The sequence below is a fragment of the Ambystoma mexicanum genome, chromosome 9, assembly GCF_040938575.1.
Source record: "Ambystoma mexicanum isolate Mex_15411 chromosome 9, UKY_AmexF1_1, whole genome shotgun sequence".
Taxonomy (NCBI): domain Eukaryota; kingdom Metazoa; phylum Chordata; class Amphibia; order Caudata; family Ambystomatidae; genus Ambystoma; species Ambystoma mexicanum.
The window spans coordinates 481,301,484-482,331,036 of record NC_090931.1 but is presented as its reverse complement, the minus strand read 5'-3'; the positions used below and the strand labels follow the sequence as shown (position 1 = coordinate 482,331,036).

The 1,029,553-nt window shown below is 46.9% G+C and overlaps 1 protein-coding gene across 1 annotated transcript; it reads right to left on the bottom strand.

Moving 5' to 3' along the window:
- Positions 1–137,041: 137,041 nt before the first annotated feature.
- On the bottom strand, positions 137,042–1,017,631 carry TEKT1 (tektin 1). Its single transcript, XM_069615027.1, has 8 exons — positions 1,017,545–1,017,631; positions 831,129–831,330; positions 599,762–599,927; positions 510,878–511,006; positions 417,309–417,452; positions 327,514–327,736; positions 273,884–274,080; positions 137,042–137,345 (listed from the first exon to the last, which is right to left on the bottom strand). Exons 2-8 carry the CDS (start codon positions 831,316–831,318, stop codon positions 137,186–137,188), a joined length of 1,209 nt encoding a protein of 402 aa, XP_069471128.1. The 5' UTR covers positions 831,319–831,330; positions 1,017,545–1,017,631; the 3' UTR covers positions 137,042–137,185.
- Between the last annotated feature and the right edge of the window lie 11,922 nt (positions 1,017,632–1,029,553).

Here is a 1,029,553-nt window from a genome sequence, read left to right as displayed (position 1 = left end):
CCTGGGGCAGTCCTTATTTGGTCATGCACTTTCCTGCAAAACACAACGCTTTCATGGGCTTCTGCATGCCTTGTGTGCCCCTCCAGGATGTGGGCTGGGATGTCTGTTCCCAATACACATCCTGGGTGCCAGAGAGTCTAGAGTGTCTTGAATGCCTGGGACCACCGTGGTCCGTGATAGGTCCACGTATGGTGTGAGTGTTTTGTGAGCAAATCTCCCATTGGGTCCTCTCCATTTTGGCATGAAGGGAACTCTGGATAAGAGGAGGCTGGAAACACCACTACCATGTCGATCTCCTGAGTTCTCATGAACAAAGGATAAGGAGCCAAGTATCCTGCAACTAAGAAGCTGAGTCGAGGAATCGCTGATGACCCGCTGAAGGTTTGACACCCTGCACTGCTGTCGTCCTGTGAGACCCCTCTGCCTCTGATCGAACGAGAAGGCCTGTACTGACGCTTCGACCCTTTAGAATAGTGGGAACAACTATTCTCGGCATCTTCACCAAATCCTGTACGTAAGCCTTCGGAAGCGTCCCTGGGCCATCCAGTGGACTGACCAGCCTACACAGGAACCTTGCTCTGTCACCGCCGTCTGGCTTACTGCTAATCCCGTGTCCTCGGCACTCTCACATGATTCGTACACTTGGCATTCCCAGGTCTGAAGTGAGACGTGTGCTTTGGGACCGGAATACATGCGGTTGCTGAGATGCCCTGCTGTGGTAACAAACCTGTGCGTGTTCGCTGCACTTGGGACACCCTGGACCCTGACTCCTGCTGTTGCGGAATCTACACAGCGTGGAGACATCCTGCTGATCGCATCTGAACCTGCCAGTACCGAAGTGGAACCGGAGAAGCCTGGGTCTGCCTGCATAGGGGACCGGTGAGTAGTCAATACCCTAACCGGTCGCCCTCCCGAAGGAGCCTGTGGCTCTCCACCGCTGTCGTAAACAGCAACCCTTATCCGCACTCCCGCCCTGCTTCTGCCCCCAAGTGGAGGCCGCGCTTGAGTAGCGGGGAACTGTTCATCATCATTTTGTTCACCTCTCTGAACTGCCTGATCTCCCTGAAGAGACTCTCCTTTGCCCGTTGGCACCCGCGTGTGCAGGTACTTTCGAGCACAAGGCTCCACTCTTCGTAGGGCTCGGACTTCCTTCTAGTTAGGTGGGCTCTGATGTCGAACTAGGTCTAACGATTACTTGCACTGCCTGTTTTCCTCCCCATCTAGGTGGTCTGCATATTTCGTGCATCTAATTCCTTAGACACCTTGGTCTTGTGTATATATTGTATTGCTTGTGATGTGTTGGTTTATTGGAGTTATACCATGATTCTTTACTATGGTCGATGTTACAAAGGCCTTGTAATAAATGTGTCTATATTTTTAATATAACACCTGTCTGGAGTAATTTGTAAGCGTCCTTGCTTTGTGTGCTCATTGCAGGCTTTCAGTCACCCTCACCCCTCTTGAGACCTAGTCTTGACCGTCGCCATTGCTACCCTGATTGGTCTGGCTTGTCCAGAGGTTACCCTGTTCCAAGAAACTAGGCTGGCCTTCCGAACCTCTGCCCCTCCAGGACAGAGTTCAGAAATCCATCTTAACACAGAACAACCAGTCTGGAACAACTATAATATAATTTTATAAGTAGCAAATTCGAATGCAAAATCGAATGAAAAAGGCCAGCCTTCTTCAGGCCTTTTGGTAGCTGTGTCGAGTAACAAAGGTTTTGAAGTATATCCTTGGATGGTGCCTAATTTCTATTTGCAAATGGTAAAAATTAAATATCAGGGAAGGGTGATTGCCTTAATAAATATCTATCGCAATCCAACAGCCATTTGTGATGAGACATTTTTTGCCGACCTAGAACAACTTCTGAACATCGCCTCGCACGCATCAGAGATCACAAACCTTGTATTAATTGGCAATTTAAATTTACAGTGGTTCCTGTGAAGCGGAATAAACTCCACAAGCTATAGGTGGTTGTCTCTCATGTGGAGCCAACACCTTTTTATGCTTAATGGCTCGATTGCAGGTGACATTACGCCCAAGAGCATGTGGTGACGTGCCAAAAGTGAGTCCATCATTGATTATATCTTTACAGATGGACTCACCTTTGGCCAGGCCATCTCATTTGAGATTGTTGAGCAGGATTAAAGTGACCAGGATTTACTTTCTTTAAAGTGGTCCTATGATTCATCCTTGAGAAAATCTAGGTGCAATTATTATCTTCCAACTCTTAGCATCAATAACTCTAGGACACTGTTCCGTTGGAATGAACAATCTTTAATGCATTTGAATGATACCATCCAAATGGTAGCTTCACGTGTTATGTGGGTGGGTGAGCCATATACCTCTTTCATACAGCTTTTCAGGCTTCATTCCACCTCTACAACGCATAGGTACTTTCAGCCAAAACATGTCTTTGATCCTGACGTTCAGGCAAGGAAGTCTGAATTACGCAAACAGACAAAATTGGCCCTGCTCCTTCCTGTGACGTCACGAGCAAAGGCGATTCAATCTTTAAAATGCAGATATAATAAGTGGCTACGTTTGCATAAAGCATATTTGCCTCAATGTTAGCCACCCAGTCAAGACAATTGGTGGTTCAGATCAATGGAGTCCTCGAGCACAAATGGGTAGTTTACTACTCAAAAATGTATGAAGTGCCTGAGGGTTGCTTAGAATTAAAAGCTAAGGCTAATACTAGCTATACAGAATTACAAATTCTTGAAGACGACATTTATTATTACATCACTAGGTCCAGTAGTTCCAGAGCTGCAGGCCCTGATGGCCTGAACAATATGATGCTTAAGCAACATCCCCATTTCTCGTTGTCACCCACTCTGTAATTTTTCCAACAAAAAGTTACTCCGATACTATTGTATGGTTCGGAGATGAAAAATGTTATACCTGAAGTGGTGTGGAACAGGTTTGAAAGCAAGTTTTGGAAGCAATTGCTAAGGTTACCTAACTGTGTACCTGTCGTGTGGATTAGGCACTAGTTGGGACTAATATCATTGCACGTTAGATACCTATTGCAAATAATTGCATTATTCAGGAAATGTATCTTGGCTATTGAATCAAACCAAGTCATTGGTCCGCATTAGGGCTGTTGCGGTAAGGCAACAACGGTGCCGGTAGTGCTACCGGCGCCTTTGTTGCCATGCCGCAACATTACAAGTTTGCTCGCGGGTGCCGCTCTGGACGCCTGGTCAGACCAGGCGTGCAGAGCGGCACCCGCGAGCAGACCATGATGGTAGCAACGGTACCGTTATGAACGGTACTGCTGCTACCATCCTCCCCATTCCCATTGAGCCCTATAGGGGGGGCTCAAATGGGAATGTGTACATACCGGCTCCGGGTCCTGCGAAAGGGAAATTACCGGGCCTTCCAAGGTCGGAATGGCCCGGTAATTCCCCTTTCGCCGGACCCAGAGCCGGACCTGAGTTTGGGGTAGCCATGCCCTTATTAAGGGCATGGCTACCTCCAACCTCATAATGAGGTCCATAGGCATTTTGGCCAAGCATGTTTTTTACTCTGAAGATATTTTTGTGCGAAAATGGAGATCTGTGGTAGTGTATGAGTTGGCTGATGCTGATGTTTCCTTTGATGTTCTTATCCAGAATCCGACTAGGGTGAAAACTAAATTATTTCAACTAGATTGGATTAAGACAAAATAGAAATGTTTGGGCTATTGTGACTTTAGGAATAATCCCTTTTCACACAAGAGATTTTGCATGTTAGATCCTTACTTACAAATATCTCCTTCTTTATCACATTGCTTAGATTTGATGCGATTAAGTGTTAATTTGTGGCTAACTAAAGACATTCAAGCCAAACAAAAATGTATCAACAACATAAAAATGTATATCGATTGTGCCAAAGCATAGACCAGCCAGAAACACTGAAACATTTATTAATTGTAAAAATTTGATTGCGAATCGCATACAATTGGGGTCATTACGAGCCAGGCGGTAAGTACACCAACTTTACCACCATGGTGTAAACTACGTTTACACCATGGTGGTTGGCGGATTTACCACCCCATTCCAAGGTGAGTGGGGCGGTAAATCCCCATTTCCCATTTACCCTTCCCCATTCCCATTTTTGCCCCATAGGGCATAATGGGAGTGGGGAAGGCGCTAATTACGGCACCGTAAATTACGGTGCCGTAATTAGCACCAAGGCGGTTTAGCGCCATGGATTTTAACGCCTGCTGAAAGCAGCCGTTAAAATTGGAATCAGGCGTTAAGGGTTAACGACGGCGTTAACCCTTAACGCCTGAGTTGTAATGAGGCCCAATATCTGAAAACTCCTGTTCAAAGGTATAGGAATTTATCCCCAGAATTGTTGTGGCAGTTAATATTCTGTGGGAGCAAAACTTCCCTTAGACTTGGGACAATTATTCTTGAATGCCTTGAAACTTGAGGATTAAGTTTGAACAGCTGAACTATGGGAATGTATGCAAAGGTGTATTCCTATTCATTATGACAGTCATTTGGGTTATGCACGTAATATGTTAGAAATCTGTTTTTCCTTTTTCTGCTATTATGCAGTTTGACAAAGAGATCCAATGAATTATTCGTGGTCTTGTAGATAAAAAGTGGAATGATGCTTATTCTTCTGTGGAGTGTGAAAATGTCGATAAATCTTATTTTTGTGTAGTATGGAACATGAAAATGAATTATGTTATTTTATGTATGTAATTAACAGCTTTTAGGAAAATTCTTATTTTAAGAAGTATGGTTACATTGCCTTTTATTATCTTTTATATGTTATTTAAGGTGTTTAATTATTGTAAAGTTGATGTATGACAGCTAAATCAATAAATATTAAATATATATATATATATATATATGTTCTAATTTACTATAGGCAATGTTATACATTTTATTTTCTCCAACATCAACAAGTGTTGGTATTGGAGAGAATATTTCAATGTATTAATTTCACTTTTATTCCTCCAACACCATTGACAAACATTGGCATCAGAGAAAATCTACTTAATGCACACTCAATTCAAAGAAATCTCACCATTCACAAGGTGGTTTACACATTTACATTCCTGTTGATTTCTACGGTTAACATGCATGTGAAATACACAGAGTGATGTGTTGTGCTAGTAATGTGTAGGCTTGGGTTTGCAAAGCAGTGCTTTCACTTTTAGAGAGCACACATTATCTGTCCCATTAAGAGACATGTGAACCTGACAGTACCATTTTCTGAAGGGATAGGAACTAACACTGCAATCCCACCTGTCATTTCTAGTCCACTTTATACAGGGTAATGTCATCAGAACTATTTCAATGCCAACTTAAATGCCCAGGATGTGCATTTAAATTGGCATTCTATGGGAAGGAAATTGACAAATTAAACCTCCCCGCATCCCACTAGTATGGTATGGCTTTTCTCAAAGTTTCTCTTTTTAAATAAAAATGGCGTTCACATGTCAGACGTTTAATAATCCTCTTTAAACTGTGAAATGTTCCCACCAGTTCACAGTTACAATCTTAAAATACAACCTAGAAAACATGGGGTTTAATTTACTTGGCTACTGTCTGAAGACCAGGTGTATTTTGTGCTGAAACTGCTACAATATTCTATTTGAACTCACTCTACAATTGCATTAATTAGAGCCCCTTATTCTGTGGCTTAGCTGGTAAATGATTCCCATAATGGGTTTTCAATTGTTATCAGGGGTTTATATACTCAGTTCTGGGGTTGTCTTTTAAAGCACAGGACCAGTATGACATCTCAGAGCTAAAGGCAGCTCCACCAAGTAAGCTATGCTCCCTGGCTGTTGTCCTTTTCAGGGATTCTGGTCATTTCCATTCAAAGTTCTGTCTTCAGAGTTCCTCTGAACAAGGGCATCAAAGGGGGTCCTCCCACCAGCTCAATGTGTTATCCCAATTCAGAACTTATTCTCTCAGGCAGGGTTTCACCATCTTCAGACTTTCCGGAATCCTGGAGCTCTCTCTACTTCCTGTGTGTTTAGGCTTATATAGTGGCTATATTTCCCCAACAGTGTTATGTTATGCTAGGTAAACCTATAAAGCGCTTGTTAACCCAAGGGTATCATGGCGCTGAAAAGGAGAGAGAATAGATATCACCTGCAGTCAAAATACTAAAACAAATACATTTTCAATGCCTTTCTAAAGGTAAGATGATTTACAGAATTTTTCAGAATCAGTGGAAGGCTATTCTATAGCAGAGACGTGGCAACAGAAAAAGCATGCCCACCAATACGAGAACGTCGAAACAGGGGAACCACAAGTAGGCCAGCAGTAACAGAGCGCAGTGTCGTCCAACATACTTTCTCATTGGTTCCCTTCTGAAGTTGACACTCCCAGTGAAATACCCCCTTATTGGGATAGGTACAAAATATTTAGCCATTTGTCCAGATTTTGACCCAAATCCATGTATCCCCCATAAGTATGGTTCTGGATCTATACCACTATTGAGGCACATATTATCAGTATCACACTACAAATTCAAATATGTAGACATATTACGTTTCAGTAGGATTCAAATTGGCAAAGTACCTACATTATTGTAAATTATTAATAATTGATATATATATATATATATATATATATATATATATATATTACATGGCCATGGTAGTGGCCATGTAGTTATGGTTAAGTTGCTGTTTCCATTGGAAGAGCACTTTTTGGGCGGCTTATAACTTCGCTCTGCCTGGACGAATCCTCACCAAACTTTGCAAAAAAAAGTATCTGGGTCACTCTGAATATTTTTGCAAAGTTTGGTGAGGATTCGTCCAGGGGGGGCAAAGTTATTGGGGGGGTCCCAAAACTTTTTTTTTCCCGTAGACATAATGGGAAAAAACTTTGCTCATGCCTACAGCCCAAACCGCTGGACGGATTTACACCAAATTTGCGGCAGGAGCGGCGGCGGCGACTTGGTCCCGAAAGCGTGCTTTGCTTTATTTGGTGTAAATCCGTCCAGTAGTTTTTAAAAAAATGACAAAAATGTAAGTGAAAAAAATTAGTGATATCTGTGTTCGCTTCGCGGACACACTTCCCTGTTCGCTCCGCGGACAGGACGGTGACTGGGCAAGCAGCTTGCGTGATGTCCGCGGACATCTGACGTGCTCTCTCATTGGATGCGGTGAAAGCGTGCAGTGCGTCTGGCTTCAGAGACGCCCGCCATCTTTGTTCCTCGCATGAGAGGCTTTGTATCCCGCCTGCACAGTAAGTCCCCCACCCCGCTCATGCCCGTGTCTGTCTCCTGTTCCTCCCCCCGCTCATGCCCCGTGTGTCCTTCTTGTCACCCCCACTCATGCTCCGTGTCTTCCCTTTTCCTCAAGCCCCCCGCTCACGCCATCGGCACACGGTGGCCAGCGGAGGGCCGAGGAGCGGGATCTGCCGCCTGCACATGAAGTCTTTCTCCCTCCCGCCCACCCCCCGCTCATGTCCGTGTGTCTTTCTCCCTCCCGCCCACCCCCCGCTCATGTCAGTGTGTCTTTCTCCCTCCCGCCCACCCCCCGCTCATGTCCCGTGTGTCTCTCCCTCCCTCCCCCCCACCCCCGCTCATGCCCCGTGTGTCTCTCCCTCCCCTCTACCCCCGCTCATGCCCCGTGTCTCTCTCCCCTTCCCCCCACCCCCCACTCATGCCTCGTGTGTCTCTCTCCCTACCCCCCACCCCCGCTCTTGCCCCGTGTGTCTGTAAACCCTCCCCCCCGCCCCCGCTCTTGCCCTGTGTGTCTGTCTCCCTCCCCCCACCCCCGCTCTTGCCCCGTGTCTCTTTCCCCCTCCCGCCCACCCCCGCTCTTGCCCCGTGTCTCTTTCTCCCTCACGCCCACCTCCGCTCTTGCCCCATGTCTCTTTCCCCCTCCCGCCCACCCCTGCTCTTGCCCCGTGGTTCTTTCCCCCTCCCGCCCACCCCCGCTCTTGCCCCATGTCTCTTTCCTCCTCCCGCCCACCCCCACTCTTGCCCCGTGTCTCTTTCCCCCTCCCGCCCATCCTCGCTCTTGCCCTGTGTCTTTCCCCTTCCCGCCCACCCCCGCTCTTGCCCCGTGTCTCTTTCCTCCTCCCGCCCACCCCCACTCTTGCCCCGTGTCTCTTTCCCCCTCCCGCCCATCCTCGCTCTTGCCCTGTGTCTTTCCCCTTCCCGCCCACCCCTGCTCTTGCCCAGTGTCTTTCCCCCTCCCGCCCACCCCTGCTCTTGCCCCATGTCTTTCCCCCTCTCGCCCACCCCCGCTCTTGCCCCGCGTGTCTCTCCCACTCCCGCCCACCACCCGCTCATGTCCCGTGTGTCTCTCTCCCTTCCCCCCACCCCCTGCTCATGCCCCGTGTGTCTCTCTCCTCTTCCCCCCACCCCCCAATCATGCCCCGTGTGTCTCTCTCCCACCCACCCACCCCCGCTCATGCCCCGTGTGTCTCTCTCCCTCCCACCCACCCCCCACTCATGCCTCGTGTGTCTCTCTCCCTTCCCCCCACCCCCCGCTCATGCCCTGTGTGCTCTCTCCCTCCCCCCACCCCCTGCTCATGCCCCGTGTGTCTCTCTTCTCTTCCCCCCACCCCCCACTCATGCCCCGTGTGTCTCTCTCCCACCCCCGCTCATGCCCCGTGTGTCTGTCTCCCTCCCCCCCACCCCCGCTCATGCCCCGTGTGTCTCTCTCCCTCCCGCCCACCCCCCGCTCATGCCCCGTGTGTCTTTCTCCCTCCCGCCCACCCCCCGCTCATGCCCCGTGTGTCTCTCTCCCTCCCCCCACCCCCGCTCATGCCCTGTGTGTCTCTCTCCCCTTCCCCCACCCCCGCTCATGCCCCGTGTCTGTCTACTCTTCTCCCCACCCCCCGCTCATGCCCCGTATCTGTCTCCTGTTCCCCTCATGTGCCGTGTCTGTCTCCTGTTGCCCCCACGTCCCCCGCTCATGCCCCGTGTCTGTCTCCTGTTCTCCCCACCCCCTGCTCATGCCCCGTGTCTTTGTCCTGTTCCCTCACCCCCCGCTCATGCCCCGTGTCTGTCTCCTGTTCCCCCCACCCGCTCATGCCCCATGTCTGTCTCCTGTTCCCCTACCCGCTCATGCCCCATGTCTCTCTCTTGTTGCCCCCCACTCCCCCGCTCATGCCCCGTGTCTGTCTCCTGTTCGCCCCACCGCCCGCTCATGCCCCGTGTCTGTCTCCTGTTCCTCCCACCCCCCGCTCATGCCCCGTGTCTGTCTCCTGTTGCCCCCACCTCCCCGCTCATGCCCCGTGTCTGTTCTCCACACCCCCCGCTCATGCCCTGTGTCTGTTGTTCCCACCCACCCCCCGCTCATGCCCCGTGTCTGTCTCCTGTTCCCCCCACCCCTGGCTCATGCCCCGTGTCTCTCCTGTTGCCCCCCACCCCCCGCTCATGCCCCGTGTCTCTCCTGTTGCCCCCACCCCCCGCTCATGCCCCGTGTCTGTCTCCTGTTGCCCCCCGCTCATGCCCCGTGTCTGTCTCCTGTTCTCCCCACCCCCGCTCATGCTCCGTGTCTGTCTCCTGTTCCCCCCACCCCCCGCTCATGCCCCGTGTCTGTCTCCTGTTGCCCCCCGCTCATGTCCCGTGTCTGTCTCCTGTTGCCCCCCACCCCCGCTCATGCCCCGTGTCTGTCTCCTGTTGCCCCCGAACCCCCCGCTCATGCCCCGTGTCTCTCTCCTGTTGCCCCCCACCCCCCGCTCATGCCCCGTGTCTGTCTCCTGTACCCCCCCACCCCCCGCTCATGCCCCGTGTCTGTCTCCTGTTGCCCCCTGCTCATGCCTCGTGTCTGTCTCCTGTTGCCCCCCACCCGCTCATGTCCCATGTCTCACTCCTGTTGCCCCCCACCCCCTGCTCATGCCCCGTGTCTGTCTCCTGTACCCCCCACACCCCGCTCATGCCCCGTGTCTCTCTCCTGTTGCCCCCCACCCCCTGCTCATGCCCCGTGTCTGTCTCCTGTACCCCCCCACCCCCCGCTCATGCCCCATGTCTCTCTCCTGTTGCCCCCCACTCCCCTGCTCATGCCCCGTGTCTGTCTTCTGTTCCCTCCACCCCCGCTCATGCCCCGTGTCTGTCTCCTGTTCCCCCACCCCCCGCTCATGCCCCGTGTCTGTCTCCTGTTGCCCCCACCCATGCCCCGTGTCTGTCTCCTGTACCCCCCACCCCTCGCTCATGCCCCGTGTCTGTCTCCTGTTCCCCCACCCCCCGCTCATGCCCCGTGTCTCTCCTGTTGCCCCCCACCCCCCGCTCATGCCCCGTGTCTCTCCTGTTGTCCCCACCCCCCGCTCATGCCCCGTGTCTGTCTCCTGTTGCCCCCCACCCCCCGCTCATGCCCCGTGTCTGTCTCCTGTTCTCCCCACCCCCCGCTCATGCTCCGTGTCTGTCTCCTGTTCCCCCCACCCCCCGCTCATGCCCCGTGTCTGTCTCCTGTTGCCCCCCACCCCCGCTCATGCCCCGTGTCTGTCTCCTGTTGCCCCCCACCCCCCACTCATGCCCCGTGTCTCTCTCCTGTTGCCCCCCACCCCCGCTCATGCCCCGTGTCTGTCTCCTGTACCCCCCCACCCCCCGCTCATGCCCCGTGTCTGTCTCCTGTTGCCCCCTGCTCATGCCTCGTGTCTGTCTCCTGTTGCCCCCCACCCGCTCATGTCCCATGTCTCCCTCCTGTTGCCCCCCACCCCCTGCTCATGCCCCGTGTCTGTCTCCTGTACCCCCCCACACCCCGCTCATGCCCCGTGTCTCTCTCCTGTTGCCCCCCACCCCCTGCTCATGCCCCGTGTCTGTCTCCTGTACCCCCCCACCCCCCGCTCATGCCCCATGTCTCTCTCCTGTTGCCCCCCACTCCCCTGCTCATGCCCCGTGTCTGTCTTCTGTTCCCTCCACCCCCGCTCATGCCCCGTGTCTGTCTCCTGTTCCCCCCACCCCCCGCTCATGCCCCGTGTCTGTCTCCTGTTGCCCCCACCCATGCCCCGTGTCTGTCTCCTGTACCCCCCACTCCGCGCTCATGCCCCGTATCTCTCTCCTGTTGCCCCCCACCCCCCGCTCATGCCCCGTGTCTGTCTCCTGTTGCCCCCCACCCTCCCGCTCATTCCCCGTGTCTGTCTCCTGTTCTCCCCACCCCCGCTCATGCCCCGTATCTGTCTCCTGTTCCCCCATCCCCTGCTCATGCCCCGTGTCTGTCTCCTGTTCTCCCCACCCCCCCGCTCATACCGTGTCTGTCTCCTGTTCTCCCCACCACCCGCTCATGCCCCGTGTCTCTCTCCTGTTGGCCCCACCCCCCGCTCATGGCCTGTGTCTGTCTCCTGTTGCCCCCCCAGCCCCCGCTCATGCCCTGTGTCTCCCTTGTTTTCCCCCCACCCCCCGCTCATGCCCTGTGTTTCCCTTGTGTTACCCCCCACACCACCTTCTCATGCCCCGTGTCTCCCTTGTGTTCCCCCCACCCCCCGCTCATGCCCCTTGTCTCTCTCCTTTCCCCCCCACACCCGCTCATGTACCGTGTGTGCCCTGTATCCCCCCGCTCATGCCCCGTGTCTCCCTCGTGTTCCTCCCCACCCCCCGCTCATACCCCGTGTCTCCCTCATGTTCCTCCCCACCCGCTGCTCATGCCCCGTGTCGCTCTCGTGTTCCCCCCACCACCGCTCATGCCCCGTGTTTCCTTCCTTTCCCCCCCACCCCCTGCTCATGCCCCGTTTGTACCCTGTTCCCTCTCACCCCCGCTCATGCCCATGTGTCTCCCCTGTTCCCCCCACCCTCCGCTCATGCCCTGTTGTGTTCTTTATACACCCCGCCTTCCCTTTCCATGGTGGCCATCTTGGTAAAAGATTTTCCTTTCTACACCGGGACGCCGCAGGGGTCCCGGTGTAGGAAGGAAAATCTTTTTGTTTTTTTTACCACCCGGCGTTCCCACTTTGAGGACATAAGATGTTAGTGGTCTTCATCTATTGAAAAGGATGTTATGGTGACGTTGCACTAATAAAAACCTTTAAAATTTAGTAAAAAAAAATGTTACAGGGACGTTATGGTTAAGTTGCGCTACTAAAAAGCTATGAAATTCAATCAAAAAACTTTGTTAAAGGGACGTTATGGTTAAGTTGCGCTACTAAAAACCTATGAAATTCAGTGAAAAAACTTTGTCAAAGGGACGTTATGGTTCCAAGTAAAACCGAAAAACCCTTGAAATTCGCCAGTTATGGTAAGCTAAACAACCATAACTCGCGCCACCACCGTGCACTGCTAAGACTAACACCCAGGACATCAAAGATGACATCACAAATGTCATTGATTGCAGTGAAGCCTATTCTCCTGAATAGAAGCAGCTGATTTTGATTTACAAAGAACAACTAAGAAGCAAACTACTCATTTTTGAAAAAAAAGTAAGTAGATTGTTACCATAATATTTGATTTATAACTCACACGCACTGTACGGTGCATTCATGGTATTTCTGTGCCTAAAAATAGAGATTCTGCACCATTCTGACCAAAAATCCCCCCCGTCTTAAACAGTGATCTCCTGTCAGAATGGCCCTCAAATTCCTATTTTTCGGCACACAAATTACCCAACTCAGCCGCAAGAATGTAGATGTTGTAGAACAAACAACTGTTTTAATTGTATAGCTTTACCTATATTATTTATTCTTCTCCACACCACCGGCTTACTTTTTTCTGTCATCTGAACCCCAGTTTAGTAACACATTAATTGAAGAATACCCATCCCTGGTAGTTCAACTTCCCAATTCACAATCACACACCATTACATACATCTTTATCATCTTACTCAAACAATCATGCACACAACATACATGCATTGCAGAAAACCCCAACCCATACCTTCTGTATTTTTTTCAACAGACGCTACAGAATGCCCACCAAAAAGCAACTCTGTAGAAAGGGACGCAGAAGTAGAGCAAATGAAAAGAAAAATCTCCAACATAAACACCCATCTATAGCAGAATTTGTAAAAAACGTTGAAACACAACAGCTAATACAGTCATGTTGTGAAACAGAAGAAGTTTCTAATGCAAAAACTGTGCCTCCTCTATCACAAAGTAAAACGACCCAAAAAACTATTAACAGAAAATCAACTATCACTACAAATAAAACGTCTTCTATAAATCTTGATATAGTACAAAGTAAGCATACCAAGAAAAGTATATTAGCCAAAATGTTCTGTCACAAAGTCCTTCAAAATCTGATAAAAACAGGAGAGAAACCAGGTTCAACACTTCAAACCTATCGTAGGAAAGTAATCTTAGAAGCGTTGATAGACAGTGCAATTCTTCTCAAAAGAAACGTATTTATTGTTGTGTTAAACAGAATGAAACCACTAACAAAACTAATAACTAAACTTCAAAAAAGACTTCTCAATAAACAAAATGTGAACAGAAATAACTTGGTCAATGGAGTCACACTACAAGCACAGAACCATACTTTAATGAAGAAGCGTACAAACAAAAGCAAACAAATACAATTGCCATACATAGCAGTGGTCGAGGTTATGAAAAAGTTAACAATACCATAATGGAACAAGAAGTACTCCTTACAAAAATATGCCTTGAAAACTTAGATTTACCCCTCCATTCGACTGAATCAGAACATCTAATTTACACATGGCCATGCACGTCAATGTGTAACATTCCCAAAAAAATGTTCAAATCTTTACGCCTATTCCTCAATCAATATGTGAAAAGCAAAGACAAAATCAAAATTAAAATACTGCAAAGTATGGATGCATGTCCAGTACGCAAGCACACAGGACTGCAAGGACATTCGTTGGCCTGCATATCAGGAGCTACTTGCAAAACAACCTTCCATGATATCAAAAGGATATCAACACATCATGCAAGTATAAGAAATCTAGTTTATAAACTGTGTTATGCAAAAAGTCCTGCTTTAGCACTAGCCAATTTAAATAACATTCTTCTACATGGTACACCAAAAGACCTACTAGAAGAAATCGAGTAAATACAGAAAAAATATTTTGGAAATGAAACCCACTTACAAAATAGCTGTCAACCAACTTCGTAACAAATCTGCACATGGCAACCTTTCACTACACACATACAAAAAAGAAATACTAAAATTTCAAAGCACTTCAGCTGAAGTACCAAACCACGTGTGTGTATGTTGCCGCAGAACGTGTTATAAAAGTAACACAAAAACTATAGACCTTTCATACAAAATAGAAGACAATGAAGATTCTAAATGGTTTGAATTAGCTCTCTACCTTATAGCAGAAAACAAATACGAAATAACTGACCCCATAATACTTTGCAGTTACTGCACTACCAAACTTGACAACAACCAAACTCCTTCACGTGTTATCTCAAATAACTTGGAATTACATCCACTACCAAAACTCCTTCAACAACTTAATTTATATGAGAGCATCATAATTCAAACAGTTCATCCATTTCAAGCAATAATACGCCTTCAACCAAAAACTGCAAAATTACCTCCCTCTGAATTAGTGAACGGTATTCGTGGAAAAGTAGTGTATTTACCATTAGATCTAAAAGAAAATGTGCACACTCTAGGAGTGCAACGTCCAATGCAACAATCTTTAATTATCTTGGTAAATGGAGTACCTACAAAAGACAAAAAATTTGGCAACAACTGGTAGATTTACATAAAGTTAGAGAAGCCCTGCAATATCTCAAAGAGAATAATGATTATTACAAAGAAATTAATATTGAAGAAAACTTGAAAGATACAACTGAAATAATTCAAGAGACACAAGAAACTGGTCAATTTGAGCTCCTAGATCCTGCTACAATAGCAAACACTTTAGACCATTATACAATTCACCCATTGCACTCTAATGACACCATAGAAGATGCACTGGAAACGTACCAAATGCGTCAAACAAAAGGATCACCAATCAGCATATGGGAAAAAAGTATAGAAGCACGTACTTTTCCTCTACTCTTTCCTACTGGCAAAGGAGGAAGATACGATGATAGACCTGTTCAAATATCAGCATCAGAATATCGCTCATTACGAATGTATTCTGAAGATCCCAGATTTCGACAAAATGTGGAATACATATTCCACCTACTCTTTGAAAGTGAACTAGCAACTTTTATGTTACGGAGTTGCACACATATTAAAATCAGGATCACACTTTCAAAATATGACAGCCACACAATTATTACAAAAAGTTAAACAAAAAGATGAGGTTTTACAGACAAATCTTACAAATCTATTAGCAAATATGCGAGGTACTAAAGAGTACTGGTTTCGACGCCATGGAGATGTACGTTGTATGATCAGAAACCTTGGCCCACCCACTTGGTTTGTTACATTAAGTTGCGCAGAATATGCATGGGAAGATTTACATGCTTTCCTACGCATATCAAACGAAAACAAAACAAACATAGATATACTAACACCTGGAGAACTTTGTTCTCAGGATCCTGTTAATGTTTCTAGATATTTTCACCATCGCTTCATTGCTATGCTACATTTTATTTGTAATAAAACTGTTCCTCCCCTTGGAGAAGTGCAACACTTCTTTTGGAGAAAAGAATACCAAGCCAGAGGAGCGCCACATGTCCACATGCTTTTATGGATTAAAGATGCTCTTAAATTTGGTCAAGACAGTGATGCCACTGTTTTACAGTTTATTGAAAAATATGTCACTTGTGAAATTCCGTCAGAATCCACAAATAGTGATCTTCATGCAAAAATCTTACAATTCCAAAGACACAAATGTGGCAAATATTGTCGTCGCAAATACAAAAACAAAGGGAAATACTACACCAAATGCCGATTTGGTTTCCCTAGACCAGTTACAAATACAGGTCAAGTGAACAACCTCATGTCTTCAGTTAGACATAGTGTTAAAGGTAAGTCACCTAAAAATACATATTGCATAAAAAGAAAAGAAGAAGAAAAATATATCAATGATTACAATGCAATCATTGCCCACTTGTGGAATGCAAACATAGATGTGCAGTACATTGCAGACAATTCTACTGCAGTTGCACAATATGTCACAGCAAACTTAACCAAATCAGAAAAGACAGAGCTCCAAGACCTCTGGAATGACCTGTCATCAGATAAAACAGTGTCTCAGAAATTATACAGCTTGGGCATAAAAATGTTGTCCCATAGAGAATGTGGATCCTATGAAGCAGCTGATCGATTAACTGGTACTGCATTGTATGGTAAATCTGCAAATATAGTATGGCTAAGTCTTGGTCCAGCTAAATCTAGAAAAAGAGTTCTAAAATCATACGAAGATATAGAAACAATAGCCAAACATGATCCCAAAAGCCAAGATATTTTAAAAAACGATTTATTGGACACATACTACCCAAACAGGAGTACCACTGTGGAAACCAAGTGTCTATACCACATAGCCCAAAACTACACATACAAAAATAATATAAAACCTGATGAGCAAAACCGTAAATACAAAGTGACAAACTGTGATGGCAGCTTAGTAAAACTCACCAAACCAAATTTAATTAATCATATCAAATTGTCATTAAAGACTCCTCAACATAAAGAAATATATTACATGTCCCTGCTACAATTCTTCAAACCATGGAGAAAAGAAGAACAAATACTAGATACCTATGACTCCTATGAAGACGCTTTCAAAGCCAATGAAAGCAGTATAACTGATGTAAACTTTGCACAGTACAAAACAATGTTGCACAATGAACAGCAACACGAAGAGGAACTCCAGGCCCAACTAGATAAGGACACTCCTGACAGTAGTCAACCTTCTGTCACAGGAAGCCAAGAACCACTGGGAGAACCACTAATAACACATGAGGCAGAATTAGCTATGATAGAAGTAGAAAACACCATGTGTCACTATGAAGATAAAGAAGACTTAACTACACTACAATCAAAACTAAACAAAGAGCAAAGTAGCATTTTTCAAGAAATAACAAAAGAAATTGCACATGGTGTGCAACATGAAAACAAAGAATGCACCTGCCAAAATTACAAACCTATACTATTGTATGTCAGTGGTGTCTGCAACAATGTGACACAAGAACAAATCCCCAATGAGCGCTTTGTATATATATCTATACCTAATTGTGAATCCGTTCCATTTCAGCAACTTGTACAAAATGCAAACCACGGTAGATTATGTTCTACCTGCAATTCGGATAATCGCTCCACGTTACTAATACAAACACATAGTAAATACGTAATACTAATGCTTCTACGTTACAATGCAGATGGAACGAAAAACAACTGCAAGCTGACTGGATTCACACATGGTCAAATTTCACTTGGTAGGAAAACCTTCACAACAATAGGTATAATCTACCACGCAGGAGCCACAACCAACTCAGGGCACTACACTGCATATATAAAAAAAATGTGGATGGTTTGAATGTAATGATAGTACTGTTACTCTAAAGCAGAGATTACCAGCTAATCTTACAAACGCGTATTTAATGTTCTTAAAACCAAAATTTGATAACTGAACTGTACTTAAACCTTAAGTAGACTTGTAGTAAAAAAATATAAACTGTCACAGAGATTCTACAACAACTAATCAGATAAATTAATACCACTCAAATAGAGCAAAAAATAGACAGTTAGAATACGCCAATTGGTATCTAACTGTCCCAAAATTTACAAATATGCAAACAGATAAATCAATACCATGAAATTATATCAAAACATAAACCGTTAGAATACGCCTACTGGTATCTAACTGGGCCAAAATTTTACAATATCCAGACAAATACCTAATATCTTACTGCTCACAAAAACTGGAACAATCCAATGCATAAAGCATTAGGCAGAAAGAACAAGTAAACGCGGAAAACAAACAAATAAATAAACTGTAGCATAACAGAAAAAGGGTTTTTTTTTTATCCAACATGGATTTTTTTTCTCCCACAGACCCAATGATTTTAGCAACAAACACAGAAACTTTGCACATTGCACAGTACTCTGGTTTGTAATCTACTAAATATGACGGTCATATGAGGGTCAATAAAAAGAAGAAAATGTTGATTGTACAATGTAATAAGTCATTATAAAATACTAATACTAACATGCTATTTTCTTTTATTACAGAAATGAACAAGAAAAACATGGACTCCCGTTGGTAAACCAAATAGTACGTATAACAAGATAAATACAACCATCGCAGCATATCACACCCATACAAGCTTATAACATTGTTCCCTATAAATTAGTTTTTGACCCAAAGTTAAAAGCCACTATGGGTGTGATATGCTGCGGTGGTTGTGGCCAGGGCATACACTCTTGGGTGCATGGCCAAATGACCATGCACCCAACATTCTATACCCTGGCCACAACCACCGCAGCATATCACACCCATAGATGCAAACATTGCAAACATTGTTATGTCCGCGGACAGGGGGAAGGTTCTAGGACACATTCAACTTGCCAGAGGACAATACAAACAGCGTCCTCAGGACACCCCCATTTTCTATATGTAAGAAAATTTCTGGACACCGCGATTGTTCTTAAAACATTTTCACCTTGCCAACGAACAATACACACAACATCTCCAGGACACCCCCTGCAAACATTCCAAGACCCCACGAGTGTTCTTAGAACACTTTCAAGTTGACACCGAATCCATTCTGTTTATTTACAAACATTCCAGAACAGCCGTGTTGTCTGCAGACAAATCGAACACAACAAAAGCGTCTAGCACATAAATAAAATACAACTTTGAACCTATCTCATACTCCCCCATCCTCCCCAAAGACTTCTACATACCAACACACTCTACTAAATACACATTTTGAACAAACTTTCAATGCGCTGTCCGCGGACATCCGCAAATGCAAGATGGCGGGAGCGACAGAAAATCTGACGCGCATCACGCACCAAGCCGTCCAATCAGCGAACACGTTGTTAAGACGGATTTCTGAACTCTGTCCTGGCGGCGCAGAAGTTCAGAAGGCCAACCTAATTACTTGGAACAGGGTAACCTCTGGACAAGCCAGACCAATCAGGGTAGCGATCGCGGCGGTCAAGACTAGGTCTCAAGAGGGATGAGGGTGACTGAAAGCCCGCAATGAGCACACAAAGCAAGGACACTTACAAATTACTCCAAACAGGTGTTATATTAAAAATATATACACATTTATTTCAAGGCCTTTAAAACAATGACCGTAGCGAGAAATCACAATACAACTCTAGTAAACCAACACATACCATACCAATACAATATATATACAAATACAAACAAGTCTCAAGCGTTAGATGCACAAAATGTGTAGTCCACCTAAAAGGGAAGGAAAACAGGCGGTGCGAAATAATGCTTAGACCCAGTCCGCCTTCAGAGGCACCTAACTAAAAGGAAGTCCGAGCCCTACGAAAAGTGGAGCCTTGTGCTCAAAAGTACATGCACACGCTGGTGCCAACGGGCAAAAGGGGAGTCTCTTCGAGGGAAATCAGGCAGTTCAGTTTAGTGCACAAATGAAGAAGAACAGTGTTCCGCGACTCAAGCGCAGCCTTCACTGTGGGCAGAAGCAGAGCGCGAGTATGGAAAGGCGTGCTGTTTTGACACAGCGGGGAAAAGCTATGGGCTCCTGCAGGAGGGCGACAAGTTCCTAGCTATGCTACTCACCGGTCTCCAATGCAAGCAGACCCAGGCTTCCCCGCGTCAGTTTCAGTCGCTGGCAGGTTCAGAAGAGCAGGGGACGTCTCGTCGTCAGGTTGAGTCTGCAGCAGCAGAGTTGAGTAAAAGACGTCCCAAACGAAGGAACCCGCACAGTTTGTTACCACAGCAGGGCAACGGAGCGGCCGGGTGTATCTGAGCCAAATGTACACTACTCACTTCAGACCTGGGAACGCCAAGTGTACGAAGCGTGTGAGAGTGACAAGGACTCGAAATACTACACAACCTGGCGGCGGTTACAGAGCAAGACTCCTGTGTAGGCTGGTCAGTCTGCTGGATGGCCCAGAGACGCTTCCGAAGGCTAACTAGCAGGAGATGGTGAAGATGCCGAGAATAGCTGTCCCCGCTATTCCAAGGGTCGAAGTACCAGTACAGGCCTTCTGGTTCGATCAAAGGTGAAAAGGGTTTCACAAGGCGACAGCAGTGCAGAGGAGCAGTCCTTCAGCGAGTCACCAGCGATTCCCCGGTTCAGCCTCTTGGTTGCAGGATACTTGGCTCCTGTATTCCTTCCACGGTTCCCTTCGCGCCAAAACGGAGGGGACCCAATGGGAGATCCGCTCATCAACACTCACACCATACGTGGACCTATCACGGACCACGGTGGTCCCAGGCATTCACACCACCCTAGACTCTCTGGCACCCAGGATGTGTATTGGGACCAGACATCCCAGCCCACATCCTGGAGGCACACACCAGGCATGTAGAAGCCCGCGAAAGCATCCGTGTTTCGCGGGAAAGTACATGCCCAAATAAGGAAGGCCCCGGGTCGGCTCGACCTGGGGAAGGTGAAGGGAGCAAGACGGTCAGCGGACAGGACAAAGGAGCCTCGTGGTCTGGCCATTTTGGGAGCCAGGCCACCATTTTGGGCTAAGCACGAGAAACGCGCTTAAAACGCCTAAAGGAGCTCAAAACACAAGAAACGATCGCTGCCACCATTCCCGTCCGTGAATCACTTGCACCGATCGGTTACAATCCAAAAAGAGTATCTAGGGCCTGTAGAAGGCTAGAGACCCACGAGAGCAGTAACCTAGCTTACAGTGCCCTCTTGTGTCATGTTGCACGAAAGCCGCAACATGATAAAAGAAACTACGGAAAACAGCGTTTCCCGGTACTGACTGTCTTAAGGGCATGTCAGTTGCCCCGTAAGAAAGGAGCGAAATCCCAGAGGAGTGCGGCAGAAGGCTGCACTTCTCTGGCAAAGTCGAGAACAAGGTGAAAAACAACAGCAAAAAGTTTAGGGGTTGCCACATGGAAGGAAAATTACCTACAATTACGAAATCTTTCCTAACTTACGTCGCATGTCCGCGGACATGACGCAAGCCGCTGGGCCAATCGGGGTGCTGTCCGTGGAGCGAACAGGGAAGTCCGTCCCTGAAGCGAACACAGATATCACTAATTTTTTTGCCTTACATTTTGGTCATTTTTAAAAAAAACTACTGGACGGATTTACACCAAATTTGCAAAAGCACGCTTTCAGGACCAGGCCGCCACTCCTGCCGCAAATTTGGTGTAAATCCGTCCAGCGGTTCGGGCTGTAGCCGTGCGCAAAGTTTTTTCCCATTCAGTCTATGGGAAAAAAAAAGTTTTGGGACCCCCCATATAACCTTCCCCCCCTGGACGAATCCTCACCAAACTTTGCAAAAGAATTCAGAGTGGGCCATATACTTAGTTGTCTTAGTTCTATATGTAGTTATGGTTAAGTTGCTGTTTCCATAGGAAGAGCACTTTTTGGGTGGCTTATAACTTCGCTCTCCCTGGACGGATCCTCACCAAACTTTGCAAAAAAAGTATTTGGGTCACTCTGAATATTGCAAAGTTTGGTGAGGATTCGTCCAGGGGGGGCAAAGTTATAGGGGGGGTCCCAAAACCTTTTTTTTTCCCATACACTGAATGGGAAAAAAATTTTGCTTGCGTCTGCAGCCCAAACCGCTGGACGGATTTCCACCTAATTTGGACCAGGAGCAGCGGCTTGGTCCCGAAAGCGTGCTTTTGCAAATTTGGTGAAAATCCATCCAGTAGTTTTTTTTAAAATGACCAAAAAGTAGGTAAAAAAAAATTAGTGATATCTGTGTTCGGTTCGCGGACACACTTCCCTGTTCGCTCCGCGGACAGTGTCCTGATTGGCCAATCGTCTTGCGTGATGTTCGCGGACATGCAACATGTTTGCTGATTGGATGGCGTGGAGCGTGAAGCGCGTCAGATTTTTCGGTAGCCCCCGCCATCTTGGATTCGCGGACGTCCGCGGACTGCGCGGTGAAACTTTGTTCAAAATGTGTATTTTGTAGAGTGTGTTGGTGTGTAGGAGTGTTTGGGGAGGGTGGGAGTGTATGAGATAGGATGAAAGTTGTGTTTTTTATGTGTTAGACGTTCTTTTTGTGTTCGATTTGTTTGCGGACATCACGGGTGTTCTGAAATGTTCTAAATAAACTGACTAGGGGGTGTTCTAAGGACTCAATATGTGTCCGTTTTGTTCGCAAGCAAAGTGAAACTGTTCTAAGAACACTCGCGGTGTCCGGGGCGGTTCGTAGGGGGTGTCCTGAGGACGCTGTCTGTATTGTTCTCTGTCAAGTTCAATGTGTTCTAAGAACACCCGCGGTGTCCTGAAATGTTCGCAAATAAACAAAATGGGGGTGTTCTGAAGACGTTTTTGAGAACACTCCCGGTGTCCTGAAATGTTCGTAGGTGGTGTCCTGAGGACGCTGTCCGTATTGTTCTCTGTCAAGTTGAATGTGTTCTAAGAACACCCGCGGTGTCCTGAAATGTTCGCAAATAAACAAAATGGGGGTGTTCTGAAGACGCTTCTAAGAACACTTGCGGTGTCTGGGGAGTGTTCGTAGGGGGTGTCCTGAGGACGCTGTCCGTATTGTTCTCTGTCAAGTTGAATGTGTCCTAAGAACACTCGCGGTGTCCTGAAATGTTCGCAAATAAACAAAATGGGGGTGTTCTGAAGACGCTTCTAAGAACACTCGCGGTGTCCGGGGAGTGTTCGTAGGGGGTGTCCTGCGGACGCTGTCCGTATTGTTCTCTGTCAAGTTGAATGTGTTCTAAGAACACCCGCGGTGTCCTGAAATGTTCACAAATAAACAAAATGGGGGTGTTCTGAAGACGCTTCTAAGAACACTTGCGGTGTCCGGGGAGTGTTCGTAGGGGGTGTCCTGAGGACGCTGTCCGTATTGTTCTCTGTCAAGTTGAATGTGTCCTAAGAACACTCGCGGTGTCCTGAAATGTTCGCAAATAAACAAAATGGGGGTGTTCTGAAGACGCTTCTAAGAACACTCGCGGTGTCCGGGGAGTTTTCGTAGGGGGTGTCCTGAGAACGCTGTCCGTATTGTTCTCTGTCAAGTTGAATGTGTCCTAAGAACACTCGCGGTGTCCTGAAATGTTTGCAAATATACAAAATGGGGGTGTTCTGAAGACGCTTCTAAGAACACTCGCGGTGTCCGGGGAGTGTTCGTAGGGAGTGTCCTGAGGACGCTGTCCGTATTGTTCTCTGTCAAGTTGAATGTGTCCTAAGAACACTCGCGGTGTCCTGAAATGTTCGCAAATAAACAAGATGGTGGTGTTCTGAAGACGCTTCTAAGAACACTCGCGGTGTCCGGGGAGTGTTCATAGGGGGTGTCCTGAGGACGCTGTCCGTATTGTTCTCTGTCAAGTTGAATGTGTCCTAAGAACACTCGCGGTGTCCTGAAATGTTCGCAAATAAACAAGATGGTGGTGTTCTGAAGACGCTTCTAAGAACACTTGCGGTGTCCGGGGAGTGTTCGTAGGGGGTGTCCTGAGGACAACTGTCAAGTTGAATGTGTTCTAAGAACACCCGCGGTGTCCTGAAATGTTCGCAAATAAACAAAATGGGGGTATTCTGAAGACGTTTTTGAGAACACTCCCGGTGTCCTGGAATGTTCGTAGGGGGTGTCCTTAGGACGCTGTCCGTATTGTTCGTTGTTAAGTTGAAAGTGTTCTAAGAACTATCGCGTTGTTCTGAAATGTTCGTAGGGGGTGTCCTGAAAAAGGTGTCCGTATTGTTCGCTGGCAAGTTCAAAGTGTTCTAAGAACACTCACATTGTTCGCGGACATTAAAAGTTTCCCATAGATCATAGTTGAAATGTTTGACTCTATGGATGTGATATGCTGCGGTGGTTGTTGCCAGGGCATAGAGTCTTGGGTGCATGGCCATTTGGCCATGCACCCAAGACTCTATGCCCTGGCAACAACCACTGCAGCATATCACATTCATATTTGCTTATAACTTTGGGTGAAAAACAAATGTATAAGGAACAAAGGTATTAGATACTATGGATGTGATATGCTGCTATGGTTGTCCTTATTGTTGTATACTTACTGTTTGGTCTAGTAATGGGAGTCCATGTTTTTCTTCTTCATTTCTGTGATAAAAGAAAATAGCATGTTAGTATTAGTATTTTGTAATGACTTATTACATTTTATAAGCAATATACTTTTATTTTTTTTCGACCCTCATATTTAGTAGAGTACAAATCAGAGTACTGTGCAATTTGCTCAGTTTCTGTATTTGTTGCTAAAATCATTGGGTCTGTGGGAGAAAAAAAAATCCATGTTGGATTAAAAAAAAACCTTTTTCTGTTATGCTACAGTTTATTTGTTTGTTTGTTTTCAGTGTTCATTGTTGTTTCTGGCTAATGCTTTATACTTTGCTTTGTTGTATTTTTTTTGGAGCAGTAACAGATTCTTCATTTGTTTTGATATTATAAAATTTTTAAGCAGTTAGATACCAATTGGCGTATTCTAACTGTCTATTTTTTTTAATATATTTTAGTGGTTTTGATTTATCTATTTGGATATTGTTAAATTTTGGGACAGTTAGATACCTATTGGCGTATTCTAACTGTGTATTTTTTGGCCTAATTTAGTGGTATTCATTTATCTGATTAGTTGTCGTAGAATCTTTGAGCTGTTAGATAGCTTTTGGAATATTCTAACAGTTTATATTATTTTAACACAAATTTATAATTTTGGGACAGTTAGATACCAATTGGCGTATTCTAACTGTGTATTTTGTGGTCTAATTTAGTGGTATTCATTTATCTGATTAGTTGTTGTAGAATCTTTGAGCAGTTAGATAGCTTTTGGAGTATTCTAACAGTTTATATTTTTTAACACAAATTTACTTAAAGGTTTAAATACAGTTTATTTATCAAATTTAAAAAACGGAAACTATTTACAATACAATATAAAAATTAAACTTTAACATATATTAATAATTTATGACAGAGAAGGTGAGGCAGAAACAGAAACAAAAACAGGAGAATTTGGGGTTTCAACATGATTGGTATTAGGTGAAGAAGGGATGGAAGTCTCATCAAAACGTTTTGGATTATGGAGAGGGTTTGGGGATAATTGACTGGGATATGGTGAGGAGGGACAAGTACATGTGGGGCAATGGTACAAGGTTTTTGGTTGAAATGATTTTCTACAAAAGTTTTTAAATTATTAAAATTAGCCAACAATACATCCATTTTTTCTTCTATATTGTGAAGACTGTTATCCATAACAGGGTTTTCTGAAGTTTTTTCTATTTTGGTATGCTCTGTACAAAAAAATAATATATATGTTAAATGTATATAAAAAAATAATAAATAAATGGTTTATATTATAAAGTGTTTACCATTAGTTTCACTATCTTGTGACATTTCTTCATGTGGGAAATTGTCCTCTAGCCATTCCAGAGTACTAGACATTTCTGTGAGAAAAAAAAAGATAATATATTTTTTAATCTAATACAGAAAGTTTGTAAATATATGAGTAAAATGAAGTACACTTACTATTTCTGGTAAGATAAGTCCTATGTATTCAGTGGGTCTGGTCTTGTTCTCAGTTCTGTTGTGTCTGTGAGGTAATTATGTTGGAAGCCAATTTATCTTCTTGTGGTATATTCCATTTCAGAACATATTGTATTTAAATGAATGATGTCATCTTTGATGTCCTGGGTGTTAGTCTTAGCAGTGCATGGTGGTGGCGCGAGCTATGGTTGCTTAGCTTACCATAACTGGCGAATTTCAAGGGATTTTCGGTTTTACTTGGAACCATAACGTCCCTTTAACAAAGTTTTTTCACTGAATTTCAAAGGTTTCTAGTAGCGCAACTTAACCATAACGTCCCTTTAACAAAGTTTGTTTCACTGATTATATATATATATATATATATATATATATTACATGGTCTGAGGTAGCGGCCATGTACTTATGGCTAAATTGCTAAACCCATACGAAGAGCACCTTTTGGGTGTCTTATAACTTCGCTCCCCCTGGACGAATCCTCATCAAACTTTGCAAAAATGTATATGGCCCACTCTGCATTTTTTTTTTGCAAAGGTTGGTGAGGTTTGGTCAAGGGGGGGCAAAGTTATAAGGTGGTCCCAAACTTTCTTTTTATCGCATAGACATAATGGGAAAACATTTCTGTCGCACCTACAGCCCAAACCGCTGGACGGATGTTCACCAAATTTGTGGCAGGAGCAGTGGCTTGGTCCCTAAAGCGTGCCTTTGTTAATTTGGTGTAAATCCGTCCACAGACCCACTTCCCTGTTCGGTCCGCGGACAGGACACCGATTGGATAATCAGCTTGCGTCGTGTCTGCAGACATGCACCGTGTTCTCTGATTGGCTGGGAGGAGGCGTGATGTGCGTCAAATTGTTTCGGTATGCCCGCCATATTGGATGCACGGACATGCGCTGGAAGTGAGCATAAATCCAATTTTGGGGAGTCTGTTAGTGTGGATGAGTGCTTGGAGAGGGTGGGGGAGTAACAGATGGGTAAAATGCTGTATTTGTTTAGGTGGGAGAAGGCTGTGATGTGTGTGTGGTGTCCGCAGACATAATGAACACTGGGCGCACTACTGGCTATTTTAGTTTACTATGGTGTTGGTTTTGGGTCGTTAGAAGAGCATTGGTTGAAGACGGTATGTATTGAAGAGTTTCTACATTGGTTGTAATTATTTTTTAGAATGTTAGTGGAAGTGGGTAGGTTTTGAGGTGGATGTATTATGTTTTTGGGTTCTGGTCATTTGGTAGGTGTTTCTTTCTAGGAAACCCACGCATCGTACACACTGTGAGGTTCAATTGTTTTTTTACCTTGAATCAAAGCTAACATTTGAAAAGGAATGTATGAAGGCAGGGATCTAACACTGTCAAGTATAATACGGTTCACCATTCCAAAAATTGACAAAGGAACATGTATTTGCATTTTATGAAAATTCGTTGCCCTGAACAGAGTGTCAGCTTTATGTCGACTGAATGGAAATGCCACATATTATGTAAGTTGCACTTTCGACGATTTTATAGACCAACTAGTCCAAGTTATCATTTGATGATCATTATTGCTGCCTTACATTGTACTCGGTTGTTGTTTGTGTCATGTTGCAACGACACACAAATACAGCGTGTGTTTGTGTGTAGTGGCCTTTTCCCCTACATTCCACAAATGCATAATTAAACGCAAATATTTAATTAAACTTCTTTCTATGTGTTCTTCTTTCCGTTACCTTGCTCCCTGATTGTAGCATCAGCGTCCGCATCCCATTTCGAATTCAACATACTCCATAGCACTAACCTCTGAATAAAATTCTACACTACTTTCCACGTTGTTTTCTCTGTGTTCCCATTGTTTTGACGTCTGTGTTCATCATTGGTTTTTACACGGGCCGAATTAATGGGTAAAATGATAAACTGTAATGAAGATCGGCTACTGAGACACATCTCTGTTATCGTTTTGTAAACAGCTACATCCTGCCTTTCTGCGATTGTCATCGATTCCAGTTACCAACTGACGGGTTTTTCAACCGCCAACTGCAGATTACCCTGAATGGCTGCATAACAATGACTCTTTTTTGGTACGATCGCCACACGCTGATATGCCCTTACGCGGTACCAGTGATAAGGAGCAACGTGCCATAGTTTACGGTGGACTAGCGCCAAGTTGATGCCAAAGCCTTGCGCTTCACAGTGCATCCAATGCCTTTTTATACCGTGTGACTCACAATAAACATTTGTGGATCGCAAACGAAGAAAGAAATTACGCACTTGCTTTAATATGGCAATCTTCGGATGTTATCGGAGCGTTTATTTTGAAATAAAAGTACTTTAAAAATTGTACAGTTTTGCTATTTCCTTTAAACATATGATTGTATAATCAAAATTGGGACGCGCTGTCCTGTGAGATGATGTGTGTTTTGATATTACGGGTTCTGCATCAACTAAGGTTATGACATAGGTGATGACTGGGTGCATTTGCCTACACTCCGCAGTAACCTCCTGGAGATAGATGGAGAATATTACTAGATTTGGTGATGTCAGCCTCAGGAGCGGGGCATATGAATTAGTGCCGCCAGGGCAGTCTACCTTGGGTGATGCGGCAACGGATAAGATTATCACAAGATGGCCATGCCCTGCTGCCTGTTTCTCATGTGTATAAAAGAGGAAAACTACGGTAAGGTGCATACGAAATGTTTGTACGCTCGACCAACATATGTTTAGAAACACATGCCCGACCCCTCGGGACAATATTATTTCTGAGCACACTATTCGTTTAATAGATTCATTTTATACTCCATTCTCTGCAGATGATTTCCTAAGGTCTCTGTTTCTGTATTATTTTGAATGTCTGTATGGTGTGTTTAAAAACAATGTTTGGTAAGTACACATAAAGTAATGGGAAATAATTGCTTTATATAGAGAAGTGTAGTGTCTACCATCAGTATCACTGTTTTCAGTCATGTCTCATTATGGTTAAGTGTGCTACTAAAAACCTATGAAATTATGTGAAAAAACGTTGTTAAAGGGACGTTATGGTTCCAAGTGAAACCGAAAACCCCCTGAAATTCACCAGTTATGGTAAGCTAAGCAACCATAACTCGCGCCACCCCCGTGCACTGCTAAGACTAACACCCAGGACATCAAAGATGACATCACAAATGCCATTGATGACATCACATGTCTGGTTCCTTCTTTTTTCCTTTACTGACATATCTAGGCCAGTAACAGTCAGGAACAAAACATTCAAAAAGTACTATATTTATAGACTTATACTTCAAATATGTTCTTACAGTAATTCACTTGGGGTTCACTCACAGCATATGAAACATATACATAGGGGAAAACACAGACCTGGAAGACAGCAATGCTTTCTATGTGTGAAGATGATCAGTAAGGTTATCAACACTTTCTTAGAGTTCTGCTTTTTTAAATTACTTTACTTTCCCTGGATATGCTCATATTTGTATACATTGTACTCACACTACTTTCCTTAGTGTCCAGTCAGATTATATGATAGTTATTCATAGGGAAGTAGTAGCTTTGAAACACAGCAATCATTTCTGTGCATGAAGATAATCAGTTAGATTATGAAGATTGTCTGGTAATACTGCTGTTTTTTTTGTTTACTTCATTCTCCCTGTATATGCTCATATTTGTATGTGTTGTCCTCTGTGTTTTGTCTGCAATAATGCAATTATGTAGTAAGTTGGTTTTATTAGACACTTATTAAATGTTTCACAGTAGGCAAAACTCCAATAAGAAAGCATCTATCATGTTACTATTCAACATAGCAAGATTATTAATATTGCACCTCCATCATGTATGCTGCACACAATGCCTACGTTTCTACATGAGTAGCTTAGTATACTGGAAAGAACTTCATAATAGAATGTTATTTGTATGAATGCATTGCTTAATGCACTACGTACCTCATGAAATGTATTCCAATGATCCTTGACACTTTATCAACATTACAATAAGAATCCCTTGTACAGACTTTTCATGAAAAGTAAATGCACATGTGATGTCATCAGTGACGTCATCAATGACATTTGTGATGTCACCTTTGATGTCCTGGGTGTCAGACTTAGCAGTACACGGTGGTGGCGGGAGTTATGGTTGCTTAGGTTACCATAAACGGTGAATTTTAGGGGTTTTTCGGTTTTACTTGGAACCATAACGTCCCTTTAACAAAGTTGTTTTCACTGAATAGATTTGTGAATCTTTATAGCCTGTGTTTGGTGTATTTCCGTTTGTGGTACTCAACCTCGATATTTCCTTGCTTTTACAGATGGCGCCTGAATAGGGACCCTCAAGATTGATGCCATCTTGTTGAAGTGTTGACGCGGCTATCGGACCGGGATCGGACAGTGAGAAAGGGGGCCCCTTCTTCGATGAGACGCGACACCTCAACAGTACTGCACGACCCGATCCGTGGACGGTGAGCCCGCGGCCCGATGCAGCATCTTGACGAGGGTCCATATATCGAGGCGGGCAGTTTTTAGTTGTCCTTTGTAATCCGATCGGACCTCCCTTAGTTCTTTGATCAGGTGAGTCGTGACCCGATTCTTAAGTATCCTGATAAATTGATTTGGCGTATTGTCCTCGCGAGAACAATTATTGACCAGGTAACACCAGGAATCTGATATGCCTGAGAAATTGTCTGCCTGCTTCAGGGCATTATTCTGCAGAGACAGACAATCTTTGGAATTTGGCCATCCGGCGCCACAAGAGGGGTCGCCGGCGTGTACTATGTACTGTAAGCACGGCATAGGTAGTATAGTGTTTAATGATATTTGGCACAGACAAACTAGACATTCTTCTGAACATCAGTGGCCAATCAATGGTAGCTTTGAGTTTCCTCATATAGAATATTTAGAATCTATATTGTTAAAGAAAAAAGCTAGACCTGCAGCATTTGATGTATTGCAAAATTGGAACAAAGAAGCTATGCAGCAACTTAAAAGTAGAGAGAAAAATGCGCGCCGACATATGTCCAACGCTGAGAAAGCGTTATTGTATGATCAAAGCAAACAGTCACAGTCAGTTAGAAATATGGAAAGGACTTTTCAACTTGGCATTCAGAAAATATACCCATCTAAAGATTTCCATGCATCTGATGAATTAATTGACAAGCTTCTAAATGAACGAAGGTCTGGTGCCACTGCGCCACCTCCGTATGTACCTATTAATGTTGCTTTACCTCTTCCTGCTGTCGTTCCTCCTCCCGTAGCAATTCCTGCTCCTCCTATCGTTCCTCCTATTGCTCCTCTGCTCCGGCTATTGTTCCTCCTCCTATCGTTGATCCTCCACTTGTACCTCCGCCTTTGCCTGATGTTCTGGGTTTGGTAGATTTGTCTTCTGCACCAGTGATAGCACCTTTGTTACTGATTGTACAAGATTTGTCTACCCTTTCTCTTCCAAGTGGTTCTGTTGCACTTGTAGTTGATAAGAGAGCGGAATCAAAGATTGGAACTCGCAATACAGTGTCTAAAGAGAGAAAGCGCAATTTCAATGCATGGGCTAGACAGTGCATGGAGAAGGGTGAACAATCTGATGTTTTTGCTACACTCTCTAATCTAGAAATCTTTCCTGAGAAAAATGTTTTTATCGAAGGACTGGGGATTCATTTATCCGTAATGTGGAACAGACTGAGTGATGTAGATCTCCCACAAGGGTTGAGGGATCTGAATGTTTTAGCATATTCAAGAGATACTATGGAGAAAGTATATGAGCACGCCGAGAGGGTTTTTGAGTATAAGAAGGGAGTTAGAAAGGTTATGGAATGAAGAAATAGATGGTGATAATTTGAGCGCTATTTTTGTACAGAAACGGTTCCTTCCTCTTTGTAAGTCGATGAGTGAGGAAACACGAATTTGCACAAGAGATGCAATTAGATGGATTTCAGACATGTCGATATCTCCCGTAGAAGTATATGAGACGTATAGTCAGTATACACCAGAAATGCAGAGGAAAGTGATACAGGTTATGGTAGAATACCTGCAGGATGAATGTATTAAAAGAAAGATTTGTTGTCCCGCAGAATTATTGAATATCTATAAGAGAGCTTTTTCGTCTGACACTCCTTCAGCTGCTTTAGCGCTCGATTTAGCTCTGTTGCTCCTACTTCTCAGTTGCCTATGAGAGAGGTTCCTCCGACATTTGTCCCTAAAGTTGAGGTTCCAGCTAACGCTGCAACGGTTGTAGCCGCCTATGACATTGATGCACATTATGTATCACACTTTGTTCACGTCCTGTTCTCAAGACAGGAAGTGAACACCATTAGACAGTCCATCCCGGATATTAGAAAGAATCCGACAGGGTTCTGTAAAGAAATGGAATCTGTCTTGCAGTCGTCAGTATTTACACGGGGTGACATAGATTTGCTATTTCCTGTGCTCCTACCTGCCGATTTGTGGAAACAGATTAGGACAGTAGATGATATAGCAGGGTTAAGGACACATGGGATAATTTGGTTAGGCAAGATAGAGAAAGGAAAGCTGGTGAGAGACCGTTACAGGTAATACTGACTTTGCCTGATAGAATAGTGACAAAACTGAAAGCCTTGATTCCTGAGAGAAGGATTGTCTGGGACAAACTTACTGCGTGTGTCCAGGGGAAGTCTGAGGGTGCTACTGAATTCTTTAATTGGTTTGATCAAGTGTTTCCAGATTTCAGTGGACAAGATTTAAGCACAGAGTCTGGAAAACGATTATTTGTAGATAAATTTGTGCGTGGACTGTTACGTGACATCCAGTCGCAAATTATTACTTCTGAGAGCGCTTGGCAAGCTAAGTCTCAGTCTGAAGTGTTGCATATGGCTCACGATTACGAAAACCGAGTCAATAATGAGAAAGAGAGGACTGAAAAGAAAAAGGAAGCCTTGAAAATTAAGTTTTGTTGTAACAAATTGTTAGAGGTCCTAGAGGCGGTAGTACACAGTTTAGGGGACAGTATACTCCACAAGGTAATGTGCCGTTGGGCCCTGTACACGCGAAGCAATGTGCTTATTGCAGACAAGAGGGTCATTGGCACGCACAATGCCCTATCCTCCAGCAGAGGTCAAATAACACATTTGGTATCACTGGTAGATGATACAGAGGCCGCCCTGGGGTAGGGGGTGCTGGTAGAAGCCAGTTTTCTCAGAACTCACAGTCTTTTTCACAAGACAATCAGTCACCGAGTGTGGATAATAGAACGATTTTTGATCATCCTTCTACTGCATATCTCTCTGAAGACCTTCCCTTTGATGATATATTGTTTCGCTAGGATTGCCCGAAGCAGGATTTGGAACCAATGCCTATTCCCGTTAATCAGAAAGGTCCCTACGTTGAAATGATAGTGGTAAATAGGAAACATCTATTCTTGATAGATACCGGAGCACAGAAGTGCTCCATTGACCATTCACGGGTTCCAAACATTCCACTGTCAAGGCAAACCAATGTTTCTGTAGGGTTTTCTGGTACACCAGTGGTTAGTCCGGTTTCTTCACCTGTACTGATTACACTGGGTCCATTCACGGATCACTGTCCGTTTCTTTTGACATTTAACTGTGGTGAAAATTTGCTGGGGTTGAACCTGTTGAAGGAATTAAATGCGGTAATTCATTTTTCTTCGGATGGAGTGCGTTTGGCGATTTCACCACAGCAATTTTCTGCCTCACAGTTCCTGACTAGACCTTTGCCGCCTGAATTTAGTGATGTCCCGGAGTGTTTATGGGCGATTGATGACAATGGTGTTGTGTGTTTTACAGATTGAGCTTGTTAAAATCATTTTGAAACCAGGAGTAAAGTTGCCACGTATTCCTCAGTATAAGATCTCAGTTGATGGTGAGCAAGCTTTGAAGTGTATAGTTTCCGATTTTGTAGGTAGTTTGTGCAATAGTGTGATTTTACCTCTGCACAAGAAAGAAGATAATGCTATTCCTTTTTGTTTCATCATTGATTTACGTGCTATCAACAAGATTGTTGCTCCACAATTTCCTATTGTGCCTGATGTAATGACGATATTAACTAAGATCCCAGCTTCTGCTACTCATTTTAGTGTCATAGATCTTAAGAATGCTTTCTTTAGCATTCCTATACACAAGGATAACTGTCATGACCTTTGCCCCTGGCCCTCACTGGCATGTCAGCCTTCGAGTTAGGGCCAGGTCAAAGGCCTTAAAACCTCATCCAAGACTCTCTTGGAGTCCGTCCTGGCGCCTTTGGCGCGAGGCTCATAACCATCATGAAGACCAACATTAGAATGGGACTATTTACTTGGGACTATTTAACTTGGGGGTGGTTCAGCCAACATGGTGGCACACACATAGCTCAGTTACAAGGAACTGAGCTATGCAGTCTAGTCTTTTGGGTGTGGCAGGCCTGGGACTACTTTACCTGGACTACTTTACCTGAGACTATTTAAACCGCACCCAAACAGCAGAACATGCTTTGCGTTATTCTGCTGTGGGCAGCGTAACGCTCACCGTGTTCAGTTCTTTGATGCCAGTTTACTGAATCCAAGGACCTGCAGAGAGAGAAAGAACACTACGAAACTTACCTGGAACAGTATCCTGTCTTCAATCCATCGCCGACTTCAGTTCCACTCACCTGAAGGTACGAACTCCATCATCCGGCACTGCATGCATCCTGGAATACCATAACCTGGAAAGAGGAGAAAGAAAGACAGCATTAGTAAGCGTTTACTCACGTTCCCTCCCAAATGAAGAAAGACACACAATTCTTACCTGGGTAGTCATCTCCTGGTCAGTATCATTGCTGGAACATTACGGCGCTCGGCGAGGAACATCGCACCCTCCAAGGAGAGAAAAGACACAGCTTAGCAATATAAAAGGCGAAACAGTGCAGCGCATCGTGCATTACTCACCGGACAGCATCACGCACACCGCGCTTTCGCTTACCGGCCCATGCTCATCTTCAAACTGCATGACAACACCAAAATACCTTTCCGTACCTAAAAGGAAAGAAGCAAGACATTATTATTTGAACTAAGAGGAACATAAGAACTGCCTATAAAGACTGTAAAGCAGCAAACCTACAGATTCGCAGAAGGCCTGGATTCCCACAGGGGGGCTTGCACCAGTGAAGTAACTTGGTCGCTGCTCGCCCCCCACATCTACGCGCCCTTGCCATGAGGAGCAAGACGAAGAATCCACCTTCTACAATTTTAAGGTGAGGAGAAGGCCCAAGGGGGAGGAAGGGGTTGAGGCCAAGGGAGGTGGGAAAACATAAAGACAATCTGGTATTGAATCCAGCTCTCCTATATTGCGGACCCATCTTTAACCAGAGGCCTTACCAAGGGACCGGGATAGGGTTCGAGAGTGCAAATCATCCAACCAGAGCTGGGTGGCATTCCCGTGGATACCAGGTGAGCATAACAATAGCAGATACCTGTTCGCGTTCACCCTAGGGGGACGCTCGTTTACATTCACCCGTGCTCCACCAGGGTACACAGAAAGTCCGAGCATCTACAGTAGGGCTTTGAAAGAACAGCTTGATACACTTGAGTTGCCCACTACTTGTACATTGCTTCAGTATGTTGATGATCTTCTTTTAGTTGCAGATTCAGAAAGTTCCTGTAAGGAGAGCACCGTGTTGTTGATCATTCACCTAGCAAAACATGGACATAAAGCTTCACTGAAAAAGTTTCAATAGTGTCGACAGGAGGTCGCCTATTTAGGCTATCTCCTGTCAAAGGGGGGAAGAAGGTTGACGCCTGAATGGATTCAAATCATTTCTAGCATGACTGTCCCAAATACAGAGAAGGAAGTCAGAGCCTTGATAGGAATGGCTTCTTACTGTAGGCAGTGGATCCCAAACTTTTCGTTTTGTAGGCCTCCCACACTGTCACTGGGCTATTTATCATGCCCTCATTGGTTTCAAAGTATTCATTGGACTCCTCGCTTGGGCGGTCAATCAGTTCGGGAAACCCCAGGTAATAATTATTCAATCTCCATGTTCTGGGGGGGAGGGCACCTTGCATACGTAACTCCATTGTGAGCAGCGAGAGATCCGAGATGCCCCGAGGGAGTAATTCTGCGGATATTACCCTATGTAGATCGGTGTTCGGGAGGAGGAAGTATTGTAGCCTGGACATGGAGCTGCGGGCTCCCGAGTGAAATGAGTATTGTCTGGTTCCGGGGTGTAGTGCCCACCACACATCCCGAGGGCCTAACGCCGATGTGAAGTTAGCCAATTTTGTGGGGGCATCCGGATTCCTGTTCCTAGGATGGGTGCGGTCCGAGTTGTTGCACATTGCGTCATTGAAGTCCCCCCCCCAAGATGTACGTGTCAGGATGGTGTTTCCCAATAAGAGTAGTGAGGTTATGTAGGAGTTCCTGTCCCAGCCCGGGTGGGGAGTAGACTGAGGCCATGGCCAACTTTTCACCCCAGAGCGTTCCCAGGATGAGCACGTACCGACCCCTGGGGTCCTGTTCCACTGTTTGCAGAATGAACGGGATGCGTTTGTGTATCAAGATGAGGGTGCCCCTAGATCCCATTGTGTACCCTGCGTGGAATTCAGTACGATAATTAGTTCTCTGGAAGAAGGCACATTTTGAACCCGTTAGGTGTGTCTCGGTTATTAGAGCCATGTCGGGGGAATGTCTATTCAGGAATTGCATAATGAGGCGCCTTTTGATCCCAGATACCATGCCATTTACGTTCCATGTGAGCAGTTTAAGAGATCTGGAATGTGGTGTGGGAGGTGCTTGGACTTGTATGGGTGTCATTTACAGCACGTGTTAGGAATTTCCAGGGTGTCGTGGCCCCGAAGACGGGGTGGTTTTCTTTCATTGTATGCCGTGGGAGTGAGGTTTCTGTGCAGAATGGTGCTAAGTGGACCCTTTGAAGGGTGGTGGATAAGCGGTTTGGTGAATTTGTGATAGTCCTGAAACAACAAAGAACTCTGTAAAATTTCCCTTCCCTCCCCCTCCCTATACTCCACCCCAACTTGAAGTACCTGTCGCCCCAACATTGCTGATACCCAAAACTTAGGGTGTCAGCTCAAAATTCACATCTTTGATTGAAGCCCAGGAGTGGGGGCCTCTACTGGGGGGCCAGAGGGGAGCCCTTCCCGGGGCCCCTTCTCCTGCGCCAGCCATTCCTGGTGGACTACTTCACATGGCAGGGTCGGATGTCCAAGACCAGTGCATCACCCTGTTACGGTAGGAAGTTTTTCTTTCCCGGCGAAGGTTAGTGGTCTGTTCAATGTTCATTTTGCTCCGCTGTTTGTTCCGGGGCGTCTTGTGCTGCGGGTTCCTGATCTCTCCTCGGGGAGGGCCGTCTTGATCCGGTCCGGGGTCTTCTCAACTGTCTCCTTAGTCTCACGGTCCAATCTCCCTCGATATGGGTCTCAGCCCATTTCCACACCTCCTGTGGATCAGAGAAGTGCACTGTGGTTCCTTTATAGTAAATCTTGAGTTATGCCGGGAAGAGCAGGCCGTACTTTACATTCATATGTGTCAGTTGTTTCTTAAGCGGTTCAAATGACTGTCGTGCCCACTGCACTTCCCGGGTATAATCGGGGAATAATGCAATTCTTGAGCCGTTATGGGTGATTGTCTCTCGTGAGCGCGACATCTGCAAGAGAGCGTCTCTGTCACGGTAATTAAGCAATCGGGAGATTATCGTTCAGGGCGGTGCGCCTGGAGTCCTTTTGCCCGAGGGCATCCTGTGGGCTCTTTCCACCAAGAACATTTTTGAGAAGGAGTGGGGTTCATAAGAATCCATCAGCCATTGTTCCAGGAATAATTCCATACATTGTCCCTCTTCTCCCTCTGGTAGTCCGAGGATACGCACATTGTTGCGGCGAGACCTCCCTTCTCCCTCGTCCACCCTTGATTCTAGTGTTTTGAGGCGGTCTAAGGCCTGTGATAGTTGCTTGTTGATCCCAGAGATGTTGTCCTCTGCCTCAGAGATACGATGTTACGCTTCCCCGGTTCTAGAGGTCAACTTCTGTAGGTCATGGAGCAAAAAGGAGACATCTGCCACTGTACTATCCATTTTGATCTCCATTGAGGAGCGGGAGCTAGCAATGGCCGCCATCACATCTCGCAATGAAAGAGGGTCTTCTCCCACAGGAGAGTTTGGTCGTGTTCGTTGTTCAGTTGGGGTTGGAGTGGTGGTAACCCAACAAACTGGTCCATACTACTCTGAGTGGAGGTCTTCTTTTGTCTGTCCTTGCCCATCTTTATGAATGTTGTGAGGCGTATGTTTTATGCTTGGGCCGGTATGGGGTATCCGTAGGCCAAGTCGGGCGTGCCTGTAATATAAATTCTGCCGGGCCTAGGCCGGTCGCCGGTCAGGATCAGTGGTGCTTCCCCTCCCTGGGGGGGCGCGCCTTTGCTGCTGTGGAGCGGTGTCTTGGTATTGGTGCTCCACAGATTTCTCCAAGGAGGCGCGGTGTGATGGCCTCCTGCTTATATCAGGCCGATGGGGGGGTTGAGTGACCCTTAAGGTATTCCCAGCTGGAAGGGGAGGGCCCATGTCCCTGATGTCAACGGTGGTAATGTTCAAAAGGGCATTTAAACAAGAGCCTCCGCCACCTGTTATCCTTCTTCTTCAGTCAAAGTGTGTGGGGTCCTGCCGCACTCCCCCTCGAGAGAAAGAGGGGGGTTGTTAAGACCCTGCCTTGAATTTCGGTGTCTCTGCTACCACGTCTCCCCCGGAGCCCTGACCCCAGGCACCCCGGACAACGCCACAAAGTCCAGCCCGAAGGATTATTCGGGGGGAGACTTACTTGGTGTGTGCCGCACTTCCCTTGATTCGCCGGTACCGGATTTTCTCCTCACCTAAGCCCTGCGAGTCGAGTTGCTGCCGGGGAGGCGGTGCTTGGTTGTGGCCACTGCCTGAGCGATGGTACCTTGTTGCGGCCGCCACGACTTCCCGATCCGTCTATTTATTGCAGTCGAGGGTGGCGCGTGTTTTTTCCCTGCCACAGAGTCGAGGCTGGAGAGGCGGCGTGTCGTTGCAGTCCCCGCTGGAAGGGTGGCTCACCACTGCAGTCGCTATGGGGTCCCCACCTGCTCGGTGTGATCAGAGGAGGTTCGCAGGCTTCGCTCGCATACGTAGCTGCAGCCACCACCAGGGGGATGGCGTACAGTTCTGGTCATCATGGGGTCTCACCCCGTTTGTTGCATGTGATCCGTTGGGGCACACGTATCTGTGGTGTCTAAATATGCTCCCGGTGGGGGATCGGATCCTTTTCCTTCTGCCTCCGAGTCCCACGCAACCCACTGTGTTACGGGCAGGGGTCCGTTTCAGGGATGTTTTCGGAGTCCCGGCGGGTCCAGGATGGGTAGATGGTTATTGGTTCGGCATCGGCCGCCTCTCGTCTTTGCTGTCGTGCTTCAGGAGAGGCCGTTTGGGGCCGCCTCCAGTGCTTCCTCTGGTCTCCGCTACCCAGACCGCCGCGGCGATTCAGGAGAGCTGGAAAAACACTGCCTTCAGGTTGTGGTGTCCATTTTGGGTATCCAGTCACTGGGGCTCCAGCCCTCGGCGTTTTGTCTAATTTCTCGGTCGTCCGGCCAGATGGAAGGCTTATATTTGGTCGGGCAGGACCCTCTGTCTTGATACTTCACCCAAGTTGTTTAAGTGGGTCGTAGTCCACTGGAATCAGGATATTAATTCAGGATTTCCCTGGCGCCTGCAGGAGCTCGGCGGGCTCACGTCCACATCATTCATGCACAGGCCACGTCCCCCCGATGGAACAAATTTGAGCGAGTTTGAAAGACGAGATCTAACGCCCATGGATGCTCACTTTTCGCAAATAGAAGCAAGCTAAATGTTGCTTCCATTAGGCCTTCTGATAGACTGTCTCGACTTTTTCAATCTTTGATCTCTTTCAAGATGGCTCCTATAGGCAATAGGGATGCCACGCCACCTTCCTACACTGTTAACCAAAGCCCCAACTCAGTTTCTTTCTGCATACAAAAGAATGGTACTCAGTCAATGGGTGATTTCAAGGGTTGCACCAATGTTGCAAACTTGACCATTGACGACAGACCTATGTATGTAGGTGAACCTGTCTACTTCGTTTGTGGTAATTAAGCCTTCCCATGGCTACCTAGGGATTGGCAGGGAACCTGTTATTTGGTTATTCTGTTGCCATGGGTATTTATAGCTAGTACCACAGAAATCTCTAGGGCTCGTCCAAGGTGGGACGAGAATGGCGATACTCCTCCACAAATTCTGGGTGATGTAGCAAAATCCTTTTTTACCATTTTGGGGTCAGATTATGAATTCCGAGGATATCAGAAGACTAGCGAGAGTACTGGAGAAAACCATCAATCGGACCACTGACAGTCTATAATATGAAATCAGGTTAGTGGCGGTACAAAACCGCTACAAAACAGGATGGTATTAGATGTCATCCTGGCTGAGCGTGGTGGAGTATGCAAATTAGTGGGGTCCGCTTGTTGCGTTTTCGTACCGGATTCCTCCTCAACCATCTTTAAGGCTATACAAAAACCTGCACGTCCTTAGTTCAGAAGTGCATGTTCCTGAGGGAAATTGGGATCTTAGTGCTTGGTTCTGGGACGTCTTACGATCTTGGGGATGGAAGCTTCTTTCAGTATTATTGATTATTCTGGGTATTCTGTTGTTCTGTTGTTGCTGTATACAATGGCTTCCTGCCATATGTTCAATGTTAGGGGGATGTTGTGTACAGACGATGGGAACGTTGGGGCCAAAGGTACGCGCACCGGAAAGAATGACCAACAAATTTGTGTTGAAGGAAATTTCTGTTACAGACCTTATGGCGATTGATATCTCTGATGAATGGGATTCAAGTTGTATGGCCATTGAGACGTGGAGTTACTCGTAAAGCAACTAGTTATAGTTTAGCACTTGGCTTAGGCCAAAAGGAGGGTTTGTTAAACGGGAAATCATATTGTGCCTCCTTTTGATTTATATTGGCCTAAGCCTAGTCACTCTGCAAAGAAAACCGTGTTGCAAAGTTCTGATTTTAGATCGACTCCGCCGCCATTTTAGAATCGTCCGCCATTTTGATATCTGATCGTATGATTCTCGGTTCTAAAATGGTGGACTGTGTTTCAAACTTGCAACCAAGCCTTCCCGACCTTTGAATCCTGTTAATGGTTAGACTGTCCGAGGGCCGACTGTTTAGACTAGGTAATGAGACCTTGTACTGAGTATAACTTGTCCCAGGATTGTCTGCGCTAACAAGCCTCATCCACGAATACACATCGACGACAATGTTATGTAAATAACAAGCGTGGACACTGGCAGACTACATCGTGAAGGGATATGCACTAAGGCTTACTGCTGAATCCAAGAACATGCTTTGCCATTGTAACTTGTTGGAAATACAAACTCATGTAATCTGTGTGCATATTATTGTATAAGCTGTATGTGAACTTGGCACTAACTCTAGAGCGCAGATTATTACCATGCAGAGGGGCTGGACAATATTGTTAGAAATGTATAAAAAACCTGAATGTTTAGATGTCCAGCACTCTCCCTCCTCACTCTGACGGGCTGGTACTCCTTGCAGGGTGTTGAGAGCCAGATAGCTATCTGTATCAGATCTGTGTTTCTTTGGACCTGCGCAGTATTAAAGATCTGTGAATCTTTATAGCCCATGTTTGGTGTATTTCCTTTTGTGGTACTCAGCCTCGATATTTCCTTGCTTTTACAGCACCTCGATGCCCCCGGGCTGTGTGAGCGCTTTAAAAAATGCTAATAAACATATAAATATAAGTTGATGATATAGCTTTTTCTCTCCTGTAGCAACCTGTAATTTTAGTTAATTGAACACACAGATTATTTGATACTCTTGAAAGACACTTTTGTCCATTCTTGCTCTTTTGAAGGCGTGGAGATTTTACTTGATTGGTGCATTGAAACAATTTCCATTAAATAGTATTTATATAGAAAAATAACAGTGCACGTGGTTATAGAAAGAAAATTGGGTTGCAATGTGCAGCACATTGCATACATGAAAAGCAATGCACATATACAATTAGGGCATTTGTATGTAAAGGTTTAGATTTCTGGTACACCCATGTAGTTTCCATTCTTTTGGTGAAACAGGGCTGTGCTTTTAAACTTGTGTTCTCCATGTTCTATTTGGGCGATTTTTGGATGATTCAATGAACAGGTTATGTAGTTTGGAAAAGCATGATTTTGTGACAATTTAACCTTAGAAGGATGACCAATCATGCACCACTGGTTTTGCTTCATAAATGGGTTTCATACACCCGGTTTATGTCCTCGCAGGCAGGATGTCGTGGGCAGGTGTCATCACTGCCATCTTCTTTTTCTTCTCTTTATGTCCTTCTTACTGTCCCACGTCAAACTCTTTCCTTTCCTTGGGGTGAAGCTCTTGGTACACTTCTATTCCTGTACTTCTCCCTAGGTTGGAAATAACGTCTTGTTATTTAACTAAGAGAGAGTTAGAAAGGCTGGTTTAGTTTCTTCTATGAGCACAGCAGATGTTTTTTTATTACCTTTATAATGTACCCTTACATTTTATTCGGAGGTTGTCTCATTCGTGGGATCAGACGGTCCGTCAATTCAGCTAAGAATGTTCAAGGGTGACAGATTTTCAGCTTGTTCACGTGGACTCAGCTTTCCTCTGTAGAGTTTTCCACGTTTCATTAAGTATAGGGAAATGCTTATTGGAGGTGTTGAGGCATTTATCAAAGTTTGTTCCTGTGTTTGGTATAACAGATGTTGATGGAAAATTATTTTTCGGCAAGTCATGACTTCAAAATATGACATCTTAGTAAGTGAAGTACGGGCAGTCCTCACAGCCATCAGTACTAGTTGTAATTGTAATTCCTAGAATACACCACCAACCTCTTCAGGATTCACATAATTGGCTCTACTTCTCTTCTCTCCAACTGGATGCTAGGTGTTAGGCGATATGTAACTTTCTCTTATCTCTGAGACTTTCCAACAACTTAGTCATTACCTCACTGGGAAAATGACTAAACGGGTTGGGTCATTTTAGGAAGGCCAGAATGAGAAAAGATGTGGTTTATTAATCATTCAATCCATTTGGCAAACGGGCCTGTAACGGTCAACACATATTTGTTGCCAGTGCTCCAGATAGGATTTTGGAGTGAGAGTATTTTACTGCCAATTTTTAGAATTAGAGAGTAAATCCAATTTCAAGTTCGTATAAATGAGTTTCCGCCTTCGCAAGAGGGTAAAAAGTGTCTGACAACTATACAATCTGTGCATAAAATTAAAACTTCGAAAAACACTAGTGACAAAACAGTTGTATTTCAAAGTGGCACATGTGGACAATATTTTAACTTCATCTTCATGGTACTTGGGCACAAACTCTGTTAAGCGCTACTACCGATGCCAGTTAGTTACATTGGGTGATTCATAAATCAAGTCCCTCACTCTACCAGCATCACTTCTCTGCCTCTCGGGACTATTATTGCTCCCTGGCACTACCTGCTTGACAGCCACTCCATGGTTTTGCTCCATCTCTCCTTCACTTTGCTATTCTGTTTCCCCTGTCTCTCACTTTCTGATGCTCTGCCTCTCACCCTTAAGTGTTGGGTTGCCACATTCTGCCGTCTGTTTCTCGCTCACTCTGCCTATCTCATCTCTGAATTCTATTGTTGCTGTTTCCCTCCGATATCTCACTGTATCAGTTGATATAACTCCTCTTCCTCCCTCATGTCATTACTCTGGTTATATATGTTTTTTCATTTATGTTTCGGTTGTGGTTGCTACTCCTTTTTATTCTCTTTCTTGCACTGCCTCTTATGTTACTGGCCTGCCCTTCTGTGATATGATATGATATGATAGATTATTTATAACGCGCTTAATACCCAGAGGTTTCTAAGAGCCGACCCGGGGATCGAACCTGTGTTGCTCCGTGTTGTTTTGCTTCCAAGGCGAACACGTAGCCGCTGAGCTATCCTCCCGAGGGAATCCTCTAGTCTTGCTTTTCTATTTCCATCTCTCCCCACCTACTGTTGATCTGTGTTTTTTCTTTCACTGTCTCTAAATGTCTCTTTTGCTCTGCTTCTATCATTCACTCCTATTGTGAGTTTGTTCTATTATTAACTCTGTTTCTCTTCTCACTTTCTTTGTTGCCCTATCGTGTAGCTCATTGCCCTCTCTTCCTGTTGCTTGAATTCTTGTTTTGGATTGTCTAGTATGTTGTGTCCTTTTGCCCCCCCTCCGTCCCCGCCCGCCATACCTTTGTTCTCCTGTATTGCTTAGGTTCAGAGTTACTCTTCCTCTCCTGTTTTGCTTTTATCATAGCACTAATAAATATCTAAAAATCTATAAATGCCTTTTTCTATTTAAAAATCTAGTGCAGCTTTACCATTGGGTGCAAACCTTCTGTTGGCCATTAGGGTGGGAATTATGGAGTTAGAGGTTTGTCTGACCAGATGCAGCATTTGCCTGAATGCAGATGCTTTACCTACACTGTATGCTATTACAAGTATAAGAGCCAATATGCGCTGTGTTTTCCGAGCCATTACAAGTATAGCAGCCCAGATGAGATGTATCTGTTCTGAGCCATTACAAGTATAGCAGTCCTCATGGGACGTGCTTCTTCTGAGCCATTACAAGTATAGCAGCCCAAATGAGATGTGTCTGTTCTGAGCCGTAACACATATAGTGGTCCTCACGGGATGTGCATATTCTACTTCTGAGCCATTACAGGTATAGCAGCCCTGAAGAGTTTTGTGTTCTGAGCCATCACAGGAATAGCAGCCCTGATGAGGTGTGTGGTCTGAGCCATTAAAAGTAGAGCATCCCAGATGAAATGTGTGTGTTCTGAATCACTGAACATTTAGTAGTCCTTTTGATGAGTCAAATGTTGTCAACTCTGTTACAATAGAATGTTACCTGCATCTTAACTGCATATCTCTAATACAGACTCATTAACTCACCTATCAACAGGATTTGAACTGACAGATTACACAATAAACTCTGCAGCAGGGTTTATTGACCCACTGAGCAGCCTTTCCCAACAGGCTATTGACACTGAAAAGCACATAGGGTTAGGGCACTGGCAGTTGCATGTGAGGGTTACCTCACATAAATGGCTTGTCAAAAACTCTAAGCCTGTTTGGACTATCCTACATTAGGAGATTCATAATGTGGCTTTGAAATGTGCTAGATTCTTGGCAGAAGGACTCAGTTATCAGACATGGGAGAAGCAGATGTTTGTGCTTTCTTAGCAGCAGCTCTGTTAAGAAATTCAGGTACTGTCCCAAAACATAGCAGTCCTGCTAAGAAATGTGGGCATGATGCAATCAGCCCTGCTGTGAATATTTGGCATTGTGCAATGACATGACATGGGTATAGCAACTCCGTTGATAAGTTAGGCTACATTGCCTGAATATATAGCAGTCCTGTTTGGAGGTACCAGTACAATCTGTGCCACTGAAAATATATTCAGCACTGCTTCTACCTGCATCCATTCTACCTGCTTGCAGTGGGTAGTCAGAAATGGAGTTTAAGCTCAGACCACATGCCTAGCTATTTGTTGTTCTCTAAGAAAACACTGTGGGCCCGATTCATAGAATTGGGTGCAGAAAAGTTGCAAGCACCAGCTGTGGCGCACAGAAATCTTTGCGTGGCACACGTATTCAGGAAATCCCAGAGGCATCAGTAGCCGTGGCGTAAGTAAAAGCAAGCTGCGCGAGTAACACCCTCACGGACAGTAAAAAGCAAGTGAAATGCCTAACACAGCGCAAGCCTCCGTGCTATCCCTGGTCCAGCATACAGCCCCGGCCAGCGAAATAGCACTGAAACACCCCGCGATCCCTGTACGCACCCCAGCGTAATCTCGTGAAAAAACACCCCGCGATCCCTGTCCACATCCCAGCGTAATTGCACGAAAACAGCCCACGATCTCCATACACACCCCCGCGTAATTGCACAAAAACAGCTTGCAACCCCTGTCTGAACCCCAGCGTAATCACACCGAAACAACTCGCAACCCCCATCCGCACCCCAGTGTAATTGCACGAAAATACCCCGCAATCCCTGAACGCACCCCAGTGTAATCGCACGAAAACAGCTCGCAACCCCCGTCTGCACCCCAGAGTAATCGCACAAAAATACCCTGTGATCCCTGTACGCACCCCATAGGAAACGCACGAAAACAGCTCGCAACCCCTGTCTGAACGCCAGCGTAATCACACCGAAACAACTCGCAACCCCCGTCCGCACCCCAGCGTAATTGCATGAAAATACCCCGCAATCCCTGAACGCACCCCAGCGTAATCGCACGAAAACAGCTCGCAACCCCCGTCTGCACCCCAGAGTAATCGCACAAAAATACCCTGTGATCCCTGTACGCACCCCATAGGAAACGCACGAAAACAGCTCGCAACCCCCGCCCGCACCCCCAGCGTAATCACGTGAAAACACCCTGTGATCCCTGTATGCACCCCAGTGTTATTGCGTGAAAACAGCTCGCAACCCCCGTCTGCACCCCAGCGTAATCGCGCGAAAACACCCCGCGATCCCTGTATGCACCCCGTAGGAAACGCGTAGCCCACCACCAGCGCCCATCACCCGTAACACCACTCTGCAGGCAGCCCCCTCCACATGGGATAACCCAACATCCATCACCCATGACTCCACACTGCAGGCAGCCCCCTCCACATGGCAGAACGCAGCCCCCATCACCCATGACACCACCCTGGAGGAAGCCCCCTCCACATGGCAGAACCCAGCCCCCATCACCGGTGATCCCATCCTGCAGGCAGCCCCATACACATGGCAGAACCCAGCCCCCATCACCCGTGACACCATCCTGCAGACAGCCCCTCCACATGGCAGAACCCAGCCCCCATCACCCGTGACCGCACCCTGCAGCCAGCCCCCTCCACATGAGACATCACCTGTATGATGAAGCCACACCCATGAGTGTGTCAGCTGGGAATACAGATTAGCTGTCCGCAACCATCTCCCAACATACACATGAAACCCGTGAATGTAAAAGTGAGGGCCTGCTGGCCATGTGACAAAGTCATGGCATCAATACCCAGGGACAAATAGTTCACAAATGACAGAATCCCAAACACCCTCCGTGTGTACCACATGAACAAACACTGGCCTTGTTCCCCACAGCCTGAGCTTCATTGAACTGCTATTCCTAGAAGAGAATTCCTAATAAACACTTCACTGATATGCCCATGTGTGAAGGACATGCCAATCAGACAGTGCAGCATGCTCCAAGTCAGCTCCAATGGCCAGCCAATGTGTAAACACCATGAAATGGCAAAAGTGTATCCCAGTGCAAGAGGTCGACCAACACCAGAGATCATGATAACTGTAAAAACACATGCTGGTGAATTGGAAAAGCACCACCTTTGTGTTATGTAGCGTCAAGCAAATCATGTGCAAAGGTCCTGAACATGCAACACTCCCACAGTCCTCCCACCCACCTCACTCACAAACACATTGAGGGCAAATACACAGTGATGCTGTACATGTGAAAGGAAATCCCATTTGCCTGTGCACACACAAAATCCCACTCCACACACCACACCCGGTCCGTCCCATGTGTATACCCTCCCGCAAACAAACCCCAAACATAACAAATGCAACTAAGCAACCACACACATAACTAACACTGGGCAGGATACGGGCTACTAAATGGACTACTAAACAGGCACACTGCAAAAATAACTGTAAACGACAATGAGAGGGAGAGTAAAAAAAATATATTAAACAGTTGTATTTAAAGTACACATACTGTAATAAAAGATGTCCATGTAAAAATAAAAAATGTCCATGTGTATTACAACTATTTACAAACAAAACAAAAAAAATGACTAATAAAACTCCTCAAACACACCAAAAGTTATGTACAATAAAACAAGAGGATAGTCCACAGTCCACTTCAAAATCAAAGATAAATTAAAGGAAACTTACAACTACAAAATAATATACAAAATAAATTGAGTAATGTCCGTGATGCTAGCTCCAAATCATAATGAAAAACGAAATGAAACGTATCTACAAAACTATGTACACAGGCAACGGGCTTGTCCACCTTGTCACCAAACTCTATCAATGTCTCGGCCAGGGCATCATTGAACACTGCGTCCACTTCCCCCAGGCGGGCCTCCGCTCTCGCCACGAGGGCTTGCAGGGACAACAGCATGGCCCTCTGCATCCTCTCCCACTCCCTGCAAGTATCCACGAGGATGTCAGCCAGCCTCTCTGCCCAACACAGTGCAATTTCTGCCCTGGCTATGGAGACTATCGCCTCCAGAGCCCATTGCCTCTCTGCCCGGATTCGCTGCCTGTATCGCACGGACACGGAAGACATCCTTGTTTGAAGGTCTGTTACGCTCACCTGATATCCCCGGGGGCGTCTGGAAGGCCCCTGAGATCTGGAACCCTGGATGCATAGTTGCCCAGTGCTGAATAATGAATCTGAAATTACAGAAGGGAGGATTTGTGATAACTGTCTCTAATGGGTGAATCTCCCACCTCCCTCTGACCGATCCCCTTTCCACTGGGTCTTTCTCACCTTAGTTTTTTGTAGGGTGAGCTATCCGTCCTGCGTTTCTTGTGCAGGGGCGCTTGACGTTTGTTGGTGAGCTGCCCGAGTTGCTTCACTGGTGCAGTGCGCCTTCCTTGGGCCCAGGCCTGCTGTGACCCGAATCTGCTGATAGGCAGGTAGGTTTGTTAATTGTAAGTCTTTGCTCTGTTTATGGTGGGAATTTGTTAATGTCTTTATCTCCTTCTTTTCAGGTGTGAAGGTCTTGATGCTGAAGTGCCGGATGGAGAGGCACGTTTTTAGGTAAGAGAAAGCGCGAAGCGCAGCACCTTTATTGTCTTTTTAAGCTAACCTGTGTTTTCTTCTTCTTCTCCTCACAGGCCACTGTGGTGCTGCAAGGGGATGAGAGTGCGATGAAAAAACTGCCCCCGGAATCCGTTAAGGTAAGTAAGCGCTGTGCGGTTGTTAAATATTGAAAGCGAACCTAATATGTCCCCTTTTCCTTTGCAGGATGTTGCTGTGATGCTCCGGGTGGAAGCGTGGCGTAGCGCGATGGAATTCAGGTGAGACTGATGAATTCGATGTTTTGGAAGCACGCGCGTTCTAATATTGTTTTTTCCTTTTCTCGTTATCGCAGGTCGCGATGTTCGAGCAGCAGCTGTGGTAGCGGGTTGCGGGAAGCCCTTAAGCTAGTACTCACAGGTGAGTGATGTTTCTTCTTCTCTCGGTTTCCACAGTTTGCAGCCCGGTTGAGATGCTGAGTGCTGGATGGTGAATTCTCAGGTAAAACAGAATAATCTTGTTTGCAGGATTACAGGAAGAAGCTGAAGACCAGGAGCTGGACACGGTGAGCGTCACGCTGCTAGTTGCAGAATAACACGAAGCGTGTTCTGCAGTCAGGTTGTGGTTTATATAGCCCAGGTAAAGTAGTACCAGGGAAAGTAGTTCCAGACCTGCCACACCCAAAACACTAGACCGCATGGCTTGGTTCTTAAGAACTAGGCTATGTGGTTGCTTCCATGTTGGATTTAAAGACCCATGTAGTGAATTGAAAGTAAGCCTGGTAAGTATCTCCTAACAGTACATGAGCCTGGTCCCAGATGTGCCAGGACTGGCTCTAGGAGCCTTTTATCAGAAGTCTTGAGGCCCTTAGGGGAATTATGGGAGCTTGCTCGTGGCACAGCTTGTGGCCCCTGACAGAGGCCATGTCAGGTCCACATTTGCGTCCTTCCTGATGCCGGATACCTGCCTCCTTCAGATGGTATGGCCTGAGTACAATAGCCTCTTACTTTGAACCTGCTGCTGCCAAATTGGCCGGGGCCTGCTTCATAAGGACACCCACCGGGCTGACGACATCACCCAGGGGCGTCGGGCCCATGCCCTGCTCCTGGATGCCTGCTCTCCCTCCATTTCTATTTCTCCTGTCATTCCCTGGTTCGGCATGGTGACCACCTCGGCTGATCCACTGTCGACTCCCAACTCTGGCAGGGATGTTATCTCCACCAGATGGGCCGACTTGGGTGGGACTGGTGCACAGGGGACCCTGGTGGTATCTGGGCCGGAAGGCGCCCGGGAGGACGTCTGGCGCACAGAGGAGTATGACGAGGAGGGGGTCCACACAGCACATACGAGAACAGGAATGCTACTAGCCAGTTCAGAAGATACCAGACATCATTGTAATGATGTGCCACCTCACAAGTGCAAGCAGGCACAACATCACAAATGACGCTGGTACGCTTCCAGATGCAGACTAATGGGGGAACCACTCTGTCCCGAATGGCAAAATCTAAAGGCAATGGGGCGTTGGTCTGGGTGGAAACAACCAACACCAGCGGATGGGTCCAGCCTGGGGCATGCCGGCAGGTGAATACTGCTGCATGCGCTGACACAGGGACAGGATTTTGCACAGGTACCTCCACAGTGGCCTGCACAGCCTCATGCCTCTGGGTAAGGACAGCAGCAGTCACACCCACCTCACCACCCCCGCCGGGCCCCATGGACTGGGCAAATATGGCCCCTTCTTCATCTTCCTCTCCCGCCAACCTGGATGCCTCCCCAGCGTCTTCCCCAATGGATGAGCCCTGTGTGTGCTCACCTGTCCCCCCCGCTGCCGAAGGGGTCCACATCCACCTTCATCCTCTTGGACCTCCCCTCAGCAGCTGTGGCTGATGGCTCAGACGCGGAACCAGCCTCCTCGCTCCCCGATGATGTTGTCTCCAGGGGATGTGACTGGGCCTTGTGTCTCTGCCGGTGGAGGCATCCCTGCTGCCTTGCTCCACAGCACTTTCTCTGCCCTCTTCTTCCAACACACTGTGGATAAGGAGACATAGAACACAAACATCAGGGTACTGTACCAATGTGTGTTTTGCACAAAACATATGCACATGAAGTACACTGCTAAAGGTAATAACCATCATCACCCTCCACAACACACAGGTGCATTCAATGTACATACATACACATACATGTCTGTCCTTCACAACACACAGTCACATCCGTGGACATGGCACTGTCACCACCTAGAAATAGTGCATGCTACACACACATGCGTCATGGCCCATACACGTCATGCACACACATCACCTGACAGTCCTCAAGCAGTGCACTGAGCTATCACATCAGAGTCCCCTCAACAGCAATCAGGTAACAAGAATAGGGCATGCATTGAAATGCATCAGTTACATCCACCAGGAGTGATGGCCAGTCAAACAGTCACATCTGAGACACATACATATGAACACCATGCCTGTTCATGATGTTGACAACATTACCCATCTGTCGCACCTCTCACACGGGCACATCTCAGACACATGTAAGAAACCACATGCATGTTGTTATATGCTGCAGTACAACGCACATTGCAAAAGTAAGACTGTCGAAATTACGCATGGTTCAAATAACACACGTGGAGCACTGTCTGGGACATGCGCACAGACATCCCTTACTTGCTGTAAGGCCAAGGTGCATACTCACACCATACTTCACCATGCACATGCACTGTAGAGGCCAGCAACACATGGACACTCACCTGACAACTCCAGACGGTGCTGCAAATCGCTGACCTGGGTCTGCAGCGTCGGGTAAAACAGGACCCGCATGTCAGTGGTGTTCAACCTTGTTGTGGGTCCTGGATTGAGTTCCTCCCAACGCTTGTGCACATGGTAGTAGTCACAGGGTGCCACCCCCTCTGCGTTGGTGGCACCCACGATCTGGTCCCAGATCAGCTTGCGTCCTTCCTTGCTGACATGCATTGGGGAGTTGAAGAGGGCATCATAATGCCCCAGGACATGCTCCACCAGGATGCAACTTCCCTGGCAGTGAAGTTGACAGCCCTCTGCCTTGCTGCCGTGGGGTTGCCACTTGCATCCGAAGATGTTGGTTCAGACATGGCAACCCCCGAGGCAGGTGTGGGTGGGCAAGGTTGTCCTGGGGCTAGGCTGTGGAGCGGTGGTGATCTTCTGGCCCGTTGGGAGTCTTCTGAATCAGCTAAAGTGGTCACAGGACCAAGGACAGGAGAACTGACAATGGCTGGACAGCAGGCACTCAAATTGAAGGCCAGGTGGGCAGCAGGCTCACACAGTGGGCAGACAGCAGCAGATGATGGCTCGTGGGAGGCAGCTCAGGGCAGAAGAAGGCAGGTAAAAAGGCTCATAGGCAGGAGCACGTGGGTCTTCTGTGTTACTCGCGTGGGCAGCCAGAAACAGAGTGACGGTTTGTTTGCGCATGTGAAATTAGCGCGTACACGTGAAATCAGAGGAAAGGGCCTAATCACGTAAGTTACATGACACGTGCTGGGCGTTAAGCATTGCCGTTCAGATTCGGAATAAAGGAGTGCGTAGGAGAACATTAAACCGCACGTGCGAATTGGAGCGGATGGACGTGTGGACTTCAGAGAATTTTGGGGTGCCATGCAATTTGTTCACTACTATGACTGTGCGAACTTCTTATTATGTTGGGGGATTTGCCTCAGTGCACATATTTTAGTTTTTTCTGAGGCGAACGTTGAGTCACATACGCATTATTCATACACTGGGTTCCCCTGTGTATCGCGTACCCCCATTCTTAACATCACAGTAGCTTTCCTGGCCCTCATGTACGCATTTTTTTATGTTATTTGGGTGCCACAGCTTACCGCGTAATGCTTTTACTTTTCACAGGAGCTACAGAAGGGTTGCGTACACGCATTTTTGATATTTGGGGTGTCTGTGCGTTACGCGTCCCGTTCATTTTTTTCACCAGGGGTAAAATTGAGCCTTGCTGGACCATACTAGTACGTTTGACATCACGTACCCTGCCCCCTCACTCCAATTGCCCAGGACAATTGCTTGCTGTGCGCCTCCCATTGTACAAATACATCTATACCATGAGTGGGAAGGCCATAAGAGGGAAAGGTGGCAGAGGTGGCCGAGGTGGCCAGGGTCGGGGACGTGGAGGGAGAGCTGTGCCACCCCCCCCAACAGGGTAATGGAGCTGCAGGTTCTGCTGCTGTCCCCAGCACCCAGGGTCATGGAGCTGCAGGTGATGCTGCTGTCCGCAGCACCTAGGGTCATGGAGCTGCAGGTGATGCTGCTGTCCCGACCAGTGAGGGTCAGGGAACTGCAGCCATGGCTGTAGTTGTCCCAGGCCAGGTACACAGAAATGCAGGGGCAGTTGCTGTCCGTGAGTCCAAGGGGAAGGGACATCCACACGACATCAATGTCCCCAACACCCAGGCTCAGGGATCTGCAGCCATGGGTGTAGTGGTCACAGCCCAGGTGCACAGAGATGCAGGGGCAGATGCTGTCTGTGCCTGCAAGGGCAAGGGACATTCAAGCAGAACCCATGTACCCAACACCCAGGTTCTGGGACCTTCAGGGTCACCTGCTCTCCCCACCAGCCAGGGTCATGAAGCTGCATGGGCAACTACTGTCCCAGCATCAGTGGGTGATGCCATGGCCCAGGCCACTAGTGGTCCAGACTCTACTGCCCTGAGTGGTCCCAGCAACACATGGTCTGCACAACCTTCCAAGAAGGCAAAGCGTGCTGTAGTGGAACAGGCTCAATCCCAATGCACGGCACAGGAGACCGCCACGTCGAGGAAGAGGAGCTTCAATGATGATGAAAGACAGATTCTTGTGGACTATGTGCACGTACACCACCGTGACATGCTCACGCAGGCAGGGAGCACACATACGCTTGCTCAGCGTATGGTCCAATGGCAGCGATTCACGGATAGCATCAACGTTTTGGGCAATGAGTGGCACACCGCTTGTGAGGTCGTGAAGCGGTAAAATGTCCTCGACCATCGAACCAAACACAAGCTGGGTGCCAACTTTGCCTCTACTTTGGTGACTGGAGGTGGGTCAGCACAAGAGGAGGAGGATCTCACACCACATGAAGAGGCCATTAGTGATTTGATTCATGTGGAGCAGGTGCAAGGCGTGGGAGGCCTGCCACATTACGAGGAAACGTCCGGTGAGTGATGAAGCGTGTGCATCCAGAATATGTGTATGTTGATGGGTGAACCATGTCATGCCACTTCAAGAAGTGATCAAAAATTACAAAAAATCTGTCATTGAACACAATGCCAATGATCTGAACTCCTGCATCAATAATGCAGCCTCCAACTCAAAAGAACTCTTCATCATTTTACTTGAATCGGAAAACCCCACTCCTATCACTAATACTATGCCGGCCAGCAAAGAATGGTGTCAGACCATTCAGAATGCACTCGCTGCCAAAATAACTAAGCTTCAGGACAAAATCCTATCCAAACAAAAACTCCTAGCTACCAACAGCCCCACAAAATTACCCCAGGAATCTAAGCCAGTTAAACCAGAACTTCAATTCAACTTTGCTCAGATCAACCAAGCACAAGTCCAGGAGACTATAGCTGGGCTCAAACCATCAAACTGTAAAGGAGACTGCTTTCCAGCTAAACTAATCAAACTGTGCGCATCCTCACTCTCCCCCAATCATTACCAACTTCGTTAATGCTTCCTTCAGAACAAATACTGTCCCCACCAGCATCAAAGCAGCGTGGGTCACACCACTCTTAATAAATCCTTTGCTAGACCCTTCAGTGCCCACCAACTACCGACCCATTACCACAGTTCCCTTCCTCTTGAAAATAATAGACAAAATTGCTTACTTCCAAATCCACGCACACCACGAATCAAATGATCTATTAGGAACCAGACAATCTGGCTTTTGGCCTAATCATAGTTATGAAACGGCTTTACTGGATCTAAAAATCCAAATGGTCTCCATCAGAGACACGGGCAACCTCTGTATTCTACTCCTCTTAGATTTATCGGTTGCTTTTGATTGGGGCGACCACAACAAGCTATGCAACACACTGTCAGAAAACTTCCACCTCTCCCAAGATGCTACCTCATGGGTAAAATCCTTCTTAGCAGACCGAACATCCAGAGTCACATTAGGCAAGGTATCATCAGATCCTATTCCAGTACCCATCCGAGTAACACATGGGTCTTGCCTTTCACCCACCCTGTACAACGCCTACACTAAGCTCCTTTTCGCCGCCCTGGATGCCATGGGTGTCATCGACACTAACTTTGCTGATGACACCCAGATCCTGATACCCATCTCAGGGAACCATGAGCAAGACACAATCTTAGTAAACAAAATGTATGCCATCATCCAGAACTGGATGGCGGTTAACAGTCTTTGCCTCAATGATGAAAAGACGGAGATCATCATTGTAGGGGCTCCTTCTAAAATTAACTGGCTTCACGCTGACTACACCACTATCACCATTGATGGCACACCCATCCCTATTCTCAATCAAGTCAAAACCCTGGGGGTTTACCTCAATTCAAACCTAACAATGACAAAGCACATCAATTCACTCTCTTCAACTACCGCATACGCTGCCAAGTTAATTGCGCTTAGTCTGCAAATTCTAACCCCACAAAATTGTATTACACTCGCCCGTGTATTCATATTTTCTAAATCAGACTACTGCAACGTGCTACTTCTAGGCTTGTCCAATTCTTTTTTTTCCACTTAGTTTTTATTGATCATTTTACTGAAGCAAGATAAAGAACAGTTAACAAATAATAATGAAACAATCCCTTCCCCCACCCTTTTAAACCCTCCCCCTGCTCATAATAAACCAGACCCAAATGGGCCATAGAGGATCCAAAGAAGATCATCACAGGGCCTTACACAATGAATAGGCTGACCAGATGGGTTCTTTGGCGACAACCCCCCATTAGCAATATAGGGCAATACACATGGAGACCATCCGCTGGGCCAGGTCCGGGCCTCAAAATCTCATTGAACCACAGTCCTCATGCAAGAGCACCACCGTCCAGTCCAGCAAGAAGGTGCTCATCGCATCATGAACCAGAGCTGTTAGTTTCTCGTAAGTGAAGATAGCGCAAAGCTTTGCCAGCCATTCAGCTCTGGAGGGGACTGATTTACTTCTCCACTTCTGAGCAAGAGCCAACCTGCCTGCCCTCAACATGGCGTGGACCACCCTGGCGAAGGCATCTGAGGCAAGCAAGGGGAAACCAATCAGGAAGTCCATAGGGCTTAGGGAAAGCAGGAACCCCACAATATCTTTGATCCAGCTCAGGAGTCCACCAGAAAATCGGGACTGCAGTGCATTCCCACCACAAGTGATACCAGGTCCCTCACTGACCACAACCCCTAGAGCAGAGGGGGGAGGTGCTGTGAAATATTTTAGCCAACCTCTCAGGTGGGAGATGCCACATGTAAGACCTTAAAATTCTGCCCCCTAGCAGCCATGTAGAGGGAACCTGAAAAGAGCACCCCAAAGAGTTTGGACCATGCCTTTTTCATCCAACGACTCTCCCCGTTTCTCCTCTCAGAACTGCTTAAACCCCTGCCTTCCTTCGAGTTGGGCTGTTATCAGGATTCTATATATTTTGGAAAGAGCACCTTTTCTCGCAGGAGCCTCCACTATCATTCTTTCTAGGGGTTTGAGCGGACGGTAAAGTGACATTCCCCATCTAGGGCTAGTCAGGAGTCCCTTTATCCTGAGGTAATCAAAGATCGATAACGGGTGGTCCCCCATGGCCTCCGCAATAGAGCTGTATGCAATAAAAACGCCATTATGAAAGAACTGGGCGGCTCTTTCCAATCCCATGTCAGAACACATTTGGGTATGCTTGAATCCCCTCTTCCCCAGATCAAGGGGAGGCCCCCATTAGGAGGACAGGGGAGAGGGCCAGGAGGAAAGGAAAGCATTAGATTTATCTTGCTTCCATAGGGACCACAAAACTGACAAGGTTGGGTGATACCTTACTTCATTAGGAAGATCCTTGGCCGGGGGCCCACAGGAGATCTCTCACTTTCTTGGGGTGCGTGTGGGTGTCTTCTATATATATTCAATAGGTTCGCAGTTCGTCTTTCATGTGCTCTAACATGACCCTTAACTGGGCCGCCTTATAGTATTGGCGGAAGTCTGGGAGCCCAAAGCCCCCATATGATTTCGGGAGAGTCGGGGTATCAAATTTGACCCTCGGCCTCTTTCCATTCCAGATGAACCACAAGGCCATGGCCCGCAAGGATTTAAAGAAGGTCACTGGTACTATAGTAGGGAGGGCAGAGAAGAGGTACAGGAGCCGAGGGAGGATATTCATTTTTAGGGATACCATGCGCCCAAACTAAGAGAGGGTCAGAGGGGCCCATCGTTGGACATCTAAACGGATCCTGGAGAGAGTGGAGGGGAAGTTGAGCCCAAAGAGATTTCATAGATCCCTAAGTAGACGGACCCCCAGATAGAGTACAGACGTACGCTCAACCTGGATACCCTCAACCGAGTCTTTCCCTCCCAGGATCCCGTCCAATCTTCCCATTGGCATGAGACATGACTTTGCTGGGTTGATTTTCAGACCAGAAAAGACCCCAAATGATCGAATCAGGTCTAAGAGGTTCGGAAGAGAGTCCTCTAGGTTGGTCATGTAGACCAGGATGTCGTCTGCAAAAAGGGATAGCCTAAAATCCAAATCCCTGCATCTAACCCCAGAAATCCCCTGATGCTGCCTAATAGCTATAGCAAGCGGTTCCATCGCGAGGGTATATAAAAGCGGAAAAAGAGGGCAGCCCTGTCGAGTACCCCGGGAAAGAAAGAACGAATCAGAAACTACCCCATTGACCGACACCCTGGCAGACGGACCATTATAGAGAGCGGCTATCCAGCCCCAAAATCTCTCCCCTAAACCCATCCCAAGGAGGACTTTAGTCATATAAGTCATATAAGACCACTCCACCCGGTCGAAGGCCTTTTCGGAGTCCAATGATAAAAGGTAGGCTTCTACGTTGTTACTATCGGCCTCATGCATCAAATCTAGAGTTTTCCTGATATTATCAGACCCCTGCCTCCCGGGGATAAACCCAACCTGATCACCATGCACTAAAGAGGGGAGGTGCTGGGCCAATCTATTTGGAAGCAACTTTGCTAGGACCTTCCATCCGTATTTAACAATGAATAGGGCGGTAGGATTGGCAGCTCAAAGGGTCCTTTCCCTCTTTCGGGATAACTACAATACGGACCGATAACATGGAATGGGGAAGCGTCCCAGAGTTCAAGCTTGCATTGAATAGTTTAGCCATGAATGGGGCCAGGGCCGAACAAAAGGATTTATAAAACAGGACTGTGAAGCCATCTTCGCCAGGAGTGGTACCTCCCTTCATGGAGGCAATAGTATCTACTACCTCTTGGGGTGTGATGAGCCTCTCTAGAGGGTCTGCCTTCTCTGGGCGGAGGCAGGAGATCGGGAGAGACTCCAGGAAGGCATCTGCTTCTGGCATGTCTCCCAAGCATTCTGATGTGTATAAGCACTCATAGAATATTCGGAATTGATCTGCAATCCCCTGATCGCTGATACATTTTTCACCCCCCGGGAGACGCACTGCATCCACCCTTCTACTACTTCTAAGATCACGTAGCTTCCAAGCTAAAATTGTATCTGCTTTCTCCCACCTCTCCATATACATTTGTTTAAGAAAGGACAGTCTTCTCTCAGTTTGCCCAACCAAAAGGGTAGCCAGTTTCGCCTTAAGTTGTTGAAGTTCCGCCCATTTACCTGGAAACATTTGGGAACAGAGTTTACACCCAGGCTGAATCGCATTGATTTTGTCCCTTAGAGTCTTTTACTCTCTACCCCTGATGCACTTCCCTGTTGCACCCATGCCAATTAAGATTCCCCGGATTGTCACTTTAAAGGCCTCCCAGACACCCGCCTCACCTCCATTGTCATTTAGCTCAAAGAATTCCTTTATACTCATGAGGAGAAACTGGGCAGTTTCCTTATCCTTCAAGAGTAGATTGTTACACGTCCATCTCATGGGCATGGGGGGGTTTGGGTAGATACCAACTTGGAGCCGAACTAGGTTGTGATCGGACCACGGGATCAACTCCACCCCGAACCCCGAAATACTTTGCCGAAAAGTTCTGTCAAGCAAAACATAATTGATCCAAGAGAAAGACGAGTGCAGACAAGAGAAAAATGCGAAGAGCGGATTTCACTCCTGGGATATCTTGTGGGAGTCTAGAAGACCAAGTGCCTCGTTCATGGCCTGGAAAGCTGTGGCCAACCTTCTCTGGGTTTGTAGGTCCGTGAGAGGGTGATCTGATTTCCTGTCTCTATCTGGATGGAGAACCATGTTAAAGTCACCCCCCACCAATGTAAGTCCCTCTGAAAAACCCATGATCTTTGCTTTTAGCCCCTCACAAAAATGGTCCTGGGCCTCGTTAGGGGCATAGATAGACACCAACGTCACTTTCTTTCCCTTAATCTCCCCTTTCACCATTACAAACTGACCATTGGGATCAGCACGCTGAGTTTTTGCTATGAAATGAGCTTTGAGTGACACCACAATCGCCACCCCTCTCTTTTTAGTAGGGGCGGAAGCATGGAAAACCTCCTGGATGGATCTGGACCTAAGTGCCATCTCCCTACCCTTCGCCCAGTGGGTCTCCTGCAAAAACAACAAATGAAGTTTCAGCCTGTTGAACTCCTTCGTCACTAACAATCTTTTATTCTGAGAATTCAGTCCCCTAACATTTAGCAAACCCAGTGTCAGCGAAAGAGAAACATCAGCCATCGGCTTGAGAGAAGGCTATATAAGGTCCTACGAGGGAGCCAGATTCGCCAACGTCCTCACTAAGGGCCTGCTAGTCTGAGAAATTTCTGAAGTGATCAACCTTCAATGGATACAGGACCTGTTCCCGTTCTTTCAAACAATAATAACCCCCTTGCCAGCTCAAACAACTCCCCAACTTACCCCGCTCCCCCCTCTAAATGCCTGGACAGCCTGCGACATGAGAGATGTCATCCAACCAGGCCACCAACGTCTGCCTCCACCAGAGCAGCTAATGGCAACAAAGCACAAACATTCTGAGCCCCCACAACCCCCCTTTGACCAATCAGAAGAAGAACAGCACTATTCCCCCCCCCTGCACTCTAATCAAGGGACAGTTTCCATAACGAAGCAAGACGCCTCCAAAGACATTTGAAACGTGTTCGCTTCGGAAAGGACCCTGAAGGTTTTGAACGAGACATCAGTTCCCCTTTTCGGAAAGCCTCTCCAGCTTAAAAAGCGTGACTAGTCCTTGGAAGACCCGGGGGGAGGGCGGGACCACCTGTCTACATTTTCTATGACCCCGCACTCAACGCCGTTCTGATGGTTCTCCCATTCTCCCCCTAGGCCCTCGTTGGGTCTCCTTGGGTCTTTCGGAATGATCTTGATTGTCCTCACAAGAAGGCTCACCCAGGAGCTCTCGGGTTACCCTTTGGATGTCATCTTCGTTGACCAGAGAGTATTTATAGCCTTCTTATTCGAAGGAAAGGGAGAAGGGGTGGCCCCACCTATATCGGACCCCCTTGGGCTGAAGCCACCTTGTAAGAGGGCCGCAAAGGTGTCTCCTTGCCAAGGTAAGGGCAGACAGATCTTGGTATATCGAGACTTTCACATCTTCCCAGGATATCGGGCCCTTCTTCCGAGCCAGCTCCAAGATCTTAGACTTTTCGGCGTTGTAGTGGAACCACACAAGAATTGACCTGGGTCTCCCGGAGGGGGCTCCAGCTCTGTGGGCTCTATCAATGGTAGGTTCCGTGGTATTGGTTTCATCAAAGAGCTTCCTGATCACCTCGTTGACCGCTTTAACAATGTCTGACTGCGTTTCGCCATCCCTTTCCGGGATCCCCAGGAAGCGTAGGTTACTACGACGTTCCCTGTTTTCCAGGTCATCAGGTTTCAGCGCACATTTCTCCTCCTGCCTCTCCAGCTCCGCCAGGTGCATATCCATTTGGGCTTCAAGGAAATCAACTGAAGTCTGGTTCCCCTCCAGGGCCTGAACACGATCTTCCATTGAGTCCATCTTCTTGTCTAGGGAATCCAGTCTTTTTCCAATGTCGGCTCAGAAGCCACGGATCTCCTCCAGGAGAGCCGTCATGCTCCGACTAACTAACTGGACCTCCATCACTTCTGGTTGCGGAGGGGCGGGTGTGCTGCGAGTTTCCATGGGGGTCGAGAGGAGTAACGGAACCGATGCAATGATTGAGCCCAGTCCATTGCAGGGAGACTCGAAGGCAGGAGTGATCAGGGGTACGGACGGTGTCAGTCAGCAGGGGGGCCTAAAGCGATGCATTTGAGGAGTCCGGATGATCTATGGGGGGGTCCTCCCGAGTGGCTGGTGATGGCAGTCCGACCTTCAACTCAGGTTCCTCCACTTGAAGACCTTCCCAGATGTTAAGGGAGGTCCACCATTAGCCCCCCCACACTCCTAGGAAGAAAGTAACACTGAGCTTCTGGAACTCCGATGCCTGCTAAATCAACCCCACCCGCTAGAAAGGGTGTGTGAGTAAGCCTCCTCAGGTGCTGTCTTTGTGGGATTGTTTCCAAGTGGCGTTTGTGCAGGTGCTCGACAGCTCCCTCGCCGGAGCGCCCGCAAGCACAACGTTGCACAGGAAATTCTGCCCCCTATGTAATATGTTTCCTTCTTCGTCTCCTGTCACCCTATCTGGGCAGGAGCACGCGCGAGGAGCACAGCACCTTAACACACAGTTCGCCTAGTGGGGGTAAGACTGGGCTATGACTAGGCTCCCGGGCTAGGACAAGAGAACAGGCCAGGGGGACCAAAGTAATGGAGCGATAGACCCTGTGGGCTGTATTCGCCAGAAGCTTGAACGGCTTGGTGGAACACTCCAGTTATATGGGTGTCAGCGTCTGGAACCACAAAAGTGGGAGAAGGGCCACAGCTGGGAGATACAGAGTCAGGTCAACCAGGGCCAGGAGGCAGGCGGGCTCAGCGTTGTTTAGGGACTCTGTGCCAAGGCACGACTCCACAAGATGCTACGCCCCGTAGAGCCCTCTGCATAGGGGAACGCGGACCTCCACCACAGAAAGTCGCATGAAGATGTGTCTAGGGACCCAGGCCACGCCAAGAGGACCGAGGACTAGCAGGGGAGGAACTAGAGTTGATAAGCAGGCGCTCCCACCACCCACGGTCCACAGGAACGATGAGGAGCAGAGTCAGTTTCCCTGTGAGGGGGGGCCCAAGACACCAACCTTAGCAGTGATGAGACGACACTCCTAGGGCACAGCCAGGAGCTTCTTTTATTTTTTACCGCCACTCCAGTCCAGCCAGAGACAGAAGGGGGCCGTTAACATCTTCTGTATAGCCCACCTCCTGCAAGAACACAGTCACCGGATGCCCTCCGGGGCTAACCGTCTCCACTGGGATTCCGTGTCAGCAGAGGCCGGCCACTGCAGGGATCTCCGTTCCGCCGAGGCTTCCCCACAGGAGCCGCTTCTCTGGAATTCCCTACACCACCACCAGCCATCGCTGGTGCGGGCTCCCGCAGATGAGCAGTCTCCTGCCGCCGGATCAGCCTCTGAGGTGCCGGGCACTCGCTCCGGATGAGAGTATGTCACGAGAAGGTGAAAGGGCCAGGAAGGGGGCTGATCCTCTCGTTCCTCTTCGGGGGGGCAGCCATCACACCACCAAATCACACCTGCAGTGGAGAGGGCCCGATCCCCTCCCCCACCTCATAGATAGCTGAGCCACTGCAACTCCACCGGCGGGAAGCGGCCCACACACCACTTCCGCAGCACACCAAATCAGGTCCAATTGTACGCTTCACGGCAGCTTCAGCTGTTGGAATTGTGCTCGCCAGCTTCCTGGGGGGTTCACACGGCCACTGGGGGGGTCGGGGTTCCTCTCGTATGAGGTTAGGGGGTCTCAGACCCCTATTTTAGGTGCCCTGGGGAGGAGACCGACATATATGCTTTAGCACATCTCGGCGCCCACTGGTGGTCCCCCGGCTTGTCCAATTCTAACCTCGATAAATTACAGCTCCTACAAAATAAAGCCCTGAGAGCAGCACTTGGCATCAAAAAACATGACCATATCTCAAAGATTAGAAAGGAAGTACACTGGCTACCCATGAAGGCAAGAATCCTTTTCAAAACGCTTTGCATCACACACAAATGCTTGTTAAAGACTGCCCCCAACTACCTCACCAACACAGTGATGACTAAAACCTCGACAAGAACACTAAGATCTAACTACTGTTCCCAACTTCGTGTCCCGCGTTGTAAACTTGCGAGAGTGGGAGGAAAGAGCTTTCAGGTCCTAGCACCCAAAACATAGAACTCCCTCCCGGTGAACCTGAGAAGCGAACCCGCGCACCCAAGATTCAAAAAATCCCCAAAGACCTAGTACTTTAACAAAGATTATGGTAGAGCTGCTCCTGCTACTCAAGATTACTGCATAGAGTACCTGTTGCAAATAACCCTCTATCGTGACTCCAAAATGATTGTTTTTTTCTCAGTTATGTTACTGTTTGCTATTGCTATTACTTGTGTATCTTTGCATCCGCTGTAACCAGAAATGTAAAGCCTTCTGTAACCTACGCCGTGATACCCAAGGGTTTGGGTATAATAAATAAATAAATAGATAGATAGATAGATAAATAAATACATGGCGTACTGACCCGTGCTTAGTGTCCTGCAGACTGCATACAACCGATGTGCTGCACACCGAGATTCTCCTCATCGGCACACCTGCTCACTCCTTTCCTGTCACTCTTGGTCTGGCCTCTGTTGGCCCTCTTCCTGCTCCCACCTGTGATGCTGAATACCTTGGGGTAATCTTCGACTCCACACTGTCCTTCTCTCCTCACATGTCTGACATCTCTAAGAGGTCACACTACAAGCTGAACCTCCTCAGTGGTATTCTTCCTTTCCTCTCCTTCGCCCTGCAGCTCACTGTCTCTAGAGCACTGGTTCTCTCTAGGCTGGACTACTGCAACAGCCTCTTTCTAAATTTGACTGCTTCTACTCTCTGCTCTCTGCAACTCACCCATAACAGGACTGTGAGACTTGTCCTTGTCCTCAAGCCCAGGGATCGTATTTCTCCAGGACTGTAATCTCTGCACTGGCTCCCAGTGGCTACGATGATTACGTTCAAAACCCTCTGCATTGTCTTCAAGGCCTTCTGTGGACTGGGGTCGCAATACCTTAAACTCTTGCTTCCTAAATATCTTCCTTCTCGAGCTCTTCGATCATCCACCTCCTACTCCCTCAGGGTCAGTCACTTCTCCTAGCAACAAGTTGGTGGTTGATCTATTTCTTCGGCTGGGGCCTTCCTCTGGAACAGCCTCCCTGCCTCCCTGAAACTTGAGGTGAACCTTCTCGGGTTCCCAAAGCACATCAAATACTTCCTCTTGTGTTGTGCTTTCTCTCCTCCTCTCCCCTTCTGAACTCCTGGCTGAATCTGAAACTGCACTGGTTACCAGGCCACCCTATGATCTCGGGCCAAGGTCCTCTGCCCTGCCAGTTGCACCCACGCACTGCCTCCCTGGCATCCCCCGTACTTGGGGACTGTTTTCTGTTTCCCTAAAGCCCCCTACCAGCACTTGACACCTGATGTCTGCACTTACACTTGCACTGCTACCAGCTGGCCACACTTTACTTAGTGCTTATGTGGTTATATTTATTTTACTGCCATTCCCATGTACTGCACTGCCCCTGCCCACTTCCCCCCACAACTCTCCCCTTCCCCCTCCTCCTGCACTTAAGCAATCTCAATGTCACCTGGCCTAGTAAGATCGGTGTGTCTGGCTTACCTCTATTCTCCATTCCTTGCCTCGTTGCGCCTTTTAACACTTGTGTATATGCACTTTAGAGAAATACCATATCATATCATGTCACATATTGAAGTGAACATTTAAGTGTATTTTCTGGTACAACATGACCTCTGCATCAAGATACTTGCAAGAAGTAAAGAGACTTGAACACAGAAGGTCCTGAACAAAGAACTGTATCATTGTGCTGCAGAAGCCAGGGTGTGTGCTTTGCTCGAATGACCCACTTTGCCCCATGCTGAAAACGTGGGGAAGGGAGGCCAACGGCCTGAGATCCATGACATATTATTTTGTGAACACTTATTTCTTTTTCATGAACATTACCCCATATTATTTTGTAACTTAGTGGTAAGGATTGGCAAAAGTTCTTTTTTTAGTATAGAACCTTTTAATTTGACAAGACTCCACTAGCAATGCATTATTATTGTTTGATGGTCGTAGCTTGCTCCCATCTGTAGATTTAGGTTTAGATACGAATTTATCACACACATGCAAATGTTGAATAAACACCCTTGAACCCTGGTCACTTGTTTCTGTCTTACTATTGCCACCATGCATTCCATACCAGATATACATATAAGAATAGAGCACCAATCAAATCATTTGACAATAGAAGCACCTAAGCTGCAGAGATCCATCAACAGCCCTGCTTTTTGTTGACCTAAGCCTGCACCCTATTTGCTTAGCATCATTCTTATCATTTGTAGCTTTCTGCTGTCGATCCTATAGGCATGTATCCAATCCTTACCTGTTAAAGACAAATAAAGAGCAATCAGGAAAAAATGTATACGTGTGCCTTCTGTGTAATTGCTCAGCCTACCCTAATCCCTCAGTTGTGACGTTTCCCTCTCACCTTACCTGCCACTGCTATAATAGTTCAGGCCTTAGGGTTGTTGCTTTTATGATATACACTCAATCCCAGGTTTGAGACAAGGCCTACTTATTTTTCTTTATGTCATGAGGGTCTCGATAATGTGTATTATTAATGTTTATTGTAAAAGCACAATAAACACTTTTCAAGAAATTCTAGAGTAGGAGAATGGCCGAGATGCTCACTTTACAGTTTTCAACTCTGTATTCTAGCCCCAGGTTTGACACTTGACCAAACATGGTGTGATTTGAGGCAATGCAAAATAAATAGGTGATGGCTGGAAGGTTTAGAATTATTCTTCAACCTCTGGCAATTGCTTTAGGCAACCATCTAGACTATTATTCTTCACCTGCCAAGCATTTACAAACAGTGGAAAACCCATATTCAAACCTTGTTATCCCCCTGCTCCTCGGACTGCAAACATGGCAATAATAACAAATGTACAGTTCACTTTTCCATTTACATAATGTCGGTTGGGGCATAATGGGCTGCCACTATTCCCAGCACAGCGCTCTAAGAAAGGTACCAATGCTGGAGAAATACAGCTACAGGTAAGCAACTAATACTTCTACTGTCTGCAATGAGATAGAAACACTGCTGCAGACCCTCTTGTGGGGTGCTATCCAAAGTGGAAGGCTCCAAGGCATCTGTGCCTCCAGCCAGCAGATAGTGCGAGAAACCTCTCCAATGCTGGAGAAATACAGCTACAGGTAAGCAACTAATACTTCTACTGTCTGCAATGAGATAGAAACACTGCTGCAGACCCTCTTGTGGGGTGCTATCCAAAGTGGAAGGCTCCAAGGCATCTGTGCCTCCAGCCAGCAGATAGTGCAAGAAACCTCAGCCCATATTTATTTATTGGTTATTTGTTAGGTGCTTATACAATTAGAAAAACAGGCTCAAAGCTCCCGCAGGGCAACAGGGTGGGGACAGGGGAGGTAGACAGTGAATACATAACGATAAATAGTTGAATTAATAGTACAAACCTCGTCCCGGGAGAATAGCTCAGCAGCAACGTGCTCACCTTGGAAGCAAGACAACATGAAGCAACACAGGTTTGATCCCCGGGCCCGCGCTTAGAAACCTCTGTGTATTAAGCACGTTATAAATAACCTATCATATCATATCAATAGTGAGACTAACAGGGAGGGGAGACAAACCTACTATGTCTTGTGAGTGTTCAGAACATGCAAGAGCAGGGGGCAGGGGGGATAATGGAAAGGTGCTGTGGTGCTTATGGAGAAGTGCTTGGGGTGAAGTGCTAGGAAGAGAAGAACGTAAGTGAAACCTCCAAAGAAGGGAGCCCACTGAGGAGAGTGATCGACCGCAAGCTCTCTGTTTTGCGCAAAGCGCTTCACACACAGGGAGTTGGTACCAGGGGAACACATGAGTCTAGAAGGGGAGTATTTAGTCAGGAGGCGTTGAAGATAGAGTGGTCCCCCGCCCCAGATAGCTTTGGGGATGATACAGAGGGATTTGAATTTAATCCGTGCTGAGACCAGGAGCCACTGAAGGCTTTGTAGGGCAGAAGAGATGCAGTCCCTGGGCTTGAGGCCAAAGATAGGTCTTGCTGCCCTATTCTGGGTTAGCTGGAGTGGTGGCAGGATGGACGCAGGAAGATTAAGGAGGAGGCTATTGCCATAGTCTAGCCTAGAGAGAACCAGAGCACAGGTAACATTGATTCTCTGGGGGAAGGTGAGGAAGGGTAGAGTTCCTTTGAGAAGGAAGAGCTGAAAGTGGGACATTTTGACAATGTCCTGAATGTGAGGGTTGAAGGAGAGGGAGGGATCGAAGATGACTCAGAGATTCCCAGCTAAAGAAGAGGGGGCATGGAGGGAGCACATGGAGGATGGCCAGAGTGAGTGCCAATATTGAGAATCTCTTTTTTGCTGGCATTGAGGCAGAGGTCATTAGAAGTGTACCAGGCTTGGATGGCAGAGAGGCAGACAGGGATGAAGGAAGGTGCAAGGGCGTCAGTGGGAAGTTTGAAGAAGAGTTGTGAGTCGTCAGCGTAGCACTGGAAGTTAGGGGAGAAGGAGGAAATGAGCCGTGCCAGCAGAGAAAGGTACATGTTAAAGAGCCAGGGTGAGAGAATGGAGACCTGGGAGACGCCACAGGCAGAGGAGGAAGGAGGGGAGAAGAAATGGCCCATAATGGTGTTGGAGGAACGGTCAGTAAGGAAGGATGTGAGCCAGTCCTGTGCCTTATCCGAGATACAAAGGGTATCTTGGAGCCTTTTTATGAGGATGGAATGGTTCACTGTGTCAAATGCCGAAGAGATATCAAGGAGGATGAGGACAGCAGGGGAGTTGGAGTCAGGGGATCCAAGCAGTTCTTCACAGGCGTTCAGAAGTGCAGTTGCCGTGCCTCTGGATGCTCGGAATCCAGACTGCTGGTCGTGTAGACCGCCAACAAGTTTGGTATGAGAGTTGAGTTGAGGGAGGACCAACTTCCCGAGCAAATTTCCCAGGAAGGGGGTGATGGAAATGGGTTGTAGTTGGTTTGGGTAGGAAGCGTCTCTAGGGTTTCTTTTAAGGAGGGGTGCACAAGGGAGTGCTTGAGGGAGGATGGAAAAGAACCAGTAGCAAATGAGTGGATGCAGAGATCAGCAAGAGCAGGGGCAAGAGAGGAGATGTTGTCCTTGATGGTTCTGGAAGAGCAAGGGGCAACCTGTTTGGAAGAGACCTTCATGGAGTTGACAACTCTGGTGACTTCTTCAGGGTAGACAGGAGCGAAGGAGGAGAAGGAGGAGTGTGGGTGGTAGGGGAGAGAGATGTGAAGGTTGATTCGGAAGAGTGTGCGACAAGGCTGTTTATGTCTTGGGTTTTGGAAATGAAGTGAGAGGCAAGTGAATTGCATAGGGCCTGGGAAGGAGTAGGGGCAGAAGATACTGCAGACAGGTTGGCAAGTTCCCTGCAGATTTTGAAGAGTTCAGCGTGCTGTTGGAGGCATTGGACATTCGTACCTGAATGTGAGCTCCTTTTTTGGCACGGATGGAGAGCCTGTAGTGTGTCTGTGCTCCTGAGGTTTGCCACTTCCTTTCTGCGGCCCTGCACCTACGTTTTTGGTCTACAAGTTCAGAGTCAAACTATGTGTTACACTTAGAGGCATGTTTCAGGTGGATCCTCATGAATGGGGCAAGAATGTCAAGTGTGTTGGTAATGGATAGATACAGTTTGCTGAGGGTAGAATCAGTGGTAGAGTCTGTGTTGGGTGGGAGTGGGGGAATGAAGGTGGAAGAGAAGGCAGCAGCTGACACTTGTTTCATCGGACAGATGTTTGTGAACGAGGTTGGCAGAGCTTTATGAGGCATTTTCACAGGACCATATGGACCCAGATGAGTTGAGAGGAGAGAATGGTCAGACCAGGAGAGAGGGGTGACCAGAGGTGAAGAGGGACCGAGATTAGTGTGGATGATGGCATCTAGAATGTGTCCAGCAGAATGGGTAGGACCAGAAGGAGGAAAGGAGAGGGATAGGGAGGAACAGAGGTCAGTGAAGAGGGTGGTTGCTGTGCAAGGGGAGTCTAGGTGGAAGCTTAAGTCACCTACTATTAGCAGGTTGGAGTTGGTAGAGAGTAGGGAGGAACAGAAGTCCGCCCACTCAGAAAGGAAGAGAGAAGAAGTGCCTGGGGGCTGGTAGATGGTATCAATGATCAAGGTGGTGGAAGGAGAGATGACTATTGTGCATACTAGGCTCTCAAAGGATGAATAAGGCTGAGTGGGTAGCATGGAAGAAGGAATCCACTCTGGAAAGATTAGGCTAAGTCCTCCGCCAGCACAGTGGGGTCGAGGCTTTGAGGTGATCTTAAAGCCATCAGGTAGGAGTGAATCAAAGGAGGTAACTGAGCTGGCATTGAACTAGGTTTCAGTAAGAGCAAGTATGTCCGGATCAGTGTCTTCAAGGAGAAGGCAGATGTTAGCAGAGTGTTTGATTGCAGAGCGTGAGTTGAGGGTTGCCAGGTGGAGACGATCGCTGCCTTTGAAGGTTTTTTGAGGAGTGTAGGGGCGTGAGGCTTCCGTCTGTGGTGAGGCAGAAGGAGTATAAGGGGGGGACGGGGAAGGAAGGAAATTGATGAGAGAAGGCCGGGTCCGGTCAAAGAGAAGGAGGTTGGCCTGAGGGCCTTGAACCAGGACTGTGCCTGTGAGGTAGACATTGATGCGGCAGCAGGTTGAGAAGAAGCCCACAATGAAGACTTCCCACTTCATGCCGCCAATAATGGATGAGGAAGAGTAGGGTGGGAGAGTGGCAGTGAGGTGAGAGGTCCATAGGTCAGGAGATGGGACAGAGAAGAGGATGTCAGTGAAGATTTCTTTTGAGGATGCACTGACATAGGTGTCTGCAATTGGGAGGCCACGGTTTGCAACAAGGATGCCTTTTTTTTATAGATTTTGTGAGAGCGGGAGGATAGGTGATGGAGTAGCAGTTGGAGAAAATTGGGCAGATGGAGAATGCCATCTCGAATGGAGAGGAGGAAGTAAGAGGCAGAAGAACCAGAGGGGGAGAGGGGTGCTGGAGAAGGCTTACCTAAATTCGAATTTTACACTAAACAGACAAACACAATGCTGGATGACACAGGAAATTGCAGCACAGCAATACTGTGTTGGGGTCAGTGGAAATGAATCTCAGTGAGTGAGAGCAGAGTGACGTTACACCATAGCACTAGGGACATCAGAAAGGCAGAGGGAGTAAGTCAAGTAGAGACGAAGCAGCCACCAAGCAGCAGACAGTACTCACATGATGGCAAGAGGGGGGATGTCACAGTCCATGTTTGCATGGATGGAGTATCCAATATGATACAGCATATTAGGCTGTGGATGTAAGAAAGTGGGGCCCAAAGGCATGGCCAGGTGGCCAGGCACTGACAGGATTAGACAGGGCCTTAGATGTGGGCCTTTGTGAATGGCCCGGCTCTCACCTCCCGGTGCCACTGATTGGCTAATGTAGGAGAGAGTAGCCAATGTTGGGGATCAGGCACAAGGCTACCAGTAAGGCACTAATGAGGGTGCAGCCATCTTGGAGGAGGAAGTGAGCAGCAGGGCCAGTATACAAAGAATAAAGTTAAATCCCTTTTCAAAGCATCCAATTTACATTGGGTGCCATTGTAATCAAATAGCGCCGTGAAGAGTCCATAAAACACAAGTGTTTTCATTCATTTAAATCCTTGCAGTTGGAGATGCGTGTCATCATGCGGCGTGAAATGCGAAAATGCATTTAAATTCAAAGTACAATTATTTTGATGTATCTGGGGCCTGTGCATAACGCTGCGAAAGCCACGATGGCTTACCTTCATTCCGAGGAAATCTGGAGCCGGAAGAAGTCAAGTGTACATGTGCGCCGGAGCGCGATGATCAGCTGTTTCTGGTTGCAGTAGAAAAAGAAAAGGACGCCATAAGAACCCAATCAGAGCACCCAATTTGAATTATCTGCTCATGCCACTCCATTGGCTGTGCTGGAGGCGGGACCTTGGGTAGGATGTGTAAGCAACAATTTACTTACCATCATCATCATCATAATAACTTTATTCTGCCTGTATGCCATCAAAGTACAGCCTATCACAAAAGAATTCTACAAGTATGAACCCAACATAATACTGCACATCAAGTGACACATTGTGTGGAAAAGAGAAGGAATACAAAAAAAAGCACTATTGAAAAGCCCAGCCCCATTCAGGGTATCATCAGCTCCATGGGCCCAATCACTTCAGGCCCCATCAGCCCGCGTCCCAAAGGGGTAAGGTTAGCACCAGTTAGGGGGTAAACCTTGTGTTCAATCTAGTTGGGCCATCACGTCAGGGTAACAATGTGGACTGATTTGGATCCCACTTCTGGGCGTCTAACCAATCCCCCAGTTGTTCCCAAGTCCCATTTGGCCACTCTCAAGTCCCAAAATGCGAGTTTGAATGTGCCATTGGAGTTCTTGTCCTTGCTGGGAAGTCTGTGGCATCCCGCCATGGCTTCCCTGGAAATAAAGGTGCAACCCTTTATGGTCCACAACCAATGGAGGCTTTTATTTAAAAGGGCATCCCTTGATTCTTGCTTGGCCCTCGCGAATTTGGGTACCCCATTGAGATATATAAGGGCACTTCTGGGCCTGCCTTGGGCCTGCCGCCGAAGCTTTCTCCCTCTATGCCATGTGCCGTAGGATCTCATTTCCCTTGGGCTAGGGCGTCTAGAGCCCTTATGACTTGGAGCGAGGGCCGCCGGTAGAGTAGACTTGGGTTTGGGCACCCCCTTGGTCTCCCTGGACTTAGTGATACTCTTGCAGGGAGCAATGGCAGTGGTGGGGCATACATTCCTGGGTATCAGATTATGGTGTGCACTATTTACTTCACTAATCACAGATCTCCATAGGGGCTGTATGGTAGTATATTCCAGGATTGCGTTGTTTGACTCTTTGTAAGCAGGAAAAGCTTTGCAGCGCCCGCCCCTTCCCTCGCAGCTTCACTCCTCCTCTCCCCTGGGGCTAAGAGCAGCGTTCTAATTACTGCCAGCTCAGCAAGCACTCGCTCGCATTTGCACCCCCTGCCTGAGTGGTCACCCCAACTGAGGGTTCAGAGGCACCAGGATTGGTTTCGAGATGAGGGGACATGGGGGCCCCGAGTGGGGTTAGATGAAGAAAAGAGCTGGCCCCTGAGGTCGCAAGGAGCAGGAGGGGAGTTTGTGGAAAGAGGGATCATCGCTCCCCCTACCCACCTCAGCCATGGATATCGGTGCAGTGGAGAGTGGAGAAACAGCAGTAGCGCAGCCCATGGCAGGTACCACAGCGGGGTCGAGGTTAGCGGATTCAGGGGTTGAGCGTGGAGGTAGACAACCACTTACAGGTGCTACTAGGAGGACAATCTCCCCAACTGGGGATACCAGTTTCTCTGGTGCAAATCGCGATGAATCAAGTTGGAGGTGAACAAAAGAGGCGTCGGATGTCGAGATGGGGACAGGAGACACACATTGCTGGGTGGGCTCAGCTGCGATTAGGCAGGTGCTACCCAACCTATCACCTGATCAATGAGCCTATCAGTGTCCATGCCCATGTCAGTAGGAGTGGTATACCCTCTGGAGGATGGCAGGCTTCCATAGGTGGCTGAGGTGGCTGAAGTTTCTTTGGTCAATTCTATACACCTCACTCCATGGCCAATATCGAACAGACCACCCAGGTCAAGATACATGGCTATTTAGCTGTTAGAGATTGGTGCATTCAAAGCCGCTACATGGACGCCTTCAAGGACAGCTTGGCTGTCACCCAGAAATTGGTGTATCTCCTCTATCAGCAAGATGGCCTCCCACGCTGGATCACTAGAGTTGCTAGGGGGTAGGTTGGGTTGCCATGATACACCCCCAGAAGCTGGATCAAGGGTCGATGGGGTGTTGATGGGAAGTTTTGGGTGGCACTGCATGTTGCCGCTGCCTTCTAATGACCAGTATCTTGCGTTGGGACTTGGCCACTTGCTCTGGGGGGCAAGCTGAGTGCAGAAAAGCCGAAAAAGGAAGTGAAAAATCATTGGGGGTTCCGGTGATTCCATGGAGGCCATGGATAGAGTTTGACATTATTGTCTTATCAGGCGGCAAATCGGGTGGCCCAAGAAAAAGTCCAAAGCTGTGGGCTGCCACCCCCTCCCCGCCACTGGGTTCAGGCTCAGTCACTTAGTTGAACCCACGGAGTCCACAGTGTCCTCACTCCGTTCGGGCCCTGCGGGTGCGCAACACCCTTGTGCCCTTTTGCCCTTGCGGGCCTTGAGACAGCAGTTATGGGGGAGGGGGCGTGGCTTAGTGCTCCTGTGCTGGAGTGAATGGTGTCCCTCCTGGGACCTGCGGGCACACCCAACACCCTTGCATCCTTTCGCCCTCATGGGCTTAAGCCCTGGCGGGCCTCGAGACAGCAGTTATGGGGCAGGGGGCGTGGCTTAGCGCTCCTGCGCTGGACTGGATGGTGTCCCTCCTGGGACATATGGGCCTGCAACACCCTCTCTGCTCATGCCACTTCATTGGCTGTGCTGTAGGCAGGACCTTGGGAGGGATGTGTAAAGAACAATTTACTTACATGTAACTATTGTTCTCCAGCATGGGTCTTGCATGGATTCACATGCTCATGAATATCCCCCGTCGTCAGGCTGGGAATCCCAGTAAAGAGAAAGCAGTTTCACTTTAGACTGAAAACTGCTCATCTACTGTATAGCCGAACATGGTCCTTTGGGTCATGCTGTCCCCAGCCAGTGACACTTGTCCTCCTAATCTCCACCCCTGGTGGCCATCTTCAGATTTGTAAAGTGGCAGTATGAACTATGAAGAGCCTATCGGGGAAGGAGTGAGTTAAAGGTAAATAACTTGTTCCTTCTGCATCATGGGGTCTTGCATGGATTCACATGGTCATGAATACGATTACACAGCATTACATATACAAAACCACAGGCGGTGGCAAGGCTCAACAGAAGCAATACACTTAACCCTGGAACAGATTCACCTCAAACAAACAGGATGCGTATTACCACTAGGCCGACCCCGGGACCCCTCCCTGGAATCCCTGCCGACACGGCAGAATCTTGTGAAGGTGTGGGTACACTTCCACGTAGCAGCTCTGCAGATGTCAAGCAGGGGAACACCAGAGAGAAATGCTGTTGTTGCTGTGATGGCTCTCGTGGAGTGGGCTATTGGCCGGTCCAGAAGTTGCTTGTTGGCTAGACGATGACCGTGCCTGATATAGCCAGAGATTCACCTGGATAGACAGGGCCTTCCCATGTCCCACAGGTTCAAAATTGACAGACAGCTGAGATGTCTTCCGAAAATCAACTTCAAGGCACGAGCAACGTCCCACAAATGCAATGCCCTTTCAGCAGGCGTAGAAGGGTTTGGAAAGAAAACTGGCAGGTCCAAAAGCTCGTTCAGATGAAAATTTGAAGGAACGTTTGGCATAAAGCTCGGAAAGCTCCTTCGAGCGTGGAAGGTCAAGTACGGCCGCTTGCTAAGGAGAGCCTGGATCTCCCGACCCACCAGGCATTGGTGATTGCCACCAGGAAAGCCGTCTTCCACAAAAGAAACTTCAGCGGGGCATGATGCATCGGTTCAAATGGATGCTGCATGATCTTGGTCAAGACCACATTCAGTTCCCAAACTAGGGCAGAAGTCTTCACCGGTGGAAAAGTCCTAAAGAGGCCCTTGAGGAACGTCTTGACGAGCCTGTGTGACCCCAGGGGGAGCTTGCCGGGTGCCCGTGTGTACTGGTATATGGCAGCCAAATGAACCTTGAGTGAGGCGTGAGATAGCCTATCCTTAGCCAGCGAGAGCAGGTACGGGAGGAGTTGAGAAGGCGTTATCCGCAGAGGCGTAATCTTTTGAGTCCTGCACCACACTGTGAAGCACTTCCATTTGTGCCTGCAACAAGATAAGATACAGGAGCTCTGGCCTTGGCCAGGATCTTCTCGCACTCCAGTGGCAGGCCATAGTGCCCAAACTCTAGGGCTGTAGGAGCCAGGCTGTGAGGCTCAACAATGCTGGGTCGTGGTGCAGTATTGTTCGGTTTTCTCTGGAGAGAAGGTTGGGAAGTGGAGGTAGCAGGATGGACTGAGCCACTGACAGATGGAGCAGGTCCAGGTACCAGATCTGCCACGGCCATGCTGGCGCTTGAGGATCTTTCTGCAATGGCAAAATCTGAGCATGTTGGTCACACGGAACAGGAGCAGAATCAGAGGCAAGGCGTACAGGGAAAGCATATGCCACGGGAATGAGAAGGTATCCCCCAGGTTCCTCAGGTGAGGATACCTGCTAGCAAACATCTGGCACTTGGAGTTGGTAGCGGTCACGAAGAGGTCGATCTGGGGTGGGCCCACATGCTGAAGAGCTGAGACACCTGCGCTTGTCAAAGTTCCCACTAGTGGCAGGACTGCAACTTCCTGCTGAGGCAGTCTAGGATGGTGTTCTTGGTGCCTGCCAGGTGAAAGGGGACGAGGAACACATCCTAAATAATGGACCAACACCACAGGGACTGGGCCTCCAGCGAGTGAGCGGGAGACAGCACCCCGCCCTGTTTCCAGATGTTAAACATGGTGGTGGTGTTGTACGTGAAGATCAGCACCACCTTTGCGGTAGCTGAGGCTGGAACGATTGAGGGCCCAAAAGACCACTCGGAGCTCCAGGACATTTATGTGCAAATCCTTGTCCTCCGAGAGCCAGAAGCCTCTGCCATGAGACTGTCTTGTGTGGGCTCCCAAACCCTCTAGGGAGATGTCCGTAGTGACCGTAGCAACATGGGGGGATCTTAAAGGGAGCTCCTTGAGTGAGATGCGGACGCCCTGACCACCATTGCAGAGCTTGCAGGAATGCCTGAATGAGGGCGATCGTTTCTGTCCAAGTGCCTGTGACCTGCTGCCACCTGGTGTCCTGAAATTCCTGGAGAGGCCGCATCTGGATACCTAGGATGACTTTCACCCTCTCCACTGATGTAGTTAGACATGAGACCGCGTTCAGACGGGCACCCAGGAACAGAGCATTCTGCGATGGCACCACAAAGGACTTCGGATAATTGATGGAGAATTTGAGCAAAGTCAGAAGGCGTATGGTCTCCACTATGTGCTCGGTCGCCAGCAGGCGATAGCGGGATCGAATGAGCCAGTTGTCCAGGTAAGGGTAGATATGTATGCACTTGTGGCACAGGTGTGCCGCTACCAGGGCTAAGCATTTTGTGAACACCCTCAGAGCCGATTTCAGGCCGAAGGGCAGGGCCTTGAATTGGTAGTGCCATTCCTGCACAACAAAATGCAGGAACTTCTGGTGCTTGGATGAATGGGATGTGGAAGTATGCGTCCTCCAGGTTGAGAGTTTACAGAAAATCCCCTTCCTCCAGCTGGTTGAGCATTTATTGCAACGTGACCATACTGACATTTTGGGACTTCAGGTACTTGTTTAGGTGTTGTAAGTCTAGGATTGGCCGCCACCCTCCTGACTTATTCTTTACCAGAAAGGATATGGAGTACACTTCGGAGCCCCGGAGGCACTGAGGGACCGGTTCTATTGCCCCTTTTCGCAACAGGGCCTGAACCTCCTGCAATAGTTGGGCCATGGGCAGTTCTTGAGACGCTACAGGTGGAATGCGGGGGCACCTGTATTGAAATTCCAAGGCATGCCCCTGCTGAAGAACGACCAACACCCATTCATCAATGGTGCTCTTTCTCCACTGACGAGGAAGAAGGACGCATGACGAGCTGGACAAAGACAAAGAACCTTCGTGCAGAAGTTGTGGCTTCATTTTGGACATTCCTCTAAGCAAAAAAAGGGGATAAGGATATACAAACGGACACTCTGTGCATCCTAGTTGCAGGGTGAAGAAGAAAATTGCATGTAAGCCACAACATAGTCTGTTGACTTTGAACTTTGGACTGAGGCACCCTGAAGCCTTGATTAGAAAGGATATGTCAAATTTTGATCGAGGACACATAAATTGGAAGAAAATACAGTACCCAGATTTCTTCCACACAGAGACCCTATTTGGAATCACTTATGGTGTCCCACAGTAGAGATATCACAAAGGACGTGGTCACCTATTTTCACCTAGTGCTAAGATTATACCCGTCATTGGTGGGGAGGCTCACAAGTGTCACAGACTTTCTCCAAGATCCTGAAAACAAAAAAAGAATAAGACAATTGCTGAACAATTTATTATACTCCCTGAGTACAACGAGAAAGAATCAAAGTTCAATAACTCGCTCGTCACTAGGGTGCGAAAGTGGGGGTGCCGGTCCACGGCTGGTTCAGGCCTGCTTTGGTGTCGACATCCTGGAAGGTGGACTACATTGGCCTTCACTGCTGTAGGCCTGGGAGTGGCCCCTGTAGGCGTCCTGGGTGGTGGAGTGGGAGGGATGACAATAGTGGGTAGTGTACTCCTTGGAGGACCTGGAAACTCTCCTCCTTGGGGATTGACACCACTGAGTCCGGAGAAGGCCGAGACTGGAGACATATGGGTGCTGAATCCGGGACCCAGTAATTCTTTTCCAGCCTGTCACACTTTAGAGGCATGGTACTCTGAGTCTTCACGATAGCCAATCCGTCCTCCCAAACGTCATTCAACAACAGGACCAGACACAATGGTCTTCATTGAGGACTCTCTGTGTTGAAAAAGGAAGCCCTCTGCCACCAGACTGAAAAGCTTGGACGCCAATCTCGTTGGGTGGTAAAGCCCATGCAGACACGTCAACATCTGGTAGTTCCCCGTCAGCAGGAACATAATGTTCAAACTCATCAGTGTGAGCCATTGTGGTATCCATGTCGGTGTCAGTGTGAACTGGTTCCTCTTACATCGGGGGCAAGCACCCAAGCTCTGACCCCGGGGTGACGGGTGCACTACGGTTCCTACTTCCTGTTACTGCACAGGCCCAAGAAAAGGAGCAGAGGACGTAAGTGATTCCTCCATGCCATGTGTGCTCTCGTTGTGACAATACTGCCATTATTGGGCATAGGCACACGCGTGTCTGCTTACAGTGATATAATAGCATTTTTGGGCAAATGTAGGCATTTTTTTAGCAAAAGCCAACAGAAGTGTGTTCTTATAGTGGCAGTACTGGCCTTATTGGCCAAAGCCATGGTAAGTGTTTACTTACAGTAAAAATACTGGTATTATTGGGCAAAGCAAATATGAATGTGTTCTCACAGTGCATACAGAATATTTGTATCCATGTGAAAAAATCAATGATTATTAACTTCACAAATGTATTCATCAAATAACAAATCTTATTCAAATTAATTGTCATAGATAGCCAGTACGTGCATCATTAAAGAGCCTTTTGAGGCATCAAACAAACCAACAAAACATGTGGACAATATTAAGTGACGCACTGTGAAAAAGACTTCAAACAAATACAAAACACATCAAATAAGTCCATGGGACTTTATTGGCGAATTTTGGCACTTTTACTGTGCCACAAATTGTGTCGCGGTAAATGCTTCTAAAATGGGCAGGATGTCGGCACATTCAAGACCAGTTCTAAAGCTTTGAGAACAAATCACCATTGCCTTAGAAATATGGATGACTTGGTAACCAGATCACTGTACCAACAACCTGTTTCGACGTATAAAGCCAATTTTGTGCATGTCTTCATCATGGTGAACATCTTTCCTGTCACTCTCTGGCTGGCCTCTCTTGGCCCTCTTCCTGCTCCCACCTGTGAGGCTTGGGGTCATCTTCGACTCCACACTCTCTTTCTCAACTCACATCTCTGACGTCTCTAAGAAGTCACACTACCAGCTGCACCTCCTCAGAGGTATTCTTCCTTTCCTCTACTCCCCCCAGAAGCTCACTGTCTGCAGAGCTTTGGTTCTCACTATACTGGACTATTGCAGCAGCCTCTTTCTAAATCTGTCTGCTACTACTCTCCGCCCTCTGCAACTCATCCAGAACAGTACTGCAGGACTTGTCCGTGGCCTCAAGCCCAGGGATCGTATCTCTCCAGGACTGAAATCTCTGCACTTGCTCCGACAGGCTGCAAGGATTAAGTTCAAAACCCTTTGCATTGTCCACAAGGCCTTTTGTGGCCTGGCACCTCAATACCTTCAACTCGCTCTCTTCCTAAATATCTTCCTACTCAAGCTCTTCGCTAAGGCGCCTCCAACTCCCTCAGGGTCAATCGCTTCTCCAAGCAACGAGTTGGTGGTAGATCTCTTTCTTCAGCTGGGGCCTCCCTCTGGAACAGGCTCCCTGCCTCCCTGAAACTTGAGGAGAAGCTTCTCCAGTTCCAGAAGCACCTCAAAACCTTTCTCTTTGCTTCTGCTTTTTCTCCTCCTCTCCCTTGCTGGGCTCCTGGCTGTAACTGAAACTGCCCTGGTTACCTGGCCACCCTCTGATCTCGGGCCCAGGTCCCTCCCCCGCCAGTCACACTCACCTGCAGTGCCCTCCTGGCTACCCTCGCACTTGGGGACTGTGTCTGTATCCCCAGAGTCCTTCTACCAGCACTTGACACCGGATGTCTGCACTTACCCACCCTTGCACTTGCCACCTGCTGGCCATACTTCACTTATTGGTTATTTATTCTATCATCCCATGCACTGCACTGTCCCCTCTCCCCTACCCCCTGCACTTTCTCCCTTCCCATGCACTTGCGCGATCTGAATGACACCTGGCCTAGTAGGATCGTTGTCCGTCTTCCCCCTGTTCCCCCTCCCTTGCTTCGTAGTGCCCTGAAACACTTGTGTATGGGCGTGTTATAAATGCTATATCATATCATAACTATAAAATTTATTTGGAAAAAATATTTTTAGTAATTTTACTCAACTGTCTAGACATTTAACCATGATTTATTAACTTGGGAAATTAGTACTTACTTATATCCAGGGCGATATTTACATTCAACCTGTAAATTGATTGAAATGGGAAACCTGCTTTTCTGTGTAATGTGTGTTCTGGAATCAGGCAAAATGACGGATAAAAAATGTCTGAATGCGTGTTTTTTGGCTGAATTTCGGTAGTTCGAAAATTCCAAACAGCCGAAAAGTTTTACGAGATCACACATTCGGTGCTGGGGGCTGCGGGGTTGTCCCCTGTACCCTTGCTCACTATATTGTGAGCAGGGGTTGCAGGGGTGTCCCGCAGCTGTCCCGAAATAGTAAAATAAAAGGAACGGACCCTGCGGTGCCTGTTCCCGATCACGGAAGTGAAAGGGAACAGGCGTCGCAGGGACACAAGGTAAGTAAGGGTGTGGGTGTGGTGGGGGTGTGGGTGGGGGAGGGGGCCAAGTTGTAAATGTCCAGGGGAGAAAAGACCGAAGATTATTTCAGAAAAATCATTTTCAGTCTTTTCTCCCTCGACCATTTGGATCGCGGGCTTTCAACCCTGATCCATGTGTTCTCGCTGGTCCTACTGGACACGCCATCATACATGTGCATGCACTGACGGTAGCAATATTGGCATTATTGGGCAAAGCCAACTTGAGTTGTTTTTCCAAAGGAGTCAGCAACCCAGAAAAAATGTGATGGAATCAACAACTGTTTTATTTAAAAACAGACAAAATCTGAAAGATCATTGAATCAACCTCCCATAGCATTAGCCTCTCCCCTGCACTCCAGCACACACCCTCTCCTCTCTCTCCCCCAGAACTCATAAAACAATTGCCTTCATCAAACCAACTTCCTGCTCTGACGATATCATCCCAGCCTACATCATTGAACAATTGATGGGCCTGGTACTCAACGCAGTCCTCAGCATCATTAATGCCTCCCACACAGAAAGGTCATTCACGGACACCCACAGGACTGGTCTCATATGACCTCTTTTGACAAAACCGACCTAACCAACTACCAGCTCATTACGAACCTCACGTTTATTGGCAAAATCTTGGAAAAAATAGTAGCTACATAACTTCTTGCAAGTGCGACCCCAAATGCAGCATCGAGAAAGCCACCATCCACATGGTGGATGATGCCCTCCAAATCATGGATGAGGGGGACTCATGCCTCCTCATCTTCCTTAACCTCTTCCTTAACCTCTCGGTTGCATTCAACACCATCAACACCATCGACCATCGCATCATCTTCTCCCTCCTTGCCGACAAGATGGGATTCTCTGGCACTGCCCTGAATTGGTTGGCCTCCGACTTCTCGTGCAGACACCAGGCAGTCTAGATTAACATGCTCCATTCTAATTGGCTCCCAGTCTCCTGTCAAGGTTACATCCTATTGCAATCACTTTTTAACCTTTACATGAAGCCCCAGCGCACACTCCTCAAAAATCCCGACATAGCCATCCACCAATTCGCAGACGATTCTCAGTTGTACATGAGAGTAAAAAGCCCACAGGACATCAGTCGTCTCTGCAATAACTTAGCCATCTTCCAGTCCCGGATGTCGACTGCCTACCTCAAACTTAAACAAAGGTTGTCACACCGCTTGCGTGGTCTAAACAATTGCTGCACACTGCCCGAATATATGCCGGTAAGGGAAGTAATTACGTATTGTTAATTACAGGTTTTGTGCAATACGACAATTTATTTGATAGCTCGAATTGTTAATCAATTTGTCACATTTAAAGCAAGCAGTGTGATCACCTCTGTTTATTTTATTGAATCCTTGGCTCTGTAGGATCGTTTGAGTTGGAGCACCCCCAGTTTGAATTACAGCATTGAATTTTTGGTATTGAGTAAGTAGAAAGGAAAGCAGGGACATCACTCTCTTACTTACCTCAAACTTAACTCATCCAAAACTGACTTCGTCCTCACTGGCCCCCGCCAAACTACAACTTGTCTAACAATGGCTCAATAATATGCGCCTAGAAGGATTCGATCTGCAACTCTCAGATTCAGCAAAATCCTTAGGCTCCACCACTGACTGTCCTTCCAGAAAACCATAACAATTAAGACCCAAATTGCCTGGCTCCGAATCTCATACTTCATAAAATCAAACCCTTTATCCATCGCAGTACTTTCAGGCCTTAGTGCAGACCGTTGTGGTCTCACATACTGATGAGGGAAATGCCCTCTTGACGGGGTTCTCAACCGCTTACTTGGCTCCCCTAAACGCCATCCATCAAGCTGGAGGCTGTTTTATTACATCGGAAATTTGACCGAATCACCTCCACCCTATATAAACTGCATTGGCTTCCTCTCCTGCCAGGATACTGTCCATGACTGCATATATCATCTACAAAGCAGTCACAATTAGCACACCACCTTACCTGGCAGCTAAACTCTGCATATCTGTTGGCACATGCTCCTCATGCAGCAAAAATTCCAACTGGCATAACTCGCCCTCCAAGAAAGGACACGCAAACAGTCCTTTTCTTGTAACCTACCTACCCTCTGGAACTCAATTCCGGTATCGTCTCAGAATACCACTACAAATCCCGAATTTCGCAAATCTTTAAAAAAGTGGCTTTTTCAACAACAGCTGACCAAGGAATAAACCCAGTTGACTCACAGATGGATACACAGACCGCAACGCTGATTACCCATTCCCTGTACATCATACAGCTACTCTTGAGCTAGGTCTGCGCTTTTAACAAAAAAATAAATGTGTATGTTCTTACAGTGGCAGACCTGGCCTCACTGGCCAAATCCCTCATGGGTGTGCACATATAGTAGCGAAGCTGGCATTAGTGGCCAAAGCCAACACAAGTGTGTTCTTACTGTGACAATGCTTGCCTTATTGAACAAAGCCAATGTGAGTATGTTTTTACAGTTGTAATACTGGCATTATTGGTAAAAGCAAACACAGCATGAACATGTATTCTTATAGTAGCAATGCCTGCAAGTTTGGGCATGGCCAACATGAGTGTGTCCTTACAGTCAAGATGGTAGCATACATGTGACTACATACATCTTGAAAATGTATTTGAAAATGCTCCTGTCTACTGTTGGTGAACCTAGCATCTGCTGGATGGCTTTCCTTGGTAGCCGACACAACCAATTGTACATTTTACGGCTCTTTATCCAGTTTTACTCAGAAATGGCATTGTAAAATGAACAATTGTAACACATCACTTGAGAAAAATTACTGGGGGGAAAAAACCATCCCAAATTCCACTTAGTTTATGTGTGGTCCCGCGACACATTCAGATGCTTGCGCCTTATGCTCATTACGGGAAAATATTTACAGCACTCCGCTGCAAATGCACACATTCGCTGGCTGTCACCTGATTTCAGTAATCAGCTCTCATTTGAACACCACACTCTTTTGTATGGACTTAAGGTTTGAGGCACCTTTACCACAATACAATAATCTTGGTTCATTGTGGAGTATAATAAAACAAAGAAAATTGTTATTATAATATAAAGCATGCTTTAATGGGGTTTAAGAATATTCATAGTGACATGTAGAATACACCCGGCAGTTGAACAGAATGTATTCAATCTTTTCCTCATTAGGGTAAACAAAATGAATGCACTCAAACATTTCACACTCACCTTTTGGCGTTTTGAACAGTTACCCATGTCACCTTAAGGCAAATTTGCAGCGCTAGGTCTACCAAGTGCCGCATCAGAGGCAAAGAGTAGCTATCATGGACAACATGGTGCCACATAACATTTTCAGGTAGGAACTTCACAAGTTTATAGGTGATGAAAGAACAAAAATTGTTTGTCAGCAATCTTGTCCGGTGATTCAGTGGTTTGTCATGTTGTGTTATGATTTATACTGTGCATGGCTTCCATTTGCATGGTCTACAGGTGCTCATGTGGCCCTGTAAGAAAAGTGGGTGGGGTTGGTTGATGGAGAAGAGAGAAGAGGGGTAGGATAGAAGTTGTGCTTTGCTGTTGATGCTTGAGGATGGTATGGGTATGCTTTGTTGTGTTCACTGGGCTTGTTGTGTCCGTAGGGGTAGCATCCAGTGTCTGGGTTGTTAGTTGTTCGATCTTGAGGTTTGGTTAGCGGTGGGTGTATGGTTTGTGTGTTTTGTGTGTAGTACATGGGCGGTATATGGGATGGAAAAGAGAAAGGGGGTGGTTTCTGTTGGGCTCTGACTGGGTGGTTGTTTTATTCTTGGTTCTTTGATCTGTATTGTCCCATGTTTGCTATGGGTCCAGACTATGGTTTGTGGGTGTGCACGTTTTTATGCTTGTCTCTGTGAGTTGAATGGCCAGGTTTTCAGTCTTTTTCTGAAGGTTAGGTGATCTTCTGTCTTTCTTATTTCCTTCGTTAGTGAGTTCCATACTTTGGATATCAATTAGGAGAATGTGCCTCCGCCTAATTTCCCTTTTTCGTAGTGTTTAATTTCTATTTGGATAGAGTTGCTCGATCTTAGGTTTCTTCCTGGTTGGTAGCAGTAGACTTTAATTTGGAAGAATTTGGCTCCTTGTCTGTGCAATGATTTGTAGGTGATGCAGAGTGCTTTAAAGTTAATGGGCCTCATTGCGACCCTGGCAGCCGTGGTATGAATGGTGCCGGTAAGGTACCGGCACCTTTCATACCAGGCCACCACATTACGAGTTTGCTCACGGGAGGCAGTATGCACGTCTGGTCTGGCCAGACGTGCATACCGGCACCCGCGTGCAGACCAGGATGCTAACAACGGACCTGTCAACAGGTCAGTTGTTAGCATCCTCCCCATTCCCATTTGAGCCCTGTATGGGCTCAAATGGGAATGGGGACGTACCGGGTCCAGGTCCCGAAAATGGGAATTACCGGGCCCGCAAAAGTCAGAATGGCCCGGTAATTCCCCTTTTTCGGGACCCGGACACAAGTTTGGAGGTAGCCATGCCGGTAATGACGGCATAGCTACCTCCAAACTTGTAATGAGGCCCAATGTGTTTTTTTACTGGAAGCCAGTGTAGACTTCTCAGGGCTGGTGTGATGTGGTCTCCTCTATTTAGTCTCAGGAAAGTCCTGCCAGAGTATTTTGGATGCATTGTAGGCATTCTGGCATTCCGAGGTAGAGGCTGTTTGTGTAGTCTAGTCTTAATAGTACTAGGGAAATGATTGCAAGGGTTCTGTGTGGGAAGTTGAGGTAGGGGAATAGCCCTTCTATTAGTTGCAGGAAACAGAAGCATTTTTTGTGTGATTGCGTTGACTAGCGGCTCTAGTGAAAGTCTGTTGTCCATGAGGATTTCCAGGTTATGTATCATTGACAATGCCACTGACCATGCATGGTGGCCAGCTCATGTGGGTCTGTGCTGGGTCGTCTACTGGGGGGAGATCATCATTTCTGTTTTGGTCAGATTTAGTTTAAGTTTGTTGTTTCTCATCCAGGTGTATATGTACGTGAGGCATTTGTTGAGGGTGTTGTTTGGGTCTTGGGCAGAGGTTATCTTGAAGATGAGTTTGGTGTTGTCTGCTTAGTTAATAATAAATAATAATAAGTTGTAGGCAGTCAGTCCGTGGAGTTTCATTAGGGGGGAAATGTAGATGTTGAATAGGAGCGGGGCGAGGCTTAATCCTTGTGGTATGCCGCAGGTGAAGTTTGTGGTGTTAGATGTAAATGGCGCTGTTCTTTCTGTTCGGTCGGTGAGGAAAGATTTCAGCCATTGTAGTGCAGAGTTTTTTATGCCGCAGTCCTCCAGCCTTTGTATTAGAGTTGTGTGTCTGATTGTGTCAAAGGTGAATGATATGTCTATTAGCATGAGGGCCAATTGGGCGCTGTTGTCTGTTTTTATTTTTAGGTTGTTCCATATCGAGAGAAGTGCTGATTTGTTTCCTCTCATGGGTCTGAAGCTGACTTGGGGGCGGTCGAGTATTCCGTTGCTTTCCACATGGTTGAGCAGAACTTTGTAGATGTAGTTCTCAACGATTTATTATGGGTAAGGTAGATTCGATATAGGTATGTAGTCGGTAGGGTCTTTTGCATTTACTGTTTCATTCTTTAGGCGGGGCATGATGTCTGCTGATTTGAAAGATTTAGGTACTATTCCCATGTTTATAGATAGGTACATTGGTAGTATGATGCTGCCATTCTGTGGTTGAGGAGTTTTTTGAAGATGCCCGATAAGTATGGGTCACTTGGGCATCCAGCGAGGTTGGTGTCTTTTATTAGTTTGTTGAAAGTTTCTTCGCTGATAGATTCAAAATGATTGGAATTACAGACCCATCTCCTTTCTGGGCGCCCCAGGGAAAAAGTATGCAAAAATGTTAAACACACGTTTACAAGTCTGGGCCGCCGAGAATAATATTCTAAACTGTCAGGCATACACTGAATACTTCCAATTCTGCTTTTCAGTCATGAGGAAATAAGGTCTCCCGTTCCCAGAATACAAGCATGCAGCCAAGATGTTTGTACATTCGTAGTAGCCTCAGACACTTTGCATCACGTTCTCAATGTCACTTTGCACGATTCCCAACTACATCATCAAGGAAATATTATGTCTCCTTTAAGGAGCGTTGGCAGTTGCCTTGGAGATTAGGGCACTTCCGTTAACATAGCAACGTAAACACGTACTGCCTGTCATGTGATTGGCTTCTTAAGTCCCGCCTTACTGAAACTCTGTGCTTCTGATTCTGTGAAGTTTACGCTACGTCTTTCTCCCCTGATATCTGGTTTCTGATTTCTTGCTACGTTTCCTGGATTGCCTTCTTTTTTGTGTCCTTATTTGGCTTGTTACCTACGACTCTATGGTGTTTTTTTAACTGCTTTGACCTCGGATTACTTTATTGGAATTGCCGCGCCGCCTTCTTGGATACCTTTGTGCCTGAACTGTTGCCGACCCGGATTTCCACAAGACTAGCCTTTGCCTGCTCCTTTTGGAATGCGCTTCTGCCCGCATTGATTTCAAGACTCTGAACTCTGACAATGGACTGTGACTTGCCTTCCCTTCCGGATTTCTGCACTACAATATTGATTCAGCTGCCGTGATAATCACAATTAGCCTCAAGGTTCTCCTCTACCTCCCCATCTGGTACGGACTAGAGGCTGCCTTGGTACTTGGTCGGGTAGTGTGGAGCGTCCTCGTTTCATCGGGTTTGACAAGTGTGACTTCCTGGCCATATACGTTCGCATTTCATCTGGAATAGTCCTTTTTCCCTAAACACCTTTTGGCTGATTGTGTCATCAAACTTGTTCTATTTATTCCTGAAAAAGGGCTGAACTGAAACCATGGTAAGATCATCTCGATTCTAACATTTCTGTCTTATTTAGTATACCTGTTTTTGTTTCCTATACTGATCCGAGACTATTCTGTTCTACTGCTCTGTAGGTTCATCTATTACATTCTGGAAGGGGGCATACATTCTTTGAACTCATATTGTCCGTGTTCTTCCTAAGACTCCCAGGTTAGTGTTAAGGATTGTTCTTGTTTGTATTGCAGTCTGGCCATTGTTTTGTCCCTTAATCTTGGACTTTCCTTTTTGGTTTAGAAAACTCTGCAGTCCAGTCTGGCTCCATTCATCTTGCAGTCCAGTCTGGTTCCATACTTTCGTCCGTCCAGTCCGGGTCCATTCTCCTAAAGCATAAACTACTTGGTATTTGGTTTTTATCCATACACAGGGGTATATTGTTAGGCAGAATTTGTCGCCTACACTACGAGGGTAAACTATCAAGACGGATTCTGACATAATCAGAAGCCTCCAACATGGACCCGAACTACACTCTTGCTCAGATTATGCAGTTGGTTTCCGACTTGAGTGCGGATATGACCGCAGCCCATGTCGCTACTCAACAGCATATTGATGGTTTACAAGTCGGAATGCAACTTCCTGCCTTACAAGAGCCAATTTAGACAGGAATCTGGTCCATTGTATAAGACCGCCCAGTTTCCCCTTGCCCCTCCTGAAAGGTTTAACAGGGACCCAAAGACTTTCCGTACCTTTCTTAATCAGTGTTGTCTACATTTTCTTTGTAGACCGATTTCCTTTCCTGATTCTACCACAAAAGCTGCGTTTCTGTTGTCAGAACTAGGTGGCACAGCCACCTCCTGGGCTAATCCTTTGTTGGAACAAGGCAGTCCATTGCTGTTTGACTGCAATGCCCTAATAGAAGCTATGAGCAATGTCTTTGATACCAGGTATAAAACCCACGCTACTGATCTGGAGCTCTTGGGGTTGCAACAGGGCGACTCATCCTTATTGACTTACCTGGCTAAGTTTAATCAGCTTGTGGCAGAGACAGGATGGCCTGAGGACAAAAAGGCGTCTTCATTCTATAACGGGCTTTCTGATTCTCTCAAGGATATCTTAGCAACGGTGCCTATTGTACCAACCACATTCCCTGAATTTCTTGAGGTTCTTCAAATCTATGCCTGTAAAGCCGAAAGGAAGGGGGAAAAAAGGGCTTTGGTTCCTTTGGCCATGACCTCGCTCGCTCCGGTTGCAGGGGGTCCAGAACCTAAGCAGATTGGCGCTATTAGATGTTCTCTCTCTCCTAAGGAGAGAGAGTCATGTAAAAGGAACAATTTATGCTTTTATTGTGTTTCACCAGAACATCTGTTAAAAGATTGTACTAAGAAACCCAAGCGACAGGGAAAAGCCAGAGCGCGGCAGTAGAGGGAGTCGACCTGCCGAGCTCTACTGTTTTTGACTCCATGATCTCAAGACCATTCACCATTCCTATAACATGCTCTTCTTCGGTTGAGCAGGAGTGGTTTATCGATGTAGTATTGGATTCTGGAGCTACTGGCAACTATATTGATAACACCTTTGTCAGAAAGATAGGTATTCCAGTCATATCCAAATCACATCCAGAACAGGTCAATGCTGTAGATGGGTCTACTTTGCTTTCAGGTCTTGTTACAGAACAAACAGTCGAAGTAACCATGATCACGTCTAACGGACACCAAGAACATATTAGTTTTGATGTAATTGCTGCTCCTCAATACCGATTGATCCTAGGTCTACAGTGGCTAAGGTGCCACAACCCTGTGGTGGATTGGCATTCTGGTGAGGTGGATTTTGTCTCCAGTTATTGTGAGACATTATGTTATTCTCCCGAATCAGAACCATTAACCCCTTGTCGTCCTTTGGGTAATGCTTCAGCTGCAGTCAGGGTGGTTCTCTCTACTCCTATGCCTAAGGAATACGAAAAATATAAGGACGTGTTTGATGCAAAAGGGGCTGATGTGCTTCCGCCCCACAGACCTTATGATTGTCCCATCGACTTAGTGCCTGGAGCTAAGGTTCCTTCCGGATGTATATATTCTTTGTCTCAAAAGGAGGACAAGATCCTTAGAGAGTACATTGACAAATCATTACGGTCCCGTTTCATCCGTCATTCACGTTCTCCAGCAGCCTCACCGCTTTTCTTTGTACCAAAGAAGGAAGAGGATCTCCGGCCATGAATTGATTATAAGGCCTTAAATTCGATAACTGTAACGCTCACCTGATATCCACAGGGACGCCACTCAGCCGGTCCGGACTTCCGACCACTTTGAACCCTTCCCTGGACTTGCTCAACCAAGCACTGGGCCTGAAACACAGTATTAACAGAGGTCAATTCCCTATTGGTCTTTCTTGTCTGGCCCCCCTTTTCTTCCCTGGGTCCCAACCTTCCCCCAGACCTCTCCTCACCTTGTTTTTTGATGTGGGACGCTCTCTGTCCTGCCTTCGATACAGGGGTGCATTGGGTGATGTGTGGGCTGGAGGGTGCCTAGTTGCTTCACTGGCACGGGCCCAGCGGACGGGGCTTGCTGCGGCTTCAGCCCGACCGGTAATTGGAATAAGTCTTACAAAAGTTCTGATGGCTCTAGTCCCTTTAATACTGTGTCTTTCTTTCCTTAGGTGATGAAGGTCTTGAGGATGGTGATGCGCTGCTGAAGTAAGTAGGAATGCGGAGCGTGATGCTTATTGGCTTCCTTGGCACTAATCAATGTTTGTCTTTTCTGTGTCCTTTTTGGTACTGCAGTAACCCAGCATGGAAGCGATCTGAGGAGATGAGCTGCGGTGAGAAAGCACGATGTGCGGCGCCTCTTAAATGTTTTGCGCTAACCTGATGTGTCTTTTCCCCTTTTTCAGATCGGCGGGATGCTCCGGAGCAGAAGTTGTCCGATCGACGGGAGTTCAGGTAAGGATTAAACTCTATTTGCAAATTCGAGAGAGCTAAGTATTGCAGAATGCTTACTAACGTCTTTTCTTCTATTCATCTCCCCTTTGGTAGGGCACAGCGTGCCAAGATGGAGAGGACTCTGCCGTAGGAATCCGCAAGACTGGGAAGAGCTGGACAGAAGTTGGATGCTCTTCGAGGTGAGTATTGGCAACAAAGTTCTTATTCCTGCAGGTGCGCTGGCACTGAAGAAAGAAGTGGGCCTCTTCAGGAGATCCGAATACGGTGAGTATCACGCTGCAGGTGCAGAGAAACGCAAAGCATGTTTCTCAGGCCGGTGTGGTTTAAATAGTCTGTAGGTATCCCAGCTATCCCTGGGCTGAGCCACACCCGAAAGACTAGACCGCTCATCCAGTTCAAGGAACTGAATTACATGGGGGCATCCATTGCCCCAGAATACATTGTAAGTCCAATACTAAGTGGATCTCAGGACTGTGTGTGAGCTTGGTGCCAAAGGCGCCAAGTCTGAGTCCAAGTAGGTGTCTAGGGAGATGGAGAGGCCCTTAGGGGCCGACTAGGTGGCAGTGACCTGGCTCCAGCCTGATATGCCGGGGGGCTGGGGACAGGAATCGTGACAATAACTATTAGAAACCAATATCTCCTTCCTTTGATTTCGGTACTTCTAGACCGATTAGGATCCTCAAAGATCTTCACTAAATTGGATCTTCGTGGGGCTTACAATCTGGTCAGAATAAGACAGGGTGATGAATGGAAAACTGCTTTCAAGACTAGATACGGTTTATTTGAATATTGTGTAATGCCTTTTGGTCTGTGCAACGCACCAGCGACATTTCAACATTTCATTAATTATATATTCAGAGACATCATGGATCAGTTCGTCATTGTCTATCTTGACGATATACTTGTGTATTCTGAGTCTTATGAACTTCACGTGCAACACATCACTCAGGTCCTACAGCGTTTAAAGAGATCACTCATTATATGCCAAGTTGGAGAAATGTATTTTTCATGTTCAGGCAGTGGAATTCTTGGGTTACGAAATTACAGACTGTGGCATACGTATGAGTCCATCTAAAGTCAGTGTGGTTCTTGACTGGCCAATACCAAAATCTTTGAAAGAAATACAGTCCTTCTTAGGTTTCTCAAACTTTTATCGTCGCTTTGTAAGATCATTTTCGGAGATAGTAGCTCCCCTCACAGCACTTACAAGCAGCAAGAGGAATTTTGAATCAAGTTCTGCAGCTACTAGAGCGTTTGAGGCACTCAAAGAGGCTTTTACCTCAGCACCAGTGTTGCAGCATCGGTCCAATGCTTCCTTTTGTGGTAGAAGCCGATGCTTCGGAGGTTGCGCTGGGGGCTATCTTATCACAACATTATCAGGAATCTAAGGCTCTTCACCCAGTAGCTTACCATTCCCGGAAACTCAATTCCCATGAACAGAATTACACCATTACATAGAAGGAATTACTGGCAGTTAGAGATGCTTTCATTGTATGGAGACACCATTTACTGAGGGCTCCAGTACCTGTTCAGGTTTTAACAGACCACCACAATCTTCTTGCCCTGCAATCAGTAAGCTGAACAACAGCCAGACATGCCAGATGGCATGAGTTTTTCTTTCCATGTTCAACTTTACGATCACGTATAGGCCAGGTTCCTGGCATTCAAAAGCAGATGCTTTGTCACGTATTCCAGGTGTTTCGGCCCCAAGGGCCACTCAAGGAACACTACTATTACCACATCAGGTGGTATGTGGCTGTAACATGAAACCTTCCATGAGGTCAATGTTAAAGGCATGGGTCGAGGCTAATGAGCAAACCATCTCTGAAATGGGTATTGATGTAGTACACTCTTTACCGTATATGCACGGCAGGATTTATCTACCTGATGATAATACCTGTGCTTTGGCCCTTCAGTGGTGTCAAGACTCCAGATTCGCTGCCCATCCTGGCAAAAGAAAGACCCTAGAACTGTTGCGTAGATGGTGTTGGTGGAAGGACATGTTGTCTTCTGTTACATGTTACATTTCCACTTGTGCAGTGTGTGCTCAGGGCAAGACTGCTCACACAAAACCCATGAGGCTATTACATGCCTTGCCTATAGCAAAAATCCCCTGTACCATGATCTCCATGGATTTTAGAGTGGAGCTACCTTCTACTCATGGCTTTGACTCCATTTAGGTTGTTGTGGATTTTCTCACCAAATACGCTCTGTTCGTTTCGTGTCAGGGTCTGCCTACAGCTCCGGTTTTGGCTGTTCTGTTTGTTAAGGAAGTGTTCAGGTATTTTGGATTGACAAGTATCATAGTCTCAGATCAAGGTGCTCAATTTAGCTCCCGATTTTGGAGAGCTTTGACCCGATCTCTGGGCATTGAAGACAGATACTCAAGTGCCTATTTATCCAAACTGATGGTCAAACAGAGCGGCTCAATGCTACCCTTGAACAGTATTTGAGGTGTTTACTGATTCAACACCAGGTCTCTTGGATTTCTGTTTTGTCTATGGTGGAGCTTGCTTACAATAATTCGGTGCATTCTGCAACAAACACTACTCTGTTTTTTGCTCTTTTTGGTCATCATCCTCGTACACTTCCCCTGTCTCCTACATCGGTGGATGGCAATCCTGCTGCCCGCTCATGTGTTGTCAATCTACTTGCCCTACAGGCGGATGTTAGGAGACACTTGTTGGAGGCTCAGCATCGTACCAAGGTTTTTGCAGATGCTCACCGGCTGCGCTCTCCGATATACAAGAAGGGTATGAAGGTTTGTCTTTCCACGAAAAATCTACGTTTGCCAGGGCGTAAGTCCTTGTTGCAACGTTTTGCGGGACCTTTTCTGGTGTCGGAGGTCATAAACCCAGTGGCTGTTCGGTTGGCACTTCCTGACTCTTGGAGAATCCATTCTGTGTTCCATGTGTCCCTTCTCAAACCTCTCTGTGATGCGACTAGACTTATTGTTCAGGACGAGCCCCTGCCGGTGTTGTGTTCTGATGAGTATGAGGTACATCGGATCTTGGATACTAAGGTTTCCAGGGGGGTTCGCCTTTTTTTTATTGACTGGAAGGGGTATGGTCCGGAAGACCGGACCTGGGAGCCTATGGCCAATGTGCATGCTCTGGATCTTGTGGCCGATTTCTGGGCCTCCCGGCGGGGGAAGCGTTCTTTGAGGAAGGGTACTGTCAGGAATACACTGAAGACTTCCAATTCTGCTGTTCAGTCATCAGGAAATAAGGTCTCCCGTTACCAGAATACTAGCATGCAGCCAAGATGTTTGTACATTCGTAATAGACTCAGACACTTTGCATCACGTTCTAAATGTCACTTTGCACGATTCCCAACTACATCATCAAGGAAATATTATGTCTCCTTTAAGAAGCGTTGGCAGTTGCCTTGGAGATTAGGGCACTCCCGTTAACGTAGCAACGTAGACACGTACTGCCTGTCATCTGATTGGCTTCTTAAGCCCCGCCTTACTGAAACTCTGTGCTTCTGATTCTGTGTCATGGCCACCGGTCAAGGGCCATTAACTTTATACCCTACAGGTTCCAAATGCACCCAGCCCTGGCGCCTTTGGCGCCAGGCTCATTTGAAAGTGTGCTCTGCACTCAGTGTGCCTAAAGCACGTGCATCCAGGCCGGGCATGGCCATACAAAAGCATTGGAAGCACGTGCAGAAGTCTGAGGGAGTGGTAAGGTGGGGCCACTGTCACGACCCTCGCCCAAAACCCCCTCTGGAAAACCCATTGGCCAGGTGGAGTCAGGGCTCGGGCCTCTAGAGCCTGGCATTCTTTTCAAAAGCCCTCGTGGGGCCAGTCATGGTGCCTATGGCGCCAGGTTCATACACCATGTAAAACAATGTGCTTGGGGACTACTTTATTGTATTGTCAGCCAACATGGAGGCATCCACATAGCTTGGTTCCTAAGAACCAAGCTATGCGGTATAGTGTTTTGGGTGTGGTAGCCTAGGGACTACTTTACCTGGACTATTTAGTTGGGGCTATTTAAACCACACCCGAGAAAGACAGCACGCTTCACGTTACTTTGCAGCTTGCAACGTGACGCTCACCGTGTCCAGCTATTCCCTCGAACCTCGGAGAAGCAGAACCTGCAAGGAGACAAAAGGAACATCATTAGCAGCAGCATCTTACCTGCAGTCTTCATCTTTAAACACTGGCAGCTACTGAGAACAGCTTCCTAGAATCTACACGCCTCCCGGACAGAATGACCTGAAAGAGGAAGATGGAGGCAACATTAAAGAAAGCAGTAGAGACATTTACAAATTACGAACTGCTCAAAAGGCTTACCTGGGTGGTCGCCTCTCGGCTGGCACCACTCGGGACATTCCACTCGCGCTGAAGAACACCGCGACCTACAAGGGAGGAAAACATAGGTTAGCAAAGGCAAGACTTCGCAGCGCTACGCATAACGCTTACTTACCGCATCATAGCGCTCTAAATGCGCCATCATTTCCCAGCGGGGCTCAACCAAGCCGGTTCGCCGCGCTGAAGCTCCGCATACCTAAGGGAGAAACAAGAGACATTTTAAACAAAGAAAGGCATGCAGGATAGCAACAAAACTAAAGAACAGCAATAAGACCTACCTGAACAATATCAAACGGGCCAGCGTCAGTGAAGTAACTTGACCGCACTCGCGCATGAAAGACAACGCGCCCCTGGAATGAAGGCAGGACGGAGAGCACACCTAATTCTACCACAAGGCAGAACCTTCCCCGCAGACCACATCAGGGCAGAGCTGAGAAGCATACCAGCGAGTAACCCGGCTGGGTGGCGTCCCTGTGGATACCAGGTGAGCGTAACAGAACGCAAAGCCTACCATAACAAATCCACCTGGGCGCCATGGAGACATCAGAAATTGACCAATTGGCCCAATTACTAAGAGAGCTTCGTGCTGAGGTTCATTCTGCCTGACAACAGACTAATGCCCTCCGGAGAGACCTAATAGTGACCAAAGAACGCACTGAAGAGATTAGCAGGCAATACTTGCAATCACAGGCAGGACAGACACCTCTACCTGGAAGCAATCCAACGATGCAAAACCCTGCCATACCACCCACTCTGGTACAGATCACGTTACCTGGAACAGTGCCCCTGGTACCACCAGAAAGGTTCTCAGGCAAACCACGGAAGTATGCGGCATTCATCAATCAGTGCCGCCTTCATTTTCTTTGTAGGCCTGGAGCATTTCCAAACGACGAAGCTCGGGTAGCTTTTGTCTTATCATACCTGAGTGGTAGTGCAGCAGAGTGGTCAGTGCCATTGGTAACCCATGATGATCCTCTATTACATGACTTCGGGGGGTTCCAGAGAGAAAAGGAAAAACTTTTTGCTCGCCATATCCAGGAACAAGCAGTAGACAATGAACTCTTGTCCCTCCGACAGGGGAATCAGGACTTGTTAACGTACATTGCTACCTTCAACAGACTGGTTGCCGAAGCTAGGTGGCCAGAAAACAAAAGAACCACGTTATTCCATCGAGGCTTACGAGGCGAATTAAAGGACGTTTTAGCCCAGGTGGTTGATCCACCCTGAGACTGTGCAGAATTCATAAATCTGGTCATGCAGCTAGACCACAAGTTGCAGGACCCATGCAGATTGGAGGGATACGGCCTCCATTAACAAAATAAGAGCGGGACAAAAGAAGACAACAACAGCTTTGTTTGTATTGTGGGAAACCAGGACATTTCCTGAAGGACTGTCAAGTAAAACCCCCAAGAAGAACAGTCGGTGCCATAGAGAAGGATGAAGCTAAGGAATCGGAAAACTACCAAGCACGACAAACGTAGAGGTCAGTTTGTCGAGTGAGAAGAAAGAGTTGCTGATCTCGCACTTTGCAATACCAGTGATCTTAATTAACCACCAACAGCCGTCAAGAATGCATGCCGTTGAAGCATACGTCGATAGCGGAGCAGTTGGAAATTATATTGCTCAAGAACTGGCAGCAGAGATGGGGCTTCCTTTGTGTTCTAAGCCAACTATGGACAAGGTAACCACCGTGGATGGGACAGAAATCGCTTCTGGACCAGTAACCCAATGCACAGCCAGGGTAACCTTGCTGTGCCAGGACGGACATCGGGAGTCTATTTCATTTGATCTCATCAAGGCACCTCAATTCAGGCTAATACTAGGGATGCCATGGTTGGTTGCTTGCAACCCTTTGACAGAATGGCGGGCACGAAAATTAACCTTCCCCGGTGACTGCTCCCCTGCCTGCTATTACCAAGAGGAGAAACCCAACGTCTGTATACCCATGACTCCCGGAGCGACAGTATCAACCCTGGGAGCAACTAATACCTTGCCAAGTGAATACCATGATTTCCAGGATGTTTTCCGAAAGGACCAAGCCAATACATTGCAGCTGCACAGGCCCTATGACTGTCAGATCAACCTTGTTCCTGGTGCACAAATCCCTTGCCGCAGGATCTACGCTCTCACAGAACCAGAAAACCTTCATTTGAAATCCTATTTAGACCAGTACTTTGCAAACAGATCTATCCATCCTCCAAAGTCCCCCGCAGCCAGTCCTTTGTTCTTTGTACCGAAAAAGGAAGGAGACCTGAGAACCTGTATTGACTACCGCGCATTGAACCATATCACCGTGAAGAACCGCTACCCCTTGCCACTTATCCCTGAGATGCTAGACCAAGTTAAAGATGCCCAGATTTATACCAAATTGGACCTTCGAGGAGCGTACCACCTGGTCCGAGTCAGAAAAGGAGATGAATGGAAAACCGCCTTCCGTACTAAGTACGGCTTGTTTGAATATTAAGTCATGCCCTTCGGGTTATGCAACGCTTCTGTGGCATTCCAGTATTTCATGAATGACGTCTTAAGGGAGTTAATTGATGTGTGCGCCTTAGTATACATAGACAACATCTTAGTATACTCAGCCTCGGAACAAGATCATGTCAGGCACGTTTGTTCAGTCCTCACCAAGCTCCGTCAACCTCGCTTGTTTGCAAAGCTTGAAAAATGCTTTTTTCATGTCACAGAAGTAGAATTTCTTGGTTTTATCCTTACTGCAGGAGGCATGAGAATGGACAACGTAGATGCCATTTTGAAATGGCCTTCACTGACGTCTCTGAAAGGGGTACAAAGCATGCTGGGCTTTGCGAACTTCTGTTACGCTCACCTGGTATCCACGGGGACGCCACCCAGCCGTAGGGACTCTGATATCTTTCTCTGCGGTTCCCAGGTGTGACCAGCGGGGAAGTTCTGCCTGGAATGCAGGTGGCCAATGTTCAAGACTGGGCAACTGGGGTAAGCAACCCCCCACCACCCCGTATGCCCACAGCCCCTCTGGACCTCTCCTCACCTTGTTGTTAGTTCAGGTGTGCTCTCCCTCCTGCCTTCTTGGCAGGGGCGCGTTGTCCTTTGTGGGCGAATGCGATTGTCAGAACCCTGGCAAGTGTTGGGGTGGTGGCAGGGAAAAGAGCCCCTATGTTGGGTTATGGAGGGAGGAGGGGGCCTTTGCAGCGCCCAACGGGCTTCTCAAGACGTGTTCTCCACCCCTTTAGCAGGTCGTGTGGCCAGGGGTGGAGAACAGCCAAGAGACTACATTTCCCAGCGGCCCTGGCGGCAAGGCACATGAGAACCGCGCCTACGCGAGGGCGCATGCGCGAGCCGTGCCCCACGAGCGCTGCTCGCAATCCTGACCGGCAACCTGAGTTGACGTGCATCCGACGAGCTCCGGTCGGCAAGCATCTGCGGGGCACCAGCCCGCCTGAAAGCATACCCCAGGCCCCGCGTCACACTTAAGATAAGTAGCGCAAGGTTCCACGCGCAGCGGCTAATTGCATGGAAGAGATTTCTTAAATAACTAACAAGAAAACCACGAAAACCAAGTCGCGTGCAAAACGAAACTAACTCTTGGGGCACAAACTATTAACCCTGCATGGGTAGTGCTTGCATAACTACCGCATGCACCGTGGGGGGCATTGCATGGTCCAGACTACTAAGACCCGTATGGGGAAAACGAAAAGACACGGGCCGCTCGATCTCAGAACAATTAACCCATTAAGGGTAGAACAAGGGCGCACATCCGTTCTGACTTTCCTTGTTTGCTTTTAGAGAAAGACGACTCCGCGGAACGGTGCTGAGACAGGAAAGACGGCAGTCGCCGCAGATCATCAGAAAACGAAGCTAAGTCCGAGTTTAAGTTTCTTGTAGCTTTTAATGACGGAGTGGGCTTAGCACAGAATTGCCCCTCACATGAAGCAATGTGGGGAATGCTTATTTCTACATGAAGTAATGTGGGAAATGCTTATTTCTACATGATGTAATGTGGGGATTGTGCATGCAGTAACCTGGGATATGTTTAGTAGGTGTTTGTGAATAACATAGGCAATCACACAGGCTCTGCAGAAGCAGTTGGCCAAACTGGTTGGAGCTCCAGCACAAAGGCTCCCGAGTTTACCAGATGAGGTAAAGAGCATGGAGTGACAAGTCACAACTCCACTGAAAGGAAGCAGGAGCCAAGGAGCATGTTACCCTAATTCCCCCTTCCCTATCCACAACTCCTTCCTCTACCTCTTTCCGGTGATCCTAAAACCCTCAGCCTATCCAATCCACGGACCCTAACCCTCTTTCCCCGAAAGGTCGCGGAAGCCTGCGATGGTGTAATCTCCAGGCCCCAAGACCTAACGGGAAGGGAGGCGTTTGTGCTGCCTCTGCGCCAGAAGAAGAAGACCGAAGGCTCTGACAGCGATCTAGTTACTTCATTGATGCCGGCCCGTTTTGAGTCTTTCAGGTAGGTCTTATTGCTGCTGTATATTGTTGTTATTCTTGCATGCCTTTCTTGGTTTAAATAGTGTCTTTTTCTCTTCCTTAGTTGCGCGGAAGTTCAATGTGATGCATTGGCTGAATTGGGTCTCGCCGGTAAATGATGGCGTATAAAGAGCGCTTTGATGCGATAAGTAGGCGCTATGCGCAGCGCTATGATGCCTTGCATTTGCTAACCTGTTGTCTTTTCTTTCCCATAGATCGTGGTGCTCACCCGGTGTATGAAATCCGGAGGCGATGCTGGGCAAGGGGCGACTTGCGAGGTAATGCCTTGTTTCTTCCTTTTTTGCAGATCCGCCGGTCCGGGAGACGTGCTGATCCTAGGATGCTGTTCACAGGAGCTGTGGGCAGCTAACGATGAAATTACAGGTAAGCTGATGCTGTTAACGATGTCCTTTGTCTCTTTACAGATGCTGTTCTTCCGAGGTTCGCGGGTACAGCTGAACACGATGAGCATCACGTTGCAGGATTCCAAAGTAACGCGAAGCGTTATCCAAGTCGGGTGTGGTTTAAATAGCTTCAATAAAGTAGTCCAGGTAAAGTAGTTCCTAGTCTACCACACCCAAAACACTATACTGCATAGCTTGGTTACAAGTACAAGGAGCCAAGCTATGTGGATGCCTCCATGTTGGCTGGCACTTGAAATAAAGTAGTTCCCTAAACACAAGTCTTTATTAAGTATGAGCCTGGCGCCGACTGACCCCAAGAGGGCCTAGGCAAAGGATGCCTAGGTTTGTTGGAGACCCGAGCCAAGACCCCTCCTGGCCCATGGGCTTGCCAGGGGGGTTTCTGGATGTGGGTCATGACAGCTTCTACCACCGGTTCATCCTAGACTTCTCTCAGGTTGTGCACCCAATCACAGTACTATTACGAAAAAACAATAAAAAGTTTGCTTGGACCGAAGAAGCAGAAGAAGCCTTTCAGGAACTTAAATGAAGGTTTACCTCCGCTCCAATCCTGCGACATCCTCGTCCAGACCTCCCTTATGTCGTTGAAACTGATGCGTCCAGTCTCGCAATGGGGGCTGTCCTTTCACAGAGAGACCCGGAAACCGGCCAGCTACATCCTGTGGCCTTCTAGTCGAAAAAGTTCTCACCTCCAGAGATTATGCCATCATGGACAAGGAACTCCTGGCTATCAAATCCGCCTTTAAGGCATGGAGGCACTACATTCTGGGGGCCAGACACACCATTAGTCATCACAGACCACCGAAACCTGCAATATCTCAAAACAGCCAAGGCCCAGTCCTCGCGCCAATTACGGTGGGCCCTTTTCTTTGCCGAATATGATTATGTAATCACATTTCGACCAGGAGCCTGAAACGGAAAGGCGGGTGCCTTATCTCGCATGGGCATAGATGAAATAGTATATACAACTCCAGACCCAGTACCTATTATACCTGAAGACAAACTCTTGGGTATCACGACAGCCTTAACACAAGCAGAACTACGAAAATAAATCCAACGGACAATGAATCCTGATGCCTGCCTCGCATGGCAAACGCAAGGAGAACAATATACCATCAAGGACCATCTACCTTTTTTTAGGGATCGCCTATATGTACCCAAGAAGGAATTACAATAGCATATTATTTCAAACTATCACAATTCACTGATCGAAGGGCATCCTGGGATCGCCAAAACCCAAGCTAAGGTGAAAGAGAACTTTTGGTGGCCTACGTGGCGTAAGGACATCTTTCAGTGTATTCAGTCCTGCGGTGTCTGCGCACAAAATAAATCACAGAAACAAAAACCATCTGGTCTCCTACAACCATTGGACATTCCTCCAGTTCCATGGCACACTCTTTCCCTTGACTTCATCACATATCTACCTCCAAGCCAAGGGTTCAACACCACCCTTGTAGTTGTGGACTTATTCTTGAAGATGGCCCATTTTATTCCTCTCAAAGGCCTCCCAGATGCAGCCACTTTAGCAAAAGTGTTCCTAGAGGGTGTGGTTAAGCTACGTGGCTTCCCTTCGGTTCTGGTCTCTGATCGAGGCAGCCAGTTTGTTTCAAACTTCTGGAAAAACTTTTGTGCAATGGCGCAGATCGACATTCGGCTATCTACCAGTCACCATCCCCAAACGGACGGCCAAACCGAGAGAACCAATCAGACACTCGAGCAATATTCACGATGCATGCTGCACCACGAACAAAGGAATTGGAAAGACCTACTATGGATAGTCGAATATGCATATAATAATTCTTTGCATTCAAGCACGGGACAAACGCCCTTCTATACCCTTTATGGAAGACATCCACCCACCTCTGAACTAGACCTTCCAGCCAGCCTGGAAATGCCAGCGGTAAAGACTCTACACACAACCATTACTCAGACTTTCAAAAGGCAAAGGAACACCTTATTCATACCAAAGAAAAACAAAAGAGATTCGCCAACCAACACCGGAAAAAGGCCCCTGATTATCAAGTAGGAGACAAAGTCTGGTTAGCCGCTAAATTCGTACCCATCAAGGGAACCCGGACCTTTCATTCCAGATTCTTAGGACCCTATACCATTAAGGCAATTAACAACCCAGCAGCCGTGAAATTGGATTTACCACCTAATCTACACATCCACCCGGTATTCCATGTGTCCCTCCTGAAACCAATGCAACCCGGCACATGGATTGGGACACCACCTAAGCCCATACATGTTGACGGACAACCAGAATTCGAAGTCAAAGATATCTTGGACTCTAAATACTCTAGGACCAAGCTATATTATCTCGTCGATTGGAAAGGATATGGACCACAAGATAGATCCTGGGAGCCCAGTGAGAATAGCCACGCACCAAGTCTAATCAGGAAATTCCATCGGAACTTCCCAACCAAACCTGGGCCAGACAGAAGGAACACCATGGGAGGGGCCTTAGGGGGGAGTGCTGTCACGACCCTCGCCCAAAACCCCCTCTGGCAAACCCATTGGCCGGGTGGAGTCAGGACTCGGGCCTCTAGAGCCTGGCATCCTCTTCAAAAGCCCTCATGGGGACAGTCCTGTCGCCTATGGCGCCAGGCTCATACACCATGAAAAACAATGTGCTTGGGAACTACTTTATTGTATTGTCAGCCAACATGGAGGCATCCACATAGCTTGGTTCTTAAGAACCAAGCTATGCGGTATAGTGTTTTGGGTGTGGTAGCCTAGGGACTATCCAGAATCCCAACTTACCTTCTAGTGGCACAGTTTGAACTTGCTTTTATCACTGCAACTCCGCATGGCCATCTTTACATCTATAGGGGAGAGAAAGGACATTACAACATTACGGACAATAATCATTGGGGAAAAGTCAATACAAAAGGAAACGGACAATAATCACTGCTACAAAAACGTACTTTCAAGGTGGATTGGTCACAGCCGGTCTGGGCCACCACGCACACGGAGCAGTGACGCATCTTGGTCCATCAATGGCCCCACTGTTGAGAGAAAGCAGGATGGAGAGCTCATCCTTACAAAACAACAGGTGAGATCATATGGGAAAACGCCTGCTCATCTCACTCTGGAACGAAGGGTTCGAGGGGGATCGTAATTCAACTGCAGCATTTTCATTGCCTCTTACCTTCTCCCAAGGGTATTGCCAGCAACCAGAGCAGTCCACACTATCCCACCTGGGGGTGAAGCCTGAACCAGAGGAGTCCAGTCCAGGGAGGGCTCCAACCGTGCCCCAACGCCCCCGCAGAGACAAGGTGAGCGTAATATTCTGTGAAGTTTATGCTACGCATTGATTTCAATACTCGGAACTCTGACAACGGACCGTGACTTGCCTTCCCTTCCGGATTTCTGCACTACAATATTGATTCAGCTGCCGTGATAATCACAATTAGCCTCAAGGTTCTCCTCTACCTCCCCACCTGGTACGGACTAGAGACTGCCTTGGTACTTGGTCGGATAGCGAGGAGCGTCCTTGTTTCGTTGGGTTTGACAAGTGTGACTTCCTGGCCATAGACGTTTGCTTTTCGTCGGGAATAGTCCTTTTTCCCTAAACACCTTTTGGCTGATTGTGTCATCAAACCTGTTCTATTTATTCCTGAAAAAGGGCTGAACAGAATCCACGGTAAGATCATCTCCATTCTAACATTTCTGTCTTATTTAGTATACCTGTTTTTGTTTCCTATACTGATCAGAGACTATTTTGTTCTACTGCTCTGTCGGTTAATCTCTTAAATTCTGAAAGGGGGCACACATTCTTAGAACTCAAATGGTCTGTGTTCTTCCTAAGACTCCCAGGTTAGTGTTAAGGATTGTTGATGTTTGTATTGCAGTCTGGCCAATGTTTTGTCCCTTAATCTTGGACTTTCGTTTTTGGTTTAGAAAACTCTGCAGTCCAGTCCAGTTCCATTCATACTGCAGTCCAGTCCGGTTCCATTCTCCCAAAGAATAAACTCCTTGGTATTTGGTTTTTATCCATACACAGGGGTATATTGTTAGGCAGAATTTGTCGCCTACACTACAAGGGCAAACTATCAAGACGGATTCTGAAATAAACCATCTTCAGGCTGGATTTTGCCCTTGTATTAGCCCTGTGGACCAATGCCGTAGACTGAATGCAATCCTGGCCAAATATATTACAATCACTTTAGGATCTATGTGGTCTTTGTGGACCTCCGCACGGCCTTTGACAGTGTTTCACGCGACAAACTATGGGCAATACTGAGAGACAAGGGTATACCAGAGTCCCTCTTTTTTAAGATCCAATCTCTGTATTGCAACAACAGAGCTTCTGTAAGGTGGGGGTTGGATGGCGAGATCACGGTGTACTTTGCAGTGGAAAGGGGGTTCGGCAGGGGTGTGTTAGCCAGTCTCCTGTTCTGTTTGTACATAAATGCTATAATAGAGGAGTTGCTGGCCGCCAGTCTTGATGTACCTAAGCTTGGGCTGGATAGGTTTCCAGCACTCCTCTATACTGATGATGCCGTATTGATATCTACTACCCAGATCGGTCTCAGACACAGTTTGAAATATTAATAGAGAAATGCCAGGAAATCTCAATCTCTTTAAACCTTGAAAAAACGAAGGTAATGGTTTTTGGCAAAAAAAAGATCAAGCTGAAGGGGCTATTTAAAAATTATGAGCTAGAACATGTTCCCTACTATGACTGCCAGGGCATAAGATTTGCAGAGAATTTATCATGGTCAGCCCACCTTGTTAAATCCACAGCAACATTGGAGAAATACAGTGGTGGTATACAATGTTTGCCATAAAATTGTAGCAGGAACAATGCATGGTATTAGCAAGCTAAGGGGCAGAACTGTGGGGTCACTGCCTCCTAAATGAGCTGTGTGTAGCGGATAACAACATTTTGCAGAGTCTACTAATGCAGCCTAAGGGAGCACCAATGGCAAGTTTGGGATGGGAATGGGGCCTCAAAACAATAAATTAAGTAATTGCCACTGAACCCCTTAATTATTGGATCAGACTCTGGAGTGCTCCCGAGTTGTCAATGTACAGGGAGACTCTGAGTAGTCTGTTACAAGTGTCTGTTGCTGGCTCGCTAGTTTGGCCTCAATTTTTTAAAAAGGGCCTAGTAGAACTAGGCCTGATGCATTACTGGGTAAACCCAGAGAGTATAACACAGTGCGTTAAAGTTAAAGTTATGTGTCAAGTGGTAATTTTAAGTCAAATGGAAAGGGCATGTGCTGCGTTGAAAACGGGTGCACCTTATTTAATGTTAAAAAAAGTTTGCAGGATTTGAAGCATATCTGGACTGCGTAACCCCTGCATATGCCTGAATGCTTGTTTGTCCAGTTGCGCACCAACACCTTGAGGGTAGCTGAGTTTACATCCAGCTGGACAGCCGTGCAGGGAACGCACTGCAGGGACTGTGGCCATCCAATGGAAACAATAATGCACTTTATTTTGTTTTGTCCAGGTTACGCTAGGTTGAGGAAGTATTATTTACTGCCAGTATTCCGATTAAAGGATATTAGGACGACCGAGATGGCAGTAACATTTTGTAAAAGCGACTCGGATGTAAACTTGATTTATTTTATTTCAAAATATATACATAGCGCATGCCTATCCAGGGCCAAATGTATTTGACACAAATGTATGGGAACTTTATGAATCTTAAATGTATTTGATATGAATGTACGGGAACCCTAAGAATTTTATTATGAATTTTACTGTGCAATACTGTAATGAAATTTAATGGTCTATTGTGGTTATCTATCTTATGTTATGTAAAGATGCTTACATGGTTTCTATACCGAATAAAGCTATGTATAACAACAAATCAATTGAGTGTTGTGGTGGTTGATGGCACGCCGGTTTCTGGCAGTTCAGGGTGCATGTTTTTGGTATGGCGGCTTGCATTTTAGGGGGGCTGTGAATTTGTCACATAGGGATTGTGATTGCACAACGCATTTGTTGCACAAGGTTGGGTTTTTAATTTCCTTGATTTTTTTTAAATAATGTTTGCAGGTTTGTTGCTGATTGGAGTCTTGTGGTGAAGTATGTCTTTTTTTTTGCTTTCAGGACTGCCGATTTGTAAATTCAGATTTGTCGTCGGTATTGTTTTTGTCGGATTGGTTGTACTGATTTCTCCATTGTTTTTCCAGTTTGCAATTTTTTCTTTTTGAGTTCCCTTAGTTCTTCTGTGAACTATCTTGCTGCAATTTTCTTTGGAGTGGGCGTGATGAGTTTTTCAGGTCTTAATCGATCTAGGGTGTCTGTGACCCAGGTATCAAATTTTCCTCCACTGAGTACGGGGTGATACTATGTAGCTGGGAGGTGTTTGGTTTGGTTGATTCCAGTAGTTCCATTATAATTTCTAGGTCAAGACTTTTTTTTTTGTTTGTCACAGGGAGTTTTACATTTGTAGGCATCATGCGGTTTGGGATTTTGATGGTGAATGGGATCATATGGGGATCGCTCCATAAGATTGGTACTTGTGGGGCGGAGGTTGAGAGTCAGTCTGTGCAGAACATTGCATCTAAGGTGTCTCCAGCACTGTGAGTGGGGCTGTTTACTGTTTGATCCAAGTGTAGGGTTTCCAGTAGGGTGCTGAGGGAGTGTGCTGTGTTTTGTTTTCTCTTTTGAACCAGATGTTGAAGTCTCCCAGAACAATGATGCCGTCTTAAAGTGGAGATTTTGGCAATGGCGTCAGTGAGATTCATTGCAAAGTTGGGGTTGTAGGATGGTGGTCTGTAGTTCAGGAGGAACAGTAGGTCGGATTGGTTATTGAGCTTAATATTTATTAGGAGTGATTCACAATCTACTGTCAGTTGAAGGGAGTAGTGTGGAGCAGATGTGGTCTTTGAGCGCTATTGAGATTCCACTTCCTCTTCGGTTTTCTCTGCTGGCATGTATCAGTTTGAAGTTGTCTGCATGGCTTCATTGGCAATTGTTTTGTAGTTGTCAGATAGCCATGTTTCTGTGAGGAAGAGCGCATCTGTGCTATGTTTAGGAGTTCATAGATTTCTGTTTTGTGCTTAGCCATGGATCTTACATTGAGTAGACTACAGTGTAGAGTGTGTGTTTTCCCTTGTTCAGTGTTGCATACCATTTCTCGTGTCTCGGTTGGGGTGGTGTCTGTCTGATTATTGGTCCTCTCTTGGGTGAGGCTAATGTTTGCTGGTTGTGTAGTTGGGGCCTATATTGCTTTGTTGAGGAGCCCAATTAAGTTGAGTGATGGGTTTCTTTGTTCTGGTTTATAGCAGTCTGGTGTTTGGTTGTCTGTGTGGTCTTTTTGTAAGGGGTGTCAGTGGTTAGAGATTCTAGCTTAGCTCTGATTCTTGTTGGAATTTTTTCGAAAATGTCTTTGAAGTTGCTTGATTCGGTGTGTTTTGGTATGTGGATAGGTGGTCTGGTTGGGTCGACTCTAAGATTCTGTGTTTTAGGTTTTTTGTTCTCCTTTGTGGTGGGGTTGTAGGTGGAGAGGTAGCAGGAGATGTATGCTGCTTTTGTTCTGGTCTTGGTCCGTATCTTTAGTCCACTTAGTAGTGGTTGGTGGGGGTTTTGAGGTGTTGTGAATTCTGGTAGGTGGTTCCAGTTCAACATTCCTCTTTCTTATTCCGTTTTCCATTCCTGTATCTTTGTCCTTCTTGTATGGATGCATGTCTGTAGTCTTCATGTTTTTGGGTGTATTGGCTTGGTGTTGTACAGCGGGTTTGTTTTGATATGTTTCTGGGGCGAGTGCCCTCCTGGGTTGTTTATTTTCCTCAAGTCATTGGTAGGTTGATGGGCTGCAATGCGCCACAGCGTCTGCCTCGCTGTGGTTGTAGAGTTGTGGCATCTTGCTTTTTCACCTCATTCTTGGATTCAGGTTTGTGGTATATTCCAGGGGGGTGCCCTCCTGGGTTGGTTTGATTCCTGGGATCGGTGGTTGGTCGATGTGCTGTAAAACACAGTGGGGTCTGCCTCGCTGTGGTGCTAGGAATGTGTCTTGCTTTTTCACCTCAGTCTTGAATTTGGGTTTGTGACATATTAGTGGGGTGGTGCCGTCCTGGGCTGTTACTTTCCTGGTCTCAGGGGCAAGTCAGTGTGCTGTGACACACAGTGACGTCTGCCATGCTGTGGTTGTAGGCTTGTGGTGGCTTGTTTCTCTCTCTGGTCTTCTCTTATGTTTGTATTTTGGGTGGGTTGATTAGGTTCCAAGCTGTGCTGTGTTTCAAGGTTCACCAGGGCAGGTGCCTCCCTGTGGAACTTGTCTCATAGTTGTGACATTGGTGTGGTAATAAGGTAGAAAAATCTACTTTTGGGACACTTTGTGGGTAAATGCAAGTAGTGCCATAATACAAGTCGTGGCATGATAACGAGTTAGCAAGATATAGTTTTTGGGTACTCTGGGATAAACACACGTGGTTGCAATACACAAACAGTGGTGGGATTGCAAGACAGCAAAGCCTACTTTTTAGGAACTCTAGGGCTGAATGCAAGCAGTACCAAAGTACGAACAGTGGCAGGATATTGAGGCAGCAAAAGCAACTTTGCGATGCTGTAGGGGCTTAATGCAATTAGTGCCTAAATACCAACAGTATGACCAGCTAAATTCAAAAGCAGCGTAAAACTAACTTAGTATAATTCTGGTGTAGCTAAACTCAAAAGCAGCGTTAGCTAAATCAGTACAATTTTGGTGTGGCTAAATTAAAAAGCAGTGTTTAACCAAATCAGTACGATTCTAGTATGTCTAAATTCAAAAGCAGCGTTAGCTAACTCTGTGCAATTCCAGTGTGGCTAACATCAAAAGCAGTATTAACTAACTCAGTACAATTCTGGTGTGTCTAAATGCAAAAGCAATGTTAACTAAATGAGTATGATTCTAGTGTGTCTAAATTCAAAAGGAGCCTTACCTAAATCAATAGTTCTAGTGTGGCTGAGATCAAAAGCAGCATTAACTAACTGAGTACAATTCTAGTGTATCTAAATTTAAATGCAGCTTTGGTAAAATCAGTATGATTCTAGTGAGTCTAAATCCAAAAACAGCGTTAACTAAGTCAATAAAATTCTAGTGTAGCTGTGATCAAAAGCAGCATTACATAACTTGGTACAGTTCTAGTGTGTCTAAGTGCAATGCTGGTGTGTCTAAATTCAAAAGCAGCGTTAACTAAATGAATACAATTCTAATGTGGCTGAGATCAAAAGCAGTGTTAACTAACTCAGTACAATTCTAGTGTGCCTAAATTCAAAAGCAGCGTTGGCCAAATTAGTGTAATTGTGGTGTTTCTAAATTCAAAAACAGCATTGACCAAATAAGTGCAAAAGCAGCGTTAACTAAATCAGTACGATTCTAGTGTGGCTGTGGTCAAAAGCAGCGTTAACTAACTCACAGACATGCCAACATTCCAACTCACCTGGGTGGGAGATTTCATCAGAGAAATCGGGAGTTGCACATTTTCCCATAGGGACGCATTGGTGCTAGAAGTATTTTAGGCGGGAGAACGTGAGAAATAGCAATATTCTTTCACAAAAAGTCGGGAGTCTCCCGCCTAAATCGGGAGGGTTGGCATGTATGAACTCAGTACAATTTCAAAAGCAGTGTTAGATAAATCAGTGCAATTCTGGTGTGTCTAAATTCAAAAGCAGCGTGAACAAAGTCAATACAATTCTAGTGTGGCTGTGATCAAAAGCAGCATTGACTAACTCAGTACAGATCTAGAGTGTCTAAATTTAAAAGCAGCATTAGCTAAATCAGTGCAATACTGTTGTGTCTAAATTCAAAAGCAGCGTTAAGTAAAGCCATACAATTCTAGTGTGGTAAATTGGAATTGTAATTGGTTATTTATAATGCGCTTAATACCCAGAGGTTTCTAAGCGCAGACCCGGGGATCGAACCTGTGTTGCTCTGCATTGTCTTGCTTCCAAGGTGAGCGCGTTGCCCCGAGCTATGGTTGAGAACAAAAGCAGCGTTAACTAACTCAGTAGAATTCTAATATGTCTAAATTCAAAAGCAGCGTTAGCAAAATCAGAACAATTCTAGTCTGCCTAAATTTAAAAGCTGTGTTAACTAAAATCATTAAGGTATTGGCAAACACAGTAGTTTGCTTTAAAATGCAAATAACTTTGAGATTACAGAGCTACCGCCCTACCCTGTGCAGAGATGCAGAGTAGGGACCCAAGTCAGCAGCTAGAATCATATGTGGAAATCAACTGCCATGCAAAGATCAAACTTTGCAACTTGAAACACCTTTTTGCTGTATAGGCACATTATAAATACCCAATAAATAAAATAAATCCCTTACCTGAGGTTGCAGCAGACACGGATTAGGACCTAGCAGGGCTGCCCAAGGTGAACAGGCAAACAGGTAATGGAGGTACCTGAGGGAGGTGCCCTTTGCCTAGGCCCTTAGCCAACTGCCCGCACACGGCGGCCCTGAGGCTTCTGGATTTGGCTTTAATTTCCGGGTCTGTAACCCACGTTTGACCAATCCTGGGTGTGGTGGGCGGGAAGGAGGCGTGATGGAGTGCGCTGGGTGCTTGGCTAAAAGATGGGATCCTCTTAGGGGGTCCAGACAGGGAGATGGCCACCAAATCAGCAAAAGGTTCAGGGTCTGCGGACCTTAGCTCGGTTGCTGAGGCAGCTTCGGAAAGAGGGGCAACTCTGTACTCGGAAGGGTTTTCCTTTCTTCCGGGTTCCGTGACCCATGTGTGACCAATCCTGGGTATTGGGGTGAGGCAGGGGGCAGTGCGGGAGGCTGGATGCAGATCGCTGGGTGCTTGGCTGAAAGCTGGGAAAGTTGAGTGCATTTCAGTATGGATACCCCAAGCAATGCTCAATCCAACATCCTAAATCATGCTATACCACTCACGACAGCTCTCTTCAACTCAAATAGCGAATAAACCACATTGTTACACCTCTGAATCCAGAAATATGACAAGATAATAATCTGAATGCATGGCAACCGAAGGATTTATCCTCAAACCAAGGTGCATTTTCAGATAGAGGAAAAATAAATCCTTTGGAACAGTGATGCCACACCAGTGTGTGGGAGTGAAGGGCCGCGTGGGCCCCCCTGTACATTCTGCACTGAGTGGACCACTTGCTCACGCACTAGCGGGGGACCCCCCCATTGCCCGTATGCTAACATTAGCATAGGTGGGGCTATTGCGGGATACCCTTGGCTTCCATTTTGTGTGCCCTCGACTCCATCTTTGGACTAGGCCTCACTCCGATACTACGAAAAGGCTTCTCTCCCCTCTGCAGTGACGAGCACAGCGGGCTCACAGCCCCCAACTTTTCTCCCACTGTCTGACAGCTTCACAACTCCCTTTCTCACGGATGCGCCAGGGATAATTGAAACAAATATTAGAATGTATCATCTCACTCTTCCTCTGTGATCACTGTCCTGTTTGTAAACCGGCTCAAACCATGACTTGTAGCTAATCCATCTCCACAAACCTGCTCCTTCCCTCTCACCCCTGCTGTTGGAAAATTACTGCCAATGTAACCATGTGACCTCCTAAGGTATTCTCTTGATGTACCAGAAGTGTGACCCTGCTGTGAAGCCCACCCTAGAGTGCCCCGCTAAAACCCAGACCTCTGTCGCAGTATATTGTGCTCTAAAACTAACATGTGTCATTATACTCCCTACTTGCTTTGATGTACTAACACCCACCAACTTGCCCAGGTTATCACTAAGAACAGGACCCTTAAGCCATGTATCTCATAAAAGTCCCAATGAAATACAGATGTAATCATGCAAATGCAATTTATAGGTTGCGAAGATTTACTCAGCGGTGTATCAATTATTGTCATTTATTATATGTCTAATGGTAGTTTCTCATGCCAGCTTAGTTAGTGTTAACTCTATCTCGTCATGACCTAACCCTCATCCCTCCTGGACACAGGCAGCTGGACCTCGTGATGCTCACCCTCCCGCCAACTGGGCAGTCTATCCGGAAGAAGCAGCGCCTACAACGATATATGTAACATCGCTCCCTAACCAATCTTGCGCTGTTGAAGTACCCTATGTTAGTGACGTCACCCATGACGCTGTTTTACTTTATAATTCCATGTACGTGCATTGTTTGCCAGAGCGCTCTCGAGGCAGCAGAGTTCTCTGGATGCCAATTTTACATAAAGACTTATTAATCTTGCAACCTGTTCTCTTAGTCTCATTCCTTACTGGGATGTGTCATATTTTATGAAGTTGTGTTGGTAGTTTGGGGAATGAACCTTTACATTTGGTGACCCCGTCGACGTGATCGAGAAAGGTGCGGTTAGAGAGGCCCCTGTGCCATGCGGCGAGATCCGGGACGCCCCCAGCAAAACCATTGCCTCCGCGGTCGGCCAGTGTGCGCACAAAAAAGAAAGGTTCCAAGGGTCCCCGTCATCTTTGCAAATACCCGACTGCTCGCTGAGGCGGGTCACAGCTTGGTTGGGGTGCGGCCCCGATTGTGGATAGGCCATTAACGGAGGCTCTCGGACCACCCCGAGCACGTTAGTACAGGTTGCAAGATTCTCAAGTGAGGGGCAAAATTGTGAAATTGTGGTGTGGGAAATAAGGGCAATAGAATAGTGGGAACTAGAAGTTTGGTTTCAGGGACTGTGTGAGTGAAACTGTTAGGCTTTTCTTATCTATCCTTTATATGGCCATTAGGTTATTGTGGACGAAGAGGTAAAAAGGAATATGGGATCCTAGCACCGAAGGGGGGTAGAAGGCGGCGCTGCGTAGCATTGTCTCGACCAGTGCAGGTTATAAGTGGAGATAAAGAAAAAACGTAGGAGTTTCATATATTTAGTAGGCTCGGAGTAGTAATTTAGAATATTCTTTTTCCGTGTGAGCAGAATTCTTCAAGGAGGTAGCCTAAGGGGGCTCTGAGGTGGGGGGTGAATGAGAAAATAATAATAATAAGAAATAAGCGTCAAGAAACAAACAAAGGGGCAATTCACACCAGAGGGTAATACATGTTACATGTTTAATGTTGTTGAAGTAAATTGTGTTGGTCTGTCGACAAAGCATATGTGTGTTTATGTTGTCTATGCAATAAGTATTGATAAAAAGTGCTTTTGTGGCTTTGTGGTTCCTGAAAAAAGGTGTAAGTAAAAAAGGGTATTGACATTTAACATGATACGATTCAGAAGGTATTAATAAAAGAAAAGGAAAGAGTCGTTTTAGTTGCATTGTATAGTATACACAGTAGAGTGGTAAAAAAGGCAGAACATTGGTGTCATGCACCAGGCTTGGAAGTATTGGAATAGGTGACGATCCTCCTAACATGGTTGTGTATGTTCCGCATTGACGGTCTATGCATTTCCAATATGGCCGCCGGACATTATTTAGGTCCTTTCCTCTAATGATGTGGCGCGTTGTATCGTCTTTGATCCACTACGCTGCCAGTTCCTGAGTTTTACTCCAGTGACTCGCTTTCATTGCTTTCACCCCTTTGGCTTCCAGCTGTTTAGGTTTTTTCCTGCCTCTTGCCACGTTCGGAGTCCTAGTTGTTCAGGTACGTTTAGGACTCTGTCTCCTTTTTCCTGTCACCGTCTCGGGTTTTTCATTTCTTCGTTCTTGTCCTTCCTGCCCTTATTCTTTCAGTCCTCATCTTGAGGCTGTCGGCTACCTTCGCCTGGGGAATTCTGTCTCATTTCACACTTTACCCTTTCGGCTATTTTATACCTGCTACTCTCGCGTACTTACCTGTTAGCGCTTTCGCTACCGCTGCTGTATCTTTCTTGTTTTCGTTCCTCTCACTCGCTATCTTGAGTCGGAACGTGCCATGCTTCTCTATCGTTGCAGTCATTCCTTTTGTTTACTATGTACCTGTACTTCTGTTTAGTGTCTTGTTCTCTCATCCCACATACTTGCCCCTTGTCTCAGTTACCTTCGGCATGAAGGGTTCTGCATTTCCTGAACTCTGAAACCTACACAAGTGGTCTTCTGTGTCCATACCGATCATTATAATCGCACCAATATTTCCTTATGGTTCTCGTCAAGAAGATGCCAACTACATTGTAACAATTCAAGATTCTTCTAAGAAGATCCAACTTCCAAGACCTTTCCAATTCAGGGTTTTTCAGCCTAAGGCTTTTTCCCTGATAAAGGGCTTGCTCCTTGGCTGCCCCCTGGCCTGGATCCTTGACAGGTCAAGGTGGCGGCTGATGGAGCTCGTACTTATTTGCATCATAAAAAAGAAAGAAAGGACAAGTCAGCGAAATCTAGCAGGCGAAGAAAGAAGTCGAAACAACGAGAGAGTTCCTTTGATGATACAGGTGAGGAGGAGTGGGGAGAGAGTTCATCCAGTTTTGACAATTGGGAGAAGAAGTGATGGGAGGGAGTACGCCACTAGCACATCTTTGTCAACACCTTCCCTTGGACAGTGAAAAAATACAAAAATACCATGAACTGTAGCTTACAGAGATAAAAGGAGAGGGATATTCCTAAATATGGCCAGGAGGGTCCTTCGAGAAAAAAGTGTTAGATCCTGTAACAACTAATTTGGTAGCCAAATACTGAGGTAAACAACTACAAAACAGACGTGAAATATTAGACTTATGGAGGATGTTTGAAGAAACATCTCCGAGCAGTGACGCAAGTAAAGAAGTTTCCTCGGAAGGGCCAACAGCCCCGACGAGAGAGGAGGGAGTAACTGCAGAAGAATGTATGGTGAAAACAGGAGAAAATGACCTCACCAGGTTTTACCCATTATTAACCAGGCCTCCTTCAGGATACAGCGATCCCATATATGTGCGTGCACCGAGTTCCCCGACAACCCTCGCTGCCATAGCCCTGCCACCTTATGACCTAAGGGGCCGATACAGGCCCACTAGAGCCCCTCCGGTAGACATAGCACGGCTTACTGGGGATTTAAAAAGACAACTTGCCAGTACACAAATGGAGATAACACGATTAAGAACACTGTGTGATAAGGGACAGATGTTGTCCGGGGAGGAGAGGTACCACCCAGTGTAGCTAGTGATTTGTCACCTCCACCCAGTGTAGCGGGGAGTCTACACCTTCCCCACTGCTACCGGGAAACATGCCTAAAGGACAAGAACATGGTTGGCAATCAGGAGAGTTCTTTTTCCATTTAAATGGCAACCCAAGAAGAATAATACGAGCAGAAACCACAGATGACCAGGCAGGAGAAGGACAGGGAGAGGGTGATTCGGATAGGGAGGTAGAAGAAGTGTGGAGTGACCTAGATGAATACAAAGAGGGGGTAGCAGCGGCAGAGGATTTTCGCTTCCACTACGGGAGGATCCAGAGGATGGGGAGGGCTGCCAAGATGGCAAGGGAGGTTGAGGCAAAGAGTAGAAAACATGTTGTTGAGTAAAGCAAAGAAGGGAACGGTAAGTAGAAAAGGAGGTAAGGCCAAACTACAGATGCCTCTGATACATAAGGGAGCAGGGAGGCCCCACTACATACCATGGGCACAGATGGACAAATATAACTTGTTGAATTTGCTCCCTCCACTGTCGGGGGGGCTGGGAAGTGGATACACGCATTCGAAAAGAACACAGCAGGGGTACCCTTGGCTATAGGGAATGAAAAAAGTGTATTAGTGTCCACAGTTGGTGATCAAGCAGATGGGGTGTGGGTGAAGTCTGGTTTCCCGGGAGTAAGAATGAATGAATTGTGACTGCCATGATGGGTCGTCATTTAACAATGTCAGGGCGCAAGTGTGGGACACATTGCAGAAAACCTTCCCGGACAACCCAGACTTACATTTAGTAATGCAATGCACTATGGGAGAGGAGGAAGAGGCTGTGCAATTCATCCTTCGAGTGCAAGACCTGTGGAGATCTGAAACAGGCACGGCGTGGGACCAATCCACCACCCTGTTTTATTTTATAATTAAGCGAGGGCTCCCAAAGGAGGTACAGAAGGCCTTGGATAAAATAGCTGGGATAGAAGCCAAATGCTGGCCAGAGATTCAGAGCATAATAGTGCATCATTGTAAGAGGATCAAAGAGAGAGAAAAGGAGACAGCACAGAGAAGGTTGGCAGACGAAGCAAAGTTGGTTCAGAATAAATTAGTGAAGGTCGCAGCAATCAACTCAGCCCTACCCACAGAGAGACGGGGAAGGAGAGGAGGGTCAGGAAACATACCAGCAAGGATGGCAGAAACTTGGTCAGCAAACGGACAAGAGCAATGGGCAGGAGAGGGGCAATATGAGGGACCCCAATGGCAGAGCACACCCACAAGAGGATGAAGTGGGTATCGGGGACTGAGAGGAGGATTTGGGGGATGGGAAATAGATGATTTGTAGGTCAAGGAATGAGGGGCGGTCGCTGGAATTGTGGGAGGTGGGGACTTTTCTCAAGAGAATGTCAGATGAGACCGATGGGATATTACCAAGGGCCGCCCCCTATGGGGAATGAGCAACAATTTGGTCACCCACATCCGGGGAGTCCTTATGGGTTACCAATGAGTGGGAGTGGGCAACACGAACAGTACTATAATGAATACCTGCAGAGAACACAGCAAATGCCACCCAGGCAGCAACCCCAGCAGCAAGGTATGCAACAACAGATAGCACGACAGAACACAATGGGAAACGCACACACAAACATTTTTGCAACAAGGGTAGGAGACCATGTTTTCTCAGTACCCGGAACAAAGACATACCCAGATTAGGAAAGCCCACAGAAAGCACTTGCGTGTCCAGTCCTATTAACTACCCTATGTGCAGAAGAGGAACCACTGGTGGGGGCGGAGATAGGCAATAATCAGTTCATCTTTACGGTGGACTTGGGAGCTGAAAAATCGTGCCTCATGGAAGGCCGGTTCCTGCTTTCTGGAAAAAATTTGGAAACGCAGGGGTTCTCTGGGGCTATTTTGAAAGTTCTTTACACAAAAGAGTTAGACATAACGGTGGGGGGAAAAAACAGTGCGAGCGCCACTATTGTATCATGAAGACTCGCCAATAAATGTGCTCGGTAGGGACCTCCTGAGCAAGTTGAATATGACAATCTCTTTCACAAAACGAGGGATAGTGTGCTCCACTCCAGGGGTGTGCCCAGTAAGAGCCATGCTAATGATCAGCACTATCACAAACGAAATAGCAGTGAGAGGGGTGCCAATAGACATCGACATGTTCATCTATGGGATACAAGTGCTTGCTAGAGTGGTGCCCGAGATAACACGAAAAGAAGGGAATAGTTTCTTACCTGTAACTCCATTTCTCCAGCATTGGTATCTTTCATGGATTCACATGCTTAGAATATTCCCCGTCGTCAGGCTGGGAATCCCCGGTACATTATATAGACACTTTCCCGTAGGAAAACTTTTTCGACGCTTATGCGTCCTATCCACCTCGTTTTGTATCATGCGTGCCCGCACCGTCAGGACGTCATGATATAAATACAGGACCCGCCCCCGCGCTCCCTCAGATTTCGGCCCCCAAAGTGGTGGGGGAACCGGTTTGCATGTTCAGGGGAGGCAGGTGGGCGCATGTGAATCCATGAAAGATACCAATGCTGGAGAAATGGAGTTACAGGTAAGAAACTATTCCCTTCTCCAGCATTGGATCTTTCATGGATTCACATGCTTAGAATAGATTACACAGCAGTACACCCCCAAGAGAGGAGGCGTGCATGCAAACCCATATACTTTCTTCGCAAAGCCCGTTCCCTATGATCATGTATACATTAGTAATCGTTAACATAGGAAAACGAACCACATACAGTCATAAATTCCACAGGATGCAACCCCTCAGTCGGGGCTTACCTTATTGGAATAGGTGTCGGAGCACCGCCTGTCCCATCCGGGTATCTTCGGCATGTTGCTGCGACAGGCAGTAATGGCGGGTAAAGGTGTGTGTAGCCGACCAGGTAGCCGCCATGCAGATGTCCCCCTGAGGGACTCCGGCCCACAGTGCCGTCGACGATGCCGCTGCTCTAGTTGAATGAGCTCTTGGCCGTCGTAGAAGAGGCTTCCCTGCCCTGGAATGGCAGTACGAAATGGTAGATGACACCCATCTTGACAGTCCTTGCTTTGAAATGGCTTTTCCTCTAGCACCCAAACCATAGGCCACAAACAGTTGTCTCGTTTCTCTGAATGGTTGCGTACGATGAAGATAAAACTTGAGAGCCCTTTTTACATCCAATGTGTGTAACGTGCGCTCCGCTCCCGAGCATGGTTCCGGAAAAAACGTAGGCAACACAATAGAGGAGTGTTTATGGAACACCGAAGGAGCTTTCGGTATGAACTGTGGGTTAGTGGCAAGGGCTACCTTGTTCTTGAAAAATCGTAAGTATGGTGGGTCTACCATTAGAGCCTGAACTTCTGAAATACGTCGGGCTGAAGTGATGGCCACCAGGAAGGCCAATTTCCACGACAAAAACTTTAGAGACGATGATGACATTGGCTCAAAAGGAGGCTTCATAAGAGACGTTAAGACCAGATTGAGGCTCCACTCCGGCGGAAATTTCTTCTCTGGAGGGAAACTCCGAAAGAGGCCTTTAAGGAAGTGCTTAATCAGGCGGTCGCTGAACAATGGTGCCGAATGCCGTCGACGAGTAAACCTGGAAATGGCGGCCAGGTGTACTTTTATTGACGATACCGATAGGCCCTTTTGAGCTAATAACAGCAAGTATGGAAGGAGCTGTTCCGGCTCAATCGATTGCGGGGCCAAACCTGGTTGATCCTCACACCATTGACAGAAACTTCTCCATTTGTACGTGTATGAGGCGTTTGTGGAAGACGCTCTTGCCGCTTGCAGGATACGCCGACAGTCCTCCGGCATCGTTAGCCGACCGAATTCGGCGAAGTCAGGAGCCAGGCCGTCAACTTGAGGCTGTCCGGGTCGTGATGCCAAACAACACCTTCCTGTCGAGACAGAAGGTCGGGGGTCTTCTGGAATCTCATCGGTTCCGCCACCGCTAAGTGTAGCAGGTCTGAAAACCACACCTGTCTGGCCCAGTACGGGGCCACCAGAATTACCCGACATGGGTACCTGAGGATCCATTGCAACGTCCTCCGGACCAGGGGAAATGGAGGGAATGCGTACAGGAATTTGTTCGACCATGGGAAGGAGAACGCATCCCCCAGTGAGCCCTGCTGAGGCCATCTGCTTGCGTATTGATGACATTTCCTGTTGTTCTTCGTCGCGAACAAATCTATGGAAGGATGTCCCCATTTCTTGAATACTTGCTGTAGTTGTTGGTCGTTCAGCACCCATTCGTGAACTTCGTTCATTTCTCTGCTGAGGGCATCGGCTTCCACATTTCTCACGCCTGGCAGGTGGAACGCCAAGATTTGTATGTTGTGTTGTAGGGCCCAATGCCAGATTTTCTGTGCCTCCGTTGATAGGGACCTGGAACGTGTCCCTCCTTGTTTCCTCAAGTAGAACATCGTAGTGGTGTTGTCCGTCATGACACGCACCACCGAGTCCCTCAGTTGAGGAAGAAAAGATTTCAGAGCCCATCGCACTGCTCTCAGTTTTAGCAGGTTGATATGCAGGGAGGACTCCTGCAACGACCACTGGCCTTGTACCTGTAACGTATCCAGATGAGCTCCCCATCCGCTCAGCGATGCATCCGTCACCACCGTCTTTTGGAACTCCGGTTCCAGTAGAGGCATTCCTTTCATTAGATGAGTAGACACTTTCCACCAGCAGAGTGCTTGTACTAGTTGTTCGTCGACGACCAGTCTGTCGGACCAGCGACCTCTGCTCTGCGCCCAACGGTCCGCTAGAAATTCCTGGCAAGGCCTCATAAACAGACAGCAGTTGCTTATCAACGGAATGCAGGACGACATGGTCCCTAGCAGGGACATGTATGTGCGCACCGACACCTTGGTACCGCATCTCCATTCCGACGCATTGCTTTTCAGTTTCTGAATTCTTTCGCTGGATGGTCTCACCAGGCTTGTGTGTGTATGAAACTCCGCTCCTAGGAAAACCAAGGTCCTCAAAGGCTCTACGGAGGACTTGTTGAAGTTTATTGCGAAGCCCAGTTCCTGTAAGAGGGACATTGTGGCCCTTAGACTGTTTCGTGTTTGTTCCCTGGACGAACCTCTGACCAGCCAGTCGTCCAGATATGGATAGACATGGTGACCATCCTTCCTTAAATGGGCCGCTATAGTGGCCAAGCACTTGGTGAATGTCCTGGGGGAGGACATGAGCCCGAACGGGAGGACCTTGAACTGAAAATGCTTTCTCCCGACGACGAACCTTAAATATCTCCTGTGTCGTGGGCGTATTGGGATGTGAAAATAGGCGTCTTGAAGGTCTAGAGACGCCAGATAATCCATGGGTTGCACCGACCTGATAACCTCCTGGAGCTTTAGCATTTTCAATTTTTGGCTCTTTAGCCATTTGTTGTGTACCCTCAGGTCGAGAATGGGCCTCCATTTTCCGTTTGGCTTCTTGACAACAAAGAACCGGGAATAAACTCTGTGTCCTTCCTGTGCCACAGGAACTCTCTGTACCGCTCCTTTTCGCAACATAAGCGCCGCCTCTTGTCGTAGGATTCGGAGGTGGGGCTGGGTCGAAAATACAGGCGGAAGACGTGGAGGCTTGTCTTTGAATTGTAGCGCATGACCAATGCGAATCGTGTCTAGAACCCATCGATTTGTGGTGATGCATTTCCATTGGTCGAAGTGATGAGAGACTCGTCCCCCCAGGACGTTCCGAAGGCCGTCATTGGTTGCCGGTTTGTTTGTTCTTCGTCGACGATGGACCCGAGCCTCGCCGCCTGGAAGCTTGATAGTCTCTGCTTCTACGTGCCGACTGGGACGCTCGTCTGAACCCTTGTGACGAGTACGAGGGCCTGTTAAACCCACGGTCCCTCGAGGCTCCAAAGCAGGAGTTTCCAGAAGCACCCCTAAAGGGGCGAAAAGAGCGAAAGTTTCTACCCGTTTGGAGGGCGCCGAGGGACCTAGCAGTGTCCGTGTCTTCTTTCATCCCCTTCAACGCTTCATCAACCTTTTCGCCAAACAGGTGTTCCCCTTCACACGGCATGTCAAGGACTTTGTACTGGACTTCAGGACGGAAAGTAGTACATTGGAGCCACGCTTGTCGACGAAGTACTACTCCATGGTTGATTTGTTTGAAGCCAGACTCTGCTAGGTCAACTGCAATATTAATTGTGTGGTTCGAGGCCTCTTCGCCATCCCGCACCAGTAACATAGCTGCTTTCCGGTGTTCGTCTGGCAGATGTTCTAGGATAGGGGCTAGTTTGTGCCACATTTCTCTATCATATCGTGACACGATCGCTAAGGAATTGGCTGCTCTTACCGTCGTCGCACCGACCGAGAGCACCTTTTTTCCAAAGGCGTCTTGCCTCCTAGCCTCGCTTTCTGGTGGCGTTGAACATTTTTGCTGTACCCTGGCCTTCCTAGCCGCTGCCGCCGACACCACCGAGTCAGACAGAGGCTGTGATGTTATACATTTTGGAGTGGACTCCGGAGCTTTAAACTTTTTCTCAATCCGTCCTTTTATAGCTGGCTCCGAGAACGGATGGCGCATCGTCTTGAGACCTTCTTGCCACACGTGGTCCAGAATTGGGATGGCAAATACCGATTTCCTCCTTTGACCCATATGGTCAAAAAGGAAACAGTCTTTCTTCTGCTCTTCAGGAATCAAGCCGAACTCGGAACAAGCTTTTCCCATCATTGCATGGAAGGCTCCCACGTCATCCGGAGGAGATGGCTGTGTCCGGCTCCTCGTAGACTCTACCTCTACATCTGAATTCCATGTTGGGTCCCTTGACGGTGAAAGGGAGATGTCTGACCCTGAGTCACCCAGTATAGAATCGGACTCCGATAACTCACCCTCCTCCTGCGCTCGAGGACGATCTTTTACTGCCTGGGGAGCCGATGGGTTTTTAGTCGTCGAGCGAGCTGCACAAGTTTGCTCGTCGACGGAAGGTACAGAAAAAAGTGACGATGAAGTCCCAGGTTGAGGGATCTGCGTATCCAGCCGCTGCAGGAGCTTCTGAAGAGTATTAAGCACATCCAGAGACAAAACTGTCTGGGGGGTCAGTAATGTTGATGATATAGGCACCATACCCCCACTCGCACTCATCGTCGTCGTCGACGTGGAAGGCCGTAAGCCTAAATCCGATGGCTGCAGAACCGTGCCACCTTCTCCTTCCGCCGAGCAGGCCGTGTCTGGCTGCAGTAAGACTTCAGGGGGAATCGGGTCATAGACCTCTGGCAGCCAAGCCATAGACTGAGTCTCCGTCGACGAAGGAATCCCAACCGCTGCTGCCTGAACAGTAATAGGCATCGTCAATGACACCGAGGTCGACGAGCAAGTAGTCGTCGTCGAGCCCTTAGACTTCGTTGCCGATTTCGATGCCGACTTCCCGGCTGAAGCATCTCGACTCATGGAAGACCTGGGACGGTCCCCTGAGGAGGATTTTGACAGCGCTTGCCTCTCCGTCTTAGATGATGAGGAGGAGGAGGGCTTTTTATGTGATGAGGAAGACCCAGCATGCTTCCCCTTATGCTTGTCCTCAGCGCGGTTTTCTGCTGGCCGTACCTTTTTTGATGGAGGTTCCGACTTGCTCCTGGAGGCCGTGGAGCCAACTTCCGAAGCCGGGTAGGCACCCGCTCCGTCATTAAGCCAGTCGACCAGCCTTCTTTTACGGTCCTTAAGGGTTTTTTGGGAGAAACCCTGGCATATCTCACATGTATCCGCCGTGTGGTGCGGGTGTAGACAGTAGATACAATCCATGTGGGCATCTCCTTCATAAACTTTTTTGAGGCCACATGTCGCACAAGGGCGAAATAACGCTTTTCCAGACATAATTCTCCAGAATTTGAACGTCGCCGAAGCGAAACAGAAGAAACAACCTAGTTTCCACTAGCAGTAATCACGAGGATCCCACTACTTTGAAAGACGGTTGAAATCTGAGGGAGCGCGGGGGCGGGTCCTGTATTTATATCATGACGTCCTGACGGTGCGGGCACGCATGATACAAAACGAGGTGGATAGGAAGCATAAGCGTCTAAAAAGTTTTCCTACGGGAAAGTGTCTATATAATGTACCGGGGATTCCCAGCCTGACGACGGGGAATATTCTAAGCATGTGAATCCATGAAAGATCCAATGCTGGAGAATGGAGAATACCTTCTGATTTTGTGTTCTGTCCTATTGTAAACACAGATGTAGTGGCAGGTAGAATTTTGTCAATTTGATTTGGAAGGAGTACAATTGTCAAGCAAATGTATTGCGGTAATAGGACTGGACACACATGGATGCGAGTGGAAAAAAGTGTTCTGCATAGACCCTAACATAGTCTTGCGTGATTTGACCGATGAAGAATTGTTCACTGATAATGAAACTGATGGTGAAATAGTAATGGAAATAAGTGTATCATGTGATTTGATGATGACATGGAAAAGGTACTGCCGGAATTATGGACAACAGGCCCACACGATGTAGGGTTTTGGCAGGAGGTCACACCAGTAAAGATAAAACTGATACCAGGTGCACTTCCACCTAGAGTAAAACAGTACCCATTATCAAGGGAAGCAGAGGAAGGAATAAAGGAAACTATAAATGCATTATTACAACAAGGTATAATGGTGCCATCCAATTCACCCTGTAAGATGGCGATTTACCCGATTAAGAAAGCAAGGGGCGGGGCTTGGAGGATGGTACAGGACCTCCGCCCACTGAATTACGTCATACAAAAAGAATTCCCTCTAGTGCCTAATCCGGCATCCATTTTGTAGTATACCAAAAGAAGCCACATGTTTCACGGTTGTAGATTTGAAAAACGCTTTCTTCTCAGTGCCACTCGACCCCAGCTGTCAGTATCTTACAGCATTCACACTGGGTGGAAACAGATGTGAACATTGTAGACTGCCACAAGGGTACCTTGACAGCCCCAGCATATTCAACAGAATTTTGCATGAAGATATTGGTAACTTGGACGTGGAGAGCACGATAATCCAATACGTGGATGTTCTCCTCATCTGCAGTAAGCGTGAAGAGCAGTGTAGAGCAGATTACATCACACTGCTAAACTTATTAGCTACAAGGGGCTACAAGGTGGATAAAGGGAAACTTCAATATTGCCTAGCAGAAGTGTTGTACCTAGGACAGTTGATTTCAAAAGATGGTAAAAGAATAATCCCAGACAGAGCAGCAGCAATACGCCACACAATAATAGCCAAGACAGTGAAGGACATGCAGACGTTTCTTGGCATATGCAATTATTGCCGTGCATGGATACTGGACTATGCAGCGTACACCCCCATTATTATATTACAAGGATTAAAAGAAGCACAAAAGGACAGCACCCCAACAAAATGGTCCCAAGAAATGATGACGCAATACTTTAAACTAAAAGACCTCATTACACACGCACAAGTTTTAGCGAACCCCAATTATGACAGGGAGTTCTACCTGTTTTCACATTGCAATGGAATATTGATGACAGCAGTGCTAACAATTGTTAGGGCACAAGCCACTGCCCCATCACAGCAGGACATTAGACTCAGTGATGCAGGGCCACTTCGCGTGCGAACAAGCTCTCGCAGCAGCGGCCTTTGCGATAGAGAAAAGCGCCACCATTGTGATGGGTTGTTCCGTGACACTGTATGCGGAGCACTCACTGTTTGCCATTCTAGAAAGGTCCAAATCCACACTGTCAACACAAAGGGCAACAGCATACAAGATCATAATATCCAGCCCTAATGTCCATGTTGTGAACACTGCCACATTCATTACTGAGCCCTGCACAGTAGAAGACATGCAGGCACATGATTGCGCCACATACAAAGGAGAAGAAGATGACATTCCAAAAGCCAGCGAAAAGGCCCTCGAAGGGGGGGAAATATATTTCATAGACAGGTCAGCTTCCATTGACAGTGAGACATGAGAAAAACACGTAGGGGCAGCAGTAGTGAGAATTGAAGGAGAAGAGTATGAAGTTATAGTGCAGAAACGCCTCCCCTCACACTATTCAGCACAAGTAGCGGAGTTGATGGCACTAATTGAGGCACTACACACAGCTAAAGGATGTGCAGTTACAATATACTCTGACTCAGCATACGTGACCACAACGGTGCATTCCGGGTTGTCACGATAGCGAAGAAGAGGATTCAGGAGGGCAGATGGCTCACCTGTACAACATGCAGCACTATTGAATGATTTAATTGAGGCACTACCAGAACCATCATTGGCAGCGTTGCTGAAGTGCCAGGCGCACACCAACAAAACAGATGCAATCCCACTCGGGAACGCAGCAGCGAACACTACTGCGAAAGAAGCAGCATACTTTAAAGTTTCCCAACTATTGAAATACATAGTAAAAACACCAAATGGAGAAGCACAAGAAGAGGGGTACAACTGCACACCCATACTGCAAATTATAGAGTTACAAAGACGTGCACCCCCAGAAGAACAAGAATTATGGGGAGAGGATGCAAACAGTCCCCCACAGACTTACTATGGCGACAGGAAATGACAGGAAAGGTGGTAATGCCTGTGGAATTGTTACACATAGCATTTCAACAACTACATTTTCCAATGCATGTAACAAAACAACATATAGCAGCAGACATTCAGGTAGAGTGGTTTGTCCCCAATTTACAGGAGCATTTGTCAAAACTAACAATAGAATGCACAACATGCCAAACATACAATTCAGGTATGACTCTCAGAACATTGCGAGGGACACTGCCATGCCCTGGAGGACCCTTCAGAGAGTTCTACATTGACTTTGCAGATATGGGAGGAAGATGTAAGGAGGCAAGATAACTCATTGTAATAGTTTGTACCATTTCACGGTGGGTGGAAGCTGGACCATGTGCCCACCCAGACACAAAGTGTGGCGCAAAGTTTTGGGTATGGGAAGTTTTCTCAAGGTGGGGTATATGCGATGTGATCAGGTCAGATAACAGTACCCATTTTGTAAACATCCTCTTCAAGGACGTCACAACGTTATTAGGAATGAAACATAAGTTATGCTCGATTTATCACCTGCAAGCTAACCGACTGGTTGAAAAAATCAACGGCCTGCTCAAGAGTAAATTGTCCAAATTATGCAACACACTTAAAAAGAACTGGGTATATTGCTTGCCCTAGCTCTGTTACAACTCCGAAAACAACCGATTAAGGACCATCATTTGAGCTTGCACGAATAGAGACGGGACAGCGCATACATACACCCCGATCCCCAGTGAGAAGAGCATCAGACGCTCACAGAGCTGCCACAGTGCTAGGGGATGAATTTAAAGAATACCTTTCCCAACTGACACGTGCAGTATGAAGTATAGCAAGGCAAATAGAACCCCCAGTTATGCAGGATAGTGAAGCAGATACAACAACGCCAGTACAAGACAGCCCCACAGGACAGTTGATGCCAGGAGAAAATGTATATGTGCGAAGTTTCGTGCGTAGAGGGAACTCTCCGCGATTTCATGGCCAATACAAGGTCATTTATTTCACGCCCACCACAGTGAAAGTTAAGGGGCTGAAGTACTGGGTGCACCTTTCCGATGTAAGAAGAGCGCACAACAGTACAACACCCCAAAGTGAACAGCAACAGGGCCAAGAAGTAGCAATTCCCTAAAACAGAGAAAAAAGAATATAGGGCACAACAAGAAAGAAGAAAAAAGCACAAAGGAGAAGTTGAAAAATTAAATGTAACAAATAAAAATGAGCAATGTAAATGAAATAATTGTAAAAGACTATGTAGTATTTCCATCCCTCTCTCTTGTGCAGCATCTTGTTTATCATATGTTTTTACTTTGAGGTTATCATACTGTAGCATAATGTGAGTTAAAAGAACAAAGGTAGAAAAATGAATTTCAGTAACAATGAATTAACGTCTATTAAAGTATTTATTTTGATAAGTACCAAACGGTAAATGGCAGAAAACATGAATAATAATGCATATGATTTAATGGAAAAAAGAAAATGTACACATGTAAGTTTTCTTGTGTGTACTTAATACTTTTATATCGCCCATCTAGGTGGAAATATGACGGAGACGAGGGCCCTCACTAACAACGGGCCTCATTACGACCCAGGCGGTAAGGGGTTTACGGCGGCGTAAACAGCGCCGACCCTTACCGCCTGATTCCGAGGTCCCTTAGCGCCATGGAGGATTTAACACCTGCTTTTAGCAGGTGTTAAAATCCATGGCGCTAAGGGACCTTGTTGTTAATTACGCCACCGTAATTTACGGTGGCGTAATTAACGCCTTCCCCACTCCCATTATGCCCTATGGGGCAAGAATGGGGAAGGGTAAATGGGGATTGGGGACTTACCGCCCCGCCAACCTCGGAATGGGGCGGTAAGTCCGCCAACCACCATGGCGTAAACGTAGTTTACGCCATGGTGGTAAAGGTACGACCCAGGCGGTAACTTACCGCCTGGGTCGTAATGAGGCCCAACGACTCCAATTTAGACAGTGATAGGGTGGATAATAGATTGAATGGATATTATAATTACAAATTCGGTTTATACTTTGTAACAATAGTGTTTTCTGTGATGTTATTTTGCCTTGGTCTCTACTGGAGTTTGACTTTCTTAATAGGAGATATGAAAGAGGGGGAGTGGGGTACACCTGATACAAGAAGGACCAAGCCTAATATGGGCTGGTGTTAAGACAATCTGGTCACATAATGCCTCCCTAAATGATCATTTTACAACGTTGCATAAAAACGGAACTATCAAAGCTCCTGTCGTTTCATATGCTGTTAGAGGCGACGATGTTGATGATGAAACCAATTAATACGATGGTGATTACTCCCTGTTCGGTATGCCTGATCTAACATATACAAGCAAACATGCAACTGCAGAACCTACCTCATATGGCACTGATATGCATTTTAGCCCCAATGCCCCAACCACCCAAGATCCTTCAGTAGCACAGTCCTGGCAAAATGTTAATGAGTGGAGTGATGTGACATGGGCAAACATTTTCCCTATCAAGTATCAGAGGGTAAAAATGCTATATGATGATCAAGGGGGGAGGAAGAGGGAAAAAAGAGGGTTGGGAGCGAAAAGTTATGACGCATGCGATGGCCTGGGATTAGACGAGATTAAAGACCCCCGCCACCCCGATCAATCTAACAAATGGCACTCAGACATGAGCGCAACTGCCAAAAAAGCCACGAATGAGAGCAGTTATGTTTGCTCTCTCATTTCTCACACCTCTGGCACACCTAAAGTGCTTATACCTCAAGAAGTGCCCTTGTCGGATGCCCAATGATTGGTTCATCTAGTATTATGTAGGATTAGAAGCACCTTTCAGTCACACACAGTTAGAATAGAAATGCTGCAGAATGAGAAAACCTGTACGAGCAAGCCGCAAGGAGGGATTTGCATCAAGGAGCCATTTTTTGTTACCAATGGGACACAGTTCACAGAAAACAAGTGGCACTACGAGACAACCATCTGTAAAGCAGAGGCACTGCTAGGTCTAACGGAAGAGATTTTTCAATGGGTCAAAGAGACAAGCACTGCAATCTGGTCCCAGCACATCGCAAAACTCACGTGGGTCACAGCTCTCGAGAAACCCATCAAAACACAGAAGGAAATTGCACATGAACTTTGTTTCCATGGAAAAGGGAAGGTACAGATGAGCTCTAACAGACAATGAAACAAAACAATCATCATCCCAGAGATGGAAAAGGATACAGCAGCACTCATGGACATGTATTGGGAATGTGGTAAACACGCATACCTGCATCTACCGCCATCATGGAGAGGTACCTGTGGCATGGCCACTCTGCATTCGGCCCTAATGGTGATTCCAGAAAGCCATATCCAAGGGCTGAGAAATTCGGCTGACATATCGGCAGCACCCCAGTCAACAACGACAGAGCCCTCCACATACGACATTCTGTCTGAAAACGAACTACAAGACAGGGTGTCCCACAAAAGACGGTCATCCAACTATATCTCCAGCAAGTCATCAGACATCCTCGGTGAGATTCCAGATAAATATAAGCTCTTCAACTCTGCAGAAACATTCTTTGCTTCCCTCCTGGTGCCAGAACTTCAGGCGCAAACAAACGCCAAATGGCTGCAGATCATCCGCTGAGAACTGATCCAATTGGCCAACGACACTGAAGAAGGATTTAACGTAATCAAGGTTGAACTCCGCGTCTTGCAGTTAATGACAATGCAGAATCGGTATGTTCTAAATCTCCTCACAGCAATGGGCGGCAGTGTTTGCCGAAAAATCGGGAGTGCCTGCTGTACATTCGTACCTTCTGAAGATGCAGACAATGGGACCCTTTCCCACGTCATCTCGGCGGTGCACAGTTTGGGGGAAAGAATGCGGAAGGAAGGAGGAGTAGAGGCAAGCAACTGGTTCGACGACATCTACAATTGGATACCATCCTGGTTCAGCATGATGATGAACAATTTTGTCACACTCATCGTTTTTTTTGTTGCTATTTTTCTGTGTGTGCCAGGTGGGTATTAGATGTTGCGCAAAATCAATGCCTAGCTCTGCAATGATGATGATAACGATGGGCAAATCGACAATGGTACAAAATATGAAAGATGCACAAATCCAAACTGGGGAGTCGGATCCCTCCAAGTAACGCATGACGACGGTATACCGCCATGCTGGTGATACTGTGGACAATTTATACCACATCACAATCAAAGAACCACGAGAATTACAATGGTACAGAGAGGTGTGGGTGGACCTGGATGGGGATGGGGGAATATATATGGCATGCCCACCTGATGAGTATGCCAGAAGGGGTCAGAGTTTACGAAGCGTTTGTAGGTCTTGGATGCCAATAAAAGGGACGCCCGCCTGAGACAAAGCAGTGCAAGAAGCCGAGTACGCCTGAGACAAAGCAGTGCAAGAAGCCGAGTACTATCGGAATGAAAATAATCGTACAGATTAGTTTGTTACTTTAGATGTAACAAAAGGGGGGAATGTGTGGGAGTGAAGGGCCGTTTGGGCCCCACCTGTACATTCTGCACTCAAAGGACCATTTGCTCATGCACTAGCGGGGGACGGACCCATTGCCCGTATGCTAACATTAGCATAGGTGGGGCTATTGCAGGATACACTTGGCTTCCAGTTTGTGTGCCCTCGACTCCATCTTTGGACTAGGCCTCACTCCGATACTACGAAAAGGCTTCTCTCCCCTCTGCAGCGCCGCACACAGCCCCACCTTTTCTCCCACTGTCTGACAGCTTCACAACTCCCTTTCTCACAGATGCGCCGGGGATAATTGAAACAAATATTAGAATGTATCATCTCACTCTTCCTCTGTGATCACTGTCCTGTGTGTGAACCGGCTCAAACCATGACTTGTAGCTAATCCATCTCCACAAACCAGCTCTTGCCCTCTCACCCCCGCTGTTGGAAAATTACTCCCAATGTAACCCTGTGCCCTCCTAAGGTATTCTCTTGATGTACCAGAAGTGTTACCCTGCTGTGAAGCCCACCCTAGAGTTCCCCACTAAAACCCAGACCTCTGTCGCAGTATATTGTGCTCTAAAACTAACATGTGTCATTATACTCCCCACTTGCTTTGATGCACTAACACCCACCAACTCGCCCAGGTTATCACTAAGGGCAGGACCCTTAAGCCATGTATCTCATAAAAGTCCCAATGAAATAAAGATGTAATCATGCGAATGCAATTTATTTGTTTGCGAAGATTTACTCAAAGGTGTATCAATGATTGTCATTTATTATATGTCTAATGGTAGTTTCTCATGCCAGCTTAGTTAGTGTCAACTCTATCTCGTTGTGACCTAACCCTCACCCCTCCTGGACACAGGCAGCTGGACCTCGTGACGCTCACCCACCCGCCAACTGGGCAGCCTATCCGGAAGAAGCAGCGCCTACAACGATATATGTAACATCGCTCCCCAACCAATCCTGCACTGTTGTAGTACCCTATGTTAGTGAGGTCATCCATGACGCTGTTTTACTTTATAATTCCATGTACGTGTATTGTTTGCCAGAGCGCTCTTGGGGCAGCAGAGTTCTCTGGATGCCAATTTTACATAAAGATTTATTAATCTTGCAACCTGTTCCCTTAGTCTCATTCCCTACTGGGATGTGTCATATTTTATGAAGTTCTATTGGTAGTTTGGGGAGTGAGCCTTTATACCAGCTGGAACTGTTAGTCACTGATCTTGATTATATCCAGTTTTCCCAGCTACAGGATGGACAACACCAGAGAAGACTGGACTTCTGAACACTGGTGGAGAAACAATTCCTCCATGTTTGGCTAACTGAACGGGTCAAATATGAATTACCATCTAATGCACACACACAAAGAATCAAATCACTGAGGTGTGAAATCTAATGGAAGGGGTATGTGGCAAAGCCGCAGAAAATATTTTGAAATGTCCATCAGAGACAGACTCTGGAGAAACAAAAGGACCTGGAAAGTGGCACATCAGATAAGAAGGCCCAGGTCAGATGTAGAGAGGGGACTTGATAGGAACTGGTGGAACTGGAGTTCGTGGGGAACTGCAGTAGAGAGACAAGAGGCCGAAGAAAGCCAAAGGGGACAGAGCACTGGAAGCATACTTCCAGATGGGAGAGACATTGACCAATCAATCTGGCTGAGATACAAGAGGTGCACCCTTGCAGCAGATCTGAGTCAGAAGAAATCTGGGGAGAACAGGTGTACATCAAAGGCCCAGTGTACAGAGGAGCGTGGAGTGGTAAGAGGACCTCCAGTGTCAGAAGATATTACAGTTGCCTTTGAGACTGCTAAACCCGAAGTAGAAGGGGAGCCTGCAAATGCCAGAGAAGGAGAGACCACTGAGCCTGAGGGAAGAAGTGCTGGGCCAAGTAGGGCAAATGCAGGGCTAGAATGTGTCAAAGGGAGTTCAGTGAGGTTAGCAAGAAGAAAGATGCCTCATGTACACCACAGAGAAACCCTTGAACCCCAGGAAGGGGCTGAAGTCATATGAGTATGAAACAGAGGGAGCATTGATACCCAACAGCTATGTTCTCAAATTGGAGAGAGAGGAGTGCAGCGTAAGGGAACAGTTTTATTCTGGGAAGTGGAGTTTCCTCACACCAAGCCAGAAACAGTGCCATTGAGAGAGGGACTTATATAATGGAGCAGAACATTTTCAAGGCAACATATTCTGTGAAGCCGAGTAACCATCAATAGTGGAAAAGAGAGCAGCTTATTATTAGACTTAAAAGGAGAACAAACCCTGAATGTCCGTGGAAGTGAGTACATTGAATCAATATTTTCTGAAAGAGGGAGAATTTTTTGAGAAGCGAGACATAGCCAACAGCCCACATTCTGTGTGAACTGAGTAATCCTAGAAACTGAATTTAACTTGAAAGAACTGCTATCAGTGGCAGCCCTTACCTCTTTAGACTTTGACACCTTGGACGTGAGTAAGGCCTGTCCTTCCAGGTAGCCACTGGGCAACCCACGGTTTAGAAATCAGTTGGGCACTGGGCTACCCAGAGAGCCAGGTCCTAGCGGAAAACCGCCTTGTGGGGGGGGGGGGGAAACCTCAAGGTGAAGGAGAAGTTATCAGGGGAGATGATGATCCAAAGATGAATCCACGTGATCTCTTCTGAAGGAGTGAAGTCCCAGGAAGTGAACACAGAGAACACTGCTGCTGGAGAGCGGAAGATTCCAAAGGAGCTCCGTGTGTAGAGAATGCTGACAGAATGGAAGGTCAATGGTGGAATCCAGCAGCAACACAGGCAATCTGTGAGAACAGGGAGAACCACAGAGAGGGGATGAGGAGCTTACTTGGAGGGCAGCGATGGAGCAGGTAAAGCTAACGCGGGTGAAACCTGATGAAAGCAGGAGAGGAGCAGGTTATCGGGAAAGAAGAACAGCTGACCGCTAGCGGGAGAAGGAGGGAGAAGGATGCGGTCAGCCAGCTGGAGCAGAGAGGGGAAACCAGGGAAGGAGGGCGAACCAAGGACCAAAAAAGGGAATCAGGAAGGTCAGAGGCGCAAAGCGCAGGTGCAAGGAATATCAAAAAGCACAACTAGCGCAGTGCAATACAAAACGAAATTGGAACGTGTCGATTCCGAGGAACTGAAGACTTTATTTTTGGATGGTTGACTGGGAAGAAGGACGCAAACATGATGACCTCATCACGCAAAGGTAATGTGCGTCCATCATCTTCGGTTGGGTAGCACCCACCCGGGAGTGCTTCCAAAGGAAAGCCTGATCAGAGAGTCACCAGGGATGGGAGTACATGACATAATTCCTCCTTCTATACCGAGACCCTCCCGGTTTCCAGGGATTGAGTAGATGGTATTTGTGTACAAGACGATTGGCATGGACAAAGCTGGAAGGTTCCCAGGACCGCTCTGAGCTTGGGTACCCCTTCCAATCAATCAGGTATTGTAAAACACAATGATAGAACCTGGAATCGCAGATCCTGTTGATTTCATATTCTTCAGGGTCGTCTTCTCGAGGAGGAACAATGCCGATTCGGGTCCCAACCGAAAAAGCCTTCAGAAGAGAAATATGAAACACTGGCTGTATCTGGCTCCAGGTGGGGGGTAGTTTCAGTTTCTAAGCCACAGGGTTAAACGCCTTTAACACTGTAAATGGGCCAAAATACCTCAGTGAACACTTCCCGGGCTTGAGTCTTCAAGGGAGATACTTGGAGGAGAGCCAAACCAAATCCCATTTTTGGAAACCTACTGTTCCTCGTCTCTTGCGGTCAGCATATCTCTTGCTGGTGATTTGGGAGTCCTTCAAGGCTTGAAGGGTCTGTTGTTGTACGTCACAAAGATCTTCTAGATGTTGTTCCACCGAACTTGGGTGACCGAGGTATTGATCCTCGGGAACCAGATGGGATGGAACCCAACAAAATATGTGTTCATAGGTCACTGCATCTACCATACCTATAAGAAGTACGGGTTACAAACACATGGTTTTACAGACATTGTGATAAAGGTATGGTCCTCTCATTTTTACATTTACCCGCACTTTCACGATTTGTTTTGCTTTCACATGTCTGAACATTCACGGCTGGTTATGGTATGCATCTAAACTCTGCATAGAACTTTCTTTAAAAACAAAGGTTACATTTAAATATGCACAGCCCTGAGGATGGTGTTGTACACCGAAATGCATAGGCTAAATGCACTTCACTGACCATTGCGTCTTTTTTCTGCCTAAACTACATTGTAATTGAATTGTGGGAATGTGAATTAAACATAACCTATAGATTTTTACAAGAGAAATTTGTTATTTATATTCAGCACTATATTTCTACTCGAAGGCAAAGAAGAAAAAAGGAATGCTATAAGAAAAAGACTTAAATTAGATAATTTCTTTACGCTCATCTTTGAGCTAACCTAGAGTGTCAAATTTAATGAGATGGCTCCACCTTGTTATTTACTGTTGCATAGATTTTTGATCCTTGTGTCATGGGATTATTTATTTTTGACAGCTCCAGGCTAAAGTGAACATTAAATAATTCCAATTGAAGATATTATAAATTATAGAAATATAAGAATTATAAAGCATTATTTGAACCCACAAGTGGTGCCCACTTCTACTCCATTCTCATATGAAAATACTAAGATGTCATCACAATACACCATGACTGAATGCATTTAACAAATCTGCAAAAAACGTGATCCATGTATCTCTGGGAAAGTGCTGGAGCATTGGCCAGCCCAAAGGGTATCACCTGATATTGGTAGTGACCAAAGGGTGTCCGAAAGGCCTTCTTCCACTCATCACCCTTTTTTATTCAGATCAAATGGTAAGCACCCCGAAGGTCCAATTTGGTGAAAACCTTTGTGTTCTGGACAGCTTCTAAGATATCAGGTATTCGTGGTAGCGGGTACTTATCCTTTTTGGTTATTTTGTTCAATCCTCCGTATTCCAGACATGGGGCCTCATTACAAGATTGGAGGTAGTCATGGCGCTATTAGCGCCATAACTACCTCCAATACCGGTACCGTGTCCGGTCCCGTTCAATGGGGATTTTCCGGTCTATTCCGACCTTTGCGGGACCGGTAAGTCCCCATTGAAAAAGTAATTCCCCATTCCCATTTCAGCCCCCATAGGGCTCAATGGGAAGGGGGAAGGTGCTAATAACGGTACTGCAAATTGCGGTACAGTTATTAGCTCTGAAGTCCCTTAACGGGTCCCTTCCATAACGCCTGGTAAAACCAGGCGTTAAGGAAGGGACCAGCTAAGGGACCTCGTAGTAGGGCGGTAAGGGATTACCGGCACCGGTGCCCTTACCGGTGCCAGTAATCCCTTACAGCCCACCTCGTAATGAGGCCCATGGTCTCAGTTCTGTTGAGCCCTTCTTGGGGACTAAAAATAAGGATGCTCCTCCCGCAGATTTTGATTCCATGATAAGTCTATTATGTAGTAAGTGTTCATTGAGGTATTGGCGTACAGCCTTCTTTTCCACGGGAGAGAGCAGAAACATCCTAATAAACGGGACCGATGAGCTGGTTAAAGGATTTATGGCACAGTCATCTGCTCTGTGTTGTGGCAGCGTCTTTTGTTCATCCGAGTCAAAGATGTCCTGGAATGCACAGTACTCGGCAGGAAGAACAGTGGCCACGGAAGATACTGATGTGGGTACTGGAGCTGGAATGTCATTGCTGATGACAGGAGAACCAGCCATACATGAGTGCATACATTGTTGTGACCCCAAAAATAGAGTCCTAGCCGACCAGTTTATGTAGGGGTTGTGCCTGGCCAACCACGGTATACCCAGGATCACTGGGTAGTGAGCTGCCTGTATCAGGTCAAAACAAAGGTCTACCCTATGCTGTTGTACCATCATGGTGATCTGAATAGTATGGTTCTGTATGGGCCCACTGGTCAACAGCGACCCATCGACACCTTCCACTTGAACCACATGGTCTTTCTTTTCAATGGGTATCTTCACCTGAGCGGCCCATTCCTGGTCCATAAACAGACCGTCTGCTCCGGAATCAACCTTGGTAAGTGTAGCCATCTCCCCTTCACTGGGAACAATTAAACAGATCCGGAGTATTAGGAGATCTGTCTCTGAAGATAACCCAGAATCCATTGGCTTGGGATGAGTCGTGGACTCCCGAACGTAGGTCCCTACTATGAGAGGGAGCTGTCCTTTCCCGACTTGCGGTGAGGAGCTAACGGGCAATCCCTGACCAGATGTTCAGCTGAAGCACAGTACATACAAAGGTGATTGTTCCTGCGCCTTGTTCTTTCTTCGCTGGTCAAGGGAACCCGGCGGATCCCATCGGCATGGGTTCCTCCTTGTTCTTCGGTGCCGGAACTGAGGTAGGTTGAAACCCCCCCGAGGAGTTAATCCCTTTGCCCGTCTCCGTTCTTGTCTCATTTCCTGGAGACGGTAGTCGATCTGTAGAGCCAGTTTCACCAGTTCCTCAAAGGAAGTAGGCCTGGGTATGTGGGCAAGCTTGTCTTCCAATTCGTCCGATAAGCCTCTCTGGAACAAGGTCACACAAACCTCTTCTGGCCAGGCAGTCGATGGGCTAAGTTTTTTAACTTGGTCATGTAGGTAAGGACATTCAATAAAGAATCCTGCTTGGTATAGGTGAGCTCAGGACGATCAAAGATGCCAGCAAACGCTTCTGTGAAAGTTTTGTAGTCGTCCAGTATGGGATTACCAGCTACTACCAATAGAGTAGCCCAAGACAAAGCACTGCTTGTCAGGTGGGAGATCACAAAGCCGACTCGAGACCGCTAGGTGGGAAAGGGGACATGCATAAAAGTAAATGCCACTGTACAAACATCGAGGAACTCCTTGTATCGCTTAGGTTCTCCTCTGTACTTTTTGATGGGTGGACCCCTGTATTTGGCAAACTCTGTAGGGGGTTCCCGCGGAACTAAAGCCTGACGTAACACTGCTTTTTCTGTCTTTAAATTCTGCACCTCCAGGGATAAGCACTGCACTGCGGCCACATGTTCCTGTACCAGTTCCATTGCTTTCACCTTCTTTTTCTTTGGGCGCTGCAAACTATCAGTGGCAGCCCTTACCTCTTTAGACTTTGACTCCTTTGATGTGAAGAGGTAAGGCCTGTCCTTCCAGGTACCCTCTGTGCAACCCACGGTTCAGAAATGTGGGCACTGGGTCACCCAGAGAGCCAGGTCCTAGGGAAAAACCACCTTGTGAGGGGAAAACAACCCAAGGGGAAGGACAAGTTAGCAGGGGAGATGATGATCCAAAGATGAATCCACGTGATCTCTTATGAAGGAGTGAAGTCCCAGGATGTGAACACAGAGAAGACTGCTGCTGGAGAGCGGAAGATTCCAAAGGAGCTCCGTGTGTACAGAATGCTGACAGAATGGAAGGTCAACGGTGGAATCCAGCAGCAACACGGGCAATCAGTGAGAACACACAGGGAGAGCCACGAAGAGGGGAGGAGGAGCTGACTTGGAGGCCAGCGATGCAGCAGGTAAAGCTAACGTGGGTGAACCCGACGAAAGCAGGAGAGGAGCGGGTAATCGGGAAGGAAGAAAAGCTGACCACCAGCAGGAGAAGGAGGCGGTCAGCCAGCTGGAGCAGAGAGGGGAAACCAGGGAAGGAGGGAGAACCAAGGACCAAAAACAGGGAACCAGGAAGGTCAGAGTCAAAGAGCACCGGGGCAATGAATATCAAAAACACAACTAGTGCAGCTCAATTTAAAACAAAATTGCAACGTGCCAATTCCGAGGAACTGAAGACTTTTATTTCCGGATGGTTGACTGGAAAGAAGGACGTAAAGGTGAAGACCTCATCACGCGATGGTAACGTATGGTCGCTATCTTGGGTTGGGAAGCAACCCGGAAGTGCTTCCAAAGGAAAGCCTGATCAGAGAGTCTCCAGGGACGGGAGCACATGACAACTGCATTGTGTGAGTCTGGGTTCAATCTTAGAAACTGAACTGAACTTGGGAGCACTTAAGCACACAGACAAGAGAGAGATTTGTGAAAGTGTCCCAAGACCAGAAAAAGACTTACAAACACTGAAACAGTCCTGACAATGTCATTTTGATTTAATAAGTGGCTTAACTTAAATCCCATTTCAGAGTATTCTTTATGATACCCCGTCACACCTTCCTGAGTGTTTCATCCTTCCATTAATTCAGGTAACATCTGCACAATCTATTTAAAGTGTTACTAAACAGAAACAATCTTAGTGACAAGCTCAACACAAAAACAGTTTAATACTGCTTATCCCTTTCAAGGCAGTCAACGTACATATTCATATACATAATAGCAATGCTTATCTGATGGTGCGAGTACAAAAGCAAGTAGTGGTAGTTCCAAGGCATGTGATGCCAATGGTTGGTAAAGGTTGAACCTGCTCCTTAGAACATATGTATTTGATTTCATAGCACAATTTATCTTTAAAGTGAGTGTTTTTCCTTGAACAATATATTTTTGTATGCAGATTTCAATTACAGCTTGGTGTGATTCAACCTTTTTTAGATATGTCATGTACAATCTCTTGGAACAACCCAAAGCACAATCTTAGTATCTTTAGTAACAATTCAAGGTAAACAGATCACCTATTTCAGTATTTAGAGCAGAGGGTTTTAATGTTTTCATCAGAACATGTAAATGCAGTATGACCAAAGTGCAGGCTTGCCTACACCACCAAGCTTAGATAAGGTGCAGGTGGGCCCATATGTGTCCTCCACACAGTAAATGTCCAAATCATGTTAAATTACATCCATGCTACAAAGACAAAATAAAGCCAAGAAAGAAAACACATGATGATGCATGATGATGACAAATATATTTTAATGAATATACACAGTCTGCGATTTGCTACCTTCTAATGACATTAATCTTTGAAAAGCTTTTCTTGTAAAGGTTTCAAATAAGGACATCAATGAATGCCAGTTAGGAGTGTTATTTCAGAAGCATTTCAGAAATTGTTGATAGAAATAGCTTCTCTAATTTGCATACACATTACTTCGTCTATGTACAGTGAATTTTCTTTGACCTTGATCTCCTCTTCCAGGGACAACTGGTTACGGACGAGGCCTCTTAACTCCGCCTCAGCATGTGCTAAAGTCTCCTGCAATCTACAAAAAAAAAGTAACATGAAAATCATGTCTGGGTAAAATACTCCATATCCAACAATGCCATTGCTTTTGTAAGTCTCCAGTGGACACTAAGGGCCTCTTTACAGAAATAGTGTTAATGTTAAACAAAAGTGGTAGAAAAAGTTACTCACCTGTAAATATAGTTCCCCAGCATTAGTATTTTAACAAAGCCAAGTGGACTTCACAGAGGAGGCAACTCATTAGTACAGTTCAACAAAAGGTTTATTGGGCTTTTTAACACAAAGGTGTGATAAGGCAAGGGTGCAGTAAGAAGATGAGCGAATAAACCGAAACAAAGCCCTCTTCATCCAAGGCCTCTTTCCGGCACCCAACAGTCTCTCTGGGTCTTTTTCTGATGGTCTCCAGGCACAAGTTGGTTGAAGCATATGTTGTATTCAATTCTGATGGGTCTGCCCCATGGTTACAAGATGGGTAGCATTCTTGAGACAGACCACGTACACTGTACAACTAATCTCAGACGGACTAGCATCCCCAGCATCTCCAGAAATGAGATGTGCCAGGAGTGACTATGTGCAGGGATCACTGATTTTTGAGGACTGGGCTCTAAGCCTGACCACTAACCCTCTGACTATATGCCTGCAAAACTCCTTGCCATTCCACTAGCTTGTTTCCCCTCCCACTCTTTCCAACTAATGACTAGATGGCTGTTGTCTCACTGTCAGTCTGTGGCTGGCCACCTGTCTCCAAGACCTCCCCACTCTCAATTCCTCCTTCTGTCGGCTTCTCCTTTCTTCATCCAGCAGCTTCCCCTTCGCATGGTGGTCCCTGCCACTGTCCCACTCTGTTTTCACTTCTCCTCTTTATTCCTCTTCCACTCCAACCTCTGTTTTCCCTTTCCTCTTGGATGCTCTCCAACCACTGACCTCTTCTCTTGCTTGATGTTCTCCTTCAGCCTCTGTCGTCTATCCTCTTGCATGACGTGTTCCTCCTTCAACCTCTTTTCTTTCCAGTTTCTCTGACTCCTTCACATACTGTGTATTTAAATCTCTTCCCACCTCCTATACCTCCTGCCTGCACCTTTAACCCTTCTTACACCTCACCTTGCACCATTACCTCTTTCCCCCTCCATCCCTTCTGCCACTTTAATTCAGTATCCACACCTTCTCTTGCACCTTTACCACCCATTAGTACCCGGCACCCTCTGTCCACGGGAAATACTACACATGGATTAGCTCTTTTCTGAGCCATACCAAATGGTATTCCCGTGAACGTACGAGCGTGCCGGCGTTTTTTCCTGGCGGGGGGCGTGGCAGACCCTTAGCCAATGAAGAGGCTCAAAACGGGGCAATCCCCGCTCCGAGCCTCCCCAAGGCTGGATGCTGCCTTCGTCCCCCGCCGGGGACTCAGGTAAGTTTATTTTTCCCTCCACCCCCCCTCCCCTGCAAACTATCCGCTCCCCGCCCTCCCAACCTCACTTACCTTCTTTTTTCTTTTTCTCGGGAGCAAACGCGCAGGGAACACTTCTGTTCCCAGCGCGTCCGCTCCCAATGGCCGCCATGGAAAGGGAAAATGGACAACATTTTTCCTTTCCCGGTGGCAGTGTTTCCGAACAGAAAAAAATGCCATTATTACCCTGGTCTAACGGGCCGGGGTTCTATTGGCTATAAGACCCTCGGCGGCAGGCCAATACCACCCACGCTACGCTCGGGCCTGTAACTACGGCCCAGGGGCATTACATGGGGAGGTATTGGCCCGCCGCCTCGGGTCTTATTGCCACAATCCTGCATCCTCAGCTGACTTTCCACCTCTACCTTTATTACTTGGTCAGGGCCACTCTCATTGCTTTATCTCAGGCCAGTCCCAAGGTCCCAGTCCTTCCCCATCCCACAAGCCTGTCAGGGCAGACCACAATCAAAACTCTAGGAATAACATTCAGAGTAGCATTAAGGCACCCCACCCAAAATGAGAAATCCTGTAGCTCACTTTAAACAAACCTCCACCTCCAGTATAGAGGAAGCTGCCTTTCCCTTTAAGGGAAAAGGTTTCCATTCACTACACAATGCTAACGGGTGTGGTAACTTTGTTAAAACTTCACCAAACTGGGGTGGTGGGGGTGTATCACAGGATAACCAGAGTCATAGAAGCATCGTCCCTCAGCAAAATGTTTCTCTGCCGAGAATACAATAGCTCAGAGACCATTCACTTAACCAAAGAGTGAAAAAAGCTTATCATCTCCATCACCAATGTCAAATTCACATGCTGGGAAAGTATAAACTCTCAGCACAGCACATGCAACACAAGGAAGGAACACAGGAGTACTGGTCTTCCAGATGGTGGCCAGGCCAGTGGCAGCCTTGGTCCCTAACTCTATGCTCAAAGCAGACAAAGGTGCTCTCAGGGAAGCTAGCCAAGTCCATGTCTCATTCAATTATCACTCACAGGTGCAGACGTAGTGAAATGTTCCCGAGTGGGAGGAGAGAACACAGTGTAAATGCTGCCAGTCACAGTTGCTGAGTTCAAGTTGTAGGAGTAGGAGGCTTGCATTTGGAGAAAAGTGCCGAGCACTGGACCAGCAGAGATGGAAGAGCATGGAGAGGTAACAGCAGTTGAGGAGTAGTTGGTTGCACTAATATGAAGGGGGATGTGTGTACAGCTAAAGTGAAGTAGGAAGTGGGTACAGCAAAGGTGAAAAAAAGGGAGTTGGTTTGAGATAAGGTGAAAACGGAGGTGGTTATAGCTTAGGGCAAGGAGGAGGTGTATAATGAAAGGGAAGGAGGCAGTGGCTACTGCTGAGGGAGAGAGATGAGGTTGTACACCTAAGGTGAAGTAGTCTGAGGTGATAATATCTGGAGGTAATGTTAGTAAGGCACTGGATGTGATAAGAGGAGGTACTGGTACTGGTTAGGAGGTGATGGTGAAAACAAATGGTTTCTGGTCCTTGGAAGAAGGCAGAGGTGGCAATAGTAGGAGGTGGCAACAATGCTAAGGAGGAGGAGATTATAGCACATGGGGTCCTGTGCCAGCCTGGTACCAGATGGATCTTTCCCTTTGGCCATCGGTTGGGTAACATTTAACAATTCAAAAAACTGCTGTAGTTACAGGTTTTATCGCAGAAGGGTCCACATCATCATTCTCAGATAGAAATATAGCATAGAACAAATCCAGTCTTGTAGTCTGCACAATTCTACCGCACTACAAGTGATGTTCAGGGGTGGGCTAAATGATCTTACCATATGAGAGACACAAGGTAGGGAGATTCAGCCATGCCCAGAAGGGGCTTTTATCCCAGGAGTGGCACAAGGAGGTGGGTTTCATCTCTGCCCAAAGGGCACGCTTGCCAAATTAGAGACATTAAGTGGAGAAATCTAGCCCTGCCAGAAGGTGCTCTTTTCACATGAGAGGGGGGAAACCTGAACAAAGATCTCTTTTGCAACATGGACTGAAGTCTATCAATTAACCGACCTGCACGACTTATGTGTAACCTTTCACCTCAACATTACCAAAACTCTTGATTTTATCACATCTTTGAAAAGGTAAATTATGATCCATTACACAAAAATTGCTGGATTGGAAATGTGGTGTAATACTGACAAGGGACGTGCACAGTCTAACAGAAGCTATGGGCAATGTAGCCATGAGAAAGGTTTGCTTTCTTAGGAATATGTTTAGAAAATGAACTCCAGGACCCAATTTCTTGCAGAGCTGAATGTTCCTTGAGTATATACCATTCCTGCATGCTTTACCTTTTATCTTTTGATCAAGGACGTCTGGACAGACAGTGCTTTGCTATTCTTTGATCTCTTGTAAAATTGAGTGAGGCGTTGGGAGTGAGCAGTCTGTGATTCACTGCACAGAACTTTGTATTTCGGAGTCGGTTGCTGGGAGGAGCATTGTAGGCAACATGCAGCTCTCCATAAAACAGACTGTTCATGGTCGGCCGTAAGTAAGGAACACAGGGCTGCATTTAGCGGTTCACGGTAAATGGTGAGCAAACTTTTCTGTCTTGCCTTACAATTATGTATGCCCTCCACAGTAAGGCGGTGTTTGACTTGGGTCATCTCCCAGATGCCCATGTAGGAGCAGCAATAGCCTAAAGCTCTGCCTGCGTCCCTTGCTCCATGCTCCAGATTTACCAGTCAGTATTAACCGCTGCTGCCTTGACTCCAGTTGAAGCTGGTAGTATCCAGACTCATGTGTCCCCTGTCCAGGCAGAACAATTGTAGAGAGAGGTGCGGGCGTTTGGCAATTAGTGAGTGACACCTCTATTTTGGTTTTAATGATGGATACAATGGGCTCTGTGTCGAATACCCCCAGGAGTCTCGAGCTGATGACAGAGGCTGATTGTAAATCCAATAATGGTGTGACTGACTTGGATAGGGATGAAGGGGAGCAGTTGCATTTTAACGAAATTCCCGCTTCCAGATTATCTCGCTCTCCTTTGCTGTATGCTTCCGACACATCCAAACTCTTTGAGCCTCCTGCTTTTTCTTATCACCCTTCATTCAGAGATACTGGACTTTTTTCCCAGCCTCCGGCATCTGCCGCTATTGATACTCTGTTGATCTTCTGTGCTCAGAATTTTCCTCTGACCTATTTGGTCAAATAATTTGAGTCTATCCATGACGATTTTAAGTTTCAAAACAAGTGCTGTCTAACGCAATGTTCAAGTACCATTTTATTGAAACTTTTATATTTGCAAATACGCATAAACGGTCAGAGATGCTTAATGCATTTCTAGTGAAACTCATGAGAGTTGTGGGCCTATGCCTACTTTGAAGGTTTTTACACCAGTTTAGGCTATTGTCAGTTTAGATCATAACTGGTCAAATAATCCTGGGGGGAATATGTGTAATGGGGGAACCTGGAGCGTCTTGAGCCATTTCCGGGATGTAGCTTGAATTTAAGGAATGACTCTGGAAGATTGCCATATAAAAATAAATATAAGAATGTAATGAACAAAATACTGGAATAAGGGTGCTAGGAACATTTTTGCAAATTGAAATCTAGTCTTGCTTGTCTTATTGACTTGGATCTAAGCATTTTGACTATCCATCTGGATGACGAGGTAATTCGCATGATATGATAGATATTTCTAGGCCAGCTATTCTTCAGTCTGTTCCTTGTGTGGAATCCCAGTGTCCTCTGGCTGTCTATGCTGATAATCCCTGTGATGGTGCATCCACATCTCCTGTCTTTTTAACGCTAGAAGAAAAGCAGAAAAGCTGACAGGCAATAGGCTTTCTCGTAATACAGATCCTGTAAATTCTGTGTCGTCTAGACGGGGGCCTGTGATAGTGCTATGAACCGGCTTACATTCTGTACCTAGAACGCTGTAACTAGAACGCTCATTTAAAGACAACCCCTTCATCCCTTTTAATCGCCAACATGTTTTGGCTTTACTTAATGATGTTCCAAGACTAAGATTCATTAAGTTTGTGGATCGTTCTCAGGTTGAATTTGTGCAGGATGATCATGTTGATCTTGTTAATTTGCATTTGAATTCCAACATGGTTACTTGAATACTTACGGGTTCACTTGATGGTGAGTTTTTTTCTGTTTTTTGGACCCATCCATGTCCCACGCATAGCACGGCTTAGTGCACTGGCTATGGGATTTTCACCCAGAGCAATGCATTACTCCCGGTTAGGGGGATGCTTTTAACTTTAATGGCTACATTATTCACCTTGGCCAATCTAAGTCTCTGCATGTACCAGCATTGGGCTGTTTCAAATGGACGCTTGGGCTACAGTGGCCTTTTTCACTGGTTATGAAGTACAATGATTGTACCAGTTTAATAATTCAGTTTGTTTTTTCAAATGTATGATGTTTAATTGAAATTAAGAGTTGTAATTTTACAATTTAGAATTTTATTTCTCGATGTTCCGTTTGCTAATCTACCTACATACCAATTTTCTCTCTGGTATGTATAATGTATTAATTTACTGTCCATGTACATGTATATATTTATATATTCCTGATTGCTACCTAATTCGTGTGATTTGATTTGCTTAATTTCTCATTGATCGATTGATGTATATATAATAAATTTGGTTTGTGGAACATTTTGGTTTATGGAAACATTTTGCACTAACTGACAGCCTTGATAAAGACGATGTGTCAAAACACGTGTAGGCTGCTCAAGACTAACATGTCTAACAGACTGTTCTAGAAAAATCAGATTACAACAACAAAATTAAAATCACCTTATTTGCATAGCGAATGTTACTAGTATTTCATTGTGTTGGTTACTTGAAGATGGCCACACCTTCCTATCACTAGGTTACGATGTGTTTCCAAATGTCAGTATTTAACATTGAGTGCCTGGATAAACTATGCTATTAGACACCCCCCGCCAGTAACAACAGCTCTGTTAACTCTAGAAAGAGAGATGCAACTGTATACGTGATTAAATGGATCTGTGGGATTTACAGCTTTTTAAATGATGCCTGGCTCTCTGTCCACCTTAGATTACATTTTTGTATCAAGGGAACTTTTCCTGAATTTTGTGAAGATGACAATTTGTGGGGTAGCCCAAAGCAATCATTGTATACTGAGCTTGGAATTAACTGCCTCAGTTTTCAGAGTTTAAAAATGTCCTCCCTGTTACTCCTTTTGAGTTACGGTTGAGGGATTGTTCGCTGAAATGGAGGCCCACCTTCAGTTTTCCGTTCAACGAGCAAGTTGCAAATGCACTCATGATAACCCAGAATTAACTTATAAATCCCCTGATGTACATGAATATTGTGCAGAAACTTATGTGGTTTTACAGTGGGTCGCGATATAGGGGTATCCCCTTAAAGCGCAAAGTATGCTCATGATTTTGACCCTGCCCTACAAATAAAAAAGAAGGAACTTCATCGTAGCATGAGTTTGTTGAGAACATGTAACACAGAGTCATATGGTCATGAGGTGCGCAAATTTAAACAATCCTATAAAAACACGATAACATATCATAAGATCTTGATGCATCACAGGGATTCTGATGTGTTTTGGTCTCTTATTAAAGTCCAGGAAACTTGAGTCTATCTGCAAGCTCAACTGTTTGCGGAATATGTATGGGTTGACCACTTTTCAAAACTCTATGATGGCAATCAGGTATCGAATCTTGTGTTGCTGCTTGATATTTGTGATACTTGGTATTTACACTTTCAGTATGAAGAGATTGTATACATTATTAAAAATAATGTAGATCTTCCAACGCCCCGGTCCTGAAGGTCTTTCAAATACAACCTACAAAACCCATCCAATGCTATGGGCAGCAGTATTGCCAGGTTTGTTTATAAATATTATTTTGGCGCAATCTATCTCTATCTTGTGGCATGGTACAATACCAATACTGGTGTTCAACAAAGGTGACAGACAAGATCCATCTATTTACCGCACAATTTCATTATTGGATGCTGTTAGTAAGATCTTTTCAGTAATAATATTAAAGGAATTGCAGATTTGGGCACGTAGGGCGGGGATGTTAGACATTCATCAGGCCAATTTTAAAAAGGGCGTGTGTACCTGACAAAACTGTTTTATTCTGCAGCTGCTTGCCTCCCTAGTGGAGCTTTCTGGTAGACCACTATTGGTAGCCTTACTTGATTTATCGCAAGTGTTTGATTATGTAAGTCACCAAATGTTATGGTACAACTTGCATTAGAAGGGCTGTCCACCCACCCTCTTAAATATTTGAATTACCTTGCACACCAACACCAGGATCAAGATTAGGCTAGACAAGCAAGGCTATTTTTCTAGGTGACAGGATGTACCGTGGGCTTCACGAAGGATGTGTCCTGGTACATTTTTTGCTGAATTTCTATATTCATGATATTGGCTCTTGCTTCAATGACATCAACACGAATCTGTCACGACTAGGCCCAATGTGCTTACAACACATGGCTTATGTTGATGATCTGATCATTTGCGACCTAACCCCATTTGGTCTTCAGCACTGTTTAGATACTGTCGATGGGTATCTGCAAGCTTCGGATTTAAAAGTGAATGTTTAGAAGACCAAAATCATGAGTCTGAAATCGAAGAACCAATTGAGAAGAAAGGGCCACACTGTGTGAGACAGGCACAGTATCAAGAGACGACACAGACAAGTAAAACACAGTTTGAAAACCTTTATTCTCAATGGTCAGGGTGGCGTAACACCTAACTTGCCCTAACTCGAAGGTGGGAATGTTCCCTAACGGAAAGAAAACTAAAGGAATTCTAAGTCTGTCAGTCCAAAACAAAATACTGTTTGTGTCAAAACCTATGCTTGTCCTCACTTCTACAGAATAAATGGGTGAATGGGATTTGGCCAACTCAGTAGTGTTCAAAGTAAGTTTAATGTGACAATGTCTTCCTTCTCGAGCTCTTCGCTCATCTGCCTCCAACTCCCTCAGGGTCAGTCGCTAGCTTCTCCAAGCAACGAGTTGGTGGCAGATCACTCTCTTCGGCAGGGGCCTCTCTCTGGAACAGCCTTCCTGCCTCCTTGAAACTCGAGGAGAACCATCTCCGGTTACGGAAACACCTCAAAACCTTCCTCTTTGCTTCTGCATTCTCTCCTCCCCTCCCTTGCTGAATTCCTGACTGAAATTGCACTGGTTACCTGGCCACCCATTCTGATCTCTGGCCCAGGCCCTGTCAATTTCCCACCTGCACTGCCTCCCTGGCAACCCCTGCACTTGGGGACCATTTTTTCTGTATCCCTTCAGTCCCCCTACCAGTACTTATGTCTGCACTTCCTTGCACTTGCCACTAGCTGGCTGTTTTATGTGTCTTATTTATTCCACTTTCCCATATGCTGCACTTTCCCCTCTCCCCTTTTCCTTTCCCCCTTCCCATGCACTTGCGCGATCTGAATGACACCTGGCCTAGTAGGATCGTTGTCGGTCTTCCCTTTGTTCCCCCCCTTGCCTCGTCGCGCCTTGAAACACTTGTGTATAGGCGCGTTATAAATGCCATATCATATTATATCATATCATATCAATTGAGCCTTTCTGCAGCTCCCTTCCCCAGGTTTAAGGCACTCAGGATTATAATGTTCCGCAGGTCTCTCTGGATTTACTTGGCAAAGAAATGTTCATTTGGCACACAGTTTACGTGGCAAAAAGTTCACTGTACCTTTTCCTGGTAAGTTCTTTATGCTTCTCTGGGTCTCCTTTCCCTGAACTCAGAAGCCCTCTAGTTTACAATATCATGCAGCTCCTTGCTTTCAATTGGGCTCACCTGTTAATGGTGCAGTCGCCAGACAGCACAGTCCACCCATTATAGGTCGCGCAACCATAATAGAGTTTTCTTTTCCTTATATTGGGGTCTCTGCGGTCAACCTGGATCAATCTCCTGCCTCGTGGCAACCCCAAAGCTTTTCCAACACTCTTTGCTTATTCTGCTGTCTCTGCAGCCAGCCTGGATCAATATCCTGCCTGGTGACCACCCCAATGCTTTTCCAACACACTTTGTTTGTTGTGAACACTTTTTTAGTTGGGGGGATTTTGTTCCCACTTCATTTCTCGCACAGCTCCCCCGTTTTAGGATCTCTTGTTCGCTTTTCACATTCACGCACAGCTCCTCTCTTTGCAGACACTTGCTTTCTTTACACAGTCATTCGAGAACGTGTAATCATACACACAACCACTGTGTATCTCCAGTCTTACACGTTCAGGCTGCAACGTTGTATCTCGCTCACTTACTTCAATACACACCAGGCTCTCATTGCGCTTCACTCACCGGTGGTGTTTTCTTTGCTCTTGGGTTAACGCCTTTGTTATCTGAGGTCTTGGTCTCCCCACCATCCTCTCAGGCACTCTTGGGTCTCTGTCCTAGCCCAGGGGAACGAGCATTTCATTTTACCAATGTAACAAGGGATCAGTACGCCTTTCGGATCCCTTCTTTAGACTTGTCTTCTTTGCTGGAAACATGGGTCATTAGCCATGCTTCTCCCGGATGCTTCCTCACACAGACCCTGGGCGTCTTGGCGTCCCTGTTTCTTCCAGCTGGTCCTGGGCAGCCACGACTCCTCTGCTCTCCTCGCAACTCCCTCTCTTTGCTGATTGCTAGTGTTCCTTTTATACTTTCCTGAAGACTTGATAGGCTACAGGTGGTCATGGTTGATTTCAATTGCCTGACTTTGCCTAGCCTTGTTAGTGGGACATGGTCTATGAAGATGTTGATGTGCCTCTATCTGCATATTCCTCGTCCCAGTACCATACTGGTGTTTCTCATAGGAAATCTGCACTCCTCTTGATATCCTCTTTGTCACATTACTATTATTATTATTACTATTATTAGTACTTGAGTGATAGTTGGGTTAAAAAGAAGACTTAGTGTCTTAATACATTCTGTGAAGGCTGAGGGGGGTTGGATAGGTCACTGTCAAGGAAGGGGGATACCATATCTCTGGTCGAGGGGTGTTCTTAAAATAGGAAATTGGTATTGGTTCTTTCACTGTGGTACCCTCTGTAAATGAGGTTAACAGGGAAGGAAAATATTGGTTCTCACAGTAGTTTATGATATTAGACGGAGGGGATGATAAGTCTGGGTTATAGTTAGAAAAAGGGGTTTTACATTCTCTTGCTTTCCTCTGAGTGTGAGTGTTTGACTGAAGATCTTGGGGTAGGGTAGGACATGCGTGATGATATTCGATGACCGTAGAGGGGAGGGGGGTAGATCGGGATTAGGAAAAGGGAGATGCCCGATCTCATCTTCGGGCATCCCATTTTCATTCTTCAAAGACCCTACATCCCAGTAGTACTCCTTGACAGCCTCCCTCCCGGAGTCAGAATCTGTCAGTCTTACCATTCTCATAGTTACATGCGGGGGGATCGTAAGTGGGTTAAATGTAAGAACGCCCTCAAATTTCTCCCATCTGTTAATTACCATCTTGATCAATACAGCATAGCGGTAGTGAGAGAGTACAAGTATGTAGGTGTGGTTTTTTGAGATAAACTGAATCAGCAAGCAGTGACAAGTAGGCTTTTCTCACATGTCAAGGTGGCAGTTTCTCAAATGCGTTTGATAGCCGCTGTGGTCGCTTCCCAATTGCTCCTCTTCTGTACTTTTATCAGTTAAAAATATTTCCTAGATTAACTTTTGGCACCGAAACGTCTCCCTGTGTGATTGATTGGGACAAAATCCGGCCACTCGTCTGGAGAAAGACGCTGGCATTGCTGCAGGGGGTACACATTGGTGTAATTCGACAAAAGCTGGTTTTGGTGTATATTAAAGCTCTTGTGTCGATTGGAAACTATTGCAGCTATGTGGCAAACTTCCCCCTATCGTTTCCTTATTCTTGACATTACAGGAACAATTGGGGGCAGCATTTGTAAAATACTGGATGCCTGTGTCTCTATCTGCAATGCCAAACTAGCTAATGTGGATTCTACTACAGAGGAGCACTGACAAAGTTAAGTGAAGGTTTATGAACACAAATGGAGATGTAACAGGGCTGAGATCATGAACTATCAATTATTCTATCATTTTAAAATTGATATAAAACTTTTAATATGGTTCGATGTTATTTATTAAAATACCCTTCTCGTGGCTTCAGGTTACATTTTTTAAAGGTTTAAGCTAAATCTGTTTTTAACAATGGAAGTTGTAGGTGCTAGATGGTGAATAATAAGGTCTGATTTTTGTCATCTAGTGACAGAGACACTGTCACACCTATTAATTGAATGTGCTATTGTTACGCCACTGCGGCTTCAATTGTTCATCAGATTTGTTCATTGTGATGCTATGTTAATGATTGACCAATTTTGGCACCGTTTTTTAAACGCACAGGAAACTTCTTCAAGCATTGCCGTTTTAGCTTTTGTAAACCAGGTTTTAAAACCTGTATGTGATAAGTATTCTTTTTTAAAGCTGTTATTTATGTTCTTATAGTGCATGTATCTTGGCAGTGTGACCTTTTAAAAATTGCCATTTCAGTTATCTCATTGCATATATTCAGGTTGATGTGAAATATGCAAAAGATTGAATTGGAAACCACAATGCATTTAATAAATACAATTATAAGATCTGTGACTCTGACAGGACTAGGCATGCAAAGCTGGGGCAGTGTTTTCGGAACAGATGCTCCCTTTTCATGACGCTCCCTTGCTTATGATGCAGTCCATACTATATGTGATCTTGGTCTTGACATTGTATAAGTGGGTCAGCCACTACACAGATACACCACATGAACAAGGCAGAATGAGGTGGGTGAACAATCTTAATGGATCAATCTTGGTGTGATTGTGGTCCAAGGCAACTAACATTGCTGGAAGAAAAGTAGACCTAGACCTGAACCTCAGGCCTGTCCAGAAGAGGATTACGTTTCTGTTGCACTTGTCTACAGCCAAGATGTTAAAATATGGCTTGTTAGAGGACAATATTTGTTGGCCTTGTAAAAAGGGTAGCAGGGCCCCACATCATGTGCTTTGCATTTGCGACAGGATCATCTCTAAAATTTAGGGGAAGGTTTGGTCGTGCACCGAGGTCCTCGACGGCAGTGCGAGCCCTAGGGCTCTGTTCCTAACCCTGCGTGTAGTGCTTCATGATTACTGTTTTTTCATATGGTGTGTGACTCCATTGAGCTTTCGTTGTTGCAAACAATGTAATTCTAAATATATGGAAGTCGAATACAAGGTTCTGTTAAGTATGGATTGAATGTCTTGTCTTGCTGGCCTGTCTGTGATGGAAAAAGTGTCCTACAATAGGCAGTGCGAGGAAAAGTATGAATTCATATGGAGAGCATTTAATGATCTATGTACTTCACCCTGTCCACGTCTTACTTCCTACGTCCGGCCCCTATATTGCATCTTGTTAGAGATGTCCCCTGTAGATAGTCATCATTTGTCTTGTATGTCTTGTCTGTAGTGTCATAAACTAGCCTAAAACTGCTATGTTGTTCCTATTTCCATATCCTAATTGGTTTGGCACTTTTTGGTGGCATAGGCCACCAAATATCACCAAAACAATTGCTACAAGAAGAAAGGGGTTGCAAGAAAGCAGTCTTTGTGGATGGCATGGCAACTGGAAATGTTGTGGCATAAAATTACAACACACAAAGTATTAATCCCTGTTGTACTATGAGGATGCACTCCAATAGTGACATGCACATGTCTGTGTGACTTTCAACATGGAGTGATGTCTTTTCGAGAGTGAGGCATGCCTCCCTTCTCTCGATTGTGCAGGAGCAGCCATCTTGCAAGAGCAACAGGCAGCAGCAATCGCTGAACCTGAGGAAAATCAGAGGATGCAGGAATTGCTGCTGTCTGGTAATGTGGCCCTTCGAATATTTGTACTTTTTAACATGTCACCACAATGTCTTATTTTTGTTTGGCTGTGTTTTTTTTCATCCGGGGCGCCTTTAAATTGAGCGATGAAAATATTTGTTGTGTTTTTTTTCCTGCCCTTTTAACACCAAGAATGAAGCAGACGCCTGTGGCTCAGCTGATGCAGGCAGAATGCACTCTGCCTGCCTCCCAAAACCTTTGCATGTGTGTGTCGACTTGCCAAGGAACCCATGCTAACCTGACTGGAGTGGAGGGCTGCTAGTTTCTGCCACTGCTGTTAGTAGGGCTGGCCTCCATGCTCTCCCTGCCACATTTCCGGCCCACCGTGTCCGCGCCGAAATGTTCTGAGTTTGGCCCTTGAAAGGTAATGAACGACACTTGAGCCACAGTGTGGTTGCCGGGTGCCTGCTCTGTGAAGAAGGGGCCTGCATGGTTGAAAGACTTGATGGGAACAGGTTGTGCTGCTCGGCTGTTGCTCTCCGGTTGCTGGTGGGAAGGAACTGGCTCGAGGAGGTGTTGTGTTTATTTTTCTTCATCTGATGTGTTTTGCATAACGACAACACGTGGTCATGAAGTCCCCTCAGAGTACCCCCTCCAACCACCCCCAATGGAGCGTTGTTTTTTTTTGGTGCCCTCCCCTGTCGTTGTGGGTGTTCAGTGATAGAACATGATTCTCACGTTTTGCCTGGATTCTTGATGTTGGTCTGAGGGCACATTGGAGCGTATTCGCAAAAGCAAAGCAACATTTGCACCGAAGTTAGATGTGCAATTTATAGACATATGACATGCTTTCTATTCACATGTGCAAATTGCTCAAAGATTTGGGAATCTGACTTTATGTGCCACTAATAGCTTGAGTAATTTCTGCTGCTATTTTGTTTCTTAGATCTGGTGCATATTTCAGTCATGAGGGTGCCGAGGGGCACAGGTTTAATTGCTTGTTAGTTATACAAGCATTGTGCTATGTTGGGGAGTTGTGGTGCAAATATTCTTAGTTCCAATGTTTCTAGAAAAGTCTGTCTATTTCAATCACGTCACCTATGGCCATGTGTGTCTTTGGGGGTGTGTGTGTACACGCTCCTGTGTGTTTGTTATTGCAAAGACTTCCTTCCTTGCTCTATTCCCCTTCTCATTCTATTTCACAACTGTACCCCCTTATCGAATCCTCCTTTTAAACTCCACATTCTCCTCTTTGCACCCTGGTGCCTATACATGCAAAATGCAAAGAAAAGCAATAAATGCCAAAACTATTGGCATTCTCAATGCTTGTTTTTTCATGCAGCAGTGTTTATGACCTTAATTAATTTCTCTCTTCTGTATGGGCCTTGTATGTTTCCATCTTCCATAGGTGTGCTTTGGGTTACTATTTGCAAATGCTATTTTTTCACTTTGGTTTCTGGGGCCTCCTGCCCATCAGTTTGCAGTGGGAGAAAATATTTGGGAGAAAATATGATCTTGTTTGTATGGTTAGGGTTGTGTTACTAATGCTTTAGGAAAAAAGAAAAACCGGTTGGTGGTGAGACATGGGGGCCTGCGGGATTGTCCCCTCAAATGAGAGAACAGGCAGGAGGAGAGCAGGCACATATATGTGTTTTCCTGCAGTGCCGAAGCCAGTGCTGGTAAATTGGGGTTCGGCAAACGTTGCTGTGAGGTAAGATTTTCATAGAAATGGCAAATCTTCCTGACCTGGGCAAACCCCAGAACTTTTTGCTTTACTAGTGGGATATTTTTCCTTAATACGTCAGTGAGTGGGAACCTTTTTCCACACTCACAGAATCTTTTACTCTTTTTATGGGTGTCATTTATTTGATTCTCCATAGTGTATTTTTCAAGTTATCCTCTTTAACAACTTTTTGCCAATAAGTGCCAGTTGTTGCTGGGTTGCCTTAGGGGCTCCCCTTTTAACTTTCTTTTGCTAAACCTTGCGAGAACTACAGTTCCCAAGGATAGAAAGGATCTTTGAATCCCTTTTACATTGTATTCTGTGAAGCCAGAACCCCCCACCTTATGTGGAGTACTGGGGAGATACTAAAACTGTAACAATTTTGTTACAAGGGCAAGCTTACCTTCAATGGCTGGTGGCAGTGATACCTTGTATTAATTTGGTGCACCTTTACCGCGGGCTGTTTTCACAGCTGAAGTAAAGGCACCTAAGGCTGCCCATTTTACCAAAATGGCCCCCGTCTTCTTTTTTCACCATTTTAGTGTTTCTTGTCCTTTCTTGTTCCTTCCCCTGACATCCAGGGTAGGATATTCCTTTGTGTGATTTTTATCTTCGGCAGGAGTCACATGGACTCCCCACCCAGGCTCCAGTCTGTCTGTGAAGGCAGGAAGCGAGGGAGGAGTCCAAAATTCCACAGCCCTTTGTCTTCCCCCTTGCCTGAATGGGGGCAAATCTCAGTGGGGGACTGGCTGTTCTGATTGCACAACCAGACCGCCCCTTGATTTAAAATGCAGGGAGTGAATGCAGAAGTTGTGCTGTAGTTCCTGTTAAATACAGCGAACCTGGAAGCTGAAGAAAAGTCGACCACTGGAAATGAAACCGAAGAGGATGAAGGAAAAGCGGCTGAAACGATTTCCAGCAACCAGACAGCCTGCTGTATAACCGGAGCCTGCTGTAGCCCTTCCTTCCAATCAACCTAGAGACTCCCAAAACAACGGCCTGACCCAGAGCCTGGTGAGACCCATTAGACTCGAGAAGACCTGAATTTTGAGCCATCCCACGTGTTGCTGCGACCTTGCAGGGCTGCAATACCCCAATACCCTGGGACCTCAAGCCATTGTGTGGTGCACAGTCTTCCGAATTCTGAATCCCACTGAAACTTTGTGGGCATCCTGGTGTATCTCCAGGGACACGAATCAAGACTGGAAAGTCCCCTCAGCATAGTGCTGAACCTTTGTAACGACAAGAATTCAACCGCAATTTTGTGTCTTCTTCTGTGCTCCTGTAAAAGGTGCCAAATCCACAGAACCGCATCCAGCCATGAGGAAAACCTTGCATAGAGCATTCTCTGTTGATCCCTGCTGTTTTCAGTCACTACAACAAGGAATCCACTGACCGGGTTTTTGGCTGCAGATCCTGAGGTCCTCCTGCTGCATAATCTTTTTCAATTCTGAGGTACTGTGCTGGCTTGGGTAAGTACTTACCTTATGTTTCTTAGGATTTCTGTGTAGCTGTGGGGTGTTTTCTGTGATGGGGAGGCCTCTCATTCAGTGCACCCAGTCCCACTGCTAGAATCCAGCTAGGGTGTCTTCTGTGAAGCCCCTAGACCCTCTTCTAACCTTAAAACTGAAATACTCACCTATTTGCCCAGTCTTCCTGAGGAACTCTGATTTTTTCTACTTAAGAACCTATTCTGACACTGTCTGTTGGTCACTAGATCCTAGTGACCCCCCCTTCTGCCACTGAGAACACTCATGCTCCAAGAATAAGGGAAAGACTTTTAAGGAATTGGGCCTTTTGCCTAGAAAAGAAAATAAGTGTTTGAAAGTCACTTACTTAAAAAAGAGTTAGTTAGTAACTGTAACTCAAAGGGTGAACAGTTACAAAAGTTGTTACTTACCTTGGATGTGGGGTGCACTATTCTTAAAAGTATGGTTAACATCTTTCTTTCCTTAAAAACCGTTTTGCCATTCTAATAAAAAGTAGATGTGAAGGTATATTACTCACTCGTGATTAGGTTGGGCCTCTTTCCAAAAGTAATGTGTTGGTTTCACCAAATTATTCCTGTTAGGATAATTGTATAAGTGTTCCCCAACTGAGTCTTGCTTCCCCTGACTTGCTGTTAGCCTGTCCAGAATACGTCTGCATTAGTTTGTTGCATACCTAGAATAACTCTGAGTCATTCAGTAAAGTGTAACATTGGGGTTTGCTTTCCCTATGTTGTTGCAGACAGACACAAAGAGTATTTGGGTTCTAGCTGTCCCTTATAAGTTATACATAAGTTACGTGTATAGCTGGGAAAGATCTAACCTGGACTTCATTGTGAGATTAAAAGAAGTATATGGGTTTTACTTACCTTGAGTTGGCTGTGTGCCATCCAAAACGAAGTTACCAGAGTTTCTGCTTATCTCTCTCTGTGTTTCACTGATACCAAAAGCACCTGTAATTGAATATTACATCCTTAAGTTTTACTCGGTTTTTACTGTACCTGAAATAGGTGTTCCACTATTCACAAAAAGTTGATATAATGTCCGCTGAATCCATTAAAAAAAATAATAATAATAAAGTATAATGTCCAGTTGACTGATTATGTGATTTGTACTGAGTGTCAATGTACAACTGGTAGGGTCTACTGCCCTTGCATTACTTAATGTAATTGTGAAAGTAACCGTTGGTTTTTACTCCCCAAGAATATGTGTGACCTATACTGAATGTGTATGAAAAAGTTTGACTTCCCTAGAACTACTGTTAGGTGTTCCTAATAAGGTTTAAGCTTTGGTCTGTGTACCTTCAAGCATAGTGTTGTGTTTTGATAATTGTGATTACATAGAATGTGTGATAGTACTTACTTACCCCTAGATTTATCTGGGCCTACTTGTATTTAAATAAATCATTTATTTTTACATAGTGTTTCAGTGTTTCTTTGGGCCATTTGTATTACAATTTCATTTGCACGGATTCTACAGCCCTCTCTCCCTCCTAAGATAAGCGTGGCTGCTCAGTCTACGCTACCATGAACTCAGGTAGTACAGCCTTATACCAAGAGTGAAGTCTTGTACTGTCTGAGTTGAATGGTTTTTACTAAGCCCTTAGTTGGACTTCAGAAAAACTGTCTTAACAGTTGCCTGCTGGGAAAACACATGGATCTGAATCGGGCATGAAGCGATATAAAACAAATTCCTTTTTTATATCACGCTTCATGCCACAGTCGAGCCTCTAACGCATAATCGAGTATCGAACCCGTTGTGCTCTGCATTGTCTTGTTTCCAGGACCAGTGAATTGCCTCTGAGCTATCCTCCCTACTTGGCCTATGGAGATTGACTAAGTCAGATTAACAGAAAAAACACAATGTGATGTTTACACATTAACTCATAGGGGTTCACAAACGTATTTGAAAGAATGTGCAAGTTTGTCACGTTTCACTTCTTACTGGAAGGCTCCAGATTGCATGTCAGAACTTGCAGTGACCAATTATCTTGTCTAGCTTAAAGTGATGCGTAAAACAGACTGGGAAGGACTATGGGTCATGCCTGCCAGAGAGATGCAAGAAGGAGATACAGGGTTTGAAATTGCGATTCGGTGATCAGGAGCTAAAACCAGGTCCTGGGTGTCGGGCATCAACCTGTAGGCAGGAGCTACCGCAGAGGAACCAGGAGCTACCAGAGATGCTCCTGTAAGTTTTAGTCCATTTTGTATGAACCTTTGTGTTTAAATGTGTATCAGATGTGTTCTAATTCTTCTTTATTAACATTCCCAAATAATCAAAGTTAATGTCACATTAACATGTTTTGAAGGCACCAGTTGACCCTAGGAGCCAAATGTTGCTCCTGGTGGCTGTTGTTTTCAAGCTAACCAGGCTATACTATGCTAGAAACAGGAGCTAAATAGCTCCCAGCTCCCCTCAATTCCGAACCCTGCAGATACTAAAGACAATTTGCACATGGAGATTGTTACTGACCTCCCCTCAGACAATCAGAATGTTTGGAGTGCAGTCAATAACTACTGGTATTTACTGTATTCTGAACATTCTTACTTCAAAGGTACACAGTAAAACAACAATGCAATTTTGGGGCAAGATCATTTTCAAAAATGCACTCCTTCTCCGACAGGATATTTATTTCACTGCCACATTCAAGTTGACACACCAAAGAGAAAGCTAAAACATGGGGAAATCTGTTCACTTTCTTTAAGAGAAATACATACCTTAACTCCGTCCGAGTTAAGGTATGTATAAACGGCCCACTTCTATGGACATCTACCGTAGGGACGACTCTCCATCCACACGCTTTAGAATGCATCTACAGCTATGACAAATTTAGTCTAGCTGGTCGCATAACATTTCGCACTGAAACCCCAGACTTGGCTCAACCCCTCTGCCATTAGTATACAGAGACAACCTACGAAAAATGTGGTCTAGCTGGGTACACATCGAGTCTCCTGCACTAGCGCTCTGTCATGACCACCAACAGCACCCGCCCACGTTACTGAAGCCTAGCCAGCCCTCCTAAATCCTAATGTCGGCCAAATGCACACACGCATCTTAAAGTCTACCCTTAGAATGTTTTCCCATACCTGGATTTAGGCCCGAGGGCGTTCCAACCACAAAGTGCATTGAGGCCATACGAATGGGAAAATGGCGCTATATAAAATGACAACTATAATAGAAGAAATCATTTAATTTTATATTACACCTAATGCATGCTCGTGGTAAACCTTTTCCTGATTAATCAGGTTTGGAATTAAAATGCTTAATTTATGAAGACACGCTTGTTATTTAAAAACACAAAATGAACCCACATTCGATTTTCTAACACAGTTTGCTTTTTACTTCAGTTGTGAGTTTAACGTTTTGTACTTCACCACTGAAACTCCAAAACATATATTGCTATTACAACTATGTGCTAATAATCCTGTGGACCTCCGGAGGTGTCATTTTCGCATGGGATCATGATCATTTCCCAGTTTATGGCCCGCTATAACGACCCCTTCCTCGGTCTATAAGGCTATAGTAGACGTAAACAATCCAGCGTACCCGGCTGCCTGACAGATGCAATTGATTTATTATGTAAAGATGTTCACGTGAATCCAGATGTACTGAAGCAAATGAACAGATTGCGGATGAAGTGGATAAAACATAACAAGTGAGTGAGATTGCTATCCATTCAGTTTCAGTAGCTCATTTTACATGTGCACAGAACTGTTTTTATGGCAGAGAAGCTTTCAGACTGGAGTAGCGTGGATTTTGCAATCCATGGCTACGTCTGCTTATTAATTTCAATGCAATAGTGAACAGTTTGCTTTCAGGAAGTGGCTTCGTAAGAAAGAATGGTGAATTTATTCGAGTTTAAAAATGCAACATATTGCTGCAGTAGAGTTCCGATAAAAGCAGCACGTTAGGCTAGGAAGGGCATGTTCTGAAATGTATGGTGCCATTAGTTTGTAGAGGAAGTGTGCGAAGAAGAAAAGTATACACATTTGGGTGTTTTCAGTCAACCAGTCATGTGTATTCAGAATGTCATACATTAAACACATTACACATTAAATACACAAATGCAATCAAGAATCATAAACACATAGCATTTCAGATTATTCGTATTTCATATAAAAATGACTAGCGTGTCCCCTTACAAAAACAAATCCTCGTCATGACATGAATCAATACTCATAGTTTACTAGGGATAGTAAAATCCTCAATTAATACATTTTCGGTATCATAATAGAAAACTCGTTTATACTTTTTAGTCATGTTTTCCAAATTACACTCAAACTTCACATACAAAAAAAAGCGAACATCCATACTTGAGACTGGTTTTGTTGCCAAAATTGCCTCTTCACTCATAAATCCTAGCTTTCTAAGCAGCGATAAAAGGCAACGCTTCCAAGATGTACAATACAGTTGGCAAAATAGAAAATGGATCAGGTTTTCTCTAATCCCCTTATAAACAAGACAATTGTCAATCAAGACGGGATTTATAATCCATCTGACAGTAAATTAAACTATATGGAAGTACCCCTAAACAATATCTGAAGTATAACAATCCATCAAAGAACGAAGCACGTGCTTGCAAATATCCAACTCATAGGTAATCGTAACCTCCAGGTAGTTCTGTAGTAAGCGACCTAGTTAAGGTTTGCATACCCATTTTCTTAAGCACCAAACATCAGACTTACTGTGTTTCTGCTATTCATGTTTCTCGGCTGCTAGGACTGTTCCAAAGACCTGGTATATCCAAGGGGCAAAACATTTGCTTCACATTTTTAAACCAAGGGAGAGATAGGGCCCATGACAGGGGCAACAAATCACTCAATACTTCTCTATATTTAGCAAGGGAGGGCAACTACATAAACAGCCCCAATGCACAAGAGGTTTCAGTCTAGGTATATTTAAAATTCCCATATATTGCAGCTCAAGGAGCAGGAGGACTTTGGAAGCATTCTGTGTATTCCCAACATTTTCCTGAGAAACCAATTTTCAGACTTTTAGACTGAAGAAAGATAAGTAAAGTCCCAAATGTATGCTTCACAGAGCATGCTGAAATAGCGTGAGTGTTGTAAATGTACATTCTATAGCCTTGCCCCCACATTAGTTTGCAAATGCACCTACAGCTTATGTTTCCCTAGTTAGTTAGTGTTGTCTCCGTCTTCTGGACTTTTGTCCTCCATTTTGCATTACTGTTTAACCTAATTTCCAGGTAGTCAAAGTATCTTATTTACATCAAGAGGGGCTCCAATGAACATAATACATAGTCTAGGAAGTTTGTGCACAACATATTTCATTGCTTTTGTCTTCGGCATTTATCGTTTAACCCTTCTCTTGACACCGCCTACCAAAGTGATTTTACTGTTGCTGGAGTCCTCTAGGAGACTTTAAAAAATGTGTTTTTTTACTGATTGATTCATTAAGAAAATTGAATTAATTCAAATGGCATACGACTCATCACACGGCTAGAATGGGCTTTGTTTTGCGGGTGACATAGTGAAAGTCTATTAGTTAGATCATAGAATGGGCTGGTAGATTTCTATGAAGGAAGGGAGGATTTTGAACGAGAACCCATTTTGAGAAGAGGCAGCTTGAAATTTGAATTGCTTAGCAACACTTTGGCTCCTGTCAGTGTCAATGGCCCTCATTACGACCCTGGCGGAAAGGGGAAAACGATGGCGGAAATGCAATACCGCCATCGAAAAGCGCTCGGTGCGACTATGACCCGTCACCGCAAAGTACGAAGCCATTAGCGACACCGTAGTGAACGCCAACGCTAACTGCACTAAGCACGCGCGCGCGCACCATGCCAAACCGCAAACACCACCATGGTGCAACGGTACGGCAATTCCGACCCTAGCGGACATGTACCTAACGCCATCAGGCATGGCGGAATGGACCATTCCGCCATGGCTAGAAATACGGCATCGTGAACCAACCGTAAATGGCCCACTGAGTGCCTGTACTCCACTCCCTGGCCACATTGCACAACTCCTGGCAGGCGCAATGTACTCACACCATGCAACCAGTGAAATCTACAATTCACCCATGCATGCCAACGTAGAAATGCATGCAGGTGTTCGAAGCGCCCCGTGAGTGGGCATCCATGTACGGCATTTCACCATAGCCGTACTGATGCAGCACAGGCATGTGAAGGTACAAGACATCAAAATGGAAATCAAGAACACATGACACAAAACAACAGTAGTCCCCCATCGCTTGCCACCAGCGCAAGGCAACATCCAAAACAGCATCCTGAGGGGGATTGCACCAGACCTGTACTCTTGCCAGTAAACAAACCAACCATCAGCAGAAGCATGTACCACACAAGTTGGCAGAGTGACTGAGCAGCCAGGCACATCCCAAGAGGGGCCGATGGGAGCTGCAGGGCACAGATGGCATGAATACAGAAGCTATTCCAATGGACATGACCCCAGTCCCCCTCCAACAAACGCACGCAAACACAGGCACCTGTGACCAGCCACATTCTGAACATCCCATCATACCATCAATCGACCTGGCTGACAGGCACCAGTCGGCCAAAAGCCAATCCCCCGCCCCTGAACAGCACATCATGTAAACAGTCACAATGGCAGCCCCTATCCGTGACCACACTGTGCTACGTAGGCAAAAGCGGCCAGTACTGTACCACACAACTCAACTCAGAAGGTGGAACACAATGCAGATCATCTCGCAATACATACCGCCACAAATCGAAAATCGCCACATCACCTGCAAAGAATAACGCAACACGCCAAATATCGGAATACAATTTAAATGCACATCCAAATGACAAAGGCCTCACAGCAATTTGTAAAATAACACCAAAACATCCATCATCACCGAGGGCTGCATCTGCAATAATTGACCAGCTTCCACTTGTGTGACGCCCTGTACCATCATGGCACACAGGGCCAACATCAACGTTCCAAAAGGCAACATGGAAGCGGCAAGAACCGCAGGTCCGTCCCATGAGGCAGGCACTAGTCCAGCTGAAAGGCCGAAATGTTGCACCTAGCCACCAGAACAGCGTAAGGGCATGTGGCCCATTGGCGATCGTCCCATAAGATCGTAATGCTGCTCCACTGATTCACCCGAAGCTGCAGGTGTCGAGAGTAAAAACCATCTGGAGGAGTGGCGTACAGATGGCATCTGCAATAGGGCAGGAGATACCTGTCACCAAAATGAAACACAAATTAACCGATTGCACTACATGACACATGATGCATCACTATCTTCATTCAACACACCAAATCCACACCCATATGCATGCTAGGCCACTCCAAAGGAATATACACACCCCTAAATCAGTATCGATACATAACGAAACCAATCGAGGTTAATACACCATTGGCAACGTCGGTTACTGTGCATGCGTCCGTCAAGATAGAACCCATGACATGGGATTAGTAACGTGCCTAGACACAAGTGTATGAAGGCGCGTCGAGACAGGGAGGATCCGACAAGGGCAGATAGACGTAAGTCCCACTATGGCAGCCTTGCATCACATAGCGCAGGGGAAGGGGATTGAATCAAAAAACACATGTACATGGCAGACCCTAAATGGAATCATCTGTCCATGCATCCATTCATCATTCCCTCATCCCGCAATGAAAACGCATGAACATTCACTCACATAATATGTGAAACTTCCATCGCGTCTGTGCGTAATGCAGTCTGCAAAAACCACTGTGCTCCTGGCCGGATCTGTAGTGTCGTGAAGCTAGATGGACTTGGGAACGTCCTGCCTTATCGTCCACTACGCTATTGCGCATCCCATTCAATTCATGTCATTCATTGCTTGCTCGTTATGGGCCCTGTCCCAAGGACATTCAACAATAGAACGTTACATTTCCAGGCAGACCTGTGGGCGTCTCCTCACCGCTACTTCGCAACCAAAAATCCTGGCCTTCGAATTCCTCACTTGCAACATTACGTCGAAAAGGCTTCTGTGAACGCTTGCATTCACAATTACATCAATGTAGTGCGGCTGTGTGTCATAATGCTAACTGGCTGCAATCACAAATGGGACGCCACGCCCGTCGGTGAAGTACGATACTGTGCTGCATGAGGGTCGGCCATCGATCGAGCCCTACATACCACTGACTCTTCACAGGTATGTAAGCGGCTGCAATCATAGCATGTGTAACAATGGGAGCATAGCATGAAAATCAGTCAAAGTACATCACACTGCCATCGGGATTTGATACATGATTCCAACCCCAAGATGCCATGCGGCCAAATGCAGCCTTACGTGCGGGACGTGCTCGGCCAGAAGGGATTGCATCTGCCACAGATTCATTCAATCAGCACAGGTGGAGGCCATACAGGCCGACAGCACATATATAGCAGACCCAAACCCCTCCCACAACCACTCCCACTCCAAAATGCTACCGGCAGGACTAGCGATGTTGGGCCTGGGGCACCAGATAGCACTGCAAGTGCTACAACTACAAGAAGACGACGAACAACAACAGGTACAACAACCGGGCGCACAGGGGAGACGGAGGAGAAGGAGGAGGAGGAGGGCAAGGCAGGGTCAGCAAGGCCCACAAGCACTGCCACTACCACCACGCAGGCGGCCCGCAATCCCACGCCTCCGAGCTGATCCGTTCAACCTCACTGCTGAGCAGATCCACACCCTCTACCGTTTGGACCGGGACACCATAATCGCCATTGTGGACATGACACATGCTGACCTCGTGAGCATGATAGATAGCCCAACCGCCATCCCACCCCTACTGAAGGTGGTGTCTGTACTCCACTTCCTGGCCACAGGCACCTACCAGCACACAGTGGGACAGTTGCATGGCATTTCACAGCCACTGTTCTCACGGACACTCTCCCAAGTGCACGATGCCCTCCTGAAGCACGCCGACGACCACATCACACTACCACGCACGTACCAGGAGATTACCAACGCAAAGGTGGGATTCCATGCACTTGGCGGCATCCCGGGTTGCATTGGTGCCATCGACTGCACCCATGTTGAATTGGTTGTCCCACATGCCATGGAGGTCCAGTACCGCAACCGGAAACAATTTCATTCAATCAATGTGCAAATGGTGTGTGACTCCAACAAGATCTTTACGCATTGTTGTGCCAGATTTCCAGGATCTACCCATGATTCTATGGTCCTGAGGAACACAAGAATACCACGCTACATGGAGCGACACGCAGGGCACAGATCCTGGCTACTCGGTGAGTCTCATTCCATGCATGACATCGTGGCCCATTTGATGCGTCAATGACCTTGCAGGAGGGGGGGGGGCTACTTAGCACTATCATTCCACTGACACCCTTTATTCGTCCCATACAGGTGATGCCGGGTATCCACTGAAGAGATGGCTCCTTACACCAATCCGGAACCCACAGAACCAGCATGAGGAGGACTACAACCATGCCCACTCACGTAGCCGTGTGGTCATTGAACAGGCATTCGGCCTACTGAAGGCTCGTTTCCGCAGCCTCAGCAGGTCTGGCGGGGCACTCATGTACAGCCATGAGAGGGTTTCTAAGATGGTCATGGCATGTGTCATGCTGCACAACATGTGCATACGTAGGAATGTGCCCATGCCCCCTGACGCTGTACTGCATGCACCTGAAGATGATGATGATGAGGGTGGGGATGTGGAGGGACGCCAGGGAGTCCATGAGGCACAGGATGCACGTGCAATCCGACAGAGCATCATAGATGCATGCTTCTAGCAACCACGCATGGTGCCTATTACACGGAAAGGGGACCTGTGGCACTGTGTGTGTGTAGTACACGCACATAGTGGACTGTACGCCTATGAAGGCCTCGTACGCAAATATCAATGTCCACACATGTCATTGGATGATAATGAAGTGCTGTATTGTTAATGTGATTTGATTCATACACCCTATGGACCCGCCACCCAGTGAAGCCCAACACACCCCCTCCACCCTACTTCCTCCCCCCCCAACACCAGTGTCCAGATATGCATGCTGCCCGTGGGTAGACGCTATTGCAAGCCCCCTCTACGGGTATCAGGGGCACCCCTGCCCGTGGAGCGCAGGTTCCTGCCAGATCTGCGTTGGGGGCTGCCCTGGACGGAACTTGCCACGGATGACGTCTCTGCCTGCTCGCGTCCATGCATGTCTCTGAGGGTTTGTGAGAGCTCCGAGAGCACACGGCGCACAGCAGCAAGTTCAGCACAAACGTCTTTGGACGTCGCATGCAGTTCCCCCCTCAGGCTCTCGGTGCTTCTCTCCATTTGTGCTCTCAGGCTCTCGGTGCTTCTCTCCATTTCTCCCCTGAGGCTCTCACTACTTTTCTCTATTTGTGCCCTGAGTGTCTCGGTGGATGTTTCCATGGCTGCCCTGGAACCCCCGCATTCATTTGCATGGTCCTTGAGTAGCGTGGACGCTTCCTGCTGTTGCTCGATCAGCAGGTCGAGGGACTGTTGCCTCTGCTGGGCCATGGACATTTGCGGTGGTGTGACAGGGGGGCTGCTCAACACATGTTGCCTTGGCACAGGACTTGTGGGGGTTGGCCAGTCGTCGTCTTCAGGGTGCCCCTGCGTGGTTTCGTCATGGTGTAGGGGATGGAACATGCAGGGGGATTGGGAAAGGTCATGGATGGTACCTACGTCGCCAGCACTGTTTTCCGTGTCGGAGCATGCTGGCATGACAGCTGTGTCACCTATGGTGCTGCTACCACCAGAGGCAGTGCCATCAGATACGTTCTTTGGGGGGACCTGTGGTGCTGGGGTTGTGGACTTGCTGGCTGCTGGGGTGCCTGTTGCAGTCCCCTCCAGTGTGCTGGCACTTGATTCCTGCTGCTGCCGTGTCTTGATCCTTGCACCTGAGGTGGAGGCTCTTGGGACGTTGGTCCTGGCCCTCTTTGCAGGCGTGCTGGTAGGGGTGTCCTGCAGCTCGTCGTTGGTATCGGACCCTGTGGTGGAGTAAAGAGGGGCGAGCGTTAGTTATGGGTCTGTCGGATTTGGAATGGCAACGTGTCAAATGCATTGGGGTGGTACATGAGGCTGATATGGGACTGGGCCTTGGAGGTGGTCTCATTTTCGTGTGGATTGAGGATGCATTCATTTGGCTGCCTGCAGTTAGGGGGTGCATGCTGCACATGTAGGGGTTGTTTATGGCATCTTGATTAATTTGTTTATTCATTCTGACTTTTAGAGGGCGCTGTCAGGGCAAAGTATGTATTGCACTATGGGGTCACATGGTACTGCACATGTTCGTGGTTTGTGGATTTCGCATTGTTTCTCTTGGCAAACCTACCTGATTCTCCGGATGTCGGCACTCCTTTCTCCATCCCTCCGACTCCCTCTATGCTCTCCATTCCTATGGTGGAGGCGCAGATCTCCTCCCAGGGGGTCAACTTGATGGGCGACTCTGATCCCCCCCCGGTAGCTGTGGCGATGTTCCTGTTCGCAGAAAGTATGCTGCGTACGCGGATCCGCAGGTCGTCCCACCGCTTGCGACATTGCTGTGGCGTGCGGGGTGTTGTCCCCACCGCACTTACGCGCTGTGCCACAAGGGCCCATATGGCCTTCTTGTTGGCAAGGGCCGTCCTGGTCATTTGACTGGAGAAGACGACGGCGCCATTTTCCTGCAGGGTCTCGGTCAGCACGGTCAGTTCCTCTCGGGAGAAGTGGACCTGCCGCTTGCGATCACACGCTTTCTTGGCTACCTTTCCCATATTTATTTTTTGAACTGGGGTTGCTAACGGGTTGGGATGTGTGTCAGGGTCGGATTTTTAATGGTTGTGTTGGGATTCGGATTTTATAGTTGTGCGGCGTGCTGTTTCCCGTTCCGGCCACATGCTTTTACTTCCGTTTCCGTATATTTACGGTGCCCGTAATTTGCGGTGCCCGCTCATTACGGTGCCCGCTCATTACGGTGACCGCTAAGATGGGTGGCGGTATTGCACCTGGTGCAGCGTACGGCGGCGGTAAGGGCCGTTTTGGGGTCATTTCCGCCATCGCAGCCTTTCGGATTCCGCCATGGCGTAATGCTCGTGCCCGATGGGTCGTAATTAGCCGCACTTTGCTCCTTCGTGCAATGGCGGAAACGCTATTTACGCTGTTGCGGTCCGGTCAGTCAATTTCCGCAAGGGTCGTAATGAGGGCCAATGACTTTTGACCTGAACTAACTGATGTCTGAAGCACTTTGAGCTTTAAAGCTCTCTGAGTTGTGGCTTTAGTAAGTGAGTCATTGCTGGCTAACTGCCATTTAAACAGTAAGACTATGTCGTCAACCTGATGCTGTGGGGCATTTGGCTGCTGAGATAATGAATACTTTTCAGTAAAGCTAAACAACTTGGGTGATTTTTGGGTGTCAAAGGTAAACACCGTCCATGTCTTAACAGCTGTCTGCTACACCCCTTTGTGCAAATCAGCGGGGGTGTATTTGCATTTTAAAGCACATCCCACATTTACAAAGTCCTTCAAAAAATAAAGAGATGTGGATGAGCATTGCATTACAGGGCCCTTCCTTAACTTATCAAGGTTTTGTTTTAATTGGAATAACAGCTGTGTGAACCATTGCTGGCCCACCTGCATTTCTTTCACTGAAACATGAATAGTAATGGTTTTAGTGGGTGTTTTGAGTCTGTAATACATTCGTTTTAGGAGTGATGCATGCAAGGCGGCTGGTCAGCATATCGTTTGCGCTGTTGTCCCGACCCCTTGAAATGCACAGGTCACATTTGAGAATAAGATGAGGTGTGCATTACTAAAGTAAGCACAAATGAAAAAAGCACATTACCTGTGCTTTTTCGTTCGGGCTTTATAGGTGTGCAAGCGACTCCTAATAGCCAAACTATTGCATTCGAAAACCGATTCAGATACACATAGAGAGGAATGGCACATGACAAGGGACCCAGAGAAATTACATTTTTAGGAGGGACACACAGTATATAGTTGTTGTTTGGTTATGAGCCCACCCATTGGCAGCTCATAGCCATGCTACTCCCTATGGCTATTCCCATCCATTCCTGCCTCTGCCCGTCCAAAACTCCTCCTTGTGGGAACTATTTGAGCTTGCCAGATTTAACATAGCTCTTCGAGGTGAAGTGACATGCAGTGTGCTGACGTAAGGTGCAGGCTGCATGGAAGTTCACCATCCCGTTTTCAGGGAACTTGGGTGTTGTGGGTTTCCCCACGCCCTCATGGGAGTCCGTAAGTCCCCGTCACAGACTGCACACAGACACGTCCGCTCAGTTCGGGCTCCCCGGTCGCTCTGTGCGGCCAGGAACGCCCCCTTTATTTGTACTGCACGCGGCGGAGTGCAACGTCACTCCGCCGCATCCGTGCAACCCTTAAAGTGGCAGCATCACACTCATCCTTCGTTCATTTGTTCTGTTTGTTATGAAAAAGGAGAACTATCTACCACACATATAACTTCACTGCAAGCATAACCCCGGAGACCCCTTTAATAACAACCACCCTGGTTCCCCGGATGTTATTAACCCACAATTACAGTCTCTATTCAAGCACGTAGTCGGTGAGATGGGCAGGTTTCCCTCTCCCAGTCCTCTGGGGGTACCTCCTGCCAGCGCCCCGGGGCGGAGTCCCTTCACCCACCAGCTCACGGGCTGGGGATCCTGGTAGGCTCACGGAGCCACCGCACTCGTCCGGTACCTCCAATATTTGTCCACTGGGTGCCGTTTCAGTCCTTGATTCGCCCAGCTGCTTGAAGAAACTGGCATTCCAGGTCACGGACACAGTTCCATCCGAGGTAGTCCCATGGACCCCTTCACCGCTACCACGTCCAGGGGCTCCAGCTCGTAGGTCAGGGACAGTTTTCCTTGAGGGTGCCAGTTCCTCACTAGCACCTCATCCCCAGGAGCCAGCCTCTGAGGTCTCAATCCTCTCCTGATGTTCTCTTGCGCCGTCCTCTCACTTCGCTCCCGGTCGACTTGATCGTTGACAATTACTGCGGGCTCCCGCTCCCCTATTTCTGTCAGATCTCGTGGACACCTCTGAAACATGGCTTCTGCCGGGGCCACCCCTGTCGATTTGTGCAGGGTGGTTCACTAACCATGCAGGAACTCATACAGGGCCCTCTGTAGGCACTTGCCCTGCCCCTGGTCAGTGTGAAACACCTTGTTTAGAGTGCGCATCATCCTCTCCGCCTAACCATTCGCTCTTGGCCACAATGGAGTCACTTTGCGGTGGTGCACGCCATACTCCTCCATCAATCCGGCGAAGCTTCCGCCCTGAAAGGGTGGGCCGTTATCAGAGCACAGCACCCTAGGCAGTCCATAAGTGGCGAAAATGTTCTCAATCGCCACCAGCACATTGTCGAACGCCACTGACTCAATGAATTCCACCTCTGGGTAGCTGGACCACTCGTCTACCACCACCAGGAAGTGCGTGCCCCTTGATGTGGAGCCAAAGTCGCCGTGTACCACTTCCCACGGCTTTGTTCCTCGTGGCATGGTCCCGATTTCAGGCTCTTTTAGCACGGGGGCGCTGCCTGGCACCAAACGCATGACGCCACGAATTCCTCCACTCGCTGCTCGAGGTCCGTGAACCAGACTTTCTGGAGTAGGCATGCATTGGTCTTGGCCACGCCTTGGTGTCCCTGATGGGCCAGCTCAATCATCTGTTGCGTTCTGCTCTGCGGGATCACAATGCGGTCTCCTCTCAGCAGTAGGCCAGTCTCTGCGAAGGTCAGCTCACCCCGCACTCTCCACAGTTGTTCCAGTGCCGACTTGGCCTCCTGTGTTCTTGCCACGAGAGAGTCTATCACCATCCTCCAAGAGTCTTGCTGGGTGGCTGCCTTGAGGATCCAGAAGCAGTCGTCCACCGCTGAAGCCTGCTCCAGTTCCTTCACCGATACAGAATTGGGCGTGGCCACCTCCACCACGAGCCGGACGTGTTCATCAGCCTCCTCCGCACACCTGGACTGTGCCTCACCAGTGTCCTCCCGAGAGTGTCTAGTGAGATAGTCCGCGGCATTGTTACTGCCTGGCCTGTACACCAGTGACACCCTGTACTCCAACAGGGCCATCATCCAGCGTTCTATCCTTGCTGGTGGTTTGGAGGATGAACCCGCCAGTATGGGCAACAGCAGTTTATGATATGTTACCACTGTCACAGGCCGTTCCAGCACATATAGTCTGAAGTGGCGGCAGCCCCACAGCACAGCCAGTGCCTCCCGCTCGATTTGGGAGTAACGCTGTTCCGTCTCCGACAGCGCCTTACTGGCATATGCGATGGGGCGGACCTCCTGATTCACATCTATCTTGGTCAGCACCGCTCCAAGACCAAACGGGCTGGCGTCCACCACTATTTCCGACTGGAGGGCCGGATCGAAAAACGCCATGATGTCCTCTGCCGTGAGAGCTCCCTTGATATCCTCAAACGCTCCCTGCTCCAGCGGTCCCCACTGCCAGGTCATGTCCTTCTTGGTGAGGGCCCTGAGGGGCTCAGATTGTGATGCCAAGTCCTTAATGAAACAGCCACAGTACGTGACCATCCCCAGGAAACACCTCACCTCTGAGACCTTCTCGGGGGGGTAGGGCCTCGACAATATCTTTCACCTTGCGCAGGTCTGGCGATACGCCTCCCCCCCTGAAGACAAAACCAAAGAATTCAATAATCGTCCTCAGGAACTCACACTTGTTGCAGTGTAAAGTAAGACCCAGTGACTGAAGGCGTTCAAATGTCTTTGCCAATTTGACCATGTGTTCCGCTTCAGACTTGGCAAATACTAGGATATCATCGCTTATGTTTAGTATGCTGTCCAGGTCAGGCAGCTCCCCTCGGATAATGTTCTGAAACACCTCTTCCGCCGAAGACACCCCAAAACTTAGTCTCTTGTATCGGTATAAGCCACGATGAGTGTGAAGGTGGTGATATACCTCGATTCAGGATGCAGCACCACCTGATGATATCCGGCACGGAGGTCAAGTTTAGAGAAAAACCGGCACCGTGGAGCTCTGTGATGATGTCGTCTATGGTGGGTGTCAGGTGTCGCTCCCTCTTGATGGCCTTATTGGGTAGGCGCATGTCAACACATATCCGGTTGTTTCGGCTTTCTGGCAACGACAATTGGTGACACTGATGGTGTCGGGCCCTCCACCTTGTCGATTATGTCCAGTTTAACTAGATTGTCCACCTCCTGGTCCACCAGGTCCCTCAGGTGAAATGGGACCCGTCTGTGTTTGAGGGCAATGGGCTGAACCGAATCATCAATGTGCAACTTCACCGGCTCACAAGACATTCGCCCAATCCCCTCAAAAAGAGCGGCATACTTCTCCAATAGTACCTGAATGTCTTCGACATAGACTTAATAGGCGAAGGTTACAATGCCCAATGCCTCTGCCGCTGCAGAGCTCAGCAAGGTCTTGCTGCTGACCGGCGTAACGTAGAACCGGGCTCTTATCGCTGACCCGCCATGTTTCACATCCACAATGAATGCACTCTCCAGAGGGATTGGGTCTGCGCCCCCAAAGGTGAATATGCGCATCTTGGGTGTTGTCAGGCTGGGCGGGCATACCATGGTGTTGTAGTGCTCTCGGGCCATGACGTTCACCGATGAACCAGTGTCCACCAGGACCGGGACAGTGGATTTGTTTACTTGCACTTGACATCGAGGTTGTCATCTTGTTTTTGCTCTCAGGACACCCACACTGGAGACAAAGAAGACATTCTCTTCTTCCTCTTCCTCTTCGTCATCTGAAGCTCGGTTGTCTTCGACTTGATCGATCTGGGTGACATTCGATGAGCGCTGCTGCCTGAAGAAGCCCGCCCTCATTGGACCTCGTGGGACCACCACTGGGATAGGGGCCCTACACATTTGTGCGTAATGGTCTGCACCCCCACACCTACCGCAGGTCTTTACCGCGCTGGGCACTCCGCAGGGTGAGGCAGGTCATACCCACACTTCGAGCATGAGTTGACTGACCCTCTCTCACGTGGACCAATCCCAGAGCGTCTGGTCCCTCTGCCACGGCCCACTGCACAGATGTCCTCCTTTTTACTGGGGCATACCCCGGCGTACATGCGGGATGCATGTAGTTCAGATACCTCCTGGCATCGCCCCAGCTCCAAGATGCGGGTTAGGGTGATGCCCGGCTCCCTCAGGACTTGCCTGCGCAGTTTTCCAGATGCGCACTCCTGGATCAGTTGGTTCCTGATCATAGTCTCTGGATTGTCCCACACACAGGACACCGCCAACCTATGCAGTCTCCCATAGAAAGTGTGTAGGGTTTCATTGTCTTTCTGGCGAGCTGCACCCATGAGGAACCTCTTATAGTCCGCGTTTGCCAGAGGAAGGAAGTAGTCATGGAGGGCATCCTTTGCCGCATCGTAGGAGACGTCACAAGGTTGAAGAGACAGGAATACCTCATGCACCGCCGGCCCCGCACAGTACAACAGGGTGGCCACCTTGCTGTCATCATTTGTCTCCATCGTGGCCCTGAGGTACATTTCAAGTCTGTCCATCCACATCTTCCAGCGGAGCCCCAGACTGGATGGCGCACCTGAGATATCAAACTCAAGCATTGGTGGGAGTGCACCTTGAGGTATCATCCAAGGTGGTTGTTGTGCAGCCATTGCAGGGGGCTGTGCTAGAGGTTGAGCAGGTAATGCAGGGGGCTGTGCTGGAAGTTGACCAGGTAACGCAGGGGGCTGCGCTGAAGGTTGAACAGGTAATGCAGGGGGCTGCACCTGAAGCTGACCTGGTGCAGGAGGTTGTTGTTGGTCGACTTGTAGTTGAGGAGCCGCTTGTCCGTCACCATCCATGGCACTGAGCGCATGAACACCCTTGTTAGAACACACAAAGGCTGCAACTCACACCACCTTCCCTGCAGGGTTGATGTGTCTCTCCTTCTCAGGAAGCAGCTGACTCAGTGAAATTTCTAGTCCAAGGAGCACCAACCAGGAGATACAACCCACTATGCACAGTTTATACACCCATGTGGGTGGAAGTCCCAAAAATTGAGCTAGGTGGGCCCAGGGTTCACCCCAGTATCATAGCAGGCTTCCCCTGGATCCTCACCTTGCACTGAGTGAAACACAATGAAAATGGATGAAATTCTCATCAAAAACCACTTCATGTGGTGTCAGCAGCCCTCTGCTGCTAGAGGTTCCGAAAATTGGCACTGGATGGCCCACCGACACTTTGGATTGAAGCCGTGACCTTCCTAGGCCCGGTTCACAAAATGGCCGCCGACTGCGTGGTTTGCATCCTCCCCTTCGGCTTCATCAGACAGTGAAACTATCATCAGAAGAAAAAAAATCACTGCTGACTTCACCGACCGGCCCGGGATGCAATCCCGCTTCGTCTCCACTGTTGTGGGTTTCCCTGCGCCCTCCCGGGTGTCTGTGAGGCCCCCCCCCTGTCACAGACTGCACACAGACACGTCCACTCAGTTCGGGCTCCCCGGTCACTCTGCGTAGCCGGGAACGCCCCCTTTATTTGTACTGCAACGTCACTCCGCCGCGTGCGTGCAACCCTTAAAGGGGCAGCATTACAGTGGGGTTTGAGTCCGGCCCCTGGGAGTGAAGGGCCTGGCGTTGTACTCGCGGGCATAGCTCGGAGTGTGAGCCAAAGCCACTCAAGCAGCGTCTTCGCATGGGGAAAAGGTGTGATCTGGGGAGCAATCTATACGGACGTTGAAAAACTGATGCGTCAGCTCAAGATCAAGTTCCCTGGCTCACAAGGATTGCTTCACTGGTAAGTACTGATGCAAGGTATTAACAGCCTCCACCCCTGGAGTCCTTCTGCCTTCATACCAAGACAACCTATTGCAACACAGACCAGCTGCACAACCCACCTCCATGATGCCGCTTTTGAGTAGGTGGTCGGGTCACAGTGGGCTATTAGTCTGTAAAGAGTTTGTAAATTGCTGCGACGTAAGCAGCAGTTTAGGTATGTGGCGGCACACCAGTACCAAGGCTAACACAGATCGGTACACTAGTTAGAATACCACAGGGCACTGTCTCGGTATTGCTCTCCGCCCCCATTCCCCAGTATTCTGAAGTGCATGTGATAACAAAACCGCTGATTGCGAGGGCCTGCGCACAGATATGGGCTGCCTGTGTGAGTTTTTGAAGTATTGTTGCTGGCCCGATGCTGCTTTCTCTGCATTCGAGAGCACCCCTGCATCGTTGTCTATAGCATCGCTGCAGCAGGAGAATAAATTCCAGGACCCATGCAAGGATTTACAGAGAACGCCTACTACCATCTTCTACCCTCACAGAGCCCACACCATTGACCCTCCCGTGCCACCCAGGCAAGAAACTATTCAACCATCAGCGGTACAGCCCTCACACTCAAATGAGAGAAAATAGAAATGTGACGCCTGTGAGGCAGACTAGCCCCCTTGGACACTTTTTACAAATATCTCGATGCACATCTCAAGATGTGTTTTGAGGAAACAGATTTTGTAAACCAATGTTCATATCTGCATTGCTCTCCCCCCATCGCCACCCTCGCTCAGTCCCACTAACTTACACCCCCTTGCCTTACAGATCTGCCATCTACATTTGTAAAAGCGCCATTGAGTAATACCAAACGAGTGAGACATCAAGCCAGTGCACAGCTGAATAAGGAAATCAAGTGATCGAACAAATGTGGCAGCCAAGGCAACCATTTATTCAGTGAGAGTGAGTGGCTCAGTGAGGTAGTGAACCGATACGTGAACAGCGAGTTACTCTCAGCCTAGGTGTTTCTCTACATTTCAGACCTCTGGCCAAGTCTGCCTTTTAGCACATTAAAACAAGGCAATTTCATATCCGTCTGAATGCACCTAGAACATGCGGTGTTAAACCCTCGTGTCTCTTCTGGAAGAGGTTCAATGATTTGGCGAGCCATTCCAACCATAATTTCAATGTGACGTTTTGGTAATTTACGAGTTCTCCAGAGATTAATAATTCATTCTCTGCAATAAATGGGAAGTGATTATGCAAATCCTGAAAAAAGAAAGTTGCTCTCTGGTAAAAGTTCAGGGCTGCACTAGAGTCACATTATTCTTGTAAATTTCATCTAATGCTCCAAGTGCGGTAAAACGGGAATAAAGAGGAAATCGTGCAAACTGTATTTATAAAAAGAATGTATCGATGATGCATCCATCTCTCCCTCAGCCTCTCACTTTCACCCTCTTGATACCTTCTTTCACTCATCCCTTCCTTGCATTCTCCCACGTTCTCACAATCTCTCTACCACTTGTCTTACTCTTACATCTCTCTACCCCTCTCTTGTTCTGCCTCTCTTCCCGTTTCGCCCCCTCTCTTTTACTTACGTAACTGCGCACTTGAAATATGTTTTAGGCGTATCAGTTACCAGAAATGCAGGATCTAGTGTTGTGAGGGTATGGTTGCTCGATTTATCTCTTGTTGCAGACTAGGTGGGTAATGACTTTAACTTGTTTTGCTCGACACGTGGCACTGGGCACATTTATTGTTGCTAAGCAAGTGGCAGAGGGTACCTTTATTGATTAATGGACATGGGTGATATGGCTATATTTAATTTGGGCTATTGGGTGTTGCTTGCGACACCTATAAACCCAAAACTATTGCATTGGAGTAAAGATAGGGAGGAATGGGGCATATGAGAAGGAACACAGAGGAATGGCATATAATGAGGGACACGCACCCTGTAGGTGTTGTTTGGTTTTGTGCCCACCCATTGCCTGCCCATGGCCGTGCTTTCGCCATGCACTGCTATTAGATGCCCAGGTACTCGCACCATTTTGCATCTGCTACCAAAGATGGGTAGTTGATACCACTACAGCGGCGCCGAGCAAGAGCCTTTCCCGCGCCTACAGAAAAGCCCAAACTGTTCCCATTGCCAATGCTTGTTTTATTTGCATCTAATTTTGAGCATCTACCCCATCATCTGTGACAGGCACAGAGCCCTTACACCATTCTGCTCCTGCTATTCGTACAACCTATACTCAGGTTAATAGTTTAATTTATTGTACCAGCCATCTTTGTTACAGTGCTACCATGCAATCAGCCAGTCTTGCTTTCAATAAAACGTTCAGTGTCATTAATTGAGAGCTTCAGTAAAAAGGTAAGTAAAAGATAATGCCATTTGTGCTCAAAGCACAACTTTACACAAAATCCTGGAAACTTACTTGAAACACTAGAGACGCCAAAGATCCCATGAGACAATGTAAACATTAGGAGTATTGCTCTTTCCTGGAGATTGTTTATCGTTTTATCAAGAAAATGCATTTTTAACAGTCAACCAAAAAACAGCAGCCAAGTTTTTGTCACACATCTATTGACCACAGGAAGACACACCAAACAGCTGTCAGCCAGTGAAGTACTCGCAACGCTTCACCAAAAGTTTACAAGACAATGGAAGTATGTTTTAGCAACCACTTTATTTGTGTACCACGCAAGCACTCCTCATTCAGTACAGGACATTTCTCCGCACAATGGCATATAACTGAAGGCTATTTCTACGAGATGGGGACACCAAATAAGCCTATCAGCCACTTTCATACAAAATCAGTAAGTTCAAACCTGGACAGAGCCAGAGCAACACATAAAAGATACAAATAGTGGAAACAATAACAATGCCGCCGATGTGAGCCATTGCATTTATCATGACTATTGCCCATTTTCTAGTGTTTAGAGAAATAGTATAAGCATTTATTTATGCCTGTTTAAGATGCCCTGGTCTTCAAACCAGTCACCTTTTTGTTGAACTGGTGGTTGCTAGGAATATCCACATTGTATTTTATACTTGATGATTTGGGGCGGTGTCGCTTTATGCAAGGCTGGCCACCTCATATCTTCTAGTACACCTACAGTACCAGGTGGATTTATGAGCTCATTTAGTGTGTGGCGTAAATGCAAGTTTCGCATCGTATCTGCCGGGAAACCATCGGAATTGTGGTAGAAGCGAAAATGCTATGTTATGCCGATCACGAATATGGGGTAACTGGCGTACTGTACACCAGTGTAACCAACAGCAATCCACTATTTGCGCTAACACAACGCTGTCTGAACATTTGCGGACCACAATCGGAAATGCACTCTGCCGGCATACACTATGCTGAATCCATGGAATTCGTCCATTCTACCCCAGGGGGAGCCTGTCCCTTTGGGACTTGGAAGGTGAGGCCGCTATGCAAAAACTTTCCTAGGGAACAGGACAAGTGAGATCTCACTGAGGGTGTTCCCCTGCCCCAGGGGACAAGGAATCCCTGAGGATATGTTTGTAACATATCCCTTAACTCAAGAGTCCCAACTGTTTGTTGGATACATGGGGGGTCAACATAATAATGTACAGGGGCCTTTAAATGTGCTTCATTTGGCTGCTGGCCCCTCAATGCTGCCAGAAAAACAGAACCAATGGTGTTGCATCTCTCGTTGCCAAGACCCGTACCTGCAGGAAGAGAAACAGTCGCTGGGAGGGAACCAGTCACTGCAGGAGCCTCAGTCTGAACAAAGGCCTTGCTAAACTGAAGCCTACACTATAGCGTAGAGGCAGAACCACATCGCATATGTGGTGGGGGGAGGAATCCCATAGCTGGCAGAATGCTGCAGAGCCCAGGCAGGTGGAGCGCCCAAGGCACCCTGTTCTCAGGGAAAGAGAGACTGTAGCACCGCAGACACCGCGCACAAAGCCCGAAAAAAGCACCACTGTGGGAGAACTGACCAACCAAGAAGCGCGGCTCCGCAGTTACCAGAGCAGCCCACTCATCCGACATAGAGCGCATCAGAAAAGCAGGTACACAATTAGCACAGAGGAGGGGGAGGGGAGTGGCAGAGCCCTGAAGCACTCCACGATTGGGTGTGTTGGGTGTCCTGACCCACGTTTAAGCTATCCTGCTACAACATTTGGTGCTGTGGGCTTAGAAAATTCAAGATGGCGGAAAACCCACATGTGCGCTGAAATCCAGGAAAGCTGCGCAGTTTGTGCGCCCACCAAAATGGTTGCCTCACTTGCCACCCACCAGTGCGAGAATGAAAGGCCGGGTTGCCATGAGGGAAATGGGTTGCCAAAGGAAAAACAGTAGCGCCGGTTAGCTTCAAAGCGCTTTAAAACCACCATTGGACTACCCGCATAGTAGTCTGAAACCATTGGGAATGGCAATGCTGATTGCCAAATGCAACCTAGAAGTGTGGGGAATTCATTTCTTAAATCCCAAAAATGAGTGCAGTACCAGTACTCACCACTATCCAAAAGCCGGCGTTTTAAAACCACTCTGTGTGTTTTTCTGAAGGCAAGCAAAATGCCTATTTCAAACCTTGCAACATGTGCAAAATATTCACTGAACACCAGCAGACATTTGGCAGAATGGAGTTTTGTGTGCCTACAAAATCTGGGAAATGAAGAGCCCAAAAACAATGCTTATAACAAAAATGCTATGGAGTCAGCAGCTTAAGCCTAACTACAACTGGATTTAAAACCACCAAAATCGAAAATGTTAAATTAAATGAGTGACCTATGTTTGGTGTCACATGCCTTTGTAACTGTTGAAATGTCATAGTTTTGCGCTTAGAATCAGCATTCTAGCTGCATGTGTAAAATTACAAGTTATTTTAAAAGCAACAAAAAGTTAGCTGAAGGTCTGGCTTAAGGAACTTGATTTTGCCTAGCAACTACCCATCAGCAGTGAAACTTGAGTCACCACTGTGTTCCCAGGCCAACCTTCCTTTTGCTGCCCAGGCTAAGGATATGCCATCTATCTGATAATTGAATTTCCTGTGCTCTGCCAGAGAGTGAACAAAGCCCTCTCCACTCAGGCAAAGGTTTTTTATTACAGACGTCGTAAAAAGTGGCTTCCTCCTGGAGAAGCTGGGAGGAGCACTGCCTGTGAGAAGCAAGCTGGCTTGGCAGAAACTGGAAAGACTGGTTTCTGTACCATGTGACCTGAAAAGACACACCCCTGCAGCAAGGATATGGTTTTATAAAAAGATGAATAATTCATAGTGTGGACATGTGAAAATTTTATAAATGATACCATAATTCTTGTGATTTTTCTGCCCACAATTTAAGACGTGGTAGGAACCGGTGGTATGTTCAGGGGGGTTTTAGCGGAAAAGTGGATATTACTCTAAATGTGTGCATGTTAAAAATCTGAAACTTCATCAGTTAATGTCCCTACCCCCTGCACACATGTATGTAAAGTTGGGTCCATGTCGGAAATTGAAAAAGCAGTTAAAAAGTCAATTATGTACACTCTTTGAATGCAAGCTCCGAGAATGAGCAGATTTGGACATAGACATGGCTAAATTCAGCCACACCATGTATATGTAATTTTAAACAAATGTGTACCTGTGCAAATATGTTTTTAGGTCAGATATAGATTGTGTGTAAAGTTGACAGGGGTGGGTTCTCTGTATCATAAACAGACCTCATCATGATGACACTTCATTTCATTCCCCCAATCAAGTAAGAAATGGAAGTTTGACCAATTAGAAGCTGAGAGAGAGGTAGGGTCAGTGATGCTAGAACACACCCACATTCTAAACACATAAAAGCACAGAGTCAGGACAGATAGGGACCTTCCAAATCCATCTGCCGCTGGAAGCCCTGCCGGAAAAATCCATACTTACCTCCATCAAACTCCAGAAAGCCAAACTAGAGACTTCAATCTATCCAGAACTAGAGACCAGACCAGAGGGAGAAAGCAGTGCTGTACCTAGAGAGGCCAGACCAGACCAGACCAGAGTCCAGTTCAAAACCCTGACCAGATCCATGGCGAGGCCCATTTCACTCAAGAATATAGTGTGAGTACCTAGAAAACTGTGCAGAACCAATCTCTTAGTTAAAATAATATAATTCAATCCTATTTTAATCTAAGTAGAACTGTCTCCTAACTGTCACCTGTCACTTGTAAAGCTGTCACTTGTCATTTGCTAGTTGCAAGCTGCACTTGTCTTTTTGAACTTTAAAATTTCAAATCTGAAAAACGACCTTCACAAAATCGTTCATATCTCCGCAACCGTTTGGGCTAGAGACTTGCAATAACTTTTATTTGATAGCTTAGAATCGTGGCTTTCCTACGAACCAAGAACCGCATTCCTACCCCTTATAGTTTTACCGCAATCGCGGAACACGCATCCGCGAATTTTACCGCGATTTGCAATTTCTTCACATGTAAAAACTGCTGCTGTTTGCTTTCCATTGGCCAGAAATTCGTTTAACCTGTTAACTATCCCTGCATCATTGCTAGTGTGAGCCTGGACTAATATTAACTAGATACCACTCATCCTGAACCTCTAAAAGGGAATTAAGAGCGTTTCCAGCATATTTCTCATTCATTGCTAGCACCTATCAAAGCATTTGCCTGTGTTTTCAAACTTCTGTTTAAGCTTGCTGGATTGAACTGAATTACAGTTGATTGCATTTCTGAGAACTGTGTGTTTTCCTTCCATTTCCTTGCCTTGCATCAAGGGGGGGAGGGGATTGCCAGAGAAAAGTGATTACCTTGTTTGTTGAAATCATATTGAGTATTTCTATACTGCATTTCATTCATTCAACCTTGCATCCATTTGAACTCTATAAAGCATTTTGTACCACCTTCTTCTTTTGTTCCTATTTACCAGTGTGCTATCTTATCCGTTTCATCTCAACTCTTTAGTAATTATAAAGAAGTGTGCTAGTGCCAGATTCTCTGTTGTCAATCTTTATCATATCAGATTAAGTGTGCTATTCAATTATTAATTTATTATAAAGCGTGATATAATATATATTGTAAATTATCAAATAAACCTTTAAACTTGCAAAACAGAACTACTTCTTGGCTCAGTGGGGTCAGGGGGATTCCAAGAGAGGGGTGTTATATAGGGGTAGTCATCCAGAACGCATGAACTGGACCTAAAGATATATCAATAAGGGTTTTCATTCAGTATTATAGACTAGGCGTTGACTTAGCTGTAGTGTTGAATTGAATCCTCTTACAAAGTGGGGGCTCGTCCGGGATGTTGGGTTAGATTTACCATTTGTGCAGCTTAATACAGTGTGCTAACTGACGGGATACATACATCCAGTCGGATCACCACGCTGCATTACGCTGTGAAGCATTCCTCAAAAGGGACACTCCAAGAAAAGTTCTGTTCTGCAAAACTAAAATACTAACTTCCGTAAGTCAGGACAGAGACCAATCTCTAGAATGACGACCTTGGTAGATATGAAAATAGCCAGAGAGCACTCCTTACACAAACTATTTGTGAGAGGTGAATGGACTCACCAGGACCAAACAGTCTGGTTGCAGGCCATCACGCAACAGGTCACTGAAACAGGGTCAGATATATATAGAGATCAGGGTCCATTACACGTGGCCCTGAGTGAACTATATATGGCTCCTAAGGCCAAAGATGAGCACGACAAGATTGTTAGGATAGCGGCATATTTATATTTATACATGGGAGCCATACAGAATAAATGTGCTGAAGGCCATGATCTGGCAAAAAGGCAACAGATGGCGTTAGAGAAGGCCCAATCTGATCTGGACTCTTCTGAGCAAAGGCTGCACAGAAGCCAGGAGTCAGAAAATGAGACCAGACAGTACATCACTAAAATAAAGGAGGATATGGATGTGCTGCAAAAGGAAAAGTCAGAACAGGATACCAGATTTCTGGCCTTGCAGAAGGAACACCAAGAAGGTTTGGACTCCCTACTGCAAAGCCAGAAAAAGCTGGAGCAACAGCTAGACTTCAATAGGGCATGTGCTGAGCAGGTAGTCACCCTGCAAGGCCACCTAGATAGAGTGAAGGAGGAGAGCAATAAACTGATCCTGAAAGACCTGGATACCCAGGCAGAGTTTGATCAGGAGCGCCAGAAAGCTGGTGCCTTCCAAAGGCAAAGGGACGACCTGGCGGCACAAATGCAGGCTCTTAGTCAGGAAAGAGACGCCTTAGGCCAGGAAGTCTGCCATTTAAAAAGGAAAACGGAAGAAAATCACCTGGCCCACCAGGGACTGGGTGACCTCCAAAAAGAAAACCAGAACTTGCTAGAGCACACCAGGAGGGTGGAGGATGCTCTAGCAAGAAAGGAGCAGGCCAATAGGGACACAGCTCAGGAGGTAACCCTCCTGCAGCAAAGACTGGCCCAGTTCTCCAGGACCAACCAGGAAGCACAGAGGGAAAATGAGGCCCTCTGTCAACACAATGATAGGCTCCAACAGCAGGTAGCGATGCAGGAGAGACTGATAGAGTCGAGTAAGGCCTTAACTGAGGAACTGAAGGCACAAATGCAGGCTCTTGCATTGCAACAGGGAGCAGGGGCGGATAGAGATGAGGTTCGCTGGGAAATGGAAACTCCGGAGCATAACCTCAGGAGCCCTAGTACCAGAGGCCCTCATACCTCTCAGTCCCTGGACTCTGCCACCCCCATGTCCCCTGGCGCACATGAGCACAGGGCCACAGGGATGGCAGATTACTATCCAGCCAGAAGCATGGGGCTCATAGGCCAGTACCATCCAGGAATGGAGGGGTGGGCATCCGGGTATGGGCACCCAAGTACAATACAGTTCAGTGGGGAACCCCAGGAGAGTAGGCCCATTAAGGGCATCCTGAAAACCTCTGCCCAGTTAGGTCAGTGGAGGGGGTACCCATCAAATCCTGACAGCAAGGAGGAATCTGAAGACTCCTCTGAACTGCGCAGGACACAGGAGACCAGGTCCCCACATTCTGCCAGCCATTCCCAGGCTCGCAGAATCCGGGAAAACCTGGAAGAACAGACGGGAACCTCTGGGAGCAGTGCCTCTGAGTCCGACGAAGAATGGACAAGGGTTACCCGAACCAAAAAGGCCAATAAGGCAAAAAGGGCCTTGCTTAAGGACCCCTTAAAGCAGATTAAGGCGATCAGGAGCGTCATCACGCCTTACCATAAGAACGCTAAGTATTCTGTTTGGGAGCACTTAGAGTTATTTGAACAAATGATGGAGACTTTCCATTTGAAGGACAGCCAAAGCTGTATTCAATATGTAAAGTGGACATTCTCCCCGGAATACTCCAGTTTCTTTGCGGGGCTGGAGGACCAAAATCATTTAAGATGGTCCTCATATAAGGCGGCCATCCTGAAACATTTTTCTGTTCACAGAAATCCTCAAGAGGCTCGCAAGGCGGCCTACAATTTGCAATGTGGGGAGGATCAGGCCCCACAAGAATTTGTGCAGGAGTTAAAGCGGGCGTTTGCGCAAACCACCAGAAGGGTGCGCACAGATAGTAGAGAGTTTGTCAATACATTTTTCCATGCCTTGCCCAAATATATAATGACCCAGCTCGTGAGAGATTTTCATGAGAAAAGATCTTTAGACTGGGTCATTGAACAGGCTACCCGGATCTATGAGGTGCAGAAGCCCATAGAAAATAAAAGCAATGCCCAGAAAAACCCCAAAGCCAACAGCACCCCTGCTGCTGTCAAGGTGGCAGAGGTAAAGGTCACCCCCGTTTTGGATCTGGAGATGGGGGGGCCTAAAAACCTACCTGCACCTAATAATGCTAGGCCCAGAAGGTCCTCGGGCCAGTCACAGACAGGGAGCCAGGGAGGCAGCCCCACAAATGGGGTCCCTCGCTCTCCTGACTATGTAAGTCCTCGCTACAAAGGTAACAGACCCATCCTGGGTTATGTGTGGACTCCTCCAGCCCAAGGGGGGGGATCCAGACAAGCACCTAACCCAGGGAACTTCCCTCCAAACTTCCCACAGGAGGGCAGAAATTCACCAAACCCTGGGCAGAACTTTTTCCCCAGATATCCACCCGACTTTCAGCCCCAAAACCATCCATCCTTCTTTCCCCAATTCCCTGAGCCCAGACCACTGAATCCGGGAGAGGGGAGGCCAAGGGTGGAGGGTTACCCAAATCTTCCCAACCAGGGGTACTACCAGAGGAGGGACAGCTACCCTTCCCGGGATCAGCCCAGGGGAGAAAACAGGGCCCCGTATCAGCCTGAGCGGGTTTCCCAGTTAGAGCGCCAGGTTCAAAACATGGCGCGGGATATGGGTCATATACTGAGGGCACAGCAGAACCCTCAGATCAGCATGCCGGCGCAGAACGCACCCAACTCTGGACCTGGTGCTCCAGAACAATGACGGGGGCAGCACCCCGATAAATCACCGGTTCCCAGGGAGGAGGCACAAAGGGAAGGGGGGTGTAAAGCCTTGGAGGAAGCTTCCTTCCTCACTTGTAAACAGCCCCTGGAAACCCAGGAACCGGAAACAAAATCTCTTGCCCCTGAAAGTCTGCCTCCTAAGGAGCAGAGGGGGGGTAGGAGAAACAAAAGACCCAAACAGACTCAGTTTGAGGAGGAGGTACAGATCTTCCAATTTGAGGGAGAGGGATCCTCAGAGGATCCTGGGAAAAGGATCTTCTCCTTCAGAGAGGGGGGAACTCCTCCCAAAGAAAAATGGGTTCCTAGGGATGCAAATCCAGACTGGGGAGATGTGGAGACTGAGCTACCGCCGCCCACCATCTCATCCCAGAACCAACAGCAAGAAAATCCCCTGGTTCAAACCCATCCTGGCGACTGCCTCCAAAAAGGGGGGGGCGGCCCAGAAACGGAGCCAGGGGAACCAACAATGGCTCTGATCTCCAGTTGCAAATTTTTTCTTTCAGATTCCCAAGACTCTCCACAGAATTCTGCCCAAATCTCCTCGCTAGCGATGTCCAAAACCAGAAAATTAGCCCACCAGTTGTCCAAAAATGTACATTATCTGTGCCCCCTTGAGGAGAAGGAGGGAAGATATTATGCCCCGGTACAAGTACAGGGGCAGGGTACAATCTCAGCACTGGTGGACACTGGATCTCAAGCTACCCTTCTGTCCAGAAGGGCCTTTGACGAACTGAATGCAGGAAGGGGAGAGAATTACCAAATTCCTCTCACCTCTCTTCCTGGACAACTGCAGAACTTTGACGGGAAGGAAATTCCCGTCGAGGGGACGGCAGACTTGGACATTAAGATCGGGCGACATAAGTTGAAACACCCGGTCATAGTTGTGACCCCAGAGGGCACCCCTTGTTTACTAGGGAATGACCTCCTGAGAAGGTTGTCACCCCTAATAGATTGCTTAAACAAGGTCCTCTGGACTCAGACTAGCCGACCCATAAAATTAAAACAGAGTGTCAACCATGTTAGTTTAAACGGCACATGCCACATGGTTGAACAAAAATCTGACCAAGTAGAATTTCACTTCCAGAACAACCAAATTCCAGACGTGACAGTAATAGCAGTAGGACAAGAGACTGGTGATGGGGGGTCCTCTCTATTTCTGAAAATCAACCTTCCTTCCAGTCTAAAGTGGTATTCCACGCTGGAAGGAAACACTTTGAAATTCTATACCAATCCACAATCTGAAACCCCCACTCCTATAGTCCAGAAAGATGTGAAATCAGCTCAAAGCCTGGCTGATATTCAGCAAATTGAAGAGCAGTTGTTCATCCCTGTTCAGTTAAATGATGGGAAGGACTCTGTTCTCGCTCGAGTGTGTGTGAACAACGGTAAGAGCTTCATCAGCGAAGCCATGTTCCGCCAACTCCCAAAAGATCCAGCCATTCCCACCTTCAAACTGATAGACAAGTGGGAAATGGACCTGGAAGCACCTAATTCCAAACATCTCCTGCCAAGCAGGTGTATGCTCAAAATCTCCATTGGCAACAAGAGCATAGTCCACAATTGTTGGGTCGTGCGAGACGTCCCTGCCGCCTTTTACTTAGGCAGTGACATTCTCAATCGCTTTGCCATTAGTTTGGACCTAATAAACTTCAAAGCTTGGTCCCGATTAGCGGATAATCCCATGGGCTTTGATGATCCAGAAAAAGCATTTAGGTCAGCTCAATTGCTACCTTATGCAGTTGAAATTCAGGTTAAAGAGGAAGTCACCATCCCAGAAAGGACCCGACAATTCTCCCTGGAAGTGAAAGTTAAAAGGGGACAAGAGTTGAAAAACCCTGATGCTTACATACATCTAAATGCTTCTTTCCAACAGCAAGGGTTGGGGGTAAACCCAACTCCATTAGTCAACATAGAACATGACACCATTCCAATAGAGGTGGATAACAGCGACTTAAAGAGTATTACTCTAGCCGCAGGCACCATTATTGGAATGGCGGTTGATGACCGACATTTCTCCATTGATCTTGTAAATGAACTGTTAGGACCCATCCCCAAGGACTGTTTTGACAGTGACAGTGATGACAACGCAACACCAGACAGGATTTTTACCCGGCATGGGGGGAACTTCCTGGTGTACACTTCCTGTCCCTATGGTAAGGAAGATGTGACCTGTGACTTCAGGAGGGATGAGGTGATTTTCCAGGTCCATGAGGGCTGCCTTTCCCACCTGAAGCCTCCGGTCCAAATCAGCACTCTGACCAGGGACTTCTCCACCCAGCTGGAGGAGGCCGCGGAGATAGCCAAACCAGAAGTCTTTCCAGGCTTCAGGCAGATGGTGGAAGAGAGAGTCAACCTAGCTGATGCCTGTGTGACTCTGGAACAAAAGCAAAAGTTGAAACAAGTTTTCTTGGATTTCCAAGATCTCTTTGCGGTAGACTCATATGACTGTGGTCGCACTGACATCCACACAACAACAATCCCCACGGACCCTGGCATGACTCCAGTGTTTGTGAAGCAATATCGTTTGCCTCTCGCATCCATGGAGTCCCTTACTGAAATAATTAAGAACCTTGAGTCCCGGGGAATAATCCGTCCAGTCCACAGCACCTTCAATAATCCGGTGCTGGGAATATTGAAGCCAAACGGCCAGTGGAGACTCTGCGCTGACCTCAGGGAGCTCAACAAACGGGTCCACACTTCCCGATGGCCTCTTCCCTACATTGACCAAGGGCTGGCCCAGATTCAGGGGTCACAGGTATTCACTGCAATAGACCTGACCAATGGATACTGGACCGTGCCTGTCAGTAGGGAGGACCAATACAAGCTGGCTTTTACCTTTGGGGGCCAGCAGTACACATGGACCCGGACTCCCTTCGGATACCTTAACTCCGGTAATGAGTTCAATATTTTCCTACATAAGGCCATGCCCGACCTGGGTACGAGGGGTAACCTGGCTTATGTAGATGATGTCCTCATCAAAAGCTCAACTGTTGAGGAACACATAGCGGAGATCCGTTATGTTCTGACACAGTTGAGGGCCGCCGGAGCAAAACTTTCCTTTCAGAAAGCACAGTGGTGTAAAACCCGTGTTAACTTCTTGGGGCATGAGATTACTCCTCAGGGTCTTTGTCCCCAGGAAAAGAAAGTGGAAGCACTTCAGAAACTGAAAGACCCCACAACTCTGCGAGAACTAAGGAGCCTCCTTGGACTGACTAATTACAGCAGAAAGTTCATTGAGGGATACGCAGAGATCACCAGACCCCTGATTCATCTCCTGAAGGGGGGGGTCAAGTGGGAATGGGGTCCAGAACAAGCCGAGGCAGTAAAACAACTCAAAAGAAGCCTCTCACAAGCGCCTTGCCTAGCTTACCCTGTCAGAAACAAGGAGTTCTTCCTGGAGACGGGGTTCTCTAATACGTGCTTGACGGCAGTATTATATCAAAAGCATGACAAGGTCAATAAAGTAATCTCCTATGCGAGCAAAACTTTATCCTCTGTGGAGGAAAAATTCAACGACTGTGAGAAGGCACTCCTGGCAACGGTGTGGGCATTGAAGAATTACCGCCCGTTTATCCAGGGGGAACACATCATAGTGGAGACTCCACACCAGCCTCTGCAATATCTCCAAAGTGACAGAATCCGGGCCGGAAATGTGAGTAATTCCCGAATTACTTCCTGGATTCTGTCAATGCAAGGCTTTCCTGTGGAGGTCAGATATGGCCAAAACAAGAAGAGTCCCCTCGCGCAAGGTCTGGCTGACTTGCATGATTGTGCCAGAGAAAACTGTCTCGAGGACGAAAGTCTAAAAATAAAGGACAACATGGAGGCATACCTTAATTCCCCACACAAAGTCTTTGAAGAAGACAAGTGTGAGGGAATGCCCACTGTCTATGTGGATGGATGCTCTTACCATGTTGACAACAACGGGGAGAAAGAATTGGTGGCCGGCGTAGGGAATGCATGGGTGAATGAGTCCCCAGAACCCTCCGCTGGATACAAAATTGGTCCCCGAAGTAGTCAGGTGGCAGAATTGATGGCTGTGCATCAGGCCATCCTCACTGCTGTCCAGCATCAACTCCACGAACTGGTCATGATCACAGATTCGGATTATGTACGGAACGGGTTCGTGGAGCACCTGGTTAATTGGAAAACCAGAGGCATGTTATGTGCTAACAACAAACCCTTGAAACATGGGAAGTTGATCCAAAACATTGATGATCTGGTCACCTCGAATGAGATGACCATCTATTGGAAAAAGATCAAGGGTCATTCCAAAGTAGAGGGACCAGACAAAACTGGAAATGACTTAGCTGATCAGCTGGCCAAAACCGGGGCCATCCAAGGGGATCTAATTGAGATTGAGTCCCTGTTGGGGGAAATCCAGGTCACTGCTATCACTAGGTCCCAGACAAATGCTCACAACGACCTCTCAATTGCACAATGGAGTAAGGAGACCCCTGATGCTGATTTGATTACCGCTCAGAAGGGGGATCCAATAATTGGTAAATTTTACCAGCACCTTGAGGACCCTGAGAACTTTCCCCTGACGGATACCGATTACATTGGGAAAGAGGACCTAAGAGTGTTGATGAAATGTCCAAAAATGTTCCGAATCCAAGACGGTTTGCTGGTAAGGAAATCCAAAGCTGGCCACGATCAGTGGGTGGTTCCTACCTCATTCCGAAGCCTGATGTTAAGTCACGCCCATGATGCGGCCACCGCCGGTCATAGGGGGTTTCACACAACATTGGAAATCTTAAGAGAGGTTGCATACTGGCCACACATGGGGCAGGACCTCGACCAGTACCTGAAGGGTTGCCTTGTGTGTGCACAATTTCAGCCATCATCCCTCACACACCGGGCGCCTTTACAAAAGAGGGGAATGACACTGCCATGGTCAGATTTACAAATCGACTTTGTAGGCCCTGTGATTCGCTCGGCTAGGGGGAATAAGTACATGTTGACCGTGACATGCTTGTTTACCAAGTGGGTGGAATGTCTCCCAGCCCCAAATTGCAAGGCAGAAACTGCAGCGGCCTTGATGATTAACCACATCTTTTCCCGTTTTGGTCTACCTCAAAGGATTGAGTCAGGCAGAGGTAGCCACTTCACCAGTGAAGTAATGACAAAGATGTGGGAGATACTGGGGGTCAAGAGAAAGCTGCATATTGCTTATAGACCAGCTTCTTCTGGGGCAGTAGAGAGATATAACCGGACAATTGTGAGCATATTAAAGAAGTTTGTGGCAGATTCTGGGCCAAGTTGGGATATCCGATTACCTCTGGTCCTAATGGCTATCAGATCTACCCCTTCATCTGCAACCAAAATGTCACCATTTGAGTTGATGACTGGGCGCAAGATGGTGCTTCCTCAGCATTTGCTCTATAGGACCCAAGAGCAGACACTGATAAATGCCTCCACTACTCATGAGTATGTAGAGAATTTAAGGAAACACCTTCAACATGCTTTTGCTTATGCTCAGCGGAATCTAGAAAGATCGGCTGATAGCATGAAGACCCATTATGACCTGAAAACTTCCAGGAAGGAATATCAGGTGGGAGACCGGGTCTATCTATACCACTTCCAAAGGAACCAGGCCAAGCAGCGCAAATTTTTGCCTACATGGAAGGGACCCTTTGAGATCGTCGATAAGATCTCCCCTGTGGCCTACAAAATCCACATCCCCAAAGGTCCTTTGGCAGAGGGGGAAGACAAGTGGGTCCACATAAACCAGTTGAAATGTTGCCATCCCAGGCACACTCTGCAACAACTGGAGGAATGCTCTGGAATCCTAGCGGGTACTGTATCAGACTAATTCAGTTCCAATCATAAAACATACCACATCTAGTCTCTAACATACTGGGATTTACATGAAACTGTCTCTAGTGATACTGTTTTTTTTTCAAAATAAGAATGTAATGTTTCGTTATGATGAAATGCATATGCCGCCCCACTATCTCAACAGTGGTGGAAAAAATCGCCTATGAGTAGATATTGCCGCTCTTCCTTTATCATCCTAGGAGAGATGAAACCATGAAGGATGACCAAGAAGGACGATCCGGAGACCGGGAGCAAAGACACAACGGGCCCGGGGTACCGCCCAATCTTCCCATCAGGACCGGCGAGGAGAACTGATCGATCAGTACCGGATGGAGAAGAAGATGCTGAACTGTGCCATCTACAGAAGAGGAAGAAGATTATGCGGACAGACCGGTGCATGGGTCAAAACCCTAGTGCACGCGACTCCCCATCGACTCAAATTCAAAGTGCAGTCGCGTGGGGGGGACTTGTTGGGTGTCCTGACCCACGTTTAAGCTATCCTGCTACAACATTTGGTGCTGTGGGCTTAGAAAATTCAAGATGGCGGAAAACCCACATGTGCGCTGAAATCCAGGAAAGCTGCGCAGTTTGTGCGCCCACCAAAATGGTTGCCTCACTTGCCACCCACCAGTGCGAGAATGAAAGGCCGGGTTGCCATGAGGGAAATGGGTTGCCAAAGGAAAAACAGTAGCGCCGGTTAGCTTCAAAGCGCTTTAAAACCACCATTGGACTACCCGCATAGTAGTCTGAAACCATTGGGAATGGAAATGCTGATTGCCAAATGCAACCTAGAAGTGTGGGGAATTCATTTCTTAAATCCCAAAAATGAGTGCAGTACCAGTACTCACCACTATCCAAAAGCCGGCGTTTTAAAACCACTCTGTGTGTTTTTCTGAAGGCAAGCAAAATGCCTATTTCAAACCTTGCAACATGTGCAAAATATTCATTGAACACCAGCAGACATTTGGCAGAATGGAGTTTTGTGTGCCTACAAAATCTGGGAAATGAAGAGCCCAAAAACAATGCTTATAACAAAAATGCTATGGAGTCAGCAGCTTAAGCCTAACTACAACTGGATTTAAAACCACCAAAATCGAAAATGTTAAATTAAATGAGTGACCTATGTTTGGTGTCACATGCCTTTGTAACTGTTGAAATGTCATAGTTTTGCGCTTAGAATCAGCATTCTAGCTGCATGTGTAAAATTACAAGTTATTTTAAAAGCAACAAAAAGTTAGCTGAAGGTCTGGCTTAAGGAACTTGATTTTGCCTAGCAACTACCCATCAGCAGTGAAACTTGAGTCACCACTGTGTTCCCAGGCCAACCTTCCTTTTGCTGCCCAGGCTAAGGATATGCCATCTATCTGATAATTGAATTTCCTGTGCTCTGCCAGAGAGTGAACAAAGCCCTCTCCACTCAGGCAAAGGTTTTTTATTACAGACGTCGTAAAAAGTGGCTTCCTCCTGGAGAAGCTGGGAGGAGCACTGCCTGTGAGAAGCAAGCTGGCTTGGCAGAAACTGGAAAGACTGGTTTCTGTACCATGTGACCTGAAAAGACACACCCCTGCAGCAAGGATATGGTTTTATAAAAAGATGAATAATTCATAGTGTGGACATGTGAAAATTTTATAAATGATACCATAATTCTTGTGATTTTTCTGCCCACAATTTAAGACGTGGTAGGAACCGGTGGTATGTTCAGGGGGGTTTTAGCGGAAAAGTGGATATTACTCTAAATGTGTGCATGTTAAAAATCTGAAACTTCATCAGTTAATGTCCCTACCCCCTGCACACATGTATGTAAAGTTGGGTCCATGTCGGAAATTGAAAAAGCAGTTAAAAAGTCAATTATGTACACTCTTTGAATGCAAGCTCCGAGAATGAGCAGATTTGGACATAGACATGGCTAAATTCAGCCACACCATGTATATGTAATTTTAAACAAATGTGTACCTGTGCAAATATGTTTTTAGGTCAGATATAGATTGTGTGTAAAGTTGACAGGGGTGGGTTCTCTGTATCATAAACAGACCTCATCATGATGACACTTCATTTCATTCCCCCAATCAAGTAAGAAATGGAAGTTTGACCAATTAGAAGCTGAGAGAGAGGTAGGGTCAGTGATGCTAGAACACACCCACATTCTAAACACATAAAAGCACAGAGTCAGGACAGATAGGGACCTTCCAAATCCATCTGCCGCTGGAAGCCCTGCCGGAAAAATCCATACTTACCTCCATCAAACTCCAGAAAGCCAAACTAGAGACTTCAATCTATCCAGAACTAGAGACCAGACCAGAGGGAGAAAGCAGTGCTGTACCTAGAGAGGCCAGACCAGACCAGACCAGAGTCCAGTTCAAAACCCTGACCAGATCCATGGCGAGGCCCATTTCACTCAAGAATATAGTGTGAGTACCTAGAAAACTGTGCAGAACCAATCTCTTAGTTAAAATAATATAATTCAATCCTATTTTAATCTAAGTAGAACTGTCTCCTAACTGTCACCTGTCACTTGTAAAGCTGTCACTTGTCATTTGCTAGTTGCAAGCTGCACTTGTCTTTTTGAACTTTAAAATTTCAAATCTGAAAAACGACCTTCACAAAATCGTTCATATCTCCGCAACCGTTTGGGCTAGAGACTTGCAATAACTTTTATTTGATAGCTTAGAATCGTGGCTTTCCTACGAACCAAGAACCGCATTCCTACCCCTTATAGTTTTACCGCAATCGCGGAACACGCATCCGCGAATTTTACCGCGATTTGCAATTTCTTCACATGTAAAAACTGCTGCTGTTTGCTTTCCATTGGCCAGAAATTCGTTTAACCTGTTAACTATCCCTGCATCATTGCTAGTGTGAGCCTGGACTAATATTAACTAGATACCACTCATCCTGAACCTCTAAAAGGGAATTAAGAGCGTTTCCAGCATATTTCTCATTCATTGCTAGCACCTATCAAAGCATTTGCCTGTGTTTTCAAACTTCTGTTTAAGCTTGCTGGATTGAACTGAATTACAGTTGATTGCATTTCTGAGAACTGTGTGTTTTCCTTCCATTTCCTTGCCTTGCATCAAGGGGGGGAGGGGATTGCCAGAGAAAAGTGATTACCTTGTTTGTTGAAATCATATTGAGTATTTCTATACTGCATTTCATTCATTCAACCTTGCATCCATTTGAACTCTATAAAGCATTTTGTACCACCTTCTTCTTTTGTTCCTATTTACCAGTGTGCTATCTTATCCGTTTCATCTCAACTCTTTAGTAATTATAAAGAAGTGTGCTAGTGCCAGATTCTCTGTTGTCAATCTTTATCATATCAGATTAAGTGTGCTATTCAATTATTAATTTATTATAAAGCGTGATATAATATATATTGTAAATTATCAAATAAACCTTTAAACTTGCAAAACAGAACTACTTCTTGGCTCAGTGGGGTCAGGGGGATTCCAAGAGAGGGGTGTTATATAGGGGTAGTCATCCAGAACGCATGAACTGGACCTAAAGATATATCAATAAGGGTTTTCATTCAGTATTATAGACTAGGCGTTGACTTAGCTGTAGTGTTGAATTGAATCCTCTTACAGGTGAGGACAATACAAGACAGGCCAAAGAGTGAGAGGGCCCATACGACGCTAGGAGGGGGTACCAGAGAGCTGAGAGAAATGTGAGCACCCAGGAGGGGTGAACCTTAAACAAAGTCCCTGCATGGTGGTACACAGGACTGGAGAGAAGTAGAAACACCCAGAAGGGGTGAACATGAAACAAAGACCCAGCGAGGGGTTCCCAAACAACCTAAGAGACATAGAAACACCCAAGATGGTTGAACCTAAAAACAAAGACCCTGCAAGGGGGTTCCAGAGACCGGAGAGAAATAGAAACCCCCAGAAGGAGAGAGCCTGAAACAAAGATGCCACAAGGGCATTCTAGAGACTTGAGAGAAATAGACAGGTGAGCCTGAAATAAAGGGTCGGCAAGTTGGTATGAGAAACCTAAGGGGAATAGAAACCTCAGGGAAGGGTAAGTTGGAAAAGAAGACTCTGCAAGGGGGCCAGAGCCACCAGAGAACCAGTAGGTCTGAGGAACCCAAGTCATTCACGAAGGGTAGGAAATCAAGACCAATCAAAGTTACCAACAGAATTAGACGATCCATGCTGGATCAGGAAAATTAATTGCTTCAAAGGTGTTGTAACACCCTGGAGGGATGAGCAAGAGACACTGGTTACAAAAGTGAAGGATCTACAAGTTCAAGTGCTCCATTTAAGGAATTACAAAGGAGTGGGGGAGCACCTCTACCGAGAACGAGCATGGGCCAAATACCTTGTTCTATGGAATTTCTTCCAGTCAGGAGGGTCTACAACCACGTTGTAGCTCACTGCACCCTTCACAGAGAAGAAAGCCATTTGGATATCAGAGGACAAGGTTTATTTGTTTAAGATGTTCTGACAAGTACCCATTTTATTTTGTATATTAGGGAACTTTCATCATCATAAAAGCAGGGATAGGCATTTCCCTTACTTTAACAAACCTGAGACTCTTGAAAACCTGTCTTCTTGTCCATCTTTTATGTCTAACTTACCACAACTGGTGTCAGTGTTGGGATAGGTATGACCTGACAGCGTCAGACCCCAGCAGGCATCAATATTTCTAAGCCCTTAGACAAGTTAGCTCCCATAGGCCAGTTGGGTATTAAGCCCTCCCTAGGTGCAACCCAGAAACAATGGCTGTTAGGGGAGAGTGAACTGACACCAACCCCTATAGCCACTTCACTCATAGGTGAACTCCCAAGGGGTTCCTAGGACAATGGAGAATTTGAGTCCCCAAGCTCTGAATAATTTTGTAAAGATATTGATATTGGAAACATTGCTGTAGGCCTTTCAAGGTTAACCATGGCATTTCTCCAATCCCTGAAAACTCTCTTAGAGAGAATCATTGAGAACCAGGCGAGGGCAAACCCGCGCCATCAGGAGGGTCTCAATCAGTTAGAGGATAGCCCAGGTAGCCGGATACTCCCTCACAAAGTGTTACAGCCCTACCATGTGGGGGAGGACTTAAGCGCCTTCTTTGTGAATTCGGAGAGGCTGGCAACCCAATTTCACTGGTATGACTCCCTTAAAACATGCTACTTAGCCCCATTCAATCAAGGGAGAGCTACAGTTGTCATACCATATAATTAACTTTAGCGGGACCACTCCTTTGGAAGAAATGAAGACCACACTCCTGGCGAAGGTCCGACAGACAGAGTCCCTTTTTCAGAGAAAACTCTGAAATATCCAACTGCTCCAGAGTGAGACCCGGATGGAATTAGCCAGGAGAATTCAAAATTTTATAAGCCAATGGCTCGGGAGAAAGAACTTAACTGAGGTCCTAGAAACTCTTACTTTCGAGCAATGTATTAATGCTCTACGCCCACATCTTCAGAGGACTGTGTTATAACAACACCACCCTTCCCTAGGGACCGCTATACAGTTCACCCAGACCCACTCAGAGGCTTTCAAATTCCTAAGAGAACACCAATGAAAGCTTCTCGAGCCTAGGAAAGACCTTAAACTGACTGTCTGGGCTGCTCCTCCTTGCCCATCCATGGGTTGAGAACTTCCACCCTCCTGCATCCCAAAACAGAAAAAGGAAGCCTGAAGGATATCAATAACATCCCCAAACCTCAGGCAGGAATGGACAAAACTATTGGCCGAACAAAACCTCTTCCTCCTAGGCCCTACACCTGTTTCTCATGTGGTGGGAAAGGCCATTCCGTCCATGCATGTCCCATCAACATACCCGAGGAACCCCGGGAAATAGGTTGGGTAGAGGCGGAGGAATGACAAGATAAGGAAGAAACTAGAGAGGAGAACACTGGGAGAGCAGATGTTTTTTATTGAACCAGTCAACCCATCCAAGCATGCAAACCCATCCAAGTCAATAAGACCTTGCCTAAAGCACTCAGTGACTTCAGCAACTGATATACGGCTATTTGCTGGGAACTGGTTTGTCCAGAAAGTCCAGATATAAATCTGTAAAAGAATTATGTTTTGAAAAGTTTTTCAAAAGTTTGTAAAAAACTAAATGAAAATAAAAAATCTGTAAAAATAACCTGCATTAATGGTGATGCTGAACTATACCCGAAGATTCCACACACTTTAGAGGTCAGGGGAAATCTGACATACTTAAAAGTCACAGACGTGCCAGGGCTGCCAGAAGAAGGGGACTGACTTTCCATCCTTTCCTGACCTCTTGCAGCAAGACCCCAGAGTTAAAGCCTCAGAAAAGTACTCACCTCTATCATCCTGCGAGGAATTCTCAGAGGAAGCAGGTGAAACATCATGGAATTGGGAGAAAGGGGTATTTACTTTGGTAACAACCCCGGTGGAGGGGAACTACAGTCTAACGGAAGGAGTATGTGATGAACCTAGGTAATTCATCCCTTCTCCCCAAGTGTGAGCCACCCCCTTCGGGACTAGTGAGGTTAGACGCTATACAAAACCTTCTCTAGGGGGACAGAACAATCAGGATTTCACTGGGGGTGACTACCCCCGTATTGGACAAGCAACTCCCTGCATAAGGAGTTTGTAATATCTCACTTAACACCAGAGTCCCCAATTGTTTGTTGGATAAGTGGGAGCTGAACACAATAACAATGTATAGGGGTCTTTAAATGTGCTTGGTTTGGCTGCTGGCCCCACATTGCTGCCAGAAATACAAAACCAATGATGTTACATCTCTCGTAACCGACCCAAGACTCTTACATGCAGGGAGAGAAATGGCCACTGGTAGGTAACCAGCTTCTGTAGGAGGCTAAGTCTGAGCAAGGCCTCGCTAAGTGGAAGCCTGTGCTGTAGCACCAAGCCAATCCAGCCTGGAGGAAAGACATTGTCATATATCTGGTGGGTGGAGGAAATGCTGGAGCCTGTGGAACACTGCCAAAACCAGGCAGGTGGAGAGCTCAAGGTACCCCATTCTCTGGAAGAGAGAAATTGGACCACCCAAGAGGCGGCACACTGGCATGCATTATAATTATAATTGGTTATTTATTACGCACTTAATACCAAAGAGTTTTCTAAGCACAGACCTGGATTTGAACCTGTGTTGCTCTGCGTTGTCTTGCTTCCAAGATGAGAGCGTTGCCACTGAGCTATATTACCGTGCCTAAATCAAGCCTCCTCCCGAATGAGGAAAAGCAGGTATGCGATTAGCACCCAGGATAGGGAAGAGGGTAGCAAAGCTCTGAGGCACTCCATGAGTGGGTAAGGACAATATGAAACAGACCAAAGAGTCGACAGTCCACCTGGTGCTACTAGACAAAAGAGAGAAATAGAAACACCCAGGAGGGATGAAACTGAAACAAAAGACACTGCAAGGAGATTCCAGAGACTTGGGAGAATTAGAACCAACCAGGAGGAGTGAGCCAGAAATAAACACCGCACGATGGGGTACGAGAAACCTAAGAGGAACAGAAACACATGAGAAGGGTGGGTTGGAAATCAGTAACCCATGATGGGGCCAGAGCCACTAGAGAACCAATAGGTCTGAAGGACCTGAGAGGCCAGTCCAGGCAGAGAACTCCAGCCATTCACAAAGGGTGTGAAACCAAGACCAATCCAAGTTACCCCTAGAGGGGTGAGCAAGAGACCCTAGTTACAAAAGTGAAAGATCTACAAGTTCAAGTGCTACATTTAAGGAACAAACTTGCTAAGTTAAGCAAGACTTTGTTGGGGGAGTCAGGAGGTCCATTTTGGTATTGAAACTCAAGGAACTTGTTTGAACTGTACAAGCAGGCAGAGGTTGGACAGACCAAGAGGAGAACTTGAGAGGCATTTGGGAGAGGGCTTAGACAGAGGACAAGGTTTACTTGTGTAAGATGTCCTGAGGAGCACCCTTTTGTTATTTTCTAGGATAGGGAGCCTTCATCATTATAGAAGCAGGGCTAGAGGAGGGCTACTTTAATAAACTTGTGTTCCTTGAAAACATGCCTTCTTGTCCGTCTCCAAAGTATGCCTTACCACAACAAACATCCCCTAATAAGGAGCGGCCATTACGCCACAAAACCATTGTAAATACAGTCGGAAATAAACACCACAACAGATGTGGCGTCAATGGCATAAAACCAAAGGAGCAAGTGCCTTCCCATTCACCAGAGTAAGATGGTGATTGCAGGGGCACACCTACCTATCATTAGTGGCCATCCACCTGCACACACACAGACTATAGCAAGCAAGATATGCAGCGAGATTGCCAGCACTGGAGAGAGAGGGGCCTTCTAAAGACTGAGCAGCACCAGGTGATAATGCAGCACAAAAATGTGTGGTGAGTCTAGAAAGAGAAATGCATATATATTCAGTGAAAAGACGTGGTTAATGGGACGTTATGGATAAGTTGTGCTCCTAAAACCTATCAAATTCAGTGCAAAAACTTTTTTAAAGGGACATTATAGTTACTTTGCACTAACCATAACCTATCCATATTATGGTTATTACAAGTAAAATCGAAAAACACCAGAAATTCACTAGTTATGGTAAGCTAAGGAACCATAACTCGTGCCACCACCGTGCACTGCTAAGACTAACACTCATGACATCAAATATGACATCACAAATGTCATTGATGACATTACTGATAACATCACATGTCTGGCTCCCTCTTTTTTACTTTACTGACATATCTAGGCCAGGAGGTTTTTTTCACTAACAGTTAGCAACTAAACATTCAAAAGGTACTATATTTGTAGACCTTACCCTTCTGACATGTTCTTACACTACTTTCCTTAGGGTCCAGTCATATCATATGATACACATACATAGGGGAAGAAGTAGCCTTGAAACATAGTAATAATTTCTGTGCATGAAGATAATCAGTTGCGTTATGAACACTTTCTAGTAGTACTGCTCCTTTTTTGCTTACTTTACTTTTCCTGTATATGCTCATATTTGTATGCATTGTTCTTACAGTACTTTCCTTAGGGTCCGGTCTCATCATGTGATACATATACATAGGGGAAGAAGCAGGCTTGAAACACAGCAATCATTTATGTGCATGAAGATAATGAGTTAGGATATAAACACTTTCTGGCAGTACTGCTGATTTTTTGCTTACTTTACTTTCCCTGTATAATATGCTCATATTTGTATAGGTTGTTGTCTCCTTATGTTTTGTCTGTAGTAATACAATTATGTAGTAAGTGGGGATTGTAAAGACTGGAGGGGTGGGCGAGCACAAAAATGATTTATGCCAAAACTAGAGCCCAAAGAACCTACCACTGTGGTATTTGTATTTTTTGAAAACAGGACAGTAAGGGATCTCTGACATATTCCCCATGTTACCTTGCAGGACTCGAGAGACGTACCACCGCAGCCAAAAAACCTGGCCAACAGCTTGCACACGCCAGAGCTTTTGGAAGGTAACCACCAACAATTAATGTCAAAAAAGTGTCAACAAAAGAATCCAAAATAGCCAGAATGATCAGACTGTTCAGAAAATCCTAATGTCTATTAATTTGATCTAAATAACTTAAGCACTCCTTTATTCAGATGATGAAAAAGAAATTATAATGACCTCAAGACCCAAAACCCACTCTGGTTTTTGTTTCCCCTAGGTGAATGGGCCAACGGACCACGTGCCCCTCACCTGCCCTTGATCTCCTCGAGACATAAGAAAATTATGGTCCTGAAGAAGATGATAAATAGCCATCATCGAAACCGGTCGACCACCTTTTAACCAAGGATATCTCAGAAATTAACCAGGGATACCCCGTGAACTAGACCATAAAAACACTGTACTATGGATGAAGTTCCTTGTTTTTAACCACTTTTTACGAACAATTTGTTTGTTTCCAGAACCATCAACGAGTAATTTGTAACTTGGGGACCACACACTTCCTATGAAGGTCATTAAAAGAAGATAAAACAGTTCCTCTCTGAAATGTGGCCCCAAGTTCCTCTGAAACAAAACAGTCACCCCAGAAATGGGCAGAAGCCCCATACACCCCATGCCTAAGGACAGAAGCCCCATATAATATGAGGAACCTTCTGTGAATATTGCTCTTTGAGGTCATCCACTAATCGGCACTAGAGAATCAGCTTCCACACTGAAATAAGGTGGACCACCCCAAAAGTGTTCATGTGTGTTAAAACATTGTTTCAATTAACACTTCGGAAAAACGTTGAATCATTAGTCATCATTTCCCTGAATGTGATCCAGTTGCAGCAGGTGGACCACTACTCTTATTCCAACACACAGATGACTTATCCCCACTAGATTTTTGGGTCTTAGGAGAGGAAGGTTTTGGATTACCCGACTGTGATTGCTTTTGGGACTCCTCAGCGTTCTGAGAGGTACCCTTTTCTTTGTCCTTCCCACTGGAGTCCTTAGGGGACACCCGGTGGGAGACCCACTTGTCAGCCAGCCTGGCCACCTTAAAGGGATTTGTTCTGCTCAGCAACATACTGACGCAGCTCTGGTGAACAGGCTTCAGAAAAATGCTCAAAAAACAAAGGTTGGGACAATTCAATAAACGTTTTCACCTTGTATCCATCAGTCCTCCCCATCATGTTTATATGTGCAGCACTCACCCAGTCAACCCAAGACACATTCTCTCTTTTCTTAAAATCCCTGAACCTTTTAAGGTATTGGGTAGGTGTCTTGCCAAGCTTCATGCACTCATACTGACCACTTCCTTCCACACTCAGTTTCAGAATACAGTCACATCCAGTCTGAGGTACTCTGCTTAACAAAAACTTAGCCCAATCTCTCTTATCAACATCATGAATTGCACAAGCCATTTCAAACGCTTCAATCCATTGTTGGATATCAGAACCCTCCACATACACACCCACCAAATCTTTCATAAACTTGGTGGCTGGGGACCTGGCACTCTCAACTGGTTTTGCTGAAGTCTCCACTCTAGCTTTCTCTAGCTGGATTTTCTGAAACTCAGTGTCCTTGTTCTTGAGTAGTTCAAGGTCCTTATCTTTGAGTTCAAGATCCCTATTCTTGAGCTCCACTTGTTGTGCCAACCTCTCTTTCTTAAGCTCAGCTTCTATTTACAACTTGTGGTATTCAAAGGCCAATTTCATCCTTAATAACTCAAGTTCCAAGGCATTCCCTGAAGAAACATTGCTAGAAGTCGGAACAGAGGCAGCAGGAATGGTGGCATTCCCATAAACAGATTCAACACTTACCCCAGGGGCAGGGACCTCATTGGTTACATCCTCCCCTTCAAGAGCTTCACAATCAGTCTGGTAGTCCACCAGGGCAGCTATCAGCTCAGCCCTAGACTTATCTTCAAAGTCTAATTCCCTGGCTTCACAAACACTCTGGAGAGCCTCTAAGCTCACCCTAGTCAATTTACCATTTGCAATAGACTCCACTGCTTGTAATGCTGTTATCTAGCACACAACTAAACCTCAATTTAACAAAGTGCAGATAGTTGTAAGTGGCACGGTTATGCACTGATTCTTAAAACCATAAGCATCCCACCACTGCCACCAGTGTCAAGACTGAAGGGGGGGGGTGGCCCTGCTGCTCTCTATATGGAAGAGGAGAGGCACAGAAGGCCCCAGCCAAGATTCTCTATTGTTGGTAGCAATGGACGAGCAATCAAGGCCTAGCGTCTCAGGAGGTGATGCAGGCTGGTTCTTAAGTACAGTGTAGTCCCCAAGCATCCACAAAGGAATGTCCACACACTGTATTAGTGAAAACACAATCTTTATATAATTAAGGTTCCAGGTTATATACACATTCACAATAACTCATTTTGTGCTCAGTTAATCTACAAAGGCAAATATTTACAGTTCTAAGTGGTACCACAATTATTATCAGATTTCATTAAAGTGCATCAACTGTACTCTGGTTAAATGTCACACAAACCAATTAATAAAGGTAACCAACAATAGACATAGGAGGAAAACAGTTGGTTAGAACAATTGGCAGAATAATGGCCCCATTATCTAGACACAGTTCTGTGTAGAGAACCCCCCACCTGGGCAACTGGCAAAATAAAGATATACTACAAGCCCAGTCCATATATTGTTCAATTAGTCTTATTTCCTTCTACAATGTTTCTACCACCCCAATGTACCTAAAATAGCAGAGTTCAACGACAGGTCGTCGACGGATCCTGCTCCATTTAACACAGTAGCCACGGATCATCGAGATACCTTGAAGAAAGGGGTGAACAATGATGGTGAGGCAGCAGCTTTAGTCCTGGCGGTGCTCGTCGTCGACAGGTCGAAGACGTCCTGCAAGGATGAGGCGTGGAAGGCACCTCGATGTCGATAGTTCCGGACTGCAAAGAGTTTGTGAAGAAATGTGGCCCAGCAATGGCATCGAGTTGTTTGGCGTCTCTACGATCTTTGGGTGGCGGGAAACCCACCGGCGGATGCTCCTTGGCGCAACAACGGCCTGGCCTTCTCTGGCGGGATAAGGCGGTCTGCGGTGCGGACGAGCGCGTCCGGGAATCAAAAATGTCTTAATCAGGGGAGCGTGCAGCTCCGGTCGTCGATGGCACGGCGTCAAGCGGTCCCCGCTTCTGGGCAACACAGCTTCGATGGGCCTCCAGCACTTATAGGAACACTGTGAACCCTGGTCGACGACGGTGGACGGAATGTCTGGTGCTTATCTTCGTTCTCCTCAGCGGTACCGTCTCCTGTCGGCAGCCTGTGGAGGGTCTGTCTTCCAGTGAGCTTCGGCGAAGGTTAGCGGTGCTCGATGGTCCCTCAGAGCACGGGAAGAGGGCGCCTAACCAGGTCCTCTCTGAGTCAGTCCTTGGAGACATAGTGGCTTTCAGATCGATGAAGTAGGGCAACAGCACTACTTCTCTTCCAGCAGGGCTTCAAGGTTAGGCTTCAGTTCAATGTCAGTTTCAACTCCAGCTTCTGAACGATTTCTAGCAGTGAGAGGCCCCCAGATATACTAGTTGATCTCCCATTCATTCTGTTGGGTCACACTCAGGCAACCAATCACTCAGAAGGGCATTCAGCAGTCAGTCAGTCAATCAGGCATACAGTGCAATCAGGCCATTCTTCTCCATCCAGACACTCACAACACAGAATGTGGATTCGGACAAGTACCACGCCATTCAACACAACACACTGCATTCATACCAGCTTCGGGCAGGGCTGTCTCAGTCATTGTGTCAAACACCAGATACCAGACATCCACAACAGGAAGTGTATATTTGTCACACACTCCATTCACCCAGGTCCCACCCACAGTCGTACCCACAACATACGTTCATTGGGAAGGATCCAGCCAGTCTGGTCGGCACTTCCCCACACTACCATATATGGAACTTCCACCCAACAGCCAGTCAGGGGGAAGGGACAGAGTCAGGGCTTCCCGGGACTTCGGAAAAACCGAGGTAACAAGCGATGGAAGGCAAGAGGCCACATGGGCCATCTTGTCTCCATCAGGAATCTACCGATTCCAATGACAGGGCCTGGGCATCCCAAAATGGAGGACGCTCAGGGCACCTGTCAATTCAGCACGGAGCTGCCACCAGCCCATACCCTGTTCTGTGGGTCACACACAGGTGCCCAAAAACATACACTAGGGGCACAGGGTTGTACCCCCACCCATGGGTGCCATAAGGGTATCCCATGGTCTGTACACCAAACCAAAAGAGAGAGCTGCGCCGCCAGGAGTCCCACATGAACTCCTGCATGGAAAAAACGACAGAACACACAATACAAAACAGTAAAGGACAAAGATACAGAGACCCTGTCCCTCCGGTGCATTTCCAGCATCACAGGGCTTTATTAGCTACTTATTACATGTTTCACAGTACGCAAAACTGTAATACAAAAGCATTTATCATTTTACTATCCAACATGCCAAAATTATTAATATTGCACCTCTATGGTTTATGATGCACACAATGCCTATGTTTCTACATGAGTAGCTTCCTATACTAGAAAGAACTCTGTAATACAATCGTATTTATAGCAATACATTGCTTAATGAACTACGTAGCTGTTGATATTTAGTCCAATGACCCCTGACATCATTTGCCAACATCATAATAAAAATCCTTTGTAGAGACTTTTCATGAAAACTAAATGCACATATGTTGTCATCAATGATGTCATCAATGACATTTGTGATGTCATCTTTGATGTCATGGGTGTTAGTCTTAGCAGTGCACGGTGGTGGGGCGTGTTATGGTTCCTTTGCTTACCATACTAGCAAATTTCTTAGGTTTTTCGATTTTACTTGTAATAACCATAATATGGATAGGTTGTTATTAGTGCAAAGTAACTATAATGTCCCTTTAAAAAAGTTTTTGCATTAAATTTGATAGATTTTTAGTAGCACAACTTAACCATAACGTTCCTTTAACAAGTTTTTTCATTGAATTTCATAGTTTTTACCAGGATACTCTTAGTTTGTATAGACGTACCATACAACATAGTGAACCCCACGTCCCAGTCTGATAGCCTCGGGGTCCGCAGACTATGCGACCTCGGTCCGCGGACTTCGGGTAGCATCCATACTGCCCAAAAGCTCAGGGGTTCTCTTACATTGCTGTAGCGTGCAACAAAGACACTCAACATGTTGAAAGAGCAGCACATAAATTAATTACAAAGAAAAATTAAGTAGGTATACAGACTCTATACTTAAGAAAGCAACAGTGCAATTACATACGCTATGCAACATAATGGAATGCACCAATAACAAAAATAAACTGTGCTTCCAGCAGTATTACCTCAGTGCTGCTTTACACAGAAACTGAAAAGCAACTGTCAGCAGGACAACGGCAAAGTACTGACAGCACAACTGAACTACAAACTGGTAAATGCACTAAATTGTTTCCTATAACTGCGCAATTTGTTCAGTGTGCAATACTAAAACATAATTTCTCTTTTTTTTTACACAGAAATGACAAGCACCCTGCAGTGGCTCTAAGACAATTTTTTCTCGGCATGAAATGAGTGAAGACAGTGACACGATTGGTACATAGTACAGTTTAAAAAGTAAGACAATTAAGGCACAGTTTAAAAAGTAAGGCACATTGCTTCACATGTACCTCACAAATATTATTTTCTTTAACAGTACATACATAAAATAAAGGGAACGCCCCAGAAGCAGTAGATCATCCACAAATCCATGACCACATAGAACAGCCTTGTAACAGTGTACAAAATCACCTACTGAGCTTGGAAGAAAAAAATGATAAATTAATGAACACTTTTGACGATTTAAAAGATTTTGTACAAAGACATATCATGGGCAATATTAAAAATCACTGCCCCACCTGCACCTGTACCCCTCCTCCCTGCCCCAGCCAACCATCCCCACAAATTCCCTGTAAACAAAGACGTTACGATGAGACCTCAATCCCTTCCTCCTCTGATGCCCAACCTTTAGAAAAACCCAATTCCCCTGTATATGTCTCCATTTCTGCTACCCCTTCCCTTTCCTAATTGTGTGTATTTATGTGTGTAAATAAAGTTCTATATGTATACTGTTGCTGTGTGTGTGTTTCTTCCTTTTTTAAAAGCCCCGTTAGGAGTCCGCGGAGCGCGGGACTGTCCGGGATGTCTGTAATTTACCAAAATGGAGGTGTCCTACAGACACCACGCCTGTCCATCCTGTCTGCACTCAAAATGGAGATGTCCGTAGGACACTGCGCCTGTCCGCATATCTGCAAAATTGTGACGCACCTTTAATTAGTCCGGGGAGCCCACGCCTGTTCAGCGGACACCTGGGCGCATGCGTTTCTCATCCCCTGGGTCCTATGAACACTGCACTGGTTCGGAAATGTCCGCTGCACGTGTGTCACACTTTTAATTAGTTCGGGGAGCCCAACCCTGTCCATAGGACACCTATGCATATGCGGACAACAGATCCAGTGCAATAGGTATCCTACGGACAGCCGTCCCATTCACGAACATCTGCAACGTTACAATGTGACCGCACCCACGCTGAGCGCAGGCCCTTATCCTCGATCAGGGTCCAGGCCCCCAGACACCAAAAAAGTGCTTTTTTGGGCAATCCAGGGTCTTTTACAGTGAAACCTTACCCTTGCAGAGGTCCCAGACTATGCCCCTTGCAATCTGGATACTTTTTTGAGCCAATTTTTGGGCTTTGAAATGTCCGCGGTGCACGCGACTGTCTGCAAAGCGCTCCTCAGCACCCATATAAAAGGCCACACTCCAATGTTGCTTCTCATTCTGTTTTTGGATACCAGGACAGAGCATTGCTCCAGATTGCTGGTTTCCTGAGATTGGTTTTGCTGCTGTGCTTTGCTGTGCTACTATTGGAGGACTATTCCAGACGGCAACCATGGCTGCTCCTGCTGCTGCTGCCTCTGCCTCAGCCCCACCCCGACCCCCTCCACCATCACCACCTTCCCAAGGGCCTGGGGAGGGGAATAGGCGTGGTGATGTAGAGAGGGATCAAGAAGAGGAGGATGATGAGGTAGTGGAAGTCCCCACTACCGACGGCCAGCGTGAGTCTTGAGTGTGGAGGCTGTTTATCACCATTGGGGTGGGTGTAACCAAGGCTTGTGCAGACAAGGTGAAATGCACTGTGGGAAACCTGGGCTGTACAGCTACAGCACCACCTCCATGCGGCCACACCTGAGGTCCAACCACCAGGCGGCAGTTTGGAGGGTCGTCCCCTTTGAACAAGTTAGTAGGTTGCGTTCCTCTACAGCATCCTCTGTATCTGCTCCTGTCACCCAAGGTACACTCCTGTGGAGCAGCGGATCCCTGAACCAGCCTCACAAGCCATACGCACCGCAGCAGACCCTTACCTTTCGAGGGTCACTGTATTGTGCATGTACTGCAACGCAGTACTCTGCAGAGGGGAGTAATTTCGAAGTGCTTTTGAGGCTTCGGTCCAGGAGCATGAGAAAGAGTGCCCCCTACCTAAGTGAGGCCCACCCAATATCTTCCTTTCTCCAAATGCCCTTTCATATCCCTGTGGTTGGTGCCCCTTCCTTATCCTCCCTTCCTTTCCTTGTGTGTCGTGTATAAAAACACCAAAGAAAATACAAAACAACAAAAAACACCTTTCACAGTTTAAAAATAGAAGTGCCAATGAAATGGTGCAGGCCCCTGTGAAGTCCGCGGACAGTACGCTGACTTTTAAAAAATGTTGGGTGCTGCACCATCAAAAACATTGCACTCTTCTCCGGGAGAAAGTGGTGGCTCTGAAAAGAGCCTTTTTGTGGTGCTTGTTTGTTTTTGGAAGGGTTGAAGTGGCCAACACCTACTGGAAAAATGCTTGCTATACTTGCAAAAAGGGCTTCAATGCATTTTAGATATTTCGCATAAACAGCTGATATCCAGCATCAGTAAGATGGACTCCATCTCTGCGAAAAATGTTGGTGCTATGAAATGTAATATTTTCATTGTGGAAGGACGACATGCCAACATCTCTCAAAAAGGCACAAACAGCCTTTTTGACATTAAGCCTCGATTTCTCCATTTGTGGACCAAATGAAGAAGAGCCCAGCTACGGCTGTCTCTGCGCAATGTGATAAAAAATTACAGTTTTCAAACTGTCCATGACTTTCCCAAATGCCTCCTTCATCGCAAACTGCAGTGAGATTCCGGTAACATGTCCTAAACTGTTCCCTCCACAATGAATAATAATAATATCTGGATGATGATGTGTCACCAAAGTGGCACAAAGAGGAACCAAATCCAGCCACTTCATTCCACGTACTCCCTTACCAGTGCACATCCACATGATGGAATCCAAAATGTGCAGCCACTCCACAATGCTTTGCATACACCTGCAACCAATGTATCCAAGTGTCTCCCAAAATCCAGACACTCTGCCTCCTGAAAGACACAGCCATAGCCATCTACATTCCTCTCAGCAAACATACCTTCTGCCGCAGTCTCTCCTTGCACGTACACCCAGGAAAACTTACTGACCAATCCCCTTTCCTCCACACTTCCATTTCCATGCATGCCAGCCTCAAAAGCCCCGGATGTGGCACGTGCACTCCGTGGACTACCGCAGTGACTGCAGACATATCGTGCAATTTGTGAGGGTGGGGACAGAAATAGCAACCAGGGTAGCACATTTCCTCTTTGGTGGCAGCTCTGAAAAGAGCCTTTTTTTAAGGTTCTTGTAAACAAACACATTTTGTTTTGTATTTTTTTTGTGGGGGTTCTCTTCTTCTCATCCTTACAATCTTACATGAACCTCTTCAAAGCATCCCTTAGATAGTAGAACAAAATGGCATTTCCAATGGTGGACAATCTGCAGTGAAAAAGTTAAAATTAAGAGAATTAATGTTCTCATTGTCACAGGAAAACATCCCAGCACTGCACAAAAATGCAGACATGCCACTGTTTACAAGACACCTTCCGGCATCTTGCTGGGGACAGAGTACATTGGGGTTGTCCCATACTGCTCTAGGTGGTATATATGAGAAAACCACCTTTACACTGGGAATAATCAGCATCAGTGCCTTCACCAACTCCTTAAGTGCACTCAGCAAACTGGGAGCACTGATATATCCCAAATGCCGTGTACCACAATGTAGCACTACTATATCAGGAGTGTTGAAAGTGACCATATCTTTACAAACGGCAAGCACTGCTTGCAAATTGCGATGAGGCACACTGCACCAGAAAACCTCCACTCCTTCAAACCAAAATTGGCAGCAACAACTTTTGACTTGGCATACCTCTCCAAAACATTCACAAATAAATCACCAACCACCAACAACCTAAATCTCTGCACCTCTGCCATCTTCACTACACAAAGCAATGTAAAAAAAAGTATTACACTCCCTCCCTATGAATCACAACCTCAACACCTGATTGGCTAATCCCCAGAGTCCTATTTACATTCCAGGCATGCGGATGTGGCACGCCCTGTCCACGGACTACCGCGATGTCTGCAGACTCTGTAATACAGGGGCAGCCCTTCTTCCCTTTCCACTTCACTCTCTGCACCACTCCCTCATTGGCTACTGTTAAGCAGTCACACAACCATACACCAATCACATCCAAGAACTCTACATCTAACTCTATGATCACAGTTCAGCACTTTAGATCTACTGTTCAACACTCTGAGTACAAGTCTCCTGTGATTGCAAAGCACCTCCAGCAAAAGGTACTGTAAAACTGTCCACGATTTCTGCTTTAGGATTCATCCACATCTGCATCCATCAACACAAACTACAGTTATGCACATATTTTGTAGAGTACATTTCCAACTCTTTTACAAATGCATGTGAACAGGGTACCTGCCACTTACCCTGCATAACCTACTCAATAAGCATACTGTCATTTGTCCCTTCTCCTACCATCAAGTGGCACATACAATGCTGTGTGCTTTGAAAGTGCAAACTCTTATTCTCTTCTTTCCTTGTATCATTTTTACAACCACTTCCCCCACTGACACACCTGCTACAAAATGCCTAGAATGCACACAGAAAAGGAAAACTGCATGTGTTTTACCAAAGCATAGCAAGTACATAGAGTGCATGCATATGAAGAGAGTGCCTGCCACTTACCTTGCATAACCTACTAAATAATCATACTGTCATTTTTCCCATCTCCTAACATCAGGTGGCAAAACATGTCGAATCGGGAGACAGTTCGACATGTTCTTACTGCAAGTCCCATGCTGGAATCATTGTACTCGACTATGTATGGGTGATATGTTCATCAACCTTTCTTTATTGCCCTGGTACACTTCTGGCATTTTTGTTTAAACTCGCCATCAGAATCATTGCATATCTCTATGTTTAATGTATGGTCTGCTGCTGAAACCATATGGAACTGTAACATATAAACTACCCAGGTAACTATTTGACACTTTTACTGTAAGCATCTTTCGAGCTTTATTCATTAGTGCTGATATGTTTATGAAGTTTAAAACTGTGAGAACATCTAAGGTATGTGACTGACTTAGTTTGAAATGTAATAACACATATGGTTAGTAAAAGTGCTTGAGAGTCAATAATGTAGACAACTTTAGCTGGCACCTGAGGACAAGGAGATGCATGGTGGAACTGATTATTGCCCTGAGCATATACAGAATGTGTGATCAATTTGATTAGCAATGTCTATGCCAGTAGTAGATATGTTTTTGAAGAATTGAATTAAGTTTTAGGTAAAAGTTGACGACAATTTCAGTTATTATTTGATGAAGAGACTATTTATTGGAATTGAAATTGGAATATGGTAGTACCAAGCCAACTTGTGTGGACATTTTTTTTAATGTAAATATATGATGAATGATGATAATCTATATTTTTGATACAAAGTGTTATGTAAAGAATTGTAAAGTTGTAAAAGTTTGTTATGAACAATAAACAACTATATCAATAAATAAATTAACAAGTGGCACTTACAATGTTGTGTGCTTACAAATGTTTCTTTGAATGCCTGTTTCAAACTTCATATTTCCATTTTATCACCACTATCTCTGATGTATTTGTGAAAAAAAGAAAATCACATTGGAAACATTTTTAAAGCAAGTTGAAGTGGCAAGTCCTATGTGAAATGCCCAGAATGCACACAGAAAAGGGAAACTGCATGTATGTTGGCAAAGCATGGCAAGTACATACTTTGCACAATTGACAGAACACACCATTGCAAGCAAAGAAATGCAAGTGTACATTGGGAACAGTGCTATTTGTAAATGTGGATAAATAAATCAAACAACAGAAAGTATTTCTGCACTAATGTAGCAAGCATCTATGTGCGGGAAAGTTAATGGAATTCCACACACAGAAACATTCTCCTTTCCAATCTGTACATCTTTCTGTACCTTTTTCTCACCATACTACAACTTGCACTAATCAATTTCCAAACCAAATAGTGCAACAGTAACTCACACACATGCATAAGTGCACCTCATAGGACACACTTATAACTACACCACTGGCCCCCATTGCAACAATGCTGATGCTCCCAAGTCCCCATTCATATACAATGCTGTACAATTTCACACACACACTAACTATTCCTGCTAACAAATCCTCCTACATTTTTAAATAATGTGTTATCCAAGTGCAATTACTGTGCCATTAACCCACATATGTACTAACTTCCTTCTTTCACAATTGCAGTGAAAATAACTCTCCTGAAAACCAGTGGCGTCTTAAGTGGAAAATAGAACCCACAAGAAACCTACTCTTCACATCCAATAAAGTAAGTGCAATACTGTTCTACCGGTTACTCAAACAGTGTAGTGTTGTATTGTAGGTTACACTATTCTATCAACTCAACAGCATTTGCTTCACTCTTACTCATTGCACTTCAACAGGTGCACACTTTATATTGTCATCTGAACACCAGTTTAGTAACACACAGATACCAGTACAGCCTTCCCAACCTGAAGTAACAGCCCATTCCACAATCACACACCTCCTACCCTCATATTCAGACACTCATGCACGGTGCACACATATACATTGCAGAACCTCCAAAGCCACACTTTCCTTTTTACTCCAACAGACACTAAAGAATGCCGACCAAAAAGCAACTCCGTAGAAAGCAAAGAGCAGATCAAACTAAAAGCGTACAAAATAGCCATCCGCCTCTAGCAGAATTTGTACAAAACGTTCAAACAAACCAGCTAATACAGTCACTAAGCAAAACTGAAGCAGCAAACAGGAAAGAAATTGTGACTCCTCTTTCAAATTTTGAAACTTAAAAGAAACGTATTAACAAGATTGCAACTACCACTAGTGCTAACACTGCACCTACCAATGTTAGTATAGCCACAAGTAAGCATTCCCAAAAATTAATTTTATAAAAAACTTTCCACCACAGAGTCCTTCAGAACCTTAGAAAAACAGAAGACAAATGACGCTCAACCTTTAAAACCTACCACAGAAAACTGATCCAGGACAGTGCAATGCTCCTCAAAAGGAAATTGTTTATATTAATTTTGAACAGAATGAAACCACTAACAAAATTAATTAGTACACTACAACAAGTACTTCGCAACAAACGCAATATCAGCATAGATACCTTTGTAAACGTCTGTGCAGGTGAGTGGAGTCCCACCACCAGCACAGAGCCATATTTCAATGAAGAGGCATACAAACAAGAGCAAAGAAAACATATTGCCATACATAGCAGTGGGCGAGGGTATGAAAAGGTAGACAATACCATTATGGAAGAAGAAACACTGCTTTCAAGAATATCCCTAGCAAACTTAGCATCAACTCTCCATTCCACCGAACCAATACGTCCCGTCTACAAATGGCCGTGCACATCAATGTGTAAAGTGCACAAACAATCTTTCAAATCTGTGCAGAAATTCCTCAATCAGTATGTGAAAGCCAAAGACAAAGTAAAAATTAAAATATTACTAACTATGGACTCCTGTCCAGTGCGCAAATACACAGGACTACAGGGACATTCATTAGCTTGCATTTCTGAACCTGCTTGCAAAAGCACCTTGCATCATATCAAAATGTTAGCAACACACCATTCTACTGTAAGAAATCTCGTTCACAAACAGTACTATGCAAAAAGTCCTGCTTTAGCCCTGGAGCATTTAAATGACATTCTCCTACATGGTACAGCCAAAGAACTGCTCGAAGAAATAGACCACATCCAAAGCAAATATTTTGGAACTGAAGAGCACTTACAAAATCCAGTAACTTTAGAAAAGAGTAGCAACAAACTTGCAGATGTCAACCTTCTATTACACACAAACAAAAAAGAAATAGCAAAGTTTAAACGGACATCTGCTGAATTACCAAACCAAGTATGTGTATGTTGCTGCAGAACATTTTATACAAAGAGGACCAAAACTGTACATATAATGCACAAAATAGAAGGCAATGAGGAATCACAATGGTTCCAATTAGCTTTATACATTATAGCAGAAAGCACATACGAAATGTCTAACCCCTCAATACTTTGCACATACTGCACTGAAAAAACTTGACAATAACCAAATCCCTTCACGAGCTATCAGTAATAACTTGGAAATATTCCCACTGCCAAAACCCCTCCAACAACTTAATTTGTATGAGAGCATTATAATCCAAACAGTACACCCATTTCAAGTGATAATACGCCTTCAACCAAAAAAAGCAAAGTTCCCTCCCTCTGAATGACTAAAAGGCATTTGTGGCAAAGTAGTTTATTTGCCATTGATATATGATATGGCATTTGTAACGCGCCTATACACAAGTGTTTCAAGGCGCGATGAGGCGGGGGAACAAGGGGAGACAGACAACGATCCTACTAGGCCAGGTGTCATTCAGATCGCGCAAGTGCAAGGGTAGAGGGGAGGGGAAAATTGCAAAGGGGAGGTGGAAAGGGGAGAGTGCAGTACAGGGTTAAGAGCATAAGGATAAATAACAAGGGCCAGCTAGTGGCAAGTGCGAGATAAGTGCAGAAAAGTGCTGGGAAGGGGGGCTGTAGGGATGCAGACACAGTCCTGCAGTGCGAGATAAGTGCAGAAAAGTGCTGGGAAGGGGGGCTGTAGGGATACAGACACAGTCCCGCGGTGCAGGGGGTTGCCAGGGAGGCAGTGCAGGGGAGAGTTTTAGCAGGGGAGAGGGGGAGAGAATGCGGAGGCAAAGAGGAAGGTTTTGAGGTGCTTCCGGAACCGGAGATGGTTCTCCTCGAGTTTCAGGGAGGCATGAAGGCTGTTCCAGAGGGAGGCCCCTGCAGCGGCGAGAGATCTGCCCCAACTCGTTGTTTGGAGAAGCGGTTGACCCTGAGGGAGTTGGAGGCGGATGAGCGAAGAGCTCGAGAAGGAAGATATTTAGGAAGAGAGAGTTGAAGGTATTTGGCCCAAGGCCCCAGAAGGCCTAGTGGACAATGCAGAGGGTTTTGAACTTGATCCTCGCAGTCACTGGGAGCCAGTGTAGTGATTTCAGTCATGGAAAGATACGGTCCCTGGGCTTGAGGCCAAGGACAAGTCTCGCAGTCCTGTTCTGGATGAGTTGCAAAGGGCGGAGAGTAGAGGCGGGCAGATTTAGATAGAGGCTGTTACAGTAGTCCAGCTTAGAGAGAACAAGGGCTCTAGAGACAGTGGGCTTCTGGGGGAAGGAGAGGAAAGGAAGGATACCTCGGAGGAGGTGGAGCTGGTAGTGTGACTTCTTTGAGACGTCGGATATGTGAGGAGAGAAGGAGAGTGTGGAGTTCGAAGATGACCCTGAGGTTTTTTGCCTTTCAGGTAGGAGCAGGAAGAGGGCCAAGAGAGGCCGGCCAGAGAGCTGCAGGGAAGGAGGGAGTGGGTGCGCCGATGAGTAGAATCTCAGTCTTACTGGCATTAAGGCAGAGGTCTTTGGCGGCACACCATTCCTGGATAGCAGAAAGACAGTCAGAGATGAGGGAAGGAGAAGAGGAGGCCAAGGGTAGCCTGAAAATTAGATCTCAAACAAAATGTAGACACTCTAGGAGTGCAACGGCCAATAGATCAATCTTGGATTAACCTAGTGAATGGTGTACCTACAAAAGACAAAACATTTTGCAACTAGTGGATTTAAACAAAGTTAGAAAAGCCCTGCAATATCTTAAAGACAACAATGAATAAGAAAGAACAAAGAACAACGAAATAAGCATTGAAGAAAACCTGAGGGAAACCTCTGAAATAATTCAGGATTCCTCAACAATTGGACAATTTAAATTTCTAGATCCTACTACAGCCTCCAATATTTTAGACCACTATACAATTCACCCACTGCACTCCAAAGACACCATAGACAATGTACTAGAAACATATCAAATGCAGCAAGCCAAAGGATCTCCAATCAGCATATGGGAAAAAAGTGTAGAAGCACAAGCCTTTTCTCTACTTTTTCCGACTGGAAAAGGTGGAAGGTATGATGAAAGATGCCCACAAATAACAGCATCAGAATACCGCTCACTATGAATGTATTCTGAAGACCCCAGATTCAGACAGAATGCTGAATACATATTCCACCTCCTCTTTGAAAGTGAACTAGCAACTCTTGGTTACAGAGTTGCGCACACATTGAAAACGGGTTCCCATTTTCAAAACATGTCTGCTACGCAGCTACTTCAAAGGTGAAAGAGAAAGATGAAGTTTTACAGTCAAGTATTACAAATCTCTTAGCAAACATGCATGGTACGAAAGAATAATGGTTCCGACGTCACTTTAAGTTGTGCTGAGTATGCATGGGAAGACTTGCATGATTTACTATGCATAGCAAACGAAAACAAAGCAGGTATAGACATGAAAACACCAGGATAACTCTTCTCTCTTGATCCTGTAAATGTGTCGAGGTACTTCCATCATCGCTTTATTGCCGTGCTGCACTTCATTTGTAATAAAACAGTTCCTCCCCCCGGAGAAGTGGAACACTTGTTTTGGAAAAAAGAACATCAAGCCAGAAGAGCACCACACATCCACATGCTTTTGTGGATTAAACATGCTCCTAAATTTGGTCAGGACAGTGATGAAACTGTTTTGCAGTTCATTCACAATATGTCGCTTGCGAAATCCCTTTCTGAAACTACACATAGCAACCTACATGCACAAATCTTGCAGTTTCAAAGACACAAGTGTGGCAAGTATTGTCGGCGCAAATATAAAAACAAATGCAAATACTGCACCAAATGCTGCATGGGTTTCCCTAGACTTGTTTCAGCAACAGGACAAGTAAACAGCTTCATGTCTTCGGTTACACACAGTGTGAATGGCAAATCATCTAAGAACACATACTGCATAAAAAGAACAGAAGAATCAAGTACATCAATGATTACAATACAATCATTGCCCTCCTATGGAATGCAAATACAGATGTGCAGTATATTGCAGACAATTCCACTGCAGTTGCATGATATGTCACAGCCTACTTAACCAAAGCAGAGAAAACAGAGCTGAAAGACCCCTGGGATGACATATCATCTGACATAACACTGTCACAGAAATGGTACAGCTTTGGCATAAAAATGCTCTCCCATAGAGAATGTGGCTGCTACGAAGCTGCAGACCATTTAACCGGCACTGCCTTGTATGGGAAATCTGAAGAATAGTCTGGCTAAGCCTTGGTCCTGCTGCATCCAGAAAAAGAGTTCTCAAATCATACCAAGACATAGAAACAACAGCCAAAAACGATCCCAACAGCCAGGACATTTTTGAAAAACAACATATTGGACACATACTGCCCAAACAGGAGCAGTGCTTTGGAAACCATGCACCTATACCTCATAGCCCAAAACTTCTCATACAAAAATGATATTAAACTAGATGAGAAAAAAGATAAATACATAGCCAAAGGTTGAGAGGGCAGCCTTGTTAAACTTACAAAACGCAGCCTTATTAATCATATGAAGCTATCATTAAGAACTCCTCAACATAAAGAACTGTACTACATGGCCCTAATGCAACTTTTTAAACCATGGAGAAAATATTTATTAGAGACTCATGCCTCCTATGAAGATGTTTTCAATGCAAATGAAAGCACTATAACAGATATAAACTTTACACAGTACAAAAACATGTTGGACAATGAACAAGAAGAAGAACTTCAAGCACAGCTAAATATAGACACTCCTGAGAGCAGTCAACCATCTCTAACAGGAAGCCAAGAACCACTTTGACATCCACTCATAGCAAATGAGGCAGAATTAGCTATGACTGAAGTAGAAAACACCATGTGTCAGTATGAGCAATCTGCAGAGGTCTTTGCTCTACTGAAATCACAACTGAACCAAGAGCAGCGTAGCATTTTCCTAGAAGTAACTTAAGAAATTGAACATGGCGTGCAGCACGAAACTAAAACTTGTACCTGTCAACACTATAGACCTGTACTCCTGTATGTCAAGCTGGTTGAGGCAGAACATTCTTAGTAATAATCATCAACAAGTTCCTCCAACAATTGACAAACAACAAGTTTCAGCTGTCGTAACTGCCCCCACAGGTTTAGCTGCCTACAACTTAGGTGGTGTCACTTTACACCAATTGCTACTCCTTCCAGTAGAACACCAAAACAAATCAGACTACTACAAACTATCAGCAGAAGCTGCCATGGAGCTATGCAGAGTTTTGAAACAAATGAAAATGCTGCTAATAGATAAGGTAAGCATGGTCTCCAACTTAATGTTGGCTTTGATTCACCTTAGATTGCAAGACTTCCTTAAAACAGACTACAGAGAACTGGTTGGAGGAAAACACGTTAAGGCTTTCATAGATCGCCTTCAATTAATACCAGTGAAAGGTGAACCTATTTTTAAAACCATAGGACACAAACTGTGCCGTAAAACAACACAGAAAATGTAAATCTCTGGCAACATTTCCAATACAAAGAACTAACTGAAAACATGTGTCAGTCTGCAGATCTCACCTATGCCAACATTTTGAAAAGCATTCGGATTGGTGTACTATCTGAGGAAGTACAGTCTATCTTAAATACCAGACACATCCATGAGCTATATGGGCATAACACATGTGCTACTGATGTCATGATACATTTAGCACACAAATATGTAAACTGTATGTCATTAATGCCAAATCTAGTAAGCTGTGCACAATTCAACGAAGCAACACTGAAAAAGGAAATGTAACCACTAGTGCAAATTTACTACACAGACAAACTGGACGTGCGCTGTATGACAGTGCCTATGTGTGAACAAGCCACAGCATGACTAAATACCTTAGAAAACTCTATCTCTAACACAGCTGGTTTGGAGAAAATTTGAACATAGTGTTTCAACTGTAGAGTAATGCTAAAGCGTAACCTTGACATGGAGAAAGGTTTAGTTAATGGAGCACTTTGTACAGTTGTTGGCTTCAGACTGTTAGGCAGAAACCTGTGCAGTTCCCTTAGGGACCACTGCAAAAGGCTTAAGACTACAGGTGTTGGCAGTAAACCCAATTGGTAGCAGTCTGTACCAATCAGATTTACCTGGTAGCTGTGGCTGAGCAGCCAGACTTCTCTCAAGAAGACTTAGACAGTATATAGCGTATACAAGATAGGTACCAAAATACAGTAGCACAAGCAAACACTGACCAGAGCTTTGGTAACAAAGTATATAATTATTTATTTAAAGACACACTTAGAAACACTCCAGCACTATTATTGTAAGCAAGTTCAAAACACAGTCACTTATAATATATATACATCCCTTATTCCTTATTAGACAAGTCTTGGTTAACACCACTTATTTTCAGACAGAGGTGAGCACTTAACTAAAGATGGCACTCCAATAAGTTATCAAAAATGGAGGGAAAAGGCAGAAATTAGAAAAGTACACAACACTAATTATTTTCTGAACTCCCTGCAAGACTTTTCAAGCCTCTTAAACTGTGTGATCTTGGGCGCATTGGTGCTCTGTTCTCTCTAAGAGGCAGCCTGGCCTCTGAACTCTTTGCTCACAAGTAGACTTTGACTTTCCTGCCTTGCTGGGTGCTTCTAAAGTATTAGAAAGAAGGAGGTTTTTCTCCTGGCTATCTTGCTTCAGTAGTTGCAATCATTTTTCTAACACTTTAGTTAGTGTGATACAGGATTCACTTTTATTAGTGATAGTGTTGAATTGTTTTATCATATTACAGCCAAACAAGGTGCACTACTGCCCTTAAGTGTACTTAACGCTTATCTGATGTAATATGATGAAACAATTCAACACTATCACTAATAAAAGCAAATCCTGTATCGCACTAACTAAAGTGTTAGAAAAAATATTGCAACTACTGAAGCAAGATAGCTAGGAGAAAAACCTCCTTCTTTCTACTCAACAAATTGGGGTACTGGCTTAACCCCAAAACCTCCTGTGATCTTGCAAACACCAAAATAACCTACCAGTCTCGGACAAGAGAGGAGCTCAGCACAGGCTGTTTCCATAACTAGAGCCAACCGCGATTTAATCTTCTAAAGTATTAGTGTTGTGTGCTTTTCTAATTTCTGCCTTTTCCCTTCCTTTAGATAAGCGCCCACCTCTGTCTGAAAATAAGTGGTGTTAACTAAGACTTGTCTAATAAGGAATAAGGGATGTATATATATTAATAGTGACTGTGTTTTGAACTTGCTTACAATAATAGTGCTGGAGTGTTTCTAAGTGTGTCTTTAAATAAACAAGTATATACTTTGTTACCAAAGCTCTGGTCAGTGTTTGCTTGTGCTACTGTATTTTGGTACCTATCTTGTATACTCTATATACTGCCTAACTCTTCTTGAGAGAACTCTGGCTGCTCAGCCACAGCTACCAGGTAAATCTGGGTGGTACAGACTGCTACCAATTGGGTTTACTGCCAACACCTGTAGTCTTAAGCCTTTTGCAGTGTCCCTAAGGGAACTGCACAGGTTTCTGCCTAACACAGACATACGCACGTGACCACAGCATTCAGTTTGTCAATATTTACTTTGTCAAGCTTTCAGACGTTAAAAGGATAGGACGCTCAACAGCCCGATTCCATCTTTTCAAAGACATGTATGTATGCTGAAAACTGTTTTCTTCGTCTCTAGCATACACAGTCAGTATTAATAAATCGCAAGGTCTAACCCTAGATCAAGCATTGATTGATATTTGCAGTACAGTCTTTAAAGCAGGCATGAGTTACGTAGCACTGTCACGCCTATGTACACTTTAAAGGACTATTGCTAGTCAATTTTGATGCAAGTAAAGTCAATGCAGACATTCCTTGCATCGTAGAGTACAATAGACTATGTGCACTCTACACACACCATCTCAAAATGTACCCTGTTCCTCATAAAGACAAACTTTGTAAAAGAAAACCAGTGCAAACACAATTTATACATGATCTCCCAACAGTACCACCAAAGAAATTGAAAGCAGCTGGTACTCCATCAATTACCACAACCACAGAAGGATGTACTGAAAAGGCAAATGCATAACCTACTGCACAAACAAAGAGAACTACCTCTTCAAAGAAACCACATGGACTTCCATTAAATGACTCAGACACAGAACTGTCTGATCCATTCAAATTTTCCATAACAACTGGTGTAAATTGCTATGCAAATGTAGCAATCAATGTTCTATTCCAATTGTCACCAATTGTTGAAAACATTTACTTAAATGGCATGGACCAGTTGTGTTTGCAAATGTTACTCCTTCACATAAATGCAATAAACAATCCTGACAACACTTAGTGTTTCTGGAATAAGGCAGGAATTGGACTACTGTGCAGGAATAGTGAGATTCACTATAAACACACAAGAAGATCCACAAGAATTTCTAATGTACTTACTGCAAGTACTGGAAAGCAAAAACATACCTATACATAAAGTCTTCCAGATTTCATACATGTGGAAACATACATGCACTCTCTGCAGCCATGTGATTAAGGAACAATTCCCTAACAAGCACTTTGTGTATATATCTATACTTAACTGTGAATCCATTCCATTTCAGCAACTCGTACAAAATGCACACCGTAGCATATTATGTACTACTTGCAATTCCGATAATCGTTCAACCATGCAGATGCAATCACATAGCCAATACGTAATAGTAATGCTTTCACGATACAATTCAGATGGTACCAAAAACAACTGCAAGCTTACTAGCTTCACACATGGGCAAGTATCACTTGGCAAGAAAACCTTCACAACAGTAGGCATAATCTACCACACAGGCGCCACAACCAGTGCAGGTCACTATACTGCATACATTAAAAAGAAATGTGGATGGTTCGAATGCAATTATACTTCCATTACTCTGAAGCAGAGATTGGCAGCAAATCCTGCAAATGCCTACTTAATATTCTTGAAACCAAAATGTACACAAGTATCTACAAAAGTAGAATAACCTACTGCCCAGTACCCACCATCACACATGTAATTGCAAAAGGAAAATAACCTTCTACCCTGTGAAACTAGAACAACTTAGCATACTGCAACTATCCAACAAAGACATCAGTTGCACTGCTGTACAGTTTTTTTCCCCAATGACCCAATGATTATAGTCACATAAACACAACAAATGAAGAAAAGACACACTAATATTGTTTCCCACATAGTACTTAAAAAGAAAAGTACTGAGTATGAGGGTCTACAAACTGTCCTCAATAACCTCTGAAACCACCAACAGGTAGAATAAGACTACAGCTGTCTAACAATGCCCATACGAATGCAAGAAATACGCAAATATATGTAACTACACCCATAGTGCTGCAAAGGCACTTCACAGTAGTGAAACATCTAAATCTACCAACAAGAATTGACGTGCTTCAAAAAACACACCCTGCAAAACTGAGAAATTGTTAACAGTTAGAATACACCAACTGGTATCTAACTGCAACCATAATACTTCAATATTACTTTCCATTTCTACACAATTTGAAATCCACCACCCAAAATGAAAGTTTTTCTGAGGAAACCGTTCAACACTTATTAAGTATAAACAACCAACATACACCAACTGGTATCTTACTGCACCCACACTACTACAATATTACTTCCAGCTGTCAAACTGCCAAAATGAACCTTCAGAAACCACAGTGCTACAAACATACCCTCAACAACTTCCAAACTATCAACAGTTGGAATACGCCAATTCAACAATATTACTGTGCAATACCACAGTACTTAGAAAACAGCAACCAAACGCATAAAGAAATACTGCTAAAAAGAGGAAACAGATAAACAGTTAGAATACGCCAACTGGTATCTAACTGCAACCATAGTGCCAACACTCCCAAAAGGAAAATTATACACCATTTCAATTCCTCCTACTGCAACAGTGCACCTTAAACATTGCTGTAAGTAGTGCACACATCACTAAAGCAGACTGTGCAACATAACAACAAATAAACGTAGAACGTTTTTTTTTTTTAATCCTGCATGGATTTTTTTCCCACAGACCCAATGATTATGCGAACAAACACAGGAACTGAGCACATTGCACAGTACACTTGTTTAAAGCATAGTAGTTATGAAGAACTAATTATGAGGGTCCACAAAGTATACAAATGTCTGCAAATGGTCAGCCATACACCCAAGAGTCTAGAAGCTGGTCACAATCACCACAGCATAATACAGCCATGCACCCATAAGCCAACCTCCTGAGGCCTCATCCACTTCTGTACACATAGTATTCCAGTGAGTATACAATTATTGGTGTCCTACTTCTTTTTAATCTGCAAATTACATTCTATACACATATTTGTGCAATCCATATATCAGTATCACAATGTTGCATGCATGGCTGTATTATGCTGTGGTAGTTGTGGTCAGGCCGTAGACTCTTGGGGGTATGGGTGTATGGCCTATGGCCTACTCTCTTCAGAGATGAAGCATTCTGGAACATTGGGGTGCCATATTACAAGCCAAATGGGACCTCCTCATCCTCAGGCCTTTCCTGCTCTTCAAATATCAAGGATAGGGACTTAAAGAATTTTTTCCTGGCCAGAGGAGTGACATTCTTCTCTGTATGAACTGTTTTTGAAGATGGTGTAGGCTTTTCAGCTTTTTCTCTTGCTGCAGCCTGTTCAGATGACTGAACTGGAGCCTTATAAATGTTTGACGGAAACAGTCTCAAAGGCGTTGAGGCGCCCTTCGAGGCTTTGTCCTTCAAGCTATGCTGGACCTTGGTCGGCATCGATGACCTCGAGCGATCAACTCGACTCGAGCTGTCTTTTTAGCTCGAGGCCCTCGAGGGTTCCTGATCAGCTCTTCTTGGATCACCCGGGCTCGAGGGCGTGCAAGTGTCGGTACGGGAACGTTCCCAGACCACTTCCGAGGAAGGCACGCTTCGAGGCTTAGCACACTCAAATATCTCCATCATTTTCACCCTGAAAGCTTCCCACTCTTCGGAAGAACAGTGTTTTGTGGGGGCATTTCATTCTTTTGGGAGAGTCTTCTGACGACGAAGTGGATGTTGACCAGTGCGTCTCTTCTTCGACCTTTTCGTCAAACACGATGAATGATGAGTGGTGGCAGCCACTTCGGGATCTCGACCTATGTGTCCTATTGCGGATTTTCGGTCGGATTTTGTTTGTCAACCCACCAGCAGTTTTCCCTTCCTCTCTCGCAAGGCCTTACTGGTGATCGTCTTATACTTCGTGCAGGCCTCCGTGTCGTGATCTTACCTTAGGCACCACAAACACGATCTATGTGGGTCAGTTATCAACATTTTGAACTGCAATCTTTGCACTTCTTGAACCCCGAACGCGGCGTAGTCGCGGTCGATGAAGAGGACATCTTCGAAAAATTATTCTGCGTCACAGAAATTACCGAGATGCACTGAGTCTCCGATAGCAACACTTACTGCAGAAAAATGGAACTAAGGCCAAAGGGCGCCGCACGTGCTACTTGTATACCCGATGACGTCATGGCCAACGGAAGCCTTCGAGAGACGTCGACTCGACGCCATCGACACACGGCGCCCTCTGCCGAGAACATTTTTCCGAAGCTGCTGAAGCTGGACGGGAATATCTAAGATGAGGAATACGTTGGATGACACAATCCATTCGAAATAAGTTTATAAACCTCACCACCTTGCATCGAAATACGACAAGAAAGATCCCAGGTGCTATTGTGTTACCGGAGAATACAACTAATATGTTACCAGACACCCCAAATGCCACGTCTATGCCCTCTTTAGTATTTACCCCAATAATCTACCCCAGTGTTAAATATGTTGTCTACCCCAACCCCGAACATGGTTATAGGCTTTTCCCGCTTTTCACTGCTGAGTGAAAGAATGAATGAAAGTGCCTATGTAAAGAGAATTGAACGAACCACTGGAGTAACAAACACCACAATGTATAATACTGCTAATGTCACATGCAACAACTCCCGGTCTGGACTTTGCAATAGTTTGATGTTCCAGCTACTGAAACCACGGGTACAATGTAACACTAGTATTCCTCATACAATAGGGCTGAGGGGGAGAAGGTTCCCCTTGCTCAGTAATTGAAGGCGACAACAAACAAGCCTGCATAAGTATGATGCATATCATGGCTGAGGATTAGGCGCAGTAGAAGACCTTCGCCATCCCGAGCATTTCAACCTATGGTAGTCTTATATGAGTGCAATGGGAAGGCGAACGACTAATGGAAGTTGCTATGTTTGTTTTCTAATACCCCATGCATCTGGGGCCCTCAAAGTATTAATGTCACAAGGGGTACCATTGAATGAAACCCAATGTCTGATTCATCTTGCACTATATAGGGTAAAAGGCACTTTCCAGGCACGCAGTGTTCACCTAATGCTCTTCGACCCAGACACTGGAAAATGCAAAACCAATTCTACCAACCCCAACTGTTTCAAATAAGCATTCCTCGTTATTCATAGGACAAAGTATATGGACAATAAGTGGCAAGAAGCGATGTTTATGTTCAAAGCAGAAGGTCTTATTGGTTATTCAGAAAAGACGCTAGCCCTTGTTGAGAAAACGTCTGCACAGATATGGATAGAACATGTTGTGAGACTAACCTGGGTCACAGAAATGTAAAAACTGGTGAAAGTACACCAAGAGGAAAACTATGAGCTTTCTACAACGAAGAAAAAGTTTCGGTAGGATTCAACAAACAGTGTAATCGAACGGTGCTCATTTCAGATATCTGAAAAGGCACAAGGGCGCTGATGGACTACTAGTGGGTATGTGGCCAACAAGCATACTTGTACCTCCATCATCCTGGAGGGGCTACTGTTCACTTGCCACGCTGCATTCGGCCCTGTTTGTAGTGCCCGAAGGACACCTAAAGGGGGGACCCTTTCGAGAAGAAGAGGTAGCACTGCCCGAAACCACTGTAAAGGCGCTAGCCGCTTCACCTCCTGACTCCAATGTCCTCCCACACAGAGAACGCCCTGACCAACTGCAAAGAAAGAAGCAATCATCTAACTACCTGTCCCAAGAATCATCCGATCTACTGTCACAAATACCTGATGAATATAGACTGTACAATTCTGGCGAGACATTTTTCGTATCCCTTGTGCCCAGCGTCTAGACTAGAGCGAACGCTAAATGGCTCCAGATCGTCAGGTGGGAGCTAATCCAGTTGGTAAACGATACTGAAGAGGGGTTCAATGTCATCAAGGTGGAGCTGCGAGCCCTCCGGCTAATGACAATGCAGCATTGTTACATCCTCGACCTTCGAACAGCCAGGGAGGGTGAGGTTTGCAAAAAGATCGGGAGTTCATGTTGCACGTTCACACCTTCTACAGACGCCGAAAATGGGACACTATCACATGTCATTTCAGCGGTACATGAACTCAGGGTAAAAATGAAAAAGGAAGCCGGGATCCAAGAGGATGACTGGGTAAACCTGACATCTGGCTGGGTACCATCCTGGCTTGGAGCAACAATAAAGATGCTGGTCCCTATTCTCATGTTTATTTTGGTGATTTTCTGTATGTGCCAGTTGGGGCTCTGTTACTGTGCCAAAGTAGTACCTAATAGTGCAACAATGATGGTGACAATTGGGAAACCTCCTTATAAAGTACCTTGTGACACACAAGAAGTATCAATGCAAACAGAAGACAATAATTAGCCCAGATATCATATGGTTGCCGTCTATCAGCAGTATGGGGATGAAGTGGACACTCTATACCACACAACCATTGCACCTCCACCAGACCCTGAAAATTACAAGGAGGTTTGGGTGGTCTTAGCAAGGGATGGGGGATGTATAGAGATGACCTGCACACGTGAACAATATGCACATACTGGAGAAAGCCTAAGACATGTGTGTAGAGCATGGATGCCCATAAAAGGGACATCTGCCTGGGAAGAAGCAGAAAGGGCAAATGAACGGAAACATGGGAGGGGAGGGTTTGTTACTGTAGAAGTAATGAAAGGGGGGAATGTTGGGATGGAAATGAGCCTTATCCCACCCCCTAGGTGCTTCCAAATAAGACATAACCCATATGAAGCAATATGATCGACAAAGGGGGAATAATCTGCTGTGGTATGCTTCACACAAAGGGCCAAGTAGTACATAGAGATAGGTGTTTAACATTAGAAAGGCCCATAACCCACAACGCCATTTTTTGTACTAGGCCTGAGACACACAGCAGAATCACGCTGCTCATGTTCCCAGTTCACAGAGCCCCGATCCCTACCCAGTGAGCTGGCTCCACTTGAGCCTTGTTCCCACGGACGTCCTTTTCCCTCGCATCCCTTCAATGCTGCGAATATTTAGTATCGCCTTCAGGAATGCACCCGCCACTGAGTGTGAGACAGTACCAGGCCAAGGATATGTCTATTCATCTCCACTAAATGGCCATCGAGCCCCCGACACCCACCCAGCAAGACCAGGCTGGCCACACATTCCTGACCTGACCCCTCCCCCTCGGTTCTCTGATAAGCACACGACCCCCCCAGGTCCCATCCTCCATAAACTGCCCACTACAGAGCTAAAGCCCACAGAACTGTATTTCTCCCTTCCAGCAACAAACGTCTCCAGTAACGTGAGATACCAGGAAGGGCAAATCACAGATCAATCCCCAAAGGAAAGACACTGGGTGCGAGGACTGTAGCATCAATGGAGCCCTGAATGTCTGGGTTAGAATAACTGTATTTTATCCTCCCCTCTCCCTGGTGCCCCTTTTCTGTGCCGCCCAGGTGCCTGCCATAATGATCGAATAGTCCGTCTTGATTGTTTACTTTAGAAAGGCAACAATGTGATTCACTCCTGCCCTGATTGCACCGCGAGGATGAGCCCAGCTGACCCACATGGAGCTGGATCAACAGAGAAGACGCTGCCAATTACTACTTGGCATCCCCTATGGAGCAAGCCCATGTGTAGGGTGCTCCCAATCAGGAGCACCGAAATGTCCTATATAGTGATGATGCTGATTATACATATAACGCCTTTTATTGATGATGTGAGATGAGTGCGCTCTCGAGCAGCAGAGGTCTTTACTGATATCTGTATTTTGTACAAGTAAACATAGTTATCCTAGCAGAGCTATCTCTTGGCCTATTTCCCTAGTGGGTTGTATTTACTGTGGTGTGTGCGCATCGAGGTCTCTACCTTCAACCAGACGGAGAGTTGTTCCCCGGTGGATGATCCTGAGGCCTTTTTTGAAAAGGAAGGCAGTAACCTTGGGCTACAGTTTCCAGTGCCCAAGCATCTGAAGTAATGCTCCACCATTCTTTCAGATGCTGAGCAAGTCTGCCTCCCACCGGGGTCTTGTGAGTCAAGAGTGGTTTTGAGCCGGCTGAAGCGGTGGCTGAGGGTAAAGCTGCTGCTGCTTGGGCTGGCTTAGCACCTCTCGCTCTTCCACCACAAGGGAATCTTCCCTGACCTCTTTGACTGGCTTGTCCTCTTCCTATTCCAATAGAGGAGTAGAATCAAAAGGACTTACCCATCCAAGATGGTGAACTGGAGTAGGGGTGTTGAGGCTGTCTAACGGCAACGCTAAGGGACTTAGCCGCCGCTTTTGAGGTCTGCAGCTTTTCCAAAATCTCATCAGCCTTGCTGCCAAACAGCCTCGAGCTGTCAAAGGGCATATTGAGGAGTCTAGACTAAACATCTGGTGCAATGCCGGACTTTCTCAACCACGCAAATCTGCAAACACTGTGCTGGTTGCCATGGATCTGCTGATGCTGTCTGCAGTATCCAGACCTAACTGGAGGCATTCACCCATTACCTGCTTACCATCCTTGATAGCCAGGAAGCGGTCTCTTTCTTTACCTTCCAGATGTGGTCAGCCGCCATACCTACACAGTCTCACAGGGTAAACGTCAATCTTGACAAGGTACGAGTTGCGTTAGTTGACTTTAACGCCATGCTACCAGCAGTAAATATTTTTCTCGCCCAGGCATCCACTCTTTTATCATCCCTATCAGGAGGGAAAGGTGGCTATGCTGATTGCTTAGAAGATGTAGCAGCTTCAACCACCAAACATTCTGGTGTTGGATGTTTTGTTAAGTACTCTAGGTCACTGCTGGATGGCCTATATTTCTTAGGAACATTTTTATTCACTGCAGCCGCAGTCTCTGGTGTCTCCCAATTTGCCAAGATCCTTTTTTGTAGTGCAATGTGAAAAGGCAAAATTGGATCTTTTTGGGGACCTTGATCCAAAATATCTGTCAGTTCATCATGCTAGAAAGAAGGAGTAGGCCTGCTCCAACTTAAAAACTATTACCTTGCTCATCAGCTTCCTATATGAGGAGTCGGCGTGATCAGTAGGATCTGGTTTACCAAATTTCAGCTCAGGAGAGGTATCTAAACCACTGGGTTATTGAAGGTTATCATACAAGTCTTTTAACCTATACTCTTCTGAGATTAATTCCTCTGGCACATTAAGGGTGCCATATTGTAACCCAAATGGTGGTGTGTTATCATCTGAAGGTTCATTGTCTTTCTTTGGCAATGGTTTGAAAACCTATTCCTGGGTTACCATTGGCTACGACAACTTTGAAGTAATCGTTGACAACTACTTCGAAGTCGGAGTCGATTTTTTCAGATTCGATTTCGACACTGGCGTCTACAGCTCTGACAGTGTAAGCGAAGGCATCAGCGTTGTTAACTTTTTATGCTTTTTCGAAGGAACCCTCAATGGTCTGGATTCCTGACTTGTCGAAGCCTTCGACGATTTCTCGTCGGATCGCAATTTTTCTCAATGCTGTACCGGCTTATGGCTTGGTTTAGACCTCCCTTTGTCTTGATGCAGATCGACAGGGGCATGAGCTTTCTGCTTGTCCTTCGTGGGGGTCGGGCTGCATTCTCGAAGATTTTAAGCATTTCTATATGAAACGGCTCCCATTTTCCTGAGGAGTCCGACTTTGTTGGACATTTGATCACCTCGGCCGAGGAATCACTAGACGATGAAGGCGACCTGTGATACTGTTTCTTGGCCTTCTTCGAAGAAGACGAAGAATGGCGCAATCAACTTCTCGATCAAGATCTTTTAGATCTTTTCTGTCGAGGAGAATCTCTCGACTCATCTGTCTTTCTTTTTGAGCTCTTCGGAGGAGACTTCGAAGGCAACCTTCCCACCACCAAATTTACCTTTACGCTGCCTCAGAGCCTTTTCAGTCATCGCCTGACAGGAGTTACATTCAAAGGTGACCGGTGCCAAGACACCACAGACATATGCGGTGGGCTTCGGTGATCGGCATCTTTGATCCAAGGTCTTGGCACTTCTTGAAGCCCATCTTAGGCGTTGATGGAGCTGACGGAGCCGACGGGGAAGACATTTTCGTTGAATGAAAATAGCTGACCAAGTTCACTGAAGAACTGAAGCACGTGTTAATTCTTTGAAGCGTTACCTTGGAAAAACAGAACTGAAGCCAATGGGCGCTGCATGCAATATTTATACTGATGATGACGTTGACAGTCAAATGGGGGCTCTCGAAGGACATCGATTCGATGAGATGGCACGGAGCGCCCCCTGTCGGAAAAGAATTCCAAAGCAGCTAAAGCAGGAAGGATAATTATCATAGGATGAGGAATACGTGGGAGGACAAGATGCATTTGAATACATTTTAAGTTCTATTCTGGGCGCATTGAGATCAACAGCTGCATATTGAGTGCATTGTGAATTAGGAATGGGGTTTATTAAGGATTTAATAGCCAATGAACCAGCATTATTTTGGATAACTGTACGGCTGAACGAAAATGCTGATTAAACAAATAGTGATCTAAGATCCCTTGGTTGAAATATGTGAAAAAGAATTACACTTTATCAGGACAAAGAGATAGTTTACAAATCCTGAAGAGAGTGTTTTGGGAGCATTAGAACGGATCTTGGAAAAGAATGAAACCTCCCTGAGGTTATATCTCACTTACACACCAGCTGTTGGCTGGACAGGGTATTTGGGAAGGGTTACGAAAATAAACGCATATATATGCATTGATGCATTTTAGATTACGTTTGCTGCAGATTCGGGCATCATATATAACAATCCAGTAATTTTTGCAAGATATCTAAAGACATTCGTAAAAAATCCATGATAATTTAATGGCGATCTCAAAATTTTAGGAATGTTGGCAGTTTGTTGAATCTTAGCAACCCATCTGTTTGTTGGACTGCAGCCTGGTCCCGGTTGCAGGAGTAAGGGTGAGAACATGACACCTTAGTTTAATGCCTTGTATTTTATTTACGCTTATTTGGCTCTATGCAATTTTTATACAAACTGTAGATTTGTGTAATCTTAGTGATTTTAGAATGAAAATTACATATAAATTGACTGCATTTTTTACCACATGCACCCAGTATTGTATACATTTCTATGTGTTGATTTGAACATATGCTTTTACCTTGATGTTCATGGAATTTTAATTTAGAATGTGTACTTTTATGGGGCACTATGCACACCAAAATAAAGATTAATTGATTGGTTGACCCAGAAGGAAAACTCTAACAATTTGAACCAATAACAAAGGTTGCTACAATTAAGGAGAACAAGCAGGCCCTACAAAACAGCTCAGAAGCAGCAGCATACAGGGAGTGAAAGGAAATGTTCCTTATTGGTTCCTGTCGAAACAGGGAAACCGTTACTTGCTAGAACGTGGCTGCTTTGCTGGAGGAACAGTAGTCCAGTAGTCTACCATTACATCACAGACTATTTTGCCGAAGTAGATTGAATTACATTTTTGGCTGGATTTTTTCCCCTTTATGTAGACAGAGCTTGGGTTAGGGTACTAATTAAGGTGGAAGGATATGATAAGGGACTGCAGGGGGTCTCCCTCTGCATTCATTTGTGGTGAGAAATACCCTAAAAATGTGATTAACTTAACTTTGTTGAAATAAATTTGATATAATCACGTACATCCTGAAGGAACTACTGGAATCCTAAACCCTGATGCAACAGTGTGAAATTGCTAAAGGTCTAGGGAGGACCTGATTGCTGAATGCACAGAAACCAGCTCAGAGTAAGGGCTGACCAAGTGAGTGGAAATGCTGATAAACCAGGACCTGGAGATGACTAATTAAGAGAATGCTGAGAAACCAGATCATGGGCAGGGTTGGATTGGCCCCTCTGCCTTTCGGGCCGGGCCGGAACGAAATCGTCCCTGGGGAGTGGGGGGCGGTTTCTGGCCATGCCTGGGCCGGTTTGGAGAAAAAAATGAAAAAAAATAAAATGTCCCCACTTTTTTTTCTTTTTTTTTCCAAAAAGCCTTTAATCCTTCTTAGGTCGATAAATGAGTACCAACACAGGTTGGGTGATATTGTATGCATATTTGTTCTATAAAAAAGCTTAAGTGTAAGTGCTATACAATAACAATCATTTGGCCTTGGACTTCTGCTTGGATTCACAGTAATTTAGTGTGCTTAGGAACAATGCTATTTGATGCCGCTTCCTGTTTTGGCAAGGGGTGAAAGGTCGTGTTTCATCGCTTCCCGGGATGTAACTTTGGGGTGGGGGTCAAATGACATCACTTCCGGTGATGTCATCAGAGGTCAAGGGTCGTGAGGCGAGGGGTGGGCCACTATTTTTTGGGTGACCAGGCCTATTTCTTGTCCGACCCTGATCATGGGTAAACCTAACCAAGAGGGGTCATGGCCGGAAGTCGTTCGATGTGGACGTGCTGAGTTTTGGATCCAAGGCCACCCATTGGAAATCCTGCATTAAACATCCTGAAATTCCACCGAACGGAGAAGCAAGAAAGACTGGGGACGAAGACAGAGGAGACACTGCTGGTGGTGGTACAAGGAGACCCCAGTGACGGGCAGGATAACAAAAAAAAAGGCACTACGGTGCATGATGGAGCGGGAAGTAAGCAAGGCATGCAGCTGAAGGATGAGCAAAATAAATACTGATGGGAGTTATGCTGATATACGTCTACTGGAACAATTGCGTGTAGAAGTCAAGGCAAGACCCAAATAATAACAAAGAGCTGATTAACGGCGACTGGTTAGTACACACAAATTAACATTTGGGTGAGTGTAGTGTTTGTTCGGCACGGGTTGTCAGGATGACAGGAGACTGGCTAGTGCTCCTTGCTATAATACATACAGAACAGTAAAGGGAGATATACCTGATAAGGGACTCATAGATTACAAGGGTCAACAAAAAATAGAGCAGTTTGTGGGACCAAAGCATAAGCCTGGAAAACACATGGCAATGGATGTAAATGCAAATGAAGCAAGTGCGGGCTCCGAAGACGCTGGTGCCGTTACTATGGAAAGGTTGTTGGCAGCAATTCAGGATGCAAGAGTGTCACTGGAATGGAATATCCAGGAGGTGGGGGTGGATGCCTCACTAGTGCGTACTGATCTGCAGAAAATGTGTGAAAGAGTAATGGAGGTGGAACAGCAGGTGAGCAGTGTGGAGAACAAATAATAGGAGCAACAAAGGTCTTGGAATTGAAAGCGGAGGATGCGGAATGGCATGCCTGAAGATGCAACATACAGTTGATAGGGGTGCCGGAAGGAGAGAAACGTCCCAGCGCAGAACTATATGCGGAAAATCTGATTCTGGACACACTGCAACTGAAAGGTCTGTTGACATTTTTTGCGGTAGAGAGAGCACATAGATTGTCAGGTAGGGCCCCACTACCAGGAGGGCCAGCCAGAGCGATAGTGGCCAAACTGTCACATTTCCATAACATAGATGAGATTCTACAGGAATCAAGCAGACATGGCTGCTCGGAGGTTGGGGATGCGAAGAACCTCATATTACCGGACTTCACGCAGGAAGTACAGAAGCAGAGGAGATGCTTTGATGTGCTACATCAGCGTTCACGAGGTGGATAGAACTGGGAGTATTGGTCCCTCCAAACAGCAAGTGTCTGCTTCCTTGCATAGGGTAGCAACGGAATTAGATCTGGTTAAATTATGGAGGGAAAGTCAGAGGTTAACACAAGGCTAGTCTTACCACTGAAAGGTTCACAATTCATATTCCTGTGTAGATTATATTTTTGTGGGGAGGGAATATTTTCATTGGTTTGTGGACATAGATTACCTGGGGAGAATTCTGTTGGATCATTCCCTGCTGGTGACAACCCTTCGGAGGCCACAGATCAGACTGGCTATCTCATTTTGTAGATTAAGGATAGAGCCTCTGGCGGACATAACTCTCCATACCTCATTACACAAGATATCTTCCTTTTTTTTTACTCGAATGAGGGATCAGTGGAGGATGGGAGGTGCAGTGGGAAGCATTTAAGCCATTCATGAGAGGCATCTGCATATTGAAGTTAACAGGGGTGACAAACAAACTGGTTGACTCCTTGAAGAGGATTGAAAGGGAGGTCAAAAAGCTGGAAGGGGACCTGGCGAGGGGGTTGCAAGTAGGTGCCGATCTAGCGCAGGCATTGAAATCAGCTCAGGAAGATCGAGAGCCTCTGTCGAAGTTCAACTATAGCCAATATTTAGCCAATATAATGTAAGAATTCACAGAAAGGGGGACATGGCGGGTCGCCCATTAGCAGGGCTAGTGAGACAGGAAATGCCCACATCAACGTTAACCCAGGTCTACAACTCAGTGGGGGATCTGGTGGTAAAACAACAAGGTACAAATGAGGTGTTTCGGGAGTATTAACCAAAGCTGTACACTAGTGAAGGCACATACTCAGTGGAGGAGGCCACTGACATGTTAGAACTGGTGAGACTGCCTAAATTGACAGATGACATTCGAGAGGGGTTAGAGGCACCAATAGAAGAGGCAGAGATCTTATATGCCATCAAATCAATGCAAAGAAATAGGAAGCAAGGGTGTGATGGGTTTCTTGCTGAATTATATTTAACGTTTTCAGAACCTCTGATACTGCAATTAAAGAATGTGTATGACCACGCTTTTGAGGTAGGGATTCTCACGAAGATGATGCGGGAAGCGTTCATCATAGTTCTCCTAAAACAGAACAAAGACCTGCATCATCGTGAGTCATATCGGCCCATCTCACTACTAAACGTGGACACCAAAATCTTAGGGAAGGTCTTACAAATGAGATTGTTCAAGGTAGTGCCATTCCTGGTACATCATGACCAAAGTGGGTTTGTCGGAAGTCGTAAAGCAACAATGTATCTACAGTCCTTGCACCGTGTGATCGATCAGGTGAAGCAATCCAAGGTAGACCTGGCACTTGCCTCATTAGATGCGGTTAAAGCATTTGACTCTCTATAATGGGCATGGCTTTATATGGCACTGGGGCTTTTTAAGGTACTGGAAGCATTTGGCATGGGAAGCGGGTTGGTGAGATGGCTGATGCTGCTTTATAATAGTCTGATGGCCCGGGTGAAGACAGGGTCCTGGGTATCTTCACAGTGGTCTTTAGGAAGAGGTAAACAGCAGGTTGCCCAGTCTCCCCTATATTGTTTGCTTTGGCACTGGAACATTGGGCCTGCTCTTTTAGGAAGTATATACAGGTGACAGGAATACTGGCAGGTGGCAGGGTACACAGTGGGCCTCATTACAAGGTTGGTGCTCTGGTAATAACAATACCTGTAAGGCAATACCAGCCTCCATTACCGAACCAGTGTATTACGACCCTTGATGCCGATGCTACCGGCAGCGACAGGGCTTTTTTTTTTTTAAATCAAATTTTATTAAGATTTCTGCATTATAACGATGTACAAAAAAATGAAACATGAATCCCCAATACACCTTTATAACGCCTCCCCGACCCACCCCCAGTTCGAGCTTTCGTACCCGTTTCGCATAACGGGTTCATAGAGAGCTTAACAATGTTTGTCCATTAGTTTCATTGCACAGGGGAGCCTTGGGCCCAGCCTTGGGCCGCATTCAATTAATCCAATCAAAGGCGGGAATTCACATCCGGGGAAGGCCCTGGGCATGGGCATATCCCCCTAAGCCATGCGGCCATATTTTTCAAAGAAGGGGAGCCATATTTCCTCGATGTTTGTTTTGGACTCATCAATCAGATGGGTGAGGAACTCCATGTCGTAGATTGCCTGCACTTTAGTGACCCACACCTCCTCCCCCGGCATATGGGAAGCTTTCCATTTCTGTCCCAGACAGCACCTGACCGCAACCAACATAACCTGGAACATATGACCCTGGGAATCCTCTTGTTCGTCCCCTATCTCAATCCCAAAGAGGAGGAGCCAGGGGCAGAGGGACCTCTCAACTCCATCAACTCCCTTGATCCAGGATAACACCTCTTCCCAATACATCTGCACCTCCACCACATGTGGAAGTAGTCTCCCTTTACCTTCTTACATTTCCAACAGTGTGGGTCATACCCCGGTCTCATTCTGGCTATCCTTTGCGGTGGGTAGTGCCACCTGTGTATAACCTTAAGAGCCTGGTGCCGGAACTGCAACGAGGATGTGGAGCGGTTGGCCCGCCTGCACATTTTTAACCATCTTTGATCGTCTATCTCCTCACCTAGGTCCCTACCCCATTGCAGGCAAGCTGATGGTGGATCTCTCGGGGCGGAGAACAAAAAAAGTTTGTAAAGGCGAGATATCACCCCTTTGGAACCCTGAGTGGAGATGAGTCTCTCGAAAACAGTTAGGTCTCTCCTGAGGGTGTCACCCCATGTAGGTTCAGTAAGGACCCCCTTAAGTTGAAGGTATGGTGAGAGGGTGCCAATTCCCAGTGCCTCCTCCAGATCTCTCAAGGGTAGAAAGGAGCCCCCCACCCAAAGATGTCCAGTCCTGCATAGGCCGGCTTCAAACCATTTCTGTTACGCAGCTGGCTCCGCTATTTTGTCTATGAAGGCGGGAGCCCATATACAGATCAATGGGGAGGGCCAGGTAGTAAGCCAGCAATAGTACCCTCCATCCCTCCACAGGGACCACAGGACCTTCAGGACCGGGTGGTTAAGGACCCTCCTGGGGATATTCTTTCTGGGGACCCAGAGCCATTCCTCAACTGTGATGGGTGCGAGGACTTTGTTATCCATGGCCACCCATTGTTTCTCAGTCCCTGAGGTGAAGTGGTCAACAAGTACTTTCAACTGGGAAGCCCTGTAGTATGTCTCCAAGTCCGGGTAACCCACCCCGCCATTTTCCTTTAGCCTGGTTAGTACCTCATAAGAAATCCTGCGTTTTTTGCCTGCCCCTCAGGAAGTTCAAGAGAACTCGCTTTGTTTCTGCAAAAAACGTCTTAGGGACCTGTACGGAAAGCATTTGGAAGAGAAATAGAAACTTGGGGAGAATCACCATTTTCACAAGGTTAAGGCGCCATCCAGGAGAGGCCCGATCTTGGCCATCTCTCAATATTTTTTTTTAATTTCAGACCAGAGCGGGGGAAAGTTACCCAGGAAGAGCCCCACAGGGTCACGTGTCACTTGAACACCTAGATATCGGAAGCCCTCCTCCCGCAGTCTGAAGGGAAGCCCTTTCACATAGTCTAACTCTTGATCTGGGAGACCCCCCCATGAATGCCACCGATTTCCCGAGTTTGACCTTGTATCCCAATACGTCCCCATAGCGCTTCAAACCCTGGGGAATCATAGGCACTGTCTGGGACGGCCTTGTGATGTAAAGTAGCATGTCGTCAGCGAACAGGCAGATCTTGCATTCTGTGGCCAATCCGTACCCCTCTAATGGCCTCCTCTTTACGAACAGAGATTGCCCAAGGTTCCATCACTAGCGCGTATATCAGAGGGGACAATGGGCATCCCTGCCTCGTGCCTCGCTCTAGAGGGAACATCCTTGATTCCGTCGCGTTAGCGACTACCCTAGCTGAGGGAGAGGAGTATAGAGCAGACATCCATCCCAACCATCTCGGCCCCATCCCCAGGGTCGAGGAAAACCTCCCCCATGAAGGCCCAGCTGACCCGATCGAAGGCCTTCTCCGCATCGAGGGCCAACAAGAGTGCGCCCTCCTCCAGCACCACACTTGTATTGAGAACATAAAGGGTTTTCTGCATATTATCGGAGCCCTGTCTATTTAAGATGAATCCCGCCTGGTCGGGGTGTATTAAGCGGGGGAGGCAAACCTCCAACCTGGTCGCCAGTATTCTGGCAAAGATCTTAGGGTCCAGATTTAAGAGCGATATGGGTCTATACGACCCGCAATCTGCCCGGTCCTTCCCCGGCTTGGGTATTACGGTGATTGGGGCCTGTAGGAATGAAGGAGGAATCGAGTCTCGACCTCTAATTTGATTAAATAGTTTGGTCAGCGGCTTCACCAGGGTCGATTGGCATTGTTTATAAAAGTCTGCCGTATAACCATCTCCTCCTGGGGCCTTCCCAGCCTTCAGTCTTTTAATAGCTCCCTCCATCTCATCCTATGAAATATCGCCCTCCAGGGCCTCACGTTCAGGGTCGGTCAATCGGGGCAGGGGGGGACTCGGCCAGGTAAATTCTAATGTCCTCCATTGATTCGCCTTCTGACCTAGAGTATAGTTTGCTATAGAAGTCAGCAAATCCCTCTGATATCTCCTCACAACCTTTACGGATCCCTCCCTCCCCATCCCTGGGGAGGCCCACCCCTCTCTCCACTCTACACCCCTGAGCCCTGTGTGCCAGGAGGGTCCCCACCCTATCTCCTTTTTCATAATACCTTTGTTTGGTATATCGCATTTTCTTGATCACTTCCCCCATGAGGACCGTGTGCAGTGCCTGCCTCATGACCTGCATCTCCACCAAAAGTGCCTTGCAGTCCTCCCCGGGCACGCCCAACCTAGCTCTCAAGGCCCTTAATTCTGCGTGGATTTTGTTTTCAATTAGGCCCCTTTCGCGCTTACGTCAGCTATCACGAGGCCTCTAAAGGTAGCTTTTGCTGCCTCCCACACCAAGCCATATCAGTCTCCCCATTATCGTTTGTCTCAAAGAAGGCCATCATTTCCTTCCTCATGAATTCCCGAAATATCGGGTCCCTGAGGAGTGTGTCGTTACACCGCCATCTAGATGTTCTCGGGGAGACTGGCAGTGACCAGTTCACTATCAGGAGTTCGTGGTCTGACCATGTTATTGCCTCCACCCTTGGATGTTCAATCTCCCCTCTCCCCTCCTCAGATATTAACATAAGGTCGATTCTAGTGTAAGTATAGTGTGGGGGTGAGAAGAAGGTATATCCGCCCTGGCCCGGATGTGCCCTGTGCCAAGTGTCAATCCAATAGTGTTCCCTCAAAAGGGTCTGCATGGATAAATTGTCTTTGGAGGGTCCCTTGGGCATTCCCCCCTTTGCCGACCACCAGTCCAGACAGGGGTCCATTATAAGATTAAAGTCCCCACCCAGTATCGTGGCCCCCTCTGCCCATTCGTCCATAACCCTGAAAATTTGAGTAAGGAATCTTATCTGGCCCGAGTGGGTGCATATAGGGTGGCCATGGTGATACGTTCCCCTCGTGAGTGCCCTTAACTCCCAGGAACCGTCCACCAAATCTCCTCTTGGTTTCTACTTCCGTGAGGCAGAATGTCTTGCCCAGTAGGATGACCACCCCCTCCTTCTTGGTACTTCTATGGGAGGCCCAGTAGTTACTCCCAATATATTTCCCCCTTATAGTGGATTCTTTTCCCTGTTTGTATTGTGTTTCCTGCAGGAAGAGGACCAATAGTCTTTGTTTACGAAACATATTGCTCGTGAGAGATCTCTTGTTCTGGGGGTTTAGGCCCTTAACATTCAGTGTGCCAGTTCTCCCCTCAATCATTATTAACCCTCATTTTATGCTCTTCAAGCTCCTCTATATAGTACCCATGGATACTATATAGTATACTATATACCCATGGATACTATACTGCGAAACATAGGACCCGTAATTCGAACTGTTTCCCCCCCTTTTCCCTTAACCTCCTCAAAGTCTTCACCACCACCCCCTGCCTCGCTCCCTCCCTCCCTTCCTCCCACCTTTACCCGTTTTGCCAAGGCGTTCGCCATCGCCCACTCAACCTGGGTTGGAGTTAACGACGAACCACCAGGGTTGCTACCCTGGCCCCGGGAAAAATTACCTACGAGACGTTCCTGCACGCCCCAAACTCCGGGATGACCCCCCTTTTCTGTCAGCGCCTGTGCCCCAGTTGGGCCCTCCCAAACACCCCGTGTCCACACCATGCGCTCAGCCCAGATCGATGCGGGATCCTCTGCCAAATGTCACCCTACGTGAATCTGCCGGCCCACGTCTATTACCGCAGTCGGAGCCCTGAGAAGCGGTGAACTCAACGCTGGACCGACCTCTCTCCAGACAACTATGAAACTGTTAACTCACAACATTTGAACAAGTGACACCCAAACTGTAGTTAGGGCCTTTAAACTAACCAACTCACTCCCCTGGTCCTTAGGACCCCCCAGGGGTTGTGTTTCAGACTACAGCCCAATGGTGAAACCTTCTTGAAACAACCCCCCCGCCCCCCTTAGTGTAATTAGGACCTTTAAACTAGCCAACTCACTCCCCTGATCCTTAGGACCCCCCAGGGGTTGTATTTCAAGCTGCACTCCAATGGTGGAGGCTTCTTAACATTTTCTGTGTACTCATGTAGGACCCCCACGGTCTGCTGGGGGATGTCTGGTTTTTTGGAACTTTCTGGAGCCTTTCAGTTTGATCTTTCCTTGAGAAACCTCAGGGCCCTGGGGGGCATGGCTGGGATCCCTATCGGTTCCATTCTGATCTCTGGATGTTCCTGCCATGTCCCCAGTCAGGTCGTCCGTGGCCCTCTGGATGTCCCCTTCCGTAACTAGCTGGTATCTCTGGCCTTGCCATTCGAAGGCAAGATAGAATGGGTATCCCCAGCGGTAACGAACCCCTTTCTCCTGCAGCCACCTGGTGATGGATCTGCATCTTTTCCTCATCTGAAGTGTGAGGGCCGAGAGATCCTGGTAAATTGTCACCCTTGAGTTCCCATATTGAATGTCTCTCAGAGTCCTTGCCCTCTCCAGGAGTCTGGCTTTGTCTCTGTAATAATGAAATCTTGTCAATACCAAACGCGGGCCCCTTCCACCGCTACCCGCCCGATGGACCGTGTCGAGCAGGAACGTCTCTCCGGAGTCCGACCCCAGGACGATCCTGATAATGTCTTGCACCTTCCCCTCCAGTCCCACCTGGGTCTCCCCTTCTGCTTCCGCCAGACCGAAAATCCTCAGGTTATTTCTCCTTTCTCGGTTTTCCATGTCGTCGACCTTCAGACAGAGATCTTCCTCGCGGCGCTGCAGCTCCCTGAACCTTACTTCCATTTGCGTCTCAAGCAGGTCAGCCGAGGCCTGATTATTCTCCACCCCAGGTGTAAACTGATATCTCGCAAAGGTTTCTTTCCAGTTCATGGGCACCCAGAGACCCTAGTTTGCTATGGTTTATGCTGCGCCCGGCAGTGCCATTCCAGTGCCCTGGGTTTGTCTACTCTGCTGTGGGGAGCCGGTCTCCAGGGTGTTCGCTCTGTATCCGCAGTATATGCTGCTCCCAGTATCCCGTACCACAGGTTGCCACTCTGATACCTCGGGTCAGTCCGCCACTGGTGTGTTGGACACGAGTCAGCGATCGGGGAGAAGTGCAGATGCCTGGTGGATCCCAGCAGATGACCGTAAATTCAATGGTGAAGAGTCCACTTTTCCACATGGTCCCCTCTCTGTTTCCTCCCTGTGACCCTCCACGTATTGGGGAGGTGTAGAGCTTCCAGGAGGCCTCTTATGGCACCCCCGGGCCGGGCACCACTTGTGGCGGGATGCAAATTTCTCCACAGGTTCCGGCGAGGGCTCGCTGGGCTGGTGGTGCTCCACGTAATTTTCTAGGAACGGCCGCAAGGGGTGGGGGGGCAGCCGGAGCAACCCCCTGCTGTTGGGGGAGGTGTTGCCCCCTAGGGAATGCCAGGTAGCTCTTGATGCTTGTGGAGGGATGACCCTCGGAGGATGAGCGCGGCACTGTGCGATACCCCGAACCACTAGAGGTGTACAGAGAGATGCTTGGGCCCCTGTGAGTGTTCAGCCGCATGGGCACCGCTGGCTGGATGTTTGGCAGGGTGATACAGCTGTAGATTCTTGTTGTTGCTTTAGATGCGTGGCATATGGAGACTGACCTGATGTCTGCTCCTTGCGTGGGCTGTTATCTCTGGCTGGCCTTCATTAGAGCGTCCTGATGGGAGGAGAAGGAACAGGGCCTGGGCGCGCTCCCGCGACGGCCCTGGCCCGCTGGAAGGAGATGTTGCAGGGGGGGATGATGTTAGACCCCGGTAGACTCACCCCCCCTGTCGCTGCGCTGCCGGTGGCATGTGTTGGATAGAGGAGGCCCAGGCGTGCTACTGCGACGGCACAGGCCGGGTGGTGCAGACACCAATGGAGGCGGGGGAGCCAAGGGAGCGCAAGCCCCCGCGTCCACACAGTGATAAGCTGGAGGTGCTCCGGCGCCCGCGCCAGGCCCTCCCCTGGCTGCCTCCCCTCGCAGGGCAGCAAGGCCGCACATCGCTCCGGGGGTGGGGGAGGGGCGGGGAAAGGGTCGACACGTTGGGGCATCCCTGCGCTGGCAAGCCCCCAAGAGGGGGGGTCGCTATCTCTAGGGCATGGCAGGGGGCCCTCCACGGAATTCGCAGGCGTTCGTTGTGCAGACCGCGCCAGCCCCTCCTCGTACGATGAAGCGGGTGGCACTGCAGGGGATGGGCCGCTTCTCTCTCAGCGTCGGATGTAGGAGGGGGAGGGCTGTGGGCCGATCGCAAATAACTCTGTGACGGGGGCACCCCAGAAGGCCGTTCCAGCGCCCAGGGGCTCCTCGCCGGGTCCCCTCTCAGGTCTCAGCAATATTTCAGGGGTCAAGCCGTTCCAAGGTGTTTATTTTCGTAGTTTTCCCAGGGCCATGTGGGGAGCGCGATGCTTAGGCAGCCATCCTGCATGCGCCCCCTGGTGGCCGACAGGGCTTTTTAAGGTACTGGAAGCATTTGGCATGGGAAGCAGGATGGTGAGATGGCTGATGCTGCTTTATAATAGTCTGATGGCCCGGGTGAAGACAGGGTCCTGGGTATCTTCACAGTGGTCTTTAGGAAGAGGTAAACAGTAGGGTTGCCAGTCTCCCCTATATTGTTTGCTATGGCACTGGAACATTTGGCCTGCTCTTTTAGGAAGTATATACAGGTGACAGGAATACTGGAAGGTGGCAGGGTACACAGTGGGCCTCATTACAAGGTTGGCGCTCCGGTAATAACGATACCGGTAAGGCAATATCGGCATCCATTACCGAACCAGTGTATTGCGACCCTTGATGCCGATGCTACCGGCATCGACAGGGACCCGCTGTGGCCGTGCACCACCGTACCAGCATACGCACGCGGGTGCCGTGCCAGTAACACTGCCATGGCGCAAGGAAGAGGACATTACGAGTCGCACGGACATGCACATACCAGCATCCAGATGCCAGTAAGAAGGGCCACCATGATGCTGGCAACACCGGCATCGCAGATCACCCGTTAATAGCACAATGCTGTGTTCCCAACTGCCACAGGTGCACACAATCAGCACAGGAGGAGGCAATGGAGTCAGGCACAGCACAAATGGAGCACACACCACACCCCTTCCAAGTCCAAAATTATACCACTAGCTGTTGCCAAACAGGGGCTGGAGGACATGCCTGCACTGCCACTACTCCAGCATGCACTAAACCAGGGGATGCAGGGGAGGCCCAGGAGGAGAAGTAGGGTGAGACTGGGCCAGCACATACCACCAGTGCAGGCATTTGTACCCCGCAGGCAGCCATCAATCCCTCGTATAAGGGCCAGTCCATTTGACTAAACCCCTGCACAGATCCACACCCTGTACCGCCTGGACAGGGACACAATATGCACAATTGTTGATCTCATTCACAATGACCTGGTCAGCCTGATCAACATCCATGCCGCCATCCCCCCTCTGCTGAAGGTAGTGTCTGTGCTCCACTTCCTTGCAAAGGTGCTGCGCAACTCCACGCTTCCCCCCTACATAGACCGTCACGCTGCATGAGGTGCCTGCCTTCTGGGTAAGTCCAACCACAGGGCCATGGGGGTTCTTATGGGGGGGCACAAGCATACATAACCTGTCTGCTGGCTGGACCATGGGGGTTGTTGTTGGGGGAGGGACACCGTCCTCGGTGCTAACCACTGTGACCCCAATTAATATGACGGGATGCGTGAAACTGACAATGGATGCCATGACCGCACAGCCATGTGTAAATGGTAGCTACGAACACAGCACCCACCCCTGCACATGCACAAGGTACATCATCAGACCTCAACCACAGGTATCACAATGCACCAACGTGCTGTCATAATGCATTATTCACATGAGCGCAGCAAAGTACAGCGCATGTCATGCAGACATGACTGAGCCTAATCCAACTGCCTCTCAGGGAATCCCCTGTCACTGCCCCTGCCCGACAAGTACACCGCACACCACCATGCCATACACAAAATCCAATGGAACATGGTTGTACAGAATAGATTCCAGCAAGTGGTGAACACCACTTACACATGTGCGACTGCTGCAGGACCAATACACAGCACCTCACTTCCACCATGCCAGTTGACACCCAGTGCCATCACAGAACTGTCTCCCTACACTGGCGGAACATACCACCAATTCCATTGTGCCATGGTCACATGGGTGAAGGCAGTGACAGACGTGTACATGGCTTCATCATGTATATGGAAGCATGATTGGTAAAACAATGTGTATCATGTTGCACATCAGGGAAAACCATCATCCAGTGCCCTACATGCATACTGGATTCACCACTGCAACACAGCCATCACATGTGAGCACATCATGGGCCTACTGACATCATCTGTGTGAGTACTGTATCGGGTGACAAGGTCCCTACGACCTGTACGTGACCCATGCTCCCCTACCATGGACTAACACCGAGTGCACCGACCTGAGTGTTGCTCTAATGAAATGGCAATAGCTGGCAGTGAAGATCCCTTGCATCTGACCACGAACAATGTACAGCCAGTGTACACAAGGAATGGCAAAAACCGTCACAATTAAAATAACATTTGCTCCCATCAGGTGATGCTGGGTATCCCCTGAAGCCTCCGTCAGGCATCCAGTCACCAGGCACGTAGAGGACTACAATTGTGCGCATGCACGCACTTGTGTGATGATTGAGCAGACATTTGGGCTGTTCAAGACACAGCTTTGCTGCGTCAGCAGATCTGGTGGGGCACTCATACACGGCCCTGATAATGTGGGGAAGATAGTATTGGAATGTGCCATACAGCACAACATGTGCATCCGGCGCAATGTACCCCTGCCACCTGACATGGAAGTAAATCCACCAGAAGATGAGGAGGATGATGGGGAAGATGCTGCATATTGGCCACAGCAGAATGTGGCAGAAGGATGTGCTATACGCCAATCTTTGATTGAACAATATTACTAATGTACTCGGTAACACATGGCACTTTGAATGTTGGACACTGGGCACTGTTGACAAATAAATTGACACACACTCAATGATCAATGTCCAGTCATGAGTTCCTCATGTGCACCCCAGTTGTATTAAGGAAAAGTGAACTATGTACAAAAAAACTGGTATAAATGTGCACCAAACACCTTTGTTGTTCTACAAAGTGCCCCCACCCTCCACCCCCCATCCCTCAACTCCCCCACAAAACCACGCCCCCACCCTCCACCTCACATTCCTCAACTCCCCCACACTCCTCCATGCGGGTCATGCGGCCCTCTATGTCCCATATGTTGCATCCAGCTGGTGGTGCGCGGGAGGTGGAGTGGGACTCCCTTGAGGGTTGAAAATGTCTCCAGGCATCTCCTCCCCGGAGCTGCGACCACCAGACCCATGTCCCAGGGAGTGCTGTGGTGTGGGCGGCAGGGATGGTGTTTGCTCAATGTTCTCTGACATGCATCGGCCTGCTGTGTCAGCCTCGTCCTGTTGGCCGTCCTCCTCCGCGCTATGTAGGGCGGATTGGGCCGCCTCCCCTAGTTCAATTGTGGCCGCTGACTGCGGCCCCTCAGCATCGCTGCCTGCTGGTGAACCCTCCTCATCCACATGAGGTGGCTGCAGTGGGGCAGGGGTTGTCTTGTCCGTGACCTTTCCCCGGTGTGCCTTGTGGCATGTGTGCCATCATGGCATCAGTTTTCCCTGGCTGGGGCACATTGCCAGGTGTCGGACCTGGCTGCTCCTCAGATACTCCGGCCTGTGGGACCTGTTTGCCGGGCTGCTGTGGCTTGGGGGTGGTGGTCGCCTTGGGCTAGCCCTTGACGTGGACGGACTGGTGCCGTCATCATCCCCTCTGCTCCTGCGTGCTGGTGTTGCCTTGGTTTTTGTGGTGGGCCCCGCATCGCTGTCTGATCCTGTGCCTGTGGGGGATGGAGAGGCAGGGCATGAGTCATGGGTGAAGGTAAATCCTACATAATTGATGCCTGTACATTTTGGGTCCTGTGCATTGCTGTGTGCATGTTGGAGGGGCGGACATGGTGCTTACAGGAGTTGGGGGTGGGATGCAGTGTCTGTGCATCCTTCTAGCGCAGCCATGTTGTACATGTTGTCTGTTGGGTGTGTAGAGGAGGTCCCAGATATGACCCTCATGCCTGCCCCCCATTGCGAGTTGCCAGTAAGGTACTCTCCGTGGTACGTGACGTATGAGGAGAAAATAAACCAACAGAGTGCCGCACTGGGACTCTGCCCCTTGTACGTAAGGAGTTCAATACCGGTTGAAGCAGCCATAATGCGACAACCCTGGGCAGCACGATACCCTATCAGACAGCCATACCAGCCACTGATACGGAATGAGGAATACCTGCACACGGTCCATGAGGCGACCCCTAAGGCCTTAATGGAAGGCCAATGAAAATAAACCAAGGCCCGACAGCCCCGAGAACAAACAGACTTGGCTACTGAAAGCACGAATGCCAGTACTAGTAACCGCATGGATAATGATAATGGATGCAGGGGAGAGACACTGTTAAAACATAAGAAAATGGTGCCATAAGGCAAGATGGAAGCAACCGCCCTGTTGAATGCATGTAAATAAGCTTGAAATGCAAGAGGCTAATAAATCAATACTGTTTGCAATGCCTAATAGGAGAGTAGAGCGGCAAGCGCCAACCATATATCTACCTCAATACTGCACAATGTACACATACGACTCCATTTTGTGAAAGCAGAAATGTACCCAGGCGGCCAAAGGTCTGACAGGCCGAGTTTAGAAACCCAGCAAAGACCAGAGAAGGAGCTGAATCAAAACTCAACAAAGAGAGGCTTATGCCGGGGACATCGAGGTCAACCAGAGAAGGGGAGGTGAGCATGAGCTCACGAGACTCCAACTACAGAGAATACCAGCCCGCCCGTGAAGGTCAAGATAAGAGAGGTCCATGCAGGTGGCCAAGCGCAGACAGTATTAAATGCAGAAAAGGTTGGAAATTGAAGCACGTTCACGGTGAACCAACGCGTGACCAGACAGGCGCGAAGATTTACCCCCGCCTGATGTTATCCAGAACCAGAGGGTGCCATAACTTTTCCTGATAAGAGATTACAGATCCGAGACCATACCCAGCCAACTAATTGACACACAGCCCTAAAACACTGATTGATGGAAGGGAGGAAGGGTGAATCATGTGACACTAGGCACCTGGGTGCCTACTCTAAAGCTGCTAATTAAAATGGAGATTTTATGTTTAGGGGTGTAACTTGCCCAATCACAAGGGTCCATGTAATCTAGGGTCCTTTAGACACTGTAACCAATGAGACGTCATACTTATAGTGACGTCAATCACGTCTGGTGTAGAGGGAAGGGCGTAGACGCCCACACGTTAAGAGTTATCCAATCCACTTGCGTTATTTCCATATACAGATATAGCACCTATACTTAAGTTACCTTACCCAACCAACTGTATTGCATGATGATTTTTTGTAGAATTGGACGTCAATGATGACGGATTTTACCCATAAAAGAGGCTATTGGAATAATGTTCTGGGAAGTCGGATGAGGCAGGTGATCGCGATGCTGCTGATTTCCATTCGCTGATGTATGTGTCATTAAACAGACTTCCCTTTGCCAATTTATTGAGTCCTGATTATTGGATCTTGCCGGAGTATGTGAATCCTGCACGCTGTCCTCACCTGGTGCAGCTGTCTTCTATAACTAGTTTTCGAGGGTGAGTGCTGACCAATGGGCCTGTCAGTAATTTCCTCTCCTCGTCAACACTTGGTAGCGTGAGGATGGTTTCGACCATCGATTATAGATTATCGATTGATTTAGTATAAGACACCTTTAGACCGACGGCACAAAGTAACTCTGGGCCTTCGGTTACATCACGAGTCCTTTCGCTATTCCGGCTGAGTAGGCTGAGAAGCTCCCTGTGGACAATGATAGTGTAATAATTCCCAAAAAATCTGCAGTGGGTCTGAAGGAACCCACCTTTCCAAGCATAACCCTTCTCATTCCCACGGGCAGCGGATCGGACGAAAACCATAAAAGCAGGAAGAGGAAGGGGCGGTGATCCTGAAGTTCCAGATAGGAAAAGAGGCGATCAGTGAGTGAAAACAACGAAACTCGTTACCTTCGCAAATGTCTTATAGTCCTTAGAGTAAGAAGGGGAAAGGTAACGGAGGGTAGTGGAGAAGATTAATACAGTTAAAAGTAGGAAAGACTGTAGAGATATAAAGGGTAAAAACCCGGGCACATGAAGTAATTGGGAGGAATACCGGGGGGGCACCCGAGAAAAAAACTGTAAGGAATACCAGGGGGCACCCGAGAAAAAAACTGTAAGGAATACCGGGGGGGGGGGGAGCACCTGAGAAAAAAACTGTAAGGAATACCAGGGGACACCCGAGAAAAAACTGTAAGGAATACCGGGGGGCACCCGAGAAAAAAACTGTAAGGAATACCGGGGGGGGGGGGCACCCGAGAGAAAACTGTAAAATTCGCCTTGTTCCTGCGCTTTAAAGAGTGGTCAGAAGGAACTTGAACCCAGAGCCCACAGATGGGGGACTTTAGGCTACAATGACGTTTAAAGACATCATAAAGAGGTTAGTTCAAATCCGATGAGGGGGTAACAATTAGAAGTCAGGTATACGTATGACCAGCTGGTGTCCGTCTAGTCTGTCAAGCGTCTGTCCTATATGTTCTGTGTATGCTGAATGTGGAATTATTGTGTTATTAACTAATGGCAATGTATTTTGCTTTACACGATTCTGTAAATGAGAGGGAATCCCGCTGAATTGACGTGTTTTGAGTAAAACTGTTGGTATAAAATTTTGTGGAAAAATTGGATTGGAGCTTGCGTATGTGGTGCTTGCTCATAATAGCGTAAAGTTGAAAAACTGAACATTGTTGATGACAACATCAAGGATGGAAGAAGTTACGCCACTTGCACACTTATGCAAGCAGTTGCCAAAGCACGCAACATAATTGAAGAAATATAGCCAGGAGTGGGTTAAGGGCACCGCGAATAATATGTTTATGCCGTGGCCCCAAAATGGGTCATTGTCAAAGGCTGTTTTACAGCACATCGCCACCTTCCTACATGCCACATACAGCGGGAAGAAGCTTGAAAAACGCCTTGCTGTTCTCGAGCTTTGGAAAATGTTTGAACAAACAAAAGAAGAAGAACCCCCACAGATTGGATATTAAATGTATGTACGGAGGGGGGTGAGACGCCTACCGCGCCACCTGCCCCACCGGAACCAGTTGTTGAGGGAAGTAAGTCGGAGGGTCTTTACCCACTAAGAGAGTTTAAGGCAGCCACAGGTTATAGCAACCCTGCATATGAGTCACCTGCGTGTAGCAGTGACGAGACGAAAGAACGAACAGGAAATTGACTCGGCCTCCACAGTCCCATGGGGAAAAGAGAGGCGATGTGAGGAAAGGAAGGACCAGGCACAAACGGGTGCACCTCTAGATAGGGAGAGAAAGGGAACGAAGCGGAAAGGAACCGATGAGTTAACATGTACAAAGGACAAATGAATCGGAGGGCAGATACTGTTGAAGTTAGATGGAAAAGGAAGTGATGGTGCAAGGCCGAGTGTACGGTCTGATGAGGCGCAAAAAAAGTAAAGGGAAAAAGAAGTGAGCATAAGAAACGAAAGGGCAAGAAAGAAAGATAAGTTGCGGCAAGAACAACTATATCGCGAAGAGCAAGGTATACCGCTCAGTCTCCCGCAATATGCAGCCTATGAAAAGTACAGGCAGAACATGCTAAGGTTAGAGGAAGAGAAGAGAGTGCACGAAAGAAAGGTAATAAAGCGAGAAGACGAGGAAAGTAGAAGGGCAAAAGAACGTAGAAATGAACGGATGAGGGAAGTAGATAAGTCTAGAGAGGAAGCGAAGAAGCGAAGAGAAATGGATGAGGAAGCAGAGCGTAAACGCAGGCAAAGGGCACAAGATTTAGAATATTTGCAACGGGAAGTTAAAAAACTCAATCCTGTTGTAGACTGGGAAGACATAGAAGAATTCTTTCCTGCAAACAATGCAGTACCAAGTACAAGCGGGACAATTATTGATGATGACTTTGACACCCTAAGCATTGGGGAAGTGATTGATCAAATATATGATGAGATGGGACTGGAACGAATCTCCCAAGAAGGAAGGGATGATGAGCGCTTAGAGAGCACTCAGTTATATGACACTGAGGATGTCACCCGAAGTAGTGAGAGTAGGGGACGTTCCCTAGATAGACTAGAAGATGGGCAGAATGAAGATGATGCAAGAAGTTGTGCAAACTGGGAGTATTCAGAGTCAGACTCCGATGGAGAAGCGGAGGTGATGTATGACGAAGGGAGGCGGTGCGAAACACGGCTCCCAGAAAGTCGAGTGGTACGGTGGTCAGACACGGGCGAGTCAATAAGTAGGACACCGAAGTCCGCTGGACAGTCAAGCCGAGATGAAGACACGCGCCCCGGTCAGAGGGGGGCGTCGGCACCTGCCTATACTGATAGATTGAGGGCATTGCCAGGTAGACAGCAAGGTGGGAACGCCACCCCGGCAAGAGACCGAGGGGTGTATGTAGAGAAGGGAAAGGAAGATTAATTCCAATTCCCACTGTTAGAAAAGGGGGGAGCAAGACCGCAATATATTGCATGACTACACATGGACCTAGAGAATCTCAAAAATAAGCTTCCAATGTTGACATCGGGAGCCGGGAAGTGGATACATGAGCTAGAAAAAATGACGGGGGGCGTCACCCTAGCCATAGGGGACATCAAGGGTCTCCTAATTGCTATACTCAGAGAAATAGCAGACGATGTGTGGAAAAGGGCAGGCTACCCTAGGGTAACCATAACTAACACCTCTCATGACCGAGCGCCATTTAATAACTGTAGAGCAGCAGTATGGAAAGCGCTGCGTACGCTATATCCAGACACATCTGATATGGGAGCTATAATGACTCGAAAAATGAAGGAGTCAGAGGATCCGTTGCTTTATATCCAGAATTTTCAAGACGTGTGGGTGCTCGAAAAGCATGAGTCTTGGACAAAATCCATCCCTGTATTCTACCATATATTGTGCCAAGGGTTGCCTGAACCAGTGCAGAAACAGCTCAAAAAATTGGTAGGAATAGAAGCTAAACCATGGGCTGAGATCCAGTTGACAATTGCACATTACTGTAGGGTGTTGCAAGAAAAGAATCGAAAGAAAGAGGCAACGCGTAAGGGAGAAGAGGCAAAGCTAGTGCAAAAGAAGCTCTCAAAATATGCTCTCGAGGGAGCCATGCTAACAAGTCCAGCCGAATCGAGTGCACAGCGTGCGGCTAACCCGCCCCAGAGTAATCAGGGTAATGCGGGATATTACCCGAGAGGAAGGGGATTTGGAGGAAGAGGATGGCAGAGCAATCAGGGAGGCTTTAGAAGTAACCAAGGAGGTTTTCAAAATGTTCAAGGTAGTATACAGAGCGCACCAATGGGCAGTCCAGCTATGCCAGATGGACAGATGGCCCGACCACCGCCAGTGTGTTGGCTATGTGGAGTGACATGTGCAAAAGCCAAGGCATGTGGCAGAACAACCAAGGGATGGGGACATGCATGGTGAATCAACCTGCTACCCCACAACAGGGCAATGCACAATACTATACCATGCAGCAGCAGGCAGCTGGCTTGCAGCAAGGTGCACAGCAAATGGTCCAAGCACTGAACATGAGGAATGTACTGCAGGGACAACCCCAGCAGACACTGCCACAAGTGGTTCAGGACACTAATTCAGGTGGAGGAAACCCACAGGTATACAATGGACCAAACCTATATATGAAATAGGACGGTTCACAGGGAACGCTGATGTGTTCTATCCTATCAGTGACACCAGACCCTAACAGGGAACCAAGGGTAAATGTCACCATAGGGGGGAAAGAATATTCCTTCTTAGTTGACACGGGTGCAACGCGCTCGTGCATACGAGAAGGCAAGTTCTCCTTGTCCGGCGAGGCAATAGATACCCAGAGTTTTACTGGAGCTCATAGCAGAGTTCCCTTTATTGATGAACTCCCAGTTTCCGTGGGAGAGTGCGACATGAATGTACCTTTATTGAATTCTTGTCAGTCCCCAGTAAATATCATGGGTCGGGACTTGATGACAAAGTTGAATATGACCATCTCATTCACTGAGGATGGCATAGTGTACTCCACCCCAGGAATGCATTATTCAAACTAGGGGTGTACCGAATAGTACATTTACTATTTGGCCGAATACCAAATAGTTGCAGAAATATTCGGCCGGAACCGAATAGTGAACCGAATAGTAGATGGAGGGAGCTCTGGATATTTTAAATTGGAGAAAGACAAGCGGAAGTCAAGAACTTTTAACGTTTCCCACACAAAGGTTAAGTTGGCATGTTTGTCCTTAGAGAAACATATGCAGCATGACAGCCTGATAGCATGTTTGTCAGGGTGGTATACAAAGATCTGGGTACTGATGTTACACTCCTTTCCACGGAAAATGCACACACGTCGCAGTGTGGGGAAATTGATTATATAGGGACTTATTTGCAATGGAAAGTAGTTTCTAGCAAATGCAGCTGGGTTTTCGCTTTGGAGAACGGTGTAGTATTGGTCTTTAAAAACACTTGTATACCTCAGGGAGGGGCTTTATTTTATTGCATGTTGCCAAGGAAGAGAACACAATATACAGTGAGTCTTTCTGGCACTGTGTCCCGTCAATGGCTACTCCCTGCTGTCCTGGCTGCCTGGAATCTATTTTTACAATCTATTGTTCGTGTCTGAACAGCTAATTCCTCTGGGGTGTTTCTGTGGAATTTGCGACCTGCTATAGGAACTACCAGGCTCCAGATGTGACTGTGAGGCCATGCAGCCCCCACCCTCCACAGCCTCAATCTCCTCTTGAGACTGCCCAATGACAGGGCGGAGGGTCAACAATGCCACCACCCAGGATCGCCTGCCTTGGCGAACAATGGGCAGTAGTGGCCTTGGCCATTTGCATGCAAATGCCTAGCCCTGCCGAGAAGGCAGCTTTAAAATGCTCAATTTGTTTGAGACTGCTGTCGTGTTTCAGTGGGCAGGCTGTGGTCTTCCATGGGGGTTTTCTCAAGCCAGGGTGTTTCCAGACTGCACTGAGCCTCTAATATGCTGATGCCTGTGGCCATTTACATGCAAATCTGGAGCTGTGTGGAGGAGACGGCTTTGAAATGCTCATGCTAATCAATAAAGCTGGTGCCTTGTCTTTGTCTAACTTTAAGAGGGTGCGTGGACTTCCCTTGAGAAAGGGGGTGGGGGTAAGAAAATGTACTACGAGATTAGAAGACCAGACGGACTGTATGTACTACGGCAGTTCCACAGTTGCAGAGTCATACCACAAAGGCCCGTGAGGTAATCACGGAACAACCGTGCTCAGGGAATTTCTCTTTTAAGACAAAGTCAGACAAGAACTAATCCCAGGAATGTCAAGGACAGCCGAGTAACAGGAGGTGATCCGGCCAATGTTCTCGTGCGTGCTGGTGCGTGCAAATACCGCACTTGCTCAATGGTTCATAGCCACTGCCCCCAGTTTTTTCGTGAACACTGAATAGTCATTTATACCCGGCCATTGTTGATTTCAAATATGCCCGTGGTTTTCTTGTGTGAATGCTAGTACATTCTAAACATACGTTTAATAATAATATTGGCGCACCTCTCTGTTAGCTGAGTCTCAGAGCGAGGTCAGAGGAAGTTTTGGCTCATACCACTGTAGTCGCAGGGATGAACGTTTTTTTTAAGATGAATGAAATTGATAGCGCAATCCAGTGGAAGTCTATCCGATGAATTTGGCTTGTTTAAATGACGGACTATCCAAGGAGGGCGACACTTTCCACACGAGATATCTCAAAGCCACCATTGATCCTTTAAAGCTCACGTAGAAATGTCTTGATTGTCAAACATTTCGCACTGATCACTATCTCCCAGCGGCGGGTCTTGCAGAGGTTTCCCTTGAAACATTGCTGCAGTCATTAATGGTCATTACTGCTTTTACTCGATTCTCAGAAAAATACAGTTCTTGTCCTTTTCTCTGTGTCTTTGGTGGCAATTTGTTTTGCAACTGTAACACTCTAGAAAGTGTAAAAAAAATGTGCGTAAAGTTTATTTTAACTCTATCACGCGCTCATTTAAAAAAGTAAGTAATACGTGAGCACATGAGGAGCGAGAGAGAGCTTCTGCTTTTGCTGAAAGTTGTGCTATCTGAGCGGTGGTGCAGCAGTGGGTGGGTTCCATCATTCATGTATTGTAGAAAGTGAAACAAATAAGAAGTCTCGGGCATGCATTGGGTTTACTTGTACATGTAAACGAAGAACTGCAGGGCAGGACGGAGTCAGCCAGAAACACTCCCTTGTGTGGCAGTGTCTACACGACATATGCATATGGCAATGCTGCCCTCCGGTGGCTCGAGTGCAATACTGCACCCTACTAGCACCAAATAAAAATGGCAAGCAGATGTGTATTGAACTTCGGCTTCGAGTAAATATTACATTAGCTATTCGGCCGAAAGCCGAATAGCTAATTTCAGCCGGAATTCGGCCGAATGTTTACTCAAAGCCGAAGTTCGGTACACCCCTAATTCAAACGTGTGCGAAATGATCAGAGCATACTCTGGACGTGCAGCTATGAGAGCTGTACCGCTGGAGCCAGAAGTATTTGCATATGGCGTACGAGTGCTTATGGCGGGGTTGCCAGGCCTCGCAGACAAAACTATGAGAACTCTGGATGAGTTTCTATTCAGACCAAGAATACCGATGCATGAAGAGGAGGGACAAGTATTTCCCTTAATGATATACTCTCCTGCAGTGCGAGGAAAAGTGGTATTGGTTGAGGGATGTGACGATGAGGACAGACCATGGTGTCCGATTGTCGCCATCGAAGAAGGGTATCGAGTGACTGATGTCACCGATGATGATCTGTTCGAAGAACACCCCGACCTAGAAGAAACGCGGGTGGAAGTGAGTCCAATATTTTGGGTCAAAATGATCAGGCGGGAGGTACCGCAGAGGATGATGTTAGCTTTAGCACATCCAGAATACTTTGATAACGACATGGCCCTGGTGCCGGCCAAAGTATGGATTACAGAGCCCTATCATGTAAGTCTCCTGAAGGGGGCCGGCGAAGTAAAAATTAAATTGAAACCAGGAGCAATTCTGCCACGGGCACGACAGTATCCCATGTCCAGAGAAGCGGATGAAGGGATTGCAAAGACAATCTCTGCCATGATGGAGCAGGGCATCCTTGTGACGTCAGAATCGCCGTGCAACACAGTGATTTATCCTGTCAAGAAATCAAAGGGATGGTCTTGGCGTTTAATCCAGGATTTACAAGCATTGAACGACATAGTCAAAGCTGAATTCCCTCTAGTCCCTAATCCATCCACAATTTTGTGCAACATACCCACTGAGTCAAAATACTTCACGGTGATCGATTTGAAAAATGCATTTTTCTCGATTCCATTGCACCGTGACTCACAAGACCTGACGTCATTTACTTCCAGACAAATGCGCCTGAAAAGTACGAGGCTGCAACAGGGGTATTGCGAGTCTCCATCCATTTTCAACAGAGTCCTGCAAATGGACCTAAGCAATATTGCGGTGGACAGTGTTGTCTTGCAGTATGTAGATGACATTCTAATCTGAAGCATCACTGAAGAGCAATGCCGACAGGACTCTGTCCAGCTATTGACTATATTGGCTGAGAAAGGATACAAAGTAGACAAGGACAAGCTGAAGTACTGCCAACAGGAGGTGTTGTACATAGGGCAACTAATCTCACATGAGGGGAAAAAGGTAACCCCAGAAAGGGCTGAGGCTATCATGCACACGGCCACGCCGCGCACAATAAAGCAAATGCAAAGCTTCTTAGGCTTGTGCAAATATGTCAGAGCATGGGTCTTTGACTAGAGCTCATATACCAAGTCGTTGTTACAGGCCCTTAAAAAGGCCCAGGCAACAAGAGAAGAAATTGAATGGAATGAAGAAATGAAGAAGGGGTTTACAGAACTCAAGGGGGCAATTTGTAAGGCCCCAGTTCTCGGGATTCCTAATTATGCGGAGGAATTCTATCTGTTCTCTCATACCGATGGCAGTTTTATGACAGCAGTGCTCGCGCAGCGAACCCCATTGGGATATAAACCCCTAGCATATTACAGCGGGAGACTGGACCCGGTCATGACGGGCCACTTCCCGTGCGAACAAAATTTAGCTGCCGCCGTGTTTGCCATTGAGAAGGCATCATCCATTGTGATGGGGTGCTCCATGACATTATATGTTGAGCACTCACTATTCTCCATATTAGAGAAGCCAAAGGGCACGCTGACTTCACAAAGAGCATCAGCCTACGAGGTGATTATCTCTAATCCATCGATCAAAATAGTGCGATGCAAAACGGTGAACCCTGCTATGTTTATAGCCGAGCCAGTCACAGAGGGAGAACCTGTGCATGACTGTGCAAACTATGAAGAATACTATGATGAGATCCCCAGGGTCAAGGAAAATGCCCTGCCAAGTGGAGAGATCGTCTTTATTGACGGGTCATCAAGAATTGACCAAGATGATGGGCAAAGGTATACAGGTGTGGCGTAATCAAACACATGGCGAATGAAGAGTTCCGAGTACTTGTCAGTGCGCGAATACCATCTCACCATTCGGCACAGGCTGCAGAACTAGTGGCATTGATACTCGCCATCGAGAACCATGCAGACCAGGAAGTAACAGTGTACAGCGACTCCGCCTATGTGACGTCAAAAGTGCACGCAGGATTAGCGCGCTGGAAGAGGAGGGGCTACCTCCGAGCAGATGGCATGCCAGTGCAACACGCAGTCTTGTTGGACAGGCTGATAAAAGCACTACAGCTCGCAGTGGGCATAGCGGTTGTAAAATGCGCCGCTCATACAAAAGGGACAGATTTTGTGTCACGTGGAAATCATGAAGCGGACACGGAAGCCAAACGTATGGCATCCAAAACTGAAACAATCATGGACGTGGAGGTGGCACGTACCCATGAGCGAATGATGGTAGCACAAGCCACTCCAGAAGCCTATAGCAATATGGGGCAATCTCAATTAATGGAGCTCCAGGGGGAGGCACCTCAGGAGGAGAAAAATGTATGGAAGCGTCGAGGGTGTTCTTTAAACTCCTCTAACGGATTGTGGAGGCAAGACAGCACTGGTAAACCAGTAATGCCTGTCGCCCTTCTAAAAGTAGAGCTAGAACAGTTTCACTACCCCATTCATATGTCAAAAGAAAATCTTGCTGCAACGCTCGCGGAAGACTGGTTTATACCGAATTTAGCCGAGCATGTTGAATTCTTTATGGTAAACTGCATTATCTGCCTGCAATTCACTTCTAAGCACACATTAAAAGTAGTGAGAGGAGTCATCCCCAGACCAAATGGACCTTTCCAGAACCTACATATTGATTATGTTGATATGATTCAGGTGTGTAATGGGTACAGGTATCTACTTGTGGTGGTGTGTCCCTTCTCGAGATGGGTAGAAGCAGGCCCCTGTACACACCCTGACGCTGCCTGAGATCTGATAATGGGGCACATTTTGTAAATGCAGTATTTGAGCAGATTAGCTTGTTGTTTGGTATAAAGCACAAATTCTCATCGGCGTATCACCCAGAGGGAAACGGGATATGTGAACGGATCAACGGCTTGCTTAAGGAAAGGATAGCCAAGTTGAAGCTCACATTAAGAAAGGGATGGATGCACTGCCTACCACTGGCATTGTATGCTCTTCGGAACCAGCCAGGATCCGACCATCATCTAACGCTGCACGAAATAGTCATGGGGAGAAGGATGAGGACCCCTCTTACCCCCCGTGACAGAGCTAGATGTGATGCCCAGTCAACTAGGGAGGTACTGGGAGAGGAGATGAAGGCTTATCTGGATTGTCCCACATCCAGTACCACTGTCATTTCATGCCAGCTGCAGCGATGGCAGAAAAGACTCGACACAGCACAAACCACAACAGACAGTGCTGATGCCAGCGCAGCTCAGAGCCCATGCGCACCTTTTGTCTTCCCTGGAGATCGCCTCCTCGTGAAGAATTTCACAAGAAAAAGATGGGACGAGCCGAGGTTTAATGGCCCGTTCATCGTAGAGGACTGCACCCCGTCAGCTTTCAAGCTCAAAGGCAGAAGAGCCTGGATCTTCACGAATGATATAAAAATATTTATAGGAGAGAGCACTCCTACTACATCTACTGCCGAGGAATCCACAGACAACGGTGAAGGACCACAGCACGTGCAGTCAAGATATATGGCTAGGAAGAAGGAGGCATGTCATAACAGAAACTTTCATTACACTACCCGAACACAGCGGAAAAGACACAGATGCTTCCATCACAAGTAATCATTGACGAGATCACATATACTTTGTTCTTCCGCATCATCGAAGAATGTCCAGGACTTATCAGGAGAACTACAGATACATTGACATTCATTAGAGATCCAACAAACAATTACATTCTCAACCAAGTGTGGTACAAGCTGAACCACGTGGTTGCAACTCACGCAGCAGGAAAGTGCAAAACTTGTTCGCATCAAAAGAAGGGACTGTGATTAGGACCCAGCAAAAGAGGCAAATGTCCCTATCACCTGAGGATACACGGCTGGCACACAACGTTTTATTTCGATTAGTCACAGACTATCCAGAAATGGTGGGGAGACCTGCAGATGTTGCCGTCATCACCTTTCTTAGGAATCCGGCCAACGCCCCACACATGGGCTCACTCCTCCAAGGCATCATGCTCCAGGTCGGATTTCAAGCGAGAATTCCTGAGGAGATTTCAGTGAGACTAGCCAACGAGGGACAGATCGAAAAAAAAAACAATTGATCACACTGCAAGAAAAGGCCTGTGACTTTAGAGCCAAAGTGCCAGAACCTAAATGTCATTAACACCAGAAATAGTGGACAGACCCCGCAACATTGATGTGCCTGCCTTTCTTAATGATCCAGCAAAGAATGCCCAACTGAACAGGCTCCTAAGAGCTAGTGCATCACAACTCAGAAGCAACTATGGACATCCACATCTAAGAAGAGCCTTAGAAGGGGGTGTTCCAAAATAACCTTTTTTCATCATCCCCAGCCGGGGACAAGGCAAGAAAACAAAAGACAGAGTTCTTCATGCTTCCAACACAGGACAGATTGAAAAGAGCAGAAACAAGGATAACTACATCCGTTCTTATTTTTCTTGTTTGTGTTTTCTATTTGTTCATCATTATCACGCAGGAGAATGAATGGGTGAGAGAGAGACTGTTCATCAACTCGACCTCGAACGACCAAGTGAAAGGAACAGAGACACGAACTTCACTGCCGTGTTTACCTTTTTTAACCTTTTTCTTATTTTTTCCTACCTTTTCATATGTTCACTTTTATTTATTTTTTTTTTTTTTTTATATTTTATGTTGCGTGATTTGTAGCAAATCCATCTTTTCATGGTGTCACTGAAAACAGTGTCCTGCATATCCTCAGGGCCATGACGAGTTGAAAGAGTGCCCTGGGAATGCGGTTCCCACAACAAATGCAGGATGAATGTGATGTGCTGAAAACGGTAGTAAAACCCTTTTCCATAGTCTAGCAAAGGAACTGTACTCCATACTCAGAGACTATCATCATCATTCGCAAGAGGGGGGACATTGAACAGCACATGTCACTTTAGTATTTGCTGAACTTTGATTTGCTGAACTTTGAACAACGAGATCAGAACGAAGAAATAAATAAATAGTGGACTATGGACTTGATTGAAATGGGGGCCCAAAACAGTAACTTAGTCGTGCCACCAGCGGAAGGAGGCCCCCGGTTTCCCGGAAGGAGATGCTGTAAACTGTCCTTCAAGGCCATTATATGTATATGCATAATGATTATTGTAGTATTTTTGTCTCTAACTATCAGAACTGCATTTTTTATTGGTGCACGAAGCGTCCCAATGTCTGTGCATCCACTAGGTAATGAACATCTGGGGCCCACAAAAGCACCCAGACCTTATATTGTCATCCCTGTTCCAAGGAAAACTGATGATAAAGCAAACGATTTACAGTTGAATGTAATTAGCAGTGACACGCATACACTTGAAGGAATGAATGGTGAGAAAGACTGGAAACAGGGTCAGCACGGAATGAATGATAGCATAGCACTGTCCACGGCACGCACCCATACACTGAATGCACACGAACAAGGGCAAGTGTCAATGGCTACGAAACCGAAGGCCAAACCAACTGAAAGAGAAAAATCACCTGTGGAACAAGCAGCTCCAGAAAGCAGGGAGCAACATGAGAAACCGAATCGAAGTGAAATAGCGAAATCACTCAATAGAACAGAGGAAGCAACGAAAGAACTCACTGAGAAAACACATGCGGTAGTTGAGTATGTGTTTCCACTCATACTTAGAGCAAAGAATCTACAGGAGGAGCTGAGCAAGACAACCACCACAACTGTGATAGCGAGCACGCCAGCTCCAACTCCAGAAGTAACTACCAAGCCTACGACACAGCCACGTGTTTAAGGATAATAAATCACATGCAGTGGGAGGAGGTCTACAAAAGAATGCAGGAGGGAAGGAAAATAAGCGCAAAACCTCCCCCTATTACTGCAGGGCAGGAAATTAAACCTGCCCCTCCAAGGATAACGCCTGAGAGTCTGCCTGAACGAAAGAGCAGTACAGACGCATTCAGAGACATAATGATAGCCAACCACAGAAAAACGCTAAGGATCAAAAGAAGTCCATATGAAACCGATGACGAGTTAAACGACTACTTGGACAGCACGGCCCATCTTGGAAACAACATATGGTACCAGCACATGAAGGAAGTTGGACGAAGGCAATCAGAAGGAGAATGTTTTGTCTTTGCACTCCTGCCTTACAGCATGGGCAAGTCCAAAATCTTTGTGGCTGTAGAGATAGATGTCCCCATAGCACACTGCCTGTCACATGTGGCAATGTGTAACACCAGAGGACAATTCATGGGGAGAGACGCCTCGTTGATATGGGCCAACGAAAAGGACTACCCTGATGAAGACGGATATGTCCAGGACATCAAAACAAGAAACAGGGCGCACACCAATAATCATGTGATTAGATATGAAAACCCTGACGTCAAGGGATCAGGAATAAGGTGGGAAATAAACTCAAGACTGAACGTCCAAGGGAAATGGTAGAAGAAGCTCAAATATGGAAGAACCGAGGACAAATGCAGATCTGGGGATTGTTAGGAAAGATTTCGTAATTGTAGGTAATTTTCCTTCCATGTGGCAACCCCTAAACTTTTGCTGTTGTTTTCACCTTGTTCTTGACTTTGCCAGAGAAGTGCAGCCTTCTGCCGCACTCCTCTGGGCTTTCGCTCCTTTCTTACGGGGAAACTGACATGCCCTTAAGACAGTCAGTACCGGGGAACGCTGTTTCCCGTAGTTTCTTCTATCATGTTGCGGCTTTAGTGCAACATGACACAAGAGGGCACTGTAAGCTAAGTTACAGCTCTCTTGGGTCTCTAGCCTTCTACAGACCCTAGATACTCTTTTAGGATGGTATTTGATCGGTGCAAGTCATTCAGGGACTCGAATGGTGGCAGCGATCGTTTTGTTTATTTTGAGCTCCTTTTGGCGTTCTGAGCACGTTTTTCGCACTGAACCCAAAATGGTGGCCTGGCTCCCAAAATGGCCAGTCCACGAGGCTCCTTTGTCCTGTCCACTGACCGTCTTGCTCCCTTCACCTTCCCCAGGTCGGGCGACCCGGGGCCTTCCTTATTTGGGCATGTAGTTTCCCGCGAAACGTGGTTGCTTTCGCGGGCTTCTACATGTCGTTTGTGTGCCTCCAGGGTGTGGGCTGGGATGTCTGGTCCCAATACACATCCTGGGTGCCAGAGAGTCTGGGGTGGTGTGAATGCCTGGGACCACCGTGGTCCGTGATTGGTCCACGTATGGTATGTGTGTTGATGAGCGGATCTCCCATTGGCTCCCCTCCGTTTTGGCACGAAGGGAACCGTGGATAAGAGGGAGCTGGAAACACCACTACCATGTCGATCTCCTGAGTTCTCACGAACGAAGGAATACAGGAGCCAAGTATCCTGCAACCCAGAGGCTGGACCGAGGAATCGCTGGTGACCCGCTGAAGGAATCCTCCTTTGCACTGCTGTCGTCCTGTGAAACCCTTTCCTCCTTGGATCGAACCAGAAGGCCTGTACTGGTGCTTCGACCTTTGGAATAGCAGGAACAGCTATTCCCGGCGACTTCATCATCTCCTGCCAAGTAAGCCTTCGGAAGCGTCTCTGGGCCATCCAGTTGACTGACCAGCTTACAAGGGAGTCCTGCTCTGTAACCGCCGCCAGGTTGTGTTGTATTTCGAGTCCTGGTCACTCTCCCACGCTTCGTACGCTTGGCGTCCCCAGGTCTGAAGGGAGGAGTGTACATTTGGCTCAAATACACACGGCCGCTCCGTTGTCCTGCTGCGGCAACAAAACTGTGCTGGTTTCGTCGATTGGGACGTCTTTTTGCTCTACACGACTACGAGGCGTTCCCTGCTCTTCTGAACCTGCCAGCTGCTGAAACTAACGTGGAGAAGCCTGGGTCTGCTTGCTTCGGGGACCGGTGAGTAGTTTAGCTAGGATCTGGTCGCCCTCCTGCAGTATCCCATTGCTTTTCCCTGCTGTGTAAAAACAGCACCCTTTTGGCCGTACTCGCGCTCTGCTTCTGCCCGCTGTGGAGGCTGCGCTTGAGTTGCGGAACCTGTTCTCCTTCTGCTGGGCACTAACCCGAACTGCCTGATTTCCTCCGAAGAGCTTCCCCTTTTGCCCGTTGGCACCGGCGTGGCAGGTACTTTGAGCACAAGGCTCCACTCTTCGCAGGGCTCGGACTTCCATCTAGTTAGGTGCCTCTGAAGGCGAACTGAGTCTAAAGCGTTATCGCACTGCCTGTTTTCATTTCCTTTCAGGTGGACTACATATTTCGTGCTTTAAACGCTTGTGACTGTGTATTTGTATATATTGTGTTGATATGGTATGTGTTGGTTTAATATTGTGATATTGTGATTTTCTCGCTACGGTCATTGTTTTAAAGGCCTTAAAATAAATGTGTATCTATTTTTGATATAACAACTGTTTGGAGTAGTTTGTCAGCGCTCTTGCTTTGTGTGCTCACTGCGGGCTTTCAGTCACCCTCACCCCTCTTGAGACCTAGTCTTGACCGCCGCGATCGCTACCTTGATTGGTCTGGCTTGTCCAGAGGTTGCCCTGTTCCAAGTAATTAGGTTGGCCTTCTGAACTTCTGCGCCACCAGGACAGAGTTCAGAAATCCGTCTTAACAAATTGGTGTACAGCGGTGGGATACGACTGAAGGTATCCGGTGTTGCGCTCGAACTAAGGCATTTCAGGTTATTCCAAACAGTACACGTAGTGAATTGTTGTAATATAACTTTAAAAAGGCCATAGTCCTATCAAACAGTATGGAAACAAATACCTTGTTAACTTTAAATGCTTCCAAATCAGAAACATTGAAGAAGATGTGTGCGGAGAGAGGTGTTTCCTCTCAAGGCACGAAATTGGAAATGATCCAAAGAATCGTGGCGTGGCAAGAAGTGCAGCTTGAAGCTATAACTTCTGAGGACAGTGCAGAAGGTGGTGGGGCTGCTCTCACTGGTAGAACCGACGGTTCTGCCGCTGCACTGATCCATCGCGACCACGAGGACAGGGAGGACGAGATGTCTAATGTTTCCTCTGCCAGTGTTGATGGGGATGCTATGCTTGAATTCAAGAAGCAAGAGCTGCGGTTTAGGCAGCAGGAGCTTGAATTCAGCATAGCCAAACTAAAAATCGAACAGGCAGAAAAACAGAAAGACAGGGATCACCAGTTGGAACTGGCCAAGCTTCAGGTTGCAAATGGATCCAAGGGTCCTAGACATGGGTCTGGGGCTTCCTCTCATCCACGGTTTCCGAAAGATCTGCTCAGTGTGTATGAAGAAAGGAATGACATTATGGACTGGCTGAATGCGTTTGAGTATGCATGCGAGGTTCAAGAAGTTGACAATGCTGATAAGATTGCGTGGTTGCTCAGTAGACTGCCCCATTCTGGCTGCAGTGCCATTATGGAAATGTCGAAGGCTGAGCGGGCTGATTTCGCAATGTTAAAGCAAACTCTCATTTTAAAGTTTGGGAAGACTCCGGCCCAATATTTAAAGCGTTTTCGAGAGTATAAGAAAAAGGAAGGTGGTACTTGGGTATCTTATGTCGCTGAATCTTTGAAAAACTTAACTGGCTGGGTCGAAGGTTATAAGGTTTCTACCTTCGAAGGCATGATCAATCTGGTCATGCTGGAACACATTTTTGCTTCTTCTTCCCCGGAGCTTAAGCAGCATATGGCCGATTCGAAGGAGATAGATCCTAAGAAGCTGGCCATTGCAGCAGACTTATGGGTGTCACATCGAGTGTCCCATAAGGACAAAACTCATCCTGGTAAGCAGGAGGAAGGGAAAAAGTCCAAAGATATGGAGGGTGGGGAATCTGCTAAATCTTCTTCCCATAAGGGCCACAAAAAGAAAAACAAGGGTAAGACACAAGAGAACTCACAGGGTAGTGGAGGTCAGCCTCCGAAACAGAACTCTGGTTACAATAAGCCTCCTTACGTAAACAGACCCACTGGGGCTTGTTTTTCTTGTGGAGCAACTGACCATGTGAAGGGGGATCCCCGTTGTAAGGTTAGACCTTTGGGGGTCCACTCCGCTAATCTGGCCTTCTCCTCCTACGAGGAAGAAGAGATTACAGGAGCATCCTTCTCCTCAGACTCATTTCCCAGCGGAATAGAGGCTGAGGTAGTTTTAGTGTCCCTGGGTTCCTGGGAGCCTAAAGTCGCAGAGGCTTATGCTAGGATTCCGGATAATACCAAGCACTACTTTAAAGACAGTGTGCTGATCAATGGAGTGGATACTCCAGCTCTTAGGGATAGTGGGTGCAGTCGAACTGTAGTGGATTCTACCTTGGTAGACTCAGAGGAAGTTGCCCGAGCTACTCTGATGCCCACTAAGTTGGCTGACGGCCCCCTCCGTATGTTTCCCGTGATCCCTGTAAATCTTACTTTAAATGGTACAGCAGTCAGGATTCCAGTGAGCATTCAGAGAAACGTCCCGGGAAAGGTCTTGTTGGGTAATGATCTCAGAGCTTTAGGGCTCGTAGGAGACACTGCCGAAAGACCCTACACACGGTCTCAAGCACGGGCAGCATTGGCCAAGTCCAATACGCCGCCCCAGCCGAAGGGGAAACCCAAGGCGAAAGGAGTCTACAAGTCAAAACGAGGGAAAGAGAATATTCCCCCGAGCTCGCCTACCACTGCGGTGGAGGAAGTTGGTCAATCGCCCGGGCCTGACGAGGAGGTGGCAATGCCTGAAGTATTCGACCCCAACGATCATCCTGAACTAAAAGACTTGTTAGTTGAAGGAGGTCCTGATAGGGACGAATTCAGTAAAGGCCAACGTGAGTGCCCATCTCTGGAAGGCCTAAGGAGACAGGCCTGCTCCCAGCCTGAGGGTGAACCTCCTGGGATGCATAGGATTTACCAGGAAGGTGGACTCCTGTATAGTGAGCCCACAGAGTCTACAGAAGGAGACCATAGGAGGTTGGTGGTTCCCCTTGCTGTTAGGCCCTTCCTCCTGCAGTTGGCGCATGAAGTTCCCCTTGCTGGTCACCTCGGTATGAGGAAGACCAAGCAAAGGTTATCCATGCACTTCTACTGGCCCAAGATGGGGGAGCAAGTAGAAAGTCACTGCAGGAGTTGTGCCGCCTGCCAGTTGTCTGGTAAGGTTGGCGCGACACTCCAAGCTCCGTTGGTACCGCTCCCAGTTGTGGGGGTACCATTTGAAAGGGTAGGGATCGACATGGTTGGTCCCCTTGACCCGCAAACATCCTCAGGCAATAGGTTTATCCTGGTGCTGGTCGACCATGCAACCCGGTATCCTGAGGCCGTCCCATTTACAACTGTAACTGCCAAGCCAGTTGCAGAAGCTTTACTCGGCATGTTTACTAGGGTTGGCTTCCCTAAAGAAGTTGTGCCGGATGATGGCAGCAACTTTATGTCGAAGTATAGGCAGGCTATGTGGATAGAATGTAGGGTCACCTACAGGTTCTCTTCTGCATACCACCCCCAGACCAATGGTGGGGGGCGTTTTAACAGGACGTTAAAGAGCATGATTGGGGCTCTGGAGGAGCCTCAGAGAAGAAAATGGGATCTTCTTGTTTCATGCTTACTGTTTGCCTACCGAGAGGTACCACAGGAGGGTGTTGGCTTCAGCCCCTTCGAACTTCTGTTCGGTCATCCCGTGCGGGGACCCTTAGCCATCGTCAAAGAGGGATGGGAGATGCCCACTCCCCCTGTTACTACCAATGTAGTTGATTATGTGCTAGGGCTCAGAAAACGGATGGTACTTCTGATGGGCTTGGCTAGTGATAAATTGAAGGCAGGGCAAGCGCTGGTGAAACATTGGTACGACCAGAAAGCTTCCCTCATCAACTTTACACTTGGTCAGCAAGTCCTGATCATGAATCTCATAAGGCCTCGAGCTTTACAGGACAAATGGTCAGGCCCTTACCCAGTGGTGGAGCCCCTGGGTGAGGTTAACTATTCAGTGGACCTTGGAAGGCCTGGACAGGCTCCAAAAGTGTTTCACGCGAATAGGCTGAAGGCTTTCGGCCCAAGCGTCGAAATCACAGCACTGCTACTGGCTTCAGACGTTGCGGGAGAGGAGTCTGAACCTCTCCCCAACCTGTTCCCAAGCAGTCCTTCAGATAGCTCTTTTGAGGGTGTCCGAGTGGCCCCTCACCCAAATGGACAAGGCTCAGTGGTTTACCTTGGACATGAAGTAGGTGGAGGGAGGATACAGCCTCTACCCAGTAAAGTACAAGCAGTACAAGACTGGCCTACCCCCACTACGCAAACCCAAGTGAGAGCCTTCTTAGGACTCACGGGGTATTATCGCAATTTTGTGGCAGACTATGGCACCATAGCTGCTCCTCTGACTGCCCTCACAACTCCGAAGAAACCCAAGAAGGTAACTTGGACCGACGAGTGTGAGAAGGCCTTCAATGGCTTAAAAGACTCCTTGTGCCAGGCCCCTGTGCTCAGGGCCCCTGATTATCAAAGACCTTTTATCGTGCAGACGGATGCCTCTGACACTGGGATAGGAGCTGTACTATCACAAGTAGATGAGAAGGGTAAGGAACACCCTATCGGTTTTATTAGTCGCCAGCTTAAGGACAGAGAGCTCAGATGGTCCACGGTAGAGAAAGATTGTTTCTCTGTTGTGTGGGCCCTAAGGAAGCTGAGGCCCTACCTCTATGGGACCCACTTCACTGTGCAGACTGACCATAAGCCGTTAAAGTGGCTAATGAACATGAAGGGGGAGAATCCAAAGTTGCTTAGGTGGTCCATAAGTCTACAAGGCTTCGACTTCACTATTGAGCATAGGCCAGGTGTCCAACATAGCAATGCTGATGGGTTGTCCAGAATGTTTAACCGACCTGAACAAGAGACTCATCCAGGGGTGGATTAGTTCCCCCTGTCCATAGTCTGGGAGGGGCGAGTGTTAGGAAAGATTTCGTAATTGTAGGTAATTTTCCTTCCATGTGGCAACCCCTAAACTTTTGCTGTTGTTTTCACCTTGTTCTTGACTTTGCCAGAGAAGTGCAGCCTTCTGCCGCACTCCTCTGGGCTTTCGCTCCTTTCTTACGGGGAAACTGACATGCCCTTAAGACAGTCAGTACCGGGGAACGCTGTTTCCCGTAGTTTCTTCTATCATGTTGCGGCTTTAGTGCAACATGACACAAGAGGGCACTGTAAGCTAAGTTACAGCTCTCTTGGGTCTCTAGCCTTCTACAGACCCTAGATACTCTTTTAGGATGGTATTTGATCGGTGCAAGTCATTCAGGGACTCGAATGGTGGCAGCGATCGTTTTGTTTATTTTGAGCTCCTTTTGGCGTTCTGAGCACGTTTTTCGCACTGAACCCAAAATGGTGGCCTGGCTCCCAAAATGGCCAGTCCACGAGGCTCCTTTGTCCTGTCCACTGACCGTCTTGCTCCCTTCACCTTCCCCAGGTCGGGCGACCCGGGGCCTTCCTTATTTGGGCATGTAGTTTCCCGCGAAACGTGGTTGCTTTCGCGGGCTTCTACATGTCGTTTGTGTGCCTCCAGGGTGTGGGCTGGGATGTCTGGTCCCAATACACATCCTGGGTGCCAGAGAGTCTGGGGTGGTGTGAATGCCTGGGACCACCGTGGTCCGTGATTGGTCCACGTATGGTATGTGTGTTGATGAGCGGATCTCCCATTGGCTCCCCTCCGTTTTGGCGCGAAGGGAACCGTGGATAAGAGGGAGCTGGAAACACCACTACCATGTCGATCTCCTGAGTTCTCACGAACGAAGGAATACAGGAGCCAAGTATCCTGCAACCCAGAGGCTGGACCGAGGAATCGCTGGTGACCCGCTGAAGGAATCCTCCTTTGCACTGCTGTCGTCCTGTGAAACCCTTTCCTCCTTGGATCGAACCAGAAGGCCTGTACTGGTGCTTCGACCTTTGGAATAGCAGGAACAGCTATTCCCGGCGACTTCATCATCTCCTGCCAAGTAAGCCTTCGGAAGCGTCTCTGGGCCATCCAGTTGACTGACCAGCTTACAAGGGAGTCCTGCTCTGTAACCGCCGCCAGGTTGTGTTGTATTTCGAGTCCTGGTCACTCTCCCACGCTTCGTACGCTTGGCGTCCCCAGGTCTGAAGGGAGGAGTGTACATTTGGCTCAAATACACACGGCCGCTCCGTTGTCCTGCTGCGGCAACAAAACTGTGCTGGTTTCGTCGATTGGGACGTCTTTTTGCTCTACACGACTACGAGGCGTTCCCTGCTCTTCTGAACCTGCCAGCTGCTGAAACTAACGTGGAGAAGCCTGGGTCTGCTTGCTTCGGGGACCGGTGAGTAGTTTAGCTAGGATCTGGTCGCCCTCCTGCAGTATCCCATTGCTTTTCCCTGCTGTGTAAAAACAGCACCCTTTTGGCCGTACTCGCGCTCTGCTTCTGCCCGCTGTGGAGGCTGCGCTTGAGTTGCGGAACCTGTTCTCCTTCTGCTGGGCACTAACCCGAACTGCCTGATTTCCTCCGAAGAGCTTCCCCTTTTGCCCGTTGGCACCGGCGTGGCAGGTACTTTGAGCACAAGGCTCCACTCTTCGCAGGGCTCGGACTTCCATCTAGTTAGGTGCCTCTGAAGGCGAACTGAGTCTAAAGCGTTATCGCACTGCCTGTTTTCCTTTCCTTTCAGGTGGACTACATATTTCGTGCTTTAAACGCTTGTGACTGTGTATTTGTATATATATTGTGTTGATATGGTATGTGTTGGTTTAATATTGTGATATTGTGATTTTCTCGCTACGGTCATTGTTTTAAAGGCCTTAAAATAAATGTGTATCTATTTTTGATATAACAACTGTTTGGAGTAGTTTGTCAGCGCTCTTGCTTTGTGTGCTCACTGCGGGCTTTCAGTCACCCTCACCCCTCTTGAGACCTAGTCTTGACCGCCGCGATCGCTACCTTGATTGGTCTGGCTTGTCCAGAGGTTACCCTGTTCCAAGTAATTAGGTTGGCCTTCTGAACTTCTGCGCCACCAGGACAGAGTTCAGAAATCCGTCTTAACAGGGATCAGTAGTCTCTCCAGACGGATGGGAAGAAGGAGTAGTAATCTGCCGAGATTGGATGGTCCTTGGAGCCTGCAAAGAAACAATAGAGAACTCACAGAGACTATGCAGACCATTGTGGCCACAATTGGTAAAGCTGTTGACATGGGTCAAAGACAGAGGAAGACCCTTGCAGATAGTACCGCTGGAAAACCCAAAACTGTGCTTTAGAAGTAATGGCAAGAGGAAAATGGGGGAGAATCAAAACTGCGGGCGAATATACGAAGCCCCAGGGATGTCGCAGGGGACTGCAGTCCTGATGGACCACTATTGGGCATGTGAATCCAAGGGCTACCGAGGAATTTGCGAGGCATATGCACACTGGTTGAATGTACACGTTCCAGCACTAGTGATTCCAAAAAATGAACTGAATTTGGACAGTTTCCCGAAAGCAGATGCTTACCTGAGGAAAAGGAGGTCTGTTGAACTAATGTCAAGGATGAAGAGAGAGAATTACTTCTGCGCCAAATCAGAGGACGCATTTTATGCCATTCCATACGAACACAGGCTGTTCAGCCTAACTTCATCAGTATTTACAACAATACTCTTGCCGCATATCCAAGTTGGTGCAAATACCAAGTGGTTGCAGATAACGAGATGGGAGTTACTGCAGACCATCAACACAATAAAAGGATCAAAGAAGAGCTGAGAGCGTTCAGACTGATGACCCTCCAGAACAGATATGTGCTTTACATGATCCCCGCAATGGATGGAGGTGTTTGCGCAAAAATTGGAGAATCATGTTGCACATATATACCATCACACGATGAAGAAAATGGAACCCTCACAGAGGCCATAGACATGTTAACACCCCTGAAAAACCAGATGACCGATGAGACAGATGAAGTGGACGATGACAGCTGGTTTGGGAACCTATTCTCATGGGTCCCGCAATGGATGGCAGATATATTCAAGTTCCTGGGAGCTTTGCTAGCAATAGTGCTGCTAGGAGTCTGTGTTAAGATAACCATCACGCAGTACCGGAAAACAGCAAAGAAGGCCATTGGGATGAAAATTATGGTCGATGTGGAGCCAGGCTGGAAGCCCAGAGACCTGACAGATGAGGAGATAAAAGACTTTGTGAAGGCCAGTAAATTTGCACCAGAAGGAACAAAATTAACTTATCCCAAGAAACAAAGAAGATACAAAGGCAAATGGATTTACTGCAGTCCAAATGGACAATGCCAGTTGATGACCTGGAACAAAGATGAGCATGTGATAACAGCAGGAAGCTTGAAAGGGGTGATAAAGATATGGACACCAAAATTGCATACTTTCACGCCTTCTTGTGTAAACCCAGGAGACGATGAGCAAGAAGCTGAGGAATCAAAGAAACTGAATATAAAGGAGAAAGTAGGAGTGGTCGATGAACCGACCAGAGGGTAGAGTGTAGAGGAGGTCCCAGATATGACCCGCACCCCTGCCCCCATTGCGAGTTGCCAGTAAGGTACTCGCCGTGGTACGTGACATATGAGGAGCAAATAAACCAACAGAGAGCCGCACTGGGACTCTGCCCCTTGTACGTAAGGAGATCAATACCGGTTGAAGCAGCCATAACGCGACAACTCTGGGCAGCACGATACCCTATCATACAGCCATACCAGCCACTGATACGGAATGAGGAATACCTGCACACGGTCCACAAGGAGACCCCTAAGGCCTTAATGGAAGGCCAATGAAAATAAACCAAGGGCCCGAGCAGCCCCAAGAACAAACAGACTTGGCTACTGAAAGCATGAATGCCAATACTAGTAACCGTAAGGATAATGATAATGGATGCAGGGGAGAGACACTGTTAAAACATAAGAGAATGGTGCCATAAGGCAAGATGGAAGCAACTGCCCTGTTGAATGTGTATAAATAAGCTTGAAATGCAAGAGGCTAAGAAATCGATACTGCTTGCAATGCCTAATAGGAGAGTAGAGCGGCAAGCGCCAACCATATATCTACCTCAATACTGCACAATGTACACGTGCAACTCCATTTTGTGAAAGCAGAAATGTACCCAGGCGGCCAAAGGCCTGACAGGCCGAGTTTAGAAACCCAGCAAAGACCAGAGAAGGAGCTGAATTGAAACTCAACAAAGAGAGGCTTGTGCCGGGGAGATCGAGGTCAACCAGAGAAGGGGAGGTGAGCATGAGCTCACGAGACTCCAACTACAGAGAATACCAGCCAGCCCGTGAAGGTCAAGATAAGAGAGGCCCATGCAGGTGGCCAAGCACACACAGAATTAAAAGCACAAAAGGTTGGAAATTGAAGCAGATTCACGGTGAACCAGCATGTGACCAGACAGGCGCGAAGATGTACCACCGCCTGATGTCATCCAGAACCAGAAGGTGCCATAACTTTTCCTGATAAGAGATTACAGATCTGAGGCCATACCCAGCCAACTAATTGACACACAGTCCTAAAACACTGATTGATGGAAGGGAGGAAGGGTGAATCTTGGGAAACTAGGCACCTGGGTGTCTACTCTAAAGCTGCTAATTAAAATGGAGATTTATGTTTAGGGGTGTAACTTGCCCAATCACAAGGGACCATGTAATCTAGGGTCCTATAGACACTGTAACCAAGGAGACGTCATACTTGTAGTGACGTCAATCACGTGTAGTGTAGAGGGAAGGGCGTAGACACCCACCCGATAAGAGTTATCCAATCCACTTGCGTTATTTCCATATACAGATATAGCACCTATACTTAAGTTACCTTTCCTAACCAATTGTATTGCATGATGATTTTTTGTATAATTGGACATCAATGATGAGGGATTTTGCCCATAAAAGAGGCTGTTGGAATAATGTTCGGGGAAGTCGGGGTGAGGCAGGTGATCGCGATGCTGCTGGTTTCTATTCGCTGATGTATGTATCATTAAACAGACTTCCCTTTGCCAATTTATTGAGTCCTGATTATTGGATCTTGCGGGGTATGTGAATCCTGCACTCTGTCCTCACCTGGTGCAGCTATCTTGTATAACTAGTTTTCGAGGGTGAGTGCTGACCAATGGGCCCGTCAGTAATTTCCTCTCCTCGTCAACACATGGCCTATGGGTGTGTCGTGGATTGCGTGCGGTAGGCATGCCTCAGGGTCTGTGTGCCATGTGCTGTGTGGTTGGGGCTCAGGTGTGCACTCGGTGGTGGAGATGTCAGGACCATGCAATGAGATGTCACAATGGTGAGGCCTGCATCTCTACGGAGATGCATTTGTGTGTCCGCATGCAGATGTTGCTTGTGTTTGAAATGGGGGACTCAGGTGGTTTGTGTCAGTGGGGTTGGTTGTGTGTTACTGTGACAGGTATGTGGCATTTCTTTTGGGGCAGACTTTAGGTGGGAGGTGTTGGGCGATCTGCGTGCTGTCATCTACTTGCCATTTGGACTCCAGCATTGTGTTTGGGGTGTTGTGTGTGTGTGTTCACTATTGTATTGTGCTAACGCCCACTCACGTTCATAAACCGATAATGGGACTCCCGGCTCGGCATGCCCGACCCCTTCGATGGCCTCCATGTGAATGAGTTGCATTTTTCTTCCCACCGTGCTAGCTTGATGGGCGAGGATGGTCCGCCATCTGTTGCCTGGGCCTGTGTACGGTGGGCTTACAGTATGTTGCGGACACGCAGCCGCAGATCGTCCCACCTTTTTCGACAGTCCTTTACACTGCGTGGGGTTGTCCCCACTGCGGATACCTTCTGAGCCACCTCCTCCCAGATGTGTTTCTTATGCAAGAAGTTAGATGTATACATTGAGGAATTGTTAAGGAATTCTTATGGAACACAGGGTGGAGTAGAGCAGCTATAAAGACACTGAGGTGTACACACCCAGAAGGGGGGTTAAATCTACTGGATTTTGAGCTCTATTTTATAGCAGCGCAACCACAGGCTGTAGGAACCGGGAGAGACTTGTTGGGAGGAGAGATTTCTAGATTGGTAGGTAGCATACCGTGGTATAGCCAGGGAATTAAAATGCTGTGGAATGCCATGGGTAGTAAGGGTTCCCCTAATGTCTTCTAGGTCATAAGAGAAATATGGAAAAAGTTGTTAACTGAATGAGGTGGCCAAAGGGTTATACAGTGGGGAGTTACCAATAGGGTTTGATAATAAGGTTGGCAATGAAGCAAGTAGGACTGGCTACTCTACAGGTGAGGGGGTGCACTACACTGGGGGTCTTCTTTGTGGAAGAGACACTGATGACCTTTGAACAATATGGACGGCTTACAAAATCTTAGGAGGGCATTTCTTGTCCTATGCGAGAGTGGCCAGAAGATAAGCAAAGCTATAAGAGGGCATAAGAGAGGAACCGGAGGGAAGTGAGCTGATGCAACAAATGCTGTCATTGGGGGAAGGAAAGGGAAGGATATCACAGTTATACAGAGCTCTACAGGGAGAATGGCCAAAGGTAGATCTTGTGTTCAAGAGTACATGGGAAAGGGATTCATGATTCCTGATTTCAGAGAAGGAGTGGTCTCGGATCTGGGAGCAAGTGAAAAAGGTATCTCACAATGTAAGGTTTCAGCGAACTCAATTTTATTATCTGCAGAGGGTATATATGACCCCAGCGAAGTTACATGCCATTAACTTCTTCCCTGTCTCATGAGTGTCCACGTGGTGGTGGTGACCAAGCAGGATTTTGGCATATGGTGAGGGACTGTCAGACTATAGTTATATACTGGGATGGAATAATGGCTTGAATCAACGGGTTACTGAGGATTAACCACGCTTGGACCTTGTAAATATGTTTGTGGGGGTTGATCACGGGAGGGAAGAGAAATAAAACTCAGAGAAGGATAACTCAATTAATGCTGATACTGGCTAAGAGGATACTAGCTATATCCTGGAAATGCCTGAACGGTCCGCAGCTACAACAGTGGATAAGGGATGTTCAGCAATGGGGGTTGGTGGAAGTGGTGATTCTGCAGAAATATAGGAACCCAAAAGAGGGGGCGGACCTAGATTGGGGTCAGATGTTTAATGAACTAGCCTCGTCCCCAAATTTACAATCCCTGTGATGCAGTCAGGAAGTGGTTATCTAGGGGTGGAAAATTGGGGAATCACAGAACAAAGAGGAGCATAGAAGGGATCAGTTTCAGAGGTAGGAAGGTGGATCTTCAGGAAGAGTTGGATTGAGGGGATGGCTGTAAATGGTTAAGGGGGAAATGGCACCTCTACGCAGGTGTGGCCGATGGACTGTGACAAGGTGATTATGGAAATGCAGCCGATGAGCATGTGAACCCAAATAGTTTTGAATTATGGGATATTATTATGTTGAAAACGAATACAAATAAATTTAAAGAAGACTAAGTGAATATTGAAAACCAGGTCATGGAGAGACATGAACCTGTGAATGCCAAAACCTAAATCTGAGAAAGACTTATCCTGAAAGCTAAGCTCTAGGAAAGATCTATCTGATATAAAGAATTACCGGCAGTAGGCAATAAACCGAACCCTGCAGCGAGGAGCTCTGACACATACCAGTAGGAAGACAAAGAGGCTGATATGAAGCCAAAGAGAAGTCTGAGAAGAAAGGGACCTGGGAGAGATCTAAAGGGAGAGATTGAAACCATAAAGACCAAATGGGGGTCCACACGTTATTGAACCCTGGAAGAGCCTTCCCAGAAGAAACAAATAATTTTATGTTATGGAGTTGGACATTGTAGAATACGTTTTGGTGATTTCTTCTGTTCCCCGAGAGTTCTACTATTTGTGTTTTAGTGTAGGGATTACAACAAGGAAAAGGAAAAGGAACCCCTGTAATGTTTCAAAAGATTCCAAAAACTGAAATAAAGGCTATGCAATGCAATGAAATCACATACCCAGAACATAAATGTATTGAAAATTATTTTGGACAAATGTGCAATTTGGCAAAATGATATACACATGAATACATATGTCAGAAAACATACATATAAACACTACTACCCAACATCAGGTGAGGTGCTGAATCACCTTGCCAGGAAAAGTTAAATCTGACCACCATTCATGAGTCGAAACACTCATACCAACAGTTCTACAACACACATACTCATACCAGTAAAACATACTCAATAGAAGAAAGTGAAATTGCTGAGTTTATTGCGCTGGTATACAAATCCAGTGGGCGCTACCTTAGCAAACACTCCATTTCTCGGTAGGACGTGGCAAGAAAGTGAATTAACACTTACGTATCTACCTAGGTTAATAGTATAGGGATTAGCGTGGAGGCTAAGGACTTTTTAAAACATAGATAATGAAACTTTCTGTTGGCCACATATTTTAACAATGCTTTGTAGATTTGGTTATTCCTGGAGGAGCTAGGGCTTGTAAGATTAGGTTTGAGCTTTATGCTTTGACGGAACACTGCTAAAAATAAAGACGTTTCTAATAACAACAATGTCCCTAGTTCATATAGGCATTTGGTCCAACCCATTCTCTGACTCAATACTAAGCACATCACCTGTTACACCACACCTATCATGCACCACCTGTGTCATTGCTCAACCTCTCTACAGTCTACACACCAGCCATATTAATTCATAAAGAGGCCTTCTGTATGTTTACCTTCCAGTTCAACATTACACTGCATTCGCGGACAGCGTTTGCTTAACTTTGCTTACCTTTCAATATTTGTTGTGATCTCCTGCACTTCACTAATAAGTCTGTACTGCACTGGATCACGGCAGAGTTCCACGTGAGGACGGCAAATCCTGGTTGCCAAGCGTGTTTGAGAAACCTTAACTGGTCCTTCTTTATCAACAATGGCTTTCTTTAATGCCTCAATGTTCTTCTCTTGGCAAGTAACCTCATCCATCACCTGATGATTACAAAAGCATGGTGATGAACCCCACAGGAATTTCGATACTTAAGTAACAAAATCTGCGAGGCGAGAATGAGAGGCAATGATGATATTTTATGATCATTCTGTTCTGCTATGTTAGTACAAAAGACAAGTAACAAGACACCTCCCACCCACAAGCCAGACCATGAAAAAAACAAATCTTAAACTGAAAATAAAGGTACATTTTCAGCTAAGTACTTACTTTGTAAATTGTCTCAACAACTTACTGGAAATGTTGGAAGTGAGACTTTGAAGCCATTGAATATGTTCCCTGGGTCCATAGAACGATATTTTGACTTGTTTGCATTATCACTGTTCACAAATTACTGCGTGGAATGATGAATTTAAAATCAAATGGTCAAGCATACAGATGAGCATGAATCAATGCCCTATAGTTTTCATCTACTAAGTCCCAATTGTTCATTAATGTAACTCAGGGAATCATCTGTGCATTTCTACCTATGCGTGAGGGATTTAGGAATGGCACATGTATGTTGCTACGGCCGAGGGATCAACAGACAACACTGAGCCTAGATGTATGGATCACCAGTTGTTTTTTTTTTTAAAACATAAAATAGGGAATTAGATTTAGCTGAGGTCACAGGATAGGACATTGCAGGAATTGGTACAACGGTATTAACTTGTCTTCGGATCATGCTCATCAATTATCCCTAATATAATGTTTTCCCCTTGGTGGCAAACAGTCACTTACAGTCGCTTACGTTTTTAGTGTCCCTGTACTTCCTTCTTGGCTTGCTGTTCACTTGTCAGGATGTTGCATTGCTTTTTTTTACATTGGCTTGAAACCGACCACCTCCATCCTTAGTGCCTTGGGTTATCATGTCTGGGGTGGAGTGCCATATTCTTATTCAATGGTTGGAGCATGGAATTATAGGGGCTTATTACCCCTCTGTCATGGTGTGGGTCTGACACATCCAGGACTCCATGCCCTCAGCAGAGCCCCAGCTTGTGCCACCACTGATGACTTGATGAATTATTAGAACCTTTGGGGCTGTCTCTGTCTCCTCTTAACCTGTTCTTATTTCTGCTCTACATAGTTTATTCATTCCCTTCTCCTTTTCTCTCCCTCACTAGTTCCCCTCCTCCTCCTCTATGACAGCCTTGTCATCCAACCAAGCAGATTGTTCCTGCGCCTTACTTCTCCACTTTACTACACCCTTCTCTCCCCTCTGCCTGGAATCATCTCCTCGAACACAACCAAGGAGGGGATGTTCCCGGCAGGTATTATTTATATCCTGTTTGGCCTATTTTACTAATATAGGCGAATGCCACAGATTTAACAGTGCTGCCTGCAAGATGTAATTAATAAATCTAACATGGAGGGGCGTGGCCAGCAGCCGAGCGATGAGGACATGAGCTCGCTTCGCTCCCGGGCCGCCAGCCAAATCCTGGAACAATCCTGTTTTCCTGCAAGACTATAAGTATCCAAAAGTGCCTACTCGATGTGGGAACCTCTACTGTAGTCCCTACCTGTTCCTGGTGAAAATCGGTGCCGCAGAACCCGCTTGGCGAGACTTTCAAGTATGCAAGCGTGCGCGCCATAGAGCACACAAAATGGCCGCTGCGGACCGCGGATGAACGGAGGCCAACGTGTGTCACCATCGAACCCTGCCCGAATACCGACGGCTGGAGAGTGCGGTGCTGTGCTGGACCACACGACGGGCAAAGGCCCCTACATTAGAACTAAGTGAACCCCGGTACCCCTCCCGGACTGCGGGGAGCGGGACCCCGCTGGGTGCCTCCCCGCCTCCCGCCGGTCAAACCCGTGGAACCGTGGAAATCACCCTCCAACGGCAAATCATGAGGCGGAGGGGATACACCCTTGGAAGCGGCGTCAACGGCTATCGTTCACAGGCAGCCAAGTCCGAACCAACATAGCGACGTACGTGCCCGTACACTGCTTCTGCCTGCTGGCACCATCAGAGCGTCCAGAACCGTTGGGGCTCCTCGGGCGTTCCACATAGCACTGAGCGCCCACCAGACTCCTGAAGTGACTCCCGCTCGCTGTCGGACAGTTACTACCTCTATCCTGTGGTAAGGAGAAGGGAGGACGGGAAAGCAGGAGCTTCCGTGCTTCCCCCTCGCCGCCGGTGGGCCCGCTACGGGTACTCTCCCAGCTGCCCCTCCATAACGAAACAGATCCGCCATTTTGAGACACACTGATTCCCTGGGATCAACGGACGACCTACATCCTCACCCCCCCCGGGAGGGCACTCAGCGGGGTGGCCAGAACACGGTGGCACACGGTGAAACCGCCTCACGACGCACCTGCCTACGTGGGAACACCAATACAGCTACGCCAAAGAAGTGCTGGAGGGTGCGGTGTTGAATGCTGTGCAATCCCAAAGCAAAAACTAACTGCGCACTAAACCCTAACACAGTATCCGGCAGATTGCACCCGGATTAGGGGGGGAAAGAAGCTCTACGACGGAACAACTGCCTCGGACGTTACCGATTAACGTTACAGACCATGCCAGCTGCTATGGGGAAAGACAAAGCAAAAAAATTGACAAGTCAAAGCAAAATGGACCAATTCACCACAGCCGCAGCAAGCGCACAAGCGGACCATGAACAATCAAACACCATATTAGAAACAGAACAAGACATATCCCTGAAGGATATCATGGCTGCGATAACAAACTCCAGGACCTCCATGGAACAAAAAATGGATAGCATCAGCACAGACGTCTCGCTCCTCCGTCACGATCTCCAGAAACTGTCCTCCCGCACAGGAGAAGCGGAACAGCGGATCTCTGGGACTGAAGACGGGCTGCGCACCATGGAACAAAGGATGGCCGGGGTAGTGGCACGTCTGAAAACAATGGAGGAGAAAGCAGAGGACAGTGATGGCCGATCAAGGCGAAATAACGTCCGCATCCTGGGCGTACCGGAGAAAGCGGAAGGCCCTTCCATGGAACTGTTCCTCGAACAATGGATAACTGACATGTTTGAACCCCAGACATTCTCGAAGTTCTTTTCAATCGAACGAGCGCACCGTGTGCCCACTGGAAGACCGATACCCGGCGCACCTCCACGCACCATTGTTGCAAAACTACTGAACTATAGAGATAGAGATGCGTTACTCCAGACGGCGCGAGCCAAAGGCACACTGACCTTCAATGGATCCAAGGTAACATTCTTCCCTGACTACACAAGGGAGGTCCAGAGAGCCAGGCAATCCTTTGATCAGCTCAAAAGACAACTCCAGTCCCTACATGTAAAATACGGCCTGCTCTTTCCGGCCCAGCTCAAGATCTACCACGGCGGAACAACAGTACACTTCACAGACCCAAAAGAAGGGTGGAACTGGGCAGAGAAACATATTGAAGGCGACAGGAAACATGCAAATAACAGAACCAGAAACCGGCGAGAGCCACTAGACAGAAGGCGTCCAGCTCCACAACCTCCGATGCAGGAACCACCACAACAAGAGGAAATGGGCTGAAACAGTGGCATCATCAAGAAATACTACTCCATCGCGGCCCATTTAACGAACTACCATACCACACTGATGTAATTAAGGCACGCGGCCCGCGAGGCACGGGAGCACTCACTGCATCGGCCAAAGCCACGCCCTCAGCTCAAGACTTGAGACTCGGAACACCAGACTTGCCCAAGAACAGTAAGTCGAGAGAAAGGTGTAAACAGTTCACATTAAGTTAATCTGGCGAAATAGTTGTTTGACGCCAGTAGAATTAGGGCGACAGATACTTCATGTTGGGGAGGAGTATAGGGAGGGGGGGCGGGGATTTGTTTCATGTTAGTTATGTTCCAAGACACCACACCATTTATAATGTCAAAAAGCACACCATCCCTAGCACACCAATTGTCACTCCGATCTTGCCAGCAGACCGCACAACACAGACGGAACTGCATGTCCTGACAAAAGACCAGCCTGCCCTTAAACTTGGCAGATATCACCATAACATGAAACACCACAATGCTATCAAGGGCCCGACGCACATTGCTGTCACCCACACACGCGTCAAATGGCAGAAATCACTAACGTGAACAAAAACAGGACAGTCCGAGTGATGACTTGGAATGTAAATGGGCTCGGCAATTGTATCAAAAGATGTCTAGTACTGCAAACACTGAATAGACATTCCCTGGATGTGGTATTCCTGACGGAGACACATCTAGCCAGTACCAACTGCTCATTCTTTAGACGCACCAACTACAGATTAGCATTCCACGCCGGTTTTACCATGGGGTCACAAGGGGTACTGATCCTAATACATAAAAGACTCCCCTTTGTGCCCGCATCCATTACGCAAGACATGGGAGGGAGGTTTGTACTCACGACAGGTACAATTGGAGAACGCTCGGTGACCATGATGGCGGTGTATGCACCTCCTAACCTACTGACCCCCCTGACTAACAACATTACGCCTCTAATTATGAATAATCTTGCAGACCTTACATTGATTGGGGGAGACTTTAATGAGGTAATGGACGTGGACCTTGATAGAACACATAGAAGATCCAGAAATCCGAACACACGTACAAAACTTGCCACATTCACTAGTGCACTGGGACTGCAAGATGTATGGAGAACGCTGCACCCTGCCACAAGAGAATATTCATACCATTCTGGCGCACAAGCCTCGCTGTCTAGACTGGACTATCTCTTACTGCCACTGAATAACATGCACGAAGAACGTGAGGCACAATTTCTCCCCAGAGGTATATCAGATCATTTCCCACTTGTAATAACACTTAATACCAACAGGTCGATCCCACCACCCAGCTGGCGATTGAACAGCTACTACCTAGGCTTCCCAGAGCTAGTTGAACATTTCCAAAAGACCACTGAAGAATATTTCGAGAGGAATACCAACTCAGTGGATAACCCGGTAACACTATGGGAGGCATTCAAGACAGTACTCAGAGGGGAAATAATAGCCTGGACCACAGCCCATAAAAAAAAACAAGCAGAAGCAATATGCCACGCCGAAGCGAAAGTGCAAAAAGCAGAAACCGATCACCTAACCCATGACAACTCGGAAACGCACCGCGCACTACAACTGGCGCAGGCGCAACTCCAACACATAGCTCTAGACAATGCAAAACAGGCGCACACAGCAATGCGCGCAAAGATATACGAAACAGGGGATAAAGCCGGGAAAATGCTGGCATGGCTGGAGCGTAGAGACCTGGGCTTCAGCCAGGTCAGGCAACTAACAACAGGCGAATCAGAACCATTAGTGACAGACGTAGACATAGCGGAGGGCTTTGCAAAATACTACACAGAGCTATACAGAGCACCAACCTCATCACCTGTAATGAACATCCTAGAGGAAATTACCCTCCCCACCCTAAACACAGAGCAGTCTACTCTACTAGAACAGGTAATCACTGAAGAGGAATTAACCCAAGCCATGTCAGAACTCCAATCGGGCAAGACCCCGGGCCCGCACGGCTTCCCCATTGAAAAGTGGAAAAAAATAGGGGCAAATGTAATTTCCCCACACTTACTTCGCTTACTACAACACTCACACTCACAGGGCTGTCTCCCCCCTGACTTAAGGAAAGCCACAATTATAGTCCTGCCCAAAGCAGATAAACCACCCGACAAATGCAGCTCCTACAGGCCCATTTCTCTCATAAACTGTGAGGCTAAAATGTTGGCAAAGGTACTAGCCAACTGCCTCCAACAAGTCATACACACACTTATACATCCCGACCAGTGTCGATTCATGCCACAGAGATCCACTAGACAAAACATATATAGGCTCCACACAGCACTGGAGAAGCTATCTGAGATACAGGACCCTCTGGCTTTACTCGCCATAGACTTCGAGAAGGCATTCGACTCAGTCTACTGGGAGGCAATATGGACCATTATGCAACGTATGGGCATAGGACCGCACTTCATGAGCTGGGTCAAACTGCTTTACAACCGCCCCGAAGCAGCCACAAAGGTAAACGGGCACGTCTCCAATCCCTTCCGCCTAGGCAAGGGCACGAGACAGGGTTGCCCCCTGTCCTCCCTAATCTTTGCAATAGCAATCGAGCCCCTAGCAATTCTATTAAGATCCACACAAACATGGAGCGGCTTCAGATGGGCAGACAACTGGGAAGACATGGTATCCTTATACGCAGACGACTTGTTAATATATCTGAAAGACCCACGCAAATCCTGTCCCATAGTGACGCGATTATTAATAAAATACGGTGCATTCAGCGGCCTTTGCGTCAACTGGACTAAATCCATACTATTCCCACTGAAACAGATAGACAACGCGGTGCCAGATGAGTGCCCATACTATGTGGAAAAGGAGAAATTCAGATACCTAGGCATCCAAATCACGAACAACCTGACAGATTATGTGCCCAATAACCTGTACCCAATAATGAGGAGATTTAAAGAAGACGTCCGGCACTGGATGTCCCTACCACTAACACTTCTAGGCAGAGCCGCACTTTTCAAGATGCTGGCGCTCCCCCGTTTCCTTTATATACTTCAAAACGCGCCACTATCTATAGCGCCCAACGAATTCCGTAAAATAGACCAGACGCTCAGAAAACTGCTATGGAATGGAGGTCACCCCCGCTTAGCATTAACCACACTACAAAGATCTGTATGGGAAGGCGGAATCGGACTGCCCCGATTGCAAACCTATTACTGGACTAGTCAGATGGCAATAGTGAACGACAGACTCCACGCGGACATGACATTACCACACAACAGAGAACCAGATCCTAACCGAAACGAACGACCCATACTTAGGTACCTCTACCGGAAAAAAAACAGAGCTACTACCCCATCCATGCTGTCACACATTTCCCTAACATGGACAAACATCCACAAATACTTAGGCTGGGACAATAAGCGGACCCCAACTCAACCGTTGTGGAATAACAAACTACTCCCGGAAGTGAATAAACTTCCAAAATGGCACTGTTGGACCCAAGCAGGCATCACTAAAATTGGTGACATAATAAAAAGTAACGAAATAATACCATTTGCGGATCTAATCACCACCTCCGATCTGACGATGAATGAGCAATACCGCTACACACAACTCAAACACGCACTACAGACCCAACTCCCTGAGATGATCGACATGCCTGAGTACACCCCTTTAGAACGTAACCTATTCCCGGACATGATTAAAAACAAAGTCACATCTACCATGTATAGTGCCATAACATCCTTTGCCACCGGAGAACTAGCGAGCCTGAAAGCCAAATGGGAGGGGGACGTAGGTGACATACTCCCAGAGGAATGGGTAACTGCCCTGATGTTCCCCAGAGAAACAGCGATCTCCTCCAGGCTAAGATTGATCCAACTTAAAGTACTGCATAGAATATATTACCCGAGGGTGGCACTATTCAAATGGGGTAAGATCTCCTCTTCAACCTGTTTGAGATGCAAACGAGACGAGGTCACATACTATCGCATACTATGGGACTGTACCATAATCCGACATTACTGGCAGCAGTGCTGCGATGATCTCTCAAGAGTACTGGGTAGAACGATCCATAGGAATGCAAAGCTGTTACTACTGGGAATCGATGATGAGGTCGAACTGTCACGCTACGAGAAAGTGCTACTATTCACGACCACTGCGTTAATCAAGAGGAACATAGCGCAACTCTGGGGCTCTGAAACGGCTCTGAAATGGACAATGGATCACGGACGTGAACATTTGTGTCGCAATGGAAAAGAGAGTCTACACGGCCAGGGGATGTCCTGAGAAAGGCCCAAAAATTTGGCAAAAGTGGGAAGACGCACACTGAAAGGTGGCCCCCGTCCGGAAGCGGAATGGCACCCAAGGACATGAACAGAAATTGTAAGACCATATACTACTGGCATAACAAAGACAATTGACAGTGCTAAGAAGCTCTATTGTAATGGGTACGTGGAAAGCATTTGTTGGTGGGTGGGGTAGGGACATAACTTTTATCTCGCTGCGCGAGACGTATGTGTTCTTTATGTGAAAAAACAATAAAAAAATGTTGTATTAAAAAAAAAAAATCTAACATATAGCAAAAGTCAATGGAAGAAATCCATTAATATCGGATGTATTTATACATATATTCAAAAATATAATTTAAACATGTATTGGTTGCCAACTAAATTGATGAAACACATGTACACAAACATAATAAGAAAACACAGAATTATCATGCGACCTCCAATATATACAACAGTCCAAATGGACACAAAACTCAGAACAATTCCCACACACACAATTCATAAAGCCTGTGAGAGATGTGAGAGATGTAAGAGAGCCACAGCGCAATTCAATTGTTCCCCTATTGCTGACACCCAATCAGCCGTTTCGATTCGAAGAGAGGAGGGCAGTGACCCCCTATGCTCCAACTATTCTAGGGGAGGGGACCGTACCAAGAGATCACCTCCTCTGCACCTTCGTTTCCTCTTTTTACCTTTCCTGTCCCTTACGTTATTTTCACTCCCTCCTCCACTTCCTCTTTCAGCTCTTTCCTTCTCACTCCGTACACTTCTCCACCTCTACCTCTATTCGTCTCACTTCTCCATGCTTTCTTACACCTGTTTTTTACACTCCCTGCTCAACTCCTGTTTTCAGCAGTTCTATTTACTCCCTCCTTTACACCTACATCCAGTCTCTTTTGTTCCCTTTTTCACTCCTCCTTTCATTTCTTCCTCCCTCCTCTCCTCCTTCGTTGTTCTTCCTGCCTTTGTTTTACTTGCTCCCCACTCCGCTCTTCCTTTCACCTCCTTTACTCTCATATTTGCCCTCACTCGCCCTACTCCCCCATAGTTACCCTTTCCTCATCCCCTATTGCACTCTTCCCACCCCCACCGCCCCACCGATCCCCTTTCTTTCTCGCTCACTCTCTCTCCTGCAACTCAACCCTTTTTCCAGACCTTGTTTTTCAGGATCTGGTAGTATGTGGTCCTATAGGTTTACTACCAATGTTGACCACTTCTTGTTATCCTTTGTTGGTGCTGGAGCTCTCTTTGTTGGTCCCTTCTTCGACCTGTATTAATAAATAATCATGTCGATAACTGAAGGGTGGGAGCTTCCAAGGGCCTGTGAACATCATCTATGTGGTAATTGTGCAGCATGTCCTTTCACCAGGTAATCGACAGAAATAAACATAGGCACATATGCAGAGTGCCAACAAAGACAATTCAGCAACTGTGTCACGTCAAAGATAGTATATATTGTCATATGTCCTTATCGAAAATGCTACATTGTGAGGACTACTCGCCAAATTAAAACCTGCACTGAACACAGAAGTTGCATTAGAACACGCAACACGCAGGCTCCTGTTTTATAACATTCTGTAGAAATTAATCATAATGAAAACAGCTTTAGGTGGACTTTTTTTTAAAGCAATATAAGGCACTAATGTTAATCAAAGGTTACATAGTTGAAACCAACGTCTACCTTTCAAAACTAACAGCCACATAGTTGGTTTATACATAGAGAGTGACTGCATTAATCCATTTGGAACTAATGTTCCATACAAATAAAATAATACTTAACGAGGAATGTATATTGCATAAGGAGCATGGAAAACGGGTACATCAGATGAAGTTAATTGTTCTTTTATGTATGATATTGAAAAAGATGATTTATATTCATCTGTAATTCCAGAATGTGTAAATCAACAAAAAGAAATGTGATTTTTAATTTATGGTAAACATTTCATTTGTAAGAATTGTAGAACTTTGCTAAAAATTGATTCCAATAAGATAAGCACATATGTTTGTAATTTGAAACTGTACACCATAATTGTGTAATATACTGGAACATTATCATGAATCATAAATGTTTTTTAAATTAATTTCAAATGCTGGGCAAGAATTGTAGTCAATATGATGCACATAGATATGCTTGAAAATGGGGACAACAGACAAAACATAAAATGGGAAATTGGGGTTCAGCTGATAGATGTAAATGTCATGAATAAGGGAATAGTTTCTTACCTGTAACTCCATTTCTCCAGCATTGGTATCTTTCATGGATTCACATGCTTTGAATATTCCCCGTCGTCAGGCTGGGAATCCCCGGTACATTATATAGACCCTTTCCCGTAGGAAAACTTTTTCGACGCTTATGCGTCCTATCCACCTCGTTTTGTATCATGCGTGCCCGTGCCGTCAGGACGTCATGATATAAATACAGGCCCCGCCCCCGCGCTCCCTCAGATTTCGGCCCCCAAAGTAGTGGGGGAACCGGTTTGCATGATCAGGGGAGGCAGGTGGGCGCATGTGAATCCATGAAAGATACCAATGCTGGAGAAATGGAGTTACAGGTAAGAAACTATTCCCTTCTCCAGCATTGGATCTTTCATGGATTCACATGCTTTGAATAGATTACATAGCAGTACTACCCCCAAGAGGAGGTGTGCATGCAAACCCCTATACATTCTTCGCAAAAGGCCGTTCCCTAAGATTATGTATACATCAGTAATAGTTTACATAGGGAAAAAACGGACCACATACAGTCATAAATTCCACAGGATGCCACCCCGCAGCCGGGGCTTACCTTACTGGAATAGGTGTCGAAGCACCGCCTGTCCCATCCGGGTGTCTTCGGCATGTTGCTGCGACAGGCAGTAATGGCGGGTAAAGGTGTGTGTAGTCGCCCAGGTAGCCGCCATGCAGATGTCCCCTAGAGGGACTCCGGCCCACAGTGCCGTCGACGATGCCGCTGCTCTAGTTGAATGAGCTCTTGGCCGTCGTAGAAGAGGCTTCCCTGCCTTGGAATGGCAGTACGAGATGGTAGATGACACCCATCTTGAAAGTCCTTGCTTTGAAATGGCTTTTCCTCTAGCACCCAACCCATAGGCCACAAACAGCTGTCTCGTTTCTCTGAACGGTTGCGTACGATGAAGATAAAACTTGAGAGCCCTTTTTACATCCAATGTGTGTAGCATGCGCTCCGCTCCCGAGCATGGCTCCGGAAAAAACGTAGGCAACACGATAGAAGAGTGTTTATGAAACACCGAAGGAGCTTTTGGTATGAACTGTGGGTTAGTGGCTAGGACTACCTTGGTCTTGAAAAATCGTAAGTATGGTGGGTCCACCATTAGAGCCTGAACTTCTGAGATACGTCGGGCTGAAGTGATGGCCACCAGGAAGGCCAATTTCCACGACAGAAACTTCAGAGACGATGATGACATTGGCTCAAACGGAGGTTTCATAAGAGACGTTAAGATCAGATTGAGGCTCCACTCCGGTGGAAATTTCTTCTCTGGAGGGAAACTCCGAAAGAGGCCTTTAAGGAAGTGCTTAATCAGGCGGTCGCTGAACAATGGTGCCGAGTGCCGTCGACGAGTAAACCTGGAAATGGCTGCTAGGTGTACTTTTATTGACGACACCGACAGGCCCATTTGAGCTAATAACAGCAAGTATGGAAGGAGCTGTTCCGGCCTAATCGATTGCGGGGCCAAACCTGGTTGATCCTCACACCATTGACAGAACCTTTTCCATTTGTACGCGTATGAGGCGTTTGTGGAAGGTGCTCTTGCCGCTTGCAGGATACGTCGACAGTCCTCCGGAATCGTTAGCCGACCAAATTCGGCGAAGTCAGGAGCCAGGCCGTCAACTTGAGGCTGTCCGGGTCGTGATGCCAAACGACACCCTCCTGTCGAGACAGAAGGTCGGGGGTCTTCTGGAATCTCATCGGTTCCGCCGCCGCTAAGTGTAGTAGGTCTGAAAACCACACTTGTCTGGCCCAGTATGGGGCCACCAGAATTACCCGACATGGGTACCTGAGGATCCATTGCAACGTCCTCCTGACAAGGGGAAAAGGAGGAAATGCGTACAGGAATTTGTTCGTCCATGGGAATGAGAACGCATCCCCCAGTGAGCCCTGCTGAGGCCATCTGCTTGCGTACTGATGGCATTTCTTGTTGTTCTTCGTTGCAAACAGGTCTATGGAAGGGTGTCCCCATTCCTTGAATACTTGTTGAAGTTGTTGGTCGTTCAGCACCCATTCGTGAACTTCGTTCATTTCTCTGCTGAGGGCATCGGCTTCCACGTTTTTCACTCCTGGTAGGTGAAATGCTAAGATTTGTATGTTGTGTTGAAGGGCCCAATGCCAGATTTTCTGTGCCTCTGTCGATAGGGACCTGGAACGTGTCCCTCCTTGTTTCCTCAAGTAGAACATCGTAGTGGTGTTGTCCGTCATGACACGCACCACCGAGTCCCTCAGTTGCGGAAGAAAAGACTTCAGAGCCCATCGCACTGCTCTCAGTTCTAGCAGGTTGATATGCAGGGAGGACTCCTGCAAAGACCACTGGCCTTGTACCTGTAACATATCCAGATGAGCTCCCCATCCGCTCAGCGATGCATCCGTCACCACCGTCTTTTGGAACTCTGGTTCCAGTAGAGGCATCCCTCTCGTTAGGTGAGTAGACACTTTCCACCAGCCGAGTGCTTGAACTAGTTGTTCGTCGACGACCAGTCTGTCGGACCAGCGACCTCTGCTCTGTGCCCAACGGTCCGCTAGAAATTCCTGGCAAGGCCTCATAAACAGACGGCAGTTGTTTATTAACGGAATGCAGGACGACATGGTCCCTAGCAGGGACATGTACTTGCGCACAGAGACTCTGGTACCGCCGCTCCATTCCGACGCCTTGTTTTGAAGTTTCTGAATTCTTTCGCTGGATGGTTTCACCAGGCTTGTGTGCGTATGAAACTCCGCTCCTAGAAAGACCAAGGTCCTCGAAGGCTCTACTGAGGACTTGTTGAAGTTTATTGCGAAGCCCAGTTCCTGTAAGATGGACATTGTGGCTCGTAGACTGTCTCGTGTTTGTTCCTTGGATGACCCTCTGATTAGCCAGTCGTCTAGATATGGATAGACATGATGACCATCCTTCCTTAAATGGGCCGCTATAGGGGCCAAGCACTTGGTGAACGTCCTGGGGGAGGACTTGAGCCCGAACGGGAGGACCTTGAACTGAAAATGCTTTCTCCCGACGACGAATCTTAAATATCTCCTGTGTCGTGGGCGTATTGGGATGTGAAAATAAGCATCCTGAAGGTCTAGTGAAGAGAGATAGTCCATGGGTTGCACCGATCTGATAACCTCTTGGAGTTTTAGCATTTTGAATTTTTGGCTCTTTAGCCACTTGTTGAGTACCCTCAGGTCGAGAATGGGCCTCCATTTGCCGTTTGGCTTTTTGACAACAAAGAACCTGGAATAAACTCCTTGGCCTTCCTGTGCCACAGGAACTCTCTCTACCGCCCCTTTTCGCAACATAAGCTCCGCCTCTTGTCGTAGGATTTGGAGGTGGGGCTGTGTCGAGAATAAAGGAGGAAGACGCGGAGGCTTGTCTTTGAATTGCAGCGCATGACCCATGCGAATCGTGTCTAGGACCCATCGATCTTTGGTGATGCATTTCCATCGGTCGAAGTGATGAGAGACTCGACCCCCCAGGACGTTCCGAAGGCCGTCATTGGTTGCTGGTTTGCTTGTTCTTCGTTGACGACGGACCTGAGCCTCGCCGCCTGGAGGCTTGATAGTCCCTGCTTCCACGTGCCGACTGGGACGCTCGTCTGAACCCTTGTGAAGAGTACGAGGGCCTGTTAAATCCACGGTCCCTCGAGGCTCCAAAGCGGGAGTTTCCAGAAGCACCTCTGAAAGGGCGAAAAGAGCGAAAATTTCTACCCGTTTGAAGGGCGCCGAGGGACCTAGCAGTATCCGTGTCTTCTTTCATCCCTTTCAGCGCTTCATCAACCTTTTCGCCAAACAGGTGCTCCCCTTCGCATGGCATGTCCAGGACTTTGTACTGTACTTCAGGACGGAAAGTAGTACATTTGAGCCACGCTTGTCGACGAAGCACTACTCCATGGTTGATTTGTTTGAAACCAGACTCTGCTAGGTCCACTGCGATATTAATAGCGTGGTTCGAGGCCTCCTCGCCGTCCCGCACCAGTAACATAGCTGCTTTTCGGTGTTCGTCTGGCAGGTGTTCTAGGATAGGGGCTAATTTGTGCCACATTTCCCTATCATATCGTGACACGATCGCTAAGGAATTGGCTGCTCTTACTGTCGTCGCTCCGACCGAGAGCACCTTCTTTCCAAATGCGTCCTGCCTCCTAGCCTCGCTTTCCGGTGGCGTTGAACATTTTTGCTGGACCCTGGCCTTCCTAGCTGCTGCCGCCGACACCACCGAGTCAGACAAAGGCTGTGATGTTAGACATTTTGGAGTGGACTCCGGAGCTTTAAACTTTTTCTCGATCCGTCCCTTTATGGCTGGTTCCGAGAACGGATGGCGCATCGTTTTGAGACCTTCTTGCCACACGTGGTCAAGGATTGGGATGGCAAATACCGATTTTCTCCTTTGACCCATATGGTCAAAAAGGAAACAGTCTTTCCTCTGCTCCTCAGGAATCAAGCCGAATTCGGAACACGCTTTCCCCATCATTGCATGGAAGGCTCCCACATCATCAGGGGGAGATGGCTGTGTCTGGCTCCTCGTAGACTCCAATTCTACATCCGAATTCCATGTCGGGTCCCTCGACGGTGACAGGGAGATGTCTGACCCAGAGTCATCATGTATAGAGTCGGACTCCGACAACTCACCCTCCTCCTGAGCTCGAGGACGATCTTTTACCGCCTGGGGAGCCGATGGGTGATTCGTCGACGAGCGAGCCGTACAAGTTTGCTCGTCGACGGAAGGTACAGACAGAAGTGACGATGACGTCCCAGGTTGAGGGAACTGGGTATCCAGCCGCTGTAGTAGCTTCTGAAGAGTATTAAGCACATCCAGAGACAAAACTGTCTGGGGGTTCAGCAACGTGGATGATATAGGTACCATACCCCCGCTCGCACTCGTCGCCGTCGTCGTCGACGTGGAAGGCCGTAAGCCTAAATCCAATGGCTGCAGAACCATGTCACCTTCCCCTTCCGCCGAGCAGGCCGTGTCTGGCTGCAGTAAGACCTCAGGGGGGATCGGGTCATAGACCTCAGGCAGCCAAGCCATAGACTGAGTTTCCGTCGACGAAGGAATCCCAACCGCTGCTGCTTGAACGGTAATAGGCATCGTCAATGACACCGAGGTCGACGAGGAAGTCGTCGTCGTCGAGCCTTTAGACTTCGTTGTCGATTTTGATGCCGACTTCCCGGCTGAAGCTTCTCGACTCACGGAAGACCTGGGACGGTCCCCTGAGGAGGATTTAGACAGCGCCAGCCTCTCCGTCTTAGATGATGAGGAGGAGGAGGGCTTTTTATGAGATGAGGAGGATCCAGCATGTTTCCCCTTATGCTTGTCCTCAGGGCGAATTTCTGCTGGCCGCACCTTCTTCGATGGAGGCTCCGACTTGCTCCTGGAGGCCGTGGAGCCAACTTCCGAAGCCGGGTAGGCACCCGCTCCGTCATTAAGCCAGTCGACCAGCCTTCTTTTACGGTCCTTAAGGGTTTTTTGGGAGAAACCCTGGCATATCTCACATGTATCCGCCGTGTGGTGCGGGTGGAGACAGTAGATACAGTCCATGTGGCCGTCTCCTTCATAAACCTTTTTGAGGCCACAGGTTGCACATGGGCGAAATAACGCCTTTCCAGACATAATTCTCCAGATTTGAACTTCGCTTACGCGAAACAGACAAAAGAACAATCTAGTTATCACTAGTAGTAACACGAAGATCCCACTGCTTTGAAAGACGGTTGAAATCTGAGGGAGCGCGGGGGCGGGGCCTGTATTTATATCATGACGTCCTGACGGCACGGGCACGCATGATACAAAACGAGGTGGATAGGACGCATAAGCGTCGAAAAAGTTTTCCTACGGGAAAGGGTCTATATAATGTACCGGGGATTCCCAGCCTGACGACGGGGAATATTCAAAGCATGTGAATCCATGAAAGATCCAATGCTGGAGAACTGTAATTCTGTAATTGTATAGATGGCATATAATGAAAACACCAAATGGTAAGGTAAGTCAAATGAATGTTGACAACTGTCCATTAATATACAGAGGTTGATATGATATATAATGATGAATATATATATATATATATATATATATATATATATATATATATATATATATATATATATTTTTTTTTTTTTTTTTAATTCTGGGGAAGCCCGCAAAGTTGAAATGCGTCAGTTCGCTGGTCCCATCACTAAAAGGCAGACACTTTGGGAAACAAATGAACTGGTGTGCTGTGTATTCTTCAATGGAACAAAACTGCCCATTTAGTGTGTACACTTTGGGAAGGTGTATTTCCTTCCGGTATATATATATATATATATATATATATATACACACACACACACGAAAATATTCATTTGTAAAGAAAAAAAGAACACAATTTCTGAAGAGTGAGTTAGGTACAAATACATAGATAATAATTTCCGGTTCTATGTCATATTTCTGCTTTTTGTAGGCCGCCTAAACATTTTTTTTTTTGGGCCGATTTTAGGCCGCCCGCAAAAAGTGAAAACATCCCATTTCCTTTCCCCGTTCCCAAACCTATCTTCACCCGCCGCTGCCTCCTTCCCCAGAAATCCCTGATCTCTCTCTCTCTCACACACACACGACGATGCATTCACATGCGCACTTACTGGCACCCCGAATACAAACAAAAATGCACGTATAAATCCATAGAATCCTCCTATACACAAATAAAAAACCTGTCTTTTTCTTACCCGTTTCCCTCTGGACCAGCTCAGGCCCTACCCTGTGCCTCGGCATCTCAAAGGCTATTTAGTTAAACAAAGCAATGCTCATCATAGGACGCATGGCCAACTAAAAGTTAAGCCCAGTAGTTAAGTCTTTAGGTTCCACACAGGGGTTCTATTGATATGGTGTCTGGGCAGGCTTTTGTACCCTGCACTTTTGCTGATGTTGCAGTCACATTAACAACTATTTTCTCATCTCGGCGAGCAGTGCATTTACTTAATTTTGAAGTTTAAAAGTAAGTTTAATAGTAACTAAACATACCACTCTTCAAGGTGGGATATGTGACAGCTTCTTGCCATCTGAGCCCAGTCTGGGTGTCGCAGCAGAGGACTCAAAGTGGGAGGGCTTGAGCCCTCCCATGCCCAAGCCTGGCGCCGCCCATGGTTGCCAGCAATCCAACAGTTGTATATCAATTGCACTATTTCCGATGGCCCGGGGTCCTGCTTCACTTTAGGAGTGGTTTTAAAGCCTCAGCAGGTGTGGTAACAAGGGTGAGCCCCCCCCCCCTTTGAGCAGCTGAACAATTGAGCAGAATGGAATGGAATAAACAGCAGGAACAGCCCACCTCTCTGCCCACTGGACTCTTATCACCTTTCCCCTGTTCCTGCGCCCCATCCCATACATCTGGCTCTCACCTTGATCTCATTTTTACTTCACCTCTACCCATCTCTTCATCAAATAGGCTCTCACTATTTATTCTTCTGATCACCACCTTCTTTCCTTTTCCGTTACCCCCTAATCCCCCTTCTTCTATTTCTACTGGCACATACTATTGTCGGGACGTTCAGTCATTTAATAAATCCATGGCCATCTCTTCTTGCACTCCTCTACTTCCTTCCCATCCTGACTTTGTGTCTCTCTCTCTGCAGATGATGCTGCCTCCACTCTTTCTCACACTCTATTTGCTACCATCAACTCACTTTATCCTACTTTCCCTTTTCTCCAACTCGCAAACCCCCTCAACCTTGGCTTTCCCCGCAACTATGCTTGCTCTGTTGCATCACAATCTGAGGCCAACGCCTCACTGTTGTCCTATCTTCACACTACTTATGATGCCCCTTCCTCTCGGCCAAACAATCTTATTACTCCGATCTTCTCAACTCCTATCCCTCTCACCCTTGCTGCCTTTTCAAATTCGTACTTGTATTCTCTCTCCCCTTCCTCCTGACCCTGCCTTCACTTCTACACTATTTGCTTTGGATCTGGTCTCATACTTCACCACTAAGGTTTCTCTCTTGTGTTCTGCCATTTCTCCTTCTTCCTCTTCTTCTGTCCCTTCCCCCCTATCACTCTGTCTTCATGTCTACATTTCATCCCCTTTCTAACTCAGACTCTACCCTTCTTCTGTCTAAAGCTTATCCCACCTCAGCTCCCTCTGATCTCATAGCTCCTTCCCTTATTCCTAAAGTCTACCCACCCTTAGTGCCTTATAGCTCAGTGTTATCTTCAATATTTCCCTCTCCTCCCCATGCTCCCCTTCTTCATTTAAACATGCCATTATCTTCCGATCCTTAAAAAACCTTCACTGGATTCTTCAATGCCCACCAATTTCCATCCCCTATTACGTCTCCCCTATCTTTCAAATCTCTTAGAGCGTGCTGTTTATTCCCAAGTCTCCTCTTTTATTTGCTCTAATTCTATGTTTCCTCTCTTTCAATCCAGTTTCCACTGCTGTCATTCTAAAGAAACTGCTTTGCTCTCACTCGGTGACTCACTCTTTTTAGCACGCTATGCCCATCAATCCTCCATCCTGATTCTTCTTGATCTGTCAGCCACATGCGACACTGTGGACCATTCTCTTCTTCTCTTCTCCCTCTCCTCCGCTGGGTTCTTTGCAGCAGTACTAAATTGTTTCCAGTCTTACTTTTCTGACCACACTTACTCGGTTTCCTGGGCTGTCAAATCTTCCTCCACTCTCCCTTTGCACTACAGTGTTCCTCAAGGTTCTCTCCTGGGTCCTATACCTTTCTCTCTCAATACTTCCCCCTTGCCGCCATTATTTCTTCTTTTGGTCTGTCCCACTACTTCTACGCCAATGACAATCAGCTTTTTCTGTCCTCCTTAGCATTCACCTACTCTATTCTTAGCCACTCTGACCTCCTGCATCCTGGCTTTCCAATCTTGAATGGCTGATCACTATCTCTTTCTCAATTCTTCCAAGACTGAAGTTCTCCTTTTCCCTGTTTCAACCATTCCTCGCTCTTTGCCTCCTGCTTCAGTGTCTTTTCCTTCATTTTCTCTTTCAATCTCTCTGTGTGCCTGTATCCTTGATGTTCACTTAGACTACTCTCTTTCCTTCGCTCTCCATATCTCAACTCTCTCTCATTTCCTGCAGGTTTCATCTTTTTAGCATTCGGAAAGCACACCCTTATTTTACATGTCATGCAATCAAGCACCTAATCTCCTCTTATATTTGATCCTGGATCTTCCACTGCTCCTCCCTTCTCTTTGGTCTCCCTATCACTAATTGATGTCCCTTAAAATCTATCTATAATTCAGATATTCATCTTCTGTGTTCACTCTTCCCCTGTGATTTCCAATGCTCTTCCGTCCCTCTTTTGGTTGTCTTTTCACTCCCACTTTAAATTCAATTGTCTCTGTATAGTCTTTAGTTCCCTTCACAATCTAGCCCCCCATATCTTTCTTCCCTGATTTCATTCTATTCCCCACCTCGCTCTCTTCATTCTCAGTCTCTATTCCTCTAAACTGTCCGTTGCCCACCTTGTGCGCAGTCCCGCTTCCACTCATTCTCTCTCCTGGCCCTTTACATTGGAACGCACTCCCACTCTCTCGCTCTTTGTCTTCCTATCCCTTGTTCCACTCTGGTCTTTAAGACCATCTGCTTGGTTCTCATTTTACATCTCATTTTGTATCATGTTGTAATCATTTTAATCAGCGCCTTGGCTTGGAGAAAATGCTGCTGGTGGGAGTAGCAAAGGGATCACCCTCACCAGGTCCTTGCGCCCAACATCACATGGCTTGTTGTGGCACATGACCTCCTTGGTGAGCTCACCACCCATCTTTAAGTTTAGCTACCAAATCCCATGCAGTTGACCGAGGTCTGCCACCGGGAAGATATTAAGCAGAAAATTACTGACTGGAGAGTGCATGACTGGTTGATAGTAAATAACCGAAGATCTTTAAGAATGTGGGTCCTGATAAAGGACCCTGTAGTGACACAACTACTCTGGACTGGCTGACCTCCTTTCTAACTGGCCACTCCATCATGGGCACCTTCTCCAACTCCCCAGCTGTCCTCATTCTTCTTGATCTTTCCTCTGCCTTTGACACAGTCAACCACTCCATCATACAAAGGCTCCACAACACCCCTGGTATCGCGGAGCGGGCACTGGACTGGCTGACCTCCTTTCTAACCGACCGCTCCTTCTAAGTCCTCCTGGGCATCTTCTCCTCTCCTACTTCCTTCTCCACCTGTGCTATCCCGCAGGTCTCTATCCTCTCGCCTTGGCTCTTTAACATCTACCTTACTAAGCTGGCACTCCTCATCTCCTCCTTTTCCCCCAACTTCCAGTGATATGCTGATGACACATAACTCTTCTTCAAACTTCCTGCTGACCCTCTTGCACCTTCCATAATCCCTGACCGCCTATCTGCCATCCAGGCATGGTGCACTTCCAATGATCTCTGCCTCAATGCCAGCAAAACGGCGATCCTTCCCATTGGGGCCCCTGCTCCCGACCTCTTCCCTTCACTCTGACCTTCCTCCATGGGCTCTCCTCCTGCTCCTTCTTCTGAAGACAGAAACTTTTGAGTCATCTTCGGCTCTTCTCTCCCCTTCCTCCCTCACACTCAGGACATTGCCAAGAAGTCCCACTTTCAGCTGTTCCCTCTCAAAGGAATTCTACCTCTTTTCACCTTCCCCCAGAAGCTCAATGTTACCCGAGCCCTGGTTCTCTCTAGGCTTGACTATTGCAATAGCCTCCTCCTGAATCTACCTTCTTCCACTCTACGACCCCTCCAGCTAATCCAGAATATGGCAGCAAGACTTATCCTTGACCTCAAGCCCAGTGACTACATCTCTCCTGCCCTAAAAAGTCTTTACTGGCTCCTGGTCGCTTCACTGATTAAATTCAAATCCCTCTGTATCATCCACAAGACTGTCTGGGGCTAGGGACCACACTATCTGAAACGATCTCTTACTAAATACTCCCCCTCTAGACCTCTGCACTCCTTTGGTTCCAACTCATTGTGTTAAGCGTTTCGCTAAACAGAGGGCAGGAGGTCGATCGCTTTCCTCAGCTGGCTCCCTTCTTTGGAACAGCCTCCCCCTCCCTCTTCGTCTCGAGCAGGACTTTCTTAAATTCCAGAAGCTCCTCGAGGGGGGCGCTGTTGCGCACGTTACAAATGGCCGCTTGATTGCTGAGCTCCCGCTCCACTGACAAATCCTGTTGGCAGAAATCCGTCTTGGACCTAACCAGCGCACCCTGGACGCAGGTATCACTGGCCCGTGTACCCGTGGATATCCCCTGCAACTCCTGTGATCCGAGGCCCCGAGGGGACGGAGCTGTCCCGGCCCGAACATTGGCCGGCCCCTGCGGCTGTCGAGACCCGGAATCGGGTTCCGGGGCGGCTCACTCGAGCGCCGCGGCTTTGGCATGCGGAGAGGCCGCGAGTGGGAGGAGCCTGGGGCCTATCCGGCGCCGCTCTCCGTGCTGGGATCGCGCTGCCGGGCTCACTGCCGGAGGATCGGTTCCTGTGACCGGGTGGCCCCGCGCTCGGAGCTCGTGAGTCCATCGCCGGGCTGATCGCTTGGCGGGTGTCCGGCCCGTGACGCGTCTTGTACGCGGCGCCGAGAGGCGATCTTCAACTTCACCGTGAGAGGGGAGCCCCGGCAGAGGGAGAGTGGAAAAGCGGACGTTGGTGGTGACGAGGGGTCCCCAGGAACGGAGACTTATATCCGAATAAGGTGAGGTGGACCCACCCGGCGCTCTTGCACTTTTGGGGTTCGCCACGGCCATCCCCCGGTGAAATAACTAGCGGGGGCCGGTGGTACGCGGGAAGACACAGTTCATTCGGACATATTGGGTGGCTCCCCCCAGGTGTCGGGGGTGTCGGGGGTGGATCACCACATCCCGTTCCTCTTCATATACACTTCACAAGGGCTCCACCGGTGCAGCCAATATAGCGGATACTATTATGGGGGAGCCAGCCAAGGTGGGAAGGGGCTCCAAAACCCCGGCAGGCAAAAAGAAGGGCCCGATGGATGCATACACGGGAAGTCAAAACCCTACCACGATTGTGGAACCTCATTCTCCCACTGATGTGACCTCGAACCCTGAACCTGGCGGTCAAGTCGACAAACTAACAGAGATAGTTCAGAGTGGCTTCCTCTCGATTAATACGAAACTAGATGACATCGTTTCCACCATGAGCTCCCTTAAGGCCAGGGTGGAAAAGGAGAGCTCACGTGTCACAGAGGCTGAAAGCAGAATAAGTACCAACGAAGACACCATCACACACCACACACGAGACATTTCCCAGATTAAAGGAGACCTGGCCAAATTGCAAAACAAGTGTGAGGATCTCGAATCGAGATCAAGAAGGAACAACATCCGAGTGGTGGGGGTTTCTGAATCCTTTGGGAAAAGCCAGATGGAGCGGCAACTGGAGGAGCTACTTAAAACCCTGTTTGAACGTGAGGCATTCTCAGATCACTTTCTGGTCGAAAGGGCACATCGCACTATGGCCCCGGCTCCTAAACCGGGTGCCCCACCACGCACTATCATTGCAAAACTCCTGAACTACAGAGACAGGGACGCAATCCTGCGCAGGGCAAGAGAGATCGGGACACTTCAATTTGAGGGAAATCGCATTCATATATATCCTGACTTCTCTGCTGGGGTACAGGCAAACAGGAGATCCTACGAGCCGGTCAAGAGGCTTCTGCGAGAGCGTCAAATCCCATATGCTCTCATTTTTCCCGCCAAAATGCGAATCCAGCACGCAGGCAGGGCGCATTTTTTTGAATCTCCGGCTGAGGCCACACACTACATCGAGGCCTCTATACCTCTTCCTCCCAAGGGAGGCAGACCGGCGCAAAACAACAGGCCCAGACCGGCAGACTGAAATGGGGATCTCGATCTCATGAGACGAACGAAGATATAACATAAGGTGCTTGAGGGACTTACAAAAAAAAAAAAAAAAAAAAAAAAAAAAAAAAAAAAGATGCAGTAATACTTATTGGTCCAGACACTTGAGTAAGTGGAGGCTGGGACCCAGTCGGCGGCCATGTGAAGCAACACGGCTACCCTCGGAAGGTACCACGAGTTTGGTTTGATCCATTGTCAAGTTGGGGGTGACAATGAGGGTGGGGGGGCGGAAAGGGGAGTTGGGAATAGACGTTACAGTTCTGGAATAGCCCTAAAGTGGCACAAAGTTGGTAATTATGATCTGAAATGTAAAAATGTGGTCACATTTGGACCGGTACCTAGCAAAGCATATGAATACTGTAGAACCATCGTTCTGGATGCTGTCAGATACTTCCCCATGATGTACAGGCGAGGGGCTGAAGGTTAAACTGTTGACATGGAATGTTCGGGGGCTAAACAATCATATGAAAACCAAAAAAATTGGTAACTACATCGCCAGGCATAGCCCCCAGATACTGATGTTACAAGAAACTCATATGGTGGGGACCGATAATCTGCACATATTGCCTAGATGGGGATCCCTTAGGTACTACACAGATTATTCCTCTCAGGCCAGGGGGGTCATCACACTCATACATCCAGGGCTGGGGTTTAGACTAGAAGGCCACAAGGTTGACCCACTGGGGAGGTATGTTTTGGTATGGGGGGAGATCGCCTCCCAACGCCTTCTCCTAGTTAACACGTATGGGCCCAATGTCGACGACCCTTCCTTTTATTTAGAACTGTATCAGACAATAGTTTCGCTTGAAATTTCAAGGATCATTTGGGGGGGGATCTCAATCTGGTCCTCGACCCGAACCTGGACAGGGCCTCTAAGGCTGTTAGAGCTCCCAGTAAAGCTTCCCAAACTCTGGTGCACATCCAATCACAACTTCTGTTAGTGGATTCCTGGAGAGAGCTACATCCTGATGGTAGACGATACACATTTTACTCTTCGGTCCACGACTCTGAATCAAGAATTGATTACTGGTTGGTCTCTTCATCAATGACGGCGGCACTTAGGGGCTGTGAAATTCTTCCACGCACTATGACAGACCATTCCCCAGTGTTGTTAGATCTATTACTCCAAAGTGTTCCCGCACCCGCCAGAAGGTGGAGAATGCCCGGTGGAATGCTTGCAGACCCCGGGGAAGTTGAGACATTGCATGTTGAAATTGTGGCATATTTGGTGAACAATGTGGGATCGGTTGACAAGATCTCAACGGTGTGGGAGTCCTTTAAAGTTTGGTTAAGGGGAATGTTGATATCCAGATCTGCTGGTATGCTCAAAAGGGTGCGAACCGAGTTAACGGAGGTTGAGACCAAACTAGATAAGCTAGAAACAGAATACACACGTACTCAAAACAAAGACATATTGGTAGATATACAAGCGCGCCTGCAAGAGTTTAACAAGTTGGCTGGTAGAGAGGTGCAATACATTGCGGCACCCATACGAGCCCGCAGATATGGAGAAGGGAATAAGGCGGGTAGAACCCTTTCCAGTTTACTCAAGCAGGGCAGGAAACCCACCCTGATCACTAGTATTCACACAGCACAAGGCGATGTACGCCTCACTGACGCAGATATAAATGGGGAATTCGTGAACTTCTATAAACACCTCTACTCAAACCAAGATACGAAGTCACTCCCGGATATTAGGTCATATTTAGAAGCCCTTGCACTCCCTAAGCTCCCTGAGGAGGAACGCCTCGCCATGGACCTACCGATAACCCTAGACGAGGTCACGGAAGCAATCAAGGGGCTTGCGTCAGGCAGGGCCCCTGGATCGGACGGAATTGGGGCCGAATTTTACAAAGAGTTCCGCGAGGAACTTGTCCCGGTGTTAATACAGGTGTGGGAGGAGGCTCTTGAAAATAAAATACTGCCCCCAACCATGAGGGAAGCTGTGATAACGGTCCTCCCCAAGCCGCGACGACCACCACAGGACGTATCGTCATACAGACCCCTGTCACTTATAAACACAGATGCAAAAATATTTGCTAAAGTCCTGGCGAACCGATTTCTCCCGGTTGTCCCCACCCTTGTCCACCCTGATCAGAATGGGTTTATTCCCACAAGGTCCACCGCCCTGAATCTTCGTAGGCTTTTTGGCATCATGGCACAGATAGATCCGGGAAGAAGCGCAGTGGCCATAGCCCTCGATGCAGAGAAGGCATTTGACTCTGTCTCGTGGGTTTACCTTCTTGCGGTCCTTGAGGCGTTCGGGGTGGGCCCCAATTTTGTGAACTATGTCAGGTTGCTGTATACTAAACCCGGTGCACGAGTGTTAACCAATAAAACCATCTCTGATATGTTCCTTTTGGGCAGGGGTACCAGACAGGGATGCCCGTTCTCGCCCCTACTGTTTGCCTTAACCATCGAACCAATGGCGGCCGCGGTCAGATTGAGACATATACACAGAGGGATCGGGATGAAGGGGTCCACCCAGCTGATTTCACTCTATGCAGACGACACATTATTATATATCAAAGAACCCGAGGTAAATATAACACCTATAATGGAAGAGATACATGAATTCGCAGCATACTCCGGGTACACCATAAACAAAACCAAGTCTGAGATCTTTCCACTCACCCCAGCCACCGGGCGGCCCCCCACCACAGGAGGGCTTAAGTGGTCGGAACACCACATTAGATACTTAGGGGTTCTAGTATCTAGAGACAAACACACGCTGTACTCCGACAATCATGAGATTGCACTACGTGACATAGGCACGAAACTCCAGATTTGGGGGCGCCTCTCGCTATCGCTGGCAGGGAGGGTCGCGGTCCTAAAAATGGTGATCCTTCCCAAGCTGCTGTACCTCTTTGTCAACATCCCCATATGGCCGGGTAGAGTCTTTTTCACCAAACTCCGATCTATAGCGGTCACATTTCTCTGGGGTGGTAAAACGGCCAGAATAAGCTGGGGAAAAATGACAGAGCCGTATTCCATGGGTGGCATAGCGGCCCCCGACTTCGAGCTTTATTACTATGTCTCCCAGGCACAGTGTGCAAAACACTGGTACGAGCCCTCAGAAAACACGCCACACGCATGGATTGAGGAGCGTACTACACACCCCACAAATATACAATCTGTCATTTTTGACACAAAGTATAGAGACACTTGTGATTACAACCCTGTGAGCTGCACTGTAAGAGCATGGGAGGCAATATTTAAAAGGTTAAAGATTGAGACACCCTACAACCCGGAGGTCCCTCTTTGGAACTTTCCGGGCTTGCCTCCCACTCATGACACTGGTATACAGGAATCGTGGGACCCAAGTGGGGAAATGAAGGTGGGCGATATGTTTGTGGAAGGGAAGTTTGCGGATCTGAGGTTGTTCTTGAATGCACTGGGAAGTGGACCGCTTAGAACCCTCCAATATTACCGTATGAGGTCTGCATTTATTAAGCGATGGCCGACGTTCCCGGATGAACCGGTGGCTCATCCGTGTATACAGTTAATAACAGCTGCTAAAGGATTGGGGATCTCCAGGTTATACACCATGGTTCAGGCCCACACCCCTACACTGAACCACATCAGGGAGAAGTGGGAGGCGGACCTGCAGACACCAATAGAAGAGGACAAATGGGCAAGGTATTGCATGCTTACTAAAAACATCTCACTTAACTCTGGTTTGCGATTGATTCAATTCAAGATTCTAAATAGGTTACATTATACACCCGCCAAGGTGGCTAGGTTTGTTCCGGGTGCTCCCGACTCCTGCCCTAAATGCGATACACCCCAGGCTGACGCCTTTCATATGTACTGGAAATGTCCGGTGGTGGCGGGGTTCTGGAGAGAAGTGGCGGAATTGCTGGAGGAAATAACACAAGTTCCCCCGGTTATGACTCCTCAGAAATACTTATTTGGCGACATTGGCAAATGTTCCGAAAAAATTCGAAGATTATTCAATATTATTTGTGCCATGGCCAAGAAATGCATACTCCAGAAATGGAAGAGCCCCGCCCCGCCCAGTATGAATCATTTTTTGAAAGAATTAACACATGTGAATGAGACAGAGGAACAATTTGTCATGACCCAACCTACAGCGTGCAGGCCCAAAGACATATGGGGCCCCTTCAGGGTTTATTTATGTAATATGATTGAGAATGATGACATGCCATTGTAACAGTATATGTGGAACTATGGTTAATTGCACTCCTTGTCATTTACGCAAGCTTGTACGAGGTGTGGTGCCGGTGTACCTTTGTGACCATCAATAAAGAAAGTTTAAAAAAAAAAAATTCCAGAAGCTCCTCAAGACTTTCCTCTATACCTCCTCCTTTCCCCCTCTCTCCTTTGCTAATTTCACAGTTGCTTGATTGGTGTCCAGGGCGCCCTTATGCATCCTCTGGGCCTTGACCTCCCACACTGAATCGCCCCCAGCATCTGTCTATCCTCAGCACTTCCCTCGGCACACCATCCACCCTGGAGGCTTAAATTTACCATACATTGCACTTCACCTGTTGTCACCCATGAGCACCCCAACACCTATCCCATTCCCACTCCCTTCTGCACTTGCATGTTCTGAACACTCACAAGGCCTAGTAGGTTCGCCCCCCCGCCCCACACTGTATTCTATATAGTTATTTGTTATGTATTTTAATGTTTCACATCCCCTTGTCCCTTCCCTGTTGCCCTCTGAGCACTTTGAAACAGAATTTACTTAATGTATAAACGCCTAACAAGGGAACAATAAATACGTGATCAGCATGCTTCAAGAGGTAAATCACCAGCATGCATCTGAATGTTATACAAGTAACATTTATATAGAACAAACCTAGATTGGAAATAGCATAGCGATGTATATCGGGACTAAGTTAACATTAACAGGCAAAAGTGTTGAGGGCCAGAGAGTAACGCAATACTGTTTGTGTGTGTGTATAAATGTGAACCAAGCAAATAATGTTATTGATGAGAAAACAGAGTTACTATTGTGGGCTCACTCTATCGCCTAAAATCTCTTGACCCCTCGTATTCTTCATTCATCATTGATGACACTGCCATTCCTGTTCTCAAACATGCCAAAGCCCTTCGGGTACACCTTGATGCAGATCTATCAATGACTAAGCACATTAATGCTCTCGCCTCTTCCACTGCCCACACTGCTAAGCACATCTCTCTAAGTAGACAGTTCCTGAGCCCTAACAACTGTCTCACCCTCTCAAGAGCCATTATCTTGAGCAAACTGGACTATTGTAATGTTGTGTTCAAGGGCACGTCTGCATCCAACCTGGCAAAGCTACATCTTCTGCAAAACAAAGCTTTGGTGCAGCCCTAGGTCTCTGCAGGTCTGACCACATCTCTGCAACACGTTGCAAGGTCCACTGGCTAATGATAAAAGCCTGGATTGAATTTAAAACAATGTATCGCGCCCCGATGTATCCACAAAGAAGCCATCCAATACATGAACATCTGCATCGCAAGGAAACACCACGGTCGCTCCCTCCGCACTTTTAACCATCTCACCCTGGCTGTCCTGTGCTTTAAACTTGCCAGAGCGGGGTGAGCTTCAGCACCACAGCCCCATCCCTCTGGAACTCACTGCCTCTCCACATCAGAAACAAACCCTCTTACCCAGCCTTCAAGAGACTTTTGAAAACCTGACTGTTCAACAAGTATGACTAACTTTCTGCTGAATCTGCTTTACTACATGACTGCCTTAGTACTGCCTTATTACCTTGACTGACTGTTGCATTTTTACCTTGTTCCATCTGTACAAACGCTGTGATAACTGTGGGTCTGGGCTTTACACAGACTTGGAGTTTGACAGAGAGCAGAGGCTTTAAATGTGATTCTGGCTCCCCATGATACTTTGACAAATTATTATTTTGACAAATTATGATGTAGCACATTTTATGCATGTTCATGAGAGGATTATTATAATGCCAAGTATGTGTCTTACATAGGGAGTGTACTTTTGGTTTAATGTTTTGTTTTGTTTTGTTTGGTTAACGGACTTATGTCCAAGTGTTCAATTTTTTAATGGTATGAAAATAATGACTATTCAAAGGTATTTTATGACAAATGCCAAATGCATTTTGGGGGTGAGGTTTAGGCAGGAGCATTTATCACAGATCACAAGCCATCATAGATTTAGCCAGGATCATTTTAAACTCTTTTTGGAGGAGCCAATGGTTCATAGGCATTTGACGTATTTTATTACCAGGATGGGGGGACTTGGAGGAACTCAAGAATATGTCAGAACTAGAACTGCTAGTTGTAAAATCTTTTTTTGTTTTTTTTGTTTTTTTTGTCTTCGTGATGTCAAAGCAGCCCTCTTTCCCACCAGCATATCAAACCAGTTGGTAATCAAAGTTCATTTTTTTCTAGCTTTTCAAACGCTGCCTCCAAGAATGTTACCAGTGCAAACGTGATGTTTGGCTTTGCTTCCATACAGTCTACCACCATGTATCTGCATCCAGCCCAACTCTTTCAAATATTTTATTGTATAAATGAATCATCCTTAGATCTTTCAGATTAGGGCAGAATAGAGTTAGATATTTTAGGGATTCACTCCGTGCCCCACACAGGCGACATTTTTTATCTGTTTGTTTATTTCCGTATCTCTTTTAGTTGGTTTTCTTATGGAGTAGACTTAGCCTGAATATCAGGAAAAGGTCTCGCTGTTTGTCATTGGGGAACTTTTTCAAATAACCAGGGACCACGTTTAGTTGTCCATAGTTATAATTGTGTGGCAGAGCTTGCTCTTTTTTCCTCCGTCACCCGCCAATCGTCCGCCCACAAGATCTTATTGGCACACATTGGATTTCTACATAATTTGTCCATTGATACACCCAAGTCCTGTAACATTGCTGAGCACAGGTTTCTCCACTGGCTCAGTACCCAATCCGTCTTATGAGGTTATTTGACCTTAATTATGTCAAATTGAGGGGGGCTGTTTGTCATGATCGATTTTCTAAAGAGCTGCATAGCTTTCCATATTACTCTCACTTAGAGAGACGGCAAACCGAGCTCATGTCTGATTACTGCCATGGGTGTGGCCTTTGGAAGGTGGAGTATCCGCATCCAGAAAAAAAGCCTCTAGGTAATCCCACGTCTCCCAATTGATACCGAAGCAAGTCTCTGCCCCCTAGGTGAGAACTGGAGCGACTTTTTGGTTATAAAATGTCACAACCGGTTGAAGTGAGAATCTTCCAAATCTTTTATTAATGCCCATTCCCTGTGAAGTCAAGTATCTGACTTTCTTTTTTAGACTCACTCCATGGCTTTTCTCCCTTTCCTGAACTAAGAATTAGACCAAGATACTTTAGCTCCTTTGAGGGAGTCAGACGTTTTCTATTTAGGAGCCAACTTTCATTCCTCCTTTTTTTAATATGCAGGGCCCCAAATATCATTATTTCAGACTTTGATGCATTAATCTTTAAGCCATTTTTTTACGTACTACTGCAGGATGGCCACTTTTCTCTGGAGGCCAATCTGGGTCTGGTCCACCAGCACCAAATCATCTCCATTTTTCCATTTATCTTGGCTGGGAAAGATGTTGTGTTTGCCAAATCATTCTTCAGATGTTCGACAAAGAAATTAAATAATATTGGTGCTAGTGGACATCCGTGTTTCAGGCCTTTCAGGGGGTTAATATTTTTGGCCAAAGTTCCTTTGGAGTCCAGCTTAATTTGCATACTTGTGCCTCTATAGAAGTCTTTGATAGCTATTAATAAATAGGTCACTTGGGCATCCTTTAGTTGTTAGCTTCTCCCACAGTAGATCTCGATTGATGCTATCAAATGCTTGTTCAAGGTCTATACAAGCCGGGCATGTCTTTCCTTTAGTCTTTTTACTTGGAGCTTTAGTAGATTAATCAGGAGTAGGTTTAGACTACATCCTTGACAAAACCTGCATGTCTTTTATCAAAATTCCCAGTCGCCAGGACCCATTCATTCAAGCGTCTCAGAAGTATTGTTGAAAAGATTTTTCCAACATCTAACAAAGCGATTGGTCTATCGCTTTTTTCCAAGATTTTGTGATTTGACCTATTTCTGTAATTCTGTGAAACAGAATTTGGCAAAAAAATCCACCCATTGTTCTGAGGGCACTTTTAGTATGGCGCTGGAGAGGCCGTCCGGTCCTGGTGCTCGTGACCGGCTTCCTTTTTTATGAGGGGCAACATTTTGTCCTCATTAATTTCGATATTCCATTTCTTCGAAGTTGGTACCTCCTTTGTTCTTCTTAGTTTTTTTTACTTCAAATAATGTCCCAAAATGTTCCAACCATACCTCTTCTGATATCGGATTTAGTTGATGTGGGCAGATTGTTGTTCCCTTTACATTTAAAAGCTGCCATAGAAACCTACTGTTAGAGTTGTTAAGGGCCACCATCATTGCTTCTGCGTCCATTTGAATGATCCAAGCCTTATGATATTTGATCCAATTTCGATATTTTTGATTCCTTTTACGGAATTGGTCTTTTCTGTTCATATCAGTCCCAGACTGGATCTTTTGTAGATCTTTCCTAAAAGTTTTTTCCTGAGCTACTACCTCTTTGTCATAAATGTGGTGTGGTTTAAATGACAACTTCATGTCTCTATGGCTTATTTCTCTGAAAGATATCAATGCCCTCTCATATCCCACATCTTTTAAATCGTAATTCTGCCAGGCCACAAGATCTTTAGTAAGGACAGGAATATCTTTATGGAGCAGTCAAAGTCAGTTTCTTCCTCCTTCGAACTCAACTCGTTCCTTCCAATTTTAAGATTTGCCTGCGCCATTCCACTGCATATCATTATTATTGGATCGTGATCGCTGTACTTTGTCGAATGTACAGTTAGCAAATTTACATTTTGGAGCACGTTTTTGGAGATGAAAAATAATGCAAAATTGCTGTTTTGAATACATTTTTTCAAGTCACTGCTGCCGGCATATCCCTGTTGGCATTTCCATTGAGCATGTGGAGGCCTCTTAACTCAATTTCTTCCATCCATCACGCCCTCTATGTCTCTCTGGACCATCAAGTCTTTTTCCTTGGGGTTGTCTTTTCTGGAAACAGTCTGCATTCAAGTCGCCACATATCACCAGCCAAATGTTCTTCTACTCGGCATGCAATACATCAATCCAATCTGTAACTGTCTCCACAAATGCTTCACCCTCTTTCACATCAGGGTTCCAGTACAGGTTGAAAAGTAACAACAAATCAGGGTCCTTATTTTTCTGCTCTTCCAGACTAATAAGTACGATCTGTATATAGGTGTTCGGGTTGATCGTCCGCATTACATTCATTTTGAGGTCATTCTTTATCATTACCAGAAGACCTGCTGAAGGCATGCCGGTGAGGCCCCTTTTGGCCTGGTATGGGAGCACTTGATAACCGTCACAAGCTGGAGCTTCCATCAACCAGGCTCCCTGAATACAAATTATATCTAGCTTGCCTAAAACTGGGTCCATATCATTAAAGAGGTGTTTGTATCCTCACGTGTTCCAGGATCCAAATTCCAGGGGTCTTGCCCCAACCTTTTTCTGGTTCAAATCATGATGTTTTATGAATAGGGCCCCAGCCAACCAACTCCATGATTCAGGATCCTTGACCAAAGTGTAAGTGATTATGCCTTTTGTCACTGATCTTTTCCGATTTGCTGTAGCAGCATTCCCCGGCACAATCATTTTTAATTTAGATGCACATGGTATTTAATTTTTTGACAACAGGGAGATGGAGGGTCCCTTCTGCAGTTTAGGACAATTTTTTGTTGGGGCTCATCAGATGACTTACTTTTCATATCTCTTGGCTTGGTGTGGGATTTCTCCTCTGTTCCCGTGGACTTTGCCTTGAAGTCTGGCTACTCTTTACGTCGAATCCCAGTATTCGAAGGTCATCCTTCGCTTTGATGAGTAACAAAGCAACGGAAACAGAGCCCATTAGCACTTTCACTCTATCGTGAATTCTTTCACTTGGAAAACTCACTATTTTGATGTTAGCCGAATTTACCACTCTCAATTTAGGGATATGGTGTATGAGTGTCATTATGTTGGTCTGGTTTAGTATTAGGCCATCTGAAGCTCTCAGAATTCTCTCAAGTGTTATGGTGGATCTAGGGTCCCACTCTTGCTCGTTTGTCTTTCACTTTCTCTTCTCTGTTCCATTTTGCCTTTAGTTCCGTCCTGCCGGATCATCTTTTTTAATACTGGAAGACGATCCAGATTTGAATTTGAGACTAGTTGTTCGATTAGAAATTCCAGGTTCTGAGGGTTGCGTTCTTTGACATGAAGAGCGCCCAACCTCTGTCTCTTTTCCTCTATGGTCAGAAAAGGGGGCAGGGCACTTTCATCCAAGGGCCATGGGGAGTTCCCTTCAGGGATCAGAATGGCCACCTCAGCTTGGGAGCCCTCCCCCCTTCCCATAGCATCGTTATCTTCATAAACCGACAGGTCCATTAAATCGACCTCCTCTTCACCTGGCTCCAGGTTAGGCATCGCTGAGGTTATAGATTCGCAGTGTAATTGTAGTGAGGAATTAGACATTTTTTGTACTAATGCAGAAATGTTATCTCTCCCAGACATCAGACTTAAAGGAGCATTTACTGGCGTTTCTTTCCTCAGAAAACTCAGTGAGCCACAGGATTTATGAAGAGAGGACTTCTTCATATTTATTGTTTTTTTTCATTTGGTCTACTGCTTTATCCCTGGTCTTGGCAGTTCCTCTAGGTTTCATTTGCTCAAAGATAGTAAAAGGGTTTTACTTTAAGTGTGGCATTTCATGCTCCTATGCTATCTCCGATGGATTTATTTCAGCCAGGTTGACAACACTATCTTGTTTATTAGGGGAGGGTCCTAGAGTTATTTCGCCCTCCAGTAACAACACTAATTCAGGTTGGTTATTTGTCGGTATACAGGGAATAACTATCAGACTAGGGGCCATCACGTTTTGAAACCTTTGAGGTTGAATTTTCAATAAATTACCCTATGAGTTGATGTCAAAGGTCTCATCTTCTATTTCATCGTCAGGGGTACCTTGGGCCGTCCGATTTTTCACCTGATTTTTATAGGTGGAAGCAATTTCTCTCACCCCTTCCAAAAAGATCTGTTTGTCTGTTTTGGCATCCTGTAGGAGGTCAATCAAGGATTTTAGAGTTACCCCACCTGTCTCCTTTTCTCTTCCTCTTTTCTCCTTTTAAAGCTTCTATAAAGGACTCAACACGTATTAGCTTTGTGTTCATCAGGGCTATCAACGTTGTTTGGTCGCTATAGTTCTCCTGGAGATCCTCATATAGTTTTAAATACGGTGCCAAGAAGAAAGTTACTGCAGAGAGAATTGTGGCCTGCATATTAATTGCCCAAGGTGGTTGGCGATTAGATTCTCCATTAATTGGTCCTCTTCTTTTGCCGTTAAATGTTGTTTCTTCTTATTTTGTGAAGGGCCTTCAGGCTCCAGTTCTAAATCTGATTCGTCGTTGCCTTCCGAGTGTGTTAATAGGGCAACGGTTTACGGGAGAAGGCAGACTCACTAACCAAGCAGGGTCTCAAACAACCAGACTTTATCAGATCATGATTGGAAATGTGGTATTCAGCCACTCCAAGGATCCGCTCACTATCTCCCAATCTTGATTTCTTTGCTAGTGTTAGAGCTTTCAGGGTCATTAGTGCTCATTTGGTGATTACGTTGCACCTTTTTGGTGCTTAAATCTTTGCATAAATGTAGGACAAGCTCTACCAGATATTTTGTGAGACAGGCTGCCTATGGACTACTGTGTACCGCCTCTGTGAGCAGAGTTTGTCTCTTCCTTAATTCATCCACTTGATCCAGGTGCCCATCCCAATCCGTACGGTCAATCAATGAAGCTTGGCGGTCGGCATCAATACTCAAAGCCGAGTTTCCCAGAGGATCTTTCTCAGGTCTTTTGTTGGAATAAAAGCACACCCTTTCCTTATGTGGGGGTGTGGACAGTAAGATTGAGAGATCAAAATTCTCAGGCTGAATCCTAATATCGGTCATAGTTTTCCAATCCTTCAGTGTAGATTTTTCAGCACCCACCGGATTTGCACCTTTTAGTAAGGCCCCATCACTGATGGCATCATCTGATTGATCAACGTAATTGGACACAACCCCATCCATCTCTAAAGGTTTTGAATCCGCCCCTTGTGTAGATGGCAAGTCAATAATATCCATAGTTTCCGGGCTATGGGTCCAATTCAGGGAAGGGGGGTCCAAAGTACCCAGACCTGTCAGATTTCCACTGCTGATAAGAATTTCATTAGAGTGTTCTTGCCAATGAAGCCCCTGTGTGTGGGTTATATCCTGAGTCAGACGTTTAGGAATTATCTCTTCATCTGGTCATACGAGCTGAGGGATCAGTTGTTCCATAGAAGGTAGTAGGCCTGGCCTCTCAAAGCGCCACTTAAGTTTCCCCACATCAGAAACTGAGTGGGACCTTTTTTTAAAAAGTGGTGCCACTTTGAGATCTACAAGTTCTTTGTTTAACTTTGGGCATCCATTTGAGGTGTTCTTGACTAGGAGCGCCACTTCCTTCATTTCTTGTTTTTTTTTACATTCACTTTCCCTCCCTTTAGATGGAGTCTCAGCGGCTTTAGTTGGGTTGTCCACATTTTCTTGGAGACAGGGCAACTCTAAATCCCTGTCTCGCAGCGGGGCCTGCAGAGATTTTCCAGCACCCGCTGATTCCAATAGAGATCGGGCTTTTAAGGGGCTGGTTTCCACCTCGGCCTCGGGTAGCCCGAGCTTCATTTGTTTCAATGCCGTCAGGCTTGCTACAGCTGCAGGCAACGTCCTATGGGCAATTTCTCCCCCCCCCCCAACGGCTTTGATCCGAATGCAGGAATCTTACCAACACTCGACTCACCCTCTTGGTCCTCTTGCTCATCAGCCCTTTGAGTTAAGTCTATGTACTGTGAACGTTCCGGACAAATGTGCAAGAAATTAGCTTTATGTATGTGGGCTTTATTAGAAATAGATGTCGGGCGCTTTAATAACACAGGACAACGTTCAGAGACCGGGTTCTTAGACGTACCTGTCTTCTAGTCCATTGAAAACATCTTGAATCCGGCTCCAAATCCATCGGGTAGCGGCTTGTGTAGGTGTTTGCGTACTCACTCCTTTGCGAACACTCTGAAAACACTCTGCGATGCTCTGCATCGCAGGGAGTGTTTTTGAAGGCACAGCAGTGATGAAAACAATAGAAGGACTTCCCCAACAGTATTCTCCTTCTGCAAAACGAAAGTCACCAGCAGCAGCTTTCCTTGCTGCTATCATGCCACACTCTGCAAACACTCTGCGACGCTCCGCGTTGGAGGGAGTGTTTTTGAAGGCACAGTAGTAATGAAAACAATAGAAGGACTTCCCCAACGTTATTCTCCTTCTTCAAAATGAAAGTCACCAGCAGCAGTTTTTCTTGCTGATAACGTGCCACACTCTGCAAACACTCCACTTTAGTAGTTGTAAAATGGGAGGCATATCCATCAGACCACCTCTATCTACAGACTGATTAGTTGAGGACTGAACCACAGAAGGCTGAATGGGGTAATGTATGTGCAGCAGAGACAAAGACCTTCAATACCCTGCCAGGATACAAATGACAAGGACCCACAAGATCCTGCTTTTTCTCCTTCTGATCAGGAAAGCAATGGACAGATGTTGATAAATAACTCGTAGTCACAAAGTGGATTTGAGAAGTTTCTGACACTGAAGAGGAAACACATTCAGAACCCCACTCACGTGACACCATTAATGCTGAAAATGAAGAATTGCAGGACTTGAACACTGTATAGTTACCTGAAAAATATTAGTTGTGTGGAGAAAGAGAGAGTGGTATTTTGCCAAGCAGAAGTGCCAATTATTGCCAGAAAAAAGGGGGGACTGGAAATGAAGGACTATCATCCACACAATCAGTAAAGATAAACACTCCAGAATGATATTTGTGCCAAGGAGAACCAGAATTCCACAATATCAAAATTAATACTGAGTTCAATGCAGGTACACTAGAGACCACCTAAAGGAATACACTTTATCACATATAGATCACAGACAAAAGATCCATGGTTCTCCATATGCTTCCTTCATTAAGAAGAGCATTCCAGTATGGCATTACTAAAGGAGTAACCTTGTAACCATATTTGTTGTTTTACTTCCGAAGTTTGAACTTGAGTGGCAATTAAATAATTCTATATCCTACAAGAGACTTGCTATCAAGGCACTGGTGTTCTGGAAGAAAGATAATCCACTTCAAGCAGACAATCAGCTAGACTGGGTCAAGATCTATGGGTGCACTAATCTTGTCTGGTTGGAAAAATCAGAGGGTAAGGCTCACATGTGTGACGACCAGTTAACTGTGGCCACTGATTATCCCAGAGAAAGCCCTCAAACTGTAAAGGGGTATTTCCATCAGTTACAAAATTATGGCCTTCTCATCTACATCTACATTGACCGGGTTAAGTATTAAACCCACTGCAAAGTACAGAATGCTTCCTCCTCCTTTGGCCTGCGTATGCTGGAGTTGCCTCTTGATGGGGCGAGGCACAATTAAGGTGGTATCTCTCTTTTTCCATTTTAACAAATTTTAAAAATGCAGGGTGCACAAAGCACCACACATCCGAAAATATGAAAATATCTTTAAAAAAAAAGTTCTTGAGATTTTCAAAAAAAAGAAAGCATGCACCTCAAAATTCTTTAAAGAAAATGAAAGGATGCTCAAGAACAGTTGCATTAGCGCAATGCTGAAAAGAAGACTTCTCAGTTGGGCCTTTGTTTACATGCATGTGGCATGGGGGGGATGTTCCTAATGTGGTGTTCCTACTTTCATTTAAAGATATAGTTGTAAATACTATAGTAATTAACAGTTTTACTTCTTCAATTGTTGTAAGTAACAAGGGTTGCAACAAACTGTAAGGTGTGAGAGCAAAGATGAAAGGCTAATATAAGTATACTATGCAGGGCTGTAGCAAAGTCAAGAGCGTGGGGAGTGCATCACCCAAACAGTGTACAAAAAGTACATAGGATGATACCATATCAAACCCACTTAATGTGGAAGTAAGAGACTGGCGACTGGCTCTATTTTAAGTCTACATGGTCATGGAAAGGTAATATGGGTTACAATGAATGTGGAAAACAAAACACATAGGCCCTCATTAGGACCTTGGCGGAGGACCATGGCGCTATTAGCACCATGGTCCATGGCGCTAAGCTGCCAACTCCGCCATGGGGGTTGGTGGACTTACCGCCCCATTCCGAGGTTGGCGGGGCGGTAAGTCCCCAATCCCCATTTACCCTTCCCCATTCCCATTTCTGGCCCCATAGGGCATAATGGGAGTGGGGAAGGCGTTAATTACGCCACCGTAAATTACGGTGGCGTAATTAACGACAAGGTCCCTTAGCGCCATGGATTTTAACGCCTGCTAAAAGCAGGCGTTAAAATCACCATGGCGCTAAGGGAACTCGTACTCAGGCGGTAAGGGGCGCCATGGTTTACGCCGGCGTAAACCCCTTACCGCCTGGGTCCTAATGAGGCCCATAGAGTGTATTTATCAAATACATTTAAAGTATGAGCTAATGCTATTTTGACAACATTCTACTTTGTGCACTGAATACTAAAATGTCTTAATTTTTTCTACTGCAGAGGTGCGGGGCTTACTACCAGCTCCATTCAACGTAGGTGCCTCATGGCTCACTTAGACTTCTTTTTTGTCACCAAGCCTGCATTTGCCCGACATGTGGGAGCAACTCTGAATTAATTTTGAAAATATTGAAAATTATTTTGTGAGAGCGTAAAACAGCCGTTTTGCATCCAGAATTTATTTGATGCATTTTCATCAACTCAGCCTTGACTTCTGGCTCTGTGTGTGGCAACAGTGCTTCTGTGGCTTTTAAGTGCTGTTTGGTCCTTCACTGCTAACTCCTCCAAATGGATGTTCCATACTAACTGTCTGCTGGCTGCTCCCTGTGCCTGCAGCCTGGCCCTTCCCCATTGGGCAATGAGTTTTCATTTTACCCAATCAGGGTCTCTGGGAGGCGAGAGCCGGCACCAACAACTAAGGCCCACATCGAAGGCCCCTGTCCTGCTCCCTGTCCGCTACCAGAACGCTACATGAGACTATTGCCACAACCCAACCCTCCCTGTGGTTGCTTCCTCACACAGCTTTGAAACTGGACTACCAAGTCTCTCTTACCTCACTCACCATGGGTTAGTTCCCTCCTTCTGATTGCCCTTTTCCCCTTCTTGGGTCCTTTCACTCCCTTCTCTTCTTGTTCTCACAGTTCTCCCTGTTATGCTCTCAAATGCTCTCGTTTCTTCACTCATCTCTAACTTCTGATTCATACCTCCATTCTCTTCCTGCTTTGCCCTAGCATTTAACTTTGAAAGTCAAACTCGGGTGTGTTTTGCATTTAACTTTGAAAGCTAAACTCCGGTGTGTTTTGTATTTAACTTGACGTCAAAGCTGGGTGTGTTTTGCATTTAACTTTGAAAGTCAAACTTGGGTGTGTTTTACATTTAACTTGAAAGTCAAACTTGGGTGTGTTTTGCATTTAACTTTGAAAGTCAAACTTGGGTGTGTTTTACATTTAACTTGAAAGTCAAACTTGGGTCTGTTTTACATTTAACGTGAAAGTCAAAGTTGGGTGTGTTTTGCATTTAACTTTGAAAGTCAAACTTGGGTGTGTTTTACATTTAACTTGAAAGTCAAACCTTGGTGTGTTTTGCATTTAACTTTGGCCATTGATTGTAACTTGCTAGCCCAGTGACTGTTCCATACCACTGTACTTGCATACTCCTCCCACTGCCTCCCCTCTCTTCTCACCCATGGCGCTTTCTGTTTCTCCCATCTGTTCCAAATGCTTCCCGATCAACTATCCTAACTTTGTTCCGTTCCGTTCTCACTAAGTCTGGAAAGAAGAGGTTTAAAAAGGATTTCTTGGCCTCCAACCCAGGTCTCCCTATCGCTGATACCTATTCCAGTGCCTCTTCCGGACAGACCCTCACCAACATCCTCTTTGTCGTTCCTTCACCAGATCTATGGACCCTGCATATGATCGCTGTGCTCTGTCCTGTCTCCTCTTCTCCCATCATGGTGGCACTCGCTGGGAAGTCCTCATGGATTCCTTCGACTCCTCCAGAGTCATCCTTAATGTCTCCCTAAAGGAACAAGTTACTTACCTGTAACTGTTGTTCTCCAGCATGGGTCTGGCATGGATTCACATGCTCATGAATATTCCCCGTTGACAGGCCGGGAATCCTCGGTATAGAAAAAAGTCAGTATCAGTTTCGTTTCTGATCTGTCTTTCTTAGTAGTAACCAATCACTTGTCTCTGGGTCATACTGCCCCCAGCCAATGACTGCCCTCTCCCTAAGCCCTGCCTCTGGCAGCCATCCTCAGATTTGGTAGAACGTAAAGTGGCAGTATGACCAAGTGAAGAGCCGCAGAGGGGTAGGCGGGAGGGTTTGCATGTGAATCCATGCCAGACCCATGCTGGAGAACAACAGTTACAGGTAAGTAACTTGTTCCTTCTCCAGCATGGGGTCTGGCATGGATTCACATGCTCATGAATATAAGAATACATAGCAGTATACACATGCACAACCACGGGAGGTGGCAAAAGGCTCAACATTAAGCATTACAAAAAACTCAACATTAAGCATCTCTTACCTCCTCACCAGGCTCACCTTAAGCGAACAGGTTGCGCAGCACTGCTTGGCCGACTCTGGACTCCTCCCTGGAATCCCGGTCGACGCAGTAGAATCTCGTGAAGGTGTGCATCGACCTCCACGTAGCAGCCCTGCAGATGTCGAGCAGGGGCACACCAGATAGGAACGCCGTGGTAGCAGCGATCGCTCTGGTCGAGTGGGCTCTCGGACGGCCAGGCAGCATTCGGTTTGCCAACCGGTGACAGTGCATGATGCAGCCGGAGAGCCATCTGGAAATGGAAGCCTTCGAGAGAGCCTTCCCTTGATTCACAGGTCCAAAGTTTACAAACAGCTGTGATGTCTTCCGAAAACTCTTCGTGCGGTCCACGTAGAACTTCAGCGCTCTAGCTACGTACAACGAGTGCAGAGTCCTCTCAGCCGGCGACAAAGGCGACGGGAAGAAAACTGGCAACACCAAGGGTTCGTTGAGGTGGAAGTCCGACGGCACCTTGGGCATGAAGGAGGGGTGCGTCCTCAGCACCACCCTCATGTTGTGAAACGTCAAGTATGGTGGCTTGCAAGATAGGGTCTGGATCTCTCCCACTCGTCGTGCGGAGGTGATGGCCATGAGAAATGCTATCTTCCACGACAGAAACTTCAACGGTGCCGAATGCATAGGCTCAAATGGGGCCCCCATGAACCTGGTCAGCACCACGTTGAGCTCCCACGCCGGGGCAGGGGCCTTCACCGGCGGGAATGATCGGAACAATCCTTTCATAAATTCCTCACCAGCCGATGAGACCACAAGGACGCCCGTCCCGTAGTTCTGGTGTATCGTGAGATGGCGGCCAGATGTATCTTGATGGAAGCGTGAGCTAGTCCAGCCTTGGCCAATGACAGAAGGTACGGCAATACTTGAGGGGTCGTAATCCGCAGAGGGATAATCTTCTGTGCACGGCACCAGACAGAGAACCTCTTCCATTTATGTCCATAGCACTTGAGAGTTGAGAACGCCCTGGCCTTTGCAAGAACCTCTCTGCAGTCGGCTGGGATGTCGTACCCTCCAAACTCTAGTGCTGCAGGAGCCAGGCCTGCAAGTTCAGCGACTCTGGGTTGTGGTGAAGAATGGCACCTCCTTCTCTGGAGAGAAGATCCGCGTCCGTCAGCAGCTTGACTGGTGTGGACGCTGACAAGTCCAGAAGGTCCGGGAACCAGATCTGTCTCAGCCACGCCGGTGCGACGAGGATCATCCTGCACCGGGACCTCTTGAGCTGGTTGATGAGCCGGAGCAGCAACGGCAGCGGAGGGAACGCATAAAGAAATAGGCCATCCCAGGGGAACGAGAAAGCATCGCCCATGCTCCTCGGCTGGGTGAACTTGCTGGCGAACCTCCGGCACTTAGAGTTTATCGCCGTCGCGAAGAAATCGATCTGGGGTTCGCCCCATCGTCGGAAGAGTCGATCCACTTGATCCTGGCGTAGTTCCCACTCGTGGCACGAGCGCAGCTCTCTGCTGAGTGAGTCGGCAATGGTGTTTTTTATTCCTGCCAGATGAAAAGGCACCAGAAACATCCCTTGGGCGACGGCCCAATGCCACAGATCCTGGGCTTCCTTGGATAGGGCAGGGGATCTGGTTCCGCCCTGCTTCCGGATGTAGAACATCGTGGTGGTGTTGTCGGTGAAGATCCTCACCACCTTGCCCTTGAGGGACGGAAGAAAAGACCTGAAGGCCCAGAACACTGCGCGGAGCGCCAAGATGTTGATGTGGAGTGACTTCTCCTCCAGGAGCCAAAGGCCTCTCGCGTGAAGATCTCCGGAGTGTGCTCCCCAACCTTCCAGGGAGGCATCCGTCGTCACCGTCACCTGGTGAGCTGGGTTTTGAAAGTCCGTGCCCGCCGACAGATGAGAGCGGGTACCCCACCACCGGATCGCCTGATGGAACGTCTTGTTGAGTGGGATCCTGTCCTCGAAGCTGCCCGTCGACTGGACCGAGCGGGCGTCAAGGAACTCTTGTAAGGGGCGCATCCGAAGCCTGCAAAGGCGCACCAGATAAATGCAAGAGGACATCATCCCGAGGAGGGACTTGATAGATCTTACCCTGGCCATGTCCGTGGCCAGCAGACGCTGCACCTTGCCCAGGATGGTCCTGGTCCTTTCCTCCGACGGCGAGGCCAGCCGCGCCACTGTGTCGAGCTTGGCTCCCAGAAACAGGGCGGCTTGCGACGGGAACAGGTGGGATTTTGGAAAGTTGATGGAGAACCCCAGGTCCGTGAGCAGCTGGACTGTCTTGGCAGTGTGCTCCACGGCAAGCTCCCTTGTCCTTGCCCGGATGAGCCAGTCATCCAGGTAGGGTTAGACGTGGATCCGCTGCAGGCGCAGCCGCGCCGCCACCGGTGACTTCAATCCGAACGGGAGGGCCTTGAACTGGTAGTGCCGCCCTTGGACCACGAACCTGAGGAATTTATGGTGTCTTTTTAGAATGTGGATGTGGAAGTACGAATCCTCCAAGTCCAACGACGACAGGAAATCGCCCTCCTCCAGCTTTCCCAGCACGTGCTGGAGGGTGACCATCCGGAACTTCTGTACCTTGATGTACTTGTTCAGTCGTCGCAGGTCCAGGATGGGACGCCATCCTCCTGTCTTCTTCTTCACGAGGAAATACCTTGAGTAAACTCCAGAGCCCCGAAGCCTCATTGGGAGCTCGATGGCACCTTTCTTGAGCCTCGCCCTTACTTCCAACCAATGTTCCCTCTAAGCTGTGCGCACATGCGCTTGCCCGGCTTCCTTCTGGGTGCCGCTCAGAGGATTTTTAGCAGCGCACACAGACAATTCTCCCCTATTCAAAAAGATTTAATAAGGAACAAGCCACAGCAATTACCTGATCTTTTCGTTCTCTTAGAATAACTAACAAGTGTTGATATTCCAGCTCAAATATAGGATTCTGGCTGTAAGTAATCAGACTAAGTGGATGTGTAACCTTATCCCACACTTTGCCTTCTTTGTACATATGACAAGCAAGTGCTTTGAAGCGGTCCTCTTGCAAGTCAACGCATTATAAAACTCAAATATTAATTTTCCCTCAAAGGATTTTGAGACGCCTAGTTTAGCATTGCTACCATTACCCTGTAAGTGGAGAGCAACATTGCAATATCATTTATTGGCCTACAAGTGAATGAATGGGAACTTGCAGAAAAAGTCAGGTTTTTGGCACTAAGAGCAGAGTTGACCCTTGGAGGACAACATCCGAAACAGAAGACGAGTGAAGACGCCAGCAGCACCCTCCTGATCCGTGAAGTGCCTGATGAAGCCCTGCAGCTGTGCTTACCTCTTTTTGGAATTGACAGGGAAGACCCGTAAAGGATGACTTCCTCCCTTAGGCTGGTGAGACCAACTAGCCTTGAGACAAACTCTATTTTGTTGCAACCCCTGTCTTGCTGCGACTTTCCTACACTTCAGAAGCTCAATACCTGGGGTACCCAGACCACTTGTGAGTGCATTGTCTTCGGAAGTTCGAATCCAGCCAAATCTTCGTGGGCATCCAAAGGACACTACAGAAGCAAAAAATCTGCATCCAGAGTCCCCGCATCAGAGTCCAGGACCGAGGGATCAAGGAAACCCTAAACAGAGCTTTTTGTTCTTCATTGGCACTGAGAAAAAGGAGCTAAAACAACAAAGAGCCACTGAATCTACAGAAATCTATTGCTGCCGATTCCCTCTGTCGAGTGCTGCCACTGGAGCCCTCCAGACGTCCTCCCTTTCTTCACCGCGACCAAGGACCAGGATCAAGGGTCTACTGCACTGCACCATGAAAGCAACCAGCTGGAACACTTTCTTCATTCTCAAGGCACTGTGGGGCTTGGGGTATTTTATCCTTATGCCATTTGGGGTGCTTGCTATCTTTGGGAGTGTGATTTAACCCTACACTAAGTTGACTTCAACTTACCTGCATTGGCCTTACAGCTTGTGCTTTCTAAAGGTGACTCTTTATTTATTTTGACATTTTGAGTTGCTGTGAATTTTTCTTTTGAACACTGACTATTGAACATTTTTCTAAGAAGAAGAGCATCAAAACTTTGACTTTGTCCATTGACTTTAGCTGTCCTGGCTCCCTAAAAGTCTCCTTCTGAACCAATTGGCTTTGGCGGTGCTTGTTTCCTTACAGGTTTTAAATGTTGAACACTTTAATGCTGGGATAATTGACTGCCTGCATCCCTTTGGGAGAATCTAACTGTTCCTAAAACCTATCAGTCTGTTCTGATCTAACCTTCATAGTTGCCTTCCTTAAAAACTCAATATTGCAAACGTGATACTATATAAATGCTATACTAACCTCAAATGACTTCACCTCTGGGTGCTGGAACATGTATAACATATGAATGACTTAGTCACCTGCTTTATTGTTCACTGTTTGAATTAAATCCAAACTTGGGATTACTGTTACAGCTAATTACTACTTTTTAAAGAATGCTTTAAATATCTTTGTGTATAAAAAAATACATATTATATATCTTTAAGTGTGTGTTTAATTGGATAGGTGTGTTTACTGCTTTCACTGCACAGCTCTACAGCTCACATTACCCCTCTTAAGCTAAGCCTGGCTGCTCAGTCACACTACCAACTTTTGTAGTACAGGCCTATTAAAAGGTGGGTTACTGAATACCAAGGAGATAAGTCTTGTGTAGTAGCACACCAGTTGGACTGCACTAATTCGTACTTAACAGCCACATTTTCCTTTTTTCAGGGTGAGTAAAATGGATAGTGTGTATATGTCTCTTAGCTGGTGTTATCAGAACTCACAGCACAACGTAATGTGGATTGTAAGCAGAGGCACAGGAATTTTGATAATCATATTCAGAGGTTTAGTTATCCTGATGCAATGATCATTCTTACACAAATTATTAGCAGCATGTTCTCCTGGCCCTTGTATTACTTCATTAAATTGGCACTGGAACTCCTATTGGCATGCACTGAATCGTACACTGAACTGTGTACGAGCGCGATAGAAATAAAATATCAATCAATCAATCAATTGTCATTAATCCATCGGCAAATGTTGTATTCCGTCTGAATTAATTGACAGCCAGATTGTTGTGTATTACAAAAACAAATATCTCTTGTCATGTTTTTCCAGTGGCATAAAACACACATTTTTCTCTGCACAGAAGTACGTTTGTAAGTTACTCTGGCAGATGTTGAAGTCTTGGATTGGTTGATGAGTTCTCTTTATAACAACATTTTATTTTTAACCTATGCATTTGGAAAATGCACCTTTTACACAGGTTTGTAAAGAATTGCAGTGGTTGGGAAGAGGAAATTCCTTTCCAAACTCTCTTCTGAGATGGTAGTTCACTAAATACACATGCTTACAAAGTGGCTTACCTCATTAGTAAGTTGCGCACATGGAAAATAATGTGTGCACGACAGCCAACCGGTTCTGCACATAGAGAAAAATAATTAGAGGGAACATTGCTTCCAACAGTAGTTGAGGGACGTTATTTTCCTTCCTGGCCACGGGTGGAACGTGAGGGCACTTCTTCTGGAACTCGAGGGCGTGCCCTTGGGCCAGGGCGTCCAGCACCCAACGGTCGGTGGAGATGGACTCCCACATGCTGACGAACCTCGCCAGCCGGCCTCCCACCGGGGTGCTTCGGTGGGGGCCCGACCCCACGGTTGGTTCAATCTTGTTTGGAGGCCGCCTTGCCTCCTTGACCTCCCTGTCAATGACGACGGGCACCACCTGACTTGCCGCATCCCCTGTAGGCTTCCTGAGACGAAGATCTTGCCGCCTGGCGGTAGGTCGAGGAGCCACTGCCGCATCCCTTGGAGGCACCTTGTCTGCCTCCGGAGCTCCGAAAGGACGGCCGTCGTTGTTGGAGCACTCCCAGTGCCTGGGCAGTCTCTGTGTCTGTCTTTATGGCCTGAAGGGACTCATCAACCGCCTTCCCAAACAGGTTGTTCCCGTCGAAGGGCATGTCCAAAACCTTGGTTTGTACGTCCTGGCGGAAATCCGTCGCCTTGAGCCATCCTCGTCGTCTCAGGCAAATGCTGTTGCCCAACTGACGGAAACCGGTGTCGGCGATGTCCGTTGCCACCGTGATGGCGTGGTCCGTAGCAATCTCACCTTGCTATAAGATTTCAAGGGCCTCAGCCCTTTTGGCGTCCGGAAGGAAGTCCAACAGAGGGGTGATTTTGAACCACAACTCCCTGTCGTAGCGGGCAACGATAGCCAGGGCGTTGGCCGCCTTGATAGTTGTCGCTGCGGATGAGATGACCCGTCGTCCCATCGTGTCCAGTTTCCTGCCCTCGCCGTCAGGCGGGGAAGTTGATGTCGAGGCCGATGCCCCCCCCAGCTTTCTTCTTTGCTGCCGCCGAGACGACCGAATCTGGGGTAGGTTTCGCCCGAAGGCACAAGGGGGCAGCGTCGGGGACCCGGTACTTCTTCTTGTACCGGTCCCTCTTTTCAGGCGCCGTGGCAGGGTTCTTGAGGAGGGCGAGCCCCTCATCCCAGATGTCATCAAGAAGTGGTACGGCGAGGACCGTCTTCCTTTTAGCCTCACGCCGTTGGTAAAGGAACCCTTCCTTTTTCTTCTCTTCTGAGCAGAGCTGGAAGAGCTTGGATGCCCTGGAAATCATGGCATAGAAGGATCCAATCTCGTCGGGCGGGGACGCCCGAGCAGGGGGCGATGGGGGACACATCGCGTTGTCGCCTCTGTCGTCGTCTGTACCTGTCGTAGCCGTGTCCGTGCCTGTATCATCCCCATGGGTAGACCGGGGGGAAGGCAGAGCAGGCCGCAGAGGTGGGAGAGGTGGCGGAGGATGCGTCGTCCTCTTCTTATGCGGTGGACTTTCCAAAGGTCCCGGCTCCGGTTCCCCCGTCGGGTCTGGCTCAGGTACCTCCGTCGGGGGGAGGGGCAACCTTGTCCTTATCTCTGAGCATAAGGACTGAATCGCTGACAAAATGGGCGCCGAAGTGTCCTGCGGCAGCGGAAACGACGGGCGCGAGGGCTCTTGAGGAACCTCATCGGCGACACCGTCGCTCTCGTCGTCGCCCTCGTCAGGATCCCTCCCGAAGGGCTGGGCCTCCTCCACGACTTCGATGAGCTCTTCTTCAGACGTTGTGTCCGTATCCACGATGGCCACCAGCCCCTCCCCCTCCTTTTCCAACGAGGACTTCGTGGGGGTCTTCTCAATGGGCCTGAAAGACTCTGGATCCTGAGGTCGCCTCCACTGGCGTAGCCTCCACAGGCTGAGCCAGAGCCGCTGCGACATCCTCAATCGAGGTCTTAGCCGGGTGAATTAAGGCCATCGTCACCTTCTGTACGCCTGGGGCCTTCACCTTGGGGGGAGGGTCCGAGCCTCGCTCCCCCTCTGCCGGAATCTTCGAGATCGACCGGGGCCTCTCCAGAAGCTTCGCCCGGTTCTCGGACTTCCTCTTACCCGAGCCAGAGTGTTGGCTCGTGGTTGATGTCGCCGGGGAGGATGCGTCCTGCCTGGCAGCCAAGGAGCCCGAACGTTCGGCGCTCCCGGTGCCCGCGGACTCACGGTGCTTGGCCTTTTGTTGGGCCCCCGTCGCCGGGGCGCCCTCACAGGACTTAGAAGACCGCTCTGACTTCTTTTTCTTCTTCTTGCCTGACGGGCTCTTCCCTTCCAGCCAGTTGGCGAGACAGAGGTGGCGATCCTTCATGGTCCGCTCCGACATGTTGCCACAAAACGCAGTCCTCTCCGTGTGTGTCTTGTCCTCATGGAGACAGTAGAGGCATAGCGAATGCTCGTCCTCCTTGAACACATTCTGAAGCTGGCATCCAGGGCAGGTCCTGAACAGCTTCCCGGGCGTCAAGCTTCCTTTCTCCTGGGCCATGTCAGGGGTAGGCCTCGGAACTTCTGGAATCCTCCAAAAGCGTAACTCGACGAAATCTTCACCCTTGAAGGGCGTAGAAAACTCTGAAACAGGTCCCCGTTGATCGGATGTAGAAACGGTGGAGCTTGAGGCTCTATTTAACTGGAAAATGAGAAAAATCTCCTGAAAAAGCGCGAAAACGCAGCAAAAGCTCGAGAGCTACAGCACGAGGACTCCCAACTTTACTTACTTGCGGTAAAAATCTGAGGATGACTGCCAGAGGCGGGGCTTAGGGAGAGGGCAGTCATTGGCTGGGGGGAGTATGACCCAGAGACCAGTGATTGGTTGCTACTAAGAAAGACAGATCAGAAACGAAACGGATACTGATTTTTTTCTATACCGAGGATTCCCGGCCTGATGACGGAATATTCATGAGCATGTGAATCCATGCCAGAACCCATGCTGGAGAATGGCACTGTCATGGTCCAAGGCTCTCAGGCCAATCTCCTCCTCTTCGATAGGCGGTTCCCTCGCCTCATTAAATTCCTTTCATCCCCGGCTATCCCCTCCTCTCATCCCTTGGCTATCTTGCCCTCTCTTCCCGCCTTCTCTGCCCCACTTCGGGCTCCCTCCACACCTCTGCAGGGCTTATCTCTGATTTGTACCCCTCACCGGAATGTCTTTAAGGCTGGCAACGTTCTTCATCTGCCACTCTCAACTCTCGCCTGCTGTCAAACACTCCTCTGACATCTGCCACCTCCTTGAAGAACTGAAACTTGATGTCCTCGGTCTTACTGAGACATGGCTCACGGCCAGCTCTGTCACGAGCTTTGACACTCTCCTCCCTGATGGCTACAAGATCCTTTCTGCACCCAGATCCACCTGGGTCGGAGGGGGTGTAGCCCTGATCTTTCCTGAGTGGATTCCTGCCACTATCATTCCCACTCAGATTTAGTCCTCTTTCGAATGCCTTGTCTGCAGGCTCTCTCTCTCTCTACAGCCACTCTCTTACTGTTGCTACTCTCTACCGGCCCCCTGGTCAAATCACCTCTTTTTCTCTCCGAGTGGGCTGACCTCTCCTCCTCCCTTCTGGCCTCAACCCCTCAACTCCTACTCCTTGGTGAGCTCAACATTCACCTCGATTCTCCCCGTTCCTCATCTGTGCTCTTTTGTGACATCTGCAATTCCCTCTCCCTAGCAGGACTCACTCTGCAGGACACACACTTGATGTCTTGATCTCCTTTGGCCTCCCCCTCTCTATCCCTCTGACCACTCCTCTATCCTGGAGTGACCACTGCCTCCTCTCATCTCTCCCTCTCTTCCCCCCAAACCAAGCCTACCCCAATATTGCCACCTACCTTCTCGGACATCCGGCCCATGAAGCGTGTGACAGTTGAGGCTTTCACTGCCACCTTCTCCCCCCCTCCTCCTCCTCTGGCTGACTCACACCCAGACACAGTCCTGTCCTTTCTCTACTCTTCTATTTCTGATTCTCTTGATGCTCTTGCCCCTCTCACAAGGATCCACTTGAAGTCCAAAGCCAAGTGCAATTCCTGGTATGACTCCAAACTAGCTACACTTAAACGTAAAGAGGAAATGGAGGGCTTCTTGATTATACTCTGACAAACTGGCCTGTCGCCTGCTCCAAAGGCAATACCGACTCTCTGTCCGCAACAAGAAGAGAGTCCACAGTCAAGCCTATGTCTCTGCGGCATCTAACAACTTGGCCAAACTCTTTAAAATCTACAAAGAGCTGGCCAGCCCTGCTGCAGTGTCTGCCCCTCCTCTTGCCTCCGAGGCTCTCTGCAATGCCCTTGCCTCTCATTTTATCTCAAAAACCCAGGACATCCTGCCCACCCTCTCCTCCCCTACCCCTCCTATCCCCTCTCAGTCTGTGCTTGCTGACCCTCCTTTAACCATCCCCCCACCCTCTTTCTCATCCTTTCCTCTTTTTTCCCCTGATGAGGTCACTAGACAAGTCTGATCTATGAAAGCCTCATCAAAACAGGTTCATCCCTATTCCTCTAAAACCATCAAGGAACACATTAATACCCTTTCTCCGGCCCTTGCCAATTTTTGCAACCTCTTCTTTGCCTCAGGATCCTTCCCCTCCCCTCTGAAGCACTCCCATGTGCATCCTCGTCTCAAGAAACCCACAGCCGACCCTTCTTACCCAGCTATCACCCAATTTCTATTACTCCTTTTCTTGCTAAACTCCTGGAAAAATGGGCCATCTCTTTCATTCCGATTCTGTTGGCTCTCTCCATGACCACCAGTCTGGCTTCAGAGCTGCCAGAAGCATGGAAACTGCTCTCCTGAACATCTGTGAAGATCTGTTCTCCAAACATGACTCTAATATTCCCTCCGTTCTCATCCTACTCGATTTCTCTTCTGCCTTTGACACGGTCAACCATATCACCCTGCTCAATGGTCTACGTGATGACCTGGGTATCACCAATCAGACTCTTGCCTGGCTGAGCTCTTTCCTCGCTGACTGACCCTCCCAGGTCCAACTTGGGTCCTTCCTATCATCTATCTTTCTCTCTACCTGTGGCGTTCCCCAGGGGTTTAACCTCTTGCCCTGGATTTTCAACCAATGCCTGGCAACTCTCGCCCACTGCATTGCCATTTTTTGCTCAAATTTCCAGTGCTATGCTGACGACACTCAACTCATTTTCAGGCTACCCTTGACCACGCCCTCTCCTTCTCTCATCTCTGATTCCCTAACTGCCATTCAAGATTGGTATGCCGCCAATGATCTTTGTCTGAATGCCAACAAGACTGAGATCGTCCTCATCGGTACACCTTCACCATCCTTTCCCATCACTCTCTGGCCAGCCTCCCTTGGTCCTCCTCCTATCTCTACCTGCGAGGCTAAGAACCTCGGGGTCATCTTGGACTCCACACTTTCCTTCTCCGCCCATATCTCAGATGTCTCTAAAAAGTCAAACATCCTACTGCACCTCATCTGAGGTACTCTGCCTTTCCTCTCCTTCCTCCAGAAGCTCATTGTCTCCCAAGCTCTGGTTCTCTCCAGGTTGGACTATTGTAACAGCCTCTTTCTAAATCTTCTTGCCTCTACTCTCTGCCCTTTACAACTAATCCAGAACAGGACTGTGAGACTTGTCCTTGGGCTCAAGCCCTGGGATTGTATCTCTCCAGCTGTGAAATCCCTTCATTGGCCCCACAGAGGACGCAGGGATTAAATTCAAAACCCTCTGCATTGTCCACAAGGCTTTCGGGGGCCTGGGTCCAAAATACCTTCAACTATTCCTCTGCAAATACCTCCCCTCTCGAGCTCTTCGCTCCTCTACTTCTAACTCCGTCAGGGTCAATCCTTTTTCAAAAAAGTGAGCTGGGAGTAGATCTCTGTCTTCGGCTGGGGCCTCCCTTTGGGACAGCCTCCCTGCCACTCTGAAACTTGAGGAAAACCATCTCCAGTTCCGGAAGCACCTCAAGACCTTCCTCTTTGCTTCTGCCTTCGCCCCCCACACCCCATCCCCTGCTGATCTGTTTCCCTCTTGGCCCTGCGCACCTGGCCACCCTCTGTCCTCCGGGCCCAGGTACCTGTTCACCCTATCACCCTCCTGCGCTGCCTCCGGGCCACCCCTTTCACTGGAGTCTGTATCTGTACCCATACAGTCCCCTACTTCCTTTCTTTTCTTTCTGCACTTAGACATACCCTGTCTTCTGCCTTAAACACTGCACTTGCTGGCTGCACTACCACCCTTTACTGCCTTTATTATTTATTTATATGTTTTATTATTTATCTTTTCTCCTGTGCTCCGCACTTTCCACTTCTGCCCCTTCCATGCACTTTTCTCCTTTCCCTTTCCCATGCACTTGCGCGTTCTCAATGACACTGGGCCTAGTAAGATCGTTGTTTTGTTCTCCCCTGTTCCCCTCGCTTGCTTTGTCGACCTCTGAAACACTTGTGTATGAGCGCGATATAAATAAATGATCATATCATACTAGGAGTTGAAATGAAGACAGGATGGGGAGAGGAGTGTTACCTGGCATTTTCAGTGTTTAAACCCCTTGCGTTTCCATTGACACATACCAAGGTTCTTGTATGGAAAACTAGACGTGCTGCCCTCTGAACCGATCGTCAGCATACTTCAAAAACAAGCATTTGCAAAGTCAACGGGTATGGCTTTTGTGTAGGCATGACCTGGTATTTTCCATGCACTGACATAAGGGCAACAGCTGGAAAATCTTTCTAGTGCATGGACATACTATTGCAGTGCCTGGCAAATGCCTATCTAATAGCCATACAAGGGCCAACATTTTTGGATTTTCCAATTCTGATTTTAATCAGGAAATCAGTGCAAGAAACAGATGCAAGGCCACACATATTGTGTATATATCAAGTGGCTAAAGGCACACTCGTCTAAGATTGTATTACACCAGCAGCTTTTGTAACTGCCCTTGAGCCATTAGACAGGTTAGAGATAACGTGTACAACCCCTTCATGGCAAAGAGCTAGCTTAAAGAGATTCCAAGTAGGCATGCTTTGGGCAGGGGTGGGCAGGTAGCAGGTGGGAATGGTCCTGTGGCAGTCATGGCTATGGGCAGATAATGGGTGGGTTAAAAGTCGAACACTCAGAAGCTGTTTCTCTCCTCACATCCCATTTTTCTCCTACCTTGGATCTGTACGATTACTGCGAATTCGAAATACCGAATTCGAAAATGTTGATTATTTGTTTCTTTTCGTGAAATTATATGCAGGGGTGAACCTCTTGCAGGCCCCGTCGTACTCCTCTCACATAATGTAATACCCTAACTCACCCCCCACGTACAATTGCTGCAAAATTCTCTGCAAAATTCTCTGAAAAATCATTAGCCCTACCCTCACTTCCCAAGTCAACAGTTTATGCTTTCAGGCAAAGCTTGTAGCACCACCTAGTATTCAAAACTAAAAACGTACTTTTAGTGCCAGACCCCCTTTCAGTTTGATATCAATGTTTAGAACTATTTGGCTATTAGAGCGCAAAACACAATTAAATAAGGCAGATATTTACTTATTCGAAGATTTTAACTAATAAGTGCAAAACACCTTTATGCTGAAATCTTTTACTTTTGTAAAGTTATATACATTTATTGTGGCAACTGCTAGCTAAATGAAACTTAACTAATATCATTAGCCCACGCAAATAATTTCCTTGCATCTCTATTTACCTTTGCCAGATGAGCTTCAAGTTTTCCCTTTGCATCTTTGGTCTCCATCACCCTGTTCATGAGAGCAATGTTTACTGTCTCACACTGTTTGCGCATGTCATTGGCCGTCGCTGACAAAATGCTGTCTGTCAGTGTCCTCAGAGAGATGGCATTATTCCTCTGCTTTTCGGCTCTCACAATATTTTCATTGGAAAAATCTTCCCATTCAACAGGACTTACAGAGCTAGAATGACACAAGACATAAAAAGGTATTGACAAAGCCAATAGTGTAGGATTATGTAAAAGCATTGTATAGTTATTGGCCTCATCTTTCAGGTAAACATTCACTAGCGATCATCCAGCATTCATCAATATTTGTAATATCATCGGGCATACAATCTTTGCCGCGATATGATACCCTGCATCCTTTCGAGCAACCCCGACACATTTATTTTCTCTTTCCCCATCAATGACAGATTCTATGTTCATTCATCTCGTTTAAATTCTGCTTCTTTTTATTTGGGGGGTACCTCCAAACCCCCTCCCCTATTATGTATTCCCCATACCCCCCCCAATATTTTATGATTTTTTTCGGCAAAAAAGGTTCAGCAATATGTGCCACTAGAAAAAAACCGCCGATGGATGAAGGTCGTATCCAATGACAGACCTAGCTGCACTTCTCCATTCTCCATACAGTGTGCCAGTGTAGGAATTCAATGCCACCCCCAAGATGGATTCCAGCGCATAGTGACTCTGATGTACATCAATAACAAAAAATGGACCAAATAGATAAATGATGACAGGATTCTATACGTATATAATCACAAGATTTTAACCAATACCTAATATTTATTTCATTTTTTTAGTCACAAACAAATCATTTTGTGGATCACAGAGAATACTCACATAAAACGTTTCCCACCACTCAAACTTCAATCATAACTCATACTTCCCACATTCATATTTTACGGATATTTCCCTCACTGTGGGTACAGAATATCTTGCCCCAGTCGTTTAGCCAACCTTCCTCAGGACAGAGGACAACTAACAAACGACTGGGGCAAGATATTCTGTACCCACAGTGAACTACAACCGAAACACGTGTCGACGGATATATATTTCCCCTATATTTACATAGAGGGGAAACATCCGTAAAACAAATGAGTTTTGACTTTGAAAATGTATTTTATATTCTGTTATGCTGACAGTAGACACCTATGTTAGGTATAGTTGTTGGTGTGACTATGGTATGTACGAGCTATGAATGAAGTTTGAGTGGTGGAAAAAGTTTTAAGTGAGTGTTCTCTGTGATCCACAACATGATTTGTTTGTGACTAAAAAAATGAAATAAATATTACGTATTGGTTAAAATCTTGTGATTATATACATATAGAATCCTGTCATCATTTATCTATTTAGTAAGTTGTTTGTTATTGATGTGTATACTCACCTGGAGGACCATAGAATTACCCTTTTGGTATTATATATGTGACTCTGATGAAGCAACACTGGTGATGCTGGGAAGTAGGCTGTGAGGGTTCCTGGAGGCTAAGGAAGGCTATGTGCTGCATGAGGTCAACAACAGTGAATGTATACAGGGGATCCCCAGGGCATCTGCTTCATTCCCAAATCAAATCAGGACCATACCAGAGACCAAGCAGAGGCCTAGGCCTAGGCCCAGGCCTCCTGGACGCATTTTCTCCAGAAACACTGCCAAACTCATTTATTGTAAATGTATGGGTATCAGTAAAGCATGTGGTAACTGTCAGGCGTTCATTATGAGTATGGTGGGAATACCGGCATATTACAACTTGGCGGGAGTGTGCGCACACACTACCGCAGTAATGGTAATTCCATCCTGCGGAATTACTGCTGAAACTGAGTCCCTGATGATAATTCTGCTCGTATTCGGCAGAATTGCCGTTATTACCGTACAAACAGCACTAATTCCTCCGGCGGAATTACCGTCGGCTGAAATAGCGTCATCACCAGAACGGAAAGTACGGCGGTAGCCATTTTGAAAAACTCAATTCACCCTGTATCCTGCACTTCATGTAGCCATTGTGGTAGGTCAGAAGAAGGAGACAGACCAGTTATTACATTCTTTTTTTTTTTTATAATACATTTTATTGATTTAAACAACAATCACAATCAACAACAAAACAAAAAGGCCAAAACATACGCATTCATCGAATAAACCAATTATTTAAGCATAGTTAGAGTCAGTTAGTTTCCATATGCAGCCGCATCTATATGTTATTTGATCGTGCACCTTAGGGTAGCAAAAGTTACTGAGACTCACATTCTTCCCATTTTTCCCACACTTTGGAAGCCTTAGTGGGACAACCTCTTGCCTTATAGACTCTTGTGTTCCAGCATTGCGCATATGTCCATATCATCTGCCCATTGATCCAGTGTCGGAGAGTCCGGGGCACCCCATTTATGTGCGATATTCTGCTTCATCAGCCCTGCAGCTGTGGACAGGAGCAATCCCTCCAATTTATTGGCAATGTTCTCGTCGGGTTTGCCCAATAACAACACTTTCGGATCTAGTGGTATATCGCGGCCTAGTACTCTGGCTAGTTCAGTGCAGCATTCACCCCAGACATTCTGGATCTGTGCACACTCCCACAGGATGTGTATGAATGTGCCAGCCTCTACACCACATCGGAGGCAGTTCGGGTGTGGGGCTCGTTTCCAGTTGTGTATCATAGTTCTGGGATAGTATATTCTGTGCAGGATTTTTAATTGTACCAGACAGAGCCTGGAGGAGATAGCGATCTCCCTGGGGTGCATTCGGATCTGGATCCAGTCCTCTGGGTCTATGGTACCCACATCTCTTTCCCATTTGGACTTAAGATGAGGAAGTTCCGGGGTGGCAAAGGAGGACATGGAATTATATAATATAGAAGTGCATTTAGCAGGGATGTATGCCGGGAATATGTTGCGTTCTATGGGTGTGCTCTCAGGTATGGCAGAGTCTGTTTGGATGTGTGTCCGCAAGGCATGGGCCAGTTGAGTGTAATGGTATTGTTTGGTTATTGGGAGCTGAAATTTCAGCCGTAGGGCCTCAAAAGAGGCGATCTCCCCATTCACCGGGACATCCCCGATCTTTGTGATTCCGGCCTTCTTCCATTTAAACCACGGTCTGAGTTTCCCCATTTCATCCAGGTTACAATTGTGCCACAGGGGTTGTGCAGTGGTGATCTTATCCTTCCACCCCACAAAAGAGTGTGCCCGCCTCCAGACCATAGATACATGTGCTGCCATTGTTTGTTGTGGGGGTCTATGAAGGGGCTGATAGAGCAAATGTAATGGGTCTATGTCATGAATGGTAGCAATTTCGGCCCTTATACGCGGCAATTCCCGGTGCCCATGCAAAAGGTCATTGACCACCGCCAGTTGAGAAGCCCAGTAGGTCTGGAGGCGGGGGGAGGCGGGGTACGCCAATACCTCCCTCCCAGATCGATCTTTGGAGCGTGGCTAGTGCAATGCGGGGCTGTGCCCCTCCCCATATGAGTTCTCCAAGGAGACGGTCAAGTTGGTCAAATTCGTAATCCCGAATCTCGAGCGGGGCATTTTCTAACACATATAGAAATCTAGGTAGAGTGATCATCTTAAATAGGGCGGCTCTACCCATAAGCCTCAGGGGAAGAAGTCTCCAGTGACGGACATCGTCTGGGAAACGATCCATGATTGGTTGGAGGTTGTGGGTTGTATAGCGTGTTAAGTCCCGAGATATCCAAATCCCCAGATATCAAAAGCCGTTTCCCTCCACCTTATATGGGCATTCCTGGGGGATGGCCTGTGTGCCGCCCTTTACCGGAAAAAGAATAGATTTGCTCCAGTTGATTCTGAGCCCACTGAATTCACCAAAGCGGACGAGCATCTGCGTCACTATAGGGCAGGTTTGTATCAGGTCGGCCAGATATACCAAGAGATCGTCAGTGTACAAGGACACCCTACCTTCATGTCCCTCGGGCTATCTGAATCCTGTCCAGTCCTTGCTCTGACGCAGCCACATAGCAAGTGTCTCTATCGCCAGAGCAAAGAGGTGGGGTGATAGGTAGCATCCCTGCCGTGTACCCTTGCCAAGGGGGAAGGGCTCAGAAGGCCACCCGTTCACCTTCACCTCTGCCTGTGGATCTGTGTAGAGGAGTTGTATCCATCCCAGAAAATTGTCTCCAAAACTCATTTGTCGCATAGTTTCCCAGAGGCTGTCCCGGCAAACCGAGTCTATGGCCAGTAGTGAAAGCGTTTTTTCTATAATAGGGGCCCTTTCCAATAGCAGGTGGAGGCGTTGTATGTTCATACATGTTGATTTGTGTGGCATAAAGCCACATTGGTCCGGGTGGACCAAAGAGTTAATGACCGATTTCAGCCAGTTGGCTAGGAGTTTGGCAAGGACTTTGGTTTCGCTGTTAATTAGTGAGATAGGCCTATAAGAGGCGCATTGCTCAGGTGGTTTTGCTGGTTTGGGAATAACGACAATTGTGGCTTTGCGCAAATCTTTGGGGCAAATTCGTTGGGGCCCGGCGTTTTCCCGGATTGCAACTGGGCTATAGCCTCAGCGATTTCCACTTCGGTAAGAGCAGAGTCCAGTCGTGTTTTCTGCTGTTCCAATAGGCATGGCAGAGTGATGTCCTGTAGGAGGGAGGGGTTCAATGGGGATACCGGAGAACAATACAGAGTAGCATAAAAGTCTGCGAAGGCCTTGCAATATCGCGATCCGAGTGGCAATTCCCCTCCTGCAGGGTTATGATCTCCCTAACATGGCTTTGACCCTCGTCTCTCCTCTCAAGCCAAGCCAGCATTTTACCAGCTTTATCCCCATATTCATATACTTTTGCTCTGGATTCTCGGTGGGCGTGTCTAGCGTTATCTAGCTCAGTATTCCGGAGCCGCTCTCTAGCACCCTTAAGGAATCTGAGGATCTCAGGATTTGGAACAAGAACGTACTTGGCTTCCCAGTCGCCCATTTCTGGGAAGAAATTCTGATAATTTCCGGAGCCATTCCCTCTTTTTATTCGCCGTCCAGGAGATTATCTCCCCCCTCAACACTGTTTTATAGGCTTCCCATATCGTGACAGGACTATCAACTGTGGTGCTATTAATTTCAAAATATTCATTAGTTGCTTCCGTGAGGCGATCGATAAGATCAGGGAAGCCCAGGTAATAACTATTCAATTTCCATGACTTAGGGGGAGTTGTACCTTGTATACACAATACCATCATCAAAGGTGAGTGGTCTGCGATGCCACGGGAGAGTAGATCCGCAGTCGTCGCCCTATGTATATCGGTGCTTGGGAGGAAGAGATAGTCCAATCTGGACAAGGAGCCATGTGCCCCGGAGTGGAACAAGTAAGCCTCAACGTCAGGGTGGAGATGCCGCCACACATCTCGGAGGCCTAGGGCTTCCGCAAATTTAGCTAATTTGGCGGGGGTGTTTGGATTGCGGTTCCTGATGTGAGTGCGATCCTTAGTATTGCACATGATGTCGTTAAAATCACCCCCCAAGATCCACAGGTCAGGTTGGTGCTTTGCCATAAGGATAACCAGGTCATCCAGCAGTTCCTCTCCCAGCCCCGGTGGAGAGTACACTGACGCAATGGCCAGTGTTTCTTCCCCCAGTTTTCCAATGACCACCACGTAGCAACCCCCGGGATCTTTGGTCTATTGTCAGCGGTACAAATGGGACGCGTTTGTGTATCAGGATGAGGGTTCCTCTGGATCCCATTGTGTATCCTGCATGTAGCGCCAATCAGTAGTTGGTTCTGCGAAAGAGGGTGCAGTTGGTTCCCGCCAAGTGTGTCTCAGTTATCAGGGCAATGTCAGGGAAGTGCCTATTTAAGAATTGCATGACAAGATGCCGCTTGATTCCAGATCCCAGCCCGTTCACGTTCCACGTGATCAGCTTGAGAGACTTAAGACACTCAAGGGTTATTGCGTGAGTCAGTGTGGGTGCCATTTATAGTATACAGTGTCAGATTTGAGGGCTCTATGGAGTCGTATTATGGAGCCATTGTGCAGGGGTTGGATACACTAGGGGTGTGCTGCTAGTAGGAAATGATATGGGACCGCATACGCTGATTGATATGACTCATTAGCCTTGTGAATGCGTAATAACTGTGGATCAAAACAAAAACAACGAAAACTTGACCCCCCCCCCCTGTACTCCACCCCAACACAAAGTACCTGTCGTCCGAACATTGCTGACACTCGGAACTAGAGTGTCAGCTTAAACTTGAGGTTCCAACAAACAAGGAAACAAGAGAAGTTCCCATGGGTCCATGGCTCCTGTAACCTTCTGATCATTCCGTGGCTCCTGAGATTCGCAGGGGGCGTCATTGTCCCACTAGCTTGGTTCTCCGCTGCATCTTTCCGCTGTGTGGCTGTCTTTTATTCAGTCGGCGGGATTTGCCACCTGTTCCAGGATCGCTGGTTCCGGGGCTTCTGGGTGCCTCTCAGCGGGGACATGATTTGGTCTGGGCCGGGATCTCCCTCTTCGGTTTGTTGGTCTGGCCGTCCAGTCCTAGTCAATGTGCGTTTCTGCCCATGTCCAGGCCTCAATCGGATCCGTGAAATGAACTGTAGTTCCTTTATGGTAACTTTTGATTTGGGCCAGAAACAGCAGTCCATATTTCACATTCATGGGAAAGAGTTGCCTTTTCAGCGGTTGAAAGGACTGTCTCGCCCGCTGCACCTCCCGGGTGTAATCGGGGAAGAAGGCGACCCGGGAGTGTGTGATTGTTCCTTTGGAGCAGGCCATCTGGAGGAGTGCGTCCCTGCCTCGGTAATTAAGTAGTTTGGCTATTACCGCTCTGGGTGATGCGCCTAGTATAGGTCTGCCCGATGGCATCCTGTGAGCTCTCTCCACCGAGAGGGATTTAGAGAACGGGTGGGGTGCAAAGATGTCTACTAACCATTGGTCCAAGAAGAGCTCCATGCTGGGCCCTTCCTCTCCCTCCGGCAGGCCGAGGATGCGCACGTTGTTGCACCGCCATCTGCCCTCTCCCTCATCCACGCGGGCTTCCAGTGTTTGTGAAAGTTGCTGGTTGATGCCTCTGATGTTGTCTTCGGTTCCGGAAATGTGTTGCTCCGCCTCATCCGTGCGGGCAGTGAGTTTCTGCAGGTCGTGGCAGAGAAAGGAGACGTCCGCCGCCAAGCTGTCCCTTTTCATCTCCATAGGGAGTTAGCAATAGCAGCCTTCACGTCTCTTAGAGAGAGGGCATCTTCATCTCCGGGGGAGGCTGGTTGTGGTGCGTGGGTCTGCGGCTCCTGGGCCTGTCCTACCGCAAATTGGTCCATCCTGCTTTGTGTTGATGCTTTTTTCAGCTTGTCATTGCCCATTTTCGGAGCGGGAGGTGGGTTCGCTGGTGTTGTGGTGGTATCTGGTTCCGGTTGTGGTAAGTTCTGCGGACTCAGGGGATGCGCACCCCGGATTTCGGTGTCTCGCTTCTGTCTTACCCCTATCAGGTTGTTGCAGTATCAGTTGTGACTATGGCGTGCCAGGTCTTGCCTTCCCAGACTCCGAGAGTTATATGCGTCAGTCTCGGCCCTCCGCCACTAGGATGGTGGCGCTCTCCAGAGCACTGGCCGATTCAAGCACTGTGGGGGGGAGAGCTTGTATGTGCCCTCCAGGGCGTCGGTGGCAGCTTTGCGTAGGCTGGCAGTTGGTGTCTCCCGGGGGGGGGTGGGAGCAGGTTTGGCGGCAGTCCCTTTCCCGTGTGCCCCACGCAGCCGGGGCATTGCAGATTTAGTGAGATGTCCCCTTGGTGAGTGTCCGATCCGCCTGTTGTGGGTGCAAGTGCCCAAGAGTAGGCAGGGCCCCGTATTATGCGGGAGTGTGTCTAGTTGTGCAGCCACGGACTCCAAGTATCTCCTCACATGCCGAACTCGGAGTTCCTATATTGGCCTTAATATTCTCCCCCCGTGGGAGGCCAGGGCAGGTGTCTGTTTCCACCGCTTCGGCCAGGAGGAAAGGTAGCCAGCCAGTAAGGAAGGGGGGCCCAGATATTGGTGGTGTGCCCACTGTTGTTGCAGTTGGTTATTTCAGATCAATGGCATCTGTCCATGCCGCAGCAGATCAACGGATCTTGGGCTGCTGTTTCGTTTCCACCCAGTACGCTCTTTCTTGTATTGACCCCTCTGTAAAACTGTTGGAAGTGCGGTGCAGTTTAGCTGTGTGTGTATCGCATGCCAGGGCAGTGGATCTGGGTTGGGGGCCCTACCCCTGATGGCGTTGGTGTTTACTACAGTCCCTTAATTCCTTGTGTGGGGGTACCACCGTAGTTGCTTTGAGGATGCGTGGGTATGTCCTTGAACTGCTACTGTAGTGTCCTCTTGCTTGTGCGTGGATATGAGATCCCAGTCCCAGGGTGGAGGGTAGTTTGTTCCCCTTGGTGAGCAGCAGTGCAGGTGGGCAGAAAATATCTAATTAGTGCACCACCACTGATGTCCGTGTTCCACTGTTTGGTTGCCACCGCTGTCTCAATGATGGTGCTCTCCTGCCGTGTGGCCCCTCCGAACGGAGAGAGAAGCCATCTTGGTACATCCCGGGAGGATAGCTCAGCGGCAGCGTGCGCGTCTTGGAAGCAAGACGACACGAAGCAACACCGGGTTCGATCCCCGGGTCCGCGCTTAGAAACCTCTGGGTGTTTAAGCGCGTTATAAATACGTAACTAAGACAAAAAAAAAAAACAACACAATTACACAACTAAGAAAAACAAACAATTTCTGTAACAGCGCCTCGATGCCTGTGGGCTGTGTGAGCGCTTTATAAATGTTAAATAAATTAAATTAAATAAATTAACAAGCTGGTGTTGGATGATCCGCTCTCTGATGCAGTCTTCTTTATACAGAGGGGGGAGGCTGGCGAGTCCTCTGCGGTATCCGCCGAGCGGTCCTGTTTAATCGAGTAAAAGGGGTTGGGAGCGGGGCTGTTGTGGCACAGTATATGCCACCCATGCACTTAGAGGTGGGCAGGCAATGTCGGATTGGTGGTATTTGCCCTGACGAGCTGCGTGTGGTGGGGGGTCCATGCAACCTCCTATAGGTATTCATTTTGTCCTTGCCCCCGGCAGCCGTGACTTCCCGCCCCTCATGCTATGTCCCCCATCGGAGAGGGGGCGTCAGTGGGTCATGTTGGTTTCGCCCCCCGATGGCAGCTCCGGAGCCCTGACATTCGCTCACCTCTGATTCCAACCATAGTAGGTGCAGGTGCTGGGCTCGTCTCGTTGCCTTCACCGCGTGGAGCCGGTGCCGTCGGTGCTCAGCCAGGGACCTTGCCTCTCATCCGCCGCTGGTCTCACACGGTCGCAGTCGCCATTTGCTCGAGCTGGTCACAGCCTTGCGGGGAGGCAGATTCTAGCTGTCGCCGAATCCCTGAGTGCCCCGTTCAGGCACACAGTCTCACCTCAGCAACCCACTCGATGCAGGTCTCGTCTCTCTGCACACCGCTTGTCGCAGGTCTGCTTGCTGCCTCTGTTACTCTCTGCGCTTCCCGGGCGCCACCTCCCCCCAGCCGCAGCCCGGATTGGCTGCCGTTTTACAGGGTGACTACTCTGTTGGACTGGGACTTTCAGTGACCAGATCCAGGCCTGTACTGGCTTGGCGGGAAACCGGGACAATTCCTGGTGGGCCTCTGACAGGGGGCCTCTTTTTGTGTGTGGAGTGATATTGTGTGGGCTGCTCCTTACAGCACACCGTAATGGTTCATCTGTGTCGTGCCAGTGCCTAATGTTTTATAGTTGCTGTGAACTGGAAACAAGCAATGCACTATAAAAACTTGAGGGACTTTGTACCCTGGAGGACCAAGGTGGCCGTGACAGCGTTCTCGGAGAGAGATTTCTGTCTTCTGCAACCTGCCATTGACCCCCTCATTATTACTAGTTGTCTTCCCCCTCCCTTTCCTTTCCTACAGTTCCTTGGACTTTCCTACCCTCCGCCATCCCTTCCTAAAATATTTCCTATCTCTCCCTTTAAACATTGGTAGGTGGTTAGGTCACTAGACTGCCAAGACATCCTGGGACCTTCGCCATCATAACCTGTCACAGTAATGAAAGCTTTGTGTAAAGCAGAGGAACTTGTTCTGGAAGGGGCATGATAACAGAGCAACAGTGTGTGTATGCAATTCTTGCAGAGGTGTTGCTGTACCCTGCAAATCCCAGGTTCACTTTTTGTTGATATAGCTCAGTGCATTCATGTGCATGCAGCACTTTATGAAACTTGCAGTTCACGGGTTACAATCACTTGAAGGTAGGTCAAAGGGGAAAACGCCTTAAGCAGTTATGTTTGTGAATCCTTCAAGTCACATATTTGAATACTGGGAGGCTGCACCGACAGCTCATTGAGCTGAACCCCTGCTGCAGTCCCCACTATCGACAGAGGTCCAAAGCTTACGTGACTTTGCCCTTCTTCCTTTTAAGATTAATACGGAAAGTGTAATATGTTTCCATAGTTTTGAGCAGCAAGATACAATTCCGTCTATTGTTGTTATGACCATACTGGACCTGTTCACTTAATTTCACCCATCAAGGAGAACGTGTTTGTTAATTCCCAATTCTATAGTAAGGGCTCGGAGGGCTGCAAGCTGGCGAGAGTCTAAAAAGCACTTTCACACCCAGCAACCTGCTCCTTAGGATGAAGTGCAAACTTTCAATATGAACAAGAATCGGGTGAGGAGTTGGGGAAGGAGGAGGCAGGCACAGCATGGTGGTGGGGAAAAGCAGTTGCAGCTTGGGGCTAACCCACTTTATTACAATGTTGCCCTTAAGAGTGCACTTTCCCAGCAGGTGCACTCTCGCCTGCCCTGCGGTATGGGGGCAGGGTATGGTGAGGCAATGGCAGGTGCTTTGCTTTGTGCTGTGGGTCCGGCCATGTTTGTGAGAAAAAAACATTCAGCCGTCCACTCGTCAACAAATGCTGAGAAATCGTGTGATCAGATGTGCCTATGTTCTGCTAGCAATTGAGACCAAGTAGATCACTGACCTGGGTTCTGAAGGTTGGTCATTTTAGGATGTGTTGTGCTATCCAACAATGACATGCTGGTGTGTAAATAGGGTCTGACTCAGGAGCACGTCATAGGACCAGTGTGAGAAACTGCTTCAAAGTGAGATGTAAGAGAAGGGATGTTATGTTATGTTATGTGGATTTATAAAGTGCATGGTCGCCGGAAGGCATTATGGCGCTAGAGAGGGGAAACCCCAGAACAAAGAGCAGAGCGGCATCATGAACTCAGAACAGTGTTTTAAGAGCCTTCCGGAAAGACAGATGGTTGGGGGATAACCTCAAAGAGAGTGGGAGGCTGTTCCACAGCTGCTCAGCAGCCATGGAAAAAGCCTGCCCCCCCCCACCCGGGTGAGCCGAAAAGGTGGCACAAAAAGCAGCCGAGAGGCGGCGGACCATAGAGGGCGATTAGGGACATAATGTGCAAACTTAGTACGGAGATATTCAGCTCCCTGCTCATGAAGAGCACGATGCACACTACACAGGGATTTAAACTGGATGCGCTGTGCTACCGGGATGTGGGCCAGCAGGGTGATCCGAGACGCGCGCACAGAATGGACTGCTGGAGCACAGCCGCGTTTGACTGTTATACACAAGCAGTGGTCAGAAAATGACAAACCTGAATCCAGAAGAACCTTATGTTTTTGTACTACAAGAAATGCATTGAGGAGCATCATAATAGTTGTTATTGCTGGAATTCTGTAGTCAGAGAGCTACAGGTCTTCACTGACGAACTAGTGACCCATGCCGAGGAGTTATGTGGCTCTCAGCATTGTAAGTCTTTAGGGTAGAGGAAGACAGCAATCTGGTCAGGCATCCGTGACAAGGTTACGCCTGTGGCACAGTCCCATGGGACAGTGAGGACTGCAGGAAGCGGTGGAACTTGAAGGTCAGGGGTCACAGCCTCCTGTCCAAACACCAGGGGGAGACATCGGTCATAGGAGATGGCACTGTGGACCCTCTTCTAACCCATTGGGAGGAGAAGGCCAGCTCCATCCTCCATGTGGAGGGGATCGAGGGACTTGGGAGTGCTGGGCTCAAAGCCAGCAGCCAAGGCGAATCTGGCAAATCTGATGAGTTTGAATATCCCCTCCTCCCCTGACAATGCGCTGGCCAACTGAACATCTAAAGCATGTGCCCATCTGCATAAATGGGCCCAATGGACTGTGGAATGTACCACCACATGCCAATGCACCCAAAGGCCATGCCACCCATTGAGTACTCAAGGGTAGGTGGGCCACTTTGCACATACCCATGCACAGTACAATGAATGTGCATGTGAGCACATGCAACTAAGAGCAGCATCCATGTGTGCTGAGAAGCGCCAAGTGCCACAGTGGACCCCCAGCACAACCACATGTACAGGCTACATTGCCAGCCCAACAGACAAAGGGCACATGCAGACACTACCCCCACCTTTCATTGGCCATATGCATTGAGCTTCAATCGACCATACCCATCCGACCACATGTGTATGATGTCCTCCGCCAGGTAGCATGAGTGACTAGGAAGCCCATGGACAAGTATGCATGATGACTAGCAGCAGGTCATTGTCCACCCAATAAGTTCACAGGCGGCTCAGGAGGAAGAGGATGCAGACCCGTCTACCTCCCATGGCTGGGCCTCCAGTGCTAAGCCAACAGCCTCCACACCTGCCCCGCCCAGCCAAAGGAAGGGAAGGAGTGAGACCCAGTGCCCAGCAACCTTGCACATGCCAGCACTGGCATTGCACCCAATGGAAACAATGCCAACACAGCTGCAGATGCAACCACCACCCAACAGCCGACCACTGTGGTTGTGACAGGGGAGCCAGATGCTGGCATGCACGCACAAGTAGCTGTACCAGCACCCATCGAACTGGCCCATTACACCCCCTCATCACACGAGCAGAACGACCAGCCACATGGTCAGCGTGGCCTGGACTCAGAGGGTGGCACAGATGTAAGTGTCGGAGGCAGGGCCTACAGATCACCCTGCTTCACCCCTGTGATGCTGTTAATGCATTGGAGGGACATATCCTTGTCCTGTACTCCTTCTTCATGTGTGTTCTTTGCTGTTTTCAGCACAGGAGTCCCAGGTGGACACCTGACAGTTAGGCTCTTCCTCTTTTTGGTTTGGTAAACAGTCCCTTGGGATGCCCTTGTGGCACTGTAGGATTGTTTAGCGTGTTTTGGGAGCACAGAGTACAGCACCACTGCGGAGGATCAATGTATAGCATGTTTTTTTCTTGAAGTGCAGCGCCACTGCATGGGTTTGGTGCATTGATATAATGCGGTACAGCAAGACATGTGTTATTGAGCATTTTTATGCAGCACCACTGCATGGGTTTAATGCAATTGCTTCAAGCTATGTGTTGCCAGTGCAACCTATGGACATGTAGATGAAAACAGGCTATGCAGTAAAAAACGATTTCCACATATAAAATGCAAATAATTTTTTCACAGTTAAAAGCATATTTTTACCTGAAATTCCTCTGTTGCAGGAGACACATTTGAGGATTAATGAACTAACCTCATTAACAAAAATCTAACACGCTAACTCATTAATAACATAATGTGTTCTCCAGTGCAAAATGAATGGAAAATGACAGGCACTGAAAGTCATTTCAAAGGCACATTCAGATATTTTTTTTTTTTTTTGCTTCTATCTGCGCTCTGTCCACAGTAACTGCAGGAAGTAAAGACCTCGAATAAGCAGGAAATCAGTTTGGTTACAGTTGCAACTGTATAAGCCAAGCCATTGTGTGCAGAGGGTGGTTAGGGCATGATAGAATTTTATTGGTTAGGATCCTTTGGTAGGAGGTAACCAGAGTTTTCTTGGATAATCTCGAGGAAGAAGCTGGGGAGAGACATCTTGACACAGCTCGAAGAAGGACTGGGTTGATAGCTGGGGATGCCTGATTCCTAAAGCAGATTCAACTTGGTTGCAGAGACTGGGATTTCCAGTCAACAAGTCCCAGTTTGAGTGACAGCAAATGCTTGTCCTTGCTGGGTGAACCCCTGCAGAAGGCGACCAGCCAAAGAGGTCACATGCTGAATAAGCCTGGTAATTATCTCGCTGAAGTTTGGGGGCTGAGTGTGTGCGAAATATTCAGTCAGTGTAGGAAAGGAGATTCCTGTGCTTTACCCACGTGTTTAATGTTGCAAATTGAATTCTTGTTCCCCGCCTCTCTCTTCTCAGTGTATCACAAATAATGCTGTTACTGTGCTATTTCATTTATTTCTGTAAAAGAGTGAGATCGTGTTTAAATGCAACTTTTATAATACACAAAAATATCTGAAAGCAGACGGGTGGTGTGTTTTATTTTCTCTTTCATTTGTGCATTTACCAATACAGTGCTGATGATGTGGGGAGATGTTTAGACAATGCAATTGTCATTTTTAAGGTAGCTAAAAATAAGATTTGGCTGCAGCTGTGCGCACAATGTCATTCAGTATGAGCAATTATAACTAACTGTGTGTGTTGTAGTCTGCCGGAGGTCTATGAGTCGGCAGAAAGGAAGGCCCGGGACATAGTTCACTACCGTATATAAGTTAGTGAAAAATACCACATGATAGCTCGCTGCCGTAGATAAGACAGCGAGAAATTGCCCATGGTGGCACACTAAAAATGAAAATGTGGTGTTCCTGAAATGCAAGCCTGAGGTCTCTCTAGTGATTACACGAAAAATCTAAACAAAAATAAGGGGTTCTGGATATTGGGGCCACAAATAAAACAAAGGAATTATGCTCACCAAAAATACCACCAACCACGCATACCGACCATGCATACCAACCACGCATGTCTGTGTACTGAAATAATGCATATCCACTGTATTATTATTATACATAACCCAATCTGAATACAAGGAGTGATTGTTGCTAAATTATTTTTGGCGGTGAGAAAATACCGCCAGGCCCCAAATCAACACAAAATACCCAACAGCACCCATGGGTGGGGGTGCAACCCTATACCCCTAGTGTATGTTTTTGGGCACCTGTGTGTGGCCCACAGAACAGGGTGTGGGCTGGTGGCAGGTCCGTGCTGAATATGAAAGGTGGTCTGAGTATCCTCCATTTTGGGATACCCATGCCCTGCCATAGGAATCAAATCAGTGGATTTCTGATGGGAGACAAGATGGCCCCTGTGGCCTTTTGCTTTCAATCGCCTGTTACCTTGTTTTCCCGAAGTCCCGGGAAGCCCTGACTCTGTCCCTTCCCCTGACTTGCTTTTGGGTGGAAGTTCCATATATGGTATTGTGGGGAAGTCCAGGCCAGACTGGCTGGAGCCTTCCCAATGACTGCATGTTGTGGGTACACCCGTGGGGTGGGATCTGGGTGAATGGAGTGTGTGACGAATACGCATTTTATGTTATGGGTGTCTCGTATCTGTGTGTGTGACACAAAGAATGAGACAGCCCTGCTGGAAACTGGGATGCACTCGCACGTTCTCAATGTCACTGGGCTTAGTAAGATCTCTGTTTTTGTTCTCCCCTGTTCCCCTCCCTTGCCTTGTCGTGCTCTGAAACACTTGTGTACGAGCGCGATATAAATAAAATATCATATCATGAATGCAGTGTAGAGTGCTGAATGGCTGGGTGCTTGTCCTTGTGAGTGTCTGGATGGAGAAGAATGGCCTGAATGGACTGTGAGCCTGATTGGCTGCCTGCCCTTCTGAATGATTGGTTGCCTGAGTGTGACCCAACAGAATGAATGAGAGACCAAACAGTATATCTGGGGACCTCTCACCGATGGAAACCGTTCAAAAGCTGAAGTCGAAACTTAATGTTTAACCTTGAAGCCCAGCTGGAAGAGAAGAATTGCTGCTGCTTTCCTTCGCCAATCTAAAAGCTGTTGTGTCTCCAAGAATTGATCCGAGAGAGGACCTGGCTAGGGGACCTCTTCCCGAGCTACGAGGGACCATCGTACACCAGCTAATCTTCACCAAGGCTTCCTAGAAGTCCGTCCTCGAAAGGTTGCTGACTGGAGATGGGGACCACCGAGGAATCTGAAGTGAAGCACCAGGACGTTGAGGCCATCAACGCCCGTCACTGTTGACAGAGGTTCGGAGGACTGCTGTCATCCCGTCAACTGGAGCCACAATGCTCCATTGCCTAAGACACTTAGAAATCAAGGACTCCCTTGCTCATCACCGTCGACCGCTTTGTCCCGCCAGAGAAAGTTAAGGTCGTCAATGACTGAGGAAAATCCGCCAGTGAGTTTCCCGCCACCCTAAGACCTCAAAGACGCGAACGAAGATCCGGAAGCCACTGTGGTCGTGTCCCGATCGCCGACGCCAGATGCTGATGACCCGGCGCCCTTGCTGGGCCTACATTTCTTCATTGTCTTCCCTTTGCAGCAACGAACACTTGTCATCAAGGTGCACCGCACGCCTCATCTTTGCAGGACGTTTACGACCAATCATAAACGAGCACGCAAGGACCAAAGCTGCTGCCTCATTGACAGTGTTCACCTTTTTCTTCAAGGAATCCCGACGATCCGTGGCTCCTGCCTTAAAGGGAGTTCACTCAAGAAGGATCTGTCGAAGACTCATCGAAGAGCTCTGCTAAACCTGGTACATTGGGGTAGTAGAACATTTCTAGAAGGGAACAAGACTCTGCTAAACAATATATGGACTGAGCTGGTCAATATATCTTATTTACAGGTTGCCTAGGTGGGGGGATCCTCACACAGAACTGTGTCTTGGTAGCAGGACAAAGTATTCTGACAATTGTTTAACCACTTGTGTCTCTCCTACGTCCGGTTTGGTTCACATTGCTATTAGACTTGTATGTCAATGCAACTGTCAACAGTGAATTGTGGTACCACATAATTATTGTATATATTTATCATTATAGAATTGCCTGAGCACAAAGTGCGTTATTGTGTGTATATATTCTGATCTTTATTTATATAAAGAACTGTGTTATCACTAACATAGTGTGTGGACATTCCTTTGTGGGTGCTTGGGGACTGCACTGTACTTAGGAACCAGCCCGCATCACCTCCTGAGAGGTTAAGCCTTGATTGCTCGTCCATTCTACCATATAGAGAATCTTGGCTGCGGTGCTCTGTGCTACTACTCTGCCATATAGAGGGCAGGAGTACAGAAACCCCCCTCCAGTCTTTACAACCCCCAGCCCTTCCCATAGCCTACAAACTATAGTGCAACATACACAAGAAGCAATATGGAGGAAGCTGGACACTATTGAACAGCGACAGGTGTGCATGGAAAGACTGCTGAACACACAAGTGCAACACCTGCAGACTATCTGAGACTCTGTCCAGGGTGCCTCACGCAGGGTGACTCACAAGGACCTTGAACAGGGACTGATGACATTCTGTAGTTACATTTGTAGTTATTTCTATTTATTTGTGACTTGTATAGTGCTTTATGCCAAATTGCTGAACAGAGAACACACTTTACAGTACGATAAAATGCAGGGTTAAAAACTACAAAAAAGGTTATCATAGTTGTCATTCTAAGTGAATAAGATAGGTCTTAACAGTACTACAAAATAGAGAGTAAGATGTAATAGAATAAAGCGATAGAGGAAGAACATTCCAATGAAATAGAGCTAGCAAGGTAAAATAGCAAAACTGTGATAGGCAGAGGGGGGGGCACGCGAGGAGTCGATAATAGAAATTGAGACTGACAGTAAAGAACACGTGAAGGATTATAGAAATTGACAAGAGAGGAAAGATAAGAGGACACAAGGCCATAGAGAGATTTGAAAACAAAACAGAGGAAGTTAAATTTGAGGCAAGAGTGAAAAGAAAGCCAGCCAAGAGAAGGCAATGGCAGAGAAATTGAATCACGAGGGAAAAGAATGTATAGGAGACTAATGAAACCATTGAAGACAGACTTTAGAGGAGTCAAGCAAGAGGTGGGACATCTGCCGCCCTGTCTGTCGTGGGACAGAGGGTGAGGAGGTGACATAGGGAATTTGGGCTTTGGCTGAGGCAATGCAGGCCAGCATGCTCCTTACACTCCAGCACATCCGAGGGCCTGAGTCAGACCAGTCCACTGACATCACCCCCACAGAGGGATCTGTGCCCAGCACCCCAAGGCGTTGCTCCATGTGCCATTTGGCTCCAACAGTGCTGGAGCACGATTGCAAAGGCAAGAAGCCAACCAAGTAACTTGACATTGCACTCTGTAGATAGGTACAAGGGAGTTGGGAGGGCATGGGTTTGTTGGGGGTGGTGTGCTGGGGAGTGGCGAGGTGGTTCAGGCATGGGTGTGTTGGGGATGATGTGTTGGGGAGGTGGGGGCATGGATATGTTGGGGATAGTGTGTTGGGGAAGGGGAGGGCATGGGTGTTTTGGGGAGGAGGGTGGGGCTGGTGTTGTGGATGGTTCATTCACACTTACATAAATACATTCATTTCATTTGAAGCAATGCCATGATATTTCTTTTGGTGTGATTGCGGTTTCTTCTATGCACGGCTATGTACAAAGGTGAGCAGCATGTGATTATCGATGTGATCAGAAATAATTGTCTATTAGTTCCTGCTGCACATCAGAGGGCAGGGGGACATTTTGCCTGAGGCAGATGTTGTACAGTATGACACAGCCAAGAAATATTTGTCCAACCTTTTCTGGCCTGTACATCAAGGCCCATCCGGTGCAGTGGAGACACTGAAAATAACCCTTCAGCGGGAGAGTTTCAGGCACCTGTGCAGGCACATGTAGAAATGTGGGAAGTGACATGCCATGCAGCATTCCCACAGTGTGCTAGAAGTTGCCAGTAGCAAGTAAGTGTAGGACCGACACAAGCTTCAGCAGTGGGGGTAAGGCAGTTCTGATGCTGATCCTGCTCTATATGTCTTCATGGATCAGGGCGAGTAGCTCAGTAATGGCCTCCCTGTTCTGCCGATACAGAGTAATCAGTAATCAGCTGAGTGTCAGTTGATGTCAAGGGTGAGGGCCTGACACTGAGAATGCACCCTCACCTTGAATGGCGTCTTGTCCTCCTCCTCCCTGCGCCCTGTCTTGCTGTTCCTGCATCTGCAGCTCAATGGGGAGCAGGAGGAAATGCATGTCTCAGTTTGCAACAGCTGCTAGCAGCATGGTGTTGGAAAGTGTGTTAGGGTCAGGTGCAGGCCTTTTGTGGTCTTCCAGGGTGGATTGGGTGCACCTGTTGCTTGTTTTACATCACCTGTATGCATTTACCTCCACCTTTAAGGTTGTGGTAACGGCACTGTGTTTTTGGTGGAATTGCTGCCCATTTTCGGTGGTATTTCGGCAGTATTTCAACTTGTAATGCGGGAGAAATACAATTTTGGATCTCAGTAGTAATGCCGTTGGCGGAAGTGTCCCTGGTGCTAATTCTGCCAGATTCTGGCAGTAATTTCGCCAGAGCTAATTCCACCAATTGACTCCTTACTCGGCAGTACGGTACTTTTGCTGTATCCCGTCAAACTCATAATGAGCCCCTAAGGGTCTATATAATTCAGAGTAATGCAGACCTTTCAATTATTCCATATTTTGGATTTGGGCTCTACACTGGGGACATGCAGTTTTACTGCATACGTTAATACTGCATCAGTGATACCACATGTGCTAATGCTTTTCTGTGGAGGTAATTTCCTCCCAACAAAAAAACACTGAAAAGATGAGTTTTACTTCTGAAATTTGACAGAGTGGGAAAAATGTGGTATTCTAAAATACTGGATGTTTTACTTCTACCAACAAACTCACAGTGGGGCCCAAGAACATTGAACAAACAGAAACGGACAGCCATAGGAGCAGAATTGAAACCTCTGTGCCAGTGCTCTACTTTTTTTTCATCGTTTCTTGAATGCAAAGTGATCACTTACCAAATGTGACTGACAGCGAAAATGCAAAGTCATCATTGAGCATGCACTTGACCAATGTGTTGGTGAGTCAGCAACCTTCCCCCTTCAATTAAAAATTAATAAAAGCCTTCTGATGTAAAGAGAGAGGAGGGGATCTCAAGGTAACAAGGGTGTTTTACTTAAGGTGTTGCTAAGCAGTGATTATGTGAGTGCTCGTCCAGCAGCAGCATCGTATGTGGATTCACCTTGGAGGCATGGATGATCAATTTCCGGGGTAGCCATTGTTGCCTATTTCAGTTGCAATGCAAAGTGCCTTTCATGGCCCCTCTTGGGTAGATGGGGCACTAGAGAGAGGGTGTCAAGGAGAAAGACAGAAAAAAATTCAAGAGATTGACAGAGGTACACTATTGGAACCTGCATAAATGACATGCTACACACAAATAGCTATCAAATTTGTAATGGGCGGTATGGCAGGGTCTCAGTATGGTCTTATCGCCTCGTCTCACATGCACTCTGAAAACAGAGATGGACAACAAAGATAAGGTTCAAGTGTTTATTTGCATTTATACATATAGTGTAAGGATGTGGTTCAAATGTAAATAAGAGTGGCAGGATAATAATTGCGGACAAAAGTTGAATGTGGGATAATGTTCTCAAAGTGTCCACTGATAACACAAGGCCAGGGTTTGCCTAGTGAAGAACTCAAAAGAATAAATGTGAGAGTCACAAAAAACAGCGCAAATGAAAGGAGCACATAGAATGCGCTCGTTTCATTTGCTCTATTTTTAGAAATTGCGCATGTCACCTTATTCTCAAAGGTGACTGGCGCATTGCAGGAGGGACTGGATAGTGGCACAAAGATGCTCTGTCCATCCCCGTTGCATACATTAGTATAGGTAGTGTGCTCCAGACACTTACGTACGACAGGCTCCCAGCAACCACATGGTTGCTGGGAGTGCATTTCACTGAGATGGGCCATTAAGGAGAAAATCATGGCAGGGTCAGAATTGGCTCTGCCATGATTTGCGCCTTCCCGGCACCTGTTCTGAACTGGCACAAGGGGAAGCTGTATATGTAGGTTGACTAAACTGGTGGATGGTTTGATGCTACAGGTTTCCATTCCCTTGGGGGTGCCTGAGGGCATGGGGGTGGTTAGGGGGAGGCGAGGGTGAAGCAGGAGGGGGAGACGGGAAGTGAATTGTCCAATCCTACCGCCTAAGATCCCTGTACTGCCAATAACAAATGCTGCTATTTTCACCCCAATTAAGGTTCTTCCCCAGGGCCAGGGTGGTAGAGGGGGGAGTGGGTCTGGTGGAATTTCAGGACGCTCTCGCCAGGTTCCTGGTCTTACAAATCGTTTTATCTCACAAATGTTCCAAAAAGCCAGCATCCCAGGCAGGAACAAGGTGATAGCTTGTTGAACAAAGTTAGTCACTGGCTGAGGCATAGAAGGGGGTGCTTGTCAGTAATTCATAACGACCTACATTCGTGTGAGAGACTAACGGGCCCGCAGGGGACAGATGTCATCAAAGTCAGAGTGAAGGATCCTCGTCTTATTAAGGGTCTCCTCGAAATGAAGCAGCGGGTCCTTCCACCGACTCACTTAGATTTCGATCAAAATATCTCCTCCCGAGTGCCTTCTGTGTTCCCCATTGGGAGGGTTTAGGCACCAGTTGGGCCGTCAGAGTGGACCCTACCGTATGACAGGACCACAGCATTATCTACTCCAGTCCCCCACCACTCAGCCATACAATGGGAGTCTTCCAAGGGGAACTGAAAGATGTAGAAGGGCGCCTTGTACAAATAGCGTAGGGATAAAAGAACGTCTTGTTTGCCTCAGTGAAAATCAGAGGTGGGGTCATAGTACTTGAAATTTTGGCCACCCGAGCAAGGTTGGAGTAGTCCTTCTGCTCTCACCCGGGAATTAGATGACAGGGTGCTGCAAGCAAATCCAACCCAATGTGTGGCAGAGATCTTTCCATCTTTATTGCCTGGAGTGTGGGTCCTGTCCTGGAATATAGCTGGGGTTGATAAGCACCTTATTGATGAAGACTGGTGTTTGTTTATTAGGGGGCACAGTGAGATTTCGCTTCAGGAAACTTGGGGCCTGGAACCAACACATTTGCACGGGTACGCAACCTTTTTTATACCAGCATGTAAGGGATTAAGGGGGCGCCCGTGTGGGGGGATGGTGACCTGGGTCAATAAATCATTATTTAAAGTAGTTACGGTGTTGGATATGCATTCTCCTGATGTTTTGGCGCTGGACTTAAAAACTGTGGGATAACACCTCTGTTCTTGTTAATTTTTATAATAGGGGAAGGAGTGCCACTTGTAGAGAAGATCACAAATTAAGTTATGACCTGGAGGGGGCGCTCCACGGGACTCCCAAACATTTTGATTATGGGGGACCTTAATGCTCAGAGCCGGTGTCTACACTTGAAGACGCCATGACAGAGGAGAATAACTTCTGGGCTTTGGTCCCCCTCCCCCGATTACCACTCCCTGCAGGAAGCAGTATAAGGCAGCGGAAGAGATGGTTATTTTGTTAGCCTTTGTTAATCTCAGGGCGTGTAATGGCTGATTTCCTGTAGATTGCCCTGCGGCCCCTACTTTCGACAATGATCGGTCATGTAGTAAAATTGACTATATGTTGGTTAACCTGGAGGCCCAGGGATTTATTAGGGCATTTGAAGTTATTAAGAGGGTGTAGAGCGATCACCACCCCTTATGTATGGTGGTGAGTAAGGACTTCTGGGGGGGACCAAGGAGAGAGTAAGGTTGCTCATGATGGCAAAGCACCTGTCCCTGATTCACATGGACAGGTGAGAAAGAATGTTAGGTGGGGTTGTTTGGATTTGGAAGAAGTCCTCCCGCAGGTGTATGCTGCTATTTGTCCCATCCTCGAGGCCTTTGCGAGGTCGGATGCGAGGGACGACACCACCTTGATCACATTTCATGAGGAAATCAGAGCGAAAGTGGGAGCCTATTGTCCTAAACCTGTGAAAGCAGCACATAATCTAATGGAGAAAGTGATTCCCTGGTATGATAAGGAGTGCCGGGAAGCCAAGGGGCGGCTCATAGCGGCTCTAAGTGCAAAGGGCCCCAGAGGTGTGTTGTGGTTAGGCGGGCAAGAGCTGATTATCGTATGATGCTGAACAAGAAGAAAAGAGGGTGGCATGAGGACTTATGGAGGGCTCTCCTGGAAGCAATTGGTCGTGGGGATTCTAAGGGTTTTTGGTCTAAGATGGGGGTTGCCCATCGGGTGGAGTCAAATCCAGTTGTATGGTTCGATTCCGGAAGCAGCATGGGCAGATTACTATGGTGACCTCTACTGAGAAGACTGTGGGACTTCGATGGAGTTGTGTACCAATAGGAACTCTTATGCTCCAGCTATGGTCCCACATTTGTCCCCTTTGATGTTCACTGAGGCCCAAGTGGAGCTTGCGCTGGTGTGTCAAAAGTTGGGTAAGGCTCAAGGCCCGGATAGAGTACCGATAGACTTTTTTTTAGAAATGAGTCCTTAATCTGGTACCCAATCTGACCAAATTATTTAATGTAGTGCTGGCTAGCACGAAGTTCCCAGGGTATAGGACCGCGGCCGAAATTGTCCCATTACACAAAAAGGGGCGCGTGATGACCCTGTTAATTTTAGACCCATTTCTTTACTGGATGCTGGGGGGAAGACATTTGCCAGGGGTCTCCTGTTTCATCTGGATGACTGGGTTCTGAGCACTGGAGTAATAGACCATCGGCAAGCAGGGTTTTGTGAGGGCCTGAATACGATCGATCAAAGCCTCTGACTCCGACTGGTTTGTGAGAAATACTCTGTGCTTAGAAAGGTAAACATTTATGCTGTGTTTGTCGATCTACACACGGCCTTTAATATGGTCCTACGGGCACGCTTATGGAAGGTACTTGATGAGCTTGGCATTTCCGTTGCTTTGCTCTAAGTTTTTCATAGCCGCTATATAGGGAATTCGGCGGTCGTCCACTGGAGCCCTGATGGAAGCACTTCTCGCAGTATTGACATCCAAAAGGGAGTGTGGCAGGGATGTGTGCTGGAGCCTAGGCTGTTCTGCATCTTTATTAATAAAGTTTTGAAAAGGCTCTTGGCTGTTCAGATTGACGCCCCTTTGCTAGAAGGTGAAAAGTTGCCTGCATTGTTGTTTGCAGATGATGTAGTGCTCCTTTCTCTTACACCTGCCGGTGTGTATAAACAACTGGAGATTTTTGTGGCTTTAACAAAAAGGAGTGGGTTTTCCTTGAATATTAGTAAAACTAAGGCCATGATTTTCAGTGCCAATCCCAGGAAGAAGCAGAAGCGTATATCTCTTTCCCTAGAGGACGCTGTGATTGAGCAGGTCCAGTCATACGATTATTTAGGCTTGAGAGTTATGGCTGTGGTCAATGCCCCTTTAAGGGCACACACATGCAGTGGAGTGACGTAACTCTTCCGCGTGTGCCTATAATAAACAGGGCATTCCACGGCTGCATCAGAGCAGCCATGGAGCCCGGACTGCGAGCACGTCTATGTCTGTGATCTGTGACAGGTGGGGTTCAAAGGGGCCAGAGGGGCAACCTGGCCACACACAATTGTGGCAACGAGTTGGGGGAGTGATCCGACGCAGATCTGGGCGCAGGCAGTGATAAACGTGGAGGCATTTTTCTCTGGTTTGAATGCTGCGCGCCGGCAGAGTCCATGCAGTCAGCCGACATTTTCTCCATGCGGTGGTGAGGGCTGAAGCTCCTCCTAGGAGTGCTTGTGCACCCCCACTTGGAACCCCATTTTCGGAACCCCTCTACATGGGACAGCACTGTGCTGCACATCCTTCATTTTGGAGTAATGCGTCAAAAGTGAGGTGAGGAGTTGGGGGAGGCCTACAGTTTATTGTTCTTGCACCCTGGGCCCACCTCACTCAATTTTTGGGAAAGCTAATCTTTGGACCAGGAGAACTGTCCCATTCTTCCTGGCTGTTTGGACATTGGTGGAGGGGGCTACTGTGTTTGGAGGCCCTAGGGTGGAATAGTGGCAAGTGGCTATATGCCTAATTTTTGGACATTTTGACTAGGTTCCACGCAGGGCATTTGGTGACTGTGTGGTGGTGGAGGGCAATCATCAGAAGTGGCTGCAAGTAGAGTGTCTGGCCTTCATCATCATGCTCAATATCTTGATGCAGTTTGCCTGGAGGAGGCCATCAGTGAGTTGCGGCCCCAGTGCTCTGGTGGGGTGCTTGTGCGCTCACTAATAATACAAATAATACTGGTCATGGATGACATGGGTGCCGGGGCAGGAGCCCAAGCACTAGCGCCAGGACCAGCTGGCCCAGTGGCTGTTCGCGCACCGAGACAGCAGGGGGCGCTCACACCAATGCCCGAGTTTGATATCTCGGGGGCCCCGTCAAGCCTTGTACCAAGATGGAGACTCTGGATTGATCAGCTCAACATGTACTTCCCGGCCACTGGGGAGACTGATGAGGACAGTAAAGCTGCCACACTTCTTTGCTCAGCAGCACCAGCGGTGCATGAAGTCTGTCAGTCTCTGACACTTGCTGATGTGTCCTACATGGCGGCCAAGAACACACTGCGCAAACATTTCATGCTGCTGGCCAACGCGGATTATGAACGCTTTGTGATGTGCAGTACCAGACAGAAGGACGATGAGTCGCTGGACACTTTCTATGGACGGTTGCACCGGATGTCCCTGTCATGTGCCTGGGAGAATCGGCAAACAATGATTAGATACCAACTCATACAGGACTGTTATTCTGGAAAACTGTGCAGACAGGTGCTGCGAGAACCGGGACTCACGCTGCACTGCATTTTGGAGCTCGGCCGCTGCCAGGAGGTGTTGCAGGTGCATGCTTCAAGAATGGATGCAGCAGTGTGTCCAGGGAAGATAGATGAGGTATGTGCTTTGGGCTGCGGTCAAGGCGGAAGAGGAGCCCGACGTCCAAGCAGTGGCCAGCGGGACAGAGGTGCTAGAGCCCTCAAATCCTGCACAAAGTGTGGGTATGACCTCCTGCACCCTGCAGAATGCCCGGCACAGGGGAAGGCCTGTGGACATTGTGGGGCATTTGACCATTATGCCTGCATGTGCAGGGCTCCGTTGCCAGTGGTGGTACCAAGGGGGCCAGTGTGGGTGGGATTCTTTAGACCACAGCGCCCCCAGAATGTCTCCCAAATAGACCAAGGGGAGGATGGTGCACCTCATGAGGAGGTAGAGGAGGAGAACATCTTTTTCATCTTGAGCCTCAGTGCACTACCAGCCACCACCAGAAGACAGCCACAGTGCCTCGTGAAAGTCAACAAATCAATGGTAACGGTGCTAGTGGACACAGGGGCATCAGTTAATGTGATGGCCAAGGTGCACTACGATGTCATGGTGGCGCCTCCCTAGTTACAGAAGCTGAGGGCGCGTATATTCACTTTTGGTGGCGAGCAACCGATCCTGTTGGGGCATATGTGGCCAACGTTGAGCATGAAGGGTCATCCCTCAAGACCCGATTTTATGTAACAAGCGTCAGCAGCAATACCCTCCTGCGTTGTGCGGCAGCAGAAGCACTGGGCATCGTGAGTTTTGTATACTCGGTGTATGTGGAAGACATGCAGGGGCTGCTGGCGAAAGTACAACCAGCGCTTTGAGGGAATTGCTGCATGACTGGCGACCCAGTGAGGCTGCATATTGAAGAGTCGATACAACCGATCAGTCGATACAACCGATTGCGCTCAAGCACCGCTGAGTCCCATTCCATCGCCGGGATCTAATTGACAAAGAGCTGTACAACTTGGTGGCACTAGATCTCATTGAGAAAGTGGATGGAATGATCTTGTGTGTGTCTCAATTGTCATTGCAAGGAAGCCCAAGCAACCTGACTCGGTGCGAATTTGTATGGACATGAGGCTCACAAACAAGGCGCGAAAGACTCATCAACCCCACAAACAATGACATCATTGCAGAATTGCAAGGGGCACACTTCTTTTCAAAGCTTGAACTTCGGGCGGGATACCATCAAGTGGTGTTGCATCTGGATTCAAGGTAAATAACCACCATTACCACACACTGAGGCCTCTATCGATACAATCGCCTGAGTTTTAGCGAGTCATCTGCGGCAGAGGTATTCCAGAATATTATTCGTGGGGCCCTGGCTGACTTGGATGGAGTCCTCAACATCAGCGACAACATGAAGGTGTTTGTGAAGACGGAGGGGCAGCACCTGGAGAGACTAGTGAAGACCCTGGAATGGCTGCAGGAGCTCAGACTAACTTTGCATAAGGACTAATGCGAGTTCCTCAAGAAAACTATTGAATTCTTCAGATTCGTATTGAAGGAGGGAGGTGCGTCCCCTGATCCCCGAAAGGTCAAAGACATTGTGGGGGCAAGGTCCCCGGAGAATGTGTCTGAGGTCCGATGTTTCTTGGGGATGGTCACTTATTGTGGCCGGTTCATCTGGAACCTAGCATCCAGGTCAGAGCCCCTGAGGACCCTCACCAAGAAAGAGGCAACATGGCAGTAGTGTCCCCTCGAGAGGGCTGAGTTCGAAGAAGTGAAGGGAGCGCTGATGACAGAGGATACCATGGTGCTTTTCGATCCATCCCTGTCATCAGAGATCGTGGTGGATGCCAGCCCATTTGGTCTGGGTGCAGTCCTTACCCAGAAGGACGCAAAGGGGGCGTCCGGCCAATTGCCTAAGCAAGCAAGGCACTCTCGGAGACAGAGCAGCAATACTCCCAAATCGAGTGAGGGGCTGTGTCAACACTTTCGTCTATATGTGCTGGGATGGCCAGTGATGATGGTAACTGACCATAAGCCCCTACTACCGATCATGGCTGACTCGTCTTCCAAGCCTCCAGCCCGCACTGAGAGGTGTATGCTGACACTACTCGAATATGGGGTCTCGTTGGTTTATCAGCCGGGCAGTAACAGCGCTGCAGACTATCTTTCTGGGCACCCCAGAGACGAGGCAGAAGAAGAGGGCAACATCGGTGGAGAGGAGGCAGACAAAGCAGATGAACATGTGGGGCTGGTGGCAGAGGCGGCAACCCCAAACTTGGTGCCCATCTAAGAGCTGGAAAAGGCGGTGGCCGAGGACGAGTGCTTCACCGTTCTAAAGGCGGGCCTTCAGCAAGGGTCATGAAGGTTGGTGGTGGATACGCTGGCCCAGAGGACCTAGGAGGCAAGGTCAGCATTGGAACAACTGTGGAGAGTCAAAGATGAACTGGCATTGGTGGAGTGGGGACTTTGTGGGTGGAGGAGTTTATGTCAGCCTGTGTGTGGTGCCAAGCGGCGGCCCCAGCGCAGAAGGAGCCCTTGATTGAGACCATGCTGACTTTGGGTCCACAGGCCGTGACACTCACTTCCTGGTAGTGGTCGACGAATGGTCACGGTATCCTGTGGTTGAGTTCATCGACTCCGTCTCTTTTGACAAGGTGGCTGTGGCCCTAGAGAAGATCTCTGCCACACATGGCCTGCCTCAGACCCTGTGTTCTGATAATGGGCCGCCATTCCAAGGGGACATTTTCGTCCAGCTGATAGGGGAATATGGGATACAAAATCGGAAGATGACACCAGTTTGGCCCTGTGCAAATGGCGAAGCGGAAAGGTTTACGAGAACGTTAAACAAAGTGTTTCACATCGCCCATGGCCAAGGATACTGCCTGCAACAGGCTCTGTATCAGTTCCTGAGGGAATACAGGGCCACCCTGCATGCGTCCACTGGAGTGGCACCAGCAGAGGCGATGTTTTGGCGATTTGTCCGAGGGGTCTGATCCCTGAGGTGCGGGAACCTGCTGTCATTGACGATGTTCAGGTGGAGCGTGAGAGGACACTCAGGACAGAGGGAAAGACCATGAGAAGAGGGCTCCGGCCCCAGCAGCTGTCTCCGGGGGATGAAGTGCTTGTGAAGAACCGGCATTCTCAAGGCAAGCTGTCAGTAACTGGACATGGTGGCGGTGTGTGGCTCGGTGGTGACTGCATCGAACGGGACTGCCACTGTCACCCGCAATGCCAGCTTCTTCAAGAAGGTGGGAGAAACCAGGCTGGAGGCGATTCTAAGAAGAGACTGAGGTGATGTACCGGACGAGGGTGGTGGCCTAGCCCATCCGCTGAGTCCCCCAGGTCGGGGGGACGCAGGTGAGGAGGGCCCGATCCAGGAGGCGGGCAGAGGTATCCCAAAAGGGTCAGCAGAGGGAAGCCTGCCCACCTCAATTACTACATTTTGGACCCCTGAACTGGTGGGCCCAGCCCATGGGCGGAAAGGTGACTTGTGGGACTGGGAGGAATGTGATTGAAGGGGTGTTCATGTTGGGTGCCGTGTAATGTTTTGAAGTGTGTGTAGTTTACCTCTTTTGTTGTTTGATATGAAAAAGGAGGGGTGTGGGGACTGCCCCTTTAAGGGCACACACGTAGCGGAGTGACGTAACCTTGCAGCGTATGCCTATAATAAACGGGGCGTTCCACGGCCGCGTCAAAGCAACCAAGGACCCGGACTGCAAGCTTGTCTGTGTGTGTGCTCTGTGACAGGGGGGGCTCACGGGGGCCAGAGGGGCAACCTGACCACACGCAACAATGGTGTCATGTAGTTGGAAAATGCAGGTTGAGAAGGCCAATCTCACTTTGGTCAGGTATTGTGGGGCCCTTACCAGATTTACCAATAAGCATGGGAATGGGCCGGTGCAGGTCTTGTTGGAGGCCTAAGAGCGCAAGTATGCCAAGCTGCATTGTACGGGCTGAACTGCGGGGATAAATGGAGATCCAGCCTCTCGTAGTAGTAGAGACCAAATTCTTGAAAAACGTCCTGGGGTTGCCCACTGCTGCCCCGAATATCCCAGTGCTTTTGAAAACTGGGTTAAAGGGGTTTGAAGAGATTTGTAAATTCTGCCCGCTCCTCTACTGGGCATGTTTGTGGTCCAATCATCACCTATGCAAATATAAAGAGGCAATTATGGATGTTTTGTCCCAGCAAGGGAGTAGCTCTTTAAAGTGGGCTGTTCACATGAAAGCTATTTGGGTTTGCGGGGTTTGCGGGAGTATTGGTCAGATAAATGAGTACCAACACCGGTTGGGTGATATTGTATGCATATTTGTTCTATAAAAAAGAGCTTAAGCGTAAGTGCTATACAATAAGATTATCATTTGGCTTTGGACGTCTGCTTGCATTCACAGTAATTTCACAATATGGATCTATACACACAGATCTTAATGATCCATATGGTGATCCATTCTTGTATGAAATGTATATCACTTTAGTAAAATCATAACCATATTTTTCATAGTGTACTAAGGAACAATGCTATTTGATGCCACTTCCTGTTTTGTCAGAGGGTGAAAAGTTGTGTTTCATCTCTTCCCGGGATGTCACTTTCGGGTGGGGTCAAATGACATCACTTCTGGCGATGTCATCAGAGGTCAAGGGTCATGAGGCGAGGGGTGGGCCACTTTTGGGCCACTTTTTTGAGGCGAGGGGTGGGACACTTTTTCTTGGGTGTCCGGGCCTATGTAAGCTACATACATGGGTTAGAGAATGGGTAATGAGAACTGTAAATAGCAGACACCCAAACGACAGACTAGGTATACCTATTTACATCATCAGGGGAATATTCGATTGATTATATACGTCTATTTCAATTTCTAAATGGGATTTGATTGAAAATATTGATCTGCTGCATGATCTGTATTGTGCACTGTTGCTTGAAATTGACTGTCCTCTCCCTTCCATCTCCCCAGTGATCTTTCCTCACACAAGGAATGCATGATTAGATACCTCTGAAAAATTGATTAGATGGAAGAACTAGAACAGAGCAGCAGTTCAAGAGGAACTAGATACATTTGATTATCCCTCATCATGGTTCTATTGGAACCCCAATATCCCCGACGCAAGTTATTCAGGCCTATAGGGTACTTATGGGTAAGGTTTCAAATATCTTTTTTAGATGGGGAAAAAAGGATAAATACAGAATCTAATATTTCTTGTTTTGACTCCTCATGCTGTTGAGCGAAGTCAAAACTGACTGCCTTATAAAACTACTAACTTGAAAAGCAGAAATTGTGACTAATTATGGTACATAAAAACGGCAGCAAGAAAGACAGACTTAGATGAAGAAGCATGGGAAGGATTGACACAGGCGGCAGTGTCCCCTAATTCGAGATTATTTTGGGAGTTTAACAACCATAGTCCAATTTATAAAGGGAACTATAATCAAGTTAATTATAATATACTAATTGACTGTTTGGAAAGCTGCTTTTAAGTGTAACGCAGTGCCCGTGTTTATTGAGGTATCGCTTGCTGAGAATTCTAACGGGTCCTGCAGCGCGGCGTTAGGAGACCACGCCCACCCCGGAAGTGCGGGTATAAAAACGCTGTGCCAACACCCTTCGGTGCTAATTAACTATTTGGAAAGCTGCTTTTAAGTGTACACAGCGCCCGTGTTTGTTGACATATCGCTTGCTGAGAATTCTAACGGGTCCTGCAGTGCAGCGTTAAGTGCGGGTACACAAGCGCTGTGCCAACACCCTTGTGGCGTTAAGCCTGCTTGGGGTAAAGGGGGCAACAATGCTGTTAGGCTGTTGGGCGCGGTTGGCGTGACCTAAACTGACACAGAGCCTGTTGTGTTCAGCAACTCCTGTTGGATTTATCACTGCAAGTTAAGGATTGGAAGTAAGATCTTTACTCACCTTCATATAATGGATCGCCTGGTTGGGGGGGGGGAGTCGGACTAAGGCAGCTCCTCAAGCTGTTGGGCGTACCCAACTCAGGCGGTCACTCTTTAGTTAATTTTGGGTCACGTTAAGCGCAGCTTATCTTCACTAACCTGGCAAATTCAGACCATTCAATATGTTTGCAAGTCTAACTATATGATCAATTTAATTTTTATTTTTATTTTTTGTTTATGATGGCCTTTTACTATAATCCCTCTTGTAGACAGTGCTTTTTATCCCTTTTTATAAAGTGACATTGTTTTAAATTTTGCATATTTTTATTCTAAAATAGTTTGGGGCTGCGAAGATTTCCTCTCCTCAATAATTTTAGGTATGGACTTTTAACTTTGTTTTAGGCCCCTCTGTTAATCTTTACTGCTATTTATTGCAGTTTACAGCACTTAGCACTTTAATTTTGAGTTTCCCACTGGTTTGTAGGGAGCTCCCTTAGGCTCACTAGTTGTGTAATCACTCTGATCCCTAATCATTGAAGGCTGAGAGGTGGTACCCCTCGTCCAGTGATTTCTAGGGATTTTTCTCGCCCCTACACATAATTCTGAGTAGTTGGATTGTCTTGAGATTAGTAATATGGGCCCTAGCTCGTGCTCACATAATCTTAGATCTAAGAAGGGTAAGAAAAATACACCTATCCCAAATTCAAAACATGGGACTTTAGTGTTGGGTAAAGAAAAAAGCAAGAAGAAAAGAGGTAATAAAGATGCTAGTCATATAAATTCAGATAAATGTGTATTAGAGCAACCTAAGATATTGAGCTTCTTAACAATAAAAGAAAAGGTGAATGTACCTGAGATACTATAGACCCAACCCCCCCATTAATAGCTCGATGATCGACAATAACTCATTGCTGAAATTAGTACAGAACCTCAGATGGCAATCTATGGGAACACATATGGATCTGGATATTTCTGCGGTGGATGAAACCAACACAAATAACGTTATTGGAATTCATTTTTCAGTTACACCCAATATGGAAAAATGTGCACAGATTGATACTGAATTTAATGAGGGGGATGGGTCCTGGAATGAAACAGGGAATCCTAGAGAAAATTCACCAAATCGGGCAATGAGCAGTAGAAGTGAAAATTCCCTTAAAGTCGGGGCGAAATTTGATGACCTTACTACCATGATGGATGTCCTTTTGACCATTTGCATCAAGCTGCTAAAGGAACAGAATGAAATCAAATCATTGGTACAACAGACTATTGATAATACCAAAGCTCTTGATATTATGATAGAGGAAAATAGGGGTAATTACCTAAATAGCAATAATAATGACTACAATGATGCAAATGTAGTTTTAGGTGATCTGAGCGAATTGTGCTTAGCTGCTGAGAAAGAGAACAAGAAAGGTGAGATTCAGATAAACAAACACCCTAGTGAGATAGCCTCCTAATTAACGCATGTGATACTGTTATTGAAATAACTGTGTCGAAGGGTTCAAATAGATGAACCAGACGTAAAAGGAAAAATAAAAGAACTACCTGAAATAGGGTGGTCATGGCTAAGGTTAAAACACAGAAGTGTGCCAAAACGAATACCTTGGTTCTAGCATACCACCGCTCCACTAGAATCTGAATGTCTAGAAGTTGGTAACCGCTTTGAATTTATTCAATACCAGAGGAAACTGGATGAGGGTAAAATGGCGGTGATCAAAGGGAGGGGTCTAGATAACTGGTTGAGGGGCAAAGAACAGACACTATATGTAATGGAACCTGATGGAGAAGAGCCATTAAGAAATGAAATTAAATATGTAAATATCCCTATTAACAAAATGGCTATGTCTCTTACTAGTAAGGAAAGGGAGATATATATTAAGGAGATGGAACGATTGGCAATGAATGGTAATTCACAAATAAGAATTAATAACTATATTGGCAAGAAAGAGGAATTCAAATTCACTGTGGGGGAAAAGTATAAAGATCATAGCAAAAAGTTACCACTGATGAAAGCCCTTTCTTAAATAGGGCTTGGATATTGAATAAATTGTCACATATCCCACAGTAACACAATATTAATTCAGGGGACATTGACACAATTATTATGCCAAAAATTGGAAGCTGGGAAAACTGGGTAATCGAATTTAGATTCGCAGTTCTAGTAGATCTGATTCAGGAACATTCTAATGGAGTGTGGGGTAACAATTATGAAATTGTTATCTGTCACACCTCAACAAATCAAGATCAAGATCAGAATGATAAAAATACTGAACCGGGGGAGTACCCAAATACAAGTATGGGTACAGGGTGTAATCAAAAGGAAGCGCGATTCTTGGAGTGTAACTCACCTATTGAAAATTAAGATGAGGCTTGTAAAAAAGAAATTACCCTATTATCTTGTAATAATAGGGGTTTTAATTCTCTACTCCATATGGATGGAATACAACTGCTGTTGGACAGCGATATATTTGCCGTTCAAGAAACCTGGTTGTGTGGGGAAATGTTACTGGATATAATATATGGAACAAAGCTGCTATTAAAGGGGAAAAAGGCTGACCGATTGGAGGTTTATGCATTGGGGTGAAAAATCACATCTCATACAGGTCATATGATGAGTATGGGACCTCCCCATTTGTTATGTGTGCAGTTATCGATAATGGAAGCCTATTTGGCAAATTGCTTCTCATTAACATTTATTCCCACCCGGGGGGAAAACATATGTCGGAGATAGGAGAAATTATAAATAATACCATTGAGGGATGATTATTAGACTCCCCTGATTCAGAAATCTGTATAGTAGAGGATTTTAATGCCTACTGTGATACCGCTAAAAAAGAGATGGATAAGTGTCATGAATTGTGGGATGAATCACTCATCATTGTGCCAGTGGAAATACAGAACTATGGTTTGGATGGGGGGAAAAATCAGCAAAATATATATGGAGCACGATGGTTGAAATTGTTGTCTAACTGGGGGTTGAATTATCTGGAACCTAATAAGGGGATATGTACTGGCGAAACCTGGTCAAATGGGAAGGTTGGGTATCAATTTGATTACATGTTTGTTAATGAAAGACTAAGTAAATCCAGTATCTCGTTTGAACATGTATTTACTCCTTTGAGTGACCACAAAGCTCTGAAGGGAAAATTTACTAAATGTCAAACACAGAGCTGGGAGGTAGGAAAGGTGGTGAATATACAATTTACGGCGATAGGGAATAGGATTACATGGTCTGATAAAAACTTAGATACATTTAACAGACTGTTTGACAGGATCATTACCGACGGCCAGGAAATTGCCCTTAATGGTTTCAATACAATTATAAATTTGTTGGGTTTAATAAAGAAAATAAATGGCAAGATGGTTTTGAAAAACAAACAAGGTAAAAATCATGCACACAAACTTGACCAACTGATTCAGGAGAGGAAAAGAGAAATGAAGCGGGATATCAAGAAGCTCAAGGAGTCATGTGATTTAGACGAAGAAGAGAGGAGAATTAGATCTAGTAATATTATGACGCATTACAAAAACTGGCTCAAAGATTATAAATATAATATTAATAACGCTAACTTGAGGTGCATATATAAATTATGCAAAACCCACGATTAAAAAACAATTGGTATTTATATCGCCAATTTCTGATGGAGGACGAAAATAGAGAAAATATTGACGTGAGACAGGATGTATGGATGCACTATATTGCAAATCTTTTCCTCAAGCCAAATCATATTACTGAACCTCCCATTAGTAGTGGACCTTATGAAACACAAACTTTCCCTTATGATATTTCAGATATCCTTCAAGTTATCACTAAAATGAAATCATCAAGAGCCCCGGGCCCAGACAGGCTGGCCAATATTGTAATCAAACAAAACCCAAAAAATGGGCAGTGCTTTTTCTCCAACTATTTACTGGAATATGGGAAAAGGGAATTATGCCTGATAGTTGGAGGAAAGCTATATTCATCCCTATCTTCAAAAAAGGGGATAGGGAAATACCCGATAATTACTGATTGCCAGCTATGGCTGATAGTAGCTGCAAGATTTTCTGCTCTCTGTTAGTGGGCACTTTCAATAATTGGATTAAGGAGAAGGGATTGTTATCTGCCCAACAAACAGGTTTTAGAAAAGACCATAGCACCTTGGACAGTTTGACTATGCTGAACCATAATATTGCTGACACAAAAGATTAAAAAGGGGAAACATTATATGTGTGCTTTATTGATTATTCGAAAGCATTTGATTGTGTCAATAGGGATTTATTGTGGGAAAATATAAGTGGGAAAAAAATATGTCCAAGAATTCTTCACTTCCTGAAAGAAATGTATAGGGATACAACGGTTTCTATCTGCCTGGGTAAAGGGGGGATGATATCGCCAGCGATTAGAACAAACACTGGCCTTAAGCAGGGATGTGTGACATCACCGATTCTATATAATCTTTATGTATCAGACGTGTGGGACTGATTTCTTACTATAAATAGCTTTCTTCCCAAAGTGGGGGGTAACGCTATATGTGGGATTACAAAGGTTGCTGGATGAACTGTACCTCTACTCAGAGGGAAATAACTTAAATATCAACATTAACAAGACTAAGATCATGATATTTGGAGCAACCAAGAAAGAGAAAAGAAAACTGGCCTCTAGATGGCATATAAACTCTGTATCTTTGGAGGTTGTTGAGGCTTACCCATACTTGGGGAAACCAATTTAAGGTAATCCTAGTATAAACTTTTTCCAGGAAATGGTAGATTCTAAAATATTTAAAAAGTGGAACGTTATACGTAAATACATGTCTAGTAAAGGAGGACACTCTATAGAAGGTTTCCTAGAGGTATACAAGTGTTGTATTATACATGGTATATTGTATGCCTTGGAAACTGTGGAGGGAAAATATTTGACTAAACTAGGCAAATTGGAAGGGAAACTTTGGAGACCTTTGCTAGGACTACCTAGTGCTGTGCCAATAGAGGCAATAAGATGTGAGCTGGGGCTTATTTCCCTGTCAACCTTGTGGAAAATAGGATGTTGCAAATTGTACTTTAGAATGATGATGGGTCAGGGGGAGGAAGGAAACCTATTGAATCTTATTGGAAAACATAGAAGTGAGGGTAGGATTAAGAATACTTATATACTAAGCCTGCAAAACACGGTATTGTCCTTCCTTGAAGATTTAGGCTTGAAGGTACCAAAGGAGAAAGAAGTTGTTATTAGAATTTCTAAAAACCTAAAGAAAAAAGCAATTACTTGGGGCCTATGTGAAACCCAGTCCTATCTTTATACTAAAACACGCTACGCTGACTATGCTCTTCAGGGACCTAAACCGGCCACTCCAAGAGAATATTTATTAAAAACAGGTAATAGGGCACTGAGAAGATTCATTATGCAATTACGTATGAACACCCTCCCGTGCAATGAATTTATTGGTGTTTGGACAAATGTCCCCTGAGCAGAAAGATTATGTAGGCACTGCAAAATAGAGGTGGAGACCACAATGCACATTCTTACCATGTGTACTGAATTAAAGGAATGGTACCATAAAGGATATGGAAATCTGGTTGGGGACTTGAGAATGATTGAATCAACCAATTTTGGGCAACTATCTATGAAGGGGAGATCAAGGTTTACAATGCGGCAGTTTATTATATTTGGAAAATAGCTATCTGTTAGGGAATCATTATGAATTTCTTTTAAAGGTTTTTATGATATAATCTACACTGTTCATTTGTTTTTAATAATTAGAACTTAACTGAAATTGACCTGTTTTGAGGTGATAAAATGTTAATCAAAGTAATTTTTTCAATCTCGCTGTATTCTTGGTTTATTTATGACTGTGTTATTAAGGATTTGTATGTTTCTGTGTTTTGCTTTTAGTGTATAAGGTTTGTATTAACCAAATTGCACTTTAAACTAATAATAAAAAATAAAATCAAGTTATACATAATAAACCAGATTCCAATTGGATACAACATTTTTCGCCACTGTAGAAGACCAAAACACTGGGTATAATGCAGGGGACTGACAGTGATTGGGCAGAGTGACATTTTAGGATACTAATTAGTGAAGTTGTCGTAGCTTTACGACAACAAGAGATGGAAAAGAGTAATGGGGCTGGTAGAATTCCATCTGAGTTATTTAGAAACTTAGAAGAATTGTGGGGTTCGTTATTAGCATTATGTTTTAATACTTTCATTGAACACAACACCTTTCCTATATCTTGGAAAGGTGCCATTATTTATCCTGTTTAAAAGAAAGGTGCTGGTTGGCCACCAGGGGGCGCGCGGATGCAGACCTTGTCCGCGTGAGCTCCCGTCGCACGGTCCCCCAAATCGGATTGAGCCCCCGTTTTTAGGGACCCCCCCGGACTGGAATTGAGCGCAGGGGTGTCGGAAGGACAACCCCGCAAAACAGCGAAATCCCGACTGAAATCGGCCAAGAACTCCCGGAGAAGAAAGCCCTGGGCGTCTCGCGCCGGAAACTAAACTAACAGTGCCCAGAACGAGCACCACGCCGCAGTGCCCAGAGTCCCCGGCAAACTTTGCAAGCTTCGACCCACGGTGTGGGGGTAGCGCCCAGACACCCGCGCACCCCACCCTCGCGGGAACGACCCGCTGGAGGAATCCGTGATCGCCAGCATAAAGTGGGAGAAGAACCTCCTCGCGATGCGGCTCCAGCGAACCCCGCCGAGACACAAAGTAAGTGCGCACACTGGCACTCCCCGCCTGCTCTCGCACGACCCCACGCTTACAATCCGCCCTCCCCGCCGAGGAGCGAACTAGTCCAGGGCGGTGGGTCGAGGCCCCCACACATGGCAGCATAGACTCCGGAAACCCTGCTGCGCCCGACTACACCGGAGCCTCAACCACACAGGCCTACACAAGCAGGGCCCCGCTTTTTCAGGCCCACGGCACCCGCGGCCTCCCTGCGCCACACGTGGCGGACAGTAGGTGGTCCCCGGTCCACCCGGACGACATCGTAGCACAAGGCCTCACAGAGTGGACCCGACTTAGCGCTCCTGTTCGGACCCCACCAGCGGAAGGCCCTCACCACACAGCTAAAGAATATAGTCACAAGGAAGGGGACCCACGGCCCGTTGGGACATTCCTAACACGGCAAGACCCGCAAGAAGAGGGTGATCCCAAAACACGAATGCTCTACAGATCTACTGAACGCCACGACTCCAGGGCACCCCATGGGGGGCACTCTCTGGACCTAACTCTCCTTGAACACACTGGAGAACTGCCTTGTCACACACCGCTGGGGGAAAGGCCCCCTGCCTCATCATTGTCCTCTTGGGCATACCAGTGACTCCAAGAAAGATACAGGGGCGTGTGCCTCCTCAGCGGCATCCACAGTCTTACCGAGCGAACTCACCTAAAAGTCCAGAACGGGTTCTCACAAGCGCATGAACCCCCGACAGAAACTCGCCATCTACGCCTACAACGCAAACCCCGAACCTACCGGCAACCTCGAGATGGCGTCCCCGAAAAACCCGGTCCCGGACGGGAACACGGCGGCAACGAAAGGAGATATTGCAGGCCTGCTCGCAGAGATCAAAAACATGGGTGCCAGCATTGGTGGGAAAATTGATAAACTCACACAGCGGATAGACAACATTGAGGACAGGGTCGAAGGGATTGAAAATAACCAGGTATCAATTGATACCCTTAAGACTCAGTTGTCACTAAGGATAAGCGATCTAGAGAGGAAGGAACAAGAGTGTAAACTGAAGATGGACGATTTGGAGAACCGGGAAAGAAGAAATAACCTCCGATTTTTCGGCATCCCAGAAAAAGAGGGGGAAACTGAAGAGGACCTGAAAACGACCATACACGATATCATAAAGCTCCTCATTACCGACGACAATATAGATGAACCCAAAACGGAACGCATCCACAGGGCGGGGGGGCCACCCGGGGGACCCCGGTCCGTCCTGGCCCGATTCCATCATTACCGAGACAGATCGAGGGTGTTAGAAAAGGCAAAGAATGGAGGCAGCATCACCCTGAGTGGGGCACACAACGATTTACCACGATCTCTCCTCCCTAACCCTCGCAATGAGGAAAATGTGCAAACCGCTTACCACATGGCTTAAATCTCGAGACATAAGATATAGATGGGGATACCCCTTCTCCCTCTCCTTCGAACACGAGGGATCGAGAATCAAATTGTCCTCGGAGAAAGAAATTAAGGCCTGCATCCTCGACCTATTAGGCGATCCATCTCAAGAAGAAGAGACCGATCACGCACCCCGCGAAGATAGGGAATGGCGAATACAAGGCCTAAAGAGGAGGAAAGTTAAAGGCTCGAGAAAATACCGCAGAGAAAATGGCTCACCAGAGGGATTGGGTTGACTATATTCTATCACATTTCCACTCAGCTAATTTGCACGCCAAACCGAGAGCGAAAGGACATTGCTAATATAGGGTGTTTCGACCCTACCCGTGCTCAGCTAACAAGTACACTTGGAGGGGGGGTTCCAGGGGGCTCTAAAGTTGATATTGTCGTAAATACTGCAAGGGGACCGTGAAGTAACGGCCTCCACTGGTGGTTCGGTTATGGGCCAGTGCTGCCAACTCGGCTCAATCGAACGCCACCGAACACATGGGGGGAGGGGGAGGGAAGGATGGGGAAGGGGAATGGAAGCTGATTTCGTGTCAACATGTTGGGTATATGGCGCACACAGGGAGACGGGCTTGTGGCCCCCCGGTTACCACGGGGAATCAGCGGAAGGGTCAGCGCGTCCAGGTGACCTGAGATACCACCGTCGTGATGATGGCTGAGGCATGCCATAGGGGCAACATGAGGGTGGGTACATTGAATGTGAAAGGCCTGAACTCCCCCACAAAAAGGTCCCTCGTCTACAGAGAGTTCCGGAGGTCGGGATTTGATATCCTTCTCCTACAGGAGACGAAATACGTGAGAGGTGAAGAAAGATCAATCTTGGGAAGCGAACGGGGCTGGAGTTCTGGGGATCAGGCCCATTGCGCAAAGGTGGGGTGGGGATCTTGGTAAGAAAAGGAATAGATCTGGTGGTCACGAAGGTCTGGGCGGATGTAGAGGGCCGAGCGCTACTTATCACGGGTACCATAGGTAAACTAGCTATTACAGTGGCCACAATTTACGCCCCAAATGTAGGTCAGATCCGATACCTCTCCAAAACAATACCCAAGATCATGCTGGAAGCGACCGGCCATGTAATATTAGGCGGGGACTTCAACATGTGGGCGGACCCCGACATGGATTGGCATCCTGGCAATCCCCAAACTAAGGCCAAACCCACTGGGGACTACACCCAATTTAATAAGATGATGGAATTGTATGGCTTGATGGACGTGTGGCGTTGTAAGCACCCCACTGACAAGCGGTACACCTTCTTTTCAGCCCCACATAACACACACACCCGCATAGATTACCTTTTCTTTTCAAGAGACATATGTGATACAGCCTCTAGCTCAGATATCGTTACAATTTCATGGTCAGACCACGATATGGTACGAGCCGAATTGGCATGGGGCTCCCTTCCAATGGGGAGGGGTAGATGGCGTTGTAATGAATCGCTTTGGAGGGATGCAGTTTTTAAACCAGCAATGCAAACCGCAATTGAGGATTACTTTCAACTGAACGACAATGGTGAGGTCTCCAAGCAGGTAGTCTGGGAAGCGGCCAAAGCCACATGGAGAGGGGTATTAATAAGGGAAGGGGCCAGTAAAAAAAGGGAGAGGGCTTTGATCGAAAACAAGCTCCGCAAGGAAATTACCCAGCTAGAGATGGGGACCTTCAATAACGGGGTTGCGGACTCTGAACGGGTCTTAGAAGCTAGGAAGAAAAGGGAGGAACTCCGTCTCCTAGAACATGAACTAATAGCCCGCAAACTTGTCCTCTTGAAGCAGAAGTTTTATGAGAAAGGGGACAGAGCTGACGCGCTATTGGCAGCTAGATTACGGGCCCAGCAAGCCGACAGGAGGGTACATGAACTATCTGATGCTGACAACACCCCGGAAGGGCCCCAAACCACCATCCCTGAAAAATTTGCCAACTTTTTTGAAGCTTTGTATACCCCCGACGGAGAACCCGACACACTAAACATCCAAACATACTTAAACGACATCGACATGCCCAAGATTACAGCCACAGAGGCCGAATCCCTTGACAGCCCCATAACGAGTGCGGAGATCCATGAAGCAATAAAGAGACTCACATCAGGCAAATCCCCGGGGGAAGATGGCTTCTCGGCAGGATTTTATAAAACGTTTGCAACACAACTCACTCCCTTCCTCACCGATCTCTTCAATCAGATCCTGAAGACAGGGAAACCCCCCGATTCTTTCACGAGGGCGATTATTGTGGTTATCCCAAAGGAGGGGAGAGATCCCGCGAGATGTGGCTCCTATCGCCCAATCTCCCTATTAAACTTAGACGCGAAAATTTACGCCAGGGTCCTAGCCGCTAGACTCGAATCGTTCCTCCCCCGTCTCATCCACGCAGACCAAGTAGGATTCATATTAGGCCGTCAAGGCGCTGACACCATGCGCAAAACCCTTCACTTGATACATACCTCCCATACCCTCCATACCAACCCTGCGCTGCTCTCTATTGATGCGGAAAAAGCGTTCGATAGGGTAGAGTGGGACTTCTTAATGAAGGTCCTTCAGAAGATAGGACTTGGCCCCAACTTGAGAAAGGGAATACAAGCAATTTATTCAGCTCCCTCGGCATCGGTCCATGTGAATGGAGAATATTCTAGGTGGTTCCGATTAACGCGTGGTACCAGGCAGGGATGCCCCCTCTCAGCGATTTTGTTCGCCCTATCGCTAGAACCAGTGGCATGCAAAATCAGAAAAGACCTTGGTATAGAGGGCATACGTCTGGGAGGCGTAGAGTATAAATTAGCGCTATATGCGGACGACATACTACTACACGTAGTCAACCCAGAGACCTCCATTCCTCGAGCCATCCTCCTACTTGAGGAATACTGCCGCCTGTCGGGGTTCAAGATCAACCGCGCTAAGTTAGTCCTTTTCCCCTTACAAGGTGACCCACCCACGAACGCGGAAAGATATTCCTCCCTGGGGCTAACGATCGAACACCATACATTACAATACCTAGGGATTCGAATCACCAAAAATATTGCCTCTCTCTATGAAGCAAACTTTCCCCAGCTCTTAATTAAACTCCGGTCGGACCTCGCCAGGTGGGGTAAACTCACGATATCGTGGTTGGGCAGGCTCAATGCGATAAAAATGACTTGCCTCCCGCGGTTCCTTTACCCATTCCAGATGCTCCCAATCGGGATCCCTCAACGGTACTTCATAGACATCAGGAGGGAAATTCTAAAATTTCTCTGGCAAGGAAAGAAGCCCCGTATAGCATATGCCACCCTCACACTGCCCAAAGATAAAGGAGGGGTAGGACTACCTGACCTGAGAAAATAACATGCAGCAGCCCAACTCCCTCTACTTGTCCCCCACCTGCGCAACTACAGGGAACCACAATGGGTGGCAATGGACAACCACTACCTTGCACCTGCAACACTTGGAGAGTGGATGTGGGCACCGCAGAAATGGGTGTTGAGAAGAACGAGAAACCACCCACTATTTGTAGCCCTGTGGGACATCTGGAGGGAGGGAACGGATATGACATGCATTACAACTTGGCCGTCCCCACTAAGCCATTTATGGTCACCAGGTATTAACAATCATATTCCCAACGTTTAAAGATTCCAGACCTGGTATGAGGCGGGACTTGAGCGGGTGGGTCAACTTGTTCGTATCGACTCCTTCATCACCTTGCCAGCCCTAACAGAGACCTTAAACATAGGAACTCTATCCGCTTTTCACTACCTCCAAATTAAAGGAGTCCTGACGAGGGAGGTGTGGAAGGATAAACTGAGCAGAGAACTCACCCCATTTGAAAAAATGTTAGACTCCAAGACTGACAGGAAGGGACTGATCTCGATAATGTATAAGCTGTTATTGGAGGGTGGTACTGGCTCGACACACACTCTCCGAACACAATGGGAGAATGACATGGGGATTGAAATTGTAGACGAAACATGGGACAAAATGTGCTCCATGGCCACAAGCACCTCTATTTCAAGCCAATACAAATTACACTCCATCAAGCTCCTCCACCGCTGGCAATACGACCCACACAGATTATCAAAGATGTATCAAACATCATCCCCCCATTGTTGGCGCGAATGTGGTCAAATAGCTGATTACTGGCATATGTGGTGGGACTGCCCTAGGGTCCAGATTTTTTGGGATGAGGTGCTGGGCTGGATAAGACACACGGACGGGATCCAGAGAGCCCTGACCCCGCAACTGGTGCTATTTAGTCTGGAGGCGGAGGATGGCGAATGGACGAAGGTCCAAGGAGTAGTCCCCCACTTACTACTTGCGGCGAGGGCATTGATAGCGACCAAATGGAAATCATTGTTGACCCCGAGTAAGAAAGAATGGATTAATGTCGCTTTAAACCTTTGCACGATGGAAAAGATAACGGCATCACTCCATGGTAGAGCGTCACAATGCGAACTGTTATGGTCCGAATTTCTGAGCGCACACACGTCCACTCCAGAACCAACCCACAGCGAAGATGGCTCTCTGCCCTGAGGAGGCCGGACCAGACCGTCCTCCTCCTCTAGGGACGACCCCACCGCCACTTTGCCACAGATCCTCCCCCATGCCACTAGACACAACCATTCCAGGCCTGTAACCACACCCCCCTCATGGACGCCCCCACAGCAGAACTCAAATGACCTAGCCCTGACCCACAACATACACCTTGACCAACGATGCAAAAATCACCAAATGACCAGTCTTCCATTCCGGGGGGGAGGGGGTATCGACACTACATTTGTTGGGGGAAAAGAGATGACGTATTTGTGTATACTCTTGGTTCCCCTGTGTTCTTCTGTTACTGTATGCTCTATAATTGCACTTTCCTATCACCAGGAAGAACCTGATCTGAACAGGTATTCGTTGTTATTTCAAATGATATTTTCAGTTTCTACTTCTCTGTTCATGTACAATGTCTATTTTGAAAACTCAATAAAAACAAATTTAAAAAAAAAAAAAAGAAAGGTGCTAGAAATTGCCAGGCTCATATCGTCCAGTGTCTCTTCTGGATTCGCAATTTAAGAATTTTGGAAGGATTATTCTTGCAGGTTGGAGGCGTGGATAACTAGAGGAAAAAATAATTCTGACTTCCAATTGGGATTCAGAGTAGGATTGGTATGATTGAGCATGCTTTGAATTTACATTTTATTATTGCTAATTCAGTATGGATCAAGAGGGAAAGGATTTACCTTGCCTCTATGGATGTTAGGACTGCTTTTGATATGGTCAATAAATGTAAGATGTAAGTTGTAGCAGCAGTGGATTAAAAAACAGAATTGCTGAATGGATTTACTGAAAATACAAACACTTATGCATCAAGATTCCAGGGTCTGTGTATGCTCGGGTAGCAAGAACAACTGAACATCCTGGTTTCCTGTTGAAACAGGTGTACAACAGGGATGTGTTCCTGCCTCTCTGTTGTTTGCCCTGTATGTCAATGATCTTGTGATAGTTCTACATAGCTTAAAGGCTGATGCCCTGCACTTTAGTGAAGTCCAAATTTCCGATCTTGGCATATGCATATCATACAGTCTTGCTAGGCAGAACCTTGTGTGTGCTCATCGATACATATACAGAATTCTAGGTGTTGGATCCCTATTATTTTATATTCTATTATTTTTAGCTTTGTGCTGATGCTATAATAAATAAAGCAATTTAGTAATTAAATGTATTTGTTTTAGTTCATAAAAGACATTTTACAAATGTTTAACATAATCATATAAACATTAAAACACATTAAAACACATAAAAAGCAAAGGATATTATTCATTAAATACATTTAATCTGATATATTTCATCAAATACAATTATAAAGATTTAAGTAAAAGATACACTAAATCTCTTATACGTTAAAACAAATTAAACTTAACACCATTCTCTGTTCAGTATCGAAATTCATAATAGACAACATCGCTGATTACAAATCTGACACTACTGTCTATACAGGGCTATCTGGACGAATTTGGAGTCTGCATTTAGACATTTCCAGAATTCGTCTGTTTTAATAGAGTCATACTGACTCACGAAGTAGCCCCATATGCACATGTATCTTACACTGGGTCAGTACATGTCTTGGTGTTTCCAACATCTCTAGATTTTTACAGATACGGCAGGTTCTAAGTTCCATTGGCATTTTTACGTATGCACCTTGGAAAACTAACAGAGGTAGTTGGTTTACTCGAAGGCACAAAAAAAAGCCATGAACCAGTGAGCTGGGGCACTTGGTTAAGTAAGATTGAGGCTGAAGGTATCAGTGAATAACACCATTTATGTATTTATAGTTGCATAGTGTTTCTAGATGGGTATAGTTGTTTAACCAGTCCATTGTTTCATCTTTTTTATTAAAAATATTCTTTTGGAGACCACTAGGGGACGCGGGGCAAGATGGCTGCGGGAGTTTGCATTCTAAGAGAACAGATTGTGCATCTATGCCCGTGGATACCTCAAGTGGAGACGGCCGCTGACAGCGGGAACACCTGGTGTAAAGATAAAAGCTGAAACCTGTGGAGAGAGGAGTTACGCGAAGGGGCCTGCTCACAGCGGCATCCGGAACACCAGAGCTGCGTGCAGCGGTGGGTGCACTCCAGCGTAGCACGGAAGCCGCGCGGGGTGGCGGCCCGGAAAGTGCCACGGGCACCCTGAGACATAGATAGTCAGCAGCAGAGATGACACCGTCCCCATGGAAGCACCCAACAATGGCGCTAATGGAGGACCCAGGCCGGTGTAGCAGTCGGCCGAGCCTTAGCTGTGAGGCGCGGACGGGCACCCGAAACAACCAGAGCAGAGCCTATCAGCACTGGGCCGGTATGGAGAGCCGGCGGAGGGGCACCCGTGGGCAGGCGAGGTCCCGCTGCGAATTTGAAGGAGTGTTTGGAAAATCTGTACGCGTGGCTGGCTGAGACGGGCCGCTCTCGACCCAGGGGGGATGCAGCGAGGATCGCCTGCGGCGGTGAAGGAGGAAACAGGTGGGAGAGCTGGTGGGACAGTGGAGAGAGAGAGAGCAGCGGGAGCTCTCCCCATGCACACTAGTGCCCGCGAATAGTAGCACAACAAGAGGAGAAAGTATATTGACGTGGGCAGTGCTATTAGCCCCAGAGATTACAGAGTCATATTACGGGCCTCACAAAGCATTAATGGAGCGGACAGTACGTACGTGGTGGAACGTGTTAGGTGCACCATGTAATCCACTGGCAGAGAAGCATCAGGCAAAGGCTTGGGGGAGGCGTAGTGACGCTGGCAGGAGGCAGCCATTTCAGAGGTGAGGCCGCATGCGGAGGAGAAAGGGGGGGTGCTCATGGGAATGGAGAGGTGAGAGCCCAGACCCCAACCCCACCTGTATAAGCAAGAAGGGAAGCAACTGCTGCCAGAGAGGGGAGAGGGTGAAGCACTGAGAGGACTTGAGGCCAGCGCTGCTACTGTACGAGCTGGGAAAAGGGAATAGGGGAAGAGAACTGGTGCCACACATTGCAAGGCTAGAAATACTGAAGGACCAGCACGACTCCCTAATAGCAGTCGGCAAAAGGAGGGGCATGAGCGCAGAGGCCTAGGATTGAGCGGAGAACACACACAAAGGCATGAAAGTCCACAAGAACAAGGGGAGAGAGCACTGACCTAGGCACTGAACAGGGAGATAAAGGTGCAGCACGAAGGTCAAGACTTGAAAGACAGAGGCAAGCACACAGTGACTACCCCTATAACATAATGGCTATAGAAATTGATCTCTCCCAGTTTTCCACCAAAGAGGATACGGGGCATATTTTGGTGAGATAAAGGCCCTGAGAGGAGATATACAACCCTCCCTGGCAGACTTAACGGGCGGAATGACTACAGTTGAAGGCAAGGTAGAGGCATTGGAACACAATCAGCTTAATGCAGATATGGGAGATGCACCTGGACGCGAGAATGACAGAGCTAGACCTTAGGGAAGAAGAAATAAGGTTGAAAATTGATGACCTCGAGAATAGGGAGAGAAAAAATAATGTGCAAATACTGGGCCTGAAGGAGTCGGACAGAGAAACGCCACGACAAGTTGAAGAAAGGATGCATGCACTAATACACCAGCTCTTTGCAATGGAAGGGGGCAAGACGGTACAATTTGAAAGGGCACACAGGGGAGGAAAACTTTATGGAAACGGCCCCCGCTCTATAGTGACCAGATTCCTAAACTGCAGAGACAGACAAGAGGTCCTACAGGTGGGGCTACCCGTTTGCGCTAGAGTTTGAGGCGCAAGGAGTCGAGTGCAGGCATACATCCATGGAAGAGGCGGAGCAAGCCCTGCAACATCTTACGCCAGACACGGAAAATCAGTTGAGAGGCCTACAAGGCCTACAGGACCCGACTTCAGGGGAGACACATCATCGGCTAGCACCAGGGCCACAGAGAAGGAGGAGAGCCCAGATGGGGCGGAAATTTATAAGGCTCAACGGCCCATCGCCAAGAAAAGGGCCCGCGACTCAAGAGCAGAAAGGAGACTGAAAGGAAAGCGTAGAGAAGGTGAGACCAATAGCAGAATCTGGGCGAATGCTCAGGAGAACTTGAAATATGCTGGAGGGAGGCTGTTTCGTCCTCTACAAAGTACCCTCCTGTGAGAAAGGGGGTGTCTCCCACTTTAATGTTAGTACCTCCAAGTTGGGGGGGTTACTCTCTGAAAAGTTGTAAGTTTTAGTATAAAGTTCAAGGGGGCTACTTGTTCCAGAAGGGCTAACTTAAGAATTACCGGGCATGTCCGTCCGGGGGATGAGGACAACCACCTTGAGGAGACACCAAACTCTAGGTATGGGATGATACACGCAGAAGACAGTATTTGCAACGGGGGATAGTGGGGCTAAGAAGGGCCTGAAGGTGGGCACTCTGAATGTAAAAGGCTTGAACTCCCGACCAAGAGATCATTGGTAGTAAGGGAATTTCGCAAGACCTCCTTAGATATTTTATTCCTCGCAGAGACCAGACTTGGACCGGGGAGGAGCGGGACCCGCGAGGCGGAGGAATAGGGGGAGTGTACTGGGCATCTGGACCCACAAAAAAGGGAGGGGTGGGGATAATCCTCCACAAACAGTGCCGGATTCAAGGTTGCAGTGCCACAAACTTGCCAGAGGGCAGGCAGCTAATACTGGAGGGAAATCTGGAGGGTGCAAAAGTACTACTGGTGGCAGTGAAAGGTTCATAAGAGAGGCGCTGGACATGGTACATGAGCTGGAGGCGGACCTATACATCATTGGTGGGGATTTCAATGCCTGGGCGAATGAGACATGGGACAGAAAGACAAGAGGGAAGAGCACGGACAAAGGAGTGGATGACTGAGGGCACCTGGGACAGGCAATGGAGTGACATGCATTGGTTGACATGTGGTGGGAGAGGCACCCAAGGGAGAAAGGCTACATGTTTTTTCCCCCACCGCATAAGACATACGAGGATCGATTACATCCTCCTCAATAAAGAGCGGAGCTCGAGACTGGTAGACGTGTTATAAGGCCTGTGGGGTGGTCTGAGCACGACATGGTGACTGGCACTCTTGAAATCTCGGGTCTATTCAGGCCAAAGGGTGCAGGGCGGTGTAATGACTTGCTTTGGAGCGACCCTCCCTTCTCTGATTAACTGGCCAAAGGAATAGAGGAATATTTTGAGTTGAATGATACAGGCGATGTGAGTACGTAGATAGTATGGGATGCGGGGAAGGCCACATGGAGGGGACTGCTAATCAGGGAAGGAGCAAGGAAGAAGAGAGAGGCCTGATAGGGGAGATCCTTCGACGGGAAAAAGTAGATAGGGAGGAGGAACTGCATGCCGGGAGAGGGGAAACAGAGGAACTGAGAGGGGTGATCCTAGCTAAAAGGGCAGAGTTGAGGGCTCTGGGTATGGGAGAAACGCTGTGGAAATTGAGATACTTGAAACAAAAATATTATGAGAAGGACGACAAGGGGGACACGCTCCTAGCAGCAAGGCTCCGAGCCCAGAGGCGAGAGCGATGGGTTACTAAGTTGGGAAACCTGGGTGTCGGGGATGGGGATAGATACACACCGAAGGATATCGCGGAAGGATTCGCGCAGTATTACAAAACACTATATGCTACTGAAGCAGGGGGTGGCTGGAGAAGTCGCGACATACCTAAGGGATGTGCACATGAACAAACTCACATCTCAGGAAACTGAACATCTAGAGAGCCCAATTACGGCGAAGGAGGTCCAAGGTGCAATATCACATCTCCCGAATGGGAAAGTCCCGGGAAAGCATGGTTATACGATAGGATTTTATAAAAAAGACTCCAGAATTCTGACACAGCATTTAGTCAAATTGTATAATCATATCTTGGAGACTGGGAAAGCCCGGGCATCGTTTAGCAAGGCCCTGATCGCTATCATCCACAAAGAAGGACGTGATCCGTCCCTCTGCTCGTCGTACCGCTCAATCTCCTTGTTAAATGTGGATGAAAAGATTTTCACTCACATCCTAGCAACGAGATTCGAAGAAAAGTTGCTGTGCTTAGTACATCCCGATCAAATGGGGTTCACAGCGGGAAGGCAGGGGCCGGACGCAATTAGGAGGACACTTGATGTGATGGAGCATGTGGGGGAACACAGTGGGGAGCAGGACTCTTAAGTGTAGACGCCGAGGAGGCATTTGTTAGAGTAGAATGGGCCTTCCTTTTTGCAGTGCTGCACAAAATAGGGGTGGGGGAGAGGATGTGTAGGGCGATTAGAGCAGTTTACACAGGACCAACAGCCAGAGTAACGGTTAATGGGGTAGTGTCTCGCGAAAGCCATCTAATGAGGGCGACTAGGCAGGGCTGCCCTCTCTCGCCCCTGCTGTTCACCCTGGCAATGGAGCCTCTGGGGAGTGGATGAGGGGATAGAGGGAATTGAGGTGGGGCAGCAAAAGCATAAAATAAGTATGTACGCAGATGACATCCTTATGTATCTCTCAAACACATGGGGACTCTCTACACAAAGCGCTTAGAGTCATACAGGAGTATGGAAAGGTGTCGGGCTTCAAGATAAATATCAACAAATCAGTTATCCTTCCCCTAGGTGAGGGCACATGAGAGCAGCAGCTGAGGTGGTCGGGCCTGGGGATACAAGTCGAGAGGGATTGCATAAAGTATCTAGGGGTGCAAATACCGCAGAGACTAGACAGAATATATTAATGTGACTTTTGCATAGGTTAGCAGGTGAGATGGAGAAATGGGGAAAATTAACAATCTCTTGGCTAGGATGGCTAAATGCACTCAAGATGGTGATACTCCCCAGAATCTTATACTTATATCAGGAACTCCCGCTAGAGATACCTGAGATATATTTTCGGGGAATTGAAGAAGAAAATACTCCGATTCCTATGGAAAGAAGGGAAGCAGAGGGTAGCTTATAGTCTACTGATCCAGCCAAAGGAAAGGGGAGGGGTGGGGCTCCCTGAGATGAGAACATACTACAGAGCGGCACAGTTCAGGGCCCTGATACCTCACTTGCGCTTGGACAAAGACAAACAATGGGTGGGGATAGAAAATTATCGCTTCCGCCCGGTTACCTTGGGAGAACGGCTGTGGGCACCTATGAAAGCAATGCCGAGAAGAATACACTCCCACGGGATTCTGGGCCCACTACTGAAGTTATGGAGAGCTAGGAAAGAGATGGAAGGAGTTACGACTTGGCCCTCTCCACTGAGCCATATATGGGCACCCCCCCTATAAGGCCCTGGCAGCTAGGGCGTGCCTGGCAGGTGGGTGGAAAAGGGAGAGTCCCCCGAGTGAAAAGGAGTGGCCAGCCAAGGCTCTAGATTTATATAGGATGGAGGAGCTAACGAGATTAATACACAATCGATCACCGTCAAGGGCCATGGAATGGGCTACAAAACCATTATATTAAAAAAAGACAGTCACAAGGTCCGGTACATACCATCCATGGTCCGGTATGTACCGGACCATGGACGGTTTCAAAACTGGTTTGAAGCAGGGCTAAAGAGGGTGGGACAGGTTCTCAAGAAAGAGGACCTGGAAGCAGCCTTGGGGATGCACAACGTATCAGTCTTTAAATATCTACAATTGAAGGGAGTGCTCATGTCGGAGAGAGGGAAGCAGGAACTTCAGAGGGACTTGACACACACGAAGCTTGTTCTAGAGACGGCTAGGGCCACTAGGGGTCTCATCTCAAAATTATAACAGGCTCTACTGGAGGCGAGAGGGGAAGGAGTATCGATGCTCAAGGGAAGGTGGGAAAAAGACTTGGGGAGGGAGATCGATCAGGATCAATGGAAGACACAATGTCTGAATGCCCATCGGATGTCAATCGTCTGCCAGTATAAGTTTCACAGGCTCAAACTGCTATACGGATGGCAGTGGGACCCAGTAAAACTAGGGAAAATGTACCCGGGAGCTGATCCGCACTGCTGGAGGAAGTGTGGACATAGAGCAGATTATAGGCATATGTGGTGGGACTGCAGAAAGGTGCAACAGTACTGGAAAGAGGTGCTGGGGTGGATTAAGAGCCTTGATGGGTTAGAAAGGAGGAAGGACCCACTACTGGTGTCATTTGGACTTGAAACGACAGCTGAGAACTGGATGAAGTTGCTGCATATGCCACATTATCTCCGGCTGGCAGCTAGGGCGTGCCTGGCAGGTGGGTGGAAAAGGGAGAGTCCCCCGAGTGAAAAGGAGTGGCCAGCCAAGGCTCTAGATTTATATAGGATGGAGGAGCTAACGAGATTAATACACAATCGATCACCGTCAAGGGCCATGGAATGGGCTCCATTTATGGCAAAATATGACCCGGAACACTTGCAAGAGGAAGAAGCGGGGGGTAGGTTCTGTGAAGGGTCGATCTGAAAGGGATCAAGAGTAGTGGGATTGCCCCATCAGGAGCAAGGAAATACAGGATGCATCAGACAGAACAGACCTGTATGGGGAGGGGGGCAATGCAGCCTGATATCAGGGTGCTCCAACCCAGGCCCTAGAACCTCAACGTGCAATCAAATGGACAGAAATGGAAAATCTGGTGGGACTTCTGAAGAGACTGCTCTGGAACGGCCGATAGGCAGGTGGGGTTAGCGTGGGAAGTGGGGGGAGTTCAAAGTTGTTCTGGTGGGGTGAACAATTTAAATCTGGTTGGCAATTTATAACATGAAGATGTTGCAGTGATCCTGCAGTGAGTTGTAAAAGTGATGATGCCAAATAAAATTGAATTTAAAAAAAATATATATTCTTAAGAATTCCAAAACAGGTGCCACGTGTAAAGTCGGGTGACCACATAACAGGCTGAAAGCATTCTTCCATGAGTCTCCTGCAGTCATTTCTTCATATTTTTCCCAAGGGAATAACTGCATAGCTTTTTCTCAAAATGTCTAACAACACATATTTGGGCTCCGCCCTTCATTTAATGTTCATTGTAGGCCTCTACGGATCAATGCCTGTGCTCTCAAGTAAACCAGCCCCAACTCCAGCCGTAAGTAGGCCATGGGGGTAGCGGGTGTGAGATTTGTGAGATTTCAAAGTTGCCTACAGAATATACCTTCTAAAGGGACAAACCATGACAGATTCCTCATTCCAAGGGCCTCAAGCCCATAAAGAATTGCCGGTACAAAACTCTGCTTGTAGAGTTTAATAATACCTTCAATAGAGTATCCGGCAGTCTGTTTCAAGAAACTGCTAATGACATATGTAAATTGGTGTGCTTTTCGCTTCTTTCCTTCGATAATAGGAAGGTAGTCACACTTGATGATAACGCAAGGCCAGGATACATATAGCTCCCCAAGCAATCCACAGTGCCCAAACTGGACCCCAAGCTTACTCAATGTATTTTGCCTTCAGATATTACCATCATTCTTGTGTTGTCCATGTTGATGGATAAAACATTTTTATGGACAAGTGCTTTGATGGCATCTTTTGCTCCTGTGATGGTATGATCCATTAGGAGCAGGTCGTCAGCATATAATACAGGCACCTGTACATCTCTATTAGTATGTAGGCGGACAAGGATTGTCAGAACCCAATCCAGGCATCCCAATGTACGCAGTTTCCGCCAGTGTGTACTGCGATTGATATAGTCAAATGCTGCACTTAAATCAACAAAGATTAAGTACAATATTGGGTATCCCCTTCTGACAGTTTCCTGTATCAACATGTCAACTAGGCTGATGTTGTGTGTGGTACAGTGGAAACCTGCTTGCGTTGGGTGTAGTAGCTGTCTCTCATTCACCCAGCACTGCATGGCCCTCAGGATGAAAACAGCAAACAGTATCCCTGTCACATCAAGGAGAGAGGGCAGTCTATAGCTTTCAAGATGCGCTCGGTCTCCTTTTTTGTAAACAGGGAGCAAAATAGCCTGCTGCCACGTCTTTGGTATTTCACCATCCCTGCACACTTTTTCAAAATGTATTTTTATATTGCAGTCCATATACTTTGGTTTGCTTTTAATACAGCGTTGGAAAGGCCATTTGACCCAGGTGCTCTGCATTCCTTCAAGTGGGTAATAATGTCCTCAATATCACAATTCAAAGGCCAGTTTCTACCACCATTAAAACCACTCTCCTCGATGTCTGGAAATTTCGATTTTATATAATCGATACATTTTTCGGCTTGGACTGGTTTAACAGTAAGTCACTGTATATCACCTTTAGCTTTGGATACTAGTTGCCAGATGGTATGTGAATCTCTACCACAAAGGGCGGCGAACATTTGTTGCCATTGGATGTTTGTGTGAAAATCTCCTTCTCTTCAAACAGTGCGTGTATTCGCCCTTAGACCTCTTAATTTGTGCCTCCATCTCCCGTCCAGGGCCCCCAACATTTTTGATTTTACGTGTTTCCCTTTGCATTTGCCGCTTGCTATCTCGGATATCAATGTGGAAGGCACTCTTGTGTTTCAAGTTATGTATAACAAGTTTTTGACTGAAAGACCCAGTGTCACAAGCCAGCATCCTCAGATGCTCACCCATTTCGTGTACACTAGTTCTCGCAAAGACAGACAACTCGTTTCTGAACAATTGGACAGCCGCCATAGTAGCCTTTTTAACATTCCTTGAGGTCCAGCTTATTCAATTAACCCCATGACTTACTTACACCCCACCACCCCTCACCTCCACCAATTTGCCTTTGTTGCAACCCACTCAGGTTCAGGGTCAATGCCAACAAGGAATGTTCACTGTAAACAATATCACAAACCACAAAGATTTCGACTTTCTCTGCGCAGAGGGTTACTTATCCATATGGATAGATAGTTCAATGTGGATTTTTTTTTACCCATTCGTCAGGTACATCGACCGGGGGAATCGCCTGATGTTCTGCCATTTAGCATCGTCAACCCCCACTCTTTCAAACAAGACACCCACTCGTCCACTTCCTATATCCCCTATTTTTGGTCATCACACTGATTGGGTTAACAAATCTATAGGAACCCCCTTTTCAGGGTCTCTGCATCGTACATTTAGGTCTTCACCTAGGATAACAAAATCATGGCCAGTTGCAGTCAGTCAGTCTGCACAGATGGTATTAACACAATTCAGTATGGCTTCCACATTTGATATTACTAGGGAAGCATATACGTTTAACAACAACATGACAATTTGTCCCCCCAACCCCTGAATCCATCACCACTTCAATGGCCAGAACATTTTTTATTTCTACAAATCAATCCGGACTGATAGATTTTCATTTTGCTTTAATCCAATAATAATGCCACCATTTGCCTCAGTAAAACGATCTTGAACCACTCCCAGCCTAAAGCATCATCCAGGGATTTGGCAGGTGGCTGTCCCCACCCCGGAAAACCAGATGTGGTGTCCGCTCCACAACATTTTACAGGCCACAGGGCCAAAGGTACACTGATTTGTTTCGGGGGAGGGGGCACATGAGCTTGGCAGTCCACAATGTATCCCACATTTATAATAGATGCCTGGTGTGCTCTGATGAGGGCTGGCACTTCAGCGATGGCACAGTGCACCCAAAGAAAATTACCCCATTTAGGTCAACAGGTTCCACAAAACTGAAACCAGCAGATGATAATACCCTCAGAGCAGGAACCTTTTTACAGACATTTAATAGATCAGATCTGTTGGTTCGTTTGTCTGTAAAGTTTAAAGGGCCACAGGAAATCGTGAAGGTTTTAGCATCCAGAACCGTGGCACACATGCAGGGCTGACATCCGTTGTAAATTGATTATAAGAGAGCAACGTGCTAGGTCCGGGAGGGTTTAATGCAACCAATGGGCCTACTGTGTCACCTGCCTTGGTACGATCGCTCGTTCATCCGATTCCACATTCAGTTGAACTGCTTTGTTTTCCATGACGAGTTGTTCATCCTTTACGCCATCTCCAATCAGCCAGCTGGTTAAGGTACCAGCCGATTTAAACTGTCTTTTTTGACCTACGTGCCGCTTTCCTCTTCACATTCGTGTTTTTCGTTTGCACAGGAGGTATGGTCGTGGAATTTAGAGGTTCAACCATGGGCGGTATTGATGTCATCAGTGGGGCTCTGTTGAAGGTTGCTGCTTTTTGCATTTTGGCTTTCTTTTCTAATAGTCTCTCCCTTCCGGTCATGTATATAGAGGGGTCCTTCTGTTTTTCATCAGTGGGGTCTGTATCCATGGGAGGAGTAGACCTATTGTTACTAGAATTAACTGTATTTTCTGGGTCAATCCCTGCCATTACAATATTCGTAGTGGAGGGTATGGCTTGCCCCATGTCCAGTAGACGCTGGTCAAGCTGTGCAAGGGTTCAACCCTGTTTCTGAAATTCCTCCTGGATAACCCCACAGAGCTTTAACAAGATTGTTATTGCAAAATGTACAACACCCATGGATATGTTGCTGAAATCCATGGTGTTTGTACCCTGCGCTACTGCAAGTTATGTTCTGACGACCGCCTTCACCTGTGGTATTTGGGAATAAGTTTGGCAAAGCGGATAGTCGCAGGCTCTATTCTTGGTGTTGTGGGGATGTGAGATTGGACAGGTATCAAAATTGGTTTGTTAATTTGAGCCTGACACATAGCGCCAGCTGGTGAAGCGGCGTTACGGGGGCTAGAAATCACTGCGCCTTGGAGCGAGTAACAAATTGCAAGAAGAGAGTTATTGTCGATGTCGCCAAAATCAGAGTTTGTGCCATTAAAAACGTATGCTAGTTCTTTCTGTCCATTTTCGGCTGTTTTAGTTGTAGCCCCTGGGTCAGTAGGTCATGATGGAAATAGTCTGTAATTCTCACAAGGGGCGGGGTGGATTTGGTCACTGGCTCTCCGTGGACTGGCCTAGGTGAAGGGCTGCCTTGTTTGGTACCATTCTTTAAATGGTTGTCGGAGCGGGTGACCGCCTTACAGTAGGGTTTGTCCTTTCTTAGGTTCTAATTTTTAGTTTTTCTCGTAACCTTTCCTGACATTGTTCACTTATGTTTCCGTTCCGACATGGATATGATAGAAATATAAAGAGCCCAGGTACCACACTGCACAGCTCAAGTTATCATGTTGGTGTTTGGTAGGTTAATAAAGTCTGCCCTCTTGTTTCTGCTCACGGGTAAGGGAAAGAAGGGGAGGGAAGAAGAGGGGGAAGGAAAGGGAAAGCAATCAATCAAAGTGAAGTTTATTTGGATGAAATCCATAAACCAATGCAAAGCAACACAAATATACATAGTTCAGTGATAAAATACAGTACACATGCTCGCAATAAAAGCACTCATTGGTTACAAATAATGAAATCCAAAAAGAGCATGTTAAAAATGAACATCCCCCAAGCGTTTTCTCCTGTTCCAAGCCCTTGTCAAGAATTCTAAGCAAGACCTGGCAACACCTATAGATTCAGCTGGAAGCAGAAGTATGAGTGCTGGTCGACATTGATTAAAATGGGCTTCTCTTAGCAGAAGGGGTAATTGTCCTTTTCCTAATGTCCTCATAAAAGGGGCAGAACAAGACAAAGTGAAGCAGGTCCTACGGCATTGCAGTCGGGACAGACCACGATTGCTCATGGCCCAGCTAGTTTTTTGTGTTTATTCTCAGCCATAGGAGATTAAAACAGACCCTAGTCAGTGCCCAGCAATCTGCAAGTGTGTTACTATATAGCAGATAAGGCTGAATTACTTCTGGTTGCGTGAGTAGCACAGGTTTCCTGTTCCAATCAAGGGATCTGATCTAATGTTAAGATTAGGAAACGAAAGGCACTCTTGTACATGTGGCACTCAGTTGAGGTTAACAGTTCATCTGGACTCCGTAAACCAAGAGCATTCAGTTGTTTCAGGCAGGCCGAGATAACATCCAGCCATGGTACTGTGCACCAGGAGGAACCTGATAATAAGCTTTTGATGATATCATGTGCCAAAATGGCTCTTGGATTTGACCATATACCAAGCCAGTGCAAAAGTGCCGCCTCGTACCAGTCATGCCCTTTGTGGGATGTACCTTGTTCAATTACAAATAATTAATAATAATGTGTACAGCATAGTTAGGGGTGGAACTAGGGAGCCCCAATAATTATTTCAAAAAAGTTATTCTCGATTATCTCAATGCAGGCAACTTTTTCATTACCCCACAGTGCTGCCCCATAATTAGTTGCTGCTTTGGCTTGTACTTTGTACACTTCTAATATTAAATTGAATGGTTGGCCATGACACATGCTCCTAAAATGAGAGATTCCCGCCAATGTCTGTTTCATTCACATGGTTTGTTTCTGCACATGGGCCGACCCCCGCCAATTTTCAGAAAAGCATATGCCTAAGTAATCAAATTTTGACACCCGCTAAATAATAGCACCATTGCTTACCATGTTACACATTTTGAGCTTTTTACCCCTCCCATGACTACATGCCATCATTGCTGATTTGCTAGTGTTAATTGTTAACTTCGGGTTAGACATAAAATCAGTATAGACATCCATTAGCTGCTGAAGGGCTTTCGGGGTGCGTCAATTAAAACCATGTCTTCGGCGTATGCCAATACCGGGAGGACTTTCGCACCTATCCGGGGATAGTCTGCCTTAGAGTCCACCAAGGCCCTGTACAGGTCACTAATATACAGACTAAACAATACTGGGGCCAGGACACAGCCCTGGCGCGCTCCTGATCTAACCTTGAAGTAAACTGTGCATTACCCCTGTTCCCCAAAACGTACACATGCCCTGGCTTCCTCGCTGATAAGTTGTACTACTTTTAGGAGCTCAGCCGGGCACCCCATGGACCCGCGCACCTACCATAACAGCACCCTATCCACCTTATCAAATGCAGTGATCAAGTCCATGAAAGCCAAATAGATGGGTTCGCCCTTTACAAAAATAGAGGATACCCCGACCAGGTAAAGATTAAGGGTATCAGGTAATATTATCCCCATATACATGGTCGCCGTAAATAATATCACCGGGAAAAGGTTGCGGCGATATTATATGGGTGACCATATATATGGGGACAGGGTCAAACATTTTTTTTTTTTTATTTAAAAAGTTTGGGGGTTGCGGGGGTGTCACCCGCATGTTCCATGCAATAATGTTGCCACAAAAAACAGCCATTTTTCGGCGATATTTTTGCATGGCAAGATTTTTGTGGCGACATTATTACATGGAACCAGATTAAGTGCTTGATCACGTGTACCTAGTCCTGGCCTGAAGCCATACTGGATGTCAGTAAGGAACTGGCTATTCAGAATCCAGTCCTCTAGATGTTGCAACACAACACGTCCAAAGACCTTGAAAGAAGTGTCCAGCAGTGAAATTGGCCTACAGGCCAGCAGGCTTCCAATGTCTCCCTTTTTAAATATGGGATGAATAATTGCGCTTTTCCAAGATTGTGGATATTCTCCTTTTTCCAGATACAGTGTTAAAACAGAGTGTCAGGAGTAGAGCCCTTATACAAATATGTAGGAACTGCATCTGGACCTGGGGTGCGGTTGTGTGATTGCCGCAGAACTGCGATCTCCACCTCCGTTAAGGTCAGCAGTATTGAGAATGCATATCTCTGCCCTCGTACCTAGATGCCTGTCCCTGAAATAGGAACATATAGTGATAAGATCAAGATGTTCCCTGCGGGTTTTTACTCTCTTGTAGGGCAGGCCTCCTGCAACAAATTCCCAGAACTTCTTAGAGTCTTTATTGGAGACGGCTAGGAGAAGTTCTTCCCAAGCTTCGTCTCTAAGAAGTCCTTTCTAAGTTCCAGTGACCTTTTATAATTGGCCCTGGCCCTGATGACTTCTCCCCTGTTACTGTCCTTGTTTCTTAGGATCCCCTTTAGATTGTTCTGCGCATTCCTGCACGAGTATCAAACCAGCTGGTCGGTGTCCTTTTACTATGTTTAAAGTCATACTGGAACTGTTCTGTCAGAGACCTCCACAGTTCTTCTGACCAAGGAATGATCTGATTTGAGTGAACATCCTTGGAAAGTATGCACAGAATGTGATTCAAGTTAGTAAGTACGACTTTATTTTGGGTGACTATCATGTCACACTTTGCCCATTTTATCCTGTGTTTGCAGTGTGGATTAATTTTGCATAAATCTAACTGAGCTAAAACAACAGCGGGAACATTAGGGCGGTCTTGTCTTAGCACAAGCCTCATCGGGAACTGGTCAGTGACGATTTCCTGTACAACCATGAAATCCACGATTAGGTGCCAGTGTTGTGCATGCATACAAAGATAATCAATAGTTGATGACCCGTGGGCACTCACAAATGTTATTTTACCAGGGACATTGGAGAGCGTGCGTCCATTTGAAGAACGCAGTCCCCATTCCATGAGCCACATGTTCACTTGTAAACCACTGGCACACACCCGATCATCGGACATCTGTGGGTAGGCGATCCTATATGCAAAATCTTCACCCATATCAACAAGGTAAATTGGAATACCATTACCCAGTTTCACTTTGAAATCCCCACCCAGGACCAGAACCATATGCTTGTTCAATAGATCCAATATGGTGGATTCGTACAACTCTTTTAATGCGCTGAGCCGATTGACTTCAGAGGCATGTGGACTATTATAAAAGGTAACCAGCAATCCCCCGGTCGGGAGTCACTATGACATACTGAATGCTGGAGAGATTCACTTCCCTCTCCTCAATATGGTAATTTAAGGATGATTTAATTAAGATTTCCGCCTCCCCCATAACAGCCGCCTCTTTTGTTGTTACATGCTGTGGTTGAGAATGAGACAAATCCGTCCAGGCGTACACGTTCTACAGCCCAGGATTCCTGTAAGAAAATAATGTCCTGTGACCTGATACATGACACTACATCAGTCTTCTCAAGTTTGGACGCTGCCCCTGCTATATTCCAGTTGAGGATGATGTCCACATTCTCCAGAGAGAGTGCAGACATTTCCGTAGTCGGCTGCGGGGTCTCATCTGGCCCGATGGAATCTGAGTTCCTGCCTCTAGTGCCCCTAGTCAGTCCAATTCTTCAATGCCCGACAAAGTCTTGAAACAGTTTGATGTGATAACTGCCTTACTCTCGATCCCGGCGCCACTTACACCTATACTAGGTTGGCGGCTTACCCCTTTCCTTCCTCTCACCACCTCCCAATCAACCCGCTGTGATCTTGGAAAGCTGGTGTGCCGGGGATAGAGGCAGCGAGGGGGAGGAATTTACTCAAATTATTGGTGCTCTTTGTGTTATAACGAGGGGGGCTGAGCAAGGAGACCAAATAGTCCAGCATGGCTGGAGCTACTACTCTAACTATCACACAGTCACCCTCTCTTTGTTTTGCAGTGTTGCATATCCACGAGGCCCTTCTTGCTATCAGGATGCCCCAGGGATTGATCTTCATGCCAGGTTGCTGGGTGTTAATCCAGTGTGCGGTTTTATTCATGAATGGAATTGTTGTCTCCTCCACCTCTTGCGCCAAAGTTGGGACGTCCGTAATAACTCCCATCAATGGTGCAGCTTCAGGCATCAGATCAATTACAACTTGATCTATCCGTGGTGGATTTGTTCTTAAGTTTCCGACTGGTTTGGGAATAGTGTGTTGATTTTGTTATTTGGACCCTGTTACCTTGTTCCTTCGTGTCCCAAGCCTATTCTGGTGAGTGTGCATAGGGTCTGCTGTGCCTATGGACTTTGTATTCGCTTGGGGCTTAATGATGTTCAAGCTGTGCCTCTTTAGTCCCCCTGCCCCCCAGTGCTACATCCAGACCAGTGGCCAGGCTACAGTTTGAAACCGCCTGTTTGAGATCCAGGACATCGTTCTTCATCCCTCTAATAAGATCATCTAGAATGCTCAGAGAAATGTTGAGGGAGTTTTTAGTGAAGAAATGCCATTCAATACAGGTGCCAGTTTCTTATCTAGGACTTCTTGCAGGATTTTAAAATCACTTGATACCGAGTCCATGCTGTTGTCTCCCTGTAATGACAATGACAATGAGTGCGCCGGCCCTCTTTTCTCATTGTCCCTCTATATGGCGCTGTCTCTGGGACAGGATTTAGCACGGGATGATCTAAGAGATGGTCTACTCGAGTCCCCAAGGACTTGCTACTCAAGTTTATGCGAGGGGACCCCCCATGGGGGCTGAGGTTAGGTCAGGATGACACTGTTAATTTGCCTCCAGGTCACTTGTGTGGGTTGATACTACTTCGATTGCCCTTTCAGTATTCAAGATTCGCTGCTCAATGTTCCCTACCATTTGTTTAAAATATGAATTCAGAATAGTTTGGTGGGAAGTAAGGGCCTCTTGCGTCTTTTGGCCAAGTTGGCTCTGTTTGCTCTTTTTAGTTTTACTCTCAGCCGGGGGAAGATCCCTTGCCTTGCGTTTAGTCATGAAAGGTCTTGTACTCAGTGTGCACCCACCGAGTTATTGCAAGCCAACCCATCAGCAGAATAGTCCCGCTGAAAGGGAGTTTATCTTTGAATCTGTAGGAACCAGTCTGGCCTACCAAAGGTAGGGCAGAGAAATTCTATAAAGTAAGCACGTTGCACAAAAGTGCAGACAGTGCAAAAGTGCCAATTATGCAATTGTGCAAATTATGCAAGTGTGCAGATTGTGCAACATGTGCAAGTATGTACTAAGCAGCATGTGTCAGGCACCATACAGTGCAGGAACAACCAGATAGCATGCACCCACTTGAAGGTGGCGTGAGTTAGCCTATTTTCTAAGAAAACTTGCGCGTGCAAACTAGGCAACTATACCAGATCAGGTTTACAAACTGTGCAAATACGCATTTACTGACGTACAAAAACATACAATATCACCAAAGAATTGTTAAAATTTGTGAAAATGTATAAAAACCCCTAACAAACAAATATAGCGGAAACAAAATCATAAGGAAAAATAGAAATCCAAAATAATCTGCGATAATCCACGATGAAAATTCAGGGGAGTTTGCTTTGCACACTAAAAAAAGGAAAATTAGTCAGTTTGGCATTCCATGCAGTCAAATCGATAAAAGCCAAGTAATAACATTTTGTTTAATCAAAACAGTGGGGTATAACCTAGAATTGATCAAAAAGCCACATCTGCAGTTATTGCAGAAGAACAAGTTACTTCTTACCTGGTAACGTTCTTTCAATGGGATGTTCCTCCGACGTATTCCTTATCTTTGATAGATCATCTCCAGCTTGCTGGCCTCGGAATTTTTTTTTCAGTAGAGGGCGCTGCGCTTCGACGTCCCTCGAGCCGATGTCCCTCGACAGCCTCTGTATCGGCGCTGACGTCATCACGCATATAAATAGACTCGCCAGCGTCCGTTGTTCAGTTCCGTTTTGACGTTAACAGTTGTTTTACATTAATTGGTTATTGACCTTGAAGGAGCGTAAGCTGCAACCACAAGGGAAGTATTACTGCGGGGATGGATGGGAGGGGCGATAAGGAATATGTCGGAGGACCATCCCATCGATAAAAACGTTACCAGGTAAGAAGTAACTTGTTCTTCGAAGGGATTGTGTCCTCCGACGTATTCCTTATCTTTGATAGACTCCCATAGCAGTGGTGTGTAATTGGAGGTGGGAGTAAAAACGCCATGTTTCCCTTTAGGAATGAACCGAATGTAATACGGCTTTGCCAAACCTAGTCTCTTGACTAGAGGAGGAATCCAGGTTGTAAAATCTTGTGAATGTATGTGCGGACGACCATGTGGCAGCCGCACATATGTCTCGAACCGGAACTCCTCTTTGGAGGGCCGAAGAGGCTGTGATACCCCTGGTTGAATGAGCCCTAAGATTTTGAGGAGGCTCTTTCCCCGCTAGTTTGTAACATTCCAGAATGGCCAAAATAATCCATCTGGAAATGGTCTGTTTTGTTATCGGTGGTCCCAATTTGTGCCCTGAGTAACCTACAAACAGTTGGTCTGCTTGCCTAATCCTAGCAAGTCTGCTGATGTAAAAGCTTAAAGCCTGCCTTGGGTCCAGCCTATGTAGAATTTCTTCCTCTTTCCCTGGATGGGGAGGAGGATAGAATGAAGGTAAGGTAATTTTCTGAGTGATGTGGAATTCAGAAACCACCTTTGGGAGGAAATTAGGCTTCACCTGTAGGACAACTTTGTCTTTATGAAAAATTGTATGAGGGGGTTTACAAGATAGAACTTGTAATTCGCTCACCCTTCTAGCAGATGTTAATGTCACTAACAAGACAGTTGTAAGGGTAAGAAATCTTAGCGAACAAGAGTGGAATGGTTCGAAAGGAGTACCCATCAGGAAATTTAAGACTAAATTTAAGTCCCATAAAGGAACCTGGAAGGGTCTTGGAGGGTAGACATTAGTTAATCCCTTTAGAAATTGTATTACTAAGGGTAATTTGAAATACGATGGCTCCTCTGCAGTGCGCTTGAAGATCGATAGCGCTGCGAGATAGCCCTTGATAGTGCCAACTTGAAGGCCTGAATTTGCCAAGTAGAGTAGAAAGGTTAACACCGTTGGTGTACCACATGAAAAGGGGTTGATATTCTCTTCTCTACACCAGCCGCAAAATGTGTTCCAACGGCAGCGGTATAAAGACTTTGTTGCTGGCCTTCTTTGCCGAAAGCAACACCACCATGACGTCATCTGGGAGGTCCCAATCCTTGTATCTCAACCTTTCAGAAGCCAGGCGTGAAGGTTGAGGGTTCTGATGTCTGGATGGAGAACCTGACCTCCCTTCTGTGAAAGAAGATTCTCCTTGAGTGGAAGACCAATTGGAGGGCAGATGGACATGTCCAGAAGGTCCGGGTACCACGTTCTCCTGGCCCAGTCTGGGGCAATTAGGATCATGGTCCTCCGGAATCTCCTCAACCTCCTGATCATTTGAGGAATGACAGGGACTGGTGGAAACGCGTACAGGAGTGGAAACTCCCAGTCCACAACAAACGCGTCCCCTAGAGCTCCTCTCGGGGGAAATTCCCTTGAACAAAACAGATCGCACTTCCTGTTGGTACTGGTGGCGAACAGATCCACTTGAGGGGTTCCCCAAAGGGCGAAGATCTCCTGAAGGACTTCCTGAGCTAGTTCCCACTCGTGGGAGACTGTGCCCTGCCTGCTCAGAGCGTCCGCCGTCAAGTTCTTCTCTCCGGCTAGGTGAACTGCCGATAGAGAGATTCCTTCTTGAATTGCCCAAAACCAGAGCTGCATTGCCTCTCTGCACAGTGGCAGTGATCATACGCCTCCTCTTTTGTTGAGGTAGTGCATGGCCACTGTGTTGTCCATCATTATAAGGACATGTTTTCCCCTGTACAGATAGCAGAAAAGCCTTCAGCGCTAGTCTGATTGCTCTCAGCTCTAACAGGTTGATATGTAGTCTGGACTCCGAGGGAGACCAACGACCGCTGATGGTCAAGTCGTTGGTATGGGCTCCCCACCCCATGAGTGAGGCATCTGTGACTACTGTTATCTCCGGCCATGGTTGCCAAAACAGTTCTCCCTTCAAGATGTTTTTCTGGCAGGCCCACCACTGAAGGTCTCGAGCCACCTTGTCCGGAACCTGAAGGAGGTCTGTCATTCTCCCTGAGAATTGCGACCACTGAGTTCTCAGTGCCCACTGAAGAGATCTCATTCTCAGGTGAGCCTCTGGCACAAGGAAGATGCAGGATGCCATGAGGCCTAGCAACCTCAAAAAGTCGAAGGCTGGGAGACGTTGGGCATTTTGAAACTTGGTGACCATCTGCAGAATATCTTGAGCCCTGACCTCTGGTGGCGAGGCTTTTCCCAGGGAAGTGTCCAGGACCGCTCCAATGAACTGGAGTCTCTGTGATGGTATCATCTGTGACTTCTTTAAATTGAGGGAGAAGCCCAGTTTGTGAAGGAAGTGGCAGACATAATCTAGCTGAATCTGAGCTTGTTCCGGAGATACAGCTCTGATCAGCCAATCGTCCAGGTAGGGGTAGACATGAATCCCTTCCCTCCTTAGACTTGCAGCCACTACTGACATTAGCTTGGTGAAGACCCTCGGGCGGAGGTCAGCCCAAATGACAGAACTCGAAATTGAGAGCCGCCAATTTCAAACCTCAGGTATTTCCTGTGTTTGAGATGGATTGGTACATGGAGATAAGCATCCTGGAGGTCCAGAGATACCAGCCAGCCCTGGAGATGGAGGGCCTGAAGGATCTGAGAGAGAGTTACCATCTTGAACTTGTCCTTCCTGAGGAACTTGTTCAATTCTCGTAAGTCCAAGATAGGTCTCAGTCCTCTGTCTTTCTTCGGTATGAGAAAGTAGGGGGGAGTACCAGCCCTTGTTCCTCTCCGCTACAGGTACCGGTTCTATGGCACCTTTCTCTAGCAGGTCTACAATTTCCTGCAAGAGGAGTGGATCTGGACCTTTCAGAGAGCTGTTCCCCGGTGGATGACTCTGAGGGATGCGTAGAAAAGGCAGGCAGTAACCTTGGGCAACTGTCTCCAATGCCCAAGCATCTGACGTAATAGCCTGCCATTCCGTCAGATTTTGAGTTAACCTTCCCCCTACTGGTTTCTTGTTAGGAGAGCCCTCAGAGCGGTTTGGAGGCGGCTGATGCAGATGCCGAGGGTAAAGAGCCACCTGCTGCTGCTGCGGCTTTTGTATTTTTAACCCGTCCACCTCGGTTGAATCTTTTCTGACCCCTCTGAACCGGCTGTCCTCTGCCTCTTCCGACTGTGGAATAGAAGCAAAAGGACTTACCTCTCCAAGAGGTTCCTGAGGGGCGATATGGTGTCTGACGGATTGCAGCTCCCAGGGATTTTGCTGCTGCCTTTGATGTTTGTTGCTTTTCTAAACTGCCATCCGCCTTCTTACCAAACAAAGAAGAGCCGTCAAAGGGCATATTCAAGAGTCTGCTTTGCACATCTGGAGCAAAACCAGACTTTCGCAACCAAGCGAATCTCCGGGTTGTTGCACTTGCCGCCAAGGCCCTGCGGCTGCTGTCAGCAGAATCGATGCCAGTTTGAAGGGATTCGCACATTGCGTCTTCACCATCCTTAATGATGTTTAGAAACGCTTCCCTTACTTCTCCCTCCGGGAGGCACTCAGCCGCTGATGAAGCACACTCCCAAAGTGTGTGGCTGAACCTTGCGAGCGTACAAGTAGCATTGATGGATTTCAACGCCATGCTACATGCAGAAAATACTTTTTTGGCCATAGCGTCATATCTCTTGTCATCCCTGTCCTGTGGAACAGTAGGGTAAGCCGATTTACTACATGACAAAGTTGCTGACTGAACAACCAGACTCTCCGGAGTTGGGTGTTTGGATAAATATTCAGGGTCAGCAGTAGACACCCTATATTTAGCTGATAATGTCTTGTTAACCGCCGGGATAACCTCAGGTGTTTCCCAGTTTGCCAATATTTTCCTTTGTAATGCTGCATGAAATGGCACCACAGGATCCTCCTTTAACCAAAATGTCTGTGAGGTTGTCTTGCTGAAAAGCACGTGAGGGTGTGGACCACCCCATAAACTCTATTATCCTTGCCATCAGGGTTCTATAAGGGGTTTCAGCCTGTTCCCCTGGGTCTGGTTTGGCAAATTCCACTTCTGGGGAAGTGTCCAACCCACTTGCTTCATGTAAAGATTCTTGGAGGTCTTTTAACCTACCTTCGTCAGAGGTAAATTCCTCTGGTACAGGAGTTGCAGATCCCTGCAACTCAAAAGGTCTTTCCTGATCCGAATTCTCCTCTTCTTCATAAATAGATGATAAGGCTCTGGAATTATCAGGTCTTGGAAATGGTATAAATCCCATTTCCAGAGCAGACGGGGCCAAATTCGTCATAATTGGCTGAGAAACCGTCAACGTCGTCGACGCGGACGTTAAAGGTTTCGAAGCCATCGAAAAAGGCATTGAGAAAGTTGGTAGAGGCCTCGAGGAACTCGAGAAAATCGGAATTCTACTCGAGGTTGTCGACGACATTCTCGTGATCGAGGCTCTGGGTATGGCCACTGGTTGTGAGGTGGCCGTGGGTTTGTCCTTTCTCGGCGTCGACGTCGGCGTCGAAGACGGCATCGAATCGACTGACCTATGCGTCGAAGAACCCTTCCATAATGGCGTCGAAGACGCAGATCTATGCGTCGAAGGGACTTTCGACGATGGCGTCGAAGACGCGACTTTGCCTTTGCTCGAGGGTTCGGGATGCTCTCGAGTAGCTTCTTTCACCGGGTGCTGCGACTCACAGCATTTTGTTTTTTCGGGTCTTTCAGCCAGGGTATCACCCTCCGCAGTCTTCGAGGGAGTCTAGGCCACTTTCTCGAAGACGCTAAGCATCTTTTTCCTGAATTCCTCCCACTCAGCCTGAGAGCTATGTTTTGTGGGGCAAATGGAAGAAGAAGAAGACGAGGAAGGGGATCTTCGACGTCTCTTTTTTGAATGCTTAGATCTTGAAGAGTGATGGGAACTACTTCGAAACCTAGAACGAGAATGTCTTTTGTGATGGCGAGGAGACGAATGTCTCGACACTGCAGAGGAAACTTTCGAAGAAGTTTTAACTGCCTTACCTCTCTCGAGCTTCCCCTCACGCTCCTTCAAGGCTTTCGCCGTCATGGACATGCAGTCCTCGCACTCCGAACAATGGTGCTTGACTCCCAGGCAACACAAACAGATCCTATGAGGATCCGTCACTGACGTTTTCTTTCCACAGTCTCGACTTTTTTTGAAGCCGGACCGTGGAATCGTCGGTTCGGATGAGGAAGCCATCGAGTACGAGCCGGTATTTTCGAGGAATAATGAAGTATAATTGACTGAAGAACTGAGCAACGATATTCCGAGGCCCCACGAAGCGCGGAAAAACGGAACTGACCAACGGACGCTGCGCGAGTCTATTTATATGTGTGATGACGTCGGCGCCGATACGGAGGCTGTCGAGGGACATCGGCTCGAGGGACGTCGACGCGCAGCACCCTCTACTGAAAAAAAAATTCCAAGGCCAGCAAGCTGGAGATGATCTATCAAAGATAAGGAATACGTCAGAGGACACAATCCCTTCGAAGTTAGGTTGCAGGGATGTTCGCAAGAGTTCATAGGATTTTCAATAATAATGTAAGTTCCAAGACCATGCTGTTCCGTCTCTTGGCAAATAACAACATGGCAATATGCAGATGGACTTGGTGAGAACAAAGAACGTTATGTGTGAGGTGCCCAAGGGCATGCCCGAGTGAGTTCAGGGGCTGCCTTAGTGCACCCCCCCCGGCCACCTGACAGTCAGAGGAGAAACAGATACTGAGGTGCTGAGGCCAAATGCCTAATGAACACAAACAATTCCCTCCGATCGTTCTCTCTCAATCTCACCACCAGATACCTAAAATTAGCAGTTTTCCCCACGTCCATAGGTGTTACTCACAGTGTGGGGCCCACAGCTGAAATAGGCTTCCCAGTTGTGCTATGTGATTTTTAGTGCCGCCGTACTCAGCGTCCCAGCGTTCCAGCGTCCAGTGTTTTGTTAATTGGCCCAATAAGAGCACCGCTGCCTCATTGCATGTCACAAAAAAGCACGGGTAAATGGCACATCAATGATACGTGCTGTATAAAAATGATTAGCAGTGTTTAAGGGGGCGGACTCGGAGGAACACGTTCAGATCTCTTGCGGGACATTCATTCTGGCATTGGGGCAAAATCCAGTGTCAGCAGTCAAGCTTTCAAGCAATTTGCTTACCCAGTCATGTAAAAGTCTCAGGGAGCGGCCAAGGTCTTCTCACCTCCTCAGACTCCGGCACACCACGGCAGAGCTCTCCTGCCCCACTCTTGCGCTGAGCTTCGCGCGTGTGGTGTATTTTTGTTGCTTGTGCTGGCACTGGTTTGGGAAACCCTGTCTCCACAAATGGAAATGGAAAAAATGCTGCCCTAGCAGCATTAGGGACCACGGCATGCCACTCCTGCCCCACTCTCCCGCAATGGGGAACTAGTATTAGATTAATTTGCCAGTTACCTTCATTGTAGGGCTGAACAGCGATGTCCCTTTGTCTCCAGCCTCCGGATCCAAATCGTGAAGGCCGATGCCGGGGCACCAAATGACCAAACAACAAAACACTCTGGAAACACAGTCAACACGCTACCTCCTGGGATTTAACTGTTTGGGTTTGTTAAAGGGGCAGTAACATTGTTCGCCAACAGAAATATCCCCAACTTGCAGCCATGATCCTTGACTATTAAATGCACCAAAACACTCTGGCAACACACTCCGCGCAACGGAGCAGTATGACTGACTTATATAAAGGATTTAAGAACAAATTAGATCTTGAAATTGATGTGGTGAAGTCCCCATTGAGCAGTATTAGGAAAAGGCAGGGTAGATTTCTATCCTTTGTTGTGAGGGGTTAGCCTACGAAATTAACTGACTCAAACGATTATCTAGGTATGACTTTTTCCTCCCCTCTTACAGGTGGTAAACATTGTGCCAAGCAAATGAATAATATGTTACAGTCGATTGATGCGATTTTTCGGTTAACTAAAATGTACAGATCTTATCGCACAAAGATGATGTTAAGAGTTTACATCACTAAGGCCAAAGCTATTGCAAAATATGGTGCAGGAATTTGGGGGCCTGCAAACGTACTGATGTCAAGTGCAGGAGAACAGTTGTCTAAAAAAGAGCTTAGGTCTATGATAAGATGCATTTCTAGAATCTGCCTTGATGGACAGATTTTAGGAGGCCACCCCCATTACAGTGAACAGGGGACGTCTGAGAGGTTATCCAAAACCCAATCAAGGTCGCAATGTAGTGCAGTCAAGGCTATTTTCAGGAGAGTGTGAGTGGGTTTGGGGTCCACATTGAGTCCACACAGTGAATCACACAATAATTCAGTTCATACAGGAATTTATAAAAATACAGCATTTAATTCTAGGCGTCTAACACACACTAAAAAATGAATGAAGCAGGTGAAACAATTGTGTATAGGCGCGTTATAAATGCCATATCATAACGGACAACACTCAAACATATATACAGTCATCATTGGTTCTTAAAATGTATTCCATGATTTAAATCAACAAAAGAGTTAAGAAATGTGATGCAGTAAGTTGTGTGAGAAACCTGAAGGTGTCTCCCTGACTAGTCCCCAGGGATTTGTCATCCAGGTGGCCAGGACACGGACATTGCTATTGGATCCAGTTCCTGTGGGTGAACCAGTGACGGAGGATCACCTGGATGGGGGTCCTCGGGGAGTGTAAGCGGGACACCGAAGTGTGAGATGCAGTATCCCCCTTCTTCTAGCACCTTTCCCCCAGCCTATCACGTAGGATTCTCAACCCCCCCTTTCCAACACGAACACTTTCGCACACCACGAAAGATGACAGACTAACACCATAGCCGTTTACCTGACATGTCCCAACACAAGGGTCAGGCAAAGTCAGACAATTGACCAGAACCACACATACCTGACGTCCCTTTCCCTTCCCCACAGGGATAAAAGGTGGAGCACACGAGGAACAAGGCAGACAGCATGACGTGACAGCTATCCAAACATGGCAGTTAAAAAGGAGAAAGGCGGCAAGAATCGAAAGGGTAACAAGAAGAGAAGCGACCTTGCCCTTTCCGACCCAGACCTGCGAAGCCTCTGTGGAAGGAATCGTAATCGGTGCAGTACACGGAGCATGCCTACACTGATAAGCAGGACAGAGAAAGACGCCTGCTACCGTGGTACCGTCCTTGACTCCAGATACAAGGAAAGCCAAGTGGTTCATCACAGCCGGTGAGTAGAGGGGAGAACCAGATAAAAAAAAAACGAACTGTGTTGTATGAAAGGCGCAAAGTGGCAAATTAAGAAAAGTTTAAAGAACTGTGAACATTGAGGGGAAACCAGCTGCAGAGGGGTCCGATACCACGTGGGTGCTCACTCGAGAGACTCGGGTTGATTCCGTGTTTGTTGAAACTGCTGAAACCAGAAGGCCCTAGGAGAGCCGCAAGAAAAAGTTCAAAGTGGTCATACAGGGGTCTAGCAAAACCCCCTGTACAGTCGAAAGTCTTTGACCTGCAAGTATTTGGAAAGATAAGGGAGATGAATCCCGCATAGTGAATTCAAGAGAAAGAACTGTATGTTTGGCAAAGAAATGGCAAGAGTGAACCCGATGGAGAGATGCCGATAGAACGGGGCGAGGACTGAAGTCCCAATGAACAGTGTGTTGACAAGAGTGAACTCGGCAGTGGGGTGTCCACAGTGAACTGTTTAAAAAGACATTAAGAATGGTGAATGCCACAGGTTAGATTGTTTTGAAAAGCCGTAGTAAACCCGACAGAGGGATGCTTATATTTGAGAGGGGTCTGAGCCCAGAAAAGGGGGACCCAGGGTCAAAAGTCGTCATCTGCCATACAAGTGGAAAGGAACTTTTTGCGTATTATTTTGAACGTGCAAGGTCCTCAGAGGCAAGAGACTTTTTGTAAAAAATAACTTAACCACCGAAGGTCCAGATAGCTGGGAGCACGGTTGTCATTTAGGGGTCACCAGGGGTCACAACTGCGACTCCTGAAGTCTCCCTTGCTACCCCTGTGGTCTCCCTTGCTACCCCTTAAAACAAAATATATATATATATATATATTTTTAATTGAGACTCCTGGGCTGTACCCAGCAGCAAGGGGCTCTTTGTTTCTGGAGTGGCTGCTTTTCTTCTAGCTATATAGCCGGTTAGATAGCTCAGTGGGTAGAGCACTCACTGCTGCAATCTGTGTGTGATCTGCAGGTTGCAGGTTCGACTCCCGGCAAGGTCAACTCAGCCTTTCTTCCTGCTGATGCTGAGGTGGATAAATGAGTACCAACACAGGTTGAGTGATGTATATGAAATGCTTATCTGTAAGTGATATGTAATAACACATCAGTATCGTTTGGCCTTGGACGTCTGCTTGGCATTCACAGTAATTTGGTAATATGCGCCTATACGCACTGATATTAACGATACATATGATGATCCATTCTTGTATGCAATGTACGTCACTTTACTGTGATACTTTAACCATATTTTTCATAGTGTCATTAGAAACAATGCTATTTGATGCCACTTCCTGTTTTATTAAGGGGTGAAAGGTTGTGTTCCATCGCTTCCCGAGATGTCACTTTGGGTGGGGTCCGATGACATCACTTCCTGTGATGTCATCAGAGGTCAATGGCCGTGTGATGTCACTTCCACTACCCCTGGCATTTTGGTGAAATGACCTCCCTGGCTGGGAGCAGAACTGTTGTCTGGTGCTGGGAAAGTTCAAGTGTGTGCTGTGCTCAGGAGTCCCGCCTTATCATGTGCTCAAAACGTGGGGAAGGGAGACCCCCGGCTACCACATCCTGACTTATCATTTATGAACACTTCTTGCTTTCTTGTGAGCCTTATCCCACACTATTTTTGTATTTAGTTGTAAGGATTGGCAATATTTTCTTTTTAGTAAAGGCCCTTTTATTTGGCAAGATGCCACTAGACCTGCCTTATTATTATTTGATGGTCGTAGCTTGCTCCCATCTTAGATTTAGGTTTAAATTCAGTGTTTTTCCACCCCACCTACACAGTGTAATAAACATCCTTGAACTGTGATCACTTGCGTCTGTCTTTACTGTTGCCACCATGAGTATCTTTCAGCTGGCACCATTGATATTGACTAACTTCAGCAGTCCAATCCCTAAGAAGAGTGGACCTTGTGCCCAAGAGTCACAATGCTTCTCCCCAAAATGTATCTGATGTAGTTATTTGTGTTGGCGATTGTTTAAAAGAAGAGATGCCCAAAGTTACTGGGTAAATCAAATGTGTTCTTATCTTTCAGATAGTACTGCTCAGGTGCGACACCAAAAAGCAGTGGAATTAAAGGATACAGAGAGACTTGCTCTTAAAGTTATCGTATGTAGAACGGGCGGAGAGAAATGAAAGTGAAGGTGAAGTCAAAAACAGATTAAAAAACAAAACAAAATGGATTGCAGGTCCATAGAAACCATGGCTGGAAAGTTGCCAAAAGAGAAATGATTCCTAACATTCCACCCACTTCGGCTGCAAATTATGCTGTCCACCAAGAACTGGGTATTGAAAGACGTGCCTGCAGCGGAACCAATATTATTGTGGTTGAGAGTGTGGTACAATGAGAAGACTAGTTTGACACAGCATTCTCATTCACATGCTGTCAGCCAAAGATAATTTCTTAGCAATTCCTTGGTTTCCCACATTAAATGTACATAGAGTATGATAAATGCTAGCAAAATCTTCTCTCAGCCCAGATCTCTTGATGTGAGATAAGCTAGAATATTCAGAAAAAGGATGTTTGAGGTCATTGTTATGAAGAGGGAATCCAGGGAAATGATGAAATTGACCAATCGCAATTTTAACAACAAATTCCCTGCAAAATTATTTAAAGTGGACAAACTACGTGTATGAACATTCTTTGATTATCACAGCTTGTTTTAATTTAATTCTGATTCCATTTAGGGCTGTAACAGCAAGATAGATCGCCTCCTCATCTATTGATTATAACTGTGTATTATGCGATGTAAGACGTGATGATTTATTGCATTTCATGATTCTTTACCCGGCTTATGCAAAAATCAGTAAGAAGACATTAATTCCATTACAGCAAATATTCTACTTTACATAGTGTAGGCCTGTTTTCTACTACATTTCCATGTCCAGTACACCTGTGGTTGCACGGTCTCCTTCTTCATATTTTTATATTTACAGGTTGCTTTCAAAGTTAGAGAAAATAGGTTAAAGCATTTGTAAATGTACTTATTGATTTATTGTGTATTGTATCTAGTTTTAACAATGCTTTATGAATGAAAGTTTTTATGGAAATTAATTCTGAAATAAACTATTGCTGACTGACTGGCTCAGGGTGTAAGTTCCTAACAGGGGGTAGGGTCTGTGCCCGTCTCTGCCACACATGTAGGTTACCTAAGAGAGGGATTATGGGAGATAAAGATTGCCCTTTGTGATTAGTGCATGCTAGGATATAGGACCAGAGTGCTGCGGCAAAGGGAATCTCTGTGTACCTCCTCTGGGGTCACCATCCTGAAGAGTGGGCGAGTCCCTGGACCCTCGTACTACATGCTCCAGATGCCAAGCAGGGAACTTTGCCACAAAGCCTACAATATAATGTGTATTCATTTTCTTATTAATGATTTGTAAGGCACAAGTCACATGCAAAGAATGCTTTGTGATGTCCCAAGAGGAAAGTGGGGGTTAAAGACAAGGGTGCAGTTACAAAGAAATACATATAATTTACAATTCTGAGAGCATTCAGACCACATAAGAGCAAGGCCAAAGGTAATAAGAGAAGTGTGAAATAAAAGAGGGTATGATACGTGCAGGTGCACCAGTCAATTAGTACACATATGTAGAGGGGCAGGAGGCTTACAAACAAAGAGAAAAAGGTGCAGCCATGGGGCAATGGGGGAGTTTATAAACCAGTCAGCCAACACAGCCTCCACCTGCAGACACTCATCTTCATGCACCCGGGTAGGCCAGAGGTATGTTTTTAGCTGTCATGATTCATAAGTGACCTCGAATGGACCCTGTGCCTTCAAGACGCAGGCGGATCCCCTGGCAGTTGAGTGAATGGGGAAATTACAATTACCATAAAGCCTATGCATGGCTTGTGTGTGCTGCACATCATGCTGGCCAGCTTTATGCAGAAGCGCTTTGATGATAGAACAAAATCGGAGGCAGGCATTGAAAGTAGCATGTATGAAGGATGCAGCACTCTACAACGCAGTTAGGAGAGCGTTACAGAATCTTCTTTAATTTCTTGTGTGTTCCTCAGTTCATTGTTTGTGCTCGTTTGTTGCCCCCCATTGTTGTGATGTGCGAGTCTGCTCTTTGGCCCCCTGTCAGGTTCTAGTCTAGCCTTGCTGCTGACACCCCTGAAGTGTGAGCCCCCTTGTGTACCAGACCCTGCCTTCCATTCTGACTTGCTTTGGATTATACGCTGGTTGATGTCTACTGACCCTTCTCTGGGGGCCTGTGTTTCCTCGATACAGGATTGGTGACTTGTTTAGTTTCACCATGGATGGACCTTGGACAGTGTTAGCATCTGTCCTCTTGGATATAGATTGAGAAATGACTTACCTGTAATGTTCTTTCTATGAATTTCTTCAGCTGCAGATTCCTCATCTGATAGATATCCTTCCAGCATCAGCAGCTCTGAAACTTACCGACAGGAGCTGTGAGGGGTCAGCAATGCGAGACGGACAAAAAGCTGTAGTTTTCTCAATGTTTGCAATTTATAAAAAATAAAGGGGGTGAGATAAATGCCTATCTTTCCCTATCCTAACAAGAATGTTCCTAACTAGCAAACTAAAACTAAAGAGAGAAGACCTAGTGTCCAAAGGTATATGACCCTCACACTTATACATATAACCAAAGTGTACAAGGTAAATATATCTGTCTTCAGTTCAACGAAACAGTGCAAAAGTTTAAAATTATAGTTCTTACAAAGTTCTCCTTGTGACCAGGGTTTGACTCTCTTCCCCTGGATCAATTCAGGAAAACCCTTGAAAAAGATCTGATTCAACAAAGTTCTGTTCAGTTCAACAAAAAATGCCTTTTCCATCCAATGTGTACTTCCACTTGGTAAAGTAAATGTCTCTTCCACAAAACACTTGTTCAAAAAACAAAACAATTGTTTTCCAATACACAGTATTCTTCCTGGCAAAGTAAACAGCCCTCAATATAAGTATGGCGGTTTCCGAAATAAGGGTGCCAGTAGCAACGTATCGGCAACCTTTCTGGACCGCCACACTACAACAATGCCAGTCGAGACCACGAATCCTCCAGCAGGCCCCTACCGGCATGGTTGTCACTGAAGCACTGGCGCAGAACCGTGAGACTTATCCTTGGCCTCAAGCTCAGGGACTGCATCCCTCTGGCACTGAAATCCCTTCACTGGCTACCCGTGGCTGCAAGGATTAAGTTCAAGGCCCTTTGCATTGTCCACAAGGCTTTCTGGGGCCTGGGCCCACTCTATCTGCAACACACTCTTCCTAAATACTCACCTTCCTGAGCCCTGCGCTTGTCCTCCTCCAACACTTTGCAGGTGAGCCGCTTGTCCATGCAGAGACTTGGGGGGAGATCTTTATCCACTGCAGGTGCCTCCCTCTGGAACAGCCTCACTGCCTCTCTCAATCTTGAGATGGCCCCCTTAAGTTCCGGAAACTCCTCAAGACTTTCCTCTTTGCCTCCTCCTTCTCTCTCCGATTCCCCTGCTAACCTCTTTCTGCTCTCTCGCTCTCTCTCCTCTACTTCTCCTCAGTTTCGCTGACTGGCTGCCTGGTGTACCTTCAGAGTCTCACAGGTCCCAAGCTTTCCTTGCCTGTCTCCTGCACTTGCCCCCAGGCCTTGCACTTGCCACAGCACTACTGTACTTTGGTTACGACCCATGAGAGTGGTATCTCTCTGCACTTAACCCATGTTCTGATGGGACTCGGCCCACACGGTCCCTATTGCTCCTTCTCCCCGTACTTCCTGTTCGTTACCTGCATAATTTGAATGTACCATGCCTAGTAAGATCGTTTTTCTCGTCTTCACTATGTCTTCCCCTCCCATGCATGGTTGCGCTTTGAAATACTTTTGTATAAGCGCATAGTAAAATAACAATCAATCAATCAACAGTGCCAGTGCTTCACTGACCCCATTTCCATGGAGTCCGGAAATGGGGATATACCATTACAGCCACTGCTTGTGATATCCCAGTGGCATCAGGATATCAGGCACTAAGGGTGTTACAGGGTTGCATGTAACCTGGTGCCTACCGGCGGGTTTTACCGACAGCCCCAATTTCTCTTTCACAAAACACTAGTTCATAAACCAAAGCAATTGATCCCTCTATACAGTATCCTTTCTCAGGATGTAAAGCAGATATTAGAATATCACAATTATTCTTCCAATGGAATACTTTTGTCAGGATAGCACAGTCACAGTCTTTTGTGATGCAACTGTTTGCCAGGATGATAAAGTGAACACTTTCTTTTCTGCAACACTTTTTTACCACAACCACATTCCTTCAAAGCAAATGTTTATTTCTGGTTATACTCGCCTGCCAGGATTAACTACAACTGGCCCCTTTCCTGGTTCACTCGCCGGCCAGGAAGAAACTCTCCTCCTATTACAATTGATCTCTTCTTTTAGTGGCAATATTTGTTCCAAGGTTCTCCATACCAGTATCCCATGTGCAGAGGGTTGTACAATGATTACCTATCTTTAGAGTGTCTTGACTGTTGGCAATATGTTACAAAATTCACCAAACTGGTGTCTCAGGAAAGGAGAATTGCACCCTTTTTGCCCTCTTACTTCTTCTTTATGGCCTCTTGGCTGTTGGCAATGTGGGTAACAGATTACCCCAAACTGGTGTCTCAGGAAATGGGAATTACATCCTTTTTGCCTTTTTATCCTACTTGCTCAGTATTCAAACTTGATTGGTACTAAAAGATATTCTGCTCGGAATGCCGCACGGTTAACTTCTCCTGCAGGCCAACTCACTGGCTTCTTTCATAGGCTCCACGTCACTCCTTGCAGCTGCGAAGACCCTCTGCGGACCATCAATCCTATTGACAGCTCTCCTGTACCTGCCACTGCCTGCACAACCTTTCTCTGGAGCTCCATCGGCTCTGTCTGGTCTTGGCGTCCTCAGCACCTCTGAGTGACTTGCGTCGGGTCAGGTGCATGTCTCCCGCACAGCTGTGCTTCTCTCCCCACTGCTGGCCACGACTCTGCTTCATGTACTCTGCAAAACGGGTCAGCAGCTCTTCCCATGTCGGCTTCTGCTGGTGCTCGGACTCAGGCTTCCACTCCAACTGCTTCAGTCTCTCTCCTGAGTACTTCTGCCTCTGCTACACCTTTACACAGCTGTGCTTCATTCTCAGGTTTAAATGTCCAGCTCAGGTGCCTTGACTTCAAACAACTAGAATGCACAGTTCTTTCTGTAGCACCTTTGATCCTCATTAACTCTCTGTCCCTCTACATCGTCCCAGTACCACAAGCATTATGGATCTTGAAGTCCATAGTGGTTGTGGCTCTTTCATGTCTCTTTAATTCTGATTGATTTGTGAACTGACTGTAATCAGAGCTTGGAGATGTTATGTGAATGACACATGAGTTAGTATTGGGGCTAGGACTTCTACCTATGACATAATCATAATTATTAAAGGATGTCACATTCATTTATTTTATTTATTTATTTGGATTTATAAAGCGCTCAGCTGCCCGGAGGCCTCGTGGCGCTGTTACAGAATATTCACTTAGTGCAGGTTATCACATTGGTTACAGAAGCAGATATAGACATTAAATGACATTGTCGAGGGGTGTTTCGGGTTACAAAGGAACAGTGTTGGAGTCAGTGCAGAAAGGAAATGCTTTAGTTGAACAGCTTTGTTTTTAGAACTTTTCTGAATGTTGTAAGGGATTCTTCCTTTCTTAGACTGAGCGCAAGTGAGTTCCAGGCTTTGGGGGCTAGTACTTCAAAGCTAGATCCTCCAGCCTTAGCTCTGTTGAATGCTGGGACTGAGAGTTGGTGTGAGTATTGGTCACATTTGTGAAACATTTGTGTCACATGGTATAAAACATTTGATTCATGAATTTCTGAAGTATAAAACGCATTCTGCCTAGGTGACTTTTCATAGAATGTTCTTTGGGTTTTCTCATGTGAGGGACTTGTGCAGTGACAGCATGCCATTAGATATTTGGGAATTATAGGATTCTCATCCTCACAAGAAGATGAATAATGCATCTCTTCCAAGGGAGTCACCACTTGCCCCTGACAGCCATCTACTCCCATGTGATCCTCCCTCGTAATGCCGCTCCCAAGGTCTGGATCAGGTAGCAGCTGCCTTCCCCTGGCCACATGGGAGGAGATTTTAGGCTGAGGTTCAGTGATCACTCTGCAGGATTCATCAAAGGGTGCAGTGCAACTCGCCATCGACTCCTCTTGACTCGACCGAGCCACTCCAATTGACGTCAGCCATATATATATTACATCAATGCGCCCCTCAGCCCTTCCTCGGTTCCCCACCTTTTCCTCCCGAGCTCAGCAGCAGCGGAGGAAGAAGCCATATGATTCGGCTTAAAGGCAGCCAGAAAATGCCCAATAATAATTTTTTGGGGTGAAGGTCAGTCACCGTACTGAGAGCAACAGGCTGACAATACCCAATCAATAAGGCACCGAACCGTGCCTAAAACCTAATCGTCATAACCATAAGTTCTCATCCCACTAGCAGAGAACAACCAGAAAATGACAACAGATCACATTCGAAGCAGAATCTGACGGAGAATAATCCATAGAAAGAGCATTACCAGTAAGTAATTTCTCCTTCAATGGATTGTGTTCTCCCGCAGATTAATAATTTGATAGACTCCCAAAGAGGTACAGAGCATGGAGGTGGGATGAAAGCCCCCATGCAAAGAAGCTCTGTCACACAGCTCTGCCGAAACGAGCGTCAGAGCTACGTGTCACATCGAAGCAATAATGCTTAATGAACCTGTGGAGCGATGACCACGTTGCTGCTCAACATATCTCTTTCACTGGCACACCTCTTTGCAATGCAGATGATGCCGCCATGGCCCTGGTGCAATGTGCTGTGGTGCCTGGTGGAAAATCTGTTCCCACTCTCTGGTAACACTCTACAATGTAGAGAATTATCCATCGAGAAATCGGCTGCTTGGACACACCTAGACCTTTCCTGGACAGAGAGAACGCCACAAAGAGTTGGCCATCGCGCCTAAATTCTGCCATCCTAGCCACGTAGAAGCTGAGTGCCCTCTTCAGGTCCAGCCTGTGCAACATTTCCTCATCCTTAGAGGGATGTGGGGGAGGACAGAACACTGGCAAGTCAATTCTCTGGGACACAGGGAAATCTGAAACAAACCTTTGGGCGAAATTTAGCTTGTACTCTAAGAGAAACCTACTCCTTGAAAAACTGCATGAAGGTCAGCCTGCAAGATAAAGCCTGAAGCTCACTCACATGCCTCGCCGATGTGACTGACACCAGGAAAGCTGTTTTCAGGGTGAGTAACCTAACAGAGCACGAATGCATGGGCTTGAACAGAGTCACCATCAAAAAGATCAACACCAAATTGAGGTCCCAGTCCAGAACCCGAAATGGAGAAGACAGGAAACTATTTACAAGGCCTTAAAGAAATTGGATCCTTACCAAAAATGTAAAGCAAGATCCTTGATCCGGAGACCTCTTGAACATAGACAAAGCTGCCAAGTAGGGATAGGACTATGCCTATCTGAAGGCCGGATGAGGCCAGTGATAGAAGGAACTCTATCACTGCGATGGTGGCGCATGCAATAGGATTTATCCTGCGCTCCTTACACCATGCCTCAAACTTTCTCCACCTGCATGCGAACAATGATCTCGTAGAAGGTCTGCGTGCAGCCAGCAATACCCCAGGTACCTCTTCTGAGAGGTGCCAGTCATCATACCTCATCCTCTCAAGAGCCATGCATGTAGGTTGAGGGACTCTGGGTTCGGGTGGAGCACCCAACCTTCCGACTGGGATAGGAGGCCTGGCCGCCAAAGATGACGGAGAGTCAGGCAGATGGTCAATTCCAGGAGCTCCACGTACCATATTCTCCTTGACCGATCCAGTGCCATGAAGATCATGCAGGCTTGAAACCTCCTCAAACTCCTGAGAACCCACAGGATGATGGGTATCGGTGGAAATGCATAGTGGAGGTTGAAGACCCACTCCACCAGAAACACATCCCCTAGTGCATCCTACACTGGGAATTCCCTCGAGCAGAACCTTCTGCATTTTGTGTTGGTCCTTCTGGCAAACAGATCCACTGCCAGGGTTCCCCACGGGGTGAAGATCTCTTAGGGAACTTCCTGACACACTTCCATGCTCTGCCTGCTCACAACACCCGTTAGCCTGCTATCAGTTCCTGCCAGATGGGCCGCAGAAGTGGATATCTGGTTCTCCAGCAACCAGAACCACAGCTATAATCCCTCACTGCATAGGGACAGGGACCCCCCCCCACAACGGTTGTTGAGATAGAGCATGGCCACTGTGTTGTCCATCAGGATGAGGATGTGTTTCCACCTGAGGGAAGGTGCAAAGGCCATCAGGGATAACCTGATCGCCCGCAACTCCAGTCTGTTGATGTGCCCCAGATTCCACTAGGGACCAAAGGCTACTCACCTGCATACCCCTACATTGAGTGCCCAAATCTTCAGGGGCCGTGCTGGCCAAAAGAGTTCCCCCACCATCATACTCTCCCTGCTGGGCCACCCAGAGAGGTCATTGGCCACTGACCTACCCACCCTGAGCATGTCCTTCATAGCGTCAAAGTACTGGGACCACTGATCCCTCAACAGCCACTGCAGGGATCGCATCCGAAGTCTAGCTTCTGGCACCAGAAAAATGCAATAAGCCATGAGACCCAGGAGGCGGAGGAATGAAGCCAATGGTAGACTGTTGTGGTTCTGGAAAAGCTTGGCCATTTGCCCAACATTGGTGACTCTTTCTTCGGGGGGGTGCAGCGGGGAGGGGCTTTCCTACCCATTTGTCCACAACTGCACTAATGAATTGGAGCTTTTGCATTGGTATAACGTGGGACTTCTGGAAGTTCAGGGAGAAGCCCAAACCATGAAGCAGAGAGCAGGTCTCTTCGAACTCTATCGATGCCTGCTCCGGAGAACTTGTCTTTCCTCAGGAACTTTTTCAAAGCCCTCGGGTCCAGGATGGATTGGAATTCTCCTCCTCTCCTGGGTACCAAAAAGTATCAAGAGTACATCTCAATCCTCTCTGCTCGGATGGCACCTCTTCCACAGCCCGCTTCAATAACAGGGCCCTTAGTTCCTCCTGGACCTCCTGTCTTGGTGGTTGTGGAGGGGGTGGGGCTCTTTTTAGAAATGGTAGACAGCATTACCTATCTGACGAGCTGCAAGGCCCAGATGTCTGAGTTTATCTCCTTCCAACTGTTCCAGTGCTCGGAAATTCTCCCTTCAACTGGAAAAACATGTTGGGAGAACTCAAAGCGGCTTAACAGCCTGCTGGCCTTGGAGCCCCACTGCTCCGACCAGGACGTGAGAAACGCCTGTGCCCTTGCCTGGCATGCAAGAGTTGTGCCTTTCTTCCAAACGGTACATACCTTCTGAAGCCTAGACAGCTAGAGGAGCAAAAAGACTGCTTGGCAGGCTGTGGCACGACTAGTCCCACCGACTTAGCAGCTATCATGGAGTCTTGTAATATTTCCAAAGACTTGTTGGCTTTAGCGCCGAACAAGTACTCACCATCAAATGTCATGTCAGAAGCTTGGCCTTGACGTTAGGTGAGAACCCCCAAACTGTTGAGGCAAGCCGACTACCGCAGCACTATCAGTGTCCCCATGCCACAGCCAACAGAATCTGCAGATGCCGCCTGCAGCGCTTGACAGGTCACTTCCTTCCCATCGTTAATCAAGTCCAGAGAGCCACCCATCACCTTTCCAGCTGGGAGCTGATTCAGCGATTCCACCATGATCCTCCACAGCTCATCAGAGTAACAGCGAAGGTGCAGGATGCATTAATTGCCTTTAGGGCCATGCTCCCTGATGCAAAGATATTCTTGGCCAGGGCATCTGTCTCCTTGGACTCCCTGTCTGTGGGAAAGTTAGAGGTAGATGTGACCGGTGACAAGATCACTCTGACGGCTTGAACCTGAAAACCCTCTGACATAGGGTGAGATGACAGGAAGGGTAGGTCTCCCCTGGCCGGTTTGCATTCTTTGTGAGTTCTAGGTCCACAGCTTGTGAGGAACACAGCTTTTGCCACAAAGTACTGATGGGGTCCAATATGGTCACATTAAAGGCTATGCCCTCTTAGTTTGCAGACCTTTGTCCAAGATGTTTGTATGGTGATTTTCAGTAAGGGGCTTGACCGGGGCAGCCAGGCCCAAGGTCAGGATCACTTTCTCCACTGTCCTTCTGTACTGGGAATTGGGGTGTCCTGCTGCAAGTCAAGATCATGGGAGGAGTCCAGCCGGCTTGCATCATGCAGGCCTTCAGCCAGGGCCAGCAAGTCGGCCTAGTCCATAAGGAAATAAGAACCCCCGTTGTGAGCGATACCCTTCCTCATCGTAAATCAAACTCATGGAAACTCAGATCGTGACTCAAGGGCAAAGGGACGCTCGACTGCCGGTGCCAACGTTGACGGGGTCATTCTCACAAAGCCTACCAGCGCTGATGCCTCGAGGGCCACAGGCGCCAAAGTCTGCTTCACGGATGTCAAGGCCGAGCTTAAGGGCTTAGGACCTGACAAGGCCACCTTGATGTCAGAGCCACCGGGGCAACTGGTGCCTGACCTGCCTGCAGCAATGAGACTGGAGTCAATACACTGCAGCCTTTCCGAAAAGCTGGAACATCTGCTTGTTAAATGCCTTCCACTCTTCCCTCAGGGCACCTGTAATCGGGCAGTATGTACCCCGCTCCTCCGACGAATGGATGACGTGTCTGCACCAATGGCATCCCTTCTTTTCATGGTAGGAAGAGGAGGACGAATGGCGCAATGTGCTTCGGGAGTGTGAGTCCTTCGTTGCCTTCTTGCGGTGCCTGTCCTCCTTCTCGGGTGTGGGGCCTTCAGTGTCATGGCCCGACCACCTGATGGTCGAACATGCCAGGGACTTCAAAGCAGGCCACCTGAGGGCTAACTTTGTCAATCATTCCCTAATAGACTTCGGGTCCGTTTAATGACAGGAACCGAACTGCTCGACATCATGTTCTTTCCCAAGATACCACACGCAGATACCATGCAGGTCCATGATGGAAATCTTCGAGCTGCAGTCTTGACATCGCTTAAATCCCAAAGCTTTAGGGCACAACATATCAATGAAGATCAAACAAACATTTTTCACGGAAGAGAACTGTTCTGATAAACAGCATGCTGAATGGGCAGAAAAAAGGAACTGAGGTACTGGGCGCAGTACGAAATATATATACGGCCGACATCAGGTCCGGAGTCGAAGAGTGGCTCGGTTGAGTCAACAGGAGTCGATGGTTGATGTCGAGTAGTACTGCGCTCCCTGTCGAAAAAAGTCTCCAAGCAGCTGGCACTGGAAGGATATCTATCAGATGAGGAAATTGGCTTGTTAGATTTGCTTGCCATGTCGCATTTAGTGGTGTCGCCCTCTCGCTGTCGGTTCAGGCCCCTGCAGACTTGTTTTTGTACATCTTGTGATGTCGTGCTGGATTCCTTATTTTACTTTTATTTCATTGTTTATAGCGCAAACTAAGCTCAAGAGCAGCAAATCTCTTTACAACAGGACAGTGGCAGAATTGGGCTTGGCATTTTCTAGATCTATGGACTCAGGCAAAGGGTTGGGGTTTAATCTCTGTGTAGGTTTCCCATCTCTAATGCCTGCACCCTAGCATGAGTGCTCCCTTCTCAAGGTCTATCCCTCCCACATCTCTGCTCATACTTGAGCCAGTACGTATTTCCCTGCTGGCCATTCTATATGGGGGGTGGGAGGGCGTTGCTGGGGCAACCTTCTAGACACCAAGCGGCATTCTGACATCACCATTCTTCTAATTTTCTGTTTATACTCAGAAAGAAACAACATCCACTGTAATGGAACACTTATTTTACATATTGTCGAATAACACACATGTGTTGGGCCATCAAGGGTCTTGCACCCGAGTATTGCCCTGTTCATCATGGACATACATTTGGATATCAGGTGAATCAATTTGTATTTTTGACAAGTTTCTGAGATCTATGGATTCTGTTGATTTTGCCCTCCTACCTTTTAAAACACGTCTTTCAATAGTTCCAATACATGTCAACTGCTTTGCAAAGGAAATATTTTCAAATTGTATTCAATTTATCTGGAAAGTATTGCCAAAAATACTGCGTTTTACTCTGGGAACATAGTTAAAAAAAAAAGGAGATGTCTCAGTGTATTCTTCCGTACGCTGTGAACGAGTCTTGACATTTTTGGACTCCATTCATAGTATGGAATGTATCTTCATCCTCTGTTTCAATTTGCGAGAGGATCACTGTGCGACCAGCCACCAAGTTGCTGGTTCATCACTTGTGTTACAGGTCGACAAAAAGCCTACCGGTTTCAGTGATGTATTCAGATTGAACCACTTTCATCAGGGCTATAGAGCGAACAACACTTTGTGGTGTGCCGTAATAAGCGTTACTTTCAACATATTTATTTTCTGGTTTCAGGAGACCCCACCCTCATATTCTAACCCCAAAAATGTCGGTCTGTGGTCCGTGTGGACGGGAAAGCTTCTAACTTGCTTCCGGGTGGGCGCTCTTGTTAATGCGTGCCGAGGAACCTCACGGTTCCGTGCGGTAACTCCTGGTTCAGTGGGGGACTGAAATTCTGGGTTTGAATGATGGTGGGAATATGTTTAGTTTCTTATGTTAATTGGTTTATCCAAAGAGGTGAAATCGATAAAAGACCCAATACTGGAGGTTTGTAGTTCCAAGGCTGTTTTTTAAACTGTCTAACTTTAATGTTACTTTACTATTTGAAGGAGAAATACATGTTAGGAAATGTTATGAAAGGGGTGTTATAGTTCCATACTAAGCACAAACAACTGTAATATACCTTAAAGACAAACTTAAAATCCAAGTAAAAGCTTTAGCTGAAGCGATAGTGAGGTTCCATGTCAAACCTAATAATACCCTAAAATAGGTCAGTTTAGTCAAATCAAAAACACAAGCTTTATTTGGTTGTTAAACCATCAAAGCACAATTTTCACCTATTTCATTATACATGATTAAAAATTAACCTTAAATAGCTAATACAGTCATCACAAAAATTTTAAATGTAATAAAAAAACAATTAAATATCACCAGTAATAACTTTATCAAGTTCATTAAAAACTCTTGTTCTCCTTAGCTAGGCCCTATGGAGGTACTTGGCCACATTCTGTACCACAGAGGGCTCGCCAGTTATTGAACAGAAATGTAGTGCATCAATAACCCTACAAATGTAATTTGATCTGAACATAGGCAGCAAATACCTGGATCTTAATACTTCATACCCAGGGCAAAACAGCATAAAATGGACGGCTGTCTCCTTAGGGGCCCAACACATCAGACAAATAGAGGTATTATTTGGAGACCAGTTCTCCATATAGGCAGCTATTTTAAAGTTGCAGCTTTCAGGTTTAAGAAAATGTATTGTAGATACAGGGGTTGTATCAAATGAAGATAAGTTTCAAAACCAAAATCCTCTTTGCATCCCAAATAATGAGGGCCACAAGAAAGATTGAGACAAGATGATACCATAGACTTCCTACATTCCGTTATGCTCTCTTCCTTAACCATGTCTGTACATTCCTTGGTCATAGCAGATGGGCAGATTGCCGTTCCCAAAGAATAGCCAAATCAAATTTACGTAACCAAAATTGGACGTATTTAAGCCATGGAATTGAACTGCAGTGCTTCAGCGATATAAAATCCATCAACATTAGCCTATAATCCAGTAGAGCTGTAGATGTCCAGCCACGGGGCCTGTCTCTGCCTGCTAAGACCACACTTCGCCCAGCAGCTGGGAGGAGAGGGCAGGAGCCTTCTCTCCCCCCACCAGGACCTCTGCTATACAAGCAGCTGACCTGCAAAATACCCCAGTGAGATACGAGGATTGATGATAAGCAGCAGTGCCTTGGCTAATTTCTAAGCCACATCGCTGCTTGCACATAAATGTCCTATTTATGTTTGTTGAAGCGTCTACAGCTTCAATTCTGCTGCCCAGCCGAGATTTAACTATCGTTGCCACAAATCGCCATTGGCCCCAAAGTGCTTAATAGCCGCTCAAGTCTGCGACACCTATTTACGAGGCATCTTCTCCCGACAGCACCGCAGCATCTGATTGGCTGCCTGGTGCTACTTCACTTCAATCCTGGGTCCTCCCACTCCTTAAAAAACCCAATTTAGATCCTTCCATCCCCACAAATTACTGTCCCACCACCACAGTACCGTTCCTTCTCAAAATCCTAGATACAATAGCGTACCAACAAATCCAACACTACTTGGAATACTATCACCTTCTAGGAGTCCGACATGCAGGCTTCAGACCCCAGCATGGAACTAAGACTGCACTCATAGATCTTAAGGCACAGATAGATGAGCTGAGAGACAAGGGTAAGACAGCATTACTGTTACTTCTTGATCTCTCAGCTGCATTCGACTTGGTCGACCATGAGATCCTTTGCAATCACTTACAATCGGCAGCAAAAATGTTCCCAAGAGGCAACCGACTGGATCCAATCCTTTCTCAACAACCGTACTATGCAAGTCGTTTCCCCACTAGCAGCTGCTGACCCAACGCCCATCACCTGCGGCGTGCCTCAGGGCTCTTGTGTCTCTCCTACCTTATACAACATTTTTACAAAGCCCCTTTTCAATGATCTAGATGGTCTGCCTATCACCTACACAAATTATGCTGATGATACACAGATCCTCATCCCGCTGACGGGGGATTATGACAAGGATTTGGCCTTTGTAAATAGAGTGTACCTCATCATCCACGCATGGATGGCCTCACATGGTCTATGACTGAATGATGACAAAACAGAACTCCTCATCTTAGGCACCACATCCAACCTTATTAACTGGGCCAAAATTACTCTTCCTTTGTAATTGATAACATCATTACCGTAGCCAAGGAGGTCAAAACCCTCGGCTTCTACTTAGACTCCACACTTACCTTCAAAAAACAAGTTAATGCTATGGCATCTGCCACATCTTATACATGCAAACTTATTGAAGCAGCCAAACTATTCCTTTCACCCACCAATTGCATCACCCTAGCCAGAGCTTTGATCCTGTCTAAGTTGGACTATTGTAATGCGCTATATGTAGGCAGCAACAAATATATCACAAACAAAATTAAAACTTTACAAAATAATGCTTTAAGAGCTGCACTAAGCCTCCTGAAGAAAGCCCACATCTCAGAGACTAGAAGATCTGTTAATTGGCTTTCAATGAAAGACAAAATATTCCATAAATCTGTCTCTCTGACTCACAAATGCCCCCACCAAGCTGCCCCTCAATACTTGATAACGAGGTTCACCAGACCAGCATCCTGCCGCCCTTCCAGAAAGGTCAACTCTAACCTTCTTCTGGTGCCAAGATTCAAACGCACTATGTCTGGAGGGAACAGCTTTCCTGTCAAAGCAGTACAATTCTGGAACTCCCTACCACCATCCATCAGGAAGACCTTCCTTACCCTCAATTCAGATCTAATACCATCCTCTGGCTCAAGGAACATGACACCTAACGCTTTTCCTGCCGCGCTATACTTAATTACTGTAAATTGTGTATAACTTTGCACATCTACTGATCGTCTACGTTTAGACATATCATTTAACTTGTAAATATTGTATATCTCCTGTAATTGTAATTGGCCGTTTGGTTTTCACTGTTCTTGATGTTGTCCAGCAATGTAACCTCAGCTGGACTCCATCTATTGCGTTCCTGTAACCTAAGCTTTACAATCCTCTTGTTTCTCCTGCACCCTGCTACCCTTGGGTTAGGCGCGCACTACAAATAATAAACAAACAAACAAACAAACAAACGCGTCCAGAAGAGCAGCGGCCTTAGGGATATGATATTGTCTATAGGCTGGATGTCACATTCCAAAAGGAAAATGCATTAGGAGCTCCCTTATACGGAATGAGCAAGGATTTAAAAAAGTTATTTTCCGTAACTCCCGAAGCAATTGGATTTGCATATCCCCAAACTTCGGCTCCATACAGAGCGGCTTGCACAGCTTTCAACCTGTATGGTTGAAGTGTTGGGAAGTGCTGGGAACAAAGCAACCCCGCCATGTGAGAAAAATAAATTTCTTACACCACCCACCAATCTTTTCCAACTTCAAGTTCGCTTTCAGCACATGCTCAAAACAAAGACCATTCTCAGCAAACCAGAGGTCCAAATAGGTCAGTTTAGTTGAACTAGGAAACCTGAATGAAACCGTCCATGTGCTGCCTATTACCACAAATGACAAATTAATGATAGGCGCAGAGTATATAGTTGGCCAAAACGATTTTACTTACTTGCCCTCAATTCGCGCAACGTTTGATACATAGCCAATATTTGGTGAGTTGTTTGTCAGAGTGCTGCAATGGTCATCTATTGTTATAGCATGGAATTTGTCCTTCAGATCTTTTTCAAGAGAGTATTTTGCCGAACGACATTCCCTGAAAAGAAAAGCAACAAAGAAACCATGAGAATTGAACATTCCCTTTATATGCATACATAATAGTGAAAATCATACTCCTGTTCCAGATAATTATATCAGTTTTTGACACTTTGAAATTTCAAGGAAATTCAATTCATATGACCTAGACTGCATTTCCTCCTACATATCAGACTGGCCCTTCTCAAGCAAATAGAAAACTGGTATCTCCACTACCACCCAGTTAACAATTTCTGGCCCACTCCTCTTCACACTCTACACCTCTCGCAGTAAACTCTTCCTATTTGTCTTCTCCTACCACCTATGGCATACGACACCCAAATCATCATCTCCTTGACTCATGAGCTATCCCTCCTGTATATGTAGCTTTCCCCTGCCATCCGCTACTGGTTGGCACATTGGTGCCTTATGCTCAGCTCTTTTAAGACCAAAGTCATCAATCTCCCAAATGTTCCCCTTTCTCTTCTCTCTGGTCAACCATTGCCCTCTTTCCAATGTATCTCAGCTGTGTCTTGTGCCACTCTTTCCTTTCTTCTTCGTGTCTCCACACGTTTCTATGTATCACTTTCTTATGAACTGTGTGGGAATCCATCAGACACAGTTGGAGGGAGTGGACACCAACTGACAATTCAATACAGTTGACTCTCCTTAACAATGGCATTTGGTGCTAGACAGTAGGCCATCTATGCACACAAATGGTAATATAATTCAACAAAACAGAGGAAATCATCCTTAGTGCTGAATGCACCTTTTCAGTTAGCACTACCGCAAGTTCATTGTAAGAATGTATGACTCTTGATTGATTTTGTTTTGGGTCTTGCTTTGTGCTTTAATATGGTTGTATCATCTTCAACAGTTAGCGGACAGACAATGTTAGCCAATGCATTTGGGACCATCAAATTCCTTCATCAGGGCAGTGTCTGGCAGAAGAGGCTACAGTTAAGCCACACAAGATGGTAGCCGATCCTACCAGATTGAGGGATCTGTCAGGAAAGAGGACTAGATATCTAAAAAGAAAAATAACTAATCGTGCCAAAAACCTAAAATCCGAGTAGCTTAAATGCTATTGTGGACTCTAGTAGAAAAGTCTGTTTTGGTCTGGGGTGGCATTACAAAATGCAAAAGGAGAGGAGAATTGTACCTTGTTATGATAAACTTGCAGTAGTGCTAACTGCAGGGTAAAGGCAGTACTAAGGATGTTTTCATTAGTCTTGTTGAATATATGAGACATAAACACACGACAAACTGGGATTCAAACAAATATAGGTTTACAGGGTTTAAACTTGGGCCAACTAAAGAAAACCATAACAAAACAGCAGGTATCCAGATCTCTCAATATGGGTTCCCTCCAAGACGGAATTGTCAGATCCACAGTCACTCACAGTGCTGGGTTTAAAGTATTACTGCACTTCTTTCTTGGGTCCATTTGTAAGGGCAGCATGGTATCAACAGTAAAACACACACAAGTGACCACAGTTCAAGGGTGTTTATTGAACCTTAATTGGGTTTGAAAAACGCCTATTTAATTATAAATCTATAGATGGGAGCAAGCTACAAAGATCAAATAATAATAACACAGTCCTAATGGCTTCTTGTCAAAATCAAAGGGCCTATACTAATAAACCTATTGCCAATCCTTACCTCTAAATACAAATAGTGAGGGAAACAATGTTATGCAAATGAAAAGTTTTCAAGAAATTATATGTCAAGATATTCAAGTTGTTGGTTTCCCTTCCTCACGTTTTTAGCATGGGATACAGTGGCACATTCTTAGCACATTCTCTGGCTTCTCAAACATGAGGGTGCAGTTCAAAACTCCAACATCATGGCCTTCTGTACCAAAGTCTCTTTGCCAGTCAAAAGTCTCTTCTTTGAGAGGGCCTGATGCAACAAAGAAATAACCAAGTTCCTTTACTTCCCGGATTCTCCTACGCACACTTTTCTCAGGTGAATTACTGTTCACCCTCCGCCGGGCTCAGATCCACTTTAACACAAAGTTTGTTTTTCACATATACACAATTTTCTTAGGATTTCCATGTATCCAATTTCTTGGGTGACTCACGGTTTACCCCGGATACTCCTCTGCCGGACTCAGATCCATTCTAACACAAAGGGCCTCATTACACGGTAGGCGGTAAGGGTTTACCGGTACCGGTAAGGGCACCGGTACCGGTAAACCCTTACCGCCTTACTACGAGGTCCCTTTGCGGGTCCTCCGTTAACTCCTGGTTTTTCCAGGCGTTAAGGACGGGACCCGCAAAGGGACCTCGGAGCTAATTACGGTACCGCAATTTGTGGTACCGTAATTAGCACCTTCCCCATTCCCATTATGCCCTATGGGGCAAAAATGGGAATGGGGAAGGGCCTTGGTGAATGGGGAATTACCGCCCCCGCTCACCTTGGAGTAGGGCAGTAATTCCGCCATCCACCAAGGCGGACTCGGTACGGTACCGGCGGCAACCATGGCGCTGATAGCGCCATGGTTACCGCCTACCGTGTAATGAGGCCCAAAATCTTCAATCAATCTACCTCTGCCGGGCTCGGGCCAATTTATCTACTTTGCCATCAACTTTCTTTACTGTATCAATATCGAAGACCTTTGATTGTGCACAGGATTTTGCTTGAACCTTTGCAGGACCACTTCGATTCACAATCCTTTGCCTCTCTTTCACTTTTGTCAACTCTCAGCTGGACAATTTAGATTGAGCATGCCTGCGGTGCCGGATCACTCTGCCAAAGGTATCATATATTTTGGCTTCAAAGTTCAATCATTCGTCTGTAGTTCAACTTTACTCCATGTGTTTCACTCAAGGTTCTCAGATCCAGCACTCGTCATACAATGTTGCTGCTTGCAACTTTGGCTTCAACACAGACCAGTCTCGTATCGGTCTCCCCAACTCACCGGCTTTTTTGATTTCACTGACGCTGCTTTCTTGTTGGAACCAAGGACAGTACCATGGCAACTGGCGATTCTCCCCACCTTGATTATGTACACAGAAGGGCGCCAGGTACCTCCGACACACAATGCAGGATTCCTCAGCCTGGTTTCCTGTCTTACGCTTTCTATTCTTGAGGTTTGGTGAAATTAATGGTTCCTTGTTGAAAAGGTCAAGGGACCTTCCCTCCTTGTGATCCCCTTCGGTTTCGCCGTCTTCCTCCTCGTGTTAAACTGCCATCTTGGAACCGCTGTTTCCTCGTCTGCTTTGCCTCGCTCAGAGTGTACTCTCGTGCTCTGCCTTTTATCCGTGTGGGGAAGTATAATGGAAGTCTGGTGCGCATGATGGTCAGTAATTGCCTGACCCTGCCTGACCAGTGTATTGGGACATGTCAGGTATGCAGCTTGGGTATTAGTCCATTTTCTCTCATAGCAGGCTCTCTGTGGGAAAGTGTTTGTGTTGTGGAAGGATGGGGGTTGAGTTCTTAAGTATCCTACCTGATAGAATAGGGTAAAGGTATTACATGGAAGAGGATTCCGCGTCTCACCCTCCAGTGTCCTACTCCCACTCCCCAAAGACCCCCCACCCAGGTGATACTCCCACACTGGTCCACCCCAGGAACTCGATCCAAAAGAGATGGCTGTGTCCTGGCCACCTGATGACAGATCCCGGGGGACTAGCGGGTGAGACAGCTTCTGGTTTCCCACACATTCTAGAAGAACCCTGCAGTGGCAGAAGGGAGGCTGGGAGCCACCAAGCCCAAGCTCCATAACTTCCAGCAAGTGTTAGGCCACTTGGGCGGGTCAGTATTATTATTAGTAGGGTGGGTGGAGTACTGATACACTACGTCTGACCTGTGGGACCTGGCACTGGTTCCTAACGCCCCATCCTCCTTTACAATTCAGGAAAATCTCATACTTAAGGTATTCTCTTCATTTTTGCAGTTATTTGTCACTCTGCTCTCCTACATGCCTCCTCTCCTCCTCCTCCTTAGTTGTCACCTTTCTCTGTATCAACACATCCTCTTGCCATTCCCTCACCTTCTCTCTCCAGTCTCCTTTCCATTCACCATAGCACCAAGGCCTCTTCCCTGGCCTCCCCCTACATTCAACGTGATCTGGCACTTTCCACTGCTCTCTGTAAACACCCACATGCTTCTGATAGGACTTGGGCCTTAAAGACAAAGATAACCTTCCCTCCAGAGATTGCTGCTGCTCAAACATTCAGCGAGCTCACCATTTAACAGGAGCGGCTACTCTTTCCTGCTCCATGATTATAATACTTATAGATTCTGCCTGATGTGGGGACTAGTGCCAAGAATGAGTGTGGCACATTCTACACAGGCTTTGAGGTTCCCTTAAAAGGACAGGATGAGTGGTATTCTCATGGCGACAAGCCACTGCCATTTGACTGGGGTGTGTTGGGGAAAGCAGGGGATTCAACCTACACCACCTCGAGGCCCAGCATCACTTAGTGGGCAGCCGCACCCTGTCACCATGGGTAACCCACCCTTCACCTCAAGGGCTGGGTAAGGGGCTTAGTCACACACTCTATAACCTCTTTTTGCTGGTGTTCTCTTCTCCTGCCTGTACCTCTGCCATCTCTTGGTCCAATATCCATACCATCTGAGGGATAGCAATGTTCTGAGTGCAACAAAAAAAGTGCTAAATGTATAATTTTTAAATAGGTCACAAAATGTTTGTATTGCCACTGGAAAGACAAATAATATAGTATTTAACCAATTTGCCACTTTTATAATTATTCTGATCAACATATCCATGACAACATCTGATGTCTTCCAACAGCAGCAGTAGCCCAAATCCCCACAAATCATTTATATGAAGGAACAGAATTCTCTAAATTTAGTAGCAACCTAGAACTATTTTAGTTTAGTAATGAAGACGTTACTTACCTTGAAACACTGTTCTCCAGCATTGGTATCTTTCATAGATTCACATGCTTGTATGAGTATTCCCAGTCACCAGAGTGGGAAGTAAGATTAAACCAGCCTAATTTGAAATGAAGAAAACACTGCTGTTGCTTTAGTGTTCCCTCAGTGTTGTTTTCGGTCATTTACCCCTCACCCAATAGGCAGTGCCTCCTATAGCTCCACCCCTGTAGCCATCTTCGGATTCTCATAACACACGCGATAGTGTCAAAACAAGTCAAGATGAGCCATATGTGGGGTAGGAGGGAGAGTAACATGTGAATCTATGAAAGATACCAATGCTAAAGAACATGATTTAAAGGTAAGTAACGTATTCCTTCTCCAGCATTGGATCTTTTATGGATTCACATGCTTATTTGAATATATTATATAGCAGTTCACCCAGATCTCCATGCATGGAATGCCACGCTGGGAGGAGGATACAGTTCACCTTCAGGACAAAGCACACCTCAGGTGAACAGATGTCACAGGACAGCATGCTAAACTCAAGACTACTCCATTATGTCGACACAGCAGAACCTGGTGAAGGTGTGAAAGGACCTCCATCTTTCTGCCCTGCAGATTTCCATGAGCGAGACACCGGAAATGAGGGCCATTGGTAAATCAGGCTGCTTTAGTAGAAAGTGCCTTAGGCTGACCTGGGAGGGCCAGTTGACCAGGTGAATAAAAATGAAATGCAGTCAGAAAATCATTGGGAGATGGAGGACCTGCACAGCATGTTGCAGATGGGTGTTGGTCCAAATGCCATGAGCATCAGCAACAAAATTTGTAATGGCTTGGAACGGCAATACTGTGCTTATCAAAGGTTAATCGAGGGGAAATGATAGGGGTACAGTAGTTCCAAATGTAGAGTTTGACATCAAAAGAAACTCAGACTTGTGGAAAACAAGACAAGGCGGCTATACAGATAGCACCTGGATGTCAACCACTCTCCTGGCCGAGGAGATGGCGCCCAAAAAAAACATTTTCATGACATGATTTTAATGTCTGTCCAATGTAGAGACTGAAAAAGGATGTCACATGCCTTGTTTTCCTAAGAAGGAACCAGCGCTAGCAATTGCTGAATTCCAAAGCAGGCCCTTAAGAAGTGAGTAATGAGGGAATCAGTAGCCAAGAGAACTTATGAGAGACAGCTGCATGCCACGGAGAGCCAATGAGGCAGAATTTGTTGTGGTTGGAGGTGGAAGGTGTCTGCTCCATATGTAGCACACCAAACTCTGAAACGGTTCCACTTACAATCGTAGCAAGAAACAGCAGTGTGAGCTCGAGCTTTCACCAGGGTTTTTCCGCCATCCCAGGGCATGTATACCTGCCCAAACTGTAAGAAGTGGTACCCAGGACATAAGGTGGAGTGAGGCTCGGTTGTGAAGGTGATCCGCTCCCTTGTCCCGGAAATGAGGTTGAAAACTTGCAGGAGCTGGACTGGCGGTGCTGATGAAAGAGCCAGGAGCAAATGAAAACTGACTTGGCCATGCATGGGCCACCAGAGTCAGTCTGCACCGCCACTGCATGAAGGCTTACAAGACTATAGATACGAGAGGATTTTGTTTGTCTGTGTGATCATGAAGGTGTCACCCAGGCTGCATGGTTGCAGGAATCCAATTACAAAGTCATGACAATTTAAATTGACCCAGGTAACAAGCAGGTCTATATCCACCATGTTCGAAATATGCCTATAACTTGATACTGGAGGAGTGCCCATCCGTGGCAGGAGCAGAGTTCCGGCTGAGGGAATTGGCTACAGAGTTGTGGATGCCTGGTAGGTGGAAAGAAGACAGCAACATCCCCTGAGAAAGATGCCAATTCCAAGAGGGGTTGCGCTATGGTTGAGAGGATCGCTGATCTGATACCACTCAATTTCTGGATATAGAACATAATGGTTGCGTCGTCTGTAAACACATGAAATGCTTTCTGAGGTGAATGGCTTCAGTGGCCAGAACACCCACCACAACTTCAGGACGTCAATGTGCAAGGATTTTTGTTCTGTCCGATGACCCCTGCCATGGTGTGAAGATTGCTGGTGTGGGCTCCTGAGTCTTCCCTGGATGCATCAGACGTAACTATGACCTGGTGTTTGTGTTTGATGAAAGGAGCTCCCTGTATAAGGCTAGAGCCTTCCGTAGAGCAATGTAAACAATGTAAAATGGACATGTGAGGAACAACTTGTCCCAATGGACGGTAATCCACTGCAAGTCGACATCTGAGAAATTCAAATTCTGTTGAAAGATTGAGTTTTTCACAGTTTGCCATATAAAGCAATAATGTACTGACTCACTTGTTACACTTAAGTTCCATGATGCAGGACCAGTAGATGAATGGAAGTATGCAACAAGCACAGATTTAGCTTCATCCACGATTTGTTAACTCTTGCAGACAATTTGACTACTTATCCCATTAGCCCATGTCATTACGGCCATACATCATCACGCATTTACGAGATGACGTGGCATATATAAACCCCTCGAGGGTCTCGGCATATCCGTGTCCATGACAACACTCGATGTTGCCGACGTGGAGACCCAGTTAAACCATTGCACGTTTGTTTAAAACAAATATGCAGCATCTGTGTATGGAACAAGTAAGTGATCGCCAGTTTATATTATTATTATCAGCAGAGAGTTTAAACATCCATACTCACGAGGTTTTCCTCTTGCCAGGACGCAACACAGTAATTTTGCTCGCTGACAAACCACTCTATCTTCCTTTCACTTTGAGAAGAGGCATGCTGTTCCACACGATTAGGTAAGAAACTTTATTATGGATTTGGCTATGTTAACGCACATGCAGTTGCAACTACATCCTAGCCTGCACCTATTTTTCAAACGATTAGAACAGAGTTTCTTTTATTTTACTCACATTGCAGGGACCAAGAAACTAATCTGTTGGTCATATGAGCGATGCACTTGGCTTCTACAGCTTCAGAGTAATTTCATGTAAATGTGGATAAAAATCAAGGTAAACAGATTTACCATTCCATGTTACATAATACGTAATAATAAAGTTACTCACCGTATTGACTACCTTACTCCTAGTCCATAGTCCCCTTTCCTCCATACTTATGGGACATTCCTCCGTCCTGTGGGACGGGACTGGAGCACTTTGGAAAAAGCATCACATTTTTCAAAAATGTGTCCTTCTCTTTTTACGTGGGGTACCCCGCCCTCTTTAGCTCCACCCAGCGCATCGCCCATCAGTCCTTTTCTATCGCCAGGTCTATGACCTTTAAGCAATAACAGAGGAACCTTTTTAGAGGGGACGGCGGGGTGCGTATGGAGGAAAGGGGACTATGGACTAGGAGTAAGGTAATCACTCCAGTGAGTAAATTTGTTATACTCCTACGTCCCATCCCCTTTCCTCCATACTTATGGGAGATTCCCAAGCACTCCTCACAGGAATTACGGGTGGATGGAAACTTCTTACTGAAACAGGTTCTTACGCACAGCTTGACCGAACTGAGCATCAGCCCTGGAGCTCAGGTACAGACAGTAATGCTTACAAAAAGCTGATGTGGAGGCCCACGTAGCCGCTTTTGCGATGGTCTCCCAGGAAACATATTTTTGGAAGGCAATGGCAGCCGCCTTGCCCCGCACAAGATGAGCATGAATTCCTTTTGGGGCCCGAAGACCCTGAATGGTATACGCCTCAGAAATACAGGCAGCGATCCACAGGGAAATGGTCGCTTTTGAGGCAGGCTTTCCTTGCGGATTTCCGGAGGTCACAAAAAGCTGCAAGGAGTTCCTGAGCTCAGATGTTCTGTCCAGATAGAATTTAAGGGCTCTTCTAACGTCCAGGCAGTGTAGAACCCTTTGGCCTCTGAGGCCGGGTCTGGGAAGAATACAGGCAATTAAATTAACTGATTCAGATGAAAATCAGAGACCACCTTAGGAAGAAAGGCAGGATTCGTTCGCAGGACAACCTTATCTTTATGAAAAGTAAGGAATGGATGCTCAACCAACAAGGCCTGAAGTTCACTTACACGCCTTGTCGAAGTCCCATCAATCAAAAAGGACACTTTCCAGGAAAGGTACTTAAAATCGACAGTAGCCATGGACTCAAAAGGCTTATGACACAAGGCTGTAAGGACCACATTCAAATCCCACCTTGGATGCAGATTAAAAATGCATCAGGCCCTCAAAGTCTCTTTTAATGACTGGATTACACAGTGAAAAGGAACACTGGTCAGTGGACAAATAAGCGGCAACAGCCGATAAATATGTCCTGCAGGACAAGACATGGATGCCAGACTCTGCCAAATGTGAGAAAAAAGACAGGACTGTGTCGATAGTAGCCTGTCTCGCCAAACACCAGTGACAGAAGCGTTGCCATTTACTTTTATACTGAGATCTTGTTGAGGGCTTCCTGGCCGCTTGAATAATGCGCATTTTATCCACTGACAAGTTGAAATGCTCTAAAAATCTGAACTCAGGCACCAAGCCACCAAGCCGAATGATTGTGGGGATGGGTGCCACAGTTGTTGATCGCTCTGGTGAAGCAGGTCAGGAACCAGTGGAAGCTTGAGCGGCAGGCACACTGATAGATGCTAAAGCTCCGAAAAGCAGAACCTGGCTGGCCACCAAGGGGCTATGAACAGCAGGCAGAAATTCACTGTGTTCCTCAGCTTGCAAAGCCACCGATGGATCAGAGGAAGAGGCGGAAAGGCGTAGGCCTTCATATTGTGCCATGGGATTTCGAGAGCATCCCCAAGTGAGGAGGCTCTGAGCCCATTCCTGGAGGCATACAGGGGAAGCTTCTTGTTTATAGATGTCACAAAGAGGTCCACTTCTGGAGTGCCCCAACAGCGAAAAATGTCAGAGAGGATCTTTGTGTTCAGTTCCCACTCGTAGCTGACAATTACTCGTCGGCTGAGGGCATCCGCAGTGACATTCAGCTGGCCCGGGATGTGAACCGCTACCAGCCAGATACCATGCTGAATGGCCCATTCCCAGATCTGAATGGCAAGATCCACAAGAGGAGGAGACCTGGTACCCCTGCTTGTTGATATAGAACATGGACAATGCATTGTCCGTGCGGACACGGACCATCTTGTTGACAATACTTGGTTTGAACGCTTTCAGTGCCAGGAATACAGCCAGAAGCTCCAGAAAATGTATATGAAGCTGTCTGTCCTGTGGCGAACAGAGATCTGAAACTTGAAGATGATCCAGCGTCGCCCCCTACCCAGAAAGGAGGAGTCCGTTGTGACAGTCAAATGTGGGCAAGGGTCCTGGAAGGGAGCGCCCACCGACAGATTGCGGACAGACGACCACCACAAGAGGTCCGTCTTCATGAACGATGGAACCAGTTTCATTTTGGAATCTGGATCCACTGCCTGAAGCCATGAGCCCCGAAGAGCCATCTGCGTCCGCCTCATCTTGAGACGAGCAAGAGGAAGAGCAAGCACGCACGAAGCCATGAGGCCCAGAAGCCTCTGAAACCACCAGGCCAACATGCTCTCCGACTGCATAAACACCTGAGACGTGGCGAACAGATCCGCCATTCTGTCCCGAGTCAGGTATACCTTGCAATTGATCATGTTCCAACGAAAACCCAGGAAAATCAAGTCCTGAGAGACCGTCATGGAGGATTTCCGCCAGTTCACCGACAGCCCAAGGTGGAACAGGAGCTGGAGGAGAGACTGAAGGCTGCTCGAGGCTTTCAGTGAACAGGGACTGCGCAGAAGCCAGTCGTCCAAATACGGATACACATGGATACCCTGAGGCCAAAGATAAGCTGCGATGACCGACTTCATCTTTGTACAGACACGCAGTGCCGAGCCGAGACCAAAATGGAGAACACGGAACTGAAATGCTCTTCCCCCATGGAAAACCGTAGGTATTTCCGATGCGGGCTCCAAATGAGGATATGCATACAAGCATCCTGAAGGTCCACCACGCTGAGCCAGTCGCCCTTCTGAAGAGAGGACTTTATCTGGTTGGGGGTGATCATCTTGAATTTCTCTTGGGGAAGAGAAAGGTTGAACTTGGAAAGGTCTAGGATGGTGCGCAGGCCAGCCTGGTTGGGTTTGGGCACCATGAACAGACGGGAGTAGAAGAACTCCCCTCACTTCCCTAGGGGAACGGGTTCCACCGCCTTGAGATCCAGAAGCTTCTGGACATCGGCTCTGAGGGAGGGCGTCCCCGACTGCTGGAAAGGAGGATTGAAGGGTGGGGGAAGGGGCAAGCGGAGGCACGCCCGACCTACTGACAAGACCCACCGGTCCTCGGTGATGGTCAGCCATGCCTCCCAGTGAGACGCAATGCGCCTCCCACCGGGGTCTCGTGCGAGCGCCAAAATCCCTCATTTAGCAGGCTTCTCAGAGGCGGGACCCCCAGATCCTGAGGAGGAGGCCGAGGACCGAGAGAAAAACCGGCCTCGCTGTTGACGCCGGTGGGAATTTCCAGCTGGAGGATCGACTCTCTGTGTTTTCCGATCTAGAAACCTCCAAAAACCAGAGGAAGACCAAGGCTGCGAAGGCGTTCTCCGAGTCCTAAAAGGTGGTTTTACCAGAACGGACAAAGACTTGGCTGTCTGAGTGCTGTCGTTTGTTTTAGTCAGCTCTACGTCCGTTGACGAATGTAACAGTTCCTTGCCATCAAAAGGCAGGTCCAGAACTTTATCCTGCACCTCCTTGGAAAACTTTGTGGTGTGAAGCCAAGCCTGACGAGACGTGTCCACGCCCATCATGAGGCCCCGATCCGAGGTGTTGACATGATGCGCTGCAGACTCAAGCATATCCTTCGCCAGGACACTGGCATCTGACAAGCCTGACTTAAAACCATCCAGCTTGTCCGCAGGAATGAACACCTCAAATTCCGACAGACTTTTCCACATTTTCATATTCACCCGCTAATATGAGCTCTGCGTTCGCCTGGCGCAACTGCAGAGCCGAATTAGCAAATATCTTCCTCCCCAAAGAGTCAAGCAACTTGTCCTCTTTGGCCAGAGCCTGAGTCGCTGCTGTAGATGACGCTAAAGCTGGCCTGGATTGAAGAGTGTCAGCCGCCACCACTGTGGAGGAAGGAAGCGGGCAAGATGCTAAGGCTACCTCATCCGAAGTATGAAGCCTAACATGCAGTCCAGAGTGTGGCTTATCCCAGACTTTGTGGACCTCGGCCAAAACGTCCTTATGAAAGAACAAGCCGGTGCGCTCCTGAAGAGGCAAGGTGAATGGCCCCGAAAGCGCCGCTTCTTGCATAGGTGTTGCCTCAGGTACTGGAACATCCAGAAGAGTCATCATGTCCAGTACCCGATAATGGAACGCGCTAACAGAGCGGGGCTGGTCATCGCCATCCTGATCCCCTTGTGCGTCATCCAACGCGCCTGGCTCTACCGAAGACTTGTCTAATGGAGACAAGGGAGGCGGAGGAAGAAGGGCTGGAGGTGGGCCAACTGGTATCGGTGGGACTGCTGTCGGAAGAACCGGTGCTGTGACGTGCACCGTCGGAACGGAACCGGGCCCTGGAGGCCAGATTTCCTTAAAAAGACCTCTGAAATATTCCTTCATGGGGTCGGAATGCATTAGCTTCTTAAATTTTCCAAAGAAGGCATCCTCTGCTGAAGGCTTAGACATTGTGGCAGGAGAAAGCCTCTCATGAGCGGAATAGCTCCAGGGTCACAAAGGAGAAGGTTGCCAAGAGGGGCCCTCACCAGCCGGTTTGACGTAGATCAATGGTGCAGATGCCGCAGGGAGCGAGACCGAGTGTTGTGATGGCATCCGAGCGTTCCAGTCATAAACTGGACGAAAGGGTGCCCCAGAAAAACGCTGTTCACCCGAAAAGATGCACCCAGCACCCAACGCTGATAGCGTAGGTGTAAGGGAAGAGTCCAAAATGGCAGTCGCAGTTGGCGCGGGAACAAGCGCCATTTTGTCAACGCCTGAGGAGAACTGCGTCACGTGTGTGAGTGAGGCAGGGAGCTCCACAGACCGGTCAGGGGCCTTGACTTTAGCCTTCACACGAGGAACCTCGGCAGAGCCGGTACTGTGTGGCCTAGGATGTTTCTGAGACATACTAGTAGCCAAATTAGCCTCTGAAAGAGGAACCTCGGCAACGCCGGTAACAGAGGAATTACGTTCAGCGACCTCACTCTGTGCCCCCTCAACAGAACCAGTATCCCCACTAGAGCGGGACTGATGAGGAACCCACCTCACCAACAAGACCTTTACAGGCCTCTCAGTTCTGTCAGTCACCTTAGCCTCCAATAGAGGAACTTCGGACCCGAGTCCGGTAACAGCTCCCTCACGAGGGGCCTCGAACCTTGGTTCGGTACAGAAAACCTCAATAGAGGCCTCGGGATGCACCCCGGTGTCGGTATGGGAAGCTCCAGACAAGGAGACCTCAAAGCAAGCTCCGGTACCCACCGCCTCAGTAGAACTGGGCCGTTGAATAACCCTCACAGGAGGGGCCTCGGATTGCAATCCGGTGTGAGTAGGCCCCTTACAGAGGACCTCGGAGAAAACTCTGGTACATTTCTTAGGCCTAGAATGCACCTCAGGGGAAACCCTGGTGACAGAGCTTTTAAAGCCCCTCCCGGACCAGGAAGACCCCGGGAAGGAGTCCCCCAGTCAGGGTGCCCTAAAAATGAAAGAAGTTACCGGGCATCTCTTCTTCTCATCGATGAAACTCTGAAAATGCGGAGGAGGAACACGCTGGAACACCTCCTCCCACTGTTCCAGACGACGTTGAAGAGCCCGGACCGAAAGGGAATCGCAGTAGAAGAACGAGTCCCACCGGTGATCCGGACACAAACACTCTAAACAAAGATGCTGGGGATCCGCCCTAGCGAAACGTTGCTCACAGGAAGAACAATTAGGAAAATCTAACCGAAACAGCATAGCCGGACTACTACGTGACCGCTAAACCGGAGCAGGAGAGGAGGACACTGGAAGGAAAAAATATACTGAAGATGTAAGTGCGTCCAGTCCCGAACGTGCAGAGAAAAGGACTGATGGGCGATGCGCTGGGCAGAGCTAAGGAGGACGGGGTTACGGCCGTAAAAAGAGAAAGACATATTTTTGAAAATTTTGATGATTTTTACAAAGTGTGCCGGTCCCGTCCCACAGGACGGAGGAATGTCCCATAAGTATGGAGGAAAGGGGACGGGACGTAGGAGTAAGGTTGCTAATATTACTGAGATGTGGAGTAAATACAAAGGACAATATTACCGAATTGCGTTATTTTCTGTTTCCAGCAGTAATAACGCATTGATCGATCTCAGATAGAGCGGTGTGCGAATTACTGCAATGTAAGTGAATTCTAGAGTACTTAAGCGCAGTGCATTATTTGACAGGTATGCTTTAAGCCTTACTATGTTGTTTTCTACTTTGTGAATTCCATTGTGAAAGTAGAAGTGAAAGTAGAAGTGATTTCTACAACCTTAGGTCTGCTATTTTTTTTTAGAGCACGCCCTGAAGACGGACCTAGTGTCAGAAATGCATCGGCCTGCTAATAAATATATAATTTGAATACTAGCAACTTTGGACTAATTGAAGATTATTGCAGTTGCATCTCTTTAATGAAAAAGACAATTATCTACTAGAGACTATATATTTGAAGTAGTGTTCACTACAAAACAGGCGTCTCCATGCTCAGTGAGAGTTTCACTGAGCAAACCTTGCCTGATTTCGCATGTGAAGCAGACTTCATCCCCGAGTGGAATTTACGTGTCCGGACAATCTTGTTGCTGCAATTATGTTTTGACGGGAATATCGGTGTAAGAGACCTTGCCCAATTGCATTTCCAGGAAGACAGAATTTGCTGGAAGGGCATAACAAAAGACATGCAATAGGGATCTTGAATTGAAAGTGGCAGCCTGTCACCACTGTGAAGTCTCAGCGCCACTGTCACGCATGCGTGGGCCTCGTTCTCGGCCACGCATGCGCAGTTCCAATAAACCGCGCCTGTGCGGCAGTTCGCGCAGAGACCAACAGCGTGTCCCGTGTCTCCTTGTGTGAGTACGCGAGTGGGGCCGCATGATTGCCTGACAGTTCCCCGAGACCCTGGGGACCACATAACAACTGGCGACGAGGATGGGATCCATAGCCACGGCAACGTCGTGCATGTACGCACTGCAGCTGCGAGAGAGAGTGATCGGCAGTGCTCTTGTGTCGCAGCGTGTCACAGACCCGACGCGGATGATCCCATGATACACGTGCAGCGGTAGCGGCCTGAACAGGTGCTCGTGCGCCGCTGTACAGCTATTTAGCTCAAATTTTTGGAACGTTGGTTGTCCCCCAGCACAGGGGGACGATTTTTTTTTCTTCTCTTTCCCCTCTGGAACGCTGACGCCTCCTGGAAAGAAAGAAGTGAAGAGACACAGTGGGCAACCGTCTGGCAGCAGGTTCAAGAACCCCAAGTAAGGTTGCGGCCTCTATACCACCAGGAGGTGCCTGTGCGACCTGTAATCATGGCGGAAAGCGATGGGGAGGAAGGTACTGCGGCAGGTACAGTCAGGCCACAACAAGGGTCTCTGCTACCAATGCAAGAGTTTGATGTGTCAGGCCCCCCATCCAAGCTGGGGCCCAGGTGGTTGCTATGGATTAAGAAACTTGAGATGTACTTTACTGCAACTGGCATTACCGATGATAATGCGAAGAGGGCTACGCTGCGATACTCTGCGGGGTTGGATGTCCTACGTATTTTCGAATCATGCAACCTGCAGGTGGTGACGTACAATACTGTCAAAAACTGCGCTGGAGAACCACTTCATTCCTCTCTCAAATGTTGACTACGAGAGGTTCCTGTTTTGTGGTGAGAAGCAGAGAGAAGGAGAATCCCTTGATCAGTTCTGCGCCAGGTTGAGGTCGATGGCCACCACGTGTCGGTGGGACAATGACGAGTTAATGATACGGAACCAACTCATCCAAGGCTGCAACTCCGGAAAATTAAGAAGGCAAGTGCTAAGGGAACCGGGGTGGACTCTGCTGCAGATCCTAGATAGTGGCAGAATATATGAGTTGGCGGATGTGAGAGGGGCCAAGATGGATGCTGCAAGGCACCCAAGCACGTCCGAAGATGCATTTGGCATAAGTAGACGGCCTGGAACAAAGGACAGGTGGGGACAAAAAAGGCAAGAAACTCGTCATCCTCCTGAGTCGGGGTCGATGTGTCCGGCTTGCGGGTACGACCTGCCCCATGCAGAGGAATGCCCAGCCGTGTCGAGGTCGTGCGGCCGGTGCAGCAAGCCAGGGCACTACGCCCGGATGTGTCGCGCTCCGGGTCCCATTCGGTGCCGAGAGGCCCTGCACGAAGCAGGAGCAGTGGGACCAGAAGACTAAGGAGCATTGCGGCACTGGAACAAGAACTACAGCGACTGCAGCTGGCCGAAGAGGAGGAGGAGGATGAGGACGAAGAAGAGGTGTTCTTCATCTCAAACCTGGCCTCTGTGGCTAAGAAGAAAAGACAACCTAAATGCATGATGGACATTCAAGGGGTGCCGACACAGGTCCTGATTGACACAGGCGCATCAGTATGTGTGTTGGCTGAGGACCACTATCAGAAGCTGCCAGGTCCTCCCCCACTGGACAGTTCGGCAGCAAAGATATTCACTTTTGGTGGGGATGCCCCACTGCCTATCAAAGGGGTGTTTATCACGCCAGTCGCGAAGGGGGACAGGGTCATCAGAGCGCGATTCTTTGTCACAGACGTGAGTCCCCATTCGTTGCTTAGCTGTGCCGCGTCTGAAGCACTTGATTTGGTGCATTTTGCATGGGAGGTGTATCAAGTAGACATTGTGGGCTTACTCGACAAGTTTGCGGACATATTTGAAGGGGTCGGGAAGTTGAAAGCGCCCCCGATAAGGCTACACATCGACGACACTATTAGACCAGTGGCCCTCAAGCATAGGAGAATCCCGTTTCATCTCAGGGAGAAGGTTGAGGAAGAACTGAGGTCCGTCATCAGCATGGATATAATTGAAAGGGTGGAGGGGCCCACACCCTGGGTATCGCCTATAGTGGTCGCTCCCAAACCTAAGCAGCAAGGAGCGGTAAGGATCTGTGTTGATATGCGCCTCCCCAATGCTGCGATTAAGAGGGAGAGACACTTAACACCGACACTCGATGACATTGTGGGGGAACTCCAAGGGGCACGTGTGTTCTCAAAGCTGGATCTACGAGCCGGCTATCACCAATTGGAACTTCACCCGGACTCCAGATTTATCACGACCTTCACCACACACGAAGGCCTCTAACAGTTTAAGCGACTAAGCTTTGGCATCTCATCGGCGGCTGAGGTCTTTCAGAACACCATAAGGGGGGCGCTGGCCGGCCTTCCAGGCGTTATAAACATGAGTGATGACATTTTAGTGTTCGCAGATTCTGAGGCGGAGCACCTGAGAAGGTTGGAAGGTACGTTAAGGAGGTTGAAAGAACTGGGTCTCACTTTACATCGCCAGAAATGCGAATTTTTCAAAGACCGGATAGGATTCTTCGGTTTCATTTTTCAGGCTGCAGGCGTGTCACCAGACCCGGCAAAAGTCAGAGACATAAAGGAGGCTGCTGCACCACAATCCCCCACGGAAGTAAGGAGCTTCCTAGGAATGGTGACTTATTGTGGGCGGTTCATCAGGGGGTTAGCGTCGATGGCGGAGCCTCTCAGGGCTCTGACACGAAACGACGCGGTATGGAAATGGGAATCCTGAGAACAAGAGGCGTTTCAGGCCCTCAAGAATGCTTTGTCAGACACAGACACCATGGCGTACTTCAACCCGGCCGTGGAGTCGTGGTAGACGCCAGCCCCGTGGGTGTAGGTGCGGTGTTGCTGCAACCCGATGAGCGGGGCGAGATGAGACCCATTGCCTACGCCAGCAAAGCGCTGTCCAATACTGAGATGAGATATTCTCAGATCGAAAGGGAAGCACTGGCCATCCTATGGGGCTGTCGGCACTTCCGCCTGTACATTTTGGGCAAGCCAGTCGTGGTGGTCACGGACCACAAGCCTTTGCTGCCGATACTGGCGGGAGCATCATCAAAGCCGCCGCCCCGGATCGAGAGGTGGATGCTGGCTCTAATGGAATATGGGGTAAAGCTTGTGTATAGGCCCGGAACCAACAACCCCGCAGACTATTTGTCGCGTCACCCGAACAAAGAGAATGCCGAAGTGGAAAATGGTGAAGTGGACTGTAAGGGTCTGCTGTGTCAAGTGGTAGAAAATGCACTTCCCATGGCGCTCTCGAGGCTCACCGTAGCGATGGAGTCCTCCAATGATGAAGTCTTCCGCATCATCAAGGCAGCAGTGAGGAGTGGGGACTGGAGAGAAGTGCTACGGAACAACTCAAGGTGCCAGGAGGAAGCACAGAAGGACTTACAGGCGCTCTGGAGAGTGAGAGATGAGTTGTCGATTTCCGAGGATGGACTGCTTCTCAGAGGGCAGCAAATCGTCATTCCGAGGGAACTAAGGATGCGTGTGCTGGAGCTGGCGCACCTTGGACACCAGGGCGTCGTCAAGACGAAGGCCAGGTTAAGGCCAAAAGTCTGGTTTCCCGATCTGGAAGGGAGAGTGGAAAGCTTTGTGAAGAGGTGTCTGGCCTGCCAGGCGGCAACACCGGGTGACAAAGCGCCACCCATCAGCTCGATGGAGCGCAGTGAAAAGCCATGGGGTACGGTCCATGTGGATTTTGGGTCGACGGGCCGGGGACGATACTTTTTGGTGGCTGTCGACCAATGGTCACGGTACCCGGAAGTAGAGGTGGTTGAATCGACGGCGACTGAGTTCACCACGGAGGCATTGGACAAGATGTTCGCGGCACATGGATTCCCGGAGATCATCTGCTCGGACAACGGGCCACCGTTCACCGGCAGCCAGTTTGCGCAGTATCTACGAGAAAGGGGAATAAAACACAGGAGAGTCTCCCCGCTATGGCCGCGAGCCAATGGCGAAGCCGAAAGGATGATGAGAACGCTCAACAAGGTAACGCGGATCTCGGCCAGCAGGGGTGAGGATCTGGTCCAAAGAGTGGTGGAATTCCTTCGAGTATATCGCTCAACCCCCCATCAATCCACAGGGGTTGCCCCAGCTGAGGCGCTCTTCGGGCGGTGCCCGAGAGGGATGCTTCCAGAAATAGAAGACAGGAGGCCGGGGATCATAGACAACGATAAAGTTCGTGAGGACAGAGAGGTACGCAACCAGAAGGAGAGTGAACGGAGAGGACTGCAAGAAAAAGAAGTAAGAGTTGGAGATTCCGTACTAGTAAAGAACAGACATCCAGAAGGAAAATTGTCCCTACCGTTTGAACCACGCCCATGGACAGTGACTCACGTGAAGGGCACGATGGTGACCGCAGCCAGTGAACGGGGTACCGTTACCCGAAATGGATCTTTTTTCAAGAAAGTGGATGTCCCGGCGGAACCGCAGGTAGCGAATGACCCCTCGAGTCAGGAAGGAACATCAGAGGACCAGGACGGCGTCCCCTCATTGGATCCCGGCCCCACTACGGAGGCTGACTGGGTTTTGCCAACGGTCACATCGAGATATCCGGTGCGTGGGGGTCGGAGGCTTCCAGCTCATCTGAAAGACTATGTCATGGACTCAGGGGACTGAGCGAGGGGTGAGTTTACGTTTGGGTTCACCGGCTCACCATAGTTGGTTACTGTTATGTTCTACTATAACGTGTTATGCACCAAAGTTTTGTTTTGTTCTGTTGTTGGGGAAAAAGAAGGGATGTGACGTCTCAGCGCCACTGTCGCACATGCGTGGGCCTCGTTCTCGGCCACGCATGCGCAGTTCCAATAAACCGCGCCCGTGCGGCAGTTCGCGCCGGGACGCGCAGAGACCAGCAGCGTGTCCCGTGTCTCCTTGTGTGTGTACGCGAGTGGGGCCGCATGATTGCCTGACAGTTCCCCGAGACCCTGGGGACCACATAACAACCACCAACGCAGGAACTTGCGATAAAAGTGGTGAAACGAAAGTTGTAATAAATGCCCTACTTGTCCAGGAATGATGGAAAACAATTCCTTGGCTAGGTGGGCGAAAATCTCCCTTTTCTTTTCTGAAATCCTTTCGAATGATATTGAGTTGAGGAATATGTCAAAGTAGCTTAGGTATGAGGATGGGTATCCACCTATCCAACTTTACTAGGACTAGGAAATAGCGTAAGTAGGCACCCTGATGTTCCTGAGTATGAGGGACTCGCTCCACAGCTCTTTTGGGCAGGAGCACTAGCACCACTAGTTGAAGTACCCCAAGACATGTTTGCTGGCTTGTCGGCAGGGAGAATTGTTGGCAGTCTTAGTTCTAATTGAGAGGTGCGGTTGTGGTCTAATATGAAAAACACCTAGTTGACTAATGTTATTCATCTCCATTGGATGTTGGAACAAAGATAGGCTGTGGTGCCAAAAGGGAAGGGTGGCAATGTGCAACAGTGAAGCTTGTTGGATTTTCCTGTAGGTTGAGAAGAGCCGTGATATATCGGCACATCAGTAGGGCTGAAATCCTACTTTATACTTTTCACCTTAGACGTAAAGTGTACCCTGTATGACCAGAAGCGGTATGTTGAGCGGTAGCCCCTGCTGATATTTGAGAAGTGGTACACCCAGGTTGAAATAAATAAAAAGGCTGCATCATTGCCAAGTGCCAATGGACCTTAACTAGTCCTTCTACATGTGAATTTGTCATGGACAATGCCTTTTCAATGAATTTCTTATTTGGCTGAAGATGCAGGGAACTAGGTTTTCTGTATAAAAGGATTTTGGCAATGAGGCGTCTTAACGAAGAGGCCTTTTGTAGAGAAGGGCTGTCTCCTCCCAAATAACCAAGAAAACGTTGTATAGAGCCTTAGATTCAAAAATAGGTATCTTGTGCAAGAAGCAGTCCTGGACGAAGCCCTTCACCGACAAGGTTGCCAAAGACAGGTTTCTGTGATAGAACCAGTCTGTTATAGGCTCTGGTTTTGTAGAGGGATGGATATTGACAAAACTGTCGTATACGAGGCTTCAATCGCAGACAAGGTCCCTCAGAGGAAGGCGTCACAGAGAAGCTTGAGGAGCCATATTCTACAAAGATGTATTTGTTAAAAAAACGAAGTGAAGCAAGTTTAGAAAGACTCCCTAAGATCAGTCATGGTGAGGAGAGGAAGGCCCACTCCAATGGACTCTTCCCTTAAGGAACAGAGTAAACCTGTGCCCCACACCAGAAGAGTTCCAAGAGCGTAGAAGCCCAATAAACCCCACAATAGTAAAGTACTTATCTTCTTTCAAAAGATGAAAATTTGAAGTTGTGGGTTGCATTTTCTTGAAGAAAGCATTGAGTAAAGTGAGAATTTGGAGTGAACACCCAGCACTGAATGCGTGGTAAGGAATCTGAAGATGGCCTCCAGGGGTGAAGCTATAGGAGGCTTGATACTTGATACTCCTAAATAGCGCTGTCACCTTGATTAGTTATTTAGTACTTGAAAGAAAAAAGAGAAAAGTATATTGTTGCCTTAAACAATTTATTTAATCTTGTTTCTTAGTTTGATGTATCATCACAATAGGTATGAGTAAACTTGAATTGATTTAATTCAAGAAAAAAAGGAAAAAAGTGAAGGGGGAATATGCCCTCAGACACCTTGCTTCATTCAGCTTTGCTTGAAACTTTTTCATATAAGACTTTGTTACATCATTCAATGTTGTTGTATGCTCCCCAATGTTGTTGTATGCTCCCCAACACGTGTTTCCCCGCTAATCTTGTCTAGCGGTTCCTTTGGAGGTGCAATTCTTAGAAACAGATTATCAAAGTTATTTGCCACTTTTCTTTGTTCTCATATTATTGATTCAGAGTGCTGTGTTATCCTATCGGAAAATAAGACAAAACAAGAAAGTAAACCATGTGTTGTTCTAAACTGTATTTCTCAAAGGCCCAATTGTACAGAAAGATATATTTACTTACAGTTAGGTGGCTTTATATAGAGATTGAATACGTTTGTGGCTCCAGTTTCAAAGTTGTTTGAAATGTGCTTTGAAATCACTGGTTTTCCTAAATTGGGGACATATAGTAAAAGCCTTTAGTGAATTATAATCATGAGATACTAAAGGTCTTGCTCTTTCTAAAGGCTTTGAAGATATTAAGTAACTTGCTTTTCAATCTAACCTTTTGGGTCAAATTGGGTCAAATTGCTTTATCTTGAGACGCTCGATTCGAAGGGTACAATTGCCACATTGCTTTGTAATGGCGAATGGCCGCTATTTATGCTACGCGATGACGTCTACATGCGTGGTGACGTCATGAGCTGCATCATGCAGATGCCATTTTGGTTAGGGATGGCGCACCTTATGGTATAACCTGTTATGCTTTTGTGGATTCGATCTCTAAATAGAGTTATAATTAACTTAGTTATCTTACTTAGTTTTGCTTGGTTTTCTTAAGTAAAAATATAGTTTTTTGTTTAAAGTTATATGGATCGCATAGAGATATAATGAGAAGCTGAATAATATTGGATGGGTAAAATAATACAGTGTTCTTGGTATGAAATTAAGGAGACAGATGGATAAAAGACAGGCCAGAGTGACACGTTTCCATGGTACAAATCCAATTGGCCTCACGTTGTCTCAATAGTTTTTCCAAGTTGCCACCTCTTGGTGGCAAGTATACTTTATATATGCCAAAGAAGAACAAGTTACTTCTTACCTTGTAACGTTCTTTCGATGGGATGTTCCTCCGACGTATTCCTTATCTTTGCTAATACGTTTCCAGCTTGCTGGCCTCGGAAATTCTTTCTGTAGAGGGCGCTGCGCGTCGACGTCCGCCGAGTCGATGTCCCTCGACGGCCACCGTATCGGCGCTGACGTCACCATGCCCATAAATAGCCCCGTGCGGCGTCCGTTGCTCAGTACCGTTTTGTAGCATAAGAAAAGTCATGCCTGAATTGGTTATTGACCTTGAAGGAGCGTAAGCTGCAACCAGAAGGGAAGTATTACTGCGGGGATGGAAGGGAGGGGCGATAAGGAATACGGCGGAGGAACATCCCATCGAAAGAACGTAACAAGGTAAGAAGCAACTTGTTCTTCGAAGGGATTGTGTCCTCCGACGTATTCCGTATCTTTGATAGACTCCCATAGCAGTGGCATGTAATTGGAGGTGGGATGGACCGAATGTAATACGGCTTTGCCAAATCTGGTCTCTTGACTAGTGGAGGAATCTAGGTTGTAACATTTTGTGAATATATGTGCGGACGACCATGTGGCAGCCGCATATATGTCTCTGACCAGTACTCCTCTTTGGAGGGCCGAAGAGGCTGCGATACCCCTGGTTGAATGAGCCCTAAGATTTTGGGGTGGCTCTTTCCCTGCCAGTTTGTAACATTCCAGAATGGCCAAAATAATCCACCGGGAAATGGTTTGTTTTGTTGTGGTTAATCCCAACTTGTGACCTGAGTATCCTACAAACAGTTGGTCTGCTTGTCTGATCCTAGCCATTCTGCTGATGTAAAAGCTTAGCGCTCGCCTTGGGTCCAGCCTATGTAGCCTTTCTTCCTCTTTCAGCGGGTGGGGAGGAGGGTAGAAGGAAGGTAAGGTAATTTTCTGAGTAATATGAAATTCAGAAACCACCTTTGGGAGGAAATTAGGCTTCACCTGTAGGACAACTTTGTCCTTGTGGAAAATTGTATGTGGGGGTTTACAGGAGAGAGCTTGTAGCTCGCTCACCCTCCTAGCAGATGTTAGTGCTACCAATGGGATAGTTTTAAGCGTGAGAAATCTCAGCGAACAAGAGTGAAGTGGTTCGAATGGAGTGCCCATTAGGAAGTTTAAGACTAAATTTAAGTCCCATAAGGGAACTTGGAATGGTTTTGGAGGATAAACATTAGTTAATCCCTTGAGAAATTGTATCACCAGAGGTAGTTTGAAATATGATGGTTCCTCCGCAGTGCGCTTGAAGATTGAAAGCTCTGCGAGATAGCCTTTTACAGTGCCAACTTGAAGGCCTGAGTTTGCCAAGTAGAGTAGAAACGATAACACCGTTGGTGTACCACATGAAAAAGGGTTGATATTCCCTTCTCTACACCAGCTGCAAAATTTGTTCCAACGGCAGCGGTATAAAGACTTTGTTGCTGGCCTTCTGGCCGAAAGCAACACCTCCATGACATCATCAGGGAGATCCCAATCCTTGTACCTCACCCTTTCAGAAGCCAAGCGTGAAGGTTGAGGGTTTTGATGTCTGGATGGAGAACCTGACCTCCCTTCTGCGAGAGAAGATTCTCTTTGAGTGGAAGACGGATTGGCGGGCAGATGGACATATCTAGAAGGTCTGGGTACCACGTTCTCCTGGCCCAGTCCGGGGCAATTAGGATCATGGTTTTCCGGAATCTTCTCAACCTCCTGATCATTTGAGGAATAACAGGGACTGGTGGGAACGCGTAAAGGAGTGGAAACTCCCAGTCCACTATGAACGCATCTCCTAGAGCTCCTCTCGGGGGAAATTCCCTTGAACAGAACAGATCGCACTTCCTGTTGGTGCTTGTGGCGAACAGATCCACCTGAGGGGTTCCCCAAAGGGCGAAGATCTCTTGAAGGACTTCCTGAGCAAGCTCCCACTCGTGGGAGACTGTGCTCTGCCTGCTCAGAGCGTCCGCTGTCAAGTTCTTCTCTCCGGCTAGGTGGACTGCCGATAGAGAGATTCCTTCCTGAATTGCCCAGAACCAGAGCTGCGTTGTCTCTCTGCACAGTGGCATTGACCCTACGCCTCCTCTTTTGTTGAGGTAGTGCATGGCCACCGTGTTGTCCATCACTATCAGGAGATTTCTCCCCTGTACTGATGGCAGGAAAGCTTTCAGCGCTAGTCTGATCGCTCTCAGCTCCAATAGGTTGATGTGTAGTCTGGACTCCGATGGAGACCAACGACCGCTGATGGTCAAGTCGTTGGCATGGGCTCCCCACCCCGTGAGTGAGGCGTCTGTGACTACTGTTATCTCCGGCCATGGTTGCCAAAACAGTTCTCCTTTCAAGATGTTCTCTGGATAGGCCCACCATTGAAGGTTGCGGGCTACCCTGTCCGGAATCCGGAGGAGATCTGTCATTCTCCCTGAGAATTGCGACCACTGAGTTCTCAGTGCCCACTGAAGAGATCTCATTATCAGGCGAGCCTCTGGCACAAGGAAGATGCAGGATGCCATGAGGCCTAGCAACCTCAAAAAGTCGAAGGCTGGGAGACGTTGGGCATTTTGAAATTTGTTGACCATCTGCAGAATATCTTGAGCCCTCACCTCTGGTGGCGAGGCTTTTCCCAGGGAAGTGTCCAGGACCGCTCCAATGAACTGGAGTCTCTGTGATGGTATCATCTGTGACTTCTTTAAATTGAGGGAGAAGCCCAGTTTGTGAAGGAAGTGGCAGACATAATCTAGCTTGGTCTGAGCTTGTTCCGAAGATACAGCCCTGATCAGCCAATCGTCCAGGTAGGGGTAGACGTGGATCCCTTCCCTCGCAGCCACTACCGACATTAGCTTGGTGAAGACCCCTGGGACGGAGGTCAACCCAAATGGCAGAACTCGAAATTGATAATGAGAGTCGCTAATTGCGAACCTCAGGTATTTCCTGTGTTTGAGATGGATTGGTACATGGAAATAAGCATCCTGAAGGTCCAGAGATACCAGCCAGTCCTGGAGCTGGAGGGCCTGAAGGATCTGAGAGAGAGTTACCATCTTGAACTTGTCCTTCCTAAGGAACTTGTTCAATTCTCGTAAGTGCAGGATGGGTCTCAGTCCTCCGTCCTTCTTTGGTATGAGAAAGTAGGGGGAGTACCAGCCCTTGTTCCTGTCTGCTACAGGTACCGGTTCTATGGCACCTTTCTCTAGAAGGTCTATAATTTCCTGCAAGAGGAGCGGATCTGGAACTTTTAGAGAGCTGTTCCCCGGTGGATGACTCTGAGGGATGTGTAGGAAGGGTAGGCAGTAACCCTGGGCAACTGTCTCCAATGCCCAAGCATCTGACGTAATAGCCTGCCATTCCGTCAGATGGTGAGTTAACCTGCCCCCTACAGGTGTTTTGTGTGGAAAAACCTCAGAGTGGTTTGGGGGCGGCTGATGCAGATGCCGAAGGTAAAGAGGCACCTGCTGCTGCTGCGGTCCTAGTACTTTTGACTGTCCACCTCGGATGTATCTCCTTTGACCTCTTTGAGCCGGCTGTCCTCTGCCTTTCCCGAATGCAGAATAATAGCGAAAGGACTTTCCTCTCCCAGAGGTTCCTGAGGGGCGAAAAGGAGTTTGGCGGATAGCAGCTCCTAAAGATTTTGCTGCTGCTTTAGATGTCTGATACTTTTCCAGACTGTCATCAGCCTTTTTTTCCGAATAATGAAGAGCCGTCAAAGGGCATATTCAAAAGTCTGGCTTGTACATCTGGAGCAAAGCCAGACTTTCGCAACCACGCATGCCTGCGGATTGTTGTACTAGCTGCCATGGCCCTGCTGATACTGTCAGCGGAATCAATGCCAGTTTGAAGTGACTCGCACATGGCATCTTTGCCATCTTTAATAATGTTAAGGAAGGCTTCCTTTTCCTCTCCTTCGGGTATGCAGTCAGCCGCTGATGAAGCACACTCCCATAGTGTGTGACCGAACCTGGCGAGCGTACAGGTGGCGTTGATGGACTTCAACACCATACTACAAGCAGAGAAGACTTTCTTTGCCATAGAATCGTACTTCTTGTCATCTCTACCCTGTGGGACAGTAGGGTAAGCGGTCCTGCTGCTTGATGAAGTTGCCGCTTGGACCACCAAGCTCTCTGGAGTCGGGTGTTTCGATAAGTATTCAGGGTCAGCTGTAGCTACCGTATACTTGGCTGATAATCTTTATTGACAGCAGGGATAACTTCAGGAGTTTCCAAATTAGTTGCAATCTTTCTCTGTAAGGCTGGCTGGAAGGGGACCACAGGATACTCCTGTGGACCTTTGTCTAATATGTCTGTCAGGTCATCCTGTTGAAAAACAGGCGAACGTGCAGACCAACCCATGAATTCAATAATCCTTGCCATCAGGGTTCTATAGGGTGTTTTGGCATGTTCCCCTGGGTCTGGCTTAACAAAATCCACTTCTGGGGAAGTGTCCAGCCCACTTGCCTCATGTAATGACTCCTGTAGGTCTTTCAACCTTCTTTCCTCAGAGGTGAAATCCTCTGAAACAGGTAGTGTGGTCCTCTGCAACCCGAAGTTTTTCTGGTCAGAATCTTCCCCTTCTTCATAAATTGAAGATAATCCAGGGTACTCTGACCTCTGAAATGGTATAAAACCCATTTCTAAGGCAGAAGGAGCCAAACTTGTCATTATTGGGCGAGAAAACGTCGATGTCGTCGACGCCGATGTGACAGGCTTCGAAGGCGCCGAGAACGGCGTTGAGAAAACCGGAAGAGGCCTCGAAGAACTCGAGAGGATCGGGATCCTACTCGAGGATGCCGACGACGGTCTCTGCGTCGTGCCGGAGGCTCTTGGAATCACCATTGGCTGCGGAGTAGCCGTGGTCTTCTCTTTCATCGGCATCGATGTTGGCGTCGACGATGGCATCGAGTCGATCGACCGATGCGTCAAAGAACCCTTTGACAACGGCGTTGATGGCGCCGATCCATGCGTCGAAGGAATCTTCGGTGACGGCGTCAAACACGGTGCCTTCTTACCCGATGGCCCGTGGTGCTCTCGGGTGGAATGTTTCGCCGGGTGCTGCGACGCGCGGCGTTTTGATTTTTTGGGTTTTTCACCCGGGGTATCACCCTCAGCTGTCTTCGAGGGGGTCGAGGCCGCTTTCTCGAAGACGCTTAACATTTTCTTCCTGAATTCCTCCCACTCAGCCTGAGAGCTGTGTTTTGTGGGGCAGGAGACCCTTTCTGGGGAAACAGAAGACGATGAGGAAGGGGATCTTCGACGTCTCTTCTTTGAGTGTCTTGATCTCGACGAATGGTGGGAGCTACTTCGAGATCTAGAATGGGAATGTTTTCGACGGCGAGGAGACGAATGCTTCGAATCGGCCGAAGAAACTTTCGAGGAGGTTTTGACTGACTTACCTCTCTCGAGCTTCCCCTTGCGCTCCTTCAAGGCTTTCGCCGTCATGGACATGCAGTCCTCACACTCCGAACAATGGTGCTCGGCTCCCAAGCACCACAAGCAGATCCTGTGTGGATCCGTTATCGAATTATTTTTACTGCAGTCTCGACATTTTTTTAAGCCAGATCGCAGCATTGTCGGTTCCGAACAAGATGCCATCGAGAACGAGTTGGTATATTTCGAGTAGAGTAGATCAGATCAGATTATCTGACTGAACTGAGCAACGATGTTCCGAGGCCCCACGAAGCGTGGAAAAAAGGAACTGAGCAACGGACGCCACGCGTGGCTATTTATGGGCATGGTGACGTCGGCGCCGATACGGTGGCCGTCGAGGGACATCGACTTGGCAGACGTCGACGTGCAGTGCCATCTACAGAAAGAATTTCCGAGGCCAGCAAGCTGGAAACGTATTATCAAAGATAAGGAATACGTCGGAGGATACAATCCCTTCGAATGTTAATTTAGAAAGTTGTTCCGAACTGTATTGTTCTTGAAAATGTGACGCAAGATGTGATCGTATATCTTTTTTTTTTAATAAAACATTTTATTGGTTTTTCATGACATGATCAAAACAGCCACAAAACAAGGCAACAAAAACAAAAGCGAACGCAAAAGCACTCTAGTACAGCTTCCCCAATGTGAATTGGCACAGTATCCATATCACCGACCAGCAAGATCTTCTCGTTCGGCCCCCTCCCCCCTGTCCATCCCTCGGTCTCCTTGACCCGGTTGTCACGGCCCAGTTTCTTCCCACTTCCCCCATATTTTAGATGCTTTGGTCGGACAGCCCCTTGCGGCATATAACTGGTGCTCCATCATGGCACATGAGTCCATATCCAATACCCATTGATCCAGTGTCGGGGGGTCTGGTGCTCCCCATTTTTGTGCGATATTACGCTTCATTAGGGCCGCCGCTGTGTTGACAAACAGTTTTTCCCATTTATTGGAGTCGAACTCGTCTGCTACTCCCAGAACTAGGACCCTCGGGTCGAGATCTATAGGGCGAGCAACTGCCCTGGACAATTCCGTACAGCAAGCATTCCAGAAGGTGCAGATCCGGGGGCATGTCCAGAGGATATGGAAGAAAGTTCCTTCTTCCTCTCCGCACCGCAGTCAGTTTGAATTTGTTGCTCTCTTCCAGCCATACAACATGGTCCTAGGATAATACACTCTGTGGAGGATTTTAAGTTGCACCAGCCTGAGCCTGGAGGAAATGGCAACCTCACGCGGGTGCATTAGAACCCGGATCCAGTCCTCAGGGTCTATCTCCCCCACATCCCTTTCCCATCTGGCCTTTAGTTTCGACAGTTCAGGGGTAGCAAAGGAGGTAATGGCGTTATATAGGGTAGATGTGCATTTAATGGGAATGTATGCTGGCAGCATGTTTCGTTCTATCGGTGTGTAGTCGGGAATCGTGTCTCCTGGGGGTATGTGGACTCTCAGGGCGTGGGTCAATTGCATGAAATGATAGCGTTCGGTATTTGGCAGTTGGAATTTGCTCTGGAAGTCTTCAAACGAGGTTAGTTTCCCGTCCCTAAGGATATCTTCCACCTTTAGAATTCCCGCTCTCACCCAGCGTGGCAATGGTTCAAGTTTCTCAATTTCCATTAGGTTACCATTTCGCCATAGGGGCTGTGCTGCCATAATTTTATTTCCCCACCCAACAAACACGTGTGCCTGTTTCCAAATGGTGATAGTGTGGGTCTTAGTTGTCGGGGAGCGTTGTGGGGACTGGTATAGTAGACGTAGCGGGTCAGTGCCCCGTATGGCGTGCACCTCGGCCCTGATGTGAGGTAGAACCCGGTCTCCATGTAGCAGGTCATTGACCACCGCTAGTTGTGAGGCCCAGTAATAGGTTTGAAGGCGGGGTACCCCTATCCCCCCTCCCAAATGGACCTCTGCAAGGTGGACAGAGCTATTTGTGCTTGGCCTCCTCCCCAGATGAGTTCCCTGAAACAGGTTTCTATACAGTGAAATTCAGAGGTGGGGATCGGGAGTGGGGCGTTCTGGAAGACGTAGAGGAACCTTGGAAGTGCCATCATTTTGAAAAGTGCAGCCCTACCCATGAGAGTCAGAGGGAGAAGCTTCCAGTGATGGACGTCATTGACAAACCGATGTATGATTGGCTGAAGGTTGTGTATGGCATAATTGGTAAGGTCTTTAGCTATCCAGATTCCCAAGTATCTAAAGCCCTGCCTTTCAATCCGGTATGGGCAGTTCGTCGGGCAGGCTTGCTCACCCCCTTGTACCGGGAAGAGTACGGATTTCTTCCAGTTAATTCTCAACCCACTGAACTCACTGTAACACACAAGCATCTGGGTCACTACTGGTCAGTTTCGAGTCGGTTCGGCCATATATATCAGGAGGTCGTCAGCGTACAGGGAAGTCCGGTCTTCGTGTCCCTCGGGCCATCTGAATCCCATCCAGGCCCCGCTCTGGCGGAGCCACAAGGCCAGTGGTTCGATCGCGAGGGCGAAGAGCAGGGGGGAAAGGGGACACCCCTGACGTGTACCGCTACCTAAAGGAAAGGATCGGGAAGTCCACCCATTTACCTTGAGCTCGGCCTGGAGATTTGTATACAGCAGTTATACCCATCCCAAAAAACCTTCTCCAAACCCCATACGTATCATGATTTCCCAGAGGCAATCCCAGCGGATCGAGTCGAACGTCTTTTTGAAATCAATTGCCAAGAGGGCCAGTGGGGCGTCGAGAATGGGAGCCCGTTCTAGTGCCAGGTGGAGCCAACGTAGGTTCATTCTGGTTGACTTATGTGGCATGAAGCCACATTGATCCGGGTGTATCAATGTGTCCACCACCTGTTGAAGCCGGTTGGCCAAGAGCTTGGCCAGAACCTTGGCTTCACCGTTGATTAGCGAGATTGGCCTGTAGGAGGCACAATTGTCCTGGGGTTGTTGGGTTTAGGGATGACTACGATGGTAGCCTTGCAGAGGTCCTGTCGGAGGGAGCCTTGTTCACAGGCGCTCAGCAGCATTTGGTGAAGGGGAGGGGCTATGTTGTTTCCTCCTAATTTCTGCCAGATTTCAGCCGGGAACCCGTTCGGGCCCGGAGTTTTCCCCAGTTGCAGTTTTGCTAAGGCTTCTGACATTTCAGCCTCCGAGAGATCGGACTCCAGTGCTACCCTCTGCTGCTGCGACAGGGTAGGAATTACTATGGCGTCAAGGAGGGTAGGGGCTGGGGCTTGATATAGTGCAGCATAGAATTGGGCAAAAGCCTCCGCAATCTCAGTGTCTGACCGGCATCTTTCTCCCAGTGGGGAGATGATCTCTCGGACACAGCGCTGTCCCTCATCCCTTCTCTCTAGCCAGGCCAGCATTTTCCCAGCTTTGTCCCCCAGCTCATATATCCTAGCTCTGGATTCCCAGTGGGCTTGCTTGGTGTTGTTCAACATATGATTCCGGAGGTATTTAGTGGCACGTTTAAGGGCCAGTTGGGTCTGGGGGGTTGGATCGAGAATGAGATAGTTCTCACGGTGGGTTACCTCCGTCTCTGCTTCCCTTATCTTTTGCAGCCTCTCCCTCTTCCTATTCGCCGTCCAGGAGATTATTTCTCCCCTTAGCACGGTCTTATAGGCCTCCCATATCACCATCAGGCTATTTTTCCCAGTGTCGTTGATCTCAAAATATTCAGTAAAGACCTCCGTAAGGCAGTCCACCAGTTCCGGACAGCCCAGATAAGTGCTCAACCGCCACGTTCTGGGGGGAGTTGTACCTTGCATCCGCGATTCCACCACCAAGGGTGAGTGGTCCGAGATTCATCGGGGGAGCAATTCTGCCGATAGTATTCTAAAAAGGTCTGTGTGCGGGACAAATAGGTAGTCTAGCCTGGAGAGGGAGCCATGGGCCCCGGAATGGAATGAATAACCTCTGGTTCCCAAATGCAGTTCCCTCCATACATCGCAAAAGCCAAGGGCAGATGTGAAGTTGGACAGCCTCGTGGGGACATTAGGATTACGTTGCCTTAGGTGGGAGCAGTCCATTGTAGTACACATAACATCATTAAAATCGCAGCCCAGAAACCATTTATCAGGTTGGTATTTGCCCATAAGGGTGGTCAGATCGTCTAGTAGTTCTTGGCCCAGCCCGGGTGGGGAGTAAATCAAGATTAACCCAAAGGTTTCCCCCCAGAGTGTCCCCGTGATTAGCACATATCGAACCCGAGGGTCCTGCCTTAATTCCTACAGGGCAAACGGGACGCGCTTGTGTCTAAGAATAAGAGTGCCCCTGGATCCCATGGTATATCCCGCATGAAAGGCCACTCTAAAGTTGGTGCGGTGGAAAAAATTACAGTGTGAACCCGCCAGGTGTGTCTCAATAAGCAGAGCCACGTCGGGAGAGTGTCTATTAAGTAGCTGCTTGATCAACCGTCGTTTGATCGTGGAACCCATCCCGTTCACATTCCAGGTGAGGATCCTAAGGGACTTGGGACGTGCAGTCATTGAGACTTGATTTTGGTTAGGTGTCATCTAGTGAGATTATTAGGGGGGTGGGCGGATGACCCGCAGGAGCGCAACCCCGGTGTATGCCGGTGTGGTGTGGTACAGAAAAAGATTGGTGACTGAAACGCTGTCCAAGAGTGCCGTGGTCCCATCTGATCGGGAACCCTATTCTCCCATAAGACCCGAAAGAACAAACTGGTCCTGGGGTAAAAGAACATTTTCCCCAACTAGCCCATTCCTCCCCCTCCCCATACTCCACCCCAACTCACCTGTCACCCTAACATTGATGACAATTAAAAAAGGTAGAGTGCCAGCTTTAACAATCCCAACTGTAATTCAAACAAAAAGAAAGTGTTCCGGGGGGTTGGTTGGCTCTCAGACGTGAGGGCAGCATCCCCTGCTTACCGCCTTGAGGATGTGTGAGACGCCATGTGCAGGCCCCAGAGGGCCCGTTGTGGTGTTGTCCGTAAAGTATTTGCATGTTGACAGGAAAGTGGGCTCTGATCTGGTACCATCTCCCTCCTCACCCGGTAGGTCCGGTGGCGGCAATTGGTTCGGTATTCGCTGCTGCTCCGGTAGTGGTTCAGGGTTTCTCTTCTTGGCATTTCGGGTGCTGACCAGTCCCCTTCGATGTGTTGCTGTGCCCAGCACCATTCCTCGCCAGGGTCGTCGAAGTGGACCGTAGTCCCTTTGTAGTAGACTTTCAACTGTGCAGGAAAGAGCAGGCCGTATTTGACACCAAGTGACTGCAGTTGTCTTTTCAGCTTTCCAAAAGACTGCCTCCCTCTCTGTACTTCCCGTACTTGGAGTTGCTGCTGCACATTGTGTAGCCCATCTTCTGTATTTGAGATGCGGTGTTCCGCTTCCCCAGTACGCGCGGACAATTTCTGCAGATCATGCCTGAGGAGGGACACGTCCAGACTGTTTCGATCTATCTTCTGCTCCATAGATGAGTGCGAGTCTGCTATGGCAGCCATGACATCTTTGAGGGACAGCGTGTGCATGGGTTCTGCGTCTCCCAAGGGCTGCGGCTGGGGGTCGGCGGTTTGTGACGTTGGAACAGTGTATTGTTCATTCCTGTTCTGCAAGACGGGTTATCTCGGTTTTTCTTTGCCCATGGTTGCCACTCTGCTCCGCGGCCTTATGGTGGGGTGATTGCCTTTTGGTCTCACCAATCCGTCCCCGGGTCGAGCCCCAGTCAATTAGTGCGATGTCAGGCGGCAGGTTGCCCCGGTAACCCGGGGGGGAGACGGGGCAGAGAAAAGTTTATATTGTTTGTTGTTGGACCGTGGATATCCGCAGGACCCAGGCTGGGCCGTGGCTCGCAAGTATGATAGCCGACGTTTTGCCTATCCTGAACTCGCCGCCTTCGCTGGGTGCCCGTGATCTCCTGTGGTTTGCTCCGGGTATTGCTCGTGGAGGCCCCTCCGTGATGTTGTGTGACGGAGTATTCGAGGTCAGGATTAGTGTAGTAGGCCGGCCCCGCATCCCGCTCCTTTTGGCAGTGCCCCAGATGTGGGGGGTATCCGCCGTCTGTGTTTAAGGAGTCGCTTCTTACCCTTTCTTGGGTCTTTCCAGGTCAGTCAGTTTATTGTGCACGCCTCTGTCCGGGGTGGATCCGATTGATTCACCCGAGCCTCAGGTCCCCGCCTCACTCGGAGCTACGGGAGACAGGAATGTACTGGTCCGTGCCTTATAATAGGTAGTCTGCCGTGCCTCCTCCGGGGCCCATCTGCCTCGCCTAGTGAGGCTCTCGCCAGCCCTACACGGGTAGGCAGTTCTGTGGTTGTGTGCGGGCAGTCAATCGCCCCTCCAGTCTCCGGATCGGGGCGGGAGACCGCCAACGGCCCACTCTCAATCAGTCCTGCCCAAGGCGCCGCGGTCCCGCAGAGCGGTGTATCAGGTCCAGCCTGCAGGGGCAGCACACCCCCCGGGGCAGTCAGAGAGCGCAGTCACAAGCCACGCAGGTCACCAGTCTTCTTCCTGGACTGCCTCTCGGAGCCGCAGGTCTCTGCCGATGTGGTCGGTCACGCGGCAGGTAGCCACTGTTTCTCCTGGCCGTATGTGCGTAGTTGTCTTTCAGGGCCGGGGGATCCTCCTCTCCAGTGCGATCCGTCCCCGCAGGCGCCAAGCACCAAGCACCAGGGGCAGTCTCCGTCATCTTTGCCCGGCCTCACCAGATTCCTGTTGCACCTCCGACTCCCCACCAACGCTGCTTCACTGCCCCGGTCGTGGGCGCGCAGGTCCGCTGGCAGCCATCTTGCATCGAGGGTGAAGCTCGCACCTCGCGTCTCGGATTTCGAAGCGCCGGGGTTCGGTGCAGCTGGCCTCTTCAATATTCAGATTGCTCCCGTATGTGCTGCAGAAATTCCGCTTCCAGGAGGTCTTTTTTGGAGCGTTGGCGGTCTCAAAGCAAGGCTGTTAGTACAGGATGTATAAGGCGGTAGCGGGAGCCGAGGAAACTCACGTCTTCATCGCCTCGCGGTTGGCCACGCCCCCCCGTGATCGTATATCTTGATTGATGATGGCTCTGATGTGTTCTCCAATCCTTGTTTTTAATGCCCTGATGGCGCTGCCAATGTAATATCGATTACATGTGCATTTAATACCGTAGATCACATTTTTAGTATTGCAGTTGATCATTTGCTTTATCACTACTTGTGTTCCATTAGGCATCTGAATAAACGTTTTTGCATTTTCAGAGTATTTACAGACTTGGTATTGGCTGCATTTGTAGTTTCCGTGTAGATGTGGTTGTAACCACACTGATTCTAGCACCATTGATTGAGGTTTTTGTGTTCAAAGTGGGATGGACTTAGCTGGTTTTTCAAACTTTTAGTTTTCCGAAAGGTAATGTTAGGTTGGATGTCCAATATATTTTAAAGGTCTGAATCCGCTTGCAATATGTTTCAGTTTTTCACAAGAATTTTTTTTAAATAAGATAGTTATTGGTGCTGTAAGTTGTGATGAATCGTATTTTTTGTCCTTATGTACATATTTGAGTAGCAACATTTCCTTTTTCTTACTGCAAAATTTAGAAATCAACACCTCAATATCCTGCTGGGCAGAATATCTCATTAATGTGTCACTCTCTGTCCTCTCTCTTTGATCTATGTGTAACTTGCTGCCATCTCTTTTGTTGTACTGTTGCTAATCTTTTGTCACTATTTTATCATTTATACCCATTTGTCATGCTGTCCTCTGTGTCCCTGCTCTTAATTATCCATCATTTGATCTTGCAGCAGTCATATCATGTAATGATCTGGGTATATGAGCCTGTACCTCATATGAGATGGCTGCAAGGTAACATCTCAGGAATGCACCTTTGTCACACTGACTTCAACTTTAACTTAAAAATCAATTTTTTTCTCATTATCTCCATTTCTGCAGATTCTCTCCATAGGCTGGGCAGGTGCTTACTTTGGAGAACCTATTACTTTTTTTTTTAAATGTGTATTTGTTTATTGGCTATGTCAATACTCACCCTTAACAAAACAGAAAGCAACAGCAGACATAAACACAACGAAATGTAGCACGTTTGCTATCCCACGCCTATAAGAACCGAGGCCCGGACCCTCTATGGTAAAGCCCTCACAGGACAAGGTGGCAGTGTTGAGTGACGGAAGTGCGCAGGAGATGCTGCCTAACAAAACGTAGCATGTTTGCTACATCCACACCTATAAGAACCAAGGCACGGACCCTCTACGGCAAAGCCCTCGCAGGACAAGGCGGAAGTGTTGAGCGACGTAGGTGCGCAGGAGATGCTGCTGATGAAACGTAGCACGTCTACTACATCCAAGCGTCCGCACCTATAAGTACCGAGGCACGAACCCTCTGAGGCAAAGCCCTTGCAGGACAAGGCTGTGGTGTTGAGCAACGCAGGTGTTTGGCGGCAAAGGGGATGCGCAAAGACAGTGAGCGCGAACAACTCACCCTCCTGTCTGCAGCTGCCAGGTTAGAAGTTGTGGGTGAGTTCAGCTTGCATTACTACATGTAACCCCATGACCTGGTGCCCCCTTCTCACCCTTTAACTCACACTGTTTCCTCCATGACCTGTTCTTGTTTCCTGCGCCCTGGACCCTGTCCACTTCATCTCCTTTCAATCCCTGTTTGCGTGCAGTCACTCGCACACTAGACCGCGCTTGCTCCCTCCCATCTTAGGCCTTTTGTATGGGGCTGCATGCACTCCCCTGCATTCTAGGACTGTAATCGCTCTCTCATGACCTTTGGTCGGGTAAGTTCCCACGCAACCCCAGACTGTATGCGCGCCCCACTTCCTATGCAGTGTGCGTCCCCACGCATTCCATGATCACGTACGCTCCTCGCTTCTTAGGCCTCTTGTGTTGCCACGCATCCTTGATCGCCTGTGCTCCTCACGTCCTGGGCCGCGTGCCTGCCCACACAGCCCTTGATCGCGTGGGCTCCTCGCGTCCTTGGCTGCGTCCTGTCCTGCGCATCCCCTAATTGCGCGTGCTCCCTTGCGTTTGGGCCGTGATCGCGTGGGTTCCTCGCTTCCTTGTCCGCGTGCATTCCTGCGCATTCCCTAACTGCGGTGCTCCCACACGCGTAGGTTACGTGCACTCCCTCCCAACTCTAGGCCTTCTTCTCCACCTGCTGACCGCCATCCGTTTCCCATGGAGCCATTCCTTCCCCCTCTGAACTCCCTTCACCTGACCTACTGTTTTACTCAGTTTCTTTGTTTCTATGTTAGATCATTCGGAAACTTCAAGGCCTAGGAATGACTACTGTATTTTCCTTGTTCCCTTCCCGCCTTGAAGCACTTTGAAGCACTTCACTTGTGGTTAAGCGCTGTACAAATAAACAATTACAATTAGTTCTCCATGGTTTGCTGTTTTCCTTCCCTGTAGGTTCCCTTGGTAGTTGTCCTGCCTTGGGTTGTTTTTTTTCTTCTTATTTTTTCTATTCATGGTTGCTTGCTTACATTGGGCACTGCATCCTTGCTGTTCTTTCTTTTCTAGGTTCCCCGGGTTTGATTGCTCCTTCTTTGTGGCTTTTGTAGCTCCTAGCTCCTGGTTGTTTGCATCACTGTTTCCCTGCTGTTCATTCTTTTTCTAGGTTCTCTGGTTGATTTCTCTGGCTGTTCATTCTTTTTGTAGGTTCCCTGTTTGATTGCTCTGTCTTGGCGGTTTCGTTGTTTGCGTCAATGTATCCCTGCTGTTCATTCCTTTCTAGGTTCCCTGGTTGTTTGCTCCATCTTGACGGTTTTCTCCTGGTTGTTTGCGTCATATTATTGCCTACATCTTGCTGTTTTTTCCTTTTTCAGGTTCCCTGTTTGCTTGTCTATATTTGTATCTGATTTCGGTCATTATGTTGTCTGCTTTTGCCCTCCTCCTTCTGTGTCCTCCCCTTATCCTATTTTCTCCCCCGTCCTGCCTGCCAACTAGCAGATCCCTCAACCCCCACCCTCCACCCTCCCTTTTCCCCCGCTCTGCCCTCTGCACCCTCTATGGTGCTCTCTGGTTCTCCTATCTTCTCTAACTGTTTCTCTATCGACTATCCTATCCTTCGCACTAAGTCTGGTAGGAAGATGTGCAACAGGGATATCCTGGTCTCCAACACAGGCCTCCCTATCGCAGATACCTACACCAGTGCTTCCTTCAGACAGACCCATACCAATATCCTCTTTGTCGTTCCCTCTCCGCTCCTATGGACCCTCCATATGGTCTCTGTTCTTTCTCCTTTTTCCTCTTCACCCATTAATGGTGGCATCTGATGGGATGCCTTCCTGGCTCCCTCTCACTCCTCCAAGACCATCATTATTGTTTACCTAAATGGCACCGTCTTGGTCCAAGGCCCTAAGGCCAACCTCCTCCTTTTTGATAGACGCTTTTATCAACTTCCTTTCTACTCCTGCTGTCCATTCGCTCCCTTCTTTGGCTCCTCTGCCTCCCTCCTCCTCGGCCACGTCTACGGCTGCCCCTGCAGCTTTTCCGGCCACCCTGTTGCCTCTTCCTTCTACCACCTCCTATTCCTTGGCTACCTTGCCCTCTCCTCCTTCCTCCTCTGCCCACCTTTGGGAACCTGCAACACTTCCTCAGGGCGTACATCCCACCTGTACTGCTCCACGGAAGTCTTTCAAAGGTGGCAACCTGCTCCACATAGCCACTCTCAACTCCTGCTCAGCTGTCAAACACTACTCTGACATCTGCTGTCTCCTGGAAGAACTCCATCTGGATGTCCTCGGTCTGACCAAGACGTGGTTCACAGGCAGCTCTGTCACAAGCTTCTGTACTCTCCTACCTGATGGCTACAAGATCCTCTCCACGCCCAGAGTTAACCGTCTCTGTGGGGGTGTAGTCTTGATGTTCCCGGAGTGGATTCCTGCTTCTATCTTTCCTACGCAGGACTACTCCTTCTTTGAATGCCTGGTCTGCAGGCTCTCTCTCTCCTGGCGTTGCACTGTGGCCGCTATCTACCGGCCGCTAGGCCAGGTAGCCACCTTCCTGTCAGAGCGGGAGGATCTCTCCTCCTCCGTCCTCGCCTCTACCTCTCAACCTCTCCTCCTCAGAGACCTTAGCATCCACCTGGATGCTTCTTATCCTTCTGCAGAACTCTTTCTCAACCTCTGCGACTCCCTCTGTCTCTCTATTCTTCCCTCTGGCCCGACCCACTCTGCAGGGCACACCCTGGATGTTCTGATCTCCTCAGACCTCCCCCTCTCCAACCTTCTCACCACTCCTCTCTCCTGGAGTAACCACTTTCTCCTTTCCTCCCATCTCTCTCTCTACCCCCCAGGCCAAGCCGATCCCAGCACTGCCTTCTTAGTCATTCGGCCCATGAAGCGTGTGTCAGTTGAGGCATTCACCACTGCTTTCTCTCCTCCTTCTGCACCTTTGGCTGACTCACATCCTGGCACAGCCCTCTCTAACCTCCATCTTTCTATCTCTGACACTCTTGATGTGCTTGCCCCTAGCATGAGGATCTGCTTGAAGCCTAAATCCAAGTGCAACACTTGCAATTGTAATTGTTTATTTATAAAGTGCTTAAACACAGGTGGAGTGCTTCAAAGCGCTTCAAGGTGGGAAGGGAACAAGGATATACAGTAATCATTCCTAGGCCTTGAGGTTTCAGAATGATCTAAACAGAAAAACTAGCATACTAGGCCTGACGGCATTTCTACTAGTGCAAGAAGTGTTACAATTTCGACCCAGCTATTGAGGGGGGGCAGAAATAAAGGGGAGGGGTGACAAGAAAGATGAACTTACTAGTCCTAGTACATTTAGGTAATGCATGCATACAGACGGAGGTGCGGGGAGAAGGGGGTGGGAGGTCACAAACGCATCCAGTCCAGCAGGGCCCTGGGTTAAGTGAAGAGGGATTGCCTCTCTCATGAAGCATAAGCTGAAAGTGTAGTAATGCTGAACATAGTGCAGTAGCCCGGAGGCAAGTGCAAAGACGGGCGGGGGTCTTGGACCTGTAAGGCTCTGGAGGTGAACCAGGCAACCAGTCATCAAAAACTGAACAGAGTTAGGGAGGAGAAGGGGGAAGGAGGGTGGAGAGAAAAAGAAAGGAGGTTAGCAGGGGAGAGGGAGAGAGAAGAGGAACGTCTTGAGGAGTTTCTGGAACTTAAGGTGCTTCGGCTCAAGACGGAGAGAGGCAGGGAGGCTGTTCCAGAGGGAGTCACCTGCAGAGGTTAAAGGCATGGTCTAGTTAAAAATGTTATTGTCCCTACGGGTCGGCCATGTTTTTTTAAGCCTAAGTGGCTCGATTTTAGAAAACTTTCCTATGGACCTTACCCGAGTTTTCATCCATTAAACGCATGCAAAAACAAGCACCAGGGAGCCGCCATTTTCTGATAATCCTATCTTTTCCCCGATCGCCCTGGCTGACCTGCTTTTGCGGCACTAAATCAATTCCCCCGCCCCTGAGCCTGACATTATCAAAACATTCATATTCCCCGCCTCTCTCCGTGACGTTACTGTGCTGCGTAGGCAAACGCGCCCAGTCGTCTTCTGCGCGACTCCACACAGAACCCGGAAACCAACACAGATCAACTCACAACACAGCGCGCCACAATTCGGAATATGAAACTGTACTTTAAAATAAAACAGCAACACGGTACATTTGGTAAAGTACATTTATTTGCCATTAAATGTTTAGAGAATATTCAGCAATTGCCATATGAACTCCGAAAGCCATTTATTTTCTTTTATCTGTATCCGCAATAACTGTTCCGTTTCATCTTGAGTCACGCGCTGTTCCTTTATGGTACACAGGGTGTTCATTTTCGTAAAAAGAATCACTTTGGAAGCACGGTGAACCGCAATGCTGTTCCATCAACTAGGCACTAGTCCAGCCTAAAGGTTGATATGTTGCTTCTAGCCACTAGTACAGCGTAAGGGCATGTGGGCCCTTGGCGATCGTCCCAAAATATGGTGATCGTGCTCCAGTTGTTGACACGAAGCTGCAGGTGTCTGCTGAAGAATCCATCCGCCGGTGTCTCAAACAGATGGCAGTGGCAGAATGGGATCAAATACCTGTTATGAAAACAAAAAAATTATAATTAGTCTCGCTAGCCGAACTTCATTAATATTACTCATTTTATTTATTACGGCCGATCAGAAACTATTTGCTTGCAAGGATAGTTCAATGGAGTATGTTCCTCTCTAAAATCAATGCGAAAAGTAACGAGATAAATCGAGGCCAACACACAATGATAAACGACAGTTAGTCTACATGCGTGAGGAATGATATGATATATGATATGGCATTTGTAACGCGCCTAGACTCAAGTGTTTCTAGGCGTGACGAGGCAGGTGGGGAACAAGGGCAGACAGGCAACGATCCTACTAGGCCAGGTTTCTTTCTGATCGCGCATGGGGAAGGGCTGTACATGGTTAGTTGAATACAAATTAAATAATAGGGCCAGCTGGTGGCAAGTGCAAGGTAAATGCCGGGAGAAGGGGCTGAAGGATACAGAGACAGTCCCGTAGTGCAGGTAGGCAGTGCAGGGAAAAGTGGCTGGGCCAAGGACCGAGATCAGTGAGACCAGTGGACCTGCATGCCCATGTGCCCACTACGAACACATTTTACTTGCTTTTCCTAGCTCTTCATTCATTCATTTATTCATGCATCCATTCATTAAATCTTCATTCCAGTATAAAAGCGAGTAAAGATTTACTTACATTATATATGAAATTTCCATTGTGTCTCTTCGTAATGCAGTCTGTAAAACGGACCGTGCTCTTGACAACGATTTTTCGTATACTGAACTAAAATGAAACTCGGTCTAGTTTCTGAATTTTCTGCCTTATCGTCTCTTACGTTATTGCGCACTCTCTTCAAATGTAGTTCTTTCGGAATGGTCCCTGTCTCAAGGTCAAAAAACAATAGACCCTTATACTTGCAGTGCGACTTGTGGGCCTCATCTGGGCGCTGTCCTTCGCATTCTTTATTTGCAACATCACGTAGTATAGGCATCTGTGAGAACTTGAAGTTTAGAATCCGTCTATGTAGTGCGCTTCAATGTGCAAATGCGAACTGGCTTCTCTCCCAAATGCCACGGCCCGCTTGGCTGGCGCGTTCTAAGTGCCCTAATTTTGTCCACGTTGTCTGCAAGCTTTGCAGCCCAAATTGAGACATTTAATTTTTGGCGGAAGGTCAGGGAAAGTATAAAGTACCACAGGAGTTGAGTTAAAAGTGAGATTTATTGTTTGTTTGTTTGTTTTATTATTTGCAATACGCAAGCCTCCCCTCTGTTAACAGTACGCAGCATTTACATGAGATGAGACATGAGAAAAATATATACATACACATATGTGAGGTGAATAGAGAGAATTCAAAGATGACACCCAGCTTGTTCGCCACCCATGATGGTGAAGGTAGGGGTTAGGTTTACAGGTACACTGTACAATGACATTTATTTACAAAAAGACAATGGCCCTCATTACGACCCTTGCGGAAAGTGACTGACCGGACCGCCACAGCGTAAATAGCGTTTCCGCCATTGCACGAAGGAGCAAAGTGCGGCCCATTCCGACCCATCGGGCACGAGCACCACGGCATGGCGGAAGTGCAAAGTCCGCGATGGCGGAAATGACCCCAAAACGGCCCACACCGCCGCCGTACGGCGCCCTAGGTGCAATACCGCCACCCATCACAGCGGACACCGCAGTGTGCGCCTACCGGAAAGTACGGTGACCGGAAATATACGGAAACGGAAGTTAAAACATGGGCCCGGAACGGGAAACATCCCGCCGTACACCTATAAAACCACTAAAACCACACAACCACTAAAAACACTACCCTGAGACACACCCCAACCCGACATCCACCCTAGCGAAACCAAGAAAAATGGGAAAAGTAGCGAAGAAAGCGTGCGACCGCAAGCGGCAGGTCCACTTCTCCCGTGAGGAACTCACCGTGCTTACAGAGACCCTCCAGGAGAATGCTGCCGTCGTCTTCTGCACGCAAATAACCAGGACGGCACTTGCAAACAAGAAGGCCATATGGGCTCTGGTGGCACAGCGGGTAAGTGCGGTGGGGACCGCACCCCGCAACCCACAGCAATGCCGAAAGCGATGGGACGACCTGCGGATACGCGTCCGCAGCATACTCTCTGCCAACCGCAACATTGCCACAGCCACCGGGGGAGGTCCTGAATCACCCATCAAGTTGACCCCCTGGGAAGAAATCTGTGCCTCCACCATCGGAATGGAGAGCATAGAGGGAGTCGGAGGGATGGAGAAAGGAGTGCAGACATCCGAAGAGTCAGGTAGGTGGGCCAAATAAAACAATGCCAAATCCACAAAGTCCATCCATGTGAAGTACCATGTGTCCACATAGTGCAACAGAAACACATGTCCAGGAGAACGTCCACACACATCGGCCTGATAGCGCACGTTAAAACCCACAATAAATACATAAATAATTAAAAACCCCTAAAACACGCACTACACGTGCAGCTGGCACACCCTAACTGCAGGCTGCCAAACAACTGCACCCTCACCCCACACACAAATGAAAGCACCTCCAAGGCCCCGACCCAAATCACCCTCAGGTACCACCCTAATGCATGTGATACAATGCCATTCCAATACCCACAGACCCATTAATAACCCTCGCCCTCCTTTACTCCACCACAGGGTCCGATCCAAACGACGAGCATCAGGACACCCCTACCAGCACACCTGCAAAGAGGGCCAAGACCAACGGCCAAAGACCCTCCACCTCAGCTGCACGCATCAAGACACGGCAGCAGCACAAATCAGGTGGCAGCACAGAGGAGGGAACATCAACAGGCACCCCAGCAGCCAGCATGCCCACAACACCACCACCACAGGTCCCCCCAACGGATGCCACAGAAGGCACTGCCTCTGGTGGCAGCAGCACCATAGGTGACACCCCATTGATGGCAGCATGCTCCGACACAGAAGACGGGGATGTCGAAGTCAGATCCATCCATGACCTGTCCCAATCCCCCTGTCTGTCCCATCCCGTACAACATGAGGATACCACGCAGGGGCACCCACAAGACGACGACTGGCCATCCCCCACAAGCCCTGTGGCAAGGCAACATGAGGACAACAGCCCCTCTGTGACACCCCCGCAAATGGCCATGGCCCAGCAGAGGCAACAGTCCCTCGACCAGTTAATCGTGCAACAGCAGCAACTGGCCACGCTCCTCAAGGACCATGCCGATGAATGTGGGGGCACTAAGGCAGACATAGAAACATCAACTGAGACACTTAGGGCAGAAATGGAGAGAGGTACAGAGACACTAAGGGCACAAATGGAGAGTAGCACCGAGAGCCTGAGGGGGGAACTGCATGCGACGTCCAAGGACGTATGTGCCGAACTTGCCGCAGTGCGCCGTGTGCTCACTGAGCTCTCGCAAACCCTTAGGGACATGCATGGACGTGAGCAGGCAGAGACATCATCCGTTGCAAGTTCCGTCCAGGGCAGCCCCCAACGTAGATCTGGGAGGAACCTGCGCTCCACAGGCAGGGGTGCCCCTGATACCCGCAGAGGGGGCTTGCAATAGCGACAGCCCACTGACAATGAGCATCTTTGGACACTGGTGTTCGGGGGGGAGGAAGGAGGGTGGAGGGGGTGTGTTGGGCTCACTTGGGTGGCGGGTCGATAGGGTGTACTACATGATATCACATATGCCATAAACAGTGCACGATCAACCAATGAGATGTGTGGACATTGATCTTTGTGTACTAGGCCATCATAGGCGTACAGTCCATATTGTGCATGTCCCAGACACACACAGTGTCACGAGTCCCGTGTCCATGTATCAGCCACCAGGCGTGAGTGCTAGAAGCATACATCAATGAGATGCTGACGAATGTCACGGCCCTCCGGTGCCTCGCAGACTCCTTGAGGTGCTGCCACATCCCCACCCTCATCATGACCATCATCAGGTGCTTGCAGTTCTGCGTCAGGGGGCATGGGCACATTTCTACGTACGCACATGTTGTGGAGCATGACACATGCCATCACCATCTTTGCAACCTTCTCATGGCGGTACAGGAGTGCCCCGCCAGACCTGCTGAGGCAGCGGAAACGACCCTTCAGTAGGCCGAATGCCTGTTCAATGACTACACGGGTACGTGAGTGGGCATGGTTGTAGTCCTCCTCATGCTGGTCCCGTGGGTTCCGGACTGGTGTGAGGAGCCATCTCTTCAGTGGATATCCAGCATCACCTGTATGTGGACGACAAACGTATGATGTGGGATGCCATTGCTACGTACGCACACCCCCCCCCTTCCTGCCAGGTCATTGCCGAATCACATACCCCACATTATCATGCATGAAATGAGACTCACCGAGTAGCCAGGATCTGTTCCCTGCGTGTCGCTCCATGTAGCGTGGTATTGTAGAGTTCCTCAAGACCATAGAATCATGGGTTGATCCAGGGAATCGGGCACAACAATGTGTAATGATCCTGTTGGAGTCACACACCATTTGTACATTCAGAGAATGAAATTGTTTTCGGTTGCGGTACTGGGCCTCCATGGCATGTGGGACGACCAATTCCACATGGGTGCAGTCGATGGCACCAATGCAACCCGGTATGCCGCCAAGTGCATGGAATCCCACTTTTGTGTTGGTAATTTCCTGCTCCGAGCGTGGTAGGGAGATGTAGTCGTCTGCGTGCTGCAGGAGGGCATCGAGCACTTGCAATAGTGTCCGTGAGAACAGTGGCTGAGAAATGCCATGCAACTGTCCGACTGTGTGCTGGTAGGTGCCTGTGGCCAGGAAGTGTAGTACAGACACCACCTTCAGTAGGGGTGGGATGGCGGTTGGGCTATCTATCATGCTGACAAGGTCAGCCTGTGTCATGTCCACAATGGCGGCTATGGTGTCCCGGTCCAGACGGTAGAGGGTGTGGATCTGCTCATCAGTGAGGTTGAACGGATGTGCTCGGAGGCGTGGGATTGCGGGCTGCCCGCGTGGTGGTAGTGGCTGTGCTGGCGGCCCTTGCTGGCCCTGCCTTGCCCTCCTCCTCCTCCTGCGTCTCCTCCGTGCGGCCGGTTGTAGTTGGTGTTCGTCTTCTTCTTGGAGTTGGAGTACTTGCAGTGCTATCATGTCCCCCAGGGCCAACATCGCGAGTCCTGCCGGTAGCATTTCGGTGTGGTTGTGGGAGGAGACTGGCTGTGCAATTTATGTGTTATCAGGCTGTATGGCCTCCACCTGTGGTGATTCATTCCACCTGTGCAAACTGCTCTCCCCTTTGGCCGAGCACGTCCCGCGCACAACGCTGCAATTCGGGGAATGGCATCTTGCTATTGCAATCATGTATTTGTACCCGATGGCCGTGTAACATTGGTTGATATGTTCATTCTGCTGTGGTCCCATTGTTTCACATACTATCTGTGCAGTCGCGAACAGACTTGTGAAGGGTCAGTGGAACGTAGTACTCGAGTAACGGTGGGCCCTCATGCATCACTGTACCGAGTTGCAACGACGGGCGGGGCGTCCCATTTGTGGGTGAAGGCAGTTGCCATTTTCACACACAGCCGCACTCGATGGATTAATTAGTGATTTCAAACGGCCACAGATGCCTCTTCGACGTGATGTTGCAAATGAGGAATTCGAAGGGCGGCGCTTTCGGTTTTCAGCTGGCGGCGAGGAAATGCCCACAGGTCTGACTGCAAATATAACGTACTATTGTTCAATGTCCTTGGGACAGGGGCCATGGCGAGGATGCAATGATTGATATGAATAGTATGGGATGCGCAATAGCGACGTGGGCGATGAGGCCGGACGTTCCCAAATACATGTTACTTCACTACACTGGAATTACGGGCTGGGGCACTGTGGATTTTGCAGGCTGCATAACGCACAGACTCAATGGATATTTCTAATGTTATGTGAGTAAATATTCAGGCGTTTTGATCCCGGGATGAGGGAATGATGAATGGATGCATGGGCAGGTGATTTGATACAGAGTTTGCCATGTACAGGGCTTCTTGGGATCTATCCGCCTCCCCTACGCTATGTGATGCAGGGCTGCCATAGTGGGACCATCGTCTATCTGGCCTTGTTGAGCCCTCCCTGTCTCGACGCGCCCTCAGACACTTGTGTCCATGCACGTTACCAATCCCATCTGATGGATTCTGTTTTGACAGACGCATGCACAGGTACACTCGTTTGTGATGGTGTTTACACCTCGATATAGATAGTTATGAGTCGCAAGTGGTTTTTGGGTGGTGATGGACCTTTGGAGTGGGCTAGCATGCATATGGCTGTGGATTTAGTGTGATCATTGAAGTGAGTTGTTGGAATGTAGTTCTGATGGCCATTCTGTTCTTTTTCTTTTCTTTTGGTTGACAGGTATCTCCTCCCCTTTTGCCACTGCCATCTGTATGCCACTCCTGCAGATGGGTTTTACTCCCGACACCTGCTGCTTCGTGTTAATCAGTGGAGCAGCATTACGATCTTATGGGACGATCGCCAATGGGCCACATGCCCTTACGCAGTACTGGTGGCTCGGAGCAACATTTCGGCCTTTCAGCCGGACTAGTGCCTCCCCATTGGGACGGCCCTGCGGTTCTGTGCGCTTCCATGTTGCCTTTTCGTACGTGAATGTGGCTCTGTGTACCATGATGGAACAGGGCGTCACACAAGTAGTGGCTGGTCATTTCTTGCGGATGCAGCCCACAATGGTGAAATGTGTTTTGGAGTTCATGGCCTGATGGCTGTATGGGCTTGGTGATTTTGTTGTGCATTAAATTTCTATTCTGATTTGGCCCGTGTAGCGTTCTTCTTTGCAAGTGATGTGGCATATGCCTATTTGGGGAGCGATGTATTGTGAGGAGATCTGCATTGGGTTCCAGCTTCGGAGTTTAGTTGCGTGGTACTGTACTGGGCGCGTTTGCCTACGAAGCCCGTGAGGTCAGGGATGGGGGCTGCCAATATGACTGTTTGAATGTTGTCATGCTCAGGGGCGGGGGATTGGGTTTTGTGTGACAGATGCCGGTCAGCCAGGTGGACTGGTGGAATTATGTGATTTTCGGAATATTGCTGGTCACAGGTGCCTGTGTTTGCGTGCGTTTCTTGGTGGGGGACTGTGGTCATGTCCATTGGGATGGCTTCTGTATTCGTGCCATCTGTGCCCTGCAGCTCCCATTGGCCCCTGTTGTGTTTTTTTGTTCGTTGGCATGCATGGGTGACTTGTACATTTCACTGGTTGCATTGTGGCTCCATTGCACCTACGGGGAGTTGTACTTTGTGGGCAGGGAGCGGTGTACAGGCACTCAGTGGGGCCGTTTACGGTTGATTCGCGATGCCGTACTTCTCACCATGGCGGAATGGTACATTCCGCCATGCTTGATGGCGTTAGGTACATGTCCGCTAGGGTCGGAATTGGCGTACCCTTGCGCCATGGTGGTGTTTACGGTTTGGCATGGCGCGCGCGCGCGTGCTTGGTGCAGTTGGCGTTGGCGTTCACTACGGTGTCGCTAGTGGCTTCGTACTTTGCGGTGACGGGTCATAGTCGCACCGAGCGCTATTCGATGGCGGTATTGCATTTCCGCCATCGTTTTCCGAATTCCGCCAGGGTCGTAATGAGGGCCAATGTGTATTGCAATTATTTAAACCAGGATTTGTACTTCACAATCAGCTGTGCTTCGGGTGGGCATGGCACAGTCGCAATGTTCGGTGGCAATGGATCACTGCTCTGCACAGAAACGTCCAACATTCCATATCTGTGCTTCTCTAACACAGCAACAATAAGGCCTTTCACAAAGTCGAACTGCATTTCATCATAGGCTGGTTTGATCACCCATTGCTTACTTCGTTTTGAAAACACCTTAGTGTAGCGAGGCATCCTTACTTTACCCCTAGTCCTAGATTTTTCACGTCCGACATTGCTGTTATGGGCCAAGACCGCTAGTAGAGTGAGATGTTTCATGCCCTGAAAGCTAAAATGCAAGCACTTTGGCCTGTACTTTAGGCACATATTGTGGAACACCTCCAAATCTCCTGTGTGACAGAATTCTGTCAGTCCTCTCAAATCTCTTGATAGAGTTTTGTCGAAAACAATCTTCTCAATGGCTTTGTGTGTCGGTGAAGATGGAATCAACCACTTCTTCTTCCGTGCCTCCTCTGGGGACAAAGGGCCATGTTCACATTGGTGAAAATGTTCATTTGTTGTCCAGCGGTGAACGTTGGAACAGTGGTGCATCAGTGACCGCCATTTTTCAAGTAGTATTTCCACTGACCCCTCACAAGTTTTTTAGCTCCACCAAAGATGGTTGGTGATAGAATGTGACCACTGCAAAATACTTTCAAAACCTTTTTTTTTCCCTGCAGCCGAGATTTTCTTATTGATTGATTTAGCAAGATGCCATACGTCAAATTGATGTTTAATATGTGGGAGCTGCTCTCTCATTGTCTTGGCAATTGAAACGTGTCTATCCGTGACTATGAGGTCGATGTGCATTCCCCTTGATTGTAGATATTCCACTGATTTTATAAATCCTAGTTTCTCCATTGTCACTGACGATGTACATTGTGTTACCTGCACGACCACCAAACTCACAATTTTCTTACTATCCATGTCCTGAAAGTGGTAGGTGCAGTACTTGGCAGAAAATCCAGGGCTGTCGCACTGTCCATCGCCGGCTAGCCTGAATCGTTTGCCTTCGAATGTACTCGCTAGAGACAATTGTTCAATTTTCCAAGCATCACTAATGGCCGGAAATAGATAATCACGTTGGTATATGTAGTACAGCGCTCTAGAAATGAAATGGAGTCCCACAAACTGAAAGAAAGCCTCTAACTTTCTAAAACTGGAGCCACTAAAAAGTGATGCAGCTGCACACAGTAGATTGCCTGCTGGCAGTTTCCCCAGCATCGGTTGTGCAGACCATGAGAACCTATGATTTAATCTACAGGCGGCATTTATTTTGACGTTACTGCCTTTTATTTGACGAGTCACATTAATCAATGGCTTCCCACATACTTTCCCTCTAATGGAATGCACACATTTCAGCATACTTATAATTTCCATCAAACAACTGTCGAATACCATGTATTTGCTCTCTTTCATTAGACTGTCATCCTGCGTCAACGTTGTTTCGGCCTGTGACGCTGTGGAGATTTCAACACATTGGAAAGTAATATCGCTGATATCAAGTTCTGATGCGTCTATGGATGCTGCAGCTGGTTTATTCTCTGTCATTTCAACATCTATTACTTCAACATTGATGGGAGAACACAACAATGTCGACAGGTTTTTTGGTGGCAAATTTTTGGCGGGTGTAGATTGTGTAAATTGATCTGCAACTACTTCAGAGCTATCTTCAATACATTCAATAACATCTTCTTGTGGTGGTGCGGTCGCACTGTAGCTATGGTCCAATGAAACTTTGCTGTAGTCTCCAAACACAGTTAATTCATGTTCTGGGCATTGGACATGAGCATCTCGAGCCTGAACACGCCTCACCTCAATTAATAGTTCCTCCATAGTGTACACGGTCTGGCAAGCCACATCACTCATTCACTTCACTGTCTGTGTGTGTATAGTTCTGACACCCACAGGTAACTGGAGGAGAGATTGGCAAAGGGATGTTCAGTTTAAACACAAGATGGAGTGTAGTAGAATTGACTGGAAAAAAACATAAAATAGTCCCCAGCACAAACATTTTTTTAAAGTTATGAACTGTTTGTAACTAACCTTTTTTTGTTTTTTTTTCTTTGCAACCTTTTTGACTCAACCTTCAACATCTGCACGCTGTAGCTCCGATTCATTTCCGCATGTCCTCCCTTCCTCTTGCGCTGCAGCGACTATATTTTCTGTATCCGCATAGACAGCACGGAATGAGGCTCCATCGTCTCCCTGAAACATAGTACTTTCATTACTATGTATCAAAATATTGTTAGCATAAAACACACGTCAGGACGAACACACAGGTACATCTCAATAGCCAAACACGATTTAAAAATTGTGTGCCACAATCAAGCGACAAGTATTCGACCAGTGATGATCTATTTCGATGGAACTGTCAGTATCCATACCTCTGGCTCTGCATGGACTAACATGAATGGTTGTATTGGAGAGGAGGCATCCGCATCTCCCTGAAACACAGTACTTGCATTAGTATGCTTTTCAATATTGGAAACACAACACACACTTGGGGTCGACGGCACAGGTACATATAAAGAGATAACCACAAATGATGCATTGTCCAAAAGAATCAAGGAAAATCCAAATATGATCACATTTCATCGACTTATTTCTCCGATTTATTTACATCTGCATCATCTAAATTGGATGTTGTGATTGTAGTGGAAGCTTCGTCGTCTCCCTGAAATACAGCACTTGCGTTAATAGGGAAGAAAGTATAGCAAATGGAATCACGTTATATGATCACGCATGATGGAGCTGTCATTATCCATACCTCGTGCTGCTGAAGACTATCTATGGATGTTGCAAATGGAGTGCGCACTTCCGAAAGCTGTTGCGCCCATTCGTATACGCATGGTCCCGCTTCCACTTCCCCTGGAATTACTTGAATGTCAGGCTCTGCATCAAGTGCAGGGGTTGAAGCTCCATCAACTGCCTGAAACATAGTACTTGCCTTAGTGAGGATTACAATAGTGAAAACATAACACACACCTGGGGTCGACAGCACAGGTACATATCAACGGCTAACCACGAATGAAACATTGTGTAGAACAATCAAACAACAAGAATTCCAGCTCTGATGATGACACTCAATGGAGCTGTCAGTATCCATACCTCCAGCTGTTGAACATCTAGAAATGTTGTAGATGTGGCGGACGCTTCAGCATCTCCCTGAAAGACAGTACTTGCATTAGTATGGATAACACTAATTATAACTGAAAACAAACACCAGTGGACGATAACTAAGGTGTATATCAATTGGAAAGCACTAACCAAACATTTCGGTAAAATGATTACACGATAAAATAAAAATATTACTTGACATGCATAAAACAGGTCTGTAGCGGATTAGCCTAGTAAGATTACCTGATACGTGCTAGAAGTGGTTGATAACTGCGACCACGTCAAGGATGTAGAATGTTCTTGCTTCAGATTCAAGGGATAGTCAAGAAGTTGTAAAGGTAAATTAATGATTGATAATGAAATGCCAATGTTAAAAATAGCCATGTAAGGCGACAGAATACTTGTAAAATGCTCAATACAGCACAGTTCCCTGTTCCCATATATATACATTGCGTTTGTGGGTTATGAAATCGAAAAAGAATATATTGGTAAATGTCATTATTCAAAAAACTATACACTCATATCAATATCGAAATTATTACAAGGGATAGAACACCTACAATATCAATTAATCAGTTCGGATACCTACACACTACCGCAAGGCCTAAAGCTAAATCCGGACACTTGACTCACCGGTGGCGGAATGTGGACGAATAGAGTGGGAATAGCGTTTGAGCAATTTCCGTGTCGTTCGCCGTTTATTCTTCTTTGTTACCCAAGATTTGTGTACATGTCCAAGGAAAAGTGCCGGCTGCAGATGCAGTATCGATCACCCCTCTTGTCCTGTAAGACTTGTTGGACTCTACTTTCCAGCTCATCCAGTGGATATCTGCAATGTCTGACCCATTCTCTTATTCGATCAACAGTTTTCGGGAATACATGCATTGTAGTGCCTTCAGATTTAGCATGGGTCTTCGAAGGGCAACCGCTAATGGAACAGGCAGGCATTGTTGATAAATCTGAAAAGTAAATATCGAGATTATTATACAATCTTCAAGAATAAAGATTTGATACAAAAGTAAATGAATCATACAATGATCAATGCAAGGTTTGTTTTGGTCGCAGGAACTATACCAGTTCATTATGTGCGGCTTAGTATTTGCATAAGTTGCAGAAATGTATAAATGATGTGACTAAAAACTGAACATGTGACTCATCCCTTGGATGTTCTGTATTGCACGAGAAGGAAACATGCTTACATTATAGACTGGACCCCCGAAGGGTGCAATTCGATGACAATAGACACAGATGAAAATAAATAGATCTATTGATAGCATAGCAATGGAAACTCAAGTCAATAGCAATGAGACCAATGAACCTAGCACTATTGTGTACTCAACTCGCAAATAGATAGAAATTTAAAAATCTGCGAAATATGACTAGGATACATGGCCTTACCTTGACCAACAAACAGTTGGATTCAGCAAGCAGAGCAGTATGTTGCAGGAGAATAGGTGGGTGGCCACTGATGGGTTTGCTCTAAGCGGTCACAGAAGTTTACGGATAGCACGATGACGAGCAGATTAGCGTAGATCTCAGTGGTTGCCAGGTAACACGTTCAGGAATTGACTTGCAAAGCACAAAGATGTTCTCATGAGACATATCAAGTGGTTTATATAAAGTATTAGAAACAGGTGTGTGTTTGTGAATGAATGACGTATGTATGTCGTGGTCTTAGGGGGGCGGCCTGCTTCAAGGGGAGGCCTGGCTGGAGACACGGGGTCTGAGGAGGCCATGTGACCGATGGCCCCTTGGCATGGGACACCTTTTGAAGTGTACATGTAGTTTGGCACCTTGGCCTTTCGCTCCCCTGACAGCCCCCTATGCCAGCGCGCATCCACTGGCGCGAACCGCCTTTGATAGAGGGGGGTGGGATGGATGGGCCTGAGGGGTGCAGATAAGGCACTGGAAGACTGCTGAATGGAGACACACTTATGTGGATTGCAGGGGGGCGGCCTGCTTCAAGGGGAAGCCTGGCTGGAGACACGGGGTCTGAGGAGGCCATGTGACTGATGGCCCCTTGGCGTGGGACACCTTTTGAAGTGCACATGTAGTTTGGCACCTAGGCCTTTCGCGCCCCTGACAGCCCCCCATGCCAGCGCGCATCCACCGGCGCGAACCGCCTTTGATAGAGGGGGGTGGGATGGATGGGCCTGGGGCGTGCAGATAAGGCACAGGAAGACTGCTGAATGGAGACACACTTATGTGGATTGCAGGGGGGCGGCCTGCTTCAAGGGGAGGCCTGGCTGGAGACACAGGGTCTGAGGAGGCCATGTGACCGATGGCCCCTTGGCGTGGGACACCTTTTGAAGTGCACATGTAGTTTGGCACCTTGGCCTTTCGCGCCCCTGACAGCCCCCCATGCCAGCGCGCATCCACCGGCGTGAACCGCCTTTGATAGAGGGGGGTGGGATGGATGGGCCTGGGGCGTGCAGATAAGGCACAGGAAGACTGCTGAATGGAGACACACTTATGTGGTTTGCAGGGGGGCGGCCTGCTTCAAGGTGAGGCCTGGCTGGAGACACGGGGTCTGAGGAGGCCATGTGACCGATGGCCCCTTGGCGTGGGACACCTTTTGAAGTGCACATGTAGTTTGGCACCTTGGCCTTTCGCGCCCCTGACAGCCCCCCATGCCAGCGCGCATCCACCGGCGCAAACCGCCTTTGATAGAGGGGGGTGGGATGGATGGGCCTGGGGCGTGCAGATAAGGCACAGGAAGACTGCTGAATGGAGACACACTTTTATGGATTGCAGGGAGGTCGGCCTGCTTCAAGGGGAGGCCTGGCTGGAGACACGGGGTCTGAGGAGGCCATGTGACCGATGGCCCCTTGGCGTGGGACACCTTTTGAAATGCACATGTAGTTTGGCACCTTGGCCTTTCGCGCCCCTGACAGCCCCCCATGCCAGCGCGCATCCACCGGCATGAACCGCCTTTGATAGAGGGGGGTGGGATGGATGGGCCTGGGGCATGCAGATAAGGCACAGGAAGACTGCTGAATGGAGACACACTTATGTGGATTGCAGGGGGCGGCCTGCTTCAAGGGGAGGCCTGGCTGGAGACACGGGGTCTGAGGAGGCCATGTGACCGATGGCCTCTTGGTGTGGGACACCTTTTGAAGTGCACATGTAGTTTGGCACCTTGGCCTTTCGCGCCCCTGACAGCCCCCCATGCCAGCCCGCATCCACCGGCGCGAACCGCCTTTATATCAGTATATCGTTGCTTATCAATAACAAATGCCACATACTGGAGATTCTTGTGAGCACAGACCCACACTTCAACTGGTGTATTATAGTGGTCAAGACCCTAAGGCCTGTATAATCCAATGGTAATTGTTAGTATAGACATATGTGTGACTTTTATAGAGACATAACCCACTGAAAGACTTTGAACAAGTGTTATTTAGTGCATGCATTATCGAGAATATGTTATGTTAGCTTAGATAGATAGTGGCCACCCTGCTTCACAGCGACCAGACCTTCACCCATTCGGAGCACAGATGTCTGACGTCCATCCTTGAATGGAGACACACTTGATTCATTTAAAAAATCGAAACAACCGTTGTTAAAATATATGTGGTGTTTTATTTTGTATCTTATTTTCATGACACAAAAATACAAGACTTTAAAGATTATACAGGTCAGGTTGCAGCACAGCGAGAGAGAATCCCCTGTACTGACCGCTGTCACTCGGGAACGTTTCTCTAATGGCACGAACCGCACAGGCAGGTATCACTCTTCAAACACGGTGTCCAAGCCTCCCGTGGCGCCACCATGTAAAGGAACGATAGGCAACCAGCCTGTACCACCTGTGAAAAGGAATGAAACAAACTGCTTTTAAATGACCAAGATAAGTTTAATAAACGTTTGTTGTCAATGACAATTCTTGTAACTAATGGCATTCTGCACGGACAAATGCTATCTAGACAATGCACACTATTGAACGACTTACATGCATTAAAATGATATGTAGATGTAATTTTGGATATAGTAGAAGAACATGAAATAGGAGTGGCATGACAAGCAGAGTATACTTACTCGTTACTCGGATTACGAGGACGAACAGTTGCGCGAAGTTCGTGCATAAGCACCATCATTATTCTCAACACGGCCCGTGTGAGGCAGGCTGCCCTGAAGTCTGGCAGCTCGGTGATGCATTGCGGTCGTGGCTCGCCTTCCGAAATGTAGGCCAGGCATCCCGAGTTTTCTCGGCAGCAGCAGTTCTCGTCCTCAGTTGGCATTAGCTCGCACCGACTGCATGTGCACCAGGTGGAGACGTCGTCCATTCGACTAGGCCCAGGCTCTTCATCTGTTGATTCGTCCTGCCAACTGCCGTCCGAATCCCCATCGTTTTCGCGTGCTTCCCTTTCCAGTAGTTCCTCCTCGGTATACTCGGGCTCATACATGTAGTGCATTATTGTAGCCATTGTGTTTTAAACAAACTAAAATAATTTATAGCGGTGGTACTGGTATCTGTTCACACGGGCTACAAGCGGCGAAGGTAGCTGACCAGAGCACTGAAACGAGTCACAGAATACTCAAAGTAACACAGAGAGAGGAATGGAATCGAAAATCTGCTGCTGTGTGTTGTGAAACGGTCTGTTTATACTTATTGAGGAAAGAGGCGTCCTGCCATTTCCATGGCGACACGTCATTAGCTGAAGCGCAGCGAATGTTGACAAGACGTGCCTTGGCGTTGGGAAATGGGCGGTACGAGTCTGCTGATGATAGGCTCAGGGGCGGGGGAATTGATTTAGTGCCGCAAAAGCAGGTCAGCCAGGCCGATCGGGGAAAAGATAGGATTATCAGAAAATGGCGGCTCCCTGGTGCTTGTTTTCACGTGCGTTTAATGGACGAAAACTCTGGTAAGGTCCATAGGAAAGTTTTCTAAAATCGAGCTACTTAGGCTTAAAAAAACATGGCCGACCCGTAGGGACAATAAAATTTTTTACTAGACCATGCCTTTAAAGATCTACCCCCAAATCTCTGTTTGTGAAAGCAGCTCACCGCAGAGAGTTGGAGGACGAGCGGAGGACTCTAGAGGGAGAGTATTTAGGAAGAGAGTATTGTAGTTAGTACAGTCCCAGAAAGCCTTGTGGATTATGCAGAGGGTCTTGAACTTGATCCTTGCAGCCACAGGGAGCCAGTGGAGGGATTTTAGTGTCGGAGAGAGGCAGTCCCTGGGCTTGAGGCCAAGGATAAGTCTCACGGTACTGTTCTGGATTAGTTGTAGAGGACGGAGAGTAGAAGTAGGAAGGTTGAGAAAGAGGCTGTTGCAATAGTCCAGCCTAGAGAGAACCATGGCTCTCGATGTGGTGAGACTCTGGAGGAAAATGAGAAAAGGTAGAATACTTTGGCTCAAGACTTGGTACGACTCAGACCTCGCCACCCTGAAACTCAAGTGCAGGATGGCTGAGAAGAAGTGGAAGGCTACTGGCGCACCCACTGGCAAACTGTCCTACTGCCTGCTCCAAAGGCAGTACAGATTATCTGTCCTCACCAAGAAGACAGCACACATCCAAACCCGTGTTTGTGCAGCATCCAACAACCCGGCCAAACTCTTCAAAATCTGCAAGGAGCTGACCAACCCTGCTGCAGTCTCTACCTCTCCTGTCCCTTCCAAGGCCCTCTGCACGGCCTTGGCCTCTCATTTCATCACTAAAATTCGGCACATCCCATCCACCATCACTTCCTACTCCTCCTCTCCCACGCCTGGACAGCCTGTGGCCTCTTCTCCTACTACCTTCTCTTCCTTTCCCTTGTTCACCCCAGATGATGTTTCTTGACAAGTCCGATCTATGAAAGTCTCGTCAAAACAGATTCTTCCCGATTCTCCAAAAACCATCAAGGACCACATCGACACTCTTGCTCCAGCCCAGGCTCATGTCTGCAGTCACTCTTTTGCCACTGGAACGTTCCCCTCCCCCTGTATCTCTCCCTTGTGAACCCCCTCCTCAAGAACCCCTCAGCCTATCCTTCGTCTCCAGATAACTATCGCCCAATCTCCCATCACTCCTTTCCTGGGCAAACTCTTGGAAAGCTGGCCATCTTCCATCGTAACCTTCACACCAAATCTATTGGTTGTCTCTAAAACCATCAGTCTGGCTTCAGAGCGGCCAGAAGCATGAAAACTACTCTCCTGAACATCCGCGAAGACCTGCTCTCCAACCTTGACTCTAACCTGCCTTCTGTCCTCATTCTCCTTGAGCGTTCTTCTGCTTTTTACACAGTCAACCATGCCATCCTACTGAAGCACCTCCGTGATAACCTAGGTATCACTGATCAGGCCCTGGCCTGGCTGACCTCCTTTCTCACTGACCGACCCTCTGAGGTCCAACTGGGCTCCTTCCTCTCTTCTATCTCTCTCACAATCTGCAGGTTTTCCCCGGGGGTCTAACCTCTCTCCCTGACTGTTCAACCAATACCTGGCTCCTCTTGCCCACTGAATAGCAGCTCTCTGATCCAACTTTTAATGTTATGCAGATGACACCCACCTCTTCTTCAGGCTACCGTCGGCCGCTGCTACTCCTTTTCCCATTCCTGACTGTCTGTCTGCAATTCAGCAGTGGTGTGTCGCTAAAGATCTAAGCCTCAATGCCAGTAAGACGGAGATCCTCCTCATCGGAACACCAGCTCTCTCTTTTCCTCTCTCTCTTTCGGGCCACCCACTCTGGGTCCTCTTCCTTCTCCTACCTTTGAGGCTAGGAACCTGGGGATCATCTTCGACTCCATCCTCTTCTTCTCTCCTCGCATGTCCGATGTCTCTACGAAGTCAAACTATCAGCTGCACCTATTCAGAGGCATTCATCCCTTCCTCATTTTCCCCCAGAAGCTCACTGGCTCCAGGGCTCTGGTCCTCTCAAGGCTGTACTACTGCAACAGCCTCTTTCAAAATCTTCCTACCTCTACACTTCGTCCTCTACAACATATCCAGAACAGGACTGCAAGACTTGTCCTTGGCCTCAAGCCCATGGATCGTATCTCTCCAGTTCTGAAATCTCTTCATTGGCTTCCAGTGGTGGCAAGGGTCAAGTTCAAGACCCTCTGCATTGTACACAAGGCTTTCTGGGGCCTGAGTCCGCACTACCTCCAACTCTCTCTTCCTAAGTATGTCCCTTCTCGAGCTCTCTGCTCATTCACCTCCAACTGTCTGAGGTTCAGTCGCTTTTCCAAGCAGAGAGTTGTGGGAAGTTCTCTTTCTTAGGCTGGGGCCTCCCTCTGGAACAGCCTCCCTGCCTTTCCCAAGCTTGAGCAGAACCATCTTCGGTTCCGGAATCAACTCAAGACCTTCCTCTTTGCTTCCGTGTTCTCTCTTCCTCTCCCCTACTGATGACCCATCTCTTCCATGCACCTGGTCACCTGGCCACCCTCTGAAAATGGGACCAGGTCCCTGCCTGTCCAGTTGCACCTTGCACTGCCTCTTGCCCCCCCTAGCACTTGTGGTCTGTATCTGTAACCCTACAGTCCACCTTATCTCTGCACTTATTAGCCACCTGTTGGCTGCACTCTGTTACCTGCTCTTCTTCCTCTCCCCTCCCTTTTGCACTTCTCCTTCCCCCTCCCCCTTTTGCACTTCTCCCCTGCAATTGCGCAATCTGAATGACACAAGGCCTTAGTATGCATTACTGTACTTATTATGTCTCATGCATGCATGTCTGTTGCAGCCCACCGCAACAAGAGGCGAGTCTTCCCTGGTATCTATTGACTACGCTAACTTGCCTGATGAATGTTGGCTAATTCAACGTCTGTAACCTACTATGTACAAGCACTTTCTGTAACCATATTGTTAAGCTAACAGCGCCTAGATACCTCTGGGTTTTGTGCGCTATAAAAATGTTTAACAAAAAAAAAAGAAAGATTGTTGTTTTGCCCTCCCTTTGTTTCCCTCTCCTTGTCTTGTCGCGACTAGAAACACCTGTGTACAGGTGCATTATAAATGCCATATGATATCATATCATAACTGGTTTTCTCTCCAGTACAAAACATGTTATCTGGTTGGTTTCTCCCCTTGATATGGGAAAGGTTTACAGATAATATACTTTCCTCAGATATTGCTTGCTTTTCTTCTTCCCACTCATTTCTTAGTATATGATATGGACGCTGGGACGGGCATCGATACTCATGCTGCTCAAATTGTCAACATCTTAAACACCTTGACTCAGGAGATATATCTTTCTCTAAAAAACCTAAATCATAAATGGTCAGATATTTGCCTGACAAATGTCAGAGATAGATTTTTGGTAAGCATTTTTAACCTGGAGATACTGGCTTAAAATTATTATCAGGTGGAAGAACATTTTTATTCGAAGAGGACAATAGACAAGCATCTGATACCCAATGACTAGATCGTCCTATCCCCATAGAAGGATCAGGGTTTCGTTCTTCTAAACTCCAAGTCTCATTTGACTGATCTTTATAAATGGGTTCAAGGTTAGGGCAAGTAACTTCCTTCTCAACACAATACAACATGGTATTCTTACGAACGTCCTCTTTTGTTTTGCTAGAGGAAGTATCATGGAGTTCACAGGCTGACATTTATTTTCTCGGTTTAGTCAACAGATTTGTAGGTATAACCTTTTCCAGGTTCCACGACTCCCGAGCTATATCATACATGACCCTACTCACTCTATCTCCTCGATGTATTTCATGGTCAGTGGTTGAAAAATTGAGAATTATGAACCTCAATTCTTTACAACTAGAGTTGAGAGGATAAATCTTAAATTGGGGTCCTTAGTCAGGTATTACATAGGCAGATCTCTATATGGGAAATTGCACCTCCAAAAACAAAGACACTATCAATATATCCTTTCCTGGTATCATATGATTCTGTGGGAAATATAGATGGTACACATTCCCTTCAACATATTGGGCCTCATTAATGGTCCGGCGGTAACCCTGCCGGTGCTACCAGTGGGTTGCCACCAGACCCGTAAATATTTACCGGCGCCTGACTTCCCGGTGCCACCAGTAGATTACAACCGCAGCTGCCCGGAAAATCAGGCGCCGGTAAAATCTAAGTCTCCATTCTCATAGAGTCCCATAGGACTCTATGGGAGTGGGGACACAGAAGCACCGGCACCGTTGCTAGCGGTGCCGGTGCTTCTGTGGCCGGTCTGCCACCGGCACCCTTGTATCCGGACCGGCAGGGTCATGAGGCCCATTGTCTTTTGGGAAGAATAGCCTGGCCGGATACTTTGAAAAATATTATGCCAACATTCATCTTAAGAGACCACTGGTTACCAGGGACTTCTTTTATTCTCCCGGTTCCCTTGATGGAAAAGGAATAAAAGCTCCTTTCCTCCTCTGTAAGGGAGGCATCAGAACCAGGTTTTGAATAGGCTCAGTCCAACCTTTTTCTGACTTAACTTCTGTTTGAGCAGAATGTGCCATCTACATAGTGGATCCCCAATTTGTATTAGCTGACTCCGACCCCACTCCTGGTACCATATGTGAGGGGTCAGCAATGTCAGGCGGGCAACTGTTTGATGATTGTTCAAAACATGCCATTTTATTAAGGTGAACATAATAAAAAATACCTCACTATCCCTACTCTGCTGAGGATTTTCCTGCCTAACAAAACTAAGGGGAAACACTAACACAGAATATCTGACCCTCACACTTCAAAATAAAATACAAAGAAAAAAATATATGGCAATTCAATCGACATAAACAAGGATAGTTACAGTTTCTCGTGAACCATTTCAGTAACCTGGGTGCGCTCCCTTCCCCAGGATTCAAGGTTAGTTCAGCTCCACTGTTCCACTGTTCATCAAATAAATAAGAAGGAAAACCACATAGGTAGCAAAGTCTTAATTCAGTTCTTGAAATTCCAATAGCAAGGTAAAGTTTTGTTAACCAAAGTTACAACAACATAGTTCTTCTTCCTGAAGAAGTACAGACTTTCTACTTTCTCAGAGTAGCATCAATGCTATTACCAGCCACAATGCTTTTTCACCACTTACAAGAAGACTTGATACAGGCCAAAAGAAATACAACTTCTAGAAGGTTAGAGGAACATGATTCTTGGTTAACAGTATCATTCTTATGTTCAAATTGGAATACAACCCCAGCTTCAGTACTTTGTGATACAGCCACAGTTTCAGTACTTTGTGATACAAGCACAGATTCAGTATTAGGCTTCACAATATGTATATTTGTCAGGTTGACTTCACAGTGCTACCACTACTTTCACTATGACAAGACTCCCTTCACGGTACTTCAACACCTTCACATAGGCAAGGCACTCTTCCTATGAATGTCTCTCTTCAAAAGGGGCATCCTGTTGGACTCTCTTGTCTGTCTGCCACAATAACAACCCACGTTTGCCTTTATGACCCACTTCTCTCATACAGTCTTTGGCAATATAGGTTGTGTCAACTTCAACAATCTTTATGAGCAGATTCCCCTTCCCCAACTTTGCCTTCACTTTCTCTGTCAACTGTTAAACAAATAATTACCTCAAAACCTTGGTGCCACTCTCTTGGCTTCAGGTAGTGCTTACTGTGGGAAATCTGCGGATGTTCTCACATTTACTGGCACAGTGGTGCCTTTGCAGATTTTGCCAAAAAAATACAAAAGTAGCATTACACAATTGCAGGTGGAACTTCTCCTGGCTTCCCCCGCACCGACTCATCCACTATGCCTTCTTGCAGCACTACAACATTTTTATCCCAAGAAGCCCAGTGGGGTGTGAGGCATTGTGGCCTTCTTGTGGCCACTCCATAATTGCTGACGCCATTTTTACATCATTGAATCCTACAGGAGAAGCCCTGTGAATCACCATCCTACAACCTAATTGGATGCAGCTTCCTTTTTTACCTATCATGGGAGCCGGCAGGCTGAGCTGGCCCCTTTCCCAAGGCCCTTTCTTAAGGACCCTGGGTCATTTCTGTCTGGTCCTGTCTGAAGCTGGAAGGAACACCTCTCCCTTTAACTACTTTTTGGCATCACTCCTAAAGAATATCTAAGGACTTGGTCCTCTGCATGCTCTGACCAAGAATATTTATTTTTTTTGACTCCACCTGCCCTGGTAAGCAACTATAGATCGCATTACTCCACCCACCTGTGTTGTCACTTTAACTTCAAAAACTGCTGGCTGCTCTTTTCGCCTATCTGTAACCTCTAATCTCAGCACCAACAGTATTATCCTTCATGATGTGGCTCGCAAAAATTGCTCCTCTACTGCTCTCTAAACTCCCTGTTCCAAAAGAAAAAGAAAAATCAATAGCTTACCTTTTTCTATTCTCTCTGCTTCTAACTGTACACCCTTTCTTTTTGTACTGCTTTTGAGTGCTTCCTGCTGAATTTGATTTTAGGTGTACTTTCCAAATGTGTACTGCAAGGAAGGCATGGTGTCAAGGAGAAGACACAGACACAATGGATACACGTTTTGAAAACCTTTATTTTGTATTTTGGTTGCGTTGGTAGAATTCCTAACTGGTCCTAACTCTAGAAGGGGAATCATTTTGACTATTAAATAAATAACAAAACAAGTCCATGTGGGTCAGGTCAAAATAAAAAAGGCCTGTACTAAAAAAAATCTAACCTTGCCCTCCTTCTCAAAATGACAAATGTGTTAAGGGAATATAAAAGGAAAATAGTATTTCAATAGAAATGGCAGAATGGCTTTAGTAACAACCCCCTTCCCCACGTTTAGCACCACAGGGTCTTGAGAGTTTCTTAAAAAGGATAAGTGGGTGGCACAGTTTTATCCGTCTTGCACACTTTGGCTTACTGGTTCAATTCAACAATTCAGGCTTTGGCTTCAAGCTACTGGAAGTTCAACCACTTCCTTAGGCTTCCTCCGCCTTGTCATAAATACACAGTTCTACTCTTCACCCTTTACATTCCCACAGTTCACAACAGGCTTCCCTCTGCCAGACTTGATCCTACCTCTCGTTTCACATTCAATTTCTCACTTTATCACAATTCTGCACAGCCTTCCCCACTGCCGGGCTCGAGTCTGTCTTTCTTTTCATGGGGGTTCCCTTGCCCATGTTTTGTCTTAGGTGTCTATACACTGTCGAAGACTTTAGAAACTGCAAGGATTTCACAAAGACCTCTGCATGACCACTTCAACCTCTCTTTACGCAATTTCTACAATCCATAATCTTTCTCATCTGGTATCACCAATGCCTCTTGGTATTTGTAGCCTCTTATTCTCTTTTGTTTACCCTTTTGGTCTTTTTCAAAGTTCATATACTTTGCCCTTTTGGCATATTCAGAGTTCACATACTTTGCTTTTCACATATTCAACTTTCTTTCGGGATCACGGTTACTTTCTTGACTTTGGTTCCTGCTGCAATACATTTCAACTTAAAACGTTTCACAGGGACTTTCCAATGTGTGACTTCACCTCGTAGGACCACGTTTTTACTTTGTATCCTTTCCTTTCACAATTCAGCAATTGTCCTTTCCATTACGGGCACACGAGCAGACTTCAACTTTTGGGTCACAGTTACTTTTGCTTTTAACACAAACCGAGCGGTTGTTGCCCTCGATAACTCACAGTTCGTGTTAATTGGTCTTCTTTCATCAACTCCTTTCATGCAGCAGTCAAGGCTGTTACAATTGCCTCCTCTGCTCTTCCGCAACTCTGCCGTTCACCCGGGAGAGTCGCGGGCCGCTTACCAGCACTTTGAAGGTTTCTTTCTTCTGCTCACTCGGTTTCAGTCTTGGCATACTTACAGCTTCTCAAAAGGGTGGAATCCTTGCCTGGCTTTCTATGACTCTTTGCAACTGCTGATCAGCCCCTTGGCCTTCCAACTTCCATAGCCTGGTTTGTATCAGCCCAGAAAGAGTTGTTCCTTCTGGTACCCAGCCTCGCTTAGAGCACGCTTCCTTTTATCCTGACAGGGAGTGTTAACAAGTGGCAGGTGTGTGTGGTTAGGATTACGTGCCTGATTCTGCCTGGCCTCATTACAGGGACACAGCCTTTGTGAGTCAGTAGAGGTAATCTTTCTAGCATCATTCCTCATCTTCCTCGGCTCAGTAGTGTTGTCAATGTAAAGTGGGGAGGAATTATGGGAGTTGTAGTTTCCCTTAAAATAAGCAGGGATAGAGGTTTAAGGGGTTGTTGAAAAAGGAAGATACCATGTTTCACCATCGGGTGCTTCTTGCCCACTCCCCGAGGACCCCCTACTCAGGTGATCCTCCCTTGCATGTCCACCTCCAGGGTCGGTATCCAAAAGCAATGGCCTTTCCCTGGCAATCTAAGTATGTGATCCCCGGGAACTAGGTTGTAAAACACCCTCTGGTTTTTCACATGCCCTTCCCCTATGCAATGTGGACAAAACTGTTTCACAGGGGAACCATGAAGGAAGTCCACGTTGCTCTGATCTTTACCTTTCCGATGTTCTACTGTGAAACTTTATGGTTGTTGTGAGAATTTAAGGCACTTACAGTCTACTTTATAGCAGACCGGTGAAACACAGCATGTGAGTAGATGAGAACCGAGTGCGCCAATCCCTGGTCTCCCTAATCACAGGATCAAGGAAAGGACTGCCCGCAAGGCTCAAAACAAGGCAAAAAGGTTTCCCAGAAAAAACCCTTGTAATGAAGTTCAATAGTCGGTTCACTCTTACAGTAGATGTGGTATCATGAGGCTCAGAGGATGAAAGGCAGGCCAGGATATACAGAGTAGACCAAAACAGAGAGGATTAGGCAGCAGCAGTTCTGTGTTGTGCGACCAGCACAAGCGTTCAGAAATCGCAGAGAGGCAGGGCTGAAGAGGAGGTAGCAACGAGAAAAGGAGTAATCAGCCAGGGAAGAAAAAGTCAAAGGAATAAGATGTGGAACCTGAAGGAAAAGGGGGGAGAGATGGGAAGGAACGTCAACATAGGGAGAATACCTGTTGAGACGCAGCATCTAAGAGCTCCGACTCCAATTTCACTGTGCAATTGAATGCGAGTAGCGGGCCCCATGTTGGAAAATACAAGACCGTGCATCCCGTAACCATCAACACTGTGATGGAACTATACTGTAGATCCAAAGCCAGCGTTTCCAAAGTGATCACGGGGGGAGGGCACATATGACAGCATGCCCCCTCCCAGGGTCTGTAGTGCCAGGCCTCCAAGGGTGCAACAGGAGAAAAACGGCATACCAGCCATGGGGCATGCTTGTTGGATACCAGTTCCCAGGAACGCTCAGAGATCTCATAGCCGGCCCAATCAACAAGATACAGAAGTCGTCCTCTGAAGTAACGGGAATCGCAAATGCAACGGATGACATATTCAGGAGTGCCATCAACCATCTGTGGAATGGGTGTAGTCATTTGCTTCCTTTCAAAGGTATCTGGCAGGTATGGTTTCATAAGGGAGGAGTGAAAAACAGGAAGGATATTCTTCCAGGCACTCAGAAGTGTTAATTTCACTGCAACTGGGTTGATGGCCCGAAGGATACGAAACAGTCCCATGTATAGAGGAGAAAACTTGGAGGGAGTCAACCTCTTGGGTAGGTATTTGGTAGAGAGCCACACCTTATCACTGAAATGGTATTCAGGTTCCTGTAAGCGGTGTTTATCAGCATACCTTTTAGTTTGTTTCTGTGTATGCTTTAGATTAATCAAGGCTTGTTTTTGTTCTTCACGAATGCTGCTCATATGCTGGTCCACTGACGGAATAGATGTAACTGCAGGTAGATGGACAGGAAAGTAAGTAGGGTGAAACCTGTAGGCACAGTGAAAAAGAGTGGCTTTGAGGGATGTATTTTAGGTGTTATTGTAGGAAAATTCAGCAGTAGGGAGTAGGGAGACCCAGTCATCCTGGGCTGCAGTGGTGAAACAGTGTAGGTACTGCTCCATGGTCTGATTAGTCCATTCCATGAGACCATTAGTCTGCGGATGGTATACTGAGACAAGCAATCATTTGATTCCTAGACTCTTACATAAGCGGGACCAGAATTTAGAGGTGTACTGACCCTGCCAGTCCAAAATAATGGTGGATGGTAAACCATGAAGGCAGCATATTTCTTTCAGAAAGCCGGACGCCATAATCAGAGCAGAAGGAAGTTGAGGAAGCTGTGTGAAATGGGCTTGTTTGCTGAATGCATCCACCATAACCATAATCACAGTACATCCTTTTGCGGGTAGTAGATCAACAACAAAGTCAGTGGCGATGACATCCCAAGGACATGATGGTAAAGGCGGTTGCTGTAGTCGACCAAGGATAGATTTGGTAGGTCTCTTGTTTTGTGCGCAGATCAAACAGGTCTTAACATACTCTTTTACATCCTTCTGCATTGTTGGCCACCAAAATGATCTATTTGGCAGTTGTAGCATAGGTACCACGCCATGATTTCCAGCACTTCTTCTGTCATGGTATATAGTGAGGATAAGATGTTAAAGAAGGGCGTTCGGCAGCCAGACTTTGTTGTTTTTACCTATTAATCATTCCTTAAAATTGACAGAGTGCGAAAAGGCATTGGGGTTTTGTTTAAGGTAGACAGAAGTACCTTCCTTTAGTTTCTGTAGAAGAGTGCTAATATGCAACACAAAAGTATGGGACTTCATCATTTCCTTGGACTGTAGGTTAGTTCTACCAATACCGTCCACTCTGAATAAGGCATCAGCTACAATGTTTTTGGATCCAGGTATGTAAGTGACAAAGAAGTCGTATTGCGCAAGAAATACGCCCACCGGACCTGTCGACTCTTTCGACGCTACATATTTTGTAGGGCATGAGGGTTTTTATGATCCATTCGGATTTCCACAGAATGTCTAGCCCCGAAAAGAAGATGCCTCCATTATTTGAATGCTGTCTTGATTTCTAGGAGTTACTTTCCCAGCACCGAGTTAATCCTTTCATGGGAGGGGTATGCCAAAGGGTGGTCCTTGTTGTCGTCAAATCTTTGTAAGAGAACCGCTGCAAGGGCAGAATTGGAGGTATCGGCCTCCACGATGAACAGTCTAAGCGGATCAGGTTGACAAAGAATGGGAGTGGTTGAGAACGCCTTTTTTAAGGTAAAAATGCATTCTCAGTGGCGTGAGTGCAAATGAAAGGAACATTTAGTTTTTATCAACTGGGTCAAGGTAGCGCCACATCATCATAGGTGGCTTTGAATTTTTTCTAGAAGTTGGAAAGACCATGGAACTTCTGTATGTCTTTAACTGATTTAGTAGTAGGCCAGTTCTGGATTGTGGGTATCTTTTGTTCATCCATCTGAGTGCCTTCTGTAGAGGGTATGAACTCTAGGTAAGGTAACATGTTGACTTCAAAGAACAAGTTACTTACCCCTGGTAACGTTCTTTCGACTGTATCTTCATCCCACGTATTCCTCATCTTTTATGTATTCATTTACTGCTTTACCTGTTTCGGAAAAAAAATGTCTCTTGTCGGCAGAAGGCAGTGTGCGTCGAGGTGGTCGACTGGATGTCCCTCAAGGGCCTCCATCTCAGCTGACGTCATCGTCGAGTACATATACCACGTGCAGCGCCCGTTGGCTTCAGTTCTGTTTTTTGCCACCATACGCAGAATTAACAGCCTTGATAAGTGTCTTCAAATTATCAGACTTTAAAACAGGGCAAGGTCCAAAGCTAAAAAATTCAACAGTGAGGTAGGGTGGGAGGGCGATGAGGAATATGTGGGAGGAACATCCAGTCGAAAGAATGTTACCAGTGGTAAGTAACTTGTTCTTCGAATGGATTGTGTCCTCCCACTTATTCTTCATCTTTGATAGCCTCGCAAAGCAGTATTAAATTGTTTTGGAGGAGGGATTAAGAATTGAGACTTGTTTGTCCATAAAGGAGCATATTATTGCCTTTCCAAATCTTCCTTCATTGTTAGAAGTATATAAACAGTAATGTTTTGTTAACGTGTGCAAGGTGGAACATGTAGCTGTCTCGCAGATGTCCTTTATTGGGACTCCTCTTTGAAGGGCACAGGAAGTTGCCATGCCACTAGTGGAATGAGCCCTCAAACACTCCGAAGGATCTGTCCCAGCTAACCTGTAGCACTCCGAAACATTTAGTATAACCCATCTGGATAGAGTCTGTTTAGTGACTGGCATGCCAAGCTTGTGCCCTGTATAGTCAATTTAAAGTTGATCATGTTGTCTCAACTTTGCCATCCTACATATATAGAAGTTTAGGGATCTCCTCGGATCGAGTCTATGAAATCTTTCCTCTTCCTTGCCAGGATGAGGTGCAGGATAGAAAGCCGGAAGCACAATTTTCTGTATCAGTTGGAAGTCAGATACAATTTTGGCTAAAACTTACGGTTTTACCTTAAGAACAACTTTATCCTTGTAAAAGGTGGTAAAGGGAGATTTACTGAATAATGCCTGCAACTCACTCACCCTGCAGGCTGATGTTATTGATACTAAGAAAATGGTTTTGTAAATTGGTAGTCTTAGGGGACAGGAGTGAAGTGGCTCGAACGGAGCGCATGTTACAAACTTTCAAACTAAGTTAAGGTCCCAAGTTGGTACATTGAACGGTGTAGGAGGAAACACATTTGTGAGTCCTTTAAGGAATTTTGAAATAGGATGCCTCTTCTGAGGTGCGCTTGAATATGGAAAGCGCAGCTAAATAGCCTTTGATTGTTCCAATCTGGAGCCCCAGATTTGCCAAATGTAGTAGAAAAGTTAACACTGTAGGTGTAACGCATTGAAAAGGCTCTACATCCTTTTCCCGACACCAGCTGTAGAACTTGTTCCAACAACAGCGGTATAAGGATTTTGTTGCTGGCCTTCTGGCCCAAAGCAAAATCTCCCTTACGTCATCCGGAAGGTCCCAATCATTGTACCTCATCCTCTCAGAAGCCATGCGTGAAGGCTGAGTGTCTTGACCTCTTGATGGAGAAAGTGACCTTCCTATCGCGAGAGAAGGTCCTCTGTTTGTGGAAAACATATTGGAGGGCAGATGAACATGTCCAGAAAGTCTGGGTACCACGTCCTACTGGCCCAATGCGGGGCAATTAGGATCATGGATTTCCTGAACTTTCTCAACCTCCTGATCACACGAGGAATGACGGAGACTGGAGGAAACACGTACAGGAGAGGAAACTCCCAGTCCACTATGAACGCGTCCCCTTGAGCTCCTCTTGGAGGGAATTCCCTGGAGCAAAACAGTTCACACTTCCGGTTGACACTGGTCGCAAACAGATCTACTTGAGAGGTTCCCCAAAGGGTGAACATCTCTTGAAGGACTTCCTGAGCTAGTTCCCACTCGTGGGAGACTGTGCTCTGCCTGCTCAGAGCGTCCGCCGCTGTGTTCTCCTTTCCCGTTAGATGAACTGCCGATAGGGAGATTCCTTCCTGAATTGCCTATAACTAGAGCTGCATTGCTTCTCTGCACAGTGGTAGTGACCGTACAGCTTGTCTCTTGTTGAGGTAGTAATTGGCCACTGTGTTGTCCGTCATTATCAGGACATTCTTTCCCTGTACCATACAGAGGGCAGAAAGGCCTTTGTCGCTAGTCTAATTGCCCTCAGCTCCAAAAGGTTGATATGTAGTTTGGTCTCCGATAGAGACCAATGACAGCTGATTGTCAAATCGTTGGTATGGCCTGCCCATCCTGTGAGTGAGGCATCCATTACAACTGTTATCTCCAGCCATGGTTGCCAAAAAGGTTCTCCCTTTAGAAAGTTTTCCTTGCAGGCCCACCACAGGAGATCCTATGCGATCCTACTTGGAACCTGAAGGAGATCTGTCATCCTGCCTGAGAATTGCGACGAGAATTGAGCCTCTGGCACCAGAAAAATGCAGGATGCCATGAAGCCAAGCAACCTCAGAAAGTCGAAGGCTGCGAGACGCTGGGCACTCTGAAATTCAGAGACCATCTGCAGAATGTTGTGAGCCCTCACCTCTGGTGTCGAGGCTTTTCCCAGGGATGCATCCAGGCCTGCTCCAATAAACTGGAGTCTTTGAGATGGTATCATGTTGGAATTCTTGCAATTGAGGGAGAAGCCCAGCCTGTGGATAGAGAGGCAGGTTATACTGAGATGTCAAAGGGTTTGTTTGTGAGAATGGGCCCTAATCAGCCAATCATCCAGGTATGGGTAGACGTGAATCCTCCCTCTCCTGAGACTCGCTACCACAACCGCCCTCAGCTTGGTGAAAACCCTCGGGCGGAGTTTAGCCCAAATGGCAGAACTCAAAACTGATGAGACCTGCCAATGGCACACCTCAGATACTTCCTGTGCTTGTTATGGATTGGCACATGAAAGTAAGCATCCTGAAGGTCCAATGACAACATCCAATCCTAGAGCTGGAGGGCCTGAAGGATCTGTGAAAGTGTGACCATCTTGAACTTGTCCTTCCTCAGGAACTTGTTCAAGTATCACAAGTCCAAGATAGGTCTCAGTCTTCTGTCCTTCTTGGGGATTAGGAAATAGGGAGAATACCATCCTCTGTTCCTCTCCATCACAGGTACTGGTTTTATAGCACCTTTCTGTAGCAGGGTTAAAATGTCCTGCAACAGAATGGATCTGGAACATTTAGCGAGTGTTTCCCGTTGGATGATCCTGAGGTCTCTGTCTAAAGGGGAGGCAGTAACCTTGGGCTACTGTTTCCATTGCCCATGTATCTGAAGTAATAGCCTGCCATTCTTTCAAATGCCGTGACAGTATGCCTCCCACTGGGGTGTTGTGAGACAAGCAGTGTTGATGGTAAAGCAGCCGCTGCTTGGGCGGGTTTAGCACCTCTCCCTCGCCCACCACGAGCGAATCTTCCCTGTCCTCTTTGACTAGCCTGTCCTCTCACTCTTCGAACTGAGGAATAGTACCGAACAGACCTAGCAGCGGATCAAGATGATCCGCTGGGGTGAAAAGGCTGTGGCTGCCTAACTGCGGCACTTAAAGATTTAGCCGTTACCATTTAGGTCTGCAGTTTTTCAAGGCTCTCACCAGCTTTATTTCCAAATAAATGGGAGCCGTCAAAGGGCATGTTGATGAGCCTGGATTGTACGTTCGGTGCAAAACCAGACTTCCTCAACCACGCAAATCTGCGTATGACAGTGCTTGCCGCCATGGCGCTGCTGACACTGTCAGCAGTATCCAGACCTGATTGAAGAGACTCGCATGCGGCCTCTTTGCCATCCCTTATCAGGTTCAAGAAGTCGTCTCTTTCCTCACCCTCAGGGATGTGATCAGCCGCCATCACTACACAGTCACAGAGGGTGTGTGCAAGCTTTGCAAGGGCACAAATGGAATTAGCAGACTTTAAAGCCATGCTGCTAGCAGAAAATACTTTTTTTGACCAAGAATCAATCCTTTTGTCATCCCTATCAGGCGGTATGGTTGGATACACCGTTTGCTTGGAGGAAGCCGTAGCAGCCTGAACTACTAGACTTTCTGGGGTTGGATGATTTGAAAGGTAGCTAGGATGGCTACTTGATGGTCTGTATTTTTTGTGAAATTTTGATTTATTGCAGGATTGGATTCTGGAGCTTCCCAGTTTGTTGTAATTCTCTTCTGCAGTGCGACATGGAAGGGTATGATAGGGTCATTCTGTGGCCCCTTGTCCAGTATGTCTGTCAGGTTGTCCTGTTCAAATACAAGAGCTAGTCTACTCTATCCCAGGAAATCTACTACCCTGGACATTAGTGATCTGTAAGATACATCTGCATGTTCAGCAGGATCTGCTTTTCCAAAATCTAGTTCTGGGGAGGTGTCAACTCCACTGTCTGTTTGTAATGAGTCATAAAGTTGTTTGACTCTAGTTTCAACTGAGATAAAACATTCAGGTGTAGCAGTATCTTTCTGGGCATTAATGGGATCCAATTGTAGACCACCTGGAGGTGTCTCATCAGTAGTTTCATATCCCTCATAACTAGAAGTCAGTGAGTTGAAAAAATACTTTTTGGGTAAAGGTTTAAATACCTTTTTTGACTTTTTCCCAAAGGTTGAACAGACGGCATTGATGGCGTCAGTGGTTTAAGTATCAACGTCGTAAATGTCGATTGCATCGATGGTGTCAACAACTTATTTTTTTATTTATACTTCAAGGGACTTTGCCCTCGATTCGACAATTTCTATGAGGATTTCTTGTCTTGTCGAGTGCTCGAAGACTCTAGAGTTGTCTTAGGCTTACCTGGGTATGAGGGCGCATGGGTTTTAGCCTTGGCGTCATGCTTGTCAGTGACCATAGCATAGCCAATCTTCTTGTGCCTCGAAGGTATTGGAGCCTGATCATCGAAGATCTTATTTAACTTTAGAAGAAGATTTGGTCAGGCAGACTACCCTTTCTGCCAAAGAAGACGAGAAAGAAGATGGTGATCTGTATCTTCTCTTTGATTTTTTGGATTGGAGGACGATGAAGAATGTCTGTTCCTCGAATGAGATTGTTTTATCGATCGTCTTTTGTGAGGAGAGGAATCTATATACTCGTGGGATGATGTCAATTTAGAAGGGGTGCAGAGGGATTTGGGGACATTCCTACCCACTGCTAATTTAGTCTTGCGCTCTTTTAAGGCCTTATCAGTCATCAGCTGAGGATCGACAATCGCTGTTTATGTGTTCAATGGCCAGGCACCAGAGGCAAACTTTATGTGGTTCCGTGATGGACATTTTGGCTCTGCATCGCATACGCATGAAACCCATCTTCGGAGTACTCGGAGCAGAAGACGAAGCCATATGGACAGGTTTTTGAAGAAAACTTAACTGTGCCGTTAATCATGAACAATCACTATTGCAGAAAAACGGAACTGAAGCCAACGAGCGCTTTGCGCGTGGTATATGTACTTGACGATGACGTCAGCCGAGAAGGAAACCCTCGAGGGACATCGAGTCAACCGTCTCGATGCACAGCACCCTGTGCCGACAAAAGATTAATTTTTTCCGAAGTAGCTAAAGCTGGAAATTGAGATATCAAAGATGAGGAATACGTGGGAGGACACAATCCATTCAAAGAGACATTTATCCAGCTTGACCAGTGGATGGTTTTCTCAAAGCCTAGATAAAACTTCCTTCACATGCATAAAATGGTCTTCGACTTTCTTGAAGAATATCAGGATGTTGTCCAAGTAGAATGTCAGAGTGAAGATTCAGGTCCGAAGAAATGTGGTCAACGAACCGTTGAAAAACAGCCATGGCGTTCGTAAGGCCGAAAGGCATAACCTTGTATTCAAAGTGCCCAAAGGGAGTTCGAAAAGCGGTTTCCCATTTGTTCCCTTTCTTGACTTGGAGATATGCACCTCTGAGGTTGAGTCTGGTAAAGACGACTGCTTCCCGTACAGCGTTTAGAATGTCAGGGATTAGTGGTAGGGGGTATTTGTCTTTAATGGTTACACTATTTAGACCTCTGTAGTCCAGGCATGGTGGTAGTTCTTTCAATTTTTTTGGGGGATGAAGTAGCGCGAGGCCCCACATGGTGCTTTGGACAGAGTGATAAGACCATTTTGTAAGTGGAGTTGGAAATACTCCAAAAGTGCCTTTTTTCCATTTCAGATAGTATAAACATGCAACCAAATGGGACTACTGCCCCAGGTATTAGGTTGATGGCACAATCGTATTCACGATGTGGCAGTAGAGTTTTAGTAGGTTGGTCCAAAAAAATGTCAAGAAATTCCTGATATTCCTCTGGTACTAACTGTACATTACTGATAAGTCTTGTCCAGGGCTTGGGCTGGATAGAAGAGACGGGTTGTACCGACAGGGAAGTTGCATAACAATGCTCACTGCAGAAGGATGATGATAGATGCACAGTGTGTTTACACCAATCAATGGCCGGATTGTGCAACTGTAGCCATGGCATGCCCAAGACGATAGGGTAGTGTGCTGCCCTGATTAGGTCTAATACAAGGGTTTCATTGTGATTGCTGATTTTCAGTTCCACCAGTATGGTATAAGGGGTTATAGGACCAGAACTCAGAGGCTGCCTGTCTATTCCTTTTACTGGCTGTGCCTCACTCTTGGATTCATCTGTTCCCATTCAGAATCCATGAAACATCCAGCAGCTTCGCAGTCAACCAGCGCTGTGGTTTCAATAAAGGTATCCTTGATCTTTAACAACACTCGTAGTACTATCAAGGATATATTACAGTTGGTAGTGGAGCAAAGAGGTCAAAAGAGACATGGCAAACTTTTTTTCCCGTCCAACTGTCCCTATCTTGGACAGGACGTCTCATTTTGCGAGTGCCTCTGTGGTGCCAAAGGGCATTCCTTTAGTAAATGGGTGTTGGAGCTGCAATACATGCATAACCCTAAGTCTCTCAGTCTCTTATGTTCATCATTGGTAAGAGGGCCTCTGGCAGTTCTCACTTGCATGGGTTCAGCTTCTGTAGAAATCAGGTCTCCTAGGTGTGTCCTTGGAGGTTGGCGCTCAGCACTTTCTTTTGTCTGACTTGCGTTCCTGCAAGCGAATGTCGAGTTGCATGAAGTTTAGGAAAGGTAGACTGATGGGGTACTTGTGCAAGTTCGTCTTTTATCTCTTTGTGTAATCCAAGCCAGAACAGGACAATTTAGGCTGACTTTGGCCACCTCGTCTCGGCAGCGGTCTGTCTGAAAAGGGTGATGTAGGTAATGACCTCGCCTGAACCCTGAGTTATGTCCAGGAATGTTTCCTGAGCGGAGTAGGTCTGAGTATCCTCCATTTGGGATACCCAGGCCCTCCCATAGGAATCAGTGGATTCCCAACAGAAGGCAAGATGGCCCCTGGGGCCTCTTGGTTTCTATTGCCTGTTAACTTGTTTTCCAAATGTCCTGGGAAGCCCTGACTCTGTCCCTTCCTCTGACTGGCTGTTGGGTGGAGGAACCATATATGGTATTCTAGGGAAGTCCTGGCCAGACTGGCTGGAGTCTTCCCAGTGACTGTATGCTGTGGGTTCACCCTTGGGTGGGACCTGTGTGAATAGTGTGTCGACCAATATGCATTCTATATTATTGGTGTATGGTTTCTGTGTGTGTGACACAATGAATGAGACAGCCCTGCCTGCAACTAACATGAATGCAGTGTGGTGTGCTGAAAGGCTGGGTGCTTGCCCCAATACGCATTCTTTGTTATGGGTGTCTGGGTGGAAGTGAATGGCCTGAATGCCTGTGAGTCTGATTGGCTGCCTGCCTTCATGAATGCCCTTCTGTGTGATTGGCTGACTGAGCTTGGCTCAGCCACAGTGAATGAGGGACAGATGTGTATATTTGGAGACCTCTCATATACCTATTTGTTCAGAAGCTGACGTTGAAACCTGAAGCTCATCCTTGAAGCCCAGCTGGAAGAAGAAGTTTGCTGCTGCATTTCCTTCGAAGTAATCTAAAAGCTGTTGAGTCTGTTGTGCACTGATTCAAGAGAGGACCTAGCTAGGAGACCTCTCCCCGAGCGACGAGGGACCTTTGTGCAAAAACTGCTCTTCTTCATCAAGGCATCCTGGAAGCCAGTTCAGTGAGTCCAGCGTCCAGAGAAGGGTCTGCCGAGAATCGTGAAGAGAGTGCCGGGACATTGAGGCGATCAAAGTCCATTAAGTTTTTTTTATTTAATTAAAGTTTTATTTTTGGTAGTAAAAATCAATTTACACATTTACAAAATGATTTCATACTATAAAACGAGTTGTTGCATATACTTTCATACAATCTTCTTATTCCATACATGAACAATATATAAAATCACACACTTTATCATACAGTATATAACCAATTCATGACTTAGTACACTGAGTTCCTCTCTTATCACGTCTCACCAGCAAGAGCCAAACTCCAAAGTGACATAAAGTCACAAGTATCATAAGTCAAACACTTTTATACTAGAACATCTAATATTGTTTTTTTTTACAGACCAAAAAAGGAAGCAGAGAAACAAAAAGAGCAAAAAAGCAACAAAACAAAACAAAAACAGAATAAAAACACAAGTCCATTAATGTCGACCAGGGTTCGGGAGATTTTCTGTGACCGTTGGAAACCAAGTCGAATCGTGTCATTCAGAAGGAGGGACACCTTGACGCCGTACTACTTGACGCCCTGAGCCAAGAAAGCTCCACCCTTGACTTAGAAAATTTGACACAGGGCTCCCTTGACATCACGGTTGACTACTTTGTCCCGACGGAGAAAGTAGAGGTCGCTGGCTACCGAGGAAAGTCGGCTGGTGGGTTTCCTGCCACTAGAAGCTGACAAAGACATCCCAAGGACACTGACGGATTGAAGATCCGAGGTCCAGCCCATGGTCGAGTCCCGATTGCCAAAGCTATCCCAAGGTATGTGCTGCAGCTGCAACACCGACAGCCCCGAGGACTGCTGAAGCAACACCCGACCCCGGGGCCTGCATCCATCACCAAGTCTTATTTGCGGCACCGAACACTGTGCATCGAGGTGTACCGCATGCCTCATCTTCCCAGGATTTCCACGATCGATCTTTCGAAGAGCAGTGCAAAGGTCGAAGCTGCAGCATCACTGCAAGTGTTCCACTGTTCCTCAAGGTTCTCGACACCCAGGGTCTCCTGCTTGAAAGGGAGTCCACCCTCGAAGGATACCATAGACGACCCACTGAAGAAATGATTCCACTTCAGGTACATTGAGGTGGTTGAACTCTTTAACCAAGAATCAAGCTTATTAAGCATTTATGGACTGGGTTTCTTAATTCTTTTATTACAGGTTGCCCAAGTGGGGGGATTCTCATTCAGAATTGTGCATCTATATCCAAAGAAAGCATTCTGCCATTGTTTAACTTTAATCTATCTTCCTTCCGTATTTTCTATGTTGATACACTTACTGAAATATGTTTATGCTCTATTATAACAGCCAGCAGTTGATGCATTTTAAAGGAATGTAAAGTCTAAGTGCGGTACCACATAGCATTGTATACATTTGCCATTAAAGAATTACCAGAGTACAAAGTGTGTTATTGAGTTGTGTATATATCTCTGAACCTTATTTTTATATAAAGAACCGTGTTAGCACATAACATAGTGTGTGGGCATTCCTTTGTTGTGGCTTAGGGACTCATTGTACTTAGGAACCAGCCTGTATCACCTCCCGAGAGCTTAAGCCTTGGTTGCTCGTCCATAGCTACTATACAGAGAACCGTGGCTGGGGTGCTCTGTGCTTCTACTCTGCCATATAGAGGGCAGAAGTACAGATACCCCACCTCCAGTCTTTACACTTGTGGCAGTGGTGGGATGCTAATGGTTTTAAGACTCAGTGCATAACCTTGCCACCTACAAAATATCCACACTTTGTTGATATGAGGTTTAATTGTATTTATTAGGATAATTACATTAAAAGCAATGGAATCTATTGCAAATGGCAAATTGACACAGATGAACTTAGAGGCTCTCCAGAGTGCTTATGAAGCCAGGGAGTTAGACTTTGAAGATAAGTCTAGGGCTGTGCTGACAGCTGCCCTGGTGGACTACCAGACTGATGATGATACTCATGATGAAGGGGGGTGACCTACCCCTGGGGTTATTACTGAATCTTTTTCTAGGATTGTCACCTCTTCTGCCGCCCCTATGCCTAAACCCTGCACTGCTCTTCAAGGGGAGGCCCTGAAGATTGAACTTTTAAAATTGGAGCAACAACGGGAACAGTTAGCCTTTCAGTACAAAAAGTTGGAAACAGAAGCGGAGTTGGAAAAAGAGGAACTGGCATAACAAGTAGCACTCAAAGAAAGTGACACTGAACATCAAAGACTCCAGCTAGAGAAAGCTAAGGTGGAGACATCAGCAAGACCAGTTGGGGGTGTCGGGTCTCATTCCACTAAATTTATGAAAGATTTGGTGAATGTATATGTGGAGAGTTCAGATATTCTCCAATGGTTTGAAGCCTTTGAGATGACTTGTGAAATCAATGATGTTGATAAAAGAGAGTGGGCTAAGTGTTAAGTAGAGTACCTCAGACTGATGATGGCTACATTTTGAAATGGAGTATGGAAGAAAGGGGCCAGTATGAGTGCATGATAGCTGCTTTGATTGCCAAGTTTGGCAAGACACCTACCCAATACCTTAAAAGGTTCAGGGAATATACAAAGAAAGAAACTGTGTCTTGGGTTGACTCAGTGAGTGCTGCGCATATGAACTTGATGGGGTGGATTGATGAATACAAGGCGAAAACCTTTGTTGAATTGTCCCACTTTTTTAATATGTTTTTATTAGGTATTACTTATGAAATGTGGTTCATCACATTATTTTAAACATATAACTTGGGAGCAAGTCCCTTGAAACAATAAATCCTTGATAACATGGGAACCGTGGTGTATATTCAATCAAGCAACATGTAGTGGTTCAAGATCAACATTCCCTCCCTTACCCCTCCCCTTCTCCCTCCCTTCCCTCCATCCTGATGGGGCCGTTGGGGGCTGTGCCAAGAATTAGACTATCTTGTTTGGATTGGGTGGTAGTTGTCATGGGCCTCACAGGAATGGATGAACGGGCGTGTTTGGGGTACGTCCTGCATCTGGGTAGTGTGCCGGGGTTGTGGCTGTGTGAATGTCAACCTTGTGATAGCTCTCTCTCCATGTGCCGGCGGTAGTATTCCATGAATTGCAGCCACTCAATGTTGATATGTGTGTGTGATTCTAGTAAAATGGCCGCGAGGCCTTCCATGTCATATTTTGTGCGCTTTTGTCAACCATTCCAACCGCGTTAGTGGGTGGGCCCTTTTCCAGTAAAGCGTGACACATACTCTGGCAGCTAGTAAAAGATTTCTTTGCATGTGAGGTAGAAGAGTGTGTTCGCCGTTGATTGACTCTATGCTAAACAGTACTAGTAATGGTGACAGCTCTCTGTTGATACCATCTATGTCCCTTATCCATGCCAAGATCTCTTTGCAGAATGTTTGTGCTAGCGGGCATGCCCACCATATGTGCCAATATGTGCTGATTTCTCTGCAGTTCCTCCAGCATAGGGGGCTAACGTTTGGGTACATCTTTGAGAGTCTTTGCAGGGTTAGGTGCCATCGGAAGAAGAGGCTTGCTTTGTGCATTTTATATTGCATGGTAATGGTCGATGACCTGGTCGCCTTATAGATAGACTGCCAGGCTGTTGTGTCCCCCGGGAGTTACAGCTCAGCGGACCATGCATTTTGGGTATTCGGTGAAGGGATGTGGCCTCTGATCAGGAGGGCTTTGTACAGAGCCGATATGAGGCCTTTTGAGTCTGTGAATATATTAAGGACATGTTCGAACATGGTCAGCGGGCGGGCTAGTTTGTGTCCCCAGCACGGGTCTGTGCAGGCTCCCTTTAATTGCAGGAATGTCAGGGGAGGGATAACCGGGACCGCGATAGCGGCTTCTAAATCTGACTTATGCATAAGTATGCTCTCCTTCCACATCACATTTTTGCCCGCTCTGATGAGGCCTGCCTCGTAGCAGGGTTGAAATATTCGCGGAATATTAGCGGCTCTGTGATTTTATCCCTAATTGGGGGGCCATATACAACTTAACGATGATGGCCAGGATGTGACACCCTTCATGTCCCCTGTGGGATTCCATACGTGCCAGAGGGTCGCGAGCACCAGGTGGGATTGGGTTCTTCGTGGGAGTTTTTTGTACGGGACACATAGCCATTCCCCAAGGGTGACTGGTGCGAGCTGGGTATTTTCCATCGCCACCCATTGTTTTTCTTTGTTTTCATGCAGGTGATCCACCATGATCCTGAATTGGGTGGTGCAGTAGTATTCGTAAATTTCCGGGATGCCTTTCGGTAGGATCAGAGTGTTATACACAATTCTGGGCCTCTAACTTGCCCACAGGAATGTCAATACAGTTCTTCTTATTTCCTTGTGGAAGGTTGTCGGCACAAGGAGGGGGAGCGCCTGGAACAAGAACAGTAGTCTAGGTAGCTAAGGTCTCTAATGTTATGGCAAAAATTAGTGGTGATAGCGGGAACCCCTGGCGGGTCCCCCAGGACAGCCTAAACTCTGCGTGCGCCGATCCATTCACTACCACTTTGGCCCTTGTTGTTTTGGTATAGAACCAGTGCTCTGGCGAGCAACCTGAGCCCGATCCCAATACCTGCTCTCCACACGGTCTGTTCCGTGAACTGCCACTCGACACTATTGATAAATCCCACCAGGACATTGTAAATTAGTTTAGGGCGGACCTGACTCAACCTCTCTGCCGACATGCCTGCATACATCTTTGCGTCCACATTTAATAGTGGTATTGGCCTATATGAACCACAGCACAGCATGTCCCTTCCCTCTTTTGGGAGTACTATGATCTGCGCTTGCGTGAAAGAGTCTGGAGCCCCCCGCTGTCTAACATGCTGTTAAATAACGTTGCCAGGAACAGGGCTAACAGGGTGCCATGCTGTTTGTAGAAGACCGGAGGATATCCGTCTTCCCCCGGGGCTGAGCCCAGCTTCAGCCTGGTGATTACCCTCATGATTTCTTCGGTATTAACCAGAAGCTTGAGTGCTGCCCTGTCTTCTGCATTAAGTGTGGGGAGGGTCAAGCTTTCGAGGAATTCCCTGGTCTTTCTCTCTGTCCCTGTGGCCTCTGTTGTGTATAATTGTGCATAGTATTCCCCAAAGCGCTGGACAATGGGCCTCATTCCGAATTGGGCGCAAAGGGATTACCGGCACCGATAAGGACACCGGTGCCGGCAAACCCTTTGCACCCTATTCCAAGGTCTCTTAGCGGGTCCCTCCTTTAACGCCTGGCATGACCAGGCGTTATGGACGGGACCCGTTAAGGGACTTCAGGGCTAATAACGGTACCGACTTCCCCAATGGGGACTTACCGGGCCCGCAAAGGTCGGACTACACCGGTAAGTCCCCATTGAACAAAGTCAGAGTCAGAGTAAAGAAATGGCAACTTATTTTCGATTTTAGTGGGTTATACAACATTGGTTTTTCATTAAAAATTATACACATATTCACGGCCTGTCCATACATACTCCAGTAAATTCCCATGTCTCTAGCTTAAACACAGAGTCTGTAGTATCAATAAATAGCGGGGTTTTGCCCCAGAACATCACACAAATTGGAGTTTGGTCTTGAATTGTGGGCAAAGTTTTCATTTTAAGGATCCCCAAATTTCACATTTCTGTCATCTGGTTACCAAGAGTTATCAGCGTTTCTGTAAAATATATATTTGCTTTCAATTCAAAGTACTGCAGTGTTTGAGTCTGCCCCCAAAGTTTGGGGATGACAGTGATCACATGTCTCTCCTGGCTGGCAGATCTTTGTTGACAGGAAACAGTCAAAATCACCATATCCTATTCAAGGGAAAAGGTCTTTTGTATGGGCTCCAGCAAGCTGAGGTCAACAGACCAGGGGGCCACTTTGCATTTGGTTAGCATGACCATGTGATATCCTGGGCTTTCTGAGGTGAGAAGGTTTCCCAGACTTTTGGCCTGTTAATCAAATCAGATTGTCTCTGGGAACAGCAGGTGGTTAGATTTCTAATTAACCCACAGTCTTTTGAAGTCCCAATTGTCACAGAAGGCTGATTAGCTTCTGAAGTAGCAGTTCTCCTGTCAGAGTTTAAACCGCTAGCGCCGCCTTGAGTCCAAAGCGGGTACTGCATGCATTTTTTTTTTGGATCAGTCTTGAATTAATGCATTTCAAACAAGAGATTTTACATGGAAGTATATTATCCAGGTTCAGCACATGGCACTGGTGTGGTTCTGCAGTAAAATAATTTTGTGCCCATAATTTAGCCATATTTGACCTGAAGAAAATGAATTCCCAATAGTTATGGGTTGCTTTTGGCAATCAGCATTGCAATGGTTTCAGGCTACTGTGTGTAGCCCAATGGTGGTTTTAGGCAGTGCCCTTCTGTGCCCACAACATAGGCGAAAATGGGTGGCAGCCTATTCTTCATGCATTTCCCTGTGCATTTTCTGGGAAGTTCTGGCCATCATGATGTTTTCAATGCCAGTAAGGCACAGTTTTTGTGGTAGGGCTCGGATGCATGGGTAAAAACATCCCACACAGGCTTGCCAAATTCAAGCTGTGGCGAAGTGTCTATACCAGAAGCCGACTGGAGGCAATCATAAAGATCGGTAATCTTGGACTCCCAATCAATAAATTCCTCTGTAACATTCTGTGTGCCATAACGCACACCAAAAGGAGAAGAATCATGCTCATAGGCTTGATCTTCCTCATAAATTGAGGGCATGGACTTGAAAAAGTATTTCCTGGGCATAGGGTGATAAACCTTGTCTGGCAAGGGCAGAGGCCTTGAAATGGTCAAAGCGACCGTCGAAGGTGTCAACGCAGGCATCGACAATGGCTTCGACAACGCTTTTGATAAAGGCGTCAATGGAACCTTCGACAACGGTGTTGATTAAGCCTTCAACAAAGGTCTCGACGAAGGTTTCGACAGTAGTGCCAATTTATACGGTGTTGCCTTCGATTTATGTTTCAAAGGGTCTGACTCCAATGGAGTCAACAACTTCATCGAGTGCATCAGCGATTTGCTCCTTTTCGGAGGTTTCGGAGAGATACTTTGTTCTCGAGATGATACCCTTGACAATTTTTCGTCAGATCTAGAGCAACCTGCCGGTTTGGTACTCGGCCTTGCCATAGTAGTCTTTGACCTCCCTGAGTCATCCAAAGGAGCGACCAGGGCATGGCTTATGCGTAAATCCGTTGAGGGGGTCAAAGCCGCATTCTCGAAAATTCACAGCATTGCTTTCTTGAAATCATCCCATTTCTTGGGAGAATCAGCCTTGGCTGGGCACCTGATAACCTCGGTAGAGGAATCAGAGGAAGAGGAAGATGGAGACCTATGTCGTCTTTTCTTTGCCTTTTTCGACGAAGAAGATGAAGACTGTCTCTACCGACTCCTCGATCGAGACTTCTTGGACTTTTTGCGCTGGGACGAATCTTTGGACTCACCCGACTTCTTATCCCTCTTCGAAGCCACCCTCCCCACCGCCACTTTAGCTCAGCGCTCCCTGAGAACTTTCTCCGTCATGGCCTGACAGGACCCACAGTCATCAGTTCGATGTTCGGATCCCAGGCACCACAGGCAGACACGGTGGGGGTCGGTAATTGACTTTTTCGCCCGCATTCATGGGATTTTTTTAAGCCAGATTTCGGGGTCGAAGAGTTAGAAGAGAAGACAAAATCTTTTGAAAAACTGAAGCACACCGTTCAACACTCCAAGCAAAGCTTTGGGAAAAACGTCACTGAAGCCAACGGGTGCGGCTCCAGATATTTATACTACGGATGAGGTTGACGCTCAACGGCAGCCCTCGCGGTACATCGACGCCACAGCATCAAGCACATCGCCCTCTGGTGTGGGAACATTCTTTTCCGAAGAAGCAAAGCTGATGATAAGAATATCAAAGATGAGGAATCAAAGATGAGGAATACGTGGGAGGACACAATCGATTCGAAGACCTTCTTTGCCATGGCATCATAGCGTTTGTTGTCTCTGTCTGGAGGAATCGTTGGGTATGCAATCTGTTTTGATGTGGATGTGGCAGCCAGACCACCAGACGTTGTGGTGTAGGGTGCATGTTAAGCTAAAAGGGGTCACTGCTTGAAGTTCTGTTTTTGCTAGTCAATTTTGTATTTACTGATGGAATTAATTCTGGCGTCTCCTAGTTGGTATTGACCCGCCTTTGTACAGCTACATGGAAGTGAAGAATAGGGTCCTCCTGGAGTCCGTTATCTAAAATATCTATTAGATCATCCTGCTTGAAAGGTGGTATATGTCTACTCCATCCTAGAAATTCAATTAACTCTAGACATGAATTGTCTGTATGGCCCATCAGCATGGTCTGAGGGACCTGGCCTTCCATATTCAATTTTGGGAGAAGTGTCTATCCCACTTGCAGTTTGCAGAGTCTCATATAGATCTTTCATCCTGGACTCCTCTGATATCAGAGCCTCTGGAAGACTTTGTGTCCCATATTGCAACCCAAAGGGTCGTGAATCATCTGATGAGGGCTTATGTTACTCACAAATTGAAGAAAGTGGGCCTCATTACATGGTAGGCGCTAAGGGACTACCGGCACCGGTAAGGTCACTGGTGCCGGTAATCCCTTAGCGCCATACTACGAGGTCCCTCAGCGGGTCCCGTCCTTTACGCCTGGTCTAACCAGGTGTTAAGGGCGGGACCCGCTAAGGGTCTTCAGAGCTAATAACGGTACTGCAAATTGCGGTACCATTATTAGCTACTTCCCCATTCCCATTGAGCCCTATGGGGGCTCGAATGGGAATGGGGAATGGTATTTGGCATGGGGACTTACCGGGTCCTCCAGGGTCGGAATGACCCAGTAAGTCCCCATACCGCCTACCCGGACCCAGGATGCGGTAAGGGAGTAACCATGCCGCTAATAGCGGCATGGTTACCTCCTACCGTGTAATGGGGCCCAGTGACTTAAAACATTATTTTCTTGGTAGTGGGAGAAAAGAATCTCTAGATTTGTCCACCTCCTTCGAAGATTTTGTCAGATGCATCGATGATGGCGCTGAAGTCTTCGACGCCGTCAACATCGATGGCTTCGACAACTGTGGCGTCAAAGATTTTTTCTAGAAGGATGTCAACTCTTTCGGTGTCGATGATTTTCCTTTTGAAGGAGTTTCTTCTTGACTCGATGGAACCTCCGAAATTTCCTTTGCCCTTTCTTTGTCGGGTTTCCCCTCAACATGGGCATGACTCTTATTCTTCTTCCTCAAGTGGGTCAAGGCCGCATTCTTGAAGACCTGAAGCATTTTCAGTCTGCATCTCTCCCATTCAGGCTGTGAGGCCGATTTGGACAGGCAAGTAACCTGTTTAGGGGAGGAACTCAATGTCGAAGAAGGAGACTTGTGACACTTTTTCATACGTCGTGAAGACGACGAGTGGTGAGAGCCACGCCTAGATCGATATCACCTTTCAGCTTTCTTCCGACGAGGATAGTCGCCCCTCGACTCATCGGAAGATCGCTTTTTTCCGACTGAGTCGTCTAAAGGGATTTATGTGACCTACCTGCAGCTAACTTCCCTCTACGTTCTTTCATGGCTTTCACTGTCATCGAAATGCAGGAGTCACACTCCATTGTCTTGTGATCGGATCCGAGACACCATAGACACACCCGATGGGGGTCCGTCAGTTACATTTACGCCCCCACAGTTGTGGCATTTCTTATACTTTGATTTGGGAGTCGATGATGGTGACGAAGAAGCCATATTTTTATATATTTTTTTCAAACTAACTGTAAATTTGCCCAAGGAACCTTCCGAAGCTCTCGCGGAAAAAAGGAACTGAAGCCAACGGTCACTGCGTACGCTATATACCAGAAAATTCAGAAGCAGCTAAAGCTGGATATGGATATATCAAAAGATGAGGAATACGTGGGAGGACACAATCCATTCAAAATGGGCACTTGAACAGAGAAGGCCAATTTCTGCAATCAATTATATGTGCATCACCACCGCTGATGAGGAGGTCCTGCTTCGTGAGTTTCTCCCATTCAGAAGACAAATAGAGGCCTCATTGTGAGCTTGGTGGTAATTGGTGGTAATTTGGTAGTAAATCTGCCGATTATCGCCTATTATCATCAAACTTGATTACCATTACCGCCACTTGGTCTTGTGGAGTTACCACAGGAATACAAGTGGTGGTAATCCCTCATTTTTGGAGTCCACATGACTCCATGGGGATTTTTGCCATATTTACTGCTTGCGGAATTAATGTGCAGAAATTTAGCTGATTATTGGCCTTAAGCAGGAAGACTTACCTCCAACTTTTTTGGGAGGTAAATCTTCCCTACTGCGAAACTCGTAGTACATTGATGTGGTAATGCAGCAGTAAAGTGGCGGTAACAGAATTACTGCTGTTTTTACCCAAACCACTGTACTAGTAATAAGGCCCTATAGACTTTAAGGATGGTTATTGTGAGGTTACAGTTTAAAAATAGAAATGGCTGTCCCGTATTATGCACCCTTACACCTGATCCATTTTAGAGACTCATGATCAGTGCCCCGTTTGCGCAAAATAAGCCTCTGAGGACAGTCAACAAGAGAAATCACTAATGGAGTCATCTGACATGGTAAACTAAATAATGTCCTTCTGACTCATCTAGGTCCACCTGATACTTTCCTCATAATGCACTGCCACGGTCGTTGCTGCTCTGTCCATGGAGCATTTTTTGAGCATGTGCAAGGTTTGCTTATGAATATTTTAGAGTGGGTCCTCTGTATCTGCTTACCTTTTCAATAGGAGGGGTTTAAAATAGTGTAATGCACTCATAACATACATTGCAGAGAATTGTACCTCAATGATTACCAGTATGTGATAATACATTTTCAAAAACAACGCTGCTTAAATTCACAAGAAAATATTTTCCGGAAACGTTCTGGAAACATTACAGGATTATAGTACCCAATACAACATATACCTTCCGAGCAGGCTTTCAGATCGTGTGAACTATCACAAATAATTGCTTAGCGTTTAAGTATTGTAGACTGCTGTAAGATAAACCATATTGTATGTTTATTGATTTTTCTTCAGCTTTAGATAAGAGTGGCTCTAGTTCGGCTATAGAATAAACTTAGAAAGTGTGGGTTCCCTGAACATTTATTGTAGGTTAGCTGATATACCCGGCATTGCCCGGGCTTTCATTCCATCATAGGTAGTTAACTGTGCAAAATTTGGTGCAGATTGGTGAAATGGTGTGGAATTGTATAGGGAACATACGTGAAGCCACAAACCCAGAGGCTTTTGCTGAAATCCGAGCAAAGGGGTGGGGTGTCCAAATGTCATGTAGCCAGTAAAGTCCGAAGGGTCCTAATTGGTGACTGCACAAAATGTGGTGCAGATTGGTGAAACGGTGTGGAATTGTATAAGCAACATACGGGAAGCCACAAGCCCACACCCAAATGTTCACTTTTGCTGAAATCTGGGGAAAGGGATGGGGTGTCCAGATATCATGTAGCCAGTAATGTCTGGGGCGGGGGGTCCTAACAGGTGACTCTGTAAAATTTGGTGGTTTGGTGAAACAGTGTGGAATTGTATAGGGAACATATGCGTAGCCACAAACCCACACTCAACATTTCACTCTTGCTGAAATCCGGGGAAACGTTGTGAAATTGTATAGTGAACACACGCAAAGAGAACGAAAGTAATTTTTTTCCAAAAGCTCTCAGATTTGTTTCATATTGTTGGTTTTTTCACTTTAATAAAATTGAGTAAGTGAATGAATACAAATATCTAATCATACTGTTCAATTGTAATCTAAAATGTAGAAACAAATTAACTACTTAGAAAGAAGGGCACAAGTTAGAGGGAACAGAATGTTGCTCTTTATTAAACAGCATCGGGCAAGACGTATTAAAACCATTGTAGTGGTAGGCGCTTCAAAAACACCTTAAATCTTTCTGTATAAGGGTAGTATGTTATCCAGTTTTGCTGACAGGCGAAACTGAAAGCAAACGGTGAATGCTTTCTACAGTTTTAACCACGATTGCGCAATAAACAAAGGCTAGGCTTTGTTAGTTTCATTTGTAAAGTTTAAGTGGCCATCTTGAGGACTTCACACAGTTGAGGCTTGCTAAGGATGGGACCTTGGGGAATTCTGTAATCAGAGGAAATCCTCTGATGCATCGAGTCTGAGAGACGTCCAATTAGCGGAGAACGTCCTTACGTCTTTCAGCTCTGGGAGTATTCAAAAAAAGGTTAGTGTTGAACGATTGTAGGGCATTGGGTCAGAACTCGAGGACTGTATTAAACATAAAACATTGTAAGGAGTCATTGAAATGGCTTAGCCCAAGGAGATGCAAAGATATCCTGAGGATATTTATGAAAAAGAGATTTGTGGAGTCTTAAAGCTTTCACAAATTAATATTTATGTAGTTGTGGTGGCCAGGTCAAAATTAAATCATGAAGACAGAACTTGTCCTCTATGTAATAAGGCGATACCAGATCTATCACATGTACTGTTCGACTCTCGTAATTTCTCTTTTATCAGAAAGCAGTTTGTAAAGCCGCTGCTTGATTGATATGGTGTGAAGACACTTAATGCTGCATTGAATATTTTTTTTTATGGAGCCCCAAAAAATTCAAGCAGCAGAAATAGGGTTTTTGATACTCTGATGAACAATGTTTATCAGGAAGTGGGGATGTATTTCTCTTTTTTGTTTCTAGAATCATAATTTTGTGTTTTGTATTTATTTTATTTCACAATTCAGTCCTGAGTTTTGGTTGTGCATGGATATTTATTGTTACAAGAGCAACATAACACATGGGGCACAATGTACCAGGTTGGTGAACCACAAAAACAAAAAGACAGCCGACGCGCGTTTCAACCAAAGTCTTTCTCAAGGCTGTGTGAGGTGGGGGTTGGTGAGTGGTGGGAGAGTGAGTGGTGCAGTGACACACTGCATTTAATGGAGTCATGGTGAAGAGAATCATTTAGTAATCCAAACATGGTACGGTCATGCAAAGCAGTGACATATTGTGTTTTATGGAAGTCATGGTGTAAGAACACATATGACATTCAGAAATGTTTGGCCACAGTAAGGCAATGAGAGGCAGGGGTAGAACAGCAGGATATGTGCATAGAGATAATTGGTGAGTGGTGGGTGAGGTGGTTGGTGCAAAGTGGTAAGGTAAAAATGTAATAAGTAACATCATGAATGATACAATAGCCAGGTATTTAAACGTAGGGGAGGTCCATTTAGATTTTGAGTACCAAGGAGAAAGAGACAAGGGAAACAGTGGAATAAAACATATAAAGAGAGAGAGTTAGAGGGCGGCTGGTTAAGCTGGAAGTCAATTGGGTAAGTCACAGTGCAGGGCATAGGGGGCTGTGCTTACCATTTAAGTTGGGGTACGGGCTCACGTTAGAGCATGTGGAGAACACACCCTCTATAGGGTACTGGGTGTTTGCTGGATAGCTGGTCTGGAAGAAGAGACAAGGGGCCTCATTACGACCCTGGCGGAAGACCATGGTGCTATTAGCACCATGGTCCATGCCGGCAAGTTACCGACTCCGCCAAGGAGAAAGGGGGAATTACCACCCCATTACAAGGTTGGCGGGGCGGTAATTCCTCCTTCCTCTATGGCCCTTCCCCATTCCCATTTTTGCCCCATAGGGCTCAATGGGAATGGGGAAGGCGCTAAGAACGGTGCCGCAAATTGCGGCACCGTAATTAGCACCAAGGTCCCTTTGCGGGTCCCTACTTTAACGGCTGGTCTACACCAGCCGTTAAGGTCGGGTCCTGCAAAGGGACCTCGTAATTAGGCGCTAATAGGTTAACGGCGCCGCAGCCTTTTACGGTGCCGTTAACCCATTAGCGCCTGGGCCGTAATGAGGCCCAAAATGTCAACGAGGAATTGCGGCAGGTTGCATGGACAATGATCAATCAGAGTGGCGTGTCGGAAGTGCACGCGAATGGGCCAGGTGCGGCCAAGCTGGTGCTGGTGAGCATTGGGCGGTGCCGTGACAGGTTCATAGCATGAGTAAAAGGTGCGGGTAACCGGCTAGATAGGGGGAAGGGCAGTGGTGCGTGCACGTTGCGTTGTCCCCGTGTGGGAGACCCCGAGGTGCAGGGAGGCACTGGGGGAGGCCCGTTGTCATGGGGCGTGCATGACGGAGGAGAGAATCCTATGGCTAGGGGGCAACCCCTGGTGGAGTGCTGCGGATCAAGGAGAGAGTTGTCAGGCGAGTTTCTGGACCACTGGGGTTTTTCGGGTGGCAACCTGGCGGAAGGCTGGTAACGAGCCCCGTGCGGCGGGTGTAACAGGGTCCCGAGTGAAAGTCCCTGTTAGATGGACCGGCGAGTTAGTGGTTAGCCAGCAGCTGCCATGACGGTGGCGGTAGAAATCCCCAGGATGAGAGGGCACGACTCGGCTTCTGAGGGGCGGGTGCCGCGTGGTGCATGAATGGTGCACTCGGGGGAGGGTTCGGTGGGCCACGGATTCGTGGTGCTAAGGAGGGCAAGTAAGTAAGGGGCCATGATGGTGTGAATCCCATGGGTCGGGTCTATTGTGAAACCCGCAATCAAGTGCGGAGATGTTCACGGGTAAAGGCATGGACGGGCGTTGGGTCAGGGGTGGGGTAGCGAGGTCTCACCTGAGCAGGAGGTCCGTGTACGTCCGAGTGATCCCAGTCATGGGCCAAGTGTAGCCGACTGGAATAAGACCAGAGACTTCCGGGTTGGAAGCAAGGCTGAGGGATATGATTGGATGGTTGGCCGTAGGCTTGGTCATGACGTGGGCCCGGCTGATTAGATGAGAGAGCTGTCAGACATGGCTAGTCCTGCTACTGCGTGTTGTGAAAACGGCAACTGTGCATCAGGGCGGGAACCCTGTGTTAAATGATGAGGAATGCTGGTCGCAGGGCAGAGAGGCGCACCAGCAAGGAGGCCCTGTAAGGGTGGAGGGATTTAAATAGAAATAAGCCCTGGAGATCCCCTAGGTATTGTAGCTGGGCAAGAGAGAATGCCACTTGGTTGGAGGGCGGCACAGGTCAAGCTGACCAGTCAGGAAGTAAAACCCAAAGTAGGGTAAATGCATGTTAGTTAAGTAATTCCTCTGGGAGCGTGGAGGCGGAGCCAGGTCGTGCTCCAAGGGATGGGATTGAAAAAATAGGTTGAGCAAAAGGAGACAGGGAACACAAGCAAGGAAAAGAGGAGGTTAGCTCATAGGAAAACATGGACATCATGATCAGTGTTGAGGCCAACTGTTACGCCTCTGTATTTGCATATTAGTTTTGCTTCTCTCTGGCGCAGGTGGAGTTCCCTGTCTCCTCTTCTTGCATCTGCCGGTATTGTTTCGAGTCTGCCAAAGGCAATTTCATCTTTGCGTGCCCACTGGTGTTTTTCTTGCCAGTGCAGAGCCAGTGGGTATTTGGCGTTTTGGGAATGTAGGGTGCTCAGATGTTCTCGAATTCTGATCCTGAGTTCCCGCTTGGTATTTCCGATGTATTTTCGATCACACACACATATTATGGCATATATGACATATTTCGATTTACAGTTAATAAATTGATTGATGTTGTGTGTGTCAGTCTCACTAAAGTCAATTGTCTTGGTGTTTCTGGCATGTTTGCACATGGAGCAAGTTCCACATTTGAAAAAGCCAATAGGTTTTACTCTTGTGAGCCAATGGTTATCCAATTTTGGAGTTGGTGCCATTAAGGATGGGCTGAGGATTGTTTTCAAAGTTTTGGCCTTAGTGTAGGTCAGGCATGGTTTGTCTAGTATCCATTCTCTGATGTCTTCATCAATCGTCAAAATATGCCAGTGTCGTCTTAGGATTTTCTGGACTTCTTGGTTGTCACTGCAATATTGTGTGATGTACCGGATTTCAGTGTGGGTATTGGTCTCTCCTATACATGGATCTTTGGCTGAGAGCAGCGTGGTCCTTTCTCTTTTGCTAGCCGTATCTTTGGCCGTGTCTATTGCATGTTGGGGATATCCTCTCTCCGTGAATCGTTTCATGAGCGTTGAGCATTCTTGGCCATAGTGCGTCTGTGTACTGCGATTCCTTTTGGCTCTCAAGAATTCACCCTTGGGAATGTTGTTGGTGACTGATTTTTTGTGAAAACTTGAGGCGTGGAGGACCGAGTTGACTTCCGTTGGTTTCCTAAAAGTGGCAGTTGTCAGTTCAGCTCCTACTGGTACATTGTGCCCCATGTGTTATGTTGCACTTGAAACAATAAATATCCATGCACAACCAAAACTCAGGACTGAATTGTGAAATAACTACCAACAGTACTGGAGTACCAATCCTCTTGCCAGTGCCGCCAACAAACAAGGTTTTGTCAACCCACCCACTTCTCCTCAACCTCCTGGGAACCCTGGAGTTTGGTTCCCTGACAAAACCATGTGCTAGGCTGCAGGCCAAACCTTGAACACAGACGACTAGTTGCGCAGGGGACCTTGCTGTCCCAACACCAAACTCCTTACCTCTTGTAATTCTATTTATTTTATTTTACATTTTTTATGGTTTCAGTTGAAGCCAGGTGACACATAAATTTGACTTGCCAAAACAAAAGCGTATGCTACAATGATTAATAACCAGGATAACAGGGATGGCAAGATCACATGAAATATTTCAGAATCTGGGCATAGGAAAGGTGGAGTCCCCAAAGGTGTAATGCATTTCATTTCACTTACCAAAACAATTCACATACTAGCACATCTTATCACCATTTATAATGTACAAGAGGTAACATGCAAGGCCCGTTAGTATTAAGAACTTGCGCCATACACACCCTGTCTGCCACACAAAGTGCAAATACAGTACTGCATCCTTACACTATCTCAAAAGTCTGGACACTATTCTGCCTTATTGACATACACCAGGAAATGGTTCCAGAAGCTCAGATCAACCTGCAGTTGAGAAAGGCTAGTGCAAAACAATTAAAGAGTTTACGCTGGCCCCACAGGAGCTGCTCAAATCTAGATAAAGTGCTTCAGTAATGTATCTCTGTTATTGTCTGTACATTAATTAATCGCACGGGTGGGCTTTCGGTTTTTCACTGAATCGTGAACATAGGTGTCCCGGCAGTGGTAGTTTGAATACATGCTGTCACAAAACACGGGTTTGTTAATCTCCTGCGCATCGGAAATATATGCGTATCTTAAAATGTTAACAATTGTTGAGTTGCACGTGGAGGTGCACACATGGGATTAGTCCATCAAGAGTAAGAGAAATGTCTCAGACACATGAACACTGTAACAAAAATAGTAGAAAAGGCAAAGGCTCAGATTCCTATCGCTGTATCGAGTGAAGAAAATCGATGTGAGCATGCCATTGTTTTAAGCATAGTTGGCGAAAACACTGTCCGAGGCATTCTCTTTTTTTTATTTTTTATTTATTTATTTTTACTTGGTGTATCCCTCCAAGTCTCCATAACCCCTCTATCCCTCCATCATATATAACCATTTATTTACTCCGTTGTATGGGGGATAAACAGGAATGCACAAGAGTCAAGACGGGTTCCTACAGCTGGCGTAATGGACATAGCATAACGATCAAGAAACGGACATGTACTGTATTTCTAAGTTTGTATGATTACTAAGGAATCCATTTTAGAGTACAGTGAGTGGTGACAAAGTAATTACCTGATTTGCTCAATGGTTTGCTCCAAAGTGCGATGTAGCAAAGCCATAGCACCTTGGATAACTTCAACCTCTTTTATAAGCTCTCTTTCTACTTCATCATGCACCAAATCAATTCCAACACGCTTCTCTCTGAAAAAACGAAAACAACATTTTTATTAGACTACTTAGTTTAGTTGCAATTTGTGTAATTTTGAGGCAGTGCTATTACACAAGTATTACATGCAATATGATGAATTCAGATTGATAGCGCTAGAAACGGGTCAGCCCTGCATGAACAAACTAAGAAAATATGCTGGCTCTCATTACAAGTAGGACAGTCAATCCGTCGGAAATTCTGCCTGATGGAACTACCTATACCAATGTGGTGTCCGGAGGAATTATGGCCATATCAGGGTGCGCGCACCAACCATTGGTGGTAATGGTAATCCTGTCAGGCAGAGTTACAGCTGAAGACAATAGGACAGCAGTAATTCCGCCTATTTTCGATGGAAATAAGTCTGATACACATTTGCAACTCTTCATAAACAGAACCAACTCCCTGTCATTTGAACAAGCCTCTTTTGGGACCTTTGCACCTTGCCCACCAAATATTCCTAGTACTGCACTGCTAAACTACATGAAATCACACGGACAACACTGCTACAAGGGAAATAATGCCATGTTCCAAGTCTCCCAAAAGGCACACCAGACAGCCAGGAGCCCATGTCCATGGAAGGGCCCAGCACATCTGCCACTCCTGCAAGTGTCAGTATGGCACCAGCTCATGCTGCACTGTCCATTGATGCAGCCCCGAGGTAACCAAGTAGTCCTGGCCACAAGGAGGCTTACAGGACCTCGCTGTCTGAGAGCAGCACTCCAACCAGGTCTGGGGCCACCAACATACCCTGAACGGTTTTGGCACCCACAGCGGCCATAGGGCAGCGTGCAAAAGCTCCTCGCCCCCCACTCAGCCACTTCGCACCACTGTTTGTATGTAGCCTGGGGTGCAAACCACCGACCCCACCTCAGACACCAGTGAGGCTGATTTCCAGCACATTGCACGGACAACACCTTACCTGCACGCTTTGCAGCACCTGTGTCAGGCACCACTGACCAAACCTCTGCAGCTGTCTCACTGAGCCACATATACATGGACTCCTCTCCCCAGTATCTCACCTTTTGATATGATATATGATATGATATGATATGATATGATAGGTTATTTATAACGCGCTTCATACCCAGAGGTTTATAAGCGTGGACCCGGGGATCAAACCTGTGTTGCTCTGTGTCGTCTTGCTTCCAAGACGAGCACGTTGCCCCTGAACTATCCTCCCCAACATCTCGTTGTGCACAGCATTGGCACCATGGAGAAGACACTGACTCACCTCCAGAGGATGATGATGCAGACGGGTGCACATGCTTCCAGCTCTGTGGGAAGGCACTGGCATGTGCCTCCAAGCCCAGTTCTGCAACCCACACTGGATGCCACCTGGTAGAGGCTCACGCAGATTGAGGAGCGGATGGAACGCATTGCCCAGGAACAACCGGGCCACTCCCAGGCAATTCGAGATGCTGTGCAGAGTTCCTCCAGGAGAGTGGCTAATTCCTTGGACCACGGGAAGCAAGGGTGCAGGTGTTTGCTCCCACCTGGGTGCCCTGGGAGTTCTCTTTTTGCTGCTCCTCCTGCTGGTTTGGAAGCCCCACCCCCACCCGGATATCTACAGCGTTCTTCACCCGCAAGGGTGAAAGCCCACGGGAAGCAAGTGTGCAGGTGTTTGCTCCTGCCTGGGTGTTCGCGATCTGCCAGGGGAGCACCAAAAGCAAAACTCCAGAACCTCCCAGAGTGTTCCATGGATTTGGATTGTGGTGAGGTGAGATAAACCCATGTGATCTGAGCCCCTTGTTTTTCTATTACCGGAGGTTTGGTCTGGACTGGACAATGCTGAAGGAATGACCAGAGTTTTAGCAGTGGAGGATTTCCTTTCCCCCTCCCCCATTACATTACATTTTTATTTGGCGCTGCCAGGGGCCCGGAGGCATACGGGCGCCGGAGACAATCTGAGCTGGAAGTAAAAATTAGGGATCTGGGAGATCATTCTTATTTGGATAAGTGAGTTTTAAGTTTTTTCTTAAATGTCTCCAGAGTCAAGCTGCTTCTCAGGTTTAAAGGCAGGGCATTCCATTTAGCATGTGCAATAGCCCAAAAGGCGCCCCTTCTAACCAACTCCAGTGATGTTCTCGGGATGTACAAATTTCGTTCATCATTTGGACGCAGAGAGCGCACCACCAGTTTATATTTGACTCTTTTGGCAATGTACGTGGGAAAAGATCAATTAAGAGACTTATAAGTTATGGTAAGCAACCTAAACTCTATCCTCTCCGCAATAGGTAGCCAGTATAATTTCCTTCTAACCTCTGACACATGGGCGAACTTCCGTAGGACCAAGATCGTTCTTATGGTGCTATTCTGCACCACCTGGAGTCTAGCGAGTTCAGTTTGACCTATTCCTATGAGGGGGGAGCTGCAGTAATCAATTTACGCGGAGATGATGGCACGAGCAATCGTTTCACAACCCAGCTGGGATAGAAATGGGCGTAAGTGCGACAGAAGCCTGATATAATAGGCCGACGCTGACACCAGGCTGCTGACCTGGGCGGACATGCTCAAAGACTGATCAAGCAATACTCCCAAGATTTTTATTTTTTCCTTCGTTGGGATATCATGGTCTGCTATGTGGAATGATTTGTACTCTGGTTCCAATTTAGCAAGTCTGATTCTAGAGCCAATGATCATTAGCTCTGTCTTGCCATGGTTTAACACCATCCCACTCGAGTTCATCCATTCGTGAATGAGGTCATATACCTCAGACACTGCTATAGCATCCTTCTCATAGATACCCGATAGGGGAATAAGACACTGCGAATCATCCACGTAGTTAGCAAAGCAAATCTTTTTTTCTTCTAACATATGAAAGAAGGGGGCTGAAAAAAGGTTATATAGGACCGGGGAGAGTGAAGCCCCTTGTGGAACTCCATAACTAACTATAGCAGGGTCCGCTTCTGCCTGCTTGCTACAGACCCGCATGGTCCTCATTCCCAAGAGGGACTCCATCCAACCCTTTGCTTGTTCACTAAAGTTTGCTATCTTTTGCAGTCTCTCTCAGAGGAGGGGGTAGTCCACCAAATCAAATGCAGCTAAGTCCAAAGACATCAGCAACATTATTTTACCATCATTTATATTAGACATCATGTTGGATTTTAATTCCAGCAACGCTGATTCAGTGCTGAAATGTGGACGAAAACCTGACTGACCCTCATTTAGAATGGGATACTCTTTCATGTGGCAAAGCATTTGTTTGTATGCCACTCTATCCAGAATCTTGAAGATAAAGGGAGGGTTATAGAAAGGCCGATAGTGGCAATTTTTGGGTCGAGATCAGGCTTCTTAAGCAGGGGGGTAATCCATGAACCATTCAGTCTGGTTGGAACCCTAACCTCTTTAAATGAAGCATTCACTATCCTTGTGATGGAACTGATCAGAAGCTCAGAGCAGGCCTTGGCTAAAGTTTAGCTAGGATAGTGTGAAGTTCTTCTTCTGAAATACTCCTGAAATTAAACATGGGTATGGACAGCAAAAAGGTTGGTACACTTTCCTGTGGGACTTTGCCTGCTCTCAACTCTTTGCCTGACATTACCCATCTAAGTATGAAACTAGATGAACTTGTGCCCAACGCTAATCTGCCAACCCTTGGAGGGAGCCTAGACTGCATGGCCACTGCTGAGTTTCTTGATATTTTGGGCAGTGGTTGTGAGAGGATTGCTTTGGGCGTAGCCAAACCCACTCGAGGCTTTGATCCATCGGCCTCTTCTCTGGTGCCCGTTGCACCCTTTACATCCTGTGGGCTGTTATTAAAGCTCATCCTTTGAACTACCTGCTTGGTCGCTGACCCATGGATGGCACCGGCCACTGATATTGTCCACCCCCCCGTCTTCTTCTGTCCCCCTGCAGTGAATCTAATGGACCTGGCCTTGGAAGGATCCTGCAAGGGAAAGCATCCTTTCAGTCCTCCCTGCAGCACTTGGAGCGAGTCTATGCCAGCTGCACTTTTGGGGGCCAGCTCCTTCCAGCCTCATCACCTACAGAACCCAACACTATCCGTGGGTGCTCCTGTGACCAATCTCTCTCTGAACTGGCTGACATCAAAAAATGAATATTGACTTTGACTAAGGTTTTGACTGAGGCCAAGGGGGAGGGAGGGGTATGTAGGGTTGGAGAGGGTCTATCGGAGAGGGGCTTAAGGTCTTTGGCCCAATTGCTGACATGGGGTCATATCCCCTGTGCCCTCGATTGTCCTTTGCTTCTGGTGCCGTGAATGCGCCAACTTTGAGGAGGCAGGAGGGGGTGTGCGTAGGCAGCCATGCTGTAAGGGCGGGATCCCTTTTGCTCCTGCTGATCCAATCCGATACGATCCTGTAATGGATGCTACAGTGTGCGTTGACACCTGTTAATACATCATGGGCTAAATAAAGAGGGCACAGTCGTGTGCAAGCAGGAGGCTGTGGGTGAGATAAGCACGGAGAACAGGCCTGAGGAAGATAGTGACCCAGCAAACGGAGGCAAACGCAAGATGGTGGTGGCCGAGGGACAAAGACCTGCGTGTACACGGAGCAACAAAGCATTATGAGGCTTCGCAGAGGGGCAGCCGAGAACAGCAGCGGCCCGACTGGCTCATGTATCGGGTCCGTGTCGGGGTCTGATCTTGCCATGCTGAGTGTCGGAGGCAGGCGACTTCCATACCACGGAATGCATGGATGCTCTCGTTCCAAAGACGGGAGAACACATCGAGCAGAGATCGGTGTGGCTCCCATACCCACGGCCGCCTGAAGATCACCGGAGACACGGAGGTCAAGACAGCAGTATGGGTGGTGGCGGAATAGTCCTTGAGGAACTTGCTGCATTGATATACAGCAGTGGCGGATAAACTAGATGCGGGTGCAGAGCGGGTCATAGAGCGCATTGGAAACTGAGCCATGCCCGTATTACCACTGCCCCCTCCACACCCCTCGATGCCGGACCCACACACCAGCTGAATCCCGGGGGTGGGATGTGGCAGGAGCCAGCCCAGACCATAGCGTGGTGAATGAGGGACAAAAACACACAGTACTAGCCGCCGGGGAGGAGGCATAGTCCCTGAAGAACATGCCACATTAAATTACAGCAAGGGCGGCTGGAATATATTCAGACACATAATGGGTCAGAGTGTGCATGTGAGGCGGATCCATGCCTGTGTTTGCACTGGCCCCTCTGACACCGGACCCACATAATGGCCGCACATCGAGGTTGAGCAGAGGCAGAAGCCAGTCTAGACCATAGCGAGCCAAATCTGGTACAAATACACACGGTGCTAGCCGCCAGGCTGTAAACTACATGGATGAAAGCAATCCCACATCCATACAAGCAAGGCCCTGGAGCATAGTCCATATAAACACCAAAATTGTTGATACATGCCCTAACAGTACACCAAAATAAGCAAACACATAATGCAGCGTGACACGAATTTGCAGAACTCAAACTACTTACCCCAGGAATCGAGGGGGTACTGCAAACAGGGTGCAGCTACCCTGACATACATGCAGCCTTGGGGTACCTAAGGTAGTTAAGCACGGCTCGTGAACACACACGCACGACAATGCGGGGGATAATAGAAAAGACGACTCGACCACGCGAAGCCCTAGTCTGTAATATTCAAGGTAGCATAAGGGACGATTATCAAACTCCACAAGCGCAGCAGGTTCCCTACGAAGAGGTGGGAACGAAATTGGCACACATGCCCATATAGGCAAGGGAAAGCACGCTGGCCACCACCCAATCGCCAAGGCCGGAACACACAGGACATTATAACGTATACAATACAAAAGAAGAGGTGGTTATCGTCCACCGCAGCGCACAGATGCTCCCCATCACAATAGAAGTCTGGGTGGTCGCCTGTCAACTGAGCACATTGGGGATGCCCAAATGACATCATCGTAGCCTCAAACATAGCAGGAAGCCTCCACCAGACACCAGCAAGAAACCAACGGCATAGACACGAGGCAAGGGCGGGACATCCGCTGGCAGCGTAAGACCAGCGGACTAGACACGAGCAAGTGAGGGCTTGCACAAAGAGATCAATCCAGCGCCAAAACAACTGATAATGGCGTCCAAGTCACAAAAAATCAAGGTGAAGCAACCCACTTTGGCCACCTTCGCCAAGCCCACAAACTCAGCAGTGGGCACCACCCCAGTGACCCCATCACAACAAGCAGAACAAGCCAGATCGAATGTGGATCACAGGTCCTGGAAGCCATAACAGCTTTGAAGATTGCATTAGAATCTAAAATGGACACCATCAGTCTAGATGTGAAACTCTTGAGGCAAGATGTCAGGTAGTTTGCTGAATGCACAGTTGCTCTGGAAAAAGAAGTGGCGGTAAACACAAGCAACTTGAGAGACACCTCAAGAGAACCTTGTGGGAAGAGTTGTTGATGCGGAAGAGCAGGCAAGACCCAATAATGTAAGAATCACCGGGCTCCCCGGGGAGGAGAAGGGGCAAACCCCACCAACTTCATAGAGAATATACTACTACAAGAAATTGGCTTGGGTACCCTCAACCCAGGGATTCACAGTAGAAACTACTCTTTGGTATTTTGTGTAAGGTTTGTGCAAATGGGTTTATCAGTGGTGTACTTTGAGGCACACTGTATTGCTTAATTACTTGTGTCTGTTCTTAGACAAAATGCGTTCCTTTGTTATTAGTTAACAAAACACATTTTGATGGTGAATTTAAGATTTAAGGAAATAGCTGTATTAATGAAATAATAATTTAAAAAATGTATTTGAACCTCAGCACACGGTAGTATCTAGATTTCTTTTTTTCAAATCTTACCTTAACCACTGCTTGACACACTAACCATTGGCTCACCACTGTACTTTCTTTTTTCTCCTGTGTCTACCTCTCAACCACCATGTAACCCGGTCACTTGCACTTACTGTTATTATCCTGTATCTTGTATGTCTATAATCTGCTGTAATCTGCTCTAAGTCTCTGGCGCCAAGTTACCTCAGGGTTCGGCGGGCGGTATAAAGAAACTAAGCTAAACTAAACTAAACTAAACTTAACTTAGGTTGGTTTATAGTGTTACAACCACCAGATGATCCACACAGCAGAGTTGGTGCATTAGAAGTAGGTAGAGATTAGAGTGAAGTAAAATAATTGCAAAGTAGGGGAGCGCTAAATCACAGCTTTTAACACTAAAACTCTCTCTAGAAATGTATTACTAGGATGGACTTGGATGGCCTAAGGGCCGAATAAAGGTAATTGACATTAATGACTTGGACCACTTGTGTCGGCGTGCAGCAGATTGCACAGCCAGCATCACATTGATGAGCCAACAGTGCGGGAGTTGGCAGAACACATGCCTACCACTAATGACATTGTGTCATGCTATTTAAAGGAATAGTGCGCTTAAAAATATTATTGTCCTAAAAGATGGGCAATAATCAAAAACATGCATTAAACATCATTTTAAAGAAAGTTCCTATGTAAACCTTTGAGCAAACGAGGCTCAAAGCGTTTACATGGGAGCGTCTATTTTGCCATTTCAGGCAGCCTCAGATCATGTTAAGCTCTGCCCTGGAGGCACTAAACAAGCAGCAAATGCCCCCTACTGGGAGCTTTTGCTTACTGCAGCCGGAGCAGAGCTGTACATGGAGGAGGCTGACTTCACTTTCATTTTTTACTTTTTCGGTGCTCCCCAAGCCCAGGGAAGCACTGAAAACGTAAAATGAAAGGCAAAAAGCAAAGGCGCAGCAATTCTAAATACAAAGTTGTTGTATTTGTGATTACTGTGGTTAAAAAACCACGGAAATCATAAATACAGCAACGTTGTATTTCTGACTGGGGCGGCTTTCGCTTGGAGTCTCCTGGGCTCACCCGGGTCGGGGGAGCCCAGTAGACTCAAAGCAAAAGCCGCCTCAGTCAGAAATACAACATTGTTGTATTTGGAAATGCAGCAGTTTTCTTTCTACGTTTCCCGGGCTCCTGGCAATAATGAATCAAAAGCCACCTGCTGGTAGCTTTTGTTTATTACAGCTGGCTGGCTTTTGCTTCATTAGTGCTGCAAGGGCAGAGATTAACACAAGCACAGGAGGCTCATCCATTTCACAAAATGGATGCCTCCTAGTGATTGAAATGTGTGGCTTTGATCCTCATTTGCTCAAATGTTTACCTAGGAACTTTATTAATAAATATGTTTTATATATATTTATTTATCATGGCCCATCTTTTGAGCCAATAACATTTTTGAGTGAACTATTCTTTTAATCCTCACTCTGCAGCGTATCCTTCTTGCTCTAAACAGTGCAATCTTTCCTCCTCCTTAGAGAGGTGAGGTGGTGGACAGAAGGCAGGTAGTACTATTTTCTGTGTTAGATGGAACCCAGATATCAGCTTTGTTAAAAATGATGAATGCACTCTGAACACCACCTTTCCTTTGAAAAAGGTTGTGAAAATTGGCTTGGCAAAAAGAGCCTACAGCTCACTCTCCCTGTGGGCAGATGTTATTGCCATCAAGAAGACCATTTAATGAGTCAGCATTCTGAGAGGGCAAGAATGCAGAGGTTTAAATTCAAAACCGGTAAAATAAAAGGGACCGGGGGAAAAGAACAAGTTACTTACCAACTGTTACGTTCTTTCGATTGGATGTACCTCCCACGTATTCCTCATCTTATATATTCGTATATTCAGCTTTGCTGCTTCAGAAAAAAAGATTCCACACCAGAGGGCACTGTGCTCGATGTCGTGGCGTCGATGTCCCTCGAGGGCTGCCGGAGAGTGTTGACGTCATGCGCAGTATAAAAGGCTCCAGCCGCGCCCGTTGGCTTCAGTTCTGTTTTTTCGATTCTCAATTGATGAGTTAATAAGGTGTACCCCTTAGACCGTAAGCTCTCGAGGAACATTGAGTGTAAAATACGTAAACTGTACGGCAGGGTAGGTTGGGAGGGTCGATGAGGAATACGTGGGAGGAACATCCAATCGAAAGAGCGTTACAGTTGGTAAGTAACCTTTTCTTCAAATGGATCGTGTCCTTCCACGTATTCCTCATCTTAGATAGACTCCCAAAGCAGTAAAAATTTGGAGGAGGGAGTACTAATAAATTCTATTCATGGACCGTATGTAGAATGCCCTTAGCAAAAAGACCCCTTTGGGATGAGGTGGAATCTAAACAATAGTGTTTCACAAACGTGTGCATTGATGACCAGGTCACCGCTGCACAAATATCTTGCACCGGGACACCCCTCTGAAGAGCTGTTGAAGTCACCATGCCCCTAGTAGAATGAGCCCTTAGCCCATCTGGAGGTTCTTTACCTGACAATCTGTAACACTCTCCAATTGCTAGGATTATCCATCTGGATAAGATTTGTTTCATTACTGCTAGGCCCAATTTCTGGTTACTGTAACCAATGAAAAGTTGGTCACTTTGCCGAAATTTTGACAGTTTTGAAATATAAAAGCTTAGAGCCCTTTTTGGGTCCAGCCTGTGGAGCCTTTCTTCCTCCTTACTTGCATGCGGGGGAGGATAGAAAGATGGCAATGTGATTTTTTGGGACAAGTGAAAGTCAGAGACTATTTTTGGTGGAAAAGAAGGTTTGACTTTAAGTATAACTTTGTCTTTATGAAAGATTGTGTGAGGAGGCTTGCAAGAGAGAGCCTGTAACTCACTCAGCCTGCGGGCTGATGTAATAGCCACTAGTAGGATTGTCTTCAAAGTGAGAAGCCTTAGCGGACAAGAGTGCAAAGGCTCGAAAGGTATGCATGTAAGGAATTTTAACACTAAATTTAGATCCCAAACAGGAACCTGAAAAGTGACTAGAGGGTACATGTTAGTAAGACCCTTTAAGAATTGTACAATCAATGGAATTTTAAAGTAAGATACCTCTTCTGAGGAGTGCTTAAAAATAGAAAGCACAGGTATCCTTTTACTGTAAAGACTTGGAGACGAAGATGGGCTGGATTAAGCAAAAAAGACAATACAGCTGAAGTATTACTAGTGAAAGGATCAAAATTCTTCTCCCTGCATCAGCTGCAAAATGTGTTCCAATGGGAGCGTTACAGGGATTTTGTTGCTGGCGTTCTGCCCGAGAGCAACACCTCTGTCATGTCTTTCAGAAGGTCCCAATCTTTGAATCTTCATTCCTGGTTTCTGAAAGGGAAAGGTACAGAGTACTGATTTCTGGATGTAAAAGGACACCCCCATCTTGGGAGAGCAAGTCCTTTCTTTGAAGAAGACGAATCAGGGGTCAGATGGTCTGGGTACCATGTTTTCCTGGCCCAATCCAGATGAATGAGGTTCATGGATTTCTCTAATTTCCTCAACATCCTTATGACTTGTGTTTGTGTTTGAAAAGCTTATTCGGACAGAACAATGTCCATTAAACACACATATAAAATATCACAATAAAAAACAGGAAGATTACAATAATCTCTAAAATACAACATTAGTCTCTAAAATGCAACAGTATACAATATAATTAATAACCACACATAAAATATCACAATAAGGCAATTCATGAATCTTCTAAAATACAAAGTTGATCGATACAATTCAAATCCATACATTACAAGATAATTTAAGATACAAAAACACATCTTCTTATGGCTCCATTTCTCAGTGACATTGCAACCTTCAAATAAGAAAGCAGTGCCCAGGCAGTAAATTTCGTTTCTGCCTTTAATAGCAACATCAGTGCTGGCCTATATAAGCGCATGTCAGCACGTCTCAGTACTTGCAAAATGGTTTGCTCTCTTATAATTGCATAACCTGGGCAGAACAAGATAAAATAAGCCAAATCTTCACAGGGGGCAAAACAGACAGGACAGCGTGGGTCATCCGGATAGCCTGTCCACTTTGCCGTATTACCCCTCAAGCCCAGGCAATCGAAACAAGCCCTGGTAATAAGCCAGCTATGATGATGCACCCTAGCCCAAGTAAGATACGGCTGAATGGAGGGCAAGCCACTAATAAGCCGATGATACGCATCAGCCTGCGAGGGCCGCACTGCGTTGGTGCAAGTTGCAGCTAGTTCCCTGATTACCACCTTCTTAGAAGAATGTACTTCTCTAACTTGAAACAGCCTGGTTGCAGGTGGCATAGCCGCCAAATTTACCCTGTACATGTGCTCACTTACAGATTTGAGCTAGGGTATCTTATGCCACAAATCCATGCTCATGGTTGGTTTAATTATAAAATGGCACAACTCGGCTTTGGGATTTCCCCAAATTCTAAGCCATAGTAAACCTGGTGCAGCTGCCCACTCATCCTCCAAAAACGGCATCCCCAGTTCTCTATGTACAGATGCGCAGGAAGAAGAGCTGGGGAGTCCCAAAAGTCTTTTAAAATAGTGGTTTTCCCTTGCCTGCATGTCACCAGGCATTTGAAACCCCCAAAGAGCTGCTCCATAGAGAGAGGCTGCCTTAAACTGCATGGAATAGACCTTGAGTGCAGATCCCAGGTGTTGACACTTACACCTAGAGGAGAAACGATTGAGACCCCCCCTGGTATTTGCACATATTCAAAGATTGCTTTGTTACATGTGCCTTACTCGAAAAACACTCTGAGAACCTCACACCCAAGTAATCGTACTCATTTACCCTTGGGATAATATCCCCTATACAAACAATGGGTTGCATCTTAATCGTCTTCTTACTGCCACTGCAACTCATGACCGCTGATTTTACTGAGTTTATTTTTAAACCTAAGCCGGTCATGAAAGAGGCGTACGCATCCACCAACGCCTGTAATGCGTTAGGTGTTCTGGCCACGAGTACTGTGCCATCAGTCTACGCCAAAACGGGGAAAGGCCTACCTCCCACTCTCAAAAATTCCACAGCAGTCTTTTGTAGAACCTGCAACAACCCATCGATTTATAGGGTAAAGAGAATCGGTGCAGTACACACCCTTGGCGTACTCCCAATATCACATCAAACAACTCGGTGCACCTCCACCGTGGGCCAAACCGAACATTGGCTTTGGTGTTCGAATGGATCTCCAGCAAGACTGTCACAATATCGGCCGGACAGCACATGGACTCAAGCACGCCCCACAACTTGGAGCGATCAACCTTGTCAAAAGCTGTGCTTAAGTCCATGAAAGCAATGTTGACCGTTTCGCCCTTGCAAAAAATAACATTCAATATCAGTAGATACAGGTTGAGTGCCTGCTCCATGGTCCCCAAACCTGGGCAAAATCCAAATTGTATGTGAATGAAGTTGAATGTGCTCTCAATGCGCCAACACTCCAAATGCCCCAGCAAAATACATACGAAAATTTTAAATACTGTGTCCAACAGAGAAATGGGACGGTAAGAAGAGGGTTTAGTGATGTACCCCTTTTTTTTAAATGGGGAAAATTGTTGCTGTTTTCCATGACAGGGGATAATGGCCCGAACTTAGACAGGTGTTAAAGGCACTCATCAACAACGGAGCCCAAAGGTCGAGCTTGCTCATAAAGAGCTCTGCAGGTATGGCTTCAGGGCCAGGATCTTGATTACAAGATTTTGCCCCAATTGCCTTAGTTACTTCCTCCAGAGAGAAATGTAATACTCTTCCCCCACTCTGAGTCTCTTCTCTGGCTCTGCCATCGTGATAGAGGGTGCCCAGTCAGAAGCCCTCACATGTGTCCCCATAGGGCTATCACGAGACCCCCTTGATACAAATTCCCAAAAACCCTTTGCATCATTAACCCTTATAGCCTCCAAGAATTCTTCTCAGGCTATAGTCTCCAGCTCCCATTTCCTTTGCTCAAGCGTCCTGCAGTAGGCAGTCCGTGCCTGTGCAATGCAATGTCTGTCCGCTGCAGGACACCTTAGAGCAGACAAAAGTGCTGATTTTGCCAGCCTACATTTTCCGTCAAAGCAGCCCAGTTTTCCTGCTGTACCTGTCGGTCTCGGGACCATTGAGAAGCCCCACGTGAGGGCCTCCAAAACAGCCACAAAAAGGCCTGCCACTGCCCAATGATTATTGGATTAATCTAAGATCCCCAACAGTGAGGACCGTTGACTAGCCAATATTTTCCAATGCAGGCCGGAGTCCAAAATGTTACCCCACTTAATTCTTTTTCGGGACACAGCATCTGCCTCTACTTGACATGAGAAGCTGGATGCACTGGGGTACACAGATATTAAACCTTTCAAGCTAAGGACCAATGGGTAGTGGTCGCTGTTCCCCACCAGGGCAACGTCGAAGCTTTCAATGTGTTTCTATAAGTTTAACGTGAGGCAGAAGTAATCTATCGTGGAGGACCCCACATGATTACTGAAGGCATGTTTACCGGGGATATCGGGATTAAATCGCCCATTAACTGAGCGCAAACCCCACTCAGTAAGGCAAGTGCTCATCTGGAGACCCCTAGAGCAGACCCTCTTATCAGCCATTACAGGTTTGAGGACCCCAAACATTTGTTTGTCCGTGGGTTCATATAGGTCCCTAGGGAGACCACAACCCATTTTATTGTTAAAGTCCCCTCCCCAAATAAGCCTTTTCTTAGAATTCATAGGGATATCAAAATACAGGTCTACAAATTCCTCAATTTTGCACCAAACCTCCCTGACTGCCCCATTTGGACTATTGTACAAGTTCAAGAGATCAAAACCCTCAACACCTGGGAACTTAAACCTTAACAGTTGTAGAAATTCGAGCCAAGTCTCTACCACCTCAACCCCACAAGGGAGGGACGCTTTAACCAACACTGCCAGACACCCCGAGTTCTGCCATCTCCTGTTCTTTTTAGCAGGAATGCCATATGACGCATAACCATCCAAACGGGGCAGTACCAAGTCCCAAGTTTCTTGCAGTAGGATGATCTCGTGAAGCTTCATAAACTCGATGTTCGCATCCAACTGCAACTTGTTCCTTGAACCCGCTACGTTCCAAGAGACTAGTTTAAGATGTTTCTCCACCCGCAGGATTCAGGGCCAGGAATATTGGATGGTGCTCCCACCTGAGTAATACAGCATACTTCCTGTAGGGCAGGTCTGGCAATGATCCCTGCCTCCAACACCAAAGATGAACCAGGATTTACATTCTGTCAATCCTGATCATCCATTGAAACAAGAGGCTCAAAACAATTCGAGACCGCACAGTTCCCAACTGCGGCAGCCCGCCCCTGGTGGTTAGGGGCTCTCCTTCCCACCGAGGTCCAGGAAGAAACAAGTGCCCCACCAGGAACACCCAAAGGAACAGCATTACCTTGTGATAAAACCCACGATGGGGGTCCTTGTCCTCGCCCAACCGGTGCAGCTACCAGCACCCTCCCTTGTGGGTAAAAGTAATCCAGGTCCACAATCTACTCTCAAGTTTAGAGCCATTTGCCCTTAAGCCTCTAGTCAGATTAGAGCTAAGCAGGTGATTCACTAAAATGGAGTTAGAGAACTAAACCACTATAAAGTCACCCATGATAGACCCCCTAGTGGGTCCCACCCATCCCTCTCTTCCAGCCATCAATACAGATTTTGGATTAATATTAGGCCCATTATATTTGAGTTAATCCAGTGAGTTGCTTTATTCATCAAAGATGACAAAGTTTCAAAAGCACCCACTGGTAGACTCCGGACTCCAGTAATAACTTTCGACGAGGGGGGCCGCTTGTGGGGGGAGATTAAGAACCACACCAACCTCTGCTTCACTTCCCCTGACCATTGATGTCCCTGGGCTAATGTGATTTGTAGGTACCACCATGGGATTAGGCCGCAGGGCAGTGTCGCTGACAATGTTGCTCTCCCATACCCTTTGCCCCATCTGGTCAGAGGGTCTAATTATGGTGTGCTGTAAGCACAAACCAGCCCCAGGACTATTTTGGATGATACTGTTGACTTTGGTTTATAAATCTCTAATCGAGTCATCCATTATTGACAAGGTGTCCATAACCCCCTTTTTGAAACTTTCTAACAACACAAAGGTGGCATCCGATTTAATTTGTCCTTGGGAATCTGTCACGGTGCCTGCCCCCAGACATAAGGAGCAGACCAGTCGGCCCAGAGTACTGGCACCCATCAGGACCTTTAAGGCCCCAAAGGTTTGCATAAGGGCTTCTTGGACTCAGTCCTGGCGCTGTTGGTGCCAGGCTCATACTGCCTTTTCAGGCAAGACAGGTTATCAAGTAACAGAACCATGTACAGCCCAATATGAGGTTGGTTGAAAGGACTACTTTCTCTGGGGACTATTTGATAAGGTGTGGTGCAGGAACTACTTTACCTGGGAACTACTACTGGGAAGCTATTTAAACCACGCCCGAAGAACAGAACACGCATCACGTTATTCTGCACTCCTGCAGCGTAACGCTCACCCTGCCTGCAGCTCCAGTCCTGTCTTCAGCCACGTCCATTCTGGTCATCGCGATCCGTGCCTGCAAAGGAAGGAGAGATCAAAGATTAGAACAAGAGCTTTACCTAATACTCCATCACCATCACTCGGGAGTCTCTGCATCTGCAGAAAAAGCAACATCAGTTAACCGCGCTACGTAAGAACCAGCTTAAAGACAGTTAGCATAGCGCAGCGTGATACTCACCTAAGCGATGTACGTCCACGCGATTCAACGAGGCATTCTCACGCGATTGCCGTCCCGGTGCAGCCGCATCTGCAGAACAAGAAAAGAAAACAACAGGTGAGCTGCGCTTCGGTAAAGGACATTCAATCTCATGCAGCACAATACTCACCAGAAGCAGTATTCACTTGCGGTTCCACGATTCACCATTACACGACCTTCGCTCCGGCGGCGCCGCACCTGCAAAAATAAAAGGAGACAGCAGATTAATAGCACGAAAGAACAATATCACTTGTTGGACATTTTTGAATCGTGCAATTATTGAAACTTACCTTGGCATTACCCCATCTTATCCGGAGGGGAGTCGTCTTTCTTCGGGAGTACCCCAAAGGGGAATCTGCAAAGAAAGGTACAGGAGTGAACTTTAAGACAACCAGAACTCTAAAGCATTTCATGCTATATAGGATTGGTATAAAGACTCACCTCAGAGTCATTGTTGTCTGGAACCCTGCCATATGGCTACAGGATCAGTGAAGTTAACTGGATCCCTGAATCTCGACGCACCCCTGCACACAGTCACAGGAGGGAGAGCCCATCCTTCATCACATTAAGGTGAGACACAGTGAAGGGACATTGGGAGGTCGCGGAGGTGGAAGTTGGCCCTTCTCCTAACGGCTAGTTAATTTATCACTTTCACCATTTTAGGCAAATCTTCCTTCGTGCCCAACAGACGAAACTAAAGGGGCAGGTGCAGTCACTCATCACTTCGCTACGAGTCACGCTGGGAGAGACCGCCGCAGTCCAGCTTCGTTCGGCGCCCCTGTGGAAACCAGGTGAGCGTAACAGAACGCTAAGCCTCTACACAAAACTCCACCCGGGCACCATGTAAACCTCAGAGACTGACCAATTAGCCCAGCTCCTGGGGGAACTTAGAGCTGAGGTGCATTCAGCTCGACAAGAAACTAGTGCTCTAAGAAGAGAACTGATTGTGGCAAAAGAGCGTACGGACGACCTCGCCAGACAACTACTCCAATCTCAAGCTGGCCACACGCCGTTACCTGGATTGGGGAGAGCTTCAGTCCCAACTCAGTCAAGCAGCCCAGTACAAGTGGTACTACCGGGGGCTATACCTTTAGCTCCACAGAACGCTTTGCCGGAGACCCTAAAAGGTTCGCAGTTTTTATGAATCAGTGCCACCTACACTTCTTATGTAGGCCTGGAGCTTTTCCGAATTATCAATCTAAAGTGGCCTGTGTACTGTCGTACCTCAGCGGCAGTGCAGCTGATTGGTCCATACCACTAGTTAATCAAGATGACCCTCTTCTCCGAGATTTCCAGGGATTTCAGCACAACATGGAGAAATTGTTCACCCGACATTCTCAAGGCCAAGTCTTAGATAACAAACTTCTGCCTCTACATCAAGTGAATCAGGACCTGTTAACTTACATTTCAACCTTTAATAGATTGGTGGTGGAAACCAGCTGGCCCGAAGACAAAATAACTACGTTATTCCATCATGGGTTGAGAGGCGAACTAAAAGACGTTTTGGCGCAGGTGGTCAACAAACCTCAAGACTGTGCTGAGTACATAGACCTGGTAGTTCAGCTGGACAACAGACTTCAGAACCGTAAGGCGGATCAGGCTAGATTTGAGAATCGGGTTCTGGTGAGACCAAGAGACAACGTCTCCAAAAGTACAGATACATCCGAACCCATGCAAATCGGAGGAGTTAGGGGGCCATTATCCAAAACAGAAAGAGACAAGAGGAGGCAGCAGCAAATGTGTTTATATTGCAGAACAGCAGGGCATTTTTTACGAGACTGTCCGGTGAAACCACCTAAGAAGGCAGTAGGGGTCGCCGACAAGATCAGCGCTCAACCAGAGCCGGAAAACTACCCCGCCCGACAAGCATAGAGGTCCGCTTCTCGAGCGAGAAGAAGGACTCTCAGACCTTGCATCTAGCCTTACCAATGATCCTCATTAGTCACCAGCAACCGTCTCGTATGCATGCAGTCAGAGCTTACATCGACAGCGGAGCTATAGGTAACTATATGGATCAAGAGTTGGCTACAATGATGAATCTTTCTCTTTGCGAAAAAAAACCACAACTGATTTAGTCACCACCGTCGATGGGTCAGATCGCTTCTGGTCCAGAAACTCATTCAACGACGGAAATGACACTGTTGGGTCAAGATGGGCATCGAGAAAATATTGTGTTCGACTTAATCAAGGCTCCACAATTCCAAATAATTCTGGGAATGCCGTGGTTAGAAACGCACAATCCTTGCATAGACTGGCGTGAAAAGAGAGTGACTTTCTCAGAATGTGCTCATACTTGTTATCTGGAAGAATCCCCGATAAAAATGATTACAGCAGTCATGAGTCCAACAAATCTGCTACCTCAGGATTACCAGGATTTTCAGGATGTTTTCCAGAAAGATCAAGCCAACATTTTACCACCTCATAGACCATATGATTGCCAGATCGATCTCATACTTGGCGCTCAAATTCCTTGCAGTAGGATCTACGCCCTTACGGAACCTGAGAACCTTCATTTAAAGCAAAACTTAGATCAGTACCTGGCTAACGGCTTCATTCGCCTGTCCAAGTCCCCGGCAGCCTCACCTTTGTTCTTCGTCCCAAAGAAGGAAGGAGACCTAAGAACTTGTATCGACTATCGTGCGTTAAACCAAGTAACTGTAAAAAAACGGTACCCCTTGCCTCTAATCCCGGAACTACTGGACCAAGTAAAGGATGCTCGTATTTACACTAAGTTGGATCTCAGAGGGGCGTACCATCTCGTATGCGTTAAAAAAGGAGACGAATGGAAGACCCCCTTCTGTACCAAGTACGGGCTATTCGAATATCAGGTGATGCCCTTTGGGCTTTGTAACGCCCCGGCAGCATTTCAATATTTTATGAACAATGTCCTTCGTGAACTAATTGATGTCTGTGTCGTCGTGTACATTGACAATATCTTGGTGTACTCATCTTCTGAACAAGACCATGCGAAGCACATTCGTGCTGTACTTGAAAAATTGCGGCAACATAAATTGTATGCAAAATTGGAAAAATGTTTCTTTCACACTACCGAGGTCGAGTTTCTTGGGTTTGTCCTGACCCCAAATGGTGTTCGGATGGATTCGCGGAAAGTAGATGCCATCCTCAAGTAGCCCTCACCAACCTCAATCAAAGGGGTACAGAGCATGCTTGGATTTGCGAACTTCTACCACAGGTTAATTCCAGACTTCTCACATTTGGTGCATCCTATCACATCATTATTACGGAACAACAAATGCTTTCAGTGGTCGGATAAAGCGGAAAAGGCCTTCCAAGATCTAAAACGAAAATTCACCCCAGCCCCAGTTTTAAAGCATCCACGCCCAGATCTCCCGTACGTGGTAGAAACGGATGCATCAGTTTGGCAATGGGGGCGGTCCTTTCTCAAAAAGACCCTGAGACAGGTCAACTCCATCCAGTGACCTTTTGGTCACAAAAGTTTTCGGCACCTGAACTAAATAATGCCGTCACTGATAAAGAGCTTCTAGCCATTAAGTCAGCATTCAAGGCTTGGCAACACTACCTCCTCGGGGCCAGACACACCATCACAGTGATTACGGATCATAGAAACTTACAATTCCTAAAGACGGCCAATGCCCAATCATCTCGTCAACTCAGATGGGCATTATTTTTTGCAGAATATGATTTCGTAATTACTTACCGACCTGGTTGTCGAAACGGCAAGGCAGATGCTGTCATGACCCATAGAACTTGCCCTTTCTGGACCTCCTGGTCCTTATCGCGCCGGGGCTTGTATTCCTTGTTACTCCCAACATGGCCGCAACAAGCGACTAGCCTCACATCAGCTTTCACGACGCACGCGGCACGTCCTATAAATTGGCCACGCTTCGGCGGCCCCGCGCGTCTCAACGCTATCATTAGGTAGTGACTCGAAGTGTGTGTGCTGTTCGGGGAATCTTCTATCCAAGATCCTGGTTCCCTTCCTCCTTCCATCTTCCTTTCCCTCTACTCGACTCCTGGAATCCCCATTCTTAACAACCGCTACCTACTTCCCTGGACATCTTGGAACAACGGCCTTCCCGGAACTCTGAACGTACTCTGCAGCCGGACGAGACTCAAGCAAGTCTATACAAGACCCGATCCGTCCACAAGAGGAATCCTCCCGCGGAACAGAGCAAGAAGCGATCCCAGGTGAGACGGGGGAGATTTATGACAGTTTGAGATGCCAAACGACCGACACTGATACTGCTATGGAGAAAGCAGTCCAGGACATTATGCGTGGCATGCAAGAGCTCACAACTGAAGTACAGAACTTAAAGGCTGAGAATGCTGCGCTAAAGCAGCTAGTGTTGTCTCGCGACCCCGCTGACAAGGACAGTGTGTTACTTGGTGGAGTGGTGGACAAATATGATGGATCAGCAAAATCCTTACGTGGATTCCTGGATTCCTGCTTGGTGCATTTTACCTTTAAGCTCTATTATTTTTCCACTTCTAGGTCGAAGGTGGGCTTCATTATCTCGCATCTCACAGGGAACGCGTTAACCTGGGCTACGCCCTTAGTCAACTGAGGGGATGCCCTCCTGGATGATTATGATGGATTAATTCAGGCACTCAAGACTATGTTCGACCGCCCAGAACAGGTTTTTAGTGCTCAAGAACGCTTACTTGATTTTCGCCAAGGTACCTAGGATATGTTAACATACGTTACTAGATTCAAACAACTGGTCAAGGAAGTGGATTGGTCCTCTGAAGCAAGTTTCACTCTATTTCGCAGGGGTCTAAACGAGGACATTAAGGATGAATTAGTCCTAGATTAAGGTCCTAGTTCCTTCCAGGCTCTTATGGATCTAGCCCTGCAGATAGGCTTTCGAATCCAGGAAAGAAAGGCTGAAAGAAGAAAGACCAAGACACCTTTTCAAAAGAATTCCCTTGAGACCTCTGTTAAAACCGATTCAGACCCAACCCCTGACACAGATCCGGAACCCATGCAAGTCGGAGCCTTCCGTGGGCCTATTTCCCCTCAAGAAAGGATGAGAAGGATCCACACAGGCCTGTGCATGTATTTTGCCTCGGATAAACATCTTGTTAGAGAATGCCCTCTAGCCCCTCCACGGCGTTCGGGAAACGCCAGCTCCCGATCCTAGATGCAGCGAGGTGTCGGGAGAGAGATGTTTGCTCCACATCGATTCCATCCTTGAACTCTCCTGGGCAAAATAGTTTGGAGATTCTACAGGCCTTCCTCTCGTCCTCCAAAGACAAGACCTATCCCATTCTGGCCTTGGTGGACTGCGGAGCTATGGGAATTTTCATTGATCAAGACTGGGGAGTTAGTCATCAAATTCTGTACGAGACACGAAACACCATGCAGCCGGTGGAAGCAATTGACGGAAGACCCCTCTCTTCAGGACCCATAAGCCTGCAGACTAAAGAGATCCAACTTTCCATAAATCATCATCAAGAGCGGATTACATTCGACATCATTAAGTCAGCCCATTACCCCATGGTTTTGGGTATGCCCTGGCTACAAAAACACAATCCGTATATCAATTGAACAGCAGGATCATTATTCCTGGGCTCAGAGTTCTGTATGTCCCACTGTCTATCCCTGGACCCTTCCTCGATAACTCCTAAAGAGCCTCCAAGAGACCAAGAAACACCACTCATGGTTTCCAATATCATACAAGTTCCAGAGTCCTATCAGGAGTATGCTGATGTATTTTCTACCGCCATAGTCCAAGCATTACCCCCTCACAGGCCTGAAGACTGTGCCATAGATACAGATCCCTCAGCTGTAATTCCCTTCGGCCGAATGTTCATCCTTTCCGAACCTGAGAAAAAGGCCCTTCGGGAATACCTCGACACCAATCTTGAAAACGGCACCATAAGACCCTTGAAATCTCCAGCGGGTGCTTCGTTGTTCTTCGTTCCCAAGAAGGACACCAAGGAACTCAGACCTTGCCTCGACTATCGAGGTTTAAACCAATGCACCCTCAAAGATCGATACCCACTGCCCCTGATTTCGGATATCCTGGAAGCTGTGAGAGGAGCCGTAATTTTCACAAAGTTGGATCTCCGGGGTGCCTACCATTTAATTCCAATCCGGGAAGGGGACGAATGGAAGACAGCCTTTAGAACACCCTTTGGTCACTTTGAATACCTAGTCATGCCTTTTGGACTAGCCAATGCTCCTGCAGTCTTTCAGCGTTTTATGGACAGGGTGTTCTCTGATATGTTGTTCCTCTTCGTCATTGTCTATCGGGATGACATATTGATTTTTTCCAAAGATCCTCTAAAACATGAAGAACACGTAAAGGCAGTACTACAACGACTTTGTGAAAACAAACTGTTAGCCAAACCCGAAAAATGCTTGTTCCACGTTACTTCTGTTCACTACCTAGGATTCATCCTTAGCCCAGAAGGAATTGGCATGGACCCTTCGAAAGTAAAGGCCATACTGGCTTGGCCCGCTCCCACTTCTGTGAAACAGGTGCAATCCTTCCTGGGGCTCGCCAACTTCTTCTGGAAGTTTATTTCTACCTTTTCAGAGATTGTTCAGCCGATCGTGGCTCTTTTGAAGAAGGACACCCCTTTATCTGGTCTACATCGCAAGATCAGGCATTCCAACGATTGAAGACGGAGTTCACGCAAGCCCCCAACCCGACACAAATCGCCCATTTCTAGTGCGTCCCGGAACTCCGAACGTGCTCTGCAGCCGGACGAGACTCAAGTGAGTCTATACAAGACCCGATCCGTCCACAAGAGGAATCCTCCCGCGGAACAGAGCAAGAAGCGATCCCATGTGAGACGGGGGAGATTTATGGCAGATGCTCTATCCTGCATAGGAATGGAAGAAGCATACTCAAATCCGGAACCAGTGCCCATAATCCCTTTAGGAAGAATCCTGGGAATAACAACCTCGCTAACCCTGGATGACATCCATGAGAAAATTCTGCATCTTCTCGACTCTACAGCTTTACAAGATTGGTCGAATAAAAGCAAAGATCATTCAGTCACTGATCATTTACCTTACTTCCAAGGACACCTTTATTTACCTAGTAAGGAGCTACAGAAATTGGTTATGTCCAATTACCATGAGTCCTTGGTAGAAGGCCATCCTGGAATTGCAAAGACCGAAGCTAAGATCAAGAGACATTTTTGGTGGCCCACATGGGTAAGGACATTAAGCAATTTGTGCTATCTTGTGGCATTCGTGCACAGAACAAGGCCCAGAAGAAGAAACCAGCCGGTCTACTACAACCCCTGGACATTCCACCTACACCCTGGCATACATTGTCCCTCGATTTTATCACAGATCTACCCCCTGTAATGGATTCAATACCATTTTGGTGATAGTGGACTTATTTTCCAAAATGGCCCATTTCATTCCATTAAAAGGTTTACCCACAGCTTCAATTCTGGCCAAAGAGTTCCTAGAACAGATCGCCCAAATACACAGATTCCCTTCAGTCCTGGTTTCTGATCGGGGCAGTCAGTTTATCTCGCAGTTTTGGAGAAAATGTTGCCAGTTGGCCCAAATTCACATAAGACTTTCAATCAGCCACCATCCACGAGCCGATGGTCAAACCGAGAGAATCAACCAAACGTTAGAGCAATATCTACGGTGCATGTTACATCAAACAGAAGGCAAATGGAAGGACATTTTGTGGATAACCGAGTATGCCTACAACAACTCTTTGCACTCCAGCACTGGACAAAGTCCATTCTACACAATATATGGAATGCATCCACGGACCTGCGAACTCGACCCACCTCAACACTTGGAGATGCCTGCCGTAAGCAATTTACACACTACCATAACATAGGCCTTAAAAAGGCGACAGAACATTTAAAACAAGAAAAAGAAAGGTACAAGAAAACCGCTGATCAACACAGAAGTGAAGCCCCAAGGGACCAGATCGGAGACAAGGTTTGGCTAGCCTCAAAACACATACCGCTAAAAGGAACCCACACATTTAATCCTAGATATTTGGGACCTTACACTATTAAGGCCATCATCAATCCAATGGCAGTAAAATTGGAGTTACCTACGGACATGCAAATCCACCCAGTCTTTCACGTTTCACTTTTGAAACCAGTACAACCAGGAACTAGGATAATGAAACCACCAAGACCCATCCTAGTAGATGGTGAACCAGAATTTGAGGTAAAACACATTTTGGACTCAAAACTGGTCAAATCAAGACTTGTTGACTGGAAGGGCTACGGTCCACAGGAAAGATCGTGGGGGCCAAGTGACTATGTTCATGCACCACGACTGATAAACCGGTTCAATCAGAACTACCCAACCAAGCCTGGACCAGTGAGACGAAACACCTTGGGAGGGGCCTTGGGGGGAGTGCTGTCACGGTGCCTGCCCCCAGACATCAGGAGCAGACCAGTCAGCCCAGAGTACTGGCACCCATGGGGACCTTTAAGGCCCCAAAGGATTGCCTAAGGACTTCCTGGACTCAGTCCTGGCGCCATTGGTGCCAGGCTCATACTGCCTTTTCAGGCAAGACAGGTTATCAAGTAACAGAACCATGTACAGCCCAGTCTGAGGTTGGTTGAAGGGACTACTTTATCTGGGGACTATTTGATAAGGTGTGGTGCAGGGACTACTTTACCTGGGAACTACTACTGGGAAGCTATTTAAACCACGCCCAAAGAACAGAACACGCTTCACGTTATTCTGCACTACTGCAGCGTAACGCTCACCGTGTCTGCAGCTCCAGTCCTGTCTTCAGCCACGCCCGTCCTGGTCATCGCGATCCGCACCTGCAAAGGAAGGAGAGATCACAGATTAGAACAAGAGCTTTACCTGATACTCCATCACTCGGGAGTCTCCGCATCTGCAGAAAAAGCAACATCAGTTAACCGCGCTACGTAAGAACCAGCTTAAAGACAGTACTCACCTAAGCGCTGTACGCCCACGCGATCCAACGAGGCATTCTCACGCGATCTCCGTCCTGGTGCAGCCGCATCTGCAGAACAAGAAAAGAAAACAACAGGTGAGCTGCCCTTCGCTAAAGGACATTCAATCTCGCGCAGCATAATACTCACCAGAAGCAGTATTCACTTGCGGTTCCGCGAGTCACCATTACACGACCTTCGCTCCGGTGGTGCCGCACCTGCAGAAATAAAAGGAGACAGCAGATTAATAGCATGAAAGAACAATATCACTTGTTGGACATTTTTGAATCGTGCAAGTATTGAAACTTACCTTGGCATTACCCCATCTTATCCGGAGGGGAGTCGTCTTTCTTCGGGAGTACCCCAAAGGGGAATCTGCAAAGAAAGGTACAGGAGTGAACTTTAAGACAACCAGAACTCTAAAGCATTTCACGCTAAATAGGATTGGCATAAAGACTTACCTCAGAGTCATTGTTGTCTGGAACCCTGCCATAAGGCTACAGGATCAGTGAAGTTAACTGGATCCCTGAATCTCGACGCACCCCTGCACACAGTCGCAGGATGGAGAGCCCATCCTTCATAACATTAAGGTGAGACACAGTGAAGGGACATTGGGAGGTCGCGGAGATGGAAGTTGGCCATTCTCCTTACGGCTAGTTCATTTATCACTTTCACCATTTTAGGCAAATCTTCCTTCGTGCCCAACAGACGAAACTAAAGGGGCAGGTGCAGTCACTCATCACTTCGCTACGAGTCACGCTGGTGGAGACCGCCACAGTCAGCTTCTTTCAGCGCCCCTGTGGAAACCAGGTGAGCGTAACAGAATCTGAGGGGGCAAGCCCTGTCAGATAACCACCCTTTGCCTCCGGCAAAGTAAAGAGGGGTTTTTAATTTCCGGTCTAATACTGCCTCCAGCCAGGTTTTATCCTCATCTTTAGTCGATGATGCTATGGAATCATCCCTAAAAGGCATTGAGGGCTCCTGAACACCGAAGACTCAGCAACTGACACAGAAAAAGCCAATGGTGTGGCTCTAGATCTTGGGGTACTAAATATTTCAATATCCTCTTCTAGAAGGAGGGCAACAGAGGGAGCCCCTCATATTCCCAAAAGGACTTTCAATGTGGGGGCTATCGGGGGCAGGGGCACCTGTTCCCAACTCCCCACCGGTAACCCCAAAAGAGGAGGCGGCATCCCAGGTCGCTTTCTCAGTCACTTGGATTCTCTCAGCGAAATTCCCAGCCATGAGATAGGAATCCAGGGAGAGTTGGTTCGCCTTTGGTTTCGATTTAAATAACCCAGCTGCTTGCTTAATGGTAGTCTTTGGAGTTCTGTTATGTTTATCTTTTTTGGCACTAGTGACCAAAGCCCCCACCTCTCCTAATTTGCGTTTGACCATCTTCCGAGGAGGGCACCTTGTCCTGCTCAGAAGATCCAAAAAGTGTTAATAAAGGGATTAGAGAGAGGAAAGAGTAAGATAGGGTCACAACACACCCAGAAAGCCACAACCCTACGACTGAAAACCTGATAACCAGGCGACCAGATGATCAAAGTGCAGATACGCTATTAGAGTACTGCAAGGTTTTAGCTTGAGATGGGTGTTAACATATTTTGAGGGGCAATAAGCAGCTTGAACTATGTAGCAAGCAAAAGCAATATGTGGGTCCCAAGATATATGACCACTAGTGGTTTAGCGTTATGTCAGACCAGTCGCCCTTGAGGAGTGCCCAGCTGTGGAAGGAGAAGAGGGAATAAATTACCCTTGTGAGGGGAGATGAAAAAAGGTTACCTCGCAGCCCCACTCTCAGAACAACAAGCCGTGTCAATGGCAGAATGCAAAATAGCCCTCAGTGGCAAAAAGACTAGTGAATTAGCAGAATTTCAAATAATGCACAAAAAGGTCATTCATAAAATGAGCAAATGAGCAAATACTACATAATCAGATGTGAAGTAAAAATGGATTAAAAACACATTAAAAACTAAAACTAAAATAATTGTTCCAGAGGGGGAGAGGAGCGAAACCCTTGCAGCCCTCTGTACAATGCCAGTGGTGGGGATAAAAAAAACTCACAACCCCAACCTGAGTTTTAATAAAACAAATATAGGAGCAAAATATAAAGCCAGATTAATGAGATTTCGTTGTGGTTATGACCAGTAAATGGTTAAAAGCATCAATGGTCCGCAGGTACAATTGTCCACCAATTCCCACCACGTCCCACCATGAACAACTGGACGGGTTATGTAAACAGCCCCCAATCCCACTACTAGTAAAATGCTCCCTCAGCAGAGCAATCAGTACGTCCAGTGGTCGAAGTGAGCAGGAGTGGTCGGGAGCAGTGCTCCTCTACTTTTTTAAATTACCTTTTACAGCTCCTATACTTTTATTTTAAAAAGAAACCGTTCCGGAATGGTTTTGTTTTAATATAAAAGTGTAGGAAGAAGTTGAAACCTTCACTTTCAGTGCACTGCACTGAACATTCCCTTAAACAGCAGGTGCAAGTGTTTGGGGGATTTGTGGGGAGCGGGAACAGGGCAGCAGGGAACATAGTTCCACTACTTATTTTTTTACACTTCGACCACTGAGCACGTGGGAACGGGGAAGCTCAAAGAAAGCAAAAGGAGAAGACAAGATGGTCGCACCGCCTCGTGCAGAAGTTCCAGCAGGCTTTAGGTTTGCGGTAACACACGCCAGGCAGGGAACGGTCACAGAGATCCAGTGGAGTTCAGGGGATGATAAGTAAAAGCACAAACAGCGGGGCTCAGGTTAAATGTCAAATGTTTACATTAAAATGAATTTAACAGTACAGTAGAGGTAGGAGGCTGGGAACGCCCGACAGCTCGAGGAGCTGCCAGAGTCCATCTCTCCCCCCCCAGCCCCACCACACTCTAAGGCACTGACCTCACTGTGTGCTACAGAAGGCGGAAAGCGGGTCTTCTCCAGCAATAAATAAATGAACAGCAGTGTGGCAGGCCAGCCACTTAATGCAGAACGCACAACTTCACAACTCTGATGTCCCACAACGGAACAAGAAGGACAGGAAGGACTCTGCGGGACTCCGCGCGCTCTGCATTGGTGGGTCTCTTTCAGCCAGTAAACTCCTCCTCCCGGCTCACTAGACAAGATTAACCCCGACCTGCCCAGAACAAGGCAGAGAGAGAAAAGGGTGTAGCGGACAGCAGGACAGGAAGGACTATGCGGGACTCCTCACGCTCCGCGTTGCTGGGTCTCTATGAGCCAGTAAACTCCTCCTCCCGGCTCACCAGACAAGATTAACCCCTACCTGCCCAGAACAAGGCAGAGAGAGAAAAGGATGTAGCGGCCAGCAGGCCAGGAAGGACTCTGCGGTCCTTATGACTTGAGAAATGACAGGGACTGGTGGAAATGAATACAGAAGTGGAAACATCCAGTCCACCTCGAACGTGTCCGCTAGAGCTCTTCTTTGAGGAAATTCCCTGGAGAACAGGTCACACTGCCTGTTGACACTGGTTGCAAACAGATCCACTTGTGGGGTTTCCCAAAGAGCGAAGATCTCCAGAAGGACTTCTTGAGCCAACTCCCACTTGTGGGAGATCGTGCTCAGAGCATCCACTGCTGTGTTTTCTTCTCTGGGTAGATGAACTGCCAGTAGAGTGATTCCTTCTCTTAGTGCCCAGAACCAGAGCTGCATTGCCTCTCTCTACAGAGGTAGTGACCCTACACCCCCTCTCTTGTTGAGGTAATGCATGACCACCCTGCTGTCCGTCATTATCAGGACATTCTTCCCCTGTACCGAGGGCAGGAAGGCAACAGCGCTAGTCTGATTGCACTCAGCTCTAAAAGGGTGATGTGAAGTCTGGACTCCGACCGAGACCTGTGACTGCTGATTGAGTTGTCTTCCATGTGGGCTTCCCATCCTGTAAGGGAGGTGTCTGTCACAATTGTCATCTCCGGACATGCTTGCCAAAAAGGTTCTCTTTTCATTATCTTCTCTCAGCAGACCTACCACAGGAGATCCTGGGCGACCTGAAGTAGGTCTGTCATTTTCCCTGAGAATTGAAAACATTGGCATCTGGGAGTCCACTGAAGGGATCTCATTCTCAGATGGGCTTCTGCCACCAGAAAAATCCAGGATGCCATGAGGCAGAGCAACCTTAGGAAGTCAAAGGCCAGCAGTTGTTGGGCACTCTGAAACCTTTGGACCGTCTGGGAGAGATGTTGAGCCCTCAACTCGTGTGGCAAAGCTTTTCCCAAGGCTGAATCCAGGGCTGCCCCAATGAACTGAAGCTTCTGCGATGGTGTCAAGTGGGACTTCTTGAAGTTCAGGGAGAAGCTGAGCTTGTGGAGGAAGTGACAAGTGTGACTGAGGTGACTCTGAGCTTGTTCGGGAGAACAGGCTCTGATCAACCAGTCATCCAGGTAGGGGTAGATGTGAATCCCCTCCCTCCTTAGACTTGCTGCCGCCACTGCCATACGCTTGGTGAAGACCCTAGGGGCATAGGTAAGCTCGAATGGCAGAACTAGAACCTGATAATGAGAACCGCCAACTGCGAAACTCAGGTACTTTCTGCATTTTAGATGAATGGGCACATGAAAGTAAGCATCCTGAAGGTCCAATGACATCAACTAATCCTGGAGTCGAAGGGCCTGAAGGATCTGCAAAAGAGTTACCATCTTGAACTTGTCCTTCCTGAGGAACTTGTGAAAGTTTCTGAAGTCCAAGATGGGTTGCACTCTCCCGTCCTTCTTGGGGATTAGGAAATAAGGAGAGTACCATCCCTAACCCCTCTCTGCTGCAGATACTAACTCTTTTGCACCTTTCTCTAACAGGCTAAGTATTTTATGTAGGAGGTGCGCATCCAGATCTGAAATAGAGTGGCCTCTTGAGGGGCAATCTGGACGGTTTTGTCAGAAATGGGAGGCAGTAGCCGTGGGCCACTGTCTGCAGCGCCCAAGCATCCAAGGTTATTCCCCGCCAATTCTCCATATGCTGAGACCACCTGCTCCCCACCACAGTCTTGTGTGCAAAGGAATCAAAGGGGTTTTGAAGGTGGTGCAGCTGCAGCGGAGGATAAGACAGCTGAGGCTGAGAGAGACGTTCTTCCTCCTCCACCTCTGGACCCACGTGGAGTCCTTCTATGTCCCCTTTGAGACAATTGGCCCCCTCCCCTTGAAACCGACAAATAAAACCAAAAGGGACGCCATCTGCATGCATGTGAAGACCTTTGAGGTTGGGCAGGCTGACAAATTGCTGCTCCAAGGAACTTTGCTGTTGCTTTAGAGGTTTGCAGCTTCTCTAAGCAGTCATCAGCTTTCTCTTCAAATAGCTGTCCCCCGTCAAAAGGCATATCCATTAAGCATGCTTGGAAATCAGGGGTGATACCAGACTTTCTGAGCCATGCAAAATGCCTTGAGACTGTCATGGCTGCCATTACCCTGCTAACTGAATCCGCTGAGTCTAAACCGAATTGCAGTAATTGGCACATTGCCTCTTTGCCATCTTGGACCAAGTTTAGGAATCCATCCCTCTTGTTACCTTCTGTGATGTGTCCTGCTACAAAGGCAGTGACATCCAATGAGGTATAGGTGTACTTGACCAGGGCACAAGTCGCATTGATGGATTTTAGGGCCATACTTCCAGCACTAAAAACCCTTTTCCTCAGGGCATCAATCTTTTTATCGTCCTTATCTGGTGGAATGGATGGGTATGCCAAAGCCCCCGAAGACTAGACTTTCTGGAGTCGGGGGTCTGGATAAAAAATGGGGGTCAATAGAGGCAGCTCTATATTGTTGCCCAAAACTTTTGTTCACTGCTGGCATGGAGTCGGGCTTAAGCCAGTTCTCCAAAATCCTGGTCCTCAACGCTGTGTAAAAAGGCAGTACTACTTCTTTTGGGGGTGCGCTGTCCAGGAGGTCAGTGAGGTCATTCTTCTCTATTATGGCAGCCGTTATCCCCCATCCAAGATACTGAGTTACTTTGCTCATCACTGATCTATAAGAAGGGTCAGAGTACCCTGACACTTCTGGATTTGAAAAGTCAGTTTCTGGTGATGTTTCTAGACCACTAGCCTCTTTCAATGTTTCCACAAGATTTTTCATCCAGGATACCTCCGAGACTAGTTCCTTAGTTGCATTGAGTATGCCATACTTGTACCCAAAGGGTACATCTTGGTCCTCCTTCTCCTCAAGTATAGATCCCATAGATCTGAAAAAAATCAGGTCTTGTTAGAGGCTTAAAAGTCTTTGATGCCTCGACAGGAGGCGCGGAAACCTTTGAAGGCACCAATGGCGTTGAGAGTGTCAAAGTAAGAAGCGGCGTTGAGGGCGTCAACGGCTTTGCAGGTTTCAATGAATGCTTCGACATGTACTTCGAAGGCCCAGGTATCCGATTGCTGAGGAAGAAGAACCCGATTTATGCCTGTGTCTCGAGTAAGACTTGTTCGACTCATGTCGAGGAGACTTTCTTTGCAAGCTCTCTGGCGCACAAGAAGCAGAGGCTACAGGTGCCCTGCCAGTCTTGCCAGATGTGGTGGGTTTAGGAGACTTTTTTGGCTCTTTCGCGGGGGGCACTCAGAGGGACTCTCGGGGCAGCTTTTTTAAACACCTGCAGCATTCTTAGTCTAAACTTTTGCCAGTTAGTCGGGACGCCCACTTACTGGGAAAAGTAACCTTTCTGTCAGGTAAGGAGAAAAAAGAAGACGGCAAGCTGTGGCGTCACTTATTTGACTTTTTTGGGGAGGAGGATGACACGTGTCGAGACCTTGACCTCTTTTGGTGTTTTGCGTGCTTTTTCATCTGGGAGATATCCCTCGAGTCCTCCCAAGACTTCCTTTTTGAGTGGGTAACAAAAGGGGCTTTTGATGGGTCCTATGTGCCACGAGTTTCCCCTTTCTCTCTCTCAAAGGCCTTCACAGGCATTAACTGGCAGGAGCCGCAGTCATCCACTCTGTGGTCCACTCACAGGCACCACAAACAGACTGGATGCGGGTCTGTTATGGACATTTTTGCCCCACAATCAGAACACCACTTGAACCCTGTCTTGGGTGTCAACATCATCTCGATTTCTCGAAGTAACGCAGTAAAATTTCGCTGAAGTGAAGGACCGTTTCGAAGCACCAGCCGGGAATTCTAATGGAATTATCTAGAGAAGCCGGTAGCTGCGAGTCTTCCTTGGTAGGTCTCAGTTCAGCCCTGAACACGCAACTAAAAGATCCAATTGACTTACATCAATCGATTGGAAAAGGACACATAACCATCTTAAATGACCTAAAAAGGGACCTCATCTCTCACAAAGAACTTAGTGAATACCTGTGGAATTACTTCAAATGTATATTAACAGATTTAGAGAGACTTGACAATAATGAGAAAGTTCATGTAGTCTCAGAACAGCATGACCCGTTCTACGGTGATGATACTCCTCTTTATGCATCAGTGTTAGATGAGTTCATGAGACTGGCCCAAATAGTGGATGATCATGAACTAGAAGAAATAGCAGACCATAAATCTGCAGATAATTGCTCAGCTCAAGATCTTGCTCTGATAGATAACGAGATCAAAAACAAAGAGAAACTAGAACCGCTAAAACGAAATCAAAACAAGGCTGACAAAGAAACCATCACAAACAACTTGCAAAAGCAAAAAAAGAATAAAAAGGGAAATTAGACAAAGCCCATGATCATAGTGGATGACGAGGAAGCCACTGTCAAATTGGTTGAGAAACCGAAAGTAAGCAAACAAAAAAAATCTAGTAAAAAAATCTTTTTCAGAGCACTAAACAAGATTACAGAATCGAACGGATAGATTGAAAATAAAAATAAAAATACAAATAAATTCCTGAACATATCCACAAATCAAGGAGACAAAAAGAAAAACATGAAAAGAAAAGATCTTCAAGACAGTATAGAGGTGGCATCCACCTCTCCTCAACAAATAGACTCGAAAGTAAGAATCAGTACTGGATCGCAGACAATGGAGCTGATGACTGAATCCAAAATCATACAACAACCGCACCAGCCAGCTCCTATTTTTTATCGAAATGAACCGAAAACTCTAAATCAGATTCTCTTCAAGCACTATTGGTCCCGACTGTTCCAACAGTGGAAGATACAGATTTAGCAAAACCGATAAGTCTTACAAGTTGGCCCAATTTTCTACAATTAACAAACACTTTGCAGCGCCCAAACTATGGCTAAGACAAATAACACAAAAAATGGGACAAAAAGCACTCAACCGCAGCCCCATTTTACAGCATACCAAAAAAGCGCCAGATCTACACCTATTCTCAAGCAAAGACATCAAACGCATCTCCTTCCCACATGAAAAATGTACACATGTAGTGGAACTTATGCTAAAAATAAACTAAGTAAGGGAGGCATTACAAACATGTGCTGAAGAATTGAAAAGTTTAGGGATCAAAGTATTTGATAGCTTGATCCCAATACTATCAGTGGAATCAAAAAGTAGATGCGAAGCCACAACACAGGGCTTACAAAAAACAATCCCAAACCAGTCCAGAAACTTGAATTCTATCAATACCATAGCACAAACCACCTGTAAAGACAGTTCCACCAAAGAAATGTTCAAGCTATGGACCATCCTACCTGACATTCTGAAAGAAGTCCTCCAGAGGCTTAATGCCAACAAAGACTTGCTTTAGGGAAAAAAGGAACTCTCTGTCTTAAACTGGAACACAACAGCCCCTTCATCTTACAGAGACAATGAAACAAGTAAAATTATTTTTAATGATCAAGATCTAATAATTTTCCAGAAGACATGGCTTATGCAAAATATACAAGTCAATGGGGTTACAACTATTAGCCAACTTGCTAAATGTCCAGATAGAGGCAGACAATCTGGAGGTCTGTTGATAGCCATTAGAAACAGTTTATGTCGAGACATAAGGTCCATAAGCCGAGATATCTCAGGAATACTGGTTGTAAGATGTGTTGTGAGATGGGAGAACATTTGAGAGGCTTGACCTTAATCAACATTTATTGGAACCCAGTTAACAAGAGTATTTTGTAATTTCTAGAAGATCTTTCTGCCATCCTCACTGAAGTACATATTTCCTTCAGTGACGATCTTATTATACTAGGAGGCAATTTTAACGCTTATTGTTCTGCAATTGTTAGACAAACATCAAAATCAAGTATCAATAGGTCTAATAGTGAATTGTGGGACACTCTGTTCTCTGACTGGAATTTGACGATCCTTAACGGTAATATGTGTGAAGACTTGGTCCCTGCCTATACATGGTCAAATGGCAAGGCGGAGTCCACAATTGACTATATCACTGTGTCAGCAGAATTGTTCTACTATTGCATTAAAGTTGTTCACATGAAAAACAGTGACCATAAATCTCTACAGGCCTGTTTTTTCCCAGAAAAGGTTCCCATCAAAATGTGTACTTACCCAGCCTTCAAGTTTATAACTAAGGGCATTGGGTAGTAAACTTTACAAAACAAGGAAAAAACAGAATTCTAAATTAAGTCAAATAATAGAATATGGCTACGAGACTGAAATAAACAACCTATGTGCTCCCAGTAACTTTGTTGAATTCCTATGGGATCTTGACTGTGCTTAAGAAAAAAGGACCCTAAAATCTATGCCCCACTTGCATTCTTTCGATGAAGAAACCTATATAAAAAAACAGCTTAGAAAAGACATACGAGCACTCAAAATAAGAAAGAACTCAGCAATAAGTACCGGCAATCAGAGAATAATGCGTAACATCTGTGATGGCCAAATGATGCTCTAAGCCTTACTTCTAACACAGTCAAGAAACATTTGGCTGATAATGAATGGCCAAACCGTACCCCAAGGATCCGTGCAATTATCCGCAATCTCAAGTAACACGTGGGTACAGTGTTTCACTGAGACCACAAAAACACCGTTGTGAGACCTAATTGTTAGTGAAAAAAAATAATTGGAACTTACTATGTCCAAGGATGAAATCGAGCATCTCATTATTAAATTGAGATGTCGAGCCACAGGGCCCAAAGGACCAACAAATGTTATCTTAAAATCCGACACAGCAATTTGGTCGAGCATTCTGTATGGTCTCTTTGAAAATATTATACAAACCGCGTCCCTGCCCCCGTCTTGGAGGGAAGCCATTGTCTATAAAAAAGGGAGATAGAACAGATCCTATCAACTGTCATCCCGTTGCCCTCTTAGATTGTGACAGCAAGATCTTCTCTGGCCTAGTGCTAAAAGACCTAGAGGAATGGGCTGAGAGTAGAACAATCCTTGCCAGACAACACACAGGCTTCTCTAGCACACTCAATGGGCTCATTCTCTGCACCATAAAATACCTAAGTAAATGTAATAAACTCAAACCAACATATATCGCCCTAATTGACTTAACAAAAGCTTTTGATCTAGTCAATAGAGACAAACTAGGGATCAAACTCAGGACATGGGGTATCCCAGAAGGCCTGCTTACCATCATAATAGCTCTCCACCAACTTACTATCTCACAAGTTAGATTAAAGCTCAAAGGAGAAATCACTCCTGAAATATCCACTGCAAATGGAGTAAGACAGGGCTGTATCCTGGCTGCATTTCTTTTTAACCTTTATTTAGCAGACCTAGCGGATTTCGCATATACGCTTGTTTGCCCTAATATAGGCAAACGTCCTGTTCACTTCCAAGCATACCCAGAAGACATAGCCTTGATTGATCACACTTCCACTGGATTACAACATCTAATAAAGGACATGGAACAGTATGCCTGTGTAAATGAACTAGTAATTAACCCCACCAAATCTAACATCATGATCTTCGGTCCACATTCAAACAGAAGAAAAGCACCTAAATGGTGCATGGACAAACATATTTTGCTGGTTGAAAAAAAACAAATATTTAGGCTTCAATCTCAGAACAACCCAATCATTGAAAGATCTGACCGATGAACTTGAGATAAAAACCACACAATATATAAGCCAATTGAAAAAACGAATGAAGTAATTATGTAGATGTTTGCTTTTACCCTTGCTAAAATTCTATAAAAGCAAAGTGATACCAGCAATTTTGTATGTGTTGGAAATCAATCCCAGTGCCCGCAAATTTAATTGGGGCCTTTTGGAAGGTCGTATATGGAAAAAAATGTTATCATTTCCAATGTCTCGTTCAATAGCACGCCTCAGATATGAATTAGAACTACAATCGCTACAATCATATTTTAATTGTAAAGTATTACTCATATACCGATCAAGTTTAGATCCTTGTAAAAACTCATTGTATGAGAACATAAGAGCCAACACAAAATCACATAAGAGTGAAATTTGTCCAAATTGCAGAGACAGTGAACAAATCCTACAGAATTGCGAGCTAACAAGCGAGATCTTGGTCACAAACCCGGATAAAGCAAAATGAGCTTTGATGAGAACTGACTGGATTACAACCAGAGCATCTTTTTACAACCTTAAAAGCCTAAAACTTGCCAGTGTATGCGAGAAATCAAGCAAATATGTGCGGCCCTATTTGAGAAGAATTCCAAATCCTAAATGGCGTGCCGAATTTCTACGTTTCCTTTTAAATCTGGTGAAAACAAATTAAACCTCTAGAATATGGCAAGACCTACAACATCAAGAAGGGGAATGTGACTTATGTGGCGAAGGGAACACCCAGGATGTAAGACACCTTTTAATAACTTGTACAGCCACATTTCCAAAAAGAGTGAAATATTTCGCTAGATTCGTTCACCACCCTGAGTCGTTAAATACTCAAGAATTCTGGCACAGATTGTCAACTGTTAAGGAGATCTTATCAATAGAGCTCCTGAAATTGCTTAATGGGGAATGAGGAATTCCCGAAAGGACCCGATGGGGAATGGGGATTTACCGTTCCGCCAAACCCGTGATCTGGTGCTAATAGCGTCGGGGTTTGGCGTTACCGCCCAACTCGTGATGAGGCCCTATATTTAGATCCCATACTGGGTGAGGCCTCTTGACAGGTGGGTGAATCCGCATGAGGCTCTCTAGATGTCTGCGTACTACAGGATTTGCTTTGGAAAAAGACACATTGTACATATTCTTGTAGGCTCCAATAGCCATAAATAAGTGTGACAGGAGCCGACTTAGATCCCAGATGATGACTGATGAGTGACGAAAGACAGAACGTCATTCAAGCCACTGGAGAGAGGGTTGACACCTTTTCCCAACACCCAATGACAGAACCAGGTTCATTTACTCTGGTATTATGACCGTGTTGACCATTTCCTGGCCGCCTGAATGATTTTCATATTTTCTGCGTATAGGACCAAATGACCTACAGTTAAGTCCTCAGGAACCAGACTGCTAAACTGAGCAATTGAGGACATGGGTGAAGGACTCTGCCCTGTTCTTGGATCAGAATGTTGTGCCACTGTGGAAGAGGAATAGGGCCCATCCCGTTCAGCCTCACCATGTCTGAGTTTCAGAACCGTGCCGGCCACTGCAGCACTATCAGAATAAGTGAGCAGTTTGCTGTTTCATCAGCTTGGCCAATACTCTGTGGATCAGCACAATTGTCAGAAAGGGATACAGGATCTCCCCATCCATGGAATGTTTAGTGCATCCCCTCGGGAGTTTGCGCTCAACCCCCCTGCTCCCCAAGGAGGCGCAGCGAAGACACTTTTTGTTCTGATGTATTGCGAACAGATCTATTTCGGGAAGATCCCACTCCCAGAAGACGGGATGCAGAGCTAATGGATTAATCTCCCACTCGTGATATCCTGGTTTTGCCTGCTGAGGAGATCTGCCTCTGTGTTCAGAACCCCAGCCAGATCGACTGCCTTGAGCAGTATTTTGTGTGCCAGAGCCCATTTCTAGATCAATAGGGCCAGATAACAGAGGAGACGATTTTGTGTCACCCTGTTTATTTAAAACATTGCTGTCGAGCTGTCTGTTTGGATCAGGGTAGACCGCATGCAGAAGTTTGACAGGGACGCTCGCAGGGCAAAAAAGATGGCCCTAAATTCCAATACATTTATGTGATGTGCCTTTTCCTGGTAGCACCAGAGACCATGGGCCTTTAGGCTCCCCAAGGTAGATCTCACCCAGAGAGGGATGAATCGGTTGTTATAACAACCTCTGTCAGAGGCTCCTTGAAGGGGACATCCTGTAACAGGTATGTCTGGTCTGCTCACTACTGTAGGTCGTGAAAAAGAGATGAAGGGATCGCAATTTGCTGGGACTGTTTGTGCGTGGCTTGCAACCATGAGCTGCTGAGATGGAGTTGCAGGTGCCTCATCTTCAATCTTCCGTGGGGAACATGGAGGATGCACACAGCTATCAGGTCCAACAACCTCTTGTACCACCATGCTATGGCCATTACCTTGAAAAGAAATGGTGCCACGGTCAGGTGAATATCCGTCTCACTATGTGGGAGAGGGTATGCCAGACGTGGGTCCATTGCTTGCTGTGCCATAGGGAACCAAGCTGCACCTCACTGAGGAGGCCCAACAAGGCCAAAACATGTCTGGGGTTGCTTGTGTTTATGTGCAGAGGGGACCTGGCCTAGCAGCTCGGGCTGGGCTGCTACCATTGATGGCAGTACCTGACTGATTTGCATATGGCTGGACTCCTTTTGCAATGGGGCAGACGGGCTAAAAAACAGCGTGGAAAGTTGCCCAGAGTGATGCCAGTGGTTCAGATTCATTCAAAACCATCCACCCATCACTTTTGTGGCTATAGTTTGTCTCAATATGTGAGAGAGGGTATGCCCAGATGTGGGACCCTTGCTCACTGTGCCATAGGGAACCAAGCTAGTCCTCACTGAGGAGGCCCAACAAGGCCGAAACATGTCTGGGGTTGCTTGTGTTTCCATGCAGAGGGGACCTGGCCTAGCAGTTTGAGCTGGGTTGCTACCATTGGGGGCAGTAACTGACTGATATGCATATGGCTGGACCCCTTTTGCAATGGAGCAGACGGGCTAAAAAATGTTGGTGTGGAAGGTTGCCCAGAGCAATGCCAGTGGTTCAGATTCATTCAAAACCATCCACCCATCACTTTTGTGGCTATAGAATATCCGTCATATGCTGGGTAGAGGGGAATATTTTTCCCAGTTTCGAATCCCACACAAACCCTAGAAGAACAAATTACTTGCCCCTGGTAATGTTCTTTCGACTGGATGTTCCTCCAAAGTATTCCTCATCTTTGATATACTTCGATATCCTGTTTGCAGCTCAGAAACATTTTTCTTCAGTAGAGGGCGCCATGTGTTGTGGACGTCGGCTTTGTGTCCTTCAAAGGTCTCCGTCCTCTTCGAATGCACAATTGTACGCTGGTATAAAAGGTACACACTGCTCCAGTTGCCTTAGTTCATATTTTTCCTCTCGCCAGCACAGCAGTCTCAAAGATGAGAGGTATTTCATAGTTAATGGAGAGGAAAGTGTAAATTACGAAAACTCCTTCTTGGAAGAGGGGATGGATGGGCGATGAGGAATAAGTAGGAGGAATATCCAGTCGAAAGAACATTACCAGGGGTAAGTAATTTGTTTTTCGAATGGATTGTGTCCTCCCATGTATTGCTCATCTTTGATATTCTCCCATAGCAGTGCTTTGTAGGAGGTGGGAAATAAGAGTTTAATTTTGATTTATGCTATGTAACATAGCTTTTCAAAATCTGGATTCCCAGCTCAAAAAGGGAATCGAAACAGTAGTGCTTTGCAAATGTGTGCATGGAAGACCGAGTGGCAGCACTGCAGATGTCTTGCAGTGGTAGCCCTCTCTAGAGGGGTGAAGAAAAGAAGGACAAACCCTTAAAACTACCTTGTCTTTGTGGAAGACGGTAAATGGTGGTTTGGAAGATAAGGTCTGAAACTGGCTCACTCTACAAGCAGAGATAATGGTCATTGAATTCTGGGATATTAGACACGATGCAGTATTTTGAGTTGAATCAGGCGGAGTCTGGAGGAAATTGCGATTTCACGTGTGTGCATTAGTACCTGTATCCAGTCCTCCTGCTCTATAGTTCCTACGTCTGTTTCCCATTTACCTTTGAGATTAGACAGCTCTGGGTGGCAAAGGCTGTCATGGCATTATATAGGATAGAAATAAGTCTAGTGGGGATACATGCCATGAGTATATTATGCTCTAAGGGTGTGCACTTGGTCACAGTAGTATTTGCTGGAATGTTTTTCCTCAGGGCGTGAGTCAGTTGCGTGTAGTGATAGCACTCAGTGTTCGCGATTTGAAATCTCTGTTGTAGGGCTTCAAACGGGGCTATGCCATCCTTAGCGAGAATTTCGCCTACTTTAGTGATCCCTACCTCTATCCTCTTGGGCCATGCTCTGAGTTTGCCCAACTTGGCAAGGTTACTATTGTGCCATAGGGGTTGTACTGTGGTCCTTGCGCCCCCACCCAATGAAGATATGTGCTTGTTCCAAACTATGGTAATGTGCGCGACCATCATTTGCGGTAGAGGCCTGGTTGGTAGATCAAGTGGATTGGTGGAGTACCGTGAACATTGGTCAATTCTGCCCTGATGTTTGGCAATTCTCGGACTCTGTGATGTAGGTCGTTAACCACCGCTAACTGGCTCGCCCAGTAATAGGTTTGGAGGCGCGGCACCCCATACCCCTCTCCCAAACCCATCTTTGCAATGTAGTAAGTGCGATTCGGGATTGCCCTCCCCACATATAAGTTCTCTAAGGAGGCTCTCAACCCGGACAAATTCGAAATCGGGGATCCTAAGTGGGGCGTTCTGCAGGACATACAGGTACCGCAGTAACGCCATCATTTTGAAGAGTGTGGCCCTGCCCATCAGCGTTAGGGGGAGGAGTTTCCAGTGGTGAACATCAGTTGTAAAGCAGTCTGTGATCGGGTGTAGGTTATGGGTCACATAGTTTGAGAGGTCCCGGAGACCCAGATCCCCAAGTAACGGAAGCTATCATGCTCTATTCTGTACGGGCAATTTCGGGGAATCGCGTGAGCCCCACCCTTCACCGGGAAGAAGATCGATTTCCCCCAGTTGACTCTCAGTCCACTGAATTCCGTAAAGCTCGTCGGTATCTGTGTAACTATTGGGCAAGTTCGGGTTGGGTCACTCAAGCATATTAAAAAGATCATCTGCCTATAGGAATACTCTATCCTCACTACCTTCCGGCCACTTGAATCCTGACCAGTCATTGCTTAGACAAAGCCATAGGGCAAGTGACTCAATCGCTAATGCAAATAGGAGGGGGGACAAAGGACATCCCTGCCATGTTCCCCTGCCGAGCGGGAAGGAACTAGAGGGCCACCCATTCACCCTCACTTCTGTCCGCTGACCTGTGCATAGTAGTTGTACCCAGCCCAAGAAGGACTCGCCGAACCCCATCTGCCTCATAGTTTCCCAGAGGCTATCCCATATGCCCGAATCAAACACCTTCTCGAAGTCGACTGCCAGTAGTGCAAGTGGCGTATCTATGATAGGGGCACGCTCCATTAGCAAGTGGAGTCATCGTATATTCATTTGTGTTGATTTATGTGGCATAAAGCCGCATTGGTCAGGGTGGACCAGTGAGGAGATGACCCGTTGGAGTCTGTTGGCAAGGAGCTTGGCGAGAATCTTGTCCTCTCTGTTGATCAATGATATAGGTCTACATGAGGCACAACGCTCGGGGTGTTTGCCCGGTTTGGGGATGACTACGATAGTGGCACTACACAGATCTGGTGGGAGGGTACCTTTCTCTCTGGCCCTGGCCCAAAGAAACATCTTATGAAGGGTAGCTGCTATTTTCTCACCACCCAGTCTTTTTCAGGTTTGGACCGGGAATCCGTTAGGACCCAGTGTCTTCCCAGACTGCAGCTGCGCGATGGCTTCAGAGATTTCTTGGTAATGTCGGGAATTCCATCTTCTGCTGCTCGGATAGGCATGGCAGTATGATGCTATCCAAGAAGGAGAGATTCGTTTGGGAAGTCTGGCCATGGTAAAGGGTGGCGTAGAAGCAAGCAAAAGCTTCCGCTATTCCCTGGTCCGATTGGATCTGTTCATTGTGTTCATTTACAATCTCCATGACAAGTCTCTCCAGCCAGGCCAGCATCTTACTTGAATTATCCCCGTATTAATAGATCCGAGCCCTCGACTCTCTATGTGCGTGTTTGGCATTATCTATCGTAATGTTACGAAGGTATTCCCTAGCCTTAATAAGGGAACGGCGAGTCTCAGGGGCCGTATCAAGAATGTATTTGGTCTCCAATTCCTCCACCTCCCTTTCAGCCTCTGTCAGCTTACGTAGGTGCCCTTTTTTTTATTGGATGTCCAGAAGATCATCACCCCTCTAAGCACCGCTTTATACGCTTCCCATACCACCACGGGACTATCGACTGTCGTAGTGTTAATTTCAAAGTATTTGTTAGTTTTTTTCCGTAAGATGGGCGATGAAATCTGGGACGACCAGATAATAGTTTTTTAACTGCCATGACAGGGGGGAGTTAACCCGTTCACACGTATCTCCATCATTAGTGCTGAGTGGTCCGAAATGCCATGGGGGAGTAGTTCTGCGTTGAGTACCCTATACGTGTCCGGCAGGGAGGAGGAAGTAATCGAACCTGGAAAGGGAGCCATGAGCTCCTGAGTGGAATGAATAGCCCTTTTCCCTAGGTTGGAGTTCTCTCCATACGTCACGGAGGCCCAGTGTGGACGTGAATGTTGCCAGTTTAGGGGGGTATTTGGGTTGCGACCTCGAATATGAGTGCAGTCTAAAGTATTGCACATTACGTCGTTAAAGTCCTCCCCTAGGATCCACATGTCTGGTTGATGTTTTGTTATGAGGGCGGTTATGTCATCTAGGAGTTCGTCTCCAAGCCCCGGTGGGGAGTATATTGTAGCAATGGCCAGTGTTTCTCCCCAAAGTGTGCCGAGTAAAATCACATAGCGGCCCCTGGGGTCCTGTTCCATTTAAGTGGAGTGAACGGGATGCGTTTGTGCAGTAAGATCAAGGCTCCCCGGAATCCCATAGTGTATCCTGCATGGAATGCAGAGCAGTAATTTGTTCTTCGAAATAGGGTGCAAGTCGATCCTGCTAAATGTGTTTCGGTGATAAGGGCCATGTCGGGGGAGTGCCTATTTAGAAACTGGGTAACACAGGGGTGCACAACTGATTTTGACAGAGGGCTGAAAGTACCTTACATGAGGGCTATAGTGGGCCGAAAAGTAAAAGTGGGCGGGGCGGTAGGCGGGACATGTCAGGAGGCTTTTTCAACCCCCAATTTGTATTAAACACATGGAAAAAGAATATGTTTTTGAGGGGTAACGATTTTTATTGCATTTCAAACTTACATTTTGTACTACACATTTTCCATTGTTATCATTTATTTCAATGTATTTATTGTATATCCTTTGTTTAATTAAATTATATATATTTTATTGACCCTTGATTGGACATTCCGTTATTTTGGGCTGCTATAGTTTGCTGTTTGGGTTGCCCAAGAGGAGTATGGCGTTCGTTGAGTCAGGTTTCCTCAAAACAGCAAAGGATGTACATCTCCTAACTGTGCCTGTTTTAGCTTTATTATTGAGTTCACTCTTGGAGTGCAACACTGTGCCCCATGGCTCCCACCCCCAACCAAACACTATGCCCCATGGCCCCCTCACCCCCAACCAAACACTATGCCCCATGGCCCCTCACCCCCAACCAAACACTATGCCCCATGGCTCCCACCCCCAACCAAACACTATGCCCCCTGTCCCTCACCCCCCAAGCAAACACTATGCCCCCTGTCCCTCACACCCAACCAAACACTATGCCCCATGGCCCCCTCACCCCCAACCAAACACTATGCCCCATGGCCCCCACCCCCAACCAAACACTATGCCCCATGGCCCCCACGCCTCAAGCAAACACTATGCCCCCTGTCCCTCACCCCCAACCAAACACTATGCCCCATGGCTCTCCCACCCCCAACCAAACACTATGCCCCATGGCCCTCTCACCCCCAACCAAACACTATGCCCCATGGCTCCCTCACCCCCAACCAAACACTATGCCCCATGGCTCCCACCCCCAACCAAACACTATGCCCCCTGTCCCTCACCCCCCAAGCAAACACTATGCCCCATGGCTCCTACCCCCAACCTAACACTATGCCCCCTGTCCCTCATCCCCAACCAAACACTATGCCCCCTGTCCCTCACACCCAACCAAACACTATGCCCCATGGCCCCCTCACCCCCAACTAAACAATATGCCCCATGGCCCCTTCACCCCCAACCAAACACTATGCCCCATGGCCCCCTGACCCCCAACCAAAGAAACACTATGCCCCATGGCTCTCTCACCACCAACCCAACAAACACTATGCCCCATGGCTCCCACCCCCAACCAAACACTATGCCCCTGTCCCTCACCCCACAAGCAAACACTATGCCCCCTGTCCCTCACCCCCAACCAAACACTATGCCCCATGGCCCCCTCACCGCCAACCAAACACTATGCCCCATGGCCCCCTCACCCCCAACCAAACACTATGCCCCATGGCTCCCACCCCCAACCAAACCCTATGCCCCCTGTCCCTCACCCCCCAAGCAAACACTATTCCCCATGGCTCCCACCCCCAACCAAACACTATGCCCCCTGTCCCTCATCCCCCAACCAAACACTATGCCCCATGGCTCCCACCCCCAACCAAACACTATGCCCCTGTCCCTCACCCCCCAAGCAAACACTATGCCCCCTGTCCCCCACCCCCAAGCAAACACCATGCCCCATGGCCCCCTCACCCCCAACCAAACACTATGCCCCATGGCCCCCTCATCCCCAACCAAACACTATGCCCCATGGCTCCCACCCCCAACCAAACACTATGCCCCCTGTCCCTCACCTCCCAAGCAAACACTATGCCCCCTGTCCCTCACCCCCCAAGCAAACACTATGCCACATGGCCCCCTCACCCCCAACCAAACACTATGCCCCATGGCCCCCTCACACTGAACCAAACACTATGCCCTTGGCTCCCACCCCCAACCAAACACTATGCCCCCTGTCCCTCACCCCCAACCAAACACTATGCCCCATGGCCCCCTCACCCCCAACCAAACATTATGCCCCAAACACACTCAAGCATGCACCCATACAGACCCGAACCCCCCAAATCAGCACACTCTCAAACATGCACCCATACAGACCCGAACCACCCCACCCCCCAACTCAGCACACACTCTCAAACATGCACCCATACATGACCCAAACCTCCCAACTCAGCACACAAACTCTGAAGCATGCACCCATACATGCATCTCAACATACACAACGCAAACATACAAAAACATTCATGCACACCCGAACCCCCCACTCCCACAACTCAGCACACACACTCTCAAGCATACACCATGCACCCATACAGACCCAAACCCCCACCCCCAAAATCAACACACACACTCTCAAACATGCACCGATACAGACCCGAACCCCCCACCCCCAAATAAGTGCACTCTCAAACATGCACCCATACAGACCCGAACCCCCCACCCCCCAACTCAGCACACACACTCTCAAACATGCACCCATACAGACACAAACCCCCCACCCCCCAAATCAGCACACTCTCAAACATGCACCCATACAGACCCGAACCCCCCACCCCCCAACTCAGCACACACACTATCAAACATGCACCCATACAGACCCAAACCCCCCCACCCCCCAACTCAGCACACTCTCAAACATGCACCCATACAGACCCTCACCCCCCAAGCAAACACTATGCCCCATGGCTCCCACCCCCAACCAAACTCTATGCCCCCTGTCCCTCACCCCCCAACCAAACACTATGCCCCCTGTCCCTCACCCCAACCAAACACTATGCCCCATGGCCCACTCACCCCCAACCAAACACTATGCCCCATGGCACCCTCACCTCCAACTAAACAAACACTATGCCCCATGGCTCCCTCACCCCCACCTAAACAAACACTATGCCCCATGGCTCCCACCCCCAACCAAACACTATGCCCTCTGCCCCTCACCCCCCAAGCAAACACTATGCCCCCTGTCCCTCATCCCCAACCAAACACTATGCCCCATGGCCCCCTCACCCCCAACCAAACACTATGCCCTATGGCCCCCTCACCCCCAACCAAACACTATGCCCCATGGCTCCCATCCCCAAAGCAAACACTATGCCCCTTGGCTCCCACTCCCAACCAAACACTATGCCCCCTGTCCCTCACCCCCCAACCAAACACTATGCCCCATGGCTCCCACCCCCAACCAAACACTATGCCCCCTGTCCCTCACCCACCAAGCAAACACTATGCCCCCTGTCCCTCACCCCCAAGCAAACACTATGCCCCATGGCCCCCTCGCCCCCAACCAAACACTATGCCCCATGGCCCCCTCACCCCCAACCAAACACTATGCCCCATGGCTCCCACCCCCAACCAAACACTATGCCCCCTGTCCCTCACCCCCCCAAGCAAACACTATGCCCCCTGTCCCTCACCCCCCAAGCAAACACTATGCCCCATGGCCCCCTCGCCCCCAACCAAACACTATGCCCCATGGCCCCCTCACCCCCAACCAAACTAACTAACTAACTAAAGAGTTTCTTATATAGCGCAATCACTCACCCAAAGGTCTCAGGGCGCTTACAAAACAACACAGACAGATAACATAAATTGAAAAATAAGAGGAAAAGAAATAGCCGCGATGGCGATTAACACATCCTGAGAGATAGCCAGAGATCTTTAGGGCATACGATGGCGATTAGATATCAGAAAGAAAGGTCTTAAGACGTTTTCTGAATTGTTGCAATGTGGTGGACTGTTTAAGGTGGAGAGGGATTATGTTCCAATTCTTAGGGCCCCAGGCCCCAAAGCTTGCTTCACCCACTTTCTTCAGAAGGGTACGTGGTTGTGCCAATAGCAAGAGACTGTTTGAGCGTAGCGTACGCTTTGGAATCGCTGTCTGTAGCCTAGTTTTTAGATATTCTGGGGCTTTGCCTGAAAGACATTTAAAAACTATAACTAGTCCTTTAAATTTAAGCCGTTGCTCAATAGAGAGCCAGTGGATCTTTCTTCGATGTTCTGAGATGTGCGTTTGGCGAGTTAGGCCACATACAGCTCGAACAGCTCCGTTCTGTATAGTTTGGAGACTTCTAATGTTTCTTGTTGAGGTGCCTATCAAGAAGCTGTTGCAGTAGTCCAGCTTGGTGTTAATTATGGCTGCTGCAATGGATGCTCTATTAACTTCGGACAGATATGGTCTTGTGAAAAAACTGTAAACACTATGCCCCCTGTCCCTCACCCCCAACCAAACACTATGCCCCATGGCCCCCTCACCCCCAACCAAACACTATGCCCCATGACCCCCTCACACCCAACCGAACACTATGCCGCAAACACACTCAAGTATGCACCGATACAGACCCGAACCCCCCAAATCAGCACACTCTTAAACATGCACCCATACAGACCTGAACCCCCCACCCCCCCAACTCAGCACACACACTCTCAAACATGCACCCATACAGACCCAAACCCCCAAACTCAGCACACAGACTCTGAAGCATGCACCCATACATGCATCTCAACATACACAACACAAACATACAAAAACAAACATTCATGCACACCCGAATCCCCCACCCCCCGAACTCAGCACCCACACTCTCAAGCATACACCATGCACCCATACAGACCCGAACCCCCCACCCCCCAAATAAGCACACTCTCAAACATGCACCTATACAGACCTGAACCCCCCACCCCCAACGCAGAACACACACTCTCAAACATGCACCCATACAGACACAAACCCCCCACCCCCCAAATCAGCACTCTCAAACATGCACCCATACAGACCCGAACCCCCCACCCCCCAACTCAGCACACACACTCTCAAACATGCACCCATACAGACCTGAACCCCCCCACCCCCCAACTCAGCACACTCTCAAACATGCACTCATACAGACCCGAACCCCCCACCCCCCAATTCAGCACACACACTCTCAAACATGCACCCATACAGACCCGAACCCCCCCATCCCCCAACTCAGCACACTCTCAAACATGCACCCATACAGACCCGAACCCCCCACCCCCCAACTCAGCATACTCTCAAACATGCACCCATACAGACCTGAACCCCCGACCCCCCCAACTCAGCACACACACTCCCAAACATGCACCCATACAGACCCGAACCCCCCACCCCCGACTCAGCACACACTCTCAAGCATACACCATGCACCCATACAGACCCGAACCCCCACCCCCCAAATAAGCACACTCTCAAACATGCACCTATACAGACCTGAACCCCCCACCCCCAACGCAGAACACACACTCTCAAACATGCACCCATACAGACACAAACCCCCCACCCCCCAAATCAGCACTCTCAAACATGCACCCATACAGACCCGAACCCCCCACCCCCCAACTCAGCACACACACTCTCAAACATGCACCCATACAGACCTGAACCCCCCCACCCCCCAACTCAGCACACTCTCAAACATGCACTCATACAGACCCGAACCCCCCACCCCCCAATTCAGCACACACACTCTCAAACATGCACCCATACAGACCCGAACCCCCCATCCCCCAACTCAGCACACTCTCAAACATGCACCCATACAGACCCGAACCCCCCACCCCCCAACTCAGCATACTCTCAAACATGCACCCATACAGACCTGAACCCCCGACCCCCCAACTCAGCACACACACTCCCAAACATGCACCCATACAGACCCGAACCCCCCACCCCCCGACTCAGCACACACTCTCAAGCATACACCATGCACCCATACAGACCCGAACCCCCACCCCCCAACTCAGCACACACACTCTCAAACATGCACCATACAGACCCGAACTGCCCACCGCCCAAATCGGCACACTCTCAAACATGCACCCATACAGGACCGAACCCCCCACCCCCAACTCAGCACACACTCTCAAGCATACACCATGAACCCATACAGACCTGAACCCCCCAACTCAGCACACATACTCTCAAGCATGCACCCATACAGACCCAAACCCCCAACTCAGCACACAAACTCTGACACATGCACCCAGACATACATCTCAACATACACAACACGAACATTCAAAAACAAACATTCATGCACATCCGACACCCCCCATCCCCCATCTCAACATACACAACACAAACACTCAAAAACAAACATTCATACACTTCCGACACACCCCGCCACCCCCCATCTCAACATAAACAACACAAACACTCAAAAACAAACATTCATACACATCTGACACGCCCCCCACCCCCCATCTCAACATACACAACACAAACACTCAAAAACAAACATTCATACACATCCGACATGCCCCCCACCCACCATCTCAACATACACAACCCAAACACTCAAAAACAAACATTCATACACATCCGACACCCCCCCCACCCCCCCATCTCAACATACACAACACAAACATACAGCAGAACAGACCCGACACACAAACACAAACACACAGACCACTTACCGGAGACGTGCTGGAAGGCAGGTAAGCTGGAACGCTGGTGAGGTAAGTGGAATCGTACTACGGCTGGCGTGGCAAGCAAGGCTGAAATGCCTTCCGGCATCAAGCCTTACTGGCCATGCCAGCCATAGTGCTGGCACTCCATTGGTGCAGCACACACGCACTATGTGGCTCATAGGAGTGACGTGGTGCGTGTGTGCTGAGCCAATGATGGCCAGTGTTTTGTCCGGCCCGGAAGACAACAAAGACTTCCCTAATGGAGGGCGGCCGATGCTGCTTGCGGGCCGCCCTCCATTAGGAAAGTCTTTGTGCCTCGCGGGCTGGAAAAAACAGCATAGCGGGCCGCAACTGGCCCGCAGGCTGCATGTTGTGCACCCATGGGGTAACAGGACATCTCTTGATCCCAGAGCCCATTCCGTTCACATTCCAGGTGAGTAGTTTGAGAGACCTAGGGCGGTCTGTAGGTGTCAGTCGAGTTTGTGTATATGCAATTTGTATTGTATGGTACCAGGGTTGTGAAATGCATATGCAGCAAATGCGTGAATTGCGCCGAGTAAGTGATCAAGTCGGGCATGTTGTCTGGGCCCATGATGGTATTAGATGGTGTGTGGTGGATGTCCATATCGGTCATGCCATGTGGACATAAGAACTTATGATAGTGTTTAGACAACATTAAACATTTCCCAACTTTCCCTTCCCCCTCCCTATACTCCGTCCCAACAGGAAGTATCTGTTGCCCAAACATTGCTGACACTCGGGAACTACAGCGTCAGCGTTAACTCAAGAACTAGAACTATCCCAGTCTAGGTTTAGCGGGAACTTACTGTCCCTGTCGAAGGCGCAAGGTCCTGGGTCGTGGCCTAGGCGGCCGCTGTCATTTCACTGTCTATTCGGCGAGAAGGAGATGTAAGTGCATGCTCTTGATCACCGGGTGGGCACGTCGTCTTTATCTGCTTCTATGTCCTTCATGCTTCTCATTCGATGTATCCAGATTGCTGATCTCAGGAGTCTGTGTCTTGGCCCAGGTCATTCTGTTCCGTTGGTGGGGGGTGTTGCGCAGGACGTTCCCGATTTCACTGGGGTCGGGGTCTGCCTCTGGGGTCTAGGCGATCTGAGCCCCAGTTTCTGGTGACATGGGTTTCCGTCCATTGTCAGGCTTCACGGGGGTCGGTGAAGTGCACGGTAGTGCCATTATGTTGAATTTGTAACTGGGTTGGGAAGAGCAGTCCATATTTGACGTTCATGGAGTGAAGTTTCCTTTTCAGATGTTCAAAGGATTGCCTAGCCTTCTGCACTTCCCGGGTATAATCCGGGACAAAGTCAATTCTAGAACCTTTATGTGTGATCGTCCCTTTTGCACAAGCCATCTGCAGTATTGCGTCTCTGTCTCAGTAGTTTAGAAGTTTAGCAAAAAATTTGAGAATGATTTTGGTGCGAAGAGGTCCGCCAACCATTGTTCCAAAAAGAGTTCCATGCTGGGTCCCTCTGCGTTTTCTGGAAGGCCCAGGATACGAACATTGTTGAGGCGCGATCTACCTTCGCCCTCCTCCACTCGCGCCTCAAGGGTCTTCAGACGTGCAATTGTCTATGAAAGTTGTTGGTGTACCCCGTTGAGATCGTCTTCTACTCCTGAGACACAGTGTTCCACCTCTCCGGTGCGGGAGGACAATTTTTGGAGGTCTTGTCGGAGAAAGGAAACCTCCGCTGAGATGCCGTCCATCTTTTTCTCCATGGAGGAGCGAGAGTTGGCAATGGCGCCCATCACGTCCTTCAAGGTTAAAGCTTCGACCGTGGAGGTCGCTGGCGATTCTGTGTCCATCACCATGGTGAAGGCAGTAGTTGCATATTGGTCCATGGTGCTTTGTGTGGACGCTTTCTTGGTTTTATCTTTGCCCATAATTCGATCCGAGAGGTTGTAAGAGTCAGAGCGTTGCAGGTTCCGATCACAGCTCCAGCTGTCAACCACTGCACTGGCGTGGACGTGGCAGTTTGTCAGATTGATCGGAGATATATTCCCTCTGAGTGGATCAGGGGGACGAGTCAAATGCAGTTCAGGGGTATAATGTGATTATCGCCCGCATAGTTCTTGTGGTTGGGAGTTGGTACACCATTCGTGGATAGCTGTGTGCTGAAGGTTGGTTACTGCTCTTCCGGGTGGGTCACCTCTTATGTCTCGCCGGATAACTCCCACAGTACAGAGCTCTGGATGTGCACAGTATTAGTGTAGATATCAGTCAGAGATCAGCCATGTCCTGCCGAGTCGGTGCTCACTTCCCTCGTGTCTTTGATGTTCTTGAATGAGGCCCTTATGTCTGCTAAATTGGTCTAGGTATCTGGTTTTAGGAGTGTTTGCAGGCATCCTAGAGCACCCGGGGTCACCCCATCAGCATTATAGACCATGTCTAGTAGTCCAGCCGTACCTCTGGACTGTTTTAGCTTCTTCCTGCTTCTCAATCAGCATGAGCAGAGGGAGGTCATCCCCACAGAGGTAATTTGTCCATATACTGTAATTGAATTGCATTTCAAGGGATGGCTCCCTGCCCAACTCGTGGCCCAATTTTGGCACAGCCACAAGCCAGGAGGACAAAGTGTGCCGCGGTTTGCAGCTGTATCGCCGTCTCTTTTCGTAACCGGCAAGGGCGTTTATGGGCCCTACCCTCGGAGTCAGCGTGTTGGAGAGCAGGACGCCGCCAGTACTTTCCGTTCACCCAAGGCCGCCAAGAACTTCGCTTTAGCCCTCAGAAGGTCCAAGGCAAGTATACCGCCAGCGAGCAGCAGTGTGGCACCAGCGGCGGGGGCGCCGGCACCCAGGAGATCCCACCAATACCACTGTGCGAATGTGCCAAATTGTGCCACAGACCACACAGACAGGCGTGGATCACCGCTTGGATGGCAAGGTACTCCCCCACCCCTACGGGGGCGGGGAAGTGACAGGTCGCTATGCAGTATGTAGTTCTGCCGTGTCCGCTGATATTGCGTAGAAGTCAAAACATCCCAGGGGTAGGTCAATCCGCATCCCTCGCTGTCTCTTAATGCCATAGGGAGGGCTGTGCGAGTACCAGCGCTTCACAGCCCATGAGAATCCTGTTGTCCTTTCTGCGCGGTTAAGTCGGTCCCGGGCTGGGCGACCGGCGGTTCGGGGCAGATGGGCTGTGTGGAGCTCCTCGATCCTAGGGTCACAGGTGAGGCGGGTTGGTGCTGGTATTCAATGCCTGGGGAGTCAGGCACGACCTGGCCAGTCGTGGCAATTAGTGATCCCGGAGATGCCACCCCTGGGTCGCCCCAATGTCATGCAATTCATTCAACACTCTCTGACCTGTGAAAGTGTGCTTCACTCCCGCCTGGTGCGTATCGTGAGGGCCATGGGTCAGGAGTCATCCGTGGGAACGGCCGTCCCCAGTTAAGCATCGTCTCCGTCGATCCCAGCACTTCACTATCGGTCATCAGCCGCTGCCGTGTATAGTCTCACTTGAGAATTCGGGGGTACAGTAGGACATCCTGGAGTGTCCTTCGTGTGACTTATGGCAGTGAGGGCTTTTTGCAGCTGGCATCGCGTGTGGGCGTTTTTCTTCCTCCGCACTCCCGCCGGTGCTTACGGTCATGGTGCCATCTTAAGGAGTGCCCGCCTCTCTTCTATCCCCCCACGTAGTGGCGCCGCTTTAGTTTGCGGCGTTCAGGGATGCAGGGAGATTCCTTTAATCTGGGCCGCTCGGATATTAAGGATGTCAGGTGCTAGGCGGCCGGACCAGGTTGCCTCGACGCCCAAACGCGGGCTTTCCTCTGTGTCAGTACAGGGAGTTTCCGGGTGGCCATCTTGGGGAAGCGGTTCGTGCCCAGCATACGCAGTGATCAGCTCGACGTAGCTCCGGTAGGAGCCCGTTTCCTCAGCTCTGCTCTTTCCTGATCAATCACCATGTCTTCCTTTCTTTGTGAGTGTGTTTTTAAAGCATTTCGTCTCGCCAAAACAGGATATTTACACAGGATAATGACGGCGGCCGCGGGAGCCCGCAGAGACTCACGTCTTTCCTTCTTGCATGATAGCCACGCCCCCATGTGGGATTTCTTGAAGTTGAGGGAGAAGCTCAGCCTGTGGAGAGAGTGACAGGGGCTGTCCAGATGTTCTAGAGCTCATTCGCGGGAACAAGCTCTGATCAGCTAATCGTCCAGATAGGGGTAGAGGTGAATCCCCCCTCCATAGATTCGCTGCCACCACCACCATCAGCTTGGTGAAAAACTTCAGGGCTTAGGTCAGCCCGAATAGCAGTACTCGAAAATGATCATGAGAATTGCCAATGTCAAATGTCAGGTATTTCCTGTGCTAGAGATGAATTGGCACATGAAAATAAGCATCCAATGAAGATCCAATGACACCATCCAATCCTGGAGCTGAAGGGCCTGGAGGATCTGCAAAAGATTGACCATCTTGAACTTGTCTTTCTGAGGGACTTGTTCAAGCATCTCAAGTCCAAGATGGGACGCACCCCTACGTCCTTTTTTGGGATCAGTAAATAAGGGGAGTACCAGCCTTGATTCCTTTCCGCTAAAGGTACCTGTTCGATTGCACCTTTCTCCAACAGTGTCTGCACTTCCTGTAGTTGGAGCGGATCTGGTGCTTTCAAGTACTGGCTTCATTGGGGACAGTTTAGAGGTTTCTTTATAAAAGTAAGGTAGGTGACAGTTTGGAGAGCCCAAGCATCTGTTGTAAATACTTCGCCATTCCGTCAAATGCTGGGTTAACCTGCCTCCTATTGTAGTCAGATGCTTTAAGTCTTTAAAGCAGTTTTGGGGCACCGGTTGGAGCAGAAGGCCAGGAAGCAGCTACTGTGGCAGCTCCTCTTCTGCCACGTCCTCAAACGCCCCGCATTTGCCTTTTCTATCCCCGCTGTGAAAACTGTCCTCTTGTTCTTCCCAGAGAGGAATAGTAGCGATAAGAACAGGTTTTCCATCCCTGGCTGGAAGACCGAGCGGTCCAACCTTGCTGAGGTTGTCTAATTGCCAGACTCAGCGATTTCACTGCAGCCTTAGATGTTTGCAACTTCTCAAGGCTTTCGTCTGCCTTAGAACCAAACAAATATGATCCTTCAAAAGGCATATCTAACTGCCTGGCTTGTACATAAGGAGCAAATCCTGATTTCCTCAGCCAAGCAAATCGCCTGAGTGCAGTTCCTGCAGCCACAGATCGGCTAATGCAGTTTGTAGTGTCTAAAATTGACTGCAAAGATTGACACATAGCATTTTTCCCGTCCTGAACCGGTCTCATGAACCCATCCCTTTCTTCACCCTCTGGGAAGTGCTCAGATGCCATACCAATTACCTCCCACAGAGTGGAGGTATACTTTGCCAATGCACAGGCTGTATTGGCTGCTTGCAGCACCATGCTTCCTGCAGAAAAGACTTTCTTCTCAATAGTCTAGTCTTTTGTCTTCCCTATCAGGGGGGCCCGTAGGATAGGCAGCTCCTTTAGAGGCAGCTATGGCTGCCTGTACAACAAGGCTCTGTGGACTTGGATGTTTAGAAAGAAAGCCAGTGTCCATTGAAGGTCTATATTTATTTGAGAAATGTTTGTGGACTGCAGGAGTGGTGTCTGGTCTTACCCAGTTTTCCAAGACTTTGTTCTTGACAGCAGTATGGAAAGAGAGGATTGGGTCTTTAGGTGTCCCTTACCCAAAATCTCTGTAATATTATCCTTTCCATACTCCACAGTCGAAGTACCCCAGCCTAGATGATCTATCACATTTGCCGTTACTGATCTACATGAAGAATCAGCATGCTGAGCAGTCTGGGGTGCCAAATTAAACTTCTGGAGAAGTGTCCAGACCACTGGCATCCTTTAAGGTGTCCACCAAATCTTTCATTCTGGATTCCTGGGATATCAACTCCTCTGGAACAGCAGAAGTACCATACTGCAGTCCAATCCCATAACTTGAACTGCCCTCCTCCACATCCTCCTCATAAGTAGGCCATGGATTTTAAAATGTCCCTTCTTTCCAAAGGCTTGTAAACTTTCGACTTATCCAAAAAGGACATCAATGGTTTTGACTCTGGCGATTTTGGCATCAAAGATCTCGACTTTGATTCCATCGAAGAAGTCGATTGGTCAGGAGGAGACGTCTCCCTTCAAGGCGTCGAGGCCATGAGAGGCACACAATGTGCCTTCAAGGATTTTGAATCCTTCAAATCGCTCAATGCCCTCAAATCTTTTGAGGCCTTGGAGTCCATCGAGGCCTTCGACAACCTGCTGTCCAGGCTCTTGGGTGTGCAGTCAACAGTCTTTTCTGACTTGCTGTCGGCCAATGACGCAATGGGTTCATGAGTATGTTTCTTCTTCGTAGAAGGGGCTGATATCACTGCCTTCTCAAATCTTTAATATTTGCAGATGTACATTTTCCAATTCAGCTGCACTAGGCCCCACCCCTTTTTTGGGAAGCTTACCCGTTTCCTATTGGACAAGGAATCTGATGAGGATGACCTGAAGCAATGACGCTTTTTTTAGATCTCCTCGAAGAAGAATTTTAATTTTATTGTTCGCTTGTTGGGCGCTTATACAACAAATACATTCTTTTTCAAAGTGCCCACAGGGCAACAGGGAGGGGACATGGGAATGAGACACATTAAAATACATAAAAATATTAAATACAGTGGAGAGAAAAAAGAAATGACAAGTCTACTATGCCTTGTGAGTATTCAAAACGTGCAAGTGCAGAAGGGAAGCGGGCAGTGGGTGGCTGGTGGTAGGGGCTGGAGTGCCCATGCTCATGGGTGAGCAACAGATGGAATGCAAGGTATGGTAAGTATGAGCCTCCAGGGCGGGGGGGTGTCGAGGCAAGTGCTGAGGATAGACAGAAGCTGGGGGTGATTCCGTGTGCGAGGTCAGGGCCCGAGGATGCATAAGGGCCCTGGTACACAATCAAAGCAACTGCGAGAGTAGCATAGGAGAGCAGGGGGGAAGGAGGAGCTAAACAGGAATGTCTTGGGAATCTTACGGAATTTAAGGAAGTTCTGCTCAAGACGCCGAGGGAGGGGGAGGCTGTTCCATAGAAGGGAGCCATCTGAGGAAAACGATCGGCCTCCTGCCCTCTCTTTATCAAAACGCTTTACACAGAAAGCATAGCTCTCAACTCACACGCTTTTCGCGGGTGTCACCCGCCTTGTAAAGGGCTGAATCACCCGCCAAGCCTCCTGCACGCCCATTCATTCCAATGGGCGTCTCACCCGCCAAAAACGGAAACGGGTGATTTCACCCGCCTTTGCAGCACAAATGGTTGAGAGCTATGAGAAAGAGTTGGTGCCAGAGGAACACAGAGGTCTGTGAGGGGAATATTTAGTAAGATAGAGTTGCCGATTGTGTGGTCCCAGGCCCCAGAAAGCCTTGTGGGTGATACAGAGGGATTTGAATTTAATCTGTGAAGCAACCAGGAGCCAGTGAAGACTTTTTAGGGCAGGAGAGATGTAGTCCCTGGGCTTGAGGCCAAGGATAAGTCTCACTGCCCTATGCTGGATTAGCTGGAGTGGAAGAAGGTAGATTCAGGAGGAGGCTATCGCAATAGTCAAGCCTGGAGAGAACTAGGGCTCGGGTAACATTGAGCTTCTGGGGGAAAGTGAGAAATGGTAGAATTCCTTTGAGAAGGAAGAGCTGAAAGTGATACTTCTTGGCAATGTCCTCAGTATGAGGGAGGAAGGAGAGGGAGGAGTGGAAGATGATTCTGGCTTCAGAAGAAGGAGCAGGGGGAGAGCCTAAGGAGGAAGACCGGAGTGAAAGGAAGAAGGCAGGAGCAGGGGTCCCAATGGGAAGGTTCTCGGTTTTGCTCGCATTGCAGCAGATATCATTGGAAGTGCAGTAGGCCTGGATGGCAGATAGGCAGTCAGGGATGATGGAAGGTACAAGAGAAGGTGCCCAGGATGACTTGGGAAGAGAGCGGTCAGACAGGAAAGAGGTCAGCCAGTCCAGTGCCCGTTCCAAGATAACAAGGGTGCCGTGAAGCCTTTGTATGAGGTTGGAGTTGTTGACTGTGTCAAAGGCAAAGGAGAAATCAAGTAGGATGAGGACTGCTGGGGAGTTGGAATTCAGGGATGCAAGCAGTTCTTCACGGGTGTCCAGAAGAGCAGTTTCCGTGCCTCTCGATGCTAGGAATCCAGATTGATAGTCGTGGAGATTGCCAAAAAGTTCTGTGTGAGAGTTGGGTTGGGGCAAGGCCGAATTCTCCAGATGTTTCCCCAGGAAGGGGGTAGGCGGTAGTTGGCTGGGCAGGTGGGGGTCTGCTGACAGTTTATTAAGGAGGGGGCACACAAGGGAGTACTTGAGGGAGGAGGGGAAAGATCCAGTGGCAAAGGAGTGGTTGCATAAATCAGCGAGTGCAGGGGTAAGAGAGCCAATGTTGTCCTTAATGGTTCTGGATGAGCAAGGGGAAACCTGTTTGGAAGAAATCTTCATGGAGTGGACAACTCTGGTGACTTCTTCAGGTGTGACAAGGACGAAGGAGGAGAAGGTGGGGAGGAGGTCGGTGAGAGGACAAGGGAGGCAAGGGGGTGTGGGATGGGTTGGGAGGGTGAGTAACAAAGCTCTTCGGGATGTCCAGAGTTTTGGTAGCAAAGTGAGTGGTCAGTGCATTGCAGAAGCCCTGGAAAGGTAGTGGGGAGGAGACTGCGGTAAGGTTGGCTAGTTCCCAGCAGATTTTGTAAAGTTCAGCCATGTTGTTGGATGCAACAGATACTCCTGCCTGAATGTGTGCCCTTTTCTTGGCATGGATAGAGAGTCTGTATTGCTTTTTGAGCAGGCGGCAGGCCAGCTTGTCAGAGGGTGAGCCTGAAGTTTGCCACTTCCGTTCTACCGCTCTGCACTTTTGATCCAGGACTGCAACTTCGTAGTCGTACCAAGTGTTACGCTTGGAGGCAGGTTTCAGGCAGATCCTCATGACTGGGGAAAGAATGTTAAGAGTGTAAGTGATGGCCAAGTGGAAGTATCTAAGAGCAGTGTCGACGGTAGAGTCTGAGTTAAGGGGAAAAGGGGGATAAAGGTGGAAGTGAAGGCAGCAGCTGACACTCATTTCATCGGGCGGATGTTCATTAACAAGGTTGGCATTGCTTTTGGGTATGCGGTCAGAGGGCCAAAGGGACCCAGGTGGGAGGAGAGAAGAACAAGTTACTTACCAACTTTAATGTTCTTTCGACTGGATGTTCCTCCGACGTATTCCTCATCTTAGATAGTAATCTGCCAGCTTGCTGCTTCTTCGGAAACATTTTTTGCCAGAGGGCGCTGTGCTCGAGGCCGCGTAGGTTTAGTCCATTGAGGGCCGCCGTCAATTGTCAACGTCATCCGTCGTATAAAGGGCTCGAGCCGCGTCCGTTGGTCTCAGTTCTGTTTTTTCGGCGTTAATGGTCGCATCACTTGTATCAGGCATCGAAGGATGTCAGGCTCTTAAGGAAGTACAAGCGCAAAAAGCGTAAAAACTGTAATGAGCGGTAGGTTGGGAGGGTCGATGAGAAATACGTGGGAGGAACATCCAGTCGAAAGAACGTTACAGTTGGTAAGTAACTTGTTCCTCGAATGGATTGTGTCCTCCCACGTATTCCTCATCTTAGATAGACTCCCACAGCAGTAGTAATTTGGAGGAGGGAGTACCAGAGTTTTTAATTATGTACTGAATGAAGGACGGCTTTTGCAAAAAGGCCTCCTTGGTAAGAAGTGGAGTCTAAACAATAATGTCTTATAAAGGTGTGTATGGATGACCACATGGCTGCTGCACAAATATCCTGCACAGGAACACCCCTCTGAAAAGCCGTGGAAGTTGCTATGCCCCTGGTTGAATGAGCCCTTAATCCATCTGGAGGCTCTTTCCCAGCCAACTGTAACATTCAGATATTGCTAGGATTATCCATCTGGATAAGGTTTGTTTGGCCACACCAAGGCCCAATTTGTGTCCAGTGTAACTGACAAATAACTGATCAGTTTGTCTAAATCTTTCAGGTCTAGAGATATAGAAGCTGAGAGCCCTTTTAGGGTCTAGCCAGTGGAACCTTTCCTCCTCTTTGCTAGCGTGCAGAGAAGGGTTAAAGGAAGGTAAAGTAATCTTTTGTGCCAGATGGAAATCTGAAACTATTTTAGGTAAGAAAAAAGGTTTGACCTTCAAAATAACTTTATCCTCGTGGAAAATAGTGTGAAGGGGCTTACAAGAGAGCGCCTGCAACTCACTCACCCTGCGGGCTGAAGTTAAAGCCACTAGTAAAACAGTTTTAAAAGTTAGGAGCCTTAAAGGGCAAGAATGTAAAGGCTCAAAAGTGGCACACATACGAAATTTTATAACTAAATTCAAGTCCCAAATGGGAACCTGAACAGGTGTAGGAGAGAACACATTTGTTAACCCTTTAAGAAATTGGACAACTAAAGGCATCTTAAAATTTGAAACTTCTTCTGAGGAGTGCTTGAAGATAGATAGCGCTGCTAAATATCCTTTAATAGTCCCAACTTGGAGCCCCGAGTTGGCCAAATGTAAAAGAAAGGGAAGCACCATGGGAGTGCTACATTGAAAAGGATCCACATTCTTATCCCTGCACCAGTTACTGAATTTCTTCCAATGACACCGGTACAAGGATTTTGTTGCTGGCCTTCTAGCCGAAAGCAAAATTTCCATAACGTCGTCCGGAAGGTCCAAATCCTTATATCTCAGCCTCTCAGAAGCCAAGAGTGAAGGCTGAGAGCTTTGACCTCTGGATGGAGAACTTGACCTTCCCTTTGCAAGTGGAGATCCTCTCTTTGTGGAAGACGTATTGGAGGGCAGATGGACATGTCCAGAAGGTTCGGGTACCACGTTCTCCTGGCCCAATCCGGGGCAATTAGGATCATGGTTTTCCAGAACTTTCTCAACCTCCTGATTACTTGAGGAATCACGGGGACTGGAGGGAATACCTATAGGAGTGGAAAAATCCAGTCCACCACAAACGCGTCCCCTAGATCTCCTCTCAGGGGAAATTCCCTTGAGCAGTACAGTTTGCACTTTCGGTTGGTACCGGTCGCGAACAGATCCACTTGAGGGGTTCCCCAAAGGGCGAAGATCTCTTGAAGGACTTCCTGAGCTAGTTCCCATTCGTGGGAGACTGTGCTCTGCCTGCTCAGAGCATCTGCCGCCGTGTTTTTCTCTCCGGCTAGATGAATTGCCGATAGAGAGATTCCTTCTTGCATTGCCCAGAACCAGAGCTGCATTGCTCCTCTGCACAGTGGGAGTGATCCTCCACCTCCTCTTTTGTTGAGGTAATACATGGCCACTGTGTTGTCCATCATTATTAGGACATTCTTTCCCTGTACAGAGGGCAGGAAGGCCTTCAGCGCTAATCTGATTGCCCTCAGCGCCAAGTGGTTGATGTGTAGTTTGGACTCCGGTGGAGACCAACGACCGCTGATTGTCAGATCGTTGGTGTGGGCTCCCCACCTCGTGAGTGCGGTGTCCGTCACTACCGCTATCTCCGGCCATGGTGCCAAAACTGCTCTCCTTGAGGATATTTTCCTTGCAAGCCCACCATAGAAGATCTTGAGCTACTTTGGTCGACACTTGCAGAAGATCTGACATCTCCCACGAAAACTAGGGCCATTGAGTCCTGAGGGCCCATTGTAGGGATCTCATCCGCAGTCGAGCCTCTGGCACCAGAAAAATGCAGGATGCCATGAGGCCTAGCAACCTTAGGAAGTCGAAAGCCGGTAGATGTTGGGCATTTTGAAACTTCGTTACCATCTGCAGAATGTGGTGAGCTCTCTCCTCGGGATGCAAGGCTTTCCCTGAGGTAGTATCCAGGACTGCTCTGATGAATTGGAGTCTTTGGCTTGGAATCATTTGTGACTTCTTGTAATTGAGGGAGAAGCCCAGTCTGTGTAAGAAGTGGCAGGTCATGGTCAAGTGTTCCTGAGCTCGTTCTGGTGAACTCGCCCTGATTAGCCAATCGTCCAGGTAAGGGTAGACATGAATCCCTCCTCTCCTGAGACTCGATGCCACTACAGCCATCAGCTTGGTGAAAACCTTGGGGCGGAGGTCAGCCCAAATGGCAGAACTCGAAACTGATAGTGATATCCACCAATTATAAACCTCAGGTACTTTCTGTGCTTGAGATGGATTGGCACATGAAAGTAAGAATCCTGAAGGTCCAATGAAACCAGCCATAAAGATCGGCCATTTTGGTACTTGGGTCTATTAATTCTTCAGGAACTTCTCTTGTCCCAAATCTAACACCAGCTGATGTAATTTCTTCATCAGAGGATTGTTCTTCAAAAATAGAAGACATAGATTAAAGAAATTCCTGCCTGGGTTGAGGATGGAAGATTTTTTCTGGTAAAGGTGGCAGCACTGACCTAGGTTTAGCCATACATGTCGTTTTGGGTATCGGTATTAAAGATTTCCCCGACAAAGGCGTCGAAGGTGTCGATGGAATAGACGTTGGCTTCGATATGCTCGAAGGAATCCTCGATGTCATCACGGAAGGCTTTGATGCCGTTGAGAGAGGCTTCGACACTGTGGTCGAAGGTATCAACGCCATCTTTGGCTTCGACGTAGACGTCGAAGGACGTGTCGAGTCAATGCCTGACTTCGACGACGAGGACGCCATTTTGTCCTCTCTTAACCTAGATTTGTGCACTGAAGGTTTTTCTCTTGTTTCATGAGGTGCTGGAGAATCATCTTCCGAGGACGCCCTCAACTTTTTGTCAGATTTTGCGTGTACAGTTTTAGATTTCCCTCTGTCACTCTTGGAGTAGACAGGGGCATGCTCTTCACGCAACTTTTTTGAGGGGGTCAGGCTGCCTTTTCAAAAATCTTTAGCATTGAAGCCCTAAAGGCCTCCTATTTTTTGGGGGAATCATGCTTAGAAGGACATGAAATGAACCTTCTGTCAGGCGAGGAGGAAGAAGAGGAAGAAGATTTGTGACGTTGCTTCTTCGATTTTTTAGATGAAGAGGAGGAAGATTTCCTCAAGCGACTCTTCGACCTCGACAGTCTCGACTCGTGACGAGATTTTCTACTCGACTCTCCCGAGTCTTTTTGTCTTTTTGCAGACTTAAAAGACTCCTCTCCCACCGCTAGTTTACCTTGGCGTTCCTTAAGAGCCTTATTCGACATCGCCTGGCACAAACCGCACTCGTCAACCCGATGGTCAGGGCTAAGGCACCAAAGGCAATTGCGGTGAGGATCTGTAATGGACATCTTCCTTCCACACTTTAGATACTTTTTAAAATCTGTTTTGGGTGTGGTAGGAGTTGAAGATGAAGACATTTTCAATGAAAGAACTGACGTGCCGTTTCTAAACACGAAGCAGAAGCTCGGAAAAATGAAACTGAGACAAACAGGCGCGGCTCGAGCCCTTTATACGACGGATGACGTCGACACTCGACTAGGCCCTCGAGGGACTAAAGCTACGCGGCCTCGAGCACAGCGCCCTCTGGTGAATTTTTTTTCCGAAGAAGCAGCAAGCTGGCAGATTATTATCTAAGATGAGGAATATGTGGGAGGACACAATCCATTTGAAGAGAGCAGTCTGACCAAGAGAGAGGTGTGATCAGAGGAGATGAGAGGGAAAGGTCAGAGTGGATGAGGGCACCCAGAGTGTGTCCAGCAGAGAGGGTAGGTCCAGAAGGGAGAATGGGGAGGGATAGAGAGGTACAGAGGTCAATGAAAAGAGTGGATGCTGTGCCAGGGGGGTCCAATTGGATGTTGAAGTCACCCAAGAGGAGAAACTGAAGGAGGTTCAGTGTAAGGAGGAACATAAATCAGCCCATTCAGAGAGGAACAGGGAGGTAGCGCCTTGAGGGTGGTAAATGGTAGTAATCGTCAGGGTGGCGGATGGAGAGATGATCAACTTGAATACCAGGCTCTCAAAGGAAGAGTAGAGCTGGGTGGGTAAGATGGAGGAAGGAACCCACTCAGGGAAGATTAAGGCAACCCCACCATCAGCATGGGGAGGTCAAGGCTTGGAAAGGATCTTGAAGTTGTCATGTATTATGGAGTCAAAAGCAGTGTCTGAGCTGGCATTGAACCATGTCTCGGTAAAAGCGAGAATGTCGAGGTCAGTGTCTCCAAGGAGGCAGATGTCAGCACAGTGTTTGTTGGCTGAGCGGGCGTTAAGAGTCTCCAGGTAGAGACAGTCTCTGCCCTTGAAGGTTTTCTGAGGTGGAGTACAGAGGTGTGGTACTCCAGTCAGAGGGGGGGCAGAGAGAGTGGTGGGGCAGAGGCAGGAGAAGGAAGAAAGTTAATGAGGGACGGCAGAATCCGGTCAAAGAGAATGAGGTTGGCTTGAGGACCCCGAACCAGTATAGTGCCAGTGTGGTAGACATTAATGATGCAGCATGAAGAGAAGAAGCCCGCCAAGAGGACTTCCCACTTGGTGCCCCCATTAATGGGAGAGGATGTGAAAGGGGAGAGAGTAGAGGTGAGATGAGAAGTCCATATAGGTCTGGAGAGGAGACAGAGAAAAGGATATCAGTGAGATGCACTGACCTAGGTGTCTGCGATGGGAAGGCCAGGATTTGCACCCAGAATGTCTTTTTTGTGCTTTTCCTGTCCCGACTTAGTGAGAGAGGGAGGATAGGTGTTAGTGTAGAGAAGATAGGCAAGATGGCGAGTGCCATCTCAGTGGGAGAGGATAGATGGGAGAAGAAAAGTAATGGGGGGGCTGAACTGCACAGTCCTGGGCCTTACTGCAGAGGTGGCCTAGTAGTTAAACGAGGGCACAGATATAAATGCAGCGCAATAGGTGGGGTGTAGGATTCAATTATAAAAGGATCACAATGCAGTGCGCAAAATGGATGCAAGATGTAAAGCACACCCACCTAGATACAATTTTAAAAAAGGATCACAATGCAGTGCACAAAAAGGATGCAAGATGTAAGGCACACCCACCTAGATACGATTTTAAAAAGGAACAAAATGCAGTGCAGATAATGCCTGAAAGGTTTAAAGCACACCACCTAGATACGATTTTAAAAAGGAACCCAGATGAATGCGGTGCACACAGCGATGCGAGATGGAAAAGGAAGATTGAATTTACCTTTGCAGTACACAGAGTGAAGTGAAAGAAAATAGGTGGTCGAGGGAGAAATGAGAATAGTATTGGCACAGTTATAGTTCATGGAGATAGGTGGAAGAGGCAATCGACAAGTTCAGTCATCGCTCACATTAGAGCAGAAAGGGACATGGAGGTGCTGGCGTCCAGGTTTGTGCAAGAGCAGGACGTCCACAGGAGGCTGCACCATTGTTTGAAGAGGGGCACGGAGTTGGGGGCCCTCGCAGGCCCTTCCAGGCCCGTACAGGCTCATACAGGGCCTTAGAAACGGGGCCGGCTACCGCCTATCAGCGATATCGATTGGCTCTTTTAGAAGCAGGCAGCCAATCAGTGAGGGGCATCCCAAAGGTGCTTGTTTGCTTGCTAGGGCAGTATCGTGTCGCCCATTTTGGTTATGTTTTTTTAAAAAAGCTAATGTATTTATACCCAAGGCCTTTCTGTGGATTACACGCAATTCGGGGAACCAGCATCCCAATTGTACTGCAGTGAGGTGAAATACCACCTCACTGTGGCGAGCGCTTACTCTGCTCGCTTTTTAAGACAATTTATCAGATAAGAAGAAGAATAATGTCGAGCTCTAGAACGCTTAGCGCGTTTACCGTGCTTCTTGGCCCGGTACAGAGATCTCTTTAACTTTTTTCTTCAGTCAATCTTTTTGTGGGGGTCACTGAAGATTTCGGGGAGGGGTTACCCATGGCAAGTTTTCCTTTGCTCTCCTTTATTGCTTTTCCAGTCTATTCTCTCAACTTGTGTGTCGGCAAAAGCCTTTGTGGCCTCGGGATTGACCCCTAAATAGGCTTCATAGAGCCCTCAATCCCTAGGTCGGTACCAGCCTGTACGGTCTCAGGGGCGACCCCAGTAGTTACAAGAGGGCCCGGCGGACCCCTCCAGACCAAACCAGTCCCCGGAAAGGAGTCGCTTGGGCGGGGAGCCTCAAAAATAATAGCACTGTCCTGAGCTCAGCGTGAAGATCTGCCCCTTCGAGCAGCGACAAAGTCCCTAATCTGGCGAAGAGGAATGTTACGGAAGAGGTTTTGCCAACGGCTCAGTTGGCGTCATAGCGCCCGGGACACAAGGGCAGCGAAGGCCGAACAGGAATTCCAGTGGTGGGAAGAGCCCATACACCTCAGACAGAGGCTACGGGCATCTGATGAAAGACCTTTCTTGCCGCAAAAAAAGAGCAGGAAAGAGAACCAATTATCACCGGCATACGTGAGTATGACGGTGAGGCAGGCTACCATTCAGCAAAGAAAAGAATATTCTGGAAGTAGCGACAATAAGAAAAATCTGTCACAGCAGGTGTAAGACATCAGTCCCATCGAGCAGATAAAAAGGACTGGTGAGCGCGGCATATGGGCGGGGTCAGCATGGGCAGGTACACCCGGTACACCTGACATGCCCTGCGTGTATTCATTTAAAGGGGACTTTTATTATGCAATACAAAAAAAGTCTCTGGTCCCGTTCCTGTGGGACGAGGTATCCCCATCAATATGGAGGAAAGGGGATGGGACGTAGGAGTATGAGGCCTGAAGCATCCACACTGGACAGTGTCAATACGTAACAGCACACCATGTTGGAAGGATTGTAGGTGGCAGTTAATTCAGAAGAGAAAAATCAATGCAGGAACAATATCACCTGGGCAGTGGGGAAAGGCTGAGCAAGGACACATGTGACACAAAGCTATTGGGATTCAACAGACTGACTTTATTCACCATTTCTTTAGGGGGGAGTTGGACCAAAAGCTAGATGGACTAGGGAAATATCTATAAACAATAAGGATCTTTCTAAAAACAAACATCAGTCAATGCAACGGGGGGGGGCTCCCTTCAGGTGTCGAACACCTTTGTAGGTTTTCACAACCTAGTGTTATAGGTGTTTGTCCCTCCAAGGGACACAATATTCTACAAAGTAATATCCACGGAGAGGGCCTACAAAAGTTTGAAAATTGTACTCTCATCATGTCCTTAGCCTCCCGACTACCCTAACCCATAACAGAAATGTGTAAAGCGGTGGCCAACAAGAGTGCACAAATCCTATGCTCAAATGTTTTACCCTAATCTAATATAACTGTCATGGGTGCCTGCCCGTGGAAGCTATGGCAAAGGTATAGGTTGAGCAGCCATTAGCTTCCTCTCACGTTTCTTCTGTTTCTCGAGGTGGCGGTCTAGTCTTTTTTTCCGCTCCGTCCAACGTGCGGAATGCCGGACGGCATTTACTGTCCTCACTTCCGGCGTTCCGCGCGTTAAAACGTCGGAGTTTCTCTACTCGAGTGCTTTGCTTGGTTTCATCGCCCCACTCATTCGTTCGAGCCTCCTTGCTGTTTCTTTGTTATTTTTCCTTCGTCTCCGGACTGCAGCCTTCCTGCCGTCCCTCTCCTCGTCTCTACGCTGGTTTCCCCCCAGGGCTGTCTCCCTTCCTTTCCTGCCGGGGACTCCCTTCCTCGAAGCTTTCCTCCTGGCGTTTTTCCGGTCTCTCTCTCTCTCTCTCTCTCTCTCTCTCTCTCTCCATCAGCCGCGGCCGCTACTGCCATTCTTCCTCTCTCAATCCTGAAGAGTGGCCCAGGAGTTCTTCCACCCCTTTCCCTGGATCATCTTTCTACACCGGTTTCCCACATCTGTCTTCTCCGGAGAAGTGACTCCACCCGTTTGCTGACATACTTGCTTCTGAGACTGGTCGCCAGAGATTACAAGACCAACTGCAATCAACTGTGGGGTTTTATGTCGCCAAAGGCTTTTTCTCCAGACATTACCTGCTTCGGTACTGGGGCCATAGGTGGCTACAGCTCACCGGTGGCAACTGTGGCTTCATGCCGAGGTTGGTTCCAGTCTACACAAAAGTATCGCAAGATCGTCGGATACAGCACGGATTCCAGTACATCAGGTGAGGAGAAGGAGGGGGGCTCAGATTTGGACGAGAGTGAAGTGTTTTATGACAGTTTGCAACGCCAAATAAAGATGGCTGCACCTGAGCAGATCCAAGAACTAGAAAACGTAGTACAGACGCTGTCACAGGAGGTACAAACCTTAAAGAAGGAAAATCGCATGCTTCAACAAATCTCTCAAGAGGTTCAGAATCTGAAGGCTGAGAATGTTGTGCTTAAACAGATGGCCACACACAGAGAGCCTATACCCGTACCTGAACTACCCCCTATGCCTTTGTCATCAGGGAAATTCGATGGCTCTTCTAAGAAGGTAAACAAATTCTTAGATGCCTGCAAGATCTACTTTACATTTCGACCCAGCCTATTCTCCACAAACCAAGCCAAGGTGGGGTTTCTCATCTCAAATATGACAGGAAAATTCACTGGCTTGGGCTACCCCTCTAGTGACAGGGGACGACCCCATTGTACAGGACTATGACGGATTCCGAACTCTAGTAAAACAAACCTTTGAAAGATCTGAAATCACATTTACGGCATGTGAAGAACTATTAGACGCCCATCAAGGCACTATGGACGTGCTATCCTATATCTCGGGATGGCATGAGCAGGCCCAGTATGCCACTGGATTCCATGCTCTACCCAACGAATACTCCCAATTTTAAAGTGTTTTCTCTAACCATCCCTTTTTGGAACTTCCTCCACATAGACCAGAAGATTGCGGGGCTTTAGTCCCTTTTTGTCGCATGTTCTCGTTATCTCAGCTTGAAAAGAAAGCTCTTCGCTCATACCTGGACAGCAATCTGCAAAATGGACTTATTCACCCATCGAAATCAACGGCTGGCGCTTCCCTATTATTTATACCAAAAAGGGATTCTGACGAACTAAGACCATGTATAGACTTCCGGGGGTTAAACCAGGTGACCATTAGAGACTGTTATCCGATGCTGCTTATCACGGACATACTTCAGGCAGTTGAAGCAGCGAAAAGGTTCACTAAATTAGATCTTCGTAGAGCCTACCACCTGCTGAGAATTCGCCAGGGAGATGAGTGGAAGACGGCGTTCAGAACCCCCTACGGTCTATACGAATATAAGGTTATGCCCTTTGGCTTAGTCAATGCCCCGGCCGTATTTCAAAGATTTATGGACAGAATATTCTCCGATCTAAATGTTCATAAATGTGATAAATGTGATCATCTATTTAGATGATATATTGATCTATTTTAAGGACCCTTCACAGCATTCCCAACACGTTTCGGAGGTTCTCCATCGGCTCCAGTCACATCATCTGTTGGCTAAGCTGGAAAAGTGTGAATTCAGTGTCACAGAAATACGTTACTTAGGATACGTACTATCTGAACAAGGTATCGCCATGGACAAAAGGAAGGGAGCTGCGATCTTGGATTGGAAGACACCCACTTCTGTGAAGGAAATCCAAAAATTCCTTGCTCTGGCAAATTTCTATAGGAGGTTCATTCCTAACTTTTCAGAAGTGGTTCTGCCTATTACCTCCTTGTTGAAGAAGACCTCTGGGCCTTTCAAATGGACAGTGGAAGCTGAAGACAGCTTCAAACACCTCAAATTCCTCTTTTTCTCCGCACCCATTCTACAGCAACCGGACCAGTCTAAACCGTTCGTCATTGAGACAGAGTCTCCGCCGCACCCACTGGAGCTGTTCTTCTCCAAGAGGATAAGGGGTGTGAATACCCCATTGCCTACTTATCAAAAACTTTGACTCCCAGTCAAAAGAACTATTCTGTAATAGAATGAGAGCTGCTAGCCATGAAAAAGGCATGTGAGGAGTGGCGACAATTACTACAAGGAGGTGCTCAGCCGTTTACCATCCGCATCGACCACCGCAACCTCAAGGCGTTGGAGTCTATGGAGTGCATCAACTCACGACAGGCCAGATGGGCACTTTTTTTGCGCAGTATGACTTTCACATTTGTTATCAACATGGGAAAGCTAACATTCTGGCCGATGCTTTATCCAGGAGAGAATCTCTAGAAGACTCACCTAAGCTCGTGCCGGAACTCATGTTTCCCAAGAAGGTGATTGCCACCGTGGATACCTTTTTACAGCAGGTGAGACAAGCCACTGCTAGGGAACTCAGAGAGCACAAGTCCTTTCCCTCAAGTTTAATTAACGAAGATGGACTCTTTTTTAATAATGGTCTCCTTTACATCCCAGAGGCTCACTACGCAAACAAGTGTTAAAATGGTGCCATAATATCCCCTCGGCCGGACATCGAGGAGTATCAGGAACATTAGACCTGTTACAACGCTCCTATTTTTGGCCAAATCTCAGAAGGGAAACTACTGACTATGTAAGAAACTGTTCCACATGCGTCATGAGCAAATATCCTTCTGGCAAGCCCATCGGTCTTCTTGAACAACAAACACTGCCCACGATACCTTGGAGCATCATTTCCACCGACTTTATCGTAGATCTACCTCCTTCTGACGCATGTACTTGTATAATGGTAACGATCGATACTTATTCCAAGATGGCCCATTTCTCGCCATTGCCTAAGCTTCCCACGGCAGAAGAAATGGCGAATGTGTTTCTTCGGGATATATTCCGCTTGCACGGTCTACCCGAAAAGATAATATCGGACAGAGGAGCTCAATATACCTCGAGGTTTTGGAAGAATGTCTGCCACCAACTGGGAATTGAGAGGGCACTTTCGTCTGGTTTTCACCCTCAAACCAATGGACAGACAGAACGGGTGAATGCCACCCTGGAACAATACCTCCGATGTTATTGTAATCAGCAGCAAAACAACTGGGTAAAACTCCTGCCAACTGCCGAATTTGCGTATAACAACGCTAAACACTCTGCAATCGGCATGACTCCTTTCCTTTCTATTGCACTTATGGTTTAAACCCACGTCACCTTCTTCCATCAATCAGGAGTTCAACCAACATGTCTGCTATTGAAAGCATTATTGACAAGATAAAAGAAGCTCATAAGACAGCATACTCCAGTTTACAAACCGATACTCAAACTTATAAGAAGCAGGCGGATCGGCATCGCCAAGAATGACCTGCATGGAATGTAGGATCCCGAGTTTGGCTTTCTACCAAATTCCTGCCCAAATGGGCACACCCTTCTAAACTATCTCCTAGGTTTCTGGGTCCTTTCTCTATTCTAGCTAAACTTAACCCTGTAACCTATAAGCTTAAATGACCACATAATATGAAGCAGATTCATCCGGTCTTTCACTCTTCTTTGCTCAAGCCTTTCTCTTCACAGGCTCCTGGCTGTTCAACCTCCAATTTTAAACATTTAAGAGAAGAATCTGAGAAAGAATATGAGGTGTCATCTATTTATGACTCCAGATATCGCAAAGGGAGATGGGAATACCTTATTGGATGGAAGGGGTTTCCCAAATCGGAAGATACCTGGGAACCATTAACACACATCCACACTCCCAAATTGCTAAACAAATTCCATAGAAACCATCCGGGAAAGCCTGAGGGAGTAAGCAGGAGAAGGGGGCATACTGTCATGGGTGCCTGCCCGTGGAAGCTATGGCACAGGTATAGGTTGAGCAGCCATTTGCTTCCTCTCACGTTTCTTCTGTTTCTCGAGGTGGCGGTCTAGTCTTTTTTTCCGCTCCGTCCAACGTGCAGAATGCCGGACAGCATTTCTGTCCTCACTTCCGGCGTTCCACGCGTTGCAACGTCGGAGTTTCTCTACTCTAGTGCATTGCTTGGTTTCATCGTCCCGCTTGTTCGAGCCTCCTTGCGGTTTCTTTGTTATTTTTCCTTCGTCTCCGGACTGCAGCCTTCCTGCCGTCCCTCTCCTCGTCTCTACGCTGGTTTCCCCCAAGGGCTTTCTCCCTTCCTTTCCTGCCGGGGACTCCCTTCCTCGAAGCTTTACTCCTGGCATTTTTCCGGTCTCTCTCTCTCTCTCCATCAGCCGCGGCCGTTACTGCCATTCTTCCTCTCTCAATCCCGAAGAGTGGCCCAGGAGTTCTTCCACCCCTTTTCCTGGATCATCTTTCTACACCGGCTTCCCACATCTGTCTTCTCTGGAGAAGTGACTCCACCCGTTTGCTGACATATTTGCTTCTGATACCGGTCGCCAGAGATTACAAGACCAACTGCAATCAACTGTGGGGTTTTTTGTCGCCAAAGGCTTTTTCCCCAGACATTACCTGCTTCGGTACTGGGGCCACAGGTGGCTACAGCCCACCAGTGGCAACTGTGGCTTCATGCTGAGGTCGGTTCCAGTCTACACAACAGTATCGCAAGATCGTCGGATACAGCACGGATTCCAGTACATCAGGTGAGGAGAAGGAGGGGGGCTCAGATTTGGACGAGTGAAGTGTTTTATGACAGTAACAAAACAAATGGTTTACACAAAGCCTGGGCCCCTGTTCGGTCTATCTGCTTTCACCACATCTCTCAACATTTTTGCCAGCTTTCAGGCTTCTAAAATTTCTCTGTCAGGCTTCCATTCAGCTTCTGGTTCCCTCAATATGCAATCCTTTGTCCTTAGCGATCCTTATGGGCTGGTTGGGTTCTTCCACAACCTCTAATACCTTTCTCTCTCTGAGATCTCCCTTCAGGGCTTTGGGGTTCTCATGATTCACTTCTTGTCTTTTACAGAGCTTGGATTTCTCAAAATTCACTTTCTTAGCATTTTCTTCAGTCTCATGGGTATTTCTCCCCCCTCATTTAGTGTCCTTTTCAAGCAGACGATATTATATCGTCCTCCTGCCACCAGTCTGTTTTTTTCTTTTTCTATCAAGGGCTTGCTGGTTTAAAGCCCCAGACTCTGATTCCTCTCTAATTCCTCCAAGGACTTTGGGGTGCTTTTGTGTCCATCTGATCAGCCTTTCTCCCCAGGGATTCCAGGTATCAGCAGCTACCAGGCTCTCCTTCCAAGCCGTCCAGGCTTGCATTGCCTTCCTCCAAGCAGCAGTCTTATCAAAAGTTCTCCCTTCAGTAATCTCATCTTGCATCAGGCTCCTTCATATAACCCACTCTGGGGAGCGGGTCCTAAGGTTCTTTCCGATGAGTTATTCACCATTCAGTTTTGTATTCTTGTCAGGGATTGGTTATTCTGTCTTTAATTGTTAATTCCTCTCATTATGTAATATTACTCAACATCTGGTATTGGTTCATTACTTGATGGCTTCCAATATTGATAACAAGGCCTGTATGTTTTCAAAGGCATCTGCAACAGGCAGAGACACTTTGGAGTTGCTTTCAGTGGCTCCACAGTCTTGCCTAGCTAACACCTGCCATCCCGTGGTATGAATGATGGAGCACGGAATCCGTAATCACCTCTTATCCTGCTTCTATCCAGGTAAGCTAGCCATGTTATTCTAACTGGCTTCATGAAGACTGCAGGTTCTCTCTCCATCATCAGTGGACTATTAGATATTTGTCAATCCAGCCAACGGACCATTGTGATCTCCGCCAATGCTCTCTGGGAGTTGAGGTCCTCTAGGGCATTATAGAAAAGGCTGCCTCTTAGGCTAACTTACCACATCTCTCGGGGCACAGCGAGCTGGCAGGATCTCTCCTTGTCCACCCTTTGTAAGGCACATTGGGTAGCAGTTGCACCAGCACAGTCCCTGGTGGTTTGCTTCCTGCACATGTCATGATGGGGAGGTCAGTCAACTCACCACAGTGGTCTTATTAGAGTAGAGCGGAAAACCGACAGAATGCCAGTAAGAAAGCCAAAGTGTTGGCCCAAAAGTGGTCAAATACAAGGAGATGGGGAAGATATACTCTGACTATAATAATGAAGATAGATATTAACAGTATAAAGAAGGCAAATAGAAGTCAGCTATGGAGCATTTGAGGCAATTAAATGGAGGCAGTGAGACTGTGTAAGGAATGCTCGAAGACAGAAAAGTAAATTAACATTAGAGCCTTGATAATGGAGTAAGACATGGAATGCGTTAATTAGGCCTGCTCTATGGCTGTTTAAGTACAACATCCAGATTTACGCAGTGGTAATAAGCATGTAGAAATTGGGTGATGCCTGTTGTTATGAGGAATGCAATCTAGTATCATCAAGAATAAGTACTTTTCTGTGTTTTGTGGTTCCATAAATAGTTTGACTATTGGAACTTGTATGTTTTAAGTTCAGATTTTTTAGTAGTGTTCTCCAATCAGTGTGGTAATCAGGTGGAGGAAGTAAGTAGCATTCTTAGTCTAAAAATTAGTATGGTTGAGCATTTCCCATGGAAGATTTCTGTGGGTAAACACCAAGCCTGATGGAACAGAAGTTGCAGCAGCCATAAGGGGTTTGATACTTTATAGGTGGAAATTTAAGGCTACATTCAGTCTTGTTATCAGACCTCTGGGTCTGGCATGAACAAGTATGTCTCTGTGGTTTTGACCTTGCTTTAGAGTAAAGGCAGGTTTAGGGATTTTGGTTTCTATATTTTCAAACATTGATCAATGTCTGAGAAGTATTTGTTTGCTTTCTGTGACATACTTAGAGAACATAGACACTGACACAAGGGAGTCTGTGGAATCTTGTGGGGGTTTAAGTGTTAATAGAGTCTCCCGGCTGGTATAATATGCCCTCTTGGAAGCTTGTTTAATTAAATGGAGTAGGTAACATTGAGTTGGTCCATTAACAAGCTGCATTCTTTGCGTAGTTAGTCTTTTGAGTAAACTTCCTTTGAATTCTTGCCATTTGGAAGACTGTCCTGTTGCATTTTGGGATGATGATTAGAATAATGCAACAGAGTATCCCTATATGTGCTTTTTCAATAAAGTGGGCTGTGTATTTAGGGTAACCATCTTGGTGTTTGCTTAGGATACCAAGAAAGTCAATCCCTTGTGTGGTAGAACATATTGGGAATTGCATTATAGTGTTTAAAGTGTTGAGCTACACATTAAACGCCAACAATTGTGTTGGGTGCATCATCAGTGTACAAAGATATCATTGATATATCTTTTCCAACATAACAAATCGCCAGAAAGGTTACGCATGGTGAAATTAAATTCTTGTCAAATTGGGACATATATATGCTGGCCAGGAAGGGCATGGAAGCCTCCCCCCATTTCCTTGCCTTTGAATATTTTTATGCCAAAACGTTTTTGAAAAATGCCCCCTGAAGAAAATCTCTGATGAAGTCAGTAGACACTTACATATGAGCCAGCCTGCAGATCACGGTTATTATTGTCATTTCAAGGGCCTCATGTTTTGGGATATTTTAATTTAAAGCAGTAAGATCAAAACTGACCAGCATGCCTTTGGCAAGGTCAAATGGTTTACCTTTAATTTAATTGATGATATGTGTTGTGCCTTTAAGGAAGGAAAGGGTTGTGGATGCTACAGTCTGGTGAAATGTATCTATTTATTTGCCTACAGATTCTAGGCAAGGAACAAAAAGATACAACTGGCCTTCCACACGGGTTGATGGTGTATGTGTATTTCAGGTAGAGAATGTGGACAGGGGTGTCTACTGTCCACCAGGATTAGGAATGGCAATTTTTGTTTACTAACATATCCAGCCTCCAGTGCAGACCGGCAAATGATTTTAATTGTATTATTAATTCCAATAGTGGGGTTCCCTTGGAGTCTCATATAATGGGTCAGATTGTTCAGCAGATTAAGTATGATTTGGTCATATTTGATACTATCCAGTATCACCATGTCCCTGCCATTTTTCAGAAGATTTGATTATGATGTGGTTAGTTTCCTGCAAGTTGCATAGGGTTTGTCTTTTTGCAATAGTAAGATTGCTTGAAGTGCAAGGTGGTTTATCATAGATGCTCCTGCCTGTTTCATAACCATCTTTTTGAAAGTTAGTTCTGGTGATATACTTTGGTTCAGATGTGTGTAAGTATATTTGGGCCTAAGTCTCGTTACGTTGTGCACCGCAGGAGAGGCTTCTTCAATAAAAATGAATTTTAAGGCAATATTTTCTGAAGAACTCAAAAAGTTCAATCCCAGTTCTTCCCGCCTGTTTGGGTACGAAAGTCAACCCTTTCTATGGTGAGCTTTAATCTGCTTGCTATTCAAAACATGTGTAGAAAGATTAAAGTGAATTGTTAGTTTTAAGTAGGCACTCCATGGATTCTGAAAATCCCCCCAGGGGTCCATGACTGGATTGGTTCTGGTAATAATACTTCCTGAAAATTCTTCTTCGAACAACTGCCAGCAATATAGAGGGATGCTGATGAATGCACAAAAGTATGCAAATGCTCACAGCACCAGGTCTGATTGGTGTCAGGAGGTTAGACGAAAAGGTTTTCAGCTACTAACATGTTTCAAGAACTTGTAAGGGAATATTTGATCAAACTTATAACTGTGCAGTCAATCTATTGCTGAAGAGCTAAATGTTATTTATATATTATATCAAAATTATATCAAAATACAATATACCTCACTAAGGCTTACTGATATTTGTAACTTATGACATCTGGCTTTATGTTGTTGTGACCATGTTAAGGAATGTACCTTGTATCTCGCTGTGGACACTGCAGAAACGAAGAAAGAAGCAAGCCTCCAATGGATCCCATGTAGTCCGCCAATTTACAAGGCAAGGCTCTGTGAGTTCCACGACAGCTGCCGAGAAGGGGTAGAAACCTGATACGAAATAAACCCTGTGATGGTAGGTAATGCCATTGCAGAATATTTGGTGAAGAGTGGCGTGACAAGAGAGCTCTGGAATTAATGTGAATCAGATCAGGAAGAGCTAGGCACAGGAGCTGGCAATAGGAAAACACAGCAAACAAGAAGGAACATCCACATGGTGGCTAACCTGTGTGTTGTGATGCACTGGAGTGCAGGCTGAAGTCCTCTTTATGGAGACCCTGTTACGCGACCAGAACCGTGTCGGTAGTCGAAGCGTGATAACGCCCTGGCAGAGCGTCAATGCTGGTAAACATACTGTAGAAAGGCAATGCAAGTCCAATGCAGCCACCATATTGGTAGGGGAGGCAACATTAGTTACCAATGTCACTCATGCTTCCATCTAAATAAGTACGCTACAGGGTGTTTTAATTGAATCCTTTTGTTGCTGCTTCAACACCGCCCCAATGGCTTCATTATAAATATTGTACCCCACTACAAAGGGCACGCTGGTGTCGGGTTGGCACAAAATGGGTGCAATAGCAAAAGCCAATTTTAGGGTACAGAAGGCACTCTCGGCTAGGGGTCCCACTCGAAATGAACCACTTTCTTCAATAGTCAATGGAAGGATCTTCCTAAAATAGTTCGAAATAAACTTCTGATAAATGTTTACAACCCCAAGGAAATGCTGAAGTACTTTTTTGATCTCAGGACAGACCACTCCAATGTGGCAGTAACGTTTCGAGGTACCAAAGATGTTCCATTGGCAAACACTAAGTACTCAAGATATGGGAGAGAAGAACAAGTTACTTACCCCTGGTAATGTTCTTTTGACTGGATGTTCCTCCCGCAATTCCTCATCCGAGCTTTAGCTGCTTCGGAAAAATAAAATTGGCAGAGGGCGCTGTGCATCGATGCGGTCGACTTGATGTCCCTCGAGGGCCTGTGTCTCAGAGTTGATGTTTTTGATGGTATATATTGCACGTGCAGCGCCCGTTAGCTTCAGTTCTGTTTTTATGCCTTCGTCTTTCAGAATTACCAGCATCAGTGTGTCCAAGACAGTATCAGACCTTGAAAGAACATAAGGTGTAATGCATGGAAATTCTACTGCGGGGTAGAATAGGAGCAACAATGAGGAATAAGTGGTAGGAACATCCAGTCGAAAGAACGTTACCAGGGGTAAGTAACTTGTTCTTCAAATGGATTGTCTCCTCCCACATATTCCTGATCTTTAGATAAACTCCCCAAAGCAGTGTTAGGTTTTGGAGGATAGAGTATGAATTTGTAGGTTTCTTTTTAAGATTTGTCATGTACAGAATGTACAGGGTCATCTTCAATTCCACACTCTCCTTCTCTCCTCACATCTCTGACGTCTCTAAGAAGTCACACTACCAGCTGCACCTCCTCAGTGGTATACTTCATTTCCTCTCCTTCCCACAGAAGCTCACTGTCTCCAGAGCTGTAGTTCTCTCTAGGCTGGACTATTGCAACAGCTTTCTAAATCTGCCGGCCTCTACTGTCCGCCCTCTGCAACTCATCCAAAACAGGACTGGGAGACTTGTCCTTGGCCTCAAGCCCAGGGATCGTATCTCTCCAGGACTGACATCTTGGCACTGGCTCCCAGTCGCTTTGAGGATTAAGTTCAAAACCCTCTGCATTGTCCACAAAGCCTTCTGGGGTCTGGGGCTTCAATACCTTCAACTCTCTCTTCCTAAATATCTCCCTTCACAAGCTCTTCGCTCATCCGCCTCCAACTCACTCAGGGTCGGTCGCTTCTCCAAGCAACGAGTTGGTGGTAGATCTCTTCCTTCGTCTGGGGCCTCCCTCTGGAACAGCCTCCCTGCCTCTCTGAAAATTGAGGAGAACCATATCCGGTTCCAGAAGCACCTCAAGACTATACTCTTTGCTTCTGCTTTCTCTCCTCCTCTACCCTGCTGAACTCCCGGGTGAAACTGAAACTGCACTGGTCACCTGGCTACCCTCTGTTCTCGGGCCCAGGTGCCCTCCACGTCAGTTGCACACCTGCACTGCCCCCCTGGCAACTCTTGCACTCTGGGGCTGTTTCTGTATCCCCACAGCCCCTACCAGCACTTGACAACTGATGTCTGCACTTACCCCTGCCACCATCTGGCCACACTTCTCATTTATTGTTCTTATTTATTGTTCTTATTTATTTACTGTCTATCCCATGTACTTCACTTCACCTCCCACTTTCCCCTTGCAATTTAACCCTTCCCCCCTCCCCTGCACTTGTGCGATCTCAATGTCACCCGGCCTAGTAAGATCGTTGTCTCTGTCTCCCCTCTGTTCCTCTCCCTTGCCTCTTCGCACCTTGAAACACTTGTGTATAGGCATGTTATAAATGCCATATCATATCAAATCAATGTAAAACTGCCTTTCCAAATCCTCCTTGCAGGCCTGAAGAAGAATCCAGGCAGTACTATTTTGTGAATCTATGAATAGTAGACTAGGTGGCCGCCGCACGTATATCATTTATCGGCACCGCCTCTTCGCAAAGCAGAAGACGTGCCCATGCCCCTTATGGAATGGGCCATCAGGCTTTCTGGGGGATCGTTCCCAGCCAATATGTAGCATTCTGTGATGCTTAATATTATCCATCTGGATAAAGTTTGTTTTGTTACTGTCAGTCCCAATTTGTGACCAGTGTACCCTACAAAAAGTATCTTGGCAAATTTTAGCCATCTGTGAAATGTAAAAGCTAAGTGCCCTTTTAGGATCCAACCTATGTAGCCTTTCCTCTTCCTTGCCAGGATGTGGAGGCAGATAAAATGTTGGTAACACAATTATTTGAAAAATATGAAAATCAGATACAATTCTCGGAAGAAAGGTCGGCTTGATTCTAAGAACAACCTTGTCCTTATAGAAGGTTGTAAACTGCGGTTTGCAAGATAATGCCTGCAACTCGCTCACCCTGCAGGCTGATATTAACACGACTAATAAGATGGTCTTAAAAGTCAGCAGTCTCAATGGACATGAGTGAAGAGGCTCAAAAGGAGCGCACAGAAGACATTTTAGCACAAGATTCAAATCCCAAACTGGAACCTGAAATGGTGTAGGATGGAACACATTTGTGAGTCTCTTTAGAAATTGTAAATTCAGTGACATTTTGAAATATGAAACTTCTTCCGACGTGTGCTTAAAGATCGAAAGCACTGCCAAGTACCCTCAATGGTTCCAATCTTGTGCCCCAGATTTGCCAGATGTAATAAGAAAGACAACACCATAGGTGTATCGCACTGAAAAGGGTCCACATTCTTTTCCCTGCACCAGCTGCAGAGTTTGTTCCAACAGCAGCAGTACCAGGATTTTGTTGCTGGCCTTCTGGCCAAAAGCAAAATCTCCATTACATCATCCTGGAAGTCCCAATCTTATATCTCAACCTCTCAGAAACCATGTGTGAAGGTTGAGTGTCTTGACCACGGGATGGAGAACCCAAGCTTCCTTTTGCGAGAGGAGATCCTCTCTTTGTGGAAGATGCAACGGAGGGCAGAGGGACATGTCCAGAAGCTCTGGGTACCATGTCCTCCTGGCCCAATCCAGAGCAATGAGGATCATAGATTTCCTGAACTTTCGCAACCTCCTGATGACTTGGAAGAAATGCATACACGAGTGGAAACTCCCAGTCCACTACAAACCCATCTCCTAGAGCTCCTCTCGGGGGGAAATTCCCTGGAGCAGAACAGCTTGCACTTCTGGTTGACACTGGTTGCAAACCGATCTACCTGAGGGGTTCCCCAAAGGACAGACATCTCTTAAAGGACTTCCTGAGCTAGTACCCACTTGTGGGAGACTGTGCTCTGCCTGCTCAGAATGTCTGCCGCTGTGTTCTCCACTTTGGCCAGGGAGATTCCTTTGTGAAATGCCCAGAACCAGAGCTGCATTGCATATCTGCACAGTAGTAGTGGCCCTACAACCTTTTGTTGAGGTAGTACAGGGCCACTGTGTGTCCATTATCAGGACATTCTTTCCCTGCACAGAGGGCAGAAAGGCCTTCAACACCAGTCTAATAGCCGACAGCTCCAAAAGATTGATGTGTAGTTTGGACACTGATCGAGACCAATGGCCGCTGACCATCAGATCGTTGGCATGGGCTCCCCACCCCGTGAGTGAGGCATCCGTAACCACTGTTATCTCTGCCCATGGTTTCCAAAAAGCTTCTACCTTCAGAATGTTGTCCTCGCAGGCCCACCACAGGAGATCCTGTGCAGCTCTGCTTGGAACTTGGATAAGATCTGACATCTTGCCAGAGAACTGGGACCACTGTGTCCTGAGGGCCCTTTGGAGGGATCTCATTCTCTGCGAGCCTCTGGCACCAGGAAAATGCAGGATGCCATGAGGCAGAACAACCTCGAAAAGTCAAAGGCCGGGAGACGCTGGGCCCTCTGGAATTTGGTGACCATCTGCAGAATGTGTTGAGCCCTCACCTCGGGTGGCAAGGCTTTTCGCAAGGATGCATCCAGGACTGCTCCGATGAACTGGAGTCTTTGAGATGGTATCATGTGGAACTTCTTGCAATTGAGGCAGAAGCCCAGTCTGTGGAGAGAGTGGCAGGTTACGCTTAGATGTTCCAGGGCTTGTTCAGGAGAACAGGCCCTGATCAGCCAATCGTCCAGGTAGGGGTAGACATGAATGTCTGCTCTCCTGAGACTCGCTGCCATCACCGCCATTAACTTGGTGAAAACCCTCTGGCGGAAGTCAGCCCGAATGGCAGAACTCGAAACCGATAATGAGAACCGCCAACGGCGAACCTCAGGTACTTTCTGTGCTTGTGATGGATGAAAGTAAGCATACTGAAGGTCCAATAACACCATCCAATCCTGAAGCTGGAGGGCGTGAAGGATCTCAGAAAGGTAACCATCTTGAACTTGTCCTTCCTGAGGAACTTGTTCAAGCATCTCAAGTCCAAGATGGGTCTCAATCCTCCGTCCTTCTTGGGGATTATAAAATAAGGAGAATACCACCCTTTGTTCCTCTCCATCACAGTTACTGGTTCTATAGCACCTTTCTCAAGGAATGGATCTGGAAATTTGAACTAGTGGCTTGCCGGTGGATGATCCTGAGGTCTTTTTAATTAAATATTTTTATTTGCATTTCTTAAACATTTGAAACATTCCCCTCCTCCCGCACCCTCCTCTTGAAGAACCACTGCTCAGCTTCTCCGTCTTTTGAGAACATCGACTTTCCATTCTTGCTCTCCACCCTTCACCTAGGAGTTAGTTCAAGTCTAGCACCCAAATGTTCTGAGGGCACCATTGTTGCACAAAGTCACTTTCTAGGAGCCGTAGCATCTCTCCCCATTCTTTCTGGAACTTATCTGCCTCCCTTTGGACCCTTTATGTAATCCATTCCATCGCCACTATGTCCCAGAGTTTACGGAGCTAGTTGATTATCGATGGAGGAGAGCTTTGTTTCCAGTCATTGACGATTACCATCCATGCGGCTATTAGGGCCGTAGGCAATGCTCTTTTCTGGGATTTCGAAATAATATGAAACTCTGGTCTCAGCAGTCCTCCCAGGATCTCCGATAACGTAAGGGGTAGAGCTTCTGGGATGAATTCCTGTAAGTTTTCCATGATCTCCTCCCAGAACCCTTTTATTCTAGGACAGTCTCAACAGATATGTGCCCAATCCCCTATTCTCTTGCATCCCCTCCATCATTCTTCCGTTGCGGAACTAAACAAACATCTTGTTCAATTTACTGAGAGTGTAGTGGCACTGCACCATCATTTTATACCATGCCTCTTGGAGTTGTAGTGACCTAGTCAGTTTCGGTATTTTCCTCCATAACTCTACCTAATGTCCCAGAGTTATTTCTCCACCCAATAGCCCCTCCCATGTCTCCTGGTATGGCCATTGCGTTGGGGCTGGGCATTCTTGTAGCTATTTATATATGTCAGCCACCAGATGCTTGTCCCCCGTGTGGGAAGTGATGTACATCTCAAATTGCGTCAGTGGCCAGATTGCCGCTTGATAGATTTCTTTCTGGCGCAACCAATGTCTCAGTTGTGTGTATTCAAATCTGTCCCCCTCACCCACCCCACTTGGGTTTGCATTCTACGAATGACGATATGTCCCATTCCCATATCATATCTCTGATCTTTATGCAACCCTTTTCCTTCCACCTTTTAAATGATCCCTTTGCCACACCAGGGGTTAAATTGGGATTATCGAACATTTGGGTGAAGGGAGAAGGTATAGAAGACAAGTGACCTTTCCTAATCCTCCTATCCCATATATCGCAAGTCATGCGTAAGACCCAACTGCGTCTAGCAGATGGAGGTCTCTCATTCCCACGCAACCAAAGTGACAAGGGCATCCCCGCCACCGCTCTATGCATACAGGCCCAAATTTTGTCTGTACTTCCCAAAAACCACTCTTAACCACTCTGAGCTGGGATGCTTCATAGTATTGATGTAGATTAGGGAGCCCCAACCCCCCCCGTGCCTAGCAGACCGCAACATATCTATTGCTACTCTTGGGCATTGAGTAACGTATTCAGTGATGTGAAGAAGGCTCTTGGGATCGCTATCCGGAGGGTGTGAAACCTATAGAGAATCCTCAGTAGAGTCACCATCTTTACCATGTTTATCCAACCCAGCCATGAGATGCGCATCGGGGACCATTTTGCAAAGTTGACCTGCGTTTGTTTAATTAATTCCAGAAAGTTTGCTTTATAGAGTGTTCCCACTGTGCTAGTCAGTTTTATGCCCAAATATGCTAGGTGTCCATTTGCTGTTCGAAAAGGAGAACTGTTTCTTATCAGACCTGCCACTTCTTCCGAGAGTCCCACCTCTAACATCTTGGATTTTCCCATGTTTATTTTCAGACCGGACAGCCCTTCCTGTTCTTTGAGGATGGTGACTAACGACAGTCTAGACCTTTCTGGGTCTATCACTGTTACTAACATGTTGTCGGCATACAGAGCTGTTTTGTGCATCTCCCCCCCCCTGAAAGCGACTCCCTTGATGGACTGGTTCTGTCTATTGCAGCTAACAACGGTTCTAGGTAGCTAGCGTATAGATGTGGGGACATGGTGCAACCCTGTCTCGTCCCACGTCCTACCCTTATTGCTTCGGAAATGTGATTGTTCACTTCCAGATGGATCAGAGGGGTACTGTAGCTGGCCCTTACCATTCGTATATATTCTGACCCGAAGCCCATCAGCTCCATCGTTTGAAACAGATACGGCCACTCGACCCTGTCGAAAGCTTTCTCAGTGTCTAGTGAGACTAGAGTGGCTGGTATCTGCTTGATTTCTAGTTTTTCCAATAGATGGATCACCCACCTAGTGTTATCCCAGGTGTGTTTCCCTTTATTAAACCCAAATTGGTCTTGTCCAATGATCCCTGGAAGTACCTCTTTTATTCTATTAGCCAGTATCTCGGTAAATATTTTGACATCCACATTCAGTAATGCTATTGGTCTATAGGATCCACAACTAGTGGGGTCCTTGTTTGGTTTCCCAAATAAGACCACTTTTGCTTCCATCATGGATCCCATCACCCCAATCCCTGTCAGGAATCCTTTTACCTCTTTACAAAAGACCGAATAAAAAAAAAACCTGTATAGCAATTTGGACCTGGTGCTTTGTTGTTTGGCATGTTTTAATCATTCTTTCCACTTCTTCCTACGTGATTTCCCTATCCAACTCCTCCCCTTCTTCCACTGTAAGTTTGATCAGTGCTATCCCTTCCAGAAATGCCTGTATCTTTGGTAATTCTTGGTTCCTCCTTGAATACAGCTCCTCATAGTATGTTGTGAACGCATGATCCCACTTGTTTCTGTGGTTAATTTGCTGTCTGTTCGATGTATACCCTCCACATGCCGTTGACCCTTCTGTTTCAGGAGCCTAACATTTTATCCGCCTTATTGGCTGCAATATAATAACACTGCTTAAGCCTTAAAAAGGCACTCCCCGCCCTTGCAGTGTTAAAAAATCAAAGCTGTCTCTGTGCTTCCTTAACTTTATTAAAGTTCTCCCTGGTCTTCTGACCCGCTAAAAGATTTTGAGCCTCTGCCAATGCTCCCTCCAGATCGTTCTCTAACCTATCCCTTTATTTACGCCTTTGAGCCCCAAAGGGGGTATCTAGTCAATTCATCTAAAACCATTCCATCTAATACCATTCTATCAAAATGTTTCCATCTAAAAAATGTCCATCTAATGCATGTTTTTGGGGGGTAAAGCGTTAATTTCTGTTCAGGTGCATTTGAAAGGGTGAAAAACAGGGGTTTAGGGAGTGGGGGGGCACAAAAAAAGAAAGAAAGAAAAAGAAAAACAATGCATTAGATGGACATTTTTTAGAGGGAAAAATTTCGATGTAATGGCATTAGATGCAATGGTTTTAGATCAAATGACCATAAATCCCCAAAGGGGAATGTCCATTTATATGGGACTTTCTTTTCTTGCAATTCCTTGTAACCAGGCCCATTGCTCTCCTCTTTTGCAGGGTGGATGTCACCAAGTCCTGAAATAGGCTTACCCCTTAGCCATTCATTGTTATCGATTCTTGTCCCCTTGCAGCCTTTAGTATTTTCTCTTTCTCCTCATAGGAAGCCAGGACGTCTCTGGGCCCGTTTCCTTCTCCACTCCTCTCCGGTCCCACTCTGTGCACCCGGTCTATCTGGATCTCCTCTGGGGTGCTGTCCATCAGCAGAGTAGCAAAGCATTGTTGGATAGTGGATTTCAACGCCCCAACTCGGGTTGTCTCTGCCAAACCTTTGATCCTAATGTGTGAACGTCTCGATCGGTTTTCTAAGTCCTCCGCTCGCTTTTTGAGGTTGTGTGTGGCGGAGGCTATTTGTTCAAGAAGTTCAGAGTTCTGACAAACTTCCTTTCCCATTTCGGACAACCCTTGTTCTGTCACATCCACCCTGGTCCCTAGAGAGTTAATATCCTCTCTGATTTTTGTCAGCAAACCCTTTAGCTCCTCCTTCAAGCTTCCGATCTGTTGTTGAAATTAAGCTGTGATTCTCTCTCCCATACCGAGTAAGCACTAAAGTCATCTTTATTTAATGCCATTGCCTCGGGCCTCTGTATGATATGATATGATATGTTATTTATAACACGCTTAATACCCAGAGGTTTCTAAGCACGGACACAGAGATCGTACCTGTGTTGCTCCGTGTCTTCTTGCTTCCAAGGCGAGGACGTTTCCCCTGAGATATCCTCCCGACAATTTCTTGTCTTCCTTATCCCAGTCTGCTGGCAATGGTCTTTTTGACTTGTATCCCCCTTCTGCTAGTATCTCTCCAGTTTACTTTTCTTCTGACCTTTCTTGGATGGTTGCTGACTGGTGGTTTGTTTACCCTTCGGGCCTGGCATCTGCAAGTGGAGTCTTTCCTCTGGGTCTGTGTTTCTTTTCTGGTTCAGCCCGCTGCTTCCTCCTTTGACTCTTTCAGGCAGTGCCTCTCCTCGCTCCCTTTTCTGCCCCACTCTGACTCTTGCCTTGACTTGGCCTCTTTGTCTTCTCTTATTATCCACAAGGTGCACACTCCTCTTGGCCTCGCTATTGGCCTGTCTGTCTCTACCCAAGGGGTGTACCAAGCCTTATTTCCCTGCTATGTGATCTCCCTTTTATCTTCTTTTTTTGTACCTTGGGTGCTTAGTACCAGCGTGTGGGGTTCCTCCTCTCACTTCTCCGCTCTGGAGTATGGGTGTACTCTGTTACCTTGTCCTGTCCCCTTTGTACTGGCTTTATTTCAGCAGCCTCTTCACAATGTCAATATTGGGGGTGGTATGATCTGTCTTCCTTTCTCCATGTTCTGCTTGAAGCCGTGTGCAAATCTCTTCAGGTTTGCCTGGATGTGTTTCCAGCTTTCTTCTGCTGCCTGCGCAGCAGTGCTGCGTATTACACAGGGCGTGGGGGGGTGTCCCAGGCTCCTGTGACGCGTCGCGCTTGCAAAATCCTTTGCTGCCTGCACGGCTATGTCGTGCGCTATACAGGTGAGTGTCCGGCGCTCCCCCGACTTTGCCTGCCTTTAAGATCCTTTGCTGGGCGCACAGCAATACCGCATATTGTATTGTCGGGTGACTGCCTGCCTTTGTAGTGGTCCTTTGCTGGCTGCGTGGCACTCCTGCGTATTGTACCGCCTACTTTTGAAGAATGCTGCGTATGGTCCTTGCGGCTTACCCTCTGCTCCTACTGAACTTGCCAGCCGGGCTGCGGCCCCCGGCACGGTGTAAGGGCAGGGGCCCCCTCCGCTTCCTCCTGTGTCTGCGCCTCCCTCAGGGCTTCACCTCAGCTTATGAGTCCCTCCTTGAGCACTGCTGCAGTGGGGCTCCTCGTCTCCCTCTCTCCTGCACGGCCGCTGCTCCGCCAAGTTACCTTACTGTACCCTGTTCACTGGACCGGCAGTTGCCTCTGTCTGCTTGTTCCCCTGAGCCCGCGCTCCAGTCTCACTTTTCCGGCTTGCCTTTCTCTCCCGGGGCTTCCCGTCCGCCAGTCATGGCGTCACTATCGGTGCCCAGCTTCCTGCGGGGCCGCTGTACTTCCCGGTTCTCCCTCCAAGCTTGTCCGCTCTGCTGCACACCTAGGGCGCTCGCTAGAAGTGTCCTCCCTTCAGTTACTGGTTCGCTCCCCTTTCTCTCCTTCATCCGTCAGTATTCCACAAATCCTTTTCTGCTTTATTGTTCACCTTGCTACAGTCCGGCCGGGAGCTCGTTGGGAGTGCACCTTCACTCCTCGGCAGCCATTTTGGAATCTACCTGAGGTCTTTTTAAAAAGGGGAGGCAGTAACCCTGGGCTACTGCTTGCAGCGCCCACACATCTCAAGTAATACCAAGCAATTTTTACAGATACTGTGAGTCTGCCTTCCACCAGGGTTTCCAGGGTTTTGAGGGCTAAGACCTCAGAGAGGTTTTGAGGTGGCTGAAGCAGCGGCTGAGGGTAAAACAGCCATTGCTTGGGCATGCTTTGCACCTCTCCCTTGTCCACCACAAGATAATTTTTCTTTGGCCCCTTTGACCGGCCAGTCCTCTCGCTCTACCAAAGGAGGAGTAGTAACGAAAGCACCTACCCGTCCAAGAAGGTCCACTGGGGTGTGACAGTTGTGGCTGTCTCATAGAGGCGCCAAGCAATTTAGCGGCTGCTTTCGAGGTCTGAAGCTTCTCCAGGCTCTTGTTAGCTTTGCTGTCAAACAGCTGAGTGCAGTCAAAAGGCATGTTGAGGAGCCTGGACTACACATCTGGAACGGATCCAGATTTCCTCAACCACGCAACCCTGTGTATCACTGTCCTAGCTGCCATGGTGCTGGTGAGGCTGCCTGCCAAGTCCAATCCTGACTGAAGAGATTCACACATGGCCTCCTTTCCATCTCTTACGATAATCAGGAAGCCGGCTCCCTCTCTTCCCCTTTGGGAATATGCTCAGCCACCATGGATATGCAGTCAAACCTGGTGAACATCAATTTTACCAGGGCGCAAGTGGCTTGCAGATTTTAGACCCATACTCCTGGCAGAAACACTTTCTTCGCCATTGCGTTGAAACACTTGTCGTCCTTGTCTGGCGGTATGGTTGGATATGCAGCCTGCATAGATGTTGATATTGCTGCCTGAACTACCAGGCTTTCTGCTGTAGGATAATTTGACAAATAAGTCTAGAAGATCCAACTCCAGTGCCAAAACCACATAATATCTCAAATTTAAAGTATTTTATAACCCAAGAAATGATTATGTTTTGATAACAAACTTAATATTCCCTGAACCGTTATCTTAAGGTTTTATTAGACCAACACTTATAACATGCTGTTTCTGCCATAATTTGTTAATGCCATAATTTGTAACTGAACATACAAACGAAAAAAGCCAACACGTGTTTCAACTTTTCACAGGTTTTCATCAGGGTTAAGTTACATAATTTCTAAAGAAAGCATAAGCTAAATTTCATAGTTTCTGACGCAAAAACACTGAATCGACTTGGTCTTTTAAATAGTACACCCCAATGTGAAAGGAATAGCCCTCTAATGTCTGTGTTTAGGGTGCTCTGTAGCTTTTCTGCTTTTATATGGGGCGTGAACAGTCTTTTCTTGACAGAAGCTACTATATTCAAGGGTCATTACCCATGTAGCTCACATATATCCAATTATATACAAGGTAAGAACCTCTTTCGTGCTCCCTCGGACTGCGTTCCTGGTGACAGCGCAATGGCCTTGGTAAGTGGAGTTGTCACGGAAGCACCAGCACCTTTAGTGGCAGTACCGGTGCTTCCGTGTCCCCATTCCCATGGGAATCGGGACTTACACTTTCCGTCGCCTGATATCCCAGGCCGGCAGGACTTGTAATGTCCCGGTGGCACCGAGATTCAGGCGGCGGAAATAGTGTTATGAGTTTGGGTTACCGCCGGACTCGTAATGAGGCCCCTTGGGTCTACCAAATTCTAAACCAAATGGGGGAATATCTTGGTCAGATGGTTCATGTTCCTCATAAATGGAGGATAAAGACATGAAAAAATCCTTTCTGTGTATAGGCTTATAGGTTTTTTTCAACCTCCTTCGAAACAATCGAAGGCTTTGTAGGTAAAGGCGTCAATGACTTCAACGTCGATGCTAATGATATGGATGGCTTCAGTGATTTTGACAGCGACGGAGCGCTTGAGGGGGTCGACGCCCGACTCCATAGAGTCTTCAATGGTTTATCGTTGAGTCGAGATCTCAACGGTTCTCGAGGGGTTTCAGGCTTGTGTCCCGGGCTCGAGGGTATGCAGGATTTTGCTTTAGTCCTTTCCTTGTCAGCTTTTGATGGCGCGACAGGAACATGGCTTTTCGTTTTCTCCTTCGAGTGGGTTGTGCTGCCTTCTCAAACATTTTCTTGCCTGAACACTTCCAATTCAGCAGGAGTCACACGCTTTTTCTCAAGTGATGAATCAGAAGAAGTGGATGGCGACCAATGGCACCTCTTATGTTGTGAACCACTCCTGGATCATGAGCGTCTTTGGATCTCTTGCTTGGTGAGAGTCGCCTCACGACTCATCGGACGAGCGCCTTTCGTCGTCGTCATTGTGGAGGATTTTGTAGGGGTCTTACCCGCTGCTAATTTCCCCTTATTTATATTATTTATTGTTGTATTGTAGTCCATAAAGAACTTTTACAACACTACATACGAAAATAGATTTTCAATCATTAACAGAAGAAAAAAAACGATAAAATTCATCATATATAAATATACATATCAGTACTAATATACAAAACTTCTAACTAATATAAGCTGAAAATTCCTATAATTTAATGCTAAGACATTTGGTTGTTTTTCAATAAATCACTTAATTGTAGTTAGAATAAATTATTCCAAACATTTCCCCTATGCTCTTTCAAAACCTTACCTGTCATAGACTGCCAAGACCCACAATCTGCCGTCTTATGCTCCACACGAAGGCACCACAGACCCACTCTATGAGGGTCTGTGAGATCTCTCTCTCTCTCTCTCTCTCTCTCTCTCTCTCTCTCTCTCTCTCCCCCCTCTCTCTCTCTCACACATTCTCTCTCTCTCTCTCTATCTGATATAGTTACCTGTTCAACAGACACTGTTGAGCGATATTTAGGGGTTCCACACAGCTCTCCAATGCTTTCTCCAGTCTAACCTTATAACGCAGTAAGGCATCTATTTCAGTAACTGTATCATCTAATTTTGTGTCTAATTCTTTCTTCCAGTATCTGACTTCTTCAAGTCTCTGCTCTGCAACACAAATAAATGACAAATCAAAAAACAATAAAGATGAACTTTAACAAAATGTTTGCCACATATCCTCCTATGCACATACTTTATACTATGCAATATTGTATAGTTCTTTTTTTCCCCCATTGGTTTCTATACCATGTGCACCGGATACAAAAACATTTTCATAGTACATATTGGTAATGTTTGATTATCTCCCCCCAACCCTCCTCGCTCCCCACCCACGACAGTAAATCCACTCTGAATGAGATAAGAAATCATTTGTTAGCCACTGTCCAGCAATTTCAGTATCTGTCCGCATACCAGAAACCTATAATCAACTTTAAGAAATCTCAAGACTTATCGCCATTCATTGCTAAATACTACTTGTTCTTTTTGCAATGAGTGTGTCATCCATTCCAGTGCAACAAATGTTCATATTTTTTTTAAACCAATCCTGAAAGGTTGGGACCTCTGCCCCTTTCCACTTTTGGGCTATGCGCAACAATGGTCCAATGACCAAAAGGGCCAGAGATCTCCTCACTACTTTAAAAAAAAAGTGTTTTTATTGTGTTTCAGTTCATTATGAACTATTCACAAAATAAATAAAACCCTCCAATTATATATACACGTAAAACAAATGATAAAAATGCATTTCATTATTCCACAGAATAAAAATGTAGAATCCATCTTTTTAAATGTCTTTTAAATCGAGGTCAAGATTTCATATTATTAATACACATCAGAATCAGGTACAGGGTCCACACACCTTTGTAAGTTCATAAACAAACAGACTTGAAGAAATCAGATACCTTTATCAGGGAAATTGATATAATCAAGGTGCTTCCAGAAAGGCTGTTTAAACAAAACGATTCATTTTGGAGGTCAGCTAGACCGTCCGCAGGATGCATGTAGTATCTGAAATAATGCTTTGTCATAAAATTGCAGGAAGTGAGCACCTGTCTTAATGATTCAATTGTACCCTGTTCACCACAAAGGCGAAAGAGCCGCTCTTCAAGAGGTAAGTGCATCCATGCACTCTTGACTTCCATCACCAGTAGTTTATTTAATCAGATTAACATGAAAGTGTGTATTAATGACGGGCTTGGGAACGGGTGCATATATTTTTGTACTTATCTATAGGAGATGTATAGTTAGGAGAAGGTACACAATGATGGCAACCTCCCTATATAGTCATGGTTCTGAGTCCAGTACCACTCCAAGATTTTCTTCTTCAGTGATTCCAGAAGGGCATGCAAACCTTCAGACCAGTTACGGCACCAAGTCATTTTCTGAAAGAAATTCTTATTACTAGTTCTGAATTCTGTGCATACTCGGCAGGCCACCTTTAACATGTCACCCTTGAGTAACAGGAGCACCAACTGCGTATCTGCACACATTCTTTTAATGAACAGATTACCTCTATTTATATTCACAATCATGCTCAACAAGGTTAAGCCAAGCTCAACTCTAATGGCTTGGATCGGGGTTGTATTTGCAAGACCCAAAATGTGACGCCAAATTTGTCCTTCCAAGATATTGGCCCATTTTTCATAATCTGAGTAAGACACTCTAGGGCCATCAATGCTAGCCATCAATTTCTGATGATATAGAGTGACAATGCCAATCAGGCTGTAACTTGCATCCGTACTAACACATTTCCTTATAGCCATCATAGTTGCTACAGCCCTAGAGTGTCGTTTCTTAAAGACCAATAATTCCTTGGAGTGGGACTCCACCTCATAGCCTAAGTAACCATAATGATATACTTCATACATGACACCAAGAGGGGTCAAAATTCTCGATTTGCCTTTCATAACCTTCCCAATACGCATACATTTAGATTTCTCCATATTGATCACAAGATTATTTTCCCTTTCATATTCAATCACTCCTCTCGCACTTCTATAAATCCCAACATATGTTGTATTGAATATGGCTAGATCATCTGCATAGGTCAGGTATAAAATTTTAGATGCACCCAACTTGGGGGGAAAATTATGAATTTACAGTAGACTTTCTCTTAAATCTGACATAAGGAGGTTCAATAAAGCTGGGGCCAAGACGCATCCCTTGCCGATCTTTATAGGGGCGGATAATTCGCCCATGATGTTCAGTTTAGCACAGGCTATATTATCCTTGTGCAGCAACTGACAAGCATAGAGCAGGTCAGTGGGCATATTTAAATTGGTTAATTTATCCCATAACCTGGGACAATCGATATTATCGAAAGCTAACGCAAAATCCGCAGAATAGGATATAAAGTGGCAGGGCAGATTTGTATTTTGACTGGTGAATCAAGGAATTAACAATAAATATATTGTAATTGGAGGAAAGTCCCTTTCTAAATCCTTTCTAAAAACAGCTTAGAACCTGATTTTCTACTATCCATTTCTCGGTATTTTGGAGAGTGCATGTGGCAAACATTTTATTGGGACCGTCCAATAGTGATATAATTCTGTAGTTAAATGGATCATTCATTTTGCCATGCTTAAATATTGGGATGAAATGGGATTGTTACAATGAATCAGGAATGCAACCAGTCCCCAGGATCTAACTAAAGAGAGTCAGGAATATATGTGCCCAGAACTCTGGGTTGGCTCTCATGTTTGAGACCCTGTATGGCCCGGGAGCTCTAGATTTCTGTAATTTCTTGATAATAGCTACTAAGCTCACCCTATCAAAACTCATATTAAACATGGGGTGGTGATTCAGACTGGAAGATGTTATTTCACTGAATTTAACTCCCAGGTATCCTTCCCAAACTTTAGTGGCAATAGGAATAGGGCTGGCCATAGCCATGGACTGCTCTTTTTCTCTGCTATTAAATATATGCCACATATGTTTGATGTCACTCTTTCTAATGATCTTATATAAGGTTCTACAGGCAGCATTACAAAAGGACAAGTGATACCACTTCAATCAATTGCAGAATTTGTTCTTTAGCTTTCTTACTGCAACATGTATGTTCTGATTATCTGTGGCATTTGTCTCACTTTCCTAATGTCTTGTCTCAGAGAACGTCTTGGCTGGATAAAGACTATGTCATACAGAGGGAGGTGTTTACACCCTAAATTTCCCATCAAACTGCAACCCCTCGACAGGAATCTGGTAGTGATCGAGCTAATCCAATTTATTATTTCATTGCAACAGGTGAATTTTTCATAAACCTTGTCAAGCTGGCCCATATATAGCGTGAATGCCTCAAAATGTATGTCTGACCAGCCGACTCAGTTATGACCATTGTTTAAATGACCTTCCTCCACCCTATAGTGATCTACTTTCGCAACCTATTGCAAAACTACTTTGATATTTAAAATGGCATCGTTGCTAAAGTCATTCAATACCACCGACATCTCTTACACCTTAGTACAAAAGGTGTTGCTTCTAAATAGGTTGTCAATGGTAGATTGCTTTCCCCATTTTTCCATATCACCATCACCATTGTTGGCTCCATTGATCATCTGTATCTCCAGATCAAAGAAAAATTCAGAACATAGGCAGGCGGTGTGCATTGCTGAGAGCCGTGGAACTGCACCCTTTTATGTTACTGTGCACTCAATATAGGGGGTGTTAAAATCACCTCCAATAAACAAATCAAAATTTTGGCAGTGATTCGTATATGAGCAAATGGTTTCATATATTAACAGCTGTAGATCATTGGTGCTATTACCCCCAGATGGATCATATATATTTAGCACCAGTATACAACATACATTTAAACAACCTCAGCCATCAAAAGATTAGGGTAGCCTGACAAACAGGATGATTTCTCTTGCCTCTAGAGTATTAGCACATAGAGTCAGCAAACCACCAAATGGGCATCCCCTATTTCCTCTTCTGGCACGTTGCTATAGCATATACAGCCACGAAACACCACATCACCCATGATTCTTGTTTCAGTATTATATCTGAATCATGCAGTTTGGTGAATGCACCCCCACAACCCACTCTTCTGCAAACATATGGATATGGCCTTGCGTGTTCCAAGTGGACATTCTCACTACCCTACTTAGGCACACTGCTTGGGAGGAGGTATGAAAGACAAAAGCCACTCCCAATCGGATCTGGACATTATATCATCCACTGGTGTTACTACTGGCAACTTTGCCAAGGGCTCTGCAGATTTGTCTGAGTGCTTGACCCTAGATTCAGTGGTGGCCCCCACTGTTGTATTCCTTACTACCTCACTCTCCCTAAATCTGACACTTGATCTATATCATAGCCCCATTGTAAGAGCGCTGCAGCATTACTCATAATCAGGACAAAAGCGCCTTGTTCGTGGTGATTGCAACATGAATTTTAATTTCAACTATGATGAGAAAAGTTCCCTCTAATTACACGTGTTTCGGCCCCTAACAGCCTTTTTCAAATTAGGGCTGGTGTAATCAAAACTGGTGCAAAATTAAATAAACAACACAAATGTATTGCGTCATACACATTCAAGATATAAAAGCAAAACAGTAAACACATTTTCAAATTCATCGTATAAGTACAACAATATGATTGTGTATCCTGTTTGAGGCCAAGGATAAGTCTTGCTGCCCTATTCTGGATTAGCTGGAGGGGTCGCAGAGTGGGCAAATGTAGATTAAGGAGGAGGCTATTGCAATAGTCAAGCCTAGGGAGAACCAGAGCCCGGGTAACTTTGAGTCTCTGGGGGAAGGTGAGGAAAGGTAGAATTCCTTTCAGTAGGAAAAGCTGAAAGTGGGACATCTTGGCAATTACCTGAGTATGGGAGAGGAAGGAGAGAGAGGAGTCGAAAATGACTCCAAGGTTTCTGGCTTCCATAGAGGTTGCAGGGGGAGAGCCCATGGAAGAAGAGCAGAGTGAAGGGAGGGTGCCGGGTGCCAATAGGGAAGATCTCTGTTTTGCTGGCATTAAGGCAGAGATCATTAGAAGTACACCAGGTCTGGATGGCTTAGAGGCAGTCAGGGATGATTGAGGGTGCAAGGGCGTCTCTAGGAAGTTTGAGAGTTGTTTGTTATCAGCATAGTTCTGGAAGTTGGGGGAGGAGGACATGAGGTGTGCCAGCAGAGTAAGGTAGATGTTAAAGAGCCTAGGTGGAAGAATGGATCCCTGGGGGATGCCACAGTTGAAGAAGGAAGTAGGGGAGGAGAAGGTGCCCAGTATGACTTTGGAAGAGTGGTCAGTTAGGAAGGAGGTAAGTCAGTCCAGTGCCTGCTCCAAGATACCAAGGACGTCATGGAGCCTTTCTATGAGGATGGAGTGGTTCACTGTGTCAAAAGCAGAAGAGAGATCAAGAAGGATGAGGACAGCAGGGGAGCTGTAATCAAGGAATGCAAGCAGTTCTTCACGGGTGTTCAGAAGAGCAGTTTCCATACCTCTGGATGCTCGGAATCCAGATTGATGGTCGTGGAGACCGCCAACAAGTTCAGTGTGGGAGTTAAGTTGGGGCAGGGCCAGCTTCTCAAGCAGTTTCCCCAGGAAAGGGGTGATGGAGATAGGGCGATAATTGTCTGGGCAGGAAGGGTCTGCTGACGTTTTGTTAAGGAGGGGACGGACAAGGAAGTGCTTGAGGGAGTATTGAAAAGAACCAATAGCAAAGGAGTGGTTACAAAGGTCAGCGAGAGGAAGGGTGAGAGAGGAAATGTTGTCCTTGATGGTTCTGGATGAGCAAGGGGCAACCTGTTTGAAAGAGACCTTCATGGAGTTGACAACTCTGGTGACTTCTTCCGTAGAGACAGAGGCAAAGGAGGAAAAGGTGGAAGGAGTATGGTGAGTGGTTAGGGGGGAAGGGGTTGTGGGTTGGAAGAGTGCGTGACAAGGCTGTTCAGTATTTCCTGGGTTTTGGTGGTGAATTGAGTGGCGAGTGCATTGAAGGGGCATGGGAAGGAGGTGGGGCAGAGGATACTGCAGACAGGTTGGCAAGTTCCCTGCAACCGTGTTGTTGGACCCTTCATGCCGGCTTCGGGCTGGGCTTCGTGCCAGCATCCTGGCTCCTCCACAGGTCCCACCACGGCTGCCTCCTCGGAAACCGGGTCCCCTGCTGGTCTCTTCCCCACAGGCCTCCCTGTTTCTCCTGTTGCTGCCCATTTTGTCTATCTTCATACACCTGCAACCCTCTGAAAGGTTGCAGGTGTGTATTTCCAATTGGAGTTGCCTGACTTTCACTACACTTTGCAGGCATCTCTTTGTTTTGGTACTAAAGTGGAGACATGGGGCCTCATTACGAGTTTGGAGGCAGCCATGCCCTTAATAAGGGCATGGCTGCCTCCAAACTCGGGTCCGGGACCCGCAAAAGGGGACTTACCGGGCCAGTCTGACCTTGGAGGACCTGGTAAATCCCTTTCGCGGGACCCGGACCCGGTACATCCCCATTCCTGCCGTTAATGACGGGCCCGTTTTTAGCATCCTGGCCTGCTAGCTGGTCCCGCTTTTCATGTCTGGTCTGACCAGGCGTGAAAAGCGGGACTGTTAGGCAGAAACCTGTGCAGTTCCCTTAGGGACCACTGCAAAAGGCTTAGGAATACAGGTGTTGGCAGTAAGAGAGATTCTTAGTCAGGAGATTCTTATGCTTACAGAGAACTCTTAAACAATCAGCAGTTTTTGTAGCAAGGGACTCTTGACTATAACTTTCCATAGTTGCAGGTTAGAAAATAAACGTTTTAGTGCTAAGCTTTGTGGTTAGTTGCACTAAGGTATCTATAAGCACACTAAAATATATACTCACTGCAAGTAAAGGCAATACGCTTTGTGTCTTTCCTTTTTTAGTATGTGTATTTCTCTCCTCTTTTTTCTATCTTTTTAAGTAAAAAGTTCTTTTTCAAAAGTTTGTTCAAACTAAATGAAAATAAAAAAATGAAAATAAAAAATATATATATATATACTCAATACAAATCCATCGCTGTACACCAGTGTTAAGCAGAAACCTGTACAGTTCCCTTAGGGACCACTGCAAAAGGCCTAGGACTACAGGTGTTGGCAGTAAACCCAATTGGTAGCAGTCTGTACCACCCAGATTTACCTGGTAGCTGTGGCTGAGCAGCCATACTTCTCTCAAGAAGAGTTAGACAGTATATAGAGTATACAAAATAGGTACAGAGATACAGTAGCACAAGCAAACACTGACCAGAGCTTGGGTATAAAAGTATATAATTATTTATTTAAAAACACACTTGTAAAATACACTAACACTAATATGGCAAGCAGGTTCAAACACTGTCACTATCAATATATATACATCCCTGATTACTTATTGAACAAGTCTTAGTTAAAACACCACTTATTTTCAGACAGAGGTGAGCGCTTAAACTAAGATGGCACTCCAATAAGTTCATTAAAAAGGGAGGGAAAAAGGCAGAATTAGGAAAATACACAATACCAACACTTTAAGGGAACCTGAGCAAGTCAGAAAAGGCACAGTCTACTGAGGAGCAAGAAAGTCATAGGCCAGGCCCACTCTTGGAGAGAGCAAGGCAGAATGTGTCCAAGATCACACAGTTGAATAGTACTTTAAAGAGTCATTGCAGATAGTTCAAAAAGGGTTGGATCAGTTCAGAAAAAGCTAGTTAGCAGGTCACAAGTCACCCCAGGATAGAAAGTCAAGGATTTACGGGACACCTTGAACAGTCTGTTGCAAGGGAGACCTGGTGGGACACAATACTTGAAATGGTGAGAAAGCTCCAGCGGGGGCAGTTGTTCCTGGCAGCGGATGCAAGTCAGTGCTTCGTCCAGGGGAAGAGAAGATCTCGACGTGGAGGAAAGCTGGAGGTCGTTGCACTGCCAGGGAAGAAACCAGCCATGGAGTTTCCCGGTTAAAAGGTACTACCCTTTTATTCGCGGTAGTGGTGAAGCGTGGGTATCTGGCCACCGGGGTGCTTGGCACGGGCGATTCCACCACGAGACGATCCAGGAAGGTGAAAAGAGGGTGAACTGGTTATCCCCACCAGTTTAGAGGAATAAGACTCTCCGGGATGAAGATCTTCTCTGTCGTTGGGAAGTGGTGAGACGGTTCAGCAGGGCTCCACCGGTGGTGTCACTGTTGCAGGTCGACTCAGCTTCTCCCTCTTCGGATTCTTTGGTCCTGAGGCGACTTCTGAAGTTCCAGTCCCCAAAGCCCTGCTTTTATGAAGAAACCCCCATTCAGCAGTCCTAGCTGTCACTCAAACATGCTAAGTGGTGAGCCGGGCGGCTCACCACTTGGCCAATCACACAAGAGTGCGACTTGAGTTGCCGAGGCAACTCAGTCCAGGGTGCTAAACTCCCCTCCCACACATCCTGTAGACCCAGACAGAGTGACACCACTTTTGGAGGCTTCTGTGCAGAAGCCCACCAAAAAGTGGAACAAACGGCTCGACTTGGGTTGGAGTTACAGAGGCGAACACAAACGCCATTTTAAAACCGAGTCCTGGCAAAAAGACCCAACCGGGGAATAAATATTAAATAAATAACCCAGCGGTATCTTTAACATTGCACCAAAAAAAGTGGTGCGTTTAAAATGATTGGGAAAATCCTATAGGAAATATTCCGGTTGAATATTTCGCATGATAACCACTGCCACCAGCCAGAAACTCGACGAGGGGGGACTGCACAGTGCCCCCTCGAAAAACAGACCCAGGGGCAATCTAATTACCCCTACCAGTACTTCCACAATATGATGGTTTGTACTGGTTCTGTTCACAATTTAAGACTAGTAAAGTCAATGGTGACTTTACATGCCCTGGGAGACAGTAGTCAGTCCCAGGGTATTGAGTCTATGTTTGGGGGTCACTATGACACCCCTGTGTTACTGCACTGAGGGTGCTGTGTAACACACTTACCAAAAATACATGAAACCCTATGGAGTAAAAGACCCCATAGCCCATAAAACAAATTACAAAGTCAAAGGATATCTCAAATCATGTCTAAGAGTGGGAGAAAAAGAGTCTCACTCTTAGCAGTCGAAAAAAATAAACCCCAAAAATCCAGCAAAGCTGCTGGGGGACTCACTAGGTTTGGGAAATTAGCCATAACAGAGAATTCTCCCTAACACTCGCCCTCCCCACCCCCAGACTAATGGACAGGAGGATTTAATCCACTCCTGGATGAATCTAATACATCTAGTTGATGACATACATCCTAGAGAGACCATCAGCATTTTGGTGGTGACACCCTGACCTGTGCTCAATGGTGAAATCAAACCCTTGAAGGCAGATTGACCATCTCAATAGTTTTGGATTTTCCCCCTTCATTTGCATCAACCATCTCAAGGGTTGGTGGTCAGTCTGAATGACAAAAGTAGAACCATACAAGTATGGCCTAAACTTCTTCTGTGCCCACACAATAGCAAAACATTCTCTTTCAATTGTTGCCCACCTTGTCTCAGGATCCTTCAGTTTTCTGCTGATGAAGCAAATGGGGTGCTCCCTACCTTTCACATCCAGTTGGCTAAGGACTGCACCTATACCTACATTAGAAGCATCTGTCTGCACAATAAAAGTTTGGTGATAGTCAGGAGCTCTCAATACTGGTGCTTGGCAAAGCGCTTTCTTCAGGTTTTCAAAGGCCTGATTGCACTCCTCATTCCATTTGACCTTCTTAGGGAATTTTGGAGAGGAGATTAGATTCAGTGAATAAGTGATGGTCCCATAGTTCTCTATGAAATTCCTGTAATACCCAGTGAGGCCTAGGAAGGCTCTCACCTGGGTTTGAGTAGTAGGTGTTGTTCAATTTTGCACAGCTTCAATCTTACTGAGCAAAGGCCTTATTTCTCCACCTCCTACCTCATGCTCAAGGTAGACCACCTTACTCTGACCAATCTGGCATTTACTTGCCTTTATGGTCGGATTGGCCTGTCCAAGAGCCTGCAAAACATGTCCTAGGTGGTTAACATGCTCTTCCCAGGATTGGCTGAATACTGCAATGTCATCGAAGTACGCCAGGCAGAAGTCCTCCATCCCAGCCAGAACCTGATTTACCATCCTTTGGAATGTTGCAGGTGCATTTTCCAGTCCAAAAGGCATAACCCTAAATTGGTATAAGCCAACTGGGGTAGAAAATGCAGTTTTCTCCTTGGCATGGTCTGTCAGGGCTATTTGCCAATAGCCTGACGTAAGGTCAAATGTGCTGAGGAACTTGGCTGAACCAAGTCTATCTACCAACTCATCTGTCCTTGGCAAAGGGTGGGCATCAGTCTTGGTGACTGCATTAAGAGTTCTATAATCCACACAGAATCTCAATTCTTTGGATCCTGCCTTTGGTACTAACACAACTGGGCTAGACCATGGACTAGTAGAGGGCTCTATTACCCCGAGATCAAGCATCTTCTTGACCTCCCCTTTGATGTGGGTCCTTACATTTTCTGACATTCTATATCGTCTGCTTTTGACTGGCAGACAGTCACCAGTGAGTATATCATGCTGGCCCCAAGGGGTCAAGCCTGGTGAAAGTGAGAACAGGGAGGCAAACTGATTTAACATAGATTTGCACTCCTCTTGTTGCTCAGGTGTCAGATTTGAAGAGAGATTTACTCCTTCAATCTTTTCATCCAAGGGTAAGCCTCTGAGGAGATCAGGGAGAGCTTCACTCTCTTCTTCCTCTTCTGTTGCAGCTAGAAGCAAGGCTCCTACTTCAGGCCTGGAGACATACGCCTATAGTCGGTTGGTGTGGAAGACTCTGGGAGCCTCCTTGGGATTGCCCAAGTCCACCAGATAGTTCACCTCTCCAAGTTTACCCACAACCTTGAAGGATCCCATCCATTTATCTTGCAAGACCCTCTTCCTTGTTGGGATCATAACTAGAACTAGGTGGTCTTGAGTGAACTCAACCATGTTAGCCTTTTGATCATGCCAATGCTTGACCAAAGCTTGCCCAGCTTTCAGGTTATCACTAGCTTCTGCCATCATGTGTGACATTCTCCTCCGGAGACCTATCACATAGTCAGTCACTCTGACTGGCTTGGGGGAAGGAGCACTCTCCAACCCCTCCTTAATCAGGGCCAATGGACCTCTGACTGGATGGCCATAAAGAAGTTCAAAGGGAGAATAATCTACTCCCTCCTGAGGGACTTCTCTATAAGCAAAGAGAAGGCATGGCAGTAGAAGAGGTCCCACTTTCTTTTAAGGGCATCTTCTAAAGCACCTATCATGCTCTTCATGGTTCTGTTGAACCTTTCTACCAACCCGTTTGGCTGGGGTGTTAGGCGGTAGAGAACTTGTAAGTAACTCCACAGGTTTTCCACATGGCTTTCATGTAGTGGGACATAAAATGTGACCCCCTGTCAGAGATTACTTCCTTAGGAAACCCAACCCTGGTAAAAATACCAAGGAGGGCCTTAGCCACAGCCGGAGCTGTAAAAGTCATTGCCTCAGGATATCTAGTAGCATGGTCTACTACAACAAGGATGAACCTGTTGCCTGAGGAGGTTGGAGGATCAAGGGAGCAACAATGTCAATCCCTAGCCTCTCAAATGAGTCTCTCACAACTGGGAGAGGCACTAAAGGTGCCACATTCTTGGAACCAACCTTACCAAAAGTTTGGCAGGTGTGGCAGCTCTTGCAAAACCTATCTACCTCAGCCCCCATCTTTGGCCAATAAAAGTAGAGTGAGAGCCTTTCCTTGGTCTTCTTGAAACTCAAGTGACCAGCCAAAGGATTCTCATGGGCCAGTTGCAAGAACTGTTGTCTGTTTTCTTGAGGCACTACAAGCCGCTTGTAGTCTCCAGGTGCAGACTGAGTCGGTTCACTGTAGAAGAGGCCATCTTCCCAGTGGAACCTATACTTCCCAGGTTCTTTCCCATCAGCCTGAGAAGCTGCCTGTTGGCGAAGACCTTCCAGAGTTGGACATTCTCTCTGTCCCTTACTGAAGTCTGCCTGTTGGGTCCACCTTCTGCCAGTAAAGACTGCAGCTCAGGATGGTCAACAGGATCCAGATCTCCAATGAGTTCTTGGCCTTCCACTAGCTCCTCTTCAGAGTCTAGCTCAACCATATGGGGTTGTACCTCCCTCTCAGCCTCAGCTGGAGATGGAGTTACAGGTGTAACTTTGGACAACCTAGGGGAAGTCCTTGTTGGAAGCACTGGAGTGCTTGCTGCTGGCTGTTTCCTAGAAGTCTTGGGTTTCCCCTTTGCTTCTTGTTGTTCAGAGATAGCAAGTTGTAACTCCAGTGGAGTAGGAGTGATATCCTTCTTCATCATCTCCTTGGGAATACATCTCATGCTTCTCTCCCTTGCAGGTCTGGTGAGCTCATGTAACCTTTTACTAGGAGGTCTGGGGCTATGTGACACTACTCCAAGAGTCTTCAGGTCATTTCCCAAGAGAACCCTTCCTGGTACCTCACTTTGTATGCTGACAGGTATCTTCACAGTCATGTCACTACACTGGATGAGAACTGGTAACTGGGGAAGCATCTGCACAGGCCCTCCAGCTAACTTGGTGAGGCGTTTGGGTGCCTTAGCAACATCCTCTGCCTGAAAAAATGATTTATCCACCAGTTATGCTGGCCCCAGTGTCCCTAATGGCAGGAGTCTCCTGGCCATTCACCTGGACACTGTCCTCATAATGCTCTTTAGTATTATCCGGGATAGAATTATATACATCTAAATTCTCTTGTTCCCACAACCCCAGAGACACTAAAGAAACACTAGCTGAGACTCCAATGGGTTCATCAGCTAGTAACAGAAAGATTCCACTGGCCATCTCTACTTCCTCCTCTGGAGCGAAGGCTAAGGAGACAGTGTGGACCCCTGAAGGTTTACCCTTGCATCTGGGATCCCCTTTCACATGGTCAGGCGAGCTACAAGCATAGCATTTACCAAATACTTTCTGGAATGGTGGCTTTCTCTGACCTCCTTCTGGTTTGGCACCAGAAGGTACACTAGCCTGATTCGGTTTCCCTTGTGGCTTACCCTTATTGTTTTGTTTGGGGCCCTCTTTGGGATTGGAATTATTAGAATTCTCTTTGGAGTCCTTTTTAAGCTGTTTCCCCTCATCCTTTTTCTGAGTTACCCCAGATTCCATGTGAGTAGCCCTGTTGGCAACCCACAAGTCAGCAGCCTTAGCTAGTTTTCTGGTATCTAATTCCTTTGAATCAGCCAAGTGCTGTCTGAGCTCAGGAGAGCAGGCATCATAAATTGACTCCAACATCACAAGATTCTTCATTCCCTCATAAGTGTTCACCTTGTAACCCTTAATCCATTCCTCTAAGTTCTTCAAACTTTCACTCACCCAGGTAGCCCAAGGGGTACCATCATACTTTTTTAGGGTCCTAAACCTCTTAAGGTACTGGGAAGGGGTCTTCCCAAATCTAGCTATCAAAGCTAGCTTCACACATTCATAATCCTTCTTATCCTCCTCCCCCAACTCCATTACCACATCAGTTGCAACAGGAGAGAGCCTAGAGAACAACCAGGAAAGTAACTCATTTCCTGTGATGTTCTGGAGCCCATGAATATACTCAAACAAACTCAACCAATCCAACACATCCAACTTAGGCTCATACATACCCACAAGCTCTTTAGGCATCCGGGGTCTTTAGGGACCGGAACTCCGAGAGGATCCGAAGACAGAAGCATTTTCAACAGACAATTTCTTCATCTCTAACTCATGCTTGAGCTCCATTTCCCTGAGCCTTAGTTCTTGATTCAGTTCTTGGTGTCTTTGTTCTTAAACTCCAATTCTAGTTTCATTTTCTCTAGTTCCAGATATTGAGGACTAAATGTGGGACCTGGCAAAGGTCCAGTAGGTACAGCTGGCAGAGCAGGTAGAGGCCTAGGAGGGACAACTACATCATCCTCACCCTCCTCTTCTGGTTCTGACTCAAGATTATCAATACTTGGATCAATGTCAATCTCATTACTGTTATCTACATTTGCTGGAGTGGTAGGTTCCTCTGAACCACCATCCAGACTTTGGTTTTCTAACAACCTTTCTATTAGTTCCATTTTCTTGCCTTTAGTCAGGAGATTCTTATGCTTACAGAGAACTCTTAAACAATCAGCAGTTTTTGTAGCAAGGGACTCTTGACTATAACTTTCCATAGTTGCAGGTTAGAAAATAAACGTTTTAGTGCTAAGCTTTGTGGTTAGTTGCACTAAGGTATCTATAAGCACACTAAAATATTTACTCACTGCAAGTAAAGGCAATACGCTTTGTGTCTTTCCTTTTTTAGTATGTGTATTTCTCTCCTCTTTTTTCTATCTTTTTAAGTAAAAAGTTCTTTTTCAAAAGTTTGTTCAAACTAAATGAAAATAAAAAAATGAAAATAAAAAATATATATATATATACTCAATACAAATCCACCGCTGTACACCAGTGTTAAGCAGAAACCTGTACAGTTCCCTTAGGGACCACTGCAAAAGGCCTAGGAGTACAGGTGTTGGCAGTAAACCCAATTGGTAGCAGTCTGTACCACCCAGATTTACCTGGTGGCTGTGGCTGAGCAGCCAGACTTCTGTCAAGAAGAGTTAGACAGTATATAGAGTATACAAAATAGGTACAGAGATACAGTAGCACAAGCAAACACTGACCAGAGCTTGGGTATAAAAGTATATAATTATTTATTTAAAAACACACTTGTAAAATACACTAACACTAATATGGCAAGCAAGTTCAAACACTGTCACTATCAATATATATACATCCCTGGTTACTTATTGAACAAGTCTTAGTTAAAACACCACTTATTTTCAGACAGAGGTGAGCGCTTAACCTAAGATGGCACTCCAATAAGTTAATTAAAAAGGGAGGGAAAAAGGCAGAATTAGGAAAATACACAATACCAACACCTTAAGGGAACCAGAGCAAGTCAGAAAAGGCAGAGTCTACTGAGGAGCAAGAAAGTCATAGGCCAGGCCCACTCTTGGAGAGAGCAAGGCGAATGTGTCCAAGATCACACAGTTGAATGGTACTTTAAAGAGTCGTTGCAGATAGTTCAAAAAGGGTTGGATCAGTTCAGAAAAAGTTAGTTAGCAGGTCCCAAGTCACCCCAGGATAGAAAGTCAAGGATTTACGGGACACCTTGAACAGTCTGTTGCAAGGGAGACCAGGCGGGACACAGTACCTGAAATGGTGAGAAAGCTCCAGCGGGGGCAGTTGTTCCTGGCAGCGGATGCAAGTTGGTGCTTCGTCCAGGGGAAGAGAAGATCTCGACGTGGAGGAAAGCTGGAGGTCGTTGCACTGCCAGGGAAGAAACCAGCCGCGGAGTTTCCCGGTTAAAAGGTACTACCCTTTAATTCGCGGTAGTGGTGAAGCGTGGCTATCCGGCCGCCGGGGTGCTTGGCATGGGCAATTCGACCACGAGACGATCCAGGAAGGCGAAAAGAGGGCGAACTGGTTATCCCCACCAGTTCAGAGGAAGAAGACTCTCCGGGATGAAAATCTTCTCTGTCGTTGGGAAGTGGTGAGACGGTTCAGCAGGGCTCCACCGGTGGTGTCGTTGTTGCAGGTCGGCTCAGCTTCTCCCTCTTCGGATTCTTTGGTCCTGTGGCGACTTCTGAAGTTCCAGTCCCCAAAGCCCTGCTTTTATGCAGAAAACCCCCAATTCAGCAGTCCTAGCTGTCACTCAAACATGCTAAGTGGTGTGCCGGGCGGCTCACCACTGGGCCAATCACACAAGAGTGCGACTTGAGTTGCCGAGGCAACTCATTCCAGGGTGCCTAAACCCCCCTCCCACACATCCTGTAGACCCAGACAGAGTGGCACCACTTTTGGAGGCTTCTGTGCAGAAGCCCGCCAAAAAGTGGAACAAAGGGCTCGACTTGGGTTGGAGTTACAGAGGCGAACACAAACGCCATTTTAAAACCGAGTCCTGGCAAAAAGACCCAACCGGGGAATAAATATTAAATAAATAACCCGGTGGTATCTTTAACATTGCACCAAAAAAAGTGGTGCGTTTAAAATGAATGGGAAAATCCCATAGGAAATATTCCGGTGGAATATTTAGCGTGGTAACCACTGCCACTAGCCAGAAACTCGACGAGGGGGGACTGCACAGTGCCCCCTCGAAAAACAGACCCAGGGGCAATCTAATTACCCCTACCAGTACTTCCACAATATGATGGTTTGTACTGGTTCTGTTCACAATTTAAGACTAGTAAAGTCAATGGTGACTTTACATGCCCTGGGAGACAGTAGTCAGTCCCAGGGTACGGAGTCTATGTTTTGGGGTCACTATGACACCCCTGTGTTACTGCACTGAGGGTGCTGTGTAACACACTTACCAAAAATACATGAAACCCTATGGAGGAAAAGACTCCATAGCCCATAAAACACATTACAAAGTCAAAGGATATCTCAAATCATGTCTAAGAGTGGAAGAAAAAGAGTCTAACTCTTAGCAAGAGAAAAAAATAAACCCCAGAAATCCAGCAAAGCTGCTGGGGGACTCACTAGGTTTGGGAAATTAGCCTTAACAGAGAATTCTCCCTAACAGGGACCCGCTGCAGACTTCGTAATCTGGCGGCCCGGAATGGCCAGCACCGTTCATTCCGCGGCCGCCAGCCTTGTAATGAGGCACCTCACTCCCGATTTTCAAGGACCCACCACCCAGGTGATCCTCCCTCGCTTTTCTGCCCCAGGGTCAGGATCCAAAAGCGATGGCCTTTACCTGGCCACCTGCCTAGAGGATACCAGGGTAGGAGGAGTGAGAATACCCTCAGGTTTCTCACAGCACCGCCTCAACTTTCATGTCAAGTACAGAGGCGGTTAAGTACATAGAGTCCTCCTCCATCTGTTCTAATCGAGACATATCAGATTTGGGGATCTGTCCACCTCCTTCTCGCAAACAGTTTTCTGGAGTTTGTTACCCCCTAGCAGGTCATTAAACACAATGTTAAATTATCCATTCTATTCATGGTCCATTTATGTCTTCCGGATGCTTTCTTGCGGGCCTTCCTTTGGCCTGGGACAACTTTCGACAGTTGCTCTAGTAAGACCTTTGTGCCAGGGTTTTGAATTGAGTTTTTGAGTGTGCTTTTTAATCTGTTTATCCTTTTGTACGTTCTGTCTTTTCCTTCTTTCTTTTCTAGACAAGATGGAATCGTAATTGGGTTCATTTACAATCCCTGGCTCCTCTGGCCTCCCAGAATTCTCAACCAGAGTTGACTCCAAATGATCATCATTCTCCAACAGGCCTTCAGTTGGGTGTTGTTCTTACCAATGTCACTGATTTTTGTACATTTGGCCTTGATTTCAGTTTCCAACCGTTACTGATTTTAACACCCACCGGGTTGATATTTGATCTCCGAGACATCTGTTGTAACATAGAAGTTTGTCGTTGAGTCACAATAGACATAGGCCCTCATAAGTTTGCCGGTCCGGGAACTACGGTACCGGTAAGCTTGCCGGTACCGTAGTTTCCGGACCGGCAAACTACGAGTTGTGCTCGCGGGTGCCTTTCTGCCCGCCAGGTCAGACCTGGCGGGCAGAAAGGCACCCGCGAGCACAGCTTGTCGGATGCACCGGCACCGTTACAAACGGTGCCGGTGCATCCGACCTCCCCATTCCCATCGAGCCCTATGGGGCTCAAATGGGAATGACGAGCATTTTTTTCCAGCGCCCAGGAATGGGCAAATACCAGGACCAGTAAGGCCGTAATGACCCGGTAATTGCCCATTTCTGGGCACCGGAAAAAAAAGAATACCGGCAGCAGCCGTGCCTGTGTTACAAGCATGGCTACCGCCAGCCTCGTAATGAGGCCCATAATAGTTTCAATAGAATGTTTAGGGGGAAGTTAATGGGCTCATTTTGAAAATTGGGGTCATCATTCACTTCAGCTGAACTGGCCTCATTTGGATCCTCTGGCTCTTCACATAGTAGGCACTGACTCCCCAGTTCATAAAAAGAATCTGCAATTAGCCCCGTAAGATGTGGTGAGCATGAAAGCCTTTGGCTGGGAACCATACTCACCACATCATCCCTTATGTTGGTAATGTCCACATTCTGACCCACTAGGGGTTTGGGGCTATTAGTGCTAGGTAGTTGATGGACTTCGGCCTGAAGAGAGAGACCTAGATTTAACGTAGAATTGTTATGATTTATTTCAGGTAAATTATTTCCTGTTTCCACTTGAATGCCTGATCCAGATATTATTAACACATCTTCCACTGCAAGGGTGTTCTTTTCTGTGTTGTGTGTGTTCAAACAAGCTTTATTCTTCATTATTAGCCATAAAAGCAATAGTACAGTTAAAACAGTTAATATTAACAGGGTTTAAAAATCATATTCGGCCAGAAGGCCAGCAACAAAATCTCTATCTTTGTCGTTGGAACATGTTCAGTAACTGGTGCAGAGAAGAATGTGGACCTGTTTCAGTAATATTCCCACAATATGATCTTTTCTATTACACTTGGCTAATCTGGGGCTCCAGGATGGCACGATAAAAGGTTACTTAGCAGCGCTATCTATTTTTAAGCGCTCCTCAGAAGAATCATCATATATTAAGATACCTTTTAATAACTCAATTCTTAAAAGGTCTAATGTGTTTCCTCCAATACTTTTTCAAGTTCCTGTGTGGGACTTAAACTTGGTACTAAAGTTCCTCACATGCATTCCATTTGAGCCTTTGAATTCTTGTCTGTTAAGGCTCCTTACTTTTAAAACAATACTTCTTGTGGCAATAACATCAGCCCGCAGGGTAAGTGAGTTGCAGGCACTTTCTAGCGGGCCTCCTCACACCATCTTTTATAAAGATATAGTGGTCGTTGGAGTAAAACACTTTCTTGCCAAAAATCGTTTGAGTTTCACCTGTCATAAATAATAACACTGCCTACATTCTACCCTCCTCACGCAATAAGGAAGAGGGATGGCTACATAGATTAGATCCTAGAAGAGCTCTTAGCTTGTGTATTTCAAGATTGGCAAAACTACATCAGTGTGACTAACTTTTTGTGGGATACACTGGCTGCAAATTGGGACTAGCCGTGACCAAGCAAACATTATCTAGATGGATACTTTTGGCTATAACTGAATGGTATAGATTGGCTGGGAAAGATCCACCAGGGGCATGGCAACTTCAACAGCACTTCAAAGGGGTGTCCCTGTGCAAGATATTTGCGCAGCAGCCACATGGTCATCCATGCATACTTCTATAAAACATTATGCTCTAGATTCGACTTCTTCACAAGGTCTGTTCGCTAAATCAGTACTTCATTCTGTACATGACTAAATTGTCTGTACTCCCACCTGCAATACAAAACTGCTTTGGGAGTCTAAAATGAGGAATACATGGGAGGACAATCCATTCGAAGAACAAGTTACTTATCAACTGTAATGTTCTTTCGATTGGATGTTCCTCCCACGTATTCCTCATCGACCCCCCCCCACCCTACCCCAGTCTAACCGACTCTACAGTCTACGTGGTTTACACTCTAAATTCTTTTAAGGCTTGGGTCAAAAGAGGCATTAACTACAATCCAGTGGAAAAAATATACGAGGGAACGGAGCTCAGGCCGGCGGATGCGCTCTGGGCATTTATCCAGCGGATGGCGTTGACTCTCTACGGAGGCCGCCAAGGGACATCAATGCTGCAGCCTTGAGTGGAGCGCCCTCTGGTGGAGAGGGAGGGTGTCCGGAGCAGCAAGGCTGAAGGATGAGGAATATGTGGGAGGAACATCCAATCGAAAGAACGTTACAATTGGTATCTATCTCGATACTCTTGATGCTCTTGCCCCTGTCATGAGGAGCTGCTTGAAGCCCAAAGCCAAGTGCAATTCTTGGTACGACTCTGACCTAGCTACCCTTAAACGTAAGTGCAGGTGGGCTGAGAGGAAATGGCGGTCTTCTTGGTCATCCTCTGTCAAACTGGCCTGCTCCAAATGCAATACCAGCTCCTTGTCCATACTAAGAGCCCACATCCAAGCCAGTGTCTGTGGCATCTAACAACTTGGCCGAACTCTTTAAAATCTGCAAGGAGCTGGCCAACCCTGCTGCAGTTTCTACCTTTCATCACCTCCCACGGCCCTTGCCTCTCACTTCATCTCAAAAACCCAGGACATCCTGTCCACCCTCTCTTGTCACTGCCTCCTCTTCGCCCTTCTCTTTCTGCTAACTCTGGCCCTCCTGCAGCCACCCCCACCCTCTTTCTCTTCCTTTCCTCTTTTCTCCCCTGACAAGTTTTCTAGACCAGTCCGATCTATGAAAGTCTCGTCAAAACAGGTTCTTCCCTGTTCTTACAAAACCATGAAGGACCATATTGACACCCTTGCTCCTGCCCTGGCTGACCTTTCCAACCTCATTCACCTCAGGAGCCTTCCCCCTCCCCTCTGAAGCACTCGTGTGCACCGTTTCCTCAAGAAACCCACTGCTGACCCTTCTTGCCTGGCTAACTATCACCCGATCTCATCGCACCTTTCCTGGGCAAACTCCCGCTAAAGCTGGCCATCTCACAGCTTAACCTTCACACCGATTCTGTTGGCTTTAGAGCTGCCAGAAGCACGGAAACTGCTCTCCTGAACATCCGTGAAGACCTGCTTTCAAACCTTGACTCCAACATCCCCTCTGTCCTCCTCCTCTCTCTTCTGCCTTTGACACGGTCAACCACGCATCCTGTTCAGGCTCTGGCCTGGTTGACTTCTTTCCTCTCCGATCGACCCCCCCATGGCCAACATGGGTCCTTCCTTTCCTCTCTGCTTGTGGTGTTCCCCAGGCATCTAACCTCATTCCCTGGCATTTCAACCAATACCTGGCACCTCTCACCCACCGCATTGCCGCTGTGCTCCAATTTTCAGCGGATAGCACTGAACTCATTTTCAGGCTTCCCTCTGCCACCTCTTCTCTCATCTTGGACTGTCTGTTATCCAGGAATGGTGTGCAGCCAATGATCTCTGCCTTAATGCCAGTAAGACGGAGATTCTCCTCATCTGAACAACTACACCCTCCTTTCCTGTCACTCTCTGCGGCCTCCCCTTGGCCCTCTTCCTACCCCCACCTGCGAGGCTAAGAACCTCAGTAATCTTTGATGCTTTCTTTTTCTACCCACATCTGTCTGTAAAAAGTTCCAACTGCGACTCTTAGAGGTAGTCTGTCTTTCCTCTCCTCGCCCCCCCCCCCCCAGAAGCTTACTGACTGTCAAGCCCTGGTTCTCTCGAAGCTGGATTACTACTACAGCCTCTTTCTAAAAGTAGCTGCTGCTACTCTCCACCCCTTGCAACTCATCCAGAACAGGACTACAAGACTTGTCCTTGGCCCTAAGCCCTGGGATCATATATCTCCAGCCCTGAAATCTCTTCATTGGCTCCCAGTGGCGGCAAGGATTACATTTAAGACCCTTTGCATTGTCCACAAGGCTTTCTGGGGCCTGGGTCCAAAATACCTTCAACTCTCCCTCCTTTCCCACTCAAGCTCCTCACTCCTCTACCTCCCTCAGGGGGTCAGCGTTTCTCCAAGAAGCTAGTTGGGGGTAGATCTGTCTTCGGCTGGGGCCTCCCTCTGGAACAGCCTCCCTGCCACTCTGAAATTTGAGGAACCATCTCCGGTTCCGGAAGCACCTCAAGACCTTCCTCTTGGCTCCTTCCTTATCTCCTCCTCTCCCCTGCTGATCTGTCTGCTTCAGTGCCATGCACCTGTTACCCTCTGATTTCAGGCCCAGGTACATGCCCACCCAACCCTGCACCTGCACCTGCACTGCCCCCTGACAACCCTTGCACTTGGGTCTGTTTCTGTAACCCTAGAGTCCCCTTCTCTGCGCTTATCAGACACCACCTGTCTGTGCCCTAAACCTAGCACTTGCCACCTTGCTGGCTGCACTACCACTTTTTTAATCATTTGCGCAACACCTTCCAAGGCATAAAATACGCAGTGTCACATAGCAATTTGCTATGCAATTCTGTAGGTTTGCTAATCAAATCGGCATTTGTGTAGCAAAGTTAGCTATTTAAATTACCCTCTTGTATTAAATCACAGCTCGCCTGCATTCCCCTCTCGTCCTCAGTGTTCTCTTCAATCTTTTTCTCTGTTCACAAGTGCTAATGGAGAGAAAGTGCAGCAGTAATCTCCTCCACTAGTGTCAAAGGCATGCGTGTGAGTGCTAGGCAAGACTATCTTTATTTTTCAAATAAACAAGAAATAATCAGGATGGTACTAAGCTTTCAATCTCCTGTCTGTCAAAGACCACTGTTTTTAAAAAAAAAAAAAAAAGTTGACAATCTTGCAATTCCATTCCTAAAATGTAAGTTGTTGCATAATTATAGTATTGATGGTGTAAAACACTGCATCTCCAGTAAAGTTTAGGTTGGTGTTGTAAATTTCAGTGTCGACTAAAATTTATTTTGTTGGGGAAGATTTGTCATATTGACAAGTGAACACTTTTGAAAATGTGCATGATCACATGATCATATGCTTTTGATGACAAACCTAGTTCTGTAAACTGCAGGTTGAATACATCTTGCAACTGGTGCTCCCATGAGCGAACCCATACTCCTTGCGATTCTATATAATCGCACTGTTGCTTTATACCAGGTACCCTGAAAGTGAGATGACCACAAACTACAATATTCCACCTTGTTTTCTCAGGTCTCTGCCTGCTATGCAATCCACTCTAAGTCTTTATTGCCTCTTACATAACAAATACACTATGCGAACTAGATGCTTATGCAAAGTAGTGATCAATAGTTCCATCCAGTCTGTTCACACTTAGCCGCGCCTGCACTGACATCATGGCGGCTTACGGAGGTAAGAACCGGGCCAGCCCTCTCGTTAAATGTCAGCGATCTCGCATTTTGCGCGCAGAGATTTATAAGAAAGTTCTCAATGACAGATCATGCTAGCCTAGACAGTACCGCTGGTAATAGATCATTTGCATTTGGCTTGGAGACTGGGGCAACTGTTCTTTTACAAACTTGTAACCAGGCTCTTTGGTTTAAATTTGACTATTCTGTGTTAGAACGTTGGCGCAAATCAGCTTGCGTGGCAAGCGGCAGAGGTTGTCGATTAAAATAAGTGCTTGTCTTGCCTGTATAGCCATCTGGCACACTATGGTTCATACAGGTGAAAGATAGTGTTTTAGAAGTCCCTCATGCATGTTACGTGCGCCAAACAGAGCCAGCCAGCGAAAGCTTATTGACATATGGCGCCCTGCAACCTATTCAGCCACGACGCCCATATATTAGGCACCTGCCCGCAATAAAATATACAAACATTTTTGGTGATGTATATTTTGTTTATTGAAAATCTTGAAAATAAATTAATTTAAAAAAAAGAAAAAAAATATACAAACATACCTGGCGACCCACTTTTGGCAGCCAGGGCACATGAGTGACAGAAAATAATTGCAGCCAGGGCACATGAGTGACAGAAAATAATTTGCCTGGGGTCACACGGTTAGCCAAGAGGTGAAGCCCGGCTATGCACCCAGTTTGCTCTTTAATATATTTCATGAAGGAGCTTAAAATTGCTTTTGTTAAGCAAGCAACCAGCTGAACCCACCCAGTCCCTCGTACGCCCATTCACTTATGTGGCCTCTCACCCGCCAAAAAGAAAATCGGGTGTTTTCACCCGCCTTGGTGACACAAAAGGGTGGGAGCTGTGTTTTTTTTCTCCATCTTGAATGGAAGATTCCTACTAGCACAGAGACCAGAAACTGGAGGCTGGGCAGCTCTGTGTGTCTCATTGGTCGTTATCCTTTCAAGGGAATTGCGCGCACCCATGCAGAGCACGGTTTCCTTGCAAAGGTTGTTTCTTTTTGATTCTTCTTGGTCTGTGTGGACTTGAGTAAGGAACGGGTGAAGTATGAGGACAAAATGGGTCAAATGTATTGAATATTGATTGATTGTATATTTATATAGCGCCTATACACAATGTGTTTCAAAAAGAACAATTGAAGTAGGTGGATGGAGCGGGTGAAGTGGATGGATCAAATGATAAATGTGGTTGGAACGAAGGAAGTATGAGGTTGGAACGGGTGAAGTATTGTGGGTGGAACGGATGAACTGGGTGGAACGGATGAACTGGGTGGAACGTGTGAAGATGACGTATGTGGATGGAGGATGCATGGAGAAAGGATAATGTGGGTAGCACGAATGAAAGGAACAGTGCATAAAATGGTTGAAGTACATGGAACGGATGTGAGCGCATAGACTGGCGTGACTTACATGGAATGGTTTGGAGGGCATGGAACGTCTGAAAGAGCATTGAAAGGAACGGTCTGAACGCTTGAAACGATCGTAATGCACGGAACAGTCGGAGTACATGGAACGGATGGAGCACATGGAACTATTGGAGTGGGCTCGATCACAAGAGGCCTAAATCACCATATTCACATCTCCACGCTTACTCTCTTCTTTACACCACCACTCAAATAGAACACAGCGATACTATGACACCATTCGGTATAGCTGTTCTCATACCAGCATCTGCCTCATACTCCCCATCACCCTAACTAAACACTGCTGGTTACACACCCTCCAGCCTAGGCGTTCTCCTCAGGCCTAATGCAGCCAGAATCGGTCTGGATTACAACCTGCCAGAACGAACACATACTCGTGATCTCTCAACCACCACACCTACCGCTAAGAAGCAGCTATCACACGAATGCCACACCAGCTGCACACATATCTGGTGCTCACACACACTTTTTGACTCTCTCTACTCTCTCTACTGACTTGAACTTCGGTTCCCGAGGGCGTTCAACCTACCAGGGCCTTGAGACCATACCAATGGTACATAAGGCGCTATATAAATGCAAAATAACATAACAATAACATATACAGCCATACAAAGCATCACATGTTATTGCAGTTAAAAAAACATTCATTCAAAGTTGGCAATATTTTGAAAAGAAAACAAATTCCTTATTACATATTTGCAGATCCAATGGAGATATTCCCGGGAATTATACTTGGTGGGGTAACGAGTGTGAAGCCACACTAGATCACTATTTCGGAAATAATGCTTATCTCCTTGCAAAAAAGGAACAAAGGGATATTGCAATAGAATATAGTGACCATAATCTTGTAACACTGAGTATTAATCTCAAGCATACTAGGCAAATTGGCAGTAGGTGTATTGACATCGATACTAATCATGCGGGTAATCACACCAATTGGACTGCAAGACACCTACAAAAAACTGATGTTTGGCTCTCTGATTTGCAAGACTTTCATTTCATTGCTCCGGGATATATGAATAGCGAGGAGATTGAGAGGTGGATTAGCACACTTACTATTGAAGTCGCTGTAGAAGGTAATAAAACCCAGGGCATAATTTGTGGTAAACCCTTACAGGTATATGATGTTATTAGAGATGCAAAGCGAGCCATGCAGAAAGAAATACGAACGGTAAGTAGCTCTGGCTTGGCAATTCAGTTATTGGTCAAGCACGTTCAAGATATCAAGAAACAGTATCACAGCTGGCTTAGGCGGTGGAAGCGTTCTACCCTTAATGCCAACTGGCAAGAAATGGTTGCTGTTCTTAGAGTAGTGCTGACAATAGGAACATTTGGAATATGTTGGGCAAAGCTAAGGGGGACCAAAGTAAACAGCTAGCAAACCCTATACGTGAAACATATTGGGTGGCTCATATCCAAAAGCAAGGGGGCAAGATGATTGTGGCCTCCCAGCCCAGTATACATGGTTGACGGATGGCCTTTGAAATTAGCTGAAGTTGATATGCACCAGATTATTAGTAAATTTAAAAATTCCAGGGCGCCTGGCCCCAATGGACTGGCCAATGTAGTTTTAAAACAGAACCCTGCCATGTGGGCTCAGATACTAAGAATTTTATTTGACAAAGTGTGCCTGACACAGCAAATACCGGTGTCATGACAGCAGTCCATCCTCCTTCCAGTCTATAAGAGGGGAGATTGGCTCTTGCCAGAAAATGATAGGATCCTCTCTTTGTTAGATATTACGGGGAAGGTTTTCTCCACTCTACTTTTGACCTGGGCAGAGGAGTGTAATGTATGACATCCTCTTCAGACCTGGTTTCGTCCTGGCTGTCGTACCACCCATAATTTAAGAATATTGGACTCACTAATAAAAGGTGCACTGGTATCCGGAGGGTGCACACTATATTTGATGTTTGTCGACTTAAAAGCACATTTGATGGAGTCAATAGAATTTAACTTTGGGATAAACTGCTTGATTATGGCTGTCCAAAGTGGATCGTTAATGCGTTAAGAGGGTTACGTTATAATACCCAGGCTCGATACGCATGAACGAAGAAGGTGGTATATCTATGGTAATCCTCATGAGTAGTGGGGTGAAGCAGGGCTTCACATTGGCTCCCCAGCTTTAAAATTCATTTACAGCTGACTTGCTGACTCGTATTTTGACTAATAGGGGATGTTTCCCCAAGGTTGGTGACAGCATTGTCCCTTGTATGATGTATGCCAATGATTGGTAATGATTAATTACACCTATATGGTACCCAAAGCCAGGTTTGAATCACTGATTGAATATGCGCAGCCAACGAGATGTGCATACATCTAGGCAATACTAAGATGATGGCCGTCTCATCTTAAAAAGTGAAACAGCTTGATTTCCAAGGTTGATTATGTAGTGTCGTATCCCTACCTGGGGCTAGAGATGAGTGGTGTTAGGGCCTATGTGTATATGGTGGCCATTAAGAAGACTAAGGCTCTTCACATGACCCAAATAATATGTACTTTTGCTAAAAATACGGCTGGGTTCTCACTAGAGGGAATTATTACCCTTTATAAGCAATGCTTCAATCCGATGGAGCTATATGAGTTACAGGCATTGGCTATGAGAGACCTACAATGGGTGTGTCACATTGAAGTAGCCTTTTGGAAACGTATACTAAGGCTTAGTAAATCAACCCCTATGGAATACTTAAGATTAGAGCTTGGGTTGGTTTCACTCAGAAGTGAGCTGCTTATTAGAAGTGGCCTGCTACTCATTAAAATGAATGCGCGGGCAAAATGTAAATTGCTTGCAGTATTGAACACAGGTGTAATTCCTACTGTTCTGCGGGGTACAGACCAGTTTGAGGCTTTAGCCAGTAACCACTGCCTCTGGGACCACTAGGAAGCATACTGACCTCCTTCTCAGACCAGCTATCTAACAACCACCTAGTACCCTATACAGGGTGTCTTCTCTACATGCTCTAACGTGAGCCCACACCCCAGCCTAAATGCCTTGAGAAAGACTTTGGTTGAAACACGCGTCGGCTGTGTTTTTGTTTTTGTTGTTCACCAACCTGGTACAGAATCAATAAATATCAATGCACAACCAAAACTCAGTACTGAATTGTGAAATAACTACTGACAGTACTGGAGCACCAACCCTTTGCCAGCGCCACCAACCAAGAAGGTTTTGTCAACCCACTCACTTTGCCTAAAAACCTCCTGTGAACCCTGGAGTTTGGTTCCCTGACAAAACCATGTGCTAGGCTGCAGGCCAAACCTTGAACACAGACGATTAGTTGCGCAGGGGACCTTGCTGTCCCGACACCAAACTCCTTACCCCTTGCAATTATTATAAGCAAGCGATTGTCAACAGTTAAGTAATACTCTGACAAATGGGGGCAGCTTGTCATTTTTTAGATGCCCCTATTGCTAGGGGAAATTTTAGCTTGCTATTAGTTTTAAATTGCTTAATATTTATTATTTTAATGAAAATTGTTATATGATAAGGTGCTTCCGGCTAGTGGAGTTTTTAAAAGTTCTTTTAGAACTATATACAAATAAATGAATAATAATAATAATGACATATTTAGTTTCAATTGTACAGCACCAAATTCGCTCTTCGTAATCATGATCTGTGTATACATTTTGCAATAAAATAGACATCATTTATATCAGTTGTACTTTTACAGAATGTTACAGCTGCTTCGATTTGCCTTACACCCTTTAACCTAAAAAGAGGGGCAAGGTAGTGTTTCCTGTGTTTCCTAAGGTCCAGGTACCCAGGGCACAGAAGTAGGAAATGCTTTATTGTTTCCTCAGGGTCACCACAGATTTTACATCGGGTGTCCGCGGAGCGAGTCCACATGGCTGTAAAAAGGGCAACTTGAATGTATTGGTGCGTAGTTGGAAAAACAGAGCTCGGGCATACCCAGGCATTATCCAATCTAAATAGAGCCAAAGCCCACATTTCTTTTCGCCAATAAGTATGGTACGCCAATCTTTAATGCGGCACATGCCCTGTACATTTTCCTATTAAAATCATTGTTACACCTAATTTGGGCCACCTTCTTCAGGCTCATTGTTAATTCAGCAGCCTCAGTCCAAAAGGTTGGTAAATTAAGGGCCTCAAAGCCTTTACAAATGCTCCTCAACCACAGAAGCGATCATGACCCAGGAACACTTTGCAGGCTCACAATTGCTTCCCTATATTTAACAAGCTCTGGGGTGCTCCACAATCTAACCCAATATTTTAGTGGTCTACTTGCTGCAATGTCACACAAAGGCTTCATGTCACATTCCAATTTCAAGCTAGACATTGGGGTGCCCTTTGGTTGCATGAGTAGTGATCTTAAGAAGTGGTTGTCCACCACATTCATTTGTGCACTAACACAGTAACCCCATAATTCTGCCCCAAAAAGGGTTGCTGTCCTTAAGAGCAGGGGTAGTTGCACCCTTCCCATGTGTATAAAAGAAAGTGGCGGATTCCAGTACTATGCTTCTCTAGAGAGGTCACTGCCTTAGCACATTGAGCTGTCCATGTAACATCTTCCGTGGACCTAATCCCCAGGTAATCATAATAATATACCTGCTCCAAAATACACTCTTTTATTAAAATCTTCAAATTGATTTTCTTACTGTTTTTACGGCCAAACACCATCACCTTGGTTTTTTCTGTGTTAAGCTCCATCGAGAGAGCTTCGAACATTTCAATGAAAACTTTCAGATTATGGGCCTCATTACAATCGACCCGGTATGGAAACAATGGTGGCGGTAAACCCACCATTGTTTCCATGCCGGGTGATCACAACTCCTGCAGGCGGAGGCATCAAACCCGCCAGGTTTGACCTGGCGGGTTTGACACCGCCCGCCTGCAGGCAGACGAGGATGGTGCCAGTGTTTCCATGATCCCCGTTCCCATTGAGTCCTGGGACCCCCCCAAAAAAAACCAAAAAAAGGGGTAAAAAAAAAAAAAAAAATCGACCATTTGGCATTCGACCAAATGGTGTCAACCAGTTTTCCTGTCGACCAAATGTTTTCGACCAATTGACTGGTAACCCATAGAAGAGTGTTGGGAATAGGCATGTACTGAGATTTGGGAGGCAAAGGCCATGTGCTAACAACTCTTCAATTATTCTATTTATGTACAAACTGAATAGGAGGGGAGCTAGCGTGCCACACCCCCCTCTCTACCAAAAAGGTGTCAGTTGTTTCCCCTCCCAATCCTCACCTCACAGAGGCACTATTATTAGAGTAAAGAGACATAATACAGGCAGGACAGCAATTAATCTGACACACTGTCAAATGCAGTCTGTAAGTCCACTAATACAGAATAGATCCTATGATGTTGCAAGGACAGATACTTGCTTTTGCAGCACTGTAGACGAGTCAACAGTGCTTTTGCATATCCCTTCCCAACTGCATCTAACAGCAAAATAAGTCTGTAATTCCGAGGCTTCTTGTTATCTTATACAATGGGACTATCATTGCCTCATGCCATGATTGGGGCACATCACCCGTACTTGCAACGTAATCAAATACCCGAGTTAGCAAGGGGGCCAAGATTAAGGGTTTGAAAATCCTTTAACCAAACAATGGGAATTCCATCTAGCCCCGGGGCTTTCCCACTCCCGAGCCCCATAATGGCCTCCTCATCTCAGCTGTTGTAAATTTCAATGGGCCCTCATCGTGGTTGCTACCACCCTGCTGCCGTAGTAAGACGCAAGGCTTGTCCCGTCCCATCTTATACAGATTTGCAAAATGGTTAAACCATTCGGTTGTAGCAATCTGGCTACAGACAGGTCCAACTAAAATCACTTCATGCCCCCAACCAACCTCCAAAGATTTATCCGGTAGCCATTCCTGCTATAGGACAGTAATTCATCCCATTTGTTTTCAAAGTATTGTGCCTTTTCTGCTGCCATTACAGCTGTATACTTTGTCCGCAGGTTCTTTAAATTGCACTCCTACATTTTTAAGACAATTTAACACATTCTGCTTTGCTAGAAAACAGTCTTCCTCAAACCACCCATTGTTGTCCAAAATGTATTTCCTAATACTGGTACATGGTTTGATGAAGCATGATGACAGAGTCTTCACCATGTCACAATATTGTTCTCCAAGGTTAGGAGGACTAGAGTCACCCAGACAGATTCCTGCTATGTGTTGAGCAATGTTTGCATAGATTTGTGGTTTAACAACACTGTGGTCCAATGAAGACCATTAACCGCCTGCCTGGAGTTGCCTATAACAGTAACTGAGCTCCTCCCCTCTTATCCCTGAAGATATTTGTCCCACCCCAATCAAACCTTAAAGAGCAGCTTAGAGGGTGGTGGTACTATCTGATCGTCTAATGACTTCCATACTGGTAACCACATCCCAGTATATCACATTGAGCAGAATATAATCAATTTGTTACTGATGCAGGCTTGTCCGGGGATCCTCCCATTGCAAAAACGCAAACCCACCTCCTATATTAACCGAGCAGGTTTGTTAGCGCCCGGGTGTTGACCAATGGGTTTAACAGAATCTAATTTTGAAATCCCAAATGCTACATCCTGGTCATTCCAGAGACCATTTAACACATCTATTGGTTCAAACTGTACGTTGAGGTCCCCCATTGCCATGATTAAAGGTTTTTTTTTATTTGAATATCCCTGATCATGTGGCACATGATCCTAAGACTTTCCATGGTTATACTCCCTCCTGGTCTGTTTTAAATGTTATAAATCAGTATATCCTTCCCCTTTGGGTTAGTTGCTTCCAAACACTGGAGGTCATTTGCGCCTGTTGCCAACACTTTGAGTGACAGATCCAATGTTGGACTAACTAAAATCGCCAGTCCTCCCTTGGGTCTGCCTCCAGGGGCTTTTGTTGCACATAAACAATACAAGCTAAACCCCTGCAACTCAATATTCTCTGTTGCCCATGTTTCCTGGAGACATACCAGATTGAATTGGTAAATAAAACGGACCCACTCTGAAAGCCTTTGGGTGGTAAACAACCTGACCACATCAACCCTTATGTAGGTATTGTGCACAATCTGACCCCCTAGGGGCTTGGGGCTATTAGCGCTAGGTAGTTGATGCACTTGGGCCTGAAGAGAGAGACATAGGACCTCATTACGAGAAGCGTGCTAAAAACGGGGTCATTACCGGCATGGAGGAACCAGCGGGTCCGTGTTCGTGTGATGCTGCTAATAGTGGCCGAAGACGAGTGCGCGAACACACGCGAACCCCCATGCCGTTAATGGCATACCGGCATGCCGCTAAAGGCCCTCCAACACCCCGATAGCGCCTTCACGGGACCCACCGATACTGCCTCCGCCTAGGGAGGAACCCCTTAATACCGACCCGGTAATAACACCATGCTAATACCGGGCTCGCAATACCGGACCCGGAAGTAACGTCATCGCGTCGGAACGGGAAATGCACCGGCGGCCATCTTTAAAAACACAATCCATTGCAATCCTCCCAAACCACCAGTTTTTTACAGGAGAGACGAGGGCCTTCCAAATCACCATGTCCAAGGCAAGCAGAAAATCAAACCCCCGCCTGCGCAAAAAACGTTTTTCGGATGAAGAACTAAACATGTTGGCGGACACCCTCGCTGCCCATGCTGAGGAGATAAACACGCACAACCTCAAAAGGGAGGTGCAGCTAAGGAAAAAGGAGCTTTGGGAGGAGGTAGCCCGCACCACCCCACGGACAGTCAAAGACTGTAAGAAAAGGAGGGACGACCTCCGCCTTAGGGTACGGGACATCCTGGCCAGCAATAGGTGGGAGGCCATGGCCACAGGCGGGGGTGCCCACTCACCCACAAAACGAATGCGCTGGGAGGAGACGTGCAGTACCTTCATCCAGATGGAGTCCATCGAGGGCTTTGGGGAGATGGAGATAGGTGCCGCAACATCTGGAGATGGAGGTGAGTGATCCTGCAGACCCCAGTAGGGGGAACCATGATGTAGCACAAGTGATCTGGAATAGAGTCTAAGCAAGGCAATGCATGTCCCAACACACACATCAGCATATCCATGTCCAGATGGAGGCCCAAACTCTGCCACACTGAAATGCATGCTGAGTGCCAATCCCATTCCCAACAGATAGCCAACACACACGGACCGTGCCCATGTAATACATCACACAAACCCCAATACAACGGCATGCCACTGGCCATGCAGCATTCCTGAATTGAGACGTCACGGCAAATGCCAAAATGCCTCCTTCAAACTACCCTGTGTGACACACCTGTAAGAAATGAATGCATGATAAATGAAATTCTCCACAGCACCATATAATGCATCTTGCATGTAAGACCATCATTGATGCCTTGCATCTCTTCTACCCCCCCAGGCACCGATGGAGAGGATGCCAGTGAAGCAACACCCACAAAGGCATCCACGTCCCGGCCCAAGACAACTCCCACAGGCAAGACCACCTCCGGGGCAGCCTCGCAGGCCACACCAAAACCCAGGGCGAGTGCCCAGGCCATGGCCGCACATGAGGGCCCCACAGCTACGCCAGACACCGGAAACAACAGAGCTGGCAATACCAGCAGAAGGCGAGGCCAGTGGCCCCCTTTCGGCAGAAACCAGTTCCGTGGGCGAGACAGCTGCCACTGCCCCACAGAGGGACATAGAAGTTGGAGCAGAGGAGTATGTGGACAAGGAAGGGCTGATACATGTGTCATGTCCACACTACCCAAGCCCCCTGTCCAACCCCCTACCCCACACTCAGGACACACCCACCAGCACCATCGCAGATCCTGCCCTCCACAGCTCAGACCTCTTCACCAGCCCCGAGGCCAGTCCTGCCAATGCACGCCCGGTCGCAGCACCCTCAACCAGTGCTGTTCCCACCAACCTTGAGACACGGCTAGCAAGGGTGGAGGCAAGACAGGACTCAATGCTGGAGCTTGTACAGCAATATGTTGCGGAGGGTGAGGACACCTGGCGGGAGATGGCGCAGGCCATAGCGGGGAACACTGCCGCCATCAATGCGTCCGCGGTGATGATGCGAGACAGTCTGGGGGCCACCACGCAGGTCCTGAACTCAATCCTGCTGCACATGCAGCAGCAACAACCCCTGCCAGCCGTGGCAATCACTGCGGCAACCACCCCATCCACCACACCCACATCCTCCACAGCAGCTTCCTCTGCACACTCCAGCACTGTGCATCAGACAAGGCGGAGTGCAAGGCAATCAGAAATGCTGCCCCCGGAGAGCAAGAAAGGACGAAACAATGGGAGTGGGTTACATGGTGTTGGTGGTGTTCATTGGGGGGTATGGGTGTTAATTGGGGGATATGGGGTGTTCATTGCGGGTATGGGGTGTTCATTGGGGGTATGGGGTGTTCATTGAGTTGTATGGGGTGTTCATTGGGTGTATGGGGTGTTTTGGTGTAGTGGGGGGTAGCACTTTTCTGTAGTTTATATTAATACACCCGTTGTGTACAAAATCATTCAATGCCTGGACATTGTTCATTTTGTGTGAATTAATTTCATTCATGTCAGTGCACAATGCCCACCTCCCCACATTCCCTGTGTGCATGTCCACATGGAGCCAGTGCTCAGTGTAGTAGTGACACATATCCATCAACGTCCCTGTGAGTCAGAAAGTATTTGTCAATCAGTGATTGGCGTGCAGCACGCCCATCTTGTGCATCACGTACTGGCAGGGGTGCTGCTTCTCCTCCATCTTCATCCTCATCCTCATCATCCTCACCCGGTGCATGCATGTCAATGTCAGGTGGCAGTGGCACATTTCTCCGGACGCACATGTTGTGCAGCATGACACAGGCCATGGTGATCCTTGCCACCTTCTCAGGCCTATAAAGGAGTGCTCCACCAGATCTGCTTAGGCAGCGGAATCGCGCCTTCAACAGGCCAAAGGTCTGCTCAATCACAACAAGGGTACGGATATGTACCTGATTGTACTCCTCTTCATGGCTGTTCCGCGGGATCCGCATGGGGGTAAGTAGCCACGGCTTCAAGGGATATCCTCCATCACCTGCATGGGAGTACAGAGAGGTCTTTGTGAGTCATTCTGAGCTGCCACCTTCAGGATTCGCAGCTATGGCTGCAGTTATTTGCTGTTGACATGCACATGTCCCGGTACGTATACACTGAGATTATTTGGATGCATTGTGTACTGCAATATGGTCTGCTAGTCTGGATGGCGTTGTACAGATGATGCAGGGTGTTTATTTGCATGCTGATACGGATGTACTGTGGATGCGGAACAATGTCTTGCCTCCCATGATTGCAGTGTACGCTACACTGTGCCTAATCACACTGGCTACATTGGCACAGTTGTAATCATGTTCAGTCATGCATTGCTTGACAGACCCATGGTGGCCTGGTTGGGCATCTTACATGTTGTCATTGATGTACGGCATTGGTCCAATGTGTGGCAGTGATGTGTCATGTTCGGGTTGGGAGGTTCAGGTCAGAAGTGTTTAGCTCTGAGTGTATTGTCCACTCACCGCCCATTCCCACCCAAGTGGTGTATGCGTTCCCCCGCCCCATTCCCACCCAGGTGGAGTATGCATCCCACCACATCACAAACCCGATGCACTGCCATGGGCCAGTCAGGCAACTCACCAAGCAGCCAGGCACGTCGTCCAGCATGCCGCTCGATGTGACGGGGTAGCGTGGAGTTACGCAGCACCATGGAATCATGTGTGGATCCAGGATATCAGGCACAACAATGTGTGATGATCTTGCTGGAGTCACATACCATCTGCACATTGATGGAGTGGTATTGCTTGCGATTGCGGTACACCGCCTCTATGGCATGAGGGACTACCAATTCAACATGGGTGCAGTCGAGGGCACCAACGCAATTGGGCATGCCTACCTGTGCATGGAAGCCTACTTTGGTGTGGGCAATCTCCTGGGCAGTCCGTGGTAGGGATATGTGGGTGCTAGCATGTTTCAGGAGGGCATCCAGCACTTGGGTCAGCATGCGTGAAAAGAGTGGTTGTGATATACCATGCAGCTGGCCCACTGTGTGCTGGTAGGTGCCTATGGCCAGGAAGTGGAGCACAGACACCACCTTTAGTAGTGGGGGGATGGCAGTGCGAATTTCAATGAGGCTGAAGATGTTGTCATGCATCATGTCCACAATGGTGGTGATGGTGTCCCGGTCCAACCGGTACAGAGTGTGGATCTGTTCAGGGGTTAGATTGAATGGATTGGGGCTGATGCCAGGGATTGGTGACTGCCTCCGAGGTACTACTGGCTGCACTGGTGGTGATTGCTGGGCCTGTCTCACCCTCCTTCTCCTCCAGATCTGTGCTGCCTGTTGTTGCTGCTGTAGTTGTTGTTGTTGTAGTTGCTGTAGTTGTAGCAGTACAGGCATGTCCTCCAGCCCCATGATTGCAACAGCTAGTGGTATCATTTTGGTGTGGGAGGGGGTGTGGTGTGTGGGTGTACTCCTTTTATGCTGGGACAGGCTCCATTGACTCCACCTGTGGTGATTGTGTGCACCTGTGGCAGTTGCCCTGACTGCAGGTTGCTGTTTACGGGTGGTCCGCGATGCCTGTATGGCCGCCATCGTGCAGGCCTAATTACCGCCTTCGGGATGCCGGTAATTGCATGCCCACGTGAGATGTGATGTCCTCCAATTATCGGCCTCCCGGTATTTACTCCACGAAGGGGCGCGTGTACGCGCACGAGCCTGTATGAAGGGGCACAATACGGGCGGTGGCGGTATTGGCGGGTTGTCAGGTCGTAATGGCCTGGACCCGTTAACGATGCCGGTAATACCATTCCGTCTTCCTATTTTCGTTACCTCCATTCTCATAATGAGGCCCATAGATTTAACAAAGAATTGTTACTATCTATTTCAGTGAAAATATTTCCCGTTTCCATTTGAATGCCTGATCCAGATATTATTAACACATCTTCCACTGCAGGGGTGTTGTTTTCAGTTGCCTTGAAATATTTAGTAATTTTTGTAGTGTACAATATAGGTGAATTGGATTGCTGTTGTGGATTCCCTCCATTCCCTACCATATGCACCCTCTGATCCATTTGGGGGGAGGGTTTAATACTCTTATCATTTCTGCGCAAATTGTAGTTTCTCTTCGCAGGCATTTCAGCTTTAGGATATGGGTCTTTAAGTAGAGCAATAGTCCAATCAGCTCTCACTTTGTCTCAGATAGAGTCACCTCAGTAGTCCTGCCGCTGTTTTTCGCAGAAAGTAATTCCCCTATCTCGCTCCTCGTGACCTCGGCAGACCACATGCAGACCACTCACTGCCACTCCTGTGCCGCACTGCACACAGAGTAGCAGTTATGAAGCTCTGCTTCCGCCTCGGTCCGCAAATAGAAGGAGAAAGCAACATAATACTGGATCTGCAGTGCTGCTCCACACTAGACTGTAGTCAGACCACTCTTTGTCACTCATGTGCCTCCTCACTACTTTAGATTTTGGTTCTAGCTCCAACTCCCACATTCCCAATAGCCCATTCAAAGGAGCTTTCCCGAAATCCTCCTAAACAATATCATGAATTGCCTCTTGTACTTCTTCCCAAAATCCCAGTAATTTGGGGCATTGTCACCAACTATGCATCCATGAACTCCTTTGACCACATTCCCTCTAGCACCTAGGTGACGTTTGCAAATGTTTTAAAAAAAGTTTGTCAGGGGTGTAGTGCCATTGAAAAAAGGGGGAACAATGGACCTCCCTGCTTAGTACCCCTTCTCAATTCCACCACCTCAGAAAGCTTTTCGTTAATCATGAGTCTAGCTGAGGGCATTATTTAATTAGCCCTAACCATAAGCACAAACTCCTCTCCAAAGCTCATCTTCAACATTTTAGCAAAAAGGATGGACAATCCCACCCGATCATACTGCTTGAAAGTCTTATAAAATCCTGAAGAGAACCCATCTGGCCCCAGCGATTTGTTTTGAAGAAAAGTTTTTATAACCCTTATAACTTCCTCCTCAGTAATTTTGGTGTCCAACTCCTTCCTCAACCCTTCGTCTATATTCACTAAGTCAATGGACTCCTCAGCAGTCAGATTTTCTGAAGAGTAAAGGATTTGATAACATTTCTCAAATTCCCTTGCTATGTCCCTCGTTTTTGTAATTGCATTTCCCTAAACATCCACAGTAGAGCGGATCACCTTAGAACCTGTTTGTCCCCTGAGAAGCCCTGCAAGCATTTTATCTGCTGTATTTGCCCCACATAATAGCGCTGGCTGGTGCTCAAAAGCGCGTTTTCACACCTTTTCGTATGCAAGAGGTGTAAATGTGGTGTGATCTCTCTGTATGCTTTATAGGCTTCCCTAGAAGGGGAGGTGAGTATCTGTTGCCGACTGTATTCTAATTCCTTTCTAATTGAATCTCTGAGGCACTCATTTGTTTTCACCTCTGGGCCTTCAATGAAATCAGTTCCACTCTAATCATGGCTTTGAAAGCATCCCAACTTACCAATTCAGATGTGGATATGTCATTATTCCCCTCAAAAAACCTAGATTTCTTTTTCTCTAGGTCTTCCTTTATGTTTGGGTCTTTAAACAGTTACTTATGGGCCAAACAATGCCACAGGGAATTTTTTTATCTGGCAACATGCATTGTCATTTGCAGTGCAGCATGATCTACGAGAGCCAAGGCACCTACAGTGATATCCTCCACCCTAGCCAATAATGGGACTGAGACCCAGATGGAGTCCATTCTCAGTTGTTGTCTTGTGTACACTAGAGAAGCATGTACAACCATGAGCCTTTCCTTTTGTCTCCCTCCAAACATCCCTCAGATGCAGTGCATCACATTTATTTTTCAATGGGGTGGAGGCCATTTCACTACCCTTAGCTATATTCAAGCTTCTGCCCAATTCTTGTGACCATGCTAAATGGAAGTCCTCCATCAATAATACTTCTCCCATGGCAAAAGCTTCCAGCTGCCGGAGAAAGTCCATGATACATTTCTCTTATCCAATGTTCAGGGCATATACCGTTGCAATAGTGAAATGGGACCCTACCAAACCTCCCCTTATCAATAAGTACCTTCCATTCCTATCTTCCTCTTTCTTTTCAATCTGTTGTTCATTGCCCTGACTAAAGGCCAATTAGAGCCCTGCTGTTTTAGTGTGCAACATAGCGTGCACTATAAGGGCATAGTTCCCAAACCAAATTCCACCACGGTCTCTTCGTAAAAGATGCATTTCGTGAAGAGCTACTACATCAAGTCTATGTTCCCTTATAAAATGCTTCACCTTTTTCTTCTTTAGCGGGTAGATGAGACCCCTCCAACTTGGCGTTAACCACTGGAGCATAAATTATTACATGGGGTAATTCGGCATGTGTCTCTCCTGAAGCATCTCCTTCCATGACCTTTCCCTAACCCATTTTGATTCCCAATCTCAATATGTAGTGTCCAACTGCCTTCCTTCCCCCTCCCATACCTCCCCATCCGCACCTCACCCCTTCCCCTTACATCTTAAACTTTGAAACTCCCTCCCCACCTCAGAGAAACCAACCATGCAGACCACACCTCCCATGTGTGGACCCTATCACTTCCCCCCACCAGGGCTACTTCGCCTTTATAGGGAGACTAAATGGGAGCAGATTGCTAGCCCTGCCCCTTATCCCACCTAAGCTGTATTTCTAAGTTATGGGATAACCTGCCCAATTGTTCTAACAATTCACTAATCAGCCTCATCTATCCTGCCATGTCTTGCAAAGCTCGCTCAACAGAGCCCATTCTTTCCTCAAGCTGCAAGACCTCACCTTTAAGTTACATAATATCTTTGGTTAGGTCCGACATAAGAATTTGAAACGGATCCTGGAAGGGCGCCACAAAAGATTCCTGAAAATCCTTTAACCCCTGCTGCAGATCTTCCTTCATCATTGCATTGGTTGCAACACCCAACCCCTTATCGCAAGATGTAGCCATAGCTCCTTCGCGAGAGCCGTCGTCCAGATTTGTTCAATGGGACCCAAAGGCTTTGAATAGGGCCCATCGCTGAGAGTACATTAGTCTTGTTCCGCACCAGTGATTTCCCTTTAGCCACATAAATCCACTATTGCCACCACTACAATCTCTCAAATAATAATCTTGCTCCTAGATGGAAAAGGGCTCTCAGCTGTCCATCCCTACCAAAAGGTATTACAGTTGGGTGGCTCTTCTCTTTAACGTGTACTTGTGAGCAGTAACTTCTTTCTAGTATCAATCACAAGAAGACCCAGGGCGCTAGAGAGCCCAACCAAGATGGCGGCTCCTAAGTGAGCTCCCAGCGAAGCTCCCGAAAATCCTGTTGAGGCCAGGGTGCCCAAGACAACTCAAATTGAAGTTGAAATCCCCCCAAGCACCCCTGACTACAAAGCGACCGATGAAGAGGCGAAAGATGAACCACATCTTCCAATCTGCAGAAGCGGTGCTTGGGTGGGAGCCCCGGCCCCACACCAACAGAGCGCCAGTGGAATACCACAGCAACGAGAGGCGCCAAACTTCGGTTAAGAGTACACAGGATCGGGACAGGAGAAACCATGTGAACAGTAGGCTCAGGAAAACATACACCGGCGACTGCATTGCTTGAAACGACCCACGGTGGCAGCAAAAGTGCTGCACAAGACGGCGGGCAGTGACCCGCCTCCTGCGCGGAGAGTCGGTGGTATGGCAGAACGGTCCCGACCTTCACAAATGCGCAACCACCATGATGGGGCACTGATACCAGTGGGCCGCCGGACAAGCAACCCAGCCAACAGCAACGCAGTGATCTGCCTCTCGCTGGAGCATAGCCGGAGCCACTGTCCAGGATACCCCACCCTGGGCAAATCGCAACCTTGCCTGATGTGACTCCAGGAAGCAGGCCGACTCCCGACCTCCCGCACCCATGCTCCCAAGAGACATCGGACGGGGACAGTGGTCAGTCTGGTGAGTGCAGGCAGCGATATAGCCCAGCGACATCCGCTCCCCCGAATCAACCTACACAGAGACCGGAGGATCGAACCCGTCCAGCCTGGCCCAGCCACGGCCCGGGAGATGGGTTCCAGCCCACTGCTCCGCTCCCTCCCCTTGATAATCCGAGAAGACGGAGCTTGCTCTGTCAGTCTGGCAGAGCTCTTGGGGCAGATCAGCCCAAATGTAGCGAGGACCCTGAGGCTCCTGGCTCGAGGTGGTCCCGCTGCCAAAGATCCACACTCCTGGTCCGCGTGAGACGGCCCCTGATGAACTGCACATCCCTACAGGTACGCGGCGCAGGGAGGGAATCCTACGCGAGGCCCCAAAACCTTCGCCCAGACCAAGACTGCGATCAAGCTCCCCCAGCCCCTCTTACGCCACCACACCGCACTACGCTGGACTGTAGCACGTCAACTGACCCCAGGCAGCACAGCCCGAATCCAGTCCCAGCGGGGCCTCACCATTCGGGCAGCCCCAGTCAGGACGCTCTGATACCAACTGCTGTCCACGACACCAGTGATCCTCACGTGTGGCGCAGTCACTACACCAGTCCCGCACCTACATAAAACTGGGCCACCAAGGTGCTTTCCTCTGTGCTCCAGCTGATCTTGCTAATGACATTTTTACAGGAAAACAGCAAAAGGAACGCCAGACGAGACACCTCGCAACCACATTGCCAAATAAGCCAGAAGTAAGGAATGGTTCGAATAACATGTCGCCACAACTGACCGCACTCTATCCCCCCCACAAAACCACCCCCCCTTGACCACAACACCTAGCAGCCTGACCCGAACATAGAGGAGGAGGAGATTCACCCCCAAGAACTGACAACCCCGATATCAGTACCAGAGTGGTGCTGGAGAAGAACTGAACCCAGCAACCAGCCAACACCGGCGTCAACAAACAGCCCACGCAGAGAAAATCCACGCACAGGAGGCGCGACAAACCTGCCCGATAAGGCTGTGAGCGGCCATCCAGGAGCTGGGGAAACACGTTGGGGGCCTGCTGAAAACCGGCATCCAGCTCCCTCCCTGGCGTAATAAGTCATTCCATTGACATCACAGCCTGAGTGTCTCAATAGAGACACTCAAGTCCGAGTAACAATAAAACACCCATAAATGGGGAAGAACGACAAATCACAAAGAAAACTGAATTTTGAGTCAGGCCCAGTTGGCAGGACCCCTGGTACCAACTCACAACCAGAACCCCTGTCAATAAGCAGCAAACAGAACGACAGCGCACACCCTACTCCAGATATAGACATTCGTGAAATACTACTCAACCTCAAAGCCGGCATTGGGAACCTAGATTCCAAGCTAGATAACCTGTCCTCAAAAGTGGACCAACTCCAACACCGGCTGGATAAGCATGGGGATAGGCTGGACACGGCTGAGCAGAGAGTGTCCGACCTGGAGGATGGAACCGCGGCACTAACAGCCAGAGTCTCAGCACTGCACGTACAACTGAAAGCAATGTCCGCCAAGACCGAGAACTTGGATTGACGAAGCCGCCGCAACAACATTCGCCTTGTAGGGGTGAGGGAGCAACAAACTCAGCAGAAGATGGAGGAATTTGTCAAAGCTATATGCAAAGAACTGTTCTGAGAAGCCGCCTTGTCCCACCTCTTCATGGTCGAGAGAGCACACCGGGTCCTAGCCAACTGCCCGCTGCCATGCGCGCGCCCCCGCACCCCATCCTAGCACGCCTACTCAATTACAAAGATCATGACACGATCCTGCGACTCGCCAGGGAGAAAGGAGAATTATACGACAACGGTGACTGGATCCAAATCTACCCCTTTTCTCAAGCAGTCCAAGCATCATGAAAATCCTTTGCAGGGGTGAAGAAACGTCTGAGAGACAATGAAATCCAATACTCCATGCTCTTCCCGGCGAAACTCTGAATCCAACACGCCGGAAAGGCACAGTTCTTCACCTCACCTGAGGCCGTGAGTAGCTTCCTAGACTAAACTGGCTGCCGACCCCCGAGGCCAGCGAGGGACGACCAGGATCGGAGAGGCCTTAGCTGAGCTCCCACGGTATGCACGTTTCCGAAAATGCAATGTATCCTGCACCCCACGGCACTGATTAAAAAACCTGTTCACAAATACCCATAAAATGACTCACCTTCAACACTTCGTCACATGATCCAAAGACACACGGGCCACCCTGGGAGAAAACCGGCTATGTAACACAGAGGGAAGCTACAGAACTTGGCTGGGCACTAGCGCCCCGAGGTCAGCAATGTTGCAAAGTTATTGGTTCAGGGGGAGGGTACAATCGACGGGCGAGTTGGGGGTTGCCTGCGGAAAAGGGACAGAGAAGGAATCTCCACTACAAGTTAACCAGGGTGGAGCCCTCCAGTTGGGAAATGGGAATAGTTCAACGGAACGTGCCAACAGTGGACCCGGCCAGCACTGAGAGACCCCACTGCCAGACCTGAATACTCAAAAGAAGCATGCACTCACCCGTAACACAACACCCAAAAAAGATTAACATACCCTGAATGAACACAGAACAACCCTGGACCATTCAAGCTGGTGACGTGGAACATTAGAGGGCAAATGATCCAGCCAAAACTAGAAAGATACTACACTACCTCAAGAGGCACAACATAGACACTGCCTTAATTCAAGAGACCCACCTCCTCCCATCCTCCGAAAATCGATGGGCCACAACATGGGGATGCCACAGATATTATTCTTCCTTCTCATCTTATGTCAGAGGGGTAGGCATACTGATCAATAGGACCAAGAAGTTCAGGTTGCTATCAATGCAGCGAGATGAAGAGGGCAGAGAGCTTCTGGTGCACGGGGTGCTGGAAGGCACCAATGTCGCCCTGGTGAACACATATGGTCCAAATTCTGACGGCACCAACTCTTTCGACTGGGTGATGACACATTTGGCGGGTATCGACACGGCCACGACCAGCTGGGGAGGCAACCTAAACACTACTCTAGATTCCGCAATGGACAAATCACTCGTTCTTACTAACACACCCACCAAAGCAAGCCTTCAAATTCGTGAAATCTGCAAAGCTTACAACCTGATCAGCGTGTGGCGACTCGGCCACAGCGACACCCGTGAATACACTTTCCACTCCTGGGGCCATGGCACAAGCTCACGACTGGACTACCTACTGGTGTCCCGTGTAGGAGGATTCCAGTGGGGCGAATGTTTGATCCTCCCAAGAACGCTCTTGGACCACTCCCCAGTTACCCTATAGTGTATCCCCGCCGATGACAAAGAAAAACCACAGCTGGAGATTCTAGTCAGGAGCACTCCAAGACCCAGTATTCACACAGGAGCTCCTTACAGAGATCAGATCCTTTCTTGCCATCAATCAAGAATCTGTGGCATCGAGTGGGATCCTGTGGGAGACGCTGAAGTGCTACACCAGGGGAATATGTATGGCCAAAGAAAATGGGATCCTGAAAACCATCAGGAGGGAACTAACCAACAACAAGACCCGTCTGAAAGACCTTCAGTTTACTAACACCAACTCACAAGACCCTCAAACCCTAGCACTCCTCAAGGAAGAACTAGACCCGTTCAAAAGCAAGACCAACCGCAAGAGCCGGTTCATGGCTCACAGCCACCAGGTACGGCAGTATGGCGAAAGCCAGAAAACGGGAGCCCTCTTGGCATCCCCCAAGGGAACCTAGTCCACACTGAAGGCTAAATAGTGGAAACATTTCATACCTTTTACCAAGACCTATACAGCTCCAAGGCCCCAAATAACCCAGAAGCCCCCCATGAATACCTAAACGAAATAGAACTATTCTGGGTGGAAGGTGAAATGAGAGAATCCTTAAATAAACCAATCACACTCGAGGAGATATCAGCCGTCATAAAAGAACTACCAGGAACAAAATAACCAGGCCAGACGGCCTGACAGGTGAATTTCACAAGGCATTTAGACCTGACCCTCGCACCGATCCTTCGATCAGTATACGAAGAAGCACTGGAGAAAGGGTGCCTGCCTCCCACTTTCTGCGAAGGCAACTTCATTCTGCTTCATAAAGCAGGGAAACCTCCCGAAGAACGCACCTCCTATAGGCTGATTTCGCTAATAAACGTTGTAAACAAAATCCTTGCTAAAATCCTAACCAATAGATTGCTCCCTCTGATGCCCGGGCTAGTTCTGGCAGACCAGGCGGGGTTCATACCAGGGCGGAACACGACATTCGGAATCAGGCGGCTCTTCGGGATCATAGAAGTACTAGACCCCACAGATCAGGCTGCGGCAGTCCTGCTGGACGAAGAGAAGGGCTTCGACTCGGTCGAGTGGCCATATCTCTTTGCTGTGCTTAACAAACTTGGTCTGGATAACCCCTTCCTGAAACTGGTCTAAATCTGCTTTTGGAGATCAGACGTGTTTTGGTTTTAACCAAATCAGAATCACAGTCGCCATTTGCCCTACATTTTGTGGTATCATGTTCATAGAGTAAGGGCACTTCCCTGTTAACTCACTCTTTCGGCCCCCCCATTTTCTGTAAATTATCTTCTAACAGCGACAGCCGTGGGCTTATAAATTCCCACAATAATTGGGATTTAGAATTTACATTTCTAATACAAATCACTTGAGTGTATAATAACATCCGGTTTTTACACAACATTGGAGGTTGATTCACCTCTAGTTATCATAAATATACTAGCCAAATGGCTAATGTAAGCATCAATATGATAACGGAATATAATTATTTGGCCTTTGCGGAAGACCTAGTGGAAACTATTCTAGCAGCCCCCTCACTCCTAGGAGACACAACAGCACCATCAGTGATGACAAACAATGATGTATGGAACGAACTTGAAGGTCTAAAGAAATAACTAATCAGGACAGAACATTACGGACTGATTATGACGGAATACCTACGCGCACAAGCCGCACCGGACGGACTAATCATCCGGATAGAACCCAGAATCTTCTTAGATCGGATACAGTTCCGAAAAGACTGGAGTTTTATCGCGAATAAGTGCACAAGGGATTGGCTTATACTTATAATCAACACGGCCAAAACCGTCTCGATCAAATTGATGAGTGAAATTGAATTGAAAATTGACCAACTAAAGACAACGGAGGTTCCAGATAGTTTCAAGAAGAAACTAGATGACTTGAACTCCATGATTAAAGATTTCAAAGACCTGAATTTGACCAAAAAAATCAAAAAACTGAAGAAAGATATATTATCCTTCACACATGAAAAGACATACCCATACATCATGGATAGCTACTATGAGGAATCCCAAATAGGAACGGGACAACAACCCACCAGCACAAATAAGCGGGGATGGCAACCACGACGCAATAACTCCAAAAAATGGAATACAGCGGCGCAATGGAGCTTTTCGAGTGGAAGCTCAGACGAAGACAACAGACCAGGACCTTCAGGGGAACATGAACGGAACAGCTCAAGATCCTGTGACCAATCAGGGGACAGGCGAGTCCAGTTTGCAAACAACAATCAGAGAGGCAACAAAAAGGCCTCTTTTTTATACCGCGGCCAAAGAGGAGGCGGACGTGGCAGGGGCCAAATGCAGGGATCACCCCGAGTCACCAGGAGCAGAGGCAGGGACCAACAACAACAACACAATTACTAATAATGAACCTGTCAGAACATACCCTCTCCAATGCAGAAACCAGGGTATTACAAAAGGGACTGAGTTTTGTACCCACAACTAGACATGATGCGTTTCAGAACAGAATTGAAGTAGCCAGATTAATGAGGAACATCAGATTACGACAACATTTTGGACAACTAGAGTCTAACTCAGATACCAGAAGGGAACAAGATACCACTGGATTCCACCCGAAATCGACCTTTTACCCACCGACTGTATCTACAGAATCAATTGTATTTGAGAAAGTTATCTTTAAGAAACTAGAAGAACTGGAAAAAGAAGAAAAACACAGCTTTCAGAATGTGTCCAAACTTGAACGAGAGGCACTCCAAAATCTGAAAAACAACTCGGCAGTGATTATCAAACAAGCCGACAAAGGAGGGGCTATAGTCATCATGAACACATATGACTATGACCTAATGGTAACCACACTCTTGGAGAACCGGAACCATTACAAAGTCCTAAAAGGGGATCCCACCCATACTTTACGACTGGCCATTGCAAACATTATGGAAGAAGCAGCCTGTGAGCGCCAACCTATCAGCGCCAAAGAGGCGGCATTTCTCACCCCCAGATTCCCAAAACTACCAGTATTCTATGCGCTACCAAAAGTGCACAAGGGCATAACACCCCCGTCGGGAAGACCTATCGTAGCAGGGATTGAGTCCATCTTGGAACCTTTATCACAATTCGTTGATTTCTTTCTAAGACCGGAAATCCCAAAGATGCGCTCCTACTTGAAAGACACAATGAGCGTCTTGAACATGCTCCACGAGGTAACCTTTGATCCAGCAACTCAATTTTTGGTAACACTAGACATCGAAGCATTATATACCAACATCCCACAAACAGCCACATTACAAATTGTGGAAAAAGTACTATGAGAATTGGAGACCCCACCGGCAGTACCAATAGAAACAATTATGCAGATGGCCGAACTAGCACTAACTCAAAACTTCTTCCTACACAACGAGACCTTCTACCAACAATGTTCAGGGACTGCCATTGGGGCTACTTTTGCACTGTCCCTCGCTAATCTCTACGTAGCGGAATTTGAAGAGCTAAATATCTACACACCAACCAACCCCTATAGATCACAGGTATCCCTGTGGATGAGATACATTGATGATATCTTGGCGATCTACACAGAAACGCAAACATCCTTCTTGGAATTCCTGGACTGGTTGAATTCTCGAAACCCGTTCTTGAAATTCACACACTGCATTTCGAAAGAAGTGCCCTATTGGACTACACAAGCTTCCATCCAAGGAGCATACGTGAGAACTTACCCTTTGGCCAATTTTTGCGCTATTGGCGTAACTGCTCGAGTTTACAGGAATACGACATCCAAGCGCAGACTCTGGCAAACAAACTATCAGAACGGGGATATCCCAAAAAACCATCAAAATGGCCAGAAAAAGAGCCAGAAACATCCCAAGAGCCATTACTTTACAGCAGAAAGTACGCCCAATAGGTGAAAAAACAATAACGGCAGTGTTCAGTTATTCCAATAAGGCGAACCAAATCAAAAGAGAAATCATGAAACTTTGGCCATTACTAAACACGGGCCCGGTGACCCTCCCTTTACCACGTTTTGCCATCAAAAAGAGGAAAAATTTGAGAGACAATCTCATACACTCCTATATGCCATCCCAGTCAGCTCCCAACCAAACTACTCTTTGGGAGAGAACACCAGCATCTGGACACTCTCCATGCGGTCAATGCAATGTTTGCTCCCTCACAAAAAGATCCCAAACCTTGGACCTTGGTCTATCGACCCCATGGCGGCAACAGTCACTGACCAACTGCAATACTTCGAACGTCATCTACATGATTAACTGCCCATGCAATAAAAAATACATAGGCATGACCACCAGACCTATAAAAAAACGCATAAAAGAGCACCAGTCGTGTATAAGAACAGAACGGGAAACTGCCCCAATGGTGGAACACTTTAAACTAAGTAAACATAAAGCCAACAAAATCAGATGGACAATAATAGAGAAAGTGACCTGTCAGAGGAGAGGTGGGGACATGGCCAATTTACTCCTAAAAAGAGAGCAAAAATGGGTCTTCGCCTGAAAACAGACCAATTAGGGCTGAATGAGAATATCCCCTGGCAAACTTTAGCTATGATTAGCTAAACTTCTGGGCACAGACACAATATGGTTGGGCAATGAATGACATCAGCCTGTATAAGTGAGAGCAATTGCACACACTTGTTCTCAATTATCCAACACGGCCCCGGCGCAAGAATACGTGCAGGGTGAGCCGAGACCGTAGTGGCCAGGCACCAGTGACTGACAGAGGTGCCTGTCTTCCGGGTAACACGTACCCGTGATAACCAATGAAATGTAACGTTTTCCCTGTCAGCCATCACATGATCTGTGGCGGATTGCGAACACACGCTCAGGTTAAATAATATAACGCGATACGTTCGGTTACAGTCATATGACCTGTGACGGACTGCACAACGGGCCGGGCAGACGGATGCTGCAGATGTCCTTTCGTACATGGACGAACTATAGCACATAGCACCTGCAACAACCAGGTAAGATCTAGCACCCACGGGCCAGAAACAGGGACAAATGCGGAGAGAGTACGGCCTGGGAAAAAGTGACTTGCGTCACACACTTTTTGGCTCTGGGCCGTTTTTCCCGCTCCCCGCTTTACAATTGGTCTAAATTTCTGAGTCTAAAAAGACCAGGACATGGAGATAAGGCGCTTACTAACCCCAGCTCACTTTTTGCCAGGTCAGGACTCCACCTCTGACCACTGAGGACACAATTTACCGTAGGAATCTTTTCCACATGAGCCTAGATGAAAACACCATGTCAAGTCAACTGTTACAATCAGGTCAGTGACCTTTAATGGTCACCAACGCGATATGATGTATATTTATTAATGTTATAGACATTGTATACACCAGGGCTCTGTTGAATAATACACTGCAAATGGCATGCATAGACTACAAATAACACCAGCAGGTAAAAAATACAAAGTGGGGATCCCCGTTTGGAAAACAGTAAATGGAACATAGACTAACACCAGATTGCGAATTATGATAAAAGACAAGAATCAATTATATCTTGTGTTGTGTATTTAAAGTTTGAATAGTACTAATAGAATTGATCATTCGAAAGCCATGATTGGCAGTTATTAACCAAACGGTGACGTGTACATATTGTTGTTTTCTATTACACAGGATCACCCGTCTGTCCCAGCCAAAAGACACACTAAGGAGGTGGTAAAGTAACTCTCCCGCCTTCTTCTTTGCTTAATGGTATGCGCTAATTAGACCTACCTCCTAGTTGAAAACCATAAGACTGTCCTGAAGAAAGCGACCACACCATACACGCTGTCGCTGAAACCGGTAGACAGTAATTGCTACAGTCTATAGATACGAATGCAATTCTCTATATATGAGCAATTTTTTACCTCACATCATCATATGCAGTAAGAAGAACATCTAGGGAAACTCATATTGAAGTGAGGATCGTCTTTATGTTGGTTTAAAAACACAATTTGTGAGTTTTTTATACCTTGTGTTTGTATTTGTGTTTCTTCTCTCTTTTTTAAACTTCGATGTGTGTGGTTGTTACACAATCCCGGGGCCATTAAAGTTTTTATAACCCAGTGGATGTGTACACTCCCAACCACTACACTACCGAGTGTAAACCTGGCTATTTGTCTCTTCCAATACAGACACATAGTGGAAGAGAGTGGTTGAGGAGCATGACTTCAACAAGGCTGAATGTTATTAACAACAACTAGAAGTGAATAGTTTATTTTCTTATTCTGTCTCCTATTTGTAGGCGATACACCAGCGCTACAGAGGGACAGATTTGGGTAGGCGGAAGGGATAGCTAGAAATTCAACTCTATCCCTTTCTGTCCTCTTTCACAGCCTTGTTGTGTCTGCAAGTGGCAGAATCCACAGCAGTCCTTTGTTGTCTCTCTTTAAAACAAATTCTGCCCTCAACCACAGTAGTTTTATCCATAAAGCAGGCGAGTTGCCTGCTTCTGGAGATCAGACGTGTTTTGGTTTTAACCAAATCAGAATCACAGTCGGCATTTGCCCTACATTTTGTGGTATCATCCTCTACGCACATCCTATGACCAGGATCACCCTAGGGGAAACGAAATCAGCACCCAAAGAACTAAAGAGAGGGACCAGACAAGGATGTCCCGTCGGCCCTGCTGTTCGCGCTTGCAATGCAACCGCTGGCTGCAAGCCTCATGGCCAAACTACTGGAAAAAGGCCTCACTATAGGGCCCCGTAAACTAATCCTATCCCTATACGCAGACAACGTGGCTTTCTTTATAGGCGACCCAGCAATAAACCTGAACCCGGTAATGAGGGAAGTACTAAAGTTTGGAGCCTTCTCAGGACTAAAAATCAACCACAACAAATCAGTCGTGTTCCCCCTAATCCCTGAAACAGTGGAATTCACAGATGAGTTCAAGTCAGAATCCTCAGGGGTCAGGTACTTGGGAATACTAATGTCCAGAAATTATGAAGATCTGTTTCGAGATAACTACGGGTGTGTGTTAGAGGCCCTCAGAGACAAAATCTCAAGATGGAGATGCCTACCATTCACATTGTGGGGCCGGATCTTAATCGTAAAAATCGTTATCCTGCCCAAACTTCTATATTTGTTCATGAACATTCCACTTCTACTAACACAGAGCGTCTTCCAACACCTGCGCAGCCTGGTACTCGAGCTGATATGGGCCGGTAAACCAGCAAGAGTAGCCCACAAGACCCTTGTTCAACCAATCGCAGAGGGCGGTTATGCCACTCCCCGACCTAGAATGCTATTACTGGGCTGCACAAGCACAATTTCTAATTGATATTTATATTTTATTTCTATCGTGCTCATACACAAGTGTTTCAGAGCGCGACAAGGCAAGGAAGGGGAACAGGGGAGAACAAAACAGCGATCTTACTAGGCCCAGTGACATTGAGAACGCGCAAGTGCATGGGAGAGGGGGAGGGAAAAAGTGCATGGAAGGGGGGAGAAGTGGAAAGTGCAAAGCAGAGGTGAAACAGATAAATAATAATAAATATATAATAAAGGCAACAAAGAGTGGTAGTGCAGCCAGCAATTTGCAAGTGCTAGGTTTAGGCAGCAGACAGGGTAGGTCTGATAAGTGCAGGAAGGAAGAGGGGGGGCTCTATGGGTACAGATACAGACCCCAGTCCAAGGGGTGGCACGGAGGCAGTGCGGGAGGGTGGCAGGGTGAGCAGGTACCTGGGCCTGGAGGAGAGAGGGTGGCCAGGTGCACGGTGCCAAGAGAGAACAGATCAGTAGTGCAGAGGGGGAGCGAAGGCAGAAGAAAAGAGGAAGGTCTTGAGGTGCTTCCGGAACTGGAGATGGTTCCAGGGCTGGACTGGGTACCAAATATGGCCCTGGAAAAGGTTTCCAAAGTGGCCCCATATTGCAGCGAACGAACCCAACCACTCTAAGAAAGGTTTAGCCCTCCCCACAAAAAAAGATGTTGAAAAAAGTATCCATAGGTTGCCATTCGAAACATATTTGTTCAATATATGGGGAGTAGAAAAGCCATGTCTTAAATAAGTTATGATCTCACAACATTTAGATCTGCAGTGATATCAGGAATGAGTGTAAATGTGAGGTTTATGTGAGGTTAAAATAATTCTACATCGTGGAACTGAAGACTGACATCACAGTGGTGGTATATTTCACCTGACACCCTGTTTAAGATGTTTTAGGGTCTTATTACAAACTCTTATGGTATTCCTGTATGGAAATGTTATGTGCACCCTACCCTATATGTGCAGGCTGCAGAAACAGGTCACCTCAACTTATCACTTGGAAGGAGATGCCTCCCTTTTAATTTTACATTCGCCTCCAGTTTCACGCTCATCCATTTCTAAGTTCCTGTGAGTCAAGAAGAGAGACTCCCCATCTCTCCCCCAGTGACAGACTCGATGACTCCCATTGTCTTCACAAGTCTTGTCTTAGTACCCCAGACACACATGACCAAGTTGAGGTAAAGAGTCACTCTGTGCATATCACTTGCAATAACGTCAGAAAACATCAGACCGTTGTTAAGGTTTGCTTCCACCACAGCTTAGCTGAAAACTGACAGGATTTCACTACGTTCTCTTTTGCAAATTTAGTTTGCTTTATTTTCTTTTGACCCCCTGCACCCTTCAAATACAGCAAAGGGGGCTTATTTTTGAGATTCTGTAAAGGCCCACGTGCTAAACACTGAAGATATCGAAGTAACTGCAATAATACACATGTTATTTTCTACTGCTTATCCTGAATCACTAAATGAGTGTCGAAGCGGAGGACACACAGTGGACTAACACATCCTTACAGTACTCATACTGTTGCGGGTGCAAGCTCATTAATACACGGACACTGCCTACATCCTTTATCGAATTTAGGCAGCATTGCCAAAGGCTAGCATGCAACATCACACAAATGTATTTTGCTACTTCACTATCAGCTGCAGACATCCACCCGACCTAAATGTGGTAGTTTTATTTATGTGAATTTCTTCTGTTTATTGTGAATGTAGTTTGGAAGTACAGAGGGGTGACATGCACCAAGAATGCACCCAGTGAATAGAAGCCAATTTGTCAAATATTCATCCCCTTAATGTTTTTTTTTAATTCAGAGATGTATACTTCTCGCATTGCCAATTAAAATGCTAAAAACGTTAGTTCCCATATATGGCTGGCACTTTTTCCATATTTAAGCAACATTGTTGCATTGGAATTCAGATATGAAGGAGATGAGATGTGAGGGGGCAGATTGTGACTGTTGTTTGTTTATTTCTCCCACCCATTGGGCCTCATTACGACCCAGGCGGTAAGGGGTTAACAGCGCTGTAAAAGGTGGCGGCGCCGTTAACCCCTTACCGCCTAATTACAAGGTCCCTTTGCGGCTCCCTACCTTAACGGCTGGTTTTACCAGCCGTTAAGGATTGGACCCGCAAAGGGGCCTTGGAGGTTATTACAGTACCGCAATTTGCGGTACCGTAACTACCGCCTTCCCCATTTCCATTGAGCCCTATGGGGGCAAAAATAGGAATGGGGAAGGGCCAATGGTGAATGAGGAATTACCGCCCCGCCAACCTTGGAATGGGGCGGTAATTCTGCCATTCACCATGGCGGAATCGGTAAAATACTACTAGCGCCATGGTTACCGCACGGGTCGTAATGATCTGCTAATGGCCATACCGATCCCTATGACCATCCCCACACACTCCCTGCCCCTCCCAAAACACACCCTCGTTTGAACTAGCTCTATCAAGCAATAACATCAAATGTGCCATAAAGGCCAGCAAGTGTTATTTTGAAGTCGTTTCTGAGAGTTCATGGCTAAATTACAGCTGTAAATGCACTATTCTGTAAAAATGTTCCTGTAACCACTTGATATTTATCCATTCCTTGCACTGAAGTCATGCTAAAAACCAGCAGTGGCAAAGCTAACAGTTTTGGCTTGTGTGTTAGTGTTAGATAGGCGTCTGCGAGGCACTTCTATCACATGCCCAGGCAAGGTTCTAAATTGAGGGCTGCTGGGAGCTATTCAGCGGTTGCTTGTAGAATAGAAGAACCTGGTTAGCTTGACGACAACAACTACTAGGTGCTACTTTTGGTTCCTCAACCCAACTGATGCCATACAAGCGCACCTACGCGCATTTAACTTTGTGCATTTGGGACAATCTAGAAATAAACATTAGGACACATCTATAAAACATATAAAGCATATGGGGTCATACATAATGGACACAATTATGTGTGTGCATCGTATGTGCAAGTAAGATTCGCGGAACACTATGTACTTACTACCTCTTGTTCCGCAGCGGTGGCTCCTGTTCCCTGGTTATCGCTGGATACCCAAGAGCTGCTTTTAGCTTCTGCTTATCCAATCTTGATTTTCAATCCCTGCCAGGTACTTCCAATATTTTTCAACTGTTGCCAACTTATGGCCAGGTGATAGCATTATGGCTGAACCTGGCAAATGCCTATCCGAAGCGTTCACACAAGCACACACCCGTTGGCTTTGCCAGTGCTTGTTTCTTTGTGAACTCTAGAACTTCTCTGACTACAGCATTCCAGAAATCACAACTATTATGATGTTCCTCAATGCATTTCTTGTAGTACAAAAACATAAGGTTCTTCTGGATTCAGGTTTGTCGTTTTCTGACCACTGCTTGTGTATAACAGTCAAACGCGGCTGTGCTCCAGCAGTCCATTCTCTGTGCGTGTCTCGGACCACCCTGCTGGCCCACATCCCAGTAGCCCAGCTCATTCAATTTAAATCCCTGTGTAGTGTGCATCGTGCTCTTCATGAGCAGGGAGCTGAATATCTCCGTACTAAGTTTGCACGTTATGTCCCTAATCGCCCTCTACGGTCCGCCGCCTCTGGGCTGCTTTTTGTGCCACCTTTTCGGCTCACCCGGGTAGGGGGGGGCAGGCTTTTTCCATGGCTGCTGCGCAGCGGTGGAACAGCCTCCTGCTCTCTTTGAGGTTATCCCCCAACCATCTGTCTTTCCGGAAGGCTCTTAAAACACTTCTGTTCTGAGTTCATGATGCCGCTGTGCTCTTTGTTCTGGTCCCGGGGGTTTCCCCTCTCTAGCGCCATGATGCCTTCCGACGACCGTGCGATTTATAAATCCACATAACACAACATAACATCCCTTCTCTTACATCTCACTTTGAAGCAGTTTCTCAAACTGGTCCTATCACGTGCTCCTCAGTCAGACCCTATTTACACACCAGCATGTCATTGTTGGATAGCACAACACATCCTAAAATGACCAACCTTCAGAACCCAGGTCAATGATCCACTTGGTCTCAATTGCTAGCAGAACATAGGCACATCTGATCACACGATTTCTCAGCATTTGTTGACGAGTGGAGGGCTGAATGTTTTTTTCTCACAAACATGGCCGGACCCACAGCATCAAGCAAAGCACCTGCCATTGCCTCACCATACCCTTCCCTCATACCGCAGGACAGGCGAGAGAGTGCACCTGCTGGAAAAGAGCACTCTTAAGGGCAACATTGTAATAAAGTGGGTTAGACCCAAGCTGCAACTGCTTTTTCCCACCACCTTGCTGTGCCCACCTCCTCCTTCCCCAACTCCTCACCCGATTCTTGTTCATATTGAAAGTTTGCACTTCATCCTAAGGAGCAGGTTGCTGGGTGTGAATGTGCTTTCTAGACTCTCGCCAGCTTGCAGCCCTCCGAGCCCTTACTATAGAATTGGGAATTAACAAACGCGTTCTCCTTGATGGGTGAAATTAAGTGAACAGATCCAGTATGGTCATAACAACAATAGACGAAATTGTATCTTGCTGCTCAAAACTATGAACATATTACACTTTCTGTATTAATCTTAAAAGGATGATGGGCAAAGTCATGAAAGCTTTGGACCTCTGTCGATAGTGGGGACTGCAGCAGGGGTTCAGCTCAATGAGCTTTCAGTGCAGCCTCCCAGTATTCAAATATGTGACTTGTAGGATTCACAAACATAACTGCTTAAGGCGTTTTCCCCTTTGACCTACCTTAAAGTGATTGTAACCTGTGCACTGCAAGTTTCATAGATACATGCTGCATGCACATGAACGCACTGAGCTATATCAATAAAAAGTGAACCTGGGATTTGCAGGGTACAGCAACACCTCTGCAAGAATTGCATACACACACACTGTTGCTCTGTTATCACGCCCCCTTCATTTCTGTGACAGGTTATGATGGCGAAGGTCCCAGGATGTCTTGGCTGTCCAGTGACCTAACCACCCACCAATGTTTAAAGGGAGAGATAGGAAATATTTTAGGAAGGGATGGCGGAGGGTAGGAAAGTCCAAGGAACATTAGGAAAGGAAAGGGTGGGGGAAGACACCTAGTAATAATGAGGTGGTTAATGGCAGGTTGCAAAACACAGAAATCTCTCTCCGAGAACGCTGTCACGGCCACCTTGGTCCTCCAGGGTACGAAGTCACTCAAGTTTTTATAGTGCATTGCTTGTTTCCAGTTCACAGCAACTATAAAACATTAAGCACTGGCATGACACAGACGAACCATTATGGTGTGCTGTGAGGAGCAGCCCACACAGTATGACTCCTCACACTAAAAGAGGCTCCCTGTCAGAGGCCCACCGGGAATTGTCCCGGTATCCCACCAAGCCAGTATAGGCCTGGATGGTTCTCCTCCAGTTTTAGAGTGGCAGGGAGGGTCCAGAGGGAGGCCCCAGCCGAAGACAGAGATCTACCCCCAGCTCGTTTCTTTGAAAAACGACTGACCCTGAGGGAGTTAGAGGTAGAGGAGCAAAGAGCTCGAGAAGGGAGGATTTTTTTTTCGGAGGGGTAGCTGAAGGTATTTTGGACCCAGGCCCCAGAAAGCCTTGTGGACAATGCAGAGGGTTTTGAATTTAATCCTTGCATCCACTGGGAGCCAATGGAGAGATTTCAGAGCTGGAGAGATACGATCCCAGGGCTTGAGGCCAAGGACAAGTCTTGCAGTCCTGTTCTGGATTAGTTGTAGAGGGCGGAGAGAAGAGGCAGGTAGATTTAGAAAGAGACTGTTACAATAGTCCAACCTAGAGAGAACCAGAGCTTGGGATACCATAAGCTTCTGGGGGAAGGAGAGGAAAGGCAGAGTACCTCTGAGGAGGTGCAGTAGGAAGTTTGACTTTTTAGAGACCTCAGAGATGTGGGCGGAGAAGGAAAGGGTGGAGTCAAAGATGACCCTGATGTTCTTAGCCACACAGGTGGGGGTAGGAGGGGGGCCAAGGGAAGCCGCCAGAGAGTGAGGGGGAAAGGATGGTGAAGGTGTGCTGATGAGGAGGATATAAGCCACTGGTGTGCCACCCAACCTGTCCGCCCACACGTCCAAATCAAACGGGCCTTGGTAACTCCCAATCTTCTACAAGCCGCCATCATAGGCAAACTCCGAGTTCCACCAAGAACCCTAAACATAGTTCTAACCATGTACGATATATGGAAAAGGATTGCACTTAAAAGCAACATCACAGTGCGATTCTCCCCACTCCTTCGTGTCAGATTCATCCCCGGAATACCCCTCACGTCAGAGAAAGTATACCTCCAATGGGCAGACAAGCTAAAGATCGACACACTTCAAGACTGGTTTGTAGACGGTCACTTCCTGATGATCCAACAAACCCGAGAACGGGGGGCCGACTCTCCACTGGACGTGTTTGTGTACTTCCGCCTCCGACATACACTTCGATCCTTGTTCCCTTCATTTCACGGCTCAACCACCAACATGGCTGCTCCTGCATGGAGTGATTCAAGCACAGGGATTGTGGAGACTAGTATCCAGCATCTACAAAGTCCTACTACTGATCACCACTAGCCAGCCGCTTAACCCGAATCTGAGATGGGAAAGAACACTTGGAGACACGATTGAAGACGAAGACTGGTCGTACATATTAAATCAAATGCAGAAAGTGTCCTTAAACTCGAGATATAAACTAATCCATATCAACATTATCCATCAGGTGTATCACACACCAGCCAGACTGCATAGACGACAACCATCGATTGCGGCCACCTGCGAGAGGTGTGGAGGAATATCGGCAGGATTCCTGCATCTGGCCTGGGAATGCCCGAACATTGAATGATTCTGGACGGAGGTGCTACACAAGACTTTAGCAATAACAGGCGAACAACTTGAACAAAGTCCCAAAGTGGTACTGCTAGGGTGCACTCGAAGCTTACAATCCTCAGTGAGAAGACTAACTGGCCTCCTGCTAGTACTGGCACAAAGACACATCGCAATAGCTTGGGGAAAAGGGCGCACCCCTACAACACAACAATGGCTGCAAGATGTAAAATACTGCCACGACATGGAATCAAGCTTCATTAAAACTTTACCCCTACACGCAAGATCATCAGACATATGGGGGCCCTATATCAGCCACCTGTTAGCAATGCCAGACTGAACCCCGTAGAACAATCCCCGAGTTAAACATTCTGGGTCTGGAACCCTCTGTTCTTATGTAACCACCAAAATGAAGTATGAAGGTGGGCACTACAATACTGCTCATATATACAAAAAATATGTATTATTTCTTATAAATAAACAAACTTTAGCCTGGGGCTACCAGTTATGAAGAGGTCCTATGGCATAAGGACCAAATAGTAATGAGCAAAAAGATAGAGTTTATCTACTCTATCAAAAAACTGGTGCTCTCAGTTGGCCCTAAGGAGGGCTGCACTTTTAGGAATCCTATACGTGACCTTTTGTTAAAGTATTTGCAATCAATTATCACCATAAACGGTAATTCGTTCCAGGAAATGTTTATTCACATCCCTTTTGCGAAGCTTTTTTATAGGAATATTATTGTAGTGTCATATTCACTGAGGCTGCGCCAAAATTAGTTTAGATTGCATGTACAGATGCCAATGCATTTCGGTTACAAAAACCTTCATCATGGCGGTACATTCATTCTGTTATCAATTAACACATAATTATAAACCATTAAGTGACCACATTGTTACAATTGAAAAATGTTTTTCACATACCATTTCCCAGTGTCCAAAATGATGTAAACATAAAAAAAGGGAAAAAGAAAAGAACAAACTCATTGTCAATGACCGGTGTGGGTTTTACAGGAGCCCGCATTGCAACTTGTTGCTTCTCACACAAGGTGGAGAAACGTTAGATACTTAAGGTATGAGATCTATTCCCACATTTTTTTTGCTTATCAGCTATAACTAATGTACAAAAAGTCAATGACAATGAGTTTGTTGTTCTTTTCTTTTTCCCTTTTTTTTATGTTTACATCATTTTGGACACTGGGAAATGGTATGTGAAAAACATTTTTCAATTGTAACAATGTGGTCACTTAATGGTTTATAATTATGTAAAACGTGTAACTGTTAATTGATAACAGAATGAATGTACCGCCCTGATGAAGGTTTTTGTAAACGAAATGCATTGGCATCTGTACATGCATTCTAAACTTATGTAACCACCAAACACTAAAATGTAACATGAATGTATGCTGGGGGGGAGGGGGGAATTGGGGACCACGTGGCGCAGTTCTGTATTTTGGTTTGTAATTGTCTAAAAAATTACCAAAAATAAAGGTTTAAAAAAAAATAAATAAAAAAGAAATCACAAAAAGACCCAGCATCCCTTTCTCCTCCCTTGCACCCCCTCAAGAGGAGATCCTCCCTCAACTTTAGAACATCAAGAAATTAAGTTCTTGTGTCAAGCATACAGTACGTCAGAGGGGGGAATGAAGGCCACCCCGCCCCGGATTCAACTCTTCCAAGTGCTACCCACCAGCTTCAGGCTCGAAAAACTGCAGCTGTCTCTCAGCTGCACCCTCGGCTCATACCTCGGATCTGCTCTGCTTGAGCTTCGTCGTGTCTTGTCAACAAATCACTCTCCACACACTGGACGCAGATGTGAGCGACTCCACGTACGCCCTCATCAGCCTTTACACTCTGTGTATCGGGGGACGTTCTCCACCGTACCTGCAATACATTGTAAATGCACTGGTAGGGGTCTCTTGTCACAGCACCGGCTGACTCTCACAATCCTGATGATCCGACTCAAATGTCAACTCCCATCCGGCCTCCCTAAAATCACTGGCCCGTCCCGATCTCCTGGACGTCACCACTTCAGGTCCCAATTTGTTTCTCGGGTGGGAGGGGTCTCATCCCATACAAATTCGGACGGGGTGGTATTCCGCTTCATAGGTGCCTCGGAAAAATACTTTTTCTTGAGGGGACAAGCGGAGCTCTGCAGGCTGCCGGTGGACATCTTGTCTCTCCAGGTTTATTCTTTCAACACACCTTTTTCTCCTTGATTCTGGCAAGGACCCATGAACCAGATCTATATTATATTGCTGTGAACATTGAGTCATGGATCTTTGCAAATAGAATGGTGACTGATGCCTTGCTTCCCTCCATGGCCCAAAACATATTATGCACTTTTTTTTAGGACCTAGTGGTAAAACATGAACAGTTTTCTGTACCACCTATATAAATAATATAGTTTCTGCGATTTTGCATTTAGTAAGAAAATCTCACAGAATCACAGATTCAGAAGTGTCAACAAACTCAAGTACAGTTCCTGGGAATCAAAACTGATGATTTGGAAATCCGTTTTGGTAAACATAAAAAAAGAGATTGATCAGGCCAGAGAATATATTCAGTGAAAAAACGATGTTAAAGGGGCGTTATGGTTTGGTTGCCCTAAAAAAATTGATCAAATTCAGTGCAAATCTTTTTTTAAAGGGACATTACAGTTACTTTGCACTAAAAACAACCTATCCATATTATGGTTATTACAAGTAAAACCGAAAAACTCCAGAAGTTCGCCAGTTACTGTAAGCTAAGCAACCACTACCGGCGCCACCACCATGCACTGCTAAGACTAACACCTATGTTTTGCTAGACCCCAACAAACTGTACTGTTTAGACACGCTGTTCAATCGTAACCCTAGTAACAGCACAATACATTTATGTCGCCTCTCTCTGTACCACTGTTTTGCTATTCACTGTCACACATGTTAAATGATATGCCTGTTCAAAAGTGAGTATTCTGTAACAGCGCCACGATGCCCCAAGGCCGTTTGTGCGCTTTATAAATGCAAGTAAATAAATAAAAATATGACATCAAAGTTGACATCAGAAATGTCATTGATGACACCACTGATGACATCACATGTACATTTACTTTTCATGAAAAGTCTGTACAAGGGATTCTTATTATAATGTTGGCAAAAAAGTGTCAAGGGTCATTTGAATAAATATACTGAGCTACGTAGTGCATTAAGCAATGCATTGCTATAAGTAGCATTGCATTATGGAGTTATTTCCGGTATAGGAACGTACTTATGTAGAAACACAGTCATTGTGTGCAGCATACACGATAGAGGTGCAATATTCATAATCTTGATATGTTGGATAGTAAAATGATAAATGCTTTTGGATTACAGTTTTGCGTACTGTAAAACATGTTATAAATAGCTAATAAAGCCCCACTTACTACATCATTGTATTACTACAAACAAAATATAAAGAAACCACAACGCATACAAATATGAGCATATACAGGGAAAGTACAGCAAGCAAAAAAGCAGCAGTACTACCAGAAAGGTTTCACAACCTAACTGATTATCTTCATGCACAGAAATTATTGCTGTGTGTCAAGGCTGCTACTTCCCCTATGTATATGTATCATATGGTGTGACTGGACCCTAAGGAAAGTAGTGCAAGAACATATTTGAAGGGTAGGTTTACAAATATAGTACCTTTTGAATTTTTAGCTCCTGACTTTTACTGAAGAAAACCACATGGTCTAGATATGTCAATAAAGAAAAGAGGGAACCAGACATTTGCAGGGTAATTCATAGAATTTCGCAGAAAAGTGTCGCAAGCGGCTGGCGCAGAGTGTCCGCGTGCGATTGTCTGCGCCAGGCACGTGCGCAAAAAACGATTTCCGCGCACAGCGTATTCATGGATTTTAGGCTCCCAAACCAGCCGTGGCACAGAGTATCGCAGCGACCCTGCAGCAGCGCCAGTAACGCCCCCAAGAACGCCCTCGCGCAAGGAAAAGCCATCAAAATCGCTAAATCATCGCAAAGGGCTGCGCTAACCCTGGACCAGTTTACAGGGCTGCCAAACAAGGAACGCAAAGCGGGTAACGTGCATATCAGGGGTACGCGGGAAGTCATACACGCGATTAGCCAGGGTACGTGTATTACAGGGGTACGCGGGAAGTTCCACACGCGAATAGCCTGGGCGCATGTATTTCAGGGGTGCGCGGGAAGTTTTACACGCGATTCGGCTGGGTACGTGTATTACAGGGGTGCGCGTGAATTCTCACATGCGATTTGGCCAGGTACGTGTATTACAGGGGTGCGCGGGAAGTTCCACACGCGAATAGCCTGGGCGCGTGTACTTCAGGGGTGCGCGGGAAGTTCCACACGTGAATAGCCTGGGCGCATGTATTTCAGGGGTGCGCGGGAAGTTTTACACGCGATTTCAGCAGGGTACGTGTATTTCAGGGGTGCGCGGGAATTCTCACACGCGATTTGGCTTGGTACGTGTATTACAGGGGTGCGTGGGAAGTTACACACGCGATTAGGCTGGGTGGGTCCTCACAGGTGTTCCCTGTACACCCTCGACGGCCCCTGCAGGCAGCCCACAAAACAGGGGACTACCCTGCACACCTGCTCATGTCCCCCTGCACCCCCACCCCCCAGCAGTGCAGGGGCACCCTCCACCAGGCCCCCACTCATGTCTCCCACCACCCCCACACCCCAGCAGTGCAGGGGCAACCCCACCAGGCCCCCACTCATGTCTCCCACCACCCCCACCCCCCCAGCCACCAGGGGCACCCTCCACCAGGCCCCCACTCATGTCTCCCACCACCCCCACCCCCCAGCAGTGCAGGGGCACCCTCCACCAGGCCCCCACTCATGTCTCCCACCACCCCCACCCCCAGCAGTGCAGGGGCACCCTCCACCAGGCCCCCACTCATGTCTCCCACCACCCCCACCCCCCCAGCCACCAGGGGCACCCTCCACCAGGCCCCCACTCATGTCTCCCACCCCCCCAACCCCCAGCAGTGCAGGGGCACCCTCCACCAGGCCCCCACTCATGTCTCCCACCACCCCCACCCCCCAGCAGTGCAGGGGCACCCTCCACCAGGCCCCCACTCATGTCTCCCACCACCCCCACCCCCCCAGCCACCAGGGGAACCCTCCACCAGGCCCCCACTCATGTCTCCCACCACCCCCACCCCCCAGCAGTGCAGGGGCAGCCCCCACCAGGCCCCCACTCATGTCTACCACCACCCCCACCCCCCCAGCCACCAGGGGCACCCTCCACCAGGCCCCCACCCATGTCTCCCACCACCCCCACCCCCCAGTCACCAGGGGCACCCTCCACCAGGCCCCCACTCATGTCTCCCAGCGTGCTACGTGTATTTCAGGGGTGCGCGGGAAGTTCCACACGCGAATAGCCTGGGCGCGTGTATTTCAGGGGTGCGCGGGAAGTTCCACACGCGAATAGCCTGGGCGCGTGTATTTCAGGGGTGCGCGGGAAGTTCCACACGCGAATAGCCTGGGCGCGTGTATTTCAGGGGTGCGCGGGAAGTTCCACACGCGAATAGCCTGGGCGCGTGTATTTCAGGGGTGCGCGGGAAGTTCCACATGCGAATAGCCTGGGCGCATGTATTTCAGGGGTGCGCAGGAAGTTTTACACGCGATTTCAGCAGGGTACGTGTATTTCAGGGGTGCGCGGGAATTCTCACACGCGATTTGGCCTGGTACGTGTATTACAGGGGTGCGTGGGAAGTTACACACGCGATTAGGCTGGGTGGGTCCTCACAGGTGTTCCCTGTACACCCTCGACGGCCCCTGCAGGCAGCCCACAAAAAAGGGGACTACCCTGCACACCTGCTCATGTCCCCCTGCACCCTCACCCCCCAGCAGTGCAGGGGCACCCTCCACCAGGCCCCCACTCATGTCTCCCACCACCCCCACACCCCAGCAGTGCAGGGGCAACCCCACCAGGCCCCCACTCATGTCTCCCACCACCCCCACCCCCCCAGCCACCAGGGGCACCCTCCACCAGGCCCCCACTCATGTCTCCCACCACCCCCACCCCCCAGCAGTGCAGGGGCACCCTCCACCAGGCCCCCACTCATGTCTCCCACCACCCCCACCCCCCAGCAGTGCAGGGGCACCCTCCACCAGGCCCCCACTCATGTCTCCCACCACCCCCACCCCCAGCAGTGCAGGGGCACCCTCCACCAGGCCCCCACTCATGTCTCCCACCACCCCCACCCCCCCAGCCACCAGGGGCACCCTCCACCAGGCCCCCACTCATGTCTCCCACCACCCCCACCCCCCAGCAGTGCAGGGGCACCCTCCACCAGGCCCCCACTCATGTCTCCCACCACCCCCACCCCCCAGCAGTGCAGGGGCACCCTCCACCAGGCCCCCACTCATGTCTAACACCACCCCCACCCCCCCAGCCACCAGGGGCACCCTCCTCCAGGCCCCCACCCATGTCTCCCACCACCCCCACCCCCCAGCAGTGCAGGGGCAGCAGGCAGTCAGGCAGCAGCAGGTGGGAGCGTGCTCGGGGCTCTGGGGGGCAGTAGTTCGGCCTTCCGGGCAGGAGCGTGGTATTCCGTATGCGTACGCGTGGCCAGCTTGGTACGGAGTGATTTGGCACGTGAAAATCCTGCACGTCAGCGTGAAAACCGAGGAAAGGCCCTCAGCGCGTAAGCGCGTCTGTGACGTGACCCGCACGGGTGTTTCCCACACAGCACGTGATGACAGAGCACACGTGGAAAGACTGCACGTCAGAGTGTAATCGCGTGTGATTGGTGGAAATGGCCCTACACGCAGAAGTGACAAAGCGTGTGATTGGTGGAAATGGCCCTACACGCAGAAGTGACAAAGCGTGTAATTGGTGGAAATGGCCCTAGCGCGTACACGCCGCGTAAGTGACGCTGGACGTGTGGGCCTGTATAAAAGGTACGTGTAGAACACGTTTTCCTTGTACGTGCTTTTCGTGGAGAGCGAGTGGGTGAATTCTGTACTTCTTGTCGTTTCACACGCGATTTACTTCACGGCGTTTCAAGTTCGTATTCCCTGTTACCTCTGACAGCTTTTTCTCTTTTTTCGCTTTTAATGGTTTACCTGGGCCTGTTCCCTCAAACAGTGTTCCCTTCTACTGTTGTCCTGTCTCCTCAGGCAGCGTACAAATCTTCTTTTGGCGGGGGTGTTGCCAACCAAACGTGCTCCTTTTACACGCTCGTTTACCAGGCAGACGGTGAGTCACGCACGTATCTAACATCTGTGCTTGCCCCGTGTGTAGCCTACCCCTTCAGAGGTCATTCTAGGCTGCGTGTGACACGCATACGTTCATTCTTGTGTTACTGGGTGCCACAGCGTAGTGCAGGTTTTTCTTTCTGCACACGTGGTCTAGGAGGGGTTGCGTGCACGTCATCTCCCTTTTTTGGGGCTCCTGTGCGTAGCGTGACCCGTCATCTTTCCCCAGGGGTTACAATCAGCCTTGCAAGAGCACTAGGGTACAATTACCATCTGGTACCCAACCCCTTTGACCCCCAATTGCCCAGGACAATAGTTTACAGCCACTCCCATACGCACATTTACATCAGTGCCATGGCTGGGAGGCGAGGATTCCGTAAGGGTGGCAAAGGTGGAAGAGCCACAAGTGGTGGCCGTGGTGGATCCGGTAGGGGACGTGGTCGTTACTTGCAGGGTGAGCCTGTCCCCCCATGTGTGGAGGACCAGTCAAGGGCACCCATAATCCCCCCCCCTCCCGTTGAGGCTGATGTGGCTGACACCATCCATGCTCAGCCCTTGTTGGACCAGCCCATTGTGGCACCAGATCTGGCTGACTCCATGGCTGACTTCCAGGTCAGCAGGCCTATGACACGTGCGCTGGTGCACGTTGATGTCACCATGCCACGTGCATCTGGGCCAGCAAGGACATCTGCTGCACCAAGGAGGCAGGGCAGAGAGGCTGCAGGATCAGCTGCGGCTCCATCCACCCCAGCCCTCACACACCCAGCCAGGACAGTGTCGGTCCTAGTCCATGCTGCTGACATTCCCCCTGACACCATCACACTAGAGCCAATGCCTGCACCAACTCCCATGCTGAGTGTGCAATCCCACACTCCTGATACAGAGTCCACCAGGGCTCCTGCCCCTAGTGTCCAGAGCGGCGCAGGACACTCAGGATCACCACCACCTTCCAAGCGGAAGAGGAAGAGTGCTCGTCCGGCACAGGCTGATGCCCCAGACACGGCTACACAGTCCGGCCCGTCCAGGAAGCCCAGCTTCACGGATGACGAACTGAATGCACTTGTCGAGTATGTGTCCGCACATGACAACGAGATGGTCATTGTTGCAGGATCCAAGACCACACCTGCAGAACGCCAGGCACACTGGCAGACCGTTGCGGACATCGTAAGTGCCCTTGGAATCGTGAGGCGCACAGCCAATGATTGCTATAAGCGCTGGAATGACCTAAAGCGCAGGGCAAAGAGTAAGCTGGCCTCAAGTCATGCCGCAACTCTAGTGACTGGAGGTGGGTCTCCAGTAGTAGACATGGAACTCACTCCACATGAGTCAGTCGCTGGGACCTACGTCACGGAGGAACAGATCCAAGGCGTGCGAGATCTGGCTGATTACGAGGCATTGTCCGGTGAGTGCACATGCATGTGTGTGTCATCCATGTGCATGGTGTGTGTGTGAGGGCTTCTGTTTGTGTGCCAGGTGAGAGTGCGTGCGCCTGAGTCGTATGGGTCAGCCATGTGCTTCATGCAATACTTCCTGCGCAGCTGCATTTGGCCATAGCAGTATCCCTTCTGCCAACAGTAGACATCTAGCCCAACTGCACGCCAGTTGCCCTTGAAGTGTCACCTTGCCACAACATAGTTGCTTATTTTTCACTGTTCATTCAGTCAGATTGTTTGCATTCCCCCACTTTTACTAGGCATGTCGCTGTCCACTAGTCACATGTCTGACATGGCTATGGTAAAGTGGAGTGACTTTGTTACCTGGATATCATTTGTACACACATGTCCCTGTGCAATTGGACCATTTCAGACTGGCAGCTCCAGGCGAAAAATCTGACCTGTTAGAATTAGAAAAGCGATTACATGCGGGAACTGGACTGAATGAATAGGTGCTGCCCTCCTCTCCATCTTCACTCAATAGCAATGGTACATGCCATCTGTGTGATGGCATGTGTGTTTCACCTGGCAATCACAGGCCAATGTGTGATGCCACTGCCAGGCAGCATGCAGAAAATGTGTTCATCGTCCATCTTGGTGTCATCAGTGTGTGCCATTTGCCTGCACTTCATACGCAGTGAGGGTGCATGCATGGGAGGGTTTTAGTCATGTGGGACATGTGTCAATCAAGTACTGGTTCTCTTGCTTCTCAGCCCTCATTGTGTGCCATGGTGCTAATGCCTGTTTCCATTTCTTTGTTTTTACGTCTTTGCAGGGGAAGACGCACCTGATACTGCTGGGGTTGTGGAGATGGTGCAGACCCAGGAGGGGTCCGAGGGCCGACCAACCACCAGTGAGGGACGTGGTGTGGTGGTGGGGGAGAACCCACAAGTGCTGCAGGTCATGCTCTCAAGGGGTGTCTCTGGCTGCACCTCCCCCGAGCTGTACTCAGGTGTTGATTCGGATGAGACCTACGTGCCGTCGCAGGTGAGTGTTCCAGGGAGGGATTCTGTTCTGTCTCACCCACCTGCACCAGGGTCAGAACCCTCCATGGGGATGTCAGTGTTGGCAGCTACGCCTTTGGTGGTTACGGATGCAGGGTCACACTCCGCGACATCTGATCCTGTTCCTGGGCCAGCAGATCAGAGGGGGAATGCAGTCCTGCAGCCTCAGGCAGTGCCGGCACAGCAAGGCGCACTTCGCCTTGCCCCAGACAGGTGTGGTGCCCGCCGACGTGGTGGCCGTACGCCACCTGGCAATACCGCATGGGAGCAATCTATTTACGGTATGGCAACCCAACAGGCTGCATCATCCGAGATGATGGCTCAGGCCATGGATAGGGTGGCCACTTCCATTGTCCCCCCAGAAAGGCTGATGGAGCGACTAGAGCAGGCAACCGACTCCATCTGCCAGTCACACAGGGAGGACATGTTGGGGTCCAACAGGGACAGGCGGGCGGCACTGGCGACTCTGCAGGAGGCCATCTCCATTGAGTCCCAGGGCCACAGGGAAGCCCTGAGGCAGGAGCTCCTTCACCTCAGGACGACTCTTGTTGAGCTTGAGGCTTCAACACACCAAAGGACAGAACAGCAGCTGGAGCGTCTCACCCGTACGCTCTCAGCTGAGATGCAGGCAACGAGGGCGGAGGTCCGGGCATCCCGTGAGTTGTTGCATGGGGACCTCCGCACACTCATCCTCCAGAACCAGACCTACCACACCCGCATGCTTGCAGCCATGGAGAAGCAGACTAGGGCCTTGCGTGGGCTGCCTCCCATAGTGCAACCACCTCCGGATGCAGCTGCACAGGGTGATAATAGCGACAGCAGTGATACTCCCACAATAGGGTAGCCGTGTGGGCCATATGCCCATGGAGGTGTTTTATTTTCCCAGGATCCACGCAGGTGGGTTCTGGTGTGCATCCTGTCCTCGGACCTCCTGGGTGGCCTCCCCAACCCCCCCGGGCCCATCAATGGCCATTTTTGATTGTTTCTTATTTTTATTTTTATTTTTATTTATTTTATTCCCTATTTTTTTGGGACGATTTGTTGGCTTCCGTGGTTCCTGTGGGCATACGCTGCATTGTGGCTGGGCACATGCAGGCTTGTAATGTATTTGGTTCAGATGCTTGGGTTTGAGTCACACACACCCCTCCTGCTTCCCGTTTCCATGGGCTTGCAAAGGGTGTGCCCAAGTGACAGTGAATTACACAGTGACGTTGGACTCCCATGAGCTGTGTGGGCAGTCTGTAGTCAATACTGTGTATACATTCCTAGTGCATATTGCTGTTGTGTTGTACACTGCATGTTGCATTGATGTGTAACTCATCTTCTGTGTCTACCTCCCAATTTGCAGGTCCCTTCCTCATGTCTACACAAGGACCTCTAGTCTGGAGATGGGGTCCATGTTGGCAGCAGTGCACCTACAACTCTACATGGCGCCAACACTGCACAGTTGGTAGTGGTGGGAGTGCAGGCATTTCCAGGTGGTGAGACTACTAATATGTAACATTTGTGATGTCATGTTAATGGTAGTACGTGCTCAAGTATGTTGTTGGTCCGGCATTGCTGTGAGCATTTCAGGTGTTGCAGGTTTCTAATAGGGACACTGTACATAGTGACACTAGTGTCATGTTGTGGGGATTACTTTGTTTACCTGCAAATAGCATGACATGGCACGGTGTGTCGTGTGGCGGTGCTGGGGTTGGGTTGGCTGACATGGCACTGTCCTCTTGTTGCATTTTGCAAGTGGGTATTCATTTTAGCTGCTTGAATGTGTAACTTCACAAAACTGCATTGGTGGTGTCTGTGTGGGTAGGGATGCACACATTGTGACACTTCCAGGTGAACAATCTCAGGCTGATATGGTATTCACGGTTCATTCTCCAGACATTCAGGATCAGTGTCAGGTTGAGTCATCATTGATTGTCAGATGGAATGTGCCAGGGCAGTGTGCACTCCACAGGGGTGTGATTTCTATGTGAAGTAATTAGCCACTAGCTGTGTACGGGCTGCCTCCCCCCGTGCCCTTTCCCCTCCCATGCGCAGCGGCTGTGCATGTGGTTGGGGATGTGGGGCCACCACCATGTCCACGGCCAGGCCCCGGCGTGTTGCAACGTTGTGCAGGACACATGCTGCCACTATGATCCTGCACACTACTGGGGGAGCGTATAACAGCTGCCCGCCAGAACGGTCAAGGGAGCGAAAGCGTGACTTTAGCACTCCGAATGTGCGCTCCACTATGCCCCGGGTCGTAATGTGGGCTGTGTTATATCTTACCTCGGGTGGCGTGGTGGGGTTTCGAATTGGCGTCATCATGTGGGGGCTGAGAGGGTAGGCACTGTCCCCTGTGGAGGTGGTGATTGGTATCATTGGTGGGGTTGTGACCTTGCTCAGTATCCAACATGCATGCATGTGCAGTGGCATACATACTCACCAAGCAGCCATGTATCGCCATGCCGCCCAGCTTCTAGGTCCCGGCTTAGGGTGGACTCGGTAAATGAAGCTGTCGTGGGTGGACCCGGGATAGTTGGCATATACTGAGGTGATGATTCCCTTGGCATTACATGCTACCTGCACGTTGATGGAATGCCAGTGCTTGCGGTTCCTATAGATGTGCTCAGATGCCCTGGGGGGACGTAGGGCCACATGGGTGCAGTCGATGGCACCTAGCACTTTGGGGAATCGTGCCACACCGTAAAAATCCAGGGCGGCAGCATGCCTTTCTGCAGGTGTTCTGGGCAGGTATATGTGCCTGCGGACTGATGGGCGTGCAGTGATGATGTTCAAGACCTGGTGTAGGCAGCGTGACTGGGTGGCCTGTGACACCCCACCCACTATGGCACTTGTCCGCTGAAATGATCCAGTGGCTAAGAAGTGCAGTACATTGAGGACCTTCTCCAGGGGGCTGAGTGCTTGGGAGCACAGGGTGGGTGATGTGAGGTCATCCTCCCACTCACTCACCAGGTCCAGTATTATGTGTGGTGGAAACCTGTACCTCCCATACACCTGGTCATCAGGCATCCCGAAAAGGCTGGTTCTGGGTGTGAATATTCTGGCCCTGACTATCCTCCTCCTCCTCCTTTGGTAGCCCACTGCCACTGCTGCTAGGAACGGTATGTTCATCCTGGCGTCTGAGCTTGTTATTGTTAAAGTGCGCAAATTTATGCTTTGCGCGTGTTCTAGGCGAGCGTGTGACCCGCGCACCCCTGGAATCCAGTTCCCAGTCCAATAGCGTGTGGAAATTCCCACGCACCACGGGATACAGGTGCGCTGACGTACTTGCGTGTGTAAGTGCCCGCGCACCCATGAAATACACGTACATAGGCCAATCGCGTGTACGCGCACTTTTGTCCAATTACACGCGATGACACTCTGACGTGCAGTATTTCCACGTGTGCTCCGTCATCACGTGCTGAGTGGGGAACACCCGTGTAGGTCACGTCACAGACGCGCTTACGCGCTGAGGGACTCTGGTCCAATAGAATCGCGTATGCGTGCTGACGCGCTTACGCGCTAAGGGCCTTTCCTCGGATTTCACGCTGACGTGCAGGATTTTCACGTGCCAAATCACTCCGTATCAAGCTGGCCACGCGAAAACACACGGAAGACCACGCTCCTGCCCAGAAGGCCGAGTTACTGCCCCCCAGTGCCCCGAGCAGCCTCCCACGTGCCATCTGCTGCTGCCTGCCTGCCTGCCTGCCTGCCTGCTGCCACCGTGCCCTGCCATTTGGTGCCTGCACATCAGCCATCTGCAGGGGTCCAGTTGCTGTGTCCACCCCTGCTGGAACTGAAGACTCCCGACTGGGATTACATCGCTCCACAGCCCAGCCCCAGGACCCAGTTGCCCACCCACACCTGCCTCTGGGGTTGCCATGTCGGGCACTTCCACATCTGGCACCAGTGGCAACCCCAGGCCAGAGGGGCAGAGGGGCACCAGCTTCACTGCCACCAAAGTTGGTGTCCTGGTGGAGCATGTCCTGGGGCAGTATGATGCCCTCTTTGGATCGTCCCGCGCCAGCAAGGAAGGACGGGAGAGGATCTGGGCCGACTGTGTGGTTGCCATCAACGCGGAGGGGGTGGCAACCCGCAACGTCCTGAAGATCAAGAAGCGCTGGGAGGACTTGAGGTCCAGGACCCTTGTGAAGGCCCGGCGCCTCGTGGAGGGGGGCCGGGGCCGCATAAGTTCCATCCAGATGAGGGTCCTGGAACGCGTACGCCCAGCGCTCCACGCCCAGATCCTTGAGAGGGAGGCCCGTCTGGAGTTGAGCGGTAAGTGTCCAAGCATTACTGTGTGAGACAGGGCATGTTGCGGTGTGCTGGTTCTATGATACTTGCCTGTATGTGTGCCATAGGCCATGTATGCATGTATGTGTGCAGGGACATCATGGTAATGCATGTGCGACCAGGGATGTGTGACCCACATGGTTGTTGCATGTATTCAAATGCCGCATGGGGAGCCCTATGCAGATTTTGAACATGAGAGCATGCCAGTCTCTGTACCTGGACATGGGTGGGGGTGAGGGATGGGTGCTGATGCCAGGTACATATATGGTAGCCATGTCTGTGTGCCTGACCTGCGTGTCTGTGACTTGTGCATGCCATGGATGCATGACACATGTGTGTGACAATGCACAGATTCAGTGAAGCAGCCAAATTACCCTTGTATCCGCTGTGTTTGGTGTGTTTGGGGCCAGATGGATGTGACTGAGGTGAAGTGTGTGCATGTGATAGGCATGAGCCATGATGCATGTGAGTTACATATCATTGAATGTTTCAAGAGTCCATTGGACATGCATGGAAATGTCCATGGCATGCACCATGCCTGTTACTGTGTGTGTTTTGCCTGGACTGACCCATGTGTTGTGGAGGGACATGATGGAAGTGTACTTTGACAGTGGTGCTCATCTGCTATTGCTTCCTGTCTAGGGGACCATTGTACAGTGCCCTGATGCTTGTGTTCTTTGTCTCCCTCTACGCAGCGGCTAGTGAAGAAGAGGGCGGAGACGGCGCTGTGGAGCAAGGCGGCGGGGATGCCCCCACGGCTTCAGCAGAAGGGGTGGGTGAGCCCCCACAGGGGCCTGCTACGGTGGGAGACGGTGAGGAGCCATCCAGGTTGGTGGTTTGCACAGATGAGGAGGAGGCCGCCACTGGGGCACACATGGGGCCTGGTGGGGGCATCCCTGCTGGTGCAAGTGGTGCAGTCCAGGGCCAGGGGCAGGAGGCAGCACAGGTCACCGTGGAGGGGCCTGTGCATGTCGCTGTCCCTGACCCTGTGAGTGCACCACCATGCACCAGCAGGGATGCCCCGTCCCAGGCCCGTCCGCAGGTAGAGGGGATGTCCATGTCACCTGACTCCCCTCCACCTGCGGACGTGGGAACCCCTGGCCGTGTGGAGAAGGTCCTGATTGGGGTCGCGATGCGCACGGCTGTGATTCGTGATGCCGTGCGTGCTTCCCGGGAGGAGCACGCACGTCATCACGAAGTGCACCATGCCGACGTGGCCGAATTGGGATCGGCCATGTTCGGGGGTTTCCTGCATGTGTTGGCCAATCTGGCGGCCCTCTCCTCCTCTGTGCAGGCTATACACCAGTCGTTCTCCTTGCCGTCTTCCGGCCCAGATGCCACCAGGGCCCCCTGTGGACCTGCCCCGACCAATGCAGCCAGCTCGGTGGGGATCCCATCCCTGCCACAGTTGGGAGTCGGAGGTCCAGCAGGGGTGGACAACACAGCAACTGGACCCCAGCAGATGGAAGATGTGACAGCATCATCGGGCAGGGCACGTGCACGACGGCGTCGGTGGTTTCCATCAGCCTGGATGCTGTCGTGCTGGCAGAGGCAGTGGCGTCGGAGGCAGCAGCAGGCTCGACGTGGGAGGCATCATGGCTTGGGGCCATCAAGATCAGAGGGGCAGGCATCGGCCGGAGGGCAGGGCAACCCTGGGATGGTGGTGTCTTCCGTGTGGGAGCAGTTGGTCCAGCGGATAGGTGCGGAGCGGCAGCGGGCGGAAGAGGAGCGGCTCACCATGGTCAGGGCGGAGTTCTCCATGCGTCGGGCGTTGAGGCGGGCTGAGTGCCTCGAGGAAGCTCGCAGGGAGTTTGAGCTGGACATGGGGTTATCCCTGCGAGACCTCGGGGCCAGGACAGAGTCCCGCCTCCAGGACATCGACATGGAGTTCGATGATGCCCTGGCCAGCAACATCACCGAGTGAGCCGCAGGACTTGCCCGCTGCCTTTGTATATAGTTATTTAGTTAGTTAGTGTTAGGTTTCCTTTATTAATTTTTATTTTTTTGGACCGCTCGGACAATGGCCACTTTTTTGTATATATTATTTTCATTAGGTAGTAGTAGGTTTCATTTATGGTGTTGGGCTCATGGACCCTGGAATATTCGTGTATATAGTTTGCTTTTTGAAGAAACATTTTTTTTATTAATTATTGTGTTCACCATGAGGAAATGGTTTTTCATTATTTTCCTTCCACATGATATTGCTTTGGACAACATTTGTTTTTGGATTACTTTGTTTTTTTTATTTTTACATTTGTTCTCGGACATGGACCATTTATTTTGTTATCCCCATTGTTGTATGTTTGATTTGTTTACTTATTTTTCATCTTTAATACATGTTTTTTTAACTTTCACTTGAGGTATTTTCTCATTGGTTTCATACATGTCATGATATGGGTTTTGACATTCACTTGCTCCCATTGTGTATGTGTGTGTGACGGACATGTGTTCATTTACAGACTTGCCATTGGGGTTGTATCATGTAATTGCATTCACTATGTGGGTGGATGCAATCCTTGCCTGGGTGTTTGTGCTGGGTATGCTGCCCATTACTGCCATGATTGAGTATCGTCAGGACCTGGGGGCAGGGGGACATGTGTGGGTGCCTGGTGGAGGCTGCCCCTGCACTGCTGGGGGGTGGGGGTGGTGGGAGACATGGGTGGGGGCCTGGTGGAGGCTGCCCCTGGTGGCTGGGGGGTGGGGGTGGTGGGTGACATGAGTTGGGCATGAGTGGGGGCCTGGTGGAGGGTGCCCCTGGTGGCTGGGGGGTGGGGGTGGTGGGAGACATGGGTTGGACATGGGTGGGGGCCTGCTGGCAGGTGCCCCACAGTGCTGGGGGGTGGGGGTGGTGGGAGACATGGGTGGGGGCCTGCTGGCAGGTGCCCCTGCACTGCTGGGGGGTGGGGGTGGTGGGAGACATGAGTGGGGGCCTGGTGGAGGGTGCCCCTGCACTGCTGGGGGGTGGGGGTGGTGGGAGACATGAGTGGGGGCCTGGTGGAGGGTGCCCCTGGTGACTGGGGGGTGGGGGTGGTGGGAGACATGGGTGGGGGCCTGGTGGAGGGTGCCCCTGGTGGCTGGGGGGGTGGGGGTGGTGGGAGACATGAGTGGGGGCCTGGTGGGGTTGCCCCTGCACTGCTGGGGGGTGGGGGTGGTGGGAGACATGGGTGGGGGCCTGCTGGCAGGTGCCCCACAGTGCTGGGGGGTGGGGGTAGTGGGAGACATGGGTGGGGGCCTGGTGGAGGCTGCCCCTGGTGGCTGGGGGTGGGGGTGGTGGGAGACATGGGTGGGGGCCTGCTGGCAGGTGCCCCACAGTGCTGGGGGGGTGGGGGTGGTGGGAGACATGGGTGGGGGCCTGGTGGAGGGTGCCCCTGGTGGCTGGGGGGTGGGGGTGGTGGGAGACATGGGTGGGGGCCTGGTGGAGGATGCCCCTGCACTGCTGGGGGGTGGGGGTGGTGGGTGACATGGGTGGGGGCCTGGTGGAGGGTGCCCCTGGTAGCTGGGGGGTGGGGGTGGTGGGAGACATGGGTTGGACATGGGTGGGGGCCTGCTGGCAGGTGCCCCACAGTGCTGGGGGGTGGGGGTGGTGGGAGACATGGGTGGGGGCCTGGTGGAGGCTGCCCCTGGTGGCTGGGGGGTGGGGGTGGTGGGAGACATGGGTGGGGGCCTGGTGGAGGGTGCCCCTGGTGGCTGGGGGGTGGGGGTGGTGGGTGACATGGGTGGGGGCCTGGTGGAGGGTGCCCCTGGTGGCTGGGGGGTGGGGGTGGTGGGTGACATGGGTGGGGGCCTGGTGGAGGATGCCCCTGCACTTCTGGGGGGTGGGGGTGGTGGGTGACATGGGTGGGGGCCTGGTGGAGGCTGCCCCTGGTGGCTGGGGGGTGGGGGTGGTGGGAGACATGGGTGGGGGCCTGCTGGCAGGTGCCCCACAGTGCTGGGGGGTGGGGGTGGTGGGTGACATGGATGGGGGCCTGGTGGAGGGTGCCCCTGGTGGCTGGGGGGTGGGGGTGGTGGGTGACATGAGCAGGTGTGCAGGGTAGTCCCCTGTGGTGTGTGCTGCCTGCAGGGGCCGTGGAGGGTGTACAGGTAATACCTGGGAGCACACAGCCAAATCGCGCGTGGAACTTCCCGCGCACCCCTGCAATCCACGTACCCTGCCTAATCGCGTGTAGAACTTCCCGCGCACCCCTGAAATCCACGTACCCGGCCAAATCGCGTGTGGAACTTCCCGCACACCCCTGAAATCCACGTACCCGGCCAAATCGCGTGTGGAACTTCCCTCGCACCCCTGAAATCCACGTACCCTGACAAATCGCGTGTGGTACTTCCCGCGCACCCCTGAAATCCACGTACACGGCCAAATCGCGTGTGGAACTTCCCGCGCACCCCTGCAATCCACGTACCCTGCCTAATCGCGTGTGGAACTTCCCGCGCACCCCTGAAATCCACGTACATGGCCAAATCGCGTGTGGAACTTCCTGCGCACCCCTGTAATCCACGTACCCTGACTAATCGCGTGTGGAACTTCCCACGCACCCCTGAAATCCACGTACCCGGCCAAATCGCGTGTGGAACTTCCCGCGCACCTCTGAAATCCACGTACCCTGCATAATCGTGAGTGGAACTTCCCGCGCACCCCTGCAATCCACGTACCCTGACTAATCGCGTGTGGAACTTCCCGCGCACCCCTGAAATCCACCTACACGGCCAAATCGCGTGTGGAACTTCCCGCGCACCCCTGCAATCCACGTACCCTGACTAATCGCGTGTGGAACTTCCCGCGCACCCCTGAAATCCATGTACCCGGCCAAATCGCGTGTGGAACTTCCCGCGCACCCCTGAAATCCACGTACCCTGCCTAATCGCGTGTGGAACTTCCCGCGCACCCCTGCAATCCACGTACCCTGACTAATCGCGTGTGGAACTTCCCGCGCACCCCTGAAATCCACGTACACGGCCAAATCGCGTGTGGAACTTCCCGCGCACCCCTGCAATCCACGTACCCTGCCTAATCGCGTGTGAGACTTCTCGCGCACCCCGGTATACACGCACACTTTTTTTTCTGTCAGCGCGTGTCTGTGTTTGTGGGTACCCCTTTGCACGTCATTTGTCCTGGAGGGCCACAGTATTGGGCATTCATCATGGCTGTATATAGGTGCTATTTGTTGGCGCACCTTTTGGCGCACATTTCTTCCAGGCGCAGAGACGCTACCGCCTGCTTTCTTGTGGCGGTCGTGTTTGTGCCTGTGCGCTGGTTTGAGCGTGCGCTTTTTTGCCCTATTCTATTCCATGAATACGTGTTGTAGGCGAGCGTGTGGGCGTTCCACGCACTTGTACCCTCTGCTTCCCCCGTGACGCCCACATTTTGGCAAGTTGTTCCCCATTCCGAGTGGTACGCCCCGTGTTCCGCCTACTTTTGTTGCGTGCGCCGCGCTATGTGCGATTTTCGCTCTGGCCTGTGCGATTTTCGCTTTGACCTGGCGCACGCTGTTTGATGGCCTGTGCGCCAACGTGCGCCGCACACTTTTTTATCGCACATCCGCTGGTTTTCTCGCGCACGGACTTCCATGAATCGATGTGCGCTGCTTTTCGTGCGATTTTCGCACTTGCACTGCGATTTTCGCTATTCCACTGCGAATCGCACGTTTTTGCCCACTTGCGCCGCGCTAATTATTCCATGAATCGGCCTGTTGATGTCATCAATGATGTCATCAAAGACATTTCTGAAGTCATTGTTGATGTCATAGGTGTTAGTCTTAGCATATGGTAGCATGAGTTATGGTTGCTTAGCTTACCATAACTGGTGAATTTCTGCAGTTTTTTGGTTTTACTTGTAATAACCATAATATGGATAGGTTGCTATAGGTGCAAAGTAACTGTAAGGTCCCTTTAAATATGTTTTTGCACTGAATTTGATACATTTTCTTAGCGCAACTGAACCATAACATCCCTTTAACAATGTTTTTTCACTGAATTTGATAGGTTTTTAGTAGCGCAACTTAACCGTAACCGTAAATTCTTTCATTGAATTTCATAGCTTTTTACCAGGATACCCTTAGACGTACCATACAACATACTGAACCCCCTAGCCCCATGCTGATAGCCTCAGGGTCCACGGACTATGCGGCTGTCCGCAGACCTCTGGTAGCATCCACACTCTCCAAAAGCTCAGAGGTTCTCTTACATTGCTGTAGCATGCAACAAAGACACTCAACATGTTGAAAGAGCAGCACATAAATGAATTACAAAGACAAATTAAGTAGGTCTACAAACTCTATACTTAAGAAAGCAACAGTGCAATTGCATAGGATATGCAACATAATGGAATCGATCAATAACAAAAATAAACTGTGCTTCCAGCAGTATTACCTCAGTGCTGCTTTACACAGAAACTAAAAAGCAACTGTCGGCAGGAGAACTGCAAAGTACTGACAGCACAACTGAACTACAAACTGGTGAGTGCACTACATTTGGTTCCAATAACTGTGCAGTTTGTTCAGTATGCAGTACTAAAAAATAATTTCTCTTTTTTTACACAGAAATCGCAAGCAACCTGGAATGGCTCGAAGACAATTTTCCTCGGGATGAAATGAGTGAAGACAGTGACACTATTGGTAAATAGTGAAGTTTAAAAAGTAAGACAATTAAGGCACTTTGCTTCACATGTACCTCACAAATATTTTTTCCTTTAACAGTACACACAGGAAATAAAAGGAATGCTCCAGAAGCAGCATCTATTCTACAAGTCCACAAGCACATAGAACACCAAAATAACAATTTAGAAAATCAACTGCTGAGCTTTAAAGCAAAAATGGACCAATTAATGAACACTTTTGTCGACTTAAAAGATTTTGTACAGAGACATATCATGGACAATATTAGATACCACTGACCCACCTGCACGTGTACCCCTTCCCCCTGTCCCAGCCAACCATCCCCACAAATTCCCTGTAAGCAAAGACGTTACGATGAGACCTCAATCCCTTCCTCCCCTGATGGCCCAGCCTGAAGAAAACTCAAATTCCCATGTATATGTCTCATTTCTGATACTCCTTCCCCTTCCTAGTTGTGCATATTTATGTGTGTAAATAAAGTGCTATGTGCATACTGTTGCTGTGTGTGTGTGTTTTCTTTTTTAAAATCCCTGTTAGGAGACCGCGCAGTGCGGCACTGTACAGGATGTCCGCAATTAACCAAAATGAAGGTGTCCTATGGACACCGCACCTGTCTGGCCTGTCCGCAATTAAAATGGAGGTGTCTGTAAAACATGGCGCCTGTCCGCATAGTTGTGACGCATCTTTAATACGTTCGGGGAGCCCACGCATGCATGCACGCATGCGTATCTCATTCCCTGGGTCCTGCGAACACCACCCGTGTCCTGCATGTCCACACAGTGATGACATACTTTCATTAGTTCTGGGAGCACACCAATGTCCGCCTGACACCTGGGCACATGTGCATCCCATCTCCAGGGTCCTGCGAATACAGCGCCTGTTCGGAACTGTCCGCTGCACATGTGTCACACTTTTAATTAGTTTGGGGAGCCCAAACCTGGCCGTAGAACACCTATGCACATGCACACAACGGATCCCATGCAATAGCTGTCCTACAGACAGCCGTCCCATTAGCGAATGTCTGCAACGTCACCATGTGACCGCACACATGCTGAACGTAGGCCCTTATTCGCGGACAGGGTCCGGGCCCCCGGATCCCCAAAAGTGCTTTTTTCAGCAATCCAAGGTGTTTTACTGTGAAACTTCACCCTTGCAGAGGCCCCGTACCATGCCCCAGACCATGCCCCTGGCCATCTGTACACTTTCTGTAACTTTTTAAGCCCTTTTTGGGGTTCGAAATGTCTGCAGAATGCGCGACTGTCTGCGAAGTGCTCCCCAGCACCCCTATAAAAGGCCACACCCAAGAGCTGCTCCTCATTCTGTTTTTGGATACCAGGACCGAGCATTGCTCCAGGCTGCTGGTTTCCTTACATTGCCTTTGCTGCTGTGCTGTGCTACTTTTGGAGGACTATTCCAGATGGCAACCATGGCTGCTCCTGCTGCTGCTGCCTCTGCTTCTGCCTCAGCATCACCCCCAGCCCTTCCACCACCACCACCTTTCCAAGGGCCTGGGGAGGGGAACGGGCGTGGTGATGTAGAGAGGGATCAAGAAGATGATAAGAGGTAGTGGAAGTCCCCATTGCCGCCGGCCAGCATGAGTCTTGGGTGTGGAGGCTGTTTACTACCATTGGAGACGTGCCCAAAGCTCGTGCAAACAAGGTGAAATGCACTGAGTGCCACATGGTGCTTAGTCACGGCAAAACCTGGCTTGTACAGCTACGGCACCACTTCCATGCAGCGACACCAGAGGTCGAACCACAAGGCGGCAGTTCGGAGGGTCGTACACTTCGAACAAGGCAGTAGGTTGAGTTCCTCTGCAGCATCCTCTGTATCTGCTCCTCTCACCACAAGGGACATTCCTGTGGGGCAGTGGATCCCTGAACCAGCCTCGCAGGCCATACGCACCGCAGCAGACCCTTACCTTTTGAGGGTCACTGTATTGTGCATGTACTGCAATGCAGTATTCTGCAGGGGGGAGCAATTTCGAAGTGCTTTCGAGGCTACGGTCCGGGAGCATGAGAAAAACTGCCACCTACATAAGTGAGGCCCACCCAACGTCTTCCTCTCTCCACCTGCCCTTTCTTATCCCTGTGGTTGGTGCCCCTTCTCTACCCTCCCTTCCCTTCCTTTCCTTATGTGTCATGTATAAAACAGCAAAATAAAAATACAAAACAACAAAAACAAATAAAAGTCCCAATTAAATGATGCAGGACTCCCTGCACAGCCCCGAAGTCCGCGGACAGCACGGTAGTCTGCAGACATCTAAAAATGCAAGGGGTGGCTCCATCAAAAACAGTGCCCGCTTTTCCGTGAGAAAGTGGTGACTCTGAAAAGAGCCTTTTTGTGGTGTTTGTTTGTTTTTGGAAGGGTTGAAGTGGCCAAGGCCGATTGGAAAAATGCTTGCTATACTTGCAAAAAGGGCTGCAATGCATTTTGCATATTTCGCAGAATAAAAACTGATTGCCAGCATCAGTAAGATGGACTCCATCTCTGTGAAAAATGTTGGTGCTACGAAATGTAATATTTTCATTGTGGAAGGACGACATGCCGACATCTCTCAAAAAGGCGCAAACAGCCTTATTGAAATTGCGCTTCGCTTTCTCCATTTGCGGACCAAATGAAGAAGAACACAGCCACGTCCACGACTTTCCCAAGTGCCTCCTTCATCGCAAACTGCACTGAGATTCTGGTAACATGTCTTAAACTGTTCCCTCCACAACGAATAATAATAATGTCTGGATGAGGGTGTGTCACCAAAGTGGCACAAAGAGGAACCAAATCCAGCCACTTCATTCCACGCACTCCATACCAGTGCACATCCACATGATGGAATCCAAAATGTGCAGCCACTCAACAATGCTTTGCAAACACCTGCAACCAATGTATCCAAGAGTCTCCCAAAATCCAGACACTAAGCCTCCTGAAAGACACAGCCATAGCCATCTGCACTCCTCTCAGCAAACAGACCTTCTGCCACAGTCTCTCCTTGCACACCACACCCAGGAAAACGTATTGACCAATCCCCTGGCCTACACAGTCCCATTTCCATGCCTGCCAGCCTCAAAAGCCCCGGATTTGGCATGTGTGCTCCACAGACTACCACATTGTCCGTGGACATATTGTGCAATTCGCGAGGGTGGCGACAGAAATTGCAACCAGCATAGCACATTTCCTCTTTGGTGGTGGATCTGAAATGAGCCTTTATTATTATTATTATTTTCTTTTAAAGTGCTACCTGTTGTTTTCTATTTTTTTGGGACTTTTTTCTCTTTTTTTCTTCCTTATTACCTCACATCAACTTCTGCAAAGCAACGCGTACATTGCGAAAAAAACGAGCATTTCAAAGAATGGACAACGAAACGCTGTCTGAGGTAATAAAGTGCACACTGAGGGAGTCAACATTCTCATTAAAAAAACAGACATCTGAGCACATCGCAAAACTGCACCCATGCCTCTATTAACAAGGCACCTTCCAGCATTTTGTTGGGGATTCAAGATATTGGGGTTGTTCCACTGTGCTCTAGGAAGCATTCCAGGAAAAAAAACACCTTCGCAGTAGGAAACAGCAGCATCACTTGTTGCACCAACATATTTAGGATAGGAACCAAACTCACAGCACTAATGTAGCCCAAATGCTCTCCTCCACAGTGCTGTACCAAAACATCAGGACTACCAAAAGTAGCCATGTCTCTGCACAAAGCAAGCAATGCCTGCAAATTAAGGCCAGGCACAATGTACCAGAAAGCCTGCAGGCCTGGAAAATCAAGATCTCCAGAAACGCCTCTTGCCCCGGCATACCTCTTCAGATAATGCACACAAATATCTCCTACTTCACTCCAACACCAGCCATCTTCACTACACAACCAACACAGGAATGAAAAAAGTATTACCCTCCCTTCCTCTAAAGCACAGCCCTTCTTCCCTTTCCACCTCACTCTCTGCATCACTCCCTCATTGGCTACTGGGAAGCAGTCACATAACCATCCACCAATCACATCCAAGAACTCTACATCTAACTCTGTGATCACAGTTCAGAACTTAAGATCTACTGTTCAACACTCCTGTACAAGTCTCCTGTGATTGCAAAGCACCTCCACCAAAAAGTACTGTAAAACTCTCCAAGATTTCTGGTTCAAGATTCATCCACATTTGCATCCATCAACACAAACTACAGGCATGCATATTGTTTGTAGAGTACATTTGCAACTATTTTATAAATGCATATGAACAGGGTACCTGCCACTTGCCCTGCATATCCTACTCAAAAAATATACTGTCATTTGACCCATCTCCTACCATCAAGTGGCACTTACAATGCTGTGTGCTTTCAAAATCAAATTCTCATTTACTCATATTACCCATTGTAATGTGCAAACTGGTATTCTCTTCTTTCCTTCTGTCATTTTTACAACCACTTCCCCCACTAACACACCTGCTATAAAATTCCTAGAATACACACATAAAAGGAAAACTGCATGTATCTTACCAAAGCATACAAAGTACATATATTGCATTCATGTGAGCAGGGTGCCTGCCACTTACCTTGCATAACCTACTAAATAATCATACTGTTATTCGTCCCATGTCCTAACATCAAGTGGCACTTGCTTACAATGCTACAAACTTTTCTTTTAATGCCCACTTGCATAATTGTTTCAAACTTCATATTTTTATTTTATCACCACTCTCTCTGATGTATTTGTAAATGAAAAAAAGAAAACCACATTGGAAACATTTTTAAAGCAAGTTGAAGTGGCAGGTCCTATGTGAAATGCCCAGAATGCACACAGAAAAGGGAAACTGCATGTATGTTGGCAAAGCATGGCAAGTACATACTCTGCACAATTGACAGAACACACCATTGCTTGAAAATCAAAGAAATGCACGTGTACATTGGGAACAGTACCATTTGTAAATGTGGATAAATAAATCAACCAACAGAAAGGATTTCTGCACTCATATGGCAAGTATCTATGTGCAGGAAAGTTAATGGAATTCCACACACAGAAACATTCTCCTTTCCAATCTGTACATCTTTCTGAGCCTTTTTCTCACCATACTACAACTTGCACTAATCCATTTCCAAACCAAATAGTGCAACAACAACTCACCCACTTGCAAAAGTACACCTCATAGGACACACTTTATAACTACACCACTGGCCCCCATAGCAACAATGCTGATGCTCCCAAGTCCCCAGTCATATACAATGCTGTGTAATTTCACACACACACTAACTCTTCCTGCCAACAAATCCTCCTACAATTTTAAAGAATGTGTTCTCCAAGTGCAATTAGTGTGCCATTAACACACATATGTACTAACTTCCTTCTTTCGCAATTGCAGTGAAGACCAGTCTCCTGAAAGCCAGTGGCATCTCAAGTGGAAAATAGAACCCAGAAGAAGCCTACTCCTCACATCCAACAAAGTAAGTGCAATACTGCCGTAGTGTTCTGCCTGTTACTCAGACAATGCAGTGTTGTTGTATTATAAGCTACAAAATGCTATCAAACCAACAGCATTTGCTTCATTCTTACTCATTGCACCTCAGCAGGTGCACACTTTGTATTGTCATCTGAACGCAAGTATAGTAACACACAGATACCAGTACAGCCTTCCCAACCTGAAATAACAGCCCATTCCACAATCACACACCTCTATATGTCAGCCTACCCTCATATTCAGACACTCATGTACAGTGCACACATATACATTGCACAACCTCCAAACCCACACTTTCCTTTTTTCTTCAACAGACACTAAAGAATGTCTACCAAAAAGCAACTCTGTATAAAGCAATGCAGAAATAGAGCAGATCAAACTAAAAGCAAACAAAATAGCCATCCGTCTCTAGCAAAATGCGTACCAAAAAGTTCAAACAAAACAGCTAATACAGTCACTAAGCAAAACTGAAGCAGCCAATAGGAACGAAAGAGTGACTCCTCTTTCAAAATGTTAAACTAAAAAGAAATGTTCTAATAAGATTGCAACTACCACTAGTGCTAACACTGCAGCTACCAATGTAAATGTAGCCACAAGTAAGCATTCCACATAATTTATTTTACAAAAAATGTTTCACCACAGAGTCCTTCAGAACCTTATAACAGGAGGGAAATCACGGTCAACCTATAAAACATACCACAGAAAACTCATCCTGGAAGCTCTCATAGATAGTGCAATGCTCCTCAAAAGGAAATTGTTTATATTAATTTTAAACAGAATGAAACCACTAACAAAATGTATTAGTAAACTACAACAAGTACTTCGCAACAAACGCAATATCAGCATAGATACTTTTGGAAACATCTCTACAGGTGACTGGAGTCCCACCACCAGCACAGAGCCATATTTCAATGAAGAGGCATACAAACAAGAGCAAACAAACCGAATTGCTATACATAGTAGTGGGTGAGGGTGTGAAAAATTAGACAATACCAGTATGAAAGAAGAAACACTGCTTTCAAGAATATCCCCAGCAAACTTAACATCAACTCTCCATTCCACCAAACCAATACGTCCCCTCTACAAATGGCCGTGCACATCAATGTGGCAAGTGCGCAAAAAATCTTTCAAATCTTTGCAACAATTCCTCAATCAGTATGTGAAAACAAAAGACAAGGTAAACATTTCAATATTACAAACTATGGACTCCTGTCCAGTGCGCAAATACACAGGACTACGAGGACATTCATTAGCTTGCATTTCTGGACCTGCTTCCAAAAACACCTTTCACCATATCACACCATTCTACTGTAAGAAATCTTGTTCACAAACTGTACTATGCAAAAAGTCCTGCTTTAGCACTCGAGCATTTAAATGACATTCTCCTACATGGTACAGCCAAAGAACTGCTCGAAGAAATAGACCACATCCAAAGTAAATATTTTGGAACTGAAGAGCACTTACAAAATCCAGTAACTTTAAAAAAGAGTAGCGACAACCTTGCAGATGTCAACCTTCTATTACACACATACAACAAAAAAGAAATAGCAAAGTTTAAACGCACATCTGCTGACGTACCAAACCAAGTATGTGTATGTTGCCGCATAACTTTTTATACAAAGAGCACCAAAACTGTAGATATAATGTACAAAATAAAAGACAATGAGGAATCCCAATGGTTCCAATTAGCTCTCTACCTTATAGCAGAAAGCAAATATGAAATTACTAACCCCTCAATACTGTGCACATACTGCACTGCAAAACTTGATAATAACCAAATGCCTTCACAGGCTATCAGTAATAACTTGGTCATTTTCCCACTGCCAAAACCACTCCAAAAACTTAATTTGGATGAGAGCATTATAATCCAAACAGTACACCCATTTCAAGCGATAATACGCCTTCAACCAAAAACAGCGAAGTTGCCTCCCTCTGAATTACCAAAAGGCATTTGTGGCAAAGTAGTTTATTTGCCATTAGATCTCAAACAAAATGTAGACACTCTAGGAGTGCAACGGCCAATAGATCAATCTTTGATTATCCTAGTGAATGGTGTACCTACAAAAGACAAAAAAAAATTGCCAGCAACTAGTGGACTTAAACAAAGTTAGCGAAGCCCTGCAATATCTTAAAGACAACAATGAATACTACAAAGAAATAAACATTGAAGAAAACCTGAGGGAAACCTCCAAAATAATTCAGCATTCCTCAGCAACTGGCCAATTTGACCTTTTAGATCCTACTACAGCCTCCAATATTTTAGACCACTATAGAATTCACCCACTGCACTCCAAAGACACCATAGATGATGCACTAGAAACATATCAAATGCGGCAAGCCAAAGGATCTCCAAACAGCATATGGGAAACAAGTGTAGAAGCACAAGCCTTTCCTCTACTTTTTCCTACTGGAAACGGTGGCAGGTACGATGAAAGATGCACACAAATAACAGCATCAGAATACAACTCTTTACAAATGTATTCTGAATACCCCAGATTCAGACAAAACTTTGAATACATATTCCACCTCTTCTTTGAAAGTGAACTAGCAACTCTATGTTGCAGAGTTGCACACACATTGAAAACAGGTTTCCATTTTTAAAACATGTCTGCTACGCAGGTACTTCAAAAGGTGAAAGAGAAAGATGACGTTTTACAGTCAAGTATTACAAATCTCTTGACAAACATGCATGGTACGAAAGAATACTGGTTCCGATGTCATGCAGCTGTACAGTGTATGCTACGCAATCTTGGCACACCCACATGGTTTGTCACTTTAAGTTGTGCAGAGTATGCATGGGAAGACTTGCACGACTTCCTACGCATAGCAAACGAAAACAAAGCAGGTATAGACATGAAAACACCAGAAGAACTCTGCTCTCTTGATCCTGTAAATGTATTGAGGTACTTTCATCATCGCTTTATTGCCATGCTGCACTTCATTTGTAATAAAACAGTTCCTCCTCTCGGAGAAGTGGAACACTTCTTTTGGAGAAAAGAATATAATGCCTGAGGAGCACCACACATCCACATGCTTTTGTGGATTAAAGATGCTCCTAAATTTGGCCAGGACAGTGATGCCACTGTTTTGCAGTTCATTCACAAATATGTCACTTGCGAAACACCTTCAGAAAGTACACATAGCGACCTACTTGCACAAATTTTGCAGTTTCATAGACACACGTGTGGAAAGTATTGTCGGTGCAAATATAAGAACAAAGGCAAATAGTACATCAAATGGCACTTTGGTTTCCCTAGACCAGTATCAGCAACAGGACAAGTAAATAGCGTCATGACTTCGGTTAGACACAGTGTGAAAGGCAAATCACCTAAGAACACATACTGTATAAAAAGAACAGAAGCATCAAAGTATAATGCAATCTTTGCCCTCCTATGGAATGCAAATAAAGATGTGCAGTACATTGCAGACAATTCCAGTGCAGTTGCACGATATGTCACAGCCTACTTAACCAAAGCAGAGAAAACAGAGCTGAAAGACCTTTGGGATTGGGATGACATATCATCTAACAAAAACTGTCACAGAAATTGTACAGCTTTGACATAAAAAGGCTCTCCCATAGAGAATGTGGCTGCTACGAAGCCGCAAACAATTTAATCGGCACCGCCTTGTATTGGAAATCTTAAAACATAGTCTGGCTAAGCCTTGCTCCTGCTGCATCCAGAAAAAGAGTTCTCAAATCATACCAAGACATAGAAACAATAGCCAAAAACGATCCTAACTAAATATAGACACTCCGGAGAGCAGTCAACCTTCTCTGACAGGAGAAGCCAAGACCAACTTTGACAGCCACTCATAGCAAGTAGAGTAGAATTAGCCATGACTGAAGTAGAAAACACTGAGGGCCTCATCATGAGTTGGGCTGTATCCTGGTTGTAATAAAGCCCGACTGTAATAGCCCTAGCACCGATCGGTCTGGCGGTATTACCGCCGGATCACGGGTTGGGTGTTAACGGTAAATTCACATTCCACATTGGGTCCATTGGATTCAATGGGGCATTTTCAGCGCTAATTATGCGGGCTAATACAGCCGGTGGTAATACAGCCGAAAACAGCGGATTTTCACCTCCAGAGAAAGGCTGGAGGTAAAACAGGCCATTAAGCGCCCAACTCCTCGTGATAGGGCCAGCGCTTAAATGCTGCAGTAATACCATTACCACCGCATTTAAGGGCTACAGCCCAACTCGTGATGAGGCCCCATGTGTCAGTATGAGTAATCTGCAGAAGACTTTGCTCTACAGAAATCACAACTGAACAATGAGCAGCATAGTATTTTCCTAGAAATAGCTAAAGATATTGAACATGGTGTGCAGCACAAAAATTAAACTTGTACCAGCCAACACTATAAACCTGTACTCCTGTATATAAGTGGTCAAGCTGGTTCAGGCAAAACATTCTTAATAAAAATCATCTGCAAGTTCCTCCAACAATTGACAAACAACACGCTTTCAGCTGTTGTAACTGCCCCCACAGGTTTAGCTGCCTACAACATAGATGGTGTCACTTTACACCGATTGCTACTCCTTCCAGTAGAACACCAAAACAAATTAGACTACTACAAACTGTCAGCAGAAGCTGCCATGGAGCTAAGCATAGTTTTGAAACAAAGGAAAATGCTCCAAATAGATGAGGTGAGCATGGTCTCCAACCTAATGTTGGTTTTGATTCACCTCAGATTGTATCCTTAAAACAGACTACGAAGAACTCTTTGGAGGAAAACACGTTATTGTTTTTGGAGATCTACTTCAATTAACACCAGTGACAGGTGAACCTATTTTTAAAAGCTTAGGACACAAACTGCGCCGTACAACTCTTGGCAGCATATGAAATGTAAATCTCTGGCAACATTTCCAATACAGAGAACTAACTGAACACATACGTCAGTCTGCAGACCTCACCAATGCCAACATTTTGAAAAGCATTCGGATTTGGGTACTATCTAAGGAAGCACATTCTATCTTAAATACCAGACACATCTATACGGGCATAATACATGTGCTACGGATGTCATGGAACAATTAGCACACAAAAATGTAAATTGTATGTCATACATGCCAACTCTAGCAAGCTGAGCACAATTCAACGAAACAATGCTGAAAAAAGAAATGCAACCACTAGTGGAAATTTACTCCACAGACAAACTGTACATGTATGGTATGGCAGTACCTATGTGTGAACAAGCCAAAGCACGACTAAATACCTTAGAAAACTCTGTCCCTAACACAGCTGATTTGGAGAAAATGGTAAGATTGTGTTTAAACTGTAGAGTAATGCTAAAGCGTAACCTTGACATGGAGCAAGGTTTAGTTAATGGAGCACTTGGTACAGTTGTTGGCTTCCAGACATACCCACGTGACAACAGCATTCAGTTTGTCAATATTCACTTTGACAAGCTTGCAGAAGTTAAAAGGATAGGACGCTCAACCGCCTGATTCCTTCTTTTCAAAGACATGTATGTACGCAGAGAACAGTTTTCTCTGTCTCTAGCATACGCTGTCAAATTCATAAATCTCAAGGTCTAACCCTAGATCAAGCACTGATTGATATTGGCAGCACAGTCTTTAAAGAAGGCATGAGTTACGTAGCACTGTCACACCTACGGACACTTGAAGGACTATTTCTAGTCAATTTTGATGCAAGTAAAGTCAAGGCTGACATTCCTTGCATCGTAGCGTACAATAGACTACATACACTGCACACAAACCATCTCAAAATGTACCCTGTTCCTCAAAAAGACAAACTTTGCAAAAGAAAACTAGTGGAAACACAACTTATACATGATCTCCCAACAAAACCACCAGAGAAATTGAAAGTAGCTCGTACTCCATCAAATACCTTAACCACATAAGTATGTACTGAAAAGGCAAATGCATACCCAACTGCACAAACAAAGAACTACCTCTTCAAAGAAACCACATGAACTTCCATCAAATGACTCAGACACTGAACTGTCTGGTCCTTAAAAAATGTCCGATACAACAGGTGTAAATTGCTATGCAAATGTAGCAATCAATGTGCTATTTCAATTGCCACAAATTGTTGAAAACATTTACTTAAATGGTGCGGACCAGTTGTGTTTGCAAATGTTCCTCCATCACAGAAATGCAACAAACAATCCTGACAACACTTACTGCCTGATTCATGGAATTATTTGCGTGAAAAACGCAGATTTGCGCACCTTTCTGCCTGAAAATCCCTGTTTGAAGTATGGGGATTTTCAGGCAGAAAGGTGCGCAAATCTGCATTTTTCACGTAAATAATTCCATGAATCAGGCTTTTAGTGTTTCTGGAATAAGGCAGGATAAACACACAAGAAGATCCGCAAAAAGTTCTAATGTACTTACACAAGTACTGGAAAGCAAAAACATACCTATAAATGAAATCTTCCAGATTTCATACATGTGGAAACATACATGCACTTTCTGCAACCATGTGATGCTTGACCAAGTCCATAACGAGCGCTTTGTGTATGTATCTATACCTAACTGTTAATCCATTCAACAGTTTGTACAAAATGCAAACCATAGCATATTATGTACTACTTGCAATTCGAATAATCGTTCCAGTTTACAGATACAATCACATAGCCAATACGTAATAGTAATGCTTTTACGATACAATGCAGATGGTACCAAAAACAACCGCAAGCTTACTAGATTCACACATGGGCAAGTATCACTTGGCAAGAAAACCTTCACAACAGTAGGCATAATCTACCACACAGACACCACAACAAGTACAGGTCACTACAGTGCATACATTAAAAAGAAATGTGGATGGTTTGAATGCAATGATACTGCCATTACTCTGAAGCAGAGATTACCAGCAGATCTTGCAAATACCTACTTAATATTCTTAAAACCAAAATGTACTCACAGACTACAAAAGTAGAATAACCTACTGCCCAATACCCACCAGCACATATATAATTGCAAAAGGAAAGTAACCTTCTACTCTGTGGAACTGGAACAATTTACCATACAGCAAATGTCCAACAAAGACATCAGCTGCGCTGCTATACAGTTTTTTCCCAATGACCCAATGATTATAGTCACGGAAACAACAACTGTACAAAAGACACACTAATATTGTTTCGCACATAGTCTACAAACTGTCCTCAATAACATGTGAAACCATTGGCAATCTTATTGGCAATCTGTCTAACAATGCCCATACCAATGCAACAAATATGCAAATACATGTAAATACACCCGTAGTGCTGCAAAGCCACTTCACAATAGCGAAAAATGTAAATGTACCAACAAGAATGAACATCCTTAAAAACATACCCTGCAAAGCTGAGAAACTGTAAACAGAATACACCAACTGGTATCTAACTGCCACCACAGTACATCAATATTACTTACAGCAATCAAACTGCCAAAATCAACCTTCAAAAACCACAGTGCTACAAACCTATCCTCAACAACTTCCAAACTATCAATAGTTAGAATACGCCAACAGGTATCTGCCCCCACAATCCTGCAATATTACTGTGCAATACCACAGTACTTACAAAACATCAACACCAACCAAACGCATAAAGAAATACTGCTAAAAAAGGGGAAAAAGATAACTCGTTAGAATACACCAACTGGTATTTAACTGCAACTATATTACCACCACTTCCAAAAGGAAAATCATACACCATTTCAATTGCTCCTACTGCAACAGTGCACCTTAAACATAGCTGTAAGTAGTGCACACGTCACTGAAACAGACTATGCAACATTAACAACAAATAAACGTAGGTTTTTTTAAAATCCTGCAGGGATTTCTTTTCCCACAGACCCAATGATTATGCGAACAAACACGGGAACTGAGCACATTGCACAGTACACTTGTTTAAAGTATAGTACTATGAAGGACTAACTATGAGGGTCCACAAAGTATACAGATGTCTGCAATGCAATACGACATTACAAAGTACCTAACCTAACATGTTATGTTTTCTTTTATCACAGAGAATGAAACAATGACTTTGCCTACATTTCCACATGCAAAAAAACTGCACAGGGCCTCAACATTACAAACAGTAAGTATACGATTATTAGAGTCATACTTCTTTGTAATCTGCAAATTGCATTCTGTATACATATTTCTACAATCCATATACCAATATCACAATGTTGAGTGCACAGCTATATTATACTGCTGTGGTTGTGACCACGGCCTAGACTCTTGAATGCATGGCCTACGATCTACGGACTCCGGCTATGCACCCAAGACTCTAGGCACTGGCCACAACCACCACAGCATAATACAGCCAAACAGGCAGACATCTGCCCACTTACCACAACCCACAAACATAACACAGGCACCTGAGGCCCTATCCACTTCAGTTCACATACTATTACAGTACTTCCAGCCAATGAACAGACTCTTTTATGCATGGCCTCTGCACCCAAGACTCTACTAACTGCCTGCAACCAATACATCATAATACAGTAAACTAACAAAAAATCTGCCCAGTGGCCACAACCCAAACACATAAGGCACCCACTTGAGACCCTCTCCACCTCTGTACATATAGTATTCCAGTATGTGCAACCAGTCACTGCACTCTTGTCTCCAATAAGCCAGCCACCTGATGCCCTGTCAATTAGTACAGTACTTCAATCTGTGGTCACACTCTTGAACTTTTGAGTGCATCGCCTCCAGCCATGCACCCAAGACTCTACTAGGTGTTCACAATCACAACAGCATAACACAGCCATGCACCCAACAATCGGTACACTGGCCACAACCCATACACATAACCCAGCCACCTGAGGCCCTGTCCACTTCGATACACATCCCATTACAGTACTTTAACCAGTGGACACACTCTTGGACTCTTGAGTGCATCGCCTAAGGCCATGCACCAAAAACTATAGTAGCTGGCCACAATTACGTCCCACTGCATACAGTATAATACACCCAAGATTCTCTAGACAGTCCAACAAACCACCAGACACACACCCTGTCCACATACTATTACACTACTTGCAGCCAGTGGACAGACTTCTGCATACATAGCATCCAGCCATACACCCAAGGATCTAGTAGCTGCTCACAATCACCACAGCATAATACAACCATGCACCCAACAATATTTACACTGCCATAACCCACACACATAAGCCAACCACCTGAGGCCATATCCACTTCTGTACACATAGTATTCCAGTACGTACCACCACTCAGCACACTCTTCAATCCAATAAGCCAGCCACCTTAGACCCTATACACTTTTGTAGACATACTATATCAAAACTGCATGGGCTCTCAACAGTACAAACAGTAATTATACAATTATTGATGTCATACTTCTTTGTAATCTGAAAATTGCATTCTGTACACATATTAGTGCAATCCATATTCCAGTATCATTATGTTGAATGCATGGCTGCATTATGCTGAAGTGGTTGTGGCCAGGGCCTAGAGTCTTGGGTGCATGGCCTATGGCCTACGGCTACCGACCATGCACCCAAGACTTTAGGCCCTGGCCACAACCACTGAAGCATAATACATCCATGCATACAAACATCTGCCCACTTACTAAACCCACAAACATAACACAGCCACCTGAGGCCCTATCCACTTCAATTCACATACTATTACAATACCTCCAACCAATAGACAAACTCTTTAATGCATGGCCTCTGCATCCAACACTCTACTAACTGCCCGCAACCAATAAATCATAATACAGTAAACTACCAAAAAATATGCCCAGTAGCCACAACCCAAACTCATAAGACATCCACTTTAGACCCTGTACACTTCTGTACACATAGGGACTCATTACACGGTAGGCGGTAAGGGTTTACCGGTACCGGTATTTTACCGGTACCGGTAAATCCTTACCGCCTTACTACGAGGTCCCTTTGCGGAATCCAACCCGCAAAGGGACCAGGGTGCTAATTACGGAATAGGGTGGTAATTCCCCTTTCCTCCAAGGCGGTACCGGTAAATTACCGGCATGAACCATGGCGCTAATAGCGCCATGGTTTACCGCCTACCGTGTAATGAGGCCCACAGTATTCAGTACGTGCAACCAGTAAGCACACTCTTGAGTCCAATAATCCAGCCATCTGAGGCCCTATACACTTTTCTACACATGCCATTACAGTACTTCAATCAGTGGGTACACTCTTGAACTTTTGAGTGCATCGCCTCTGGCCATGCACCCAAGACTCTAGAAGCTGCTCACAATCACCACAGCATAACACAGCCATGCACCCAACAATCTACCCAGTGCCCACAACCCAAAAACATAAGAAATTCACTGTCCACTTCTGTGCACACAGTATTCCAGTACATGCAGCCAGTCAGCACACTCTTCAATCCAATAAACCAGCCACCTAAGGCCCTATACATTTTTGTAGACATACTATTACAGTACCTCAACCAGTGGACAGACTGTGGCCAGCCACAAACACCACAGCACGATACAGCCTATACAAACATCCTCATATCATCTACAATGCACTCCCCTACCCTAATGAAGCCTGCCTGCAGTTACCACATAAACTGCTCCCTCGAGAACCTATCCGTGAACTGACGCGTTGTCCGCAGACACTGCAAACACAATGGCGTCTTCTTACACCTAAACAAATACATAATATGAACCATCTTTCACTCCTCCACCCTTTCCAGGCCCTCATTCCACCTCTAGATGCCCCAAAACATGTTTTGGAGCTCCTGTCGCCGTTGCAGTATCTGCGAATATCTGCGGATACAACATGGCGGGCGTTTCCAAGAAAAGGTGACGCTCATCACGCTTCTTTCCAGCCGATCAGCGGGCACGTTGTGTGTCCGCGGACATGACGCGGCCTGCTGGACCAATCAGAGTCCGGTCCGTGGAGCGAACAGGGAAGTGGCTCAGCGGAGCGGAGCCAGAAATCGCTAATTCTTTTGGACCTACGTTTGACCTCTTTTTTAAAAAACTACTGGACGGATTTACAAAAGCACACTTTTGGGATCAAGCCGCCACTCCTGACGCAAATCTGGTGAAAATCCATCTTTTTTGGCCTGTAGGCGTGAGCAAAGTTTTTCTCCATTCACTCTATGGGAAAACAAAAAGATTGGGACCCCCCCTATACCTTTGTCCCCCCCCTTGACAAAACCTCACCACACTTAGCGAATGAATTCAGAGTGGGCCATATACTTTATTTGCAAAGTTTGGTGAGGATTCGTCCACGGGGAGCAAAGTCATAAGCCGCCCAAAAAGTGCTCTTCCTATGAGTTGGCCAATTTAACCATAATTACACGGCCGCTACCGGGGGCCGTGTAATATATATATATATATATATCAATGAAAAAAGTTTGTTAAAGGGATGTTATGGTTAAGTTACACTAATAAAAACCAATGAAATTTAATGAAAAAACTTTGATAAAGGGACGTTATGGGTTAAGTTGCACTAATAAAAACCTATGAAATTCAATGAAAAAACGTTGTTGAAGGGACGTTATGGTTACAAGTAAAACCGAAAACCCCCAGAAATGTGCCAGTTATGGTAAACTAAGCAACCATAACTTGCGCCACCACCGTGCACTGTTAAGACTAACACCCAGGACATCAAAGATGACATCACAAATGTCATTGATGACATCACTGATGACATCACATATTGTCACACTACTGATATACTGCAATGAGGATATGCTAACACTCACCTGGACCATAAAAGGATACAGGTTGTTACTTGGCCAACTGTCTCAGTATCTAGACTGGGCTTACAGACCTTCCAATTGCTCAATAAAGGATACAGGTTGTGTTCTTGGCCGATAATCTCAATAATCTCGAAGTAAAGTAAGTATGATGATGTGTCTGAGACCCTGTCTGCACTTCTTGATAAGATCCGTGCTTCGGGGACAGTTCGGAACTGCATTTTCTACTGATCTAGGAACTTTCAACTTCAAAATATCCCTTGCACAGCTCCTACACCTATTCCTACTCATTATCCATTAACAATCTAGTACACAGTACATACTTTTAGCAAAACTGCTATTTATCTTAAAATGGCATCAGCTAATGCCATCCCTCCTCCCAAAGAGCCACCACCGCTGCTTTAATCAAGGAGCATGAGAAACACTGCCCCCTACCTTAGAAATAACACACGCGCAACATTTTCCCCTGTCCACCTGCCCTTCCATATTAGTGTTTGGTGCCTCTTCCCTCATTTCCCTCCCCACCTTTCGTTCTAAGCTCTCCCACCAAAAAAATAAAATACATCCAAAAACAACAAAAGAATTGTTCCTTTAGGAACTGAACTATGTGATTATTGTGACACCCAAAAATGCCGACTTTCTTTTTTTAACCCTTTACACCACATATATATTTACGGGGGAGACCCCCCACACCTCCCCATATTAATATTATACTCTAACCCCCCCACATATATATGTGGTGTAAGGGGGTGGGTTAAAAAAAAAGTTGGCATTTTCAGCGTCGCAATTCCCAGGGCCACATTTTTATACGATTCCTTAGGAACCACCTTTCACAGTTAAAAAATAGAACTAAAAAGAAATAGACGCCATCTACTTTACATTTCTCAGTAAAGTACATAGACTCAATAAGGTTTTCCAACATTTCCATTTACATTTTGTTTTATGCTAATGGGAATATTGTGGCGTTCATCCCCCGTTCCAGAGTCTGGAACGGTGGATACCGGCCCGGCAGCCCAAGTTATCAGCCCAAGCGAAGCAAGGGTGGATAACGAGGTATCCAGACCATTATCCCCCACATTCCAGCCCCTGTAATGGGGGATGAAGTCCATTAGCACCCTAGGTTCCCAAAGCAGGAACCAGTGCTGAAAAAAGGATTTTTCCTCCCACACCGGGACGCCTCAGGCATCCCGGTGTGGGAAGGAAAATCCTTTTCCAAGATGGCCATCATGGAAAGGGAAGGCTGGGTTCCATACAGGGCCCCTCTTCGCTTTCCATGGCAGCCTGCAGAAGGCGAAAAGAGAACCCTATGACCATATTACCACAAGCACATTTTTCTTCCCTTTCAAACCTATCCCAATTTAGTATAACTTTACCACAAAGCCAGTCCCAGGTGGACATGGCCACTTTAAACCCCATGTGTTGTCCCTCGTAGTCATGGCTGTATTCCAAGACCCGGACAATCTGTCCACTGCCCATGGCCACAGGCTACACCTCAGTCACCAAAGGTATATCACTAAGTTTTTTTACTGAATTTCATAGGTTTTTAGTAGCGCAACTTAACCATAACATCTCTTTAACAAAGTTTTTTTACTGAATATACATTTTCATAGTGTAAATTTGATAGATGTTTACTAGGGTTCCCTTACTTTATATACAAGTAACATAGAACATACCGAACACCCCGCTAATGATTTTGATGTCCGCGGACGGTCACCGACGACATCAACACTACCCAAACACGCAGGGGGTATCTGAAATTGTTCTATCATACCATATAAACACTGCAAAAGTTCAAAAAGCAGCACATAAACACATTATAAATAATAATAAATAAGCAGTGGAACCTACATATTTAACACATCAACCATCCATTTAAATACGATATGTAATGAAAATGGATTATATCATAACAAAAAAGATATACCTCCAACATAATTAACTCAGAGAAACTGCAGAGCTAGAAGCAACAGAAGACCTACACAACACTACGAATACAATTTACCAGAAACTAGTATGTAAACTTCAGTTTTCTTATATATTGCTATACTTTTTGTATGAGGTACAGTACAATTAATATATTTTTGTTTTTCACACCGAAATGTGCAGTTCTTTGGAGTGGGTTGAAGAACATTTTACACATGAGGAAATGTCTGAAGACAGTGATAATAATGGTAGACACTTCTCTATATAAGCAAATTAATAATCATTACCTTATGTGTACTTAACATATATATTTATTTTTTACAGACCATACAAACATTGAAAGTATTACACCAAAAGACACATTGGAAAAGACTCTGGAATGCATGGAACAGAAAATAGACATACTCAAGGAAAATTTCAATGGTTTGAAACAGTTAGTGGAGGACCACATAAAACAAAAAATGAAATGCAATTGTCCTACCTGTACCTGTGTCCCCTCTTCATGTCCCAGTGAACTATCCCCAAACCCTCAACAACAAGATAAACATTTTGATGAGACTTCCATCCCTTCATCCCCTCCTATCCATCCTCTCCAAACCGCTAATTCCTCTGTTTTCGTATCAGTTTCTGCTTCCCCCTCTCTTTCATAATTTGTGTATATGTATATAATAAAAAAAATGTTATGTTTCTTTTAATGAAATTCTTTGGGCCTCATTACAAATCAGGCGGTCCGGAAATAACGGTGGCGGTAAACCCGCCGCCACCGTTGTTTCCGGATCGCCTGATCCCGACTCCTGCAGGCGGGAGGTGATGTTCCCGCCAGGTTTGACCTGGCGGGTTTAACACCGCCCGCCTGCAGGCGGACGAGGAAACATGACTCAATGGGAATGGGGATTTACACCATTCCGCGTCCGTGATTCCCGGAAAACCGGGGTTGTAATGCCCCGGTAATTCCGGGAATCACGGCGGCGGAATGGTAATACGAGTCCGGCAGTAACCAGGTGCTTTTACCGCCTCAGTTACCGTCGGACTCGTAATGAGGCCCATTGTGTCTTATTTTTTTTTTAAAAAGCAGTTAAAATGTCCGCGGACAGTGCGCCTGCCCGGCCTGTCCGTAATTAACAAAATGGGGATGTCCTAAGGACACTACACCTATCTGTACCATTCGCAACCAAGATGGAACTGTTCTTAGAACACACCAGGTGTCCGGGATGTCCGTAAATTAACAAAATGGGGGTGTCCTAAGGACACTATACCTGTCCGTACCGTTCGCAACCAAGATGGAACTGTTCGTAGAACAGGCACGGTGTCCGGGATGTCCGTAGTCAAACAAAATGGAGGTGTCCTAAGGACACTATATCTGGCCGTACAGTCTGCAGAACATCTACGCACATACGCACAACACCCGTAAGTCCTGCGAACATTGCGCCTGTCCGTAACTGTCCGTCTCACTTGTGTTGCATTTTTAGTTAGCTTCAGGACCCGAACACTGTCCGTAGAACACTCGCGCGCATGCGCACAACCGCTCCTGTGCATTTGTGTTCCCGACGTCATCATGTGACCGCACCCACGCTGAGCGTGTGTCCTAATTTGCGGACTCTGTCCAGTTGCCCAACATTTTAAAAGAACTTATTCAGACAATCCAAATTATTTTACAGTAAAAAATCACCATTTCACATGTCCCAGACAATGTCCCTGGCTTTCTCCACACTTTTTGTAACTTTTTTAATGCTTTTGAGTGTTCGATATGTTCGCAAGGCGCACCCCTGCACCCTTATAAAAGGCCACACCCCAGAGCTGATCTTCATTGTACTTCTGGCTATTGCAGATTGACTTTTGCTGCCTTTGAGATTACCTCATCAACCCTAATGGCATCCATGGCTGCTGTTGCTACATCTGCCTCAGCACCACCCCCAAACCCTCCACCACCACCACCTCCCCAATGGCCTGCTGAGGGGAACACGCGTGAGGATGTAGAGAACAAGAATGAAGAGAATGAGGTCAAGGAACTCCCTACTACCAGCACTCGCCAGAGTCTTGGGTGTGGCGGTTGTTTACCGTTTATGGTAACATACCAAAAGCACGTGCGAACAAGGTCACCTGTAACAAGTGCAAATTGGTGCTGAGTCGTGGGAGACCTGGTTCGTACAGCTTTGGTACGACATCCATGAAGCGACACCTAACATCGTTCCACAGTGCGGACATTCGCAAGGTAGTACCTTGTGATAAACGTAGTAGGTTGAGTTCCTCTACAGCATCCTCCGTTTCCGCTCCTCTCACCACAAGAGACACTCCTGTGGGAGAGCGCATCCCTCCAGCTGCTTCACAGGCCATTTGCGATGCTGTTGACCCTTACCTTTCGAGGGTCACAATATTGTGTATGTACTGCGACGCAGTACTCTGCAGGGGGGGAGAGTCTTCGAAGTGCTTTTGAGACTACGGTCATGGACCACCAGAAGCCCTGCTACCTACCTAAATAAGGCCCACCCTACATCTTCATCTCTCCACCTGCCCTTTCTTATCCCTGTGGTTGGTGTCCCTTACTTACCCTGCTTTCCCCTCCTCTCCAAGTGTGTCGTGCGTAAAAAAGCAAAAAAAGAGCCGCTTTTCATGGTTTAAAAATAGAAGTGTCAAATAAAAAGTGCAGGGCCATGTGCATTTTTTAAAAGTCTGTGGATAGTCCTAGAACAGATAACATTTTGGGGTGCTGCCCTAGCAAAATCAATGCACTTTTCTCTGGGAGTAAGTGGTGGCTCTGAAAAGAGCCTTTTGGTGGTGTTTTTGTGTGCTTGAAAAACTTGTATTTGTCAAAATCTACTGCAAAATAGATGACTGTAATTCCAAAAAAGGTCGCAATGCATTTTGTACATTTCTCAGAAAAATCTGATTGGCAGCATATGTAAGATGGACTCTATCTCTGCGAAAAATGTATGTGCTACGAAACATAATATTTTCATTGTGAAAAGAGGACATGCCAACATCTCTTAGAAAGGCAGAAACAGCCTTATTGACATTGCGCCTCGCTTTCTCCATTTGTGGACCAAATGAAGAAGAACGCAGCCACATTTGTCTTTGCACAATACGAGAAAAAATTACTTGCGAATTTGGAAACATGTCCATGACCTTCTCAAGTCCATTTTCATTTCAAATTGCAAAGAAATTCCAGACACATGTCCTAAACTGTTCCCTCCACAATGAATTATAATTATGTCTGGATGATGCTCTGTCTCTAAAGTAGCACAGAGAGGTACCAAGCCCAGCCACTTCATTCCACGCACTCCATGCCAGTGCACTTCCACATGAGGGAATCCAAGATCTGCAGATACACCACAACGTTCTACATGCACCTCCAACTAATATATCCATGAGTCTCCCAAAATCCAGATAATCTGTTTTTCGAAAACACACAGCCATAGCTATCTGTTCCTCTCTCAGGAAAAAGACGTTCTCACAAAATCTCTCCCTACACAACACACCCACTAAACTTTACTGACCAATCCCTAGCTCCGCTCATTCTCATTTGCATGCCTCTCCACCCCAGAATCCCTGTATGTAATACGCGCTGTCCGCAGACTACCGCCATGTCTGTGGACATATCGAAGATCTGAGGGTGGTGAATGTACATTTAAATAGTGTGCCCCATTTCCCCTTTGGGTTTTTTGCAGATGCCTGACAGACACCTGTTATTTTGTATTTTTTGGGGTTTTTTTCTTCTTACTTTACAACTAAAATCTTCACATAACCTTCTCCAAAGCAACCCTTACATTCCAAAACAGCATGGCATTTCCCAAAAAAGATAAAGAAACACCATCTTCTTCAAAAGCAGCATTACTCAAATCAATATTCTCATTGTTACAGAAAAACATACCAGCTCTAAGCATGAAAGCATGCATGCCTCGATTGATTGCACACCTAGCAATGTTTTGCTGAGGACAAAAAACAGAACTATTGTCCCATATTGCCCTAGGTAGTAATCCAGAAAAAATTACTTACGCATTTGGAAGGATGTTCATTACTGCTTGAACCAACTGTTCCAAATCTGCCAACAAAATAGGGGAACTCACATAGCCCAGATGGAAAGCACCATAGTGCAAAACTACCAGATGGGGACTGTTCATCCTACGCATATCTTCACAAACTTGGAGAATTGTCTCTACATTGCAATCAGGCACAACGCTCCACACCACCTCCACTCCTCTAACATCGAAATTGTTTGCCACATGCCTGCATTGAGAATACTGCTGTAAACAATGGACAAACATATCTCCGAGCACCAACACCCTGACTTTCTCCACCTCTGCCATCTTCACTGCACACACTCTCTTTCTACACAAATCCACAACGTCAACATCTGATTGGCTGATCCCTACAGTCCCCTTTCCATGCTGGATTTGCTGGAAAACCCTGTATGTGGCACGCCCTACCCGCGGACAGCCGCAGTAGCCGCACGGCATGGAAACTCTTAGCTAGCCCTTCTACACTTTCCACATCACTCTCGGTTCCATTCCCTCATTGGATACAGCTAAGCAGTCCCACAACCATCCACCAATCACATCCAAGAACTCTACATCTAACTCCATCATCAGAGTTCCGCACTTCAAATGTACTGTTGATCACTCTGAGTACAATTCTCATATCATTGCACCTACTACAAAAACTACTGTACAAGTTTTGAAGATTTCTACTTACAGCCCCATGCATATCCACATGCATTATTACAAACTACAGGTATGCATATTTTATTCAGAGTACATGTACAACTCTTATGAATCCATATAAACAGAGTAATGCCACCAAATTTGCATAGCCTATACATACATGCCAACACTCCCGATTTAAGCGCGAGACTCCCGATTTTTCATTGAAAAATCGCACAATTTATTTACTATCTCCCGCCTAAATTAATGCTAATCCCAATGCAATCCTATGAGAAAAATAAATGTTCCCAATTGCTGTGGTGAAATCTCCCTCTCAGGTGCTCCCGATTGTTGGCATGTCTACCTATAAAATGAAATTATTCAAATTTTTCCCATCTACTATAATCAACTATCACTTCCAAACCTGTCTGCTATCTACAACACAGCTGTAAAAAAACAAGTGAATTTCATGCACTTAAAATTCTACTCATTTGCAAAGCATGTTGAACTAACATACTGTAAATAAAATATAAAGGCTGCACATAGTCAAATTAAATGCATGCATACACTAAGTTCAGATATCAAACATGATTACTACCACAAAAACATAAAAATCAACGTGTACATTAACATCAGTGCTATAAACACACAAAATTACTAATTTATGTCATTTACAATTGCAGTGAAGACCACTCTCCTGAAAATCGGCAGCATCTAAACTACAAACAACATATCCGAAGAAACCTGCTCATTCCACAAAAAAAGAGTAAGTACAATACTACCTTTATATTCTTACTGTTCCTCAAAGACACTGTGTGGTTCATTCATTTTATTTGCGCACCACAAAAAACAGCGATTTCTGAACCATTCTGCCCACAAATCCCCATTTATTAAACAGAGATTAGCAGGCAGAATGGCACACAAATCCCTGTTTTTTTGGAACACAAATAACATACTCAACCCTTAGAATGTTAGTACTACAAAACAACTGTTTTAATTTTAAACCATTACGTTTACTATTAATGCTTCTCCTCACCACTAGCTCACTTTCTACTCTCATCTGATCCGCAGTTTAGTAACACACAAACAGAAGAATAGCCCTCCCAACTCATTGTAACTGCCCAATGCATAATCACACACCACCACATACATCTTTCCCGTCAAACTCATACACTCATGCATACAGCACACATACATTGCAAAACAGACCAACCCATACCTTCTTTTTTTTCAACAGACCCGAAACAATGGCTACCAAAAAGCAAGTCCGTAGAAAGCAACGCAGAAATAGAGCAAATAAAAATAAAAGTGTCCAAAATAAGCATCCATCTCTACCAGAGTTTGTACAAAACGTTCAAACAAAACAGCTAATGCATTTAGCGAAACAAAACAAGCTTCTAGTACAGAAACTTTGCCTCCTCTATCAAAATGTAAAACGAAACAAAAAATGCTTAACAAGAATTCAGCTACCACTACTGCTAAAACTGCTCCTATATATCTTGATATACTAGCAAGTAACCATACCAAAAAAAGTATTTTAGCAAAAATGTTCCGCCACAGAGTCCTTCAAAATCTTATAAAAACAGGAGCGAAATCATGCACAACCCTTAAAACCTACAGTAGAAAATTAATCCTAGAAGCTCTCGTAGACAGCGTAATCCTTCTCAAAAGGAAGTTATTTATTTTAGTTTTAAACAGGATGAAACCACTAACAAAACTAACTACTAAACTACAAAAAAAACTTCTCAATAAACAGAATTTCAACAAAAATAACTTCTTAAATATCTGTGGAGGTGAATGGAGTCACACCACGTCCACAGAATCATATTTTAATGAAGAAGCATACAAACAAAACCAAACACACACAATTGCCTTCCATAGCAGTGGACGAGGTTATGAAAAAATAACCAGGTTACTCACTGTAGTGACCACCTTACTCCTAGTCCATAGTCCCCTTTCCTCCATACTTATGGGACATTCCTCTGTCCTGTGGGACGGGACCGGAGCACTTTGTAAAAAGTATCCAAGAATTTTGCAAAAGACCTCTTAGCAATAACCGAGGAACCTTATTAGAGGGGACGGCGGGCGAGGGTATGGAGGAAAGGGGACTATGGACTAGGAGTAAGGTGGTCACTACGGTGAGTAACCTGGTTATACTCCTACGTACCGTCCCCTTTCCTCCATACTTATGGGAGATTCCCAAGCACTCCTTACAGGAACTATGGGTGGATGGAAAACCCCTTACTGAAAAAGGTTCTTCAGCAAAGCCTGACCAAACTGAGCATCAGATCTTGAGCTCATGTCTAGACAATAATGCTTACAAAAAGCAGATAGGGAGGCCAAAGTAGCCGCCTTTGCAATGGTCTCCCAGGGGACATATTTCTGAAAGGCAACTGCGGCTGCCTTGCCCCGCACCAGGTGTGCATGAATACCTTTAGGAGGCTTCAGCACTTGGACGGTGTAAGACTCCGTAATGCATGCAGCGATCCATCGAGAAATAGTCACCTTAGAGGCCTGCTTACCTTGTGGGTTACCAAAGGGCACAAACAGTTGAGAAGAACTCCTAAACTCGGATGTTCTGTCCAGATAGAACTTAAGAGCCCTTCTAACATCGAGGCAATGCAATGCAAAACCCTTTATGCCTCTGAGGCAGGGTTCGGAAAGAAGACCGGCAGGGAGATTGACTGGTTCAGATGGAACTCAGATACCACCTTCGGCAGGAAAGTAGGATTTGTCCGTAGGACCACCTTATCCTTGTGAAAGACCAAGAAGGGATGCTCCACCGACAAAGCCTGGAGCTCACTCACATGCCTTGCTGAAGTAACGGCGACCAAAAAGGACACCTTCTACGACAGGTTGTGGGATGTTTTTACCCATGCATCCGAGCCCTACCAAAAAGAAAAAAACTTGTGCATTACTGGCATTGAAAACATCATGATGCCAGAGCTTCCCAGAAAATGCCCAGGGAAATGCATGAAGAATAGGCTGCCACCCATTTTTGCCGATGTTATGGGCACAGAAGGGCACTGCCTAAAACCACCATTGGACTACCCACACAGTAGCCTGAAACCATTGGGAATGGCAATGCTGATTGCCAAAAGCAACCTAGAACTGTGGGGAATTCATTTTCTTAAATCCCAAAAATGGTTGCATTACCAGTACTCACCACTATCAGAAAGCCGGCGTTTTAAAACAACACCAGACATTTGTGTAAAACTGAATAAATGAACCCAAAGCAGGCCAAAGAAAGACTTACTGAGAGGTGGATACAATGTAAAGTTATATTCTGAAGTGACTTGAAGGTTTATAACAAGACTGGCTGAGCTCTGCTGGTCTGCAGCGGCTTAAACTGAAACTGGATTTAAAATTTCCAAAAATCGAAATGTGTAAATAAACTGAGGGACAGACTTGTGACTGCCACATAGTTTGTCACTGTTAAAATGTCATAGTTTTGAACTTAGAATCAGCATTCTAGCTGCATATGTAAAAATTGTTAGTTTTATTTGAATGCAGAAAACTGGGTAACTAAAAGTGACATTAGCTGGGGCCTGGCTTAAGGAACTGGATTCTGCCTGACAACTTCCCCCCAATTGGAGTGAAACTGGATCCACAGCAGTCTGGTTGCATTCTGAGGGGAGGTTACCCCTCTCTGATTGAATTACCAAGGGACTGCTAGAGACTAAACAAAGGACCCAGGCAGAGGGTTTATTGGGGGTAGGCCATAAATGGCTTCCTCTTGAACAATGGGCCTTCCAGGGCCCAGGCAGATGGTTTTTTGGGGGAATCGTAAAATAGCTTCCTCTTGGCAGAAGCTGGGAGGGGCAGGGTCTCTGAGCTTGGCAGAAACTGGATAGACTGGTTTCTCCACCATGTGACCTGGGAAGACACACCCCTGTTGGCCAGAATATGATTTTAAGAAAGATGTATAACTCATGGTGCGGACTTGTCAAAATTATTTAAATGATACCATAATTCTTGTGATTTTTCTGTGAACGTTTTAAGACGCGTTGGGAATTTGTGTGATGTTCTGGGGCAAAACCCTGCTATTTATGTATACTACAGACTCTGTGTTTAAGCTAGAGACATGGGAATTTACTGGATTATGTATGGACAGGCCGTGTATATGTGTATAATTTTTAATGAAAAACCAATATTGCAAAACCAGTTAAAAAACGCAAAATGTTGCCGTTTCTGAATGCAAGCTCTTAGAAACATCAGAGTTTGAACAGAGTATACCTCATGTGATACGTGATGGGTGCATGTAATTTCAAACCACTGTGTATCTATGAAATATGTCTTTAGGTCAAATATAGATTTGTGGGCAAACTGACCAGGGGAGGATCCTCTGATCCATAAAACCTACAGCATCACCATGACACACATTTCCTTCCCCCAATCAAAGCAGTGTGGAAAGCTAGACCAATGGGCAGTTGAAAGAGGGGCTGGCTAGTGATGCTGCACACACACCCACTTTCAAAAGACATAAAAAGAGCCACTGGAAGCTAGAGAGGACATTCAAATCCAGTTGCTGCAACGCGCCCTGCCGGACCATACAACATCCAGAAGATACCAGATTCAACACTTAGACTTTAAAACTCCAAAGAACTTGATTCAGAACTCAAAGCAAGGGCCTAAACCCACAAACTGAGAACTCTTCTCAGTAGGCCTCAGCATCCAGCAAACCTAACAGCGGTAGCAGCATCCAGGAGCCATGCAGATCAGCGCTGGGTCCAGAGAAAGATGTGCAGAAAGATCCAGAAGCAGTGCTGTACCCAGAGAAAGCAGAGCAGTATCCAGAACCAGAGGCCAGAGATCCAGAGTGACCCAGACCGCTGTTAGCAGAACCAGAGAGCTGACCCAGATCACTGTGAAGTGCCGAGACCAGATCCGGAGTCCAGTCCAAAACCTGACCAGATCCGTGGGGAGGCCTATTTCAAAATATATTGTGAGTACCTAGCAGAACTGTGCAGAACCAATCTCTTAGTTAAAATAATATAATTCAATCTATTTTAATCTAACCAGAACTGCCTCCTAACTGTCACCTGTCATTTTCTAGCTGCAAGCTGTAACCTGTCGCTTTGAACTTTTAAAATTTCAAATCCGAAAAACTACCTTTATTTAATCGTCCGTATCTCTGGAACCGTTTGTGCTAGGAGCTTGGTTTAACTTTCCTCTGAAAGCTTAGAATCTCAGCTTAGAACCGACTTGCTACTCCTTATACTTCTGCCGTAATCACGATTCTCGCACTCGCGAATTTTGCCGCGATTTGCGATTTGGCCCGATTTCTTTACTTGTAAAAAGATAGCTGCTTTGGCCTGAACTGCTAAATTTCGTCTGCCTCTTAAGAACCATCCCTGAATCATTGCTAGAGTGAGCCTGAACTCATATTAACTAGATACCACTCACCCTGAACCTCCTGAAGGGAATTAAAAGCATTTTCAGCAAATTTCTCACTGCATTGTCATCATATTCAAAGCCTTTTGCCTGTGTTTCAAACTTCTGTAGTCTAAGCTTGCTGGGGTGAACTGAATTACATTTGATTGCATTTCTAAGAACTGTGTGCTCTCCCCTTCATTTACTTACATTGCATAAGGGGGGGAGTGGATTGCCAGAGGAAAGTGATTACATTGTTTTGTTGAAATCATATTGAGTATTTTCTGTATTGCATTTTCATTCAACATTGCATCCATCTGAAACTAGATAAAGCATTCTCTACCACCTTATTCTTCTGTTCCTATTCCCAAGCGTGCTACCTCATCCTTTATACTACTCCTGGGTAATCAAATCAGTTTATTAGTAGAACATTACCCATTGTTGTTAACTGCTCATGTTCTGAAGTGTGATATATATATATATTGTTTAATTTTTCTCAAATAAACCTTTTAAACTTGCAAAACAGAACTACTTCTTGGCTCAGTGGGGTCAGGGGGATTCCAAGAGAGGGGTGTTATATAGGGGTAGTCATCCAGAACTCATGAACTGGACATAAAGATATATCAATAAGGGTTTCCATTCAGTATCCCAGACTAGGCATTGATTTAGCTGTGGTGCTGGATTGAATCCTCTTACAAGGTGCTTGAGGTCCACCGTGGCCATTGTTTCGAAAGGTTCATGGCACAGCGCCGTCAGGACCACATTTCGATCCCACGTCGGGTGCGGACTACGAATCGGAGGATAAAGGTGCATCAAGCCTGCAAAATGCCTCTTAACCACTGGGTTAGACAGAGAGTAAGAGCATTGGTCCGTAGATAGGTAAGCGGAAACCACCGAAAGATAAGTTCTGCATGACAGAACATGAACGCCCGACTCTGCTAAGTAGGATACAAAGGACAGAACCATGTCAATTGGAGCCCCCCTTGGGTCCAACTGCTTGTTTAAACACCAATGACAGAACCTGAGCCATTTGCTTCTGTACTGGGACCTAGTCGAGGGTTTTCTGGCTGCCAGGATAATACGCAGGTTATCCGCAGACAGGCCAAGATACTCTAAAGACTTGAACTCAGGCACCATGCTGCCAAGCTGAGCGATTGTGGGGAGGGGTGCCACAGCTGCTGTTTCCACTGGTGAAGAAGATTGGGGGTCACCGGTAACCTGATCGGCGGATACACCGACAGGTGTTGAAGTTCTGAGAACCAAAACCTGGCCGGCCACCACGGGGCTATGAGTAGAAGAGAACAGTTCACTGAGTTCTTCAATTTGCAAATCGTCCAGTGAACTAGGGGCAGAGGCGGGAAAGCATAAGCCCTCATGTTGTGACATGGAATCTCGAGAGCATCTCCCACAGAGGAGGCTCCCAGCCTGCTTCTGGAGGCATGCAGAGGAAGCTTCTTGTTTGCCGTCGTAGCAAAGAGGTCCACTTCCGGTGTGCCCCAATGCAGGAAAATCCATGAGAGGACCTCCGCCTTCAACTCCCACTCATAGCTGACCATCGTCCGCCGGCTGAGGGCATCTGCCGTGACATTCAGCTGGTCCGGGATGTGTACTGCAAGCAGCCAGACACCATGAAGAACCGCCCACTCCCAAATCAGGATGGACAGGTCCACGAGGGGGGGAAACTTGGTTCCCCCTTTCTTGTTGATGTAATACATCGACACCACATTGTGCGTGGCGATACAGACCACTTTGTTGGCAATGATCGGTCTGAACGCCTTGAGCGCTAGGAAAATCGCCAGAAGCTCCAGATGATTTATGTGAATGAGCTTGCCCTGAGGCGACCAAAGATCCGAGACCTGAAGAAGGTCCAACATCGCACCCCACCCCATTAGGGAGGAGTCCGTCGTGACCGTTAACATTGGGGTTGGGTCCTGAAACCCCGCCCCTACTGACAGGTTGCTGAAAGATGACCACCAGTCCAGGTCTGCTCTCATGAAAGCCGGAATCGTTATCAACTTGGAGTCCGGATCCACAGCCTGAAGCCAAGAACTCCGAAGAGCCATCTGCATCCGCCTCATTTTGAGATGGGCAAGAGGAAGAGCCAACACACACGAGGCCATGAGACCCAGAAGCCTCTGGAACCACCAGGCCGACATGCTCTCCGACTGCGCAAACATCTGACACGTAGCCAACAGATCCGCCATTCTGTCCCCGGTCAGGTACACTCTGCAGTCGATCATGTTCCAGTGAAAACCTAGGAAAATCAAGTCCTGAGAGACCGTCATGGAAGATTTCCGCCAGTTCACCGACAGCCCAAGGTGGAACAGGAGCTAGAGGAGAGACTGAAGTATGCAAGCTGCTTTCAAAGGGCATGAGCTGCGCAAAAGCCAGTCGTCCAAATACGAATACACGTGGATACCCTGCAGACGAAGATAGGCAGCGATCACCGACATCATCTTCATGAAGACACGCGGCGCCGAGCTGAGGCCAAAAGGAAGCACTCGAAATTGGAAGTGCTCATCTCCCACAGAGAAGTGGAGATATCTCCTGTGTGGATTCCAAATCAGAATATGCATGTACGCATCCTGAAGGTCCACCACGCTGAGCCAATCGCCCGTCTGCAAAGAGGACCGTATCTGGCCGGGCGTGATCATCTTGAACTTCTCTTGTGGTAGGAAAAGACTGAACTGGGAAAGGTCTAGGATGGTGCGCAGGCCAGCCTGGTTGGGTTTGGGCACCGTAAACAGCTGGGAGTAGACGCCCTCCCCTCGTTCCCCAAGGGGAACGGGTTCCACAGCTCTGAGATCCAGAAGTTTCTGAATCTCGGCTTTTAGGGAGGATGACCCCGACTGGTGGAAAGGAGCGTTGAAGGGCGGGGTAGGGGGTAAGGGTAAGTGGAAGCCCGCCCGAGTGACTGACAAGACCCACCTGTCTTCGGTGATGGTCTGCCACGACTCCCAATGAGATGCAATGCGTCCTCCCACCGGGGTCTCGTGCGAGCGCGGAGAACCCTCATTTTCTAGGCTTTTCAGTGGTGTTACCACCTGAACCTGAGGAGGAGGCTGAGGAGCGGGAGGAAAACCGAGTCCGTTGCTGCCTCCGGATGTTATTGCCCGAAGGGGTACCCACTCTACGAGATTTCCAGTCTAGAAACCCACTAAAACCAGAAGAGGGCCGGCTTTGCGATAACGGTCTCTGGGTCTTAAAAGGAGTTTTAACGAGGACTGACAAGGACTTAGCTGCCTGGGTGCTGCCCTTTGGCTTGGTCTGGTCCACATCCGTTGTAGAATGGAACAGCTCCTTACCGTCAAACGGAAGGTCCAACACCTTGTCCTGCACATCCTTTGAAAATTTGGTGGCATGCAACCACGCCTGTCGGGAGGTATCAACTCCCAGCATAAGGCCCCGAGCCGAAGTGTCTACGTGGTGAGCCGCAGCCTTCAGCAGATCCTGGGCCAAGACCCTGGCATCGGACAAACCCGCCTTAAAGTCTTCCAGCTTCTCGACCGGAATGAACTCCTCAAACTCCGACAGACCTTTCCACATCCTCATATTAGCCCCTGCTAACACTAGTTCTGCATTGGCCTGCCGGTGCTGCAAGGCCGAGTTAGCGAAAATCTTCCTCCCAAGGGAGTCGAGGAGCTTGTCTTCCTTCCTCAGAACCTGAGTAGCCATCGTAGAAGAGGATGCTGCAGGCCTGGACTGTAAAGTGGCCGCAGCCACCACAGTGGGGGAGGTGGGCGGACAAGATGACAGGGCCACCTCTTCCGAAGAATGCAGCCTGTATCACGCGTCAATTTTCTTATTGATGAAAAGTCCAGAGTGTGGCTTTTCCCAGACCCTACGGACCTCAGCCAAAACGTCCTTCTGCAAGAACAGGCCGGTATGCTCCAAAGGGGACAGGGTGAACGCCCCAGAAAGCACACCCTCCTGCGGAGCGGGTGCCTCGGGCACCAGAACATCCAAAAAGCACATCATGTCCAGTACCTGGTCATGAAAAGCTCTAACAGACCGGGGCAGGTCCTCCTTGTCCTGATCCTCCTGCGCCTCATCCAACAGGTCAGGATCCTGCTGAACCGTGTCAGGCACTGCCTTGTCCACAGGGGGCAATGGGGGCAATAGCGGAAGGGTCGGGGGAGGTACCATAGGCAAGGGCGGCGCCGGCAGAGCCACCGGAGGAGTGGGTGGACCCGGAGGCGCGGGTGGGAATATCTCCCTAAAAAGCCCCTTGAAATATTCCCTCATGGGGTCGGTACGCATGAGCGTCTGAAATTTGCCGAAAAAGGCGTCCTCCGGGGACTGTTTTGGAGCTCCCGGAGGAGGCCTCTCATGAGGAGGATAATTCCAGGGACGCAACAGTGAGGGTTGCCACACAGGCCCATCCCCCGAAGTGTCCACAAAAACCAAAGGTGCCGACCCCACAGGAAACGAAACATTGTGCAGAAGGGGCATCCGAGCATTCCAGTCGTAAACTGGGCGAAAAGGATGCGCACAAGGAATTTTATGTTCACCCACAGAACCAAGCCCTACACCTGAGGCCAATGGCGTAGTTGTAGGGGAAGCGCCCAAAATGTCCACCGTGGTGGTGGCGGGAACGGGCGCCATTTTGCCATCACCTGAGGGGAACTGCGGCACGTGAGGAAGTGAGGCAGGGGTCCCCGTCGATGGATCAGGGGTCTTAACTTTAGCCTTTAAGTAAGGAACCTCAGCAGAGCCGGTACTATGAGGCCTGGAATGTTTCTGCGACATACCAATAGCCAAATTAGCCTTCTCAGGAAGGACCTTGGCGCTGCCGGTAAAGGAAGAACTTCCCTTCTTTGCCCCCTCAGCAGTTCTGGCGTCGCCACAAGAGCGGGAACGGTGAGAAGCAACTTTCACTGATAAGGCCTTGTCAGGCCTCTCAGAAATGTTGGTAACTTTAGCCTCTGTACGAGGGACCTCGGACCCAGGTCCGGTAACAGCCTTACAAGCGCGGGCATCGAACATCCGTTCGGTAACACCAAGCCCAACCAAGGCCTTCGAGCGCACCCCAGTTTTATTTTTGAGGGAAGCCGATAAAGAGGCCTCAGAGCTAGCTCCGGTAACCCACGACTCAGTAGAACTGGGTCTGCAAGCCGCCCCTACAGGAGGGGCCTCGGAGTGTACTCCGGTATCCACAGGCCCCTTACGGAGACCCTCAAAAGAAAACTCTGGTACAATTTTTAGGCCCAGAAGGCACCTCAGGGCAATCCCCAGTGACAGAGCGACTAACGCTCCTCCCGGCTTGGGAAGAGCCTGGAAAGGTATCTCCCGGCCGGGGTGCTCTTAAAAGTAAAGAACTTACCGGGCGTTTCTTCTTTTCATCGATAAAAGCTTGAAAATGCAATGGAGGGGCACGTCAAAACACCTCCTCCCAGCGCTCCAACCGACGTTGAAGTGCCCGGACCAAAAGGGAATCACAATAAAAACAGGAGTCCCAACGGTGGTCCGGACCCAAACACTCGAGACAAAGAAGATGGGGGTCCGCCCTCGCGATGAACAATCTGGAAAGTCTAGTTTGAACGACATAGACAGACTAGTACACGATCGCTAGCGAGAGGCAGAGAGGAAAAAAGGGAAGAAAATCTTCCGCGGATGCAAGTGCGTCTAGTCCCGAACGAGCGTAGAAAAGGACTGATGGCCGATGCGTGGGGCGGAGCTGAGATGGGCGGGGTTACGATCGTGTGCCAGGCGCCGCGCAGAAAGAGAGGAAGGACAAAAATTTTGCAAAAAAGAAATACTAAAATTTAAAAGTGCATCCGCTGAAGTACCAAACCATGTGTGTGTGTGTTGCCGCAGAACTTTTTACAAAAGTAACACAAAAACTATAGACGTAACATACAAAATAGAAGACAATGACAATTTCAAATGGTTTGAATTAGCACTCTACCTTTTAGCAGAAAACAAATACAAAATAACTGACCCCATGATACTTTGCAGTTACTGCACTACAAAACTTGACAACAACCAAACTCCTTCACATGCTATTACAAATAACTTGGAATTATTCCCACTACCAAAACCCCTGCAACAACTCAATTCATATGAGAGCATCACAATTCAAACAGTGCACCCATTTCAAGCAATAATACGCCTTCAACCAAAAAGAGCAAAATTACCTGCCTCTGAATTGGTGAAAGGCATTCGTGGCAAAGTAGTTTATTTTCCATTAGATCTGACAGAAAATGTGCACACTCTGGGAGTGCAACGTCCAACAGAGCAATCTTTAATTGTCTTAGTAAATGGTGTACCAACAAAAGACAAAACAATTTGGCAACAACTTGTGGACTTACATAAAGTTACACAAGCCTTGCAATATCTAAAAGACAATAATGAATACTACAAAGAAAGAAATATTGAAGAAAACTTAAGGAAAACAACTGAAATAATACAAGAGTCACCAGAAACTGGTCAATTTGAACTTCTAGATCCTGCTACAGTATCCAATATTTTAGACCATTATACAATTCATCCATTACACTCTAATGACACCATAGATGATGCACTAGAAACGTACCAAATGCGACAAAACAAAGGACCACCAATGAGCATATGGGAAAAAAGTATAAGCTTTTCCTCTACTATTTCCTACTAGCAAAGGAGGAAGGTATGATGATAGACCCACTCAGATAAAAGCATCAGAATACTGCTCATTATGAATGTATTCTGAAGATCCCATATTTAGACAAAATGTGGAATACATATTCCACCTACTCTTTGAAAGTGAACTAGCAACTCTATGTTACAGAGTTGCACACATATTGAAATCAGGAAACCACTTTCAAAATATGTCAGCTATGCAATTAATAAAAAAAGTGCAAGAAAAAGATGAGGTTTTACAATCAAGCATTACAAATCTGTTTGCAAACATCTGTGGTACGAAAGAGTACTGGTTCACGTCACGGAGATGTATGTTGTATGATCAGAAACCTTGGCCCACGCACTTGGTTTGTTACATTAAGTTGTGCAAAATATGCATGGGAAGAATTACATGATTTTCTATGCATATCAAACAAAAACAAAACAAACATAGATATACTAACACCTGGAGAACTTTGCTCTCTAGATCCTGTTAATGTTTCAAGATATTTCCACCATCGTTTCATTGCTATGTTACACTTTATTTGTAATAAAACAGTTCCTCCACTCGGAGAAGTGCAACACTTCTTTTGGAGAAAAGAATACCAAGCCAGAGGAGCACCACGTATCCACATGCTTTTATGGATTAAAGATGCTCCTAAATTTGGTCAGGACAGTGATGCCACTGTTTTGCAGTTCATCCAAAAATATGTCACTTGTGAAATCCCTTCACGAACGAGACATAGTGACCTTCATGCACAAATTCTACAATTTCAAAGACACAGATGTGGCAAATATTGTCGTGGCAAATACAAAAACAAAGGGAAATACTACACCAAATGCCGCTTTGGTTTCCCTAGACCAGTTACAGAAACAGGTGAAGTGAAGAACATCATGTCTTCAGTTAGACATAGGCCCTCATTACAAGTCAGGCATTAAGGGTTTAACGGCGCCGTCTGCGCCGTTAACCCTTAACGCCTGATTCACACTTTAACGCCTGCTTTTTGCAGGCGTTAAAGTCCAAGGCACTAAGCGACCTTGGTGCTAATTACGGCACCATAATTTACGGTGCCGTAATTAGCGCCTTCCCCATCCCCATTATGCCCTATGGGGCAAAAATGGGAATGGGCAAGGGCAAATGGTGAATGGGGAATTACCGCCCCACTCACCTTGGAATGGGGCGGTAATTCCGCCATCCACCATGGCGGAATCTGGCATGGACCATGGTCCACCGCCTGACTTGTAATGAGGGCCATAGTGTTAAAGGTAAATCACCTAAGAACATGTATTACATAGAAAGAACAGAAGAATCAAAATATATCAATGATTACAATGCAATCATTGGCCTCTTATGGAATGCAAACATAGATGTGCAGTACATTGCAGACAATTCCACTGCAGTTGCACGATATGTTACAGCCTACTTAACAAAAACAGAAAAAACAGAGCTTCAAGACCTCTGGAATGACCTATCATCAGACAAAACGCTATCTCAGAAATTGTACAGCTTAGTCATAAAAATGCTCTCTCATAGAGAATGTGGCTCCTATGAAGCTGCAGATTGTTTAACCGGTACTGCTTCGTATGGAAAATCTGAAAATATAGTATGGCTAAGTCTTGGTCCTGCTAAATCTAGAAAACGAGTTCTCAAATCATATGAGGACATAGAAACAATAGCAAAAAATGATCCCAACAGCCAAGGTATTTTGAAAAACAATTTACTAGACACATACTACCCAAACAGGAGTACCACTTTGGAAACCATGTGTCTATACCACATAGCTCAAAACTTTGCATACAAAATAATATAAAACCTGATGAAAAAAAAGGTACATATAGAGTGAAAGATTGTGAAGGCAGCTTAGTGAAACTTACCAAATGAAGCTTAATTAATCATATCAAATTGTCATTAAAATCTCCTCAACTAAAAGAACTATATTACATGTCCCTGCTACAACTTTTTAAACCATGTAGAAAAGAAGAAGAGATACTAGATAACTATGACTCCTATGAAGACGCTTTAAAAGCAAATGAAAGCACTATCACTGATGTAAACTTTACGCAGTACAAAACAATGTTGCACAATGAACAGCAACACGAAGAAGAAATCCAGGCCCAACTAGATAAGGACACTTCCGACAGTAGTCAACCTTCTGTAACAGGAAGCCAAGAACCACTGGGACAGCCACTAATAGCAAATGAGGCAGAATTAGCTATGACAGAAGTAGAAAACACCATGTGTCACTATGAAGAAGATACAGAAGACTTAACTGTACTACAATCAAAACTTAACAAAGACCAGCGCACCATTTTTGAAGAAGTAAGAAAAGAAATTGCACATGGTGTACAGCATGAAAATAAAGAATGTACCTGCCAAAATTACAAACCTATACTACTATAGGTCAGTGGTGAAGCTGGTTCAGGCAAAACATTCTTAATCAAAATCATCAGCAAGTTCCTTCAACAATTGACAAACAAGAAACTGTCAGCTGTTGTAACTGCCCCCACAGGTTTAGCTGACTACAACATAGGCGGTGTCACTTTACACCGATTACTACTCCTTCCAGTAGAAACCAAAACAAATTAACTATTACAAACTTTCTACAGAAGCTGCAATGGAACTGCGCAGAGTGTTAATACAAATGAAAATGCTACTAATAGATGAAGTGAACATGGTCTCCAACCTAATGTTGGCTTTGATTCACCTCAGATTGTAAGAAGTACTTAAAACAAACTACGAAGAACTCTTTGGAGGAAAACACATTATTGTTTTCGGAGATCTTCAATTGACACCAGTGAAAGGTGAACCTTTTTTTAAAACCTAAGGACACAAACTCTGTAAAAGTGTTGGCAGCATAGGAAATCTCAACCTTTGGCAATACTTCCAATACAGAGAATTAACAGAAAAAATGTGCCAATCTGCAGACCTCATTTACGCCAATATTTTAAAAAGTATTAGAGTTGGTGCACTATCTCAAGAAGCGCAAGCAATATTAAAAACCCGGCACATCCATGCACTTATGGCGATAACTCATGTGCTACTGATGTTATGGAACAATTAGCGCACAAAAATGTCAATTGTATGTCCTTAATGCCAACTCTTGCAAGCTGTTCCAAATTCAATGAAACAATGTTGAAAAAAGAAATACAACCAATAATTGAAATTTGCTCCACAGACAAACTGGACGTACATGGTACGACACTACCCATGTGTCAACAAGCCACAACAAGACTAACAGGGTAATTCATAGAATTTCGCAGAAAAGTGTCGCAAGCGGCTGGCGCAGAGTGTCCGCGTGCGATTGTCTGCGCCAGGCACGTGCGCTAAAACCAATTTCCGCGCACAGCGTATTCATGGATTTCAGGCTCCCAAACCAGCCGTGGCGCAGAGTATCGCAGCGACCCTGCAGCAGCGCCAGTAACGCCCCCAAGAACGCCCTTGCGCAAGGAAAAGCCATCAAAATCGCTAAATCATTGCAAAGGGCTGCGCTAACCCTGGACCAGTCTACAGGGCTGCCAAACAAGGAACGCAAAGCGGGTAACGTGCATATCAGGGGTACGCGTGAAGTCATACACGCGATTAGCCAGGGTACGTGTACTACAGGGGTACGCGGGAAGTACTACACGCGGTTGGCCAGGGTACGTGTATTACAGGGGTGTGCGGGAAGTTCTACACGCGATTCGGCTGGGTACGTGTATTACAGGGGTGCCCGGTAATTCTCACATGCGATTTGGCCAGGTACGTGTATTACAGGGGTGCGCGGGAATTATCACACGCGATTTGGCCTGGTACGTGTATTACAGGGGTGCGTGGGAAGTACTACACGCGATTGGCCAGGGTACGTGTATTACAGGGGTGCGCGGGAATAATCACACGCGATTTGGCCTGGTACGTGTATTACAGGGGTGCGTGGGAAGTTCTACACGCGATTGGCCAGGGTACGTGAATTACAGGGGTGCGCGGGAATTATCACACGCGATTTGGCTTGCTACGTGTATTACAGGGGTGCGTGGGAAGTTCTACACGCGATTGGCCAGGGTACGTGTATTACAGGGGTGTGCGGGAAGTTCTACACGCGATTCGGCTGGGTACGTGAATTACAGGGGTGCGCGGGAATTCTCACATGCGATTTGGCCAGGTACGTGTATTACAGGGGTGCGCGGGAATTATCACACGCGATTTGGCCAGGTACGTGTATTACAGGGGTGTGCGGGAATTATCACACGCAATTAGGCTGGGTGGGTCCTCACAGGTGTTCCCTGTACACCCTCCACGGCCCCTGCAGGCAGCCCACAAAACAGGGGACTACCCTGCACACCTGCTCATGTCCCCCTGCACCCCCACCCCCCAGCAGTGCAGGGGCACCCTCCACCAGGCCCCCACCCATGTCCCCTATCACCCCCACCCCCCAGCAGTGCAGGGGCACCCTCCACCAGGCCCCCACTCATGTCTCCCACCACCCCCACCCCCCAGCCACCAGGGGCACCCTCCACCAGGCCCCCACTCATGTCTCCCACCACCCCCACCCCCCAGCCACCAGGGGCACCCTCCACCAGGCCCCCACCCATGTCTCCCAACACCCCCACCCCCCAGCATCCAGGGGCACCCTCCACCAGGCCCCCACCCATGTCCCCTATCACCCCCACCCCCCAGCAGTGCAGGGGCACCCTCCACCAGGCCCCCACTCATGTCTCCCAACACCCCCACCCCCCAGCATCCAGGGGCACCCTCCACCAGGCCCCCACCTATGTCCCCTATCACCCCCACCCCCCAGCAGTGTAGGGGCACCCTCCACCAGGCCCCCACTCATGTCTCCCACCACCCCCACCCTCCAGCCACCAGGGGCACCCTCCACCAGGCCCCCACCCATGTCTCCCAACACCCCCACCCCCCAGCATCCAGGGGCACCCTCCACCAGGCCCCCACCCATGTCCCCTATCACCCCCACCCCCCAGCAGTGCAGGGGCAGCCTCCACCAGGCCCCCACTCATGTCTCCCACCACCCCCACCCCCCTGCCACCAGGGGCACCCTCCACCAGGCCCCCACCCATGTCCCCTATCACCCCCACCCCCCAGCCACCAGGGGGACCCTCCACCAGGCCCCCACCCATGTCCCCCATCACCCCCACCCCCCAGCAGTGCAGGGGCACCCTCCACCAGGCCCCCACTCATGTCTCCCAACACCCCCACCCCCCAGCATCCAGGGGCACCCTCCACCAGGCCCCCACCCATGTCCCCTATCACCCCCACCCCCCAGCAGTGCAGGGGCACCCTCCACCAGGCCCCCACTCATGTCTCCCAACACCCCCACCCCCAGCATCCAGGGGCACCCTCCACCAGGCCCCCACCCATGTCCCCTATCACCCCCAGCAGTGCGGGGGCACCCTCCACCAGGCCCCCACTCATGTCTCCCACCACCCCCACCCCCCAGCCACCAGGGGCACCGTCCACCAGGCCCCCACTCATGTCCCCTATCACCCCCACCCCCCCGCCACCAGGGGCACCCTCCACCAGGCCCCCACCCATGTCCCCTATCACCCCCACCCCCCAGCAATGCAGGGGCACCCTCCACCAGGCCCCCACCCATGTCCCCTATCACACCCACCCCCCCGCCACCAGGGGCACCCTCCACCAGGCCCCCACCCATGTCCCCTATCACACCCACCCCCCAGCAGTGCAGGGGCACCCTCCACCAGGCCCCCACCCATGTCCCCTATCACTCCCACCCCCCCGCCACCAGGGGCACCCTCCACCAGGCCCCCACCCATGTCCCCTATCACACCCACCCCCCCGCCACCAGGGGCACCCTCCACCAGGCCCCCACCCATGTCTCCCAACACCCCCACCCCCCAGCATCCAGGGGCACCCTCCACCAGGTCCCCACCCATGTCCCCTATCACCCCCACCCCCCAGCCACCAGGGGCACCCTCCACCAGGCCCCCACCCATGTCTCCCAACACCCCCACCCCCCAGCATCCAGGGGCACCCTCCAACAGGCCCCCACCCATGTCCCCTATCACCCCCACCCCCCAGCAGTGCAGGGGCACCCTCCACCAGGCCCCCACCCATGTCCCCTATCACACCCACCCCCCAGCAGTGCAGGGGCACCCTCCACCAGGCCCCCACCCACGTCCCCTATCACCCCCACCCCCCCGCCACCAGGGGCACCCTCCACCAGGCCCCCACCCATGTCCCCTATCACACCCACCCCCCCGCCACCAGGGGCACCCGCCACCAGGGGCACCCTCCACCAGGCCCCCACCCATGTCCCCTATCACCCCCACCCCCCAGCAGTGCAGGGGCACCCTCCACCAGGCCCCCACTCATGTCTCCCACCACCCCCACCCCCCAGCCACCAGGGGCACCCTCCACCAGGCCCCCACCCATGTCTCCCAACACCCCCACCCCCCAGCATCCAGGGGCACCCTCCACCAGGCCCCCACCCATGTCCCCTATCACCCCCACCCCCCAGCAGTGCAGGGGCACCCTCCACCAGGCCCCCACCCATGTCCCCTATCACACCCACCCCCCAGCAGTGCAGGGGCACCCTCCACCAGGCCCCCACCCATGTCCCCTATCACCCCCACCCCCCCGCCACCAGGGGCACCCTCCACCAGGCCCCCACCCATGTCCCCTATCACACCCACCCCCCCGCCACCAGGGGCACCCTCCACCAGGCCCCCACCCAGGTCTCCCACCACCCCCACCCCCCAGCAGTGCAGGGGCAGCAGGCAGTCAGGCAGCAGCAGGTGGGAGCGTGCTCGGGGCTCTAGGGGGCAGTAGTTCGGCCTTCCGGGCAGGAGCGTGGTATTCCGTGTGCGTAGGCGTGGCCAGCTTGGTACGGAGTGATTTTGCACGTGAAAATCCTGCACGTCAGCGTGAAAACCGAGGAAAGGCCCTCAGCGCGTAAGCGCGTCTGTGACGTGACCCGCACGGGTGTTTCCCACACAGCACGTGATGACAGAGCACACGTGGAAAGACTGCACGTCAGAGTGTAATTGCGTGTGATTGGTGGAAATGGCCCTACACGCAGAAGTGACAAAGCGTGTAATTGGCGGAAATGGCCCTACACGCAGAAGTGACAAAGCGTGTAATTGGTGGAAATGTCCCTACACGCAGAAGTGACAAAGCGTGTAATTGGTGGAAATGGCCCTAGCGCGTACACGCCGCGTAAGTGACGCTGGACGTGTGGCCCTGTATAAAAGGTATGTGTAGAACACGTTTTCCTTGTACGTGCTTTTCGTGGAGAGCGAGTGGGTGAATTCTGTACTTCTTGTCGTTTCACACGCGATTTACTTCACGGCGTTTCAAGTTCGTATTCCCTGTTACCTCTGACAGCTTTTTCTCTTTTTTCGCTTTTACTGGTTTACCTGGGCCTGTTCCCTCAAACAGTGTTCCCTTCTACTGTTGTCCTGTCTCCTCAGACAGCGTACAAATCTTCTTTTGGCGGGGGTGTTGCCAACCAAACGTGCTCCTTTTACACGCTCGTTTACCAGGCAGACGGTGAGTCACGCACGTATCTAACATCTGTGCTTGCCCCGTGTGTAGCCTACCCCTTCAGAGGTCATTCTAGGCTGCGTGTGACACGCATACGTTCATTCTTGTGTTACTGGGTGCCACAGCGTAGTGCAGGTTTTTCTTTCTGCACACGTGGTCTAGGAGGAGTTGCGTGCACGTCATCTCCCTTTTTTGGGGCTCCTGTGCGTAGCGTGACCCGTCATCTTTCTCCAGGGGTTACAATCAGCCTTGCAAGAGCACTAGGGTACAATTACCATCTGGTACCCAACCCCTTTGACCCCCAATTGCCCAGGACAATAGTTTCCAGCCACTCCCATACGCACATTTACATCAGTGCCATGGCTGGGAGGCGAGGATTCCGTAAAGGTGGCAAAGGTGGAAGAGCCACAAGTGGTGACCGTGGTGGATCCGGTAGGGGACGTGGTCGTTACTTGCAGGGTGAGCCTGTCCCCCCATGTGTGGAGGACCAGTCAAGGGCACCCATAATCCCCCCCCCCTCCCGTTGAGGCTGATGTGGCTGACACCATCCATGCTCAGCCCTTGTTGGACCAGCCCATTGTGGCACCAGATCTAGCTGACTCCATGGCTGACTTCCAGGTCAGCAGGCCTATGACACGTGCGCTGGTGCACGTTGATGTCACCATGCCACGTGCATCTGGGCCAGCAAGGTCATCTGCTGCACCAAGGAGGCAGGGCGGAGAGGCTGCAGGGGCAGCTGCAGCTCCATCCACCCCAGCCCTCACACACCCAGCCAGGACAGTGTCGGTCCTAGTCCATGCTGCTGACATTCCCCCTGACACCATCACACTAGAGCCAATGCCTGCACCAACTCCCATGCTGAGTGTGCAATCCCACACTCCTGATACAGAGTCCACCAGGGCTCCTGCCTCTAGTGTCCAGAGCGGCGCAGGACACTCAGGATCACCACCACCTTCCAAGCGGAAGAGGAAGAGTGCTCGTCCGGCACAGGCTGATGCCCCAGACACGGCTACACAGTCCGGCCCATCCAGGAAGCCCAGCTTCACGGATGACGAACTGAATGCACTGGTCGAGTATGTGTCCGGACATGACAACGAGATGGTCATTGTTGCAGGATCCAAGACCACACCTGCACAACGCCAGGCACACTGGCAGACCGTTGCGGACATCGTAAGTGCCCTTGGAATCGTGAGGTGCACAGCCAATGATTACTATAAGGGCTGGAATGACCTAAAGCGCAGGGCAAAGAGAAAGCTGGCCTCAAGTCATGCCGCAACTCTAGTGACTGGAGGTGGGTCTCCAGTAGTAGACATGGAACTCACTCCACATGAGTCAGTCGCTGGGACCTACGTCACGGAGGAACAGATCCAAGGCGTGGGAGATCTGGCTGATTACGAGGCATTGTCCGGTGAGTGCACATGCATGTGTGTGTCATCCATGTGCATGGTGTGTGTGTGAGGGCTTCTGTTTGTGTGCCAGGTGAGAGTGTGTGCGCCTGAGTCGTATGGGTCAGCCATGTGCTTCATGCAATACTTCCTGCGCAGCTGCATTTGGCCATAGCAGTATCCCTTCTGCCAACAGTAGACATCTAGCCCAACTGCACGCCAGTTGCCCTTGAAGTGTCACCTTGCCACAACATAGTTGCTTATTTTTCACTGTTCATTCAGTCAGTTTGTTTGCATTCCACCACTTTCACTAGGCATGTCGCTGTCCACTAGTCACATGTCTGACATGGCTATGGTAAAGTGGAGTGACTTTGTTACCTGGATATCATTTGTACACACATGTCCCTGTGCAATTGGACCATTTCAGACTGGCAGCTCCAGGTGAAAAATCTGGCCATTTTTGATTGTTTCTTATTTTTATTTTTATTTTGATTTCTTTTATTCCCAATTTTTTTGGGACGATTTGTTGGCTTCCGTGGTTCCTGTGGGCATACGCTGCATTGTGGCTGGGCACATGCAGGCTTGTAATGTATTTGGTTCAGATGCTTGGGTTTGAGTCACACACACCCCTCCTGCTTCCCGTTTCCATGGGCTTGCAAAGGGTGTGCCCAAGTGACAGTGAATTACACAGTGACGTTGGACTCCCATGAGCTGTGTGGGCAGTCTGTAGTCAATACTGTGTATACATTCCTAGTGCATATTGCTGTTGTGTTGTACACTGCATGTTGCATTGATGTGTAACTCTTCTTCTGTGTCTACCTCCCAATTTGCAGGTCCCTTCCTCATGTCTACACAAGGACCTCTAGTCTGGAGATGGGGTCCATGTTGGCAGCAGTGCACCTACAACTCTACATGGCGCCAACACTGCACAGTTGGTAGTGGTGGGAGTGCAGGCATTTCCAGGTGGTGAGACTACTAATATGTAACATTTGTGATGTCATGTTAATGGTAGTACGTGCTCAAGTATGTTGTTGGTCCGGCATTGCTGTGAGCATTTCAGGTGTTGCAGGTTTCTAATAGGGACACTGTACATAGTGAGACTAGTGTCATGTTGTGGGGATTACTTTGTTTACCTGCAATTAGCATGACATGGCACGGTGTGTCGTGTGGCGGTGCTGGGGTTGGGTTGGCTGACATGGCACTGTCCTCTTGTTGCATTTTGCAAGTGGGTATTCATTTTAGCTGCTTGAATGTGTAACTTCACAAAACTGCATTGGTGGTGTCTGTGTGGGTAGGGATGCACACATTGTGACACTTCCAGGTGAACAATCTCAGGCTGATATGGTATTCACGGTTCATTCTCCAGACATTCAGGATCAGTGTCAGGTTGAGTCATCATTGATTGTCAGATGGAATGTGCCAGGGCAGTGTGCACTCCACAGGGGTGTGATTTCTATGTGAAGTAATTAGCCACTAGCTGTGTACGGGCTGCCTCCCCCCGTGCCCTTTCCCCTCCCATGCGCAGCGGCTGTGCATGTGGTTGGGGATGTGGGGCCACCACCATGTCCACGGCCAGGCCCCGGCGTGTTGCAACGTTGTGCAGGACACATGCTACCACTATGATCCTGCACACTACTGGGGGAGCGTATAACAGCTGGCCGCCAGAACGGTCAAGGGAGCGGAAGCGTGACTTTAGCACTCCGAATGTGCGCTCCACTATGCCCCGGGTCGTAATGTGGGCTGTGTTATATCTTACCTCGGGTGGCGTGGTGGGGTTCCGAATTGGCGTCATCATGTGGGGGCTGAGAGGGTAGGCACTGTCCCCTGTGGAGGTGGTGATTGGTATCATTGGTGGGGTTGTGACCTTGCTCAGTATCCAACATGCATGCATGTGCAGTGGCATACATACTCACCAAGCAGCCATGTATCGCCATGCCGCCCAGCTTCTAGGTCCCGGCTTAGGGTGGACATTCGGTAAATGAAGCTGTCGTGGGTGGAGCCGGGATAGTTGGCATATACTGAGGTGATGATTCCCTTGGCATTACATGCTACCTGCACGTTGATGGAATGCCAGTGCTTGCGGTTCCTATAGATGTGCTCAGATGCCCTGGGGGGACGTAGAGCCACATGGGTGCAGTCGATGGCACCTAGCACTTTGGGGAATCGTGCCACACCGTAAAAATCCAGGGCGGCAGCATGCCTTTCTGCAGGTGTTCTGGGCAGGTATATGTGCCTGCGGACTGATGGGCGTGCAGTGATGATGTTCAAGACCTGGTGTAGGCAGCGTGACTGGGTGGCCTGTGACACCCCACCCACTATGGCACTTGTCCGCTCAAATGATCCAGTGGCTAAGAAGTGCAGTACATTGAGGACCTTCTTCAGGGGGCTGAGTGCTTGGGAGCACAGGGTGGGTGATGTGAGGTCATCCTCCCACTCACTCACCAGGTCCAGTATAATGTGTGGTGGAAACCTGTACCTCCCATACACCTGGTCATCAGGCATCCCGAAAAGGCTGGTTCTGGGTGTGAATATTCTGGCCCTGACTATCCTCCTCCTCCTCCTTTGGTAGCCCACTGCCACTGCTGCTAGGAACGGTATGTTCATCCTGGCGTCTGAGCTTGTTATTGTTAAAGTGCGCAAATTTATGCTTTGCGCGTGTTTTAGGCGAGCGTGTGACCCGCGCAGCCCTGGAATCCAGTTCCCAGTCCAATAGCGTGTGGAAATTCACACGCACCACGGGATACAGGTTCGCTGACGTACTTGCGTGTGTAAGTGCCCGCGCACCCATGAAATACACGTACATAGGCCAATCGCGTGTACGCGCACTTTTGTCCAATTACACGCGATGACACTCTGACGTGCAGTATTTCCACGTGTGCCCCGTCATCACGTGCTGAGTGGGGAACACCCGTGCGGGTCACGTCACAGACGCGCTTACGCGCTGAGGGACTCTGGTCCAATAGAATCGCGTATGCGTGCTGACGCGCTTACGCGCTAAGGGCCTTTCCTCGGATTTCACGCTGACGTGCAGGATTTTCACGTGCCAAATCACTCCGTATCAAGCTGGCCACGCGAAAACACACGGAAGACCACGCTCCTGCCCATAAGGCCGAGTTACTGCCCCCCAGTGCCCCGAGCAGCCTCCCACGTGCCATCTGCTGCTGCCTGCCTGCCTGCCTGCTGCCACCGTGCCCTGCCATTTGGTGCCTGCACATCAGCCATCTGCAGGGGTCCAGTTGCTGTGTCCACCCCTGCTGGAACTGAAGACTCCCGACTGGGATTACATCGCTCCACAGCCCAGCCCCAGGACCCAGTTGCCCACCCACACCTGCCTCTGGGGTTGCCATGTTGGGCACTTCCACATCTGGCACCAGTGGCAACCCCAGGCCAGAGGGGCAGAGGGGCACCAGCTTCACTGACACCGAAGTTGGTGTCCTGGTGGAGCATGTCCTGGGGCAGTATGATGCCCTCTTTGGATCGTCCCGCGCCAGCAAGGAAGGACGGGAGAGGATCTGGGCCGACTGTGTGGTTGCCATCAACGCGGAGAGGGTGGCAACCCACAACGTCCTGAAGATCAAGAAGCGCTGGGAGGACTTGAGGTCCAGGACCCTTGTGAAGGCCCGGCGCCTCGTGGAGGGGGGCCGGGGCCGCATGAGTTCCATCCAGATGAGGGTCCTGGAACGCGTACGCCCAGCGCTCCACGCCCAGATCCTTGAGAGGGAGGCCCGTCTGGAGTTGAGCGGTAAGTGTCCAAGCATTACTGTGTGAGACAGGGCATGTTGCGGTGTGCTGGTTCTATGATACTTGCCTGTATGTGTGCCATAGGCCATGTATGCATGTATGTGTGCAGGGACATCATGGTAATGCATGTGCGACCAGTGATGTGTGACCCACATGGTTGTTGCATGTGTTCAAATGCCGCATGGGGAGCCCTATGCAGATTTTGAACATGAGAGCATGCCAGTCTCTGTACCTGGACATGGGTGGGGGTGAGGGATGGGTGCTGATGCCAGGTACATATATGGTAGCCATGTCTGTGTGCCTGACCTGCGTGTCTGTGACTTGTGCATGCCATGGATGCATGACACATGTGTGTGACAATGCACAGATTCAGTGAAGCAGCCAAATTACCCTTGTATCCGCTGTGTTTGGTGTGTTTGGGGCCAGATGGATGTGACTGAGGTGAAGTGTGTGCATGTGATAGGCATGAGCCATGATGCATGTGAGTTACATATCATTGAATGTTTCAAGAGTCCATTGGACATGCATGGAAATGTCCATGGCATGCACCATGCCTGTTACTGTGTGTGTTTTGCCTGGACTGACCCATGTGTTGTGGAGGGACATGATGGAAGTGTACTTTGACAGTGGTGCTCATCTGCTATTGCTTCCTGTCTAGGGGACCATTGTACAGTGCCCTGATGCTTGTGTTCTTTGTCTCCCTCTACGCAGCGGCTAGTGAAGAAGAGGGCGGAGACGGCGCTGTGGAGCAAGGCGGCGGGGATGCCCCCACGGCTGCAGCGGAAGGGGTGGGTGAGCCCCCACAGGGGCCTGCTACGGTGGGAGACGGTGAGGAGCCATCCAGGTTGGTGGTTTGCACAGAGGAGGAGGAGGCCGCCACTGGGGCACACATGGGGCCTGGTGGGGGCATCCCTGCTGGTGCAAGTGGTGCAGTCCAGGGCCAGGGGCAGGAGGCAGCACAGGTCACCGTGGAGGGGCCTGTGCATGTCGCTGTCCCTGACCCTGTGAGTGCACCACCATGCACCAGCAGGGATGCCCCGTCCCAGGCCCGTCCGCAGGTAGAGGGGATGTCCATGTCACCTGACTCCCCTCCACCTGCTGACGTGGGAACCCCTGGCCGTGTGGAGAAGGTCCTGATTGGGGTCGCGATGCGCACGGCTGTGATTCGTGATGCCGTGCGTGCTTCCCGGGAGCAGGACGCACGTCATCACGAAGTGCACCGTGCCGACGTGGCCCAATTGGGATCGGCCATGTTCGGGGGTTTTCTGCATGTGTTGTCCAATCTGGCGGCCTTCTCCTCCTCTGTGCAGGCTATACACCAGTCGTTCTCCTTGCCGTCTTCCGGCCCAGATGCCACCAGGGCCCCCTGTGGACCTGCCCCGACCAATGCAGCCAGCTCGGTGGGGATCCCATCCCTGCCACAGTTGGGAGTCGGAGGTCCAGCAGGGGTGGACAACACAGCAACTGGACCCCAGCAGATGGAAGATGTGACAGCATCATCAGGCAGGGCACGTGCACGACGGCGTCGGTGGTTTCCATCAGCCTGGATGCCGTCGTGCTGGCAGAGGCAGTGGCGTCGGAGGCAGCAGCAGGCTCGACGTGGGAGGCATCATGGCTCGGGGCCTTCAAGATCAGAGGGGCAGGCATCGGCCGGAGGGCAGGGCAACCCTGGGATGGTGGTGTCTTCTGTGTGGGAGCAGTTGGTCCAGCGGATAGGTGCGGAGCGGCAGCGGGCGGAAGAGGAGCGGCTCACCATGGTCAGGGCGGAGTTCTCCATGCGTCGGGCGTTGAGGCGGGCTGAGTGCCTCGAGGAAGCTCGCAGGGAGTTTGAGCTGGACATGGGGTTATCCCTGCGAGACCTCGGGGCCAGGACAGAGTCCCGCCTCCAGGACATCGACATGGAGTTCGATGATGCCCTGGCCAGCAACATCACCGAGTGAGCCGCAGGACTTGCCCGCTGCCTTTGTATATAGTTATTTAGTTAGTTAGTGTTAGGTTTCCTTTATTAATTTTTGTTTTTTTGGACCGCTCGGACAATGGCCACTTTTTTGTATATATTATTTTCATTAGGTAGTAGTAGGTTTCATTTATGGTGTTGGGCTCATGGACCCTGGAATTTTCGTGTATATAGTTTGCTTTTTGAAGAAACATTTTTTTTTATTAATGATTGTGTTCACCATGAGGAAATGGTTTTTCATTATTTTACTTCCACATGATTTTGCTTTGGACAACATTTGTTTTTGGATTACTTTGTTTTTTTTATATTTACATTTGTTCTCGGACATGGACCATTTATTTTGTTATCCCCATTGTTGTATGTTTGATTTTTTTACTTATTTTTCATCTTTAATACATGTTTTTTTAACTTTCACTTGTGGTATTTTCTCATTGGTTTCATACATGTCATGATATGGGTTTTGACATTCACTTGCACCCATTGTGTATGTGTGTGTGACGGACATGTGTTCATTTACAGACTTGCCATTGGGGTTGTATCATGTAATTGCATTCACTATGTGGGTGGATGCAATCCTTGCCTGGGTGTTTGTGCTGGGTATGCTGCCCATTACTGCCATGATTGAGTATCGTCAGGACCTGGGGGCAGGGGGACATGTGTGGGTGCCTGGTGAAGGGTGCTCCTGCACTGCTGGGGTGTGGGGGTGGTGGGAGACATGAGTGGGGGCCTGGTGGAGGGTGCCCCTGCACTGCTGGGGTGTGGGGGTGGTGGGAGACATGAGTGGGGGCCTGGTGGAGGGTGCCCCTGGTGGCTGGGGTGTGGGGGTGGTGGGAGACATGAGTGGGGGCCTGGTGGAGGGTGCCCCTGGTGGCTTGGGGGGTGGGGGTGGTGGTAGACATGAGTGGGGGCCTGGTGGAGGGTGCCCCTGCACTGCTAGGGTGTGGGGGTGGTGGGAGACATGAGTGGGGGCCTGGTGGAGGGTGACCCTGGTGGCTGGGGGGTGGGGGTGGTGGGTGACATGAGTGGGGGCCTGGTGGAGGCTGCCCCTGCACTGCTGGGGTGTGGGGGTGGTGGGTGACATGAGTGGGGGCCTGGTGGAGGCTGCCCCTGCACTGCTGGGGCGTGGGGGTGGTGGGTGACATGAGTGGGGGCCTGGTGGAGGGTGCCCCTGGTGGCTGGAGGGTGGGGGTGGTGGGAGACATGAGTGGGGGCCTGGTGGAGGGTGACCCTGGTGGCTGGGGGGTGGGAGTGGTGGGAGACATGAGTGGGGGCCTGGTGGAGGGTGCCCCTGGTGGCTGGGGTGTGGGGGTGGTGGGAGACATGAGTGGGGGCCTGGTGGAGGGTGCCCCTGGTGGCTGGGGGGGTGGGGGTGGTGGTAGACATGAGTGGGGGCCTGGTGGAGGGTGCCCCTGCACTGCTGGGGTGTGGGGGTGGTGGGAGACATGAGTGGGGGCCTGGTGGAGGGTGACCCTGGTGGCTGGGGGGTGGGGGTGGTGGGTGACATGAGTGGGGGCCTGGTGGAGGGTGACCCTGGTGGCTGGGGGGTGGGGGTGGTGGGTGACATGAGTGGGGGCCTGGTGGAGGCTGCCCCTGCACTGCTGGGGTGTGGGGGTGGTGGGAGACATGAGTGGGGGCCTGGTGGAGGCTGCCCCTTCACTGCTGGGGTGTGGGGGTGGTGGGAGACATGAGTGGGGGCCTGGTGGAGGGTGCCCCTGCACTGCTGGGGTGTGGGGGTGGTGGGAGACATGAGTGGGGGCCTGGTGGAGGGTGACCCTGGTGGCTGGGGGGTGGGGGTGGTGGGTGACATGAGTGGGGGCCTGGTGGAGGGTGACCCTGGTGGCTGGGGGGTGGGGGTGGTGGGAGACATGGGTGGGGGCCTGGTGGAGGGTGACCCTGGTGGCTGGGGGGTGGGGGTGGTGGGAGACATGAGTGGGGGCCTGGTGGAGGGTGCCCCTGCACTGCTGGGGTGTGGGGGTGGTGGGAGACATGAGTGGGGGCCTGGTGGAGGGTGCCCCTGGTGGCTGGGGTGTGGGGGTGGTGGGAGACATGGGTGGGGGCCTGCTGGCAGGTGCCCCACAGTGCTGGGGGGTGGGGGTGGTGGGGGACATGATTTGGACATGGGCGGGGGCCTGCTGGCAGGTGCCCCACAGTGCTGGGGGGTGGGGGTGCAAGGGGACATGAGTTGGTGTTCATTAGTTCAAGGAGACATGTGCCTTTGCTAGGGGGCATGCCCATGTTGGGTGGGCTGCCTGCGGGACATGACCAGGGATGCAGGGTAGTCCCCTGTGGTGTGGGCTGCCTGCAGGGGCCGTGGAGGGTGTACAGGGTACACCTGGGAGGACCCACACTGTCAAATCACATGTGGGACTCCCCTGCACCCCTGAAATACACGTACCGTGCAGAAATCGCGTGTAAAACTTCCCGCGCACCCCTGAAATACACGCGCCCAGGCTATTCGCGTGTGGAACTTCCCGCGCACCCCTGAAATACACGCGCCCAGGCTATTCGCGTGAGGAACTTCCCACGCACCCCTGAAATACACGCGCCCAGGCTATTCGCGTGTGGAACTTCCCGCGCACCCCTGAAATACACGCGCCCAGGCTATTCGCGTGTGGAACTTCCCGCGCACCCCTGAAATACACGCGCCCAGGCTATTCGCGTGTGGAACTTCCCGCGCACCCCTGAAATACACGCGCCCAGGCTATTCGCGTGTGGAACTTCTCACGCACCCCTGGAATACACGTAGCCCGCTCCCCCAGGCCCGATCGCGTGAGGAACTTCACGCGAACCCCTGTAATACACGTAGCCCGCTCCCCCAAGTCCGATCGCGTGTGAAACTTCACGCGAACCCCTGAAATACACGTAGCACGCTCCCCCAGGCCCGATCGCGTGAGGAACTTCACGCGAACCCCTGTAATACACGTAGCCCGCTCCCCCAGGCCCGATCGCGTGTGAAACTTCACGCGAACCCCTGAAATACACGTAGCACGCTCCCCCAGGCCCGATCGCGTGAGGAACTTCACGCGAACCCCTGTAATACACGTAGCCCGCTCCCCCAGGCCCGATCACGTGTGAAACTTCACGCGAACCCCTGAAATACACGTAGCACGCTCCCCCAGGCCCGATCGCGTGAGAAACTTCACGCGAACCCCTGAAATACACATAGCCCGCTCCCCCATACCCGATCGCGTGTATAACTTCACGCGAACCCCTGTGATGCACGTACCCTGCTGAAATCGCGTGTGAGACTTCCCGCGCACCCCGGTATACACGCACACATATTTTTTTTCAGCGGGTGTCCGTGTTTGTGGGTACCCCTTTGCACGTCATTTTTCCTGGAGGGCCACAGTATGGGACATTCATCATGGCAGTATATAGGTGCTATTTGTTGGCGCACCTTTTGGCGCACATTTCTTACAGCCGCAGAGACGCTACCGCCTGCTTTCTTGTGGCGGTCGTGTTTGTGCCTGTGCGCTGGTTTGAGCGTGCGCTTTTTTCCCCTATTCTATTCCATGAATACGTGTTGTAGGCGAGCGTGTGGGCGTACCGCGCACTTGTGCCCTGTACTTCCCCCGTGACGCCCACGTTTTGGCAAGTTGTTCCCCATTCCGAGTGTTACGCCCGTGTTCCGCCTACTTTTGTTGCGTGCGCCGCGCTATGTGCGAATTTCGCTGTGGCCTGTGCGATTTTCGCTGTGACCTGGCGCACGCTGTTAGATGGCCTGTGCGCCAACGTGCGCCGCGCACTTTTTTATCGCACATCCGCTGGTTTTCTCGCGCACGGCCTTCCATGAATCGACGTGCGCTGCTTTTCGTGCGATTTTCACACTTGCACTGCGATTTTCGCTATTCCACTGCGATTCGCACCTTTTTGCCCACTTGCGCCGCGCTAATTATTCCATGAATCGGCCTGCAAATACCTTAGAAAATTCTATCTCCAACACAGCTGGTTTGGAGAAAATATTAAAATTATCCTTAAACTGTAGAGTAATGCTTAAACATAACCTTGACGTGGAGCAAGGACTAGTTAATGGAGCACAGGGTACAGTTGTTGGCTTTCAAACATACCCACGTGACAACAACATTCAGTTTGTCAATATTCTCTTTGAGAAACTTTCAGAAGTAAAAAGGATAGGGCGTTCAACAGTTCGATTCCTTCTCTTCAAAGACATGTATGTACGCAGAGAACAATTTTCTCTAACTCTAGCATATGCAGTCACCATTCATAAATCCCAAGGTCTTACCCTAGACAAAGCATTGATAGATATTGGTAACACAGTCTTTAAAGAAGGCATGAGCTACGTAGCACTATCACGCTTACGTACACTTGAGGGTCTATTTCTAATAAACTTTGATGCAAGTAAAGTAAACGCTGATATTCCTTGCATTGTAGATACAATAGACTACATTCACTATACACCCCCCCATCTAAAAACATATACTGTTCCACAAAAAGGAAAACGTAAAAGAAAACTAATTCAAACAGAAATGCAACAGGATCTGACTGCAAATCCTCCAAAGAGAGTAAAAGAAGCTAATACTTCATCAATTACCACAACCAAAGAAGAACCTATTAGTCAAAGTAGCTCAGGTACTTCTTCAAAGAAGCAACACACACTCCGGAAAAATGACTTGCACACAGAACTATCTGGTCCATTCAAATTTTCAAATATAACTGCTGTATGTTGCTAGGCAAATGTAGCAATGAATATTCTATTTCAATTGCCACCAATTGTTGACAACATTTACTTACACAGTACAGACCAATTGTGTTTGCAAATGTTAGTCCTTCATAGAAACGCAGCAAACAATATAGTATAGTGTTCACGGAATAAGACAAGAATTGGACTACTGTGCTGGAATGGTGAAATTCACTATAAACTCACAAGAAGATCCACAAGAATTTCTAATGTACTTACTACAAATACTGGAAAACAAAAACATACCTATAAATGAAATCTTCCAGATTTCATACATATGGAAACATACATGTACTATCTGCAACAATGTGACACAGGAACAAATCCCTAATGAGCGCTTTGTATATGTATCCATACTTAATTGTGAATCCGTTCCATTTTAGCAACTTATACAAATGCAAACCATGGTAGATTATGTACTACCTGCAATTCAGATAATCGCTCCACCTTACTAATACAAACACATAGTAACTACGTAATACTAATGCTTCTATGTTACAATGCAGATGGTACCAAAAATAACTGCAAGCTGACTGGATTCACACACGGTCAAGTATCACTTGGTAAGAAAACCTTCACAACAATAGGTATAATCTACCACGCAGGAGCCACAACCAATGCAGGTCACTACACTGCATATATAAAAAAGAAATGTGTATGGTTCGAATGTAATGATAGTACCATTACCCTAAAGCAGAGATTACCAGCAAATCTTACAAATGCTTATTTAATCTTCTTAAGACCAAAATTTTATAACTAATCTGTACTTCAACATTAACAAAAATTCAATTAAAAAACTATAAACTGTTAGAATATACCAACAGGTATCTAACTGGCCCAAGATTCTATAACAACCAAACAGATAAATGAATACCACTACATTATAACAAAAAATAGACAGTTAGAATATGCCAACAGGTATCTAACTGCTTCAAAAATCTGCAACAAGCCAACAAACATTAGCCAGAAACAACAAGTGAACACTGAAAACAAAGAGACTGTAGCATAACAAAAAAAAGTTTTTTTTTAATCCGACATGGATTTTTTTTCCCACAGACCTAATGATTTGAAAAACAAACACAGAAACTGAGCAAATTGCACAGTACCCTGGTTTGTAAACTAAATATGAGGGTAGAAAAAAAGCTGAAATGTCTATTATGCAATGTAATAAGTCTTTATAAAATACATACACTAACATGCTCTTTTCTTTTATCACAGAAATTGAAAAAGAATATTTCCTCCAGTTACCAAACTGATGGAAAAAATATATCCAATCTCAACAAATCAAACAGTAAGTATAATTTCAAACATATTATAGATATTCGATTCTATGGGTGTGATATGCTGCGGTGGTTGTGGCCAGGGCCTAGAGTCTTGGGTGTATGGCCTACGGCTTACGGCCTTCGGCCATGCACCCAAGACTCTAGATCCTGGCCACAACCACCACAGCTTATCACACCCATGGTGGCTTATAACTTTAGTGCTTATAACTTCGGTCTTGGGTGCATGGCGTTCAGCCATGCACCCAAGACTCTATGCCCTGGCCACAACCACCACAGGATATCACACCCATAGATCACACCCATAGAATCAAACATGTTAACTGTCTATATGGGCCCACCCATATCACACTTTCTGCAAAGTTTGGTGATAATTCATCCAGGGAGAGCAAAGTTCTAAGCCACCCATGGTGAATTATAACTTCAGTGCATACAACTTCAGTCTTGACTGCAGGGCCTTTGCCCATGCACCCGAGACTCTGCGCCCTGGCCACAACCACCGCAGCATATCACACCCACAGCCACCACATCATATAACACCCATGCTGGCTTATAACTTCAGTACTTATAACTTTGGTCTTGGGTGCATGGCCTTTGGCCATGCACCCAAGACTCTAGGCCCTGCCCACAACCACCTGATAGATGTTCAATTCTATGGGTGTGATCTATGGGTGTGATATGCTGCGGTGGTCGTGGCCAGGGCCTAGAGCCTTGGGTGTATAGCCTACGGCCTACAGCCTTTGCCCATGCACCCAAGACTCTAGGTCTTGCCACAATCACTGCACCATATCACACCCATGGTGGCTTATAACTCATTATCACACCCATAGAATCAAACATTTTAACTGCGGCATATACTCAATTTTAATGTCCGCTGACACCACCCGTGTCCTTTCAACTTGCCTGCGCACAGCACGGACGGAAATACTATCCTTACGACACACCTCATTTTCACTAATTATGACCATCCCGGATAGCGCGGGCATGGTGAATACATCAGTAGCACCTGCCACCTAAACAAATACAGTATTTCACCCATCTCTTACTCCCTAAACATCCCCAGGCACTCTTGCACACCAAAACACTCCCCATAACTGCATTTCGCCTCTGTTTGCCGACGCGCTGTCGGCGGATCCAAGATGGCAGGCGCATCGAAACAATCTGACGAACATCATGCCTCACTCCAGCCAATCGGCAGACACTATGGGTGTCCGCGGACATGACGTGAGCCCATTAGCCAATCGGTGTACTGCCCGCGGAGCGAACAGGGAAGTGTCCTAGCAGAGGTGACATAGATATCACTAATTTTTTTAGACCTACTTTTTGATCGTTTTAAAGATAACTACTGGACAGATTTTCACCAAATTTACAAAAGCACGCTTTTTGGACCAAGCCCCTGCTCCTGCGTCACATTTGGTGAAAATCCGTCCCGCTGTTTGGGCTGTAGGCGTGCGCAAAGTTTTTACCCCATTCAGTCTATGGGAAAAAAAGACGTTTTGGGACCCCAATAACTTTCCCCCCCCCTGAACCAAACCTCACCAAACTTTGAACAAAAATTCAGAGTGGGCCATATACTTTTTTTGCAAAGTTTGGTGAGGATTCGTCCAGGGGGAGCGAAGTCATAAGCCACTCAAAAAGTGTTCTTCCTATGGAAACAGCAACCTAACCATAACTACACAACTACTACCGTGGCTGTGTAATATAGAGAGAGATTTCATCTGAGTGATGTCATCTTTGATGTCTTAGCAATGCACGTAGGTGGCGTGAGTTATGGTTGCTTAGCTTACCATAATTAGGGAATTTCGAGTGTCTTTCAGTTTTACTGTGAAGTGTAACGTCCCTTTAAGAAAATGTTGTACTGAATATACATATATAGATAAGGGAGTGAACAAAAACAAAGGGGCTAAACATGTTATGTTGACAGTGATGTCAGCAATGACATTTTTGATGCCATCTTTCATGTCCTGGGTGTTAGTGTTAGCAGTGTATAGTGGGGATGGAAGGTGTGGTTGCTTAGCCTACCATAACTGGCGAATTTCAGGGGTTTTTCGGTTTTACTTTGAACCATAATGGGGCGTTTGAAAAGTTTTTTAGGGAAGTGCACATGTTTTTGGTAGGGCAACTTAACCATAACGTCCCCTCAACAAAGTTTTTTTTGTAGTGAATTTTACAGGTTTTTAGTAGGGCAACTTAACCATAACGTCCCTTTAACAAAGTTTTTTTGGTACTGAATTCCACAGGTTTTTGTAAGGAGAACTTAATCATAACATTGCGTTAAGAACGTTTATTTGCTAAATATGCACTATCATATGATCTTGGGAGATTTGTAGTGTAATGTACTGACTTTATATACAAGTAACATAGAACATACAGAACCCTCTTCCTATTGATATCTGTAAGGCATGGACGGAGCGCCTGTTTGCGGACAGGCGCAGACAAGGTCAACAGTAAACAAACAGTCAGGGGGTATCGGAAATTGTAATATTGTCTTACACAATAAATGGGTAACTTTGGAAATGGACACATAAAGACATGATAAGTACTAATAAATTAATATGGAAACCTAAACGTGTGAAATAAAAACCATGCATTCAATAATCATGCAGAATGAAATGTGTTTTACCATAACAAAAAAAAGGTATGCCTCCAATGTAAGTACCTCACAGAAACTCTGCAGCCAGGACCGACAGTGGAAGCACGCAGTGCAAGGAAGGCAAATTACAAGGAAATAGTAAGTGAACTTCGTTTTTCTTATATGTGTGTGTACATTTGTTGGTATGGGGGAATAGAAAAATTAATTTCTTTCGCTTGTTTTGACACAGAAATGTGCAGTACTTTGGAGTGATTGAGTGATTGAAGGATAATTTTCCACATGGGGAAATGTCAGAAGGTAGCGATTATAATGGTATGCACTGCTCTGCATAAGCAAAGTAATGGTCAGTATTTTATAGACATTTAACATATATATATTTATTTTTAACAGATCAGGAAAAAAAGATGAAAGGCCAACAAACGACACAGAGGAAGACAGGCTGAAAAGGATAGAGCAGAAAATGGACACATTAAATGATAATTTTAAAAGTTTAAGGGAATTTGTGGAGGAGTTTGTGAGAGGGAAAATACGTTATCACTGTCCCACCTGTACCTGCCCCCCTTCTCCATTCCCTAGTGATCCGTCCCCAAACCTTCAAGAGGAAAATAGACGTTTTGATGAAACATCCATCCCTTCTTCCTCGCACAAATCTTCCCCTCACAACCAGCCCGTATTGAATCCTAATTCCCCTGTATTCGTGTCAGTATCTGCTTCCCCCTGTGTTTCTGGTGATTGAAGTGTGTGTGTGTATGTGGAAAGTTTTTGTGTAGTAGTTATTATTGCAGAGTTTGAGGGAAAAAAAAGTTTTTTAAAAAGACGTAAAATGTTTGCGAACAGAGCGCCTGTTCGAGCTATTCGTAAGCAATAGAGTATGGATGTTCTAAGGGCAATACACCTAACCGTAGCAATGGCAAACAAGATGGAAGTGATGTTAGAACGCACCATCTGTGCAAGTTGTGCGTAAATATACACAATGGGGCTGTCCTAAGGACATTGTACCTCTCCGTACCGCTCATAAATGAGATTAAACATGTTCTTAGAAGACACCAGGTGTCCGGGATGTCTGTAAATGAGCAAAATGGGAGTGTCTTAAGGACACTATACCTGTCCGTATCGTTTGCATCCAAGATGGAAGCGTCTGTAGAACAGGGGCGGTGGCCGGCATGTTCGTAGTCAAAGAAAATGGAGGTGTCCTAAGGACACTGGACCTTTCTGTACAGTCATGAGGTAATGCTTGCACATGTGCAGTACACTCATAAGTACAGTGAACATTGCGCCTGTCCCTAACTGTCCGTCTCACTTGTGTCGCATTTTTAATTAGTCGCAGGACCCGAACACTGTCCATAGGAAATTTCCGTGCATGCGCACGTTTGTAACTCTGCATTTGCTGTCCAGCGGGCACTCATTTCCTTCGCAGATGTGTTCAGGATGTGTTCAGGACGTCATCGTGTGGCCGCACCCATGCTGAGCGTGTGGACTAATTTGCACAGTTTGTGTGCTTCCGCAACATTACAAAAGAAGTTATATGTAGAAAGTGAAATTATTTCACAGTATAAAATCATCATTTCACATTTTCCATACAATAGCTGTACCTGTATACGTATTGTTTGACGTTTTTGGAACACTTTTGAGTGATGAAGATGGTCATGAGCCGCACCCCTCCGCCCCTATAAATGGCCACACCCACGAGTGCGTCCTCATTGTGCTTCTGGCTATTGCACATTGAGTTGTGTTGCCTTTACTGCTGTAGCGACCAATAGGAAAGCATCCGTCATGGCATCCATGGGTACTGTTGCTTCATTAGCCTCAGCAGCACCCCCAAAACCTCTACCGCCACCACCTCCCAAGGGCCTTCAGAGGGATACATGGGTGAGGATGTAGAGATTGCGGAGAAAGAGGATGAAGAGAATGAGGTGGAGGAACTGCGCACTACAAGCACTCGCCGGGAGTCGTGGGTGTGGCGGTTGTTTTCCGTTTGTGGGAACATACCAAAAGCAATTGCGAACCTGGTGAGGTGTAACCAGTGCCAGTTGGTGCTGAGTCGCGGGAGACCTGGTGCGTACAGCTTTGGTACGACAACCATGAAGCAACATCTAACTTGGTTCCACAGTGTGGACATTCGCAAGGTGGTGCCATGTGAAGAACGAAATAGATTGAGTTCCTACACAGCATCCTCCATGTCCGAGCCTCTCACCACAAGAGACACTCCTGTGGGGGAGCGCATCCCTCTAGCTGCCTCACAAGCCATTTGCGATGCTGTTGACCCTTACCTTTCGAAGGTGACAATATTGTGTGTGTATTGCGATGCAGTACTCTGCAGGGGGGAGAATTTTCGAAGTGCTTTTGAGGCTATGGTCACGGAGCACCAGAAGAAGTGCCTCCTACCCAAGTAAAGCTCACCCTATATCTTTCTCTCTCCTCCTGCCCCTTCTTATCCCCGTGGTTGGTGTCCCTTCCTTACCCTCCTTTGACCTCCTCTCCTAGTGTGTCGTGTGGCCAAAAGCAGTGAAGTAGAAAAGTACAAAAAAAAAAAAAAATGGCTCTTTTCAGAGCCGCCTTTCGTAGTTTAAGAATAGAACTATCAAGTGACCGTTGTAGGCCTCAGCGCATTTTTGAAAAAGTCAGCGGACAGTGGCAGGACACACAAAAATGGAGGGTGCAAGTGGAACAAAACCAATGGAGTGTACGCTGGGAGTAAGTGGTGGCTCTGAAAAAAGCCTTTTGGTGGTGTTGTGTGTGCGTCAAAAATTGTACATTTGAAAAAACGGATTATCAAATAGGGTACAGTCAATGCAAAAAAGGTTGCAATGCGGATTGTACATTGCGAAGAAAAATCTGATTGCCAGCATATGTGAGATGGACTCCATCTGTGCGAAAAATGAAAGAGCTGCGAAACAAAATGTTTTCATTGTGGAAAGAGGACATGCCAACATCTCTTAGAAAGGCACAAACAGCCTTATTGACATTGCGCCTCGCTTTCTCCATTTGTGGACCAAATGCAGAAGAACGCAGCCATATTTGTCTTTGTGCAATACGGAAAAAAAGTATTTGACAATTTGGAAACATGTCCAAGACCTTCGCAAGTCCTTCCTTCATTGCAAATTGCAAAGAAATTCCCGAGACATGGCCTAAACTGGTTCCTCCACAATGAATGATAATTATATCAGGATGACGCTCTTTCTGTAAAGTAGCACAGAGAGGTACCAAGTAGAGCCACCTCATTCCACGCACGCCATGCCAGTGTACTTCCACATTAGGAAATCCAAGATCTGCAGATAGACCGCAACTTTCTGCATGCAACTTCAACCAATGTATCCAGGAGTCTCCCAAAATCCAGATAATCATTTTGCGCGCACACAGTGCCATGGCTGTCTAGTCTGTTGTCAGGGAGAAGACGCTCTCAGTAAAATTCTCTGTTCAGAACACACCCACTGAACTTTACTGACCAATCCCTAGCTCCGCTCATTCTCATTTGCATACGTCTCCACCCCAGAATCCCCCTTGTTAACATGCAATGCCTGCAAACCACCGCCATGTCCGCGGACACGTACAGGATCAGAGTGTGACGGCTGTACATTTAAGTATTATTCCCCTTTTCCCCTTTAAGGTGGGCTCTGAAAAGAACCATTTTTTGTTTGTTTTTGGGCAGATGCCTTACACACACCTGTTATTTTGTGTTTTTTTTGTATAATTTTTTTTCTGGCTTTACTCCTACAAGCATTTTAGTACCTTCTCTAAAGCAAGCCGTACATTCCAAAAGAACATGGCATTTCCAAAAGAAGACAACGCAACACCATCTGCTTCAAAATAATCGGCATTACTGGGAACAATGTTATCGTGGCTGCAGAAAAACATGCCAGCTCATAACATGAAAGCATGCATGCCGCGATTGATGATACACCTCCCAATATTTTGATCAGGACAGAAAACAGAACTGTTGTCCCATTTTCCTCTAGGGAGTGAACCAGAAAAAAATGACTGTCGCAGTTGGAAAGATGTTCATGACAGCTTGAACCAACTGTTCCAAGTCTTTTAACAAAGTATGTGAAGTCACAGTGCCCAAATGACAAGCACCGTAGTGCAAAAGTACCACACGCGGAGTGGTCATCATACGCATGTGTCGGCAAACTTCCAGAATTGCCTCAACATTGCGATCACTCTCAGCGCTCCACACCACCTCCACTCCTCTCACATCAAAATGGTGTGCCACATGCCTACTCTCGGGATAGCGCTGCAAACCAAGGACAAAAATATCCCCAAGCACAAAACCCTGACTCTCTGCACCTCTGCCATCTTCACTGTACGCACCGTCTTTCGACACAAAAGACCAATGTGAACATCTGATTGGCTGAAGCCTACAGTCCCCTTTCCATGGTGGATTTGCTGTAGAAACCCGTATGCGACACGCCCTACCCGAGGATAAGCGTTGTTTACGTGCGGAACGTAACTCTTAACCAGTCCTTCTACCCTTTCTACATCAGTCGCGAATCCATTCCCTCAATGGACAGAACTAAGCAGTCACAAAGCCATCCACCAATCACAATCATCTTCGCTAAATCAAACTCCGTCATCAACATTTCGCACTTCAAATGTTCTATCGATGAGTCTGAAGGGAAGTTGCATATCATTGCAAAGCACCTACTTCAAAAACTACTGTGCAAGTGTCGTGGATTTTCTACGTACATCTCCATGCATGCGCACATGCATGAGTATAAAGTACAGGTATGCATATTTTAATCAGAGAACATGTGCAACCCTTATGATTTAATTTAAACAAATTAATGTGAATATTCTGCATAGGAAAAACATACCAACGCTCCCCCTATATGTGCAAGATATGCGATTTTTCATTGAAAAACCGCACTACTTCTTAATGTCTCCAGCATAATCTATACATACGTCACAACCGTCCCGATTGAGCGCGAAACTCTATTGTCCATTAGAAAATGTCTGAATTTTGTAACATGTACCGCCTACATTAATGCTACTTGCAGTGCGATCGTATGAGAAAAATAAACGCTCCCGATTGCTGTGGTGACATCTCCCGCTGAGGGTCTCCCGATTTTTCGCAATCGTACTTATAATATGAAAGTAGAGGAATTTTTCCCATCTACTATAATGACCTATTGCTTACACTCCTCTCTCCTATAGATAATACAGCTTTAAAAAACAAGGCATTTTCATAACTTAAAAAGTGTACTCATTTCTAAAGCACGTGAAATTAAGATACTGCAAATAGCATATAGCAATGGCACATAGGGAAGTGAAATGTACACATGCACTATGTTGAAATATGAAAGGAGAATACTCTGATAAAAGAAGCAAAAGTAACGTATATAGTAACATCACTACTTTAACCACACAAAGAGAGTACATTTTTTACATTTGCAGTGAAAAATACTCTCCTGAAAATCAACAGCATCTACACTGCAAACGACATTTCCGAAGAAACGTGGTCATTCCGCAAAAAAAAGTAAGTACAGTACTACCTTTATAATCTAACTATTACTCAAAGAGACTGTGTGGGTTATTTATTTAATTTATACACCAAAGCAAACATTGATTTCAGAACCATTCTATCCACAAATCTCCATTTATTATGTAAAGAATAACAGGCAGAATGGCTCACAAATCCCTGTGTGTTTGGAACGCAAATAACAAACAAAATCGTTAGAATGTTAGTACCCGAAAACAAATAGATGTTTTAATTTTATGCCATTACATTTACTATTAATACTTCTGCTCAACACTAGTCCACTTTGTACTCTCATCTGAAGCACATTGTAGTAGTATACAAACAGAAAAATAGCCTTCCCAAAACATTGTAAGAGGCCAATGCACATTGACACACCACCACAAAGAGTTTCCTCATCAATCATGCACGCATCCACACAGCACACATACATTGTACAACAGACCAAACCATGCCTTCGTTTTTTCAACAGACCCCAAAGAATGCCTACCAAAAAGCAAGTCCGTAGAAAGGAACGCGGAAGTAGAGCAAATAAAAATAAAAGTGTCCAACCTAAGCATCCATCTGTGGCAGAGTTTGTACAGAACTTTGGGACAAAACAGCTAATACAGTCGTTTAGGAAAACAAAGGAAGCTTCAACTACTGAAACTTTACCTCCTCCATCAAAATGTAACAGAAAACTCTTCACAAGAAATTGGCTACCAGTATTTATAACAATGCTCCTATTAATCATGATATAGTCACAAGAACCCATAGTAAAAAAAATATTTTAGCAAAAATGTTTCGCCACAGAGTCCATCAGAATCTAATAAGAACAGGACCGAAATCATCCTCAACCCTTAAAACCTACCGTAGAAAATTAATCCTACAAGCTCTCGTAGACAGTGCAATCCTTCTTAAAAGGAAGTTGTTCATATTGGTGCTAAATAGGATGAAATCATTAACGAAACTAAGTACCAAACTAAAAAAGAAACTTAGCAATAAACGGAATGTGAACAAAAATAACTTCTTACATATTTGTGGAGGTGAATGGAGTCACACGACAACCACAGAACCATATTTTAATGAAGAAGCATACAAACAAAATCAAACAAACACAATTGCCATCCATAGCAGTGGACAAGGGTATGAAAAAATCAATAATACCATCATGGAACAGGAAACAGTGCTTAGAAAAGTATCCCCTGAAAACTCAGAATTACCTCTCGATTTGACTGAACCAGGCCGTCCAGTATACAATGGGCGTGCACATCAATGTGTGCCATTCCTAACAAATCTTTCAAATCGTTACGTCAGTTCCTCAATCAGTATGTAAAAGGTAAAGACAAAATTAAAATGAAAGTGCTGCAAAATATGGATATCTGCCCAGTGCGCGAATACACTGGACTGCAAGGACATTCATTATTCATTATTTCTGGACCTATTTGCAAAAGCACCTTCCATGATATCAAATGGATATCACTACATCATTCAAATGTAAGAAATCTAGTGTATAAAATATACTATGCTAAAAGTCCATCTTCAGAATTTGCCAATTTAAATAACACTCTTCTGCATGGTACACCCAAATACCTACAAGAAGAAATTGACCGTATCCAGAGAAAATATTTTGGAAGTGAAAGCCACTCACAAAATGCAATAGTTTTAGAACAGAGTAGCAACAAATCTGCACATAGCAACCTTCTATTACACACATACAAAAAAGAAATACTAACATTTAAAAGTGCATCGGCTGAAGTACCAAACCATGTGTGTGTGTGTTGCTGCAGAACGTTTTACAAAAGGAACACAAAAAATGTAGACATAGCATACAAAATAGAAGACAATGAAGATTCCAAATGGTTTCAATTAGCTCTGTACCTTTTAGCAGAAAACAAATACGAAATAAGAGAACCCCTAATTTTTTGCAGTTACTGCACTACAAAACTAGACAACAACCAAACTCCTTCACGTGCTATCACAACTAATTTGGAATTGTTCCCACTACCAAAAACCCTGCAACAACTCAATTTGTATGTGAGAATCATAATTCAAACAGTTCACCCATTTCAAGCAATTATACGCCTTCAACCAAAAACAGCAAAATTACCCCCCTCTGAATTGGTGAAAGGCATTTGTGGCAAAGTAGTTTATTTGCCATTAGTTCTAACCGAAAATGTACACATTCTAGGAGTGCAACGTTCAAAAGAGCATTCTTTAATTGTCTTGGTAAATGGTGTACCACCAAAGGATAAAAAAATTTGGCAACAACTGGTGGATTTACATAAAGTTAGACAAGCCTTGCAATATCTGAAAGACAATAACGAGTACTAAAAAGAAATAAATATTGAAGAAAACTTAAGGGAAGCAACTGAAATAATTCAAGAGCCATCAGAAACTGGACAATTCGAACTTCAGGATCCTGCTGCAGTATTGCACTCTTTTGGACCAGTACACAATTCATCCATTGCATTCCAATGAAAGCATAGATGATGCACTAGATACTTACCAAATGCAACAAACCAAATGTTCACCAATGAGTATATGGGAAAACGTATAGAAGCAGGTGCGTTTCCACTGCTATTTCTTACTGGCAAAGGTGGAAGATACGATGATAGACCCACTCAGATTACAGCATCAGAATACCGCTCATTACGAATGTATTCGTAAGATCCCAGATTTAGACAAAATGTGGAGTACATATTTCACCTACTCTTTGAAAGTGAACTAGCAACGCTATGTTACGGAGTTGCACACATTTTGAAATCTGGAACCCACTTTCAAAATATGTCAGCTACACAATTAATACAAAAAGTACAGGAAAAAGATGAGGTTTTACAATCAAGTATAACAAATTTGTTTGCAAACATGTGTGGTACAAAAGAATACTGGTTTCGACAGCACAGAGACAGTCGTTGTATGATCAGAAACCTTGGACCACCGACTTGGTTTGTGACACTAAGTTGTGCAGAATATGCATGGGAAGATTTACATGAGTTCTTACGCATAGCAAACAACAACAAGACCAACATAGATATGTTAGCCACTGAACTTTGCTCTCTAGATCCAGTTAATGTGTCAAGATATTTCCATCATCGTTTCATTGCTATGCTACACTTTATTTGCAATAAAACTGTTCCTCCCCTCAGAGAAGTGCAGCACTTCTTTTGGAGAAAAGAATATCAAGCGAGAGGAGCACCACATATTCACATGCTTTTATGGATCAAAGGTGCACCTAAATTCGGTCACGACAGTGATGCCACTGTTTTGCAGTTCATCCAAAAATATGTCACTTGTGAAATCCCGTCACAACGGACACATAGTGAGCTGCATGGGCAGATTTTACAATTTCAAAGACACAAATGTGGCAAATTTTGTCGTTGCAAATACAAAAACAAAGGTAAGTACTACACCAAATGTCACTTTGGTTTCCCTAGACCAGTTACAGAAACAGGTGAAGTGAACAACTTCATGTCTTCAGTTCAACATAGTGTTTATGGTAAATGACCTAAGAACACACATTACATAAAAAGAACAGAAGAATCAAAAGATATCAATACAATGCAATCATTGCCTTGTTATGGAATGCAAACATAGATGTGCAGTACATTGCAGACATTTCTACTGCTGTTGCACGATATGTTACAGCCTTCAAGACCTGTGGGATGACCTAGCATCAGACAAAACACTATTGCAGAAATTGTACAGCCTAGGCATAAAAATGCTCTCTCATAGAGAATGTGGCACCTATGAAGCAGCAGATCGTTTAACTGGTACTGCTTTGTATGGAAAATCAGACAACATAGTATGGCTAAGTCTTGAAATCATATGAGGACATAGAAACAATTGCCAGAAATGATCCCAACAGCCAAGACATTTTAAAAAACAATTTACTGGACACATACTATCCGAACAGTAGTAGCACTTTGGAAAGCATGTGTCTATACCACATAGCTCAAAACTTTGCATACAAAAATAGTGTAAAACCCGATGAAAGCAAAGGTAGATATGGAGTAACCGATTGTGAAGGCAGCTTAGTGAAACTTACCAAACGAAGCTTAATTAATCATGTTAAATTATCATTAAAAACTCCTCAACAAAAAGAATTATATTACATGACTCTGCTACAACTTTTTAAACCATGGAGAAAAGAGCAAGAGATACTAGATAATTATGACTGCTATGAAGAAGCTTTCAAAGCAAATGAAAGCTTTATCACCGATGTGAACTTTACGCAGTACAAAACAATGATACACAATTAGCAGCAACACGAAGAAGAACTGCAGGCCCAACTAGATAAGGACTCTTCCGACAGTAGTCAACCTTCTGTAACTGGAAGCCAAGAACCACTAGGACAGCCACTAATAGCAAATGAGGCAGAATTAGCCATGACAGAAGTGGAAAACAACATGTGTCACTATCAAGAAGATATAGAAGACCTAACTGTACAACAAGCAAAACTTAAAGATCAGTGCACCATTTTTGAAGATGTAACAAAACAAATTGTACATGGTGTGCAACACGAAAATAAAGAATGTATCTGCCAAAATTACAAACCTATACTTCTGTACGTCAGTGGTGAAGCTGGGTCAGGAAAAACATTCTTAATCAAAATCATCAGCAAGTTTCTATAACAATTGACAAACAACAAACTGTCAGCTGTTGTAACTGTCCCCACAGGTTTAGCTGCCTACAACATAGGCGGTGTCACTTTACACCGATTACTACTCCTTCCAGTAGAGCACCAAAACAAATTAGACTATTACAAACTTTCTGCAGAAGCTGCAATGGAACTACGCAGAGTATTAAAACAAATGAAAATGCTACTAATAGATGAAGTGAGCATGGTCTCCAACTTAATGTTGGCCTTGATTCACCTCAGATTACAAGAAGTACTTAAAACAAACTAGGAGGAACTCTTTGCAGGAAAACACATTATCGTTTTCGGAGATCTTATACAATTGACACCAGTGAAAGGTGAACCTATTTTCAAAACTTTAGGACACAAACTCTGCCGTAAAACTGTTAGCTGCATAGAAAATGTCAACCTGCGGCAACATTTCCAATACAGAGAATTACCAGAAAACATGCGGCAATCTGCAGATCTCACTTATGCCAACATCTAAAACGTATTAGAGTTGGTGTACTATTACAAGAAGCACAGGCAATATTGAAAAACCGGCACATTCATGTACTTTATGGCGATAATGCAGGTGCTACTGATGTTATGGAACAATTAGCGCACAAAAATGTCAATTGTATGGCCTTAATGCCAACTCTTGCAAGTTGTTTCAAATTCAATGAACAATGTTAAATAAAAAAATGCAACCAATAATAGAAATTAGCGCCACAGACAAACTAGACGTACATAGTATGACACTACCCATGTGTGAACAATCCACAATAAGACTAAATAGCTTAGAAAATTCAATCTCCAACACAGCTGGGTTGGAAAAAAGATTAAAATTATCCTTAAATTGTAGAGTAATGCTTAAACGTAACCTTGACGTGGAGCAAGGGCTAGTTAATGGGGCACTGGGTACAGTTGTTGGCTTTCAAGCATACCCACGTGACAACAACATTCAGTATGTCAATATTCGCTTCGACAAACTTTCAGAAGTGAAAAGGATAGGGAGCTCAACTGCTTGATTCCTTCTCTTCAAAGACATGTATGTACATAGAGAACAATTTTCTCTAACTCTTGCATATGCAGTCACCATTCATAAATCCCAAGGTCTTACCCTTGACAAAGCATTGATAGATATAGGAAACGCAGTCTTTAAAGAAGGCATGAGCTACGTAGCGCTTTCACGCTTACGTACACTTGACGGTCTATTTCTAATGAACTTTGATGCAAGTAAAGTGAACGCTGATATTCCTTGCATTTTAGAATACAATAGACTGCGTTCACTGTACACCCCACATCTGAAACAATATCCTGTTCCAGAAAAAGTAAAACATTGTAAAAGAAAACTAAATCAAACAGAAATGCACAGAATCTAATAGGAAATCCTTCAAGGAAAACAAAAGAAGCTAAAGCTTCATCAAGTATCACAAGGAAAGAAGAACCTATTAGGGAAAGTAAACCAGGTACTTCTTCAAAGAAGGAACAGAAAGGCCGAAAAATGCACTCAGATACAGAACTACCTGGTCCATTCAAAATTTCAAATGAAAGTAGTATAAGTTGCTTTGCAAATGTAGCAATGAATATTCTATTTCAATTGGCACCAATTTTTAACAATATTTACTTACACAGTACAGACCAATTGTGTTTGCAAATGTTAGTCCTGCAACAAACAACCCTGACAACACGTACAATGTTCACGGAATAAGACAAGAATTGGACTACTGTGCTGGAATGGTGAGATTCACTATAAACACACAAGAAGATCCACAAGAATGTCTAATGTACTTACTACAAGTATTGGAAAACAAAAGCATACCTATAAGTGAAATCTTCCAGATGTCATACATGTGGAAACATACATGCACTCTCTGTAGCAATGTGATACAGGAACAAATAACAAATGAGCGATTTGTGTACGTATCCATACCTAGTTGTGAATCTATTCCATTTAAGCAACTTGTACAGAATGCAAACCATGGCAGATTATGTACTATGTGCAATTCAGACAATCGCTCCACCTTACTGATACAAACACATAGTAACTACATAATAATTATGCTTCTACGTTATAATGCAGATGATAACAAAAACAACTGCAAGCTGACTGGATTCACACACGGTCAAGTGTCACTTGGAAAGAAAACCTTTACAACAATAGGTATAATGTACAACCGATGCAGGCCACTACACTGCATACATTAAAAAGAAATGTGGATGTTTGGAATGTAATGATAGCACCATTACTCTAAAGCAGAGATTGCGAGCTAATCTCACAAATGCGTATTTAATCTTCTTAAAGCCAAAATTTAATAACTAATGTGTACTTCAACATTAACAAAAAAATTAAGAGAAAGACTACAAACAGTTAAAATACGCCAACAGGTATCTAACTGCCGAAGAGTGTATAACAACGACACAGATGAATGAATATCACAGATCCGTAACCATAAATGCACAGTTAGAATACGCCAACAGGTATCTAACTTAAACAGGGTATCTAACTTTTGCTAAAAATCAGCAGCAAGGCATGAAAGATAACATTAATCAGAAAGAAGAAGGAAACACTCAAATAAAACAAAGAAATAGCGTGTATCATAGCAAATAAAGGTTTTTTTTAATCCAACAAGAATTTTTTCCCCCAGACCCAATGATTTCAATAACAAACACAGAAACTGAGTAAAATGCACAGTACACCGGTTTGTGAAGTAAATATGAGGGTAAAAAAAAAGCTAAACTGTCTATTATACAATGTAATAAGTCTTCATAAAATGCAAACACTACATGCTTTTTTCTTTTATCACAGAAATTAAAAAAGGATCGTTCCGCCAAGTACTAAAGGCATGTAAGACATAAATGGATTCTGAGCAAAGCAAACAGTAAGTATATTACAGTCATCTCATACATATGCGAATCTACACGTGCAATCTATGGCACTAATATGCTGCAGTGGCTGTAGGCTAGCCCTAGCATCTTCGTTGTATAACCTAGCACCTACACCCTATGGCCAAGCTACCAAGACTATAGGTCCTACCCACATCCATCGCTGCATAGCAAAACCATGGGGCTTGTAATTTGACTCCTTATAAGTTTACTCTTGGGTGCAAAGTCTGCAGCCATGCACACAAGACGCCAGGATGTTCACACAAATACTGAACCACACCACACCCATGTTCACTTATAATCTCACTGCTTATGACTTCAGTCTTGGGTGCATTGGCTTTGGCCATGCACCCAAGAATCTGGGTCCTGGCCAGAACCACTACAGCATATGGCATCCATTGTGGCTTCTAATTTCACTACGTATAAAGTTGGTTTTGGGAGCGTGGCATTCGGCCATGCCCCCAAAAACACTGCACCCTCCCCACAACCTCCTGAATGATGTTTTATAGTACGAGTGTACCTATATCTGTGAAATGCTGCAGTAGTTGTGGCCACAGGCTCCAGACTCGCATGTGAGGCCATAGATTTTTCAATGTGGGGGTATGCAGTATATAAAATCCATAGTGGTTTACAACTGCAGTGTGAATAACTTTGTTCTTCGGTGCATGGCTTTTGGCCATGCACCAAAAACTCTACGTTCTGCTCACAACTACCACACCATAAGACACCCATTGGGGTGTGTAACTACACTACGTACAATTGTGCTGTTGGGTGTATGGCCTTCGTTTATGCACCCATGCCTGCAGCCCCTCCCCACAGCCACCTGAGTAATGTACTACCACACCATATCACACCCATTGTGGCTTGTAACTACACTACCTATAAATGTGCTGTTGGATATAAAATCCTTGTTGGCTTGTAAATTTAGCGCTTATAACTTTGTTCTTGGGTAGAACACTGCAGGTCATCTCCACAACCACCTCAGTGATGTACCGTAATACGGGTGTATGTATAGGTGTGCTATGCTTCAGTGCTTCTGGCCAGAGGCTGGACTCGTAGCTGTGTGTGCATAGATCTTAGAAGTAATGGGTGTACAGTGGCTTAAACCTCCAGTGCTAATAACTTTGTTCTTGGGTGCATGGCCTTGGGCCATGCACCCAAGACTGTACACTCTCCCCACAACGAGCTAATCAATAATCAATACTACAGGTGTAGCCAAGGCTGTGAGATGCTGCGGTGGTTGTGGCCAGGGCCTAGAGTCTTGGAAGTATGGCCATCAGCCGTAGGCCGACGGCCATGCATCCAAGACTCTAGGCCCTGGCCACAACCACTGCAGCATGTCACAGCCGTGGTGGCGTTTGAATGAATGGAGACCCCCTTCGCCGTGGAGAGGGCAGGAGCCCCCCACCACCGTCTTGGACCTCAGCAGAGACCCCGACTCGACGGAGGCGGCGTGGATCCCCACCAAGATCAGCAGCAGATCGCAACGGCATATGGACATCTGCCCCCCCTGGGCACCCCACCTCATCACAGGAGCCTCCTGCGCCTCCAGAGCCCCCAGATCCGCTCGCGCCGACATTTTTCCTAAAACAAAATGTCGGGCGCGATGCGGCCCGAAAGCGAGGCTGGGCGTTGTACGTTGCCTAGCAACGCTGTGTAGGCAGCTCTTAAGGCCACACATCCGCCGGCAGGCGGAAGCCGGCGGCCACCCAAGGCCAACATAAGGCCGACTGCCGTGTTTGCCCCCTGAGACCCCCTTCGCCGTGGAGAGGGCAGGAGCCCCCCACCACCGTCTTGGACCTCACCAGAGACCCCGACTCGACGGAGGCGGCGTGGATCCCCACCAAGATCAGCAGCAGATCGCAACGGCATATGGACATCTGCCCCCCTGGGCACCCCACCTCATCACAGGAGCCTCCTGCGCCTCCAGAGCCCCCAGATCCGCTCGCGCCGACATTTTTCCTAAAACAAAATGTCGGGCGCGATGCGGCCCGAAAGCGAGGCTGGGCGTTGTACGTTGCCTAGCAACGCTGTGTAGGCAGCTCTTAAGGCCACACATCCGCCGGCAGCCACCCAAGGCCAACATAAGGCCGACTGCCCTGTTTGCCCCTGTTCGCACCGGGAAGCTACCGTTACCGTTGGACCGCCAAGATCACACACATTCGCCTCATTAAGGTATCATTCGTTCAGGGATGGACGCGGATGAACAAACTCTTACTAGGACATAAACAACGTGAGTACTGTCACTAGCTGTTCAATTGGTATCATATACTAGTTACAATAGTGCTCTCCTGTTACCCATACCACTTGCTATGCCCTTTGGCCAAGCTCAGCCTCCCATTGTCCAATGCTGTGCTTTTCGATAGTTATACGGGTCTCGCTCATGCTGTGCCTGGTGCTGTGCCCTATGGTCGCCCACAGACCACCTTTGAAATTGTGTTGTGCCCTATGGTCGCCCACAGACCACCTTTGAAATTGTGTTGTGCCCTATGGTCGCCTACAGACCACCTTTGAAATTGTGTTGTGCCCTATGGTCGCCCACAGACCACCTTTGAAATTGTGTTGTGCCCTATGGTCGCCCACAGACCACCTTTGAAGTTGTGTTGTGCCCTATGGTCGCCCACAGACCACCTTTGAAATTGTGTTGTGCCCTATGGTCGCCTACAGACCACCTTTGAAATTGTGTTGTGCCCTATGGTCGCCCACAGACCACCTTTGAAATTGTGTTGTGCCCTATGGTCGCCCACAGACCACCTTTGAAATTGTGTTGTGCCCTATGGTCGCCCACAGACCACCTTTGAAATTGTGTTGTGCCCTATGGTCGCCTACAGACCACCTTTGAAGTTGTGTGTTGAGTCCCCCCACTTACAGCACCACCAAGTACACAATCATGCCCATAGCGTCCTGCAAGCTCACCACTGCCGCCGCCACGCTGCTCACCCTCCTCTCCACACTCACTACTCTCAAACTCTACCCTCTCATCCATCCCCTCACCCACACACCACCCAGCCCACTCTTCTGCCACAAGCATCTCGCTATTAAGGATATCACACCTACCATGACAGATCGTACACCCTGTGTAGCAACTCTGCACAGACTAGAAAGACTTAGAGCGCGCACACAGACCCCAGAACTTAGCACACTAGCCCTTCCCACTGAATTCAGAAACTATAGACTGAGTTCCCGCACCACCTCCACACGCTGCCCCCGCACGGAATTCCCACACACCCACAGTCCACCACCCACTAACCTAGCCACACCCTGCAATACCACCTCACAGAACATACCAGACACGACTATCACTCACACCTCCAAAAGCAAACATCACACACCTCACATCAAATGTGCCCTCCTCAATGTCCGATCACTCCCAGCTCATGCCTCTGATATTCATGACATTATAACCAGTAATAACATTGACCTGTTAGCCATCACCGAAACTTGGTTACATGAAGCATCAGGCCCTGCCGTCACACTTGCACTACCACCGGGCTTCTCCATACTCAGACAAGATAGGCCAGATCGAATAGGAGGCGGAGTAGCCCTCATCTACAAAGAGAACCTACAGCTCCGACCTGTCAGTCACCCCTCGACCAACAACTCTGACCTCTTATCGGCCAAACTCACATTGTCACCCAACAGCACCATCAACATTCACCTACTATACCGCCCCCCAGGCAACTCCCCAGACTCACAGGACAACATCTTACACATCCTTAGCAACAATATCAAAAGCTCCACCAAAACCATTCTACTAGGGGACCTCAACCTCGGATTTAATGATCCCAAGGACAAATCTGCAGCCACTCTCACCAAGGAACTCAATGACCTGGGCTTCATCCAAAAAGTAGAAAGTCCTACTCACATCAAAGGCCGCATACTTGACTGGATCGCAGACCATAACTGCCTCTCCTCTATCACCTCCAACTCCTCACTGCCCTGGACTGACCACAACTGCATAGAGTTCTCTATTCCTATCACCAATAACCTTAAGACTCCGACCCCTGCCAGCGCTGCACAAGTCAGAAGCTCTAAAAAACTCACAGAGGAGAACCTACGCCCATACCTCAATACCCCAGTGTTAGCCCCCCCATTCGCTAGCGACCCCAATATCCTAGCAGACATCTACAAAGATGTCCTCACCAAAGCTATCAATGCAATAGCGCCACTTGAATGGAAAAAAGAGAAGAAATTCTTACACTCCAACTCCTGGTTTACCGAAGAACTACACTCAATGCGATCCCACAAAAGGGCAGCACTAAAAAACTGGCAATCTGACCCCTGCACCAATACCAAAAACATATTCAATTTAATCTCCCACCAATACAAGAGAGCTATCTCCAATGCCAAAGCCAACGCCTTCAACACTCGTATCGCCAATGCCAAGTCACAATCCAAAGAGATTTTCGCAATCTTTAATGAGCTCATCTCCCCCCGTAATACTCCAGATGAAATAATCAAAGATGAAGCGTGGTGTACCAGCATTCAAGCTGCCATGCTTCACAAAATTGACCTTCTCCAAAAGAAAATCAAAGACCACTGCAAAGCACTTCCTCACCAGACAGGAACCAAACCGACCAACACCCCACCCACTGCCTCCAAGCCCACCATACCTGACTTCTCCTTCAAAGATGTCACGGAAACAGAAGTTATCAACCTTCTAATAAACCTCAAACCCTCCCCATGCAAAGGCGACATTTGCCCACCTAAACTAGTCAAAGACTGCGCAGATTGCCTTGCGCCGCTCCTCACGGCATTCATCAATGCGTCCTTTAAAACAGGCATCATCCCAGCCAACCTCAAAGAGGCTTGGGTCCGGCCTCTCCTAAAAAAAACGACTCTTGACCCCTCACAACCCAACAACTATAGACCAATAACCACTGTGCCATTCTTGCTGAAACTACTGGACAAAGCCGCACACTGCCAAATCCAACACTTTCTGGAAACCCACTCCATCCTCGGGACGAGGCAATCGGGCTTCCGGAAAGGACATGGCACAGAAACAGCCCTGGTAGATCTGAAGAGCCAGATCACCCAAATCATGGACAAAGGCAAGCCGGCTCTTCTGCTTCTTCTAGATCTCTCAGCCGCGTTTGATCTGGTTGATCACAAGATTCTCACTTCCCACCTCACGCACTCAGCTAACTTCTCCAATGAAGCAGCCGCCTGGATCACTTCCTTCCTCGAAGGTAGGGCCATGAAAGTCTTCTTGGGCATCGCCAACGCCACTCCCACGACAATCCACTGCGGGGTCCAACAAGGTTCCTGCACTGCACCTACACTCTATAACTTGTTCACCAAGCCACTCTTTGACAAACTTGACTCATACGGCATCACCTACACGAACTACGCGGACGACACACAAGTACTTCTACCCCTCTCAGGCTCATACAACGAAGACGCAAAGGCACTCCACTCCATCTACTCCATCATCAAGGCATGGATGGCAATTAATGGCCTCTGCCTCAATGGTGACAAGACTGCAATCTTGATACTAGGTCAACAAAACACCTTAGACAAACTGGACAAACTGTACTCTAACTTCTCCATTGACAACTCCATCATCCCCGTGTCCACAGCCGTCAAGACACTGGGAGTATACCTTGACTCTTCGCTATCAATGACTAGACAAGTCAGCGCAATCACTTCCGCATCCGCACACACCACCAAACTTATAAACGCCATCAAGCCCTACCTCTCTAAACCTAACTGCCTCTCCATAGCGAGGGCAACCATTGGAGCCAAACTGGACTACTGCAATGCTCTCCTAGCAGGCACATCAGCCAAAAACATAAATAGACTACAAATCACACAGAACAACGCTCTCCGGGCCGCTCTTAGTATCCCAAGAAGAGAGCATATCACCCAGGCCAGGCTCTCAGCCCAATGGCTCCCAGTCAAAGAACGGATCACCCTCAAAATCCTCAACCTCACTCACAAATGCCTCTCCTTCTCCGCCCCGTCCTATCTTTCAGATACCATCCTCAAACCTTCCTCCACACGTCCCACTAGGACGCAATTCGCCAACCTACTCTGCACCCCACGCATCAAAAAAGCCAAAGCCGGAGGTCTAGGTTTTCCCTACATTGCAGCACAGACATGGAACGCCCTCCCCTCAGACATCCGAACGGAAAACTCACTTCCCATCTTTCGCAGGAAACTAAAAACCTTGTTCCTCGCAAATAATTAGCAAACTCTCAGGAAGCCATGTAAATATACTGCCTTGCTATTGTATATATTTCCTCTGTAATTTATGTACTGCTTGTAACTACGATTTCCTTTGCAACTAAGATGTCTGTAACAAGCGCCACGATGCCTCTGGGCTGATGTGCGCTCAACAAATTTGAATAAATAAATAAATTAAATAAATAATGGCGTACGCATAGGAAAAAGTAATATAAATACGGTATGTACTCAATTTTAATGTTCGCTAACAGCACGCGTGTCCTTAGAAGAGTTTCACGTTCCCTGTACAGAGTACAGACTGAAATACTACCCTTATTAGACCCCTCATTGTCTGTACGTACAAACATCCCGAACAAGTCGGCCATAGAAAGTACATCAGGAACACCTACCGCCACTAAAAAAGCAGTTTTTCACCCATCTCTTACTGTCTAAACCTCCCCAAGCACTTTGACACAGCAAAATAGGTTTCGAAATAGGTGGTTGCCGGTGCTACCCGCTCCGTGGTCGAGGGATCCAAGATGTCGGGCGCATCCAAACAATCTGACGCAGAACACGTCTCGCTGCAGCCAATCGGCAGAGACGTTGCGTGTCTGCGGTCATGACGCCAGCCCCCTAGCCAATCGGTGTCTTGTCCGTGGACCGAACAGAGAAGTGTGACCGCCAAGCAGACATAGATATCATACATTTTTTAAGCCCTACTTTTTGGTCGTTTTAAAGAAAAGTACTACACTGAAGGTCACCAAATTTACAAAAGCACTCTTTCGGGACCAAGCCACTGCTCCTGCCGCAAATCTTGTGAAAATCCATCCAGCGGTTTGGCCTGTAGCCGTGCGCAAAGTTTTTCCTCCATTTAGTCTATAGGAAAAATAGAAGTTTTAGGACCCCCCCTATAACTTTGCCCCCCCTGGACCAAACCTCACCAAAAAGAGTGCCCCATATACTTTTTTTGCAAAGTTTTGTAAGGATTCGTCCAGGGGGAGCGAAGTCATAAGCCGCCCAAAAAGTGCTCTTCCTATGGAAACAGCAACTTACCCATAACTACACGGCCACTACTGTGGCCGTTTAATTCCAACCAACAACTAAAAGAACCGCCCATCAGCATTCCTTTGTCTGCCTGTCCTTGTGTAATATATATTTCTTCTGACCTAGTGTTTCTTCCTAGGGCATTTGGGGAATCCTTATACCTATTGCCTTTCCTGACCAAGTCCTTTTCTTAAAGCGGCATGTTAAGTATTCAAAAGTAAGAAAACGGGGGGGGCGCTGTTGTGCGCCGAACAAGATGGCCGCCTGAAACGTGAGCTCCGCAGCAGGCAGATCGCTCGATCCTGATCTTGGGCATTTACGATCTACAACTTGTACCAGACTGCTACGATTCGCAAGCTGCTGACCAGGGACCAACTGGTCCAAATCCCGAAGAAAATCGGCGCCGGTAACCCTGTAATCGGGAACTGCCGCGACCCTCCCCCATCGCCCGCGAATCTGCGCGCCAAAATCCGGCACTCGGGGAGAGTCAGACGGTCCAGGCCCTCAGTACCGTAACACCCCACCATCCCTGTGGAGGCCCGTGTGGCAGGGGAACACCTCTGAGTCGATGACCGGGAGCGAACCACGAGATACTAGAACTGTAACCACTTGCGTGCTGGACCCGCGCCCAAGCTGGACGGCTTCTACTCAGGCCCTCATCTACTCCTATATCGGCCTTCACCCTGCTGTCTCCCTCGCTGCCCCCCCCTTCAACGAGATTCCAGCGCCCGGGGTAGAGCTGCAGCACACCAACGGACGCCGGGTGCTGCGCTCCCCCGCTGTCATGGACTGGGTTTCCGGACCCTTGGCGCCCGTAAGGTACGTGGGGGTTGGGGATGCTGCTAACCCCTGGCCGCCCTGAAGCGGAGAGGGGGACAAATTGATGCGTTGCTCCGCGGGGGTCACCAACCATCTGCACCCGATGGAGGACGACCTACTCCCGACGAGCGACGTGCTGTGACCCTCTCGCAGACCGCACTAGATTCTTGTCTGCACTTGGAGGGGCCCGGACCCCTGGCGGCCTGGCCGCGGCCTGCTAGGATCCCCCGTGATCCACGTTATCCGGCCACGCTGCCCCGCGCCAGACACCTTGCGACACCCGAAGATTTGCCTTGCCCCCGCTTCTCCTTCTTCCAGGGCGCCTGACTTCGGCTCCCCGGAGCTGCTTGGGTTGTACCCTGCCAGCCTCTGCCATTGAGGCCTGTATCCCCTGGGGGCTGTACCTCGTTGATCCTGTCCGTGGAGGCGAGGGACACCATCGGCTCTCCCTCTTCTCTCCTGTGTCACATCACCGCCACAATGACTAAAGGGACTGGGAAAAAACAGAGCTCCATAAACATGTTTACGAAGACTCCGGTCGGCCCTGCTGAAGAGGTCTCCGAGCAGGCCCCTGCCACTACCTCATCCCTTGCTGCCTCGGAATCTCAGAACATGATGGACTTTATCCGTGAGGGTTTTACCACGCTCCACTCGAAGTTAGATGACATGAATGGCACTATCTCCTCTATAAAGGCCCACATTGAGAGGACTGACAGTCGAGTGTTGGAGGTCGAGACCAGGGTGAGCTCCGCTGAGGACGGTCTGGGGGCGCTGCGTTCGGAGGTCACGGCTCTATCCAACCGCGTCCTTGAGGTGGAGAAGAAAAATGAGGACTTGGAATCTCGCTCGAGGCGTAACAACCTCCGTATCATTGGGGTCCCTGAGAGTGGCATCGGAGAGCCGATGGAAGACTTTGTGGAACGCACATTACTGTCGCTTCTGGATTCACTGAAGCTCTCTCCGCAGTTTGCTATAGAGCGGGCACACCGGGCCCTGACGCCTAAACCCAAGCCGGGTGCACCCCCGCGACCCATTATAGCTCGTGTCCTTAACTTCCGAGACCGCAATGCCCTCCTTAGAGCCGCAAGACTCAAAGGTGAACTTCTACTGGATGGAGCAAGGATACACCTATACCCTGACTTCTCGGTGGCTGTCCAGCGGGAGCGCAAGACTTTCTTGGCTGTGAAGAGAAGGCTTAGGGATCACGGAGTCAAATACTCCATGTTATACCCCGCTAAGCTACGAGTGGAGCACAACAATCAGGTATCATTCTTCACGATTCCGGAGGAGGCCTCCAGGTTTATCGACGATCATTTCCCAGGTTGACCTTCCTCCCAGCCATTCCTCTACAACTACTCGGCGTGCCCGCTGGGGAGGCGCCGACACCGGCTTTCCCCCGACGCCAAGAATATACCACAATGTACCTCTCAACAATTGTCAGTTGGATTACTCTGCATGACTGTGCCAATGTAAATTGTGCCAATTATAGTTGTCAAGTCACGTCCGAAGCATCATTGTAGGCACCATGTTCTCGCTGGATCTGCCACAGGCCTGGAGCGGTGTCATCAGTCCGGCCCACAGGCCCACAGGCCCCCTGGCGTTGATGCCACTGGTTTGGATTTGGTTAAGGGGTTTTGGGGTTGTCATTCCTCTTGTTGGGGGAGGGATGTGGGTGGGGGTGGGTTGTGATGGGTGTTTTGTTATAAAAAAGTTTGGCGTTGGCAGCGAGGCCGGACCGCAGGGTAATGCAGTGTTAATGAGGCTACAGGGCCGCTACATCGGCCCACTGGACATTATTATCCCGGCGATATGAGCGTCACCGCTCCTCTGACGGAGAACAATCTAACCTTCATGAGCTGGAATGTGAGGGGACTGGGCAATTTTAAAAAAATGAAACAGATACAGCTGCAAGTGGAGCGGCATGGATCCAAGATCCTTTTCTTACAAGAGACACATGCGCGTTCTGAATATTGTTTGAAATTTGCCAGATCCTGGGGCCCCCAGAGATACTTCACCAACTTTTATACTCAAAGTCGTGGGGTTATGACTATTATTCATAAGAGTCTTACATTTACACTCATTTCTTCACAAATAAACCCCCAGGGTAGGTATGTACTACTTCATGCTACACTCCAGAATAGGGAGGTGATCTTGCTGAACATCGATGGCCCCAACATAGACGACCCGGAGTTCTTCACACACCTCACATCGCTCCTAGATGGTTTCCCTTTGGTTCCTATCCTCTGGGGTGGTGACTTCAACACAATTTTTGATACAGACCTTGACAGATCTGGGTCCAGGCCCCGCCAACTTACCAGGGCAGCCTATGCTACACTGTCGTCCCTCCCCCGCCTTGCGGTTGTAGACGCATGAAGACTACTCTACCCTGATTCCCGTGTCTATTCCTTTTACTCTTCAGTCCATGAGTCCTATTCCCGAATTGATAGGTGGGTAATCTCTGATGTATTGATCAAAAATGTGGTACAATTAACGATCCTCGCTAGGACCCTATCTGACCACTCCCCGGTGACCATCACCATGGGTTGGGGACTGGACAGTGACCGTACCAGACGCTGGAGGATGAAACCCCATTCTCTCCTTGACCCTCTGTTCAGATCGGAGCTCGAGGTAGCCATTGAGGAGTATTTCGAAATAAACAAGGACTCGGTGTCCTCCCAGGCCACCCTATGGGAGGCCTTTAAGGCATATATTAGGGGCATAGCACTGTCCAAAGAGAGTGGCATACTTAGAACAATTTGAAGGGATATCGCTGTCAACGAAACCAAACTGTCGACCCTGGAGGCCCAGTGCTCGCGGTCCTCAACCCCTGCGACCCTTGCGGCTATAGAAGTGGAGCTGGACGTTTTTCGCTCCCTGGTGGAACGGGAACAAAGATTCCTAGATAGCCCTGGCCTGGCGAGGAGATACGGAGAGGGCGAGCGCCCTGGCCGCTTCCTTGCTAGACTCGTTCGTCATGAGCTGGGTGCTCCACATATACCTGGGATTGTTCGTTCGGATGGCTCCTTAGCCACCACATCACAGGCCATCAACTCAGAGTTCTTCGCCTTTTACGAAGCCCTATACTCCAATTCGGACGAGGCCACGGAGGCGGAGGTGGACTCCTATCTTACGGCTCTCCCCCTAACGGTCCTCTGTCCCGAGACCGCTGGTTCCCTTGATTCTCCACTCTCCCCGGAAGAGTTTACGGAGGCCATAGACTCTCTCTCCTCGGGGAAGGCCCCCGGCTCTGATGGCATCCCGGTTGAATTCTATAGATGTTATAAGACTCTCTTACTCCCTCACCTAATAGCTCTCTGGGAGGAATTGGTAGAGGCAGGTACACTCCCCTCATCACTCCCCGAAGCCACAATTACGGTACTGCTTAAACCTGGTAAACCTGCCACCCAGTGCAGCTCATATCGCCCACTTTCCCTCATAAACTGTGACACAAAAATGTTTGCCAAAATGTTAGCGACCAGCTTGCCCCCTGTATGCCATCCATCATACACCCGGACCAGGTGGGGTTCATTCCAGGCCGCTCCACCACTCTGAACATTAGACGGCTCTTTAATATAATCACCAGGATCAGCCCCAATGTGCAGGCGGTCGCCGCAACCCTCGACATGCAGAAGGCGTTCGATTCAGTTTCTTGGAGATACCTCTGGCGGGTGCTCGAACAATGCAAATTCGAGCCGGCTTTTTGCTCCTGGGTCAAGGTACTTTACTCAGGGCCTGTGGCCTGTGTCCACACGGAGGACAGATGCTCCCCATTCTTTAATATTGCCAGGGGAACGAGACAGGGCTGTCCGTTCTCTCCTCTGATCTTCGCTTTAGCGATAGAACCTTTTGCCGACATGCTTCGACAACTTCACTCTCACAGAGGGCTTTGCTCGGCGGGTCAAGCAGATATTGTATCCCTCTACGCTGATGATGCACTCCTTCTTGTGCGGTCCCCCTCCACTAATTTACCTCCAATATTGAAAGATGTTATCCACTTCGGGTACATCTCAGGCCTCAAGGTGAACTGCACAAAATCTACGCTCTTTCCGCTCACGGAATGCACCCTTCCCCCCCTGACAACATGGGGTTCTTGTGGGCGCAGTCGAAGTTCACATATCTGGGGATTGAAATAACACGTCAGTTTGAGACGACCTTCGAGGAGAACTACCAAAACTACCTTGCGCATCTAGCGACTAAGACTTTGGCATGGAGCAAATTGCCGATCTCCCTGGCGGGTAGAATAGGGTTATTAAAAATGATATTATTACCCCAACTACTATACAGGTTCACCAACGTCCCCCTGTGGTCGGGCGAGGGTTTCTTCCAAGCATTGACACGGAGCATCAACTCTTTTCTGTGGCATTCGGGCGTGGTCAGGCTCAAGCTCGGGACCTTGTCCACCCCGATGGCTGACGGCGGCTTTGGGGCCCTCGATTTTCTTAAATACTGGTTGGTCTCTCAAATCCAATACACGTCCTACTGGTTTAACACAGCAGACCCTCCTCCACATGTTAGACTTGAAAGGCTGGCGGTCAGTGACCGAGACATCCGCTCCCTGGTGATACAGCCCATTCGTTTTGCACGGGATACACTGAATCCGGTGGCTTGCACCTCCCTGGCGCTAACAAAAACGTGGACATTTCTAGATACTCCTCATCCATTTCATGGCAATCTCCCACTGTGGAACTTTCTCCCCGGGATCCCACGAGTACCGCCGTCGACTGCACGCAGATGTGCTGAGGCGGAATACGAGTTGCTGCGTGACGTATTCGAGCAGGGTAGCTTTGTTGAGTGGCCTGACCTGCCGCTGCCCTTGAGAAACTACCCCATGTTTCCAGCAATGCCACCGGATGATCCCGCTATCGAGGAACTGACTTCCCCCACACCTACCAGAGGGAAAATATCTAGGCTATACACAATGATGCAATCCAGAACCACTCCGAAATTCACTGGGCTGAGGCGGGCGTGGAAGGAGGACCTCGGGGTGGAGATGACGGACAAGCGCTGGTCTCACATGTGCGCCCGTATACACCAGGTATCTTTAAATTCCCATTTTAAATTGATTCAACTAAAGGTGTTGCATAGGTTTCATTATACCCCGAGCAGGTTGCATCGTATGCTTAGTGATCACTCCCCAAGATGCCCCAGGTGTGGGCAGATGGCGACGACTATATGCACATGATCTGGGACTGCCCCCGCCTCTTCCAATTTTGGGAGACGGTGTTCACAACCGTATCTGCTATACTTGATCAATCTATCGACCCCTCCCCAATGAAGGGCCTATTTCATGACTTTCCAGAGCTACCCCGAAATTCCAAGAAACTGGCCGGCCTTTGCATGCTCCTTGCCGTACGAGCCATCTGCTTTGCTGGCTTCGCCCCGCACCCACCACGCATGCGCAATGGCTCAGGGCTCTCACATGGGCCTCAGACACTGAGGAAGCGTGGACCTGTCTACAACCAGCCCACTCGAGGCCTAGGGATGTCTGGATCCAGTTTCGCTCCTATATGTCAAATTTAAATGCAACACCTGTTACAACTTCCCCAACTACTACACCCACTCATGCGGGTGATCCATCCTGAGCCAAGGGCTCTCTTATACTGCGTTTACACTGTATGCATCCTTGATGGAAAATGTTAATGCTAGATGCACTGTCTGTATGCCTGTACTGGTTTAACTGTCCCTACCTTGTGCTTACCTTGTGTATTGTTCGCCTGTGTTCTGCTGCCAAGCTGTTTAATAAAAAAAGTTTTTTTTAAAAAAAAGTAAGAAAACGTCTATTGCTGTGCCCGCCTGCTCCCATTTCGCACCAATTGCGTTAGAACCACCCCTCTGCTACATTTTTTGAAAGCACAGCTGAGATCACCCTTTGGTGTTCCTATACCTACCCTACCAATTTACCTGGCCATTCCTATTCCCTTCCCATCCTGGGGTTAGAGTAAATATTGCTAAAGTAAGTTTCTGCCTTTTTCATAAGTTATTTTGTACAATTTTGTGAATGGGGCAATGTGTATAAATAAATATAATCTTTATAATTGTACTGGATTTACCCCACACCCAACAGCCAGACACCATCATCATAGATTCGGTTCAGGTAGACAGTTGGGTTGAGGGTGAGAGGATTGAGCCCAAACAGTGCTTTACTACAAGTGACGTTGCATGGAGCACACGCCTCCATCGGGTGTTCAGGTTGACCATAGAGTCCCTCACCGGCAAGGTCAACTGCCTGGGTAATGCCCCTGGACTAGCCCCCGAGAAGTCAAGAGAACTTGTCCCTTGCCATCCATTGGGAAGACCTGATACTGTCCTATCCACTTTGACCTTTAACCACCTGCACAGGTTTGCAGGCTAGTCGGCCATCTGTTAATAGCCCAAGCCCTGCATTGCCCAGTGCTGCGCCCAGGCATCCCAAAGCGCACATTGTAGGTGCCATTATGGCTGTGCCCGCAAAAAACGCTAGTTCCTCTGGGTCTAGCGCGCATTGCCAGTCCTAAATTAGAGGATAGAAGCATCCGACTGATCGCTTTCCACATGGCAGATGCTTTCAGGGTCGTGTTGCAGGAGATCATCACAACACCATCTGAGCATGGTCCCTATATCCACCTGAGACCCTTCTCAGAGAAGAAACCTACCCGGAGAGGTTAGGACAAATACCAGATCTATGCTAATCAGACCAATCAGATAATCCACACCTGGAGCTATACCGTCTGGGAGAGGCGTCAACATGTTACTGAGAGTCTGCAAGGTCTTATCCAGGTGCTCTGTGCCATGCACCCACAAGGCATAAAATAAGCAGTGCTGCATAGCAATTGGCTATGGAATTTTTTTACGTTTTCTAATGAAATTGGCACTTGTGTAGCAAAGCTAGCTATTTAAGTTGCCGAGCAGTAGCGTCCAATCTTAAGTGCTAAAGGCTTGTGTGGGAGTACTAGGCAAGAAGGCTGATTTTATTTTTCAAATAATTGCAAACCATAAGTAATCGGCATGATACTTTTATTAAGCTAAATATACCCTGTATGGTAAAGATGCAATTTCATTCCTAAAAATGTAGGTTGTTACATAATGCATGAAATGTATTGCTACTGTAAAACACTGCATTGCTTCAATGCTTTACAGGAAAGTTTAGATTTGTGTATCTAAATTTCATAGTGTCGATATTTCATTTTGTTGGGGAAAATGTACATGATCACACAGCCAAATGCGTTTGATGGCAAACCTAATTCTGTGACCTGCTGGTTACATACATCATACAACTGGTGCCCATGAGCTGATCCCATACTCCTTGACATTCTAGCTTATCACCCTGTTGCTTTATACCAGCTACCCTGAAAATCAGATGGCTGCAAACTACAATATTCCACCTAGTTTGCCCAGTTCTCTGGCTGCTACGCCATCCAAATCTGCTTAGTCTATTACATCCTTTCCTCTTACATAATGAAAACAATGGCTGCTGTCCAGTCATTTGGTCGACAGACAATTGGTCGACAGACAAATGGTTGACGCAATTTGGTCGAAAGACAAATGGTCGAATTTTTATATATATTTTTCAGGTTTTCATTTAGGAAAAAAAAGGGTTTTTTTTAGCAAAAAAAGGGGGTTGGGGGGGACCCCCCCCCCAAAAAAAAAATGTGAAAATACAAAAAAAAAAAAATAAATCGACCATTTGTCTTTCGACCAAATTGCGTCGACCATTTGTCCTGTCGACCTTTTTTTTTTCGACCAAATGACCTGTAACCACAATGGCTCACTAGATGTTAACGCAAAGTAGTGATCAATAGTTCCATCCAATCTGTACATATCGTCTGCACTAGCATACACTGTAGTCAGCCTCCAGTGCTTGCTTTGCTCTATGATTAGGATTGAATTATATATTAGCACCTGTTTTCTGAGCCTTTTTATCATATCTGTGTCCTGTCATTCACTTAATCTTTTACATTTTGTAGGCACTCTTCCAGGGCTCGCAAAGTTTCTTCGCCCAGTTGAATAGTAGAGTATATTTTATGAAGGGCAAGTACCATTTGCAGGGGATGTTTGAAACTTGTATTTAACGTGCACTTTGCAGTACATTTCAAATATGTTTTACTGTGAATGGCTCGCCTCTGGGTGGCAGCAGTGTGCCAAACAAAGTGGGTTTGTGGTGACATGCACCATTTTACAGAAAGCACATTTAACATTGTCGTCATCCTTTGCCATGTGTTGAGTGCATTTATTTTAGGTTGAGTAGGCAGACTAAGTTACTTGAACTGCAGGTCTAGTGAAATTTTAAAGAATCTTCAGGGGCCAACTCATCTCACTTACGTCTTCAGCTGTACTGCTCACATTGTCGTGTGTACAAATAGCTTCTTGTAACATTAAATGTATTAGTCCAACATTGCTAATCAAATGGGTTTGTTTGCTAATTAAGACATTTTTCATGCGCAAACTCTGCTATTCAATGTATTTAATCTAATGTATGCATCGCATCCAGACCCCACTGCAGAGGATATAATCTACTTGCTTGATGGGGTCTTTCAGGCCAGAGAATCGGGCGCTTAGCTAAAGGTGAAATGCTACGCCACTGTCCCACAATAGAATGAGAGGCTCTCAGAGTATCTGAGCTGATTCTTCCGGTGGCTTTCCAGTTGAAGGGGTTTGAGCAAAACATCCTAAACCTGATCAGGCTGCAACAAGCCATGTGTGGAGCAATATCACTCCTACTGATACATATGCAGCTGCAACTCTGGGAACGGATTCAGAAATCGCCTTCCTTGAGGAACTGGTCTGGAAGGTGGGAGAGCTGGAAGACAGTGTATATTCTTAGTGGTGTCCCTATATTCAGCCCCAGAGTAAGACTTGAGACATCAAGTAGAGGAATTGCGCCAGACCATCCAGGCCATGCAGAGCCTGTAGTGACATCCAGGTCACCAGAGTGTGGACCAGCCTCTGCACCACCATCACATGAGATGGAACACCAACTGTTATGACACACTCAAGAGCCAAGGCTGCTATGAGAGTACCAATGGTGAACCGCACCGCTCCAGCCCTGAGAGTTCTGCCACAAGTGGAGGGGTTCCAGGCCTTGAGCACCCCAGCACGCGCAATGGTAGGAAAGCCAGCTAGGACCAGAAAGCGGAGCACCTTATTCCTCAAGATTACTACGCTCTGACCAAGCAGAGACAAAATAAATCAGCTCTGCGACACTCAGCAATCCCAAGGCTATAATGACACTTCTGGTGAGCAAGTAATCTGGGAACCAGAATCTGCCTAGAATGATTAGTCCACCCAAGAGGAAGGTCACCTGTAGTCTCACCACCAGCAAGCGTGGCCCCCAGAAATATCGGGGAGTGCCTCAACAGCTCGTTGGACAACCAGCCCCCATAACAGGTACCATTGCTCGGCGACAGACTCCAGTGCTAATGGATAGCGGCTCACATATACCATTGAAACCATTGGCTGGACTGAAGCTTCTTGGTGTGGGAGACAACCCCTGCAAATACCCGGGGTACATCTGGGTCAGACTAAGGTTTTCAGGCGATGTAGCTGGAGTCAGCACCTCCATCAACACCCTAGCTCTGGTCTGCAGCAGATGGAGTGAATAACCCATAACACAGTGGTGATACAAAACAATTCCTTGATGCTCTATGCACTGCTTCACTATGTCGGGAGATGGCTCCACCACGGTTAGTCAGTATGTTGTTCATGAACCCCATGTGCCAGCAGGTGTATCTGCACAGATATATCCGGTCCAGAACTCCATTTAATGGATGTGTTGGAGATGTTCACACCACCTGGTTTGGTCAGATTACTATCCGGGCACACACCACAGTGATGGTTCCTGAGACAGTATGACTCAGCGGGTAGCAAGACTGAAGATGTCTGGTGATGGAGGCAACAGAGCGTGGGGAGTTTCCATGGGGTTTGCTGACACAGTGGACCCTAGAACGATGGATAGCACAGACCTGTAGGCCATCAAGGTACTGGTCATAAATATGACCAATCGGACCATTCGTGTACCGGGAGGCACCATCATTGCACAGTTTCACCTGACTGATTCTATAGCCCCATCAAGTGTTGCCACCAGCACATCCAGGGCGGTGCTGGATCTGAAGACCTTGGACTTTGGAGACTCACTGATTTCAGAAAGGGACAAGGGCCATCTGAGAGAGAGAGCAGCTTGCTCTGCATGCTGCAGCTTTCTCCACCAGCCGCTGGCTCATCGGCATAGCTCACATAGTGGAACACCGATCCAGGGTGCTTTGAAACACAATTTTCTTGATGTAGAAGAGCCTTACAAATGCCCAATACATAAAATAATTGTGAGTCACGAGATGCCCTTCAGTTAGCGATCTCGATGCTTGGACCCAGGAGACATGGAGGATATACACCGCCACCTGGACTAGGTTCTCTAGGCACAGATTATCTAGGAGTCCAGGAGCAATATGCTTCCCCCCACTGTCATCACCTTGAGAAGAACAGTGACGTTCAGATATGCATTGACTATCGTCGGCTTAACACCTGCACTATTCCAGACTAATAAACCACATTCCAGGTCCGAGTTGGTGCAAGTGGCTTTTGGTCCAGGATTTGTAGAATGGCTATTACCAAATCCCAATGCATCCTGCATTGGTGGCTTTCATCTGCTCTTTTGGATTGTACAAGTTTGTCAAGATGCCACAGGGGATTGCTGATGCTCCAGTGATGTTGCAGGGGAAGACGGTCAGTGACATGATCCTCCTGGAGGTGCTGGTTTACCTCTTTAACATTACTGTGTTCTACAGGAACATGGAGAAACACAACAGGAGGCTTATGAAGGTGCTGGATCACCTATGGGAGCAAGGGCTAAAGATCAGTATGGACAAGTGCCAGTTTTGCCAAACGAGTATCAAGTGAATTGGTCACATCTTTTCTGCAGATGGGGGTCACCGTGGGTCTGGCAAATATCAACACTCTTCTCAGCAGACGTGCCCTCAGACCCTGAAGGAGTTACAGAGTGTCCTGGTATTCAGTAACTACTAATAGACGTTTGTTTCCGGGATATGCCAACATCACATTACTTATGGACCTCACCAAAAGATGCCTGTCTACCCAGGGAAGCCATAGGACTACCACCAGCTTTGCAGATAATGTTTACCATCCATGGGAGCCCTTTGGTGAGAGGTGGACTGACCGATGCCAGCAGGCCTTTGAGTAGCTCAAGCGGAAACTCACCACAGCACAAGTCCTGGCCTACGCAGATCTACATTTACTATACGTCTTGTACATGGATGCGAGTTTGGAGGGACTGGGTTCTTTCCTTTACCAGGGAATGAACAGTGAGATGAGACTGGTCGCTTTCATCAGCCGAGGCCTGTGCACGTCAGAAAAGAATACCTAATTTACCAGTTAGAATTTCTAGCTTTGAAGTAGGCTGTTACAGTGAAGGGCGATCACAACTTTAAACAACACTACGTAGCACAACGTACCCCGTGAAATCTCTGGCTTTCTCCAACACAATTGCAATGCAAACTCACAAAACAGTCTGCTGGCACCACAACCGTATATTGATAAGCTGTCAATCTTACACTACAGAATCGACACAGACCTGGCCCCAAAATCAACAGCACTGAGGCACTGCTTTCATAGAGTGAAACTAAACACAACCAGCTCTTCACGCATTAGACAAATCAATATTTGTATCACTATGCAGCCAACTCTAGACAAGTATGCTCATGTAACACATGATATACCCAAGGATGCTCATCAACCTGCAACTAAGCTTATTTTCTATTTATTGGCTGTACATTGTTAAACAATACAGTTAACCTTTTGCCATTTTCTCATCAAACTTTACAAAAAAGAATTTATTTTTACAGTTCCATACTAAAAGGTGTGTTACTTTGTTCATTTCAATTCATGTTTCATTTCTTTAATATTTGGAAAAATTCTTTAAAGTAATTTTACTACTGCCAAGGTTAATGGATTTTGATCCCCCCCCCAAAAGTTCAGTCCACCAATCCTCCATTGATCGGAGCCATGTTTCATGGTAAATTCCTAGGTAGACTCATTCTGGTATTCTGCATTGCTGGACAAAATAATACAAGATGTTTTAGAGTTTCGTACGAGTCCTCCACTTGGCACAGTATGCAAGTTGTTCCCTCTTTGTTACGTGTTCTTTGACTCAATATCTCCTGGGTTGGTAATAAATTTAGCTGGAACCTCATAAACTGGTCCCTAAAGTACCAGTTTGTAAACAACGAAAAGGTATTTAGGCAAGGTATTCAGCTTTGTTGCTTCCTGAGCCTTCCATACAATTTAAATTTCTGACGTTCTTCGTGGGTTGTAATCTAGTCTTGGATATATAGTTTTTTTTTTACCCTGTCTGCGTTCTCCAACAAGGTTGATTCCTGTAACAGCGCCTCGATACCCATGGGCTGCTTGTGCGCTTTATAAATGCAAATAAATAATAGACAATGCAAAGACAAACTTATGTCCATCCTCCTGTCCTCCCAGAACCAATTCGTCCTTTAGGTTAATTTCACGCGAGGAAGCAACGCTTCTCCCCTATTTGAGGACCATTGACAACCCCTCTCCCACAAATCTGCAACTACTTCCCTCCCATACTGCTCAATCCTCCCTTAACGACTACCCTCTACGACACCACAAATCTCCTACACACAAAAATAACATGAGCTCCACAGCTAGCCCTTCCCACTCCTCCTCTAGAACAAACAGTAGAAACAACATCAACACAACAAACTCAACTTTTGCAACAAATGATAGTATTATTTATCCACTCTTCATACTTCAAAACATAAAATCTCTCACCAAACACAGATACAAAACATATTACTTCATCACCGAGCATCAACCTGATTTAATATACCTCACAGAGACATGGCTCAAAGATGATTACCCACCTATCACTATAGAAGCCATTCCTGCAGTATACAAAATACTAATTAAACAAAGATTTGAAAGAGCAGAGGAAAATGCGTATTCTTCACAAATGTCTTTTTTTCAAACCTTTATTTATTAAAGCGCTTGACATCACAATGCAAAGTAGTCACGACAGCATCACCCAATACAACAATACAACATAGTCACATTTTGAGGCAGAGATGGATCGACAGCACAATGAAACTCAGTCGATAGCCAGATCAGTGTTTTAAATAGTTCTCTGATACCCTCTGGGAAAATCCATTGTTAGTCTGTCAGGGTTCCTGTATTCGTCTCGTCCCCTTGTGTTCGCAGCAAAAAAGATTAAAAGGGGAGCCAGATATCAACCAGTTTACATTTCGCAAGCTGTAGTAAAGACCATTGCTCTTCCTGATCTGAAGCCCACGTCATGGGATGCATCCTTTGTGCAAGTGATGGACTGATAGGTTTTAACCAGATTAGCAGTGTACAACTAACCGCCAGCAGCATGCAGAGGCTGGTCAGTTTGTGAAAACCTAGTTGCAACTTGTCAAATCTGTGAAATAAACTTTACAATGGGGTTGCCTCAGTTCTACAAATAAACATATCTGACAGAACATCACATACACTGTTCCAAATATCCCGTAACCCCAGGCAGTACCATATCATATGGAGATACCGTGCGTCACACGAGTGACATCTAGTGCAGAGTGCGCAATTCGCCTGGGAGAAAAAATGTACCTTGGCAGGACTGTAGTGATACCTGTCCAGCACCTTAAATTGTACTAAACGGAATCTGGAGTTAAGGGACACCCTACGAGACTGTAGACACATATAATCCCAGATTTCATCCGTAATATCTAAATTAAGATCTCTTGGCCAGTCACTCTGTATCTTGGTCAAGGGTCCATTCCTGCAGTTCTGCAACAGATCGTACAGCCAGGACACGCGACCATGCATATCACCCGCTTTCATAATGAAGTCTAACACTGGTTCATCAGGCGGTAATACTGGAAATCCCTCCAATGCTTCTCTGACTGCCCTACAAAGCCTCCCATACTGCAGCCAGCATGAGGATTGTCTCTGTGAGAGGCCAGGCATCTCTTGGGGAGTAATGAAGTTTCCCATCGCATATAGGTCTTTCAGGGACACAAAACCATCTTGGGCCCACTGTCGCACCACAGTCATGTTCACGTTAGGCAGCAATTTCCATATTTTACTCCATCCAAAAGCAGTGTCACTAGCAGGATCACACACGCATGAGTCTTTAAACTGTGGAGGTAACACAATTGAGCGAATATCATGAGTCCCAACTGTGTGTCGTTCTATCTTAACGTGTGGGTAAGGAGTGCTTTCTGTAAACCAAAAAGATGCGTATTGCGCGTGTGCCGCCATCCACTACTTTTTCGAAATCCGGGGCCATAAGGACCCCCTGTGAGTATGGTCTGGATAAAGTGCCCAACTTGAGACAGACAGCCCCTGCATGCCACATAAAAGTATCAATCCCTGCACTCAACTCCTTGAAAAACCTTCCCCCTGGCCACACCAGTATGTTTAAAAAATAATACAAGAGTTTCGGGAGGATAATCATTTTAAGTAGTGCCACCTTTCCTGCTTTGGTGAGAGGCAGTCTTGCCCAGCCTCGCAATCTGTTAGTAAGCTGGGACATATATGTGTCATAATTACATTCCATCATTACAAAGGAGCACCTGGCCACCACCACTCCTAAATACTCAATCTCCGTAGGTGACTAAGCAAACCCTAGTAGATCCTGCGGTTCAGTCGTTGCATCTGTCAATGGAAAAAGTTCAGATTTGGCGCAATTAACGCAGATTCCCCATAGTTGAATTGAATTGATATTTTATTTATATTGCGCACGTACACATGTGTTTCAGAGGAGAACAAAACAACAATCTTACTAGGCCCAGTGACATTGAGAATGTGCAAGTGCATGGGAAAGGGAAAAAGGGGGAAAGTGCATGGAAGGGGTAGAGTGGAAAATGCAGAGCAGAGGAGAAACGGGTGAATAATAATACATAAATAAAATAAATAAGTAATAAAAGCAATGAACAGTGGTAGTGGAGCCAGCAAGTGGCAAGTGCTGTATAGCAGACAGGGTATGTCTGATAAGTGCGGAAGACAAGAAAGGGTTTGGGGGACTGTATGGGTACAGATACAGACCCAAGTGCAAGGAGGGTGGCAGGGTAAGCAGGTAAGTGGGCCCGGAGGACAGAGGGTGGCCAGGTGCACAGTGCCGAGAGAGAAACAGATCAGCAGGGGATAGGGGGGACAAGGCAGAACAAAAGAGGGAGGTCTTGAGGTGCTTACGGAACCAGAGATGGTTCTCCTCAGGTTTCAGAATGGCAGTGAGGCTGTTCCAAAGGGATGCCCCAGCAGAAGACAGAGATCTACCCTCAACTCGTTTCTTTGAAAAACGACTTACCCTGAGGGAGTTAGAGGTGGAGGAGCGAAGAGTCAGAGAGGGGAGGTATTTACGGAGGGATAGTTGGAGGTATTGTGGATCCAGGCCCCAGAAAGCCTGGTGGACAATGCAGAGGGTTTTGAATGTAATCCTTGCATCCACTGGGAGCCAATGAAGGTATTTCAGAGCTGAAGAGGTACGCTCCCAGGGCTTGAGGCCAAGGACAAGTCTTGCAGTCCTGTTCTGGATTAGTTGTAAAGGGCAGAGAGTAGAGGCAGGTAGATTTAGAAAGAGGCTGTTACAATAGTCCAATTTAGAGAGAACCAGAGCTTGGGCAACAGTGAGCTTAAGTTTGACTTTCTAGAGACGTCAGAGATGTGGGCAGAGAAGGAAAGTCTGGAGTCAAAGATGGCCCTGAGGTTCTTAGCCTTGCAGGTAGGGGTAGGAGGAGGGCCAAGGGAGGCCGGACAGAGAGTAAGGTTAAAGTTCACCAAAGGACAGTACGTCACGCATAATCGGGGCCAAATGAGTTTGGGGATTGCTCACATATATAATTGCGTCGTCACTATATAATGATATAATCTCAGCTTCCGTGATATTCTGATCCCTCTATGATATGATATGATATGGCATTTATAACGTGCCTATACACAAGTGTTTCAAGGCGCGACGAGGAAAGGGAGGGGAAACAGAGGGAAGACAGACAGCGATCCTACTAGGTCAGGTGACATTGAGATCGCGCAAGTGCAGGGGTGAGCGGAAGGGCAAAAGTGCAGGGGGAAAGGGGAGGGGGCAGTGCAGTACATAGGATAACAGTAAAATAAATAAGACAGTGAATATGTCTGTGGCGGATCAGGTCCGCCAACGGCTCAATCACTATGGAAAATATCAGGAGCGACAGAGGCCACCCCTGCTGAGTTCCTCTAGCAATAACAATGGGGGATGAGAACAGCACATTTGTTCTAACTCTGGCCACTGGGGACGTACATAGTAATTGAACCGATGACAGAAATCTCAGTCCGAAGTTGCACTTACGAAGTACTGCCCACATGAACCGCCATGACTCTGAATCAAAGGCCTTTAGAATATCAAGTGCTGACGCCACTGCATGCACATTAGGGTCTACCTGAGCGAGGATATTAAAAAGGCGCCGCAGATTAATTGCCGTGGACTGGCCAGAAATTCATCCTGATTGATCAGGATGAATTATATATCTCATGTAAGGCGCTAGTCTGGTGGCTATAACCTTCGCAAATATTTTCACATCTGAGTTGATCAAGGAAAGGGGCCTGTAGGACCCACACTGCTCGGCCAGCTTATTAGGCTTCGATAACACCATTATCACTGCTTTTCTCAATGTGGGAGGGAGTTCCTCTCAATGACATGTCACCTCCCACATCTCAGAGTCGGGGGACCAGATACTGCTTAAATTGATTGTAAAACTCTATTGACAGGCCATCTGGCCCTGGTGCCTTCCCGGTAGGGAAAGCATCTATAGCCTGGGAAATTTCGTCTGATGACATAGGCAGATCTAGTGATTCACTATCCTCATTCGATAGTTCCGATGGGGGGAGCCCATGTAGAAATGACTCTATATCAGACGGGGGAGGGCAAACATCGTCCCCTGCATTAAATTTGGTGTAGAAAGTGTTAAATACCTTATTCACTCCGGGCGCAGCGTGCACCAATTCAACAGAGTCACCCCACACGTATGAAATGTGGCGACTGTTCCTTGCCTGTCGTACAACCCTGGCCAAAAGCCTGCCCGGGCGTTCCCCCTCCCCATACCTCTGCGCTGCCCTTGGGGTCTCGAGGAATTTCAATTCCCAATTGTCATGTGCCCTGAAGTTGACCAATTCTAACTCAATATCACCCAGAACAGTGGGCTGGAGCGAGTTTGCGTATAATTGCTCCAATCGGCACAATGCAGCTTCACTGGCTCTAATATCATGTCATATTGTTTTTAGAATCCCCAGCTCTGTGGCCATAGCAATAACACAGATGTATGTTAATGTTAATGTTAATGTTAATGTTAATGTTAAAGGATATTTGTACCGCGCACTATCACCACCGGAGTGGTCCCCTGGCGCTCTGGCGGCACTGAAAAAAAGGGAGGGGGGTGAGTTAGTGGGAATGAGCTGGAAAAGTGCAAGATAGCAGTGATGTGCTGTTGGCCGTCTCAGCCCAGTGGGTCCGTTGGCTGAGCTTGGGGTGATTAATGGTCTGTAGTCGTTGTGTGCTGTTGTGCAAGTCTACGTGCGGTTTGTTTTGTTGTTGCAGTGTAGTGAGGTTTGTGCGGCTTGCTGCGTTTAAGGCTTGTGGTTGTGTTTGGTTTGAGTTTGAGAGGTGTAAGCAGAGAAGTGAAATTGTTAGTGGGTTGGTTATTGATTCATGATTGCACGCTTGGTCCAGACTTTGCAGGAGAGTCGTACAACAATCATTGAATTATATGTCTGTCCAGATGCGATGCAGGTTAGATTGAGGAGTCCATCTAAGTGCGGCATATGCTAACATTCACAATTCTATCTAGATGTGGCGCATGCTAAGCTTAGGAATTCCCTCTGTGTGTGCACATGCTAACATTCACAATTCCATCTAGATGCAACGCATGTTAGGTTGAGGAGTCCATCTAAGTGCAGCATATGCAACATTCTCAATTCTAACTAGATGAGGCGCATGCTAAGCTTAGGAATTTCCTCTGTGGTGCACATGCTAACATTCACAACTCCATGTAGATGCGATGCAGGCTAGGTTGAGGAGCCCATCTAAGTGCGGTATATGCTAACATTCACAATTCTATCTAGATGTGGCGCATGCTAAGCTTAGGAATTTCCTCTTTGTGTGCACATGCTAACATTCACAATTCAATCTAGATGCGACGCAGGCCAGGTTGAGGAGTCCATCTAAGTGCGGCACATGCCAACATTCACAATTTTATCTAGATGTGACGCATGCCAATGATTATTACACCTGTCTAAGGTGACATAGGCTAATCTTGACCGTTCTTTATATAGGCTAGTTAACAATGGCACTAGTTAACCTTGGCTTTGCGGACCTACCAATGATATATAATGCGCTATACAAATGGCAAGAAGCATAACATAGCAATACAAATGAGGTCAACACACAGCAAAAAACAAACCCCACAAGAAGGTCTGTTGCGTAGACCTACTGTTTTCACTGTCTGGGGACACCATGACCATATTTTATACTATAGAAGAAAACAGCTCAAGATAACATTTAACGGAAAAGAAAAGGTGCAGCATACAAAGGCTATTTCATTAGAAAAAATACTTTTATTATAGAAAAGAGAGACATAATTCTCATTTAAAAAACTGTGTTAAATAATACACAGATTAAGAACAACCCTAAAACCAGGTTTTCATAAACAGGACGATTACATACAAGACATGAATGTGAAAGGAAAAAAAAGCATACCACGTTAAAAAATACAAAACAACATTTAACATACAGACATTAGTGCAAAATTCATTTGTTGCATTCTATATATAACCCAACATGTTTATGTCTGTTGACTCCTAGATGTCTGACATTCATCAGGGGTAGCTCTTCTTAAAATTCTACAATAATCGTCCCCTCCAGTCCTGGTGGGCATGGATCTTGCTTAATCTTTAATGCAATCTATAAAAACACATAGCCATATTAAGAATTGTGCATATACCGATTTTGCAAAGATTTTCCTACTCCTAATGTAGTACATCAACATTACACAACTAAGGCAGCCTAAATTAATAAAGCCCCTCATATCTAGTCCCCATTCGGGAACCCTTAGCACCAAAAATCTCCTGTAAACATATCTACCTTGAGATCAGTGTATTCCAAGGGACCAATTTAACCAAATACACAATCACACTCAGCCGAATTTCAGCCTCTTTTTATGGTTATCCTTTGAATGCATATTGAGTGACAAACACTGGAAACAAAAAGGAGAAAACAAACACCAAACACCCAATGTAACACTATAATAATACCAAAGTTTAAAAAATGTTAAGTACCAAAACTGTAGCAACCATTGTACATACCTCCAAAAGTAAGGGGGCCAATATGTTGCCACAAACAGGCAGTCCTTGAAAGGAGTAACTGATGTTTATTCTGAACGGCCACTGTGTCAAATAGTTACTTTTTCTTCAGACTCGATCTATGGATGTTAAACAGGGGTAGAAAATACTCAAGTGCTGTGTTAACCAGAAACTCTTAAATAAACACTCAGGCGCTTTCCTACGGATCTCCTACAATACCAATTAACGCACATAGATAGTTTAAAATGTGCGTATAGAGGTGTTAAACATGCTCCACATGGATGTAACTCTGTTAGCTATTAAATACAAAAAACATATCCATGCCGCCTCGAATATATTGTTTTAGCTTCGTTCCGCCTCAAATGTGTTGTTTAACTCCATTTAGAAAAACACAAAAAGAAGTCCCCATGCCGCCTGAGAAATGTAATTTAAATCCCTTGGAAGAAAGCACGAGTTAGTGCACCTCGTGGCCGTAGACCTACCCGAAATGGAAAAAGAAAGTCCTTTCACGCCGGTCATATCCCGTAGTCAGAGTGCCGCCATGCAGCCTTTCAAACAAACAACTAATGACCCGCCAGAGACGCCAGAGAGGCCTACATAGGTATAGCTTTTACCCACAATGCAGTCGAAAATTGTCAACAACACTAAAAAAGGACTCTTCACTGGAAATAAGGTCGTAGACCATCGAAACTGGGAAAACAAAGGTGGTTAAGGCACTCAACCCCTTTACACCTTTAAAATGGACTAATTCCAACCATCAGACTTCCTTCAAAACAGATGTACCAATCGTGTACAGGACAAACGGCGAAAATCTGACAGGGTCATCACCCCAAAGAACAGGGTATAATCTCATGGGTGTAATACAAACATCCAACACAAGGCAGGAGTCCAGAAATACACCTCTGTTCACTCAAAAGCTAAGTAAGAATGTAAATACACGCATAATTATGAATTAGCTTTGCCACAGATAAACGCCCAAAAAAGTCCTTAAATGTAGGTCCCGTATTCATGAGACACACCTTGCCTTGTCTTTAGCCCCAGGAATAAGAAAATCTTGTGTCACTAAGGTGTCCCATTTTAACCAAAAATTCAGAATTGATCGAAGGGGACAAGAACATTCACATTTCTCCATTGGTGGAAACAGGAAAAGTCAAACCCTGGTAAAGCATCAGCCACGACCAAATAAACATTACTGACCATATAGAACTCAAATCATGTAAAGCACAAGTTGTATATAGACACAGTTATCAACATGAGAGACAACCATGCATAGAGAATTTGTACAAATAGATACAGCAATTATTGTCCTTTCTAACTCGCATGATGCACTGAGCATAGAGAGCTGTATTTAGAACATGGGGAACTGGGGCACAACGGTGCAAGATCCCTCATCATTACATGCCCCTGACATTATGCCACTCCACATCTTCGTTTAAACCAACCAAGTGGCTGAGAGTTTTAAAGATGAGTTTTTGCTCCAGGGTAACTAGTCTCTGGTCTATAACTTCTTTATTGGGTCCATTCACCCGTTTGAGAATCACCCACCTTAAATCTTCATGTGTATGGCCATTAGCAATGTAATGTTTGACCATGGGTGCCTGTAGAGTCTTAGCCTCAATACAGCTCCTGTGCTCTCTCATGTAAGTTTTACATTTTCGGTTAGTCTTCCCTATATAATGCAGACTGCATGGACAGGTTATCATATAGATCACATTCATACTATTGCAGTTACAGAATTCAGTAATGTTCCATCTATTTGCCAAACCTATATCTACCTCCTTCGTAAAGGATGTGAAATGACACATCACACAGTTGCCACATGGGTAATTGCCCACTACCGGAGGAAGACCCCACAAGGTTGTTTGTTTGACTGGTAGTTGTTTTTTCTCCTTTATATCATTCCTAATAAGAATGTTTCTCAAATTTTGACTTCTTTTAAAGAAAATAAGAGAGAAAATAATTTGGTCTTTGAATACTTTCTCTGACCTTTCGTACAAAATCAAAAGTGTGTTCTATAAGAACTGGAAGAAAGTGTACAGTAAAGAAAATGGTACCCCCATTGTGGCTTTTAAAAGAAGTCAAAATTTCGAGAAAAATTCTTATTAGAAATGATATAAAGGAGAAAAAACAACTACCAGTCAAACAAACACCCTTGTGGGGTCTTCCTCCGGTAGTGGGCAATTACCCATGTGGCAACTGTGTGATGTGTCATTTCACGTACTTTACGAAGGAGGTAGATATAGGTTTGGCAAATAGATGGAACATTACTGAATTCTGTAACTGCAATAGTATATGTGATCCATATGATAACCTGTCCATGAGGTCTGCATTATATAGGGAAGACTAACCGAAAATGTAAAACTCGCATGATAGAGCACAGGAGCTGTATTAAGGCTAAGACTCTACATGCACCCATGGTCAACCATTTAATTGCTAATGGCCATACACATGAAGATTTAAGGTGGGTGATTCTCAAACGGGTGAATGGACCCAATAAAGAAGTTATAGACCAGAGACTAGTTACCCTGGAACAAAAACTCATCTTTAAAACTCGCAGCCACTTGGTTGGTTTAAACGAAGATGTGGAGTGGCATAATGTCAGGGGGATGTAATGATGAGGGATCTTGCACCGTTGTGCCCCAGTCCCCAGGTTCTATATACAGCTCTCTATGCTCAGTGCATCATGCGAGTTAGAATGGACAATAATTGCTGTATCTATTTGTACACATTCTCTATGCATGGTTGTCTCTCATGTTGATAACTGTATCTATATACAACTTGTGCTTTACATCATTTGAGTTCTATACGGTCAGTAATGTTTATTTGGTCGTGGCTGATGCTTTACCAGGGTTTTACTTTTCTGTTTCCACCAATGGAGAAATGTGAATGTTCTTGTCCCCTTCGATCAAGTCTGAATTTTCGGTTAAAATGGGACACCTTAGTGGCACAAGATTTTCTTATTCCTGGGGCTAAAGACAAGGCAAGGTGTGTCTCATGAATACGGGACCTACATTTAAGGACTTTTTTGGGCGTTTATCTGTGGCAAAGCTAATTCATAATTATGCGTGTATTTACATTCTTACTTAGCTTTTGAGTGAACAGAGGTGTATTTCCGGACTCCTGCCTTGTGTTGGATGTTTGTATTTCACCCATGAGATTATACCCTGTTCTTTGGGGTGATGACCCTGTCAGATTTTCACCGTTTGTCCTGTACACGATTGGTACATCCGTTTTGAAGGAAGTCTGATGGTTGGAATTAGTCCATTTTAAAGGTGTAAAGGGGTTGAGTACCTTAACCACCTTTGTTTTCCCAGTTTCGATGGTCTACGACCTTATTTCCAGTGAAGATTCCTTTTTTAGTGTTGTTGACACTTTTCGACTGCATTGTGGGTAAAAGCTATACCTATGTAGGCCTCTCTGGCGTCTCTCGCGGGTCATTAGTTGTTTGTTTGGAAGACTGCATGGCGGCACTCTAACTAGGAGATCTGACCGGCGTGAAAGGACTTTCTTTTTCCATTTCAGGTAGGTCTACAGCCACGAGGTACACTAACTCGTGCATTCTTCCAAGGGATTTAAATTACATTTCTGAGGCGGCATGGGGACGTCTTTTTGTGTTTTTCTAAATGGAGTTAAACAAAACATTTGAGCGGCACAAAGCTAAAACAATATATTCGAGGCGGTATGGATACGTTTTTGGGATTTAATAGCTAACAGAGTTGCATCCATGTGGAGCATGTTTAACACGTCTATACGCACATTTTAAACTATCTATGTGCGTTAATTGGTATTGTAGGAAATCCGTAGGAAAGCGCCTGAGTGTTTATTTAAGAGTTTCTGGTTAACACGGCACTTAAGTATTGTCTTCCCTGTTTAACATCCATAGATCGAGTCTGAAGAAAAAGTAACTATTTGACACAGTGGCCGTTCACAATAAACATCAGTTACTCCTTTCAAGGACTGCCTGTTTGTGGCAACACATTGGACACCTTACTTTTGGAGGTATGTGCAATGGTTGCTACAGTTTTGGTACTTAACATTTTTTAAACTTTGGTATTATTATAGTGTTACATTGGGTGTTTGGTGTTTGTTTTCTCCTTTTTTTTCTAGTGTGTGTCACTCAATATCCATTCAAAGGATAACCATAAAAAGCGGCTGAAATTCGGCTGAGTGTGATTGTGTATTTGGTTACATTGGTCCCTTGGAATACGCTGATCTCAAGGTAGATATGTTTACAGCAGATTTTTGGTGCTAAGGGTTCCCGAATGGGGACTAGATATGAGGGGCTTTATTAATTTAGGCTGCCTTAGTTGTGTAATGTTGATGTATTACATTAGGAGTAGGAAAATCATTGGAAAATCGGCGTATGCACAATTCTGTAACGCTCACCTGATTCCCGTAGAGGCGCCGGTCTTGACTGGGCGTATACCGTATCTTCAAAGGTGATGTGTAACACACGGCTGGCTCTTTGGGTTGGACCTCTGTGCACTGTATGTCTGACTTGAAGGGTAAGATGTCTGCAGATAGAAAATATGGGATTAAGGAACTGGGTTATTGAATGTCTCTCTCTTCTTCCCTTTCTCTTCTCCTGTAGAACCCCAAAGGTTAACGCTCTCACCTTAGGTAAGTGAACGCTGTGCTCTCCATCTGCCTCGGGGCAGGGTGCTGTAACCAGTTTCTTCACTGGATAAGGGGAGCAGGCCTCTTGACTTCAGAGGACTGCTGTCCGTCGTTTACTGCACGAACGGTAAGTTTCGAGTAATTCTAATGTCTTTAAAGTCTTTAGTAATGATGTCTCTTGTTTTGCAGGGTTCCGGCGATGCCGGATGACGGGCTGAAGTGGGTTGAAGATGGAGCCCGTGTGATGAATAGAAGCGCCTGGAAGCACGTAAGTAAGCGCTTGTTGCCTGCTTCACGATGCGCTCTAACTGTCTTTTTATTTTGCAGGTAAAAGTTCGGAGCGGCTGCAGGGTGCCGGAATACCCACTGGGTTAGATGTGGAAAGGAGTAATGGCACGTGAGTATTAAAGTTCCCCAATGTCTTTAAACGCACCTTGTTTTGTCTTTCAGATGCGGGATGCAGCGCCGAAGGCCTCCGGAGCGTGCGAAGAGTTGGTAAGCTTTTGTCTTTCAGATGCCGGAATGCAGTGTGAAGACCTCCGGAGCGCACGAAGAGTAGGTAAGCCTTTGTTTTTCAGATGCCGGAATGCAGCGCGAGGCGTTGGTGACAGCCGATGGACCAGGTAAGTGAAGAGCTGTCACTGAAGACCGTAATGCTAACCTGTTCTTTCTTGTCTTTATAGGTGTTGCTAAAGACTGGATTCAGGATGGTAAGCCTTTTTCCTTAGGCCCAGGATCAGATGCAGAAGGCACGATGAGCGTTCTGCTGCAGAGGATGCAGAATAACGCAAAGCAAGATTCATCCATCGGGTGTGGTTTAAATAGCCTCCTGTAGTGCTGAGATGTCTCCTTCCACAGCCACGCCTAAGAAAAGAGTTCCTGCTTTCCAGAAGAGTTCCAGTGTTCTGAATCTAGGGAGTGGCTCCTGCCCCACCCAACAGGAAAAGTAGTTCCAAACAGAAGAGGATCAGAGGCTCAACAGGCAGGCAAGTAAGCAGCATGGTCTGCTGCAGGTAAGTCCACCCAAGCATTATGAGCCCGGCGCTTCCAGCGCTGGGACTGGGCATATTTATGAGCCTGGTGCCACTGGCGCCAGGACTGGGTCCAAAAGGTCCCAATTGGGACTGGTTGGCACTCGGAACCTGGGTTATGGATCTGCTTCCAAGGGAGTTGGGAAAACCCTGACCTTTTGGAAGCAGAGATCATGACAGTACCCCCCCTCAAGGCCCCTCCCAAACCGGGCTTCTCCGGGGGTTTTGGCTTGTCAGGAAATGTTCGGTGAAATCTTTTGATTAGGCGAGGAGCGTGGACATATTCAGCAGGTTCCCAGGATCTCTCTTGGGGGCCGTAGCCTTTCCAGTCAATTAGGTAAAATAGTTTAGATTTGGAGATCTTGGAGTCCAGAATGCTTTTGACTTCAAACTCGAGTTCTCCATCAACTAGGATAGGTTTTGGAGATTTAGTTAGTCGGGTTTGAGGTTGCACGGGTTTTAATAGAGAGACGTGGAAGACCGGATGTATCTTCATGTGCGGGGGCAAGTCCAACTTGACCGCTACTGGGTTTACTATGGTAGTGATGGAATAGGGACCAAGGTATCTTGGGTTGAATGTGCGTGGCCCTTTTAGAGGTAGATATTTGGTGGATAACCAGACTTGATCTCCTACTTGATATTGAGGGGCTTCCTTCCGATGTTCATCTGCTCCTTTCTTGTATTGTTCTTTAGCCCTTTGAAGGTGAGAAACAGCTTCCTTAAAGGCTTGGGTGATTGTAGAATGCAGGTAGTCTACTGCTGGTGTTTCAAGATCTTGGAGGGGATCCAACTCCGAGGTTCGAGGGTGACTGCCGTACAAAAGAAAAAACGGGGTTTTCCCAGTTCCCGAATGGACAGAGTTATTGTAGGCATATTCGGCTATCCAAAGGATGTCTTTCCAAGTTTTTTCAGTTTGTTGCAGCATGCAGCGTAAATACTGTTCCAGAGTTTGATTGGTCCTCTCGGTTTGTCCGTCGGTCTGAGGGTGGTGACTGGTCGATAGTCTCACATCAATTTGAGCCGACCGACAGCAACTTCGCCAAAAATGAGAAATAAATTGACTACCTCGATCCGAAATTAGAACCGAAGGAAAACCGTGCAGTCGGACGATGTTTTCGAGAAATTCTCGGGCCAGAGTTGCTGCTGTTGGCAAGCCTTTGAGCGGAATGAAATGCGCCATCTTGGAGAATAAGTCCACGATTACTAGAATCGTATTGTATCCGGAGCATGGAGGTAGATCGGTGATGAAGTCCATAGAAAGCGTATGCCAAGGGCGAGGTGGGATGTCAATAGGGCGTAAGAGGCCTGCTGGTCTTTCCTTTCGACTCTTGTTTTGGGCGCATACTCCACAGGACATTATAAAGTCTCTGATATCTTTTTTCCAAGACGGCCACCAGAAGTAGCGCTTGATCTTTTCTGAGGTCTTGGCCATACCGGGATGTCCTTCCATGAAAGAATCGTGATAACAAGAGATTACTTTTTTCTGTAAATCTGTGCTGGGTAGGTATAATCGTTCTTGGAAATACAATAAGTTGTCCTTTACTGCAAAGTCCTTTCCCTGCAGATGCCAATTCTGTATGTCTGCTGGAGTTACAAGTTGCCTGGCTTTATCCTTAACTTCCTCTATGGATTCTGTGGCGATTACACCCAGAATTCTTTGTTCGGGAATGATTGGTACAGGTTTAGGGTTGATCAAGTGTTCTTCCACTCCCATCCGAGAAAGGGCATCAGCTTTACCGTTCTTTGTACCAGGTCGATAGGTAATTATGAAGTCAAACTCGGCAAAGAATAATGCCCAACGGAGTTGTCTAGAGGATTGGGCTTTTGCGGTTTTCAAATATTGAAGGTTTCGGTGATCCGTAATCACAGTAATGGTGTGTCGGGCCCCCAGCAGATAATGCAGCCAAGCCTTAAAGGCAGACTTGATAGCCAGAAGTTCCTTGTCAGTAATCGTGTAATTGATTTCAGGAGGCGAGAATTTGCGGGACCAAAATGCCACGGGATGCAACTGATTGGTTAGCGGGTCCTTTTGTGATAGAACTGCCCCCATGGCAAGGCTTGAAGCATCAGTTTCCACGATGTAGGGGAGTTCGGGGCGAGGGTGTTTTAAGATTGGTGCAGAGATAAATTTAGTCTTCAAATCCTGGAAAGCTTGTTCCGCCTCGGTAGACCATTCAAAACGTTTGTTTTTCTTTAACAAGGCAGTGATGGGCTGGACTATTCGAGAGAATTCGAGGATAAACCTGCGGTAAAAGTTAGCGAAGCCTAACATGCTTTGCACACCTTTTACGGAGGATGGTGATGGCCATTTGAGAACTGCATCGACCTTCTTTGAATCCATACGCACTCCGCCAGGTGATAATATGAATCCCAAGAATTCAACTTCAGTCACGTTGAAAACACATTTTTCCAACTTAGCGAAAAGTTTGTGTTGACGCAATCTTTCGAGGACCATTTTCACGTGTTTCCGATGTTCAGATTCCGATGAAGAATAAACAAGGATGTCGTCAATGTAAACAACAACACACACATCTATGAGCTCTCTGAGGACATCGTTCATAAAATATTGAAAGGCAGCCGGGGCATTGCAAAGTCCGAAGGGCATGACCTGATATTCAAATAGCCCATACTTGGTGCGGAAGGCCGTCTTCCATTCATCGCCCTCTTTTACTCGTACCAAGTGGTAAGCTCCTCTAAGATCCAGCTTTGTATATATGCATGCTTTTCTGACTTGGTCCAGGAGTTCAGGGAACAAAGGTAACGGATATCTATTCTTAACGCTGATCTGGTTCAGGGAGCGATAATCTATACAAGTTCTAAGGTCTCCTTCCTTTTTTGGAACGAAGAACAAAGCTGAAGAAGCAGGGGACTTGGAAGGACGAATAAACCCATTTGCCAGGTATTGATCCAGGTATTGTCGAAGGTGAAGGTTCTCAGGCTCGGTGAGGGCATAAATTCTACTACAAGGAGGAGTAGATCCAGGTATCAGGTCTATCTGGCAGTCATAAGACCTATGAGGAGGTAGAGAGTTAGCCTGATCCTTCCGGAAAACATCTTGGTATTCTAGGTATTCGGGAGGTAACTGGGGAGTCTCTGAAGAAATTGCTGCCAGTGCAACACCAGGTGGAGGGTGACAAGTAGAGACACATTCTGGAAACTGGACCGTTCTTGCTCGCCAATCGATCAGAGGATTGTGTTTCTCTAACCAAGGTATTCCTAGAATAATCTGAAACTGAGGGGCCTTGATCACATCGAACACGATCTTCTCATGGTGTCCATCTTGACTTACTAGCGTCACCTCTTGAGTGGTATGCGTTACTGGCCCGGAGGCTATCTCCGTACCATCCACCGTAGTAATGACGTCCTTTACAGCCTTGGGACAAAGAGTTAGATTCATCCTCAAAACCATTGCATGATCCACATAATTGCTGATGGCACCGCTGTCGACGTAAGCTTCAATTGCATGTAATCGATCTGGATTATCAGGGCTAATGAGGACCATAGGTATCACGAAATGCGAGGTCACGGAACTGGTTTTCACGCTCGGCAAGAGGACCTCTATTCTTGTCGGGCGAGGTCGTTTCCCTGCTCAGAGTTTGTAACTTTGGTAACTGCAGCTCCTACTGCCTTCTTGGCAGGTTTCACCGGACAGTCTCGAAGAAAGTGCCCTGAGTTTCCGCAATAGAGGCATAATTGCAACTGTTTTCTCCTTTCCCGCTCCTTTTGTGTTAGAGGACCTTTCAGACCCCCTATTTGCATGGGTTCCCCGGAGTCTACTCCTTTGGAAGGAGTTGGCGGTTTGGTAAATGATCGAGCATCAAACTTGGAACGATCGGCCTTCCTGTTCTGCAGTCTGTGATCTATTTGAACGACTAAGTCTATATAGTCCGAACAATCTTGTGGGGGATTCACTACTTGGGCTAACACATCCTTGAGCTCTCCACGTAGACCTCTATAAAACAGCGTAATCCTTTTGTCCTCAGGCCATTGAGTTTCCACTATCAGTCTGTTGAAAGACGCAATATAAGCCAAAAGGTCTTGATTACCTTGTCGCAACGAAAGAAGCTCATTGTCCAAGGCCTGCCCCTGTGAATGTCTTGCGAACAGATTTTCCATACTGAGCTGAAAAGCTTGAAAATCATGGAGGACCGGATCATCTTGATTTACTAGAGGGATCGACCAGTCTGCCGCATTGCCACTAAGGTACGAAAGCACGAAAGCTACTTTAGCTTGATCAGTTGGAAAGGCTGCTGGCCGGCATAAGAAATGCAATCGGCACTGATTGATAAATACTGCAAACCTCTTTGGGTCACCAGAAAATCGTTCGGGCGGAGCCAGAGGTACATTCGCAGGTAGGTTGATCTGCACTGGATTCATAGAGGATGTAGAAGGAAGATTTCCCCCAGATGCGGGTAACAGGGTCTGTCCGGCTTGTGACTGTAGCAATTGTCTAGCGAGATCATCTGTTCGCTCCTTGGAAATAATCAGTTCCCTTCTTAGAGCGTTCGTTTCCTGACGGGCTGCATGCACTTCTGCCCTTAGTTCCCCAAGTAACTGGGCTAGCTGGTCGGTATCCGAGGTTTCCATAGCGCCTGGACGGGAGTTTTGTGGTAGGCTTTGCGTTCTGTAACGCTCACCTGATTCCCGTAGAGGCGCCGGTCTTGACTGGGCGTATACCGTATCTTCAAAGGTGATGTGTAACACACGGCTGGCTCTTTGGGTTGGACCCCTGTGCACTGTATGTCTGACTTGAAGGGTAAGATGTCTGCAGATAGAAAATATGGGATTAAGGAACTGGGTTATTGAATGTCTCTCTCTTCTTCCCTTTCTCTTCTCCTGTAGAACCCCAAAGGTTAACGCTCTCAACTTAGGTAAGTGAACGCTGTGCTCTCCATCTGCCTCGGGGCAGGGTGCTGTAACCAGTTTCTTCACTGGGTAAGGGGAGCAGGCCTCTTGACTTCAGAGGACTGCTGTCCGTCGTTTCCTGCACGAACGGTAAGTTTCGAGTAATTCTAATGTCTTTAAAGTCTTTAGTAATGATGTCTCTTGTTTTGCAGGGTTCCGGCGATGGCGGATGACGGGCTGAAGTGGGTTGAAGATGGAGCCCGTGTGATGAATAGAAGCACCTGGAAGCACGTAAGTAAGCGCTTGTTGCCTGCTTCACGATGCGCTCTAACTGTCTTTTTATTTTGCAGGTAAAAGTTCGGAGCGGCTGCAGGGTGCCGGAATACCCACTGGGTTAGATGTGGAAAGGAGTAATGGCACGTGAGTATTAAAGTTCCCCAATGTCTTTAAACGCACCTTGTTTTGTCTTTCAGATGCGGGATGCAGCGCCGAAGGCCTCCGGAGCGTGCGAAGAGTTGGTAAGCTTTTGTCTTTCAGATGCCGGAATGCAGTGTGAAGACCTCCGGAGCGCACAAAGAGTAGGTAAGCCTTTGTCTTTCAGATGCCGGAATGCAGCGCGAGGCGTTGGTGACAGCCGATGGACCAGGTAAGTGAAGAGCTGTCACTGAAGACCGTAATGCTAACCTGTTCTTTCTTGTCTTTATAGGTGTTGCTAAAGACTGGATTCAGGATGGTAAGCCTTTTTCCTTAGGCCCAGGATCAGATGCAGAAGACACGATGAGCGTTCTGCTGCAGAGGATGCAGAATAACGCAAAGCAAGATTCATCCATCGGGTGTGGTTTAAATAGCCTCCTGTAGTGCTTAGATGTCTCCTTCCACAGCCACGCCTAAGAAAAGAGTTCCTGCTTTCCAGAAGAGTTCCAGTGTTCTGAATCTAGGGAGTGGCTCCTGCCCCACCCAACAGGAAAAGTAGTTCCAAACAGAAGAGGATCAGAGGCTCAACTGGCAGGCAAGTAAGCAGCATGGTCTGCTGCAGGTAAGTCCACCCAAGCATTATGAGCCCGGCGCTTCCAGCGCTGGGACTGGGCATATTTATGAGCCTGGTGCCACTGGCGCCAGGACTGGGTCCAAAAGGTCCCAATTGGGACTGGTTGGCACTCGGAACCTGGGTTATGGATCTGCTTCCAAGGGAGTTGGGAAAACCCTGACCTTTTGGAAGCAGAGATCATGACAAATTCTGAATATGGCTATGTGTTTTTATGGATTGCATTAAAGATTAAGCAAGATCCATGCCCACCAGGACTAGGGGGCGATTATTGTAGAATTTCAAGAAGAGCTACCTCTGATGAATGTCAGACATCTAGGAGTCAACAGACAGAAACATGTTGGGTTATATATAGAATGCTACAAATGCATTTTGCACTAATGTTTGTATGTTAAATGTTGTTTTGTATTTTTTAACGTGGTATGGTTGTTTTTTTTCATTTCACATTCATGTCTGGTATGTAACCGTCCTGTTTATGAAAACCTGGTTTTGGGGTTGTTCTTAATCTGTGTATTATTTAACACAGTTTTTTTAATGAGAATAATGTCTCTCTTTTCTATAATAAAAGTATTTTTTCTTATGATATAGCCTTTGTATGCTACACCTTTTCTTTTCCCTTAAATGTTATTTTGAGCTGTTTTCTTCTATACTATAAAGTAGCATAACATAACAGTATGTTAGTGCAGTGCAACATTTATAGTCCAGCTAAGAAGGTGGTCACTAATCACTTTAGTATGCATGTTGTAATTCTATGGCAGTCAACAGCTATCTAGAGCTACAAAGTCCTCTTTTTAGGGGCTGTGTGGGTGAGGACAAATACATGCAAAATGCACAATATGCCACAAAACAGCTTCCTTCCTTTCTGTTACTGGTGAGTTCTCAAACACCTCTCGAGATAGTCATGTCACACCCTTTTACCATAAATGAGGGCAAGTTACCATGGATTATCCAAAAATATACACATATTTTAATATTTATCAAAATTACAACAATCAACAATACATATATTTAAAAAGACAATGACATAGTCATAATTAATTTTTGCATAGACATATACACTTATACATGCGACTCATATGACAAAGAAGCACCTCTAATCAAGCCTCTTTTGTACCTTGGCCGTGAGCCACTTAATGGCTCTACTGAAATCCTGCCCAGTGGTACCCCCTTAGATGAGAGGGCAAAAAAATGTGCCTACACTTCAAACAATGTGTTTCTAGAACCAATAATATTTTTTTGAAAAAGCACAGTGATTGATTTAAATTGCATTCCTTATTGGTGCTGTCTTCAGGACACTTATTCTTATTTTTATGGGTTCATATTCATCATATGACATCACAAGATTTTGCCATCTTTCCAACATTTCTACAAAAACAAACACAAAAAAGGATCTTAATACCATGGTTACTATAATTTATGACATGTAACACAAAATTCTTGAGGCACCTGTCACTCCTTCACCTTTGTGTAATTTTAAACAGAAGGAGTCATTTATTTCTATTGTCATCAATACTCATAAGTGACCATTTCCCTTGATTTACTCAATTTCAATGATTTCAATATTAGAGGCGCACACTCATATTTCTTCCATGTACCCCTTTTAATGGTTGTAAATATTCTAATCCTATGCAAACAAAGGGGGGTCTGGGAATCTCTCTACCAGCACGAACACAGCCCAATGACCTGTTCTTGGGTGAACACCCCTTGGAGGGACTCTACCAAGTCTTTAGCTCACTGTCCTTTTCACAGAGAAGAAATTTCCCCGCATATCAGCCTTTGTCCTGCCCAGGGGCAGTCCAGCGCCGAAATGCTAGGCAATTCTCCTCTGAACAAGAGTACCATCAGTAACCCCATACACGTGTTTCAGTCTTGTTGGGCATCATCAGTGAGGTGAAACTGTTGCCTCTCTAAGAACAGTGAGCAAGGGGTCCACGTCTGGATTGCCCTGTTAACTTAGGGTGAAACCCAAAGTTAATGTATGCAAACAAAGGGGGGTCTGGGAATCTCTCTACCAGCACGAACACAGCCCAATGACCTGTTCTTGGGTGAATAACCCCTGGGAGGGACTCTACCAAGTCTTTAGCTCACTGTCCTTTTCACAGAGAAGAAATTTCCCCGCATATCAGCCTTTGTCCTGCCCAGGGGCAGTCCAGCGCCGAAATGCTAGGCAATTCTCCTCTGAACAAGAGTACCATCAGTAACCCCATACACGTGTTTCAGCCTTGTTGGGCATCATCAGTGAGGTGAAACTGTTGCCTCTCTAAGAACAGTGAGCAAGGGGTCCACGTCTGGATTGCCCTGTTAACTTAGGGTGAAACCCAAAGTTAATGTATGCAAACAAAGGGGGGTCTGGGAATCTCTCTACCAGCACGAACACAGCCCAATGACCTGTTCTTGGGTGAATAACCCCTGGGAGGGACTCTACCAAGTCTTTAGCTCACTGTCCTTCTCCTCTGAACAAGAGTACCATTGCCTAGCATTTCGGCGCTGGACTGCCCCTGGGCAGGACAAAGGCTGATATGCGGGGAAATTTCTTCTCTGTGAAAAGGACAGTGAGCTAAAGACTTGGTAGAGTCTCTCCCAGGGGTTATTCACCCAAGAACAGGTCATTGGGCTGTGTTCGTGCTGGTAGAGAGATTCCCAGACCCCCCTTTGTTTGCAATATTCTAATCCTACCACTGATTTCGAGATGCTGTCATGCATCCTTACCCTTTTCAGTCCCGCCGTGACCTGGTATTTCCTTTCCTCACGTGTGTCCACTCGGAGTAGCTTGATTTATTCAGCCACCTCATTTGCAGACGCTAAAGAGGAAACAGGACCACCAATAACCGTGTGTGAGAGTTCCAATTAGTACCCCCACCTTTAAAGCCACATTGGGTCAGCCAAAGAGTGCTTACCCATTACGACCGCTCTTCCAGGGACTTTTTTATGTAAGGCGCACCGTGTGAGTCGCGTAACCACGTCTCGTATTAAACCGCCTATGGGGCGTCTGTACCCTGGGAATCCAATCCTCACGGGGCCTGGAATAACATCCGTAGAATGGGATTAGACCTCCGTACTCTAAATTCGCAACAGCAGAAAACGTATATTGCTTGTTTGCATTTTACCTCCAAACGGCCGATAGCTTCGCCCGCAGCTTGCTTCCTATGGCAGCTTATCACCTGACTGCAAAGATCACGTGACGCGCTAACTTCCTACCATGAGGCTACAAATAGTGCGTCCGTGATGACGTGAGACAGGACCACGCCTATACTATGTGTGCCTGTCTTTGACAACGCATCTGCGCCCACCATTTTGGAGAGGGGAATATCAATGTGTTCCCAGCAAGTTAGAAATACATTCATCTTTGAATTTAGGGTCCATAAAACCTGGATATACGAGCGTGTATTTCAGAAATATCAATTTTATGTGGAGAGCGAACAAAACACGTTGCGTTTTGTTTAAAAATACATGCTTGCAGTGTAAGAGCGCCCGCCATCGTCCCGCATCTTTTATATCTAGGATCTAAGCCCCGTTTGAAACAGCTCTACAAAATGGGTTCTTAATCATTTCTTATGATGAATGAACAATGCCCATTCAATCGAGATATTTAGACCTTCTTTCACACTATTTAGGGAATAAATCAATTTTTGTTCTGCCTGCCTAAGTTTGAGGTCCCTATTACCACCTCTGGGTTGTGGAACAATAGTTTCAATAATAAGCCAGTGAATGTCATCTGGGCTGTGATGGGCAGACTTAAAGTGTGATACTAGGGGTTTCTCTGCTACGCCATTTTTAACGCAAGACCTATGTTCGCAGATTCTCTGCCAAATGGGTCTCTTAGTCTTTCCAATGTACAAAAGCCCACATGGACATCTTATGGCGTACACAACCCATTTAGAATTGCAATTAGTGAAGGTTTTTAGGTTCCAAGTTCTGCCTTTCAGGTTAACACTCTTCAAATTTGTAGTGAGATGGCATACTGAACATTTATCACATTTAAAATGGCCTACCACAGGTGGTAAATTCCAAAGCATTCGTTGAGTGTTATCGCTCCCATCTCTGGGTGTTCTTTATGTGTGGACCAATTTATCTCTTAAATTAGGCATACGCCTAAATGCAAAATGTGGTTTATCAATAGCAAACTCCTCGGTATTGATCATACTCCAGTGTTTGAGTATGCATCTTCGAAGATCGTTGCTAATGGGTAAAAAAGTGGAAACACATGTTATCTTCCTTCACTCGTGGTTGTGTTACCAGACAGTCCTGTCTGTTGGTATTTCTTGCCCTTTTCATCAATCTACGGACAATATGCGAGGGATAACCTCTGGCTTTTAATCTGACCGACAGATCTTTGCTGTTTGTATCAAAGTCCTCTTTTCGACTGCAGTTCCTACGAATACGTAAGAAATGTCCAAAAGGTACATTTTGTCTTAAACTTTGCGGATGGAAACTATCGAAAAGTAATAAGGTGTTTTTATCTGTCACTTTTCTAAATAGCGTGGTGCCAAACTTATTGTTGTCACCTTTATAGATCTAGGAACTAAATTTTGTCGACGCTTGAGCTCATTGTGAAATTAATACAGTGAGCAAAAAGCGTGTGCTGCAAACTCTCACCTCAGAACAGGTTATCATGCCATGTTCTCGCTGGAGAGGAGCGCCTGCTACCTTTTGTGAAATATGTGTAAGGAACTTGGGGTTGGTCACCCTAAGTTACCTGGGGGCAACCAGACGTGGTCTCCCTGCTCACTGTGCTCAGAGAGGCACAGCTTCACCTCACTGATGAGGCCCAACAAGGCTGAAACATGTGTATGGGGTTGCTGTCAGTACTCTTGTTCAGAGAGGAATTGCCATAGCATTTCGGTGCTGGACTGCCCATGTGGGCGGGACAAAGACTGATATGCAAATGGATGTTTCCCATTTGTGAAAGGTACAGTGAGCAAAAAGCGTGTGCTGCAAACTCTCACCTCAGAACAGGTTATCATGCCATGTTCTCGCTGGAGAGGAGCGCCTGCTACCTTTTGTGAAATTAATACAAGGATCTTGATTATTTATCCAAATGAGGAAGGATTCCAACTCAGATGGACTTCCTCCCCACAACACATCATCAATGTATCTTTACCCAGGTTTTCATCAGGTGTTTGAAAGGATTTTGATCTGCATATACTGAATGCACCTCCAGATCATCCATAAAAAGGTTTGCCAGATCTGGGGCAAAAGTGGAGCCCATACTCGTACCATGTTGTTGTAGGTAATATGTGTCTCGTTCTATAAAGAAATTGTTAGTGAGAGCAAGTCTAATGCATTCTAAAATGAATGCTGATGGCACAGTTTTATCCTTTCTTTTTTCTAGATATTTTTCCATTATTTTAACACATTTCATCTGAGGAATGTGGAGAGGCATTTGAGAACTCTCCAGTAACAGAAAGGAAGGAAGCTGTTTTGTAGGATATTCTATGGCAGTCAACATCATGGAGAGGCAAGGTAGAGTGGCGAGGGCTTTCTGGAGTAGAGTGATTGTTCTACCCCCCACCCATGGCACACTTACAGTTTTGTTGGTGTCTGTTGGCTGCTGGCTTCCTTTGCTTCCCCTGCGGACTCCTGCAGACACATCTTGGGGCCGCCTCTGTTGGAGCCGCCCTTTGCCTTGGGGCCCTTAGCCACAGGGGCTGCCGGGCAGAGGGCAGAGGGCAGCGTGCAGTAGCATCCACATTAACCCAATGGATGGGAGCTGGCCAATCAGGGCAGGGGGTAGGCACAGAGAGGTGGGATTAGGGGAGAGAAGGCTCCGGTGCCGCCCGGAAGCCCGTGAGGGCTCCACAGGGCCTGCCACCGCCATGATGGTTCCAAGGGGGTCTGGAGTCAAGAGTGCGCCCGCTCACCTGATGCCAAGCTAGAAAATGGCACAGGGAGCGGGCGTGCAGCGGCATCCACATTAACCAAATGGATGGGAGCTGGCCAATCAGGGCAGGGGGGGAGGCACAGAGAGGCAGGATTAGGGGAGAGAAGGCTCCGGTGCGGCCCGGAAGCCCGCAAGGGCTCCACAGGGTCTGCCACTGCCATGATGGTTCCAAAAGGGGGCTGGGGGTCAAGAGTGCGCCCCCTCACCTGATGCAAAGCTGGAAAATGGCACAGGGAGTGGGCGTGCAGAAGCATCCACATTAACCCAATGGATAGGAGCTGGCCTATCAGGGCAGGGGGGAGGCACAGAGAGGCGGGATTAGGGGAGATAAGGCTCCATTGCTTTAAACCCTTCCCACATTGCAGCGCAAGTGTCTACAAAGCAAGTTTTCTCCTCAAAATACAATTTGATGTGGCTCTCCAGGTCTGTTCTGAAAACGAAATCTCGTAATGCTTGGGATTTAAACCTCCACACCGGCCTAGGCCCCAGCGCGTCTCCCAGTTTCAGCATCATCGTAAATGAGGAATGGTCAGAAAAGGTTCAAGCAATATGTGAGCCTCACAAACGGCCCCCACCAGGGATTCGGATATCAGCCACATATCTTTTTGAGAGTGGGAGTCATGTACCGACAAATAAAAGGAATATGTATGCAAAACCAGATTGAGCAGCCCCCAGGCATCCACAACCATCAGCTCAGCCATGCCACTCTGTACTACCTGGGCAGCCCTAGTAAGTTGCCTGGGCATGCAACCAGACCTGTTGAGGTCTGTATCTAAAATTGTATTAAAATCTCCCCCCATAGGACAGGCACAAGGGGATACTGTGCCGACCGGCTCACTATTTCAGCGTAAAACTCTGGGTCATCAACATTTTGGCCATAAGCATTCATTAACACCACCTCCTTGTCAACCAGTATCCCGTAAAGTAACACATATCGCCCGAGGGGTCCATGTGTGCTTTTTGTGCACATATTGTACCAATTTATGGATTAAACTCAACACCCCTCCAATCTGTGTAGAATACACTGTAAAGAACCTATGCGCACCCCAGCTTTTGGCAAATCTATAACAACCTGCACTCATTGCATGTGTTTCCTGCATGAGCAATATTTGAGCTTTGTTCCGCTTCACATACAATTGCAGTTTCCGCATTTTAACTGGGTTCCCCAATTCACGCACATTCCAGCTTATGCACCAAATCTCATCCGCCCCCATCCCATTGGTCAACAACACATAACACACATCTGAACAGGACCAGCAAGGAGCATTGCAGTGTGCATACTGCCAGGTCGCTTGGTGCAAGTATAGATAGAGCAGTCATGTCAAGTGCATTTTGTATTTTAAACCCCCATACCACACCACCCTCCCCATCCCTCTCCCAATCAGAGGAACGCATTTCCCATGTCCTCAAACCCAACAGAACTTGCAACTTTGCATGGGGGTGAGGGGGTGAGGTGCTCTTCGCAGACAACAGCTCATGCTTCAGCACAACCATAACAGGAATCTAAAGTACATTTCGGGGTGCAATATTGGAAAATACCAAAGAACCGAATTATGTATTAGTAACAATCAGACCAAACATAATGACGGTGCATATCACTCCTAATAATAACTACCATAATCAACTTGACCATATGCAATGTCACCAAAGGTACGGCGAGCACCAGCCACCGAGCACACCTTGCTGCCTGAGGGGCATTACCAATTCAAGTCAAACATTTGTGCACTCATCTATATATTTCATAGCCTCCTCTGGTACGGTAAAAAAGTATACTTTGTCCCTGTATTTGATGCACAGTTTAACTGCGTATAGCATAGCATATTTCAGGCCCTTCTCACAGAGCCTTCTCTTCATGGCTATGAATGTTTTTCTCTCCTGTTGTACTGCCACTGACAAATCTCGATAGATATGGACTTTGTTGGCACCCAGCATCAGTTCGCCCATGGTCCTTGCGGCACGTAGTATAGCGAGTGTGTCCCAGTAGTTGTGTAGACGGGCTATTATGGGGTGGGGTGGCACACCTGGTTTGGGTTTTAGGGGCCAAAGAAGGGTGGGCACGCTCAATTGCAAACTGCAGGGATAACTTAGGTGCCTCTAGCAGTGTCAGAAGGGTTTGTTCCACAAAGTCCTCCCTGGAACTATTGAGATTGTGCTCTGGAAATCCTATAATCAGCAGGTTATTACATCTCGAGCAGGATTCCAAATAATGTTTTTTCTTGCTGATGACCTGTACCTGCTTAGAAAGTGAGGTGCACAGATTTGGCTTAAGGGAGGATAGTATGTGTTGGAGGAAGGCACTTTGCTTCACATGTTATGGAATTGTTCGAGGGTTAAAGGTTTTTGGAGTGAGGTTTTGGATAGAGTTGATTTGGTCGGGAACATCCCATTTCCAAGGACACTATCATCAGTTCTTTTGAAATCACCAGTGGGCACTCGTCACTTTAGCTATGCGACTCTGTGTTGGGCTAATAAGGTGTTTTTGGTGGCGACTCGTCAAATTTTACGCCTCTGGAAGACGAGAAAGAAACCAAGTATTGATGAATGGTTATCGCAGGTGCAGTTGCTCTCAAGATTTGAGAGGATTAAGTATTATGCTTTACATAAAGAAGAATTTTATAAGGAACAGTGGGAGGCTTTTAATGAACTCTATGTGTGAATTAAGTGCTGATGGGCGATGGTTTTTGTTTCAGAGTGGTTAATTTACTATTGTGTTCTTTTTATTGTGTTTGTCTTGTGTGGTTGTGTGTTTGTGTTTTTTTCTTTTTGTTTTTTTTTTGTTTTTTCTCTTGTTTTCCTCTGATTTTTGGCCAGTTATCATTTCAAATTAGGTTTGTTGCGATTAGTAGAGATAATTGATAGGTTTTTCTTATTTATTCTGTACTATTTGTATCAACTTGTATAATGTTTTTTTCGTTTTATTTGTCGTTTTCTTGTTATCATAACTGTTGTTTTGGAATGATATGTATTTCTTTTGATAAATCTTTAAATAAAGTTGTCCAAAAAAAAGAAAGTGAGGTGACATACACTCTCAATGCCACTATCTCGTCTTCTGCTGTCCCCACCTTTGTTTCTGCTTCCGGAATGCAGAGGTCTGTTTTCTCCATTCGGGATTTGATAGAACTGATGGTGCCGTTCATGTCGTCCAGCTTGGTGTGAATGGCAGAGAACCCCTCTGGCATACATTCCATCATGCGGTTCAGATCACTGGGTTCGTCTTGCTCCAGTTCACCGTTGGTTGCTCTGCCTGCTTTCTCAATGTGTTTAGGCATGGCTATGGTAAACATATTCATAGAGGTCTGCTTTCTGCCCGCACCTTTCGTCATAGTGTGGCCCACCACTAGTGCACTGCCGCTGGCTTGGAGTTCGAGTCACAGTGCCACACCACTTGCATGTAGAGAAGCACTCAAGAGGCCCTCTGGCACGCCGAAACCCAATGTTAGGGTCACGCACCCTGTCTGTTTCGCCACCAGAGGCATGAGTATCAAGTCCTTGGGGGTCATTACGACCCTGGCTCTAAGGGGTTAACGGCGCCGTAAAAGGCTGCGGCGCCGTTAACCCCTTAGTGCCTAATTACGAGGTCCCTTTGCGGGACCCGACCTGAACGGCTGGTCTGGACCAGCCGTTAAAGTAGGGACCCGCAAAGGGACCTTCAAGGTAATTACGGTACCGCAATTTGCAGTACCGTAATTACCGCCTTCCCCAGTCCCATTGAGCCCTATGGGGCAAAAATGGGAATGGTGAAGGGCCAATGTTCAATGGGGAATTACCGCCCCGCCAACCTCAGAATGGGATGGTAATTCCCCATTGAACATTGGCGGACTCGTTACAACACCGGCAGCAACCATGGTGCTAATAGCGCCATGGGTTACCGCTAGTGTTGTAATGAGGGCCCTTGCGTGTTATCCACCACAGAATTTGCCGTCACTCAGGGCTTTATACAGTATTCCTCCACTACTAGTTTAACATTTGCCACCAGCCCGCGCTACTGTGTCACATGGGCAAATTGATTACCGGTCTCAATGTCAGAGGGCCACATCCACAGTTATTCAATTAACTTGTCAAGCATCCGATATGGTCAGTAGCCGGGCCGCGCAGTGGCAGCGATGTGTTGATAACACGGTGCCATGCGTAGAGCCGTGGCCACCCATGAAATGGCAGCGTCTGTGGAGAGTCAAAATTCAGTCGTTTCGGATGTGCCCATATATCAATTAACGCTCATAGGATTGTTTCCCCTAGAACACAGCAGGACAAAGGCTCACTGTGCAGGGTAATCCCTCTGCCCGCATAAATCGCCAGCCTTCTGCCATGCAGCTGCAGACATCATCGCTCTCATTGTCGGCACTTGCTCATGTTTCATCCCTCCTCTGGTCCATATGCTGACCGGCCTCCGTCAATCAGCGACTGCCCTTCCAGTGATGCACGGGCACCCAGGGAGCAGTGCACACTCAGCGGCGTAGGTCGCCCCAGACAATGTCCGTATTTTCCAGCGTCCCCGGCACAGGATAGTAGCCGCCGCTCTGCTCACCATGCCAGCTTCTCACTGGTGAGCCCCTCCAGTGTATTCGACTCGCCGTCCGCAGAAGGCGGCACACCGCCCCAGCTTCCCCCGTCTCAGCAGCCCCCACTGGTTTCCCAGCTCCGGTGATCAGTCAATGTACACTCTCTAAACAGAGCTTTTAGTCGTGCATTAGTTCCCGGGCTGTGGAGCTCACGGTTTGGGCAGCCATCATAGGACATGCACAACAGCGCCCCCATCTTCACAGATTCCTTATGGATTACATCCTTTCCCGAATGCACTGCACTACTGTGTAAATCCTTGTTCTACAGCATGAAAAAATGCCCACATCCTTACCAGTTTCCTTTTTTACTGATTTACATATTGCAGTGAAACAAACCTAAATGTGGAGTATAACTTGCATCCTTCATAGCAGGATCCCTCACAAACCTTCTGAATCGTTGTATTCTCTGGAATTTCAACATCTGGGTAGAACTGTCTTCCAATAATCTCACCTGTAGCTGAAACCCCAACCTAGAGGCCCTAGATCGTCACCTTCTAAAAACCAAACCCACACATGCAGAGGATCATACTTTTGTTGAAGGTTCTTTCCTCCAAATCTACTTCAACCAAGACCTACACTTAGTTTACCCATTTAGCTCTGTGCTTCTCTACCAAGTCTAGATCACAATCCTCTCCGCTTTCTCTTAACTTGATAAACCTTACAAAGTTTGGAATGAATTAAACATTCTTGATAGCCTTTATCCCAAGAGGAATTTCAGACACTAATTTCACATAGCTCGCTAGTAGGTGCGCCCTCTGACCCTTGCCATCCAGCCTACTTTAAAACTCTCGTATAATGCCTGCTTGTCGCAGTATCAGCTCAGACTATCATCAATGCTTCCTTTGTCCCAGGGGTGGTTCTACCAGAATTCAAGGAAGCATTCTCTAAACCATTTGTGTAAATAACAGGGCTATACCAAAAAGACCCAAATAGCTTCCAGGCCATTCCCAATTACATTAAATACATTGCCAAACCAGCTGATGAATCAGCATATGTCCAGTTAATAAAATTCACGGAAGAGTATACGTTTCTAAATCCAGCACAAGCCGGCTTCAAACCTGATCACAGCACAGAATTTGTACTCAATGTGACATGACCTTGGACTTATCAGCAACATTTAACTTGGTGGTCCATACTGTATTCAAATGTGCTTATTTAACCTCACATTCATAGGAAGCACTTTAAGCAGCATAATGTCCTTCCTCACTGACAGGTACCAGTGCATAATAATTGAACCATTCCAATCTTCCTTTAAAAAGTGCCTCTTCGGGGTTTCCCAAGGGAGTTCTTTGTCCTCCTTTCTATTTAGACTATATTTCTATATATACAAAGCAAGGATCCTCAATGTCAAAAAAGACTACTGCGACGCTCAAATTGAACTCGCGGGTAACAATACAAAAAAACTCTTTGAACTATACAAAAACTGGGACAAGCCTGCCGCGCTAACTCAAGTCATTAATCCAAGTAAGGAAAACAGTGAAAAGGTGTAAAAAGCCTTCCACGATAAAGTCCAACTGGCTCGTGATAAAATTCAATATTCCCAAGGTATTATAAAGACACTGCCAGTACAAGGGACGACAACTAAAACCAAATATGCACACACATAGTCTACCTTTGGTTTTCAGATCATAACCATTGATGAAACTAGTAAAATGTTAAACAACATCAAGCCCACCTCCTGCATAGGGGACCTTCTTCCGACAAGGACAATTCTTAAAAATATCAGCATCTTTGCCCCTTTTTACACTTGTTTCATAAATGCCTCCTTTACTCATAGACTTGTTCCTGTGTCTACTAAGGAGGTCGGTGTAACTCAAAAAATCACGAACTGAAAGCGCTCTGCTCGACCTACAAACGCAAATGCTAAGTACAATGGATGAGGGAACAACAGGTCTACTAATTTTATTGGATCTTTCGGCAGCGTTTGACCTCCTAGATCACGCTAGACTTCTTGATACGCTAACTGATATTGGCAAAAGCTCAAGCTATACCACAGATTGGATACACTCTTTTTTAAGCAAAAGAACTTCAAGAATATGCTGGGGCACAGCTTGCTCAGACCCCATCGCCATCAGATATGGAGTGCATGAGTGCATTCCGCTGATTCTCTTTAACATCTATATAAAGCTAATATGCGAAAAACTGGAAAACATGGGCCTCCATTTTACCAACTATGCTGATGACTTTCAGCTTATTATGGTTCTCAGTGGCAACCATGAGAAAGACTCTAAAACCCTCAATCACATCTACGCAGTCATCCAGGAATGGATGATCAAAAATTGGATGGGTCTGAACAGCTTGAAGACAGAGCTGAAGATCTTTGGGACTATCCAAGCCAGAAATAAGCTAGACCAAGCCTGTGTAAACTTCACAATAGACTCCTGCTTCATCAAGGTAGTAGAGAAGGTGAAAACGCTGGGTACAGTATTAGAGGCCTCCCTCAACGCGGACGCCCATGTAAACAAGGTAACAAGGAACGCTCATTACCATCTCAAAGTATTGAGGTAAATAAATCCATTAGTGTCACGTAAGAACAGTGAAACTTTAGTTAGGGCTATTATTATGCTCCGATTAGACTATTGTAATGCCCTAATGTGTGGAGCCAGTAAGAGTAATATACAAAGGTTACAAACCATACAAAATGATGGCATCAGAATAATCTTCTACATCACAAAGAGAGAGCATATCTCACATTAGTACCCAGCGAGAGTCAAGCAGAATGCAACACGCATTCTGATTGGCTTTCGCCGGGTAACGATTCTCGACCGGGATTCCAGCCGCCTTGTCCACGGCGGCGGCGTGGCAGCCCCTCAGCCAATGAGGAGGCTCGGAGCGGGGCCATTAACGCTCTGAGCCTCCCCACAGCTGAGAAGCTGCCTTCGCCCCCAACCGGGGACTCGGGTAAGGGTTTTTTTTTTTATTCCCCTTTCCTCCCACCTCCCTGCCCTCCTCACCCCACTTACATTCTGCCTCCTTTGTACACGGCGGGCGGTGTGGCAGCCTCCAGCCGTGTGGAGGCTCGAAGCAGGGTCATCCCCGCTCCGCACCTCCACACGGTTGGAGGCTACCATCATCCCCCGCCGGGGATTCTGGTGCACCTTTTTCTTTTTTTTTTTCTTTTCCCTTTCCCTCCCCAACCTCCCAACCCCACTTACCTTCTTCTCTGTCGTCTTTCAGGAGCAGAGGGCTGGGAATATATCTGCTCCCAGTGCATCCGCTCCCGATGGCTGCCAATGAAAGGGAAAACGGACTCCGTTTTCCCTTTCCGTCCGGCCATTTTCTTGGTGTTTTTCTTTTTCTTTTCTGTCCTGGGCCTATAACTTTGGGCCCCGGGGCATTACCTCAATCGGTAATACCCACGCCGCTCAGGGAATATTGCTTAAATATAGAAAGAAACTTCACTGGCTGCCAGTAGAGAAACTGATCCAATTTAAGACTCTGGCCCTGACGCATAAATGCTTCCATAGAGAAGCACCAGACTACCTAAACAAAACCTGATAAAATACTCTCCAAATAGAACACTACGCTCAAGCGATGCTCACCTTCTTGCTGTACCTAAAATGAAACGAACTAGAGGAAAGGTCAGATCGTTCCCGGTTAAAGCAGCTAGTAGCTGGAACAAACTAACCATATCTATGAAATCGGAGGAAAGCTACAGCACTTTCTGCAAAAATCTTAAAACAACTCTGTTTGAGTAGCTTTACTCTTACTTTTGAACTGTAACTGTTTATGTTATCTGTTGAGCGCCCTGATGCATGCAGGCTATGGTGCGTTAAAAATAAACAAATAAAAATAAACACATTTAATCTTTACTTAGCCCCATACCCTCCATCATAAGGAAACTTAATCCTTCAGTTCACAACTATGCAGTTGACACGATCTTATCCTAAAAATGTGCAATAAAACATTAACATTCGGTTAGGCAGCACTCTGGGACCACCACATACAATTAGGATTACAGGTGTACAGGTGTAAGCAAAACCAACCTTTGGTATAAGTCTGTACTACACAGTTTTGTGGTAGTGTGCTGGGCAGCCAGGCTTATCTCAAGAGGGAATGTGAGCAGTACAAGAGGTTACGCAGAGGTCTTACAATCACAGTGGTTCAAGTAGACACTTACACTCAAGGTTTCTTGGTAAAACACTTATTAATTTATTACACAATAATTTAGAAAACATTCAGTAGAAGGAGGCAACTTAATAATATACACAAATACACTTCAATAGCAAACCATTACGTTTCTGAACAAATTAGGCTCCCCTGAAATAGGAGCAAAATGGCATTTCTGTTACTTGCAATGGGAGTAAAAAGGCACAAGTTAGCAGAATAGATCACAAATACATGCTTAGACAGTGCAAATAGTTATAGTTCACTAGAGGACACAATTCAGTTCAATAGGCCTAGGCCAAAGTCAATGGACTAGTGTCTTGTATAGGAAAGATAAGTTCTTGAAGTAAACGGCAAAGTCTTTGCGAAAGTTCTCAGAAGTAGTTTGTACGAAAAAGAATCATATGTTGGGTCACAAGCTGATTAGGCATGCAAGTTGGGAAAGTTTCACGAACTTTCACAGCGAGAGAAGCAGTCTCTCATTCGGGTTGGCACAGTACCTTAGTATGAAGCAAAAGATGCAGCTGAAGATGTTAGTTCCTGGCAGTTCCTGCAGATCTCTCTGTTCCTGAGCCTCAGTCGTGGGGACAAGGAGGAAGACGTCGGGGGACTCCTCCACTGCACGGGTCCGTTGGAAAACACGGACAAAATGGAGTCACTTCAGTTCGAGTAGCTGTTCATCAAGCACACAAGCTGGTGTCCTTCCCCGTGGTTAATCCTAACCAGCTCCGAGAATGGTATCCAGGTGGCTTACGAGTTGATTGGTCCCACCAACTCAAAGGAAGAAGTCGTCCTTGAAGGGGCTTCTCTGTCAAAATGAGCTTTGGTGATTCGAACCTGCAGCAGGGCTTTACCGGGCAAACCAACAGTCCAGGAGTTTCAGCAGCCGTCCTCTTCAGCTCGTCTTCGGTTCTTTTGTTCCAGTGGTCGACTCTCCTTTCCAGTCCAAGAGACTCGCCTTTTAAACAGTTTTCTCCCATTAATTCCAGCCTAGCTGCCACTCACCCAGCAGGGTGGCTGTCCTTGCCGGTCAGTCATCCAGCCAATCATGCCAGAGTGCATTTGGGTCTCCTATGAGACTAAGCACAGGGAGTTTCGCGCACCTCCCTCACTTCCTGCCCACCCCAGACACTTAGACGCAAGAGGCGATCTTCAGCCCTGAAGCCCGCCAAAAGCATGGAAACAAAGCGACCAAACCTGGTTTGGCGTGCAGAGACAAACACTAGAAGGACATTTTCAAAACGAAATGGTGAAAAAAGAAGACCAGGACCCGTTTAAACAAAGGGGCTTAAGGCGCCATCTTGAAAAACATGTCTCCCGCGATTTTTAGCTACCGGTGATCGCCGTCGGGAAAAATCATAATAGCTTGTTGTAAAACCACTGCCACCAGCAATTTCGATAGAAAAGGGTAGCATTTGACTGCTACATGAGCTTCTAGACACAGGAGATACTAGGTAACCCCTCCAACACTCTATAGGAAGATAGTGTGTGCTGGGTCTAGGAATTTAAAAAGACTAATAAAGTAAATTTAACCTTACATTCTCTGGGAAACAGTAGTTTATCCCAGAGAAGGTATTTAAACCTTTGGGAATTCTAAAATAGACATCCGTGTGTCACTGCACTGAAGGTGCTGTGCAACACACATGAAAAGATGCCTATGGAGTTATCTTAAAACTCCATAATCAAAGAACACAAGAGTAAAACACACATCAAAATACATGAGAGTGGGAAAAAAGGCTCACACTCTTTCCAGGTAAAAAAAAAAATCAAGTCCTCAAAATCCAGCAAAGTTGCTGGGGGTCCCTAAGGTGAAGGGAATTAGCACTTTTTGAGAACTCTTTATTACTTTAAGAGCTATGTGTAGTACAGGATCAGAATTATTTTGAGGAAAACTCAAAATACACAATCGCTCCAATACACTTAGGTGATCATCACAATTGACTCCAACAGGCCTCCTCTTCTCCAAAAAAAAATTAGGAGGATCCTCATTTTCCTGTCTTGTCCCTGATACGCTCCCTCTTATCATCAGGACCCTGACTAAGGGTTAAAAAAAGCAATACAAACATGTCTCTTTTCCTACTAACAAACTTCTGGGCAGATAAAGTTCACTGGATTTCTACACTGTTTCAAAGACAGCCTACAGTGTACTCTATAGTCTCAATGGGCCTCATTACGAGTAACCCGGTCCGAAAAGAATTATGGGAAAACAAACAGTACTATCGGCTCTGGCATTTTTTCCAGACTGGGTTACTCCTAGTCTGCCGGTAGGGGCAGTGAACAACTGGCAGGCCTGACCTGCCAGTAGTTCAGGCCCTTACCGGTAGATAATTCACTCAACGGTGCTGGTAATAATAATAATAATAATTTGGCATTTATATAGCGCTACGAACCCTCAGGTGTCTGAGCACTGCTTATTATTACCCACGGTGTGTGGTGCTCATTTATCGACCTTGGAAGGATGAAAGGCTGAGTTTGGCCCCGCCGGGATTCAAACCTGCGTTAGCAGGCTCTGCACGGATGTCAAAGCGAGCGCTCTACTCGCTGTGCCACTTGACCGGCTACTGGTCACTGAACACTGGTGCTTCAGTGTTCACATTCCCATGGAGTCATGTGGGATTCCATGGGAATGGAACTAACCATTATGCCGCCAGACGTAATATACTGGTATTACTGGGTTATTCAGCAGCGGAAATGGTAACCCGAGATTGCCAGTAGGTTGAACCGGCGGCCTCCCGGCAATCTTGTAATTACTTTTACCCAGAACAGGCTCTTTCTTTTAGACAGCCCTATACAATTCGTACCTTATAATGTAACCACAACAATTGTATAGTGCAGTGTATTAATATTGTTTTGTATGTGCTTTATTTAGAGAATTTCACATTTCAAATTTCTAGTTCAAGTAAACATTTATAGTTTAACACAAGGGGTCTCATTCTAAGTTTGCCGGTCCAGAAACAAAGGTGTCGATAAGCTTACTGGCACCATTGTTTCTGGACCGGCAAACTATGGGTTTGCCTGCTGGAGCCGCTGTGCTCGACAGGTCTGACCCTGCCGGCACAGCGGTCACAGCAGGCAAAGCCGTCACGGAAGCACCGGCACCGTTGCCGTTGCTTCCGTGTCCCCTTTCCCAAAGAGTCCTGGGAATGGGGATTAATGAAATTGCTGACACCTGACTTCCTGGCTGCCGGACTTGGAATAGCCCGGTGGCACCGGGAAGTCAGGCACCAGTCATTTTTTACAGGTCCGGCGGCAACCCACCGGTAGCACCAGCAGGCTTACCGCCGGACCCGTAATGAGGCCCAATGTCTTTTACGTGCCAAATATTTTCATTCTCCAAGAAAATAAATGAATGGCAACTCATTTATATCCTGGACATCCAAACAATGAATGTAAATTTTGGCTATCAAAAATGTCATTGCTAACTTATGTACCCAGTTGAAAATTATCTATCAAACTCTTGCTCTATTATTTTTAAACCTCTAATTAATTCCCATACTAGGCATAGGGGCAAGGTCTACTTCGCATTACACATTTACTAAATAGTACACAACATTATTCAAATTATCTGAGAAGGAGGTTTACAAACAGATGCCAAACGTCAATCTCCTTACGTCCTATTACTCCGTACAAAATCTCCTACTTTAATGTGAGCTCATTCAAGGAGTTTACCATTGGCATTTCATATATTTCACCATGCACATTAACTCACAAGGGAAGTCATTCAGGGCATTTATTTATTTTATTTATTTATTTGCATTTTTAAAGCACTCACACAGCCCAGGGGCATCGAGGCGCTGTTACAGAATGTTTTTTGTTTTCTTGTTGTCTTAGTTGCATATTTATAACGCGCTTAAATACCCAGAGGTTTCTAAGTGAAGACCCGGGGATCGAACCTTTGTTGCTGCGTGTGGTCTTGCTTCCAAGGCGAGCACGTTGCCACTGAGCTATCCTCCCGGCAAGGCTTATAAAATGGCTACCAAATCAAGCTCTTCTTCACTTCTGCTACTTATTCCAAATGCACACTTCATGACATGCCCACATCTTGGCACTGACTTCTGTTCTGCTGGCTGTGCTAAACTCACACTTTCTTATTAACAAAGACAAATATAATATATTACATGTCATTTATAACACGCCTGTACACAAGTGTTTCTAGGCGCAACAAGACAAGGGAGTGAAGACAGAGGGAGCACAGGACAAACGATCTTACTGGGCCTTGTGTCAGTCAGATAGTGCAAGTGCGACAACACCAAATGCAGGGGGAATGGAGAGGGGAAAATGTCAGGGAGAGGGAAGGGGGAAGTGCAATCAGGGCAGCATTGCTCTGAGTAAGTGCAGGCTGGGCAGCGTTGCTCTGGGTAAGTGCAAGGAGGCAGGGGATTGTAGAGGTTACAGTTACAGCCACTAAGTGCGCCGAGGCCCAGAGGCAGTGCAGGGAAAACTGATCATGGAGCAGCCTGGTACCCAGTGAGACTCTGAGGGTAGCCAAGCAACCATTCGGAACTGCAGACTGAGTTCAGCAGGGGAGGAAGAGAGAGGAAGCAGAGGAGAAAAGGAAGGTCTTGAGCTGCTCCCGGGAACCTCAGGTGGTCCGGCTCAAGTTTGAGGGGGGCAGGGAGGCCATTCCAGAGGGAGGCACCTGCAGAGAAGAAAGATCTACCCCCCACTCTGCCTGGAAAAGCATCTGACCCTCAGAGAGTTGGAGGTAGGTGAGCGAAGGGTTCAAGAAGGAAGGGTTTTTGGAACAGAGAAGTGGACGATGCAGAGGGTCTTGAACTTGATCCTTGCAACCCCCGGGATCCAGTGGAGAGATTTCAGTGCTGAAGAGATACAGTCCCTGGGCTTGAGGCCAAGGATATGTCTCGCAGTCCTGTTCTGGATTAGTTGCAGAGGGCGGAGAGCAGAGGAAGGCAGATTGAGAAAGAGGCTGTTGCAGTAGTCCAGCCTTGAGAGATCCAGGGTTCTAGAGACAGTGAGCTTCTGGGTGTAAGTGAGCCAAGGAAGAATACCTCTGAGGAGGTGCAGCTGGTAGTGGGCAGATGTTTTGCTTTATCTAGGCCATGTGCAGAGACCTCGTATTTACGCGCCCAGGACCCTCGCAAAATCAGTTATTAGACGCAGGTAGGCAAATGATCACACATATATCGCTGGTTATAATGATTATATAAATGGCTTGTTATATGCCCTTTATTCACTTGTAACATGCATGAAGAAAAATAAACAGGGCCTCATTACACGGAAGGCGGTAACCATGGCGCTATTAACGCCATGGTTGCCGCCGGTAATTTACAGATCCCGCCGTGGTGAATGGCGGAATTACCGCCCCATTCCAAGGTTGGCGGGGCCGTAATTCCCCATTCACCATTGGCCCTTCCCCATTCCCATTTGAGCCCCCATAGGGCTCAATGGGAATGGGTTAGGCGGCAATTACGGTACCGCAAATTGCGGTGCCATAATTGCCTCCAAGGTCCCTTTGCGGGTCACGTCCTTTACGGCTGGTAAAACCAGCCGTTAAGGTAGGGACCAGCAAAGGGACCTCGTAGTAGGGCGGTAAGGGATTACCGGCACCGGTGCCCTTACCGGTGCCGGTAATTCCTTACCGCCATCCATGTAATGAGGCCCATAATCAGTTATACATAAAGATAGAAAAAGAGCATCACCATTAAGATAGTTGCAGAAGACACCTTCATCTCGGCCACCACAACACTGCTTAGTCCCAGAACAGATAGGCAAAGAGATCATTCGTCCTAACGGGGTCTGGAGCGGAGCGTCCTCCCTCTCAGTGAGACTGCATCACACGGGGTCCAAATTCTAAATTCTAACTGCATTCCCAAGAGGAAAACCTCTTCTCTTTATGGGACTACTTTCGATACCCGCCCCTCATGAGTTACCAGACTGCACTCTGCCGAAGAGCAGACAATAAACATGAGGAGCAAAGAGTGCAATATTCCAGCTAGAGTTGGAAAAAATCCAACTTCTCCCCTTGCTTTCGTTCCCAGTACTCCTTATCATTGCACCTGCAGAGCGCTCCCACTTCCTTTCTGACTTTTCCTTCGGCGGACAATACAACAACTATTCTCCACAGGTTACATCAATATGTGACCTTGTCTTCGCTGCAGAAATACATGTTTACTTGCTGAGCCCACGAAAAACATAGGCTTTCACTGAGGTAAATGGAAGTGAATGTCCAAGATGGCCGCGCATCATCGCCATGTTTTTTAGCTCATTTTCACTCACACACTACACTCCACCCCTTGGACATTCAATGACCATAACCTAATGGCCAAAAAGGAGCTTCCCGAAATCTGCGAAACAACCGCCATGTATTTAGTATATGCGATATGCAACAACAACACCAAACTAACAAAACAAAAATAGCAAAAACCCAAACCGGAACCGAACCCAATGCTTCAAGAATCCAGGAAAACATTTTACCCTACCAGTCCCCATCCTTATCTTGTGTCACCCGGGCAACCAGACCCTTCAACTCATTAATATGGTCATCAATCGAACAGGAACGGTCTCCCAGGTCAAAACAATACATCTCTTCGACAGCATTGCATCCTAAATTATGCTTCAAAAAGAGATAATCAATAGCTTCCCTATTTTGTAAAATAGCCTTTCTAAAATGTTTACTATGTAATAGCAGCTCTGTTAAAGTCTGAGAAGTCTCATTAAGTCCTTTAACTACAAGACAACCTAATTTAATCATGGTTTTACAACCCCCAGCCGCTAAACCCAAAATCCATATTAAGGATATAGCAAGAGCCATACTTCTGCTTCAGATGACAAATGTGCATTGGAATCGCAATCAGGCGACAAGGCGGAATAAAGACTAGACCGCATAGATCGTCGAATAGTAGGCTGTAGAGGAAACACCATTAAACTAAGGCACGTTAACGCACAGGGGCCACCTGAAATATTAGCAGGAATATATTTATAGGTCACATTTACATAGGAGAATAACCAACCCGTAGGGAGTTTCACATGGTTCAGGTGGCTGGCAGTTAAAACAGTAAAATTACACCCCACATTGTTGGAAACATCAATACAAATAGAAGTTGGTTGCGCGCACAAGCGCTGCTCAAAATCTGTTATTTTCTCAGCCCGGTCCAAGTTCAGTTGTTGACACTTGCCAACAAAGTTCGGATCACAAGTCATTTTATAGCAGACATCAGCTGGGGCAATATTATGGGTGATGATGCTTGTCATATTCCTCCATTTGCGGTCTGTATCCGCACAGAATTTGCAATATTCATACACAGAAAGGGAATTCTCCACTAAAGAATCCTTATGCAAGACTCTGAATAAATGCTGTAGCACCAGAACAGGTGTCGGTCTCGCCACGAGACAGGGGGAAACCAAAGTCACTGAGTCATACACATCTGACATGCAGAAATGTGAAATATTTAAAACTCGTCAAGCCAGGTATACCCATATATTCTCAGTCTGCTCAGCTAGGGCAGGATAGTTCGTGTGCCCCACCGACATGGAAAGCACAGAAAGGGGAAAGGTTTACGCTTTTGTCCTCGTCGTCTCCTCAACGTGCTGCGATATGCTGCAATAGATGCATCATCAGGCTCAAACGTGGTAACAGGCGTGTCAGTCTTGATCTAAATCCCCGATTCCATCAGCAGAATGGAGACACTTGCAACCTCTTCCACCAGCATGTCCCCGGACCCTCCCGAAGACACTCCACCCTGCCTCACACATGCACTCAATATACACAGGATCTATAAACCAGAATTCAAAAACAAGATATCAGCGTAGTACATCACTCACGTAAATAACATTTGTCAGCAGGAATATGAGTCAATTTTCTTTTCCCAGGTTCCATCACAAAAACTACTGGATCTTCCCCTGCTGCAATCACATCTGCCAGAACAGGCGGACCATTAGGCTTTTCAACCGATAACTTGGCCCCTGGACCCATTGCATCTGACGAGCCAAAACCTTTGTCCCCACGTATTGTTAATATGGTGGGTGGCTCTCCTTTCCTCACCATGGACAATTTCACAGGCACTAATATCATTTGGGCCACTCGATCGCCCTTATGTATGGGCAACATATTTTCTCCACTGTTAATGAGAATTACCTTAATTTCCCCCTGATGATCTGCATCCACAATCCCTCCCAACACTTGAATGCCTTTAGGGGCCGGTCCGGATCTAGGGGCAATTAATCCCATATGATCTGATGGAATTTGCACCCCGATTCCAGTATCAATCACAACAATGCCTCTAGGTTGCAGTTGAATTTCCTCCCTTGAATGCAAATCCACCCAAATAACAGGCCAGTGCTCCAGGAGACATTTCCCAGTATAGCAGAGTTTCCACTGCTTTATTGAGTCTAGATTGTAAGACTGGCGTTAACATGCGCATCAATGGAGTCTCACCGTTCGCAATGGGACGGTTGTTAAGTATTTGAACTGCATCTAACACGCATTCTTGCAACCCTTTCAAGGTACCCTCACAAATTTTGCACAACTGTGCTTTCAACAATCCATTCATTCTTTCCATTAGCCCTGAAGCCTCAGGGTGATTAGGGAAATGAAAGATCCATTCGATTCCCTTTTCTTGACAGTGGTCTAGAACCAATTTTCCCTTAAAGTGGGATCCATTGTCACTTTGGTTCTGTAAGGAAATACCATAATAGACAGCCACTTGATCTAACAATTTAAACGCAAGACCATTAAGTAACCGGAATATGTGTCCACAATGGTACACGCATATTGACATCCTCTGCTAATGGGCATGGGCCCGATATAATCGATCTGCCAAATCTGTCTGGGCAATTTACCCCTCTTCAATGTATGTGCCGTGTATGATATGTGGAGTGGGTCTCTCCTTCTGATGTTGGCACATGGCACATTGTAAGATTATTGTTTTCACAATTTCCAACAAAACGCTAATTCCTCTGTCTTGTGCCCACCTGATAGTAGCTTTCTCACTGAGATGTCCACTCTTTTGGTGGGCCCATTTAGCAATCCCCTCCAGATCCTCTTCCTCAGCGCTCGCGTCTATTATCGAAATCTTTGCTTGCTTGTCTGTAACAGAATTGAACCACCGTTCTAATAAATCTGTTGCACAATGTGCGTCTACGTGATACACAGTTACTGTAGTATGCATTAGCATCTCAGCAATGTCTTGCCACAATTCTTTCCCCCATATTTTTTTAGCATGAATCTTCCATCCATTTTTCTGCCAGGTAGGCAGCCACACTACCAACCCATTTGCAACGGACCATGAGTCCGTATAAATGTTACAACTCCCAGGCGTCTCCTGTTTCAAAGCCTGGTAGACGGCATACAATTCCGCAAATTGGCTACTCTTCCCTTTGCCAGAAGTAGTTAATACTTTTGTCAATTTGGGATTATAGGCTACAGCTTTCCAGTGTCGCTCTACTCCCACATATTTGGCTGAACCACCAGCAAACAAGGCATGTTCCACTTCTTCATTCGATAACTCTACATAGGGGATTTCCCATTTAACAGGAAGTTTACCAATTGTCGTCTCTCCCTCGGGTTCCAGATCTACTAACGGAACCCCTGCCGCTTGTTCATGTAGCTTTGCTACTCCACCCTTTCCTGTCTTGGCAGAAATTTACCATTTCCATTTGATGATACTAGCCTCTTGTGCATATCCAATACAATGGGCCTCATTACAAGAAGGGCGGAATGGGTTTAACGGCGCTGGCCATGGTGCCGGTGCCGTTAAACCCATTCCGCCCTATTACGAGGTTCCCTCGCGGGACCCGGTCTGGATGTCGAGTTTTACCAGACGTCCAGAGCGGGTCCCGCGAGGGAACCAGGGAGCTAACAACAGGCCCATTATTAACTGGCCCGTTGTTAGCTCCCTCCCCATTCCCATTGAGCCGTATGGGGGCTCGAATGGGAATGGGGAAGGACCGGGTCCGGGTTCCCTGAAGGAGGAAATAACGGGCCCTCCAAAGTCGGAATGGCCCGGTATTTCCCCATTCAGGGAACCCGGACACGATTTTGGAGGCAGCCATGGCGCTAATAGCACCATGGCTACCTCCAAAGTCGTAATGAGGCCCAATGTGTTTTAGGGGAACTCAGTACCCATTGCATGATTGGTATTTCCGGTCGGATCAGTACATGTTACGCTCACCTGGTCTCTGTGGGGGAATGGGGGCATGGTTGCAGTGCTCCCATGGATGTGAGTGGTCTTGGAATACTCCCTCTTTGCTTCTAGCGATTCAGAGAAGGTGCTTCTTAAGGGCCGCACCTGCGTGGAATATTGAACTTGAGTATGCTAGCTTAGGGTCCTTGCTCCCCCCTTCCGTTCTTCCCGTGGTGTGGATTCCGTTGCCCTGCTGTGAGGAGCTCACCTGGTGTATTGGGTGTGTGGTCTCTTGTACTGCTACGTCAAGCAGGGGCGCTTGATGGAGGAGGACTGAGTTCCTGCACTGGTCCTGCGTGATAGAAGACGTTGACTGAAAAGGGCTGAGTTTCTTCACTGGTCCTTGGGTAAGTAGCAATATTTTAGTCTAGTTTTGGTCTCCTGTATAGTCCTGCTACTGATTAGATATCTTGTAGCAATGTTCGTTCTGTTTTATGTTGCCCGCTCTTATCTTTCCCCGTTCTTGCTCTTTTCTTGCAGGAGAGGCGATGCAACCCGTGGAGCTGCTGAGGTCGAGGCGACTGCTGGAGCGGCGAAGGAGAACGGCATCCGCAACCGCTGGAGGGTGGTAAATTGTCTCGCTGGGCAGCGTGCGTGTTGAAGATGCGGCGTGGTCTTCTCAGAAATGTCCTAACCTTGTCTTGTTCTTCTCTTGCAGCGGCCGCTTGCAGCGGTCGAAGATGCTAGGAAAGGGATCACTGCGGAGCGAAGCCAGAAATGAATGATGCAGCTTCCGAAGGTGAGTAGCAGCAAGAGGATCGTAGCAGAAGTAAGTCAGGAGCAGGATCGCCAGACCAAAGATGAGTATCAGAAGGTTCACGCGGTGGTGAGTGTCTCGTTGCATCAGAGTGCAAAATAACGCGAAGCACGAGCCTCGTGAACAGAGCAGCTTATATAGCTGGGCTTCTGGGCCCCGTCCATCAGCCTGGCCTACCTGCCACACCCAGCCACGCCTAGTAGTCTGCACGTGGGCCTGGCCCATGGATAACCAGTCCCAAATGGAAATAAAGTAGTCGCTCTTACTTCTGCATAACAGCCTGGCACCAGAGACACCAGGACTGAGCCCAGCTGGGCCTCCTGTGTATATTTGCCCTCAAAGCACTTAGATGACCCAATTTAGGGTGATAATTCATGGAACCCACTGCCTGTGGGTGCGGCACCTGTGTCCTTGTGCCAGTGGTCATGACAGCACATCATGAGCCACTGTCATTTGTTCAGTATTCACAAGTACCAAATAACAAGCTAATAATTGCTTTTCAAACAGAGTATATCTGTCACCAGCTTCAGGCAACTTTAGACTCCAAAATCCTAAAGGCACCCGCTTTTTGTCCTATTTTTGCCACAGACTCCAGTTGGCATTGGCATCCTGTACAGATACATTTAGTTCCACCTCTCCATCCCTCAAAGGCCATTAATCAAGTACTTTCTAAATGGTGTCTTTGGCTAATTGGAACACTATATATTGCTCCTCGCCCCATTCGAAATTACATTTCATGCGTGTTACTTTGTAAAGGGGTGCCAATATCTGTCCCAAATATGTTATATGTTGTCTCCAGAATCTGAACAGCACAATAAACTGTTGGGCTTGTTGTTTAGTCCTCGGAGTTGAAAACTCAAGGATCTTTTGTTTGGCTTTTGGCACCATTTTGCGGTGTCCATTGTGCCACTGAATTCCCAGAAAAATCACTGTCTCTGCTGGAACTTGGGTTTTATTCTCATTAATTTCCCACCCTTCTTTTCCTAGACTGTCCATGATAAGATCTAGGTGAACTCGCACACTATGCTCATCTTTCCCTTGGATCAAAATATCGTCAATGTAGTGACGATCTGCACATCCGGCTTACAAGGGGATTTTGTCCAAATGTTTTGCCACCAGCCGATGACAGATTGTTGTACTGTGCATATAACCCATTGGTAAACGCTGAAACGTATACTGCCTCCCATTTAGGAAAATGCAAACGGCTCCGGACATTCATCAAGAATCGGTACAGTGAAAAAGGCATTAGCCAAGTTTAACACTGCATACCAAGTTCCCTCAAATTTCTGCACATTTTCAATCAAAGTCACTGCATCAGGGACTGCTGGTATTAACGGAGGAATACGTTTATTTAACTTGCGATAATCAACAGTCATCCTGCAGCTTCCGTCTGTTTTTTTGGCAGGCCAGATCGGGTCGTTCCATGCCGTGGTCACAGGACGCAAAACACTGGCTTCCACATACCCTTTAATAGTTTCTGAAATCTCCTTCTGTCCTCCAGGAATGCGATTTTGTTTCATGGACACTCTTTTTGTAGCTATCAGAACATGCACCAGGGGCATTTTCAATCTTCCTACAGTCACGGGAGTGCAGGTGAAAGCACTCACCCCAAACTGGTAAAGTTTACCTCCCAAACCGAGCGTCAACCATTCTAAAATGTCAAAATCGATAATGTATTCAGGGACCGAATCAACTAATACCTGATAAGTGTCCCTTCTCAGACTTCCAATTTTCATGTCTATTTTCGTATGCCCCCCAACCCAGTGACCATAAAATGCCGTCCCTTAAACCTTGAGGGATTGCCATGCATCAATGAGGCCTCCACCCCAGTATCAATTAAGGCGTTGACCTCGTGTATGTTTCCTGACTGCCAAAATAATTTTTCTTTTAAGCGAGGCCGTCTGTCTACCTTAATTTGGGCAGTTCTTACCAGAGTGTGACCATCATTGTATTCATACTTTGAGTGCGTGTGTCTTGATTCCATTTCCACCATCACACTCACCATTTTTCTCAAATCCGCATAAGTTGGTTGGAGACTCATCAATTCACTTCTCTGGAGGAGATGCAAATGAATGAATAGTATGGAGGCAAGTAAGTACAGGGAAAGTTGTCATTCCTCAAGAATTAGGTTTGGTTGCATTTGATCAGCTGCACTACCCCTTGCATGTGTCGAAGCAGCATATCGCTGCAGATATATAGGAGGATTGGTATGTGCCAAACCTACAAGAACTCCTGATAGTGTTTCCATCAAATTGCATCACCTGTCAGACGTACAGTACTGACCATACATTGAGAACTTTATGGGGCACCTTGCCCCATCCCAGTGGCCCAATGTGCGACCTTCATATTGATTTTGCTATCATGGGAGAATGGCGCAACACCTTCCTCTATCTGATGGTTGTGGTATGCCCCCTCTCAATTTGGATTGAGGCTGGTCCATGTGCACATCCTCACGCCAAATTGGCTGCTAAATTCTTGGTGAGGGAAGTGTTTCCCTGATGGGCAGTGTGTGAGAATCTTAAAAGTGACAACGGAACACACTTCTGCAATGAGCTATTTAAGGAAATTGCAGCACTTTTAGAAATAAAACACAAGATGTGCACTATTTATCACCCTCAGGTCAACAGAATTGTTGAGAGAATGAACAGCCTCTGAAATTGGGTCAATTGCTTGCCTCTAATCCTTTTTAGTTTAAAGACTATCACCTCTCTCCTCACGAGATAGTGACGGGGAGATATATGCACACGTCACTGTCACCTGTGTGGAGTGCTTCAGATGCTCACTGGGCTGCGTCTATTTTAGGAGATGAATTCATGGTACACTTAAAAGAATTAACAAAATCTATAAAATGCTTTTTTTTTCCGACAGATAGCTTGCCACCACTTCAGCTGCAACCAGGGGATGCTGTTTTTGTAAGACATTTTGTTTGCAGGTGGAGTGAGCCGCGCTCTAACAGACATTCCACGGTAGTGTACACCACTCCATTTGCGGTCAAGGAGAAGCATCTGCGGTATTGTGTGTACATCTACGATATCCAAAAGGCGCCTCCTGCCCCACCTCCTTCTATAGATATACTGTCTGAATGTGTTTTGTATATTTCCCTATGATGAAGTGTTAGGAAAGATTTCCATTTATGTGTAATTTTCCCTCCAGTTGTGAACCCCCACAACTTTTTGCTGTTGTCTGACCATCCTAGCCTGACTTTTTCCAGTGGAGCCCAGCCTTCTGCTGTACTCCGCTGGGCTTTTGCTCATTTTGTTATGGGGAAACTGACATGCCCTTAAGACAGTCAGTACTGGGAGACTTTGTTTCCCTTAGTCTTTCACTTTGTTGCTATTCTTTAGCAACATTTTTTCAGTGCAAAAAGTACCTTACAGTACAGTGCGCTGAGGTCTCCTTTTTATTTTTAAGGCCCTAGACACCCTCAAAGGATATTTCAGTGAATGTACAAATGTCCCTTGGACAGAGCTGGTGGCAGCTATTGCTTTTCCTGTATTTTTAACCCTTTTCTATGGTCCATACCGTGTTTGGCCCAGGACAGTGGCCAGTGCCTAAAATGGCCATGCCATGAGGTCCTGTGTTCTGTTCTTTGGCCATCTTGTCCCTTTGCCTTCCCCAGTTCGAGCAGACCTGGGAAATTCCTTATTTGGTCATGCAGACCCCTGCACAAACCAAAGCTTTTGCGGGCTTCTGCATGACTTGTGTGTGTGCCTCCAGGATGTGGGTTGGACTGTCTAGTCCCAATACCAGTGGTCGAAGTGAGCGGGAGCGGTCGGGAGCGGCACTCCTATACTTTTTTTAATTAGCTTGTACAGCTCCTATACTTTTATTTTAAAAAGAAACCGTTCCGGAATGGTTTTGGTTTAAAATAAAAGTGTAGGAAGAAGTTGAAACCTACACTTTCAGTGTACTGCACTGAACGTTCCCTTAAACAGCAGGTGCAAGTGTTTGGGGGGGTGTATTATGTGTGGGAGGGGTTGTGGCAATGGGGTTTGTGGGGAGCAGGGGCAGGCCAGTAGGGAACATAGCTCCACTACTTCTTTTCGTAGACTTCGACCACTGCCCAATAGACATCCTGGGTGCCAGAATGCCTCGTGTGCTGAGAATGACTGGAACCACCATGGTCTGTGATTGATCCACGTCTAGGATGGCTGTATGTGAGCATATCCCTCACTGGGTCCTCTTCGGTTTGGCACAAAGGAGATTCTGGATAAGAGAAGGCATCCTACACTCATTCCAGGTCGATCTCTTGAGCTAGCTGTCGTCCCGTTGGACCACCTTTTTATGATCAAACCTAGAAGGTCTGCAAAGGCGTTTCGACCCATTGGATTAGTGGGACTAACTATTCTCGGCACCTCGAATTTAACCTGTAAGTGAGTCTTCTCAGAAGTGTTCCTGGACCAAGCAGTGTACTAACCAGCATGCATGGGACCTTTGCCCTGGAACCGCCACCGTCTCGAGTTGACACTTGAGCACTTGGAGACTGAAAGCTCTGAGTATAAGGCACTCTCCCACCGAGTTTCATATACCTAGCATTCCTAGGTCTGGAATTAGGAGAGTATGCCTGAACCTGCGCATACATCGTCAATGTGTCGCTCAGCTGTGGTGATGAAATTTATGGGTGCCTTGATGCTGTGCCCCCCTGTGCCCGCAGACTTGCTGCAGTGGAATTGGCCTGATCCCTTCATCAGGAGCGGAGAAATCGCCACTGTCCCACCACAGAATCATCCCTGGAACGCGGCCTCCGAAAGCCACAGAGCGTGAAATTGCACGATTTGAACCTGCAACCAAGTGGACTCGACTGCGGGAGTTTGGCCCGGGGTGCGCCGAGGGTTGGTGAGTACTTGCAACCCTTAATGGTGGCCCCTGGTGCATCCAACCATTTTTACGCGCAAGTGTCCTCTGAGGGCCACTCTTCTTTATCGAGGTAGCCTGTGCTACCGAGCTATTCCCAACTCTTGGATCCTGTTCTGCCCTCTTGGGGAGACCCTCCTTGAATAGTGGACCTTATTCTTCACTGGCATCCTGAGTTGCTACAGCCCCTGCAAGAGACCCCGTTTTGGCTCAACCGCACAATCGCGTGCACCAGCACCAAATACTTTTGAGCACAAGGCTCCACTCATTTTAGAGATTGGACTGCCTCTCAGTTAGGGTTTGAAAAGTGAAGGACTGCCTAAACAATATTTGCACTGCATGCTCCCTTTCTTTACAGGTTGTGGACCCTTACTGTGTACTATTCCTTTAGGCCATTGGTGACTGTATATAAGTTAAATAGTAGTGTTGTGTTGGTTTAGTTATTACTGCTGAGATTTGCTTTGTGTATGATTTAAAAGGCCTTTAAGACATGTGTATGTATTGTTGATATAAACACCTGACTGAGAGTAATTTGTAGTGTCTTTTACTGTGTGTGCTCATTGTGGGCTTTCGATTACCCTCACCCCTCCTGAGACCTAGTCTTGACCGCCACCAATGCTACCTTAATTGGTCTGGCTTGTCCAGAAGGTTACCCTGTTCCAAGAAACTAGGCCAGCCTTCAGAACCTCTGCCCACCAGTTCAGAGTTCAGAAATCCATCTTAACATGAAGCAATAAGGATTCATGGTTAATTATTGATGTCTTTAATATCAACGTCATTGGGTTCTTGTCTAAATTACAAGTGTGCTAACACTGTGGTCTCACATTTATTCTTATCATAATGTCTACTTCCATTGCTACTGCACACTTTACTTTTCCCTTCTCTAACAAGATCCACGTATTCTACAACTATCACTGTACTCCGCTTATTTTATATCTTTGCTGTGGCTTCCTGTTAGCACACTTTTGTATTTGACAAGTGAGTTTATATGGTTAAGACATATGAACGGGCGTGCATAGGTGGATGGGGAAATAGGGTTTTTTTGAGTTCACAAAAATTCCCTAACACCCATTGATGATTTCATCACTTCTGTAATGAATGATAAAATAACAGATATACAAGACATGATAGTATGGCAATTGAAGTTGTGCCTCAAAAAGGGAATTGATGAACAAATTAATAAGCTCAATACAAAGGAGCTGTTTTTGATACGATGTCTGATGTGCACCATCCAGAATTTAGCAATGTGTGGTACAGCCACATGCGCTCAGTGGGTAAACAGGTATAATGCGAGCTGTTATATCTGCTCATTCATCCACCATGCATCAGGGGTGCCCAAAATGTTAGTACCTCAGGAGATATCGCACTGTTTGGTTCATCTGGCACTGTGTCAGGTTCGCAGTTTGTTCCAGGGGCACAAGCTACGCGTAGTACTAAAGGATAAGGACGAAGAAATATGTGCCAAAGCAGATAGTGCTCCTCAATGTAAACCACAACCTATGTCGAAATTGGAAGGAGTGTTGTTCCCGTGCACAGATTTGGAGAAGAAGTAATATGGAATTTCAATAAGAACTGTCTTACAATATGGGTCAGAACTAACATGGATTGAAACACAGGAAGTTCCAGCAAAAGTACAAGCAGCTGAAGAATACGAATTTGGTTTTCGAGTACATGGAACGGTTCCTGCTGCACGTGTTAGACATGATTTTAGTAAAGATTGCTTGTTGTCTATTAATAGGGATTCGTGGATTACCATTGTTAGGGTCGACGTTAAGGTCTTTGTCACAAGCCCCCTTTTCTTAGCACTACGGGACCGAAGTATTTAGTAATGCCACTTGGTTCTGTGTGTATTTGTGCTGCCATAATAGTGGCTGTTTTTGTTTGCACTACTTTATTTGTTTTATGTTTAACAGTAACGAAACACTGTTTATTCTGAATCTTGCAAAGGGAACAGTGGCTCTTATGCAGCTCTATTGGGTATGTGGTCAACAAGCATACCTGCATCTCCCACCATGTTGGTGGGGCACCTGTTTACTGACTACATTGCACTCAGCCATTCTCGTGGGGCCCGAAATTAAATTCATGTTTAACAGTAATGAAACACTGTTTATTCTGAATCTTGCAAAGGGAACAGTGGCTCTTATGCAGCTCTATTGGGTATGCGGCCAACAAGCATACCTGCATCTCCCACCATGCTGGTGGGGCACCATTGCACTGACTACATTGCACTCAGCCATTCTCGTGGGGCCCGAAATTAAATGTATTGATATTGTGCTCGTACACAAGTGTTTCAGTGCGTGAGCAGGCAAAGGGAGGGGTACATGGGAGAACAAAAACAACGATCTTACTAGTCCCAGTGACATTGAGAACGAGCAAATGCATGGGAAAGCACATCTAACTATAGCACCAAAGCAAGCAGTAGGGCAACCGAGCTAGGCCCTGAACCAACCCTGCAGGCGGAGAGTAAGAAGTGCTCACTGAAGATAAGGATGAGGAGGTCAAACTATCTGTCTGAAGATTCATCCAAATGACTGAAAGCAATTCCAGATAAATACTGTCTGTATACCAAAACTGAAGTATTCTTCGCCTCTCTTCTGGTACCAGGGATTCAAGCTGCAGCAAATGCCAAATGGTTGCAAATTGTGAGGTGGAAGGTGATCCAGTTGGCCAATGACACTGAACAAGGCCTAAATGCTATCAAGAGTGAGTTGCAGGCAATCCGGTTGATGACACTCCAGAACTGGTAGGTTCTGGACCTTCTGACAGCGATGGAGTGGGGCGTGTGTGAAAATAATATTACTGTCTTGCTGTAAAGTACATTCCTCCAAATGATGCAGAAAATGGGTCCCGAACACACATTATAGGGGCCCTACAAACGTTGAAGACAGACATGGAAAGTGAAGCTGGGGTACAGGCAGAAGATTGCTTCAGCACATAGCTCTCATGGGCACCGAATGGCTTGGAGCAGTGGTGAAGATATGCGTCCCTATCGTGGTGCTCGTGTTGGTGATGTTCTAAGTGTGGCAAATTATACTTCGATGTTGTACCAAGACTAACCCAAACAGTGCTATGATGATGGTTACAATTAGGGAAGGAATGGCTATCTCAGGTACAAAGAATAGGCAGGTCCAGACAGAGGACCCACATAAGCCACTTATGGTCAGGATTGAAAGGCCTATAGACCAGCCGGGGAACAAGGCCCCACCCCTACCAGACCCAGAGAATTATACAGAGAATTGGGCTGACTTAGCAAGTGGCGGAGGATGTATTTACCTCATGTGCACTCCGGAGAATTATGCCCGGTTGGAGAAAGCTTATGTCATGTGTGTAGGATGTGGGTCACTAAGGATGAAGGGGATAGAAGTAGGGAGAGGGAGGGATTAGTTAATGGAGGATTAACTAAAGGGGGGAATGTTGGGAGGAATGTTCAGATCCCGGCCCCTCCCAAACGATTTAAACTTCAGAAAATATACTAGCACATGGGAAATACACAGGGGTGGATAAGGGGGGGTGGGGAGGCCTGCGATATAGGTGAATAATGCGGGGCATGCTCATTATAGATGTATGGCACTGTTCTGTAGGATACTAGGCAGATACGCTGCATGCACATCTCATATATAGCATGAATCCTTGTTGAACACCGAGAACCACTGAAGTATCAGTGAAACACTTGTGTATGAGCGCGATAGAAATAAAATATCAATATCAATATCACCTCACACAAAGTTAGGCCTGGACCCTCGCAGGCCGTGTCGAGAACACAGAACATCGAGGCCTTGTGTTTGAATATTCCACCCCCACCCTAGGCGGGGTAGAGAACACACACACATACAAATGTATCCTGCTAGAGCCTTGCAAAGTTAGAAAGGCATGTTAGCAGGCGAATACAGGTATGGTTGTGACTGTTTGCTAAAGACAAACCCATGGGAGCCAGAGCAGAGGTCTTGATCTGCCAAAATACCGTAGAGATTTAGGGCACTAGCGCCCCCCAGGGTAATGCCCATTACATTTCAAGTACCAGATGTTTGTGAGCAAACTATTTAAATCTTTCACAAATTAAATTAATTAGTGGGACCTGCAGGAAAACCAAGCCTGCCCCACGAGAGGAACAGCTGATAAGTGGGGAGACCATGGCCTGTGATTTGTACCAAGGAGAACAAAGGGTGATGCAAACTTTTGTAAGATTGCGACAGTGAGCCATGGTGGGGGCGCCTGTGTGTCTGGGATGAGAGGAAGGTTGCTTTATTTGCAAGGCCCCGACTGACCTCGAAGTTATCCACTGAGCTCATACTGACTGCCAGGTACACATCACGTGATTAGGCCTAAAGGTAGGGCAGTGTTAGGCAAAGTTTGTAAGCAGTACCCTTTGGGTGCACTACACACAACTCTGACTTCAGGTATAGGAAACCCAACCTTTAGTATAAGCTTGTACTACACAGTTTTGGTAGCGTGTTGAGCAGCCAGGCTTATCTCAAGAGGGGTCAATGTGAGCTGTAGGGGAGTTACACAGAGATTCAAAGTGACAAGTATTCAAATAAACTCTTACACACAAGGTTTCTTGAATTAACAATTATTAATGTATTTATCAGTCAGTTAGAATAAGCCTTCTTCAGAAGGGAGCAATATAAAAAGTAACACTCAAATACACTTCAATACTGTACACTCTTGGTTTCCAAATCAGACAAGATCCTTTTGGGATTGGCCACAGACACAATTTACACCCTCAGGTGACTTCAATGGCTAGGGTGCTGAGGACATTAATATCTTACTGTTTGTATTTGGAATTCTCTTAGGAGTTGGTAAAAGGAAAAGGTTATTAGAACAACAAGAGACCACAAATATTCGTAAGCAGGCAAATACTTTTGGATCCCCCAAGAGAAGTCATTCAGTACAATAGGCTAAGCCAAAGTCAATGGGCACAAGTCTTAGATAGGATGAAGCACTTCTGGTAGGTAAGTAGAAAAGTATTTACACAATGTTTTAGAAGTCTTTGAAGAAAAGAAACATCAAATGTAGGGCCACAAGCTGATTAGATCTGTGAGTAGTAGAAGATGCAAGCAGCTCTACAGTAAGAGGTAAGTTCTCTCAGACTTATTACAATACCTTTATATTGAAGAAAAAGTACAGCAGATGACTTCTGTTCCTGTGCAGCTCTGCAGATCTCGCTGTTCCTGAGCCTCAGTCATGGGGACAAGAGGGAGGACTTCTGGGGACTTCTGCACTGCAATAGGACAGTCACCACTCACAACCGTCAATCTTCAAATCAGTGGCTGTTCATTGTTTCAGCTCCGTGCGTCTACCGCAAATAGCAACACCGCGGTTCCTGGCTGTCGAGATGGACTTTCCTTGCTTCTGGGGTCCCACACTCTGTTGAGGGGGCTCAGGCTCGGTCAGTCCTGCTTCATGGGAGTCCGGAGGATCTTCCTGGAGCTCTTGGACAGCTTAAAAACAACGCACACAATCTGGTGTTTCTCTCCCTGGCTATAGGGTTTCCAGCAGCAACTCTGTAGAAATTCAACCAGCACCGAGATGGATGGCCAGGTGGCTTACGTTGGAGTTGATTGGTCCCACCAACTCAAGAGGAAAAGTCGTCCTTGCAGGGGCTTCTCTGTCAATACGAATTTGGAGTTTCAGCACAGCAGCAGGGCTTCACCGGGCAAACCAACGGTCCAGGAGTTGCAGCAAGCGTCCTCTTCAAGTTCTTCTTTGGTTCCTTCGTCCAGTGGTCGACTCTGCCTTCCAAGCCAAAAGCCTCGCCTTTTATTCAGTTCTCTCCCATTCATTCCAGCCTAGCTGTCAGTCACCTAGCAGGGTGGCTGTCCTTGTCGGACAGTCAGCCGGCCAATCACCACAGAGTGCATTCAGGTCTCCTAGGAGACTAAACACAGGGAGTTTCGGGCACCTCCCGCACTTCCTGCCCACCCAGGACACCCTGGAGGCACAGGCAGGCTTCACTCGTGAATCCCGCCAAAGGCAAAGCGAATTATGGGACCAAACCTGGTTTAGCTCGCAGAGTAAATCTCAAGAAGGACCTTTCCACAAAGAAATGGTGAAAAAGGACGACCGGGCCATTTTGACAAAAATGGCACCCTTGGGTGCTTTACTGCAGCTGCAAACGCAGCCCGCAGTAAATGCACACCATGGTAGTTAAAACGAAACCACTACCACAAGCCATTCAGTGAGAAAAGGGTAACATAAAAATGTTACATGAGAAGCTAGACAAAGGGGATACTAGGTAACCCCTCCAGCACCCTATTGTAAGATAGTGTGTGCTAGGTCTAGAAAGTTACAAATTTCACTTTACTGCTCTGGGAAACAGTAGTTTATCCCAGAGAAGGTATTTAAACCTGAAAGACTTCCCTGTGCCAATGCACTGAAGGTGCTGTGTGACACAATGTAAAAGATGATGCCTATGGAGTTTGTCAGACTTCACAATCAAAAGAAACACAGAGTTCAAAATCACATTAAAATACATGGGAGAGTGGGAACAAGGGTCTCACTCTCTCCTGGTAAGAAAAATCAAGTCCTCAAAATCCAGCAAAGTTGCTGGGGGTCTCTAAGGTGGAGGGAATTGGTACATTTCTGAGAATTCTCTCCAACAGGCAGTGACTCTGGTGACACAACCAATCATTTAACAGCAGCCCATAGTGAAGAGATTATCACCCACATGTGAAGAAGCTGGAGTCAGAGACGGCGCGGCCATTGAAATGGGAGTCCATATGTGATTAGTAGTATGTATATAGGCGGTAGCCAATGAGTGTGTGGGATGAACAATGTATATTGTGAGAAACCTGAGGGTATTCTCACTCCTAAACCTCTTGGATCCTCTGTGCAAGTGGCCAGGGAAAGGCCATCACTCTTGGATCTGACCCTGCGGGCGGAGAAGCAAGGGAGGATCACCTGGGTGGAGGGTCCTTGGGACTGGGAGTGGGGTGCCCTTGAGCGAGACTTGGTATCCCCCTTTACCTATTAACGACCAACCAAACCCTTGCCCAACCTTCATGGACTGTTATAAGCCGGTTCCGCTCATTTCTCCCCATATGACACTTGACAGTACTGAGACAAAGAAGAGGCAACTAAGAGCAATGAAAACTACACTCTTGTACCACTCTGGTACTGCGACGGATGCCTGCTAAGAACTGTGAGGATCATGAATGTCCCTTGGATTTGGGTCAGGCAGGGCTAATTGGACATTCCCACCTGCAGCCTGTCAAGGGGCTGCAGGTGTATAAAAGGAGACCAGTCCAGCAGGGAATAGAGTGACAGGAGAAGCAGCAAGGAGGCTGGTGCAAGCAGCAGGGAACTTTATCGGAGCAGGACACAGAGACGCTGGGGACTGTAGAGAGAGGCGGTCTATGGTAGCGTGGCGTGGGAGCTGGGGCTCTATGGAGCGATGTGGTGAAGGAAGCCGTGTGGGAAGGCTGTTCCTTTCCATTATGGTCGAGGTGCTCATTCCGCTGTGTTGAGAGGTCAACACAGGAGTGCCTGAGGGGCAGAAGCTGGAACCCTGACATTAAAAGCAGAAGGATGTGTGATCCACCTGCAGGAAGAACTGTTAAAGAACTGTTAAAGCGACCAATGAGAAACCCGGTGCGCAAGTGTTTGAACTCTAGTATTAAGGAATACTTTGTATCGGAGTGGTCGTGTGTCTCAACCAAGCACGTTTTCAAAAGTCTCCAGTTTGAACCATTGTCGATTGCTGAACTGCTGGTAATACTTTGTTTCGTAGTGGTCACGTGTGTAAGGAAACCTGTTTTCAAAGGTCTCTGAACACTGGCAAAGCATTTCAAGTGATGTCAACGAATATTGAACAATGGATTAAAGTGAAAATGAGTCACGAGCAAAACACCTAGTTATTGAGTACCGAACTGAATCCAAACTTTGTCAACAAATAGAATTATGAAAAACATTGCAAACAAATAGAGTTATGACAGGTTGAATCCAATAGGGAATGGGAGCTCAAATTCAAGTAAAACCACTGCATGCTGAGTTCCGAAGTGAATATAACTTTACAGAATGAGCGAAACAAAAGATACTGAAGCTGGATTTAAAATGGAACTTTAAAATTGAAAAAAAGTGAGTAATATTGATACCAACTTGTATGAAAACTGCAAGCCCCAGGAATATATATTTGAAAACAGAATTAACTGACCAGTGGATATTAAAACTAGGAAGACAAAGCTACTTTATGGAAACAAAACTAAGTCTTGGGGAAGGTGACCTTTGAGTTTTGAGACATTTGGTGTCTTGAGGACAGAGTCTCAAGGTTCCCTTGTGTTTCAACTGTGTTGCTTAGAACTTGGGGTAGGGAACCCCGAGTATTGGTTAAAACTATATCATGTTGAATTTTACATAGATTTCACTACACCCCAATTAGATTACACCGCATGTCACAGGACCACTCCCCCAGGTGCCCCAGGTGTGGATCCGAAGATGAAACATATATACACATGATTTGGTCCTGTTCAAGCCAGGCTCAATTCTGGGAGAAGATCTGCTCCACCATGTCTGATATCCTTGACCACAATATTACCCCATCCTCGCTAAAGTGTCTCTTTCATGAATTCCCTGGTTTTGGTCGTGACTCTAAAAAATTGGCGGGGCTCTGCATGCTCCTTGCAGCACGTTGTATCCTGCTATGTTGGCTCTAGCCCCGAGCGCCTACGCACTCACAGTGGCTCAATGCCATGACCTGGGCCTCGGACGCAGGCCTGGACGGTCCAGCAGCCCCCGCCATCCAAACCCAGGAATATCTGGTCCCCGTTTCGCTCTTACATTTCCTCTATCTCAGCCAATGATGATGATAGGTCAACTGCACTTCTTCTCTTATCAACATTTCCACCTGAACCAGAGGCATTGATTGTTACATTACATGTGGGTTTCAGATGTCGTTTGGTGGGAAGGTTACTTATTGCTCGCTCTTCTATTGTTATGTCAAGTTCAATAAATAAAGTTTAAAAAAAGAAAAACTATATCATGTTGAATCCAAGGAAGGTCATTTTGAGACTTTTTGTGTAACTGTTTTACACTTGGGGAAGGGAGCTGGAAGGAAGCTGCGAGCTGGGAGAAACTCAGAACTTTGTGTTGAACACTGTTTTCTTTTGGTTGCTCACATCCCTACACATTGAACAGATTTAGTTGTGAGGGCAAGTATAGGTTTTGGACACAGACAGATTCTTAAGTTGAACTCTTTGACTGAGACTTTCCTTACTTTCATTTAGGCAGGGAAATCCCACCATAGCATAGGACAAGTGAGGACTTTTTCCATGCTGACATTTAAGTTAATAAAACGTTTTAGTTTGAATTCTGAATCTGTTGTCTGTGTCTTGCTTCATGATGCCTTCACAGAGGTTACTGACAACCTTTTGGGTTGGTCTTGGCTAGTGCCGTCTTTCAGAGATTTATGGAGAATTTTTTTAGGGGAAGATAAGCATATATTGTTTCCAGAATGATATCTTGGTATGTGCATGGTAAGAGAGTGAACGTGCGTGGCTGTTGCAACAAGTGTTGGAAACATTGCAGAGGGCAGGCAGGTAGTGAAAAAAGAAAAGTTTAAAGTATCCAAGGTCATGTATTTGGGCCATGTATTGACACGAGAAGGGCTAACACCAAAACCGGAATTGGTAAAGGCAATCAGGGAAGTAAGAGAACATCAAGATAAGGAACAATTCTGATCATTTATGGGACTAGTAGAGTTCTATGCAAAGTTTGTCTCACACTTTTCAGAGGACAGCTGAACTGAGAGAGGTTCTTAAGAAAGGTCCTAATTTTAAGTGGTCAGACCAAATGCAGAAGGCATTCATGGAAATCAAAGGGGCCAAAGTGAGGGCCCAAACTCTTTATAGGTTTGAGATTGGCGCAAGTACCATTTTGACAGTAGATGCTAGTCAGAAAAGTATTGGAGCAGTGTTAAGCCAACGTGGAGGCCCTTAAGTGGTGCTCACTGCATTCACTTCAAGAGCATTAAATGAATGTGAAAGGACATTTTTGGTCATTGAAAAGGAGGCCTGGGCATGCTGATGCACATCAAGATATTTTTGGACAATTCCCTTGTTAGTAAGTGGTGACCGCAAACCTTATTCTCTACTCAAGGGTCAGGCATGGCAACACCTTGGATTGCCACGTGGTTGGTGAACATGCAGGTGTTGAAATGTATTAAGGAGCATGTTCAAGGGAGGGACAACTTAGTGGCAGATTGTTTGTCACATTTGCCTCCCATGGGGCCTATGAAGGGAGACAGAGCGGAGTACATGGACACATTTGTAGTATGTGAGTGAGATTTGTTGGGTGCCTCAGTATATGAGGAGGAGTGGAAGAGAGCGGTGGAAGAAGATGAGTAATTAAATTGTGTGATAACTGGTTCCTCCTAATGGCAGTGAGACAAAGAATAGTGATGAATGCTCCCTGGGGAACAAGTTGTAGTTTAACAAAAGGGAGATTGAGAAAGTGATATTGGTGGCTGGGAATGGATGATATGGTGGAAGCAACAATCAAAAATTACCATGCATGTGCAGAAAGTGATGAGACCAAGAGAGCGGACTCAGTATTGTTGCAACCGAAAGGCGTTCTTATAGAGGTATGGGAGAAAGTAGGAATTGACGTAATGGATCCAGTAGAAGCTTTACGAAGCAAGTATTGATACTTGATTGTTTTACTAGACTACACATCTAGGTGGTTTGAAGTCAGATTTGCTTCCACAGTGACCACCAAGGTGATTGATGGGTCTTCCCAAGAATATAATCAGCAATAATGGGTTGCAGCTTGTTTCCATTGAAATGAATAATTTCCTAGCAACACAGGGCGTAGTAAACCTGAGGATGTCACTCTATCATCCGCAAGGCAATGGGTTGGTAGAGAGAGTAAATAGACTGGTTAAGGAAAACATACAATTAGTGTTGGTGAGGGGTTTACCTTGGGAGCAAGTGCAGTGGTAAAAGAGAGCTGCATATAGAGATGCTCTCCATCCAGCCACTGGATATAAGCCTTTTGTGATCATTATGGTGAGGGATATGAAGTTGGATATCATTGTCCACCATGGTTTGGTGGACAGGTGAGATTATGCTGGATGATGGCTAAAAAATTGAGACTACAGAAGTAACAGTCAGCGTATAAGGAGAAGTATGATGAGAGAAGGTGTTGTACGAGTTGGGAAACAGGCAAGAAATGGATAATGGGTGAGGGTCCGGAAACCATTCTTAGTGAGTAAAGGAGAGTCAGTATATTTTTAACCATGAAAGGTAGTGCAGAGCGGGTCACACCTTGTGGTGTTGGACAATGGAATAGACGTAGGGTGGCCATATGTACAGCGAGTATGGATGATGGAAGTTACATGGGCCAAGATAGAGAAAGGAGAGAAGTGAGAGCAGAGGAGCCATGGAGCGGAGCACAAAGTGACAGATATTGCATGAGGGCAGAAAGTGATGTATTTAGTGGAGCGAATGGAACTTGACACAGCACCAGAAAAAGAGAGATTATGTTGCAGCACAAATAATTACAGCAAACTATCAAAACATTAAGGGGGAGTTAAGTCTAATGGGGTAATGTGTAAAATTAGCGAAATGTGCGTGTTATTCTTATTCTTTACACATTATAAATTGTATTTTTATTATCTTAATGTAGAACGTACCTTTTCATGTAAATGTACAGCCTGCTTACAGATCCCATTAGTAATCAATAGCAAGTTTTAATTGGATTCTACAGTATATTATGTATCAATTTTATTGTTGATAGTAGGAAGGAAGGGCATGTGTTGTGACTTAGAACATGAGAGACCTCATGTTCTTAGTGATGTGGGAAGGTTCCAAGAGCCGGCTGGATGGTATGAGACCAAAGCACTGGTGGTGCGGGGCTTCGGATCTGGAGGTGGCATATGTTCTTAATAAGCATACGTTTTCATGATCCAGCTGTTACACACATTAGTACACAGAATAAGTTGTTTATTAGGCAAGAAAATACAAAAAGAAAGATTAATAAGGTCTATTTCTATCAAGTGCAAGGTGTTAATGTGGTCATTGCCCGTTTCCATGGTTTTAGCTTCCATCTATTTCCCTTTGACTGCTGCTTATATGTATGAGATTTATAAAGCGCAAATCTAACAAGGAAGCAACAGAACGCTGCTCAAATGTTATGTACCAGGAACATAAACTCTGCTGAGTCCCTGCTGAGATGTTTTAGAGTGTCAGTCTTTTTAATGAAAATGTTAGCAGGGTGGCATGCAATGATTTGTATTCATAGTAATTGTATTCATTGCTGTTATTGTTTACAAAGTATGAGACTGGTATTGAAAAAAGTCTACCATAGATAACTGTAATACAGATAACAGGAATCCAAGTATTGTCTATGTTAGAACAAGCGGACACAGATGCTTTGACCAGACCAAGGTTTGAGAGTTATCTACAAAATCCAAACTAAGCAATAACTATTCATGGTATGGATGAGACCACGTGAAGGGGCTTCTCATCTTATAATGACCTTTGAAACTTGTTTCTTGATGCACCTGATATAGTCACCAGGGTGGAGAATGATGGGATAAGGAATACAATAAAGATGAAAAGATGAAAAAAAACATCAATTCATTACCTATTTTTTTGTTAACATCACTTTGAGTTCGCTGAGTTGTTTTTTCTATTTCATCCACAAGTCGCTCACTCTCTGCTATAAGTCTCTCAGATCGTGATCTCTGTGACTCTGCATTTGCATATCGGGTCTGGTTGGCAAGCGTCCACTCCTGGGGAAGGAACTTTGGTGGAAGTTGGACCAACTTTGCCATTGTTTTTCAACACTACATGAAAACACACGGAACAGGGTTATTTCATTGTACGCACAACTTATTGTTTACACATTATGTATATCACGCAAGTTACATAGTCAGAAGATACACAGAGGACAAATAATGAGCTCTGATGTACACTGGGAAATTTAACACAATTAGGAAACACTGGGTTGCAACCAAAGAAAATGCCTTACTTTTCTTTATTTCACACCTGTATAATGATGGAAGCTCTTAGATCTCATGTTTTGCTTTAAGGGAAATATGGAAGTCCTTTTGTTTTTCCCAAGCAGGAGCCTTTGCCAGTGAGTATTCTAGACACACAAGCGCACTGCCAAGCCTTGTTAAGATTACTACTACAGAAATGCATTTCAGGTCGATCTTGATCAAGCTCCAGCTATAAACTTTAAAAACCACACTATAAAGCAGACTTGGTAGTAGACAGACAAACGTCTGTCTACTACCAAGTCTGCTCTTTAGTGTATATGTACCATATGAAAATAGTCTGCAAAACACAGTACTCAAAACACCATCCACACTCAAAGCACACTTGTGATCAGCAGTAAACCACTGTAGTGGAATCCAACCATGACTCCATTAAAGGTTTGAATGAAGATTGAGCCTTTTTGAATGAAAGCTGACTAGTAGCAGAAATCACCTCCATTCTCTTCGACCTGGCCCCACGTTAACACTCCCAACACAGCGATCCAGATCTCTGGACCCAAATGCACAAGCACTGCTTTCTCTTACCCAATTGTAAGCTATGCAACTACAGAGGCACAATGGTGAAATCTATTTGCAAACTTCCCATTCAACTTCAGGTAACAGGTCCATGATCAAAGAAGGTGTGGTTTTTCCCAGTCTTCAAAGACTTTGAAAAATATGTTTTTAAACCAAATACCTATATTTTCAACTGGGCATAAAATAGACAGAGGGTAGCTCTAAGAAGGAGCGGGTGGTGGTTTGGGAGTTATAGACATATCCCTGCAACCACTTTATTTAGTTATATGCATTTATTGGTGTTCTCTTAGTAATGTTTTTGAATTCTTAGATAACATGTAATCAAAATTAACGTGTGCAGTACAACAAAGCTGAATGCTTATGATGCATATCAAACCCCTCCCTCTTATACTGACATCCTTAGCACAACTTCTCTCCCCTCCCCATGTCTTCAGAACCCGTTAGTCCACATAGATCAGAAGAATATTTGTGTGAAGCAACTATTGCTCTTGCGCCATAAATGTATATAACACAACCAGAAACTTTAACCAACTATCCTCCTTGCACACAACGTACCACATATGGGGAGCCCTGCTTCAGATCTCTAGAGGTGGGTGGAAAAAAGGAGGGGGAAGAAGGGAGAAGAAGTAGGAGAAAGAGGGGCCCGCCATCTTTCTCAACATCCATATTCCAGTGGGGTAAGTTACAAATAGATATGTTAGGGACTATAGTAATACACATTTTAAAGGCTACTTGGTCCACTTGGCCGAGAAAGGTCATTCTGACTCACATTTATGAAGGGAAGGTTTGTTGTCAGAGAATGCTTTTGAGTGCCTTTCTGAACCTCTGGTGATACAATTTTACAATGTAGCCAACTGCTACATCTCTGACCTCAATGCAATAGACTGCCACTAATTTATCGACTTTTCCCCTTCACTTTGTACTTCATATGTCTTTATACACATGTATCGCAACATCTACAATCTGCACAAAATAAAACAATCTATATATTAAAAGTAAAATACATCCATAATTACAATACTAAGTTATCATTTGTTAATGTGTGATGTCGTATGTGTTGCCTGCAATTTTATTTTCGGAGCAAAATGTACTGACCTTAAACTAACTTATTCTGAAAGGGTTGAATATATATCTTCTTCCAATACCACTTACGTTCAAACAGAGCTAATTGTGATGAATCCGCAATAATTCCCACAATAAACATGGCCTGGGACCCTTCTCATGTGGCCAGGGAAGGGCAGACGCTTTCTGAACCCGACCCTGGGGTGGTGTTCTGCGGGAGGATCACATGGGGGAGGGGAAACAGGTCTGGAAACCCCCTTGTTTAACTTTCCTCACAATTCCACACTTCTAATGGCTTATTGCCAAGTAGAAGAAATAAAAATACCTAATTCTGTTAGTTGGGACCACAAGTCCCACAATCCCCAAAGTACTGGGACAAGGAAGAGGGCTGAAGCAAAGAGGCTTATAAGGGCCCCTCAGGTGAGGGCCATTAGACAGAGCTGAGCTGGAGTGGTCATAGCAGTAGCAGCAGCAGCAGAGCACAGTGTTTGCAATCCAAGCAGAAGGGGTGAGACAAAGGGACGCTGGGACCTTGGCCAAGTAGAGTTCAGCTGCCTGCCTTCAGAGGGTCCTGTTCTCCCAAACTTTGAAGTGCAGAGGCTGCGCCGCAGAAGCCGTGAAGGAAGACTTATTTTCTATATGTGAACCTAACTGCAGAGATTGGCAGCAGGAAGCATTCCGGAGACCATGGCTGGAGAGTGTTATGCAGCCGAGCATCCCAGGAGGGAGAGAAGCTCCTTGACGGTGTGCCAGTACCAAAGGCACCTTCACTGAGGAGGGGTGCGTGTCTAGAGGAGACCCAAAGCAGTCCAAGCCCTGTTGCACGCAAAGGTAGCAAAACAGAAGCCGATGAGTATTACCAAGCGTTCTGACCCTTTGGCGAACAAAGGCAGGCAATTGTATAGCATAGAATCACTTGTGCGCGAGTGAATGCTATATTCAAGCAACTGTTGTTTGTCGGACAATAAGAAGTCAGTAGCACTCGCGTATAAGCAAACATTATTCATTTCACTTGCTTAAGAGTAAAATGCTTAGAACACGTTGATTGAATACTAAAACCATTGAAAACAGAAGAAAGACTGGTCGCGTGTCTCTAAAAGTGATTCTAAGGTAAAGGCTACCCTACGAATCAATTGTGGGGCAGTCGAAAACAATGCGACATTGAAGTTAAGTGACTGAACATTATTAATTGTGAGTTCGGGGAACAAGCATTGCCCAAGACAATAGTGAAGCAAGCATTGCACAAGCCAAGAGTGAAATAGGCATTGCTCAAGCCAAGAGTGAAGCAAGCATTGCCCAAGCCAAGAGTGAAACAGGCATTGGCCAAGCCAAGAGTGAAGCAAATATTTCCCAAAGCCAAGAGTGAAATAAGCATTGTCGAAAGCCAAAAGAGACGAACAACACGGCATGCAGTTAAGCTACTCTGGTTGGTTGGCAGGAAACAAAGAGGTGAATGCAAGGCTAAAAGAAGGTAAAGCTTGTTGATTGTAATTATTCCCTAAAGGTTGATGTAACTCACATTGCCAAAGCCATAAGGAAGAAGATGCAATTATATCCTTAAGGGCATTTTTGGTTATTGATGCTGCAGAAAGACAATAGTGGCAACGAGGTTGCCCTTCTGAAAGGTGAATGTTCAGAGGAAGAGTGCCTTACCTACATGAAGGTGCTAAGGAGCACTAATGTGAATGTTGTCTTTTCTGGAAAATTGCTACAAGTCACAAAGTTGTAAACTGTTGAATGTGGAACACCATACCATAGGGCAGGCGAGTAGACCCACATGGTGAACCCTTGCAGAAGTTGACCTGGTATAAGAGTTACCCAGGAAGAAGCAGTGGTGCTGTGAAGTCATCCTGACAAAGATATAAACTGTGCTACATAATGTTATAAAGAGAGACTTAAAGAGTGCTGTCAAGAAGCTGTGTTTCTTCTACCTTCACAGGAGTTGTGTTTGTTTGAATCTGACAAGGAACTGCATTTCTTCTTTGACATTTCTAAGTTGTGGCAAAGCATCATGAACATCATTGATGCTATTTGATGAAGTGGAAATTATTATTCAAGGAAGGATAGAAATCTTTCTGTTGGTTGAACATTGAACGTTCTTTCAACACAGTGAAGGAGCCAAGAACTGAATTGAAGCTTTATTGAGAACCCAGATTGTATTGTATTGTATTTCTTTATTTATATAGCGCACCTGGCCCTAAGGCATCTGGGCACATATCTTAGGTTCCACATGAGGTCATACATACATAATCAGATATACAGTCACAATAAGATTGACATCCGATATTTACAGGTAGATCTATAGTACAATTTAATATATAAGATTAGCATTTAAAAAATATAACATTCAAAAATTTAGAATTAAAAATTTAAAATATTTACAGGCAGGTATAGCAATTCTGGAGTGTGATGGTGTAGGTTTAGTAAGGAAGCGGTGATAGGTTGTGCACATCTTGACCCAAAAGCCATGCTTTGGCTTTGCTCTTAAATGTGAAAAAGGCAGGTTCAAGTCTGAGTGAAGCAAGCATCGAATTCCAGAGTTTCGATGCTAGTACAGGGAAGCTAGCCCCGCCAGATTTCTGTAGTTTGAATCTGGGGATGGAGAGGCAATGAGTTTGGGCTGTTCTTTGTGGTCGGCTGGAAGTATGTCTCGAAAACCTGATGGCTATGTAGGGAGGTGCATTGTTGGACAGACATTTGTGAATGAGGGCCAGGGATTTGAGGGTGACTCTTTGGGGAACCGATAGCCAACGCAAGTTACGTCGGTTGTCCGATATATGTTGGTTTCTAGGGAAGTTCAAGGCGGCCCCAATGGTGTTGTTTTGGGCAACCTGAAGCTTACTGAGGTTACGGTGACTGGTCCCAAGATAGAGGGTGTTAGAGTAGTCTAGCTTAGACATGATTAGGGATCTCTCTCCATGCCAAAATTAGCACAAGATCCAGTCCCCCCCTCCCAAGTGCTCTGCGGCTCTATTTCCACTTTCTTTCTCTCTAAAATAACCACCATTCAAGATAACATCATGGTGGAGGCTGCAGCTATTGGTGACGCCCCAGTTTTTCTGCTACCCCCCTCGACGGGAGGTTGCTGGTCATCTTTCCTTCTCTTTTCCAATACTGAGGTTCTTTCTACCATTCAAAAGCTCAAATCTGCATCCCCTACTGACGCTATACCACTCGCTCTTCTGCAGGAGACGTCTGTGGACCTGATTGATTTTATCACGTCAGCAGTTAACAACTCTTTTACTACGGGATTGATTCCGGATTAACTTAAACATGCTTTAGTGATCCCCTTGCTTAAAAGGCCCTCTCTTGACCCCGAAATAATGGCCAATTATCGTCCCATTTCGCTCCTGCCTTTCCTGATGAAGGTCATGGAGGCACTTGTATCACCACTACTATCCACATTTTTGGAATCCACACAGTTTCTTGACTCCTTTCAATCTGGTTTTTGACCTGGCAGAGGGACCGAGTCTGTTCTTAACTCGGTGTTGGATGACCTTATGTGTCTTGCCGATCTGGGCGGTGTTGGAGCAGTCCTGCTTTTAGATTTGTCGGCTGCTTTTGACACCGTCGATGACTCTCTCCTTATCTCACGGCTCTCTGAGGCCGGAATCTCTGGTCAAGTCCTCAAATGGTTCATAGCCTTTCTTATTAATCACTCGCAGTCAGTCTCGCTTCCCCCTTTTTGCTATGCTCCTGTTTTCCTCTCTTGTGGTGTCCCTCAGGGCTTGCCGCTTTCCCCTATTCTGTTCAACATCTATATAAGATATCTGCTGTTCCTCATTGAGTCCCATGGGTTCTGCTTCTATTCATATGCGGACGATACCCAGCTACTGGTCCGTCTTGACCTAACTAAACCTGAAACAGCCTACAGATTAAAAAAGTGTCTGGAGGAGCTTGGTCTATGGACGACACTGAATTGGCTCATGCTAAACGGCACAAAAACGGAAGTCCTGATTGTGGGTACTTCTACCCCCCCATGTGTTCTGGATGGCCGGCTTTTGGCCCCCTTCACTGGGCCCTCTTCCTATACCCATCCCATCAGTTAGGAACCTTAGAGTCTGCTTCTCGGCTACCCTGACCATGGACGAGCAAGTCGGAGCAGTTTGCAAATCAGGTCATTTTAAACTTAGGGTTCTTCGAAAAGTCCTCCCCTTCATCCCGCCTGCCAGTCAAGCACTGGTTGTGGCAGCCTGGTCCTTAGCGTCCTGGACTACTGCAACTCACTTTATCTGGCGCAACCTGCCTACCTGATTGGTCGGCTGCAGCTGCTTCAAAACACTGCAGCCTGCTCCACCACCCGCCCTCCTTTTGGAGCCCACATGACCCCATTATTTCAACAACTTCACTGGCTCCCTGTTGCTCTGCGCATTCTGTTCATGTCCATGTGTATAGTTCATCAGACGTTTAATGGATCTGGAGCAGAATATCTGCAAAGTAAATTCGCTCCCTATCAGCCCTCACACACCCTCCAATCTCTTACCACCCGGCGGGTGGTTCTACCTTTTTTCAAGCTGACCCGTAAGGACGGTCGTGCTTTCTCTGTCGCTGCGGCAAGAACGTGGAATGACCTTCCCCTCCCTTTACGCGACACCACTAATCATCCTGCTTTTCGTCGAGGATTAAAAACCTTGCTTTTCTAGCTGCACTCCGTTCTACCCGCCTCCTCAGCGCCAAGATGCCTCCGGGCGCTCTAGAAGTCCTGATAACATAACAGAACATAACAGGGTTCTAGTGAGGATAATGCAGTTTGCTGTATTGATGAACGGGCGACACGCAGTGATAAGTTTGCATGTATATGCTGATGCTGAGACAACAGCATCAGTTTGGAGAGAGAGAGAGAGAGAGAGAGAGAGAGGGCGGAATCAAGGTAAATACCTAAGGTTTTGGTATCATTCGTATCCTTAATGAGGTTACCATCAATGACAAAGGATTTGAATGAGCTATATAGTCTGTTGATTCTGTTAGTAGAACCCAGGATGAGGTGCTCTGTCTTGTCATCAGTAAGACAGAGCTCATTTTGGGCCATCCAAGCTTAGATTACTAAGTATATCTCATTTAGCGCTTTGGTGTCAGCTGCGTGGTCGCCAGTGATGGGGATGAGTATCTGGGTGTCATCCGCATAATTAATGAAGGTGACACCCAGATAGTCAAGGATATCGAAGAGTGGTTTTGTAAACACATTATAAAGTGTGGGTGAAACACAAGTACCTTGTGGGACACCACACAAGACTGGCAAGAGTGCTGCGGAAGCAGAGGGGGAGAAGACCCTCATGGAACGATTGGCCAGGAAGGATCTGATCCAGGTAGTGGCCTTGTCTGAGAAGTGCGCTGCCACTTCAAGATGTTGACACCGGATTTGGTGGCTAACCAAGTCGAAGGCGGCTGAGAGGTCCAATAACAGAAGGAGGGCGATCTTGTCGTTATCTTTCAGGTCATTGATTTGCATTTTTAAGTCTAACAGGGCTGTTTCCATTCCGTGCTTAGGGCGGAAGCCTGATTGTCTGAGGCCAAGGAGGTTGTTACGTTCCAGATAATCCTGGATCTGTAGGTAAGCGGCTCGGTCTAGAATTTTTTGCACAAACGACACGGTTGTGATAGGCTTGTAGTTAGTGGGTATACTTGGGTTAAGAGATGTTTTTTGAAGGAGGGGGATGACCCACGCATCCTTCAGATTGTCTGGCACAGTGGCCGAACTAAAAGATGAGTTTATTAGAGCTGTGATGAAGTGAGTTAGTACATGGGATGCCTCATTAATGATGGGAGCTGGGCAGGTGTCACCCAAGCAATTAGAGGGCTTAAGATTGTTGGTGATGTTTTCTAACTCTAGGATAGTCAGGGGTGAAGAGCTGAATGGTTCGAGGGTGGGAGGCGTAAGGTTGGTTTTGTTGAGGAGGGAGTTGAGCAAGGTATTAGACTGGAGACTACTTTTTTATATTGATTTTAGTCTGGAGTGTTGAGATTTTGTCAAGGAGCGCTTTCTGTATATTTGAGCACCATGTGCTGTCTTTGCTACAGATATCAGGTGGTGAGGCAGGAGTTTCAAGTTCTTTGAGAATCTCGAAGAGCGCTTTTGTATTAGATTTGGCTTGCAGGATACGTTTGTTGTAAGTCTCCTTCTTGGCTGAGTGAATAGCCTCTTTATAGTTAAGTGAAGCTATGGTAAGGCTATCCTTGTTAGCCTCAGATGGGTGACTTTTCCATCGGGCTTCAGAGTTTCTTTTTTCTTTGGGCAAGGTCCTCAGGTGTGGTAGGAACCATGAGTTGAGGTGCGCACGTGGTTTGGCCTTCCTAGTTTTGGTAGGGGCTATTGCATCTAGTTCTTTGCGGATGGTGTTGTTGTAAGTATCGACTAGGACAGTCAGTCCTCGTTTCTTTTTGTTAAACATTTGAGCTGAATCTGACTTGAAACCTGTGGAAGGGGAATTCGGTGCTCGTGTCTCGCGACTCACAAACGGTTTGTTACAAACGCATGAAAATCTTTGTGAAAACCAAAACGTGAAAATCTTTGTGAAAACCATCTTTGTTTACATTTCGCTACTCATCATCGGTTGCTAACACGTGAATAGATATTTTGCTAGGAAAGACAACAAAGTGATTGCCCCTCGCTCTTCGCCGCTGATTGCCTCCGGGACATGAAATGCCACCCTGCTTAGAAAGTCAACGTGAGTAAAGAACTGTAAGTGTCCTTTTGAAATGCCCCCAAAAAGTCGTTACACCCTACGAGGAAATATTCACTCAAACGGCCTGATCACGACTTGGGCGTTACCGCCGGCGGTATTACCGCCGGCGGTAATAGCTCTATCGCCGAACTCCCCAGCGCTAATAGCGCAGGATCACGGGTTTGGCGGTAAAGTAATTCCCCATTCCCCATTGAGCCCATTCGGGAATGCCCCATTCCCCATTGGGCTCAATGGGGAAAATTAGCGCTCTTATTGCTGGCGGATTTCCCGCCGGCGGTAATAGCGCAAATTTTTGCCGGATTTCCCCCCAGCTAAGAGCTGGGGCAAAATCCGCTGAAGTCCTGATTTGGCGGACCCTTAAATCCGGCGGTATTAGCGCTACCGCCGGATTTAAGGGTTAGCGCCAAAGTCGTGATCAGGCCCAAAGAGTGTGAATATGTCAGAAAGCACTGTTGTACATAAAACAAATAAAGCAGTGCAAACAAAAACAACCACTATTACGGCAGCACAAATACACACAGAACCAAGTGGCATTGCTAAACACTTCGGTCTCGTAGTGGAAAGAAAAGGGGGCTTGTGACAAAGACCTTAACGTCGATCCTAACAACGATCCAGATGTTCCAGTAATCCACGAATCCCTTTTAAAAGACAAGCAATCTTTACTAAAATAATGTCTAACATGTGCAGCAGTAAATGAAAACGCTTTGCAGCAACAAACCGCAAGTAAACAAAAACACAATAATGAAGAGAAAGAAATATATCGAGCGCAACAAAGATTATCAACTTCACCTTGTTTAACTGGACTTCTAAATGAAATTTCAACTAATAAGGAAGAATGCTCTTCTACGGATGTAGATCAAGGAAGAACTGTGATATCAGATAATCCAGTGCCGTCGAGTGTAGGTAATGAAGCTATGCATTTTGCTCTAAAACTTTTATTAAAACAATGTAACTTCTTAGTCAACGAAGTTATGAAACACTCATCAATACTGAAACAAGTTACTGTTGCAATAAGTAACTGAAAATCTGACAACAATAATGAAGAGGTATTTACAGAACAAAAAAAAACTAAAAAAAAGAAAATCCTAAAAAATCCTAAAAATCTGGATAATGAAGTCACCATAACGCAAGTAGGTCCATTAGAATCAACAATGGTCGACCAGCAAAAAGAAGCAAATTATTCCATGCCAATATCCTACAAGGAATGAAGAAGAACGAAAAGACGTACCCTACAACTAGGTGAAAGAGATAGTCAGAGGTCAATCAATTTAAGAGTTGTAGAAGAAATAATTGATTAAGACACACAGAAAAATGCAATACCACCAAAAAAAGACAAAAACAGGCTGCAAAACATGCAAAGAAGACAACTGCTAGAGTGGGAAATTTAAGATCATGCCTCCTTTCAAAAAAAGAAAAATGAAAACCAAGCACATGGAGATTCTAGAAGAAAACCCCCAAAGCAATATGGACGATTTATATACTGAAAGAACTATCGAAGATTTGGAAGAAGAATCTTACATATCCATAGAGAAGGAAAGAGAAACACATAAAAGTCTCACACGTGTAAAAAAACATGAATATAAAGAAAATTGAAAAAAAAAGATAATTCCACGAAATAACCATCAAGAAGAGAGTAAGGAGAAAATACCCCAAGAAGAGTAAGGAGAAAATACACCATGATCCAACACAATTTGTTATTTCTCGCCTATCTGAAAATAAATCTGCCCCAATCAAACGAGTAGTGCTATTGAACACATTCAACCATGTACCTACCTTACACATTCTCAAAAGCAGAGACTTTGAATTTGTAGAATTGCTAAAAGGATTAGATATCATATGTTCAAGAGTACATTGCCGAGATATGGAGGTGGCACAATTAGTAAGGTCAAATGCCTCTTGCTTAATGAAATTGGGATATGGTCTAGATCAAAAGGGCAATGAAATGAATGGGAAGAAATTAAATAAAGATTAAAATACCCAAACCTTAAAAAACAGTGAAATAAAAACAAAGATCAGTGATGATTAAGGAGCCAAATCTCATTCTGAGTTGCTCTTATCCTTCTTGCCAATTCCTGAACAAAATCCCTAATAAACAGGAAAAAACAGTTAGGTCATGGAATCAGAGAGGTCATAGACATTTGCTGGCAGAAGACGATTCATTTGCAAATTTGCTGAAATCAAAAAAAATTATGATACAAGAAACGTGCTTAACATATGAAGCTATATATGATGGTTATCAAACGTTTAGCAAAATGGCTGGTAAAGCAGAAAAGGGCTGGCCATTACGGAGGATTAATGACATTAATATCAACCAAACATAATGCTTATGAGATAAAAATTAAAGACCAAAGCCCTAACTTACTGATGGTAATGATAGAAATCTCCCCCCAGCAACACCTTCTGTCAATAAATGTATATGACCGCCCAAAACAAAAATATACGGGAGAGATACAAGATAACATCTTAGTGCCAATCATGAAGAAGGATGTGGTAAATGAAAATAAGAGAAATCATGATAGCTGGAGATATAAACGCAAGATGTTTAGAGTATACTCAAATGGACAAAGGAACCTTTGAAACTGTCAAAGGAAATAACAACAGCAAGGTACAGAGAGTGAAAGCTGTTTTATGGATGAACTTCTTCTCTATGTTAAAAATGAAGATTCGTAACGGAAACACAAAAGGCGATATCCTTCCTTCTAAAACATGGCGAGTGGGGGAAAAAATGTCTACCATAGACTACATCTGTGTTACTGAGCCATTAATAATAATAATAATAATAATAATTTGGCATTTATATAGCGCTACGAACCCTCAGGTATCTGAGCGCAGCATATTATTACCCACGGTGTGAGGTGCTCATTTATTGACTTCGGAAGGATGAAAGGGTGAGTTTGGCCCCACCGGAATTCGAACCTGCGTTAGCAGGCTCTGCACAGATGTCAAAGCGAGCGCTCTACTCGCTGTGCCACTTGACCAACTTGATTACATCAATAATTAAATGAAAGTAAAATGTTCATAATTCAGCGATCATGCCATTTTATCTATTAAGATCATAAAGAATGAAATATACTCCACTGAAAAAATAACTGGAGAATTAGTTGTCAATAACGGTAAAAATAAAGTTGAATGGTCAAAGGGGGGGAGGGGCACTGTTGCGCAACAAGATGGCCGCTTAGGTGAGGAGCTCCTCTCCGGCATGAATCCTGTGTGAAATTTTCCCCTCGTTCCAGGGTGCATCGAGCCTCAAAAATAGCTGAGCTGCTTCCCGCTACACTCCGGTTCCTGCAGGAGAAATTCCGACTGAAATCGGACACCCTAAGCCCTCTGACGGGGGCAGGCCCTGAGCCTACGTAGCCGGGCCGCCACACGACTCCATGGAATCCTACGAGGGAGCCGCTGCTCCCAGACCCGCACGGGCCTCGCGGTGGACGGAGCGGAACTGGAAGACTGCAGGCGTGGAGCGCCGTGGACCGTGTGCTCCGTAGTATCCGGCCTTGGACCTGTATCACGCACGGGACGCCGCACTGGATGTGCTTCCCCACTGTCTCCCAGACCCGGACCCGCGTTCCCCGTGGTGGGGGCTGCCAATGCCGACGCGGAGCCCGGGAAGGTCGGGAGAATTGGGAGACACTACCCCGTGCCTGCGCGCCACCCGGCGGACCACAGTTCATCAGTCCTGGTGCCCCAGCGAACCGAGCGGGACGGCCCCGTAGCCGTGCAAAGGAGGGAGGAGTACGCCACAGAGTGCGGTAGACCGCTGGATGCGTGGCGGAGCCCGGGCACTGCTCGCACGACACCTAAACGCTGGGGTCCTGAGAAAACGACCAATCCTGTTCCTCGTCAGCAGGTACACGCAGCGGCTTCGGGTGAGGCCCTTGGGCGCGAGGGGGGACACCACAAGACCCTGGCAGTCCCCTCAGTGAGGAGGTCGCTACCCTGCCCCTGGCGTTGGGGGGGTTGCCTCGAGCTCAGAACCAGCCTTATTTGGGACACTGATGTACTATGCTTGGGCAACACGCACAGAGAGCAGACTCCGTTGTGAAACAAAGCACAACCTCCGCCAGTATCGACGTGGGAAGACACAACCCAGTCGTCCCAGTACCATCGGCACAACCCTGGCGTATCATGACACGGGCCGTGGTTGCTATAGTTAGCGCCCACTAATCTACACTGGGCCCTCGCCCGATAAACCCCCGAACTTTCTGTTACTCTACTGCACTGTGTGTGTCTGCGCACCCCAGCTCTGAGGAATATCACTTTGTTTGGCCCACGTAATACAGCACTGTGGCACGGGTGGTGGGGCAGACACGCCGAGACCCTCACGCAAACCCCGCACTACTCGAGTCTCCTGCTGTGGCGCATTTGGGCACGACCTCACCATCCTAACTGGCACAGGCTACTGTACTGTCTCCATAATGCCTAGCAATAATGTGGGCAAGAACAAAAGAACTGGCCCCATGTATTCATTTACCAGCTCACAGTCGCCTCCCGAAAGCCCGGCCATACAACCTCCTTCCTCTCCCTGGCCATCGGAAGATTCGAAATTTGACTGCCTACTCACCACGGTACAGAGCGGGTTCTTGGCTATAAATGTCAAACTCAATGACATTGTCTCCACAATTGGTTCACTAAAGACCCGACTGGACAAAGAAAGTGCCAGAATCACAGAGGCTGAAGGCAGGATTGGTGCGAATGACATATCTCTCCTGAGAGGGAAAATGGATAAACTCTGCAGCAAATGCGATGATTTGGAATCTCGCTTCAGGCGAAACAACATCAGCATAGTCGGCCTTTCGGAGTCTTTCTGCAAGGGTCCAATGGAGCTCCAAATCGAAGATCTTCTGAAATCCCTCCTCGGGGAAGAGGCCTTTTCACCTCAGTTCCTAGTTGAGAGGGCTCATCGTTCTCTCGCTCCACCGCCCAGGCCCGGGTCTCCTCCCCGTACGGTTATAGCCAAACTACTGAACTACAGGGACAGGGACGCCGTCCTCAGGCTGGCAAGGTAGAATGGACCCCTGAGAATCGGCAATGATCACATCCGTATCTACCCGGATTTCTCCGCAGTGGTCCAAACTCAAAGACAATCCTACGAAACTATTAAACGCCAGCTGCGACTGCGACAGGTACCCTACGCCCTATTGTATCTGGCTAAATTTCCTATACAGCACGGCGGTAGAGCGCATTTCTTTGAATCCCCTGCAGCAGCCTTGACTTACATGGAAGCCTCGATACCCATCCCACCAGGGAGGCAGGAACTCGACCAGAATGACCTGCAGCAGCCAGTGTAGCCTGAACCATCACTCTTAGGAATTAGCCTTATCTGTAGGTGGTCTCTTTGGGCCACCGGAAAAGTTTGAAGCAAGAACAGGCAGAGATGCACCTCTGCTCCCTATCCTTGAATGTCGCCGGATGAGTTGCTGCACTCGACCCCTTCTCTGGGTTCACCCACAAGTTAGTAAAAAAAGAGGATCATCATCAAGTTGGGCATGATGATGTGGGAGAGGGTGGGTTCAGGTAATTCGGGACGTTTCTCTATTTTGGAGAACACTGTTAAGACCTCAGGATGCCCCGATTGGGCACAAGGCACAAAGTTTCTCTTTTTTGTTGCTGGTTGTTCACTGTTAAAATTGCACTCACTGGCTCACTTGCAGGCCTTCTTTGCAAGGATACCCACTTTCTCGAATGTCATCACGATGCACGAAAATGGCGCAAAACACTAGAACACCCAGGGGGCTACAACTGAAACTAATCACTTGGAACGTTCGGGGGTTAAATAATAGAGCGAAAGCCAGTAAGGTGGGGGCATACATCAATAGGCACCACCCACACATTGCGATGCTCCAAGAGACCCATGCATTGAAATCCACACACGAGAGTATCCTTCGGCAATGGGGTAACAACAGACATTACACGGAATATTCCTCTCAGAACAGGGGGGTCATCACACTGATACACCCGTCATTGGGGTTCTCCACTGAAAAATGCAAGATAGACCCGCAGGGCAGATATGTGGTGGTCTGGGGAACATTGGATGGGGTAAAACTCATATTGGTCAATACATATGGTCCGAACCTGGACGACCCAGAGTTCTATATACAGCTTCTCGCAGTGATTGGTTTGACGACAAATGTCTGGGTCCTTTGGGGAGGAGACCTCAACACTATTCTTGACACCACACTGGATAGGTCTTCCAGCAGGCCTAGGCATCTTACCAAAGCCGCGAACATTATTCGGCATGCCCAAGAGGAACTTACCCTTTCTGATGCTCGGAGGGGGACCCACCCTACTGACAGAAAATACACGTTTTACTCCTCAGTCCGTGACACTGAATCCAGAATAGATTACTGGCTCATCTTGTCCCCCCTGGTTAACTGTATCGAACGTTGCGAGATCCTCCCTGGCACGCTCTCGGACCAAATCCCCAGTCACCCTGGACATACTGCTCCCCGACATAAATCGCCCAGTACAACGATGGAAGATGTCCCCCAACATATTAAAAGACCCGAGTGTCATTGAAGCTCTTCACACCGACATGGAAGAATTCTTCCAGCTGAACAAGGGCTCCGTAGACAGTTGGGCGACTATATGAGAGACGTTTAAGGTATGGGTACGGGGAAATCTGATCTCCAAAACGACCGGCCTCCATAAAGCTGTCAGAACTGAGTTGGGTAATACAGAATCACGCCTGCAAACAATCGAAACTGAGTACAGCATGACCCATGATAAGCACATCCTGGCCGATATTAGTGCGCAACTCCAAACTTTCAAAGATCTGGCAACCAAAGAACAACAATATATGGCCATCCCCATCAGAGCATGCAGATACGGGGAGGGCAATAGAGCAGGTCAACATCTTGCCCGCATGCTCCGTAACGAACAAAACCATACTCCTATCATGAGCATCCTAACGGAGGGTGGAACTGTTGTTAATGGAGAAAACGAAATAAACCTCGAATTTCCACATTACTATACTGATCTATATGCCAACATGACAGTTGTACACAAAATAATACACGGACATACCTGAGTAAGATTGACCTCCCTAAGTTGACCTTGGAGGACAACTGGACCCTCTAGCAACCCATAACAAGCGATGAAATAGCTGAGGCAATCAAATCGCTGTCGTCAGGTAAAACCCCAGGACCGGACGGTCTGAATGCTGAATTATACAAATCTTTCTCCACGATCCTCGCCCCGATACTAATTCTTGTATGGGAGGAGGCCATTAATACAGGTTCACTCCCAGAATCAATGACAGACGCGGTTATTACAGTGCTTCTGAAACCTAGACGCCCAGCACACGAACGCTCTTCATATCGCCCCCTGTCCTTGATTAATACCGATGCCAAGATTTATGCAAAAGTACTCGCCACGAGATTGCTCCCCAAAATGACCACCCTGATTCACCCTGACCAGTGTGGATTTATACCCACTAGATCCACGGCCCTATCTTGCGCAGATTATTCTGCATACTGGCACAGATCAAACCAGGGGCGCAAGCCGTAGCCATATCATTAGACGCAGAAAAAGCGTTCGACTCAGTTTCATGGCTATATATGTTTGAGGTCCTCCACAAATTCGGATTCGGCCCCTATTTGACGGGGTGCGTCAGGCTGCTGTACTTGTCACCCAAAGCCAGGGTGCTAACCAATCGAACTCTGTCTGACCAATTCACTTTACACAGAGGGACCAGACAGGGGTGCCCCTTTTCTCCCATACTTTTCGCTCCAACTATTGAACCGGTGGCGGCCGCAGTCAGGGCCGAGCAAGAGCTGAGAGGCATATATATGTCAGGGGCATACCAAACCATCTCATTATACGCTGACGATGCACTGTTATATGTTCGTGAACCAGAGAAGAACCTTCCCCCCATACTGGCCGTGATAAGCGACTTCACTTTACATTCAGGTTAGAAGATCAACACGGCCAGTCCGAAATCTTCCCATTGACTGGTGCCACCACTTGCCCCACAAACACGCATGGTCTCGCATGGGCTCCTGATTACATCAGATATTTAGGAATCCTAGTCTCTCGTGATAGCACCTCCCTGTATATAGACAACTACGAGGCCACTCTACAATCCATATACTCGAAACTTCAAATCTGGGCCAAACTCCCCATATCTCTTGCTGGCCGCATAGCGGTACTCAAGATGACAGTACTCCCCAAGCTCCTTTATATCTTTTGTAACGTCCCCATATAGCCGGGCAGACCCTTCTTCGATAACCTTCGATCCATGGCTACTACTTTTGTTTGGAACGGGGGGGCAAGCAGAATTAGTTGGGCCAAGCTGGTCGAACCCTATGAAAAGGGAGGGTTTGCGGCTCCCGACTTCGAACTATACTATTATGTAGCACAGGCACACTATGCAAAATTTTGGCAAGACCCTTCGGATAAGGCACCAGACATACCTATCGAGTGACATTCAGTCCGCCCAACAGACCTGCGATCCATTATTTTTACGAAAAGGTATAGAGACAATTGCAAGTTTGACCCCATCTCCTGTACAATCGCAGCATGGGCCGCAATCAGCAAACGACTCCAGATAGATAACCCCTATGATTCTCAGGCCCCCCTCTGGAACTTCCCAGGCATCACACCAACGTACGACATTGGTATCCAGAAAAGTTGGCTCCCAGATTATGAGCTTACAATGAAAACCATGTTCCCAAATGGTAAATTTGTGACCCCTGAGGACTTTGCAGAATCGGTTGGTGGAAACCAACTGATCACTCTTCAGTTCCACCGCATGAAAGCGGCGTTCAAGAAACGCTGGCCTACATTTCCAGATGAACCCCCCGAACATGCATGTTATCAGTCATTGTATTCTCAGACGGGCACAGGGGTGTCCAAACTATATAACATAGTCCAGACACATACAGAAACTCTAAACACCATTAAGACATTGTGGGAAAAGGACATGGGTACTACTATTGAAATAGGGAAATGGACCAGATACTGTCTCCTATCTAAAAAGATCTCATTGAATGCAGGCCTGAGACTGATACAGTTCAAGATCCTGAATAAGCTACACTTCACCCCGGTAAAAATGGCGAAATTCTATGACACCTTACCTGACAATTGCCCAAAATGCCACGCACCTGGTGCGAACTCCTTTCACATGTACTGGGCTTGCCCCAAAGTAGCGGAATTCTTGCGCATGGTGGCTAATATCCTAGAGGAGATCACACAAATCCCTGCAAACTACAACCCTCCGAAATACCTGTTCGGGGACTTTGGAAAGGTCCCGGAAAAAATCAGGAGACTGTTCAATGTCGCATGCGCAGTCGCAAAGAAATGTATCCTCCAGAAATGGAAGAGCACACAGGCTCCGACTGTGGACCAGTTCCTTTCAGCATTGGTATATGTGAATGAATGCGAAGAAAACTATGTGGGAATGGTACCCTCTCCATGTAAACCGAAGGACATTTGGGCTCCATTTAGGACATATTTAACTGAAACCTCTTCCGACACAGAAAACTCTGACAATGATAGTGTGAATGAAGTGTAACACTACACTGTTATCCAGTAGGTCTTTTGCCGCCTTTTATCTGCACTGTGTCTACATTTTACATAACTGCATGCGCCTGATGTATAACATTAGTCCGAAAAGGATTGTGTGATTATGAAGTGCATAATATATTTGTATCATGTTTATGAGAATTACTGCGAGTGTACTGTGACATGCAACCAAAAATAAAGTTTAAAAAAAAAAAAGTTGAATGGTCAAGTGAAAACATTGAGACGATTACTAAATATATGACAATAATAGATAATGAATACAAAAGATTGGATTCCCCCGATGATATTCTCACATGAATAGGATCCATCAATAACATTTTCTTAACAAAAAAAGTACCTCACGGTGTAAAACACACTGCTAAACATATACACCCGTATGAAAATGATGTAAAGAAAGAAAAAAAGACATCTTCTCCAAAAAATTTGAAAAGTAAACTCATCAAACTTGGAAATTGAAAATAAACAAACAATCATAAAGAAACTTAAAAATAAATACAGAACTTGACTCAAGAATCATCTTAGATCCCAAAAAGTAACAGCAATGCAAAAAATATATGCAGCAATCAGAAAGAATGACATCAAGCTCCTAGGGAGTACTTTTCATTAAAAAACTGAAAATTGCAATAAATCACTATTAAGTGTAATATCTGCAGTAAAATGGGAATAATATGGGTTAGAATAATTTAAAGCAACCCAAGAACCCACAGAAATTAGTAAGAGAAAACATCAAATGAATATCTCATAAAATGATATTTTATTATTGATAAAAAAATTCAAAACTCTAAAGCTCCAGGCCCCGACAGTGTATACAACCTAGTAATGTTAAAAACCCAGAAACATGGCTAATGTCCTGAAACATCTATTTGATAGAGTGATTGCCACTGGAAAAATACCTAAATCTTGGACGTTATCCTACTTAATTCCAATACATAAGCAGGGCCCTAGAGAAAATCCCAATAACCACTGACTCATTTCATTATTAGATGGCTGAGGAAAAATATTTGCAGGATGGATTTTAAAAGAAAAAAGAAAAGTGGATACTTAAGGAAAACATATTGAGCCAATTCCAAATAGACTTTCAAAAGGGTCTATCATGCTTACACAATGGGCCTCATTACGACCCTGGCGGTAAGGCAACAACGGCGCCGGTAGTGCTATCGGCGCCGTTGTTACCTCACTGCCTCATTACGAGTTCTGCCCGTGGGGCCGCCCTCTGCGCCTGGTCAGACCAGACGTGCAGAGCGGCACCCTCTAGCAGAACAGGATGCTAACAACGGTCCCATTGTTAACGGGACCATTGTTAGCATTCTCCCCATTCCCAATGAGCCCTAAGGGGGCTCAAATGGGAATAGGGATGTACCGGGACCGGGTCTCGCGAATGGGAATTACCGGGCCTGCAAAGGTCGGAATGGCCCAGTAATTCCCATTTTTCGGGACTCAGACTCAGACCCGAGTTTGGGGGTAGCATTGCCGCTAAAAACGACATGGCTACCTCCAAACACGTAATGAGGCCCAATATCTTTATCATAAATACCCTAATACACCAAGCCACTTTACAAAAGTGCATCCTCTTTACACATCCTCTATATAGACTTCACTGGTGCATTTCATCGAATAAATAGAGAACAACTTTGGGGAAAATTGGAAAAAATGTACATGCCTTGTCCTCTTTTACATGCATGTAAATGACTCCATAAAGAAACCAAGGTCCAGGTGAGGCTTGATGGCCCAGAATATCTGACTGACCCAATTGAAACAGCTAGAGGAGTAAAACAAGGCTGCCCCCTATGATCGATTTTATTCAGTCTTTTTATGGCGACTTGGATAAATATTTATTTAATTGGTGATGACACCAACCTTCCTGAAAATGGGAAGTACAAAAATAACATATCTGGCATATGCAGACAATCTTGCTATCCTTGATACCACATATGTAGGCTTAAAAGGAAGTGCATACAAAATTATGAAATAAACTAAAACAAATAATCTCCATATAAATTTAACAAAAACAAAGATGATGACCTTTGGATACACAAAGGTTATAAAAAAGGTACGGCTGTTGGATAGACAAAATTGAAGCCTACAAATATCTGGGATCTGGAATAGGAGTAAAACGAAATGAACAAGATATGCTATCACATCGCTGTACTAAAGCAATAGCCGTAATGTTCATGTTAAAAAACTTTTTATCAAATAATTTGGGATATAGATTGATAGGAATTGCCACGCTATATCGTCAAAAACTGGTGGCTGTCATTGCATATGCAATGGACTGTATGTATCTAGACTTGGATCAATGGGCAAATCGCTTGGAAGGATTACTATGGCGTAGAATTTTGGGATTATCAATGGCTACCCCCAGATAAGCAATCTGCATCGAACTTGGATTAACATCTCTGAGTATGCAAATAAAAATGAAAAGGAGAATGGTTCTAAATATAATGTATGCAAATTCAGAAAATATCTTAATGATATTAAAGAGAGAAATGCTAAGTGGAAAATGCAAGAGCTTAACTGAATTCAAATTGAAAAAGAGCAATTTTTCAGAGAAATAGATTGGACTCTCATTTGGGCTGATGTACATGGGGCCCTAAGAGCATCATTAAAAGACATACTATCGCTTGGGATATGGGTACAAAACCATGAGCATGTAAACAAATTACAATCATTAAAAGATTACTCAAAATTGCATTTCCGACACATGCTCCCTCAAAAATACATATAACAAATACCTGATCCAAAATACAGAAGTACATTCATGCAGATGCGAATGAATAAACAACCAATATTGGCTAATACGGGTATTTGGCAAAAAAATCTATAAAGAAAACAGAACATGTTGAATGTGCAACAAACCAAACGAAATTGAAAAAATAAGACATGTATTAATTGGCTGTCAAGCTATGAAAAAATATTATTATATATGGTACAAACACTAGGCAAAAAATCTGAATTAAATATCTGAAAATCAATTTTGGCTAAATGGAATGGGAGGACGGAGGCTTAAAAGGGCTATTGCCTTTATTAAAGTTTGGTACATATTTGAGAAAGACATTTCGGACAATAAATAAGATATACTAAAAAAATCAAGCCCTATCCGAAAATGAATACAAAGCCATAAAATGTAAGAGTACAATGAAAACGAGTGGAAAATTACACTGAAAATTACTTGTGATTTTATATTGTAATTTATTCAAATGATATGAACTATATATGTTTGTGTAATTCTGTATGACATAATTGTATATGCATTTGTGAAAAGTTCAATAGAACTAAAACGAAATAAAAAATGGATTGTTGACATTGTTGTGAATTGCCATACATTTTCTTGTATATTTTATGTTTAAGTGTGAGGGACAGCCATCCTGTGTTAGAGTGCTTTCCTTTAGCTTTGATAAGCAGGGAAATCCTCGTCAGAGTAGGGATAGTGAGGTGTTTGATACAATTTATGATTGAATAAAAATTGCATATTTTGATAAATCATCCAAAAGGTGTCTGCCTCGCATTTCCGACCCCTCACATAATACCCTTCAAAGTTAACACATTTGGTGGTAGTAATTATCATCCTTGTAACATGGTAAGTGCGATTGGTTGTACTATGTTTCCACTTCTGACATATGTTTTTTGCTTGCTATACTTTGCACCAACAGGCATTGGTAATCTGTTAAAATAGGGATTCCTGGGAATATGTCCCAATTTATATATAAGCAGTCTCTGGTTGTATTCAACTACTGAACGCACATTTTTATCAAACATTAAAAATTGATATGGGGTGTGATTCACACAGAATACATTACTTTTGAAGTGACTGAGTTATTTCCAGTGAGAGCCAATCTCTTAGTGGTAAATCATTGGAAAGTTAGTCACAGTAACTTTTTTGGGAAATCAGCACCTTAATGGCTGAAAAAACTGCACACATTTTTAAAAACGTATATTACTCTCCACGAGGATGTTTTAGGACTGAGTTTGTCAGATCTATCACTGAAGTACCACCAACATTGTTCCAAATAGTATATTATGAGAGAGAGGTTACTTTTAATAACAGAGACCACTTTCATTGGCTTTTAACACATATCATTGTAAAACACACGTCTGTCAAGAAGTGATCCAGTTAGTGGGTGAATAGAAGAACGATGGGTGAATAGAGGTTACGATGAGGTGCAGACTGTACAACTACAGTAGGCTAGGCATATTTCTCATTCCAGTCTTTTCAGCAAAAAGAGCACATTCCGGCACAATCCTATAATTGCTGTCACTTCATCAGCAAGAAAAGGTCTCATGGAACAATCGAAAGTTGGAAGTTGATTCAGCAGTATGGGAGTCCCAGGTAAAATCATACGACTGCATTCTCAAAAGCAGCATGGTGGCTTATGGTACAATCTAACAGTCGCTATCTCGTTAAGAGCACAGTATCTCATTATGCAATACTGAACTTGCAAACACTTCAGCAGCATAAGGGCTCACATTGCAAAATAACACAGCTGTAATCTTTTCAATAGTACAGGAGTCTCCATCAGCAGTAAGGAGCACCAATGTGCAATTAAAAAGCTGCAGTCTCTTCAGCAGTACAGGAGTTCTCATGGGACACTTTGATTAGGTGTGATAAAAGACAACTTTAAAACAAACAAAAATGTGTTTTATTGGTTTACATAACATTTCACATATACCACTGAAACCAATCCTTTGTCTTTGCAGTGTTTTCTAACCTAACCTCAAAACATTCCAAACTTTGGGTCCGGTACCCTAACTTCATACTAGTTTATCTCGTCTGAGCTAAGTAATTATCTGTGATATGGATGAACATGGCTACAGTAAGGGTTATCCATTGCATTAGATCCGGTCCAGGTACCTGCTTTTGCTCACTCAGCGCTTTCTCCCATACCCCTGTTTAGGCTGTCGACCATTTTCTCAGGCCTTCCCACCACCCATTCACACTAGGTGCAGCTTAAGCCTTCCATTTCATGGAAATGCGTCGCTTCGCTAAAACATATATAAGGTCTTTAATCTTACCCATTGCTTTTTGTTTCGTTCCTCTTTTGAACTGCTCCAATATGCATGCCTCTTGTGACTGTACCTCCAGGACAATAACTGCCCCTGCCACCTTGGTGGCTATATTCTTCCAAACTTCCTGGATAGCTGCACATTCCCAGAACATGTAAGCTTGGGGCACTGCTGACTGCTTGCTCCTTTGAATTTGGCTATCGCCTCTGGTGTGAGGTACGCCATTTGGGTAATGTAAAATGGGAGCATCTGTAGTCTAGCGTTCCTCAACACATTTTTGTTGTATTCAATTATTTTCCCCCACTCTGTCTTCAAAAACCTTGCCCAGCTCTCTCTCCCACCCAGCTCTGCATTTAATTTCCTCCCTCGAGGTGCATCCAATTAGGATCTCATATATCCTTCAAATAGCATGCCCACCCTCCGAGACATTCCATGTAATCATTCGTTGTTAGGGCCCTGTCTACCTCTGGCCACCTATTTTTTATTGTTTTTAATATAGTCATGTGCATCAGGAATTGACCATTGTGTATACTGTATGGTCATTGTGTGGATGTCTGTAGTTCCGGGAAAGCTACCTGCTTATCTCCCCCCATAGGTCTCCTATTGTCACTATCCCGCAAGGTTCCCAATGTGTCCTGACCCCTGCCTGCAGCCCCCTTTTGTCAGCCATTACTGCCGCCAGCGGCGTCTGTGGCAAAATCAGGTCCCCGATCCCCATAGCCCTGCAGGCCCTGTGCCAGACTTTGATGCCCAGGGTCACTAGAGGTAGATACCACTTGGGCTCTCTCTTAGGTACCCATATAAGGTCCCTTAAATGTAGCGGCTCTAGCGCAGGCTGTAGAAGAGCAGTGTCAACTATAGGTTTGTCTGCCATCCACTTTACCACATAGTGCAACTGGCATGCTAAGTAATATAATTCAAAATTGGGTTTTCTCAATCTGCCCCAATCATAGGGTCTTTGTAACGTGTTTAGTACAACCCTGTGCCTACCGCCCTGCCATAAAAAGCTCCTACAATCTGTATCCAACTCGTGGAAAAACGTTCTGGATATGACGTACGGGACATTCCCGAAGCAATGCATCAGTCTAGGTAAGGCAACCATTTTAAGAAGGGCTGCTATGCCCATCGTTGAAAGAGGTAGTTTTCTCCAGAATTGCATCGACTTGATAAGCCCCTCCTTAGCTCGAATGGTGTTCTGTTCCTGCTCCTGCTTGGGATCATGGTATATGTCAAGCCCAAGGTATTTGAAATGGGAGATGCTCCATGGCAGGGGGGAGTACCGGCAAGTCTGTGTTACTTACCTTTGCCATTTGGGCTAGGGGGAATAATGTGGATTTGGTCTTGTTTATCCTGATCCCCAATAATGTACTGAAGTTGTCCAAGACTTACAGCACATACTGCAGGTTTGTCTATGGGTCGCGCAAGTATATCAACATATCATCTGCATACATTGACATAATGGGCCTCATTACAAATATGCCGGTCCGGAAATAGCATTGCCGGTATATCCGTACCGACACCTTTTTCCAGACTAGTGTTGCCGGTATCTGCGAGATACGTGGAAGCTGTGCAAGTGATACTGGCATGGCATAAGTAAGGTTACATTCAGAGGTGCATGGACACGCAACCACCGGCATGGACATGCCGGTAACAATGTCAAAATGATGCCGGAAAGACCAGCATCGCAGACCAGGTGTTAAGTGGATCCTGGTGTGTAGAAACATGCCACAGGTGCACAAAATGAGCACAGTTGGGCCCAATGGGCTGTGCAACAGCACAAAAGGACCACTCCCACACCCCACACCCCTTCCAAAACCACAATGCTACCATTAGCACTAGCAGTACTGGAGTGGGAGGATATGTCTGCAGAGATACTGATTGAAGAGGCAGTGAGGCAGAGGATGCAGCAGAGGTGCATGAGGAGAAGGAGAGCAATCATGGCCCAGCAAATCCTGAATGTGCAGCAGGTTGTACCCCTCAGGCAGTCAACAATCCCTTGCCTAAGGGCCACCCCATTCAAACACACCCCAGCTCAGATGCACACTCTGTACTGGCTAGGCAGGGACACCATCACCACTATAGTGGACCTGATACATGATGACCTGGTGAGCCTCATAAATATCTGGACAGCCACCCCCCACACCCACTTGCTAAAGGTAGTGTTTGTGCTACACTTACTTGCTACAAGCACATATCAGCACACAGTGGGGCAGCTGCATGGTATCTCCCAGCCCTGTTTCTTCTGTGTGCTCTTCCAGGTGCTAGATGCACTCCTGTCCCACATATGTGACCACATCAGTTTACCACGGACTGCGGAGGAGGTGAATGCCACCAAGATAGCATTCCATGCACTTGCAGGCATGCCTAATATAATCGGTGTGGTCGACTGCACACATGTGGAGCTGGTGGCCAGGCATGCTGTGGAGGTAGTGTACCACAACAGGAAGCTGTATCATTCCCTCAACGTACAGATGGTGTGTGATGCCCGCCAACTCACCACACATTGCTGGGGTAGGTCAGTAATCAGAATAGCCAACCTGGCTGCTGGCTGAGTCTAGGTACAAGGCCATGTGGACTGTTGAATTGGGGTGGGGGCAGTAATCAGCATAGCCAACCTGTCTTCTGGCTGATTATAACTACAAGGCCATGTGACTGTTGAAATATGGCCCAACATGAGATGCAGAACCAGTGGATGTGCACACTGCATGCATTAATCCATCATTACCCCAACTGCAAAATCCTGTAACCTTTACCAAACATCTGTGAAAGTGCTCAGAGGCTGGATAGGTCATAAAAATGCAAAGGTAGTTGAGGAATAAGAGCAAGGAATCTTATTACCCACAATCACCACAATAACAAACCTCACACATAGAACGGGACATGACCATACTCAGTGTTGTGAGTGCATGAAATGTGCAAGTGTGTAGGTGTAACTGAAGGTGCAACACAGTATTAGCATGCCAAAGTGCAAGGCTTTGCCAACCATGTCTCCATGTATGTAATACATGCAGTGCATACATAACTACATCTAATTGGGCCAGCAAAAAAAAACATGTACCAGAATGCACCACACCATAGTGACAATAAATGACACGCAGAAACACAGTCAAGGAAACACACAAGTCATGATGCTCAGCCAGAGATTCCAGTAGGTGCCGCACTGAAATAATTTGTAACTGTACACACATTTCACAGGTACACTGCCTGTTAGTACCCGTGTCATGTCTCGTTAAGGACACCTTTCAATTGAATGCGTTTAGACCAGATCTTCCAAAATGAGAAATTCCTTGACTACCACTAATAAATGATTCAAAGATGGCAGGGTCACCCAATTCAGCGTATACCATCCCTAAATACACTCCCCCACCCTTATTGCAATTATGTGACCCTTTACCCCTCACACATATATTTGATCACTATGTGTTTTCGTCATATGAGTTACGATATATAAGGATGCCTAGATGAAGGATTGCTAATTAAGACAGCATACCGTTACTACCACTAAATCACAAATGCAAATCATGTAAATGTCCAAAGTAGCGTTGTACAGGGACAGTTCATTTTCATTGGTAACACATGAATGACATTTAGATCCATTTGTGTCAGTTGTACAGAAATTCTCTGAGGCCAAGTTGTCTGTGAATGGCCCACACCCCCCACACGCATCCTGACTAAGTTTCCTTGGGGTACACGAAAAATAATATATGCTATGTAAACTTATTATTGCCTGTGCATGTTAGTCTTCTCAAATGAACACTATACAGCCTGTGCCAACATGAAATGCCCAGGAAATTGACATGTACCCTTTCTCTTGATCCCGTGCAGGTGACGCCGGGTATGCCCTGATGCCATGACTAATGACGCCCATCAGGCAGCCCCACAACAGGCATGAACAGACGTACAACCGTGCCCATGTATGCACTCGCTGCACCATTGAGCATACGTTTGGCCAGTTGAATGCCAGGTTCCGCTGCCTCAGCAGATCTGGGGGAGTCCTCATGTACAGCCAGGAAAAGGTGGGGAAAATTGTGCTAGCATGTGCCATGCTGCACAACATGTGCATCCGGCGCAATGTCCCCCTGACCTCCGACATGGACATGCTGCCACCAGAGGCTGAGGATGAGGATGATGATGAGGAGGATAATGCACTGCGCCACGATGGCAATGATGGACATGCCACACAGCGAGAGGTTATACACCACTACTTTTGAGCAACTATTACAGACACAGCACTGGATATCAAGCACATTGGGCACTGGACATGGATCACACTTCGCACTGGACACTGTACATGAATAAATACACTCACACTGAAAGATCAATGTCCAGTCAGGTTTCTTTTTGCAACACCAGATATATTGTGACAAGAATAACTATGTACAATTGTGATTGTCCTTAACTACTACTACAATCCCATCCAACTATCCCCACACCCTCTCCCCAACTATCCCTCCCCACACCCGCTCCCCAACTATCCCTCCCTACAAGTCCTCCCCAACTAACCCTCCCCAGAACTCCTCCCCAACTATCCCTCTCCAGAACCTCTCCCCAACTATCCCTCCCCACACACACCCAGTCCTTGTCCTATTTATATCCCCTTTTAGTCGGATGGGTGTGTCCTTCTGCAGGGTGAGACAGCCGCTGCGATTTACACAAAGGGCTGCTTTGCCGGGAACTTGTGGGTGTCGTACTGGAGGATGGTCCCACTGGCGTGGTTATGTGCCATTGTTCCACTATTGCCTGCACCAACACAGCAATCGACTTTACCAGGGATGAAATTGTTCCATTACACTCCTGCACACGCCACGCCACCATCCCCTTTTGGCACGAGAATCTCCGGTCGAAAAGGGATACGCACGGTGAGCCGGCTCCGGGAGGCTGCCCGCCAACGGCGACCGGTACACTAAGAAGTGCGCACTCAATAGAGAAAGGGTACGGGATCCCGGTTGAAAAATCCCCTTTGAGTACCGCTCGCCGGAGTCGGGGCTGACTGTTGAGCTGACGGCGACACTGCCTGGACGGACCCAGTTTCGGAGACTATCGGTTCAAGACGGGCACGTGAGTACTGAGTGTGAGCGATTGTAAAGGGAGCGGGGAGAGAAGCGTAGGACAGGGAACGAGAAGGGGGTACGAAGATATACTAAAGATTATTTTAAATTTCCTTTCTTTTTCTTTGCATATGGCCATTAGGACTACGAGGTGAATAAGAGATAGAAGTGACGGGAACCTAGCTCCGAAAGGGGGTGGAAGGCGGCGCCGCATAGTGCTATATTGACTAGTACTGGGAATATATGACGAAGTGAAATACAAGATAAAAGTGTTCAGCAAAAGGGGACACTGAGAATATATTAGTGCTCGCTATTATTTCTTTCTTTTCTTTTTCTTTAGGGGTAGGGGGAGAATAAAAAAATAAAAAAAAAAACAAGTTTAGCACGAACCTGGGAAGAAAGTAAAAGAGAAACAGGTCCTACGAAAAGGGGGGAGAGCAAGTTAAATATATAAATATATGCATATGCGCATCCATCTATCTAAGTGAGACGGACAGGGACAGCCGGCTAGGGAGGAAAGGGAGGGCAGCTCGAATGGTGAATTGAATGCTACCAAGAGGTGTGTGCACCTCGTATGTGTCAAGGGACGACTTTGATGTTGCGAATGTGTAAAACGGCTATAAATGTATAATTGTTAAATGGTCATGGTAAGTGTGACCGGATAAAACTTTTTGAAGGCAACGTTGATACAGTGACGTGAGTGGGTGCCTTTTGATTTCCGGGTTGATATTGTCAAAATAAATGATGGGTTGCTCTTGTATGTGTCCCCAAAGAGAACAAAGTAGAAACTGTGTACAGTAAGTTTTGTATTGTGCAGTCAAGGGAGGGAGAGCCCAACCGAGCATAACACTGAATGTGAAGTAGAATACGAAAAATAATATTGATACTACATTCACATTGTAGTTGCAGACACACAGAGACACATAAGCACTAGGAGGGCACAGAGATGGGGGCTGAAACACCCTTATCACATATTTGTAAAAGTCTTCCAGGGTACGCGGAGCGGATTAAGAAATATCACGACCAATGGGTAACTGAATTGAAGGGAGAGGGGCTACCCCAGATATGGCCAGAGGGAGGGTCATTTGACAAAAGCGTTCTGGACATGGTGATGACATGCATTTTCTTGAAGTACCGAGGGAAGCAGCTGCAGAATAGGAGGGAAATATTAGATCTTTGGCGGTTATTTGAAGAGGTACCACCGCCTAAAGCGCCAGCATCAAATCCTGATCTCCCATCCACTACAGACAATCCACTGATGATACAGAAAGATATCAAAGAATTGTCAAGTGTAGCGCCACCAGTAGAGGTAATAAGTTTGTACCCGATATTAAAAAAGCCTGTACCCGCAGAAGGATACAGTGATCCGACGTATGTGCCTCCCCCGACAACCACTACACCCCACCGGCCCACTGCACCCCCACCATATGAAAGTACAAGGGAGCGAGGCCAGGCGAGTACACAAAGGGTGGACATAGAGAAACTCACAGATGATTTACAGTCAAGACTGTCAATAGCAAAAGATGAGCTCTCAAGAATAAAAGACATGTGCGGACAAACCGCACTTAATGCGACTAGATCAGGGCGCACGTCTAGAGCGCCAGACGAGACAAGAAGAGCTGAAGAGGGGTGGAAGAAAGGTGAGATACTGTTCAGAATTGAGGAAGAACCAACCCGAATAATTGAAATAGAGACACGTGAGGGAGATCCTGACAATGATGAAAGGCCTATGGGGGATAGAGAGGAATTACTATGCGATATAAGGGACGAGTTAGAAGAAAGTGACAGGTTGAGCATGGCTATGGGAGGAGGAAGTGAAGGGGGGGATGGCACATGTTCAGTGAGAACACTGGACGATGAGTGGTCGGGACGACTAAGGAACAGAGTGGGGAAAATGGCATCACTAGAAGCATCAGCACCCACATCGGGTCCAGGTGCCATAACGAAAGGAAAGCTACAGCTCCCGCTGATACACAGAGGAGGAGGGAGACCTAACTATATCCCGTGGGCACAAATGGACAAAGCCAACTTACTAAAGCTATTGCCCCCGTTATCAGGAGGGGCAAGTAAGTGGATATACGCCTTTGAAAAACATACTGCTGGGGTACCCCTAGCTGTAGGGGATGTGAAAAGTCTGCTCGTATCAGCGGTGGGCGATCAGGCTGAAAGAGTATGGGTTAAAGCCGGCTTCCCGGGAGTAACGTTAGATTGCGACCGCCATGATGGGGCCTCCTTTAACACAGTGCGGGCTAGAGTGTGGGACGCCTTACGCGAAACATTTCCAGATACACCTGACTTACAGTCCGTGATGCAGTGTACAATGAATGACGGGGAGGAGGCTATGGATTACATTTTTCGGGTCCAAGAGATGTGGAGAGCGGAAACGGGCACGCCTTGGTATCAATCGACCTCTTTATTTTACTTCATTATAAAAAGAGGGCTCCCAAAGGAAGTGCAGAAAGCGCTCGACAAAATAGCAGGTATTGAAGCAAAGGGATGGCCAGAAATTCAGAGCATAATAGTACACCATTGTAAACGAATAAAGGAAAGGGAGAGGGAGTTAGCTCAGAAAAGATTGGCAGACGAAGCAAAGTTAGTACAGACAAAATTGGTGAAGGTCGCAGCGGCAGTAGCCGCACTCCCACACAGCAGGGAGGGAGACGATGAGGAGGAGGGGCTGATAGCAATACAAGGAAGGATGGCAGCTAATTGGGCGGGAGCAGGACAGCGGCAGTGGAATGAGCAAGAGCAAGGTGGAGGTCCGCAGTGGCAAGAGTGGACCCCTCGAGGGGGACGAGGTGGGTACAGGGGCCGAAGAGGAGGTGGAACGAGGTATGGAGGAATGGGAGGAAATGGATGGCAGGGCCCTAGAGGTGCACAAGGAAGTTGCTGGAATTGCGGGCGATGGGGGCACTATTCTAGAGAGTGCAGAAGCAGACCCAATAACGGGTTCCAAGAGGTAGAACAATATGGCCATCCCCACCCGGGAAGCCCATATGGCCTCCCAATGGGACAACAACAACTAAGAAACCCAAGCCAAGGTAATGCCGGACAGCAACAGGGACCCCAGTACAGAACACAGAACCACCCACACAACATGCAAAACAACGACAGCATGCAATATACACCAGGCAACCCTTTCGCGACAGCAGCAAACGGGGCCCCCGCACCAGCACCTTACAACGGTATTTCAGTGGTCTCAGGTAACGTATTCAATGAAGGGGGGGCGATGAGACACCCCGCATAGGACAGCCCACAGAGAACACTTGCGTGTCCAGTTCTATCTACCACCCACAGTGCAGCAGAGGAACCATTGGTAGGGGCGCAGATAGGAGACAGGCAGTTTGTATTCATGGTTGATTCGGGAGCGGAGAAATCATGTGTCAGGGAGGGCCGGTTCCCGTTATCTAACAGGAAGTTAGAGACGCAGGGGTTCTCTGGGGCTGTAATTGAAGTTCCTTACACAGAAGTTTTGGTTGTAACCGTAGGGGGCAAGACTGTAAAGGCACCCTTACTGTATTATGAACAGTCCCCGATAAATTTGCTGGGGAGGGACCTTATGAGTAAACTTAACATGACCATATCATTTACCGAAGGAGGAATTGTGTGTTCGACACCCGGGATATGACCCTTGCGTGCAATGTTGGTAGTGCAAGCCTACACAACCACACAGGAAATACGAGGGCTGCCACAGAATGAAGAGATGTTTATTGAAGGGCTAAAGACTTTGGCCCTTATAGTTCCAGAGCTAAAAAGTATGGATTGGAGGATTCCAGCAGAGTTCCTCTTCCGCCCCATAGTGTGTCCAAACGCAGCACCAGGATCAGTGGTGTCGTTGGATTTGCACGCCGTGCAGGTATCAGCGAAACGGATCGCTGTGATTGGAATGGACAGAGAAGGATGTGAGTGGCGCACAGTGCTGTGTACAAACGCCTACCTCGCCCTACGCGAGGTAACAGATGAGGATCTCTTTTCAGACACAGAAGCAGATGGTGAGATAGTAATGGAAATAGCGATGCCCTGTGACATTTTGATCCAAGCCAGAGAAATCCCCGTCCAATTGATGGCAGTGGTAGGAACACCACCGTCATTTTTTGATGACGACATGAGGCTAGTACCAAACAATTTATGGACAACTGGCCCCCATGATGTAGGGCTGTTGCATGGAGTACAACCTGTGATAATAAAACTAAAACAAGGAGCTATCTTACCCAGAGTGAAACAGTATCCATTGTCCCGTGAGGCTGAAGAAGGGATAAAGGAAAGGATAAATGCACTACTAGTACAAGGGATAATAGTGCCTTCAAACTCCCCATGTAACACATGTATTTATCCAATAAAAAAAGCAAAAGGGGGATCTTGGAGGATGATAGAGGACTTACGCCCCCTCAATGATGTAATTCAGAAAGAGTTCCCTCTAGTCCCGAACCCTGCATCAATACTATGCAGTATCCCAAAAGCAGCATCACATTTTACAGTAGTGGACTTGAAAAACGCATTTTTCTCAATACCCCTGGCTGAAGAGAGTAGATACCTTACAGCGTTCACACTGGGGGGAAAAAGATATGAACACTGCAGACTGCCACAGGGATACTGTGAGAGCCCGAGCATATTCAACCGCATATTGCATGAAGACTTGGGAAACCTATCAGTAGAGAGTACGATTATTCAGTACGTGGACGATTTATTGGTGTGTGCACAAGACGAAGCAACATGTAGAAAAGATTCAACGACGCTCCTGACTTTACTAGCCAACAAAGGATACAAGGTAGACAGGGAGAAGCTACAGTATTGCCTGACTGAGGTCCTATACCTGGGACAGCTCATATCAAAAGATGGAAAAAGAATAATTCCCGACAGGGTAGAGGCAATAAGATCAGTAGGAGAACCCACAACAGTAAAAGATATGCAGAAATTCTTGGGGATGTGCAACTATTGCCGAGCATGGATACTAGAATATGCAGCATACACGAGACCCCTCCTACAAGCACTCAAAGAAGCACAACAGGAGAATGTAAAAATAAAATGGTCAGAAGAAATGAGCATATCGTTCCAATCACTGAAAGAGCTAATTTCAAGCGCTCCAGTACTAGCAAACCCTGATTATGGACGCGAATTTTACCTATTTTCCCATTGCAAAGGAACACTTATGACAGCGGTACTGACACAAAAGACATCCTTAGGACACAAGCCCCTGGCTTACTATAGTGGTACTTTGGATGCCGTGATGCAGGGTCATTTCGCGTGCGAACAATCGCTCGCAGCAGCCGCATTTGCGATTGAGAAAAGTGCCACAATAGTGATGGGGTGCCCTGTGACATTGTTTGTGGAACACTCATTATTTGCAATACTTGAAAGATCAAAAAGCACGCTGACCACACAGCGGGCAACAGCATACGAGATTATATTGTCCAGCGCCAACATCCACATAGTGAGATGTAAAACCGTGAACCCCGCCACATTCATTACAGAAGCGTGCACATTAGAGGATATGCAAAATCACGATTGCGCAACCCACACAGGAGAAGGAGGGGAGGGCACAGTTGTGTGTGAAAACGCTCTCAGCGAGGGGGAAGTGTACTTTGTGGATGGGTCCGCATCAATTGATATGGACACGGGAGAAAAACACGTTGGCATGGCAGTAGTGAGATTAGAGGAAGGTGAGTTTGAAACACTAGTACAGTACCGCCTCCCGTCGCATTACTCTGCACAGGCAGCAGAACTGATTGCGCTCATAGAAGCACTACAAGCAGCAAAGGGCTGTGCAGTAACAATATACACAGACTCAGCTTACATGACGACGACAGTACATGGAGGTCTAGCAAGATGGGGCCGTAGGGGATTCAGAAGGGCAGATGGAACACCAGTGCAGCATGCAGAATTGTTAAAAGAATTAATTGAGGCCCTACAAAACCCTACTGCTGTAGCAATAGTGAAGTGCCAGGCCCATACATCCAACTCAGACGTTGTGTCTTTAAGGAACGCGGCAGCGGACGCTGCCGCCAAGGAGGCTTCCTATTTTCAGAAATACGACACAGGTGAGTTCATGATCAAGAACACAACAACCGAAGAACTGTCAGAAGGGTATAACATGATGTCCTTATCACAAATACTAGAATTGCAGGAAGGAGCTAGTGCAGAAGAAAAACTAACGTGGACAAAACGGGGATGCAGCCAATCAGGAACAGACCTACTATGGCGGCAAAATAACTCAGGGAAAGTGGTAATGCCACTGCAGTTACTAGAAGTTGCATTTCAACAGCTACACTTCCCCGCACACAACACTAAACAGCACATCGCAGCAGAAATACAGGAAGAATGGTTTGTACCCTGTCTCCAGGAGCATGTGTCTCGATTGGCAATGGAATGTACAACATGCCAAATATACAACTCAGGAATGACATTACGCACACTCCGGGGAACAATTCCTAAACCCATTGGCCCCTTCAGAGAACTGCATATAGATTATGCAGACATGGGGGAAAGGTGTAATGGCGCACGGTACATGATCGTGGTTGTGTGCCCGTTTTCAAGGTGGGTGGAAGCAGGACCCTGTGCGCGACCTGATGCCAAAAGCGCCGCCAAGTTCCTAGTAAGGGAAGTGTTCCCGCGCTGGGGAATTTGTGACGTAATTCGCTCAGATACCGGCTCTCACTTTGTGAATGAACTTTTCAAGGAAGTTACCACGTTATTGGGTATAAAACATAAATTGTGTTCGATTTATCATCCCCAAAGTAATGGCGTAGTGGAAAAGATGAACGGCCTGTTAAAGGGCAGGTTATCAAAACTATGCTTCTCATTGAAGAAAAATTGGATTTACTGTCTACCCCTAGCGCTATTTGAATTGAGAAACCAGCCAAGCAAAGACCACCATTTGTCCCCGCACGAGATCGTGACTGGGAGACGAATGAACACAGCACACTCTCCACTGCGCGAACACTCAGATGCCCACAGAAGCGCCGCAATATTGGGAGATGAGTTCACAGACTATCTAAGAAAATTAACAAGGGCAGCGCGCGCAATATCAAAGCAACTCTCCCACCCTTCACTAGAGAAGAGGGAAACGTAACAGGATCTGTCACGGAGCCAGAGCAACAGCTACAGCTGATGCCAGGTGACTCAATTTATGTTAGAAGCTTTGTGCGTCGGTGGAATGCACCACGATTCCATGGCCCATACGAAGTAATATTCTGCACGCCCACAGCAGTGAAGGTAAAGGGCTTGCGGTACTGGGTACACTTGACCGACGTACGAAAAGCATACAGCAATGTACAAGAGGAGATAGATGAGGAGGCACAGACAACAGCAAACGATGCAAATGAGTAGGATGTCTACATATCGACTTGTGTGTGTGTGTCAGCACTGGACTTGAATGGAATAATGACTGACAAGGATATCCCAAAAAAAAAAAAAAAAAAAAAAAAAAATGTATGTGTGTGCTTTCTTTTTTATCTTATTGAGTGGTATGTAATTAATGAAATAATAATATTATAGCTTGCATACACCCTTGTCTGTGAATACCCCTCCCCCGCATCCCCACCCGCTTCCATTCCCCGTCAAATGTATTGGCACAGATGGTGCCAGCAAAACGTTTACATGCATGCACTTAATGCACTTTTATATCTCAAACAGGAGCTTCCATGGCATCTAACGGGCAGCCTGCAACGGATAGAATTAGTAGAATGAGAGAATTAGTATATGAGAGATGTAGATATTCGTATGAGTGTGGATTATCAGTATGCATCACATTGTTTTTTATGATAATGTTTGGCTTGGTTACGTATTGGTTTATAGCGTTCATCTCTATCGAGATGTACGAGGGGGGAGGGAGTAACAACACTACTGGACCAATTAACAGTACCACCGGGCCCAATGCAACTGCAGGTGTCAATACCAGGGAAGGTGATTTTTTGATATGGGACGGAACTAAACTTGTGTGGGGGTATCATACCACACCATCCAGTGTTGGAATGCAGAGCAACACAGTGTCTCCACCAGGGGTATCCAATTACAATGCCCACAGTCTCAATGACCGAAACCCGTCTGCCATATCATGGTTGTATAACACCCCCACCAGCCAGCTTGCCCCCAGCCCAAAAAACAATCTGCCAGATAACGTCAGGAAAGAAGACGAAAAGCTACTAGCAATGCACGAAATATTATATGATGAATGGGCCAAGGCGGGCGGGAATGAGAAAGGGGGGTCTAGTTTGTCCACTGTCCTGGGGGTTGGGAAGTACATGAGTAACAAGAATAACAGACGAAAGAGAGAAGCAGGGAGGAGGAAGTATGATGAGTACTATGGGCTAGGTCTAGATAAGATGGATGACCCACGACACCCCCATCAAACAAATAAGTGGTACGCAGACATGAGTGCCACAGCTAAACAGACAACAAACGAGAGCTGTTATGTCTGTTCCCTCATCCCCCATGCATCAGGTACACCCAAAGTGTTGTTACCTAAAGAGTTGCCTATTGTGGATGCCCAATGTCTCCTTCATCTCACGCTGTGCAGGATTAAGAACACCTTCCAGGCACACGAAGTGACTTTTCAAATGCTGCAGAACGAGAAAACGTGTTACCCAAAAACGGCAGGAGTGGTATGTTTGAAAGAACCATTTTTCGTGATAAAAGGGACACTTTTTTCTGACAACAAGCAGAAGGATGAAGAAGTACTGTGCAAAGCGGAAGCACTAAGAGGTGTGGCACCGGATAAATTGCAGTAGATAGAGGAAACATGTACACCAGTATGGAGAGAACACATTTCAAAACTAACTTGGGTAACTGCCATTGAAAAGCCGTTCAAACTGCAGAGCGAAATGGACTATAAACTGTGCTTTAAAGGAGAAGGGAGAACCCCCATGGGAACAAACAAGAACTGCAACAAAACCCTCACCATCCCAGACCTAAGGAAAGGGACAGCGGCCCTAATGGACACGTACTGGGTGTGCGGCAAACAGGCATACCTACACCTCCCCCAGTCATGGAGTGGCAGCTGTTCAATGGCCACTCTGCACTCAGCCCTAATGGTGATACCAGAAAGCCACGTCGATGGGACACAGGAACGCATGCAGAGTGTGGCTCAACCAACTGCAGAGACACAAATGTATGTCCTGTCTTCTGGAAGCAAGGGAGAAGTGCTGACCCGTAACAGACGAGAATCAAACTACATATGAAAGGCATCATCGGAACTGTTGGCTCAGATCCCAGCCAAGTATCGATTATTCAGCTCAGCAGAAACATTTTTTGCCTCACTCGTCTCAAGTGTCCAAGCAAGGGCAAACGCAAAGTGGCTCCAGATAACACGCTGGGAACTAATTCAGCTGGCAAACGACACTGAAGAAGGATTCAATATAATCAAAGTGGAACTAAGAGCTTTACGACTAATGACCATGCAAAACAGGTATGTCCTGGACCTGTTGACGGCGATGGACGGTGGTGTTTGCCGAAAAATAGGAAGTGCCTGCTGCACTTTCGTACCTTCTGAAGACGCAGAGAATGGCTCCCTGTCCCATGTGATCGAAGCAGTCCACAACCTAGGAGAAAAAATGAAAATGGAAGGTGGAGCAGAAGCGAGTACATGGTTCGACAACATCTTCTCCTGGGTTCCCTCATGGCTTGGAACAACTGTGAAATTTTTAATACCAGCTGTTGTGTTCCTCCTTCTACTTTTTTGCCTGTGCCAGGTGGGTCTTCGAGTTTGTGCTAACGCAGTACCAAATGGTGCAATGATGATGGTGACAATGGGCAACTCACACGGTACAATAAAAACGATGCAAGAAGCACAAGTACAAACAGGGATAGATAACTTGCCCAGGTACCAACTGGTGCCCATATACCACGATAAAGATATTGTAGATAAGTTGTGGCACACCACCATCAAAGAGCCCCGTATACTAGAATGGTATGAGGAAGTTTGGGTAGATTTAGAAGGAGATGGTGGGTGCATATATCTAATGTGTACCCCAGATGAATACGCCCGGAGAGGTGAAAGCTTAAGGGGGGTGTGCAGAGCATGGATGCCCATCAAAGGAACTCCTGCATGGGATGAGGCGGTGATGGACGAGGCAGAATGTAGGAGGATAGAAGATTTAAAGAATTTGTTACTTTAGTAACGAAAGGGGGGAAATGTAGGGGAGGACTAGTCCAAGAAGACCCCCCTCGCCTGCGCTTTCTCCCCAGGTGAGGACTATGGCTCTCTTGGGCGTCCCCTCATGCCACCCGGGCCCAGGTGGTGGAGGGTTCACCCACTGGAGACATTGCCCGCATGTATTAATTGCCCACATGTATTAAAATTTAGCTAGGCCTAAGAAACCATTTTGTCTGGTAAAGATGGTGTGAGCTCAGCGCACTGTAGCACGGCCCCCACCCTTGGAGGGTTTCAGTCATCATTGTTGCCGCAGCACCCTGGCAGATCCGCTGCGAGCACGTTCCCACGAACAAGACGGACATGAGCTAGTGTAATACACTGACATTGTAACAGTTCACCTCCCGCAATGTATCATCGCTCCCAGCATGACCGGGCCAACAGGCCTAGGCAAATGAAAAGAACAGTAAAATGGTCGTTAGATGACAGACAATCTTTGTATATTAATGTTAAGACTACTTGCAAAGGATGCTTTTCTTCCATAAAATCCCTTATATTACAAAAGCCTGTACGATGTATAATTACAAGAGATCATGCTCCCATGATATAAGCGATGGTGAGCCTACACCATTGCAGTTGGGTACTAATAATAACGGAACGCACCAGGAATCTGTTTGTTACGTGTATGACTGGAAAACTTACACCCCATGGGCTCGCGCCATAACTGAACTAATGCTGCTAGAGGACACAAGAAAACGAATGTAACCATACAAAGGGCCCATGTGAAGAATGCACGAGAAGGCACATGTCATGTGTGCATGTCTAGGCCCCACATGCGCCACCACCGTCACGAACAAGTGGCGGGTTACTTTCTATGTTCTCCACCAATCCTAACTCTACCTCACTTACTGCAAATATATATGCATATAACTAAATACTGTACTTGTTAAAACATAATGTATGAATAAGGTACTCAGACTGGGTATAATCAAGACACATCCAGCAAAGTTTAAATGCATGTTTTGTAATGTTCCGAATAAGTATTATAGAGTGTTCAAATGTTTATGATGTCTCTACCTAAATCGGCAACACACGAGGGAGATACCTTTGTGAAATACATGCAAGGCCATTCCCCCTCCCACCCTACGACGGCTGCCAAGGCATGAGAGAAGAGACCGCGCCGCGCTGCGTTACCTCCCCCAACCAGACTGGAGTCGCTTCAAAGATTTGTAACCCCCTCTGTAGCACCCAAGGCCACCACCTGCCACATGCATTATTTACAGCACAGCAGTAAACCTCTGCCTGAACACACGCGCCCCCTCGTAAACCTCACAACCCACCGGACCATCTCAGACTTATGGCCCTGTGCAATAAAGACACCCAACACTTTGACAACACACAGCGGAACATCCATAACAACTTCTAACAAGGCAGAAAGACATGTACCGCCCGTGCCAGGCCCTGAAGCTTAGCCTTTCGACCTATGGCCCCGGTCAACAGGACACTGGTAACCATGCCCTGACGTATTGCCTCCAGTCCCCTCACAAGGTGCATTCCTCCTGTGTTGCATTAACCTGTTGTATAACCTATTGTAAGATTTACTAAAGAAGATAATACTAAAAATGCCTGAATGACTGCGATGTGCATGGCCTAGGGCTAATAAGTCAGGAGAAGACATTCATCTCTGCCACTGGCCGCGATGGCCCCACAACACCGCCTGGATGAACTCCGCCACCCTGCCAGGCCCAGCCCAACCCACGAGGCTGCCCAGTGACGTCTTCCAGCCAAAGCCAACCACATCACAGCAGCACCTATAGTTAGTCGTCGCCACCCAATCCCCATGAACTTGTGCTCCCTATAGTGTGTAGGTTCTTATGACGTTTTTTGTAAATATATACGCCTGTCTTTGCTATTGTCAGACAGAGCGCTCTCGGAGTTTGCAGAGTCCTTTGCATGCCCTATTCTGATTGATAAACTCCCATTTACGCTCACCCGCACTCTGTCTTGGCCTTATTCCCATTTTAGGAGAGTCCTTCATTGTCTCTCATTGCGGGGAGGATCGTGCTGTTTGGGGACGCTTGCTTTCAATACTCCCTCTGTGGCTCTGCCCAGCATGCGTGCAGTGTTCCTGATGGTGTCCTGCATTGTCTGCTGCATGAGATGGCCTCAGCAAGGTATTGCTGCACCATTGTGTGCATGGCTTGCTGACGTTCCTCTATCCTAGAAAGGCACCCCCCCCTGATGTCACGTGCATGACGTAGTGGTGGTGGTTGTCTGTCCTATTGGACTGAATCCAGCAGCATCCGCATAGCTCTGGTCGCTGAGTATGTTGTCCGCTGCACCGTCATCCCGAACATTGTCTGGCCCAACCCCTTGCGGAAGGGGTGCAGGTTCATCCAGCCAGGGGGGGTGGGTGGCCGTCAGGTGCCCCCTGCTGGCAGGCGTGCTGGGCGGCAGGTTCATCCTGCTGGCGGGGGGCTGGGTGGCAGGTTCATCCTGCTGGCGGGGGTTGCTGGGCGGCAGGTTCATCCTGCTGACAGGGGGGCTGGGCAGCGGGTTAATCCTGCTGGCGGGGGGTGGTTGGGCCGCAGGTGTTGTTGCCCGCTCCTGTCTGCTGGTGGATGCGTTGGTATCCTTGCAGGAGGTGGTGGTTGTCCTGTGGCGGGGCCGTGTCCTGGTGGCCCTGGATGTATTTGGCTGTTCGCCATCATTGCCAGATGATATGCCTGTGATGGACAGTAAGGCAGGGCATCAGTGATGGGTGTGGATTCATCAGACTAGTATTTTCAAATGTATGTGAATTGTCTTGGCCTTTGTGGAGGGCATGGCATGGTGGACACATGCATGTGTCGGGGATGCAGTGTGGGTGCAAGTGTGGTGTGCGGACATGGTGTAAGCTGTGTCTGTTGCCTGGCATACTGGGGTTTCCCGGGTTTGGGTGTTATGGGCATGCCACATAAGCTGTATGACAAGTTGTGTGATGTGACATTGGGCTTACGGGGACTCACCGGCATCATTGGAGGAGACATCTCCACCCGCCGCATCTCCAACTCCCTCTATCGCCTCCATGTGCATAATACTACTGCAATTTTCTTCCCATGCCTGCAGTTTTATTGGAGATGGTGGTCCCCCTCCTGTGGCCGTGCCCTGGGCATGCTGTGCAACAAGGAGGTAGTGCACATGGAGACGTAGATCATCCCACCTCTTTTTGCAGTCCCTCACGGTCCTCTGGGTTGTCCCCACCACCAACACCTTCCGGGCAACCTCCTCCCAGATGGCCTTCTTTCTGGATTGTGTTTGGTGATGTAGGTCGTTGCAGAACACTTTGTCAGAGTGCTCAACCAGCGTGCCTGCAAACATGTTCAGTTCAGGTTCACTGAACCTTGGCTTGCGCCTACGTACGGCAGGTTGTCTTGAGGACATGTCTCTCTATATTATTCAGTACTCAGATTGTGCCTCGCACTCCTGTGCACTGAGGATTGCAATGGATTGTGTTTTTATAATGGCCGCCGGTACATCTCCTGTTCCGGTGATGATGTTATTTCCGGTAACGGTAATACTGGTGCCAGTAACAGCAGTATCCTCTGAGCCGGAAACGAAGTCAGCGTCAACGAGGATGCTGGTATGGGGGTTTTGGGGCCATTTGATGGTTTTACGGGCATGCTGGTGCTAACGTTTCCGGAATGCCGGGATGCGCGTGAACGCCGATTGGGACTCACCTGTTGATTCCATCAGCAGTGCTACACGGACACGGTAGCACCGGAATGCCGGTATTTTCAATGTTTTACTGGAAAACTTGTAATGAGGCCCAATGTATGCAACCCTGTGTATGTTTATTCCAACGTCACTGTATTCCTGTCTCAGGTAGGCTGCTATTGGTTCTACCGCAATGATATACAACATTGGGGACAATGGGCATCCCTGCCTAGTGCCCTTCTGGGGCACCCATCTTTCTGAATAGGTTGTTCCCATCCTGACCCTTGCCATTGGTTCCATATATATCAGTCTCACCCTCTGCAGATAGTTGGGTCCAAATCCCATCTTTCCCATTATAGCATACAACCAGTCCCAGAGGACAGAGTCGAATGCCTTAGTCGCATTTAATGACGCTACTGCACAATTTCCAGTCTGTTCTTGGTACTATATATTACGTGATGTAGTCATCTTAGGTTCCAGGATATGTTCCTATCAGGGAAATACCCAGTCTGGTACGAGTGTATTAATTTATGTATCACTTTTCGCAGTCTGCCCGCAAGCACTGCAGTAAGGATCTTGCTGTCCTGGTTTAATAATGACAGGGGTCTATAGGATCCACAATCGGTAGCACTCTTGTGCGGCTTTAACAATGGGATTATCAGGGCCTCCCTCTTGCTCTCCAGAAGAAGCTCAGCTTCATACGCTTCATTGAATTCTTTTGCTAGGACCTGTGCTAGGATGTTTGCATATTCTTTGTAATATTCCCCAGCAAGCCATCCATACCTGGAGTCTTGCCACTTGGGAGAGATCTTATTGTGGCTAGAACTTCCTTCGCAGTCATAGGCTCCTCAAGCCCTTCTCTCTGTTCTTCATCAAGATTTGGAAGGCTTATTAAATCTAATACATCTAAGAGAGCCTCTTCGTTGCCCTTGTGTGTGTCTGTATACATTTTTTTAGTAGTATTCTTGAAATGCTAGATTGACTCCTGCTTGTGTATGGTCAACCGTGTCTTCTGCTGTTTGTATGGAGTATATTGGGACCCTTTTATCATTGCTCTTATATAGCGAGGCCAGCATTCTACCAGGTCTGTCCCCTTGTGCATGGGCCCTTTCTACATACTTAGTGTAACTGAACTTGCTCAGTATGTCCCAGTGTGTGAGGCAAGCCTAACGAAGGCCTACCTCCTATTCTAGGTGCAGCCTTCGTCCACTATTGTGCCTCTCCAATTCAGCGATTTCCTCTTCCGTCTTTTCCAGAACAGAGATGATGGATTACCTGACTCCCCCTGCAGTGGCTATCATTTCGCCCCTAACTACCACTTTATATGCTTCCCAGACTGTGCCTATATGTTGGACACTACCTTTGTTAACCTCCATGAACTCAGTTGTGCGTTTACGAACATGTTCTTTGAATTCAGTGTCCAACAACTCTTCACTCCTGAGTCTCCAGTTGGGTATGGGAGGTCTTGGAGCCGCCATCACCCATTTAAGCAGGAGGGATGCATGATCTGAGAGTACTCGGGGTAAGTATGTGGTCTCAACAAATTCAGGTATGTGCTCTGTGGAGGTGAACAAGTAATCTAGTCTGGTGTATACTCCGTGTGGGGCCGAGTAATGAGAATAGTCCCTATCCCCCTCGTGTAGGGTCCTCCATATGTCAGCTAGTTGGAATTGTGATAGGAGTGTGTTAAGGATTTTGGCTCTTGAATTTGTTATCAGATCTGTCGATCAAGGGAATTAGGGTGCAATTAAAATTACCTCCCCATATCATCACTCCATCCCTATATGGGACTAGTCTCATGTACAAGGACTTTAAAAAGATTGTAGCATCATGGTTAGTCGCGTAAGTATTTACTATATTCAAAGTCCTGTTTTCCAGCAGACCCTTTATGATCACCATTCTGCCCTTGTTGTCTGTCTTAGTATGCAATACTTTGAAAGGGGTAGAGGGAGCTATTGATGTCAGAACACCTCTGCCGTATGTAGAATAATTAGAGCCCACTACCAACCCCTCCCATTTTCCAGCCAGTTTCAACAGCTTCTGCTCAGATAAATGTGTCTCTTGTAACATAGCTATGCCCACTTTATGTCTTCTTAGGTATGTGATTACCCTCTGTCTGTCTCTTGGTATAGTTGTTTAGGCCCCTCACATTCCAGGTGATTACCTTTAGGTCCCCGGCCATTGCATACATAACCACACAAGTACAATGAAAGCCGTGTACCGGACCGGAGTATTGACTATCAACAAATGCATTTCACTACTGTTTCCGTCAGGCTTCGCCCCCTTTTCTTAATACCCCCAAACCATCCCATCCCACATAACATAACTTTCCCATAACTTAAACTGTCCAGCTATGCATCGCATGCTTAGACTTAACACTGCTTTCGCTCCTCTAATTCCCGCCAGCTGGCAGGGCTCCTGGTGCCCAACGGGTGGGTACTTCTAGGTACCCTCAAATACAGTTGTGGGGTAATGGTGGGCCCGTCACAGGTGTGTCCTGCCGACAAGACTTCCGAACCCAAGACGTGATGCTCCTATAGTAATTGTATCTTCGTGCTGCCTCTGTGTTGCCCAGTCCATGCAAGGGCGTCTTTTCCAGTTCGTAACTTCAAGCGTCCAATGCCATTATCTGGGCACTGTCCATCCAGTGTTGTGCTTCCGTGGGTGTTTCAAAGAACAAGGCCTTTCCATTGTACAGGATCTTGAGTCTGGCAGGATAGGTCAGCATAAATTGGAGCCCCTCTTTATGCAGTCTTTCCTACGCTGTGATGAATTGCGCTCGTCTTCTCTGCGTTTGGAACTTATAGTCTGGAAAGAATGCTAAGTTGGATGAGGCACGCTGTACTTTGCCACCGTTTCTGGAGAAAGTGAGGATCTTTTCTCAGTCTTTATAATTGAGGACTTTCGCAATGATAGTCCTCGGTGGGGCACCTGGTGGGGGTCCCCTCAATAGGGAGCGGTGCGCTGTCTCTCATTGGTGAAGCCCTGGGTTAAATTCTCTGGTCCCATTTCTTGTAGCAGTAAGTTCTCTATATAATTGATGGGATCCGCACCCTCCGTCCCTTCAGGTAAGCTGCCACTCCTGATGTTGCGTCTCGCTCTGCCCTCTGCATCTTCAGCTCTATCCTCAAGCAGTTTGACCTTTTGTTGTAGCACGTTCACTTCCATGGTCATTTGTACCCTCTCAGTAGTATTCTCCTGAACCTGCATTTCCAGCTTACATGTACGTTCAGCCATGCCTCGCACATCTCGCCTCAGTAGGCCAACATCCACCCTAACTTCCGCTATTTTGGCTTCTAGCGTTGCTTGCAGCTATGTCGCTCAGTATCTGTTTGTTCCCTTGGTTAGTCATTTCTAGTTGATCCGCACCCACTCATGTACCACCATCATTCTCCTTATCCTTCCCTGGGCCATCTTGGCTCTTTGCGTAGGACTCCATGGTAGTTTGCTTGCCTTTGTTTTTGTTGTGTTTGGCCGCCATTGTGGTAAATTCAAACGCACTTTCACAGTGTTCTTGCCCCCCAAGCTCTATGTGTCTTCCTTCCAGTGTCACCGGCAGGAAGCTTGCTGTAATTTTAGCTCGCCGCGTGTACTATTGCGTGGTCGCTTCTGCCGCCTTCACTGAACTACTATGTTAGCGTCTCTTCTCCTTCTACTTTGTATCTGGCCTTGGCGATTCCGTTCAGTTTAGTGGTTGGTGTTCTCACAGCTGTGGTGCCTGGTCAGGCCTATTATTTCAGTTTCTGAGCAACTGGTTCTTTCTCTGGTCTCCCACTACCTCCCTATTTACAACTTGGCCACAGGGCTGCTTTTTGTAGGGGGGGGGGGTTTACAGCCCACCACTGAGTGCCTGTGGGACTAGTCCTGCCACGTTTTGGTTGGTACCCAGCTTTGACTGGTGCCCAGAAATCTTTGCTTGTGTCTTCAGGATCATACAATATAGTGTTATTGTTGAGAGGGAGGGTTGGATCCTCTCCCCTCAGGCCAAGCCAGGCCCGTGGTGTGTACTATCAAGCGAGGCACGTGATTACCACAGTCTGTGTGTTCTCCTTCTCAGTGGTGGCGCTCAATCACGTGGCCCACAATTATCCAGGAGGCACTCCCCGCTGGACTAGTCTATTTTTTCCCAGACCCACAGTAACACATGCTTTATTGTGTGGCAGTGAGAGTAGCTCTTTGTGCTCAGTGTATGGCCCACCTGCGCACTCTCCACAGGCCCTGTGTGCCAGTCTCATGGAGCGCTGGCCCCCTTATGCCTGTCTTCCCTTGTGGCCGTTCGCTTTGGCGTGGGGCTCAGGGGTGGAGTTTGTGTTGGTCTTGCCACACACCTTCTACTGCTGTGCCAATGCCTCACACAGCCTCTATCTGTCTGAAGTGGTCGTTCACCCGCTATCCACCTCCTCCCTACCGCAGATGTATACCAAGACAGCCATATCAGCGTATCTTCTACATCCTTTGTGCCGACCTCCTCCACTGTGCGCTCCGTGCCTCTACTGATCCTCCTCTGCACTGGTCCTATGCCGGTCTGCTCCACCCAGGGGGGACTGACTTCATCCCAAGACCTTGTCCGCTGTGCTGCTTTGTCTACAGTGATGCTCCATCGCCCAGACCGCCGTTCCCGAGCCTGGGCTACGATTCCCAGGCGTGCACTCCTCCGCCCCTCCCTTAGGCTCCAGTCTCACTCAGTCCACCAAGTTACACAGAGTCTCTCCTCCCCAGACGTGGACTGTGGGCAAGCACTCCTCAGCTACGCCCCTCCAATGCCAGTCATGTTTCTGCTCTGAAATGTCCCGTCAGCTGGTGCCTTCCTGCTCCCTCGTCTCACACTGCCCTGGCCGCCATTTTCGGATCGCCGACAGCAGTCAGAGGTCTTCGCCGCACCACTCGCCTGCCAAAACCGATCGAGACCTCAGACAAGCCGCTTCTGGTAGGCTCTATGCTCTGATGTCTCTTTTTATCTGTTTGAAGTCGTTTTTAGTCAAAATAGCAACACATCAGCTGATCTTTGTATGGATCCTACAGGGCACGTCCGTTTACATGGCCGTTAGCCACGCCCCCGATAAACGACTACTTAATCCTAAAACTACAGATGGGAGCAAGCTACGACCATCAAATAATAATAATGCAGTCCTTGTGGAGTCTTGTCAAAATAAAAAGGGCCTATATTAAAAAACCTATTGCCAATCCTTACCGCTAATTACAAATAGTGTGGGATAATGTTCATGAAAAATAAAGAAGTGTTCACTCCCTTCCCCACGTTTTCAGCATGGGAAAAGGCGGTTCACTCGAGCATAGCACACTCTCTGGCTTCTTCGGCACGAGGACACAGTTCCATTACTGACATCAGGGCCTTCTCTGCACAAGTCTTTTAAGTTATCAAAGTCTCTTGATTCAGATAGCGTGATGTACCAAAACAAACAAAAAGTTCCTTTACAAATACTCAAATCAGATGAGTCACTCTTCATCCTGGATCACCATCAGCCAGCCTCAGGTCCTTTTTAAACCACAATCTTTAGTTTTAAGGGCTCAGAACCTCTTCTCCAATGCTTATAGAATATCTTTTCTCGGGTGACTCACGGTTCACCCCGGATCCCCCTCAGCCGGGCTCAGATCCCTTTTACACAATTAGTCTCCCTCAGCCGGGCTCGGACCAATTGCAGTTCGTATTAGCTATCGAAGACTTTAGAATGTGCACAGGGTTTAGCTTGACCCGATGCAGGACCACTTGGATTTCACAGTTCAAAATTTTACACTCTCAGTTGGATACCTAACAGAGACCTTCGACTGAGCACCCACTTGGTGCCAGACGCTCTGTATATAATATCTTTCTTGGTTTCAAAGGTTCAGTAACTCCTTGGATATTCAATTATATTTGTGCCGTTCATCGCATACGCCTCACACTCTGTTCTTTGTAGTTTTCTTCATACAATGTTGCAGCTCGCAACCTTGGTTCTAACATAGACTGGTCTACTATCAGTCTCCCAGACTCACCAGCTGTGCTGACTTTACTGGCCCTGCTTTGTTGTAGGAGCCAAGGACAGTAGCACGGTGGCAATCGCTGCTCCCTGCTTTGGCTATTGATGTGGGAGCTTTAATTCCAGATCTTATGTTTATTATTCTCGAGGGCTCTTGAAAGTCGCAGTTCTTCTCCGAAAAGGTCAAGGGCACAACCCTCTCTGGTCTTGCCATTTTTCCCCTCATATTAAAGTGCCATCTCGGAATTGCTGCTTCCTCATGTGTTCTGCCCTGCTCAGAGTGTGCTTTCGTGCTCTGCCTTTTATCCGTGTGGGGAAGTGTGAAGGAAATTAGGTGTGTGTAATTATCAGTAATTGCCTGACACTGACTGACCCTTGTGTTGGGACATGTCAGGTATACGGCTCAGGTGTTAGTCAGTTTTCTCTCACAGTGAGCTGTCAGTGAGAAAGTGTTCATGTCAGGAAAAGTGGTGTGGGGGGTTGAGTTCCTAAGTATCCTACGTGGTAGGATTGAGAAAAGGTGTTAGAGGAAAGGGGATACCGGGTCTCACCGTCCGGTGTCCCACTCCCCGAAGACCCCCATCCAAGTGATCCTCCAGCACTGGTCCACCCCCAGGAACTGGATCCAAAAGCAATAGCAGTGTCTTGGCCACCTGGATAACAGATGCTCTGGGACTAGCAGTTGAGACACCTTCTGGTTTCTCACATACCCTTCCCCTATGCGATGTAGCCGCATCTGTTTTACAAGGGAACCAAGAGAGGAAATCCATGTTTCCTTGGTCTTTCTCCTTCTGGTGCTCCACAGTGAAACAGTAGGGTTGCAGGACTAAGAACTATCGAATGACTTGAGGGTTCACATTTTTTCGCTGGCTAATCCAAACTAGTGGAGAATTATCCGTGACAAGTGTGAACTTTCTTCCAAGGAGGTAGTCTAAGGTGGATAATGGCCCACTTGATGGCAAGGTCCTCTAATTCCAGCACAGAGTAATTGTTTTCACGTGGGAAACGGTTGCGACTAGTAAATAAGATGGGATGTTCCAATCCTTCAAAAATTTGTGACAACTCTGCCCCAGGCCCAGTAAGGGAGGCGTCTGTTTGTAATACAAACTCCTTGGAGAAATCTATTACCTTTAGGATCGGGTTCTGGCACAGGGTTTGTTTTAGGTTGTTGTAAAATATATCATCCTCGTCAATCCAACAAATTTTCTGGGGTTCTGCGTTCTTTAATTTGTCTGTTAGCCAAGCTGCTCTGTCCGAGAAGTTTGGGATAAACCTACGGTAATAACCGATTAACTCTAGGAATGCTCTGAGATCTCTTTTAGTTTTAGGTGTAGGGGTGTCTAGGACGGCCTTCACTTTCTCGCGCTGAGGTTGGACATTGCCATTCCTACAAAGAAGCCGAGGTATTTGACGGCTGATTGGGCTAATCTGCATTTGGATAGATTGGAAGTTAGGCCAGCTTTTCTGAGGGCTCTCATAATAGTAAAGAGATGGAAAAGATGGTCTTCCCAGGTTTAACTATAAATGACAATATCGTCAATATAAAGTCCAGAGAAATCAGAGTAGGGCTGTAATATTTTGTCCATGAATCGCTTAAAGTGGCTGGAGCCCTGTGCAAGCCAAATGGAAGGACTTTGAACTGGAACAGTCCCAGCCGCGTCGAGAAAGCTTTCTTTTCCTTATCAGGTCCATACACTGGGACCTGCCAGTACCGTTTTGTAAGTCTAGGGTTTATAGAAAAGTGCTGTTTCCAAGTTTATCAATTAGGTCATCGATGCATGGCATGGGATAGGCATCGAAATCGGAAATGGCATTGACTTGGCAGAAGTCTATGCAAAACCTCCAGGAAAGGTCAGGTTTGGTGACCAGTACTATAGGGGAGGACCATGGGCATGAAGAGGGTTCGATAATATTTGCTCTCAACATTTTATTCACTTCCTCAACCAGTATCTGTTTACGGGCTTCCATGAGTCTATAAGGTTTCAGATGGACCACCTTTCCTTTGGGTGTTCTAATGTAGTGATAAGTGCCTTTCACTATTCCCAGTTTCTCTGAGAATACATCAGGAAATTATGTAACTAAATCCTTTAAATCTTCCTGTTGTTGATTAGATAGCTCTTGAGGAATCAATTCAAAGTTATTCTGGCACCAAACAGGATAGTTTTGTGGTGGACAGGTTTTCCTTCAACTCTTTTAAGAGATTTACGTGATATAGATAGATCTTTTCTTTCCTGTCAGGTTGAGCTACTTTATAGGTACAGGTTCCTGTTCATTCCAGTATCTCAAATGGCCCATGCCATTTAGAGACAAGTTTGTTTTCCGAGGTAGGCAAGGGGACCAATACTTTTTGTCCTACGGAAAACGATCTTAAATTTACCTTTTTGTCATATGTGGATTTTTGTTGGATTTGGGCCTTTTCCTTCTGCGCATAGACTAGATCTCAAACAAGTCTCATATGCTCTCGTAACCTGGTAGCAGTTTGCAAAAGGGGAATGGGTGCCTCTTCTCTTTCTTCCCAGGTCTCCCGGAGCATGCCCAATAAATCTCTAGGCTCCCTACCATAAAGGAGTTCAAAAGGAGAGAATCCAGTGGATGCCTGAGGGGTTTTCCTTACTGCAAATAGTGCCCAGGATATTATACGGTCCCAGACCTTCTTATCCTTATCTACCAACTTTCTTAGGATAATTTTGAGTGTTTTTGTTGAATCTTTCTACCAATCCGTCTGTTTGGAGATGATACACTGAAGTTTATAAGGTGGTAATATGGAGCGGCTCCTTGAATCCACCCATGAGCTTGCTCATGAAGTTGGATCCTTGATCTGTTAGGATTACCTTAGGAAAGCTAACTCGTGGAAAACATGGTAGGAGGGGCTTTATAATCTGCTGAGTATTGTTCTTCCACATAGGGAATTCCTTAGGGTATCTGGTCGCGTAGTCAACCATCACAAGGACAGATTTGTTACCCAGTCTAGACGTTTCTAAAGGTCCAATGATGTCCATTCCAATTCTCGAGAAAGGGACTATTGTAGCTAAAGGATTCAGAGGGACAGGCAATGGGATGCGGGTATGGATTTTCTGACATATTTCACATATTTGAATAATGATTTTATATCAGCATGGATACCTGGCCAGTAAAACCTCCCACTGATGTGTGTCTGGGTCTTGGATTGTCCCAAGTGTCCCCCTGTCAGATAGGAATGTGCAATCTCCAGTACGATCTTCCGGTGGGCTTTGGGGATTACTGAGTTTTACTTAGGCCTTCTGTAGAGGTTTCTTTTCTATATAGCAATCCTTGCTTTAAGAAGAAAAAAGGACTTCCCTCCTCTACTCTCTCTCCTTCAGGACTTGCTTGTAAGAAATCCTCAGCAAGGGCTGGATCATTTCGCTGGGCGAAGGCCAGATCAGGAAAGATGGTAAGCTCTTCTTCCCTTTTCTCTTCAGTGGTAGATGGTTTATCAGCTTCCCCAAAGCCTAAGTCGCTCTGTTTCGTCTGGTTTACTCTCTTTAAAATGAGGAAATAGAGCTTTTTCAAGAATTCCTTGTGCAGTTTGGTCCCCACGATGTACTTCAAATGGCATTTCACCATGTTTCTGTAAGAGAACCTTTATGTCTCTTCGGAAGTCGGGATTGATGACATCTGCTAGACCGTCTATACCGAACTTCCAGGCCAGGTCAGATTTTGGGTCCAATCTTATATAACACCCAGGATGTGGTATCAAAACTAAGTCTGTGGGAATCACTCCCCTTTTCCCCAGGAGGGATAATAGCCTCTCTGCTGCTACAGATATCAAAGCCTATTGACTCTTTTGTGGCAACAGAGGGGTATGAGGCTCGATGACTAAGCTTCTGTAATTGTAGGGGTCCCCAATTTGTTTCAATTGAGTCACATCCCACTTATTTATTCATTTATTTAATTCATTTCTTAAGTGCTGAAGACAACAAAGGCCCTGAGGCATAGGAGCACTGAAACATGACAGACAACATGGAACAAAAAAAAAAAGAGATAGTTAATAAAGGTGGAGCGGTTAGGTTGCGACAGGCATCCTAGGGGGATAATTAAAAAATAACAGTTTTCATCTTTCTTTTGAAGAGAGAAAGAATAATTCAGAGCTGGAGATCAGGCAGAAGGGTATTCCAAAAATGCAGAGTAGAAAATGGAAAACAGCCATTCTGTACCAGTACCAATTTTGGCTTTAGGTGCCCATAATAGCCCTGAGCTGTTTCACCTCAGGCAGCGTCTGTCAGGGAGCCGTTTCAACTGATTGGCCAGGTACAATGAAGTCTGGCCAAAGAGGCAGGAGTGTGCTATGCAGATGGTGCGATACTGGATTCTCTTGGAAATGGGCAGCCATTGCAGTTCTCATCTGGAAGATGACCCATGATCCGACTGGATAATCCCATTACGGCCCTTAGAGAATTTTTATGCACCACTTGCAGATGGTTAAGTTCCCCCTTGCCGATCTCCAACAGGCTGCTAGCACACGAGTTCAGTCGGCTACCAATAATGGCCCTGGCTACTGTGGCACAGCTGAATATGTCTAGGAAAGCCTGATTTGAGTCATGAGTTTGATGTGGTAGGAGGCATTGGAAACCAGACAGCAAAGGTGGTGTTTCATCGATAGCTCTTGGTCGAAAGTCACTCATAGGGTTTGTACTTTTTCAAGGTGGAGAGGAAGCAGTCCACAATTTGGACATGTGCAAAGACCGGCTCCAAGAGTCACAATTTGGGGCCTGTGCCTAGAAACATGATCTCAGTTTTTGAGTTATTCAGGGCTAATTCATTTACTGCCATCCATTGGTGAATAAGATTTTAGGTACCATTGATGACTCCAGTGTCTTTTATATAGTCCCCAGAGAGCGGAACAGACACTGGGTATCAACGGCGTAGTTGGCATAGCAGGTGCCATCGGCGTCCAAGAGATCAAACAGGGTAAGCATAAAAATGTTAAACAGAGTGGGGGAAAGGCAAGAACGCTTTGGTACCCCACACTGAAGAATGGAACCCTCTGATGCGGCTTCTTCATGAAAGACCTTGGCTGAACGTTCTGACAAGAAGGAGACAACCCAATTGACTGCTTCCTTGGAGAAAGAGGCCCGTTCTAATAGCCTGTTAGCAAGAATGGAATGATCGACCAAGACAAATGCGGCTCTTAGATCCTGTAGCAGTGGTATCAGGTAATAATATTGCAGCAAAAATGTTGCCCGAAAAAAATCGTGGCAGAAATGCTGTGGTTTGACCCAGTAAAGGTGTACCCCACTATACCATTTAAGGGGGTGGGGATTGCAGGGGTGTCTCCCGCTCCCCTTAAATGGTATAATGGGTCCAGTGGTTGCGGGGGTGTCCCCCACATCCTTTACATGATTGTGGCGGCAAAACCACAGCATTTTTGCAGTGAAATTTTGTATTCACACCATTTTTGCCATGATTTTAAGACATGGAACCCAGCATCAGTAGTGAGGTCTTGCCATTCTCCATGGTACATAGGATGTTAGTTTTCAGGTCCAACAGAGTGGTCTCATTACTGTGTATACTCAGAAAACCTGATTGTTTGTGGCCTAGAATGCAGTGCCGAGTTAAAAAATCCTGAATCTGTTGTTGAGCTACTTCGTCCAAAACTTTCAAAAGAAAGGGGAAGTTGGTAATAGGGCGGAAGCTGCTCACCAAAAGGGAATCTAGGGAAGGATTCTCAAGGAGTGGAGTGATCAACTCTAACTTTAGGTTAATCCAGTTTAAAATACTAAATCATCTACATATAGCCCGAAAAAGATCTCCACGTTTGACTCTACCCCCCAGGTGACATGCCCAAATGTAGTGTCCACAATGCGAATTCAAAGCACATGTATTGGTAGTGTTCCCCTGGGTGGAAGTAGCTAGGAGTATAAGTGACATTACGAGACTACATATCCCGGCTATCCCGCATAAATACCTCCTGGGGGATATAGGGAAAACATCAGTTAAATCCGTAGATTGGTGGCTATTGCAGGTGGAGTGGCCAAGAGAAATGTACTACAGTCATGGAAATCTAAAGCAGCCCCGACTCATAAAGCATGGTTGCGGGCCCTATTATATGTTCAGGATACCGAGGAACAATATGTTAACAGTGTTACGCCTACCAACAGACCAAACAGCATTTGGGCTCCTTTACGAACCTACCTCAGAGACATTGAAGAAGGTAGCTCAGAGGACTCCCCATGAATGTTTGTAGACTATGTTACTCATATGAAAATAAGGAGAACTAGGGTTCGTAATATAGTCAGTGCGCTAGTTAGTACCACAAAAGAATATAGAGGTATGGCCTGCTGCAGTGATCCACTTCCTCTGGCGTCCCCTAGTAAACACCAGTACAGATAAACATGAAGATGATGATGGAAGTATAAGTTCAGTGTGCAGATCCCAAAAAATTCTTGTTAAGAATCCAAAAGACAAATGAATCTGGCTTCAAATCCCAATTTATTGGTCAGTAGACAGCCGACACGTGTTTCGACCTTTCAGGTCGTTCTCAAGGCTGTACATTAGTCAAAAAATAATATAGTGAAGTATATAATACAGGATCATAAGCAAAAACATATTTGGAACACCCCAATCACAAAAACCATAGAAAAAAGGGAAAATAACATACCAGTTTGTAGTGCAAGGTTGAAGTCAATAGACAGAAAAAAATAAGGAGAAACAGCAGAAATCATAACATAAAACAAAAAGATGATTGATATTAGTATGGGCTGCATCGGCATCATTGCTATACAGAGTCCAATTAGACAATATTAATACAATTGAGCATGTGGAAAGTTGCTGCATACCGTGGTTCAGAATACATGATGAACAATTCAAATTGTTGCCGGTAATGGTAATGGAATAGCCATAACTGGTGAGTAAATTACTATTGAGGATGAATTTGATGGTTGGTTTAAAGATACACACTGGCAATATGAATAATAGATTAAGACTGACTCACCCTCCAATGGGTATGTGTCTTTAATAGTGGATGTATATCTAAAAAGAAAATATTAGATCACAAATTTAAATGCTGCTATGTGCTATTGAGTATATTAGGGACATGTAGTTCAAAAAAGTGCTATGCCTGAAGCTGATTAGCTCGTGTGAAATTTTGGGTCAAATTCCCTGGATTTGTTTGAGCAAGCGATCCACAATGGCGTCGATTATCACATCTATTGTAAGTCGCGGCAAAGTACGTGACGCGCCTGCGCACGTGACGTCATGCGCACGTCTTTGAGAGTGACATCACGCGCACACGGCCTGTGTAAACGTCAATTCTCGTCAAAATATGCGGCCGATCGGTAAACAAGAGGTGAGCATGGGAAAAGCATTGAAGCTTCACAGGTGAATATTCCTAAGCACCAATGTAGTTGAATAAAAAATCATATGTTTAAAGGCATATTCAATGAAAGTTAAGCTGCATGTAATTACCAAAACGTATTTGCTTCCAAAGTACTAAGAAACCAGTGATGCGGAAGTGATCACATGTCTTAATACACTTGTTAAGTATTGCTAATATATAGTGTCAGTATACATTAAGTTGTGCAGCTTCCCACAGCTTATTTGAGTTAAAAGAGAAAAGACTTCTCACCACCAACATTGTTGATGAAACAGAATACAAAGCAAAGAGAGCAGGGGCTGCAGAGCAAAATAAATAGCGTCAGAGAGTAACATCTTGTTCCTTAAATTTAAATAATAAACAAAGCCATTATGTGCATATTTCACATGGACAAACTTAAATTAACCCTTGGTGGGTTTAAAGCAATTATCTGATGTATATAAAGTCAAATATCATGAATAGAAGCACAGACAAATCATGTCTGTTATATCAACACTATCATAGCAAGAGTAAAGCAAATCATAGATGGCACAAATCGTTGAAAGATAAAGGTACAAATATGGTGGCAGAAAAAGACATTTAGTTCCTTAGGTTCAAATATTGTTCAAAAACATTGTGCGATGTTTCACAAAGACAGACTAGGAATAGCCCTTGTTGGGTTTATGACCATTATCTGATGTGTAAATTGTCAAAAAATATAGTCAAGAGCACAGACAAGAAATGTATGTAGTGTCAACACTATCACAAAAAATGTATAGTAAAACATAGATGGCACAAGTTACTGAGAGGTAATGCATGTGTTCTAAATGGCAAGGCAAAGCTTTTTGCAAATGACATAAATACACAATTGTTGAGAGATAATACATATGTTGTTGAATGGCAAAACTAAGCATATTACAAGTGAGATATGGTCACAAATGATAAAAAAGAGTCCTTTAGTACAACCTCACAGGAAGACATGCATTTCATGGTCCGAATTTAGTCCAACTGAAGTACATCCGAAGTGGCAGATAAGTTTACATTCAAGCCTCCTAAGTTTCGTGCAAAGGTTACCACCACGTTTATTGGTAGATGCCCTGACCAATCCCAAAAACCGTATGTCTGATTTGTTAGCTAATTGATGTTCTGTTTGCCAATGCAAGGCTAGTGGTAAGTTTAGTGGTAAGTTAACACCGGTTTTGTTGAGGCTTGATAAATGCTTTCTTATACGAATCCTCAGCTGCCTAATTGTTCTTCCTATGTATAGTTTCTTACAAACTGTTCTGACTTGAGTGTCGTGTAGACCGATGAGACCTCCGTCCCCAAGTGACGCACAGGGGAACAAATAGAAACCCGCTGTGCGACCCTTGAGGCCACAGGTGAGAGATGTCTTCCCAGATCCACGGAGCCTCTGGAACACCGATGCTGCTGTCAAGAAGGAATGAGGTTAAGTACCAGGCAATCACAATACAAGCAGGTAAACAAAAGAATCTAAAGTGTCTTACCTATCTGGTGTAAGGGGGACCCAGGTAACCTAGTAGGGAGGTTCGAGGCTCAAAAAGATACAGCGGTCCCTGGAGTGGTAGAACCGCAGGTAAGCGTGGATACGGGTAGGCCACCTGTAAGATAGGGCTTGACTTGGGCGTAGAAGTACCGCAAGATACTCAGGGATGATCCAAAGACAAGTCGATGTGCAGTCCAAAAATCCGGCAACAGGTAAACAGTTCCAAGCAAAAGTACAAAGGGGTGTCCAAGAGAGTCCGAGATAGAGTTCCGTGGTCAAGGTAGCAAGTAGTAACGCCAAACAGGGTCCGAAGCCAGCTGAGAAGCAATGATCGTCCTGCCTCTCAGTTCTTTATACTGTGTGTCCCTGGGTCATGTGACGTCTCTGGGCCATGTGACGTCCACCAAGATCACGTGAGGAACGCCACACTGTATCACGTGACCGACGTGATGCCGTAACGCCGCCCCTTCTGCGATATATCCTCCAAGGCAGTTGCCAATGCAGGAAAGGTTGTAATCGAGCCCGTACACCAAAGAAGGTACGGTGTTTTCGGTTCTGTGGGTTCACCGAATCCCTTGAGCCTCGAAGCTGGGGTGGAGATGTTGGGGGAATGTGAGCAGTGTTCTGATGTGGGGAGGCCTGATGTGCTGAGGATCGCCTAACATAGCCCCTCCCCAACGGCCCACGACCCCGTGGGCAGGATGGATGGTCTGAATGGAAACGGGCTACCAAGCGAGGGGCGTTCAGATCAGAGGCGGAAACCCATGAACGTTCCTCCGGGCCGTAACCCTTCCAGTCCACCAGATACTGGATCCCTCCCCTAAACCATCTGGAGCCCAAAATGGCCGACACCTCGAAAACATCAGGAGAGGTCAAGGACACCGGCGCAACAGGGGTACGAAGACGGACAGAGTCGGGACAAGGTTTGAGGAGGGAGACATGAAACACAGGATGGATGCGCCAAGAGCTCGGAAGCACTAGACGGAAAGCCACCGGATTCACAACCTTTGATATCACATAAGGACCAACAAAGCGAGGTAGCAACTTCCGACAACCCACTAGGCGAAGATGACGTGAAGACAACCAGACCCTGGAACCCACCACCAGAGGGGGAGCAGCCCGACGTTTGCCATCCACACGGGCCTTCATAGCAGCCTTTGCTTCAGTGAGATGAACCACTGTACTAGCGTGTAAGGCAGAAAGATCCCTAAGACATGTCGTGGCCGCAGGGTTCGCAGAACCAGAAGCATCAGGGACCGGCAAGACCTTGGGATGTTGGCCATAGAGGGCGTAAAAAGGAGAATAACCAGTGGCTGAATGAACCGCATTATTATATGCGAACTCCGCAAGCCGTAAAGCGGCCAACCAAGGGGTCTGATGTTGCAATATAAGGCAACGAAGGTATTGTTCCATAGATTGATTCGTCCTTTCGGTCTGTCCATCGGTCTCAGGATGATAGGCCGAAGAATACCTGGTATCAATGCCCAATAGCTTCGTCAGGGACCTCCAAAACCGAGAGGTGAACTGTGACCCTCGATCAGATATAATGACCGAAGGAAGGCTGAATAGCATGAACACATGTTCAAAAAACAAATCCGCCAATACAGGAGCCGAAGGGATACCTTTGCAGGGAACAAAACGGGCCATTTTAGTGAACGTGTCCACCACCACCCAGATGGAGTCAAAGCCCTTCGACTTGGGGAGATCAGTAACGAAATCCATCGTCAACGTATGCCAGGGCCTGGGAGGTACCGGAAGCAACAACCCAATTGGTCGACCCCTTTGATGTTTAGCCTGAGCACATACTGCGCATGATCTAACATAACATTCTACATCGCGCTTCATAGAAGGCCACCAACACCAACGCTTGAGAAGATCTAAAGTGCGCTCTTGTCCGGGGTGAGCGTTAAAGGGAGCGTCATGAGACCACTCCAGGGCCAGATTACGTGTGTCAGGTGTGGGAAGGAACAGGCGTTCATGTACGAACGGTAATCCATCAGAATACACTGGGTCCCATTCTCGCAACTGGTCAGAATGATCGCTAGTCCAGGATCGAACCGAGTCTATCAGTGACAATGAGGGAGTACAGAGGCAAATCACATGACTCTTTCCGAGAACAGTGTCGGGGAATGTAGGCAATTGGACCCCCCCCGGGGAACGTGACAAGGCATCCGCCTTCCCATGTGCCGTTCCAGGACGGTGCATAATACGGAAGTCAAAAGAGGAAAAGAAAAGATGCCATCGGACCTGTCTGCTATTAATGCATTTCAGAGAGGCCAAATCTTGTAGATTCCGATGATCGGAGTATACTGTGATGGGATGTTTAGCCCCCAGAAGATGATGACGCCAAACACAGAAAGCGTCCATGACAGCCAAGAGTTCTTTCTCCGTAACGGTATAATGAGACTCAGTACTGGAAAACTTACGGGAGTGGTATGCCACAGGATGTAATTTGCCTGTATTAGGACATGTTTGTGACAGTACCGCCCCGAGGGCAAAGGAAGAGGCATCTGCCTCGACTATGAACGGTAGATCAGGATTGGGATGTTGGAGTACCGGTGCGGTAGTAAAGGCGGTTTTCAAAGTCTCAAAAGCCTCCTGCTGTTCTCTCTGCCACTGATATGGTACCCGAGGACTAGTCAGGGCCGTGAGTGGGGCTACAATCGTAGAAAAGGAAGAAATGAAACGCCTATAAAAGTTGGCAAATCCTAAAAAGGCCTGCAAGGACTTGAGTGTTTGAGGTACTGGCCAATCTAAGACTGCTTTGACCTTAGACTCGTTCATGGATAACGCCCCAGGGGTGATGTGGAAACCCAAAAACTCAACAGAGGTCTTATGGAACTGACATTTCTCAGGTTTGGCAAATAAGGAATGTTTGCTTAAACGGGTTAATACTTCTCGTACGTGTTTTACATGGTCATCAAGATCACGAGAGAAGATCAGGATGTCGTCCAAATACACAACCATGTACACATCCAAAATATCCCTGAAAATGTCATTCATGAATCGTTGGAATGTGGCCGGGGCGTTACATAAGCCAAAGGGCATGACAAGATATTCGTACAAGCCGTAACGAGTACAGAAAGCAGTTTTCCACTCGTCTCCCTCGCGAACGCGTACTAAATTGTATGCGCCGCGTAGATCAAGTTTAGTAAAAATGGAAGCATGTGTTAAATGATCTAAGAGTGGAGTAATTAACGGGATGGGATATCTATCCTTCTTGGTGATCGCGTTAAGACGCCGATAATCTACACAAGGACGTAAATCCCCCTCCTTCTTGGGTACAAAGAAGATAGGACTTGCCGCTGGTGAAGTGGAGGGGCGGATGTGTCCTAAACGCAGGGCGTTCTGTACGTATTCTTTTAACACCAGTTCCTCCGAAGGAGACAAAGAGTAGATCCTGCCCGAAGGAACAGTGGAATCAGGAAGCAATTCGATTGGGCAGTCATAAGTTCTATGTGGAGGAAGTACCTCAGACGAGCCTCGATCGAAAACTGATTCGAAAGCCCGATATTCTGACGGAATCCCAGACATCAACCCCCCAACAGTATGGGACTGTATGACTTCTGGATCGTCAACGGTCAGTGTGAGTTGTGCTAAGGCTCCCAAGACCCGAGAGGGTGTGTCAGGGGCTTGATGGACCGGGAGACAATAATTCTGACAAATATCGGACTCAAAGAGTACAGTGCCTGCTTGCCAATTGATCAGTGGATTATGTTCCCGTAACCAGGGAATCCCTAGTATGATACCGAATTGAGGTGCGGTGATCAAATCAAAACTTAAGGTTTCTGTGTGTATGTCTTGTATGTTCAACAAGAGGGGTGCAGTTTGATGTCTAACAGGACCAGAAACCAATGCGGAGCCGTCTACGGCTTGGACATGTTCCGGTCGTGTTTTTACCACTAAGGGTAGATTGAGGGAATGGGCCAAATCAATATCTATGTAATTACCAGTGGCACCGGAATCAATAATGATATTGACTGCATGAAGAAGGCCAGTAGAGGGACATAGAGTAGCCTTTACGGAGATGGGTTGAACACGAGCAAAGGCGAGAGGGGTACCCGGAGAAGATGATGGGACACTCGACCTGTTCTCCGGTTCTAAGGTCGAGCCATCCGAAAAACCTGACTCTTCTTGGGACGTCGAGGACACTCTTTCACGAAATGTCCAGTGGTGCCACAATAAAAGCATGCATTATCTACCCTTCTACGTTCCCTCTCAGATGTTGTAATAGGACTGCGTAACCCTCCCACTTGCATAGGTTCTTCAGTACCGGAAGCGGGAGTACTAACAAGAGTAGGAGAGGAAGAGGCCCCCAATTCAGCTCTACGCTCCGATCGGCGTGCATCTACCTGCAGGACGAGATCAATCAATTCCTGATACTGAGTAGGCATAGAAGGGATCACTGCTAAAGCGTCTTTCATGGTGTTACTCAACCCCCTATAAAAGATCACCGCCCGCTTGTTTTCTGGCCATGATGTTTCCGCAACTAACTGATTGAACCGGGTGATTTAATCTATCAGAGTCCTTTTGCCCTGAGTCAATTCCAACAACTCCAAATCCCTAGACTGTGCCTTGTGTCGAGTATCGAATACTCGGGACATTTCTAGGACCAACAAATCAAAGTCATAAAGAACTGGGCTATTGTTCTCTAACAGGGGATTAGCCCAAGCGGCAGCTGTTCCAGCTAAATGGGAAAGGGCGAAGGCGGCCTTAGGAGTGGACGTGGGAAAAGCCAAAGGCCTGCATAAGAAATGTAACTTGCACTGGTTAACAAAGGTTCTGAATTTCTTGGGATCGCCCTGGTAACGTTCAGGAGCAGCCAGGGGGGAAGGAGTTGGGAGGATTATTGGAGTCGGGACTGTGGAAGTAGCCAAGGGAGGGGGTGTAGTGGAGGAGCTGCCATCTCCAAACTCAGGGTCTGCAGGAAGGGAATGCTGAACGCTCTGTATGGTATCCAACCTTTGATGGATCACTGTGTTCGCGGCGGCCATATCTGCCCTTAATATTGTAATTGCCTGAACTAAAGCAGTTATGGGTTCGTCCGTGGATCCCTGCATCGTCTAACACGACTATACGGCTTCTCAGTCTGTTCTGACTTGAGTGTCGTGTAGACCGATGAGACCTCCGTCCCCAAGTGACGCACAGGGGAACAAATAGAAACCCGCTGTGCGACCCTTGAGGCCACAGGTGAGAGATGTCTTCCCAGATCCACGGAGCCTCTGGAACACCGATGCTGCTGTCAAGAAGGAATGAGGTTAAGTACCAGGCAATCACAATACAAGCAGGTAAACAAAAGAATCTAAAGTGTCTTACCTATCTGGTGTAAGGGGGACCCAGGTAACCTAGTAGGGAGGTTCGAGGCTCAAAAAGATACAGCGGTCCCTGGAGTGGTAGAACCGCAGGTAAGCGTGGATACGGGTAGGCCACCTGTAAGATAGGGCTTGACTTGGGCGTAGAAGTACCGCAAGATACTCAGGGATGATCCAAAGACAAGTCGATGTGCAGTCCAAAAATCCGGCAACAGGTAAACAGTTCCAAGCAAAAGTACAAAGGGGTGTCCAAGAGAGTCCGAGATAGAGTTCTGTGGTCGAGGTAGCAAGGAGCAAGTAGTAACGCCAAACAGGGTCCGAAGCCAGCTGAGAAGCAATGATCGTCCTTCCTCTCAGTTCTTTATACTGTGTGTCCCTGGGTCATGTGACGTCTCTGGGCCATGTGACGTCCACCAAGATCACGTGAGGAACGCCACACTGTATCACGTGACCGACGTGATGCCGTAACGCCGCCCCTTCTGCGATATATCCTCCAAGGCAGTTGCCAATGCAGGAAAGGTTGTAATCGAGCCCGTACACCAAAGAAGGTACGGTGTTTTCGGTTCTGTGGGTTCACCGAATCCCTTGAGCCTCGAAGCTGGGGTGGAGATGTTGGGGGAATGTGAGCAGTGTTCTGATGTGGGGAGGCCTGATGTGCTGAGGATCGCCTAACACAAACGCAAATAATTGCGTAGACCACAAATTTTATTTTGCAATTAATAAGATCTTTAATTGCAGTTTGATTCCCATTCTGATCTACAAAAGTCTGACAGCTTGGATGGGCATATTGGCACTGATTACAATTGCCACATTTGAAAAAACCTTTAGTTTTGGTCTACCATGAAGCTTGCCTACCTGTGTCCGGAAGATTAAGGAAGGAAGGACTAAGTCTGTTGCGAAGAGTATTGGCCTTAGTGAAGATGAAATTAGGCCTGTCGGAGACATATGGTGTAAGGTCTGGATCAAGTTTTAATGGATTCCAGTGTTTGGAAGCAAGTTTGTACAGGGTTGAAGAGTCCCTAGTGTACTGTGTAATTAAGGAAACAGGTCTCTGCTGAATGTTTACATTGGATTTAGTACCCAACAAATCCACCTGTTTGGCGAGTTGGTATTTTTGAGATGCCTTACATAATGAAGAAACTGAGTAACCATGTTGCTTGAAACGAGTAGTGAGCTGTGCACATTCAGTATGAAAATCAGTATCTTTTGAACAGTTTCTCCTTGCTCTGTAGAACTCACCACATGGGATATTGTGTATAGTCGCTCTTTGGTGACAGCTTTTCACATGTAAGATGGCATTATCAGATGTAGGTTTGTGAAAAGTTCTGGTATGTAGTATATCATCCTCAATAAAGATTTCTAAATCTAGAAAGGTAATCATAGTAGGGCTAGAGTGACCAGACAAAGTAATTCCAAAATTGTTGGTGTTGATGTGGGTAACAAAATCTTCAAATGAGCTATTAGTGCCTTGCCAAATAATAAGAACATCATCTATGTATCTTTTCCAACACACCAGTTTATCCTTAAATTCAAGTTTGTCAAGAACATGGGTTTCCTCGAAATGTGACATGAACAGATTAGCCAAGGACGGTGTAAATTTAGCACCCATTGTAACACCTTTTGCCTGCAAGTAATAAACATTGTTGAAAAGACATACATTGTTTGCAAGCTCACTACTCGTTTCAAGCAACGTGGTTACTCAGTTTCTCCATTATGTAAAGCATCTCAAAAATATCAACTCGCCAAACAGGCGGATTTGTTGGGTACTAAATCCAATGTGAACATTCAGCAGAGACCTGTTTCCTTAATTACACAGTACACTAGGGACTCTTCAACCCTGTACAAACTTGCTTCCAAACACTGGAATCTATTAAAACTGGATCCAGACCTTACACCATATGTCTCTGACAGGCCTAATTTCATCTTCACTAAGGCCAATACTCTTTGCAACAGACTTAGTCCTTCCTTCCTTTATCTTCCTGACACAGATAGGCAAGCTTCATGGTTGACCAAAACTAAAGGTTTACAAATGTGGCACTTGTCATCAGTGCCAATATGCCCATCCGAGCTGTCAGACTTCTGTAGATCAGAATGGGATTCAAACTGCAATTAAAGATCTTATTAATTGCAAAACAAAATTTGTGGTCTACGCAATTATTTGCGTTTGTAAGAAACTATACATAGGAAGTACAATTAGGTAGCTGAGGATTCGTATAAGAGAGCATTTATCAAGCCTCAACAAAACCGGTGTTAACTTACCACTAGCCTTGCATTAACAAACAGAACATCAATTAGCTAACAAATCAGACATACAGTTTTTGGGATTGGCCAAGGCATCTACCAATAAATGTGGTGGTAACCTTTGCATGAAGCTTAGGAGGCTTGAATGTAAACTTATCTGTCACTTCAGATGTACTTCAGTTGGACTAAATTCGGACCATGAAATACATGTCTTCCTGTGAGGTTGTACTAAAGGACTCTGTTTAGCATTTGTGACCATATGTCACTTGTAATATGCTTAGTTTTGCCATTCAACAACATATGTATTATCTCTCAACAATTGTGTATTTATGTCATTTGCAAAAAGCTTTGCCTTGCCATTTATAACACATGCATTACCTCTCAGTAACTTGTGCCATCTATGTTTTGCTATGCATTTGTTGTGATAGTGTTGACACAACATACATTACTTGTCTGTGCTCTTGACTATATTATTTGACAATTTACACATCAGATAATGGTCATAAACCCAACAAGGGCTATTCCTAGTCTGTCTTTGTGAAACATGCGCACAATATCTTTGCACAATATTTGAGCCTAAGGAACTAAATGTCTTTTTCTGACACTATATTATCTTTCAACGATTTGTGGCATCTATGATTTGCTTTACACTTGCTATGATAGTGTTGATATAACAGACATGATTTGTCTGTGCTTCTGTTAATGATATTTGACTTTATATACATCAGATAATGGCTTTAAACCCACCAAGAATTAATTTAAGTTTGTCCCTGTGAAATATGCACATAATGGGCCTCATTCCGAGTACGGCGCTAACCAATGGCGCTATTAACGCCTTGGTTGACGCCGTACCCGGACCGGCAGCGCCTTGGTGGTTGGCGGAATTACCGCCCCATTCCAAGGTTGGCGGGGCGGTAATTCCCCAATCCCCATTTACCCTTCCCCATTCCCATTCTTGCCCCATAGGGCATAATGGGAGTGGGGAAGGCGTAATTAACATCAAGGTCCCTTAGCGCCATGGTATTTAACGCCTGCTAAAAGCAGGTGTTAAAAGCACCATGGCGCTAAGGGAACTCGGAGTATGGCGGTAAGGGATTACCGCCACCGCTCTCGTTAGCGGTGGCCGCTATCCCTTACCGCCATACTCGGAATGAGGCCCAATGGCTTTGTTTATTATTTAAATTTAAGGAACAAGATGTTACTCTCTGACGCCTATTTATTTTCCTCTGCAGCCCCTGCTCTCTTTGCTTTGTATTCTCTTTCATCAACAATGTTGGTGGTGAGAAGTCTTTTCTCTTTTAATTCAAATAAGCTGTGGGAAGCTTCACAACTTAATGTATACTGACACTATATATTAGCAATACTTAACAATTGTATTAAGACATATGATCACTTCCGCATCACAGGTTTCTTAGTACTTTGGAAGCAAATACGTTTTGGTAATTACATGCAGCTTAACTTTCTTTGAATATGCCTTTAAACATATGATTTTTAGTCAATAACATTGGTGCTTAGGAATATTCACCTGTGAAGCTTCAATGCTTTTCCCATGCTCACCTCTTGTTTATCGATCGGCCGCATATTATGACGAGCATTGACGTTTACACGGGCCGTGTGCGCGTGACGTCACTCGCAAAGACGTACGTATGACGTCACGCGCGCAGGCGTGTCACGTACTTTGCCGCGACTTACAATAGTTGTGATAATCGCTGCCATTGTGGATCGCTTACTCAAACAAAGCGAGGGGATTTGACCCGAAATTTCACATGAGCTAATCAGCTTCAGGTATAGCACTTTTTTAAACTACATGTCCCTAATATACTCAATAGCACAAAGCAGCATTTAAATTTGTGATTGAATATTTTCTTTTTAGATATACATCCACTATTAAAGACACATACCCATTGGAGGATGAGTCAGTCTTAATCTATTATTCATATTGCCAGTGTTTATCTTTAAACCAACCATCAAATTCATCCTCAATAGTAATTTACTCACCAGTTATGGCTATTCCATTACCATTACAGGCAACAATTTGAATTGTTCATCATATATTCTGAACCACGGTATGTAGCAACTTCCCACATGCTCATTTGTATTAATATTGTCTAATTGGACTCGTATAGCAATGATGCCGATGCAGCCCATGCTAATATCAATCATCTTTTTGTTTTATCTTATGATTTCTGCTGTTTCTCCTTTTTTTTCTGTCTATTGACTTCAACCTTGCACTACAAACTGGTATGTTATTTTCCCTTTTTTCTATGGTTTTGTGATTGGGGTGTTCCAAATATGTTTTTGCTTATGATTCTGTATTATATACTTGACTATATTATTTTTTGACTAATGTACAGCCTTGAGAACGACCTGAAAGGTCGAAACACGTGTCGGCTGTCTACTAACCAATAAATTGGGATTTGAAGCCAGATTCATTTGTCTTTTGGATTCTTAACAAGAAATTTTTGGGATCTGGGCACTGAACTTATACTTCCATCATCATCTTTATGTTCTCATATGCATGTGCGTTGAAAAGACAATTGCTATTTTGTTATGTAACTGCAAGATTCACTCCCAAAGTCTGTGTGATTGTGTTTCGCCTGTCAGCAAAAAATAAAGGTTTAAAAAAAAGAACTCATATTCATCATGACATTTGCAAAAATATTGGCTTTATTAACCATCCACTGCTAAAGACAATGTGATCTAGCATGCATAAGAAAATAATTCCATTCTATCCTTTTGTTGAGCACAGCAATATGTTTTACCTTTCATGATGTGGTCACTCTGCAACTGTGATTCTTCTTTCACGAGAGAATGTTTTTAGATACTCATGCTATCCAAGACCATGAAAAAAGATGGGTAAAGTAATGCTATCATTACAATGTGAGATATGTTACAATTACCAGGCTTATATTCTGTGAATCTAACCATTTTATTTGTTATTTTAGTTTGTTCCCCCATTTTCTGATTTGTTGTTCAATAATTTGGTTTTAACTTGTGGAATTTAATATTATGTTTTGTTACATGGTTTGTAGATTTGTATTTTGTATTTTGTATTTGTTTTATTTGTAACGCGCACCGTTAGGCCCGGAGGCATCAGGGCGCAACTTAGAACATGGTTACATAGCGAACATAGATACAGTGCAGAGTAATTCACAACTTACAGCAATATCCATCATTTACAGAGTAGAGATTAGAACAGGCATTTTACTAGGGCATGATGAGGGTTCTGGCCAGTGTGACTGTGTTGGGGGTGGTCAGAAATGGCCTGCAGGCTGCAATGAGTTTGCAGGTGTATGCTGAGTCAGATCTGACTGCATTTGTTTGTCGGGGTAGGGATAAGGTGCCGTCAAGGTAGACGCCTAAGGTTTTTGTGTCTTTCGAAACTTGGATGGTGTTGCCATCGATGATGAACGATTGGTAGGTTGGCTCAAGTTTACTAAGACATTGCATAGTGCCCAAGATGAGGAGCTCAGTCTTGTCATCATTGAGGCATAACTAGTGTTGTGCCATTCAAGCTTGGATGACCAGGTAGACGTCATTCAGGGCCTTGGTGTCAGTCACGTAGTCACCAGTGATGGGAATGAGTATCTGGGTGTCGTCAGCGTAATTCGTATAAGAGACACCCAGATAGTCAAGTACATCAAAGAGCGGTTTTGTAAAAACATTATAGAGTGTTGGCGACACGCAAGAGCCCTGGGGTACGCCGCAGTGTATAGGGGAAGGATCTGCAGCTGCAGATTGAGAAAAGACCTGCATCAATCTATTACTCAAGAATGATTTGTTCCAGGCTGTAGCTGACGGAGAGAAATGGGCAGCGGAGTGAAGATGCTTGCATAAGATCTGGTGGTTGACCAAATCGAATGCCGCAGAGAGGTCAAGTAGAAGTAATTAAGCAAGTTTGCTGTTGTCTTTTAAAACTTCGATTTGAGTTTTTAAATCTAGTAGAGCTGTCTCTGTTCCGTTTCTGGGGCGGAAGCCGGATTGTCTGAGACCTAGAAGATTGTTGGCTTCCAGGTACTTTTGGATTTGCAGGTATGCTGCGCGGTCTAGGATTTTTAACAGGAATGGGATAGTAGTAATGGGTCGGTAATTGGTAGGTATGCTAGGGTCAAGGGAGGGTTTTTTAAGCAGGGGGATCACCCATGCGTCCTTAAGGTTGTTGGGGACAATTCCAGTTTTAAAGGAGGCATTAATGAAGGATGTGATAAATTGAGCCAAATCGTTGGCAGATTCCTTAATAATTGGGGCAGGGCAGGGATCGCCCCGCAAGTTGGAAGGTTTGATCCTCAGGATAATGTGTCGTAATGTATATTACGTGTGCTGTGAGGTGCGCGTAAGGTTGTTGAGCATAGCTTGGAACGTGCAGTGTATGACTGGAGGCTACGTTCTATGTTTGACAGTTGGGGTTGACTATTGTGGCCGGGTGGGATGTGCCGGTGTCATTCGCTTACCATCAACGTAATAAGGATGGCGCTGTAACAAGTAATAAACGTACCATATATATTACCTACCTGCGGATTGGATCTATGTAACATGATTTACATCACTGCCGACGAGGATGCTGCTGCAGAGGGGGCAGCCTATGGAGTGTGACACCGCCCTCCAGTATTGACATCCCACCCGGCGGGCGGCCACAGCAGGAGCAGGAGGACTGCCTTAGAGTCAGCGGTTCATGGCGGCACTCCCCAATTCGTGGTTGCTTCCGGGGGAAATCAGGACCGGTCTGGAAGCATCTCTCTTGTTGGCTGGAGGTGCCGGGGGCGGTTGTCTGGTGTTCGCCAGGTCCCTTGATGTTGGCAGGCCGCTGGTGCGGGTACAGACTGATGGTTTTGGTTCCTTCGAGGTCGTGTTCCCCTGTGTCCACTAGGGGGAGCAGCTGTGAGCGACCGTTGGCAGTAAGAGAGCCAGTCTCTGTAGACTGATGACGTTTGGAAGTCGGGGCCAACGTGAGTGCGCCACAAGTGGCAAGGAGCCAGCAGCCTGTGTATTTGTCAGACTATTTTTGGGCCTCTCATGGCGAGCAGGATGGAGAGTGCGCGGTACCGGGGGAGCACCTGTGCTATGTTTCCCTCCGTTTTGCCAGCGAATTGTGTGCAACTTTTGTCTCCGGCGGCAGTAGAGACTATACACAGCGAGAATCAACGGAGTAATTCCCGGATTTCAGTGGAGGTGCAGGAAGAGGCGACTTCCTCTCACTCCTCACGGAGGAGGGGTTTGGACTCGGACACCGGAGAAAAGTACTGTTTGTGTCCAAAGAGGACGTGTCGACGGAGATGTCGGTCCTATGGAGTTGTGACAGGCAGCATGGAGGATTTGTGTGTGGAATGTTGTTCGTTGCTGGATTTGTGTCACTTTTACATTGGTTTAAAGGGTCTCACCTTGAGTGAGGATTGAAGCATTGTGTGTTGTAGAGGCCAGGGTGAGTGCGTGTGGGTAGTAGCGTCTGTGGCCTCTGTTGTGTCTTTGTGTGGGCCGTGTGGTGTGTATGGTGTGGGTGACTATATGTAGTGGCCCTGTCAGGTGTGAATTCGGTTTTCTGCTATGTAATTGATATGATGTTTTTTCCTTGCAGGGTGGGTTCATCTAATTTTCTAATGTGTAATGCAATGGTGGTTTTTGGTTTTGCCTGTCATGGGTTGTAGCTCGCTTTTAGTGATGCATGGTTTCTGGGTTTATGTGTGTACAGAATTCTACTGTATGAAATGTTAGCTTTAACATTTTTCTTTTCAGCTTGGACGTTTGCTGAAGGTTTTTGGAACTGGTTTTTCATGCAATTTCTGTTTCAGGTTGGACATTGGGCATGGGTTCAACTGCTTCATGGGCAATGGCTATGTGCATGACAAACGTGTTGTGCTGTGGAAACATTTATGAGGGAAATTGCTATGGGCAGGACAATGGTGTTCTGTTTAGTGGAAACTTTTATTAACATTTGCTCAATCAACTCAAATGATCATTTGGGAAGTATATGCTCTATACATGTTCGGGGTTATGTATATGTCAATGTGTGATTATATGTGCACCTTTGTGGAACACTATGAGTGTTTGCGATTATGCTTCCCTCGGGTGTGGTTAGTGGGGCATTTTGTCATAGCATCGCTGTGGGGGGGGCCGATGGGTTTGGTCCTCATTTTTTTGGTTGGTGGAGGTGACAGCTGCTCAGGTTGTAATTGAGGGCAGCTGAGGTTGTCATGGAGTTTGTTTCTCACTTTTTGACATGCTTTTGGGGGCCATGTAGGGCCATGGAATGTTTTTTTTTTTTTGCTTTATCTAGAAGCCACGGGAGTATTTAGCTCTTTGGCAATGGCTTGGGGCCAAGGTGTGTGAGGTGTTGGCAATGGCTTGGGGCCAAGGTGTTTGTGAGGTGTTGGCAATGGTTTGAAGCCATAGTGTTAGTAGGCGTTGGCAATGGTCTGGGGGCCCAAGGGAGTTTTGGGTCATTGATAGGCGTTTTGGGAATTTGTGTTGGTTTGGAGATAGTTAGTGATTTCATTCAAGGGTGTTCGGGCTCTGCTGTAGGTAGCGGGATGTTGCTCTAGGTTGAGCGGGTGTGTACTCGGATGTGGCAGGTCCGTGGTCCTGAGGGGCAGCTCGGGACGGGAGGTGTCTGTGCTTGAAGGGGTTAGAATGTTAGTGTGTTTTCTTGTGTATAGATGGGTGTGGCAGACTCATTTCCCAAGGGGCAGCTTGGGACCGGTGGAAGTTCTGTTTTGTTGTTTTAGTTCTCGTGGGTTGGGGCTTCTGAACGGGTTGGTTGGATGTTTCGGGCTTGAGGGTTATGTCTGATGCTTTGAGGTTCAACAAGGAGTTAGGAGTTTTTATAACAACTTTTAGTGCGTGGCATGTACTATGGGGCTTGCATGTTCATTCGTGTGATGGGTCCACCACCCGTGGGGATAAGTGTTTGGTGTTGCTGCAGATGGCTACATTCCGTGCTGGCCACACGTTATGTAAGGTTGGGGCATTATAAGGAATGTCTTCCTTTGTAATATGAACGGGGGAGGATATGTCGTAATGTATATTACGTATGCTGTGAGGTGCGCGTAAGGTTGTTGAGCGTAGCTTGGAACGTGCAGTGTATGACTGGAGGCTACGTTCTATGTTTGACAGTTGGGGTTGACTATTGTGGCCGGGTGGGATGTGCCGGTGTCATTCGCTTACCATCAACGTAATAAGGATGGCGCTGTAACAAGTAATAAACGTACCATATATATTACTTACCTGCGTATTGGATCTATGTAACATGATTTACATCATAATGTTTTCCACCTCTGCAGCGGTGAGCGGCGAGAAGGCAAACCGTTTGAGATTGGGCAGGTCAGGGGAGAGGGCCCCAGCTGGTGTAGGAGGGCGATTGTCAAGTTTCAGATTGTTTAGCTATGATTTTAGATTGAAGCGTGGTGATTTTATTCAGTACGCTGCCTGAATGTTCGTAAACCATTTGCTATCTTTAATGCAAGTATCGGGAGGGGTAACGGGAGTTTCGAGCTCTTTTAGGATCTTAAAGAGTTCCTTAGAATTGGAGTCAGCTTGCAGGATGCGATTATTGAGGGACTCTTTTCGCTTCTATAATGGCTGCTTTGTATGTGAGCGATGCCAAGAAAAAACCATCTTTGTGCGCTTCGGAGGGTGACTTTTCCAACGATTATCGGCACAGCGTTTGGTTTTGCGGAGTTCTCTTAACTGTGGAGTAAACCAGGAGTTAAGGTGTGCCCGTGGTTTGGCCTTCCTCAGTTTAATGGGGGCAATTGTGTCTATAGCTGTGAGAATGCTGCAGTTATAGATGTCAGCTAGGATGGTGGGGTCATTGCAGGAGTCGGTGGGCGCTTTGAGTGAAGGGAGTAGCAGAGGGAGAAGTTTCTCCTTAGTTATGTCCTTTTTATTTCTGGTCGGGAGAGCAGGTGCTATAAAGGTCTGGATACGGGGGAAAGCTTCAATATTAAAAGTGATAATGTGGTGGTCTGACCACAAGCAAGGGGTGTTAGCCAAGACGTTAATATTGCAGTTAGAGCTGGCTAGCCAGTCAAGGGTCCTACCTTTTGAGTGCGTGGGCTCTTGGATGTGCAAGGTGAAGCCAGAATTAGAAAGGGCGTTTTCCAAGTCTAGTGCAGTGGGATCTTTGGGGTCGCCAAGTCCTAGGTTGAAGTCTCCAAGAATGATGATTTTTTGAGTTAGTTTTTGCATTGTCGAGGAGGAGGGTAGAGATTTCGCCGACAAAGGAAGGTGCAGGGCCTGGAGGCCTGTAGATTAGGTGGAGAGTAGCTGTTTGATTACGTATAAGTGCGAGTTTGACTGATAGTAGTTCAGCGGACTCGAGTTTAATGTTGGTCAATACTCTTAAATCCAGAGTGGTTTTGTGGATGATGGCTAGGCCACCACCTCTGGTGTGGGAGGCAGAGGTGCGGTCACACCTCATGATGCCGAAGCCGGGTGGTAAGGCAAGGGACAAGGAGGGACCGGATGCGGCATGAAGCCAAGTTTCAGCTATGACATTGAAGTCAAGATCTGAGGATGTTATAAGGTCTGCTATATCTAGTGCGTGTGCTGGGAGGGACCTGGCGTTGATGAGGGCGCCCTTAATAATAGGCAGTTTCGCCTCTGTAGAGGGGGGTTTGTCATTGGTGGGTGCAGTGGGTGAGCACGGTGGTGTGTGTTGTGTTTGCTTGGGGAGGTTACTACGGGTGGGGCGTATGCAGAATCTGGTGCCTAATCGTTTGTTTCTGAGAGATGGTTGTTTTAGGGTGGGTTTGCTAGCGAAGTGTTGCAGCCAGAGGGCTGGGTCGTTGAGGTATGGGTTCAAGTCTGTGTTGAGGTGCTGGAGGCCTAAGGTAGATGTCGTAGGGTCCATTGTGGCGGTTGCCATGCATGGGGTCGGGGGGGCAGGGCTTGGGGGCGATAAGGTGTCTGATGGCAGAGGATCTGTCGGCCATGTGTGTAGCTGTGTGGTAAATGCTGCTTTAAAAGGCAAAAGGCAGAATGTGGTACAGTATAAGGAACGCCCTAAAGAGCATGGTGGATGTGCACCTAGGGGAGATGCGTCACAACAGTGGGTAAATTCGATTATGCTAGAGCAGTGCAAAATCAACAATAGGCAGGTTCGATTTTAGCTAGGGCAGTACAAAATCAACAGTAGGCAGGTTCGATTTTATCTAGGGCAGTGCAAGATCAACAATAGGCAGGTTCGATTTTAGCTAGGGCAGTACAAAATCAACAATAGGCAAGTTCGATTTTAGCTAGAGCAGTACAAAATCAACAGAAGGCAGGTTCAAACAGTCCATGATGAAGGACGTACAGTTCGAAATGCATTGAACATTGCTTATCCAGTCTCAGCATTAAAGAAGACATTTTAACAGAACAACAGTGGACACATGTCTTTCTTGTCTTTGCAATTAAGATTTATTTCAATGAAGCCCCTCTCCGTCGCAGATAGCACATTTCCTCAGGGAATTGGCATTTGTTAATGGATGTGAGGAACAATATGTATTGACACTGCCCAGGACCAGTCGCCCCAAGGACATTTGGGCACCATTCAGGATGTATTTGTTTGAAATGATTTCAGATGATGATGTTTCTCTATAAACTGTAATGTGTCTACGAAAGTGATTATGCTACGATGTTCGAAATGTAATTCATGTGATAAAGTGATGAGATGTCATGTTGTATTTGTCAAGAACATCAACAAATAAAGTTTAAAAAAAAAAGATTTATTTCAATGTAATATAAGTTGAAGCATTAGTTTGCAAGGGAACAGGAAGCACTAAAGGGCTTTTACCCATTGGTCTTAGTTGTTGTCCAAAGAATTTTGTGTCACACCTTGTTACAGTGTATCGTTTCCAGGCACACATGGGAAGAGATGGTATGACAATGCTGATGTGTGTAAAGACTGGAGGGGGGTGGTCTGTACTTCTGCTCTCTATATGGTAGAGGAGAGGCACAGATGACCCCAGCCAAGATTCTCTATTTGGTAGCTATGGTCGAGCAATCAAGGCCTCGCTACTCAGGAGGTGATGCAGGCTGGTTCTTAAGTACAGTGTAGTCCCCAAGCCCCCACAAAGGAATGTCCACACACTGTATTAGGTAAAACACAGTCTTTATATAAGTAATATTCAAGGTTATGTACACTATCACAATAACTCACTTGTGCTCAGAAAATCAACAATGGTAAATATATACAGTTCTAAGTGGTACCACAATTATTAGCAGATCTCATTAAAGTGCGTCAACTGTACTCAGGTTAAATGTCACACAGATCAAATTAATAAGGAAACCAACAATAGAAAATAGGAGGAAAGTAGTTGGTTGGAACAATTGGTAGAATACTGGCCCTGATACCTAGACACAGTTCTGTGTGGAGATCCCCCCACCTGGGCAACCTGTAAAGCAAAGATGTATCACAAGCCCAGTCCATATATTGTTCTATGAGTCTTATTTCATTCTACAATAGTTCTACAGCCCCAATGTACCTGGAATTGTAGCGTTCGTCGACGGGAAATCGACGGCCCTTCTTGAGTGCCCTCCCTTTAAGGCAGGAGTCACGGGTCGTCGAACGTCAGACGGAGATCAGGGTGAACTACGGCGGTGCAGTGGCAGCTTCGTTTCTAGCGGTGCTCATCGACGATGGAGTGTTGGCGTCCTGCAAGGAAGAGGTATACGGGGCACCTCGGTGACGATAGTTCTGGACTGCAAAGAGATGATGAAGAGCTGTGGCCCAGCAAGGGCGTCGAGTCGTCGGCATTTCTGTGGTCGTTAGGTGGCGGGAAACCCACCGGCAGATGCTCCTGTGCGTGTCACCGGTCTGGCCTTCTCCAGCGGTATAAAGCGGACGGCGATGCAGACGAGAGCGTCCGTGGATGAAATGAAGGTCTTAGGCAAACGGAGCACGGTGGCTCCATTCGGCGACATCGGTTGTCGACAGTGGCGGACAACAGTCCGGGCGCTTCTCCTTGGGATTCCGCGGCAGTCCCCGTCTCCGGTCGGCAGCCTGTTGTAGGTCTGTCTACCAGGGAGCTTTGGCAAAGATCAGCTGGTGCACAATGGTCCCTCGTAGCTCGGGAAGAGGGCGCCTTACCCGGTCCTCTCTGGGTCAGTCCTTGAAGACACAGCAGCTTTCAGATCGACGAAGTAGAGCAGCAGCAAGACTTCTCTTCCAGCAGGGCTTCAAGGTTAAGCTTCAGGTTTACTCCAGTTACTCTTCGTAATGGACTTCAGCTTCTGAACATGAATTCTAGCAGTGAGAGGCCCCCAGATATACTAGTTGATCTCCCATTCATTCTGCTGGGTCACACTCAGGCAACCAATCGGTCAGAAGGCCATTCATGCAGGCAAGCAGCCAATCAGGTGCATAGTGCATTCAGGCCATTCACTTCTCTCCAGACACTCACAACAAGTTATGTGTATTGGGACAAGTACTCATTCATTCAAAACTCCACACTGCATTCATACCAGTTTCGGGCAGGGCTGTCTCAGTCATTGTGTCAACCACCAGATACTAGACACCCACAACACAGAATGCGTAGTCGTCACACACTCCATTCACCCAGGTCCCACCCACAGGGTGTACCCACAACATACACTCACTGGGAAGGCTCAAGCCAGTCTGGCCTGGACTTCACAACAACACCATATATGGAAATTCCACCCAACAGCCGGTCAGGGGGAAGGGACAGAGTCAGGGCTTCCCAGGACTTTGGGAAAACAAGGTAATAGGCAACAGAAAGCTAGAGGCCACAGGGGCCATCTTGTTTCCTATCAGGAATCAACTGATCCCAATGGGAGGGCCTGGGTATCCCAAAATGGAGGATACTCAGGGCGCCTGTCAAATTCAGCATGGAGCTGCCACGGGCTCATACCCTGCTCTGTGGGCCACACACAGGTGCCCAAAAACATATACTGGGGGCACAGGGTTGTACCCCCACCCATGGGTGTCATAAGGGTATCCCATGGATCTGTTCACCAAATCAAAAGAGAGAGCTGCACCACCAGGAGTCCCACATGAACTCCTGCGTGGAAAACACGACAGAAAACACGATAAAAAGCAGTAAAGGACAAGGATACGGAGGCCCTGTCCCTCCGATGCATTTCCAGCATCACAGTGGGGCACAAGAGTATTGTCAGAGATATGTTATTTGTTTACAGAATAATGTGAGGGAAACCTTGCCGATCAGGCCTGGGGAACATCCTCCCCCGTATGGGCCATTTGTGGGATTGCAGATATATTTCCTACAGTTACTGCAATATAACCAATGGCAGTATTTGCTTGTGGGCATGTTTTCTGGTTGGGTGGAGGCTTACCCTAGCTGGAAAGTGGACACGGTGGCAGTAGCAAAAATACTGATATGTGAATGTGTACCTAGATTTCGAATACCTGTGTGTATTAACAGGCACTCATTTTGTGAACAATATTATTAAGACATTGTTGTGAACGTTAAAGATTCAGCACACTTTACATCGTCTCACCATCTCTAGTCATCAGGGGCAGTAGAGAGACGGATGCACAGTGTACTTTTTCAGGGGACCTAGACAATAGAACGTGTACCATTATTCAACATTTGCAATCTTTAGAAATGCGTATAAAGTAGTTTATGAAATACACACAGATGTGGTACAATACAATGTTGAAATTGGATAAGACCTCATTCAGAAAGTTGGTGTTGAATGCAACAGTAGCTACCGTTTTATATACTCATCCCCCTTTCTGCTTTTCAGGTTACCAGTCAGTACCCAAACTGCACAAAGGGGGCTGGAATACGATTGGAGAAACAGAGAGAAAAGCTAATTGAAGGAAGGCAGAAAGGGAAAGTAATTGCAGAAATATAGAATGGGGTCAATCAACACTGTTCTTACACCGTGGGGTATTTACAAAGGGTCAAATTTAGATGGCAATGTAGATCGGCTAGAGAAGGCCACCATGCTCATATCTGGGGCAGACCTTTCTAGCAGTGAGGCACATGTTTGGGAGTTGCATGTTATTGGCACCCCACAGCCAATTGATCTGAGAAGCCCTTCAATGCATGATTAACAGTGTTTTTGAAGCAGGCAAGAATCTGGAGTGGTAGGCAGACCTGCACTTATAGGACTGTGGAACTCGGGTCATTGTTAAAGGCCGCAGTACACTTTGTCTTTCTTTCTTTTTTGGTTTGATTAAGTATGACCAAAGCCGGATGCATTAATTGCCTATCAGTTTTTTTCCAACAATTTTTTTTCAATGTTGTATGACCCTTTGTGTTTATTCTAAAATTTGAACATTGCACTTCTGCAACTAGGTTCTTCGGTTCATTGTTGTAATTGGATTCAACAACTGTGTGCTTCTATATTTGTGGGTTTTTGCTTGTTTTTCCTGCTTGTTTTTCTAATTAGTTATGTCCTTTCTTATTAGTAATGTCTTCCCCAATTTCATATGTCAACAATATTTGTACTGTAATGAAACATTCTTCATTAAATTTAGTTGAACAATAAGGACTGTTTTCAGCATCTATAATGGTACAAAATAACTGTGATATCTGCTTTTGGATACACACAAATTCAAAATTAACTAAACTTAGTTTTTATTTTGCTCCAGCATAGTGGATACCGTTGGTATATATATATATATATATATATTTTTGAATGTCCCAATCCACATATTGCTTTAAGGGACTCTCCCTAAAATATTTTCCTTGTATGAAGGACATGGCATGTGAAGAGATGCAAGGTTACTGCTTTCCAGCTGAGAAGATGTCTTATCAGCTGGCCAAGAGTGCTAACTAAATGACTCTGGCATGCCAGAACACCTATAGCCATGGAGAAATTTGCCACAGTTGCAATGTTTAACTAAGTTAGATGAAGGACAGATAGTGTTGGTAGAGAATAGAGTGTGTTGTGAAGGAAAGGTATAGGACAGGATATAGTTTGGTAGGAAGGAGAGTGTTTAGAGGAAAGACAGGTGTATGGAGTTGGTAGCCCTTCCGTAGACAGATGTGCATTTTACAGAGTCGCAGCAAGTTATGTTATTTTGCTCAGCTACTGAAAGAAGAACGGTAAAGGCGTATGTTGAATTTTTGAAGGGATCGCCTAAATTAGTGCTGCACAGGTTTGAGATACTAGAAGAAGTAGAGTGATTAGGAAAATGACAGATATATCAACGTGTCTGCATATTTTCGAGACCATGTATAATGAGAAGCATGTGTTTGAAGTTGCACATCACACTGCTGCTATATGCACTCCAGAAGATGTCTTATGGACTAAAAACCAAGAAGTGTCTGAACAACCTTAGATTATCACCACTGCATGTCTCACTGCATTTTCTCTTATTTTGGATGGGGTAGTATGGTTCTGCCACCAACAATAATCTGTGGTAATTAAAACTGGACGCTCCCGTTCAAATCCCCTTTGGCCGACCCCTGTCACTTGTGCTTATTTCGCTCTGTTAGAAATCTAGCAAGAAACACAAAATGTCTTTCACTCTGTAATGGGAAGTATTTCTCTTATTCAGTGACAATTTGGGGGAGTGATGGCTGACTGCACTGGGACCCTTGAAATTCAAGCCTGTTTCAATAGGTTATGTCAGATACCATACAAAGGTGCATTGCAAGAGATGCTTAACTCTTTCCTTGCTTCTTAACAGACATTGGGCCTCATTACAACGAGTGCTGTAGAGGGTTAACTGCGCCGTTAGCACTGCCGGCACTGTTAACCCTCTACCGCCTCATTACGAGGTCTGCTCGCGGGTCCCACTAAGGACGTCTGGTAAAACAAGGCGTCCTTAGCGGGACCCGCTAGCAGACCAGGATGCTAACAACGGGCCAGTCATTAACGGGCCCGTTGTTAGCATCCCCCCCCATTCCCATTGAGCCCTATGGGGGCTCAAATGGGAATGGGGATGTACCGGGTCCGGAACCCGGGAAAAGGAATTACAGGGCCCTCCAAGGTCGAATGGCCCGGTAATTCCTCATTCCTGGAACCCGGACCCCGTATCCGGTACCCAGTATGGGGGTAGCCATGCCGCTAAAAGCGGCATGGCTACCTCCATACTCGTAATGAGGCCCATTCTATCTAGTTAGTAGCCATTATTCCTTGAATGATCCTACAATAATTTCCTTTTTGTTCATGTGGTTTGTAACCCTTGAACAGCTTGGTTATGTGCTATAAAATGTTATTTCTTAGGAGTGCATGTTAGCTTGTTGTAAACCTGTTCCTTGATGTCATCCACAGAACTTCTAAAGATTATCCACTAACTTTTGTTGTAATGAGAAAATGACCAAACACGAGTTTCATGTATTTTGTTCAATTGGCTTTTTGGGGAGCTGCCTAGAGTGTGTGACAGTTTTTGCTAGATTTGAAGCTAATGTCACAAAACAAAGAGCAGTCCTGGTAACCTTAATCAGTAACCAATGATTTCTGTATCAGCCGATAGGTCACTGAAGTCATTTATCACTGTGTCCAATGTTTTACTGCAATCATGTCTTGAATCTGTAATTACGTATCTATGCCCATTTAAAAAAAATATTTTGACTGTACGATGAACTTTGATGGCTTTTTACTGCTGAATAAAGTTAACATTTGATTTGATTGGAATGTGTCCAACTTCATCACTGGTTCAAAGCACTGCAACAAGCTCTCCCAGGACAAGGGCACAGTGTTGTGCGATTCAGGTGTTTGGCAACAAAGGGCTAGCGCATGAGCACGCGGCTCAGCCATCGAACAGCAGCGACCGGGAAGAAGTAAGAGAGTTGTGGGAAGTGGGAGCAGCCACTTCTGCTCTCTATTAAACGTCCCGGCCTCTGTGTGTACTTCCACCTAACCGTCTGACATAACGTACTCTGTCTCTGTGCAAACCTAGGCTCTCCCCTTAGTGGTTAGCTGTACCTTGTATTTTTGTGTCCTTTCTCTAGGTCCCCTTCAATTGAAGTTATTGTTACTCTGTGTACTGTGCCCCACTAGGCTCTCTCTCCCTCTCTAGGGCCCCTTCAACTGTGGTTACTGTTGTGCTGTGAACTGTGTCCCATTCGGTTCTCTCCCATTCTCTAGATCTCCATTCTTCTGTTGTTACTCTTGTGCTGTGAACTGTGTCCCATTAGGCTCTCTCCCACTCTGTAGGTCCCCACCTAACTGGGGGTACCGTTTCTACTGTTGTGTGCCGCCTTTCTGCACTTCGTGTGTGTTCTCTTCTCTGTGACCCCCCTGTGTATCCTGTGCTTGCGGGGCTGGGCTGTGCATCTCTCTATTCACTCTCTCCCTCCCTCCCTCCTCCTACTTTCCTCCTTGCACCCCCTATGGTGCTCTCCGTTTCTCCCATCTTCTCTAACTGCTACTCTATCTCCTATCTTATCCCTCTCACTAAGTCTGGAAGGAAGAAGTTAAAGAGGGACATCCTGGTCTTCAACCCAGGGCTCCCTATCGCTGATACGTGCATCAGTGCTTCTTCCAGACAGACTCTCACCAACATCCTCTTTGTTGTTGCCTCACCTGACCTACGGACCCCTCATATGGTCTTGGCTCTCTCTCCTATCTCTTCCTCTGCCATTAATGGTGGCACTTTGTGGGAGGTCCTCTTGGCCTCTTTAAACTCCTCCAAGATCATCATTAATGTCTATTTGAATGGCACCGTCTTGGACCATTGCCCTCAGCCCAATCTCCTCCTTTTCGATAGGCGTCTCCCACATCTTATCAACGTCCTTCCTTCTCCTGCTACTTCCCCTAGAACCTCTCAGGCTCCTCTGCCACCTCCTTCTGTGACCTCTCTCGCACCTTCCTCCTCCTCTCTGGCTACTATGCCACATTATGCTACCACCTCTGCCCACTCTCGGGCCCCTCCATCTCCTCTGCTGGGTGTACCTCAAGCCTGTACCCCACCCCGGAAGTCTTTTAAATGTGGAAACCTTCTCCACATCGCTACTCTCAACTCTCGCTCTGCTGTCAAACACTCCTCTGATATCTGCCACCTCCTCGAAAAACTTGACCTGAATGTCCTTGCTCTCACTGAGACATGGTTCATAGCCAGCTTTGTCACAGGTTTTGACACTCTCCTCCTTGATGGCTACAAAATCCTCTCTAAACCCAGAACCAACCGACCCAGAGGTGGAGTAGTCCTGATCTTCCTGGAGTGGGTCCATGCTTGTGTCATTCCTAGGCAGGCCTACTCCTCCTTTGAAGGCCTGGTCTGCAGACTCTCTATCTCTCCAGGCTGCTCTCTGACTGTGGCCACCATCTTTAGGCCACCTGGCCAGGTTGCCCTCTTCCTCTCAGAGTGGGCTGACCTCTCCTCTTCCCTCTTTGCCTCTACCTCTCAACTTCTTCTCCTCCGAGACCTCAACATCCACGTGGATGCTTCTAAACCCTCCTCTGGGCTCTTCCGCAACCTCTGCGACACCCTCTTTCCATTCTACCCCCTGGTCCGACACACTCTGCCGATCACACCCCTCTCTAACCCTCTCACCACTCCTCTCCCTTGGACTAACCACTTTCTGCTCTCATCTCACCTGAAAACCTCTGCCCATCAGGCTAAGCCTACCCCAGCACTGCCACCTACCTTCTTGGTCATTCAGCCCATGTCAGTGGATACCTTTGCTGATCCTTTCTCTGCTCCTCCTACGCCTGCGGCTGACTCAAACTCTGACACAGCCCTCTCTAGCCTTCATTTTCCATCTACAACACTCTGGATGTCCTTGCCTCTGTCATGAGAATCCGTCTGAAGCCTACCTTCAAGTGAAACTCTTGGTATGACTACAACCTTGCCACCTTGAAACACAAGTGCAGGGTAGTTGAGATGAAATTGAGGGTTTCAGGCGCATCCTCTGACAAACTAGCCTGGCGCCTGCTGCAAAGGCAATACAGACTCTCTATCCTATTCAAGAAGAGAGCCCACATCCAAGCCCCCGTCTCTGCAGCCTCTAACAACACGGCCAAACTCTTTCAAATCTGCAAGGAGCTGGCCAATCCTGCTGCAGTTTCCACCTTTCCTGTTCCCTGCCAGACCCTCTGTATGACTCTGGCTTCTCACTTCACCACAAAAACTTAGGATATCCTGTCCTCTCTCTCCTCTTCCTCTCCGTCTACCTCTCTTAACCCCCTCTGGCTGCCTCTAGTCCACGTTTCTCCTCTATTTCTCTGACAACACCCGACAATGTTTCTAGACAAGTCTGATCTATGAAAGTGTCATCCAAACAGGTGCTTCCCTGCTCCTCCAGAACCATCATGGACCACACTGACACCCTCACTCAAGCCTTGGCCGACTTCTGCAATCAATCTTTCACCACTGGATCCTTCACCTCTCTCCTCAAGCACTATGTTGTGCACCCCCTCTTTAAAAATCCTTCTGCTGATCCAACCTGTCCGGCAAACTATCGTCCAATCTCTATCACTCCTTTCCTGGGCAAACTCTTGGAAAAGCTGGCCATCTCCCACTTACACTCTGCACTGACCCTCAGTATGGCTTCAGAGCAGCCAGAGGCACAGAAACTGTTCTCCTGAACGCCCGTGAACATCTGCTCAATAATCTTGACTCTGGCCTTCCTCCTGTCCTCATCCTCCTTGACCTTTCCTCTGCCTTTGACACAGTCAATCACGTCATCCTGATCAAACGACTCTGTGAGAACCTGGGTATCACGGATCAGACCCTGGAGTGGTCTACTGCCTTCCTCCTGGACCGACCCTCCCAGATCCAACTTAGGCCCTTTCTCTCCACCATCTCTCTTTCTCCACATGTGGTGTTCCCCAGAGCTCTAGCCTCTCAGGCTTGCTCTTCCATGTCTACTTGGCCCCTTTCGCCCACCTGATCTCTACCTTCTGCTCTAACTTTCAGTGTTCCCCTCAGCCTTCTCTTCTCTCTCGCTCATTCCGCACTGTCTATCCGTGATTCAGAATTGGTGCACCTCCAGTGATCTCTGCCTAATGCCAGTAAGACAGAGATCCTTTTGCTTCCGTTTTCCCTCTCTCACTCTGGCCGCCCTCCTTGGGCCCTCTTCCTTTGCCTTCCTGTAAACCTTAAAACCTTGGTGTCATCTTCGACTCCACTCTCTCCTATCTCCTCACATCACAGAACTTGGCCGAAAGCCCACTACCAGCTGCACCTCCACAGAGGTAATCTTCCTTTTCTCACTCTCCCCCAGAAGCTCAATGCCTCCCGAGGCCTGGTTCTCTCTTGGCTGAACTACTGCAACATCCTTTTTCTCAATCTACCTTCCTCTTCTCTCTGCACTCTGCAACTAATCCAGAAGAGGACTGCAAGACTTGTCCTTGGCCTCAAGCCCAGGGAATGTATCTCTCCAGCCCTGGAATCTCTCCACTGGCTCCTCGTGGCTGCAAGGATCAAGTTCAAGACCCTCTGCATCGTCCACAAGGCTTTCCGCGGCCGGGCCCGCACTACATCCAACTTTCTCTTCCAAAATACCGTCCTTCTCAAGGCCTGGGTCAGACGCTTCTCCAGGCAGAGAGTATGGGGTAGATCTCTCTCCTCTGCAGGTGCCTCCCTCTAAAATGGCCTTCCTGCCCCTCTCAAATTTGAACTGGACCACCTGAAGTTCCGGAAGCAGCTCAAGACCTTCCTTTTCTCCTCAGCTGACCAACCTGTCTCCTGCGCCGACTGGTTGCTTGGCTACCCTCAGAGTCTACTGGGTACCAGGTTCCTCCATGATCAGCTTCCCCTGCATTGCCTCCGGGCCTACCATGCACTTAGGGGCTGTAACTGTTACCCACAGTCCCCTGCCTCCGTGCACTTACCCAGAGCCGAGCTTCCCTGGCTGCACTTACTCAGAGCAATGCTGCCCTGATTGTACTCCCCCCCCTTCCCTCTCCCTGGAACTCCCCCTCCTCCCTCCCCCCTGCACTTAACATTGTAGCACTTGTACGATCTGAATGACACAAGGCCTAGTAAGATCGTGTGTCTTGTCATCCCTCTGTCTTCCCTCCCTTGTCTTCCCATGCCTAGAAACACTTGTGTACAGGTGCGTTATAAATGACATATCGTATATCATATCATCCTCTATTCGAATTCTCCTTGGCCTGTCTGCTGCCGTTGACACTGTTGATCACTCTGATCTCCTTAATAATCTCTTTAGTCTTGGGATTCGTGATCAAGCACTTGCCTGCATTGAATCCTACTTGCACCTCACCAATTCTCTCTCTCCTGAAGCAACACCTGTCAAATCACTCCTTAAAATGTTGGTGTTCCACAAGTCTCTGTCTTGGGTCCGCTCCTCTTTACACTGTACACCTCTGCTCTTGAGGCACTAATCTCCTCCTTTGGGTTCTCGTACCAACTCTTTGCAGACGACACCCAAATCTTCTTCTCTTTTCCTGAACTCTCCTCTGATCTCTCTATCAATATTTCCAACGTCTCTCTGCCATTAAATATTGGATGGCTTTTCACTCTCTGATGCTAAACTGTACACAACAGAAGGGCTCCTTTTCCCTGCCAAAAGCTCCCTATCATCTCCTCCTTTTGACTATCTAGTCCCCACCTGACACTTTCCCCTACTCTTCTTCAGCTTGAAACCTCAGTGTCATCTATGACCCTTCTCACACAATCTCTACTTTCATCTTTAAAACTGGAACATCAGCTTGACCTCAACCTCCTAATATTAGGAAAATTCAGGCACCTCCTTCCTTTCAATACTGCCAAGCATCTCTTAAACACTCTTGTCTTCTCTTAACTGGACTACTGTTCCAGCATCCTTGTTGGTCTCCCCTTCTATGCTTTCTGTCCTCTCAACAAGATTATTACCTTTGCTACCAGGACTCTCTTTGAACTCCCTCACTTCACACCTACTTCCTCGTACCATGACCAGGTTGGATGGCTGACGATGGAAAAGCGGGCTAGATTTAAATGTCTTCTTCTGGTTCACAAATCAATCCACGGTAAGGTACCACTGTATGTATCCTACTCTATATAACTATACAAGCTTTCTCAACTACCCGTGTGGCTCCTCATCCTCCCTGTGCATCCACTCGCTTATGTTCTTTCTCTCTTCTTGCTCCACTTGCTTGGAATTCCCATCCGCTGCACATCCGAGAAAACATTCCCACAGATTTGCTCAACACCAGACTTAAAGCCTACCTCCTCACCTCCAAATTACCCTCTCAACCCACCTCTAATTTGCCTGCTGGCTAACATTTTTCCCTCCCCTCTAAAGTGCCTCTGTCCTTCCCTTCATCTGCCTCCACTCTAGCACTTCACCCATCATGGTCACATCCCGAGCACAGCTGGCTGTTTCTCATACCTGAACTTAAGAATGTCCAATTATGGTTGTCCTAAATCTTGTATGTTCACTTATGTATTTGTCCCTATTGACTGTCCCCGGTGACTGTTCCACTTACTCATTCCAGAAACCTGGTCAGGAGGTCCCTCAAAATCACTCATTGTAAGAAGCTAACTGCTTCCCGTCAAATCTGATTTCTCACCTATTGTATGCTCTTTCGTAATAAAAAAAGAACATTGTTCCTTCTGTATATAAATAAATAAATACCTACAAATAAATATGCTGCAACAAGAGTTGGGGCAACTATTGAAGCATGATGAAGAGGCTATACAAGTTTGCTCATATTGTGTTGAGTAAACATGCTCACAATCACTAGATGATGTAGAGATATGTGATTAACCGGCACAAAGTAAAAGCTGGTTGAACCATAGATAAGGGAAGATAGGTAAAATTCCCTGTGCAAAGTAAAAACAGATGATTGGGCATGGGAATAGGAGATTATCGAGAAAAGATCTAGTTTAGTTGCGCAATAAGAGGAAAAGGAGGGTCTGTTGACATTGGCAATCTCCTGGGGTAGGGGAATCTATGACGTGTTTATACCCCAAGGGCATCGTATGATATAAGATGTTTTGAAGTGCCGGTGAATGAAGATGCTGGGGTGGATATCTATTGTGGGCAGATACCCCAGACATTATCTGAATCAGATTAGCATCATATGAGGGCTAGTGTTCATTATTTGTCTTTTAAATTCTGAAGGAAATTCGTTAGGGCGAACCTCATCTATAGACTACAGATAATGCTTGCACTCGAATGTCCTCTGGTGGAGCATGTGCAGCAAAGATTGCTGTGAGACAGTGCTTTGGGAGACTCTGCACTGGGTGAAGGCCACAGAGCCGCCATCTTTGGATCCAGTTGGTTCATACCGTTTATCACAATAGAGCATTATTTCCCAGCAGAAACACGTAGAGAGGCGGTGGCCGAGGAGTTGGAGACCGGAAGTTGTCAGACAGATATCATTGATCCAGAATAAGAAGATCATGTGACCCTTTGTGAGGCACTAGAAATAGATGACAGACTCAGATTGGGTACAAAGGGTTTCATTGTTCGAACTGGGGGCATTAAAGGTTAATCAGATGTGTGATATTAAGTATGCGGTCAGACCATGTCAGGTCAAGTCAAAGTTGCTTTGTTTCTGTTCAAGACCATAAAAAGAGTACAAAACATACAATCGATAAAACTGACACAGATTTAAAATACAGCTTGAAGTACAGATTTGCGGCTTGGACTTATGTAGTGTGGTACCTTGCTGAAACATAACAATTTAAGGGCTTCAGCAAATTGATACAAATCATACAAGTATTAAATCCATTTAAGGCCTAAATCAATCAGCTGCATTACGAGTATGGCAGTCCGGAAACAAGGGTGCCGGCAGCAACGTACCAGCACGCTTTCCAGACCGCCATTCTCTGAGAATGCCAGCAGGGGCATGTGACCTGCCGGGAAATCAGGACCCTATCGGCATGTCTCTCACTGAAGCACTGGTACCGTTAGAAAGGGTGCTGGTGCTTCAGTGTCCCCATGGGAATGGGGATTTACTGTTCCACCACTTGTGATATCCCGCTGGCACTGGGATATCAGGCGGCAGAATCAGTGTTATGGGTTTGGCGGCAACGCGCCGGTAGTACCATACTTCTACATAATAAAGTGCAAAGCAGAGACAACACGCAGCCTTGATATCACCCAATTAATTTGTCTACGTCCTTTCCATTATAGACACATTTTTGTAACATGACTTAACAAATGACCAGACACCCATTAAAACCTTTCTCAATAATTCATAATATACAATGGTTTAAGTGCATTGCGCTTCAGTACAATTATGTAATCACAGCACCTAATTTAAAGGCCATTGCTGAAACATAGAAAATCGACTACAATGGGAGGCAAGTCATCAATCGTTTGCTTCTCCACAACCATCTTAAAAGTACAACTTGACTTATAAATAACTAAGACCTTATAGCACATATTACAAAGTTACCTTATAGGCAAGGGTTAAAATACTGTACAGTTTAGTGCAGATATTTAGTATTGGCTACTAGTCGATGAGCAGTGTGCTACGTCCGGCAGTTGGAACCTGAGCAGCAGTCTTATTGCATCTTCTCAACCACGCTCTGTGTACAAACTTCATTACAGTATAGGCCACGGCTAAATTGCCAACATTAAGGCAGAGGGCCAGAGCCGGTTTGACCTGCCGAATGCCGACCTGCATGAACAACGGGACTAGGTATTTTACTCTGAGGTCAGCGTACCCACTACAGAGAAACATAAAATAGATGGTCACCTCCACCATTTTGCCACATATTGGGCAGGCCACCCTGTGGTTCCCAAGCCAAAGTTTCGTAAACAAGCCCAGTTTCAAGGTGCTAATATGAAGCTCAAGAAAGAGTATTAATGCAAAGCAAGGGCTCAGGATATCAAAATTGGCTTCAAAGCTGAAATCGGCCATGTTTCTCAGACACCTCATAACGGTAGAGAGTTTTTCACAGGCAACCACCATGGAGTGTCAGGTAAACTTGTCTTTTTAATTAGCCCCTTCGCCTCACTTGTCATATCTTTCGGGTTCAGCCAGAGATGACCTAGGTTCAACCTCAACAGCAATGTTTTTACATGTTTCAACCATGGGAGTGACCTTGATCCCTGCAGGGACAGCATATGCTTCAAAGCCTCTCTGTAACATGCCAAACCCAGGGAGGAGCACAATCTGGCCCAGTATAATAATGGCTTGTCATGATAATATGACATGATAGGTTATTTATAACGTGCTTAATATCCAGAGGTTTCTAAGCGCGGACAGAACCGGTGTTGCTCCGTGTCGTCTTGCTTCCAAGGTGAGCACGTTGCCGCTGAGCTATCCTCCCGAGACAAATTCAACATTATAAAGTCCTCAACAGGTTGAGGATCGCACTCCAAGCGTAAGCTTGCTCCTGGGGTCCTCAAGGGCAACATCATTAAAAGTTTCAGAAATGTATTTTCCACAGTGCTCACAGGCTGAATATTGGAGCAGCTCTATATCTCAGCTCCAGCCGAGGCTAAGGCCTGAGACCGATAAAGCTGGAGAGCTGGAGTGATTGCTCCACCGGTACGAGTACGATGGAACCTATTACCCCATCATATTTCTCCAGTGTCACAGTCGCCTTTACTATTTGATTGGTCCATAGACCGTTTTGAGAGAGCTTTATCCAGAGGTAGTTGTAACCATTAACTTGCCCGAGTTCGGTACCTTCAACGTCTATGCCAATTTAACCTGCCTCGCCAGCGTGTGTCTGAAGACCATTGATTTGGTCTTCTCTTTCTTTAATTCAAGCCTTAGGTCAGCACACATTCTCATAAATGCTGCCAGGGTGAATTTGAGCCCCATAGGAACTGTTTCCAGTAGAACCGCATCATCTGCAAAAAAGAGACCAGAGAAAACGAATTTTCCCAATTTTGGGGGGGTCTAGATTACACATCTCCAGCTCTTCAATTATCTCATTTATATATAAACTAAACAGGATGTGTGCAGGTATGCACCCCTGCCTTACTCTTTTCTGCGTGTCAATGTGTCAAGTTAACTCTGTTCCAAAGCCCCATCTGACAGAAGCTTTATTAAGCCTATGCAGGGAATGAATTGATGTCAGAAGGTGTGGGGGACTTTCTTGTTTTCCAACACTCATCACAACAATTCCCTTGGAACACAGTTGAAGGTGGTTTTAAGGTCTACAAAAAACACATAGATACTAGCCCTGCCTAGGACTGTATTTTTCTGAGGATTAGCAAAAAACTCTGATCCACTGTACTTGTTCTCTTTTGGAACCCAACCTGCAGGTAGCTAACAATTCCAGCTGACTCTGCCCAATCCTGCAGGCATTCAAGCAATACTTTGGCAAATAATGTGCCTCCTCCATCGAGGAGTGATATTGGCCGATAGATCCAGGATGGTCCCCATCGCCCTTCTTAAAGATGGGTATTATTTCCGCTGAGCGCCAGGATTGGCAAACTATTCCTGTGGAGATAACTGCATTGAATACACAGGAAAGAACTGGAGCTCAAATCTGAGGTTCATCCCTATAGAAGTCTACTGGCACTCTGTCGGGGCCTGGAGCTTTGCTGCCCTTCAGCGCCTTACTGGCCCCCTCAACATCTTTCACTGTCACCTTACTTGGATTTGGTGTCTCTGTCAGATTAATAATTTCCAAACTCTGGAGTGGAGGCTAAATAACTGGTTCTTGGTACAACTCCCCAAAATGCTTCTACCGAGAAGATGAGGATATACTACACAGGAGAGTGTATGAAGCATGTTCGTCTTTCCCCGCTACCATCCTCCAAAATAGGCGAAGATTCCCCTCATTGCAAGCAGAAATTAGAGCATGCCATCTGTTCCGACTATAGGAGGCTTTTTTCCCCTTAATCAGTGCTTTGTAGGAGGGTCTAAGGGTACGTAACTTTGCTTTCTGAACAGACTGCCCCTCCTTAACACATGTTAAAAAGCCTCTTTTCGCCAATCTGCATTCCTCGTCTAACCAGCTCTCATGCTTAAGGGGCCTCTTTTTTTTAATGATGCTGGCAGGTTTTTGTCCTGATTCTAGGCAGCATCAGAGTTCCAAGTTAAAAGATTGCCATCTAGAAGTAGGTTCTGAGAGTTATACCAGATCTCCTTGCTAGAAAAAACATTTCCAAGCATTTTGTGAACATATGCAACAAGGACCCATTAATGTGAGAGCGAGACCCATTTGAGAGGCACATAGTGAACAAGACTGTCACCCTGTGGAGTCATTAATCACACCTAACAAATAAGTGTGGCTGGGAGATACTCAGTTGAAAGGAACAGGCCACAACCACAAGACTTAACAAAGTACCCAGGATGGAAGTCTCGGCGAGCATTGATAGCTAGTATAGGTCGATTATATGAAATATACCCGATTGAAAACCTCTTGGATCCAAGCACACCCAAGCTTTCCTCAGCCACTACTCTTTGGAAGCCTCCACAGAAACACAGTTTGCTCTACAGAAGTATGAAACTCGTTTGAAATTGGCAAGAAATTATATTCTGAAAACCTAGATGACACCTATTACGTATCGAGCGGAATTATGCCTATGTGAACGTGCTGTTTTGTATCTATTAATGTTGTGTCCTTATGAGGTGCACCAGATAGAAATATTATATGTCTATTGTGGTGCCCGAAACTCGAGTAGACAACACCATAGAGCCCATTTTGTTGAGTTGGGCCTCTTTTTGTTTCTATAAAATATACAGGCAGTTGACATATGTTCATAAATAAGTTCTTTTGAACATATGCCTGGTACAACTTTGTGAAAAGAAATATTCAGTGTTAAATAGTTTTTTTTGGAATTATACAATAACATTGGAACTGTAATAGATGGGTGTTCTATTTTTAGAACAAGGTGATTAAAATTGTGGTTTTTTGCACAGTACGAATGACGGATGGTATGAATGTGGATGAAAGTAGATGTAAGGATGGGTGAGATGTTATCACTGGTTCTGATATGATATGTGTTTCTCTATATGTGATATGTGTTTTTTCAAAATTGGTTTTTAATATATGAAATGATAATGTGTTATCTGTGGCCATTTTCTATAAATGTGACTTTTCAGTGATTTTTTAAGCAATAAATATAATGAATGAATCTCAAACATACCTACTGTGATTTGTCTATAGTACAGGCCCTATAAGTAGGGCTATCCCTTTGGAAAGGATGATTGTCCACGTATTTTACGCATGAATTATTTCATAAATGAATGGAGGGGATGCACTTATCCATGGTAATTACAACTTTGTATGGCAGGTTTAGTATAAACAGGTTGCAAGCCTACTATTATGGCCTCGTAGTGGCCAGAATCATTTCATTACATGCTGAGTCACCACACATGATCTCAATTTGGTCTAGTACACAGCCATAGATAACAGGCTTACAATTATTTTTCACAATGTCCACCCATTTCACTTTTTTCATAGCAAGGCCTGTTGCACAGATCTCTACCACTGTCTGCCGTGCCCTGATGGTTTTAGCCTCCCCAGCCTTAAACTGGAGTAGACACTTAAGAGGCTTGTGATCGCTCTCATTACGCTGGATAACAGCAACATTTTCTACCAGAGAGCATTCTTCTGCACTAATACATATATAATCGGTTCTCGAGACTCCATTATGACGTAGGAAGGTATATGCAGCGGGTTGGTCAGATTTGAAACTGCTGTTGCAGGCACCCAAATTAAGACTAAATAGAATATGTGCAACTTCTATGGCCTCTGGATGGATCCTCTGTGGTAGATGGCTGACAGGGCTTGGATCCCCCAAGCATGATCCTGTTCATCCCATAACTCATCAGTATCATGTAACGGCTATAATTGCAAGTTCAAATCACTCAGAACCAATAGAAGTGGCTGGGTGTTTGAATGGGCACATATCCTGAGGATTATTTCCTGCATCAATATTAAAGGCTTATTTGGTGGCTTCCGACCCGGTCTGTTATAGATTTTAAATATATGGATGTGCTTATCGTCGGGAGGTAGTGGCAGCGAGGTGTTGCAGGTCGGGGCTGCCCGTATGACATTTGTTGACAGACTAATTTAGGCCAGAGGCCACCCAGGTCAGCAGTCCACCCTTTGGCCTGCCCCTGGGGCCTTTAACCGCAGGAATGGAAAACACACTATAACCCTGAAACATTGGCCCCTCCACTGCCGAGGTCTCTTGAATACAGACAATTTAAAATCCACTGATATACTTCCGCCAACCGGGGTCCACCTGATGTTTACCAAAGCCAGCAATGTTCCAAGACAAAACTTTACAGCCTCTACAGTCTGGGCTAACATCAGGAATTGGGGAGGCGGGAGATTTCGCTTAAAGTGGCGGAACAATGAGTCAGTCCACCTCTTGCAAACCCTCGTCAACCTCAGACCTTTGGGTTTGAATTTAAATTTCACCACAGGTTGGATTCACTGATGTAAGGGTGGGAGGAGATGGTCTTAATGTAATCCTTGTGCCTGGTGGGGGTAGGTTCTCAGTTCTATGGACATCAGCCCCTCCACCACAAAGTTACTAGCCACTTTCTGCCTGATACTGTCTCTCTCACCCATTGCCATTGGTTCGCAGGAACACCCAACAAGGTCCTCTCTGATGATGGATTTGCATCCCCTGGTGTGTCGCAACCAATGAATAGCCTTGTTGAGCAGCGATTCCTTACTCTCGTAGTTGTCTGGCTCCAGTCTGGGGGCATTTAGCATGTAAACATAAGCCCCCACCAGGCCTGCCTATTCCGGGGGGAGTACATATTATTCCCAGCTGGGGCTGGTAGGAGCTTTCCGGATAGTCTATTGTCTTTCCTGCAGACAGCACTATGTAGCTTTCGTGGCTCAAGTACTCGCTGGGGGGGCTAGAACTGACATATTTGTCTATAGTTTCCATCAGCATCGCCATCCCTCCTACCCCAGATCTATCAGTCAGGTTCTTGATATGCAGAAGTGGCCAGGGTTGGTGATCCCCTGTTGGAGACATTGGAGCCCTTGCTAGAGGCTGCACTATCTTACTAGCCTCACAAGGGTTCCCTGGTTCTTCCTCCAGCCCCAAGTAAGCTGCTCTTGAGAACCACAGCATCCAATTCGGCACCGTTCTCTGGGACTGGTAGAATGAGCTCAGTCACCTTTGTTAGAATGGACAAGACTAAGGCCCTCATTACGACCCTGGCGGAAATCGAAAAACGATGGCGGAAATGCAATACCGCCATCGAATAGCGCTCGGTGCGACTATGACCCGTCACCGCAAAGTACGAAGCCATTAGCGACACCGTAGTGAACGCCAACGCTAACTGCACCAAGCACGCGCGCGCGCGCCATGCCAAACCGCAAACACCACCATGGTGCAACGGTACGCCAATTCCGACCCTAGCGGACATGTACCCAACGCCATCAGGCACGGCGTAATGTACCATTCCGCCATGGCGAGAAGTACGGCATCGCGAATCAACCGTAAACGGCCCCACTGAGTGCCTGTACACCGCTCCCTGCCCACAAAGTACAACTCCCCGTAGGTGCAATGAAGCCACAATGCAACCATTGAAATGTACAAGTCACCCATGCATGCCAACGAACAAAAGAAACACAAGAGGGGCCAATGGGAGCTGCAGGGCACAGATGGCACGAATACAGAAGCCATCCCAATGGACATGACCACAGTCCCCCACCAAGAAACGCACGCAAACACAGGCACCTGTGACCAGCAATATTCCGAAAACCACATCATTCCACCAGTCCACCTGGCTGACCGGCATCTGTTACACAAAACCCAATCCCCCGCCCCTGAGCATGACAACATTCAAACTGGCATATTGGCAGCCCCCATCCCTGACCTCACTGGGCTTCGTAGGCAAACGCGCACAGCACAGTACCACGCAACTAAACCCCGAAGCTGGAACCCAATGCAGATCTCCTCACAATACATCGCCCCCCAAATAGGCATATGCCACATCACTTGCAAAGAAAAACGCTACACGGGCCAAATCAGAATAGAAATTTTATGCACATCAAAATCACCAAGCCCATACAGCCATCAGGCCATGAACTCCAAAACACCAATCACCATTGTGGGCTGCTTCCGCAAGAAATGACCAGCCACTACCTGTGTGTCGCCCTGTTCCCCCATGGTACACAGAGCCACATTCACGTACGAAAAGGCAACATGGAAGCGCACAGAACCGCAGGGCCGTCCCAATGGGGAGGCACTAGTCCAGCTGAAAGGCCGAAATGTTGCTCCGAGCCACCAGTACTGCGTAAGGGCATGTGGCCCATTGGCGATCGTCCCATAAGATCGTAATGCTGCTCCACTGATTAACACGAAGCAGCAGGTGTCGGGAGTAAAATCCATCTGCAGGAGTGGCATACAGATGGCAGTGGCAAAAGGGGAGGAGATACCTGTCAACCAAAAGAAAAGAAAAAGAACAGAATGGCCATCAGAACTACATACCAACAACTCACTTCAATGATCACACGAAATCCACAGCCATATGCATGCTAGCCCACTCCAAAGGAACATCACCACCCCAAAACCACTTGCGACTCATAACCATCTATATCGAGGTGCAAACACCATCACAAACGAGTGTCTGAGGGCGCCTCGAGACAGGGAGGGCTCAACAAGGCCAGATGGACGATGGTCCCACTATGGCAGCCCTGCATCACATAGCGTAGGGGAGGCGGATAGATCCCAAGAAGCCCTGTACATGGCAAACTCTGTATCAAATCACCTGCCCATGCATCCATCCATCATTCCCTCATCCCGGGATCAAAATGCCTGAATAATTACTCACATAACATTAGAAACATCCATTGAGTCTGTGCGTTATGCAGCCTGCTAAATCCACAGTGCCCCAGCCCGTAATTCCAGTGTTGTGAAGTAACATGTATTTGGGAACGGACGGCCTCATCGCCCACGTAGCTATTGCGCATCCCAAACTATTCATATCAATCATTGCTCCCTCGCCATGGGCCCTGTCTCAAGGACATAGAACAATAGAACGTTACATTTGCAGTCAGACCTGTGGGCATCTCCTCGCCGCTAGCTGGAAACCGAAAGCGCCGCCCTTCGAATTCCTCATTTGCAACATCACGTCGAAAAGGCATCTGTGGCCGTTTGAAATCACTAATTATTCCATCGAGTGCGGCTGTGTGTGAAAATGGCAACTGCCTTCACCCACGATTGGGACGCCCCGCCCGTCGTTGCAACTCGGTACAGTGATGCATGAGGGCCCACCGTTACTCGAGTACTACGTCCCACTGACCCCTCACAAGTCTGTTCGCGACTGCACAGATAGTATGTGAAACAATGGGACCACAGCAGAATGAACATATCAACCAATCTTACACGGCCATCGGGTACAAATACATGATTGCAATAGCAAGATACAATTCCCCGAATTGCAGCGTTGTGCGCGGGACGTGCTCGGCCAAAGGGGAGAGCAGTTTGCACAGGTGGAATCAATCACCACAGGTGGAGGCCATACAGCCTGAAAACACATAAATTGCACAGCCAGTCTCCTCCCACAACCACACCGAAATGCTACCGGCAGGACTCGCGATGTTGGCCCTGGGGGACCTGATAGCACTGCAAGTGCTCCGACTCCAAGAAGTAGACGAACACCAACTACAACCAGCCGCACGGAGGAGACGCAGGAGGAGGAGGAGGCTAAGGCAGGGCCAGCAAGGCCCACCAGCACAGCCACTACCACCACGCAGGCAGCCCGCAATTCCACGCCTCCGAGCACATCCGTTCAACCTCACTGATGAGCAGATCCACACCCTCTACCGTCTGGACCGGGACACCATAGCCGCCATTGTGGACATGACACAGGCTGACCTTGTCAGCATGATAGATAGCCCAACCGCCATCCCACCCCTACTGAAGGTGGTGTCTGTACTCCACTTCCTGGCCACAGGCACCTACCAGCACACAGTCGGACAGTTGCATGGCATTTCTCAGCCACTGTTCTCACGGACACTATTGCAAGTGCTCGATGCCCTCCTGAAGCACGCAGACGACTACATCTCTCTACCACGCTCGGAGCAGGAAATAACCAACACAAAAGTGGGATTCCATGCACTTGCCGGCATACCGGGTTGCATTGGTGCCATCGACTGCACCCATGTTGAATTGGTCGTCCCACATGCCATGGAGGCCCAGTACCGCAACCGAAAACAATTTCATTCCCTGAATGTACAGATGGTGTGTGACTCCAACAGGATCATTACACATTGTTGTGCCCGATTCCCTGGATCAACCCATGATTCTATGGTCTTGAGGAACTCTACAATACCACGCTACATGGAGCGACACGCAGGGAACAGATCCTGGCTACTCGGTGAGTCTCATTACATGCATGATGATGTGGGGTATGTGAATTGGCAATGACCTGCCAGGAAGGGGGGGGGGGGTGTGCGTACGTATCAATGGCATTCCACATCATACGTTTCTCGTCCACATACAGGTGATGCTGGATATCCACTGAAGAGATGGCTCCTCACACCAGTCCGGAACCCACGGGACCAGCATGAGGAGGACTACAACCATGCCCACTCACGTACCCGTGTAGTCATTGAACAGGCATTCGGCCTACTGAAGACCCGTTTCCGCTGCCTCAGCAGGTCTGGCGGGGCACTCCTGTACCGCCATGAGAAGGTTGCAAAGATGGTGATGGCATGTGTCATGCTCCACAACATGTGCGTACGTAGAAATGTGCCCATGCCCCCTGACGCTGAACTGCAAGCACCTGATGATGGTCATGATGAGGGTGGGGATGTGGCAGCACCTCATGGAGTCTGCGAGGCACCGGAGGCCCGTGACATTCGTCAGCATCTCATTGATGTATGCTTCTAGCACTCACGCCTGGTGGCTGATACATGGACACGGGACTCGTGGCACTGCGTGTGTCTGGGACATGCACAATATGGACTGTACGCCTATGATGGCCTAGTACACAAAGATCAATGTCCACACTTCTCATTGGTTGATCGTGCACTTTTTATGGCATATGTGATATCATGTTGAACACCCTATCGACCCGCCACCCAAGTGAGCCCAACACACCCCCTCCACCCTCCTCCCTCCCCCCCGAACACCAGTGTCCAAAGATGCTCATTGTCAGTGGGCTGTCGCTATTGCATGCCCCCTCTGCGGGTATCAGGGGCACCCCTGCCTGTGGAGCGCAGGTTCCTTCCAGATCTACGTTGGGGGCTGCCCTGGACGGAACTTGCAACGGATGATGTGTCTGCCTGCTCACGTCCATGCATGTCCCTAAGGGTTTGCGAGAGCTCAGTGAGCACACGGCGCACTGCGGCAAGTTCGGCACATACGTCTTTGGACGTCGCATGCAGTTCCCCCCTCAGGCTCTCGGTGCTTCTCTCAATTTGTGCCCTTAGCGTCTCTGTACCTCTCTCCATTTCTGCCCTAAGTGTCTCAGTTGATGTTTCTATGTCTGCCTTAGTGCCCCCACATTCATCGGCATGGTCCTTGAGGAGTGTGGCCAGTTGCTGCTGTTGTTCGATCAACTGGTCGAGGGACTGTTGCCTCTGCTGGGCCATGGCCATTTGCGGGGGTGTCACAGAGGGGCTGTTGTCCTCATGTTGCCTTGCCACAGGGCTTGTGGGGGATGGCCAGTCGTCGTCTTGTGGGTGCCCCTGCGTGGTATCCTCATGTTGTACGGGATGGGACAGACAGGGGGATTGGGACAGGTCATGGATGGATCTGACTTCGGCATCCCCGTTTTCTGTGTCCGAGCATGCTGCCATCAATGGGGTGTCACCTATGGTGCTGCTGCCACCAGAGGCAGTGCCTTCTGTGGCATCCATTGGGGGGACCTGTGGTGGTGGTGTTGTGGGCATGCTGGCTGCTGGGGTGCCTGTTGATGTTCCCTCCTCTGTGCTGCCACCTGATTTGTGCTGCTGCCGTGTCTTGATGCGTGCAGCTGAGGTGGAGGGTCTCTGGCCGTTGGTCTTGGCCCTCTTTGCAGGTGTGCTGGTAGGGGTGTCCTGTAGCTCGTCGTTTGGATCGGACCCTGTGGTGGAGTAAAGGAGGGCGAGGGTTATTGATGGGTCAGTGGGAATTGGAATGGCATTGTATCACATGCATTGGGGTGGTACCTGAGGGTGATTTGGGTCGGGGTCTTGGAGGTGCTTTGATTTGTGTGTGGAGTGAGGGTGCAGTTGTTTGGCAGCCTGCAGTTAGGGTGTGCCTGCTGCACGTGTAGTGCGTGTATTAGGGGTTTTTAATTATTTATGTATTTATTGTGGGTTTTGACGTGCGCTTTCAGGCCGATGTGTGTGGACGTTCTCCTGGACATGTGTTTCTGTTGCACTATGTGGACGCATGGGACTTCACATGGATGGACTGTGTGGATTTGGCATTGTTTTATCTGGCCCACCTACCTGAATCTTTGGATGTCTGCACTCCTTTCTCCATCCCTCCGACTCCCTCTATGCTCTCCATTCCGATGGTGGAGGCACAGATTTCTTCCCAGGGGGTCAACTTGATGGGTGATTCAGGACCTCCCCCGGTGGCTGTGGCAATGTTGCGGTTGGCAGAGAGTATGCTGCGGACGCGTATCCGCAGGTCGTCCCATCGCTTGCGGCATTGCTGTGGGGTGCGGGGTGCGGTCCCCACCGCACTTACCCGCTGTGCCACCAGAGCCCATATGGCCTTCTTGTTTGCAAGTGCCGTCCTGGTCATTTGCGTGGAGAAGACGACGGCAGCATTCTCCTGGAGGGTCTCTGTTAGCACGGTGAGTTCCTCACGGGAGAAGTGGACCTGCCGCTTGCGGTCGCACGCTTTCTTCGCTACTTTTCCCATTTTTCTTGGTTTCGCTAGGGTGGTTGACGGGTTGGGGTGTGTTTCAGGGTAGTGATTTTAGTGGTTGTGTGGTTTTAGTGTTTTTATAGGTGTACGCCGGGATGTTTCCCGTTCCGGGCCCATGTTTTAACTTCCGTTTCCGTATATTTCCGGGCACCGTACTTTCCGGTAGGCGCACACTGCGGTGACCGCTAAGAGGGGGGGCGGTATTGCACCTAGGGCGCCGTACGGCGGCGGTGTGGGCCGTTTTGGGGTCATTTCCGCCATCGCGGACTTTGCACTTCCGCCGTGGCGTGGTGCTCGTGCCCGATGGGTCGGAATGGGCCGCACTTTGCTCCTTCGTGCAATGGCGGAAACGCTATTTACGCTGTGGCGCTCCGGTCAGTCGCTTTCCGCCAGGGTCGTAATGAGGGCCAAAGTCTTTTAACCAACTCAAGTCAGCCATAATCGAAGAAATGTCTGTTTCTCTAACACAAGTACACCCGCATACAAGTGGAGGCTGAGACGAATTTGCACTTATTGGTATCGACATTGAAAGCATTGGATGTACCGGTTCGGGGGGCCTAAGGTCTACAGTCCTTATCCGAGGTGGGCCATCATGCTCCCTGCTTAGATTAATATCACAGAACTAACTAGCTGAGCTTACTGAAGCACGACCATATTCCGATCCATCTTTTCCACTCCTTTTTATTTAAGGCGGGGGTTGGCTCCTTCATGAGGTAGTGTGTTAGCAAGTGGGGTATTGTTTACCAATGCAGAATATCTGTTATTTTGAGATCAGTGGCTATTTATGGCAGAGTTATATTATATGCCTGCTCCTGCAAATTGTCGGAGTCTTTCATGGCAGGTAAACTATCAGTCAAAAGATCAGGTGCTTTTACTGTGGGGCCTGTGGCGCTGCCCGATGACAGGGCGCGCACGTGGCGGGGTGACGTTGCACGCCACCGCGTGCAACATAAATAAACGGGGTGTTTCCCGGACGCGTCAGAGCTACCGGGAAGCCGGAACCGAGAGGACGTGTGGGAGTGAGTCCTTCAGGGTCTGGGGCTTACGGGAGGCGCCGGGGGTCGCAAGCAACCCCCAACAGTGGCGACGAGTGGGGGAAACAATGCCTGGGCCCGGCGGTGAATTGTCCGGCAATTTTTCTTGATGCAGCGAGGTCGTCCTGAGACTCCGCTCCGGCTCGCAGGCCGTGCGTTACCCACGCGGCTGGCGCCATTTTGCAGATCAGGCCGTGAAACTTCTCTTAGCTCCGGTTTGAGCAGGGAGGTGAATCCAGGCCTAATTTTTGGGAATCCTGTCAGCAGGCAGTCATACCTGCACGTGAATATGCCCAGTTTGTGATTTTTCATTTTCCTGGGTCTCCTACGTCGAGTGCAAGCAAGGAGGAGGGCTACAATGGCTGGGCCTGCATAGCCCACATTTCTTTCTTGTCATAATTTTTGGAGCAGTTGGAAGCTGAGGCTTCTTTTCATCCTCTTCATCATCAGACTGGTGGCCCCACTTATCTTCATCCTCTTCATCATCACAGAGGTGTGTTGCTGCAGCTGTTTCTTCAATGGTGCATGCTGAGTCATTTGGACTTGGTGTTTGAGTTGCGGCCCCTGTCTTCCATGCTGGGGGTGCCTGTGCGCTCGAACTGATGAGTGATACTGAGGACCAGGACGGAGCGGCGGTGCAGCAGCCTCCACGTGCGCCGGCAGCACTTCAAGGTTTGCTGCCTCCAGTGCAGCCGGCACAGCAGCCTCCAGTTGGTCAGGCAGGTCTTCCGGGTCCTCAACTTCCAGCACAGCCCGCGGCAGTACCTGTTGTTCAGCAAATTCCCCCCACAATGGCCCAGGTACGTGCACAGGCGGCTCTGCAGCCCATCCCGGAGTTTGATGTATCGGGCCCGCCTTCCAGTTTGGGGCCCAGATGGAGGAGGTGGGTGGACCGCTTGGACATGTACTTTCAGGCTGCCCAGGTGGTTGATGATGACACCAGGCTGGCAACCATGCTATACTCGGCAGATCCCTCTGTCCAAGAGACTTTTGAATCGCTTTTGCCAGGGGATGGATCCTATGATCAGGCGAAGGCCACTCTGCAGGCTTACTTTCTGCCTCTCACCAATGCGGATTATGAGCGTTTTGTGATGCTCTCTGCCAAACAGAAAGACGATGAGACTCTGGACACTTTCTATGGGCGCCTGAGGCGTCTCTCGCTGGCCTGTGCTTGGGGTGATGCAGAGGACATGATCAGGACTATGCTTATCCAGGCGTGTTCATCAGGCAAGCTCAGGCGCCAGGTATTAAGGGAGCCTGGAATCACGCTTCAGCGCATCCTTGAACTGGGGAGGTGCCATGAGGTGTCGGAGGCGAGAGCAACTAGAATGGAGGCTGGATCGCGCCCCATCAAGACCAAAGAGGTATGTGCGATGTGGCGAGGTGGCAGGGGCACCAGAAGACCTGGCGGCGGTCCCCGGGATCGAGCCGGGAGGGCAGGGGAAAACTGCCAAAAATGTGGGTATGACCTGCCCCACCCAGCAGAATGCCCTGCGGCTGGAAAGACCTGTGGACGGTGTGGGCTACCGGATCATTTCTCGAGGGTAGGCAAGGGGGCCATGCCGGTGTTGGTGCCAAGGGGCCCGGGGCGGTCCAGTTTCACTCGCCAGGGTCGACCATTCAACGTCGCTCAGTTGGACCAGACTGAGGAGGATGCCCAGGTGGAGGAAGCGGAAGAAGAGGAGGAAGAGAACATCTTCTTTGTCTCGAGTGTGGGGATCCTGAAAAGTAAGAACATGAGACAGCAAAGGTGCGTGGTCTAGGTGAATCGATCTCCAGTCCCGGTCCTCGTGGATACGGGGCCGTCGGTGAATGTAATGGCCCGTGGACACTATGATGCTATGGACCAGCCCCACAACCTGGCTGCACCCAAGGCCCGCATCTTTGCCTTTGGTGGTGTGGACCCTATCCCTCTGGACGGTGTGTTCGTGGCAAAGGTAGAACACAAGGGCTCCCAAATCACAGCACGAATCTACGTGACACCGGTGAGCACCAATACTTTGTTAAGTTGTGCTGCAGCCGAGGCCCTAGGCATTGTCAGCTTCGCATACTCTGTCTATTTAGAGGACATTAATGACTTGCTTGAGAAGTATGCCGCACTGTTCAAGGGGATTGGGCAGATGGCCGGTGACCCAGTGAGGCTACACATTGATGAATCGGTGCAGCCCATTGCCCTGAAACATCGAAGGGTACCGTTTCACCTCCGTGAACATGTCGACAAGGAGCTGGACAATTTCGTCAATCTTGACATAATAGAAAAGGTTGAGGGCCCGGCTCCCTGGGTGTCCCCGATAGTGGTGGCACGGAAGCCTAAACAACCTGATGCTGTTAGAATCTGCGTCGACATGAGGCTCCCGAACAAAGCCATTAAGAGAGAGAGACACCTCAGCCCGACGATTGATGACATCATTGCGGAAGTACAGGGTGCTCACTTCTTTTCGAAACTGGACCTCCGGGCGGGCTATCACCAGGTTGTCCTCCACCCCGAGTCGAGGTATATTACCACCTTTACTACACACCGAGGGCTATACCGCTATAAGAGACTGAGTTTTGGTGTGTCATCGGCAGCGGAGGCGTTTCAGAACATTATTCGGGGCACCCTGGCTGATCTACAGGGCGTTTTGAATATAAGCGATGACATCCTGGTGTTTGCAAGAACGGAGGTAGACCATCTGAGGCGGTTGGCGAAGACGTTCGGAAGACTATAATCCTTGGGCCTCACCCTCCACAAAGAGAAGTGTGAATTTCTGCAACCATCGATAGAATTCTTTGGCTTTGTATTCAAGGAGGGGGGGGGGGTCTCCTGATCCCAGGAAGGTGCAGGACATAAAGAAGGCGCAGCCTCCAGAGTCCGTGTCTGAGGTGCAAAGTTTCCTGGGCATGGTTATGTACTGTGGACGATTCATAAAAAATCTTGCTTCCAGGTCGGAACCGCTCAGGGCACTGACAAGGAAGGATGCCATCTGGAACTGGTGCCCGCTTCAACAGGCGGCTTTTGTTGACATCCAGGGTGCCTTGGCAGCTGAGGATACCATGTCATTTTTCAATCCTGCGTTACCATCAGAAATCATCGTCGACGCCAGCCCATTCGGCCTGGGCGCCGTGCTAACGCAGATTGACTGTGATTGGGGTGTCCGCCCGGTGGCGTAAGCCAGCAAAGCCCTGTCTGAGGCGGAGCAACGGTACTCGCAGATCGAACGCGAGGCGCTGGCAGTACTTTGGGGATGCCGGCACTTCCGGCTCTACGTCCTTGGCCGCCCGGTGACGGTGGTGACAGACCACGAGCCACTGCTTCCCATCCTAGCGGGGTCGTCATCCAAGCCACTGGCACGCATTGAGAGGTGGATGCTCGCTCTTTTGGAATATGGAGTCACCTTGGTATACCGGCCAGGGGCGAACAACGTGGCAGACTATCTCTCCAGACACCCTGCGGCGTCCGGAGGGGAAGACCATGACACCTGTGCAGAGGAGGCCGAGGAGCACGTCCGGGTGGTGGTGGAGGCGGCCACGCCGAATGCCATGCCTCTTCAGAAGCTGGAGGCAGCTGCAGCGGATGATGAGTGTTTCAAAATCCTGAGGCACTCTATGCAACAGGGCTCCTGGAAGTCAGTGCTGGAGGCTCTGGCGGGGCGCACTCAGGTGGCCAGGACCGGACTTGAGCAGCTATGGAAGGTCCGGGAGGAGTTATCGTTTTCAGCATCCAGCCTTCTACTCTGTGGAGTTCGGATTGTGGTGCCCCAATCGAAGGTGGACGAGGTGATCGCCCTGGCACACCGTGGTCACCAGGGCACTGCCAAGACTAAGGCACGCCTACGGCTGAAAGTGTGGTTCCCCGAGCTGGAGCGCAAGGTGGATGACTTTGTGGTGGCCTGTGTCTGGTGCCAGGCGGCATCTCCCCTGCAGCGTGAGCCTGCCATAGAGACGATGCCTAGCGGGACACGCCCTTGGGAAATTGTTCATGCAGACTTTGGGTCCACCACGATGGGCACCCACTTCCTGGTTCTGGTCGATGAATACTTAAGGTATCCCGAGGTGCAGTTTGTGGAGTCTGTGGCATTTGAGCACGTTGTTGTGGCCGTGGAGAAGGTGTTTGCGGCCAATGGGTTCCCACGCACGCTGTGCTCGGACAACTGGGCGCCATTCCAGAGCGAACGTTTCTCGGAGATGATGGAGAGCTATGGGGTGGTGCACAGGAAGATCATGCCTCTCTGGCCCCGGGCCAATGGTGAAGCAGAACTGCTGATGAGGACTCTAAATAAGACCTTTAGAATTGCTCAGGGGCAGGGGCAGTCCCTCCAGAGAGCCCTGTACCAGTTTCTGAGGGTGTACCGCACCACACCACATGCATCCACTGGAGTGGCCCCGGCAGAGGCATTTTTTAAGTGGTGCCCTCGAGGTTTGCTGCCAGAGGTAGGAGAGAAAGAACCTGGGGTGATCAATGACCAACAAGTCGAGATGGACCGGCGAATAAGAATCGAGCAAGAGAACATTCGGAGAGGGCGTCACCCGCAGCGGCTGGAGCCAGGCGATGAGGTCCTTATTCGAAATAGACATCCCCATGGAAAGCTCTCCCTACCGTATGAGCCGGAACCGCTGGACGTTGTTGCAGTCCGGGGATCCATGGTGAGTGCATCGGACGGCCGGTCTGCGGTAACTCGCAACGTGAGCTTCTTCAAGAAGCTGCGGGATCCAAGAACTGATCCACCTCCTGATCCAGACCCAGGAGAGGTCCCTGAGGATGAAAACTGTAAACATTGGGGCCAGGTACCCACATATCAGTCTGGATTGCACAGGGAACAATAAGTGCACAGAGCCCCTGAGCAAGAGAAAGAGTAACGCTTCAGGGCTTTTATGGCTCTGTCAGTGGAACCATAATTCAAAAACACAATAACAAAGACGAATTCACTTACTGGGATGCTGTAACCTAGCAGGCGTCAGATCCATTGTATGTGACCGATAGATGGCAAGCGATGCAGAAATCCAATCCAATGTAAAGAAGGAAGGTGTTTGGCAGTTCCCTCAGCGTTGCCGAACACCAGTGGCATCAAACACTGCGCCCTTGACCCGTGCGGTCAGATGCACCCCTGAAGTACACTTGGGAGCGTGGCTTCCTGCAGAATGCACGTGAGTTAACGCAGGATAGCAGGGGCAATGCGCAGGTCTTGGAAGCAAGACCATGCAGAGCAACAGAGGTTCGGATCCCGGATCCGCGGTTAGAAACTGAACTCAGGTATGGTATTAGTCACGTTATAAAAAAAGATTACATAAATAAATAAATAAATGTAGTCATAGAATGGTAAGAGACCAAGTAGAGCTGGTAGCAGTTATGCCAAACACTGCGTCCTTGACCCTGGCGGGATTCACTGGTGCAGGTCAGATGCAGCCCTGAAGTACACTTAGGGGTGTGGTTTCCTCCAGAATGCGGTCACAGATTGGTAAGAGAGCAGGTAGAGCTGATAGCAGAGCTGGTAGCACGTAGGCCAAACACTGAGCCCTTGACCGAGTCGGACCATGGAGATACTATAATGGCAGGTGAGCTGGAGGGTGGGGGGTTGACTTGGGTGGTTGGGCAGTGTGGCATACTGTCTGTTGCCATGCAATTCAAATAAATGGAACTCGACTTGTCCATTCCTTTTCAAGCCTCTTAGCGGTCTCATTTTTTCTTTACTTTGATACAGGCCTTTTGAAAAATGTAAATGCTGAGGGCAGCATAATTAGAGACAATGGTCTAATTTGCTTCCAGGAAGCATGGGCAATACATGATATCTGTGCTGAGGAGTATGGTAGCCCTTGCAGAATGAATACTCTGATTGTTATACTGTGTCTCCTTACTTTGATGCACTGCTTCTTGGCCTCTGCTGTAACTAACTTTTAATCCTGAGCCAGCACCATCATATAACCTTACTGATATACTTACCACCTCTGATATACAAGGCTGGCCTTGGTGAAAAAAGAAGGTTCACTGTTCAATGTCAGGGGGAATCTGATTTGGGGGGAACATAGGAATGTGGATTCGATCTATGGTTAGGTTTTATCCCACTGCCAGGCAAATGTCAAAATTCTCAGATTCCAGGCACAATGGCGGAGACAGTAGGAAGACAGTTTGGTGGTAACACAAGTGTTTTATCAGACAGTGAATATGCCCCTTGCAATGTACCGAGTAATGGTGCCATGTTATTGTGTGATTCATAATCTAAGTGCGATTCTAGGCAGGGATCCAGGGCAGCCGCTACAGTTAGAATGTTACCTAATGGCTGTATCGGATTCCAAGAATGATATCAGGATGCTAAAGGTTTACTATAATTCGACTAATACTCTTCGTCATTTCTCAGAGAACCTAGATAACCAAACTTGTATAATGATTCAACACTAGATCACTCAAGTGTACAATCAGCGACTTTGCTATGACACTGTTTTAGATAGGTCAGGATATCAGTATGCGGTGATACATTAAACTATTGCTACCATATTCTTTACTGTGCCATTATATTCCAGGTCACAACCCACAACAGCTCAGGAGTGGTGAAATTCGACTGCAGCAACAGAGAGAGAAACAATTTGGAGGGCAGAAAAGCAAAGTAGTAGATAACATATGGATGGTTAATACTGCACTTGCAGCTTGGATTATCTATAAGAGCACAAGTAGGCCAATTGGCTGATTTCTGGGGAAGATCTCTTGAATAGAAAAGCACATGTCAGAGTCCTGCATGTTATCGGCGCCCTCAGCCGACTGACCAGCGATGCATTGCAGCAACTGACAGTCTGATGATGGCCTGCAGAGGACTGCAATGGGACATGGCATGCAGTAAAGTACAAGACTGTCTGAATTTCCAACAGCTTTCTATCAGAAATGGCATCAAACATAACAGCTGGCCGAGACTGCTTGGAAATGATTCTGGAATACCGGAGTTCCTGTGGCCCTGGAAATATTTCTGGAAGTATAAAGGGTGGGTCTGGGATGTAAACAACTGCTCCGCACAAGGACCTATCAAAGGACTGTGGGCCACAGCCAGCCAAATACTGCCTGGTTCATGGGCAGGATGTAACTGGGAGTGGATGTCTCACTGAGAACTGTGTCAAGTGAAGCCTTCTGACAGTGCTGAATGAGATTTGACTCTGCCCTGGGAACAGCCCCTGGTTTGTGGTTTGGAGATGTTCTGTATGCAATTCACCAAGAAGTGTCTGATCAAACTTACATTACATTGTCTAACAGTTTTTGCCTGCACATTGGCAGGGACAGTGGGGCTCATTATGAGGTTGGTGGTAACACGCCGGTGCAACCAGCGGGTTGCCGCCAACCCGTAACACTGAATCTGGCACCTGACTTCCCGGTGCCACCAGGACATTACAAGTCCCGGCGGTGCAGGAAGTCAGGCGCCGGATTTCGTAAGTCCCCATTCCCAATAGGACTCTACGGGAATGTGGAGATGGAAGCACCAGCACCGTTGCTAACGGTGCCGGTGCTTCTGTGAAGACTACTTACCGGGGCTGGTGCTCCCGGCATGGACAGACCTGTTGGGTGCAGCGGCCCCGGCAGGCAGACTCGTAGAGTGTTGGTCCGGAAACTTACCGGCACCCTTGTTTCTGGAAGGCCTCACTTGTAATGAGGCCCAGTGTCCTGTATCGCAAGCAGTGTCAGAAAACTGAAGCCGTAGTGATTAATAATGAACCCCCCAGCTCAGCTCCCCTTCACTTGGCAGCTGATCATTTTGCTTTATTCACCCTTTTGGTGGTGTGGCAAGAAAGTAAAATGCTGGAACAAGAACTCCCAACAGTTGATAAGGGAAAAAAGGATATTTCCATGATGATAGTCTGTTATGCAAACCTGAATGTAATTGAATATATGTATCTTTCATTTAGGTTTAGGTGATCCCATCACAAAGTAAAAACCGGGTAATCACTAGTGAGGGCTAGCAATAGAATTCCTTGTGCAAAGGAAAGACAGGTAAATGAGTACAATGAGAAGTGGACTGGGAAAGGAGTGTAGTGTTAGATGCGCAAGAAACACAAAAGGGGGGTTGTTGGGGAGCGTGGCTTCGAGTCATGGCGGTCATTTTGGCTCTGTAAGAGCTCCCGGCTGATGCCATGAGCCTTTCAATAATGCACCGGGGAGACTGAGTATTAGACACTGGTTTGCTAAGAATCGTGCAGCTGAACCCCTATAGCGGCACCTGGTCGGCTCTGAAGCCGGGAGATGGCCGCTTCAAGCACTTTGTGCGACTTGAGAGGGGAAGATGGCGGGGGAGGCCGCGGAGAACAAGATGGCGGACACCTGATGTAACATTAACTCAGGGGTTTACGGCCCGCATAGCACCAACGGACCATCAGCGCTTGCCTGAGCATATTATCGCCAACTCCCCCTGAGCCTCACAGCAACTCCCCGTCAAGGTCACGGAGCGGAGTGCAGCCGCCTGGGACGTGAGTGGGGCACCCGGGCTGGCGGAATCCGGGATGAGGCAGAGGGTCACTAGGCAAATGCGGAATCAGCAGCCGGAGGTGACAGTGGCAGCGGAACGGCCCGTCGGAGTGGGGATCCCGAGCTGCCCTCCTGCTGGGGAGTACGGCACCCGTGGAGCCTGGGAGTCGTGGTGGGGCAGCAGCGCTTCAGTCCCACCTTCCCCACTCGACCCAACAACGCAAGCGGCAGAAAGCATAGACATCAGCAGAGGCCGTCTAGAGGCCCGCCGCGGACAGAACCCCCGTGGGGCCCATGCCCGAGCCCGGAGGCTAAGCGGGAGCATTGCAGCGCAGAGGCCACACCACAGGACTCCGGGGGGGAGAGGAGGGGCTGCCGGATCCTGCGGGAGTTGGCTGGGGGCAGTAACCCCACTTAGCCCAGGCCTGAAAGCAGAGCAGTGTGGGGGCAGAGCGGGGGCATAACCCATCGCCGCGGGCCGCCTGACCACAGACCCCGCTCCTCCCCCCCCAGCAGAGGATCAAGCCGCGACACAGCCACAGATGAGCCCAATCCGCAGGTGGGTGCTGCGTCCCCGTTGGCCCAGCGCCCCCCCCACCACCCTCCCGGCTGAGGAGAACAGAGGCGGTATTCCGGGCCCCGCAAAAGTCAGCTGGGGCAGTATCCCAACAAAGCCCAGGCCGGAGGCGAAGCAGAGCGTGGGCACAAGTCAATTGTGTGGCCTGCCTCCTCCCGAAGGGTTGGAGCCCGGTGGGAGCAGAGGTGGGTTCATGGGCCCGTATTGAGACCGCCGCGTGTAGCTCACGCCTCCCTCCACCTGAGCCAGCAGAACAAGCAGCAGCTCGGACATAGATAGCTGCAAAGGCTATCCGGGGATATAAGCCCCACAAGGTCCACTCTCTGGGGGCACACACAGCTAGCGCCCGGACCCAGAAGTCGGACACATTCATTCTCACCTGCTAGCAGCAAAGGCCAGTTGCCCCATCTTAGAAGGCAGCGTTTGCCCAGCCGGAGCCCCCCCCTTGGTTGAAGGCTGGTCCAGAAAACCAAGTTGTGTTGTTTTTTGGGGGAGAGGGGTTATAGCAGAGGGGGGACTAATACCAGTAACACGGAGATCAGACACAATGACAATTACCCGCACAAAGTGGCGGACAAGGGAGGGAGGCAGCAATAAGGATCAGCAACCGTATCCTCAGAAATGGGGCCACCTACTACAAACCTAACCATGATCCCATGGAACTTCCGGGCCTGAACTCCCCTAGAAAAATGAAGTCTGTGGAACATCGCCTAGCCCAACTTGAGGCGGACATAGTATGTCTTCAAGAAACTCATCTCCTGGCGGCAGACGAGCAGCGAATCAGGTACCACAGATTCCCCAAGAGATACTTTGCATCCTGTGGCAAGAAAAAGAGAGGGGTCGCAATCCTGCTTAGGCAAGTGGTGGCGCTCTCCAAGGTCTCGGTCAAACGGGACAGCAAAGGTAGATTCCTGCTGATCAAGGGACTCTTGGTCCAACTTCCGATCACCATCGCGGCCATCTACTTCCGAACGAGGCCCAGGAGCGTTTCTTACACAGGTTGCTCCCAGTGATAACCACCTTTGTCGAGGTTTAATTATTAATTGGGGGTGTCTTTAACCTTACCCCGGACCCCACCATCGATAAGTCCCTGCCGCCCAACGGGTCAGACTTTTCAAAATCACTGGGACAGGCGGAATTCCTGAGGGAGACGGGGACGGTCGACGCATGGAGACTAGCAAACGACAAAGCAAGAGACTACACCTTTTTCTCACACGTCAACAGGGGTCTTTCGAGGATAGACCCCCACCTGTTCTCGAGCGCCCTGTTCCCCTGCATCACAGACATCCATATAGGACTGAGGATCATCTCGGATCATGCCCCAGTGGTGGCACAACTACAAACAGAGGGTTTACCGGATCCGCCACAAAGGGCCTGGAAGCTGCAAGACTACTTCCTGACGGACATAGCAGACAGCCAGGAGCTTTCAGAGGCCCTGGCAAACTACTTCACAGAAAATGCGGGTAAAGGTTCCACAGAGGCGATGGTATGGGATGCCATGAAGCCGGTCATCAGAGGGGTGGCCATGAACTGCGCGGCAGCACACAAACGCAGACATTAACTGAGACTAGAGAAACTAGAAAGGACAGTGGCAGAGAAAGAAGCAACCCACAAGAAGAGACAGTCGACCAAATCAAGGAGTGAGCGCCGCAAAGCAAAAGTAGTTCGAGAAATGCGGACGGCCCGAGCCCTAACATTCACGAAGCAATATTACTACCTGAATAGCAATAAGGCCAACCGTCTGCTTGTGCATAAGCTGAAGAAATTGCACACCAGGAATACAATCACAGTCCTTCGGGACCGAGAGGGGATACCCCGCTGTCTGGACTCTGAAAAGCTAGCCATTATGACCAAACACCATAGGGAGGTGATGTCCGGGAAACCCACGGGGGTGGATCTAATTGCTGAGTTCCTGCAAACAGTCCCGAAGTTACCCCGCCACCCACAGATGGACGCCGTGGAGGATCCTATCTCCGCGGAGGAGTTGGCTGAGGTGATTAAATCTATGAAAAATACAGCTCCAGGCCCAGATGGATTCCCCGCACCATTCTATAAGAAATACGGCCACATCCTGGCCCCGCAACTCGCCTCTCTGTTTAACACCTTCTTGGAAACGGGCTCGGTCACCCCCTCCATGGAAGAATCTGTCACTGTCCTGATTCCAAAACCCAGGACAAATCTGGAACTCTGCTCATCGTACCGCCCCATTGTCCTACTAAATGTAGATGCCTAGATTTTCTCGAAGCTCCTGGCACGCAGACTCGCTGCTCTCCTCCCAGACCTCATACACCCGGACCAGACAGGTTTCATCCCGTGCCGCAACACCCAGGACAATATTAGACAGACCATTAACATCATCGAAACAGCCAATAGAACTGGAGAGGAACTGGCGGTAGTGTCGCTTGACGCACATAAGGCCTTTGATAGGCTGGACTGGAGCTTTATGAGAGAAACACTCCAGCACTATGGGGTGGGACCAAAGTTCCGGACATGGATAATGGCAAATTATCAACAGCCCACCACAACCCTCAGAATCAATGGAACGTGGTCCCCCAAATTAGCAATCACCAGAGGAACCCGCCAGGGATGCCCCTTGTCGCCCCTCATATTTGTGTTGTCCATGGGGACGTTCGATGCCAGGATCCGCCAAAGCCCCCCATCCAGCATCTAAAACACAAGCAGGAGACGTATAAAGCAGCCCTGTACGCGGACGATGTGTTGCTGACACTGACCCACCCAAGCTCATCTCTCGCGGCACTAGAGGAGGAGTTGGAGAGCTTCAGAGCTGCTTCCGGGTTCACAATTAAGCCAAAGAAGTCGGTGGCTTTGGGCATTAACATGTCCAAAACAAAGTCAGATTCATTACCAGCCGGCCTCCCAATCCCGTGGGCCAAAGCAAATCTGAGCTACCTGGGCGTTCGACTTCCCAAGTTGGCTGAACACACGTACAAGCTGAACTTCCCGTCCCTATTCAAGGACCTGCAAGCGGACATGTCCCACTGGCATAAACAAGAGATATTCTGGATGGGGAGGATCAAAGCACTAAAAATGAACTTGATCCACAGACTGCACTATCACTGCCAAGCTCTCCCAGTATCGATCTCCAAAAAGGCCAAGCAGAAACTCCAAGCCAATATGTTGAGATTTATATGGGAGGGCAAGAAGCCACGAGTAGCCATGAAAATTATGCTAAGGAGCCCCGGCTCTGGCGGCTTGGGGGCACCGGAGGTTGAGAGATACTGCCTGCCCGCCTAGCTCTCAGCAGCATTCATGTGGCAAGCAACGACCAATAAACCCCGTTGGCTCAAGTTGGAGGAGGATTGGAGCCGCTATCCACTGGATTCCCTGCCACACATCACAGGGCCTAGAAATCCGCTGAACACTGGCCCGCTCACGTCAACCAGGAACACAGTTAGCAGCTGGAGGCAGGCGGCTAGGAAGTGGAAATGTAGGGGCCCAGCAGGCCCTCTCTCCCCGATCTGGGATAACCCGGACTTCACTCCTGGAGTGGGACAAGGTGCCTTCGCCAGATGTAAGGCAGCAGGCTTGAGGCGGGTCGCAGACTTTTTCGACGGGGACGCCCTGCTCACCTCTGACGACTGCAAAAGGAAATTCCAGGTCCTGGAAGTCGAGAGATTCTGATACACCCAACTGCGTCACTGGCTTTCGCATGACCCAATTAGAACACAGGGACACAGAGAACTCATGGCACTGGAACAAACACTAACAACCAACCCGCCCAAAGGAAAGATCCCATCCATATACAAGCTACTAGACAGGGTAATCCTGGACTCGAAGGAACCCTACATGAAAAGGTGGGAGCGAGACATTGGCAAAGAACTTTACATGGCTAGTTGGAGTCGCATCTGGACGAGAACCCATAAAACCTCGAAATGTATCACAAATAAAGAGGGGGCCATCAAGGTTTGCTACAGGTGGTACATCACACCGGAAACCCTGCACAAATGTGACCCCACCATTCTGCCAAAATGCTGGAGAGGCTGCAGAGACACCGGCATGATGTTCCACCTGCTCTGGACATGCTCGAAGGCCGAGAGGTTTTGGAGGGAAGTCCTGGAACAGATCCGTCTCATCACAGGCCTGACGATACCGTGGGATCCGGGAATTGTCCTACTAGGCGACACAGGGAGGGTCAATTTCCGATGTCAGGCAACCTGGCAGGCCTCTGCACGCACTTACTCACTGCAGCCAAAATCTCCAATGCCAGGCTGTGGAAACTCCCGGAGGGACTGGCAATCCCCGTGTGGTGGGTAAAATGTTGGGACATTGCAGCCGCAGAGAAAATCACGGCACTCCGCTTCGGAAGTTCTATAACATCTGGTCCCCATTCCTAGATTACGTGGAGAAATTCCCTGGTGTGGCAAGACAACCACTGTCCCGCCATTTGGCTGCTGAAGACGGACTAGTCCCCCCTCAGCCGATAACATTTGCTCCCAAACCCTCCATCACCCTTGAACACAGCCCATGTAATAACAATCTGAGACTGCAGAAACTCCCCTCCTGACGTCTCCCCCTCATTCCCCCCCACCCCTGTTTGCCTCAGAGGAGGCTAAGTTTTTTTGTTTGATTATTAATGAGACACTAGGGTAATATGTCATTGAAAATACTGAAGCCTCTGTTTTCTATAAATGCCAATAAAAAGAGTTTTGGAAAAAGGGGAGTTGCTAGGGAGAATTCTCAAGAATGTGCTAATTTCCCTTACCTTTTGAGAGCCACAGCAACTTTGCTGGATTTCTAAGATTTTAATTTTCACCTGGAAAGAGTGCGAGCCTTTTTTCCCACTCTTTCATGTATTTTGATGTGTGTTTTACCTTTGTGTTCTTTGGATATGGAGTTTTAAACAACTCCATAGGCATCATCTTTTTCTTGTGTGTCACACAGCACCTTCAGTGCAGTGGCACAGGGGTGTCTTTCAGACTCCCCAAGGTTTAAATACCTTCTCTGGGACTGACTACTGTCTCCCAGAGCATGTCAAGTTAAATTGACTTTACTAGTCGTTTTAAATGTACAGACCCAGCACACCCTATCTTCCTATAGAGTGCTGGAGGGGTTGCCTAGCATCCCCTATGTCTAAACACTCATGTAACCCTTTCCTCTTGAAATGGCTGGTGGCAGTGGTTTTAGAACGAACTACCATGATTTTTCCCGACCGCGAACACCGGTAGCTAAAAATCGGGTCAGCCATGTTTTCCAATATGGTGCCCAAGACCTATCTGTAAAAACAGACTCCGGTCAACTTTTTTCGCCATTTCTTTTAGGAAAGGTCTTTCTAGTGTTTGTCTCTGCGCGCCTAACCAGGTTTGGTCCCTTTGTTTGTTGGCCTTTGGTGGGCTTCAGTGCTGAAGCCCTCATCTGGCGCCTGAGTGTCTGGGGTGGACAGGATGTCAGGGATTTGCCCGAAACTCCATGTTCTTAGTCTCCTAGGAGACCTGGATGCACTTTGGCGTGATTGGCTGGCTGACTGTCCGGCAAGGACAGCCACCCTGCTGGGTGAGTGACAGCTAGGCTGGAATGAATGGGAGAAAACTGTTTAAAAGCAGGTCTCTGGGACTTGGAAAGCAGAGTCGACCACTGGAACGAAAGAACCGAAGACGAGCTAAAGGAAGACGACTGCTGCAACTCCTGGTCCACCGGTGAAGCCCTGCTGCAGGTCCGAATTGCCTGAAACTCCCTCGACAGAGAAGCCCTTCAAGGATGACTTCTTCCCTTGAGCTGGTGGGAACAACCAACTCGCAAGTCACCTGGACACTATCTCTTTACTGGTCGCGAATTTTCTTCAGAGTGCTGTTGAAAACTGGGTAGCCAGTGAGAAGGATACCAGTTTGTGGTCTTTAAGGCACTCACACCTTAAACTGATATTTAGCCAAGCTTGTGGCCTCTTCCCTGGGCAGTGCAGGAACCTCCTGACTTCCTCTTTCTTGTCGCCACAACTGAAGCTCAGGAACAGTGAGGTCTGCAGGAACTGCCTCAGCTACAGCTTTCCTTCATTCTAAGGTACTGTGCAAGTGCGGTAAAGAAATCCTTTCTGCCGCAGTGAATGTTTGTGGAACTTTCCCAACTTTGGAGGCTTTTTCTCCCCTAAACCGACATATAACTTTTCTTCTGGCAAACTACTTCTAAGAACATTGGCAAAGACTTAACCGTTTACTACCAGAACTGTGCTATCCTATACAAGACTCTGATCCATTGACTTTGGCCCAGGCCTATTGAATTGAATTGCTGGTTCTAGTGAACTGAAACTTTTTGCCCTGACTGTGAAAGTAATTGTGCTTTGATTCTTATAACCTTTGTCTTCTTATCCCTCTTGAAAGTTACTGAAGTGCCATTTTGCTCCCACTTCAGGGGAGTCTAACTTGTTTAGAAACATAATGGTTTAGTATTGTAGTGTATTATTGTGTGATATTAAGCTGCTTCTTACAAGTGGAATCTTTTCCAACTGACTGTGTAAATAAATGTATATTCTTTTACCAAGAAACCTTGAGTAAGTGTGTGTTTGAACCACTGTAATTGCAAATCCTTTATGTAACCGCTTGTACTGCTCACTTCCCTCTTGAGATAAGTCTGGCTGCTCAGCCACTGCTACCACATAACTGTGTAGTACGGGCTTGTACCAAAGGTCAAATTGTACTTACACCTGTAGTCTTAATTGTGTGTAGTGTTCCCAAAGGGTACTGCATGTGATTCTGCCTAACAGGGGTCTGTCAGCAATGACGCCTCGAGCAATGACAGGTAAATGATTATGACATCATCTCCATGTTCGGTTATTAGTAAGCGGATGAGAGGGGAAGGTCCCTGTTGCATTATGGTCCCTTATCAGTGCTTACATGAGCGTGAGAATCTTTTTATTTTTCTTTAAATCACAGTGGACTATGGTTGAGGGTATTCCCCGGACTTACTGGCCTTTGCAATATTTGCCCCGACACTCCAATAAGGGACATGCACAGTAAAACCATTAAGCTCAGCACTTTTGGGATGGCCAGGGTTAGTGTGTGAAGGCCATGGAGACGCCATCTTTGGATTGGGCTGGTTATAGCCAGCCAGGAAAATAGAGTTTTATTCCTGGGAAGAAGAAGGTCAGAGGGCGGTGGCCTTACTTTTTCACCTGAGCAGTATGAGATCGGAAGTCAACAACGGGATCAGGATGAACCGGAAGGCTATAGATACAAGTTACGGATACTGGAACGCGACGATGGACTATGTCAGTTTAAGAAAGGAGTTAATTGACTTTTGGGGTTGGGGGTAACTGACCAGAGGTTTCGTCAGAACAGATGGGGTCGAGCCTCTGGGGAGATATATGACAAAGTGTTATGTATGATTTTCATATTCATGATAAATCTTCCTGACCTGTGTCAACTCCAGAACGTTTTGCTTTACTGGTGGATTATATTTCCTCATACCTCTATGAGTGGGAACCTTTTCTCCACACTGACAGAACCTTTTACTCTTTTTGTGAGTGCCATTTTTTAGACTCTCCATAGTGCCTCTTTAATGTTATCCTCTTTAACAACTTTTGGCACATACTGCCTATTGTTGCTGGGTTGTCCTTTGGGCTCTCCTTTTAACTTTCACTGCCTAAACTTGTGAGAACTACAGTTCTCAAGGGTAGAAAAGATCGTTGGATCTCTTTTCCATTTTATAAGGTGAAACCAGCACACCCCACCTTATGTGGCGTGCTGGGGAGAGACAATGGATCCCCTTTTCACACTAACACTGTAACAATTCTGTTACAGGGACAAGCTTACCTTTAATGGCTGATGGCAGTGATACCTTTTACTAATTCGGTGCACGTTTACCGCAGGCTGTGTTCACAGCTGCAGTAGATGCACCCAAGGGTACTAATTTTAGCAAAAGGGCCCCGTCTTGTTCTTTTGCCATTTTAGTATTTCTTGTCCTTCATTCTTCCTTCCCCTGACATCCAGGGTGAGAAACTCCTTTGTGTCATTTTTATCTTCGGCTGGAGTTCCCTGGACTCGCCGCCCAGGCTCCAGTCTGTCTGTGAAGGCAGGAAGCGAGGGAGGAGTCCAAAACTCCACAGCCCTTTGTCTTCCCCCTTACCTGAATTGAGACAAATCCAGACCGACCCTTGTTTTAAAATGCAGGGAGAGAATGCAGAAGTTGTGCTGTAGTTCCTGTTAAATTCTCCGAACCTGGAAGCTGAAGACAAGTCGACCACTGGAAGCAAAACCAAAGAGGACGATGAAGGAAAATCAGCTGAGATAATTTCCAGCGACTGGAGAGCCTGCGGTGTAACCGGAGCCTGCTGAAGCCCTTCCTTCCAATCGACCTGGGGTCTCCGAAAACGACGACCATGACCAAACGCTTTGTGTGGCCCACTAAACTCTAAAAGACCTGCATTTTGAGCCATCCCATGCTGCAATCTTTTGGGGCTGCAATACCCCAATACCCTGGGACCTCAAGCCATTGTGCGTTGAACGTTTTTCCGATTTCCGAATCTCGCTGAAACCTCATGGGCATCCTGCTCAATCTCCAGAAACACAATCCAAAAGGTCCCCCCAACAGACTGCTGGGTCTTTTTAACGACGAGAATCCAACCAGCGCTATTATGTCTTCTTCAGTGCTCCTAAAAAGGTGCCAAATCCACAGAGCCACATCCAGCCGTGAGGAAAACCTTGCCTAGAGCCTTCCCCATTGATCCCTGATGCAAAATCCTTTCCACGCTGCAGTTTTCAGTCACCACAACTAGCAATCCACCAACTGGGCATTTGGCTGCACATCATGAAGTCCTTCTGCTGCACAATCTTCTTCTGGGCTGAGGTACTGTGCTTGCTTGGGTATTTACTTACCTTAAGTCTCTTGTTATTCCTGTATAGTTTTGGGGTGTTTACTGTGATTGGGAGGCCTCTCGTCCAGTTCACCCAGGCCCACTGCTGAAATCCTCCTAGGGTGTCTTCTGTGAAGCCCCTGGACCGTCAACTAACTCTAAAGTAAAATACTCACCTGTTTGAACAGTCTTCCTTAGGAACTCTGGTTTTTGCTACTTAAGAACCTATAGGCTCGGGAGGATAGTGTGACCGAGTATGCACCCCGACCTCGGCTTCCCCAGTACACACACTCTCCTCACCTGAGCTGCTGGAAGTGTCGAGCTCTTGCAGGTGCCGTCTCGCAAGATAATCCTTCTGTTTCTTGGGAAGATGGTGCTTGTCACGGAGGGAAGCCACAGTGACGGCTGTTTAGACAGCTGTCCCGTGACTCCCTCCCGGAACCAAGCCAGAAATCAGGGAAAAACCCCCAAAGGGGAAAAAACCCTGCAGTAGAGCCGTGACGCTCTTCAATCCAGATGTCAGTGTGGACCGTTGGCAAAGGTCGAATCCGAGGCAGAGCACAGTGTCTGTAGCGAAGGGATAGTCCAGATGCCAGGAGTGCAGGAGTAGCAGAGTCCGGGGAGATACGACCAATGTGAGGCAGGAAGGAAGGCTGGACTTGGAAATGGTACTGCTGGAAGAGGCAGAAGCCTCCAGGATAAGCTGAGAGGCCAGGAAAGGAGAGGGAAGGAGAATGGAGAGAGGAGGAGAAAAAAGGAAACAAGCGGCAGGTGCCGCAGCGGAGAGGGCGAGAAGGAGACCTACAGAGCCCTGCTCCGCGTAGCGGGGAAGGAAAGTGCCGACTGCGAGAATCCAGGGAGAAAAGCGGGAAGCAGAAACACAGACCAGCACAGGTAAAGAAAGTTTCCGTAAGAAAGCCGAAGCCGGAGGACAGAAACAACACAGCGTGTTAACCCGGAAGCAGGAAAACATCCAAAGGAGGGTTGCAACGCAGCGTCATGCCGGAAGGCGGGGCCTTAAATACGACCGGCCGCGCTGCGCTGCATCGCTGGAGACGCGGAAACAAAGAAGGGACTAAACTCTACCTCCGCGTCTCCAGCTCCAACGGGGAAGCAACCGCCAATCTCGGCTGCGGCCATCCTGGCGGATGAAAGATAGCTCAGGGGCAACGTGCTCGCCTTGGAAGACAGACACAGAGCAACAAAGGTTCGATCCCCGGGTCTGCGCTTAGAAACCTCTGGGTATTAAGCGTGTTATAAATAACCTATCATATCATCATATCATATCCTATCCTATCCCATCCTATAACTACATTTACTGTTGTCCCCTCTCCCTCTATCCAGGTGTCCCATATCTAGGTGCTGCTATTACATCTTGGATTTGTGCAATTTCTATCACTACATTTACTGTTTTCTACATTTACTGTTATTACAATTTCTATTACTGCATTTACTGTTGTCCTTGTGTTAGGCCTCTCTCCCTCTATCCAGGTGTCCCAATTCTAGGCGCTTTTATTGCATCTAGGGTTATTGCATTTACTGTTGTCCCCATGTCAGGCCTCTCTCCCTCTATCCAGGTGTCCCATATCTAGGCGCTGCTATTACATCTTGGGTTATTGCAATTTCTAATACTGCATTTACTGTTGTCCCCGTGTTAGGCCTCTCACCCTCTAGCCAGGTGCCCCCTATCTAGGCACTGCTATTGCATCTAGGGTTACTGCATTTACTGTTGTCCCTGTGTTAGTCCTCTCTCCCTCTATCCAGGTGTCCCATATCTCGACGCTTTTATTGCATCTAGGGTTACTGCATTTACTGTTGTCCCCATGTCAGGCCTCTCTCCCTCTATCCAGGTGTCCCATATCTAGGCACTACTATTACATCTTGGGTTATTGCAATTTCTAATACTGCATTTACTGTTGTCCCCATGTTAGGCCTCTCACCCTCTAGCCAGGCGTCCCTTATCTAGGCGCTGCTATTGCATCCAGGGTTACTGTATTTACTGTTGTCCCTGTGTAGGTCCTTTCTCCTCTAACCAGGTGTCCCATATCTAGGCGCTGCTATTAGATCTTGGGTTATTACAATTTCTATTACCGCATTTACTGTTGTCCCCGTGTTAGGCCTTTCTCCCGCTCTCCAGGTGTCCCAAATCTAAGCGCTGCTATTGCATATAGGGTTACTCCATTTACTGTTGTCCTCGTGTAGGGCCTTTCTCCCTCTACCCAGGTGTCCCAAATCTAGGCGCTGCTATTGCATCTAGGGTTACCGCATTTACTGTTGTCCCCGTGTTGGTCCTTTCTCCTCTAACCAGGTGTCCCATATCTAGGCGCTGCAAATACATCTTGGGTTATTGCTATTTCTAATACTACATCTTGGGTTATTACAATTTCTATTACCACATTTACTGTTGTCCTGTGTTAGGCCTTTCTCCCTCTATCCTGGAGTCCCAATTCTAGGCGCTGCTATTACACCTAAGATTTCTGCATAAACTGTTGTTCCCTGTTAGCCCCTTTCTACCTCTATCCAGATGTCCTAAATCTAGAGGCTCCTACGACACACAGGGTTACTGTTAAGTTATGTTATGTTAAAAGGTATTTACATAGCGCACAGTCACCAACGGAATTGGTCCCCAGGCTCTCTGGTGGATCTGTAACCAAGAGGGAGGGCGGATAGGGTGGAGAGGGAGTAGGAGAGTGGGAGAGGTGGTGTGCTGTTGGCTGCTTCAGTTCAGTATACACCGTGCGCTGCGCTTTGGTGCAAGTATCGGACCGGATGAGACCTCGTGTGATGTTGGAGCTGTTTATGTGATGTTTGTATGTTGTTGGTGCAGTGTTGTAAAGTGCGTGCGGATTGCTGGGTGAGAGATGGTTGTGTGAGTTTTGGGTGGGTTGGGTATGCAGAGAGTTGAAAGTAGAGTTAGTGGGTTCTGTATCCTGTTTCTAATTTCAGATGTATTCCTATGGGTGGGGATGTTACTAATTTCTTATTGGCTGCCTGACTGTAGCGTGTGATGGTGCACCACAGTCCTAGCTGTATTCAATTAGCATTGTATAGTGTGATTAGGTATGTCTAATTTCTATCCCTCTATTGTGGGAGCTGAAGATAGGGGTTCCCTATTACCTTGTTATCTATTGTGATATTGATCTGTTGGCGCTAGGTGTGGTTCCGGGCCAGGGTGCTATTGATGAGTTGTCCTAGTACTCCCGTCTTGGTCAGTCTATGGATTCAGTCTTTAGTGTCCTCCTATCATGGCTATCTCTCAGTTAGTCGTTCGGTATGTCGTGGGGTATCTTCCTTAAAATCTTTTATTCAGTTGGTGCATGTGTGATGGCGTGGCGCAGCGCTCCCAGCTGTATCCTAATAAGCTTTGCATAATGTGATTGGGTATGTCTATTCCTCACCCTCTTGTTCCGAGTTAAGGGATGGGTGTTCCCTATTCTTTGAGGCGCTAATGATGATTCGTCCTGGTACTTCCGTCTTGGTCTTGCTATGTATTCAGTTTTTAGTTTCCTACCATGGCTATCTCTCGGTTAGTCGTTCGCTATGTCGTAGAGTGTCTTCCTTAGAGTCTATTCCCAGTCGATTGCTTAGTGTGACTCGGGGTCTGTCTCTTCATTCATCGTTGTTTCAGTTGTGTGTGTGTCCCTGTGTGTGTTCTTCTAGTTACGAAGTGAAGAGCTAGGTTTTGAGTCGTTTCTTGAATAGTAGGTGGTTTTTTATTGTGTTGTGTATGTTCTTTGGTAGGTCATTCCAAGTTTTCGGCACCAGGTGAGAGAAAGAAGATCCTCCGAGTTTTCTTTGATTGTAGGGTTTCGGTTCCAGTCGGATGTCGTTGCTTGATCTGAGCGTTCTTGTTGGTTGATGTAGGCACAATTTGTCTCTCAGGAACTCAGCACCTTGTTTGTGTACTGCTCTGTGCGCGATGCACATTATTTTGAATTTTATCTGTTGTTTAATTGGTAGCCAATGTAGTGTTTTTAGCGCAGGTGTGATGTGTTCTCTTTGGGGTAGTTTGAGAAGCAATCTGGCTGCCGCATTTTGTAATCGCTGTAGTTTTTTTTAAAGTCCTTGAGGCATACCTAAGTATAAGCTATTGGCATAGTCTACTCTGGACATGACGAGAGCGATGATGGTGGTTGTTTTGTTGGTAAATGATAGGAACTGTAGAATCCTTTTTGCTGCTCGCAGGAGAAAGAAGCAATTCTTGATTAGAGCGTTTACTTATGGCTCTAGGGTGAGATTATTGTCCATCAGGACCCCCTAGATTTTTTACATTCGGTGAAGGTGGTGGGGTTGTTCCGAGTTCCCTTGGCCAAGGGATGAAGTGATTTTCTCCTCCATTTTTTGTGACGATCATTATTTCGGTTTTGCCTGGGTTGATTTTGAGGTAGTTAGAGTCATCCAGTTGAATACATCACAAAGGCAGTTTTTTAGCGTTGAGTTTATTTCTGGAGTGTCTTGTATTTTGAATATTATGTGTGTGTGTCATCAGCGTAGTTGTAGCAGGTGAGGCCATGACTTTTGATGATTTTGATTAGTAGAGATAGGTAGATGTTGAATAATAGCGGGTAGAAGGATGATCCTTGTGGTACTCCGCATGTGGCGTCTCTTGAGTTGGATTTGAAAGGTTGCATCCATACAGTTTCTGTTCTGTTTGTTAGGAAGGATTTGATCCACAGTAGGGCACTGTCGGTTATTCCGAATCCTTCTAGTCTCGTTATGAGGATGTCATGATAAACTGTGTCAAATGCTGAGAAGAGGTCTAGAAGTATTAAGGCAGTACTGTTTTCCGAGTCTGCGTTTATTTTTAGGTCGTCCCATATTGAGAGGAGAGCTGATTCTGTTCCTCTTATTGGTCTGTGACCAACTTGTGCCTGTTGTAGTAGGCAGTGCTCTTCTATGAATTCTTGTGTTGTTTTGTATATGTACATTTCGAGCAGCTTGGCGGTGTACGGGATGTTAGAGATGGGTCTGTAGTTGGAGAGGTCCTCTGCGGTCCCCGCTGTATCTTTGAGTAGAGGCCTGATGTACACTGATTTGAAGCCTTGTGGCACTTTCCCTGTCACGACTGAAAGGTTGAGGACGTTCCTGTGGTATTCCATGGGAGTTCCTTGTTTAAGAATTGATTTGTATATGTCCAGGGGGCAGGGGTCCTAAGGAGAGCCAGAGTTGTTGCTTTGATTTACCAGTTTGACGAAAGTCTCCACTGATATTTCGGGAAAGCTCTGCAGTTTGTCCGGATGTCCCTCCTGAGGGTAGGTGGGGATCGTAGTATGATCAGGTGGTCTGCTTTGTAAGGTTCGTTGAATGTTGATGATTTTGTTTTTGAAGTGGTCTACTAGGTCATTGCATAGTTTTGTCGAAGGAGTCGGTGTGTTGTTGCAGACCGGTGGATTTTTTATTTCATTTATGATTTTGAAGAGTTCTTTTTGGGTGTTTAGTGCTTCAAAGATTCAGTTGTCGTAGAGTTTCCTCTTAGCTTTTTGTATTTCCCTTTTGTATGTGCAGTTATGTAGAAGGAATTTCAGCTTCGTCGCAGCGTCTTTTTTTATTCTCCAATCTAGTTCTAGTGTTCGGTTTTTCCTTTTCATGGTGCTGAGTAGTGATGTGAACCATTTTGCCATTGCTCTTTTATGAGAAGGAGTGAAAGGTTTTTCTTTGGAGATATTGTCGATAGTTGTTACAATCCACAATTGGAGCAGGGCTACTTTTTTGTTCAGGTCAGCTTCTTCCAAAAATGTTGGTTGCGTTTGGCTGAGCTTCAGGAATTCATTTAGGTTGGAGTTTTTGATGGTTCTCTAGTTTATTTTCATGGTGATTGTTGGTTTGTCCTGTTGCCTATTTACTAGAGTGGTCATTTTGATTACGAAGGGAATGATGAGGTGGTTGCTCCAGAGAATTTGGATTGGGGGAGCCTTGGTAAGGAGTGCTTTGTTCACAAAGATTGCATGCAGTGTATGCCCTGCCGAGTGGGTTGCTCCTTTGACTAGTTTTTGTAGATTCATTGCTGCTAGTTGGCTGGTTAGAGATTTTTGTGTGGTTGCGATTTCTTCTTCGAACCAGGTGTTAAAATCTAAGAGGATGATCAGGTGGTTGTGTTTGATGGCTTCCGTGAGGGCGTCTACGAAGGTTGCAATCGTAGGTTAGTGGTCTGTATATCTGTATGAATTTCAGTTTTGTTTTGGGGTTTACTGATAGGCGTATGATTAAGGATTTGCATTTATCAATGTTTAGTGGGTCTTCTAGTTTGATAGTCAGGTGTTCCTTGTTGATGATTGCCAGTCCCCCACAAACCCTCTCTTTTGATTTTTCTGTTTGGTTGGACGCATTTAAGTTTTCAGGCAGGCAGTTGTTGAGGGTGATCTTGTATTTGTCATCTAGCCATGTTTCTGTTACAAATACGATGTCGATCGCTCCGTCACGGAGGCGATCGCATATTTCGGTGGCATGTTTGGACATTGACCTTGCATTGATTAAATTGCAGTGGATCTTTTGTCGTGGTATTGTATATTAGTTGTTCCTTGTTTTGGTTTGCAGTTGTTTGGTTGCGGTTCATCTGCATTGGCGTTGATTGGATGAGGATTAGGATCAGCCAGGGCTGCATCTTCATTGAAGCGGTTTGCTAGATTGAAAGCTTGGCTGTTCAATAGCGGTGCTTCCCTATTGCTGCTGATTGGTTGAAGATCAGTGAAGGCTTCTTCTTCATTGAATCGTTCTGTTAGGTTAATGGTTGGTTTGTTGGTTATTAGTACTTCGTAGTATTGTCTGGAGTGTCGTGGGTGTTGGTGGTTCCCTTGTGATCTTGTGATGTATGGGGTGATGGGTCAGAGTTTTCCCACCTTCTTCTTGGGTGCTCCTGTCTTTTTTCTGGCTGTCGCAGACTATTCTTAGCATGGTTCGATGTCTCAGTGTCATTGGGGTATCCAGGTTCTGGGGTTATTGTGAGGTATGGTGTGAGATAAGGATGTTTCTCTTGCAGAGTTTGTTCTGATCCTATTGGTTTTTGGCAGGGTGTTTCCTGCATTTGGGGTTGTAACTGCTGGGTAAGTTGGATTTGTGTGCCCATGTCCATTGTGGAATGATCTTGTGTTCTTTCTCTGCGCCCATTCCTGTTCTGGGGCATTTTGGTGCTCGGTGCCGAGATAACGGGTCAAGTGGTCGACTGTAATGTCTTGTGCTAGGGCAGTACTGTGATTCCTCTATTGCTGGTTGGCTTTACTGTTGCTGTCTGTTCTTCAGGTTATTTCGGTATTTATCCTAGGTTTGGGGGTACTGGGTGTACAGTTGTCGGGTGGTCTAGCACTCAATTTGGTAGCTGTCTAAGTTGTTCTCTGAGGTATTAGTGGGGGTTGGTACAATACTATCGCGGTCTGTTCCCCTCTAGATGTGTGTCAAGACTAAGCACAGCTAGACTCGAGAATCCTGTATAGTGGGAGAGAGGTCTACACCTAACAGTGTAAGATGAGTAAAAAGACTAAACACCACTAGGTTAGGGTACAAGAGTAAACACAGCTAGATTTGGGTGTAGGATTGAACACAGCCAGATTTGAGAATCGCAAGCCGGGGAAATGGATGCCGGGGAGGGGGCTTGGAGGAAGGCTGCACACTTGCGCATGGGCTACTAAAGGGCACAAAAACAAATTTCAAGTGACCCAGGAGGGTCGCTGAAGCGACAAAGCTCACCTGCTGCAAATTGAACGGGGCACCAGCACGGTTCTAACGCTTCGCCACAAGGAAATCTTGGCCTCAGATGGTCCAATCAGGGGTGGTGGGGCGGGTTAGGGGTTGGGGAGGGAGCGCACGCCGGGGAGATGGATGCCGGGGAGGGGCCGGGAGGAAGGCTGTACATGGGTGCTTGGGTTGCTAACAGGGCCCAAAAACTAATTTGAAGTGACCCAGGAGGATCGCTGAAGCGACAAAGCTCACCTGCTGCAAATGGAATGGGGCACCAGCACAGTGCTAACACTTTGCCACAAGGAAATCTGGGCCTCAGATAGTCCAATCGGGGGTGGTGGGTGGTCTAGAGAGGCGGGACGGAACGCACGCCGCGGAAATGGATTCCAGGGAGGGGGCTGGGAGGAAGGCTGCACACGGGCATTGGGGCTGCTAACAGGGCCCAAAAACAAATTTCAAGTGACCCAGGAGAGTCGCTGAAGTGACAAAGCTCACATGTTGCAAATGGAATGGGGCACCAGCACGGTACTAACGCTTCGCCACAAGGAAATCTGGGCCTCAGATGGTCCAATCAGGAGTGGTGGGCGGGCTAGGGAGGCGGGAGGGAGTGCACCCCAGGGAAATGGATGCCGGGGAGGGGGCTAGGAGGAAGGCTGCACACATGCGCATGGGCTGCTAACAGGGCCCAACAACATATTTCAAGTGCCCCAGGAGGGTTGCCGAAGCGACAAAGCTCACCTGCTGCAAATGGAATCGGGCACCAGCACGGTGCTAACGCTTCGTCACAAGGAAATCTGGCCTCAGATGGTCCAATCAGGGGTGGTGGGCGGGGTAGGGAGGCGTGAGGTAGCGCACGCCGGGGAAATGGATGCCGGGGAGGGTGCTGGGAGGAAGGCTGCACACGTGCGCATGGGCTGCTAACAGGGCCCAAAAACAAATTTCAAGTGACCCAGGAGGGTCGCTGAAGCCACAAAGCTCACCTGCTGCAAATAGAACAGGGCACCGGCAGGGTGTAAACGCTTCGCCACAAGGAAATCTGGGCCTCAGATGGTCCAGTCAGGGGTGATGGGAGGGCTGGGGAGGCGGGAGGGAGTGCATGCTGGGGAAATGGGTGCCGGGGAGTGGGCTGGGAGGAAGACTGCACACGTGCGCATGGGCTGCTAACAGGGCCCAAAAACAAATTTAAAGTGACCCAGGAGGGTCGCTGAAGCGACAAAGCTCACATGTTGCAAATGGAATGGGGCACCAGCACGGTACTAACGCTTCGCCACAAGGAAATCTGGGCCTCAGATGGTCCGATCAGGAGTGATGGGCGGGCTAGGGAGGCGGGAGGGAGTGCACGCCAGGGAAATGTATGCCGGGGAGGGGGCAGGGAGGAAGGCTGAACACGTGCGCATGGGCTGCTAACAGAGCCCAACAACAAATTTCAAGTACCCCAGGAGGGTTGCTGAAGCTACAAGGCTTACCTGCTGCATATGAAATGGGGCACCAGCAGGGTGCCCAAGCTTCGCCACAAGGAAATCTGGCCTCAGATGGTCCAATCAGTGGTGGTGGGTGGGGCAGGGAGGCGGAAGGGAGCGCACGCCGGGGAAATGGATGCCGGGAGGGGGCTGGGAGGAAGACTGCACACGGGCGCTGGGGCTGCTAACAGGGCCCAAAAACAAATTTCAAGTGACCCAGGAGGGTCGCTGAAGCGACGAAGCTCACCTGCTGCAAATGGAGCAGGGCACCGGCAGGGTGTAAACGGTTTGCCACAAGGAAATTTGGGCCTCAGATGGTCCAATCAGGGGTGATGGGCGGGCTGGGGAGGTGGGAGAGAGCGCATGCTAGGGAAATGGGTGCCGGGGAGCGGTCTGGGAGGAAGGCTGCACACGGGCGCTGGGGTTGTTAACAGGGCCCAAAAACAAATTTCAAGTGACCCGGGAGGGTCGCTGAAGCGACAAAGTTCACCTGCTGCAAATGGAACGGGGCACCAGCACGGTGCTAACTCTTTGCCATAAGGAAATCTGGGGCTCAGATGGTCCAGTCACTGCATTTACTGTTGTTCCCTGTTGGGCTCTTTCACTCTCCAGGTGTCCGAAATCTAGGCGCTAGTATTAAATCTAAAGCAATCTCTGTTGCTGCATTTGCTGCTGTACCTGTATTGGGCCCTTCTCCCTCTACCCAGGTTGGGCTCTTTCACTCTCCAGGTGCCCGAATATAGGCGGTGGTATTACATCTAAGGCAACTTTCGTTGCTGCATTTGCTGCTGTTCCCGTGTTGGGCCATTCTCCATCTACCCAGGTGTCCCAAATCTAGGTACTGCTATTACCCCTTGAATTACTGCATATACTGTGTCCCCTGCTAGTTAGTTAGTCCCTTTCTACCTCTATCCAGATATCCCGCTGCTGCATTAACTGCAGTTCCCGCGTTGGGCCTTTTCCCTCTACCCAGGTGCCCCAAATCTAGGCGCTCCTATTACACCTTAGATTGCTGCATTTACTATTGTGCCCTGTCAGTTAGTTAGTCCCTTTCTACCTTTATCCTGATATCCTAAATCTAGGCGCTGCTACTACACCTAGGGTTACTGCACTTGCTGCTGTCCCCTTGTTGGGCTCTTTTTCTCTCCAGGTGTCCAAAATCTTGGCGCTGGTACTAGATATAGGTACTAAATATAGGGTCACTGTTGTCACCTATTACATCTAGGAATTCCCCTCTATCCATGGCTATCAAATTCTAGGTGTCGCCCTTGACCTGCCCTCCAGGATGGAGATACCACATCAACAAAGGCCACCACTTCGACCCCTCCTTACTCCCGGCCTTTCTGCACCACACCCACCCCCCCCTCCTTAAATCACCCCTCCCGGCGCAGGACCCCCACTGTAGCACCTAACTTCATGAACCCCCCCCCTATATCCCACATCAGGTCGCCACCTACAACCCTTGCCCCTGAACAACGATACACTCTGAGTCCTCCTGTACACCCGCCAACCATCATTCCACCTCTAACTCTAAGATCAGAGGAGCACTCTGGTGTGCCAAACACCTCTCGCCTCAAACCCGCACACCTCAACGCACCCGACACATCAATATCCATCTTCCCCCTAGCATCTATTGAGAACAACCCCACACTCCCGTCCATACACTCTGCCCAATCTCAAACTCACAATCCAGCAGAGCTCTCTGGTACTCCAAACATCACGACTCCCCCGCCACCACCACACTATCCTTGTGCCCACTGAAGAAATCCTCACCCTACCTCCCATGCCGCCCTCCCCCCTCAACCCCTACTCGACCCCAGCCCACTGACCCCCCTTTCAAACCCTTTCCATTCCCTGAAAGTAGCATGTCTCGCCCTTTCTAGAACTGTCACTTCATCTTCTTCCCCCTCTGACCCTCCTACCCTCTCTCATACTCCTCTGGCACCAAAACCCACAAACACTGAAAGAGTAACCGACCATCTCCCTCAATGCTCCACTCCTCACCACTTCTCCATCGATCCAACCTCCCATTTCTTCTTACTCCTACCTTCAGACCCTCTCCATCTCCACCCCCTTGCTCTCGACTTCTTACCCAGTATACCTAAACCACCAGCGCCCTCCAGACTCGAACCACAAACAACTCGCCTAAACACCCATACCACTAGTCCTCCACTCACCACCCTCTCCCTAATCCTCACTACCATGTCCCTCACATGCCTACTCTTCCCACCTCCCATTGACTTAACCCTCTAACCCGACCCTCAAAGTGCACATCCAACCAGAACCCCCAGTACCCCCACTTAATCATCTGCAACCACCCAGATTGATCCTACCATGCCCCCATCAAACCGAACGCCCATGCCCACCGAGCACTCCCAGCGATAAGCGTCATGAAAACCACCTCTTCTCATGAGGTCACATGCATCCTTTTCAATGCCCGCTCCGTATTAAGAAACAGGAACTGCATCTTTGATCTCCTATCCTCTGACAATCCTGACCTCATTTTTATCACTGAAACCTGGTTCTCCGATGATTTTGCACCAGTCGCCCACGAGGCCTGCCTCCCTGGCTACTCGCTTATCGCCCACAATAGACCAACCAGAGGTGGCGTAGTGGCAATCCTATACAAACGTCAATTCTCTGTCTCAATCGTCGAAACCCAGACATGCAACGCCTCCTGTGAATCCCTTCTAGTAAAACTCTTGCTACCAACAACACTCACCCACAGCTTCCTACTCATCTACAGAACCCCTGGATACAACAGACATTTTGCCAACAATCTCTGTGACTCAATAGCTACCCTTCAGGTGAATCACCCAACCCTTACACTATTGGGAGACTTCAACATCTGGTTTGATACACCCAACAAGCACATGACCCAACCTCTGGTCGACAGTCTTGATGAACTCGACCTCTCCAGACATACCATTGGTCCAAATCATTCAGGTGGGCACACCCTTGATGTGATCTTCAGCTCCTATGACCTCTCTCTATATCCAGTCCCAATCTGCTTATCTGGACAGGCCACTCTGCCATCCCTTTCTCTATCCGCACACCTGCCCCCTCCTCCCACAGCTGCCCCCGCCCCCATTCTAGACCACAAATGCTACAGCAAGTTAGCTCCCGACCTAGCCAAAGCCCTGCTACTCTGTTCCACAGCAACGATGTCCTGTGGTAGACCCTTAACCATTGAATGCTTTGACTCCTGGCTTAAAGAATCACTAACTCCTCTCACCCCCCCACGCTTCGTGGCCTCACACAAAAAACCATCCCCAAAGGGTTCACACGCCACTTGAAGATACTCAAAACTCAAAACAACACTCTTGAGCGCAAATGGCGGGCATCTAAAACCATCCTCAGCAGATCCTTGTTCACCCTCCACCACCATAATTACAAACCCTAGATTTGAAAGGCCAAAAAGACCTATTACAATAAATGAATTCTGAACTGTGGCAACAGCAGCAAAGAACTCCACAAGATCATCTCTGAATTTGTGAAACCTACTTGCACCTCTGCTCAAACCACTCCCACACAAACACTCTGCGACTCCCTCTAGCTACATTTCTACAACACAGCACTTGACAGGATGGCAACCCTTAACACCGAATTCTCCACCTTCTCCCACTGCCCTAAACCTACCCCTCCTGATCCCGTTGCCCAGTCGCCCTCTATACCAACCTTCAACTCTTTCCAACCCATCTCGAGAGACGAGTACCTATACCGAATATCTGGCCGCAGACCCTCTGGATCACCCCTCGACCCTTGCCCTGCCTCCCTTCTCAAAGAAATATTCTCCTCTAATTGCGCTGAAGAACATGCAAGATCATTACTTAACGACTCCCTCACCTCTAGCACCTTTCCAGAAGCCTTTAAAATAGTGCATGTAAAACCGCGTCTAAAAAACGCATCCCTTGACCCCCTTGACCGCAAGAATCACAGACCGATCTCCAACACCTTGAATTCTTGCATAACTCATGGACCGGACCGAATGCTCCCAGCTCAACTGCTTCGTAGAATCCAACAAACTCCACGACCCCACACAATCAGGCTTCAGACAGCGCCATGGAACAGAAACCACTCTTATCTCTATCTGGGATGATCTCAAGGTTGCGGCAGACACTGAGGGTTGCGCAGCACTGATTGTCCTTGATCTGTCAGCAGCCTTTGACACGGTTAACCATGCAATCCTCCTTGAACGCCTGCACTCCCTTGGAATCCATGGCTCAGCACTCAAATGGATTGCCTCCTTCCTCAGCAACAGGAAACAAACCACCCTTCTCACCCCTTTTGTCTCTACTGCTCGCGGTGTAAAAATGGGAGTACCCCAAGGCGCCTGCCTCTCTGCTCTCCTTTGCAACCTCTATCTGACCACTCTACCAGGAATAATCCACGAGCACAACCTCACCTGCTACAACTACGATCCTCAAATTATCCTAAAAATTCCCAAAACAAGCACCAACCCACGTCCTGACCTCAAAACTTGTCTCAGTGATATTGACCGATGGATGACAAGAGGACCTCCTCTTGAACCCTGATAAAACTGAAATCATGGTGTGTGGCAATACTGCCCTTCTCCCGGAAATGCTCTCTTTGCCCTCTGCCCCCCTTTCCAAAATAGTCAAAAACCTTGACTGCACCATGGACTCAGGCCTAACCCGCTCCCGTCAGATCAATAATGTATTGAAATCCTGTCACTACCACCTCAAACTCCTTAGACACATTTTCCCTTACCTCACCTATCCCAATAGACTTGCTGCTGTTATGTCTATTGTTATCTCGAGACTGAACTATGCCAACTCCTTATACCTGGGAGCACCAGCACACCAAGTTAACAAACTACAAAGAGCCCAAAAGGCTGCCGCCAAACTTCTTCTCGTAGTGGGACACAGGGACTACATCTCCCCCGCTCTCTGCTCCCTCCACTGGCTCCCTATCTGACTTAGGGCACCTTCAAAACCCTATGCATTACCCATCGAGCAGTGCACAAGACCGGCCCAACGTACCTACAAGAGAAGATAAAACCCTACCTCCCATTGCGCCCCCTAAGATCAAGCACTGCCCTCTTACTAGTAATTCCATCATCCAATTCTACTAGGATTGGAGGATCTGCCTTCTCAACCTTGGCCCCATCTCTGTGGAACTCACTCCCCCCTCACATTCAACACACCCAATAATACATGGCCTTCTGCAAAGCTCTAAAAACCTGGCTCTTTCCGTAATGCCGATTAAGACCCTGGAAGGCTGCGAAGTCCCTACAACCTGCAGACAAATGTTCAATGAAATACCGAGCAGTGACACCACTGAATACGACTACGAAGTCCCTAATAAAGTCCCTCTGAATGCAGAAATCGGAAAACACGTAATGAAACCCAGAACAGTGGGAATAAAACATCCACTCCAGACACTTGCCTCTCCTATCACTATGCTCACTCTCCACTCTACACCAACACACAATAGAGCGCAGCTACACCCCTCGATCAATTTTAGCCTAGCTGCTCACATACGAACAACACATGACGAGCACCTCAACGTCCTGCTAGAACGCAGCTAAACCCCATGAAAAATCGGCCTAGCTGCACACATAAGCCTCCTACACAGGCCTAACGCAGCCAGAGTCCAGCGTTGAAGAACAACCTCCTGACTGCACACATTCAACTGATCTCAATACCACCACACCTATTGCTAGCATGCAGCTACCATCAGCCAATTGCATCAGCTGCACACATAATGAGTGCACCCAAACCCCCTATGATACCCTACTCTCTCTACTGATCTGGACTACGGTGCCCAAGGGCGTTCAACCTACAAGCGCTTTGAGGTCGTACCAATGATGTATACAACACTATATCAATGCCAAACATAACATAACCTCCTGACACTGCCTGTTGGACACTAGACCCTAGTGACCCCCCCCTTCTGCCACAGAGAACACTCATGCTCCAAGAATAAGGGAGAGACGTTTAAGGGATAGGGTCTTTTGCCTACAAAAGAGAATACGTGTTTAAAAGTTACTTACTTGTAAATGAAGTTGGTTGATAACTGTAACTCTGAGAGTGAACAGTTAAATAAGTTATAACTTACCTTAGAAATGTTCTGCCATTCTGAAAAGCATATATAAGATTGTTTTACTTACCTTACAAATGTTTTGCCATTCTTATAAGTATATGTAACATCTGTCTTTCCTTAGAAACTGTTTCGCCATTATAACCGAAAGTAGATGCAAGAGTATATTACTCACCTGTAATTTGGTTGTGCCTCTTCCCAAACGTAACACTATTGGTTTCACTTTATTTTTCCTGTTAGGATAATTGTATGAGTGTTCCCCAACTGGGTCTTGCTTTCCCTGACTTGCTGTTAGCCTGTCCACATTAATTCTGCATTAGGTTCTACTTACCTAGAATATCCATTAGTCATTTATAAAGAGTAACACTGGGGTTTGCTTTCCCTGCTCTGTTTTAGACAGACACAAAATCAGTCTTAGGTTTATACCTGCCCCAAGTTGCTGATAGCTCCTTGAAAAAGTATATGGGTTTTACTTACCTTGAGTTAGCTGTGTTTCATCCTAAACTAAGCTACAAGAGTTACTGCTTATCTCAATCTGTGTTACACTGATCTCAAAAGCACCTGTAATTGAATATTACATCCTTAGGTTTTACTCACACAGTATAACTCTGTGTTATCACAAAAGTAGTTATAGGTTTTTACTGTACCTAGGATAAGTGTTCCACTATTCAAAAAACATACATTTTTTTATTTTTTATTTTTTATTGGTTCGTTACAAACCTTTAAAAAAGACACATAACATTAAACTAACAAGACATACATTCATCCTGAATAGCGTCCACCTCGACAACGGGAAGGTAAATCACATACTGGGTGAAATAACGATACAATGCCTGAAATCAGAACCAGCTATGATCTCATGTCCTATGTTTCCATTTACCTGTGGTCATGATTAGCGTAGCTGTGTCTAAGTTACTTCTTAAGTTCATGTTCGGCCTTTGCTAATTTTTCCACCATTTTTTGTAAAAAAAACGTTAGTTCCATTGTTAGTGTGCGATCCGCATCTTGATGCGTCTCTCTCCACCAGTCGTTGGCCGTCATTGTTGATTTTGCTAATATAAACCTTCCCAGATGGTTTGTGCGCTCTTGATTTGAGCAGGCGAGTGTTAGATGTTTTAGCGTTTCATTATTTTCTCCGCAAAGGTGCCAATCTAAGGGCGCAGATCCATCTTTTTGTCGTATGGATAAGACATCTCTTGTTTGAAATTGATTTGATCGATACTTCATGAAAAGAGACCTGCGATTACAACCTGGGAATTTGAGTAAATATGATTGTGGCTTGTTAAATTTTTTGGCCTCAGGATGTGCCGTTTTCATGTTCCCTTTGTGTGTCACAAGTGTCTATCCAATCTTGGATCCAAAGCATTGATTTAACTTTATTTGGATTGCAATGCAATAGGCTTCTACTCGCACTTATATCACTCAAGATTTTTTCGCAACGTTTTGCCCATTGTGACAGGACACTGTCAGCATTACCAGTCCATACTTCTCTTAGAATATGATATTGTAGCACCGCTGATTCAATGGTCATCTTGCGATATTCATTTAGGGTACTCCATGTTATTATTGCGTTTATGGACAAGAGGCTAAGCTTGTATCTTATACATACGGTGGGTACCCCAGTCGGGAGCCGCAATACTTTGGACCAGAAAGAATGTTCTAATGATGACCACAGTTTCTCTGGACATCCCAGAGCACAGTTTTCTCCATGCGTTATCACTGGAATGACTTTCAGTTTATAAAAGTCCATAACTGGTTTTAGTGAGTGTTTACCATATTTTCTGTTTATAATGCATGCCTGAGCTGTCAATTGTTTGCATTTGTCCTTTGTTTTACCACCTCAATTGCTTCATTACCAATTCTCCAGACACATTTTTTCTTCCCCATGCTGAATTTATTTTTTGGGAGATTTTGCAGAACCAGGCTCTCTGATTTTCTTGAGTTGACATTTAGACTGTTTTGTTGGATATATTGTCTAATATGCTTAGTTTGCGTTGAAGTCCTATAGGAGTTAGGTCTATAAGGACTGAATCATCTGAATACAACAGCCAATTTACTTCTCTGCCATTGATTTTTGGGGGGTATATATTCACCTCCGCGTATGATTCGTCCAGGTCTGAAATAAACACGTTGAATATTATTGAAGCAAGAGGACAACCCTGTTTGACTCCTCAGCAGGTTTTTATTGGTTCTGATAGTGATAATTTTTGGTCCAGTCTAATTCTTATTGTGGTATCCGTATGCAGGGCTTTTATCGCCAGTAAAAGACTGATTGGACACTTCCATGCCATTAACTTTTCCCATAGTAACTCTCTGTCGATGCTGTCAAACGCTTGTGAAAGGTCCACAAAAGCCAGATAGATTTTTTTAATTCATTCTTATCACATCCATTTTCAGTATGTTGATGATCAACAGATTCAGACCACATCCTACGCCTCTAACAAAACCAGTTTGTCGGCAATCCAGGTGGTTATTTGCTTCAAGCCAAAACGTATATTGTCAAGTTGACTTATTATGTGATTTCTTGCTGAGCATCACGGTACAATTGTTAGGGTCTACTACCCTGGTGTTACTGAATTTAATCTGAAAGTGACCATTGGTTTTACTCCCCAAGAATAGGTGTGTCCTATACTGACTGTTTTTGAAAAGGTTTGACTTCTCTAGAACTACTGTTAGTTGTTCCAAATAAGGTTATATGCTTTGGTTTGTGTACCTTCAAGCATTGTGTTGTGTTTACTTTTATAATGTGTTCATGACTTTGACCAGTACTTACCCCAAGACTTACCTTGGCCTAATTGTATTTAAAATAAACATTTATTTTGTATAATACTTCTGGTTGTCACTGTTTCTATTGATTCATTTAGGTGTTATAGATTCTTTGTACCAGTCAACAACTCTCTCTCCCTCCTACGATACGCCTGGCTGCTCTGTCTATACTACCATGAACTAAGGTGGAACAGCCTTATACTAAGAGTGGAGTCTTGTACTGTCTCAGTTGAATGGTTTTGATGAAGTGTGGTAGAACTTCAGAAAAACTGCTCTAACACTGTTGGCATGCGCTGGGATATATTGTAGGCTGAAGTACATTGACACTTGACATAATGTGAGATCAAAGAAACCATCCAATAGGTTTTGTTTAACCAAAGGTGTACTAAAGCTTAACACAAAAACCAACACATGGGCTTCAAACCTGAGGCCTTGCTTGGTGTACCAATGGAAAACGTGTTCACATTGTGTAAAGAGTATGGCCTCTCTGGTAAAGGACGTAAGCTAGAAATAATGCAAAGGTTGTGGGACCATCAAGAAGTCTCTACAGAACCTATGTCCCTTTCTAACTGAATTGATGAAAGTGAGGATGATGAGGGTTCAGACAGCTGTCCAAACTCCTCTAAGGAGGAATATGAGGGTTCTGATGAGGAGGATGTTAGTTCACCCCCATCACTGTTACGCTCACCTGGCTCCCACAGGGGAGTCGGTCGGACCCGGACGGCTGTGGTCTCCACCAACGTGATGCGTAGTGCAGAGATGACTGACTGGACTGGCCCTCCTAATCTTGTCTGCTTGACCCGTAGAAGTATTCTCCTGCAAGTGGAGGGATGGATTTAGCCACCCGTGGATTCAAGTGATGGCACCCCCCACAGTCCTCCCCACTAATCACCTCCGAAGTGCCCTTTCAGCAATCTCACCTTATACTCTTGAAAGATGAGCTCTCCATCCTCCATGGATTTCAGGGGCGCGTTGATGCCAGTTACTTCACTGGTTTGAAGGCGTGGGAGAGTTCCGGAGAGTATTGACTCTGAGGTTCCTGGCGAGGACCAGTAAGTATCAAGTTCATAGAGTTCAATATGTCCGATGTTCACTCTTGTTCCCCCCTTCCTTCCTTGTCTTGCAGCTGAGTTTGTGAGAAGATGCTCTCGTGGTAGCTGGTGGCGCTCAGGTAAGAGTCTGTATTACCCGACACTGTCCGGTAAATGTTTAACGTGTTGTTTTCTCTCCCTTTGCAGGTGCGGCACATGAAGATGTGGAGAGTTATAAAATAATTCCTCTGGTGGTAAATCAGGTAAGTCTATGGTGATAAGAGTTATATTTGTTGGTTTTCTGGGCTCACCTTGTTGTTTTCTTTTTGTCCCCTAGGTGCCGGAGCTCGGCGAAGAAACGATGGAGGTAGCGCCGAATCGAAAGATGCTGTGAGGACTGGTGAGTATCGCTGCAGCTGGAGATGCGATGCGTACTGAAATGATGTTCTTTCCAGGTCCGGAGGCGAGATGGATCCGGAATCAGGTGAGGAATTCGAAAATAGTTTGTTTTCTAACCTTGTCCTTTTTTTTCCTCTTGTTTTAGGAGCTCCAGATTCGAGGCGGGCGTGGCAGAAGATGACTGCAGGCACGGTGAGCGTTACGCTGCTGGATGCAGAATAACGAGAAGCGTGTGCTGCTATTCGGGCGTGGTTTAAATAGCCTCCAAAGTAGTTCCAGGTAAGAAGTTCCCCAGAACCACGCCCGAGTAAAAAATAGTCCCTGTAATAAAATAGTCCCATCCAGGCCTCACGTTGGCTTGGACTCACTTGCAGCATGGTCTGCAACAGGTAAGTAAAGCCTATGGCACCAGGACTGATTTCTATGATGAGCCTGGCGCCTAAGGCGCCAGGACTGAACCCAAACAGCCCCCAGCCGGTGCTGTTGGGGTTTTAATAAGTATCTGGATGCCTGCTCCCGGAGCTGATGGGCTTGGTCCTGATGCCCGGGGGTAGGCATCATGACAATTACCTTCTCCTGCCTCTACCTTACCTTATACAAAGACTTCTGAAATTTCTCTGGAACTTTAAAAAAGACAACACCTGTGGAAACACAACTTGAAGATCTGGGAAAGTGAAAGAGAGTATAACCAATCCGTAGAAAACATGTTTCTGGACCCTTTTTCTTTCTCAGGGTCTTCTACGTCTGCAGCTTCAGGATTCCAGAATTGGTGAGTCGTATGACATGAAGTGTGACATTATTGTATGGCTGAAAACATTTGACCTCACGTGTAAAACATTTGGTCTGTGTGAGAGTGATAGAATACTCTGGGTTCTTTTCAGGCTTCCCAAGAGAGACTACCAAGTGATTTTGGATTTGCATGAAATGGAAAGAAGTAACTGGGATAGGGTATAAGAAGCATTTATAAATAGATATAAGAAGAAAGCTTCTTAATATCTAAACCCCGTAAGGGACTCTGAGAATAAAGGTAGGTCTAAAAGTGCTATCTCTTCTTACTACCTTAAAGAATCTGTTAACACTGAATCTAGCAGAAAAGCTGTGGTCTTAGACTCAGCTGAGCCACCTTATAAAAAGGTTGAGGCTCCTAAACTTGAAGACAGAGAGGTCACCTTAGGGGACCCCTCCTCAGAGATAAAAAGCATTAACTGCCACTCTGAAGGGCACGTGGGTGTAGCACCCATAACTTCAAATAGGAACAAAGCCCCTAGGCCCACAAAGCTAGAGGTCACTCCTGTGAACCCACCTTTAGCTGCTGCTAAGGTGGCTGATGTTAAGATGGATTTCTGAACTCTCACCTGGGGGGCAGAGGTTCAGAAGGCCAGCCTAGTTTCTTGGAACAGGGTAACCTCTGGACAAGCCAGACCAATCAGGGTAGCAATGGCGGCGGTCAAGACTAAGTCTCAAGAGGGGTGAGGGTGACGGAAAGACCTCAATGAGCACACAAATCAAGGACACTTACAAATTACTACAGACAGGTGTTATATTAAAAATATAGACATATTTATTACAAAGCCTTTGTAACATCGACCATAGCAAAGAATCACAATAATACGAAAGTAAACCAAAACATCACAATCAATACAATATATATACAAGACCGAGGGGTCTAAGGAGTTATGAGCATGTAATATGTAGACCACCTAGATGGGGAGGAAAACAGGCAGTGCAAGTAATCATTAGACCCAGTTCGACATCAGAAATACACCTAACTAGGAGGAAGTCCGAGCCCTACGAAGAGAGGAGCCTTATGCTCAAAAAGTACCTGCACGCGCAGGTGCCAATGGATAAAGTAGGGTCTCTTCAAGGGTGTCAGGCAGTTCAGGAAGGTGAATGAAGCGATGCAGAACAAGACCCCACTACTCAAGCAAGGCCTCCACTTGTGGGCAGAGGCAGGGTGAGAGTGCAGGATAGAGTCGCTATTTTGAAACAGCGGTAGAAAAGAAACAGTCTCCTGCGCGAGGGGCCACCAGTTGGGATATGGACTACTCACCGGTCCCCGACGCAGGCAGACCCAGACTTCTCCAGTTCAGTTCACGTTGCTGGCAGGTTCAGCTTTGAGGATCAGGACGTCTCGACACAGTGTAGATTCTGTGTAGCAGGATGCAGGGTCGAGGCGTCCCAAATGCAGCGGATGTGCACAGGTTGTTACCGCAGCAGGGCAACATGGCAACTGCGTTTACTCTGGTCCGGGCGCACTCGTCTCACTTCAGACCTGTGAATGCCAAGTGTATGAAATTTGGTGTGAGGGTGCCGTGGACGCAGAGCAAGCACTAGACCAAGTTTCGAGGGCTTCCCCGAAACGGCGGCGGTGACAGAGCAAAGCGTCCTGCGTAAGCTGGTCAGCCCACTGGTTGGCCAGGGACACTTCCGAAGAGGCTTACTTGCAGGGTTTGATGAAGGTGCCGGGAATAGTTGATCCCACTCTTCCAATGGGTCGAAGCGCCTTCGCAGACCTTCTAGGATGATCAGATGCAGAGGGGTCTCACAGGACGACAGCAGCTCAGGGTGCCAAACCTTCAGCGGGTCACCAGCGGTTCTTCGACTCAGCTTCTTGTTGCAGGATACTTGGCTCCTTATCCCTTGTTTGGTGTGAACTCAGGATATCGACATGGTAGTGGTGTTTTCAGCCTCCTCTTCTCCAAAGTTCCCTTCGTGCCAAAACGGAGAGGACCCAAATAGACATCCCTGCCCACACCCTGGAGGCACACACAAGGCATGCAGAAGCTTGCGAAAGCGTTGGGTTTCGCGGGAAAGTGCATGACCAAATAAGGACGGACCCGGGTCGGCTCGACCTGGGGAAGGTGAAGGGGCAAGACGGTCAGAGGACAGGACAAAGAACCTCGTGGCATGGCCATTTTGGAGCCAGGCCACTCATTTGTGCCAAATGCAGTAAGCGTGCATAACATGGCGAAAAAGGGTTCAGAACACAAGAGAAACGATAGCTGCCACCAGTCCTGTCCGTGACACACTTGCACAGTTCATAATAAGTCCAGCGAGAGTTTCTAGGGCCTTGGGAATGACTAGAGACCCAAGAGCGCGGTAAAATAAGTTATAGTGCACTCTTGTTTCATGTTACACAAAAGCTGCAACATGAGGAAAGGACTAAGGGAAACAAAGTCTCCCAGTACTGACTGTTTTAAGGGCATGTCAGTTTTCCCATAAGAATTGAGCGAAAGCCCAGAGGAGTGCGGCAGAAGGCTGCACAGTCAGTGGAGAGAGTCCTTAAATCTCAAAACCTGGACTCTCGATCATCTGCTATGGAGGCAATTCCTAGGGCTGACATGAATCGTGGTATTCCTGTCACACATCCTGTGTGGTGTATGTCCTTTAGACTAAAGGCCCCTTCAGTTATCTGAAGTGGCTGAACCCCTTGAAAACCCACTTAAAGTGGAAGAGGTTCCTAAAACTCTACAACTGGGTAAACCTGAAACCCCAACTACAGTGGAGGTGATCCAGATGGATGTAAAGAACGTAGGCATTTTTAAGAAACCTAAGAGGGCAAGGGGTGTCCTTGACCCAAATATAGGAATTAAGTTTTCTCCTTCAGTTCAGAGTGCCCAGAAGGAAATTTCCAGGTCTGAAAAAGTGAAATACAAAAAGATTTATAAGAAATCTAAGAATAGCTTTCTTACTAGGAATTGTAATAAAAAGCCTGTGACCCCAACTACTCCTACAGGAGAGATAGATAGGTGTTCTGACAAGGGTAGGTTCTCTGTCTCAAGAGACAACTCTAAATCTGTTGAATTCTCTCCAGAGGACCCCACTGTAAGTCCTTATGTTAAAAGGGCAACCTCTAACAAAGGCAAATCAAAATCTAGAATATTAGGAAATTGGGAGCCTAAACTATGCTCTACCATTTCAAGTCTGCTTGTAAATGCTGTGACCCACACTGATTCTGAGGAAGAGGTGGATAGACACGTTAGACACCTATCTAGGACTTTGAGGACTGGTCATTCTCAAGACTGGTGTAAATCCAGGAAACCTAAGTCTAAGGATAAACACCTTGAGACTGTTGGATCTTCTGCTGAAGACTCCAGTGTAAATCCTAGTGTTAGCAGGGAAACCTCTAGCCAAGGTAAAACTAGATAATATGAGAGGAAGTGGAGGCATGTACCATGCTCTGCCACTAGAACTCCAAACAAGATACCTGAGTATAAAGACTGGAGAGGGGTTTCTGTACCCCTGCCCTCTATATGGCAGAGTAGAAGCACAGAGGACCCCAGCTAAGATTCTCTGTTTGGAATACATGGACGGACAATCAAGGCTTAAGCTCTCAGGAGGTGATGCAGGCTGGTTCTTAAGTACAGTGTAGTCCCCAAGCCCCCACAAAGGAAGATCCACACACTATGTTAGTGATAACACAGTTCTTTATATAAATAAGGTTCAAGTTATATAGGTGATGCTGTAAATACATCGGAGGGACAGGGCCTCCGAATCCTTGTCCTTTATTGCTTTTTTATCATGTGTTCTGACTTTTGCGTACAGAAGTTCGTGTGGGACTACTGGCGGTGCGGCTCTTCCTGTATTTGGTTTGGTGAACAGACCCTTGGGATACCCTTATGGCACCCATGGGTGGGAGTACAACCCTGTGTGTATGTTTTTGGGCACCTGTGCGTGGCCCACAGAGCAGGGTACGGGCTGGTGGCAGCTTCGTGCTGAATTGACAGGTGCCCTGAGCGTCCTCCATTTTGGGATGCCCAGGCCCTGTCAATGGAATCAGTGGATTCCTGATAGGAAACAAGATGGCCCCTGTGACCTCTTTCTTTCTATCACCTGTTACCTTCTTTTGCCAAAGTCCCGGGAAGCCCTGTCTCTGTCCCTTCCCACTGACTGGCTGTTGGGTGGATGTCCCATATAGGGTAGTGTGGGGAAGTGCCGACCAGACTGGCTGGAGCCTTCCCAACAACTGTATGCTGTGGGTACGCACGTGGAGTTGGACCTGGGTGAATGGAGTGTGTGACGAAAACGCATTGTGTGTTATGGGTGTCTAGTATCTGGTGTTTGACACAATGACTGAGACAGCCCTGCCCGAATCCACATTCTGTGTTGTGAGTGCCTAGATGGAGAAGAATGGCCTCAATGCACTGTACGCCTGATTGGCTGCCTGACTGCCTGAATGCCCTTCTGAGTGATTGGTTGCCTGAGTGTGACCCAGCAGAGTGAATGGGGGATAAACTAGTATATCTGGGGGCCTCTCACTGCTAGAAATCGTTCAGGAGCTGAAGTTGATACTTGATGCTTACTCTCGAAGCCGAGCCGGAAAAAGAAGGTGAACCACTGGTCCATTCCGTGTAATCTGAAAGCTGCTTTGTCTTCAAGAACTGATTCAAGACAGAACGTGGTAAGGAGACCTCTTCCTGAGCTCTGAGGGACCATTGTGCACCCGCTGATCTTTGCCAAAGCTCCTTGGTAGACAGACCTACGAAAGGCTGCCGACCGGAGAAGGGGACCGCCGAGGAGAACGAAGGAAAGCACTGGACAGCCGTCCACCGTCGATGACTGCTGTCGCTGACCAGAGCCGCCGGGCTCCCGCTTGCCTCAGAAAATTTGATCCAAGGACTCCCTTGTTCATCCTCGTCGACCGCTTTAGGCCTGCCGGAGAAAGTCAAGGCCGCCGACGACCGAGGAGAATCCGCTGGTGGGTTTCCCGCCACCTGAAGACCTCAGAGATGCCGACAAAGCTACTGAAGCCAGCCGTGGTCACGTTCAGTTCGTCGATGCCCGACGCCGACGACTCGACACCCTTGCTGGGCCAAAGATCTTCACTAACTCTTTGAGGCAACGAACCATCGTCGTTGGGGTGCATCGCACGCCTCCCCTGTTGCAGGACGTTTTCGATCACTCGTCTACAAGCACCTCAAGGACCGAAGATGCTGCCTCACCAACATTGTTCACATTTTCTTCATCTCAGAAGTTCGACGACCCATGGCTCCCGCTTGAAAGGGTGTGCACTCAAGAAGGGCCTGTCGATTCCCCGACAAAGAACTCTACAACACAAGGTACATTGGGTTGCAGAACTATAGAAGAAGATAAGACTCTAATAGAAAATATCTGAACTGGGCTTGTAGTGCATCTTCATTTACAGGTTGCCCAGGTGGGGGGGATCTTCATACAGAACTGGGCATGACGGTAGGGGCTCAGTATTCTGCCAATTGTCTAACCAACTTAATGTCCTCCCAAGTCTATGATTGATATCGTTTTACTGTGTTGATTTGTATGCTATTTGAACTGAGTACAGTTGATGCATTTTAATGGAATCAGAGTAATCGTGGTACCACCTAGAACTGCACATATTTACCATTTTGAATTATCGGAGCATAAAGTGTATTATCGTGATACTGTATATAACATTGAACCTTATTTATATAAAGACTGTGTTTTAACTAATACAGTGTGTGGACATTCCTTTATGGGTGCTTGGGGACTACACTGTATTTAAGAACCAGCCCGCATCACCTCCTGAGAAGCTAGGCCTTGATTGCTCGTCCATTGCTACCAACAATAGAGAATCTTGGTTGGGGTCCTCTGTGCCTCTCCTCTACCATAAAGAGAGCAGGAGTACAGACACCCCCCTCCAGTGCGTTACTTTACAATATACACATACAATAACACACTTTGTCCTCAGGCAATACTATAATGATAAATGTACAATTTCTATGTGGTACCACAATTACTCTTTGACTCCATTAAAATGCACCAACTGCTGACAGTTTCAAATGGCATACATATCAATAGCAAACGGTATTACCCATAGACTTGGGAGGAAAACAAGTGCTTAAACAATTGGCAGAATACTGGGTCCCTACCACTAGACACAGTTCTGTGTGAGGATCCCCCCACCTGGGCAACCTGTAAATAAAGTATATTGACAACCCTAGTCCATACATTGTTTAGCAGAGTCTTATTTCCTTCTATAAAGTTTCTACTACCCCAACGTACCTGGTTTAGCAGAGTTCGTCGACCGGTCATCGACGAATCCTTCTTGGGTGAACTCCCTTTAAGGCAGGAGCCACGGATGTTCGAGATTCCACGAAGAAAAGGGTGAACAAAAATGTTGTAGGGGAAGCAGCTTCGGTCATGGCAGTGCTCATCGACGATCAGTCATGGACTTCTTGCAAAGATGAGGCGTGCAGTGCACCTCGACGACGATAGTTTGTTCCCGTAAAGCAGATCAATGAAGAAAGTAGGCCCAGCAAGGACGTAGGGTCGTCAGCGTTTGCCGTCAGTGATCGGGAAGTGACCACGGCTGGCTTTCGGATCTTTGTCGCCGACTTGGATCAGTTCTTGGAGACAACAGCCTTCGGATTGTGTCAAAAGTAAACAGCAGCAAAACCTTCTTCTTCTAGCTGGGCTTCAAGGTAAGCATCAAGTATTGTGGGATATATTTACCCACTCAGCAGTACTTCCCCACATCACCAAGCTGCACTTCAGCAGAACCAGCAAAATGGCTGCGCTGGCTCCTTTCAGCACCAGGGCCTCGCATCAAAACTGCGTTTTGCGACTACAAAAGGATGGCTGCACTGTTTTTCCAAGCACCATTGGGCAAGTTGGAACAGGGAGCACCCTGAGAAAGGCTGCCAGGGTGTGTTCTTGTGTGTACTAAAGAAGCGAAGTGAAAAGCTGCGCTGCTTTGCTGCTAGCCCAAATTTTCCCAGTGAAAAAGGGAAATATTTTACATTTAAAATGATGCTTCTCTGATGCTCTGATGCTCTCTTCATCCGTTCATCATTACTCTGCTTTTATCAGTGAGGCCCTGACGTGGCCATCCATATTCAGATTGTACCCCAGCAGCAGAGGGGATTATTCCTGAATGGGAGGCTGTGTCAGACCAAATCTGGGAAATCAACAGAAACTTCATTTCAGCTGCATTTCAGCTGCACGGAAAACGCTTGACTTTTGGGCTACAAAATGTCAAAAATCACTGCTTCAAAAGAAACCCTAGCTCTAAGGGCCTATGTCAATTTCAGTGGATCTGTGTCTTAAACAGATTGCTGTATGAGAGAAACTGACAAGGGCTGCAAAACCATGTGGGAAATTCAGATGGAAGAGAAAACCTTTTGAACGGGAGATATCAGCAGACTTCACCACATGTTTAAGTGCGCTTTTGCAAAATAAGAAAAATACCTATTTTAAAAGTGTATGTTGGATAAGGCCCTGTCCTGGCCTAGCAATGTAAAGGGGTTTTTGCAGTGAAACATATATGGGATGTTTTACTTCAATAGGCTTGCTTCTGATTCAGAACAAAATAAAATAAAATAAAGAATTAACTGCATTGGTTTGACTGAGAAAGCTCCAGAACAGGTTTTTCTGCTGGCTAAACTGAGGCCTTCTCCCAAAAGGAGCCACCATAAAACTTCTGGGACACACAAAGGCTGACCATCTGTCTCAAAATACTATCTGATGAATACACTGTTAAGACTGTTAATTCTGTAACCGGACAGCGCAGAAATGTAAAAGTTGTACAGTTTAAATGTGATTTTCATGGCTTCTAAACAAGATATCACGGCCGTCCATAGCATGTATGGGACACAAACGCCAGGAGAATGTAAATCATTGGGAAAGTACATATGGTGCAACGTTAAAAATTAATAGAAATATGCCCTATGATAATATGCGCACTCACCTAAAATTGTGGGATTTTAGGTGAAGCGGTTCTTACTTAAATCGCGAAAAATTATTAGAAGGGCGAAACAATGGCATAGAATCATGAGAATTGGACTGCCATGCTCTGCGTGAAATATGTAATCTGCCTATGTAATTTGTTAAAGTCCCACAACTGTACAAATGTGTAATTTATGTTAAGAATGATTTTTGGCCAAAAGGACTGTGGGAAGGCTTTGCACAACATAACACAAAAACCCCTAAACTGAGTCCCCACCTAGAGGAGGCAACCAACATTGGCTGACCTATCCAGTTCTTGGGGGTAGGCCTAGTTTAGTTCTGCCCAACTATAAACCCGATGATGTCACCCGCTTTATATAAGTGGTGGGAGCTCACATGGACAGGACAGACTCTCTCCTGAATTTCCAGCGCCTGCGTATCCTGACATTCCAGATCCACCTTTGCAAGATTCCAGACTCTACTGCCAGGCCAAAGCATAGCTGATCCTATCCCAGCAAGGCCAGAGCATAGCTGATCCTATCCCAGCAAGGCCATTGATCCAGAAATTCCACTAAAATCCCAATAACAAAGGGAAAAGCTCTGGTACATCCTGTGAGCAGACTGGCTTTTTGCCCACTATCTGCATGCCCGCTGTACCCTTGCCATCATCCAGTGACCAGACTTGCCCAGCTGTTTGCTGTAAGGGGCACCCGCTATCCGGTGACCAGAACCTTTTGAGTCCAGAACCCGGTTGGCTCTCCCAAATTCCAAACTCCAGCGCTGATTGTGAGTATTTCCCCATCCCATAGCAACACATAGTCTACACATCCTGATACCTTGTCTTGGTCCCACTTTTTAAGAAATCCTATCCTTGCCTTGGTAACGTGTTTAAGACTGTTAGAATTCTCTGTGCATCTTGTCCTTTATCTGCAAGCGTTAGCGCCACTTTTCTCAAAATTTCTGTCTGGCATAGATCATACGTCCTTAGCAATATTTTGATTAAATAAATACATTTTCCCTAAAGAAAAGGGGTGCAGCGTAACTTTTATATTCACGGGTGGCGTTCCTCTTTTCTAGCCATTAAATCAAGTGCAAGTAAAACTTGTCCTTTGTCTTTCAAAACCGATTTTCTCTTTTTAACTGCATTATTTTCCTAAAATCGAACCTCCTTTCACCTTGAAAATCTCATCCAATTCTTCAGCTATAGTCACCCTTTCACTTCTATATTGTCCCTGTGATGTGCATCTATCACCCAGCCTAAAAACCGCATTCCGATTCTGTGTTTTTCACCCATTTGTTTACAAAAAAGTTGCCATTTAAAGCTGAAACCGAGAAAAATGCTACTTTCACATGTGTGATTTGACTGCACTGTATTTTTAAATTCAACCTGCTTTGTGAACTGTATGCCTTTGGTGATACCTTCCCTTACAGTTGCTAGTGATATAACATCCCTGATACTGTGATAAAACATATGTACATCATTATTTGACCACACATATAATAAATTATTTGTTAAAATCCGAGTGTCATTTTAGGACATTGCAAAGAGTTTCTATCACTCAGAATTCGAGTAATTGTGGGTTGAGGGAACATTGCAGGGGGCAACCTTAACTTGGGTGCTATCTATCCTAATTGAAAATGTGCTCCTATTCATTTGGGCTTTGGATATGTTCTTGTACAAGGTTACCCAAGTGTATTTCAGTAGTTTTCATTGTTATTATTACCCCATTGGTGGTTGCTGCCCATATAAATATTGTGTGATTTTCTTTGAAATTAAAATAAATAAATATTGTATTCCCACCAACCGGCCTGGTTCATGGTCCATTGTGACCCGGGTATTTGTAAAAGGGGGTGTGAGACGGGTCGGGTATCGGCTCAATTTGAATTTGTTGAAAATAAAGAAAAAGTATTCTAATTGAGCGCTACATCCTAGGCTAAGGGCAAGAGGCCTGATCCAGTGTGTGACGGCCAGTTAGAATCCTTCACAGTATCGACTTCAGCTGCTGAATGATTTCCATCAGTGACAGGTCCCCAGTTATACTGTTGGTTTCTCATTCACTCTGCTGGGTCACTCTTAGGCAACCAATCATTCAGAAGGGCATCCAGGCAGGCAAGCAGCCAATCAGGCTCACAGTGCATTCAGGCTGTTCTTCTCCATCCAGACACTCATAACACGGAATGTGGATTCGGACAATCACCCAGCCATTCAGCACTCCACACTGCAATCATACCAGTTTCGGACAGGGCTGTCTCATTCTTTGTGTCGCACACCAGATACCAGACACCCATAACATGAAATGCGTATTCGTCACACACTCCATTCACCCAGGTCCCACCCCACGGGCGTACCCACAACATACAGTCATTGGGAAGGCTCCAGCCAGTCTGGCCTGGACTTCCCCACAATACCTTATGTGGAAGTTCCGCCCAACAGCCAGTCAGGGTAAGGGACAGAGTCAGGGCTTCCCAGGACTTCAGGAAAACAAGGTGACGGGTAATCGAAAGCAAGAGGCCATGGGGGTCATGTTGTCGCCATCAGGAATCTCCCGATTCCTATGGCAGGGCCTGCCTTTCCCAAAATGGAGGATACTCAGAGCACCTGTCAAATTAAGCGTGGAGCATCCACCAGCCCATACCCTGCTCTGTGGGCCACACACAGGTGCCCAAAAACATAAACTAGGAGCGCAGGGTTGTACACCCACCCGTGGGTGCCATAAGGGTATCCCACGGGTCTGATGACCAAACCAAATAGAGGAAGAACTGCACTACCCGGAATCCCACATTGACTCCTGTGCAGAAAATAACACAGGACACACATGATAAAAGGAGTACAGGACAAGGAGGCCCTGTCCCTCCAATGCATTTCCAGCATCACACTGAGACTGAACCTGCTCCAGAGGGAAAGGTGGTAAGGAATCATGGGGACCCCTCTAGGTCTGAGGGCTTTATTTATAAGAACCCCTTTAAAAAGTCTATTGTAAGTTCAGAAGTTGTCCCAACCTCTGAGGGTCTGTTAAATCAGATCCCCTATACATTAGATAAGAGAAATGTGCCCAACAATACTTGTAGGTCACATAGTTTGCAAATGATAACTAATATTAAAAAGTATCACAGCAAGAGTTACAAAAAGATTGCTTGCTGGTGGACTCAACAACCAGTTCTACCGACTTAAAACATGAGATCCATCCTAGTGAGGATTCGATCCTCATGTTCCTTAGTCTGGGAGGGACGGGTTTTGGGTAAGATAAATCTCCATGACCTGTGTCAGCCCCAGAAACTTTTTGCTTTACTGGTGGATTATATTTCCTCATACCTCTGTGAGTGGGAACTTTTTCCCACACTCACAGAATCTTTTACTCTTTTTATGAGTGTCATTTTTTAGACTCTCCATAGTGCCTTTTTAATTTTATCCTCTTTAACAACTTTTAGCACATACTGCCTATTGTTGCTGGGTTGCTCTTTGGGTTTCCCTTTTAACTTTCTCTGGCTAACCTTGTGAGAACTACAGTTCCAAAGGGTAGAAAGGATCTTTGGATTCCTTTTACATTTTATTAGGCGAAACCAGCACACCCAACCTTATGTGGAGTGCTGGGGAGATACAGTGGATCCCCTAGTCACACTAAAACTGTAACAATTCTGTTACAGGGACAGGTTTACCTTTAATGGCTGGTGGCAGTGATACCTTTTACTAATTCGGTGCACCTTTACCGTGGGCTGTGTTCACAGCTGCAATAAGGGCACCCAAGGGTGCTCATTTTACCAAAATGGCCCTGTCTTGTTTTTTCACCATTTTAGTGTTTCATGTCCTTCCGTCTTGCTTTTCCTGATATCCAGGGTAGGACATTTCTTTATGTGATTTTTGTCTTCGGTGGGTGAAAACCGGACTCTCTGCCCATGCTCCAGTATGTCTGTGAAGGCAGGAAGCGAGGGAGGAGTCCAAAACTCCACAGAACTTTGTCTTCCTCCTTGCTTGAATGGAGACAAATCCCAGTGGGGGGGCTGGCTGTCCTGATTGGACAACCAGACCGCCCCTTGTTGTAAAATGCATGGAGGGAATGCAGAAGTTGTGCTGTAGTTCCTGTTAAATACTCTGAACCTGGAAGCTGAGGACAAGTCACCACTGGAACAAAAACTGACGAGAATGATAAAGGAAAAGCGGCCGAGACGATTTCCAGCGACGAACAGCCTCCTGTGTCACCGAAGCCTGCTGTAGCCCTTCCTTCCAATCGACCTGGGGTCTCGGAAAACAATGACCCCGACCAAGAGCCTGGTGAGACCCAATATAATCAAGAGGACCTGCATTTTGAGCCAGCCCACACGGGGCTGCAATACCCCAACATCCATGGACCTCGAGTCATTGTGCGGTGCACAGTCTACCAAATTCCGAATCTTGCTGAACCTTCGTGGGCATCCTGCTGGATCTCCAGACACACGAATTAAGTCCAAAATGTCCCCTCACCAGAGTGCAGGACCTTTGTAACAACGAGAATCTGACCAGCGATATTCTGTTTTCTTCTGTGCTCCTTATAAGGTGCAAAATCCACAGAGCCGCATCCAGTCATGAGGAAAACCTTGGCTAGAGCCTTCCCTGTTGATCGATACTGCAAAATCCTTTCCAAAGTCCGGTTTTCCGTCACCACAGCAAGGAATCCACCAACTGGGTTTTTGGCTGCAGATCCTGAAGTCCTCCTGCTGCAAAATCTTCTTCCTTGCTGACGTAATGTGCTTGCTTGGGTATTTACTTACTGTTAGGCAGAATCCTGTGGAGTTCCCTTAGGGAGCACTACAGAAGATTAGGACTACAGGTGAGAGCAATAAATCCCCTTTGGTATCAGTCTGTACCACAAAGATTTAGTTGGTAGCTGTGGCTGAGCAGTCAGACTTATCTCAAGAGGGAGATGAGCAGTATTCAGGGTTTACACAATAGGCCTACAGTACTATGACACAAGGAAACACTGACCAAAGCTTTGTATTAAAAAGTAGATATATATTTATTTTATAAACTTCTAGTAAAACACATTTATCACAGTCATCAAGCAAGTTAAAATAAGTTAACGAAAAATATGCACACTCCCTAGTTAAATTGTAGACCAAGTGAACCAGAGTGAAAACTGAGCAAAAAGGCACAGTGAAAACCACACGCAAAGGATACTCTAGCAATTTCTCACAAGGGAGGGAAAGCACAAGTTATACAGAAATATCTTCCTGCACACCCTAGCAACACTTCCCATAAGTTTGTTAACCAATTTAAGCAAAACAGTGCATCAGTATAGAATATACTTAAATGAAAACTGAGCTAAATGGCACTTCACAAGGTTTAGAAAGGGGAAAAAAATGGGGTTATAAGAAGTAGGTGCACCAACACATTTCTAGTTGAGAAGCAATCTAGAGAAGGCAGTTCTAACAAATTTAGCCAGAGTGTGGTAGGCGTTTGCCAGAGTCAGTGGTACAGGGCAAGGGCCCAGGAGCAAATGTTCTTGTAGCTGCAGTCAAGTCTTTGGTTAACGATTTCGAAAAAAGGTGGATGCAGAAGGTGAAAGACAATGTTAAGAGAGAGGGGCGGCCAACCCAACAGGTAGGTAAAGTATTTAAAACACCTTTAGTTCTACCGCGAAGAAAGGGTGGCCTGGCGGAAAAATGTACCTTTTAAATGAAGAAGTGGCTCCTGCGGTGGCGGTTGTTCCTGGTAGTTCCTGCAGTTCAGGGGATCCAGCAGAGCAAGAGAGGCTCTCGTCGTGGTGGAAGGTTCAAGTTACTGCACTACCCAGGTATGAAACCAGCCACGGTGCTGCCCGACGAATAAAAGGTATGTTCCTTTAAATCGCGGTCCGGGTGGACTGCTGCCTGGCTATCCGGCCTCCGAGTACAGGGTGCTGGCGATTCGACCAAGGCAGGTAAAGGAAGGCGATTGGCAAACTGGTTGGCCCCACCAGCTCAAGGGAAGAAGGCTCTTGCAGATGAAGATCTTCTCTCGTCGTGTGGAGAAAAGTGGTGAGACGCTGCAGCAGGGCTTCACCGGTGGTTCAGTTGTTGCAGATGTCTTTGGCTTCTCTCCTCTTCGGCTTCTTAGTTCCAGTGGCAACGTCTTGCTCTTCCAGTCCTCAGGACCCAGCTTTTATGCAAAAAAGAGCCCCATTCATACAGCCTAGCTGTCACTCACACAGTGGAGAGGTTATCCTTGTATAGGCGCGTTATAAATGCCATATCATATCATCCTTGGCGGGAAACCCTCCAGCCTATCAGGATAGAGTGCGACATGGGTTGTGGAGGCAACCCTGACCAGGGGTCCTACTCCCCCTCCCACACAACGGACCCACCCCAGACTCAGTGGCGCCGAAAGGAGGGCTTCTTGGCAGAAGCCCGTCAAAAGGATGAACAAAGGATCCCCGACCTGGGGTAGGAGTTTAGAGAAAGACACGAGAAAGAAGTTATATTAAAGTTCTGGCAACTAAAACCTACCGGAGTAAAGTTAATATAAAAATAAACCGGCGGTATGTTAGAGGCTGTCACAAAAAGTGGTAGCCTCGAACAATGGGAAAATCCCATAGGGAAATATTCGCGGTCGAATATTTACAGTAGTAACCACTGCGACCAGCCAGAAACTTTAGAGAGAGGGACTGTACGGTACCCCCTCGAAAATGAACATAGGGGAAAAACTATTAACCCTTTCCAGTACCTCCATAGTAAAATGGGTTGTACTGGTTTAGTTTATAAAAATTGACTAGTAAAGTCAATGGGGACTTTACATGCCCTGGGAGACAGTAGTCAGTCCCAGGGTATGGAGTCTATGTTTGGGGGTCGCTACGACACCCCTGTGTCACTGCACGGAAGGTGCTGTGTAACACATGTGAATAAAGCTGGTTCCTATGGGGTTGAGAAAATCCCATAGACATTAAACACAAAAATAGCCTAGAACACACATAGCAAAAAATGTCTAAGAGTGGGAAAAAGAGTCTCACTCTTAGCAGGAAAAAGAAACAAACCCTTCCAATCCAGCAAAGCGGCTGGGGGACTCTATAGGTAAGGGAAGTTAGCCATAGAATGAGAATTCTCCCTAACACTTACCTTAAGTCTCTTGTGATTCCTGTGTAGTTTTGGTGTGTTTACCATGATTGGGAGGCTTCTCGTCCAGTTCACCCAGGCCCACTGCTGGGTGTCTTCTGTGAAGCCCCTGGATGCTCAAAAAACTCTAAAGTACAATACTCACCTGTTTGAACAGTCTTCCTTAGGAACTCTCACTTTTGCTACTTAAGAACCTATCCTGACACTGCCTGGTGGACACTAGACCCTAGTCACCCCCCTTCTGCCACTGAGAACACTCATGCTCCAAGAATAAGGAAAAACTTTTAAGGGATTTGGCCTTTTGCCTAGAAAAGAGAATACGCGTTTAAAAGTTACTAACTTGTAAAAGAAGTTGGTTGGTAACTGTAACTCTGAGAGTGAACAGATACAAAAATTATTACTTACCTTCAAAATGTTCTACCATTCTAAAAAGTATACAGAAGATTGTTTTACTTACCTTAGAAATGTTCTGCCATTTTGAAAAGTATAACATCTTTCTTTCCATAAAAAAATGTTTCACCATTCTAACAGAAAGTAGATGAAAGGGTATATTACTCACCTGTGATTTGGTTTTGCCTCTCCCCAAAAGTATTGCTGTTGGTTTCACTTTATTATTCCAGTTGGGATAATTGTATGAGTGTTAGCCAACTGGGTCTTGATTCCCCTGACTTGCTGTTAGCCTGTCCAAAATAATTCTGCATTAGCTTTTACCTACCTAGGATAACCTTGAGTCATTTATAGAGTAACATTGGGTTTTGCTTTCCCTGGAAATTTTTAGACAGGAGCAAACACAGGGCCTCATTACGACCCTGGCGGAATGGGTTTAACGGTGCCAGTAAAGGTGCCAGCGCCATTAAACCCCTTGCACCCTATAACGAGGTCCCCAGACGTCCTTTGCGGGTCCCGCGAGGGAACCAGAGAGCTAACAAGGGGCCCGTTATTAACGGGCCCCTTGTTAGCTCCCTCCCCATTCCCATTGAGCCCTATTGGGGCTCAATGGGAATGGGGATGGTCCGGGTCTGGGTTCCCTGAATGGGGAAATACCGGGCCCTCCAAACTCAGAATGGCCCGGTATTTCCCCATTCAGGGAACCTGGACCCGGACCCGAGTTTGGAGGCAGCCATGCCCTTGTTGAGGGCATGGCTGCCTCCAAACTCGTAATGAGGCCCACAGTCTTAGGTTTATACCTGACCCAAGTTGCTGATAGCTCCTTGAAAAAGTATATGGGTTTTACTTACCTTGAGTTAGCTGTGTGCCATCCTAAACTAAGTTACAAGAGTTATTGCTTATCTCAATCTGTGTTACACTGATCTCAAAAGCAACTGTAATTGAATATTACATCCTTAGGTTTTACTCACCTAGTATAACTGTGTGTTGTCACAAAAGTAGTTATAGGTTTTTACTTTATCTAGAATAAGTGTTTCACTATTCAAAAAACGTACATTGTCCAGTTTACTTATTATGTGATTTCTTGCTCAGCATCACGGTACAACTGTTAGGGTCTACTACCCTGATATTACTGAATGTAATCTGAAAGTGACCATTGGTTTTGCTCCCCAAGAATAGGTGTGTCATATACTGAATGTGTTTGAAAAGGTTTGACTTCTCTAGAACTACTGTTAGGTGTTCCAAATAAGGTTATATGCTTTGGTTTGTGTATCTTCAAGCATTGTGCTGTGTTTACTTTTATAATGTGTTCATCACTTTGATCAGTACTTACCCCAAGACTTAACTTGGCCTAATTGTATTTAAAATAAACCTTTATTTTGTATAATACTTCTGGTTGGCAATGTTTCTATTGATTCATTTGGGTGTTATATATTCTTTGTACCAGTCTACAGCCCTCTCTCCCTCCTAAAATAAGCCTGGTTGTTCTGTCTACTCTATGATGAACTCAGGTGGTACAGCCTTATACTAAGAGTGGAGTCTTGTACTGTCTCTATTGAATGGTGTTGATGAAGTGTGGTAGAACTTCAGAAAAACTGCTCTAACACAAGGTGAATTGGAGGGTCAGGCGGGTTGCCTGGAGTAGTAGGGTGGTATGATATCCTGTGTGATTCTTGCAATTTTTTTAATTAAAAAGGCCTGTTTGTCTATCTTTCCAGACTAAAGTGTGATTTATTTTCTGATTCGTTGATAGGAACAAGCATGTCACAAGACACACACGTTGGCTCTGGTGGCCTCAAACTCTGTGAGTACTCAGCATCTCCCTAGGCACTCATGAGAAACCCAATACTGGGACTGCAACTCATCCATATTTCGCTTCAGGAATTACATTAGTCGAGGAGGCACTCTGCCAGTCAAATTCATAAAATTCATTTGTGCGCAGCCTCCCGACACCAGCACACTGAGCATAATATGTTCTTCCTTTTGCTTCAGCGACCAGTGATAATTTTACAGAGGACATTTGCTTAACAGCTGTTGCTTCATGCACTGTGCAAACTACTATTTGTGACATTTTAATATGGCCAGTCTGATATTGTCAAGCTATATACTTTCTACTGCCACGAGAAATGGCACGTTCCAATGGTGGGGGAAAAGCTCTAAGTTGAATTAGAGACCCATTAGATGGAAGTGTTCTATACTCAATATAGAGAAGGCCTTCAAGTAAATAGTCACCCATCAGTGTAATACAGATATAATTGCAAAGCATGCCTGTAGGGATGATGAGACGTATTGTTTGTAATATTAATCAAATCTATTCCGGTATTCAGGCATGGATGGCTACCAACTCTCTTGCACTGAAAAATGGGAAGACCGAGCTGCTCATTCTTGATACTAGTCCACATATCAAGACGTTAGACGCTCACTACTGCTACCACTCAATCTCTGGCTTCACCATTAAAGTAGCTGACAAAGTTAAGACACTATGATTCATCTTGAACTCTGAACGTTCTAGGACTCCTCATATCAACTAGCTTAGATCCTCTTATACATATTATCTCAGATTACTTGGACACATCAGACCCTACCATTCTGGCACCAACTGCTGTCTTACAGCTAGGGTGATTGTGGGCTGAAAATTGGATTACTGCAATTGCTTTTTAATAGGCACTTCACAAGCCAACTGTCATAACTGCAAGTTGTCCGGAACAGCATGGTTCGTATTGTTTGTAATCTTTCCCCCCAGGATCACGTCACTCCTGCCAGGCAGTTTCTACACTGGCTTCCAGTCCAGCACGTGTTAAAAACAAGATTCTAACTTTGACACATAAATGTCTTCAAGATTCTGGCCCTGCCTATCTTGCCTGTTGAATCAAACGTTCTATCCGTAGAAGAGGTCTTTGCTCCAATAACTCTTCTCAGATGTACATCGGTTGCTGTTAGGCAGAATGGCAGACAGTACCCTCTGGGACCACTACACACAATTAGGACTACAGGTGTTAGCCAAACCAACCTTTGGTACAAGTATGTACCACACAGTTTTTGGTAGCGAGCTGAGCAGCCAGGCATATCTCAAGAGTGAATGTGAGCAGTACAAGTAGTTACACAGAGGACTTTCAATCACAGTAGTTCAAGTAAACACTTATACTCATGGTTTCTTGGTAGAAACACTTAGTAATTTATGACACAATCATTTAGAAAACATTTCACTAGAAGACCGCCACTTAATATTATAGACCAATACACTTCAATACAAAATTCTAAGGTTTTGAGACAGTTTGAGCTCTGCTGAATAGGAGCCAAATGGCAGTTCAGCTACTTAGAAAGGAGCAAAAGCTACAAGGTAAGTAAAATAGATCATATTTTTAGACCATGCAAATGGTTTCAGTTCACCAGAAGAGTTCAATTCAAGTCAATAGGCCAGGCCAAAGTCAATGGGCTAGTGTTCTGGATAGGAAAGAGCAGTTCTGGTATCAAACGGTAAAGTCTTCGCGAAAGTTCTTTGAAGGAGGTTAGGTGAAAAAGAATCATATGTCGGGTTACAAGCTGATTAGGCCTGAAAGTTGGCAAAGTTTCACGAAATTTCACTGCGAGAGTGGCGTTCTCTCAATCGGGTTGGCACAGTTCCTTAGTATAAAGATCAAAATGCAGCTGAAGACGTTGGTTCCTGGCAGGTCCTGCAGATCCCACTGTTCCTGAGCCTCAGTCGTGGGGGCAAGAGGGAGGACGTCAGGGGACTCCTGCACTGCACGGGATCGTCGAAAAAGCAAACAAGATGGAGTCACTTCAGTTCAAGTAGCTGTAGATTAAAGCACACAAGCTGGTATCCCTCTCCCTGGTTAATCCTAACCAGCCTTGAGAATGGTATCCAGGTGGCTTACGAGTTGATTGGCCCCACCAAGAAGTCGTCCTTGAAGAGGCTTCTCTGTCGAGATTAACTTGGCAATTCGGACCTGCAGCAGGGCTTCACCGGGCAAACCAACGGTCCAGGAGTTGCAGCAGCTGTCCTCTTCCAGTACTTCTTCGGTTGTTTCGTTCCAGTGGTCGACTCTACTTTCTAGTCCTGGAGACTCGCCTTTTAAACAGTTTTCTCCCTTTCATTCCAGCCTAGCTGCTACTCACCAAGCAGGGTGGCTGTCCTTGCCAGACAGTCAGCCACCCAATCACGCCTGCGTGCCTTTGGGTCTCCTAGGAGACCAAGCACAGGGGGTTTGGGGCACCTCTCTCACTTCCTGCCCACCCCAGACACTCAGACGCCAGAGGCGGTCTTCAGTCGTGAAGCCCGCCAAAGGCGCACAAACAAAGGGACCAAACCTGGTTTGGCGCGCAGAGACAAACACTAGAAGGACCTTTCCAAAAAGATACAGCGAAAAAAGAAGACCGGGACCTGTTTAAACAAAGGGGCTTAAGGCACCATCTTGAAAAACATGGCTCCCGTGATTTTTAGCTACCGGTGTTCGCGGTCAGGGAAAATGATGGTAGTTTGTTGTAAAACCACTCCCACCAGCCTTTTCAATAGGAAAGGGTAGCATTTGACTGCTACATGAGTATTTAGACACAGGGGATACTATGTAACCCCTCCAGCACTACATTGTAAGATGGTGTGTGCTGGGTCTAGGAATTTGGAAAGACTAGTAAAGTCAATTTCACTTTACATTCTCTGGGAAACAGTGGTGTATCCCAGAGGAGGTATTTAAACCTGTGGAAAGTCTAAAAGACATCCCTGTGTCACTGCACTGAGGGTGCTGTGTGACACATGAAAAGATGATGCCTATGGAGTTATCTAAAACTCCATAATCAACAAATACAAAGGTAAAACACACATCAAAATACACGAAAGAGTGGGAAAAAGGCTCACACTCTTTCCAAGTAGGAAAATCAAGTCCTCAAAAATCCAGCAAAGTTGCTGGGGGTCTCTAAGGTGAAGGTGAAGGGAATTAGCACATTTATGAGAATTCTCCCTAACAGTTGCCTCAAGCTGCAGCGTACCAGCAATTCCATGTTTGACTTTGGTGCCCCAATTCTCTGGAACAGTCTGCCTTTCTCCCTCTGCTGCATTTCCTCCACCTCAGGTTTAAAAAAAGCCATAAAGACCTACTTATTTGCTCCTGGCTAGATTGCTTTGTGTTTCTTGATCTGGCCTTGGTTGGTGATCTCTCTCATGTTCTTTGACAACTCCTTTTCTGTTCTATTTTATCTCCCTTCCTATCGCTCTGAAGCTCATGGGCGTGTGACACTTACACAAGTAATAAATAATAATATATGCTCACGAATAATTGAGCATCATCCATGAACATGTTTCAACCAGTGAATAGTTTTATTTAGAAGAGCATCCCCCTTTTCTCTACTTACCTGTCTTAGTTCGAGTACATTCATCAAATAGAAGAACCCTCTTTTCCACATGTATCTTTTAGTCTTTCTGCTCCCCTCAGTTCTTTGTTTCTTCCTGAAACTTTCAGTTTTGCTACTTGTGAACCTATTGTTGGCCCAGGGATACTGTTTGTGTTCTTTCTAACTTGTTTTTTTTAGCTATATGCTTCCTAAAGCAAAAATGTACCATCTTTAATGTGCCACTTTTGCCTTCATTTCACTCTATTGCTGACTCCTTATCAGAATCACACATAGATGGTCTCTTATTGTTTTTTGAGCATTCATCTGCCATGATGTTATCAGCACTAGAATTTAGCAGCACATTTCCTGTCCCATTCCTCTCAGAACTCTTCGCTCCATGGGGGAAATGCATACTGCAGAGCTCATGCCCGGGAGATGTTTTTAGTAGGACCTTTAGTCCTTCCAATATTTTTTGCACTGGTCCCCTTGCTTCACCTCTCTCCCTTTTCTTACTATGCTAGAGCAACTTGCAGTCTGCCCTGAGGTTAAATTAGTTCGCAAACGTACAGGATTAGACACTGGGGTGCATATCAACAGACCTCACTGTCCATTTGATGGTACTTCTGTACCTTTCGCCCCTTAAGATCTAATTTCCACTCCACTCTGTCTGCTTCTAGGTGTGCTGTCTGCAGAACCGCGGGGTGTCTTCAAACATCACCAGATATGACCATAATTCATCATTCAACCTCCCCTGGCACAAATCTTTGTTTCTAGAAACATGGACTACTGCAAGATATAATGCATGTGAAAGATATCTCAAAAACCCAGCAGCCTAATCCGAAAACTATCATTTCCATTACCCATGGCTGTGACTGCTTGTGTGCTGCCCAATCTTACAGCTTCTCACAGGCTTTTCTCCCTCCTAACACTACTAATATGCAGCAAAGCCCTAAAAATATCTGTTTGTGCATTGAGCTCTGAATCACGTGCAGCTGTGACCCATTTGGAATCTCTCTCTGCTTTGCGGACAATTCTGCAGGTGCTTTTTCTGTTAGGTAATCCTGCACATGTGTTGCCTTGTCCCAGTTTCCACAGCTCTGACTTGTTGGCTCAGTCCTTTCCCATCTTCCTGGTGCCAGAGTGTTTTCCCTTTCCATTGAGCTGATGTCCTAAAGGTCCCAGCCCCTTCTTATTGTGTTGTGTCCATTCAGCTTCCAGCCTCTATTTCTTGTGCTGATTCCCTTCAGTCACCTTTCTGCTGCACCCTTCTCCTGCTCTCTCTTGGTTTTATAATCTAAAGCTTTAACCAGTTTAGTGAGACTCTTTTCTCTTGCTTCTGTTGGATATTGCCATTTAGTTGTAGTCCTTAGTCCCCTACCTCTGCTTTCTATAGATCAGTCCAATTTTACAGCCTACTTCAGTTACCTTCTTCCATTCCTTGACTAGAGTTACCTTATTGCAGTCTCTTTCTATGGAATACCTATTTGTAGTCTCAAGCTACAGTTACCTTGCTCTAGTATATTCCTAGAGTTTTGTGCATTCCTATTCGGAATACTTATTTCCCCTTTTGGGCTCTAAGTTTCTGGTAAGTGCTCTATAGTGTCATCGCCTATGCTTCTGTGCATTACTTTGTACAGAAATGGGCTCATACATTAGGAGGCAATCTCTGCCCCTTTCTTTATCTCATTTTACCTGTAGTTCATAGTTCATTTCATATAACAGTGAGTGATTTCTGTTCCCACAGAAGGCACCCACTGTATTCACTGGGTGGACCCACATAGGCTTGTTTCGTATAAGTACACTTCTTGTTGGTGCATTAGGATCCTGGCACAGATGCCCCTGGAGCATTTCAATACTATGGGCCTCATCACGAGTTGGGCCGTAGCCCTTAAATGCAGTGGTAATGGGGTTACCACCACATTTACCACTTCGCCCAATCTTGAGTCCGGCGTGTTTACCCCCAGCTCAGAGCTTGGGTAAACATGTCAGGAAAAATGCCAATTTTCAGCGCAATTACCACCGGCGGTATTATCGCACGGTAATTGCGACGAATGGGGAGTAACGGTTAGTGCCCAAACCGTGAACCAGTGATAATACCACCGGGCGGCTGGGCGCTAACGCAAATAAAGTTGGGTGGCATCCCAGTCGGGATACCGCCCAACACGTGATGAGGCCCTATGTAAATCTATTTAGGTCTATGTAAATCCCATTTACAGTTGAAAATACCAAATGGTCTGTAAAATTCAGAACCCTTCCAATGTCACACAGCGCAGGTTGCAAGCTGATGAAACAGGCCCCTGGTAACCCACTCCTTGAATGGGTCAAATCTACATAGATCCCATATATAACTAATAATATCAGAGTGACCCTCAAGCTTGCAATCGTTCAGAAGTGATGAGGCACAGTTTGAAAGCCAAATATAGGCCTCCTGTTGCCCACACCATCCATAATCCAAGTCTAGATAGGCCCAACTAGAAAACAAGTCCTTAATAGTCCGGAGATTCTATGCTGCATAGGCTTTGACTTCAATGATCATTCAATATCACCAATACATTATAAAACTGCACTCTATGCTCTGTTTGCAGGGACGTCATTTAGGGATCACAACTGCGACCCCAAGAGGTCTCCCTTGCTACCCCTAAAAAAGATTTAAAAAATGTTTTAAAATGTTCTTTTTATTTTCTTACGCAAGCTCCTGGGCTGTGGCCAGCGCCATGTGGCTCTTTGCTTCTGGAGTGGCTGGCTTTCTTGTTCACACCTCTTAAAAAAAAAAAATACAGGGGTTCCACAAGTCTAACACTTTCAGCAGTGACCCTAAATAAGAAAGAACAGGAATACCAAATAATGTGTCTTTCTGGAATTCTATACAATAATTGCTAAACTCATTAAAGGTTTATTTCAGGCACACTTCCGGGGATGAGTCACCGATTTAGTCTGTTCTTAAACACCTCAACTCAGCCTTTCATCCTTCTGAGGTCGATAAATGAATACCAACACAGGTTGGGTGATATTGTATGAGTACTATATAATAACCCATCATTATCATTTGGCCACGGACATCTGCTTGCATTCTCAGTAATTTGGTAATATGGGCCTATACACACTGATCTTAACAATACATATGGCGATCCATTCTTGTATGAAATGTATATCCCATTATAGTGATATCGTAACCATATTTTTCGTCGTATACTAGGAACAATACTATGTGATGCCACTTCCTGTTTTGTCCAGGGGTGAAAGGTTGTGTTCCATCGCTTCCCACGATATGGATGTCATCAGAGGTCAAGGGTCATGTGATGTCACTTCCGCTACCCCAGGCATTTTGGTGAAATGACGTCCCTGTTCGTTTGCCTTAAAATATGACTTAGTTGAGGTATAAACCAGAAGACAAAAAGATAGCTGTAGCGGAGTGTATTACGGTGCAATGTAGCATAACATAAAGTCAATTGCAGCACAGAAAAACTGGTTTTCTACGGGCAGGGCTAGCATACTTATTGTGGAATTGCTCGAGTCCCGTTAAACATGGTTTTCCTACTGTTTAGATTTCTGTCTTCAATGTACTTTCTCTGCAGATTGTCAGAATGCCGTCACCTGCCGGTCCCGCTTTGCAGGATTACGTTACTTTCTGGGTAGTTTCTGCAGTGTGCTCATGGTTCCTCTTATAGGAATAATGTTGAGTGGTCCTAGAGCCGAGTCCAAGCTGTGGACTGCTGGCAGACCGCCCCACTTGGAACTGAGGAAAACATGGGTATTCACCCACTGAGCCATTGCTATGGCCAGCGCGCGCGCGCACACACACACACACACACACACACACACACACACACCCATTCATGTGGGCTATTCCCAGACCTAACCAAATCCCTATTCTTAAACTCATTTGTAGAGGAGGAGCCAAATGCATCTACAGGAAGTCCCACCCCCCCTGTTTCCTGTGTCGTGCCAAGTTTGATACCAATAACTGTGACAATTCCAAGAAAGGTCTTTGCAACAAGGTATCCATTAAGAAGATATGCTGACAAATTCTTTTTGTTTTCACACACTGATGATAAACCATTTGGTTTATGTGCGAGACTCAACGGCCTCTTAAAAGAGAGGATGGCCAAGTTGAAACTAACACTGAAGAAGGGATGGCTATATTGCCTGCCCTTAGAACTATATGCCCTAAGGAATCAGCCTGGTTCGGACCATCACCTCATGCCCCACAAACTAGTAACAGGGAGACAAATGAGAATGCCTTTGACTCCTCATTCGAGGAGCAGAAGTAATGCCCAGAGTACTGCAGAACTGTTAGGAAATAAATCAAATGAGTACTTAACATGTATGACCGCTAGTATCTCTGTCATTTGAGATCAACTCAAGCGCAAGGGGTGTCGGTCTCCGCACACAGATGAAGACCATTCAGCAGCCAGAGGTCAAGAACTTTTATCAGCACTAAACTATTTACTGGAGATTTAATCTTGATCCGAAATTTCACCAGGAAGTGGTATGAACCCAGATTTGTAGGTCCTTTCATTGTGGAGAATATTACTCCCTCAGCAGTAGAAGTTCAGGGTAGGAGAGCTTGGATCCATCTTGGCGATGTAAAAGTCTGCAGTGGATAGGCCGATGCACCCCCAACGATAGGTTTGGATGCAATACAAGAAGAAGAATTTCAGCCTGTGCAGACTCGATCGATGACGAGGAAGAAGGACGCTAAGCTGGCTGCATAAAAAGTGCAGATTGCACTTGGACTATGACTCCCTTGGACACTCTTTATAGATATTGTAGCAAGAGTGCGTACTCAGTTCTCAGTCACAGAGGTATTTTAAAATGAACTTTAGACGACTGACACATTGTGAAGGATGATTAAATGACAACACCTAACCCATAACTGGAAGTGTGAGCAATACCCTGATTCTTTTTACACAACACAGTTATTTGGGTGACCTTATGGTTCTGTCAAATGTCGATGCCCATCAAAATTTAACTTGCTGTTTTTGTATACATACTTTGAGCTTATCCTGCTCTTGTTGGGCATAGTGTCAACATACCTACTTCTTTGCATGATCTCAAGAATGGCCCTCCGATAAGGAGACAGCTTGTCGCAATAACAGAGCAGATTTTGCAGCTACCCGATATACCTGAAGTGCCTGATTAAAAAGATTTTTTCCATCCTTAAAAAATAATATACATGCATAATGAGGAACGCTGAGTATGATGCAGATTTTGAAAATAGGCAATGCCAAGAGGTTCCAGAGTGGAAAAAGTGGTGGGGTTTCATATGTTTGTTTGTTTGTTTGTTTATTTATTTGGTAATGCGCACCAAACCCTTGGGTAGCTGGGCGCAACAGGACAAGTAAACTTAAAGCAAGTTTTTGTTGTTTTTTTATATATCTGTTTACAATCATGCTTTGTGCCACCCGGTTTCTTCTGATTTATTATTTTATTAATCCAAAAAAGGTAGAAGTTCCTTTGTTTCTCACTACTCCAGGAACTATTGCTGATATACCAATTAATAAAGAGGCAAAACCCTTTGTGTTATCCCCCAGAGCAAGTCTGCTTTAGAATTGTTCCCATGGGCTGCAACCATGTTGTTAGCAAGAGGCAAAAGGAGTGCAGGGGAAGATAATGAGGGGATAAATAATTATTTGGACAGCACAGCACATTTGGGTCATAACGTGGTATCAGCACATGAAACAAGTAGGGGAGAGAACATCCAAAGAGGGTTGTTACGTTTGTGCTCTCATACCTTATGCCATGAGTGCTGCCCGAACTTCCATTGCTAGAGAAATTCCAGAGTATGATACCAGATGCCTTGTTCACCTTGCTGCCAGTATGACCCGAGGACAATTCCAAGGAAAGTGGGCTACTTTGAGATGGAGATCGAAATGGTCATTTCCATTTCAAGATTATATAAAGACTACACAGATGGAAAAGGAGCCTGCATGGAAAAGCAAGATGCTCACACATCCGAGGGCAGGACAAGATGAAGTGGTTGTAAAGGAAATTAGAAAGATGGACTGTCCTGAGAAAGTAGAAATGCCTTCGGATCCTGGATGTTGGGAACAATCCCAGATGCTAGTCTACGGACAAGTGAAGACCAAGAAGGGATGGGAAGAAGGGCTGATGTCCTGTGCAGCTCACTTGTTGAAATCTGATTACGTGCAAGAAGTACAAAAGGTAAATAATGAATGTTTCAAATTGTGGGCCGAACACGCCAAGCTGCTGACATGGGTAGAAGATGAATCGGGTCCACTGATTGTGATCCCATTGACAAATGCGACATTGTGCTTCTGAAGAGAAGGGAAGAAGCAAGTGGGAACTAATATAGGTTACAAAACTACAGTTGATGTCTCCAAAATGGGAGCAGGGACTGCTGTCTTAATGGATCGATACTGGGCCTGTGGACCCAGAGCTTACCTGAAGCTACCTAAAGATTAGGGAAGAACCTGTTCCTTAGTGATCATTCATGTTCCAGCATTAGTAATTCCCCGAAGTGACTTCAACATTGGTGAATTTCCAAAAGGGGATGCCCATCTAAGGAAGAGAAGAGCACTCGAGTTCCTCAATCGAACAAGGAGAGATAATTACTTTTCAGTTAAATCAATAGAAATGTTTGATGCTATCCCATATGAACACAGACGGTTCAGCAAAACTGCTTCAATCTTAACGGTTATCTTCATACCTGGGATGCAGATGATGGCGAATGCGAACTGGTTACAAATCACTCGCTGGGAGCTTCTACAGACGATCAAAACTACCATAAAGGGATTCAATGCTATCAGAGAAGAATTGAGAGCCATAAGACTCATGACTCTCCAGAACAGGTATGTCTGTGATATGATCACTGCAATGGAAGGAGGAGTTTGTGCCAAAATCGGGCCATCCTGTTGCACTTTCACACCTTCTAATGATGACGAGAATGGGACCTTGACGGATGACATAACGCTGCTGACAAACCTGCACAATAAGATGGAGGATGAAGTGGAAGACATTGCAGAAGAAAGCTGGTTCGCTGCCATCTTCGCATATATTCCACATTGGATGGCGAGTATCTTCAGGTTCCTTGGAGCAATCCTGGTTATGATCATGTTTGGTATCTGTTTGAAAAAGATAATAATCGTACAATGCAATAAGGCAAAGAAGAAGGCAGTAGGAATGAAGATCATGATCAATGTTGAAACAGGGCTCAAACCCAAGGAGCTGACAGATGAAGAAATCAGAGACTACATAGAGGCCAGTATTGTAGCACCAGAGGGAACCAAGTTGCTACATCCGAGAAACCGTAAGAAGCATGTAGGACGATGGATCTACTGTAATCCAAATGGTCAATGCAGTTACATGACCTGGAGTATCGATGAACATGGGAAAGCAACAGGATTCCTGAAAGGAGTAGTAAAGATCTGGTCCCCAAGGAAACACTTCTAAAGAGAGGATGCCTAAATGTGGAGACTGGTGAAGGTGTGTTTGATGAATCAACCAGAGGGGGAGTGTAGAGGAGGAGCCAAATGCCTCTACAGAAATTGCCAATCCCCGCTTCCTGTGTGCTGGAAACCAGAGGTTGTGCCAAGTTTGATACCAGTAACGGTGACAATCCCAAGAAAGGCCTTTGAAACAAAGTATCCATTAAGAAGACTGTAGATGATGTACCCCCAAAGAAATGATGACCTTATGGAAGCAGTTCCCGAAAGAATATGATAATAAAGATGAAAGAGGATGATGACATCACAGAAAATGAGCGGGACGCACTGAAAAGGAGGACTAGAGAAGAAAATGTATAGATAATGAAGAATCTGATGTCAAAATGAAGCATTGAGTAAGCTTTTATGTGCGGAATAAAGATTGCACGTGTGAGGAGCACTGCAGAAAACACTAATCGTTTTGCAATTGTACAGACGCTGTAACGCAAGCAGACTAAGAATTCTTGAGACTGGCCACCAACATGTATAGCGTTCTGGATATTCGATGATATAATATAGTAATAGTATAGTATAGTAATAGTCATTTTCATCCCTCTTCCTTCTCCTCACTGCAGCGCCCTGGCTTGCAGCACCACTTCTCCCTCCACACCGGGAGATAATCATCGCTCGCTGCAACATCAAAGATGCAAGGTAAGCCCCCCTGGGCTTTCTCAGCTGTGCACACGTTCGCGCTGATTCTTCATGAAGAATCCTCCATTGGCCTCATTGAGCATTTGTTTGTAGTTTGCTGCTCTAGGAGAAGCAATCTTGCTGTGTGTGCACCTGCCTTTGGTGTGTGTTGATTTTGATTCCATTGTCTGCTTGTGCGAGTAGGCCACTCCAAGATGGCGGCCTGCACCTTTGCGCACCAGAGTGCCTGATCCTGCTGCCATGTTTGGGTGAGGCCACCTATTACATCGGCCTACCCGGATGCTGGCAGGCTTGGCCGGCCCTCCCACTCCTAAGGCCCCTGTCTGCTACCAGAAGGCTGCTTGCTGTCATTTTATGACTTCCATTCACTTGGACTTCTATGTTGCTGCCACACCACTTTACCAAGAAATCTGCCTTCCATAACACACCTCCATAACTATGGGTGTATTCCCTCCTTCTGGATTTGCCTCTACCCTCTTTTGACTCTCAGTTTCCTTCTCTGCTTGACTCCCATGTTTGCACTTCGGATTGCACAGCGTTTTTGCACCCACTGCCAGCTTCTGATTCTGTTAATATTCAAATCTGACTGTGTTTATGCAAACTTGATGTGCCATTTGTGCAGGCCACCCCTGCTTTAACCTTTTATGTCAGTTTCCCTGCTTGCTCCACTACGCTCCCCCCGCTGTATGCTTGTGATCCCTGTCTTCGCTCCCCCTCCTACTTGCTTCTTCTCTTCCACATCATCGTTTCTCAGTCTTCTCTTTCTCTCCCCATTTTTCCCTCTCCTTTTCCCCCTTGCCCTTACTATATTATTTACACTTACTCTATCCGAAATGTCATCTGACCTAGTACAAAAGGAGCTTGTTTGTTTTCCTCCCCCTCCCTCCTTGTTTGCTCATCCACTCCCACCTCCCGCACTACCTGAAGTGTTGTCAGGCCTAGTACGATAGTCGCATGTTTTGTTCCTCTCCTCCTCCTTCCTCATCCCGCCTGCTCCTCCCTCTTGTCAACTCTCTGGCTCTACCAGAAATGTCACCAGGCCTAGTACAATAGTAATTTTTCACATTCTGAATGTCTCAAGGCCTTGTAAGAATGTAATTGTATTTTCCATTGCTCCCTCCCTTGCCTTGAAGCGCTTTGAAACACATTGTGTATATGCGCTATTTTTTCTTTTTTTTTTTAATTGTCATAGTTTCTTGTGAATCTTTTTACAAAACCTTTCATTTAACCATTACATTCACATCCATCTTAGAACAAAGCCTAAAGGATATTTTTCTACAGCATATTAAAAGTTTGATTAAGGCCCCGCTAGCTGTAGCTCTACAGCATGACTCAGCAAAATGCACTATACAAATAAACTATTAATCAATTAACCGAGTCTCTATGAAAGAAGACGAATTGAAGGATATGTGTGTCGCAGCAAAGAATAGGTTCAAACCTCGAAGCAAGCCCCGAAGAGGTTGCCTGGCGTAGTGTCAAGGGATGGAAGAAGCCAAGAACTGGTTATCAGTTGCGAAGAACAGTAGAAGTGAGAAGCCGAGGCATCCCTTGTTAAGTTGCAAAAAAGGAACATAATGACTGCCAAGTTTTTCATTAAAGACTATTAAATGCAGAATATGAGCAAATTCATGGTCTCTGATCATGTGAGCTGAGGATGGAAATAGACGAAGGGCGTGATGCATCAGAGCAAAGATAGAGAGTGCCTATACTCCCTTTGATTCCCAGAGACGAGAAGCTACTACAAAGCTGAGTTCAAAGACAATGACTGGCAGAAGGCATGAGTGATATGGGCCTAATTGGGTGGGGAGACAGGGTCAAACCAACCCACCAACACCTGGGGTACCAGCTTACGTGCTACCAGAGCATCGAATATTCCAGAAGGGCACAAGCGTGCCAACCAATTGTAGAAGTCCATATAATGAAGAGCCTTATAGTTTGCAAGCCAATTAAATGGTTTGTTTCTTATTATTGTTGAAGATGACTTGCACTATGACTTGCACAAAGGGAGGGCAAGAGTGCCCACCTGACTATACAGACCCAATCACAATCCAATCCCCTATAGAAATATACTTAGACATCCCCTTAGAGCCTATCACAATCTCACATAGGTTTACTCAGTTTGCCATGTAGTATGTCACTTATGACAAACTTTTGGCATAAATTTGTGATTTTTACAAGAATTGCTGTGCAACATCTGGTGATGTCCGTTGTACTCCCTGTTTTAGACAATTGATATTAAAACAGTGTGATTTGCCATCTTCCTGAGTCAGTCTTGTCATTTAGTCTGAGAAGTTATTCTCTGTCCTATCCATAGTAAGACATGTTACATTGAGTAAAAGAGCCCTCCGGGTTCACATTCATCCACCCTTATTCACCGACCCAATTAACTATCGTCACCCACCTATCATCCACACATACACGCAAATGTACCCAATATTCCAACCCTATTCATCTACTCATCTATCCACCCATCATATACACATATTCACCCACTCACTCACCTTCACACACTCATAATCCATTCACTGAGCCATCCATTCACCTCATTCGCTCACTCACTCATCCATTCATATGTCCACCCATGCAACCATACTCACCCAATCACTGAAGCATGTTTAAGCAGTCCTCCATTCACCCAGCCAAACATATTCAACCATTCATCCATGCATTTTCATCTAACAATCTAACCATTTTCATCCACTCATCCATCCACCTGGACACCCACCCACACAACCATATTCACTCGCTCATCCACCCACTCATATTTACCTACTAATTCATCCATCCATCCATTCAATTAAATCCACTCATCTTCCATTCACCCATATTCAACCAGTCATCTGTCCATATTCATCCATCCACTCATACGATATGTATCCAACCACTCAGCTATTCATAAATCCTTCCATTCAACCATATTCAACCTCCCATTCATAAACATTTAACCTCACCCACTCATCCAGGCACCCAGCCAAACATGTGCACCCACTCATCCACCCATAGCACTAAGCAACTACTTCACCCATTATCCTTCACCGCAACACATTTACCTGGTACTCTATTTTAAAGAGAAGACTGCCATTCTGTGCCTTATTAAAATGTATTTCAAGCAGGTATACAAGAAGTTGTTTGAAACAAAAAACCTGCTGTTAAATCTTGTTTACAAAGGGTGATAGAGCAAAGATGGCACAATGCCTAATTTGCCAGCTAGATACAAGAACTGTGATTTGAGTGGGTGGTGACGGTGGCGCAGGTTGAACCACGCAGGTGTTTGGCGGCGATGGGGTAGCGGTGCAGATTGTGAGCATGGACGACTTCACCCTCCTTTCTGTGGCCGCAAGGTAAGAGGGTTCGGGGAGGGAGAGTAGCATTGTTACACTCTAAGCTACCCCTCTGACCTCGCGTGGCTGTCCCATTCTCCAACTTGCACTTGCGTTGTTCCCCTTGCAATCTGCTCCATGCTTCCACTGCCCATGCGTCTGCTCTTTTCACCTCCCTCGCTCACTCCCCTCGCAATCTGCCCACGCTCCCCATACCTAGTACATTCCTCTCTGTGTTGCTACCCATGCATTCCTCTCTGCGTTGCTCCCCACACATCCCTCTCTGCGTTAATCCTGCAGATCCCTTGCTGCGTTGCTCCCCACGCATCCCCCTCTGCGCGCTCCCCACGCATACCTCACTGCTTTGCTCCCCATACATCCCTCACTGCGTTGCTCCCTACGCATCCCTCTTCGCCTTCTCCCCACATAACTGTCCTTTACGTTCTGTGACCATTGTGTTGTCATTCCACTACCTTGTATTCACTACTGTATTGTCATTCCATTGCACTGCCTGCATTTCCTCTTACTTCCATGTTTCCTTGTGCCATCAGTGTGTGTGATTTTGTCTGCTGAGTTACTATTGTATTGTTACATGCTGCATCCTAGACTTTCTCTTCCTCCCCTCTAGGTCCCCATTGACTTCCTGCTTTGTATTCTTGTACTGTACTTGCATTCACATGCCCTTTAGTTCAATTTTAGTGTACTTTGTTGCCTGCACTGTTCTTCTCCACCCACGCTAAGAACTTGCACGGTCCAGTGTTCTTGTTCTGTGTCCTATGTATCTGTTGCCCCTCTTGTGTTGTCTGACTCCCTCATGTGCCCCCCTCCTGTTTGCTCCTAGCGTTTGACCCCTCACCCCTCCTGCTTGGGCTAACCCCCAGCCCGCCCTCATTCTCCGCCCACACCCTCTATGGTGCTCTCTGTCTCCCCTATCTTCTCTAATTGCTATTCCATCGACTATCCTATCCCTCTCACTAAGTCTGGTAGGAAGAAGCTCAAAAGGGACATCCTGGCCTCCAACCTAAGCCTACCTATCGCTGATACCTACACCAGTGCTTACCCCAGACAGACCCTCACCGACATTCTCTTTGCCGTTCCCTCTCCAGGCCTATGTACCACTCACATGGCCTCTGTTCTCTCTCCTTTTTCCTACTCTCCCATTAATGGTGACACCTGGTGGGAGGCCCTCCTGGCCCCCTTCCACTCCTCCATGACCATCATTAATGTCTACTTAAATGGTACCGTCTTGGTCCAGGGCGCTCAGGCCAATATCCTGCTTTTTGATAGACGCTTCCTACGTCTCATCAACTTCCTTTTTTCTCCTGCTACTCCAATCTACCCCTTTCTAGCTCCTCTGCCGCCCCCCTCCTCTGCCACCTCTCTGGCACCCTCCTCTGCTTCTTTGGCCACTATGCCCTATCCTTCCTCCGCCACCTCTCGGGCACTCTTTCTCCTCCCTGATTACTCTGCCATCTCCTCCTTCCTCCTTTGCCCATTCCCGGGCACATTTAACACTTCTGCACGGCATATCTTATGCTTGTACGCCTCCACGGAAGTCTTGCAAAGATGGCAATCTGATCCACGTCGCTACTCTCGCTCTGCTGTCAAACACTCCTTGGACATATGTCATCTCCTGGAAGAGCTTGATTTGGATGTACTCGGTCTCACCGACACTTGGTTCACGGCAAGCTCTGTCATGAGTTTTGACACTCTCCTACCAGATGGCTACAAGATCCTCTCCGAACCCAGAACCAACTGCCCTGGCGGGGGAGTAGCCCAGATCTTCCCGGAGTGGATCTCTGATTCTGTCATTCCTACGCAGGCCTACTCCTCCTTTGAATGCCTGGTCTGCAGCGTCTCCATCTCTCCTGGCCTCTCTCTAACTGTGGCCACCATCTACAGGCCGCCTGGCCAGGTCGCCCTCTTCCTCTCTGAATGGGCAGACCTCTCCTCCTCCCTCCTTGCCGCTACCTCAACTTCTCCTCCTCAGAGACCTGAACATCCACTTGGATGCTAATAGGCCCTCCTTTGGGGTCTTTTGCAACCTCTGCAACTCTCTCTCTCTCTCTCTCTCTCTCTCTGTCTCTCTCTCTCTCTCTCTCTCTCTATTGTACCCTCTGGCCTGACTCACTCTGCAGGGCATACCCTGGATGTTCTGATCTCATCAGACCTCCCCCTCTCCAACCCTCTCACCACTACTCTCTCTTGGACTGACCACTTTCTTCTCTCACCTTTCTGTCTCTGTCCCTCAGGTTAAGCCGACCCCAGCACTGCCACCCACCTTCTCAGTAATTCGGCCCATGAAGTGTGTGACAGCGGAGGCTTTTGACGCTACTTTCTCTCCTCCTCCTACACCTACGGCTGACTCACACTTTGACACAGCCCTCTCCAACCTTCATCTTTCTATCTAACACTATGGATGTCCTTTCCCCTGTCATGAGGATCCGTTTGAAGCTTCCATCCAAGTGTACTTCTTGGTATGATTCTGACCTTGTCAACCTTAACCGCAAGCGTAGGGCGGCTTAGAGGAAATGGAGGGCATCAAGCGCTCCCTCTAACAAACTGGCCTATCGCCTGCTCCAAAAGCAATACAGACTCTCGGACCTCCCTAAGAAGAGAGTTTACATCCAAGCCTACGTCTAACAACTCGGCCGAACTTTTCAAAATCTGCAAGAGCTGGCTAATCCTGCTGCAGTCTCTACATCTCTTGTTCCCTCCCAGGTCCTCTGCATGACTTTGGCATTGGCTGTGGCATTTCATTTCACCACTAAAACTCTTGACATCCTCTCCACTCTCTCTGCCTCTACCTCCTCTTTCTCACCCTCTACCATTCCAGGCCCTCTCCAGCCGTTTCTCCTCTGCCTTTCTCCTCTTTCCCCCTGTTTACTCCTGACAATGTTTCTAGACAAGTCCGATCTATGAAAGTCTTGTCAAAGCAGGTGCTCACCTGTTCCTCCAAAACCATTAAGGACCACATCGACACCCTTGCTCCAGTCTTGGCCAATTTCTGCAATCACTCTTTTGCCACTGGAACCTTCACCTCCTCCCTCAAGCACTCTCTTGTGCACCCCCTTCTTAAGAATCCATCTGCCGATCCTTCCTCTCTGGCAAACTATTGCCTGATCGCCATCACTCCAGTCTGGGCAAACTCCTGGAAAAGCTGGCCATCTCCCAGATTAATCTACATACTGAATCTTTTGGTTGTCTTAATGACCATCAGTCTGGCCTCAGAGCAGCCAGAAGCATGGAAACTGCTCTCCTGAACACCTGTGAAGACTTGCTCTCCAATCTTGACTGTAAACTTTCTGCTGTCCTCATTCTCCTTGATCTATCCTCTGCTTCTGACGCAGTCAACCACTCCATCCTGCTCAATCGTCTCCACGACAATCTGAGTATCTCTGGTCAGGCCCTGGCCTAGTTGACTTCCTTTCTCACTGATCGACCCTCCCAGGTCCAAGTTGAGTATTTCCTCTGTTCTATCTCTCTCTCTATTTGTGGTGTTCACCAGGGGTCTAACCTCTCTCCCTGGCTCTTTAACCACTACCTGGCACGTATGGCCCAACGCATCTCTACTTTCTGCTCTAACTTTCAGTGTTATGCGGATGACACCCAGCTCTCCTTCAGGCTCCCTACAGCAGCTTCTGCTCTTTCTCTCATACCAGACTCTCTGTCTGCAATTCAGGAACAGTGTGCCTCAAACAATCTCCGCCTTAATGACATTAAGATTTAGATCCTCCTCATTGGGACACCTGCTCCCGTTTTCCCTCTCTCACTCCGGCAGCCCACCATAGGCCCTCTACCTGCACCTTCCTGTGAGGCTAAGTACCTTGGGGTCATCTTCGAATCCACCCTTTCCTTCTCTCCTCACATCTCCAATGTCTCTAAGAAGTCACACTATCAACTGCACCTCCTCAGAGGTAGTCTTCCTTTTCGCACTTTCCCCCAGAAGCTCACTGTCTCCAGAGCCCTGCTCCTCTCTAGGCTGGACTACTGCAACAGCATCTTTCTAAATATGCCTGCCTCTGCTCTTCGCCCTTTACAACTTATCCAGAACAGGACTGTGAGACTTGTCCTTGGCCTCAAGCCAAGGGTTTGTATCTCTCCAGTCCTGAAATCTCTCCACAGGCTCCCTGTGGCTGCAAGGCTCATGTTCAAGACCCTCTGCATTGTCCACAAGGTTTTCTGGGGCCAGGACCACACTACATCCAGCTTTCTCTTCCTAAACATCTTCCTTCTCGAGCCCTCTGTTGATCCACCTCCTACTCTCTGAGGGTCAGACGCTTCTCCAGGCAGATAGTGGGTGGGGGGTATATCTCCCCCTATGGGTGGGGCCTCCCTCTGGAACAGCCTCCCTGCCTCTCTCAAACTTGAGCAGGACCATCTAAGGTTCCGGAAGCAACTCAAGACCTTCCTTTGCGCTTCCACTTTTTCTCTTCCCCACCTCCCTTGCTGAAGTCCCTGTCGGCTGCGCACTCTGGTTATCTGGCTACCCACTGAACTTACGGGACCAGGCTCCTGCACGACCAGTTGCCCATGCACTCACTGCCTTCGGGCCTCCCAACCACATAAAGGACTGTATCTGCAACCCTAGAGTCCCCTAACTCTCTGCACTTATGAGCCACCAACAGAAGCACTTACGAGCTACTTGCACTCTCCTTCCCACTCCCCACCGCCTCCCCTGCCCAATCTGAATGCCACAAGGCCTAGTAAGATAATTATTTAGTCCTCCTCTGTCCCCGCTTCCTTGTTGTGTCGTCCGTATAAACACTTGTGTAAAGGTGCGTTATAAATGACCTATCATATCTACATCCTTCAATAACTTGGGAAGTGATAGCCAAATATAGACTATGTAGGTAGAATATTTATGGAGAGTGTGAAAAGGTGTGGTGAGTTAAAATGCCTCCAAATGTTCCTTGCAAATTCAAACCACAGCTCCATAAAACTCTTCACACTGCCAGACCGAACCTTCCCGATCAGAGCTGTCCTAAATGAAAGGACCGTCCGCAGCACTAAGTGGGTGTGTTACGGTGGGTGGTAAATCTGGTCACAGGATATGGACAAGGTAGGATGCACCAGATGGAAGAGTACAGGGCGCTCTACAAGTACTACGCGTGAATGTATTCTGAACAACCACTCCTGAGCTGGGCAGATTAGCACAGGTCTCTGATCTGCAAATGTTGTCCAGCTTGTGGTGATAATGAGTAACTGTACCATATATAGAAAATAAAGTATGTGCTGATAGCAGAGCCTGCAAACAATTGAGGGAATGTTATTAGGGGCTTTGTCATCTAAACAGGCAGAGTGCCAATGACGAGTATGCTCGTTCTTTTTGCATAGACTTGCATAACAGCCTGGCACTTAGGGGTTTGGAACGTTTTGTAGATATACAGTAAACAGCAAAAGAAATGCCAGTATTGTCGCAAGAACACCTGCATGATGGATTTACCCCGTAAAGCCACACCTGTGATGGCTTTGCTACAACATGCCTGCATTTCCCCCTTTAAGAACATACACGTGATTGCATTGCCCCAAGGGCCAGTATGTGCCACTGTAAGGACTCAACTGTCATGACTTTGCTCCAACAAGCTAGTACTGTCAAATGTAAGACAACACTTCTGTGATGGCTTTGGCCTAAATGTCCCTATAAAATCAACCATGGTTGCACTGCGCAACACCACAATGTTTAAAATATTGAAAATTGCACTCCCACCTCATACGCACGTTACTCTTCACTTCGTTCCACCTCCCCCTTCAGCGCACCATGTACAAACACACACACGCATAGTCACCCATTTAAAATTACCTTTGATTGTGAAAATCGGTCCCACCCCTCGACATTGGCCATTAAAACGTACCTATTGATTTTTGAAGATTGGTGTGTCTTATCCTCCGCTCCAAGACTACCCGTTCTTGTTGGCCCAAACAGCAGCAGAAAGCAGGGAGAGAAATGTATGGACACTTCCCTCCATGGATCCTGCCATCCAGCCTCCAGCAAAGCCTTTGCGCTCACAGGATTCAATGCAAAGGAGGTTTTAAACACCCGCTGAGTGTGCATCATAATATAAAGCATAACAGCTTTTATGTTGGCACCTGGAAAAGCCCCACCTATTGGTTTTGCCAATGTTTATTTTAACTCTGGATACACAGATTGGTTTGAGCTGTGGAGATAGGAGTCAACGGTAAAAATATGAAAAACATCCAGACCCAAGAGAGAGATGAAGGATTCACGCATACCGAGTCAGCCCTGACAGCACTCTCAAGATTCCATTTGCCACACGTGAGAGAGCCCAGAATTCCAAGCAACAACTGTACTGGATAGCAGGGACTTCATTTCACCAAAATGCCTGGCGTAGCAGAAGTGACATGTCCCTTGACCTCTGATGACATCACAGGAAGTGATGTCATTTGTCCCCACCCCAAAGTGATATCACGGGGAGTGATGGCACACAACCTTTCACCCCTTGACAAAACAGGAAGTGGCATCACATAACATAGTTCTTCAGTACACTAAGAAGAATATGGTTATGATATAACTGTAATATTATATACATTTCATACAAGAATGGATCACCATATGTAGCATTAATTTCAGTGTGTGTATAGGCCCATATTACCAAATTACTGTGAATGTAAGCAGACACCCACAACAACCTGATCTATTGTACATCACTAGGGCTAAACTGTAAACAGACAGAGCATCTCGAAGAGGCCTAAACCCCAAAGTGCAGACATCCATGGCCTGCCAAGTGTCTGGCTACAGACTGGAAACAGCAATTGACCAACACAAGTCCAACCAGAAAACCAATGTTCTGGCGGGATGCCCAGAGTTGGGCCAGTGGTTATGAATGATTTGAAACCTCCCAACCATCACCTTTCTGTTTTGCTTATTTGGTAAATAGCTTTTTTGTTAGATGGGAGATAGAGGGGAAGGATGTGTTCCTGTGTTCCAGGTCACAATAATTGCAGGTGTTTTTCATTTTAACATGAAAACAGCAGCAGCTCCATGGCATCACCCCTAGAAAAGGCCAGTTTTAATATTTTCTATGGTCCTTTATATCTTGCTTAATGCCAGCCTCCTCCCTCCAGCTTCTAGGCACTTGATCAGTAACTGAACCCGTGTTGCACTGCATCCTCTTTTTCCCAAAGAAAGTGCATTGCCCCTGAGCTTTCCAAACATATATATTTTTTGCTTTAGGAAGCAACAGATGGTTTATTTCAAAAGCGGAGGGCAACTTCATGTAAATTAATTATCTCACCATGTGTCTATCTACAGTGTGCCTGTGATGCAGGTCTGGCAGATCTGGGTCAGGTCACACAGTGCCCAGGCAGGATTGGTGGCAGAAGCCACTGGGGCACACCCATCTCATCAGAGGCCCAGTGGCTCACTGGATGTGCAAAGCAGACAACGAGAAATACGGATGAGATTTGAGTTCATGCTGTGCTGTCACTGAGTACTGCAGGCTGCTCTTCTCCATTCCCAGCTAGTGAGACATAGCCCCCATACCCTTCCAGTTGCTACAGCACTGGGTATGAGCTGCACAGACACCTTTGAACCAAACCATTTGGACATTCTTCACTAATGGACTGCCAACCTATTAGCGATGGCTGTTTTTTTTCCTGCCTCACTGTTATTTCTCCAGGTAACGAGATCGAGATTCCAGATGAAAAAAGCGGTGGTACATTTAGCTGCATTTACAACCGCTTTTATCAGGTGCAACACAGATATCTGCTCTTGGCACTGCCTCTTTGTTTATTGGCCCTGGGGTAGCAAGGACAGGTTTAGGGGTAGCAGAGGGGGAGGCAGGGGTAGCAGTTGCTACCACTTGCAACCCCCAAATAACATCCCTGATGGATAGCCTTCTCACGCATTGGCCAGGTGTAACATGAAAGATATGCACTGAACAACTGATATTTAAGCATGCTGTGTAAACTTAGCGTTAAGGGAGACAGTAGGTTTTGGTATTAAAAAAAGAGGTTAATTTACAATATTAAGGATTACTTGATGGGGGTAACTAAATATAGACATGTACATTAAACGTTTCAGAAGTAGGTGTGGCTGTGCATATATTATGGAACTTGTCAAAGCTTTGTATTTTTACAGTTCAATGCTGATCAAACATATTTATATTCTGGGATATGGTCAACAGCCGACCGAGGCAGTACAGAAGGCTGAGAGAACCTGCTCTATCGTCCGAAAAACCTGCTAAATATCCTAGCATACGTGGTGCACAGGCATATAAGCGTTGAAACCTACTGGTAGAAGCTTGAGAGACTAAGAACATATCACAATCTACCGACTAATAGTGATAAGCGCTGAAATTTGCCGGGTGCAGATCCTCCTGGGTACTTTTACTAAAGGAGAATGTGCGCTAGCCCCAGAGACACTAAAGATGGCTGCCACGTGATACCAACGCTAAGTGCCAAGGACAAATCTTTTTGTTCTCCCCCTAGGCTGCCTGCAATGGTGCGGGGTCCTGCCCCAATGACATTATATGTGGAGAAAGTAAAGAGTAGTCCACCCGGAGAGTAACCCTGGTGGCTCTGTTGACATATGCAACCAGTGAAGCTACCAGTCTGATTCTAAGATCGCTGCTGTATGATTGGCGCAGAGACCAGGGTCAAAGTGAGAAGAACTAGCCGAGGTCCTGCTGAGTCGATTGAGTGGATGGGAGTGCACCCATTTTAGTTGGTGTGAATCACGAGAGCTGTAGCCGCAAAACATAATTGTCTGGATGTGCTATACTAAACCAGGTGTACTCGCAGAGATGGAAACCTGGAGAGAGGAGTGTCAGCCCAAAGAGGAATGAGAGCTCCATAAGTGCTTGCTGTTCTGCCGTGTGGGGGAAGCAGTGGAGGTTTGCTAATGGAACCAAGATTGTGGCAGTGGCGTGAGTGTGACCTCCCTAATTTACTGCAGGGGACTATAAAGGAATACCCAATATTAGAATTGGGGTGAGTGCCCCCCACCCCCAGCACCAATAGAACAGCAAACTTACGTGGCATCCCCATGTAAGTAAGGCAACAGTGCTGTGAAGTAGCGAGAGCGAACGAGGTGGCTTGGATTCTCCCAGGAAAGCCACAACAGAGGAAAGAATGGCACTGAATGTTGCAGCCTCTGGGCCAAAGGCAGCTACAGCAAGCCTAAGGAGTGTGGTTGACAGAGCGTGATCAATCCACCACAACGGAAAAAGAAGCTAAGTAAAAAGCCTCGGGGGACATAAGTAGCAAAGGAACATTAGGCAGCTATGGCAAAAGCTAATGGTAGACATCTGAGCACCCATCAACCTAAAATGGAGAAATATACAGTCTCCAGGACCAGGGCACAGCCCATTGGCTGCTCCTTGACAGTCTCCAGATCAAACACAGCACAAAAATCTGGAGGGACAAATTGCAGAGGTATTAACAGTGGTACAAGACTCGTGATGTAGCCTTAGAAACTAACATGTGCACCATGACCGGGGAAGGTGAGCCTTCTGAGAGCAGGCATCCACAAGAAAGTGGTCAGGCAGACACAGCTGGGGTCCAAGACCAATTCTCGGGAGAATGAGGTGACAACCCTTAAAAGGCATGTTTCGAGCCTCCTACAAGTTATTCATGATCTAGATGCACAGGCGGAAGCCGCTTAGGGCCACTCTCTAAGAAGCAATATACGGATTGTTGGAATGCCTGAGGGAGAAGAGGAAGGGTCAATGGAGCAACGGCTGCAGGTATTCTTTGGCTCCAAGGGCTTGTCCATATAGTAGAGAGAGCCCATAGAGTGCCGGCGAAAAGACCTCCTGCGGTTCCAGAATAATTTCTATTGTAGTCAAAATATTCACCTTTATAGATTACAACGCCATCCTCCAGGCAGAGCGGTGCAAGGACTTTGTAAAAAATAGTAGTTCAAATATAGTGTTCCCAGACTAAACCAAGAAAGTGCAACAACAGTGACAAAGCTTTGACAATGTGAGGTGGACCATAAGCACTCACAATATCTACTGCATGTTAATGTACCCAGTGAAATTGAGAATCATTCATGACAATATGCAATGGCTTTACAATTCTCCTTTGGAAGTGTGGGACTGGTGGGAGACGGAAGGAAGCTGGACCTCAAAAAATTATACATGTGTGAATCATACAAAAGTGTAAGGAGTGGGAGAAACTCAGGGACCTGCATGCAAGGAAACTGATTAGACCATAAGAGTCCCTAAAGGACACAGGCAAGGTGGGGATGACCATGTTCAACATTCACCAAATGGGCAGACTAGATGCGGAGTAGATACTGCATTTGGAGTGTGCTCAACAATCAGACTGAGACAGAAACTCTAATTTGTCACAATCTTCCAGTTCGGAAAAACCTGGTACAGGAACCAGTATACTGAACTGTTGAAACCAGAAAGTAGTTACCAATGGCGAGACAGGAAATGCAAATGGGAGATTCAAGCCTGAGATGGAGGACTGTTATTTTTCTTGATCAGAGATCTTTGTGCTGAGGCTGGAGGGCTAAAGCCCCACTCACCTTCCTGCCAAGGTGGAATTGCAGAGGCTCCTCCTTTGTTAAAGGGGCTTTTCAGGGTCCACTTGCACAGATGAAGGGCATTCCAGATGAGAAAGTATAGCTTTAAGCATGGGTAATAATACAGTTCTGTTCATCAGTGCTTTGTTCTGTTTTACAGTTCTGCTTAAGGGTTTGAAAAGGGTGGGTAAAGTGAGTTATAGCAATAGTATAGAGGGATGGGATTAGTGGTTTTTTGAGGAATAGAGGCTTATTTTCCAGAAATTAGATTTCCTGAAAGGCACATATTTTAAACATGACTAGGTCCACAATTCTCATAGGTCAATTAAAATGAGGAAGATAAGATTGATGACGTGTAATGTCAGCGCTATGGGTAATAACATTAAGCGAAGGAAGAGCCGGCAGGATAGCTTAGGGACAGCATGTTTGTCTTTGAAGCAAGTCAACACAGAGCATCAGAGGTGTGAACCCCGGTCCGATGCTTAGAGACTGGACTCCAGTGTTAAGCGTGTGATAAAAGATGAATTAAGGAAAATACGGGCATATCTCAAACGATAGGGTGTAAACATTGCTTTTTTACAGAAAACATACTTTATGCAATCTGATCTTTATAAAGTGAAAGCTCAGTAAGGTGGGGAAGTCTATGGATCTAATTTTCAGTATGCACAAGGGGGGTTCTTACCTGTGTTGCGAGGCGAGTCCTGTTACAGGTTTCTAGACATAGAAGGTGGGACATTGGTATTGAAGTTCTGGGTGGGGAGAGGCATGTAATGCAGTGTATGTGTTTACTGTACCAGAATCCCTTGCCAAGGGTGAGTATGGATAAGGACATTTCTCCTAGATGGATTCTGATGGATAATGATAAGAGGCACGCGAGAAGGCTGCCCATCCTCCCCAGCATTATTCGCCCCGGCTTTGGACACAATCCCTGGGACCTTTAGGACATACTTTGATGATGCTGGAGTAGGTATTAATGGACATCGAAACATAATATCACAATACGCAGACAATACATTACTGAATGTGAAAAATCTGTTAACAAACATACCACTTATGCTCGGGCTATAGCGTATTTTTGGGGAGATATCGGGATTCATAATCAATAAGGAAAGGTTGAGCATATTTCCGGTGGAAGGACTCAAGGGGCAAGCTAGAGATACACCACCAGATTTGGGAATCCGCTGGGAACTAGAATCTTTTAGGTATTTGGGCATACACAATTTTCACTTGCTAGAGGAAACATTCCTAGATAATACTGTCAGGAAACTTAGTGGGATAGGAGATGCTATAGTGTTTTGAAATCTAACAACCTCTCTCACTAATGATTAGGAATGCAGTATGCAAAATGTTCATCCTCCCCAGACTGCTATTGTTATTTGTAAATAGACCATACATTATAAAACCACCTTTTAATTTAAAATGTTAACAAGAGTTTGGATTTTTTAATGGGCTGGAGTAAGGTGTCTGGTAAGGTGTCAATGCTACAAAGGTCCTACCCGGGCTGAAGATTGACTCTCAGACTATAAATTGTACTTTCTTGCAGCTCAGTTACGATATGCGACAAGATGGGAATCCATAGACTGCCGGGAAGACAGCAGACTGTTGTGGAAACTCCCTAAATGTAGACATAGCCTGGAACAGATTTTGGACAAAGTGTGAGATTCTTGCATTGCCCAGGAAGTACAACAGGCCTGGAAGAGAGTCATTGCTAAACTCCACTTGGGGAGGCCAACAGCACCAACATTTCCTTGAAAGTAGACTTGGTCATAGAGGAGGCAATTAAGGATATTGGGGAGGATAGATTTATAAAACATGGTGTGGATTGATGGAGGCCTTATTTAAGGATGGGCAGCTACATTAATTTAACCAATGGGCAGGTAGTTATGGGATGCCAGCTGAACAGTTCATTCCTGAACTATGCCATGATAGTTAAATGAGTAGTAGCTAAATGGGGGAAGTGTCCCAGATGAGCCAATGATGACACCAGCAAGACAAATGTTGTACTCCACAGGTCTGAGAGACAGATGACCACACAGCTGTGCAAAAACCTAGCAGCCACCTAAGAGCTAAAGGTGAGGAAGACATTGCAGAACAACCTGGTGTGCCATTTTAAGACCGGGAATGGACAAATGTATGTTCCCAAGTCCAGAAAGTCTCATGACACGCCAGATTTAAGTTGATCCAATTTCACATTCTAAACAGGGTGTACATAACCCCTATGAAATTACACACATTTCGCCAGAATTTGTCTCATAAGTGCCCTAGGTGTCAGCAAGGCCAATTCAGCAATACTGGCATAGTAGAATGGCTAAGGTTAATACATTGGTTCAAGGGTCCTTCGAATGTAACCCACAGATATGTTTATTGGAGGTATTACCAGGAGGAAAGAAGAAAAGGTTCATGTAGCGAATTATAGCATTTCTGGTCATAATAGTCAAAAGGAAAATGGCTGTGTAGTGTCACACATATATCTTGTCCTTCTGCGTTATGTAGGTAGGAGCTGGGTGTGGGAGGATTTTGGGAAAGAAGTGACGTGGAAGGGGTGGGGGACACTGGGAAGATAACAGTTGAATAAAGGAAAGAGTTGGAAATAGTCATATGTGTACATGATGTTATTTATGGACCATGAATTGCTGTACTGCCAGCCAAACCACAGGCTATTTCATGGGAATATCTGAGGGGGTCGCCGGTTGACCGATAGTTAAAAGCAATTCAAAGATGGGTGACAGAAGAGAAATGTCTACTGCAAAGATGTAAAGAGTTAAAGGAAGATGGGAACACAGAATCAGACTCAGGTCTGTTGCTAAATGGACTAACATCCTCCCCAGATGAAAAAACACCATGAATAGACTGTTCAACGCAACAAGTGGTCGAGAAGGGCATGATTTGGACTTTATGAGAACAGGTCAATGAAGGTCCCATCTCCCTCGCAGGACTGCTGAAGATCACAAGAAAGACAGTGCTCCACCAGGACAGCAGCAGAAGTTGGTCGACAGGCCTCCTTCAGTCAGGTCTACCGATCTCTTCACGGGTCTCACAGCTGTACAGGAGTCTTGGCTCCTTCAAGTTACTCCAGGATCTCTGAAGAATGGGTGCAGGGGTCCTCTTCTCATCCTAAAAGCCAGGTAAGAGCCAAAACTCCGACTAACCAATAGCAGGACTAGCTCACACACACGCACCCCAGGAGTGGTCCAATCAGGACCAGTGGCGGGAACACTCATGCGTCGTACCATTTTGACACACTGAAACCAGTTTGTGGAATGGGACCAGATCCCAGTCCCAGCCCACATCCTGCCAGCAAACACATATAGCCCTCCAGTAGCCCGCCAAAAGCCTGTGCTTTCCCGGGCACAGGAAGTCCATTTAAGGATTTTCCTGCCCTCAAAGGCCAGGAAGAAGTCTAAAGAACAAGATGGCCAAAGGACAAGCGAAATACCATGAGGCCCGGCCATGTTTGGACACTAGCCACAGTTGGTAGCCAAACGCGGTTAACGCGGTAAGGCTAAAACGAAAATCATCAAAAAAAAGTAAAAAGTCACTGCTGCCACCAGCTTGTCCATTTAGCACACCTGGAGTAACCCAAAATCCTTTGAGTGTTAGTCTATCGCAAAACAAAAAGTGTACCCCATTGTACTGCATTGTAAGATGCTTGGTACAATGATATACCACAAGTGATAACAAGTTAATAAAAGTAGTAACAAAGTAACTAGACTAAGGGAAACAATGTTTCCCAGTACTGACAGCCTGAAGGACATGTCAGTTTCCCCATAATGGATGAGCAAAAGACAGTGTAGTGAAGCTTAAGGCTTCACTGCACTGTAAAAAGTGCAGGTCAGGATCAAAAATAAAAGCAAAATGTTTGGGGGTCCATTAAAATGGAAGGAAAGGTGTAGTAAAGAGAAGTATTTCCTAACCGTAGGGTACACGCAGAGGGGTTGGCCTAAGAAGCCTGAATGTGATGTGGCGTACAGTATGTCTAAGGATGAGTGGACACCTTGGTGAGGAAGGAGAAGGCCATTCCTCCTCTAAAAGTGAGGTAAAGAACTGTGTCAAATGCACATGCGGGGCATCTGGGCTGTAGTTTAACTAAAAGGAGTTTAAGGGGAAAGTACTGGTGGCTGGTAAAAGATGATATGATAGAGAGGGCAGTGAAGAACTGTCATGTGTGTGGGTAGAGTGACAAAACCAAGAGGGTAGAGCATCTACCGTTGAAGCCAGTGGAGGTACCTCTGGAAGTATGGGAATAGGTGGGAATTTATGTGATGGAGCAAGAATGTTGGTATGTAATAATGATGGTAGACTACACATCAAGGTAGTTTGAGACTAAATGTACTAACTAAGTGAATACAAAAGTTTTAATAGAAATTTTTGTTGGATGTGTGCTGTAGGGAACAATTTTCTAAATACATTGTGAGCGACAATGGGGTTCAGTTTGGGTGTGCAGTGATTAAGGTTTTTTTGGAGACTTATGGAATACAGAACCTTAGAGCCCCTGTTGGAGAGAGTAAACAAGGTATTCAAGGACAATTTACGGTTGGCATTGGCATTGAGGTTGCCGTTGGAGCACATGCTGAAGGAAATGATTGATACATCTCCTTCCACGGGGTGCATTCCTTTTGTAATGATGAGGAGGAGAAACATGAAGTCAATCATGAGTCCTCCATGGATGGGGTGAGGAGGAGATATCAGTTTGGATCTGGGTGTGATCATTGAAATGGTACGTAGATACCAGTCAGGGCAGGGGTGTTGCTAGGTCTGGAAAAGGTCTGTGGCTAATCTAATGTCGGGACTCAGGGCTAGCCATCCATCTGGTTGTAGCCCCTGAGCTTCTATCCAGGGCTACAACCAAAAAACCCAGGTCTATGCCCCCTCAGTATCCCCCCTAGCAACGCCTCTGAGTCAGGGTATAAAAGAAGGTATGATCAGAGGCAACGAAGCGCAGTGGAGCATCAAATGGAGGAAGGGGATACGGTAACGATCAGGAAACTGTGTAGAGTGAGAAAAGGAGATTCTGTGGAGCTGCACACATCATGTTGTGCTAGATGATGGTCGTAGGTGGAACAAGCGAAAGGTGGTCAGATGTGGTGGATATACAGAGGAAGGGAGTGGAAGAGTGGAAGTTGCAGAGGGGAGTGTGCGAATGCACAGTGGTGTGAGTATTAGGAAGTGACGTGAGCAGAAAAACAGTGATGGACGTGCTGGGGAAAGCTTTGGTGGAAGTGCTGAGGTTGGTGGGAATCGCTGCAGTGAATGGGCCAGAACTTTCCTCATCTTTACAGCAAGATGATGTGAAGGGACTGCTAAGGGGTTGTAAGGGTGGTGGCCAATGTGGTATATATAATGGGAAGCTATTATGTTGAGGGTTTATTCATATTCCTCTATGTTATTCAATACAATTAAAATAAAAGACATTTTAAAAAACAATTATATTGAATAGTCAAAATATAAAACTCAAATAAAAACTTGTAAAACGAGGGTCATAATCCAAATAAATGTCTTTTTACATCTATGTATGATTCTGCAAGGACAATGGTACTTCTGATTATTATTTCAGTTTCACTCTGAGTTGCAGAGGACTCTGTGTCGCCTGGTTCACAAATGCCCAGTGACAGCGCTTAATGAACAATAATGTATTCTGTGACTTTTAGTCTTGAACAACTTCACCGGAAACAATGATACTAGAGAACCAGATTACAATGCTTCTTAAAAAATAAATCTCAAGTGCCCTGCCATCTGATAGCATAGCAGGTCAGTACTTGTGAGACTAAATAAGAAAGCTTTTCAGCAGAAAATGCCCATCACTTCAGAAAAAGGAGCTGATCCACCCCTCAACCCATGCTGTCAATTGACATGAGACGTACACAACACACTTATAAACACGGCTAGCGTTTTAAAAGGAACCCACCTGGATTTAGTTGCCCCCGCAGAACCGTGAACAACTGATGCGTTTCAGAGAAGCCTGTCTCGAAGTGCAGTGTTTACTACGCAACCGAGAAACGGACCCTAGCAACGCTCCGCCTCCTCCTCAACATTTCAGTTGCACGTCACGTTCGGGCCATGTACGTCAGCGGCCCGCGCTATCCTCACCCTGTAGCACCTGACACCTGGTAGTCGGTGGGCGAGCTGGAAGGCGGTTGTTTATCGAGGTGCGGTACATGGCTGATACTGCCGGAAGAACAACTCCATAGATCGAGAGCGGGTAACGTCGGGGTGCAGCTCGTTCCCAGGAGAATTTGAACTACGACTTGGGCTCAACGCTTATGTTTTTTTTTTGTTGCAGAGGGTGGTGTTGTCCTGCCCAGAGTTGTAATACCCTTGATGCATTATCTAGTTTGACCTTTTCGTCCATGTGCTATACCATTCTGTCCCTTTCTTTATCACTCCTGTAGCTGTATTCCAGAATGCCCTCTTTACCCATCACAAAAGCTGTGCACCAAATTGGGCGAGGGATTCGGTTTGTGCATAGGGGCAGATTTTGACATTCTCCTGTGCAGAAAGTCAGATTTTGGGATTTGGATTTATGGTCGTTGGCCGTCGTATTATGTATAGAGGAACAATTTTACCTGTGCACAGGGTGTGTTTGTGCACTTGCTAGGTGCAGCAAAGAGGGGATTTTTTCTATTGCAGAGGAGCAGCTTTGTGTATTTGTCCAGCCCAGAGTAGAAGGGTGGTGTGTGATTTGTCCTGGGCAGAGGGATGGGTGTGCGCATCTTTCCTATGCGAAGGAACAGATTACTTTTGGTCACTTGCAGGAGGGTTTGTCCAGTGCAGAGGACGGATTTTGTTGTGTTCTGCGCAGAGTGGTGGAATTTTCCTGTTCGTAGGAGCTCCACCCCCACACCCCCCAACCGACCGGCCAACTGAAGTCTCGTGAAGCTCTGCTTCCCGTCCCGGCTCCATGCGTGCTCTGGGGAGCGCACGTGATATGCCCCATTTATTAGAATCCATGCTCAACAAAGTTATGTCACTGTGCGGCATGTGCTAGTTAAAGAAACACTACAGGCAGGTTTCTTTTGACCTTGTGCAGAGGGATTTGCAGCAAACCACGCTGCATCTTGGGATTGGTTCCTGCACTGAGCGGTCTCCATGGAGCTATCAAGATGTTTGTGGTTTGAATTATGAATGTGCAGTGTTTGTGTTGGGCTTTGTTAAGGAGGGAATGGTGTTTATAAAGTGGGACCAACTGCTACTTGTAGAGGAGGGATCTGAATACCTTTAAAAAAAGGGATACATGTGGCATTTGTAAGAATTGTATGGTATCAAGAATAGACAGACACAAGTGATTACAGTTTAAGGGTGTTTAAGCAAGCTACGACCATTCAATCAAAATAAGGCAGCCCTAGTGGCGTCTTTTCAAATAAAAAGGCCTATACTAAGAAAAACCTATTGCCAATCCTTATGCTAAATACAAAACAGTGTGGGATAGGGCTCACAAGAAATGAAGAAGTGTTCACAAATAATATGTCAGGATGCAGTAGTCGTTGTCTCCCTTCCCCACGGGACAAGGCGGGACTCTGGAGCACAGCACACCCTCAAGCTTTCCTAGCATGACACGACAGTTCTGTTTTCTGCTATCAGGACCGTTGATGGCCAAGTCCTTTGCCCTGAGAAAAGTCTCTTGCCTTCGAGGGCCTGATGTATTCAAAATAACAACAAAAGTTGCTCTCAGTATGTACATTCAGTAATGACTTTTCACCCCGGGATTCCCCCTCTTCCGGGCTCAGATCCCCAAATAGTTCTTACCGATATCAGGACCTTCGGAGGTTGGCTTTCCTGCTTCAGATGGCCTGATAGATTCAAAATGAATGAACAAAAACGTCCTTTTCTGTTGCACTTGAGGTGATGGTCCTTCACCCCTGGGTGACCCTCTTCCGGGCCTCAGACCCCTCTCGATTATCCGCTTCCCACTTTGGCTTGTATTCAAAAACAATTTCTCGGTTGCGTTCACATTTTGTTGGAGTGTGACTTTCTCACCCCTGGATCTCCCTCTTCGGGTGCAGATCCTTCTCAACTGTTTGCCTCCCTCGGGTGGGTTCACTATGGCTTTCAACACAATCTCCCCTGCTTATATTCTCGAATCTTAATGTCTTTTTAAACAGTTCAATGTGGACCACCCTCTGCCGGATTCACTCTTCTCAACACACTGTTCTTTGGGACTTTAGACTTCGTCCCTTTTCATCGGCATCCCTCCTTCAGGTTCACTCTTGCCAATCTCACAGTTCCTTCTACTTTCATATGATGTGGGATTCATTTCCCTTCTTCACGATCATCTGCCGGTCAAACACTTTCGACAGTACAGAGAATTTTACTAGACCCCCGTATGGCCACTTTGACCCTCTTCTCGCCTTTCCCAAGGCCTTCTGGTAATAGTAGTTTCAACGGATCTACGTGATTTTCCGGCGACGGAAATCACTGCATGCAAAAGATCTGCATGGGAAATGTACGCAATACAAAATGTTTGTACATTTCCCATGCGGACATCCATACAGACACACACACACTGACCCACCCCTCTACTTACCTTTCTTTCCAACGCGCTGTGTCACTGCAATGCTGGTTCCCTTTCACTTCCGTGATCGGGAACTGGCGCCACAGGGTCCTTTTCTTTTCTTTTTCTTTTTGTTACTTTTGGTCGGTGAGCTGCAGGGGTGTCCCCTGCAACCCCCGCTCACTATACTGTATAGTATGGTGAGCGGGGGGTTGCGGGGGACACCCCCCCGCAGCCTTTTTTCCTTAAAAAAAAATTCAGGCAGCTGCAGGGATGTCCCCCACAACCCCTGCTCACTATACTGCATAGTATGGTGAGCGGGGTGTTGCGGGGGATGCCCCGCAGCTTTTTATTTTTTGTCGCGCAGGTGCAGGGCTGTCCCCCGCAACCCCTGCTCACTATGGTGAGCGGGGTGTTGCGGGGGACACCCCCGCAGCCCCTGCAATCTTTTTTTTCTAACCTGCCTAAAATGCATACCACACAAGGTTCAAACTTCTACAATCAGCCGTTTGCTACTTTTGTTCAACACAGTTCAGTTTCTTTATCGGTTCTCCCTTTGACTCGCCGGCTGTGATGAGCCGCTTGGCTTTCTTCATATCTGGAGGCAAGGCCGGTTCCACAGTAGCAGGCATCTCCCTCTGTCCCGTTTATCAGCGTATGCACGCTCCGTGTACCGTTGACATCTGCTGCAACACACTTGGGCTATTGTGCTCGGTTTTACAATTCCTTCCACAGGTTTCACAGGCCTTGGTCACCCTCTTGGTTTGCGTTGTCTTTCTCCTCCTCCTCTTGATCTGCTGTGCCTGGATAGCAGTCTTGTTGTGTGGTCTGCCTTGCTGGTATGGTGCTCTTGTGCTCCACCTTTTATCCCTGTGGGGCAGGAAAAGGTCTGTCGGGTTCGTGTGATTCTGGCCAATTGCCTGACTTTGCCTGACCCTTTTGTCGGGACACGTCAGGTAGATGGCTCTGGTGTTTGTCTGTCATCTTTCGTCATGTGAAAAGGGTTAGAGTTGGAAAAGAGGGGGGAAAAGAGGGGGTAGAGTGTTTGAATATCCTACGGGGTATAAGAAGATGGATACCGCATCTCACACGTTGGTGTCCCACTTCCACTCCAAGAGGACACCCCATCCAGGTGATCCTCCCTCACTGGTCCACCCCCTGGAACTGGATCCAAGATCGATGGCCGTGTCCAGGCCACCTGGATGACAGACCCCCAGGGATTTATACGTGAGACACCTTAAGGTTTCTCACACATTGTAGGGGCACAATGTAGATTAGTGTAGGGGAACTGGATAGGGCTTTGTAGAGGTGGGGGTCAAGTTTAGTTTGGTTCAGTTTGTTTATTTGTAGAGCGCGCCAAGCCCTACGGCATCTGGGCGCTTGTCTTGCAAGTTACATAATTACATACCTTTTATATTATAATTTACATAGTTGTGTACATTTAGTTTGGTTACAGGCAAAAGGCTAGCAAAGTTACATATTTACATACGTTTAGATTACAATTTACATAGTTGAGTACATATAGAAAAGTTACCTGCAGACAACTTGCATAGATATATATATATATATATATATATATATATATATATATATATATATATATATATATATATATATATATATATATATATATTATATACAAAAAAAAGTGTAGTTATAGGCAAAAATAATCACACTGTGTTAGAGATGTTGGGTTGGGGTAGCAGAATTGGACTTTGTCTGTGTTTTTGAATGGTAATTAGCAGAGAGGGGACCAGGACTGAATGTCGTTAGAGGTGAATTGGATGGTACTTTGTAGATGAGGTTTGGAAGGGGGCATCAAGGGTAAACCACGTTAGAGTAGTTTTGGATGGTGATTTGTATAGGGGAGGCCTAGCTTGGACCTCGACGGAGGCATTTCTGATTGTGCGTTCTGGGGCTCTATGTCTATTAGTCACCCATTAGAGGGTGCTCAGAAAAAAGGTTACTTCTTTTGGGATGCCATAGAGTGGCTTCAACCGAGTCACAGATATGCGTAGACACTATTCATTTGGGGTTTCACCTCTGATCCCTCCATACCAAGCACCCCACCTGCTGCACCTTGTATTCTTACCAGGATACCGCCCACCCAAATCTGCCATGTGCTGCTTACCTGCAACCTGATGTCTCACGGTCCTGCACAGACCACTTACCTGCTAACCCCTCCGGTGCCCTCTGCTCCCACCTTCTGGGCCTGCAGCCCCATCTCTTCGTTGCCGGCATTGCTTAAAGTGGGTTGTCAAATTGAAGGGGAGCAGGGCATGGCCTAAAGTGCGTCCCCTGCCCCAAACACTACATAATGAGACCCTACAAACAAGTATTTTAAGTCACTCAGCATGGTCAATTGCTGTCTATAAATAATCCTCAGTAAATAAATAATTCAGTCACTAACTGAATTGCCCATGTTCACAAATAAATCAGCCACGTGAAAGGGGAGGTAGACCCTGGCCAATTTGCTTACAATCGAATGGCATTTTGGGAGCATAAAAATGACAATATACTTTTTTATATTTGTGAAATATTTCTGTGATATCGTTATGAAATCCCTTTGAGACTGTGCTTGGTGTGTATTGCTTTTGTCAGCCACAACACTCATGCTAACAGTAAAATGTCTTCTAACCATGAGTCATACATATATATATATATATATATATATACTCATTATGAGAGCTTGGACTGCACTGAATGGCGAACAACTCTCATTGTTTTTAAATGCATTCTTAGCTTATCAGTGAATTGTTGAATGCTAGTACCAGCACATCTCCTGAAGTGCAATGTGCACATAAGCAAAATAGCCCTCAGTGCTTATAAGTGGGGGGGATGAGGAAGCCCCAGATCAGGAGCACACTTTATAAGGACTGCCAGGGCTCTACCCTGGCTAGAACCAATCCACTTAAAGCCCTAGTTTTCAGGCTTTTCTGGATGACATTTCTTGTATGTCCTCTTCTGTGATACCAATAGTAGTAGTTTGTCATGTATATAGCGCCTTTATCCTGTTTAGTTTGGCCTCAGCACGCTTGTGGGGGTGAACACCCTTGCCGGACCGGATTCCAAGGTATGGGGAAATTGACAAAAAGAATAGAGTGCATGTGTGCATTAGGCTGGGATAGGGAGTTGGTGGGCTGGCTGTGACCCAGAAAGCTCCCCATGATGGTTAGGCATGTGGATGGCTGCTGGAAGGTGGTCAGTAGAGTGGGCTAGTGCAAGAAACTCATTATCCGTCCAACTACACCGAATTTTTGTCGTAGGTTGTAGCTGCATTCTGATGGCAGAGGTATTGTGCTTCATGTATTATTCTGGTGTATGGAGGCGAGTGTTTGCAAGTGGGTGGCCGTGCCTACGGATGGTGTCCACCGAAGTGGTGCTTGACTATGTACCTTGGGGCTCAGTAGGAGGTTTGCCTTTGGTTTTGCTGAGTGATCTGAGTCGTCCAGTCTGCTCCGAGAATTGTGCTTTACCTTGCTCTGTAGAATATACTAGGAAGCACAGATTGTGACAAGGCTCAGGTGTCATGAGATAAGGCTGAGAAAGGGAAGATCTTCAAGTTTCTGGAGCCAATAACCAAGTTTTGAGGGCCTTTCTGAAGGAGTTGTCCTTATTGCGACGGATGTTCAGTGGATGGGAGTTTGAGAGGCTCGGAGCTTGGTCTGAGAAGGAGGATCCTCCAATTCTGAGGAAGTTGGAAGGGTGATCACAAGGACGAGTGCAGAGCCAGGTCTAAGGTTTTTGATGGGTTGGTAGTGTGTGCGCTTGTCTAGGAGCAATTCTGAGACAGTCTTGTGGAGGGTGCAGTATGTGATGCACATGGCCTTAAACGTCGCCTGTCGGCTGATAGGAAGCCAGTGCAGGGGTGATGGGTTCTCTGGGTGTGAGGGGAAGGAGGAGCTTAGCTGCATAGTTTTGAATTCACTAGAGTTTTCAGAGCTGATAAGCAGGAGAGCCCAGATAAATGGAGTTGGCGTGTAGTCTAAGCGGCAGAAGGTAATAGCAAGGATTGCTGATACTCTGTGAGGGTATTAGAGATAAGGGAAGATTCGCCTGAGGATGCGTAGGTGGAAATGATAGGTTCTGGGCACAGTGTTGATGTGATGAGAGAGTGATAGGTCAGAGTCCAAGGTGCATCCCAGGTTCTTTACAGAGGTGGATGCTGCGGGTGGGGCTCCTAGTGAGGGTGGCCAGGGGAAAGAGAGATGTTTTACCGCAGATTAGGATTTCAATTTTACCAGGATTGAGGAGGAGGTGGTTAGTCATCCAGTGGTCGATTTCTGAGAGGCAAGGTCAGGACAGGGGGAGGCTGGTGACTCTGGAATCTTGAAAATGATCTGGATGTCATCCACATGTGCAATACATTGCCCACCCCCAAAATCCTTCTAAGGGCAATAACCTGTCCACTCTTGAACTTCCTTTAACTGAAAGAGATTGACTACCCTACACAATTATTTGAATGCAACACATCGGCTAACTTCACATAAAGCAATGTAAGCTGCCCCTGTGGTCCTTATATATTAACGCCACATGTTACCATTAGGAAAAGGTGCAGACTGATTAGCCAGTTATAGATGTGAGACTGTATGTGAAATAGCGAGTGATACCTAAATGTGAACAAAGCTGGAGCACAATATAAGGTAAAGTTCCTGCACTGTAATGCCCAGAAACTAAGCCCCATAGTTTAGAAGATGAAATAATTAAGTGTGCCACTCCAGGGGTAGCTCAACAGGGCAGGGCACAGGGTAAAGTGGTGCACACAGGGTAAAGTGGTGCAATGCGTCATTCGGGAGGCCTATAAGTGAACGCAGCAAAGCACATTTCAGAAGCAATGCAGGGATAATTAAACGTGGAGTATAATGCAGGACAGTTTTTTTGTTAGGGGGATGGGTATAGGTTGAGGTAACATGGAGAATACATTGTGGCAATGCACTTTCACAGGAGCATCTAGATTTAAAGTAGAGTGGTATACAACAATTCAAAATACCATTTCTGGGCCACCTAAATGGGAGAAACAAAACTGCACAGTATATAGCAATGCAATTTGCACCTATGGAGAAGTCTCGATGTGAGCCTAGTGCACAGCCCAAATTAGGAATTATGCAGCATGTTTTGTTATAGTGTATAAGACAGTTCCTGATGTTATTCAAGATGGAGATCTTTGCAAACATTCACACACTACTACTGTTTTGATACTCCAGCAAGAAACAATTCTCAGGTGGGACAAGCACTTTCAAAACATTTATTTGCAACCATTCTTTTGGCTCACTCACCACCTTCTTCAGGTACTGCTTGCTAGTATGTGCAAAGAATGTAAATCTAAACAGATTCACAAGCATCACAAGACAAACAATACTTTCTGTGTAATCATCTTTCTGTGGCCAGTATCTGCGTAGAATCATATGAATCCTCCCCAGAGCGGGATGTAAGGATCCGGATTAAAAATGTTTAAAAAAAAACATAAAATACAAACTTCATGTCAGAAAATTAACAATCTGAGGACAACGATGCGTGAAGGAGCAATTGTACTATACACAAAGGATAGAATTAGTGTGACAGCAATATCCCTGTCAATATCCATTTTCGACCTCGAAAAGAAAACACCATGCAAATGTGTAATACTCCACACCAAACACTAGATATCAGACTTTGCAAAGCATGTTATTCTAAGCAGATAAGCTTGAGAAAGACTATTACTGGCTTAGTAATGTTATATATAGTACTTAATGAATGCAGAACCAACAAGTGAGATTGCACCACATACAGGCCAAAGGAGCCAGGCAGCAGGGCAAACGATGGAAGAGATGATGGCCCACAGAGAAGGTGCAGGGAGCTGACCCATGTACCTCAGACCGCACCCTCGCCTTGACCCTCCACGGACCAACTGTTGATCACACTGATCAGTGAGTGGGACAACATCACATATCTATTGGAGCACACAGGAGTAGTATCAACTTGCCTGCAGTTACCCCTGATCACATGGCCCAAACACATACTACCTTAGAAGAGCCAAAGAGAAACACACATGGCCAGAAGGATGTGTCACTTAGGCAAGTCTATGTTGCTAAAATTAGGTTTCCTGTATTCTGACCCCCAACCCCACCCATATATTCCCCTCACATCTGCCCCCCTCAACGCGGGAATTCCCTATCACCCCATTACTCAGGGGTCAGGGGGGTCAATGAGACCTTTGTACAAGCGACACAACAACAGCACAGATCTCACTATCGGTCCACAGATTGCATTACCCAACGTGACTTGTCGTGTTAATACACATCAAACAAATACAACAGAATCAAACAAATGACACATGCCAAAACATAACTTGATATCTGCAGCAGCAACCAACACCCCTTCCACTCCTCCTGCTGGTTATCATGTTCGAAGTGTGGTCAGATAACATAGAATATGAAAGTGGAGGGGGCGCTGTTGAGCAGCCGACAAAATGGCTGCCTAGCTTTTCAGCTCTGTGCGCTGCCGCTTTATATCTGCTTCCATCTGCGGTTTAACATCTTGCCCCATCTTCAAACCCGGCTCCTGCCTTCCAGACACTTGTAGCTACCTACCAGCGAAATTTCGTCCCGAACCGGTCCTTTTGAGCCTAGATTGGTCCGTCGGCGCTGCCCCCCGTGTTGGGCCTACTGGGCCGGGCTCGCCGCTGCCTGCGGCTCAAGTGATCCTACTACCCGCCTCCCTCGCTTGGACACTGGCCTACTGTCGCCTGGAGGCTGGGGCTGATCTGGAGCGCGGGGGCCGCCTTCACCGTCCTGCTGCGCGTGGGTGGATCCCACGTCGAACTTCACCGCCTGGGATCTCCCGTGGCCGGCTGCTGCCCTGCGCTGCCTGGTCCCCTCCCTCCCGCGGAGAACATCTCCTGCCCCACTGGGTCTGCAGCCGGGGATCTCTGAGGTGCACTGCTGTGCCGCCGGACGCGTGTGACACCCGCGGATGATGGGTGGAATCGCTGAGGACCCTGTCATCTGGATTGATCGCTGGCTTGAGGTGAGGAGCCGGGGTGGCTGCCGCGCACGGGTGTCCCTGTGATCCCCCCGCTCCGCCTGCGGCCCTCGCGCCCTCACCCGTGTTATACACCCCTGGGGCCTCGCGACGCCAGCCCGCTCTCCTGGGACCTATTGTGGCATTCCCTCTGACCCGGCTTCCCCCGTTAGCTCCGGATGACTCTGTGAGTTACTGCGACACCATTTAGAAGAGAGTGGGTTCCTCCATTTGACCATCACTCTACATAGCCCCAGATCAGAAATCACATAATGTCCAACCGATCCAGGAATACCAGCAAGACTGGGGCTATGGATAAATTTGCAAAAGCCACCTCGAGATCTGAATCGGCCCATTCGTCGTGCGATCAGAACGACACACCGCTCCCTGCAGAGGGGCCTCAGGCGGATCTGACGGTCATGATGGAAACTATGGCCAGAAACTTCGCTGCATTTCATGAAAAGCTTGACGACATCAATGCGAATGTGGCATCTCTTAGGGCCAAGTTGGATCAGCAGGGGACGCGGCTCACTGAGGCTGAGAACAGAATTGGTGCCAGGGAAGACACTGTGGCCACACTGCAGAGTACAGTGGCCACTCTTGTCACGGACATGAAGTCAGTGAAGGCTAAGTGTGATGACCTCGAATCCAGATCGAGGAGGAATAATATATGCATTATTGGGGTCCCGGAAACCACGCTGAAGGGCCGACTCGAACTGGCTGTCGAGAACCTCTTGAAGGATCTATTGGGCAACCCGGTTTTGTCCCCTTTCTTCACGATCGAGAGGGCCCACAGGGCACTGGCCCCGCGTCCCAGGCCTGGGGACTTTCCAAGACCCATCATTGCAAAGATCCTGAGTTTTAAAGACCGCGATCAAATCCTCCGCCTCGCACGTGAGAAGGGTGAGCTCAGAATGGACTCGCAGGTGATCCGAATTTTCCCTGACTTCTCGACTGGAGTCCAGCAGGAACGTCGCCAATTCCTTGAGTCAAGAAACTGCTCAGGAAAAGGAACATTCCTTATGCCATACTATTCCCTGCACGGCTGAAATTCACATTCAACAACAAACTTTATTTCTTTACGGTGCCTTCGGAGGCGGTGAAATTCATAGAGGCACACATTCCCCCTCATCCACCCGCTGAGGATATGATGCAGAATGACTGAACTCCATCTGAGGCGTGCTCCCTCTGATAGCCCTATGGCCGGGCGTCTTTATGGCTATGCAAGTATCTGGTTGTTCTACTTACATTTCTTATGTAGCCCTGGCTGTACTCACTGTACCTAATCTCTTGAAAACGCAGTCAGATTACCATAATACTGAACCTCTCATCTTTTCCATGTTGACTTCCTAATGTTGTTTATTATAACGTTCCTCTGTTCCACACGCAGGCCCGGCATAGATGCAGCGACATGCATTTCTATACCGCAAACACTGCTTGTTTTCTCAAGGATCCTACTGGGCTCCAAGCGTGCTAGCGAACGGCAATAGCGCACCCCATTGCGATTGCACTGTTTGTTATACTGTTGTTATGGGTTCGCCCCTGTTGGGCTCCTGCACCAGCTGGCTCACGTTTGGGTCGACCCGGCGGTGCACAGGGAGGGTGGGTTGGCGCTTACACTACTATATTTGGGTTAGTGGTGAGGGAGGGGGGTGGGAACGGGGTGTTATCTAAAAAAGGCACACGAGGTTGCATGGTGCGAGCATTAAAGGCCCATGGATGCATGTTCGACTTCAAACGTTGGGGCACACACCACTGCCGGGTCTGGGATGTCCACTGAAAATGTGCGCAGTGTATTAGGATATTTACTACTGCAATGTCTACCGTCATAATGTCCTGGAATGTCCGTGGGCTAAGCAACCACACCAAGGCCCGTAAAATCATAGCGTATGCCAACAGACACGACTGCAAGTTACTGCTCCTACAGGAGACGCACTCCAATGGCCTCATACCAAGAACCATGGCCCCTGCATGGGGACCGGCGAGATTCTTCACCTCCTATTCCACTCAATCCAGGGGTGTTCTAACGATGGTCCACAAATCCATTAAGTTTACACTGCACAAAAACTACACCGACCCCGAAGGTCGTTATGTAATACTGCACTGCACTCTGGCTAACAAAGAATATTTACTTGTTAATACCTATTGCCCTAATGTGGATTCCCCCGAATTTTTCGACAATATCACCACCATACTGCTGGGATTTGTGGGCATACCGATCCTGTGGGGTGGGGACTTCAATCTTATCCTCGACACGGTCCTGGACAGAACTGGAATTGCTCCTCGTTCCTTGTCCGGTGCTGCACGCAGACTGCAAGCCCACATTATGTCACTTGACATCTGTGACGCTTGGAGACAGCTACACCCCCAACGGAGAGACTACACCTACTACTCGTCAGTACACGATAGCTCCTCTAGAATAGACCT

Excerpts from the sequence above, each read along its gene's own strand:
- TEKT1 (XM_069615027.1), bottom strand. The coding sequence starts at position 831,318 with ATGGCAAAGTTGGTCCAACTTCCACCAAAGTTCCTTCCCCAGGAGTGG. Across the intron at positions 511,007-599,761 it reads CAACAGTGTCTGTTGAACAG|AGAGAAGCGTGTTGGAATTG; the intron begins GTAACTATATCA and ends TCGTTTTTTCAG. Across the intron at positions 327,737-417,308 it reads GTTGCGCGAATTGAGGGCAA|CTCTGTAAGTCCTGTTGAAT; the intron begins GTAAGTAAAATC and ends GTGTCATTCTAG.